At 34.2% G+C, this 911,243-nt stretch overlaps 54 protein-coding genes, 1 long non-coding RNA gene and 2 other non-coding genes across 117 annotated transcripts; 30 read left to right on the top strand and 27 right to left on the bottom strand.

The window, feature by feature from the left end:
- Positions 1-2,048: 2,048 nt before the first annotated feature.
- Positions 2,049-22,674, bottom strand: LOC128670923 (RYamide receptor-like). Its single transcript, XM_053746944.1, has 12 exons — positions 22,588-22,674; positions 22,104-22,306; positions 15,900-15,997; positions 13,088-13,290; positions 11,216-11,364; positions 9,224-9,345; positions 8,212-8,306; positions 7,879-8,004; positions 6,464-6,564; positions 4,931-5,021; positions 2,665-2,742; positions 2,049-2,502 (listed from the first exon to the last, which is right to left on the bottom strand). The coding sequence occupies exons 2-12, from the start codon at positions 22,112-22,114 to the stop codon at positions 2,137-2,139; spliced, it is 1,440 nt and encodes a 479-aa protein (XP_053602919.1). The 5' UTR covers positions 22,115-22,306; positions 22,588-22,674; the 3' UTR covers positions 2,049-2,136.
- Positions 22,675-25,561: 2,887 nt separating this feature from the next.
- On the top strand, positions 25,562-36,238 carry LOC128670468 (carboxypeptidase N subunit 2-like). The gene is made up of 8 exons (XM_053746122.1): positions 25,562-25,635; positions 27,808-27,963; positions 29,536-29,686; positions 31,961-32,104; positions 32,252-32,708; positions 32,950-33,209; positions 34,503-34,628; positions 35,578-36,238. Exons 1-8 carry the CDS (start codon positions 25,590-25,592, stop codon positions 35,828-35,830), a joined length of 1,593 nt encoding a protein of 530 aa, XP_053602097.1. The 5' UTR covers positions 25,562-25,589; the 3' UTR covers positions 35,831-36,238.
- Positions 36,239-37,465: 1,227 nt separating this feature from the next.
- On the top strand, positions 37,466-66,045 carry LOC128670467 (uncharacterized). Of its 4 annotated transcripts, XM_053746117.1 has the most exons (63): positions 37,466-37,506; positions 37,577-37,796; positions 39,231-39,335; positions 39,544-39,725; positions 40,139-40,450; positions 41,907-42,114; positions 42,555-42,725; positions 43,253-43,378; positions 43,493-43,783; positions 44,686-44,856; positions 45,140-45,265; positions 45,507-45,803; positions 46,207-46,374; positions 47,095-47,217; positions 47,329-47,631; positions 47,729-47,902; positions 48,028-48,162; positions 48,684-49,001; positions 49,118-49,288; positions 49,621-49,758; positions 49,846-50,169; positions 50,270-50,443; positions 50,529-50,666; positions 50,754-51,077; positions 51,178-51,351; positions 51,437-51,574; positions 51,662-51,985; positions 52,086-52,259; positions 52,345-52,482; positions 52,570-52,893; positions 52,994-53,167; positions 53,253-53,390; positions 53,478-53,801; positions 53,902-54,075; positions 54,161-54,298; positions 54,386-54,709; positions 54,810-54,983; positions 55,069-55,206; positions 55,294-55,617; positions 55,718-55,891; positions 55,977-56,114; positions 56,202-56,525; positions 56,626-56,799; positions 56,885-57,022; positions 57,110-57,433; positions 57,534-57,707; positions 57,793-57,930; positions 58,018-58,341; positions 58,442-58,615; positions 58,701-58,838; positions 58,926-59,249; positions 59,350-59,523; positions 59,609-59,746; positions 59,893-60,069; positions 60,368-60,487; positions 60,640-60,795; positions 61,251-61,397; positions 62,442-62,572; positions 62,704-63,234; positions 63,535-63,723; positions 64,385-64,653; positions 65,106-65,288; positions 65,377-66,045. In XM_053746117.1, the coding sequence occupies exons 2-63, from the start codon at positions 37,739-37,741 to the stop codon at positions 65,825-65,827; spliced, it is 12,927 nt and encodes a 4,308-aa protein (XP_053602092.1). In that variant the 5' UTR covers positions 37,466-37,506; positions 37,577-37,738; the 3' UTR covers positions 65,828-66,045. The 4 variants fall into 4 exon arrangements, with proteins under 4 accessions (XP_053602092.1, XP_053602096.1, XP_053602094.1 ...); XM_053746121.1 differs by lacking the exons at positions 50,529-50,666; positions 50,754-51,077; positions 51,178-51,351 and having other exon boundaries at positions 37,475-37,796; XM_053746119.1 differs by lacking the exons at positions 52,570-52,893; positions 52,994-53,167; positions 53,253-53,390 and having other exon boundaries at positions 37,475-37,796.
- A 16,654-nt stretch (positions 66,046-82,699) lies between these two features.
- On the top strand, positions 82,700-115,919 carry LOC128671073 (collagen alpha-2(IV) chain-like). Of its 3 annotated transcripts, XM_053747211.2 has the most exons (15): positions 82,700-82,870; positions 101,297-101,516; positions 102,302-102,518; positions 102,790-102,989; positions 103,373-103,522; positions 104,845-104,919; positions 105,407-105,469; positions 105,951-106,058; positions 106,938-107,123; positions 107,598-107,702; positions 107,922-108,254; positions 108,381-110,459; positions 110,757-110,918; positions 112,463-114,586; positions 115,028-115,919. In XM_053747211.2, exons 1-15 carry the CDS (start codon positions 82,841-82,843, stop codon positions 115,603-115,605), a joined length of 6,630 nt encoding a protein of 2,209 aa, XP_053603186.1. In that variant the 5' UTR covers positions 82,700-82,840; the 3' UTR covers positions 115,606-115,919. The 3 variants fall into 3 exon arrangements, with proteins under 3 accessions (XP_053603186.1, XP_053603187.1, XP_053603185.1); XM_053747212.2 differs by having other exon boundaries at positions 107,922-110,459; positions 112,463-114,316; XM_053747210.2 differs by having other exon boundaries at positions 107,922-110,459.
- Positions 115,920-120,401: 4,482 nt separating this feature from the next.
- On the top strand, positions 120,402-125,426 carry LOC128670586 (keratin-associated protein 19-2-like). The gene is made up of 3 exons (XM_053746368.2): positions 120,402-120,525; positions 123,815-123,961; positions 124,058-125,426. Exons 2-3 carry the CDS (start codon positions 123,817-123,819, stop codon positions 124,516-124,518), a joined length of 606 nt encoding a protein of 201 aa, XP_053602343.1. The 5' UTR covers positions 120,402-120,525; positions 123,815-123,816; the 3' UTR covers positions 124,519-125,426.
- Positions 124,633-138,081, bottom strand: Srrm1 (Serine-arginine repetitive matrix 1). 3 transcript variants are annotated; one of them, XM_053746362.1, is made up of 14 exons: positions 137,766-138,081; positions 136,435-136,524; positions 136,100-136,222; positions 134,946-135,116; positions 134,629-134,732; positions 134,185-134,288; positions 133,739-133,901; positions 133,368-133,453; positions 128,937-129,042; positions 128,545-128,682; positions 127,561-127,635; positions 126,915-127,028; positions 126,411-126,532; positions 124,633-126,161 (listed from the first exon to the last, which is right to left on the bottom strand). In XM_053746362.1, exons 1-14 carry the CDS (start codon positions 137,778-137,780, stop codon positions 124,789-124,791), a joined length of 2,784 nt encoding a protein of 927 aa, XP_053602337.1. In that variant the 5' UTR covers positions 137,781-138,081; the 3' UTR covers positions 124,633-124,788. The 3 variants fall into 3 exon arrangements, with proteins under 3 accessions (XP_053602337.1, XP_053602338.1, XP_053602339.1); XM_053746363.1 differs by lacking the exon at positions 127,561-127,635; XM_053746364.2 differs by lacking the exons at positions 136,100-136,222; positions 136,435-136,524; positions 137,766-138,081 and adding an exon at positions 135,792-135,879.
- Positions 129,059-132,829, top strand: LOC128670585 (uncharacterized). The gene is made up of 6 exons (XM_053746365.2): positions 129,059-129,334; positions 129,619-129,742; positions 129,818-129,889; positions 130,011-131,338; positions 131,438-131,616; positions 131,868-132,829. The coding sequence occupies exons 2-6, from the start codon at positions 129,628-129,630 to the stop codon at positions 132,121-132,123; spliced, it is 1,950 nt and encodes a 649-aa protein (XP_053602340.1). The 5' UTR covers positions 129,059-129,334; positions 129,619-129,627; the 3' UTR covers positions 132,124-132,829.
- Positions 138,082-139,334: 1,253 nt separating the features above from the next.
- On the top strand, positions 139,335-153,727 carry Pfas (Phosphoribosylformylglycinamidine synthase). 3 transcript variants are annotated; one of them, XM_053746343.1, is made up of 24 exons: positions 139,335-139,393; positions 140,693-141,105; positions 141,342-141,655; positions 141,849-141,985; positions 142,182-142,294; positions 142,521-142,774; positions 143,288-143,419; positions 143,648-143,776; positions 144,880-145,008; positions 145,267-145,341; positions 145,729-145,920; positions 146,354-146,527; positions 146,805-146,953; positions 147,463-147,666; positions 148,125-148,320; positions 148,483-148,612; positions 149,059-149,174; positions 149,531-149,799; positions 150,130-150,262; positions 150,544-150,645; positions 151,277-151,423; positions 151,649-151,865; positions 152,134-152,375; positions 152,875-153,727. In XM_053746343.1, exons 2-24 carry the CDS (start codon positions 140,828-140,830, stop codon positions 153,096-153,098), a joined length of 4,056 nt encoding a protein of 1,351 aa, XP_053602318.1. In that variant the 5' UTR covers positions 139,335-139,393; positions 140,693-140,827; the 3' UTR covers positions 153,099-153,727. The 3 variants fall into 3 exon arrangements, with proteins under 3 accessions (XP_053602318.1, XP_053602317.1, XP_053602316.1); XM_053746342.1 differs by having other exon boundaries at positions 139,379-139,514; XM_053746341.2 differs by lacking the exon at positions 139,335-139,393 and adding an exon at positions 139,414-140,479.
- Positions 153,728-154,790: 1,063 nt separating this feature from the next.
- Fadd (Fas-associated death domain) lies at positions 154,791-156,323 on the bottom strand. Its single transcript, XM_053746345.2, has 2 exons — positions 155,879-156,323; positions 154,791-155,363 (listed from the first exon to the last, which is right to left on the bottom strand). The coding sequence occupies exons 1-2, from the start codon at positions 156,171-156,173 to the stop codon at positions 155,008-155,010; spliced, it is 651 nt and encodes a 216-aa protein (XP_053602320.1). The 5' UTR covers positions 156,174-156,323; the 3' UTR covers positions 154,791-155,007.
- A 1,982-nt stretch (positions 156,324-158,305) lies between these two features.
- On the top strand, positions 158,306-160,261 carry LOC128671020 (uncharacterized). Its single transcript, XM_053747096.2, has 2 exons — positions 158,306-158,787; positions 158,873-160,261. Exons 1-2 carry the CDS (start codon positions 158,475-158,477, stop codon positions 159,226-159,228), a joined length of 669 nt encoding a protein of 222 aa, XP_053603071.1. The 5' UTR covers positions 158,306-158,474; the 3' UTR covers positions 159,229-160,261.
- Positions 160,262-161,105: 844 nt separating this feature from the next.
- On the top strand, positions 161,106-170,780 carry LOC128671018 (uncharacterized protein). Its single transcript, XM_053747092.2, has 18 exons — positions 161,106-161,423; positions 161,993-162,071; positions 162,158-162,293; positions 162,559-162,723; positions 162,955-163,183; positions 163,839-164,062; positions 164,589-164,764; positions 165,211-165,440; positions 165,717-165,893; positions 166,125-166,309; positions 166,825-167,026; positions 167,299-167,448; positions 167,676-167,788; positions 168,570-168,717; positions 169,274-169,481; positions 169,818-169,990; positions 170,200-170,280; positions 170,558-170,780. The coding sequence occupies exons 1-18, from the start codon at positions 161,205-161,207 to the stop codon at positions 170,666-170,668; spliced, it is 3,006 nt and encodes a 1,001-aa protein (XP_053603067.1). The 5' UTR covers positions 161,106-161,204; the 3' UTR covers positions 170,669-170,780.
- Positions 170,712-183,218, bottom strand: LOC128671017 (uncharacterized protein). Of its 2 annotated transcripts, XM_053747089.2 has the most exons (14): positions 182,693-183,218; positions 181,777-181,874; positions 181,260-181,348; positions 180,859-181,011; positions 178,787-178,929; positions 177,648-177,773; positions 177,203-177,294; positions 177,017-177,110; positions 176,451-176,607; positions 175,841-176,012; positions 175,248-175,470; positions 174,695-174,787; positions 174,424-174,571; positions 170,712-174,295 (listed from the first exon to the last, which is right to left on the bottom strand). In XM_053747089.2, exons 1-14 carry the CDS (start codon positions 182,891-182,893, stop codon positions 171,513-171,515), a joined length of 4,572 nt encoding a protein of 1,523 aa, XP_053603064.1. In that variant the 5' UTR covers positions 182,894-183,218; the 3' UTR covers positions 170,712-171,512. The 2 variants fall into 2 exon arrangements, with proteins under 2 accessions (XP_053603064.1, XP_053603065.1); XM_053747090.1 differs by lacking the exons at positions 180,859-181,011; positions 181,260-181,348; positions 181,777-181,874; positions 182,693-183,218 and adding an exon at positions 179,934-180,362.
- A 566-nt stretch (positions 183,219-183,784) lies between these two features.
- Positions 183,785-188,168, top strand: LOC128671021 (uncharacterized protein). Of its 2 annotated transcripts, none has more exons than XM_053747098.2 (3): positions 183,785-184,272; positions 185,107-185,193; positions 185,628-186,070. In XM_053747098.2, the coding sequence occupies exons 1-3, from the start codon at positions 184,113-184,115 to the stop codon at positions 185,750-185,752; spliced, it is 372 nt and encodes a 123-aa protein (XP_053603073.1). In that variant the 5' UTR covers positions 183,785-184,112; the 3' UTR covers positions 185,753-186,070. The 2 variants fall into 2 exon arrangements, with proteins under 2 accessions (XP_053603073.1, XP_053603072.1); XM_053747097.2 differs by lacking the exon at positions 185,628-186,070 and adding an exon at positions 187,431-188,168 and having other exon boundaries at positions 183,797-184,272.
- Positions 188,169-188,253: 85 nt separating this feature from the next.
- Positions 188,254-245,412, bottom strand: Syn (Synapsin). Its single transcript, XM_053746925.1, has 15 exons — positions 245,395-245,412; positions 244,438-244,447; positions 243,579-243,705; positions 241,811-241,926; positions 241,394-241,597; positions 241,102-241,262; positions 239,985-240,070; positions 239,562-239,688; positions 239,109-239,213; positions 194,340-194,432; positions 193,203-193,315; positions 192,440-192,536; positions 191,989-192,156; positions 191,647-191,878; positions 188,254-191,371 (listed from the first exon to the last, which is right to left on the bottom strand). The coding sequence occupies exons 1-15, from the start codon at positions 245,410-245,412 to the stop codon at positions 191,163-191,165; spliced, it is 1,866 nt and encodes a 621-aa protein (XP_053602900.1). The 3' UTR covers positions 188,254-191,162.
- On the top strand, positions 200,744-238,981 carry Timp (Tissue inhibitor of metalloproteases). 3 transcript variants are annotated; one of them, XM_053747095.2, is made up of 7 exons: positions 200,744-200,951; positions 234,921-235,047; positions 235,982-236,067; positions 236,333-236,441; positions 236,842-236,963; positions 238,071-238,189; positions 238,564-238,981. In XM_053747095.2, the coding sequence occupies exons 2-7, from the start codon at positions 234,921-234,923 to the stop codon at positions 238,625-238,627; spliced, it is 627 nt and encodes a 208-aa protein (XP_053603070.1). In that variant the 5' UTR covers positions 200,744-200,951; the 3' UTR covers positions 238,628-238,981. The 3 variants fall into 3 exon arrangements, with proteins under 3 accessions (XP_053603070.1, XP_053603069.1, XP_053603068.1); XM_053747094.1 differs by lacking the exon at positions 200,744-200,951 and adding an exon at positions 200,984-201,025; XM_053747093.2 differs by lacking the exon at positions 200,744-200,951 and adding an exon at positions 223,219-223,440.
- Positions 245,413-252,081: 6,669 nt separating the features above from the next.
- On the top strand, positions 252,082-274,064 carry LOC128670517 (uncharacterized protein). 4 transcript variants are annotated; one of them, XM_053746243.2, is made up of 12 exons: positions 252,091-252,248; positions 264,448-264,566; positions 265,396-265,504; positions 265,940-266,052; positions 266,625-266,737; positions 266,854-266,932; positions 267,920-268,050; positions 268,428-268,544; positions 269,637-269,776; positions 270,129-270,205; positions 270,914-271,010; positions 274,002-274,064. In XM_053746243.2, the coding sequence occupies exons 1-11, from the start codon at positions 252,195-252,197 to the stop codon at positions 270,999-271,001; spliced, it is 1,140 nt and encodes a 379-aa protein (XP_053602218.1). In that variant the 5' UTR covers positions 252,091-252,194; the 3' UTR covers positions 271,002-271,010; positions 274,002-274,064. The 4 variants fall into 4 exon arrangements, with proteins under 4 accessions (XP_053602217.1, XP_053602218.1, XP_053602216.1 ...); XM_053746241.2 differs by having other exon boundaries at positions 270,129-270,235; XM_053746242.1 differs by lacking the exon at positions 274,002-274,064 and having other exon boundaries at positions 252,082-252,248; positions 270,914-272,488.
- LOC128670516 (carboxypeptidase E-like) lies at positions 272,742-282,434 on the bottom strand. The gene is made up of 8 exons (XM_053746239.2): positions 282,034-282,434; positions 281,759-281,955; positions 281,453-281,608; positions 281,128-281,294; positions 280,384-280,535; positions 279,300-279,560; positions 275,922-276,064; positions 272,742-274,131 (listed from the first exon to the last, which is right to left on the bottom strand). The coding sequence occupies exons 1-8, from the start codon at positions 282,278-282,280 to the stop codon at positions 273,982-273,984; spliced, it is 1,473 nt and encodes a 490-aa protein (XP_053602214.1). The 5' UTR covers positions 282,281-282,434; the 3' UTR covers positions 272,742-273,981.
- Positions 282,435-284,819: 2,385 nt separating this feature from the next.
- On the bottom strand, positions 284,820-295,677 carry LOC128670906 (glutamate receptor ionotropic, delta-2). The gene is made up of 14 exons (XM_064436030.1): positions 294,910-295,677; positions 294,670-294,794; positions 294,025-294,118; positions 293,306-293,465; positions 292,694-292,924; positions 292,512-292,620; positions 292,046-292,230; positions 291,478-291,582; positions 290,981-291,057; positions 287,608-287,794; positions 286,942-287,050; positions 286,605-286,789; positions 285,734-285,838; positions 284,820-285,582 (listed from the first exon to the last, which is right to left on the bottom strand). Exons 1-14 carry the CDS (start codon positions 295,602-295,604, stop codon positions 285,481-285,483), a joined length of 2,469 nt encoding a protein of 822 aa, XP_064292100.1. The 5' UTR covers positions 295,605-295,677; the 3' UTR covers positions 284,820-285,480.
- LOC128670992 (uncharacterized) lies at positions 288,598-290,202 on the bottom strand. The gene is made up of 2 exons (XM_064436004.1): positions 289,098-290,202; positions 288,598-288,722 (listed from the first exon to the last, which is right to left on the bottom strand). The coding sequence occupies exons 1-2, from the start codon at positions 289,796-289,798 to the stop codon at positions 288,716-288,718; spliced, it is 708 nt and encodes a 235-aa protein (XP_064292074.1). The 5' UTR covers positions 289,799-290,202; the 3' UTR covers positions 288,598-288,715.
- A 2,583-nt stretch (positions 295,678-298,260) lies between the features above and the next one.
- LOC128670957 (protein THEM6-like) lies at positions 298,261-300,589 on the bottom strand. Its single transcript, XM_053746996.1, has 3 exons — positions 300,294-300,589; positions 298,822-299,036; positions 298,261-298,562 (listed from the first exon to the last, which is right to left on the bottom strand). The coding sequence occupies exons 1-3, from the start codon at positions 300,433-300,435 to the stop codon at positions 298,332-298,334; spliced, it is 588 nt and encodes a 195-aa protein (XP_053602971.1). The 5' UTR covers positions 300,436-300,589; the 3' UTR covers positions 298,261-298,331.
- A 936-nt stretch (positions 300,590-301,525) lies between these two features.
- Positions 301,526-302,766, bottom strand: LOC128670956 (protein THEM6-like). The gene is made up of 3 exons (XM_053746995.1): positions 302,567-302,766; positions 302,145-302,359; positions 301,526-301,784 (listed from the first exon to the last, which is right to left on the bottom strand). Exons 1-3 carry the CDS (start codon positions 302,706-302,708, stop codon positions 301,548-301,550), a joined length of 594 nt encoding a protein of 197 aa, XP_053602970.1. The 5' UTR covers positions 302,709-302,766; the 3' UTR covers positions 301,526-301,547.
- Positions 302,767-303,148: 382 nt separating this feature from the next.
- Positions 303,149-309,742, bottom strand: dmrt93B (doublesex-Mab related 93B). Its single transcript, XM_053746994.1, has 6 exons — positions 309,630-309,742; positions 308,850-309,023; positions 305,168-305,338; positions 304,611-304,705; positions 303,993-304,158; positions 303,149-303,660 (listed from the first exon to the last, which is right to left on the bottom strand). The coding sequence occupies exons 2-6, from the start codon at positions 309,006-309,008 to the stop codon at positions 303,379-303,381; spliced, it is 873 nt and encodes a 290-aa protein (XP_053602969.1). The 5' UTR covers positions 309,009-309,023; positions 309,630-309,742; the 3' UTR covers positions 303,149-303,378.
- Positions 309,743-310,916: 1,174 nt separating this feature from the next.
- On the bottom strand, positions 310,917-312,937 carry IntS12 (Integrator 12). Of its 2 annotated transcripts, XM_053746379.2 has the most exons (3): positions 312,272-312,847; positions 312,116-312,197; positions 310,917-311,613 (listed from the first exon to the last, which is right to left on the bottom strand). In XM_053746379.2, the coding sequence occupies exons 1-3, from the start codon at positions 312,695-312,697 to the stop codon at positions 311,516-311,518; spliced, it is 606 nt and encodes a 201-aa protein (XP_053602354.1). In that variant the 5' UTR covers positions 312,698-312,847; the 3' UTR covers positions 310,917-311,515. The 2 variants fall into 2 exon arrangements, with proteins under 2 accessions (XP_053602354.1, XP_053602353.1); XM_053746378.2 differs by lacking the exon at positions 312,116-312,197 and having other exon boundaries at positions 312,272-312,937.
- Positions 312,938-313,307: 370 nt separating this feature from the next.
- On the top strand, positions 313,308-316,269 carry LOC128670591 (uncharacterized). Its single transcript, XM_053746377.2, has 5 exons — positions 313,308-313,681; positions 313,771-313,992; positions 314,065-314,202; positions 314,676-314,895; positions 315,128-316,269. Exons 1-5 carry the CDS (start codon positions 313,448-313,450, stop codon positions 315,586-315,588), a joined length of 1,275 nt encoding a protein of 424 aa, XP_053602352.1. The 5' UTR covers positions 313,308-313,447; the 3' UTR covers positions 315,589-316,269.
- On the bottom strand, positions 316,260-322,220 carry LOC128670594 (uncharacterized protein). Its single transcript, XM_053746380.1, has 4 exons — positions 321,840-322,220; positions 321,043-321,138; positions 320,639-320,899; positions 316,260-320,223 (listed from the first exon to the last, which is right to left on the bottom strand). Exons 1-4 carry the CDS (start codon positions 321,975-321,977, stop codon positions 320,089-320,091), a joined length of 630 nt encoding a protein of 209 aa, XP_053602355.1. The 5' UTR covers positions 321,978-322,220; the 3' UTR covers positions 316,260-320,088.
- A 380-nt stretch (positions 322,221-322,600) lies between these two features.
- Positions 322,601-335,969, top strand: LOC128670532 (constitutive coactivator of PPAR-gamma-like protein 1 homolog). 9 transcript variants are annotated; one of them, XM_053746265.1, is made up of 21 exons: positions 322,601-322,728; positions 322,968-323,193; positions 323,848-324,026; positions 324,147-324,260; positions 324,337-324,483; positions 324,717-324,878; positions 325,104-325,121; positions 325,294-325,489; positions 325,666-325,775; positions 326,057-326,245; positions 326,773-327,055; positions 327,270-327,429; positions 327,919-328,044; positions 328,247-328,358; positions 328,786-329,010; positions 329,738-329,848; positions 330,293-330,391; positions 331,241-331,431; positions 332,262-332,347; positions 332,622-332,746; positions 332,896-335,969. In XM_053746265.1, the coding sequence occupies exons 2-21, from the start codon at positions 323,046-323,048 to the stop codon at positions 332,962-332,964; spliced, it is 2,850 nt and encodes a 949-aa protein (XP_053602240.1). In that variant the 5' UTR covers positions 322,601-322,728; positions 322,968-323,045; the 3' UTR covers positions 332,965-335,969. The 9 variants fall into 9 exon arrangements, with proteins under 9 accessions (XP_053602240.1, XP_053602239.1, XP_053602236.1 ...); XM_053746264.1 differs by having other exon boundaries at positions 330,290-330,391; positions 331,244-331,431; XM_053746261.1 differs by having other exon boundaries at positions 330,290-330,391.
- Positions 335,970-336,637: 668 nt separating this feature from the next.
- Positions 336,638-338,917, bottom strand: LOC128670533 (uncharacterized protein). Of its 4 annotated transcripts, none has more exons than XM_053746271.1 (3): positions 338,727-338,917; positions 338,145-338,297; positions 336,638-337,985 (listed from the first exon to the last, which is right to left on the bottom strand). In XM_053746271.1, the coding sequence occupies exon 3, from the start codon at positions 337,553-337,555 to the stop codon at positions 336,653-336,655; it is 903 nt and encodes a 300-aa protein (XP_053602246.1). In that variant the 5' UTR covers positions 337,556-337,985; positions 338,145-338,297; positions 338,727-338,917; the 3' UTR covers positions 336,638-336,652. The 4 variants fall into 4 exon arrangements, with proteins under 4 accessions (XP_053602246.1, XP_053602248.1, XP_053602247.1 ...); XM_053746273.1 differs by having other exon boundaries at positions 336,638-337,711; XM_053746272.1 differs by lacking the exon at positions 338,145-338,297.
- A 1,972-nt stretch (positions 338,918-340,889) lies between these two features.
- Positions 340,890-342,205, top strand: LOC128670989 (large ribosomal subunit protein eL37). Its single transcript, XM_053747046.1, has 3 exons — positions 340,890-340,968; positions 341,146-341,281; positions 342,030-342,205. Exons 1-3 carry the CDS (start codon positions 340,966-340,968, stop codon positions 342,167-342,169), a joined length of 279 nt encoding a protein of 92 aa, XP_053603021.1. The 5' UTR covers positions 340,890-340,965; the 3' UTR covers positions 342,170-342,205.
- Positions 342,206-344,375: 2,170 nt separating this feature from the next.
- On the top strand, positions 344,376-351,761 carry kermit. Its single transcript, XM_053746212.2, has 4 exons — positions 344,376-344,938; positions 348,984-349,214; positions 349,478-349,729; positions 349,873-351,761. Exons 1-4 carry the CDS (start codon positions 344,699-344,701, stop codon positions 350,110-350,112), a joined length of 963 nt encoding a protein of 320 aa, XP_053602187.1. The 5' UTR covers positions 344,376-344,698; the 3' UTR covers positions 350,113-351,761.
- A 150-nt stretch (positions 351,762-351,911) lies between these two features.
- SCOT (Succinyl-CoA:3-ketoacid CoA transferase) lies at positions 351,912-357,694 on the top strand. The gene is made up of 9 exons (XM_053746211.2): positions 351,912-353,005; positions 353,144-353,345; positions 353,644-353,762; positions 354,162-354,302; positions 354,675-355,095; positions 355,197-355,352; positions 355,427-355,548; positions 355,643-355,813; positions 356,549-357,694. The coding sequence occupies exons 1-9, from the start codon at positions 352,919-352,921 to the stop codon at positions 356,702-356,704; spliced, it is 1,575 nt and encodes a 524-aa protein (XP_053602186.1). The 5' UTR covers positions 351,912-352,918; the 3' UTR covers positions 356,705-357,694.
- A 363-nt stretch (positions 357,695-358,057) lies between these two features.
- Positions 358,058-362,862, top strand: LOC128670508 (large ribosomal subunit protein bL20m-like). Of its 5 annotated transcripts, none has more exons than XM_053746213.2 (7): positions 358,058-358,270; positions 359,185-359,311; positions 359,833-360,046; positions 360,187-360,320; positions 360,773-360,926; positions 361,410-361,689; positions 362,291-362,417. In XM_053746213.2, the coding sequence occupies exons 1-6, from the start codon at positions 358,180-358,182 to the stop codon at positions 361,572-361,574; spliced, it is 885 nt and encodes a 294-aa protein (XP_053602188.1). In that variant the 5' UTR covers positions 358,058-358,179; the 3' UTR covers positions 361,575-361,689; positions 362,291-362,417. The 5 variants fall into 5 exon arrangements, with proteins under 5 accessions (XP_053602188.1, XP_053602189.1, XP_053602192.1 ...); XM_053746214.1 differs by having other exon boundaries at positions 358,268-358,395; XM_053746217.2 differs by lacking the exons at positions 358,058-358,270; positions 359,185-359,311; positions 359,833-360,046; positions 360,187-360,320; positions 360,773-360,926 and having other exon boundaries at positions 361,569-361,689; positions 362,291-362,862.
- Positions 362,291-363,695, bottom strand: LOC128670510 (uncharacterized protein). The gene is made up of 2 exons (XM_053746219.2): positions 363,366-363,695; positions 362,291-362,999 (listed from the first exon to the last, which is right to left on the bottom strand). Exons 1-2 carry the CDS (start codon positions 363,462-363,464, stop codon positions 362,877-362,879), a joined length of 222 nt encoding a protein of 73 aa, XP_053602194.1. The 5' UTR covers positions 363,465-363,695; the 3' UTR covers positions 362,291-362,876.
- An 825-nt stretch (positions 363,696-364,520) lies between these two features.
- Positions 364,521-367,607, top strand: eIF2Bgamma (eukaryotic translation initiation factor 2B subunit gamma). Of its 3 annotated transcripts, none has more exons than XM_053746880.2 (5): positions 364,521-364,674; positions 365,117-365,297; positions 365,678-366,504; positions 366,770-366,999; positions 367,419-367,607. In XM_053746880.2, exons 2-5 carry the CDS (start codon positions 365,138-365,140, stop codon positions 367,579-367,581), a joined length of 1,380 nt encoding a protein of 459 aa, XP_053602855.1. In that variant the 5' UTR covers positions 364,521-364,674; positions 365,117-365,137; the 3' UTR covers positions 367,582-367,607. The 3 variants fall into 3 exon arrangements, with proteins under 3 accessions (XP_053602855.1, XP_053602854.1, XP_053602853.1); XM_053746879.1 differs by lacking the exon at positions 364,521-364,674 and adding an exon at positions 364,704-365,023; XM_053746878.1 differs by lacking the exon at positions 364,521-364,674 and adding an exon at positions 364,705-365,027.
- Positions 367,608-371,412: 3,805 nt separating this feature from the next.
- LOC128670723 (pancreatic triacylglycerol lipase-like) lies at positions 371,413-405,632 on the top strand. Of its 3 annotated transcripts, none has more exons than XM_053746660.2 (16): positions 371,413-371,795; positions 384,149-384,196; positions 398,183-398,340; positions 400,085-400,205; positions 400,577-400,724; positions 401,180-401,332; positions 401,669-401,758; positions 401,860-401,995; positions 402,788-403,000; positions 403,078-403,153; positions 403,380-403,516; positions 404,154-404,215; positions 404,299-404,375; positions 404,509-404,578; positions 404,888-405,012; positions 405,216-405,632. In XM_053746660.2, the coding sequence occupies exons 3-16, from the start codon at positions 398,193-398,195 to the stop codon at positions 405,319-405,321; spliced, it is 1,662 nt and encodes a 553-aa protein (XP_053602635.1). In that variant the 5' UTR covers positions 371,413-371,795; positions 384,149-384,196; positions 398,183-398,192; the 3' UTR covers positions 405,322-405,632. The 3 variants fall into 3 exon arrangements, with proteins under 3 accessions (XP_053602635.1, XP_053602633.1, XP_053602634.1); XM_053746658.2 differs by having other exon boundaries at positions 371,656-371,795; positions 402,770-403,000; XM_053746659.2 differs by lacking the exon at positions 384,149-384,196 and having other exon boundaries at positions 371,656-371,795; positions 402,770-403,000.
- LOC128670905 (uncharacterized) lies at positions 380,617-381,345 on the bottom strand. Its single transcript, XM_053746923.1, has one exon. It carries the CDS (start codon positions 381,343-381,345, stop codon positions 380,617-380,619), a length of 729 nt encoding a protein of 242 aa, XP_053602898.1.
- Positions 405,633-405,852: 220 nt separating the features above from the next.
- On the bottom strand, positions 405,853-415,904 carry LOC128670944 (protein lingerer-like). Of its 3 annotated transcripts, none has more exons than XM_053746974.1 (17): positions 415,739-415,904; positions 412,806-414,956; positions 412,500-412,577; positions 411,724-411,787; positions 411,522-411,548; positions 411,147-411,185; positions 410,483-410,796; positions 409,797-410,080; positions 409,220-409,326; positions 408,968-409,080; positions 408,560-408,662; positions 408,109-408,221; positions 407,590-407,790; positions 407,043-407,410; positions 406,867-406,963; positions 406,521-406,620; positions 405,853-406,050 (listed from the first exon to the last, which is right to left on the bottom strand). In XM_053746974.1, the coding sequence occupies exons 1-17, from the start codon at positions 415,802-415,804 to the stop codon at positions 405,926-405,928; spliced, it is 4,350 nt and encodes a 1,449-aa protein (XP_053602949.1). In that variant the 5' UTR covers positions 415,805-415,904; the 3' UTR covers positions 405,853-405,925. The 3 variants fall into 3 exon arrangements, with proteins under 3 accessions (XP_053602949.1, XP_053602950.1, XP_053602951.1); XM_053746975.1 differs by having other exon boundaries at positions 412,500-412,574; XM_053746976.1 differs by lacking the exon at positions 412,500-412,577.
- A 1,186-nt stretch (positions 415,905-417,090) lies between these two features.
- LOC128670737 (mucin-2-like) lies at positions 417,091-457,672 on the bottom strand. Of its 2 annotated transcripts, none has more exons than XM_053746682.2 (7): positions 457,372-457,672; positions 443,166-443,303; positions 421,695-421,761; positions 420,997-421,064; positions 420,495-420,671; positions 419,798-420,182; positions 417,091-419,099 (listed from the first exon to the last, which is right to left on the bottom strand). In XM_053746682.2, the coding sequence occupies exons 3-7, from the start codon at positions 421,759-421,761 to the stop codon at positions 417,613-417,615; spliced, it is 2,184 nt and encodes a 727-aa protein (XP_053602657.1). In that variant the 5' UTR covers positions 443,166-443,303; positions 457,372-457,672; the 3' UTR covers positions 417,091-417,612. The 2 variants fall into 2 exon arrangements, with proteins under 2 accessions (XP_053602657.1, XP_053602658.1); XM_053746683.1 differs by having other exon boundaries at positions 419,810-420,182.
- Positions 457,673-467,764: 10,092 nt separating this feature from the next.
- On the top strand, positions 467,765-554,098 carry LOC128670645 (uncharacterized). 2 transcript variants are annotated; one of them, XM_053746469.1, is made up of 15 exons: positions 467,765-467,936; positions 516,458-517,059; positions 528,588-528,768; positions 532,502-532,563; positions 532,654-532,821; positions 532,914-533,875; positions 534,149-534,317; positions 542,491-543,712; positions 543,794-543,927; positions 544,269-544,419; positions 545,287-545,416; positions 547,527-547,693; positions 548,738-548,857; positions 549,168-549,235; positions 549,340-554,098. In XM_053746469.1, exons 2-15 carry the CDS (start codon positions 516,770-516,772, stop codon positions 550,025-550,027), a joined length of 4,512 nt encoding a protein of 1,503 aa, XP_053602444.1. In that variant the 5' UTR covers positions 467,765-467,936; positions 516,458-516,769; the 3' UTR covers positions 550,028-554,098. The 2 variants fall into 2 exon arrangements, with proteins under 2 accessions (XP_053602444.1, XP_053602443.1); XM_053746468.1 differs by having other exon boundaries at positions 549,165-549,235.
- TRNAS-GCU (transfer RNA serine (anticodon GCU)) lies at positions 476,531-476,612 on the bottom strand. Its single transcript has one exon. It is a non-coding gene; the product is annotated as a tRNA-Ser (tRNA).
- TRNAS-GCU (transfer RNA serine (anticodon GCU)) lies at positions 477,957-478,038 on the bottom strand. The gene has a single exon. It is a non-coding gene; the product is annotated as a tRNA-Ser (tRNA).
- Positions 520,342-527,108, bottom strand: LOC128670647 (uncharacterized). Its single transcript, XM_053746472.1, has 4 exons — positions 526,844-527,108; positions 525,271-525,446; positions 522,339-522,505; positions 520,342-520,725 (listed from the first exon to the last, which is right to left on the bottom strand). The coding sequence occupies exons 1-4, from the start codon at positions 527,007-527,009 to the stop codon at positions 520,515-520,517; spliced, it is 720 nt and encodes a 239-aa protein (XP_053602447.1). The 5' UTR covers positions 527,010-527,108; the 3' UTR covers positions 520,342-520,514.
- A 684-nt stretch (positions 554,099-554,782) lies between the features above and the next one.
- LOC128670902 (multiple inositol polyphosphate phosphatase 1-like) lies at positions 554,783-557,131 on the top strand. Its single transcript, XM_053746920.1, has 5 exons — positions 554,783-554,917; positions 555,201-555,619; positions 555,916-556,014; positions 556,109-556,560; positions 556,951-557,131. The coding sequence occupies exons 1-5, from the start codon at positions 554,797-554,799 to the stop codon at positions 557,114-557,116; spliced, it is 1,257 nt and encodes a 418-aa protein (XP_053602895.1). The 5' UTR covers positions 554,783-554,796; the 3' UTR covers positions 557,117-557,131.
- LOC128670646 (multiple inositol polyphosphate phosphatase 1-like) lies at positions 557,104-560,826 on the bottom strand. Its single transcript, XM_053746471.1, has 5 exons — positions 559,973-560,826; positions 559,063-559,478; positions 558,901-558,984; positions 558,369-558,826; positions 557,104-558,119 (listed from the first exon to the last, which is right to left on the bottom strand). The coding sequence occupies exons 1-5, from the start codon at positions 560,136-560,138 to the stop codon at positions 557,957-557,959; spliced, it is 1,287 nt and encodes a 428-aa protein (XP_053602446.1). The 5' UTR covers positions 560,139-560,826; the 3' UTR covers positions 557,104-557,956.
- A 1,231-nt stretch (positions 560,827-562,057) lies between these two features.
- Positions 562,058-570,252, bottom strand: Rab3. Of its 2 annotated transcripts, none has more exons than XM_053746786.2 (6): positions 569,763-570,252; positions 567,982-568,085; positions 566,954-567,071; positions 566,305-566,423; positions 565,793-565,964; positions 562,058-565,491 (listed from the first exon to the last, which is right to left on the bottom strand). In XM_053746786.2, the coding sequence occupies exons 2-6, from the start codon at positions 568,083-568,085 to the stop codon at positions 565,345-565,347; spliced, it is 660 nt and encodes a 219-aa protein (XP_053602761.1). In that variant the 5' UTR covers positions 569,763-570,252; the 3' UTR covers positions 562,058-565,344. The 2 variants fall into 2 exon arrangements, with proteins under 2 accessions (XP_053602761.1, XP_053602760.1); XM_053746785.1 differs by lacking the exon at positions 569,763-570,252 and adding an exon at positions 568,178-568,331.
- Positions 570,253-574,321: 4,069 nt separating this feature from the next.
- On the top strand, positions 574,322-690,666 carry Stacl (Stac-like). 15 transcript variants are annotated; one of them, XM_053747196.2, is made up of 24 exons: positions 574,322-575,042; positions 601,903-602,863; positions 603,114-603,308; positions 618,137-618,245; positions 646,314-646,536; positions 648,992-649,156; positions 651,681-651,761; positions 652,793-652,978; positions 653,425-653,550; positions 653,925-654,002; positions 656,668-656,736; positions 672,500-672,657; positions 675,544-675,588; positions 676,735-676,844; positions 677,930-678,097; positions 679,018-679,206; positions 681,115-681,180; positions 682,015-682,143; positions 682,695-682,772; positions 683,498-683,640; positions 684,271-684,501; positions 684,771-684,824; positions 685,062-685,184; positions 685,451-690,666. In XM_053747196.2, the coding sequence occupies exons 2-23, from the start codon at positions 602,218-602,220 to the stop codon at positions 685,149-685,151; spliced, it is 3,339 nt and encodes a 1,112-aa protein (XP_053603171.1). In that variant the 5' UTR covers positions 574,322-575,042; positions 601,903-602,217; the 3' UTR covers positions 685,152-685,184; positions 685,451-690,666. The 15 variants fall into 15 exon arrangements, with proteins under 15 accessions (XP_053603171.1, XP_053603168.1, XP_053603170.1 ...); XM_053747193.2 differs by lacking the exon at positions 681,115-681,180 and adding an exon at positions 679,829-679,954; XM_053747195.2 differs by lacking the exons at positions 675,544-675,588; positions 681,115-681,180 and adding an exon at positions 679,829-679,954 and having other exon boundaries at positions 676,738-676,844.
- On the top strand, positions 582,651-583,193 carry LOC128670901 (uncharacterized). The gene has a single exon (XM_053746918.1). The coding sequence runs from the start codon at positions 582,651-582,653 to the stop codon at positions 583,191-583,193; it is 543 nt and encodes a 180-aa protein (XP_053602893.1).
- Positions 611,786-612,702, top strand: LOC135309743 (sodium channel protein Nach-like). Its single transcript, XM_064436046.1, has one exon. The coding sequence runs from the start codon at positions 611,813-611,815 to the stop codon at positions 612,698-612,700; it is 888 nt and encodes a 295-aa protein (XP_064292116.1). The 5' UTR covers positions 611,786-611,812; the 3' UTR covers positions 612,701-612,702.
- On the top strand, positions 659,707-663,556 carry LOC128671070 (uncharacterized). The gene is made up of 2 exons (XM_053747208.2): positions 659,707-659,871; positions 660,376-663,556. The coding sequence occupies exon 2, from the start codon at positions 660,442-660,444 to the stop codon at positions 661,258-661,260; it is 819 nt and encodes a 272-aa protein (XP_053603183.1). The 5' UTR covers positions 659,707-659,871; positions 660,376-660,441; the 3' UTR covers positions 661,261-663,556.
- A 1,412-nt stretch (positions 690,667-692,078) lies between the features above and the next one.
- Positions 692,079-718,073, top strand: LOC128670697 (transcription cofactor vestigial-like protein 4). Of its 2 annotated transcripts, XM_053746564.2 has the most exons (6): positions 692,079-692,477; positions 696,587-696,689; positions 710,901-711,042; positions 712,812-712,963; positions 715,366-715,488; positions 716,615-718,073. In XM_053746564.2, the coding sequence occupies exons 2-6, from the start codon at positions 696,593-696,595 to the stop codon at positions 717,067-717,069; spliced, it is 969 nt and encodes a 322-aa protein (XP_053602539.1). In that variant the 5' UTR covers positions 692,079-692,477; positions 696,587-696,592; the 3' UTR covers positions 717,070-718,073. The 2 variants fall into 2 exon arrangements, with proteins under 2 accessions (XP_053602539.1, XP_053602538.1); XM_053746563.2 differs by lacking the exons at positions 692,079-692,477; positions 696,587-696,689 and adding an exon at positions 709,118-709,931.
- A 5,824-nt stretch (positions 718,074-723,897) lies between these two features.
- CaMKII (Calcium/calmodulin-dependent protein kinase II) lies at positions 723,898-767,192 on the top strand. Of its 3 annotated transcripts, none has more exons than XM_053746202.1 (2): positions 723,898-724,016; positions 761,797-767,192. In XM_053746202.1, exon 2 carries the CDS (start codon positions 761,882-761,884, stop codon positions 763,412-763,414), a length of 1,533 nt encoding a protein of 510 aa, XP_053602177.1. In that variant the 5' UTR covers positions 723,898-724,016; positions 761,797-761,881; the 3' UTR covers positions 763,415-767,192. The 3 variants fall into 3 exon arrangements, with proteins under 3 accessions (XP_053602177.1, XP_053602176.1, XP_053602178.1); XM_053746201.1 differs by lacking the exon at positions 723,898-724,016 and adding an exon at positions 760,061-760,179; XM_053746203.2 differs by lacking the exon at positions 723,898-724,016 and adding an exon at positions 760,531-760,691.
- LOC128670501 (uncharacterized) lies at positions 757,344-768,560 on the bottom strand. The gene is made up of 3 exons (XM_053746204.2): positions 767,373-768,560; positions 757,868-758,043; positions 757,344-757,506 (listed from the first exon to the last, which is right to left on the bottom strand). The coding sequence occupies exon 1, from the start codon at positions 768,364-768,366 to the stop codon at positions 767,374-767,376; it is 993 nt and encodes a 330-aa protein (XP_053602179.1). The 5' UTR covers positions 768,367-768,560; the 3' UTR covers positions 757,344-757,506; positions 757,868-758,043; position 767,373.
- Positions 768,561-769,663: 1,103 nt separating this feature from the next.
- Positions 769,664-774,478, top strand: bora (aurora borealis). Its single transcript, XM_053746384.2, has 8 exons — positions 769,664-769,948; positions 770,025-770,189; positions 770,374-770,504; positions 770,927-771,012; positions 771,743-771,928; positions 772,358-772,606; positions 772,936-773,230; positions 773,426-774,478. Exons 1-8 carry the CDS (start codon positions 769,830-769,832, stop codon positions 774,256-774,258), a joined length of 2,064 nt encoding a protein of 687 aa, XP_053602359.1. The 5' UTR covers positions 769,664-769,829; the 3' UTR covers positions 774,259-774,478.
- A 1,077-nt stretch (positions 774,479-775,555) lies between these two features.
- LOC128670598 (pancreatic lipase-related protein 2-like) lies at positions 775,556-783,283 on the top strand. 3 transcript variants are annotated; one of them, XM_053746385.2, is made up of 11 exons: positions 775,562-775,926; positions 776,322-776,433; positions 777,275-777,422; positions 777,559-777,720; positions 778,804-778,899; positions 779,371-779,518; positions 779,995-780,212; positions 780,704-780,869; positions 781,448-781,586; positions 782,508-782,699; positions 782,899-783,283. In XM_053746385.2, exons 1-11 carry the CDS (start codon positions 775,824-775,826, stop codon positions 782,984-782,986), a joined length of 1,572 nt encoding a protein of 523 aa, XP_053602360.1. In that variant the 5' UTR covers positions 775,562-775,823; the 3' UTR covers positions 782,987-783,283. The 3 variants fall into 3 exon arrangements, with proteins under 3 accessions (XP_053602361.1, XP_053602360.1, XP_053602362.1); XM_053746386.2 differs by lacking the exon at positions 777,559-777,720 and having other exon boundaries at positions 775,556-775,926; XM_053746387.2 differs by lacking the exons at positions 775,562-775,926; positions 776,322-776,433 and adding an exon at positions 776,810-777,076.
- A 1,020-nt stretch (positions 783,284-784,303) lies between these two features.
- Positions 784,304-785,470, top strand: LOC128670973 (uncharacterized protein). The gene has a single exon (XM_053747027.2). It carries the CDS (start codon positions 784,441-784,443, stop codon positions 785,311-785,313), a length of 873 nt encoding a protein of 290 aa, XP_053603002.1. The 5' UTR covers positions 784,304-784,440; the 3' UTR covers positions 785,314-785,470.
- A 19,758-nt stretch (positions 785,471-805,228) lies between these two features.
- On the bottom strand, positions 805,229-815,030 carry LOC128670900 (uncharacterized). Its single transcript, XM_064436029.1, has 3 exons — positions 812,373-815,030; positions 808,724-808,918; positions 805,229-805,735 (listed from the first exon to the last, which is right to left on the bottom strand). The coding sequence occupies exons 1-3, from the start codon at positions 815,028-815,030 to the stop codon at positions 805,229-805,231; spliced, it is 3,360 nt and encodes a 1,119-aa protein (XP_064292099.1).
- Positions 815,031-837,665: 22,635 nt separating this feature from the next.
- LOC128670694 (uncharacterized) lies at positions 837,666-839,744 on the bottom strand. Its single transcript, XR_008404783.1, has 3 exons — positions 839,638-839,744; positions 838,855-839,549; positions 837,666-837,820 (listed from the first exon to the last, which is right to left on the bottom strand). It is a non-coding gene; the product is annotated as an uncharacterized LOC128670694 (long non-coding RNA).
- Positions 839,745-844,826: 5,082 nt separating this feature from the next.
- Positions 844,827-871,593, bottom strand: LOC128670998 (uncharacterized). The gene is made up of 9 exons (XM_053747060.1): positions 871,455-871,593; positions 861,883-862,137; positions 858,950-859,158; positions 856,388-856,523; positions 851,677-851,810; positions 848,325-848,678; positions 847,628-847,751; positions 845,492-845,552; positions 844,827-845,111 (listed from the first exon to the last, which is right to left on the bottom strand). The coding sequence occupies exons 2-9, from the start codon at positions 861,962-861,964 to the stop codon at positions 845,099-845,101; spliced, it is 1,113 nt and encodes a 370-aa protein (XP_053603035.1). The 5' UTR covers positions 861,965-862,137; positions 871,455-871,593; the 3' UTR covers positions 844,827-845,098.
- Between the last annotated feature and the right edge of the window lie 39,650 nt (positions 871,594-911,243).

Raw genomic sequence — 911,243 nt, 5'->3', positions numbered from 1 at the left:
TAAAAACTATGTTTTGGCAACACTGTTATAGCTAATCTAGTCGTGTTATCCGAAGGGCCGGTTTAATGGAGTTAGATAATATCCGGGAAGTATCGTCTGTATCAGACAACCTATAAAAAAACTATCTCCAAACTTTCGTTTGTTCATTCATGCTTATATCTTAGGTCCATAGAAAGAAAATTAAGTTTCCACATTGACAGGCTTGTCCAATATTTGGAGATTATTTTTTTTATTATAGTAAAAATGCTGAAATTATATGCTTGAAAATAGTAAATTTATACTAATAAGTATTTGTGCATGGGTATAATTATATGTGCATGTTTTTGAGGTTGCAGTTATAAGTCTTGGACACTGTGCTTGGCCACCTCTGTCCGTCCATCAGTTTGCGTTTTTTTTGTGTGTGTTATATATAGTCCTCGTCTACATCTGTTTAAAATCTATATATATAAAACTCTTGCGTTGACTGATTGACAGACAACGCACAGCCGAAATAACTACTGGGCGTAGAAAGCTGAAATTTGGTGTGTGTGTTCCTAGAACAGTGTAGGGGAGCACTAAGAAGGGATTTCCTGAAATTCCCATGGGAAACTTATAGAAACAAATAACTTAATACTGCTGAAGCTGAAGATATTTATTTTATGTTTAAAGCTCTTTTGCAAAATTGCGTTGCAGTCTTAAGTGTTTAAGCCACGTAAATTACTCAGCAGTTAGTTTATAGGTACAAAGGAAAATGAAACAAGGTACTTATATTTACAATTTTATTATATCTGGGCATCTCGGTACAAATAACATTTACTAGCGGCCCGTTCCGGTTGCGCTCGGATAAAACATAATAAATTACACACCTAAACCTTCCTCAGGAATCGTACTATCTAATGGTGAAATTACCATGAAAACACGTGCAGTAGTTTTCAAGTTTATCGCGGACCGACAAACAGACAAACGCGGCAGAGGACTTATAATATGCAAGGATGATTATAACAATCGAATGTCAATTTTCAAACTTAGAAAATGTACTAGTTGTAGATTAAAATGTTGACATTTTCACGTTATCGCGTCGAAATAGACCGAAATGGTTTTTGCACCAGCTGTGTTGGAATTATGTTGCAGTTGTTTTGTGAAAAAGCGCAATGGTCGTAGTTCTCACCGGGAAATGCTATTGTTGTCTACAGCTCAACAAAGCCACTGCGAGTGTAATTCATACAAGTTAACGATCTCTTCGTTGTTTTCAGTATTGGATTTAAAATGTTCGAGTCATTGTTTGCATGTACGACCTGTGTGGCCTTGTGGTCATCTTGCTGGAGGTTTTTTATAGGATTTTTAGGATCTTGAACTTACTTTGGAGCTAACTCGATCTGTGTGATTTGTCCCTATATATTTATTTATTTACCTAGGGGCCATATATGTATGTGCCATATGGATGCCTTTACCAAATGGTATTCAGTCCAAACATGCACGTCGCGCGTTGCAAATTTGGGTCTTTTGCCACAGTAACTTTCAATAGGAACACAACAATACAAGCATATTTTTTAAATAATAAATCACTCGTATTACTTTAATTATTAACAAGTCCTTCGCTTTAGAGTATAAAACAAAGTTCCTTCCAGTTTTCTTTCTGTCCCTATGTATATTTAGATCTGTAACTTACGCAACGGATTTATTCATTGTTGATACTTAAATTGATTCTTGAGCAAGGTTTAGATTTATTATGATTTTACCCGAGCAAAGCCGGAACGGGCCTCTAGTATTAGAGGCTCCGTTTCGGCTTTGCTCGTTTTAATAGTAAATATACATTTACTATATTAGGTATATAGTAAATGTATATTTACTATTAAACACACGTGTTTAATAGTAAATATACGTACGTGTAATTACACGTGTTTCACAGTAAGAGTTGGTCATTACCAATTTAGATATAAATTGGCAAGAACAAGCTCGATATAGGTAAACGTGTAGTTTATTATGTGATTTCCAATATATTGCTTTAGTCCGATGATTTCAGTACCTTCTGATGGAGAAGTATTCAATGAAATAAGTAAATAGAGGCATAAAATAATTTATTTATTCATAACGATGGATCTACAAGTTCATAACTTACTACAAGATCACAACATGTTGGAATTGTTAATTTACTATTTACACTTTGTCATCGTATGATATGTCTGTGAACTCCACTATATTACTGTTGGGGAATATGTACAGTTCACTAACCCTTTCGTCTCCAATCGGCATGTCATCTGATAGTTTTTTGGCGGATTTCCTTTTATTTTTGGTGTCATTATTCCTCTTAAAGCTATTCTCCCTCAGTTCCTCTGGCGTCACCAGATTGAGTCCATTGTCACTCTGGACGTTGCTCTGGTTCCTCAAACAATGACAAGAGTTTCTACCGGCAGGCTTCAAAGTATCTACCGGCGTGATATTTATTGATTTTCTTGCAGAATATATGCCTCTGTCATTTGTTGACCGAAACGATAATATCCTGGTTCTATAAGACTGTCCGTCCTGTAATAAATGTTTATCTGATAGAATCGGGAATCTTAAATTCAGAATCCATAAATTTAAACTTCTATCCGCCAATGCATATGTTTATAGTTTTAATATGACTAGACATGCATTATATTATAACCGATGGTCATTAAAACGTGCAAGCTTAGAAAAGCTTACCTCGTAGCTATCGTTAGCATATCTACTGGGCTTCTTTCCAAAAGTAAATCGCTGCTTGAACTCCTTCTTGAATTTTTCCTGTAACAATTAAATTCTTTGTTTTTATTCAAGTTTTTACAAATGTTATTTAAATAGAAGAAAATTATAAGTATGGTTTCAAAATAGAAGCTAAATTAAATTTCCTTCAGTGAGTATCAAGATCCGGATCTTAAATAGGAAACTTGTTTCCGGATCTCAAACCCCTGCTTTTTCTCGGAAAATATGACGTCTTGCCAGAAATGATTTCGGCAACGGTATTTATTTAAAAAGCTAGGTACCTAGTTATTATACAGAATAAGTTTTGTTTCCAGCTGCTAACATGACAGCGAATAAATCAATAATTTTATTTATTGAAATGCTGACTATTTCAATTGATTTCTCTGACACAAATTAACCGGAATCAACAAACCGATTATTTCCCTGAACGTTCGTGACTGAAATACTGAATGGAGGCAATCTGTTCAATATCGTGCGGGTGATTCGGTTAATGTATTATTGGCCTTTGTTTATGGCGTCAAGCAGTTCGTCACGCGGCGCGGGACGCAATGTAGGCTGCTGGAACACTATCCAGATTACGTTTAATTACGTTTATAAACTCTTTTTTGCACAAAGAAAACAAGTACAAAAAAAGCAGTAAAAAAGGAGACGCGCCCAGAGGCATAATTTCCTAATTATATTACGAGTTACTCGTTATTATTCTAAATCTAATTCAGGAGACGTTTTGCAAGCGTTTGTTTTTGTTGAGTGGAGCAACCAGCGCTGCTTGACACACTGCATCAGGCGAGATACTGGTTCTATCGAATACACAAATCGAAGGATTTCACCCCGAATGGTGTTACGAGGGTCTCATAATGTGGTCATATTTCATAGTAATAAGGGTCAGGAGATAGCAGCAATCAATTTAATGCCAAATTGCGTGTATTACTTAGGACCATTTATTGCCTAATTTAATTTAAATTGGGCTATAATAAAATTGCAAAATAAAGATTTAACAAAACACAAACTAAATCTAAAGACGGCAATGATTCCAAAAGATTGAAGATGAACGAATCGATTAAAGTAATAAGTTCTTTAGTAACATTTTTTTTCTTCTCTATTATATATCTTTATATTTTTCTTCAGTCATATTTTGATAAGCTCGCACAAATAGCCACGCGCTGTTGTGTATATTTACAGTAACCCTTTTGGGCGCCATTCACAACCCTCATAACTTTTCGCAGAGCAGCCGGCGACTTGCGTTTTTATTTCCATTAATTTTAAAATGTTACTGCTAAATAAATCATGGTTCTGTCTCTATAATGAAAATAAATATGTACTTTCCTAAGAAGTAACATATCGGTGAACAAATAATTATAAACAAAATTTTTGAAACACTGTTTTTGCAAATAAACAATATTTGTCTTTGATTAACGCCCCACACGATACTAAAACATATTTTTATTTATATTTTTATCGCCCTTATAAATATTTAGTTGATACAGCTTCAGAGGTCGGGATATTAAGTAAATTCAACAGCAAGAGGTATATTTTCCATGTTAGCCAGGATTAGCTAAAGGAATTACGAGTCGTTAGTAAATTTACTCTGGATTTTATATACCTTCGGAAGTTCGAACCGATAGTCGTGTCTGGGTTTCGATTTCAAGACAAATGCCAACTAAATGGAACTCATAAATCTGTGAGCTATCCAGCGCCATTCTAGAAAATCCACAAACCTAGACTAATGATGATTTATATAAAGCAGCGGCCATCTGTTCTAAGGTTCTCTCAGATAGTCATACATATACTCCACAAGTTCATATATCTACTCTACAATTGCTGCACCACATCCACTATATATGTCAACTTAAGTGGTATAGACTAAAAGTAGTGTTGAGCACTAGTGCGTTATTTTATTTCTTTAACTTAGAGGCTAAACCTATTTTATTAACACAAAAACATAGTTGCATACTTGTAGCATACTTTTTCGGGCGTGTACTTCCTCAGAACAGAATATGAATATACCACCCACTTCCATATTTACCACTCCATTTTCTCCCGTGAACGTCATACACAGCGACACACATCCATGGAAGCTGAGGCAACGATAAAATTTTAATCCGTCCTTTGTTATCACTCTGTTTCTACGTTTGTCAAGCGTCCGGTTGTCAAGATCAAAGCCAGTTTCCAAATTTTAAGACCCGTTATTAAACCGAGAAGATGAGAGAGATATAGTTGTTCTTGTACTCACATTGTATATAGCGTAGATGAAGGGATTGTAGCAGGAATTGCTCATCGCGAGCCAATCGAAGCAGAAAAACAACACGTTTATATAGCGATACCTGCAAAAAAACGTGGTACCTGCTAACAAAATTCGTAATCTTATATAAGGAGTATACTCGTATTTAACCACGTTCGATACATAAAGTAATGGTTCAAAATTTATCGAATTGTAGTGTTATTTGGATTACATCCACTTCGTGCATTCTTTTTCTTTTTAATTCTACAGAATTTGTACGTTTTCGAAATAATAATTTTCGAAATAATGTACCACTAAGTTATTCCTGATACAAGTGCATACAAGAAATACTCGAAATACACGCACAAGATTTGTGCGAAAATGAAAGTATCCATAAAATCTCCTCCACATTTTCATTGAGTTCACAAAGGCCGAAATATGGGATCACTTTACATATTTCCATTTCAATCTATTAAGATATACCCAAAATGTGGAAATTTTTCCGAACGATCGAGTTACGATCGAATAATTTATTATTTCACGAGTCGATTTTTTAATTTTATCATTTGGCAAATACAATATTTTTTTATTCATTGTCTTCATAACTTGATGAGGGTCTTTTCACCGAAACATAGGATCATTTTACACAAGTTTTTGTTTTTCTTGTCATTATTAATAGGATTTGTCACCTAACGAAAGTTACGATTGATTAATGTATTAATTCAATAATTTTTTTAATTACCTATTTGCCAAATGAGACATATTATCTTAATCCAGATCTTTCGTCGTTCTAGTTTTATTATTTAATAAAGTTGAAAAAACACAAATGACTCAGATCCAATTAACACAACACACAACATTGCGATGTAAGTATGCAAATAAAAAAGGTTCAAAACTTATATACTGATATTCGGAGCATTTTCTTAAATAAATAATCATGCATAACATTTCAAGTTAAAATTTAATTATTAATCGCATTTTATACCAAATTAAAATTTGGTAGACAATTGAACATTAAATTGTAGAAACGTTTTTCGTGATAGATTGAAGTGGAACTCGATTTTGTGGGCTCTGTTGAAAAATAAACAGATTTTTATTCATTGCAAACTCATTATTTATTAATTGTATTAATTAGATATTATATATATATTAGTTTGTAAAATTGTTTCATATTTTGTGGATTGTATTGAACATTTAATTTTATGAGTGCATTAAAACGATAGCAAACAATAAATTAATTACATACACAAAGTATTATTATATTAGGCGATAGTATGTTACATACACAAATATTTTCTGTGTTCTATTGCTGCAGAGGGAATAAGACCAAACTCAGTGAGCTTTAATAGTAAAACTCACTGACGCTTATAGCTAGTACTGTTTACATATTAGATATACTAATACAGAAATACTGACTTCTTTTAAATTATAGCCGTAAATTTCGGTAGATACTGATATATATTTCTAGTTTAAAACTTAATTAATTCCCTTACCTAATATATATATTTCGTTAACATTCCTATTGAAAATTAAAAATATACTCACTCATTTATGGAAGGAAAAAAGGATTGCAACAGCATGTAGCTCTGCAGAGGCAGCCAGCAAAGAGCGAAGAGAGCCACAACTAGCACCAACATTTTTATTACCTGCATAAAAACATCAAATAGTTCAACTAAAGAAAATATATTTTTGCACGATATAAATTATTGTCAATAATAATTGAGAGCACACAATAATTTATATTGTACAGTTGCCAACATGAAGAAAATGTTTCGAAAATATATTTTTTTTATATACTGTGAGATTTTTTTAAGTTTCACAGAGGAATATACTTCATATATTTTTTAAATAAGTACATTTATCGACTTTCCATACATCTATCCACTTGTTGACCAATCTAATGATCAATCTAATAAAGAAAGACAAAATTTTGTCCTTTTTTCATATAAATACATGTCTTCGGATACACCTACTCTATTTTTATTATTTTTTATTCTTTATACAACTAAACGAAACGCAAGAATCATGAAAATTTATTAAAACCTGTATATGTAGAGATAGGTAGTAGAAACGTCGTTATAAAGGGTGACTGTATTAATGATAGTACTGTTATAATTGGATGGGGTGGTCTCACAGTGAAAAATCCACAAAAAACATCATTCATTAGTGCAAGACGTAAAATGGGGCGAGTTCAGTAATTTATTTCATTTGCAATTTCTCCGATGAAGTTACAGCTTTCTGAACGTCGTTTTGTGGAGATAATTTAGGCACATCCATTAAAACTGTGGCGACTTTAAATAATGGACACATGTATGTACATTTTCTTTTGCTAAAAAAAAACACCAACCTCCTAAATCTAATAAACAAAATTACATTTCACAAAATATTCACAAGTGACATTTTAGCAGTAACTAAATTCACGAAATCTTATGTAAATATTTATATCTATATCTATATGTCTTATGTAATTGCAGAATTTTGACTGAGTAGGTGGTGTGGATATAGTTCCGGCCCAGAAACGCTGTATTCCCATTTCGTTAGAAAGCAAACACTGCAACGGAAAATTCCACAGTTTACCGCAAACTGACGTGTTTCCCGAGTGCTCTTCGCTTGAAATTTTAAACAGTTTTAAACTTAGTAAGTCTTTATAGTTTATCAGTAAATGTAAACAGATATTTTTTTTAAATATTAGGTCACATCAAAGTTAGATTGACAGTAAGATATGTACCTAATATCCTTTCGAGGTTAGACTGAATTGATTGGTTATATATTATTTTTATGTTTAATTCAAAGAGTAAAATGATAGTGACTTCTTACTTGCCTATACATGTAACTAAGAAATAAGTACTCACACCTTGACGTGTTCTAAGGGGAACCACACACCGCTAAACCTAAAAAGACTGTTCGAAATAAATACGTACCATTAAGGAAAAATAGGAAAGAAAATAATTAGCATTTACCTTTTTCTTATTTTTCATATGATTAGCATCCCTCGCTTCGAGCGCGTTGCCCGGCGCACGCGCACCCCACAGTTTCATAGCCATGTGCACATACGCAAATGTTATTACACACAACGGGATTACATACTGCAAAGACAACTTTGTTATTCATTCAATTTAGTAAAATTACTACTGAGAGGAGCAAATTCCATAGATAATTTTGTCTATCATAGAAACAAAATAAAATTATTAATTTAAATTATTGTTTCCTCGGCATTTAAAGTATTGTTCTAAGAAACTTTTATTTTTAAATAATAATTTGTAATCATAAGTTAATAAAATAAATAGACTTACTTGAAATATGTACAAAAGCAACCTGTATATAGCTAGAGAATGTGACCCGAATTCGCTAGGAGCGCAAAATGGCTTCTTATAATTCTGATTTGTAACTGAAACAATACAAGTTTGTTATAGAAATTATTTATTAAAATTGTATACTTTATAGTAAGAAAATTTAATATAATCCTATTTCACCATCCGTTTATAAGAAGAGCGAAACCCGGAGCTTCGTTTCTCAGTGAAACAGTGATTTGACCATACCAACACACTCATAGGAGCTTTAGGATAAATTATATCTCAGACAAACTTTTATATGAAATATCAAAAGCTGTACATAAACTTTTAGAAACATTTTGTCTTCAGGAGCAGTGTCAGAGGATAATTAATTCAATATGGCGGCCTTTGTGTAACTTTGTCTTAAGATTCCCTACATTAATCACCTAGGCGCCTAACAGCTACAGTTATCGACTGTGAGACCACAAATGACAGAGCATCTGTTCTGTTGACCCAAGCCGCCTACGCAATGTGTTGTGTAAACATCGACATCCATATCTATTACGTGTGTGTCAAAGGCATGATTATCCAGAAGATAAAAAAAAGACGCTTTGAGCATTAAAGTAATCGATGTGATTACACGCACGAGATCTGGGGAAAACTCGTTTTCACATAAATAATAATAGCTAAATCGATGTATCGCCTTGGGCATAAAATATATATCAGCAAAATTTTCAGATAGGGCTACATTTTGAAGATAGTTGTCAAAGTGTTATATTTACGGGAAAGTTTCGAGCTTTTAGCACTTCGCTAGTTTGATGTCGTACATAAGTAGGTTTTTATTATTATAACGCCTGCTTTCCAATTTCCCATGGAGGTAAGCAGAGACTAGTGATTTTTACTTGCCGAGTCCTGACGAATCTTTGCTGCTTAGGTATACACTTATCATTCTCGGCAAAGAAAGGATTTAATAGCCAGCGTATTATATTTTGTCATCGACGCGCAAAGAAGATAATATAAAATGGTGACCTACCAGCATCTATTTCATCTTCCATGATGACCTCCCATGACATGGCCATCGGGGCTGCCAAGGACAGAGCCAACAGCCAGATAAACACTATAACGATTTTAGCGACTCGTTTGGACGTGTGAGCGCTGAAACAAATGAATGTGTTCATTTCATTTTGCCACAGCCTATGTTCCACGCACAACGTTTGCAAATTCGATATATTGTCGTTAATGTAAATGTCTATAAGATAACAGTCATTTTATCAAAACAAAATATGGTAGGTTTAAGTTTAGTTTGGAAATTACAAATACATATGGCAAACTGACAAAACACCCAAATAGTATTTATGAATGTTTAAACAGGCGGAGCTTCCGAACTTTATCGTCTGAGGTTTACGAACTTTTTTACAACTTTTAAATAGTTCGGTAACGATGTTGGTGGATCTATTCCAATTTATATCGGAATGCATATAATGCATATTTTTTTGTCATAAAAGTTTCAAATAGTAATCGTGAAAACTCAAGATCAATGGTAACATTCAATTGTTTCTCCACTAAATCCATAATCATAATCCATAATCTCTTAAAAATAAATGTTTTGTGAAATCGCAAACAGAATGTTTGCAAAGAACCCTAAAAAATCCACAATGCAAATAACCAATTTTGCTTGGAAATTATATAACAAAGCGAATACAGTTTCTGTACGCCTACATACTACGACTTTTATTACCATTCGGGCCAAATAGTTGTCGGGGGTATTCGAGTTTTATCTGAAAAAAAATGGTAGTTATTGACGCTCGTATTGTTCATGGCTTATAGAGTGGAAAACTGTTTTATACTTATTTTATTTGAATCGGGGCTTTAAAGTGCACTGTATTGACGACAATCTATTGTACCTACTTCTTTGGAACTCTGTGCTAGTGACGGCTTTATGAATGAATTAATTTATATTCTGCGCTCGCAAGCTGGGACAGGTGTTACATAATATAGATTGCTAGCTTTTTCCAGCGTCTGCGCTTGCGTCAGTGTACCTAAATACCTCAAAGCAAAGTTATGAATATTAATCAAATGTAGGAACTGACTTTCTCATGTCCGTGGCATCATAGCACCCAAAGGGCTGTATCAATTTAAATAATGTTTTATTGACAATTTAAAATAAATATTTGGGTGACAAATGAAGCTTTACACAATTAATTAATAAAATTTAAGTTTCTAAATTAGCCTGAAATAGACAAGGACTATTTCAATTTCTTCGGGACAACAAATGTTTTAGAATAGCATTGAATTTCCGAGCTATTTTAAAGTTGCCAGTTCAAATAAGCTTAAAACTCCGGTAACAAGCCAATTATACCGTTCGGATGTAAATGGGTCTGATTTGTTTTCAAGTTTATCCGATAACATTTTACCAAAGGCGGTGGTTTTTGGTGGGTGACAGACGCAGATTATTCATAGAAATTCTGAAAACTGATATGGATACTTTTACCAGAAATCAAATTACGGTTTTTCAAGGCAGAATAGAAAAGACTTTTAGTTTAACTTTTTATGGTGTGGACAAATTTTACTATCTTATATTAAATTTTTCTGCTCTTTCTTATTATAATAGTTAAAGTAACTAGTTTCAAAAATAGGCATTTTACATTAAAAATAATAATATTTACTTGACCGTTACACTAGCAAAATCATTAACTATTGTGAAAAAGAAAGTGCAAAAAGGGAGAAAAATACAAATCTACATGAATTTGTATACCGAGTATAACTCATTCAAGACTCAAACACACAATTGTCAAAACACAACCGTACGACATAATTTTTTAGTGATTCACCTCTCTCCTCAATTATATTCCCTACATCATTTATATTTAGGCCGGAAACTTTCCAAACCGATCACGTACTATATGTTTTTATTAAACTCCTTTTCAATTTGCACGGTAAATTTTTACAAATAAACTCCGAAAGAAACTATAATAAACCCGATAGACACGAAAGCGATCTTATTATATAATATTTTCTATGGTACCTGAGGGGGGTAATGATCGCTCGATGTCGATCCACGGCGATGGCTGTGAGTGTGAACACACTGACATTCACACTTAGAGCCTGGACGAACGGACAGAAGGGACACATGAAATGTGGCAGCAGCCACCTCTGCAGCAGCGCTGCTTGGAACTGTACAGAAAAAGAAATAATTAAACCAATAACTAGATTAGAATCTTCTAATAGAACAAAATTGACAGTTTTGACACATTATTTCTCATTGCATCGCATTCACGCATGGAATTAGTACGTACTGTACGAAGTACTATAAAATCCATGCATTCACGTATTCCACGCGTGACAAAACATTATGTCTGTGCAGTAAATTGTTCCCTTGTCAATCCTAGATGCACTATTAAGTCATGCTTAACATACCTAATGCATTTTCATGGAATCCAAAAACGACGCGGAAATTTCGACTCTGGGTGACAAGCGAAAGTACCTAGGTGAAATAACATGCAAGATTAAAAAATAAAATAAATTAAAAAGTTTTTAAAAATTATCAAAAGTAAGCGGAGACAATCCACGTCTGCAAAGGCCAGGATTTTAACCTTTGTTATTTTTTATTTATTTGTAATTTCTTATTTTTGTTTAAGTCGCGGTAATTCCATTTCAATGTCTGAGAAATCATTCAAATATTTTTCGCGGAATCAATTTCAATACATTTTCAACTCGAATAAACTAAATTAAATTTACTTATAATAATCTGTCTCTTTATTTGCAAAGCATTAAAATATATTAAAGTATACATTTTATATTAGAACTCTTATGTGTTTGTAAATTATATTTCTCGTGCTCATAAAGTCTTCATTTCAGTGCAGCACAAACTTCCATGAAAGCTAGTTGGTTTAATAAAGCTGAATATGGAATACCTAAGTTGTATTTAACAAAAATACCGTCAATTATTTTTTAAACAATTTATAGTTTGTGAAAACATATCGTGGATGTTAAGAATTTATTTATATAAATTCGTACAAATCGATATTTGAAGGATTTTATTTATACTGGCTTAAATAAACTTTGCTAGGAAATGGGAAACATTCAGAAAAAACAATATTGATTTTGAAGGAAATAATTATAAAATTTTCGTCTACGTGCTTTTATATTATTTTCTATTCGTATCGATAGATTACACAATAACATATGTAGAATGAAATTAATTATTAATAAAAAAATCCTTCCTAACATAACTTATTATTATAAGTAACAGTCAAGTCATACAACAGATTCATTTAGTTAATTTACCTAAATTGGAGCCGCTTTATGGATGTACATGAGTTCCATTAGTTAAGTTATGCGAATACATGTTGGAGCTCTACATAAAAGTGTGTATTTAACTTATAAATGTATAGCTCTAATAGATATGCTTATTTTTGCATCCGAAGAAAAATATATAGTCGTCGCAAGTGCACAATTTTCGTAATGAATGCGTAACCAACAAAGTGAACCCAACCTTGGTTTACTATTTTAATTTTGAATATTCCTTGTCATTTTCTTAGTTATTTCGCATTACACATTTACGAAATGTTATCTGAAAATGTCCTGGTTTCCACATATTACTAATTCTTAATTCGATACTTGCCTCAATTGAAATCTTTGGGTCTTGTACTTGAAATAGAAATAACATATCTACAGCATAACGTATGAAACAAAAGAATGGAAAAATAAAAATAAAAGAAAGTTTTGTAGTACAATAAGTTCGACAAAAGAAACTCGACATTGTTACAATGACTTTTTTTCGCAGATCTACTGGAAGAATTACCATAGGAAAAAGTAGTAGGTACCTTTGTAATTAAATTTTATATTGACACTGTAAACTTGTGTACATAAATAAGCAAATTACAGGCCCACTTACTTGGAATGGTACAGCAAATAATCCTATAACTATGTCGGCTAAGGCTAGGTTAGCTATGTAGCAGTTGGTAACGCTCTGCATGCGCCGCGATGTCGCCACCACCCACATCACGAGGAAGTTGCCCACCACGGCCAGCACTGATATAGACCCGTATAGGAATGAGAGCAACACTATCATCCCAGTGGGCACGTCGTATAGTGTGTCTGGAACAAATTAATTAAAAAATATATTTATTTTTCTCTCTCGCAAAATCCTTATCGCGTACTTGTATTGTAATGTACATGCTCAATAAGATTTTGACGACTGAACTAAGCTTGTCACCTCATCAACCTCACATACTTAGTTCGAGTATAAATATAAATAACACACGAAGAAATGTATCAATTACAACCTCAATGAAAATATTTTGGGTAAGTATATTTATATTTAAAATAAATATAAATAAATACCTAAATGTTTATATTTGTACATAGTTAATTCAAACTACTATGTACAAATATAAAAACATTTAGGTATTTATTTATATTTAATTTAAATTGACCTTATGTTCTAACGAAATCATCGATATCCCACTATTGAGCATAAGCCTCTCTTCTTTTATGCCAACCATCTGACGTAACTTTTGTGTCCATATTTAACGGTTATTATTTGTGAGCTAATTAAGTCCGTCTTGGAAAGATATTGCCGATCATTGATTGAAAATACGAGTTCTCACTCGAGCGGTTGAAGTAATTGCACGTGTACCTAATCGTTTATTACTTTCTATAAGTGTGATAGGCAATGGCGCAAGTTGATAGTGCTTAGTAGGTACATTAATAATTACGGGGATAAAAGCTCAAGAGGTAGTGTTCTGTTTTCCACTTTCTAAGTACGCCACCTAAAAGCGTACTCTGAATTTTCATTTTATATTATTATATAATTAGGTTAACAGAATATTAACAATAATATTTTTTTATATAAAATCTGTAAATTAAAATGCTCGACCGCCACAAAGGGAAGATCTTCCCGCCAGGCTAGGTGTTGCGCCTGGGGAACCGCACGGCTCCGAAGGTGTCGTGTCGGAGGTTGTATTTATGCTTCCAATCGAAAACGCACTGTCTGCGCGGTCTAGGCTTGTTAGCTGTCCATAGTGAGTCGACCGTCGTGCCATCTGTCCGTAGTATCGTGGATCACTTGTGTGGCTTGTTATTCGTTGCGGTTGGTTGGCTTTTTACATCGGCCCCGTTGTGCATGTGGCGTATTAGATGTCGCCACAGATGGGATTCAAAGAAAATCAGCAATAAGTAGGAATTCAAACAGACAAAATACACATGCAATGGCCAAGTTACTTTAAAAGTACGAGTGATAGATTACTTGTACTTTTAAAGTAACTTCCAATAAATCTCTCTGATTTCTTTATGTGTTCCTTTAAAGTAGATTGTGAAACTGTCCCTCTAATAAAACTTCCTAAAAGTACTAATGATTCGACCCTTATCTAGAAGACCCAATTTGTTTGTTTTACTGAAATGTTAACCAATAAATCCCTTCTTACAAGAGTGACAAAAGTTTTTCCCGACTAGCTTTTCCTAATAATAAGTAGCTTGTAACGTAAGATAGAAGTGGATCTACTTCTATCGTTCTTGGCTCCCCGCCATCGAACACTTTGGGGTAGTAAAGATGCCAGTTTTAATCTAATCAAGATTTATACGAGTGAAGGGTTGCATATATATTGCTGATTTTCATAATTTTATGACTGGCAAGCTATAGAATTTAAAATTTCGATTTGATTAAACTTATGTTCTTTTTGCAAAATATCCTTAATTTGTTCACCGTGGATTAATTTAACCGAATGTTATGTAATTTAAATCGAAATGGCATCACCAAAATTACAGATTAACAATTTTACTGCATCATTTTATCATTTAAAATTTACCGATTACGAAACAACCTGTAGTTCATTAATCTACAAAACTTTTGTTTAAACTTACTACAGTTTTTAATAAAACATAATATTTAAAACAGTAATAATGTAGATAAATGTATTTTGAAAGATGTTGTAAAATTATAAGTGCTTAAGTTATTTGACCAACAGTGGCCCGTACCGGTTCCGGTCGGGTTAAACAATCAAAAGTAGTCTATGTTATTTCCGAACGTTTCGTCTCGTCTAGTTTCAACTTTGTGCCAAAAGTCATCAAAATCTGTCTAGTAGTTTTTAAATTTAATTATAACAAAAAAAAATACAAATGTTTTCTCTTTATAATATTAGTATGGATACCTAATGTCATTTATTGCATTGCAACATGTTAGAAGGTATTATGGACTCTTTTCTCCCGATAAAATAAATTCTAAAGCACATGTTTGAAATGGTTTCCAGGTATAGAGAAAAATACCGCTTAATTTTACAAGCAACGTATTTTCTATTTTCCGTATTCTGCATAGCATTTTGCATATTGTGGAATCTCGTGGGAGGATTTTGGTCTAGGATTTTGGTCTTAAGATATATATAAATATTGAAATAGCAATTACAGATGAAAAGGGGTAGAATGTGACATTATACTCGTATATTTATTATCCTATAAATTCAAGGTCTATGTCTGAATAGCGAATTATTTAATCCTTAAAACAAAATGGTCTCCGTTTTACTCCTATGTGTATAGGTAATCATTCATAAAATTTTGCTGTTGATGGGTTTCAAATATATGTATATATAATATTATGTAGACGCAATACTTGTAAACTGTTTGATGAATGTGAGAAAGCAGTGTGTCAATGGGTTATGATAGGAAAATACAACATGAAAATATGAAAGCTAACAATGTAAGCGCACACTTACCATACGAACCATAGTCTGTGCTATTTTGAGAAATATATTCTTCTATGGTCGTGTTCCGAGGCCAATCTGTGTCATCGTCTTGCGTTGAATTTGTTGTACTGTAATAAAAATCAATCAATGTAGATAAAGCTGACAGACAGAAATCGCACAGCCCTATTAGTTACTGGGCGTAGAAAGTCCAAAAACGCGGAAAATTATGTACGTTTGAAACTATCGTACCAAATTTTCCGTGCTTTTCGATACTAATGGGAAAATATTTTTTGCGTGCGAACCAAGTCTGAATCAAAAGCTAGTAATAGTATAAAGAAAATGATTCGAAGTTAGTTGACACCATTTATATAAACGCATGTGACATACGTACGTACCTAAAGATTAATAATTACGTACGTTCACTAGTGTGTATGCAACTACTAGCCACTAGACGTCAGAAAAATATAGAAATAAGTAATTTAACTGGTTGAAATTATAAATGCATTTATGAAACCCAACTGAGGATTATTAATGTTCAAATTACGCTTTTACGTCTACTCATATGTTCAAAGTACAAATATGCAATAATAATCAAATTGTGGGAAATTTTGCGCATAACTAAAAGCTTTGTCATAATAAACTATTTTATAGATACTGTGTAATACAATTGTCAAATTGCATAAAGGTGTTGATTGTAGAGAACATGGTCTGATCACTCGTACAGATTAATATCGTAAGTGATATGGGAAAATATCCACTCCATTTCGTAGCATTAACTAAAGTATCTTATTACATCTACAGCATATACGTAACATCTAACAGCAGTAATATCACATACATAAATAGAACTATTGACTAGAATTAAGCCTTGTGGAGAATACAGAAATAACTATATTAAGCAACCTATTACACCCTCGCCGGATATTTTACCGATCCTTTCAAAATTGGTAGGTGTTATCCATGTCGTAAACTCATAGTTCAAATTGACGTTAGTAACAGATATGACTCTATTCATAAAAACTAAATTAAAAATATGAAAAACCCTGACTCCGAAGATGCTTTTATCATTTCGTTTGCTAGAAAAGAGCTGAAAGTTTCCAAAAGAACGCACTTTCCAAAAGCAACTAAAAACATTATGGATTCAATTATTTTTCAAACAAAAAATATCTAGATCAAAATCGGTTCCGCCTTTTAACTACTACGACGCCACAATATATATTAAATCTGTGGACGACACGGGCAGACATACGTTGGGGTTTAAAAATAATATGCGCATTATCTAGCACCAAGCTTAAAAACTGACACAACACACCCAGTTTCCCGTTCTAGGAATTGAATCCAGGATCTCCAGATAGCAAATGAGCTTACAACCACAACGCCTTAGAGGTCGTCAAAATCATTCAACCACCACTTAACAAATTCCCAGTTAAAATCCATAGTATCAAAAGTATTGAGAAAAATCAATAAATGTTTTCTATATACATAAGTATAGCAAAAATTATATTTGAATTACAATTTATTTCAATATCTCTGGGATTATATATAACATGGATATTTTGTTTGATCCTTGTCATTAACTGAAAGCCCTCTATAAAACCGGAGACCAAAAGGTGAATGACGTGTGTAAAAAAGATTAATTTGTGACCCGTAAATGTTAATCAATACATATAATAAAATTGAAGAAAGGCCAAATTTGTACTTTGGATATATTTTTTTAATTCTTCATTAGTTACTGATATAGATGACGAAAATATAGTTTTGGAAATTTTTGTCTGTCTGTCTGAACGCGCATCATTCGAAATCTACTAGACCGATTGGTTTGAAATTTGGTATGTAGGTACCTTATATACCGGGTTAGACACATTTCATTTTAACATCTTAGATACATTTCATCCCGGTAAATGGTCAGGTTCCCGTAGGATAATTGAAAAACTAATTATGAATAAAAATGCCTCAGAATCCCGGGTTATATGTAGTATATATACATTTCATCCCGGAAAATGGTCCTGTAGGAAAATTAGATACATTTCATCCCGGTAAATGGTCAGGTTCCCGTAGGACAATTGAAAAACTAATTATGAATCAAAAATTCCTCGGAATCCCGGAAACATAATACAATAACATCTTATAGAAATTTCATCCCGGAAAATGAGGGGGATCCTGTAGGAAAATTAAAATAACAATCCACAGAGCCGATTTACTTTAAATTTTTGTAGAAAGGTGTAAAGATGACGACTTCGGTGGCGCAGTGGTATAGTTCTTGCCACTGTACCGAAAGGTCCCGGGTTCGATCCCCGGTCGGGTCATAATGGAAAATGATCTTTTTCTGATTGGTCCGGGTCTTGGATGTTTATTTATATATGTATTTGTTATAAAATATAGTATCGTTGAGTTAGTATCCCATAACACAAGTCTAGAACTTACTTTGGGGCACCGTTGAAGTTAGTGACTTTAAAATTTGCATTTTGGTTGTTTACAACAAAGTAATGAATACGTGCTTCAGATTTTTCTGAAAATTAACCCTCAACCCCTTATAAGGGGGGTGAAAGATTGTATGGGACTTAATACAATTTTCAAGATAAAAAGCTGAAAAGTGGCACACTTACTTTTTGTACTAAGTAACAGTAATAGTAAATACAAAAAATGTTTAATTTACGATTGTTAATAAAAAACCGGGACGTAAAACGTCATGGAAAATGGGACGGCACGCTTGCAGAAGCGGGAGCGGGAAATGGGATGGAGACACGTAGTGGGAAACGGGACGGGACATATTGCAAAAAACATGATGGCACAATATATAGGAAACGGTATACACGGATATTTACTTTTCATTACATAGCAGGAAACGGGATTGGATAAGTTTACGGGACGAGACACGCAGCGGGAAATAGAAAATTGAATTAAAGATGAGAAAAAATGCGAATTTAAATCATATATGTTTACCAATCTTACAGAGTACGCGATAAAAAAAAATACTGAGATTTTGCTATGAAATTCACGCGGGCGAAGCCGCGGGCATAAGCTAGTTGGAAATAAAAAGCAATTAGAGAAAAGTTCGTTCACTAATAATATACATCAAAGTTTTTATTACCTTTCAAGCTATTTGATCACGTTACTTATACACTAGAAGTTTCTTCGTGAATCACCTCGTCTATTGAGAATAATCGTATGAAATATATAATCGTGTGATCAAATGATTTTATATATTTCATACATCATCATCATATATTTCATATAGGTATTGATATAGCCAATTCTGATGAATTGGCAAAATTTTAAGTATATTAGTGACAAAAGTTGAATCAAGTACGTATGTCTAGTATTATTTGTATATAAACAGGAACCACTAAACTATATCTAGAATACATAAGTAACTTATCCTAACTATAAATGGAGCCAACATGTAAAGACAGTGTGCCTAGCTGAGAGAATCTCAGACCCGTTTTGTTCGTGTATAAAGGAATCCGTTTATACAGGATCGGGGATAAATTCAATGGCTGGCTTTGTAATTTAATCTACGAAACCTTCTAATCGGATCGTATTTTGAAAATGTGATGGAACTTAAAATTGGGAAAGTGGGAAGAAAGTAATTTGGATAAAATGAATCATGTATAGGTTCAAACCATGTATAGGTTACTCGTCTTTCGTGTGAAAAGTATTTCAGAAATAAATTTATAGAGCAGATAATGGAGTATTTTCTTATTTGCTTCATAAATATCTTCAAAGCTTGTTTTAGCAAACATCATCAGTAGACGGCTTGGACTTTGGTGTAAATACAGGGTTACTTTTTGAATGCCTATCAGACAAATTCTTTCATTGTGATTAGATTTGATTGAATATAGAAAAAAAAATTTGATCCGTAAATTTCTTTTTGAAAATTGTCGACTATCTGTTTAAGATTGATGTTTAAGAAATCTGATAAGATTTGATGTTTAAGAAATCACCTGTATAAAGCAGCGGCCATCCTGATAGATTACTCTGGAGTATGTATAACTAGATAAGACATAATATATTCTATTTTGCAACATGACCCGCACAAGCAAATAAGCAAAATATAAGCTTAGTTGTAAAGGATTTTTTTTATAATAGTTTTTTTGATACGTAGCTATACTTATACATATGAAATTAAATTAAAAGTGGAAAGAAGATTCGTATAAAATTGAAAAAGTAATTATGCCGTATTCTCGGGACAACGTTGAAGAGTTATACTTACTTATCGATAAGTTTGAAGATTATTGTTAATTAGTTATATCAACAGCTGGTGGAAAATATCCCATGGGCATATTCGGAACATTACATAATATAATTACAATACGCTTGTTGTAATTTGTTTCATGTATGTAATTGAAGATTTGTTTCAATTGTTCATCGTCAGTTCGTAATCATAAATTTCCAGAATGATAATATTACACTGTTCGTTACTGTACACCTTTATACAGTCTATGAAAATACTGAGCAATCTTTAAAACTTCGTAAAAGCTTCCTGGCTGAATACTTCTTCTTTGTTTTTCATTTACGACATTTTTACGATTTGATATCTTGAACACAAACGAGATAAAAAGCAGTCCCAAGCAAAGAATAAATATTTCATAAAAGCCGGCATTATAACGAAAAGTTGAATTGTCTTTTCTTTAGTACATTTTGATTAAATCTTGCTCTGGTAACTATTTTACGTCTACGTATTTTTGGTTATTGCTATGGTACAAAAGTTCACAAACTGTTGTAACGAAGGTTTATTTAGATGAGCATGATTCTGGCATCGATCTATGTTTTGATTCTATGAACTACGTGTCTGTATCTATTTGTTTTTTCTTGCAGCAATAAAAATGTTTCATCTGCCACTTTCCTAAGAAAAGGAATAAAATATATTAACGATGTAAACAATTTTTTTAACTATGGAATAGGTTGAAGGTATTTGTAGTTATATTGCAAAAAAAAATAAGTTTACATAATTTTTATACATATTTACCTAGTTACATATTCGTACAAAGTATATTTGAGTAAAATATGATACATACAATGGACGGACATACTAAAATACTGATGACGAAATGTAGTTAAATCTATGTAAATGTATTGTCAAACAATATATGAATATTGTGGAAAATTTCAATCTGATGATAAAAGATGTTTTATGTTCGGACTCGGATCCGATACAACTTATCATATTTCCAGTAATTAGGCAGACATATACAAGTTGCCTGTTGGTAACAAAAATTATGAACATCAGCATCTCAAATAATGAGAGAAATAGAAGAAAATATCAATAAATATTTTTGGGAAGTCCTTATATATAGTCCTATAGATAAGACTAAATTTTACTTGAACTTAGTTAAAAGGATAGTATATTTTAGGCCAAATTACACAATATGTTCAAACATCAGCTTATCTGTATTTCCGTTACTCAAGTGACATGTGATCACTCATGTTAAGTTGTAAGTACACATACTTTTATTATTTCACTATTGCTTTTTAAAACTGTCGACACAAGCGAAATAGTATTTACTGACTAATATTTTTTCGTATTACAATCTCAAATCACGGTTTTGTTCGATTTAAATGAACCTAGAAACCTAGAATGATAAAAAGGAGTAAAATAAATGGTAAAACGAAGATTAATCATTAAAATAGCTTTGCAAACCGCTAATTAATGGCGTGGCAATCAAGTATAAGATACCAAAATAGATACACCTGCTACTGTTAACAGAAGGTGAATGTATAACTACGTAGAGAGGTGTATTCATATTGCAGTAGATAAAAAGGAAACATAATAGATAACAATATTTATGCAAGCAGAGTTAACAGAACGGCACACGTATAACTGGCACTGTACAGATATCGATATTCCTTGGTCTACACATTTACATTTTCCAAAAGCAAAAGTTTTATGAATGTGAAGTACTTAAACACATGTATAAGTCCATCCCTACATTCATGTAAATGTGCATGTACATATGTAGGGATTTTACTGCTTCACTGAAAGGGCTCAGTAAAATTGTGGCTGTTGAGGAAATGCTATTACATATGCATGCTATACAAATAAACATACCGAATGTATGTTTGTTCGGCTGCACACGACAAATCTCCATCCAATAATCATTCTGGTATTCAGACACGTCGTTAAGTTTACTTTTTATATTAATTTTAGTGAACATTCGTTCAAACCTTCTTTGTTCCCGTGAAAACCTACATAACATATGCTGGTAATGCGTATATAAATTTTTGATTGCTTACCTAGTGTCCATTGTGTCCTCTGTTATAGCCGATAACAACGGATGTATTCTTTGTTCTTTGCTAGTGAGGCCTTAGCTCACTGTGCTAACACGGTCGGCACACAAGGGGCGAACCAAACGCCGTCTTACAGCTTGTTTGCAAAACGATTAGCATCCTTGTCCCCGCTCCCGAAGTTGACATTGCGCACTTGCTGATTTTTTAACCTTCACATAGAAATTACTTAAACAAACTCCGACTGATATTTTTATATATCACTTCACTTTGAATGGCATGTTTGTGCTCAAGAAACACTTTACAATAACGCGTGTTTATTCATTTTATCTCTCAGACAAATCACATTTTAATGTTGTTTGCATTATATATTAATGTTTTCACAACAGGTCTGTAGCAATTTGCATGAAACTTTACAATGCCTTACGACACCAGAAATAATATAGAATATCTATTATTAGTCATTTACACAACACACTTAAATTATATATACCTAATCCTATGTATGTTCTTCGATACGGATTTTCCGCGAGTGAAAGTTTCAGCGGGCGTAGGGCCGCTGAAACGGTGACTCTGCCCGCCCGTTGCACGGTGAATGGGCGCGAGAACCGACAATCACACCCACCCTTACCAACAGTCCTAGGTGAGCGACGAACACGGCAACGCAGTGCGACTGTATCATTTGAAGTTCCGCTGCTTTGTCGTGTATGTTGTAGGGATATAATTAATGGTGGTATGTGTTGTCGACGTAATCACTCATGCACGCACAGCGACGCGTTGTGTTGTGACGCGTTCAGTCGCTCACCTAGGATGATAACCGCGAATGCGATATTCTGTGTAAATTAGTTATATTTTTTAATGGTTGTTAGCGTCTTTGAATGAAGATGTATATAGAAATTTGATATATATTTAATACGGGTAGTAAATTTAGTTCGAAAACTTCAGTTTTATAGAATTTTAACACAGAATGATGCAAAATTTTTATTCATATTTCAGTATGTTATCTCACTATATATATAAGTATTTAATTATTTTATTTCTTGTATTAACATACAGTGGAAAATTTACTGGCGTGTAAAAAGCCACTTCGGGATAAATAAGACGTAAACTAAGCCAGTATCCTTACATATTATAAATTCTTTATTCTCATCCTTATCCTTATAAAACAAAGACCTCTCTGTTTGTTCGCGATAAACTCAAAAACTACTTTTTTTAATTTGAATGCGGTTTTCACCAATAGATAGTGTCATTTTTGAGGAAGGTTTAATAATATAATTAATATGTTTTTATAGGAGCGAAGCCGACGGGCCGTTATTGTTAATTATATTTTTCACAGCCCTCCGCTCCGGTCGACCGAGCGGCTCTCGGTCTTACGTTACTCACGCATATCTAATCACCATGAATCACCATGATCTGGTTTCTCTTCGCTATTAATGTTCCCACCAATTAGATATCTGTATAAGTATTTTTTCTCCAATTTTTATAAAAAAATATCGGATTTACTTGCAAAGAGTAATCTAATTTGTTTATTCGAACCCTTTCAGAATTATTTCGATTAGTCTCAGTCTTTTAAATAATTTCAACCAAAATTCTAATCAGGATCCGACATCGCCACGTTTTCGTAATATTAAATTAAGTTAATTAAATTAAGTCAAAACGATTTGAAGTTCATATCTGTCATGATATTAATTTTATTAAGATCGTAAATGGGATATTTATGAGTTCGTTATGACCCATTAGTAATAGCTACACTATATCTATTGAACTTTTCATCAAAATAAAGTTACTACATTTTATTTTAGTTGTTACGTATTTATAAATCTGTAAATGTGCTGAATACATCCCGTTAATCGACATTTGAATTATTTATTAGTCTTTATCCCGCGTGTTCCGATCGGATTGCGATCCTACTACTTATTGTTGTTCAATTATTTTGAAGTGGCGTCGACTCTACTGTTTTAAATCAATGTATATTCGTCTTCGTAATGTACTAATTTTGTACTAGTATAGTAAATGTCGTGTATATAGAAAAAATGTATTTGTATTCACTTTCCTCTTTACTGTGATTATAATGTAAATTAATATTGTAAATGGCTTGACAAATTAGCGTTAAATTATTATATTTTGGTTTGGAATTTTTGAACCAATTGATCTAGACATTAATTATGATCCAAATGGCCTTTAGCCCAAGATACTACCAGCCTAATTTTACTGTATTGAAGAGATAGCAAAGGACAGCGCCAAAAAAATATTTCTTTTTCTGCTGCGGTTGTGAATATTTATTATTTTGTTGTCTTATTCTCTCTGTATCTAGTGAGATTTGTGTTTTACGTTATCTACACGTAGTAAATAATGAATACTTCCTCTCCTTATTAGTAGAGGAATCTCTGGGTATGTGTCATTGGACATACCTAGATAATTTTTATCAGTCAGCTGACTACTCTGCAGTTTAAAATATTTATATTTACCTACCTACCTACTTACTATAAACAAAACATGGAATTGCAATATTTTTCATTTTTCTCCTAATAGAAATAACCTTTATCTTTTCGCTCAAGTTGTTCTGTCATAGCTGATTGGACCCTTGCATTTTCTTCCTTTAAAAACGCTTTTCATTTATATCTTTGTTTTACTCGCGAATGCGGATGCAATCAATTCAGTTAACTGGTTAATTTGTGTACCTTTCAATAAAGCTTTGATGGAGTTATACAAAATATATCCCTCGTTTACTTATGGTCGAACCAAATCGGTTTAAAGCAGTTCAGCAATGAATATTTTAGAAAAATGAATAATATAATAATAAAATAATAATAGGATATGACGTAAAAAACTGCAAGTTAAGAGTTTTTTCTGATTAACTGCTTTAATAACCAAAATATACATATTTAATGAAATGGTGTATATTTGGTGTAGTATTTACATTTTATCAATAAAAATAATGATACTTAGTCAATAAAATTAAAACTAACTAAATTAAACTTTACTAAAAACTTACAAATTAAAATTTACAAAAATGCCAGGCCCAGTAATTCTTTGCATTGAGGTAATGTGCCCAGAAGACTGGCACCATTGCCACATATGGCAATGCTGGTTCTCTGGGCGAGATATATACCACCTGTCTGTTGTATATCTGTTATACATAACGTAAATATAAATATCCGGTCAATCACGGAGGGTTCATAAGGTAGACGATACACTTTAGATAGATATCAAAATCTTGCACAGTGTTGTAACTTTATTTTCTTGTGCTAGAAGTTAAAAAAAGCTGGAATTTAAATTGAATGAAGTAGCATAAAAACCAACAACCTTATAGCCTTATAGTTGTAGCCTTCAACTTTACAACGTTTGTCTTGTTAGTGAAAAATGTATTTAATAGTGAATGTTACTGCTTGTTAACGCATAAAGCCATTCAAATAGACAGAATATGGTGACACAGAAAATCTAGTCAGTATTCTCTTCTCTTTAGTGTTTGTTTCACGAGTGCAAAGTTTTGTCATGTACCTTGTGCACATAATCCTCGTAGTGCTAATACAGCTGCAAGGTACATTTAAAATACATATTATACCAACAACCTATTTAATTCATAGTTTACTTGATCGTTTCTTTAAAGTCAGTATTTAAGTTACGACACTAAACGGTTGAGATCCGGAAACCGCTTTGGCGCTTTGTGAACGCACCTCGCATTTTTATAAATTTCTCTTATTTCTTAGCGAGAAATAAAACATATTTTATCAGATTATGCCAAACTAGATAAAAATTTTTAGTAGGAATATCGACCGTATTTTAATAGGTATAGAATACTATAATAATTTCTATTAAAATTCTGCAAGTGAGCAATTTTTGGACTTTCGTTCATTTATTCGCTATTTCATGAAGCTAACACGAGACAGTATCGACATATGAGCGTAAAGCGGAACAGACATGACATGGATTAATTACTGCATCGAGGATCAAAGTGCCACTTCCACAGCCGTGAGTCGTCACAATGACAAACCCTCAAAGCGTAGCACTCATTCAAAATAGACATTCAACTTGACCGACGACCCCGACGCGACGGAATGAATACCATTTCGAGTCGTCAGACCATCGCTCGATAGGTATACACACTTTTACTAAAAAGAGTTACCTATTTGACATTGACACTAGTGCCCCAGCCTTTTACACAAAAAAATTCAGGTATAAATTTAAAGATCAAAAATGCAGTTAGTATGTATACTTATTCTACCCATGTACGGAAACAAGTACTTATTCTAAATTTGCGTGATTGAGTAACCTTACACACAAATAATTCTTTATTTTAAACTTTCACATGTATAAAATTAATAGGACAGTGGAATTTTAAAAAAAGTGTTTCCATGTTTAGGCATGCGTTTTATTCAGCGATCAACTCATATAGAAACTCGGGAAACCAAATCACGGAATCCCTGGAAGACTGGACAGAAATATTTGTGAATTAATTTTAAGACCATTAATAATTGTTCACTTAGTTGACAAATAAATTAATATGAATAATATCTATTATTTATATTACTATAAATAGATCATACCTAATTTAAATTGCCTAATTAGAATTATTTACACTTACATTTGGTTAGAAGAACAATCCTTCCTTCACTGTTTACTAAATTGTTATCCCTTAGGGGTAAAATACCAAGTACTTATTCAATTTACTTATTTTCGGGCGTTTTTTTTCCTTAAATTACTTACATTTGTACGGACTACTTGGGTGACTTCTAGACTTCATCCCCAGAGACGCTATTTGAAGCGGATAACTGTGCAACTTTAACGAGCTAGCCGTTCCGCAGTGGACGCTTAGGTAAATTTATTAAATTGTTTTAGACCGACCAAAATAGATTCAATAACAAGTAGGGTATAAATAAAGAATTTTGTTAGTTGTAGAATATTTTAAAATAATATCATTAGGTACTCCAAATCCAGACAAAAAAGAAAATAAAATTAATTAGTACCTACAAGGTAAACCTTGAAAAAGCAAACTTCGCAAAGTTTTTATTCCATTTTTGGTACACCAGCTGATATATCAGCTGAAAAGAAAATTTCTCAAAAAACTGAAAGTTGTCTTATTTACAGGCGGACGCCCGTACAAGGTCACGTCACGCGCTTAATAACATGCAAACTACCAATTAAGTAGTAGATCATAATCTTCCGCGTTAATTTCATATTTGATTTGAGGTCAAATTTGATGCTAGCCTAGTCTATAAACTAAAATAGACTTTTGTGTTATTTACCAGTATATTTCATCGATATAAAAATATACGTATACATCAATAAAATATTCTTAGTATTCTTTTTTTACAATAGTACCTACATTAGCTCATTTATAAAGAATTCAGATTTTGATAAGGATTATTTCAATTTAAAATTTAAATTATATAATAATAATTCTCAACGCCGCATACTATTATGCATTAGAAATTCATTTGACATGCTAGAAAGCTTTTCAAGGTAGTTTATGGACCGGTGCGATGCACATTCCTATCTGAAATTAGGACAGTATTTATTCCTCGTTAGTTTAAACTATATTGTTGGTCCATTTATCGTGTCTTTTTCGAGAATTTTATTTGTTTATTAATATGCTAGTCAATAAAATGGTATGTCTCAAATTTCCGATCACGTCGGTATCAAATTCCCAACCTAATGCATAAATTTCGGAATCAGTTACTGATCTCTAACAACATAAACATTCGTTTGCCAGTACTGCAAGCAGCCGCATCACAATGCAGTATAGACGCTTGTGAGGTTTTCGAGATGCTGACTCGAGGTTCGAGTAAGGACCATAATCCTGGACCGTGTACTTCCAACGTCCACTGGCGCCAACTGGATCGCAGATTGCGCGCTATTGAACAGCCAAGTACGATACTTACATTTTTCTCCCAATTTCTAACTTTTTAAGTCACGAATACAGCGCCAAAACCTTGAGAGCAGCTTTGCTCAGAATATTTCTACAGGCATTTTTTGGGGTTCCATACCGAAAAAACGACGTAATCTTGTCATAAGGTCCCGGTCCCTTGAAAATAATTTTTAATTAAAATGATTATTTATATATTACATTAGAGAATAATATATATTCACTAAGTACATACTTAGTAAAGATATTTCATATTAAATATTACCGAATAACAAATATTTTTTTAAATAGTACTTTACCTGACTATGTACTATAAATCCATTTATAGTTTAAGTATTCTTTATTCTAAAAAAAACTTGTTCGCTGCTGATTCACTCCGACCAAGTTTTAAAATTGGAACTTTCATTTTTCGCTTCTAAAAAATATTGCTATTGAAAATAGAAACAAAGCGCTATTGTTTTTCTATGATTTGATGTACTTACATAATGTCATCTTAAATAATTTACTATTTTTGCAATTTTTAATAGTAATTTAACGCTTACGTATTCCTTTAATTTATGCTATATATTCAATATTCAATAATATTCATACGTAGGTACTAGGTACACAGCTGAAATGATCACCTCTTTTTTTGTAGAAGTCGGTTAAAAACACGCAACTATTAAAATATCGAAGTATTCAGTAAGAAGTACACGAAATATTTAACTAAAATAATATTTTCGAAAAGGTCAGTCATTAAATTTAATAGACGTATTATTATAATCTCAACATAATCTCGTCTTAATCGAGTTAACCTTTACATTTCTCTTTTCTTTGTTCGATAAAATTATATAGCAATGTTCACTTCAACTGTTCACCGCTGTTTTTGTTAAAGGGCAAGCGGGAAATTTATACCTCAATTTGTAGTGGGCAAATAAAATTCCGGAGTTTTTAAACGCAACGTCACGGATAGTTAATCTCTAAAAGCACTCTCTACATTCTGCATGAGAATGTAGAAAAATCCCGTCAACCGCATTGATATTTATATCAATGCTTCTTGTGACCTAAAAGAAAAAATCTAATCATCTTTTTTCTGCTATTTCCCACTTCACTTTTGCCAGATACCACGGAGACTACCATTACTGGCAGAAATTATGTATCTTTTCAAACTGGCTCCTTGCCTAAATATTAAAACATTCAAAAATATTTTTCCGTAATTTTAATAATAATATAAAATTGCTTAATTCATTGTCAAATTTTTGGGTAGGTACCTAAAATATGTAAAAAAGCGACTTAGCGTAGACTGTTTTCTGTGTTGACTTCTGACAGCATAATTATATATTTTGTGGTTAATGTTTTTACTGTTTACCCATGCCAGATTACAAATTTCTAGGATTTGTGTTCCAGCCAATTAAGTCGTCATTTCCCTATGATGTTTGAAAAAAGTAGCCTATGTAGTAAACCTAGATGGGGGTTTTTAACTATATGCGTACCTACCAAATTTTATCAAAATCGGTCCTGCGGTTTTGTCATGAAAGCCGAACAGATTACAGAAATATGAAATCTATGCCACTATGCGCCTTTATGTTTTTCTAGCATGGACGATAAGTTACAGCCAGTCAAGATGGCGACAGTGCATGAAAGGGATCTGCCAGTGCGACGCGGACCGTCGCTCGCTGAACTGCTGGCGCACTGACCTCTCCAATCTCCCCACTGACCTCGTGGTACCTGCGGACCTTGTCAATATGTTTGTATTCAACTGTTTCTTCTAAACCTGCACTAGGAAATATTAAAGAAAATCAAACAAATCTCAAAGAAAACATTGTACTTAACATTTCTTTTATCTATGTACTTAACAGTATTTTTACACCAATATTTTTTCACATAAAAAACGCAATATTTTTGAAAGTCGGTACCCAAAGAGAGATACATTATCTGAAAAGCTTCAAGTAGGTTAAGTTTAACTTAGGTTAAGTTTGAACAATAAAAAGTAACCTAAGTATGTCGATCTGTGAAGTAGGTACTATAGCGATTGGGATCGCTATTAATTAAAAGATATTATTATCAGATAACATTTAATACTTTTGTTACTTATAGGTATTCTTATTCAGCTTTGGGGCTTAGAAAGTGAGCCGTCACAAATAAACGTACATACAGACTTGATTAGGTATTTAGGTAGATAGATAGATAAAACAAGAACACAATACACAACACAAAAACACAAAATAAAACACAGTATTCACAAAGCACAATTGAAAAGCAAGTGTACTGTGTTGCAGCAATACAAAAAGGCCCATCTCAGTATATGTACTGAGATGGGTGGATGGATGGTGATATATGTATCACCAGACCTGAATCAGTGTGCGAAATGTGTGTGTATATATTAACAGTGAGGAAGGAGATATATAACTACTATTACTAATTCAACGAATCTCACGCACTGGTCATGTTCAGATTTTGGAAATCCAGACGTACGATTTTTATATATCTAAGTCCTGTGCATATTGTCACGAGTAGGTTTCACACTGCACACAGGACAAAACGAAGTAAACAAAGCTCAACACAAAGAAGTTGTTGGTCGGCACACAGCCTAATCGGCAATATTTCTTGAACGACAAAGCCGGCCTGAAGCTTTTTCACTTCGCTTCACGTATTTGACTTTTATCGATTGGTGTCGATTGGGTTGTACGTCCAATTGTCATTTAGACCCGAAATAATATTATTACCCGACTGCATAAGAAGGGCATTGTTTCTTTTTTCCGTAGACTTTCTACTCTTCTAAATAAATGATGTAATTTGATATTAATCCCGTTGATTTCAAAAATACACTTGTTCATATTATAATTAAATAAATTTATTTTATTTATATTATGGTAGGTATGTATGCAAATTTTTAATCAGGCAAGTTTTATACTTATCGACATATCTACTTATCATCTATTTAAATGTCTCCTCTGTGATGCAAAATATCTTTAATCTTATACTGGTAGGAAAATAGTACTAGAATTATTTTGTTGTGAATGTTTTATTTAAATAACAACCAAAAAATAGTGCTCTCATTACCTTGCCATTATACTGTTTTCATTAGTCTCTATGAAAGAGGAAATTTGCTTATCAGATATTTATTTAGTCGTGAAAATTTTTCCAGTTTATGCTGTACTTTTTCATCCGACCCTACTGGCTCAGCCCATATTATCCTTCTCTGTCAATATTTACAGCAAAATATTGAATAATTTATTATATCACTGCTCAACATTTGCGCTCTGCCCTATTCTTCAAAGAAAGATAAAACATGACACCTGTTTTATCTTGATATCCTTTGTAAGCCTACTCTCAGTATTTACGGTCTCTTACATATTTTTGTGAAGAAGTACGTAGAATTATTATTATTCCCTGGTACTATGTGACTTCTGAGTTAATGCTGTAGAATTTAAGCAGGTGCAATGAAAACCCTACTTATAGCCTACTTTCCATGACATATATATATATATATATATATATATATATATATATATATATATATATATATATATATATATATATATATATATATATGTGTGTGTGTGTGTGTGTGTGTGTGTGTGTACCGATCTGGATGGCAAGCATAATGTACATTTGAGCCAGGTATAGTTCGGGTGGCATTTTTGACTGATTGTTTTATTTTTACTTATTTTTTACCAATGTAGTATTTGATTTGATTTGTCAATTTTCTTATTAAATATTTTTAAGATACAATAAAAACTTATAGATGAATGAAATCATACGACTTTCAAAACAAGTCTTATTCCATGGTCAACTAATAATGGTCATGGTCCACGAAGACTTTGGAGAAGGCTTGTCTGTCTAATCAATCATGTTATAGGACTCCACGATAATAGCATTAGTATTTAGTTATTACTGAAGTCTATTCATAAATATTTCAGGAAAGATGGAAGCTTAAAATTTATAGACGTTTTAGGTTTGTTTAACAATACAAGTTTATCACTAGGATGTAACAATATAAATTACCTTTAATATCCAGAGATCTGGGCACCAACAAACTGCGAACACTGCACAAGACGACTTTCAGAGGGATGCGGTCTCTACTGGAGCTGGATATGTTCGATAATCGGGTGGAGTACCTGCCAGCTGGAATATTTGATTCGCTCGTGAATTTGAGGATTCTGTGAGTTTTATTTTATCGTCAACAGTGTGACCATTTTTTTTTTAGATTTATATCTTTTAGCGTAGGTATATAGGATTAAAAGTGATAAACTTTATTTAAGCATCAAGATAATTCTGCTTTTGTATACCTCGCAGTTTATTTTTTCAGACGGCTACAAAGGAATTACCTAGAGGAAATAGACAGCGAATCATTCCGACACACGAAAAGGCTTTTCCATGTGGATCTGTCAAACAATTACCTCTACACTCTCCCCGAAATGTTGTTTGCCAACAATTCGTTTTTAGAAACAATTGATATATCTAGCAACCAAATCGCGTATGTACCCGCAGACAGCTTTGTGGGTCTAACTTCGCTACTCGCATTAGATTTATCTAAAAATAAAATCCAACGCATCGAAAATGGAACGTTTTTAATGAAAACTCTACAAGTTTTGAAATTGTCCGATAATAGAATAAATAACATATCGGAAAATGCTTTACAAGGTTCGGTCTCTATAGATACTTTACTGTTAGATAAAAATAAACTGCAGTATCTCCCGAGTAGACTATTCCAAAATCTCGTGTGTTTGACTTTTTTGGACATGTCGGACAACAACTTAATAAGCGTAAGTAAAATTTTTATACCAAACTTTCGTTGTAGCTACAACATTATTACATTACAATGGATAAGGAAAATGCCAAAACTATTCCATTACAATAGTCGTTCCAGGCTTTGTGTATTAATATACCTATCCATGACATTTGAAAGATTTTAAATATCAAAGAGTTAGAATACAAATACCACAATATACATATCTTATCTTTCATATCCTGCTACAATATTAATATTTATTTTGTAATTTCCAGTTGGCGAATGTAAATCTGGACAATCTGAAACAATTGCGGTATATGGATTTGCGAGAGAATTCTTTAACCGAACTCCCGGACTACATTTTTTCAAATTGCACAAGATTGGAGAAACTGGACCTCTCGAGAAACCAACTGCGTTTCTTGAACTACACTGCGTTCCATGGATTAAACAATCTTACTTCATTGCTCTTGACGGAAAACAAAATTTATGAAGTCCACTTTAAGACTTTCGCTACTCTCAAAAACTTAACAACTTTGTAAGTATAACCGTAATAAATATTTAAATTGGGGCAGTTTCTGTTCTACGCGATCTACGGGTTAAATCAGATTTCATTTCATTGAATCAAAACACAACATAAACTTTTAAAATTGTTTGACCGCGCATTTGGAATTCGTAAGGTACACATTAAATCAAAATTAACTTCAAGCATACAAAACGCTAATTGTGATCAACTTAAACTTAAAAACTTTGTCTACATAATATGTATTTGTATTGACTCCATCTAATCCCACAGCATCCTCAAGCCAATTATTATTTTTTTTTGTCTGCAATTCCATGGTTCAAATAAGGTAATATTGAATGCTATTCAAAACATATTAGACTGTAATTCAATTCCGACCTTGCACAGACAGAGTACCGAACTGGAAGGATTCAATTCAGCTTTGCGTTAAATCTTGTCGAAAGAGTTGAACATAGAGAAAATATAATACCAACCCAAGCACAGAATAAATGTTAAATAATGAGATTGAGTATTATTATGACTATAAAAAGTAAAAACCTACAAACCACTAATAACTACTATACATGTAATAAAATAATTTATGTATATTATTAATATCAATATATTTATTGCGTCAATATATCTGCTACTGTTAAAGCCCGTATACAAATACTATTTATTTTCAGCGTTTGAACCCCTTTTAATTATTAGAAATAAAATAGAAGAAATTAATTTATATCTGAACAAAGAAATGCTGTCTTGTAGCATTGTAATGATCTCATTATATTTTTTTTTTATATTAGGACAAATCACACAGATTGAGCTAGCCCCAAAGTAACTCGAACTTACTTGTGTGATAACTGATGAATGAAAGGCAAATATTGGTACTTACTTCAATTTGTCCCTTTATATTGTGGACGACCTACTTTTTGCTTTCAAGCCAACGAGGAAAACTAGAATTAAATGAAATCTAAAAAAAGACAAAATCTTAATTTCATCACAGAGTTTCAAGAGTCCTGATTCTCAATATAAAAAATATCAGATTGCTAGCCTATAGGGGAAAAGTGATTAGGGTAGGAAATAGTGCCCGAAAGAGGGTCAGAGTAAATATATCCATTGTAAATGTCGGTTATGTGTTCCTTCTCACTATGCTTGGACCAACTTCCGTAATTTGACATTAAGGAATTTCTCGTTGCGAAGTGCAACATTACAAAGAATTGTAACTATCTATTGTAACTATCACTAAATGGAAATGAGAAAAGAGGCTTTACTGTCCATTTACTTTGTCCTAATATATTTTTATATATTTATATTGATTTACTTTCATAGGTACCTAGATAACAACATGTTTCCATCTTTACCATCACGTACCCTGGACTACATGCCAAAACTAGCCATTGTCAAGCTTTCCGGCAACCCTTGGCACTGCGACTGTCACGCACTCTATATTTCAGCGTAAGTTGATTTTGAATCTTAAAAGAAAAATGCCTCCATATTCCAGGTTATCTGTTCTATGTCCGGGTGTAGATTGGATTTCACTTATCGGGAAACTTATCTTTTTTATGGAAAATAAGGATGACAAACCTAAAATATCTATATGAATAAAATAAATTTTTCTGGTACATATTATTTATACTTATAACCATAAAATTTATAAAAACATAACACATAACAACATTTGTAGATTACCTAAGTTCTTTAGTAGCTTCTTTGACATTTGTCGTGGTGATAAGGGTTGTTTTATTTAATTAATGTTATGGAATTTGATACCTAATTCAAAAGATTGAATCACTTGATTGATTATCGCAATGGATATTTTAATTTACTTGCACCATGTTACGATAATATTTAGGTACATTATCATACAATATTTATAGACTTTTTTTAATTTGAATATAAAAATCAATTAAGTTGTACTTGGTCGTTTTCTCGACTAGACCTAGTAAATTAAATTTCCATTTATGTAATCCTTTTTTGTTTATGTTGAATTAAAAACGAGTAATGTTGTATAGTTAGAGCAAAGCGAACTGCAGTGTTAACAAAACTTGCACAAACAGTTTACACTCTCAATGAGAAACGACTAACTTTTGCTTTAAGATGTGTGTTTACATTTCGATGTAACGTACTCAATTATAAACTTTAACACTTCACAAAAAGTTTAAGCCGCAGGCAAAAAAATGTTTTCTGCTTAAGTGACATTTATATAAGTATTAATTTTTATTATTATTTATAAAGTAAACAAAATCTTTTATAATCCTACTAATTTAATACAAAAATCACGCTTAATTGTCGCTGTTTCAACCATATTCTCCTCCAAGATATAAAATTAAAAAAATTGTTTATTGCTAAATAAAATAAGCTTTTTTCTGTGGGTATAATCAATTGAAACTTAAACTTGTTACAGTTGGGTTGGCCTGAACGAGATGAAGATATGGGACTACTCACCTACGTGTGTTTCTCCATGGTTCCTGGAAGGCCATTTTCTGAAGAAGCTCAAATTCCCAGAGCTGTGTTCTGGCCAGTGGGCGAGCATGGTCAACCTTTCACCCAGACTCCCCATACAACAACTCCTAGCCCTCAATGTGACCGTTAACAGAAAGCCACAAGACAGTATGGAGCAGAATCATGACGTCACCACTGTTGATGCCTGGCATTAAATCATAATTTTGTTTATACTACCTATTACATGCTTATATACACAAATTAGTTTCCATTGATCATAAAACACCTTAGTTTACATAACTAGCAAACACTTAAACACGAATGTATTGAAGCTTCATAATTGAATAATTATTAAGCCTGTTTTCAGCAGAAATCCTGAAACCATACAATGGAACTTAATTAAATCAACCCATTAAACGTTAACGTATTACGTAAATATCGTATTGTAGTTATCAAAATTTTGTCTTTGACGCATGCTTTACTAAGTTTAGATTTACCTAATACTTGTTCTAAATAACCTTGCATTTAGTCAATGGTTGCACAAGCCTTTGGAGCGGTCTATATACAACAGTGAAAGATGGAGAGTAAAACATAGATATACCTACAGAAAATTACAATTAATTAGGTATTTGCCAGGTATATATTTGTATTTACCAAGTAGGTATCTAAAGCTAAAAGCGTACAAAAACAAGCCTGTTAATATCACGTGGACTTGAAGCCGTCAATATCTTTTGTGATACAATATAATTGGTAAGTTAATACTGATATTAGGTGATAAAACATTAATTCACTACGTCATCGCTAATATATGTATCATTCAAAGAGCTGCTATCTTTGCGGCAATTGTACAAAATCAATCACATCACATCCGATAGTAATATCTGATAGATAAGTTACTAATTTATATTATTTTATAGATAACATCATACACTTTATATAGATTTTCTATCCAAATTCTCAACTTTATCCTTCTGTGGGTAGACAATGACAAACTTAACCTAACCTAAAAGTTAATTATGCTACATTTACCCGTATATGCCAAAAATCAATTGTCTTTAGACCAATGCCAAAACTGGTATTCAAAAGAACAAAGAATAGGAAAAAAATTATTAGGTAAGTATGCGAGAAAAGGACCCCACTTGAATTGTGTATTTAAGTTACTGAGATAAAACCAATACTCCACCAATTACGCGTATAAATAAACTCACTACGCGAATTTGTCATGATAAATAAAATACTTATGCACGTGTATATAAGTACTGATTATGTTTTTACCAATTTCAATATCATAACCCATTCTTCGTATTACTAGCCTTGTACTCCTAAAAAATTTATATAAATTAGTGGCATAAATCTTTCTCCTCAACCATATAGGTATATGCATAAATAATATAATGCGTGATACAAGTACTTGTTATTTCCAGTGACAGATTCAGTCTATCATATATTTATACTTTGTGGAAAAAACAAAATCAAGAGTCGATATCTGGTATTTTAATTTTGACAATAGAGCAAACTCAATACTGCTCGCATCTCTTATAACTATGAACTTCTTGTCAGTATATAGGTAGAACTTTTATCAACTGATAATACATATCCGAAACTATTGAACGTAAAAAGCTGAAATTTGGGTGATGAAAGCTAAATTAAGTAAATAACTATATTTTAAACAAAATTAGTATTCAAATTACAGTTTAAGCTGATAGGGACTCAGTCCGATCTTTAAAAGACTGAAAGTGACACAAATCATTATAATTTTCATATCTATTAAAAATACCGTATTATCACGTTGTTTCCTCGCATAGATAACAATCGATAGATATTGTAATCACCATTAAAGGAATGATACATATAATATTTATAATCGGTGTACTTTGCTGGGCTCTTGGATGTATGTATGATATTGTTTTTAATGATATTAAACACCTCTTCAATAGTACAATTATATATTTTTTTTGTAGGTATCTAGTGATTTATTTTTGTGTGATTTAGATCTGACTCTTTTAAATAAATGAAAGTGAGAACGCAGAACCAAATAAGCGTTTTTCAGTGAGTGTGCATTATCAACTGCAGTAATGACAGGAGTCAAAATATATTTCATTAAAAAACCGTAACGAGAAAAAATGGGACGCGAGATTCTACTTTTTGGGATATTATGCTTTTCACTACGCGTCGTATACGGTAAGTGAAATGTTATTAATACTACAATACTAGAAACGAGAAATGTGCAAAGTTATTACAACTTTGCACTTTGTATATATGTTACCGGGATAAACTAGTTTTGCCTAGGCCAAACTAATTCTCCTTACATGCGATAGGATAAACTGGTTTAGCCTAGGCTATACTAGTTCGTCCTATCGCATATAGGAAAAAATAGTTTATCCTAGGCCAAACTAGTTTATCCTGATAGAAATAAACACACTCAGGTTAAACAGGAATGACCTAGTCTAAATTTATTTAGCCTAGTCCAACAAACTAAGTCTCCGAAATAGCATTATAAATATTTATTTTTAATATTAAAAATATATTGCATTAATTTTATTAAAAATACTTTATTAATTGTTAGAATCTGATTGTTTGTTTTACCGTTATCGTTTTAATGAAATTATTAATTTTAATTAAATAGTATTTTATTCAATTTACCTATTTATTTTGTCTTTCTAGATATTCTATAATGTTTAGACTAGGCCATGCCAGTTTATCCTGAGAGTGTGTATTTCTATTAGGATAACTTAGTTTGGCCTAGGCTAAACTGGTTTATCCTATCGGGCTTAGGACAAATTAGTTTAGCCTAGGCTAAACCAGTTAATCCTATCGCATGTAGGAAGAATTAGTTTAGCTTAGGTAAAACTAGTTTATCCTGGAATCGGGTTTGGCCGATAACATATATACTGCGTAACTACCTAGTCACGCAATAAATATATTTTGAGAATAAATGTAACAGAAAAGTGTTGTTTTAAGGGTCTTCTAAGCAAAAAATACTGCGGTACACGAATCAATGAAACACCTCAATATTGCATACATATTCTGGATGTGACTCAGACAATATGTATTTGTATTAGTTACAAAGCAAAAATTACAATGAAACTGTGTAATACCGTAGCCCTAAAAATATCATTTAGTATAATGTTTGCTATTGATGTTTGACCTCGGTATTACTCGAGGTGATTCCCCGTAATTTGAACAAATGAGTGTTTCGTAAAACAAGTTTAAATATAATGATAAAGTATGTAAGAGATAGAGAATAAGCCATATGTACTTAAGTCTGCAACTATAATAGTTGCAGTTGCATTTAAAACAGTGAAAAAAAATGCTGTTACTGAGTCCACGACGCTATCAACATGTCAAACAGGGAAAATGTCACAGAATAAGCATTTGCATTTTATTGCGGCAAGCTTTTATTTCTAACTTAATTCATATTATCAAAACATACTCAAAATTACATATCCATGTAGTTTAGTCATCCAGTGTACTTTAAAGTTATGTTCGTTTCGTAAGGAAAAGTGTACGTAGGTATATTCAATTCAGCACCTATTTGCCATAACGAATGCATTACATTGGATTTATTGAAATTATTTTATATTTTTTAACTATAAGTATTTTATTTTATTTCAGGATGTCAACTACAAGGTGTGGCCCCGGGCCTCGCGCGTGTGATTGTGAACATATGGGACTACGAGAGAGGAGACGTGTATGAAAATCAAGTAATCTCTATAACAGGTCATTAGATACAGATTCCTAACGATTTATCGTTAAATGAATTTTGCACAAATATAATAGTGAAATATTGTAACCAGGAATTTTCATTGCATGCCTACTTTGATAACAAAAGATTACTTTGTATTGTTATCATTTCTAGTGAAACTAAAGTTTTAAATGCTTCCGCCCGTCTCATTTAGTAATGTCTCTGTTTCCTTTGAAATTGCAGACGTCGTTAACATCGTGCAGTCAGGCGTCAACTCCGGGCCGTACATCAGTGGCCGACTTGAAGGAACAACATTCTACTTAACGACAACTGCCAGCTATGAATTATATGAGAATGTCGAAACTTTGGATACTTTCGCATTGACCGCCCAGTTCCGCTGTTTAGATGGAACTACTATAACCCAAGTATGAAAAACGATATACCGAATATGTAATAAATAATATATAATGAATGATGTCGAATATCTTGCGAAGTGGAGATAAAAGCAAAATGTGCAATATGGCAAAAGTTGTTATATGTCTGTGTCATCTTCGCGTCCGCTTCCGTGTACTCGGTTTCATTCTAGGCTGTGATGTCATGAAGGCCGGTGTCAGCATACTATATAAATTTGCTCAATATAACTTTTTGATGATTCGGCTGTGGTTATAACAACCGGCCGTCTCCATGATGTCAACCTTACGTAGTAATGCTATTGTTGCCTATCAGCTGCCAAGGCTCTGTATCCCTTAGTCGCCTCGTACTACATCCACGGGAGAACACGGAGTGGTGGATTCTAGAATTTAAAAAATAAATAAAACAAATATTTTATTTATCCCAGGTTTTCCAAGTAAACGTCCAAGATACAAATAACCATAGTCCAGAGTTTTTACCAACCGGTGAATATGATATTGCAATCGCAACACCACTACTACCTGGACACCAAATAACTGGATGTCAGCACAACATAGTTGTGAGGGACATAGATCTCACAACCTACAGAATAGACTTTGGATTGACTGGAAGCGATCTGTTTGAAATTGAATACGATGAAGCATCTTCAACTACTGCTAAGGAGTTTGTAGCTGTACTGAGGACAACCACATTCATAAGAACACTATCTGAAACTGTGGAACTGACTATTAGTGCTACGGTAAGTATTTCTCATCGAATTTAAGTTATTTTGTGATTGAATTATACAATATGTAAAGAGTCTGGTGTTAGCTGAGTTACCCTACTTAATTTGATGGTTCAGTGACCCAAAATGCATCATTACTAACTCAACTCAGCAAATTGACGTTTTCGGGTACAACTTGATGTAATTAAACTATACAAATAAATAATACTTACGGCCCTATGCCTCAAATTTCCCAGGGGTTTAGACTTTCGGACGCAGTATAAATAAAGTGATTTCCTAAAAATTCTATACCGTTAAACATTCCACAAGAAGCGTATGTGACAGGTTCCTTCCTGATAAATTTAATGCTTTTACCGTCACTCACAAGATTGATCGCCCATTATATTTAACTAGTCTACGAGCATCAATAGGTATTTGCCGGATAAACGATAATATTTATAAGTATATTAATTAACTATACACACTAACTTTTAACCAGTGGGCAGGTTGCCTTGCGATATTTACCTTCACCGGAAACAAGTGGTGGTCTATGAAAACCACTACACATGAGTTAGATTGAGTAAAATTTTACTTAATACACCTACGGTAACGAAACTATGTTGTAATGCACGCTATAATAATTGTTATTATAGCTACAAATAGTAAGTGTTAAAATAGTTTTATTGATACATACAAAATATTTGAGTTTCAATTCAAAAATTCAGTGTGTGTAAGAAACACAGAAAGACCCTAATAAAAAGTAATATTCCCGGAAATAAAAGCCATTATTTTTCCAACACAATACAAATATTTTGATGACCAGTGCATTATCAGAGGAATTTAAGTATCTTTTTTAATTTTAGGGTTGAAAACATGAAATATTTTATTAATGCCTGGTTCGATTTATTTTGCTATGAATGTCCCGAGAAGATAAAAAAAATTTACAATAATATCGAGCGAATATATAAACAAATTCAAATTAGATTTCGTGATAAGCACATCCATACTTCCAGGCTTACAAATGTTGTAAATGAGTAAAACGGAGCATTGGATTCATGTGTTTTTATGTAAAAATAATAGGGCATATTAAACAAAGCTCGCGCTACTGGTACAACTAAGGTACACAAACATTGCCAATAGAGGCAAAAAGCGTCAATTTTCTTTTTTCGACCGTTTACTGCCTCGAAAAATTTACAGCGCGTATCCTATAGATTTCAACGTTTTTTATCTTATGGAAAACTATTTTTCCCAATATTTCGGCACCCGAATATGCTACATTGTTGTATATTTTCACAAACGAATGCTTACATAATGAAAGGATTAATAAAGTACTCTAAAATAAACGTTTTAATCGACTTAGCAAAAGGCGGCAAAGCTTTTGTGTACCTAACATACAGTGCTGTACTCTGGCGGGATAAATGTGCAGTAATACTCCCTATTGAGTGACAAAAGCCACTGATTGTTAATACGAAGTAAAATTTATTTTTTTTAGGATGTAGACGAAACTGGAAATGACCCAAGAACAACCTACGCTACAGTCAGAATAACAGCTGACAGCGATGCCGAATTACCTGAAGAGCCTGTATTTTCCCAGCCTTTGTATACAGCCACTTATACTGAAAATGACAACATTGTCCTTGATGATATAATCGCTCTTCAACAGGGATACAATGAGCAAGTGGAATTTAGCTTAAATGAAGGTAAATGTGATATCTGCTGAGGTACCAAGACATGGGTTTAAAATAAAACCATCTCAACTAAATAATAGGAGAATATTATAAGGATCACAAAAGCAATTAATTATCAGTCAGTGGTGATTTTAGACCAAAATCCTTGTGAACAGTAATTTTAAAGTTTTATTCCACCCCTGACATAACTTAGTATTAGGTGCGATTTTAAATTTATCTGCGGTAGTATAATTTAACATGATGGAAGTAAGGCAACCCTAAGCAAAAGGAACCAAGAAATTTTGTACATAATCAGTGAAGTAATGAATCTTGAAATGCTTACTTTTCGTTTTTCCTTTTTCAGTTCTTATTAAAAATTACGAAGATTGATTTACATCTTTACGTACGGGGTAAATTGTTTACGTGTTTTGTTTTCTTGAATCAGCCGGTTAAAAATAAATGTTTATTTACAGAATACCGTTTATATTTCGGTATAATCAGAAATGGAAATGTCCTGAGCCTCAACGTGACAAACCCGCTATCAGAAGACATTTTGACAAGACATCAGATCTACCTTGTCATAAGAGCGGATCGTGAATTCACGAGTGGAGCAACTGCCACGATTGTGGTACAATTACCTGATGGTATACAAACTTAATAGTTCAGATAACACACGAAGTATATAGATAATATTATAATATTTAATTTTCTATAGCCCTGTTTCACCACTTTCTAATAAAATATCATTTTGTAATCGAACAGAAAATAAAACTAGGTGCTAGATAAATCTGGCTGATGTGATTGGCATGTTAGCCCTATTTAACACTTGTGAATCAAAATTTTTAACGCTATCTGTATGATATGTCATATTTATGCTATCTGATACACTATCAGTAAGCTGTGAACCAGGCCCTTACTCTTTAAATTATACAAGGCAATTAAAGCTAGTAGGGAAACTGTGATCTATTTAATGTTCCCTACTTTTTAAGTTACTACGTAAGTAAATAAATATATAGTGGATCTCAGTAAATTACAATATATATGATGTGGTACAAGTTCTATAGTTACATTACTGTCAGTTCAGTGATCTTAATGACATTCATTAGTGTATGTAGCATAAGTATGTGGAAATATCTAGGTAGAATAATTAATTATGACAATTTTGTTCCAGAAATCCATCTCCAATTTGAGCGATCTATTTACGAAGGCATTATTGAAGACAATACATTGGATTTGCCTAATATCATATTGTCCGAAGGATACAAAGACACATCAGTGTCTATAAGTGTTTCTAATGGTAAGAAATGGTTTATTAATATTAATTTTGAAAAATTTAATCGATTTTATAAAATTGAATAAGAGTAGTCAATTAAAAATTATACGTTTTTACTTTACTTTAATCAAATTCCAGAATATTTTTCGGCTGATATACAAGGAAATGAGATCACTCTGACTATGGAGCCGTTGTCTCAAGTAATTATTGATGAAAATACGTACCTTAACTTAGAACTGGTTGCAAGAACAGATCGTAGTGTAGCTACAGCCATGGTCACCCTGGAGATAATAAAAAATGATTCCACAACACCACTTTTTCAAAATCCAGTCTATATCGGATCTTATAACATAGACGACAATGTAATTTTGGATCCAATTGAAATAATACAGGGCTTCGATGACACTGTCGTCGTAGAACTCGATGGAGGTACTTTTTTTATTTGCGTTATTTACTTGTACAATCGTATTAATTGTATCGCAAGCCTTCTGGGAACTCTACCGGCACCGGTTGGCGATTTTGTGTCAACTTTTTATTTAAATTAATTTTATAATAATACTTTGATTTCTTTCATTTAGTTTTTTTTATATAAAATACCCCTAATCTTCATATTATACTGAACTAGAATATCAACGTGTTATTTATTGTTTTATTTTTTGGGTACTGTTATTACAATTATTATGTAAGAGCATGGTCTTCTGATTTAGGTGTAATAGAAGGTTATAAATAATAAGCTAAAATATACCACCTTGTTAAGAAAATAAATATTTTTCATTTTCATAAACTTACGCCAATAACACAAACGCTTTTCATCAGTTTTTCAGTAGACCTATATAAAATAGAGAACATAAATAAATTACCAAATATAAAACCTAGTAATTTGACAATGGACTTGTGCTTAAACTTGAAACTGAAAAACTATTTCGTATTGCTTGATTTGTTTGTTTTCCAACAAACAAATCATGCAGGATGTGAACCAAACTGAAAGCATTAAGTCAGCGAATTTTTGTTCAATATTCGTTTGCATACCGACATAAATTGATAAATGGTCTAAGCTCTGGCACATTGTAGCAATTTGGATCACACTCATATCCACCCGAGCTTGGCTGTGACAAGAAAAAATTGGATTCAATGCAGCCCGTATTGAACGACCTCACAAAATCGATTTGTCTCCGTATGAGCATGTGGCACTCTGCAATTTTTCGTTGTTGGATTAGATATTTTTTCACACCTTTCTTTTTTGTGAAAACAGTTGGAAATAATTCGATTTTTTGATATTTGGAAAACGTTAAAACACTTTAATAATTCTTTAATTATGTTTTAATTCACAGAACACTCTGGTCATTTTGAACTAATCAGAAACGGAGCTATTTCTAAACTGTCAGTGAGGGATACATTACCACTCGAAGTACTTGGAGAGCAAACTATAATTTTGACGATTCATGCTACGAAATTTAGAACCATTGGCGCTGCAGCTTCCATTTACATAACATTACCTGAAGGTAATTTCTCTTACTGTCAATCTTCTAGTACCTATAAAAAGTTTACTTCAAATAATATCATTTTATTTGTATGGAAGCAAATTTATCTTTTAATATAGGCACTATTCTTGTTTACCTAATTGTAAAAACTATATATATACCACTATAAATACCACTATAAATTTCTCTATATATATCACACTTGTGTTCTTGTTAAAAAAATATATAAAAGGATATTTTTTATGACTAGTACTAAAATACAGTGGCAACCATTTAAATATTAATCAAACTTTTTAATATGCAGAAATAAAGCTGGAATTCGAACGAGGGAGTTATGAAGGAACTATTGCGGACAATACATTGGAACTACCCAGTATTATATTAACACAAGGCTACGAAAATTATGAAGTTTTCGTCGATGTATTAAATGGTATAGTATTGTATTTTGTTCATACAGATAAATCTTTCAAACCTTTAAAACAATATTAGACAAATCTCCTGAAAAATAATTTTAATTATTGCTTATAGCAGAGATATTCCAAGATTATCATTAATATATTTAACATTTATACATAATTAACATTTTAAACGATAAAATTATTAATAGAAGGATATAACCGTTATTAATAGAAGGATTATAAAAACTTTTATAAAACAAATTCTCTTTTCAGAATTCTTCGCTGCTTCCATTCAAAACAACAACCTAATAACATTAACTATGATGGAACAACTAGCTGAAGATGTAATTAAAGCAAACTCATTCTTAAATCTAGTAGTGACTGCTACCACCTCGCGGAGTTCCGCTTCCACGATAGTCACATTGGAAATCATCAAAAACGATACTACCACGCCTCAATTTCACAGTGCCCTATATTCAGGGACATATTCTACAAGCGGCGAATTAATTCTAGATCAAATTCATATAGTTCAGGGTTATGATGAAAGTGTAGAAGTTACGCTTGACGGAGGTAAGGCTTTCAGTGTTAAAACATTTCATATAGTTTATTACATTACTTTATTATAACAGTATTGATTCAGTTTCAATAGAGCAAAGGCATTACTTTACGCTCTCTAGCTTATATATATATATATATATATATATATATATTACATTCCAACAATGGTGATACACTAATTCACGAGGAAGTTTTGGTAAAGCGTAAAAAAAAACTTAAGCAGAATCCATTCCTCGGTCTCCTTATAAGGAAAGGTACCTAAAAGGAGGAAAAATATTCGTACTTTTTTTTGTTTATTATTTGCAGCTACACCGAGCAGCTACACTATTGTGCCTCTATTTCCTATTTCGTTGCTCAGTGTGATTAATCTTCGCAATCCCATATTTGTGTACTATTTCTCAATAATTACTTCCAGAACACGTGAGCCTATTCCAGTTGATAAGAAACGAAGCATCATCAACAGTCACAGTGGATGCAATTCCCCCGGCCATATTCCGTGAGAGGAATATAGCGCTGACTGTGACGGCGACCAAGCCCCGAACCGTAGGCGCCACGGCAGTCATTAACATCGCCTTACCAACAGGTGCGGAATATTACTCATGCATTATTTTATTTTATTTTTTTATTTATTTATTCAACAAAACAGTACCTTAAAGATTTAAATAATCTGCCAAACTGTAAAACAGTTTGTCGGCAGATTCTCGTGGACACAGTAGGTATTAAATTGATACATGTATAACAGAAATACAGTTATATATCTATGGGAACCTAAACCGTTAACCTGCGAATAAATACGAGTAACCGCGATTATCAAGTGATCTTAATCTTTTTTTTTGCGACCATCAATCGGGATTTGATTATTACAGATTGAGTTATTTACATTTGAGCCATTTACGACTACGAGTAGAAATTGTCTCGTGTCAACTAGGTACTATCAAAGTCGTTAGATGTGGGTAAGATGGACAAAAAGGTAGCCATCTCATCTTCTACAACTACTTAGTAGGTACTAGTTGTAGAAGTAAGCTGGTAATACGAGTAACGTAGGAAAAATATTATATGAGTAAAAATACACCACGAATCGAAATATTTACTTCTTTTTAAACCCCATTGAGTAATTTCAATAACTTCATTTCAGCAATGCATTTCAGTTCAGGAAGAACAAACTGTATGATTTGTAGATTTCATCTTTGAGATTATATTATCTCTAGCAACTTAAATTCTTATTTTTAGTAATAAGATATCTCTGCGTTATCATATAACAAGAAGATTTTTTCTTAATGTTAATATAAAATTTAAATTTCAGATAGATTACTTGAATTCGAAGAAATAAACTACAAAGGATCATATCAAAATGGTAATCTAACCGTTGAATCTCTCGTCCTTATTACTGGTTATGATGGGACGGTGGATTTCAATATTGATGGAGGTAAGTAAAGATTGCATCATCTTTTAATTTTTATACCACAAGCGATGCGCCCACATTTTATTGTGAAAATCGTACATAACGTTTACTCTAATTCTTAAACCTTTATTTCAGAACACAAGCAGTACTTTGAAGTATCAAACAATTTATACCAAGTATCGATAGAAATGATCGAACCACTTCCTAACTCTGTGGTTTTGGAGAATAGTTTTCTGCAACTGGTTGTTATAGCATCAGGAATAAATGCTTTGCCTGCAACAGCTTCTCTCACGATAGAAATAATAAAGGACGACGTGTCTACCCCGCTTTTCGGCCAAAATATTTATTCCATAGCTTATGATAGCGAAAACATTGAATTGAATAATATTAATATAATACAAGGATTCGATAGCACTGTGTCTTTTCGACTTGATGGAGGTAAATCATGAGTCTAACACAACTCGACATAATTTATACGAAGATTTAAAATATAAAATAAAATAGCGAAGCTCATAAGTAAACCTTGTTATTTCAGATGACTCAAGATACTTCAGTCTCAGTGAAGTAAGTAACGGAGTGACCTTGTCACTACAAGAAGATATTCCGGAAGATGTCATATTCAATAAGAAAACTTTGATTTTCTCTGTACTCGCAGAAAAGCCACTTACTGTAGGATCACACACTACCATTGTGATTACATTCCCTCCCGGTGCGTACCTATTTTGATCAAGATTTTCTATCGAAACGTGGTATTCTATTTTATACCACGTTCAGGTGCATCTGATAGCTAGAATATATTCTAATAAGGAAAATAACATTAAATATTTTTTACAGAACTGACTAATATCGCTGTTATGAGATTTTCACAGAACACTTATATTGGCTCACTGGATGGAGGAGTATTGAATCTAAATCCAATAATCCTTGGCACAGGCTACAAACAAGACACAGAATTTTTATTGACTGGAGGTAAGATCATTGGTTCAAATAAACTGTAAAGTTCAAACAAAAATATTACCAGTATCTACTGGTGATAATCATAAGACTAGCCAAGTCTCGATGAAGCTAGAAGTAAAATTGTGATGGAATTAATTAATTCCACGTCAATTAATTCAAAAAAACTTATTTTAAATAACAAAACAATGTTTATGATAAAAATATTTATGTCTCCATACCAACTTCAAAACCAAGCTAACTTATAACGAAATTAATATAAAAAAATAAATCCAATAATTGCGAGCGATCAGCTGACCTCATTGAATATTGACCCTAAAGTATTTTTTCGTTACAACCAAAGTTGAGAGCTGGATTACCTGACATCCTTATAAAGCGAATACGCAGTCGACGATGGACCTCATCCTCGACTGCAATACATACATATTTTTGAGGAAAGTGGTTTAATTAAACAGGACATAAACAGAACCGGCGCCATGTCCCATTCTGAATAGATACTTCAAGTAACAGACACTTTTAACATTTTTTCTTTTCAGATTATTATTCCTATTTCACGTTATACGATACAAATGAAGTTGTGACCATAACTACATCGGATTTAACATTACCTCAAGAAGTTGTTGAAAACAATAAGTTTATTGTATTGGAAGTAGAGGCGCGGAGAGAAAGGGCTGAATCAGTGTTCACCTCAGTGGTCATAGAAATAATTCACGAAGTTGAAACTGTTGAAACTCCCATATTCAATGCAGCTTATTATAGAGGAAATTACAATTTAGAGGAAGGCCTTCAATTTACTGATCCTATACACCTTGTCCAAGGATACGATTATAGTGTCTCATTTGATTTACAAGGAGGTAAGATTGAATCTGGATTAATAACTTTATGTATAATATATTATGAATCAACATGAGTGAATCGTAACATGATGTGTTTAAATGTATTTATAAGAAAAAATGTTACTAACTTTCAGATTATTCGGAACATTTCTCAGTATCGGATGACAAAAACGTAATTACTTTATCTGCAAATGACGTTCCTGTAAATGTGTGGGAAAACAACCATCAACTAATCTTAACGATTGTAGCAAGCAAACCTGAAGTAATAAACGTCACATCTGCTTTAGTTATTGATATGTCAAAAGGTAAAACGATGATACAAGAATACCTATACTGATTTTGTAACAAAAAACAAAATTAATCCAATTCACAAAAACATATTATCTAGAAGTCTTATTATTCATTACATATTCGTGACAAGTATTTATACAGAAAATTTCTTAGATATAGGTACCTAAGTACCATTAACAACAGATTTAATACATTAAAATAATAGAATATGAAAAGATTAAAAATCGAGTGTCATATAATAATAATTAAATTTTAAATTAAAAAAAATGTTTAAAAAACAAAGTATACATAAGAAACTATATACATAAATACCTTATATTTTAATTTTTTTTCATTACATTTTCAGATATATATCATAATGTAACCGTGCTTGAATTCGAAAGAACAAGTTACATTGGCTCCATTGAAAATGACATTGTTACCATCCAGCCGATTACTCTGACTGAAGGATACACAGAAGATGTTGTCTTTACACTGATAGGAGGTTTGTTTACGGTTTAATTCAATATGGTAAATTTAGAAAGTATTTTAATAATTATTTTCAAATAATACCATATGGAATTAATTCCAGATCTTGAAAGCTTCTTTGCATACACGCGAGATGAGGCAACAATCATCTTAAGATTAGATGGCACTATTCCTGAAGAATCGATACCTACTAATAGAATCATCGTGCTCGGAATACAGGCTTCCACACCCACTGACTCGTTGCCTGCTGTCACGACAGTCATCCTTGAAGTCATTAAAGATGATACGTCTCCAGAGGTTGAAAATCTAGTATTTGCACAAACTTACTATGTAGGAACTTACAACGCAACTACCGGCGTCGCTCTAGAAAACCCTATTTCGCTATCAGAAGGATTCAACGACACCGTGCAGTTTAATCTGGATGGTGGTAAGTACGAAAAATAACATTTGTTTTATGATTGCAAACAATGATAGGATATGTACTTACTTCAAATGGGTTATCTAAAAACGTTATTTTCTTATTTCAGACAGTTCAACTTACTTTTCAATTGCTCAAGATGAAAACTCAGTTACTCTGACTGTTCGAGAGACGATTCCACCAGCGGTGATCGCTAACAATAATCAGTTGATATTCGTAATCAACGCTCAGTCCGCGAATGGGGCCACCGCGCAGGCCACTGTGGTTATATTGCTGCCCAACGGTAATTGAAATAATTAAACCAATCAATTTGCCTAACCTAAAGCCTGTCGAATCGCCTGTTCATTAAAAGTCTTATCACTTTTCAGAGGTTGATGAGGACATGCCCGTTCTTGGATTCGAAAGGACCAGTTACGTTGGGTCCATTGAAAATGACATTGTTACCATCCAGCCGATTACTCTGACTGAAGGATACACAGAAGATGTTGTCTTTACACTGATAGGAGGTTTGTTTACGGTTTAATTCAATATGGTAAATTTAGAAAGTATTTTAATAATTATTTTCAAATAATACCATATGGAATTGATTCCAGATCTTGAAAGCTTTTTTGCATACACGCGAGATGAGGCAACAATCATCTTAAGATTAGATGACACTATTCCTGAAGAATCGATACCTACTAATGGAATCATCGTGCTCGGAATACAGGCTTCCACACCCACTGACTCGTTGCCTGCTGTCACGACAGTCATCCTTGAAGTCATTAGAGACGATAAATCTACAGAGGTTGAAAATCTAGTATTTGCACAAACTTACTATGTAGGAACTTACAACGCAACTACCGGCGTCGCTCTAGAAAATCCTATTTCGCTATCAGAAGGATTCAACGACACCGTGCAGTTTAATCTGGATGGTGGTAAGTATGAAAAATAACATTTGTTTTATGATTGCAAACAATGATAGGATATGTACTTACTTCAAATGGGTTATCTAAAAACGTTATTTTCTTATTTCAGACAGTTCAACTTACTTTTCAATTGCTCAAGATGAAAACTCAGTTACTCTGACTGTTCGAGAGACGATTCCACCAGCGGTGATCGCTAACAATAATCAGTTGATATTCGTAATCAACGCTCAGTCCGCGAATGGGGCCTCCGCGCAGGCCACTGTGGTTATATTGCTGCCTAACGGTAATTGAAATAATTAAACCAATCAATTTGCCTAACCTAAAATCTGTCGAATCGCCTGTTCATTAAAAGTCTTATCACATTTCAGAGGTCGATGAGGACATGCCCGTTCTTGGATTCGAAAGGACCAGTTACGTTGGGTCCATTGAAAATGACATTGTTACCATCCAGCCGATTACTCTGACTGAAGGATACACAGAAGATGTTATCTTTACACTGATAGGAGGTTTGTTTACGGTTTAATTCAATATGGTAAATTTAGAAAGTATTTTAATAATTATTTTCAAATAATACCATATGGAATTGATTCCAGATCTTGAAAGCTTTTTTGCATACACGCGAGATGAGGCAACAATCATCTTAAGATTAGATGGCACTATTCCTGAAGAATCGATACCTACTAATGGAATCATCGTGCTCGGAGTACAGGCTTCCACGCCCACTGACTCGTTGCCTGCTGTCACGACAGTCGTCCTTGAAGTCATTAGAGACGATAAATCTACAGAGGTTGAAAATCTAGTATTTGCACAAACTTACTATGTAGGAACTTACAACGCAACTACCGGCGTCGCTCTAGAAAATCCTATTTCGCTATCAGAAGGATTCAACGACACCGTGCAGTTTAATCTGGATGGTGGTAAGTATGAAAAATAACATATGTTTTATGATTGCAAACAATGATAGGATATGTACTTACTTCAAATGGGTTATCTGAAAATGTTATTTTCTTATTTCAGACAGTTCAACTTACTTTTCAATTGCTCAAGACGAAAACTCAGTTACTCTGACTGTTCGAGAGACGATTCCACCAGCGGTGATCGCTAACAATAATCAGTTGATATTCGTAATCAACGCTCAGTCCGCGAATGGGGCCACCGCGCAGGCTACTGTGGTTATATTGCTGCCCAACGGTAATTGAAATAATTAAACCAATCAATTTTCCTAACCTAAAGCCTGTCGAATCGCCTGTTCATTAAAAGTCTTATCACTTTTCAGAGGTTGATGAGGACATGCCCGTTCTTGGATTCGAAAGGACCAGTTACGTTGGGTCCATTGAAAATGACATTGTTACCATCCAACCGATTACTCTGACTGAAGGATACACAGAAGATGTTGTCTTTACACTGATAGGAGGTTTGTTTACGGTTTAATTCAATATGGTAAATTTAGAAAGTATTTTAATAATTATTTTCAAATAATACCATATGGAATTGATTCCAGATCTTAAAAGCTTTTTTGCATACACGCGAGATGAGGCAACAATCATCTTAAGATTAGATGACACTATTCCTGAAGAATCGATACCTACTAATGGAATCATCGTGCTCGGAGTACAGGCTTCCACACCCACTGACTCGTTGCCTGCTGTCACGACAATCATCCTTGAAGTCATTAGAGACGATAAATCTACAGAGGTTGAAAATCTAGTATTTGCACAAACTTACTATGTAGGAACTTACAACGCAACTACCGGCGTCGCTCTAGAAAATCCTATTTCGCTATCAGAAGGTTTCAACGACACCGTGCAGTTTAATCTGGATGGTGGTAAGTATGAAAAATAACATTTGTTTTATGATTGCAAACAATGATAGGATATGTACTTACTTCAAATGGGTTATCTAAAAACGTTATTTTCTTATTTCAGACAGTTCAACTTACTTTTCAATTGCTCAAGATGAAAACTCAGTTACTCTGACTGTTCGAGAGACGATTCCACCAGCGGTGATCGCTAACAATAATCAGTTGATATTCGTAATCAACGCTCAGTCCGCGAATGGGGCCACCGCGCAGGCCACTGTGGTTATATTGCTGCCCAACGGTAATTGAAATAATTATACCAATCAATTTGCCTAACCTAAAGCCTGTCGAATCGCCTGTTCATTAAAAGTCTTATCACTTTTCAGAGGTTGATGAGGACATGCCCGTTCTTGGATTCGAAAGGACCAGTTACGTTGGGTCCATTGAAAATGACATTGTTACCATCCAGCCGATTACTCTGACTGAAGGATACACAGAAGATGTTATCTTTACACTGATAGGAGGTTTGTTTACGGTTTAATTCAATATGGTAAATTTAGAAAGTATTTTAATAATTATTTTCAAATAATACCATATGGAATTGATTCCAGATCTTGAAAGCTTTTTTGCATACACGCGAGATGAGGCAACAATCATCTTAAGATTAGATGACACTATTCCTGAAGAATCGATACCTACTAACGGAATCATCGTGCTCGGAATACAGGCTTCCACACCCACTGACTCGTTGCCTGCTGTCACGACAGTCATCCTTGAAGTCATTAGAGACGATAAATCTACAGAGGTTGAAAATCTAGTATTTGCACAAACTTACTATGTAGGAACTTACAACGCAACTACCGGCGTCGCTCTAGAAAATCCTATTTCGCTATCAGAAGGATTCAACGACACCGTGCAGTTTAATCTGGATGGTGGTAAGTATGAAAAATAACATTTGTTTTATGATTGCAAACAATGATAGGATATGTACTTACTTCAAATGGGTTATCTAAAAACGTTATTTTCTTATTTCAGACAGTTCAACTTACTTTTCAATTGCTCAAGATGAAAACTCAGTTACTCTGACTGTTCGAGAGACGATTCCACCAGCGGTGATCGCTAACAATAATCAGTTGATATTCGTAATCAACGCTCAGTCCGCGAATGGGGCCTCCGCGCAGGCCACTGTGGTTATATTGCTGCCTAACGGTAATTGAAATAATTAAACCAATCAATTTGCCTAACCTAAAATCTGTCGAATCGCCTGTTCATTAAAAGTCTTATCACATTTCAGAGGTCGATGAGGACATGCCCGTTCTTGGATTCGAAAGGACCAGTTACGTTGGGTCCATTGAAAATGACATTGTTACCATCCAGCCGATTACTCTGACCGAAGGATATACAGAAGATGTTGTCTTTACACTGATAGGAGGTTTGTTTACGGTTTAATTCAATATGGCAAAATTAGAAAGTATTTTAATAATTATTTTCAAATAATACCATATGGAATTGATTCCAGATCTTGAAAGCTTTTTTGCATACACGCGAGATGAGGCAACAATCATCTTAAGATTAGATGGCACTATTCCTGAAGAATCGATACCTACTAATGGAATCATCGTGCTCGGAGTACAGGCTTCCACGCCCACTGACTCGTTGCCTGCTGTCACGACAGTCGTCCTTGAAGTCATTAGAGACGATAAATCTACAGAGGTTGAAAATCTAGTATTTGCACAAACTTACTATGTAGGAACTTACAACGCAACTACCGGCGTCGCTCTAGAAAATCCTATTTCGCTATCAGAAGGATTCAACGACACCGTGCAGTTTAATCTGGATGGTGGTAAGTATGAAAAATAACATATGTTTTATGATTGCAAACAATGATAGGATATGTACTTACTTCAAATGGGTTATCTGAAAATGTTATTTTCTTATTTCAGACAGTTCAACTTACTTTTCAATTGCTCAAGACGAAAACTCTGTTACTCTGACTGTTCGAGAGACGATTCCACCAGCGGTGATCGCTAACAATAATCAGTTGATATTCGTAATCAACGCTCAGTCCGCGAATGGGGCCACCGCGCAGGCTACTGTGGTTATATTGCTGCCCAACGGTAATTGAAATAATTAAACCAATCAATTTTCCTAACCTAAAGCCTGTCGAATCGCCTGTTCATTAAAAGTCTTATCACTTTTCAGAGGTTGATGAGGACATGCCCGTTCTTGGATTCGAAAGGACCAGTTACGTTGGGTCCATTGAAAATGACATTGTTACCATCCAACCGATTACTCTGACTGAAGGATACACAGAAGATGTTGTCTTTACACTGATAGGAGGTTTGTTTACGGTTTAATTCAATATGGTAAATTTAGAAAGTATTTTAATAATTATTTTCAAATAATACCATATGGAATTGATTCCAGATCTTAAAAGCTTTTTTGCATACACGCGAGATGAGGCAACAATCATCTTAAGATTAGATGACACTATTCCTGAAGAATCGATACCTACTAATGGAATCATCGTGCTCGGAGTACAGGCTTCCACACCCACTGACTCGTTGCCTGCTGTCACGACAATCATCCTTGAAGTCATTAGAGACGATAAATCTACAGAGGTTGAAAATCTAGTATTTGCACAAACTTACTATGTAGGAACTTACAACGCAACTACCGGCGTCGCTCTAGAAAATCCTATTTCGCTATCAGAAGGTTTCAACGACACCGTGCAGTTTAATCTGGATGGTGGTAAGTATGAAAAATAACATTTGTTTTATGATTGCAAACAATGATAGGATATGTACTTACTTCAAATGGGTTATCTAAAAACGTTATTTTCTTATTTCAGACAGTTCAACTTACTTTTCAATTGCTCAAGATGAAAACTCAGTTACTCTGACTGTTCGAGAGACGATTCCACCAGCGGTGATCGCTAACAATAATCAGTTGATATTCGTAATCAACGCTCAGTCCGCGAATGGGGCCACCGCGCAGGCCACTGTGGTTATATTGCTGCCCAACGGTAATTGAAATAATTAAACCAATCAATTTTCCTAACCTAAAGCCTGTCGAATCGCCTGTTCATTAAAAGTCTTATCACTTTTCAGAGGTTGATGAGGACATGCCCGTTCTTGGATTCGAAAGGACCAGTTACGTTGGGTCCATTGAAAATGACATTGTTACCATCCAGCCGATTACTCTGACTGAAGGATACACAGAAGATGTTATCTTTACACTGATAGGAGGTTTGTTTACGGTTTAATTCAATATGGTAAATTTAGAAAGTATTTTAATAATTATTTTCAAATAATACCATATGGAATTGATTCCAGATCTTGAAAGCTTTTTTGCATACACGCGAGATGAGGCAACAATCATCTTAAGATTAGATGACACTATTCCTGAAGAATCGATACCTACTAACGGAATCATCGTGCTCGGAATACAGGCTTCCACACCCACTGACTCGTTGCCTGCTGTCACGACAGTCATCCTTGAAGTCATTAGAGACGATAAATCTACAGAGGTTGAAAATCTAGTATTTGCACAAACTTACTATGTAGGAACTTACAACGCAACTACCGGCGTCGCTCTAGAAAATCCTATTTCGCTATCAGAAGGATTCAACGACACCGTGCAGTTTAATCTGGATGGTGGTAAGTATGAAAAATAACATTTGTTTTATGATTGCAAACAATGATAGGATATGTACTTACTTCAAATGGGTTATCTAAAAACGTTATTTTCTTATTTCAGACAGTTCAACTTACTTTTCAATTGCTCAAGATGAAAACTCAGTTACTCTGACTGTTCGAGAGACGATTCCACCAGCGGTGATCGCTAACAATAATCAGTTGATATTCGTAATCAACGCTCAGTCCGCGAATGGGGCCTCCGCGCAGGCCACTGTGGTTATATTGCTGCCTAACGGTAATTGAAATAATTAAACCAATCAATTTGCCTAACCTAAAATCTGTCGAATCGCCTGTTCATTAAAAGTCTTATCACATTTCAGAGGTCGATGAGGACATGCCCGTTCTTGGATTCGAAAGGACCAGTTACGTTGGGTCCATTGAAAATGACATTGTTACCATCCAGCCGATTACTCTGACCGAAGGATATACAGAAGATGTTGTCTTTACACTGATAGGAGGTTTGTTTACGGTTTAATTCAATATGGCAAAATTAGAAAGTATTTTAATAATTATTTTCAAATAATACCATATGGAATTGATTCCAGATCTTGAAAGCTTTTTTGCATACACGCGAGATGAGGCAACAATCATCTTAAGATTAGATGGCACTATTCCTGAAGAATCGATACCTACTAATGGAATCATCGTGCTCGGAGTACAGGCTTCCACGCCCACTGACTCGTTGCCTGCTGTCACGACAGTCGTCCTTGAAGTCATTAGAGACGATAAATCTACAGAGGTTGAAAATCTAGTATTTGCACAAACTTACTATGTAGGAACTTACAACGCAACTACCGGCGTCGCTCTAGAAAATCCTATTTCGCTATCAGAAGGATTCAACGACACCGTGCAGTTTAATCTGGATGGTGGTAAGTATGAAAAATAACATATGTTTTATGATTGCAAACAATGATAGGATATGTACTTACTTCAAATGGGTTATCTGAAAATGTTATTTTCTTATTTCAGACAGTTCAACTTACTTTTCAATTGCTCAAGACGAAAACTCAGTTACTCTGACTGTTCGAGAGACGATTCCACCAGCGGTGATCGCTAACAATAATCAGTTGATATTCGTAATCAACGCTCAGTCCGCGAATGGGGCCACCGCGCAGGCTACTGTGGTTATATTGCTGCCCAACGGTAATTGAAATAATTAAACCAATCAATTTTCCTAACCTAAAGCCTGTCGAATCGCCTGTTCATTAAAAGTCTTATCACTTTTCAGAGGTTGATGAGGACATGCCCGTTCTTGGATTCGAAAGGACCAGTTACGTTGGGTCCATTGAAAATGACATTGTTACCATCCAACCGATTACTCTGACTGAAGGATACACAGAAGATGTTGTCTTTACACTGATAGGAGGTTTGTTTACGGTTTAATTCAATATGGTAAATTTAGAAAGTATTTTAATAATTATTTTCAAATAATACCATATGGAATTGATTCCAGATCTTAAAAGCTTTTTTGCATACACGCGAGATGAGGCAACAATCATCTTAAGATTAGATGACACTATTCCTGAAGAATCGATACCTACTAATGGAATCATCGTGCTCGGAGTACAGGCTTCCACACCCACTGACTCGTTGCCTGCTGTCACGACAATCATCCTTGAAGTCATTAGAGACGATAAATCTACAGAGGTTGAAAATCTAGTATTTGCACAAACTTACTATGTAGGAACTTACAACGCAACTACCGGCGTCGCTCTAGAAAATCCTATTTCGCTATCAGAAGGTTTCAACGACACCGTGCAGTTTAATCTGGATGGTGGTAAGTATGAAAAATAACATTTGTTTTATGATTGCAAACAATGATAGGATATGTACTTACTTCAAATGGGTTATCTAAAAACGTTATTTTCTTATTTCAGACAGTTCAACTTACTTTTCAATTGCTCAAGATGAAAACTCAGTTACTCTGACTGTTCGAGAGACGATTCCACCAGCGGTGATCGCTAACAATAATCAGTTGATATTCGTAATCAACGCTCAGTCCGCGAATGGGGCCACCGCGCAGGCCACTGTGGTTATATTGCTGCCCAACGGTAATTGAAATAATTATACCAATCAATTTGCCTAACCTAAAGCCTGTCGAATCGCCTGTTCATTAAAAGTCTTATCACTTTTCAGAGGTTGATGAGGACATGCCCGTTCTTGGATTCGAAAGGACCAGTTACGTTGGGTCCATTGAAAATGACATTGTTACCATCCAGCCGATTACTCTGACTGAAGGATACACAGAAGATGTTATCTTTACACTGATAGGAGGTTTGTTTACGGTTTAATTCAATATGGTAAATTTAGAAAGTATTTTAATAATTATTTTCAAATAATACCATATGGAATTGATTCCAGATCTTGAAAGCTTTTTTGCATACACGCGAGATGATGCAACAATCATCTTAAGATTAGATGACACTATTCCTGAAGAATCGATACCTACTAATGGAATCATCGTGCTCGGAATACAGGCTTCCACACCCACTGACTCGTTGCCTGCTGTCACGACAGTCATCCTTGAAGTCATTAGAGACGATAAATCTACAGAGGTTGAAAATCTAGTATTTGCACAAACTTACTATGTAGGAACTTACAACGCAACTACCGGCGTCGCTCTAGAAAATCCTATTTCGCTATCAGAAGGATTCAACGACACCGTGCAGTTTAATCTGGATGGTGGTAAGTATGAAAAATAACATTTGTTTTATGATTGCAAACAATGATAGGATATGTACTTACTTCAAATGGGTTATCTAAAAACGTTATTTTCTTATTTCAGACAGTTCAACTTACTTTTCAATTGCTCAAGATGAAAACTCAGTTACTCTGACTGTTCGAGAGACGATTCCACCAGCGGTGATCGCTAACAATAATCAGTTGATATTCGTAATCAACGCTCAGTCCGCGAATGGGGCCTCCGCGCAGGCCACTGTGGTTATATTGCTGCCTAACGGTAATTGAAATAATTAAACCAATCAATTTGCCTAACCTAAAATCTGTCGAATCGCCTGTTCATTAAAAGTCTTATCACATTTCAGAGGTCGATGAGGACATGCCCGTTCTTGGATTCGAAAGGACCAGTTACGTTGGGTCCATTGAAAATGACATTGTTACCATCCAGCCGATTACTCTGACTGAAGGATACACAGATGATGTTATCTTTACACTGATTGGAGGTATACCTTTGTTTAAAATAGAAAGATGTGTACCTGCAGTACAGGTAGACATTTGTATTTTTGTATGTTGTAGTTCTGTCGGTATTATCCCTGCTGGGCAGTGATGAAATAGTATACTATGATGTTCTCAATAAATTTTGTTTCAGATTTTGTTGTGTTCTTTGAACTTTCTCGCAACGGAGCAACAGTTAATGTGGAGTTGGAAAACTCAATTCCTTCAGATGTGTTACCAGAAAATGGAATCATAATCCTTGGAATACAAGCTTCTTTGGAGAATATAATACCTGCAGTTACAACCGTTATACTTGAAATTAAGCGCTCAGGTAGGCACCTATTATTACATTCGCCTTTACTTTAGTTCGGGTTGTAGGTAGAACTGTACATTTATCTTAGAAGAATTGATCTCTGTTTTTTGTATTCTGTAAACGAAATTATCTTATTTAGGGGATCAAAAAGTAAGCTAGCGTCGTAGTTTAATTTTTTATGTGACATATCCCTCGCATATAGACTGAAAGTTCAAGACATAAATAAATTAAATGTAATGCAAAACTTTGCAGCTCCTTGCTGCAGTACGTTTGAGAATGTCTAAATCCAAATATCCAAGTTAAGCTGCTTTTTTAGGCGGATCCACAGCGAGTTTTAGTAAAGTTCTGTACGAAGGTTCGCTACATGACCAAGCAGTACAACACGAAACTATCACTGTCGCAGGCACCGAAGAAACTACCGTCGACATCAGAGGCGGTAAGTTTACTGTATTTGCTTCTCAATGGACATCAATTGGTTACAATCGGGGGTGTACCATCAAGTACTTAATTAAAAAACCAGGGCGAAAATTATACGACACGAGTCTTGGTATATATATTGAATAGGTTTTCATTTCTTATTCATTGCAGTTTATGAAGAGCTGTTCAAGGCGAGTCTGTCCGAAGGGGTGGTGACCGTGGAACGAACAGGATCAGTGACCTTGCCCAGTGACGTCACCCACGTTGCAATAGAAATCCAAGTGGGAGATGCAGCAGCAGTATTGCTGCTTCAGGTTTTCCACACTGGTAAATATATATTTCGCAATATATATCAGCACTAGATGTTGCCCGGGGCTACACTCCCGTGAGAATTTTGAGATAAAATATAACCTGTAGCAATCTGGGATAATGTACCTTTCTTTGGTAAAATAATTTTTGAAATCGGTTCGGTTGTTTCGGAGATTTTCGCCTCAAACATACAAACTCGCAAACGCTACCTATTATAATCATAGCATAGATTTACACCATTTTTAATGTTCTTATCTCTGAAAGATCGATATAAAAGATATTTTTGTCTAGAGTTTTTACATTTAATATCCCGAGCCACTTGACTGTGGGACACTTTTAATTAATAATATTCTTACCATATTTTGAAATATAAGTATACTGCTTATAAACAGAGCTGAATTTTCTGTGAGTTCAATTTGGCTTTGAGAAACAACTTTCCAGCACATATAAATTGTAAAATAAAATATTTCCAGACACGCCGAGTCCACCGCCATCAGTGACATTCAGCTCACCAAGCTACGTGATAAGAGCAGATATTCTTCACACAGGAATCATAGGAATTGTTTCCGCCACTGCCGACAATGGAGAATCACTTGATTACACATTAGATGTGGAAAATGGTAAGTTTACTTATTAGTAAACTTATATATACATATATATAGGCATATATATTTCTGAATAAAAAATTGAATTAGAATGATGATTGATGTAAGAGTATCACATTTTTACTAATTTTTGAAAAGCCAATACTCATTGTATTCAAACCCACTGGTATGTTAGCCGACAATATTAAGCAAAAATACTATATTCCCATTATTTATTTTCATAAGACCAATGCACATTTGTCGATAGTGATCTTGTGAAACTTAGATAACGCGGTTTGAGTTTTAACTTTCAAATGAATGTTCAGATAAACATGGCTTAAATTATCTATTTTTATAATATAACTACCGTTATCTCGCGGCTTCGCTTTCGTAAATTTCTCACGGTAACAAATATTAACTTTGCATTAACGTTGAGGAAGCTGTGCTAACACCAGCCAGGAAAAAATAATACTGATAATGCACTGTCTGTAGTGTTGTCATGAATAATAATTAATTCACTTGCTCTTTTATTAAAAGTTGATAAGTTAATGTGTCTGTAAGATCCCAAGGGCAAGTAACGCCTGAACTTTCATAAAAGCAAACACGTGTTGTTAAATATACGAGTAAAGTTATCATAGCACTGCTAACATATTTACTTATCTTGTTTTTAATAGAGGTAAGTATTTCATGACAAATAGTAATATAAATTCGGTAAAAGAATTAAAATTAACCAAGTATATTAAATAAATGTTTAATTTGTCCAAAAAGTAGGTACCTAAATTTCAAGATATTACCTACTGTCACATTCACATACAATGCAAATTTGCTGTGTAGGTACTTTGTAGAAAGTGGGTATTTTATATATTTTTAATTGTAAAACGAACGCGATTCTTAACAATGGAGTATTTTCTATTCTACTCTGTTCCCTGCCATAGACTGTATCTCCTTATAGGTATGATACGACCTTTGCCTTCTCTTTCATTTCTCTAATCTATGAATATAGTCATATTATTGTTCTTAAATTTATTTATTTAGCTGCGCTATAATTTAATACTGTTGTATTTATAATTAATTAAACAGCACACCTGGCTGCTCGACTGGCGGTGAACAGCAACGGGGAACTCCTGGTATCCTCCCCCGTGGACGCTGGAGAGTACTTCTTCCAGGTGGTGGCCACTACACGTATCACACAGGCTGCCGGCGAGGCAACAGTACGTTATAACCCTTTATTATAAAACTACCTATCGTACCTATTCCCAAGAGTTTGTGGTGCCAAAATAAGTAGTTTTGAGACGTTAGTTTCGTCATACTTACCTTTGATTAATATTATTCTACTTTTTAGGTATATTTGTCTATAGACGTGACTGGCATCACTCTTCCTCCTTTAATAGTCTTGGACAGAGATGAAGAGGTGGCACATGAGAATTTAGTAGTTTTCAACGGCACTGACTACGCGGGATGTTCCTTCACCGTCACCAACCGATTCCCTATCAACCATGACTGGTTATATGTAGATGAAACTGGATTGCACGCTAGAGTAATAAACAGAGAAGACCCATCCATAGCTTTCATGGCGCTTTCACAAGTTCAAGTCGAGCTAGAAGTACACTGCAATACTTTAGCTCGTAATAAAAGATCAGTTCGTGAATCAAGGTTAGACTGGCTTGGACCTTATGATTATGGAACTAGCACTTGGATACTTGGAGAGTCTATTGCTCACGATCCATCTAGAAGCGTAGTAAATCTTATAGTGAATGACATCAATGACAACCCTCCGATATTTGTTGGTAAAGAAAATGAACCAATCGCTGTAGGTTATCCAATTCCTGAACTTGAAGATGTTGTTCTACCACGTGCATTGGTACAATTAGAGGTAAGTATTAGATTATCAAGGTGACCATTTATTATAAGATTCATAAATCTTATCATATCGTAAAAATAATAATTTAAAATTAAAACATTTTTTCTAAGGATGAGTTAAACTTTGTACATATACGAAGGTCTCTCTTTCTTGATAAACAAAACCTGTAACGTTTTGCTTGATAGCTTTTAATTCATAAACATTTGCTTTTACTATACGATAGAAAATGTACTGAGCAGATTTTTGGAACAAAAAGTTCTAAATAAGGAGGATTTTAACTTTTAAGGAATAAACATTTTTGTTTTCAAACAGGCGACAGATGCAGATGTAGGCGAGAACGCAGCCCTAGTGTACTGGAGCGCGGAGCCCGAGCTGGCGGTGTCCCCGAGCTCGGGGTCGGTGCACGTGCGCGAAGTCGTCGCGCTGCGGCACGACCAGCCGCTTGTCGTGCACGCCACCGACCGCCGCGGACAGGGGCTCAGTGGCGCTGTCAAGCTGCTGGTGAGCATTTTGTTAAAAACTAGCTGAAGCATTTCAATGTCTATTCCTTGTTGTATTTGATATTTTCTTGTGATTTTCTAAACTGTAGTGAAATTAGGCTACAATATATGGAAAATAATTGAAAAAACCACTTCCCTACTAATTATGGGAATTACATATGTAACATACTATTCCTATAAACGAATTAAATAATCTTACATCTTAGAGTGTTTTCAAGGGACAAGTCCAGAATATCTCATTAAAAATAAATGCACAATTTAAATTAACTGAGAAAAGAGATACAATGACCGAAGGTAATTCCGAGAATTTCGGGTATTTAGCTACCTACAGCTTGCCGCCACATCCTGCTGTGAGTCCTCTCGCATAAAATAGAGACGAAACGAAACAATGTATTTAGAGATGGAAAATATTTTACCCATACAGACATTATTCGAACATCCTTCTCTATGGAACTATGTATGGAACAAGTTTTCCATAGCATGCCATACAACATGCCAACGGGTTGTTTGTATACCCCAAGTGCTAATGCGCCATCTGCGTATGGCTTTGCGCAATATTCCCAACTTAAAAATATGTATTCCAGTAACATTTGATAGATTTTTACTTGAAACACAGCAAGAGTACATTATAATTTGAAATTGAACAATTTTATCTATTCCAGGTAAAACTATTGGATGTAACTGAAATAGCTGTGGTTACTGTGCGCAATGCATTCTTAGAAGATGAAACAAATATTATCGCAAATTTGAGCGAATCAATAGGACACGAAGTGAGGGTGTTAAGAGCTGTTGTCATATCTGATGACACTGAAGATATAAATGGCTTAAACACAAGACGTAAGAGACAAACAAATGGTGCAGGAGCAACATTACAACTATATGTTTATGGACTGATAGAACGGGAGCCTATCGCCGCAGATATACTTATAGAGTAAGTTTTATACTTAAATAGATATAAAAACTTTATGGTAAATATTATATCAGATATCGGCAATATTTTCTCAGTGTATTCTTAAACGATTGTGTGTTCTGTATATATTGGAAAACTTTATCATAGCAAAGCCTTAAAATAATGCATACAAGCTCATCCATGCAACTAAACTAAAAGGACGTCCGGGTGTAATACCCTCGTAAAACATTCCATCTGCATAAAGTTCGTTTGCAAATTACAACATGGTGTATTTCACAAGTTAGTGAATGACAAAACTCTTGGAATAGGCATTTGTTATATTTATGCTAAATAGACTGCAAAATTTAAATTTTATTAATTTTGAATACCCATTAAAATCTTTGAAAGCTTCCACTTGATACTGATAATGTTTTCTATTAAGATTCTAATCGTTATTATTTATTTCACTTTATAATAAACATTTTGCATTCCAGAAACATAAATAGCAACGCAACAGGAGTGGTTAGCATAGCGGACACTATATCACTAGAAGATCATCTAGAGGCTCGCCAGATACATTCGGGACGTGATATAGGCTTGTTAGTGGCTACAATAGTGCTCAGCGTCCTGCTCTTTATTCTGATTGTAGCTATTCTTGTATGGCTCTTCCTTAAATGGTAAGGCATCTATTATTTAAATTAAATTAATTTCTTATCACGGGGCTGTCACGGGACTGCAATAATTCATTCAAATTATTGTAAACAGGAGAAAAGCAAGAAAAAATGAAGAATTCAGTGACGAAAATAGTTTGGAATCACGGAATGAGTCAATCGTGCAACCTGAAAAGGACGATTTTCGGCCAAAGCCGAGAATAAATATAGATGATCTAAAACGAAGCGAGAGGAGACTGCAAGAAATGATCGAAGTTCCTTACAACGAACCAGTTATCCCGGCAACTTCCAAAAATGAATCACAAATTGAATCTATCAATGATATTAGTCAACCAGACCCTAATATCCTTATGCCTATAGTAATAAAAGATAAATTAAAAGATGCAGTTGAAGACCTATCAGATACTGATGAGTTCGGGGAAGTACGACTTCCGAGACGGAAATCAGTAGTCACTTTTAATGAAAATGTCGAAAAAATTATTCACGTGGATGACAACGTGGAAGGAAGCTCAATCTCCTCAGATGTTGAAATGTTTAGATTTTAATTGTATTATATTGTATAACCATTAATACTATATTGGACCAAAAGACCTCGTACATAATGTGTTTATTTTGTTTTATATTTAATGTTTATTTTTATTATTTAACTATCATTATAATAACCACAGACATAATAACACTGGTAATAATGTGAAGGTATAAACTTTTATTAGGTGAAAGTTTTACTTATAAGCCCTTAAATAATAAAACGAAATATCCTTTACACTTTTGTTCAATAAATTCTAACTAATATTATAAATGCGAAAGTAAGTTTGTTTGTTTGTTACCTCTTCACTTCCATTCTTCCACTTCGCATTATCGGCTCAACCAATCTTCTTGAAATTTTACGGGAACCTTTCATCCCGGAAAAATAATTGCTCTCGTGAAAAATACACGCGGGCGGAGCCGCGTACGAAAACTATAGTTGTTAGACTAAAATTCTAAATGTGATTTCAAGTGTCACGAAAATCCATGAGATTTTTATTTCATTAACATCTGTATCCAGTAAATTGTGTGACCCACACTCAACCATAATGTAACCACAGACCATAAATAGAAGTCAGAAAATTTTGCGCCTTTTTCACCTGAGCCCACCTCGTGTTACTTTTACTAAGGCATTGCCCTCTTTATGGATATCCCTAAGATTTTATCGGCCTTTGAATTAAATTTTGCTCTATTAACATTTTAAGTACTAGCGTGCAGTGAGTTACTAGTTCGCAGATTTTTTACCGAATCTTACTTGGGGCAAGTTTGAAACTTTTGATTATTGTTAAAATGATTAGTCATAAAAACTACGAAATCACATTTGAATTCGAAGGTAATTAAAGGTGATCTGTGGCTCTTGGTTCACACAGTTTGAAATAAACAATACACGAGGAGGAATACGTCATATCAAGGTAGACGCTAACAAACTAGTAAAGAATAATCGAAAATGTATGTACATTGATGATGAGGAGAAAATTAGATAAGAATGCACTCTTAAATAACACATAATCCACTGTAAGAAATTAATTACGAGCCCTGTCTATAATAGTGTAAGAGTAGCAAAAACATAAAAGATATTCAAACGACATTATGAATCAACATAATGGCCGACTCATGTCCATTTCAAATTAGATATTCGACGTCAATAAAGCGGTGTTGCTAAATTATTCAAAAATGTTTAAAGCTACATCTTCGCATTAGCTCTGCGCAACCTGTCACAACTACAGACCTCCGAACCTGTATTTACAGTTATATCTTCATTTTGGAGTCATTTTGATATTCAAAACGAAAAAATTTACAACTTTATGACTTTGGAGAAGAAGGAAATTTAAAAAATATATTAACGTTATAACATACCTCTTCCTTTAATTTTTTTGTTGTTTAATTAATCCCATGGTTTAATCTTAATTGGTGATCGACGGACCTAAATAATGCTACTCACACTGCAAATTTTTATTCCCAAGACGTATCCGTATTAGCTATAGTTAATTTTGTGTGCCTAAACATATTCTATCATAGATTTATTATATAGAAACATTTGTAAACTATACCTTTATATTTCTCCGTACAACCGCCAAAAATGAAATAAATATATATAAAATTGTAATCTATATTTAGGTACAAGAAATAATTAACTCTTGGAAGAACGAATATATAAGTATAACAACAACTATCAAGACATCATTAACTTTCTTATAAAAAAAATCATAAAACTACTTTGTTGATATATTTAAAATTAAACTTTGTATTTTTGACACTCACGGCATATTGCATTACTTGCAAAATTACCCGCTGCCCTTTAAGGCTGGGGGCGCACCGAGCTGGAGACTATTAACCAACTCAGCTAGTATATTTACAAAACCTTTTCAACTGAAGAAACACCTTTAAGACATTCTTTGACAGACCTATCCTAAAGGTCCCTTCCCTTTTATCGAATGCGCCAATCTACCGTCCAAACTCCCAATTCCTTTAGTAATAAACACTAAATACTTTATTTAATAATACTTGATTATATGCATATTTTTCGATGTTTGTGTATGTATAAGATTTCTCATTCAAATCATTGCAGAAGATTTGAAGTTAAGTTAAGGATATCTATGTACTTCTAGGAAATGTGTGCCTCAGCCCTTTGCCATGTTTACGATTCAACGCTCATTCACATCTTGAAATAGTGGCTTTGAAAGGCAGGCATCTCGTGGAGACAAATTCTCATAAGATGGTGAGACGACGACGTGCCACGCCTGCAAAAGGCCCAGCAGCGTCCTAACTGAGCGTGATACATCCTCTACTTATCGTCCAACATCGCTGACTTTATGTTGGTGAAAATTTTTTAATGAAAAACGCCAGAACTATTCTTGAAATGAGTCAGGAACTATAGAACTCATGTGGATGCATATAGAACTCCAATGAAACTTTGATATTCTGGAACTTGTTATGCCAAGTTCACCGACACGTTGACTTTCAACCGAAGCTTAGTTTCAATGTAAGTTTAAAACAACTAAGCAGTGCGGTCGTGGCTGATATGTAGAGGCGTTAAAACATTTTGGCTACATGTATACAGTACAGACAGTCTGAATACGTTTGATATTGTCGCATTGCGCTGCGTTGTGAAGCAGAGACGTATTTGTACATCAGCTAGGAAGTTAAACCTAAATGTGTTACTTCACTCGGCGGGCATTGTTTTCAGTCGCATGCAGGAAATGCTTGTACAATTTTAATCACATTAGGGGTAGTAAACTTAGATTATCCATGCAAACGGCTGAACAAAAAAATAAACATTGTGTCCGATTGTGGTGTCCGATTACTTAGCTAAATTGAAATCTCTAAGACTACCTGCTAATTTAGTTTTGAAGATGATTCAATGAAAAAATACTTATTTGCATGCTTAATGCATGTTAATTTCTAAGTGCTACAGACATCGAAACCAATCACGTAATTGTGTCAGAACGTTAAATTTAATACGTTTTATGTACTTACCAATGTTTATGAAATTTCATGTACAATAGTTAGAGAAGGACATAACTTACATCGCATGAAAAATTAACGGTGAGGAGAATCCGCGGTAAAAATTTGTATATGATAATAAATGTAGTAGGTACCTAATCAAAATTGTTAATGCACTCTGGGCCATCAGTTACCTACTCTACTCATAACAACCATCTGCGAACACATTTTCTCGTTCAACAGAATGTGATAATCAAATTGCCACGTCGCATCTTTCAAGGCTACCCAAAATTATAAATAAATATTACTTAATATAAGTTCCGTTTTGTCGTTGTTGAGGAAATCAGCAGTCGTTTTATATAAGACAGCTAATTGAGGATTCCCTTATTTATTTTAAAATTAGAAGATATGTGTAAACAATAACAGCCAAACTTGGTAGTGTTGCATTTAGTACTAGACTAGAGTGACATTTATCTGAATTTATGTAACAAATACTTGAACAAATAGGAAGAGGAATATATTTTGTATTCGGCGAAAAATTAGCACATTCTCACAATATACAGACAAAGGCAGTGACTTCTACCGCATTTAATTATGTATCTATTAGCTTTAAAAATATCTTCGCGTATAATCATTCTATTTTTATATCTATAGAATGTGTATGCCAATTAAACGATTTAGTTGTCAAACTTACAAACTTTCATATTTTATATAATTAAGTCTGGCCAAGTCTATGAAAACGTTATCATAACGATCTTAATTGTTTAATAACTCCTGTCGAGGATCCATTGCTCTTATCTGTAGAATAATGTGCGTGGAGATAGACTGTGTCCTTTATTAAGGTCGCGCATACGGCAACTATGATGATGATAAGGTGCCTAACTCCAACTGGGCCACACCAGAATGTTCTTGTGAAATGTATGTATGTGTATTCACATTACGTCGTGCCTACTTAAGCAAAATTTGGCAGTCAATAAAAAAAAATTGTTATTTCTTTTTATCTGTGCATTTGAAAATTAATATCTCGGCTTTCGCGAAAGCATTTTGCCGGATTTTTTTTTAAATGAAAAACTTAGTAGAAAACCTTAACAGTACTTATCTATTTTTTTGCGCCTTGGATATTTGCTTCCATGTGAATTAAAATACCCTACCAAATTTCATCCAAATCCGTCATCCTCATCCAAACTTTTGCATATCCTATCCTACCAGGATAGTTATAATGCACTAATGTCGTTTGATTATGTCTTGGTAAAATACATATACATTTTAACTACACGTGTTGACTTGATACAGAAATAGCTTGAGATTTCCAGTTTTTGCATGATTTAACATCGAATACATTACGAATACTACGCACGTTAAAATTAAGGTCGTTGACGCCCTTGATCAACTTCATCATTTTTTATATAAGAATCACCTACGGATACATTTTTTTATATTTTTTAATCTTTTACTATATTATGAGACGTACTGATATTAGTCTAGACCAAGAAAAACTCACTTGTCTTCACAATAGCAAAATTTTACCGTCCCCTGCTGGCTGGGTTGTCAGCCTGCGACTGCACGCGATAAAGATTTTCATGCTATTTAACTCAAGTCACGTATAAAATAGATGAGCTGATTCATGGAACGTTTGGTATAAAATTCACGTGGGCAAAATACTATAAAATCCGCATCTTCAAAAATAATATTGATAAGTAAATATATTTATATTTTGAACTATGTTAATATTCACTTGTTTAGTAAGTTTTTAATAGCAGATGCATATAGTATGAGCAAATTAAGTTTACCTCTTATGAATTAAATTGATGCCTGCGTAAATGGTTTGCATGTCATAATATAATTTACACGTCAACAAACAGATTGAAAATCCGTTAATACTTAAATTAAATAATACATTAAAGTTTGTATGGTTTATCTTTCAAGAAATTAAAACCACTTAACAAAATCTGTTAAATAGTTCATCTTTATAAAGTCATATTTGGCATCACAGAGCATTTAAAAGCTTGAAGTTAAACATAGAATTGTAACCGTTAAGTCATAAATTACTAATTTGAATAGCTTCTACAATAAACATGCCAACAAGGTAATTGGTTCTATCATTCAAACGATGTAAATACCAATTAAAATATAAATTATAAAGTAATCAATCATGTTAGTTCGATAATTGCTTTATTTTTGTTTCTTTCGTCAAAATAGCTGAATCTATCGTTTATGAATAAAATTATATGATACACTTAAATCGTATTTTTTACACGTGAAGTATGATTAATATAAAGTTTAGAAATATTTTTCTATTTCTATTTTGTGTAACAAATATTGAGGGAATGACGTCTCCTGTTAACGTGTCCAGAAAAAATTATAAATAAATTGAATGCCATGAAATGCACATCCTTTACTTCACTCTAGTTTCAGGATAGCTTGATCAACCTCAGTTATTTATATATTTTACAGTATTTTACAGCTAGTGTCTGAATGTTAGATACTGTCATTATATGCACATATGTATGCGTAGCACATTGAAAGTAAAACAAAAGTAAGTAAAATATGATTTAAAAATATCCTACGCCAAGAATAATACAAATTTTAAAAAAAATCAGAAGTGATGTTACACTGGTAACAAACAAACAAAAGTAATTTTGTATTCCTTATTTCAAAATATTTTTTACGGATTGACAAATGAGATTGCCACCGATTGTATTGACATGTAGAAGTGATTTATATTGCTGAAAAGGTGTATAACAGTTAATTTTGTATTACCTCTACACAATAGTCTTTTATTTATTACGACCATAGAAAAAAATTGAATTGCTAATAAGTTCATATTTTAGATAGGCTTTTCTTAGTGATTTCTTGCCTTATTTCTAAACGGGAATAAAATAACAGTAAGATAAATTAAGAAATGAAGATATATTTTAGACTGAAGTCTATAGGAATGATTCTCGTGTTACCAATCAACATTGTTTTTACTCGAATCATTGCATTTGTCGGGAAAGTACCCACTGGACCTCCAAAATTCGACCCAAATGCAAAAACTGCCCATTGGACCACATTTTCAGGGCCCATGCGACCTCCTTCAAAAATTTTATTGTAGGTGCCCACCGGACCTCTTTTTTTAATTTTGACCCACCACCGTGTGATACCCACTGGACCTTTAAGATTTGACCTCATTGCAACGGTACCCATTGGACCTTATTCGTATATCCCATTCGACCCTCCTATAAATAATATGGAAATTATTTCCATACTATTGGACTTTATTGTCAATTTTATTATTAAAAACAGTACAATCGTGCAGAAAATTGCAAATTAAAATGATATAAATATTTCGCGTGACGTAACGTAATAGAGCTATGAACTAAATAGTATGCAGGTTACTACGAGCATTCAAAAATATATGGTTAAAACTGGTTGTTATGTTTTTCTTAGAATTAGAAGTGTAAAGTGCAACATCTAGATTAACAAAGAATGGCAATATTACTGTCTCTTTCTTCCTATATAATTTCAATTTTCTGCATTATTGTACTATTATGGTACCATGACTATGATAGGAGGTCGAATGGATCCTTTTGTGTAGGTAATTATTTTTTTGAGGGTCAAGTGGGTACTTTGATTTTGAAGGGAGGACGAATGGGCCATATTTTTGAATGAGGCCATATTTTAGAGGTCCAATGGGTACTTTCCCCATTTGTCTTCATTAGCAATAAAGTGCTTCCATAATACTGGGTCAAAATGAGTCTCAATTGATTTGTCCTGACTATGTAAGTCTTATGACTATTTATTTATTCATTATACAAAAACGTCATAACTTATATTTATTTATGTAAAATTCAAATAATGTAATCAAAATCACAAAGTAAGAGATTGATATTTTATTTATTTTAATTATTTAAAAACTAAACCTGAACCAGCTATATCTGTCTGCATCCACCTAAATAGCATTCAAATAAATACTTGGGTACTAATAGACACTTCAATTAACTACATTTGAAAACTAGAACAATAACTTTGAACTTGACTTTTTGAGTCGTGTTGTCTTTATGTTTGTGTCATAAAGACACAAGCATAAAGACAACACGATTATATCAAAGCGTCTAGCATTTGACCATTGTCCTGACGACACACATCGTCTAATATGAATCAGATTCTAACATCAAGATAAGAAACAACGGGGCTTTGGCAGAACTGAATGTTCTGAGTCTTTGGGAAATACACACAATTTTATCATGTTTTATATTTTTTCTTCTATTTAGCATAACTCGATACTACACGGGTACGTAGTAGGTACTCCTTCTACACGAGTTTAGGCCTCCTTCTGTGATATTATTGACATCTCTCTCATCTGAGCGCTTTTCCGGTTCTTTAGTTTTCAGGATATATATATATATATATATATATATATATATATATATATATATAGGACTTTTGATGTTCTTGAGCAATCTCTATCCACTATACACCATTATTGTATATCAGTTTAATTGGTCTTGTGTTATAGAAGTAATGTCTTATGAAATAACTTTATTAAAAACTTGCCTTATTTAAATTTTGAACGAATTAATGTGTTTTAATTCCAACACCCACCACCAATGGACAAAATTGCGACGTTCGAGAAACTTTATGCTATCAAGTTTAAGGATCAATTAGTTAAATTAAAGGATGAAACAAAGATGGAGTTGGGCGATTAGTTGGTAACTTTTAAATGCTATCTTTTAACGGGACAAAGACACTCTACAGTTTTATTTTCCCCAAGATTGCAATCACACGCCCAGAACAGTCACGTAGTTGGGTAAGATAAGTACATATAGCTATTGCGGTTTTGGAATAATAAAAAAACACTTAAATCCTGGACCGCGAGAACGATCAAGTTTGTCATAAATATAGGAATCATAACGTTACATTTCCGTGATAAATTTAAAATGCTAAATAGGCATCGTAGGTGGAGTCACATATGTAGTTATTGACTGTCACATGGTTTGGGTCATTCACCGCTTCATCTGACCGCCCGAATACTTGTTAATGTATAAGTATAACTGAATCGACTCCTTGCTTTTAATCTTTTCTTTATAAGTAATTAAAATTGTTTGTGACGTTTTGTTAATGGTAAATGCTTTATGAATATCGTTATGAACTAAAATACCCATAAAATCAATCCGTAATCTCGTACCTAATCCGAACATCCCAAGTTACAATTGTTCGTTACATCTTGTTGAAAAATCGTATTTATATACGTAGACCGTAATGTCCAAAAGTTTTTTCCCTTAGGAAATTCATGCCGGCGGCGTAGAAACCGAACCAAATCTGGTAAATTTTGTTGGTGTACCTCAACTAATAAATCAAAACTTTTTATATGTTTTTAAAATTTATTAAATACGTGTGCATAAATGAAGGTTCCGCACAAAAATAAAAAACGAAACCCATGTAGCATCGCTCGTACGCTTGTCTGTTCGTCTGTCACAACACTTAGCTCAGAATCTACTGGACCACATCAGATGAAATTTGGTAAGATGACACCATTTTTTCAATTTCATTCATTACACAATCCTATTAAAAAAGAAACTCAAAAAGAAAGCAGATGTGCTGAATAAATAAATATTTTTTTTTAAATAAAGATAATTTAAGGGATAAATAAGGAAATTAAAAAGCATAAACTGCTTTTTAATTTCCTAATTTATCCCTTATTGTGTCCTATATCAAATGAAAGGGCTTGTTATGAGGTTCTCAAATATATTTGTTATTATTGTAAAATAAACAGTTAAGATGTGTTATTCATGAAAAAGGACTAAAATTAACCATTCCCTATTGATCTCCGAAACTACTGAGCCTAAAATTTTGAAATAAAAAATACTAAATATAGTACATTGGTTGTATATTATAGGAAAATATATAAATATTTTATAAATTGTAAATAATTGAATAAAACATTGAACTTTGGCATTGTTCGAACCCTCTTAACGCGAGTACAACTTACACTTGACCGGTTTTTTAGGATTAGGAACCATTCGTCTGAATAGGTAAGATTTACAAATATCCTTCTGAGCGAAATATGGAAATTTTGGAACTGTAATTAAATCGAATAAAGAGACCCGTCCGACTTCCTACAACCTGAAATAGGGAAACATTATTGCCTCTGAAAGCCGTTATATAAATCGAATCCCTGACCGTTACAAAATAATCATTCGAGGTCCATTCACCTGAACCGCAGACAGAATTATAGAAAAAATGTATATTATTAATATGTATAGCGATATTATGGTTCAACTGGATGATATTTATGGTACAATGAATCAGTTTATTATGAGCAGTAACGATTTAAGGATGAATTCCTTTATTACTCTCGTAACGTTGACTAAATTCGTTTTCGCATTTGCGTTTTATTTCTATTGGGCTTTGGTCGTTTCCAAACAACGATTTCCAAAGGAGATTTTCTTTTGATGAGATTAAGTACTCAGTTAAATGCGTGGGTTATTTTCTCAAACAGTAAATCTAGGGATCATTCGAGATGAATGGTATTGGAGAACTTATTTTGATACAGGTCTGACGTCGGGTATTGTCCATAAAAAGTAAAAAACGTAGTAGATGGCTCAATTCTCAAATATTGTAGTATATTCGTTTGTCATGCTTAGTCAATACGAGTAAAATCGTTACGAAGTTTTCTAAAAAAATATGTTTGGGTATTATATTTAATTGCTTAAAATTGTTGACTCCTTTACATAGTTTTGATAGAAAGAGATCTAATTATAGCAAACTTCTATATTTCCAAAATCACAATCTAGGTATATGTTTCCCGCGTTGTATGGCTTTGGAACACTATCACCAAGCAAACACAGTGCAAGCAAGGGAATGACAAAGAATTCTTTAATATTTCTGAAGCCTATAAAGACTTTATGAAAATTGCATTCTATAGCCCTTGTTACACGAATTGATATAATAGAAGACTTTTCCGCGTCATTTAGTTTACATGTGATTTAGATGCAAGGTCACAAATTGAATAAATGTACCTGGGTTAACCTGGTACCTGGTTACCTTAATTTTATTATACAGGAGTGCCAAATTGTCTAAATGAAATACCCAAAGCCGTGTTGGTTTTTGCGGTCTCATTTACTCACTCTAATGTGCACATTCCGGCTCTGCGTCCGCGTAGTACACAGTATCTACTGAACTTATGTTTACTTATTTCTTTTAAACTTCAGTGAAACTACCAAGTGCAAGTTGATACATGTATTTGATGATTTTTTATGACAATCTGGTCTAAGGCTTGAAATGATAATGACGATTTATATAAATCTTATATTGACTTGTAATAGTTTTCAAAGTAATCAAATTATTTATAAAATAATACATAAATCTATATACATTTTAGAATACAACTAATAATAATATTAGGAACTATGTCAATTACTTATTTAAACTAAAACAAATTTGACATACTCGTACGGCTTAAGGGGGAGCAAACTGGGCAGCGCGAGCGCTCGTGGTCCACGAACATGTCTTTGGCATCACCAGCCTCCTCATCTATCACGACTGCGAGCGGGGCAACGACCTCGGATGATGAAGTACTATCAATTAAAGTAACACAACACTATATAGTAGGTATCTTGTTACGAAAATGACTTTGTATGACATGTGTGATAATTAAATGTTTTAAGTTAAATACATAATAGCTAATGTAGATTAAAAAGTAATTGGGCCATATTAAAATAAACAAGCAAATTACCAAATGGTCATCGTGTACAAATTATATACCAGAGGAGACGTTATAGGAGCGTTACGGGCCACTGGTCTATGAAAAATCTTTATTTTTATATGAGAGATAACTCCATAAAATTCTGCATTTATGCAGTTGTCTTTGTTGGAAATCAACTTGATATCAGTGTATTAAATCCTCGTGTCATTGAATCAACAAACCCTTTTCATGACAATGCCCACAGTCGATTGTATTTCATTTGAATTTAATATTTGAATATAATATCGTGATATCATGACGTGTGATCTCCAAAAAAACGTTGAATAATTCTTATCTGTTCCATAAATAACCTGGACGAAAATAACTCACAGATAAAAAGAACACAACTTTTCCCCTAACGAGCAGAATCACTTCTCAATTTTCGTTTTTTTATAATCTTCCGAAGGGAATCAATTATATGCACCGTTGATAAATATTATCCTTTTGCACATTATGAGGGTTATACGTAATTAGATACCTAGCCAAGTATAAAAATACGTGGGAATATGCTTCCGCTTATGGATAAAAAAGTGTAATTTTATAATAGTGTACCAAATCCCAGCAGATCGACCAAGGTGACTACTCTTTTTAAAATCCATATTAATAGTACACCACACAAAAAATATTTATTTGAACATCGGTAAAATCATAATACAAAACTTGTAGGCAAAAAAATCAAAACAAATGCTCTGTGAAACACTCACTTGCACGTGAAAATATAAATGAGGAAAACGTAATCAAATTATTGAACTATATATTAATTTGTACAAAAGCTTGAACATAAGATAATAATATATTATTGATTCATTTTCATTATTAATGATTAAATTTGTCTTCATAATCGTCTGAATATATCATGGATATATTAAGTGAAAAATCTCTTACAGACGCTTCCTTTGTAATGCTTATCGGCGTTAATACATCAGAAAGGACCTTCAAAGAATTCATTTTATTTATAGCCGCCTCAAAATGTATCAATATTAATTCACTAAATTAGTAAAACACGAAATGCATATACGATGCAATAAATTTAAACACAAAAGTAACCCGTTACTAACCACAAGATACTGTCACAGGTGAGATTCGCTAATCTGGTTTATTAACTTAATAAACGGTCCCTTTAGCCGGTGAATGATAATAAATATGAGGAATATGTAACTAATATGTAGTATATTCAAAAGAGCTGATTGCGTCCTGGATAGTCTATGAGTTTGATATAACGGATTTTTAATCTCCCAGCAAGTCAATTTAATATTATGAATATTTAGAGGACTATGACTTGCGACGCACCTAAATCAGCAAAAAAAAATAATTATCTATATTGATACCTAGGCATTAAATTAGATCACAACCTCAATTATTTTCTACAACTCGAAACAGCTTGAAGGTTAGTTGACTATTCATAAATGGAAACTGAACATTTTCTAGTTAACGATCGGAAATGTATATACAATATCATAATTTTCGCACATAGTACATTATGTAAAACATTTGACTAGTCCAAGGGAGTTTATCCTGTGGGTGTTGCTTGTTGCATGTATACCTTTTTATAACATGAAACATAATAAGAGCATAAAAAGTCAAACAGCAAAACAAACTTTTAACTTGTTGCAATTTTTCAAGACGTTATAAAAAATTCCCTGCAATTTGGTATTTTAATTTTACCCTGGAATATTAGTCAAAAGGCCACGGTGGTGTACAAAGTCCACAGGTGGCCTGTTCGTGGGTATTGAAATTCGGTCTTGAGATTATTGAATAAAAATCTTGCTTTTCCGTATTCCATTTCGATGCAGCCGACTAGGTTCATAATGATGTAAGTAACTAGATTTCTACCACCAATATGATTGATTAAAAATATTTAATACCAATAAACACAAAAAGCTACATTGTACAATCAAGTATGTTGAACCAAATCTTAAACTCACAGACTGACTCAATAAGTCCATTTTGTCGCACCTTAGTGCCTCTATATTAATTAAACCGGCGGCAGGGATAATCACTGAAAGCATTTTGTGTAAAATTCAATGAAACAAACGCATTGCTTTGGCAATGTGTTTATTTCAGTACAGAAAAACTATCAAAATTTAAAAATACCTTGTTTTTAAATTAATTTAAATTATTAGTATTATACAATTTAAATTTTGCTAGTTTTTCTGTACGTTTGAACAAAACAGAAATATTAGTTTTCCAATTAACGAGGTATTTTTCAATAAAGTTTTTCCTGTTCACTGAAAAACAATTTTGTCCTTCCGTTTCCGTCATTTAATTTATTATTTGTCTTCCGAAGACCAATCTTTGTAACAGAAAAGAATACCGTTTTATTGGAAATTTGCGTAATAACACACTTAGCAACTTTGAGACGAATCTGAAACTTTTGGGGAAGCCTCGGGTGAAATAAATAAATCAAATTTTCTTATAAACAATTACTTAGCTAAGAAAATATTTTTTATACAGTCAAACCAATGATTTAAATTTTTGTACAAACAAACTTTACTTAGTTTATTCATTCTTATAGTTATAATAATAATATTATGTTAGTACATGGGGAATCAACTTAAAACGACACTATGAATTCTATATTCATTTTCCTCCGTTCATGGAAAACTCAGTTTCGGATACCTGACGCTTCTCTCCTCGAGATTGTAAACGTTAGTAGCTTTTTCGCAAAAACTGTGTTTCCAACGGTTTATACACATTCTTTTTTCCTTACCTCATTTGTGAATTATATGCTGACATACATACCCACCTACTCATGTAAAACCGTTGTCCAGACGTTGTTTGTTTTTAAATGTCGTAAAATAGCTCAAAGCTTGCCTCTTATCTTTACTTACTCGGTACTTACCACATCTGTGAATACCTAGATATCATCTTTGGCTAGTTTAATAACATTGTTAGGAGCACTTAATGTATTATTAACTCATTTTATCAACCTAAAGTAAAATTTTAAATAAAAACAGATAGAAGATAGACAAAATTATCGGGTTATTTTTCTACTAATATTATAAACACAAAGTATTGTCCGGATGTAGATCCCAAGAAAGTGGCACCCATTTCATAAAAAATATAACTAAAATTTAAAGAGTTCGTACCGTGTAACGTTCAATATAAATTTATTTTGGTTTGAAAACAAAGTCCTTAAATATTAAACGTGTTTGACGATTATATCTCCTCCGACATAAGCTACTTATTATGTGATTACTTGGACGACTGTACTTGAACTTGATTCGGACATTGCGATAGCGATAATGACGTGATGCACTTAAAGTACACGTCCTTTCAAAATTCACGGTGAAAGAAAGTCCATTTGGTCGTTTGTTTTTTGTTTTTATTGGCAATGTTCATTCTCGGCATGCTTGCATGTAAGGCCTAGTACACATGTGATGAAATTGGTCACTTATTCCATTTCAGATCCTAACCTGCTATTGTGAGATCCTCGCCTAATGTTTGCACCTTTTATCGGCTCTTTGGTGGTTTTTGGACCTACTGTTTTTTGACTGATATAATATGTATATCTTAAACATATTTCATAATAAAAATATAATTAAATAATTGCACATTTCAGATTAATTCATTGCAGTTTCCTCTCGAATGTACGTCAGGCTTTAGATGTTGGTTAACCAGTGGGGTATTTGAGTCAATGAACTCGATAATCAAGAGGAAAAAATCCTTCCGTTTATCGAACGCGGCGATTCCTGTCCCGCCTTCGAAGAATGGAAAGAAGCCCAAACTCACGGGTGTATCATTTTACCGCTATCTCGGCGTCTGTCCCCGAAATAAATATTGCGGTACATTGCGTTTTTTATCCCTGACAATACAAGGATGTCTCGGGATAATGCCTGTTGAGGATTTTCCACCTATAGGCATTCTTCATATCCTTATTTTTATCTGATCGGTGTTTCCCGTTTGCATTAAATTTATACGACAGTTTTTGAAAATATTTTAAAAAATAAATTGTTGTTAAAATGTTCCTTATGACAAAATGGATTTATACAGTAGTCGAGCTAAAAGCCACTGTTCATCACTGTCATAAGGACGTGCGCTTCGGAACTTACAACTCACTCGAGAGCAAAATAAAAATATAAAAAAGGAACTTACAACTCACTCGAGAGCAAAATAAAAATATAAAAAAGGTGTTACGGATTTCATGGAACATCAAGTCCATCAGACGTATCGCACGGAACACGAAAACCAATTTATGTTTGATGATGATGATATTTTAATTTCATTCCTTTCGGCGCTCAGAATATAAAAGGTGTAATAAAACCCCAGTAGTGCATAACAAGAAATGGTTTATGCTCAGGTAAATAAGCGCTTAAAACAAAATTAAAAATTTGTACTTAAAGTTATAAATCTGATGGCAATAACGGAAATAAAACTAGTATTGTTTTTTTATAAAATACAAGTCCAATCAAACACGTCATGTGGAATGGTTAAATATAAGTACAAGTTAGTGACACAAGCGTTGCCGCTAATTTATATTTATTAGCCTGTGGTGCCCGAACCTTGTTATTTCCGTTTAATCTAGGTTCAATAGAACTATTTATTATAAATGGGATGTTATCGACGAACTTGAGTTTCGGCGGGCGGCCCGCTCCACAGCCTCGCCAGTGTTTCTCAAAATACGCCGGCTAAAGTTGAATCTTGTTCACAAATTAGACTCTGATTTATAGTGCATTAAATGCATGAATATAGAGATTTAGAAATAAATCGGTCTCATAAAAAAAAACTAAAATAAGACTTTATAGGAGTATGTGAAGGAGCTAGGAGTGGTCGCAAGTATGACAGGAAATATAGACTTTTGTGGAAAAGAAAAGACAAATTGCGCCGATCCCAAATTATGGAAAATTATAACAAAAAAGTCTTAGTTTGTATTGTTATCATTTTCAAGAGTTTGATTTTGATTGTCTCTATGTAAACAAATATACACATTAGCGTATCATTATAATAAAAATCGTACTTTTGTATTCATTTGTCGAATTTGAAACTTCTCTAAGTAATTTCCTAACTTATTATTAAAATGGTATCGTATTTAATTTATGCAAAAATTGTCATCAAAGCTCTCAAATCAAAAGAGTTACGAAGTCGGCTCTTATAACTAATCTCGGAACATAGCTTTCTACAAATGGTAGGTATCTACATCGTATAATTTTCATTTGGAAAAGTAATGATTATCCGCAGTCATAATATTAGGAAGCCCTGGTTTCGATACGTCTTGTCTTACATTTACATAAGTAGATAGCATATTAATAGCTAGTAGACAGACTTGGAAATCTGTCTAGATTTCTAGGACTCTAAAACTTTATACTGCCTAAATACAAACTTATTCTTGAAAAAGTTTCTTGCTGCGTTATGTTTAATAGACATATCCATTATTTGGTTGAATCGGAATAATACATTTATTGGGGAAGATAGTGGGAAGGTTTTTGCCCAGCAATGTTTAGTTATTTTACAAAAACTACGGACGGTACCGAGAAACACAAATTTAGTACGGACCGCTATCATTTCCAGCGCTTTCATAGACTTCAGCTTCATTATTCATTGGCTCAAAATTTTAACCTGACTGAAAATACCCCTATTTTCAGCATCAAGGGAAATTAATCGTAATCTAGAAAATATTACATATAATTTTTTTTTATTATTCGGTGATTATAATGAATGGCAATTTTTGGTGATATTATTTATTTTGCGTTTGTTTGTATTTTAAAGATATACCAATTATCATTTCCTGTATAGCAATATTCAGGAAATTGGTATCTATGTCACACCTTTTTATTACTCTGTATGGCTATTGTTATGGAATGCGAGATTTGAAGACGTGACAGAAATATGGTGGACCGCAAAAAATACGTAAGCATTTCAAATACAATAACACCATAACGTTTACATCTTATGAATAATAATTATTAACGAATGTTAAAATAAAATCATGGTCATATTTTGTCGTCAAATTTACAATTTTGATAGGAAGATAATTTTAAAAAGTTCCGGGAATGCGCTAATGGGTAAGAAAAGATCATGAATTTATTGGAGGCGATAAGTGATTTAGGTTCTTTCACGGATCAATAATGTGGCGAATATGTAGAATTATTATTGGCATGTCGTGCACACATGTAAAGGACTGGCTTTTATCACTTGTCACACATGTCCGAAAACCACCCACACACGTTTGGCAAACGTTGCGGTATCGGACTAAACGTAAGAGGTAATATAAGAGGCGCATCTTTGAGTTTGCACATTTTAGTTTTAAAGTCGAACCGCGAAGAGCGGGTCACGTCGGCGAATTTAGCAACGTCCAGCGTTCGCTTGTGTCTGGGAGCGGAGCCCGAGCCAGGAGCCGCAGGGCCAGGGGGCCGACACCCGCGCCATGGGGCCGGGAATAACGTTTTACATTTTGGTAAGTCCTATATTTAGTTACTTGTTTCTGTTTTTATTTTGTTTTATATTAGCCTGATATTTAATGGATTATAATAATAAATTTGTTATTTTTACTTATTAGGTCCAATATATAGCAAAAATTTTAAATTGTTTAAACAAGTTTTATTGATTTTATGGACGTAATGGTATAACTTTATATATGAATTCATTTATGCGCTAACAAAATTTTTTTTGTTTGTAATTTACATTAATTAAGCGTTTTTAGCTTTGTCCCTCTTATGTAAAATATGGTTACAAATGAAGCTTACCATGATAATCTTATTTGTTCTGTTTTTAATTAATATATTACAAATATGCCTATTTATGATGTTTTTAATGCATGTAGTATATAAACAAGTAAAATTAAACCTCTTAATCTAAATATTTTCCATCAAATACATACAACTAAAATCATAAATATGTTGAAACTTAATTGGTCCACAAAAGCTCTCACATGACAAGCCCATCTCACTGTTTCGCAACGATGGATGACATCAAAAATGTCATCAAACGGCCTGTGAAATATCAAAACAAAGGCCTTCGGTAGCTGCTAATGAAATCTAAATATTGCGGAGACTGTACACAGTACCATTAGTACCTGCTATTTACTTATGTACGCCTAGATTTCAAATAAAAAACAAACTTGCATTCAATGCAAAATTTTAAGTAAACTTCAAAATATTGTTACAGATGCCTGAATTTATTTGCTTACAGGGATTCATGTTTTTAACTTAATATTTAAAATTACTGTAACACTCTTTGAAAAACTTAAGTTTTATACTTCTGATTCAGAGCACTCACACGAACACTATAATATTTCCAGTGAAAATTGCTAGCAAAAATATTAAAAAGTAAGAAGAGAAAAGTAGAGAGTAAGAAGAGAAAATCCATCTAAAAATATTCCAAAAAAAATTCATGCCTGCCTCATACAAAAAGGCGCTCATACGAAAGTAACTGCAAAACGTAACTTGTTATCTTAACTTGTTAATATAACTTTGTTACTGAAAGATATTTGTGTTTTTTTTTTAATTTCGCGCTTTAAACACATAACTTTTGATAAAAATATCATAACAAAATAACAATGGATCACATGCAGCGAATACTCGCACTCAATTATTTATTCTGTCCTACTGTAAGAAATTATATTTTTTTTAAGTCAAGGTCGTTGCAGAACAACCTATGCAAATACATAAAAATGCATTTCAAAATCCTTTTGTTGGTAGTTCTATAGGTAAAATGAATATTAACACACGTCTACAACACCCGGTGTCATTCAGTATGCTCGTGTATTATGTCTCTCCCATGATGTCATAAATCACTTTACCCGCTTAGCTTCTTCTTATGAAAAATGAAGTGGTGCTAAACCCTTGTAAAATAGTAAAAAAAACTTTCGCCTACACTAAAAAAGGAGGAAATGTTTAAAAAAATCTTTTTTTCGTCCACATTCTTTAAACGCAATGACAAAGAATAAGATTTAATTATAAAATATGCATAATAAATAATTTTGTTACCGACTTCCCAAATAGGAATCGTGTATTTAGTAGAGTTTACTTATCTCGATTCCAATACCATATCTACACTAAAATATAATAAATAGTAATACGTATCTAAACGACATAGCTTATTCACCTAAGTATGGTTAGGACACGATGCCCCGTATAATTTCACATGCCAAAAATTTTTAACCTGTTATATTTTAAAATAATATGTCTATTAGCAATCGAACTAAATTGCATACCACCAATTTTAGAATGATGGATGGGGCTTGTATCAATCCACTAACAATGGATCAACTATCCGGATGATTGTCACTCCAGTTTAGATTTTTTTGTAAACAAAAAGTGGTTTCATCATTAATCACAATTTTATGAAGGCTCTGAGTTGAATGTACTTAGTCCAGCTACCCGAAATAAAATGACGTCAATATGCACAAATCGGCATATCTCTACAATCAGCATAAGCTCGATGCCCATTTGAAGAAAATATCGCATATTGAAACAATTCTCTTTTTTGAAATCTCTTTTTACATTTTAATAATTTTCTTTTCTGAAAGTCAAGTTTTGCTGTCTAAAACTCTGAAATATTTATATAAAGGTCAGTTCGCATTTGGCTACAATAATTGCTACGTCAGCATCATTTATCTTAGTCGTAGGATATTATGCCAAAAGAAAATTGTTTTGCACAAAGAAAACAATATAGAATTGTATTAAATTAATATTCGCCTAGTATACTTCAATTCAATCTGATTCAAGTCTTAGCAGTTATAATAATTATTGTAGTAACGAAGCAGATTCTAGGCTGTAAAAGGTAAATTATTCAAATACAGAGAGACAAAATTTAATTAGGAAATAAAATACTCTTAATTAAAATTGTTTTCATTGATATACCTATTTATGATTTATTATAAATTATAAAAAATAGGTGTAGCTATATTGTAGTAGTTACAGATAATTGTAAAAATGTTATATTGGAATTTTCAATATACATAAAGTTATTAAATTAGGTATTTATTTCAGTTAGTTACTTTAAACTATTAATTTATATATTACATATAAATAAAATGCCAAAATAAAACGATAACCAGATAGGGATACTTCCTACAAGCACGTCACGTTCGTATTCCTTATTCGTATTAGTAATTTTATTAGTTACTAAAAAGTTAATCTCGTTTCACGAGAAATTATTACATGAAACGTGAACTCATTGACAAGTTCTTTCAAAGAAGTGTATGTCTGTGACCCGACGTGTATTAGCATAATCTGAACCGTAATATAGTACTAGCACAATCTCGCAAGATAAATATACAACAGATGTATGTTAGATACTAATACGTTATAAAATTTATTAAAATTGCAGGTGCGTCAAGATATTCCTAGATACCTAATAAACAAATTTAAGCAGGAAATATCGGAAACTAAAAGTAATAATCCAATCTGATCTTTATTAGGTTCTCTTCTCCTGAATCTCAGTCATCAGTCAGTAAAATTGTATTTACTGATTACAAAAAAATTGAAGGGCGGATTTTAAAGTTTAGCTTTTTTTATTACAACTACTATTACGATCTCATTCGAAGATCACCTCGTAAAGGGAAATATTCATGAATTTGTGCACTAATTCCGGGCACATTTTGGTCGCATTTCTGGTGTGGTCGACGACGTCCATGGCATTTATTTATTAATAACAAAAATAATAACGTCCAAAATACATCACTACAATTACTTCAAAGCACACAAACGAAACTTAAGAGCTTAAGAGCTTATAAAAACAAGCGTTGGTTTTGGGAGTTTTTAATGTTCTGTGCCGTCGCCACTTTATGTCAAGCAGTTAGATCGAATCATTATTTCAATTTGAAAGACAAAAGGGGAAAAAAACTGGGTTGTTTGAACGGATTATGGCAGACCCATTGACGGGATGTTACAGCTGATTGTTTGGTTTACATAACAAATGGTCCACTAGTGGGCCGCGCCGTGGATAATAGTGACCGTTAACAGATCAATGGGATACGTATGCTGTGACGATCAGGTTTTTCTTAAGATGCTTGTGTATATGTCTGTTGCTAGGCCATTTAGTCTCTTGTTAGTTTCCTACAGACAATAGGATAGTTGACAAGTAAAATTATATACATACTTTTTCTACATGTCAAAAATAATAATTATTTATTTTCAATAGTCTGCTCGCACAAAGGCTGAGGGCTGAAAAAACCGAGTAAACGCTCAGATGAGAGAGAATCATAATATTGTTCACATGGCACTTGTATTTCGTAAAAGGAGTTGACGTCACTTTTCCTTCGAAATTTGATGAGAACAAAAAATTAAAATCAAGGTTTGATTTTTACATATCTTTTGATGCGACATGGATCATCAATCCGTTTCAGGATCAGGTTGTACCATGAACCGCTGTTATTTTTCGGAATACATAAAACCGATAAGAGAGTAAGTTAACATGAAAATAAAAAAAAAATTAAAACATTCACTCTCAGAAAAGTTCTTTTTAGCACTTTATTTGAAGCTTAAGAATTATTGTAGGACAAAGTTTTACTGGAGACTTGCACGTGCCTGATAAGTTTTATTTATTTTACTAGCAACGGTGCGCGGAGGCATCTGCGTGTACCTCCGTCCGATGAGAATTAAGATTATACATTCACCAAGTTTATTTTACTTGTACATAATGCCATTTCATGGCATTATGTAGATTAATTTAATTTCTATGATTTTTTTGACGTACTATGTTGCGGATTTATTATTTTATCAGAAATGATTGGAAAATATAGTTTTCTTATTTTTATAATTATCTAACTCTATCATAGCCTATTGGGGGAAAAACATATACGTAGAAGATAACGGAGTAGCCTTCTCTAATTTACGTAAATAATTGACTTCGTGTTTCCTCTTTATTTATTCCTTTGTCGGATTTATGTTATTTTTACCCGTATTAATCCCTGTAAGGAAATAATACGGGTAAAACATAATAAATAATCAATACATATAATAAAATTGAAGAGAGGCCAAATTTGTACATCAGATATTTTTTAAAAATTCTTCATGGAATATACTTAGTTACTGATATAGATGACGAAAATATAGTTTTGGAAATTTTTGTCTGTCTGTCTATCTCTCTGTCTGAACGCGCATCACTCAAAATCTAATGGACCGATTTACTTGAAATTTGGTATGTACCTTACCGTACCGGTGTACCTTATATACCGGGTTAACATCTTAGATACATTACATCCCGGTAAATGGTCAGGTTCCCGTAGGATAATTAAAAAACTAATTATGAATTAAAAATGCCTCAGAATCCCGGGTTGACATCTTATAGACATTTCATCCCGGAAAATGAGGAGGGTCTTGTAGGGAAATTAAAATAACAATCCACGGAGCCGATTTACTTTAAAATTTTGTAGAAAGTGTAAACAGAATATAAACAATTTTTTTTAATCGATGAAAGTCATATAATTGGAAGATATCAATTTACAATTTAATTTTGTTATATTTTAGTTTTGAACAGATTGATGGCGCCACCAAGACTTTTAAAACGCGCTATGGTTTCGCTCAGACAAAATGATATATATACTGTACTTCCGAAATAAATCCCTAAATGGCGCCACTAAAACTTTTAAATCTCTAAATCACGCTGTGGTGTCTCTCTCACAAATCCATACTAATATTATAAAAAGGTAAGCGTTTGTGTGTTTGTATGTTTGAGGCGGGTAATCTCCCAAGCTACCAAACAAAATACAAAATATATTTATTATCCATAAAAACGATATTAGTACAAAATAATACAATTGTGCATACATATATGGACCAATGGTGGGCCTGTTGCTAAGCAATCTCTTCCAGCCAGCCTTTGGGTAGTGAGAGAGGATAACAGAAGATGGTGGGCGCAGTATGTATCAATACATCAGTATAACTCTTCCGTTACTGAGTGACTGACTGACTGACATACAACGTACATCCGAAACTGCTGGGCGGGAAGCTGAAATTTGGCAGGTAGGTGAGTGTAGGTGAGCACTAAGAGAGGATTATTGGAAATTCTACTCCAAAGGGAGTAAAAGAGGCGAAAAACTGTAAATATAAGTTCAACACCGTTGAAGTTAGTGACTTGAAAATTTGCATTTTGGTTGTTTACAACAAAGTAATGAATACGTGTTTCAGATTTTTCTGAAAATTAACCAACCCTCAACCTCTTCAAAAGGGGGGTGAAACATTTTATGGGACTTAATACAATTTTCAAGATAAAAAGCTGAAAATTGGCACACTTACTTTTTGTAGTAAATAACAGTAAATAGTAAATACAAAAAGTTTTATTTAAGTTTGTGGTTAATAAAAGACCGGGACGAAAACGTCATGGAAAATGAGACGGCACGCGTTGCAGAAAGCGGGAGTGGGAGTCAGAGCGGGAAATGGGAAGGAGACACGTAGTGGGAAACGAGACGGGACACAATGCAAAAATGTAGGAAACGGTACGGGATATCTACTTTACATTACATAGTAGGAATCGGGATTGGAAAAGTTTGCGGGACGAGACACGCAGCGGGAAACAGGAAATGGAACTAAGGTTGAGAAAAAATGCGAATTTGAATCATATATGTTTACCAGTCTTACAGAGTACGCGATAAAAAAATTACTGAGATATTGCTATGAAATTCGCGGGCGAAGCCGCGGGTAAAAGCTAGTTTTAAATAAATATTTTTTGTTTATAAATAGCGGCTTAAACAAAGCTTACAGGAAGCTTTAGCTTTTAAGTCTTGAGTCTTTGTGACTGATAGTATAATATGAAAAGGACTAATTGTATATCTACGAGTACATGTAAAAAAAGAACATTGCAGAAATAACGGTTTGCATTGTACAAAGTACAGTCTTCGTTACATAAAGTTAATGTAATACTGAAGAGTTTGCGATGAATTTGGTCAGCTTGATGTGCAGTTGACTGTACTTGACATTCTTATTGTTTATCTGGTAATATGCGATGGGCGGCGTACTTGCTTGTGTATGTAACATTGTGCTGTCAATCATGCCGTCACATTCGTAAGTAGACAAAATAATCCCCGTAGGCGACTTTGACGATATCCATCTCTGTGATTAGCTTATTACTCCGAAACCGATATAATTGTAACGGTGTATCAGTTTGTTTATCGTAAAAAATGCTTGGTCGAAATATATAAATATATAAGGACAAATCACACAAATTGAGTTAGCCTCAAAGTAAGCTCGAGAGAAATGATTCTTATTTGGGATACCTACTACCTACTTATAAAATAAAGCTGAACGCAAATTTATTTAATGAAATCAATAATATTAATGTCAGGAAAACCATTGTTTCATTTGGCCCTACTTACGGGTTTTGTAGAATGAATCCTAATCGTAACTAATATTATAAAAGCGAAAGTAAGTTACCTCTTCACGCTTTACCTGCTTATTCAATCCTCTTGAAATTTTGCATATATGTCAGTTTGAAGTATGGAGAAGGACATACAGTAATTTTTATCCCGAAAAAACACATGTTCCTGTATGAAACTCACTTGGGCGAACCCGGGGGCAAAAACTAGTATCCATGTAAATTAAAAAACAGACAGAAAAATCTTGTCGCCTATATAAACATGTTAATCAAAAAAATAGAGAAACATGCTAATTAATACATAGTTGATTTAATAAGCCTTGGTTGTGACTCATCACTGCTTTTAAACAAGACGATACAAACAAGTATACCGGTTGGTGTTAGATGGATGAGCTGAGAATTGTGCAATGGTACTTCGGCGAGGGTTCGGAATAGTGTAAAGGTTGAGGATGCAAGCAGCTCACCTCTGACAAACGTTGCGTTGCGACGCGATGACGTAAGCGCGACCTTTCAAATCGTTTGGGGATCTAAATCCTAAAGACTATCTGATTTATTGCCATGTTAAGTATCACTTTATTCGATCCTTTGATAAGACGTAGGTAATATTTCAGAATAAGAAAAATATCGAATTATTGTAGTACCGAATGTTTATTGTAGCTTTGGGATTATTTTCAAATAGTCATGACAATTTTAAATGATCGATGTACAAAATCGGTGAAATGCTTTTGATCAAAAGTTGTTCCCCATCTACATACACTATGTGTGTGTGGCTGCCGCTTATGTAGCAGTCGTTATGATAACAACAAAACTCTTATTGTGTTTGGTTGAACGGTAGCGATAAAAAAACAGAAACATTTCTGACGTTTTGAAATACTAATTAATCGAACCATAAATAAATATATCAATGAATTAAGTATGGATGTAAAACAAAGTAAATATGCTAATATCAGCAATGTCCTTTTTCTCCTGACAAAGTCACTATAAATAAAGATGCGAGAACGACGTCCCATCATATATTGACATTGTTTTTATAATGCATTATTCAACTTTGATATCACATGACCCAGAATAATTTGTAAATATTTTGTATTGAGGAAATTACAAAGAGTATTGACGGAATTTCTTAATAAAGATTTGACCCTTGGACAAGTTTTGATATATTGCACGGTCTACGGAACTTTCGGTATCTACTACGTGAGTCAATGATCCGATCCGTGACATACCTACATGGATATCGGCCATTTTATTTTCATACATATTTCAGAAATACTTTCAAGTTTTTGTTGCTCATTAGATAGATGGTCTCTAAGCGTTAGCGTTCTAAATATTTTAATGAACTTTATATGAGTGTGATAACTAACTATTACATCCGGAGCTCTTCTTGCTAGAATATTTCTGATAATACGTGATAGGTTATTCTTAATTAAACTCTTGTAACAAATTCTATTGAAATTTTTTCATGAGAGTGAAATGAAAATATATATAAAGAATCCACCAAATATAATAACAAACTTTTGCATTTATCACTTAGTAGGATAACAAAAGTAACAAAGTGAAGGAATTCAGGTACAATTTATGTTCTGGTTGTTAGGCAATTCGCTCTTATTCTCACGCGAATCTTAGATATGTAGGTACTCGTAGCACTGGCCGATCAATCCCTGCCCCATTCACCCACAAAGCCAATCATTTGTCTCGCCTCAATCTAGGACAATAAAACCTTCTACAGTGAAAAGGAAAGTAGCTACAAAGGCACGGAAAATCTAATTAAGATAACAACTCAACAAAAACAGCCTGTACTTCTTATCCTAAGAAGTGTAAAGTCGAGGACAGATCAACCTGATCAACCTGTGTTAGTGAGTTAAGTGATTGGTTAGTTTTATGTACCCATGCACTCCACACAACAATGTAAATCATTTTTGTAATAAAACAATCCAATTATTAATATAAATACTTAGTCGGCTAGGAAAACCGTTAAGTTTTAATGAGACGCTTTAACTACTGGAAACACTCCATATGTATTGAACATGTCCATAAGTCATACCTACAGTAGGTAGGGTAGGTTCTAAATACGAACTGCGCAATGAGTGTTAGAAATTATATTCAATAAAGTATAATTGACAAAAGATTTATTTTCTTTTCAACGCATAGTTAGTGCAATCTCATTGCCTTATGAAGCAAGAATGCATAATAATACTCTAATCGAACGTGTTGCACAGTACACTTGTCAACACACGTATTGTGTATATAAAATCCTCAAGCATATTTCGCGTAATGGCAACATTTGATTTCATGAACACACACGACGTGCATAATAATCTTATCATTTATTTTCCTTTTAATATACTTAACGTACATGCATGACATGAGTATCTACGAGGATTGCAGCAACCTTCAAAGCCATATTTTGTCATATAGGCACTTATGCTAACGTGTTACTTGTTCAAATCGATTATGTACTTTGTTTCGAATTGTTCGGAACAGGATCTACATTTAACATTTAGGACTAGCTTTATTAGGAGTTAATTTCGATGCAGTCTGACGCATCTATATTTACTGTATGTACCTACTTAAAATATTAGATCTTATATATTATTTTGTAAAGTAAATTTAGTTGTTACCAAATTAATAAAATGAATCTGGATACTCAATTATACACTTCTTTTTTCAATTGAGTAAATATATCCGTTTCCGGAAATTAACTTTTACAAAAGAATTGCATTGCTTCCTTTGTAGTAAGAATGCGTAACTTGCAGCGGTCAATGATATCAAAATTGGTCAATAGCAAAGGTTAGTAAAGCTCACTTTCACTGACTCTAAGCATAAGGTGTGCCTAGCCGGATACACGCGACCTTCGCCGGTTTGTCCAGCTACTTAACGACTAGATTCGATTCCAAATGGCGAAGTGTGTGACATAATGCGTCACCTGACCGCACCTTGACATACTGGCAAATGTATGACTATTCCTAAGTTCCTAAACATGATTTAATTAATTACAATTTTTTCAAATTCTTCCTTCTAACAACGCTAAATTTCTTTCGAATGCTAAGCGCGTAAGTAAATAAGTACGTTATAAGCAAGGCTAATTTCAAGTTCAATTATTATTTCCGCATATGAATGTCAATGTCGAAGACAATCACTAGATTAGATACATCCTGAATCACATCTCAAACTGTAAATAAACTAAATCAATCTATTTCTATTTTATCAATTATATTTTTAGTGTGTTATTGCTAACACTGGTGTCCGATTTTATTTTGGTCGCCTAAAAGCAACAGACTTGACTTTTGCAACTAACTAACTAAGTGGTATGCAAATGCAGACTGTACAGACTAGTGAACTAAACTCCTTTTTCCTCGTTTTTATAATTATATGAAATATAAATTGTTAAATCAGTGAGTAAAATATAGGAACATTTTTGGGTACTAAATATCGTACCTAGGACGACCGGCGCGGCGAACTGACCACTTCACCACGAGGATATCATCGTCACCTCATGCATTTATTTACATGCATAAATAGAAATGACGTTAATATAAATGTATGTAGATACTTGAAATCGCGCTTATAGTAATATTATGTGTAAATCAGACTCCAGAGCTCAAATACACATTAGTATCTTGTAATACATTGCCACTATTTACGAGTAGCAAATACTTGTTTACACAATACGGGAATGTTGATATATGTGGATATTTTGATAGATTACTGAGGTTTAACACTTTATCATTTTTGCCCTCTGAATATTATGTGACAGAAAATATTATTCAGAACAAATACATCATGACGAGAATGAAAATGATGTATAATAAGACATGAGTAAAATTAAAAGTCTAGAATTTATAGACATAAATTCTAGACTTTTAATTTTACTCATACTCGATCCAATCCAATCCAATATAAACATGAATATATATATAAACCAAGTTAAATATTAAGTAATAAAAAACTTCAACGCAAATGTCCGTGTCTACATAATTACGCTTTTTCATATCTTGTTCTCCCGTTTTCAAAACAAGAAACTGATAGTAGATAGTAGATAGGAAAATGGTAGTAGATACCAATTTTCAATGTCCCAACCCATTATCAAGAAGATGTAAGTTAGACTTAAACGTATTACATTTGTATGGTAGCTAACTATATAGAAGGAATTAACACAGCATCCTAACCAAGCAACAGCCGTCATCCTAACCAAGTCAAAACAGTTCAATGCACCTACAAATTAAGGTCAGTCCGAGGTGAAATGAAATGTGAAATTCCTCTTTATACTTAAAGGGAAAAATCCTTTCAACGTTTAATCTGGCATTGCGTCATATAGTGTTCCGCAGCGCAACTAGAACAACGTCAACAACGTACATATAAATACTTATTTATGAGAATTGGTTAACATGCAATTAAATCAATATTGTATTTCAATGAGCAAGGGCAAACTATTTAATGCCACAATATGATCCGCTTGGAAATAAAGTTACATTTATTAATATCTAAGGATAATTGAATACAGATGTTGCTTTATGGACTATTTTCCAACATTGGTCCGATCCACTGGACTGACACGTTTTATCATTTTATTGAATAAACTCGTTCTAGAGACCTGTTGAGTCATCTATGGAAGGATACATTACCTTCACCCTTGTTGTTTTGAGAGGGATATTTTTTGCGATCTTTATGCAGTTATGATCGACATTTTGCATTATTTGCAATTGCTTACAATCTCTATGTATACTTTATTATAGTATTAGATGTGTATAATTTTATTACTACCAGATAAGTTAGCTTTCCCTTCTGAATAAAAAGTGAAAAAACTTCGTCTATAAATACATTTGACCCGAATAGTACAGGAACTAACTTTCGACATTAAGTACCTACATGAATGATCAGAATCCTAAGAAAGACTGACTAATCGATTTATTCAGAGCAACACTTCAGAGTCGGATAGACTGCGCAGGTTTCTGTGCCATGCCATTGTTTGGCGAATATTCGGTGCTAAAACATGCGTGGACGGCTTTGAATGCTTACACGTTAGCTATGTCCCAGATCAAAAAACAATTTACTTTGATATTTGTCTCTGGTTGGACGTGACGTTGAAACATAAGCCGGTGAGAGGTTACGGTCATGGCCCGGCGGCTAAGCGTGAACGACGCGTGCTACGAATTTCAATAGAGCGCGAATTCAGTCCAGCGCAGTCGAACCAAGTGGATTCGATTCGGAAAAACTTGACCCAAATCCAAGTTGTAAGTTGTCGGTGGGTCTCATCTTTATAAATTTTCTTAAGAATACACAAAAGAAAAATTATTTTTCATAGATTGGAAAGTATCTAACAACAATTAAATTAACAAACAACAATAAAATTTTACCTTTTAAATATTTACCTTTTTAAAATTTTACCATTTTCGTTAAAAAAAACGGTACCTATCCAATTTTTCATTAGCGTGAAAGAGGCAATTTATTATACAAACATAACGTCGGGCTTCCATCAAAACGTAACTCGATAATATGTGACATTTTCACAAGGGCATAAATCAACCTCGATTGTCCAGGTTTATCGAGCAATACAGGAGCATAACGACCTTCGAGCTTTAAGCTACGCTTTATAGTGGCGAGTTGAGGGATTGTGTTGTGATTATGATTACCACAACATTACTTAATTATATAGATATAATGAACTTGTAAGTTCAAAAACTTATTAACGAGTTTCGATCTAAGTTGGACAAATAAATATATAAATAGTCTCGAGCACGTAATTCGCAATTCCATAATATATGTAGAGATAGACAAAGTATGTGGTTTAGTCATATATTAGCAAAGATAATTTCACCCTTGACAATTTTACAGTTCAAATCGCCACTAAGTACAGAGAAAACCACTGACTTATAGGTATATAATATAGCATACTCATAACATATAGATGATTACATCATCTTTAAAAATTTGAAGTTTATGATTGGAAGGAAGTAGAGGCCTTTGCCCAGCAATGGGACACAACTACCTAGAGGCTAGAAGAAGTATATATCCTCTCCCCCCTGGACCTCCGTTGTGTGCGGACGTGTTTTTTGATAACCCCTACTTGATCTAATTTTTGAATTTTTTAAATAAATAATTGAATTTTAAATAAAATAAGTGCCGCAAAATTAGTACGTAGTACCAGGAGATCAGAAGCATCCCGGAGGCCGGCGTAAGCGAAAGTAAGACAGAACTCCAGCTCAGCGTGTGCGAAAACAGGATAGCCTACGCGTGCCGTGCGTAAGTCGTAAAAGCTCCGCCCACTTATACTCGTAGTCCATTCAGTCCTGCGCCCGCGCTACTACTACTGCCGACCCCGCCGCCATTGATGCCAAATACAGTCAAACAAAAAGATTGCGCAGCGTACACTAGGTAACAAAAGTTTATTTTTACTTACTCTTCAACTATGACTACTCAGAGGTCTCCTATCATTTCTACAAATCGGCCTGGATTAATGAAGACCCCCGTATCCAGCTTCGGTTCAGACCCTCAGTTGTATGATTCAACAAAAAATATAGACAGTGGTTCTGACTTCATCACACGCAGAATGAAAAGAAAACATAGTAATGAGTCTCCTGACTTTGAGTCTATTATTTATCAAATGAAGGAAATGTTTGCGAGTTTTGAAAAAAAGCAAAACCTAAAACTAGACGCTATTTCACAACAAAATTTAGAAATTCAAAAGAGTATTACCTTCTTGTCGTCTAGATACGATGATTTACTAAATAAGGTACAAACTTTAGAAACCACAAATAGGAGCTACGAACAGAAGATTGAGTCACTTGAGAGCAAAATAGAGGTACTTGAACGAAACTCTCGTACTTCGTCTGTAGAAATAAGAAACGTTCCTAAGCAGAATGTGGAAAACAAATTGTTTTTAAGATCGCTAGTAAAACGGGCGTGTGAGACTGTTCAACAGCCCCTGTCAGATTCTGATATAAATGATGTTTATAGACTTAAAACAAAAAAGGAGACAGGAAACCATATTATTGTTAATTTTACTAGTACAATATGCAAGGACGGTTTTATTAACCAATGCAGAGCTTACAACAAGACACATAAAGAGAATAAACTGAATACTAGTCATATTGGCTTACCTGGGCCCTCTAAACCGATCTTCGTGGACGAGCTGCTGACCAGTCTAGGAAAAAGACTCGCTTACTTAGCCCGTCAATTGGTGAAGGAGAATAGTTACCATAGTACATGGACCTCATATGGTAAAGTCTACTTAAGGAAGACTCAAAACTCGCCAGTGTTACGCATTGATTGTGAAACAGACTTTGACAAACTTTCTTCAAAGTGACTAGATTTTGTGTTACTCTTGTTTTTTACTTACATTTGTTTATTAACTACCCATATTACCTGTGCATATAGCATGCGGGCCCTGTGTACTCATCACGAATCTAATGTATCTCTCGCGTTTGATATGTTAACATGTAACTACTACTTTCTGCATATAATTTTAGTTTCTAAAAAATACAGTAAAATACCCCTACTTACTCTCTCAACGCCGTTTGAACACATTCTACATCTAACTACTCTAACGAAAATTACCTCTCCGCCCTTATCTCAAATAACTCACACTTTCATTTTAAATAATCACAAACAAATAAAATTCAGAACCAATCGTACCTATAATGTTGTATTTGTAATATTAAATCGATCAACAGTATTCCCTAATAACCGACTTCGAAATAAAGAGACCATCCTCATGTCGTCACGGCCATTGATATATTTAACTCTTTTATACTTCTTGTTTATTAATGTGAAAGTTTTCTACTATTTATCAAAATCAGATCTCACTTCAACCAATAGCACATCTTATTCGATCGCTTCATTCAGGAATCTTGTAAATAAAATTCGATAACACCAATATAATAAACAATGACTTAGACGAGTTTTCAATAGCACAAGCATCTGTCTGTAATATAGACGAATGTTCGACTTTCATAAATAACTCTGATTCGTATCTCAAAATTATTCATCAAAACATTCGTAGTCTAAACAAGAATTTTCCCAGTTTTCTCACTTTATTTGAAAGAGCCAAAATTGACTGGGATTTGATTATCTTTACAGAATGTTGGTTGCCACATACACACTATATCAACACACTGGATGGCTATAATCATGCACGTACGGCAAAAAACCCAACTCAGAATGAAGGTGTTGTTGTTTACCATAAAACCAATATGAGAGTAAAAATCTTGGAGCCTAATTTAAGCAATGCTAATTGCCTAACAATTGAAATTGATTCTCATACTATTGTTGTTGCAATATATAGACCCCCTGGATATAAAGATGTTAATACATTTATTCACTCACTAAATGATTTATTATCTACTCTAAGACATCCCAACATTATTATTGTTGGCGATATAAATATTGACATAAAGCTTAATAACTCTGATGAATACTCTTCCTTTTACCTTGACACATTAGCATCACACAGTATTTTACCAGCACATACTTTCATTACTCATGATAAAACATCTATAGACCACATAATGTTAAAAACCAAGCACACTGCAAATTGTTATGTCTCTGAGACTTCTATAACCGATCATGATTCAGTAATGCTATCTCTCAAATTTCATCAACGTAAATCTTTTGATGAATTTTCTTATATAAAGAAAGTTGACTACGATGCACTAGACAATGACATGAGAAACCTAAATTTAACTCCAATTTTTCAAGCGACAGATGCAAATGCTGCTACTTCATGGTTAATTAAAGAGTTGAATATCAAGATTACGGCTAACACAAAAACTATAACTGTTCCTAATCGTAAAAGAATTAAAAAGCCTTGGATAACTATCGGCCTATTGCGATGTATGAGAAATAGAGACAGACTTCATCAAAAATTAAAGAAAACCCCGGACGATGATACTATTAGATTAACGTATAAAAGATATAGAAATTTCTGCGGTTGGCTATTGAGAAAACGAAAGAACGAATATGAAAAAGAACTAATAAAAAATGCTGCCAAAACTAACAATAAAAAACTGTGGGATACTATTAAACAATGTACAAACCTTAATAAAAGTAGTTCACATTCAGCCTCTGAGCTCATATCTAAAGCAGACCCTAGTAAATCTGTTAATGATATAAACCAGTACTTTGTCTCTATAGGTAAAACATTAGCAGAGAAGTCGATTCCAAGTACTCCTCTTGGGTCTTTACCCCACTATCCTTCTCATTCTTCTTCCTTTTTTCTAACGCCAACTGATGAGACTGAGGTTGGAAATGTGATTTTCAGTCTCAAAAAAGGCAAATCATTTGGACGTGATAACATCTCAGGTGATTTTCTTAAACGATATCATGACATTCTTGTGCCGCCACTAACTCACATCTTCAACCTCATGTTTTCCACTGGCACCTTTCCAAATGATTTTAAACTTGCCGAAGTGATCCCAATACACAAGAATGGTGATAGGGACTGTGTCAATAACTACAGGCCTATTTCTCTCCTTCCTATTTTGGCAAAAATAGCAGAAAAATTAATTAATAAACGTCTTGTTCACTATTTGGAAACCCAGAAACTTATATCTGATTCCCAATTTGGTTTCCGAGCCAAAATGTCTACAAATGATGCAGTACATAACCTGACTGATTTTATTGTTGTGAAACTTGACGAGAAAAAGAAAGTTTTGGTTATATTTCTGGACCTAGCTAAAGCTTTTGACACGGTCTCTACGCCACTTCTGCTGAATAAATTGGAGAGATTGGGAATTCGTGATATCCCTCTGAAACTATTTCAGGATTATCTTTGTGGTAGGCTGCAGAGAGTTAGAGTTGGAGAGTACAGAAGTGATGATTTACCAATTAATTATGGTGTACCACAGGGCAGTGTGCTTGGTCCCACTCTGTTTCAAACTTTTATTAATGATTTATGTAACTTGAATCTTCCAAATGGCAAAATTGTAACTTTCGCTGATGATACAGCTCTCGTTTTTCACGGAGATACTTGGGACCAGGTATATCAACATGCTCAAAAAGGTTTTAATAAAGTTTGTTCTTGGCTCTCTGCAAACGGCCTAACACTCAATGTTGACAAAACGAAATATATCCCATTCTCCATCAGAAACATCAATAATGCTATACATAATAACTACTCCATAGTAGCACATACATGCTTATCTGATCGGTCATGCTCATGTAGTAAAATTATGTTAACATACAACATTAAGTATCTCGGCGTTTTAATTGATAATACATTAAGCTTTAATTATCATTTAAATTTACTTACGACTAGAGTACGTAAGCTCATTTTTATTTTCAAAAACTTACGACACATTGCTGATGTAAACATTATAAAAATGGTATACTTTGCTCTATGTCAGTCAATTATAGGTTACTGCATCACAGTGTGGGGAGGTATACCAAAAACAAACCTACTCTTACTTGAAAGAGCTCAACGAGCGGTGTTAAAGGTCTGCTTCTTTCTACCGTATCGTTTTCCTACTGAAAATCTGTACAATCTGGCCGAAGTCCTGACTGTCAGACAACTCTTCGTCCTCAATGTAATCCTCAGACAACATTCCCGACTTAATTATAATCCCGCAGCTTTTGCACAGAGACGCCGTGGTCATCGTGTTGCTCCTGTTGGCCAATGGTCTACTGCATTTGCTCAAAGATTTTTCGGTTTTTTAGGCAAATATTTATATAATAAAATTAACACAACCTTAGCTATCTACCAACTTTCTAAAGTTAATTGCAAAAAAACTACTTCTTCTTGGCTGAAATCTTTAACTTATGACGAAACAGAAAATTTATTAGTAGTCCCGGCTTAAATATATAAATCCACTGTGTTTTGTTGTATGATGTTAATGGATTCGTGATGGGTATATGTTCTGTATTATCTTGTGTTAATTCCTTTTTTTTTTTTTTTTTTTAATTACTTGTAGTTCATGCTTCATTAGTAATTTTTAACATGTTTTTGTTAGTTTTTTCTCCTCAATAGGTATGTAACCTCAACTAGTATAAGTGTTTACCTGCATTGTATACACCTGGTTCAGTGTAGGAGAGGCTGGTAATCTGTCATACAGGTTTTCCTAGTACAGACACCAGTCTCTCACATAGATCATTATTTTGTAACTGCATGGTTCACCTTATTTCTCATTTATAAACTGTGTATTTCTATGTGAGAGAAGAAATAAAGATTTTTTATTATTATTATTATTATTATTATATACAGGGTACTGATATCTGACGCATAACCTTCCAAAAGCGCATAAGGTAGGTACATAGAGACTAACATCTTTTGTTCGACGAATTTTGTCTAAATGTAATAAATACAAAAAAAAATATATTTTTTTAGTTTTAATGCCGTTTCTATAAAACTTTAAGTCTATGTTCGATTCCGCTACATAACGCTACTGTAGGTACTGTCTCGTGTTGCTTGGCTATTACACAGAGTTAAGATGTGTAAAATCGCAAATTAAATTTTGTGATTTTACACATCCTAGTCTTCTCGCAAAGTAGTCTTTAGGAAGTTTTGCGTTTGATACCAGTAATCCTGTATACATTAGTTTTTTTACATTCTCAATATCTCTTGTCATCATTGCAGGCATCGCTTATGCTAGCACTAGCTAGCGAAGCGCCGCCTACGAAGCAAGAGTCAAATTCAACAGAAGCGATCAGCAAAGAGCCACAGAAGGAAGAGAGCCAACCCGCAGAAGCTTCGGCACGCTCCGGCCGCCAGTTCGGCTACGGAGACGGCAAGGACATCGTCATCGACATCCAGGATGATGAGAAGAACCAGTATTATGAGACCAACTATGATACGAGTAAGTATGGAATATATAAATGACAATATCAAAGATATCGTATTGTTTTTACAGCACATGAAATTCAATAGATTTTTAGTTTTCTTTTGACTATTCATGACTATTGACATTCACTTATTATACTACAAATTTCGGTAGATTGCTTGTTATGTTAGTCTTCACTATATACGGGAATACTCACTTGTTAATCGGCTACATCGACATTTCGTTACATTGCTTCTTTCTTTTTAGAAGCTTCTATTTTAGATTTAGTTTCGAACTTTATACAAAGTAAATAACATTTCCATTATTTCACCAAAATCAATCCAACTGCAATCCAACTGGAGTTAAAAAAATCTCTTTTTGAAGAGTAATGAATTAAATAATAACTTTTTCGGTGTGAATTTATTATGTGAGATTCCAAAAGTGAGTAATGTGATTTTTTTTTTGTTAATAAAAGGAAAGATCGTAAAATTTACTCCCATCTTTATAGAAGACGACCCGCATTAAGCTAAATAAGTTGCCGTAGTATGTATTTGCTTCCTTATGAGAAGGCCGACCTTACTATACGTCTCAAGCCAATTTGAAGGATTGAGGAAAAAATAACTTGTGTTTTCTCGTATATATGGGGATACCATAGAACGGCACGAACTAAAGAAGCCTGTATTTTGGTTAGTGAAAATACATTACACACGCCGTCAAAAATATATTAATATATAAATTACGTAACGAAATATTTTACTAGCTTCTTCTACGATATGGACGAGAATCAATTCGAAATGAATAATATATTTTTTTAATTTCAGACGCGTACGGTTTCGGTTACGACGTGGGTCCGAACGGCCAGTTCCATCACGAGACCCGCGGGCCGGATGGTGTGACCTACGGTTGCTACGGTTACGTAGACCCGGACGGTTACCTCCGTGCTACGCACTACGTAGCCGACAGCCACGGCTACCGGGTAGTCGAACCTGAGAAGCCTGTCGAAGTCTACCCTGATGAGAAATACGAGTATGATGAAACGTAAGAAAGTCAAAGTTACCTTAGTACATTTTATTACGTTAATTATTTAAATTAATTTATTGGAAATTACTTCAATCATTTCGTAATTAACTGCTTTTGACATATTTTTAATTACCAATTCTGAAACATCATAGAAATTGAAAACAACCGACAAGCTTTGTATAGTCTAGTATTTAAAAAGCACATGATCAAACATTTTCATTTTTGGCTGAACTGACAAAAGTAATAATCAAACTAGAGTGAAAAAATATCAAAACTATTAATATTACAGGACATCAAACCAGCCAACCGAAAAGGTTCCAGGACAGATCATCCCGTGGGAGAAGCTGTACTTCCCCAAAGGTTGTGGTCGCACTCCGGGCGGTATCCCGGCCAGGCCTCCTCCACGACCCCCGCGCCCCTCTCGCCCTCCGACGGACAGCACGGGACAGAACACCAACCCCAGTCCTGGAGTCGTATACCCAGGACAAGGTATTTTATTGTAATACTAAAGTACAAATATAAGCAGAAAATATTTAGGTACCAAAGCTTATCGATTAAGTAACGCATACATTCATAAAGGGATACAAATTGGTCAATATCAATATATGTATTTGTGTATTCCCTTATTTTGACATAAAAGACATTTAAAATAAATTAAAATAACAACACAGATGACGAACTTTGAGTGATATTTGAATTAAAAAATCTAATGACGACAAGAAAGAAGAAAACGGACTCTCGTGAAGAGATTCAACTGATTCAGCATACATGTGTACAGATTAAATTAATTTGATGTAAAACGACATGGTAGTAGAAATAAAGGGCTATTTTATTATTTGTGTATTCCCTAATCCATGTTCATTTATGTTCAGGTTCAGGTGGAACTGGTGGTGCGGGAGGACCAGGCGGCCCAGGCGGACCTAATGGTCCTAATGGACCCGGTGGACCGAACGGTCCTTATGGACCCGGCGGGCCGGGTGGTCCTAATGGGCCTAACGGCCCTAATGGACCCAATGGATCATGTAAGTAAATAGTAGAAGATGAGAATAGTTAATAGATAATACATGAGAATAGTTTAAATTTGTAATAATAAATCAATACATCTGTATTTCCGTTTGTCTGTTTGTACACGCTAATCTCCTACTTGACGGATTCGAATGAAACTTTATAAATGATTTTGAAAACTGGAACATAGGAACTATAGGAAATATAGAAATAACGCCCTAACAAAAGTTGTTCAGTCTGATCAGCATTTTCTGCTGAGGTATAAAAATCGAAGGTCTTGAACACCTGATGCACCTTTGATGGTCCAGCTAAACTATAGAAAATTAAAAAATATATATATTTTATTATGTTGTGTTCAAAAAAATTTTTGACAACGAACAATCCAAAATTATGTTTAGAAAGATCGAAGACAATTCGTTACCTAGGGGTAACACTCGATGAAAAGCTCAATTTTGCCGCTCATATTGACATCGCGTGCGAGAGAGTGCGGAAACTGATCCACACTATGAAACTGTTAAGAGATGCGGCAAATTTCCAGTTGTTAAAGAGCGTGTATTTGGCACTTTGTCAATCTATCTTAACATATTGCATAGTGGTATGGGGTAGTACATCAATGACATACCTCATCAAACTGAAGCGTGCACAAAGAGCTGTACTGAAGGTAATGTTGCGTAAGCCTTTCAGACCCTACTTCTGAGCTATATAAAGAGACACAAGTCCTGAGTGTACGCAAACTTTACATCCTAAAGGTAATATTGGATAAACATAAACAAGTACAAAAACTGCCGAACTACAATGACTTGCTCCGAAGGCGAATTTTTAGAGCAGAGTTACCGCTCGTTAATACCTTGTTTGCACACCGGTTTGAACCTTTTGTTTCAAATTTAATTTATAACAAAATGATACGTTTGTGTAACATAAAAAATGTGAGCCCTGAAAAATGTAAACACTTGGTTAGAGCACTACTAATGACCTGGGACTATGTTCAAACTGAGTTGTTGTTGACGACTTTGAAGTGACTTTATACTTTGTCCAACCCTATCTTCTCATTTAATTTTTACAGTACACAAATATGTATAGTTTAATAGATTATGTTATATATTAATATTATATTATATTATATTTAATAGAATAAACCTTATTGTCATTGGCTTTTAAAATCAACCCTGTTAACCTGTTTTTGGCTGGCACTGGACAGGCTTGCAGCCTAGTGTGGAGCCAACTGGTAAATTATTTTTGCATACGTGCAAGTTTATAAATAAATCATTTATTAATTCATTCATTCATCATTTATTCAGTCCAAAATATTGAATCTAAATTGGAATATTTACATTTACAGGGCAAGGCGGTTATTATCCCGGCACACCAGGCACTCCCGGATCTCCCGGTAGTCCCGGAACTCCAGGTAGCCCTGGTACGAAAAAAAAATTAAAAACAATTCATATATGCAGGCTGATTTCTTGATAGATTTAAATAGTCCAATATATTAGTATCAGTCAAAACAACATTTATTAGATTTAAGGCCTATTTCACCTCTTGCAGATAAAGTATCTGATAGACTATATGTAACATCTAACATACTATAGCGTTAAAAAATATGTTTCATACGCGTTAGACAGGGTTATCTGACCAATCACATCAGGCAAATTTATCTAGCGGTTAGTTCATCTGCCCGATTACAGTTCAGAAAGTGGTGAAACAGGCCTTTAATAACTGCAGTCATGATTTTATACTAACTTTTCACAAAGGTATTTTCTTGTTGTCACTATTAAACACAAAACGACACACAAAAAAGATTTGATCATGTCTTCAAACGGTTATTTACTTGTCTTGCGAATTCTAGTTTCAATTTAAAATATTTTCTTATTAGAAATAAATTTAATAAATTATTTTTTCGCTAGGTGGCCCAGGCGGTCCAGGTGGACCTGGCGGACCCGGAGGACCGAATGGGCCAAATGGACCTTGTAAGTATTAACTACATTGTAATAAGTAAGAAACGGACATAAGGCCCACATTCTAGCATATAAACTCCAAGATATGCCGCCTGCACTGATTTGGCTACGTCACGTTTGTAGGCCGGCATATTACGTAGGGAACAAATATCTGACTATGCCTAGATTGGGCCTATTTTAGGTACTATTTTTTTAACACACACCACATTTAAAAATCATTTTAGATGACTATGGTATGACTACATATAGCTAATACTAATAACTAGCGGTCCGTCCGGGCTTCGCTCAGGTAAAACAATAATAAATTATATACCTAAATCTTCTTCAGGAATCACACTATCAATTGGTGAAAACCGTATAATCGTAAAAATCTTTTCCGTATTTTTTGAATTTATGGCATTCATACAAATAGATGCGATAGGAGGATTTCTTTTTATAATATGTAAGAATATAATAATTTAAGAAAAAATCACGGTCATTTTATGCATTACAGATCCAGGCTACTATCCCGGTTCCCCCGGCTCCCCCGGAACCCCCGGCACCCCCGGCTCCCCCGGATCCCCCGGGTCCCCCGGCACTCCAGGATCCCCAGGCGGCCCAGGTAACTGTACATTTCAGCATATTTCATTATTTGATTTATTTACTGACTGGTTATTTGATTTGATTTGAGTTATTTATTGACTGGTGGCCTAATCCGGCTTTGCTCGGTGTATTTTGTGTATGTATAAATCTTCGGAAATAAATTATATATGTCAATAATAGTGAAAACTGCGTCTAATACCGTTGCAGGAATTAAAAAGGAAAGCTTAGAAACGGACAGACTCTGAGGACGACTTTGTTTTTATTCTATATAGTGAAACATACTAAAATATTTTTCTATCAGTTAACCAACTGAAAGATGCTACCAATGGAATGATTTGACGCAATGCTTTTCCAAGTACCTTCAACACTAACACACACGATTTCAACTCTAGGATTAGAACGTGAAAATTAATTTGCAAGATTTGATTAAAAACCGAATAAACAATACCAAACAAAACCTTTTATTGCACATAATAAAAACATACTATGCAATCTTCATGTTAGCTTCGTGACCAGCAGGCAATTTAGATGGCGAAATAAAAACTCAGGAATACTTTTGTTGTACTATATTGCGATACAAACTGAGACGAAGAGAGGGAATTACAGGCACAATTAGCTCATATATGAACTTAAGAATAGCTGGCGCCATCTAGGACTAAAATAATTAACCAATTGTAATAACATCCGTAGGTTTATCTAAAAGTATTAGGTACTATAGATAATCGATATTTATTTTCTCCTTATAGTCTGTGCAATCTAAAGTCACTAGGTGGCGCCAGTGTATTAACAGTGCAAAAAGTGGACTTATCGCTCTAAGCAATTTCTTCCAAGCAAACTTTGGAGAATTACAAGAAAAATAAGAGCTTGTTAACATAATTATTTCTTATTTGGTATATAGGTGGTCCAGGCGGTCCCGGGGGCCCTGGCACCGGTGGTCACTACCCCGGTGGGACAGGTACACCCGGTACTCCAGGAACTCCCGGATCACCCGGATCTCCAGGTAGTCCGGGCTCTCCCGGCAGTCCAGGCTCGGCCGGGACGCCAGGTCAACCAGGCCAACCAGGATACTATCCTGGTAGCCCAGGTAACGTATTATATTGAATCCGGATATCGATTCCTACTGTTATAATAATCAGACTGGATGCTAATGAGATATGGGAAAATGTCAATCATGTAAAATATAGTGCACAGATACTCGGGTAGAATGTGACCTGGAAAGAATAGCATAAAGTTTTTAGGGTTGTGTGTCTAAGATATTAAAAATTATATCATTAAAGGATCGTATATTTTTGTCCGTCTGTTGTCTGAAGAATACGAAGTTCAAATTTAAATCAAAATATAATTGAGATATAATCATTGAGGCTATAAATATCATTGAGGCTATGAGTATATGATACGAAATCCTTAAAAATAACGTTTATATTATTCACTAGCTGCGCTCCGAAATCGAATTCTTGGATAAATTTAGAGATAAAATTTGCCCATTGTTTGGTTTATTTTGACATAAGGTGAGGTTACAGAATTCCATCCACCCCAAATATTATTTATGTCATCGCAGGTGGCCCGGTCGGTCCGGTTAACTCTGGCAGCCATTATCCCGGACAACCTGGATCTCCTGGAACTCCCGGAACTCCCGGATCACCTGGATCCCCTGGAGGGCCAGGTCAGTACAGAACACAAATTCAAATATTTTATAGCAGTGCTTAGCTTGTTCGTGTGACAAACAAAGCTGCTCTATTTTATAGATCAATATGGATAAATATTTTCATAGAATGAAATTTTATTAAGATCCACACAATCACACTCTTAAAACATTTAAAATTGTTTCCATTTTCTTTTTCAGAAATTTTTCAGAATAAAAAAATATATTTTGTCTGTACAGGTGGCCCAGGTGGGCCAGGAGGCCCCGGCGGGCCGGGCGGTCCTCCAGGCTCATACTACCCCGGCCAACCAGGACAACAAGGCACTCTAGGCCAACCAGGACAGCACGGACAACCCGGCTACCCAGGACAACCCGGACAGCCAGGAGGCGCCGGACAACCAGGACAGCCCGGACAACCCGGCTACCCAGGACAACCCGGACAGCCAGGAGGCCCTGGACAACCAGGACAGCCCGGACAACCCGGCTACCCAGGACAACCCGGACAGCCAGGAGGCCCCGGAAAGCCAGGCCAGCCGGGACAACCAGGCTACCCAGGACAACCCGGACAATCAGGTCAGCCCGGACAACCCGGCTACCCAGGACAACCCGGACAACCAGGAAGCGCCGGACAACCAGGACAGCCCGGACAACCCGGCTATCCAGGACAACCCGGACAGCCAGGAGGCGCCGGACAACCAGGACAGCCCGGACAACCCGGCTACCCAGGACAACCCGGACAGCCAGGAGGCCCTGGACAACCAGGACAGCCCGGACAACCCGGCTACCCAGAACAACCCGGACAGCCAGGAGGCCCCGGAAAGCCAGGCCAGCCGGGACAACCAGGCTACCCAGGACAACCCGGACAATCAGGTCAGCCCGGACAACCCGGCTACCCAGGACAACCCGGACAGCCAGGAGGCGCCGGACAACCAGGACAGCCCGGACAACCCGGCTACCCAGGACAACCCGGACAGCCAGGAGGCCCTGGACAACCAGGACAGCCCGGACAGCCAGGAGGCCCCGGAAAGCCAGGCCAGCCGGGACAACCAGGCTACCCAGGACAACCCGGACAATCAGGTCAGCCCGGACAACCCGGCTACCCAGGACAACCCGGACAGCCAGGAGGCGCCGGACAACCAGGACAGCCCGGACAACCCGGCTACCCAGGACAACCCGGACAGCCAGGAGGCCCTGGACAACCAGGACAGCCCGGACAACCCGGCTACCCAGGACAACCCGGACAGCCAGGAGGCCCCGGAAAGCCAGGCCAGCCGGGACAACCAGGCTACCCAGGACAACCCGGACAATCAGGTCAGCCCGGACAACCCGGCTACCCAGGACAACCCGGACAGCCAGGAGGCGCCGGACAACCAGGACAGCCCGGACAAAACGGCTACCCAGGACAACCCGGACAGCCAGGAGGCCCTGGACAACCAGGACAGCCCGGACAACCCGGCTACCCAGGACAACCCGGACAGCCAGGAGGCCCCGGAAAGCCAGGCCAGCCGGGACAACCAGGCTACCCAGGACAACCCGGACAATCAGGTCAGCCCGGACAACCCGGTTACCCAGGCCAACCCGGACAGCCAGGAGGCGCCGGACAACCAGGACAGCCCGGACAACCCGGCTACCCAGGACAACCCGGACAGCCAGGAGGTCCTGGACAACCAGGACAGCCCGGACAACCCGGCTACCCAGGACAACCCGGACAGCCAGGAGGCCCCGGAAAGCCAGGCCAGCCGGGACAACCCGGCTACCCAGGACAACCCGGACAGCCAGGAGGCCCTGGACAACCAGGACAGCCCGGACAGCCAGGAGGCCCCGGAAAGCCAGGCCAGCCGGGACAACCAGGCTACCCAGGACAACCCGGACAATCAGGTCAGCCCGGACAACCCGGCTACCCAGGACAACCCGGACAGCCAGGAGGCGCCGGACAACCAGGACAGCCCGGACAACCAGGACAGCCCGGACAACCCGGCTACCCAGGACAACCCGGACAGCCAGGAGGCCTTGGACAACCAGGACAGCCCGGACAACCCGGCTACCCAGGACAACCCGGACAGCCAGGAGGCCCCGGAAATCCAGGCCAGCCGGGACAACCAAGCTACCCAGGACAACCAGGTTACCCAGGACAACCAGGCTACCCAGGACAACCCGGACAACCAGGACAGCCCGGACAACCCGGTTATCCAGGCCAACCCGGACAGCCAGGCGGACCCGGACAACAAGGCCAGCCTGGACAACCCGGCTACCCAGGACAACCCGGACAGCCTGGCGGGCCCGGACAACCAGGCCAGCCTGGACAACCAGGCTACCCAGGACAACCCGGACAGCCAGGAGGCTCCGGACAACCAGGACAGCCCGGACAGCCCGGACAACCCGGTTATCCAGGACAACCCGGACAGCCAGGACGCCCCGGAAAGCCAGGTCAGCCGGGACAACCAGGCTACCCAGGACAACCCGGACAACCAGGTCAGCCTGGACAACCCGGACAACCAGGTCAGCCTGGACAACCCGGTTATCCAGGACAACCAGGACAGCCAGGCGGACCCGGACAACATGGCCAGCCTGGACAACCCGGCTACCCAGGACAACCCGGACAGCCAGGCGGCCCCGGACAACCAGGACAACCCGGACAACCGGGACAACCGGGACAACCTGGTCACCCAGGACAGCCAGGACAACCCGGTTACCCAGGACAACCTGGACAACCAGGACAACCCGGTTATCCAGGACAGCCCGGACAACCAGGCTACCCAGGTCAATCTGGACAATCAGGTAAATGCAAAATTCCTATTAATATTATTTTACTCGTACTTTGATTGTCTTGAAATATTTCAACGAAAACCATATTTTTTTTACTTGGAGTAAACTTTCATTTATGTTCGATAATTTAAACCAAGTATCTGAACCACAGACCGAACCCAAGATAGATATCTACGACGACATAAGCAGTTTGTCAGAATCTCTATATTTTTTGAATTTACTTTTCAAAGTTTATAGCCTTCGTTTTTAAACTTTATACTCATCAAAATGAATATATTGTCATTTAACTTGGATAACCCGTTCACCCAGGACAACCCGGACAACCTGGTCACCCAGGACAGCCAGGACAACCCGGTTACCCAGGACAACCCGGTCAGCCTGGAAGCCCTGGTCAGCCAGGACAACCCGGTCAGCCAGGACAACCCGGTCAGCCTGGATACCCAAGTCAACCCGGAAAGCCAGGACAACCAGGTAAATAAATGTGTCTTTGTGTCTGTGTGTCTGTGTGTCTGTGTGTCTGTGTGTCTGTGTGTCTGTGTGTCTGTGTGTCTGTGTGTCTGTGTGTCTGTGTGTCTGTGTGTCTGTGTGTCTGTGTGTCTGTGTGTCTGTGTGTCTGTGTGTCTGTGTGTCTGTGTGTCTGTGTGTCTGTGTGTCTGTGTGTCTGTGTGTCTGTGTGTCTGTGTGTCTGTGTGTCTGTGTTTCTGTGTGTCTGTGTGTCTGTGTGTCTGTGTGTCTGTGTGTCTGTGTGTCTGTGTGTCTGTGTGTCTGTGTGTCTGTGTGTCTGTGTGTCTGTGTGTCTGTTAAAGACAAAGACAAAGATTATTTATTTGCAAAAACATGAGTTTACATTTTTTTACAATGTGAAAATCTTAATCCTACATGTTTACCGTCCACCGGTATGCAAATTTAAATGGAGAGCATGCTATCATCTCACAAAACAAAATCGAATAAATAAAAGTAACTAAATTAACTAAATTTTTATCTGCGTCTATCATTTTGAAAAATCGTTCAAATTATAATATCAATTCTAAAATTAGTAAGGACCTGAGGTGCTTTTTAAATTAATTTAAATTCAGATCTTTTTGTTGTTGTGGAATTTTAACAAATATTGCAACCTCAAGTATGTAAAGTGAAAGAAGTGTTAGAGTTTTATGTTGTTTAAAAAGCGGCTGACAACTATCAATACTTTGAAAACCAAACATTGCGCGAATACAACGTTTTTGCATTTTGAAGGAAATTCTACAGACAACTGTAGAATTTCCCCAGGAAATTATTCCGTATCTACGAACTGATTCAAATAAACCGTGATATGCAGTAAGAAGGACTTTCGTGTTTAATTCATTTCTGTTTATCTGTTTGTACTCGCTAATGAAACTTTTTTATTATATTGCTAGTAAGCCTGGGCAACATATAGGGTAGAAGTGATTTTGAAAACTGGAAAATCTGGTGGAGAACAATGATGGTATAAATATTGAAATGACGCCTCAACCAGGACAACCAGGAAAAAGTTATTCAGTCTGCTGAGCATTTTCTGTTGATATATAAAAATCGAAAATCTGGAACATCTGATGTAGACCCATGATGGTGCAGCTAAACTATAGGAAATATAGAAATGATACCTTAATAAAAGTTGTTCATTCTGATGAGCATTTTCTGTTGAGGTATAAAAATTGAAGAAGAAGATGTATAAAAAGAAGAAGGAAGAATTGATTATTTCAGTCTGATGAGTCTGTAAGATTAAATTTCTTTAATATGATTGACTTCCTACCAAAAATCGTTCAGCCTCGCGAACGAAGTCGCGGGCATCAGCTAGTATAGGAAATATAGAAGAATAAATATCCTAATATTGAACTTGGCTCTCATTTTACAATGATTGTTCATGAATGTTTTTGATAAGATTTTCATCTCAGCAGGCTGTGCCCGTTACACCTCCTCTAAATTATTGTGATCCAAAACCAGATAATACATCATTTATGCGAATATTCTATATATCATCATGTATTTCGTCTTTTTAGGTGGCCCTAGTCAACCCGCACACCCAGGACAACCCAGTCAACCCGGCTACCCTGGACAACCTGGACATCCAGGAGGTCCCGGACAACCAGGGCAAGCCGGTCAACCAGGTCAACCCGGTTACCCAGGACAACCCGGACAGCCAGGAGGTCCCGAACAGCCAGGACAACCAGGTGGCCCCGGACAACAAGGACAACCCGGACAACCTGGCTACCCAGGGCAACCTGGACAGCCAGGCGGACCCGGACAACCAGGACAGCCCGGACAACCCGGTTACCCAGGACAACCCGGACAGCCAGGAGGTCCCGGACATCCAGGACAGCCCGGACAACCCGGCTACCCAGGACAACCCGGACAGCCAGGCGGACCCGGACAACCAGGACAGCCCGGACAACCCGGTTACCCAGGACAACCCGGACAGCCAGGAGGTCCCGGACATCCAGGACAGCCCGGACAACCCGGCTACCCAGGACAACCCGCACACCCAGGACAACCCGCACACCCAGGACAACCCAGTCAACCCGGCTATCCTGGACAACCTGGACAGCCAGGAGGCCCCGGACAACCAGGGCAACCCGGTCAACCAGGACAGCCAGGTCAACCCGGACAGCCAGGACAACCCGGACAACCAGGTGGCCCCGTACAACAAGGACAACCCGGACAACCTGGCTACCCAGGACAACCCGGGCAGCCAGGAGGCCCCGGACAACCAGGACAGCCCGGACAACCAGGACAGCCCGGACAACCCGGCTACCCAGGACAACCCGGACAGCCAGGACAGCCCGGACAACCTGGTTACCCAGGCCAACCTGGACAACCAGGTGGCTCCGGACAACAAGGACAACCCGGACAACCTGGACAGCCAGGACAGCCAGGACAGCCCGGACAACCTGGTTATCCAGGCCAACCTGGACAACCAGGTGGATCCGGACAACCAGGACAGCCCGCACAACCCGGCTACCCAGGACAACCCGGACAGCCAGGTGGCTCCGGACAACAAGGACAACCCGGACAACCTGGACAGCCAGGACAGCCCGGACACCCTGGCTACCCAGGCCAACCTGGACAACCAGGTGGACCCGGACAACCAGGACAGCCTGGACAACCCGGCTACCCAGGACAACCCGGACAGCCAGGAGGTCACGGACAACCCGGACAGCCTGGACAACCCGGCTACCCAGGACAACCCGGACAACCAGGAGGACCCGGACAACCAGGACAGCCCGCACAACCCGGCTACCCAGGACAACCCGGACAACCAGGTGGCTCCGGACAACAAGGACAACCCGGACAGCCTGGACACCCTGGCTACCCAGGCCAACCTGGACAACCAGGTGGACCCGGACAACCAGGACAGCCCGGACAACCCGGCTACCCAGGACAACCCGGACAGCCAGGAGGTCCCGGACAACCCGGACAGCCCGGACAACCCGGCTACCCAGGACAACCCGGACAGCCAGGACAGCCAGGTCAACCCGGACAGCCAGGACAACCCGGACAACCAGGTGGCCCCGTACAACAAGGACAACCCGGTCAACCTGGCTACCCAGGACAACCCGGGCAGCCAGGAGGCCCCGGACAACCAGGACAGTCCGGACAACCAGGACAGCCCGGACAACCAGGACAGCCCGGACACCCTGGCTACCCAGGCCAACCTGGACAACCAGGTGGACCCGGACAACCAGGACAGCCCGGACAACCCGGCTACCCAGGACAACCCGGACAGCCAGGAGGTCCCGGACAACCCGGACAGCCCGGACAACCCGGCTACCCAGGACAACCCGGACAGCCAGGAGGCCCCGGAAAGCCAGGCCAGCAGGGACAACCCGGCTACCCAGGACAACCCGGACAACCAGGCGGACCCGGACAACCAGGACAGCCCGGACAACCCGGTTACCCAGGCCAACCTGGACAGCCAGGCGGTGCCGGACAACCAGGACAGCCCGGACAACCCGGTTACCCAGGCCAACCTGGACAGCCAGGCGGACCCGGACAACCAGGACAGCCCGGACAACCCGGTTACCCAGGACAACCCGGACAGCCAGGAGGTTCCGGACAACCAGGACAGCCCGGACAGCCAGGTGGCCCCGGACAACAAGGACAACCTGGCCAGCCCGGACAACCAGGTAATTTTTTTTATTTTTATTTTCCGACACATAAAGTCGCAATAAAATAATACCTCATTTTCCGGGTTGATCTTCTGCTTTTCGAGTGTGTTATTTCTAACACTAGTGTCAGATTTTATTCAAGTCGCCTAAAGATATATGACATGTAAGTAATCGCATACACCACTAATAAACTTAAACGTCAACAAGTGTGCAGATTTCTTCACGATGTTTTCCTTCACCGGAAACAAGTGGTGGTCAAAACAAAAGCTACTACTTACACATGAGTCAGATTGGTATACAAACTCATGTGGCAAGAGTAGGATTCCATCCTGAGACCTTTTTGATCACAAGCAGACGGTATTAGCCACTGGGCAACCACCGCTTCAAGTAGGTAATATCCACATCCGTGTAGGTAATATGCATTGAAATATCCCAACAAATAATTTCTGTCTTTTTCAGGCGGTGGTGACTCAGTCGGCGCTCCGTCAGGCACAGGAGTACAGCCACCAAATTACGTTCCTCCTTCTAGTCAAATGCCTCCCTTCCCCATCTACGTTATTCCCTACCCGTTACCTATCGTACCAAGTCCTGGCTCCTGCCCGTGTTATCTCGTGAACCCTGGTAAAAATGACACACAGTCGCAGGCTCAAGAAGTTCAAGGCCCTCCAAGTGCAGGACCAACGTATGCTCCATACGGCATTATCGGTTTTGTGCCAGTGGTTTTCGTTCCATATTGTCCAGGAAACGGATCGGGTATGAACACGGCTCAGCAAAATTTCCCAAGCGCCGTACCAGTGCCGTACAATTGTGCTCAGTGCCAAGCCAACAGCAGAGACGTCTACCGTTACATAAGCCGATGGAACGGAGCCCGAAGTACCAACTTCAACAATTTGAAAGAAATTCACTCGCTGGCTGAATTAGAAAATCTCCTACGTAACGAAATCCGGCCAATGAAGAAAAGCTTGCGCAGAATTGCAGTTCATCCCAGAGTTCTGGACGATAAATCGAACGAAAAAGAGACGACCAAGTCTAATTAAAAATAAGAAAAAAATAAAATCAGGTCAACAGATTAATTTTGGGATTGTCTGATAAATAATTTCTTGGACGGTCTCAAAATTTTCGACCGATTTATATTATACTTATTTATTGTTTTGGTTTAGCTAGTTGTATTTTAGTTTGTATGTAATGAGCAAATACACAGCTGTATGTAATATTTACAAATTAAGAGAAGGGGTTGAAAGAAATATTATGAATGCCAGATACCAATACAATAACTACATTATTTTTATTGAAGGAAACTTTGCAAAAAAGTATTGTGTTGCCATTGAAATAAAATAAATGAAAATAACAATGTGTTTTTGTTACATTTCCTCCTTGGAATTTTTTCTTGGTCAGATCATTTCAACCACAAAATCCGTGGTTGAAGTGATCAGGATCGACCATGGAATTAGTAGGTACAAAGCACCTACTAATAGGGAGTACTGTACGCACATTTATCCCGCCAGAGTACAGCACTGTATGTTAGGTACACAAAAGCTTTGCCGCCTTTTGCTAATGTCGATTAAAACGTTTATTTTAGAGTACTTTATTAATCCTTTCATTATGTAAGAATTTGTTTGTGAAAATATACAACACTGTAGCATATTCGGGTGCCGAAATATTGGGAAAAATCGTTTTCCATAAGAAAAAACTTCGAAAACTATGGGATAGGTCCGCATCAAGCTGTAAAATTTTCGAGCCAGTAAACGGTGGAAAAGAAGCTCGGAACACTTCACACGTGAAGACTTATTAAAATATGGACCTGTATGAAACAGGTAAGATCCACTAAATCCTTCCTTTTTCCTTTAAACTCGCACCCCGATTGCGTAGAAGGTAATTTTGGGAAGGAAAACTGGCGCTTTTTGCCTCCATTGGCAATGTTTGTGTACCTTAGTTGTACCAGTAGTGCCACCTGCGCTGAGCTTTGCGTAATATGCCCTATTCCATCATCGATTCATATTTAATATTTTTATAATAAGAAAAATAAACTCAACGTTAAAAACAAAAAACATTTGGAGTTATTATCATCCTTTGTAACACTATTATGGCGGTAATAAATAGAAAACAAAAAAAATGTTATAATAGATACCTATTTCAGAAATAGAGAACATACATGCAAACCATAAATATATACTAATTTATGATAAGTAGTTAGCCTCAGTTCCTACCATGTTTTTGTCACACGAAGAATGAGAATGCATGTGTGACGCCTCATGCATGCGACCGTGACTCAAATGCGTCGTCACGGGTCACTGCGGTCGGTCTCCGTACGCCGTAAACCTCTTACTTGGCTCCATTACTTTACACATAGGCTGGAAGTACACACTATACAGGTTGAGTGGTCTGACTATGTACTACACCCACCAACTAACTTTTGTAACGTCATTCAAATTTTATAGCATTTGTCCATTTTACCATTTTCTGTTTGGCCCAAAAGTTTGGCTGGGTATCCAGCCAGTGTGTAATGTCATAAGTCATTACTTCCATCTATTGTTAACTTTTAAGTTGCGCAATAAAGTTTAAATAAAATAATAATAGATAAGACACATTAATCAAATTATGAATTTAACGATACAATGTTCTGAATATGAAATAGTAGGTAAATATTATTTATTATATCTACTGTGCCTACTTAGGCATAATAAATAATATTATAAAAAAATACCCACTTGCAAAATATTTTTCCGTTTTCCCATAGCCCTCCAGAGATTCAAAGAATATAAAAAAGTAAGAAGTCTTATCAAAATCAAAATGTAAATTGGTAAACCGCCAGTTAGTACCTGTTTCAAAAAAGCATTGTTTCCCTTAGTTTACTCGTAAAATTCCTTGTAATGGTTATTGCTCTTGCTCAATTTCCTGTAACTGACATGTGAGTGAGGCGAGGAGAGGGCTAGGCAGAAGGTATCTCTGCCACTATCTTTCAACGCGGTAGGCGGTACAAATAACATTAAGATAAAATAAAGTGTGACCTGGAAAAAATATATCTAGTAGGTAGTAATGCGGGATTTTTATGCGATTTTCAATAGATACTATGATTCCTGGGGATGGTTTAGGTGTTTTTAGCCAGGCCCGCCGTTAATATATTATAATAACAATATGTTTTTGTAAATGGGTCATCATTTCCCAAACTCTTCGTCTACCTCTTTCGTTCTTTACTATCTCGTTTTTAGTTCCATTAAAATATTTTAACTTACCTATTTACATTTCCATTATTATCTCATTTGTTTGGGGTTATACTGCACTGTTAGACAGGAAGAAAGTAGATGAATTGCGTCAATGAAATGTATGCATGAATGAATATGTCCTAAACCCTACATGATTCGATACAATAGTATTGTAGTAACTAGGTATTCAGGGTCATATTAGACTGTTAATAAATATGGAAGCAGTGCCCGACAATTAATTACAATATGATTTATGTAAGACAATAAAAATAAAAAAGCAATAACTATTTTATTGACAATTATATTCAGTAGCAAACTGGTTTTCCTGATCATCATACAATGGCGCTGTTTGCATGATACAGAGTATCTTCAGAGCCCATATAAGCCATGACCATGATACATTAGACCATTTAACAGGCCATAGCCTTGCTCTAGCTGCTATTCTCTCAGTACGATGTGATACTTTGAACCAATTTTACGTTTTATTATTAGGTTTGTTTACTTACGGCTCCAGTCTACCGACACTCGTACCCCGATATTCGAAAATAAGTTCTATACATATTCGCAATCAGCTTGGAAAGACGATTCCAAATATGTGTACATAATAAACAATTTCGAATTCGTATAAAAATATTAGATGCGTATTTTCAACTATAGGGGCAGCTCCATGTACATTGTACTGTGATTGTAGCCTAGGGCGGTCATATCACCCAAGATCAGTCGCTGCGGATACTGAGTAAAATTAGAGAACCTACATAAGAGCCAGTGTTCCCAAATCTGAGGATGACAGGTGACCTTGCCTGCGACCTCGAGTCAGCCGAGCATGAGAGTAATTTCAACGTCATCGTAATCATTTCACCGATAATTTGTCAGCTCGCACGCTTCCGTCTTCAACACATTAAGTCTAACGTAAAAAATACAAATGGACAATTCAATGTCTTTTAGGTAAACAATGCTTTGGGGTTATGTGTAATTTTGAATTTGGCTAAAAGTCGCACGGAAAATGAATCCACTGCTCGCTCATTTCCGCAAATCTTATCTGGGTAGGTACACGTTAGTAATACGAAGGTAATTACTTAACAACAATATAGGTAACAATAGGTAACAAGCAATATTGGCACATTTGTGGATTTCCCTGAAAGATACCTAGTCATTTACTTTTATCATGTCTGTGACAATCCCTTTTCATATAAAAAATGCAAATATTGTTATCATCCAATCGAGCTTATAAATCTTCAAGTAAAATTAGTTTTCTTTATATTTTTAGATCGGTGTCAAGTCAACATCAACATGAACTCTTAGATTTGCATTTACCTAATGACGAAACTCGACTTTCGTTATGGAATGTTCATTGTCTTCATATTCGATTCTAGCAAATACGGGGCTCTGTGTGATGAACCATGGGTTTAACTTCCATTCGCTCGAGAGTGCACGAAATAAGTACGGTGATATATGGAGAACGACGTCACGTTTTCACGGGTAAACCGCTAGACCGATTTTAATGAAATTTTGAATAGATATAGTTAAATGGTGCACCTGTGTTCACCTAAGTGCACCTGTATTCGCGCGCACACTGTCGTCATTTCGTTTCGTGCACTTTTAATATATCCTGCGCAATTGACTTAATTCTATCGGAGGATTAAATAAATAAAATATATATTAAATATATTATGACAAATCACACAGATTGAGCTAGCCCCAAAGTAAGTTCGAGACTTGTGTTATGGGATACTAACTCAACGATACTAATATTTTATAACAAATACATATATAGATAAACATCCAAGACCCGGGCCAATCAGAAAAAGATCATTTTCCATCATGACCCGACCGGGGATCGAACCCGGGACCTCTCGGTTCAGCGGCAAGAACTTTACCACTGCGCCACCGAGGTCGATTGCTGACTTGTAGTGAATGTGGACGCACTTTCACTGCTAAAATTGAACGAGAACACCAACGTTCGTCTCAGTAGCCAGATACCAAGTCGCTGTGGCCGAAATCGGTCTGGATATATGAATTAAATGGATCGAGAACCAATTTGGTTATGTGTATTTACAACATGCATGTAATTTCTATAGCTAATTTTGCGATAACAAAAAAGGTTTTTCTTTCTTTCCTTAAAAACCCCGAGTTAAAACAAGGTCACTTTTTAATTTTTTTTTCCCGCAACGACCAAAAGTGAGGGGTAAAAAAGGTTTGTATGACAAACGTACCCTATAGGTACATTATGAAGTGGGCAGAGCTGCGAAAAACAGCTTAGATTCGAATAAAAATGAAGTTATCATCAACATCATCAGAAATGCTTCGGTTCAGCTAGGATATGTATCTTCAATATAATCAAGACCAATAAAGTCGTCATCCCATGATACTATTTTTCACACAAACATTTATTTCGAACATAAAATATAGTAAATTATGCAGTGTTCGTACATCAACATACTCAAAGTCAGTGTTTCTCGTAGGGAGGGGTCCATGAAAGGTAACTTGACTGACATGCAGTTGACGGTGTACCTATGTTTGTGAGACGAATGTGACTTAAGTCCTGCGTCATAGCGCCTCATCAGAAGGACGGGCTGCCTACAAACTGACTCATTACCTCCCCAGTGACCATTGTCAATTACAAGACAAAAACTCCCACGGTTTATAAGGTTTGAACGCACTCGTGCGCACGCAGAGCGCATCTCCGCTCAGCACATAAGTGCGCGTGCGTTACTGTCTGCCATTGTGTGCAACGTCGAGGATATTCAGTTCTTAGTAAGTAAATTTTGTTCATTTATTTTATTATTATTATATGACATATTCCATCCGAGTGCTTATATAGATACCAAAACCTTATGAAAAATCCTGCTCGTTGGTGAAAACCGCATGAAAATTAGTCCAGTAATAGGTACCTACTTATTTAATTATAAACAGCCATACATGGCAAACTTTATTTTTGAATCAGTGGTAGTAAAATTCAAATCAATAATATTTGTATATTACACCAAGCTACAATAAAACTGAAGGAATGAATAGGTATGTCCTAATGTCTGAACAAATCTACTTATAAATAATATACAGGGTTTCTGGCATCAAACGCAAAACCTCCTAAAGACTACTTGGGTACATCAAAACAAGCAACTTTTATTCTACGACTTTTCGTAATTCGTAGTTTTTTTTATTCATACAAAAAAACAATCTAATTTGCGATTCTACACATCTTAACTCTATGTAATAGCCAAGCAAGACGAGACAGTGCAGTAGCATTATGTAGCGCAATCGAACATAGAGTTATCGTTTTAAAGAAACGACATTAAAACAAAAAAAGGAAAAATTCTGTATTTATTACGTTTAGACAAAGTCGTAGAACAAAAGATATTAGTCTCTATGTACCTTATGCGTCTTTAGAAGGTTATGCGTTACTCTATATACCTAAGTACAATTTTTAGGGATTTTTTGTTTGTCTACGCGCATTACACAAAATTTACTGAATGGATGTGGATGAAAGAGCAGAGATGAAAAACAGCACCTAGGATTTTTATCCCGAAAAATAGGGAGTGAAAACTTGACTTACAAAACTAACTGTAAACTTTGCTAGGCCCGAACAACACGATAAAATAATGGCTGAAATTTAGTGTCGACTAAGAATAGTAGTTTATACACTAATATAGCTAGATAAAGCAAAACATTAAGTCGCTTTACTGTCGATGTGTACGAGTATACTCTGCGTTTCACTTCATTTGATATTATAAATAAGCATTCTATTTATATGGTATGTAGATTTTACCTCTATATAATATTCGTTGATGTACCTACGCGCTTATTTATCTTGGCCAATGAAATTGCTGGCCACTTATAAGCTGATTAATTCAATAAGATTTTGGTTTTTTGTTCTAAAACAAATGCTCTAGCGTATTTAAAATCAAATGATTTTACTTTGTGTTCTAGCGCTTAAAGTCAAATATTAGGCGGAGCATTATAAATCAGGTCAATCTCTACGAGCGTGAGAGAGAAGTAAAACTACTTATTGTATATATAGGTACGTTAGGGCGGGCCATAGATGTATTAAATAGTTCTACCTCTATGGGGCGGGCCAAGGCTAGTTCGAAAATAAACCTTTTCATTTCTTATTTCAGGTTCTCGGAAAGTAGTGTATGGTGTGTATATTTGATCCGAGTAACGGGTGAATGGGAATGCGAATTCCACTCACCTCAGTCGGGAAAAACTAGGGAAAAGCTGCAAGATGCTTGTGAATTTTAAAAATAGAACTGATTTGACCTAGAAAAAATTGGCATAGAGAAAAACATCAATTAAAAAGAATAAAATGTTCCAAAAAAATAATTACAAACAACCAGTGTCATAAAATTATGCGTGCATGTATTGCTGTGCGTTCGATATTTTAAATTTTAAAACGATTACATGTACCTAACCGTAAATAAACATCTCTATCTTTTTAATTTCGAATTTTATTACCCGATCAACAGTCAGCTGGCCTAAGACTGTGTGCTAGGCTGTATGAGTAGTCTGTCTGTGCTATATGGTCTGCGATTTGAATTCCATCTACCTATACAGGTACATAGGTATAGATCATAGATTTAGTAAGTACTTCGTAAGGAGTACCTACTAATTCCATGGTATAGATAGATAACTAATTGTCACTGATACGAAATGAAGATAAACAAAGTTTTATTGGTGTTCTTTTCTATAGTAATTATATCATGGAAGTGGACATGTAACTCTAGCTATCTAAATAAGTTACCTAGGTATCTAGTTTCAACATAATATTCAAAATTGCCAAATTCCGAGAACAGTTTTTGAGTTTCTTAAACAATTGCCTTTATATTGTTCAGTTAAATTAAAAATGATACATAAATTGAACGACGTGAAAATAACAAAACCATTGAAGATTGAAGATTAATTATGATGATTAATTAACGATACTGTGCTGTACTACACCGTAAAATAATATTTTGGGATAAACTCCTAATTTATTTAAATTACATTATGATTTATTAATTGTAATTTTGTACGTGATAGCTCGTTAACATAAGCCGAATTTCTTGCTCGTTTCATTACATGTATACGAAGAAATTCTCATAGACAAATATTTTGGAACCTGGATCTATACCACACATTTTACTCTCCTACATTATAATACTCAGTACAAAACCAGGGACACAGCCTGGAAGACGTAAATTTTTTTGTCTCATTACGTCCACTAATGACATACATAACTCTTTCCATTTTCACATAGGTATACTAAATCGACTAAATGATTTCCGCAAGGAAATGCCAGCCAATAACAATCATAATCGAAGTTCCACATTTATTATCCTAACCATCACTGATTTATTTCCTTTCACTTAGCTTATTTATTGTAGGAATTTGATTAATCTGAATTACTTTAGTTTATAGTAAAAATAATCTTAATCTGATACTGCACTGTACTTGAACTATGATAATGATTTGCTAAACACAACATTCACGGGTCTAACCTTAGCGTGTGAATGGTCTAACAAACCTTTTATTCATTTGAGGGTCAGGCAAGTCTGGGAAATGTGTTCCTCAAAGTTTGTAGTGCAATTTACCTTCTCGTAATTACTTGATTAATCATTAATGTGCAAATTTCAACAATTTGATTAGACCTCACAAGCACAGCGTGGTAATTAGATTTTGCTGCAAAACAAAACGTACGCTGCAAACAATGCCAGCTACACTTACAAACAGCCGCATCAAATTTATATAAATTTTAAGTTAAACTAGCTTTTAGAAACCTAAGACAAATCTAATAATTGACAAGCTATCAAGACAGAATGGAAAAATTGGAAAAATTTCGCTATACTTGATGATTTGAAATCATCAACGTTGCAATAAATTTCATTCATAAAAATTCCACATATTCTATTCAGATTCTCAACAAGTTGCTAGGACTAGGTAGTTTCCAAATATTTCCAATATACTAGTACCTACGTCGCTCGGTGGCCCGGTCGTTCTGACAGGACCACCAATATAGGTAGCGGACCGCCGAAATTAGATATTTGGCATGTTTTATTTTTGTTCACAGCAATGGCAATGAGAACGTTGACCGTATTGATAGCAGTCGCGGGGTGTACCTGGGCTGCTCCCAGTGAAGCGGTGGAACAAGAAAAGGCTTTGGTTCCAAAGGAAGATCAACAAAGGGAAGATTTGTTAACTGCCGCAAGTAGTTCATGTACGTATTTTTTTTTTCTTTTTGTAAGTGAAATCCGGCCATGTAACTACTATTTTAATACCAGTTCAGAGACAATAAATAGAAACTATATTTCAGATGGACGCAGTTATTCTGATTGGGGAGGCTACCCCAGCGCAAGCAGTTATAGTGGGTACGGCGTCACAGGCTACGGCACCATAGATGACAAATATAACAACTACAATTCTTATTATGGAGGCTATGGTGGATATGACAACACATACGGCTACAACGGTAACGCTGGTTTCGCCGGTAACGCCGGCTACGCAGGAAGCGCAGGCTACGGCGGCTATAATGACTACAACGGTTATAAACGATTTGGTGGCGGCTATGGACTAAGTAATGTAGCCGGCAACGGTGGGTATGGTGGCTACGGAGGAAATGGTGGACTTCTGTCTTATTACGGGTACAACAGCCCGTATAATCAAGGATCGTATCACCTCGGCTATGGATACTACAGTAAAAGACCCGGTAATATCTACAACAGCGGTGTTACTCCTAGTTTAGTGACAGGATATAGAGGCTATTCTAGAAGATAAGGAAAACTATAATTTACTTATTTTTAATTACTGTGTAAGATAACCAAAGTAATTTCCCAAAGTTAAATATATTAAAAACTGCACCGAATGCTTTAAATTAGCAAATAAAAGATGTTATATATTTTTAAAACTTTATTTCTAACAATATGACATACACGTTATCTTATTTCATACATCAATATTGTATTGAAAATATTTAAAAATTAAAACGTTAAGTTCTAGTACATAACTACACGACTCTGCAAAGTGGTGTCAAATAAAATCATAACGCTAATCCGAACCAGATGCACTAGTCTGTTTCTTCATGGATTTCAACGCTCTTTCGCGTAATTTTTTCTCCAAGTCCTCATTGTTTACCTTGCCCTCTTCCTCTTCTTCGGCTTCGTCACTGTCGGAGGAATCATCTTTCTTTTTCGAAGACTTCTTATGTTTTTTATGTTTCTTATGCTTTTTCGAATGCTTTTTGTGTTTCTTGTTCTTTTTAGATTTCTTAGGCTCGTCACTGTCCGACTCTGATTCAGATTCAGAAACCTTCTTCTTAGATTTCTTTTTAGTTACTTGATCACTATCAGATGAAGACTCTTCTTTTTCGCGTTTCTTTCCTCTCTTTTCACTTTCATCTCGCGTCTTTGTTTTGACTTCCTCGATATGTTTGGCTTTTGCCAATTTCTCTTCTCCCTTTTTTGCCTTCCCTGTCTCAGGTGAAATCAATTTTTCTTTAGATAGTTCTGCTTTCTTGCTACGTTTGATATCCATTTCAGAACTAGTATCTCGTTTACCAACTTTCTTTTTGGATTTTTCATCACTTTCCGAACTTTCGTCGTGTGAATCTTCAGACTCAACTTTTTTAGATTTTGACAGCTTTGTGTCAGATTTTTCCAATCTTGAACGTTCCATGCTTTCAGCGTCTTTTCGTTTTTTGGACTTTTTATCGTTATCCGATTCTTCTGGAATGTTCTTTTGTTTAGACTTGGAAGTTTTGTGTTTGACTTCTTCCTCTGAACTGGACTCAGAGCTTGATGAACGAGCTCTCTTCTTTCTAGATTTCTTGGCCAGCTTCTTCTTTGAAGTCTTTTTACTTTTCTTTTTTCTTTCTTCCTCAGTGTCGCTCGAGGAGGACTCCTCAGAATCACTTTCACTGGAAGAGCTTTCTTTTTTGAGCTTCTTACTTCTCTTTGAAGTAGCTTTCTCTTTACGCTTAAGTTTTGCTTTGCTCTTAGATTTAGCAACTTCTTCACTTTCGCTTTCGCTCTCAGAATCGGAGTGATGTTTACGTTTTCCTTTTTTAGGATCTTTTTCTTTAGGTTTATTTTCTTCAACATGACCTTTTCCAGAACCATCATCGCCCGATCTTTCCGACTTTTTGTTATTCTCAATCTCATGTTTTCTAAGGAATGGTGATGGTGTACGTGAAAGACTCTTTGAATACTCACGTAAAGTTGGGATTGTTATGAAATCGTCCTTTTCCTCTTCGTCAGATGAATGAGATGCCTTGGCTTTGCTTTCATTTTGTGATGCTGATTTGTCGCGCGCGGCAGAAGATTCCCTACTGGTACTGGAAATCACGCGATCTTTCGAAATTTCCCGTGATACGGAAACACGTTCAACGTCAACCGATTTTTTCTTAAGTTTTTCCAAGTTTTCTGTGGACAATTAATTATTTTCTCATAAGTTTTGATCACACCATTTTCGTCCTCAGGGAATCATATGAATTTAATTTAGTTTAATAGTTACGGTTGAAATTTAAACTTGTTTAGAAACTCGATCGAAATTCACAACTTACAACTTCGACTTACACAAATACATAGTGAATGACTCATGCAGAGTAACTTGTCAGTAGTTTATGCAGAATAATCGTTTTACATAATATTACGATAGAAATAAATACTAACCTTTCCTGGGTATGGAAACCGATTTCTCTAAACGTTCTTTGATGATGTCGCTAGATCTCTTCTCACGTGATTTTCTATCACGCGATCTTGTATCCTTTCCTCTGTCTTTGGATCTCCTATCCCTGTAGAACATAGCAACATAAATCACATTTTTATAAACTATTTTTATATATTAGCGAACTATAAAAAAATATCTTATCTGAATAATGATTGCATCATATTACACAGTAGATAAAGAATTTCTTGGAAACTATTTAGTTTTCCATTACATGATGTAGCCACATATGACTACAGAGCACATGGTGGCCACTGTTTTCGGTTTAGTGAACTGTAACTACATTGTGTAATATAAAACTAGAATACTTTCTAATGAAATATTTTTGCTCGAGCCACTTTCAAGTGATATTACATGATTAAGACCAGAAGAATATATGAAGGAAGCGACTTTCTGCAATTCGAGTAGACCCTGGTCGGCGAGCTTAATGAATACGAGCCTATAGTTACCTGGACCTGGAGCGGCGGTCGCGGGACAAGCGGCGCTCGCGCGACAGCCGGCCCGAGCGCCGGCGCGAGCGCGAGCGTCGCCGCGAGCGGGAGCGCCGCACGCGCTCGCGGGACCTGCAGCGAGACACCTGACTGTTACGTCCGGTCCAAACGAGGAATATCACGCTAGGCTCGACGCGGTACGACAAACAAACCACCTTTGCCCATTAGTGCACGAGTCAATGCTGATAGTTGAAAAGACGCATCTGATATTTTTTTAAGCAAAGACTGTCAAATGCATCTTCTCGACTATCCGGAACAGAATGCCACTTGTATTGTTCTGACTGAACCTTGTTACCTAATGCCTAAATTGGTGAATAACGACGATCGATTTTTAATTTATTTCTGTTTCAACAAAAATAGTCTAATATGAGATCGAACTGAACAAATTAGCAACTGGAAAGATGGATAATGATGAGCACAAACATTAGCAGACACTAGTCTGCTACTAAGAGCATATTATACAAATGAAGTGAAAGTTGAGAAAAAAGGCTTGTTTTATATAAAAACCGACTTTCGTGCGTTAAACATGACGCACGGGACCCACGAAAGGTTATCTTTATTGTGGACGACGAAGCCATGCAAGCGCATAAAAAAAAGAATTTACCTGTCCCTCGAACGTCGTCGAGAGCGAGACCGCGAACGTCTGCGTCTTTCGAGCGATCGGCGACGTTCGCGCGACCTTCAAATGGAAATCATAAATACAGGACGCGCAAAAATTATACCTACCCCGAACAAGAAAATAAAAACCAACAATAAATTACATTCAAATTTAATATGATAATCGATTGTTCGTTAAATGGTGTTTTATATTTTTTGGTCGATCTTAATAATTATATCTAAAAATGAAACAGAATTGTGTTGAATCCAGCATAAGTGAAACTCAAATATAATATAAATTAACCTAAATCAATGTACATATGTAATGTTAACAACTACTATAGAACCATCGATGACAGTACCCAATCTAATGAAATCCATTTTGACTGTAGCTAAATTTATGTAGTGTGACAAGAATCTTTTTAGCGCGCGGGAAATATCGAAACTACAGGTTATACTAATGTCTATTTAATCTAAACGCTTAAAGATCGTTGTTGATCTGTAAACTTCTGTTTACCTTCTGTCACCCATCTGTCAAAACGAAATTCACAACATCCCATTTTGATAATTTTAAATAAATAAAACCGGCCAAAATCAAGTCAGACTCGCTTACAAAGGGTTCCGTAGCAACAAAAATAATGTTTTGCATGCATTATACGCATGCCCATATAGTTTGTGGTAACTAAATATGCTAACTAAATTAATAGGTAGGCATAATCATAGGCCCTAATATAAAAGGTTGAAGTTCAAATTCAATATTTGAAACGCTTTGTAGATTCCTAAATCATATAAGTAAATATCGAAATTATCTCATATTTCGCTCTGTTCACTCTGCTCGATAGATTTTGTTGAAACTAATTTTCGTTTGACAGACGGTCAGACAGACGATCATAGGACGAAACAATAAGGGTTCCATTTTTGCCATTTGGCTATAGAAATGTTGTCAATCATGCTCAAGTCGTCAAGTCCAAAGTGCAGTACAAGTAGATACCTCTCGCGCCGCTCCCTCTCCCTTCTCCGTCGCTCTTTCTCCCTGTCTCGCTCCCTCTCGCGTTCGCGCTCCCTCTCTCGCTCGCGCTCGCGGCGGTCCACAGACCAGCGGCGGCTGCTGCGACGACGGGACTTGCTCCTATTAGTAAAAAAGAATATGTAATTCACTTATAACATTTATCTAAAAGTAATAGATTCGAACTTTTCATTTATATGCATCGACCTAATCAGATTATTTTTTCCAAATGTCTCCAACAGACATTTCTATTGGGTTTGTATGACAGTAAAAACAGGTGAAGTCACATTTCTTGGAGCCAAAAGCATGTGTGGAATACATATAGTATAGGTATATCTGTTTTACCTAAGCAAATAGCTATTAGTAAGAAATGCTACCTTTCCCTGCGAGAGCTGCGCCTAGGACTGACACTGGTGGACGAGTCGCGGTTGGAGCGGTATTGGCGCTTCTTGTGCGACGACGTCCTCTTCTTAGCGCTCCCGCCTGTAACAAAAAATAATGGTAATTTACAAATCGCTCATTTGGAGCGACAGTGACGTATCTGCAAAAAAATGCAAAACTGACCTAAGTATACCAAAATGATCCCCATAGTCATAGACGTAAGGAGTGAAAACGCCACATTTGTTAGTTTTAAAAAAAACCGGTAGAGAGCGAAAAGACGTTGTTGTAATATTTCATTTTGGCGCGCGAATACCGGGCGACAACGGCCGAACAGACAGTTGCGCGGGGGGCCCCGTTGAGTGTGCACGTGTCCGAGAGCTACATCGCCGCTAAGGTAAATATGACAAATTTTGTTATCCAATATTGGTGCTACAACGACGCAACTGTATTTTATGACATAATTAACTTGAAATGACAATAATTTGAAGTATACAATGACTTATTGTACAATTGTGTCGTTGTTCTACCAAACATTTGATATTTTTATTGACTTTAATGTAAATATGCCTAAGTTGTTCTGAAATGCTTCTATTAACAATAACAGTTATGACAAATTACAACAACATGATTTTAAATATAACACACTAAAATATTATGTTTTTTTGTTTTAAATTTTAGGCCATTAAAATGGGAAGCCGAGCACGAATGTTAGTCAAACTGTGTGAGCAAGAATGTTTAAAATCTGGTAGTATTGAGGACCAATCTGATGCTTCAAAACAAGCTATTTTCACTAGTGCAAATGGTAAATAAAACTCTATGCGCGTTTGTTTATGTTATAACAACGTTTTCCGAGTGCTAACCTTTCTTTGCTTTTCAGGAATATTGTCTGCAGAACAAAATGAACGTAGCAATATCATTACAAATATTGTTAACGATTGCTCCAGTCCATGTAAGTCAGTTTTTCTACAATACAATCATACAGTTATTTTTTGGATTCGATTCTCGTGATTGTGGCGTTGTAGTTGTGTTCGGATTAGTTGCTTAATTTAGATTATTGTGTATTGTTTTAGCAATGACAATGACCGAAAATGATATTTCGTCTGTAAATAACGCCGATCCGTCACCAATCCTTGCAACAAGTCAAAATCACAGTGAAGATGAAACTAAAGACTTTTCTCCAGATGATAGTGGTGACGAATATAAGCCAGAGAAATCGGTCCACCGTAGGCGTATTGATTCAACGTCATCTAGCTCATCGTCAAGCTCATCGTCAAGCTCTTCATCCTCTACTTCATCGTCTAGTTCGTCCAATACTACTAGTAGTTCATCATCAACACCGGCTGTTCAAGATTCTGTCGTAAATTCTGTATTAAATACCAGTCAAGATTTAGGGCTATCTCTCGATACTACTGTTGCCAAGAAAGGTAAAAAGAGAGTTCGTAATGAATCTGCTTGGATAAAAAATGTACGAAAGCGCCAACGAAACTCTGGAAAGGTATACATTTCTAGAACTGGAAAAACAGTTGCAGCAAAGTCAGTTAAACCACCATGCACTGAAAAATGTAGGCTCAAATGTCGTGATAAAATAACGGAAGAACAAAGACAAGAGATATTTGAATGTTATTGGGGTTTGGGATCGCTACAAAGACAGCGTGATTTTTTGAACTGCTGTTTAACAACATTGAAAGTTCCCTACCGCCGAGTAAAAGAAGGAGCTGCTAAAACTAGGAATCAAAATTGTGTTTTTCATTTCATGGTGAATGGCGAAAATAAGCGGACGTGCAAATTATTTTTCATGAATACTTTGGGTATATCAGAGAGAACATTAAGAACGGTAATAGAAGGTCGAAATGGTTCTAACACAGGTGTTATCCCGGAGGACAAGCGGGGCAAACATGCTCATCACAACCAAATTAACCCAGAAGTCTTAAAATCGGTTCGGGACCACATTAACTCCGTCCCTAGAATTGAGAGCCACTATACTCGGGCTAATACGACTCGTGAATTTATTGACGGTGGTCTGACCGTTAAAGAATTGTATCGAAATTACGTATCTAATAGAGGAACCCTGGCATCAGCAAGTTTTGACATGTACTACCGCATTTTCAACACTGAATTTAATTTGTCATTTTTTGTGCCAAAAAAAGATCAGTGTGATCTTTGTGAGTCGTACAAAAATGCTATTGGAGAAGACCAACTCAAATTAAAAGAACCTTATGAAGAGCATTTAAAGCAGAAAGAATTAAGTAGGAAAGAGAAGACTAAGGATATAGAGTTATTAAAAGAAGATAGTGAAACTGTCGTTGCAATTTACGATTTGCAAGCAGTTATGCCGGTACCTATTGGTAATAGTTCAGCGTTTTTTTACAAATCGAAGTTGAATTGCTTAAATTTTACGGTTAGTATTTTCTCTTATTAATATTTGGTCTGTACTTATGATAGACTTTAGATTTCTGCACAACTAAAAAAAGTTCTAATATTTCTATATTTTTAACAGGTTACAGATTTAAAAGATAACATTACTAACTGCTATTTCTGGCATGAGGGGCTTGGCAATAGAGGAGCTATAGAAATTGGTTCCTGCGTATTTAAATTTTTAAAAGACACCGCAGAACGTCATCCCAACAGCAATATAATATTTTACTCTGACAACTGCTGCGGTCAACAGAAGAACAGGTTTGTTTTTAACATTATATTTACAGAAAATAACTTAAGTTCATACTAGGTAATAAGTATGAACTTAAGTTATTTGTTTGTTACTTTCTACATGACAGATTCGGCAGAATCTGTCATGTAGAAAGTTAAACTGTACATGGGCTACTTTTTATCCCGGAAAAGTAATTGCCCCCGTGTGACGCGTGCTAAAATCCTTCCGTGAATAGTTTTTTTTCTTTTTAGTTAATTAAGTTATAATTTTATTTTTCCAGATTTCTGATTGGCCTGTACTACTATGCGGTTGAAATCCTCCCAGTAAAATCAATAACACACAAATTTTTGATACGTGGCCACACCCAAAATGAGGGTGACAATGCTCATTCGCTCATCGAAAAGTCCATCAAAAGAGCAAAAAAATCTGGCCCTATCTATGTTCCTTACCAGTACGTTCAACTTATACGCACTACCAAGAAAAGTGGAAATACTTTTGTAGTTAACGAGCTGAACTACGACGATTTCTATGATTAAAAAAAGCTGTTTGAGGATATTACACTAAATGTTAACAAAGATCTGCAAGGTAACCCAGTTAAACTATCTGAAATAAAAGCTATACGATTTGTTAAAAATAGTGAGACTTACGATCTAAAATATTCTTACGACAGTGAATGGGTAACTGTAAAATCAAAAATAACTATTAATACGCGCAAGACTCGATCAGATAATAATTTAAATGTTAATGAAATACGTTTGAGACCAGCTTATAATACTAAACTTACGATTGCTGATAGAAAGAAGGAGGATTTGCGTTGTTTGTTAGAAAAAAATATTATTCCCAGATGCTACTCTGGATTTTATGAAAGCTTGTTTTAAGTAACTTGGGTACAAATGTTTAATTTTATGTTTAATTTTCAATATTTTCTATATTATTATTGTAGGTAAGTCATTTGCATACTTAATAATGATTATAAGACTGAAATGTTTAAAAGTTGTAGTACAAACATTCCATTAATTCTAGTTTTTAAGACTAACATTTTGGATGTGCAGGGTGATTTTAGGAGTATTATAGAATGGATCTGTGATTTTTCTGTGCCATGCTAGATAGCAGTAATTAAGAAAGAGGAAGATTTTTTTATTTAATTTAATTTAGTTTAGTATTGAAAAGTTCCTATTAAAATTTAGTTAAGAAGCATTGTAACTTGATTGTATCAGCTTCTATTAAATTATAATAAGAGCCCTAATTATTATAATTTAATAGAAGCATTGAAATAAAACTATTTTTGTTGATTGATTAAATTTGGTTTCATTTTTTAAAAGACATTATAAATGTCATAACTACACGATTTTTTTTTTCCTAGGATAACAACGACGCAACTGTAAGTCTTACAACATGTTTTATTTTTTTTCGGTTTTATTTGGATTGGGTATTGAAAAATACATGCGCCTATTTTCAAGCCCAAGGTTTAAGCTACAAAAAGAATATATATAAATATTCATTAGCTGTAAGAATAGTTAAGCATCTTCATCAGTGTTCCAAAAAAATCTTAAATATGGCGTAGTGTAAAATTAACTGATTTGCACTTGTGTCACTGTCGCTCCAAATGAGCGAAATATACAACAATCCTGTGTGCGTTGCAGCTGTCCGAAGATCATGAAAGTGATACTCGTAGCTGAAAGACGGATTATAATGCTGTTGCAAAAATATACTCTAATCATAGTGGTAAATACACACAGGTTCCTAAATATAGATAAAATTTATAGTAAAAAATACTGACGTGATGAGGCAGATGAAGACCGTCTTTCACTGGATGACCGCCGTTTTTCTACAGGCTTGTCTTCTTTAGTCTTCTCATTGCTGGACCTATTAAAATTAAATAATATTCTTAAAAAACAAAACAAGATATCACACATTGTATAGTCAACTACACGTACATATCGGCACGCCTGGTTCCATACTGCTCACAGATTCCATTTACCAGATGCAAAATAAAACCAGACTTTTAGCCTCCTATTTTTCAGGCTTGAGAAGTACATTATTCATAGATAATTTTGAAATCATTTTATTTCGACTTTACAGTAAAATGATTGAAATTTATTTTGACAGATTCAAATTAAAACTTGGGGCATTAATAAATTTATATCTCACTTTTCAGGGGATACAGATCTGGACTTCGGCCTATCTTTTTCTTCTATGTCAGTGTTCTCCTCCGGTCCCTTTTCTTCCTCCTTATTAGACTCTGTTGTAGTGTTATGGTTCACCTCTTCTTTTACTTCGTCATCTAGCTTCTTTTCAGGAGACTTGCCATTTTCTGTCAAATAATATGATTTTGTTAACTAACTTGATATGATTCCCATTGTCCATAAGAAATTACTTTCAGGTAATTAATGACATCTATCTATAGCATCTATAAAACTCTAGTTTTATTTTTATTTTTTATCTTTATCTAGTTTTATTTTTCTAACTGTTGTAGCGTTCCTGTGTCCTCCAATATACAAGCTTATTTTTCAAGCGATTAAACTTTAGGATAAATTAATTTGTAAACTAGGGTTATTATAAGTAACGTAAAAAATACCAATTTGTACATATTTTACCTTTAGGTTCAGGTAACTTGATGTCATCAACGTGCGCCTTCGCGGGGCTGCTCTTGTCTCGGCTGCGACGCCGCGAGCGCCGCGGACTGCCGCCGTTGCGATGCCTGCAATATTATCCACACTAATTAGAGTACATTGCTTTTGAAATCCTTAGTTAAATTTGGGAATCTGAAACGCAAAACACACGAAACACGAAAAATTTTAATTTTTACAATGTCTATGCCTATACATAAGTCGCCTCCAGCTGTATGTTGATGTGTGCTTAGATCTTTAAAACTACACAGATTTTTATGTGCGTTTTTTAAATAGACAGTATGAATCCTGAGTATGGTTTAGGAGTATAATTTATTATAGTTTTATACTATATATAATTTAAAATTTTACGTGAAAAGGTGCCAGTGGTCTAATTTCTGAATGTTTATTTAACATCGAAGCTGTACTCACTTCCTGTCCCCGGAGCGGTCCCTGGAGCGGCGGCGCTCGCGCGAGCGTCTGCGCGAGCGCGAGCGCGACCGCCGGCGGTCTTTCTCCTTGTCCTTCTGCTCTTCCTGTGCACAAACAATATTATATGTTACGGTACATTCTACTTCCTGCATTAGCGCCTCATATGCAGAAATACTGAAATCTTCGTATCTATATAATATGCAATAAGCAGGATCTATGTAGTAGAATCAATAAATAACAATGCAAGTAATGAAATGCCAAAACTGATACAATACAGACTAACCGATTTTTAAAAACTTTCTTAATATAAATCTCACCATTCGCTTCTTAATCTCCTCTTTCTTCTGCTGCGTGAAGGACTCCGGGATCCCGTTCTCACTGGCCTGCGCGCTCAGCAGCAGCTCCCACAGCTCGCCCATGAACAGGCGTGCGTTCTTGCCGTTCAGAAATCCAGTCAAGTTGATCTGCATTTTCTTTGGGCATGGGAACTAGGAGTTGAGGACACGGGATCGGGAAAGAAAACATTCAAAAATTAGTAACCTCATAGTTAGGCTCAACTTTTTCACACCCTAACCAAATGTTTAATGTCCCTCTTTGCGTGGATAAATTTGTTTTACTTCAATTTACTGATTGAAAAGGTCGATATTGAAAAATAAAAATAAACATTTGAAAAAGCCGTTAAGAGAGCTAACGTATCTCAGTCGATTTTCTTATTCACATGTGTTGTATATAACAATGGGAAATGACAAAGCACCGATATGACTCTGGTAGGGAAGCTGAAACTATGTACACATGTAATGGTGTGATTAATTTTCATGTCTTCAGCTCGCCGCAGGCCGCGGCGGCCGCGTCGCGCAGCACGACGCGCCGATCGGAGCTCGAAGACAGTGTTGCTCCGCATTCTCAGCTTTCAGCTACCGCCAACTGCTGACTCCAGTAGTTCTTTCTTCTCTCTTCTAGTTCTTGCATCTGTAAGGGTTTTGCGGACACAACCATTATGCTGAACCCAAAGCCTAAAAGCACTTCCCTACCTCGAGTCAAATCGACTCTTAACGGCTTTCTAAGAAAATAATCTGTTCTTTGTTTTCAAATTAGGGAACTCCACAGCGCATATTCTCTTATATTGAGTTAGCATTGTAAGTATTTAATTTCCCCGTAAATACCGATTTAGTATGCTAAGGGCCTCCGAAAGAGTGAAGCGCGCGGGCGGCTGCGGTGTGCTGGCGGCGGCGGGCGGGGCGGGACGGCGCGCTAACCGGTGAAGAAGACCATAAAAATATCCATACGCAATCAATATACATATGACATTCACTTTCAATTGCAGTTTCTTTATGCAATTCGTAACAAGTTTATATAAAATACGAGTTATCGAAATTGTACTTTAGGAGCAGTAATTTTCAACACAGTAAAGAAACTGCAATGATTACATTGAGTATTAAATTTAAGATATAATACAAATAGTGATAGCCACCTTTTCTTCCAATTGGTTGTTGACATAGTCAATGACTACGTCATCTTCCATCTTTAGTATTTCTGTAATCTTCTGAGTGATCCAAGGCTTCAGCACATCCAACTTTACTTTGGACATGTCCACCTAGTACAAACAAGTATTTCTTAATTTAATACCCATATAAACTCATCCTTGACTTCTATTTACTAGTTTGAAAACTTCATTTCAATTTTTTATTGTTAAAAATGTGTTTAAAGATAGTTAAATTTGTTAGAGATAAGATGGATTTCTCAAAATGAAATGCTAATCTAATGGTTTAAAGACCATTGTTTTATTTATAATAAAAAAATATAAACCTGTTGAGTCAAACAATCTCCAAACTTCATTTGCTTCATCAGCTTTTTCTCCTTATCACTGAAGCGGGTATCCTGCTCAGTACTGGTTCCCTGTTCCGATAAATGCTAATAATAGTTAAGATTCTTATAATATACTTAATGCTGAGTCATGCAACTATACTTGTATCACCCTCCCCGTACACACTGTATGTGTATCCAGCATGTATTTACATAGCAAAATTGTATGAAAATTTAACACACATGTACACATGTAAAAATACAAGCATAACAGAGTATGCACTGGTTTTAAATGGTGAATTTGCTACAACCTACAACATAGCTATCAAGTTGTAACACAATGTAATTAAAACTATAGCGGACGACATAGGCATAAATGACCAGGGACATAGATTAAGTTCATAACTGTCATTCTAAAGGATTTTTTATATATATAATTTGGTTTTTCACAGAAGAACAAAAAACCATACTCAATGAAAGATCAAGTTTTTTTTACTTTCAACTATTGATATTCACTATTAATCAGAGGATCAATACTGATGTATGATAAATTTGGAAATGTTTGCACATATTTCATATTAAAATGAAGTAGGTACCTATTTTTTTTGTGGAGACACCTAATTGGAATTACTTGGAATAGTAAAAGTTATATAGGCTATTTGCTAAGTAACAACTAGCAGTATAAAGATTGTTGTAAAATATTTTTAGCAATTTGTTAACAACCAAATATTTTGTCTGACAGCTTGCAGTTTTACAGACTGGTTTGGTTTATGATGACTAAATAGTCACATAAAAAAATAATGCCAAAACTAAAACCTAAAGACTACAGATAAATAGACAACAGGATGCATCTGCTTTCAAAATGTACAGACTAAATTTTGTTCTACTTGTGGGGTTTCATTCATTGGAAGAATAGTGTCTCAATCCTTATTGTTCGCAAAAAATATTGACCATCTAGTTCTATGTAAGAAAAAGGTCTAGAGGGAGAATGCTATAATCTATTATTTAAACTATAAACCGTGTTGTTCTTCTTCACAATCAAAATGGAGCACTGGTATTTTTTGTGTGGAGATAACTAATTGGAGAGTAACATATAATATCCACAATTTATGCAGATAATGTATCATGTAATCTTTGGGATACTAATTGCGCAAGTCAATCATGGTATTTTATTAATGAAATACTTATTAAATACCCGAAATACATAACATACTTTGTGTAAAATGATATTACAATCACAAGCAAAATGGGATGTATTATAACCTTAGTTGGCAAAACTGAATTGAATTATATTGAGAACCAAATATTACTAAAAACATTTATACAAAACTTACCGTGTACATCATCATCTTGGATGTAAAAGGAAGAGAAAATCAATAAATGAAAGGATAAAATGGTGTGGGTGGCGTCAAAAGCTCGCCAAGCGTAAAACGCCGTTGATCAGGTGACTACACCAGATTAATAAATAAAGGCTATAAACCTTAAAATTCACTTTTTCCTATATCACGACTAGTAAAATATAACATATTAAGCTCAAAACACAAAAATTCAAGCATTTACAAATTATAACGCTAATCTTCGATGAACCTCCATATTGAAAATTTGGCGTGCGTGCGTGCTAGAGTCTAGAGTGCGTACGCGGGGGGTGCGGGGTGCGGGGTTTGTGTAGTGTTGCTATACGTTGCGTTTGCATCGCAACCGATGGTCGACTATCGGGTAACTATCGATAGTCTGGCAATTTTGGCTATTCAATTTACAGTAATAGATTTAGAAATAATCACACATTTACAAATGTTTTTATATGTGTAAATAATAAACATCACATGGAAGGAACGTGTGGGCGAGGCGCGCGTGCCAAAGTCAAGTTTAGGGAGACTTGACTCAGTTCACACCATGGAATAGAGCATATTACGCAAAACTCTATGCAGATGGCGCTACTGGTCAACTAGGATTAACAAACATTACCAATGGGTGCAAAAAGCGCCAATTTTTAATATTTTTGAAGATTTACGACTAAAATACCCTCTTCGCAATCGCGGTGCGAGTTTAAAAGAATAAAAAAGGATTTAGTGGATTATTGAATAGGCTTTCAGAACGCAGTGCACAAAACGAATTTGCTAAATGATTCAAGTCCATTGTAAAACACAATACCTTTATTAAAATAATAGAAGACTATTGATATCACATTGAACTATTTGTGGGATTGGGATATGTATATTATTTTTGACCACCACTTCTTCAACATAATCAATAGGGCATATTACGCAAAGCTCAGCGCAGATGGCGCTATTGATACAACTAAGGTACACAAACGTTGCCAATGGAGGCAAAAAGCGCCAATTTTCAATATTGTGGCAGATTTACCACCAAAAATACCTTCTACGCAATCGTGGTGCGAGTTTAAAGGAAAAAGGAAGGATTTATTGGATTATCCTGAAAATAATAACACTATGTTATGTTTTGCATTATTTGGTCAACCGTGGTCATAAATTGATATAAACTTCATTTTGACTGAAGATCTTAACTGAATGAATATTTCGGCACCAGAATATGCTACATTGTTGTATATTTTCACAAACGAATGCTTACATAATAAAGTACTCTAACATAAACGTTTTAATCGACTTAGCAAAAGGCGGCAAAGCTTTTGTATACCTAACATACAGTGCTGTACTCTGGTGGGATAAATGCGCAGTAATAATCACTATTATCAAGGTATGACCTTTTCACCTGTGTTTTTTTTTTTCGTGTACTTAGGTACTAGCGAAGAAGCCATGGAACCATAGAATTAGTAGGTACTCTGTAAAAGTACTTTTACTAAATCCATGACACGTTTGGTTTGACTGACAGTGACGTGAGTGACATTGACATTTCATTCTTATCTGATAGCCATAGGTAGGTAGGGTATTTATAGTACCCTACGGTACCGGTTTTCGGCGGGCGGTTCGTCTATCTTACGTAGGTAGGTATTGTAGGAAGTAGGTACTTACTTACCTATGTTTCTATATTTTTAATAATTATTTGAATTTACTACAGTATACTTATGTAACTACAGTAGATGTTGCAAGAGAAACGCGTATAATGTGAGTGATTTGTAGTACAATTATGTGCACTGTGAAAACAAATGGAGGTTATCTCTGCAAAGTTCTTTATTTACTTACAAAGCATATGCAATAGCACCCCATCTCATATTAACAAAACTTGTAAGTTTGACCGTGCTAGTCTGCTAGTATCTTGAAGCTGAGGGAGTTCTACAAATAATTTGTTAAAACTAAATTTATTTTAATTAAGAGATGAAATATATTTTTTAATAAAGAGTTGTGAACCAATTAGAATGTTACCCATGTTATTTGAGAAAACGAGCTAGATACAAAAAAAAAATAATTTTCAATATTTTATGTGGAACTTTTTTACAAGCAATTTCTTTCTAATAACATAAACATCCATTCTGCCCACTGCTTAGCATGGCCTCTCTTTCTGTACTTTTTGAATTGCGCCCACTTAATATTATTATTTAGTTTTGAAGATGCCAGTGCAAGTACCAAGCCGGTGATCTGGTTTTCATACTGGGACTATTATATCACACCCAGTTATGGGGTGCAGGTTAGCTAATAACCTACATGGTAAACCTACATTTACAGAACCTGGGTAAACCACCCGCTTATCTTTATTATATAGTTTTTATTTGTGACTATTTATTTTCTGATCAAATTGCTTTGAATATGAAAAATAGCAAATATTGTGAAGTTCTAATATAAATTTTTTTTAATACCTACCAAAATTTGCTATTTAAAGTCCATGTAAGATTCTTGTGATTGTGTACATGTCATGTGAGGTGTCATACATAAATAGGTCTAAATATAGTAAATAAAATAAAATTTCATGTTAATTTAGTAAATAAAATTACATGTTTTAATTTAAAACAACTTCATGGATTTTCATGAAATTTGGTACAGAGAGGATCATCTGGTATAACATATGTTTTATCCTGAAATTCCCACCTGGGGTAATGCTGTGAAGTTTAAATTCCAAATAAAATCAAAACCATGTGAGTTTATCAGAACCTTTTATTATGTGTAGAAACTGGATATTACTATATCCAGTTTCTACCCTATTCAATGTAACTATTTTTCATCACCTGATAACCTTGTGACTTTATTTACTGAATGTTAATAATGTTATAATTATAACTTATAATACTGTAAGATCGTATTGTAATTCATATTGTTGTTTTTATTGCATAAGTTGTTTGTCATTTCAGATACACTCAGTGATACGCAATTGATCTTTGACATTGATGTAAGATATGTGTTCATGTATTGAAATTGGTAAGATTCCTCAGTCTAGTGTGAGACATTGACCACATTGGTCATATTTCTAAGGTCTAGTTTCAAACATGTGCATCATAAGATTTTTCTCATCTGAGGCATTTAGTGCACATAGAACAAAAGAAATACTTCAAAAATTAAAAAATGTGGATTCCAATGTGTCACAATTGTCTACTGAACTTTGTTACCATGTGGAGTTAGCTGAGGGGTGTGACTATCTAAACATTAACCAGATTAAAATCTTAAAATGGCTGTTAAGTTCACCTTTGCAACCTCAAGCACTTAAAAATGAAACTATCTACAAGCAAGTAGCAGAAAACCAGATCATTATTGAAATTGGACCCAGGTACTTACATAAATTTAAATTATTTTTACAAAAATATGAAACATTAATATTAAGCTTAAAATTATGAATGGAATATTTTTTGTATATTGTAATTAAGTATGGGATAATGCATAGTATACAACATAAAAAAAAAATAAGGAAATGATTCTTCTATATTCATTTATGGTTATTTTAGAGTGCAATTTATACATAATACATACCTAGGTTCCTATAAAATTTTGCTTTCATACTTTCAGATTCAATTTCTCAACAGCAGAGTCTAGTAATTCTGTTCAGATCTGTGAAAGTGTTGGTCTGCGAGATGTTATACGCGTTGAGGTCTCCACTCGATACCTTATTTCCTTTGGGAAAACCAAAAATGTATCCACTGCCTTGTATGAAAACCTGGCGGCACCTTTGCATGATAGGATGACACAGTGTATTTATACAAAAGAAAACCTTCCACGCAAAAGTTTTAATGAAGGATTGCCAAAAGACTTGGAGCCATGGTTTGTGGTGCCATTGCAAAAAGAAGGCATGTCTGCCATGGAGAAGGTTAATCAGAAATTAGGTAATTAATCAAAATGTATATTTAAAGAATAATAAAATCCTATCCTATTTACAAGTTGCACTTTTGTCAGTATTGTTAGTGGATATATTGGATGTAACACATGCAACTAGTTTTGGCAATTTTAATGGAGTGGTTTAGTACCTTAGTAGATACCTATATCGGTGTATTTTATGTAATTACTGATTACTTGCAGGATTGGCATTTGATGCTTGGGACATGGAATTCTACATGGACCTATTTGTAAACAAATTGAAACGTGACCCAACAAGTGTCGAGTTATTTGACCTGGCACAGAGTAATAGTGAACACTCTAGACATTGGTTTTTCAAGGTAAATCATCAATATCTATAGCTGAATATCGTATATTTGAGTAAGACTAATAGCATATACTGCTGTTATTTAGATGGATAGTGATCACTACATAAATAATTTTTAGGAACATGTTATTTGAAAACTTTTTAGTTAATAGAGTTAATAGGTACTTAATTTTAATAATATGTAATTCAAGTGTAGTTTTTTGTTATAGGGTAAAATAGTATTAGATGGCAAGGAAATTAATGAATCTCTTATTGATATGGTGGCTTCTACTCAAAAAACTTCAAACAATAACAATGTTATTAAGTTTGGAGACAATAGCAGGTGAGTTCATGTGCAGTCTGGGGCAAAGAAAACTAACCGATACTCATCATGCATAGATGGGGCAGTTTTACTGGTTGTGGACTTTGCTTTTCATTTTGAATATACTTCTCTCTTTCTCTGAGCGTTTTCTCCTTTCATCCTCATCCTATGAGCGTCGAGCCCAGGAATCGCTTTAAATTCTGATATATACTTACGCATTTAAAAAACCTGTTTAAAAAAATTTCAGTGCTATCATAGGCTTCAAACACGCAAAACTGCGTCCGAAAAGTGTGCGCGAGCCATCACAAGTTGTCCTCGAAGATACTGAATCAGATATAATCTTCACTGCGGAGACGCACAACATGCCGACGGCCGTGGCGCCCTTCAGCGGCGCCACCACCGGCACCGGCGGCCGCATCCGCGACGTGCAGGGGGTGGGGCGGGGGGGACACACTGTGGCCGGCACCGCCGGGTACAGCGTTGGAAACCTGCATATTCCAGGTTATTTGTTTCTTAATTTGTATTTAAAAAAATATATAAATGCATTCACATAATGAAACACAACAATCAAATATTTTTATTGACCAAGCAAGCAAGCGAGCGAGGTCTAACATTGTACATACTTGGGGCAAAAATATATTTTTTGTTTGTATGTATGTATGGTATGTATGTTTGTTTGTACGCGATAACTCTCGAACCGTTGGTCCGATTTTAATGAAATTTTTAAGTTAAATATTTTGTAAAAATTTATTATATTCGCGAGGTCTAAGTTCGCGATGAACAACTAGTTTATAGTAATTTACACAATAAGATTTAATATTTTTTGTAAAATTAAAACGCTTTTTGACTGTGACGTAACTTGTGCCCCCTGTCATACAAGCCCCATACTTATATAGTTTTTGTTTTTGACACATGGAAAAAAGTAACGAAATGTAACTTATTCCCGTTTTCTGCATTTTGATGTGACAGAAGGAAAACAACATTCAAATTTGTAATATAGTTTGGATTTGACAGGTTATGACATGCCCTGGGAGGAAAAAGGCTGGGAATACCCCAACAACTTTGCAAGTCCTCTGCAAATCATCATCGACGCTAGTAACGGTGCTTCTGATTATGGAAACAAGTTCGGAGAACCAATAGTCTCAGGTATATTTATTAATTTATCAAGGAACTAGCGACCCGGCCGGCCTGGGAATTTATTCCCGAGGTTTATTGTCTTAATAATAAAAATCCGTTACGTGAATTAAAAGAAAAAAGTTTAGAAACAGCCACAGAGGGTGATTGTCTGTTTTGCGCATAATACCTATATTGTACAAAAAATGTATGCTAAGATTACTTTAATTGATTTAAGCAACATTGTTCTCGCGTTTACAGGTTTTGTTCAATCTTACGGACTGAAAAATGATGATAATGTGCGAGAAGAATTTATAAAACCAATCATGTTTACCGGCGGTATCGGATACATGCCTCATGACATGATCAAGAAAAACAAGCCAGATAAAGGTAAGTAAATGCATAGAGGTATATCCGAGAAGTAATTTTGAAATTGTTAATTTTAAAAGTAAATTCATAATACTTCTAGCATAATTAAACGTAAAGTTTATGGTTAATCAGCCGGTTCGACAGGCACGTGATTAAATATTTGTATCAAAAAGTAAACTAACATAAAAATAGCTATTGATAACAAATTGTGCTGTTCTCAAACTAAACATCAGTCAGTAGTGGAAATCGCCATAATTGATGCCATAATTGTTATTGACAAAATACAATAAATAAATAGTCTTTTAGGTAATTAGGAAAATATTTTCGGTGTTACATCATGAAATGTGCACTTTTAACAATTGATTGGGCTGGAAACTGAAATAAAATATAAAACTATTAAATTGAATATTTTCCAGTCTAATTGGACTTGATTGCAATATGTTATCTATTAGTAGACAATTTTTGTATTATATCTTCATCAAACTTTATATATATAGTGTATATTTTGTGGTCATTTGTTTCACATCAATTGTTTTACTATTAGAGAAAAAAAATACATAAGAAACAATAACATGGTAAGACTTTCAAGCATATCTTTATTATGCTAGAAGGGCTGCCAACATTGTTTATATTTTTTCTCAGCAGTAGTTGTTCCTAAATGCCAGTAGTTTGTAGCTTCACTCTTCCCGCACGGATTGCAAAAGTCAACCAAAGGAAAGAGCTCCAAACAAGAGTCTTTTCTCATAGGTGATGGGCTAACAACCTGTCCCTATTTAATCTCAATTTCATCAATAAACCCACTGTACCGCTAAAGTAAGCCTTAGAATTTCGCAACTTTTGGGTCTGTCTACACCGTAAAAGAAAAAAGGCGAGATCTGTAGAAGAAATATTTTAAACTAGCTACGCCTCGGAGCTTCTCTCTCGTGGAAATTTCGGAATAAAAAGTACCCTTTGTATTATTCCAGGTTATGTTCTAACAGTGTACCAAATTTCATAACTTTTAATTTCGTGAACAATCGTTCCAGTAGATGATGCATGAAGAGGTAACAAACAAACATTCGCATTTATAATATTAACTAGTTGGATTTGTTTTCTAAAGCTAATAATCGTTTATTATTTCGCAGGCATGCTTCTAGTAAAGATTGGTGGTCCGGTGTACCGCATTGGGGTGGGCGGCGGCGCGGCTTCCTCAGTGGCTGTTCAGGGCGGCGACAACAGAGACCATGCTTTGGACTTCGGTGCTGTTCAAAGAGGTCAGACTTGACTCAAAATCTGCGACTCGCAACGACATGATTGCAGGAATCAATCGCAAAAATTAGTTAAAACTGACAAAATTGATAATTTTTACAGGTAACATTTTCTTTTCTGATTGAAAAAAAAATCAACCAACAATTTTTTTAGAAAGGAAAATGTTAACTGTTAAAATTTTCGTTTAAAAATTTGGATTTATTTCAATAATTCAAAATATTTGGTATTTTTTCAAGCGGACATACTCATTAATAACTTTCCAGGTGACGCTGAAATGGGAAACCGTGTCAACCGCGTCGTGAGAGGATGTTTGGAGTCTGACATTAATCCTATTGAGTGTAAGTAATATAGATAGATTTTATATTATAAAACGGACGAAATCTCTGGGGAATCTACAATTTATAACTAAGAATGTCATGACGATTAAATAAACTTGTGGCAAATTATCCTACCGACCGATAGACAGGGATGCAGTTATACAAAAGTAAGAAACACAGGATACGAGCGGCTTTAATTTTCTATTAAATTCTTCAAATATCCCTTTCTGTTTGTCGGTCGAAACCGACCAAATCAGAGCATCTCATTAGTATTATCACTACTTGGTATGCAATATTAACATTGGAGTCCTTATGACTAATTAAAAAATATATATTTATCGTTTTGGCTTGTTTTAAAAATTCAAATAAATACTTATTTAATTTAATTATTATGTGCTTGTATTCCAGCTATACACGACCAAGGGGCAGGCGGTAACGGCAACGTGCTGAAGGAGCTGGTGGAGCCCGAGGGGGCCGTGGTGTTCAGCGAGGAGTTCCGCCTCGGGGACCCCACCATCACCACTCTGGAGCTGTGGGGCGCCGAGTATCAGGAGAACGATGCTCTGCTGTGCAGCAAGAAGAACAGACTCATTCTGGAAGGTAAGGACCTGGTGTTACCACTTTCTTATAAAATAATAATAATAATAAAAACTTTATTATCCATTCACAAAGTTGACAATATTTTCTTATACATTAACGTTAGTCTTCATTATTACTTTTGGTAGCATATTGTAATCTGACAAATAATAAATATGTTTAGTCCTAATCCTAACTATCCTAATAATATAAATGCGAAAGTATGTTTGTTTGTTACCTCTTCTCGCTATTATCTATTCAACCTATCTTCTTGAAATTCAGCATACATGTAGTTTGAAATATGTTACATATGAGCTACTTTATCGGCTGAAATAGGCACTAAAGCTTCTTTTCCACCAGAGATAACCTGATCTACTACGGATAGTTTTTAAATCAACTAACTACATTAATAGTAAAAATCTGAAAGTGAATCTTTTATTTTTCGAATGTATTTCAGAAATATGTCACCGCGAACGCTGCCCGGTGTCGTTTGTGGGGGAAGTAACAGGTGACGGTTACGTCAGCTTGGTAGAGGATTCCTTCAAAGACAAATACCTGAGCAGATCAGCCAGATTGAAGCCAGAAGTAAAGTCCAAAATGCCTTACGATCTGCACTTAGAAGCTGTATTAGGTATGTCATAGGATAATTTTAAACCCAAAATTCCTTTGGGACATAACTCCTGTAGTGCACGAGGCACTACTATAAGAATAAATAATAAAACACCCAGATATAAGTTATAACAAACAACATGGGAATTAAAGATGATGAATATTCGGCATTGAAATATGATATTTAAATATTTATGGAATCAAATTCCCAAAATACATAGGTATTTATATTTTATTATTATTTGATATACTATACTATATAATAAAGAGATCTTCATTAATTCAAAATGTGATTTCAGGAAACATGCCACGCAAGACGTTCGATTTGAAGCGCGACACGAGGACTAAGAAGCCACTAAAGTTGCCTCAAGATTTAACTGTAAAGAGTGCATTAGACAGAGTGTTGAGGCTTGTTAATGTTGCCAGTAAACGATACTTGACCAATAAGGTAATTAATTAATTTATAAATATTGTTTTATTTTTATTTGAAATGAAAGAGGGAAAATCAAAATGAAGATGAAATGAAAAAGAATATAACTATTCCATATCCTCCCAGGGATGTTATGAGATGACTATGTATGAAAAAAGTCCTAACAGTTGATTGGTAACAACAATTCCTTCAAAGAGGGTTGACGTCAGGTAGGTGGTCGATCGTAAAATCTTAATTTGAACTTCAATGCGTCACAGTCTTGAGGAAGACTTAGGTATTTAATTTATTAGCTCTTTCAGCGTTCGCGTGGGAATTTCGGGATAAAAAGTGACCCAAGTGTATAACATAACACGGTGTTATATTCTAACTATGTACCAAATTTCATAACAACCCATCTAGTAGATTTTGCGTGAAAGAGTGACAAACATACATCCTCACAAACTGTCGCATTTATTAGTAGGATTATTTTAGCCGAACAACCACAGAGTTATAGAAATGTAAACGAATATAGGTATATTGTGTTCCAGGTGGACCGCTGCGTGACAGGGCTGGTCGCGCAGCAGCAGTGCGTGGGCCCGCTGCAGGCGCCGCTGGCCGACTGCGCCGTGACGGCGCTGGCGCTGGCGGGCGCGGCGGGCGCGGCCACGGCGCTCGGCACGCAGAACATTAAAGGGCTACTCGACCCGGCCGCCGGCGCCAGGCTTTCTTTAGGAGAAGCGCTTACTAATTTGGTGAGTTTGTTTAGCTTCTGCCCACAGCTTCGTCTGTGAAGGAAAGACATCGTGAGGAAACCTACTCACTTGTGTGTGAAATAGAGAAGGCAATGGCAAACCACTCCATTAATAATGCCAAGCAAGTTGTTACGTGTGTTTTATTCCACGTAATGACCACGACCCTCAGTCATGAGGAATAAGACTGTGAAGAAGACAGCTTCGCCTTAACTTTCCACGAAATGTTCTAGTGCAATTTAAAATGATCAAGCCGTGGTGGTCCCGTAGTCAGGCCGTCCGTCTGTGATCGAAGAGTCTCCGGTTCGAATTCTACTCGTGTCACGTTAGTTTGAATACCGTCTGACTATAGTAGTTTTAAATGACCGTCACTTACTTCCGGTGAAGGAATACGTCGTGAGGAGGTTAACTACTACTTGCTACTAGGTTTAGAAGTAAGTAAGAATGTTATGACATTTCAGGTGTTCGCGGGTATATCAGAGCTGGAGGACGTGAAGTGCTCCGGCAACTGGATGTGGCCGGGCAAGACGGGGGCGGAGGGGGGCACACTGGTAGAGGCGTGTGAGGCGCTATGCGAGGCGCTGGGGGCGCTGGGGGTGGCCATCGACGGCGGGAAGGACTCCTTGTCTATGTGCGCTAACGTCGCTAGAGAGAGAGGTACCGTACTTTCCCGCCATTTTTTACGACCTGTGCGAACACTCTAATAAGATGTTATATGTCACATATCGCAGTGCGGATAGGGCCTCTCATTAATTAAAAGCATCCCTATCTAGCATTTTATTATAAAGATAATATTTTAATAAAATATTCCCCCTGCAGTTAAGTCCCCCGGCACCCTAGTAGTATCAACCTACGCGCCGTGTCCCGACATCACGGTCAAAATAGAGCCAGTGCTGCAGAAGGAGGGTTCTGCTTTAATACACGTGCCGGTCACCAACGGGAAATACAGGTAGTCTGTCTATAACAACAAACAAACAATAATATAATAAAGTCAATGCACTATTACACTATTAGAATACAGACCTACAAAGGCACTTTGCACGTCATATTTTACGTTAATTAATATTGCCTAAAGCTACATACTACTAGCCATTCAGAACGATCATGGAACGACCACTACTGAAAATAAATATAGAGTGCTTTACCATTATTCATCTCTTGTTTCTTTTTGTTCACACTGTACTTTTGTTGACTACAAACTATGTAAAACGAAATGGTAAAAAACAGAAGCGGGCTTTACTAGAACCGGGCGAAACAAGAAGAGGTCAAAAACAGAATTAGTCATATCCAGAAGACGAAGAACAAGAACTTGTCACAGACCGCCTAAACGCTTCTTCCTTCTTCCTTGCGTGTCGATGGCCATTAATTATTTATTATTATTTACATTTATTTCAGACTGGGTGGTTCGGCTCTGGCGCAGTGCTACAAGCAACTGGGAAACTGTCCGCCGGATCTAGACGACCCGTTAGTTCTCAAGGCGTTGTTCAAAACCACACAGAAGCTATTGAAAGGTATTGTCGTGTCGTTTATCTGCAATATCTTTAGACGTCTCTTGTAACAAAGATAATTTTCAATTCATATATTTCGGCGAGTATCATTTTGATGTGCCTTATGTATTATCTTGAAAGTAATTGACAAAATGAAATATTACTACTTTATTTATTTATTTATAGTTTTAGTGTAAAGTTAATAAACTCATAAATTTGTTACAGTGTATTGGCTCTCTCTTACCGTAGCAAGTTCCAAGTAACCTTATCAATTTTGAAGATTTGGCTGTGGTCTGCTCACATACATACTGCCTGAAAAATTACGGATTTCCGTATGCGAGCAAATTAGTCACTCATCGTTAAATATCTATTGATTACAGAAAAGAAACTCCTATCCGGCCATGACATAAGCGAGGGCGGTTTCATCACGACAGTACTGGAGCTTGGCATCGGCGGAGTCCGGGGTTTGGTTCTCGACTTGCAAGTGGAGAAGCATGTCTCCGTTATAGAGGCTCTGTTCAACGAAGAGCTCGGCGTTGTTGTGGAGGCGGCGCAGGGCGACCTGGACTACGTACTGCACGAGTATAAGAAGAATGGTGTGAATGCCAAGCTTATTGGCAGAGTGGGGAAGTTCGGAATGAATTCTGAAGTGAGTTTTTCACACTTTATTTAACGATCTTCTCCATCTCTTTTTGGACACCTGCACTAGAGGACTGCTCCAATTTGTTATGTGCTTTCAATTCTATCCCTGGATTTTTTTTGTATACACGAGGTGAAGGTGGTATTACATTTTTTACATAATATTTTTTTACATAAAATTACCCGATGACATAAATCCAGTTAAATATCTTATACAAACATTTCAATACATCAAATTTTGACCCGTGCACGCCAAACGCATATCCAGCAAGTATACAATCTAAATTATATTATATATACTGTTCACAGTTGATTATTTCATTTCATTCATTTGTTTCAGGTCGTGATTAATGTAAATGGTGCCAAAGTATTAGATACAAAACTGATAGACGTATATAGGATGTGGGAAGAAACAAGCTACCAGTTGGAATGTCTGCAAGCGAATTCAGAGTGCATAAATCAGGAATGGAAAGGTTTGTTCCATTAATTCAGATTCTTTATTGCAAGACAAAGTACATGTAGATTTGTCACATTTAGTAAATAATATCAGAATTACTTATGTTTTCCTGAAGAGCAATTTTGCTTGAACAGATAAAATATTTATTCCTCCTATTAAGCTATTAACGACTATTAGTCCTTGTTGGTATATTGAGTTTAAAAATTGGAGTTTAAACATTAATTTAGAATAATCATAAAAATAGTATTGTATTTTGCAGATTTCACTCATCATTCATGATCATTCAATTATTTACAGGTTTGGAGAAACGTAAAGGTGTCACATACAATGTCACATATGATCCATCAGCGGCGGTTGTCAAGACAAAACCAGTGAGGGTAGCCGTGCTGCGTGAAGAAGGCAAGTCTTAATATTATTGTATTACACGAAAACCTACTAAGGAACCATTTTATTTCATAAATATGGCCTTCCGAGTCTCGAACCCAGTAAGGGATAAAGACGTAATACTGTATAGATTTTGTTTTTTAAAATACAAATCAAGTAGTATGTATTGTTAATACTTATATCATTTATTCTTAATGTGTGTTTGTCTCCACCACCACCATACAATGTTATTATAAAATTTCCAGTTACGCCTATATTTGTATTGCAACATGCTTTTAATTCACACATCGATGTTCATTTCTATGTCTTCGTAAATTCTTTTTAGGGTTCCGTTAAAAAAGGAAAAATCAACCCTATTAAAATGCCACTGCTGTTTTTATATAAACAACAACATGTTTTTATATAAAACACCAACGGCATTCTAAATGTGTTGTCTGACTGGATTGACTGTCCAATAATTAGAGTGGGTCGAGATTCATGTGTTACGCACATGAATTCGATACAGTGACTCAATTCGTTTTAAAATACATGGACTGTTGCTTACTAACATAGGTTAAGAATTCTAACAATTTATGGATTTTATGATCTGACAAATAAAGGATTATTATTATATAACAGATAATCATAAAATTTATAAAATTTGCAGGAACCAATGGCGACCGCGAAATGATAGCGTCTCTTATTATGGCGAACTTCGATGTGTTTGACGTCACGATGAGCGATTTACAGGACAATAAGATTTCATTGGACGCCTTCCAAGGATTGGCCTTCCCCGGTGGCTTCAGTTATGCTGGTAAATATTGTTTTTTTTTTACACAAAAATATATTAAAATCGCACTAACTGCGCACAAGTATAAAATTACATATGTGAATTTCTTTCTCTGCCAATGAAATAACTAACCTGAATATCAAACAACTTTTACGCTACTATTCTATAAAATTATTCAAACTTTATATCTAGTTTCAAGTTAGAGCATGAGAAACATCTTATACCATCTCATTCGTATAAAATTTTTAGATACCATGGGTTCCGCCAAAGGCTGGGCAGCAGGCATTTTATTCTCGGAACGACTGAGCTCCCAGTTCGCGCACTTCAAGAACAGAAGCGACACCTTCTCGCTGGGCGTGTGCAACGGATGCCAGCTGATGGCTCTGCTGGGCTGGGTCGACCCGGAGACGACGCCCAATGCCGCCAATAAGACACAGATATTCTTGGATCACAATCTATCGGAAAGGTAGATTAGAATTCATTATTGCATATGTGAATTGCAAATAATGAGATGTTATGTAAATTTTGCGTAGATTGTATTAAAATTGCTTAATTTCTATCATAAAACTTACATTTGAAAGGATGAAACGAACCATTCAGTCGCATTTGTGAAGGAGCTTACTAGAACGTGTTGCGTTTTCTCTTGAAGCTAAAAATATGTGTTTTATTTGTTTTAGAAAACATCAGACACATTCCATTTCAAATATTAAAAATAAACTTTTATATTTTTTCAGATTTGAATGTCGTTGGAGTGCGGTGTCAATCGTAGAAAATAAGAAACAAGAAGATGTTTGGTTCCGGGGTATGGGGGGTAGTATTCTTGGTGTCTGGGTGGCTCATGGGGAAGGACGATTCAGTGTGGCCGAGCCACAGTTGTTGGACAAAATACAGAGGAATGGACAGATAGCCATGCAGTATGTGGATGATGACGGTAACCCTACTGAAGTGTACCCGATGAATCCAAATGGCAGCCCATGTGAGTATGAATTTTATTTTGTCTAGAATTTCCACAAGTCTAGTTCTAGTCCATCCTCCTTTGTTAAATCACATATTTCCATATGTATTTATCATGAAATTAGTAGGTACGGTACTCCGTACAACTGGAAAGCTCACCGTCAAAATTTATGGTCACAATACAAAAAAGGGAGTGAGTCTCAATAATTTTTCGTCTCCGCTGTCTATGATTATTCTAAAATAGTCTTTAGTACCATGCAATTTTACCAGTTATTCAAAATAGGTACTCACTAAATCAATGGTATTTATTATTATGGTGGAAATAAACTTTGTTTTCATTTCCTTTTCTCAAAATATGCCTCGATGTCAAATGACCTTTTTTTTAAAATCTACAACAAAACTAGGCTAAGGTATCATTAACATGAGCGCGTTTTCACGTCTAAAAAATATTCTTCCCCCTACACCCCACTACATGTTCACTCGATAGGAATTTACAGGTAATCTTTTATTGAATGTTGCAGTGGGCATCGCGGGCGTGCGGTCGGCGGACGGGCGCCACCTCGCCCTGATGCCGCACCCCGAGCGCTGCGTGCTGCGCTGGCAGTGCCCCGTCCCCTGCCCCGCCCCCGCCCCCGCCCCCGCCCCCGCCCCCGCCCCCACCACCGCCTCACCTCACCCCGCCGCGCCCTCGCCTTGGCTCAGACTCTTCCAAAACGCCTACACCTGGTCTTCCCGACGACACTGATTCCGTATTCATTCCGATTTCCTAAAGATTATATTCCAAAATGTCGTGTACTATAAGATTTAAGTACGTTGAAGTATATTTCAAGCATTTTATAACAGACATTTTTATTTTGATATTGTTAGATAAGGAGAAGTATTTTGTAAAGATCTTGCCAATAAAAAATGGTTTGATCATTGTAGGAGATTAATCCTATTTATAAAAAAAAACCTTAGCAGAGTATCAAAATATGTTTAGATAAATTTGTTGCGTTTTTTATAGCTAAGTTATGATATGTTATTATAGCAATATCGCTCGTGCCTTTTAAATCTAAGACTTGTAAAAATCTACTTTTGAAGATACTTTTCTCGAATATACATTATGGAAAAAAAAACGATTTATCAATCATGTGGTATAATTTTTTAAGTTTATATGTAGCTAGACATAGTCTTAAGCAACAAGTAAAAATATGCAAGATTATGATTACGACCGTTATGACATAATCAACTTTTCCTCAATATTTGTCTGTGAATGGTCTGTGATTATTTTTACTGTTTTTTGTATACCTACTTATTATCAACATTCCCAATATTGTACAGTTCCATATCATATACACATATAACTTGTTAAAATAAATTCAGTTTTTAAAATCATACGTTGTTGTTTCTGCATTTCTGACGATGATGTCCTCCATGTCAAATTTTTATACTTTGTAGACTAGTCACAATTTACATGTCAAGGTGGTCCTCGACTTTGGTAACTGGGTCCTATAGAAATCTTTTCAATTTTTTTTTGTTTCACTATTGATCAAAAGAAATTCATAAAAATGTAACGGTGGTGCTGTCTATCTTAGATATTTCTTCTACTCTGAGGTAGCGGAACAATAATTACTAATAATAAATTTTTACATGATAAAATATTAACCTTTATGTCAATATATATTCTGAATAAAAGTAATAGGGCTAAATATTACGCAAAGCTCCGCGCTGATGGCGCTATTGGTACAACTAAGGTGCACAAACATTGCCAATGGAGGCAAAAAGCGCCAATTTTCAATATTGTTGTAGATTTACGACCAAAAATACCTACGCAAACGTGGTGAAGGAAGGATTTAGTGGATTATCTTGAAAATAATAACACTATTTTAGGCTATGTTCTGCATTATTTGGTCAACTGTGGTCATAAACTGATATAAACTTGATTTTGACTGAAGATCTTACCTGTATGAAATCCACATTTTAATAAGTCTTCACATGTGAAGTGTTCCGAGCTTCTTTTCGATCGTTTACTAGCTCGAAAATTTTACAGCGTGACGCGTATCCCATAGTTTTCGAAGTTTTTTATCTTATGGAAAACGATTTTTTCCAATATTTCGGCACCCGAATATGCTACTTTGTTGTATATTTTCACAATTGTGAAAATATAAAAAATAAATGTTTTAATCGACATAGCAAAAGGCGGCAAAACTTTTGTGTACCTAACATAGTGCTGTACTCTAGTGGGATAAATGTGCAGTAATACTCCCTATTGACTTTTATGGATACATATTTTCATAAAAAAATATAATTTGAACCTACATCAACAATGGGTTACCCAGGAGGAAAGTTCTTACCCGGGTGTAAACTACAATGATTACCTACTATCGCCTCCGTTAGGAGTAATAGTGACTATCGCGCTACGCTCCCTTTGGGAGTATACTATGACAAAGAAAAGAAATTTCTGTTAGAAAGAAGAATAGTTGTTTATTTTTGTTTTCCGTAATGATCACAATACTCAACCAAATGGAATAGTTATTATTCTGTTCTTGAAAAGGAAAAAAGGAATACATTCAGATGTTAATTGGATATGGGGTGGTTTTACAAAGATAAAATACACTTATTTTATTTTTGTTATATGTATACATATTATAAAACTAGTATTATATTTTTGAATATCAAATGTTCATAACGAAAATATGATTGAGTGTTCTTGCCATATCTCTTCTACGTGCTTTTTCTAGAGATTCACAGAGGTCCAGGAACCATTTCTGTGTATCTGCTTTTTCCATATACATTTCTAAAATTTTTTCTGCTTTTGATTGAAGTGAAATAGAATCTTTGTCAATATTATCAATTTCACATTGCCGGATTTTTAGATTCCTAGCTAAGTCACGCCAGTATGTGCCAATCTGTTCAACTATGGTTTGATGAATCCTCTGAATTTTTCTATCACTCAAATTGTTATAAGGATTGCCATTTGCTAATGATTTAAATGGTACTTTCTGTGAGGTACTTGCTGTGTACTCAAGATCTAAAACAATCATTATATAGGTTAAAACAATATTAAATTAATGTGTTTTAAAAAAAGAAACATACAATTACAATATTGATAGATACATACTGCTATGTAAAGCTATGCATCCGATTAATATTATAAATATGAAAGTTCCGATTATGTATGTGTACTTGGACTGGAACAATTGTTATGAAATTTGGTACACAGGTGGAATATAACCTGCAATAACGCAGGGTACTTTTCATCCCAAAATTCCCACAGAGAGCAGAGCCCCGGGGTACAGTTAATAATTCATGTGCTAAGCTTCATTATGGACTGCTTAGTGTCCTCCGGCAAGGGTTGCCACGCTTCCAGATAAAGCCAAAATATATGGTGTCTGGCTTTTGTTGGGCTTTATTCACTTGAATCTTAGTTTCTTCAAGTCGAATTTTGCGATCACAAATGAGCGAGCACATGTGAACAAACATACAATCAGACAGACAGACAAAAACTCTTTACTTAGGTACTATAATGACTCATACTATGATCACCTTTTCTCGTATGACAAAATCTCTCATAAGCATTTATCTTGTTTAGAAGTTCTTGATCATTGACAAACTGAGCAATGTGTTTTAGGGAATAAACATTACTTTCAGATAGATGATCCCTAGTTTCTAAAACGTGTAAAAGTTGTCCAATCGTCTTGATTCGTTCCAATCTTCTTGGTGAATTAATTGTATTCTGGAAGTACTGCTTTAACTCATCTATTGTTTGGTTCATTCTATCGGTCGAACTCACACACAGCATTATTTTTTGTTTTATAAGAGAATATTCAGAAACGGTCATTTTATGAGCTTTAAAAGTAATTTATAAACTTAAATAAAAAACAAAACTGATCAAAAGAAAATACGTATGATTGAAACAAATAATATAAGTAGGTATGTAGATATAGGTAACCAGTGATATCAGGGGGTGACACTTCTTCGGCGCCTGTCATTCGACATAGAAACAGACGCCTTCTGTATTTCCTAACTTTATAACTTTTTATGCCATAGGCAAAATCATCGTTTGGCCAAACGATGGAGCCATAAAATTAAAAAGTGAAGTGAACTTTTTATGCATTGTCAGCTATTTACCAAAAAATATATTTGTTGGAATAAATAATATAGTACAAATTAATACGTAGAAAAAATCGCAAATTATAATAAATAGGGTCTTGTTTTTTTTTTATTAATAAAATTTGTATTCTTTCAAACGTCTGAGAAGTGGCAACATTACATGCAAATCCCCCTTTAAAAACTTGTCACACGAAAATATAATTTACCGCTGGCACTGCCGTAATTTTTTGATTGTTTCGTGTGCTGCTGGTACGTCTACCTATTTTAGATATTTTCATTTCAAAGTTCGAGTTGAGGAATCTGTTCCTCCGTTTTTGTGTTAATTATGTAGAATTCTGGAGTGTTTGTGCGATAAAGACGTTTTTTTGGTATTTTGCTGGGCTGTGCTGTTGTGTGAATTTTCGAATTTGCACTAACTATGCCTCATCGACGTACATTAGGGTGCAAAAATATTTTAATTTAAACATAAAAATTATAAAAAGAGAAAATACATGAAATATTAATTATATCAATTTTTTTTTATTTTAATAAGAGGGTCACTGAAGAAGGCTGATGATGACGAAAACGCTAAAAGAAGCATCGTGCTTGTAGTACATCGTCTGTACGTATACACACACGCACACATAGATAGAGTTATCTCTCGATAAATCACGCATCAAAACTGTTATGCTTAAATATCTCGCAAGATGTCTCTCTTTTCCCTCTTAAATTAATTTACTCTGAGTGATATTCTTATCGACAGGTACCACTACCCATACCCAACCTGTACTAGGTAGGTACAGAATAGAAACTCTCTGGTCAACTAGGTTATAGCTACGTGTCTACTTATTTTTCCGTAGTATCTACGCAACGCAGTGTTGCCATTCTACAAAAATAAATGCACTATTTTAAATAACGCATGGATTTAGTTTAGGTATTTAGATTTTTTTTTATTTTCGTGGCTCCATAGTTCGCCAAAAGATGATTTTGCCAACGTCAAGGTTGAAATTGACATGGAATATAATATGTTATAATGATATTATAAATACGGATCAGTGTGTAACCTAAAATATAAAAGTATATAAATATATTATACATACATACATACGGATAAAGTAAATAAAAATTATAAGTAGATATTATTATTTTGTATACATTTTGCCAATATAATTATAAATGGAGAGAAAACTAATGTTAATAGAAATTGCATATTAACAGGTCTTGGGACATAATATGTTAATAAAATATTTAGATTTAGGTACTGAATTGAAAACTGACAGTGACAGGCAGTCTATCTACCTCTACCTACCAGTGATGCCAGATGGGGGGGATTCCCCCAAATTTGGGGGTATTTTCAGCCTTTTGTGGGGACAAATCCTTTATGGGTTATGCGGGGGAATACAACGATTACGGTTTTTTGAAAAATATTAATAAAAAAGAAAATTATGACTTAACGATTATGATTTAATTATGAACGAAATTTAATTGCTAACGATCTGAAATCTGAACGCAGTATAGGGACACACATATACTAGTACAATACTGGCACGTTGTACAATCACAAGCAAAATAATTATCAAAATTCATTGCAAACTTGCAAACTTACACGTCGCTAATTACCGCGCCATAGAGTTTCATACAGGGTAAATTGATGTGGTTGACTCTATGATGTCAGCCGAGTAACGAAACGAGTAGTTATCGATGTGTCAGCCAATCCTCCAATTCGCCATTGCAGTTTTTCGTGTTTTAAATTATAAATGAAATCCTACTTCCTTCCGAATAAATATTTCAAACACGGGTTTTTTTCTTAAAATATTAAATTTTTTGGGGGATTCCGGGAAGGATTTGGGGAGAATTCATAATTATTATCTGGCAACACCGCTGCCTATCTACTTACCTTTTATCAAAGAGTAAATTAATACAACCTTTTATTTTTATTAGTTTGATTCCACTTTTAATCATAGATAGGTACCTATTTAATTTACTTTTCTATTAGGTAGGTAATTTATTTGTTTCCTATCTGTGATTTGTGTATTATTTTTATTTGATTATGCATGGCATCACATATTTAGATCTTAAAAAACAGATAGCATATAATGTTGCGACAAGTGATAGACACCGAGAAAAATTAGATAGTTTAAAGAGCTTTTTCAGAGAAGATATAAATTCACCAAGACAGTACGAAAAAATCGAAACTATCAGCGAGCTTCTACGGGTTCTAGAAACTAGGGATGTATTATCAGAAAATGATATTCAGCCCTTGAAAGAGATAGCGACTAAGATGCCTAATAGTGATGAATTATTAGGCACAATCGGACGCTACGAATGGACGCAGAAACAAAAAGAACTTCCAATTTATCAAGGTAAGAAATATCAATACAAAACTCTACATTATGATTTGGCCAATTGGGTACTTAGTGGTTTTAAATGATAAATTTTATTTTTCAGTTCCTGAAACCATTCTAGGCAAAGTAAGAATATCACCAAATGAGAAATTCTCAACAGAAAACTTCAATAATGGCATAAGTTTATTGAAAAAGCAAAGAATCTATGAAGCTGTTATAGAAAATATTGGTACATTCTGGTGTGCTTTAGGTAGAAATTTGAAAATCAGGGAATGTGTGATTGATGAGATAAATCAAAATTATGGTGACCGATATGCTAAAGCAACTAGGTTGATGGAGTTTTATGAACAACGAGCAGATCCAGAGAGTTGGTTTTTTGACCTTTGTCATGCTTTAGATGAGACTAAGATGGTATTGTTAAGGAAAAAAATTCAGCAAATTATGATGATGAACTTTTGAAAATAAAGTCCTCCTATTAAGCATATAGACACTATTTATATTTGAAAATGTGAGCTGTAAGCTATTCAAATAGATATCAGAATAATTCTCATCTAATTTAACCCTAACAATACAGTACATCTCCAGTTAAAACAGACTGATTACTGAACTGTCAAAACAAAAAAAAATGTATTAATTTATGAAGATAAGAAGGTATTTCACATTCTAGAACTAATTTGTAAATTTCGGACCATAATTAACATAAAGTTTGTATTTTATTATAAAAATACTTCAAATTAATTATTAGGTAAATGTTAGTATTGACACAATAATTAATTAGAAGTATTTTATAGTTATTATTTGAGAGATTTTTGTTTAGAATAACTAATAAATCTATAACTTTTATTATATTGTGATTCAGTTTATGATTTTAGTAACTATACTATATTATTTATTGAAGTAGAAATTAATCAGATATCAAGTACTTTTGTACAATAAGTTGGACTAGCTTGCTATTTTATTTAAGTATTTACTAATTTTTATAGTTTCATAACCCAAAATGTAAAACAGAACCCTAATTAGGCCACTCTGTTAACTCTGTCAAGATATTTTGTTGAAATTATATATATGTATACCATAATAACCAACCATAACTGTTCCAGTATCTGATCTGATGCAATCAGATACTGGAACAGTTATTATGGTTATTTAAATATCAATCTGATCTGGGGGCTTACCATTATCTCTTAATCTATCTAGTTCAGGACCTAAACTGATCTGCATTGCAAATTCGTACCATCAAGTTAATTTTTAATGCTAATGTGATTCATTTCAGGTTCATAAGTTGAACTGTGCTGCATTTGAATCATATTCCGTAAAAGTTGATGGATATTTCTTTTATCTATGGTTGATGGTAAGCCTGCTGTTTGTCATCTCAAACTTATTTGATGTATGTTGCAATATTTTGGTGTTTACTTGTAATTTCAGAGCAAGCCCTTTTGAGAAATATTAACATTAATAAATATTTATTGAGTACATTTGAGTTTAACATAAATGCTAAAGTATGTGTTTTTTTGTTACCTCTTCATGCATTATCTATTCAACCGATCTTCTTGAAATGCCTTCACATATATAGATTGAGGTATGGAGGACTCTCTTTTTGGGTGGGTTAAATTGTTAACATTGGTGTCGGCATGGTATGTCGGATTTTATTTAATTTGCCTAAAGGCATCTGAAATGTCTTTACGACTATATACCATATGTGAATATATATCAATCATACATCAATCAAACATGATTTTTTTCTATTTGTATTTGCAAACATTTAAACACTTGACATTTTTAAAAATAATTCCCAAGAAAATATTTTTTATTACTTACTATTAAATTTATTTCCCATTGATAGAAACTGAAGTTTGATGAAGAGCTGTTTGTATGTATGTAGTAAAATATTGTTCATTAGTGTATATTAATATTCACGTGCATTAAACTCATCGTTTATCTAGATCACAATAATAAAACAAATGGTTGGCCCGGACCGCATCATTTGAGGTGATGTAAGAAGTTGATTGGATAAATACATATGCGAAAGATTGTTTTTTTTTGCGATTGATACGCGAAGCTAAAGCAGGGTAGGGGCAAGACCAAGATGAGACCTGTAACTTCCGGCAGTGGGTATTATGTACTAGAAAATCCCCACATTATTGTTTATTACTTAACATTAAACTGGAGTCTGTTGCCGAGTTGTAAATAGATACTTGAAGATAAGCAGGGTACTTAGCCAAGTTTTTATTTATTCCAGTATAATACATACTTACTTAATGAATGTAATACTTAAGTAATTTTTAATTATGTTTACTTCGTAAGGTCTGATAACTTCATCAGATTGATGTATGCCTGACCTCTCCTATCAGTTGGTCCATTGCCTTTGAGTTTATAAGACGGGTATTAACATGAGAATTTAGTTGATCAATTAAAATTTTATTGACAAATTAAAAATGCATAAGTTCTTACACGGTATTGGCTCTAGGGGTATTTTTAGCTGTAACGGAAAATATTCTAAAGTAAAAAGCGGAGTTTTCAAAAAGGAAGCACGATGTGTTGCGACGCATATGACGTCAGAAAACTTGTTTCCCGATCGTACAGATTTCCCAAGTAGGCATATTGGACCTAGAGACCAAGATGTTGTGACTATGTTAGATTTGCTTGGGTATAAGGTCAGTATCTTTTCCTCTCATCGTAATGTTTAGAGATAACTAATGCTAATATAAAAAAATATTCTCAGGTTACATTCCGGTTACATTCTCGTCTGTGACGGGTATGCAAAAAAACCTTAATTTTTTGATGTTTCTGCTTTGATTTTGCCCCTCTGCCTACTTTGACATCAACCCTCTTTGGGAATGGTGCTGTGTCGAGTTTTCCGCGCATAGGAATGTCGCCCCGTTCGACATTTATGCGCAGGAGAGGACATGCTATTTATACTATTTAAAATAATGTTTTTTCCATAGGTAAGTAACAACTTTGAATTCGCATACCTAGGTAGGTATTTGATTCCGAAGGACCAAGTAGAAGTGCGCAATCGAACTGATAATGATAGGAACATCGATAAATCAGTACATACATCAGAATTCCTATCGATTTATACTAGATAGAAATGTATAGTAAAAATACATTTTTAACAAACATAATAGTGACAGGCACTGTCCAACATAAGTGATTAACATCCCCCTTCTCGTTTCAGCGTTTTTGTTTATAATAACCCATTTAAAAAACAATTCCATTATAGAGTCTCGATCAGCTGACCAATGATGCAGTTCCCAAGAAAATCCAGCTCCATGGTCTAATGAATATAAATGAACCAATAAGTAAGTCCATATAATTACTATTACAGGTGTTTATAAACTTTTCATGACTGTTATATTTGTACTCTAAACTGAATTTGTACTTTCAGGCGAATATGATCTTATTGAAAGAGTGCGAAAAATTGCGGAGAAAAATCAAATATGGCGGTCTTATATCGGTATGGGTTATCACAACTGCTGCGTCCCTCATACCATAATGAGGAACATGTTTGAAAATCCAGGATGGTAAGTGTATTTGTTTTTCGGATATACTAATATTTTTAAAATTTTGTTTTAATTTATATTGTCGTAGAATCATAAAAAATATATGATAAGATTGTTTACATATATAATCTCGTCGTCTATTTTTATACGGTTTCATTAATGGATAGTGTGATTCCTAAAAAAGGTTTTGGTGTAATTTATAATGATTAGATCATTGGACGGATAGCAGGCGAGACGAGCCGCTAATTACATAAAAATAATAAGTCGTTATTATAATTAATTCTAGGACAACGCAGTACACGCCGTACCAGCCAGAAGTATCCCAGGGCAGACTGGAGGGCCTGCTCAACTATCAGACTATGGTGAGCGATCTCACCGGGCTCGACGTGGCCAACGCCTCCTTGCTGGATGAAGGCACTGCTGCTGCCGAGGCTCTGTCCCTATGCCATAGGTATACCTTCATTGGTTCATAGATATTTGTGACGTCCCACTGGTAAAGGTATTTTGTATAGAATTTAATATAATTTATTCGCAAAATACACATATATAATATGTATAGTTTTAAGTGAATTGGTAGTCCCAGTGCTTCTATCCACCAGTGGTCGAAGCACTTTTATGTAGCTTCTGAAGCGTGATCTCAGTAGATCTTAATGTTTAGTTTAAAAATCGCTGTACTTTACAGGCACAACAAGAGAACAAAGTTCGTAATCTCAGAGAGACTGCACCCTCAGACGCTTGCCGTGGTTCAGACGCGACTGGACGCTCTTGGTTTAGAGTTGATAGTGTTGCCTGATGTGAGGCAAGCCGACTTTGCTCAGAGGGACATTTCCGCCGTCCTTCTGCAGTGCCCTGATACCAGGGGATTGGTGTATGATTACTCGTCTTTAGCCGAACAGGCGCAGGAGCATGGGGTAAGATATTATGTATGATAGTAGTGTGTTGTAACAAACATTTATTGTGATAATTTTCGATGTTTCGAATTTTCAAAAGCGAAACTAGGTTCTCTTCGAGCCTAAAAAGTGTTCCTGTCCACGTTCATGTGTTCATGTCCACGTTCATGTGTTCATGTCCACGTTCATGTGTTCCTGTCCACGTTCATGTGTTCATGTCCACGTTCATGTATTCATGTCCACGTTCATGTGTTCATGTCCACGTTCATGTGTTCATGTCCACGTTCATGTGTTCATGTCCACGTTCATGTGTTCATGTCCATTCATCAAAGAAGTTTTGATGAATCATGCAAGTTAACTTGTGGTAGTTTTTTAGTTATGCATATTTTTGTAATCTGTACTTCGTAAGTTATTTGAATAAAACAGATACGTTGAAAAACCGCTGTAAATTTAGAATGTATAAACACACTTTGCGTGCCAATGGTCTGACGACTAGGGATGCCAATGACGAAAAATGTAGGAAAGCGGATACTGGTCTCCGACGCTCAACTCAATTGTTTAGGAAGCAACCGGGAAAACGCTCAGATGTGAGAGAGATAGAGAGTTTGAGAATTGCTAATTGTTGGATTCGGGAAATATCGATGCGGGGACAGATGCTTAAAATGTTCCGTTTTAGACGTTAGTGGTAGTAGCGACGGATTTGCTCGCACTAGCGCTGCTGCGGCCGCCGGCAGAGTGCGGCGCGGCGCTGGCGGTGGGCACGTCGCAGCGCCTGGGCGTGCCGCTGGGCTACGGCGGCCCGCACGCCGGCTTCTTCGCCGCGCAGCACCCGCTCGTGCGGCTCATGCCCGGCCGGATGGTCGGCGTCACTAGGGACGCGACTGGACGAGACGCTTATAGGTGAGTTGCGCCCCGGGGCTTCGCTCCCTTCTGGATAAAAGTATGTGTTATTCCAGGTTATATTCGACCCGTCTACCAAATTTCATAACAATCAGTACAGTAGATTTTGTGTGAAAGAGTAAGAAAACACATACACAATGTGTATGTATGTTTCTTACTCTTTCGAATTTATAGTATTAGTAAGATAGGATTACTAATTGTTTTCTGAACTAGCTTCGCTCGCACATAATAAATTACATGTTTAATTACACTTTCCTCAGGAATCATACTATCTATTGGTGAATACCGCGTGAAAATCCGTGCAGTAGTTTTTGAGTTTAACGCGGTATAGCGTTTCATTTTATAATATGTAAAGATGAACTAGCGATCCGGCCCGGCTTCGCACGAAGTCTACAATCCTTCAGGAATAAATTATGTAAATAACGGTGAAAATTAAAGTGTACAAAATATTCTATTGCATACTTACAATAATACATTACATGAACATGTATATGTTGTGTGTATTGATATGAGTTTCCAATTGCAGACTAGCTCTGCAAACCCGCGAGCAGCACATCCGGCGCGACAAGGCGACGTCCAACATCTGCACTGCGCAGGCGCTGCTGGCCAACATGTCGGCCATGTACGGCGTGTACCACGGGCCGCAGGGGCTGCGCGACATCGCCGCCAGGGTGCACCACGCCGCGCTCGTGCTCGAACATGGTAACTGACATTGTGCTTGACAAGGTTACATCCGACATCTGTACTGTGCCTGCGCTGCTGGCCAATGTGTCGACTATGGCGTGTACCGGCACATATTTTTTGTCCCTTATCGTGTGCCCGGTTTTGTAACGCCCAGTCTACCGCTTTGTATGAAATGGGCTGCGAATTGCATAGAAATGTTCTATCTCATTTGGCTACGCTAAATCGTCGTCTTAGGTTTGTTATTTTTGCATGCAGGTGTGCAAGATATTGGCTTATGCGTTTCCGCCCTTAGGAGGGCGCTTGTTAATTGTCTGTTCGTTGATTGATTTTTAATGAAAAAAATACACAAAACAAACTCAACATTCTGAAGCTTATATCGGTTTAGCCACTACTCAAAGAGAGAAGAAAATAATAATAATATTTTTTATTAATAACTATTCTTCTATATTGCCATCGTCCACCAGGTATCAGACAACGAGGACATAAGCAATCAAACGACGTATTCTTCGACACCCTACACATCATGCCTCTAGCGGAGCACGATGTAAACGCAATAAAGTCGCGTGCGCAACAAAAGAAGATCAACCTGAGATACTTCGACGATGGTGCGGTGGGCGTGGCCTTGGACGAGACCACTACCATGCAAGATGTCGACGATCTGCTGTGGATCTTTGATTGCAAAGATGTCAAAGAGGTAATCAAATATGGTAAAAGTTAGGAACGGATTTTGTACACACCAGAATTATTAAATAACGCAGTAAATGTATTTTTTTCAACGACGATAAAAATAAAATAAATAGCTCTTGATATTAGTTCTTAATAATTGTGGTTTTGTCACGAAAATGAAAATACTGAAATATGATGTCTCTACGTGAATTTTTCTAGCGTTTTTTTAGATTATGTTTCCTATATTTATAATAATATACATTACTATCACAAAATTATATGCAAGAAAATTTGTGTGTTACAGGTTATGAACGACGAGGGTGTAAGAGCTCGCAGTATCCTGAAGGGATCCTTCAGAAGAACCTCCCCCTACCTCACCCACCCCGTGTTCAACATGCACCATTCTGAGACTAGAATAGTCAGGTACATGAAACGATTGGAGAATAAAGATATTTCGCTGGTACACTCCATGATTCCTTTGGTAAGTTATTCTACTGCTATATTTTTGTTAAGAAATGTGATAGCTACGAAAGCTATCTTCGCACATACAAACAAATGGATATAAATATACCCAATGTGCTATTCCAGTATATCATATATTATAGTATATTTGTAAACATAGCCGTTGGGTTTCCTAAAAATAAATAACTAAAATCCAAACTTTCGCGTTTATACATATTAGTAGATGTAATATATTGATTTTAAATTTCAGGGTTCTTGTACTATGAAACTGAACTCTACGACAGAGATGATGCCGTGCTCGTTCAAGCATTTCACTGAAATCCACCCGTTCGCACCTCTGGACCAGTGTCAAGGGTATCACACGCTGTTCGAGGAGTTGGCCAAGGATTTGTGCGCCATCACCGGCTACGATCGAGTGTCGTTCCAACCTAACAGGTAATTATACAATGCATAGTATTTGATACAAGTACGTAAATGTTGGCTAAATATACGAAGCGGTATTTTCGTATGATGCGTGAAATAAAACATTCGAACTATAACAGTACAATCCCTTGCCATGCTAACTAACCACATTATATCCTACACAATTGTCTCATCACTCAGATAACCATAATCATAGGACATAAAAAAGTAAATTCCATATCACACAGTCACTTCAAGTATAATCACAGAGAAGTGGACGAAATAACGCCACAATATTCTCTCACTAACCAGTGAGAGAATATTGTGGCGTTAAAGCTGAGTAACCACTCAGCTTTTTCACTTATAATAACAAAGGAACATAATCGCATCAAACGGCGCCAGCGCTAAGACTGAGTCATTAAAATGTTTAAATGTTAGTTATGAGAGAGATGATGCATATACGATATAGCATATATATACGATGTAACATATATAGATAGGATAAATATATAGGTACAGTCAGTGAACACTCCGTCATATATTTATAGTGGCGCTCAGGGCGAATACGCGGGGTTGCGCACGATCAAGCGCTACCACGAGTTCCGCGGGGACAGCGGGCGCAACATCTGCCTGATCCCGGTGAGCGCGCACGGCACCAACCCCGCGTCGGCGCACATGGCCGGCATGCGCGTGGCCGCTATACACGTCACCGCCGCCGGCGACATCGACATGGCGCATCTCAGGGACAAGGTTCTTATTAGCTTTGATTATTTCTTACTAGCTTTTGCCTGCGACTTAGCCCGCGTACATTTGTTTTTCCGGGATGACAAATATCTTGTGTATATGTAAATGTCAAGAAGATTGTGGTGTGATGACACAAGCCCTCAATAAATCTATGTAACCTTATTGTATTAGTTCATTGACTGTTATGAACTAGGTTAATAAATATAAATACATTGGTCAGGCGTTTTATCAGTCCAGCACAGCGGGTCCTAATGATCCTGGCGATATGCTATGTCCAGGTGGAGGAGCACAGCGCGAACATAGCGTGCCTGATGCTGACGTACCCGAGCACGTTCGGCGTGTTCGAGGAGCGCGCGGCGGACGTGTGCGCGCTCGTGCACGCGCACGGCGGGCAGGTCTACCTCGACGGCGCCAACATGAACGCGCAGGTAACTTAATCATAACACAATTTACCATTCTTCTTTGCTAATCGAAATGACAGTCTAAATTATAATTACTATTAGAAATGTATTGTATGGTTGGTATCAATAAAAGGTTAGTAGTAACAATATTTACAGATCGATCTCTAGATCGATTAATTTGTCGTTGTTTAAATTGTACTATGACGAGGATTTTAAAAATTAAAAAGTTTAAATGAACTTTAATTTAATTTTAGGTGGGTCTATGTCGCCCCGGAGACTACGGGAGCGATGTATCACATCTGAACCTACACAAGACATTCTGCATTCCTCACGGAGGCGGGGGACCCGGAATGGGACCGATTGGAGTGTAAGAATAGCCTTAAATTTTATATAAGAATATATGAATGAGGGGTAGATGGATAGAGTAGGACGCGTGTGAAGCGACACTCCCTACTTTATCCATCTACCCGTCATTTATATAAAATCCATTACCATCGATTCAGGTATATTTCATTCTTTGATTTTATTCAAAAATTCGTGAAACGTTTAAAGTCGAAAATTGAATCTATATTTAAATAAAAATAAATAAATAAATATATTAGGACAAATCACACAGATTGAGTTAGCCCCAAAGTAAGTTCTAGGCTTGTGTTATGGGATACTAACTCAACGATACTATATTTTATAATAAATACATATACAGATAAACATCCAAGATCCGGGCCAATTAATTGACCCGACCGGGGATCGAACTCGGGACCTCTCGGTTCAGAGGCAAGCATTTACCACTGCGCCACCGAGATTGTCGGCCACTTACATTTCCCGTTGATTACGCTATAACTTGAGATTTTTATCGATATTATTAATCTTTTTTCTCTTTTAATTTTTGTAATACAAGACAGTGTTCTTATAGAAAGAAAATTTTCAGAAAACTTATTGATTTTAAAAACTAAATCTAATCTAAATCATTGCTAAGTTAGGTATTTGTATAGTTGCAATATATATTTTTATATGTCCACGTATTTATTTTAATATTCAAGAATAATTATTATTTTTATTTTTAAATTAAATCGTTTAATTTAAAAATTTGATTAATATCAAGATTTTTTTACACAAATGGTGTTTATTTTCATTTAATTTTTTTATAGGAAAGCTCACTTGGCTCCATTCTTGCCGTCCCACCCCGTGGTGGACCCGCTGGCGGACCTGGGCGACGCGGCGCACAGCTTCGGCTCCGTCAGCGCCGCGCCTTATGGTTCCTCAGCCATTCTGCCTATTTCATGGGCATATATAAAGGTCAGTTATAATTCCATACTAATATTATAAATGTTAAAGTGTGTTTATTTATTCTTCTTTCCGCCAGAACGGAGCGAACGGATTAGATTGAGTGGATTTTTGGTGTGGAGATAAACTATCTTCAACTGGAGTGACATGGATACTATTTATATTATTACTATATTACCGCGGGCGACGGCTAGTAACTTAATAAAAATAATTTAGCACATCAACTCGTATATTATTGAAAGATTAGTGTAATGTTTTCACTAGTCTGTTTATGTAGAGTATAAAATTGATTTTTGACGAACTACGTGTTTGTAGCTACTCAACATTGATTGAAAAATAAGTGTTGCCAGAAGAGTACACGCTAAAATTCACATTCCATTTGGATACAATATAAATATTTTTTATTACCATAAGAGACATTCCTTGTTGATCCACATATAGGTTCTATAATACTATTTTTCTCTTCGATCCACTGGATTCTAATATACTTTAATCATTGGATAGTAGTGTTTCCATTCTAGTCGCTTTAATTTTTTTTTTTCAATCGATAATTGCTTGTACATTACAGATGATGGGACCGAAAGGGCTGAAGCGCGCGACGCAAGTCGCAATCCTGAATGCAAACTACATGTCTCGTCGGCTGGAGGGACACTACAAGACGCTGTACAAGGGCGAAAGAGGTTTGGTCGCACACGAGTTCATTATCGACGTCCGGGACTTGAAGAAAACTGCCAATATCGAGCCGGGAGATATCGCTAAGAGGCTCATGGACTTTGGTACGTATTTTTTTAATAACCATAAATATTTTATTAATTTTTTTCTCAAGTTGGGCTAAATTTGTAGAGAAGTATTTTGTTTCTGGCGACTTGCTTATAATCTGAGATATCCCCGTATTTCTCATGGCTGAGGGTCGTGGTCATTACGTGAAATGAAACACACACATCTTCCTAGGTACTGTTAACGGAGTGGTTTGTCATTGCCTTATCCAACAAGTTTCCGGACGTTCAATAAATCTTACTTTCGACCAATATCAACTTTAATTGTCAATCAAGTCAAGGCGTCCCGTACATCTTTTTGTATGTTTAGGGTTATCAGATTTCATGTATGTTTAGGTTTCCACGCGCCGACCATGTCGTGGCCGGTGGCGGGCACGCTGATGATCGAGCCCACGGAGTCTGAAGACTTGCAGGAGCTCGACAGATTCTGTGAAGCGCTGATCACCATCAGGAAAGAGATCAAAGACATTGAAGACGGAGTCTTGGATAAGCGATTAAATCCCCTCAAGGTGAATTTCTTTTGATATTAGTTTTAAATAATTATGGTGTGTGGTTCGGCCATAGAATAGGACGACTTCATATCCTCCTGTGGATGTTGCACGAGGCGACTATGGGAGCCTTGATAGCTGATAGGTAATATCATTCCTATGTAGGGTTGGCGTTAATAAAAGTATTTTAGCTAATTTATTGAATAATAATATATTTTATTATTTCGTAGATGGCGCCACATACACAAGAGGTGGTGATATCAGAAGACTGGAATCGTCCTTACTCTAGGGAACAAGCTGCATTCCCGGCTGTAAGTATTTGCTACTTCTTCGTCTTGCTTCATAGTCAGATATCCTCCTATCTTGCTTCCGACCACCATTAAAATAATAACAAAATATACATTTCAGTTGAGAAATTCCAGTTGATGATATAAATGCAAAAGTTTGTGACTTTTTGAAGATGTTTATTACTCAATCACATAACTTTGATAATCGATAACAAATGTTTGTTACTTAATGTTTGATAGGTGTTTGTTACGCAATCAGCGGATTAATACCTATAGACAAGATATAACTTTTTTTTTTCAGCCATTTGTAAAAGGTGAAACGAAAATCTGGCCTACAGTTGGACGTATCGACGATATGTATGGTGATAAGCACCTTGTATGTACTTGCCCACCTGTTATTGACGATTTTTAGTGTATTATATGATAAATAACATTTATTAATTTAAACACATAAACCAGCAGTTGCATAATGTATATATTTTTTAATATTGTCGTATAATAAATATTGTTCTCTAACAACACAACTCTTTTCATTTGCAAAGATAGAATTTCAATCCTATTGCGTTATAAACATCTATTATTTGCTTTAAATTATACTAATATTGACATAAACAAGTAGCCTATCTACCTTAAAGTACATTTTTCGTATTGCGAAGGATTTTTACAATAACAATAAATGGGATTCAAGGCAACTTGTATTTTTGATCCTCTCTCACATTGTTTGGAATACGAACAGCTTCTTTTTACATACCTACTACTCTTTTGTTTTTAAAATTACTGAAAAGTTTCCTACATTTTTAAAATCTTAAATTTAGCTAGGCTTTACGTATTCCAAGATTAAAGAGACTTTAGTGGATAACTATAAACACAAAAACAGTAGTAAATTGTACATAATATTTAAAATATATCTACGTAATATATATTGATAATCTATACAATAAGATAATAATATCAAAACAAATAGAACTGCAAAAAGAGTTTTAAAACCCGCATTAAGATGACGTACCGATACATAATATATAGAGCTACCTATATTTCTAACGCAAAAATGACAATGTAAAAGTAGTATTCAAAAAGGTTACAATACAACAGCAGGCAAAAATGCTGTTCGTGATTAGATATATTAGTGCTGTCGATTAATGAATACGACAAAACTTATATCAATATTGAGAGGCCCAGTTTTATATGGGTAAAGCAAGGTGTCGTAATACTGTAGCGCTAATTGTCTTGCGTGGTAATGCTAAAAGTACTTAAAATTACTTTTGGGGAGAGCTGACAGTATCTTTTGGGTACATACCCAGCCTGACTCCGAGCTCTTTTGGCATCCGCATCACTGGGCGAGTCGGAAACGGGTGATAGGACCCCGTAGACGGACTGCGTGGATAGGACAGGGATGACAACGTATTGTCGGTTTCTATAGTAAGTGAAGTGATAGCACTGCAAGTATCATCAGATTCCACTTTACTTTTATCATTTCTTTCTAAAATATCTTTAGGTAATGTGGGCGTTTCTCTAGGAAATATTTTAGGAGAAATTGGCGTAGATACTTGATCGAGTGACGTTATTTGACATAACGTATCACTTGAATTACTTTTAGCTTCCGTAGGTGAATCATCTTCTACGGATGGTTCATAAGTAAAACTAATAGATGAAGTTACTATATTAGCAAAATCACTAACTTGGCTGTTATCAGTCTTTGATAAATTTTCACATACTTTCGGCCCTTTGTCTACTGTTTTACTACAGATGTCACTAGCTTCAGATAATACAAAATCGTTATATTTACTTGATAAGGGATAATTATAATCATTAGAAGTGAAACGTTTTTCACATGTGGATGTATCCTTGCGTTCTGAGGACGGTAAAGTGATGGAAGTCCTGGACTCGCCGGAAAAAGAATGACGAGTCCATTCAGGTGTTGGTATTGCCTTTACATCATTATCGAAATCATCTTGAATCGATATGTTCGTTTTCTTTCTATATTCATAATCAAAAGTATCCCTTGAAATCGGTGAAAATTTTTTGGTGTCACATTTTGCAAGAAATCCTTTATTTTCCCATCCATACAAGTCAGTTTTGTTACCTAAACATTCATTGTTAGGTGTTGTAATCGATTTTATGTTCTCATCATTTCTAGATGAAATATTGCGAACTTCTAATGAAAAAGGATCATCGATTGATATCGGCCTTATTCTTATGAAATCATTCTTTTCAGCTGTCTCACTATTGACATTTCTTTTTCTACAACCTATTAAAGAATCTGATGTGGACTCCTTGAGTAAAGGCGAATCAACTAATTTACTTTCAATGGTATTTACTAAAATAACTTCTTTTTGTGAGGTTTCAACTTCTTTTTCCGATGTATGTTTAGTTTCTTTACTACTTGGTTCAGATATATTTTGTTTTGTTAAAATTCTACTCAGAATTTTAGAATTTTCTTGAATTATTTGTAGAGCCCTTTCACTGTTTTTTCGACCAGATTGAAGAATATAATCTTTTGGAGAAAATATTTCTTTTACTTTTACTTTATCAGGTGTTTTTAGTTTTAATCCGGGATCCGATATTTGAATTTCTTTCTGTTTTACGTTACTTAAGTTTTCTTCAATAATGTCATTTTCATTTTTTTTCGCTCTTGGACTTGGGGTAGAAGTTTTAAAACTATGAGTTTGAGGTAAAGATGATGCTCTTTCAGTTTCGTGTTTTAACAGTTTATCAGTACTGCTCATATGTAGTGTCAGTGAATCAGGTTTCTTTGGTATCCGTGAATGCCGTCTTACTGGTCGCCTATTCGGAATTTCAGAGTTATTTGGATCAGTTACTCTAGCACCGAAAAACTCTGGACTATGCTCGAAATATTTATCAATTTTTAGTTGAATTGGTGGTTCATCTTCACTTACAATAATACTCTCTGCGTCCGGACTTCTGGGCGGAGTTTCTATATCCGACACGTTTTTATCCGATAAATCTATATCAGGCACAAAATTGGGATACATTGTAAAGCTATCAATGATGTCTGGAGGTCTATTGGAAATTGAATCAGTAGGTTCGGAACTATGCAACAATGATTCGAATTTATAATTATAAGGAGACTTGATATTCATAGAATAATTACAAGGCGATATATCAACAGGGCTCAACTCTGTGAAATTTTTACCAAGTTTTGTTAAATTTGTAGGCCTAGTAAGTTCATTTTTAACAGTAGCTTCGTCAAACTTAATATTTAACCTTTGGCGTACTTCATTTTTATTTATTGAAAAAGGAGATACACTTTGAAAAGGACTTGTAGGTTTAAACATATTATTTTCTGACCTGCTGATGATGCTATCATTAAGTTTACCTTCAAATCCATCAATGTACGTGCGTAGAGGCTCTCCAGCAGCAGAGTCAAGATAATCTGTTATATTTTTCACAGATTTAGCTGTGGAAATATTTTTTTCTTTATCCGGTGAAACTTTGATGTCCTTTAAATCAGGAGAGCTACTAATTATTTTATCTTTGAAAATTGGAGAGAGGGTAGATTTATTTACCTTATTAGGAAAGTTAATGTTTTTTACCTTGTCATCGTCTGGTAAATCGGGCTCGGAGTCACTGGCATTTTCTTTGTTATCGCAGAGACTCGTATCAGTGCTAGACGCAGTATGTGAAGAATAAGACGAACTTTCACTTGAACTACGAGATCTTAGCGAAGCTATCATTTCATTGGCTTCTAATTCAGATACGATGACACCGTCTCCAGCTTCATCCAAATCGATAGAAGCTTTTCTTATTTTTTCTTTGACCTTTTCTTTTTTAATATCTTTCCATTTGACGGAGTTACGTCTGCTTAGAGATTTTTTACTTTTTTCTTCAATCCAACTAATTGTTTCATTTGGACGACTAGGTGAACTGGATTCAGTCTTAAGAGGCGATGAAGCCAATCTAGAAGGTGGCACAGCGCCCGGAGGCGGGCCGAGTCTTCTGCCACGAGAACTGACAATAGCGTTTTTTCCCAGTAAAAGATTATTGACTGTGAGAGAGGTTGGGGAAGTAGGAACTCCGACTGAAAAGCAGATTAAATTATAAATGAGATATTTCTCCGTTTGCCATTAATAAATATTAACGGCATTATAATTTATTTATGTTGTCAACATATTAATAAAACTAATAAAATTAAACTAGTAGTCTTACCTGCTGCATGTCGTGCGCAGGCCGCCGCTAGAATGACATGCGCTTGTCTCTGCCTCTCGCGCAGACGAGCGTACTGACGTTTCAGAGCTCCGATATCCAAAGACAACCGGTCTCCAGCACCAAGGCGGTCTTCACGTCGAGGCATAACCTATAATATTTAAATTATTGTGTAAGATTTAATGATGCTAAAATTTATGGATTGAACGTAAAGTGAAGTTACTATAGACTGTAATTTTTTTATGGAGTACTCTAAATTTTTAAAACAAGTTACCGTTGCTAGGGCCAGTTTATTTCCATCATCGCTTGAATCGCCTTCATCCTCCGAATAGAACAAACGAAGTCCACGTTTTGTCATTGATTGCATCTAAAAACGTAAATAATTTTACTAAACTTAGTAATTTTTACTCTTATTCTCTCTCTGTTTATTATAGTTGAATTGAAACTTTCACACTTGTTTCACACATTTGATCATTATGATCGTGTTTGATTGAAAGGTGTAAAAAACATATTTTCAAGAAACGTTGCTAACGAAGTGTTTCGTTTTTTTTTTCTTATAAAATATTAATTGCAACCTAATAGACAAACTGGATAAATCTAAAGTTTGTTTCGCAGATAGAAAATCCAACGTTTGTGAAACACAATTATTAACGTTATCTGTTCGATATGTTACATACAAGCAGACATAGATATGCATATAATATACTTTATCAGTGAGCAGTGAAAGAGGTCAAAGGTTTTTTCAAGGATCAAACATTTTCTCTAGAGGTGATTGACATAAAAGTATAGTAAAACATACAAGAAGAAGATTCTTTTGATATCCTAACCGCAGAATGTAGTGGTGGTTGACAGACGGGTGCGGCGTGCACCGCGGGGGGCGCGGGCGGGGCCACCCTGTATCTGTGCAGGCTGCGCAGGCGCGGCAGCTCGGGCGCGGACCCGAACGACACCACCCGCGCCACTAGCGCGTCCCCCGCCGCCCACACTTCCCCCGCGCCACCCCCCATGCAGCTGTAGAAATCGTCGGCCGATCTCGCCGATAGAATCCGTCTGGAAATTAGACGTGACAGTACCAACATTAAACTGAGTGAAAACCTACTTTGTATCTAGGATCGACAAGCTCGGTTCCAACACCCGGAAATTCCTACCAGGTGACGCTGTCTGACACATTCAGAATCGGTTTGGTATTGGGAGTTGCCAAGAAAACCTAATAGTAAGTGGGGTTTCTCGGCTAATAATCTACGTGATTATGGAGCTGTACAAACCATGGTCCATCTTTGATAATGTTCGAAATGAGAGGATCATTTCGAATCTCAATGAAAAAGAAGGAATTATACAATTTAGCATTGTTGTAGTTATATGCTGATTGAATAGAAAATCTATGTTTTGTTGCTAACAAATATTTCCAGAAACTACATACTCCTGCAACAAATCCCATATAGCTAGTGCTGTGAGCAGCAACACCTCGTTGCCGTCCAGCAACACTAGATCCCAAATCCGCAGCAAGCAGTCGCGAGGCAGCCACGTGGCGTACAGCGTCAGGAACCACTGCATTGTGAACACGTCTGGTAATGGAGGCTCCACGCCTCCACCTGTAAACAAGAGAAAAATTTCCGTATTTTTATACTACTTAATTTTATGCATGCGAATGTCTGTCAAGCTTTCACGGCTAAACCCCTGAGCCGATTTTATGTTTGGAATAAATATAGTTCGGGGTACACTTATGCTACCGCGCGAGGAGCTGCGGGCAACAGCTAGTGAAAGATAAAATCCATTGAGCAATACAGCACTTTAGAACACTTTATTCCTAAGGAGGGCATGCGGTCGGTTGTAAGATCACAGCCGAATCTTCAAAATTTTAAAGTTTTTTCTTACGCTGGTCTTCTTTGCTTCACAACCCTGAACGCGACCAGGAACACTTTAGTGTTCTAAAAACAGTGTCAATAGATTAGAAATCTCGTAATTGTGTTTCTCGTAAAGAACTATCCTTTTAACACGAACACAACATATTGCATATTACAATTGATTACCATCTGATATTCTCTGTAAGTGATCCATGTGGTTCGCCAGGCGGGGAATGCGTAGTCTTAAAAGGTCTCTGAACGCAGCCATGTCTGCTGACAAGCCTCGAAGATCGTCGGCAAAATAACCCTCAGGTAAGACAGCTTCCACTAGGTAAATCATCACCTACAATGTAATAATAATTATTAAATCATTTACATATTTCATCCAAGTGGTTACTTACTGAAACTTAGCTGTAGAGACGGTACACATTTATTAAATTAGTTAGTGTGATTTCTTAGTTGAAAACTAGCCAAATTTGTACATTGTGTTATCTACTGAACTTTAATATATTTATATAGAAAATCCCTTTTTGGTGCGATAACAAATAGAATTGTCGTATAAAATTTTCTTTTGTTTTTCGCGTGTTTTTGGGGAGAGTTGTTGTTGTTATGTGAAACATAGTTAAAAAATCAAAATTTGGCTGCTGTTAAAAGTCTCCTAATGTGATATAACATATTTCAAAACGGCCAATGGTAACTTAGGTAATGATATTACGTACTTTGAGCAAGTACAGTTATTAATAAAAAAATACCTTTAGAGAATCGGATTCAGATTTCTCCATTACTTCTAAAATAATAGCAGCTAGCATGTTAAACCCTTGGCAGTATCCAACGTCTTTATTCCACCTAGAAAGAAACATTTAAATTGCTTTGACTATAGTATCTATAACATATTTTAGTACAAATTTATGTATTTTTATTTCAAATCATGTATTTACCTCGCATAAGCCAACAAAACTCTACGTAGCATTGCTTGATTTTCCCTCCCTTCGGTTCCACAGAAAAGGGAACAACCAGTGCGGTGCAAGTCCTGCGAAAATCAAATTAGGTAATTACTTTTAAAATTTAACCTACCTAGTCTTGTAAACTATCTCAAAGTGATTGTACTCGTAGGTATGTAGTGTATGTGATTTATCTCTTTCCCGATTGGTAGGTATTTATTTAACCAATCGATACTATTTACAATTCATAATTATATACATCCTTATCTGTATCCATATTGAAGAGCACAGAGTGCCTGTAATTTGGGTTTATGTGAATGTCGAAGACAATGCAAAGTGGAGAAAATAATTAAACCCTTTGTACCGACGCCTAACGACTGAGTAAGAAATCGGAAAAATGCTCACATGAGAGAGACATGTTATATGAAAAATGAAATCGTACTTTAAGGATCTGTGCACCGAGTTCAGTGTCATCGGGCTGAGCGGTGCCTCGGAAGCAGGCGCGCTCAGCGGCCGGCCACTCCACGCCTCGCGCCGTCAGGTGTCGATCCGCCAATGTTAGCCATAGCTGTTGGTTGAGGGTAATGTATACGTATCTCATTGAACTACTTATTATTAAGCTTATTCCCAGGCTCAAGTGTAAAGAAAGCGGCGCAACATAGATAAGATCTACATTTGTTAATTCACGTCCTTGGAGTAAAGGGTGCGGTAAAGTTTGTTGTGCCACTTCTTCTTCAATTGCCCATTGGAAGTCGGCGGTAGACTAAGTTTTAAGTAAATTTTTGACGTCAATAAATGATGTAGGTACATATATCGTCCTAAGGTAAGCTAAATAATTTTGAATGTTAGAGATGCTTCATCGCAGGAAGGAAAAGGCAAGGAAAGACCTTTTAACATAAAATTATAGTTGCCGTCAACAAATTCACTAAATAAATATTAATAATATTGCAAAATCTGTGGTTTTTTAAATATCTAATTAATCTTAGTCTTGATTAGCTAAACTAATTTTAACAAAAGAATAATTAGTATTTTATTTTGCAAAGTTATTCTCGAGTTCTTGTTAAAATTGGTTAAACAAATTATTTATGAGTAGTATTCATTTTCAGACTTTCAGAATTGCGTCTTTGAAGAATCCAAACACGTCATACAAAACTTTGATTACTTCATCACTTTGGCGCGGAAAGGTTTTCGTTCTTTCTTTCATCTAACAAAATAAAAAGACATTTTTAGACCTTTGATGTTGTTCGAAGTGCGTAGAGGTAAATTTAACAACCTTTTGTAAATAAATGTACTTAGGTACTTTAATGGTGGAATATATTCTTTTCTGTGTATATCTATCGTAGATTTCAAATAATAAACAAGTGGAAAAAACATGTAGCTGTCCATCAATTAGCCTTGTTTAGTAGTTTTTCAGAGCATTTAGAAACAATAAAATGCAAAATGGTCCTAGTTTGATCTGATGCAAATTTTTCTTCTAAGAATTTTCTTTGCATATTTCATTTCCCTATCAAAAGCTTAAGCACAAGGTGCACGAATATAATCATTATATTATAGGATATACGTTATTGTGTAATTCAATACCTTTTTTCGGAAGTGTTGCGGCACGCCGGCGGGCAGGCGAGCCACCAGCCTCATGGCATGGAGCCACTCCGCGTAGCCGCCCTCGCCGGGGCCTTCGCCCCCGCCGCTCGGCCCCACTCCGAACCGTGCGCCACTTTCCCCAGCTACACAAATGTTATTAATTCAATGAAAATAGTTTTTATTAGCTACATGACTAATAAAATGAGAGAAAACATTAAAAACTCGAATGGCGTAGACGATGTGCTACGCAAAGCCTACGAGCATCAACGAACACGTGTCACATAAACAGAATGAGAGAAGTGTTTACGTTAAATAGTTAAGTAAAGACGAATCACGAAATCAATTTTGAAAGTAAATAATATTATGTGAGCGTGCGTAGGTTCGGTAGGAATCAATCACAGGAATCAACATATTGGTACCTGGTATTATACTAATACATATATCTGAATTGTCTATATCTAAATTTTGATGATTTTCAACAATGAAAAACATTTTACTTTTCTTAATTTCTGAATTTAAGGAAAGTGAAAAATAATAGAATTAATAAAATATCTATGGATAAATAAAACTTGCTATTTAAAATTTATAATAAAATTGTTCGACGCGGTCACATGGAAAAATAATTTTAAATATTTTCTGTTTTGGATCAGAAAAATTAAAAGGTTTCTAAATTTTAATTAAAAGGCATCGACTCGTCCTAAAATATGACTTTTAAATATGTTTGGAATTTCAACTTTATTGGCCTCATAAAATATAATTGTTTTAATGTTTTTTTTATGGAACCAAAAGTAAATTTCACCTAGGTAATTGTTTTAACTTATTTAAAAGATAAGTTAATGAATTAAGTATGCGTATTTCTATGCAGATAGGTAATCAATAAATAAATGGGCACAAACTAAGGAAATGAAGAAAAGCGATTAGCAAGCGATTATAAGAATTTACATAAATGTGAAGGCCAAATTACTGCATATAAATTCATTAATCGAGAAATTATTTAAATTAACTTCGAGGTTATTAATCAAACTGGGAATAAAAAGGTCAATGAATAGGATAACATAATTAACCTCGGCTTGGATTGACAGGAAATTGGAAATCTACGCTTGATGGACTTCGTATGGATACAAAGAATATAACTTATATAAAGTACCTGAGTTGGCCCGTGACGACGCAGCCAAGTTTCTGAGGGAGTTCAAGATTGCACTCATCGGTCCTGCACGCCGTATACATTGGACAAGAAAATCATACCTCTAAAACTGCACTATACACTAAGTTAACGACCTAATCTCACTCGATGCAGTGTCACTGCGGCTAACCACGGATAGAACATTTTTCGCTACAATTTCACCCTGATAACAACACGTGAAATGGACTGAACATACAAACGCATCAAGAAATCTGTTCGGAAATGTGAATAATTATTTGCCATATCTCAATAGCATTTGGGACTGCGTAGTCGACCAGCTGATGCGATGTTTACTGGGAAAGTCACGAAAGGAAACGGCGCGGTGGGGTTTTGCACCCCGTACTAAGCAACGGACTGAGATTCAGACAGTAGCGACATGTGGCGCCACAATAAGGGAACACTCTGCTTATCAGGATAAAATATCGTTGGACGGTTTCGTGGTACCTCTTCAGAAAGCATGCGCAGTAGGCTTGCAAGGATTGCTGTGTGCGTAGCGTATCGATTCGGCGCCTGTGTACGCCAGTGTTGGCAGATTTACAGGAATAGCACTTTTGACTGGTAGTCTTTGAAGTGTAACGCTATATTCAATCCCTTTGAACTACACTACGAATGAAATGTTAGATCATCAGTTTGATTGGAAAACACCAATATTAAAATAGATTCCGTCAACTGGTGTTTCTTATGATTTATGATCGATAGAGAACAACTACAATACAACAATAGCAATGAGTTTTAGTGGAATTCAATCTCGATTCGATGATGTTAGATTACAGAATTCAATTTCGATTGATATACCTATTGAAATGAATATACCTAAATTGAATACGAACCAGTACCATGACAGATTTTTAAATCTATTTTCGATCTCTGTCAATCATTGGTGACTTACTGATATGTCGCAAGAGCACGGTGAATGCGGCACATACTCTCTTCTGCTGTCTTCGAAGACGATCTCGAACGCGCACACACTTTGCCAGTCGTTCCCCCGTCACTTGCAATCTGTACTCCCATTCGTTTATATGTTGTCTGAGTTCATCTATTTCTGTAATCGTTCAACAAACACAATGTAGACGGAAATAAGATATTTTGCTATAATGTTATTTTGTATTAATAAGCCGCGAGGTCACTCCATCCATTCCTCTCCTCCATAAGGAAAGTCAAAACTCAAAAATTGTGGTTTTTCAAATTGAAAATGACATCGTTTTTATTCATGTACTAGTGCAAAATAACTACCAAATAACAAATATTAAAATAATATTCAGAACAAATACTGATAACGATGGTAGATACCTAAGGATTCTAAATAACTGCGTTCGATGGAGTCTGTCTGCTCTCCGCAATTCGAATATGTTGACGTTACAGAAGCTTCTGAAGTGGATCTGAAAATTGTGACATTTGATAATACAAATATTCATTTGAACTAAAATTTGAATTAGAAACTATGTAAAGGTTTTTCAGCGTATACCTACTTCAAAGAAACGAGTGCCAAAAATAGGGCCCCACAAACTTTTTTTTGTAAATAAAATGGATTACCTACACTCATCTACCCATACTTAGCAATCACTGTGGGTCCTATGGTAACATAGAAATGGGTACAAGAGACCCTGAACAACAGACAAATATTTGTGGACACAAGTACATATTTGCTCGCGCTGGGAATATAACCTGGGATCACCAGATAAGTGACGAACCGGGCGTGGTGACCACTATGCCACGGAGGTCATAATACTACAACCACACTACAACATTGTCGAAAAGTTCGCAAATTTACAACATTTGAATGTTATTTAAATTGCTTCTGTCATACCCTTGGCTGTAATCCACGGCGCTGCTGTTGCTCCACGCTCTTTGGTCTGCGTATAAGTCGTCAAGTAGAGCTTCTACCAGCTCCTTAACGTCCCTTTTCTATGGAAAATAGAACTTACTCGTAACTATTACATTTTCATGAAAGAAATAGAAAAATAGCCCTAAATATCTTTAGACTAGACTGATGAAATGTGAGTCAGGTTTCAGAAGGCCTGTCTTATATCAATCATACTTAACTATGATTAAATTACTTTATTGACGATGGTAAGGAATGAACCAAGAAATTCATTACTCTCTTGGACTATGTCAATTATATTCCTTAAGGCCATTTAGTTGTGTTGTGTAATAAAGTCATTGGAGAGATGGGTGACATAAATCAATCCATACATAGGTATAATAAAACTGAAAAATGTGCTATGTACATATGAATGTTTATTCGCGCTTCACGCAAAAACTACTGGATAGAATTGATTGCGGTTTTCACAATTTTATAGCGAATTTTCGAACTTAAAATCTGGTGTAAGTTTCTTCGCGATACGTTGCGTTGCTTAGAACCCGAGATATTGATAATAATTTACGAGGAGCACTTAATAAACGCGGGCGAAGCCGCGGGTAAAAGCTAGTCATAATAGGTTCTAGACTGGTGGAGTTATGGATGGAGGCAAGTAGTGACATAATACACCTTATCGGTGTTCCTAGTTACACAAGTAAGTATCATTAATAGGTAAATTTTCCCGACCAATTCCCAAATAACAACACCGTTTCTCTAAATAATTTTATATATTTTAAAAAATTGATTGCGTTTACCATGACAGTTTTATAAAGATAGCTTTGTGATTAAGATTTATGGAATAGAATTTCTTGCGGGTGTTAGATATTTCTATTCACAACTAGAAACGTTTGGAAAAATGACTTACCTGAGTACAGTTCTCAAGGCGTAAGGGCGGTGGTGGCGGAACTGGCGGGGGTTTCTTGATGTTTCCAATCTTTGGTACCTTAATTTTTTTCTGTTTTCTCGTCATTTCTCCCGGTTTAAGGTCCGGAGTCAGAGCTGTAAAGTCCAACTCCAATCGCACCACTTTCAAATTTATCGGCTGCTGTACACTTATCGTTTTCATGTTGTCGTAAATAAATAGTCGTGTTTTATCTTAATATCAAAATATCAATACAAAAAAATTTACATACTTAACCTTAATTTATTTTTTTAGCTTTGTTGATGCAAATTTGACAGAAGTTTTATTTTTGTTGAGTCAGCTGATCTTTTTCAGCAGGTAACACCCCAAGATGTTAAAAAAAGGTTTGAAACTTTTCCAATTAAGTTGTTGACAATTTTAAAATTCAACACAAAGCTTTAAAATTTTAAAATTGCCTAAGGATTACGAATGATTGAGTTGTACTGTGCGGTGTAGCCAGTAGGTGGCTCGCGATAGGCGCCCACTCATTTGTTGTCGGTGTGTCGTCCTGATACTGCTGATACTGATAACGACTAATATATTCACTTGAATGCATGCCCAATGAGTTAAGGATTGCCGAACACTTATGTCGTTAAATATACTTTTTTGTCTTAAACACTGTGCAGTGAAATAATTACAAGTTTTTGAGTTTGTCATTGGCTAGATTCCTAGCGTGTATCAATAGCTAAGTTACTACTCAGCTATTAAACTTGTATAGTGCTTAACAAAGGTAGCCTACATTTTATTTCTTCTTTTCCAAGCTAACTGAACGCTAGTTTGGAAAATGCATAGACATAATATTAAAAAAACTAGTAAGTCATACGGAAATTATTCACGTCAATTTTCGATTATTTTTAGTAACTAGTTTACAAAATTACTTAATTTGTGTGACAGTGAACGAGGCACCTTTAGAGAAGTATCGCCCATAGATAACGTGACAAGGTATACCTAGTGCTTGAACTTAATTATTTTTGATAGGTATGCAATGGGTAACAATATGCAACCAAAAATATGTGTCAGTTTAGCTTTATAGTAGTTAGCAAAAATATGGATAAAATGACAAAAGAGCCAATCAAACGTTTGTTATAATTATTGTTAATCTTCGATAACAACATTACTTAAGTACAATTTAAGTATGATTTAGTTCTTATAATATATCTGTGACAATAATACAGGGCGCGCGGGGCCCATTTTAAATCTATGCAATAGTGTGTATTTTCCATGAAATTACTATAAACGAATAGGTTTATCGATTGTTCATGATGTCACTGGGTTCCTAGGAGACATAAAAACAAACGTTGTCAAGGAGATTTTTTACGCAAATTGACATCGGATTAATCTGCTTTCGACATTTTTAATTTTTTTCCTTTGAATTATTTTAACAATGGGCGATGACAAACCAGCAGAAGGGGCGAGGCGGCCGGGGTTCTGCTCCAGTACCCCGGTCGACAAGGCCAGCTTGCGAGCCGAGATTAGGAAGCCTCCACCAAAGACATCGGATTTGTTCATCACCTGCAACTTGCCTAAGAGATTTGAACACCCTCGTAAGTGTAGATCTCGAAATTTCTCCTTATTAATAAACTGCCGTCATTTGAAATAACTGCACGTATGACATTTTTATTTGGTAAATAAGATGTATATAATATTATAATTCGGAATCAGCAAATAATGACGAGTCCAAATATATTTACACATTTCGAATAAAAAAAGGTAAGACATGTCTTTTTATCGAATGACCGCAGAATAATTCTTTCGGGGAATGTTGGGGCTGCCCTGGTGCTGTATTGCCTCAGGATTGCGCAAGCACATACCATAATATTTGGTTATAATATTGTTTCTTGCTGCGAAATTAAATTTAACTGTGATAAAAGAGGTATACATACCTAATTATAAGAGTAGATGATTTTGTAGTCTTTTTTAATTTGTTTCGTCAATTTAAATAAGTTTAATTTCAATGTTGCCAAAGGTTCGTTTTGCGAATAAATGATTTTCCCCAACTTGACATATTGATGAACACTATAGAATTACTCGCGACTTCAATGATTCAACAAATAAAAATGTCAACGAACTTAAGTTACTATACGGGCTTTGTAAGTATTCAACGTTGCCAATGAAAACACATTTAGATTTTATCGTTAGTGCGGTAAAGAATGCTGTAATAACTAGCATACTTTTTTTAAATATGAACCTCCGACTCGTTAACATCATAAGGCACGTGCAGTTGCAGCAGTCGGCTGTCTTCTAAGTATTTTTTTAGAATAACTATTGGATTAGTCAAAACTGCGGAACAGTGTTCTAAATGTTTTCTTAAAGAGAACTATATCTAAACTTTCGATGAATGTTTCTTTTATTAAATTTTTTGTTTTTTTTTTGTTCAGACTGGTTCAACGGCTACGGCTGCCAGGTGAGCAACCAGCATCCCTTCTACAGAACATCCGCCAGTGTCTACGGGTGGTACCCACCGGGTAAGCGTACATACCTGTTATAGATAAAATATTTGGAAATATAAGTAATTAGAAATAAAACTAAATATTTGATGCAATGCATACCTACTTCGTTTGTGTGAATTTTATTTTATAATAATGATATGGATTAAGGCTGGATTTCAGTGGTGCAGGACAGATTACTCTGAAATAAGTACCTGCTAACCAACTTAAAAAATATATATAATGAATGTAATAAATGATTATTTATCAATGTTTGTATTGAAGTTGTTGAAGGAACAACTAAAAAAATGTATAGATTAGATACCTATAGAGTAGTTTAGCTCACAGATCATTTCTTAAACTACAAGCTTTTAATTAAATTAAAAAATATATTTTTAATAAACATTACTTTTTTTCTAAATAACGTTTATTTTATTTATTTAAACAATGAAAATTGTGCGGGATCGTTTTAGGGCTGCACTCGGTGCCGACGACCTATTTTCCGAAGAGCCAGGCTTTCACCGAATCTCTGGCCCAGGCCGGCATGTACAGGAACTATTCACTCAACACTAATTTGGACCCTTTACCTTATAATTAAGAATTAACTTTCTTTGAATTACGTTAAAATGTTTATTTTGCACTTATTCTATTTCTTGTGATTAGCGTGATGCTTAAACCAAAGGTCTTTTTTCAATTTCTGTTTATTCTATGGTAAGAATGTTCCGTTTTATTTTTCTTAACAATTATTAATGAATATAACTTAGTTTTATCTCGTTAAAGTGTTGGTGTGTGTACTTACTAAGAAAAGGTTTAATTTTAATTCCAGAAAATAACACTTGCCTAATTTTTTATTGTTAAATGTGTTTTAAGAGTTAATTAATTCTTAAGATGAAATAAACGTTCCTTTTCAACCAGATTTTTGTTTATTTTTTCAAACCGGTTTATTCAGGTAGGTGTAAAGGTAACGATACAAATAGTAAACAAATTGTATAATTTTCATTATAAGAAAAAAGTAAAAAGATCTATAGTACTCCATCCAACTAAGCTGTTTTATAATATAAAATAATGAGTGCGACGAAAAAACGGTCACTGGTCAGGGCTCCGAGAACTTGTTTGTTTGTCATCGTATAGCCTTGTAGTTGCGCTACTATCTAGGTAATTACCATCATTGTAATGCTACATGCGCGGACGGCTGTGGCATCAACAACCAATTGCGGCGCAGTGTGGCTGCGTGACGCCTTCACAGAGCTAATGATATGCCGGCTCCACACTATCGCCGAACGCCGACGCGATGCATAAACGATCAGCAATATATGCTGAATCCGTCAAAGTTCGGCGAACTTTTATGCGATAGTGTCCACACTATCCTGCTCCAGCAGGATATACAAATTCAGGATGATTGTGAAATTTTGCATTGTTAAAGTCATGACATGTTCAGTAAATTTTGTCTCTCTTCGTATTAAAAAAACCTGAGGATAAAGATAGACAATATTGCGAAATCATCACTCTGACTCATCTTCCATTAAGTATTTTTCTAAAAATCTCTACATTCTATGAAACTGTATGGAAGCTGATTTCATGCCAATATGGCGTTCGCTAAAAGATATAATCCAAAAGATATTATCGTATATATCTAGATAAACAGAAGGTGGACATCGTCATCATCCTCGCACCATTATTTTCAGAGTAGTCAAAGTATTAGTAAATATGGTCTACTTTTAGGTACAGCAGCGAATCTTGAAATCCTTGACTGAAAATCACCCCCGTCCAGTACTAAAATTACTCACTTATAGTGTAAGACGAACTACACCTGATATTAAACATCAAAATTGGTACTTCAATAACAAACAAACATGCTTACACATCCAAACTTGCATTTGTATTATTAGGTAGGGAATAGTAAGCTCTGATAATCTCTGTCGCTCTATGCCTAAAGAAGCATCTGTATCCTAATCTCTATGACACGACAGTTTTTATTGTATCCCCGCCTTACTCCTGTGCTCAGGTGGTATATGAAAACATAACGCCTGCTCTTTGTGAGTAGAATATGTCCTGATATATATATAACTGTATGTATACTGTGTGTATATACATATATGTAACTGCGGCCCTGCGGCCCATGATTATTATGATATATATAACATAATATAATACTAAAATAGAAGTATTTTTTTATAAATATGAAAAGACATCTTTTGATATGAATAAATGTCAACTGGGAATACGCTCAGATGAGTGAGAGTAGGACTGGTGTCCTGATAAGTGTGTGCTTGCAGGTATCCACTCGGTGCCGTCGGTGTTCTTCCCCGCAGGTCAGAAATTCACCAACGCGCTGGCCAGCGCCGGCATGTACCGCAACTATAGCCTCAACACCGGCATGGACCCAGCTGGCTACTCCTGAACATCATTGTCAGCTCCTCATTTATTTATAGTCATTGCAGCTCGATAGGTTATAATATTTTATAGTATTTCATTATTTGATAGAAATTGCAAAATCATTTTGAATTCGCAAAAATATTGAAGTTTCAATATGTTGAAATCATTGAAACATGTATCCCAAAATCCCAATCCATGGATCCTGGAGAACAAACATTATAATGCACAGCACTTTTGTTAACCAATATTTATTACCATTGTAGATGCTCTGTATTAACTTTTTGATCTAATTCTTCAACATCGGCATAGACTCTGAATTGTACATTGCCAGAGAAAGTCGATCATATCTTAAGTTTATTATATTGTTAAGGTTATAGATAAAAGAAATATATTTAAAGGTCTATATTTAAGGCCTATATTTAATGCCTATTCATTAATATACATCTACTTAAGAATAGAAAAAAATTCGTTGTTTAAATTTTACCTAAAATTATTTTTAGTTTGTTTTTGTTATGGATAATAAAATTATTATTTTTAGAGGTATATTACAATTCCAATATTTTTAAATATATTATAGATATTTTGCTGCATGACTTCTGAAATTTTGGCAATTAAATAAAGTGTTAAAGAGATATTAAATTTTATTTGTCTGCTACCTCAACAAATTACCAACGTTTGATTCAATGGAGTTATTGAAATTAGGGTTCAAATAAAATAACAGAGTCAGTTACTGACTTACCAAAAGAGGTATTTATTATATAGATTAACATGCATTCAAATTCCATTAACATATTATCCATTGGAAGACATGGTCATTGGTCATCCCAATACATTTCTGTGTAGATAATCAAACATTATTAATTGGACATTTGACGGTTCTGATAAATTGACGTGTGAATTTTTAACCCCCGACTACAGAGGAGTAACTTTCAGGTGTCTGTGTATCTGTATATGTTTGTCCGTGGCATAGCAGCCAAACGGATGCGCCGATTTTCATCTATTTTTTTTTATTTGAAAGAGAATTTTATCGAGAGTGTTCTTAGCTTAGCTGGAAAATTTATGTTCAGCCATTTGGAAACCGAAAGCTCTTTTCTCACGTATGAAAGGATACCAGCAACTTAGGAGTCGGGGGTTTCTTACATTACTTCTTCTTTTAATTTAATGTTTATTGCATCGTTTAGACTCGATCACAAAATTAATTATATTTTATGATTTAAATTGGAATAATTGATTGACCATGTCTCTCTAATAAATGGTCAAATCTCGATAAAGACACTTGGAAATGAGAATGTTGAACAGAAGCGTAGTTTAACCAAAGTTTCTGTCACTTCACCATAATCAATTGGCCATATAATTTTTATGATTAATTGATTGTTATGGCAAATCGACAGAGACCCAAAATAGTTAATATAATATTACATGGGGTTTTTATCGTGATTTGACTTTTGGAAATATTATTCATCATTTCACATGAGTACATTGTATAACTTGTTTAGCAACAACAACAACAGCTTTATAATTAACTTTAGTGTTCATATTATCTTAATTAGTTAACGAACGCAGAATAAATCTTTAATATAAAACATAACCAACCAAAATATCTCTAACAGTATGATGTGAACTTACAATAACTTATTAATTTCTATATATAAAATGAAATTGTTAATTATTAAAAAAGATGAATTAATTGATATTTACCTAATTGCGCATATCATAGACTCGTATAGTTACACGTACATCGTTGCTGTAATGCTAAAGGTTTTTGTGTCAAAATCTAGCTACGGGTGCAATATAAGTATTTTATTCTAAGCATACCATATTTTGTATAGAGGTATGACCATTCCCAAGGCCCCAGTAGGTACCATATTTATATATATTCGATACTAAACTGATAGAAATTTGGAAACTATCTATCAGACCACGTAGGGTGATTGATAATAATACAGGTCCATTATTAATAGTGCTTTTGCTCATTGCAGCTGACACTTCAACAGTAGTCGGTGCAACTCCACTTAGCTATGTTCCACTAGTGTATTAACGTATTCTGTGCTTATATATTTACTGTATATATTGTATGTTTACTTATTTTCGTTGTAAAATCTACAGTCACAAGTGGGTTGGATACTAGGTAAAGGATTCTCTAAATATCTGTGTATTAAGAACTTCATTAAAATAAGATTCGACTAAAATGTATAAATTCGACGAATATAATAGATACACACAATTTTCTACTACACATTTAAAAGATTTCTACCCCAACTTGCGTTAGCTAAATAATTATACTATATTAAGCTTATTATAATATTCGCTAAACAGATATGAAAGCACAATGCACTTGACAAAATCTATAATATTGATTTATCTGATATGACGATGCGTCAGACTTAGCAGACTTGTATGTCTCAATTTCTCTAAAATCTTCTGTTATAATAAATATGCACAGAATGACAGTCAAGCGAGACAGTTATCGTAGGGAATATTAATAGTAGGGTATATTTTTATAATAACAATAAATTATGACTTGCAGCACTTTTATGGTTACCTAATTAAATACGAGTATAGTGCAAACAAACTGAATCGCATCGTATTTTATAATGAACTTAAAGGGAATATGAGAACATCCGTATGAGCACATACGCATAACAAGATCTTACTATACTATCAGATATAACTATTAATAATTTATGTATAAAATGTGGATCAATTCTTGCTTTTAACAATATTGTCTCAAATAGCATTGCTCACAGCGCACTTGCTAACAATTTTGATTTAAAATAATAAAATCGTGGTCATGAAAATAAATATTCGATTGATGATAGGAGATAACGAAGAAATATTTCGTTCAGATAATTTAATTCTATGAGTACATGTAGAAGCAACACGCTTTCTTATAAAACTTGAAAAAATTGTAACTATAAATCTTAAATGTTCATTCTACTTATTGCCACAACGAATTATTTGTCCTTAACCATATTAATACTAAAAAAACATGATTCACATCTGTAAATGTGGAAGTTAATATTAGTGACCTCATACAAGTGCAGCGAGTGTAGAAGGGAGTCGACAGTGAGAGAGAGAGGTAACTACATGAAGACGCGGCGCGAGCGCCGGTCGACGGGTTCCATCACAATGCAGCTCAGTTGATTCGTATATTTATAATAAACTTATTATAAAAAATCTAAGTTATTTTACATTAAAACTATGCTTAATTTTCTGTTTATTTCACGGTCACGTTTTTTTCGTACATTCCGTTCGAGGGATGGTCCCTTCAAAACTCTGTACGTATTATTTAGCAAATGAGTATTGTTTTTACAAAATGCTCCATTTGAGCTATACCTGATTGTCTATTTAAGCTAATCGTTTGTATATTACTTAATAGTATTATAAGGTATTATAACGTAAACAATATTTGATTTCATCAGTTATTGTTCGGGAAACTGACGCGCATCACATAGGTACCACGCATCACGTACCATGGATAGCTAGAATATGAGCCTGAAAATTTTTATATTGGTTTCAAGCTTCCACTGAAAAGTTTAAAAAGTCTTACAAAAATGTACAAACGATTCTAAAGCGACATGTATCTTAGCGTGGTGCTACGTTGTTGTCCGAACAATAACATCGATCTACGTTTACATGTCCCCAAAGATACCAGCGAAGGTCTTCCGGAGGTTCTTCATGGTGTCCTCAGCGTCCTCGGTGAGTGCGGCGCTGAGCGAGCCTTGGCGGGCGAAGCCTCCGCGGCCCGCGGCGGAGCCCGACGGGGCCGCGGCGCTCGGGGCTGCGCTGTTGGCCGTACTGGGCGCTGCCGACGCGGAGGACACGGTGGACGACTGCGATGCTGGATAAAGAGATAATTTTGGCATGAAGTCATTATGAAGCATACGAGAATCATAACGTAGAGTTTGATCATGAAACTTTCTGCTGTTTGGTAAAAACTGCATGAATATCTTTTCACTTGGAAATTTTTGAGTAGGCGTTTGTGAATTGTCGCATGATAAGACAGACACGGCAAAGGAATTATCATTTGCTGCTAACAGCGAAGGCTTGTGAGTTGTTGTGTGCTGGTATACAAGGCTGTAATTGTCCACTATGACTGATCTATGCGAGTATTACCTTGAGAGTCACGCCTGGTGAGCGGTGGCGGCGGCGGCTGCGACGGCTCAGCTGGGATGGGCGGCAGCGGCCGGTCGATGCTGGCAGCGGACGACAGTGGTGCGGGCGGTGGTACGCTCGGCGGACCAGACCCTGGCAGCGGCATCGACCTCTCTTCTGGCGACGCAGCTGCTGAGCTGCCAGATACAGAGGACCGCGACGTCGTCTTTGTGATGCCAGGTCTACATACGGCCTGGAAAAATGGAGCACTGTTTTTAAACTTTGAAATACAGACTGAATATTTATTTCTTTTAACTGATACTTTAGCCAATATAATAAAAATCATATTTTTATGGTACACACTTGCATGCGTTGCAGTACGAGCTCGGCAAGATGGCGGCGGTCCTCTTCCTGAGAGTCTCCCATGAACGAGGTGGCAGAGTCGTTCAGTTCGATGATGTGTTCGCGACCGTCCTTGCCCACGACCAACTCCAATGCGCACACCTCCAAGCCGCCGAAGATTTCGCTAACCTAAAATATTTAAAGTTTTTTTTACACTGCCTCTCTCACTTCTCCTCTCTGTGGTTAAGAAACTTACTTTTATTTTATTTTAGAGGTATAGATCTAGATGAAAATGACTGACGACGATACAAACGACAAATCCCTCCGATACAATTTGTTTCGACTTTTCTGTTTTGCCAACTCTTGCCAGTTAGATTTTTAGAGGGCTTTATGTAGAATGACAAAATATTCAGGAAAAGAAGGACGAAATATATACAGTATAATTAAAATACCTATTTAATAATTTAGGTACCTCGTCGATCCACATCTTGTATCTGTCGTTCATGCCGATAGCCTCCAACATGGCCGAGCCCTGATTGGTCTTCCAATTGCCCGATATGGATTTGCGCCTGCAATATTTTTAATTAGCACAGTCATATCATTTGCAATGGTAATGTCGGTCATCAACGCTCCGCCTGCAGACGCCCGTAGCATTTTGAATGTGATGGAAAGTAAATGGGCATTGATCGCTCCCCCAGGCGCTGTGTTCCAATTGTGAAATAACTTTCATCATTATTTTCTTGCTTACAGAAAAATGTTTTTAAGTAGATACAATTTCTGAGGGACATTTATATATTGAGTACTATGAGAGAACTTCCTTAGTAAAAATTGTACCTTTAGGTAAAAAGAGCCACAAATTTTCACATGAACGAATTGTTTCTTTTCTTACAATGCTGTATGGTTGATATAATTTGTTTTAATAGTATATACAATCGACTTAGTTTATTGCTCTATCGTAAATATTTTGACCTTAGATTTTGACACGATAATCTATTGTACTGTACCTACACTACAGTGCACATTCGCAATACGTCGGGAATAATTTTCGTCTATATCGCTTCCGCTGGTCCTGACAGAAAGAATCAAAGGTGTCGTAGTCGATGTTATTCGAAAAGAGTCACTTGCTATAGAGTTGTAAAACTAGACATTACATATTCATTTGAACTCATGTTTTTGCTAATAAATAATCTTTGTCTTTTTTGTCTGAACATGAATCAGTTAATGAAAAGTCTTACATAAAAGCTTTATAGTTAGTGCCTATCTTCTGTATGTGGATGTCGTATTTGGCGTCGATGTAGGGCTCCACGGTGCAGTAGGTGCCCAACATGGCCACCACTCCAGCGATGTCCTGAGGAAAATTACAATAATTTAAAAATAACTAGACAATAATTCGCTTGTATGGTCCTTTGTGCAATAACTTAGCATTAAAGACATCCTGGAATAACATGCTAATTGTTATAAAGAAAAGAATGAGACTTTTGTATTCAGCCAATGTAAAACAAGAATTTAACAATGGAATCATAGAATAGTATGGTCCTTATTAAGAAATATAAATAGAGTACAGTATGATATAAAATTGAAATGTTTGATGGAACGTTATAATAACGTGATGTAATAGTTAATATACCCTGCTTTTTGATTTCTCGATTCGATTTCAGGATGATGTGCCGGAATTCCAATCGCTATATTTCATACATATATTATCTTTCCATCCTATAAAAGTACTTAGTTGTCATTATAGGCAGTATTTATTGGTAATATACTCGTATCGCTGACAGGAAAATTAAAACTCCACCTTATATATGTACGTATATGTACAAAAAAATGAAAAATAACAATGGCCTTTATATGAAGCTATAAATCAGGCAGTTTGTGTATACATTTACTACACCTAATATTGTATAATTTTTATTTAACTGACTCCATTAATACAGACTAATAACCTAGATAAACATATAATATTTACGAATTGAGTTCCAAAATATGAGAAGGAAAATCATATGCAAAAAAGCATTATCATCTAAAATGGTTTTTATTTGTTTTCATTGTAACAAATTGAGATGTAAATTTTTGTGTGAAAGAGAGTCGTGGAAACCCAAAATAAAATCCAACCAAAATAAAATCATTACATTCAAATATTTTCATGAAATTTAATATTTCATTGTATTTAAATACGATGGCAAATTTTTGACGTATTATATTACAACTTTTGAAACATTGTTTTTACTTTTTATAATACTTATATGCAGTGTTGTTGTAAGAGGTTGTGTAGACTGTGTATGCATTTATAGTAATAATTATTAGGTACACAACACACAAAAAAAAAACCAAACCAAATAAAAATAAAAAAGATAAAGCAGCGTGTAACGAACCTGGAAGTCGGCCAGAGAGTCCACTTTCACTTTGGCCACTCCGCTGTGCGCGTGACCTATCTTGATTACCACTGGGAACTTCGGAGCTGTTACCTGCAACCATAGATAAATGAAATATTGATCCTGCAACGACACCACAAATTAATGTCATAAATCCTTTATTCTTACGTTTTAAATAGATAAATTGTTAAATTTTTTTTTGCCGAAATTGGTCGATGATGATTTTATAAATCATCATCAGGTATAGGTGAATTACAAAATTACTATCTAGTACATAGCAATATGACCGCGGACCTGTTCAGTTTATTTGAAATATTATAATGATCCTTTCAGGGATGGACAGGGATTTAAAATAGAATTTCATATAAGTAACTACTAACCAGGTACTGTATCTATTCTAAAAATAAGTAAACTATTTTTCCGAGTCTCACCACTCAGCTATTTCTACTTGGTAATAGATAAAGACGTGACACTATACTACATAATTGCCAGAGAATTACAAGAAAACGTGGTAAATCTTACATTCTGCCCATTCAGCATTCAACCAGTAAATGTGGTCTCATAGGAGAAAGAGGATATTTGAAGGAAGTGGGGTTCTTGAGATATCTATGTCATAACGATATTTAAGTTACTTGCTGCAAATTAAAATTCCGCGATTAGCCAAGCCTTCGCCAGAAAGAGATGACTACTTGTACTTACATATACCCTTTAAAAACTTAGTAATAATCGCAAACAAACCTATTGTTATCAGTGGTCGTTCGCTATTGTTCTTTCAAAATAAACATTATGAAATCCCGTGTTATGAATGACACATAATTGTGTGGCATTTGATTTACTATTTAATTCTCTGTCAGACAGAAGTAACTTTTGAAGCACGAATTTCAACGCACGACGCGCGATCCACATTTAAATTGCTTTTACAAGTAAAATCATTGTATGTATGGCGCTTTTCGTATACGCTAACGAAAATCAACATACCTAGTCAGTTTTATATATATATTTAATGGAGATTTAGATAAGTTTATAATAATAATTTAACGTTTTATTTCGTCGTTATATGCCGTTATGCTTCGTCGGGAGGAAGTTTACGCGGTGTAGTCATAGGTGAATGGGAAATTCCCATTACTAAATAATCCAAATATTTGTAAGGCTGACTAAACGGATTTATAGCTAAACGCATAACACTCTCCCACGTCTTTCATACAGCTATTATATCTCAAACAGTAGGAATTGGCACGCGTTTGGTAAACAATTCAATTGTACCAATCCTTAGAAATAAGGTTCACGTAATAAGACTTATTATTCTGGAAGCGGTGGTGGTGTAATCGTTGAAAAGTCCGCCTGTGGATCGAAAGATTTCCCAGGGAGAGAGAGAGAATTCAAAAATTCCACTCGTGCCACATGAGTTTGTATACCAATTTGACATATAGTAGTTTTCATCAACCAGCACTTGTTTCCGGTGAAGGAAAACATCGTGAGGAAACTGCATACTGCTTGTGTGTGAAATTGAGAAGGCAATGGCAAACCATTTCATTAATATTGCCAAGAAAGTTGTTGTGTGTGTTTAATCCCACGTTTATGACCACGATCCTCAACCATGAAGAATACGACTATGAAGAGAAGAGACAGTATTCTGAATTAGTGGTAGGTACTCATGTAACATGATGTGTGGTGTTCCATGGCTAAAGTTTTTGGCTAAAATCGATCATAAGGTAACTTTACCCGTGGAACATCACATATATATTAAAAAAAATTGTAGAACCTACTTTTCCATTTTTTGTGTTCAGTATAATAATCACTAGTCTTTATCATTTGTAATATTCAATAAATTTTAATTATTACATAATTAGTATCATATTTGTATAATTAGGTATATCATATTTATATTATATATCGTACTTGATGTTGCCCGGGGCTTCGCTCCCGTGAGAGTTTTGAGATAAAATAGCAATCTTATATAAAGTACTTTTCTAATGATGAAATAATTTTTTTAATCGGTTCGGTAGTTCTGGAGATTACCCGTCTCAAACAAACAATCTCACAAACTCTTACCTCTTTCTAATAATAGTATAGATTTAATAACTGAAATAAAATGTATTTTCACACTCAGGCTCAATAAAAACTGAGTTTGCACCGATCTCTGACGAAAACTATAGACTCTAGTCAGAATGTTCGAACGAAATCGTATTGTATTCAGTGTTCACAATAATTTAAAATATACTTAGGTACTTGACTAATAAACCGCAAGTAATAACAATGGGTGTATAAGTTGTTATGTAAATAGAATTCCTCATTGATCCAGTTTTAATCATTCTGTCAATCAATATGACGCCATACTATAATGCTTGCGAAGAAACTGTGGCGGAGGCGTCATCGTGGGCGGCGCGGGCGCATATCAAGTGTTCCACGCTACTCCAAGGAATCCGGGGACCGGTGACGCATCTCCAAGAATGAACATTCGTGTATATTGCTATTTATGGCATGTTTTGTGACAACTTTACTTCGTCATGCAGAGTGCCGTTGCGGTCGGCGTCATGTCCGGAGATGATGGTCTGTGGTTTAGTGAACAATTCTTCGTAACACTCAAATTATTCATCTGTTAGTATATTGCGTATGACCGCGTAAAATGTCATGATTTTTTACACTCATCTTGAAGTATATTTTAAACGTAATTGTGTTTTATTTCTCATATACTTTGTACGCGTACCTACAGAATATGCAAAACATAATATACTTTCTCCACGTCAAGCGGTTCAGACATTGTAACCTCCATAATCCCGCCGGCTGTAGATATGTTTGTTATTGACAGGATATGATTTTTGATGATTTAATTGTTCCAATTCTTTTGACTTGCCTTTGAACACAAATTTAAATTAATATGTAATATCCAGGTACTACGGAGTATCTACTAATTCCATGGTAAATACTGTCTAACAAACCTTCAGAAGTTGTTTTAATAGAAAATATTGGTTACCTGCATAGACAATCATTTATATCAACACCACTTGAACAAAAGCTATCTACTGATCAATCGGCTGATAGGCATACGGAAACCATTGAAGCATTCAATTCAAAAGTTGACAATAGCTCTTAATGATAATAAACAAGCGAGGAATAATATCGCACCGTCTCGATGGGATATTTATTGTCTTCAAAGGACATGGCAATTGCCGTATATCATCGCAATTGCCGACTTTGTAGTCCGATATTATCTCTACTGTGCCTAAGCGATTAAATAAATCACTGGCAACCAGCTCTATAGACTTAATTTAAATGTAATTCAATTAGTTTTACGGCGCCCAGTGATTATAAATATGAGATGTTATTATATTGGACTCGATGACAGATATAGTTAATTCATCTAAATGTGAGTGATTTGGTAAATATTTATATCTATTGACATTTTGCATAGTTATAAAATGGGAAGTGAAAAAGAATGAAATTTTTTTTGTTTGTTTTTTATTGTTGTTTATCAACAATAAACTTACTATGTGAGACCGAAATATACTGTGGGTGTATATAATTTTGATACTTACTTACTTGACTGTATCTAAATTAAAAATCAGTTTCCCGCAGTCAAGTGGAATGGAATTTTGGTATGTGGTAATAACATAGGATCATTTATCATTTACAGATAAAATGTGGATAATATAATAGTGAAGTTAGTGAGATTTGATCATTTCATTGCCAGAAACATTTTTGTTTATATTTATAGGTTGGATATGATGATTTGAAATTCAACAATAACATAAAATATAAATAAAAACAATATCCCAACGCGTCACAGAGAGGTAACGTGGCCAAAAACACTGGCAGCGTTTCCTTGATCAATCATCAATCAATCATAAATCTCATGAAAAATTCATGGTGTAGGTAAACCTTAGATTTCTAAAGCATCCCTATGTAATTGTATGTGAAAGAAAGCAAAGTGTTATTGAATTGAAATAAAGTTATAACTATTTACTTAGTAGATATAGATACTGTACAAACATGTTTATTTTCTCATGATTACCCAAGATACCTATAATGAAAAAGTAAGTAACTATACTATGATTATTTTTGTGTTTTATGTATATTGTCGGATCAAAACAAGATGTCGTCATTCTCGAGTTTACGCGCAAAAAATTAGCACTTCGATGCATTCTGCATTTTTTGCGAGATGATAATAGATATCTAATGAATCCGGCGCCTGCTTGTGTCGTGCGCGAGCGCGTGTGTACTCGTATTGTTGCCGGTGTCTGTATTTTTTACAAGCTTTTAGTCAACTTGCAATGTTTGTAACTATGTATGTTTGGGTGGAATCTTGTAACGCTTTTGAAGCAGATATCTTAAATCGGTTGAGCTAAAATTTTGTATACATGTTTAGTTTGGATGATAATACGTTATTATGATAGATGGTGCACTCAGAAACGGCTCCCGATGAGGGAATTCCTCAATTGTTTACTATTGCAATTTTTGTACTCAATAAAATCAACTTTTAATTAATATATTCATTTAATATTAAAAAGAGTCTTCTACTCAACAAATGTCTTGTTCCATTTGACGGTTTAATTACTAAAATAATAACTGTTTACATATTTTCGAAAAGCCATATTTGCTAAGAAAAATGTCCCACGGCATATTGTCATTTTAGAATAACAAAAAATTCTTAATGAAGAAGGAATATTGTATCAACGTATCTCGACCCATTTTGATAAGAACTACTTACCTATGCTATCGACAAACAGTGCGCAGCGGCTGGAGAGAATAAGGCTATAGCAATAATATTTGCACATGTTTTTATTAAAAATATCAGCCAATTAAGGTACACTTTCCTGTATTTTCCATTCTCATGATCAACTGAAATATTTTCTGCCACTTCATAACAGTTTTCTCAACCATGTAATATCAGCTGTTTGTTAAATCCAATAAATTCTTAAATTTTATTCATTCGATATTTTCTTCATCTCTTCATTCTTCTCGACTTATTTCTACGGTTGTTTTTTGATTTGGTATTCTTCTATTTATTTGCTTATATAAAAATGCAACCTTGACTTCGACAATTTACACACATTTTAATTTCTAAGATAAGGCTGGCGTTTTCATGTTTATTATTGCAAATTGTACACTTTGTCCATATTTTTTAAGTGTAGTAACAGACCTGAATTTTCTTCGAAATTGTTTTGATTAATCAGGGAGCAGTTGATAAATGGCCAACCTGTGAGTATAACGTTACGACTCACCAACGTAATGGTATCAAACCCCACGCAGATGACCTGGTTTGAACAATAAGTGATTTTCGTTTCTCGTCAACAATATGGGATAAATGTTATTGTAGTTGTAGAAGCCTATCAGGAAAATATGTAAAACATGGCGTGCTTTATACCTTATTATCTTTGGCTGTGGTTACTTCTATAACTTATTACATTGCTTTATGTCATTGTCAGAATTTTATTGGTTGTAACTGTTGGTTGCTCAAGTCTTATACCTATTAGGTACAGGTTTAGTATTTTCAGCTACTTTGTAAGGTGTTTAAATGATAGATACCGCTATAATATTAAGATTGTACCTATACAATTTATAACCTAACTAGCTGCGTTCCGGGCTTCGCTCCCGTGGGAATTTCAGGAAAAAAGTACCCTATGTGTTAATCCAGGTCATATTCTACGCGTGCATCAAATTTCATATCAATAGATTTTGCGTGAAAGAGTAACAAACATACATACGCATACATCCTCACAAACTTTGGTATTTATAATATTAGAAGGATTTGAATAATAATTATTTCATAATCAAATATTAATTAAGTACCTATGACCATTGAGCAAAATACTATTTGTAATGGGATAAGTTGTTTATATCTGTCTACATAAAAATCTTGCTGACATTTCATCTCAACCACAGGAAGTACACATGTTAAAACCTAGATAAGTGTAAGTGATCTTGAGCAACATCCTGTACCTACAGATAATGAAAAGTAAACATGTTTTAAATTGAAAGAAAAGTGTTATTTGCAGGTGAATAAATGTATCTGTAGAACGCGTTTCTTTCTAATAGAAAAAGTTCTCGAAATAATATCAAGAATTGCTTAGATACTTGAGGTAAGTATAAATAGGAAAGGTAATGGATGGAATTCGTGTGGTAATGAATTGGCAAATGGGCTATTTTTTATGAAATTCGCAATGGTTCCAGGTGGACAAACTCAAAGAATTCTTTTGATTTTTAAAATCTAAACGCTGCCTCCAATGTTTACATTCGCGCATACCTTTGATGATGTCACACGCGAAACCTAATTCTGAATCATGAGCTTCTACGGGCGATGCACCGATAAGAGCGGCATCTTGCATGTGTGATACAACACCGATGCAGCCACGTGTTGACTGGATTATTGATGCTCGCTGTGGGCGCATAATAACTGGTCCGAACGCAGCGCTACGTTCTCAGTTACCGATTGCGCCCGCGACGGTCAACGCGTGTCACGAACGTCTGTACCACGGACTGCGCGTGCGCATTTACGACTTTGAATTCGAAGTTCGAACCTCTACCTGAAACTGTAAACAGGCATGGACTAGTGTTAGTTGCTGTTACGTGTTTAGTGCTTTTGACGAACGTGAAAGCCGATATCCAGTGCAGGTGCATTTATTTATTTATATGTTTTATAACTTCAGATAACGGAACTAATGAAACTATGTAAACAAATAAATTACGTACGTATACAAAATAAATTCTAGAACATATTTTAAAAGCAACGTGTATATGCATAGGTAATACTCTGCAATATGCATAGGTATTATGTTACGCTCCTTAAAAACGAAGTTCATGTTTTTTTAAATCAATTAGTTTATGCGATATATTTACGTTACTTTAGTTAATCAGCTAAAAATAATCTCTTTTTCATTCTCTTTCTAATTCTCTCTATTAAAAGTTTCAAAACTTGGTCAAAGATGTAGCTAATAACATGCTTTCTTCATTATAAATTATTAGATTTGAATTTGACTAAAATTACAGTCGATATGAAGCACTTACAGTTGTGTTAGGAGCAGCTATTGCTTAAAGCAAACGTGACACATTTTGTAAACATCGTTAGAGTTTATTTAGCGTAGTCTCGACGATTACCATCTACCTACTATTGAGCTGTGGTGTAGTGACGTCCAGTCTACTTACATACAATAAAAATATTGACACAATCTCAGGTGATGTTAACAACTTGAGATTTAGGAGCAATAAAATTACTAAAATTAATTTAAATTTCAATTCGTTGATTGTTTGGCACTCCTATAATGGCCTGATAATTTTCAGACCCAAAACACTTTCACCAGTTTCATATTTTTTATCGTATTTTCACTGGACAGATAGAGTGCGAATTGGTTCCATTATGCAAGAAATGCAATATTTAAAAAATCGAAATCTAAAGGATGAATATAGGAAATTTGTGAGATAGAATAGCAATAAAATGCATTTAAATTCACAATTTTTTGCACTGCGTAGATTTACGATAGAACGTGATGTTATGCTGACCGCTAAATAAGATCAAAACATTACCGGACTCTAATGCTGACCTAGACATCGATGATGTAACGTATGACAACAACACTAATTCCGAATCACTGATTATAATTCCGACGTTTCTTTTTTAATTACCGCTGATTACTTGTTGACAGTTTTCCTTCACTAAAGTTGACACGTGCTGTCAGTTTCATGCAAATTTGATGCAAATGTAATTATTATTAATTCTCATTCGTATGTATATGCAAGTTCAGGTTCAAACAAGGTAGAAACCACTAGGTAATAAAAACGTGAAAATGACAATTTTTATATTAAAGTATCAGTAGTTATGTGAAACTAATAAATAGCAGTATTATTTTAAAACTATTATTATATCTACAATTAATTATTTAATTTTGTTTTTCAAAACAATAACGTGCCCTGCGGTTTTATTTCAGGTTCAGGTTTTGATTACAATTTGATTTAAACTTTGTGTTTGTGTACATTGGTACAATTGTAGGTGTATCTATTTATAGAGGTAGGTAATGTGTGTGGTGTGAAACAATTTATCGCCAGCATGAGAGGAAGTATATTGTTACTGCTTGTAGGACCCACTCTATTGATTAATCAAGTGATTTTATTGCATAATGGCCGCCTGGGCGATCTGCTTCACAGCGTCAATAGAACACTGTATCGCAAAATGCGGGGCGAGACAAATGTATAGATTTTGTATGCTGCCCTGCTCTCTATCTCTAAGTACAATCAATCTGTGTACGTAAATAAATTTATGAAGTCTGATTCTTAACCATATGCACAAAAACATCTTAAATAACAGTAGTTATAAAAGTTTGAAAAATCTAACATAAAACACTTTAATAAAATTCTGATTTATTTAGACATTAATAAGTACGGTGTACCTAGGTTATGTCAAGTAATTTGTAAATTTGAAAAATATACCTATTATTTTTATTTGTAGTAATACCCTTCTGCAACATTATCCAATTCTATTCATACATTGTATGCAACATGAAAACAGACATCGCAGGGTCAAGATCTATCAATCGTGACATCATGACATCAGATAACATCCGCAATTTTCTTTTATACTGCAGTTTATATTCCTTTTATCGCGTCAGTTCAGAAAATGCCATTACCCGGAACCTTTTAACCTTCCACGCTGTTGGTGCCGAGACAGGGAGAGGCTATGAGAACAACTAGCTTTTTACTAGTTATTACGTAGTTACCCTTGGCAGTCTCTCTGTTATCAAAATTGTACTTCTAACTCGAACCATTTCCTGGATTTGATGAAATTAGGATTCGCTGATAGATCATCCACCTACATCAGGCTATCTTTGAAACAATCAAAATGACAATGGTCCATCATGCTTGCACTCATTTGGGTCTCTGGTTCTATACAAACTGGAAACCCAGAAACTACAAAGGAAAAGCAATTAGTTAATTTTTTTAAAGCTTTACATTGGGAGTTGTGTCTACTATTTTGATTTATATGAAATCTATTAATAATTAGTATACCTATGTGAAGCGTATCCTAGGTTTCTTAACGTTTTTATCACAATCAATTATCCTCATTTAACCCATTTTATTGCATCTCCGAGGCATGCATTGCCACGTACTCATATTGTTTTTATTGGTTATGTAACGACATAACCAGGTTCAAGTTCACCTTGTTCTGCTTTTCAGTCTGACGCCATTCAGATCACCTGAAAGGAGACTAAAGACTCTGTTATTTATTTCCTACACAGGTATATTACTAATGTTTGCTGTTGTAATGAACATTCGTTATTATTTCACACAATATTTCATTAAATTCAATAGGTATTTTTTTTCTAAATCTCAAATTGAAGTGTCAAAGGTAAAAGTCGAGGTTCAATCTGTGATTGAATGTATGGGTCTCGCAAATTGCAATTTTCGCAACATAACTAACATTATTTGCGTGTGCGAAATAAGCAAACACAGAATGTATAACAACTTAGTTCATTCGTAATACACAAATGAAATTTTGCACAATTATGAATAATTTAGTGTTTGACTCCCGTATCCAATTTTTTAGTTCCATAATATTGTTTTCCTTTTACTTTGATCCGTTCAAAATCAACTTTGCGGATATTCCCGATATGGAGAAGGTCGACACCATGTTGTAATATACATAGATATTATTTACATCTCAGTCTAAGTTAAATAGTAAGTAAGTTTACGCAATTATATAATAAATTTCGGAAATATCAAAATAATCTTCAAAACAAACATTCAACTTTATCAGATCAAAATGATGAAATGAAACTAGTTACATTAAAAGATCCTTTCATGCGGGCACGTCAGCCGAGATACGAGTATTACCTACTGATGTAAGGATAATTGATATCTTCGGGGGGATCTATTAAGAGACGTGAAAGCAGATAGTGTCAATATAGATCGGTGCGCCTGCGCCTCACGTCCAGAACGCGCGTCTTCGTCGGTTGTGTCGTAAATTGTCAGTTTGCGTAGGAGCACAAAGTCGGCACTTCTAAAGACAATGAAGGCGAACTCTGACCACAGGATAATAGCTATCTAAAGAAAGTTGTGCGCTCAATTTACTTATTAATGTAATTTCCATCAGACCATAACTATGGCTAGAATGTTTGGCAAACAGGATTTACAGAAACAAAAACCGGTCAAGTGCGAGTCAGCCTGGCGCACCGAGGCTATTCCGATTTAAAATTTGGGATTTAAAATGTTCCCTAAATTTTGTATGAAATTAATTACAGATATATGCTTGTTATAGAATGTTTCTATTATGTGTCTTGTAAATTATCACTTTTCGATTTCTATTTATATATTTGTATTCCCTTTCGTCTAGGCAAATTCCATTATGATTACATCAATCTATCATTTTGATGCCCTTATGAAATTGGAAAATGAGAGACAACATATTCATGATCATATTAGCCTACAATACCTAGATACAAGTTTCATTTTTTTGACAATTGAAATAGACTATAGGCCCGATATAAGTTTCAACTTTTTACCTTTACACATTTCTGAGAAAACTATCTTTACCGATGGATAGATGAACAGCGAAGTGCTCTAACAAAAACTCCGCTTTTTATTGTGAACGGAACTTTAGAAATGCTCCATACCGGAGCTCTTTATTGAGTAATTGCACTATTTTCACCTTCAAAGTACACTAATACACGAAAAGTAACGCAATATACTTATTTGAGAAGAATGAAATAAAGCAACAAAAAATAATAAGCGAATATATATCAAATGTATCTTATCAATTTACGTACCTGTAAGTAATTCTATTTACAGCGGTTCTATTTATATCAATAAAAATACAACGATTAATCACCATTTCATACATGTGGCTGATAGTTGGCTTGTTGGCTTGTTTATCGACGCAAGTGTAAGTGATACTTTCAGAATGTTATTTCATATATGAATCTGAGTACACCCTAGGCAAGAATGTGCAATAATAATACATTTATTTTCTCATATCGCGTCACCTGAAGATGACATCACGTGCACATCGGCTGCGTTGATATAATTAGAAATCGATGACATTGCGTCGAAAAGCTAACGGCCATCCGTTTTGTCACCTGCACTTAGTAGATGTTCTCATTGTTGTCATTCCTGCAACGCGTAACACGAGACCAACGCTTGCAGCGTCATGCACTGGATCGCTCTCCAATCACATCGTTATTACATCATAAGTTATTAAACATGGTTTATGCGACATTTATTTTTCTCATATCTAAATTACGTATATGTAGATACTGATTCTAATTTAAATATTTAAGTCCACTGCGACATTTTGCGTTTCCGGCTACGATGTTTATTCATCTATGAACTCGGGCGATAGAGAGCGGCCGTTGCCGGCTCGAATTAAGATAACAGCTTTATAACCTTCTAATTCAATTCTCAGAATGTTCTCTTATCTTTCCCATAAAGCTTTACCAATTCTAATGTGGTTTTCACGTTGCAACATTGCATAGACAAGGATCTTCGGGTTCCCAGCGCTCATGAACTTGGCCCCCGAGCCCAGTGGGTCAACGAGTTGTATTGCGCTTGGAATTCCTGCGCCAAAGACGAGACACTGAGACAATTAATAATAGACCGCAATGTGCATACAAGACCGATGCGCTTGTAAGATCACCGTCTATTCTATTGTTTATATCGAAGATAATGTTGCATTCCATGAAATATTATATGGCACACAGCTGTGTAGTGTAGAATTACATCATTCTCAGGAATTTCATTTAACACTGTTTCTAAAAGTAGACTGCAATATCTAGTGAATTAAAAAAAATGCAACCAAAAAAGCCTTTTTATATACAAAAGCGGTACCTATGTGAGTAGTTTCTGAAATTCGTCAACAAAGTATGTAAATGTAGTAGTTTAAGATCCCAAGGATATATTAAAATAGAGTAACGTTTTCGTTTGCGAGAGGATGTATGGGCAATATGGGCATGCTCATAATTCATTGTCGTAGAGCCGCGGTGCTGATACCCGGTACCTCACGGTGGGGTCCGTGATTAACTTCTTCCGTGAGTCGGGTCAACTGGGGTCACAGTTTGACACCCTGGGACTTATGGCCTAGGAACCGCTTTCTAATAATACCCCACAGATATCCATTATATCTGACTTGATTCCCGCCTTGAGGCCGCGCAGATGCAGGAAACCGACGCTTATCGGATTTTGAGTTATGTCGTTCTGCGTACCAATTCGAATAGCACCGATTCGAATATCAGCTGTTCCATTTAGAGCACCGGTGAATATTTTTCAATTGTTATTAAAATCATTTCCTCAAATTGTCCTGTAATCTAACTGACCTTAAAAATAAAATAACCTTAAAATTTAAATTAAAGGAATGTCGCAATATCCCATTGAACAAATTTATATCTCGACAATACTGCAAATATATACTATTAACATTACCTAAATTATGTGATTACCAGCTTTTGCCCGTGGTAGATTATATTTGACCTCGGGTCATAAAATAACTTACATTATAAGTATCATCAAAGCGGTTTAGCTGCGAGGCGTGACAGACAGACGGAATGGAAGACAGACGTATATACTTTCACATGTATTTCATTATAAGATTCAATAGAAGTAAGGATTGAAAATATCTATTAATATATACTTAATGAAATAATGCGATTTGTTAGAACTTGGCAAGGAGCGGTGAGCTGGCGCCTAGTCGTCGGTAACGGTAATACGAGATGCCTTAAGTTTATTCAGCTATAGCTACCACCAACCAATAACTCCTTTATATCAAAAACTATGCACTCAGATGTCAGTTGTAATGAAAGCTGGAATGAATGTCACATTCGCAACAAAATGACCGTCTAGTCTCATATTGTAAATCTTCTGCGGGTTGTTAGATTTGTATTAAGAATTCAATAATATCACAAGAGTAAATATAAAACTGCTGTAGTTGAAAATAACGACCATATTAAACGTGGAAATACACACGTCGAGAAGTAACAGCACAATAACGGTGACAAGAATGCATCTAATAATAAACCGTCAACGTTGTCGTAATCAAATAAATTCAGGGCAATGAAACGCATGTCGGTCCAAAACAACTCAGTACCAACAAACGGGAGCTTTATGATGTCTTTACGCCGCAGTCTTCATTTAAATTCATACTAAATAATTACTATGTGCCTTTTTTTGAGGACACGAAAAGCGTACCAAATAATAATGAGAGATGGTGTGTTTAAAATATTATGGCGGGAGATTGCACCTCCTTATAGCGATGTCCACTAAAATCTACAGACAGATTATAAATACTGCTCATAATTGTGCATGTATTTGAAAATAAAATGTAAATCATGTCAACATGAGATCATTGCCTAAGAACTTGATACCTCTAACAACCTTTCCAGTTGATTAAATGATCACTAATCAACTGGATATGAAGTAAGTATCTTGACATTTTTCTTGGCTTAAACTAATATATTTAGCTGATGCCCGCGACTTCGTTCGCGTGGCCGAACAGTTTTTGGTAAGAAGTCAAAATTATTAGAGAAATGTAACTGTCTAGACAAAGCGTAACGATACCTATAAATAAGATGCTAATCAGACTGAAAAACGTTTGTTAAGGCGTCAATTCTATATTTCCTATAGTTTAGCTGGACCATCTCAGGTTTGCATCAATTGTTTCAGATTTTCGATTTTTATACCTTAAAACGACTTAACAAAAATTGTTCAGACTAATGAGCAAATGCTCATTAGTCTGAATAATTTTTGTTAAGTCGTCATTTCTATATTTCCTATAGTTTAGCTCCATCAAGGGTCTAGATCAGGTATTCCAGATCTTCGATTTTTATACCTCAACAGAAAATGTTCATCAGGCTGAACAACTTTTGTTAAGGCGTCATTTCTATATTTCCTATAGTTTAGCTGGACCACCATTGTACTCCATCTACATCAGGTGTTCCAGTTTTCAAAATCATTTATACCCTATATGTTGCCCAGGCTTAATAGTTATATAACAAAAAGTTTCATTCGAATTCGTCCAATAGACAGACAGACGGTTTTTTTTTCAAATCTATGACTCTGTCGCCTAATTTTGTTTTTATGTTATATTCAATGTACAGATTTTTTTATATTGTTTTATTATATTCATGTATTGGATTGATTATCTCAAAAGTCTATCCATACTTCACGATCAAATAAAGTGGTAGTAGAGCACACATGTATTAAATATATACATGCATGTATTAATTATATTCAGGCACACAGCACACATGTATTAATTATATTCAGGTATTCAAAATTACCTTTTCCGCCCAAGTACAATTTCTCAAGTTTTACTCATCTATCTCATTCGACCCATGTCATAATATATGGGTGGCGCTTGGAATAACACGCTTGAGCCAAATATTTTGCCCAAAGATAATTTTTCTGTGACGGTAAGAATATATAATATATCTACTTGTTAACAAAAAATTAGGTACTATATATATTACTTATTCTATTTTATACAGGTATCCTACCTACCTATCGTATCGATAAAAAGTTTTGATGTGTGTTCATACGTTCGTTCGTCACAGTTGTTATTCCCGAAATAAACGTGACCGGTAAAGATTTCGAGAAAGGCGCCACACTGCTGATAATGTGCCCGAAAGCGCATGCACACCGCAACGCATGCATCTGGCTCTCGGATTATATGACTGGACATTTCTCTCAATTATGATATTGTATTCACTTGGTAACTTATATTCAGTTTATTTTAACGATACACGATAACTGTGAAGATATTGTACAGTAGTTGACTATATACGAAGGGCGAGACGATCGTAAATTCATTGTCAATAGAAAATCTAGACTCAATTACGTTCAGTTGCTTCGTCGCGTCTGCATCGAGATCGACCAATGGCTGGATGTTTTCAATGGTTTATGCCATGTGCATACTGTACATCGTGTCAAGACATGACGTAATCGATTTTAGCGATAGAGTAATACAGATAACCTACAGTACCTAATAGATACTAACATAGATAATATATGTATATTAACTATCAAATTATCATATAAAAACAAAAAAAATATGTAGGTAATGTTACCTACATAAAGATTTATATGTACTATGTTCAAAACGACGAACATAAATATATTTTCGCCAACTTCCATAACGAATTAATTTCTAAATTGCTATCAATTGAGGACGGGCGAAAGTTAAAACAGAAGTCCTCGATTGGGCTTCTCCACTGGGCTTTTCAGTAAACATCCAATTATTTGAACAACAAAAACAAAATACTTGGAAATTGGAGCTATTAGCTTCGTGCAGTCTTCAATGAAATCATGTTAAAATGTAAACAACTGCTAAATCTGTTGAACAACATGGTCCAGGTTGACTACTCGGCCAAGGTTGAAAGTTTTAATTTACCTACTGTACAGTTTACATACTTACCTACACACATTCGAGTTAATATTTTACCTCGCGTTGCCGTCTCAGATTAATTCGTTTTGTTCATTAAATATATACTCTCAATGTCCTACCTTTTGTCACTTACTGAAATTGCATAACTATATCGATTATTTTGGTGTATTGTATGCCAAGGGGAAAAGTAATATATTGACGAAAGAGTTTGGATAGGTACTATTACATTCTAGTCAATTTAGTTTGAATTATAATGGCTATAATTATAATGTTACTTTAATATACCTATTATGTGAAATTGAGATATAGCTATTTCATGAAGCTGTTTTATGATGACATCAAATTGAAGCAATGAAAGAAAATATTTAAGTAAAAGGTATAATATTTTCTCTAAATCTAATACCTTAATATCTAATTAAATGACAGTAATTACTTTATGAAAGTATTTTCTTTAAAAATAAATAAATCGTACATTTTTAATGTCACACAATATAGAATTCACAACAATAGATAAGTAATACGGTTTTGCAGCTTTTCATAGATTTGCAGGTCCATAAATAAACTTATAATTTTAAAAGTTAATTCACCTGTAACACTGATTATACAAAAATAAAGAGAAAAAAATACAGTTTTGGCTGTTATCCAAAAACAGACAACTGCAATTCTTCAATTAAGCCAACTGTCAGATCAAGATTATGAGTTGCAACTCTTTTAAAGGCTTAATAACAATCACTTCAATTTAAAACAGTAATTGGGTAACTCAATACTCGGTAATATTAATTCCATATGTAAATCATGAAATATTCATCACTAGCTTTTGTCCGCGCATTCGTCTGGAATTAACTAAGTAAACTTGTTGCTAATTGGTGAAAGGAAAATCTATCATACATTTCAATCTTTATTATATTCCATTTATTTATTTATAGGTTTATATACACTCAATCTCTTAACCATCTTTGTTCTTAATTTCATTCAGAACCAGTTCGGTTGAAAAACTCTTAGATTTAAAAAAAACATACTTATAGTTATGTAAATGTAATTTGGATAATATGTTGATAATTTTATTATTTAAAAATATTGCATGCCAGAAAGGGCAATCTGTTGAAACCCTCACTTAAATTTACCATTATTGTATGTATGTACACTATTTATTATAATATAACTATATTGGACTATGTATTTTGCGGTGTAAACTTGCTTACAGTTCAATTTTATATAATAATGCCATTGAAAGGTATCGCGTTCTCACAACACAGCTTAGTCAGCATAGGATTTGCCATGTGAAAGTAGAGATAAATCTATAGTGTAATGAGAGATATGGTCCAGTAGTATATATGTTAAGTGCAAACAATACAAGTTCAATATTATACTTGTACAAATTACATTTGTGTATCGATTATACATTTGTGTTACCATCTAATCAAAGCATGCTGTTTTACGATGAATCGTAATCTTACCAATTACTTGATACCAATATGCTTCTGTTTTATATCGAGTTGTCCATTCAGGTCGGGTGTATATTATCATATTAATTATTTACTAAGTATTCCTTCTTGCTTTCTTCCAAAGGTATTTTTCTTGTAAGTGCATGCAAACATGTATATATAATATAGGAAGTTCTTCGTTCACAATGTTGTGAGAATAATTTATGATGAAAACAATATTTTGACATAAAGTACTGTGTACTTTACCTACTTCCACATCGACCTTGCAGCGCTCTAATCGCGATAAGAGAAGTATGCAGCGGCAGTGTGTCACCTCACGCTCGCACTCCTTGCTAGTGCATACGTGATACGAGATAAAGGCTCTTGTCATCATAATCGCTTTGTAATTTTAAGCTGATAACATTAATAATCGAGTAAAATACTTCACAATATTTCTATAGATAGTCTGAAAAAATGCACATATTGTTGAATTTCAATCGGTTTAATTATCTGCGAACTGATTTAAGTTTATATTTTTTCGATGTAGGTACCATTCATTTTTATAAAATGCTCTCCGGAACGATCGGTATGCCTAGTCCAGAAGAGTAGTACTAGTATCTCAATGACTCTATTGCTTGCCTATGGTCTGTAAAATTCATTAATATTGTTACGACGTGGCATCAAATGTAGGGTAATGTTTAGTCCAGCGATGCACTCAATGATGCTGTAAATTGAAGTGCATTATCAAACTATTAATCTCGATGCAACTAGGGTTGTCATCTGGAGATAACTTGATTGATGCGAAACACACTTCTAGGTATGGTAGGAATACCAGTACCCTATAAACAGTACCCTACCTGGGTACTGGATTTAGGCGCCACAATATTTGCACGTTATATTAGGCGTAATTTGTGACATAAGTATAGTAACTGCAATTTTTGTTCATATATCGAACAAAAGCGGTAGATGTATAATATGTTTATATATTTTTTTTGGAAGAAATTCTAAATTTATGCATAATTATTTAGATGCATAACTCAACCTTACATAAATCCTAGAGCATAACAAACAAATGACTTCATGTCCAGCTATAGCTACCAACGCATCAGCGGCGTCTGTCTATGATCTAGCTTCTCTAATGATTCGTATCATTAGCTCGGAATAATTGATAGTCTTCTGCTGCAACTATAAATTACGCGGAATATCACACGTTTAGCGACGTTTGCGCATATATTTAGACAAGTTGGCACACATTCCTCATGCTATCTGACATGTCCAGTCAAAGCGCCGTCAAAATAATGTATCTCGTCTCTGTTTACATCACATGTATTACGCACAAAAATGTTTGTGATATTATGAATTGTGACGTACTACATAAATTGAACAATATATTTGGCTAAAAATCCATATTACATATACTTAGGTATAACTTTGGCCTTAAGTTACCAGTTGTATTGTGAGCGCTAATAAAACTTTACAATGACCTATTGTACATATTTATTTAATTTATCTTTCCAAATATCCAAAGACAATAAAGTTAGATACGTTACGAAATTTATTATGTTTAGCCTGTAGAACATTTGAAAAATGCAAATATTCCATGACATGATGATGAAGGCATATAAAACTGGGTAGCTACACAGATATCGATAGGTAAAATCGCGATTTTTAAACCACATTGTAGCAAAAACAAGAAAAAATGACCATCAATTTATTGACGGAAAAAATGTGACACGGAAGAGAGCAAAATTGCTTCGATCTCAAGACTAGGATTATAGAAGCGTTTCCCATATAATTTGCCGAAAGGAATATTGTTTCTATTTTTCCTGTTCTACATTCAATATACCTGTATACTATAGTGATGGCTATCGAGGCATGCTATTTCATCCGAATAAATATTGTTACTCCTGACTCATAAAGCGAAAAGTTTAATAGTTCTGCGAATATTAACAATCACCATCCGTAAGTCGGCGTCGTCGTTGTCGTGAGCGCTCAATCATTTGCAAAAAGTTTAGTTATATGAGTCACCCACTGATAAATATACTCATTCAGTTTACAACTGGGTAGGTGACTAAATGTAGGTAACTATAATTATTTAAAATAGTGTATTATTTGAATAGGGCTAACCCATGCAGAATGATTACAGGCTAGCTTATAACCTCGGGCTCCAACCGCGAATTTCCCACGGGAAGTGTATTTTTTCTCGAAATGAAAAGTCTATGTTCTTCTACGTATTATTAACTATAATATATGAGAAATAGGTTAAGTAGAAAACGCGTGAAGAAAATAAATAAACATACAAACTGACTTTCACATTTATAATATTAGTTGGGAATAGGGATACATACATATTTTTTTTATTTTTTAACGTACGGCTAAAAAAACTATGTCCCGTCCCATCTAAGTTATGGAAATGTAACTTTAGATAACATTTTTTATTCCTCATCAGTATTTAAATTGTAAAAGTAACCTCAATGACCTAATATTTGAATTGGTGTTGACAATGCATAAATAGGTCGAGGACGAGTCTATTGTCGACCAGAACACAAAATAGAGATGATACAGAATTACATTTCTTTATGATAGTATGGAGAAGTAGGAAATGTGCAAAAATATTGCATCTTTTCTCCTCTATTATAAAACCTAAAAGTATAGTGCTTGTAAGTGGAAAAGTTTCATCAACTGCAGTGTACCTAAATAGTTTTTTAAAATTTAATGTTCATCATCAAGAATTTACCTTAGATTCACACATGTTTATTTTGTTAGTTGCCTGCAATAATGGTCTGTGCCTGCAATGTATATAATGTATTATATGCTATGAATTGCAACGAAAATACATCTAGAAGATTTTTATTTTGTAATGTTGTTATTTTGTGAAAATGTCCCGCCAATTTATTGTATACTGGAATAAGATTGCCGAAACATTTTATGATGCTAAGCAGTAGTAAAAATTTGGATGATGTAATGACACAAGTAGTTGGCTTAAGTTAGCTTAATGATAAATATATATTATATTTTCACTTAATAAATGAAATACATAGAAAGTTTTCACTGCGCAGGATAGAATCATTAAACTCTACCTCGCTGTTAATTGGAGACAACTCCATAGAGAGCCTCGATGGTTTCCTTTCTCATTAGTTATGAAAGGTCGTGCTACCTGTTACGTAGGAGAAAGTGTGGATATCTGAGGCTAAGTCTGAGTTGGCGACGCCGGTCTAGACTCTGTCATGTCACCCCAATATTTTAGAAGTAAAGTTATAACATATTTATATAAAAAAGTGCATTACAATTTATTGTACCTAAATAAATAAATACTAACATAACAAATATATTTTTAGTTAGTGCGAAATATGCCATTTTAATAAGTGAATGTAAGTATATTAGTAAAATTATATCTTATTTGTTTGTAAAGTGAGTAAAATGTTTACTGTATCATATCACGTTTTTAGTGGGCAGTCGCTGACAATACCTTCACAATTTAGCGTCAACAAAGTGGCATCTTGTTTAGTGAAGAATGCAGTGGAAATCGTGTGAAGTGTGTCGTTTCAAGCTCTGCGACATCTCCACGTGAAGGGCCACTAACTGCACCCGTGTCGAAAACAGCCGCGCGTCTGTTTAGCACGCAACTAAACAAACGCATGTTGAAATCCATCGTACACTAAACCGTCGCAAATTGGTGAAACTATGCGTACGCGAGACGCAAGTTGCTAACCGGAATATAACGAGGATACTGTATATATGCACCCGATAAATAAGAATAAAAAGGCCTGATTTACCACAATTTCTTATTACCAAAGTCGTTAAAAAGGCGTGAACTGCATTGTTGTCGTATTTGCGATGTTTTAAGATGTAATATAAAGCCGAACCATTGATGTTCGGTCTCACGAGGTGGCCTGGGAACAAAGGGTAATTCGTCTTGGAATAGCTTTTCAAGTACAGGTGAGGTCGCGTCACTTCAGAACAGACGCATTCACTTTTCTTCGCAAAAGTTACACATTAATACAATACGAAGGTCAAATGTTTTATTCATTTATCCACCTGGTCTTATGCCAACGTTCCGATATTGTTTTGAGCGTTCTTTCATAACACAAACTTCGTTTTAGAGACGCGAGTTCTCATAAACTCGCTGGTTTATGTCGACACATTTGGAAGTAATAGGTTTTAATTTTAGAAACTATTTAATAGGAATTTATTTGATTCACTTCGTTACCTCACTATCTCTTAAGTGGTGTTTAGAATTTAGCAAAACAAATATTTATTTTTTATAATATTAGCACCATTTACAGCATGTCAGACTAAATGTAGAAGACATGATGGATATGATTTTATAAAAATTCAAACAAATTTAATTGAAATATAAACGGGTATCAATGCACAAAACGTCAACGTAATTTGTGTGTGTGGTCACATAATGTATATTTCTGTCTTCAGCATGAGCCGTTGTAAAAGTGTCCATTTCAATTAATAAGATATTTGGTTGTGAAGGAAGCGCTACAGTTGCGAATCGTGCACCGTTGAGCATTTGTAGATATTAATTTACGATACGCTTGTCGATTTTTGTTAAATTGATGACCTATGTCACCGATAATTATATAAATACTTTATTTAGTAAATAAATAATATCTTAATTCTTGTTTATAGCTGAATCAGTGAAGGTATGCACATTTATAGTAATATACAAACTTTGAATTTATAAAATATGTATATTTATATTCACATTTATACAAAATCCAATTATTAAAATCATAATTATATTTATATAAAATAATATTTAGTCGCTAGCGCTTTCTTGTATATGTAACTGGTACGAGCTACGACTTCTTATTCTTTAATTTTAATCGTAGAAATTTGCTACGATTTTGTTCCTACGATAAAAATACTTGGTACGTAGTCGTTTATGGTAGTCGTAATACCAAGTTTAAAAAAGGTTTATATATTCACGCTAACAAATGTTATTCAAAGCAATTGTAACCATGAATATATGTATAAACTTTTTAAGCTTAAACAACGCTTTATTGCTTGATACGAACTGTTTTAAAACCTCATTTTGCAAGTAAAATATAATTAATCACAGTCTGCTCATTACATACTGCAAGTTTGTAAATTTTATAAATAATGCAATTACGTAAGTTCGACCCCGCTCTCGAGGTAGGGCCTCGTCACCTCTAATTGAATCCGAGCCAGCGTGATAATTTGTCGAAGTCTCTCGCCTGACACTTTTTGTGGCACTCGTTAACAACCTCTACCTCCGTGATCCCTCATTTACTGACATCATGGCACACGAGGGAATTGAACACTAATTGAGAGACGAACTAGGTTAATATTTTGCAAACTTAAAAGTGACAGCTCCATTACCAGTTTAATGTAACAGGTACATTTAGAGACATAAAGTAAGAACAGAGTTTATATTTAAATAATAGAATAGCAATTTTTTTTGAAATATTTTTATTTTATTTATTTTTATTTATTTATTAAGTTTGTCAACAATTGTTACAACCATACCTTTACACATTTCAACATTCACCAATCTAAAGCTAATTGCACAATCTCTTATAGACAAACATCACTTGCATTGAACTACATATATGTAACATATTAACTAAATTCTTTTCAATTTCTGACTCGATCGGCGAAACGACAGCAAAACAAACTTGTTTTTGTGCTTTGTTGAGAGCAATAAAGTTATTTCAAACAGATTCCTTAGAGGAGTCTAAAAGTTACTATGATATCAGTACACCAACAGACCGTACGACAGTCATTTGTTTGGGCTTGTAATCGATATGACGACACGTTATAGTTGGCCAAACAATCGTATGGCCAATAATGGTTTATTGGCCTGACAGCGGTGGTTTGTTAAATGCATGATTTACGATCGAAGACCAGCGACACGAAACTCCCCGCTTTACGAGCGTTTTGGTAACGCGAAACAATAACACATTCAACTATGCAATACAGCTTCGAGAAATTCGCAATAAAATTTATGAATACATAGTAACTTCTCTCGATAAACCATTGGATGTAGGTATTGTTCTTGTCTCCGAATAATTTAAGATAAGTTAAAGGCTATACGACTATTTTGAGTATCTTAAAATCCCAATTTACCCCACACAGAATTTAATTCAAGCTCATATCGAATCTTTTGCGAAAAGTGTGGCAAATATAAACTTCAGAGTCTGGGAATGGTTTGGTATTACCACAGATTTATATAATATTACCATTGAAACGGCGTATATGAATTCCTTTGCACAGAAAGGGAGAGCTAAATAAAGTCAGTAGAATGAACATTTTGTGAATACGTGATGAATAACACGACATTAGGTTTCTATAAAGAGACCGATTTCTCACGGACATGAATGGAAGGGCAGTCGCTAGGAATAAGCTCAGAAGCCATTTTATCTGAGTGATCGATTGCACTGCAACTCTGCAGATACAATCCCAGTGTGCATCATAATTACGACACGGTTATTGATGGTGTCCATACGGCAAATGGTTAGGAACAGCAGTTCAATTAAAATATGAATTTGTTCATTGTAGCAATGATTATAGTATATGTATTATATTTATTTGTATAAAAAGTGACTTCTTTGTATAGGTATGTGTACTGCAGACAGCGTTGTAGAAAATGTATTAATGTAGTAATTAATTGTCATAAGCAAGGCACAAAATAGAAAGTTTTTATTTTGCCAGCTCAATAAATTTTAAATATTATGTTAAAAAAACCGATGACTAACCATAATAAAGCCTATTTTACTCTGTGTAGTTCTGTGCTTTGCCATATCAATGACAAACGGCTTTATTGTATTTTAATTTTAAACTTTACTGTGACTTGTTCTCCATTATAAGTTGACGTGGCTCCATAGGGCTTGAGTTTCACACCTGTCACATGCACGATTATAATCGCAGACACATCGATCAGCTTTGATAGGATATCGATAAATCAGCATCAGAGTCGAACAAGTGGCCAGCCTCGATTATTCCGTGGCACCGGTGACTCAGCACCCGCCCTTATAATAACGCATTGATCTGCCTAAAGGCTTTACGCATAAATTTCATAATTGCAGACGAGTAGACAATGAAAAAACATGTGAGCCCAGAACACATGAATAATGCATGCAAAAAAAGTCGACGATACCCTGACAGATATTGGGATCTGAAGTTGCGATAGGCCACAATTTTATTTTTGTTCCAATGGATTGTTTCAGGTCAAGCTACTTGTTACGTCCATATGAGGAATGAAAAGTAAAGATATGGTATAAGATGTAAATAAGTTATTTTAATTCATGCTTTGTATGTACAGTGACAAATAAACTGAAGTTTAACGTCGTCGGGTTCTCGTTACAACAAGTTATTCATTGCGGTATAAATAAATAAAACGTTTTTTTCAGCGGCCTGTTTACTCATTTTAATTCTAAATATATGGTGTAGAATTTGTAATTCATAGTATCGTAGTAAATGAAACGAATACCGCGACCACTAAAAATATTTAGCAATGAATCATGTCGGTCATTCAGAAGTAGGGTGACGCAGTTTCTACGAGACTACAACTAAATAATTAAAGTTACGCAGAGTAGTAATGCCTAATAAATGTTACATTTAGCTGTAAAAATATTGACATTAAAAATAACCTGATCTGTTAACTACATAAATTATCAACGACGGCACGAACCTTTTTTATTTAATGTTGTTGTTAATATAATATGTAGTTGTGTTCAAAGCGCGAAAGTTTAAAAAAACACAACCTGATCTGGTCTTGATATAAGACTACATTTTCTCGATTTTATAACTTGAACATGCTAATCCAAGAAACCGAAATACGAGTGTTTAGATTTCTAATGGCCTGAAACATACAAGCAACGTGTTGCGTCTCAAAGTTATTGTGTATAAAATATTTCCCAGGATCTATGTACATAATAAAACTCATTTATGTTTTCATATTTCGTGATCGTGGCGGAATTTGATTTGTTCATTTCCTGCATAATGTTATAATATAAGGTAGTTTTAGCACGCTGAAGCGCCCGCGCCTCACTCAACGCCGGCGGTATGGAAATGAGAAAATTGAACACTGTTATTACCGCCTTTTAAATTTATTTAATATCTTTCCAAGAATACCAGGCGATGATTATTATTATTGAATGGGTATTTTCATTAAATAAAATTGCATAAAACTATAATACATTAGAAAATAGGAAAAATTTAATATATCATAATTTTATAGTTAAGTACGCTTATTGTATGAAATTTCATAAACCTGTAAGTTGGACTACGGGTCGATTGGGATATTTTATTATTTTTAAAATGCACCAAAGTAAAGTGGCAAAGTAAGCTTTACCACTGCTTCCAGAGCGATAATATTGGTTTGTTGAACTACTTATAGGTGAAGTAACAGTAATATATACCCGATTAGTAATTTATCAATATAAGTCGCTTCGAAAAATCATTCATTTCTCAATGGAATGAAATATTTCCTTCAGCCGCCTATTCATTTGGGCCACCACAGATATTCAAATCCAGAAATATGTAGTTTGGTCACGCGCTCACGCTTCAAGAGCACGGTAGCTGGAGAGGCGTAATATTTCACAAATGTTTCCTTGTACGATTTCATCAGACAGTACAAAGTAACATGCAACAATTTGGTCTTATTGAAAGAAATGAAAAATTCGGTAAACATAAACTAGAAATCTTTCAAGTTGTCGAAGAAACAAACTGTAATTTCATATTCTTATAAAATTCTTATAAAAAGTCAATAAAAAACATACAGATAACAAGGGCAGTCTTGCGACCACACAAAGCAGAGCGAGCGAAGCGAGCGGAGTTTCAACTATGCCAACAAAAGCTAAGATGGTTAGGTTAGGTTAGGATATGCACATAGGCCCCCCGACTGGTTCCCATCTTGTCGCGATGGTGGGGTTTAGTAACCGGGGGGGCTGGTCTGACACAACCAGCCACCCCGGTGAACCAAGAGGAACCCAAGGCCCAGAGACTTTGGTGGGTGCTCTGGGCCTGGTGAACGGTTCCCTCGGTAGTACTGCCATTGGCTGGTGACCCGCCACCAGCCTTTGGATGTGGAAACTAGAGGGGACCAGAGGTGGGGTCGCGGGGGTTTGTCCTCCGCGACCACAGCGCGGCCGTGGCGCTGAACACGGTGCGGTGGGGCCGAGGGGAGAGGAGGGGCGTTATATTTTTGTACTTAATTGTTTAGTGAGAAACATTATTAAATAATTATAAATATTAGAAGTAACAAATTATTTGGACTACTTACTTACTAATTTGGGAAGTAAATGAACGGCGGTAAAATGTTAGGGGAATCAAAAATACGCTGTACTAAATTAAGAATAATAAAAAAAGTATGAAAAAATTTTAAGCAAAAAGTTTGTGTACCTAAATTAGTAAATAATTACAATTAGTAATAATAATCTTTTGTTTCGAAGATTTTTTTTTGGCATAGCTGAGATAAAAACGTTTATTTGAAAGCAATTCCAATTAAGATTACAATCTACTCGTAGATTCGCGTAGGTAAGTGAGTGTGGTATGAAACTCATATCAAATGACCTAATTTCGCCCACGTCGGCATGTCAGGAGCACGGGAATATTTCAGGCTCAAGTGCGCCAATGATTAATGCCGCGAATGATTTCATTTCATGAAACGGTTCTATATAATCGTTTCTAAATACGTTCTTGCTTCGTGATTCACCGGTTTTTCCTAGTGCATTCTTTTTATCATATATGCAATTTCAGTTTTTGAGTTAAGAGCCTTGAAAAGAAAACAAACTATGTATGTCTTTTTATGTTCCTAATAAGATATGTTAATTCGCTAGTAGTTATATCAATATTATAAAAGCTTTATTATGTAGAATTTTTAAGTTATAAAGTTAAGCCGGTGCAGCGAATGCATCTCTATCCGCGAAAGTTAACCTTGAAACGCCGCGCGCCGAGGCGCGAGCGCATAAGATTAACGGTGCGGTGGCGACGGTCGGCTTTCGCCGACAAATAGCTATAATTACAATATGTACAGCTATGTCATCGGTGAAGCTATTGATACGTCAATAAATCGAAATATGTATAAAAAGAGCATCTTATACCGTCGTTAATTGCAGATATTGAAAATGGTAAATCATTTATTTTCATCTTAATCTTCGACTTAGCATATAGTTGCCTTTTAATATGTATGTTATGTATTTATTACCAAAAAAATATTCATGTATTATTGATTACTTAAAACTAAACATCCGTCCAAGAAAAAGTACCTACATACGAAACAACTTCTCTTAATTAAATTTGTATAAAAAAGTTATAATTAATTATTATTAAATTAAAAAGGGCCAATTTTAATTAAAACTGTTTAAATGTACAATTTCAATTAAAACTATGAACCATTTCCGATCCTAGCTTGGTGCTGCTGGGAGCTTCTCTTTTGGCGACACAGAAAATTTACCTTACTAGGTAAATTTTCTGTGCCGCGAGTCGTGACTCATAATATTGTCATAAATATTTTTAGAACACTATTTAATATTCCTATGTTCTTGAAAAATATCTAGTAGTTGGATCGATTATTAAGAGTTAAATAAATTAAGTTGTACATTGATAAAAACACTTATGTGAACTAATAAATGGTCGTCGTGCTACAAAGTTTCGTGACTATTCACTTAGTTATACGAGTATAGCGATATTGTAGTATAGTAAGCCTTATCAACATTATGGTCAAAACCGCATCACGTCGCGAGGCCACGTCACATATCGATTACAGATGCACACTAACCCAGTGGTACGTATTTAAGAGAAGTTCGTATTGAGTGTCGGAATTCCGATACCAGCGAAATTGGCGACACGATTTACTGCGTGTCGCTAACTTTAGATCTCGTCTCATAAATCGATGTAATGGTCTGATCCAAGAATCGATAGAGCCTTATCCATGTCAGGGAACCGCTATCGCTTCGCTTGGATAATGGTTGTGAAAGCTGGTAGGAATGGGTGACTGTCTGTAGTCGCGCTTGTAGGCTTTGAGTGAAAAAGTGACACTGATCGATGCCCAGCGCCGCCAGGTACAATGCCAAAATATTAGATGCGATGATTAGCCATAGATATTTGCATTTAAAACAGATGTTGATGCCAGAGACAGCTGTCGTATTCGAGATTTTGAGTGCTCAATTGCTTTCAATTCAAATATATAGGGACAAATACAACGTAAATGCTTCCGGCGCTAATAAATTATGTTCATAGTTTTAATTTCTCACAGGTCTTTAATAATAATGTCAATTTTTATAATTTATAAAAATAGGTAATTACAATTAATAATACCCACAGTAAAAAAGTGCGGATATTATTTGTAGGTGTACTGGTCTCCCTTATGCATGGATCAGAAAAAGAAGAAATTAGCCATAAAAGTTTTTAATTAAGGTCTTACGGCAAAAGAGGCAGAAATATTTGAGAAAAAGAGCCGACAACTTGTAAAGAATGCAACGCCTGCATCTCAGTTTTCTTTGAGGTCAGTTTGTTTCTTGTCCTTAATTAACAAACTCAATAATCTAACTACTTTCCACAAATTTGTCACATAGACGGTATTTATTTACAAAGTACAATGTTTTTGAAACGACATAAGATAGATGTAGAATAATGTTTGCATTTTCGTTGCTTATTTAAACATCGTAGTCATAAAGGGCTAGAGATGTATGAAAGTGCTTTTGTATGTGGGCGGGCAGGCTAGTTTGTAATCAGTTGTTATGTTGTTAACAACACTCGGGGTCATCAGTTCAATGGCGGTCCATAGAAAATAGACGAATAGCCCGTGCCATGCCTTGCTTGCGCGCATGACTCATGTTCAACTTATTAAAAATAGTAATATTTAGTCAACATATTATTAATTACAAATTCTTGGTAACTAATTCAATGCAAGGTAAATGTGGTTTATTATTTTGCAAGCTGGCAAATTATTGAATACGATATTTAAAATAAACATGAATGGGCTGTATAAATTGTGTTTCCATTATTGATTTATTATTAGTTTTAATAGGAGTGAGTTTTAATAAACACGTTCTATACAATACTTAAACTAAATAAACCTGATGTATTAGTTATTGTCCATTTTAGTTTAATAGTTATAACAAAGTTTAATTAAGCGAGAACTGTAGTTGCAACTGTTGTTTAACATTATTTTTACTGAAGTGGATTAAGTATGTGTTTTTTATGAGAATTGTTAAGTGAATTCTTTCGAAAGTGTCTGACGGCCCACTTTACGGATACCTATATGCGTGATCTGGCTGCAGTCCAAAACGCGTTGCAATATTTTTCTGACTCGTTGCAGTTACAGCATATCCCGAAGCAGGTAAACGCATCTCTATTTCTTTTTACCATATTTAGGCGTAGCTTGAATTTGATAGATTTTGCGCTGTTTATTATCTACTTAGTAAAAAGTTCACCAAGATTAGACGTTTTGCAAGCGCGCACATATGGGGTAAAAACATAAGACATTGGTAAATTCTAATACGTAATAACTTTCGCGTATACAGGCCACAGATGATGTTTGCTATGTAAATGAGCTGGGGTGGCGCCAAAGTGGCCTGAGTTGGACGGACCTCGCACGACTGCGGTAGGCAGTCAACACTTACGGCCTCTCCTACTGTATTGAATTTCCTACTATATGCAAACTGTGTTAGTTGTTACGCAACGTCGGTTTCCTATTTCAATATTCGCTACCCACCACGAAGTTTATGGTCTGGACAACTTTTCTATAGTTACCTATTTACGACAATGACTAGCTGGAGAGTTTTCGGCTTTTGTTGCATAGATGTATTGTATGTTAAAGAAATTGCGTATTGGAAAGGTAAATTTTATTTTTAACATATTGAGAATGTTACTAAATTATGTTAGCTTAAATATTCCGAAATATAATAGGTAGACATGAAACATCTATATTACATACAACAATTTTAAATATAGTCACTATTCTTCGTATTTGTCATTTAAAATACATAGTTCCTCAGAAATTATATTGGTCATTTATTTGGACAACCGAGATTGTCAAACACGCCTACTCTACACGCAAACAATCATAGTTAGCTACTTTGGCATTGGTCAAACCATAGATAAAAGAATAACATGGTCAAACATTGAATATTAAAGAGATGTAATTTGTATTACTTAGCTAGAGATGCAGTAACTTTAATGTTAAAATGAAAATAAGTTAATGTAATGAAAAGAGTTCATAAAAATAAAAAAAATTAACTTAGATAAAATACGTTACAGTTCTCACAAATTTGGCTTAAATAAACGCCGGCGTTTGCAGATATAACCCAGACTTCAAGATTCCTGGAGTTGAAGTGCTGTTTATAATTAATTAGCACCTCTCGTTACGTAACCCCCAGAATATACATAATGGATTACCGGAATATCTATGTAAAAATATCCATAACATGGTCATTCTATGTTAAAGTTTGTACGTAGGAGGACACTTGTCCAAATATATCAAAAAATCCAACCGAATGAAAATCTCAGGGCGTTGCTATATACATACATAATAATTAAAGAGGAGTTTTCGATTCCTAATAAGTCTGCAACTGGATTATCCCTTGATCTTGTTATGTAATTATCCCTTGCTAAAAGGTCGGTATTAATGGCGTACATAATATATTGCACCAGCTTAGTCATATCAAAAGACATTCAACTGACCTTTCCTAGAGTAGTTAGTATATGTATGTATATCTTACGGTACGGTGTATGTAATACGTAACCTTCATTATCATTAGTACCAACAACAGTTCCATGATGGAGCTACTTTATACTCATTTCGTTACAGTTATTCCAACGATTTAGTTGTATGTTACAAGATAAAGGGAATTAAGTAAGGGAATGAAGTAATTATCATCAGCCTAGTGAGTATAGAGAACTCTTGATCCTCTGACTACTCTAAACTTTTTAGTGATTGTTAAAACAGTGAATTTATTTATTCGTTTTTTAGATTTATTTTTAAAGACCAATAAGAACGCATTTACATGGTATAATTCTAAAAACTACAATAGGAAAATTATTCCACCAGCTTTGATAAATTTATCGTTCTAAAATCACTGCGCTGTTTTAAAATGAAACCTGTATCCGTTTACATAATTAGCACCGATTCACGTAAGATTTAACATTTGGTTAGCGCCTATACTAATTGAATGTTGTACTTCGTAACTTCGGAATAAAGGACTTTCATTGTGGGAACAAATAACTGAAGTTGTCTATCAGGTCGTTCCAGTTTTGAGACACGAGTGGGCTGCCTTACTCTTGACTTAAAATCTATAGGTTTGCTTATCGCATTATAAGGTAATCGACTCCCGCCTCCGTCCACAGTATAAGATAATTTTAACAATCGAGATAAGTTGTTAAATGGTTATTATACTTCATCATAATTTCTAAATATATAATATAATAATTTCTGAAAAATCGGAAATTTTTATAGGGTAATATGAAAATAATTGAAAAAATTAATATAATCAATTTCTGGAATTTTTAGTTCAAAGATGAAGAAGAAGATCTTTCTCGGATGTTTCATTTAACTTGTAAAAATATTTTTGTTTGCATTGATCTCATCAATAAATATTTTGGTGCTGTAAGCATTTATATTTCGGAATGCATTTTTGCATTTTGCCATTCAACACCTTTGTAAATAAATCTGTACTTTCGACTGCACCAAAACGATACTTATCTGTTGTTAAATCAATGCAGTAAAGTTTAAAATAAATCTGTTTATTTGTGAGTCTGACGGACGACTGTACAATATATGCGCCAGCGTCGCCTGTAGACACGTTGCATTCTCTCAACTCAACAGTATAATGAAAGCTCCAACTTCACGCTCTTTAACATATAATTACTTTTAAACACATATCAAGTTCTGTAGCAAAAACAAAACATTCAAAACTGGTAAATTTATTTATAATATGTTTTTGAAAAGATTAAGAATGTATTTTTTTACTTTAAAAGTAGTAGGTAACACTTATTTTTAGATAAATATAGTAAGTAATAAATATATCATCATGACGTCGACGAATATCCATAAGGATGTTTAAAATATCTGTAATTTCTCCATGTTAATCTAGCTAGATCGAGTATGTAGCCAGCTTTCACTATAATTATTTTTATCATCATACAAACTACATTAACTAGGTACATTATTATACTGGCCTCCTTATCGAAATTGGTTTGATTTATTCAAAGTACCTATACACTAATAATATGTTCTTTTTATTTTTATCGCCATCTTCAATCTTCTTCCAATTTAAACCGATAAATGTGATGTTTCAACACAATACTAGTGTTAGATTACCTAGATCGTATCGTTTGATAGATAGATCACACTGTTAAGATCGATTGGCATATTTAATTGAAATGTCACGAATGCAAAGTAAGAATTGGACAGAACCAACACGGTCTTAACTGTGACCTACATAGAGGACATTAAATTGCTACATTGTTACTGTTCATTGTGCCGCAAAACAAAATTTCGATTTTTGTGCGGTTTTTGAAGTTATTTTAATAATTTCTCCGGAGAGATTCAGTGATTTGGATTCGGTGACATTTATTTCATATTTCTTGTATGAACGAAGAACGGTGTGTGTGTGTTAATTGTAAAGTAAATAATGTATCCTTCTGTGCATTATATACTTTAGCGTTAGTGTCACTAGTGAGGCAAACCATTACGGATGGATTTATGTCTGGTGTCAGCTCACTTGACGCCGCCAGTTAGGAGATGATAGTCAGCACTTGGTAATGAGCCTCGACTGATGACATCCTTCGCATGTTGCGCAACTGGAGGGTACCTACCCATTGTTATTTATGTATGTTTACTTTACACTTGACCTATGTGTCCTGAACTGACTGAATCGTGACTTCGGAGTGAGAACATTAATATGGCGGCGCAGTAGACATAACACCATTTGGTTTTTTTTTAACAAATTACTCTCCGTCCATTAGGTACCTATAGGGATGAGTTGCGGTGATCGGAAATTCCTTAGAAATATCTAAGTAATTACTTTTTAATTCCGAAACTAATAATTAGGTAGAAATAAATTGAAATTATCCTGTTAATTGTATTAAGTATACGACTATGTAACCATATATATACCTACTATATCGCAGACTACATTTCGGGTAAACCTTTGCCACAGGTTGGTATTTTGCGGTGGATAACAAATTGCTCTCCTTACTTTATTAGTCTTATAGTTAACTTGCGGTTTTCCCGCGTTTGCTTATAACACCTTTTATTTAAATACCTACACCAAATAGAAAGGCTTTTTACAATTCGTTTTAAGCAAACAAAAACTCATGTAACGCACAGACATCAGCCTATAGTACGTATTCATACTTTGCCTTATGTACCTATTGAAAGTTGTGCGAAAGATGGACGTAGTCAGCAAAAAAAACATTCTCACACCGGAAAATAATGTAATTTGTTCCATTTTACATGGCCCGATGATATTACATTGATCCATACATATTGTCTGTGTCCGTCCATTAAATGTTCTTTTTGCTCAGGATTTCGGCTTTATACACCTTTTAATAAACTGACTACCTATGTAACTAATATAACATTAATCATTATGATTCAATTGGATAGCATCTTCTGGAATAGATTCATTCTTCAAAAAATGTCCATTTGTACAAATTCATGTTAGATAAAGTTCATCTAACCGGTTCCGCGCTGTCTCAAACTTACGTAAGGAGACGTGACTCTCGGGGTACTGTTAGTAGAGCGACCGCATAGGGACGTGTTCCAATTACTGGCAATGACATCGAGGCAGACACCCTAAAATTCTAGTGAAAAGCTTGCATAAGAAGAATGTTTAGCCAAACATCATAGTTGGACCTGACGATACAATAGTAAAAAAAGGACTCTTAAGTATCAATTCATTAAATTCCTAAAGTAAAGTAAAAGCTGCCACTGAAGCAATTAATTTCATATTTTCTGATTCAGAGTTTCACTATACTCAAACTGGACTTCAAATAATTAATTTATACCCTAAAGCAAATTGTAATTGCTAAGTTATTCGAGTTCGATTAAATAACTTAATTAGAATGTAGTCGCCGCTGGGCTCACTACGTCCTCTAGTAGATAACAAACACAATATTACTCTCCTGTCACACCGAACCCGACCCGAGGGATGAGCTCGGCCGGGTTTGGTTGTGAATATACTGCTGACCAAATACGGCAATAGACCAAATGCTTCTTATCATAGCAGTGTGAAGATAAATGTCTCCGTGATCATATAAAGTTGAGTTAGTATCCTATAATACGTGTATAAGGCTCGATAGTTTGATACCTCTGATATTTGTCCCTATATGTATATAATAATAAAATAAATATCCTGGCTTCCATGTTGGTCTGGGGGTAAACAAAATAATATAGAATAGTCCCGCTGCTTCTGATCCCGTGTAGATTGAAGAATTCAGTCAAGAAGGAAATTCGTAACTCCAAACCGTGATGGTTTGGAGTTGCGAATTTCCTGATTTGATGCTCCAAACCGTGATGATATATCTGAATCTCAGTTTATAAGCTCACTAAGTGACGATGATAACGGCTAATAGTTCTGTCTGCCTCATAAAGTACGATGTCGTGATATATTGATAGATCTATTGATTTTATAATGTTGATAATGAGGTTTTTTAAGATGTTAGTAATGAATTAATTATTTCGTAATATCACCAGGTTAAATGGAAATGAAAAACCATAGAGCAACATGGGTATTGCCGGTACGGAAGACCCGTGTTGCCCTATGTGATAAACAGAGGAACTTTTACTGGCTGTGATTATTTCCAAAATAACAGCAATAGCGCTTTGTATATCATTAATATCAGCAGTACTAAATAATATATCGACTTTTTAAGTACCGCGTTAAAAATAGTGTGACAGCAAATACAAGTTGGTATGTACTAGATTAGATCGTGCTGATACGGACTTTTTTAAAAGCTTTTTGTGGACACGCGTGCACTGACCTTGTCGCCGGATAATTGTTATGATTTATGACATCATAATAAAACGGAATAATAAAATAACCTGCCATTTATGATATCACCAAAGATAAATGATTAATCACATACGATTAATTAAGTATATTATTATTATGAATAGTGACCGACACGACATGTGCAGTGCAAGTGGGAGGAAATTGGTTTCATTGCAATTTATTTAATATCCCTGCTTACCTTGTATTGTTTTGAGGCACGACATGGTGTTTTAATCATGTGCAATATATAGTATCATAAAAGTGACTGCATAATGCAGATTTATATTTCGAGCTATAAATACTGTACGAAATATTAGTTGAGCAAAAACGGAGAATATTTTCAACATTGAACAACAAATATTCGTCGGTAATAGAGGCGAATTAGTGATGATTTTGAGTAGGTAGATGTACGGTTGACTGTACCGTCCATAGTACAAGTCTAAAAATTCAATATCAAGGGTAAATGCACAATGTCAACATGCACCTCAGTGTTCCCGGCGAACCCTGACGAACGACGCATTGTAAACCAGACTGCATTCTTTATAAGCCTATAAAGTTTCCGCGTTGTGATTTTTATCAAAAAACTAATAATAAGATCGCATTGTTTATCGCCCTTATTGTATCAGAGGGTTTAAAAAAAGAGCGCGCGCCGTGAAAATTACTACTCGATCCCATGTCGGGACGAGGTACGCTGCTACCGTCTTCACGTGAGTATTATATACCTTATTTTACTTAATTGCACATATAATAGAAACAACTCATTTCCATAATTAATTAAATTAGTTAGGTATATCTTCTCGTCGTTATTCATATTATTTTTTTATAATCATGATGCAGACCTCAGGTAATTAGTATAGAAAAATGTGAAAAGTTATTATGCTTTTTTTGTCTCGTGTCTTTATTACAGTCAATGGATAGTTCATTTGATATGGGATTATCTTTCAGCCTTGTAAACATTAGAATGTTACGTAAACTTGTATCTTTGACTATATATACTACGTTGGAGTATAACTATTGTACGAGAAAGCGCTTCTCTGATTATTATTAAAATATAGTATACTGTTATTAGCCTTAATAAATTACACTCTTAGAATCATTACAATAATTTAAATAGGTATTAGGTAGGTAATATATATCTACGCTTGTAGGCACTTTATGACCGTTTTATAAAGTTATAAAAACAAATTGGTGTTTACTACAGCTATTGCCAGTAAATTATAATCTTGATTTATACCGCATTTAACGATCAAATTACTTTGTGCGTAAAAGAAAATGTCCCTAAATATTATAATGGCTTGTCACTCATAAACAGAATATTACTGGTATACAAACGGCAACCTACCGCACGCCAAATTAAATACACGACGACCTTTTCTTACTTATGTAGTTACATGGGATCCAAAGTTGAGTATTACAGCGTAAAAATCACACAATAAATCTCATCATAGAAATAGCCAGAAAGGCTACTCACAAGATTTAACGTAATAAAAATTGTTTTAGCGTAATATACCAGTGTCAATTTAATTGCTATTGCTAGATTTAAAAACAATAATAAAACTAGATCGATCGCTCGCTGTGAATCTCTTTACATTCTTTTTTAAATCATGCTAACAAGTATGAGGATCTATGTGTTTATGTTTGTTATCTTTCACACAAAAACTACTGAACTGATTGTTATAAAAATTGGTACACGGGTAGAATATAACCTGAAATAATACATAGAGTACTTTTATCCCGAATTCCTAAGGGAGCGAAGCCCTGGGGTGCAGCTAGTTATAAATAAAAACTCATAAATAAATATTTTAACATTTCCACTAAAAGAACACAATATCCTAGTAAAGCAAAGTAGAATAAATTTACTATATACTGAAGTAATAGAGTACTATTAAATCTAAACAGCTTTATATTCAAAGCGCAATCATATAGGTAGTGTGTAATGATGCATTTCCTTAGTGCATTTCTCCTCCTACGCGCCTTCTAATAGACATATTGTTCTGAACCTTAAGAATGTTTATAGGCATAGGCACACACATGCCTATTTGCAAGTTGTTGTAAAAAATCGAAGATCTGGAACACCTGATGTAGATGACCCAAGATGGTCAAAAATAAAATGACTCCTAAACAAAAGTTGTTCAGCCTGATGAAGATTTCCTGTTGAAGTATGAAAAAATTATTGAAGCCGAGATTCTCACTGGGAGTAGTGCCAGTCAAACTGTACTTATCCCACGTATACCACTCATTTCTACTTACTCCAGGAAAGTAACTATTCAGGTCTTTTTTACCGGCGCCCGAAGACCCCTAAAATAGTATATGTATAAAGAATTTTTTAATCTCTCTAATAATTTTGACCCTCACCAAAAACAGTTCTGCCACGAGAACGAAGTCGCGGGCATCAGCGGACCTTTGATGAAAGGCAAAATCAGCTTTCAGTATGGGAAATAGTTTTAACGTTTCTCAGATGTTTCTCTATACTGAAATCTAACAGAATCGTTAATTCATGAGTGATCTTTACTAAAAAGACTTCTTATTTCCATAAACCCTCGTAAAATACGGGATTTTTTTTACGTTGTAATGCTTTTTCTAATAAAAACGTATGTTACAGTCAAGCATTCAAACGTAACGTTACCTACTGGTCGTCACAAAATGATCGTAAATCTCTACTTTGTTGTGAACGCAGCTCTACCATGCTCTATCTTCTATTCATCGTGATGCATGTGGCTCCAAGATGGTTATAATAGTGAATACGAATAGTTTACATAAGTTAATATCACTACCTATTATGACTAAAGTAATATCAAATATTATATATCTACCTCTATATACTTTATCAACAAAACAAATGTTTTGAAATTTAATGAATTGAACCTGAATTATTTTGACAAACATTTTTATTTCAATATTTACTTTATATGAGTACGTCACGGTGCTCACTGTTTATTATTATACATTTTAAATATATGTATATATTTCTTTTATTTTTAAATATATGTATATGTAGATATTTCTTTCAATATCGGAATACATAAAATTATTTCTCAAAGTTGCTTTACATTAGAGGCGTGAGATAATTCTAATAGATCGGCTTTCCGACAACACTTTTGTCCGCTGACAATACAAATAACAAAAATAGTTGACAACTCTGACGGACTGCACTTAACACGAGGATTAAAGTTATAAATACAAAGAGTCACAGGAAAACATGTTCATTCTCATAATGTTATTCTCAAGGGATAATCCTTGCTTGACATTCAACAAAATGTCGTGCCATATAAATAAAAGTCATACATTACATATTTCTATGTTTTTTTTCGATCGCCTATAGCCATTGTTGAATTAATTTAAAATAAGAAATATGTTCTGTACGTTCAATTTTTTAATATTTTTCGATAATTTTCTCCTTGTTAGTATTTGAACGTAAAATAGATGGAAATATGGGATATATTTTGTGTTTACAATATAATAATTCGATTTAATTTGCCACTATACATACAATTTAATGTATTACGGCTGCAACAATTGTGATCTTTTTATAGGATTTCTATAGACAAGGCAATGATTTCAAAGGTTATTCAGAGCTAAGTATCTAAACACCGCATAGCGTACTTATGAATAGAAGCTGTTTTATGCATCTCATAATATTTATGGCTCGTAGAAGAGCAACGAAAAGGTAATAAAATTTTATTAGCGATTGTTATTAGGAAGGCATAAGAAAGTTAAAAAAATCATAAGGTTATACCAAAATATAGGTCGCGTAAATGGGACGTTAATGTTATAGAAAAAATGTGTAAGTATAATTCCTTATTCAGCAGGCGTTTGAAACATTCTAACTGGCTTTCATATGATGATGTAAACGTAAAATCAATTAGATAATTTTAATTTGATTATCATATCTACATAGTGCGATTTTCTTGAGCTTCGATGAGATTAACTAACTGTATAGTAGATATTTCTTATTATGTTATGAACGTAATTAATACGTTTTTTAAGACAATACAAAATAATATGTAACTGATTAACTGTAATTTGCTATTTATAAAATATAATTCTCATTTATTCCCACGCCTTTGTGATGTTGTGTTAAGAAATCATCGGAATAGTTATAGACTATGTTTGCACCCTTCTGAGACGGCATTACTCAGTAAAAGTATTGTATGTATGGCATCTAATATTTATAACAAAATTCCACAACACATTAAATATCAGAATTTAAATTTATTTAAAAAACACCTCAGGTCCTTGCTGATTGATAAATGTTATTACAATTTGAACGATTTTTTAAATGATAAAAATTTTGTTAATTTAGTTACTTTTATTTATTCGATTTTGTTTTGTGGGATGATAGCAAGCTCTCCATTTAAATTTGCATACCCGTGGATGGTGAAACATGTAGGATTAAACTTTTCTTTTAACATTAAATTGTAAAAAAAAAGTTTTTGCAAATAAATAATCTTTATCTTTGTCTGAATTAAGTAAATACTTATAAGTTTCAAACCATGTAGCTTAAAAAGTTAAGTACGTTATAACTCGATGGTTACAGCTAAATATTTTTAATCTTTTACTGATTATACATAACACGGCTGCTATTGTCAACTCTTTCGAATAACAAAAAATAGAATTGTGATATAACAATTGACAGAACCCAATAAAATAGGAACATAAACACGGGTATGTTTCATGTGGAGCGGATGTTATAATTAATACAACGTTCGTGCTGTATGCACGGTTTTATTATAATCGTTAATTACAAGGTGTAAGTAATTACATGTAGTAAGGCGATATAAGCATTACGAAATGGAAATTAATAGACATTTTATTTTTCCACATAGTAAAAAAATACTTCATATTTCAAACAAGTTAAAACTCTCAAAAAGAAACGTATATAATATTAGTCTTTGGCAAAGCTTTCAAATCGATATCAAGTAATTGGTTCCTGTATGAAAAACAGGCGTTTTGTAATGAAATTACTCTAAATAGCTAATTAAACAAAATTAGGATTCATTAAATATCACTCTTCTTCCTCGTTTTGCTGCAAGAAGCAAGATATTGCAAATGGCAACAACTTATTCGGAAAGTCAGGTAATCCCGTACCTGACTTTCCGAATAAGTTGTTGGCAACACATTTTACTGTACATTTATGGATGGATCTTTTTGCTTATCTCCCCTATATAAGTATTTTTCTATCGAGGATAGATTACCTGATAATCTTATTCTTGTAATGTTCTTACATTCAGGATATCTTTTTCTGCTGTATTTTTTTTAATGTAGCAGTCTTGATAATCTTGTAGTTTTCTTGCAAATAAAACTGAACTCATCGAAAACAAAGTTATGATTTCTTAACGATCGCTATTTTGCTACGACGATAGGATTTTATGGCACTATTCGTATTGTTTATTATCGGCACAGATGTCAGAATGCTTTGAGATAGTTACGTAATACACCTATACTATATTGAAGCGATAAAATGCAAATGGTGAAATCTTCATCTATGAAAAATAGCGGAATATATGTGACAACTGAAAATTCTCTACTTGTTATGTTGTTGTTTAATTATAAACTTACATGTAAATCTATTGTCTGCATGTAAATGAATTTATAAAAGTGTATTATTTCTACTGAAAAAGTTTATTTCTACAGAAAAACGGAAACTGCTATTTACAAATTCCGGGATAGATCGAAATAATAAATCGTTCGATTTACCAGAGGACTCTATTGATTTTTTTAAGTTCCTTTCGATCATGGTACGGAATTCATCAAGCGTGAGTTTTCCTTTTGCTGCCAGTTGATAATAACCTCCGACAAATCTGACATGTTTAATGTATTGCAGATGATGGTAGACAGCATGGTGACGAGGTGGCTGGCGCTGGCGCTCCTGGCCTCCAGCTGGCGCCTGGCTGCCGCCTGCACGTGCCAGCCTGACCACCCACAGACACATTTCTGCACTAGTGATTTTGGTCAGTATCTTCTTCCTCTTTATAGTTTGCCCAAATTAATGCTAGAAACTGTTTATGCGCTAGCCATTTCCAATTTTCGACTTTCTATTGACACTTAGCTTTCAGAATATAATATACATTTTATTGTTGGTCGTTTGCCACAACTAAATCTTCTTATATCATCAGATAAGCTCAAAAAGTTATCTGGTTTTCATAGTAGAAATAGAAATTCTATGGAGATAATACTAAGAAGGATAATAAATAATATCGATAGATCCTTTTCTTGTTCACGTGTGGAAATCTTTATTACGATTATGACAATACGATGCACCATTTTGATACAATAACAGAACTACTAGCCTAATATCGTTTCTTTAATATATTTTTATGACTACTTTATATTCAGTTACATCGGGAAAAGTCTGAACTATCCTAGCTTAATCCAATTATCCAGGGGGAAGTTTATTGTTATTAATGCATATAGTGGGTCAGTAGCCCTAGAGTAAAACTATTACTGCTAATACTACTCACTAGTATGTAGCTATATTATGAGGAAGTAAGGCTTGTTATTATTTACAAAAATAATTACTCAGTTTAAGCAGAAATCACAATCATGCATGACTATGCAAGATAAATGAAGCATGAAATCTTCAATTAAACGTGGTGCTGTCTTGGAAACAAATGGCAGTTGGCGTCATCTTGATGGATTATGATAGTATAATGCAAAACTTATGCATCATAAATAACAGATTATATTTGCTTTAAATTAACTGTCATAGAAATCAATGGCTCTGGATCAATGGTACAATACTGGTGCAGGGGATCTCAATGAATATAAATTTATTTTAACTGTAGTCGTAGCTTTATTCTGGAAATTTAAAATACACCCTTTCCGTTCCTATGTCTAAGTTATGTGAGCTTATGAATTGATTACGTTTTCTTTCTTTTATTACAGTTATAGTCGGCAGAGTACAAAAAACATTTAGGGGAGGTTACGAATTCTTCGATGCATACAAAGTGAAAATAAGGAACTTTTTCAAAGTTAGTATTTGTTGGATTTTTAATAGATTAAACATAAGTTATTTCATGAATTAGGTACCCTACTTCATGTTTTCATAGATATCTATTTTTTTATAATGTACATAATATTTATTCTACAAAGAATATATCTATAATATAACACATGAACTAAACTTTACGTATTCTACATTGTGATTAGATTTAGATTTTATATTATTCATTATGAAAGTTAAAATTTTAGTAAAACGTATGTATATATAATATAATTGAAATCCGTCCATTTCAGGCCACGCCCAAGGCGAGACTAGCGCTGCGGTCGGGCCGTCTACTGACCGCGTCGCAGGAGTCCATGTGTGGACTTGAACTGCAACCCAGGGAGACCTACCTGATCACAGGTGAGACACACGACATGTCACTCCGTTGTATTAAGTCATTCCAATTTAAATACTAATAAAATAAGCACAGTTCAAAGCCTGTGCTAATTAAAAAAAATAAATACATAAAATAAAAATGTAGTGTAAAACAAAGTTACCTACGAACTTAAAAGCTAACAATAGGACGTGCAGTTAATGTCATGAAGTCAGACCTACGGACCAAGCAGAAAATGACAAAAAGTGTGGTGCTATAAAAATACATGTAATAGGACTCCGATATGAGATTTAAATGGATTGATGATGAATAAATTGTAACTACATAAAGTCAAGGACAGATGAGACAAATTATGTAACGGACCATGAGGAAAATAATACAACGGATGAAGGGACAGGTAATGAGATGGATGATGATGAATTTCAGGTAATATCAGGCAGCTGCAGGCTCACGTGGACCTGTGCGGGTACACGCGGCGCTGGCGGGACGTCACGCCGCGACAGAGGAAAGGATTCAGGATGCTCTACAAGAATGGATGCGCGTGCAAGGTACACTTTTTAATTTTTCTATCAATAGACTGAGAACCATTGACTGTGCAAAGTTGAAAAGAATAAGTAGAAAAGCGAGGTCCAAGCTCCGACACTTTATGGCTGACGCGCTCAGATGAGAGATAGAGAGGGAGATTGATAATAATTTTTGAGAAGTTTCTTGTTTTGATTAGGTGTTGTTACGAGTCAAAAATCTCTGACGACTTCCATGGCGTAGTGGTCACTACGCCCGTCCGCTCTCTGGAGGTTCTTGGTTCTAATCCATCATATTTGCACTCGTAATTTGAAGATATTTGTCTCTCTAGTTTCTCTGTTTGTTTCCACGAAACAAGCTTAAAGCTTAGTATAGGCCGTTGAGTGCTGTATATAGTGCATGGGTTTCTTATAAAACAACTCGTAGTTCTTCATATGATAATATGAAAGTATTAACGCAATTGTTATGATGAAAATTACAGCTATTTTAATTAGATGTACGTATGTTTAATTTACAATATGTATGGATTTCGGTTTCGTTCCGAGAAGCTTCATCTAAATGCCAAGCAAATTGGCGCAGCGATGTCGAGCAGATGGGAAATGTATTTTATTTTCGCTCATGAAGCGCATTGCAATTGCAACTATGTCTTACGTCATAAATCGTCAATCATACGAAATTAGTTATAATAAATAACTATTATACGGGTAGCCAATGTAAGGAACTTAAAATGGGTAATACTGAAACTATACTTACTGCGATACAGGAATATGTGGCAGGTGTAAAGGGTCGCAATGACATTCAAATGTAAAGGGCACATTCCATGTTATTATACGTAGCGGTTATCGCACAGAGATATCAAGTTACAGTTAGATAAGTGTCAAGAATTTTTTGCTTTTTAATTTTTTCGTGTTCAATACAAAAAAGTAAAATTTTATCAGCATCATTGTATCATGGGAGTCTTCTTCATTTAATCAAATGTTTTATTTTTTGAACAGGGTTTTAATTCTGAAATTTCATAAAATTTAACTTATTTAATTATGATAATTTAATTTTTTTATGATAAATCATCGTATTGGTGAGAACTGTAAAGATAGATTGAAGCTTATTAATGTATATACATAAATATTTTTCAGGTGCACATGAACCGTCGACGGACGAAGTCGCCCAACACATGTGTTGCCAACTACAACGACTGCTACGAGCGACATGGCATCTGTTTGCACGATCGCGCGCGCCGTTGCCGGTGGACCAGGTAAATACTGACTAAAACCACACTTCAATCGGACTGTCCATTCTGAACTACGATCGTAAAGAATAATACTAGTTTCGAACCCCACGCAAATCTATCAGCGATATGCATATTAGACGTTTTGTAATATAAGTAACGATATCGTATGCTTCTGTAAATAACAGTTTCAGCTAGTCCAATATAAGTAAGGTAAGGGGCAAAACAATAAATATGATATGATATTACGTAACAATAAAACTTAATATTGAATAGATGAGATCGTTTCGCCCACGCGCCACGCCATGATCACTGTCAAACGCAGAGCATAATCGTAAACAATGCTCTTTGATGTTCCCGGTTCTGTAGCTCTTTATCAAATTCAACGGTCTATGTTTCAGAACTCCGGCGCTGACGAGGTGTATGCAGGCGCACTACCACAATAGCACCATGAGACCAGTATGATCTAACCTAACTGTATTCATCGACCACACAAGCTATACAGTCAGAAATCGTTACTAATCTTCGAAGCGACTAGTTATACGAGCCAAAAACATTTTAACTTCTCATTTCTTTCTGACGTTCGAACGTACCTTGAAGTGATAATGTGATGTGAATGTGTGTGTGTAATGCGTATTCCAAATTCAAAACGTAACGAATTTTTCTTAAATTATTTCACCGCGTGTTTCTCTATTATTGTTGTATTTTTGTCTTATGACAAAAAGTTATTATTATTTTATTTATTTTTAAGTAAATTGTAAATTAACAACTCTAGTTATAGGAAAAACGTTACATAAGAAAAATAAATGATTAAATCCACCCAGAATTACTTTCATTCAATTCATATCCAATTTCAAACTCTTGCTAAAAAGTACAGGCCTTGTATATGAATAAAAGATAAAGAAATAGATAAAATAAGTTATGAAAATTAGTGCTATGTACTTACCATGTCTGTGTGATTGTGATAGTAGGTCTGCTCAATTAATGGGAAGTTTTCCCTTCCCAGGCGACGCTGTAGTTGCAACAGATGGCCGAAGACCCATGGTCTATCCTAAATAAAGCGTAAAATATCAATTTCGAACTAAACACACACACATATTATATATATATATATATATATAAGCACTAAATTCTAATACTTAGCACATAAGTATGTGCTTTAACAAAGGCATTTAGGAATACCTAAGTTGTGATTGTGATTACTTGATTGTCTTTTGAGTTCATAGATCAACTTGATATAGACACGACGAAACTATCAAGCATCATTAAAGATACTTATATCAACATCCAATGTGGTTAGTAGTCTTTGTCTTTACCTTTACAATTTTATGAATGAAGTCCAAATGGGCGTAGTGATTTCTTGGATTGATCCTACCAAACCTAATGATGATTAGTGCACCTGGAAATGGTAGATGGAGTTGAGGCTGTTGATGGAGGGTACGCCTCCGAACTTAAGGCCGAGCAGCAGCGCGCGGTGGTCGGTGCCCGCGTCGCGCACGTTCTGCCGGACCAGCACGAACTCCGGCCTGCGAGCACAGTCAAACCATACTTCACACTGTAGATTTTGCTGATTCTCTTTTATCTTAACGTGCTCCTATTTCCAGCATTTGTGACTCCTAGAAGCCTGGGTTCTGAGCTGAATCTTCAAATTAAAGAGGTATTAAGCATTACCTGCATGATTTTTTGTCACACATTCCACATACAATAATATCTCTCTGACAACAAAAAAAGATAATGTCAAAATTGTCATTTTTGTGAAAAACTTATATAAGTATGATTTTAGCTATAATCTTGCTGAAAATTATTGCGAGTAGATACTCACTTGAAACATCGAGTGACCTTGGTACCACTGCGGTACACCGCCATAGACACGTTGGCCCCGTCCGAGTTGGCCGTCACCGACAGTTCCTGATTTTAAATAAATTAACAGTTTTTCATTCGAACCGACAATACGACATCAGCTCACAAAGGTTTTAATTCCATGTTACATCAGCAATACGAGTAACTCGCAATTTACTCACAATACAATTTAAGGCGAATCTACGAGTAAGCTTTTATCCAATATTTGTAAATATTAAAATTTCAGCAAACATACATCTTAATGAAAATGATTTCAATTAACCACAACAACGAACACAACAAACGAGATTTAAATGTCGTATTTATTATGCTACGAGTACCTACCACGCCACTGTCTGATCCGAAAGCCATAATTCAGAATAGTGACTGATAGTTGAGTGACATAATATTATCACATTTCCAACGATTAAATTGAATTGTCGTCATTACCAGTTCGCCACTAAATGTGATCGTAAAGCCGTTCGTTAACGAGCAGCCGTATATTGTGATATTAAATATGCGCTGCGCCCACAAACACGATACATTTTCAGCTGCCGGCCCAGATAACGACCCCTAAAATACGCTTTTTTATTTTATTGGATTCCTTCAGGGATTAATACGAGAGCATTATAGCTATTTACCAGAAGTCACTCGGAATGTTCAGTCTAGATTTCGTGACCCCAATAAGGCAGCATTAGGAATGTCAAATATTTATAAAACGGAGGGAGCGAGCGAAGAGCGGAACAGGTGCATAAATATTAAATTAGTCTACACGACAGGTGGACACATAGTTCGTCTATTTACTACTATCTACATAATTGAACTGACTGTTCACACCGTTTGTTACATTGTAGTAGTGCGTTCAAATACTAGTTTATTATTTATTTCTGTTGATGAGATTCCTGATCGTGTTAGAATATTATCTAAACAAATAAGAACTTAATTGAATAAAATACACTTATATTTTGTGAACATGCAAAAAAGATAAATATAGAGCCATCGTTAGCCTTAAAGTTTCAGTATAATATGAGAATTTCACAAGAAAAATATATCTATAAAATAAGTTTGATCATTTTGAAAATGTTTCAAATATCACTCACCCTGAATTCAGCCTGTTCTACTCGGATGTCCCACTCTCCAGGCAGGCGGCGACCCCTGAAGTACTTGGACCAGTCGGTGTTCTGGTCGTCGACCACCAGCAGCGTTACGCAGCGGTCTCGGTTGTAGCCACGTCCCACAGAGGCCACTGATGTCACACTCCCTGTGCAAGCCAATATAATAATAATAACAATCATCATAATGAAATGGAAAATAAGGTGACGTCCTATTATTTTCCTTGTTCGGAAAATTTAAAATACTTAATCTATGTAGCCAAACGTTCGCTATACTAACCTAGGAGATTAGCGCCCTGATCTCTAGCAGCCCCAGTGAGAGATTGAACTCGCTGCAGCAGAGATTCCCTGGACTTGGCCGGTGAAGAGGGCGCGGACGTCCCGCGGGAGCCTCCTCGCAAGTTCAGCGAGAGATCTCCACCAGCTGTCGCGGCTGCGGCCGGCGCTGGTACGCCAGAGCCGCTGCCGATGCTGCCTCCAGTCGCTATTGAGTAAAAATTTTAAAGAAATTGCTTTTTCTGATTATCAATTTCTGATTACGTATAAATGTATAAAATCCTTTCAAATTTTGAGTAGTTTTAGTTGAAAAACACGTTTATTTGATTCAGTTGCATTAGGTGTTCAATAACAATATATTTAATATTAATAGAAATTATTTTATGTTCAACTTGGATGTCTAATTTGAAAACCAACTTACCCTGGGAGGCCGGCCTCTGATTCTGCGGCTTGGGCTGGCTGGTGGTAGCCGGGCGGCCGGTGTAGGGGTCCACCTCGCCCTCATCGCACTCAGACTGCAGGTCCCCAGAGCTGAATCTGCGCAACGCCTCGGCTGAGCTACTCCACCACGCCACGTCACGCCACGCCGCGCCACACAGGGACACGCACAGGGAGGACAAACCGACACACACGCATGTAGCCACTCATTCACACCTAACTCCTCAACCATTTCAGAGTTTAGTTATAGTGTAGATCCCTTCAGTTTTTAAAGCGAGAAGTTTATTAAGCCTTATCTGGATACAAATCAACCAGTCAGAAAAAAATTAGTTAGTATAATCAAAGTAGTTATAATAAGTGTCTAAAATCAAAAATCCAGCGAATGAGAAATAAATTACTATTAACTATCCTACTGTAACTCAATCCTTATGGATATCACATATGCAACCAATACGAGTATAGCAGTTCCATTCTTAAATGTATGTATTTATTATGCTACTGTGGAAATAAGCTCACCCGACACACAACGATTTGCTTAGAACTGTGGCTTAGAAGTTCCTTATTCTTTATGTTACAAAAACATAGATCCTATCTAAATACTTGTTAATTCTTACAAATGAACATCTGCCCTGAAGCTACATCGATCATGACATAGACATCGATATGAAAGCGCCATGCATTGACGATGAGTTTTCGTTGTAGGAGGCAATTCCAGCAATAACATCATAAATGATCACCACGGCGTGAACAAATTGATGAGTGGTCCTACACGGCATGTGAACAGGGCTGTGGACTGAGGGTATTCATGGAAAAGGAAAATATAGAGAATATAGAAAAGGCTTTTCAAAGATGTTTACCTAGTCAGTATTATCTCAGCGTAGTCTGAGCTCTGAATCGCGTCAGGCAAACTATACTGAGAGACCGACTCGAAATATACGTTATGGATTTCTTTTTTTGCAGTATTGACATAGCTATTTTTATGTACTCTCAATATTTTTTAGGAAAGGTCAAGTGCGGGCGGGGGGAAGCGGCGACGTGAAGCGGCTTTGGCCTTTTTACGGTGGTTTGAGTTTTCAGCATTTTACAAAAAGTATAATTAAAATCATACTGAAAAACATTTTAAGGACATTTTTTTAAATTACATAAAATATAATAAAACAGCACGGCACGAAATTGCCACGGCTCGACTTGCCGTGCTTGCATGCTTTATATGTAATTGAATAAAAATATAGTGACATAACTAAATAGGAGTGTTTAAAATAATTATAGTAAAGATAGAGATATGTATTTATCAAATAATCTCAGAAAACATAAAAATGGAAATTAAAATGAACTTTTAAGCACGGCATGCTGTTTGTATGCACACAGGATAAATAACAGTGATAGTAGTGCCATTGGAAAATTCCATTGACACTCGATACATTTTTAGACAAAGTATCTATTAGCTAGAAAATAAATCTAAGTACTACGTACAGAACACTGATACACTGTTTACATGAAGTCTATATATCTTTGAAGTAAATCAATTGAATTTTCCATTACTCCAGGTCATGCTTACAAGAGCTTCACTTCGTCATTATAAAAAATGTGTGACAATCAGGTTTATAAAGTATCAACTGTATGTGGAAAAGAAAATAACATCAGCTAACATGTCGTAACTCCGAACATTTATTTCATAAAATCAATATGGCGAGCGAATCTCAAAGCCTGACCTGGGTTTATAACACAGCATTTCTACGTAGTGGGCGTACCTTCGTTTCAGGTAATTGACATTGGTGGTGAAGGAGTTGCGGAAGCTTGAGAAAGACAGGGTTGATGTGGTCGCGGCCTGCGGGCCACAGATTCCCGGACACCCCGCGCGCTCTATTTTGCCGCCTCCTAAATTATATTTCTTGTTACTATTACAATAAAATTGCATTTCAAAAATCAACACGCCCGGCCCACTTTTTCAATCTTCACTAGAAAATCAATGAGGACTTTTCGGAAACTTTTTATCTTAGTGGATAAAAAAGGTTTTTTTTACCCTTTATGTCTATCTTTTATTTAATGCTACTAAATACCTGAAATTTCTAAAGACTAAACATAACTAAGCAAACCAAGCAAAAAAATATTTGCAAATATAAAATATTTCTTTCCAGTAAATTCCGTTTTAACACATGTAAAAAAGTTGAACAGCTTATTAACGCGTAGGCTTTAAGATTACTCTCTCAAGAAGATTTCAGAAATCTTGAAAGTTTTTGAGCACCTTTTGTTGGAAAGTCACGTCGCTTCTTTCATCAATTTATCCCTTTTGAAAAAAAAACATGATCAGCTTTTCTAGCATAAGCATTACTTTACTTATTTTTAGGCATAGGATCCTTCATATATTGACGTCTTCAAAAAATAAGAATATATATTACATATAATACATAGTTACATATATTATTTAATTATATACCTATAAATTAAAAAATAATAGTATAGATACATAAGTTCTAAGGATTAGTTGTAGTAAATGAAAAAGACAAAAAAAAAGATTTTCTGCCAATTTTCATTAAATTAGAAAGGTCATTTATTGTTTGTATATAATCGACTATTTGATAAGCTATGACAATGTAACTTGTGACCTACCTGAGGAATTCTACGTAAGTGTGTGGAGTCGGGTGAAGCAACAGCGGCAGCGGTAGTCCAGACGACGCTAGGGGATAGGAACTACCTGTGGGTAAAGTATTTACGTTATAACTAAATAATTTACAGAATTCGTCACTGACACAAAAAACTTGTGCCAAAATGTTTTTTTTCTTAATTCTTTTTTATATTTGCTTTGTAAACATATAGAATATAGCCGGTAAACTATATTAAATTGCAGCGTCGCAAATTGTCAAAAAAGTAAACTACAATGTTGCTTAAGCGTTCTCTCGTTCTCTCGTGTTTCGTCTCCAGTTTATAACAAACTTTTTGCGATCAACATTTTGAATAATATCATATGTAATACAAAATCTTATTTGAAATAAAATACTTAAGTTTTATGTTCTATCGGTTTATGTACATTTATAGGAATTGCGTGTTCAGTTCATATGCATACTGAGTTGTCCAAGTTTCTACCTCCGTCTGAGATCTTTTGTTTTTCTCTACTGTTTTACTATATTGCAAAATTATTGAAATCAGTAATGGAATACCTGTTATTGCATATACTTCTGGTAAAAATATATGGTTATAAAGAAAAAAAACACAGGGAACAAATATCTCTCCATGCCGCTTCCGTCTGATTCTGGCAGAAGGGTCAACCCTAGAAATACATATCAACAGTCTGACAATTACGTATAACAGAGCGATTTGCAGAAGACAAATATGAAAGCAGCTTCTTTGCTTTGACGCTTTATGGTATTAGAAGAATTCAGGTAGGTGTACGCTCAGATGAGGAAGAGAGGAATATCAGTTCATAAATACTAACCGAATTTCTGTCATTGTTTTCCAATAACGGTGATATAGTATTTTGGCCGCTATCCAAGGGCTTTCACGGGTCGTCCGCAAAGCGCCACCCCCAACCCCCGCCTTACGCAATCGTTCCGGGACTGTGGCCATTACAGGGCCATTGACATCCATTTTGGATAATTCTACTTTTCTCTAAACTTTAAATAGTTGTGTTTTGAGCCGCAGTTCTTTTGAATCTCTTATGGCTGTATAACTTTGACTTACTCTCTATTTATCGATTTATATTGCAATGTTATCTGTGATTTATATAAACCAGTGGAAGACAATTGATTCAGTTCTTTAGCTATAGCGAACACTCAAAATAAAATCAAAGTAGTTTTAATTTACTTATTTTTATCCATAAAGTTATACATTCCTCAGGGAGAACGTGGAAAATATAGTCATAAATATGTATGTATATCTACGAATGAAACCTCGGAGCCGCTGGGAATTGTCGTAGCAGGGAATGAAATTCCCGATGCTTTACCATCATCTGTGGTCCGATTTTCAGTTAATCGAAATTCATAAATTTCATGTATATAGGTTTACTTACTTAGGTAATACTTTACTAAGGTAATAGTTTTCAACTGCATTCACAGAAAATCATAATATACGACGATAAAAATCAATAAAACGCATCGAAAGATCGAAATTTTATGAATGTGCTTAAAACCTTTTAAGAATTTGAAGAAAAACGTGGGTATCGAGTCCCAGAGTAAATAATTGTTCAATTTAAATAGAGCAATTCTTCATTTCTAAATTGTATTCTATTATATCTGTATTAATCTCGCAGCATTAGAATTTCCTTGGAATTTCTTGTTAGTGGAGAAAAAAAAAGTTACTAACTATCATCAAGAAACGAAATGGAAAGCTGGGAGGATCACCCTTGAGACCAATATTCAACGGCGCAAAGCACGTACACAACATTACTTTAGTTGGATAAGTAAAAGTAGCCACGTTCCAACACTATAGTATAACTATAGGAGTATTTTGTTTAAAATACTTTATTTACATACTACTCTTAAGTACTTACTGAGTGCAATTTATATAGTTTGTGAATATAGACATATCACTTGTAGTTGCAATATGGATATTAAAAACATCTGTAATATATATTAGGGCCGCGATCAAATACACAGCCAATATAAGCCAAATATATTTCAGTGGACGACGTTAATATCTACTTAATTGTTAGGCTTGATGCATAATAAATCGAAATAACGAATCCTGAAAGGGTGAAATTCATTTGGATAAAGGGTACGGTAAAAGAAATTGCCGTAGCTATTAAGCCAAATGGTCTATTTCTGAAATTATTTCTGTACAATTTAAACAAGGGTATGAAGGTGACCTTTCAAAGGATTTAATGTTATTTTTTAAAAGTGGTGTAAAAAGTTATTAAACAATTTAAGTGTATTGACAATTTAATTGCCTACTGGCGGCAATTGTGTTAATCCGCCACTGGGTATACATGCAAAGTGATCATAATAATATTTATTTCTAAAATTATTAATTAATAATGATATTAATTAATGTCTTTATTTAATGAATATGTTTGGAAAATATCAATAATAATTGCCACATTCATGAGTAATGCAAAGGCTAGTCTTGGCACGGCGAACCAACAAATAAATGTAGACTTCCTAGTTATATTAGTAACCTGTTTGTTTCCAAAATGTACGGATTCTGGTCTCCAGTGAGAGATCTCGACAATGCCTGTTAACTAGTTGCTGGCCGGGAGCCAAACGTCCCCTGCCTCGTGTCTGTGACGTCTTGCCACAAATATTGATCTGGGAATTTCGTAATCAAACTGTATTTACCAGGTACTGTGAATATCTTCTAATGGTATACATATAATACTATTAATAAATATTAAATCAACAAATATTTTATACTTACTGAAATGTATAAACATTGCCTGTCCGTTACAGTATACGCCATTCTTTCCTACTAGAGGTTTTCTTTATTACAGATGCAACTAAATGGTCATATTGCGTGCGGAATCATAGTATTAATTATATTTACCAGCCAGACTTGAATCAGTGCCGTCTACGCTAAATACACGTCATTTTAATGGTACCTATCTATTTTTATCTTCCAAAACTTGATAAGTTGCTACAAGTGGCAACCTTCATTTTCACTTGTTTATATCATCATAATAAATAATAATGGTAAATAATTTATTTCAGACTAGCAGCCTGTCCTGGCTTCGCTCGGGTAAAACATAATTATACACCTAAACCTTCCTCGGGAATCACAAGTTTGTATGAAAATCGTGTCTGTTCTGCTTTCTCAGTGAAATTCACGCGATCGAAGCCGCGGGCAATAGCGAGTATCTGGTAATATTAACATCCAGTAAGTGATATGATAACCACAGCTGATGTACTTGGTGTCTTATTTCAAAATCAAAATCAAATCATTTATTCAGAAATTAGGCCTTCACAGGCACTTTTTCACGTCATATTCTAAATTAAATGATGTTTACCAAAGATACAAACTACGAGTACTAGCATTTCGGAACGACCACTGCTGAGAAGAAATGCCGAAAGAAACTCATTCAAACAGTGTTGGTCCCTATTATGCCAGAAGGGCTTACCATTTTTTAAATATGAATTTATGTATAATTTTTTATCAGTAATATAACAATGTAAGTACACAATAAGGTACATGGTCAAAAGGTATACTGAAACATATTATATAATTAAGCAAACAAAAAAAAACTTAATAAAAGATCGAGCTGACCAGTTCCCCCCGGCAGCACCCGTTCACGAGTTGACGCGTGAGTTAGCCATCGCGAAGCTCAACCACAATAGAGGGAACCTCCCGATCCGATCCACGTCAACTCCAACTCGAGTTAATTAATTGATACTGAAGTTCGCTTGACAGTAATTTGCAACTCGTACAGGTAAATTGGTGTGTTGTTGTTAATGTTGTCCTAATTAATACAGATTGAAGTGATTTCCTTGGACTATAACAGATGGTTTGTGCCTGGGAGAAAACGTTTAGTTTCAATTTATGCCCGATCTGCGGTAATTCGCCCGGTAAACCTCATCTATTCTTTGGTCTGTTTCTTTTTAATCCCAGTGTTACATTTTCTTAAACTCTGCAAATCTTGAAGATATCTGGGGGCATGGCAGTGCCCCCGCAAGTCGAGCAAAAAAAGAGGCACGGCCGTACCATCCTTTTCTCGAAGCAATTCAGGCCAATTTCGAACCTTAATAACTTCGTTGTGAATAAAATAGAAAGCCTACATTTTCAGTAACTAAGCAGGTATTGTATAAACACTGTAAATTTCGAGTTTAAGAATTTTAACTTGTTAAAGTTTTTTGATTTTGTAACTCACTCACTGACTAACCGATCATCAAAAGTCTAAGGAGATATAGAAGCTTCAAATTTAGAATACAGTGTTTAGTGTCTAAATCAATGTGCATAATCAATTAATGTCAATATGATAATAACTTGCGTAATAACTTAAGACAGGAGGTCCCTTAAGTAGGGACTAAATAAATTAATCGACTCGGTATTACATGGATCTCACAACTTTTTACGGTAAAAAAACTGAGCTGCGAGACTTGGGTTTTTACAGCATGTTTTTGATGGCATATTTTTATCTCAAATACACAAAACGTCTACCCAAGCACAGCTCTATCTATATTTTTAATAAATACATAAAACTCGTATATTAATTGAACTTCTGTCTGATTCAGAATTTAAATTTATTTAAAAAGCACTTCAGGTCCTTGCTGATTGATAAATGTTATTATAATGTGAACGATTTTTTAAATTATAGATTTAGATAAAAAAATATTTAATTTAGTTACCTTTTTCTGATTTATTTATTCGATTTTATTTTGTGAGATGACAGCATGCTCTCCATTTAAATTTGCATACCCGTGGACGGTGAAACATGTAGGATTTAGTTTTTCTTTTAACACCAAATTGTAAAATAAATGTAAACTCATGTTTTTGCAAATAACTAATCTTTGTCTTTGTCCTCTCAAGTTCTGCTTAATTTTATTTGTCTCTATCATTAAAATCTACCCAGCAGTTTAGCCGTGCTTTCGCGTTAATAATATTAAGATAACTTATTTAGATTTTCCTCCATACTTATAACGGTTACGTAAACATACGATTTTCTCTTTGCACTGTGGAGCCCGATTCTCGAGATCAAATCCTCCTGGGACGTTGATTATATTCCCAGTTTTTCTTTATTGAATAATTACGTATATATATATGCCTGATAAAAAAGCCCGCCCTACTAGGTCAATCTGTATGTGTTGTACCTACAAAACTGCGATGTTCATCTTTAGATCTAGCCATTTTGAATTTCTTGCCGCCAGATTGAAGCTTTATGAATGAAATTGATGTCATAAATCACAAATTTAGCCAATAAATAATCAAATTTACAAGTGTAATGTGTTTTATCAGAATTTTACTTACAGATGAGCGGGGTACTTCTGAACGTGGTTGGTTTCAGGCACGAAGCACAATCGCGCGATACCGATTGTAAAGGGACTAGTATGAGGGCTGCCTTCTGCGAAACTGGCGGATTCGGAGGGACGGCGCACGCCACTCGGATATTGATTTTGGGCGGCAACGTGCCGGCCACTGTGGCGCCCTCGACGGGCTTTTCGGCAATCACGGTTTGGAACTATTTGCCGATAGATGCCCGTGCATTTTTGAAAGTCACAGGCGCTATAAATATTTTCTTCAAAGTTTTTTTTCATTGTCAGAATATAGAATGTAAATTATAGAGAAATTATCTCTACTAGATGTTGATGTATGACAGTTTTTCCATTCTGTAAATATCTAAATTCCTACCAAGCCATCTTCACTAAAGTGAATTGACTAGAAGGGAGGAAATTAGTCAGTAATATATAAAGTTATCTGTAGTATTTTAGCTAATAAATACTCGTAAATACTTTAATAGTTATTTCAAGATTAGCTCATTTAATTAAATAACTCCATTATCTATACATATAAAACACTGTGTGGGTATGTGTAATTAAACCATTTGTAGCATGTTCATTCGCTGGAATTGACAACTTGGCAGTTCTAGTAAATCACGTGTCGCTAGCGAAAACTTTTAAAATTGCAGTATAAAAATAAGACAACTTATCGATAGCTGCTCGTACTGGAAATAATACTAAAGTGTAGGTATTTATAGCTAATAAACTTTTAATAATACCGAATTCTATTCTTCATAACGATTTGTTTGCCTAGCATTGCTAAGTACTTTATGCAAAGCCACATGCATTTCAAAAGTAGGTTTATGCCGCGTCCAGTTTTGTAGTTCTATGTGTCTTATTTTACAAAAAAAAAATAACTGCCTCGTATTCTAGTTTGACTTTGAGATTTACTTGAATACGTTGTATTAAATTTCGTTAAAATACATTTTTTTTTCATATTTTAAGTATTGATTACATTTTCAGTTTTGCTAACAGCATCAACAATTAATTGATTCTCAATATTTTGATCTTAGATTTTGAGCGATACGAAAATTGTGTTAATTTCTTAAATTTGGAAAAAAAAAATAATTGCACCTTTCGTTGTGTTTATAATAAGTAACAATTAAGATGTACGTATATTGGCCAACCACTGCAATATATTTGCATTTTTATTGTAATGTTTATTTCCATATTTCGTAAAGTTAAGATTCATTTTATAATTTCATACCGGAATCTACGTCAGTCTATTTTTTCAGGAAACATTTTTTAAGACTTATTTTTCATAAGTAATTATAGCATTAAGTAATTTATAGCATTTTTAAATTTATGTTAGGTTTTATATGCTCGCTCGAGAACTCTACAGTAATTAGTGGAACGCGTTGAAATCTTATGTACGCGTAGTAACCAAATTACAATAATGGCGTTAATTTTTACAAACCATACTTTATTACGGTTTGTAAAGTACAAAAACCATTTCGGGAACATTTCGTTAATTAACAACCACATTCTTCGAGTTATGTTACTTGCGGTTGAACCTTTTATGAGCTTAGAGGTGGTAAAACAAAAAGCTCTGGTTTATAGCTCCGAAGGCGGGCATTAAAAAGAAAAAGGTGTTGTCTGGAGGATAATCTGAAGGATGCGGTGGAATACCTGCGGGTTGTGTGTGTTTGTATGTATGTACAGGTGAGCGTGCGGGTGTGGGCGTGTGTCGTAATGCTGCCCGCCGACGCAGCGGTGCGTAGCGGTTGAAACGTCCACACTGGTTAGTGTATTATTAAATTTAAAAAAATAACGGCATTACGTATTCTGTTGATACATGGACTATTTTCTTGCATACACTTGTTTGTGAATGTTGACTACCATAGCCCATAATACGTATTAATAAAATTTATATTACGTCAATATCATATACTAAAATACACAGATTAATATATAAATCTGTGTGTATACATTTTCATAAGATGAAAATAAGAATATTATTGATTTTTTCTTTCTCACGGACACTCATTTTTAGCATATGGCATTTTATTCACATATACACTAAGCTTTGGGTTCTTCCAAGCAGAGATTCGAGAATTCAATTTTGTTCTCTCTTTTAAAAAGTTACAAGTTATTGTTTAAAACTCTCTTGATATTGATCGGATGACAATGGCGTGCAAATTAATTAATATTTGATTGTATAGAGTAAAATGTCACCGTTATTGCAGTAAGTATATGCATTCAAGGTGCTTAAAAATAATTACACTGGCTTATTCATAGACTTCATCATATCCGTAGATAGATTAATATTACCACTAAAGCCTCCAATGTGGCCACACCCTCTCACCGAAAGTAAGTTTGTTGTTCTCGCAACTGCAGGGCAGGCAGTGTCTCCGCGTCCCGCGCTCCGACCGGTCGCCATGCTGCGCTAGCTCGCGCCTAAACTAGTGTCAGATACTCCGTGACAGCTGTCAAGTGTAACAATACAATATGTGGTTCCCTTGCCTCTATCTCCTGGCCTGCCTGTGGGCTGCGCATGCGCAGGTACGCACGGATCTTACAGTTAATTCAACTTAGACTTGTGTGGATCACTACGCTGACCTCTGATTCCGATCGGTACTGCGCCAATGACGTGCATGGTTAATTTGTTCTCAAGTATTTCATTGTAGGTATCCTTGTAATGGATTATTAGCCAATCACCATAAAGTTTTATGAAGGACTTAAGGTTTTTACTATTGCGGTTCATTACTGAATAAATTTATTTAATTTCGAAGACTAAACCTATCTTTGGCAAAGTATGATTAAATTTATTTTCTTAACTGTAAAAGCGATTATACTAAATAACTGTGATAATGACTAGGTACAAATAAAAGAATAAGGGAAGGACGCAAGAGTCAGACTCAAGTCTATGAAATTACTTATAATATCAAGTCCAATTTATGGAGCATAAATTCGCATAACAGCGTCGTTAAAACCGGTATTTATTACGTCAGTTTCGGGGTTTTTTGATCTTGTAAAATATTCACATATGTTAAAGTAACCCATATTGCTAGAAACAAACAATGGAGCGATGTGAATGCGAAGTCAACTGTTTAACCATATCTGTGGGTTTCAATGCGAACCGCAATATATGGCATTGTTAGCTTTTCTTAGTATAATATGTTACCAATGCTATTAAAAGTGTTATTTATGAATACCATTATTGACTATTTTAATGATGTGGAATAAAATTAAAGTATATTTTATAATTAGCACCAATTATATTGCTTGTACATACTTGATTAAATATATGGAATCAAGTCATCGAGATATGAAATTAGAATGGAGAACTACGCTTCAATCCGAATATGTTGATGAATGAATAACTTACTGAGCACATTTTTCCAAAGAGTTAATTTCTTAATCTAAATATAATTTTTGTTTCACGCAAACTAAAGGTAAACATTTTGAATTGATCAGGTACGCCGCTGCAAGGCTGTTCAAATAGGAATAACATTTGGACGCCTCTACGTTGTCATTGTTTTATAGTTTCCTAATATGGTCGCACGGTCCTTTATAAGCCAACAACGTTTATGCGGAGAATTCTCGATGGTATTTATTTTATTGTTATTTTCAAGATCTGTAAAGTTCCCTGCATATTGTATAAGAAAATACTAGCAAAAAAGTTTTCTTTTGTATTATAAACTTTTAAAGTAATTGCGCAAACTTAATGTATCTTTAGGCTATAAGCCTTTAAGGCAAATGTCAAGCTGCATTGTCAGTCGGCTGGCGACCGACTTGGTAACAAGGCTGCCCTGCGCCTACACATCCCACACTTAATTTCAAATATTTGGTTATTAATATTATTTGTTAATGTACTATATAATGAAGTTGTCATTGAGACTTATATGAAATATCTGAGAAAATGAGATTCCTTCAAATTAGTGATACTTAATGATAATCGCTTACTAATAATATATACTGAAATATATGATCACTATGGTCAAATAGGATCCAGTTAATACTCTTACAGACCCAAATGAAAAGGAGTAAATAATCAATAAGTTTGATTACAAACACAAACTAATTATTTACCTCTTGGACCTACACTTTGTATAAAAAATGTTGTCCACTGATCACAAATCCTAAGCCAAAAACTGCAAAGTTACGAACAGATGAGGGAGACGAAGTATCATATTTTATTTGTTATTGTATCAATTTTACTTGTGTCGTGAAATAAAGAACAAGAACTTCAAGATAATCGATTATTGCCTTCCTCGTGAATAGCCATACGAGTAACTATAATGGCAGTTGTTGAATCTAAAACACATGTCTTTACATTCATTCATGGAATTGATCTTTGGGTGACTCAGTTCGCATTTGAATCATACTCGTACTGCAAATAGGACTACGGATACATAACAAAATTGTGAATCACAAAATTAATTGTTTTTCTATAACACAAAAATTTTATTTCCTCACTAATAATGCACAAATCATTTTTGCTCGTTGTCCGTCTGTCTGTCCGTCTGTTAAGCCCCTTTTTCTCATGAACGCGTAAAGGTATCAAGTTGAAATTTATACCAAATACCCAGGTCTACGATCTCTTTCAGCTGGGAAAAAATTAAACTTATACGTTAACGCGATCAAAAAATATGACCGTCGCATATTTTTCGATATTTTGCGATTTCACACCAAAACCTAATCAAAACCTACAGGGTATTTCCCGATGACCTAAAATCATGAAATTTGGGATAAAGTAATGGCATACTATGCTAATATAGGTAAAATCCAAAAATTGGTAATTTATACTTACATCACAGAAAAAAAGTTCTATTTGTAATTAGTTTCGTACAAAATGAGTGGCACGCTTTTCACCATTCCCACGACTAAGGAACTAATAGGTAACCATAGCATTCCCAAAGAGGATTGAGAGTTGAAAATTTAGTACGGAACCCTCGGTGCGTGAGTCTAACTCGCACTTGACCAGTTTTTTTAAATATAAGTTCATATCATTATCATTTTTCTCTATCCTTCATTCGGCAAAAACATAAATATATCTGAGTTGAATAAAAAAAATCTGATTTAGTAATAGAAATGAAGTCTATTGACGAGATAAAATCAAATACCGCAGAGACGCTCATTGTCCGCGAAGATATGTTTTTAAATTAACAAAAAACATCAAAGGTGTTTATATTCCAAGTCGTAATATGTAATATTATCGACGATGATATTAAAAATTGCGACTTATTATGATTCATAGTAATAATAATTATGACTCATACATTCATAACTAGTTTTATTTATTTTACAAATCTGATTAATTTGGTTTCGAAATTCAAGTGAAGAGAAACTGTGTTCATATCTTGGTAGCGCGCATTTAACGCAATAAATGTATGTAGGTGGGTGACTATATTCGAATATATGACATCACATTACGACAAAGCAATCGGCATAAAAAACCTCCTAATACAAAATACAACAACATAGCGTGTATCGCATTAATATGCAGAACTCAAGGCACCGACATTGAACTACGTGTATTGCCGACGAAATAAACTAAAACTGTATTTGTATTGGAAAATACTTCAAGTTTTATTACTATTTTAAATATGAAATAAATAAAATTAAACATTACTTTTGTAAAACTAATGTTCCACTTATTCATTACTTTCCGAAGTTAACGGTAAATAGTCTAGAAAGCAAAGAGATGGAATTTACTTAAAAGTGTAAGTAAAGTGGTCGAAATCGTATTATGAAAAAGATAATATAACTAGTCTAATAATAATGTCACGGCGGTTTGGAAAACGAGACAAGAACGAGACGAGTCACGTGAGAGTTCCAATCAATCTAATTCCTGAGTTGCAGGCAGGATGAACTAAAACCACCACGATAATAGGGGATCCCGTACATGTATTGTAGAACATGTAGGACATATGGCTCATATGTCGCCCGTAGATTTCTTGTGGCCGAAAAGTTGATAATACATTACCCAACATTACGTTGTGTTATGTCTGCTGCTATCGTGCTGTTGTAAAGACGAAATGATTCATAACGATCGAAACTTTTCATTCAAAGTTGTGATTCCTAAAGGCATGACATGATGTTCGCATGTGCACAGTGCGCACGCGCATGTGGCCTCCACGACGACACGGGCCGAGGTCGCATCTTCCTTTACCTTGTAATGTAATAGCAGTTTAATTTTATAATTTAATTATACATTTTAATTATTATGACATATGATCTAATGATGGTCTTACCATAATAAATTGTTCAAACAATTAATCTTGATTTAAAGTTTATTACGAAATCGGAAAACTCACGTCCTTATACATATTTATTTTTACTTACGAGTTTGTACGCAATTTAGTTAAGTATTTAGTTAATTAAATCTTTTTAGAAGTTTTTATAAATTCTGGCGAACTAATTTTAAGAAATATTAATTTCCACATATCTAAAAATTGAGCCTTTTGATCAGCAATTCCCATCCACCTCCAGCTTATGGAGTTTTAAACTTCGAAGGAAGCTTTCCTTAAATTTTTAATTTGGTATTATTCAAAGTTGTTTAAGTTTACTTACGTTACGAATATGAACCGCTATGACATATGGTTGGTTATGCCTATAGTGAAGCCTGAATTGAGATAGGAACATAAAGATTACTTATGTGTTAACTTGAAGGTGCGATAGTAAGGCATTCGCCACGCATGCGCTGTGCATGCAACGCTCTGATTGGCGCCCGCGGCCGATCACAGACGATAGCACCGAGGAAGTGTCCGAACATAATTTTCAGACGCATATCTATTTCATAAGTTAATGCGTAATGCCATCCTTTATATCTATCGACGATAAAAATAACGCACAATTTTGTAATTTTCATACAAACGTGAAGTGCTTGCAACTATTCGATGCACATGAATAAATTTCTACATTAGGAACAAAGGTGAATTCATACAAAGTAAAGTTGATAGACGATACAAAAAAAAAAGATTTAGAATAGGTAATTCCAAAAATGTCAGGTATTAGTTATTAAAAAGTTTTTTAAAACTAAATCAAGAATCTCTTATAGTCGAAAAACTTAAATATGGAAACTTCCTATTTGAGATGGTATGGGCAAGTCATGAGGCACAATGAAAATTACGCGATCCAGCAGGGAACTCTTTCTTGAAAACCGAAAGTCTTAGGCAGACTCATGTCACATGATTATGACCAAATATATTTCTTTTATCTATGATTATGACTATTTAACACGGAAAAAATATTCAGAAAGACAGGATCTTCACCAGGCAGCTCGGAATAGACACCCTCAACGCAAATGAACTAGAAGACCTGAACCCAAATAAACTGAGTGACAGGATGGATTAAGATGGGTGTATATATTCAGGTACTCGTATTAGATTGCATTAAGTCACATCCTTAGAATTTGTCCAGAAATTTGTACCATTGCTAATTTCATGTCAATGGATGTAGAAGTATGTAGAATGTAGGGTTTTTAGAGCTGAAATATTTGGCCTTCTGTAAGATATGAAATGAAATAAGACATTTGAACCAATATTTTTCGGTGTCCTGTCAAGATATGCTTGTCCGGCTTATCTTTTAAGTTCGTCAAGCACATAAAAGCCTGTTTTCGTAACTTCTGAGAATATTTATCAGTATTGATCAGGAAACATGGCAACTCTTGACGATGTGTAAACAATGGACATGTGTATTCACACATTTAGTCACGATCGGATCCTTGCGTCACGTCACATTCAATCGTTGTGGACGCCAACTTATCTGATTGCCGACCGTGTCTGTGACATATTCAATTCTTTTCACGCTGTCCGAAACCAAGTGTGGCGACGTGTAACAAGATCTACTCACTGCTGTTAGTAACAATAATATTTTCTGATCTTGATAAAAAAGGACTTTATTATTTTGAATACTATAGAAAATAATATAATTAGTGCTTAACTACGTATCATTGTAATTATTGTGTTGTCACATTTAAACAGACTATATGAAGTTGCCTAATCAGCGGCCTGTGCGTTAGATAGGACATCTATTCAATAAACTGGTTACACCACTTCTTTCCTATGTTCAAATATCCTGTGCAACAATTTACGACACTTTTGGCAATACATGGTGATTGCGGACATGCAATTTGTTGGTGAACAGTGTATGAGACAAAATGATAGACAAATGACTTGTCATTATTTACGCTTGTCGCAGCCGCTTCTGTCAGCCACGGTAATCAGCGCTGACCGTTTCCTTCTGACAGCCATCAACATATACATCCGTGGGAAGCTGTAAATTGATTGGAACAATATACTGCGAAATGTGTTAGTTACGTTTTGATTGGGCGCCAATTTTAGCGTCGATATCATCAACATACTTTGAAAAATACAAACCTAGTTTTACATACAAAAGAAATGGAAACTATTGAGGCTAATGGCTAGTATAAACATCTATTTTGTTATTATAACTCACTTGCTTAAACAAGATCGTAAGTTTTTCCAAAGCCTATTGTCATAAATGACAAGGTCTTTTAAACAACATTCATTCCCCGTTTTTGCACTTTGAGACAAAAATGAAAACATGATAACAGAGATAAGTAAGTTTTATGTTATATTGTCCAGAATATATCTGAGATCACAGAAGTAGTCAGTTTCAAATTAGTCTATTAGTAGATCATAAGGCACGTCTACAACGATGACGTCGAGGTATCGCAGCCAAACCGGTCGCGGTTACATGTATGGGAGTTGGTGCACTTGGCTTACATAACCCAGATATATACATATGGCAGGTTTGCATATATACATATCTATGTATATATGATTTAATACACGCAAACAATAGAAATTGAATAATTCTTGTTGTTCACATTATTGGGGTTTTAAGGACACGACAATAATAATCATCTCAATAATATTTACTATAAACAAGCTCTCGTTAAAATATATCTTATATTCAATTCCTCTTTAAAGCCATTTTACTATATTGTGTTACCAACAAAAGATATAACAAACACTATAAAAATGTACTTATAAAAGTTCACCGTCAGTTAAGAAAAAGTACAAATTTCTCAGAAGAGGATATCGATGCCAAGAGCCAAGACCCCTCATGTTTTATTTTAATATTCATGACCTTTCCCGCAGGCGTGCGAAGGGCCGTGCGGTCCTTTGACTTTCGCTTTGTTTCCTTTCCATGCCTTGTCGTAATGGTAAATCGTCACACATACATTAATTACAGAATAAAGACAAAATTTAGTTTAAATCTAAAGGCAATATTTAGGTTAAATGACACATCATTGTTTTTACGAGTATATTCGTAGGTAATCACGCAATTGCAATTTCAAATAAAATATATTTAATTTTAAGCGGATGTTGTGAAAAAAAATACTTATTGGCATATACCGTTGAAAACAAAGAGAAGGTTTAAGAACATAATACCATATCAAAAGATGTACTTACTGTAACATAGAACCCTGCCATCATGATGAGTGCCTTATTCTATTACATCTTCAATTATTGAAACGGTAAAAAATACTTATAATCCATCGCAAAGCCATTGAAATTATACAATCATTGCATGAAAAAATGGAAGTCATGCGATAACACCTAAACGAAAGCACCAATTGAGCAAACGGTTCAAGTAATACCGTTTTTTGTAACGACTTTTAAAAGCTTAATGTATTTTGCGTATCATCTTAACGACTCAAATAGTAAATTGACAGTTATGTTGATATAGCGAGTATTCTTTTTCGTATTATTGTGATTTCAATCCGAAATGTATCCGACTCGGACCGTTAACCAAACGGCAGTAGACGGCACGGAAACAAACAGACAAAACAACGACACAAATTATAGAGACTACACATAGATAACAAAATTTACAGGAAAAAGTGTGAACAGTGAAAAACCAAAAAATAAAGCGCTGAGGTACAAAATTGAAACTTTAAGAACATTATGAATTGTGAAACTTTTGCATGGCTGTAAGAAGACTTTCTGCGTACAAATTGCATTAATATAAGCATTGCTCACTTTACTTCTACCCGATCTCAATACTCATGTGAGTCGATCTTCTGTAAGAACATTTTCTTTGCATTCCTCGGCACCATGATCTATTGCGCAAAGCGTTATGTCATTCCATTACATTACCGAGTCTGCGCTAATAGGTCGGAGCAGTACGCGGAAGGTATCAGCACCTTTGAATGAAGGTTTTGCTGTGATAATGAATATTCAATTTCATCCCACAAAGAAGCCAGAAATACGTTGGATGTGTTGTAACATTGAAACGTTTTGATCCCATTACAAATTAAAGGTATTTATCTATTGCTCGATAACGTGCATTGATATTGGTCTATTGATTTCTCCAAAACCTTTTTGTGTTTTTGTGATTAAATACTTAGGTTATCTTTACTTGTTTCTTTCTGTAGGTAAAAATGGCATAAAATATTCGAGTGCCCTGATTTCTATTATGGTTAAGTGTAGTGACCTCGACTATTGTTCAGAAGCGGTAACAGGTTTCTGCGATACATTTAATAGCCAAAAGATTAATAATTGCGAAATAAGATTCTGCCAAATGATATCTCCGCTCTGGTACCGAAAATAATAAATAGATATCAAATTGGACTACAAACTGGTATCTAATCTACCGATTGTTTCAAAACCATAATATTGTTAGTCGCCAATGTTTCATTATGCTATGTGCCGGAGTATAAATGGAAATTTACTATACAATAATGATCGAATACGTTTACAAGGAAAAAGAAAACAATGAAAAGAATTAATAAATTTTTAAATAACTACCTATATATAAATTAAGTAGTTAGAATTAAGTCTTAGATTAAACGTTACTTTCTTTAAGTACTCTGTATAAAATGCAACACAACAACAATTCGTCATAATGTCTCTCATTTAACATCAGCTCATGTTTTCGTATTTTAAATAAAGAAAACATTATTGTTATTGTGGGTTATCCATTTGACGTCAATCAGAACAGTCAAGACTTCAAGCTTGATTTAAGCAGTGAATTGAAGCGCAATTCTGAGGCAAAGAATTGATGATGTCTGTCTGTCATTCTTCATCATGCTCGCTACACTACTTTTAGAATAATATCTGACAATAAAAAACCTAAAGGCACATAACGACTAAAAGTTATCACTTTTACGACTTCCTGTCGCTATCTAGTGAGAAGTAGGTAATTGTGGTGAATTTTATAGTAAATCATTGTGCAGGTTTCCTTAAGATGATTTCCTTCACCGGAAGCAAAAGGTTTATAAAACCTACATACATGAGTCACATTGGTATAAAGCCATGTGGCATGAATAGGACTTGAATCTGCAACTGAACCACCAAACATATTTCGTCTTTGGAGTTGTTTTTTAATTACGTTCGAGAGAAACGGAAATATACGAATTAACGGATTAAACGTTTTTATAAAATGGTATTTCGTTTTGCCTAACTGCATTAAATATTCCGTTAGCGGATATCCGTTACCACTTTAAATTAATCACTTTTTTAAAGTGATAAAACTTTTCGTTGATTTAATATGAATTGAACTTGAAATTTTCTAAATTCCTTTACTTTATATAAACATACATTCTAAATTAACTTCATATCATATTTTAGAGTAAATAATTCTCAGGTGTTTTAATTATTAAATTCGAAAACCAAATATAGGTCTTTGTTTTGACTAAGTTTGAATATGTATCGAATCGCTAGTTATAATCATTGTATCATCATCATTTCATTCATCATATCTTGTAGCTATCATTTTTAAATTTCAGACTTCAATTCCTGAATAATAGTGTTAAACAATTAAAAAGATAGATTAAAATTATATTCGGTACAATTGATCTTAAATATACATTACATCCTAGGTATATTTAGAAATATATACCATATATGTCTTTGACTTAAGTTAGAAAACGACATCTTTAATTTTAGTCGACATTGTAAATGGAATAAGCGTATACTGACATCACAATATCACCTGCTAATTTAAATATGTATGTTATTTCTGATTTTAGATAGTGGAACGAAATTGCATAGGTACCAAATATTATCTGTAAAAGCAAAACTCCAAAATGGTAGTCACAAAATTTAAACTGGCATGTCTACTTACCATGTTTGTCCAGGTTTTTGCAAAAATATGAACTTGTAGTTATAACTTTAATCTAAATGCTCCTTCGGATATCTAAAAGGATAGGTCGTGAGGTCCATAAACACGGGCCATCATAGTCCACTCTTATAAGTACCGCCCAGAGGTATGAGAGTATCCGTAATATCAAATAACTTTCTAAGATTTCATATGAAGAGTCTTTTGATTGTAGTGTTTTGCCAATATTTCATTCACTTTCTTAGGACTAGAGCTATTATTAAATATTTAATGTTGTTGTCCGTAACTTATTAGATAGACAATTCTATGTTTATTTCACAGGAGCTCATTATATTTAAATACCTACATTACATTTAAGTACATATTTACTGAATACGTCTGCTTACTCTCAAAACTCACCTAAGTAGCACATCGAGGACCATTCTCAATTGAGATCAGTAATGAAATAATTAGCAAATACATTATTTAAAATAAAAAAAATCACACATGATACTGAACAGAAAGTGACGAAACCTCCAAAGTTTAACAATTCCCCGGTACATTTACTAAAAATGTAAATTACTTACAAGTCAGTAACATGATTTCTTAGAGTAATATTAGGAAGCTATCAGGCCGGGTCGTGTGGACGAGTCGTGCGCGGCGGCGGCCCCAGGGCGCGACCCTGCGGTCCTCCTCAGCCTGGTCTCGAGCAGCCTCGTAATGCTTTGTATTTCCTGGAACCCCATTACTGTGCCAACGGACTTGCAATTGGCCATTCCCAATAAACAAATGACCATCGCTTTTACTCGGAAACAATAACGTGTCAAAGTAATCCAACCATTCATCTGTTGGAGTTGGAATACCATTTTATTAGAAACTGCATTCTAGATGCCTATTTATAAATCGGAAACTTGATACAAATTGTACCACCCACGCAAGACATTGGTTAGCTTTGAATTCAAGGCAAGCAATTCAATGGTTCCTCGTATATGATACCCGTACTTCACAAAGACGAATACTTATCTAACATTTATCAACCCTTATTTCTTCTTTTCTTTCCTGTCGTGAATATTATTGCTAACACTGGAATCAGATTTTATTCAAACCGCCTAAGTCATCTGCATGGAATTAATATAAGTATCTACTATGGCATTACGTACCGACATCTAGTAGCAAGTAGTCGCGTTCGCATACTCGCTAGTGAACTAAACTGTCAACCAGTGTGTACCAGGTTTCTTCACGATATTTTCCTTCACTGGATGCAAGTGGCGGTCTATGAAAACTATTATACATGAGTTATTCGTTTAGCTATGATAAAATCCATAAAATCGAAGCTAGGAATCCGCTAAATGTTGACATACTACCAGTTATAAACGTTACAAGAACACTGATTTGTAGAGTTTATTTATACATTGCAAAGTCCACGCTATGTTGTCACGGTTTGTTAGCGTCCACACTGTGCGTCCACATTAATAAAATATTGGAGGCCATCCCTGACATTAGTGAAAAAACTTCTAACTATAGCAGGAATATAGGTATACAATTAATCTAACTACCTTTATATTCATTCCATTCAGTTTTAGGTATTGTCATTGGATTTTTATTGCTCTACCTAACTTGATGTGATGTGTGAATGATAAACCTAGTTCAGTAGACCTACCATCAACTTTTTCAGAACGATTCCAATGCAACTCAGTTCAATTTGGGAACCTAAAATGAAACGCATTCATACTAAAAATTAAGTTGCTGGTACGAATTAGCGATGCAGTTCAGTTTAGGTCGCGAAATGGATCGCGTTAAGAGAGTGATGATGGTAAGCCCCCAGGTTTAATTTTTAAATGAAAGTAAGTAAATAATATTCTGGATACCATAAAAAAAGCAAAAAAAGAGAAAAACTGCTTTTGTTGTCAACTATTCTAGGCATTTTCCTTACAAGTACTTATCGTCGTTAGATAGATAGTTGAGATATTTTAAAGTTCATAAGAAATTACTCACGGAAAAACCAGTGAGTATACGGCTCAACTGGTCTTGCAATGTGAAAAATAAAAGGAATTTTGGAAGGGCTTGAAGTATGAAAGTTGATATCGAAGTGGGACCGAGCACACTTGTATGCAAATAGAAGTGACTGTAACGAGGACTTGGGAAGATGCGTGTGGTCGATAGCGTAAAGTGTTTTGAGCAGACAAAGCCGGCTGCCAGTGGCAATCGCGTGCGGCCGTAGAAGGAAAGTGGCGCCGCGCCGCCAGCGCGTTGGCGACGGACGTTGCAGGAAGTCCTCATTGCGGACAGCTACCGGCACGGTTGCATAAGTTTCAGCATAAACGAATGTCGTATTGTAATGTAAGATTGTTTACTTAATATCACAAATTAATGTCTAAGGGCTTTCAAATATGATAAAAAAAATAAAATTACAAATGCTAGAATAAAAATATATTCTTATGTAATGTTTTTATATCTGTGATTCTTACATAATATGTGGAGGACTTTTTAACATCGAGGTTTGCTTCTATACCAAGGTTAGGTAAAATACCTATACCATGGTATGTAAAATATTATAACATAAAATATGTAAAATATTATAAAATATAATATGTAAAATATTATAAAATATAATATGTAAAATATTATAAAATATAATATTTTACATACCATTTAATATACAAACATATGTCGACTTTGTCTACAGAATGTCGATAACATAGAATTCTTGCCGGTCGTGAACGCGACGTGCAAGACGGGAGTGATGTCCATCCGTGTCACCTTCAACCAGCCATTCAACGGCATCATTCACGCCAGGGAGTACAGGTAAACAGCTCTCCAAAAATAAAAAATTCTATCTATCTCTCCTGAAACTGTTAATAGTAATGTGGCAAAAGACCACAGCCCACAAAGTAAGCAATGCGTGTGCCTGGTGTTGCAAGCATCCACAGTCTGTTTGCCTGCTTAGCAGAAAAAATCCTTTGTCATGCTCTTAGCCCGTTCATGTATATGCCGGTTCTCACTGTGAGAACACCGCGAGGCTGCAGCAAGGCACTGCGTCGGTCGGTCAGGAGGAAACTCAACTGAAGCAACTGTACGTCTAGTTTTGCCTCATCTGAACATGTCTCAGCCTGAGTCCGGACTCTGTCAGGACTCGAATAAATATTCATGTACCTAACTAGAATGTCATAATAATTTAATTTGAAATAACGATATAACTGGCTGACACCAGTTACAGCAAACTACAGTTCTAGTAGTAAAATAGTTATCTTTAAGACTTGTGCTTTCTCGTTCACATACCATAAAACATGGAAACTTCGTTATGGAAAAGCTCGATTTTAGAGCACAACGCTCACAAAGCTTTGGTATCACTTTTTCTTTTGCTTTGTTTGTTTTCTTTGTGCTTTATTGCACGTAGAAAACCCATATAGTACAGAGTTTACAAATAAACATAACGTAGTAAAAGTACTCACACAACACTCGTACCTAGGATAAGAAAAGTAGCTATGACATTACGAGACAGGCACTTAAAATAATTCAATCGGGTTGGATTCAGATGTCTAATCAAGCTAAAGTTGAATCTTTGAAACGAAATTGGTCCAATGGTCATAGCTATGATTAGGTATGCATAAAACGAATTTTACACAATTTTCAGAAACCCATCATGCATGGCCCAGGGTAATGGCACGGAAGTTTTGACTTTCGACATCAACCTGGTGGCGACGCAGGGCTCCCCCGACTACTGCGGCGTCTTCTGGAACAATGTAGGTTTTATTATTCAATATATTATTAGATACTTACCAACTACATGTGACCCATTCTGCAAAACGCCGCCAATTTCTTTAAAAAATAACTGTACTTAGTACTTGTCTATCATCATACGTCAAGGTAGTACGAGCCTTCAAATTAGGCTCTTTATGAAGCGACACAATTTACAGCTTGGTTTCATCATCTACGAAATAGCCATTGTTCAAATGCAACGTACGCATAGCGATATTGCATTACAACACAGAATCGTACATACACTTCTTGGTAAACATTAAATTTCGGCAAGAATATTGTATCTGCGAGACAAAAAGAAACTGTATTTTTGAAGGCACTAATCGCAATCATGTTGAAAAATATGGTATCAGAAAAAATAAACTAGATGTGATATCTAAAGTACCAATCTAGAGTTACAATTTTGATTGTTGTTCCAGCGAACTGACGAACGGTCGCTACCACTGGCGGTGCGCGTGCACCGCACGCTGGAGCTGGCGGACGACAAGTTCTACGTGATCACGTGCGGCAAAGCGGGCTTCAGAAACTCCAGGTAACGATCTGCTCATACAAATCGGACGGAATATGACACTACTATACTAAAACTAGAAATGCCTATTGCTACCTATATTTTATTTCACAATGTTACTAAAAAGTATACTTACACCGTATGTCTATGTAACTATTTAAACTAAGTACTGGTCCTACGCAATGCGTTAATTGTTAATTTTGTTAGTTAATTGAAAATTCTAATTCGGATGTAAATTCAATTCGATTGAGTATGTGTACGTTTAGAAGCATCTCAGATGCGGCTTATTATTAGGTGAAAAATGTCAGTTCTTAAATTACTATTCCGATTTTTGTTGACCTGTGTACACGCCGCACTGCTGTGACGTCATTTACATACTGCATTCCTTTGTCACTGCATTTTTATGTTGATTCACTGAACTCTGTGGAACAACTTCTAACAAGTTCTGAAACACATAACTCACACAGCTTAAAACTATTTATTTCCGTTATTTTCTTGAAACCAGGATGTTTATATGACTTTACAAGGTACAAACCTAACGATATGGTGTGCGTATGTATTGCTGTACCTATCTAAAGTTGTTAAAATGTTTACAGAAATGAAACGTCGCTCGTGTCTCTACGAATGTTGAACCAGCAAGGCCAGAAAGTATTGAATGCTGCCTTCGGACTGCCATACACGCTTCGCGCTGAGCTTAGCAAATCAGATGGTGAAGCCGATAAAATTTACTTTAGTCCTATATATTTTGTGAAAGAATATTTATAATAAGTATTTATCTCAGGTATGTGTTATCAGTAATTAAACTAAACAATTATTTTTTTACAGGCACACACGGCATTCGATTGAAGAATTGTTTCGCTTTCAACATGAAGAATAATACAGTAGATCTTTTAGATAGTAGAGGGTATGAATTTTAAACATAATAAATTGATTAATATAGTTACTCGGTACAATACACTTACAAAATTGAGAAAATCAATAAGTACATATAAACGTATACACATAAACAGTCGAAAAAAAATCCTGTACATTGAATAAATTTACATAAAAATAAAATTAGGCGATAGTCACAGCAACAGAGTAAGAATTTGAAAAAATAAATCTGTCTGTTTATACAATCTAGCGAATCTTCGGAACTACTGTCCAGTAGTTTAGGTAGTCTAGTTAGGATTTGAATAAAACTTTTTTTTTGTTATATATATAAATAGGTATAAATTATTTTGAAAACTGGAACACCTGATGGAGAACAATGATGGTCGGTACAGCTAAACTAAAGGGTATATTGAAAGTTATTCAGCCTGATGAGCATTTTCTGTTGAGATATAAAAATCGAAGATCTGGAACAGCTGATGTAGACCTATGATGGTACAGCTAAACTATAGGGAATATAAAAATGACGACTTAACAAAAATTGTTCAGTCTGATGAGCATTTTCTGTTGAGATATAAAAATCGAAGATCTGGAACACCTATGATGGTACAGGATGTAGACCTATGATGGTACAGCTAAACGATAAGGAATATTGAAATGACGACTTAACAAAAATTGTTCGGCCACACGAATGAAGTCGCAGGCATCAGCTAGTACCTAATATCTAAGTGCGTAAATTTTCCGATAGTAAGCAAACCCCAATGACTCTGTGAAGAGTAATTCATTGCCGATCATTTATTATGTTACAATAAATCTGAAACCTGAATAAGATTAATTTTACTACTCACTTGTAATTATCAATGGAGATGTCACCCATAGTTCCGATATTTTAGAATAGAAGTCCATTCTAAAACAGGTGCGACTCGGCCCGCGCATGCCTGGCCAAACCAACACTCATAAGTAACTCGTATTTTAGTCTATTTCTCGCGTTAGTTTTAATCACAGTGTTTGTGTTCCTCAGATGTCCGCTGAAACACGAGACTGTGGTCACAAAGTCGGAGAGCGGCGCGGCCGAGCTGACGATATCGTCCATGTTCCGGTTCCCTGATTCTTCGCAAGTCAACTTTCAGTGCGATATTGGCGTCTGCAGAGGTATGTAATGACTGCATTTTACTTGCATGCCTTCTTGAAAATACCATTGAACCCGTCTGTGATGGCACTTTAAAATATTCATTAAAATAAGATTAAAGTCTGCTGAGGATTTTTGAATTTCCGAAACGTAACTTTTTCATGATTTTTTCTGTCTGTGTTCATACGGAATTCGTATGATGCGGTAATAGAATTTTAACAAGCGCACTAATATAACTAAGTCTTGTACTAAAACAAGAATGCAAGTAATTTATGCCGTAGAAGAAAGACGAATTATTATATATTTCGATAATTGATTTAATAATCCAACCTCAAATAAACTGGGAGAAGGGTTGGACGAAGAAGAATTGAGAACTAATTGAAAACTTATTAAAATCCAGGGAGCACATGTGGAGCCCTGGACTGCACATCGGCGGACCGCAGCGAGGTTACCGACGAGGAGGGCACGGTCACCGCCTCCACCGGAGTCTTCGTGCTAGACCCCAACGATAACGCTGGTAAATACCACATTGACAAGTTATTTTATCAAGCTATTTATGGCTAAATACCAATAGCTTAATAGCTAGTATACATTTTTGTAAATAGCTTGTAACAGTGATTACTTAAACAAAACATTTTATGAAGTAGACACTTTCTTGCACTCTGTAGCTACTCGTATTTGCAGAAACATATATGTTTTTTGTGTATCCAAAATAAAATAAAATGACATTGACTGTGCAAGGGTGCAACTCGAGGTCTCATAAAAATTTTGTAGATTTTTGCAACGCCGCCGTCCGTCACTGATGATGTTTCGATACATGATTTTAGCAGTCGCCATGATGTTTCTTATCATGCAGGAAAACAATACAATTGAAATGCACGACCTAACTTCAAACTTGATCGATTTGCCATGCATTTTCCTATTGCAGACGTGCATACTCGAATGAGACAAATAGACGCCTATAAATTTCAGATTTGCTATTAGTAAATAGATTTAAGATAAGTCATATAGATTTTTCATTAATATAAGTTTTCTTACGTATTAGACGAGAAATGTTAAGTAATTCTCATACAGTGCGTTTTTTTTTAATAATTGCTATACCTACACGTTCCATCAACACGTTTAATTTACATAAATACATTTCAATATTCGCACAATGTTATAGGTACTAGACTGAGATTATTTTTAAACATTTTACAGAAATGTTATGATATTTAATTACTTACCTACTTGATATTTGTATATTTATAAAATTAAGTTGGGATAATTAACGCGTCTAATTCTCTATATGCTGATAAAAGATTAGCATTCCATGTTTTCTTTTACTTACAAGATGGAAACTCATATGCAGTACTCACTACACTACAGTACTTACTACAGTAATATGGATTTAATAAGTACTTCCAGAGTACCTACTAATTCCATGGCAGTACTACAGTAAACCATAAATTGACGATACTGAGAAAAAAAATTATTTCAGCATAACCTCCTCATAAAAGAGGTTAAAGAAGGTGCTTAGAGAACATTTTAATCGTAATTTCTTCTTAAGGTACGACCTATTTAAGTAATTAGATCTAATTTGAGCTAATGATTCTGAAACCTATTGTAGTGGTAATGTGTGCGGAGACGGGCGTCCGCCCGCTGTGGCTGCTGTACCTGGCCATCGCGCTCGGGGTCATGTTCCTGGTGATGCTGCTCGTCAACTGCTTCCTCTGCACCGCCATGACCTGCTCCTGCGCTAGGACTGATGTGAGACTTTATATAGACTTAAGGGCCTGTTTCATCGCTTGCTGATAAAGTATCCGATTGCCTGTATGTAACATGTCGAAGAGATAGCGTTAAAAATTGTGTTTCAGTTAAGTTAGATAGGGCTGACCGGCAAATAGCTTGAGACAAATTTATCTAGTAGGCAGTTTATCAGTCCGTTAACAAGATATTTTTTTAGAAAAATGTGAAACAGGCCTTTGAATACGTAGACAAATTCAGGGTATTTCGTTCAGCGTAACACTGAGCCTTCTTCACCTATTGCTATAGAGTAGTTGTAATAGTTTTTATTGTAAATTTATTTTAAAAAAGTGTTGTATGTGCCTCTTCTATTCAGGTGATCGAGAAGGACCCGTCGGTGGTGGAGGACTACGACCCGTACCGGAGCTGGCACGGAAGCCAGTACGGCGGCAGGTATCCCTCCTCAACTATACACTCGGCGAGGTAACATTAACATTGCGCATCATTACCTACCATTGCCCACCGTCTCTGTATGTAACCAACCGTTAATAGGTGTGCATAACCTACGCTCAAAATGTAATCGTTATATTGGTTTCAGTACAATAAAGCACAACAATTTGCACTAAGTACAGCAGATACTAAGTCTTATATACTTGCTGATAAAGTATCAGTTAGTTGCAACATATCATAATTAAATAGCGCTAATTGGCAAATCACATGAGGCAGATTTATCTAGCAGTTATTTTATCTGATTGACTGCAATATCATGTTTTATCAAAAAGTAGTGAAATTGGCCCTAAATATTTTTATACTAAGAAATATGAAATTTTAAATTTGCGTTCTATCTTCTAGTTGCAGTGACGTGTGGACCAGATCAAAATAGTCGAATCAAAGTATACGCGACTGAATTTACTTTCGGTTGCAATTTAAAATTAATCAAATCAATAACACTACATAAAGCTTGGGAAATCTTGCAAATAATACATTGTATTTTATAAATTTTCCTAACTCAACCTGTTTTGAACATAAACATTATCACGATTCATCAAAATTCACAAGCTTCAATCACCACCACACTCATAACAAATGCCTTGCTTACAGGTTTATAATTATAACCATATTTTTACATAAGACTATTCCTAAATGTTTTTGTTTTGTCAGATCCGTATCGGACAACAGCGACCACTATGCGATAGTCCAGTCCAGGCCTGGAAGCAGACACTCTGGGATGCATCGAAACAGACACTAACCGACAGGTGTAGGTTTACCCTCTTATATTCATAAAAAGTTAAAGCATACTGATGTTAAAAAAATATTTATCATTGATACAGAAGGAGACAAAAGATACTTTAATTATCCTTTCACTTTCTATATGAATGAGAGGGTTAGTAACTATGAGCAGAGATGTATTTACACCTGGGCATAAACCGGGCAGGGACTTAACGGTGTCCGAATAGTGATTTTCATTTCTGTTTCTAGTTATACAGAAAATAATTGTAACCCATGTTAAAAATCTGACATGACACGATTTACAGATTTAAAATCTATATTCAACTAAACATATTTAGAAGTGTTGATATAATAGTATATACTTAAACACATATATTACAACAGATTCAAACAGAAAAGTATATCTGTTACAGTTTCATAAGTGTTAAGTGCAAAACAGGTTTAAAACAACCAATTGTTACAAAAATAGTTATGTAACAGATTTAAAGTGTCACATTAACGAATGTGTTACACTTATTAGGGTGTTTTTAAGTCCCTGAAACCATTTTTTTTTTCTTTGCCCGGCGTATAGCCATCTCTGAGTAAATCATTGAAGAATATAGGTCACACCTTAGCAAGATGAAAAAGTTTTGTACGTAATATAAACCTAGATGTTTTCTAAAGTATATGTGAATGTCAACACAAAAGTGAACAAATGGTGCTTTGTTATACCGAGCAAAATTAGATTTAATATTATGTTACCCAATACCGCAGCTGACTTCACGAGAATATGAATTTAACTTGTGCCATTTATGTAATCTCATGTACCTACCCTAGTGGTCTTTAAGCCTATTATATAAGATTTATACTATATTTGAAATGAAAACAAATACCTGATGCACGCAACGAAACCGTCCAATTTAGTGCTACTAACTAAGGTATCTTAAGTATTTTTTGGATATATTTTTACATAAACGTGTGAAAATGTAAGGACATTTAAGTAGTATAAGAATTATATTAATTGATGCAAGATATTCAAGTAGAGTTGATACGAAAAAAATATTTGTTATCTAAAATAAATCCAGTGGAATATGTCATGCGATTATTAAATTCTTGTAAAATTAAGAACTTTTGTGTCAAGTCAACATACCTATTGATAAAACGGCTATATACCACATCACAACTGTGTTAATATTAATTAATAGTAAAAACTAACTTATGTAATACATGAATAAACTTGAATGAGTGTACCTATGTAAAAGAAACATTTGAAACGAGTTGTTTTTACATTTGGATCACTTGATATGCGTGTGTGTGCAATTGTAATAAAGTGCTTGCCATGTAACTTTGCGTCTCTGATTTAATACTAAATGTAAATATTAGTATTATTATTATAGGCAGTAGAAAAAGTTATGTCGTTATTTTTAGAAATACATTTATTTTTGAGTATTTCAGAGGCGCAATCTTACTTCATTCTTTCGTTTGTACTGCGAGCTTTTGTGAGAAATATTAAATACTTTAACACAATTATAGTGTTTCTTTTAACTATACATTGAAAATTATGCGAACAACAAGTATATATGACACGTCTTCGGTGTCTTGGAAATGATGATGTATTTTTTTATAAATGTAATTTATCGTGATTATAGAATAATAATAACTTAGTATTATTATTTACAATATAGAGGACCTTATGGGACACCAGAAAACACTGTTCAGTTCAGTTTTACGAACTATGGAAACCCATGTATACAGACTTTGGAAAGATTAAAATTCTAGATGCACACAAACCACAATACTTTATTAGTGTTTAACACTCTTACACATTTACAATAGATAAGATTAATATTGGCATTACTTAAAATTTATAAAATTCTTTAAATGTGATAACAAAATAAAATGTTATTACATTTTAACAATTTAGAAATGCATCTGGTTTTGAAGTCGCGGGAGGAAATGCCATGAAGAGGAGTTTGTTTATTGAATGGTATTTTTGTTAGAAGATATTTTTAGTCAACGTATTATTAGTGCTATTTTAAAATTGGTCTGAAAACCACACTTAATCAAAAGTCGTAAAATTACCATTAATAATGTTTATTTTGAGATCATCTATTTTTGTCTATTAAAAATCTATTAAAACAATATTTTTGTAGTATCAAGAATTGTAAAATGTAATTTTAGATTGTTCTAGTTCATAGCTCGTTTTTTTCATTAGTAGAAGTAAAAGGAGGACCTTTTTTTGAACATGATTTAAGTTTAGATGTACATATTTTAAATTTACTACAAACAGCAATTCATCTTAAAGTTAAAAAATAGTATATTTAATTCTCATTGACTACACAAACACTACCTATAATATATACATACAGTGCAGCCTAGAAAAAAACAGGTAAAGTTGGACTAGAAACATTTAAAATATAAAGAACACAATAAAACTAGACAAGAATTATTTCTTTTTCTAAATCATTTAAATATGATACAAATAAGGTAACTATAGAATAATATTATTTACGTCTATGGCACTCGAAGAGCTGGGTTTACGAATGTACTTCACTAAAAAATTTACTAACTCTTGTTTACCATATGGAATGTAGTACAACTTGTGGACATAGCGCTACCACGAGTATCCAATATCTTGTAAATATTTACACATTTTGGTTTCTACGTTGTGATCACAAAACAAAAATTTGATCTCAAAACTACATGCATATTTTCAATCGACATAGATATATAAACGGTTATCGGTTAATTAAAGTTGTTTAAATAATTCTATGTTAATGCACATATTATAATATCTTCCACCCTTTACAACTAGACCTATTCTTCTTTCCAAGCAAACCGTGGTGTCACTACTTACAGCTATTCAACAAAATTATTAAAATATGCCAAAATTCTTGTCGATAAAATTCGATCATTTGAAAACATTAGCAAGTGACATTATGGAGAGTTAAAAATCAAGATTGGAATGTGATTGTGGATAATCGTCGTAGCAGAATGTGTTCGGGTGTCGAATGTAATATTCAGTGTACATTTTGTTTAGGTTCCTCATCCAGCATGGTGTTGACGACCTGGTCGAAGATGGAGCGCTTGTAGATGCGCGCCTGCCCGCCGCGGGCGCCGCGCGGGAACTGACCGAACTCGGTCGCGTCGTCGAACCAGTTCGATGTCGGCTAAATATTATTAAAAAAAAAAACATTAAATAAATAATAATACATAAACATATTTTTCGTTTTAATAGTAATAGTATAATTTATGAGCAGTTGGGCACATAACATAGGCTACAAAAAAGAAACTTGAGTACAGTATAAAAACTTAGTAAACATGCCACTGAGCCATATTATACATACTTTCCAGACATATTAAATATACTTAAATTGGTATTTAATTAAAGCTTTGATTGAAACAATTACTAGGAAGATTATTAGGAAGTCGAAAATGTTGGAGTGTTTAAAACACGATGACGACGAGATGGATGTTTGACTTAATTTGGCTGAAACAACCATAAAAGCAAAACTTCACCCGACCATCCATTTATTTCCTCTAACGATGTGCTTAAATCAAAAAAGATAATCACACTTCCTGCGTTATTATCGCACCGATACCGTATATGTATCGATAAAATACAATTGATAAACCCACCCTTCCACCCACGCTGCGACACCCCAGTGGGCGGACTTGCGTCAAACTGGATCGTATGAACTTTAGATGATGTGACGTCACACGACTCGTCTTTACGTGAGACCAACAAATAACTAGATTAAACACATGACCTGCTTGTCACAAACACGTTCCTATCCGCTCTGTATTCAAGTATTCACGAAATCGACAGTTTGCACATCATCTTGCATAATTGGAGGTGATCTACATTTTAAAATTGGTACAATTAAGTAATTCCAATCACATATTTAATTAACGCCACTATAAAAAAATATCGTTTACATAAATATTTAAAGTATATTATTTTGTAATAATCAGTAGTAATCTAGATTAAAAGTCGAAAAAAAAGCAATTGTTTATATTTTTTATTATTTTTAAAACATTAATTTATTTCTTTATAAATAAAATAATTTATAAATAATACGACAAGCAGACTTCGTAGCATCGAATGCAACTACCAAGAAATGATCGCAACATAATTTCATGTTATTATTAAAAGAAAAGATGTTGCATAGGCACACATAACCCTGTCATCATTACACAATAGCAGAAAACAAGGTACAATAGATGTAGGTACAAACAAAAATAGCTAATGTTTAGGCCGCAACGCTGTTGCTATATGAAAACTCGTTTGATTTTAGAATTTCGTTATAACAAATGGCTGAGAGCTCGAGATTTACATAAGTTTGACATATTTAGGGAGGTCACGTTAGCAATAAACCTGAACTGTCAAATTGGACAGAATATGTTAATTATGTTAAAATTCCTTTCCATAGGGTTGAAATTATAAAATCATCATGTAATTATAAAATTGCACCGATCTCAGCCAGTTTTTGAGAATTTGGATATTTTGGATGTATGCGAATAGTTTGCGATAGGCGAGTTGGTAACAATTAACTTTAATTAACAGGGTACATAATAAAGGGTATTTTTTACACCAAAACTCCGGGGTATTTCAAAAACATCAAACGTAATGGTGAGGTTACAGCTGTTGCAATGTCTCTGAAAACATATGACATGTTCTTCCGCCCTAGAATAGTGTGGATACTCCATGTCCTCCCGTGGATATCGTTCGAGACGACAAAGGGACACATAGACTTGGCAGCTGATAGGTATCCACCTCCATTCCGAAGGAGATGGAATTCAGGCAAGCGACCAGTTAGAAAACAGAGCCAAATCTTCAAAAGATTTAATTTTTACGCGGACTCCGAGCTTCTCCACAGCCCTGAAAGCAACCGGGAAACAAGCTGAGAGAGAGAGAGAGAGAGAGAGAGAGAGACGTGTGAGACAAGAGTGGACTAACCTCGAGCCGGAAGTTGAGCACGATGGCGGTGTTTTGGTAATGCGGGACGGTGACCGCGCGCGACACTGGGAAGTAGCCGGGGTGATGCGCCGTCACCTCGTAGTGCCCCGGAGTTAAAAGCCGGTAGTAATCCCCGAACACACCTGTACCACAGTTTAAAAATTGGCTACTTGACTTAAATAAAATACATATAGGATGTAAATAACCAGATATAATAATTAAATTGTCTATGTTTTATTCATTACGCGATTTACATTTTTTCTCATTAAAGTATATTAGGAATGCTTTTTGACTCCCAAAAATGTGAAATCATAGAAATTGACTCACTGTACTCTAAATAATAATGACATACATTTAACAAACCGGTATTTTAAAATCAAACGCTATGGTGGTGAGACGAAACATATAAACTTGCAAACGAGCCCATTATATGAATGAATGAATGAATGAATGAATGAATGAATGAAATATTTATTTGCACACAAACACGGTATATATACATGTATAGGACAAATATGTCTTTAAATCGGACAAGCGTGTTGCGCCAACAATTGGCATGCAAATGTTTAAAGTTATTTATTTAAAAATACATAAAAAGTTCTAGTTAATTAATAATCAAATGTTAGGTTAGGTATATTAAAAATTAAATAAAAAATAAAATAAAAATATGTCAAGGATTAAAAAATGAAGTCAACATAATAAAATAAATAAATTTGAGGGCGCTACCTTATGTCAAAATTTAAAACTAATAAACTCGTCAATGGTGTAAAAACAATGGGTGACCAGAAAAGTATGAAGTTGTTTTTTAAACTTCGTAAATGGCAGTGACTTTAAACTCTCTGGCAAATGGTTGTATATCTTTACCGCCATATTATAGCTATTTTTTCTAAAAGACGTGGTAGTGTGAGGTGGTACAACTAAACGATTTGGGTATCTTAATCCAGAAGGGTACGGCAACTTTGTAAATAATTCTAAATTCATCTTTACAAAAATACAAATGTCCAATATGTACATACAAACTAATGTCAAAATTTTTAATTTCTGAAATAATTGTCTACAGCTATCCAATGGTCTAGCGCCACATAAAGCTCTCACACATTTTTTCTGTATAAGAAAGACATCATTTAAATCCACTGAATTTCCCCAAACGACGAGTCCATACCGTAAAATGGAGCAAACATAGCCATGGTAGGCAAGGAGTGCTGTTTCTTGGCCACAAGTGTTCCTTAACCGATATAGAGCATAAACAAACCGGTTTATTTTTTGACACACGTTTTCAACGTGTTCTTTCCACGACAAATGTTTATCAACTGTGATTCCTAGAAACTTTGTCGAAACACACTCTGCAATTTGTTCTCCATTATACGTTATGGACAGGTCTTGAGGTCTACCATTTTTATTAATATATTGCAAATAGGTAGTTTTTGCCAAGTTAACATATAAATTATTGGACTCCAACCAGTTTACTGTCTTACATATAGTGTCATTAATTTCTTTTTCATAATTACAACCTGGTTTTTTGTTTATAACAATAGATAAGTCGTCAGCAAACAGTGTACAAGGGTATGATGTGATTTCTGGCAATTCATTTATGTAGAGAATGAACAGAAGAGGCCCCAGCACACTGCCTTGCGGCACACCGACTCTATTTGCTGTAGTTGAAGATCGGAATGAGGCAAACTCTAATTCCTCATTGAAGTTATTTATTTCAACACATTGGGTTCTTGCCTCTAAGTAATCAGCAATGAGATCATAAGCCCTACCGCGGATACCATATATTTCTAGTTTAGCCAACAGAGTTTTATGGCAAACGAAATCAAAAGCTCGGGTCATGTCAAATAAAACAGAGGTTACTGGGACTCTTCTATCCATATTTTGAGCAACTTCTTTAACAAATGAAAAACAAGCCGATGTCGTAGACCTTCCCCTCTGGAAACCATGTTGTTCAGGTCTTATAATTTGGAATCTATCAAAAAACGATATTAACCTTATATGTATAACCTTTTCCCAGATTTTTGATAAGATGGGTATTAACGTTATAGGTCGGTAATTATTCACATCATCCTCGTCACCTTTTTTGTACAAGGGCTTTACAATAGAATGCTTAAAACTAGGTGGGAATATGCCACTTTCTAGGGAGAGGTTTATTAAATGTGCTATTAGTGGGGAAAGCTCATAGGCACAGGCCTTTATAATTTTGGTACAGATTTCATCATAGCCCACAGAGGCCGTGTTATTTAAAGATTTAATTATTTTATATATTTCTTTGTCGTCAGTTGGTGTCAAATATATGGTAGAGTTATTCTTTTTTAATAATCGTAGGTCTGCTTTTATTTTTGCGTCATATTTGTCGTGAGTTATAATTAATTATTATATATTTCAAATATTCATAACTAACAATTGAGTTTACAATTCGGTATACATAATATTCTGATAAGACCATTCAAAATGTCAACAGAGAATACAACGAAACCTAATGAAACGCAATAAACGAGTCGCCCCGCAACGGCTGCAAGGAAATAGTTGAATCTATTAGCCTTAATCACGTCTATAACTTTCCTAATTTGACGACATCATAATTTCTATGTGAATATTAATTTTTGAAAATAATATTTATATATATTTTAATAAATTGGAATTTAAATGAGAATTGTAACCCTCAACCAGTGAACTATCGCTCGATTCCAGAATTTATTCATCTCATTATTTAAAAAGCTTAAGAAAAGTATGTTAACTTAACCATAAATTAAGCATATTTGACATTACAAAGTACGGCTTCAAAAGGACACGCACCTGGTAAAACCACATGGCGTAGGTACCTTTAGCATCGCTAGCGAGCGTGCCAATAACTGGACTCTATATGATAACATAACTTCATATTATGACTATGAAATAAGATCAAGAATACAAAATTACGTGAAATGCCAAAAAACACGCTCTCAACGTGTTGAATATTGATGATACAATAAAATGTCAATCTGTAGTAACGTGGCTTATGGGCTGTGGGTTATAACTATCTTCCAAACTAACTTCCAACGTGCTTCCAACTAATATGAAAAATGTTAAGGTGAGTTGGTTTAAGTTCAGCATTCTGTATTTACTCAAATATCTTCTTAAAATTTCGCAAGAAAGGCATAGTTAAAAGTGCTATACGAATGTAAAACAAATGCGGGCGAAGCCGCATGCTCAGTAATAGACAATACAATAAAATTTAATTAATTTATATTGCAGTTTTTCCCGAAAATCAAGGTAGACATAGAAAGTTTTTAGCATTGTGTCCGCCATTTGTACAAGCTGCTTTCAATAGGTATTTGTGGAAATCTTTGGAAGAAGACTTCTTGTGGCCGAAATGCTGATAAAATAAATAAAATGTCAAACCTGTGGTAACGTCGTGGCGTATGGGCCGCGGATTGTGCCCGGTGATGTTGACGACGGAGATGACCGCGTTTTGGATGAAGCCAGAGTCATCGCTAACCAGCCCCTTCACGCCCACGTGCGCTTTCCATATGTAAGCTAGCAGCGCCTCCCGATTCCGCTCCCACTCTTCAGCTAGCTTTTCTTCCGGCGTGTATTTCTCACAGCCCAGTTCCAGAGTGATTTCGAATGCGTTTGTTGCTAGGTAATTGAAATCTTGCATGCCTGAAAAAAATATTAACCGTGCCAATTTTCTCTACTGAAAAAAAAGTCCACATGATATCGCCTGTCAATTTGTGAAATTCTTAAAATCATGTATATTTAAAATCATTCCAAAGATACAATGATACCTGTAGATTTAAGGAAATTGTTATATATTGATCTGTTTCAGAATGCTTAACTAAATACAAACATTTACGAGTTACTATTTTTAAATGAAAATAGCATTTTCTGTCATTGTAATTATCATTACCATAAATAAATGGCTGACGTGCTATTGTTACTGAACGACTAAAAAAACACTTTAAAAAGTCATCGCTTAATAACAGAATGGACAAACGCTAAAATTAGCATTGCTAAGGCGACCAAGCCTCACGGCCGCTTGCGGATAAACCGTGCTTAAATGCCAGTGCACAATGGACGGCAAATAGCTCACTCCAGATACTTCCTGCTTCGTACACTTCCTCAAACAACATGCGTGTAATGTCACAAAGAATCAATAAATAATTAAGTACACTTGTTTACTAAAATTGCTTCTCCACAATTAAAGCAATAAAAATATGCAGGAAGTCGTTATTGTTTCGCCTTTATCGCGGGTGCCACGCAAATAGTATTTTCACAAACATGGAAATAATTGAACAAATTTGAAACAAGACTATACAAAAATTATTTCTTTTATATTTATACTCGAAATTTTAGAATGCAGAGAGGTACTTATGTCTCTGCATTCTACAATCTCTGATAAGTAAAGATTTGAGCAAGTAAAAATCCGTGAAACCAGGCATGACAAATCTATTTGAACAATCTAAAATTACGCAATGTATCATACCTCCTTTTAAACTATACCAAGCAGCACCGTTGGTAACGCCGCCTTGCTTGCCGAAGTTATACGACGAACCTTCTTGACTGTTGGTGTGACACCCTCTCCTGGTCGCTGATGCCATATCCGCGTGCGCATACGCATACGTCAAGGCCAGTTCCCTATTCAAAACAGTTATTTTTTAGTTTAAAAGTCTACAGATACCTCTGTAATATTACTGGATGTTCTAGTATTCCAAAGGAAGGAACAGGTCGCTTATTTTGTCGTTGTCCTTTTCCTTTTTATTCAATCAAACACAAAATTACTAATCTAGAAACTTTTTGAGTAAGGAATATATACCAACTGGTAATATCTGAAGAACTGGCACGTTTTCGTGTCTACCGAAAACACGCGAAGCTGATTGTTCACGTAAAATAAATTAACTTTATTCATATTATTATTGCACATAAGAAGTTCAAGTAAACAATAAAAACCTATTTATTACCAAAATAAGTACCTACTACAAATCCAAACTAATCATACCAAGATTATAAATAAAAAAATTTGTGAGGATGTACGTGTGCATGTTTGTTATCCTTTACGCAATTTGGTACACAAGTAGAATATAACTTGGAATAACACATAGGGATCAAACATACGCTACCGCAGGCGGAGCTATGGGCAACACCTAGTCAGTATATGAAAAATAGGAATATATTTAAAAAAACAGAAGACATATTACAATAAATGTTGAATTAAATGTATGAACGGCACCTGAAAGTGTCATCATCAGGGCTTGCAGAGTACTCAGACACGGGAGCTCCACTACGGCTTGCGTCGTAAGGGTAGTTGGCCACTAGGTCCCCTCCATGCATAGCTGCACTCAAAACGAATGGGACAGACATAATCCATCGCATAACAGCTCGGGTTTCAGGCTCCAACTATGGGACATGATAAAACTTCAGAAAAGTGGTGTTTGACAAAAAAAAAAGAAAAATTTTTCATTTTTGTTTGAGAAAAGTTTTGACTAAGCTATTTATTAATATTTTTTTCTTTTGTTTGCTTAGAATTGACAGACCTATATCAAGTTTATACTCACAGGTTCAGCAAGGCGAGCCAAATCTTTCAACAGATGATTATTATGATTGACACCCTGACGCTCGAACTCAAATGTTATAGCATCCAAATCCGGGAAATTTCTGTTTAAATCTACAGAGTGATTGTTATTACGGCCTATTAGAAAATCTTTACCACCCTAAAAATAAAAATAAAAAATTAATAAGGGCAGAATTTCATAACATATTGTATTACATACAAATCATGGTATTTATTTACTCCATACAACTAAAATTAACAATGTGTAATGTATAAAAAACATAAAGAATTGTAATAAAAATACACATACTGTATCTGTAGCTAGTTGCCAGCCGTCTGGGTTCATTGATGGTAGTAGATGAATACGAGTGCTGTGTATGAGTGCTATAATGCTGAGATCCCATTTCAAATATTGCTCACACAAGTAATCAGCTAATCCCAAGAGTAATTCTCGACCAAGCACTTCATTTCCATGGATATTTCCAATATATTTTACCTCTGGTTTATCTGTATTAAATAATAATTATTTTTTTATTTATTGAATGAATGTCGGTAGTTTAAGAATGTACCTACTACAATACTTACAGGCTTGATGAAATCCTGGATTGTCCGAAAATTCTATGACATAGAGGGGAACGTTGCGGACCGAAGGTTCAGAAAGAGAGTATACTCTAGTTATATTTGGACATTTCTCATGAATCTCTTCCAAAACTAAAATTAATTCTTCGTTGTTATGATGTTTCCATACAAATTCACTGGATACATAAAGAAATAAAGGCAAGCAGAATATTATGTGTAGATGCATATTGTTTAGATTCTTTTCAAAAATCATAAATTAACATTACTAATTTCAATCACTTGTTATGCTTTAACTAAATTGAACCTATAAAACCCACTCGATCGAACTATCGATCGATGTTTCCCGCGGCACGCACAACGCAAAAAGTACGTTCCTACACCACAAAAGCCACACACATATAAAAACAATCGATCGATTTTCAGAGTTGCCAGTTCTTTACTTTAAATTCCCCAACTAAATTGCAGATTGTCCTCAAAAACAATACATATTTTAGGAATGAACATAGTTCACACAATATATTTTTCCATACCTACTACTTAATGATATTTAATTTTAAAAAAACATCCCGTTCACAGATACAACTATAAACTTCAACTTTCATTTCGCTCATACTAGAGAAATGCATATTAGAAATACAAGAGAAAAAACGGGACAGAGCATTTATCTCTAATAACCTAGGTCTAGTTATCGTTTCGGATAGACTATACCCATGTGTATACACATAGGTGTAATCTTACATTGAAATACTCTGTGTACACATTAATTTTAATTTAATTTTAATAATATACATGTGTATACACATGTATGTGTATACACATAGGTGTAATCTTACATTTAAATACTCAGTATACACATTAATTTTAATTTAATTTTAATAATGTACATGTGTATACACATATATGTGTATAGGTACACATAGATGTAATCTTACATATAAACATCTGTGACCAACCTGCACTAGTTGGTTGGTCACAGATGTTTAAATGTAAGATTAGATTTAAGACAAGGTTAATTCGTGTGCATTCTTTTTGTAAACCTGACATGAATACTATTTATGTTTTATTTATTATTTAGAATTAAAAGGCTTAAAAATGTGTAGCGGGAGCTAGGTGATTATGCTCGACCGCCACAAAGGGAAGATCTTTCCGTCAGGCTAGGTGTTGCGTCTGGAGAACCGCACGGCTCCGACGGTGTCATGTCGAAGGTTGTATTTATGTTTCCAATCAAAAACGCACTGTCTGCGCGGTCTAGGCTTGTAAGCTTCTGGTAGTGAGTCGACCGATGGTAGTGCCATCTGTCGTGTGTGTAGTGCATGTGTCGTGGTAGATGTCGCCACAAATGCATTACATTGAATTGTGTTATTTACCTATTACCTTAATTTGTGCAACAGTCCGCTTCTTGGCAAGCCGGTCGAAACTTTGACGTGACATGCAATAAGGTGACATCTATGACATTGACAGTTAACTTTTTTAAAATCATAATCGACGCAACTACAATATCCAAGTACGTCATATTTTACCCGACTTTGCCAGGCAAGGGTGCCCGTAAAATATTATACTTAACCATTTGGACACCGCAATGCAAAATAGAACTTATCCATACAAAGTCACTTTCGAAATAAATAGGTTTTTGTTTCAAAGATGTGAAGAAAAAAATATAAAAGATATCCTAATCCTAACTTATACTTTTATAAAAGTAAGTTTGTTTGTAACCTCTTCGCTCTCTTCACGTTCTATCTACTCAATCAATCTTCTTGAAATTTGCATACATCATGTAACGGAGTATCTACTACTCCGTTGTACATACAGTTTGAAGTACGGAGAAGGACATAGAGCTATGCATGGGCTATGTTCATAGATATGAGAACATTATCTAATGTTCTTATATGTCTGTGGGTACCTTTCATCTCGGAAAAATAACTACTCCCATGGGAGCAAGCTAGTCGGACAAAAGCTAGTTGGTAATAAACAGCTGTACAGTTTTAAATAATGCAAAAAAAAACACAATAAAAACTTATCTTTTAATACGTAAACTACTTACGTATTAAAAATAAAAAAAAACTTAATAAATCCGTTGAAAAGCTACTATTTTGTCGATTAGTTGCAATTAGCACATAACTATTTGGACTTTCAAGTAGTTTTATAAATAGTATTACTGCACATTTATCCCGCCAGAATACAGCATTGTATGTTAGGTACACAAACGCTTTGCCGCCTTTTGTTAAGTCGATTAAAACGTTTATTTTAGAGTACTTTATTAATCCTTTCATTATGTAAGCATTCGTTTGTGAAAATATACAACAATGTAGCATATTCGGGTGCCCAAATATTGGGAAAAAATGTTTTCCATATGATAAAAAACTTCGAATACTATAGGATACGCTGTAAAATTTTCGAGCCAGTAAACGGTCGAAAAAAGCTCGGAACACTTCACAGGTGAAGACTTATTAAAATATAGACTTCATACACGTAAGATCTTCAGTCAAAATCAAGTTTATATCAGTTTATGACCATAGTTGATCAAGTAGGTACATAACCTAAAATAGTGTTATTATTTTCTGGATAATCCTAAATCCTTCCTTTTTCCTTTAAACTCGCACCACGATTGCGTAGAAGGTATTTTTGGTCGTAAATCTGCAATCAGTATTGAAAATTGACGCTTTTTGCCTCCATTGGCAATGTTTGTGTACCTTAGATGTACCAGTAGCGCCATCTGTGCTGAGCTTTGTGTAATATGCCTTATTGAAACCACGGAATAAAACAATATTTTAAAAAAATATTTTTAATCGGAAATAATCGAAATATCTATTGCGACATGATTATATTTAGGTAGGAACCCATAAAAAGTAATTCTATTTATGTTTAGTACCTACTCTGAAAGCAGAAGCTTAGTTCCTATTAGCGCAACGAAAACCTATTGGAAATATTCGACATTATTCTAATTACCCCATAAAGGTCTCCTTTTTAGGTCACCCTGAAAGCAAGTTGATATCTTCTTGGTAGGTTGGTATTTTGACTTAAATATTTTTAGGGAAGGTAAAGAACTGGATTCCGCGACCATCTGCACGTAGGTATACTTAACGTATGTGGGTTAGTTTCAGTTTGCATAACGGTGCCCATTTTTTAAGAATAAATTGATGTTAAAATAAATTTAATTATTATTTATAAAGAAGCTTACTTACATAGTTGTCAGTAACTCTCGCATGATCTTGAACTATCCAGTATTTGAAGTTTGTCTTCGTTCCCTTATCATGCAACTCTACATATGCAAGCAACAGGGGACCGATTTTTTTAATAATCAATGAATGCTAAACCATATTTAATAGTCACTAATAGTTTTATTTTATTTTATTCCCGTTACAAGATAGAACGACAAAAAATAAGAAGAAATAAATCAATTATTTGGAATAGCACGAAACAAAAGATAAAATTTATTTCGAGCGACAAACTATTCTAATAAAAATAATTCTTTATTAGTTTTTTATTCCATATTATCTCCATGAAGAAAAGCGCTACAGATATTAAGACGCCTAGGGCGTATATGAAGAAAACTCCCTGAAAATATAATTAAGTATTTAAAATACCTGCTAAAATATAATTAAGTATTTAAAATATTATGGATTGTGTATATGTATAATATTGTGATAAGCTGAATCATTATCTCACTTCCCAACAGACTGTTACTTCAGTCTTCAAGCTTACCTACCACTAGTTGTCGAAAATGAAGAGGCTCAACGGTATCCCCGTCCTTTCGTAGGCGAGAAAGCCTTACTTGGAGTTGTACTTCATAGTTCATATATTTCAATGCCACCTAAAATAATGAGAGAAATTAGCTCTATATAACTGCAGGACACGGTGGCGGAAGCGCGCGGCAAGGGGACCGACCATAGATAAAAGAAATATATGGGCGGACGATGATCGTTAGAATAGCATTTATTCTAGTATAAGCACGGTAAAGCTACGAACTTTTTATTTTCTTAACTATAAACACAAAAGATCAGCATTTTTTAAAAGTTATAACTTATCTGCACTTTCGGACCTCCTTCGTAGTTGTGCTACGAAATCTTTGTAGCATGCTACGAAATCGAATGTGTTTTCTGTGTGTATTCTTATGTACCTACCTTTACACATTTTATAAAACAAATTCCTCTGCCGTGTTTATCTGTCTATTCGCGAACTCTAAAACGACTGCACGGATTTTCATGCGTTTTCACCAATAGATAGTGTAATTACACTTCCTACACATTCTTTACACATTCCTGAGGAAGGTTTAGGTGTAGAATATATTATGTTTTTATACGAGCGAAGATGAAACGAACCGCTATTAATCATAAATATTTGACTAAATCCGTCGCTACACTACATTATCATGTATTCAGGACTACCTTCGATTAGTACATATATTTTAACAAGTTTTGCCCACGGCTCCCCTTGCGACAATAGGTAACCTCGATCCAATGCTCTGTTTTAAATTAAGTCAAACATACGCAGTCATTTCCTCAATAACGGAGTATATTATAGTACTAGGTATTTTATTTAACTCCGAACCGGATATTCAGCTATTAATTTAGGTATACCTGGTTTTCCCAAGCTAGTAATAAGCCTGATTCCTGAAGGCGGCCAATCAATTGATTTAGTTTCTCTGTATACGGAGAACTTTTTCTCAACATTATTACGCAATACGCATAATAGAAGTCTTCAGTCATAGTAGACAAATGAACCAATGCTTCCTTTGTTATATACTTCCTGATAGCATAATTTCCTGGAATATTTGTTGGCATTTGATACAATTAGTTGTGTAGTACGCCTAACCTTAATAATTATAAGTATGTAAGTATTACCACTGAATTATTAAAGCCAAGTAGACTTTGGCTCTTAGCTTCACTATTTCTTGATAAAGGATATTTTACTCACCTCCAGGTAGCTTTTCAAAAGGATACGCCATCTTTCTTGTAAAGCTTAATTCTTTCAGTTCTTCTGCGGATTTTACTCTGAATAAACTTACTAATTGTTTTACAAATGGCTAAAAATATTATAAATGGTTAGAATTTAATATATTTTATATATTGTACTTATATGCAGATGTATGTCCCCCGCCAAGTCGAGCAAAAAAAGCGGCACGGCCATACTATCCTTTTCTCTATTATGTTTACAGTAAGATAGCTTAACAACTTAAATACACTTTCTGTGCACAGAACAACAAGAAAGTATTATATATACTTACTTAGGTATCTACAAAGAGAACCTATATGATGTAATCTTTGGAACTACCCAACTTACTTACTGGTATCATCGACCCAAAGAGGTTTTAGACTCCGATACTTGAATTTTATAATTCCAACTCTTTCCAATTATCATACAAGGCTCGTCCTAGATAATGTTGGAATGACGAAGTGCTAAGAGACCGTTAAACAGGAACTACTTATTGTAATTAAACTAAAAATAGAGACATACTTCTTATTCCGATATTCCCATAGGAGCAAAAACACGGGGCGCTAGGTTCGGTCGCTAGTTTTCAGAGAAATATAAAAAATTCGTAAACCTGAAAGAAAAAATTAAAATAATTTAAATAATACTAACGTCAGTAGATGTGTTTAACGAATAGACCCAAGCATCCTCTGTAGCCCCCCACTCCATTCCTCGATCAACTAAATCCTGTACTGTGTCTATTGAAGGCTCGTAAGTAGGCACGGTGAACACGGACGCCAAGCCTCCTCCATAGGCATTGTCTATGACCAATCCTGATATCAGAAGCCAAGCTGTTATACTGCGGCCGGCTCAGTTTGAGACTTGAAAAAATTTTAAGATTTGATTAAAAAGGTTAGCTACATAAATAAATATATTTTTGCAATTCTCATGAGACATCTGTTAGTTATTCACTTAAAAATTTGTACTGGTCAAACATACTTGTGTAATAAGCATGCCAAACGTTATCAATAGCACTCCATCTATAGAACCTCTTTTTACAATAGTTATACATACAGATGCGAAAATGAATGTACAAAGTAACGCTATCCACATATATAAGGAGAAAGGCTTTAGAGGCACCTCCCAACTTGTTATAATTCTGAAAAAAAAAACGTAAATTGTCACTTAATTCGAAATATTTGCAAAGCAAAGATAATGGTTACAAAAGATGAAGGTATAAAGTAGACAAATAAACTTTCTGAATTGATAAATACCACTGAAATATAAATATATAATACCTGGGCGAAGGAGCGACACAGGTTACAGCAGATCTTATAGTAGTTGTAGTGAAATCTAAGTAAACGTATTCCTCGTACCAATAAAACAAAGAAGCTGCAAACAATAATAGACTGTAGTTGATAATATTATAATAGTCAATAATATATAATATTAAAATGGTAAATATCTTCGAACTTATTTTAGTTTTACTGTAACGCGTAATATTTCTGGATTTATTTTTCGTTTTATCTACCGCCAAATATTCTAGGAAGTACACAGGGCCAGATAAATCTGACCCCTACCTTACCACATATTATCTTCCTGTACTTTACACATATATATACAAATTATATTATACCTATACCGATGTCCGCACGATCTGCCACTAGATTCCCCAGAATCCCGACGCCTGTTCGGTTTGGATATATTTCACCCCATTGATGCTCATCTTCATTCCTTATTATTTCAACAGCACAATTCAGCCATCTTTAAAAATGTTATTCTACAATCTACAATCGTATATTTACTAAGCACCTATGCTAATATAAAGTTTAAAAAAATCAAATTTAGATAAACTGTGCTTATATTATAAACACAGTTTAGCTAAATTTGAGTATATATAATAATAAATCGTATGTATTTCAAAGAGTTTACACCCAATCATACGCTAAAACCTTCCTTGGGGTTCGTATATATTGCGTTATATATTACTAAAAACCACATGAAAATCCGTTCAGTATTTTTTTTGTTTATCGCGAACAAACAAACAGAATGACTTGGCAGGGGAGACTTTATGTAACGTGAAGATATCAATTATGTTAATAGTATAACTTACTTTACATTGATCAGACTTCAATTAAATTACGTAATTTTATTAATCATACCTGCAGAACTCATCTACGAGTCTGACTTCCGTCCCATCGCGGCCGATTGGCTCTATAGCCTCATCGATGTCCAATATAATGTAAGGTTCATAGCTGAACGCAGCTACCTTCACAGTCTTCCCATATAAATTAGACATATCATGAGGAAACAGATTAATATTATCCCGGAATTTCTGTGTGCAAGAGCGCCATTGGTCTATGTAGACTGGCTGACTGATCTCGTCATTAGCTCCAACATATTTATGGGTCACCAAATCAAACGTTTGACAATGTTTGTCCAAAACGTTATGTGAAGGTATAATCATCAAGAGATTTGCCACAAAGCTGGTTTGATTCAAGGATAAAATATTTAAGAGTTTATCAGCATGAGATTTATCTTCTTGGAAAGGTAAAATTACTATTTTCCTGTCACTTCTTCTTGTATTTCCCAAATGATTGACTTCTTCAAAATACTCTATGAATATTTCCGGTGATTTAAGCCGCACAATGTAATCTGAGCAGCCCTTTTCGGATGCTTCCAGAATTTGCTTCGTCAAATTTTCATTTTTATTTGAAACTGAAATGTAAGTGTAGCTAACTGGATACTGGCAATTGATAGATGATTCCGCTAATATGGTTAAGCAATATGACACGTTAAAATATTGATTCACAATCGTTTGCAACAAAATCTCTAGAGGCAAAACTGAGTGAAAATTAAGCATAGTGGTGAACTAACTTCTGTGAGTGGACTCCAGTGGAGTGCCATTTAATATTATTTTCTACTGACTGCGCTATTTATACGATTGGCTATATTATTTTTAAATATAGGTTTTAGTTTCTATTATATAATAAATTACTAAGTATTTACGTAGATCGAATAAAAAATGAAAAATATTTGCAATTATCATAAGTAGGTATAGGTAATATGTTAGGGATCAATGACGTTATTATATTTTCTAACTGGCAGTTTAGCATGCATTATCGATGCATGCATGTAGTACTTATCTAAAATAGTTTACTTCCACATATATTATCTGATAAAAAAATTGTGTAAAATTTGTGTTTAAGACATGATATATATAAAACTAAATGAACAAAACGTACTTAACGTTTTGTACATTTCGTTTTATATGTATTATATAAATTTTTTGGAAAATTTTCAATAATTGTATTGAAAATATTATCAATTTTTTATTTATTTATTTCAACTTTGTCATTTTTTATTAATGATATGAATTCGTCCTCTTATTTTTTTAATATCTATATGTATAAGACCTACATTTGTTAATTGACGTCTTTGGAGAAAAGGCCTCGGTGAAGTTTGTTGCACCGCTTCTTCTTCACCTGCGCTTTGGAAGTCGGCAGTAAACTTATAGTTTAAGTATTATTTTTTTTGACGTTAATAAGTGATGTATAAATTCCTATATTGAATAAAGAATTTCGAATTTGAATTTGTGTAAAAATTATATAACTTCCGATCGGTGCCCAATATGCAGTCATTGAGATATCATAAATCTACGGAACTTGTAACAAATAAGGATTTTCTGCTTAGCTGCAACAATGAAGCTCATTACGCAATCAAAGAGATAGGCATACAGTAATGTGGTAACTATTGTTTACGCAGGTCTTCAAAGAAATGTATCGTTGGTAATTGGACTTAATGGTAACTGCGACTTAACACTTAGAATATTTATCGAAGACATGAATGTAATAGTTGACTATTCTAATGGTAAGGGCCCTGAGTAATGGGTATACTGTAGTCTTGTGCTATAGGTGCTACCAGTTCTAAACAAAAAACAAAAAAATCAATGATATTGAAATAGCACACAACAAAAGAAAAAAATTAAATTATTTAATTAACACAATTATTTATTTCTGCGATTTTTTAAATTGATGTTTTATGTTTTCTGTTCCACACTATCTCCATGAAGAAAAGCGCTACGGAAATTAAAACGCCTAGGGCGTATATGAAGAAAACTCCCTGAAAAATAAATAATTAAGTATTTAAAGTTCTTGCTTGAAATCTTATGCATTGTATACGCTGAAGGTAAGGAAAATTACATTTTAATAAATTTATTTTATACCCAAATATATTTTATACTCATAGTCACTCACTATATAAATATAAAATCTTACTAGGTAGGTATTAAGTACCTAACTATAAAAAAGAATATGAAAATTTGATAAATGAACCCGTTTTCAAAATAATCTAACCCTGATCGAAATTCAAATTCCAACATTATTCCATGTGGAATACAACATGTGTAAAGGCATTATTTAGATGTATTAGATAGTTAAGTTTTTTTTTTGTATATTTTCATCTAAACGAAACTAATCTTTCACCACTTTATAAAGACAAAAGTTAAAAAAAGTCTTGGATATAAACATGTTACTTATTTACCACCACATGTCGAAAATTAAGTGGTTCAAAGGCCTCCACTTCCTTGCGCGCCCGAGAATATCTCACTTCAAGCTGAACCTCGAAATTCATGTGCTTCAGAACGACCTAAAACATAATATTTTTTTTTTATTTCTTGTAATGGCTAAACTTTATCCGTCACTCGTTGACTCATAAATGGCAAAATTTTCTATTAGCAATCAGAACTCACACTACTGGGCAAAAGCAAAAGCCATTCTGTCATGGTATCAATCCCTGGTCCTTTCCATCCATGCCATGACATGACCCTAGTCCTACTCCTACCTCACTTTCTGTACATGTATGTTGGCCTCAATTTTTTTGCAAAAATGAATAATATTGCTCATGCTCTCAACAGCCTTGCTTATTGAGCAAATTCATTTGTTATTTACTCTAATGGATTCTAATGTTGAACATGTTATTTAAAATATAATAAATAAAACCTTTATAAATTAATATAAAAAAATACTTAATGAAGTTTACAAAATATGAGTAAAAGTTTTAAAATATATTTATATCCTTAGCATGTTGCTTCACAGCTTAACATGCTTACCTGAGTTTCCCAGGCTAGTATTAGACCAGAAGCATGGAGGCGTCCCAGAAACTGACTTATTTTTTCAGTGTAAGGGGAACTTTTTCGTAACATAACCACACTTTGCTCGTAATAGAAATCTTCTTGCATAACGGTCAAATCGATCAGAGCCTCCTGAGTTATATAATCACCGATTGCAAAATTGCCTGAAATTGTAATAATAAATAAATAATCCTAATAATCATCTTATCAATGTGGGGTCTATACATCTTGTCAGTTTCTTCCGCTTTTCCCGGTCTATAATGCTTTTTCCATTCCATGTCATTTTCAAAATAAGTAAATGGTAACTTCTCTATATGGTATACTTATCATGAAATACCACTATGTTTTTGTACCTATAATAAGTGTAACATAATGTCACCATCATCAACCTTTAGTGACCAATTGCTGGATATATATATAGTAGCTTTAGAATGTAGGAGTTTACCTGCTGGGAGTTTTTCGATAGAGTAAGCCAACTTTCTTGTAAAACTTTTTTCCTTCAAATCTTCGGCTGTCATTACTCTGAAGAGACTTACTAATTGTTTGATTAATGGCTAAAATGAAAATTTCATTGTTCTAAAAGGTTTGTTCATTTACATACTTTACAACTGAAAGTTGATTACGTACATCATGTGAATTTGTTATAGAAAATATCCACGCATCGTGTGTAGCCCCCCACTGCATTCCTCTATCAACTAAATCTTGTACAGTGTCTATAGATGGCTCATATTTAGGCACTGTAAATACCGAAGCTAAACCTCCTCCGTAAGCATTGTCTAAAACTAAACCCGATATCAGAAGCCACGCAGTAACACTTCTGATGCGCCAGGTCGTGCCAACGGCGGACTCGGGCTGAGACTAAAAGACAATGTAAAACTTAAACGACGTTGATTTGATAGATATTGACAAAAAAACTAATCCAAAAAATACAAAGTAGACAGATATACATATAGATAGAAAAAAACGTGTCGCACTCCGGGAGTGCCGGCAGAAGTGAAAACTTGAATATTAACGTTGTGCACTTTTGACGTCTTACGAATTTTCGATCAGGGTCACGTGTCCTGATGCGAGTTAAACATTTTTTACCCATCACAAAATGTGCACAACGCCGCTAAAGAAGTTTTCACTTCCTAAAAACCACATAGACAATGAAAATAAATATGTGCTGCAGTAGAAATACAAAAGGTGGTAGTGGTATTATAAAAAGAAATATGTTACACGTATAGTGTACTTACTCACTTGAGTAATCAGCATACCAAATGTTGTTAGTCCAACCCTATCTGAAGAACACCTTTTAGCTATTGTAAGACATATACACGCAAAAATGAATGTAAATATTAATGCTATCCACATGTTCAAGTTAAATGGCATTAATGGCATCTCCCAGCTTGCTAACAATCTGAAAAGTCACAATAATATCGTACTATTGTGGAAGATTAAAAAATCCTAACTATCCTAAGTAATAAAAATAAATGCGAAAGTAAGTTTGTTTATTTGTTACTCTTCACGTTCTATCTACTTACTTAATCAATCTTCTTGAAATTTTATATTTACATATAATTTGAAGTATGAAGAAGGACATAGAGTACCTTTCATACCGGAAAAATATATCTTCGTGGCGAAGCTGCGGGCAAAAGCTTGTAAACTAATAACATAACACTTTTTATCTTGTCAGCTTTGTCGTGTAAATAATAATATAATCGACTCCTGATTTTTTTCATCATTTAATGAATAATCTAATTATTAGATAACAAATATACTAAAACGTACTATAGTCTCATTTTGTAAATTGTTACATTAACAGCGAAATAATATAAGCAAAATTGGAACAAAAATGATGAAATGAATTTCTTTATTGCATTGAACATGGTACGATCAGGTATATACATAATATTTGTAATATTATGGTATCACATGTTAGCGATCATCACCACGATAAGATTTGGTCTTTGTCTTACCTGGGCGAAGGGGCAACACAAGTTATGGCAGTTCTTACAGTTGGAATCGAAAAATCCAACTGTACGTATTCTTCATACCATGAATACAAAGCACCTGAAAATCAAATCAAAGAATCTACTTGCATGAGGATATAATTCGAAACCTTGTCTTCCATAAAGATAGCTTATTCCAAAATTTCTAAAAATGGCGTAGTGCAGATAAGCAAACGAGACTAAAAGAGCGATCAAAGAAACTCATGGTTCAAACACGGATCCTTTGACTGGATTCATGTTCTTTGTGAAGAATAACTTGACCTTGAACTTGAATAAATTGAAGACCTCGGTGGCGCAGTGGTAAGATTCTTGCCACTGAACCGAGAGGTCCCGGGTTCGATCCCCGGTCGGGTCATGATGGAAAATGATCTTTTTCTGATTGGCCCGGGTCTTGGATGTTTATCTATATATGTATTTATTATAAAATATAGTATCGTTGAGTTAGTATCCCATAACATAAGTCTCGAACTTACTTTGGGGCTAGCTCAATCTGTGTGATTTGTCCTAATATATATTTATCTTGTAGTTGATTCTCTATACTAATAAGTAAACCAACCTACCAAACTACTTTACCCACAATACATGTACTTAAAATCAATGATCTATACAAACTTATTCCGGCATCAGCGCGATCCTCCACAACATGGCCAAGAATACCCACACCAGTCCGGTTCTCGTATATTTCACCCCATTCGTGGTCGTCATCTCTTATTATTTTAACTGTGCAATTCACCCATCTACAAAAAAAAAAGATTCAAGTACCAAACCTCAACAACCGTAACAAAAGCTTGTATAATATCTATACATAATATCAATGATAGAAATCATTTACTACTTGCAAACTTAACTTACTTGCAAAATTCGTCCATAACTCTCATTTCTGTGCCGTCACGTCCTGTTATTTCATGTTCTATACTATCAATATCCAACAAAGTATATGGTTTGTATGTGAAACAAGCTATCTTGAACGTCTTCCCGTACAAATTAGACATGTCATGAGGGAAGAGATTCACATTGCCATGAAATTTATCAGTGCAAGAGTTCCATTGATCCAAGTTGACTAGCTGACTGCTTTCGTCGTCGGAACCAACATAATTGTGAGTCACAAGATCGTATGATTGACATTCATCGCCCGATATATTAGCTGACGGAACTATCATTAGGAGATGAGGAACAAAGCTTGTCTGTTTCAAGGATAAAATATCTAATAATTTATTAGTATCGTATTCATCATTTTCTGCAGGCAGAAAAACTATTTTTCTATTACTTCTTCTAGTATTTCCCAACTGATTGACTTCGTCAAAAGAAACCATGAACAAGTTCGGTTCTCTTACTCGCACTATATAATCTGAACATCCCTTCTCCGATACATCAAGCATTTGACCAGTTAAGTTGTCATTTGGAACTATGTAAGTAAAACTTACAGGGTACATACAGTTTATAGGTGTTTCCGCTACTACAGTCAAACAGTATGATATGCCTAAATATTGATTGATGATTGTTTGCAATAAAACCTCGATGGGCGAAACAAACGCGATATGAATCATTGTGATGAACTGAATGCCAGAAATCTAAATAGTGTTATCGTTATAAATACCGATAACACTGTTTAGGTTTCAGTTTTTTTATGTCATTCAAATAGAATTGATTGTGCATTTTGTAAAGTTAGTACGGCCGCAATTATCAAACATTTGTATTTACTTTATGAGCTTTTGTTTATAGGGATCCGTAACTTGATGAATCATTTATTCGAAGGAGAACATTAAGTTTACTCTAATACCTACCTGCCTGTACTGAAATGACTAACTATAATAAATTACATACATTACATATTAAAATAAATATACGCAATAATAATAATAATTTTGTCACAAAATATGCTTCTAGTCCATAAATATTATGAGAATATAGTGCACCACCTTATTTATTTTTTCAATTTTCGATAAATCGAATGTGTACCCTCGATATATATCTTTTCTATATTGCTCTAGTACATATTATCAATTACAACTCAAAGTAAAAATATTTTTTTATTTGACCAAAGTAATTTTCTGAGCATTTACTTAGGTACTTACATAATATAAATTTTCTCCAACGGTACGTTATAAATGAAATAAACACATTGAAAGAAATTGATATTTGCTACTTATCTTTCACTAGATACCTACATGCATTACGTACATGGACCTTATGTTTACCAAAGGAAACAAATATACGGAACTTGTTGGCAATAATCGTGGGCTCAATATTAATGGTCCTCATCATTACGCAGTCAAAGAGATATTCAGTCAAGCAATATGTAGTTTCAGTGTTTACATAGATTTTTCAAAGAAAATTTATGATTGGTAATTGCGATGTTGATGACTACGATTAATAATTCTAACCATTTTGCTGTTTGAACTCATGTGCAGGTTTCTATAGAACGTAAGTTATAAGTTTGTTTTATTAAAAGCCTAGTCACAAAGCCCGAGGTCAGTGTAAATAATAAACCTTTCAATGTAACTACCGAATCTTAAAGAAATAAAAATGGAACAGATTTATTTACATCTTGAACAGGTAAAATTTTTGAAATTCGCCTTTAATTATACGACTTGCCGCCTGCCAGGCATCAACCCTCCCTAGGAAGGCTCTGTCCCTTAGTCGACTCTGATGAAATCCGCGAGAGATATACGGACCGGTCATATTCTACGACAGAAGCACAAGCTGTAATTGCAAAATTGCAATCGCATTGCAAAAAAGCTGTTATAGCAACTATATAAAGTGGTTGTTTTCGTAAAAAAAAAAACATATATATTATTTCAGGGACTAATAACAAGAATACAGCCACTAAAGCTAAAGCTAATGGATATTATGTTATTGTTTCAAGACACGACACACGCGGCTAGCGCCACCCCGCCGACGACAGTCTACTCGTCTCTGCTACTTTGATACTTGATTTTAAATTGTACTACAAAAAAAAACACGAAAATAAAATCAACTCTCATTAAAATTATAAAACATTGTTCTATTCAGAATTAAGTAGGTACTTATTTAAATCTTTTTTTCAGTAATTACTACATATTTAGTGTAGGTAGATAAGTATTTTAAATAATTCGCTAATTTCTATGAATTGTTTATACTTATTTAAAAATGCTTATTTAAGATGTTCTTTTCAATACAGCTAAAAGTAATACTTATTACAGTGTTTATTATTTTTATTATTCGCGTTTTAAAGTGACAAACTTGATACATTTTCAAATCAAATTTGATGAACACAAAATGAAGTAACAATGGTTTGGTACCTACAGTGCAGTATATTTTCAAAATAACTACGTACAAATATCAAAACTTCTTAATCACCATGTGTCGTGTGTGGTCGGTAGACATCCTAAACAGAGCTAATAAGGGAAGCCCAAAAAACTCGAGCTACTTCACACACATTCCTACAGCTAATAGCGTAATGCAGTTGCCGCCGCCGCGCCACCAACGAATTGTTTCAAAAATAAATAATCAGTTAATCTAACTACCTATTTTCATGAAACGGTTGAAAATAAGGTAAGAGATTTCCTTTGTGATTTTTATGGTTATTTTATATCTATATTATACATATATAGATTATTAACCTAAGTTCGAAAGAATCAATTCCCATATCGCTACAGATACTTTTATATAGTATGCATGCATACTACTATAACCGAGAATTAAATGTTTATGTTTGTCTTGTAATCATTCCTGGCTATATATAATTTTAGATCATCACATGTCTATCAATAAAGGCCATAATCAATTGTCTATCGCACTTTCTGGTTTACTATAAATCCATAATCTTGTGTGCACAGCGCGCAGATTTCATAAACAGTAACTTTACACTGAGCGTCACATGATGGAGTACTGCACTAACTCATAAAATGAGTAGAGTACAGAAAAGGATAATAACCAAGTCATGATTTTTTGTACTCCTATTTAAACCACTCCAATTTAAACGGTCCTTATAAACAGCCCCCTCGAGGGAATAGAATTTATGTATTTGCAAAGAGGGCTTCTATTTCAAATTTCTTTATTTTGCTTATTTCGGAAGAGCCGATTTCTATTCTGTATCCACAATAGTTTAAAGGTAAGTCTCGCTCTCGTGTAATTCGATACTTTTGTCGCACTGCACTTTTTACCATCTGTTATACCTACCGGCATGTTGTTTATACGATAAAAAAAATTAAAAGACAGAACTGGCAACCGCAACCATTCTTTATTTGTAGAAAAATAAATACTTTTACGAATTAGAGCCCCAGTTAAAAAAATCAATCCTTCTTTCTAAGTTTAGCGCTAGATATCTCGATAGCTTGCAGCCAGTGGTTGATTTCTTCTGGACATTCAGGTTTCTGTTCAGCGCCAGGGATGCCCTTGAAGAGCGTAGCCGCGTCCACGTTGATGAGGTTCTGTCTGGAGAGCACCACGGCGCGGACGAAGCCGTCGTTCAGCGTGATGAACTTCTGCTCTATGAAGAGCGTTTTGTCCTCCCAATACACTAGCTGAAGATAAAATAAAATAACTTGTTTAAAATTACTATGTCGAAAGTTGTACCTAATTAACTAATTACTTATCTGATTTAATTACTATGCAACTATTATGCAGAAATATTTATTTTTGCCAGTAGGCTGAAATTGATATTTTTTCCACTTTTTGGACATAATTTGATTTGACATGATTGACACAATTTTTTGGTGTATCAATTTGTTTAGTTTTAAATACAAATCATAGGTAGTTCACAGAAATGTATTATATTCTCACCTTAGTCTCAACCTTGTAAGCAGTGAATATAGGTATAGTCCTCCTGTATCTGATGCTGGAGGCGCCCTGAAGTGCGTGTCCGTCAACCTGCTTGATGTTAGCGTAGATACCAGTGCGGTCGTAAAAGTGAAACCGCGCGAAATCCAGCTCGCGCACATAACGCGCATTGTTCATGTGACGCAGGAAAATGTCCACGTCTTGCGTTGTACAGAAGCCTAGAGACAGATACACAGACACATTAAACTTATAACTTATACAGAAGGAGAGGTTCTGAAGTCAGGGGAAAAACTCTTATTCATTATCTCATGAAATATTAAGATTTGCATACAATACAGAATTATGTCAACATTTTCAACAATTAAGGTAATTGTTGAAAATGTTGACATAATACTGATTAATACTGTGTACAAAAACATGAGACGACTAGGTTGTTCTATAAGTATATGACACCTAACTCAGTTGAAGAAAATAATAAGAATCATCTCATCTTTTAAGAACGACGTTCTTGTCTGTGGAGTATTTTCCACTCGTATTATATAAAATTTATTATTTATGTAGTGACGTAAAAGTTATTATACTTACCTACCTACTTACATTATCGACCACATTTGAAATGGGATTTAATAAGAGACCAGAGTGACATAAGACTGATGAGGAAATGCCGGTGCTGGTAATTACAGAACTTACCTAGGTATATTTTTTTTATTTTAGTCAAAAGTCACCTACAATTCTAAGCATAGAAATAATAAACCACTTACCGTCATCATATTGTAACGTTATTGGCCCTAAAAGCGAAAGTCTGTCTGTTTGTCACGCTTTGAGGCTGCTGGACCGGTTTTGATGAAATTAGGAATAGATATATATTTAATGACCCGAGGACATACATTGGCTACCATAAGCTAGGCAACGGGCAATAGCCATAATAATGAAACTATTTCTGGAGGTGCCATTAGAACTCAATAATCCCACCCTTGGACTCCACCGACTAGAACTTTGTTCCTAAATAAATTCCATTTCATTAGTTTCGTTCCATCAAAGTTTTTGTCAAAAAGTTATTTTAAAAAAATTGTTTTAACACGTTGATTACTAATGTGTTATCCTACAAAGGACTTTAGCTTTTTTCCTAACTTGTTATGCTGTGCCGTAGATAAGTATGTCTATGTTATACTTATAGGTAGGTATTTATGTTTTAATTTCGACTTGACTTTTTCATCAATCAACCATTTATTTGTCAATACAAGACTACTCATTCTACGGTTACAAAAAGTACCTAAATTTTATTTGTTTTATTTACCAACATAGTACCTATTATATTAGGAATTTATTATCTATACGTAAGGTTAGAAATATTAATCCAGGACTAAAATAACAGCATGGTGATATAAAAAAAGATTAAACACAACCGGGACTGTAACTAGGTACCTACTTACTTGTTTATTTTTATTTCATAGGTAGATCATACAAAAGCTTACCATAAATCGTTGTCGTGTCATTGATTCCACACTTCTTTTGGAACAGTCGGCCAATGCCGATGGTGAAGGCTATTCTAAGGAAGTAGTTTACATCCCACAAAATGTACAGGAGAGCCACAATGGTCGTAATTATGCAAAACATTTTGTAATTCTACTAAAATTAAGTATGTAGGCTCCGCGTGATAATAAAGTACTGTTATACGTAGCCGGCGAAGAACGCAGTTTGGACTATCTGACAAAAAATATTTTGCGCGTGGCAGAAAATCTAACTATCGACTAAGCTATGAAAATTTAATATTTACGTTGTAAGTGGTGCCCTCACTTTAATACCAATATAGGTTTGACAGACTGTATATGGCTGTCATAATGGCCGTGGAGTCAGTGAACCGGTTCTCCGACTTGAAGTTAGACGCGGACGATCGAAGTTCAAGTTTTTGCATAAATTGCTGATTGACCCGTCATCAATTACCAAGTAAAATTTAAACACAAAGCTATTGTAATTAAGTATCCATACAGAAGTAAACAGTTAACTTTATAAATGTCAACATTTAATTTAGCCTTAAATCAATATCATTATCTTCTTTGTGTTAGTTGTCTCATTTTACACTACCTATACTTACGTTTTTCTTTACGAGTCCTAACATGAAAACAAACTCCACAGTAATTGTTGAATTTTAAAGTAAACATTTATGAACCACAAAAGTGTTTTTAAAAGTCTATTTTTTTATATTCGTCTATTTTCTCTTCTTCATAGTCGTATTCCTCATGGCTAAAGGTGATGGTCATTACGTGGAATGAAACACACACAACAACTTTCTTGGCATTGTTAATGGAGTGGTTTGCCATTGCATCTCCATTTCACACACAGTAGTCAATAGTAATGAACCATGTAGTGTGCAGGTTTCCTCACGATGTTTTCCTTCAACGGAAGCAAGTGGTGGTGGATAAAAACTAGGTACTATACGTGAGTAAGATTGGTATACAAACTCGTATGACACCGGTAGAATTCGAACCTGGGATCTTTCGATCCACAGGTGTCTTAACCATTACACCACCACCGCTTCAAATCCGCTTCAAAATCATAAAAGTATGTAAAATAAATTTGTATGTGTCATTTACCTATATGGTAAGATTTTTTACGTACTTAATAAGACATGTAAGAAAGAATTTACAATGTTGTTATTCTTAGTTGACATGTATTATAAAAAAAAAATTAAAACACTATACTTGCCACTAATTATTTTATTTTCTACTTCATATTTTTTTAAATTTTAAACTAGAAATTTCATTACTTCGTATCCAATGGCTTATATATTCTGGACATGAGGGTGAATTTTCCGCCCCCTTTAGTTCATGCAATAAAGCCTCCGTAGAGTTTCTGTCTTTCCCAATAGGGTGTTGGCGGGACACAATCACATGTCTTAACTTTCCGTCAGATAGTGTGGCCACTTCGTGTTCCAGGAATAGTGATCGATCATCCCAGTATACCAGCTAAAAAAGACAGTGGTTAGTGAACTTACATTTTAACTTTGAAGGTTTTAAAGGTATATTAAAAATAGGGAATTTTTAAACGCAACGCAGTCGCCACATTTTGTTTGTATGACGAAGTAAAGGAAGTAAAAGTATAAATATTTACATTATTAGGAGATACAAAATTTTATGTTCTTATGTAATTCTTTTTTAACCATATTATTGTAGTAACTTTGCATCTCTTCAAAGTATTCTCAATATGTCTTTCAGTGTCATACTCAATTAAGTATGTTAATTTGGCTGGTGATTTAAAATAACTTCCGCATACTGTACAGTCAGAGATAGGTAAACAAAATGAAAGTCGTTGAATTTTTATCCTACCTTAGTGGTTATTTTATATATTTGAAATAATCCAACTGGCTCGCATGTGGTGCTAAGTGTGCATCCTTGCAAAGACGATATTTTGAGAATTTGGCTTCGCTCGTAGATACCGGTCCGGTCGTAAAAGTGAAAACGTGCTATGTCGATCTCGCGGAGTAGCCTGGCTAGCCGAAGACTTCTAAAGCTCTCGTCACAGTCTAGGTAGGTGCAAATACCTGAAATGGTAAAACAGTTTTAGATTCTACGTATAGTAATCATCATCCACCAATCCTTATCTCTGACGATCAGTTATAGATAAAGTGTGTTATACCTTCTACATTTTAGAAGGTATAACACACTTATGTAAAAACTTTCAATACTTGTGGGAGTATGCAACAGGGAAAGCGCTAGAATAATAATGTATTATGTTAAATATAACTCACCGTAAATAGTGGTAGGGTCATGTAGAGAATATGACTTTTCCAACATTCTTCCGCTTAAAATAGTAAATAAAGTGCGTAAGACATAATTTACGTCGTAAATTATGTACAATATTAAAATTACTACCAAAATATAATAATACATTTTAGTTGAAACGTGAATCAGTTGTAATGCACACTTTAAACAATGAGTAAACTGTTTCAAAGGCTCATTATAATATAATGGATATACTGGAGTAGGCATTATTTGGTTTCAAACATTAGGTAGGGACATATCAATCAATGTAAATTGTAAATTTTTGATCCACACCTACTAGAAAGACATGGAATAAAAACACGTAACTATTAATTTACTTTTTTAAACTAACTTATTATTTATTTGCTTCTCTTCTCCTCTCATCTGACCATCTGACCCCGGCATTTACCGGTTTCTTCCTAAACCGTAATATAAGCGTCGAAAATATTCCTTTGGACAAATACATACTTTATAAAAAGTTTCTAATATTTTAAAATCCTGAAACATCTTGATAACGTTCTATTTTCTAGGGTAGTGTAGTAAAAATAAGAAACATTACAAATACTTACGTACAATTCTATTTTATTAGATACTTATTTAAATCTTTACAATATATGTGAATGAATGTGAATTAAGAAACAAGAAGAAGCATAGGTATACAAGGAATAAAATATACCTACCTACTGCGTACTGCTTATGAATGTAAATGACAAAAAACGATATCTACTACTTGTTATTAGAAAATACTTATTGAGCCTTATTTTTCATAAATTCACTACATCAAGTGTGTAAATTTATCCTAATGATGAGAATTACACTGTCTACAATCAGGTGTGCAGGGATTACAAGGGGCCTGCTGAAATGGGAGCAGCAGGGGGGTTGAGAGGGCAGGTAAGGTGGGGAGGGGAACGAGCCATTCGGAGCCGCAAACTCGGCCCATGACGAGGGCTGGGAGGAGGGGCGCGCGTGGGCCCACCGGTCTGAACGCTGACCAACGGCTCTCGGTTTCTTCCGAACTGGAAACAGAGGCATCCAAACTCGCGGTTGTGGTTGATGACGGCGGTTTGTCTCGCTGATGATTCTGTTTCGCCAATAGAAGAACGCATTAGATTGGGTATGGACATTAAGAAAAAATGTCTTCCACGATGATTTATATTATATAATCAACAGAGAAGACAATTTTCCTTGACTGTATGTGTGACCTTGATATGAAATTAGAGTAAACAATATAGAAGAAACGATAGTGCAATTGACCTGCAACTCCCCACTGTGGAGCATCGAGCATGCAATGTGTTACTCTATTTTTTATTTATTTTATGTACACAATATAAGTACATGTACAACATGTAGTGTACTTTATGTTTGAGGAAGTATAGAGAAACAGAAAAGTCCGGATTGATTTTAAAAAATTACATGTGTAACGTTGAAATGTTCGACGGCGCGCAGCAAGTCGTGGTTGCAGCGGCGCAGCACCAACTCCAACACCGAGCGCTTCTTACCCGGGAACAGCTTCCTCAGCATCTCCAAGCCGGCGGTACTCACCCCCTCGCCCTCTGCCCCCTCTTCGCTGCATCCAGGCCTACAATCAAATCAAAAACCATACAAAAGCAAATTTAAATTTGAGAGTAGGATTTCATGTCACATGTGACAAAGTGACTTGGTTTTAGGTTTTTTCTTGGATGGAAAAGAGAGGAGAAAAACATAGTTAAACCAAATAAAACCAAATGAAATATATCGCAAAATCAAATTTATTTAAACCTATCAACTGAATCTATATATGGCAAAGTCGATCGGTTCGGTACTGCGTGATGTTAGGCTAAGGGCCTGTTTTACCACTCATTGATAAAATAATATATCTTAATCTGACAGATAAACTAACTACTAGAACTCTACATGAAAGTCCTACCCAACACTTGTGAAACACAAAACTTATCTATTCAATACGTTACATGCAGGCATATATGTGCTTTATGAAAAATACCCTTGAAGTCAAATTTTTAAGTTTAGTAACTATAAACATTATAAAGTTACCGCGAGGAGGTGGCCGCGCCGCTGCCTGCTGAATCAGGAGATGCACTGCAGCACTCTGGCATGGAGTCGCTTGTTTCACTGTCGATGTGTATAGTCTAGCAACAAGTAACGTTTTTATTTAAAGAATATGTATGTATCATAAACGCGGTCAAAAAATTTCATTCGATATGTATTTTTATTTTTTTATTTCACGCCAAACTATTAAACAGGTTGTTATTATAAATGTAAATAAGAAGGCTTTAAATAAAATTATTTTAAAAAATCCCTTCATCTTTATCCCAGGAATGCGCCTAGTAACTATATAACGAAATTTATTTGAACATAACTATAATTAAAATTATTGACGAAAGAAGACGATTAATGTAATGTGCAGTCAACAGCAAAGGCTTTATATTTTACCGCTAGACTGAAGAAGTACCGAGAGACCAAAGTGCCGACGGCAAAAATGGCGCAGAATAGGAAAGAATAGAAATTTCTATTATTCGGGCAGGCAGTTTGGAATCAAGTGTATAAAATATTGATACTTTAAAATTCAAACAAATTAAAATACAACTTACAGTCTGGTCGGCATTGGAGTCGGGTTCGAGTCCTGGACTGGGGCAGGGCCTGGTGACCCGCATGCCGAAGATACGGCCGGGGGGCAGAGCCTCCAGCGCTGTGCCCGTTTCCACCGACGCCAAGTGGAGCGCAATCTTGTCTTCGGCCGCTTGTTGCCGTTTCAACGCCACCTGATTATTATTATTATTTATATTAAACACACTAGCAGCTTATAAAGCTGATGCGTGTGCTTCGTGTTGTTTGGGGATTTTGTCCAATCTATTCTTGAAGCTGTTCACTGAAGGTGCAGAAACAATATTTTCACATTTCCTCGTCTTCTCGAAATCAGTGTTATTTTTATTGTAGTCACAATTTTTACAAGATATTTTAATATATAATGCCACGTGTTGCCTGATCCTGGCAGAAATGGCAAACTACAAGAAGTGCTGTCTTGATGTCGTCAAATATGATACGTGTGCCAAAGGTCTGACAACTAGGGTTATGGCCGGCGATGTTGCAAAGTAAAGACGTAGGAAAGCGGATCCTGGGCTTCGACGCTCAACGGCTGGGACGAAACTAGGAAAACGCTCAGATGAAAAAGGAAGAGATATAAGATATTTATATACTTTTTAATTTAATATAGTAACCATATATTTTTTGCATAGCTTCGTAGCACAGCTTCGTAGACAGCTACGGTGCCTCCACGCTACGAACGACGACGTTGCTTCGACCTCCGTATAGTCTACGAGTATACGAAAAGCTCCCCTCAAATTAATTCAAAGAAAGGAAATTGACGTGATTTGTACCCCATGGCACAAGTGACAGGAATCGTAATGTTGATAAATTAATTTAGCAGAAAATCAATGACAAACAGCGAGTGTTTGTGTTTGCGGTGGTGGCCCCTCGGGAGCGCCGCCGGCCGCGGCCTGTCCGAGATGGTCGCTTTATTGGAAACGCAAACAAAACTTGATCCCCACACCCTGTACCACAAGAGAATTTATATTAGTTACCGCGTTAATTTGCAAAGATCTTTCCCTGTGTTTTTCAACTGTTTATCCAAATAGCTTAGAGGTATACGGCACATGAAGTCCAAATGTACTTTATTTTTATGAATAAACAATATGTGTAATGTGATTTAATCTTCGATTTCTATAGGTACCCTTTATACTATGTGTTTCTATTTGATTAAAATTAAGTTATATTCTATTCTTAATGTATTTCTTTATGCGAAATATAAATATCGTCGAGTCTATTTATTTTTCTTTTTAAAAATTTCGTTTACATTTATATGATGCACATTCTGAAAGACAGCATAATACTTACTCGTAATGTTCTGCAAAGGGCAGCAAAAAAGGTGAGATGATAATGAAAAGGTTACTTGACTCCTAAATTTGTTCGTCTCACTATTATTTTCAAAATTTGTATAAAATCATAAATATGTTCATTTCAGTCATGATCCAGGACGAAAGTGGTGGGACATCGGCGATGCATTACTGAGTAAACCGATCGATGTTTCATCCGGCAGCAGCGTAAACACGTGCCACTTGTTCAAATAAACCCCGACGCCGCATTAGCCGATCTCGATTTCACTACATTAAAACACATTAACGCCACTGAATTGGTTGTTATTTTAGAATTAGACGGTATTGGGATTTTGGAATTGTCTTTAGTCATTTGCTTTTGGGTTTTTTTGGTTAATATGTGGATTATTAGAAAGTTAATGTAATTCACATTTATCGTTTTCAATACATATAATAAAACAGTAAAAAAAAGTGTTTCTGTTCTGTGAAGATATTTAAATAAATAAAAATTGAGATCGATAGAGAATCAGTAATAGAATAAGAATTTAAAAAAAGTCTATCTGTTTGTCTGTTTTTTTTTTGCACACGCTAATCTCTGGATCTGCTCGACGGATTGGAATGAAATTTTTTTGTTCTATATAGCTATAAAGTCTGGTCAACATATAGGGTATAATTTATTTTGGAAACTGGAACAGCTCTAGGAGAACCTAGACCAGCTAAACTGTAGCAAATATAGAAAAGTCACCTTAACAGAAATTGATCGCCCTGATGAGCATTTTCTGTAGACTTTTAAAAATCGAAGATATGGAACACCTGATGATGAACTCCAACAGACCCGCTACACTATAACAGATATGACAAAAGCGCCTTAACAAAAGTTGGTCAGCCTGATGAGCATTTTCTGTAGACTTTTAAAAATCGAAGATATGGAACACCTGATGATGAACTCCAACAGACCCGCTACACTATAACAGATATGACAAAAGCGCCTTAACAAAAGTTGATCAGCCTAATGAGCATTTTTAACATAGGTATTTATAAAAAGACTCATTTGTTCCACGTTTTTAACCATGATTCACAAACATCTTGAGACTCAAAAATCTATTTTATTCCCCATGTCTTCTTTGCCGCGAGCAACAGCTCTTCTATAATATATATGAAAATAAAATTTTCTGTTAAATGAAGTCATTTTCTGTAAAATTAAGTATTACTATTTTTGATACAAATATCTAAGATATATTTTCTTATTTGTCAACCCTATTCATGGCCGGAAGCTCCCAAAGTAACGAATACATTTTGGTTTAGATTTTAACTTGGCGTGATCATATTCATGTTCATTTTTTATTTATTTATTTATGTATTACGCTTTATCTTTATTAAGAATACTAAAATCATTAGCAAAGCATAATCTTTGGGTAATATTGTTTTTAAACTTTCGCTCTTCGACAGGAAGCTCGTTGTAACTTCAGAAACATTAAATAAAAAAGGTTCGTGCTAAGTCCGATAATAAGTATACTTACGTAACCTTTAAGTAATATAGACAGTGGATTTTATTTCTGATGTTAGTATAAGTATTTTGTATTTGTACTTCAACAAACTACACAGAAAAAACAATAATATAGGATAACGTGGATATCTGAAATGCAATTAACCAATCAACAAATTATCACTGGCGTAACACACCCTTGGGGCCCGAAACAAATTCCTGACAAGGAATAAATCTCATTGTGAACCTTTTTCTTCAGATATTCCACGCTCTGGGCTTTAAATTTGGGGTAGGTACACTCGCCCTGATAACTGTAAGTTTTAACTGAAATCTTTCTTCCAGTTCCAGTGCCAATGCAGTAAATCATTCCGTACAAAGTCGACAGACAAAGAAGAAACCGCTATTAGCTGGAGAGAGGACTTATTTCTACGAAACCCTAGTATAAATATGGCCCTTTCAATCAGTTGACTGGAAGCGTAAGTAGCTAGCACTTCTTATATTTTCTTTCACACCCAGACCAGGAGTATGTAATGACTATAAAAATTGAGAGGGCCGCTGGAGGCCACTGTCAATAATGTTGGCGAAGTCAGATGTGAGGTTCCTGTATTCATTCAAATATAAATCTATGCTACCGCGATCTGAAGTCGCGGCACCTGAATAACCGGTACCCGCATGCTTTCTTATCCTTATCCTAACTAAAAATGCCTATATTTATAGTAATAATAAGTAAGTTTGTTACCTCTTCACGCTCTATCTACGTTACTCAACCAATCTTCTTGAAATTTTGTATACATACTTATACTTAGTTTGAAGTACGGAGAAGGACATAGCCTAACTCTCATCCCGGAAAAATCACACGGGTGAAGCTGCGGGCAAATGCTAGTAACATTACAAAAGTAATTTCAGAACAGAAACCTGGGCTGCCATGATCCGCTGTCGCTCCTTGATGAGACCACACTTGGGGCACTGGCAGAGTCTGTAAGCACAGGCCTTCTTGTGCCCACGCAAACTGGAGATCAGGCCGTGGTTTCGACACCGCGCACATTTCGGAACGCGCGCACGCCCGCTGTTCATTTTGGTAACCTTTTTCTGAAGAAATGTAATTTTAAAATGTTTAATAATTTTTAGGATAACTTCTTGTAAGCTAAATTAGTAATTAATTAATAAACAAACATTGACCAGGTTGGTTGTGGACTAAAAGGCATCGTCTAAACAGCTAGATTTGGAATTCGGTCCCCGTGTCGATATTTCCCAAACCCTACAATTTAGGGATATTCAAGGCAAGAATAAATAGGCCAGGCATGTGTAAGTAGATATAGGTACCTACCTAGGACCTAGGTTTACTTATGACCATAGATATATACCTACTTATCTTAACTAAACTTTACTGAGTAGGTAATACTTAGGTACTTTAACCTTTTTGTATAGGTAGCTCAAATTCCGTGGGTCTCAAGAAATTCGCAAAACATTATAATATGAACGGAAATCTATTAGTTAAAACAACTGCTAAGTACCTATACCTACTTAGTCATACTTAAAAAATAATAGTAAAAGTATTATTTATAGATTAGATAATTGTATAGAACTAATATAATAAATACCTAGTTACTTGTAAATAGTTACTTGAATATCTATAATGTAGTATTTACACTGATGAAAACTTAGTAGGTACATCTATCGTTTGTAGGTACTTGCCTCTCTCTGCTGTACTTGTAATCACTATACAAGAAACCACATTTTTTTAACTTTTCGTTGGCAAAAGAACACTAAAAGATTCACTTTACTATCTGTGACGACGCCCATGGATCTCCGCCCTGAAACTAATATCATCATGAAAGCTCTTATCTGAAGCGTGAAATAGTAGGCGTAACAAAATCTCCCGCACATCTTAACTTCACATTGCCAAAATGAACTCTATGGTCACAACCCTAAGGGCCATATTCCAAATTCCAACAGCAGAAACGCCGCAGCATAACAGCTGTACCGAAACGCCCTGCTCTGTGGTTTCACCAATAGGAACCCCTCATTTCCCGGATTGGTTACATTAAAAGAAAAACAGCTGAAGCTTTTAGTACTGAAGTTAATCCATTTGTTATAACAATATATGTCGTTACTTACATTGTACCTAGGTAGAAAATATTCATATTGTTTACTAAATAATCTCTACATTGGGAAACTGCTAAACGATTTAGTAGGTATAATATAAATTAGTAAATATCTATATATGATATTTTTTCCGCTTTTAGTAATACGTGATAGACAATGTACCTACCTATGTAGCAGCTATACCTGATTGCCACCTTCACAGCAAGGCCACGTTTTGCGTAAACCAGCAAAAGAAAGGGTGTCTATGCCGCTTTCGCCTGGTCCTACCTATAGGGGCAAACTCAAGAAGTACTGGCTTGACGTCGTCACGGATGACCGAGCGGGAACGACCGATTCAGGGCCAACTAATCGTCCTTATATTTATAAGCAAAGGCTTCGTTTTTGCTTTTGGTACGGGTTTCTAAAAGTAGAAATACCTACACTAACTAGCAATAAGTAGGTATACGCTATATTTACAAGAGTGTGTATGTATTCAAGTAATAAAGTTCATGTGGCCCCTGCATATAAAGTAGCGGCCCGCCTCGGCTTCGCACGGGTATATATATATAAACCTTCCTCTTGAACTGACGAACGGATTTTAAAGCGGGGTTTTTTAATAGTTATCTATTAAAAAACCCCATACCCTACATAGGGACAGACAGACTAGACAATAGGAAATAACTTTGTCTTATACTATGTAACGATAATATTATCCCCAAAAACAATTTTACAATGAATATAGTTCATTATAATTTGACGATTTGTAAAATAAAAAAATGAGTAGGTACATCTACCCCCCGTGGATGTCGTACGTGGTGTCCTTAACAGTTGGTAGGATACGTAACAGCACTTCCAAAAATGGTTGTCGTTAAGCATATTCAATAAAAAATACTAGTGTCATGTTTTTTTTCACATTTATTATTAAGACGGAATCTAGAAAACATACAAGCTTAAATTTAAATACTAACCCTCTTGCAGCCCTCTTATAAAATTGTGCTTTCTTAAATCTTTATCATTTTATTTATAAATGTATAAGAAAAAAAAATACTAGTCTTGCCTAATGTCTCGTATAGGCACTATAACTTTTCTATGCCAGTTGAACTAATTGAAATTGTAATTTTAACAACGACACAATCAAGTCAATTTCTAAGAGTTTTGATTAAGTTATTTACCTTATAATAGTTATAGTGTTATCTATAAATATTATTACAAATTATTCAACTTTGTTCTATTTCTGTAATTGTTGAAGACTAAACAAATTTTGGCTAACTTCAACAACAAATCAAATCATATGTTATTTGGAGCCCTTTTTCTTTTCATGTTGTTTGGCAGCCTTTTTCTTCATAATTTGAAGACGCTTGTCAGCAGATATTATATTAATGCTGGGTGTTACAACTTTAGATGGAGACGATGATGCAGAACTACTTGATGATATCTTCACAGGAGTAGTGGAACCAGAGACCAGTGGTGGTGATTTTGAAGCTGAAGAAGATTTGCTAGAGAATCCACCAGAAAATCCATGCATTGTTATGCACGACTGACACTGCCACCCTGTGCCCATGTCGCTGTCGCTGATAACAGGCTTGTGGCAATCCTGAAACAATATGACATGTTAAAAAATGACAATGTTAAGAACAATCAAATATTCTTTATTTGTAAAATATATGTAACTAGATTTTGCCCGCGGCTTCGGCGGTTAATTTTCAGAAAAATCTGAAACATTTTCAATACATTAATTTGTTGTAAACAAACAAAAACCAAATTTTCGAGTCACTAACTTCAATGATGTAGAACTTTCATATAAAAGTATTTCACCACATTCATCCCCTTTGGGGTAGAATTTCCAAAAATCCTCTCTAGTGCTCACTTACACTCCCCAGGGAACCCACATGCCAAATTTCAGCTTTCTACACCCAGTTGTTTCGGCTGTGCATTGTCCACGAGTCAGTCAGTCACTCAGTAACGCAAGAGTTTTATATATATAGAATTAATATGTTAATATTTACAAAATTATGGAACTAGTACAATCTTTCAAATAACAATATGAGTTGAATTTTATATCAGACTTAGATTATCAAACAAAATAATCTACATACCATCAACAACAACAGCACAATAACAACAAAAAAGTGCATAGGTCTGTTTCTGTCCTACTCTGATTTCAACCACAGGAAAACTCTACAACAGATGAATAGAAGAGGATGTATTTAAATATTACTCATTTTAGAGGTGTGCAAAAAATAGACAAATACCTGATGATAAAGAGAATGACAAACATCACATTCCACAAGCCTGTTCCCAGCCTGCACAGCAATTTGCCGGCAGACAACACATGTCAAGTCTTCCTCCAGTAGATCGAAAGCCAATTCACCATCCATAACAGAGCTATCATCATTTTCTCTCTCAGGAATCTGTATTTGCTGAGGACTTTGCTGCGGTATCGGTATAGTTTTGCTACTGGAAGCTTTTTCGTTCTTATGTTTCGATCTCACAGATTCCGATTTCTCTTCATTCAAATATTTTTTGGGTAGTACATTACCCAGAGTTTTGGAACTGCCGTAGGTCTGTCGAATGTAATCATCAAGAGTCAACCGTAACTGTTCAGTAGAGTCAGGAGCACTCGAATGTAAATATTTCAGACACAGTTTTATTGCTGGATCAAAATCTATAGACGACATTGTACCTAATGTGTGAGCACAGTATATAAGTTTTCGCCTAGCTCACTTGGCCAAATGAAAAGATAGTTTTCCACGTAAACTTGGTAGATACCTAATAAATATAGTTGAAAATAGGAAGACAAATAAGCACACCAACCAGAAGAAAACTAAGTTAACTACTGTACATAGGTAAACAAAAAATCTTATATTAATTTACTCTTTGCAAAAAATTTCTTTGCGACGGAGTGGCATTTTTAGTGCATGTACCTACCTAGTTTAGTTGTTTAGTTAGTGTTGCTTGTCATTGTCACAAGTTTTTGACATTGACACTTAGGATTTCCACAGATTATCGTAATGCTATATTATATGCTGTGTTTGTTACTACTTACTGGTCATTTAACCAATCATTAACCAAAGATTTAGAAACATAGATTTTTATCTCTGTTTAGAAAAGGCCTCGCTCTGATATGATAGTAGTAGTCTAGTTAGATTGTTAGCTGACAATGTGACCGGCTCCGATTTAAGGGACTACAGAAAGGGATGCACGTATTTAAAAGAAAGAGATGTAGAACGACCTTCCTTTTCTATTATATACCTGAATTCCTTTCTGTAGTCGCTTGAATAAGAGCGTGTGTTGAATTGTCAATTTCAATGTCACGATGACATCATCAAGCCAGCTGGAGCTGATGAACTTTGAATTTTGTTGTTTGAGTTTGATAAAAAATCGAACTACATAAATAAATAAATTTAGTCCCAGATTTCGCAAATATTATGACTTTGCTTGTGTATTTACTATGGTCATTATATTTATTACTGTTTTGTAAATGCGAGATGCAGTTCGGACCAGATCCTTGGGATTATGAGGCACCAAAACAACTTGAGGAAGAAGCCGATATTCCACCCGATTTGAGAATAGTGCCAAAGAAACCAGAAAGTAACCCAGGAATCGATGAAATATTTATTAAGCGAATTCTAGGCATGGTTCTCCGAGGAGGACAACTTCAGGTGTTTAACTATTCAAATAAAACAATAAATTAATTATTTGTAATTGAGTGTTGTCATCATTAATTTACATACAAACTTTTGTATTTCAGAAACATGAAGATGGTAGTGTTGTAGTTGTATTGCAAATGCGCTTTGACTGTGAGAAATGGAATACATTAGATAAATATATGAAATCAAATACTGTCATTACTGAATCCATGCTTCGGAAAACCATGGGTTATATTGAAGATGCTATTTATAAACCAACTATTGTTGAAAAAATTGTGATGGCATGGACTGATTATGTACAATTATATTTGATTGAATATAAGGTAAGTTTTATTCTTTTGCAATTTGATGTTTATATTTTCAATACATAAAACAATCTTCAAACTTTATTACAGATGTACATAGTATGGACTCTTGGCTTGATTGGGATAATTCTAGCTTTTAATTGGCTCTGGAAGAGACTTTCTCACAGACATGTGATATTTTTTATATTTATTGCATTGTATGTTTACGAAGTTATCATATCCTATAAGGTTAGTATTCATGTTCATTTTCTTTTTGAATTGTCTTGTATTCTACAAGGTTTTTACAATATTACTGAGTAGTTGCAGAATACCTATTTTTCGTACAGTTTGAGTCAAAGCACTGGAACATTTTAATAAGTTCACATTATAAATGACAATTTTATGACCGAAAGGCCTAAAATTTATTATTGCAAAACTTTTGGTGAACTCTTTAGTCTTTAAAAGTGGTTATACACATGCCAGTAGCTTGCACACTTGCATGTGGTACCTATCTACATGGGAAAGGTATGCAATGGTAGAACCATTATTCTTTTCTTTTTGTTGATCTATGGATAGAACTTTCAACATGGATTTTGCTTCCAAATATATGTATATGCACTATGCCAGCTACATTGTATGCATGATTTTTGACGTAACAATTTCTGATTGATATTCATTGAGATTTCATGAATGTTTGTAATTAATTTTATTTTATGTTACAGGAAGCTGAACAGCAAGAACTTAATAGGTTTTTGTCAGCACTTAGCAGCTGTCAATGGCAGTTCTGGAAGTCCACTTGTGAAGTTCCACCACCAGATGTGATTTTATTTATGAAGCATATGAACCCTTTGAAGATTGCCATACGAATGTTCACTACTCTAATATCAGAACCTATGATTTCACTTAGTGCTGCTGTAAAGATTATGATAAGCAGTGTAACAGGTAAATATACATTTATTTTTCATCTGCATTTATTGATTTCATTTATCATTACAGTACATATACCATTACGGCATCTTGTCATATCTGTTCAAAATTTTAATCTAGGTATCCCAAGTTTAGAGTCAGAACACGAAAATGAAACTTAGAATACTACTACAAATAATATACTATACTAATAATAAAAGAGAGTGACCAATAGATTCATACTAATTATTGCATATTATTTTTTCAGATGGCCTGTGGTTCCCATTTGACAAAATTGTTTATGGATTTTTGACACTCTCCTTCAATGCTTTGCTAATTGTTCTTTTGGTTATAATAGTATTTAATTACTTACTTAACATTCCATTTAGTTTAAGTTTCTTAGGCTTAAGTGTAGGCGTAAAACAACGTAAAAGAACATTATTTTCTGAAGTAAATCCACATCAAAGTCCACCTGTTGAAAATACAGATCGAATAAGTGGTGCAACATTAAACAGACTACTGGATGTTTTTTCGCATGCCCTTACAAATTCGCGAGTTCCGCAAACCAACATAAATCCTGCGGCTATTGAAGCACCTAAGATCCATAGGTCAGCTAGTACCGGAAGACTCAGCAGTTCATCGTATGAAAAAAATGTATTGTCCTTCCAAGAACAGTCAATCAGACGAAGAATAAGAAGACCTAGAGATGGTAGTGGCGATGCTGGTTAAATATTGTTTTTTTTTCTCGGGATATGAAAGTTAGTGTTTAGTATTATTTTGGGTAGTATTTTTGATATGCAGTCATTTTAAACATCCTTTTCTTCGATTATATTTAGGGATTTTAACTTCTTTGAGCGATATAGACGGACGACATCAAAGTCACGTCAAAAAAACGCGACATAGGTGGTAAGAGGGTTAGGTAGCACAAAGATAGGCGTAAAAGAAGTGAGGCCTGTGCTCAGCGGTCAAAGGGCTGACATGCAGCACCCATTACAATGTGAAAGACACTAGAATACTGATCTTACCTATTGCGATTTATAGCAGTAATAAATACACATTATGGGTGTGGATAAAGAGTAACTACATTAACTATATGGTTGTGTGTGCGCAAAATATAACATTACAATTTAATTTAGTCTCGAATTTATAGGCGTTAAACGCTGACACTTGAATAGTAAATTAATCAAGGATATTTTTTTAACTTACCACTTATTGCTCTTTATTTTTCTAGTCATTGTTTTGTGTCATATAATTTTATAATCCTTAATAATAAAAAAAAAAGTTTTATACATGTTTATTGTACCTAGTAATAAAGGGGATGATATATTACTCGCAATGAATTAAAATTCCATAATGACCGTGCCTTTGATATTTGTAAATATAAATAATTGAAATAAAACTTCCGAATAATTGTCTTATTTTATTTTCGTGATGGCTTAGTTAGAAGTGTCACAATTTTAAAAATATGTATGAATTAGTAAGAAACAGGTATGCAATAATTATCGGGAAACATTCAGTTCAATATTAGCGTTATTAAAATGAATATTTTAAGTAGGTAAAAAAACAAGGTGTAAGTCGTATAGTATCAGAACTTACACACATACATTCTATAATGCTATGTCGGTTTTAGACCCAGAATGATATTCGGAAATTCAGAGAGATCGATGGGGTTCCGCAAAGTACATTCTGTATCTAAACCCTTTGCTCAACAAACATTTGCAACTTCGTAACCAACATTGTAACAAAAACATCTTTACCACTAAATCGCTTCTATAGACATAGACAGTATTTTAGTTAAACAGTGAATAAAACTTTGTACTCTTCTGATGATAAATTGAAAATAAAATTTATAGACACATACTATTTTGTACTACCTATACGATAAAGCAACTGCAACATAAAGAGTATATGCAAATGTGCGTTCACAATAAGGTAACAATGAGCCTAGCACGAGTTTTTGCGAAAACGTAATAGCATCGTCAAAAAAATCATCTGGAAAATGGCAAGTATTGTACGTAAATCAATACGTCGTAATCGTAAATCCGTACGTAAAGCAATCTATTGTACGTAACTTTTCCATATAAGTACATTTAAAGTTGTCAATACGATTACGTACTCGCAAACATTTGTGCTAGCCCCACAACACTCAGTTGTCACATGAGCCGGAACTTCAACGAGTAGTAAATTTAAATTCTATTTAATTTAACAGATCAAATTATTTTACGATGTTATTAACATAAGCTGTTATTGGTCTTTGATTCATCAATATGATATTATTTTACAAATAAATAACAAATATTCGGTTGGCGAATCCTTAATTAGTATTCTAAATATCTACTAAATAAATAATCATCTACCGAGAGAAACTAAAAGATGCAAAGTGCCTACTTCTGTTATTCCAGTTATGTACAGTCAACAGCACCTAAACCTATCCAAATTAATTGCAAATGCGCCATAGACAGACAGCCATGCAAGGTTACTCGACATGCGGTGGACTGTACAGCAACATGTAACTACTAGTCATTCAAGATATTGACATCATATATTAAACATTTTCTCTATTTCTTTATTACATAACACTACATCTTCCGATATTCTAACGATTAATTACACTGGCGATTTGAAAAGGTATTGGTGAAATTTTGGTGGTAGTGTCAGAATAAATTATACCAGATAGTTATAACATTTACGAATATCGCTGAACTTTTATTGTGGGACCTCTTCAATGTATCACGAGATTGTTTACATATTTACTTTTCGACCATTTCGATTTCGCCAATTATGCTTACAAATCGCCTATGTACCGATTCATTGAGATGAATTTTTATAAACTAACATTATTGCCATGTTATGGGCACCATTTTGAAGAATAAGATGAGAGATTAAGCTATTTATAGTGAGGATTGATGAGGCCACTATGCACAAAATGGCTTCAAAGACAAGTGAGAAAAATGTAAGTTTTATCAAGATTTGAATCGATCAAAGATAAAAGTGGAAAATCATTGACCCCTTTACTAATAAAACAATCTCAATTGACCTAGAATAGTAATTATTTGTTCTCTGTCTTTCAAAACAAGATATAACCATTCCAGGTCTAATTAGAGATTTTAACTAACACTTTATTGTACATACTACTGCTATAGCAGCCCTGTGCCCGCCAAAGTGTTCAAATGGGGATACACGTTTAGAGATCAACACCAGCCACAAAACATTAAAATCCTATAATGTAAATTACATTAACAAACATCAAACAACTTGGTCCAGCTATAACAATTCAGTTTTTAACAACTTTTGTCACAATTTACAGTTCATTACATTGGCACTAGCCAATTAGCAAATAAATATCACTGAAATAAAAATAATTACACAAGTTTTCTTCAACGAATAATAACGAATCATAACTTGGTCGGATTTAAAACACTGTCGCACTTGAAATAATAAATATACTTCACAACTTTACTTTTCTTATGCAATATATCTATACTTCGTTTCGGTATATTTATCACTCTATTTGATTATGATATGACATGTGTGTACTTCATTCTTATATAAAACGTCAGAAAGTTTATACGATTTTGAACACTCCTGAATAGGATTTTTACTTATACACTACTTATAAAGTGCAGAATAGGAATGTAAAATATATAGCAATTGGGTTTCATTGAAAATGTTTGATTATTTATGAATAATAAAATAACGTAAACATTAATGTAAATAAAAGACTGTCTAAACACAATGTTTTATGTAATCTTAAAATATAGAAGCAAATGTTTATTAAAGCAATAATAATATATTCTTACTGTGAGATAAAACGTGATAATTTACTGACTAGATAATTTTTTATAACATGGACAAATCTAATTGGATATGTAATGAATGATATCAATTATATAGTGTACATTATACACTAGCGACAGCTATCTTTTAAGAATAATGACTAGAATTTATTTAATGTGACTAAAGGTAACCAAATAAAATTTTAGTTTCATTTCAGTGGGTCTAGCAAATCGCCTTTATCGTATATTATTTGGAGTTATTTTAGCCATAACGCACCCGCTAAAATTTGTGCTAGCCCACAGAACTGCACTAGACTGCTGGCTGCCGTACCGAGCCATATTAGGATAGTGCCGAAAAGTATTCGAAATCTAGTTCCAATACATAAAAGTTAAAAACTTGTTATGAAATATTTGGAATTTTACGATTATCATCGTAACTTAACATGATGAGATCGTAAATATTTAGATCTATTTTTATATTTTATTAATGTTATGTACATACTTGAAACAATTCTAGATGACAATATTATTTCTGACATAACCCACATTATGTGATTGAGAAACCAAAATAAACCCTAATCTTGGTACTATAATAACTTTGGAATGCCAATACACCATGGTATGGATAACAAAAACATGTTTCCATAACTTTTGCCAATTACAGTAGAAATTACTACATTTGGCACAGATTGTTTTCCCACTATGTCAACATCTACATTGAAACTAGCTTTATGCTAAGCGCCCTAAATGATGCATTAATCTAACTTGGACTGTATAGGTACTACTTTTCTAGCAACAAACCATCAGCATTTGTATTATAATAATTATAATACAATTTGGGCTGTGGATGTATGAAATAAAAGCTTCATATTTCTAAGCTACATTGTTATATAGTTTAGCAAAATTTCGCTAGCTATGTTAGAGAAAGTGCACGCATAACGATTATTAAAACGTTACGCGCTATAGCGGCAACAGGTAATGAAATAGAAAAACGTATAATGGAAACAAATAATCGAGAACATGAGTTTTAGTAACCATTAGCATTAGGAGTGTAAAAATTGATATAATGTAACATGCTTTAATAAAACCTGAATATAAATATTTAATTAACAGTTAGTCCTACAGACTTCATTTCGTTGTATTTTCACTAACATTATACGGAATTCTTTCCAACTATAAATGTCGTATCAGTCATCATATTAACTAGTGTAAATAACTTAATTCCCTTAAATAGCAAAATATGCATTTTAGTGACTTCTCAAGCTCCATTACAATGGAAATTAATGTTTAAAAGGCATAATTACATTAGGTACTACATTATAATTATGTTAATGCATTATAATGTATTACTTACAACTAATGCTGTGCAATAATTCACCAAGGACTTGGGTTAATGACTAGAATCTGCATTACTGCAAAATCGGTGGGTATGCAATGCAATTTTTTCATCACATTACATTACAAGACATTTCTCTCGACCACTTGCAGAAGCTTCGCCACCCTCTTTCACTACCTTATCTTTCTTTTTCTTACCCTTTCCATCTACTTGTAGAGAAACATTCCTGTTCTTTTCCATATTCAACAGCTCCTGAAAATATATAAAGTACCTAATTATTGTTTATAATTTTGCAAAGAACTTGGAAGTAACAGATTGGCAGCCCAGCAGATAAATTGTTGAATATTTTATATTGATATATAGAATAGTTTGTGGTCATCCCAAAATCAATGAGTTAAGCAAGTGAGAACTCTGAAGTTTATATAGAAAAAACTGTTCATAAGATGTTTATTGACTATAAATAATATTGTATTTGAAAAAGACGCAATTTATAAAAAAGCAGCCTTGGTGCCACCTACAGATATACTTTTTAATGTCAAATTTAATACAGATGGTGCATGGAATAATTAAATCTAGTGTCGGCTACTGTACTTAATATTTATTATGGCCAGCACCGGCAGTGTAAGCACACCAAAGTAGCTGAGAAATTTATGAATAGAATACAGACCTGGAAAAGTTGTGTGACATTATGATTGGTTTTAGCAGATGTCTCCATGAAAGAGACACCCCAAGTTTGGGCTTGAGCTTGTCCTTCTGATGCTGATACTTCTCTGATTTCAGGGCTCTCATCACATTTGTTACCTGCCAACATCACAGGGATATTTGGCAAATCTGCCCCTTTTATTTCCTTTATCGTTTGCCATATTGGTTTCAACTCTTCAAGAGACTGTCGACTACTCACAGAATACACCAATATGAAAGCATGACCCTGTAAAAAAAATATATGAATAAAATTTAAAATATTTTTGCTATCATATTTATAATAACTAGCCAAATATTAGGAAACTTAATTTTTTCAAAATATATAATTTTTCAACAATGGATGGAACTAAAAAAAGAATTCAATAATACCTTGCTAATTGATAATCTTTGCATGGCTGGAAACTGGTGGGATCCTGTGGTGTCAGTTATTTGTAGGGTACATATTGTTTTATTGCTGCTGATAACCTGTAAATTGATAAATTCAAATAAATAGTTATTTATTGTTAGATATGAAAGCAACATGGCTATTAATACTTCTCTATCTGTCATAAATTAATTATTATGATATTGATATAGTGTCCTAAATTGGCATTTGGCCAAAATGGAATATTGTGTTCTTTTGGCATGTGTTCAAGGACGATATTGAAATTAAGAACAAGACAGACAAATTTAAGTTGAACTTATAGCTTGAGAAATAATAAATTATGAATTTTGGACACCAATATCACATTAACTTTACAGAATATGAATTTAATCAATATAATTAATAAAATCTTTTTTAACATGTTCTAACACTTCAAACCGATTTAATTTGAATACATAGAATAAAACTAGTATATCTCATCTCTCACTGTAAACACTGCCCTGGCTTCACAATTAGTCTGACACTGGCAATGTAGAAAAATCATTTACACTCATACACTATATAAACACTAAATTAAAATGGAATGTAAGAATATGAAAATCAGTCTTTGCTTTCAATTAATAGTCTTAGTCTTTCGGATAGTTGTAATCTAGGAGCTCTAAATTCACGTTATAATAAATTGCAATACCCCTCTTAAAACTTCAAATTAAAAATATTATACTCAGCTAGTACTGCATTGAATCAATATCACTAGATTTATCACTGTTATGATATAGAATAAATACATGTTGAAGAGACTTACCTGTCTGTAGGTGTCTTCAATCGTAGGTATATAGGACTCTCTAAATGTCCCTTTAACAAAACGAAGCACTAAAGAACTTTTGCCTACACCACCAGCTCCAAATACAACAACACGATAATCATTACTTTGCTCCGGCATTCCGTATCCTTTTATATCTTGGATTAGTGAATCAATTTGAATGTGATACTGTATTAGTACGAGATCTAGTGCATTTTGCTACAAATGCAATTAAGTGCAACTGTATTAAATATTTATTAACGTCCTAAACAATTTTACACAACATAATTGTTTTGTCTCTTCACTACGCCCAATTTATCCAACAAACAAATTAATTAAACATGAAACCTAGACTTGCTCGCTTACTCTGCTCGGTGGGAAGGCGAATGTCAAAATTTGACAAATCAAACTTTTTATGAATATCTTTAGATAGAGCTGTTCACAAACAAACAGTGCCTATTTTACACAGATATAAAAACACGGAAAAATAAACACAGTTAATTATTCCTATTATTATAATATATTATATATAAAAAAACATTACATTGAAGCTAATTTTTGCGATTTTCAAAAATCAGTTCAGAGTAACATGACGATATAGTTAAAGCATATAATAATCTGTGGGAATAGATGTATTCTCTGTCCGTGACATAGATATACAAATATTAAGTATATTGGTTTCTCCATGGATTTAGTAAGTACATTGTACGGAGTACCTACTAATTCCATGAGTTTCTGAAATGCAGGACGATAAACTGTTCTGGCAACACTGCAAAATCTGCTTTTTTTTTTCTTCTTGATTGACATGTCGTCTGAAATTTTATTACAAATGGCTTCCCTTTTCATCTTCTGGCTATCGTAATTTCATCGTTGGTATGGTTTTTTAGTTGAGGTTGGTCATTATCTTGCTTAGTTTATTATCATCGTAGATGTAATTTTTTTATTTAATGTCTACATTTTGTTTCCACCAATTAATAGTTTGATTATTTTATGCCGGTATATATACGGTTTTACTTTTATTTTTATATATATTTTCACGAATTTGAAAAACTTGTAATTAAATTTCTTAAAAGTAACAATATTTACTATCAACCTACTTGTAAATAATCGACCCACAACCACCATTTTCAGATTGCAGTGTTTCAAAACGAACGTGTTCGATTTATTAAGAGTTGGGTACAATTTTCATCGCCGATTTGTTGAAGAATCATGGGGATACAAGATCTACAAACATTTTTAGAAAATGAAGGAGTTGGTGTTGATCTCTTTCGAATCGCCAGAAATCAAGCAGGCGGTTTTCGACTGGTGCTTGATGCAGAAGGTTGTTTGGATCGGTTATATGGTGGATATTTTTCAGGTAAGTACAGATCAACACTACTACCTGCAAAGTTACATATTTCTTTTTATTCCGTTTTCTGTTTATATTGACCTTAGATAGTAGCATAGCAAACTAGAGTATTGGGGTGTTCTAAGTACTTACTGCCAAATATTATACTAACCAAGTATTGTCCACGGCAAAAAGCCTATGTTATTTCCAACTCATAAACTATCTCCATACCAAAAATCACCTAATCCAATGCTCCATTTTGATGTGAAAGAAAGACAAACAAACATACTTTCACAATTTTAATATTAGTATGGATTTTAACCTGTGACACTGTTGGTAATGTTAATTCTTTAGTTAAGATATTCCCTTTATACTTTCACATTTCACAAATGAGCTCTATAACAAAATTTCTTCACTCCAAAAATATCCATAACTAGGATGATCTTAGGATGATTTTTTTTAAAGTCTGAGTTACTTTTTAAGGGATCCTAATTTCAAAGAACAATATATATAACTACTCTACCATAGATAGATTTTCTGTTGATTTTTAATTTATTATCTTTTTGTGTTAAACTTAGAACGCAATCCAATATGGCTGATGCTAACTTATCAGTTGAAAGTCACAGACACTTATTTCATAGAAAAGGAAGGACATTCTGCTTATCATTAACTATGTTTTTGTAGACTGGGCTTGCGGAGGACAATGGGCACGCTGTGTCCAGTTTCTGACAACTCTAGCTCAAGCTCTGGCTGAACACCAAGTCGCTCTCTGTGTCTGCTTTAATGGTGCTCACCCGACCCCACCTGCTACTCCTCAGCACTGGATGCAAACCCAAGCTACATACAGACAAAGAGTCAATTCAGTAAGAAACTGTATAATAATTTTATTGGAATTTATTTTTTAATAATAATGACATTACACATGAACACATGACATGGTTGTATACATATTTCCATGTTGATTAAAGTGATATTTGATACAGGTGTTGCGCCATATTGTTACAAAGGGTACACCACCACCAAAAGTATGGTGGGTTCCTCCCACAGGATTACATTCCTGCCTTCGCACTGCTCTGAGATATCTCAATATACCTATTGTGAGTATTACACCTGTTATTTATAGAGTATTGTCTATTGCTGTATTGTGAATTTAAAACTTTAATTTGTTTATAGATGGTATCTACAGACGATCACTGTCAAGAAGTGGTCGGATTGTGCAGGGAGAAAACATATGCTGGGCTGGTGGGGTGCTCTGGTGAATATTTAGTATTTCAACCACCAAGATATTTCAGTTCTTCACAATTAAAATTAACCTATCGGGTAAGTGGAGACAACCAATGGTCAAATTCAGATGATGTATCTTTATTTTTTATATGCAGCAAATGAATTAAACAAATACGTATTTTTAACATAGTCTAATCAATTAACAAGACAAAAAAGGTATCTGTGCATTATTTTTACTTAGATTATTATACTGGACATAGGAGTACTACATCATTTGAAAGTTACAAGTGTTCAGTGTGCAGTTTGAAACCAATTTAATTTATTTTCAGTCTTCATTGGAAACAAAGGAATACATGGTTCATGAACTACCCCATGTGTTGGATGTACAACAAGACAGACTGTGTCTCATGGCAGCTCTGTTAGGAGGAACCATTCTCTCTGAACAAAGTCTCACAGATTTTTACAAGAGATTGGGAATCACACAAAAAAAGGTATCAATCTTTATAACTTTTAAGCTTAACTATTATTCATAAATTCTCTTATTCATAAGTTTTTGTTATACAAATTTATTAAAATAATTTGTAATTCTTTTAAATTACTTTAGGATTGAGCAAAAGAAATTTCTAGTTTCTTTTTATGGGAAAAAGTACTAGAAATTTCACTTTTCGTAAGAAACAAGACATTTTTTTTTCATTACTTTTATGTATAAATTTCAGGTCTGCACTGGTACCAGTGTAAGTGGAAATCTATAATATTTTGAAGGCTTGCTGCAAAAATCCAAAACAGTGGTGCTGTGGTACTTTAATGGTAACATTAAAGTTCTGGATTTTTACAGCATAAGTCTATTTTTTCTAGTATAATATAATTTAATATTACTAATATTATAGTGTGAAAATTTAATTGTAGCAACAAGTACCTCCAGAGACTTTAGTGAAGAGTATCTGTCAATTTGTCCGCGATCTGCCGTCCTCTGACATTGATGTAGCTTGCACTGAAATATTTGGTGACCTCAACGATCTCCGCGCTGCCAAACTCAAGCAAGCTGTTCAGTATTATCTCAATGGAACTAAAGATGGTTTCCTCAAATACAGGACTGCTTCCGGTAAGATTGCAAAACGTAAAATTATAAATATAGCAATAAAAAATACTAGCATAAGTAAACACTTTTTTTTTCACTTTATAATATTATAAAGTGAAAAAAAAAATGTTATTAGTAGGATATTATGGATTAGTATCAAAGTATGGATTGATTGATAATTGATTTTGTGTTATTTACAGGTCGTCGCCCAAAAAATAACAAAAAGAATCAGAAACCCGATTTTAGCCCTCAATCTACTTCAACAGATTTAGACACTTCCAAGTTGGCAACTGAGTCGTCGGAACACGAGGTTTCTTTTTTTCAGTGTCACATTAAAATCTATCGCTTTAGTCATCCACGCCTTTTGAATCATTGTTAGACTCATTGGCTCAGATAATTTGACTTACTTCACCCATCATGTTGCATGATCAAAATTTAACCAACTCAAGTGCAAAGTGATCCTTCATTTATTTATATTTTCCTATTTTATTTCTGTCCTCTTCAGTCATACCTATTTATGTTGTAATTAATTTATGTTTGTCCAATCCCTTCATCAACACTGGCACTTCAAAATTGCTCAATAAATTACAGCAAAAAGGCTTGGAAGACTACAAATTGGCTACAGCGAATGCCTCCATGAATGCTGACTTTAACATGGAAGAGCAAAGCTGTGAGTTGCAGCATGCAGTAGCCGCGCTGTCGTTGGAGAGTGGTGATGCAACAAGCAACATGCAGTCAAAATCAGCTAATAAAATAGACAAGCAGCCCGCGCCAAAAGAGGTGGGATTATTTCTGACTGATTGGGTTGTTTAAAATGGCAATGAAGGATATTTATACATTTTTAATTGTTGGTTTTTCAATTTGGGTGGTATATGTTTTAAGTATAAGATTTCGATTCGAATTTGATCTAGTTTCCTTTTTTGCAGCCACATGTAGCCAACTAATGATATTGTAACTTAATATAATAAACACGTGATTGATTGTCTGATCTGAATGACTGACTGATATTTCATCTATTAGGTATTCAATCATAGGTTCAAACTTGGAACTTTTTCTCTCTCATCTTACCGTCATATTCGATAACAGCAACGGAGTCTTGACGCGAAGCTCAGATTCAGCGTAAGATTTTCTGACATCAACTTCCCTTGGGATCAAAGCTACTTGTTTCCTATTAGCTGCTAAAACTATATGTGTCTTACTTGCTCCGTATAGAGTGTATATAGAGTGGTTCTATTCTCAGGATCTACACGCCACATAAACTTAGAATTTTATCTTTGATGAAAAGTAATGTAAGGAAATATTTTTAGGGCCGTCAAGCCGTCTCCAAGAACCTGTCTGGAGACGACAACTGCCCGGCGGCGCCCGCCGAAGTGCTGCGAACGTGTGCGGAGCGCCACGCGCGCGGCCTCATGCACCCCAGCATGCTGTCTATACTCACCCACCGCCAGATCACACTCCCGGTGCTCATGGAGGATGACAACCACCGTGAAATACCCTCTATACATCATTTCTTCAGACCCATCAGGCAGAATGTGTATGCTATCCTGTATAACATGCATCATCACCGCTTCATGGCGCAGAAGGCCAAGGGTAGGTGCTAGTAGCTCAAACTATATTCCAAACGAAATAAAATATACTGTTTTTTTGTGTTCCTAATTTTAATTCTCAAATGTTACTTAAATGGTCCAAACTATTATTAATTGTTAACTAAATCTAAATTGACGTTATTTTCTTACAAAATTATATTATATTTTTAGGTTTTATTGTTCAGAATCAAAGATAATAAAAAAAAATTGTTTTACAGAGGAAGGTACAGCAAGCACGTCGGGCTTTAACGAACGCGCGTGCACAGTGCAGATATCCGAATGGATCTACTCCCGAGTGAACCCAGGCAAGAGTCCGGAGATGGTTCCCGGAGTAGTGTTGGACTGGCCCGTGCCCACTGTACAGAGGCTCTGGTTCGGGTGAGCTTTGTAATATACTCTTTAACTAGACAAAATTTAAGAATATTTAGAAATTAGATCTTTACACGCACTTTTTCACGTCAAATTTTATATTGAATAGTAATTTCTCAAAAAGCTACAAATTTTAGCGTTATGAATTGCAGCAATTCGTAACGCTAGAAAGAAACCAGAATAGAATATAATAAATGCAAAAAGAGAAGACAAAAATTCAAGATTTTTTTAATATGATTTTGTCTTCTCTGGAATTTTTGTCTTTTCTTTTTGCAAGTAACAGATAAAGTTCATTCATTATATTTCATTGGAAAAATTGTGCTCTTAGACTTATAATGACATAGATTAAGGGCCACTAGGCAAATATGCAAATATATGCCGTAAAATTATAGTACGAAACTACGTAAAATTAAATATTGGGTTCATTTTATGCTAATGAATGAGAGAACTAAATGATATTCTTATTACTAGAATAATAATATTAAATATAAATTTCAGAACTGCCCAAGACGACAAATGCCGTCGTATGCGCGCCTTCCTCTCATGCATGCGGTCTGACACTCCACTGATGCTGAACACGTCGTATGTTCCTCAGCATCTTCTCATACTGGCTACAGTGCTGAGGTAAGAATAATCTCCTGCAAATGATGTATACAACTAAAAATCATGTCGAGAAGTTTTCACCCAATACTTTTGTAATCTTATTTTCGCAAGTAAATTTAAAATAATCACTTTGATAAGTCCAGACTACTAATTATATAATCCTTATGCAACTATAGATTTTCTTATAATCTCTTATTTGATGTCACTATGTGTTTTTTTATAGATTCATCATGACATCTCAACTGCAAATTCTGCGAAGGCAGGAATTGGATGCGTTTTTAGCAACAGCTTTCTCTACTGATCTCATGAACGCCCTTCACTTGCAAGAAATGACAGTAAGCTATCGTTAATTTCTTTTTGAAAATACTAAAGTAGCTGCAATTTTTAAAGGGTTTTTACAATTTTGCCCTCTTGTGGCTATCTCCCTCATCTTTAGCTCCATAAATAGAGTGAAAAAGTCACGTGTAAACATGGAGGTTTTGGCTTGGTTTAGTATCTCCAACTAGACACTAAACCAAGCCGAAACCTGTCATGGGCCACCACATAGTTTAAACATATAATTATGTAGGTATATCATTTTTAATAGCAACAATCAACAGATACCACAATGCACAATGATATAGTTTGCACAATGCACACTATATCGTAATCAAATTTTTAAGCCAATTCGTCAGTATTTTACATCATTTTTTTGTCCTACAGTCATATAATTTCAAACTTCACAGTATGCTGCTACGGAAAATAACAAATATACGATTGCAGGTGAACGGCATAAGTTCCCGCGGCGTGCAGCTGGGCGCGCTGGTGATGGCGGGCGCGGAGGCGGCGCTGGTCGCCAACGACGCGTGCGGCGCGCCCGTGCCCTGGCTCGTGGCGGCGCCCTGGCTCTACTTCGACGGCAAGCTGCTGCAGCGCAACCTGCATCGCGCCAACCACTGCAAGCATCTGGCGCAGCTCTGCGACAACCATCTCGACACTGTCGTCAAGGTCCGTGACGATCGACACTTTTCTTATATATTACCCCGACAGGTATTAAACGCGAAAATACCTTCTACATTCAGGGAAATAAAAAAGTATGTGCGCGTTTAATACCTGCCGGCTAATATATAATTATGCAACGCGAAAGTCTAGAAGTAGTTACGGCACTTTTCTTGCCCGCCGTCGTAGCGTGCGGTCCGAACCATCCGACCATCAGAGCGGCAGTGAAGTTATGTTTCTTAACGCGAGCAAGAACGAATTCCATATGTTCTTGCTCGCGTTATACAGAAAAGAAAAAATTGTCTGATAACTGACCCTGCGTGAAGAAGATGAAAAAGTAGGTAACGGGAAAACGATATGAGAGAGAAAACAAATCGTCGAGAGCAATGTAATGGTAGTCCAATGATTAAGACGTTCGCCTGTGATTCTAAAGGTCCCAAAGCCTGTGATTCTAAAGGTCCCAAGTAGAAATCTTACTCTTACCACGTAAATTTGTACCAATCTGACTTGTGTATAGTTATTATCATTAGAAAACATCGTGTAGAATCCTTACACTCTGCGATGACTTATCTATCAACTAGTACGTGAAATGGAGAAGGTAAACACTCCATTAATATTTTCAGGAAAGTCATTATATGTTTTATATTCCAATAACCTTTAGCCATAAGAATTACAACTAGAAATCATCAGATCATCTATTTTGTTATCGTTCTTTAAAAAAAAACTATTTATCCAGGTGGAACGCATGCGGAAGGCGATCTTGGAGGGTTTGGAAGTGGAGTTCGCGATGCCGCCACTGCCGCTGGTAGCCGGCGTCGTCGGCGGCGGATGGCCGCGTCCTCTTGAAGTGATTATCTAACTAATATTATTATCAATCTGTACAAAATCTGAAGCTGACTTTAATCCTAACATTACGTATATTTCTGCTCTTTCTAATAGCTATTTATTTATCGCCTTTTCTTACACTCTTAATATTATAGATAATCCATATAGTAAAAACATAACAAAGTAAGCTGTGTCTGTACATAGAAGATATTAAATAAAAAAACATTATGGGAGTCTTTGGGACTAACAGAAGCCAAAACATTTTTTTCTGTCTGTTTGCTCACGCATCACGCAAACACTATCGCATGGAATTTAATGTGGTTTTCACAGTTGATGGTCTAACTTACAATCTGGTATAGGTTTCATCGCGAGACGTTGATTAGAACCCGAGATCTAGACATTAGTAAGAACATGAAATGAACGTGGGAAAAGCTAGTATTAAATAATAGTGATAATTTTGTAGCAGCGCGGACGCGGTCGCGGCGCGCGGCTGGAGATAGCGGGGGTGGTGGTGGGGCAGTGGGGGGGCGGCAGCTACCCCGCTCGCGCCGCGCGCTACCCACAGGTTTGTATAATCATTCTGTTTATTCACGTATCTGCTTTCTAAATAAATAGTATAATAGTTATGTTTGTGCACACTCTGGCTTTCTGAATGGTTTGTTACTCAACCTACATTTTATCTCCACGGCGTACGTTGTATGTATTATCTGATTTGCCAGTCGTTCTATCCAGTTGAATTTTAGGTTCATTATCTATCATATCTCCAACGTCCCATACGTTGGTACACTATCGAACCACTGTGCTATTTGCAACCAGATGCTGACTTTTGCCTGCTCCATGGTTCTGTACAATTTTTAATTTATATTTCCTTCTTGAGTGTCCATTTTTCATCAATTTATAAATGTATTTCGTGTGACTTATATATCACGTTCACTGTTATTCAGGCTTGTTGGTGGAAATGAAATAAAATGTTAGGTTGCTAATCTATTACCTATAGGAAGACTTTATAGTTTTCCCTTGTTTGACTTTTACAATCTGCGCTGGAGAAAAAGACCTTATGTTTTTCCATCTTGGTGTGAAGGCAAAAGAAAAACAGAATAAGTCAGCTTATTCTGTTTTTCTTTTGCCTTCAGACCAACATGGAAAAACATAAGGCCTGTTTCACCACTTGCTAGCCTTTTATACGTAATATATCAAACATAATATAGGCTTAAAATTGTGTTTCACAAGTTTAGGATTACTATAGTATAAATAACTAAGCAGCTAAAATATTTTGTGTGAAATCACAAATTATTTCATCAGAAAGTGTTGAGATAGGCCCTAAAGTATATTTAAAACACTAATGGATGAAACGGGAGGACCGCTCACCCCTGGCGTCGCCATGAGGAAATAATAATAACATTGAAAACACCAGCAGGTGAGCTACGTGGGCTACACGCCGCCGCCGCGCAACTCGTACGGCGGTCGGGGGTGGCGCGGGGCGCGGGGCGGGCGCGCGCGCGGACGCGGTCGCGGCGGCGCGGGCGCGGGCGCGGGCTCGCGCGGGGGGCGCCGCGCGCGCCGCGACGACGAGCCCGCTAAGGCCACCACGCTCACCGTCAACGGGTCAGTCACGAGTACTTCCTACCTACTTCTTATTGTAACTATTTATTAGATGTTAGCTGTTTTTTCCGAGATGAAAGATACCCTATGTCCTTCTCCGTACTTCTAACTACATGTAAGAATAATTCAAATAAGATTGATTAAGTAGATATAAAGTTAAAAAGCAACAAATTCACTTTCGCATTTATAATTAGTAGGGACTAGCGGCCCTTCTCGGCTTTTCTCCGGCTCGGCTTAACATTAATCCGTTGCGTAGTTTTAAAGATCTAAGCATACATATTCTATGTGCATGTATACATATGTATACGCATACATAAGATGACAGACAGCGGGAAAGCTATGTAGTGACACACCCTCCTGATGTAATACCTACCTACATGAGCCACCGGTGGACCATGGCCCATACTCCTTATCCATCCGTAAGAAAGGCATATACCCCAGCAGTGGTGACGTTTATATGACTATTATATTAATGACTACATCTTGCCCGGGGCTTCTCACCCATGGTAATTTTGAAATAAAATATAGCCTATAGCAATCTTGGATAATGTACCTTTTTAACGGTGAAAGAATTTTTGAAATCGGTTCAATAGTTTCAGAGATTACTCTCTCAAACATACAAACTCACAAACGCTTACCTCTTTATAATAATAATAATAGTTTAGATGTATTGATTGGTGAGGGAGACTTACGTCGTGGTAATTGATAGTAGCAGAAGTCTCTTTTTAATACCTGTATTAGCAGACATCGCTTTTTCATGGGTACATGTTGTAAGTTTAAATAACTACTAAGATGGGAATATTCTAAATTAATATAAATATATTGTTTTTCAGAAAAACTGTGAGGCCAGAAGAAATGACGTCACAAGTTGATGAAGTGAACCCGCAGGAAGATAACATTGTTGAGAACGAAGGCGATGGTAAGTCCTAAGTAACTTACTAGCGAAACTGCTGTTCTGCAATAGGGTAGTTGCCTAACCAATGATCACATCGAACTACGATAATAAAATGTCACCTTAATGGATCTATTTTATTTCTACTAACATTTTATTAAATTTTTTTGTTCTCATTAAAGTAGGATTAGAACGCTTTTTGATTCCCAACATTCAATCACTTGTGCCCACAGTCAGTCATACACTAAACTTGATGGCAACTATCCTATTTTATGATTTCATAACAATCAATGACTTTCAGGTGCACAACAACAGAAATCGAAGACTGCAAAAAACTTAAAGAAGAATGTCGGGAAAGGCAAGAAAAAGGGGTCCAATCAGAAGACAAATGTTGGTCAAATGTTGGATACTTTCGATAATAATAAGGTGATAGCCGAATAAATCAGTCAGATTACCGTAAACAATAACAGGACTTACAAAAAGCTTTCCTCTGTTACTTTATTTACTTTTTAACAACTATATAATGTGAGCGTAGTGATATTTTACTTTTAAGTTAATCAAATCATGTATTTTAGGTGGCGGAGCAAAGCCACAAATCTGAGAAGGAGCACATTGGTCAAGGTGATGCACCAGTTTCTAACTAAATATATATCCATTTAAGGTAATATCCTATGTTTGTCTCTTGAAGTAGTTTCATATTTTTTATATATTAAAGTTGATTTCACGTAGTTTGAGGAAAGCTTACCATAATATCCATTCATTTTCTACACATTTGAGTTGCTAGTGAAGTAATAAAAGTGGTTATTTGACCATTCATTAACATTTGTGCTACCAGTCTTCACTAGCATTCATTTAAACTTAAAGAATGTAACATTTTAAACTTCTTGGGAATAAAATAACATCTCAATAGTAATTGTTTTAGCACGTATTTGGGTTGCATAGCACATTTGTGAACAGAAAAGGAACCAAATCGATGACACATTTTGTTATTGTCTGTGTGGTGAGTACCCAACAGACATAACGTATACGTGCCTGAGGATCTAAAAGACTTCCCAAATTTGAGACTGATTTTATATTACTTTAATTGACACGCGCAGTGTTCAATTAAATATAATATTAAAGACAAACGACAACTGAGGCAAAATTTTCGTCTCAATAATCCCTAATGAGACATTAAAACTCTTTGGAAATTTTGATATTTGCGTTTCAGTACTGAGAACCTCTAGCCATACTCAAACTAAGATCTGTATTTTCCAAGCAAATATCAAAGTCCATTAAGAAGTAGGTTCTGTTAATCGAGGTAGTACAATATCTCTTAGAAAGATAAGAACCCAACAGCACCCGTTAATTGACAAGTGATAATTAGAAAATATATATAATAAATTAATGTTGGTTGTTAAGTCGTTTAATTGAAAAGTGAGATGGCTTAGTAAATAATATGTTTTATTTGTAAGCATATGAGGTACTGAGTCAGCATTATTTATTTACATATAGTATATTTACAATTTACCAAATCATTATTTTTATTTTAAGTGGTTGGTTTGGTCTATGAAATCCCTTGCAGCCATGAAATGAAGTATTCTACAAAAATAAGATAAAAATGTTGCCAATTAAGTACATAAATGTATGACGTATTCGGCTGCCGATTACATAGATGAAACCAAATTTTTCAGACTTGTTTTGGGATTTCTGGGTACATTATTTAGGCGTTGATGTTGAGTGTAGTATTTATTGGATAAAACAGTTGTCACAAAATATTAATTTACCGTAAGTTTAAGGGGTTAAAAATTTCTTGCACTTTATATCGGTATGGAATGAGATTGAACCAAAGCGTGTCTTCTAGTCGATAAGAGAAAGGGACCTCGTCTTGATGAAGTTTTCTTTTATTTCGTGTTGTTATGCACATACCAATATTCATTAGGTATAGAATAGCATATTTATTCACTACCAGATAAAATAATTTTATGTGTATAGTTGTATGTCATATTTTAATTTGTAAAACTATTATATACTTTGTCCTCATAATTTCTAGTTCCAGTATAAATCGCATGAAAATGCGTTTAGTGGTTTTTAATTTCATTATACCTTATTTCGTGACAAATTGATGTTTTGTGGGAACTGTATGTTATCCTATAACTATGTTTGATGACTAATCTAAAAAGTCCCATATAATGGTGAGTGCAAAATTCTTTATCGTCAGCATAATTATAGGAGGAGTGGTTAAATTAGTGTAAAAGTGCATTTATTGAATGACTGTTGGTGCTTTGAAATCTGAATGGACTGCCTGAAACGAGTCTGAAACTCGTAGATTTAAGTCTAACGATAGACGTTTGATGAAACTGAGAGAACATTCGCAATTTGGTACTTCCATATCCTATAGGGTATTATTTCGATAGGAAAACTTAGATTATTAGTGATATATTTATATGCATTTTTGGAAAGGAAATTTTGCGAATGATCTTCAATGTATATGTATTTTTGTAAATTTGTTATATTGTTATACTTAAATTTAGCTGGAATGACTAACAAAAATAATGAGACCAAGTCTTGCTAAGAAACTCGATTGAGTGCAAAACTGTCACAATTATCAACATTACATTCCATTTCGAGAGCACGAACTTTTTTTATTGGACAGTACACGATAGTCGAGAATGGAACTAAATGAAGACTTTACAATTTTTGGAATGCTTACCTAAACCTGGCCAGAAGATAGACAAATATGTTGCTACTATAACATATAATTGATTTTAATAAATCAAACATCAGGAGTGCATTGCACAGATTTGCAGCAGCCACGGCGCTGTCCATTGACTAATTGTCAAATAATAAAGTATAAAGCATCTGACTTCGTACTGAGTACAAGTCGACCACTGGAGCAGTGGCAGAGAGTAGAGGCCTGCAGCGGCCCGTAACAGAGCGCCCGCTTGCACAAGGGCGCTCACATTGCTAAGTATTCGCTGGCTGTCGCTAGATGCGACATGCACATTATATTAAACATTTATATTACATTATTACAACCTATATATTATTGCTTGCTTATTCAAATGAACACGATGTGTAGATTAGAATTTTAACTTCAATGTATTTTGATTTCTTTAAGAATTATGTGTAACATCAGTAAAAGCATGTTAGAGAGTGGCAATGTTTTCTCAATATATTAAATGGTTTATAAAATAAAAGGCACTCCCCTTTCTCTGGGTTAATAATTTTAATGGGTAGTCTTTTATTTCACCATATTTGAACAGTTTAAATACTTGTCATGTTTTAATGTAACATTAGTTCAAAGGAGGTAGATTTTATGTTTTCTTTTAAATCCATTACTTCGCTATAGTTTTAGATTCAGCAGTATATCTTTACTACATTTTATAAACTTGTTTGCTGGCAATGGTCACTTTAATATTGTCAACATAATATAATCGAAATATATTAGAATACTTGTCATGTAATACATAACATTTTTCGTAATTGAAGTAGCAAACATGGAACTGTGGCTTTTTTGAAAACACTTATAACTTAAGTATGTAAACCTGCTATGTAAAATTTTAAAATGTTCATTACTATTTCAGTTTATGAACACAAAAAAAATTGGATGAATTTAAATTGTAAAGAGTTGTATTTGTCTTCAAATAAAACGTTCCATCATTGAAAAGATAGTTTTATTTCAATCATTTAGTTCTAACCTTTTGTGTATGTCAGTTACTGTGGTTCCTTCTAAATTTGCTATGTGATTAATTACTATTTGCGTTGCATCTTTAATATCATTATATTGATGAAGAAGCATCACCTGCATAGCTTTTTTATCTTTAAGTAAATTATCCAATTGTATTTCTGCCGTAATCAGTTTCTCCAATTCATCTCTATTAACTTTAGACATCTGAAAAGCCAAAATGAAGACCAATATTTAATTAAACTGTATTTTTTATTTATTATCAAACTGTATCATCAAACAACAAATAATTTTATCATAAGGCTCAAAGCTGTCAAAAATAAACATGGTTCATAAAATTAAAGGTGCTAGAAAAAACCTTATTACTTGTACTTTTTAAAGTAAAACTGAAGGTGCAGCTTCAGCTAAATAAATCCTATTTTTTTCTGAATAAAAAAGACCAGAAAACGAAACAAAAGTATTGGATGTACCCCGCGCGACAATACGCTTATATAATCAAGATGGTTGACGTCATCAACCTTTATAATTTGCAGGTTTAACTGACAGAATTTTACGACTGACTGCTGTCCGTCGTCAACTGTCTTTGGTACTGCTGCTGTTGTCCATCAGCGGCTAAACCGCTTAAAGGGAGATAAATAATATATCGAAAGTGTTATTACAATTTATTAGAACTCTGTAAGATCATAATCAGTTGGTTCTTCGACACCCATGGCACATGCCAGCATACTAGTCACATGTCTTCCCTCATCAGCCTTAAATACATAACCATTGGCTTTATCAACTAAATTCTTAACTTTAACTAAACTTCCTTCTTTCATTACATTGACAAGCTGGAAACTTACTAAGCTATAATCTTCAATAATAGAAACAAAGGCACCATTAAGCTTTTTATACTTATTTGTAAAAGTACCAGTGTCTAAACAATCTAGAAGATAAGTTAAATCTAAAACTTCAGTGTAGAAATCTATACCAAAATGTAATTTATTAACATGTTTTTTTAAAAGATCTACTTTGGTTAGCAAATTTATGTGTGGTAAACCTATTTTCAACATTGCACTCAAGGATAACATCAATGCAGCAATAAATTTTCCAGCATCCGAGCAATGGTGGGAATCAACTAAATGTACCACACACAGCTGCAGATTTTCTTCAGTAGTGAGCTTAGAAAAAATATTGCTCAAGCTTTGGTGATGGCAGTAAAGTTCCACTTGACCAGGCAAATCAAATATGAAGTTAGTGCAGTTTTCATTTTCTATCTGACCTAAGAGCCAGTCTATATTTTTTTCTAGATATTCCATAGAGTACAGCAGTGCTCCATTAGGTCCTAATTTTTTCTTTTCCATAACTTCTTCAAAATCAATCAATTTGCGTATGTCTATATCAGGTTCATATGACATGAGGTCATTAGCAGGATCTAAATTAACAATAATGACTTTTCTACCAAATTTTTGTAACAACTGTGCCATTTTTGAGCAGTATGTTGTTTTACCAGCACCAGGTGGACCTAGGACGAGTTGGCCATAGTATTTATGAACAGGTTTAAATCTTTTTGCTTCTTGTAGAGCCATCTTAGTTATTTTCTTCTTTTTTTATATCCAGTATAATGTCCTTGCAAGCCTTTACTGTCTCAATGTCATATGACTTGAGGTTAATGAATATGCACAAAGGCTTTGTAATATGAATTGCTTCAGCCAAATACCTTGCTGCAACTTGTTGTTCCTCTCCTGTAGCACCAAAAATAACTTTTGTTGTATAAATATCATTTGAACCCAAAGGACTATGGACTTCATCTTTTTGTATCATCAACATACTGCCAATTTTTTGAAATTGTGATATAATAAGCAATACTTTGTCAGAATATTCGGCAAAAACAATTTCAGTAGGAACGTCATCAATATCTGCCGCTACAGATTTAAATAATTGTTGCTCACTATCTGATTGATTAGGTTTTATTGTTAAGTTTTTCATAACATCTAGAAGTTCCATCTTCTTTTTTATCTAAAACAATAAATGTAAAAAATATTAAAGGAACATTTTAGCCTAGATGGAACTAGTAGACATATGATAAACAAATCCAAAGATTCACTAAAATATATAACCTTTTTTATATAATTAAAACAAATAAACCGTTTTGCTGATGTGTATATGCATTATTACCTGTGCACACTTTAGTTCCAAATAATGAGATTTAATGGCATATGAACTAATTTTGATTGAGTAGTTCAGTTGTGTACATTATTGGAGATCAGCTACCAAATTTATATAGTCACAAAAATCAGTCATCCCCATTCGTCACTCCCGGTTTTGTTCCTGCAGGGGAGGAATGATAATTTGTGTAAAAAAATCCCAGTCGTCACTGGTAGGGGACCTGTGACGAATGGGAATTTCACTTAGGAAACATCCCAGTCATCATCCCTATTAAAAATTAACATGAAAGCTATCTTTACTTGGTAATGTAATCACTATACACTTTCTTGATATGCAGCTTTTAATATTTCGTGCATAGGCCAATTTAATGCTTAGCTTTAATGTCGCCTTGCATATAAAAATCCCTGATTTTTTCTACAAAAATTCCCATTCGTCCCTGGCAAAACGGGACGGTAATGACCGACCAAAATTATAAAGAGATACTTTGCTATATAAATAACTTAGTCATCAAAATCGACCCCGCAGTTCAGCCGTGAAAGCTTGGCAGACTTTTTTGCCTGTAACATTAATATGGATTGGATATACATATACCTTTAAGATATCTGGGCTGATATATTAGTTCAATTATGTAAATACTAAAGTGGAAAACAAAAATATTGTTTTACTGAGATTTATTCACTTTGAGGAACTTCGTCATTAGATTTAACCATTTTTAATGACTTAATCAATCAATGACAAACAACGTCCGTACGACATCGACACATGACAAGACAACCAAATAAAAAATAAAGGCTGATGGCTGATCAAGGATTTAGTAAGTACCTATTCGTACTACTGGATAGATACCTACGAAATACCTGACAAACCATAAACTCAAATTGCAAGGTAGGTACTAAACACTATTGTAGAATAACATAATAGGAGACGAAAAATTCTTGAAAGAGACTCATTTTGTCTTGGTGTGTCCCTTTCTTGTAGTATGTAGCTACATGGTATTGTATGGAATCTAATGACGATTTTTTTTATATTGCCATAAAATAAAGAATTTTAAAAAAATGGACTGAAGTGACTCCCGGAAAATTAAATAATAGCTCTGTGATATATTGTTCACATTTTCTGTTTACCTGAGGATTACCTGTGAATTATCTATTCGGTACAAAAATCGAGCGAGCGGCGATTCGTACAATGGGAGGCTTTTGACTGACTTTGGACTGACTATTCTTTCATTCGTGAGTTGTGGCGAGTGCGTCGAACGAAATTTGATATTTACAACAGAACCAAATGCATCAGAAATTACGCGACTATATTGCAAGGCTAAAACACCAACTCACAAAAGTACACTTAATTGCCTTCGCACTGGCTCGTGGCTATTCCAGAAAATTTCTTTTACATAGTCATCCTCGTCTAAAAGGACGAACGAAGATTTCGAGGCTCTCTTTCAGCACGCGTTCATAGTCACAGTGAGCTTTCCAGTTGTACGGAGTACCTACTAATATTACGCAAAGCTCAGCGCAGATGGCGCTACTGGTACAACTAGGGTAAGACTAGGGACAAACATTTCCAAGAGGCAAAAAGCGCCAATTTTCGATATTTTTGTAGATTTCTGACTAAAATACCATCTTCGCAATCGTGGTGCGAGTTTAAAATAAAAATAACGAATTTGCGAAATGATTCAAGTCCATTGTAAAACACAGCACCTTTATTATAATTATTGAACACTTTTGAGATCACATTGCACTATTTGTGGAATTGGGATATGTATATTATTTTCGACTATCACTTCTTCAACATAATCAATTAACCACTTCCACCTAAAAATACATATACAAGACGACACGTCATATTTGTTTTTTAGCTTCTCGTTTAGCAGCTCTTTGTCGCCCTTAAGTACACTTTTAAGACTTCAGTTTTAGGCCATAAGAAAACTGAAGGGCGGTTAAAAAGTAACGACACTATTTTAAGTTATGTTCTGCATTATTTGGTCAACTGTGGTGATAAACTGATATAAATTATAAACTTGATATTGACTGAAGATCTTACCTGTATGAAGTCCATATTTTAATAAATCTTCAGGTGTGAAGTGTTCCGAGCTTTTTTCGACCGTTTACTGGCTCGAAACTTTTACAGCGTGAGGCGGTTTCCCATAGTTTTCGAAGTTTTTTATCTTTTGGAAAACGATTTTTTCCTATTTCGGCACCCGAATATTCGCTTTCGGTTTTGTTTACCTAACACAGTGCTGCACTCTGGCGGGATAAATGCGCAGTAATATTCCCTATTAAAACAAAATATTCGAGACACAGTCACTTAGATAATGCAGGAAATGTGTGAAAATGTAATGAACAAAAAAACGCGATGAAAAGGGTTCGCATCTGTGATGCTGCTAAAGTGTAAAGTGGTTACTGCCGACCCTAAATACTATATTTAACAAGGAATACTTGATGTATTTTATATTTCATGGTATCAAATTAGAAAACTAAAGTGTATACCTGTTATTCGGCCACCCTGTTTATTTATTCATTCACCTGTGCAGTCGCTATGGCCTTTCTACTCTAGCAGTACTTAATGTTCAGTTTATAAAACAATAATCTCACCTCTAATTTGTCATGTATCTGGAACGGCTTGATCCAGAGCGCCACTGATTCCAGTCACTGCTGGAGATCCAGTGTCGCTGGCTATAGTGAAACTGGTAAAAATATTCTTCTACGAAGCATGAAATATTTGCCACGCCTACTTAAAAAAATAATAAGACCTTCATTTTGGGTTTGGGCTATATTGACTTTGACATTGACTGTCACTCTTTCTTTCTTTTTCAGTTGTCAATTGTGACAAAATGGTACTTGCTTGCAGTATTTTTAAACTTAAATCTAATTTAATCTAAGAATAAATTCGTTATTTTTGCAATGTATTATTGCCAAATCTTTTAATTATGGTTTCTAGTATAGTGATGTAATTTATTTTTTATGTATCCAAGGAAAGTGGATTATAACCTATAAAAAAATGTTTATTTCAGACGAAGGGTACTTCAAGCTTCGGCAAGCGCCGTAACAAGACCCATACATTATGTAGAAGGTGTGGTAGATCGTCGTACCATATCCAGAAATCAAAATGCGCCCAATGTGGATATCCAGCAGCCAAATTGCGATCTTGTGAGTGATTTTAGTTACTACTTATATTCTTGCTTTGACAGTTAAAATCAGTACATACCTAATAAAGGAAACATTAGCATTGCAACGTGCTAATCTCATAATATTTGTCCGATTTGTCTGGTGTTCCCAGTTTAACCCTCAGACTATACCTGTATCTAGCAGTGGGTTTATGTAGACTGAAATTGATTATGATGAACCAACACAACATTTTAAAAAACAAACAAAATTGCTATGCTCAGTTTCATATTTTCTAAATTGTGATCTAATAGTAACATTGGGAGTTGGACATTATCCTTTTTTGTGTCTGAGAAAAATTGTTTTGCAGCATTATTCTTTTTGGTTGAAACATATATAGGTAGGAATTGGTTCAAAAAATGAACTGGGTATCCATGGCCTGGAACCTGCCCTTATTTTAACACTTGGGTGGCGAATAAATAATATGAATATTATTTATTCGCCACCCAAGTGTTACAATGATCTTAAAGTAACTGATAAAAAATCCTACTCTGATTGAGGAAATTTTCTTTATCTTGAATATTTCCTTGTTAATGTAGGTATAGCAAGTGAAGAATCAATAATGATAAGTTAAAACATTGTTATTATTTAAGATAATTTCTAACATGTTAAATAAATTTTATTACCATAGTTTTGGGATAAATGGTGAGTGAGGTTTAAACTTGAATTGAGGTTTATAAATTTTCTGAAATTTGAATTATTTTATATAATTTGTGAAATTCTCAAATTTCAGACCACTGGTCTGTAAAGGCTAAGCGCAGGAAGACCACAGGAACTGGCCGCATGCGTCACCTCAAGATCGTCAGGAGGCGTTTCCGCAATGGATTCAAGGAAGGAAAACCCACACCTAAGAAAGCTGTTGCCTCCTCTTAGATTTACTGCTAAAATATAAAAAGTAAAAATCTAAAATATTTTATTTTACATCCATGATTCCTGTTTTTGTTTTATGAGTCATAAAACTTCTACTACCTACCTACTATATTTATCACACAAGAGCCTACTGTGGCCGAACTGCTTAGTTTGTTTCCCCTCTTAGATATTTAAAAAAGGGGTAGACTTTTGAGATAGACAATGTCTTTTTATTGTAATATACACTTAAAAAATCTTTGTGCCTATTTATATTTCTACAATAAAGTGTCAATAACAAGTACCTAGTTCAATATTATACTTTTAGGTATATAAGAGTTCATGATTGTATTTTTCAAGGTAGTAGTGAATTTCTCGTCTTTCTAACTGATAATAAGACTTGTTGTAATTGGGTAAAAAAATATTGTTGTAACCTATAGTGCCAGAGGCTAGACTGGGCGGTGGCCCGGGGCCCGCAAGCTCTGGGGGCGACAACTTACAACCTATAAATTGTAGTGAAAATTTCTCCCACATCAATACATTAGTAAAACAGTAGAAAAAAATCAATACATAGAATATATTTACATAAGAACAAAATTAGGCGATAGAGACATTGTACGTACGTAAAGTAAAATTTGAAGAAATAAAATCTGTATGTCTGATGCACACTCCTAATCTCCGGAACTACTGGACGGATTCGAATGAAACTTTGTTATATAGATTTTTAAGCCTAGGCACAGATTACATAATACCCCAGTAGCCTGGGCAACATAGGGTAGAAATGACGCCTTGACAAAAGGTTGTTCAGCTTAATGAGCATTTCCTGTTGAAGTATAAAAATCGACGATTTGGAACACTGCAGGTCTACCATCAACTTTTACAGAACGATTCCAATGCAACTCAGTTCAATTTAGGCACCTAAAATGAATCGCATTCATACTAAAAATTAAGTCGATGGTACGAATTTGCTATGCAGTTCAGTTTAGGTCGTAAAGTGGATCGCGTTAAGAGATGATGGTAAACCCCCTGAAGAAGAGTCATTGACGCGTTAACAAACGTTTTTCAGTCTGATGAGCATCTTCTGTATAGGTATCGTTACGCTTTGTCTGTACACTTATTCCCCTAATAATTTACTAAAAATGGTTCGGCCACGCGAACGAAGTCGCGAGCATCAGCTAGTTCGGAATAAAAATTGGTAATCAAATTCCAGAAACGCGACTTCGATGATGCAAGTCTCTAACATACCTATTTGTTATGTTGTTAGTCGCCTAAAGGTATCTGACATAACGGGTAGACGCATACAAAAAAACACCATGAGTGAGTATATGAAATTACAGTGACTTAAATTACAAGCATTATGCTGGCCTAGTTCGCTCACGTTTTTTTTATATTACTAGGTAGGTAGTTAGTACTTAGACATTGTAATTTTTTGTTATGTTTATAATTTAGTGAATAAACAACGAAGTAGGTATTTTCTATTCTATTCTACTAGCAATTCTACCAATGACACGTGTCTCCCCTGGACCCCGTTGGTGGTTCGGTGGAACTTTGAAAAGTTAAACGGTACCATACCATCAAATGTAAAACAACACCTAAAACCCTCTTCCTGATGCTTATAAAAGTAGGTAGGTACCTACCTATAATACGCCATTTAAATTTTTTTAACAACCGTTTGAACCGACTATACTAACAGCTCTAGGTACCTACGATACATACCTAACCCAAGAAAGAAAAAGAGACAATCAAGAAAGAAAGAAGGAAAGAAAAAACAGATTGAGTCTTATTAATCCAAGAAATTATGTTGCCTGCTCCTCTTTTGATTAGGTATGGTTGTACTAGTTGTGTTTCAGGATTCTATTATCAACCTAACGGGGTAAAATATAGGTAGGTACCTATATGCAATATGACAAACTAGGTAGGTAGGTAATACTACCGGACTCAAATTCTATTCCTCATACAAACACATAAGAAACTGCTCAGCAGCAGCTCAGGTAATTGTAGGTAGGTAGGTACCTACTTCGCAAAGCAACGCATAGGTGTTAGTAAACTAATCAATTTAAAAATTGGAAAGGAGAAATAACTTCGACCAGTTCCAAAATTGTAATTTGTATTCTATAGGCTATAGGATCATCTACGCCACGCCACACCGACGCGCTGCTGGCTTGATTGCGTCACGTCACGAAGTCCGACCGCAGCAGAGGCGGCGGCGGCGGCGGCTTGCGATGCGGCCCTCCGCTCCGCACTCCATGCCGCTCTCGCATTCAAGCCGACATTTTCAGCCAGTCGTCATTCAGGTCGCCGCTAATGCGCTTCGTTCGACCTTCTACTCGGCCATACCACCGTGTTAACTTCCATTAAACAGTGCGCAATCTTATCCAACATCGCCATTGGGCGATAACTTATCAGTGCTATGACGCGACGGTACATTTTAAACTTTTCACAAGATAAGCGAATGTAGTGATTATATTTTACTGTGAACGGGTGTAAGTAGAATGTGCACGAACTGACGTTCTTGCCAAGGAAAACCGTGATACCGTTACAAAGTACTCGATTGCAATGTCGTTATTCAAGAAGAAGGCGCCTAAGTATGCGCCCCCGCCGCTGCCTCCTACTCCGGTCGAGGAGTCTCCTCCACAGCAAAATGGAGTGGACAATAACAATGGATCTCAGAAATCCCAGCTAGTGTTTCACTGCCAGCAGGCACACGGCAGTCCCCTGGGTCTCATCTCCGGATTTTCCAATGTAAAGGAGCTCTACCAAAAGATAGCAGAGTGTTATGACTTTCCCCCTGAGGATGTAAGTTATTTTATGTACCTAGATACCACGTGATCTTTAGAATAGTTCCCTTGGGATTCTCATGGATGATAGAGGTAAGTAAGTATCCTGTAATTTGCACATTTTAACGCGAAACTTCCCTGTGAATGCCTGTGTTCAAAGTTTCATTACCTACCTAGGTAACTACTTAGCTATTTTATGGTACTTATTCTTCCATGCCATACTTACTTTTATTCTACCAAAGTCGATGTACAAACTTAATAATTCCAACAATATGACAGAGTGACAGGAGTCACTCACGCCTTTGCCTACATCTAAGGCCTACACAGAAGAACTGTATTCTATAATCTTCGGCCACGCGAACGAAGTCGTGGGCATCAGCTAGTACCTAATAAAATAATAATATGCCGTGCAAGTTCAATGGAAGATCTCTAATTAGGACATGAACTAGCATGGCAGGACAGACTTTGAAATTGCCATTAAATTGCTTTGAAAATTAGATCAATAGGTAGGTAGGTACAAGGTGTTCAAAACTGTCTGTGACTGCCAAGATTTATTATAGTTCCTAAACGTCATTATCCCTTATACCTATTCAATAAAAAGTTAAAGTACCTATAGGTACTTTAAGCTAAAGTATATGTATGTACGGTTTGTGACTAGTATCGTTCTTTATAATATTTGAAATTGACAGAAAGAGACAAAACATACTCTAGCTTATAGTGTGTTTTAACATTATTCATAACAGGGTAGGTACCTACCTATATTCTTGATATTCCTACCCTAGGTAGCTAGTTACAATAACTAACTACCTACCTAGAATAGGAACATCGAGAATAGAGTATATCCTGTACTGTAATTCATGAACTTATTAAATAGGTAAGGTAGCCCTATTTAATAAGTTGGGCGCTTATTAGGTAGGTAGGTACTTCATTTGTATGTTTTACTGACTATTAAATAAGTATATTATAACAACAATTTGGCTATTAATTCATAAGTGGATAGATAAGTAGGTATCTACCTAATAATCTATCTATCAAGATACCATGAGTTATTTTTAAGTGATGATAACTTATTTAAATATTTGTTCTATCTATAATTTCCATCGTTTCAACATGTTTTTGGTCTTTGTTTACAATAGAGTAGTTTTTTTCGGGTTTGATTTTGGAAAAACAAATACCTACTATTATTTTTACCTGACAGTTGTATTTTTATATACCTAATAAGTATGTAAGTACCTTACCTTGCCAAGTTTGGCAGTAATTTTAAATACCTACTTACCTAACTGCTTTACAAATATTTCCAACATTCCGCTTGCCATTTTAAAATGTGAGTCACTAAGTGTGGAATTACGTGTATGTACCTAACCTACCTTGACTCATATTGAAAATCGATTGTACAAGATTTTAAAGAAACAATTGAATCGAAACGTGTAAAGGTTCGCATTGGGACTTTGGTGATGACTGGCGGGCGACCACGGGCAGCGAAGGAAAGGCGGTGAGATATGAATCTATTATTCTACGATTTTTTCGAACCGGGACAGAAAGAATTTGCCCCGGTTTATGTTGGTTGTTGGTACCTAGTAGGTACCTACTCAACACCCGAGCAATAAATAATATTTTGTAGTTTGTCACGCACGCACAGCAGTGCTTTAGCCAAGTTCCTTGTTGTTTTAGAAAAATACCTATTATATTGGTAGTTATAAACCAGATTTCAAAAATGACAAAACACATAGGTATATTTTTTTATTTTCATTTTTCAAATTTATATTTTGGTAAATCAATTTTTACATAAATAGATAGGTACTTACCTAGGCCTAGGTATATACAATTCCATGAGAATAGCTGCGATCTGCGATAACAAATACGACAAATAACGCACGACCTTGTAAAAAGGGTGTGAGTTGGTAGTTTGATAGGTCATTCCAGGTAAAGGTCACAGCTTGGGTAAACTGGCACGAACACAAACTTGATATTTCACGCTTGTGAAAACGCAAAAAGCGGCTTGGTTGTCAATCAGGGTCATGGACCGATAATATTAAATCTCACACTAGCATTTAATACCCAAGTCTGCCGAAACTGTTCGAAACAATGACGCGATCTATATCTTTTTGGGTTCTTGTTTGAGTCGGTACTCTACTTAGATAATTCGCAAACTAATTAATAGTTATTTCATACATTCAAAGACCATTTGCGGCTTTTGTAAAATGTTTATTTTTTACGCTAGCCCTGGGCTAGCGACGTCACAGCCCCGAATACAATGTCTTTATCGTCTCTCTTTCCCTTATCTTTGCGTGTCGTGAACACGATAGAGATTCCGTATGCTGTAAGTGTGAAATATGAGTCAACTCACTTGTTATTTATGCGTCAGGTTATTAGGGTTTGTAGTTTATTGCATATACTTATCACTTGCGCTGTGCCAAGAGCCTTCTAACCTTCTTTTTATGAAGTAATAATATAGTTACATATTATTATCAATAAAATTTAAACACTTGGGCCAAAGCTTACGTAAAATTTCATTTTATATACCTAATATATCTATCGTCTATTTATAATGTCACCGAGTGCGGAAGCACGGACGGCTGAGCTGCCAGGAAGTGAATTGACCCAGGGGCGCAGTCTCATATGACGCGGACGAACGTAGCAAGTGGCTGCAGACACGCTTCGCCGTCATGTGTGTGTACGATGACCCAGTACACGTGGGTCAAGGACCGAGCACGCATACCTATCTCAAGCAATTCCAAACAATTCCATCGAAGGAATATCTAGGTACACTACTTGCAATGCGACGAATTGCGAAGAGAGATCATCATGTGACATTTTTCGTAATAGATATAGGTACCTAACTACTTACATTATTATTATTTTTGCACAAAACACCTATGATTTGTATGAGGTGTAAAAATAATACGAAAAGGGTACATTTATGCTGTTTGCTATAAATATAGGTACTATAGGGGCCTATGTAGGTAATCAATACATAAATCAGTAAAATATTTAGCCTATCAAGGTAACTAGGTTCAATAGAGACGCATTAGGTAGGTATAACATGTAGTCATTTTTGAAACAATAATAAATATTATTATTTTTCCATTGAACTATATACATATAGTAATAGAAATAATAATATAATAAACATATAATAATAATTAGAATAAGCATTTATTGTTGTCAGAAAGACCTGGTTTTACACATGACAAAAAAATATGTTAGTGTAGTACCTAAACCGTTGAGGAGCTCCTACTAAACTATTCAAATTACATTACACACAATCACACCTATACACGCACGTGTTACAGTTTAGATTCCCAATACCTACCTATAGCATTTCCAATAAAAGTCTGTGACCGGGATTTTCTTTCTATAGACAATCAGAGTACCTATATGTATAGTACCATGTTACAGTTATTTATTTAAACATTGAATATTCAAAGAACAATTGAATCGATATTTAGTCCATGAATCGATGAAGGTTATATTGAAGCCTTTTGTTACCAGAATATTATATTTTTTTAAATATTATTAGTCCGATAGATGGAACACCACTGAATAGACGCTATACGTATATATAAAAAATCTATATCCCACAATAATTATCATCAATTATATAGTTAATACAAGTAAATTATATTTAACAGATAACGATTTAAAATATGTAAACCTTAATCATTCGTTCTCTTAGTTTTATCTAGTTAAAATGAGCTCGTTAAAGTAAATATATCTTTAATACAAAGGGGCGAAAAAAGTGATACTTTTATAAGTAATAGTAATCCTATATTGTTGGAAAAGGATGTGCCTACAGTTAGCAACAAGGCACATCAAAATCATCGAATAAAAACAGTTCATTTTGGCTACACTAATCACTGCAATAAAATTAATGGTTTAATTTATAGAGCCATTTGCCGCTGACTTTCTTGGCCCATGATTGGAAATATATTCGTAGATGTCACGTAAATTTTAGGTGAGGTTAATTAGATCAGAAATCCTTACCAATACCTAAGTCACCTACTTTACACATTATTCTGTAAGTCTTTAACCTACTAAATGGAAATGTACTTGTATGGTTTCAGATTTTATTCTGCACGCTGAACACCCACAAAGTAGATATGAAAAAACTTCTTGGTGGACAAATAGGATTAGAAGATTTTATATTCGCACATAGAAAAGGACGGCCGAAAGAAATAGAAATAGTTAAAACAGAAGATGCCTTGGGTTTGACGATTACGGATAACGGCGCCGGATATGCATTTATTAAAAGAATAAGGGAAGGTTCAATAGCATCGAGGATATCTCATATAGAGGTAAGATTGTCTTTTACAAAATTTCGTAAGACGTAGCTAAGCCTTATCAAATGAAATATAGCAAAATTGGTTTATCTCCAAAATATACTACACTTATGCATGAAAATATACTGTACATGTACACTACAGGCGGGCTTAACTGATACACAACTATTTGAACGCAATGAATGATAACATGCCAACAAAGGCTTGAATGATTTCAGTTATTCTTCTCGTTAGGGACTTAACAGGAAGCAGGTTGTTATGTAATTATCCTGTTGCAGATTGGTGATCATATTGAGAAGCTGGATGGAGAGAATATGGTCGGAAAAAGACACTATGAAGTTGCCAAGATGTTAAAAGAAATTCCACTAGGGACAACATTTATAATGCGGCTTGTAGAACCTTTAAAAAGTGGGTTTGGTAGCATCGGCCCTAAATCGGGTAGCGCAAGGTCGGGCAAAAAACAAAGCTATGGATCTGGGAAAGAGACTCTCAGATTTAAAGCAAACGGTCAGGCTACTATAGAAAATGACGTAAGTATTTTAAAATTATTCCAATATGTATGATAATTAATTAACTGATTTCTTTGCAAATACAAGCAATAATTATTGACTCATGGTGTTTTGTATGTTATATTTCTATAGTTTAAAAAAATACATTTTATCTAAATTTTCAGCACGATGAGAGATCTAAAGCAGGTATAGAAAAAATAAACCAACTATTGGAGAATTTCATGGGCATTAATGATACAGACTTGGCGACACAGATGTGGGACCTAGCTGATGGCAAGTCTAACTCCATGGAGCTCGCAGACGCCATAGATAATAGCGACCTTCAGGAATTCGGCTTTACCGACGAGTTCATTATTGAACTTTGGGGCGTTATCACTGACGCACGCTCTGGAAGACTCAGCTAGAATTCATATTTGTGGCAATCGACCTTGTAATATTGACAAAGGAATCATTCTTAGGTATTTTGTACAAATAGATGTGATAGAAAACTTATATAGGTACTGCACAAGAATAGTCTAATATTACAAAGAACTGTAGTATATATTTTAATAGGTATATAGTCATATTCCATAATATTTGGAATTACGGTACTAGATATTTTTATATGTATGTATATTGTTATTAATCGATTGTGTGAAATTAAAACATCGACGCGTTGTCCTTTCTTCGTGGTGCAAAAATAATTTGAGGTGTAATAATAGGTATAATATTTTATTTTATATTTTAAGTAAGTAATAGAGAAATGTGCATACTATTAACTATTTACAAAATAGTAACTCGACAGAGTTAATGCAACACTCAGTTCATTGTTTATACTGACCACACATTTTTTGTGTGAATAACATTGTAATTTTTTGACTTGGCAGAACTTTTCACTCCCAAGTAGGTTTATGGAGGACTGCCTAAGGATGAATATGGAGGATGGGCCATTATGATCCGCTAGGTCCATCTCACTTTTCTTGTTTCTAATTCGTAAACATTAACATCTATTCTATAAATCTGTAACACCAATGTGTCTTATAAAAATATTCTGATACATTAGGAGCTATTTTGTGAACAATAATATCTTGTTTTGCGCAACATAAGGCAAAATTCTGGTCATATGCTGCCACTATAATGGAAGTGGTTGGTAAAGGTATCTAACCTACACGGGGGATACGTTAACACGTAACTAGGTACCTCTCACTCGTACTTCTCTACTCCATATAAATAATCACTGCCGCGAGCTGCAGTTGTCAGTTTATACATGTATATATATTATAAAAAATGTAGGTACCTATAGGTAGGTCCCTACCTATTATCTTAAAAATATAAAAGAAAATATGAATAAGTATAGATGTAGACATCTACTTACATAAGTACATATGCCAAATTTAGTATAGAAATGCTAAATTGAGGCGAATCGAGTAAGTTCGCTTACTTAAACTTGTATGCCATTAATTTTTTCACCTTCATTTTCGCTCTACTTTACGCCCAAAAAGTGGAACCCATACGAGAATCATAATAGAACACGGATTTTAAACGAATATTTTTTTTGTTGCAATACCAAGCGGAGTGAATTGATACTCATTGGTTGATAAATATCAGTCTTGCCAACTAAGAGAACACAGCGCCCTCATTTAATTTTCTGGTCTTCTTGGACACACAATATTCACAACTGGACTAAACATACTTATGTTTAGTTGTTACGATACTTATCGTACCTATGTTTACATTATCAAATACGTACGTGTTCTATTCTAACCATGAGTTTTTAATTTTTTGTTATATAAGGACTTTTATTAAATAATAATGTTTAAAAACAAAGTTATGGGCATAATCTATAATAAATTCTGAGTGCAATCGGCAAACTGCATGTTGTATTAGAATGTCTAATGTAAATATGCAAATCTATATATTTTTTGTATAATGTTTAATTACTGCAGTCATTAGTGATATAGCAACACATAATACAAACAATAATATATTACCTTGTAAAAATACAAATTGTTTATTATGTTGACTAAGTTATTTAGAATTTAATTTAATTCCTAATTAAACAAATTTCAATGAACTGTTTTCTTTCTACTTATAATTATAGGTAGGTATATGGGGTAGGTACTTAAGTACCTAAGCGTTGTTATTTTTATTTTCTCATATTCTGAAAACAGTGTATGTTTTGATCCCACCGGTCAGTTTTAGAGAGCAAGTAATTTTTTTTTAATAGGTACATAGGTATTATTCGTTTATTACTGGGTTGATTATGAACATCCAGTGTTATTAAAAAAAACCACGTCGATTTTTGTATTTTCTTATAAGTAGGTAGGTACTAGGTACCAAGCAGACAAACAAGCATTAGTTGATCTGATAGGAAGGCATTGGCTGCCTATGTTTACAAGGCCAGGGGTGTCAATACGCGCGTTGAAGACTTTTGTGACTACGTGACCATTTTCTGCCACATTTCGACTAAACTGGATGAGAATGAGGAACCAATGCAAACGACCTAAGTACTAAAGTCTTCTTCAATGCACATAAGAGTGCGCTTGAGTTTTCTTTGGTACCTAACTACCTAGTAGGTACCTAATCAAAAAGTGTTCAGTTCGTTGTAATTACTGATGTTCTATTTAGCATTTGATGCATTGCATTTGCACACGATCGTTCACCTCTTGCTTCCCGGGACGTCACAGCCCCGAATTTACCTAATTAGAAACAAGGATTTGAGAGTCAAATTGAGACTATTCCGCTTTCTGGGTGTGAGTTGATCACGTCACATTAATCGATTATTCTAAATACACAATAATAATAACATTTATGTAATCTGCTATTGCTATTCAACCTAACTAGTACGTCTACATATAGTAAGCAACAACCTTGTTGACCTCGTGAATCGTAAGACAAACAACCGATTCTTTGTGTATATTCATCGTTATCATTTTATCGTGGTTGGTGATATAGAGTACACATCGTATTTGTTTCCTTCTCGTTATGAAATAGATAATTTTGAATTTAAAATCAAGTAATATTTTTCGGCTCTAAAGTCCTTTGTATCCTTGCCACATTTAACTACGGCCATTTGACGTTTACAATAATTTGGTTGGTTTTATTTGTTTGACATTTACGTAGGAGTAGAGTAGGTACCTACCTAGCTGTAAACAAATTAATAAAACAAAAACTCGCCTGTTATTCTATTTTGTGAATTTTAAATTTATTAGTAAATTGTAGGATTTTGAAATGGTTCTAATAAATTTAAGTCGTATATTTTTTATTAAGACTAATACTGTGTCGAGGTCAATTATTTATCACAGCTGTTTGGGCAAGGTAAGTGCCTTTTCTTTCTCATTGAGAATTTACTATGCTGGTACCTAATGTGTTGGTTTGGTACGCATTTTAAGCCACGGGTATTCATGTATTGTAATGTAATTTTTATTGTATTTAAATAATTGTATACTTATCCAGGTAATATCATGTGCAAGTTACAGTACTTCGAAGAAAAGTACTAAGAAAATATACGAAAGTGCTAAGGATGCTGTAAGCGATATCAAAGATGGGTCAAAGTTGTTGGTCGGCGGGTTCGGCCTGTGCGGAATACCTGAGAACCTGATACAAGCGTTAAATGAAGTTAAAGTTGCTGGTCTCACCATTGTGTCTAATAATGCAGGTGAATTCAACCTACTGTAAATAAACAACTATTTACCTTATATAATTTTGTTATATTAGAATTAAGATTGACTAGTTAGTTAAAATCATATCTTAATTTATTAATATTAGATTCCTACAGAATACAAGTTTGAAGCATATTCAAAGATTTTTCAATGGTTCAAACTTATTTTAAATTAAAACTATGTACACAATGAGAAAAGAACATAATTTTTTAGTGTGTTTATGTACTTTTTGTGTGCATTGAGGATTCAATATTGCATTAAAATGATTTCTCTTAAAGCTAGCACTCTTTTCAGGTGTGGAAAACTTTGGTTTGGGTATATTGCTCAAGAATCGGCAAATCAAACGGATGATATCCTCATATGTTGGAGAAAATGCTGAGTTTGAGAGGCAATTTCTTAGTGGTGAATTGGAGGTAAGATATTTCCAAACATTACGTTAACTTTATTTAGTCCATATAACACAAAGTTTTATAATAAAAAACTGGATCACCACAATTTGGGTTCCCGAAGGGGGCAGGGGGGACCACAAACAAGATGGCGGGATGATCTAGACAAGTTTCAGCACCATTATCAACAGCCTAAGACAGCAACATATGGAAGACAAAAGTAGTAGCAGTAGTAGGAGGCCTTTGCCTAGCACTGGGACACATAAAACAGGCTATTAAAAATGTATATTTAGTATATAAAAATGTTTTCATTCCAAGTGTACAATAACAAGAAACAAAACTGGTTTGTTAAGTGCAAACGTGTTATGCAAGTTTATTGAAATATTCAATATCTCATAGATTAACATTTTATGATAATACTTTTAGGTAGAATTGACACCACAAGGTACTCTGGCTGAGCGTATTCGAGCTGGTGGTGCTGGAATCCCGGCTTTCTTTACACCTACTGGATTCGGGACACTGATACATGAAGGAGGATCTCCCATTAAATACACAAAAGATGGAAAAGTATGCTTATTATTTAATTATAAAGTAAGATGAATGAATTCTAGTTCATTTTCAGTTGTTATAACAGTCCTGATTAGTAGGCTGTAAAGTTGTCATCAGTATCTAGATCTAGAGATAAGCCTTTTCATACAAATGAAATATTTATATGAGTGAGTGCTCTCCTGTTATACTAGTTATCATGTTATAATGGAATTTTGCATCTCACTATTTTTCAGCAATCCTCTTGATATCACTCTTTTTTTGTTAATATGTAACCTTGATAATGTATTGTATGATGTATTTGGTAATGATAATATATTGTTGGTTTTAGAATAATAATATTTAGTTATTTAGATTTGATATATTCATTGGTATTCATTTAAAATTATTCAGATTGATATACCAAGTTCCCCAAGACATCATCAGCAGTTCAATGGCAAAAATTACATCATGGAGGAGGCAATTACTGGAGATTATGCACTTGTTAAAGCATGGAAAGCTGACAGGCATGGTAACTTGATATTCAGGAAAAGTGCACGTAATTTCAATCCTGCCATGTGCAGAGCTGCCCGGACTACCATCGCCGAAGTAGAAGAAATTGTTGATGAAATTGAACCTGATTTCATACATGTACCATCTATATACGTGCACAGAGTTGTCAAAGGTGATAGATATGAAAAAAGAATAGAAAGAAGAACCATCACAAAGCCAATAGCGCAAAAAGAAAAAAAAGCATCGGATATTATGAGGGAAAGAATTATTAAGAGAGCTGCTTTAGAATTTCAAGACGGAATGTATGCAAATCTTGGAATAGGTTAGTATTTTTATATAAAACTATTGACTTATATATTACTAGCACATAAAAAACGAAAATGGAGACTTGTGTTTGAAATACTGAATAGAGGTGTGTTTTAGGTATGCCTATGTTGGCTAGCAACTATATACCAAGGAATGTAAAAATATTACTGCAATCAGAAAATGGTATTCTTGGTCTTGGTCCATTCCCAACAGAAGATGCTGTTGATGCAGATCTCATCAATGCTGGTAAAGAAACAGTGACAGTTCTTCCTGGTAAGTGATTCAATATGTACTAAAATACTTTGGATTGTTACTTCACTTATAAATGGTTTTATATTTATTTGCAGGGGCATCATATTTCTCATCTGATGATAGTTTCGCCATGATTCGCGGGGGACACATAGACCTAACAATTTTAGGGGCTATGCAAGTTTCACGTTATGGTGATCTAGCAAATTGGATGATACCTGTGAGTTACTTTTATACAAAATAATAGGTAATAAACCAATAAGGTACCATACATACAACATAATATTAATGTTGCACTCTTTATATATTTTTAGAAAAAAATGGTGAAAGGCATGGGAGGTGCCATGGATTTGGTGTCAGCTCCACGGACTAAGGTCGTGGTCACCATGGAACATGCGGCGAAAAATGGCGACCACAAAATCTTGCCAGAATGCACGTTGCCGCTTACGGGAAAGAACTGCGTGGACATGATAATAACTGAGAAGGTAATGCTGGCTTCATATTGTATTTTTATTATACAACAATCTCACCATACACGATAGTTAATGACACGTAATCTTGATGTCAAGTGACAAAATTGTAGTTTTTGTCTTATCATGTATACATAAACTCGATTTTTAAAGGTCGCCATTTGATAAAATGAGACATTACACTTCCAGTGTTATTTTGACTAGGTAGCTATAGACAGAATAACAGTGGAATCAATAGAAAAATGACCGATCTGCGAATATTGTTATAATATGAAACCGGTACAGTAGTAGTATTGTATAATATAATAAGTTATATCTATTTCTCACGCTTTCTAGTTTTTATTTCTGTATGATTTATTTGTGTGTTTTCGTAGCATCAACTAAACGTCTATCTATCTATCGAATTGGTTTCGCATACCTAGGGTTCGAAAATAAAGCTTTTTATTATTATATGTTACGATACGACTAAATCCCGAAATGTGGTTGCACCTAGGTCTAACCGAAACACACTACCTATCAAATAGCATAAAATGCCTTCGATATTCTTTCAAAATATGAGGAAAATTAGAATGAAATCTAAAAACATCACTATGTATTTAGGATGTTCTGAATAAACATAATTATTATTACCTATCTCCGGCCTTCTATCATCGCAACGCGATAACACGATTAAGATTGTATCTAAATGGCTTCATTTATTTTAGTATTGTAATAGGTGAGTGTAATTTAATTGCAAAAACTTTTTTACAGTGTGTGTTTGAAGTTGACAAAGAAAATGGTCTGACTTTGACTGAATTAGCGGAAGGCGTGACTGTCGAAGATGTGGTGGCCAGCACGGGATGTGAGTTCCATGTATCACCGACCATTAAGAAAATGGGAAATGTCACTGAACTTGATGCTGAATAAGGTCATCATAACATATTAAACACTGCTATCAAGGGAGATATTACAATGTCAGTGTGGTTTTCAAATTTATTTCTCCAAAATTTAAATAAATGTACGCTCAATTCGTAAGGCTCAATAAGACTTAAGAATAAATACAGGATGCTGACTGAATCCTTATATATCATAAAACAAAGCCCTCTGCCGCGTCTGTCTGTCTGTTCGCGATAAACTCAAAGCCTACCGTACGGATTTTCATGCGGTTTTCACCAACAGATAGTGTGGTTCCTGAGGAAGGAGGTTCCTTAGGTGTGTAATTTGTATAATTTGTTTGTAAGCGAAGCGTGACGGGGCGTTAGTTAAATATAAATCGATGAGTGATATCTTCATAAATGTAAGATTATAATCGATAGTAGGTACCTAAATATAGGTTTATTTTCAAGTGATTAGATTGATCATCAACATTGTGAACCACCAGCAGTTCCAAACACTGCGTTTAAAACTATATTTATAAGTGATGGTATATTTTAATTATTTTGTGTATATATCGATATATAAGCATAATTATAAAGATTGAGCTACCAACTAAGAAAGTTTTATTGTGTTAGCAATCAGATCTGGATTTTGCACCCGGTTATTTTCTAGTTTACTCCCTGAACGTTTTAATGTATAAGTAGTACACAATACTACATACAGATTTTTCCATAAGGGAGTACTTAAGAGTAATGAATAATCGAATTTGGTATTACTTTTTGGCATTTAAAGTGATTTTATATACAAATTACGAAATACATAATCACGGATATCTGTGATGTTATAGCTTTGTGATTGAACGATTTTGAATATTTATATATACCTACTTAAGTAATTATTAAACTCATGTTGATAATACTATGTTATTTATATGAAATATGTTACCTATTACGTAAGTGTTAATGTTCTATTGTGTTCTTTATAATCGTATCGAACTATATTTTTTATTTATATTTTGTTGTAATAAACTTCTTAAATGTTTATCGCATTTTTTATCAACCAATGCTTAGACCTTATCGACCACACGCAAAGTAGATGTTTTCAGTAGTAGGTATCACATGGGTGACGTGACAATATATAAATGTGTGGTGACGTGAGTCTGAAGTAAAATTACAGCATTCGAAATTCACTTCGGCTTCATGTCTCCCTTGATGGAATCCAAATTTCCTCAGCTAAGGTCATCTCACTTTATGAATGTGTTAATGCTCAATTACTAGAAACAAAAATGACTAAATTCATATTGTCGCGTCTCTCTGACCCACTGAACCTGTGTCCCACCTACCTACTATTTTAAAACTGTCTTATAGTGTAAGAACTTTTTTATTTGGGGACAGTTCAAAGAGAATGTAATCCCGCGGAGATGACCAGATTGACAGATAGAAAAGTTTTTGATTAACGCGTAAATTTGCTTATTTATTATATAAAAGCATTTCTTTTGGAAAAAGATATTTTAAAGTGCTTATACAATGAAGAATCATCCTTTTATTGTGTGGTCCATGTGTTTTTTATGGTTTATGGCAATTTTCTCTATAACTTGGTCATTGGTGTTGTTTTGTGGTAAATATGAAAATTATGGATTATTAAGATTCTGCTGAAGAATCATCCTTTTATTGTGTGGTCCATGTGTTTTTTGTGGTTTATGGCAATTTTCTCTATAACTTGGTCATTGGTGTTATTTTGTGGTAAATATGAAAATTATGGATTATTGAGATTCTGCTCATAGGCGATGGGCTAGCAACCTGTCAGTAAATAATCTCAATTCCATCAGCATATACACAGGAAGTGGGTTCTTTACTGTATATATGCTAAGTTTCCACACAAGTTTTTGATTATTTACAGTTTATTTTTTTATGTGCATACATGCAGTACCGCACCATACTGTTTTTCATATCAGACCACCCATTTAGTATATATTGGCACTCTGCTTAGGGATAAAACAATATATCTTCTTAGTGTTTATTTGCTCGGTCCATGCCCAATTTATGTATGTAAATTACTTAACATAGTAAGTGTTATAGATGTCATACTGTACTTATGCCGAGAGACTGAATAACAAATTTTGCCGTAAGTGTATCCACTGTAATCATGTTTTGTAATGTAAAAAAAATGCTTGACTTACTGCAAATTTTTAATTGTTAATTTTGGATCTAAAATACATACAAACAAATGGGTAAGTTACGAATGTAGATCTCGTTATCGTGATCATGGCTGTATATATAACTCGGTTTTGGCAAAAATCCGACTTACTGCAATTATCCTATTGACGGCAGAAACATCAACATCATCACATCATATCAGTTTCGCAATTTTGGCTTCGTCTACCTCGTATGGGATGATTACACATGATATTGTACTTATATGAAAATTATGTTGATATGGTCTATAACATTTTTAAGACTATAGACTTAAAAATGGTATAGATATAGACAAAATCTGACATAGTTAATTAAAAGATGTGTCTAATGTTAAAGGTTTGGGCGATATGCTGATTTTAACAGGATTAGATTTGGTCAACTCCTTTGTATTGCTATCTGGAATGATAATGGTACCAATGAATATACAATTACTTTACTATATTGCACATGGAAAGAGAGTAAGGTATAGCTATCGGTACTAATGTTTTAAATGCGAAAGTCTGTCATACTTTCACAACTAAAATGCTGGACCGATAAAAGATGGAATTTTAAATAGATATTAAAAATAAGATATTAGATCTTATTTTGATGAAATTCATACTATTATGATATATTACAAACACACTAAACGCTTACCGCGTTTAGTGAGTTTGTGGATTTGTGAGTTTGTATGTTTGAGGCGAGTAATCTCCGAAACTACCGAACCGATTTCAAAAATTCTTTCACCATTAGAAATGTACATTCTGTATCACACTGGTGTGACTGTAAGGAAAAAAAATCTTCCGTGTCACACTTCTGTGACAGCGAGTCGGCGGCCACATAATCCAAAATTGCTATAGGCTATATTTTATTTTAAAATTCCCACGGGAGCAAAGCCCCGAGCAACTGAGAATGAAATAACATCTGAGGTCAAACCTAGGCAAAGACGGGCGGAGTTTTCCCACTAACGTGAAAACTTAGGCGAATAAATGTTTCCTGTTTCAGTCGTGACTCTAATGTGATGTGCTGTCCATTGTGGTTATGTGTTATATGGATAATATTGATAGATGTTGCTGCAGTTATTTTGTGCATCAAACGACTTGTTTGGTGCCGTATAAATACGCAAAGTTTTATACAAGATAGCATGAAGTATTACAGATCATTCCCAAAATATAAAAGGTTTATGGATAATATTCAATGGACATTAAAATGTTGTGGGGTGAGCTGTTATTATAAATAAAATTTATTTAATTATTTGGTAGGAAAAAGATTCTTAAATGTCATCTATTACAAGGAAATCTAGAATTGGGTGTTGTCCTACTGAGGTAAAAAGTTATTTTAAAAATATCTTATTTCCAGCTTGGGTCTTTTAGAGATTGGTTTTCTTATGACTGGTACGATAAAATACGTGATTATGAGTGGGATCCAAGTTCGAGTAGTCATAGACAAACTAAAGAGACATCGTTATTGGCAACGGATAGTGTTCCTTTAAGGTAGGTATCATACAATAGCGCCGTAAATGTGTTCAGCGCCATGTCCATTCAGACAAGCAAGACAGAGATGAAAATATATTTCTGTAAATGAACGGGGAACCCAAAGACTTAGAATACCGATTTCTGCATTCTGTATTCTTTGTTCTGTGCTGTGCTGGAGTACTTACTCTTTATTATTTGGTGGTCTGAACTTAGATCTCTGTATCCCCGAGTACCTAGTTACTCAAATGACTATTCGTTTTTGCGAATGAGTTATTTTTATAGCTATACTTAGCAGTCGGAAACTTGGTCGGTGTTGTGAGGTTTCCCTGCAATAATATAAGTATGCCCTCCCTTTGTGTCCAATCTCTACATTTGGGTTTTCACTCACAAGAAATTGGTTTTGGTAGATATCATTAGCATCAATACTCGATGTCGAATTTCAGTGTTTTAAATTTGTTATTCATTTACAGTTGCTGTAAAAGTGGTTCCTGCATATCGAACTATTTAATGGAATTGGGAACAAACTCCATAAATATTCGCGGCTGCGGCGATAATTTACACAGAGTCGTTTCGATTCTTTTGATGACTCATATTATTTTATTCGTTTTGGTCATAATAGATGAGGTAAGATTGAAGTCCCATTAAGTCGGTGATTTGATGAAGTAGGTAGTATTAGTAGTAAGTAGTAGGTATTATTTCAATTTTGCCTTAACTAGGTAGGTACTTACACTAATCTGTACTACCGTTCATGACTGTGGCGAATCGTCATGTTTTCCCGCATGGATTTTTATGCCACGGTAATGGTGTGAATTCGCAATGAATTAGGGTAAGTTTATGTAGACTGGTGTCGAGGTATAGTGCAAAAATATCTAAATACTTACCTACTTAGTACTAAGTGGAGGAGAAATTTATACCTAAATAAGAAATAAATAAGTTAATGTTGCCTCAATAACTTAATTAATCGCTGATGTAGGTACTTATTAATATCTAGTACCTAAGTACCATACCAAAATACCTAGGTATTACTAAGTTCTCATCTCTAGGAAATGGATCTCAGAAAAACGGTTTCTTTAAAGGTTACCTAGTTTTATTTTTATCTCTTTACAGATATTGATATTAAGATTTATTATGCAACAAGATAGACCATGTACTAACCCAAATATCAAACGTAAATTTTCAACGGACGTTAGACAAATAATGACTGCAAAGAATAATTTTGAGGCTTCTAGTCGATCAACTCAAATAAATCCGGACGATAGTGATGAAGACTAATTGAAAAAGGGTACTTTAAAAAAGTACCTACTTCCTAACATCTTCCTAAGTACATATCTATAGGTACTTTCTAACTTACGAAGTTTATACACTACACGACCTACTCTAAATTTAGGTAAGTATACCTCTAGGTGCTTATTTTTAGATTTAGAAATGTTTCTTTAAAGAAATCTCTTCACGACTCATCTCTATCTCATTGGTGCCAAGAAGGCCGGCAGCTTTTTCCCTCAGAGGAGTCTCGCTATCTATTTTTCGCTCGCTATATAGTTTTAGTTCTATTTAGGTATAACATAATATTGACAATATTGTGAAGTGCGAAATATGTTGTTCCTAATTTTATCGCAGTTTACAATAAATTTATATTTTTGACGAGGATTTGGCATTTGTTTGTAACAACTTTGCGCTACCTACTAAATATCGCAGTTGACATTGACACTGACATTTCATTTGTTACTTTGATTTGACACTTTCATTGAACACTTTGTTGTAGGTACCTACTTGCTTTGCTTGCCTAGGTTGGTTTGGTAGCAAAAAAAAACAGGAAAGGAATTCAATAAATACAAAATAAAATTTACAAATAATACAGCTGTCGAATCCCAAATGTAATCTATTTGTCAGTTTAATAATAACCTCGAACTATTTTAACAGCTGTTCGTATTGGAAGTTCAGTTATTCTGTACATGCGAAATACCTAACCTATTTTATTTTTTTTTCAGAAATTCACGTATATAATGGTTTTTTTGTCAATTACGAACATGGTACGCTGTCGAGGTCCTGATGAGTTTTGGAGAAAAAGAAAAATCTTCAGATTAGCTGCACATTACATCGGCCGTCGGAGAAACTGTTACTCAGTTGCTGTTCGCAATGTTCACAGAGCTTTGGCATATGCTACTAAAGCCAGGAAACTAAAGAAAGAAGACATGAAAGAACTTTGGGACACTCGTATCACTGCTGCTTGTGAACAACATAATTTAACATACTATACTCTTAAGGAAGGCCTGGATCGTGCGGGTATTATGTTGGATAGAAAGTCTTTATCAGATTTGGCATCATGGGAGCCACAGACATTTAAATGTTTAGCTGCTGTAGCCAAACAGAAAATAGAATTAGACGGTTTTATTGATGGTACTGACATGAAGCGTCCTACAGGTGTTAATTTAAACCTCAAAGATGTGATGCTGGATGTGTGGTTAAAACAAGACAAGAAATAAAAATCCATTATATATATAATGTAGTTGTATTTCTCACATAGTTTAGTTATATTAAAATAATGCTTGTCTAAGAGTAATATTTTGTTTTTGATTAATTACCTAATCCCTTTTTCATTTCTTTGGTTAATTCATTCTGTTTCTCTAACATGTATAAGTTTTCAATTTTTCTTCTTTGTTGTCTTTCTATATCTTTTAGAACACCTTCATGCATCTTCTCCCTGTAAACATAAAAAAAATAGTAAAATTTAAATTAAAAAGGTTACTTGCTGTTTTAAAAAAGGTCCTATAACCATATCTTACATTACATTGAAGGGTCCAGAAAAATGATGATTCCAGTATGTATGTTTGTAATAAGATTAGTAATAGTAATATTAGTAATGTTTCTAATAGTAGAAGTAATAGAGATATCTGTAGTTTTCTAAGTAACATAATACTTAGAAAACTCTAGTGAATTTTAAACATTTTATTTGAGATAATAATATGCAAGTTATGTAATTTAATTTTCTATTAAGAAATTAATATTCCTTTGGAAATGTAAAAGCTACAAGGTGTTCCTTATAACAACTAAAGTATTTTTAACATGCCTGTCGGTTTGCTGCTTTACATGCACATATGCAACTATTCCTAATGTCACTGCACAAGATAAACCTAAAACGAGTTTGGAAGTAGGTGACGACATTTCGTATTGTTTTCATCTATTCATAGCACTACATATTTTAATTCGTGTTTTAGTTTAAAGTACAATTATGTTGTATTTATAGTCAGGCCAATAATGATGTTATTCTGTCAGTGATTTGATTAAATAAATACTGATTCTCGACTCGAATTTCCCTACAACGCAAACAAATCGCTGAACTAAATTGCTTAGCTGTCAGCATCTGTCCGACCGTCCGTCCCCCTGCGAGGTAACTCTCCGTGCTCTGAGCCTCATCGTCAATGTTGCCATCTCCAACCCATTTGGAATGTTTTACACATGGAATAGGACATATTTCGCGAAGCTCAGCGTAGATAAAATAAATAAATACATTAGGACAAATCACACAGATTGAGCTAGCCCCAAAGTAAGTTCGATGGCGCTACTGGTACAACTAAGGTACACGAACATTGCCAATGGAGCCAAAAGCGCCAATTTTTAATATTGTTGCAGATTTCCGACCAAAAATACCTTCTACGCAATCGTGGTGCGAGTTTAAAGGACAGAAGAAGGATTTAGTGGATTATCCTGAAACTTATTTATATACAATATTTCGGCACCCGAATATACTACATTGTTGTATATTTTCAGAAACGTATGGTTACATAACGAAAGGATTAATAAGGTACCCTAAAATAAACATTTTAATCGACATTGCAAAAGGCGGCAAAGCTGGAATATGACTCACGCTGTAAAATTTTCGAGTCTGTAAACTGTAGAAAAGAAGCTTGGAACACTTCACACAGGTAAGACTGATCTTCAGTCAAAATCAATTTATATCAGGTTATGAGCACAGTAAACCAAATAATGCAGAACCCTAAAATAGTGTTATTATTTTTAAATGTATTTTTGGTTTTGTATAAATCAGCAATAATTTTGCCTTCACTGGCAATGTTTGTGTACCTTAGTTGCACCAGTAGCGCCATCTGCGCTGAGCTATGCGTAATATGCCTTTTTGTGGATCATAAACTTTTAATTTTTTTTATGGTATGGCTTTACTCAGGGAGTATTTAGCCAAAAACCTTAGAGAACAGAAATGCCAAAAACACAAACTTTTTGTCCTTAAACATCTCTTTGATATTGACAAGTGATGTGCTGATAGTGATGTGCCGTTCCGTGCCTGTGAAAAGTTCACTTTCCCAAAATGAACGTGCCAGGAATCATTTCTTGGAAATGTTAGGGAAAATTGTGAAATGTATGTATTTTTTATTTTGTCACATTTACGACGCGTGAATTAACTATACATGCCTTGGATTGCTGATAAATTAACACACGTCTTGGTTGGATGGCCAATTGACGATACGTGTCTTGGTTGCCACACAACAAGGGGCGGGAATAAATTAGGATCATTATCTAAATTCACGGGAAATTTCCTAATTTACCGCGTTTAGGTACCGCGCGTGGAATGGGAATCCGGAACGGCACATCCCTACACTACGGTGCTGACTGAACTGATCTTGTCGACGAGATATTTATATTTTATTAAATTTGATAAAATATATAATAAATTGGTATTATAAAAAAAGTCTCGTTATTAATCTCATGTAGGTACGTTCAGTTTTTATTACAGTGTTGTATATTTTTGTGTGGATTATAGCTTTATTCTCGAGTTTATTATAACCTCTTTTTAATTGCAGATTTCTATTACTTTGGAAAGAATGCATAAAATATTAGAATTTCAGTCAGTAGTCCTGGCTGCTGGTCGAGGCTCTCGGCTACCCGATGTTGGTGGGACGGTGTCTAAATGTCTCTTGCCTGTGGGACCATATCCAGTTCTGTGGTATACATTGAATATGTTAGAAAGATTTGGATTTCAAGGTTTGTCTATTGTATGTTTTTTACATATTGCTAGTATGAATTATTGCACAATAAGGGAAAAATATGTTCATATAAGTGCATATATTGTGGATTTGATTATTATAGTATGTTATCAATTAATATTGTATAAGGTACTAGTTTTTATCTGCGACTAAGCCTGTGTGCATTCCCCATGGGAGCAGTACTTTTTCATGGATGAAAGGTATCCTATCATAGACTACCAAGAAGATTGGTTGAATTGTAACAAACAAATAAACATAGGTACATACTTTTACATTTAAAATATTAGTTAGTGATTGTTAACAATGTTTTTATTTTAAATGTATGAATACTGTAATAATCTATTTGGTGATTCAATAAACTAATTGATTTATTTTCAGAAACAATGGTGGTAATACTTAGTGAAGATCTATCAAATATTATAAATGCCCTTGAAAAGTGTCCTTTGAAAATCAAATATGAATTGATTGTAATTCCATCAGACGAAGATTGGGGCACAGCAGACTCCCTTAGACACATCAGTAGCAGAGTGAATACAGATATTTTAGTTGTGTCTGGTGATTTGATTACCAATACAAATCTCAATGATTTACTAAACCTGCATCGTAAGCATGACTCTGCTCTTACCACCTTGTTCTTTAATAATGGTTTGGAACCATGGATTGAGCTCCCTGGTCCCAAAAACAAAAATAAACCCGATCGAGATCTTGTGTGCATAGACAAAGAAACTCAAAGACTTGTGTTCTTAGCCAGTGCTAGTGATTTTGAAGAAAATGTCACAATTCCAAGAATCATTATAAAAAAATACAATGACACAACTTTATACAGCAGGTTGCTTGATGCTCATGTTTATGTAGTTAAGAAGTGGGTTATAAACTATTTAGTGGAGAGCAACAAATTCACTTCTGTTAAAGGGGAATTGATACCACATATAATAAAGAAACAGCTTTCAAAGCCTAAGACTACTGCTGAAAAAAAGGGTATGTCGGAAAAGAATATTGAAGTATCAAAAGATGTTCTTGATTATGCACAAGAGACTGGCTTTGAGAGTAAAATTAGAGAAATGTCGTCATACAATGATCACAAACTGGGCTCAAAGAGTGTGTACTTTGATGATGTACTTAGATGTTATGCACATATTGCACCAAAAAATACATTTGGTATGAGAATAAATACTCTGTCAGCATTTTATCTTTGTAACAGCATGGTGAGTAATGTGATTATTAAGCGTTTTTTTTATTAATAGAAATTGTTAACAATTAAATAAGTTCTTACATTTTGTTTAATAAAAAAAAATCTGAAAACAGCTTCCCACCAGCTACCATTAACACCTTGATTTGCACACATAGCAAATTGTTTTCAAAAGTTTTATTCATTTATAATAAAGTTATTTATTACAAAAACGTGACTAATATCATTCACACTACACACTACCATTATAACTATTGATATGTATAATTATGTGTTTACAGATATTATCAAAATGGGAAGAACTAATGGGCTCTACCCTTGAAGAAAGATTTCATCCTAACAGTGAAGTAAAAACGAAACAAATAGATGAAAGCTGTACTGTGGGAGAGAAAAGTTTTATAAGTGAAAAGACGTCTATAAAGAGTACATTTATTGGGCCCAACTGCACTATAGAAAATAAAGTTAGGCTGACAAATTGTATATTGATGAACAATGTTACAATCAAAGAAGGGTAAGTTACATTTTTTCATTATAATGGCTAACAAAATTTATTGAAAATTTCTGAAATGTGTAATGAGAGTGTTATTTTTATATCAAGATAGCACCTAGAAGATTACAAAAATACTTTTATTTTTGTAATCTTCTAGGTGCTATCTTGGGGTCAAGTCTTGGGGTTAAGATGGGGTCCTAAAAAATTTTTAACTAAAAACTACTATTGTTTGTTCTTTGTTAGACACAAATACAGATAAAATCATACAAAATAAGGTTTATTCAAAGTGAACTTCATGCCAAAATAGTGCTGGACCCAGTCTATTTGAACCTTGGGTTTGATATACCTACGCCCCTATATATTACTGAGCTAAATTTTATTGAATGACAACCTAACAACCCTTGTGCTGCCCATGTATTTATACTTCTTTGTTTGAATAGCTGTGTTCTTCAAGACTGCGTGATTTACACCGGGGCTACGGTGGACTCCGGGTGCTCCCTGCAGCACTGCCTGGTTGGGCCTCACCACCTGGTGCCAGCCTCTACTGCCAGCAATCATCAGCTGCATGCTGAAACCACCGACAATATGATTACTCTTGGATAGTAATGATTATAATTTATTTATTTAAAGCTGTTTTTTTATATTTAAAAAAATCTGATTAGATATTTCGAAAATAGAAAGGAATGCAAGTTCATCGCTCTTATTTTTAAGTCTAATAGTGATGGCTATTTGAAACCAAAAAGTGTCTTAGGAGAGGTAGATTGCCCGTTTATAGCAGAGAGATGGGCATTATTGCAATAAATTATTATTCGAATAATATTTTATACGTGGAAATAAATTGGCGACGATTAAAAAATCATGACATCGTGACGTCATCATTTTCATACATCTGGCAGGACACATTTTTAGGGTTTTGTCCCTCGAAAAACGCCGCCCTTATACTTAGGATCACTTTTTTATTTGTGTGGTCAATTGACCTCCCCCGCCTTATTCGGTTCGGTGGTCAAACGATCTTCGCGCCTTGGTTATGGTAAACCACACGAGGCGGCCAATTTATTCGCGAATAAATTAGTTATGAATAATTTATTCGTATCTGCATGTCATCACGAAAAATCATTTGTTATTCTTGCCCATCTCTGTTTTATAGTACAATGTTATGTAGGTATAGCCTCACCAACCATAAATGCTAATACTGTTTGAAGTTTCCTATTTAAAGTGTTATTGTGCTGATTTTATTATCTCAACTTAGATAAACTGTCAACTTTTTGACTTTAAGACTATTTTTGCAATAATTGCAAAACAAAAACGATGTGAGACTGTTCACATACCTACTAACTCTAGACATAGGAGTTTCCACTTCCTACAGGTTCTAATTACCTAGGAATTTGAATACTCGTATACATTAACATTAGGTACCTATGTTACCTGCAAAGACATGTGCTGTTTCTACATCTCGTCTCATTACAAAAAATCAATTAACTACTACAGAATTATCAGATTGTGACAACACATTAGTCTGTACCTATGTACGTGTGAGGAATAATTAGTCATGCACTGTCATACATGGTGTAATTGGGTATTAATGAGAGAACATTCTCCAGACATTTCACAAGTGTCGTCGGCGACGGCCACTTTCGTCGGATTAGAATGTACATAGCACTTTTAACACGAAGGATTGACAAATTGTGTTGGAAAACGTATAATTCGTCTTGTATCACGATGGCAGTTTAAAGACTGTTGTTACACCAGGGTCGATTGACTAGGAAACCTATTGGAAGACGGTTTATTGCAAGGACATGATTTTGTTAGATATTGAATGTAATAAGATCTGACGCTCGCGCCCCGGAGCTCCACTCCCGTGGGAATTTTGGGAGAAAAAGTACCCTATCTGTTTTTCCAGGTTATATACCAAATATAATTTAAATCCGTCCACAGTAGATTTTGTGTGAAAGAGTAATAAACATATACACACATACATCTTCACAAACTTTCATATTTACCTATAATATTAGTAGGATATAGGATAATACAAAATCAACCGATATACAGTATTAGACAATACTGTATATACTTATGCATACATTGTAGGAACATTAGTACTAGCTTGAAAGTAGTTTCCAAGAGGCATTGAATGTTGTTTAATTGAGGGAAGCTCTCGGTTTATCAAGGACTCATGCTATGTTTATTTACTTACATTATAACAAGTGGTCTCAAGATAGAAACCAGCCATAGAATAGTAGATGAACAAAAAGACTGTATTAGTTAAGTATATTATTCGGAGAGCAAAACCTGTTGTTTTTGCGTATTAGGTACGTACATAACATTACCTATATGATATACAAAAAGTATTTCTCAAATACACAAGCAAATGCTAGAACCTGTGTTTATAGTGCTCGTTTTATTTCTTCGATGCTTCGAGAAACCTCATACCTACTTAATGCAAACAATATTACATTATGCGCAGCATTCGTTAGGGCATAAAATGGATCATACAAGTGGAGCAAGTATCTATCATGTCGTAATGCCGCACTCACCGAGCTGTGATATAATGTTGTTGCGGTGCATCTGATGGAGTTGCACACGTAGGAAGACGCTCATTTTACTGAGTCCAGTGACCTAAAAGTTAATATATAAGATGTGGGCAAGCAACAACACACAATAGGTATGCAAGAATTTTTGCTGTGCCAAAGGTAGGCTATCAGTGAAGAATTTCTCTAACTTTTCGATATCCATACTAATATTGTAAATATATATATTTATTATGATACTCTGTTGATCCTTCTTTCAAGGTAATATTTAGTGTGAAGATAGGTATGTAGTTGGAGAGTGACATGCTATTTATTGCCGCGAGAACTATTTTTAATCTTCAGAACTATTCAACTGATTTTACAAATTATTTCACCAGCATTATTTGCAGAGTGAAATAGGATACTTTTTATTCGGCCCTTCCCATGGCAGCGAAGTCCCAGAATGCAGCTATCAATCACCATAGTATGTCCAATCAGAGGATTATATATATCTTTACTTCTTTACCACTTTTGTACTCCGTGTTCCATATTAAACGAAAATCTGTCTTTCTGATTTTCTGTCTGTTTGTCTGTCACGCCTTCATAACTAAACCGCTGGGCTGATTTTGGTTAAATGTAAAAAAGATATAGTTAAAGATCCGGTCAAACATAGGGCGGAACAGGGGGAAATAGTTCTATACTTATGCATTAATAGAGACTTCGTAATTCAGTTAGGTACAAAATTATGAAAGGTGTCTGTGAGTTTCACAGTCTGAAGAGTCCACATTTTGGGTCGTAGTGTCGTCATTAAACATAAACAGCATCATTATACTATTGCAAGAGCAATCAGAAACTATTGTTTTGAACATAGGTAGGATGGTCTAAAAAGAACATTTTCGTAACCAAATTTTGCAATGTAGATACTGCAATGGTTCGACCGCCTTTGTCATTGCAATGAACACAATATTGGTGATTGCATGTAGATTCATAAGTAATAACATACCTATATACACCTCCATCATGTATTTAGATAGTTTTATGTATATTGCTCTCTCTCACTGGTATATTATTTAGGCATTATGTTTTGCTATACCTACCAGTATTTGCATCAGGGCCCATACTGAAAGGTATTTTCTATTAATACCATAAAAATACTATGATACGAGTATTATTATAATTTATTATTTAATATTAATACGGTACTTAGATCTTAGTGCACTTTCCTAATGGAATATTAGAGAAATATTTGGTGGTTTTGTTTCATATTGGAGAGAAAAAGGTCAAATAAGTCGTTATTTAACTATGCTTAAAATAATTAGTAAGTATGATAAACATTTTTCATAGTTATCGAAAAAATGTAAAGCAGAAATTCTAAGTCTAAATATTTCTAAATAGAATTTAAGAAAAGTATTTTGGCATGGCAAGGGCCAGCAGAGCGTAAAGCTTACTTCTAAACATGATGGTCAAAATATAACCTTGGCATAGAAATGCAGCGGAATGACAGAGGGTAGAGAACTCAAATGGTGCAATGTGATTTGAACTGGTATTGACTAAACTGGAAATAGGTTACAAATATTTACGCATTGTTTAAAAATATCATATATACGTATTATCTACTTCGGAAGAGCATATATATTTTTAATTTTTTAGTTATGGTTTATGAGTTGAATCACCAGGCGATTCCTTCAAGTACAACAATTAAGTGCAGAGTACATACTTCAACAAGATTGATAAATTGTGACTGAGGTTTTTTGAACTGGTAAACCTACTATCAATAAACGTCCTTTCTCTTGCATCGTCTTAGTTTCATGTTGCTTTAATAGCTTTATTTTTAGTACGTCAGCAATCTCTAAAATGATTGTCAATTGTCAAGACATGGGTGTTGCCGGTGTCAATGGTCTGAGAAAATACTTAAGGAGCGTTTGATGATGCTAGGGCTTGTAATGAAAGCGGGTGGTCGTGTGCGTCTGCGGCTGGTCTAGGCAGCGCCCGCGATGCGCCGCTGTCAGTCCGCGCACCACTTTCACGACCTGCGCACGCGCATGTTCGACTACCTCGAGTCTTACAACAGTCGAAAACGTTCCGAAATTACGTGAGTCCATTTAAAGCCATTCCCATTCAAGGTATACCCGCAGCATTGTCTCCTGCCGATGTAATACATGAATATTGAACTATAAATGACTATTAAATCAGAGGACACGGTTAAGTAGAACTCGTCGTATTAATTTACGTGTGTGAACCCTGGAAGTGTTCGGGCTTTGAAGGAAGCTAAGAACAGAGTGAACATAAGAAATTGAAAAATTGAATCTGGTAAGTTCCTACAAATTTAAATAATGTTACAATGACTATAACTATAACAGTACTATAAAATGATATCCCGATGTATTATTCTTTTAATTAGCATTTGATGATTTATAATTTTCAACGATAAACGACGAATAACTACATAGTTTTAAGTAGCGTCTTACACAAGATCTGTGCAGCCTACCGTAGCCCGTAGCACTGCTACCATAATGTACTACCACAAACTATGCGGTAATTTTCAGCAAAATATGTTTATTCTTTTGTACTTGTTCAAATTCGATGATATAACTGAAGGTATTGAGTCCAATGTTAAAACTGTGCACAGACAAAGTTATGTCAATAGTGGCGGTAGAGGAAACGCTTCCGATTTATAGCGGCACGCAAAAACACTGCGCGTACGCATCGCTGTGATTTTCAAGCGTTCAGTCGGCGGCCAGACACGTAACCGCTGAAAACTGGTCATTACGTTAACTGCATTCCGATTGGAGTCATACAAACATCACTCCATTAGTCCAATTTGATCGAATATGCATACGTTCGTAATGAATATGTACCATACAGACATGAAATATTTCTTTAGCAATTGAACCTATTTCATTCGTTGCGATGTAAAAATTCGTTAAAATGGTGAGTTCACTATTTTAAAACTCAAAATGAAATTAATGTATATAAGCAAGCTAAAGAGGCCACAAGAATCTGAAGAATGATCTTAAAGATTTTATGTAAATATAAATGCTTGAGAATAATAATAAACTTTAATTTATTTTCTAAAAAGCCGATCGTGCCTTACCATTTCATATATCGTATACTTATATATAAATATAAATACTTTAAAATATTGCTTGTTTCCTCCATTAGTCAATATTTTAAAGTGTTTTCTCTTTTCGTAGGTTTTTACCTGCTAGTGATTGCGACTTCGTATCCTTTGGGATTACCTCTATTGTTTTGGGTGAAATGTTTTGTACATGTCCTATAAAACAAAACACTCCACATATTACGGCCACGTGGTGTGAGACTGATGGGTTTTACCTGTAGTCCAACTATGGACGTAATAGATTAATGCGTATGTGATTTAATTTACATATATGCGTATGTGATTTAGGTATGGTACAATATTTTTTCATCATTATGTATTTTCGTGTCCGTTTTATGTAGCAAGGTTAGTTTTCGTTAGTTAGTTTACTTATTAATCCCACCTGTGCGTAATAAATGGCTTTATTCGCAAGTATTTGTTTCTTGGGAAATGCAGTATTTTGACGAAATTGTCTCTATAAATTACACCAAAAACACATAATAGTTCGATATTTTGGGACAAATACAATTTATAAGTCCGACGAATAGAGGAGTGTTCATGATCCAATCAATCAATGTTTTGGTCCTTACGCGGGAGTTGCACAACACTTGTCCACTAGGCAGCCGGAGCACGCGCGTTGAGTAAGGCGCTGCGCTCTGCGGACCGCTTGCAAAACGCATCGCTTTCTAATCACCAGAACCTTCCGAAACTCATTTCAATGCATTTCCTTGTAAAAGTCCCTGATCTCATCTGTTATCTTCGTGTTTAAGAGTCGATACAGCAATCTGGCGAAATTTTTGTCGTGTCCTAAAAAGTCACTCGCTAACGCGTGCCCTTTTGTATCCAGTCTTTTGTACCTACTGAATCTGACTCATGTATTTTATAGATCACTGATCAGCTGCTTCCGATGAAGAAAAATGTGCAACCACATTATGACAATGATACCCAGTATGAGGTAAATGAAAACAAAAAGGAAAAGGATAACACATTAGAGCATGCTCTAAAATATAAGCATTAGTCAGGTGAAATGAAGAAATATTGTGTAGACATACCTAAATTACATTCACATGTTCGTAATCATTACAAAAAAAAATACAGAAAACATTTGCCTCAATTCGTCATAAATAAAGTAAGACCAAAAAATGACCAAGAAGAGGGGAAGTTATGCAAAGAAGGTATTATCTTTTATTTCATTTACTTTCTTCGTAGAATGTGATTTCTTGGACTTTCTCGTACTCTCCCAATTTGCCCTAGGAAGCTGTAATTGTATCGTTTAACGACCTACATTATTGTAAGACTGCTTTACGATATATGAAATGGACATTTAAAATGATTTATGTAAAATCTGAAAGCGCGAAAGTGTAAGCTTCTTCGTAAGGGGAAAATTCAGTGTCTATTTATTTTTTAGAATTACTTACTATTACGGCGCAGCGATCCAATTGTGGATCTTGGCCTCCACTCCACACTACATGACGTTATTTGTTATGGTCTTGTACCAAATGTCGTCAGCCATTGTCAATATGGCTCCATAGATCATTGAGAAACTAATTTTTCCAGCAGTAATTAGGAGCGTCCGATTGGACGACGGCTATTCGGAATAGCCACGCAGGCTCTCTACACGGGACGATCCTCACCCAAATGGGCGAGGATCGTCCCGTATAGAGAGCCAATATAAATTAAACCTTAACAAATAGTGCAGTTGATTATATCGAACTGATAAGTGTATCTATAAATATTAGTAAGATTCCCTATAGGTACTCTTATGCTACTATCCTAACGAAAAAATGTTTCATTGTATTAAATTAGTGATCAATTATGAATTATTATCTTGTCACATAATTACAAACTTTCTAAGTAAAAATAAACAGCACTTGTCAATTGCGACTGGAATATTTCCTATTAATAATAACGTGGTTCACACGCGCTAACAGCGGTGTTACGCAAATTGAATCGACTGAGAGACGTTTGTAATACTTCCATTTTTCTCAGCGGACGACCGCCATAGAATTACAGGAAGAACGACCTGCTATTAAATGTTTTCATGTAATAAATGTGGGAGATGTTGTGAAAAGGCAGTAAAGTTAGAAAGTTCATCTGTAATTATCATCAAGAAATTTTAATGTATAAAATGTCTAATTTTTAATGTATAATTGGAAGAACCTATTCTACTAATTAATGAAACGGATAGAGTAATAGGAGGAAATAACGTGTATGTACTTTTATAATACCTAAGCGATATAAAATTACACATTCTTTTGATTTAGCATGGTTTTGAATAGGTAAATTAATTAATTACTTTTCAACAAAATATTTTTACCCAAATCAACTTGGAGCAAAAATTTTTTTTTTGTGTTTATGTATGTTTGTAATGCGATAACTTTGGGACCGTTTCTCCGATTTTGATGAAATTTAAGAGGTATGTAGGATCTGTGAATAGAATTTTTAAGTTCGTGAGGCAACAAAACTGGTTAAGAAGTTTTTGAAATATTCACAATTTTGTAAAAACTCATCAAACATTTATTGTGTTCGCGAGGTCTGAGTTCGCGGCGAACAACTAGTATTTTTATTTCGAAATAAAAGATGACCCAAGGTATCGATATTTAGTGTGGTGGATATATGCATCAAAATCAGACCAGCGGTTCGAAAGTTATCGCATTACAAACACATACATACAAAAAATGTACTCGTATTTTTGCCCCAAGTTGATTTGTAGACCTCGCTCGCTTCGTTCGCTTGGTTAATAAATACATTTTTCATGGATAAACTATAAATTTACCCACAAAATATGGTACAAAAAGCAGCATTCGGCTTGTGCCATGACGCTGATTGCCACCAATGCATTGCCTAAATTGGAATTCTCAATATTGTACCAAGCGTTGTTGTTGTAATAACTAAATTTAATTGAGTATGACTAAGACCTTATCCAATTATATTATAAAAGTAAAATTCTTGTATCCCACTCACTTAAAATTCTTGTATCGCATGTATACTACTCACTTTAGCTATTATTTTGACCTTGTAAGATATCACTTTTACTTTCTTCTTAATTTTGTCTAAAGATATAGGCCTTCTTGGCCTTTTCATATTCTAGCTTTTAACAGGTTTTTAATAAAACTGTCGTGTTGTGTTACAAAGTGCATTACCACGTTCCGATAAGTTTTAATATAACGTTCTTAGTCTTCTTCTGTTTTTGTTTAGCTTATTCTTTCTTTTCGTCTTTAATTCCCATAGATTTAGAAAGATGATCCGTGCGTGTTAAATCCATGTCAAAAGCCTCCAAACAGTCTTGCATTATAAATACTTCTATGTTTGTCAAATTAAAGTGCAGTAACGTCATTTCAGCCTAGACAAGTTTATCATTTGATACACAGTACAAGCTATGTAGTCAGTAAGTAAACGCATTGCACAAGAATTAGCCTCACTGCTAAATATTACAGCATCGGCGATCGTTGCCAACGATACGTTAGCTCGTATCTTCTGACTGAAAGCAAAGATTCTATCTAAAGGTATTGCGTGACGGCACAAAATGTATTGGAGTAACCATCACCGATCTATTACATACTCGTATATCCGATTACTTCCACTTATAAATGAAGATTCCTAAGTACGAATCCTAACTTGGTTTAAAGATTAGAATAGAGTTAGTGATCGAATTTCGATTCGTTCACAAAGTTATTTATTCTGCTTAAATGGGTATGTACAATCAGAAATACAAAAGAACATCTGCTACATTTTACATTTCTGTGCAATTTTAACCAAATATAGTGGACAATGAGCAATTTGTTATTCCAGTCAAGGGTTCCTGTGACTCAGGAATCTATCTAGTGTCAGACCGTATAAAGTAACACACCATAGAAAGATGAAGTTCAAGTTCCTGTGTAATTTCCAAACAATGAATTAACATTATCAGATATGCTTTATATCTATCCATAAGGTTCATTTTAACTCTAATTTACAAAGTCCATCGAGGCAAAAAATTAAATTTCTGCTCCAATTTTAGTTCAATCTTATTGAAATTAACTTTCATTTAGAGAAAGGAAGAATGTGTGTATCTTCTCGAATCTAACTATCTTTCAATTCATAAAAGTAATTGTTGAAGTAGGGTATAATCTAATCTTTTGCAAATAACAAAAAAGGGATTTTAATTTAAAATAAACGTATCTATGTATTGTCGTATTAAGCAAAATACCATTGTTAAGGTATAATCTGCCTACAGTCAATTCACAATGATAGCGTATTGAAGACGTGGCAAAAGGCACTACTACTTACGAGAACAATATCACATTACTTTTTATTTCTTTTACTATCGCTCATTGAATGTGATGCAGGTACTACAGTTTGTTTTGTTTATAAATAACGTCGACCAATTTGGACGTAATAGGAAGTGTTATTATTACACGCATAATATATATTTTGCTTATTGGGAGAGGATGATGGAGAAGTAACTTTAAACAAACAAGGAGATAAGCAGGAATGAAAAAGGAATGTGCTTCCGTGCATATCAATAGTTTACACAATCATTGTTATTAACACAGTTCAATCTTGCAACTTTAGCAAAAAAAAAAAAATGAAAAATGTTTATTTCTTTAACAAAATTGGTACATCAATTACATGTTATTGTGACCTCCTATTAAGTGAAAAACACCTGTATCAGGAGGTCACGCTCTTCCATAGCCAGTAATAGTAAAGTACCTATTAACGAAATAAATGTTTTGACAAAAATAAGTTAAAGAAAGTCGAACATGCAAAGAAGAAGGAGAGGAAGTAAGATTAACAAAAACGTATTACACAACACGTTCAAATAATTTTTCGATCTCCTCGTAGTCCTTTTCCTTCAACCAAGCAGTTATCAGTTTCTTACAAGTAAATTTAGGTAACAAATAAAAGTATATTTCTTTATTGACTAAATTATATATACGTTTTGATTCATTGTTATACTGTCTACTTGCAAACACTGTCCTGACGCCCGTACCAGTAGTCACTATGGCCACTTTTCTTCGTTTTAATAGATATGATGGATTGGGAGTCAGTGTTTTGTGAAGTTTTAGAATTGAATGAAGGATGTAAAGTTTACGCACAGTCAGTAGGTTACAATCCAAGTATAGTTTTGTGGTAGGATGCATTTTAGGTTTAAAGTAAGCCACCTTTAACAGGGCCCTTTGGGCTATTTCAACGTCTAAGAATTTTGTTTTAGTGGCACCTCCCCAAACGGTAATACAGTATGTAAGTACCGATTGAGCAAGAGCTATGTAAATCGTATTGAGAAGACTTTTGGATGCAACATGGCGAAGCTTAACAAATATCCAAATTAGTCTACGTAGTCTACCTGCGGTTGTTTCTATATGTGAATGCCAAGTCAGATGTTGATCCAACATCACACCGAGATATTTGATAGAAGATGTTTTTTCTATTTTAGGACACGTACAAGAGAAAATGTTGGAATCAGTGCAGTTAGGGTGATGAATGCTTATACTAAAGTCTTGCGGGGGTTGAGTAGATTTGTTAATAGTGTAACACATGTACTTAGTTTTAAGAGAATTTAGAGTTAATAAGTTTTGTTTCAGCCATGTGTCAACATTTGTCAGACCTTTATGAGTATCGACAGATACCGATTGCCATGTTTTGCCAGAAAAGATGATTGCGGTGTCATCGGCGTATGAAATAATGTTGGCATTTGTCAATTGAAGGTTGAGTAAGTCGTTGATATAGATTAGGAAAAGCGTGGGTCCAAGTACACTCCCCTGTGGAACTCCAAAGTCAATACTGGAGGATTCACTAATGTGCAACCCAACTTTAACACATTGGCTTCGTTTAGTTAGATAATCTGTAAATAGTTTTAGAGGGATTCCTCTAATGCCAATTTGTTCCAGTTTTTGTAAAAGTATGGGGACAGAGACAGTATCAAATGCGTTTTTCAAGTCTAAAAATGCCGTAAGGCATTTGTTGCCTTTATCTAATTGTTCTACTAAAGTCGTTGACAAGGTTAAAATGGCATCTTCGGTCGATTTATTTTGTCTAAATCCAAATTGCCGTTCAGATATAATATTGTATTTATTAAGATAGCTAACAAGTCGCTTATTCATAATTTTTTCAATGATTTTAGAAAATACGCTTAAAACTGAAATTGGCCTATAGTTACTAATACTGTCTCTGTCGCCACTCTTGAACACTGGAGTTACGATAGCTTTTTTGAGAGAATCAGGAAAAACTCCAACCGCAAAGCACTGATTAATAATGTGTGTCAAGACTGGTACTATCTCATTTTTTGCTAGTTTCAAAAAGTGAGTAGGTATGGAGTCCCACCCAGGAGCACTCGAGGATTTTAGACTCATGAGAATACTTTCAACCTCCTCTGTATCTGTATCCATCAACACAAACGAGTTAGGTTGACTAAAGTGTGTTAAAACCGATCCTCTGTCTACTGTGCTATTGGACGTTTGAGATATTCTAGAAGCCAATTCTTTTCCAATATTAGCGAAATGTTTATTAATATAGTCGACTGATTCCTTAGGTCCTTGTTTTATGCTGAGTAAATGTGTGTTGTCTGATTTGTTTTGTTTATGATTAGTAATCTCAGCTATATTTTTCCATAGGTTTTTAGGATTTTTAGCGGATGAATGTAATAAGTTTCTCTCGTATGTCCTTTTAAGTTTTTTTATTAGTTGGTTGCAAAAATTTCTGTAGCGTCTGAAGATGATTGCTAGTGTTACGTCATTGGGATTTTTTCGAACTTTTAGTTGCATTTTGTTCCTATTTCTTATGCAGCGAAGCACACCTGGTGTTATCCAGGGCTTAAGAATACGTTTACTTTTAGGGATATGGGATGTTTTTGTATTTTCTAATAATGAGTCAGAGATTGATTTAATAAGTTGATTCAATAGCAAATTAGGATTAGTACAAAGTAAGAGTTTGGAAAGGTCTTTCTTTTTTAGGCTTTGTAGGGCTTCATTATAGTCAATAACCTTTCTAACTGTAGGAGCTACCGTATTCGTTTTTATATGTGACAAAGCCAAAGCGATCATTACATGATCAGTTATAGAGGTGTTTAGGACCGCAATTTGCGCTGTTGTACTACTATTGTTATTTAATTTAATCATGAAGTGATCGAGACAACCTTCAAGTCTAGTAGGCAAATTGTGACCCATAGTTATACCAAAAGAAGCAAGCATATTTAGGTAATTATGTCTATTATTTCGCTTGTAAGCAGTTTCATTTACCTGTTCTATTAGATCTATGTTTATATCACCAGTTACAACAATAGTTTTGTTACTTTTTATAGTTTCCAAATGCGAGCTAAGTGAATCAATAAATGGTGTAGCGTTGATAACTGACGGAGATCTATAAACTCCAAGGACAATATGATTTTGATAGTCGATTTGCAAACAAGATGCGTCCTGTAAGTTCACTTCTCTGACTTTCATTTTTAGTGAGTCTTTTGTATATGCAACTACACCGTCGTTTTGATTAATGTAAGCAGTAGTATGTTCTCCAGAATAATTATTTACCTTTGGAATCGGTACTTCACGTTGTAATCTGCACTCTGTGAGAATAATGACGTCTGGTGTAAATTTAAGAGGAGTTAGATTAGTGATAAAGTCATCGAGATTACTATAAACACTACGGATATTTTGAGAGATAATAGTGAAATCATTACGTTTAATTTGAAAGTGATTGTGAAATTCTTCGACGTTACAATTTATAGCAGGTGGAAATTCAAGACTGTCCAAATCTGAAATAGTATTAAGCCGATTATCCATAACAAAAAGTATATGAAATAAGCCCATACTTAACCAAGATCAGTTTTATTTTCAAGCGACTGTTCTCAGAAAAAAATATCAATTTCAAAGCAAATTCAAAAAATTGTAATTGAGACGTATTTTTAGTGGTGGCAAGTGCTACATAGTATTTACCAGAGTTGCAAGTGTGTATGTTGTATGTGTGGGTGTGCATGTTACTTTTAAAAACAGAATCAAAAGTGTATTTAAATATTATAAAAATAGAACAAAATAAGCATAGAATAAAAATAAGTACTAGTCACGTGGCATTCATAAGATCCTGACATTGAGCTTCCGACTTTATGATGATGATAGGAGAGTTTTCAGTTCTTCTGACGTAGACTTTACCATACGCTGTCCAACAAAATTTATAGTTTTTACTCTTCACTAGGTCCCGCGCCAAAAAGTGTAATCGCGATCCTTTACTCGTCAGATTTTCGGAAATAAAGATAGGGACTTCCTCATCTTTTCGGAAACCCAAATGCTTAGCGGTGAGTTTCGTTTTATTTCTTATATTAAAGTTTTTCGCCATCCTCATAATGTCGGTCTTCACAAAAGTTGACGTTGTTTCGATCACAATTGGTAAGTTCTTGGGAGCATCTTTCTTACCACGTACTCTGTAAATATCACTTATGTCTTTTTTTGAAACTTCACATCCAATAGTTTTTGATAAGTTGATAACCATTTCTACCAAGTCCTCCTTCGATTCATTTTCTTTTCGAGGAACATTTTTCAATTCCAAGTTCTGTTTACGATTTGACATTTGAAGGTCCTCAATTTTGTTTTCAAGTATAGCAATATATTCCCTATCCTCTCTACCCTGAAGTTTTAGTGATTCAATTTCTTTTCTTAACTGTTCATTTTGCTCCGCTAATAGGGAAACTGAGTCCAAAATGCCGCGGTTAGTACCCTGAACATCCTTAATACTCACTAACATTTCGTTCATCTTCTTATCGGAAGCAGCAAAAAGTGCTGTCATTGACTTCATGATGTCATCCTTACAGGAGGTAAATTCAGGTACAGTTATATAGTCATCCGTTCTAGCCCTCTTTTTACGACTAACAACAAAATTCGGCGGTGTAACATGTAAGTCGGGTTCAGAAGACGTAAACAAGCAGTAGCAGTAACATAAACAAGCTGCATGTCATGTAGTTCCATGATATGACGTAACTCTTGCTCTTAAATATGACATGAGCACACAACAAGCACTTCCATGTTTAACATGATGATGATGAAGCATAAAAGGTGTCTTTGACCTCTTTGTCCCGCAAGGCCTCACTGTGGCCTAATGACCAGCACTCACGTCCTCAATTGGTGACATAACTTTCATAACGGAGAGGTTCTAGTTGGACGCTTCCAAACTATTGTGTCTCAAGCATAATATCTTCCACAATGCGTTGGGTTGCACAGCGGTTTCCGTATTGATGCAACGCAATTTTCTATTGATAATTCTATTGTGTCTGTGGGCATACACGGCGTCCTAAGCTCGCTGCCCGTTCAAAAAATAAATAAAATAAATAAAAATTCTGAATAGTAATATTCTAATTTTTTTGTTATATTTGGCAATGCTCAGTACGTGATTTCGTTTCGTATGTTTGGACTCTATGCTAATTCTCATTATTCATTTGTTGTTTACCATTAATAACGACCTAGTAAATGAATATATATAGTGAACGAATTTCGTATTCTTTGGACTACGAAATTCAATATTTCGTCATTTGAACAAGGTCGCTAGTAAAGTATAACACAAAAAAAAATTGTAATTTAACTATAGTACTTAAAGCGATCTTGACAGAAATCACTAAAAGTAATAAATTTTCTAATAACTTTCATTAAACAAGTGGAAAAAGAAATTCAATACGGTTAACATCGGAGCCGGCGCCGGAGTCTGTCTCAGGAGAAAACAAATACTTTCGCTACCCGCTGAGCCTGACCTAGAGTGTAAGACGTCTAAGCCAACATTCATATTTTACTAATCATGTCTTATTTAAATCACTCCTATATATACAGTGTTCTTTAAACCGTAGCAGATTTGTATGACGAAATAAAGCCCGAAATGAAAAAGGACGATGCCAGAGTTTGTATGGAGTTTGGCCCCACCCTCCAATAGCTATGTGTGATCCATCATTGGATAGGTATTTTGGGCTGAATGAACTATGACGCCAAGTTCTAATAATATCACTCTTATCACACATTTTTTTTAGTTATTGTAAGTATCATATATACTAGGATAATGTAGGTACTGAGCTTATTGTGAAAATGTTGTCGGTGTTAATTTTCTATATTCTGACCCAGTATATAAAAATACCTTATACTACCTTAATATGAATTGGAAAGAAACGAAGGCGCTAAAACTGAAACAAGTTTAAAAAATAATTATGATTGGACTATAAAAAGTCAAGTTTGTAGCGCCCGCCAAGGTTAAAGGAGAAAAGATACTCGTATATATTTACTTGTAAGGATATGAAATTATATAAATAATATGTTTTTTATCGTATCCCAAACTGTGTTTATTTTTTAATCTTTAATCTGTGGGTATGATATAGACAAGGTTATCAATCTATGTAGGCTGCTAGCCAACACTTGTATGTTTACACATGTTTACTTACTGAGAATTGACGTAATAACCCCGCCAAGATATAAAAAAGCCGTGTTCTTGCTAATGCTATACTGCAAATAAGTTTATTTAAATGTTGACATACTATTCTGATGATATTTTTTAATGCTACACAACTGATATTGAAAGCATACATTTTGTGCCTTTTTAGGTTAATGAAAATGACAATCAGGACTCACTGGGCACGTGGACATGACCAACTCATAGTTCAAAGACGCAATCAAAATAGACACTGTTTTGATTTTTTTTATCTATCAATGTTTGTTTTTTTTTCCTTCGAATATTAGAATAAGTATAAATCGAATTTGTTCTCGAACTACGTTCGATGAATTTGGGCGAACTATCGTGTCTATAGTTGTTGATCAATAAATTGAATATTCACGTCTGCTATAAAACTAATCAAGTTTGAGAATTAATTTGGAACTTTATCTCGGCCGTTGTGGGAACTATTAGTAGACATCATTCAAACACCACGTTTCTAATTTAAACTAATTTCAATGGTTGTAAACGTAATAGGATTTTAACCTCTATCTTTCATGCCTTATCCAATAGCAATAAAATGGCATTGTTTGCATGACTATTGAATGTGATATCTGATGTTATTTGAGTTAAAGCAATAGTAACTTTAATGATTTATATAAGAAATAAGTATATTGAGTTGGTGACTAGGTATTTATAGATTTGGTTGGTATTAATTACTTGTGATATATTTAATCATATCGTATAGGTTGTGGAGGAGACTAGTTCCAATATCCATGTACAACTTACAAATAATATTATTTCAACAAGTTGGTTTGAGTCTCAAGAATGTTTGTTCTTATTTGGCAACTGGTTGTGAATCTCAGTTGCAAATGTGGCCTGTGTAACAATTACTTAAAACGGTTCTTTCGTTTGGTACTTTAAAAAAGTATTTTTTTATCTGTATTTATATTTGCACCGGTTTACTCCTAGTTACGTAAGAAGTCCACGTAAGATATATACGATTACTCCCACTTTCACCGATATTGTTTGATGGGATCGACTTTTGATAACAAACCAGTCTTAAGTAGCGCCTTAACTTAATATACTTATATAAATCGAGATAGATTTCGTTAACACTTTTTAGATTGTGGAAACTGAAACGTTAGAGACTTCACTTTATTTTCGGAAAATAATATATTTAATTTGGTTTCAGATTTAACAAACACAAGTTATTGGAAAGCAGGAAATTTCGTTTATAAAGGTAAGATTAAATCTAGTAGTTATATTGCATTAATCTAATTAAATAGGTAAATAAAGTTTTCGAGATAAATAATGTGAAATAAAATATTTACACAAGATGTAATATTTCACTACACTACACTACTACAAATGTCAAAATACATAGGCGCTAGAGTTTCTAATAAATCAACAGCATGATACCCATCATTCTTTCTTGTATCAGTGAATTAATATCAAAATACTAGTACACCGTGGGAAGCTTATCTTCATATAACGTTTTCGTGCACGAATCTGCGGCTATCTATCACACGTATCTTTTTCGTGCTCGAATATCCAGTGACAAAAAGCAGGCGTGCGAGCTCACGCTGGCCATCCGTCCCGACGCTATTGGATTAAATAAAATTATCTAATCCATTTTAGAAAGTGTAATAGAAACGTAAGTACTTATTACATAAACACTGCAGGTGACAACTGATAAATATTATCATCGATTAATTTTATTTTGTGCGATAAAGAGGACATCCGATATCATAATAGCAAGATATCGGATATACGTACTTAAATAGAAGTCAGTAAGAAAAACAGTACCATTCATCAAGAAAAATATAATATAAGGTGCCGAAGTATAATGTGCATTGCACGCCAATTTTTTACAAGTAACTTAGATGTAATTTAAGAAACATTAGGTTGTTAGCTGGATATTTTTGAATGAATATTTAACTTAAGTACACACTTGTGAATGCAGTTGCTCATTGCAGACATAGCACTGAGCCAGGAGCTTTCTCCTCTCATGCATGACCCCATTAATATACACGTCTCTCAGACATACACGTTTTTGTCCCTTGAGCCTCGTCTACATCCAACCCAAATTTCTCCATAACAACTATAAAGCGCGTGAAACCTTAACTTTCTATTTTATTTATTACCCTTCCGATTTTATAGATCATCAAGTGACAAACGATATGAAAGCGACAAACGTCGTATTTCTAATATTTTAAATTGTAAATGTTCATGACAATAAAATCTATATTAGTTTTAGCGTCACGAGAAGTAGCGTGTTGTCCATTACATATTAGAGACAGTAATTTCGTGTAAAAATACTTATTCCAAACACATTGTGAGCATACCATTATTGAACACCTAACGCCGGTTCCACACTATCGGCGAACTCAGATATTTCGACGCGAATACACGAACATTGCGTAGTTTGTATTTACTGCAAGGAAAAACAAGCTATGTACGTAGAAACCGCAAAATTTGACGAAATATTTGCAGTGTGGCTGTGGAGCCTACATAATGCTTAAAAATCTTGACTGTGTGCCGTTAATTAAAAAAAAAAAGATTTTTTAATCTTAAACGTATGTAGAAATATTTTAATATTTTTTAAACCCATTGGAATTTATGTTTCTGAACTGAAAGTCAACTTGGTATGCAATAATAACCAAATTTTATGATAATTATGTAAGCATTTTACTAAATATACTACGACCTAAACGTTATAAAACTTAATAAGTAAATAAGAAAAATCTTACCTGACTTTTCACAAAATACAACGTTTTGTTTTTATTAAAACCAACTAGAACTTTGGCAATACCCTGTAAACCAAACAATGTTTCAATATAAGGAAGTGTAACAAAGGTATACTTATTTTTAAGTGAGTTACGAAACGCGCGTAACAATTTTACAACTTCATCTGGCACGTATAGTATAATAAATTAACCACTTATCTCATAGCCTCGTGTCTCGTGTAGCTAAATTGAATATTATCTAATCTTCTCACGAATTGCAGTTAATTACAGCGGCCGGTTAACAAACTGCTGCTTAGCTTAATTCGTTATGATGCAGAATTGACGAGTCGTGCAGAGAAAGCAGGTATAGATCAGGACTCGTGAATCTGATTCAGACAAGAATTATTAAGATAGTTTTAAAATAACCTTCAAAATATAATTACTTCATTCTAACTGAATTTAATATTTTGAACACAAGCAATATAAATTTATGCTGCTACATTAAACAGACAAAAATATCATGAAAAAGAAAATCTTTAAGAATTCAAAATTCTGTACACCATAAAATTAATTGGCAGAAAATAAATAACGATCCACATGAATTTCTCTAGTGACTGTAAATTAAGAGTCTTTATAATGCAACAGCCATTTTGTTCAACCTCGGTAACCATAAGGGAATCGACCATTGCAGTGTCGCTCGTTCAGATTATTAATTAGTAGAATATTTTACTATGTTCACGTTTTATTGTAGAACGGATCTAAACACTTACATAGAATAGAAAAACGATATTTAATTACCAATAATAATTGATTACTTAAGTGCTAATATGTCAAATCAAATCATCTTTATTGTGGATCACAGGTAAAAATATATAAGTAAAAATATGATAATTAATTATATCAATTGTTTAATTAACCCTCGAAAACGCATCGTGGATCACATATCATGAACTGTGTGTTTTATTGTGGAATTCATCCGTAACTAGTGTAATATTTCCCACGTGTTTCCAATAATAAACTTGTCACATTTGATATTTCTTTCAACGTTTTAGTAGGTACAACTACTTCGCTTACAAGAAACATAATTATATTTCCCGGGGAAGCAATATTTTCGGTAAATACTCGTATACTGTTTTCGTAACGATCACTTTTCATTATTGATTGTTGCGAGATACAGCGTTTTTGTGTACAATTATTATTTTAAAAGTAAATAGGGAAATTCGCCAGATAACTCAAGATAGATTTACCATGGACAAGGAAAATTGCCCGTACTACACTTAGGTGAACCAGATACCTATTTGGTTGGTTTGACTTTGGTCGTGGTACACCTGTACCACGACCAAAGTCAACCACGACCGACGCGACGTCATTATAGAAACAGAGTCATGCATCAGCAATTTGCAACTGCACGCATTTGCATGTTTGTATAATATCCTGTTGACTTTATAGCGGGAGGAGAGGAAGCAGCAGATTACACGGAAAACTCACAGGAATAGAATGTCTACTGTGGTAAATTCACACATAAATACTAACTTTTAAAGTTTGTAGAAAGAAACTTCATATTTACATGATTATACTAGTTACAGAAATAATTTTATTTATATTTTGAATTATAAAAATTGACATTTTTTTTAATAAAAGGAATGTGATTTATTAAATAAAAACAAAATTTTGTGAAATACCCAATATCTATATAATTAATATTTAAGGGTTAATCAACAGTTATCAACTTTTGGTAAAAGTTTTTGCCTGTTAGTGTCACGAAAAAGTATCATATCACTTTCTGCTTTCACAAACAGGTAGTAAAATGTTTTTAGTAAATACACTACATTCATTACAATCTTGAAACTACTGTATGACTGTCATTAACATGACTGTTTCCATATTAATAGTCATTAATAAGGAGACACTCACATTTTACTTTATCGCGGTTAATCATTTGACTCTCATTTTTCTTATTTTATAGTTTCTATATTCTGTGTGTGCATTCATTAAATATTAAGATTAAATAAAATTACTGAATAACTCTCGAGTCTTATTAAACAAAGCTAAAATGCTCTTTTTCTTTATAATTTAAGATAAAACAAATAGTAAATTGAAATCGTATAGGTACGTTTATTCTTTTACTAATAAGGTGGAGAAGCCCACAAAAAGAAGAAAATTATAATTACACACAGTAGATACCGGCGTAACCGCCACCATTTCAGTTTGCTGCCGTCTTATACCATGGATACAGATGTGTATCCACATAGATACTTAGTTCATAAAAAGAGATGAATCATTAAATGTACCGGTTGCAAGAGGCACACAAAAGTGACAGTGACCGCATTGACAAGTGCAGGAGAAAGCTGCAGTCGGTGCAAGCGGCCGATGCAGCTGCACCATTGCTCACATGCGATGCTCTATTCGAAACACTATATTAAAATTTTTCACATAACATTTTGATTATAGTTTTTTTTTTCACATTTCAAATATTTGATGTATAAAAAATCTACTTAAATTTCAGTCTCGGTTTAAGTTAAATATGTATAGCTAAAAATTAGCTATACATGTTTATTTTCGAATTACATCAACTCACACTTTGTACGATGTTACAAACACCTTGTTTCATCATTCTTTGCAGAGAACCAACCTTGAACAACTTACCGTCCTACATGTATGATATTTTTTTAAATCTAGTACAAAAACTAAACACTTAACTAAATAGCATAACTTCCGTAATCAAAAAGAATATTTTTACTCAACTACAAGAATGTTAAAAAGATCCAATCTACCTATTGCACTTGTGAAAGAGGTTTTGATAGCGGATAAGTAGTTCAAATAGAAAGATAAGGTCATGCTACAGACACACACACACGTGCATATAGATAACAATAATTGAAAAATGTGTAAATTGTACAAGCTGAAAATATTAACAAACTTAATAGATTAATGAACGGGTGGATTCATAATAACGAAAATCGGTACCTTGGATTTTATGCTTTTTGTTATAGCTACTTGGGTCACCATGTCACTGTATATTTAAAAATGTAATTAGTTAATATTATGTGAACCTATTAAGACGGAATATTAATAAGATTATAAATAGATTTACATTCTCTTAAAATCGAATTTAAGTAGGTAACTTATTATGCTTCAAAATATTTAACATGTATCCGATTATAAATTAAATGTCTTCCGCAATTATAAATATAATTATAAGTCATAATTTCCATCCATAACCTAGATTTTATGTGAAAAATAGTATTTAAATATTATATAATAATGGTGAGCATGATTTATATTTATTTTGTACTACAATTAAGGACAAAAGGATTATCTTTTTTATACTTTTTACCTTCTATTTATGTGTCATGTTGGTTCCACGTACTTTCTTCACAAAATCATGAAAAGGAAGCACATTTTCGTAACCAGTAGAATTAAAAACGTCTAGAACAATTCGTCAGGTCGCGTAACTAAAGAGTACGGAACGACTGTAATGCTTCCATTTGCTAACTCTAATGATACCTAATATTCAAAACTTATTAGTAATTAGTAAGATTAGTATAAAATATATAATTTTTAATTAGCCAAGTTTAGGTATACCATTGTCTCCAAATACATTTTTGATTATTTAATTTCTTTACACCAGTTACCTAGAATATAATACTTTAAAAATATTTATTACGACATTATATGATTATTAATAGTGTAAAATAATATATGAAATCTAAATACATATTGCAATCTACAACTCGTAGCAGTCTACGGAGCACTCATGACGCGTTGAAGTCTTTTGTAGGCGCGCAGATAATCAAAGTTTAAATGAGGTTGTATTTGGTCCTATAACTGAACTACCATCGGAATTCTACCATCTCTATCTACAGCGATGTGAGAGTTTTATTGGCTAGAGTTTTTGTTTTTAAAAACATTATATCCAAACACTTTTTTTCACAATTGTGATTTTATCAGATTATGCTAAAATATCAGAAATCATACCCAAATAATCCAACATCAATGTTATAGTCCACAAATAAAATTATCGTGTATTACATGAAAAAATGTATGTGACAGAATCAACACAACAAAATCGCATTATCATGCTGGCCGGTAGGAAAACAAAAGAAATAAACTGATTGTTAGAATTTGCATTCAGCCAGCGGCATTTCCTCGACGTAAACAACAGAGCGGCGCACGCGCATGTTTCCACGCATCTATCGCTCTAATACACGAGTACGTCATTCATGCGGAGTAACTGTTACCTGGTACCTCACCATTTCTTATATCTAGAACATTCTTGGAGCATTGAGGCATTTATTTTTCACACATAGTGTTAATGTTAATTATGTTTTAGACTGCTTTTCATAATGCAAATAATTAATTTCAACAAAAATTATGAGAAAATACATGTATTTATCTGAAATACGTCAAGAAGAAAAAAGAAATAAACTAAAAAAAAACACTGTAGAGGCCGCGTCTAATTCCAGCTGCGCCATCTGTAAATTTTGACAAATCTTGAACTAGGTATGTGTTATTTCAGGTTTATTTGTTTTGTAAATTTCATCGGAATACGTCTAGTAAATTTTGCGTGACTGAGTAACATAAAATATAGAGTCTAATCAAGCAACAATAGTGCTTATAATGTGAAACAGGCGTGATAATATGTATTCGCAAGTCTCCGCTTCTTTACATTTCAGTCAATGACTATCAATCAAACCAACGGATTTATTAACGTTTGACCTTTAGCATTTTGTCTGACTTTTGTGATTAAAATTAAATGCACCTTGCATTCAATATTTTGTTCAAGGGCTTAACTGAGCATGCCATAATTATTATAATATGTACTCTTTAAGTTTATATACAGTACAGCCTCTAAGTAACTATTTGTATGCAAAACAGTATATCGTACTACTTCCCTCGATAGGTGGTCCAATTACCACATTAATGGAAGTCTTTGATAAAACTTAGTTTAATATGTAGTTATTTTAGTAATGTTAATCTTAGTTGGTTAGGATTGTGGAGTTATTATCTGGAGCGTGAAAACGAATTTTCAATGTATGTTAATTTTAAGGGCCTTTTTAAGAATAAAAGTATTTGACCCAATTAAGTTTAAATATTTATTCAGACAGCATTATTTTTAAATTATAATTTGTTCGAATGACCTGAATAAAGATTAGCAGCCATCTGCATGATAAAAATATCAAATATTTTAATCGAATTTTTTCGTTCAATAAGTCAAGGGTGTGGCAATCGATATAAAACATAAACAACGCAACGTTCATACAAATAACGACTATCCATCGTTTGTGATGCAACAAAAAGTTTGTGATTCCTCTGCGTTACAGTAACCCAGAAACCTTTCGAGGTCGAGTTTATTTTTGGCTTACGTACTGTAAAATAAAATAATATGTTTATGGACACGCAATGCGTCAAGTAGCGCGGGTTGCTCCGCCCTCTACAAAACACAAACGAATAAGTGTAATGACACCTCTTCATAAATATTCCATTGCCTTGTTATTTTATGTGGCATGTGGTTTGGACCTTAGAATAGGAGCACATCATATCCTCCCGTAGATGACTCATCAGGCAGCTGATAGGCAATTATTGCATTCCCAAGGAGGATTGACGTAAGGTAAACGGCACACAGCCTTCAAAATTTTAAGTTTATTTTTTATGCCGACTCTGGGTTTTGCGGCATCGATGTGGGGGAAAGATTACTGTATATTTGAGTTCAAACACTAAGCGTTACGTGTCCGCACTGTGTCCATAAAAGAGGCCTAACACTTACAAAGAGATGCAATTCGATATGCAGATGGCCGCGCAATGCTGAACTTGCGGCCCAGTTTCCCACTGACGTAACTGCACTTTGTATAAAGCAGTCCAATGGATTTTTGTGAAGGTAACTATTTAAAATGGAGGTTATTAAATAAAGTATATTGATTAAAATTGTGTGGATTTTATTGATGGACATCAAGATGGCGAAACATTATATTTATTAATGTTATAAACATTATATTTAAGTAAAGTAATGATGAATCGAATAACAATTATTCAGTCATTATATACTAAAATGGCGTAAGATGTCAAAACCTATGAGTCAAATCAGCTTAAATCCTGCTAAATACAAGTGCATTCAAAATTTACATTGCATACGGCTTGCGCAGTGCCCAGCCGCCGATGTGGGTCAAACAACATTCTGTCTAGAGAAGGTCGATTTTTTGTCGTTAGCTGATTATCTGCGGCAAGTCATTACATAATTTCAATAATTTGGACACCGGTATTTAACAAGTAATGATGGATCAATCTGTTTATCTATCTATTAGTATATAAAATTTAGCTCTTCGAAAGCTGTCATACAGTTACTGAGGAAATGAACAATCTCCAATATACAATATTTTAATGGGCACCGCCGCTGTCTTTACATTTTTTAATTAGTTTCCGTTTACGCATAGGCTACAGATGTTTCCGTTTTTAAGTTAATAAATTGAAAGGTAAATAAGGGCTCGACGAAAATTTACACAGGTTTATTTATTGTATTTTATTGCCTGTTTATTTATTGATGACTTGGCAACTGCTTTCATTCTGACATTAAAACTATAAAACACGCGATTAATGTACCAAGACAAATGCTACCATTTAATTGAGTCCCTTATTTTAATATTCTAATTTAGTTAGTTATCTGAACATGACTCTATTTACATAAGCTAAAAAAGGTATCAAAGCAGTTAACATTTTAATACTGAAACCTACATTTACAAAACTAGAAATAAGAACAGTCTTGCGTAAATATATAGTTATACAAGTAATAATAAATCCATGCGGTAATAAATAAAAGTTTAAAACTTTATTTTATGTCTTTGTTTCGGAATTTCACATCAAATCGCTTGGAATCGATTACGTAAAGGTCGCTACAGTTGCAAAACAGTACTAGACTTCTAGCGTCGCGATACTGGTACATGTGGACTGCTTCAACTAGCCTCGCCACATCGCACTGAGCATTATAACATGACTAATTACAAAGTACTTGATCGGTTGTCTCTGCTAAATTTATTGCGGTACGCTGTCGTCATAAGGAAAACATATTCTGACAATTTGATCAAAATTTAGTAATTGATCTTTATTTTTTTGCTGATTTAGATTATGTACTTATTATTATTTATTATTATATACAATTAATTTTAGATATATATACACTCTTTCTTAATATGACGGTTACGGTATGGTAGCAAACTTATATGTATATTTAAAGAAATTAATCACGATGTAACTACTGTTAGTTTTTATGCACTTACGTGAGCTAAAACACCGGGGTAAATAACGGGAGGCTTGATGCATGTTGTAAGTAACTATGATTTGAGGCCTGACATTAGAGTTATGTCAGTCAGCGGGTTAAGGCACAGTGCGTTCGTTGCATCATCAGCTAACTTCCGCACTCGCCATCACTAGGAAACTGGCTTTTTGTACAGCACCGCCTTATTTTTTTTGTCTCAAAACCAATTGAAGAGTTCTTCATAATCTTCCGGATACCGTTATCTTACATCAGATCTAACTAATTTAAATTATAGGTGAAAGTAGTCCTTCCACAAAATTACATTATCTTAAGTTATAATTATGAATAACTGTTATCAATCTTCTAACGTAATCGGTAATATATAATTCGCGAATTTTAAGTCATTACGTTCGTTGACTTTTGACCACACATGTTTAAGTAGTAGTTATTGTAGACAGGCTCAACACATTTAGCATAATTATGTGTGAAAGAAGAATTATTTAAAATGTAATGTGTAAAACTTTCTCTATTGACACAACAATGTTTCTAAAGATTTAGGTATTTTTCTAAACATGGAAATCATTTTTCTTAGTAAATATTCAGCATTAACTTTATTTTTACACGTTTGCTCAAAAAGGAGTAAGTTTTATATAAGCTTCATTATTTCTACCTCAATTTCACCATTTGTGTATTTAAGAAAGCCACAGACCGTTTCAAAGTATTTTTTATCATTCGGTGTTGTAAATTTACGCGAAATTCTACAGCGAGGGTGAAATTTAATATGTATAACATAGGACCTATGCGACGTCTGCGACGCGTATTCAGATCGTCAGGATTGCATGCAACTATTTGCAACTGAATTAGGCGCGGTTTTCGTAACAGACCTCTACATTTACTAACTCGGCCGACACCTTGACCGGCACCAAAGAAGATTTACATTCGATATTGACGTATATATTGTTATTGAGATTGCAATGGCTTGGTTGAGATAGGTTTGTTTGGTAACTAAACAGATTCAGTAGGATCTCCACTTTAAAAAATATTGTTGTAAATTTTGTGGATCTCCACTATCATCTAGTTATTTTAATTATATACTTGTACTATGTACTTTTTGTTGTTAAATAAACGCTAAATTAAAATTAAAATTATTTTAATCTTCTGCTTTATGTCATGACGTTGTAGCAGGTCAGGTCGTGTGGGACCAAAAAGTGACGTGGTTAGCATATACTTATACTTCGACAGGTGTTTAAGCGTTGTCCTGTTTGTTTCCAAGCTATAAAGCAACGGAGCACAGGTTACCCTTTCAAATATGTTTTTCTTTCAACGCACGGTCTTCAGCGCTCCTAGATTTTTCTGCTATTTCACATACAGCACTCAGCACATCTATTACACAAAGACAATCATCGTCCGAAAACACACACATGAGTTGACTATTTAAGAAAGGATATTACTGTGAAACAATGGCAAGTAAACCACCTTGTCACAGATGTATATTGACACTCATTGGACAATTATACGCGGGCGCAGGTTTAAAAAAAACAAATTGTTGAAACGTAATGAATTTTAATTAAATTACCTATATCAATAAATTGAAATTCAATATTTGGGTAAACGTATCGATCTTTTATAATAAGTACTACTTTGAGTGTATTTTATAGTATCACAGTATAATAAAAAATATTAGCGACCGGTCTATATTTCAACACGGCCATGAAATCACCCATTAATTTATCGATAGGTAAAGTTCAAGATTGGATGATTAATATATTTATTTCAGTTATGAAAATATCAAAGGTGCGTAATATCGTAACTAAATGTTACTACTTATTGTTTAGTATTTTAAGTAGTTTGTACAATTATGAGTGTACTTCTTATCTTTAGTATATATAAATATTTTATAGCCAAATGATAATGTTTACTTCTGTAATCTAGTCTGTAATTAATTAGGAATATTAAAATATCTACTGTAGGAAACTATACATATAACGAATACGTAAATTATCGCCGTCGACGCAACGCAATTCGTGAGAATTTTTCTAAAAAGTGTGTGAATTGGCATGTGAAAATGTGTTTTTATCTGTGTATGTGTTTCATAGAATATTTAAAAAGAAACCACTAATTCTCACATTCGTTAAATGTTTCATCACCAGGTATACGTTTTCTTTATAGATTCTTGGTATATTATAGTTGTTCCTACAGACGCCTATGCGTCTGATATACATCTGAATTTCACATCATGGTTAAATGATGTCAGATATTCTTAAGAGAATATTTAGAAATCGATACAGCACGAGTTTTTGCAAGAATAATTTAAAGACTGAATAAATGGATAATGAGCAGCGTGTCTAACATTATATAAAAGGACCTATTAATTTTCCATACCGACTTTGACCTTGTCGCTTATTAGTGCTAGTCCCCCACATTTCTGGTGTCGCTCAGGCTGATCTGCGACAACGCTTTAATGTTCAAAGAAAGAAAGAAAGAAAACATTTATTTGCCAAAAACATGAGTACAAATGGTCAAAATGAATTAGACCTACACGTTTTACCGAATGCAAATATAATATAATTAAATAAAGAGGAGCATGCTATCCACTACAAATCCAAAACAAACTATAATGAACTATAATGTACTATACTAGCCCTAAATTCTATCCGAGTCTATCATTAAAGAAATCATTTAAAGTATAATAACATTTATCAGTTAATAAAGACTTGAGGTGCTTTTTAAATAGATTTAAATAGATTTAAATATTCAAATATATTAAAGACAAAGTAAATATTACCACGTTAATGATTAAATAGAGTATATCAGTGAGGACCTGTAAAAAGCCGAGTGTTTTTTTTAAATTAATTTGTACTTATTATGTATATGGTCTTACAAATAAAATAAAAATAAATAAATACAATATTTATTGCATAATTAACGTGAGCTATAACCCAGCTTCCGCGTTCCCGTCGTCGTCGCAAGGAAACGCCGCGAGCGAAGGAAGTCGGTCGCACGTCGTGCTCCGTAATACATCAAATAGCTATCTCAATATCGATTACAACACCTAAATGGCATATTGTAGCGTAATCTTGATATGCAGTTGAGTTATAGCCAAATAAGGTTTAGATCGAATAATATTATTTACCGGAACGCTATTCCATGCTCTATTCGTAAGGGAGGTATTCCACTTCTCAAACTTCTTGATCGTAAAATACTAATTTTATTTGACAATAGTAATTCGATTGAGGAAATTTTAAGAGTTATGCATGGATGATACTCAACCATTTAATGAATTACAGTAATAAACGAGTAGATGAAGACGCTTATTGTATTGTCATAATGTAGTACATGAGACTTAAGACCGTCATGGGACTCACCTTCCAATAAATATTATTTGAACATATCGTTTGTAATATTCGTTAGAAATTCGAAATTATTATCTAGTATTCAGACAATTAGTAAGTTGAACAAACAACAACAACAACAACAACTAGTCTTACTAGTAGTTTATTTGCATGAATTGTCATGTCACGATAAAACTGATTTAGATTTTCAACAACTTAAATTGGACAATAAATCGAATGTTAGTTAGCCTGTAAACAAATCATTATTATTGTCAATTTTCCAGTCTAGATGTGCAGACAATAAATTAGACACTTATTTCTGGTACAGTGATTGATAGTACAAACATATTACAGGTTTCCGCACGATAGTTTGGGTTCATGTACATAAGTCAAACAGTGTTGTTTGAAAATCGCCTTCAATTTTCAAGGTTTAATAACCCTTTTCCGATATTAGTAGATACTACGCTTGCTCGTAGGTAATTACCATTTTGTTAAGGTTAGTAGGTGCTGCATGCGGGTGTCGGGTTCCTACCAACTGTTACGTTACAACACAGTTACGTTCTCTTAGATAAGACTATTTAGCTAATAAAATTATTTGATAAAATCTCTAATAACACCTTTATTCAAATAAGGTGCATAAAGCTGCATTAAAACATTTCATTATGTAACAGTTTTATAAGTCTTATGAAAACTATAAAACTATATATTTAAATTATTTACGGTTTATTTATAGTAAATTTTATTTTGATCAAACAAAAATTTATGATACACGACTTACGTGTATCATAAATTTTTGTATGTTTATTATGGCAGTACAATTTGTTTTAAGCTTCATTCGAATTTGCTAATGCTTTACTCCATCGAAATATTTATGATTCTCCTAATATACATAAATGAAATATTTCATAAGCGAAGTAACGAGTTATTAAGCCTGTGCCCTACGCCACCGCCATGAGCAAAAATTTTCCTGTCTTCTACTAAAATAATGCTGGGACGAACAGGCAACATTTATTCGTTATTGATAATTCCTCTTGTCCATGGAGGACAAGTTAGGTATTTGTGTTATAGAGGCGACTCAGACAATTTTTTTGTTCTCTCAATGACAACAAATTATAATATTATTATGATGACCCTGTCCCAGAAGAAATGTAGCAAAGTAAAACATGTTCTCGTTACAAGTATAAGGGATATAGGACTCTAAACGGACTAAATTCAGTTGGCCCTATGGGCAAAATAATAGTAAAATTATCAGGCCTATTAGTGAGGTCAGATATGATCGTCTAGTCATGACAACATAACCGTTTATCTCACGCCATGACATGCCAGCAGGATATACAACCGCGCACGCACGTTTTGTGGTCGTGCTTCTTGGTTGGCGATAAATACCATTGGGTTCAATAATATTTGAATTAGTAATTTCAAGAATGGAATGAGCGATCCATTTGACATTGGATTTTCTGATTATTGTAGTTTCTTTAAAGATAAAAAAGGAAATACTTTTGGTCGATTTACAAAAAAAGAAAATGTACCTATACATCATTATTGTTACACGACACGATGACGATACGATCTACTCATAGCATGTAATACATATATACCTAAGGTACTCAACTATTGTTTTGTTCATACAATTTTGTAAAGGTTACGATTAAAATGTAGGAAACTGGTAACTACTGAAGTTGCAAGACTTGATGAGATCCTAGAGTCTTACAATACTAATTCAAATCTCCAAAATAAGAACTCTAGGTCGAAGACTCGTACGTCATCAAAGATCGTACAAAAAGATAGTTTGGCGCATTCTGATTAAGTAGAATAATATAAGAAGACTACCTAACTACGGTCTAACTAGGAGGTGTCTTCCAGATGTTCGGAACATGAAACTTCAACATAATTTAATGTAACAACTGTAATTTTTCTAGGTGAACAGCGATGATCAGACTGCACCTCACTGATCGGCATCTGCGCGTGATGCTGTGGTGCATACTGCTCGGGCTGCAACCTGCGTTCGCCGGCATACTGGACCCGTTCAACTGGGCGCGCTCCGACCGCATTGAGGTCAACATACCGTGGCTGCCATGTATGTTATTGCTTCATTGTCTTATTTACAAAAAAATCCCTAGAAATTGTGTGAAATATATTCATAAAAAAATTAATGGTAAGCCGTTCTAGCATGATAAGGACCAACACTTTTCAAACGAGTTTAATTTAGCTAAGCGGTTATTGCCAGTAGCTTTTTGGTAAATATTTTAAATTTAACGTCAAAATTGATTGTGAAGGTCTAATCCATAGATAAAAGAAATATATTTGTCTAATCACTACAATAGTATAAAACAAGGTCGCTGTCCGCTGCCTGTTTGTCCCTATATATGCTTAGATTAAAACTACGTAACGGATTTTGATGCGGGTTTTTTATTAGATAGCCTGATCACAAGGTTTTACGGAAGGTTTAGATTTATAATTTATTATGTTTTTACCCGAGCGAAGCTGGGACGGGCCGCTATTGTCTGAATAATTGCTTTGAATTTGATTATACGATTAAAAAATAAGTCCTTACATTAGTATACCAACGATAAGATAACGTGATAATTGTATGCTCACTGCAATCTGTACTTGTCCTATTTACGCTATACTTATTACTCGCGATCAAACTATACCAACAAAAATCTAAATTTTCCATAGTAGGTGCTCATTTAGAAGGTTAACATAATGGTCTGCGTTATCATTGATATCACATTAACGACATTGAGAACCTAAGATGACCTTACATGACTACAATATATACTGAAAATCTACGTTTGTTCTGCAAATAGAGAGATATTTTTACTTCAATGGCCTTCATTGTAATTAAAAGATTAAAGAGTATGTTTATGTTAAACTCTAAAGTACCGAATGCCCACTTGAGTACATAGTATATGCAAATATTCGTTAACCAACTGACGTCCTACATTTGTTGCTCAAGTGTTCATCATTGTCTAGTGTAGGTACGCGTGTCCAATTCTATACACCTTTTTATGAAGTGGCTACTTATAAACTTTGGGCCCGACAATTAGTGTCGGTCTGGTATTAAGTGCTGTCACTATACAAAATTCATGCTTAATGAAAAAGAAAGTGTGTACTCGTATATCCTGAACAGCTTTCTATTACTGTCATTTCATCTGTAAATAGTAACTTTCTTCGTTATTAGTTAACATTATAAATGCTAGGAGACGTACGTTGCTAAGCCTTTCTATTTGCTCCAAAATAATTATGTAATTACTAATTAATATTCTGTATACATTGTCTAGTCTATGCCTGTTAAATCTTAAAAAGAAACAATTTTAAATGGTAGAGACGCACGGTGAAAACGTACTTCACAACGGCAATTTTTCATTCCAAGAGTGTAAGTCATTTTTTTTTGGAATTTTTCATTCCAAGAGTCTGAGTCTAAGTCAAGATCCAAGAGTCTAATCAAGCATAAGTATCATATTAAAATTTATGATGGCCAGTGGTGTCACTGGCCGTTGTATCACAATGGTAGTGGCTTACTACGCCATATCGACTGGTATATAGAATGCGAAAAGACAATAGGTGTGTCCATATTTTGGATGAAGTTAAAAGTACCATATAGCAGGCTATCGTACTGTAGAATGTATATGCAACAGCTTTTTTTTGGCCGGGACTTAAGTCTGGTCCAGACTTTTATGTCTAAGGTGAAGTTCATCGCAACCTTTTCTTCAAAGTCGTGCACAAACTTCGTTCTTAATGCGATTGAATTCGATTTTATTTTGAAATAGCGAACTTCAGCTGTGTCCGTATTGTTTCATATGATTTATCGATTTCAGTTGAGAATGAAACGCGATGTTACGATGAGCTCGGCTGCCTGAACATCACGCGGAGCTGGTACCACCTCATACACCGGCCGTTCAACGTATTTCCTCTGCCCAGAGTCGTCATCAACACGAGGTATACCTATACCTTTTTTATTATTATTACCTAAAAAGCGTGTCGGTCGGCTCGGTTCGACACGGCTTATGAGTCCTCATACGATGCAACTGATAAAGCGTTATGTAGATAACTAGCAGTGTGCAATATATTCGATCTAATACATTTATTGAAATATATTATTGTTTTGTAATTAATTTAATTATATTTGAGTTAGATTTATGTTACACAATCTGGTGTGATAAATAATCGAGTAGCTAAGGTAAACATAAAATAAAAGTAATAGTGATTATTACTTATTATATTTTTATTATTACTTGATTGCATGAAATACATTTGTATGTATGTGTAAAACAGTGCAAAATTATCGACGCTCGTCACATAATTTTCAGGTTTATACTGTACACGAAGAAAAACCCTACGGACGGACAAATTTTAAATGTCAACGTGAACAAAACAATCGTGAAGTCTAACTTCGACCCCCAGCGACTGACCAAGATGATTATCCACGGGTTCATCGACACCCCTCTTTCTAATTGGGTGGGTAACTTTTCTTACTTGCTGGAAACATTCAACCGGTTCATTGTAAAGTAATTGAGTTCACAAGGCTTATTGGGAAAGTAGTAAGAAACTTGTCTCCTTTATACGGTTTTTCGTTTTATATTAGCTTTAGAATGTTCCAGACGTATTTAGTACGCATGTATACTAAATACACGATGGTATTATATTGATCTACAAAAAATCTGGAAAATTTGGTAGTTGAAAAAATCGCTCTAGTTTAAAGGGAAACATAATAGAATGGAGAGATTTATTTTGTTAGCTGAATTTTTCATATTAATTTTGATTTTTTCATTTGAGCTTGACTAGTAAAGTTTACTAAAGTGCTAGGTACGCGCTAGCTCCAAAAATGCCCTTTCACGTTTTATTTGAAGTTTGCTAAGGTAAAATGCGGGATTAATACGAAACATATTATTTTCAAATACAATGTTTTTCAGGTGAGCGAGATGAAAGACGAGTTGGTAAAAGCCGGCGACTTTAACGTGGTGGTGGTGGACTGGGCTGGAGGCAGCCTGCCGCTGTACACGCAAGCCACCGCCAACACGAGGCTGGTGGGGCTGGAGGTCGCGCACTTCATCAACACCTTACAGGTACCACACTAAATTAAAATTTGACACTAGTGCTAGCTAATAACAAATTTAATAAGAAAGAGAAAAGGTACACTTTAATACAGAGAAGTTATATCTTTATAAAGGCCATTTCCGGAGATAAATGGCCAGATATAGGCTGAGATGGAAATAGGACAGCGTTTATGTATGTATACAATGTACAACAAATTTTTATAATTAAGCCATTTACTACACAACGTAGTTACCTAAGTTTTAGGTTATTAAAGTATTTAGACTTACAGTAAATAAAAAAAACATAGTGTCTTTTAAGTTTTGAGAAATAAATTCAAACCACAAAATGATATTATTTATTTGTAGAAAGAACATGGAATGAATCCACTCGATGTGCACATTATAGGCCACTCTTTGGGGGCCCACACAGCCGGCTACGCTGGAGAGAGAATTCAAGTAAGTGGCCAATGGACTAACAACCATTATTCACATTTGATTATGTTCAAATGCGCTATTGACTCTTCATAATGTCTTTGATTTAGCTTCTAATTTCGTAGGGCTTAGGAAGGATTACGGGTCTTGACCCAGCGGAACCGTACTTCCAAGGTATGCCCACGAATGTGAGGCTGGACCCTACAGATGCCCAACTAGTAGACGTCATACACACTGATGGAAAAAGCATATTCCTTTTAGGTAATGACCTAAGCGTAAATATTCATCTTTGTTACATGCACATACGCTTGTTATAATCATTTGAGCAGCACATTTGTCATATTCATGTTATTAAATAAAATTATTGACTACCACTTGTGATTGTAAAATATAGACCGTCACACTCGGCTAATTTGATATATGACATCGGTAAAGTAATCAAATGAATATTTAGAGCGCGTATACAACGGGTCAACAAATCTATTTATCAATTTACATTTTGTTTCTAAATAATATAACTCGTTTCACAATTATAATTGTGGAACGAGTTGTGTTATTTATCAGAATTTTATAAATTATTATATGTTGTCAATGAAAAATGAATTTTAACAGGAAACAGTCGTAATCTTAAAGATTCTGTAAATAATGTCGTGTATAGAATTCTATCACCCGTATATTTTATCGATCTCTCACATGAGTTGTCCTGATGTAAACTCAGTTAACATTTATTTACTTCACTTAAAATAAGGACCGTAACCATTATGTCTACCTGCAATATTGTATACTGCTCAACATGGGTTTACCCATGGTTTACCGATTTCATATATCATTAAGGTCTGAGTGACAAATCTGAAGCTTAGTTGCTTTCGTTCATTAATTTACTAACACATAACTAATTATATATGTATTTTATGTAAATAGTACGTGCTTTTCGCTTCAAATCAATATCATTCATTAATGTATATAGTTTATGAATATTTATTTGTCGCATATTCGAACTAATTGACCGACGTGTTTATTTCACACGTGCGACAGATTTTGTGTTTATGGCAGGATACGGGATGTCCCAGCCCGTGGGTCACCTGGATTTTTACCCCAACAATGGGAAGGAACAGCCCGGATGTGACCTCACCGAGGGACCCCTGGTTCCCCTCACACTGGTCAAGCAAGGCTTAGAAGAGGCTTCAAGGGTATTAGTAGCTTGCAATCATGTTAGAGCTATAAAACTTTTTACAGAATCAATAAACGGAAAATGCCCATATATAGGTAAGAATTATCAATAATATGTATTTGAATATTGAATCGAAGAATTATTGACAATTAATTGCTTATTATTCCTTCAGGACATCAATGTCCGTCGTATCAGCATTTTTTAGCTGGAAAGTGTTTTCATTGCGGCCACGGATGTGCAATCATGGGGTATGTATACTTTGAACTCTATATAGATGCCTACTTAAAATAAAATTCCGTCAGTTTCCCGCACAATTCAAATATATGTATATGACCACCATAATTAGATAGATCATTAGATGTTACAGCTTCAAACATATTAACGTTTACTACTTGTGGCTGAGATGATAATGAAACGACGTAAACTATTTCATAGTACCCTAGTGAAATAATGCAGTTAGAGGATAAATTTCAGATTCCACGCAGACAGCTCGCCCGGTCTTATTACTCACAAGAACAATCAGACAGAAAACGAGGTGTACCCGTCTGAGGAGCAGGAGACCATCGGAGCCAAGTACTACCTCAGCACGGGGAAGGAGCTGCCGTTTTGCCGTTAGTATTTGATGTTTATGTTCTTATAACTCACAAGAACAACTAAAATGGATGAAGAATGGTATACCCATCAGGAAAGTTTGTACTTTTTAATTTCCTCTAAATGTAGTATTGTAGTTAAGCATGGTGCCTAGATTGTTAACCAAAAAAAATCGTGCAGAAATATCTGGGGAACATTTTTGGTACAATCATATCGTCTTATTGTGCCTAAATTCTCCCATCATGTCTTTAATCTATTTTTACGATTGAAGAAATAACTTTGTACGATCCAAGTTTATTTCTCATACGCACGCACACTCAAACACGACAGCAAACTACAATGACAGGTTGATGGATATTTTTTACTTGTTTTATTTTTTTCTTCTGTTATTTCAAATTGGGTTTATTTCGATCCGATGAATATGTAAAAATCGTAATGTAAATTGTAAAACGTTTTTGACGCTGCGATACAAGCATCGCTTAGTGCAGAGTCCACAGTCCAATTAACTTAAATTGCAAATCTACCTAAAATTATTCTGTCAAACTGTTGTACTTTTTTTTGGTGAATTATTATTATAAGTTAGTTCCTTCAGGTTCGATTCGAAATAAAGTTTGTACATAAGTACAAATTACAATAATGTAATTATTTGTATTACAGAACGACATTACAAGGTGTCTATTCAGTTGGCTAATCCAAAAGGAGCAGAATCGTGGGTCCAGGTAAAAATCTTTACATAACGACTTTTGGTTTTTTCTACAACTCATTTGTCTTTATTGTTTATTTTGTAATATGTTTTTTTTAGGGATTCCTGAAAGTAACTTTATTATCGGATCGTGGTGTAATAAGAGGAATGGATCTCACACCAAGTAATTACGTGAAGTGAGTATTTAAATAAATCCATACGGTCAGGGTATTTAATTATTCTATAATGTAAAAAATTGAAGATTGTGAATCTATAATTAAGATGATATACTATTTATATAGATAATACAAATTTCAATTTGACTTCCAGATTAGAACACGGCACATCATACACCATTGTGGTAACTCATCCAATGGATTTAGGGGGTAAAGTTAGGAAGGTAATAAATTTTATTTTTCTTAACTTTATTATTTTAATTTTGAGCGATTGTGTGTCCCACTTGTCTTATCTCTTTTTACTGCCAAATGTGAGGTTCTTAAAGACCATTCATTCTTCATATTTAACTTGGACGAGACAAATCCTTACCCTTGATTCTTATAAGCACAGATTCCCAAAACGACCCTTGATTATCAAAAGCAGCAGTACACGTATTCATCGTCAAATATAATGAAAATCTAATAAGAATTTCTCTCGACTACGTGAAGTCGAAATATTTTAGTAGGTACTTTACCATTATATAATGTTTTAGGTGGAGTTATCGTGGGAGTACGACATGAATGTACTGGAGCCGCGATCTCTGTGCATCCTATGGTGTAACGACCGACTTTATGTCAAGTCGGTCATTGTGGACCAGATGGAGCTGCCCAGTAGAGGGTAAATATATGATTATTTTTTGGGTTTTCGGAGCAGATTTATCTATTTCTTTATCTTTTCTAACTTCACTTTGTGGAGTTTTCAACTAAAACCATTTCTATTAGTTAAAAAATAATTAAACATAATTTATTATTTTCCATTCACATGATAATGGTGCACTTTATGTTGTAAAAGATGAGTTCATTTTCTATTTCATATTTCAGGAAACGAAATGTCGACTTCAGCAGCAAACTATGTACCCCGAAGCGTGAATTTGCAGAGATACCAAACAGAGGTTCCGCCAGTTTCTACGACAACTGCGGAAGGTAGCCGTGCCATACAATAACTGTAGGCAAATATGTTTCTCTATCTATGAGTGAATATCTCATAGACCCCCAAAAAGCTTTAAGGCCTGACTACGGACACTCAGTGACGCACGTCTGGTCGAGTTTTTGTAGTTGTGTTTGTTCGTTTGACTGCCCCAGTGATGATGTTACAGGGTCAAGAAAGGTGACTTTACCTAAATTATAAATTGTTGAGTATATTGAACTTGTAATTAGCTGTTAATGTTATTGTTATGTTAATTTTTTTATGAAACAAAGTAGTTGTAAGAAAATAAAATAAAATACTCATTAAAAACATTATTTTCTTTTTCGTTTTGGTTACTTTCTATATTATAAAATTTCAAAAGCGTCTGAAAGACTGACACGGGGAAGGAAGGCTATCGGTGAACCGTGCAGCTAATAAAAAGCTCAAAAAAGAGGACGTGAATAAGCGAATTTTTAATACAATATTAGAGAGTAGAGACCATAAAATTCCCAAACTTGTAAATAAAACTAGGTTCTTGTAAATAAAACTAGGTTTTATAACAATAAAAAATATTTTAATAAAATATAACATAATTAATATAACAACATTATCTAGGGTACATTGATTAATCTTCGGCGAATGGTGGCGTCTCGTTGACATCTCCTTTTTCTCCTTGGCCTACGGCCGGTATGCGAAAATCAATTGGAGTCATATCCGAGTCGGTCATTGGTATGTCATCTTCCTTCATACCTGTCAAGCAAAAACAGAATTATTAACAAATGTAAAAGTTTAGATGCCAGGATACATACACTGATATTAAAGTGTCGGGTATGGTTAAAATATAAAAAGGATAGAATAGTAAATATTTATCCCAAAATTCCCAAGAGAGCGAAGCCCGGAGGCGCAGCTTTTATATTTGTTGAAAATAGTAGTCTACGTATGTATTGAAAGTACAGTTAAACACAAATCAAGCTATACAAACTCATTACAAACTCATCGCTTTGCATAGAGTTTTATACAGGGTAACTTTATGTGCGGTTGGTTGTACTAATGCGCCTAACATTAGGTAATGCAGTTGAATATGTAAATTTTAGTATGCACATGATCACATAAGGGTGGACATAAATTGACGTCATGAAACTAAGCTTAGAGATACGGTATACAATATAAACTTAATTTATCGCTAAAGTAGATTTGATTTAAATATGAATTCTTATTACTTTGTCTCTCCGACTGTTTACGTGGATTTTCTTTTGGCGGTTTGGGCTTCACATTGCAAGGTATGCACGGCTTCCGTACAATTTTCTCTTCAAGTTTCACCTATAATATATACATAGAAAACATTATTTTGTAACGCATAAGTAAAAACCTTAATCACGATACTGATCTCCACTTTGCTATGACTTATATTCAGCTTTCATAACACTCAAATTGAAATAAATAACAACTTTAATATTTACTATTATACCTATGGACACAAAGAGGAAGATCAAGGATGGGATGGTAATATAATTTAAAGGTATATTCAGGTACTAATACAGAGAAAAAGTATGAACGTATACTCACGCCCGCTGGGTTGATCGTCATGCTAGGAGGGACTCTGCTTATCGTAGTAGATATTTTGGTATGGGAACCCCCGCAATATCGGTTGCAAATGTGTCCTCTGTTGAACAGATGATGAAGAATTTTTATAATCGGATGAAATATGTCTATACATTTATTTGTTAAAATAGCAAAAGTACCTCGGATCTATAGGATGTGTAACAGGCAAACCAGGATAACATACTCCTTCCTTAAGCTTAGCTTCTTCAACCTTAGGAGATTCAGCTCCCAGAGTGGGCGGCCTCACTCCTGGCATGGCCGGCAGTAACGGGATCGTGTCGGGTTGCGTCAAATGCATATACGCGGGAGTACTGCAAGATAAACAGTTCGCGTCTCTGTGCAACTTTCTCGCAACCGCAGCTGCCTGTGGCTCGCCAACAATATCCAGCATGTCCTTTAGTTTCTTTCTTAACTTTTCAATATTCATTTGGATATCATCCCGCAAAAACGTTACTTGAGTCCAGTCTGCTTTTTCACTAAGTTCTCTCAAAAGATCGTCAATCGCTTTCTGAAAATACAGTAAGTTTTATAACAAATTATTGCCACTAAAAGCACTCGAAACTTCGATTTTAGATTCGATGTTAATGTAGTGAGTGGAAAGAACAAAAATAGGCAAAGCAATTAGGAAGCTAAGCAAATAGATATTTTGTGAACAATTCTAGATGAAATTCAGACTATTAAACTAACCTGCCAGATATTTTCTTGGTTGTTAAATTTATCGTAAGCAGCGAGTATTCTCTGTTCCAAATCACCCCTGACAGCGTCAAACTGCTCCAAAGATACAAGGCCGTTCAGGACTCCGAGCCCCACTTTGTCCCGCAAGGCATCTGCTACTTCATCACGATCGGATTTTGTTCCTCGGAGAAATTCTATTTCCTTCCTTAAGTCCTGTGGCAACAAAGGCGTATACTCGTGCCAGTAGTGCTTGTACACTTGCATGCCAGCTATCGATACGTACGTGCCGGAGCTGGCACGCAAGATTAGAGGTACTGATAGAAAGTAGTGAACTGAAATAAAACGGGCAACTGCATGCATGCATATAGACGAGGCATGCAGTTTCCCGTTTCACTTGCATATGTAATTGGTTATTTCCGCCATAAGATTAATATTTATTGCTTTATAAATCATAGGTTTAGTACAGATATTGAAGAATTAAATCAATTAATTTTCGTTATCTTAAATCAAGAAAAAGTTTTAATATTTTACTTCTAGATCAATTTTTAAGGCCGCTTGTATTTCTTGCAATTCGTTTTGCCTTGTATTTGTCGTTTCAAAGTCCAGTTGCAAATTGGTGAAATGGCCATTTAATTCTGCCACAGCTGAAATGAAGAACTTATTAATGTATCAATCTAATTTGTAAGGTAGATCACTCAGCTTTATGAGTTTTGAAATATAACTATTATTACTTATTGCACAAACTTTCTCTCAGCTGAGATTTTTACGGTTTCTTCCTCGGCCTTTGAGCATTGGAGTCCAGTTCCTACATTTTTTTTCACTTCGCAAGGTCATCGGCATCCTTAATTGTCAGACTATAATTGCACTTAACTAAGTATGTTTTAGGTAAACTACCAGATCAACATCTAAATTACACGACACTTATTTATTAACACTTGATACATCACTATAATAAGTCTGTTATATAATATAAAATCGTTACCTGCAGTGTCACCTCCAGTGTTGGCTAACGCTTCCGCCATATTTTCTAGCCCTGTTTCAAGTTCGTGTTGCATTTGAGTTAATTGCTCTTGATAATTCGTCATCTGCAAATACGTCAATTTAAACTTACTTCATTTCGTACTTTAAACATATGTCACTATAGTCACTATGTCATGCAGATACATAATCATCGCATTTATTTTTAATTTAAGCTATTAGCATCGTTTCAATATCTGGATGACAAACAGCACAAAACTCGACTTCGTTTTTAAAAAATGTAAACTGTATATATTTTAATTTTCAATTAATAATTACATGTTTTATGCAGGATTAGCTTGGAAATCTAAATCAACCAGTATGAAAAGATTCTGCATACTCTTGGTAGGTGTAATATTTTTAGTTAACGTACCTGTGATGAGAGCCCTGCGTCTAAAATATTAATTTGTTCTGTGTACGTTGCTACTAAGCTCTCAAGATCTTCCATTCGATTACCAAGCTCCATTGCGGCATTTAATTTGGTTTCTGCTCAAAAATACGACAACGCAATGTTTTACACATAATTAAATTTTGGTCAGTACTCAATACAACTTAGTGAATGATAACTTTTAATATAGTTAATTCGGTAAATATAATGGTTAATACAATTAAAGTACCCACTCACCTAATCTGTTAGCAGTTTTAAGTGCTGTATCGGCATTTTGTTTATTCTTAGTAATTACAACATTTAATGAATTTAACACATTGTCGTATACTTCTTGCAATGCGGTGCTAAAACAAAGTTCGCAAAATTTGAGTCAGTCTTTTGCGTCATTTACCTAATAAGATCCATATGCGTATAATATATTCAACCCTAAACCTCTGGAAGTTCATAATGACTGTCACTGTTCTACCTGAATTATACATGACGTTACATTATTGCTGCCTTAGATGCCGAATGTAGGTAAATATTGCATTTAACTTATCGAGTCGCTTCTTATTTTTTCGATCACTAGAGCAACAAGTACAATGGACACAATGGACATTAAATTGTGAGTATTATTATCGAGTCGCTTCTTATTTTTTCGATCACTAGAGCAACAAGTACAATGGACACAATGGACATTAAATTGTGAGTATTAGTATAAAAACTAATGAGTTAACATAACTGTGATCAGAAATATTCATTGTATTTATGCTCAGTGGAGTTAATATCACCGAAATAATTATGGTGAATATTGGAAATAAACATCGATAAGTACTCTAATTCAAGAACGGTAATCCAATTTGGGTTATCTTTTTCTTCTTCAGCTTCCATTGCAGTAGCCCTTATTTCCCCGGCTTCTGTAGGCGCTAAAGAAATAGTATCCATTGCGAATGTTGCATCCATTGTAGAAGCTGCTGGTTTTGTCGCCCCAGTTTTGGATTTCGTAGCCTTCGGGGAAGGTTGTTTAAAGGCAGCCGTTTTTGATATTGCGGCTGGTACTTGAGAAGATGGTCCAAGAGGATCTTGGCCCCTGTATAACACCTCCGTCGTTGGTTCCATCTGCAAATATAAATTAGTTGTATATTTGATTTGTTAATAATAAGACATTTCAATAATAACAGACTCATTTAAAAGCCTTTGAACTAAGAAAAAACTTGTTTTGCGTGGCCAATACTTATGTTATCTATACTATCCACGTTAACACGATACTCGTAAATGCGAAACTCTGTCACACTTGCACCACTACTATTTGGCCAATTTTGATAAAATTAGAAATAGATCAGATCCGAGGTCGAACATTGGCTACCGCTGGCGGAGCGGCAGGTTACAGCTAGTATTTAACAATAAAAAATAGAAAATAAGAAATACAAATTCTTGCCCGAGGTACAAAGCGGACCAATGGTGACAACGTAATTGTATCGAAAATAATTTTTTAAATAATTTGTTAAAAATTTAATTTACCCCTTGTGTAATATCACTCAGGTCTACGTCTGGGTAATTACTGGCAAGTTCAGTTACTATCCCTGTCATACGCTGTAGAGCCTTTTCCGCTGCTTCCAAGCGTGCTGAAAGCTGCAAAGCTGCCATAGCATCTGTTAAAGATGCACCTTTACGGAGCTCCTGCATAAGCTGTAAGTTTTCAGGAAAATCAGCAGCCCCTATTGGATCAAATTTCTCTTGCAATTTCTTAACCACTGATGCAAGTTTGGAAAATTCTTCTTGTGTTACTATCGATAAGCGAGGAGTAGCTCCGCGGACTTCACCTTGTAGTCGACCTAGGATTGAAACAGTACTTTAGTAAGAAATATTTCACGTCGTAAATCTGTTGATACCACATTAAGTACAAAAAACAAGTTCGTAAGTTAAAAAAGGAAAATAAAATGTTTTAGTGACATCCCTATTTCTTCGATTTTCTTCTATTAATAGCTACGTTATCGTACGATACAATAGTACGACTTAGTTTAGAAGAAAATTACCAAGGGGCGTGAAAGCTTTTACCAAATTTTGCGTTGAATGTATTGCGGTTAGCGTGAGAATGGAAAAGAATATTATGCCCATGCTTTCATATATTAAACCAATAACAAACTTGATTTAAGATCTACAACAGTTAAGCCTAGGAACTTACCTGTACGAGCTCTAGCTTCTTCACTCGGGACTCTTTCAACTGTAAGAATTAAAATATTATTTTTATTTCGAGAGAGATCTTATCACCACTACTCTCTCATGTAACTTGGAATTTATTCAAATTGCCTACAGGGGTACTTTTATGTAATTGGGCAAAAAACGAACGAACGGGTTATACGATGGAAAGTGATCACTGTTGTTTAAGAAGTAAAGTACGGGAAACTTAGCAAGAAGTTGATTAAACCTATATTATAAACCTATGTAACCAATAAAATTACAGTTTTCTCTAAATTTTCGAGCAGAGGCTCGAACTCATAATAATTCACCAGAGTGTCAAATCAAGATAACCATTAAATAAAACAAAGATTGAACTTACTAACAAGTAGTTTTTCATACTGGACTTCTGTAAAGATAAAGGTGAATAAAAAACTATGAAGTTATAAATTAAATATCATAGTATGAATAAAGAAGTATATGTTATAATAAGAATCAATTTTTAAAACATCATACGATATCTAAACTAGGTTTTTTCATTCGTCTGGCGTAAAAATTATCAAATGTGCCTTTTAATGACGCACCTACAGAATCCATGGAAGCCATTGGAGTTGGAGATTTGTCCTGTTCTTCTTGAGAATCGGCTCTCTGTAAAATATTAAAAAGTTGCTTACGACAATATGATGGAAGTGATAATGTAGTCCCTGCATCGAAACGAGCAGATTTTACCGAACGAATGTTACATAGCAGCGAATGTTGCATTGCCTATTCATCATTCTCGTTTAACCCACAAAATAAAGAGCGCCTTAAAAGTATACTATTCACCCACAAATTTAAGTAAAACTGCTCTAATTTACAATTCCGTTACGACTAACCCTATTTATATAACAACACACTCGACCACAGTATATTTTTTGTTTTTCTAAATATAGATGAAAAATTGATCGAGGCTAATCACCAATTTTACCACACATTCTTGATCTATAAGTAATTACTATGATTTTATCCCACTCGTGGGTGGGTTCTCGCATCTCCCACCCGATACTCGATAATCAAACTTAATACGCTCTTTCCGAGTATGAGAAATTAAAAGGTATAATAATAATGCTTCAATAGCCTTTAAGGATGGCCGGACAGACTGAAAACCGAAATTGATGGTTCCTTTTTTATGATTTCGAGATCCATAAAAAAACATGTTAACTCTGCTTGACATAAGAAAGAGAAATTGATACATACCCCTGTTAAATAATAAATAAAAATAATCAAAAATTAAAATAGAATACAAATTATTTGTGAAGATCGTAGAACAGGACCTGCTGCAGTTGTATAATAAAAAAATCCGTAGATGTGGATTTGGCACCTGACGAATAATTCGGAGTTCTTGTTCCCGTTCCATTTCGAATATCGAATGCCCGCGTCGGAGTCGGGGCGATTTCTGCTATTAATTAAAATGGAAGATGAAAATAAATTTGAGGAAAATTTATCCAATAATATAATGTTCGTCTCAATACTCTTTGCTCCCAGTCCTCTTAAAACAACCATTATATACCATGAATTTGTCATATATTTTAAATAATGTACTGTGACCTAAGAGCATTGAAAGACAAGTGAAAATAAGTACGGAGTTTAGCTACAAAAGCTTAACGTCATAAAGTTGATGATTTACCTTGCCAGACTTGGATTTTTTATCCGATGCAGTGGTTTTTGCAGATGCACTTTTCTTGTCTGAAGATGAAGTGGTTTTTTTGTCGGAAGATGAAGTGGTTTTTTTGTCAGAAGATGAAGTGGTTTTCCTTCCTGAAGTAGATTTTTCTGAAGAAGACTCTGAGGATGTTTTATCGGAAGAAGATTCGGATGTTGTTTCATCTGAAGTCGATGTTTTATCTGATTTAGAAGACTTTGTTGTGCTTTTTTCCGTAGATGATTTTTCTGTGGAACTTTTAATTGTCGACGACTTATCAGTAGAAGTTTTGTCCGTAGACGATTTTTCAGTTGAACTTTTAACTGTTGACGACTTATCTGTGGAGCTTTTATCCGTAGATTTTTCTGGAGAACTTTTATCCCCTGACGATTTATCAGTAGAGCTTTTGTCCGTAGGTAATGATTTGTCAGTAGAAGATTTATCAGTGGAAGATTTCTGAGTACTACTTTTATCTGTAGACTTCTCAGTAGACGACTTTTGAGTAGACGGCGTGCAACTTTTATCTGAAGTAGTTGTTCTTTCAGTGGTACTTATTTCAGTTGTGGTTTTGTCGGAAGAAGTTATTTTGTCCGTAGAAGTAGTAGTTTTATCAGTAAGTGATGATTCAGTTAGAGTTTTATCGGTTGATAACTTATCTGTTGTAGATTTAGATTTTTCGCTCGTAGATATTTGGGTAGTCGTTTTATCTGAGGATGACTTTTCTGTTGAAGACTTATCTGTAGAAGACTTATCTGTAGAAGACTTATCTGTAGAAGACTTTTCTGTAGAAGACTTTTCTGTAGAAGACTTTTCTGTAGAAGACTTTTCTGTTGAAGATTTTTCCGTGGAAGACTTTTCTGTGGAAGACTTTTCTGTAGAAGATTTTTCCGTTGAAGTCTTATCCGTAGTAGTTTTTTCTGTTGAAGACTTGTCCGAACTAGTCTTTCCGGTGGAAGACTTGTCCAACGACGATTTTTCTGTAGATGACTTTTGCGAATACGACTTTCCGGTGGAAGATTTTTCTATAGAGACGTCTTCAGAAGATGATCTTCCAAGAGATTTCATAGATACCTCTGACTGGCCATCAGTAGAATCTCCTGATGAGCTATGTTTTTGCTTTCTAGCGTCGCTTGTTGTTGAAGTTTTGCCTGTACCTTTTTCTTCAGTTCCTCCTTTGCCTTGTCGAGATGCACTTCTACTACGACTTCTTTCCACATTACCCCCGACATGGCTTGTTTTACTTTTTCTATCAGCACTACCTCCATCAGTACCACCGCCACCGATACCACCACCTCCACCACCTCCACCACCGCCACCACCAGCACTATCAGCCCCACGATCGACACTGCGGCCACCAATACCGGCACCTCCAACACCACCACCACCTCCACCACTGCCGCCACTACGATCTCCACCACTGCCACCACCACCACCACCGGCGCCACCACCGCCGCCACCATCTCTACCACCGCCACCTCCGCTACCACTTCCACCACCACCACTAGCACCACCACCGCCTACGCCACTGCGGCCACCAATACCAGCAATGCCGACACTACTACCGCCGCCTCCACCATGGCCACCACCACCGCCACCATGGCCACCACCAGTACCACCGCCAGGGCCACCACCAGTACCACCGCCAGTGCCACCACCGCCGCCACCATGCCCACCACCACCTCCACCATGGCTACTACCACCAACGCCACCATGACCACCGCCGCCACCATGACCACCGCCACCTCCACCATGGCTACTACCACCAACGCCACCATGACCACCGCCGCCACCATGACCACCGCCGCCACCATGACCACCAGCGCCACCATGACCACCACGGCCACCACCACCGCCTCCGCCACCACCAAGTCGGCTTCCACTGGTACCGGGTCCACCACCACCGATCATACCGCTGACACCTCCTGGGCCAGTTTTGTGTAAACTCTGGGAAGCTTTCGATCGCTTCTTTTTAACATTAGCGTGTATTTTGACTTCAGAAACGACAATACTAGATTCAGATGAATAGAAGTCCGCATTGGCAAACAATTCTATTTTCACTCTTCGGTCCAGCATTCTGAGTTGTCTTGCTAAGAGATACAATATAGCTTGAATTAGTTTATGATGCACGACATTTTTCTGAAATAAAAATAATATATGGTTTGAAACATTTATTGAACAAGAACCTGCGCCGTGCTGGCCGTTCGTTATTTTATAACAGCCCTAAAAGCTTTAAATTTTCATTTTAGTGTCCAGCCGAAGCTTTGGTTTCAGTTACGGTTTTAGCTGAAACTTACAAAGAACAAATTCAGTTTCGATTAATTGTAATAATGAAGAGATACCCGATATATGATGAAGATAAGAAATCGGGCCTTCCGATACCTAAAAAGATGTACATTAGTGGGGTGCCAGGAGAGGGTCAGAACCGATTGTTTTCGTTTACATCTGCAGTACGAAATTGCTTTTGGATTTTGTGATTCAAGACCAGCGGTTCTCACTGCATGCAGTCAACCTCAGGTTTGTTGTATATTGTTTGATGCTTATGATTCGGAATTTCTATTATAGACAGTTGGGAATGTTCCTGTACTCTTTTCCTGTAGTCCCGCTTCGTATAGGTACTAAATATATCAAAATCCGTTCAGTGGTTGAAAAAAACATCCAAGTTTATAATTTACTAGCTGCGCCCCGGAACATCGCTCCTATGGGAATTTCGGGACAAAAAGTTCCATATGTGTTATTCCAGGTTGTTTTCTACTCGTGTACCAAATTTCATAACAATCAGCAAAACCAGCGCGTGAAGAGGTAACAAACAAACTTACCTACTTTCGCATTTATAATATTAGATGATATTGGGATTACTTGAGATAGTAGGATATTCATTCCATAGGCGACTCTTAGACAACTGAAATCGTTTTACTTACTTCTGGATCTCCAAATGCCGAATCTATCATTTCCCCGATCGTCATAAGTTCTGGTGTGGATGTCATAATTAATCTTAGGAAAATATTTATATAAATATTACTCGCAAAATACAATATAGTATAACAATCGCGTTGGTCTCAAAGAGAATGTGGTTAGTTTATGAATGACATTAGTGTCATTATTATATTTATTGTCACGTCATATTGTAAAGAATCAAAATAGGTGCTATTCTAATGAATATTTTACACTCTGATCCTCATATATCTGTATCCATCCGTAACCATACTTCCATACTAAATTATATAATGAATAATCTCAATAACTACTGGAACGATTTTGATGAAATTTGGCACAGACGGGCGAAACCTTTAGGAGTAACAGAGGCTACTTTTTATTATGGTTTTACCCAAGCGAAGCCGGGACCGACCTCTATTTACTAATATAGATAAATATCTGAAATAAAAACATTTTATTTTACTTATTTTTATTAGTCCATAGATGGATTACTCCCTGTATTTTCCTAGCTTCTTTCCGACTTTTTGGGAAGAAACTGGGTCGCTACCGCGGAGCTGTGTCGATCGAAGCATTAGCGTTTACTCGCGAATTGGTACGCGTATAATATTAATATTTTTTTTCTTTTACATAAGAATTTTGGGAAATTCTTTCACTAGTGTAGGGGAGCATTGTGAAAGAATTTCCCTCAAGGAACCTACATTTTCAGCTTTCTTCTTTTAATCTTAGTCATATTATTAATGCTGTGGATCGTGGACATCACGTGGAGTGTAACACACACAAGGACTTCCTAAATATGTAATGTGTTGATAAATAGAGTGTTTTGTTATTTCACACACTGACTGATAAATCATGAACTAGAGTACAGGTTTCCTTACACTGTTTTTCTTCACCGGAAGCAAATAGGGTATATTTTTATACATGAAACGGCATAAAGATCAATTTTTCCGAGCCTGCATGTGAAGGGAACTACATACAAAGGTGTGTTAACTTTTAAGTATCTTGGATGGACAGTCACAGATATTAAGCAAGCGGGAAGAGGCGATAAACACCTTACGATGTGTTTTTAAAGGGGATATTTATCGATGGAGCTCCACGATTTATAAGGTTCTGATGTCCACGCTTCTAAGTAAAAGAACAAAGCTGTTAAATTATGAACAGCCAAAAGGGCTACGATAGATACTGCTGTAACGACACTGTGGAGGCGCTCTTGGTGCTTTTTCATTTCGGATGCCAAGATTTACTTTGGGATCCCTGAGCCAGAGGAGTAAGTATATTTTTTATAAAGTAAGTACATCACTGAAACTAGTATCATAGGAGGAAAATGATTGTCAATATATATGTAGCAACGTAATATATATTTTATGGTATTTACAAGTAATGTTTTTTTCTATAAATATTACTAAACTTAAAACAAAACTTTGAAAGAACTCACATTCACGTAGTAAAAATATTTACAGTTGGTAATTTATTTGCTACGCTATATAAATACACTAATATATTACACGCAATATAAGAATAGTTTCTATATATGTTTTACAATTCAAATATTGCGTGGAAAATTGTTAAAAATTCACTACCTATCTAAATTATGAGACTATCTATTTACGTGTAAACGTAATAGAGGAGTTCCAAAACTGCTTATTTTTTTTTATAATTTTTGTTTAGTTGTAACACTGAAAATAATAATTACCCATATAAGGAGCCATATTATTGAAAATAATAAGATGTCGTGAATTGAAATTTGAAATAGAGATGGGAAAAGATGGTAACTGGGCTATTGGTACTGTGTCTTGTTTTCCGAGTAGCTAAACAAACAGCAGTAGTAGAACTCCTCTAGTCAATGTAAACCGAGCTATTATTAGACACGAGTCCGACAGTCAGTGGCGCGCGAGGAGGCACAGGCGGGCGCCTCGAGGGGCGGCGGGTGAGGCAGCGACGCAGCGGGGATCGCTGCATCTACTTCCGCACTTTGACTAGAGGTTGTCTGCACTGCAGACTCCGTCGGCTTTGATTGCTGTAAATCACCAACTTTGGGCACTTCACCATAAAAAGTCTTATCTTCAAATAAATCATTAACTGACTGTCTTTCTTCTTTATTCAATTTATTTCGATCTGGTACCAGTATTGCAAGGGGTGGCACCGGTGGGACATAAGCATGGGGCTCGTAATTATCATCGACATAATCGTTCGGATTCCAGGCTGCAGTCGTTGTCGTTGTAAAACTCGTTATCGTGGTGATTGCGACAGACGTCGATCGTGCAGTCGTCGTTGCTCGAGATGTTACCGGCGGAGTTGTGATTGTTGATTTTTTTTCAGTTTTATATTCAGTTGCTGTTGTTGTTGCTGCGTCGGGCATAGTGAACACATTTTTATTATTTCTATATGATCTATTCTTTCGTTTCTTTTGTAATTTTGGCACATCTAAAAAGAATGGATCAAATAGTAAATCTGATTCTTTATAATCATCGTAGTTTATTTTCACAATGGGCTTCACAGCGCTCACAACATTACCCACTGTATAATTAAGTCTTTTTCCATTACTATCACTAACAGATGCACTGGCGGTAACAATAACTCGTGGTGGACTTTTTGGTTTATTTAGAGGTTTCTCGGTAATAATTGGAGGTGCAACTGATCGCGGTGACAAAGAAGATTCATTTTCATTACCCGAATCTTCACTTCGTTTTCGATCATAATAAAATGAATTAAAAGGCAATGGCCGTTGCTGTGGTAATGAAGACGGATGTTGGTGCTTTATTGAAGTCTCATGTCTTTCCGAAGGTTGAAAGGTTGGTCCCGGACGTAACAGTTGATCTCTTGGATCCAAAGTAGTTGGGCGAAAAGGAGCTGGTTGTGGTCGCTGGACGAATGGAACGGGTCGTGGACCTACTGGACGCGGTGCAGTTCTTGACGACTCATATTGAAAGTGGTCAAACTGCTGTGGTGGCGCATGCGTAATATAAACTCCGTCGGCTGGTCGAAAACTTTGCCGTTGAAATGATATTGCCTCTGATCCTGGGCCTCGATGACGATAAATAAATTCTTGTGGAGAAAGTAGAGATGGATCTAATGTTGGTAATGCAGTTACTGATGGTGGTATTGAGGAATACGCGGGCGGTGACAACGAAGACAGAGTAGGCGTAGATGAGAGTAAATTAGTAATTGGAGATGGTCGTAGTGACGATGGCCTTGATGCCACTGTAGTTGTTGAGGGTTTAGGCGTTGTGCTAGTTGTTGTAGGTCTGGTTGTTATTTTTGCCGTCGTAGTAGGGGACGGAGTGGTTGTTGATGTTGAAGAATGTGAGTAATCTTCGTATTCGGAAATTTCTTCATCTTCTTGATAGTCTGAAATAAAAAATGTAATATTCATGAATTAAAATGAAATATTTTAACAATTTTCAAACAGGTTCTTTATCTAGGTGTTTTTGTTTTCAAATTTTTTGAATTCAAATTACGTCACATATATGCAAGAACCAGATGTGCGATTTGCCTATTATTTATAATTCTTATTTTGTGATCATAATTAATTACAAGTCATCCTAGTATTCTTTATTTAAAATTTTCCGTAAGGAACTGCATACTCCTGGATTTTTTTTATAGTTCGTAGCTAATTGATAACACCTCGTAAACAGTTATAGTAGTAGTATAAATCTATTTTTATCAGCACTCGATCACAATCGTTATATGTTTTTACATACATTTTGACCATTTACATTATGTTATGTATATTGTTATTTTTCTGGCAAAAAATTATGCATAAAAAATATGGTAAGCCCTTCTACCTTTAATAAATGAGTTTTATTCGGCATTTCTTCTTAGCAGTGGTCGTCCTAAAATGCTAGTAGTTTGTAACTTTGATCATTTGATTTAGAATATGGCTTGAAAAAATTACTGTCAAGGTCCATTTTTTGAATAAATGCTTTGACTTTGATAACATTTTAGTTGTAGCAAACAATACATGAAGAAATTAAGGATATAGTATTTTTTATGCTAAAATGTTATCAAATTACAAAAAGATAGAACAAATAAAAGTTTGTACAGACCATAGAAATTACCTTCCGTAAGTTCTTCTTGTTCGTGAATTTGTATGGGTTGATGAGTTGGTACATTTTGTTGACGGTGAGGTTCATCTCTTTTGAAATCTTGCTCTTTTGGATCTTCTGTAGAATCCGGGATTTCTGAGGAGTGACTGTGGGCTTTATTAGAGTCTATTGTTGTAGTAGGAGATTCCTCTATAGCGGGGTCAGGTTCTGGTTCTATGTTAGGCTTAGTTTTTTGTTGAGATTGATCTGTTGATTGCGCTTGAGCTTTCTGATCTGTTTGTATTATAGGTGGTGCAGTGCTTCCATATAATTCTAAATTTAAACTGTAAAATTTTTCAGACTTTGTACAATCTACTTCGTCTACTCTCTCACATACTCTTGTCTCCTGAAAATAAAAAATGTTTATTGAAGGTAAGTATATAATTGAATTTTTGTAAATTTTCGTGATTCATGATTACATGTGGTGTTTTAATACCTTTTGGAGCACATGGAGGGAAGTCTAAGCTTATGATGTTCCACTGGCTAATTTTTATTATAGATGCGCTTATTTTATCGTAAGCGCTACCTTCTCCTTAAGATAAATTTTCTTTAAGAAAGTCACATGTTTCAGTAATTGCAACGAATATAATATAATAGATATTAATCATAATTTACAAGTTCTAAAAAATATTTCAATTGGCGTGTGATTGTGGTTTACCTGGTCGAAGACTGTGCCATTGAGACAAAGGAACTTGATATCCATGGGCTCGTCTTGCTGGCCCACTGTGCACACGTGGAACATTTGGCAGGAGGTCTCGAGGTCGGCGTAGTAGCCGCCGATTACTTTGCCCGCGCATGTGAAATTCGTCTCGGGGAGGTTATCGAAGTCCAAGTACTGGAAATTGAAAAAAAATTGCAGATGAACAGTGGTATAGTTTTATCCACAACTAAACACTTAACAACAACTTATTACATAGACTCTGTTCCCAGTGCGATAAATATTCTATGGTATATTAAAATTATTATTTCGAATTATCGAAATTTCTCCGGTAAACAAAATAACAGTAAGTAGTTAACTCATTATATCTAGGTCTACTTGTTGGATTACGTTAATTAAGTAGTAAAAGAAAAACTATTTATATTGAATCTAATAAACTATGCGATTGACTCCATTAATCTCATTGTGTCACAGGTGGATGACGTAAAGCATTAATACGTACCCCAGGCTTAATGGACCCAGATATCGCAAACTCGTTTTGGAATATAAATATTAGCAACCACAGCCAGACTGAAATGAGAAAACATAATATAAATAGTTATATCATTCCTAATATTGGAATACCACAAACCTTACATTGTAACCTATGTACCGCAATGAAAGAAATATATTGAACAACTAAAATAACACAACGCAAAGATGCGCTCGTATTTTTTTTCTTCACAAATAAAAAATATGTATTATATAAAATTATGTATTCGTAAATAAATATGCCTTAATCTTAATTATTTGATGTATATTGCTAGCATTTAACTCAAATATTACTTTTAGTAGGTACGTAGATACAATCTGTCTATAACGAGTAGAAATTTAACTACGTTAAACACAAAGTGTAGAGTTTGACGTTAAATTTAACTTGTGCAAACAAATTTAACGCAAAGTACGCTATTGACACGACGCCCTCATTTATTTTCTACTCTTTATAGATAGACTGTATAAACTATTTGAGATGTGTAAGAGCCATGTCCCATTGCTCAGACGCGCTCCGTAGTCTTGACGTCCGTCGACAGACAACGTAGAACAATGCAAAAATTGTATGAAGTTTGGACGTCTAAGCACGTTATTGTCAAAGCATCAACGCAGTACTGCGTCGTAAAAACGGAATGCGAGTGACCAATGGGGCATGGCTCAAGTTTTCACCTTGCAGGGCGGAGGCGGAGCGCACGACGAGCGCGCCGCCTGTTGATATCCGAGCCTGCCGCCTCATCTGAAACGAAAAGGTTTATGTCGATTATTTTGAAAAATCTTTCAAGCTATATAGTTATATGGGCTGGGGATAACAGTAACTACGCGCTGGTATACCTATATTTAAAATTGTGTTTATAATATTTAAACATTGTAAATGTCAGCAAAGTTTTATTTTAATGATACCGCACATAATGCAACAGTGGCAGCAATAATGTTACTATATTCAATTGGAAATACCTAATCCCATGAAAAAATAGCGTGTTAATATGTAGGTTATGTAGGTAGTCATAGTTTTTCATAAAAATAATACTTTCAATGTATCACATACATGGCAAATTGACATAGGTAATCTGACAACATTACACGATGATTCAAACAATACGTGTAAGTAGATCAGTTCTTAAAAAAATGAAGATTCGTGGAACAATAGGGGTCGCGATATTCACACGCGCGTCAAGCCTCGACAGCTGTTGCGAAATTACAATTAAACATCTACAATGAATTGTTCCGATATGCCTCATACACGCCTCGTCCGAAATTTCATAAGACAATTAAAAATTTCGAAGTTCGACACTCTACTTCTTTATTATTAGGAAGTACATAAAATATATTTCACTATACGTTGTATGTAAAAATATTTTATTCAGTAACAATTATGAATACTGCCCAATATTTATACACGAGTTGTTTACCATTGCACTTACCAGAGTTGATCTAAATTTAATTAAATTTTGTCATGCCATCATAAGATAAATCTTTCAAAGAATTTCTAATTCGTAATAAAATTACATGTGTTTCTCTTTTATAAATTTAATTATTATTCAATATGAAGCTGATGAATTTGTATAAGGATTGGTACGTATATATAATAAGAAAACAATTTTCAATATATGTAGCTATGACTAGGAAAAACGTGAATTGTGCGTTAGACTATTTTGGTGATGATTAACACAATTAGCTATGTATTATAATTTAAGGACAAAATTTGTATTGAACAACATAAAGTTTCTTTAGTATATAAACGAATTATACCAATACAAATTGGTATACAGGAAGTTACAAGTGCCACTTTCCAATGTAATCAATACAACGTATTCAGAATTTGATTAATGTGTTTATATTAATTGAGTTATATTATTTCTTTTGTGCATTCATCTGTATCAACACTTGACGAGATTGATTACGTGAAATGCTAACAACATTAACCGCACTGTTTGAAAGATGAAATAATTACTCACCTTTACTTGAAAGAGCATGTAACTGACAGTTCATTAGTTAAACTAAATGCGATTGGCCTCTCTAATCATATTAATTGTTTTAATGCATAACTATAGCATCTATCAGAGAAAGTATCTCAGTTTTATTGATGCCTTTTTATGCCAAACCATTAAGGAGGCCATTAGTAATGTGATGTAACTTCTATTTAAGTGTAACACGATACGTACTCATCTCAATAGATGAGTACATACAATTATAGATAGATATAGCGTTACAATCTTTGAAGACTATCGTTACATCGCTAGCATTGTTTTTATTTTAGTTTAAAGCCATAAAAGACGTGTTTCCGTATTCTCATTATATATAACTGCGGAAATGAGGGAATTAAATGTTAGGATAATTATATTACAAACAAATGTGGCTCTTTTTCGATAATTTATTATTATTTTATATATAAATCAAACAAATCTTCTTTTAATACAACTCTATCTCAATATCTAACAAAGCGCCATTTCAATAAGTCTTATCATCAATCTGTATCATAAAAATACTGTTATTACTGACCAATTTTATTGATCACAACAACACATAATAGTGAACGTTATCCGATATCGTGAAAGCTGTTGCAATGAGTGGTTGTGTCAGATAGTCCTAGGGCGTGGTTTCCTCGACGTAAGACCGACGGTCAGTGGACCGACGCGAATCTGGAGCAAAACAAGCGAGACAACCGGCAATGCGCACACGCAATACAAAATGCCTATGATACACGAAACATATACATGGTGAGAATGAGGTTGACAAGTATCAGATATATTGAACTTGTCTTCTTTTACACCCAGATCTTCAGCTACTATCAGAAAAAAACCTATAAATAATGTCAATGTTCACGACGATTTGTTCTTCTTCACAATGGAGCCGCAGTCTTGGAAATGTTGACTCTTCAATTACTGTTCTGTAGCGGCTTCTGCGACTTATCCATGGTCCGTGGTGTTTTACAGCTGCGCTTGCCTATGACTTATGTAGCCTGCTCATTGACAGACTCTAAGCGATCTGATCTGAATATTTAGTAATAGCAGATATCACCTGCCTTAGTTATATTCAAGTGAGGAAAACACACTCTATCTTTCACATCTAAGCGTTTTCCCGATTTCTTCCTCAGCCGTTGAGCATCGGAGGCCCGCTATCTAAGTGAGGAAAACATCATGGACCTTTTCATAGTTCTTTGCGCTATTTGAATCTTATTTATCGTACATATCATAAACAAAAACCATTTAAAATATAACTACGTATATACTATATTTTCCTTTAAGAAAATGTGAGAACAAATTGCAGACGCAATCATCCGAGTTGTTGAAATATACAAGATCGCTAATTACTTTTCTGTTTAATAACAAAACCTAACATGTTTTCATTGTTAGCAGTTTCTCTTTCTTTATCGAAAGCAGCTGTAATTACAGGCTGGTTACACGATGTTACCGGTAATATATCTTCATTATGCGTATTGTAGTTCATTACTTCAATGTAATTACTACTTCAAATAAATACCGGCTGGATTCGCGAGTTATGAAATTATGACAAAATTTAAAGTACGTATCTAGAGGTATTATTACTAAGTAATTCGAAATTGATCGACAAAAAGAAAATATCTTTCTGTAAAAAACGTATTAACATGGCACAGTATAATAATTGTCTGTTCTCCAAATAGTCCAATTTCCGAAAACAAAATTTTATGTGGAGCTTGTATGACAGCAAATAAATAGTATTGTCAAAAAGCATTTCTATTATACGTTAATGAGACCGAAAGAATAGTAAATCTCGTAATTAATAAAATTGACAAACTAAAGTGATATTTAATTGTCGTGTCTGATTATTTAAATAGACTCCATACATCTTAATTTTTACATTTATTCCGAATGTATAAGTTCATCCTACTGTCATATGACTTATATTATTATTAAGATATTTGAGTGCATAGTATAAGAAAAATATATACAATGTCAATCGGATATCATCAAATAGTTTTTATCGATGGTTATAAGTTATAAATGAATTAACTAGGCAAGAGATATGGTATAAATATTAATGCATAATTAATAAGAATTTATAAGAGCGAGGACAACACCATACCGTGAGATTCACTGATATTTGTTGGTTACGTAATATTTATTGACATATACACCTTTAAATAGCCATTATACAACTCTTATAAATAACCTACCTACACGTGTATTTGATGTTGTGATAAACGTAGCGATAAGCATAATCTTTATTCGCATTGATGTATAACAGTAATAGTTCATGTATATTAAGCCGTGCTTCATTCAAAATGTTCGTCTTATTGTAAAGTACCATCGCTATGTCATATTTACTGCAATCTTGGAAACCTCTTTTCAAGCAAATTAGCTTTACTTGTAGTTAAATAAAGATTTATTTACAAGTGAAGTAATAAATTTTATGTAACTTGTTAGGTTTATTTGTTGTATTATGTTATGATTCATATGCTGTATCGATTGTGATTCTTATTCTACTATATCGTAAATATGTTATTTGAATTTTGATTATCCATATTTCCATACTGATGTTATAAATGCTGGGCCAATTTTGATGATATTTGGTATAAATAAACTTCAAACATTGTGGCTGGAGCTGCGTGTAAGAGCTAGTATTTAATGTATGTTTAAGCTGAATTAACAATGAAGAAGACCTATGAAGTAACAAAAAAACATATTTAAGTACGTCATTTAAAAATGTTGACTCGCGTAACATAAATACAATTTATCACAAATTTCTTTCAGTCTATTCAAATCGAATTGTCTTGAGTGAAACATTTAATAAAGTGAAGTTTTTCATTAAACTACATGTAGAACAATGGTTGTAAAGACATTTCAATACTCTTGGAGTAACGGGCCGCGCACACGCAGGCAGTCCGTTATGTCATCAAGTGTGCCAGCGAGACGTCCGCGATCGTCCACGACTGCCGACGACCAGTTAAGCCTAGACTAGACATATTTTAATGATGGGATGGGAAAAATTTAATAATTAATGTGAACTCATTGCAAAATTTAGTGTAATGTGAATGATACATTTAAAAAAAATGTGAATTCACTATCAGACAAGTAATACAGTCACAGCCTTCGAATTGCAGTAATATTCTACACGTTGTAAAATTGTAAAATATTATTCCTATAAGTATTGTATATAACTTATTTTCTAAAACAATGTCAGGTGCGTCTATTCGACTATCGAGGGAATATATGTACTCATTTTAAAACTAGCATAATATATGTACTCATTTTATTGTAAAATAATTTACTTTCAGCTTAAATAATTTGACATCTTCACATATTTGTCTAAATACTGCTTAAATATCTATTTATTGAAATTACAATTTTAATTAAATTATTGAACGTACAAAAAGATCGGTCGAAATCAGTTTTTTTTTAAATTTCGAATGAGATATCCAGTATAATAAGATCTATGGACGCATGTGCCAAATACGGTCAACATGACACGAATGGAAGCGTCGCACTTTGAACAGTTTTGAATTGATGATGATGAGTTGACTGATTGATATTTAATTTAATTTTTAGTTAGTTTAATTTTCAAGCCAACAATTTACCAACAGGTTCTTATTGATTGAATGAAATGATATTTAGAAATATAGCTTTGATCTTGAATTGGGGTGTTGATTCTGATGAAATTGGTCATACAAAAGCTGTCCTAGTTGCGTATTAAGCGTTTTCTTTAGAAAAACATAAATTGGCCACGTTAATGATAGAGAAAGAAAGATACAGTTGTTAATTTCCTTCTAAAAATAAACAGACAAGTAGGTATGTTATTAAGGTTTTGAATGCTAAAATGGCAACAAACATTGCTTTATAGGTTGAAGTTGATTTAAAGTAGTTGCTAAATACCGTTCCGCTCCATTTCTAAAATATTACGCTAAATTTTTTTAAATTAATAATGTTACCGACAAAGATATTCTAGATTAACTTAGAATGGAAAATGTTTAGTACAAGTTTGGGATCGCGTACGATGTGATCATGATAACAATAATGTAACTGTTATGACTAACTGATAATATAACACGACAGATAAACAAGTAAACAGAACAGATAAAGAGTCAAAATAAAATAAACTGCAGCAATAATAGAAATTGAAACCTACATCGACATGGTGATTGCTCATTATGTGTATTGCATAAATTATATAACTCTGTGAGACGTATTCACCTCGGAATAAAAGGTCAGGCATTGGTCATCGGAGTACTTTGTGTCGTGGTCTGCAGCGGGTTCGAGTGACAGACGGACAGACAATATCGGTGCGAGACACGAAATCAGCCCAATTTCAGAACCAGATCCCTTCCCTATGATAATCAATATTGTAATGTTATGATACAAATCTGATTATATTCCTATTATCAAAATCGTGATGGGGAAATTGGAATGTGTTATAAAATTATTGTTTGCTATCGATATATATTGATAACTGTTCTGAATGTATAGCTCCAACAGTTAAGTAACATAATGTCAATTATCTTTAGAGGTCCTATATCTATGTTGCTATTGGAGTCTCGTAATGTTGCGACACAGTTAATAAATAAGGAACATGCTAGGTCTAGATAGCATATGCGATTCACGTAACAAAAACATGAACAATGGCTCCTACTCACTAAACAATTAAGTTAATAATTGTGACCTATGTCGACACACGTGGCGAATATTATCTTGGCCATATTAGGATCATTTAACTACTGGTTGTGGATTTAATCCCAGTCTGATTCACGACTCGATTATGCTTATCACTAACGCGTCTTTTCGCCCACACAGTACAATTGTTACCTTTATGGATGCAGTTCTTAAAATCACGTCTCGCGATTTCGCAACTGTTTAGACTTGAGACTGAAATCTTAGTAATTATATCAGTGCACTTGCAAAGGAACGTACCTGCTACGTTGGGTTTACTTGATATATTTTGTAATTCTCCGTGGTGGAACTTTGTGGGTCAGATGTGGACTAGGCAGCAATGTGATTCTCTGTATCCTAATATAGCAGCAGATAATACTATAATCATGCTTCTTGTTACAATATGAATTGAGCATGTGTCATTTCGGATGCGGTCCCAAACTAGATTGATATGATTCACATTTGGCTTCTAGATATTTACTATTTCCATCATTGTATTAAGCATGTACTTTGTTTATATGATCATTTCAAAAATTTAAAGCTGTTCCGAAATTGTTGTTTGGTTTAGTTACAAAAGACTGAGTTTCATAGAGGTCAGGTAAAATCCTTACATATTATAAAATTAGGTCCTCTGCCAGTTCGCGATTAACTCAAAAACTATTGTCCGGACATGCTGTTTTCACCAATAGACAATTTCATTCCTAAGGAAGGTTTGCGTGTATAATTTATTATGTTTTTACCCGAGCGAAGCCGGGACAGCCCACCAGTATTATATAAATACTGGAAATTGATATATTGCATTTATTGTTTTCTATATTCGAACACTACGTACACAGAAAACTAGGACTGCAATCAATCTATCAAGTAAGGACTCACTTATTTTGCTTATTGAAATTTACAGATCAATCAGTCAATCAGTTTCCAATTTTATCACATGATAAGTAAGCAGAGCAGAGGCCATTAACCACATGGTCTGCTAATAGTATGTATCCTGACTGATGAGTCGGCTGTGGCATGCAGGACGAAGGTTGGAAGACGGAATGACGCGTGCACAACCAGATTGTCGTAGTAATGGGGCGTGGGCAAGCGTTGTTGTTGAGGAATCATTGTTAAGCAAGTTATAAGATGCAGCGATATCTCTGAATCGTAGGATCCAAAGCTTGCATTTATAATATTAGTTGGGAAGTTGGGATTGGTATAGGATATGAAATCTACATAGAAAATATCCCTTCAAATTATGGTAAAGTAAGGACAATTAAGAGACTCTCCAAAGAACCGAATTCAATGAAGGTTTATTCCGCTATATGTTATAGGATATGAAATCTACATAGAAAATGTCCCTTCAAATTATGGTAATGTAAGGACAATTAAGAGACTCTCCAAAGAACCGAATTCATTGAAGGTTTATTCCGCTATGTTATAGAATATGAAATCTACATAGAAAATGTCCCTTCAAATTATGGTAATGTAAGGACAATCAAGAGACTCTCCAAAGAACCGAATTCAATGAAGGTTTATTCCGCTATGTTATAGAATATGAAATCTACATAGAAAATGTCCCTTCAAATTATGGTAATGTAAGGACAATTAAGAGACTCTCCAAAGAACCGAATTAAATGAAGGTTTATTCCGCTATATTAACGTTTTACGAATTTTCGATCAGGTCATGTATCCTCACGCGAGTTTATTATTTTTGACTCGTCACAAAAAGTGCACAACGGCACTAAATATTTTTTCATAGTTTTCACACGCTCGTCTCGTGAGTTTGGACCTCGCGTCAGATTTCGCTCATCTCTCGGACGTGGCATCCGGCGACGCCCGCCTCTGTCGCATTCCGAGACTCTTCCGTCGCCGCTCATAGAACTTTTTGTTTGTACCACCTATTACAATGACGAACGTTTTCTTAAGTGGATAATGACTACTTGAGTTATAAAAATGTTCTTCAGTAATCTTAGATGAGGCAATATGACATGATATACTAGTTATGTTCAAATATATGAAAAATTTTAAGAAAAATAAACATTTCCAAAAATGTTCTTAATTATATATCGTACTTATATGTGTACAATTCATGTGAGACATATATTATGTATGTCTTATATTATTGTAAATGGGACAATGCGATGTTGTATGGAAATATAAGTTGTTTATATGTTTACTTTCTTTCAAATTTTCCTATAGTTTGGATGCAAAATTTATTGGATGGATTTAACAAAGGTTAAATTTGGTGAACGGGTAGAAAATAACCTGGAACATTTTATCCCAAAATTTCCACCGGAGTCGAAAAGTTAGCTAACAAGGTTTACTCTTTAGACTTCAGGTGTCACGATTCAGTCAACGGCCCATAGACCTACCCAATACCAAACCAAATCGTTGGATAGATTTATATGCAAGGTAACTTGTACGTGATATGTGGTTGATTGTAGTCAAAGAACGTGTTTTACCTACTTGATATTTACTAACGGTCTTTTCAGGCAATCTGTATGTCTGTTTATGTTGTTGCAAAAAAATGCGTTACGAGAGTGGCATACATAAATGTTACAATTGGCAAAGGATCTTAATTTTCAATGGCTCATTTATTAGGAAAACATTGCAATGAATTTTGTATACATTGCTTAAAGTCAACATGCCTACTAGCTACGTGTTTAGCCCCGCGTTTGGCATTTACATTCTGGTAGCAGTTTCGACAGAAAAGTTCCCATGCGTTTGCCGACGTTATATAATATTGAGCAGAAGACCGCGTTACTGCCACGACATTTAACCTCAACTGGCGTCCTCACTAAGCGGCGGAATGCTGAGCGACGCTATGCGAAAGAAAGCGACATCACAGGCCACACGATTTACGCAATTTCAATCTATGTCTGGTATTGTGGTATCGCGCCGCGTCTTTCTACGTTGTCGTATTTGGCGATCAGCTACAACGCCAGGTTAAAGGGATACTTAATAGCAAAAGTGATGTCTCCGCTCCATGGGAACTACTACCAAAATAATAAATTTATCTTGTATATATATAAATCTTAATATATTTTCAGGTCTTTATTTAACCTAGTTCACCCATATTCTATTTATTTAAATTAACTATTAGTTATTACTATTTTAATAACATTCAATATTTTGTCCTACAAACCACGATAATATATTAAAACAAGAGTTACATTTGCGTAAGTATCTAATTGTGATTGAAGAAATAAAATATGATGATCAATAAAAATTGACAAATTTAACTTCTATAGTTTTAGTATATTCTTTTATGAGGCAAGTACTTTATTATACAATACAATTGAAAACTTCTGAGTATTGAATTATTTATTAAAATATGATATTACAAGAGAGATACAGTACTTATGTCACAGGCAGCTACTTATATTGCTGGATTTTAAAATGATAATAATTTCTAACGATTACATTATTGTAGAGAAATGCGAATAATGTATTACTGTTACTTTATATTGTGGCAATAGCTCAACGTCCTTATTATGGTGGTATTTTATCAAAACAAAATTAGTAGATATCACATAAACAACTTTGTTTCGAAATCGACCGCATTTGTTCCGGCTATTAATTTATTGTGAATTTATGAAATTAATAATTTTAATTTTAGTCAGAAATTAATTATGCAATTTATAAATATGTTAGGTACTTTTGATTAAGTCAAAATATTCTTGTTAAAATTTGCAGTTCCTATTATGGAAGACAATATTTCTAAACATATTATTTAGGAAAACTGGAGTAATCGTAATAGTTGTGACTGGTCGACTTTCAAACACCAACATTAGAATAATTGACCAACTATCAGAATACCAGTTCACCATCATTTTATTTTAATTCGCCATGACGCGTTATGAAGTCAGATCATAGAAATTGTTTCAGGTTGCAACATTGCCAACAGATGCAGCAGAAATAATCTTATGTAACACACGATTGTTTTCTATGTCACATTATATACTGACGCAAAAGCTATAACTTTGGCTATACGTCGTAATTAACATTAATTTTGTCTAACTGCATCATGATATCCACTATCCAGTCTCGTGCGTATATTCTCATGACCTTTTGTTTCGTGGCCGCATGGACGCTAATCTTTTTATTTACTTGCACAGTTCCGTAATGTATTTCCACGTGAACATTTTAATTGAGTAATAGATTACTACGTAATACGTAATTACCACAATTTGTACGTATAATGTGATTGAGAATTCACCGATACGCCGAACTACATAAGCACGATATATTACGTGTTGAGGGAAACAGTTAAAATTGGACAAATTTGCATTTTCATACGATAAAAAATTGAGAATTATTTTCGTATATTCATTCGTGTGAAAGTAGTGAAACTAGTGAATCTCTGAAGCTATATGTAGGCATAACAAGTGTATAAAGAACACCTTATAAAGAAATGTTGAATCCTGATAATTATCAATCCAAGGCCCAATTTGGATTGAAAGTAAAATTTTAACGCTCGAAGGCCTTGGATTAGACGGAGTTGGAACTTGGAACGGAAATGGCTTAATTACTCGGATGCTTGATAATGTTGGTACAACCAGTGATTTCTACAAAAAAGAAGAGTTAGTTCCAATCAATTAGTAGAAAAAATAAAATAAAAGGAGACGGCGGCAATAAATCTGCTGAATAGAAATATGATTACACGAACTAAATTTTTACAACAGGTTTGTTTTATGAAGTTCATATCTTAAAAATTATAAGGAAGTGAGATTTTAGGTAAAATTATTATTTATAAGTAATTATTTTAGTAAACAAATATACAAGCTATTATAGATAAAAGGTAAATTACTGTAGTTTGGATTAGTGGGGAACCTCACGAATGCATGCTTTGTATGAACAGCGATCGCTGTCTTCCGGGATCTAGAAGATAAACGATTCTGATGCACGTCGAGTGATATGTGGCTTGCCACAACATATTCGAATATAATAAATGCATACTCCAATATATAGATCTTTGCATACACTGTATATAAGACAGTTAATGAAGAAAGTTTATTACGCATTCCCATATATTGATACAACAAGTACAAGCTATCAGATAATAGGCAAGTTAACATTTTGTCAAAAGAAAATTTTCTTTATAAAATAATAAAAAAATTCTCAATGATACACTAAGTACCAATATAAATAAAGTGTCAATTCAGTTCAATCAGTTAAAAATATTATATTAAAAATGGCTGTTTCTAATGTGATTCAATGTCTAAAAAGAACAGAATACAAGTATTAAGTATAAATCAAACCCTGCTTTGCAAACTAACAGTTAAGTGTCGTAACAAGTAAATATGTTGATAATATAATAGCTAAGAACATACATCCGATATGTTGGGCGTACCTTCCTCGCCGCTGACTGACTGACAGCTCCCGCACTAGTTATTAACAATGGAGAAAGCAAACCTCACTCAAAACTATGTTGTTGATCTGCTTTTCATCAACGATGACATAAGGTAACTCAACAAACATATTCTCTTACATAATATAATGCATATTTATCTTAAACGTGGATGTAAAAATATTGTAGAAGAAACAAGGTTTTGGTTCATCGAAAAATATTTTCATTTGTTGTTAACGACATAATAAAAATATTAACGGAACAAAAATATGAATTTTCTCATATTAATAATGTATTTAATCATCTTAAAAATACGCCTTCTCGAAACGAAGATGACTCTGAGAATTCTTATGCTTGTGATTATAATGAATGCATTCCAATGAGTCATACATTTGATGCAAAATTAGCGATAAGTGGGTGGTGTGTACGTGCGTGCATCGAATCATTGTTACTGCTAACCAAGGGCGTTAATAAATGTTTTCCATGGTATATTCTAATCTTCAAGGTAAGTTTTCCTAATAACCATACGGAGATTGGAGATTACTCCGAGACGTTCCTACCAATCATTTTAACTTGTATTTTGCAAAGACGTAGAAATCTTTTCACATTATAGATAAAGCGTTGCATTAACATTAATGTGAAGATTTTCGAATACATAAATAGTTTTATTACTAATTTGAAATTGAGAGCCTTTTCATTGTACCATACCATAAAATTATTATGAACATCTTAAAAATAATTCTTAGATACAAATATATATTTTTTAAATATTATAATTATGTGTGCTTTGCTTTTGAGTGCTAGACATAAACAAAATAGATACTTCCTTTTACTGTTATAATGCATTAGGTATTATTTTGCACACTTTAATGGAATTGAAAACAGACCACTATAACTATATTTTTTCTAGCACACGATAATATTATTACATATGTACATTATTCTTATTAAATGTAATTATACATTTTTAATAAAATAATTGCCGAGATTTAGCCAATGTCACTCAAACAAAACATAACGTTCTCACAGGACAGGTTGTGGCAATTTGCTATTAATACAGCGATGACTTTTTTAATTCGTTCGATTAAACCAGGCAATTAAACGGATGATTTGAGTGAATTTACTGTAATGAATAACAAGTATGTGACCTCCACCCAAAGTCGTAGAGGGTTTTCAGGGGTGGCATGTATATGTAATAAGATAATATTATGGACGGTCTTTTTTATGTTGTTAATGAAAATACACGGATGACTATACATTTATTCTATTAGTAACTTTTTCTCGGGCCGATTCGCACTCGTCTTGAAAAAGGTTTACTGTTAAAAGAGACGACGTTTTTCGATTTGCAAACGCAGCAACATCATCTTACATACTTTCGTTACATTAATGGTCATGATCTTTCCTCAAAGTGATAATGGTGCCTAAGTACAAATATTATACAGTAGTCTTGTGTACTGTGTCGATCCGCCCTAGAATAGGACCACTCCATATTCTCCCGTGGATGACGTACGAGGCGACTAAGGGACCCACAGCCTAGGCATCAGCTGCCTAGGCTACAACCGCATTTCCAATGAGATTTGAGAGTGTGCTGTGTATATTAATTTACTTTATTTAATTTATTATATTTTATTTTTAAGGTGTTGATAAATTGTGGCAACCCTAACACAATGCGCGATACAACGCCACGCGAAGCGTCGCGGGACATAGCGGTGTGTTGCGCAAGCGCAACAAACTGCGGCCGCTGGCACTGCTTGCTCGTTTACATGAAACGTGTCAATTACGTAAAACTGTATCAAAAACTGTGTACACCTATATCAAAATTGATATTTAATTTGTTGATTTCGTTGTTTCTAGAAAAAGTGATACAATTGCAGGGTACTAATTAGGATATATAAATTATATTTGTATGAACTTGTGACGATCTAGACTTAAAAATCAGTTCTAGCAACTTTACTTAGGTACTTTATAACATAAATGGACATAAAATTATGTCTCATAAATAGATTGGCCAATTATTTTGGTATAAATGCACTTATTCGAAATATTTAATGGACCGAAGAATCTATTACAGATACATGAGCACAAATTCCATGAACCATAAAGGTGACCAATTCCGCAACATTTAATTGGTGCCATACTCAAGCTAATAACCAATTTCCTTCATATCCATGGACTATGTAATATTATTACGTTACAAAGATTATTAAAAAATTGTAGGATCCAATTTGACATGCTTTTATTATTGATTATACAAGTAAAATATTTACTTAACGTATTTATTCTAAACTTATTTGATAAATTAATTGCATTTATTTAAGTCCTAAATTTTATTCATTATCAATGTCATAAGTAGGCCATATTCATTGATAACTTTCAATAATAGGTTTATATGTAACAGGTGTAATTGTTACAACATTCAAACTATGTGGTCAATTTATTGTAGTGTTATAAAATTGTATTTGTATCGTGTTAGCGGATTCTTATTACCTCACGTACGTTGTGGGAATAATAGTATAAGATCACATTTCACGGTTTCCAAGTTCATGAACATTGAACAGTGTCTGTTAAAATTATTGTGTTTTGAGAATATCAAATTCATGTCGGCATATCTTCGTCAATAAAATCATCAAAACGAATTGATTTGAAAGTTGAATTTATTATTTATATATTTATTATATATATGAATTTTTATTGCTAGAAATATTAGAATAAATGGCGAATCAAACATTTCTTCCCTGTTTGTGTTTTGATGGCGATAAACTTAACTATAGTTTAAGTAAATGTTGGGCATCAAGGATATTTGACCATCTGAAGTGCTAAGTAAAATGTCAACTCTAATAACTTATCCAATGAAAAACATACTTTTTTATTTTATTTTCAGAAATAATTTGGATTTATATCAAAATACATTTTGTATTGTTAATTGCTTACCTATTTGGTAGACAGAAAGAAAGAAAATATTTATTTGCCAAAAACATGAGTACAAATATACAAATTGATGTCAAAATGAATTAAACCTACATGTTTTACCGAATGTAGGTATGCAAATATAAATAAATAAAGAGGAGCATGCTATCCACTACAAATCCAAAACAAAAAAAAAAGAATTATAATGTATACTAGCACTAAATTCTATCCGAGTCTATCATTAAATAAATCATTTAAAGTATAATAACATTTATCAGTTAATAAAGACTTGAGGTGCTTTTTAAATAGATTTAAATTTAAGCTTTTATATTGATTTGGCATTTTGTTGTAAATTTTCGGTGCCATACATACTATGCTATTACCATTATAATTCTTCGGAATATAAGAATGAAATATAAATTATGCAGTGAGATCTTGGACTAACATTTGAAGGGGCCTGTCGAAAACTCGATACGCGTATTGACACTGGCCCTGATATTTGAACCGTCTAAGGCTTGGTTACTGGACTAATTTGTTAAACCGATATATGATATTTAACACTTAACACTTATTTATGAAACGTAGAATTAAATAAACACTTTGTATATAAAGTTTGTTGTTATAATTTGTACATACTTTTGGTTCACAAAATTATATTTTAATTCAAGCATAGAATGCATTTTTGCCAAATAAAGCTTTTCTCTATTTCTTTCTTTAAGCGACCGGCTTTGATATTTGCCCTTTGAACAGGGAAAGTATTCCAGACTGGTATGTTTGAGAAAGTTGACGATACTTTATTATTTCATTGATTACATTATACCATTAAAAGTTATTTTAAGTAACTTAAATAGTAATTTATTAAAAAGCAAGAAATACCTCATAATATGTTTTCAATTCGAGATGGATATTAATGATTAGAAATAAATTACATTGTTAAAATAATTTATGTTATCGTCATTGCTTGAGAGTTTATTAAGTGAAAATTGCAACTAAATGGAAATAACGCTTGCCCAATATAAATGTCAAACAAATGTTAAAATAGTCTCATATCACACGGTCTTGTAGTAAAATATATAAAATACAGAAATACACTACTATAGTATTTATTACAGTAGCAGATTAAAGGCATACTTAACTTACTTTGTTCAAAATGTTAACATTGTATTTAAAACGTACGATGTACGTTTTAAACACACAAAATATAGTTGATATTTGTTGGAACACGACATAGTATTACGTATGTTTATACCTTACGGGATTGACAAAGTTGTGAGCTGCAAAATCTGAAGCTACTAAAATGTATCATAATTGAACAGTAAACCAATAGCACATATTATATAACACTTCCAGTGCCAATAGACTTTATACACGTAGATAAAATAAAATTGATTTAGACTCCCATCGCTGTTTTGCTTAGCTCAGCCACAAGGCTGGTACTGACATTCACTTTACGAATGATGCTAAAGAAAAAATTACATGACAACAAGCTTGGCTCTGAGACCCAAATAGTTACTATTATTTCTACACTTTAACTTTCATCAGATAAAAAAAAAGCAAGGAGTTGAAAAAATTAAAAAAAAAAAAAAATACGTTTCCTAAGTCAGTTACATTTCTATTCTCTCTATAAACATGGTGTCGTCGATTGTTGTAATAATTTCTCGTAGCGATCTCGGTTAATGGCGCCGTTTCGCCCTTGACATTTGTGAACACTCCGGTCGTTTGGGATCGCACAGCTTTAGGACCTCAAAACTTAATACATTTTAATAACTAAGTTAAGAAATTGACAAATTGCATTTATATGGTTACAATAAAGCAAACATTTCAAACAGTCATAATCATAAATATGGGAGACTATTGTTACTTAAGTACTATTTTTCCTTTTTCTTCTAGTATCTCTCTGTTACTGGAGGTTGGAGCTTCGCAAACTCTTCTCTGTTCATCGTCAAACAAAATTATTTTTATTCCTATTCACTCTCTTACCGTTTTAGCATTATTATGTAGGTATGTTTGTAACGCGATAACTTTCGAACCGTAGGTCCGATATTGATGAAATTTAAAAGGTATGTAGAATCTGCCAATAGAATTTTTAAGTTCATGGGGCAATAAAATCGGTTATGCCGTTTTTGAAATATTCACAATTTTGTAAAAATGTATAGTGTTCGCGAGGTCTAAGTTCGCGGCGAACAACTAGTTACTTGTAATCACATTTAAATGTCAGTATCCTGAGCATGGCGCTATTAACTTGTACAAGATCATAATATTTATTCAATTTCTAAAGATGAGCTTCAATATATAATATAATTATATTCCAGGTAATAAATACAGTAAATAAGAAAATGTTTATACATGACTTTATTATCTATATTAATTAATCTTAACGATATTTATCATAGGTTTTACCTGCAGTTTTGCTATCAGGTAAGTTAACAATATAATCAAAGATGTTTTGCTGCAAAATAATGCTTGCAGGATGTTTTGCATTAAAGCAATGAATAATAACAGAGAGCGGAAGTCAGGCAAAAAATTAGGCTCGTTTGCCTACTTTGCAACATTTTTTTTCTAAATAGGTATATAGAACAAACAACTTTTCCACAAGTAGAGTGAGGACAATGGTACAACGGTAGCGGTACAAGGCATCAAGGGCATGTACGAGCTCTGGCGCGGCGCCCACTACTCTACCTGTCAGTCACACCTCACACCTGTTTATAGGGAAAAACAAAAGTTTGTTAACAAATTGCGTACTTAATTTTCTTTACATTGATATTTGGTGAAAAGATTATAATTTATTGGCATTAAGAGAAAGGAAAAAATACTTAGATTGTGAATATTTAAAAACTGTGCAACTTCTTCATAGTCGTATTCCTCATGGCTGAGGATCGTGCTCATTACGTGCAATGAAACACACACAACAACTTTCTTGGCATTATTAATGGAGTGGTTTGCCATTGCCTTCTCCATTTTACACACAAGTAAATAATAAACTAATAATCAATCAGTGTGCAGGTTTTCCTTCACCGGAAGCAAGTGGTGGTCGATGAAAATGAGTCAGATTTGTATACAAACTCATGTGGCACGAGTAGGATTCGAGCCTGGGACCTTTCGATCCACAGGCGGGCGTCTTAACCATCACACCACCACCGCTTCTCAACACCTATTCTATTAATTTACAGAAATGAATCCGCAACATGCGTCGTCAATAAAAAGACCGTCCCGGCCACGTGGTCCAGCTTCCTGTGTCCAACAGATCGAACGACATGAACTATTTTTTCCTGTCGGGTCGATTAATCGGACTGCAAAAACTTATATTTGTCACATGCTTTATCAATATTGAACATTTGAAATAAACGCAACATAGGACTTAATAAAAATGTCCACACTGTAAGGCTATGGAAATTCTCTGACCCAATTGAATTTTATCGAAATTATTTAATTTTAGCTAGTTTGTAAATAATGAGAGAAAAATTAAACCACTGATATTCTCATATAGGAACCAATTGTTGTGGTCGTTTAGTGAAAACATTTTAGTTTCATTTAAATGCTCATATTAATTTAAATATTTGAATTAGGAGAGTACCATGCATGAAATTATACACAAAGTATTGCATAAATATTATCATAATTATTCATACCAACACACTTGTGCAGTAAGAATCGTAGGCAACATAAACTTAATTTAAAATTCTAGTAAAGTAAACTCTGTAATTAGATAAGAAATACATTAAATCTATGGAGCGATTAATTCTGTAATCCACTTTAGAATTACAAAATGGACAATGTTTGTTACTACCCCACCTCTACATGTTTCACGTTTCTGTGTATCAGTGTGCCTGTAATTAGTTTGTAGCTTTTTGAGCAATTACTATAATATAAAATTCGACGTGAAAATGTGCCAGTAATTTTTAAGGGTAAGCACCGTGAAATTTGACGTTGACTTTAACTAGCGCGCCGCTGACGTTTAGACAAAATGGCGTACTTTATGTATTTTTGCGGAAATTTAAGTTAACGTCAACAGTGCAACCCACCTTTCTTTGAAATGCGCCGTTATGTTATATGTCTAGAAATGGCGTACGCCTTACGTTGACGTTACTGTAACCGTAATTGTAAGACCTCTGCAACACTGTTATTTTATTTCGTAGATCTAACATCTTAGATAGAGGTCAAACGCACTCAAAGTTATAATTAAAAAAAAAACTTTGAAAAATATTTCCGTATTTCAGATCTACTATCAGAAAGCTGTCAGTTAAATTTATATTTCATGAAATGAGTCACTTTCGAATCCCAGAGAAAGCTATTCGGGCTAAAGTAAGTAGGTAAGTAAACCTTGCAAAGTGATCGATGTACATATTGGGGATACTCTTGATATTATGTGTGTACATCTCAATTTAGCCTCTATTACCACTACATACAGCGTACATCGCGCTCTTGACGATTTGATAAAAACATGATGAACATTTTAGAGTGACTAGTGCAAAAAGAAGTAATTTGACAGCTAGTCTAGTTTCCTGTGTAATAAAATCAATGCAGAGTTTATACTTATTGTATTGTAAACCAGTTTTGTCAGCATGTAGGTATGTCATGTATATCAACAAAAATAAACAGTATTTATTATTGAGTTTGATTAATGAAAAAAAAACTTGATTATAATATGTCATAGAGAACTGGTTTGAATAATATTTGAAATTACACACTACTGTTTAGGTTCCATTGTAAAGCGAACATAAAATTATTTAAAAGCAAACATGTACATGATTGCCTTTTATACCCGAGCAATTCATTACTTCAAAATTCACGTCCAGTAAAATTACTCCAATACATTTTGAGCACAATAGAAGAACAGTATATTTACCAAGATTCTTGCTCAATGCGAATCGGGGTAGTTACACAAGTAAGGCCAATCGTTGATCAAAAATCATTAAGTTGTCCTCTATGCTGCATTATATGTACCTAGCAGGTCTTAACCATTGAAATTTAAAGGTATAGAAATGGCATCTGCAGTTTACAAACTTATTTAGCAAGGTGAGGGCGTCGCTGATGATAAAATTAATTTTGAATTTCATAAGGACATTAATAGTCAAGAATGCTGTAGGGTCAATTTGCCTGTCATTCTTCTTCATGTTGAATTTAAACACGAATGACAGGCAACAGGCAAGGTGTGCAATGAGATATCGTAATAATTGATAAGTAAAAATTAGAGTAGTTTAATTACGAAATAGAATTAACAATGAAAACACAAAATTACATTAATTTAAACTAAAATGTATTTAACTTAATACTTATAAATTCAAAATATCTAAAGAAGTCCCTCTAGGCAAGGTTCCCATCACACAGGCAGCATTCCCGCGCTGAATTGCAGTAGGAATTCGATGTGCGAGAAAGTTACCCAAGCGTGGGTCACCTGTTGCCTCCCTTAGCCTTTTGATAAGCTACAAATGAATATATTATAAAGTAGGATCGTGCAATCCAACGTGCGCAACAATCTCTATGCCCCTTCTATCTAACTCTAAATAAATCCGATTTCGGTTACCGTAACTATAGTTTTGAATATCTTCGGGTGTCATTAGCGACCGCCACAATGCGCGTGATTGATGATTGATGAAGATCGATCATATTGCAATCACAAATTTCTTGCAATATGCTAGAATTAACATTTGGTGTCTTCTTCATATAATTCTATAAGTTCAAGCATAATTGCAAAACTTATGTTGCAATGACAAATTAAATTACCGACGCAGTTCAAGTTTAAATAGTAATACTTTAATTAACATTTAATCATTTCTCTGTCAATTTATTTATTAATAGTAGCCATTCCTTTGTCACATGTCAGCAGTAGGACACTGCTATGTCCTACTACTGGAAAAAAGTAGAAAAAAATCTGATTCCTACGTTGAAGGACCTACGTTGAAGGAAAAAGAAAATTGCATTTAAATAAACGTTTGGGAAAATAAATTACTGGAACAATTTATATATACAACAATTTGTATATTATATTTATATATAAATATGACAGAGAGCAGTGGGTTAATATGGGCAAAAAACTTGAGTACTTATCTTCTTTGATTTATAATTATGTCTTCAAGCGTAATTAAAACCTAACTGTCAATTAGTCAATATATAATTATTTTATTATCATACGTCATTGGTCGCCAATGTTATATTTAGAATGGTGGCGCCAGCGCAGCACTACCGCATATCAATTAATATAATGTACATATATATATTTAGTGGTATTCATATGTTGTCAATTTGTATTCTTTTATATGGTATCAATAAATTGAATAAGGATGAAATATGAAAACGTACTAATAATTCTTCGCCAAAAGCAAAGCCAATATATATATATATTGATTGATATTACTGTGCTGACGAATGACGACTGAGCAATAGCTGAAGAGTTGACGACATTTATTTCGCTACTGGATTTTCCATTGTGTAAGTATGGTATGCGTCATAAAGTAACGAATCTAAAAGCCTTCAAATCGTAAGAGAATACCCGATAACTGGTAACCGTTGAATAAATTCATGACTTTCCGCAGGTTTGTAATCGCAAACGGTCGACAACTACGAACTCTCACCAGATGTAATATCAATTTGTCCACTGGCCTTGACACAGAAGTATTAGAGTTTCTCTCGCCAAATGAGGGCACAGCTTTTTGTTCATAACAATCATAACCAAAGAAGACACGCTCGGGAAAACCTAGTTGTGATGGATGTCTTCGCAACATTCTTGTTACACATTTAGTTCATACTAGATCTACTTTATTTGTGGTTTATGTCTTATATTTTGGATACGAACGTATGATAACTAATATTATTTTGTCGATTAGTATTAGTAGTATTTAAAATATTTTAAAAGTTTTTAAATAATTTTTCAATAAATTTGTCACAAAACAATATATTTGATTGCAGCATATCCTCACAGGAAATCATAAATATAATTCCGCCATTTTTTTTGCTACGCCTACGCCTACAACCAAACCCATATGGTTCAACAACTAAATATTATTATTATTCATCAAATATTCAGGAAGGGAACGCTTTTGCTTAGCAGTGGGACGCTACTATTATTCTATGATTGTACAAAAATATTTATAGATGCCACTGCCACTTGGCAAACCTGCGCAGAAAACGCAAAGAACGCTATCACAGTTAACGTTAATGTCAAAGTTGACGGGTGCAACGCACCCTTAAAGTGGCAGTAGCATCTATATATATTTTTACCCACTTTAAAAGAAAAGAAAAGAAAAGGTATAGAATGGAAATTAAAAAGGGCAGTGCACTAACCTTAACCGGTGTTGTAAAAGAGTGGTGCCGGCGTGAAGGCTAGTCGGTGGCAGCGAGGTAGACCAGCATCATGGTCGACGGACGCCGCGGCGCCTCATGCCAGACCCGCTAACTACAGTGCACCCCTCGATACATGACCTGAAGAAAAACAAATAAATTTCGGATAAGTAATTGCAAGTAATACTAGCTTTATTTTTGCGACAGGTACAGGGACCAAACTAATTTTGGAATCTTTACATTTTTAGTCCCAGGTAAAAAAAAAATCATTATAATTATACAGGTATATATGGATTATTATTAGAGTATGGATGTTTATTGATCGCTATCATAACTTTAATTAAGTGGTAAGTACTTGGCGATGTGTTGACTAGTACATTATTTCTTCTATTTACATTACGATATTTGCCAACCACACCAATGCGAAAATAGTATTATCCAATGGCCAATCATAAAAAAATGATCATTATAACTACTTGTTGATGAAGTCGTACATAATAAGTTTTCGTTTCTGGGTTGTTTTTGTCATTATCGTAGCAAGTGAAGGTGAACGGGGATAGGCTCGTCAACGTAATGTAAAAACAGTTTTCCGGACTTTCAGCCATTAGAACTCATTGATATCTTTCATAGTAGACTGGACACCGATCATAAATTATTATATCTGTGAGTATGGTCTGCACAATTCTAAAACCAAGTTGGAAAAGATACACAATTAATTTGTTCTCGTTGTCTGTCTGTCTCTATGTATGATAGTAGTACGTATCTATGTACGATGTGGATAGATCTTTAAAACTACACACGACTTTTTGATGAGTTTTTTTTTTATTATTATTTATATTTATTAATAGATTTAATAGAATGTTTAGGTGCATAATTTACTATGGTTTTATCCGAGCGAAGCCGGGACGATAGTTGATAAATAATAAAGAAAGGCTGGACCCATTTGATTATTATATTTGACCGGTCGGATGTTTATTCAATTATGTAAGTTTAAAAATAGTTTGAAGCTCAATGAAGTATGAAAAAAAAAACAACGGAAATAATGAGAACTTCGTTTTATTCATTGGTTAGTTTTTCTTAAACATAAATATTAAACGTTTAACGATTTTTTATAAAGTTTTAATTCTTGAGTGTAATGCCTAACCTAACAGTTTACTTCAACCAAATAAAAATGACTACGTTAATTAAGCAACTATGTGTTGGCTCACAGTGACACCGTTACCATATTTTGCGCGGACAAGGTTAAATTAGTTAGATAAATATACTTACTAATCTTGTACTTTCTAATACCTATAGTAAGCGATGATGAACAGTAAATTGGTGGTGATGAACATAAATACAGCATATTCTTTCGTGGAGGCATTGCAAAAAAGAGGCAGCTGTGGTTAAAAATTACTTTCCGGGCTTTGGGGCGACAAAGCCAAGAATGTAGTTGCACAGAAGAGAGATACCTAATTCTTATTTTAATTATATACATAGTTAATAAAATTATAATATGACATAGTTTTATATAACTACAGCAAAAATAAGAAGTTATTATAAGGATTGCATTATTATATATGTCAAACTTAATTATTATAATTTCGTCCAATAAAACCAATTTATAGAAACAAGATTAGCAAATTCCAATGATAAATATATGATAGGTAGTTTTTGGACAATATATAGAGGTGACCCACTGAACCTATTATTAAAAATTGCATTCATGATAAAATGCATTTTGTAAATGTGAATTGTCTGGTCTAGACAAACTCGGAGGAAAGATGTCAAGACAACAATAGCTAGCTTGTCGACGGAACTTCTGACATATTCAAAGTTATATAATTCTCATTTGACAAGATCCAAGATTAAAAAATCTCATTTCGTAGATCTTACATAAACCAGTAAGATGGTGGTTTAATATAATTTAGGAAAATTCTTGAAATGAAATCTCCTCTTAGGTCCATTTATCAAATTGGACTGTTCCGTTAGCCGCACAGAGTATGTAATACTTCCAGTAGTTCACGGGATTTTCTGTCCTAATACTCCAGGGGATGCTACTAAACTTGGAATTTCATCAGGATTCCTTGATGAATATGAAGCTGTATGACAACAACATTATGTATAGTTGGGCTTTTAATATCCAGGCCGCACAATTAATAAAACATTCTGCGGCCTGGATATGAAAAGTCCATGGAATTCAATCAGGTATTAAAAATCTTTGTCTCGATAAATAGCAAAAAAATCAAATTGGATAATAAACAATTCTAAATTCTTTAGGCGCGGTATTTGCATCATAGGTCAAATAGCTCATTCACTTTACGTCAGCGACAGAAATGTGAAATGTCAATCTTTCTGTGGAATTAAATTTATTACTTTAATATTACGAATGCTATGAATATTGTACCACGTTTACTTAATTTTATCAAATTTGTTGGAAAAGAATGACATGCTCTATACTTACACGAAGAAGAGTAAGTATAGTAAGAAGTAAACCATAAGAAGTTAACAAATACTCGGTATTTGTTAAAAAATCTAATATTTAGTCGAATTGTTTTTTGTATGAAAGTTAAACGATAAGGGGAAAGATGCAAAAAACTACGTCCAAGAGAATGTATTTGATATTTTATATATTTCTTCACGAAAATTGTCACCTGATTATTAAAATTTGATATGTACTTTTGGAAAATTTGAATTTGTCCCAAAAGAGGTGCGTCATGGTGATTGTGAATATAGTTGATGAGAACTGGTTGCATGCCAGCAGACCGGTTGCTGCGCCTGCGTGGAGGCATAGGCGATGATATTAAGATCTCCATTATCTACCCGCTTATTATCCAGTAGATAAAATATCTCAATGGCAGAGGAGAGATACATAGGTTAACGAGTTACGATCGCAGAAGAAACAACTTTTCAATAAAACAATCTAAAATCGTAAGCAGAAAGGTCAAGAAAAGATCAAACTTGTTTGTATGTATAATTTTTTATTCTGTTACCAATACACGATTTATATTGATTACCTGAAACAGTACAAATAATATGAATCGTCTATTTTAGTTGATATTTATTTATAGGATAGTAACTATTAATCTGTAAGTTTATATAAATCGTACGAGGTGCTTTCCCAATGCTCAAAACAATAGTAGTATACATCCTGTTTAACATTATGAAAACAAGGAACCCGGGAAAATTATTAAATACCACTTGCTGCTTACCATATATATTTATGATTTATTGCACCTAATCTTAGCACCTAATGTTAACTGCGTATGACTACGTTCAGTACTCTCCGTGAGAGCGATCAAAGGTTTGAAATAACAAGGCCGAAAGCAACAATGCATTACACTGCGGAACTGACGGCGTTTTTATTACTATCATTGTTCCCATATGGCAGCTAGCTAATTAAATAGGTCCGTTACTCCGCGGACGAAAGCGTGTCTAGTTTTTTCTGGGTGACCAGGCTATTATGCGCTCTGGTGCAAAAACTGTAGTCTCAAGGCATACGGCGGCGGCGGGGTCGTGCGACTCACGCCCGCCCCGACCTCGCCTGCCAAAATAATAACCAATCAGACAATGCGATAATTGTTCACCCAACGTGACGCAGCGATCGCAGAATACCTCAGCAGTCGCCAGAAATTAATCTTGTCTCGCTCAACACGCGCTGTCTACAAAAGAGCCTTTTTATCATTTTGGTAGTTGAAGGGCAGCTCTCAAGTTCAACTTCTGCTATAAATTGCATTGTATTTAAAATATGGACCCCTTTACCTCCCAAGCCTACTTCATGTCGTCATCTCCTCAAAACAATGCTAGCCTAATCAAACCTAGCTAGTACGATAATTTTTGGCTCTCTTCGACTGTGCGAGTTATTTCACTAACCTTTCTTAATTCTGCTATTGTTCTAACTAAAGCGCTGAACAATACATCCAATACTTTAGGTTTATTATTTTACTCATAAAGGTAAGTCAGCAATTTGTATCTGCATCATAGACCATACCCATTAGACCCATTAGGCACAGAATACAAAATTGGTTTCTAAAGAGGCTCGTATAATTTTCGCAAAGTAAATCACGAAACTTTGATGCTTAAACATTAGTGGAGCGAATCGCAATTTGTAATACTAACACATTGTAGTTATTGTTTTAGTACTTCAAAACCTTGGGAAAACAAGATTAAGGCTGCTATTAGCTGAATTCGAGGTGTCCATTAGATGTACGTGGTTCCGCATTTTGAAATTGAATAATAACGATCTTCGTAACTCCAGAAGTAATATGGTAAAGTACTATTTATTTTAGATAGACATAATTATATTTAGTAGGCCAAATCAATGTTCAAAGAATAACGTTAATGAAAACATAACAATGTGATTTATAATAATAGTATTACATATTTACATAATAGGTACGTTATACATATAATATAGATAACACTTTTATCAAAATATTCAATTTCATAAATGTTTATTGGTTATTTTTCCTTATGATTTTGGTGTTGCTTAAAAGTTAGTGACCCGTCTTCCCAGGGAAACAAAATAGACATATGTAATGTAAGCGCATGTAAAATTGTGGTAGGTAAAACAACAGAGACAGAATATAAATAAGTAGAAGCTATGGTTCAATTACATAAAATAATATATTACGTCAGAGTCGCCGCCATAGAGATTAATTCGCAGTACATTATAGAAATAAATAATTGCGCTTTGCGCATTCCCACGGTTTTGTCGTGTCTAGATGTATCTAGAATTAAACAATTTGTTGTTCATATTTAAATTTTATTTTAACGAATGCTCACGTATTGTTTAAATGTAAGAATTTCACCGTCCCTTCTTAAATCTATGCCTTCGTCCACTTTACTAACTAAAACGAACCTAACCAGTTTTAAGTGAGGGTTTTTCTATCGTTTTTGACTAATAGTTATGAATTATTGGACCCTTTGTTTAGTTCCGATGGAATATAGACCTAAATAGTTGTACACATTGCACAAATAGGATTATGAACTTCTGCAATAAAGAGTTCTATGCAAAGAGAAGGATATAATTAGTTCAAGTAGTAAGTAATTACGCGTAATAGATTTGATGTGATATAAAATAGTTTTATTTAAATAATTTTGACGATATAAGTATGTTCCTCAAATACAATAGCTAGCAATACAATTACTAATAATGAACACAAAATATAAATATCGTTGAATTGATTTCAAAACAAAAGTTATTTAAAACATTACGTTTAAGATTAGCCTGTATTGGAAGAATTTTACATTAACAAAGAAGAGATAGCATAACCGCACAAAAACGCATTCTATTTGAAAGTTTTTGACAGTAACGTAATGCAAACGATTTTTTCTCGACAAGAGGAAAAAAGCTGCCATAACTAAAATGTGCCACATTGCGCGTTGATGTCTTTCATATTGTTTTACAGTCAATAAATTCGTTACAGCCAACATTACATGAACTTATCCAAATTCACAGAAACCATTATTACCGACGCAGAAGTTGATGATTTGCATTAATTAGATTGTACCAAGTGTGACTATTTGAAAAAATGTAATTATGTGATTTGCATCACTTATGTGGGGCTTCATTTATTTTGGGACTTTACATAGCCGTATCCTTTCTCATGAATGTGGCATAAAAAGAAATGTTGGAGTAAAATGGAGGTACCAAGTTAAATAGCAGTTTGCAATCTGAGACATGGCGTTGTGAAAAGCTTGCACAATGTGCAAACATGATCAGCAAAACACAGGTTTGCCGGTAACCGCCGCCACGCTACAAAATTACACACAAAACTTGCGTTTACACACGCTCTATTCCAAATATAAATAAATATAACAAGATTTGAAAATAACTTCCTACAGTTCAAATATAAACCTGGCAGATTTTTGTTGATTTGTGAAAAAAATAAATAAATAATGAGATATCGAAGAAACTGTAGCGAATAATCACTCGAAGCTGCAAAAAATATGAAAATTAAAATGAGTGTACGTGCATGTGTTTGTATATAATCTCTTTATTTAAAGTGCTATATAATTTGAAATAAATTTGCGATTAGTCACACTACTGTTTATATCAGATCATAATACATTTGAAAATGTAATGCCAAGGATATCTTCAGGGCCTACACCTCGGGCTGTACCTATAATTTGCATGGATTCGTCGCGCTTCCACAGTCTAATGCTCCAAATACATAATGCAAATTGAGATCACTGTTGATTATATCATCAAACTGGGTCTGTGATTGTTGAAAGATGTTTGAATAAAAATATTTTGTTATTGTTTAAATTATGATTAAAATTGCAATAAAAGAAAGGTATCCCTTAGAGTCATTTTTGAATAAATCGACCTAAAGTAACATATGTAATTATAAAATATATTATCTAGGCATCATTCATAATTTACTTCAAAGTTTAGCCAATAAAGTAATTTCCTTTGAAATTTCGTCAAAATGAAATCGATTGTATCAATAAATATTACACTACAACATTAGTAATTTTGCTGACTTTGTAATTCAAATTGTAGGTTAATTATTCTGGATTGGCTCAATTTGTGAAATTCTGATTTTTGTAAGGTAACACAAATAAAGAGATGATTATTAAGAAAATCTTGATGAAGCCAGATGTTATTAGGTTCCCCTCTACTGTCCCAGTTGTTACAATTTCACTAGTCACGAATTCAAGCTTCTGTCTGTCGGTTTTTACTTTTTGTGTCACCCAGCGGAAGCACGCTATCACGATATAGCTATTAGCTACGACAGCTATTATTACATCAAGTTGAATGGTTGAATAATAATCCCGATACGCCTACCTATCTGCGGCTATCACGGATACGAACGGGGTATTGTACTCTAATTAATTCAAAATTATCACGCCTTTGAATAGCTAATTTTGTTTGAGTATTAGTTACACTTTGGCAACAATTGTCTTTACTTGTACTTTTTGGACAAAATAATTATTGTATTAAGAGGTTGTAATACTCAACTTATATCAAGTGAAGTTACTAGAGTTTAAGGGTATTGAAAGAGAAATGTATAAATTACATTAAATTTTAAATTAGACTTGACTCAGAATAGCAATTGGGCAATATTGTAATTAATTAAATTGAAGTAGTTCTTATCGACTGACAAGTATTTGCATAGTGCATTTCGAATAAATAAAAAAACAGATTAGCCATTTATATTATAGAGAGTATTTAATTTTAAAGAGTACTATATCTATTCCCATAACGTTTATGAATTGATTTAACAACCCGGAAGGCAAAATGGAGAATTCTGAAGTAAAGTTGACGTTAGAGACAATAGAGCAGAAGCGAATCGCGAACGCCGCCGCGCCGTGTTAAAGCATGGAATGCGGCGCCGTTTTGAAAGTGGCACGTGCAAGGTCAAAGGTGCAACCAGACTGAGTTGTGTCAAGCCAGATTAGAACGGGCAAATACGTCTGCCCCTTAATCATTTTAATTTTGTAATAAACAATTGTCCCAACATTCGAGATAAACTAGCAAACATTACCGTGATAATATCGGCCGTCACAATTGTGTTGTTATTTTAAATTACAATTCTAATAACAATTGTATTTGACTGTTACATTTGAAGAAGGCCATCCAGTCAATAGTAATTGATTATGCAGGTGACAAACGTCGATTGATTGCAATGGTTGACGTAGAAAGTTAAGGCGAGATCGTGAGTGCAATGATGGCGATAACTTATCACGTGGACACTAGTACAATTAGCTGCGCCTACGCAATGCGCGAGCACATATCGTTACGATTGCTGGCACTCGACCCTTTCAATACGTTCGCGGTTTCTTCACATGAACAGGTGTTTGCAATAGCTGTCACGGTGCTGTTAATACGGGAAGATGACACCGATGTTTTAGAATTTTCCTCCACTCTTACATTATTATATTAATGTTTTGCCGTTTTGAAGAAAAAAATAAACATTAGTTATTAATTTGATTCTTGTTGATCACTGATATCGTGTGACGATGTCCATATCATCCAATTATAGTATTAATTTAGTGTTTCCAGCTTTTTTTTAAGGTAGTCTTTGGAATCGTTCATATTTTAAGTGACTTCTTAGTAGTCAACAGCGATCAATATTATCAACATCAGCAATTATAGTGTTTTGAAAATGGTCACAAATAACTACAAATATTTTTTCCATAGAGATATGAAGTGACAAGAAATAACCAGTTCAAGAATGTTCTAGTGTAAAACTAGTTTGAACGACTAGCAAAAAGTTGTTGTACTTTATGAGATCCGGAAGCTGACGTAAAGTAAATGCCCACACTCTCAGTTTCTATCCACTTCTATAAAAATACAGATTTGTATAATATTTCACTTATCCATGTACAGTTTGATAAAACAAAGTATGCAAACATTATATAAGTTACGTAAAATAAGTATTCACTGACATAACTTATGATAATAGAATTGCCGAATTAATGGAATTCCAAAAATGTGTCGCGTTTATGCGGCTGAAGCGACCAGTTTACTTTCACTATTATTTATAGAGTTAAAATTATACAATCGATATTGATTCTTGCTAATTTTCAGTATCGAATGTCGACGATAACCATAGTGGAACCACTGTACAAATAAAATAGAGAGTAAGTATGTGTAGTACGTTTGCTAATAATGTGGAATTTGGTAGATTGAACTTATTTGCTAGCACATTGGCGTTCAATTACAATGAATGCGCATGAGCAAAAGGTATGCAGCGTCACTTGTGAAGTATTCATACATGGGCGGGTCGATGACCGCGCATCTGCTGTCGCGTGAGCCAGCATGATTACTTATCGTTAGTTATTAATAGCAGAGTAATATTGCAAGTACAGCCAACATGTTAAGTTACTCTACAAGGATTTTAATAGTAGTAGTGGCGAATTTGTAGTTTCGGAGTTAATGTGTAGTTCTCTGTAGGGTCTTGTCGTGCGCAGACTTGATGAACGGTAGTCGTAGTTTTCCGCAGAGACGCATAAATATCTATTTTATCTCTACGAACGGTATATTCCTCATCTTCTTAGAAGAGATAAACATATTTATCTTCAGGTACTACTATATTTTTATAGTTTTGAATGTTTTCTATTTAAAGTACACTTTATTCTTTGTAATTTGTTAACTAATCTTTGTTGGTGATAACATTAGCATAATAGCCAGATTCATCAATAAATACCTATTATATAGCTTTTATATTATTTTATTAAATAAAACACTTATGTGAATAACGCAACGGGTCAAAAACATTGGAATATCGGACATGTAAAAAACATTTCGGAAAATTTAAATTTGTGAGAATTTAACTCTGATTTTTGAATAAAGGGTTTCTTGATAAAGCGATTGAGATGCTATTGTTGCCTATCAGCCTAGGCTGTGTGTTTCTTCTTTTAGTCACCTCGTACGACATCCATGGAAGGATATGGAGTAGTCCTATTCTAGGGCGGAAACACAAGTTACATGAATTTATACTTATTTATTTAAAAATCAACTTATGCTTACTTAAAACGTTTTTAATGTTCGACCGAGTCAGGAATTCAATTGGTAAAATATTTAGGGATTTTTTATTGCAACCTGTTTTAAATGATAAAAAAAGTCCTGAGCAAGTTGAAATGCAATATGGAATATAAACCTTGTTGCCCCGGAACCTGTTTGAATAAAACAGGCTATTTTACATATGATCATTTTCAAACATTACTTCATAACCTGGCTTTGTTGTTACTCACTGTTATTGAGGGTCGTTAGTCATTACATGGAATAAATCGTGCACAGAGACTTTCTTGGTAGTTTTAATGATGTGGTTTGCCAATGTCATTCTATTTCATACACTATGCTATCAATGATTGTATGCGATGAAGCAATAATGTCATTTTGGGTACCTTACTGCAGGGCAAAGAATTGTAATTACGGGGCATTATATAAACTAAAATAATTTAACCTATTTTAAGCCATTTATTAACTTGTAGATGCGCCATGAGAAATCCGTACAATTTCAATCAATTAAATTGAAAAGGACTTTATTTATCCTGTTTGAGATTACTATGAAGGAATGCAATAAGGCATTCTTGGGTTATTGAATGGATACGATGTACGGTATAATACTTATTTTCATATAAGTATGAAAAACTGTGTATAGGTTTTTTGCTAAGGTTCAAATTTTTTTTTATCTACAAAAAGCGAAGATAGCTGATTGCTTTATTAGTTGGTTTTATTGTTTTGATTTTATTGATGTCATGATCATCATATCGTAAAAGATGTTTGTGTTTAGTCTGGATGGTTGCATATTTCTTAACCGAAACTGTCTTTTTGTGACCATAGATGGGTTTACGCACAGTATTTGTTCAGCGTTTTTCCAAAACATCGGGCGCAAACACATGTCGGGTTTGCGCTCATCTTTTGAGAAGAAACTGGGCAAATAATAGCATAGCATAAATCCATCTATGTTGTGCCCAATTGTGACATCGGAACATGAACCACGATAGGTTTCTGATGGATGAGTACTAAATCGCCAGTATTCGTAACTTAGCATGCTAAAACAGAATTAACGGTTGTGGTCACCTAGGTCCGTGTTTAGGCGTAGGTAGTGATCTTCGAAAATAAATTGCAGAAGATGGGATTGCTTTTTACAGTTTATAGTCATAATGACGCTGAATTTGTATAACGTTTTGTGAAATGTTGCAATTTATCTGAAACGTATTTTTTTAAATTGATTTAACCAATTGATTAAAACTTAAGAGCGCTAGGTATAATATTCAATTCACGCTTAATTCCTTTGTCGGTAAAGAAATAGTAATCTAATCACTTGTTCTTTGAAATTATCTTGCTTAACATTATTTCTTCTATAGCATATTTATATGTTCAACTGCCTGGCAAAGACCAATGGTAAGGCCATTGGTCTTCCATAGCCATGATCTTGGGCCGTTTGTTGCTAATCACGCTGAGTCTTCAATAAATAATATTTACAAAGTAAAACTAGCTTTTTAAATATAATAATTATCAAAAAATTATCTTTGAAAAAATGTGCAGCTGTAGAGTAAATGGGTCGCGCACAAAGCAGTAGCACGTTTCGTACCACCACGTAATGTGGTTGCCACAGCGGCGGCGCTTGCGTCACGATAATGCACGGCGTGGGCGCATCGCGGGGTGTCTTCCGCGACCCGCCGACCTTCACGACTAGACGGATATTTTGCGGCTTCAAATACTCTGATAGCGTTACGTTTTGAGCGAGTGTCTGATAATTTTGAATGTCGTAGTGATCTAATATGTGGCGGGTGCGCCCTAGGACCACTCCATATCCTGTGCGTCTAAAGTCGTGAGGGTGACTCAAAAATAATAAACTTTGACAGCTGATAGGTACCTCTCAACGCTGTGATAGAATACCTGTCAAGTCGTTATACAAAAAACGAAGGCCGGTATGAGTCAAGATATCATCAAAGCATCAAACGTTGGAGGCCGTCGCAAGCGCAGTAGGCATCGTCGGACGCATGCTAAACAACTGGTAGTGTTGTAACACCCCATTATCCAATTGTCGACAACAAACATATTGCACTACTGGAAATATTTGTATTGTTTATGAATTATTAAAATGTCTCAAGTGTACGAGGACAATGAGCTAGTGACATAAATGCATGGAAAATGTTGCGCCGCGCCATCTTTTCTTTCGTACCTTTATGTGGATAATGAAAACTAGGTCTAATATGTTTTATAGTATTTTTAACGCCAGTAGATTACGATGAAATAACACTATTTATATTCAAACCACAGACTTATATTCAAACGCTTTTCACGAAAAATTATACTTCGTCAAGTAATTTGTGGCTCCAATAAATTTTAAACAAAAATTTAACTTAACATTTTCCTAATAAACTTTAGTGAAATCATATTTAGGAGAGTATTGTTCTGTTTTGAGCAACAAATCTGAATGGCAGATCAAGGTTGCTTCTGAAATATTTCAGGTTGAAAGTGTGACTTTCTGCAGCAGGGGTCGTGGAAAGCAGCAGGCGGAGCGAGCGAGAGCTTTAACAGTTGCGCCAGCAAACGGACTAAAGGTCGACCACCAATTGATTTATTAATCTAAATTTATAACCAAATTATGCAGCATTTATGTAGGTACATCAAAATTACTTCCATTTAATTTTTTATAGAATCATAGAATTTCAAATTAATTATGAATTCAAAAGGCGGTGTTGAACTTATATATTTTTTATTTTTCCTGCTAGTCAAACATTTCACAAGTCAAGTGTTAGTGGATTTTGAAATGATACACATACTTAAGGCGTGTTTCGTATAGCTGGCTGAGCAATATATCACAATCTAATGGTTAATATGAGAACTGAAATGAATATTAGCGTTCAGACAGAAATAAAGTACCTAAGTGTCGAGTTTATGTACTCGAATGGCTGTGTGGTTATAAGATCGAATGTTTAGTAATGCGCGTGACTTGAATTTAGAATGTCAGATTTGTACTTGCGGTGTGGGAGCATCTTCGGTGCATGAGTAACCTGTGAAACTTTTAATGTGAGTTTAATACGAATGTATACGTACTGTATTCACATACAAAAAAGTCTTCTCTTCATCTTCTTTTCGGACCGAAATGGCCGTTTTAAATAGTTTGATTTAGATCAATAAGTAACCGAAACAACTTTGTCATTGGCCTCATTAAGGTCCTCGATCGTAAACGACGGGGCAGTTTCGATATGATAAGTAATTAAAGAGAAATAGATAGAAAATAGTCCTACATGCGATATCATATTTCTCCAATTCTGTTGTTGCAATGTCACTTATAAGTCATAAAGAATTGAAATTCGATGTTGTGTACCGAACTTCCTGCTAATGTTTTAAATGCGAAAGTGGATGTGAGTGAAGATATGTGTGAAGATGTTTGCAACTCAATCATAACTTACAACATAGACTATAGGTTACAATTTATCCCAAAATGTCTGCGGGAGCGAAATTCCGTGATGCTATTGTTCTTATTTATTATATATGTTCTTATTTATTATTATATTTAACATTTATTTATTGCTTAATATTTATTTATATAATTCTATTTCGTTATCAATTTTATATAGTGGCAATAAAGCTACATATAGGTACTATGACTCAGCAGTGTATTTCATGAAATATTTATTACTTAATTAACATCGAAATACCTACAGTAAATGGTTGTAAGTTGTAACTATTAACCACAAAGAGAGGACGCTAAAGGTTACATTGGCTATCGGATATTGCTGTTCCATATGTATGAAGGAAAACGAATCTAAATAAAAAACGTCGGTGTTTTGCTTCTACAAGTTATATAGTACCTTGCATCGCAAATTAGATAGGGGAAAGTAAAATAAACTCTATTGGACATTCGTGAGCAAAATACTTTACTGAATAGACTTTCCAAGTTATATGATCTAATCCCTGGAGGGTGATGGCAACATTCAAATATAGGTCCAAATATGTAGAGTCAAAATTTTATTTTATAATATATAATGCCTATGTTATCACGCCTTTATCTAGGTATACGGGTTATATTGGAACTGTAGTACTTAATAGTATTGACTGGTTAGGACCCAATGGTTTATCGTGTAGATTAATATTCCAATAGACTGATCCTCAAAAACTGAGGCTATTTTGATAAATTTAAGTTTTATGAAAGATGTTAATACTTAAACGGTGACGCAACAAGAATTTGATGGAAGAATAAAACTTTAGCTGGTATTCACTAGAAGCAAGTAGTAGCGAGAAAAAAATATTGTTTTTGTTAGCACACGCATCCGTGAAATATCCTTAGAATATTATACTGTGTATGCGTTTACATTATTCGCTGTATGTTGAAAAATCGAATCTTAGATAGGTACTTGAAAGTGGAATAATATGATTATAAATCGATATCAGTATCGATGTAGTTGCAATGGGACACGTGTTTACAATGACTAAACCCGTTCTTATGATCTGGTTAAGTCTGGCCCAATCGCTCGCTCACCGACTGGCCCGCTGACCACTCGCCGCCCACCGGTAGGCTAAATGCTATAACGATATCACTTTCGTCACCTCATTAACAAATCTTGCTTCTGACGTAGATTAGTACTGCATAATTTACCCAATTTTTGACAATGGTAATGAACTGGACAATTAATTAATAAGTAGCCATGCAATACTTAATAATAGATTAATTTTATTATACGATATGATTATGCAGGTTGATATTATAATGCAGATAAGTAAGAATTAAAGAGATTCAATAAAATGGATATAACTTACGCAGTAAAGTGATAACATCCAATATACCCGGCAGTTTTTATAACTACAGAATATTCAAATACTCATGAACGTCAAGGAACTCAAGGAAATCGTACAAATCACGTTTAAAAAGTCACTAGTTATCCGATGATATCCATGACGGTGTGTCTGATCAAAATATGTGTATTAAACTTTCAGATAGTAGAAACGACACTGGTTTCGGAACCGAGTAGGTATAGTCGAGAGAGCGATACGTATCGTCGCGCGTCGAGAGTTGGCAAAACTGACGTACGCAGCGCGCAGGCGCCGCCAAGGTATTGTTAAAAGTTACTTTTACTTACGCGACTTGCGGCGTGCTTGGAGCTCTAGGCAGTTCGGTTGAGAGACCTTGCGGTCGCCGCCTCGCAAGTCCATACTGCATACCGGCGAAAGAGAAAAACAGAGGTCTCACACTTCCCATTAAAAAAATATTTTTGCAGTGCACCTAAGACTACCTAGAATATTTTGTGCAAGATTAAGGCAAATTATTGCTATGCAAAGTATTGGACACGGTTCATTGAAATTTTAGGTGAGTATTGCCTTATTTCCTTGCGTAGCAAAGGCAAGGAACGGAAAATAGTAAATACTAGGTCATCGTATGCAGTTATACCATCGTAATTGTGGAATTTCTAATGAATGTGTGTCTGCTATTATAGAAACTTGTTAGAATAAATACAAATATGAAGTGTAGTAGCAAAGTAGGTATATTTACAAAGTTTCATTTATACTGCTTAATAAGTGAAATGCGAAAAGGTGAACTAGAGTTTCTATAGGTTTGCTTGTAATATAAAAGTAAAGAATATAAGCAAAATAAATACTATCTTTCAAAATATTTGCCAAATAACTCATTCAGTAAATACAAAATCGCGCAGGTGGACAGGAACAAAAATAAATGTTTTTTCTTCTGAAATGGTAACAAAAAAAACAGTCTAAACCTTGTCAAATTTTCTAAACACAATTAACTACCGGGAAATCGCAATGATTTCTTATTGAGACGAAGGAGGTGCAGTTTAAAAATTGGTGATATAGACGTCAACAAATGTTACGTGCTGTTGGCAAGGTTAATCTGCTACCAGCTGTGCTGACTCCAAGACGTATGGAATGCGTGTTGCAACCTGTGCTCAAGGGTTTGCATCAATAGTATTGTCTATCAAGTGATGGAGTGGTAAGTCTGGCACGATCGTGCTCATTTCGACCTCGCATGTAACCCAATGATCTGATTCAGTACGCTTCGATTAAGAAACTATTGAATATATAGACCGACAATTTCACCCACCAATCATATTGATAACTCTTTAAGGTCGGAGCTGGCGGTATGGACATGAATAGTACTGAATTCCGTGAAGTGAAACAATCACCTGTATCTATTAATTTGGGTTCAATCATAAAGGTCACATTCTTCGATTTAGTCACAGGTTCGTGATTTCAATCACGTCGTCAGATTTTCGGATTCATATTGCCGCTAGGACTCTAGAACATAAATATAAATCGATTTTTAGAATTTATTTGAATTTGTAACTGAAGAAAGCAGGATAGGTGGTTAAGACCTATGAACAGAAAACTCGAATCTTATACTCGTGCCACATGATCCCGTTAAGGAAAAACCTACACTTTAGTTAGTGAATAATCATCTTAATAATTTTTATTTAAAAAGTTGTTAAACAAGTCAGTCCCCAGGTGTTCAGTATGTATCGTCACTGGACACACACATCCTTGGTGGCAGACGATTGAAACCTGTTGCTAATGAAGAAACGTATCCTTGAATAAAATTTATTTCGCCAGTCTGATAGTTGAAGTTTGTAGTTTTTAATGTTTACTACTTATATTATTAGGCTTTTTTAAATTTGACTTTCAGTTTCTTAAGTTTTGATTTATAGAGCATTAAATAAGAAATGAATATTATTTCCTGTTTAAAGTTGAATATACTCGAAATACGAACACCAATAAGTATATTCAGGTTTTCAGGTTTCAGAACAGGTTTCCCGTCGGCTTTCGCCTATGTGACTTTTATTGACTTTTTTTATTACCGTAAACCTTGATTGCGATTAACTAATATTTGTTTTTCATTTTTACCTCGGCAAATCATATCAACCTGCATTTAAACATTACTATTTAACTATATATTTTAACTTTAGACCTTTGATTATATAGTTTCAGATCTGGTTTATTTGTTATTGTGAGCCAAAAGCAATTGGCCCTCTAAAGAACAGTATATCTGGTCTTGCAAAGTGTCTGTAGTCCCTACAGACACTTTGCAACAGAAAAAGTACCCAAGGTTTATTCCTTGAGCCATTAATCATAATTTCCTATTATTTAAAGAAATGTAATATAATAAATCAAATCATTTCTACATATTTAATGTAACTATGCTACCGATAGTAGTAGAGTACTACGAATTGAATATTTGTGTAGTTAGCATAGTAAACGTTGTCATTAATCAAGTGTCCAAGTTAAATGGATACTTAAAGACAAATAGTCAAGGTATTGTTTGTGTTGAAATAACGTTAGTAATTACATTTTCTGATTAAGTAATTACCGCTTGTTTTAATAGGGATAAGTAAAAATCGTGCAAACGCCTCATAGCCATTGTCATATCATATTCGGTGCAATTATGCGAGTCAAATCATAATAGATTGGATGTTTAACGGCCGGTATCGTGACATATCGTTGTTCATGACATTTTGTTAAGATCACTGGGTTCATTACATGTGAACAAATGTATATGTTTCAATATGTACCTATATCTATTATTGGTATTAGACGATTTAATTTAGATAATTGTATTTGGAATTTGTTTTTGGAAGAGCTTTTATGACAGATGACAAGTACGCCGTACGGTTATATAGTTAGTAATAGTGTGAGAGGCATCTTTGGAACTTATTTCATATTATTTTATATATATTTTTATAAAAAAAATAAAAAGATACTAAGATAAAAAAGAATATTCTAATAGACTCTCGCACTTATTTAGAGTTTAATGAAAATTTAATTGTCTACATAATAAGTAGGATGTAATGTCTCGTTAAGTAAACAAGTTTCAATTACGTCTAACTTCATAAGTTCACATTAAGTATTGCCTTCAAAGTAATGGAACTCCAATCTGCGTATAATTGTTCTGTTCGACACAACTTGCTTTTTGAATTGCAGGAAATATTAGTTCCATTGACTTTACTATCCCAGCCACGTCTGTTCAGAATGTCGAGTCTAAATATAATATAATATTAATGTCTAATTTGTCTATCGATTGTTAAGCTTTTAGCGTGATTGCTAATGTGATCTTTGAAACATCTTAATCTCTTGCGACATCCGCTAAATAAAATAACTAGCTACATATAATAGCTTTTCACAAGGTCTTGTGTAAAATAGTAGAACTTTCAAGATACCTCATGTTTACATATTATGTTCTATGTCAGTCCATTCAAAGAAAAATTCAATATAAATAAAACATCAATGTGGTTAGTCAATTAGTACAAATGTGTATGTAATTTTTCAAATTATTTATGGCAATAACTCAAATTTTCATATCAGTTTAAAATAAATATGATTTGGACAATTAATAAAGTATGTAAAAAAATATATAATTTATTATTTTAAAATGAAGAATTGTTATTTATTCCATGAACTTGTGAAATCACAACCTTAAACTATGATCCTAACCTAATTGGTTATTCCAGTAGCCATAAACTAGCTACCTATTAATTATGAGCGGTGTTTCTAACCTAAGATCATATTTCTAATGAAATACATTGGAGATTATTCTTACAAAATGTTGCACGACCTCGTGGTTGTAGAGGTATATCAAGCACATGATGAAGCTATAAACAGTTGACTTTTATGAATAATAAATTAGAAACCAGCCAATAATTAATAATTATAAGATAGTAACATAACTAAATTTGAACTGAAATGATCCTTGGGACTGCAATTTATTTTAAAAAAGTAACATCTACTTAATGAAACTAATTATCTAGCTTATTTATATTACTTAGATATAATATGTATAATAAAGATTCTGGTTGCAAAAATCTGCCGAATTAAGAAACATTTAAAAATATGTACAAATATATAACTGTGCGATGGCTTCGCTTCCGTAAGAATTTTTGTCTGAAAAGTCCCTATGTGCCACCCAGGTTACATTTTACCTATGTACCTTTCACCGAAAGAACAATATCAGAGTACTTATTTACTGATATGGACGACTTAGGGACAAACATTTTAAATAATTCTTCTGCGAGGACTACTTACTAGATTTTTTCATTTAAATTGGGTTAAATCACATTGGGTGATAATGATCACTACATAGTGTAGCAAAAGCCCTCCGTGTCTGTCGTGTCTTTTTTCTTTTAAACCACGCAATGGATTTTGACACAGTTTTCACTGTGATTTTTTTTCGATAATTTATTCCTGACGGTTTAGATCTCGTGCGAATTTGAGCCGGGTTGCTATATGTGCAATTAATCAATCAATTAATTAAAAAAATTAAAACACTTGTATCACAGATATAAGAATTTATGTTCTTATATCTGTGGTATCAATCTATTATTACTTACACTTTTTATAAAGTTGTATCCAAATGTAAAGTTATATTTATTGATGTGTGATGTTGGCATTTGCAGAGAGCCAAAGTTCGGTATGTCATGAAGGTGAAGGCCAGATTTAGATATTGTTATTGTGAGAAATGTAATGCCGGCTATACATTATGGCGAAACAGTTCGGCGAACTTTGGCGGATTCAATATACAGTGCTGAACTCCGACAGATGCCGACAAGTGAATGAACATAGCGTAGTTTGTAAGAGAGCTTTTATTTACCGCAATGGAAAATTTGCATTGTATGCCGAATAAGCCAAATTTTGGCGAACTGTTTGACGATAGTATATTACTGGCAAAAAGGCATTTTAAGAAACAACGCCATCTAGTAAACTTTTGAGGCATTTTCTCAAAAGGCTTTCACTTTGCTATCTTCATAATAAGTGGTCTTCTGTATAAACAACAGATGTCGCGTTCCGTTTTCTTTTGTGTGCACGATACTTTCATTGGGGCTAGCACGAATATTTGTGTGAACGTAGAGCCAGGCCCCATTGCTACGTTGACGCACAAGGAAATGGTACCTAATATGTTATGAAATGGTAAATATACACTATCGGCAATGTTTATAGCGATTCGACGTTTGTTATTTTGATATAGCATAGAGATCATACGTAAAGAAAACCCAGCAATCATCACAACCTTGGCAGATATGAATATCTGCAATATAAGAATTATATGACCTAAGACAATTGATAAAATGCGTTTACTTGACTGCCTACGGATTAGTCATTATGTGTGTGTTTCATTACACTTAATGATCGTGGTCTTTAAGTGATGAAGTAATATTCTTAGGCTAAGAATATTATTCTTCAGCATGTAATTAAATTTTTAATCAAAATTATGTCCAATTTGCATCTCTACGAAAAAATTCTTTTTATTAAGTATTCAATAAATAAATAAACAGTATCTAATATCAAGTCAAATTATAGTAGGTAATAGGTATTATTGCGCAGATTTATCTTTGCTCTGCCAATAACCGAGGCGCTCAAAGCAATTTGCAATAAAATAGTCTTCATTCTATCATAAAATTCCTTAAATACTAGAAGATATCGGAAAGAAATAAGAAATAAAAAATACAAATCCACTTCATTATGCATGAGAATACAAAACTATACCACAAATGTAGAAAAACTTCGGAACATTTTCAATATGTAACACCAGTCGCGAAGTTGGTTCTCACTCGATGAAGCGAATAACGTCAAGATCGATCATGTATTGTCGACCTTGATGGAATGTAATCCGGAAAAGTTTTGCCGAAAATAATAGAGAATACTTTATGGGCGGGTTTTTTTGACTTGGTAATAATCGCTTTTGGGTCCGTTTTTTTGTTTGATGAAATAACATACCAGTTTTATTTTACTTTTTTCACATTATTGATTAAAACATAAAATTATTTTCTTCAACGTCTTTATCAGATCAAATGTTATGTTTGATCAAATGTCAATAACTATGAATATGAGGAACGCGAAAATTTTCTGTCTTTGATTACAGATAGGTAAAATTTTGAGATAACTGTCCAAAATATTAGGTAATTTTAGTATATAGTACTAGGTATACTATTTATTTACCAGTTCTACTAGTTACTTTGATTCTTTACCAGTTATTAGTCATACTCACTTACGGAAACATAGCTATTAAGAGACGTCGCTTTTGCTATTATTCATGCAACCAGACAGCCAACTCCGCAACTTGCAACCTGGAGTACTTAATACTTAAAAGTTAAGCAGCGTTGAGTAGGGTCTTCACTTGAACGACTATTTATTTGCGATTATGTTAAGCTTCCCCTGTTTCAGAGGGCACGCTAAGCCTTCGGCCTCGTTTTCGGTAGACACTGTCGTAAATCTAAGTCGGAGCGTTGGACAGTCCAAATACTATAGCTAGGGAAGTGTCACTTCGAAGTTTAGGTACGATGACCGATGGACCCCATGAGAGGTTTTCATAAAATTTAGGTAGCTAGATTTGGCAAACCAATAAAGTTTAGTTTTGACAACTCAATCCGAACCGATATACGAATAGAAATAGAACACAGACCGTGATTCCGAGATGGTGAATATTTTTAAACTTTGAATATAGAGATTTATTTAGGAAATACAAGTTAGGGTTAGTTGCACCTTGAACTTTGAAGTTAAATTTAACGTGCGCAGAAAAACGCAAAGTATGCCATTTTGTCTAAATGTCATCGGCGTCATGCCGGTTAAAATCAACGTCAAAAATGATGGAATAACTCACCCTTAATGTATACTAATTTTGTATTTCTACCTTTATTTTAAAAACAGCTGACTTAAGTTACACTTTGGTTTACGTCTCGAGATAAAAACTTATATTTCTGTCTGCTAGAATGCTCTACGATAACGATAGAGAGATGGCAACAAAAAAATATATGGAAACAATGAATGCAAACGACTTTCCGGCCTCGACAATTCGTTTTTGCCAGTTCTATTTTACTCCAACATTTGTCAACCATAATTCTACAAATGACACCAAAGAATCAATTCATAGCTATCAAAGCGTACGTATTTCGATGAAGTTTCTGTTATTTATTATTTTCTGTATTTTTGTTCACATATATGCACTGTATTCAGTATATTTCAAAAGACTATAGAGAATAATGTTTGTTACATTATTTACATTTCTTAAAGTATTGTAACATATAATTACACTAACAAAAATGACAATTAATTAAAGAATTACGACTCGAGTAAGATTTTGATTGATGGAGTTCTGAAGTAGGAAACATTATTTCTGCGTCTACCTTTTTTGACGTGGATTCGGAAGCGTCCTATTTTTCCGTTAGATTGGTGGTTTTACGATCTACACCGAAATCAGCTATCACATTCTATTTTATTTCAGACCATCAAATAAGAAGCAAAGGTGGTGAGTAACAGTGAAAATGGAACGAATTGCCGCACTATGTCTTAAGTGTCCGTCTAACGCTTCTATTGTACGTAGCATGCAAGTGGAGCACCGCTTCACTTTACGGAAGTGAGACACATCTTTACGGTTTTCTTATAAACAATTATTTTGTATGGTTTTTAGTGCCTCGAACTTTCTGATCTTGATAAATTAATAAATACTTCTTTACATTAATCTTAAAGTTGATTAAAAAAGATAAATTATATTAGGTCTGATAGATTTGGTTCCAATATCATCATCATTATTATACGTTAGTATAAACGTTATTAAAAATCAAATATATCGAAATCTATTATTTATTATCTACTATATCGGCCGTCCCAACTCGCTTACACTTCAACTATCCTCAGAAATCTATTTTATAAAAACCGGATCAAAATCCATTGCGTACTTTTAAAGATAGCTAAGCATACGGAACAGAAAAACAGTGACTTTGTTTTAAAATATGTAGTGATAGTGATATGCGGGCCTTTTAAAAACTCAAATCATTCATCGAAAACAATTTTAATAAAATAAAACAAAATGCTGTTTTGAATTTAGTTCGATGTTTGGAATATGATAACGAGTTTAAAATTTATCTCGTTTATCCGCTTTACATCGCATTCAATATCTTTGTTCAATATAGTGGTGACATTTTCACAGTACCCGAATACCCTTCGGTTTTCAGTGTTGATTCGTCGGATTTCGTGAAGGTTTTCATAAAATAAGAAAACAGGAATAGGAAAAATAGGAAAGTACTTTCCTATTTTTTCTGTCTTCCCATGAGTTTTGGTCGAAAATATACAGATAAATTATGGCGAATTGTTAACCCATAATCCCGGTCTGTTACTTAAGTATCTGTGATTATCCCAAGCCTCTTTGTGCTTCACAAAGAAAGCATATACCTGACTCTGTATCATTATATCGTAGTCGTGTGTTTGCTTAATAAATAAATAATCTAAATGAGATACCTATACCCATTGTGAGATTAATATAAATAACATCTGTTAATAGATATCTGAATGATATTACTTTGTAACTTTGGTAAATATTATTTAATTTAGAATATGATTTAAAAAAGTGCCTGATTTCTGAATAAATGATTTGATTTTGGTTTATCTCTCTTTATATACATTACAATAACTCTTAACTTAGGATCTTAGAAAGTAGAAATTCTTAATCCCTGTTTATAAACATGTGAAATATTTATTTTTCTATTTGAATATTTTATTAAGTGCCTTATGTATGACTTTAAACATACCTATGTGTTTCATACGTAAGTATATTTTATCGGTTTTTTTTTGTTTCTTCTGGGAGATTTTAGCTAGATATTTGCTACTGGGAACACTAAATAAAGCTAGACGTGACAATATTTTAAATTTATTTGGGAGCATATTTTACTCATAAATACTTAGTTCAAAATTGTATCTTGTATTCATTCTATATATTCCTTTTTAGCAACCATGTCAAAGTGGGTAACGGGTTAAACCAGGGATCTCAATATCACGGAGTTGAAAAGGCAGTTATTATGCCAACTGCCTCTTATTGCGACGATAGGGTAAGGTCCTTTGTAAGAAATTTTATCAATAGCAGTTACTTTTTAAGCAAATAGGAAACTATCAGCGACTTTTATGGATCCGTTTAGTTCGATAGTTTGTGCACAATAAGAGTACGTATTGTAAAACATTTTCTTAGTAAGTACTACTTTTTGTCTAGTCTATATTCAAATAAAATCTTATAATGTAACTCATGTCGTTTTTAACTGTTTTGTCAGTACCGTTATGTTCTTGGTATAGAAGAAAAATATTTATTTGTAATTTTTAAAAAATATATATTTTTGGACATATATAGTTGTGATTCAAACTTTGCGCAAACAAAGCGCACTCTTATTAAATATCTTTCAAATAAATCATCGAATATGAAATATATTCTAACAATATTTTGTTAGAATGCATAGAAAATTCAATATCATTTTGTGGCTTGGTTTATTGTAAATAACTTTTTATCTTAAATCTTGAATAGTCTTATCGGGCCAAATATTTACTTTATTATATTAGTAATGTTTTGAAAGGGTACATAGATCTATCCTGTTATGTTTTGTGTACATAGAAGTTTGTAGTAATAAGAGAAAATATAATATTATTAAAGCAATTTCAATAAAAAATGTCAAAGACATTTCTATAGGATTATTGAATATTCTTCCATTTTAGTTAGTCCAGTATTGTTCGGTAGGAGTATATTAGTTTACGTGTAGAGTTAGCGGTAAAGTTTACTTCTTTTCTTACTAAATAGGTGGATTTTTTGTATTTTACCTTCGACTATAACGGAAACTCTTACACCACCCCACAGATCTATGCATATATGCAAATGATAGAATGATTTTTGGGTGAAATATTTACTTTTCTGAAGCTATTGATTGCTTAAATACGTTTGGAGTCGGAAAGTACCTCTTAATTTAAAGGATATCAGTCCTAATTTAAATGAAAATAAGGATAATATTATATTAGAATCTTGACGAGTATTATATTTTCGAAGGGCGTAATCTCCATTTCAAATTTCATTAAAATGCAGACACACGGAATTAATTTGGCATTTCGGTAACAAGCTCGGACTTTCGAATTTCTGTAAAGAAAATTGCTTAATTACTCAAACAAATTTTGTTTACGCCGCCTGCCGTGGTTTGTCCGACTTATGAGTCATGGTCGTAGACGTCGGAGCAAGATGAGTGTCGGGGGTGAGCCGGGCGGCAGAGTGGCGGTAGCCGTGTGACGTCAGCGCTCTCCGGGCGCGCACTAACAACGCATGCGCCCTCCGATATCGCCCCGGTCGCCTCTGGCCGACCCGCCCCCGCGCCCCGCACCCACCCGCGCCCGCCACTTCTTGGGCGGCGCGCGACACCTCCACACGCTCGCCCGCCCGCCCCAACTTTCGCCTACCCGCGTCGATGCTAAAATATAAACTTTCCCAGTGCACAATAGTGCGTGCAGAACGAACTCGGACTGAAAACATTTCTAAGTGAAGATTTCGAAATTTTTTGGTTAAAAAAAGTTCGGATGTAAAAGTTCAGGTAAGGAATAAATGTTGTCGTAGAGTTTGAAGTTCGTTTACTCTAAAACGTAGAAACGCCAGCTTCTTATTTTATTTGGTAAAATTGAGAGTTCGAAAGATGCATTGTTTTTCACACCGAATATAAAAAAATGAGCAGCACAAAACCATCAAAAGTTGTTGTGTATGTTATTCATCGAGAAATGGGATAGAAAAACAAATTTCATGACTGACATTGAATGCGATGTCAAGTGCATAGAGTGCGGTGGTTGCGTAACTAGCTGCGCCGAGATCAAATTCGCAATCCACGGATTACTGCCTAGAAAAACCACCGACACGACTCGGATAAGGACGTCTCTATGGCACTGTAAATAGACACCGAATATTTTACTTTCTTCTGGCACAAAGTGAAAATATTCATCCAGAAATATGACGTCGCATATAAGATAGGATAGGAAGGAAGAATGTATGTTTTTATTTACGCAGTTAAAAGCTACATCAACCGTCAGTCCTCCATTTTGAACCGGCTTTAAAAAAGGAGAGAGTTCTCTACATGTAAACCACGATTGTATTTCTGTTATGTTCTGTTCTGTGATCTAGAAATCAGTTAATTAAAATGATACGAACCTTTTCAGAGTATTATACCTTTATAATTAATTAATATATTTCCTGGAAGCTATTTTGTTCCAGTGCGCTTATTTTCTGCGCAACGCAAAGGTTTCAGATAATAGAGTATTGTATTAACGTATTTTTTTCTGAATTATTGAGAGAAAGAGTATCGGTTAATATTGGATTAAATTGTGTGTTCATTTTAACATGATCATAGTAAAATGAAATTCTGTTTCCATTAAATTAATTTTTATTTTCCATGTAAGTTTATGTTTAAATATTGCCGAATATTCTGATATTATAAGTTATTCATATAAAATAATAAACCAAACTAACGGCTTGCCCCGCTTCAATCGGGTAAAGCTATAATAAAAAATTAGCCTATGTTACTCCAGAAGGTTTCGTCTATCTCTGTGCCAGATTGCATCAAAATCGGCCCAGTAGGTTAGGTTAACAAAAAAAAAACAAAAAAACCAATCTTATTTCTTTTTAAATATTAGTATGGTTGTTTAAATACCTACTGGTACTAGTAGTAGCCTTGCATCGTTACGTAATTGAGATATCGCTACGATGTAGTTAAAGTCTGTTTTTGTTCTAAAGATAACGGTTTTAATCGAAGCCTCTAATTTTATTGAAGTGTTTTGTGACGATTTTTAGAATCATGAGACGTGATATTTACTCAACATATTGAATAAGCCCTATGAATCTCCGTTAAAAATAAAATAATTACAAATTACGTTGATATCAGCAACTGACGCAGTAAAATGGCATCGGGCATAAAGGCATTTAGTCAATCATAACAATTTCGTTACTCTGTTTCCATATGGTAGATTTTTCAGAAAATTCTATTTGAAGAAAGCCTTTGTTTGGACAATGGGACAATAATAAAGGCTAACGAAAGAAAGTCCAATATTAAGTATCATCCTATAGTTGGGGAGTCTACCTAACTAACCTGAACTAATGCTTTATTACGTGGTGTGGAGTTTTGTCTTTTACAAACGAAAGTTTAACTTTAGATTCAAAGCTACTAATCTGTCCAAAAGAGCTGGAAAAAAGTATGGTTGGCCAATCGTGATAAAACACTGTGCACACAGAATTGTTCAAGGGTTGGATTTCGAAAAAGCCGCATTCTGAATTAAGCCCGTTTTACCCGTTTTAGATAGTGACTTTCTTTATTCTGGCGATATGCGGTGTGCTCTTTAGTCGAGAGGCGAGAATCCGACTTACCTATCTAAAATCTGGATTTATTTCACCAATGACTCTTTAAACTTTGCAAATGGATAATGGAAGTTGCGAGCTAGATTTAAATATAATTTTAACAATGGCGAGAAATTAACTTCAGGTTTTTCTTTTTTCCTACAAATCCGAGTTTTTAGTAGAAGTAGAGTAGGAGTATTGTTACAGATCGTTACTATTTTGAAGTCTGATGTATCGTTAATCGATTTTAATACAGACACGTTTAAAATTTCGATATATTGGCACTTCACTTTTATATAATCAATACAGATTTATAGTTCAAACGTTAGGATGTTTATAGTTTGATCCAGCCTAGACTCTTAGAGGAAACTGACACGGATATAAGAAGGCTGGAATTTATATGCCAAAATAATTCATTATTTTTCTTTAACCTAGAACAAATAGGTTATAATATCACACATTGCTGTTATGTCATGTGGTTTACTTATGGATATCTAGAAATATATAAAACCCACGGACGAGATATAATAAAACATTACTATTGAAAAACAATTGAGATACTAGGTATTCCTTAACGTTACCAGAATGAATTCCTGAATAAATATACAAACTCTCTTGTCACTTCTTTTGCGAATTTCCTCTATATTTTCATTAAATTCTCATAAACAGCAGTTTAATTTTTAATAACTTGCGAAGAGGAAACAATGGATGAAATATAAACGTGCAGGCTGCGGGGTCGCAGCGGGCGTCGCGTGGGGTCGCCAGAGCTAATTGCCCCACAGGGTAACGGCTTGCGGTAATAATCCTGGTTAACTTATCTACTGCCGACTATTGCTTGTAACCCTAATTGAACTACGACTTGTGATTGTGATTGGCCCCGAGAAAATTTGGACGATTGCTGAAACGAGCAAATAGATTGGATTGTTGTTTGAATTTTGATTGAGATTGAGAAGACCTTTGTTTAAATACTATTTTCATTGTTTTTTTTTTAACTTTTCGAATAGGTAGTTTCCTCTATTTTATTTTAACAATAGTACACTTTATAATTACCACAATTTTATTGATATTTAAACATTTTAGGCAGAGTTGCAGAAGTATCACTTTAATATAGATATATTACATGAACTTGTATTTTTTAACACTAATTATATGCATCAATAAAGTGTTGATCAGACACTTAACTTTTTCATCTAGAAATTACTATTATCTGAAAACTTTTAAATGAAATCGCATTGGTGAAACATCTTTGGACTGACGTTTTGGAATCGTTTCAAGTATATCCATTTGCTGATTGTGCTCTATTTATTTAAAAGTTAAATTTTACAAAACATGAATAAAATCAAGCGAAAAAGAGTAATATCGTTTAGTATTCATTTTATGATTCAACACTTACACAAGGAAACCTTTAAATTCTGCAGCAGTAACGATATCATTTTCATTTTTGAAATATGTTTAACACGGCCCATTTCTACGACATGAAATAAACGAGCGGTCGTTTGCAGTAAGTTGAATGTCGTTACAAGCCTATGCCGTTGAAATATTCTAGTTTTCAGTCAAAACCATTATTACTTTGGTGAGACAGTAACACTGATTTACTTTTTTTTCCCTAGAGAATATATTTATCTATGTCGTAACCGACTTGTGTTCATGGTAAAGAAGAAAATTCAGAAGATTCAGGATCAATCTTAGACAGATTCCTTGTTAATTCGAAAGAATTAAGGTCAGAGATATTTTTTGTTAATTAATAAAATTTATGTCATTTATATTGGATACAGTAAATAAATGTTTAATTTCCGAACAAATAGTTATTTTCCCATATTTGTAATGAAAAATAGAGACAAAAAAGTAGTAATTTTGTACTACTAATACTGGCTGGCCTCGATTGGTTTTCGAATTTGGCAAACGTCATGAATTTTCTTTACTAGAATTTGTCGTAGCCAAATAGAAAGATTATGAGTTTGACCAGTGTATATCTTTACTTCACTTACATCTATGGTATGTCCATATTCTTTTATAACTATTCAAAAACGTCTAAACAGTTACTTTTCTTCGTTTATCATGTTATTATTCTTGTGATACTATTAACAATACTTTGTAGTATGTTTCTACTCTGTAAACCATAATGTCGTACAAATTTTGTAGCTTGGACGCTCAGAATTTCAAACAAGCTAGTCAAAGTTGTAAGCTGGGCTCTAAATTTGTGTCCAGTTGCTTTACTTGCTTACCTACAAACTGCCGCGCCGAAATCGCTTTAATTTGATAGACTGCTTAAAGAAATAAACAAGACGTATCTGCAGTCTAAGTTTGTATACCAATACTTCCAAAACCAAACCAAACTAACCCACGCAAAGTTTTAATGTTTTTTAAATCGAAAAGAACACAATTGTGTAATTAACCAAAAATGACATTGTGTGTCTTGGATTCCACGTTATTTTGATTTTATTCAGCAATGAAGAGTATTACAAAAGGAAAAAGAAATTAAAGGCTGGTACATATTATATACGGAGATAGCAGTCATGGAGAAGGCCATAGCTAACTGCTTCATTGATGTTGTCAAGTAATCGTTATGTGTTTCATTCCACATAACGATAACGACCTTCAGCCACGAGGAATACGACGTAAGGTAGTGATACAGCATTTGCTTGAATGTATGTAGTAAAAACGTAGACTGAGCTGTGGGTGTCTTAACTTTCAACTGAACAAATGGCGTCGTTATGCTGAATGTTCTGTGGTTGAGCTTCCTTTAGTTGTGCTTTAACTGGAATGTGCTTTAAATTTACAGTACATCATGACTTGATGTAATATACATTTTCTACTGCTCCATACAAATTATTAGTAGTAGTACAAAAAAATAGTATTCTGTAATTCTATCTCGTCAGGAAAGCAAGCTTCCCTAATATTTTTTGCAGCAGTTAAAATATTTGTGTTCACACACGTGAAAACGTAGGGTTTACGTTCATTTTGTAGCGTCTTGCATTACCACGCGTTGACTGCTAATAATTCGGCGGGAAATGTGGAAGGAAAATGTTATTTTTATGACATTCTTATTTAAAAAGAAGCCCCTTTCGTGACGTTATTAAATAATTCCGTGCAAATGCAGACAAGCCAAGTAATACTGTTTCTTGGTACCCAACATCATTTTCACAAGTCTCGAGCTTTATCATTGAGTTTTATCATATATATTTAATTATTTAAATTATTACGACTAAATTTGTAATCATAAGGATGCCGTATCTGGGCCACCTTAAGGTGAGTGGTCACGTAGGGCATGGCGTCTTTAAGAAAACCAGGCACGTGCATTTTGTTGCCCTTCATTCATCAAAAGATTGTATTCTAATATATTTTTATTTTTATAAAATAAAAATATATTAGAATACAATCATTTATTTATTATTTTTTATATTATTTTATTCATCGGCAGCCATTACTAAGGTCGATCGGTTATTCGACTTTTCTGACGTTTGGCTTGATCAAAGACTATCAGACCACACAAAACTGATATGTTTTATTAAGTTGGTAAAACTGATTTACAATTTGTCGATACTGTTTACAAGTTCAAGTTTAAAACCGAGTGAACGCATGCAATAAGTTACAAAATAAAAAATTTGCTACTTAAATAACCACAAAAGGCAGTAATTTTTCTGTATATCAAATTTTCTAATATAGAGCAACCTTATTTCTAAAATATTTTGTGGTAAATAAAAATCCTCTTAAAAAGTACGGTGCAAGGTCCTAATGAAGTAGTTACAATACAGTGAGATAAACACAAAATTATGTTTCGGGAAGAAGCAAATAAGCCAACAAAAGGACGGACAAACAAAGGGACCCGAAGAAAGGCACAAGACCTTTGCGAGATTAATGACCTGGGACCCCGCGCTGGGACCATTTTGCAGATGGCATTTCAGCCAGTGTCATTGAGTTTTTAATAAAGTCACCTTCCAGTTATGAAAAAATGTGTTCTAATTTTTTATTAAAATTTTACAAGCAGGCAACGTTTCTTTTTTGTTTACTTTTGTATTATTTACATTGGATTCATAAATAACATGTCGAGCTCGAACTCATATTCGATCACAAATCCGTGAAAATTAAAAATATACCTACTTTTCCTTTTTTGAACGTGACAAAAAAGTTGTGGTTTTCTCTAAAAAGTTATTAAACTTATTTCAGAGAATAGAACGTTGCTTTATCTTGTATGCGCCCATATAGAAGAATTTATTATACATTTCAAATAAGGTCAAGACAAAGCAATCACGCCACTAAGGTAATTTTGTCTTCTCGTAAGTGTGCCACATAAAATGAACAGTCAAATTAATACAATTTAAATTGTATTTTCTGCAGTTATGGCTCTATTAACAAAGGGTCGGATCATAACATAACATTTTGAGTAAAGCAGTTTAGAGCTTTTATTACATGTTTAAAATCAAATGCGAAATATGGTTGCTTTGTTTCAAAACTTTGATGTAATAATGAAGATCTTCTAAAGCATTCAAAATGTCTTGATACTTGATTACATTTAATAAAAAAATATCGATCATTTAGTAATAAAGTATTGATCCTAAACTACGTCGGATCCAACCAAAACATTAAAAAAAATATATTTATGAGCATACAATTTACTACAAACTATTCCAAATGGGATAAAGTTCTATATAACTGCCTTGGGTATAAGATATAATTTAGTCAATTCGGTGGATGGCCGGGTTCAAACTTTTGAGACCACAGCTTTGCACGCTGTAATTTATTCTAAAGTTTAAAGTGTGCATTATACTTTCTCAACCGTCGTCACGTTTCTCGGCGAATAAAACTGTACAGATTCTAAAAATATCCAATATATATTATTTAAAATTGATTTTATCATATAAATTTAGTAGTGAAACAAATTAAATTCCCTATTGTGCGGAAAGAGTATAGGTATAAGAATTATAATAATGGGATTGGTACTACCAGGTATGGTACTGCCTATACCATTCCAGGTACGGTGACTCTGACACGAAACATAGCCACAATATGCAGTAATCATTTCGTGAATATATTTTTGAAACCTAAGAAATGTGTTTATAAGTCTGAGGACTTGTTTATGTTGTTGATGTGGTCGTCAATGTTAGATCATTTACTGCAAATATTTCAATATAAACATGTGAAATATACAACTATGTACTGTTGAAGCAAATATGATTCTTTTTCCCAATCAGATCCAGCGATACAATCCCCATACTTTACATATAAATGAACCAAGTACAAATACTGGGTCAAGCCTTCTCTGCTCTAGTTACGAAAACAAATTGGAAGCAAAAAGCGAAATGTAATCCCCACTTCGATTGCTATCTTTCGACGTCACGTCTCCCTCGTAATTATACGACACTGAAATCGGAAGTATGTGCATCTACAACTCTGCCAATTAAGTTAATGACACAGTTCGCTTAAATAATGTCATTACGTGTTTTATTTAATATAAAAATAAACTTGAAATTTAATTATACTTATCAAAAATTGATAAAAAATATTCCAGTGTGTTAAAAATCGTTGAAATTTCGTTGAAAATAAAAAAAGTTTATATTGTATATAATAATCATATATATATTGTGTATATAATAATCATATTTCATATATATGTATCATATTATATGAAATATGATTATTTAAATGTGTGTGAATCAATTTCCAACTTGTATTCTATAGAATAGAAACGATATCAGTTCAGCAAAGAAACTACAAATACGGTTGTATTTGTATATTCTATTATAATTTTTGATCAATTGAATAGCTGTCACAATAAAATCAATTCCAATTTATAACCTGAAATATTCAAACTGTTCCGTTTTGAACATAAAAGGCTGTCGAATAAAAAAATTAAAAAAATAATACTCAATCCATTCGTAAACCGTTCCGCTTATTCTCAGCGAATAATTTTCACGCGGGCGAACATGAAAGTTATCCTTTGATCTTAAGTCGGAAGGATTTTACAGTATTCTGTTGCGAAACATGAGTAAAAATAAATTCTACATGACTATTTTGAAAAGATCAGATGAATTGACATCTTCAAAGAATTGTGCTAAATCCATACATTTAGTCTCTGATTAGAATGGATAATCCGAAGATTCTATTTGGAATCGAAATATTTTCCGGATAGAAATGTGTATTTCCGGTTAGCCGCTTTAAATATGAATCACAACAAAATGCCACATATGCATTTCTCAAAAGATATAACTTCCTGAACAAACCAGAGTTCAATCAATAATAAAGCGTTCTCATGTAAAACTGACACGAGTATGCATAAAGTCGATGGCGCGCATTCACTCCGCTCCATAATCCGCACTTGATTGGACAATTTCGAATGCATCGAACCGACTTTTCAGTTCACTTCTGCAAAATTTCTGGAATTTACGTCAAAGATTTCGAAGCACATTGTGATTGGGATACCTGTGCACCAGGTTTCAAGAATTTTATTCACATAATTTTCACCTTTGAAAGTTTTTACAATCAAATCTTACAATGGAAAGAGGGATTGTAAAGATATTATGGCCGTTTTAAAATTGATTTTAAATGAATTTTAGAGTTATTGTTGGTATTTTTATCTTGTGGATTTTTAATAAAAATCTTGGTCCAGCATCTCTGGTCAAGGTACAGGAACAAACTTATCAGGTGTTGCTACTTTAAAATAAAATGAATTCTCGAATTTATTTTTGAAAAATTATAATTTTGAGCCGTATGGAAACGCGCCTCACATAAATTCAAGTTTGTTTAACATTTTGAAGATTTTTGTTCTCAATATAGCGTCTGTTCATACAATAAAATAAAAAAAATGATAATCGACGAGGATGGGATTCGAACCCACGCGTGCAGAGCACATTGGATTAGCAGTCCAACGCCTTAACCTCTCGGCCACCTCGTCCTGGCACACCGCACCTTAATAAGTTAAACCTTCACGAGATGTTTGCACAAATGTTCAGCTGGAATAATATAAACTCGCATGTATGAATCGAAAAGTGTTTTGGATATGTTACAGCCGACACAAGTAAACAAACAGATGCACACGTAAAGTACATACGTTTTGCTCTAGTTGTTAAAAATGTGTACATATTTACAAATGTATTGAAAAATCTTATTTGCCAGGTCAGATGCTTTGTCAGAAATTGCGTTGCATTTTTTTAACTTGCTGTTGCTGTATACATTGGGTGACATTCCTGTACTCATAAAAGTTTACGATATTGTGCATTGTTCTAGTTTGTGTAGAAAACTAGTGTACTCTAGTAATCTCCAGATTGGTAGAGTAGTGTTGTCCACTTGAAAATTATATAACTAACTGGTTTTAATAATAATGTTTATTTACTCAGACAACTTTGAACACAAGATATTTCGGATAACTCAGTTTAACTCATCTATTAGGGGGACGTAAAATTGTGATTCGAATTAATGAATACTAATTATGAGAATATATAAACTGTATTTATGCTTATGTTTCATAAGAGCTAATGGTTGTGTATCCATCAGAAGAATGAGTTCTACATTGAGTTTTATTCCAAATACAAAACCGAAGCACAAGTTTACATGTATTGAAGTTCTTCGAATACTTCGAATACAACTCCACAGAGTATCAAGTGTTGCAGTCTATCAGAACTTACTTGTAAACTACGAACTGAGAGAGATCATTTTATCCGTATAAACAAATAAAAAAATATGTTTCAACATAACACTGACATTTCTTGAATTAGTCTTTTACATTACTCTTTTTACTCAATAAATACCTAATACCCTTAGAGGTTTGTATACTCTATTTTCTGAGTTGTCAAAAACTTGATTATTTGTTTGCAGGAATAATCGGTCCACCCTTGATGATGCAAAAATCTCCGCTTTACGGTGTCAAAAGCTTTCCACTGAGAGCTTAATTTTTAGACGCCTTTAAATTAGTGTTTGGGAGTACATTCTAATTCTATTAAATGTCGTATGTAGATACTAAAAATTTATTTTGGAAATAATCAACCTTTGTAAGATTCGATACGATGTTTTTATTTATTAACTTTATCTTTTCATATCACCTTTGGTTCAAACCGTAGCAAAACTAATATTATTCAATACAGAGAATTTTGAGAATAATTGCGGAAAATAAAATAAAATAAACTGACAGTGCTGTGGTAGCCATTAATTTTCTAGATATCAATCAGATGTATAAAGCATTAGTATGTAATCAAAATTTACATAGTTTAATTTTTTTTAAAAGCTAATGCAAAATGATAATCGACGAGGATGGGATTCGAACCCACGCGTGCAGAGCACATTGGATTAGCAGTCCAACGCCTTAACCTCTCGGCCACCTCGTCCTATGACGGCGGAAGCCAATTAGCGTATTAGTAATTAATCTAGTATTTGTACAGCTGAAAATTTAATAGTACAAATGTACCATCTGAAGTCATAGGACTGTTACAGTACTGGTACCTGAATCAGACCAACTATGTAAAATGGGGATCGGAGGTATCTGAATCGTATTATCTCCCATGCGGCGTGCGTCAGGGCGGCCTGACCTCGCCCGACCTGTTCAACACCTATATCAACGACTTGCTCGTGGAGCTGAGCGGCACCCCCGTCGGGCTCAGATTGGATGACAGGTATGTCAACAATCTTAGCTATGCTGACGATATGGTGCTGATCAGCCCTACGATCAGGGGTTTGCGGATACTTTTATCCAAATGTGAAAAGTACGCTATAGATCATAACTTGATTTATAACGCGAAAAAGACAGAAATGGTGGTGTTCAGGTCGGGCAAGGGTCCGGACAATATACCTAAGGTTTGTCTAAACGCTCAGCCTATCAAGATAGTTGATAAATTCAGGTATCTTGGCCATATAGTGACGTCGAACTTACGGGATGACAGTGATATCGAGCGGCAACGCAGGGCCTTATGCATAGTTGGAAATATGATAGCAAGAAAATTTCTCAAAGCCGCACCTGACGTGAAGATTACATTATTTCGGTCTTTTTGTCAGACTTTTTACACCTGTCAACTCTGGACAGACTATTCTTTAAAATCTATGAATGGCGTTAGAGTCGTCTACAACAATATTTTTAGACACCTGATGGGCCTAAAGCGCTTTTGTAGTGCTTCGGAAATGTATACCCAATTTCGGGTCGACTCATTTAGCGCTATTCATAGAAAAAGAATAGCTTCTTTTATGTCGAGAGTCTATAGGTGTAAAAACGAAATTATCCGCAGCCTGTCTACACGACTGCTGACGAGCACAACTTATAAGTGTTGGGTTAAATTGACGCATGGTAATGGGTAGTTTCCTATTACCATTAATAAGTAAATAAGTTTTTAGTGAACAACATTTGATGTTTTTATGTATTTTTACTTTATTTTATATTTATTTATTTTGTGATATGGATTTTGTGTCTGCAATAAAGAATTATTATTATTTGTATCTCCTTTTGGGATTCACGGCACATAGTCCGGTCCTTTGAGAGGCTTGCGTGGGGATATGGATCCAACACGTAGAGGCCCTTTGGAGAATTTTGATGTTGTGTAGGTCTCCCGCCAAAACCCGCTCCCGGATATACCAATGAAATGATATGCCCATGAAAAGGTCTCGGCGGGAGTGTGAACTATTGCAGAATAATGGATAGAAGTACTGGTCTATAGAATTAAATTTGGATGAACTGAGAATGGGCTATTGCAAAGAGTTCGGTCACCTGCCATAATCATGATAACTGACTATTCAGTGGCAGGTGGTGACTCGCCGCTCACTGGATGGGCCCCTCAAATCAGTCGCCGCGATTGGCGACAAAGGGGCAACATTGGCGTGGGCGGCTAAGGGTGTAGAGAGGTGAGTCTGCGGGGCGCGAAATCATGTCATGATCCAGTCAGACGCCCCCGGCATTATGACATTTTACACTTCCACCCTTCGAGCATATAGCTCTCGCGACTCCACTCTGGCCGGCCGATGAAGGCAAGCCAGAGGTAGGGGTCCTGTTACCTCTCGGTTTCCACTCCGACCTTGGGGAAGGAAGGCGGAGGTGAGGAACAGGGGCCTCCCCTGGGAGCACTCAGGTCCGTGGGGTCGCTACTCCCCAACTGCTCGCCACAAGCTGCCCTGCGGGCTTATTATTATTATCTCTCAAAAGTTTCACGGGCCGTAGCCCGGTCCTTTGAGGCTTGCATGGGGACATGGGTCCAACATGTAGAGGCCTTGTGAGATGTTTGATCTAAAATGGTGTGGGGCACGATCCAAAGCATGCTCGCCAAGCACACCACGGAGATGTACTTGCGAACAATTTTTAGAATGTGCAGGACTATTGGAATATAATGTATACTACAACGTATAGGGCTATTGGGTTGAATAGGCTTGTGTATGTGTATTCAGGTCTATGAGACAAAACTATGTCGCCTGCCTGACCAATGTATAAACACGGATAAAATAGGCAGGCGGTGACTCGCCAGCTCTGTCAATGGGCCCCCGAAAAAAGCTGCACGATGCAAAATTGCAGCAAAGAGCAACACTAGTAGAGCGGCTGAGTTATTATTATTATTAATGTAGTCATGATAATTTCTACAAGTATTCATGTCACTTGCTAACAATTTTAAAACTTTGCATTTTTGTTATTGTTAAAAATTGCCGGACAAATTTAAAGAAATTTTGTCTTGAATTCAGTCAATGCTTTTTAAACATTTTATCAGGCGTCGATTAAATAAAATATGTTTTAATTCGTCTAGTAATAGTTTATTCTAAGACTTTAAAAAAGATACATTTATATATTTAGTGTCTGATAAAATTTTAAGTAAAAAGCATTCATCTCAAATTAAATTACCTATATTAATTTATATAAATTAGTGGAACTCAACACAACACTCAACACCATCGAAATCTTAATAATCATTTTGTTATCGTTCTTGTTAAAATATTTTCCGTCCTGACTGAGTGCCTTTTATATATCACGGTGACATGACAGGACAGGTCATCGCATAACAAATGCCACCGTAAACAGCCAAACATTGACAGAACGGAGATGAAAACGGAACCCTTGGCAGATTCGCGACAAATCCCATCTCATATTCCTACACATTCGTACATATATGTAACACAAAGTGTGTGTATATACCAATATCTATCTTTCTTTTCTCAGTAGTAACAGGTCCAAAATGTTTGTAAAACTTTGAGAAATATAATATAGGTAATAATTTGACATGAAAAGGTAACTTTAAAGGTCTAATAGGTCAATACTTGCTGTATCCCGTGGTGTTAACCGCGTAATTATTATTTTTTAAATATACGTTTTTATGCACTGTAGCGCCCATCTACTTTATAAAGCGGTATCGACTATCAGACTTTTTTTGCCAAAGACTACATTCGAATTTCGTACTTTTGGAATTTAATCTCTCTAATAATTTCAATTCCAAATTTCATAAAAATTGACCCAGTCGTTTGAGCGTGCAGAAGTAACAAACATACTTACAACCTTTATAATATTACTGGAATTTGACTTGGTCATACGTGTGTATCATAAAGTTTAAGTATTATTTTATTGTTTAAGTTTTATTGCATTAATTTGATACAGTGCCATTGCTCAGTAAATATTTCAGCCCAAATCGTCCCGCTCAAGGCAAAATGTTTAATAACAAATTTCACAAATTCTGCTTGTTTTGTGGCCGCACTTTGCGATCAGACTTAGGTACGTTAAGTGCGTGTCAGCGAGGATTAAGACGAGCAATAAATTGTCCCGTTTGCCCAATTTATTTTCCTGGTAATCTCCGGGAATTGCAGTAAGTGGGCACCACACGGGAAAACTTCCACTTGTGGTAATTTTTCCGTGAAATTCTCAACGAAATATCTATATTAAAATAAACATACATTATAATACTAGAGTTCAAATGTCATAATAATACTAGAGTGCAAGGACATTACGCAAGAATTGATATTTATACGTGACGCTAATTAGAGCGCCATTATAAAGTTATTAAAAGTACGCGTGTGTAACGACGTTTGTCAAAAATGAAACACGAAAAATTACAGAAAATTCGAAAAAATCATCGCTATTTGCTAGTTAGTTATGTTGAAAAATAACTAACTAGCAAATAGCGATAGATTTTGAAAAATCTGTCATAATGTAAAGAAAATCTTGACACCTAACTAAATACTAAATTATTTTATTGTATTTCATCAAAATATTTTAAAAAATGTCGATACTTCAATACGAATTAAAAGGTTTTATTGTTTGAGATCTGTGAACAAAGAAAGTTCCAATTTAAAAAAAAAGATTTTTTTCTTACTCTGAACCTTGTTAACGTTGCCTACCGCTGAGATTTATGTGGCTCTTTATCAGGAGTACGCACACTGGTTATACCGTCTGTAAGTAAATTATGTAGGTCTCTGGTACATTTTATCTATTCATGACGTAGGTAAAGTAATACCCTTGTAGATGAATGAAAATTATATCATTGCGATTGCCTGTATGCCTGCCTGCTGCCTGAATAGAGAGATTTATGATACCAAAGGACGCGTTTAATTAAGTTATGTAAGTTAAGTACTTCTAGGTAGAATATAACAGATCTCAGGATTGAATAGTTCAAAGCGTAGCATAGGCACAACAGTAACGATATATCTATCAATGTACAAATACTATGAGATCTCTTAAACAATTCTAATGATAAAAATACCCGTCTAAGTACATATATTTTGAAAAACGTCTCTATTTTGAGAAAAATCTACATAGTATTCTTAATTTCTTTCAAAAACTTTTTGGGAATAAACTAATAAAGTAATTATAGGATGTAAATCCTTCATTGGATATATTTCTAAAATGTACACAATATAATAATTTGTTAAACGGTAGACCGTATTATGGCAAATGTAGGTTTTGACTACTACACATGCACGAAATACTAGGAAAACTTTCACGTTCTGATAATGGACGCAACATGATACTTTCGAAGACACATTATTTTACTTCCAGTAATATCCACTCTCGGTGGCATTATATTCCCAAGCGAAATACGTATTTGTTTTGGTTTCAACAGATTTCAATACCCACGATTTGATTTTTGTCAGGTTTGCGGCTGCTTCCGTCGAAATCTTTTAAATGTTATTTGAATTTCTTACACTAGATATTGTCTTAAGATTATTTAGACCGGATTATGTTGTAGCATTAGAGGATTCACAACCAATATAATATATATTTGGCTAATTCTATCATATTCATATTTTTTTATTGAATCCTACCAATGTACAATGTAGCAAACCATGCCATGTTAAGATGGTAGAGAAAGTAAAGATTTTTTATTTTATTTTATTTTTATAAGATCATGCATTAGAAGCAACTAATCATCTCATAGTTTTCTGTTTATTTCATAAGAAATCCTCTAATGATAGACATAGTTGAGTTTATCAGTGAAATCTTCAATAAACTTCAGCGAGACTGTAATAAATAAAAACCTATCAGTTGAAAGTAGAGACAACGATAATTCTCTGTCGATTGTCGAAACAAATATGTTTCTTAGACGAAGACAAAGATTTATTTACGTACAAAACTGACTTCCGATAAAGAGCCGCTGATTTGTACAAATGTGGAGATTTCAGTCCCGTTTTGTAGACTGGTAATCAATTTTGTGATAAAATACTGTTAACGAAATTCAGGCGATTTACGTCGAATAACAGCTTGGCGCCAAGATGGCTGAATTGTGTATCGGTAATGGATATCAATCAATGGAAAAGTATGGCGCGGGGTGTCATTTGTTTTTTTGTGTTATTTTAGTAATATGCGGGAAGTATTTTACATGGGCTTTGAATAATCCTAAAACGGTAGTGTTATATCATAGACTTGCTATATTGCATAATACTACATTAAAATATCTGTAGTGCGTGCACATATTTTAAATAAAAAGCTGATTATAAAATACAAAAATGATACAATGATACAATTATAATAAGTATTTATTATAGTAAATCTATGTATATAGATGCAAGTATATTTTTTAATATTTTTATTATTTTATTCAATCTTACACGATTAAGCGAAGATGAAAGGGTCAAAGTTATAAGGCCCGTGAATTGATCTTGTTGACCCTAAGTCCGAAGTGTCTGATAAGGAGCAAGTTAAGTCATTAATCTAATAAGTTATTTATTGTTAGTGGAGTTTATCTGTCTCTTGTTTATACATTATTTTGTTGTGCTTACATAGAATTACGAAATGCAATTTATTATGGAAAATCCAACCTAAAGAAGATGCTTGAGATAGAAACTTTTCATAATATCTCATTATTTTTTAAGGTATATTGAAATATGAATACAATTTCAATTAATATAAAGGGACAAAAGATACTGATACAGAAACTGTATACAAAAAACATCTATGTGTAAGAAGTAAATAATATCGGTAATTTTAAGGAGGCTCTGGATTCACATAAATCAAAGTGTTTCCGTGTTTAGATAAAATCGATATGCCAAGTCGAAAGGAATCGAATGAGAAAGGACGGGGATTCTGTGAATGCGAGTTATACTGAAATAAATACGCTTTATATTTTTTAAGAAAGAATTTTACCACGTCGTAACATAAAAAAATACAAACATTATTTAATGAGTATATTAAGTATTCATTAAATACGTTACAAGCAGCTCAGAATCAATTACAATGTTAAAAACATCTTAATAAGCCAATTATAGTAGCTCACATAAATTAGTAGAAAATGAAATAATTTTTCAATCATTGTTGTTTTCGTTTTGATTACTACAATAACTCTGTTTTATTGGCTGCGAATTGCTTGCTTTTCAACATTTAATGAGAAGTAACAACGGTAAATTTCTAAGTGGATTGAATGTTTCCAAGCATTTCAAGCTATTTTGTACTGTTGCAGTAAAACTGCCTAGCTTAAAATGGTTGAAAATATTGAGCCCAACATGTTGGGCTATTTTTTTTATTTTAGTTGTAACATAATTGCATACCCAGTATCAATTTTATTTCAGACACTGATTAGTAGATACCTATATGAAACTATACAAGCGTTTACCTGTGATCGTTCTCACTTAAAACCTCGTTTTCTTCTACTCCCTTAGGAATTTCACCAAAATTTCTCTACCTAACAAGGTACCTGTACACAAAACTTGAGCAGTTATATGCCTGCATTATTTACCTATTAATCAGCATCCAATAAGGGTAAAAGCACCACCATATCATAGCTACTGCACATAAAAAGTAAATAATATCGAATCTGGGGCTTTGACAAGGAGTTCTTGGAGAGTTAGCTGTGCAAACACGAAATTAATTGTGAAAGCCAGTGGAAGCTATCTGAATCTATATTACGGTTTGGCTCCAGATCCAGAGATTCCTTGTAAATCAACAGTGCCGAAATTAATTACTACATTTATTTTAACATGCACCATAAATATAAAAAATTGTGTATATCAAATATTCATGATTCCAAGCAATTGATTGCTTCAATATTAACTAATATTATCACTTTTTTTTCTGTTTGTGATAGAGTTCCGGATAACATCTTAGTTTTAAATATTTTAATAATTTTAGAATATATTGCTTTAAATGTCATCCACGTGTATTTACTATACCCCTAGTGTATTTATTTTCTCAAAAAGCTCGACCAGCACACTATAGACACAGACACAATCAGTCGTGTTTGCTGCGGCGAGTAGGACAAACAAGGAAGTAATTCCAACGAGCTGAGTTTCGCGCGAGTTTTTGCAACCATGTATTAAAATAGCAAGTAAAATTAACAAAAACAGAGTTATATATGAATTTATAGTTTTCACTAAATGCATGTATTTAATATATTTTTTGTTCACTCTCTATTATATGCCCGCTATTCCAGTTGATTCTTGAGCCTTAAAGCGTTGGAATTTTTCAGAAACATTTTGCAAAAATTATGTATTACTTAGCGGTTTTTACACGGGTAACTTCAGGTGTCTCTGGAGAGATTTCATCCGAGTAACGTCATAAATAAATAAGCAACTCCGAATTTTCACTTGCGTAAACAAGATCGAGGTTTAGTATGGTAATACAAATTTGCCTACTTTGGCTTATATCCAAGTCTGTTTATAACAATGTATTTATTCATGAATCAATAAAATCCATCTGTTATACGATATCGTTGTTAAATCATATCATTCGTTCATTGTTAATATGAAAATACATATGAATTTCTGAGTAAATGAGCGCGTTCATTTGGCAACTTGTGAAGACACACTTAATGGAATTAATTGTATCACAAAATAATGAATGAACATAATGAACGACGTAAACAATGTTTTCAGACACTCATAAATTCCGATTTATAGGTCAATTACGTGGAAGTAAACGTATATATAATTTAATAATTAATTTATACTAGAAATATATTGAACCCATATTGAGCCATGGGCTCATGAAACTCGGTTCTTTGAAGCGTTATCGATCAACATGATATTTTATACTTAGTATATGATTTTGAATTTCAATATCTAATAACTTCAGATATATGCAATATACCCAAACTTGTATTAAATAGATTTTTTTATAGATTTTATAATTCTTTTCATTGTATAATTTTCTGTTGCTTTATTATTAAGTTTGATATTTTAGTGTAATAAAAATGGTTTATGCCTTGCAATAAATAAAATAAAGTTATGTTATTATTTCTATAAGTATCTTATTTGATCTCGTTGTCATAATTGTGCCGAGCGCCACACTTGACATAATGAGGATCGATCGTTGCGTTGAAACCAACACAACGATGCGAATGTGTAATACAATACAAACGTATTTATACAAACTTGTACGCAGGCCCGACTGAAGGCAAACTAAACGCAAAGCAAAATAAAGCAGCTAATGAAAGTAAATAAATCTCACAATACGACACTAATAAGCATTATATAGTAGATTTTATGACCGACCCAATAGACCCAATTTCATGACTTGTATGATTTCTTTATTGTACTGACGAAGGAATTAAATGAATACAAAAAGATTCAATAGACTTTTGTTTGGATTTGTAACTAATTAAATATATCTTCTGGTACGATAAAAAATGTTTGACAAGTATTCGTACCTTGTGCTACAAAAGTGCTACATACCATCTACGACTATGACTCTATTTAGGAATAGTGATACTAGATAGCGATGTTTTGGTTGTAGAACTCTTTTACTATTATTGATTGTTTCTTGTGAAATTATTTTTAGTCATACGATTATTGTATACTTTTGGCAAATATATTATTAATACACTAAATATAATACTATTTTATACTTTGAAAAATAAATAGGTAATATGGTTCAATTTTAGGATGTTAATTAGTTGAACCTCATGTACAATTTTTTATAGTCAGCTCATTGTTTCTGACAATAATAGAATTATCATTTCGAAGTCCAAAAATCTCGAAAAATGCAACAAATTTACTAATAAGCATGCGAAAATGAAATGTCTTTAATATTCTAATATCGCAGACAACTTTAACAGTTATCTTATCAGAAATGTTAAGAAAACAGATATGTTATTTTAGGGAACTATGTCAACTCGCTTTACTGGGGACCGATAAACTTTGAAGAGTGCCCCGAAGGAATACCTATCCCTCAAAATATTTACGAAGACACGAGACTGAACCCTGTTTGCCGATCTTCTTGAGGTGATAAAGCGTTTTTCATACTCGATTTTTCAATATATTCTAAAATGTTTTCTGCAATATTTTTTTCTTAAATTGTGTTTTACTATTCAATTGCGGCAATATGATTTTTTTATGCTAACACGGGGAAAATGTTATTTGGGAAAAAATACGCCTCCATGTGTAAAGAGTTTTATCTCATTACGTGAAGTATCCAAAAATATATATTTTTTTAGTTTCTACTTTAATTTATGTCATAACTTATGAACGTTGTTTGCAAACACAAAATTATTTCTTTACAATAAACATTTGTATTGCACTGGTCAACTTTGACGTTAACTTTAAACTGCACAATAAAAAACGCAATGTACGTCAATTTGTCTAATTTTTTTTTAAATTCAACGTCAAAGTTAGAATAACAACTGGAAACAATGATTTGTTTATAACAAACTACTTATTTAAGAGAGGAGGTCGGTATTTCCATAAGGTGAAACCATGGGCCAAGTAATGGCTTTGTTGTTTGATATTGTATCTCCCGAGATGAAGGCAAAATGACGTGGATTTGGAATAGATAGACGCTACGCAGACCATAGTGATTTATTTGATAGACCCTTTCATATTCGGACCAAATATTTTCTGCTCCCCTCCTGGTTTTAACACCGTAGTTTTAGCAATTTATAAATATTTGAAATATCTATTGAAATATATTTTTAACAGGTTAATTTAACAGGTCTTTTATTGTGAGAGCCATTGTTAACTGGTTTCAAAAAATGTGGTCTCAATTCGTCGTGTACTTTTGTTATCATATTATGTATTGATATAGATTGATTGATTGATATAGATCGCAAGGTACACACATTGGAAAAAAATACTGTGATAATCACAATATTTTCAAAGCTGGGATAAAAATAAAATCATACATTTTTAGACTTGTCCAAAGACTTCATGCTAAATGATACGCTAACCTAGCTTTAGTTTTTTATGATTGTTGAGTTTAATTTATAATTTTATTGTTTTGAAATAGACTTTCCATCCAATTTAAATTTAAATTTAAATATTCGTATTCAGCAGCATTGTTACAGTCTATGAATTATCACAATGGTCTTTATATTTAAAAATCTATTTTATCTAGAGCATACATATTTTTTTTACATTTTTTGAACTTGTCGTCTATCCTATTTATATTATTTACATATAAAAACAACCACTAGCTGGCACTATGTGATAGCTTACCGTAATAAAACATATTTTATGCTGGCCTTTACAGCGGCAGTCCACCCAAGGATCAGTTCTTGATAACCGCTCTTCAAATGAAACGGCGTCGAAATAAGAATAATCCGGAGGGTCATAAACCTACACGAATTTTCGAGAAAACCATTCGAAAATTATAGTGCGTACAGAGACGGGTATATGTGGATTAGAAAAGGACATTTTTTTTAATTTCTTACATCTTTTCGCTTGTAAATATATCCCCAGTGGAATTTATTTGAAATGATAATATAATTAACAGGTAATAAAATGAAACTGGAATCTGATTTGTGGTGTGACCAATAACACACACACACACAATGCCAGTGTTAACAATGTGTTGTGAAAATTAATGCTATCTCTCTGTAGCTTATCTATTTTTAAATGTACAAAGAAAGACTTATGACGACCGTAAAATAAGTTATTTTCTATCACGATAAAATCTGGACGTGATATGCTTTACTTATAGTGAATTTAAAAAAATATAGTCAAGAAAGTAAACACACATAAATAATTTGGAAACATGATGAATCTTCTCTTCGAATAACATAATTAATTTGTGAAGTTTTTGATTCATCAGAATATTTTAGCATAGTTGATATAATGTAAATATTAGTATGCGCAATTGTTATAATATCTTTATAGTCTAGGTTTGCTCTTGTCTGATTTTAATTTTTTATTATAGTTAACACCAACTGCTGCACGAATCAATTTTTTAAAAGATGCCTCATTCGTAAGTCCTCATTGAAGTCCAAATTAGCCTATCAATTCTTGCGCGGCCCGATCTGACGCGATCCTATTGTTGTTCAATTGTTTTTATTATCTCCAGAATCGAAGGGTTAATGATGATCTGTCGTGTTATTTCTTTGTTACACTTGGTCCGATTGGCTAGTTTTACAACTTTAAATGATTTCTTAATCAATTGAAAAGTGTTGTTTGTGTGAAAACAATGAAAATTATTCATTTTTCACAAAAAGATGAAGTACATTTTTGGCTCGTTCATTTGAAAATAAATTACCTAGTAAAATTGGCGCCGGTCCATTTCCACCGAATCGAGTTTCACGCACCATCATCCCAAGAACCGAACAAAAAATTAAAACGATGATTAATGATTCGATTAAAGTTAATGGAAAACTGTCTTTTCAAAGTCATGGCTCACTCAAAGATGAGGTATTATAATCAAAATGTGACTACGCTAAGATATTTTTTAATAAGGAAGTTAAGTGCATAATTACTTTACGATCTCTTGCTGTTGTACAACTATTACACGCAATGATATTAATTAATTTAAATATTAATTGTGTAAACAATTAAAAATATTTTTACTTTATTAAAATAATAACAAAAATAATATAAATCGGAAGTGATATAGGTAGATACTTAATCTGAATCGAATTTCAATTATTTGGAATAATAATTACACTAATTGAAACGCAGCGGCGCGTTTTATTGTTCGCGGTGAATAAATAAATGATTCGTTTTCAGCGAGTGGACTGGCCAAGTAATAAGTTCCGAGAAATTACACAAAGGGAGGACAAAACACTTCGTTTTATGAGTTCTTTACAAATTTTTAATGTCATATTCTTTATAGGATTCTTAATTTATCAAGTTATGAGGTAGAGTATACAAAAAAGTTGTTAGCTCACTTCATAAATTACAAAGTCAATAAATTTGGTGTGTTGAACAGCGACGTGAAGTAACACATGGACTTTTAAATCTTGTCCACGAAAACATTAATCTATTATAATTAAGTATCGCTCATGAGATATCATATATAAGTAATTTCCCGATGTGGTTCTCAGCTATTAGAACATCGTGGCTTGGGTCTCGTATCTTAGTTATAATTATCCAATCCTGTTTTCGAATTATCATTCGTTTATTTATTGGAATCTTATACAAAATTCTACAATAGTTTTAAGTAAGCAAACAACAAATGCAATGCCCCCAGTTAGCTCAAAATTTTGGGTTTATTTTAGGAAGAGCTCAGAAACACCAGTAATAACGTAAATTATTTGGAAGAATAATTAGTGTACTAAGATGTGAATAAGAAGTGTACTAAACACCATGTTTACTGTGTGTAATCAGAGATATTAATCACCGCTTGCTGATGAAGTATAGTATTTTATAATATATTTATTTATTTATTATATATATATATATATATATATATATATATATATATATATTATAACATACTATACTTTATCAGTACCATACAATACTTCAGTAACATACTATACTATATTACATATTGAGAGCGTTAGAAATTTACGCTATTAAGCTATATATTATAGCTAGGTATCTTTAAGAGATTTTCTATGATATTCTTTTTCCATACTCACAAAGAAATTAAATTTTATTTGTCATCAAATTTGACCAGCACCCTTTTTTTTTAAACCGGCAGATCGCGGATATATAGAAATATCCGACAAGCTTTGTATTATAAATGCGTATCTGATACGCTTTCAGGGCCAAAACTGAAAACTGGACTGGACTGGAAATTATATCCGACAGTTGAAAATGCGAACAAATAAAGGTTGCTTAAGATAAATGATTCCCTGACGGGCTTAAATTTTTTCAATTTCGTGACAGCTGTGCATAAGTCAAAATTGGCAATTTTTTGTTGACAGTGTCAAAGTTATGTTTATGCTATAAACATTTTAGCAGCTATAACGTACAGCGCTTCACGGGTAATAAAACAAATTGCTCTTGTTAGGGCTTGAGGTATAATATACATTTCTTAGATTTACTCATAAAATTTGCAATAAAAATATAATGTTATGTTTATATTTTACAAGCTTTTATTCAGTTGTAACTATGTGATGTGTTAATCACATAATTAATTTATTGATTGTGCTTTATTGTATTGTCATTTATCACCAGCGATTTGTTTTCTGTATTGTAAGTTATTTAGGGTCAAAATCAGCTATTTTGTTTATTTTCCGAATTTTTATTGGATATGAAGTTGAATCACATAAACAAAGAAAAATCAACAAAGGTATTTTCTCTACTCGAAAATACATAATTTCAGACGTTATTGAAGCGTGAAATTATATCCAAAACTTTGCCTTTAAAATCTCGGTCATTGTATTATCACAAATAAATTTGAAAATGTTTTAATCCCCGCCACTTATCACGTTAGGGCATTACTCTGAAATATGAGAGTGTTCAGAGTGGCGGGCATTCAGCGAGGCGCCGGCGGTTGATGGCCGAATTAACCCCACCCGGTCGGGTTACCAAAGGGGAGAAATAATACCTCTCCAATGTTCCCCAGACACGCAATTAAAATATTTTTGCTGCCATTGATAATTCGGAAATTGAAATTATACCTAATAGATTACAACAGTTGTGTCAAAAATATCAAGCTTGTCATAATAATTAAACATATTTCACCATGAAAATTAGCTTCTTTATATACATTATATACACGTATATATACGTGTCTTTACCATATAGCAACTGCGTTCAGTTGCTATACGGTAAAGACACTTAGAGCAAACATAAAAAAATTAAGACAAAAGTGGGAGCCATTTTCTTCCCAAATAAATGTCAACAACATATTTCACACGAACAAGTTAAAAACTTGTGAACATTATTATCGAATGGATCTAAGGGTGCGTTGCATCGGTCAACTTTTACATTAACTTTGATCTGTGCAGAAAAACGCAAAGTATGCCATTTTATCTACACGACGGCGGCGTAAAGTTAAAGTTGACTGATTAGTTTTTCAAATATAAACTCAGCTTAAGTTTATAGGTATTTGAAAATAGACGTTAAACCAAATATTTTATTTTCGCAATGGTCAATCGGATTTTATTATCACACAGACATGTCATAAAGCGTATACGTATATGTGCTATATTTGTAGCCTGTCATTTTATGAAGTCGTTATATTTCTATTGTCACTTTTATCGTAACTTTCCGACGATCCTGAAAGTAAAAGCGATCATAAATCAGGCACCGAGTTTGGATAGGATAAAATCAATAGGAAAGTGAGCCTATGGAGGGACAAAAACTGATTATCGTGGAAGAAAATAAAGGCTTTTATATTGAACCTTTATCTCCCCGCTTCTGATAAAGACAGGCCCTGTTAATGACTTTTGTAGTCAACCATCCTCGGAAATTGGTTTTCAGGTCTATATTAATACTACTGATTAATTGAACTTGCATAGAAAAGTATTTGTCATGTATTGTATCATAATTTTAAAACAAATACACATTGGCAAACTATCTTAGATATGAAAAACTATAATCGAAGTCGCAGTTCATTTCAGGCGCTATACAGAAACTGATGCTCACAGAAAACGGCTGATATATTTTGGCAACTCCTTAAAATATTCAAAGTCAGAAAAACATACTTTTCTTTCCCAGTGCATTAGCATATTTTTGTCTGGTTGCGATCCGTTCACGTTCACATGATGTTAGCCCTGTCCGAACGGTGTCGAGTATGTGGAAATTTGGCTCCGATGTTAGGAGTGCCAACCCGAGTGCAAATTATGGAAATACAAAGTCATTGAAATATTAAAGGCGATGGACGTATAATGTAATAAAAATATTTGTCAACTTTTCCGTTCCTTCTGTCAAATATTCGCGGTAACGTTCTTCTTTTTCGTTTCGAATCGCTTTTTCATTTGTCTTATTAAGTTCCTCCAACATATAGGCAATCGGACAGTTTGAACATAAGTTTGCATAAGTAGGTATTTCAAGAATGTATTTTCACATTCAAAATGTTCCTTAATTGTATGTTCATTCGTCAATTTAAATGCGTTAAATACAACGACTATCAAACAGATTTTCATAATACCTAATTTCATCAATAAAAAAGTTACTAATGAAGATTTAGATAGACATATTTCTTAAAAAGTAACAGGTAATTCCACAAAATTATCGCGACGAAATGTAGGGTGAAAATACCTAAAGTTTTCCCGAGTAAGCAGAACCAATACAATACGGCCGCGTCCCAGTCCCAGGAATTTATTAATAAAGGGTATCTAACAATATGCCAATGAATCATTTAGTGGCGCGGATTATTAGTTCGAATTGTCGTGATTATCAACCATTCACGTACGGTAAATACTTAGTAATATAACTGGTACGATTTAAACTTGTTGGAGTCACAGATTTATATATTATTTAGGCCACTTATAAAATAAGAATTTTTGAACAATAGTGCAGTGTAGTGTTACTTAAATTTACTTTATTACATACTAGCATAAATATTCCCACGGGAACAGTTATTGTTCTGGGATGAAAAGTACCATATGTACTTTTCTATTCTTCAAACTACATCTATGCAAAATTTCGAGAAGATTGGTTGAGTAGTTAGAGTTTGAAGAGGTAATAAACAAATTTATCTTCGCATTTATATTAGGATGAAAGACCCAAAAAACAGAAGGTTCAAAATTGGATATGTTCTAACTTTATATCTATGTCGAAAGGCTTCAGCGAAGTTGTTTGATTAATGAAGATAAGTTCGAGTGGCGCCGATGCTTCAGTGGTGAGAAGAGCAGTGCCGCTTTTGTTCTAAAATTACCCAGGGCGAATTTCGTGTGGGGCGCCCTATATGTAACTGTAGGACGGTCGTCTATTGTGTGTCCTAAAAAGCTCATTCATAAAACGGAGCAATAAACCCAGGCGTTATTGCTCCGTTGCATGGACGTAGTGCGTTGAAGTTGATCCGTCGACAGACGTCAAAACAACGGAGGACGACGGAACAATCGCACCCGAATCCTCGGTTACGCTTGCGTCGCTCCTTTAACTATCTGAAATTTTAAGGGCAGCAAGGCCCTGTATTGTGCAACTTAATAAACGCGTATTTGTAAACCTGCGATACCCTTATGCATTCAAGGCCCTGAGATGTCGCCCAACCACGCCCTGCTCTAACGGTACTGGGGAAGAGTTTCAGGTCGCAAACATTCTTGGGACCGAGGCCAACAAATGCTTGTCCTCATTAAAGTTGCTAAGCCATATCTCAGTCGGGGAAGGTACTAAGACTTTATATAAAAAAAAATCTTTGTAAATTGTTTCAATACTTTTTCATCAATTCATTTCAGTCAGTGTATTTACAGAAGTGTATTTTGTTCATATTCAGTTCAGAAGTAGGTAATATGAATGAAACCAATGACTTGAATGAGAAATATTCACAACATGTAACTTGTATAAGAAATATTGACAACAACAAAAATAGAAATATCGAGAGAATTCCGCTGATTATCCGGAACCGTTTCAGCGTATCCCAAGGTTTATACTCTTTCTGGTAAAGTTTTTGGTGTTGTTTTATTCTTATATTCAACAGAATAGCGTGTTTCTATACTCCTTATCATAGTGGTCCATTATTGTATGTACTTAAAAAGCTGGTTTTCATTTACAAATGCGTGTCTATTTATTTATGTAGTTAGAGGTTTAAGATTGCAAGGATAGCCGGTGGTCCCACTGGGTAAGCCACAACCCAAAATAGCTTACCAACGTTTGTCAATAAATTGTATTGTAAATTAAAAAAAAAAAAAAACAATCCCAATAGTAGTTACGAAATAGTCAAAACAAACGAACAATTAATAGAAAATATAAATTGAATGAACTGCCAACTGCAACTGAATTCGTTAGTCCTAAAAATGCATAAAAATGTATGGCAAATCTATACATATTACAAAACGGTAAGTGGGCTATGTCTGTACATTAGGAGACATTAAAGAAAAATAATGTGGTCTTGATGGACTAATAGAAGCTACAACATTTTTTTTAGAATTCTTGTCTGTCTGTATATTTGTTTGTGCAACACGCTAAAACTACTAGATGGAATTTGGTGTGATTACAGTTGTATAGCGGAAGGTCTAATTTAAAATCTATTATAGGTTTCATCGCGATATGTTGCTTAGAACCTGAGATATCAACAACAATAAGTTATGAGCGGACGCACAAAAAAAAAACGCGGGCGAAGCCGCGGGCTAAAGCTAGTTTTAAGTACAACTACTTAAAATCAAAGTAATCAGCGTAAATAATTCACAATAAATTTTTTACCAAGCGAATCAAACGATTTACTGCTTAGGTTTTATAGGACTATAAAAAGACAGTGATGGTTTCACCACAAAATGGAACATTCTTATTTAAACCCGGTGTACGGGTGGGGACGAGAGAAAGAATAACATTAACTGTAGTTACTTGTAAAATTACCGAAAACTGAAATATGGCCTACTTATTCAGTCTAAAATTAATTGAGCATATACTTAGTTGGAGGACGTCGGTTGGGAGCCATTTCCAGCCGACATTAAAATGGAAATTTATAGTAGAATGGTGGTTCTGAATGCCATTGTTAGTTACAATAATAGATTTATTTTCTTAGTATATAGTTTTTATATGTATATATACAATAGTATTATTTTGTAAATATTTTTTATAACTATCAGTTGAAGTTTATTTTATAAAGTACTTATTAGGTTTTAAAAGTGAAATGGTAGTATGAAAATATATTTATGGAAATAAAAGAACGTATGAAAAAAAAGTTCAATAAAATTGAAAAAAATCAACATAAATCACAATGGTACGTAGTCTTCGTCAGACATAACGTTATTTTTCCTTATCCCGTTTTTACCTCAAAATATCGAAATCAAATTGGCAAATTACGTTTTCGCAAGCTGTTCGCTGCGGGTGCAATATCGATATCAATAAACATACACAAACAACCTGAAACATAACGAAACGCCTTATGCATACCAAATGTTTTTCCGTCGCGGATAAATTCAATATTAGGCAAAACCCAATTGTGTAACCGTTCATAGATCAAAGAGAAAGTAAAATAAGCAATGGTAGTAGGCTCGCAGCGCATGAATTAACCAAATATTAGTACTACTATGTATTTGGCTAAAATATGAAATACTTAATAAAATATTAAAAATAAAAACAAAATTGTTCTTCATTTAATGTTTGACAAAGAAAGAAGTTTTGTTTTTCTTTTGTTTTACTGTTGCTAAATAGATTCATTCTAGTTCCTTGATAATTCTTTGTTTTCTTTCTTAGCTATCTCGCTTGAATGAAGACGTGTATTTTATTTTGTTACTTATTTTCTAAGAACTTTGTTTCCGTGAAAATAATATGTTTGTATTTTTAATAAACATTCATGAACAACAGCCCCTGAACGGATGAAATAGGTATGCATAAATAAAAAAAATATACGAATCTCACAAAATTTAAATAGGTTCTTCATGGAATTTATGAAAGGAAACAATTATATTTCTATTCTACTATATATTGTGTTATCTAAACCTTTAAATTTTTCAACTCCATTTTCCTCGCCATTGTTGTAAAATCCTAACATTTTTCAAACGCTTTGTTCTGTCTAACAGAATCCCATATACTTTAACTCCGTTAATTACAGTTTAGCGGAAAAAGAAACATATTTAATATAATCTAATAATGTATTAAGCAATACAACAATGCAATTAAGACATTTTAAAATTCTCATCCGAGCAATACGAACTATGTCAGAATTTAGATAAGCTCGTCTAAATTCATCGTTTGGAAGTAATTTGTCCAATGTTGTTTTCTAAAACACGATTAACTGAAGATTGTGTTGTTTATCAAAATAAATTTCACCATCGAGAAGAACATCGATTATTTAATTGATTGATGATCTGTATTACTTCTCATTATTTATGTGGATAGATGACAATTTAAAATTTACTTTGATCATGAAATGCTTCTAGACTTCTATATCGATTGTCCGCGTAGGTAGTAACACCAATTCCAATCCAAAAACACGCCGTCGAGTAGCAAGTAAATAAACTTTTATGACTACATTACAAATTTAAAATTAAATTATACACGTACATAATATCAATTTAATATTCAAGGATGACGCTGGAGGAATCCCGTAATTATTTGTAAAATTAACGTACGACGGAGCCAGGAAAGATTTACTGCGTATTTCCTCGCAAAGTTGGGAATAAATAGAGTCATTGTTAGCTGCTCTGGTGATCTTTTCATGCTGTATTATTTATTTAAGTATTTATTCAATGTGAACTTTCTAACACCGGTGTCAGATTTTATTCAACTTTTACGAACACCATCTTCTGGTAGTATACGAATAGGTACATAGGTCTACAATATAGGTTTCCTCATAATATTTTCCTTCACGGGAAGCATTTGGTGGTCTATGAAAACTACTATACATGAGTCAGGTTAGTTTATATACATATGACACTATATGGCAGTAGAATTTGATCATGTGTGTGTTATTGCTAACACTGGTGTCAGATTCTATTCAAATCGCCTAAAGGCATTTGACATGATTTTTACGACTACCTACTGCCATCTCGTGGCAAGTAGTCGCATACGATCTCACGATGTGTTCCTTCACCGGAAGCAAGTAGTGGTCTATGAAAAGTAATATACATGAGTCAAATTGGTATACAAACTCATGTGGCAGGTGTAGGATTCACATCTGAGACCTTTAGGTTCACAGGCGGACGGTATTGACTACCTACTTGACCACCATCGCTTAAATGTAATACATGCCGCTTAAAAGTAATTCATGCTGAAAGAAAAATGTGTACATATATTGCATTGGTACTTAACAAGGTCTTTGAATTGAAAATAGCATTATCTGTTCTTTCATTTCATTGCACCCACAAATGGGCTTTCCATTAAAACTATTCTTTCATTCATTTTCATTCTTGCTTTTACTTAAATCTACTTGGAATGGTTAAGCATCCTTTTTTAATCATTATAACGTTTCATGAAAATGTATAAACAAAAGAAATATTGCATCTCTCTCATCCCTCTATCATCCTCACATTCGTGGTCGTGAAGCCGCGAAGCCTGGGGTTGGAGTAAAAAATAAACCTTACAATTTTAAAGATTCGGCTGGGTTTTATGACTGGCCGCATGCCTTTCATTTGCCAAGGCTTATTTTATTATAAGGCTTATTTTAGTATAAAAGGCGGCGCTCGGTTTAATTCAAATCAGTCCGCCTTGACATGACGTGCTAGAATGTAAACGCTCTAATTTATGATTAGTACCTAGTTAAATACTGTTGCCAAATTAAATGTTCTGGAAACTACTCGGACATTCGAAGTTTCATCCGATAAGTCAAGATTAAGGGTCCGGGCGTCCAACTAGGCAGCTTGCCAACTTTCTATGTAAATACTGTATTGTGGCCATCATGGAGTTATATGAATTTATCGGAGGCGAAGATGACACAAATGTTTCATATTTGTTTAGGAAACTGTGCCATTTCACAGTTCTGACTATACTTCTATTTGCAATTTACGGTGATTTTACTAGAAAGGGATTATTTGCTTTGTACGACTATATTATATTATAATATAATATTATAGTATGTAAGTACATCTCAGAAAACTCGCTTTCAAAATAGTGATAAATAAATATATATGAATGAATATCGAGTGGCGTCCCATTATTGTGCTATCCAGAGAAAATATTATGTAAACAGGAAAACTAATATATTATATTTTTTGAAGATAATAAACAAACAAGAACTCTTTGTTTTCATTATACTAGGAAATAGTAACAACCCACAGAATAGATAAGAGTAGGTGGATGATAAGAAACATAAACATGTCGTTATATTTCTAATGTAGTTAAAAAATTAAAATTTCCGTCACTTTCAATCTCGATTCATAAATTTAAATCAGTATTTTAAGTAGACCGGTGATTTACAAACACATCTGTGCCATTTGTGATATTGAACATAAATCGGAAATTTGTGTTTTAAAATAAAATCCCGCAAAATTGTATCACTTTACATTTTACAGTGCCAATTCAGAAGTCAGTTGGCGACACAGTCTGTACAAAGAAAACAATGGCAGTGGTTTCATAGGCGACGTGACTTCCAAGACTTCTTCACTTTGCCGGCTAGAATCTTACTTGTGCTAGATTATTTACGGAATTTCATTTTACATGACATGTTGTTGTTCCGTTGAGATGAAAATACAGTTATTATTTTTATTTGTTTAATTGAGGTTATCAGATATAATAATATTTCAGTATTTCGCACGCACAAGAAGATTTGTCTTTTTATATTAAATTTTGCTGGGCATGGGTCTTCGCTTACGTGGAGATTTCGGGATAAAAGTATCCTTTGTGTTAATCCAGGTTATATCATACTACCTATGTTTACCAAATTTTATAACAATCCGTTCAGTAGATTTTGCGTGAAAGAGTAACAAACATACACCCTTTCACATCATTTTTAACGTCAATTTCAGTCGTTTTTTAGTCCATAATGAACATCGATTCATAAGCATTTTTATAGATGGTTAAGTTTTTTGGAAAGCACCACAAAATGCCTTTAGTCCATATGGTCTTATAGTCAAATTATATTTGACCCACTGGTAAGGCTGCTTCTCCATAATTTACGTGCGGAGCACGTATGGCAAAAATGCCTTTTATTGCCTAAGCAATATATCTATTGAATTATGACCCCGATCTGTCCTACTCTGCTCATATTTGGACGTCGATGTTTTCTTTCCATATTGTGGTAGATACTTAATAGCATTTCCTATAAAAGTCAACGTACGGCAGTTGCGGAAAATCATATAATGTAAAAAAAATACTCATACTTAACTTACTCGTGTATTTATACTCATTGAAATATATATAGATAGATGAAAAAAATAAAAAATATTTCTTTTATCTTAAAAATATTTCATGTGCACAAGCACATGAAATATTAAAAATATTTCATTAAAAATATTTCATGTGCACAAGCACATGAAATATTTTGTTTTTGTTTGTAAATATAATCTTTTCTGCAAAATTAAATTTTACCAATATTGTTTTGCAATATGATAAATGTAATATTTTTAAAATAATAACATTTAATTGTGTACGACGGTAGAAATTCGTTTGATCTGCACGGCGTATGATACATAGTCATCATTACCGATGTAAAGTGCTCTTTCATGTTGTGGGATGATAAAATATTTCAGTGGCAAAATTATGTTAAAATTCACATTTATTTATCAGTATGTATAATTATTTTTTATCAGTATGTATAGGATTTTTGTTGATGTGGCCTACTAAATAGATGTTAATTTTTATAGTGAATACTGTTCATAAACGCAGAAGCAACATATTATATTATTATTTTGAAATTGCGACTAGCACTCAACCATCAGAAGAATTGAAGAGTTCACTTTTTAAATAAAAGTATAACTTCTACGTAAACATCTATTGAATTGACAAGAAAGCGTATAGTAATATCATGAAAAATTGATCTAATTATGTCGTCCGTATATACTACGAGCATTTCTTATTTGATAAACCTCAATATAAACTAAGAAACCAACGTTGCATCTAAAATACAGTACTATAATTAATGTTTGTTGTAGTTAACACGATCGACAAGAGAAATGCCTATCAATATTGATTGCAGCAAACTCACCGCTAGGTAGCGATTGCCGCTACGTAGCGACGACATAATCAAGTATTTGAGCTCGAAACAAGGTGTGAATGCGGTAATTGACATTTATAGTTCTTATCTGGTAAAACAGTCATTTTTCATCGAATACCGTTCTGTTTTTGAGGTATGTTGATCTCCTTAATGCATTGATTTACATCGACGATTATAAATATAAGTTTCTTAATTATTAAGATTATTAAACTTACTCTATTATTATCATCATCATTGCAGCCTTTTCCTCATAGGCCTTCTCTAACTACCTCCATGACTCCTTGTCTCTAGAGACAGGATGATCATAACATCCAAGACCCGCTACCGAATACCGTCCACCACCCATCTCTCTACAGGATGACCTCTTCCTGTTCCTATAATTATATATAAAAATCTATTTTAGGAAACACAAATTACTTTACTTCAAGGAAAAACTACACCTACTCTTTTTTTTTTACATTATGCCTTATGTCATCTCATATCTTTGCGACACGTACTTGTGTACTTGTACTGTACATGTTACTATCCTATTTCAAAATTAATTCTATGGTATGGATATTCTAATTCAATGGTTATTCTGTCAACACATTGTGGTTCAACCATTAGCATAGAAATCTATTTGCATCAGGGTGGATGGCAGAGTAACCAGATTTGGTATCCCTTTCATCTTACTAGCTATAAACATATTTTAAGTATAATGCCGAGATTTATTCAATTCGTTGAAATTTATCACTGGAAATTTGTAGTAGAAAAACTTATATATATATATATATATATATGTCTCTCGCATTATTTGCAGCAATAATTACTCGACCTGACAGACTAGTTAGAAATAGTGATGTGCTTGGGCGTCCTTCATAAATTCTCATTACCGCAGGACGTTCCTCACTCCCTCTAAATGGGCTTATTTTTAAAAAGTAAGTAATGTTCCTTGGAATTCTATACCATTAGTTGGAAGTAGCCACTTTTCAATGACAACATTTTAAACTTTTTGCTCAGTATAAGTATAACATTCAAAACAAATGTCCGGGACAAATTAAGTGAATTTTTCAACGCTCAACTGTAGCTTCGCTCAGGATTGATTTGTACTCGATAAAAAACCTTTGTCCCCAGATTTACAATCGATCGCGTACGCCAGTACGCTATCGGTACGATTTCGTGACCTGATTAGCATATGATAGATATACGTCAATAAGCCAGAAGCAGTCGTCCGTACAGAATAAAGCGTCGGTTTAGTTCACAAAGGCTCTGAGCCACTTGGCCCGAGCCTCCCTTGAATATTCACGACTTGCACGAGACGTATAACTGCCTACTCGAGCCCACCCATTACCATCTTTCTGTCTCAAAGAATGATAGCTCATTCTTAGTTTCACATGGTGATACATTCTTCAAGCGGTTATTTAGTAATTTAAAATCGTATTTTTTTTAACTGTCCTGGACCCCGATAATTTGATTTCCAATATTATCTTCTATTAAATTTGCAATAATCTATTTCTATTAAATAGAAAATCAATGGCAATAGCCATTGATTTTCTACACCAATTCTCGATATTTTTTTTGTAGGTAGTTTAATGAGCAATTAGTACATATTATCTTGACGCGTTCGAAGCTAGACGAGTTCGAAATGCATAATTGATGTAGTAACTTATTTACCTATTTCAGAATGGAATTTATTTTGTATAAAATATTGTTAAATGTGAACGAAACCTTAATTAACTGCTGGTTTTTCAATATTTAACTACTGGATAATTGGTGAGCCATAAATAAATTTAATTAGCAAAGTTATGAATGTACCAAAACGAAGCAAATTCACGACAAACCGCAACCACAAATCTGCGGCTGAGCAGCGGTCGGCTGTCATTTGCTTGTAAATGGGAATTACGGGAAATTAGCCTTTAATAGCCAAAATAAAATACAAAATACCTTTGAAATTAAATACTAAGTAACTGGTTTTATTTTTTAAGAAATTTAAAGTACTGTTTCTCTATTATTATCGGACTATGATAAGTCAAGTGACTTACACACGATCAACAGTATACATAAGTATACACTTATATTTGCTTTAAAATTATCAATGCAATTCGCTAAAATACTAGTAATAAAATTTCTATACAATTAATTCCCACTATCTTCTTGGGTTTTGGATGTTTGGATATATTTATGTATATTTAATTATTTTTAATTATTTACCACTCTTACAACTATTTGTATATGTTATAAAATATAGTATCGTTGAGTTAGTATCCCATAACACAAGTCTAGAACTTACTTTGGGGCTAGCTCAACCTGTGTAATTTGTCCTAATATTGTCCTAATACTATATATTTCATTACAGCCGTATAAGTATGTCGTTCATACAATAGTCTACGAACCCTGTGGATTTATCCCACAGTCGGCCAAACGACTGGTGTTTTGTGGCGTTGTTGCCTGGATGTTACAGAAGTTGCACCCTCCTTACTAATGTAAACAGGCAAACAATCAAATATTAAAATATAATTAATGAATTATATTATTAATGATATTATTTTAATAAGATTAACCAATTGAAATTTGAACGAGAATATGTTAACTGGTCAATGTGGAGATCCATGTTTAAATTAGCTGTCGTCAATACATACAGTTGTTAGTTTGGGTTTTTCTTACAATCTATAGCTAATAATTATCTGGAAGTTTAAATTATTATGTGATTAAAGTAGAAGAATCATTCCGGAGTCAGTGAAACTCGCATTATATGATTACTAGCTGTTGCCCACAGCTCCGTCCGTTGAAGCCTATTTATCCTCGGGTTATTAACTGTATGTATATACTCCGAATTTCGACAAACAGAAATATTAGTAGAAAGACTTTCGTATTTACAATATTATGGATAAGTATGAGCTATAATTCTGTATTTTCTATATTTAGTTCTGTAGCCGAGTTGAGACGAAGCAATTTTCGCTAAGAGGCCATTCCGCAACGAAAGTCTGCTTAGCGTCTCTCTTTGTTCATCTTCTTATTTACACTCCCACAAGGCCGCAATATTGGAGGATCAATAGCTTCCGATATCGTTATTTTATGGGTAGGCCATTTTTCAAAACGTTTCATCAACAAGAGATAAAAATGGACTATGTACGAGTAGCTAGGTATGCAATTTGCAAAAGTATTACGAATACGGGAACCAGTAAATGGATTGGTTTCAAATGCGCGAGTGCATTTTTATGTTTCGATTTTTTATAGGTATATTTTATATCCTTGTATAATATAAATCAAAGTCCTCTACCGCGTCTGACTATCTGTTCGCGTGAAACTCAAAAACTACAAGACGGACTTAGTGTAAACTTATACATTATAATGTTTTTTAATTATTAGTTTAATTCAATATTTATTTTGTTGAAAATGGTGTGTGCACATTTCTTGGTTTTCCGACTAGCCAAGAAATCTTTGAAATATCTATTATAACATGTTATGTTGTAAATCTGTTTTGTGTGCAATAAAATAAAAAAAGGCATTTTTAAAAGTATATACAATTATCTATATAGGTAAACGAGTTTTTTAAAACTAAAATCCAAGTAGTTTTGACTCACACTAACTAGCATAACATTTGTCAAGCCTAACTAAGCCTGAAAATGTCTGATTTGAAATATAGCCATTATAAACAAGGCACGTATTTTCTGTAGTAATAAAGTCGTTGTAGGACGCTCCTTGCAAACGCTTTTTGTTATTAAACCTACTTCTAATGTAAAAAGCTGAAATTGTAGAATCGAACTGAAATCTAATGTACACTTAACATCATTATTTCCATGAAAACTTTACGAATAAAATATTAGAGTTATATCTTAGAATTATGATAATAGTTTTCTCAAACTACCTTAACTAACATCGTGAATATGAAATTAAATCGTATACAAATGGAATATCAAATTAAACTACCATGAATTAATGATGAATGATTAAATAGAGGTAAGATATAAATAATACCGTCTTCAAGCGCGGCGGATTAAAGTATTCTAAAAATAATAAGTAAAAATCAAAGATGCTTGTGTATAATGATCAGTAGATAATCAGTATTCAGCGAGCTGAATAATCCCTTCCGATTAGCATAATCACTACGTCTGGGCCACTCCGCCGCAAGAGACGGTCTTTTGTCTTCATTTCAAGAAACACTGTCTTAATACAGTCTGCTGAAAATAACTTGTTCTATGTCTTATGTATTATGTTTAGAGTAAATTTAAAAAAGTGATCGTGTAAGATCACGCGCAATGTTAGGGCTCCAAAGGTACGTATCCTACACTAATAGAGACAATATTATATATAATAAACAAGACAATTATAAATATCAACATATTAAAAGAAATTTGTTCGTAAACTTTAAATAATAGATTTTTTTAAGATTATCGTTTATTGTTAACGTGTAAAGCCTACATAACACTAAAAGTTTTCCTATAAAATTAATAATATTTCCTATTATCTCGTTTCTGAAATGCGTCCTCTTTTGAAGTAGACGAAACGATTAGTAGTGAAGAAGAGTGCTGGCCTGATTAGTCAATAATATGCGTGAAAAACAAAGTGCTGAAGACCATGAGAAATGGAAAAGAACAAATAAGAAAGGGACTCTTAAAGTGTATGAATGTTAAGTTGTCGAGAAGCTCAAATAAGAGAGAAAGGAACGAATATATCGTAGAAAAACATAAAGAGTCCTAATTGGAGGGGTAGGCGAGTGTGCGGTGACAAATAGCACGGAGATGAGGTCAAATTGATGCGAGGTTACGTAGGAGGGTCACACTCGCACGTCATTGTTTTGCCGAGCATTTAATTAATAGCATGGTAATTAATACTACTTAGTACTGGTATTTATCATCACTGATAATAGAAGATATAATTAATTATACAAAGGGACTGAATTTGTTTATCACAAAAAAAAAGAAAATTTTGTGAACATCATATTCATATGAAATGGGGATCCACTGAACTTCGTTGAATTTTTATTTTTATTTAAGTGGGCTTTAATGATGTTTATCTATATAAACTCGTACAGAACTAAAAAGAATGGATTGTTTAACTAGATATGAAGTCGCTAGATCTGCTACGAAATCTAACCTATATTTTGATCTAAAGTTTTGAGGGACAGAATAAAAGAATGTAATAAAATAACGTTACCGTTTACGTTCCGCTTACGTTTCGTTATTTTTTTTAACAGCAGTTTCTTTTAGAGTAAAATAATATGTAAATATAATGGTAAATATGAAATACGATATACCGATACGATTCTTCAAATCTGTTTGAAGTAATAAAATTAAAAAGCCTGGCTGGATATGAAGGTTTTGAAAAAGAAAAAAGTAATTTAACAACGTACATTTGATTTGTACCGTGGGAAATTCTACCACTGTTCTGTAATAATTTTTCCCATTGAAAGTCGTTTTTATAATGCGGTTCATTGTTATGATTAGATTAAGCCGAAAAGTTACTTTTTTCAAAATCATACTTACTTATTGTCAAGTATATGTACATACTTGACAATAAGTAAGTATATCTAAGTAGCTGTTAACAAATAATAAATTAAAATGACTACAATATACATATTATTTCGTGCAAAGTGGTGACGAAAAAGTATTGTAACTAGGCTTTGGGCTCGACGCTCAAAATGATTCGAGAAAACGCTCCATGAGCAAGAGCGATTTCTAATAATTTATGGCTATTTAAAACATCGAAATAAAACCCGGCACAATAAATGTTACATGCAGAAGAAGCTAAGTTTTTCCCGAAATTTCATTTGGATTCGGTACTCTGAAATAACGACATTTATACTGAAAAAAGAAATACCAAACAGAGGAGAATAACTAATTTGATAGACTTTTTATTGTGTTTTTTTCTGGATTGCGTTTCGCTTTGTTTCATTATAAAAAACATAAGTATGTGAAATGGAAAATAATTAGAAATTTTGAGGTGAAAAGAACTCAAGTCAATTATTAGGTTATAACGTCATCATAATGTATTAATTAGTACGTTATAATGTCATCATAATGATTTGAAAATCTACGGGATTGATTAAACATCATATTTTATTTTAATTTAATTGTCAATTATAATGAGGACTCTATAATGAGGTGTTTATTTGCTTCAAATAAAAATTCCACTGCAGGAACAATATAACAAATTATTATTTAACTTTACCAAATAGTTTTGCAAAATGTAGCGTAGAATTGCAATATTACCTTGACTAGCGCTTCGAACAAAACTAAAGAAACTTTTGAGTTATAACTGTGAAATATTTAAACTTTGATTCCCGATAGAATCTTCTCTAGCGAAGTAGTTTATAACAATGTCGTCTATAAATTTATATCAAAATACTCTACTTACAAAGCAAAACGCAAAAAACTAAGTTCGTGTCATGTTTATTGAAATGTTGTCAACAACTTATGTATTTTGAAAGAATATGGAAAGTGGATTAAGTTTTGTTTGAAGCACACTATGTCGGAGCTAAGATATTAAATTAATTTTTTGATTTATGTCCATTCTGAAATCAATATAATGCTTACCACTAAAAGTATTTAATTCCTTTTTTACATAAATATATACTTAATTTGAGTCCTATAAAAAATACTAAAATTAATTTAAATAATTGACGCTACTAAAATTAAGAAACAAATATATCTATGACTATCTAAAAACAAGTTACCTACAAAATACTGAATTATAAATCTGTCAAAGTTATTTTGTAATATTTCATACGGCAATTATTATATAAAACTCACAACATATTACAATATGTTAAACGTTCTAATAATGAAAAATACTTATTTCTAATTATCGAAATGTGTCTATATGATTGTAATTGTTAACCGTCACTTTTGAATGCTAGAGGAAAGAGATGTATAAAGAGTAAATGTAATGTAAATGTATATGTAGCTAACTAAAAATAATACCAATTGACACACGTTTTTTCGTGTAAAAGTGCTAAATACAAAGACAACTCAGCCAAAGTGTTTGAAAGATTTTATCTAAGCTCTCTCGAAACATACCACCGTATAAACTCCCTAACTTCACGCATCTTAGTGAACAAAGTCATTTCCAAGTATGTCAGGGAACATTATTGTAACGGTGACACATAAACTTTTACGTTACTTTTATTCCCTCTCTATCGAAGGTACTCTTTGTATTGAGATAATATGGATGTAGTTGGATTGAGCTAATCAAAAGACTCATTGAAATCTCTTTGAAGTTTCAAGATATCTGAAGTATTATGTCGCGGCTCATACGTTTGACTTTTATTTCTTTTAGTTTCATTTACATCAATATTGTTTTAAATTTTCCCTCAAAATATGTAATTTTTAAAGTATCATTTCATTAATTTAAAGTTTCTTGAAAGGCCTTTGGAAAACAAAAGGCCTTGTCCAGCAGTGGGACACAATACAGGCTATAAAAATAGTTTGTTGAAAGGGAAAATTGGTTGACAAGTACCATAACATTTCCTCAGCAAACATTAATAATTTCAATATTTTTATTTAAATCATACGTTTTTGTTTTAAAAAAATCCACGCGTTTCTTTGAACTCACTCCAAAAATGGTTGATTTTTTCTGCATTAATGACCTCTTGGTTAACAAAAATGTAAACTTGTTAAACGCAAAAATATTCTGTAAATGTTGAGTGGAATTTACAGCGGAAGTAGTTCAGTCAGTTGCTTGCACCATTAGCAGAAAGTCGTAATGGTGCAACGTCTGTAAGGAGATAGGACATGCAGTTGCCAGTTTAAAAGCTTGTACTGATATTGGCAACAGACTTGCTACATAACGTTTTAAGTTTCTATAAAATATTTTATTGTCGCGAAATCGAATTGAGCATCGTTAATGTAATAAACTTTATTAACTTCTCAATTTTAAATTTAAGTATAAATAAAAATCTCTGCTCAATTTTTATTATTTCTATGTTGTACGTAGTATTACAAAGTTCAATTGAAAGGCTATTAGAAGCTTTGTCGTCATTAATATTCATGGTAGTAACTAGATAGACAGACTCACTAACCGATTCCCACTTCATCGGAATACAACGCAATTCTCTACCTATCCGATCCAACTCGATACAATTGCTTGCTCGTACCACTGTTCTCTGTTCACGAACAATGTATCAGATATGAAATCTGGAAACTTGTTATATTGGCGATATTAAATATATAGATAGTTTGAGTGCCTCTGAGAAAAAAGTGGTACTGTAAGAAACTATTTTAACATGTGGGTACCGACCAAAAAGTAGGTTTGTTGCTACGAATGTTGATTTTATTGTTTATTAAAATAAATCTATGAAATAAGTCCTAAATTATTAATATATATATATAAATACCTATACTTCATGTTGAGTGAATTAACATATACATAGACATTATCTATTTATAATATTGTATAAATTAACGTTACCCAATCTGATCAGGTTCTACAGCCCTATGTTGGTAGGCCTCTTCCACGAGTTTCTATGAACTCACTGCAAAAATGTTATATTTTTCTCAGCATTACCTCTTGATTGACTGTAAAAAAATAAATAAATAACAACCATTGACCCCAATAGCTTTTAGGATTACCCGGCAAAATGATGTAGGAGATAAGATAAAGTTTTTGATGTAAGGCGTCTAGGAAAAAATCAACAATGGATGTTTGCGCGAGGCGTTGACAACGGGGACTATGCGATAGATAAGATTGATTAGATTCAACGCTAAGAAACGCTTTTATATTTACCTTCAACATAACTAAAGTACAGATACTACTGTCTATAACCTAATGGTCATCATGTCGGACTGTCGCACCGAAGGCCCCAAGTTCGATGCATAGTCAGGTCAAGATGGAAAATGATCTTATCTGTATGTAACAATAGTATCATAAAGTTACCTAGTATTCTACAATATCAATTAATATCAAAATAGAATTACTTTTATGCTAACTCAATCTGTATACTTTGTAGGTATATAATATGTACCCACAAAATGTACAGATTGATACAAACCTTCTCCATCCCTGAATCATTAAAATACTTGGATCATTGGTATAAATGTACACCATCTCGGGCTTCAGCAAGGATAAATTTGAAAATGGAACGTATTCGGGTACAAAGACAAAAATAATTTATTTTTACAAAGCAGTGGGCATTGTAAAAATAAATACAAAAGGAACTTTAATCCTACATGTTTTCCGTTGTCATGTTTATATGTCATAAATAAATGTCATATATGTTTATATATAAATATAATTCTGTCAGTAGTATTTATAAGTAAATGACATATAAAATAATGCCACCTACCGTATTTATTTCACTAATGGCGTCTCTCAATATTTTCATCTATAAATATACTTGAGCTATGTTTTAATTTAAATGTTTAATTTTATTAGTGATTGTAGTTTTCTTTTTTATTTATAGTTTCCTAGACAAAGTTATATCTGTTTATCATTTTAACTTTCGCGGGGACTGTGTGATCGATAAGATTTATCGAGCTGTACAGAAACACCACTCGCCGTCAGTGATAGATTGCTAATGATTGGTTATTTGTCGTATATATTTTGTTATTTAATTCTATTAGTAGATGATATATTATTTAAAAAGTAAAAAAAAATGCGGCACATCAAAACAAATAAAAAAAAACGATTTTACTACAAAAACTTTGTTATTTAAAAATAGCAGAGGATTATATATATAAATATATATATCATACTTGTATACGGAGGCTATGAATTTCGATTCACATAGGCAGAAAGCAGAGGTTTCTCTGCTTTCTGCCTATGTGAATCGAATCGGTAAAATGTCGACCGTTTCCAATCAATTGGGGATCATCCGACCGCGACTCTTGCTTGCTGCTTGCCTCTCACATGTGGCGCGGTTAAGGGTTTTTGATATATTGCCTACCTCAACATGGGTTACAGAATTATCTACCTTTTAAATTATATTATCTGTATTCGTCCAAATACAATCTATTAAGGATAGTTCGTTACAGCCTCTTTATTCAATAAATGTTTAATAGCCCAAAGAGAGGAGTGATTATTTTAGGTACCTACCTAATTCTATTTTTTTATATAAATTTTCCCACTGGCATGAATTTAGTGGTTGGTTTTCTGTAGAACCTTGTAAATAAAAGAATCACCTTCAGACGAAGTAAAGATCATATTTCTTTTACCATAAATCACTGATTCTGTTGGACGGTTATCTTCCCTGTTGTCTGACGTTGATCTTCACTACAGTATAACCACTTAATCTATCAATTGAATTAGAAGTTTGGGCAGACAAGACAACTTTTGGAGTATCTGCCGTACACAAAGTTTCACTCGTGAAACCATTCGAATTCCCTCTATTATATAAATTGGTGCAAGTAACAGTTAGCTAAATTTGATCGATGTGGTTATTGATACGAATACGAGATACCATAGTTTGAATAAATTTGTTGAATGTCCTTCAAAACAATTGAAAGCTCGAGATGCAGAAAGTTATTAATACATTTCAGCATTAAATAACATTAATTTGTAATAATGGAAAAGTGGTTGTTGTTGGAAAATAATTATAAAGGAAAGCGAACAATGGGCTCGGCCGATTAAAAAATACCGAGAAAACGCCCAGACGAAAGTGTAATAATTCGGAAAATAAAATATTTGCACTTTTTTGTTTAAAGTAATCATCACCCTCATTTGTGTCATAAACCCATATACTTATAAATATTGTAGAAACTCCTTTTATGTCAGATAATACGCGACAATCACACAGAAAGATTCTTAAATCTCGAACAGATTTAAGAATATATTTCTTTGTGAGAGCAGATTGAAACTGGAAATAGGTACCTTGAAAGGCTTCAGACGACGTTCCATCATAAAATTCAATATGATGAAAAACAATTTCTTTTGCCAATCCCTGCATATAGGAAGATTCGGGGGTGTTATTTAAACGATCGCGTTATTTCCTGCTGTTAGTTCGATGGTAGAATATCTGGAATAGATTATCCTGCTATATATAAAGACCGCAGAGCGGCTTTCGATGAAAAATTTATACACATCTTGTATCCTTGATCTTGTATCCTTTTCAATTTACGTAGATCTAACCAGGATTAATATTTAATTTAACTGACCTTTTTGACTAGATTTAATTACATTTATTCAATTTACTTAGAATCAATGTCCCGAGTCCATTGAAGATAGATAAGATACTTAATCCTTAAGTTTAAAGTTAAGGTCAATGTAGACTAGTGCAACTCACCCTTAACTTGGGAAATCGTGTTAAGTCATGATAAATACAAAACATTTTTTTTTCATTGTGAAGTGTAAATTACGCATGCCTCCTGAATTTTGAACATGGCAACAAAATGCCAGCCTTTGTGATATGTAAAAGTTCTTATCTAAAGAGGAGCAAATTTTTATGACATTCCAGGAAAATATACAACCATTTAATGAAACAAGTAGATTTAGATTTTCAACAACGTACTTAAATTATTTTCTGTTGTCTACATGACACGTGTTGTTCAAGGTTAAAAGGAATTTAATTATATTAAAGTCCAAAACAGAATACAGAAATAAAAAATAATCATTTTATTCGTTCAAACAACGTTTGTTCTTGTTTACTGTGTAGATGTTTTGTTTTCTATCATTTCGGGAATATGTATATTAAGGTAAATTTTTTTAAATAGTGACGTAGGTTGACTTTTTTTCAGGCGAAGATATAGCGCTTTTCCTTTCTGCTTCCTCACCTGTTGAGCGTCGGTGTCCAGCAGGTGGAAACGACATGACTAGACATCGATTCCCTGGAGTTTATCTGTTGTTTCGAATAGATGATTGCCGCGAATGTTCGAGTCTCTAACGCTGTTCAATTTTAACGTTCGACCAGGTCTTCGCCTATGAGTACGGGCCAGATCAATAACGCACCATGAAACCACCAGTAGTACAATGTTTACTTTGTAGTCTGTAGTCTGTAGTATTCACTGTTTGTTCTCACTTCTCTGTAGTTCGATTCATTAGTTCTATCGTCGAACTTTTGAGAAAGTTTGTTCTCATTTTTTCTCTACTCGTAAGAATAAACGATGATCGCCACATTTTATTTCAGATCTGAAAGCGTCTGCTTCCACATACTATCGCGTCGCAAGGCCTCCTTCTGTCTGTACCCGTTAGTCAGCAATTATGTTAACGACAAACTATTAAGGCTCTTTAATGGATGATTTAAGCAGCAAAGTTCATTAGTATGAAGAAGCTTAAATTCAAATTCAAATCATTTATTCAGAAATTAGACCTTCACAGGAACTTATATTTATAGTTATTTCTCACAAGCTAAAACGCTAAAGCTTAAGATAAACCGGCCACTAGAAGTAGCGACAGCGCTACGAGTGATCGAAATAATTTCCTTATAGGTTGAATTAACACGTCGAGTTCAGAACATTCAATTTGCAAAAGTTATCTTGACAAGCGTATGATATAGCACGTAAATACCCATGTACCGAAATAGATTGATCGTGCATGGCTGAACTCGCAATCCGTCGACAATGTCAGGACCCTGAGCATGTTGGAAATAAAAAGAATTTCGTGGGGAGTCACTCCGTTTCACGTCAATAGCGGTAGTTTTAGACGATATGTCGCGACATTCAATTTTATCAAGCATAATTCAAATAGGACTCCAGACAAGGTATATAAGTATAAATAGTAATACATATCCAACACTAACGACCTAAAACCTTTTAATTGGATACATTTTGCAACTTTTCCACCTGAATTTATTATCCAAAAACACAAATTAACGCATAAAATCTTATGATGTTGAACGATTATGTGAATGTAGTAACGTACGTTTTAACACGGATCGGTGATTTTTTTCATTTCTTCAGAATTTCCGATGCGATTCTTACACTAATTATAACATTCTTCTAAGAGGTATGGAATAAATTTGGTTACTTATACTACTTTTGTTAAATATCTGTACTATAGCTAATTCACATCAGGCATTCATTGTGTTTGTTTCCGAAGTGAATATAGCTTTACACCCAAAGCATAAAGTTGCCATCAAGCAACCGACTTTCATTCATTCTTCCATTTCAACCGACGATGAAAATGGCGGGATAGATGAACTAGTAAAGTCCTGTATAACGACAGCGATTTATTCGATGTACACTGTTTTTGCAGAAAGTGCCTTCGGGACAAAAGGGATTTTGTACAACACGTTTCATTATGGCGTTCGGTTCTTATTGATTGCTTCCTTGTTTTATTGCCGTAGTTTGAGGCGAACTAAACTTGATCAACTTTTTGTGTTGTTACTTTAATGAAATGCTTGTAAAGAACAGTATTGTTTATTCTTAAAATACCTCTACAATCACGGTTATGCATTAGTATCTTTTTATTTGGTTACTAGCTGCGCCCCGGGGCTCCGCTCCTGTGTGATTTTCGTGTGTGTTATTCCTGGTTATATTCTACCCGTGTACCAAATGTCATAAAACAATCCGTCCAGTAGATTTCACGTGAAATTAGTAGGATTTATCTCAAATGTCTATATTTAATAATCAGAAAATAAAATTGACCTATTTAATACAATGCAAATGTTATCTTTGATATTCCCGACATATTTTGAGGTGTTAATTAAATTTTAATCACATTGATATGGATTTCGTCGCCACACTTTCCAAGCACATAAAATTATATACATTAGTCCACTAAACGATTGAGTGTATTTGATTAGTTTCGAAACTTTATTTCTATTATGTTTCATCTCAAGGTTTCGTACAAATAATATCTACATTTAAGTACTATATAATTTTTCACAATCCTCTAACCTATGTGTAACAGTTTTTATAAAATATGGTTTTAATTTATTGAAATAAATCTAAAAATATTATCATTAAACGGTATATAAAAAACACAAAGTCATGGTTATAAATTCTAATTTGGTGATTTTAAGTTAAATAAACAAAGAAGAAGCACGATTTTCGCTATAACTCTCAGTTATCCTAACAAAAGTTTCTACCTACATTTTTCTATTCCCAAATGGGACCAAGATTGGGAATTGCATCGTGTAAAAACACACTCAATTTTCTTCGGAAACTAAAGAGCACCTCGGGGATTTCTATTAGGTTGTTGAACAAAACATTGAGGAGATGGAAGTAAAGCTTAATAACGCTAAATAAAAGTATGCTGGGTATACATTTACCAACCACAATAATTGCTAAAAAAGATCTAGCATTTCTACTGCTGAATCTTTTGTGTAAGAACAGGACAGATACTCTTTCAAAATAATTTACACAAAAGTAAATTATTTTTTTACTTAATAACATGCTGTATAAGTATCTCAAAACAAAACTAGTTAACATTTATCTTAGCGACTTACCGGTTCCTTCCAACGCAATAAAACGTCGGAGATCATGTCCGCTTTCTTACTTATTCTTATTCATTTTAATAAAAAATCGATAAACGTATGTTTTGAAATGACTTATATAAAAATTGAATAAAAAAATAAAAAAAAGTATCTAAAGAATGTCACACAACACAAAAAAACTTGTACATGAACAATTAATTGATTTTTAAAATATAAATTAATCATATTCAGCTGACGTCAAGCGACAGCACTTGGGTGAAAAACTGAAACTTAATTATGTTGAGCGTAGTTTATGTAGAAAAAAATAAAAAAGAGATATTGGGAATTTGGGCCAACACGCAACCGTTTGGCTCACAATCTAGGTTACGTAATCTGCTTTTACGACGTAGAGCAAAATATCAGGGAATTCCGGTGCTATTAGGGGCACTTGTCAACTGTGGCTGTCTACGCTTAATTCCATTTAATGTAAGCGTCCCTACTACGCACGCCTAATTACTGTGAGTGGTGGAACATCCTAAACATACCTCGTTCGCACGAGCGAATAATAGCTCTCGACGTTAGCGCGTTTTTATTTATTTAAAAGTCAATCGACTTATATACTTATTACTACTATATTTACATATATGTAACTTGACTTTTTACTTTGTAAATAATACTTTTTAACGCGCGGTGAAAAAGCGTTCGTGCCAACTAGGTCTCCACTCATCCAGACATTTTGTATGTAGTAAGTATTTTGTAATACCTGTCACAAATATAAATGTTAATTCATTGTGGAAGTAAGTTTTTATTTAGTTACGTCAATAGTTTGTCCAGGCATATTAAACCAAGCTAACACAGCTTAAAAGTAAACTTGAGTCATACATTATAATGTTTTCACAGTCATGGTATCAAATTCCTTAGACGGTAATTTGGAGGTATCGCGCCACGCGTTCATCCTTAATAATTAATGAAGCGCATTAACTAAACTCGCATTTTCGTGAAAATAAATATGTTACCTCGTGGTGTGCACGACAAGTGCGATTAAAACTTGACTCAAAATTTCGCCTGTTTTAGGGTGTGGACGATTTCACATAAAAATATAAATAAGTATATTGATGTTAGTTAGCTCTAGAAAACTTTGTAACTGTAGGTATAAATTAACCAAACATTTTATGTTATTTTAATATTACCAGTAGATAAACTAGATAAAAAACTTAAAGCCATGTTTTTCTTGTTGCAGATTTATCCAGTCCGAAGAAACCTAAAGTTAAATAGTCACAACATTAGCAACCGAGTTAAAATCATAACTATATTTCAACCGTCCATAAATAAATGTTGTAGTGTCCATAACCGTGGTAGATATTATTTGTGAATTTATATATAAACAGTGCTGATGTTCTGGTGACAATTAAGTTAATGTTTACAAGAGTAGTTATTCCGTACAAGGTGGGGCGTTGAGCGTGGATGGTGTTGGTGGTGCGCTGGCGATGTCGGCGCGGTGCGGGGGGAGGGCGGGGCGCGGGCGACGGTGAGGACGGTGTGGGGGGGCGTGATGCGCGGGCGAGCGTGGTTGCTATGCGTGGCGTGGTGCGCGTGCGTGGCGTGGTGGACCGCCGTGGTGAGGGCCACGGCCGCGGGGCAGGAGCTGCGTGTGCTGCAAGCAGACGCCCGTGCGGTTTTCTACGTGGGCATCGCAGCGCCGTCATCAGCCGCCGCCGTTGTGCACGCCTTCAACCGCTCGCTGGCGGAAATCTCGCATACGTATCTTGCTGGCGACAACCCGCTCTATCTGCGCAATATCACGCTTCAACCTCTTTACATCGAGCTGCCCGAAGATGAAAGGTTTGTAATTTCAATAATATTACACACTTATTTAATATTTATTACTAAATGGGCATTTGAAATATTTCTTTCAAGCTATTATTCAACACACAATTAGTCGATTTTTATGGAATACATGATGATGACTGCCATTTCTGTGTCGTGTCATGCGTCTCGCGCCGCACCCAAGAGATAAGTCCACGTATTCCTTTTGGACCGACCTGAGTCACATAACATTGAAGTCTCATTTCATGCGTAACAAAAGTCACGTCACGTAGGTATCCTCTGTCGCAGATTTCACCCTACACTTGTCCGGAAATATCACATATAATAATATTTGATTCTTTACATTGTAGGTATGTATCTTGATAAGAATATGAACAGTTTATTCTGAGACTATTTTGCCTCTGTCTCACTCCAAATAAACACATATAACAAAAATAAAAATAGGTAACCGAATTTACAATAAAATTAACTGAACTCAATCCTTCTTTGAGTGTGTAATTATATCAAATCAAATGATACATAAAAAAACTTATTCGAATGAAGCATCAAAGTGTCGATGGCGTTAAAGAATACGACTCCATAAAATGGAACACTAATCAAACTTGATGAAAGTAAGAAATATGTCGATCCTTTCTAGCAACAATACAGTTTTCGATTCCTAACAAGACCAATACATGTCGCTCAGAGTGAAACACTACGAACTGAGATGAAGTTGGTTTCAATCAGTAAAATAGAAACTGTACAGAGGTGATAGCTTACAAATTTGCAATTCTCAGAAATATCCATGGACATTCTGTTCCTTCATTTTTTATAATAGATTCATTTTATAAATATTAAGTAGGCAAACAAGCATGAGGCCCACTGGATTAATCGAGAAATTAGGCCTGTGCAACGGAAACTGTACGTTGGCTCAGTGTGGACGTACCAGGTATACCTAATCGAGAGATTAGAATAGATTAAGATAGAGATTTATAAGTCGAAAATTTTAAGAATCTTTTTAGAAAACAAGTCTTGGTTGCTAACCGTCTTTCAAACTATGTTGAAGTGGACTTCAACAAGTGGAGTGGAACTATGACTAACTAGTATGATGTCATAATATGAATGTTTATATGTTACTTATATACTAATTACTCGGTTCTTAAATTGGGGCAATAGATCGATAACCCCATCCTCTTACTATTTTACTCTTACTTTCAGATATTTCAACGTCCTGCATGTGTACGACCATTAAATATTTTTTTTATTTATGAGATAGATTTCTATAAATTTTTAATTTGGGAATCGTCTTCAAAATCGTAGTTCAAAATTGAGGAATTTTAGATAATATTTCCCATGTTGCTTTAATATTAATTTATAACAAGAATGAAAACATAGAATGTTGTTATTAACTACACATTATACAGGCAGTACATTAAGCTAATTTTTTTAAAGCGTTTATTATTAAGTGACATAGGCAACTGTGCAGTGTGAAAATAATTGATCTGTCGTGATTGATGGAAATAATATATACCGACAAACACCTCTGTCGAATTGTTCAGACAAAATAATAGCAGTGGTACTGAACGTACCACTTCTGATTGTTTTAGAACTTCTAGACTAACCTTCGCAATGAACAATTGCTATGGATTCATCATTCATTTCAGTCAACGAAATTATAGAATAAATTATAGATTATTTGACAGAATTAGCACGCGATACTAGTATGTTGGAGAGGACAGTAGAAAAGAAAATGAATTGCACTGTAAACTTAATTTACTGATCCACACAGATCATAAAAAGGCTATAAAATCTAACATTTATGTAAAAAAAACCTAGTCTATTGTACCTAAAGAGATCCGATAAAATGGTCTAGAATAAAATCAATGTAGAAATCTTATTCGGATCCTTTGAACATATTACGCTATTATTTTTATTGCTACTGTAAAGTACAATAATTCTCTCAATCTCACATATTGGAGGAGACACTACGGAAGAAAAGGGAGTTAAAAATATTTTCCGAGGACGTTATTATTGTTATGTCTGTCTTAATATTGTTGCTCTCATCACGAGGTGCCACACATAGTGTGTAAATTTCTGTGTGTTGTGTATAGTTAAAATACTAGCGCCCCGTCCCGGCTTCGCTCGGGTAACACAGGAACCACACTATCTATTGGTTAAAACCGCATGAAAATTCGTGCAGTAGTTTTTGAGATTATCGCGAACAGACAGACACAAACGTGGCAGAGGACTTTCTTTTATAATATGTATCTATTATAATATCCTTAATATTGCCAGTTAATTCTGTTGAGACGAATTTAAATATTCATAAATATTTAATGGTCGGACTTTTATTGACCTTATTGTTTATTAGACTTTTATGAAGCTGTTATGTGCTACCAAAATTTTGAAAACACATATTCTGTGAAAACTGTTACTTTTAAGTATATAAAATATAAGAACTTGGTCGTTACATTTGAAATTACATTTTTTTGATTGGAAGCAATCAGGAAAATCTAATAAGTGGCCCATTGTAAAATTTTCTCTTTTTGTGTTTGTATTTTCCGTCCTTATTCCTTTTTGAATATAATACTTTATTAATCTATTTCAGTAGCTGTCTTCGTTTGTATAACGCCATGATTCAATTGTATTATAATCTGAAACATATTTATCACAAAATACAATTTATCATCCTACGTAATCTGGAACTGACAAGCATGTCTGGGGGTGGTTGCTTTCTGACAATTAGCCAAAAGCGTCTCTTTGGCTCCAAAGCTGAAATACGGTCACATATGTTAATGCTATCTACTTAGCTCCCTGCAGTATCATATATTATTCATACAGCTCTGTATGGCGTAACTTTACTGTAACTTACTTGCACTGTTTTATATACTATCTTGCTTGTGGAACGAGTACTTACATTTAATCGGTTTAGCCTAAACGTGGAAACTTTAATGAAAAACATTAGTAATTATTACGTACCTACTAGCTTTGGCCCGCAGCTCCGTCTGCGTTCACCCACTAAAGGATAGAATTTCCAAAAATCCAATCTCAGCGGACTCTCGGTACTATCAACTTCCCAGCCAAATTTCATCTTAACTGACCTAGCAGTTTTTTCGAGATTTCTTAATGAGTGAATATATTTAACTGTTATAGATATATAAAGATGAATCTGGGCTCAGTGTTACATTTCATTAGTGTGTTAATTTAAAAAAAGACAAAAACGAAATGAAAATTTTAGAAATAAAATACTGTTTACTGTCGAAAGAACGGGATTTCGTATTTATTATATTCGGGCAAGATTTAAAATACCTTTAAATATAAGTTTTTGAAAGCATTTTATTACTTCATTGCTTTGGTAATATAAATTTTGTATGACAAAATAACAGAATATATCCTATAAATCCATTTCGAACTCGAAATAAATTAGGGTAGATTTATAAGTTCAATACAAACGTCTTTGGATATTGTGTAATGGCGGACAAGTTTTATATTTATTGCTCTTGTTTATCTGCAACTTTGACGCCGAATATTTTCAGGTATTCGGTATTGGTATCAAAATTCACGCCGCACTGTTTGCCGAACTTTTTGTATGTGACTTGGTAGAGGCAGTCCATGGCAGCCTTCTCTGCTGCACGTTGAGATGAAGCGCTGGTGAAGATGCCGCCAATAGCTGGAAAATCCAGCTCCTTTGCGAGTTTCATTCTGTAATTTTAATAGTTTAACGGTGGGTTGACCGTTATCTTTGACATTAACTTTAACGTACACATAAATACGCAATGCACACCATTTTGACTAAAGGTCAGTGGCGCGCCGCTCCTAAGGATGAGTTGCACCGCCATTTTTGTCAAGGACGACAGTGTCATTTTGTCAAATTTGACTCATTAAATCGTTACATAGTAAATAGTAGAATTTAACGTAATAAATACTATAATAAATACAATAACATGTCATGTAATGAATTCAGAAATGAAATTCCTGTTGGCCATTCCCAGAACAAACAAACGGAATCCCCACAGCACACACAATTTAAACATCTTAAGCTCGAGCTTGACCGATGCAAATACGACCTCGTAGGTATTTGTAGTGAAATTGGCTTTGTACCGTTATGGTAATACAATATTCGTCGTGTAAGCATTATAAAAATCTGTGCTACTGTATTTTATTTGCAAATTGCAAACATATTTCCAAACTACACTAATCCTAAATAAAACAACAACTAGATAAATTTCAATGAGGTCAAAATGCCCGTGAGGTATCATGCCAAGAACGATGGCTGCATTCCCGCGTTGGATAGCGAGGCCAAACCTTTGAGCGAAAATGCAGGCAGCCCTCTTGTCCCATCACATGATCTTGAAGAGACGCATATTATTATAATACGTCAAACGTCTGATGCAACCTTTGATGTATTCAGTTATATATAACTACATATATTTTGCAATAGCAATATTTTGATATACATGTGGTTTTCTAGTACATGTTGAAATTTGCCCAGTAGATTTCTACAGAGTCATACGTTTCCAAGCTTACTTAATAATATTAGTATAGAATAGTATAGTTTGGGTTTGGGCATATGGTTGAAGTAACTACAGGACAGCTAATAAAAGAAGCATTTTCAAAAGCAGGCACGTTAGGCAGGTGGTCTGTCATGGAATTAAAACCAAATTTTCATTTCAACTTTTTTGCATCACAGCTGCAAACGAAACTAGATAAACGCGAAGATGACAAAAACGAATTTTTTGTTTTAAATTAAGCGGACCAAACCTTAGCGGATAACTTTTTCTACTTAAATCTCTAATTTATATAACAAAGCAAACATAAATGCCAATTTCGGAATTAGATCAAGCATTTCGCAGTAATTAACTAAAAACGTACAGAAGCTCCCCGGGGAATTTAAATTAGTTTCTTCGCAGCGACTTTACGTACACTCGTAGGAAATCATTTGAACATCCTGTTGGAACTTCATTTAGGAACACGAACAACTGTCATAATTTAATAATATTTTATTGTCCATATTTACGTAACAATTTTACTAATTGAAAACCATTGGACAGAAATTTTAAAATTGTGCATGTTTATTTGTCTAAGATATATATTTTTATTCCCCTTTTAACATACCCCGTGCATTTAAAGCTTTTAACATATCATAAACTTTGGCACTTAAATTTTCAATGGGAATGAATTTTGAAATTTCTTCAAAATTATTTGTAAGCTATAAATTCAAAAAAGTATGTAAATATGCAAGGCTGAGACAGGTCGTTAGTTTAGAAAGGAAAGTTTCAAATAAATAAGGAAAGTGGTTACATAAATTACATTACCTTGCCTTAAGCAGTTCTACCGCTATCCCTAGCCCCCTGTACTCCGGCGTGACAGAGAGACCAGCTCCCATAAGGTATTTCTCCACGCCATATGTGTCATAGATCACTGTCACTTTCATGGCCTCCACAAACATCCGCAGTGACATCAAACCAGCCTTTGTTTTTGGCTGAAACAGTACATTCGTCACATAAGAAACTTTTTAAAACCCCAACTACAGAAGAATAGTTATAAGTTTCACGTGTCTCTGTATCTATATCTCTGCCCGTTGCATCGGAGCAGTCAAACGGGTGAACCGATTTTGTTCTAGTTATTGTATTAGAATTACTTAGCTATGTTTGGAAAATGTGTATTCAGCCGTTTGAAAACCCTCAGCTTTTTTCTAGTCGATGGATGCCAGCAACTTCAGAGTCGGGTTTCTTAAATTTTTAATTAATTTCTATCAATAGTATGTCTAAATAGCTTCTTCATTTAATTGTATGATATTATATTATACAACGAAAGCATTAAAACTGATTTTGTTCGTGTATTTAAGCATTTTAATTATCCGTTTCATTCTGAGAAACAATTTTTAACCTTATAATTAAAGTAGCCCTATATAATTTTACAAAAGAACCGAAAGTGATTTCTTAAAACTATGTGCTTTAAAAGCATTAAATAATTTAAATATTTTAAACATTTCCTTCAGAACTTTAATATTAGAGCGTGAAATTTGTTTGGCTGCAAAATAAGTTGGTTAGAAAGCATTTTCAACTTGCAATGTTGCGCTGCCTTTAAACTCGGCACAAACTTTCTAAAGAAGTTGCATAATGCACAATCGCATTGTCCTATTCCTGTTGGTTCGCATTGTAAGAAAAACAACATTATTTTGGCTTTCCATTAATATCTATTATAGAAATGTTTTATATGGTTTAATGCAAAGTAAATAATAGTTTTGGTTTAAAATACTTTTTTAAATTTGTTGTGGTATTTTTCTAAATAGGAGTAATTTTAAGACAACAACATTAAATGAGAAAAATATTGTAAATAATATGTGGCCGGCTGGCACTTAGGTCTTTATTGCCGTTGTTGGAATACTAAACAACGGCAATAATGGCGTAAGTGCCGGGAGCCATAAGGTACCTTTTGATTTTAACGGCCACTATCTGTCTCTTCAAACTATCTTTTGACTATGTACTTTATTGTGTACTTACATTGGTATGTTACTGATAAAAAAATTTACATAAATTTATATTTTAAATATGGTAAGCCCTTCTGGCATAATAAAATAAGGGACCAAGACTGTTTGACTGAATTTCTTTCGGTATTTGCAGTGGTCGTTCCGAAATGCTAGTAGGTTGTAACTTGTTTGGTTAATTTAGAATATGACGTAATTATTAATTTAGAATGTGACGTCTAATTTCTGAATAAATGATTTTGATTTTGACTTCATCTCTGCATGTTCACGGTTGGGTTCTGAAGATGCGAAGACCGGGGCCAGCCAGAAAAAAAATTTGAAGATTCGGCTGTGATTTTACAACCGACCGCCTGCCTGATGTCAACCTTCTTTCAATTATGCTATTATTGTCTATATAAGCTGCCTAGGCTGTATATTCCTTAGTCGCCTCGTATGACATCCACAGGAGGATATGGAAATGGTTCTATTCTAAGGCGGAACCACACGCCACTATTTGTGTGTGACTGATATGTAAATTGTTGACATTTTTGAACCAAAATGGAATTTGCAAGAAAAGCTATTTAATTTTACTTGCTCAAAATTAGCTTTATTTTTGGATTTATTTGGATTAGGCACAAAGATATGCTAGAAAAAAATAATGGAGGGTGAAGGGTCGACCTCGAATGGATAAAGACGGGGGAATAAATGAGAATAGATTCTGGGCCAGGGAATAATAGCGGAGCAACGAAATGGAACCTAAAATAAAAAACATTGTACGTAGACGTACTTGAAACAAAACATATTCGTAAAGGAGATTTTTACATTTCAACGTGTATTTTTCATGTTATTTCAATTGAGTTTTCTGGAATTAACAAATGTAAAATACAGAGCAGCAGTTTTATCTAAGAGACATTTGCATTTTTTGATCTGCGTGTACACTATACCTTATCGTTGCTTACCATCTAGCTAGATTTAGGTCAAACGCACTATTTTAAAAGCTTCTTTAATAATAAACACGCACGTAAATTTTTAATTTTATAGTGGGATTCCCTCTAATAAATTAAAATTTTGCGCATTCATTCACTGTTTTTGGTTTTTTACTCTGAATTGATCCGTATTATTGTCGAACTACATTTTTATTTATCATCTATCTTTCAACTATATTTTGCATTAGTTCAGTTCATTAATTAAACAATTCATAGAAAAAAAATGCGAATTATTTATAACTTTCATACCTTAATTGTATACTTTTTGTTAAATCTACGTAGATCGAAAACATGTAATGAATTCTAATATCTAATACAAGACTTGACAGCTAAATAGTAAATATATAGATATACTTTGCCGCCACGCTTAGTAAAGTGACAAACATCGTTAGGCAAGAACTTTAATTGTACTCTGAACTGTCTAACAAGCAATTCAATAGTTTCCAAACAGTTACATACTGTCCAAAGCGCAATTTTGCTGAGAAATTACAAAATTGTAACAATAATTAATTTGGGTTACTATAGCTACCTACAACGAGAGATAAAAGCGTATATTTCAGCGTAGTGTAGTAAATATCATATTGCGCATTTTGATTATTAGTGTAGTTGGATAACGAATTAATGATTAAATCTATTTGTAACAATATGTCAAAAAGTGGTCTGAAGCAAAATACGTTATTCCAGTGTAATCGAAACTCTGTAGTGTTCGTCTACCGTATAGTGCAAATAATACAATTAGTGAGGGAGTGCTGCTTACAAAGTACGAGTACAGGTTAGACAATCATTCTCAACCGGGTTGTGCTCAACGAAGCGTCCATTTTCCTGGGGCAAGCACATATTGACGCCGACGAGTGTGCGCCCTGAGCCGTCGCCCTCAGCCAGGAAGCACGCCAAACTCATTTTCTGCCTAATGATCGATGTCAGGAGCACTCTGTACTCTTGTATTGCCTCTAGGCTCTTCGCTGTACCTGTCAATGAGATTAATTGACTACAGTGCATTAGCAACTTTGATAGAATAAATTCATCTCGTCCTAAACCAATTTGAATAAAAATTATGCCGTTAAAAATTCTTCATCCTCCGTCTTAGTCTTGATCCGTTTATTTGCGCACTCCGCCGAGTTTGTGAGTCTAATTTCTTGGAACGATTCTTCCGTTCCCTTTTTTATTTCAGTAAAGAATGATTTTTCCAATATCACCCATAATGAATAGGATTTCGTAGGTTTTCATGTTTTTTGTAAGTACTTCTATAAAATTGTATTGAATTTTTTTTATTAGGTATACAAATAAGTTAACAATTTAATATGACATTTTCTTTTAGATGTCCTCTTTATTTGGGTACAATGAAGTTATAATTTCGGATCCCGGGGAGAAAAGGGTGAAAAACCATAATATATTTCAGGTACCCACCGCCGCCACCGTCCCTATTCATAAATAAAAAAACACCAACAACGATGCTTTGTAAAATGTGTGACCTAATACGAAATACGGAATCTTAGCAATCCCATTTAATGTCATATTAAATAAAGTAACAAAATACAATTGTCAGGTGTCTTTTATTTATTTTACCATTAATGTCGAACCAAAAAATACAAATATATTTTTTACAGTTCGCCAAACGGGTTTACGCCCGAATGTTGTTTGATGGGCATAAATCATCTCTAACGTCGATATAACTTACCTGTATTTTGAAGTAGAACCTACATGAAATATTACATATATGTTGGTATAATATATGCATGGTTCTGCTATATGGATATATCGTGCTTCTCGGCAATTGGGCGGCTCGTACCCAGAATACGGCTAATGACTTGAACATTTTGTTGCGTAAGAAGGCTTTTGCCAACGTAAGTTGGGATTTAGCTAATTGCAAAAAATTCTCACGCGCAGATTAGGCTTTCCTTGATTAATGTTTGTTAAGTACATACTTCGATATACGTATATTTCATTAACAATGTATAGAAAATATTCATTTACGTTGGTTTTCTAATTAATTCCGTTATCGCTTGAAGAAAATTTCGTGATGTTTAAATAAGCTACGTTATTAGCTGCGTAATTACACTTTGAAGATAATTTGATACAATTTTGGATACTGTTACAATTATATCATCATTATTTATTTTTATTTCGAAATTTATAGGGGCCGTGGGTGTTCATAGGGTGGATCTTAAGTTAAACATATATAATTAGAAATATGTTTAAAAAAACCTCTAGTTAGAATACTTTATATACATATTTGTGTATATGTGAAAAGTAATCTGTAGATTGATTCAGGTTTTGGAAGCTTCAATAAATTTCGGTTTACAAAATATTGGGTATACAAAAAAGTATATATATGTATAAAAAAAAAATAACAAGAAATCCGTACCTGCAGCAATCCACCACACGTCTTCTCGAATGTAATTTCCAAGCATAAACTCCACGGCAGTACTCCACATAGAATCCGGAATATCGGATATTTCAAACCGAAGGGTCGCATCATCGACTATCCTCTCGAATCGACTCCACACTTTCGGGTATTCTCGGCTAGACATCTGTAAGTAGAAGATTTTAGAACGAGAGCTTTAAATTTCAAACGACTTGTGAGACGTTGAGCGAGCGAATGGGGGCTGGAATCCGTTATTGCGGTTCGTCGGCTGACGATTCTATGTACATTTTGTATTTGTTATTGAAGCATTATACAGTACGTTATTTTAGTCAGTGCTATACTTTTAGTTAAAAATAATTATTTCAATACGTATTTTAAAATTATCTATTGGGAGTTTACTTTTACTTCATTGTTGTTTCAATTTATCATCAACCTATTGTGTAGATTTTCTTGAGAAGCCATTGATGATGTATTAAAACATTATTAATTCTTATTATTCATCCTTTATCTCATTTCTCTTGGACACACTATATTATTATATACTATATTGTTATAACGTGTCTGTGGACCCTCAGTCGAAAATATCTACATATGCTAATTCTATTTTCAATAATAGATTCATTGGAACATGCTATGTCATCGACTATGCAAATAGGTCAAAGTAGCTCATTGTGAAGCGTGTAAATGATACATACAGATCGGATTTCGGTGGTAATTACGTCAAGGAACAACTGTTTGTTAATCGTCAACGAGTACTGGCCTCAAATAACTTTGTATTACTTTAAAGAACAATTTGTTGATTTCTATGAACTAGGTCATCATGCCGGTCAGCGACATCGAAGGACCTAGGTTCGAAACTCGGTCAGGTCAAGATGGATTTAATTTTCTGTACTAATATGTTGCGACGTTATAATTATGTTGTGAAATTTTGAATATATGAATCTTCATGAAAAGTTTTCTTTGTGACTTTATGCAGAGTTAAGGCAATAAAATTATTACGTTACGTATACCTAATAGCAGATTTCCATCGCGTTGATTCCAAGTATAGCATTATGTTGTACCTACATAATGACTCCTAATGTACGAATTGCCTGGATACTGAATACATTGTTAGTTATGTACAGTCAATACCATGTCAAGCTATGCAATTCTACTTCATTCTAATTCGTCGCTTTTAGCCCAAATTGTCTATTCAGGGTTACTTTATATGAAATTGATTATACCACGGCCGCTGAATGGGGCTTTGACAAAGGAACATGTTCCTGCAAAATATGATGAAGGCATTAGCTAACTAACTCGCTTGTATAATGTGCCATAATATACGCATGGAAAATCAAATATTGTTCACTGTAATCGACAAAGTACTTTAAGTGCAAAAGAAAATAAAGCTGTCGTTTCCTAAAATTAATTTCCCCTTAGTACAGATGCTCCGCACGTCTTTTTACTATTAGATAGATCAGACTCTTCTTATATTTTCTGACAAGTATTAATATTTTCTTGTTATTAATACTGTTCGGACTGATAGAATTTTAGTTCAGTCTACTTTTTCTCTCAATGGAAATTAATGATTTTCAATTTTGATAGTTGTAAGATTACCTAAGTTTGTTTTATTTCAAATGGAATATCTCATTTGAACACCTTCATATATTCATCATTCAGAAGATAGTCGATTGCTCGCTCTCACGCATACTGTCGATCAATTGCATGTTTCTTTACATTTTCTAAAACCAAATGTCTTCAACAGATTCAGCGCGCGGTTGCTGGAGCATAGCTGCTCCATTCTCGGCGGGCGGCGGGTCGCTGCTCTGTTCGTATGCGGCGGGGGGCCCGCGGCAGCTGCCGTCGTGTCCGCCGCAAGCCGCGCCGGCGTGCCCGTGCTCCGGGCCTCACCTTCCCATCTGCATCTCTCTTACACCATCGCCAATGTGAGTGTGAACTATCGCAAGGCAACATCCTCGGCAAGTTGGGTTGGGCGTGGTTCATATGCAGCAGAAAAAAAAAAGATTTGATATAGGTTTCTGTGATAACCAACAGAAATCAAAATCAGCTCATAAAAAAATTGCAGTGTATACAACAACTTGTACATTCGAGTATGTGGCAAACTACTTTCTCTGTCTATTAGATTCCCGAAAATCCGATTGCTTTGAATATGCAAAAAGCCGGCTACGATTCCATTCACGGTGGCCTATTAATCGTAGCTGTTATGATAAAGTCGAGGATCGCCGGCCCCTATGAAATAGCGGCTGTACGTGACAGCTGCAAGGAACTCGGCACGCTCATGTAATTTATGTGATACGCGGATTAGGTTGGTTACCTTGTTACCGACACAACCACTGAGCAACTTAAAAGTAAGAAACTCTAGAAGTTGTTTGATACAAGAAACGACGAATGTTGAAGAAAATACGTAGATAAAATATAAATATTTAGATGCAGAATTGTGCTTAAATATTATATACAGGACCGGCAATGTGTGTCTATTTTTTATTGCTTTTTAATATTTTAAAAGCATATACAATATTTCTTATTACCTATATTATCTTCAAATTAATCTAATTTATAAATACTTCCTACCTATATAATTTTATAGAAAATTGAAGGAAGTTTGACTTCAAAACCCCTTAAAAGCTCCATAAAAATTTAAAAAAGTATACATTTTAGCTTATAGTAAAACAGTTGCTCACAAATTTTAAAATTCTGAGATCAAGGAAACTTTCCAAGAGTATGTTAACGTCGTTGTGACTTCTTTAATTGTTCGTGAGCTTTAATAAAGTAATGAAAGGTTTAATTTATTCTTCAGCTGGAACTGTTCTGTAACAATAAGGTTTACGAAGTGAGGAAGATTTTATTGATTGAAATCAGTATGGCCTACATTTCACACTCGAGTAAGCAGTGAGTTCAAGGTGTAAACTAGAACAATCGTCCGGAAAATCAGGACGTGGCTATTCTGTCTATGTGCTATTAAAAACTATGTATGGCACATCATTTCTATAAGCCTTTATTTAACTTGCAATGTAACTATGTATTTATGTAGCTATGTCCCTATGTCTCAGGTGGAATCAGCCAACTCAAGTTTGAAGCAGATATCTTGAACCAATTGAGCTATAATTTTGTATACACTTTTAGTTTCGATGACAAAGCATTATTAAGATAAGCATGATCTGACGGTGTACCCAGGAACGACTCCACACGTGGGAACTCCTCAACGATTTACTGCCCGGATATGCTTTTTTTGTAACACATTGAATGCAATAACATATCTCGAATAAGTTCCACTCCAAGGCTCGAATATAGTCGTAGTAACGACAAAAGATGTGGTCGATGTATAGCCATTCGCATCGCCTAATATATACGAGTATTTACATATCACTATATAGTACAAGAACTATAAAACAAAGTCGCATGTCTGACATTTTCTAAGTTTTCTTTTTTAAACCACGCAACGGATTTTATGTCAAAACTATGGTGATTGTTTAGACATATAAATCAGTCTATTAGTCCGTACGAACCCGGGCCGTTAGTTTACTATAACTTTAAAATTAATAGCAGAGCTCCCTAGCAACGTTTTCATATGAAATTTAGGTAGATACGGAGAGCTCGGTCGCGGCATGTGTAATAACATCGGTGACACGTGCTCGCAATATATTACATTTATGACGCATTACAAATCATAATCAACCGCGAAATGATTTACGTAAATTGGAATTAAACTAATAATTTATATCTAAAAATTAAAGGTATTATCTTATTATTAAGGGTGGGTCAACTTTGACGTGCGCAGGAAAACGCAAAATACGCCATTTTGTCTTTGCGGCGCGCCGGTTAAAGTCAACGTCAAATTTGACGGTGCAACTCACCTGTTATCTCAATTCCAGTCAGTCACATTTGTTATTTAAGCGTATTGTTGTAAGCAATTGGATTAACGACGGTGAAAATATAACTGTACCTACTCGTACGAGAAGACTTTCACGCAAAAATAAGAAATATCTGAATTTGTTACGAGCGAGACGAATCAGATTTTATGATGTGCATAATATTCTTGAAACACGGGTCATTTCTCGTTCAGACGGGGACTTTTTAGGATATATTCCGCGTATTTCTTTATCTGACAATTGAGCCCTGGGTTGGTGTCGTGGAAAATGATGGTCATTTATTACCCACTTTAACAACGATTACGCAACGACGTGGACTAATAATGCTCTTAAAAAGCATGACATGATTGGAACGCAATAAATTTTGCTAAGTTTTGATATCGTAAAAATCAGTCTTATCGTTATTATTATTATATTATACTTTACTGCTTGTTATACTACAGATTGATAACTGTTGATTCTATTTATCTTGCGTTATTTTCCTAATTTTAACATTTATATTATATTGTATTAGAGGCCCAGCATACAAATGGTTATCTACGTATTTAGACAATCAATTCAATCAACAATTTGAACAAAAATAATGAGATTCAAGCCTTTAGATCATTGCCTAAAGAAAATAAATTGGGGTACCACAGGGTAGTGTATTAGTGTAGTGGACTATTTCTGCGATATATAAACGACCTACCTCAAGTAACGAAATTCCCGTGTACATTATTTGCTTATGACATATCTGTAATCTTGACATTCCCAAAAAAATATGACGAAAATCAAATGATGAATGAAATATACAATACAATTGACTCAATAATTAAATGGCTATATAATAATAATTTCACGGTAAACCTCACAAAAGCTAATATTATTAAATTTTTTAATAACACGACATCTCAAAGTGCTTTGAACATAAGTTATAATAATCAGAATATTCCAGTAACAGAATAAACAAAATTTTTAGGTTTACTCATTGACCATAATTGTAACTGAAAAAGTCACGTAAAATTAGTAAGTGACAAAGTAAATCGATTTGCGTATGTTTTATATAGGCTACGTAGAACATCGGCCCAGAACACACTATTGATGGCATATCATGGGTATGTAGCATCCACGTTAAAATATGGGCTAATACTATGGAGCAATTCTACGCACGCGCAACAAGCATTTGTTTCTCAAAAAAGATGTATTAGCGCTATATGCGGCAAAGCGCCATGGGAATCGTGTAGCTCGTGTACCTCTATTTAAAAACTGAATTTGTTGACCTTTAAATTTACGAGATGGCCGTTTTTGTAAAAATGCATCCTCAGCTATTTATAAGAGTCAAGGCCATTTATGTTAGAGGAACTCGTAATCAGGATCGAATTGTTTTACCTCGAATTTCAAATACTAGTTTGTATCACAATGGCAGCTATGCTAAGTGCGGGAAGATCTTTAATTCCTTTGATCAAATTAACAAGAACTGAACGTGGCTATGTAACCAATATTTATTTAAAGAGTTTTTTGATCGACCCAAACATAATTGACGTTTGTTGAAATTTGTCATTTTTTATGATAAATAATGACGTAATTAATTATTGCACAACAATCATTCCTATTTTATGTTAATATGTTTTTGCATGGCCGGATTAGGCTGGTGTGACGGAAAATATAATGTAATAACAACTGATGTAACCACATTTATGCAAATAAAGTATTGAGTATTGAGTATATAATTCGTACATTGGACTTATTTGTATTAAGTATATCTAGATTGAATATAAAAGAAAAAAGTAATATCTTCTTTTGTCCTCAGGATATGCTTCCTTTGGAAATACGGCTCGAAATAACAGCAAGAGAAACACTTCATGCGCTCAGGTATATATGTAAATAAATGTTTCCGTGTAAAGTATAATGCAAATACATCATATTTGCAAATTAATACAGTAATGATTATTTTAATTGCAGGGCTACACTTTTACATACACATTGGCATTCTTTTACTTTGCTTGCCGTGGAAGATATTTACTCAACATTCTCCCTGAGAAAAGATCTTTCTTCGATACTAACAACTCAACCGCTTAATCCTAAATGGCTATCACTTCCAACAAAATACTCCCGTCACGCCCTATTCAGGTATTTTCTAAGGATAAATCATTCAAAAAATAAAATAAATTTTTTATGGAAATAGTGACTATATTTTAACAATAACTAATTAACTTCTGCAGGCGTCTCGCTGAAATCTCCAGATTAACTCGAGGCGTTGTAGTCTTGATATGTGATTTAGACTACGCTAAGCTTGTAATGGATGAAGCCAAACGTCTAAATATGCTTGATGGTCACTTCTTTTGGCTTTGGGTGGACGCCTCCAGGGAGTTTGATGTCTTCCATAATATCGGCAATGGAACACATTTTACAGACGAAAATGACCAACATCTTGGAAGATTTTGGGATAAAGATCAAATGTTAGAAAACGAACGTTTCGATCGCCGCCGAAGAGATGATGCAGACAATAATACCACAAAAAGTTTGAATAAAAAGAACAAGTCGTCGGAAAAAATTAAACAAAATGAAAGAAGGTTGAACTTTAGTCCAAAAAATTCAAATTTTAATCATCGTAGTAATATGAATAAGTCAGAAGCGCACAGAGTTAATAAATTATTAAATGTAAATTTTAGAAAATCGTTCGACAGTAGTCGTAATTTTAGTCCAGAAAATATTAGGAATTATGATGTAAATATGAAAGGCGTTGAAACTTCTAAAACCGAAAGGAATTCAATTGAGAATGGAAAAATGTCCTTCTTTATTAGTAATAATATTAGAAATAATAGTTTTAGTCAAATGAAAAACGAATCTTTTAATAAATATGTAAATAGCATAAATTTAAATAGAGTGAACAGTTCCGAAGACTCTATAGATGTAGTAAATATACATAATAATGAAATAAATAGGACATTGAAAGATAATTTATTAATTTCAAGTGATATTAGTGATTTCTTAATGAATCCCACGGTGCAAACGTCTGTAACGCATAATTTAAGACAAAAAGTTGAAAAGAGAGGTGATCAAACTGTAAAAAAGGAAAAAAGAAAAGTAAACGAAAATGAAAATATTAAAGACAATTTCACAGAAATTTTCAATAACTTTCCTATTGGCTTGTTAGCTCTACATCCACAACCAATGAAAGTTGGTGAGTTTCTTTCTTTATGAGTAGTATTGAACAGAAAATAGGAAAATTAATGACTGCAGTGCTAACTGTTGCTAGTTGTGAAAATTATGAAATGTCAAGTCACGCTAGTGACAACGTGATTAGTCTATAATCACCAGGCAGATTCAGTGAAATGAAAGAAAACAAAAGCTGTTGCATAAAACTAATTTCCAGTTTAATTTTCAAGAGTGCGCATGATATGGTAGTTCTTTTTAATAATGATTGATAATGTCTACAGAATACGGCTATTTTCAGATCGCACTTTCGTTCGGGCAGCTGTAAGAATGACAATTGGGGCTTTGAGACGTGTGCTGCGCGCTTGCGACGCATGGTCTGCGCAAGCGCAGTTTTTTAGCGATGCAGTCGCATCTTGCTGGGATGAACCGAGTGATGCTGCCACTGATTTCTCCACGGAGTTTGTACGGTGAGCATATTGTTATATTGTTTAAATAAATACCACATATGCTAAGAAAGGATATTTACAAATTTTACATCAAAACCACATGGAAAAGCGTTCGAACAGGACATTTACGATGACTACATCAAAATATAAATAAACCTCTTAAAATTTATATATTTAATCGATCGTCGACATCGTTACTTAATGATAAGAATAGTGATAACCAATTTTATAAAAAATATATAACTGACGTCCTATATGTAATTTTTAAATATGCTACATATTTAAAAACTACAAAAAGATTTTACATCAAAATTGTTTCTATTTTGATGATCAACTTTCAATTTGATAGATACTACATTATTAGTCAAAAATATTTTTCAGTTTGTGATTTATAAGTATATAAATACTCATACACATATAAACTCTGAAAATATAACACTCAAGTCGTGTAAAAAAAAGTAACTAGCACAGTATTTTTTTTTCCTATTTTTTATATTGTAACTTTTTGTGAGGTTACATCTATTAAAACTCATTTTAAGTAACATTAAAGTAATAGAAAAAGTTTCTCGATAACAGAGCCCTGGAAATAATGACCAAAAATTACACAGCACAATCTTTAGACGAATTTCAAACTTTTTACAATGTCAGACAGTAAATGACCTCTGCGAAAATAAAAAGCTTTGAAAGAAAAAAGACGTTCGGAGTTATCGTAGTATATGCATGGTGAAACACTTTGGTTTTATTGAAATTTTATTGCTCTGTGCATACTTATAATTCCTAGGTAATAGACGTTATTAAATTGTTCCACATACAAAAATATAATAATAAAATATAATGTATTTTTTATTTAAATTAATTTAGTATTTATTATTTAGTTTTAATTTTAACTTATAGTAGTTTAAGTTGCAAATACTTTTATTCTTTTAGTATATATCGTTGTTTCTAATTTAAGTGTTGACCAAATAATGCAGAACATAATAAAATTAAAATAAAATTTAAAAATCCCCGCCTCCTGACCACAAGGTCACAAACTGGCCTGTGGAAGTTGTTTACATCCTCTCATCTGATCGAAAAGAACTGATAGTTTAACAAATAGCTGAACACACATTTTTACAAACGTAACTAAAAGCACTCTCAATTAAATTCTCCTTCAAACTCTAGAACAAAATCGGATTAGCCGTTTGGCTGCTACGATGCCACGAAAAGACATTAAACATAAAACTTATATCCTTCTGTCGTCAGGAGTTAAATGGAACAACACAAAATATTTTATTTGAATATATATTGGGTAGAATTGGCACGCAATAAAAGATTTATGACAATTGCTTCTCGACATTAAAATAGTTTTTATGAAAGGAATGATAGACATTAAAGCAATTTACATTTTCCGCAACCGCATTGAAACAAGAGACGATAATAGAATAGTAACAAGCATGGAGAATCATCGTAAAAGCAAATTGACTAGCGGTCCGAGAACGGCTCGAGATTACTTTTATGTCCTTCTATCTAAAAGGCGAAGCTTGGTGGGTTTATATCTGCCCGCATTACGGTACATAAAACCTTATCTCCAGTCTTCGCTGGTCACCCGAACTGCTTGCCCTAGATTCTACGTAATAACCAAATTCAGTGCTAGGCCCATTACCCGATTAATTGACATTTTGATCTACGTCTTTCTTTCATGTCGACTGAGTTATTATTAACGTTATTAGTATTTGATTTCAACTCAAAGTGCCGTCTATTGGTACTATACGTAAACTCTAATAAACTTACAGTCTACCTGTGTACAAGTTTGGTATAGGAACAACACCTGTAACACGAGTGAGATTCGAAGCGGGGTCTATTCAGTCCACAGACAAGAAATAATTACAAAATGGACCACCAACGCATCAGTTTGGTTTTATGTAATCAATGTGTGTGTTTTTTTTTTTAATTTATTTAATTGCCTTATAGTAAATAATTATTTTATAGTATACTTATAAGTAGACGTATCAGTTGGATTCGCACGAAATAGTAGTCATGTAGATAACTTATAATATAACATTCTATAATGGCAGCATTCTGTACCATCGACGATTCTTAATATAATTTCTGGAATTAAGTTTTGATTTCACGTTTGTTAGAACAAACTTGCTGATGCCTAGTTGATAGACAATGTAGTTATAGCAACTTAACAATAAATCATACCTTCGATAGGTATGATTTATTGTTAAGTTGCATCTGACCATAATAGGTTAAATTCTGTACTGCTATAGAAATTTTATTCCGTCACTTAGTTAGACATAATAGTAAAAAGATGTTGCCAATTTAGTTGTATGAAATGGGGGCAAGAATTAATTCCAAGGAGCGTAATGGCAAGGTTTTAGTTTATTTATTGCCGTAGAGATCTGTCGCGTCGCGTCGCGGTCGACTGACGTTGACGAGGGTACACGACATAGCCTAATGTCGTGGAGGAAACACTTCCTCTAAAGAAGATATCGCACCGATGAAAACAATCATCACAATAGATCTTATACATATTTTAATTAATGATACTACAAAACATACACACATACATACAAAACTTAAATTAGGTCTCGTTCATGAAACGCAACGATTTTCTTGGCAATATTAGTCTCTACTAATATTGCTCTAAGGACTCTTCCTTAACTAATACCTTCTGGATTTTACATATTAGATGACAAATCATCACCATTTTTTCCTTCATAGGAATCAAATAGTGGACGATGAAAACTATACTATAATGGTTTCAGATTATGGTAGGCCAACTCATGTAGCATGAGGAGTAGGGCAAATCTTATGAACCGAAAGGTCCCAAGTGCGAAAACCGACCTTTCGGTCTACTGTTAATTATTGGATCACCATCTCGCTTCAATTTAAATAATAATTTGATTATTATCACTTTAATTATTGATTTTTAATTTGATCAACTGTCTGCTGGATTTGAAGCAATATTCCAGATACTAAAAATTAAACTAAGAAGAAGTTAATTTACTTGAAAATTAACGTTATCCCAAAAAAAAAACACTTCACATAGTAATTCCATAGTGTCAATAGCAGCAACCGTTTAGAAATTGGAAAAGTGAAAAATCGATGCAGCTGGTAGCATGAAAATGCAATAAGTGCAGTGAGTTACAACTATTCCCCATATGGCCGCGAGCAACAGTCCTGCGAGCTCTAAATTCTCAGTATATTTTGCGGAGCCACAATACTCGCATACTGTGTATTTGGCGGTAACAAACTTAGAATTTTCACTGAATCGCTGGAATGATAGCGGACTGATTGTATTTCTCTTCATAATCAGACTTTGTAATAGAATAAGCGAGATATATCTTGGAAAGGTTTAGATATCGAAATTTGATTGAAATGTTTCACAGAATTTAGAGGAATATTGTTTTAATATGTAGCGATCTACATATTTTCCCTGTAGATTCTGGTGCTAATTTAGTATAATAAATTGGCCATTTGCAATGTCAGTTAAAACAGACTTACAAAAGCTATTTGAAATTATACATTGTCAAATAATACGAAATAGTTAGGGACTATACTTATTGGCTTTTTCACTCCTCTTTACTTAGTCACAAATATACCTAAACGAAATACATCTATTAAACAATAGCAAAAACACTAGCTGCATTTTCCGCTACCTCGGTAATCGGTAAAGGAAAAGGTAGGAAAAATTTCCCCTGAGCATACTAATACCTGTCTTTACTTAGGTGTATAGCTGACTAGTAATTTTGCTATAGGTATAGTTATAAATAGTTGTTACAACTGACTAAAATCCTATCGAAAATGTTTGTTGCATGTTGTTAAATATTTATAGCCATTAAGCTGTATCATGTCAACAATCTACAAAATTTTGTGTCGTAAAGTGGTCATAAAATGGTAAATCGAATTGCTCGCTCGAGATCGAACACAAACTGCAAACTTGAGCACATGCTGGATATAAATGTAAAAATTATTGCCAAGAATGTAACTGCGTCAACTGTACTTATCAGGCTCTTACTGAAGATTAGGGACATGTTTCGTAGAATCGTCGGAATAAAATATGCAAAAGGGTCGCTCGCAGCCAAAGAACTTAACCATTTCGTTACCCATTCGTATAAATGTACATCGCCGTCGCTTGAATAAAATGTACAGATAATAAAGTAATTTATCGCCCATATATAATAGGAAATTGAGCGTATCCGGCCATGAACGCAACGATCGGAAATCAACGCCAATTACATTTCGTAAATATAGCAGTTTATATTTCAATGAAAAGCTACACAGATAATATGTACATTGCTTGGATATTACTTATTACACATTTTACACTTATTTATTTTCTTAACTGCACCAAAAAATCTGCGATCTCAACATATATAATGCGAAAAATCATCATGATTTGGATTCAGTCAGTGAATAATGATACCCAAAACAAAAGCCAAAACAAATTATTAGGTCACATTGTAACAAACCACTTTATGTACGAATCTCCGGGGTGCGACGAATACCGCAAATAAAATTTTAGCTCACTAGGCCTAATGGGTTTTTGATTAGTTTAGGCAGATGTTCTCTTTGAAGAGGACACTTCGGTAATTTTATAACTTTTTGACAACGGTAGTCATGTGGGTGTCCGAATTCGCCATAGGCGAATGTTATTATACGTACGAAATTATAATTGTTACCATCAGTTAGAAAAGGATTTCTTACATTTTGTATTACACAAGTTAAAAATTCATTAAACTAAACTTTAAAAAAGATGAATAAATTTATGAAAAATAGAACATAATTTTCTAAAACGTTTTTGCTTCGGTTTAAAAACTTCGAAATAGAATGTTTCAGTATACTTTACCGAGGGTTTATCTAAAATGTTAGGCTACTCCGGGCAGCTCATGCGAAGAATCAAGTGCTTGCACTTGACCCCTCTAATAGTGGTATCGGAGCGGAAGGCACACGTCCACCAAGCGTTATTCAATAAAATACGTGATCCGAATAAGAAGCCACGTCCAACTTAGTTCAAGTATTGCCAAGATAAAACTACAGAAATGCCAAGGAAATCCTTGATTAATGAAACTTTTGAATTTATTCGACTTGGAGCTAGTTTTGGAATTTTGATTTTCTTCGCTTACTGTACACTTTTTATATATGGTCAATAATATTAGTGAATACATTCTTCTTTTTCTTCGCTTTCATTAAATAAACTAACACAAAGAAGCGTTAAATAGAAAAAAAAAATAGATTGGAAGACCTACGCATAAAAAATAATAGATGATGGTTTATAGGCAACAACGGCGTGTGGCAGGTGCCCTGTCGTTAAATGACAGCTGAAACTTAAACTATGTAGTCCGGGCCGTAAATATACAACTGGAAATATGCGACGATGATGAGCGAGAAAGAGCTATGTGAACTTCATCAGAGTGAAAACTCGAGTCGTGATATGCCTGTAAGCTGTTATTAACTATGAATTAACAATTATCTAGGTAGTTACCGTTATTTACTTTGCTACTTATACGTTATAACCTGGTTGAAACTATAAAAGCTTTTAATTAGTTCCCAAGTTATCGCTTAAATATAGCAACTCTATAAGCAAATTTGATACATAAGTATTACTTTAAAAGTAAAAAGTAAAGTGTAAATGTAAAGTGACGCAATACGTATGATAGCAACTCTGAATTTAAAAAAATATCTAATATTGTATCTTCCTTATTTAACTGTCTATTAAAATATTTTCACCACATTTCAATATGTAGGATAGTGTCGTATTTTATTTACGTTCTAAAATCACTATCTTGACAAGTTATTAAAACAAGCTTGGTAATGGCCCTTGAAGTTTATCTAATTGCTTGTGCGAGGAAACGTTACGTTGTTACTTGATATTAATTACAGATTAAACTGATAACCAGATCCGGGTTGCTGCGGTTAATTTATTAGCAGCGATAAAACGCTAATTGAAAGTGCGGAAAGTATTTTATTTGGTTTAAGGACTGAATTTTACATCCCCCTTTTTTATCTACGAGTAAGTAAATTCTCGGTTCCTTCCTAAGACATGAAGCGGCGGAGCTCAGTATCCATTTTCCAAAGTTTTCTAATCCAATTCGCACGATTTGGCTAACTTTATTTGTCAGACCATCGGCAAGCTTATCATCCGCAATGAAGGACTGAATACATAATAAAAAGACTATATTGAGAAAAATTACTAGACGTGAACATTTGTTTAAGACCATCATCGAAATCACGACAAAAAAGAACAAGTCAAAGATTTTGAATTATTAGTATCTCTTGAAAATGAAGTCCTATTTTGGTTTGATTTTACAACAATGTTCAACATTTAGGAAAACGAAACGCAAATATGTTGCGTAATGGTAACTTAACACCGCTGTCCATGAGCAGACTGGTATTTTTGTATAAGTTTTAAAAACATGGAGATTATTTACATATAGAAATGACTAATATTCCGGGTTAAATCCAACTTGATAACATTATAACAAATTGGCGGGAACTACACGGAAGCGAATTCTGGCAAACGGCCAAGTTCTGCACGCTGACTTAGCGGAATGATGGCCTATTGACATGACTTGACGAAGATAGTTCCCATTTTTAGTTCATTCAGAAATTAGGGCGGCTAAATAGGTCAGCCTGGTGTATACAGTTTTACGCACTCTCGGTTAATGCGACCGCAAAATAATGAGATAGCAGAGAGAATTCGTCGAAGATTAATCGCGGGATTGTTTAATGTGAAAGTGTCTGAAAGTAACATAGGTATCTATTATGTTAGATTATGGAGATCGAGTACGTCATGCACACTCAAATGGTCAAACCGGTAGCGGTGTCGTGGATCGGGTCGGGAGGTTCCCTCTATTGTGGTTGAGCTTCGCGATGGCTGACTCACGCGTCAACTCGTGAACGGGTGCTGCCGGGGGGAACTGGTCAGCTCGATCTTTTATTAAAAGTTTTTTTTTGTTTGGTTAATTATACCTATATATATATTGAGATGTTGGCTTTTGAAATCCTTTTGTCCTAAGTTATTATTGACGTTCAATACAAGCGATTGCGTGTATTGAATAAATGATTTGATTTTGTGATCAACAGTGCTTCATTTGCTCGATCGCTTTTCAACGCGCGTTATATAAGTATTAGTATCGCGTTATATAAGTATTAGTATACGTTCATATAAACATTCAATACACGCAATCGCTTGTATTGAACGTCAATAATAACTTAGGACAAAAGGATTTCAAAAGCCAACGTCTCAATAGCTTTCATATAGCTCATGCCAATAAGGTCTTATAAACTGCGTTCCGTAGCATAGGGCTTAAGGTCAGCGTTACTTTCTTCTTAGTCCTTAGTGTGTATGTTAAAAAATGAGCTAAAAATTATTATCCAAAATGTATATAGGAAATCATGTTGCTATTCCCTTGATATAAAATGCCCATTCCGTGATGTGATCGTTTTATATTTTGACCATTAAGCTCGGCAGTCGCAATCATCTCTCTTTACAACGTAGGCTTGTCTTTGTTTTTGTCCAGTCTAGTTTCGTATCATTATTATTTATATATAGTTTTTACTATGACAGCGAATATAAATGAGTAATTGACAGATAGGAAAAATATTAAATAACCGATTATTTCATATTCGTAATATCTTATTTATCCGTAGAACTAGCGACTTTTATTTGGTATTGATTCTTACAATTCTAATTAATCTATTTCTATTGGCATATAAGTAAGTACATTTTCAATACTTTCACACATTACTTAACTGCACTTTATTCAATTTAGTCTCTTCCTTTCAACAAAACTAATAGATGTGGCCTCTCTTACTTTGCAATTTAAGTCACGGCCTCTGCATAAAAGTTTATTCTTATCAAGGTATTATTTATCTTTTTAACATGTCCTATTACAGGGGTCTATTACTCTCCCCATGTTGTAACAGTTAAAAAAAAAGTCGAAAGTAAGAAGTATAGTAATTAAAAAAAATAATACCGGTAAAATGACCGTAAAATGAAGGTAAAAGTTAAAACGAAGTACTTAGGGTGAGTTGCACCGTCAAATTTGACGTTGACTTTAACCGGGGCGCCGCTGACATTTAGACAAAACGGCGTACTTTGCTTACGTTAAAGTTAACGTCAAAGTTGACGGTGTTACCCACCCTTACACCGTAAGTTTTGTTTGTTTGTTACTGAAACAATAAATATTTTCTCACTTTGTTGCAGAGAGACACGTTTAGCTGCGGCGGCGGCTTTAGCTGGAAACACCGATAAATCTGAGCGTGCACTCACAGCTTCTTTTGGTCTTCTCAACTTAGTTACCAATGAAGATGGTGGAAATATGTGGAGACAAGTGGGGCGTGTCCAAGGGCGCGATGTCAGACTTCACACTATAGTGTGGCCTGGGGGTCGTCTAGTTGCTCACGGCCAATCAGATGGAGCGCGCACAATTTTTCGAATAGTAACAGCTTTAGCGCCCCCTTTCGTCATGGAAGGAGAACTAGATGAAGATGGCCAGTGTCTCAGGGGACTTTTGTGCCATCGTCCACAAACTTCCGACCGAGATAATCTTACTCTTGCATTTAATGAGCTAGAACGAGATTCCGATCAAGAAGAGGCCGATTTCTTTTTTCCTACACCTAAACCCATGTTCTCTCGCATGGCTACTCACTGCTGTTACGGGTTAGCTATGGATTTATTGGAAAACATTGCCCAGGAATTGGAATTTGATTTTCATTTGTATATAGTAGAAGATGGCTTATATGGATCAAGAAAGTTAGTAAAACCATTTCATAAACTGAGTGAGTATAGAAGTACTGTTAATCAGTATCTTAATCAACAAAGTTATCGAGCGCAGTATCGAAGCGTCAAAGGTTTAGATAATGAGTTTCCGTATGATGATGAATTTGATGATGAACCTGAGAAATGGACTGGAATTATCGGAGATTTAGTTTCTGGAGCTGCACATATGTCATTTGCGGCATTAAGTGTATCATCGGCCCGAGCTGAAGTAATTGATTACAGCCAGCCCTACTTTTTTAGTGGAGTTTCAATATTAGCAGCACCAAACCAAAGACCGGATATACCTTTATTAGCATTTTTGTTACCATTTTCACCTGAATTATGGATAGCAATATTTACGTCACTCAATGTAACCGCTATCGCAGTGGCTATTTATGAGTGGTTATCTCCTTTTGGATTAAATCCTTGGGGACGTCAACGATCAAAGAATTTTAGTATTTCCAGTGCCCTTTGGGTTATGTGGGGTCTCCTTTGTGGACATTTAGTTGCTTTTAAGGCTCCAAAAAGCTGGCCTAACAAATTCCTCATTAACGTTTGGGGTGGATTTTCTGTGATATTTGTCGCCAGTTACACTGCCAATATAGCCGCCTTAATAGCTGGATTGTTTTTTCATAATGCTGTTGACGATTATCAAGGACGAAGCAACGTAAGTGTAATTTTAGTACAATTAAATATTTACAATTAAGTTTACATATATTTTTGAGAAATTAACAAAAAGTATTTTTAGTGGCTTTCATTGCGAGTGGGGACAGCGCGGTCGTCGGTATCCGAATATTACGTCCAAAGAAACAACCCACAGCTGGCGCAGCAAATGCGCCGTTATGCTCTACAAGATATAGAAGAAGGGATCCAGAGACTCAGGTAAATTTATATATTCAGGCCCTATATTAAGATGATTTAAACATAATGTATAAAAACATTATATTAGTAGCACTTTTACGCTCCTACAAAATAAAAAATATTCGTTCCTCAAAAAATGTTAAGACTTTTTATTGTGGTGTGCCGGCAGCGTGCGAGTGTATACCTATGTCGCTCGGAGTTTAAGGGGACTGTTTGCTCCGGTTTAACAGTTGAGCTTTACGAGGGGTTCATATCATACGTTTACATTGTACCTAATATTTTTGACCCTTTTTCGTAACAACATTTTGATGTTATAATTTTGTCGGAAATAGAAGTCTGACTCAAAATCTTATTTATTTTAGGAATGGAACTCTGGACCTCTTGATAGCAGATACTCCCGTTTTAGACTACTATAGGGCCACTGACCATGGGTGCAAGCTACAAAGGGTTGGAGATCATGCCCTTGCTGAAGATACATATGCTATTGGTATGGCCAAAGGATTTCCTCTGAAGGTAAAGAAAATATTCTATCTCTATCAAAACGAATTCTTATTCATTCGTTTATTTCAGCTTTAAATGCTAATCATGTATAATTCGAAACTATCATTTTAATTTAGAAATTGGAAAATCTTTAAGTAAGGAAAAATTAAACGAAAATAATACTTACTGTATATTCTGGTTCATGAGGACTTCTCTCACTGGCTGACTTTGTATAACTTTAGTTTCCATTTTTTGCTATTACTTCGAACATTTGATTATGTCGTGCTCGAATGATTTGTGTATTTACGTACATTCCTATCAATGTCACATCACAGGTGACATCTAAAACCGGATTGCTAACAACATCGGTAACAATGTGACGCGTATTTCCATTCCATGAGTACGACATAAGGGGAATAAGTGGCGGGGGAGTGGGAGGTGATTCCGGATCTTTGCAAGGCGAGATTGATGGATGACTCACGAGCCTTCTAATGTTGTGATCGATAGCAGGGTGTCATGTAGCCCAGACTCTGCCGATTATATGTCATTTTATCTTGACGTCCTTCAATATACCTCAGAGGCTTGCGAGGACAAGTGACATAGATTTTCGGATCGGAGATTTTGCCTCCAAATATACATCGCACTTTTGCCATTTTTTGACGCTCTGTTGAATACTGATGGTCGCAGATGTGACTTGTGACGCCATTGTTTTCCCGTTATTCAGATGGGTGACATTTACAAATGCGTCCACTTATCGTTGTATGTCTAGCAAAAAGTTGGTACCCGTTCATTTTTCAAAACAATTTTTTGTTCATTTTAACAGCCAACGGTAAACGTTGTGTTAAAATAAATAATATATGCGAAATATAAATTAATATAAACTTGTTTTATTTTTTACAGGACAGTATTTCAGCGGTTATAGCAAAATATTCGTCGAATGGGTACATGGATATTCTTACTGAAAAGTGGTACGGAGGATTATCATGTTTTAAACTGAGTCCGGACTATGGAATCCAACCAAAACCATTAGGTAAAATTTTGTCCTGTTTATTTGTTGTTGGTGTATTTGCCACAGATATACAACGTAAGTTTTGTCTCGTTTGGTGATGACAAGTTAACTCTTTTGAATTAGGTAACTTTATTGAATTACGAGAAGCAATTGTAAAGTATATCAACTGTTTTGAACCGTGGAAGTTTTACTTTTATTGAAAATTAATATACATACTGCACTCCAATATAAATTAAACTTGTATTGGTGATCTGTAAATTTAAGTATGTTTATATATGAACTCACAATTTTGGAAATCTAAGTTTACTCCATTAATAGTTTGTATTTCAAACACTTTCTAGCATTGCAAGTGAGCAATTATTACTTTAACGTGTATACGTTAGCGTCATGTTGTACATAGTCAGCTGGCTCGTCTCGACGGAAATTTCATTAGAATTTATCGCCACCCTACGTTAATCCAACCCCGAGACGTGGTGAGGTGGGGGGTGTTACAACCAGTCCACCTAAAAGATTAAACACAGGATTTATCGTTAGAAAAAATGAGCTGGAATATATACTGTTAGGTATATCTTATTTCGGATAACTTTGAGGAAACACATTGTCAAAATAAAATGGCTCGAGGGAGTTACAACTTCCTGTTCTAGTTAACGGTAACGTTCGTGGTATTCCAAGGGGCGGAGTTTATACCGAATAGCCTCTTGTATCATGTATTTCATAAAAATATATATCAATACTGATTTAATGCTAAAAGTATCGTGGAAGATATTTTGTGATAAATGTCGTTAAATGTAGAAACGACAATTAATTTTAAAATCAGATAAATGGAAAATAATTTTATATTCGGACGCTATTAAACGAAATAAACCTATTAAAATTAATTTTACTAAAATAGAAATAAGAAACGAGAGAGAGAGAGATGCGTGAACAAATAAGGAGAGGCTTTTGAACAAATAGTGAGATACCAATAATAGCTAGAAAAAAATGTCAACTAAAATAAATATCCGCTATCCGATGCAAAATAAGTTTATTTTGCTAATATCTTGTACGATAGATGATCAGGTCAATAATCATTTTCGTAAATCAAATTATTGAGAAATACAATGAACACTTTCCTAATTAGGAGTGTGTTTTGTAACAGACAATTACCTATATCAAAGGCATTGTGTGAACGTAGTATGGAGTTTAGGGCTAATCTCCGAAACAGTCGTAAAAGTTTTCGGCACGGAATATATGTTTGAGGGCATGAGAATCGTTATCCTGATTCTTTTTCTTTTCTTACGCTTGCAATCGATAGAGTGTGAGTGCAAGCTTACCCAGCTCTGACTCAGCTTAAATAGTAAAACGTCTAAAAATAATATCACAATACGCAAATATTATTTGAAAAATCTCAAAATATTTAAAATATTATATTAATTAGGTATGTACACATTTCATTGGAAAATAGGCCTTCAATATGTGAGAAACTAATTATGACCATAATAAAAATAAGTAACTTGACCATTAGTATGGATGCTTATGTAGTAGTTTGAATTTTTCCCGCTGTTAATTCTGTCTTTCATTAAGTACAGCTAGGTATGATCAATCAATTTAATAGGCTTGAACAAATTGCAACTCTGATGGATTGCCTAATCGATTCCGTTCGCGAGCACCTGTATGAGCGGAAAGCATTAGTACAAAGTTATAGGAAGAACTTTTCTATACGTGTTTTAGAAATAACTGTCTGTTAACTGATTTAATTTGTTTGATGACTGATTTCTAAACTATTATTTAGATATTGTTTTAATTTTATTAATTAATTCTGAATTATGAAATACTACAAATTAAGTGTAACCACAATTAAAAAAGAAAATGTATAATGTAGCCAAATCGAAAGATAAATTAATTTATTACCAAATATTATATTAATGAAGCAGTTAAATTATCTAAGGAGGTATACTTTATGTTTTCCTATCCTATTGCATATTTATTCCATTGAAGCCCTTTCTGAAGATTAAACATTTATTTAATGTAAGATTAAATATAAAGACAGGAAAAGTACGATAAAGTGTAGCTCCCCGCATTTTCAGGATGTTGTATGCTGTAAATCAAAACTTCGTTAATATTGTCCTTTAATTTGAATTCTGACTTTAAGGTGTGGCGGCGGTGGCGGGCGTATTCATTCTACTTGGCGTGGGAATGATTGTCGGCTGCCTCATATTGATCCTTGAGCATCTGTTTTATAAATATACTTTGCCTGTGCTGCGACACCAGCCCAAAGGGACAATATGGAGAAGCAGGAACATCATGTTCTTTAGTCAGGTTTGTAAAAATAATTTCAAACTCAAAAGATTCAATGTTTATTTCTACTAATTTTGAGTAATTTATGGTGTCAACTGGGATTAATTCATGATATGGGTCGTACCTAAGTAAGCAAGATCTTAATCTTGCTTACTTGAGAAGTCACGTTAAGCTTTTGGTCCCTACTGCTATCACGTTGTCAGCTGTTTAGCTAAAATGCTATTAGCATATATGTGAAAGTGCCATAGGAAGTTGAATCAGCTATCCAATAGACTGGAAAAACGAGCCATACTTTTTTAAAGATAGTTGCCGTGTTCTGAATCATCACTATAACTATGCTGAGTTTATTTTTAATTTATATGATGTATTTCAGAAAATGAATTATACTTTCCAAACTTTTTGTAACTATTAGAAGTCTATACCTATTTGCACGTGCAAATAGGTAGTATCAATACATATACGTATATGTATCGATTTAACTTAGAACAAAGTTTTGTAAAACCATATAGTTGGGTTGACATGAGAATTTGTTTGTATATATCCTTTATTAACACGATTAATTTGTTAAGGTTTTGCAATAGTTTTTTTTTGGCATGTATTTCAATAAATTAAGAGTCCTACAATGAATTGGCCAAAATACGTTATCTATCCCGACACGTGTCCATTCCATAGCAGTGAAGCATATAATCAGTAACAAGGGATAAATGAAGATTTTGGTATTAACGTATCCAAGTCAAAAGCCGCAAGTTAGCCCTGGGGCGGCCGCGGTCGCACTTTGAAGGCATTTGTTTGCCTTACTCAAGCGTGAATCCAAGATGGGTTCACGGATTATGTCGGCTTTCAGCAGTGGACGACTGCCACTTATCTTTGTGCTGCAGATGTAAACTTTTTCAATTGTGTTTTATATCGTTCCTAGTCTAGGTAGTTATAATATTTAGGTATATAATAAAATATCAACTTCACAAGGGAGATGTGCCACTAAGCTAATTCTGTTGTTCTGCATAGAGAACTATTCACAAATAATAAATAATTAACAAATAGGTATATTAAAATGTATTGTTTCAGAAATTGTACAGATTCATAAATTGCGTCGAGCTAGTGTCTCCACATCATGCTGCCAGAGAATTGGTCAACACTATAAGGCAGGGACATTTTACTTCTTTGTTCCAGAAAAGTGTTAAAAGGGTAAAACTATTATTTTTTTGTAATATTAGACTAACTGTAATATTAGACAGTAACTTTTATAGTCATCATTACAAAATATAAAATCACTTAGTTACTCTGTCGCTCAGGGCATAAGTATGTTTTTTCTTCAAACTACTCAGAAATTGCGCTAAAAGTTGTGATTAATATCGTTCAATAAAAAAATGTATAAATACGTCAGTCTAAAGCCATGGTGGGTTAGTCGAACATAAGCTGTTGTAAGGTTGAATTTGAATAATTGATTGAAGATGCAATATCAGATTACGACAGGAGAGTACCCTTGTTTCAGAAGGAACATGAACAGCGCAGACGCCGTAAAAGCAGAACACAACTATACGAGATGATACAGGCTATACGAAGGTAGGTAGTAGGTAATTCTGGAAAGCATTATTAAATTGTCTTTTGTTAATGTGTAATTAGATTTCTCGTGAAGACTAGGATTAAAATTTGTTTTTTTTTTTCAGAGTACAACAACGTGACCATTCTTTGGGTTCAATTAAAGAGCAAGAAACAGTAGAAACGACTGAAGTCTCAGAAGGCTTGACAGAATCAAAATTTTTATCTCCTTCTCCCGACATTCCATCTCGGTCACCGAGACCTCAAGGTCGTTCCCCCCGGCTACTCCGGTCTCCCAGAGGACGACGGAAACGATGCAGTCTCGCAGGTCTTAACGTTAGAAGATTTAGTACAGATTCTGTACTAGACTCTGAATCAGTGTCCGTTTCGAATATATATGAAAGAACCAGTATGAATATAGGAAGAAGATTAAGCCGCGATGTTAGCTGTCTAACAAATTCTCCCCCAGATATTAATACCCGTCTCAAAACTCCATCTCCAATGATTAGAAGAGCTGAAGGTTCATCTACTAGATCATATCAAGATGTATCCGACAGATCAGATAATTATCTAAGTACAGACGCACCCATTTCTAGAGCGAGTGTTGAAATTCTGGTATCAGAAGAGCATGAGGTTCCTCCAGCTCCCCCATATCCAAGAATACCACCAATGGGCGCCAGATCAGAATTATCCCAGTTATCAGAAGAGGAGTTAGTTCGTTTATGGCGAAGTTCTGAAAGGGAAGTGCGAGAAGCTCTTCTAGCAGCATTACAAGAAAAACGTGCAAACTTGGATCCAAAACAGGATCCTGGATGAAAGGAATTTTCAGCGCGGGTGGAAAGAAATTGGTTTGTAGAATCATTTAGAAGTTGTCGTTGCTGCTCGTCGCAAGTGCGAGAGGAGACAACACGAGCAGGCGCGAGATGGCTGATATAGTGCCTTTTTATAATGTTTGACGCGGACACGTCTCTCAGGCGTTAGTTAGACATCGGTGTTCATTTCAGTGTCTTGGTATTATCGTATTTGAAAGCTGCCTTAATTAAAATTTAATTCACAGTTTTCAATCCGCGTCGAGCAATATAAATATTGGTACTGGATAGATTGCGATGGAGATTGTTTCGTCCAGAATTTCAAATAATTTAATAGAAATTTGAGGAATTGTAGAATTGAGTATGTTTATATGTTAATGTAAATTGTATGTAAAATATGACAAATAGCTGTGACCAGGAGATAAAGTGCTTTATCCTATAGTCTATGTAGAGGGAGGAAATATATTTATTTCCATTCGAATTGAACATAAGTTTCTATAGTATAAAAGTTTGAATGCAAATTCAAACGTAAAACTTACTCGATTTTTAGTATTAGATACTAAGTTTAACCTCGAATAAAAATTGTTAAGTTTTATATATCCAACATTCCACTTCAATTAGATTTTGCGATAAAATACAACAGTACAATTTATTGAATAATAAAAATAAATAATTTTCAATTCAAATCTAGAATATGAGTAGATTTGCTTTCGTACTCAAAAAGTAAAAATGCTTATATATTGTACAAATGACTAAGGGTGAGTTGCACCATCAAATTTGACCTTGGTTTTAACCGGCGCCCCGCTGACGTTTAGACAAAATGGCGCACGTTAATGTTAACGTCAAATTTGACGGTGCAACCCACCCTTAATACATTGTCTTTAATCTCCTATTAGGTATTTTTCATTTCTCTTGATAAAGTAGTATATACCAACCAACTTCACAAACTTTCTCATTTTTTTTTAAATCCATTAATATTTGTTTTCCAATAATTATAATTTCAAATAATTGAACTTAGTAATAAGAATAGGTATTAGTGTATTTAATTAATGATTTTCCTAACATACTGTGTATATTTTTCGTTGTTTTGCTATTATTGGATAAGATGTTTGAAGATTTCAAATTCATCTTATCCGAAAACCTTTGCATAAACTAAAGGTGTATTAGTTCCTACATTATTATGTATCACCATTTTGTTTTTTTTATAAATATATATATACGATGCGATGTGTGGTAGAAGACACTTGAATTAGTAGTGGCACGAGATTTTTCAACGCTTATCGCTTGTGTAAGTGGAACTCATTACTAGATTTTTAACCAAAACTTACAACTTATATATAAACATCACAACTTATATATAACAAAACTTAATATACAACTTTAAAAGTTCTGTGAATAGAATACAAATACTACTTAATACGCTTATTTATCAAAATAAATATTAGAAAAAGGTAAATCGTATCTTCAAATTACACGTGAAGTAATTTATTTAGATTTCTTATTCTGAAAAAGCATTGCTGTGAAGAACCTGATCGCATAAGCACAATATCTGTGGAGGATATAAATAATACTTTTTTGTTCTGATTATTTTTAACTAGCTGATAAAAATAACTTTTTCGCAAAACAGAAATGACTAACAACTTAGGAAGACTATAAAATTATATATTTTCATTTGCCGCGTTTTACGTTTTTTTTTTAATTTACGAATTTTCAAAATTTCTTTCCTAACACTTACATGAATGCTCCAAAAAATGTTACAGCTACATTTCAAGTTTACACGTTAAGTTGTTTTGAAACAAAATACTTAATTTTAGGACAACAAAAGCGATTCAGCATAAAACCAAATCTAATTATATCAATTACATTTTCAAATAACAATATTTTACTTGGATATAAGTATTCATAGTTACTGTTTAAGATGTAGTTAGTACGATAAAATAAATAAACTGCCATATGCGTCTATAAAGTAGGCAAATAGAGTAACACTCTTCCTAGACTTGCACCTTCTAGATATAGTCTAGATATTTTCTCTCTTATCAACTTATGCTTTATACCTAATATTATTACCTAGTCTTCTTCAGAACTCTAATAATGGTAACACAATTCCTATAAGCAATATTTTTTCAATAGGTTTTTATAGAAATAGGTTTTAAGAACCTACGCTTAAAGAAAGGCTAATCTTAAATTAAAACTACCATAGCTTTACGTAGATTTCCAAGTTGTTAATATGATTTGATATCTTATATTAGACTCTTTCATCAAGAAATCTTTCTTCTTATTCCAATTGCACAGATTCTATAAAATTATGATAAAACCTATGAGCAATAAACTTTAAAACTCAAATCGAACTTAATAGTTCGATGGTGTATTGATTAATTGATTTCATCGGTCTTCGCATTTGGTAATTATAAGGCCTAGCACAGATAGCAACTTACCAGTTCAAAAATTTAAAAAATATTAGCGTCATGTAGTGATCTCTCTCTAAAGAGCCTATGGTAAAAACTCAAATACAGTTTTGTCAGTTCTGATCCTAACTTGATAACTACTTCTTCATCATTCTACTTGAAATTTAGTAGCAATTAATTTAATGTTAAATGTTCAAATTTCACGCAATAATTAAAAATAACAGCTGTTATGAATAGCGGCAAATTATCATTTTTCGTCCTTAGAAAATAATTTGGTTTGACCTGTTTTTTGTCAGCTTACCTTTTATAAAAATGAGTCAAATGAAAATTAGAACCTTAATTTTATTATTAAATTAATATTATTAAAATGAATGAAAATATAAATTGAATGTTTATGATTAAATTCATATCTGCGTTACTTAGTATAATAAATTATCTGCGTTACTTAGTGTAATCTTTCAAATATTGTCGTTTCCAATTTTGGACCAAACATTTCTTTGTTATAGAAATGACATACAATTCTATTGGATGTGAGTCATCTAGTGATATTTAAAGTCTTATGCATTTCTCTCTCTAATGTATCTACAAATATACTAATAGGTAGATGATTTAAAGTTACGATATAAGAGATTTCGACATATTTTATGCAATTAGAATAGGTAAATATATATAATTGGAGAAAAATCACGAAATACTAATTTTAAGTTGTTGGAATAATGCAAACTGTCGTGTTTCTTTTTCGCATCGAGAATATGTGATGGCTTTATTGATAGGTATTCAGAATTATTAGGTCACTCTTTTGCATACGAAATTATATACGAAATACATATGTGTATTGTAAGAAATATATTATATCGATAGAATTTGCCCACTACAAATAGCTACGTAAAAAAATATAATATGTGTAACACCTAACTTCATACTTTAAAAGCAAGGTATGAATTGAATTGAATATGTATATAATTATTAAGTATGCAAGTAATTTTAAAACTATGTAAATGTTAAAATAATAAATAAATTTAATATGAAAACAGAGAATAAACTTAGGAAAATTAGCTAGCTTAATATAAACAGATAGCTGTTATATGTACTATTTTAATTTTAGAACGAAACGCCAATTTTATTAGAGCTAATAATAATAAAACTGATCTGTATATTATTGTACATAATACAAGATTTTATTGGAAGTAAATAAAAATGAATATTCAAAATTCGGAATATCATTAATTTGGCAGTATTATCTAATTAAATGGTCAAATTAAATGTTAATTTTTTTCTTATATGATCTTTAAATGATATCTGAAATGGTACCTAAATTGATCTCTGAATTTTAATCTTATCTCATCTTAATATGAATGCGAAATTAAGCTTGTTACCTTTTAACAGCATTTATACCTGTTTAATTATAATCATAAATACCTTAGTCGTGAAGTATTAAGATAATACTTGCTTGTGCTACTTTTGATGTGATAAGTTGCTACTTTCCCATGGAAACTACTAGAAATAAATTAATACACTCGACAAGCGATCAATCGATTACTATGAAGTCACTTGTTTGTTGGAACCGATCGATTTGTACCTACTGTCAAATTAATGAAATCTATTAAGGTCATAGTTGAAAAATAAAAATATTTGTGCCAAATTTGTGTTTTATTTCTACGTTCCTGTTTAGACACATAATATGTTATACAACATAGGAAATAATCTTACATACGTCAACAATAAAACTAATTGATGTGGCATGACTAAATACGTTACTGTAATACATAGCAGGTACGATCTACAACAAAAGAGAGTAACTTAGTTATATGCCTTTAATCAAATGCAAAAGTAATATGATTTTATTCCTGCGCACAGAGAAGTCAATAAAGTGATATACACCGGACATTCTTCTCATAAACCAGCAGTCTTATTCAAAATCATTTTCAAAGTCTAAATTTCACCAATAAGTCCGCCATAAAGTTAATCGTGTTTCGTAACACTTGACTCTGTCTACCCTGTAAGTGATAAAAACGTGAAATCTGAACACAGTGTTCATGTGCCAATTTTAATAACGCCATTAACGAATAGCAGAAATCAATGCTGACATCAAATTTAAATATCAATTTTATAAGTATACAAACGTCACCAAATAATAATAATCACAAACTTAGCAAAATTATCTTATATCCGCCATATTAATGCTAAATTTTAATACATAAAGTTTAATGAGTCGTCTTCTGACGGTACAATCACGATTGAATTTACTTGTGGAAAAGTATATAATATATATAATGACATTTTTCATTTCCACAATATATATTTTTTCACACTAGTAATTATGTCGCGATCAAAAGTGGTAGCGGTTTTGCTAGTATCATTTTTAAATGACATGTATTGCTCGTCTTGTTACTGGAACAACTACGACCCCTATAGGTTATTTTCGACAAAAACACCTTACATCAACGTGAGAGGCGATATAAGAGACTCCGTTAATTCAGCAGAACTACAAGGTATTTCATTTTATTTTATGTGAAGTTACAGACAAGTGTGTAGTGTATTTTTATTTGTTGATAATATACTCGTATTTGTAGGTACAAATACGAGTATATTAACAATATGAGTATACGGTAGAATATCTGTAGGACTAGGTAGTCCTACAGATATTCTACCGTCGTCATACAAAAATACGACGGAATCTAATTTTCGATAATGAATTGTATTAATTTGGAATTGATCAAAAATAATTATTTTAAATTTAAAATAAAATATAAATTTACCATTCTATTTTACCAGATTGCAAAGCGTTAAGTATTTGGGGAATATTCAGACACGGAAAAAGAAGTCCAGGAATAAAATTTTCTGATAATATAAAACATATAATTGCCATCAGAGGAGAAATCATTGCAAGACACGAGGACGGTGAAAGTTTACTTTGTGCACAGGATTTAGAAAATTTAAAAAATTGGAAAGTAAATAAAGAGTTATTCAAAAATCTACACGATACAATAGAGGAAGGCTTATCAGAAATAGCTGGAGTTGGTCGCAGACTTAGAGAGGCTTTCAAAAATCTACTCACAGATCTCAAGCCACATGAATACACATTTAGATCAAACAGATTTAAATATATAGGCAAATGCATTGACGGTTTCTTAAGGGGCTTAAAACAACCCGATTTAAAAGTTGAATACGCAAGATTTGGGGATGTTATGGCTGTAAGTTGATACATGTATATATAGAAATTCAAATAAATACAAAATAAATATTTTTAAAAATGCAAAAAATGCATGTATATACATATTTGTAAGTTTTAAATATTTATTTATATTGCTGGGCAAAGGTCATATATGACCTAGGTATACCTATACTGGATTATACAACCTTAAATAAGACTTTTGCAGTCAGTACCTAAATGTCATTTATCACCTAATATTTTTATTTTTTTTAATACCTATAACGAATACTGGTTACGCCTAATTGTCATTAATTTATTACTTTATTACAATTACAGCCATTTGATGACTGCCCCACGTATAAAAACATGGTGAAACGTAATGATACAACGTTTGCCCAAGCTAGAAACTATTTAACTTCACCGGAATATTTGAGGGTAAAGTATAATATGCTATTTTATAGAAATTTATTTTAGTTGATAATTTTGAATTACTTTTGTTTTCTTAATACTCAATATTTTTTATTTTCAGTCAAAAGCCAGAATTCAGAACCGTACAGGTTTAATATTGACAAATGAGCAATTAACATCCTTGTATGATCTATGTCGTTACGCGTGGTCTGCATTGGAGAATATACCTAGTCCATGGTGCGCCCTGTTTGATGAAGAAGATTTAAAAATTCAAGAGTACTACGAAGACTTAAGATTGTATTACAGAAACGGCTATGGGAATCCATGGAATGTAGAATTTGGGCAGATTCCTCTTGCAGATCTTTTAAGAAAATTCAAATTGCAAAAACAAAAACCACATATAAAAATTACAGCTTATTTCACTCATGCTACCATGCTGTCTATGACATATAGCGCTCTCGGTCTATTCAAGGATGATAATCCACTAACTGCAGATTATAGAGACGATAACAGAAAATGGAGGACGAGCCAACATGCTCCTTTTGCAGGCAATCTAATAGCTGTACTAAATAAGTAAGTTAATTTTAATAGTTTTTAAAAGTAATACATTTTCAACGTGGGCCAAAATATATTGTCTGCGCAGTAAATGGTTGCGAGGAGTCCCTACATAACTCCGAACAAACAAACATCGGGACAGGAGAAACAGAGAGTATATAACCATGGAAATAGTAGGTACTACGTAATACTTATTCAATCCATGTACATATTATAGCTTCACTGGTAAACTCATGGGATCATTTATAAAAACACATTATTTAAACACATTGTTTAAAGTATAGGTAAGTCAATCATCATTCAAAGTAAAAACTTTGTTTTTTTTACAGTTTACAGGTTTTGGTCTAAAATGCATACTTCATTTGAGGTTCATAATAGCTTAATAAAAAGCTTTATCTATTTTTACAGGTGTCAAAGATTTGGAAATGATAAATTTATGGTAGCTTTTTACATGAACGAGAAACCTTTTGAAGGTATTTGTAAGCATGGTGTTTGCACATGGGAAGAATTCGAGGAAATGTTACGGCCAACACAAAGCAAAACATTTTTAAACGTCTGTAATAAAAAAATATAAGATTTTTTATTTTTATTAAGTATTTACTTTGAGATAACCTATTTAGGTTGTATATTATACTCAATGGTTAAGTATCGATGGTCCTTCTACCCATATAAAATACTGCCGTCCTTATCATAAGTGCAATAAGTAAGTTCTAGAGTAGAATTAGCACTTATAATGAACACATGGCAGATGCCGTTACGCGACTGCAATAAAATTTGACACTAGTGTTATCAATAACACTGGAGCAATGCCATAGTTATGAAATATAATATTATTATAGATACAATTACTAAATTACAATTATGTATCAATTACTTTTAAAATAAATGTATAGTAGTAAATATTAAATATATATTTAAAACTTTTACGTTACTGCGTGACTGACTGACACACAAAGCACAGCCTAAAATTCTGGGCGTAGAAAGCTGAAATTTGGTGTGTAGGTTCCTAGGACAGTGTAGGGGAGCACTAAGAAGGGATTTTCTGAAATTTCCACGGAAAACGGATTTTTACTCACATACGAAGTTGTGGGCAAAAGCTAGTAGACCATAAAACTTAAGTAACTATTATTTTTAAAATAGAACTTTTAAGGCAAGATGTTAATAAAATAATATTGCTAGCAAATTACATTTTATCAATATTAGACAAGTTTAAAGTAATTATATAGGTGACCTTTAAAACTGATATACAAATATAATCCTGTATGTGATAATTTCTGAGTCACCTTGTTTACTATATAATATGTTTTGGAACCATTTAGAACTTAAAAAAAAACATTTTAGTATAATAACAACATTAAGATATGAACAAAAAGAAATATATTGACTGCAGTGCAGATACCTATTAGTACTACCATCACACTTTGAAATTGTTACAGTAAGTAGAAGTATTGGAAAAGGATTTCATTTTATCTTCGAACTCTTGCCAAGAACAAATCCCGTCCGCGCAGATTGACCTCAGTGGTTCTTCATTTATATAAAACACTATATTATGGTCTTCTTCACCATCGATTATGCACCTGAAACAATTTTATATTAGTGACTTATTTGACATAGGTAAACTGATCTGCATTTTTGGGCTCTTCGTTATGGCATAATATTGCCAACACGTGTCGTTAAGCAGATAAACAAAAATATATAATTTGCATTCATTATTACTATTGTGTGTACATCAACTTATCTATAGACGAAAACACATAATTATAATATTAATATCACTTAAATTTAACTAAGTATATCAAACAATTTATAAGTACAACTTTTAGTACCTGTTAAGAACGGCAAATAAATTTGCAGAAAACGCTGATATTTTGCTACTCCTCCATTGTCTTTCAGGATTATTGTGTGCGCCCGTGAGATGTTCTTTATCTTTGAAAAGGCCGAGAGCGGTGTAAGCCATCGATAACGCCGAAGATTGCGTGAAATAAGCCACAAGTTCCTTCCCTTTTCCCATTTTAGCTCGTTCAAAATTACCGAACAAGTCAGCTAAGGGAATTCGACCGAGAATTTCATTTGTTGGCGTACCGTAACTGTCTTTGTAATAATTATATAAATCCTCTATGTACTCGAGAACTTGCAAGTCTTTCGTGGTGAATAAGGCACACCAGGGACTCAGCTTCTTATCAACTCCTGATGAACTATACCGGCATAGGTTGTACAGAGACAATATATCCTCGTCGGTCAAATCATAGCTGATTCCAGTTCGCCTTTGCATCCTGTCTTTCAACTGTAGGAATTAAAACAATTATTACACACCCAATTGTTTACTTAAGCAGAAAATTAAGTGGAAAATAAACTTACGATAAGGTAATCTGAGCTGCTATGATATTTTAATGATTCAATCACCTCATTTGAATCACCTTTTTTATTACATAATCGGATATTCTGTTAAAAAAAATACGGGATTAAATTGATTATATTTTTGAAAATTTGGTAAATAATGTAATTTTTTTGTGGACTTACTAAAAATGAATTTGCCGAATTATTGTACTGAATACCAGATTTAATCCCTTCCACAAATCCTTTCGCACTATCTTCAGTTAATGCGCCATCACCATCAAATACATTTATTACATACTGTGCATCTTTTGGATTTTCTAGGAGTTTAGGATATGCTTGTTTTAGTCTTTTGCCAATGCCTAACATTTCTTGATAACCTTCATTAGTTAGGCCATTTGATTTATTAAAAAAAGTATCTTCAATCGACCAGTATCTCAAATTTTCTACATCTTGTGCACAGAGAGAACAATTGCCATGTTTGTAACTCGCCTCCAAATAATTGCGAATTGCTGTAACTTTCTTCATGTTTTTTACTTTTTCAAAGTCAGGATAACTTTTACCATTACGGAACAAACCCCAAATGCTCACTGCCTCACAAGCTATAATAAAAGTAAGTTTTATTACATAATTGCACAATCGCAGATTTTTCCTTGTGGGAAATTAATACTTGTAAACACAAGACCTGACATTTCATTATTGTTGACTAAAGGATACTGTACTCTGAGCTCCAACGATCTGTAGAACTGTCATAGAAAAGTTACGCGTTTTGAGTCATACGTCGACTTAAAGTAAATCTATGCTTGATATAAGAAAATATACTAAGTACATAGCTGCAGAAATGTCAGTATAAAAATATTTGTATCTGTATTCAATTTTATTATACCATACGTTTTCATTATCAACAAGTCAAGTTACCCTATATATTATGGAGTTATAATACCGAATGAGAAGATATTCAATATAAATTCATGTGTAGTCTTATATTGTTTTAGTCATAGGTATATATGCTCTTGACTGACATTATAATAATTGTATATCGTTATAAATCCCATGTTTTGGATTTCTAAACTTGTAGGTATATAATAAGACTTACATTTAATTTTAATTCTGGAATCTCTAATATCACCCCTTACTACATTATATGGAGTGGCAGTTGCAAAATAATTATAAGGACATCCGCTATTCCAAAAACACACACTTGCCTTACACCACTCAAATACATAGCAAAATGTTATAACTGATAATATAAGATATCGCATTGTGAATGCAACAATGTTTCACGTGCAAACTCTAAATGACAACTAAATAAGAGATCTGAATATCTCAATAAAAAGGATGAAACCAGTCTTTGTTAAAAAGTCCAATGTGAGTTTTAATTAATGAATAATGACGCCCCATAAAATGTTAGGGCGCACTGCATACAGCATTTGTTAAAATGGATTATGTCAGAACTGGGAAAAGAGAGCACAGAAATCTGTATTGTACACCAAGGATCCTCAAAGTATTTTAGAAAATGTGAAAAATGCAATTTATGACATAGAAGATAAGAAATAAGAAAATTATTTAAGTATATATAGGCACTATAGATAATAATTATAGTTATACTAAAATCTTTGCGTTTGCAATGTTTGTTTCCGTTATTCTAATCTTTTGAGATGACATAGGTACAATTAAGTTTTTCCCATTGTCACTTTAGAATTAAAATTAAATAAAAAATATATCCCAATTATATGTTAAAACTGTTTGCGGTCAGCTTAATAAAAGTAAACAAAATAAAAATTAATGTATGTTTTTTTGTTATTTTGTTTATTTTTGTTACTTTTCGTTATTTGATACTTTCCTGTTTAAGTACTTGTATTTTTTTATATTTATTATGTCTTTGATAAGTACATTTTGCAGTCAGAATTAGGTTGTTATTTAAATTATGGCCTATTTACGATGTGAATTGTGTTTTTATACCTTAGTCGCCCCATAGTAAATATATTTTAAGTTATTATAAATTATCTTTCAGTTATTCCTGAAGTTTGTCTGGTGGATAAAGATTTTAGCATAATATCGGCTCTTTGTACCATCATTCATTCAAACTTTATTAACATTATTCACCAATAAATAAAGTTAGAATGAATAAATAAATCCACTGAAAGATATAAAGTGATCCCTGTTAATTTATTGTTATTTAGTGCAAAATCACACGATGCTACTCGTAAATGCCGTGCTATATATTGACCTAATTGCTTCAAATACAGGAAATCTAACCCGTTATATCCCGAATACAAAAACTGTTACAGCGAAGCCGACATCGGCACTTGATATACACGTTTGAGCGACATATCACTGATTAACCAAAGCTCCCTCGTCACGTCGCTTGACAAAAAACAAGGGTTGGTAATTCACCACGTCGGATTTTTAATTTTTTCCGACAATGTCACATTTATTGTATCAGTGACACGCTGGATGTATCTCTTACATCGGCCTCTATAAATTAACGCAATAAGTTAGTAAAAAGCAATTTCTCATATAATATAAGTTATTATCTACTAAATTCTTTGGTCTTCAGCGTTATTTGAAGTACGTACATAAATCATAGATATCAGAGATACAAATCAACCAACTACTCGATTTTCCTTCGTGTTTTTCGTTAACAGAAATGCCAAAACCAACGAATATGTATAATTTAAAAAATATGCAACTACTGCCATCTAGTAGAGACGAGAAAAAATTTGTGCGGAATAACGAGTCAAAAGGTTTTTTTACTCACTACTAGATGGCTGAATTCAAACAGTTTCGATGTTTCTATATCCATGCACTGCACATCCCAGTTTTTAATTTGGGTATTATCTATTTGAGTTTATCAATGGCGCTAAAATAATCTAACTGAGAATTTTACTGAGTTATCTGTTGTTGTCCCTTTAGTTCAGATACGATTCAGATTCTTACGCCGCCACGCCTCGGCTCCACAATATCGTCAAATATTCTGCCAAACTTGGGGTTTCGACGTACATTTCGGAGCTTGTATGTGAGCAGTTTTTACAGCAAAGAAAAATAAGCAATATACGTTGTAACCATAAAGGCAGGCGCCGGCATTAAAAAGAGATTCATTTAATTGTGAAGTTTAGAAAGTAAGGTAGCCACGGAGGTAGGTAGGTAGGTACGGAGTATTCAAAGAAAAAAACAAACGAACATCTAATATGTTATAATATATATTCGTGAATCTTTTACATGGGTGTATCATTAAATAATTCCTTTATTAACACACAACAAATATTATAGCATACATTTCCATAAAAGACAGCTAATATAAATTCCGATATTTTGCGATGAAGCAGATGATATTGATAATGGATAAAGTACAATATCACGTTCATATTTTCAGAGAACATAAATTGCGAATGTGTCGTAAGTTTATATTTTGCTAAACAACGTTTCTACCTAAAGCCCGTCACTACGATATGCCTCTTTCGTGCTCTGCTACAAACGCACACACACTGCTAAATACAATACGTCTACAGTTACAACTTCTCTTCACATTTTTTATTATTAGCGTCAGCTCCAAGTAAGTCTCGGCTATATTCTTGTCTTCTGCTGCTTCATTTTAAACATATCTGTATAAAATGTATGTGCCCGCAGTAGTATAATCATGAAAATCGTCTTAAAACTCACTTTTTCGGGTTATTTACTATGGATCGACAAGATTATCTTGCATGAGATCAAATGGTAAAAGATGAAAAAAATATTCTTAGCATTCATCATGAGACCTCTCCATAATTTAATAAGTACAGTCACGTAGAAGTCTCCTACAGTTAGTTGATGGCGACTGTATTCTTATGGTGTGATCGAAAATTAAAAACATTTCTTTCGTATTTTGACTATACGCGTGATCCGTATGGTCGGTCCTACTTCTATAAATCAAATTTTATTGGATTAAACTTTTATGGCTATTTCAAATCTGAATTTCGATGGAGCACGAAGTGTATCTATAACTAATATAAAATGTTCAAATGAGCTCTTATTATTTATTATACTAGCCGAGTCTACTTGGATTCATATCAACCATTTTCTATTATGGGTCCACGTTTTTAATTGATAACGTCAAATTGACAATTCTAAATTCAATTAAAAAATAGCTGCACTCTGAGATTATTATATAAGCAAATGAGCAAAGTTGTACTTTTGCAAGTTATTTATAACCATAAGAAAACTTTAATATTTTCCGCTTACCGTATAATTATATATTTGGTATACGTTGGTAAATTACTCAGTATTTTCCTTAACAAACAATATAATAATTTTGGCGTCATAAGTAATTTTCATAATATGTTTTTCAATTAGGTACGTTTTTATATTATTACACTTGCTGAAGCGATCAATAATCAAATCGTCATAAACGTAATAGGTACGTATATATGTTTACAATTCATCGAACTGTTGTAAAATATCTTAATTAATTTACCTAATAATTATTTTCTAAAAAAATAATGTGCTCATGTTTCAACAGAATGATATATAAATTGTATTGTCTATGTCATCTACAGATAATAATAAACCTAGTGACACCCCATAGCCGGAGACACGTTAAGAATAATTTATTGATTTGATTATACACATACATGCGCTGCGCTGAGATGATGCAATGTGAATTAACACTTTTATTATCATATCAGGAATTACTTTTGAGATCGTTTTTACAACGAAACGTGTTTCTTTTTTAGAAATATAATAAATCAAATTATTTTCTTGTATTATTATTGGTCGAAAACCAGGTTAATGTTAACAAAAAGAGATCGCAAAAGTAGTGAAGAATAAATTCAAGCGAAGAATTAAATATAACCGAAGATCTTTAATTACTATCAATTACTTCATTCCCTTATATATGGACATAAAAGTAAACCCCAAAATGATAATAAAATTATAGTTGATTTGACCACGAAGGCCTAAACAAATATGGACAGTGGTCTTAGTCAAGAAAAACTTACCCTAACGATGTGATTAAATAAACACCTATAGTTAGACATTAACATAGCATAGTAGGTAACAAGATACAAACAGATTTATATGTAGGTAGATATAATACTATACAATTGTTTATTTATACACTCGTAAACGTATTTACAAACAACGGCTGAACTCGCTAGAGCCGGTCGTAGAACATCAAACTTTGCAGGCCAAGTTCCAAAGCATTATTCAGTTACATGCAATTACAATACACTGAAGGTAACATTAATTTAACTTCAAAGATTATAAGATTACGCCAACATATAACAATACAAGAAACATTTATATTTGTAACTACCTTACATATGAAGCAACGAATTCTAACAGCAATAGACATAACACTAATTATACCTAAACAATATCTAAGTTAAAAATCATTAACAATCTGTATGTTAGATTGGCAAGTTCTTCAAGTGGCAGATTTTATGGCATAGTAGAAATTATAAAATATTGCTTCCCAGATACATTTAGAGATATTTGGTACAAAATCTAATATCGTTTTGCGTGACGATGTTACAGCTAAATGTTTTGATTTATATAAAATTAGTACCTATCATAGGTTTTGATATAATTAGTTTCTATAATTGGCAATACTTGCAATGTGGTATAATCTCTTTTTATATCAAGTTCCTTATGACCTTGCCAATCAACATTTTGCGCATTCCGAAGCGGTGTAGATTTTTTTAGCAAATAAATAATCATTACTCGAATGTGCACAATTTTTATTAGACATATTAATTCCATTGTTGTTATCAAAATTTTAAAGGATTCTATTGAATGCATTTTTAGCTATTGTTAAAAATGTCGTTGTAATCATATAAATCTAAATGCAAAAATAAATTTAAAATTTGCACGTAAATTAAAAGCTAATAAATAAATCTAAAATATATTTATGTTAGTTATCACGTAGATAAAATTTAACAACTATTAGAAGTATCAGATCCCTACTCCAGCTCGCAATATACATGGATACAGCTACTTAACATCTATAGAATTAATAATACTAATACATATTTCCACTTTATTGTTACCCATGTTCAACAATAATATTTTAAATTATTTTTCTTAAAGTTTGAAATCGTAATTATCATGATTTAAATAAAAAATAAAAAACGGAGTTAAATAAAAATAAAAATTCTCATGTAAATAAAGTACTTACTACCTAAAAAAATATGAATTTCCCGTTTACAAGGTTTAGTAGATACTTTAATTGAAACCAATCAAGGTAGTATCATACTGATACCATATAAATATAAAATTGATATATTTTTAAAAATTATTATACTGGGGTTTTTTAATTTTCATAAGACTGCAATAGGATTCAAAAATAACTGTATTATACTATAATTAACTCAGATCATGGGTGAACTAAAGAATGTCTAGTTTAAAGGAACTGTGAATAAACAATCACAGAAACTGTAATGATTTGTAGGAAATTGTGAACGATTTGTTGTCAAAGAAAAGTGTGTTCTATTAACAGTTACAATTAGGAGTAGTATTGCCTTGCGGCTGTTCCGTGAGACGTTGACCACGGGCCCCTCCAGCTAGCATAGCAGGCTCCGAGTCCAAGCTTTCTGACATCTTGTCACAGATGATGTCTACCAATCGCTCGAACACGGCCTGAAAATAAGTAACTGACGTATAAATTATACCGTTGGAGCAGATGGATTATGGAGTGGCGAACACGAATCTAGGGCACTATCCAGGTAGTCTGATTATATCGCCAATGACGCAGGAAGGTGCTGGACGCAAGCTGTCTTTGATTGTCAAAAGAAGTATTTGGGAGAGGTTAGATTTAATGTAGCCGACATGAATATGGACATATAATATGATAGATTTGAAGCTAGAAAGTCATACATCAATATAACAGAGATAAACTTAATACGTGAAGGTGGGTCTTAATCACTGTATAACACTGTACCTTGACATTGATGTTCTCTTTAGCACTAGTCTCGTAAAACTCCACTCCGAGTTGTTCAGCCAGCTGTCTCCCGCGTTCTGAGCTCACTACACGCTCCTCCTCCATGTCACACTTATTCCCTACTAGGATTACTTGTGCATTGTCCCATGAATATGTTTTAATTTGCGTCACCCTGTAATATAACATAATGTTGAATTACTAGATGTTGTAAATAGTTAAGAGATTTATTCTTTCTTTGAAACGCAATAGAAGAAAATCTAAAAAAGCCAAAGACAGGTATTGTCATACTATATTGCTTGGCCTACAAAACAATGAGAAATACTTTTACACAAAACTAAAAATAAACATTTGATGATATTTTATTTCGGAACATTAATTAGGAATTAATTAAAATGTTTTAGAAAAGTGACTGATCTGTTAACGTCAGACAAGGAGACATGGAGAAAACTGCGACGTGCAAAACCGACCATACATACAGTGGTATAGTTACATTAGTAAATAAAGTAACTCACCAATCTTGAACGCTGTTGAAACTCTCCTCATTAGTTATATCGTACATGAGGATAAAACCCATGGCACCGCGGTAGTAGGCTGTAGTGATGGTACGGTAACGCTCCTGTCCTGCTGTATCCTGTATCGAGAAACAATGCATAAACAAATGTTATCTGGCAGCCGGCTGTCGGTTAGTAGGCGAAAAGTTAATACAAAGTTTCTAAAATACCTTAATCATTTTATAGCTGTCTGACAAAAATGTCATTTTTAGTAGCATTCCTAATTTAAAATTAATAAGCTATATATAATAGTAGTATTTATTGGGAAGGTACCTTCCCAATAAATACTATATTAGGTAGTTTCAAAGCTTGTATATAGCTTGATGTGAATAATATATATGTATTTTACTTTAGATGTATGTATGTACCACAAGAAATGAATGCGAAAAGTGGGAACACCTTTCTAACCTGTCAATTGATCAACCTGATAAAACGAGCTACTGAATATCAGCGATGCCCACCTCGGGCCAGATTAGTAAGCCAACTACTTATGAGTATTTGTCGTCAAGGACATCCATCAAACAAATCCACAGAGATGAGTCACTAAATATTTGGCGAAGGCTCTATCTAAATATCTATTAATATTATCAATTTAAGTATTGTAACTTACCCATATCTGTAGTTTGACGCGCTTATCGTGACGAAAGACAGTTTTCACCTTGAAGTCGATGCCGACGGTGGAGACGAAGGCCGACGTGAAGGAGTCGTCCGCGTAACGGAACAAAAAACTGGAACAATTTAGATAAAAAATTGTATAGCTTTTACACAATTTTACCAAGTTTGAATGCGTTAAATTAACAAAAATATTTTCCCTTGACTACAAATATAATCAACTAAACTATTTACACATAAAGTTATATAATTTTGTCTATTATATAACGAGTTACGCCTAACCATATTTTACTAGCTATATGGCATACATTTCATGCCACCATTGGACAAAAGCGTCTCCTAGTTCAATAAAGAAAAATATTTAAACGAAAATTTTATTAGATTTCATCATAATTTCAGTATGTTTATGTAGACCACAATAAACAGATCCTAAAAATATATCAAAATACACGCATGCCAATACGTGTGTCCGTACAATCGAAAGGAAACTAAGAGCAAGGAATTATTCCCGGTAATGAAGTGTCAGTTCTAATAGAGAACGTGCAATAGAACGCCGTCGGTCGGGGGGCTGTTTACTGTTTCCACCTAATTTTGCTCAAAAGTACCTGCAAACTATTATATCTGCTAGTTATATAAACCACTTAGTATTAAATTAATTATTAAGTAGTATTGAATTAAAATTTAAATAACTATTAATTTAATTGATGTTACAACTTTCAATTAACCAAATGATAGATTTTTAGTAAAAATAACTTTGCTAATTAATGAATGTCAATAAAATTTCAATCATACATTTTAATTGGATCAACTATAAGATCTTATCTCTGTAAATTATTTTGATTAGAATGAAAAATTCTGAAAATCTCAATTTCCAAATCGAAAATTATAACATATCTATAAACACATACTAAGGATGAGGTTTGAGATATAAGAACATTAATTGTTCTTATAACTGTTCCATAAGGATCCATAAGGATTATTACATGATTATTACTGGATCCTTATGGAATGCATAATAAAACTCACCTTGTTTTTCCTACAGAACTATTTCCAATAATAAGCAGCTTGAACATGTAATCGAAGTTTTGGTCTGCCGCGTCCTTCTGCCATTTCATATCTGGTCCACCCATCTGAAAAATAAACATTTGTTTTTCAAGTAATTAATTCTCATTCCTAATTTAAAACACGATTATGGAAAATTGCTCATGATTGGTCCTATCACCTCTTCTTCCGTAACATCATTGTTTTTAGTTTCATCAGTTTCTTTTGCATCCATTTCTATTTTATTCAAAATTAATACTTGTACATCGCGACTATACTGTCTTCAACATTCAGTTTCGTTTAACTAAGCATATGGCTATACAATTCACGAACCGTTTAGTTCAGTGTTATCGATTTAGTGAAAACCAACTTTATTGCCATGTGTTACATACAAACTACCAGTTAGCTTAGCTTTCATGCATTAGAATGGAACGCATTATCTAAATTAATGATAAAGAACTAAAACAATACTTATAACCATCGTAATAAGGTATATTACTGTGAAATGGCAAGACAAATGTGTTTTGTCAGAACGATGTTGATAATAACATCAGCGTCATATCCCACGCGATAGTCGTGTTCGTGTCTGTATGCTAAATTAGGATTATACCTAAAGTGAACTTAATCTATGTTATGTTACACATACATTATAATGAGAACTGTATTAATGAATAAAAATAAGATAAGATACAAAAATAATAACCTACAAGAAATGAGCTAAGTACCTATTCAAAATAAATATGATTATAATTTGAACAAGATTTTGTATTTTTTTGGATAAACTGGAAACATGAAAAGCGTGACGAGACAATTACTAGTAAGACAACTAAAAGATTGGAATAGGTACTTGTAAGTAATAAAGTAAAAAATTTTTTAGACTAGTTGCAACTTTTATATTAAAATAGAAATGTTTTTCTTTTTTTAGTGTTTATAAATGCCCAGGATATTTGCGAGTATGCCTATTGATATTTGATCTATACATTTAATTCATATTTTTCTGACTAAAGTAATCAAATTTTCTCTTTTGATACAGCCTCAAATACTAAAATATATAGTCTTGTTTTTCTGCTTTTATTTATTCCCTCAGTGTTCTCCGCTCCATTTTCGAAGATTGAGATGTATTTCGTTTCACATTATGAACGTCACTGCGACTTTCTTTGTATTGATGCTCGCATCAGTTGACTCCCTGCTGTGAAACTAATATGGAATGCGTGGGAAGGGTTTATCGTATTATCTCATTATAACAAAGTTTCTTTTTTCTTTTTTTGTGTTTATCAACAGATAAAACATAATCGTTATAATTATCAGAAGAAACATGTCGTAATAATTAAGAGAATGGTTGGAGCTTTCATGTTTAAGCTTAAAGACCCTATGTGTAAGCGTTAGTCTTAATCATAACTTTTGACCTTGATTATAAAGAATGATGTCTAGTAACTTACAACAATTCATACTTTAGCTGAGGAGCACTGTCCATTCCAATGATACAATCATTAGGGACCTTTATATTTATTATTTGCTACTTCAGGATAGAATACCTTTGATAAGTTTATTTCAAACCTTTTAGTACATAATAACATTGTATAAATGAAACTGTTTGCAATTTTGCATTGAATATTGAATGTTGATCTACAACTTCTATCATAATTTATCTACAACTTATACACAAATCAAAGTGAACTCGAAAAACAAGTCTTTCTGTATAAATACTAATAATGGCAAAAAAAAAGGAATATCAAACTATTAATGTAAAAAGTCATGTTACAAACCTTTGCCAGTTTTCTTGTAGTAAATAAATCGAGACAGTCGATTAATTGCGATTTGTTTCAATCGCTGAAAAAATTTTCAGTAATATCGCAACCCACACTGTCGAGTAGTGCCTTCCCTCTCACATTCACACCACAAAACGGGACAGTGTTAGTTTTACGCGTTTATCGATTTCTGTTAGATGTTTTGCAAAATTTATAACACCAACGTTTTTTACCCCTATAAAAAAATTTCAATAGAAACAAAACTGAGTATACACTTCCACAACCTTGTACCGTTAAGCGCACCTAATCGATAACTTATTGTATTTCGTAACTCACGTACTCACTTTACACTATCCGATTTCACTAAATAGTCTAGATATCTACCATCAATATGTGCGTTATCCAGGACCGTATTCCAAATCTAAAAATAAATCCAAAGCAGTGTTTCACGCTCCCAGCTGTTACCTTCAGCAATCTCCCTCTCATATTAAAATGGGGATGGGAAGGAAAATCAAGATGGCGGACAGGTGCGCGCGCAAGGCCCTGCGCAAGTTGTCAAACCTACAAAGGGACAAATCCTATATGGTTATCAAAGAATTTTGAATTAAAAGCATTATTTTTTCATTTTTTATTATAGGTAATGTCTATTTCTCTTTAATAATAAAGACAACGATGCCCGTTTCATCTGTACAAAATAGAAAATATTAGCTTTTGATTCCCATTCAGTTATTTTCATTAAATAATCTAAGAGATGCACAACCAGTCGTCAGATTTATCACTAGATTATTGCAATATGAATAATATATTGCTATAGATACATCATTTACATAAGTCGTCACGTTGAGTTTATTTTTGGAAACCAGCATCTTCAGAGATACCAGGCAGTATTTATTTTCACTTATTTTTGAATAAATTCTCAATAGATCTTATGATTGACATGTTTTATTTTACACCCTTTCTGAGAATACAACCCAATGAACTATGTATCCAATTATTCTCATTTTATTGCTTACAAAACTATAGTTACTAACTTTATTATAGAGAAGAATATAATAGAGACAAAAATATATACACACTTTTTTTCATATTTTCTAGAAAACCCGTGATTTAAAACTAGACCCTTATTTAGAAAATCATTCATAAATCAACATAAGTAGTGTTTTCGATAAGTATTATATTTTTATTTTCGGCATTATAGTGACGTGAAAATGTAGGGAAAAGGGAAGCAGCCGGGCTCAGAGCAGCCTTTGATAAGGAGCCTTGACCTCGTGTTGACCTAATTACAGAATGCAGCCTCCTATCACTTGTACAATTAACATAGATTCTTATATAATATACAAAATTTCAAAATTGAGAAGGACACACCTACTACTACTGGTACTATTTTTTGTGTGAAGATGTGGGTACAAGTTGTACTCTCATCCATGTTGATTCAGAATAAGCTCTTTGTATCGTATCGTAATTTAATTCACTGCCGAACATTTGTTAAACAATTTTAAAAGACAAACGTAAAACGAAGGTTTAAAATTTAATTAAGTAGATATAAAAAAGTTTTCAAGCTGGATTGCCACATACCTATATGTCGATTTTTTTTATAAGAAGAATATAATTTCCGTAATAAATTATGTTTTAAAAAGTACACAGGACAAGTCTCGTGGTCTCCTGAACTTGTGAAAAGATTCAGAAAGTTCTAAAATTCAAGCCATCTGTCTTACCTATGACAAACTAACGACGGATAAAACCATGTGTAGTTAGGCCAAAATGGAAAAATATTGCTTCCTCTTCATAGCTAATATCTACAACCTCTAATAGATGGCGTTTCATAGAAAGAGTCGTTCCACAATAGTTCGAAATTTTCAGTGAATTCAATAGAGTCGAATTTCAATGTTTATTTTTTATGCTGACCCCGGGCTTCTGACATCACAGCCCGAATGCATCATGTGAAAATGAGAAATACGAGATGGAGAATAATATAAATAATAAGTAAATATTTTATTTAACATTATACCATAATTATAGTTCACAACAAATACTGATGTCAAATACGATAGATACCGATTAACTTTTATTTTATACTATATAATGAATTACAAACATGTGGCGCGCTAATTCAGCAGAAAAGCGTCCCCGTAATTTTCGAAAAATAAATCATGGATTACCTATATATATTTTGGTCAAAAATTTGGCGGTAAGTCCACTACTTGTACATAATTTTGCTTATTTTACAATTTCGTAGAAGACATTTCTTTAGCATCTTTGGATTTTACCCTACAAAAAAAATTATAATTAACTTGATTTCTGTTTAAGATACGACTAGAATTAGTACAATACGCTCATTATTTAAAGCGGACATGTATCTCGAAACAGCTGATTATAGTTCTGATTCGTCGAATCCCAGAATTGATTACTCGGGTGCCTGCCAGCCATTTTATTACGACCGTGACAATTTTCTATAGCGGTGGAAGTGTAGTGATCTGTGATCGAAAGACTTCGGATTCGGATCCTACTCGTGCTGCATGAGTTTGTATAGGATTTGACACTGACATGCGTTAACGTACGTCAAAACTACATACAATTTCTACATTTTCTGTGTTGATCCTTCGAAGCATGTCAACAGTGCTGAGGACGTTGCAGCGCAACTAATCATCGGGAACACGCTCTATAGAAGACAGTATTCTTAAAAGCCATGGCAGCATGCCTTTAGGCGACGATAATAAGAAAGATTTTGCAATCATCGCAAATATATTAATGTACATAGACTATTAAACATCACGTGTCTACTAATTAAATTATTAAATGGGCAATATAAATCTTGCTACAATGCGGACTACGTAAGTTCAGACTGGTCATATCTATAACTGAAATAGGTACTAGCCTATTTAAACAATAACAAAACTTTTGCGATTTTTATTTGTGTAGCGTAGTCTTAAATCTTAAGTTTAGCAAATTTTGTAAAGTAAGGAAATAATAGCAATTATTATGAAAATATTTCGAACTTATCTAACGAAACTGATAAGAAAAAAATACTACCTGATGTTTTTCTTTATAAATGTGATGGAAAACAATTAAGAAGACAGCTTAAATAGGATAAAATCTTGTTCTACCTTTACTCAATATTTATTTTAAGCTCCAAAACGAATCACCCAATATTATATTTTACAGGCAATGTAAATGCAATTTGTTATTCTTCTGGAAGATTTGCTACCCTTATGTTCGACGTCGAACTAACGTTAAACACAACATCCGTAATTACCTTAAATGCCTATAATCATTTGTTATATGGCATCCTTAATAGAAACCCTCGTACAATAATGAGAACATAATAGGATTTGACTATGTACCTATGTATGTACTAACCTTTAGTTACAATACGATTTATTTCAACATTCAACGTCGCGTCGTCGCCAAAAAGATTACGCATATTTTCATAATCTCTGATTTATACTTTCCAATAGACGTAACTACCATCATATAACTACCTTATATTAGTCATAACTACTATATCGATCATATCCATACAAATAAGTAAAAATGAAGTGTCTGTCGGCCCCTTATTTTTTGCTTTTGTTTAGAAATATCTAGGGTAAATATAGCTATTTTTACACTCGAGAATTTGAGACAGTTATTTAGCTTGCTCTGATTATTTGGTACTGTAGTTCTATTTAATATTATTCAATTCAGCATAAGAAACATTTATATAGTTAAGTTTTGTCATGATGTCCTTATCATAAATTAGATCATCATCGTAAATTATCACAAAATGTAAACTAACGAGATGATAAAACTATTAAGAAATACAGTTTAGAGGCGACCTTTGAATGTCGTCAAATTATTTCTTTGCCAAAGCCAGTCGGTATGCCGCGTCGGACTACGCGCCGCGGAAATGTCGCGCATCCAGGAATAGATGGAGCGTCGACAGGCGCGTTGTGACGTCACGCAGCGTCATGTGCTCATGAAGCTCAAGTGTCCACTCCGCAATTACCCATATTATTATTATTGGCAGTTTGCGTTTACGAGTATCGTTTATAATTTTCCGCTTTTTCTCTGAATGAATGCTAATATCGGCCTTCTTCAATAACATTATAATGTTTCCTATACCTGGTCGTATTCCACACAGTACGACTTTCTTGAATACTAATCCTATTAGCCTGCTATAAAACATATAAGTCATACCGACGTAGACAATTTATCTAAAAATGGAGGGTTTAATTGTTCTTATCTCGATTATCTACTCCAACTTAAAACTCCAGCACAATATCTGCTGTTTAACTCGTTCACTCTTGACAAAATGGTCGTGATTATGAGTCGAACTTTTTGGACTTGGCTGCTGCTCTTGCGATAGTAATCGATTTATTGCGATTCGGATACCTACATAAACTTTATCCAGATTTTTTACTAAATCTACTTAAAAATAGGCGTTTAGTTTTACTATTTAGCTCAACAACAACAACAACAAGACAAGTTAGCTTTAAATGATAAAAAAAATATAATTTATCGTCAATTGATATACTTACTATAATTGTAATAAATTGGCGACAGAACAAAAACACAGCGGCCTTTGGAAAATGCACCACAAGTTTGCATGTCGGTCGAGTTGAGTGCATGGCAGGGCAGCATCGGCAGAATGGCTGGCATGGCGCTCAGTCCTTCGCAAGCCAGCGAGCGCGCCGCCCGCCCGCCGCGCTGCCCTACCCGCGCCCAAACGCGCGACTTAAACCCAATGGACTACGATCGACTAAACGACAAAAAAAAATACAGTTACCCACAAAACAAACCCCACAATCATCGAACGAAGCGTGTTACCTCTAAATAATAAATTCACTCACTTTCAACAACTTTTCCGACTTTCAGTAACGAGTGATAGACACGTCGCCCCATTTTTTGTGAAACCTATCCTAATCACATTTTGTAGACACATCATGAATCCTAAAGAGCTATATCGAAATCTATTTATACACAAAAAACGACTGAAAGTTTCTGATTGCAACCTTTGAAACGTTTACACAGCTGTTTATAAGAACTATTTACACTGTTTTGAAAAATTATTTTACCCTCTAATAACACCCGTTTACGCTTAAGAACTTTGACCAAATAACATTGGAATATATCAAAACTTAGTGTAAAGTCATAGTGTAATATTATAAACTAGTAAAAATATAAAATAATATTTAGTGAGTGTTAGCTCAACAGTTTGAAAGACAAGTGTTTACGTAGACTTTCAGTTGTAACATTGTGAGTGTTAGTGAATTTTGTGACCATACTTATTTCAAACAACCCTTATTGATACTGGATTAGTTGGTAAGTTTATGTTATTAATTTTATTTTTTTATATATTTTTATTTCGGCGAATTTAAATTATTATTTCTATTGAATATCATTTCTTACACATTTATTATACGAGCACCCAATATGAGCAATAACTTATGCAATATAGTCTTAAAATAATGTTGTTTTGAATATAACTAAAATACCAACGAGTGCCAGTGCTCTACTTTTTTTTAGAACATAATGAGGACGCTCTTATATTCTTTGCAATGCTTTATTTATTTAAACTACCAAATAAAAAAGGAAAACAATATTGTTTCAACAAAACAACAACAACAATTTATTATCTTTAATTACGATACAAATTTGTACGCGGTGTTGGCCAAATTCTAATGTTACAATGTAGTTTGAAATGTCGAAATGCAATAAACAGTTCATAATTTATCAATTTTCAGGGAGGATGATATTTGTTCTAGTCTTTATGTTTCAGTTTCATAATTATATATTAATTGTATATATGTATCGTAGTGCACGTATTCTGTGCCAAGTCCAATGACATCTTGGGATATTTATAAAACAATATTATTATGCCAAACCTTTTCTTGATGCTTCTATATGAATTTGGTATTCCTCGGAATAAATTTCCTAGTTTGTTACAATTATCTCCAAACTTATTGTTTTTGCTAAGAATATTTCTTTTTTTTCTCTCTCCAAAAAAAATGTTTTAGACAGTTTTATTTCTTCTATAGCTTCTTTATTCTATAGCTTTTCAATTTATACTATCTATTTGTGAGCATGTTTACAGATAAAAAATATATTTGTATATATCGGAAATTGACATAAAATCACAATTGCAAGCAATCTGTTATTATCGCTCGCAATCTCTTAGTAAATTCGACAAATTATGTTCTCAAAGACGGCGCAGTTTATAAATGTGGCACTCAATTTCCCTCCTGAATACACGCTGAAAAAGTGGTATTCCCTGAAAAGGTTGAAAGCCATTATGTTGCCATGGATTTTATAAAATCCGTTTCGCCAAACACAATTATTCCCACACAGCACCAAAATAGGTATTTTGTATACAGAATATGAGGACAACAAAATAAAATATCCAACACGTATGGGAATAATTTTGAATTCTCAATAATTAGTTGAAATTGCAATGTATATTAATACTAAATGCTAGATTTAATTTAGTTGAGACTTAAATCCGTGTTTTTTTTTAAATAAGTTTTTTAAGTAAGCTTAATACTATTAACGATTTCTTAGGAAGATATTAAATTAAGCCTATAATGTAAGCTTAGCGTGGCATGAAAGAGAACTCTGTTGAAATGCTCTGAAAGAAATCTCAACAGGCTAATTAACGGGAAACATCCTTCATTATTCAGTACTGTACTCATTCAATGTTTTATTATCTCAAGTGTTTAAAAAAAACTTATATAGGTACTATTTCAAAATAAATGTTAAATTAAAGAACATATTCAGCCCACAATATACCTAATATGATTATAAAGGTTAACTTATTAAACTTTAACCAAGTGCGAGTCTAATTCGCATACTGGGGTTCAGTACTATACAAAAACGGCATGAATAACGTTTGTTGAATGGGACTGCCTTACATATTTATTGTAGTTGTTTTTCAGTATTTTTTGATATAGCGGCAGCACAAATACATTATCTGTGAAAATTTCAACTGTCTAATTATCACGCTTCATGAGATACAGCTTGGTGACAGATGGTCAGATAGATAGACAGGTGGACGGACAGCGGAGTATTAGTAATAGGGTCCCATTTTAATCTTCGGATAGGGAACCCTGAAAATAGATAAGTCAACTGTACATATTTTCGACCTCATCAAGAGATTATTTTCAACCTTGAAGAGATCGAAATAGTTGAAAGTCTCCGGCTATATTTGCTTTTGAAATATACAATTTTTTACATTAGTATCACCTGTCCCGTCCTGTCTGTTATCAAATCTTGCAAGTTAAATTTCAACTACTTCCGCGTATCCCAAATAATGAAATATCTCACATCATCATCGGTTTGGTTTCAATATCAGTGCATTATTATATCATGCTTATTAAAGCGTGACCTGATGGGGCACTTACAATCATCTTCGCACGAGGGAACTATATGTAAAATATCTTAATCTTCATATTGAGGATTCTTAAATCATAAAATTAGCACAGAACACCAATCTGAAAAAACTATATATTTTTATAAATTTTAGTAAAATAAAATACTATAAAATGGTATACTAAAATTACGAAGCAAAATAATACAAAAGTCACCATCAATATATATGCTATAAGTTTTGTATAAACTTATGAAAACATATCTGATAGTTACACTTTGTTTCCCTTCTTTTTTCATTATGGGAACAAAAAAAAAGACTACGTTTAATTAAATTTTTTAATCAAAGAGCTACTTTCATATCTGTTTATGAAATAGGTATTTAAAATTAACTTCGTTGCATTTACCAGCATAGATTGCTCCGAGCACTTTGAGCTCGTCTCTGCATATGATTTAGTTAAAGTGAACATTAAAATTTCCGGCATATTGTACTTTGAGGTATTTAATTTTCATTAAGAAGATACCTACTTAGTATGCATTGACCAACTTTCTGACGTCGCCCTCTGTATTTTATACGTCAAGTGGGAGCAAAGTTACCAACTTTCCACACAAGTAAGGTACCTAAGCAAATCCCGCCTAATCTTGTTAAAATTCAGTCGAATTTCACTAATTACACAAGAAGTTTAAATTTCGAACGATTGTTCTATTTCAAAGCATGAAAGCTTTGATTCTCACTTTCTGTGACTGTTTTAGCTTAAAATAACTTCAATATAATTTTATTAGTCTGCCATTTTACTTGAAAGGTAGAAAAAGAATAAAATCATAATTCGCATTGAACATTTGGAACTACTGTAAATATACTTAAATCCGTTTGCAATATCGATTTAATAGAACTAGGTGTTTATGTCTTATAATAATTAGATTTCACTTCTCACAATACAAAGTTAATTTGAATCAACGCAGATAAAGTTGATCAGTAAACGACAGTTATCTCCAATGTAATTTGTGCTTTTATTGCCCCCCATTAAACATTTTGTTGCCTTTAATTGAAATGGAATCTCTAAATTCGTTTATGATTTTTTTTTATTGTAGTTAGATGACCTATACCTATCTTCAAGCTTTCTATGGAAAATCTAATCTCGTATAGGTAGCATTGTTGTCGTGATTTCCTTTACGTTTTCATTCTTTTATATTTTTACACTAAGAAGATTTTTTCAAACATGATTTCAAATTTGATATTTCAAAAAATGTCCATATAATTATTATTATGCAATACCATCCCACCACAGAAAGCGATATAGCTAAGTAGGGAACGTTTTACTTATTGTATGGTAATTATTTAAAAATGTACATCGATCATATATAACATTTTATTGTCTATTACACTCGCATTAACACATTCTTGTGAACCAAATTACGACGTGCTGGCCGAAAAATTGGAAAATCGTGGTCTCACAGTTCCAAGGCTAAAAACTAAACGGAGACAAAAGATAAAAGCGCTTTAAATTTCTCGGTGTAATTAACAAATTCCGGTGTCAGCGCTGTCAGTCCGGAAGCCTAACAATACACTTGCTGCTTAAAAAATTATAAAGTCGAGTAGAAAATCGCTGAGGATGAGGTTATCGCAAATCGAGGAGTTTTTGGGCTGAGACAACGATTTGATTTGAAACCGAGATGAAAATTATAGAAGGAGATTAAAGGTGAATGTAGTAAATACTTATTTGTAAAGATAAAGATATCTATACAAATAGGTGAAAAACTTCTTGAAGTTTTATTATCTTGATACTAAGAATGTCTAAATCTTTGTGGTGAAGAATCTACTTTCTCTAGTCAGCATTACATTGCACTAGAAGTTCGATCATATCGTGATCGAAACTTTCTGTTACATTGAGATTTTAAGATTGATATAAGACAAGCTTATTGATCATAATAGACAAGGGATTCAAATATGAACGTAAGTATAAAAAGCACTTACTTTTGGTGACGAAAAACATTACATGACTTATGTCCATAGTCCATTGTGTGAAAATGACATGTCACAAGAGCCAATATCTCAAAGATTGTAACGAGATTGGATGAATAAGGAGTGAGTCCCATCATCGGACCCAATGTGGATTGATAGGTTTAACGACTGCAAATACAGCCGGGAGCAATGGCTTAACGACCTAATCTAATAGGTAACATTTTTTTATACTTAAACGTAAAAAATAATAATGGTGTTAAAAAATCTTTGCTTCCATGCTAGGAAAGCGAAAGATGATGATGAAAAGCTTTATACAGAATTTAAATGCCAATCAAGGCAAATAACTATAAACTGGGCATTCATCTCATAGTCAATGGGCTAGCAACCGTTCTTTCAGAATCTTAGTTATACCAATAAGCCCGCTATCCAGATAAACGTAGTTTTTAAGCTTCGCGGCTCGCGGCACAGTCTACTAAGGATGCGTGCGACGTGGAGAGGGAAATTTAAGAAAAGTGGATTCTGGCGACAAAGCTTAACGAAAACTGATCTTTTCTCAGGAAAACGCTTAGAATAGAGAGAGAGATATTGTATGTTTAAAATTGTGAAGATGCGGCAGTACGTCAAGCGAACAGCTGAGCGTTGAGTCCCGGACACAGGTGGGACGCTCTGTGTAATTATAGCTCTGACTGTAGCACGTTCATTGTCACCGCGCGAGCCAAGGTCTACGAGCAAATTGTTGGCCCATCGGCGGCCTAACGCTAAATTATCGTTACATAATTATAGCGTTTGATTGTTTTCACACGGTTGGTTTTCAATTAACACCTAGTAAACCAGTAAACAATACTACCCGGCTCCGCTTCTGTAAATTTCATCTCTAATTTGCTCTAGATACGGAGCTGTGTAGTAGTGTTTTGTATCTGATTAGTCATAGCTCCGGACGAAAACGTATTAGCTAAATAAATATATTATTTTACGTTTTTTATCATCACTTATTTAGTGCCCCCTATTGCTGAAGTACTGACTTTCCTTATGCACTTATTACATAAGCAGGCTACAACTACAACACTTATATAATTTTAATTGATGTACATGACAAGAAAACACAATATAAATTCATTTCAAACATCAAATAAACATATGTATCTCAGCAATAATACAATCAAAACAAACAAACTACAGCCAGCAGTGGCTCTTCATCAATTATTTCACCTCGGGACATTTCAATTAGAGAAGCTCTCATAGATTTAATTAACTCATAGTTTGAATCAACCCGTCGATATTCTCCAAAGGCATGTGACTATTCCTTTAATATTATACGAGTAATAGAATTAGAATTAGTACTAAACATTCCAACAAAATTTTGATATATATATATTACTTAATTACGCCTGTTGTCTGTCATTGACGTAGGTATGTAACTTTCGACTACGTAACTTGCTTCCATACACATGTAAAAGGTTTTCAGTAATGCTATAGTTTTGACTATAGTACATAGCTTAAATGATTATAATGTAAAATCATAGACGGTAAAATTAATTTAGAGTTCACAGATTTAAAGCATACAATTTTTACTAATTTACTGGCAATAAATTATCGTGCTTCCTCTTGTAGCTTTTTGTAGTAGTTTTTATAACAATAAATGAAGATGATATGCTGTAAATCATGTCCTCAGATTTAGATTCGAAACTGAACGGCAATGTTTTTTACAATTTATGTCGTTGTCATAAATAACTAACCCAAATGATTAAATATTGAGGCACCTATCTGAAAATATTACAAACTCTACGATTTACATCAATCTATATCCACGCGTAGAAAATTCCTTAATAATATTGTTTTTAATATGGCATTGTGTATATATTTGATCTTTTTCATATTCCATTGATATGACGTCGGTATAGTATGTTAATTCCATGACATCATGAATGAGGTCCACCTTTGACATAACGCAAAGTACGCCATTTTGTCTTAAAGTTTAAACGTCTAGTTTTTTTTTAACTTTGACTTTAGACTTAACGTCAGAATAGACGGTGCAACCCATCTTAAGTCATAAATTAAGTTTAAAATAAAATATCAAATTTTAGCGACTTGGCCAAATAGTGTAAATAAAACAAAAAACTTTAATGAAACCTAAATTACCTACAAATAAAACCACAGGAGGCAGTTAACAGGTGTATTATGAAGTAATTATGACGTAACTGTTCGCCCAAGTGATTATGCAGGCCTATACCTATTACCTAAACAAATATAAACATTTAAAACCGGTGCAGACTGAATGCGATATGCGTAGCGACGCAAGTTTATTGTAACGAATTGCACATATGCACGCTTCAGCTAGCCACAATTCCATATAATAAATGCAATAACGCACGTCTATACTGGCCTTTATTATATGTGTATAATATAGAAAATTAATATTTTGTTTCGTGTGAGTAATAAAATAAATGTTGAATTTTTCATTGAATTCTTTTTTTTTCGAAATATATTGTTTTTGCTAAATCCGTTTTTTTTTACTTACAATGCATTCATTAATAGTAGGTACATTATACTGAAGTAATGTCAGAATCATTACATACAGTTTCCTAAAATTAAAGAGCATATACTCTTATGATGATCATTTGCAATTTTATTGTCTCGTAACATATGTGGTTTTTCAATGCAATATTTTATTTATATATCTATACACAAAATGAAAACACGACTGGAATAAAACATCCGCAAATAATTTTAACCAATAAGGAAAAGAACACATACCAACAATTAATTAGTATACACAAATAATTTAATTACATTAAATCAATTTACTTCATTAAAACAAATACTTCGTTAGGTAAAAAAATATTCAATTTCTCGAACTTTCTAAACAAAGCAAAATATGAGGTGGAATTTTGTTCATTTTTCATTGCATTTTGTATTTTGTTCATTTCCATTATGGAAACGGAGTTGTGAAATTGGCGGTGCTTTTGTCAAAATATCAATTTTACCTGAGTGCTATGCTATTGCTTTGGTCGAAACTTTGAACAAACGAAGTTTAGTTTATAAATCATAGAATGGAAAAAGGTAGCGTACCTACATTAGTCTATTTGAATAATTTAATCTTCTTCTGCTTCTATTCCAGTTGTTATAACTATTTATACAATGTTATTTACATATATCGGTACCTATTTTATCATCTTATAATGATATCTTTTGTCCGAATTGTTGTGCAATACATCTATCAGAAACAGTTTAACATCGAATTAGATTTGATATTAATAGGTGAAATATCCACCAATATTCGTGTTTGTAATAGTTTGTAAGCCTTTGAATAACATAAACGTAAAATTGTCAAAAGAAAATAAAGTTTAGCGTAGAAATTAAATGGCAACACTGGTTATCAACTGCTCACAAAATTGGAATTGAATTTAGAATTGCAATAATAAAAAATATATTTTTCAAAAAATCGTCTTCTCTTTAATAATATAATATCAATAATATAAGTTACGCTGATGATATGGTGCTGCTGATTGCGTCGTCGTCGTTGTGGTCTTCGAAAGCTAGTGGCAATTTATGAAGCATATGCTGAAAGTCATGGACTAAAGTATAATGCCGCTTAATGTGAAGTCATGGTCTTTGAGACCAGAGGGAAAAACATAGATCAGTACCCGGAAATCCAAATTAATGGGATTAAAATACAAAGGGTTTACAAATTTAAATATCTAGGTCATATATTGACCTCTGGTCTCAGGGATGACGACGACATTGAGAGGGAGCGGAGGGTGCTGGCAATGAGGGCAAATATGGTGGCTCGCAGGTTTGCTAGATGTTCTTCAAAAGTTAAAATTACTCTTTTTGGAGCTTATTGTACATCATTTTATACCTGCAGCCTGTGGGCCCAGTATAGCAAAAAATCATACAGCGCCCTCCGAGTCCAGTACAATAATGCTTTCAGGATGCTGATAGGGCTACCAAGACGCTGTAGTGCATCAGGGATGTTCGCACAGAACCGCGTTGACTGTTTTTATGCTACAATGAGTAAAAGATGCGCATCCCTGGTGCGACGAGTGCGTGCGATCGCCAACAGCATCGTGAGCATGATTGCAAGCAGGCTGGACTGTGCATATGTCGGTCACTGCTGCTCAATCTCACATGGGATTAAGCGACAGTGATTGACACTTACACTGTTTTTATTATATTATTTATTTATTATTACTAACCCTAGGCTAAGATCATTGTTACTAACAAAATGGATGAAAATCTGAAATAAATAAATTTATTATTATATTATTATTATTATTTAATAGAGAAACTGTACTTACAATAAAATAAATACTTACCGGAAAGGATAAGTCGACAGTAAATATGTGTTTAAGTATAAACCGAATTTATAGGTATAATAAGTCGGTAATACTTAAAATAAAATGACAATTTGGACATGTTTTAGTACTTTTCATTATGCCTAAGTATTCATATATATCCATTTAGTTCTAAACTTGGCACCGTACTGCACTCAAGCATTAAAAAGGTAACTCGTCCCTTACTTCATTATTGCACGATTTTGAGTGTTGGAAGTTGTTTTTTTTTGGCACCACCCATTCTCTCAAACTTTTTATTATATGTTGTTATTAGTATAACTCGAAATATTGCTAAAGTTATGATTCCTGTGTTACCGTTTACGCACGCATAAAGTTATTCCAACTATATTTGGAACTAATCTTATATCATGATTAAGATATGCCTCTGTGAGCAACTTTTGGGATTTCTCGGTCAGATCCAATTTGTGGGATATGGTAAGTAATAGAACTAATCCATGATACTGATAACAAATATGATTTTATTTCTCCGTTTATAGATTATTGGCGTGAGACGTTTCGTCGCTTAACATTTTCGTCTCAATGGAGTTATGCAAAAATAATGAGACGTTACATAACAGATATTATGTTTATTTCAAAGTAAGCAGTTTCGTCCCATGTGATGAAAATCCCGATGGCGAAACACCTACTTACTTGATTTTTATTAGTACTTATATTACTAGAAGTTAGTTTCTAAAAACTTGAAACCATGCGAAGTGGAGCAGATAATATAAGAAAAAAACCTGGAAAAGGCTCAGATAAGAGAGAAATTATCTGACAAACTTAATCAGGTCTATTTTGATATTTTTATTTCAATAGATTATAATATAGATAAGTAAAAGCAATATTTTATAAACTCATTAATAAAATTAGATAACCAAATTTCATCATAGTAGCAATAGTAGTAGTAGCATAGTAGTTTCAATGCCACCGATTTCACGATGTCATAGAATAATAAATTATCAACTCGATAAAACCGCATTATTACACATACAACTTAAATTCATCAAAAAATATTTTGTTCAGTGAAAAATCTATACGTAGTTACATTGTAAATATTTACACTCAAACGTCTCCACTCGGTCTGCAGTTAAAGCGGGAGAGAGCTAAATGCACATCCTCCACTGTTTGTTTGTCAGCTGCCAGTTTAGTGCCGACGTAAAACTTTTTATTGCCCATATTATGTCAAACATCCCCTGAAGCTAATGAGACTGTAAAGTCAATCGTTTATGTATGGCTACTTTATCATTGTTTTCAGTACTGGAATTTAAATTTCATTTAACTTCAATATTAAATATGTGAATAAAGAATACATTCTACATATTTATAATAAAGTCTGCTTCTGTCTCGTGTCTATCCGCTTTGATATGCTTATATGCATTTCTGACAATTTTTTTTATATTTTTCTTAATACTTACCAAATACTTACCTAATAAACAAACAGTTAAGTAGGTCCCAGGGGCAAATGTGATATTTATCTAATTTACTGGGTCAATTTGAATTGATTTTAAGCTAATACTAATATTATCCTAATTTTATTATCCCTGTTGAATTATATTATATATATAAATATATAATATAATATATATAATATACGAGTACATAGTGCAAAATCGTATAAAACAAAACTTCAAAGAAGTACATAATTTTATTTATCAAACTAGGTCAGGCAGGAGTTTTTTTAATAAACCGCTAAATAATAAAAATATTAATTTTAGTTCAACCGCATTAGCTTGAGTCAGCTTTAACCCGGTGTCCTAAATGCCTAGTCAAGATATTGCGACGAGGAATCACGCCTCGTCAACTCGACTAGCGTCAACTTTCAAATTTATGTATTTATGTACATAGCGTATGGATTCGCCCGTGCCGTAAACACACGTACAGTCAAGCTCACCTAGGACGCCAGCGAAGCCAAGAACCATTTGCTTGACAGATTAATTAAAATGGCTACCGAAGGAAGATGCAGCAAGTGCTCCTAATTTAATTTAAAATGGACCGGTTCGGCTGTGGGTTAAGGATTTAGTTCCAATTACTACTACTAATACTACTCTAGGGATAGTGTAGGCGGCAATTCGTTTCTGTCACAAGCTTTGTATAATACTGATAAAACATGTATTGATTGTAGACTGTACAATACATGATGATAGGTGTAGCTATTAAAAAAAATATGGAATTGTATACACATTTTCAAGTCACACTAACTTAGAGGTCCAATTTTCTAAATCCAGCGATTCCATTCCTCAAAAGTAAAAAACGGAACTTATGTAGAATTACTTTGATTTCAATCTGTCTGTCAAGGATGTGTACTCGAGTCTACGGTCCGGAGTGTTTCTTTAGCTGCGAAAAAATCTAACTTGTATAAGTATATAAGTCAACGTGATTAGGACTTTCCGTTGACATAAAATTAAGAAATTTTGTAGTCAGCAGCCTTAACTTTAAATACATATTAAGGAATAAATTGAAAATCCGCAAGTAGGTTATTTGTTGACAAAATAACCAAATTTTATAAAAACTATAATTTAGCTAGAGGAACTCCACATTTGCATTTTTCCAATTATCCAATATCCAAAATATTCCAATATCTTTAAAAATAATTTTGATCTTTAATTCAACAGAAATATTCATTTTTGATATTTTTGAAAAAGAAATTAAATGTCAATTCAACTATTGTGTATAATTTATCCTAGTGTTGGTTCGTCAAAGGCTCATTAGGTTTTTTTATTTCAACAATGCCTCCAATTTCAACGCTTTTCTCTGTTTCGTCTCAAAATCTGGTCTTTGATTAAACAAATTGGATCGAACAATATCAATATGCTAACAATTCAATTAGCCAAAGCCCTTTTGAAGTTGTTGTTCCATGATTGCCCTTCAAGGAAAATTTAATTTTATTTTCAATTTTTGTATGTACATATCCTCATATACTGTGTCCTGTGGAAATAGGGTATAAAGTACCTAATTTGCTCACTCTTCCTCATCTAAACTACCCGGTTTCATTCACCGCCATAAATTGCCGAAGCCCAGGGTCCCCTTTCCTACTTTTATCCATTTTTTTTCTTGTCCAGTTTTGTCAAAATCAGTACCTACATAATCAAGCGGAATTAAATAACAAATATTTTTACTCTCATCTTCATGACCAAAATTTCCTGTTTAGTTGATCAAAAAATATTTTGATTATATTGGAATGTAAGATGTGATCTAACTAAAATCAGTATTTTACGGTTTTCATTACTCGCTCACGCAACACTTACTCATATTAGACGGAATATAATAAATACACTGATATATACACAATTGTATTTTTTTATGTTATAAATAAAAATTCAGTATCTTGCATCCAGATGTCTCTAGGCCAGGCGGTCGTAGAAACTCGCCGTAAAATATGACAAATAAATTCGGCCAAAATAACGAGATCTCCGTCAACACAAGCTTAAAAGATTTCGTTTCCACGACTTACAACATGGCAATTTATTTTCCATTTCGAGGATTTCAGATATTTCTGATGGCGTTCGTAAAGTATTGGTTTTATGCGAAGTTAGGTACCATTGTAATTTACGCGACCTATTAAAATAAAGTAATGGTGTACCTATAACAAAGAAGAATTAATATTTTGGTAAAGGTGATAATTTTAAAGGTTTTTTTTTATTATCGTTGGTTCTTCATTTCACACACTAAATATCATCAATAAATGTGCAGGTTTTCTTACGATGTTTTCCTTTACCGGAAGGAAGTCTAGTTGGGAATTTTAAAAACGATTGTATTATGAGCAAAAAACCTGTGACACGAGTATGATTCAAACCTGGGACCGTTCGGTTCACAGGCAGGAGTTTCAACCACCACGGTTTAATTTTTTTTGGGTGTTACTTTATACCATAAAATAGGTGTCGTTCACGCTTCGGGTGATATGCGGCTGATAACTTATTAATGAAGTGAATGCGCGTATTTAATAATTAATTCGGAGGTCGTTTCACGGCGGACGTAGCACCGTAAGCGGGATAACTAGCACGTCACTTGTTACAAAATACACCAGTAAATAAATTATACTAGCTTCTTATTTCCGGAGGGTTTCCTTCCATATACATGACTTCGAGATCAAACTATGAAGATCCTGTCATTCTACGACTTTGACATTAATGACAAATGTATACGATAGGAAGTTTGGCATAAAAATTATTCCATATTATATATTAGTTAAGTACTTTATAAAAATCACGAGATTTCAAAAATAATGTTTTGCAAGAAATGGAAATTAAAAGATTATTAAAAAATATTACTTAAAAATAATACCTTTTCTTTAAGCAATATTATTCTGCTGCACCAATCGATCGTGAAGGAGGTAGTCATCGTATTCGTCCGCAATATTGCATCAAAAGCCGACTGTGCTTTGAAGCTGCATCAAAGTATCGAGAATCAAAACCAAATACATCCCTCGATAATTAATGCCAAGAGTTATTTTCATGTGTGGTCAATACCACCTCTACATAACTAAAATCATTGCAAATTCGACCGTATTACATTATTTTTTTATTTAAAATACATACCTAATATTTTTCCGTAAACGTATGAACCATAAACATAGAAAAATATGGTTTTTTAATGGACTATAATAGTTTTTACACACTAACCAAATTCAATTCAAAGATGATTTCTACGTATAATAGTATTATTTACTGTCCCCAGTTCCCACAACGAACTCTATAAATTTGTGTTAAAGTTACGTATTTCGGGCAAATTTTGTTTGTTCTAAAAACTTTGCCCATGTTACACACATTAATGTTGGAACTCAGTATGTTGTTTTGTGTCATGTTATTTCATTAACGTTATTTAACAAAACGTAAAATATTTTTCATATTTATTTTTCATATTAATAACTTACGTAATAACTTAAGACAGAAGGTTCCTTAAGTAGTCGTGATAAATTAATCGACTTAGATCCATATAATAGGATATAATAGGATCTCACAACTTTTTACGGCAGAAAAACTGAGCTGCGAGACTTGATGTTTTTTACAGCATGTTTTTGATGGCATTTAACTTACTTAAAGTAAAAAGTTAGAGGTAGTTTAATAAAGCTTAAATATAAGTATAGTGTATTGAACAAAATGCAAATATAATTTACCGAACTATTATAATATTCAAGATAGAATTGCGTTAAAAGGGATGTTGAAATTATCATTCATCATATTATTTTTATTTAAATCAAGTAGATTTAAACTAAATTATAGATGGAACTAGTGAGACTAGACTTAAACTAGAATAATAGATGGTGATAATCTGATAAACCTTGATAAAGCCCAAGACAATCAACTGATGCCGGCTGCGGCTAGGTCTAGCTGCACTACGAAGTTTAACGGTAACATATACACTGAGGAGTACATAGAAGGATATAGACTAATAAGCTATTGTTCATCTCAGAAAAAAGTAAATATGTACTAGTAGAATATAAAAATATTAAAAAGAGCATCAAACTGTAATTCATGACTGCATTATTAACGTAATAGTTTCTCTAAGCCCGGGCAAATGAACACGAAACAAGAACATCCCACAGCTGAAACTTCCCGGGCTGTTATAAACCCTTTATTACTTAGCAAAGTACCAATAACATGACCTTATGAGGGCGGGAGTTGTACTGATTCCATTTATATTACCACTTACGTGTGTTCGTGGGCCGTTAAACCATGTCGTCTAATTTGGACTACTGTACAGTCTATAACATACATTGCAAAGATGATGCCAAAAGTATAGTAAAATTTTAATGAAACTAAAACTAATACATTACATATCTTGAATACATCCGCCGCATATAAGTACTTCTGTGAATATCTCAGTTATTTTTAGTTTTTTTCTCGTCTCATGTTATGATATATGATATGATATATTGGTATCTAACGCATAACCTTCCAAAGGCTTTTGTCTAAATGTAATAAATAAAAAAAACACATTTTTTTATGTCGTTCCTATAAAACGTTACCTCATGTTCGATTCCGCTACATAACGCTACTGTACTGTCTTATGGTTGCTTGGCTGTTACATAGAGTTAAGATGTGTAGAATCGCAAATTAGATTGTATTTTTTTTAAAATTCTTTCATTACATAGTTTATCCAAGATTGCTATAGGCTATATTTTATCTCAAAATTCTCACGGTAACAAGGCCCCCGACAACATCCAGTGTTGTGATAATATTAAATAAGTAGTTTCAAATCAATCTTTAGTATTATTTGAGATAATTTTCTTTCGACATTTAGTAATATTAAAAAGGATCTGACACATAAAGAAAGTAATCTGCCATCTAACATAGGACGGACAGAATGTCTCACAAACGTAGATGAGCTCGCCGCGGGACTTCGGATGTCGGCTGACATATTTTGATTGCCCATCCATTCTTCGATCAGACTTTTTGTGTATACTGAAATGTCATTTACTTGATGTATAACATTCTAAGTGCAATTTAACACGCGCAGTAAAAGGTTAATATATTCTAACTACAAAGAAACATATTTAGTTTTTTGTGCATTTCCATGAGTCTACGAGACCCGGAACTCGTATTAGCTAGCTACGAGTTATTTTTGTTGATTGCAAATATCAAAATAAGAAAATGCATTTTAAATAGCCATATATGTAGGTCTTTGCTAGCGTTTTGTTCTATTTACAATTAATTTTAGAAATAATGGTGAGACAACGATTTATTTTTACACGTTTTTTTATTTATATATTCTAATTTGCAGTGAAAAGTAATATCAAACAACGCATATAAATGTGAAAGACAGCACTGGATGTTTTTACAAACTATAATTATTTTCCGCAACTCCGCCGTTTGTTGTTTGCTATCCAATTTGTTGCATTCCCACATTTCATTAAAATCGGTTTAACGATGAAAGCGTGACAAACAGACTTTTAATATTAGTTTGGATATTGGAGTCTGGATTTGTACGAAAGTATGGATATATCACAAGCCAATAGCTCGTCCGATCGCCGCTGGCAACCGCAGATAATGACATGCCAAAATATCTGCTACTGTGGATACGTCGCGAAGCCATGACGTAGTGCTGTTCAGCGGCCAATACCGGCAAATGTCGGTCAAGTCGGCCGCTAATCGTTTTGCACCATGGAATTAGTAGGTACTACGAAGTACTTATTAAATCAATATTTTGCACTAGATACTTCGTAGATTTTTAATTGTTTTTCATATAATTATATAAGCTATAAGTATTTTTTTTCCAAGAAAGAGAAGTCTAAAAGATTTAATTTTTCAAAAATATTTTATGTATAAAATTTTCTACCTGTTTTTGTTTTTTTTTATGTACTAATTTTAATTACTTACTGTTCTAATTCGACTTCATATAATTCTTATCTAATAGGTAGTTTTTCAAAGCGACTTAGCCAAGATAATCAACGCCGAAGTGCGGCACGTTTCCGGCTATATTCTGACCGCTATATAAATTTTCATTAGTTGACCTGCAGGGAATTCCTACATTTGTAATAAACACACGCGATGTGGACATATTTTCCGCTCTTAGAAATCGCAACCCTTGGGCTTCTAAATTAAGGTTACTATTTGTTTTATTTGCGTAGTGTTTAAATATTGTGTGACGTTTCAAGCTTGTGCGTCGGCCTTTATGGTCGATTTTCAGTTGTGAATATTTCTGTAATGTATTATTTTATACAATACCATGACGTAAATGAAATAAATGGCTCTCTCTATCTAACTAAAAACATACAGGTGACTATTATAATTATATGAATATCTACAGTATCGAATAATACTAGTTCAGATAATATAACGTATTCTGGCATTAGTGCGGTAACGATCTAAGCATTAAAGGTCTTTGCAGACTGAAACATGCATTAAGGATGAATTATGATATTTTATCTGCTGAACTGCTGCTGCTGAATATTATCTGTTTATTATACTTAGATACAATTTATTACTCCGTAGAGCCCGGCCCCATTTTTCGTAGCGCTCCGTATTTTTTTAAATCCTCCGTTGCGTTGCTGTCCGGTGACGGATCAACAATGCAATAATTGTATGGAGTTTTCTACATAAGTCGTTGCACGTCATTGTCAAAAGCTGTTAAATACAGTGGATATGCAACGCAACGGAGCAATCGGGCCGGGGCCTTACGTATAAGATTTAATAAGCGGATACGATGAAAATTTGTACACTAAGTAGTAAAATTAATCTGAACTAGTAGAGGTATTATTACAGTACTTTTATCTCAAAGCTGAGGTGGGTGTCTGCTTAATTTCGCTTATAATATTAGTCAAGGGAACTAATTCGTTATATTTTTAATTTAACTTTTGTTGCAGACCATTAGCAGTTTGTTGTTTGATTGTTAACGACTGTAGTTTACAAAAAAGCATCCAAGTGCGGCCCATAAAGGGTTCCGTAGCAGCAAGTAACATAACATAAACGTCCTTGTTGATCGATTTTTGTATATTAATATTTGCGGTGATTGAATGAAAGGTAAATTGCGGTTTACGATTTATGATAAAAAACTGCTTACTAGATCTCGTTCAAATCAATTTTCATGATATGATAACAAAACTCGACTACTTTGGTTAGAAAATAGTCTTCAATTTGATTTAAAATAACGTGAATCGTCATTAACAATATATAGTTAATGAAAATACACGTCACTCACTCTTCCGTCGAAAATCACACGTAATTACATGATTTTAGCAATATATAGCTTTTATTTGTAACCGTGAGTACTGATTAGTATACCTAACTGCCATTAAAAAGAAAAAACTATAATATACATTTTTACATTCAACTCATTCGCTAATGAAAAAAAAGTAAATTCAATTAAATCTATGACCTTCGATTCTTCAGAAACCGCTCTCGAACTTAAACTTAATTATGAACGAGCACGCTCTGCCCTTTGTAAACGAAACGATTTATATGAAGAAATAAAAATTTGGCATTATCATAAAGGAATTTGGGGAAGTTTTGGAATCTTTGATTTGGACCGAGTATAAGTCTGCATCTTAATTTACATTGATATGATTTTGCATTTAAATACGCAAACGAAGATGGATCATAAGTAGAGTCAACTATACGTCAAGTTTCCCTTATGGACCTTTATGCTGTGGTAATAGATTGGAATTTTCAATGATTTTGGTTAGCTTGAAGAGCTGTTGTCCGTACATATTTTCGTTATATTGTTGAGAACGTTTACCTAAAACTAATTCACTTTTCATAAAATACAGGATTTTGAGTTACAAAACATAATTATCCGACCCCAATCTTGACGTAATTCAATAACGTAATAACAACATTACATAATAGGTACCATAATAAACGTGGACATTTTGAAAGCATACCTTTTAAAAGATCACAAACACAAAAATTTCGGGCTAAATCCAAATCTGCTCATTTTTGAGCGGTGAATTATATTAGACTCACAATTCTGTTTTGCTTTACATGGAAACCTTTTAGGGTGTATCAGACCCGTACAAATAATTATGAAATTAAACGTTGGGAATAAGCAGTTGTACCTATTATTTTACAATGAATGTTACTGTTTCAATTGTGCCTGTATGCTTTTTTAATTTATCGAATTGCTAAAACCAATTTTGTATATATTTATAAATATACAATTGTTTGTAGGTACATACTATTTCAATCAAATCGACAATGAAAACAAAATTTTGTGCTTTTAAAAAAATAAACAATAAACACTTAAATAATTTCCGTAAAACAAACTCTTTTGACCTAATTACATATAATCGTGTCATTACATAAGCGTAAAGTTTATACATTTTGTTACTCAATAATTCGAATAAATTCATCTAATAAAGTGGTTTTGATTGATATTGGTAGGTATAATTTTATTTAATTACTCTAGGTAATTTATAAGTTCCACGAATGCATAGTGTCAATGTAAAAATTGCAGTTTGTAGCACTTGATATAATGTTTGATTGCAGTAAAACTAAATTTAAAAAACATGTCATCTTAACTTCAGTGCGACTCATTTGACTCACAAGGAAACTTTTAAGTCTATTATTATTTTGAGGATACATTATAACCCAAAATTTGTCATAGGTCCCACTAAAAATATTATCGGCACAAGCAAAGGCATGGGTGATAACTAGTCCCACATAACACGATCCGTTCTCAATAAAAATTCCTGTAACCTACTCGTAGATGCATCACGTGACGGCATGCACTCCATTTATTTGGTACAATTACTATAGTATATCTTCATAGTGCGTGGCGTGACTTTTGCACATTCACCCAGTATCCTAATTCGATAAAAGTTTCGAGTGTTTTTATAGGCATAGACAAAATATGCTGTAGTTTGTTATGTCATCACCGCATTTAAAAAATCAATAAGTATTAATTGAAATGATAACCTAAAGTGTAAATTATGATTCGATTCCTAATAGTCTTATCCCTCAAGACGAAAGATCTTGGTTGTGAAATATAACACACCCAATGACTTTCGAATAGTAAATGCTAACAACATTTATTTACTCATTTTGCAAATGTGAAACTCGTCTAAAAGTGAGTGATATTTACAAAGGCTATAAAGTGCCAACCTACCATTATAAAAATGTAGGGGTTCGTTGGCTTTTATATATACTAAAGCTAACCAACATTGTGCCTCACGTGTGAGTGGAGAACGATTATGGTCAAAATAAAAATTCGGATTAAATTAAGGTTCGTTTTCGTCTCCACTTCACACTGTCGTCAGCATCCCAAGTTCTCCGACCATTGGCACTCATATCATCATTATGTTAAACTATAACCAAGTAGGTTAATTAAATAAAAATTTTACAATATCGGCTCATATCGGATGCGGTGCGCCAGGGAAATGCACCCAGTAATACCCTGTTTCCCCTAGACTCCCCTGCTAATAACACTCGCTATCTACTTATTACCACGTCCGATGCGATGTTTGGTTGTCTAGGTTAATTTTATGCGAAAAATGTACATTCGAATGTCCGAATTTTTTTATAGTAAAATAAATTATTATTTAGATTAAAAATGCCTTGTCACTTTAGCATTGTTATTTTACGCAAAAATAGGAATAATTATAACTACTAAGACCTTAAATACGATACCACTTTCATTCTCTGATCCACATCAAAGAGGATTAAAATTATCCCTTGATCCACCAATGGATTGATAAACTTTCGATCCTAGTCGATGAATCATAGTAGATTCAGGACGTTCAATACAATATATATAATTTTATTCCCATTTAAAAACATAAAATATTTGGCGGATTAGGGGAGATAAGAATGAAATAATCTATAAATATTATAATTATTTCATTCTTATCTCCCCTATTACATGTACCTACATGTTATTGTCATTAAATTCCAGCAAATGTTTTTGTTTATTCTTATTAAACTTTATTTACCAATTTAGTACAACGTGTGGACAAAAGCATTCTCGTTTTGGCGTAGGAGAAGTATATAGTTTTCTACTTGGTTGGAGTAAGTCAAAACTTTAATATTTTCGCCATCTCTTGTCAACTGAAAAAGTTAAATTACTTTTACTTAATTTTCAAGAATGAAGATTGTTTTGTTAACGACTTGCTCTTAGTCTTCGAGGTAATTTAATATTATGAATTTATTTTGAATAATTTTACGCCTATAAACACTAAGAAGAAAGCCTATTTGTAATAGAAAACCTACAAAGATGAAAATCACATCAATGTACCCTCGATATATTTCTGAAATTAAACCTACACCTCGATTTTTCTCTCTTAGACTCCTTATAACGTCGGAGTTCATTTTCTTACTTTCTTTTTCTCCACTTTACGTTCTTCAGCATACATATGCTGAATAATATGAACCCAATAATTCTTGAATATTACCAGGACGGGTATAGCTAGAAGGCATTTTGTAATTTTCCGTTTTACGCAACTTTCTTTCTTATCTTGTTTGTTATTGCTGACACTGATGTCAGATTTTATTCAAGTCGCCTTACGGCATCTGACATGACTTTTACGACTACCTGGCAACGTCTAGTGGCAGTAGTTTATGTAACTGAAATTTAACTAATAAATCTGGATTTAATCTGTTGACGAAGAAAAGAGAAGGTATATTTTAAAGTAAAAATAAAAAAATAATTATATCAAAAATAAGTTTAAGTTGTATAGACAGTGAAACTAATATGTGATCTCCACATTTTCGTCCCAAATATAAAATTAAGGGACACACTGAAGTTGGAGTGAAAAGGTGTCTTCGTTTAGTAAAGTAGGTGTCTTCGTTTAGTAAAGTATTAACTAGGTCACAACACCTTGGCCGCTTTGTTGCCACAATTTACTTCCCAAAAAGTTTGCCGCTGTCTAAATAAATAGGCCTTTTGTTGACCATTTTCTTAGTCTTGCGCTTACTTTTTCAAGATTAGTGTCTGCTTTAAGTTTTTCCATAGTTAATTAAGATTTACTATGACGATTCTAATATTCTCTTTTTTTTATTCTGTCATTTACTGAACAAAAAGTTACTAAATAGCGGTTTGCGGTGTTGCAAAAGTTGCATTTTAATTATTCTGTCAGTTATTTTAAACTCTTAATTACTACGAGTGTTTAATTGAAAAGTTAAGTCACGATTTTTTTAAGGGAGACCACAAAATGAAGCTTTACAAGTTTTAAATAGGCGCAATAAAAAGTACATACTTCAGTTGAAACTTACTTATTTTTAAGTGCGCCCGCCTTACAAACGTTATGACCATTTCTGTTTTTCTCGACTATGTTACTAAATGTACTAAATTGTATTTTTCATACAATTCATAACAATTTATGTATTGTATGTGTATATTTATATTTATTACAGTATCAAAAATAGCAAAGTAGAAGCTTTTGCTGGCGCGTTCTTAAAAATTTTCACTATAATGAGTGTGAGTCCGTCATTGTGTGGCACACTCGACCTCTATTCGCTTCCGAACAGTCACAAATTAAAAATAATATAGAAAATAATTCTTGTGAGTTCTCACAGCCTTTACGAGCTAACAATTTTCTTCACGTTTTCACTGACGTTCATTTCTATTTTCTCATTACTTATGAAATCATGTATGCATAATCGTATCTCGATAGGTATTTAAGAGCAATTCAAAAGCTTAAGAGACATTATTATTATTATTTCATATATATATATATATATATATATATATATATATATATATATATATATATATATATATATATATCATGACGTTATTATTATTTCCTAAGTATAAAACAGACTCGCTTCCCGCTATCTGTCTATCCTTATACATGCTTAGCTCTTCAAAACCACACAACGGATTTAGATGTAGGTTATTTTAATAGATAATGCGATTCCTGATGAAGGTTTAGGTGTATAATTTATTATGGTTTTACACGAGTGAAGCCGAAACGCTATCTTGTAATATAAACTTTTAATAACATTAAAATAAATAAATATTGTCATTCTACTGCACAGTAATGAGGGTTAATGTACATATAACGTTACAATATGTACAAAAATATTTTTACGCTCTACCAATAAAATTACTTTCGTCCTCCGTGACATAAAGTACTATTGTATATTTATGTACTCTCGATATTTTACACATCTACTGTTGCATGTTGCATTGAATATTGTATTTTTATTATGTTACATACATATACTTATCTCAAGACTTCTGCAGAAAATGCACTATCCAATTTTAACGCAATGTAATATTATGTTATAACCGCTTTATATTTTTGGTACTAGGAAAGTCGGCGTAAAACATCGAAGTGTTTGCAGTGCAATGTGCAGGAATAAAACTATCGTCCAGCATCGTTGTATAACAATACTGTCTAGCTGCCTAAAAGTCAATTAACATTTTAGGACACAGACATATTCTCACAGAGTTCGAAGTGGATTCATTGAGAGATGTCCGCGCTATCTGAATATCCTTCCAATTCGATTGTTTCCACTTCCAATGTACGTGACAATAGCTGTTACAGTGAATGTAACAACAAATTTCCCAATCCGGTTATCGCAATCCGATCAACAGAATGTTTTCCATTTCCATCCTCTTTGCCCTTATCACAAGTCATTTACCAAATTAACTTTGCTGTATAAAATAAAATTGAAGCGATGTTTTATTTGAAAATTAAATACTTAATTGCGTTCAGATTGTAACGCAGCTACGCTTTGTTTGGGATCTCTTTCGACATATTTCGCCTGCGCTGGCACATTTTGATCGTCATAAATTTTAAAATTCTAAATCCGCTCGAGCACTTTGACGTGTAAACATTACGATCGAGCTAGCGAGACAAAAGGGTGGCCGTGATAAATTTATAAATATTAAATAAAACAATAAGAACAGACCCAATAAGGGTAAGTGCTCCATTTATTGTGTGTATCACCTAATCTCTATTTTAGATTTTTAATTTATATTTAATTGTTCTAGGTCTTACCTTAAGTTTTATAATAAACTTACTTTACTACCTACTGCCTAGTGCCTATTTACTATCCAACCCACGATAAAACCCCGACAAGATCACACAAAAGTCCAGCGAATGAAATTAAAACATAAAAATGGTTGACATGATCTTTTCTGAAGTTTTGGAAACTACGATCTACGCCGATGTTTAAACCGTTTAAACTTGTAGGAACAACTAAATTTAAACAAAGTAAATTATAATAATATATCACTTTTAGCTCTCAAGAATAGTTTTAGGCACTTAGCCAACAGTTTTACTAATACATTGAACTTCAATAGGAACATTTAAAACAAATTTTGAGGCCTTCCACATAAAAGATATTTTTTGTGAGAATAATTTACTTCATGTTTTGAAATTCAACTTGAATAAGCAATACATGTAACTATTTTATATTTAACTTGCTGCAAACCGGGGATTTGCTCCCTTAGAAATGTTACTACTACCTATGCTACTAACTATTCTATTCAATATTAAATCTATCTTTGTGTCACATTTCATCAACATCCATTGGGTTGACCCAATACATTTTGCGTGATAGAATAATAAATCACGTCCAAACTTCCGCATTGACTATTCAATATTCTATATTTAATATAGAATGTTTTGTTATAAGAGATCGTAGGTATGTTACTTAATATAGAAAAATAAATATTTTAAAAATCACCCTGAAATTTTAGCTAAAAAATTTACAGTAACTTTAAATACGGGACCTTAGGTTCGCATCTTGCGCATCGCTATTTTCCCTATCTTATTAATTTTTGATGACATTTAAAAATGCTATACAAAATGTGGGTTATCTCAAGTTTAAACTAGCTAGACAAGGAGGTCAAGCAGGCTACAATAGCAGGGGAGCTTGACTCAAAGAGCCACTTTATATTTTCACAACGTGGCGATACTCCGCTATTTCGTTTATATTTACAGTTGTAAAGTTGACAGCCAGTACACAAAAACTAACTATTAATCGAAACGTCAACTTCTTTCGGAATGGAATATTAATTACAAAAGATATAAAAATTACCCACAAAATACCTCTGAGATCTGTGAGTACTTGGCCAACCTACTTAAATGAATTTAACATAATTTGTAGAAAATACTATATTATTCTGCCCTTTACAAAATGTAATTTATTATTTTATAAAATGTTAAATAATTATAATCAATACATATAATAAAATTGAAGAAAGGCCAAATTTGTACATTGGATATATTTTTTTAATTCTTCATGGAATATACTTAGTTACTGATATAGATGACGAAAATATAGTTTTGGAAATTTTTGTCTGTCTGTCTGTCTGTCTATCTGAACGCTCATCACTATCATCATCGAAATCTACTGGACCGATTTGCTTGAAATTTGGTATGTAGGTACCTTATATACCGTATCAACATCTTAGATACATTTTATCCTGGTAAATGGTCAGGTTCCCGTAGGATAATTGAAAAACTAATTATGAATAAAAAATGCCTCAGAATCCCGGGTTAACATCTTATAGACATTTCATCCCGGAAAATGAGGAGGGTCCTGTAGGAAAATTAGATACATTTCATCCCGGTAAATGGTCAGATTCCCATAGGTTAATTGAAAAACTAATTATGAATCAAAAATTCCTCGGAATCCCGAGTTAACATCTTATAGATATTTCATCCCAGAAAATGAGGGGGGTCCTGTAGAACTGAATAATGAATAAACAAAATTTTTTAATCGATGAAAGTCTGATATAGATATAATTAGAAGGTATCAATTTTCAATTTAATTTTGTTATATTTTAGTTTTGAACATAAAGATGGCGCCACCAAGATTTTTAAAACGAGCTATGGTTTCGCTCAGACAAAATGATGTATATATAAAATATACTTCCGAAATAAATCACTAGATGGCGCCACTAAAACTTTTAAATCTCTAAATCACGCTATGGTTTCTCTCTCATAAATCCATACTAATATTATAAAGAGGTAAGCGTTTGTGAGTTTGTATGTTTGGGGCGGGTAATCTCCGAAGGTACCAAACCGATTTCAAAAATTATTTCACCATTAGAAAACTACATTATCCGAAATTGCTATAATATATTTTTGTTTTGAAATAAATTAGTATTCAGCCAGATCAATCAACATTTATAAAGTAATCCGAAAAAAAAGCGCTAACGAATATCTTTACGTTCGTGCGCCGGCCCTACCATTGATTATACATGCACACAATGTACTACAAAAATATAGGTTTTTAGTAGATCCATAAAAAAGTCCGCGACACAGTACTATCCATCTTTTATAATTAAGTATCTATAAGGCATTTTATATGTAAAAAAATATTGTAAATTAAAAGGTGCATTTTTACAATTATTATTACACAAGCATATCCTTAATCCTTATGATTAAGAGTATTGAGTAAGTATTAAGATTATTTCATCATCAAGAGAATTTCACTAAGATAAATTTTGTCCTTTACAGCACATAAATTGGATTAATAGATTCTGAAATATCGTGAAATTAAAAAATACGCACGCCGAATTATTTGAAGTAGGTAGATACTTTTATATTGTTGAATACGGCACGCGGCGACGGCGGCTCGCGGTGTAACGCAGAGCGCGGTCATAGCCCGCACGTAATCGTAAGATTTTACTTGACATTTATGTGCACAAGGTAATTTTATTTATTTTCGTTGTATTCATACAAAAATTGTTATCAGTTGTCAGAACGACTTTCTCTGACTACTTTATTTAATTCTTTATTAAAACTAAATTTACATTACTTATCAATAGGCCCACCATTGGCACCATATGTATGCACAATTGTATTATTTTGTACTAATATTGTTTTTATGGGCAATAAATATATTTTGTATTGTAATAAAGGCTGGCTGGAAGATGTGGATGGTGCCAATGGTACCAATGATATTGCTTATCAATAGGCCCACCATTGGCACCATCCACATCTTCCAGCCAGCCTTTGGGTAGTTAAAGAGGATAACAGAAGAGGGTGGGCGCAGTATGTATCAATATATTATATAAGTATATAAAACTCTTCCGTTACTGAGTGACTGAGTGACTGACTGATTCACTGACAGACAACGTACACCCGAAACTGCTGGGCGAGAAGCTGAAATTTGGTGTGTAGATGAGTGTAGGTGAGCGTGCAAGGGGTGAAAAACTGTAAATATAAACGTTCTACATCGTTGAAATTAGCGACTTGAAAATTTGGATTTTGATTGTTTACAACAAATAAATGAATACGTGTTTTAGATTTTTCTGAAAATTAACCCTCAACCCCTTCAAAAAGGGGGTGAAAAATTGTATTGGGACAATTTCCAAGATAAAAAGCTGAAAATTGGCACACTTAAATTTTGTAGTAAATCACAGCAATAGTAAATACAAAAATGTTTATTTTACGTTTGTGGTTAATAAAAAAACCGGACGTAAAACGTCATGGAAAATGGGACGGCACGCGTTGCAGAAAGCGGGATTGGGAGTCGGAGTGGAAAATGGGAAGGAGACACGTAGTGGGAAACGGGACGGGACACATTGCGAAAAATATGATGGTACAATATATAGGGAACGCTACGGGATATCTACATTATACATAGCAGGAAGCGGGATTGGACGAGTTTGCGAGACGAGACAAGCAGTGGGAAACAGGAAATTGAACTAAAGATGAGAAAAAATGCGAATTTGAATCATATGTGGTTACCAGTCTTACAGAGTACGCGATAAAAAATTTACTGAGATTTTGCTATGAAATTCACGCGGGCGAAGCCGCGGGCAAAATCTTGTATTAAATAAAAAGTTAGTTGTAATGCCTAACTAGTAAAACACTAGAGATAATTGAATATACTTTTGAAATTATTATACAAATTATTATTTATTTAACAACCCTGTAGTAGTATAGTGTAATGACACCCTAAGCTTATTTACTGAGTCAATATTATGTACCAGTGGGTACACACTGCGTGCGGCGGACGTCGGCACGATTGTTGTTGTTGTTTTGTTGTTGTTTCGAACAAAGTGTTCGTACCAACAAGCCTTTTACTTGTTACTTTCAGAAACTTTGATTCTTTTTTTTTTACAAAGAAAATTGGCGACACAATTTTTTGTTTTATTTATTTACCATTGTTTTTCCATATAGGTTCAAGATGCGTTATGAAGAACTGTGACCAGTGTTACGAGAATAGTTTCCCTCCCTACCTACTTTTTATAGCTCAAAATCCCTTCCTTATACATTCCTAATTTATTTTTCAACTAAGTACGAAATCGACGTCACTTCTCAAAACATTCCACTCTGTCGTAAGTTTCCAACTTATGACTTGATTCATTTTAAGTTTTTCCAATACGCATGTCATTCATGAGATCGCAAAACAAAAGTATTATCAGTAACATCAAGTGACGCGCGTAATCCTCTTCGGAGGGCGCGAGGGGCCGGCGCGATGCGGTCTCGCCAGGGATGTACGTAATATATCCAGCGGATGAAGTAGTTTCCCTGACTTACAACTCGCAGACGCTGCCACGGCTTCGGCAGCGGCCCACCCTCGACGTCCTCGTCGGCCCGTTGCCGTCTGCGACACACAGCGCGCTGCCCCCAACCCCGACCCCCGCCCAGCCCCGCGCCGCTTCCGTTCCCAAAACGGCGCCCCCGGAGCCCGCGGAGCGCGCGCCGGCCTCGCCGACGCCGTCCATCGAGAGGCCGGCTAAGCTGCGCGAGCGCACTAAGGCGAAGCTCTTGAAAAAGCTTGGCCGCAATGAACCCAACGATTTTGGCAAAATTGTTAGAACCCCTGCCCCCGATGAATTCGAACTACCCGCCCCCTTACCCACGCCAGCTTTCTCCAGAAAAAATATATTTGATAGAGATTTCGATGCACTGTTCGAAGTAGCAACATCACCACAATTCACGGCGAAAATTCGCGTAACTACGCCCGAGCCTGATCACCTTTCTGATGTGTCTGCGCCACACTTTTCGCCTTCTTCTTCCTCCCTCAGCCTGCTCCCTCCTCGGCCAAATTCCGAGCCTGCACCCAGCATCTCTCCCTCGACCTCTCTCCGAGCCTCCACAAACTCAACGCCTACCGGACACCGCTCGTCAATAGAAGGTTTATGACGAAGTGTGGATTTGGGAGTGCTTTTTCACCGACTAACAGATTGCGTTCATTGCGCATGGTAATAAAATAATCCACAGTGCTTCACTTTCACTACCACTTCCACTGATTGGATTTTTCTAATCCGTTTTGTTTTGAAATGAAAGTTTTCATTAATAAAATATAGTTTTGTACAGTTTTGTGAGTAATAAACATGACACAATTTTATAGCGTTTGTGAGTGTATCTAAATAATTTTATTGCAGGTCCGAATTCAAAGTCGAAGAAAGTAAGTTTCTTCAGAAAGCTGAGTCGGTCACGGGACAAGGAGGCGTCCCCCCCACGGGGGCGCGTCATGCAGCAGCCCTCCCTGGAGATGGCTTTGAGAGAACTCACGCACCCAACTCACAATGAGCAGCTTAAAAATCAACAGCAAGTCACATTCAAATTGGTCAAAACCGGTAAGTCTGCCCCAAATGTATTTATATGTTTTGTTTTGTACCTACAACAAATAGTAACATTTTCAATTTCTAAATTGTTTTTCTTGAATCTTGAGACTATTTTTATTTCACTGAAAAAAGCTTATGTAGACACGACACAAAACGAGCCAACGTAATTTCGTCTTTATTATTTCGCTGTCCTTCTTTATTAATTAACCTTATTAAATTCCATTGAAACTTCATACCTTGTATTCTACAAACTATGGTCTAAATGCCAAACATTCATTATAGTCATAACAGACAATTAGAAATGCCTCGAAGACAGTAATTATATACCACGAGATACGTAGGAGAAAATGATGACTGAGATCCGTATTTGTTGTATGATTATAATATTATTGAGTTGTTGTGTTAAAGATTCGACTATCATTTTTCACAACCGGCCGCTTGCCATCCACGGGAGTATATATATAATTTCATTATAACGCGGGAGTCACACGCCTTAATATCTTATATACAACAATTATTACTTTTAAAAATATCATGCTGTGAATAAAAATCATTGAAAGTGCAAATCCGGTCCTTGGTACTTAAAAATAATGTGACTTCTGAAAGTTTTAATATGTATTCTACGTCAGCCCATCAACTGCATAGGTACTTGTAGGAATAAATTTACAGCCTTATAAGGTCTTTATTGAGTTGTTTACTCGGAAATAACAGCAAAATGCTGCAAAATCTACGCGAAGGCTCGTTTGAAATCTTCCAGTTTGCTGACGTGGCTCGTCACTCAATATCAAAAATATACAAAGGGCCCTCCATATGAAAATGGATCCAGCTGTAGTTTGCTTTTATAGGATTTATTTTTGCTGTCCGTCGCGCTCAACAATCGGTAACAGAAAATTAATAACATGTCGAAAAGTTACATTATGCTTTAGCAATGACATGACAGGTTTTTTACAAATATATTTTTTTCTAAACATCATGTATTTCCTTTTCATGCGCATTGATTATATAAATCTTTTTTAAATAACATTATTAAAGACTAACGCACATCGACTGCGTAATGCGTGTGCGTTTTTTTTTGTATGCGATGTGGCATACATAAACCCTACGGTTTTTTCTGAAATGGTCTTCAAGTATTGCCGTATGCATTGGCTTCAAACATAGTGTGAATTATAAAAATGAATCATCATTTAAGCTAAACTCCGACTGATATTATAAATGGGAAAGTGAGTTCGTTTATTATTATTTATTTTATAACGAGAAAAGAACAACTCCCGAGAGATATTTACACGGTCGTAGATGAAACGGACAAGAGTAATAAATGCGAAGTGGAAATCACTTCTTTAGGTCCTAAAATACTACGAATGGTTGCACATGTTGAGTAAATAATTAGATTTCCCTATAGGTACGATCGGAACGTACTTTCAAGGCTCAGACAATCCATTTATATAGACCATGAGGAAGCAATAAAGGAAAGCCTTGCTAGCGAATGCAGCATTGTAATTTATTTCATAATCATTTATGACGAGATGCAGGATTATTCATTTACCAGAAACTAAAAACCATTTCAGATAAATCTACTAGATTTTTGTTATTATTTTGATATCATTTGGTATATAAAGTTACAGATGCAGAATCACGTCTTTATCCCTTGCAGGCTAGACAGGGCCAAGTCGAGAAACTTTAGACTATGTTTAGTTGGATACCTGGTTTATTGGTATGGTTATAAAAAATATTGGAAAATACATAATATATATTTTTTATAGCCATGGTTGGTAACTATAAATGATTCTGATTACAATATCACCGCAGGACATCAGTTTATTACATATTATAAAACAAAGTTATTTGCTACGTCTGCGGCTATTAATCTGTCTGTCTATTTGCCATAAACTCAAAAACTGTGGCACGTATTTTCATGCGGTTTTCACCAACAGATAGAAATTATTCCTGGTTTAGGTGATTTATTATGTTTTTACCCAAACGAAGCCGAGACAGGCCGCTAGTAAAAACATAAAATAAAATGGTTTGAACTACCGGGCCTAGGTTAACGGTGGAATCTCATTTGGACAATGCAATTTAGAGACCGCCGCGCTGACCACGTTTGGATTTTGTACCTGCAAAGAGCACCACTTTGTTCCATATATATAACAGCTTTTAGTTGCTCCCGATGGATTCAAATAGAATTTCCCTTTTCAAAAAAAGATAATCAGTACTTTTTGATTTTTAACTTGACATGTTCCCAGTCTTGAATTAAGTTGTCTTAATACAAGGTAAACATAAGTCTAATCATGATGCTCATCTACTTCCAAAATAAATTTGGTAATAATTTCTAACCATGGAATTAGGTAGGTACTTAATTATTTTACACATTAATAATAAAAATGTATATATTAATATTTAATGAGTAGGTACTCCGGTACGGAGTACTCATTCCATGTTTCTAACATATTCAAAACTTTTTTAACTCGACACTTATTCAAATGTTGACTTTGAGAAGTCTTGGTTGTCGCCAAATTTCATCGTTATTAAATTCTCCCTTTATTCATTCCATAATGCGCAGAAGCCATCACCATAAAAAATTTAATAAATTAATTTCAAATGTTTTTGTGTTACCTCTAGTCAAAATAATCACAGTCAATCATGCTTATGAAAAAATAATAAAACCATTATTTTTACAGCCAAAGTAAAGTCCTTTCGTACTCAAATTGAATAGAGGCTGTGTTTGCACGTCTTATTAACAATCAGACTCCCCCAGATTTTGCATTTTATGAGGAACATCTACCACTTCTATCTACCTACCTAACACAGTACTTCCATGCGCTGGTCACAAATCACTCCAAGGATTTTATATCTATGACACGTCGCTAATAATATTAAAGAAATAGGTATAGTTTCCTGTTAATAATTGTTGCAAGATTATAAAATATGAAATTGATTGCTTTTATTATGATTTTGAACCAATAGAAAATGTATTTGGACTAATTCTAACCCTATTCAACATGTACAAGTCAAACGTATGTATATTTAAACGCAATCCTCAAACGCTAGCATACATAATTTATCCTCAAACCACATTAGTCAAACATTGGCCGTACCCATGTCTACGTAATATGACGGTCATGTAAAGAATTAGCTAAAATTATTTTGCAATTTACACCAACACGCGCGAATTACAAATTTGAAGAATTACACCCGCCCATGTAAGGGATGTGAAAATCCGTTCAGTAGGAAATAAATGCATAGCAATCAGATAATACTGTTTAAACAACAAGTATGTATTACTTATTTACCAACATTCCAACATGATAGGCAGGAAACAGCATTTAAAAAAATCAAGTGTTTCTATAGATTTTGATTTGTCGGTATAAAATAGAAAAGTATACCCTAAATCGCCAGAGTCATGCGGTAGATATAGAAGACATTGTACAGATTTATAGAGATATATAAAGTATAACTTTCAGTAACTGATGACATATTGTATGATAAATCAATACTTTTTTTATCTTAAATTCTAGTTGACACTCGTCGCATGCCTGTATGAAAACGATAAACTCAAAAACTGCTAGATGGATTTTTGTACGGTTCATATCTATATATAAATGTAATTTCGTTTACCCGATCGAAGCCGAGACGGTATTTGATTCTCATGAAAAACAAACAAGAAAAATAAAATTGATGTGGTGATAGGAAAAAAGCTTCCTTGAATAAGGACAAAGTTTTTAAAACATTTACATTCTGAGAGTGGACTATTTCTTGATCTTATTTCTAATGAATATTGAATACTCTAGTCAGTTTTGCGAAGTGCATCAAAGGTCGTACTTAATATTTTATTAATGGAAATGGCATGCAAATTTGTGACAAGGGCCAACGTTTTCCTTGTGCAGGCAATCTGTTAATAATTCAGAATTCTCTCGGCCACACCAACACTAATATTAAAGCTGTCAGTTTAGCAGCTGTTTAAATTATGAATTGTGGAGCAATTTGAGTTTGTGTGTTTATGAATTAAATATTGATGGGAAATTTTGGACTTTCCTTTATATAGTTACTGGTCGATATAGTTTCGATACTACCGAAATAACACAATTTAAGGCGTAGTAGTTATAGTTCTATTCCATGGATCATGAATCTAAATAATGCCTGGTACTATTTAAATATAATCTTTAGTTTCTTTTTTGTTTAGAAATTTGCAGGAAAGTTTGAAAAAGTTAGTCATAATATTATACTTGATCATATCCAACTTGTATCTACCAAAGAATAAATAGTTAATGCAGCAGCTATGAGTTTAAGTAGGTAAGCATTTGAATAATGTTCAGTAAGCCTACAGAATGTATATGTATACATGTGTACCTACAGTCGGTTGCAAAATTCCAGTAATACTTTTGAATTTTTATCCGACGAAGAAGGTTCAAAAGTATGACTGGACTTGTTCAGGCGAAAGTACATCGAATAGTAATTAATATATTTTCCGACAAAAAACAGCATCCTCCCTTTATTTTTTAGATTTGCCAAAATCTAATTTTAACTTTCACATTATTTTGGAATGTTTTCTAAATCCCTAGCGTGTGATGATGAAAAAGTGGGCTCTCAGACGACACGCACATCTTTATATATCACTAGGGGTCCGTCTCGTCTGTGCTCGGGTACAAAAATATTAAATTATATATGTAATTCTTCCCAAGGAATCACACTATCTATTAATGAAAACCACGTGAAAATCCATTCAGTAGTTTTTGATTTCGAACAGACAAACGTGATAGAGGACGGTTTAATATTTGTAAGGATTAGGATACACAGTGTCAATCACATTTTTTTAGATTAAAACGTAAAGTTTATTACATAATTAGACCGTTCACGTCAAATATTATATTTCTCAATAGCTACAAACTACTAAGTATATAAAACTTGATCGTGGTCGGTTTTTGAAACAACAGGTTTGGGTGTATTAGCATGTGTAGTGAGGTAGCCACAATCCCCTGATTCGTAAGCCGCAACTAACAGCACGTTCGGCTTTCCCAGGCACTGCGGTTGCCATGTATCAGACACACAATAGGCAAGATTGGATCCTACAGTCTAATTTAAACTGGTTACTGGTTAATAATAGAGAAAATTAATTACCAGTTGTACGTTTCGAAGCTTGTAACTTCTAATTAGGAAGGTTTTCACTGCTAATTAGTGAGTGTAGATACCAAATATTGTTACAAAATTTACCAAATTATATATAATGTAATATATTTTTAGAAATGTAATATTACCCGTCACTGAATCAACATCTAGCTGTTGCCTGTGACTTCGTCCGCGGCGAAAAATATTATTCTCTTCTTACTACTTCCTACACACAACAAAGTCACATTTATTCCATGTTTTGTTTTGACTTGAAAGAAGTAATTTCAATGTTAGTATTTTGACTATTGTCAAAAACAATAACAGTAGGTATATTGTTATATACCTACTGTTATTGTTTTGCAGGAACCACAGAGGAACAAAAATTAAGCAATTAATTATTTCAAAGTCATGTGGTGCACTGGGATTAAGTATCATTCAGGTGGAGAACACAGGTGAAGCATGCACTCTTGTTATTATATGTATAGCAATATATTATTATATTTAGCAAGTCCGGTGCAACAACTGTCACCGTTGACAATGCAAACATGGTTGTCATAAAACATAAAAGACGTAATCTGTATTAATTAAATCTGCTTTACAAAAGTTTTCCAATAGCCCTCGGTTTAGATCCCAACGCGTTATATAGACCGTTGGGAGATATTCACTCTCCCCGCACCTCGCAGAACCCCTCGATTTCCCTCCACACTATCACTAAAGCCCGACGCGAATGCAATTAACATTGCGTAGTTTACATGAATGCTTTTACTTACCGTAATGTGAAACCAGCAATGCACGCCGAATCAGTCAAAGTTCGGCGAACTTTTCCGCGATAATGTGTGCGGCAATAGAAATTCTACTGTAGGAATCAAGTATAGGTCTGTCGGCTGTGCCTATACTACGCCCTAAAGGCGTACAGCCTGCTAAACCAGTGAAATTTCCATATTTCCTTCGGTCTGAACGGTTATTGTAGCGCACTGTAATAATGGCATTGACATATTTCAATACAACCACAATAACCTTAATGTTATTCCTTATAACATGCACCATGGAATATTGAGTTATGATTGTAAATTATTACTTTTTAAACGTTACACTATTTTCAATGCAGTAATATATGGTAAATTGAAAGTAGTTGTTAGATTATGATAAATAACAATAAATAAATGTAGTCTTAATGTAAAAAAAAATGCATCTCGAAAACTATGTAGGTATGTTAAACTATATATGTAAAACTATGTGTGTATGCAAGTGAATGCTTGGGAAAACAACGTTCCTTCACCGCCTCATCCTCTCCCTCTCCGTGACAGAAGATCTAAAGTTGATCTCAAGCCTAGCTTAAGTTAACGAAATATCCTGCATCTTAGCTCAGGGTGCTCCCGTAAGAACCGATTTTGTCCCGATATTGATTTTTAGTGACGGGTAAATACAAACAAGTGATTCCATTTTATCACCAAAATTAAGAGTAAATTCCAATAAATAAATTATTCAATTAAGTCTGTGTGTTACAATTAGATACACAATAAGGACAATAACCTTAAAATTGGAACAGTTCAGAATATCGATTATTTGAAAATAGCCGTAACGAAGCCGTAGCTCCTTAAATAGTTTATACAGTGGAGACCAGCAAGCCGCGGAAATAAATCTTTAATCGATTCAGCACAGTTTAACTGAGAGACCTTTCAATCAATAAAAAAGTAATTACTCTTTGTTTTGGGCACATTTAGTAGAAAAGTGGGAAAACTTCTCTAGATACAGTAATTGAATTTATTATAAGTACATAAGTTTAATAACATATTGCATAAGTTTACATGACGATATATTCTCAATATCATTATTGTTAACAATTTGTGAATAATGATCAACAAACTTAACTCATTTTTCCGAGTAGAAAATACCGATAATGAAAAATCCCTGATGAACTGTTACGATATGTATTTATTTAGTTGATGTTCACTCATTCTTGAGCTGACTGATCAGTAGTTTCAAGTTAGTTGACTCCACATTGCTGAAATTGTTCATTGGTTTTGAATGATAAAGGAATCCATTCAAATAGATTTCTCTATGTTCCAAATCCAATGAACCAATCCGACAGCATTGAAGTCATGACTATATACTACGAATACAATATAAGTATGTATGTCATGCAATATCAGATAGAAAATACAATGAAAGAACCATTGCGTTCATGGCTAAACATTAGATTGACAAGCATAACGTCAGACTTTCGAAGCGTGGAAGACTTGATGTTGATGATAAAACATTAAATGCCACTGTAGCCAAATCTATGTAATAACACGCTCGACGTAGTTTGACGACTTGGCATTGAGCTCTGGGGCTATTTGTACGTCTATAGTGTTTCAGGGATGCTCAAAAAAGTTAATATTTATCGCAAGCCTTGGTACATATGTTATCTGCACACACCTCACTCTCACCTATTTCAGCCTATAAAGAGTAGTCCTTTCATTATTATATTCCGATTTGAAGAAGTAGTGTACAAGATATTGTGGCAAAAGACTCTGTCACAGAGTTAGCAATGTTTGTGTGGCATCCTTCGTGTTGCAGGTGTTCATAGGCTGCGGTACTTAACCACTTTCTAACAAGACGACTGCCCTGATGCTTGGCATATTTTTACGTTACGTATACGTCGTTTGTCTGCTTGGCAGTATAAAAAATACAGTCACATATTAAAAAGAAGATCGAAGATATAACTACATATCAGAAATGTTAATAATAAAAGACTTATTTTCTGGAAATACAATCAATATAGATGTTCCCCCAAATACGTGCGTGTAGCCATATCAAACCTTTTAATCTTCCTTTGTGACATGATCCCATTATATGATTCCAGTTAATAACATTACTCCATAAAACGTTCAAATTACTCTTTTTGTTATTAGCCGAAGACTATATAAACAACCGCTGCGCTATTTTTACATCCAGTTCTTATTTAACATCGCTCAAAAATGTCTAAATTATTAAAACATTTCTCCATTTTCTTCAAAAGAATTAGCTACGTGTCTCAAAATCTTACAGTACACGGCCCAAGATATATTTTCCGCCGAGATATTCCCATAATGTATAGAATAATATATTTGATCATATACATTCAGGTATGGATCGCTGCAGTTGCAACTATCCGCAAATATTATAATCGTTACCATGAAAACACCATTCGTTTTACTACTCGAACAGATTATCTGGAGTGGAATACGACGTTCGCTTCGATCACTGTTTGCGAAATTTCGAACATGGAGAAAATTTGGGCCAGCAGTCAGAAAATAGATATAAATAAAGGAAAATTGGATCGTTTGGTTGGAGAATTGGCTTTCTTTAGCGGAACATGCTTCAGTTGCTTGTCGACTTGCATCGAAGATCCTAAATTATGTGAATTTAATTTCACACAAGTCGTTACCTTCATGCGAACAGTTTGCAAAAATTTGTTCCTGTCGTGCAAATGGAACGACAAAGTTATACAGTGCTGTAAAAATTTCAAACCGATACAAACCGAATATGGCACATGTTTTTCGATGAATAACAAACATAGCCCAGGTTTACAAACATTCTACGTGTCCTCGGAAAACCAGCTCGAAACGGGGACACTGGAAATTATTCTCGCACAAGATTATGAGGTATTTTTGCATTCTCCCGAGGACGTGCCGTTCTGGAACATGGAATATGATCGTAGAATAACAACGGTTTATGGATCTCAAGCAACGATATTATTTTCTATAATGGACGTAATAAACGATCCGGAATTAAAACTAACATCTCCAGAAGTGCGTCGCTGCAGATTCCCCGATGAACTGCCGGAGAAATTTATTGCATACGAGCACTATAGCTACTCTGGATGTGTCATTCAGTGTCGCATCGACAAACAACTAGAATTATGTAACTGCACTCATCATTTATCACCTGACATATATAAAAATAAATTTTGTGACCTAGAAGGATTAAAATGTTTGACAACAAATTTCAATCAATTGGGTAAGATGAAAGTGCCAAGTACAGATGAATCAGCGCTGGAATGCGATTGCTTACCATCCTGTACGGAACCAGATTACAATATTGTGTCTAAAAACTTAGTGGAGCCTCAGAAAGACTTGAAAGCTGGGACTACGACCATCACCCTCAGCAACCGGCCGTACCAGCGGGTGACGCGCCAAGTGGCGCGAACGTCTTTAGATCTAGTTGTTGCTATGGGAAATTGCTTTGGACTTTGCTTTGGTGGATCCCTTCTTTCTATTGTTGAAATTTTGTACTATTTATGCTTCAAGCGCTGGAATAATCCTACGGAGAAATATTAATTTCCTCAACATGAATTCCAAGCAGTACCTAACAAGCTATATAATGATTTATATTTACATAAAGCCAAATGGCCAGATTTGTTAAACAAACTTTGAAATTACAGTTGTCAGATTGCATTAGATACTTCGGGATTTCATCACTGCTCTCACAAACGCGTCTCTCAGTCACAAAAGCACATTTTGTACAAAATAAATAAATTACAAAAAGATATTTCACTAATAAAAAATAGAAAATAAGAAAAGTCAAGTTAGTTTTGGTCTTATATGTATAACTGAAAATCTACTTAGGTTTTTTTTTTCTACCTGAACGAAATAAATAAACATTATATAACAAGTAACTTCAGTCAAATCTATAATTTAAAGATACCTACTCTCTTTAGTCTACATGTAATGAACATTATATGTGCGTGATAATTTATTTAGATAATAATATAATTAATAAAAACGAATTCGGAGTTGTTTGCACAGAATTGAATTATTTTTTGATACAAGCTTCAGTCAGAGAGATTTTGTTACATTCAATTATTCAATGCGTGACAAAAAAATAATATCCATGCAATAGCTAAACCCAGAGGCTCATTGAGCCGATCGACTGTCATCGTAATCGTAATAATGTATTGTTATGAAAACTGAAGTAGAGTAGCTAGTAAGCTAAGTTAACAAAAAGCTTGTAAATACTAACACCATTTTTTTGTTAGCATAACATAAAGAGTTTATAAAAAAATGTTTTTAGAATCACTATTTGCCCTCGAGCTGCTTGCACTCTATATATTTTGTGATGACGTAGACAAAGTCGGCAACAAGTACTAAGTGGCAACTTCCACATCTGTTCTTAATAGCATCTGCAGTAGCATCTGAAATAGTTTGCAGGTTATGTTTTTCATTTTCTTATCCAGTTCGGACTTCTGAATACGATTTGATCAAGTAGAACAGTAAAGTAATTTCATTTCACACAATAAAAATTATAATTTTTTACACAAGCATTTTGCTTTGTATTGTTACTAATGCATTTGTATTGTTAAATAAACTTTGTGTGTAATTTTAAATAAATAATGAAGTGTAAAGCTTGCTATTTATTTATTTGCTTTTACTACTTAAACACCATCTACTATACCCGCTAGTTACACGCTGCGTTAAAAACCAATATAATCCTAACAAAATAAATGCGAAAATTTTGTTTGTTTTTTACCTCTTCACACTTTATCTACTCAAGCCATCTTCCTGAAATTTTGCATAAATGTAGCTGAGAGTACAGAGAAGGACATAGGTTCCATTCATCCCATAAAAAATAACTGTTACCGGAACACGAGCGAAGCCGCGGGTAAAAGCTAGTTAAAAATAAAAATCACAAACATACCTATCTTAGGCAATTTACAAACAATATACCGCGCCCGTATTGGTTTCCCATTCAAATTTAAAATTGAAATGAACGATCTCAATTTACATCATATTACTGAAACTGCAGAAGGCTTAATATAATGCTAATTCGATTACCAACGATTTATGTTATTTGCATGTATTATCATAAAAGATTTGTTCATGTTCATCTTTATAATTTATGAATTTGATTTTAGTCGGTTGCAATTTATTATCAATGAAATTTCACCACCATCCTGGTTGGCGTTCAACAACAGTGCGTTTTCGAGCCACTTTTTATCGTATATACTTTTTTGTCCTATTGTTCTCTGGCCTAGGTAACGATTTTGGTATACAATAATTTGGCATTATAGGTCCAAGGCATAATTTATTTTTGGCATACGGGTAAATGTGGCATAATTAACTTTTAGGTTGGATTAGTTATGGTTCAAATTGTTATGCGCAAACCATTATGCGTAAGAACGTTATGCTTAAAAATCATTATGCCATAGTACAGTATGCTGTGATTACATTAGGGCTTAAATTTTTATACTTATAGATAGAGACCCTCCTTTTTCACGTACCTTCTTCCTGTGATGTACTAAATTATGAAATAAACTTTCCTCAGTGGCGTTCCGTAATAGTTTCTACATTGGGGTTTTTAGAAACCAGTCTTATCGCTTTCTCAAAAACCCGTGTCGGGTTGCCGATATTTAAGAGCTGTATTTGCTTATCATCAGGCAACCCGTGTGCTCGTTTAGCCATTGCCTCTACTATAAAAAAGTAAAATCATTAAATAAAAAGCTATAAAAAATTCTTTTGAATTATTTTTAATTAATGTACATTCAGTTTAAAATGCATATAATTGTGATGTATAAATATAAATAGTAAAATAAATTATATAAGAAAAAGTAAACAAATAAATAGTTTCACTTATTGATACGACTAACTACCTACGATGAACTTATTGTTGGACTTTTAGGACCATTTCTTCCTATGACGATGTGATTTCAAAATAATTGTTCAGAATACTACTTTTTTTTCTATGAGTTGCGCTCTGAGGCTTCAAGTGATTTAGTAAAAATGATGAATAAAATATGAAGTACATTTCTAAAATAAAATTCAACTTTATCAAAATTAAGAGCCTGTAAATATTATTAATCTGATAAATATTATTATTCTTAACATTTTTATTTGATTCAAAAAGTAAATGTAGGTACTAAAATAAAGGAATAGTTAAGAATGATTTTTTTATTATTAAAAAAAATATTCCGGAAGCTAATACTGGGAAACAGGCATAATAACATGTATGTATGTGATACTGGCTGATTTACAATTGAATCTCGACCATTCGATTTTTTCTTTAAGTAAAATGAGCCCCTTAGTTACCTTACTTGAAAGAAAATAAATAGCTTCAGAAATCTCAGTAGATATAGGTTACAAACGAGGGGATCAAATACATCCGTGCCTCCCTTCCTCGGCTCTAACGACGCCAGTCACGGCATTCATCTAGATCATTTGCCGGAGCCAAGCCAAGATGTTATGATATTTTAACGAAAATTATAGATAAAATTGAAAAAGATTAAAAATATATATAGATAACGATTTAAGTGAGTAAAAGCTTGGATTACTCGCCCTACATAGAATTTGAAATTCTCAATGCAGCCTTGCCATTCTATCAAAGTAAAGTTCAAAACATTGAGCATGAGAATTGATGTGTCTATATTGGAAAACTGGAGAGCGACATAAGCTACTTTTTGCTAGTACTATATAAAGTGTTAGTTTTCCTAAGTAAAAGACCGTGTTTCAAATTAAACATAAACAAACACCCGTCACTTCTCATCTGAGCAGTGAACCGGCTCGCTAGATCGCCGGGAGTGATGTGATTGACCTCAGGATCCAAGATTCACTCTCGTATTATTCATGACCACATGTTACGTACTTAACTACTTTAATGGAAATTCATTTCTCTTATTTTCAGTATCTGAAAATTTAAAAAAAAATTACAATTTGAATATTTTTTTAATGATTTTAGCCAATTGGGGTTTTTCCAACCATAGCCTAAGTGATCGCAGCGACATCCACTCTATGGCTCTATGCGCCATAGGTGCCTAAAATTTACACAATTACATACAGTAGTTGAGTTTTATTATTCAGTTCTATTAGTAGAACTAAACGGGGAAAAATATAAACTATTTGACTCTATCTTTGGCCGCCATTTTGAGATAATAGTGCTCTCACACGGAAGTAGACGCAGACGGAGGACAAAACGTAAACGAAAGCAGACCCTAAGCGCGTTCACAATATAATTTACATTATTTTTTTAAGAAGTAAAAATATTTACTCCTCCAATATAAAGGGCTGAGATTGTGTACCTACAAACACGAAAAAACATCAGTATTATACAATGATTTATGTTCTGTTTACTCTGTATACATACAGAGAGTCCACAAAGGTATTATTCATATTATTCTGTGGCACAAGCAGCGATTTGAAGTACTAAAATGATCGATCAATTTTTGCATTCACAGGTAAAATAATTAGTTATTTAATAAGACAAAATTATAATTGTATTATACAATTTTCCTAAAATTTAGAGAGCTCTAGGCTCCGGCGTTTTGCAGCCAAAAATAAAATAGTTTTTCTAAAATAAAGTGACGCATTACATCAAAGCTGAAAAAACCGATACAAAAGAATACAAAGACAGTTTATCTCAACATTATTAACTATTCATCAGAATTCCCGAGCCGCATCCACAGTTTTGATGAAACAAATTCAACTTTTCTTGCCGCTTAAAAGTTTTGTTTAAGAAAATTTTATTGGAATTTCTTTATTTTTTTTTTAATTGGGGTTAACAATGTAAAATAATTACCAATCAGTCAGTGCTTGTATTTGTATCATAATAATTAAGTTAAATCATAGTATTACCATGTCCAGGACTTTCTAAAAACAATAAAAAACTTACATTTCTTTTAAATATGGTTATTTATTTGGCCTAAAAGACGGTATATTTTTATTCATCATGATAGACAATATCTCGTTATAAGAACGCAAAGATCATGTTCCAATTGATCTTAGTCATGAGACAGACAGGATATGTGATATGAGCGATAGCCAAATTGTGGGCTTTTCACTGTTTCATTTCTTCTCCAAAACCTTTTATCCCAATGGGATTAATATAGACACTTATTGTGTCCATTGCAGTTTCCATAGGCCAGTGTGAATAAATAAAATGTATAAATTCATTCACATAATGAGACATAATAATCAAATGTCAGTTTAATTAATCTATTTTATTTATAGCAACATTTAGTATTTTTTGTTCTCTTAAAACTAAAATTAAAACGTCACTATAATTTAAGCCTCGTGTATTTTTTGTTTTTGACATATAGAAAAATCTAATCTAATTTGACAATGATCACTTCAACACTAACAAATATTTATAATTCATACAGTTCGCACAAACGAAGGCCTAGTGAAGAATAAATAAAACAAGATGCTTGAAAGCGAATTAGGAATCGTTCTGCGATCACAGGTAATAAAAGAGCAAAAAATTTAAAGGTAGACTATCAGTCCGCTTTGATACGTTTAATATCTTAAACTCAAAACATTGAAAATGAATACATAATATTTATTTAACTCATGATTCATACTGCCTCAGTAGCGAAGGGTTGTAGAACAAAACACAGAACGCAAGCCGCACAGCGAACCTGTCCCCAAAGTGCGTGTAGCAGAGAATACATTGCTTACATAATTTATTAGGCAGACGTGGAACAAAAGAAGCGAAAAATTCGTATCATTTCATATTCAATTTTCTGATTATTCAGCGTTATTGTATAATATTTTCGCCACATGCGAGCACAGTAGCCAGTTAAAAATCGTTGAAGTTGTTGCCGTGACCGAAATCAGTCGGACACATCAACAACATGATATTTCAATTATTTCATATAAGTGCGCCCAAAATTGAGGTAATTTTTAATTACGTTATATACAGGAAATTACTAATCCAATCCAAAAATGAAAATCAAATTTATGTCGTGCCTTAAAATGTCCAAGAATTAAAAACATAATTTTTTTCAGTGTCAGACTTCACCACACAACTGTCTCAAGTGTACGAGCGACATTCGGCGGAACTCCAAATCCTCGTCGCCAACTTCCGAAAACGGAACAGCGAACTTAGAAAAGAGAGGTAAGTTATTAAAATGTTATATATCACACTCTTTATATCTTAAAGGAAATGCAAGACAATTAGGTTATTGAGTACCAATTCTAGCACTTACCGATTTTAAAATATTTCATTTTGAATACAAAGACTTTTAAAAATTATCATTATTTTTAAATATTCAGTATGCGACGTAAACATTTCCTTTAAGCTTTTTTTATACATTTTGCAGCGTTGGAATTCCATATCTTTTAAAATTTGTTAGCCTATTTTGTTCCTCAGAAATATAGCTAACAAAAAATAAACTCAATCCGTTTTATTGATACCCTCTTTGATTGTCTCTTTAATAATATCAAAAAGTCTAGGGCTCGTTAATTTTCGAAATTTCGGCTCCAGTCCCGCATAATAGTAAGGCTCGACGCTCTTGGCCTAGTTTTCCGGACAATGAACATGTAATGTTTCCAACTAGTAAAGTCCTCTGTTAGTTCTCGTCATATCATCATTAGAACATAAAACCAGGGCCCAGTACGTCTTGTATTATATTTCACAAAACTTCAAGAGTAGCCAAAATAATAATATGATAAGAAGTAAGCTTGAAAGGAATCATACAAAAGAAATGTTATATTGAATTAACAAAAGTTTTAGAAAAAAAGGATTAAACATACTCATAAGGATGATACTCATGATAAGGAATGCCTTATCATCGGTAAACTTGTCCAAATAAAATATCTAACAAAAAAACAGATAGATAGAATATCTACTCTCATAGAAATATTAGCATGATATAATAGAAAGGATTCTAACGATACGAAATTTATAAAAATATGATTCAATAAAGCTGCTGCTATTACTTAGAATATTCTGCTTCAGTACTATTAATAAGCTTATTCCGTATACCTAATATAGTGCATCAATACCAGATCGTACAAAGAGGCACAAAATACTAAAGTAACGATTATATGAGACGCTTCTTCAAATATAGTATTAAATAAAAAAACGGTGTTTCATGTTTTTCAAACTTGTATTTTTTCAAAGGCTTTTTTACATGTTAAAAATAAAAGCGATCAAACCGAATGAAAATGTTAAAAATGAATAATGGATTTTCGTAATGGATGTGCAATTAAACTCGAAATCGTTAAAAATAAAACTACGCATGTATTTGTTTTTTTTTTTCATATTAAAGATTAACATTAGTTTTATACCTACATTTTTTATACTTTTTAGTAGCTTTATAATCATAAAGGGTTCCGTACCTCAATTCGTTGTCCGTCTGTTTGTCCGTCTGTCAAGATCCTTTTTCTCAGGAACGCGAATAGGTATCAAGTTAAAATTTACACCAAATACCCAGGTCTACGATCTCCTTCATCTGGGAAAAAATTATACTTATACGTAAACGCGATCAAAAAATATGACCGTTTATGTCGCATATTTTGCGATTTCACAAGGGGGCAATCAAATCCTACTTCCCGTAAACCAGGAATCATGAAAACTTGGGGCATACCGCACTGATATAAGAAATATCTAAAAATTGGTAATTTATATTTACATCACATCATCACAGAAAAAAGTTATATTTGTAATATATTCAATACAAAATGAGTACATTTTACGATTTCACAAAGGAATCAAAACCTACAGGGTACTTCCCGATGACCTAGAATCATGAAATTAAAGTAAGAGTATATTATGCTGATATATGAAAATCCAAAAATTGGTAATTTACACTTACATCACAGAAAAAATGTCATATTTGTAATTAGTTTCGTACAAAATGAATGCATACGCCCGCTTTTCACCTGTTTGTGTATGTTTTTAGTTGATAAATCAGTCCGTATCCGACTACTTACGTCTCATCCGATTTCTTCACTTATCTTAAATTATTTATTTATTATCAAATTAAAGCACGTATATAGAAACAAGACCTCAAGAACTTTTTGATGTCAAGTTTTTAAATAAAAGTATATAACAATTACCTGCGGGGCTGATACTAATATTATTTCAAAACGACTATACTTCTGAGAATAAATGCCAAAATAAACGCAATTTTACGTGTAGATTTATACATTCTGTAGTAAATATGACTGTGAATAATATTTTTACATTTTTAATCTAATGAAAAAATAACAACTGTAATAGAAACGTCGTTGTCGGAAAAAGAAAATTACAATAATCATTTTCACGTCCGGGATCTCGAGTTAGATAAATCGGTGCAAAATTATACAGATCTCTGGACCCAAAACTTCGTGAAACTTGGTTGATGGTCCGTCCATCCTAAAAAAATATCTCCTTGAACTTAAATTTGGTGGAGAGATTTATTTGACTTTTAGGCGAATAAAGGCCTAGGCACGTATCTGAATTCTATAGAAGTACTATTCTTATAGATACTGGCACATTTAATTTTTGTTCACGTTATAAAACGTATAAGCTTTCATATTATATAAGGTAATAAGGAGACATAACTAGACCCACCGCTCTTATGATTATATATTATCTGCTACAATCTATATTATATTACATATTGTATTTTTTTATTATATTGTAATTTTTTTCTATAGAAAAAAATATATAATATAGAAAAGTTCGATTAACTTTAAAGTGAAAGTTTAAAACATATTTTCAGTAGGAATGCGCTCACACACTTTACTGAGACCAATACCATAGGTGACCAAACAGTGAATTTGTACGAATATTGGTAATAAAATTTTACGTCCGTGCTCGTACATGCCCCTGTTGTGCGATCCAAACGAGTCTCCAGAATCGCCCCTCGCCTCCTCTGGTCAGCTACTGGTTGCATCTTTTATTCATCTTCGAAAGCCCCCGATGTAGTAAAGACGAGGTAATGTAACATTGACGGGGGTAAGATCTCTCGAGGGAACAGTTCGATTCAAGTATATCCTGCCAGAATATTATACATGAGAAATGAAGTTGTTTTAGTAGTTTTTTAGGCTTACAGAAATTGTAAGTACGCCCCCAGGGACACAGATCTTACATCCAGAAAAGATAAAACAAGGCGCAGGTTAAGTTTAAATTCTCAAACCTAAAACTTAAATTATCTCTTCTCAACTCAACTCTTCAGTTGAGTACACTCAACTCAAATTGTTGCCATACATTCGACCTTGTTTTGTCATGATTAATCAATTATTGCAATTTGATTCAACTTATCAAATTGCAACAATTAGTGCAATTCACCCTAAAGGTGGGTTGTACCGTCAACTTCGACGTTAAATATAACGTGCGTAGAAAATGCCATTTTGTCGAAACATCAGCAGCCTGCCGATTAAATTCAACATCAAATTTGACAGTGCAACTCAGAGTGAGTAAAAGTTGAGCCATCTACGATCCATTTCAAAATTTCCGATCATGATGACGGCGACTGTGTGATTTCGGTTGACGATTAGATATTTAAGACGTTTGTAAAAATAGAAACGGTTTGATGAAATCGAAATTGAATTCGCTCCGAAATCTTTATCGAAGGACACAAATAAACCTATCAACTTTACAAGTTTACACCAATCGATTTGTAGTAAAAAGAATTCTACTATCATTCTATTTGGAAAACATGAGTTAGGATTGGAATGAAATTGACTCCTTTGTTGATACAATAGGATAATGCTATAGTTTCTTTTGTTACCAACGTGATCGAAATTTTGAAGAAATTTTGTCATTATTTGATCTAAAGTCATTGAGACGTAAATACTGATTGGCGTTATAAAAGTTAAAAGACCTCGGTTTCAGCACACATGTAGGCACACAATTAAATACAGATTATAACATATTTTGCCTACCTATATCTGTTATTGTCCAGATAGTTTGGGACCAACAAAGTTTGAAGCGAAAACTTTAAAATCAATTGTCATGGAACTATATAAGCGCTTGTCGAATTTGAAATTGCCGGTAATATCCGCAAATTAATCAGGAAATTGCTTCTAACTAATCTAATCACCTCCTAATTAAACTAACTTCAAATACTGCAATTTTCCAAAAATATAGTCCTTTGATGGAAGAAGTTATGTATAGTTGTAATACAGGTTATTTTCACTTTTAGCAAAGAACGAACTGTCGTAGTAAAGTAAGCATATCTGATATAGTCCATTTTGAGGTTAACCTGCGCTCCATTGCGTTTAGAATTGGCGTAGGTACCTACTTTATGTTTTTCTGCGCAGATTAAAGTTAACGTCAAAGTTGACTGGTGCAATGCATCCTTAAAATGTTAATATAAACGTGATAAACCGTTTAATCATTGATACCTACCGATGTTGATGTCAGATATGAAACAGTGTGTACCATACTTGTGTTATATTCGATTTCTGATAACCAGATAAATCCACACATACCTACCTACTGTCTACACTTTCTACAGATCACGTTTCACACAACTAGAAAATGGCGTATATCCCTCGCTTTTTCGAAGAGTAGCGGTAAAGATTTAATTACATTTAGAGATATTTGAAATTGAATTCGGGATTAAAACCTATCAGTGAAGCAAGCGCAGTTGGATCTATCGGCAGCCGTCACCGTTATATACTGTCGCCTCAATTATAAAGATGCGAATCTTTTGAATTATACGTATATAGTTAACTTATATAAAAAGTAAAAGGCTTAAAATGTTTTGCAACTATAGCAATGAAGTTATAATTTATGGACTTTGTTATTTATTTAAATCTATTATTAAGAAAGTAAATAATAAGTAATCTAACAAAATAAAATCAATATGATGTGTATTTTTATTCTAAAATTGCGCAATGATAAAATAATAGTCCTCTTTTGTGCCTGAGAGATAAACGAACAAGTTGTACAAAATATGAATAAAATAATCCTCTCACTGGTGTAAATTCCAAAGCGCGACATGTCGAGCGGTGACCTGTAAAGGCAAAGGACAAAGGTACGCTGTAGTTTGAAGCGAACTATGTCACTTTCCTGAATATATTGAACACGACTCTATTAGATTTCTGGTCATTGACACGTTTGGCATAAAAGCACGACACGCCAGGTGCCAAAAAAGTAACAAGAATTCGAAATTACAGTGTAAAAAAATAATTACAAACTTCTGAAAGAATTATTTCAAATATTTTTTTAATTACCTATACATTTTGAAGGTATCATCTATTTCCCAATGTTACACATGTAAATAAAATACATTATGTATAAAATGTTGTAATTGTAATATATGTTTATATTTATTAATTACTTATATAATTTATTTGCCATTTTCAACATTTGTATAGACTGTGGTATAAACATAAACCATATTAATCATTTATGATTTATAATAACCGTATTCTGAAAGCCGGCGGGTGGCGTGCCGCTAGCACCTGAATAGCGTGTCCGGTTCAATTCACTTGGTACTTATGTCTTTCAACAATCGGAGTCACATTCGAAGTGTTTCAGTAACGGACATCAATTATACCTACGTATTCTTCTTCTTCTAAGCTTGTCGACTCGGCGAATGAAATTAATGAAGACAAATAAAACGCCACCGATAAAAACTATATAAATAATATATTTTATGAATGAATCACAGTTTTTATACCTATCCTAGCTTTTGCCTACAACTTTACCATAAAATCCATTATAGTTTCCTAAAATGTTATTAATAATTGCTTTTTTATCATATATTCAACCTCCACAAAATATAATAGTTGTCACAAAATATAATAGTTGTGTTTTTTCAATACCCATCCAAACAATGAATTCATTGTATAAGTGATTTAATATTTTCTGATAACATGACTATTTATTGATTGAGTGTCCCTTCAATCATATATAATATTGGTACTTCCCGGAAGAAATAATTCAATTCCACTATTCTAACACAGAAGTTGGCACTTTGTGCAAACAGTACGTTTATTTGTTCGAGACAGCCTGCTGGGATACGTGCCTGAAACGATCCCTAACGTGCATTATAGATGAGGTCAAGTCCTAAATTAGCTAGAGGCGTACTGCGGCCTCCTCTTATAGAACGACGTCTAACTCCACCTACCTCTGTTTAACATGACAACGCGGATAACGACTCAACTGAGACCGACTCTTCAAATCGAATCACTGAATGGGAGGGACGACTGTCTGTCTATTGAATTAGGTGACACAGATTCCCGGAATATCGAATTACCTTCAATTGTGATTTCATAATCCAATTGTCTCCACTAATTTTAAGAAAATAATTTATGTATATATGAACTTTTTTTGTAGTAAAATGCTTTCTGCTTGGTGTTTTTATGATTGACTTGTTATTCTAGGCTTGACGCACCCTTCGCGTCGAGCCAAGGCAGTTTGTCTTGATCTCAGCCGTAATGGTCCTTCACAATATCTTTACCTTTATTTTGTTGTAAAAACTTTTTTCAGTACAAATTCTTTCGACAAAATAACAGATGAGATGACTTGAGAAGAATACAAATAATTTCATTTGCAAAAAGTTTTTAAAAAGAGTCATTTTTGTTTTGTTTTTATCTTTTGTCTTTATTATGTTATACCTACTTACAATACAAAGAAAATAAACTTGTTGTTTATTTGTTGTACTCATTTAACACTGGATGCAACTCATGTCTTAATAAATGCCATTGTTTATATTGATCACCTTATATTTAAAAATTAATAATAATGCCATTGATCTAATATTTAACTATTGCACGCTAAATTCAATTTCACATTCAGACAGAAATATAGCGCTAATTTAAAAATCAGGAGAAACACATGACATTTTATTATTGAAAAAATATATATACATATATATATATTTAATTATGATTATCCATCGTTATACATTCACGCTATTAGTTGCTAGACACCTCACTAGCTGAAATGTGTCGCAAAAATTACAACGAAAATGATAAATGTTTAGCGATTCGTTTGAGACGAGGGTAAGCTACTAATTTATTTACGTGGATTAAAGACGTGCCTGTTCTTATTTATCTCGCAGTTATAAGGTAACCTTTGGTGTGAGATGACGTGGATGTTTATTATAACCCTCTCGTTTCATCGTCTTAGTAGATCTATTAATTGATTTGATTTCAAAAGAAGCTCAGTGGTTAAATATTATATACATAGGAAGGTATCATATGTTCCTATTGATATCTTAAAAATACAACTGCCAAAAATTGTAAAATAATTAAGCGCCTAATTAGAATATTAATAAATTAAAACAACTTCCGTTCATAAAGGACGGAGTATGTAAAGGCAAAGAGTATCCAAACTTTTTATTTAAAATGGTATGATTAAAACCTCAAAGTTGAATAAGGTGTAAATAAAATCGCTTCAAAATTATACGAGTATGTATACAGTGTACGAATTTTTATCCTTACATCCTTCCTTATCCTTACATATTATAAAACAAAGTCCTCAGCCGCGTCTGTATGTCTTGTTCGCGATAAATTCAAAAACGACTGCACGGATTTTCATACGGTTTTCACCAATTGATAGTGCGAACCCGTAGGAAAGTTTCGGTGTATAAGTTATTATGTTTTACCCGAGCGAAGCCGGGACGGGCTGCTAGTATTAAAATAAATAAATAGTCACTAAGTATGTGAATATTAGTATTCAACGTTCTTCCGCACACTGTAGCCGAATTCCAGTTTACCACAAGACGTTGCACGCGCTTAATATAAATCAACCTTGTCTAAGGAACACTTGATCGTGATCTTGCTGGTCTGTTGGCACGGGAAACGAGATAGTTAATCTAGATACGATACAAAATGGCTGTGAATCAGCTGAATATACCGCCAATTGTGCGCGATAATTCGCTAATTTAATGTCAACAAATTTCTACATCCCCAACTAATGTAAAACACATAACCACAGTACACTTAAGTGTCTGCCGAAATTTGACAAACAAATTATTTTTCAGTTTATTAGAACAAGTTAAGCCTGGTTAATCAAATTATATTATTAGTCATGGTAAGCTAATCTGTTTTCTTTGAAACTTTTGTACATTCTTTTGAAAATAACTCCTACATACCATTGTTACACCGTTTTATAATCGATATCTTTTCTGTAGGTACCTAAAGGCATTGTGATTTTTCCTAAGGCCCTTTGCATTTTGTACTCTCCCTCTTTGTCATCCTCACGTGTTTTCAGTTGCATTCGCGGCCGTGTAGCTCGAAGTCTGATCGTATGACGGGCCGCATGCTTGACTGTAAAGGCTTTGCACGTCGTCAATAGTATATAAAGTGGTCCTTTCTAATGCGAAAACCACACACCTCAAATCCTTTCGCCCTTGACGTCTTGTATGTCACGTACAAATATAATACCATTAATATGATCATGAGTCTAGATTTACTACTACATGTTCAATTTCATACTTCTTTAAACAATACACTGACTTGGTTAGAATTTCATCTCAAAGCGCGAAACTAGGATCTTAAAATTGAATCCCTAGCTCTTATCACTTCCAGCTCATGTTGGCGATAGAGTGACACACTTATTACGTGCCATTGGAGTGTACTAGACGAGGACCAAGCAGCTGGCAGATAGCCAGACAGGAAACATGTGAAGAACTACCACTCTATGCATTGATATTGGATGTGACACAGAGACGCGCTTTGATTCTCTCTGACAAATGTATGGACGGATGTGGCCGCCAGCGCATACTTCCGAGTCATTTTTGACATTTGAGTAATGAATGATAGGTGTTACTTATAATTTTGAGTAGTGTGATGTCTGCCAAAGTGACGTACCACGTATCACGAAATACCAGTACGATTTTTACAAAATTATAAATTTCATTGTAGATATTATTTGTGTTTGTTTATTTGTATTTATTATTCATTATTATAAGCGGTTTGACCAAATGCAATGTTGATAAATGTTGTTATTAATTTACCTCTACATGCAATGTATAATACTAGACATTATTATGTCTATAATAATATATAGGAGTTGTTTTTATCGCGAGTAAATTGATAATTCCGACAAATATACATAACTTTTTTACTTACAACATATAAAGTGGCTATAATTAATTATAGATATTTTTAGACGATGAAAATAAAATATTGTGTAGGTAGAACGGTGAAAAGCTGGTAAGTCTAGACTTAACGCCTACACTATCTGCACTCTAGGTATAATGTTAAAATATCTTCTTGAAGTCGCCACGATTTTTTTACGAAACATAGATTCGAATAGAGTGCAAGGATTATGCGTTTTATATCTGCACTCTAACTTAAACATCATTTTCAAGAAAAATATTTTAAAATTTTCTTGAAATACATAAGACTTTTTAACAAAATATTTATCTTTAAATATAGCGCAAGGATTATTTTGTTATTGTAGTGGAACTCTACAAATGGACCCGTTTGTATTAGACGTGTCTCTGTTAGTAAAAGGTTTATTTTCATACACCATTTTTGTACAATAAGTATTTTAGCTTACATAAAATATTTAAAATCCTGTATATTCCAACAAAAGGAGGTTTATAACTGCCACATTTTTCTTCTTTGACTGTGAGTAGGTATTATATTTTTAGTTCTATTATTTTTTTCTTCACTTAGCCAAGTCACAGAATAATAAAGTTTCCGCTAATTGCAGAAAAATATTAAATAACTCCATTCCAGAAAAGCTAGATAACACTAATAATATTAGTACCTACACAATTTTGCTCAATCGGGTTAAAACACATTAATTGTTGATTAGAATGATCTATTGTAACAGACAAAATAGAGTGACGTGACCTAAGCTATCCTGCCCACGTCCAATCAACGAGTCGTAACAACCGAGTCAGGGCTCATTATATCAGACACTAGAGATAATAAGTGAAATCGGACAATGTACTAATGAATCTTCGTCCGACCCCGGAATAATTAACACATCTCTTCCCACAAATTTTGTTTACATTAATGTCGGAAAATTTAGAGAAAATTTTGCTTCGAGTCGGATTTCGTTTTAATTTAGGATGCTCTGTTACATGACTGTTTTGGGAATTTTATCATAGCCATTATATTATACCCACGTAATTGTGGTGTGATGGTGGGTTTTAACACTTGCAAATACAACCGTAACCAACGACTGCGTTCCGACCATTAATAAAGTTGCTTGTCATTATTGTATTTTAGCTAAAAATTGAACGCCGCCATGCACGCTATTTGCTGCGTAAATAACAGCAATAACTACCGTTTAATTTACTATTACAATTTGAAGACCTATCGATCCTTGGACTTCGTACATTATGACAGCATAATTACCAGCACTGGGAAACGACACCTGTTTAATTCCACAAATTACTCTGACGCAGTACTCAGTGAATCGACTGGACCGTTTGACAGAACCCTCTTCCATTCTGCTCTGAGGATTATTGAGTAGGCTGAACATCATTAGGCAGCTTAATTTAAGTGGATACTCAATTTCGTCAAGCGATTTGACCTATATTTGCACTAAATAGAAGTTTTTGTTTGTTTGATTGATATCTGAAACATATACTTTTATTCTGATATTAATTTGGAAATACCCCTGAGAATAAAGTTATGAAATTATGTTTATGTAACAAACATAATATTGCTCATAAACTCGACGACTTCAAATTTTTTTGTGAAACTCAGAAAAGTTTTGTACCTACATATTTTTCAAGTAAAGTTTAACAGGACATTGCGGAATATGTATTGGAAGGTCAAAATATATTTTAATTTTACCAGATTTTGAAGTTTTTGAATTTCTTACTTCATAACTTACTGTGCTTTATTAGTAAGTATATATGACTGGCACTTGAAAAATAAATAAAATGAGAGTAAGACAAATATAAATCAGTTTGTTTTGACAAAGGCTTAATATGTCCGATATTCATAGTCAACTTAAAAGTATTTAAAACGCAAACGTATATTATTTATGTGTACTATAGATATTTGAACTAAGACTCTAAACTCTCTGTGCAAATGTTGCAAAAAATAAAGCAAAATAATAGGATTTTTCTGAACGTGGTGTGGTGATACGCCCTACCGATCGACCATGCCGAGCCTTGACAGCTTTTCAGCTTAGCCTATCATCTGTGTAGGCATATCATTTATCACTTAGTACGATATCCTGGGGAGCATATGAAGTTGTCCTATTCTAGAACCACACTCTATACTTATTCCTTTACATGAATAAACTAGTAAAATGTAGGTTGAATGATTTCCCCAAAACCTGCACTAACATATTCACATTCAGCTGGCACAAGCAGTGGGTACGGTCAACGGCATAACACCCTACCCAATTTCATTATAAATTCGCCATTATTACTGCCGCATAGCAACCACGCCGAATGACTGATATGTAGTCGACAGAAGTACATACCCAGTAGAATAATAAAGTGGGCTTTATCGCATGATAAAATAGAGCGGCTAACCATAGGGGCGTAGCTACTGCCGCATGACGTATCTGTTAAATGGGATCCCCGTACTACATAGGCCACAAACTAGACTTATGAATTTGGTACACTTAGGGGGCGGGCATAATTGTCTTCCTTTCATCGTCATCAGATAATAGCCGGTTGGCGCTAGAGCTACATGCGATGATTTAGCCACCGCGCTCGATAGAATGCCTATAGTTACGCCACTGCTTTGACCAAACCCTTTTATCCAAGCATCGTTTTCCAAAGGTATTTAATAATTATTGAACTCTTGATTTGTGCTTCCTCAAACCTCAGAATATAAACAGCTTTGAAAGGCATCCATTTTAATTGAACAGCCAGGCTCTTAAATCTTGTCTAGAAATTGAAGATTAAGCAATAATTTACTTCCCGATGTTAAAAGGATTTGAGAAAATGTTGATCGTGATTTATTTCTACACAATCTTGTTGAATGAGAGCAAACTAATTTACAATTTTGTATTTTTATTTCAGGGCGATAGTTATTACTTTTATTTCCCTGTTATGTTGAAATCTGAAGCTGATCCAAAAAAGAAGGGGGGTGAATTTACTGGATCTTTTATTTTTATGTTAGTAGTATTATAAAATTTAATTTCAGTAAGAACACACATAAAGTCGTAAAAATGAACCGCGCTATTTGTTACACGTATTTTTTACCAAGTCATTGTCATTAATTGAAACAAGAAAACACTTTACTTTGTTGAAACACTTTACTTGATTAAAATTATAATTACTTTCGTTATAACGATCAATACTAAGGAATTTAATTGTATTCTATCAAATGTAAATGAAAATGAATTAGGTAATTAAAAATGTTAAAAAAATATTGCTAATGTCTCATAATATAAGTTTGTTTAATATTAACTGTGATATTGATAATCTCTAGTTTTCAATTTCATTATTGGTCATATTAATGTTTATTAGAACTATAACATCCAACTTTGTTAACATGTCTTGTTTGTTTAAGGTAGTTAAAAGACAAATATATTGAGCTAAAATACTAGCATTAGCAACTGAACATTGGCAAACTAGCCAAACCCTAGGCGTCTTTCTTTGAAGGTATGTGTTTTTTCGTACTATAAGGAGTTTACAGATGAACAAATTAAATGGAATATTACTTAGCATTTTTTTTTAATCTTGCAATATTTAGATCCGCGAATTTTTACGTCACAGTCTTCATCTATCACATACCCGTTTTTAAATATCAATAAGCAAATCAGTCTCATGATGCGTAAAGTTTACGTATCCAAATAATAAGGACTATAATACACTCAGTAATCATTTTAATTAATAATTATATTATTTATTAATAAAAATATTATTTATTATTATTTATTGCTTTTTAAGAGGCGGAGGCTTTCTTATTTTAAATTAATTTCTATTAAAGGGTTTTGTGTCAGTTTTACACTCAATATTATATCTGTACTCTGTACGAAAAGTCTTGCAGAAAGTCTTGCAGTCATCCGTACGTAGGTGCTAAAGACAATAAACTGTAATAAAATAGCATAAGGTAGTTCAACGACCGCTGTCTTATTTATTACGGTAGTATTGATTAGTTCAGCGTGGATTCACCGGATAGGTATCGAAGCGAACAGTGAGAGCACACACACGGCCTTAATGATAACATCTATTATTTTTACACTTAATAGTTTTCAATAATTACGATTGTTTTTAAAGATGATTTTGTAGGTTTCAGCTTCAAGTTTGAGCATGTGATTAAAATGATAAGTTTACAATTACTGAAAACAAAACAACGTTCGTTGAAACAGTATAAAATTATGAATATTTTAGTGTACCTAAGTATAAGAGCAAATAAGTTTTTTAAGGAGTGACTTCAGACTCCGTTGAGGAGTTCCCCTGAGGAGGTCCTATTTAAGAATTGTTTGTACCTATTTAATAAAAGCTTGTAACATGTATGAATATGAAAAAAATGCCAGCCAACGAATAACTTATGTAAGTCTCTACTTTTTGCTTAAAAATATTATATAGAAAATTGAGCGCTGATGGGTCTCAAGGATCCATTGTCCCAAATGAATTTATTGCTGATCTTAAACGGGTTCGTGTAATTACTGAAGCCTCTTCGGATGAAATTCTCAACATCATCGACGTGCCTTGGGCGCTAAATTGAGAGGCTTACAACAAGGTATCGTCATACATTCAAATGCCTATAGTACAACCATTTAACATTAGCTGTGATTTTACCAACGAAAAGCTCATTTCCTTTTGCTAATAAGGACCAAATTACACCATCAAAAATATATTTTAATAACGGCACGATTAAATAAATTTCAAATTTAATTTTTCACCAATAAGAAAATTAATTTATCAGCCAATAATAAAACTGAATGGTACAGTTTATGTTTAGGACGGTTTAAGTCATATGTCATTTCGTATTTATATAATATTCAGTTGAAATAATGATAACAATTATTGTAGTTATATCATACTTATGTAAAAAATAATCTCATGATTAACTCTAATTTCTACCAGTAAATATCCAAATTGAACCTAACACAACACATACACTTGCATACACTTATTTAAATAGGAGACAAGTTTAAGCTTTTTATCAACATGTTATGATTTATATAAACCAAACAGCTTTACAAACTCATATACTCGTATCTTTTATGACTGCTATGTAGGTAGGTATTTTTTATATTGTTATACGTATATTAAACTATGTGGGCAAGCTATGGGAGTTACACCTACGAGTAGGTAGGTTTACGTCTAATCTAATTTATGTAATGTGGAAAATTTTCTCCACATTGAACTTAGAGAAAGTTTGTATTCGTTCGATACTATTAGATATGAATTAAAAATGACATTATTATCGTCGAATAAACAGGACACATAAATTGGTAGTGTATATATAATGATAAAATATTAAATCTGATGAGACGAAATCTGACGACGACTTCGTTTTTATTTTTATATACATAAAAGCAAAAGTGATATTTATGTTGATCTGTTTCGTACTTATTCTAGAAAAACATGACAAGCCGTAATCTGATATTTTCTAAATATATTCAAGATAAACGGGGTAAAGCTTCTAACATGTCGAAAATTTTCTGATATTTGTTCTTTAAACAGGGCATGACAAGGGATGACATTTTGGAAACAAAACACGTTTAATATACAATAATGGAGAACTAATTCATTCACAAACAGAAGTATGGTTTAGAGCTCTTCAGCTTCTAAATAAATCGTATTAAACCAGAAGTTCAAATACGAATAGATTTAAATTCATGAATTATTTATTTCGGCTGTAAAGTACTAGAACTCGAGTACATAGCCATTGAAAATCTGTGTTTTTCTGTATAAATTGGCAGCGGTTTTGGATGTATTTCGACTGTTATCTAAATTCGTACCATCGGACCCATAAAGCTTCGAGCTAAATGTGGACCCTTGAGTTTAATCCCCTTTATATATTTTATTTATTAAAATCCCGAGGTCACCGTAGGTCTCTAGTTGGTTCGCAGATGGAAAAAAGGAATTACAGCTTTAATGCAAGCTTGTAGCTACAACACGGTTTTGTCCGCGAATTTGTCCGTGTAGAAGTGGACCGTGTTTATTTCTACGAAGTCTTAAAATAAGTTTTTCTCCATATTACCCTCTCTTCATTTCAAATTAGTTCACTAATTTATCACTTTAAAGAATTATTTTTCTACACAAGTCAATATATTTAAGAACGAGGTTCTTTTCGATAGAGTATTTTCCATTCACCTCTATTTCCTGCCATACATTTTACCCCCCTATACTTACGACACGACTTTTACCATGTCTTTTATTTCATAAATGAATGCCCTTATTAGCTTTACTTTCCCTCTTCTTTCTTCAATTTTTCCTTCGATCATATGTCGTTATGACATGGATTCTACACAAGTATTCATCACAAATTATACACATTCTCGCATCTTACTATTTATTAATGGGAAAATAAAAGTTCCTCGTTTTGCAACTGGATTTCAAAACGACCGACCCAACTAGTCAAATAACAGACCCAAGTAGTTTGGTAGTGTGAATTTAATTTAAGTTACTACAGTTTTCTCTACCTATGTATATATACATTTATTGTATCATACGACGAACAATCCATCCGTGCATGGCATTAACTTATTTTATTTCACTCGATGCAAAGTGGTGTGAACTGTTAGCTAAAGTGTCGCATGGATGATTCTATCAGGACGTCGCGCCATCAAGGATTGTTAGCCGACTTGCCTCGGGCGCCAGCCTCGGCTCACGGAAATAGGACGGACGACGCAATCTCGCGCTTTTAAGGAATGTCAACGTTTTTCCGTTTAAATAACTAGACTGTTAAGGGCTTTTGAATATTCTGAGAGAACTTACCGAAATACTATAATAGTATTTCTTGCCCCCATAAACTCATAAAAATATTATCAGTTTGTACAACAACGCGTAGCGCGTAATTTGAAATCCAATTTTTGTTCGATTTCGCATTAGTTTGTCAATCAAACCTTTGTGTTAATTTTGTAAAGTTAATGGCTCAACTTCCTTGGTTGCTATGAAATTTCCATATAAAGGTACAATTCTCTTGCTTGTTTTCAATATTAAAGTTATGTTAATTTACCTTTCCGTATATTAAATACTTCTTGTAGTTATTTTCAATTTAGTTTATATCTTATTTTAGTGAGTTAATGGCTATTTAAATTCTTTGTTGTTATGTTTAATTAACGTGTGGTTTGAAAGCCCACTTCTAGAAATTATATGAAAGAAAGAAAAAAAGAAAGAAAACATTTATTTGCCAATAACATGAGTACAAACAGACAATTTGATGTCAAAATTAATTAGACCTACACGTTTTACCGAATATAGGTATGCAAATATAAATAAATAAAGAGGAGCATGCTATCCACTACAAATCCAAAACAAAAAAAGAATTATAATGTATACTAGCCCTAAATTCTATCAGAGTCTATCATTAAAGAAATCATTTAAAGTATAATAACATTTATCAGTTAATAATGACTTGAGGTGCTTTTTAAATAGATTTAAATTTAAGCTTTTATATTGATTTAGAATTTTGTTGTAAATTTTCGGTGCCATACATACTATGCTATTACCGAGTAAAGCAGTTTTTGATGGGTGCATGCATAATCGATAGATATCTCGATGATTCCTCAATACAACATCAGCTAGACGAGGGAATAAATGAGCATTGGTTTTCACAAATGTTGCTACCTCAAGTATGTCAAGTGACGGAAGTGTAAGAATTTTGTGTTCTTTAAAAAACGGCTGACAACTATCAATGCAGCGTTTTTGCATTTTAAATGCTATATCCTTACCGTCGAATTCCCCCAAAAAATTATTCCATATCTAAGTATTGATTCCACTAAACCATGATAAGCTGTAAGAAGCGAGAAGAAGCTGTCTATGATTGAGGAATCGTGACAAAAGACTGTTATGATCTTTTCTGTCTCTTATCGATTCGAGGATTGGAGTTTGTTAATTTGAATAGTTACAAGGACAAAATCATTTATGGCATTAGCTAACGATATTATTATGATATAATATGAATAGCTTAAGTTTTTAAATCAAAAGTATGGTATCAGTCTATTAAATTATGTGATCATTACCAATTGTGGCTAAATATGCAGACTGCTCTCATAGAATCAAATGAGCTTTTCTTATTTTGCTAATATATTTTTATTCCGACTTAATTTAGCCTAATCAGAAATTATGAGATGTGACACATGCCTTCGTAATTTATCGTCTTAAAATAATAAACAAACCGTTTCTTTTGTTGGCTTGTTACTTCATTAAGAATAATAGGCGCAATTACGAAGTTATATTATGTGCTACGTGATGACCCGCAATGCAGTGTTGTGTTAATGCTCCGACATTTGTGTTTTATAAGAAAAATAAACGTACAAAATGTCGGAAAGAATATATTTATAAGGTCATAAATTAAACACATTCTAAAGTGTCACTTCAAAATTGTACATAAAACAAGAAGTATACATTAAAATAGCTTATTCAAACAAGCTTATCTTCAAGCTTCAAGCTATTTTTTTTTTATATTTACGAAGTTTATCAAATGATCATAGTTATATATATATATAGATAGATAGATAGATGTACAATATGACGAAATTGATATCATACGTAGGTAAGCCTAGTTAATTGGATGAGCCTTGCATAAATGATGGTTACCGCCGCCGTGTCGAAAACTTAACTCTCAAGCATCTTGGTTAAAGCATAGTGTAATAAGGGTTTAATGTAGAATATTGCTATTATTTTTATAACACCTGTCAAACTCGATTTGAAATACTTTTAACTAATTATAGACAATTAAGAACTATATTTAAATATTAAGATAAAAAAAAAATATTTTTTTTTATCTAAAGATTCGAGCTGGGATTTTTAGGCCTCAAGTCCCGAATTTTTTCACTTCGTTAATTAAATTTAGTTTTAAAAGCATGTATGACATAATATACTAATATAAAATTAAAAACTAAGTCATTTAAATTAGCCTACACAAATGTTACAAAACTTAATTATAATTTTTCAATTCACATAGCATACAACAGCTACATCAAAGCGAAGATGTCATCCACCTGAAATCAGTATAACCTTCAAAGTTATCTTAAAATTATAATGAAGCCATTTTGTCGTCGCGTGTCATCTTTGTAGAGATGTATTTACGAGGAATATTACCGTTTGTGACAACTTAATAATATTAATATGAGAATAAAGGCAATAGTTTCATAATTTACCAGATTTTAATTAAATATGTACACATTTATAAATATCAACTTACGCGCAGGTATATTATTAAATTTAATTATTCTGCGATTCACTTTTCGAACAAAATTAATTTGATTTCAACACCATAGCTTTATATAAATTTTAAATTTCACTTTGAACAACTTTGACGTAGACCATCGCGCAACTTCGGATCACAATTCTAAAGTTCCCACGAATATTATTTGCTGCCATTGTTCTGTGCTTTTGGAAAAAATATCACATTGGCTTTTGTAGATTAAAATGGAAACACTATGTATGTATCTTTGAGAAAGTTATAAACTTATCTCTAAAATTCGAGAGAAATATTAATATGAATATCAGTTTTATTCTACACGTAATACAACGTAAAAATAGACACCAATGAGTATATAAAAAAACACAAATAGACCTTAGGTTTATTTATTAACTTACCATATGATGAATTGTAATATTTTCCTACTAACACCAACCCATATATAAGTACCCTCCATAAAAAAACTAGTCGACTCGCGCAAAAAAACTTTGTCCAGTGTGAATACTCTACGAAGTTTGACGCTCGCCTGAATTTTAAAGGTAGTTTAATTGTAATGCTAAAGTTGAGTTGTTGTGTGATACATGAAGAATATTTTGGTATAATTTTACCCGAGCGAAGCTGAAGCGAACTACTTGTATAATATATAGAAATATAAAGGTTGTAACTACTTCCTGAAGTTTATTTATACCCTCAAAAATATTTTTTTAAACTAGACGCCGACCTGTTTGATGTGACCCACCCTTGTGTGACGGTCCGGTATGTCTCACGAGTCTGTCATCTCGATCAATGAGCTCATCAACGGAACAACCCTTCGATTCTTTGTTCTAATGGCACTCAGTTATTAATTTTTTAACAAATTCTTCGGTCTTAAAAATATATAAATATTGATAATTATTGAATCTTCCGATAGTGATGGTTGAGAAGAAAATTTTCACCCAATCAAAGTCTTGCTAGGTTATAATAAAGTACAACTTACTTCATATAAATGTGTAGACGTATTCTATTTAGTCTAATGTTATATTCTAGTTTCTCGAACAGAGTAGGTGTCTATCAAGTAATCCTATTACAATCGCGTCGATGCGTTGGCACATATATAGTTAATTCCCACATCGTTACCTAACACTAACATAATCAACCAACGAGGCAGTTCATCTCATATTGATTGGAAAATTAATTACATAATCAGGGATTTAACACAATACCCAATGTATGTAATTACAAATTATTTCAACTCTTTAACAATTATCAAAACTGAAAGAAAATGAGATCTGTGAACGTAAATCTCATTTTCTGCTAGTTATGCAGAAAGTAATCCTCATCATCAATAGCCATTTAAACGTCCCACTGCTGGGGTACAGGCTTTCCTCATGGATAGATAACTAGAATGGGCCATGACCCAATACGTGGGCCTATTGTGCAAATACAACCGGGACCAACGGCATATCGTGCCTTCCGAAGCACAGTAAAGTACATAATACTTACCACTAATATGTAATTAAAAATGCAACCACGAACAACAAACAAACAAACAACAAACAAATACATCAAAAGAGTCATTTTAACATAAACAAAGTAACTATACATTGTACTTTACAAATTAATAACAAAATAATTCGTTATTGAAATACCTAACAAAGCATCTATCATCATCAGAAGAAATTGTTATTATATTTTATTAACTCAAATATCGAACCTACTTCAGGGAATTCTTAAATGTCGTCATTTACACAAGCTAACCCAATTTGCCGCGTTATAGCAGCTCTCGCTTCACCTGGAGGAACCATCAATCAAGCACAAAAATTGGTCGTTGGAATAAAATTGATGAGTTCGTTACATTTTGCGCCAATTTTGATCACTAAAAGACTTGTTTTGCTTACACAACCCAGATTTGAATTATTTTCTATTAACACATTGATGACAACTACATTAATGGTTTTTTTATCATATTATCTCCATTGTAGGTACTTATTTTTCCTCTAAACCTTAAAAACGTAGCGCGTGTGCTTTTCCGTGTTCGCAGGTGTGATTAGAATTTTAGATGTTATTTATTAGTATACCAATGTAGATCACACAACGCGTGACATAAATGTGAGATTCTACAGTAAACCGTTGATTTCATTTGAAGCCGATCAGTGAAACGATATGTATTTCAACTCTGTATGACAAGCGGAAGTACTCGTAGGCGAAGTTTAACAAGTTTTAGATTTGCAAGATTTGATTACTTCAAACATCGGGGAAGGTGAAAATAAATAAAAGCTTATAATAATTAAATTTTCCTGTGATCAATCACTTCATGAGTGGAAAATAATAAGTAACAAGTAAGAATAAAGTGTTAGAGACTGGTGTAACTTTGGAATAATTTCGCACTCGAGAGCCACCCCTAACTGCATACTTAGAGCACCTTCTGCGGTTGTTCTCCATTAAGACTATGAACTGTACTCTCAACAATCTCAGCTATTTATAGTTTTAAAGTTGTTTTTTTAATCAGTAGATAATAAGAGTTTTATTTCTCACTAGTATATGTACTTATATGTGTGTGTTGTGTATGATATGTATATCTAAAATAAATTTAATTTTTGACACAAGCTTTCATTGGTTTCAGAGAACTTTTTGTGTTCAATTCGTGACAAAAAAAAACATGTCAGTGCAGTAAATCGTTGAGGAGTTCCCTCATCGGGAACCATTCTTGGGTGCATCAAATCATGTTTATAACAATGCACTGTCATACAAACGAAATGTATTTCACCTCAATTGGTTAAAGATTTCAAGTGTGTGGAATCTGTAACTCAATTTTGAGTTACAAGATTCTACCCGAACATACATACTTACATACATTGCAAGTTAAATTAAAACTTGTAGAAACTGACAGAATTTCGAGTAACTTTATGATAATTTCTCACTTCTGATGCGACCTCAACTACATACTTGCTTGAAGCACCCTCTCAGCCTGTCGGGGGGTCGGGGCCGTTAGATTGCAAATCGACTCTCAAATTATGTTCTCAGACAATTTATAAAGAGATTTGTTACTTGTATAGGTATCTAGTAAATTAACTAACATATAGACTGTTCACTTTATTGGTATGATACCATAAATACTGGAAATTGTGGTGGAATTGAACTGGTGATGGAGGGAAATTAAATGTATACCTATTGGATAAATATAAGGAACTATATTGCACTTCACTTAATAATACTTGTTAATCGTAATTTGGGTAAACATTTAAAAGGTTTAAAATTTTCTTTAAAATTTTAAACCTTTTTTTTACATCCAGTAATAGTAAAATTGCTTGAACTTAAATTACAATGATCTCAAAAAAATGGCGCCATACCTTGTGCATAATATCTTTGACGTCTGCCATCTTTTTTTCTGTTTGTGACCTGCCAGTATTGCTGCAATGTTCCATTTTTGACATAGACTCACTCCAGAACTTTACTCAATACTCAATACTTTATTTGCATAAATGTGGTTACATCAGTTATATTACTTATTTTTATTTCTTGTCCATCACACAAGCCTAATCCGACCATGCAAAAACATATTAACAAAAATAGGAATGATTGTTGTACAATAATTAATTACGTTATTATTTGTCATAAAAAATGTCAAATTTCAACAAATGTCAATTATGTTTGGGTCGATCAAAAAACTCTTTAACTGAGTAAAAACATTGGTTACATAGCCACGTTCACAGTTCTTTTAAGAACTTCTTACGAGCTTTGCTTTGCATTCTTGCATTTCATTATTTGGACTAAGACATATGTAATACTTATAGTACGTACAATTTTCTGGTTATTTTCTCGTTGGGGATACCAGCGTATGTATCAGATGGGTAATCGGCCTTACCATTCTGGAATCATTTTACCAAATTCAGGGGAACACGTATCTAAATCTTACAGCGAATAAATTTATCCAGCATCTATTTACTTGCAATTATTATAATCTTTATATACATACACAGCACGAAATTTCAAGATAGTTCCATCCTAAATACACAATAGTGGCAAGAACAAGGGCTGAATCCATTTTATTAGGTGTTGGGTCAACAACAGACCAACGTGATCTATGTGGGTGTTTACAATTCATTGAAACCAAGTAAATTGTGGGTATCTGGAATTTACTAACGTCATGAAAAAACTAGTTTTTTTTTGTTTCTAGGGTTTTTACTTCAGACCACAACTTGCACTTTCACTGTGAAGGGCTAATTTGTGAATTTGATACTACACATGTAACCAAATGACATTTCAGAAATGATCCATTACATCATGCTACTTAGTCAAAGTGCAGATGGTCCAATCGTTGCTAGGTACCCGCGATTGAAAGGTCCTATTCTATATAATACTACTGCGGTATTCGTAAAAGTCAGATTTAGGCGACTTGAATAAAATCTGTCAGTAGCATTAGCCATATCATGATTAATTTTCAAAATTAGTAACAATAATATAGTCCTACAATAATAATATAATAGTAAATCACAATCTGTATGTATCAACGACAACATCACGACCATACATTTAGACACGACATTACTTAGGGTGAATTGCACTGTCAAATTTGACGTTAATTTTAAACGGCGCGCCGCTAACGTTTAGAAAAAATTGCGTATTTTACGTTTTTTTGTGCATGTTAAAGTTAACGAGAAAATTAACGGTGCAACTCACCCTTAGATGTCTACAAAAAGTTAAAGGACAAAACCTATACGATAAGGCACTTTCAATGTCTAAAGTTACTGAAGACAAACTTTTGGAATGTCTGTAAAGTGGGGAGTTAGCGGTCTTTATATCTAATGACAATAAAGTTTGTTTTTGCCTTGAAACAAGTTTCAACCCCTTTATGTTTACCTCTTAACCTATTTAAAACTTTCATTCCTAAAGCATTGTAGCTACTTCTGTTATTGTTTTAAATGCACATTTTGAAGAACAAATTATTTCAATTACTTTCAGATGCAGATGTTTTCCTCATTTTATTTATAACTCTAGGTCCGTCACAGCTTCGCCAGGGTATAACCTTAAAATAGCCTATATTACTACTGAAGGTTTACTCTGTCTCTGTGTCAAATTTCATCAAAATATGCCCTCTGCTCCTCTTTATAATATTTTGTAGTTAGTATGTATGGAAGTATGGATAATTCAAAACTTTGGTTTCCTTCGCGGTGTTATCACAAACATTTTTATTTCCGTCCCCATACCCTTTTTGCACCCTTTACCGATTGGCTCTAAACCTCATTACCGACCCGTCTACATCTAATATGTAGGTGAGTTCCTGTCCGTGCTTGATTGATGGCTTTTAGTTAAGTTTCTGCCCTTATAGCCTGTAATTAGACTGGCTATATATGGGTAGTTATACCCCAAGTATTATTTATTTATTTTATTTAAAAACTTTATTGCACAAAATTACAAAAAAAAATCATGGACTTAACACCATGTGGCATATGCATGTAGTATGTATAGTATGTATTACTATACATACTACATGCACAAAGGCACACACTTCATCATTATGGTAGACTAGCTGCAACCCCGGGGCTTCGCTCTCGTGGAAATTCAGTATTAAGTGCTTTTCAAGGTTATGTATAGAATCCCAACGACCTCCGTCAAGTAGGTTATGTGGGAAAGAATATAACATACAATCATCCACCCTCAGGTACATTCACATTTATAATATTAGTAGATTATGATAGAAAGTAGGAACACTCAGATTGTATTGTTATTTTGCATTACGTTAAGATCAATCAAAGTATTTTTTTCTATCAATCCTATTCATTTCGTTATAAGAAAAAATGCTACATGTCAGCAAGAAATTCATTCCGCGCGATAAGAATTTAGACCAATTTGGATGAGACCAAAAGTCAGTCGGTAAAAAGTAACCTTCGTCCAAATGACGGACACTTGTGAAGACAAACGACCATTTAAATGGCCAAAGAAAGAGGCCCTGAGTGGAGATATGGCCTTTCCAGATAAAGAATTGAATTCGTAGGTCCTAGCAGTTACTTTAAATGGGTAAACATTAATATTAGAGTCTATTGTAGTCTGTAGTCTGTAGGTTCGTAGTCTATCGAAAGACGTAAAAGCTTGAGGTTAATATATAAGTTTATGCGTTGAACGTGATGTAGACGTTTAAAAGCATATACATTTTCTCATTTATTTTTTCTGTTAGTAAACAACTAATATATATATATATATATATATATATATATATATATATATATATATATATATATATATAATTCCACTAGCATTATCACATTATCATGAGTTCTCTAAGAGCCAATAAATCATATTCATTCAAGTATCTGTTCATAAATGGGTCTTTAAATTGAGTCGAGTCGATCAACTTGCGACCACTCGGGCACGTCCGTCTTGGAATAAAAGCTCTTGAAATTTCATTATTATCATTTAATTACGCTATTGACCATGCCTGCTGGCAGTTATAACCTAGCTTTTGCCTTCCGCATCAACATGTATCATTATTTTTTTATATATAAGATAATATAAAATAACTACAATACAATATAATACTCTTTATTGCACCAAAAGAAGAACAATACAAAAATAAAATAAAAAGGCACAAAGGCGGACTTATCGCTAAAGCGATCTCTTCCAGTCAACCTTGGGGTGGGAGGAAACGATAATGGAGAGAGGCGTTGGCGCAGTAAATAAAATAAACTAACACATAATATACACACATATAAATATATATACAAATTTGCAAAAAAAATACCTAAACATACAAATAAATAAGAAAAAGTAGGTACAAGTTAGAAGATAGTGAAAAGATAATGTGACTTGACAAGTAGTTTAAATTTGGACAGAGTTCGTGCATTACGGATATCAAGGGGTAGAGCATTCCAAATTCGAACAGCTTGAACAGAGAAAGATTTAGAGAAAAAATTAGAATTGTGGATAGGAAATCTAAGTCTCAGTGAAACCGTGCTACGCAGACTACGAGAAGAGCTACTATCATCACTTAGAAATTTAAAGCGGTCCTTGAGATATAAAGGGAAATAAGGATTAAACAACACTGAAAAAAGCATAGATACAATATGCATGTTACGTCGAAGTCGAATGGGGAGCCAGTCAAGTTGGGAGCGGAAGTTAGAGATATGATCGAATTTACGGAGTCCAATAATGAATCTGATGGCAATATTTTGAAGGCGATCAAGTTTGTTCAGCTGTTCTTCAGTGAGGTCAAGTAAACAAGTGTCAGCATAATCGAGAAGAGGAAGAAGAAGGGCTTGTGCGAGCGCAGTTTTAGTGTTAATAGACAAAAAGTTACGAAGTCTTCTCAGTGAACTAAGGGAAACAAAAAGTTTTCTACTAATTTATTTGATGTGACCAAGACAAAGTTTTATCAAATACCAAACCCAAATTCTTCACGGAATCGCAGAAGGAAATAACTTCATCATTAAAAATCAGGGGAGGCAGCGAAATCCAATCGATATGAGAAGTAAAGTAAGGACTACCAATAATTATAGATTTAGTTTTAGACGGATTTACTGGAATACCAAAAGAATTGCTCCAAACAGATATACGCTTTAAATCATCATTTACAATAGCAATTGCAGAAGAACTACTTTTGAAAATTATAAAATGTACACGGGCGGTTAGTATATAGCCTGTAAGAGTGAAGTAAGTGAGTAAATGTGTTAGTACGTATTAGTACGTCCGGCCGTATTTCTCGCGGGAGCTAAACTCCAGGTTGGGTCTCCAACAGCCTTTTCAATAATATACTCGTAGCATTGAATATGATGATAGGATTTAATTTGTACTAACATTTTCAATTTAATCTCATCGGTAACAAACGTACAAGAAATAAATATTCTATAGTGAACACATTGAAATTTTAAGCGGCTTTTCCGAACATATGTCGACTCTCAATGTGTCGATCTTTGATGCCGAAAACAGCCGAATTTTTATTACTTTAAAAAAATCAACTAAATTTTAATTGGAAAATATTATACCGAAACGGCAGCTATTTCTTTTTTGGCAAACGAATATGCAATAGAAAATACCCCATGACTTTGAGGTCAACTTGAACTCTGTGGTGTTGTTGGCTCAAGTGTCATAATATGTTACTTGAACCCACAATACAATCTGAATCCAATTTATACGACCATATAAGTAAAAAATCTCGCTTTATCGTTCAGCGCCCTAAATTCTATCAAGATACACTATATGTATCGTATGTGACCCGATTTCGCAATCTCGTATCACCCCTCTTACCGTGAAGCATGTCATATAATCTGTGTGTATCAAAATCTAAAACCACTATATTTTTGGCCATTGTGTTTTTATTAATCTAGACTGATATTTCGCTGGACGTGTTATAGATGGTGAAGTCAACATTTTTATTGTGATAAGGATATGTTTTGTCATGACGCACGTTTGATAATAAATAATTCCCTTGAGATAAGGTCTAACCCACGCGAATATTATTGCTAACTTATACAACCACCAATATTGGTTGATAAATCAGGTGATGACTTTCGGTATCTACCTAAATAGTTCTTAGTTCAAATTTTTTAAGGTTTTTTATACGATGACCCCGGGCTTCGCGGCTTCACAACCCCGAACGCAACTGGGCACGGGCAGAGATGAGAGTAGGAGAGATGATCATGAAATTCCCTATTTGTTATAAATAAAAAAACCACACGTTTTATCTTCAAAGCGACTTTTAAATCTTTTGCAAACCTCAATGGAGCTCAGAGAGCTTTCCACTAAAATAAACATATAATATCACTATGTTACTATATGTGAGTCGGTGGCATTATTAAAGTGGAAGCTTTTAAGTTTATTGATATTTTATTTTATGGGTGGGGTCTGTATCGCTTAATTTATTTAGGTACGTACTACAAAATATAATGGATTGGATAAATTGAGTACGGTTAATTGAAAATTATAGGCGTTATTATATTATCGTGTAAAATACAACAAAGGTGTTTACAACTATATGTATGAACGAAATTTTTCTAAGGTCAAGTCAGTACAAAATACTAAATATGTTCATGATTTTTCTTTATTTTGAACTGTGAATTACCATAAATTGATCTACGAGTAGATCACAACATAATTTGAAACTTGACGCGTAATTTCAAATAGGTAAATTAAACTTTTGTTTCAAACAAATCACATCAAACTTTTAAATAGGTATGTTCGTAAAATTTTCAATGAAATATTCAAACATGGATTATGTATATTTGAATAATCAGGGTTTATTTTCAATGAGTCCATTAACGGTTGAGTTGGTCAGTGCGTGAATGTTTAATTTTATTTAAACAAAACCAAATATCAACGTTTGTTGTCCGCAAAACATACAATTTTAATTATAAGTATAACTGGACCACCAATTATTCGTTATTTAATAGCGGAACAAAATTTGTAAGGTATTTCGCCGTAACCTGTGAAATAATCCAAGGCAAAAAATGTGATAAATAATTTTTAGGACAAGGATTTGCAAATCATAGTGATGCTTTCAAAAGAGTACAAATTAATGTCCTAAAAAGCCAGAAAAGCTGATAATACATAATTACAGGTTGTCTGTTTATTCAACTTTGTCCTAAATAGATAATATCTAAAACCTAGATTCATGCACTAAATATTGATTTTCCAATTTTTAATAACACTGCTATTACCTAGCGTATTGTATTTTCTTTAGAGGTGTCTATAGGCGAGCATTTTTCACTGTGAACGATTAGATGATTCAAATGTGTAGTTTTACTTTTTGTTTTACACTATATTTCACAGCTATATTACGAGAAGCCCATGCATTTTTTTATATATTTAGGTCCATGTAGTAAATTTATTGTAGTGTTCATTATATCGGAGGAGTGTGTGTGAGTTAAAAGAACCCACCACAACTATAAACAAAACCATATCAATTAAAAATCTAAATATCTCCCTTAAACTGGAGCTGATACTGGCTAAACAATAACACAACTTTGTCACATTTATCACTATATTCTTTTGAACTATTTCTTTTTTATTCCAGAGCAACATGTCCTTCGTCGCTGTTCCACACTTGGGAGACCTTCCTTCAAGAGGTGGAGGCAGATGTGTTGGGGTACAGCAACGCAGCTACATCCCTGGACAGGCTGGTAGCGACACCGCTGGTCGACAGGACCTTCCATATGAAGGTGCAGGCTAGGAAACTCTTCGCGCATCGAGAAGGCTGCGAGGTTGTACTGGGAAAGGCGGATGATCAATTGATTAAGGTGGGTATTTTATTGAATTATGTTTAACTACTTATTACTTGTAAATATTCAGATAGTCATATCGGCACTGCAGCCTATAAACGCCTGCAACAAACGCGCGTTAACGACTTTCTAGTCTAGGGTCATTACACTACCTCACCTCTCCCTCATCCTTTATTAGTTCTCTCTAAAGTTGAAAAAGTTTGGTGATTTGCATCAACCGAACTGCCTACCTCAAAACTCTTTTTCGCATATGTAGGTTGGTAGTCTACCAATGGCATTACCGTTCAATTAACAAAAGCTCGTATAAATAGATATCAAATTAAAAATATCAATAAAATACTGTGACCTTTTAAAGTACCTACTCAATTATTTATTACTTAGCAACTTCTTTCTATTTGTTAACATAAAATACAATATGTCTCTTAAAGAATAAATAAAATATTTTGCGTTAAGTGCGTAAAAGGCAGCTATTTTTGTATTATGACAATAAATCACATTTGTTCGAAAAATCGAATAAAAGTCCGCGCCATTAACCCTTAGCGTTTTATATTTTCTCCGCCTTCGTAAAGTTTCTTTTACGTATGATCTTAACGTAAATCTCAATAGCAACACTGCCTTTGAAGTTAAAAATACAATATAAATCAACCATTGATGAAAAAAAGGTAACGATAAAATATAAACCCTAAATACTAACCTCAACTCAGAAAAGTGCCCAATGTTGAGAAAAATATCTACATGTCAAACTCAAATCGAGTAAAAATATAATATAAGTTGTAATAGCTATGCGACAATGTTGTTATGTTTTAAGAGATAGACAGTTTTGTGCGTTTTTTATATGTTTTAAAAAACAGGGTAGGTAATCAGCCTTTTCACGTACAATCAATAAATTCATCGTGAATCAGATAGTCATAAAGAAAATGTGGCGAAGTTTCGCTTTCTTTCAATCGTAGAGGAAATCGAATTTGAAATAAATCACTAGTAAAATACCTTAATGTTCAGATGGCTAACAAAGCTAGTGCTGCTAATCCTAGTTTTTCCGAAAAGACAAAAGACAATTTTCAAAAAGTTTATTTTGTTTGTCTGATGCAGTCGCCTTTGAACCGAAAGGTCTATAAGTGGGTCCTGGGTTCGAATGTTACTCGTTCCTTATGAGTTTGTATACTAATCTGACTCATTTAAGTAGTTTTTACATCGACCACCACTTGCTTTCGGAAAACATCGTGAGGAAACCTATAGTCTGACTGATTATCTACTCGTAGTGTGAAATGGAGAAGGTAATGGCAAACCACTCCATTAATATGATCATGACCCTCAGCCATAAGGAATACGAATATGAAAAAGAAGTAAGATCTCGTTCACATATATTATGCTTAAATCATAAATCTGTCTAAGCATCTTCAGCGGTTCTATCTTCATAAGTATGCCGAACACTTAACAGCATGTCAGGTTATCCTACCTTGTACCTTATGCTTTGATAATAAAAGCAACATTGCAATGAATTTGGATTAACCAAACGTACATTTTTTTGTGTCTAAAAAGATAACGAACAAAATCATGAAAGTGAGTAATATAGGTAGTGGAATGAAATGGATAAATAGAATTCACGAGCATTAAGCTGACCATACCAGAAGGATTCATAACATTTTTATGGGATTGGAACGATAAACTTAACCTGTAATTAAAAGGACTAGAGTAGTACTAAAATTTATATAACGTTGGAACCCTACTCTGCGCAAATGGCATTTGTAAGGTGTTATTTTTAACCTAAGTTCTCGTACAGGGACTTCAAATTTTAGTCTGAGATTTATGTCTGAGATGAATCAAATTGGGATTACGGATCCCTTCACTGTGAAAATTCATTAATAAAGTTTTAGCAAAAAACTTATGTGATAATTATATCTAGTACATCTTTTATTTTAGCCAGGATCATGTATAAAATGTGACATACCTACTTACCTTAACTTTATTGCTATGCCCTAGATTTAAACAAACTTATTCAGAGATCTTTCTTTAGAAACTTCTAAGAAATCTGACTTCAAAGTTCTATATTCCACATTCGGATCCCAGTAGACTATTTTTGTTTTCCGACTTTGTATTCGAATGCCATGCTATTCGATGATACATGGTTTCTAGCTTGAATAGAGTCTTGTTATTTTAAATAAAAGAAGTTGATATTTGGTTTAAAATATTTAGGCCTGCTGCAATTTCAGAACTAGAATGCTTGTATACGTAATTATACCCATTAATCAGAAGTTAATAGACGTTTTGTTAATTTTGATTCATATAGGTATTTATGGCAATATACCTAGCTAGAGGATACCATAGAGGAAAATTACAAATATACATCTATAACAATCAGAAAAAAAAGTGAAAAGACGTTATAGCATGCCAAATAGAATTATGAATTTTAATCAAATGAAATATACTTACCACCCTTCACAAGAAAATCTAAATAAAATAACAATAATTCCAGACTCGTCAAGACTACCGCACGGCGTTCCTTAACTACTGCAGCAACCCGAGTCCGGCTGCCCTGGCCACCTACTACGACTCCCACAACACCTACGTACAGCAACTCACCGCTACCAACGCTATGCTGGACCAGTATCACAAGCACACGCTGCCTACCATTCTACAGGTACATAATATAAATTTCTAAGTAAAATATTTATGTCTTGATTAAGATACAATGAACTTGACAAAACGAACCCAGTTATCATGAGTTCTAACAAGGCCATATGTTTAAATTCTAATTCTAACTGCAGGGTCCTTTAATGTCCTATTTCACTCAAAGTAAGCGGTTTATGTTAAACAAACAGACAGTGAATTGAATTAGTGCTATATGTGCGTACGTTCACCTTTAAATCAATCACAGTAATTTTTAGCTTCATTGTTTAACTCAGTTACTGCTTTATTTATCAATAAAAAATCAGTTTTTTGCAAGTCTAATATAGGTACCGAACAAAAAGTTTTCAGAAAAGTTTCTACATGTGATCAGTTACGATTCGAACAAACCCAAACTTGAAACACGAAACTTGACTATTTACGACTTAGGGGAAACCTTCTAACACTTCGCAACGCAACTACTTGATGAGTATCTATAACGTAATTGTCTGTAAGTAGTACGTGAGTTGCTTTAAAGACTATATAGTGCATGAAAGAGACTTTATTCCAACGTAATTCGACGTCACTAGGTATACTATCATAATTTATTCATTACATATCACAATTGTTATATGGTACTGAGATGCATCTCAGTACCGAATAACAATTGTGTATGCATTGTTTCTCGATTCTTCGCGATCGAGTACAGATTTCGAACCCAAGTAATATATAAATCTGTGTGATCGCGGTATTATCGATATTCCCGAATAAGTTCGACATTGGAATGAAAAGTGTCTATCGCTTATCAAAAATTCGAATGCGAATCCTTGCTGCAATTCTCGCAATTCTCACGCTTGTTCGTCTATACTTTGCTTTACAAAAAAATTATTTTGACCATAGCACTAGCAGCGCTAGTAGCGTCATTTAAGTATGAATAAGTACATCGTAATGTTGCTGTTTTTTCATGAATTATAGTAAAAATAGGCATTTTAACCGATATACCTATCAAAATCTTTGCGATTTCACAGGCTTATTTAACATATCCTATTGTGCAAATATTCCTAATTTCATTTCGCACGAGTAACTCTTCCAACTATGACTTACTCGAACCCGGGGCGAACAAACACAGGTAAATATACGAACCTATTTTATTTACCTATTTTCCTAAATAAAATTAACGTTCAAATGTAATATTCTTTGACTTTTGCTCGCTTTACATCAACTCATTGATGTAGCTATTTCCGTAACACAAAATTCAAGCAAAAGCAAATTGTGAGAGAAATATAAATTAATTTATTTCAGAAATAAGTTTGTTAATAAATTCACAGACTGTAAATGAGAGAACTTATTCCTGATCCAGTAAATAATGTCTAACTAGATGTTCCGAACTAGCTTTATATGCTAAAACATTCATCTAACTTTGCTTGGAAACTAAATCTGAAATGAAATCTACACGAACAAAACTGGAGTGCCTTAAAAACTTAGATGTAAAAGTAAAACTAGGACTAGAGAGATTTGGACAACACATTCATAAAGTCTTTAAGTAAGATTCTTTAAAAGCTAAAGCTATTCTGAAAGTTGTATTAAGTAGGTATTTTAGTAAGTAATAGGCGTTGTGTTTAAGGCGTTGTGTTTAGGGTATCGCCCTATTAATGAACTATTAAAACTGTGTGTATTCATGACTTACTGAATCTATTTATTTATTTATTCTAAGATTAATAAAGCATTAAAATAATCTCTTATTTTTTATAAACGATAACAATATATTTCTTGACACCACCTTAGTCGTTCCCGACCAATACTCACAATCACATCGAACATGCTTCTCACACTTTTGAAATCACATTCCGTTCTCAATTTTCCCGGAAAATAATACATAGGAAATGTTCAGAGCGAAATTGAATGAGTCCCAAAAGAATTCCACTTGACACATCGCGTAATCTCCGACCTCAACAGATAAATCACTATAGTGTTACCGCCAAAATAAGTGGCATCCATTTTCGTGTACATTTTGAAATCCGAACTAACAAGATTCAGCATCCATCATGTGTAACTGTTTACTTTATAAATAGCTGTCTAATTTATGTTTGCAGAGGATTTCTTCATTCTATTAAAATATTTTAAGATGCTTCCAGTTAAAAGAGGTAAAAAAATAAGCGTTAAACAAATAAATAGAAAACATTTGTCTTTTGTTAGCATTTCGAGTATTTTAGGTAAGCCGCACCAACACCCAACGTAGAAAAACACTGATACAATAAAAGAATTAATCCAACCTATTTGTGAGTTTGTGTATTTAAGATTCCAATTCCAACGTAGGTAGATTTAAGTAGAAAAATAGTTAAATCTCGGTCTACAGGTAGATTTAAGAGAAGAAATAGATAGTGATCTGTAAATGAAAACATGAATCTAGAGTGAGTGGATGTTAGGAAAGGTTGAAACAGGTCACTACGTCATTTCGTATAGCTCGACTTGTATAATCTAGAGTTAAAAAAAATGTGGCAAAAACAAAACCTTCAATCCATTATCAAAACCTTTTTCGAACGTTTTTTTTTTTTCAGGAACTAGAAGAAATTTTGACCGACGTGACGACGGCGGTGAGCGACGCTATCTGCCAGGGGGGTGAGATTATCACCGATAAGGTACGGCCTATCACATTATATGATAACGTCTACAAACCAGTTTAGTAGGTAGTCAAAGACCCCACTAGAGCAGAGATCATATGTATAAACAATGAATGAATGAATTTAATTAAAGGTTAAATAATTAAAATTTTGTTTAAAGTTGATTTCATTCTAATATAATAAAAAAAATTTAGTACAGCTGTTTTAAATAGATGGTTTTCCATAATACCTTTAAGATCACAGCGGCAATAGATTTCCAAGATAACAATGTTAATTCCATTTCTTTCCTGAAAATAAAAGCCGTATTTAGGTTTGTTTACTTGAGTTGTGTCGCATACGAGTCGTATCTCTCGGGAACCATAAATATCTTAGAGTAAAATTATATAACTTTTTTAAAGAACTCGTCTATTTGTGAGGTCATTTGCATAGAAGTATAACGTCCGTAATATATTTCTGCCAATTTACATGTTAATAACGTGCCCCAACCAGAAAAAGCTTTTAAAAATATGTAGGATTTTAAAAGTTTTTTTTTCAGTTAATTTCCTTTGTTGCGATGGCAATAATAATAGGGACATGGCAAAAAATTCTTTCATGTGACTCAATGCCTCCGGCAATCAAATCGTTCAAAAGACACACTTACCAAAGCGAAATCGTAATCAAATCTGGAAAAAATGTTATCATATGTAATTAAATTTTTATTACACTTGTTTTGATCGAATCATATGGCGTGTGGTTTCACTCTATTGGTTAGAATAGTACCACTCCTTATCATCCCGTGGACGTCGTACGAGGCGACTGAGGGATACAAGGCAGCTGATAAGCAAAATAGTATTCCCAAGGAGGGTTGCGTCATATGCGTCTTGGTCACATGAATCGATAAATTTTCATTAATTCAAATACCAAGGTACTGGAAGTATTTTATAATGTATGATCGAGGTATGATCCTAGAGTCAATAACAAGTATATAAAACTTAGATATTAAACTTATTATACCAATCCATTTCTTGATAATTGTTTATATTATAATTTACACGTTGCCAATTCAACAGTCGAATAACCAACTACGCCGCTACGAGTCGCTCTGCGCGCAAGCACGGGCGGTCTCAAGCACAGCGGATCTGGCGCACTTGGCGAGAACGCTACTGACCAACCAGCCGGCGATGAAGCCGCCCCGGAGGCTGTTCCTGCCACCCTACCCGCCTGAACCGGACGACCCGCCTCTTGATGTGCCTGCGGTAATTTTTATTCCATTTGTACACTAGCAAGACCAGCATCAACTTGACACAATCTCTGACTCTGCTGACCAACCAGCCTGCGATGAAACCTCCCTGGAGGTTATTTTTACCACTCTACCCGCCAAAACCGGATGACCTTCTCTGACCGCCCCCTGATATGCCCGTAGTAATTTATTTTTCATTTCTAAACTAGCAAGTCCAGTTTTAAATCATATATTGCAATTCATGTTGTAGTTGTTCAACTTAACTCAAACACACTCCAGTAAAACGTGTTTCTATCTATGATATGACCTTCAGCCATAATGAAGTAAAAGTAAGAATAAAGGGATATAGGTACTATACAATTCTTTGCAAATTTTTTGTAGGAATGTTGCTTAATTTTATGTTGCAGCGAAAGCAGCATTGATTTTAAATTTAGATATATTAATCATGCGTCATTGTTACAGGAAAGCATGCCTCCGGTTCTTCGCGGGGAGATCCTGTTAGATCGGATGGGTCCTCAGGCCCGCCTGAGCTACGAACAGCTTCGAAAAGACGCGCAGGATCTAGAGTTACAGATCAAGCAATTACAGGTACCTACCTGTGTATCAACTTTTTATATAGGCTGCTGAACAAGCAAGCAGTCTTGAGGTACACCTGTATAAGTGATCACTGCAGCATATGACCTGTACACTTTCTTATTTTATTACTAGTACTGGGAAAAAAGATACAAAATAATAATCGTGCCCTTCTGGCAGGATGAGAACCATCCCACGGGCAATTCGTCTTGTTAATCTGAAATTCCAGGAACAGTTGTAGCTTTGATAAATATTATTTAATTTAATTCGACGTGAAGAAGGGTCTGTGAAGGTCTTATTTCTGAATAAATGTTTCGACTTTTTATGATTAGTTCCGTATTTATATTATTAAGTAATATGAGTAAGGATTTAAACTCGTTTTTTTACAGGATAGTCTCGATTCCCTTGTTCGACTTCAAAATCGTGGATTGGAAGGAAACCTCTACAATAAAGTCAATGAGGTCCAGGTAAGTTTTGACTCACTTACGATGTGACAAAAATATGTACATTTTTCGTACATTTTGTTCAGGAAGTTGGTAGCGTAAATACATTACCAAACTAATAAAGTTTCAGCAATCTGGGTCTCCTCCCTCATCAACGACAAATTTATTTCTCTAAGGTGAACAAACTACACGAAGCCATCGGGTACGATCCGTATGGCCCAATATCTGCTCCTGACAGCTCATTTAATCCCAAGAATACACACAATGTTGAGGCCAAAGGACCGTGATTAAGTAATTAATAATGGCATAAGTAATAATGCCGGTTAAAATTAATGTACCTTAGAGCTATAGGTAACTACTAATATTCTATCACATTCAGATGCATTGAGTGTTTTTCTGTTTATTTTTACTAATGCTCTTAATCCGATAGTATGTTATTATTGGGGCAATAAATATTTCTGAATGTGTCGTAAATTTCTAAACTAAGAGATTTAGTACTCACTGCAGAGTTAAAAAAATTGTCAATAACAATTTTGTTATCAATTAATAATTGTTATCAACAAAAAATAATTAATTCAATCTGAAATAAAAGTTTGAATTGATTGCGCTGTGACAGTTGCGTAGCGAAACACCTCACCCACAGATTATATAAGATACTATAGCAGCACTCAACCTTATTTATTCACTGAATCAAATGACACGATGCTTTCCAGGCCAAAGAATATGCGACAAGGAAAGTACATACGGTACAGGTGAATAGGATACATCGCGTGAAGGAATATAATTACGAGTCACGCGACAAAAAACACAGTTTGTTTGAGCTATTTTTTTACACACAATTCCCAGATATGACTATAATATTTATTTTTGATATAAAACTTGACACTCTTTTGAAAAAAAATATTTTATTTGTTATATTGTGAAAAATACAAGTAACAATAGCACTAAATTGACCTTTTGATTCATACACTCATTACAAAACCCTAACGGATGAGTTTTCAACATAAATATTATAGGTAGTAACTTTGTGATATTTATCTCACAGATAGGTAGAAAACAACTCTCCATATAAATAGGAGAAGCTTATGAATTGCTTATATAAACCAATCAGTATATTACAATGCTGGGCATCAAAATAATGGATGCGACTACCGAGGTTCGAAACGTTCAATCGACGTGTGGGAAATCACGTTGATTCAAATTTTAAGTTGTGAAACCCAAGCAATGCTTACCGGCACAGTATCATTAAAATTTTACGCCTGGTTTGCTTTCAGGTTTATTCAAATAAAAAATAAACTCTTTCAATCGGAATCATTGACTGCTTCCAATATTTTTTATTTATTCACTTTTAAAAGTTCCGTATCTCAAGAGGTAAAATGGAACCTTAGTATTAGATTAATCTAAGTAATACATTTTTATATACCTACAGAACTAATACAAAATATGTAAGTATGTTGAGAATATTGACCATTGCAATATATAATACTTATGATAGGTGTTACCCGCAGCTCCGCCCACGGTATCCTAGATGTGGCCTTAGATGGCCAAGCGGTTTAGAAAGAAATGCTTTCTCTTTATCTTAATTCGACCAAATCACCATTCACGTTATCCACTCGTTCAAGCTCTTGACACCCTCGATAAACTAAATTTATATTGTATATAGAAGTTTTTATGACGAAAACAGAGAGATTAGGTTATGTCTCCTGAAATCCCCAGGGGCAGAGACCCGGGCAAATGCTAGTTCGTTTGATATTTATTAAATTTACGATCAGTATTCTGTAAGTACCTATCTGTTATGCTTTTAGTGTGAGATGTTGTAAGATTTTAATTTCGAAATTAGTTAAATTGTAGATAAAGTAAAACAAAAATAACAATGCTTATGTATAAAATTTAAACTAATGTTGTAAAATACCAACGAATAAAATAATGTGTTACTTAGTAGACTGTGAGAACGTCAATGTGATAATTATAGTGCAATAGTAATTTAATGTTTTGTTTAAGTACTCCATGTTTCTCGTAGATGCGTCATACATTGCTGATTTTTCCTCGCGGTAAATAAAAGCTCCCATATAAATTTCACAATGTTCGTTCATTTGTACATCGTAGAACTCAGTCAAATGCTATGATATTGCATAGTTTGTATCAAAAGTATTTAAGTACTGCAAGACAAACCAGCAGTGTACGTATACCGAGTTTGCCAGAATTCGGCAAACTGTATCGCAATAATGTATCTAATAGCTTTTATTGTATGCATTTTGTGACATCAAGCGACATCTGTGTAAAGCCCGCTAAAACACAGTTCGTTACAGCGCTTGAATGTTCAGTGCAGAGCCACCTATCTGCGAAGAGTTTATATCCATTTTCCCCAAAATAACATTGCGTAGGTATTATTTTTGCACTCACGGCAGTTTTCTAGAGAATTTCTTTTCGAATTCTCATATCATCTAAATCAAATATTATAAATAAATATAACAATAAATATTTCTGACATCATAAAGTTTGTAATAGTGTCATGCAACAATGTCAATAAAAAGATAGTAAAGTAATTCATAACGAAGTTTATGGCGGAAATATAATAGAAGATTGTTGTATAACATAATATTAATACAAGATACCTATTATATTTTTATGTTGTCATAAAAACTGTAATTTGTGTGATATTTTTAGTTACATAAGTGTTTTTGTGCAGGAGGACATATCTATCAAGAAGTACGACTACAGAGCCACTCAGTTACATCTTGCAGCAGTTCGAGCACAAGTAAGTTTAGTTCTTAACTTTTATTTGATTTAGAATGAAATATCTCTACAAAGTTCGTTATTGAATTGACTAGAGAATCTGTGTTACACACTCTCATTTTTTCGCTTGCATTCGGAGCTGTGACGTTGCGAAGCCTAGGGACAGCGTAAAAGTAAACATTAAAATCTTGAACATTTTGCAACCGGCCGCCCGCCTTAATTCAGCTACGTATTTAGATACTGAAATCTTAGTATTTAGTTTCTAAGGAAGTGCAATTCTAGCAACTATAATAGAGTATTCTCAAGTAGTTACTTATGAGCCTTGATTATTATGAGTTGGTTAATTAATGTCACTGTGAGATAATGATAATTAGGTTTTCCTACGATTTCTAAAATACAACATAATATTTATCTGGTTGATTGATCTGACGTTAATCTTTAATTTTCTTTATTTCAAAATCTACCTTTCTAACTAATAACTAAGTTATACCTACATAAATTAAAAGAAATAACGTTGCAGGCACTTAAAACAGATATACATACCAAAACAAACATAGGTATGACATTCGTGTGAAAAGAACTGTTGTTAGTTGACACCTTGAACTTATATAGAAACGAGGAGCTCTTCTTTAGAGTGTATGTAAACAACACCTGTCATTATCTACACCAAGACTGTGCCCTATTGGCCAAGGGTCGGCTCCAGGGTTCTAGTTGCTCTATACATTCTGCACATGCGGGTTAGACGCTAGCGCAAATCAATATTTTAAATATTCCCTCCGTTCCGTTTTCTAATACTTACAGGACCGTGAAGGTAAGTTTAGAAGGGTAATTTTTTATAAATACTTTCAATTGTTCTGTTGAAGTAGGTATACCCAATACTGTTGAATTATTTCATGATTGCTTTAGAGTGCATACTTATTTCACATTCTACATTCTTTCAACTCCCTTTGGTTATAAATTACCTAAGAACAAAAATTAATTTATCCTTCTTTTTCTTTAAATTTGACTAGAATGAACCACCTATATTTATTTTGAAATTCATCGCATTCAATAATTCAAGTTTGTGTTGCACTGTTAATAAATTGTGTTTTGATGTGAGCAGTGTCGCATTGCGCACAGCATCCGACTCAGTCCGAGAGCCGATCTCGTGGACCGACATAACCTCGTATTTGTGTCGCCTAGATCTCTCAGCCTTTGAAAAATTGCTGAAATAATCTATTCGCATATTTCCGTCCGATTATTCAATTAAACCGTGGAAATAAATACTCTAATCACGGATAACAAACGAAAAATTAAGTACCGAGCCAAGATGGGCTGGATATCGATGAAAAATCACATGGTAAGTACCCGTAATCTACCTATTTCATTCAAGATATCTTAGTAGGTAATAAAATATATAATCTTGATTAGCTACTTAACATGGATCACGAAGAGTGATACTTTATCTAGGTTCTTAAGTTGGTACTATAAAATTGGTATATTTAATTTAATTATAGGTATAAAGGTAACGTAATACTCTACTTTTCGACAGAATTGATATTCTTGGGTTTGGATCGTAGTTCTAGGAGCTATCCCAGCCTACCTACCAAAAATATTGTATTCAATCTAACTTCTAAGCAAAAGCCTTCCCCAACTTGTCTATCCTTGGTCCCTAAATTAATAGTCGTCTTTAAGAAATTATTTACCATATATACATTTCATTGTAAATATCAGTTGCAAATATTTCAATCTATCTAGATCTAGGGTCTATCATTATTAACATCTCATCTAACGCATGCGGCGACGACGCGTCCAGCTTAGTCCCACTTCAGTGTAATAAAATTTCAATTACACAAAAATTCTAGTTGTCGCAATAAATGCATGTATTGTAACAACTAAACTTATTGTCATAAGCAGCATTGTCGTTTTAACTTCCGTCGATAGAACTCAGAAATTGTATGGAAATCGGGTTTGACACATGGACGGACAGTCAGACACACAAGTGATCCTATTTTTTGTATGGGACCCTAAAAACGGCGGTGGCGGTAGTGAGCAGGGAGCTCATTCATAATATGTACTATGAAGGTAATTACTTTACGAGTTCAACCACAAAATTTGATCAAAAATTTGATCCTTACGTATTTGCCGGTTTTTCAAAGATGTGGCCGTACCAGCTCAGGCAGAAGTCCTGGAGTGTGTCTACTATGTCACGGTTATGAAATTAAAAGAGTTAGGGATTAAAACTTCAAACAATACCTAACACTAGCAGACTCAGTCTACTCGTGCCACATGAGTTTGTATACCAATCTGACTCATGTATGTATAGTTAGTTTTCATCGACTGCCACTTGCTTCCGGTGACGAAAACATCGTGAGGAAACCTGCGCATTGGTGGACAGTTTAGTTCACTAGTACCTATGTATGCCGTATGCGACTAGTACTAGACTTTGCTAGTTGGCGGTAGGTAGTTGTGAAAGTTATGTCAGAAGCCTTTAGGCGACTTGAATAAAAATGTTAGTTGATAGTGTTAGCAATAACCACATCATTATCACACTTAAAATGAGTGCTGAGCTCTCAGTGAGACGTAGGTTATATTATATGCGTTTCGTTTACATACATATTCGATTTATTCTGGTTCAAACTCTATTTCTACCGGGCTTAAATTAATTAACCATCAGTCAGTATTTTTCATCCGCCTTAACGCCTTTAGATCCCACTTTAGTGGGTTCGGTACTTGGTACATAAGCACAGCATGTCCGTCTCCTCCATTTCTACTACCTTTTTAGCACACATTACATTGAATATTCATATATCTGTGTTTTAGAGCCAGACTCTGCCTAACGCACTCCATTGATTCTTTTCCTATTTATAGGTATAGCCTAAGAAGTTCTTAGGTTAAATGTTATATTTTTATAATATATTTTTATTCAAATTTAATGTGAACGGAACGTTCCCGGAATTAGGTTTCCCGCGCACTCATCACAGCGGCCGGCCGCGCAGCTGCGCCCGCTGCCAGCTGCAGTACTGCCACTTGCGGATAAAATTAGAACTACTTTGCGTCATGAAAATTGCTTGGTGAACTGTGCGTGTCGTGTTTATATTCGTTTTATTTATTTATCGCACTTCATGTGGCGAAAAGTGAAATTTTTAGTTATAAATTAAACTTTAAACTTGTGAAGGTAAGATATATTATTTCTAATATTTATATTATATAATGCTAATGATATTTTTCCAATCAGTGGTGACGAGACATATTTCTAATGAAAACATAGCTCAGTATCACATAGTTGTAGTAAATATATGACCAAAATATATATAAGTGACAACAAATTACTATTTAACCTTTTAGACCTTGGAGTATTGTTACATTTCAAGGGATAACTCGTATAACCTCAAAATGTTTTATCTCTAAAATATTGTGTGACAGTAATTATGTTTCACTATTTACAATACAATAAATAATACGTTGTGCTTCCATGAATGATTGATAAGAAATTATTCCCCAACTTATGTCATTTTGCAAGAATAAATCCATATCTATTTTCGCATTTTGGGCGGGAAATGTTTGATGTTTACATTTCCTGTAGGAGAAGGTAGCACCTATTGTAGTCAGGGAACAGAACAGTCTGTCTGAATACTTAGAAAAAGTACTTTACTTCAATAACACATATTTTTATTTTCAGGTGCTATACAAATCTATACAATTTATTTTCATAAATCAATTGAAGTGCAAAACTAAAAATTAAATAATGAAGACATCAGATAAATCCTTGAAAAAAAATGGTTATCCTTCAGATGATGATAATATTCGATACAAAATAAACCTTGATTATTTTAATAATGGCAATAAGTCCCCTACAAAGATTGTGAAAAAAGTTGACAAGTCAAAAGTTGAAGATGATGAAGTGCGGTACAAATTCCCGACAGTGTCAACAAAACCTAAAGTAGAACAAAAATTAAAGCCTAAGCCCAAGATAAAGGTAAACTTCTGGAGCAGTAAAACAACAGGTAGTCGTTTACATAACACAGAATCAACAAAAACAAAACGACGTCATACTGTTGCCGCTTCAGCCGAAGACACAACTGCAATGAAACCAAAATCATCAGGAGTGAAAGTCCGTAAACGTGTATCCTTCTTACCTTCTCCATTGTTTTCTGACAATCATGTACCTATGGTCACTGTCCCAGATGACTTAACCATTCAATTAAATGAGGAAGAAGCAAATGATTTGGGTGAGGATTTAAATTTGGCTTTTGTTAATAGTGGAAGCAGTAATGGGGATTCCGGTAATACATCAAAACGCAGACCAAAGAATTCATCACTCCCCTCAAGCCCAAAAAATAATAAACGTAAGAGAAGTTTTGATGATGTGCTTCCAAAAGCCATTTCTCCTAATCCAGGACATGAGAATGAGTTGGAGTTTTTTTCCAAGTATATTGTTCAAAAATTAAGACGAATGGAAACCAATCAACGTATTTATTCAGAAAACTTGATCAACACTGTTCTTATGTTGGGGCAACTTGGGCAATTGAATGTAAAGTCCAAAATTACTGAGGCATCACAGTAAGAAATTGCTAGTACAATGTTGAAAATGGTATAAGTAAATGACCTATGTACAGTTATTTTTATATGTAAATAATAACTTATCTTAGTTATTTAAGCTAATTTACATAAAAAGTACCTACTACTAATAGACATGTGAAAACTCACTCAATTTAACTAAGATAAGTTTGTGTCAATAATATTTTGTTTTGTTACCATTTGTTGCTGTTAATTACTGCAAAATTTATATAGCTCAGCGAGTGTCAAATAGTTTGTTTGTAATTAAGTAATTGGCTGTTGTATCAAGTTAACTGCTTTGAGTAGTCTCATTTTTACAGTTTAGTACAGATTTTAAATAAAGATCTGTTAAAATAATAACTTGTCATTAGTCTATGTGTAAAGTGGTAGTAATAGACCATACATTGCTTTTTGATGTATAATTATATACAGTCAGGTCTTCAAGACTTAAAATGCACTGTTTTATCTACTTTGTATTGATCTTGTGTTGGCATATGAAATTTAGAGGTCAAACACATTTTGGTATTTTCATTGTGAACCCTGAATTTTTACTGTTAGGTTACTGATTTTGTAAAATGACTAAATTATAGAGTATTGTTATATCCAGATTAGTTGCCCCCAGAAATTTTTAGAAAGATAGTTGCTCCCAAATGCTGTTCTTGGTATATCCCCTTGTATAGAAGCAATTGAGAATGTTTGAATTTTCTTTATTGTTAATTATTACAATGTTGCAGGGAGCATTGTTTCTGGCAAGAATATATTTAGGTAGGACCAAATAGAGTGTTGATTTGCCATTGAAACGCAAAGAAGAATAGCATAATTAAATTTTTGTATATCTGTACTTCTGTAATTTTTTGTGGTATTTTATCTACAATTTGGTTGAATGAATTTAGCTTTATTAGAAAAAATCTGTAGATTTGATACTAATCATGTGAGAAGAGAAAAATTAATAAAACAGATATTATGTTATTAAATTCTCTCGTAGAATCAGACCTGTGACGCTAAATGAATAAGTTAACCAAGGTTGGGATTGTTTGTTTAATTATGTAGTCATCTAAATATCATGAAATACATTTTTAGACTGTCAAATTTACTATTCAAGTGTAGGTGTATTTGAAATTAATAATAGCAATGTGAATGCATATCAATGTGGATAATAAAATCGTGTTCAATTATGTTATACTATTAAATAAAATAAGCATAATAAATACATTAGGAAAATATAATACTTAAACCGATTGTTAAAGGTATTTTCAAAATTATAAGATTGTTGCTAAAAATTAAGTAATTTTATTAAATTTAAAAAAGAATCAGATATCATTGTTAATCCAGTATTGAATAAAATAAAATGTTTTCGTTTTCAGTACAGTCATTGATCATTAATTTATTTGTGAATAAAAGTAAAGTCAAAGGTAACATAATGAAAGCATTATTTGCTATTCATTTTACTATATCCGCACAAAATAATAATGTGTACCAATCACTCAAATAGACTTATTAATGAATTATATATATTTTTATACTAATTTTGAACGAATTGGTGTTTGAGTACACATTTTTCAACTATATTAAAATTGTAATTATCACCATAACAATACCAGTCAATTTATTACATTTCATTTTGTAAGTTAATAATACATTTTTGATTTGTTTAAATAAAAATAATGTACTTATTCAAAGGACAACAGCTTTCTAAGCAAATCAATCTAACGTATTAATTTCGTGTTACATTTTGAGGTTTTAAGTATTTTCATTAAATTATAATATCATGGTAAACTTGACAGTTATTTCTTATCATGGTCGGCGGCAGCGATGCCGTGGGCGTTGCAGTCGCCTTGGATAGTGGCCCATTGATTGTTTAGGGCATATTGAGAATAATCGAAAGCAAACATCACTGGAAATAGCCCTGTAATATCGTTTAACCCTTAAATTAAGGAAAATTTTACACATTTTCTGATGTTCTGATACGTATTTTCCCCTAACTTTTTTGATTCATAATGTTCCTACTTTATGCAATGAAGTCTGTCCGATATTAGTTATTATCAGCGGTGCACAAGTGTTTACTATGTACTCGTATGTAATAGATAGGAAATAAGTATAAGCAATTTATTGTTGTTGATAGAGGTTTGCCTATATTTACATATTTTTCATTGTTATAAGATGGTTATAAGCTCAAAATGGTGGTTTTTCCGAATATACTTGTAGGTTTTTGGACTGGTAATAACTTGGAAAATATTTATTTATATATGTGAGATTGTACCGGATGGTTTTGTCCACCTTATTAATAAATTACCGTGAACTTAGTTTTGGCTTTCTCTTTTGATCCCAAACACTGCGGACACGTCAGCAAGACAGACATCCTTTCGTATTTCAGAAGTCACCCGTGCCCAGTGTTAGTATGGTTCCTTTACACTATCGACGAACTTAGATGCCGACGCAAATGAACGTACATTGCGTAGTATGTGAGCTTTGCCACAAGGCAAAGTCTATATATGTCCAAACCGACGAAGTTTGGCAAACTGTTTACCGATAGTAGTCACTTGACATGATGGCAAACGGTCACAATCATAGATTTAGAAAGGGGGCGCGCGGGTCAGAATAGCTGTACCGACTTAGAAATAGCCAAAAGTTAGAGACCTTCATTTCTGGATAGGTTTTTATGCAATTTCCGGACAGCTGGGAATTTTGACTTTGTGTGTTCCGCATTTCAAGGGTTCACAGAGCATAAAAATTCCCACTCGCATTTAGTTGCCTTTTATATGGCGTTTAGGTACAATTGGCAAACACAATACCTAATGTCAGCATAATAATACAATAGAAAAAACAAGAATATGTCTATATTAATAAAGTAGGTGAAGGAAGCACTGTGTGTATATCTTAACGGCTTCAGCCTTTGGATTACTGCCAGCGACGTCTACATTCTAAAAAGGCGCGTGACATTGGACAAAAATTCCCAAGACTAACATTTCCCATACTAAAAGTTAAAAAGAAGCCTTTTCGCGATTTTGCAGCCATTTTATGAATTACCTACCTAGTTATTATAAGTCTATGGCTTTTTAGTTCTCAAAGTTAAGGGACCATGTTACGGTCAAAGAGTACCTACCTATGCCACGCTTTTATGTCAGTATGCAGAGATTCGCACTTTTTAACAAACCCTAAATCGCTGGACGTAAATGTTCAAGCCGTCCAAGCAAATGGTAGGTAGGTACGTACTGGTACCTAATTATTGTATTACGGTAGGTAGTCAATTGTCTGGGAGATCATTTCACACAGAAATCGAAGCCTCCTCCAATCATTAATAGCTTTTATTTATATATAGGTACCTACGTAGCCTCGGCGTGTGGTCTCGCCCTAGAAATCGGACCACTCAGACAAGCGTAAAATCACAGCCGAATCTTCAACATTTTAAGATTTTTTTAATGGTTTCTCTTTTTGTAATCTACTAGACCCTACGTTCATTCAATTCATATACCTACCATACCTGGTCCCTACCTTACCTTCTGTACCATCAAGAGCAAATGCTCTCATTGGTGTCACTACGTGGAATGTAACACACGTCAGCTTTCTTAATAGGTAATATAAATGTATACAGAAAGTAAGTAGGTATATCTTGTTAATAAATCTATGTAGTGTGCTTGTGCCTATGTATCTCTTGCGTGTTGTTTGCCAACGGTTGCTGGGCGACGCTGGAGAGCGCCGCCACGCGACATCCGGCGCCTCGGCCCAGTCACCTCGCGCCCGCCCGCACTAACGGACCGATCATGTGATCTATTTCATAAAACGTGATTTTCTTTACCCACTTCGGTCTCGACTACATTTTTTAAAATCTTCTTTACAACGACTTTTAGTCTTCCCACGTTTTGTAGTAACGCGACGGTTGCAGTATTTATTTTCGATTGTCCAAGATAATGGATTTGGTTCATCGCTTGCACTACCTCGTACTCTCTCAGAAGTCTGATCTGATGACCATGGAAAGGGAGCAGAGGATGCGCGTACGGCGACAGTCCAGCCTTCCAGAGTATAGTAAAGCCAATAAAACGAGACAACGCCTTGAGCACGTTTATTTTAATGACGTAAGTCGATTGTTACTCAAACTTTTGCAATTATAAAAAAAATCATGATGGCTCTCACGTTTTACGTTTCACGTGGTTAATCCTTTCCCGCTTTTAAATTGCGTGTACCTATATCCTGCCGATATTATTTGAGGTACGAAAGTCTAGCTCGTAAAGTTAGATTGAAGAAAGATTTTTTTACACCGAATAAGGTACCTACCTAATAATACTAATAATACATAAGTATGATGAGAAAAAAATCATAACTCATCACTTTCACTAAACAACAATACTAACTAGTTAGGTACTTTTTTGGATTTTTAAGTAGGTGTCTTGAGACATCCTATATACCTAATACCTACCTACAATTTTTCTATAGTTTTACTAATTATTTCTGCCTTTTTGGGGTTCCGTATTTTATTAATATACTTATAAATATTTAGCATCAATATGTTTATGATTTCTTTGAATGAAAGTTTTAATATTTTTATTTAAATTTGTGAAATTTAATAAAGATTAAAAAGTATTTAATTAAAAGTATTTAAATTATATGTTACAGGTTAGCAAAGTTTTCAATCGTATTGATACCAACCTCATGTGGATGAATGGATCCAAGTGGAAAGACACTGTAGTTTCTGTTCTATTCGTTGCTTTTATCGTCTTGTATTACAGAATAAAAGATTATGTCCACGATACTAGTCTAGACTACGGTAAATCCATTGTAAGTTAACTAAGTAAATAAGAGTTCAATGCCCGTCTACATGAGAAAAGAATTTCAAATCATACTGTCTTTTAGATGGGGATTCATAAATGTTATCTAAGTAGGTAATTAAATATCTAAGTCAAAGCTATATCTTCAAAGCTGTTATGTACTTATGTAAACCATATACATATACATAATACATATCTACCTAGTTTCTTTTAAGTAGTTAGTCCTCTTTATTACACTGACCTTTTGCTTTACGCTAGGTGGTACTTTTAGCATAAGTTTCTTTGAAATGACACTAGAAAAAGGTATACTTTATTTATTAATAAAAACTCATAAATTCTCATCCTTGCGTGATTGATTGAAAAGCGTTCAACTTTTAGGAATACTATTACTTATGTTAAAACACGGGTTCAGCGGAATGAAATTCTTTTCATTCAGAAATTAGACCTTCACACATAATAAATCCATCCAAACTTTCACATTTATAATATTAGTGGGGTAGTGTTGGGAAACACGTTGGAAAACTCGAGAAAATATTTTTTGAATTCAGTTTGTACAACAATGGTTACTCATGTTAGTTTTATTCAAGTTATATAAAAATACGTATAGGTACCTATTCAGAGAGTAGAATATAGTGTACAAAAGATAGGTACTTTCGTTAAACAATTTAAATGATAACTAAGCCAGCGGCTTAGACTGTGGTCATCAATTGTGTTAGTGATAAGCTTTATTGGTACTTTTATTTGGACTTGACACGAATATTGAGCTCTATCTTGATGAAGTTTGTAAGTAGAAAGTTCTATTTGTACCTACCTACCACGTACCTACCTAACCTATCTTCATAAATATAGCCAGTGTGAAACTGAAAAAGGTGGTCAAGCATGAAGTAATTATTTTATAAACATATATAAAAATAAATGTTACTTGTATACTTAACTTACCTATTATAATTTCATTTTGTTATATACTTAATAATATAACATTTTGTTACAACTTATGTTATTATTATAACGACATTATGAACATTATATTTGAACTAAAATATAAATATTGTTGTAGTTTTGGGTTGGTCTTTACAACAGAGATATATTTATATACCTTTGTAGGCACCCTATGTGGTCGACATTCCACCACATCGTACGAGTACCTACCTCTCGATTTGGATCCTATTAAGAATTGGAATTCTCTCCCCCGCGTCGATATTTCCCATATCCTACATTTTAGGGATCTTCAAGGCAAGAGTGAATAGGATTTTTTTAATTGCGTGTAATGTAACACCCCTAGACCTCATCTTTGCTTCCCATCAGGCTAGATTGAAACCAAAAGCAACTCAAATTCTTAATACTTATATTCAATAATATATAAATATATTAAATTATCACTAGATTTATCTATTATTCCTAGAGGTAAACCCAGTCTCCAAAAAAAAATTTTGTGGTTCCTTACTTAAGTAACAATAATTGGTAAACATTTTTATGTAAATATTCATTGAGAAATGAAATAAACATTTCCCTTTTATTTCATGTTTCTTAACCTTGAAGGTACTTAGGTATATTTTCAATGATAATTATTGATTCAATTTATCTTTTGAAAAGTTTGTGAAATCAGACGTAAAGTAAGTACTTAGGTAGGTAAGCATACTTCATCTAGAATTAGTTAGTACTTCTTCATACAAAATTGTAGTTAAGTAGGTAAAAAAAAATCGTCAGATTCGGTGTGTAGGTACCTATACCTACTTACTGATGGATTTTTGTTCACAATAGTTGAAGTCTTAAGATAACCTCTAACTATACCAAAACTAGTTCGGTGTCTTATCTTTCATTTAACTAGTCCACTACATTAACATATTTATCACAGTGATAATCTTCCTTATTTCTACCGTAACTACGACACTGTTTACCACGTACCATATCGTTTCATGTCCAATGTAGTAATCCACTGGAATCTTTCAATTCAAAAACTTTTTTCTAGTCAAGTACTTAAAAAAATCATTATTCAACAATTGTAAATGTAATCGTTGAACATATTTCTCCAAGTTTCATAGACGGAAACTTGCTACATTGGTAGCTTATACTATTAATTTTTGGACGAGTTTACATTGTAAACAAAAAACTATTTATAAGGAGACTTCTACAGAATTGCCAATATTTTGTGATGGTAACTCTGTAGATAAATTAGATTTAAACTAGATAATCAGACAACAGGAAGCTCATATGAACTGAGAATAGTACACCAAAACCTAGAAGGCCTTCCCGGCAAGGAATTAATTGTTGAATTGTTTTTAGAAAAACTTAATGTTGACATTTTATGTTTAACTGAGCATTGGATCTTAGAGAGTGATGTGATGATCAGTTTAAACAACTATAATATTGTAAGCTGCTTTAAGAGAAAGTCTACAACTAGAGGCGGTTTAGTTATTTATGTAAAAAATGGTCTACGCAGTAAAGAGCGAACATATATAGTGAGACTTTCGCTTGAGCGCTGTACTGAAGTATCCTGTGCTGAGCTTGAGGACCATATTATTATTTGTGTGTACAGCCCACCCATTAGTAAACTTAAAGATTTTTTAAAAATAATGGAAGATGTTCTCATACTAGCTTCACAAAGTAAAAAAAAGTTAATTGTTTGCGGTGATTTTAACATTGACATTCAAATTGACTCCACAGAAAGTATCAAATTTCAAAATCTTTTCAAAAGTTTTGGTTTAGTAAATGCTTTTTCAGAACCAACCCGTATTACCGCCACTTCTGCCAAATGCATTGATAACTTTTTTAGCAATCAAATATTATTAAGTAAATCAGTTTTTTCTAAATTACCATCTGACGTCACAATGTCGAAATCTTATTCAATATCAATCTTATCGTCCATTTAAAGTTAAACTACGTCTTAGGAAAGGGCGTGACGTCACGCCTTTGCAACAAATTAATAGCCAAGCTAAGAAAACAATTAAATTTACATGTTGCAATAAGAATGGTCGACTTGACGAAGAATATGAAGCAAAGTAAATTATATACGACAATATATTTGCAAAATTTCGGTGATTTGATCATCTATTTCATCTCCGCTTCCGGTTAACGGTAAGACGTACAATTTTGAAGTATAGCCTGTGATTTTATCACCGGCCTCCAGCCTGACGTTAACCTTCTTTGGGAATGCTATGCCGTTCGATGCTTAACGGTTGAAGAGGGAACCGAGGAAACTAATATGATAGATTAAACATGGCCATTCAACGTGGCAATGCTGTCAGCCTTCTGCGCACGGTAACGAATTGCAGGGAGTGGCATTTTTTATATTATACTTATTAATACAATTTTTAATGATTTGTTTTTATTAGTTTTAATTTAATTTAATTGTTGTTTATTACCTAAAAATTCATAGTTATATTTTGTTACCTTAAAAACCCAACACAAATATTTTTCTAAAACTTAGTCCTTCGAACCGGATGTAAACAAACTACCAATAAAATTATTTAAAATGCTATTAATAAAGAAAAACTGTTCAAATAAGGAATTGGAAACTTACCAAAATTCCTAGCGAGGAAATAATTCATCATTTTAAGACCCATAATCTTTTCCACGGCCATCAATATGGCTTCACTGCCGTAAAAAGTACAACTGACGCGGGAGTGGCTCTTGTCAGTCATATTTACAACGCGTGGGAGGACTCACAGGATGCCATTGGACTATTTTGTGATCTTTCTAAAGCATTTGATTGTGTAGATCATGAAACACTTTTGCGAAAGCTTAGTCAGTATGGTTTTGATTCTAAATCAATTGAGCTAATAGCTTCTTACTTAAAAGATAGGTTACAAACTGTTGATATTAATAACGTTAAATCAAATGGTTGTAATGTAAAAATTGGCGTACCACAAGGCTCAATTCTAGGACCCTTTCTCTTCTTAGTTTACGTCAATGATCTGCCATACATGGTAGAAAAGCGGGCTGACATCTTGCTGTTAGCTGATGACACGTAATTAATATTTAAAGTAGACCGCCATAGCGAAGATGTTCATGATGTAAATCGTATTTTGTCTACCATTTCGAATTGGTTTTCTGCTAATAACTTATTGCTGAATGCAAATAAAACCCAATGCATTAAATTTACACTTCCCAATGTTAGGCAGGCTCACGTCGACGTGACTCTGAATGGAGAAAGCTTAGATTTTGTACTAAACACCAAATTCTTAGGAATTACCCTTGATTCCAAATTGCAATGGGACGCTCATATTAATGGCCTATCTAAAAAGCTTAGTTCCGCGGCATTCGCAGTTTGGAGAATCAGACAACTGACGGACGTGGCGACTGCTAGATTAGTTTACTTTATTTTCATAGCTTAATGTCCTATGGGATACTACTTTGGGGGAGTGCTAGCACCATTAACACTATTCATTTTACAAAAAAGAGCAATCCGTGCTATATATGGTTTGAGGAGAAGAGATTCCCTTAAAGATTTTTTTAAAGATATTCAATACATATTTGACAACATTATACATGTCCGGAAAAATTTAAACTTATTTTAAAAAGTTGGTGATTACACTGTTAGAGCCTTACGTAATAAAGATAAATTGTCTGTCCCCGGGCATCGGTTGGCCAAAGTTAGAACGTCTTTTGTTGGGAACTGTATCCGTTTATGACATTATTACGTACGTTTTGTATATATATATATATATATAAGGCTGCGGTGAAGTTTGTTGCGCCGCTTCTTCTTCACCTGCGCTTTGGAAGCCGGCAGTAGACTTAGTTTAAGTAATTTTTTTGACATCAATAAGTGATGTATATCATCCTAAATTGAATAAAGAATTTTTCCAACAAAATTTACACAAACTCTATTTATCATTAGGTAAACAACAGTAAATTTGCTCTCTCAATAAGATTTAACTTTGATAAATAAGCCAAAATATTCCACCCCGCACCACCCACCTTCTCGGTTCTGCTGCCGATTATGCGAAAAAATAAAAGTCCAAAGATTATGAGTTGTCGAAAGCTTGTAGAATGAAAGGTATGGAAATGAGTTGATTTGCATCAAACAGTTTCCTGAGATTCTATTAAAGTATGGAACAGGTACAGCATTTTTTCAGGTTACTAAAATCTACCTAAGTGCATTGTGAAATGGAGAAGGCAATGACATAAAACACCATTAATATTTCCAAGAAAGTCGTTGTGTGTTTCATTCGACCCTCAGATATCAACAACTAATATGAGTCAACGAAAGCTAAAACCCAAATAAAACTCTATTATACTTGTTTTCGATGTTATTTTATACCAATATCGCTTCAAAAACAATGTAATAACACATTACAAATCTAATTTATGATTTATGAAAATAGTTTATTTATAATGTGCATAGATTTTGAGTTTTAGTATAAACGGGATAGGTATACTTAATCCCTTAATCCCTATATATAAACGGGATAGGTATACTTAATCTTAATCCTCCCAATATCTTATTCCAACTTGATAACGAATAAATGTGTACAAGACGATTTTCAAAACTGTACTGGTTGACTGCAGTATAATTATGCTACGAAACTGTTAATCAATTCAGAAGTATTCGTGATAGTTCATCAAAATAGGCCAACACCATAATCAAGACGTATGTACATATGTAACAACTTCCAATGTTATAATTTTACGTCCCAAATGAAAATTATAAGCGTTATCTGTCATCGTTAACTTTATTGGACCTCCCTTCCAGCTAATGGAGCCTCCAGGGATGTTAACTTTTTTCAGCTCGTTGTTTGTAATCTGCTGTTAAAGGACGCACTCCCGTAATACGTTATGACATCCATTATGTAGAAATTGTTATAGAACATAAGCTGTTATAACGTAGTTAACACGTAGTTATCATAAATTTACAATGACTGTGTAACAGTGCGGTTTGTTTAGCAAGTAACAAGTAATTGTTCATATTTATCGCCTCAAATTCAAAACTGAAGAATACAGAGATTCAAATATATTATATCCAATGGCTAGCTAGGGGATGAATCCGCCAACATTTAATAAATTTATATTAATAAATCTGTTGTGTTTTACAAAATATCACTACGTTCGGTACACTCGAAGCGACAGGCTCTTAAATTTTGACACTTTATTGGGAAATTCAACGCGCTCCTTGATAAATATAACCTGAAGCACCAGTTGATTAATTTTCACAGTGATTTTATTTATCTCAGGGAAATCTAAGACTTTTGTCAATCTTAAGATAGATTGGGTTTCCTTTCTAAGACCTACAGAAAACGCAAATATTGAAGGACGTACCTAAATCTTTTTTTTTTTTAATTCACACTTAAACAGATGTTTTGCAATTTTTGGAAGAAACACTTTTTCGGAGTCGAGTATATAAGTTATTAGCATCACTTTCCGCTCTTTGGCGGGTATCCAGATCTGTTAGTACTTCACAACACCCAACGATACCTGGGGCGACCGACAGGTCGTCTCCCTCATTGCGTAGATCCAGTTCTAAATTCTTCTCAATTTTGTATACAGAGAGAGCTGTTCGCAGCCAAAGCAGACAGTGGATCAGCAGCTGTAGATCGAAAGCTATCGTCTTCATCAGCTGGCAGTATGAAGAATAAGTGGCTCAAAGCCTTCCGAAGCCTGAAGCCTCCCAGCGCACCTCCACCTCACGCAGCTCCACCAGACAAGTAGGTTTTATAAATATTTTTACATTACATAATTTTAAAAATACGTACAGTATCAAAATGTATATTGTTTAATGCAGCCGTAAACATTTTCTAGGTACATTTCGTCCCTTGCCTGACGCGTAAACGAAACGCTGTAATGTAATCCTTCTAATATAACATATTAACCTAGTTACTAATCCTATTCTTCCTACTAATATTAAAAATGCGAAAGTTTGTGAGGAAGTATGTTTGTTACTCTTTCACGCAAAATTTATTTATTTATTTATAATAACCTGGAATAACAGATAGGGTCCTTCTTATCCCGAAATGTCCATGTGAGCGAAGCCCCGGGGCGCAGTTAGTGTAGCATTTTTCTTGTCACACAGTACCATGGGGTACAAAGGTGGACGATAGAATAAGTACTAACTTCCCAATGTACTAATAAAAAAGTTTGTAATGCTACCACATGACTCTACAGCTAACTTTACCTAAGTAAAAAATCCATACTTTTACGCGTCATGCAACGGACGCCTTTATAGATAACAAGTAAACAAAAATAATAAGAGTGGATTGCACCAGTCAACTTACCTAACCTAACCGATAAACGCAAGGTACGCTATTTTATCAAAACGTCGACGGCGGCGCGCTGGTCAGTCAAATTCAGTGTCAAAGTTGACTGGTGCAATTCACCCTAAGTGTAGGTACACATCATTTCGACGCGGGCACTTACATAATATCAAATAACTTCTACTCCAATCAAAATCGATAAGGACTAAATAACAGGGCTAGACGCAATATTAACAGTTCATCGTTATCTATTCAGCCATAACAATGTTTATACAAAGATTTTACAGGCTTCTACGTAAAATATTTATCAGTAATTAAATGATGATTTATCACTCAAAAATTTAAACTATTATGGAATTTTAATTTTACATGATCATCAAGTGAATTGACGTTAATTCGTTAAAACTTTACTATGCTGATATACTTAGATCAATTTACCTATTTATTCAAATGTTTAATTAATTTTTCTCTTTGATCATATTATTTTGATTGGTAGGAGAATAACCACGAGTCTTATTTACAGATTTCACCATTCTTTGTGTAATATAAGTAAATATGAATATTAGAAAAGGGGTAGGTACGAAACTCCTCATTTTTAAATTAGCTTCGTATTTCACAGTCAAAGGATTGTAAAATAAACAAGCGAAGATAGAATTGAAATTCAATATTCATCTTTACCCCGGGGTTAAAGCGCGTACTTACACAGGCTTCTTGAAAAATAGATCCGTGATGATTTATAAATAAAACAAGCAAAGTATGCGCTGCACTAAATTTCGAACTTTGAGCTGCCATCTGGCCCGAACAGCAGCTTAATAAAGTTTCAGCTCGTAACACACTTTTCCACGATACGTTTATAGGCTAACCTAAATATTAAATATTACCGGTAACCTTTTAAAAATCAAAAAGTATACTTTTCCCGCTCTAGGTTTTAACATTTACAAATTTTTATCCAAAAATTTGTAAATGTTTTTTAATTTAATTAAGTTCCATGCGAAGAATTTTCGCATGCTATAGGTTCAAAACGTACTTTTTTCATTTCTAATTATTTCGTGGAAGTTATATCAAATTTGTTTGCATTTTTTTAACATTAAGATATAGATTTCAATAAGACTCAGGGTCTCTCAAAAATGCTTAACAAATTCTTCAGATTTATCAAAAAAAAAATTGTTGAAAGGTAATTCTTAGTTTGTTAATCTGCCAACATGTGAAGCCGATGTTAGGTGCAATTTCGTTCACCATATTTCACTTAAACTGCTGTGTCACCCATAATTGAACACAGTCGTAATTTCCTAGCTTCGAAAGGTTCATAGATTTTACCAGGAAATATACATCTGTAGAGCCTGATTATTGTGAATCTTGTAATAACAATAATCAAAATCTTGTAATTTATTTGAGTCATGGAAACGCTATGATACATTATAGTAAGTGCATTAGGTATACCACTCGTGAAGTCTACAAATGAGATTACTGAGGGAATAACCAATCGCTTAGCTCTATTTGTAAGGCTTCCTTGCAAGTCCTTTGCAAACGCTCTTTTACATAATCGGTACTTACTATTTACTAACAGATTGAATCTATTGTTACCAATAAACTAAAAAATAACAGTTAACAAACAGATTGTAGAAATCATAACTCTTTTGATATTCCTATTGAAATGAATAAATGCCCAAACCGTTAAAACATTAGTAATACTTCCGAATCAGTCCAAGTGTACACATATTAACGAAATAATAATGTTGAATTTAGCAAAATTGTATCTGTAAATTGCAACAAAGGCTGTGAAGAAAGTTTAAAGTGGACACACAAATGTCGGGAAATTCCAAGTGCTCTCAGTAAATAATGAACTACGAGTTAACGAGATGCATACAGAAGTCGAAGACAGCATTATTTACTTTAATAACTTATTGCAGCGCTTTTTCAATAGCCCTTACAATCTAAGCGCATATAATAACTATATATCTACTTACTATGTAAATATAATCTACATATTAATGTAAAGTAAATTATTTGTATAATAGTTTTATCATTAATTTTAAGGTTATTGGTCATTGGTCATATTGGTATACGTTAGTGTTTTTTCATAACTTATAGCGTATTAGCTTTTCATAATCACTTTGTGAATAATATTTATCGATCGAAAGCATTACCATTTGGTGTACGTAATTCAATATAGTTATTTCATTATTTAGGTAATTTTGGATTATCTACACCAATTGTGATGTTACCAATTTTAATTGAAAAAGATAATGTCACATAATTGCACATGAGTTATTTTTCTAATCACTTCCATAAATATGTCATGTTCATCATAATTGTTTCTTTCTTCTTGCATCATAAAAGAAAAAATCAAATGTACCACGCGGTGTCAACGGTAATGGCGATGAGGTAATATTGCCCTGTAGGTGTGTGACTTTGATGACCACTGCGTCTCTCTGTCCTCAAGACTTGTATTTCCGCTCTTCCTTTCACACGTAGCATCCCATATTTAGCATGTTTAGACATAGTTTTCCACACATACCCCATAGTAAATGACATATGTTGTGTTAATTAAATTATATTTTTTATTTGCTAAACGTTTGTTCTCACAGTGTGAGCAAAGTACTCTTAAACTCAATAGACTCCAGTTATGAAAATGAAATTTCGAATGAGATAGGTAGGTACATTCTGGATAAAAATAGTGTTTTGTCCACATTGTTGAACAATGTTTCTAATAAATAGGTATGCTTTTTAATAGTACTGCTAGTTATATAATAAGTATATTTATTATTTTACCATATGGTTCATTATATAAAACGGGTCAGTGAAACTGGTCATTGTGTTCAAAGATTGCTAAAGCAATGTGGCCGAGTGTAAAATAGAAGAATATAAACACCGTTTCTGGGTAGTCTAGTTACAAATCTTTATATAGGTGGGCACGATGTTGTCACATAGCAAGACATCATCAACAGACTGTTCTATTCGTACTCTCGGAATGAACTGAATAGTAACGACCAATTTTGCTCTCTTGTTCTATAATATTGAGTACATATGCTATCAACCATCAAATAAAAAGTATTTATAGTATCTAGTTCAAGTATTATTAAAAGATCATCAGTCATATTTCATCATTAAACATTCAGCTGACACTATGATTTCCATGTGAGATTGTGAAGTAAAGTAATTTGGGACTATTGGTAGAGTGAGGTTATTAAGTATAGATACCTCGTTGGTATGATTACCATTCACCTCGCAGACAACTCCACGTGCTGTCTCCCCTTGACCTTCAACGTCACCAATCGATATATGACGTATTACTGCTTGATTGTCAGTCCCTACAGAGTACAGTACACTACACAGTGATAAATGACCCGCTACATTACATTATACTTGGGATTCACTGATTACTCACGCGTATGCTAAAGGTTGCGTAAATATTGGCTTTTGATCGTTCAAAACTGATTGTTTACACCGATTAAATGATCAAACTAATCCTCTTATAATGGGAGTGAAAACTTTAAAGTGATCGTGAGATGACGAAGTTTTGTTTTTTAGAAGGAATGGAGCAGCTCGCGAGGCTCGCGCTGACTCGGATGTCCATAATTTCCAAGAATACACTTATAAGAAAATTACCCCTTGCGATGTCTGCTCACAAGTGCTTAGAGGTAAGTCCACATTGGCCACACATGTTTAATGATCATATATTTTAACAATTTTTGTATAACTCAGAATCAACCACTACAAAATCCTTTTTGCTTTCACGGGTTTATATGAATATCCTCGCTTTAGGTGGTTATACTACTCTAAACATTATCACACATAATGTGTATCTGGCATTACATCATTTCTTCTAATGGATGGTGGTAAATCATAATACTTCGATATATATCTATTTGCTAACACTAGTGAAATACCTGTCACTGTGATCCACTCATTCAGTGAAGAATACTTTTTTTCAACATAAGAAAATTTGAAAACTCGATGGGTAATGACAAATTTGTAATAATACCTAAACTTCTAAAGCCATGCTCTCGCATGACACGATTCGTGCTTCGTACCTGGCACATTGTCATGGAAATTGAAATAATGGTAACGTGTATCCCTCAGTTACTCAATATACCTTTAGTATATTTTTCGTACCTTGTACGAATAACTCCATTTTTAAAGTTCATTCGCTGTGATTTTGACACAGTCATTAATGTACATTAATCAAATCGTATATTAAAGGCCAGTGAACCTAGATTCCGATAAATCTATCGTGATTCAAGCTTTTAGAGCTGTGGTTTAGGGTCAGTCAATAACGAAGGTGAATTCCCCTATTATACCTGTCTGAGTCATGATTTTGAGTTACGTACATAGTAAAATAGTTTGTTGATCAAGCCATGATTAATTTGAGGGTGGAAACACTTGTAGATTTCAAGAAAATTATGCTTAATCATGCCTCATGAATACCTACATTAAATATAAATGTAACCCGGAAGAATACTAGAGAAGAACTAAAGAGTAGAGAGCATTGTTATTGATATATCACACCTATGTATGTACCTACTATGTACCTTCAGGTAGAATCTTTTAACTCAATTTTGAAACAATACCTAAATGTTTATGGTTTACAAAACCATTATGATATGAATATACCCATGCACCGTAAGGTGCAAAAAGATATCTCTTGAGATAATAAAAGCTTGTGTGCTTCAAAAATGACGTTTTTGTAAATAGGTACTTCTTTTATTGTTAATATGTTTTACAGGGCATACCAGACAAGGGTTGAGATGTCGTCTTTGCAAGATGAACGTACACACAGACTGCATGCCTCAAGTGGGCAAATGTCAGACCAAGTCTCGACTCTTGCGCAGGCAGAAGAGTACGTCAGAGATAGAAGCCCATAGGGTTCAGGAGACAGCATTCGACGAAGAAAGTAAGAATTTATTTGTAGAAATTTTATTGATGATTAGAATTAATGAAGTAAAAATCATAATTATTACGATGTAAAGCATATGGATAAAATAAATACAATCGAGTAGTAAAGTTGAATTACAACTGGAGAAAATTTATATACTCATCTACGATTGTACATTTACTTCCACCTATATTATACTATGAATTCTACTTATGTATGCAATTAGAAAGTTATTTTATTTATTAAAGAAAAATAGATAGGCTTTATTCAGAATTATGAAGTAAAAATACTATTTAAAAGCTTCATTGTGTTTGTAGGTAAGAAATAAATATATTATTTTATCAATATCTGTGTATAGATTAATGCCTTCATATTGGATGGTAAGTTAGTCTACGCTGATATTTTGATAGTTATAATCAATAGATTTAACGGAGTAACTATTATTTATTTGAATAATATAATATGCATCTATGCTTAGGCTATACATATTACTTACAACGATTTAGCTTTGACACGCAAAGGTATACTGACAAAAACACGGCTCTATCATCAAGCTTGTAGGTACATAGTACTCATGAACACGCAACATATCGATAATGAACATAGTCGGAAGTTAACTTGACGTTGTCCAGGAGCGATCCAAGATGGCTGGCTGCCAGGTCAAAGACTCACCCGCATCTCCTTCAAGGGATCGGTCGAGTTCGATGACGATTTCGATAGCTACAACGACGAGGGTACAGTATCAGTCAGTCAGGAGTGACCCCTACACAATCCGAAGCCGAGCATTCGATAACATTAACTTCTTAATCTACCCCAGTCTTAATACAATTAGCAGAAATAGTTTACTAACAACAGCCAGCCAAACTCCGCACATAATAGTAAATAATACATGTGACGCCATGGTGAGGCGTTTGAATCTAACTGCGTTTGATGCTTAGAGGAGGAAGTGGATCAGACCTACCAAGTTCTGAAGCGGGCCAACGAAATAGCGAAGCCGGGTGGCGGGGAATCCCGCGGGGGCCCGGTAGTGCGCGTGTCGGCGCCGGAAGAGACCCCCCCCGCGCGCTCGCCGGCGCGGCCGTCCGGCGGGCTGGCCGTCGTGCCCCAACCTATCTCCTCCTCCTCAGGTGTGGCGCCGCACCCGGGCTCGCTCGCTTCTCCGCTCCAGCCGCGCCGTAGGCCGGTGCTGCCGTCCTTCGAGGCTGCTCTTTCATACGATTATTCTACTCAGCACGATGACGCTTATCGTTGAAGTGCACTACATCTCGCGCTTCAAAGCATCTGCTAGTTCCATTCAACATTTACTGAGCTAATTCAGTTTGTGAAAGTAGTAAAGGAGCTCGGGTTTTTATGTTATTTCCCTTGAAATAATAACCACATTAGTGGGTTTCAATATCAATGAAATAAAAAAGTCGAGCTCCAGATCTGGTTTCTTATTTTTATTACTTAGGTATAGTTATTTAGGTAGACAAGTAATTTTATATTTTTAGATCTGTATGAATCGGGCTAGAATATAACTAAAAAGTAGAACGAGGTGCTTCTATGCACTTCATTCGATAACACATCATCGAGCGGAGGAAGTATCGCGCGAAAGAAAGCACCCACGAACTGACTGCAGCCATTCGGCAGCTTCACTCAGTTCACTCGTTTTCAGTAGTGTGAAGTTGTTTGCACGCATTGGTATAGTCGCGGGCGCAGGGCGGGGGCGGGGTGCGGTCGGAACTGAGCGTCGTCGTCGGTTGTTGGTAGGCGGGGTGCCGCGGGCCGACGGTGGAGTGCGGCGGCGTCTGTTCGCCGGCGTCAAGAGTTTATCCATGTGGGGCTCGCGCTCTCGCCACGGGTCGCCGCAGCACCGGTCCATTTCTCTGCCAGAAAGTACGCGCCCACGGCTGTCGTAGCGCAAAGCCCTTTCGGCCTCATGCAGCTGTCAATCATAAGCTTTGTTTGTCCCGTCTTATTGGGTTTCGGTGCCTCATTTTCGTTGTGTGATCAATATATTTTTTATTTCTTTCTTTTAGTTTCGCGACTGCAATGTTAGTTTAGACTAGGACTAAAATTAGACGAAGCTCGGCAAACACACCCTAGTTGCTTAAACCTGTCCTTCCGCAGGGTCCGTCACCTCATTGATAAGGGAAATCATTCGATGTCATTTCAATCTATATCCCAACCCATTACTTTTTGTTTGTTTTTATTTTTTATGTTTATTTTATTTTTTATTTATTTGGTTTTGTTTGACGCGAATCTTTGCAGAATCGGAGCAGACAACGACGCGACCTTTTGGACAGCCCCTATGTTTTGTTAACGAGAACGGTGACCCTCCGCCGTCGATTCTAAAGTCCACGGCCAGTGTGCGCAAGAAAAAATGATTAGTGACTATGTATCTCACGAAACGAGCTCATTGATCAAAAAGCCTCGAAACGAGACACTGACTCAGCCGGCGTTCGGCCTTTCTCAAGCCGCCTCTGATGTCTTTATTATAATCACCCCGAAGCGCCCCGCGTACTGTGATATGTATATTGTTACTGTTACAATAAAAGTCAGATCTAAGCTTTCTTTTCTAATTTTATCCTCAATTTGCACTTGTTCACTTTTTATTCAATTCGGAATCATCTTTTCCACGATCGGGCGTTTGGATGTAAGTGGTGCATGGCTTAGCGCTACGCGCTAAATGCATGAGAGTTTTTTGGGTCAATAACATTCTAAAAATACTTTGATAAAGTTTTCTCTAGCACCTATTAACAGAGATTTATGCTTCTCAATTCACCAGCTCACAACTCCATCGAATTCCCTAATCACGCCGAGCGAAGTATCAATTTGCAACATCAACACGAATACCTGATTGTTCAAATTAACACAGCTATTTCGACCACAAAATTGAAAAATTGGTGTGTTTGGTTTCGTTTTGCTTCTTTTGGATACTCTTTCATTAGTTTGTCTAAACTTCCAGATCTCCTTACAGATTGGACGACAACCATAGTATCTGCTATTAGCATAAAATTAATTATAGACTCGTGCCTGTTTACTTGTCCACACAGGGTCAATGAAGAACTCCAAGAGTGCCCAAATGTTGAGGCAGGCAGACCGCACCAGTCCCTCACCTGGTACCAAAGATATCGTATCTATACGAATCCCCGTAGACTTTCTATGTTGATTGAAAAAATCATTGCATATAAAAAACTATTTTGCTATCCAATCTCATCCATGATGCTACATTTCTGTCATTAAATTCATGATACACACAACGCTGCTGATGACGGGCTAAATTTAATTAATAAAATTAGTGCTGTTAATTAGTTACTAAAATTGCATAACATCATTCAATAACAATCTTCATAATTTGTAGTTTTTATTACATGCATATTTGCATCATAGGTTTTGTCTCGAGTCTGTCAAATTCTTAGGTAATCTTCTTTTATATAGCTTTATTTTTATGAATTTTACTAATTTGCATTGCTTACGCACTTTTGTATGATCTATTGTAATTTTTGTGTTTCAATATGTTTGTTTGCCTGTATGTAGTGCTGTATATTACACTTATTACTGATTTACTTAAGAACTTTACTACAAAGTAACTAGATTTAGACAACAAATAAATATTTAAGAAATAATACATAAGTGCGTTAAAATTGTTGTAAAAAAATTATAAGTACATTGTGGAAAAGTTCTCTTATCTCAATTTAACCACTAACCTTTTGACAAAATATTTAGCAATAGAGCAGAATCTATCAAAGCAGTAAAACAAAAAATAATAATAGCGGGGACTTGTCAGTATCATACAATAAATGAAGTACACTTCAATTCACACCATTTAAAGCATACAAATAAGACCATATCAAGTCCCCTTTGTGTTTTAAATCATGTAGTGAACTCATAGACCATCATACGCCAGGGTTGTGAGGTTCGTTTTAGTAAGTGATGCTCTGTGACTGTTGTAGCGCCGCACTCGCCGAGACGTCAAAAATTGAACCTTAGGATGAAGAGCCTCTCTTTGGACTCGCCGGAGTGCGGGGAGCTGCGCCGCAGGCCAGGCCGGGACCAACCTTCGCAGGGCAGCAGAGTACTCTGTACGAATCGACAGTAATATTTTTGCCTGGATCCAAATAGCCTCTTGCTTCCTGCCATGCCTATAAAGGCATTTTTATAATGAAATATTTTATTTAATACTTTGGTTCTTTGGATCCCGGCTCTTTGTCAAGTCATTGTCAGCACAAGTGATGTGACATCCAGGTTCCCCTTGGCTTAGCTTGTGTGTTATAGAATAAAACCCAGGTTACTCATGTTTTATATTGTTTAGAGACTCCTTATGTGGTGCGCTTTCGTCGTCGTTACTGGTGAACATACACGGTGTTGTGTTCATTGCGCTTTCAACTTGTGCCGTTTTTATCAATCTATGCGGACGAGAAACAGACACTTTGCGACGTTACAAATCTATAAGTACTTACAGCAAAGTTAAGTACCTATTGAACAATTTGAAACTATGAACTCACAATCATTGGCATATTCAATTTCGATCTCATTACTCCATACATCTGAGAATGCCAAAATTATAGAATTCGTAAAATTTCTGTTTATCAATCTTTACTTGCATGCAATTTATGTTTTCTTGTTTTTCTAGGTAAATGCAGAATGCTTAGCATGAGACATGGCTTTCATAGAGTAAATAATCACACGATTTGCAAATACACAATTTCATGTACGTCAGAATAGAATTTTCAATGTTATACTAATGCTCTTTTTGATGCTTGTAATGATATTTAATGATTGATAACTTGGAATGCATTATAAAGTATGAAATGTTCTCAATAAAAAAATGTTGCACGGCTTGCATCTATTTATATATATCTCTCTTTCTATTATATATCGCACGCACTAGCGTTTAATACACTTTACAAAATTGATAATTTTAAATTCATTGTTTTGCAAATTAGATCACTCTCTGTCCACTAATTCACAAAATATCCATAACTTAGAAAGTTCCTTTCAAAAAAATATTGGCTTAATAGATCGCACAATATATTTTTATCACCTAGGTACGTAAATATTTTATATTATATGTTTATTAGTTTGAATACATTTAGCATTTAATGTTTTACAAATACAAATAGTAGTTAAGCCAATAATTCCTGCACGATATATTGTGCGTGACTCCCTTATATTTGCCCTTAATTAAAGCCTATTTTCATTACGATGCTAAAAATTACGAAATTATTTCGTGGCATTAAGTAATTTCTTCAAAACTTTCATGTGTAAACGTCAAATTTTCCCGTGAAGGTAATGCATGCATTGTACAACTTAAAGTTCACACGCGAAAGTTTTGATAAACCAAACTATTTTGATGTCAGCAGTACCTATAGTATTGTAAATTAGACTTTATTGTTTAAATAATATAGGTTACTTTATCTTGAGCTAAATGTGCAGCGCCGTCGTCGCCGGTACACAGCAAAAGGCTATTGAGTGCTCGTGGAGGTCGCATGAGCAGCGTCGAACTGCCCGATGAGCCTGATAAGAGCTTGTCTTCGAATAGCGCAAGCCCGTGTCCATCACCCGTCAAGCAGGCTTTAGTGAGTATTTATTTAGAATTTCCTTCTGCTTCTTCTAAGCATGTTGACTCGATTAAATTTTTGAGGACTTTTAACTGTCCCGTCAAACATGATTTAATTTTTTTCTAGTAATTTAAATAATGAGATGAGCTGCAAAGAGATGAATTAGGTAATTCAGCCAAACAGGCATGGCCTCGATAGCTCAGTGGTTAGGCAGGATCGTGAGTGCTGAATTCTTTTCGTGTTTTTACTTTTTAGTTTAAAATACATAAGTAGGTACGTGCCAGAGTACGTGGCATTCATACAAATTGCATGGTCTCTGAATGGATTATGGAGTCATCGCCGGTGCACAGCAGAATAAGTGTGATACTGCCTGATGAGCCTGAGTAAATTGATAACAATCTGATGTATCTCTATCTTGCGATGATTCGATATGGACTTTATTATTGTTCAACACTGAGAAATATTTTTAATAGTTACTTTATTTCTACTAAGTAGTATTCACAGTTTCTTATTTGTTTGGATCATTTATTTTTTCTGATCTCTTTGTAAATAAACTTTGTATCCATTGTTATTTTGTATAAATCATGGCACAGCTAGCTCAATTTTAGATAAGCACCTACCTAATTCAATTTTCAAATTGATTCCCAGAAGCACCAGCGTCTTTTGCCGACAAACTTGTACGTGATCCTTTACAACTTCAAGTCGCGTCATGCTGATGAACTGGACCTCAAGGCTGGGTACAAGGTCACGGTCATTGACACCTCCGACCCTGACTGGTGGAAGGGCAAATGTTTGGGGAAAATCGGATATTTCCCGTCGAAATACTGCACCAAGTTGCAAGCGGGGGAACGACCGCTGCAAGTCACCCATAATTTGCAGGTAAATGTTTCATTCTCTTGTTGTTTTTCATTATATTTATTTGTTTTAACTCCACTGTACTTACGATTATTGACAAAATCCATCTGTCCTTAGTTCCGGAAAATTTTACATGCACTTACTAAATGTTTTAGTAGGTGCATGTAACCTACCTAATTATTAGAAGATAATTAATCAGTTATTAATTTAAAAAAATTAATGTAAAAAAAAGATTTGTACTTATTGAACGGAATTAATTTGTTAAGTACCTACCTGCCTTTTTCATATTCCAGGTCTCTGACGGTGATAACGGCCTGATGTTGTTGCGTGATCAAATAGTCATCCAGGTACAGTAATACGTTTGAAATAAAAAGATTCTAACTTAATAAATAGATAAAATTAATGCAATTTCCTTGATTAATTCCTGCCCTAAGTTTGCCTTCAATAAATAATCTAAATGTTTTGGTAATTCATGCGATGACAGCAAATTAATAAATAATTATTATAAAAAACAAATTCCTACTAAGATTAAACATGAGTTCATAGGATTATTCAAATTATGTTATGATTTTATTCATTTGCAGGTTGGTGATGAGGTCGATGGGATGGTGATGATTCGCTCTGGTGACAACCGCCAGGGCGTGTGTCCCGTGAAGTTCCTGCAGGAGGTGTGACGATTCAAACTGCCTATCTTCGATATCATGAAGGTATTCTGCATTTCGAAGGTTTCATCAATAGGTACCATGTCAATAGTTAGGGTAAGTTGTGGTTGTGGGTTATGATGTGGAGGAACAATAATCAAAAAAATCTAATGTTGCGTGTGCATCTTATCGTAACTTCCCTAACTTTCATGGATTGCCAAAATTATATCCAAGTACTTATATACAAAGAATTTAATAATAATTCAAGACGATATGTCGAGACATATAGATCTGTGCAGAATATTAGTTAAAATGGACTTACTGTTTTACAGAAACGCGGGTCTCTATTTGAAGAAAGAAATAGGCTTCAAGAACCTAAATACACTAGGAGTGCTCCCGTCACACCTTGTGACAGCGAAACATCAACATGGTCGGACAAGACTTGGGGCAATGTCAAACATTACGATTCAGGGTCAGAAAAAGCTAGTTATGAAGAGTCTGCAGATGGGGTGTGGTGGTGGCGAAGACCTTTAGATGTCCGAAGAACTCAATGCCGTCGATGTGGCGCCTCGTCATCCACTAGACCGTTAAGGATGATGCCATGCGCTGGAATCGCCCAAGACGACGTCGAGCCAAGTGGATCAAGACCTTTGATGTCGCGCGATCGCCCACTACTTTTCGTAAGGCAAATTTTCTTGTAGTTTTATTAACACTCTAGTCGACATTGAAGTCACGATATAAGTGTTCCAGCAACAATATTTGTGATTATAATTCATGAACGTAGAGATCCTTAGTCACTCCGTGTAGTGTGAATCCGCTTCTATCTATAAAGTTATTGTCGCCGATGATGCTGGATCCAAAAGTCATCATTAATGTAATACCATTTTACAAATGGTGTAGTTAAGGTGAAAAGGCATAGTCTTTTCATTCAATGCGTGTACAATTTATGCTCTCGATACATAAAATCATTATTTATTCCCATTGTCAGTGACTTTAGTCTATATTTGTCAGTTATTTTAAATAAATTCAGACTAAGTATTTTTTTGATTCTGGGCTTGGTCAGCTTGGTAAAGCTGACATGACACAGTAACAAGTAAAATAAATTATATTAATATTAATTTTGTGTATTTTTCCAATACCACCAAATTATATGTTTGAGGAATGTTAACTAAATATGAAACACAAAATTAGTTTAACGAGTACCAATTTTTTTCAGTAAAAAAAACATTTAAATTTTGGGGACATGAAGCCAACTCGGGTTTCTCTTCTAAGGCTGTGTCCCCAGTAGGCAAACTGTTAGTGGCCGACAGCGTACATCGGCAAACAGCGTACAGTGAGCGCGAATATGCAAACTGTGGACACTCCATTTCAATTATATGGAAGTGAGTACTAAATCGATACACCGCCGCAAACTCAGTCGGCCGCTAACAGTTTGCCTACTGGGAACACAGCCTAAGTTTTCTTCGTCGCCGTCTCATATTGAAATTACCAATATACTTAGATACCTACAGTTTGTAAGGAGGTTCTTGAAATCGTATAGAGCGCATAAACTGTATAATTCGAGTAATACCTACAAATAGTCGAAATTTAAAATTATGGTAATTTTAGAAACCAAATAACCTGGTATAATTATCATTCCAGTAGCTTACAATTAATTCATCATCACTATAATTATTATTGATGTGCCCTAATTAAAATTCTTTGTATGGATTCGCGTGCATCCTCTAGTCTAGTGTATTTAGGGTTAGCCATATAGAAGTGACCCTTAGATCACGCACGGAACAATTTTGTGTACAGATTGTTTTATATAGTATGTTTAACACATGGCCTACAAACATCGCGATTCCTTATGTTTAGTATACCTTATATTTATTGAATATTATACACGGTAAATAAAATGTTATGTGTAATTAGGCCCTTATCTAAGAATGATGAATGAAACGTTTTAACATATCATTTTCTCATATTTGTTAATTTAATGGTGATATAACGAATTATTAAGCATTATTTATTATGCAAATTTTGGAAAATTTAATGGCCCTCGCTATGTTGCTGCCTAAAATTGAATTTAATAATTTTGTAAATCCTATATATATATGAATATATAATATATTATATAGAAACTTTGAAATATGCATTTTATAAGTAAATAAAATAAGTATAGTTATTATCCGTATAATTCCTTAAAATGGTTAAAATGTGGCATTATGCTATTATAAAGATTTTTATGTTATTTATGTATAAAAAATTATTTTTCGAATGAAAATGTGTAAAATATGTTTTTAGTTAGGACAACACACATTTCGTTATTTTAATTTGTTAAATAAAAAATATTAGGTGCCTAAAGTGAAAATGTATTATATCAACATATTCTACTAAATGGGTAGGTCTAGTCTTTATTCACACAACATATGTACCTAGGTATATCAAAATATCTAAAAAATAAAAAAAGAGTTTTGTTGCATCTTACATTATACTCATTCATTTAATATTGTAATTACAAAAGATGAAATTTAAATAAAGTTCATTCGTTTATAATCTCAGAAAATATCTTCCTAGATCTTTTAAAAAAGATGTGTTAATATACCGTGCCATTTTTAATAGTTTAGCTATTATCCACAAAAATAGCAAGATTTTTTATATTCTAATATTTACTAACTTATATCAAGTATTATTATTATTGCTTTTCGGGCCAGCTGACAAACATGCACATATTTATTTTAGAGATGAACTTGTGATCTCTAAATATGCCATTTAATAAATAGTTAAGAGTGACCAAGCTACCTTATTCGGTGATATCATAATTCGCCTATTGTTCTATATGTACCTAAACATAATTCTCTTAAAACAAACGAAATGAATTTCAGGTGGGTATTGTACTAACGATCTTATTTTACTAAACACAAACATTAATGTTAAATAAATATATTAATTACCTATTTAATAATAAAAATGCTATTATAATGTAATGTGTGAAACTTAAATTTTAAGCAGAATTTTTGTTATTATCGTTTACTATTTATTTATTCATACTTACAGGAAAATATTAATTTTGATACATCAAAATTGTCCTTCTATAATACGACGTCTTCATAATCTATTTATATACGAGATTTACCGTGCATTGCATAAGTAATTTATTGGATTCACTGAGTTTGAAAATAATGTCAGCGCCCATACTCTTTTGCGTTAATTACGCATTTATGTTAATTTACAGTCAATTAATATTATTTTTATATAGCTAATAACTCGTATGTTGATTGATATAGCATCTGTAGCAACATTTTATAAAAAAACGATTACCTATATTGATATCCACTACTTTCCCTTTTATGGGATACATATATTTTTTGTTCATATAATGAACCGTCCCCTTGGAGTTTTAAGTACTTTAACTGAAACCTTATATGAAATAATATTTATGCATACATAGCTGATTATGAAATTATAAGAACCACACTGCGTATGTAAGGCTATATTTACACGTTGTAGGATACAAGTTATTTATAGCTTGATTAAGTAATAATAAGTATATTTTGTGTGTTAAAATACGTATACATAATGCGATCGGTGAAATAGTAGGTTAGATTATTTTTAATTTTATTTCATTAACGATGAAAGCAATTTTGAAAAATAGATACCTAAGTATACGTAATGGAAAGTTATTAAAATACTTTACTTTCGGTCGCGTCAAATATAAGTTTAATTTATTCGCAATGGGCATGGAACATGGTTGTTACTAACACAAGCTAAAAATAAAACTAAAATAATTTTAAAAAATCATTCCGAAAACAAAACTATGTCACATAAAAATAAACATATTCTATTTTAATTTTTAAATTTATTGATTGCTCAGGCTAGAACAGTCATGAATGCACCTTAAGTGTGTCCTTACCTATCATACATATATATATATCATGGAATTAGTAGGTACCGGAGTACCAACTAATACCATGGTACTTACCTATGAAACCTACGATGGTAAGAAGAATGAAACAACGAAAGATAGGCTGATAAAATGTAGAAAAACAGGATTTATATCAAAATGTACATCTTACAATTTGTGCTTTCATTTAATCTTTTGTCAAATTCACTAAGTATAATATTTTTAAAACCAACAACAACCTTAGTTTCTATGAAAATTATGAGCAGAATTCATGTTAAATTTACCCACACGTAAAATAGGTGGAAAATAATTATTTAGCTTCAATGAAACATTTTAGTATTTTAGTCTGAAACATTATAGAAATACTAATAATACCTAACCCCCGAGGATTTAGATAATACACGTTAGGTACATAAAGTTTATTAACCTAATTAATAGTACCTAATTTCTGATGAAAAAATCTTAAATATAGGTAGGTAATTTGCTTACAAATATTACCTGTAATATTTTTTAGATACACCATAGTAACTACTTACCACCGAAAAGAACCAAATTAACCTAAAAGTTATTGTGATAGAGGATTGTAGGAATACTTGCTAAATTCCCAAGTGAGATAATTATAAACATATATCTGTCTATCTAAATGGATATTTTAGTAACTACGTAATTATAAAATATACAAAGTGATGAAAATATTGTTAAAGTCACGTTAAAATTTAATAGCTGTTTGATTTTTTTTCAACATGGCATTGGTAATTGGTACACTCATTATGCACTTAGGTGAACCTACATAAACATCAATAAAAATCAACATACGTAACTTATTTTTTAAAATGTTCAATCATTCAAGCTTTTATTCACTTTTACATAGTATGAGTACATAGATATCCGTTATACAACTGAGAAAAAGGTAGTTTTTACGTTTGGTGCGAACATAGCCCACCTACAGTTTTATTATATACGTATAGATAAATGTAAACATAAAAAATATATTATGCAAATAGCTTTTAATTGGTATACAGGGGCATACAATGCTCACTGAACTTGACAAGAAGATGCATAATAAATGCTTTCTACTGAAGTTTATTACTTTTAACGTTATTTATATTTAAACAATGTTCTGTGAATATCTTTAAATTTTTATAATATATGATCTAAGCCTAGGATGTTTCTAATTATTTACTGACCTAATCACGAAGAATCTTAACTTCTGAGTACAACATAACGACTTTTATTTTTTATACCAGTGTGTGTCTATATTTTTAAATGAACTAAATACTTATATCAAATAAATTTTTCTATGATTATTCCCTTCTAAGAAACCTTAGATTCTTTCAGGGTGGTTCGCAGAGCGTTTTGACCGCTGCGGACAACCACCCTTCAGCGAAATGCACAGTGTTCCAATTATCTGTGCCTGGAAAAATCACATAAAGTATTTGTTAACCATGGACACGAATTAACAATTATAGATTTTAGTAATTACACCACGCCTAGGTTTAGTACTATGTGATGTATGTACCAAATGCAATTTAGGGATTTCGTAAATGAATGATTGTTCAGTAAAAAGTATATGTCACTTGATTTTTAATGATACGTACCTATTTGTTATTTGATTTCAATGTTTAATAATGTTGTGTTAGAAATTAAATAAAGATTGTGTCAAGAAAAGCTGTTTTGATTTTTATAATGCTCAATGCTCAAATTTCTGTAATTGTCTGACTGGAATAGGACTATAATCAACTAAGTAATTATACTTAAATGCTTTCGCATTTATAATTGCTTAGTTGGGATTATGATAAGTTTGTGTGTTGGGTACCTACCTATTCTCATACATATGGTAAAAAGTACGGAGAAAGACATAGGCTACATTTTATTCCGAGAAAAACGTGGGCAAAGGGCGGGCAAAATCTAGTATTACCTATATGAATAAGACCCTAGTAGATAGCAGATTTTTAACGGGAGTCAGTCCCGCTGACACGACTTTGTATATACAAAGTCAGCGGTCAGCGGATGAAAGATGAGGGAATTAGTCTCTGCATCATTTCTACTTATAGCAATCGTTATTATAAAACTACCTAAGTAAGTACCTACCTAACTAAATTACAATAAGTTCTAAGAATAAGGTTTCAAAATTCCGCTTTGCCCGAAAACAACATCTGACAACGCTGGTCAGAATTTATGTGGAAGCACCTAATACTTAAATAATACTTATTACCGAAAAACTATAGTCTTTGTTTGGAATGAACTACAAAATAATGATCGGAAAAAAATGCACTTTACATACATTTTGTTAGTCATTGCATCTTCTCATAGATGGCGTTACATGTTTTAAGTTGTGAATTTACTCTCCATTGGCGGCTTGCTGTAAGTAGGTATTTTGTACTGCTAGGTAAGTTGTTGAAACACTAGGTAGGTATTTAAATTATTTAAGTAATGCTGTCTAGATGGCTGATGAATATTAGATCAAAAATTGGTAAACAAGATAGGGTAAAATAGAAGTTAGGTAAGAAGATAGGTACTCGACCAGGGCCAAAAGATCTGTATTAATTTTGAGGTTGGTATACCTACCTATTTATAATAAAATGCAAATTTAAGAATATTTTAACGTAATATCGAACCGAAACAGTAGATACGCTACGGTCCATGCGCAGGCATAGCTGGTAGGTATGTAAGGCAGGCGAGCGCCAAGTGCGACCCTAGCTAGCCTCTCCGCGGTGTGTCGATAACCCTGCAGACGGCCTACCGACCATCACGCCTGCGCCGCGCCAGTGACGTCTCAGAGGCAGCCCTAAACTGGCCGCATTCCAACAGATTCGCAAACACGCCTTACTTGTTCATACTTATTTAGAACTAAATCTCTAAATAAACTTCCATAATTTTGAACAACAGTTTTATTGTAGGTACATCATTTGATATTAGATACATATTTTACCAATGAATTAAAATCGGTTCTATGAAACACAGAATATATGGCTATCCATCGCACTCCAATGTGCTGCCTCCACGCCAACATTCCATTACATAGATGGCAGCACTGAAAATATTTGACATTCCGCGGATTCCAATCGCAGTGGGCTCGGCTCAAATGTCAAACGCGACTATTTCGTCAACAGAGTCGTGGCGCGTTAGTTGGATTTTATGAACTAACAAAAAATATAGTGTTTTAATGGACAATGGATAGTAAACGGTAAAAATTAGAACATATTTTGCGTCTTATAATCAAGCGGCAAACGTGTTTTTCCTGCGATTGCACTCCGAGCTGTTGCGATTCTCGTATATACCTATATTGATTTTCGTACTTCACCGGCTTGTAAGAATGTTATGAAGTTTCAGTTGCATAAACAATTAAATACGCGAATAACTAATATATTTCTTCGGTAATTGACGAACTTGCTCGTACTTTAAATAAAATATTGGTGATAAAAACAAACGGCTTGTTGTGAAACATCGTGGGAATAACAAACGCACCAAACGTAAGTAAATCCTGGTTTATCTGTCAATGTTTATATTAGGTATTTTGAAGATGCTAAGTTCTGTTTTATATTGATGCAAGTCTTATAAAATATATATTTTGTGGTATTTTTCATTGGCTGTTCATATTGGTACGTAAACTTATTAAGAACTAAGTACTTAGTTCCGCTCCATCGTTGTAAAAGCGCGATTGAATACAATTATTTAACTTCCAAAATAAATAAAAAAATGAAAATAAATCACTTATGTATGCAGGAAGGTCGACTGTATCTAATAGTAGATATAGTACTTTCCTTACAATCTTCAGTAAATACATCTGCTGAAGATTACTTATAAGTAAAGATTTCATAAGGTAATTACCGAATTATATTGTTTCCTAACCACGAATGCTTAGGCACATAGGTACCTATTATAAGTTTCACACTAGGTATCAACTTCATTTCAGCTTTATCGTTATAAATCTCTAAACATCTTTCCATGAGTCGTATTTTTTCACACAAGCACATACCAAACATAACTATGTAATAAGTAGGTAGGTACATGTTACCTACCGGTTATTTGCGCTGCAGCAAAAAAAATTCGCCGCTACACGGCTTTATGCTGCGATGGTGGGTACAGAGGCGTGTATGGTATCTTTCGAACATAATAGCGTGGAATGCGACTGAATAACTGATACGCGGTAAGCGGCGAATACTATTCTCATATAGCGCAAGTAGTACGTACCTACTACAAAATAAAGAGAGGATGAAATTAAACGCCAGCTGCACGAAAGACGTAACTCGAGCTCGTGACTTTAAATCGCAAAAAATACTGAGGTTCAAGCGGATTCACGTTTAAGCATACATTTATTTCGATATTTCTAAAGACACAATTTTATTTTTTATAGAACAGTCTCAATTTGTCGTAACTCGTAACTTACATATAAAACCCTTTCAAATAATTATCTATCTTATCTGGTTTCGCTTGTTGCGACAAAATGCTAATTGAAATTGATCATGCTTAATTAATATCCCTGATCCCTCAGGAAATCAGATTCCAAAATATGACTATGAATATTTGGGGTTAATTTCATGACGCTACAGTCACAATTCAATGTAGGTACAATATCCGCTAGGTAGGTAGGTACGATGAAATCAGAGTTTTGCTAATAAAATGCGAATTACAGAAAATGTACTCGATCAATTCTTGAGTTGCAAGTTTTAAATTACATAAAATGTATGTACCCACCTAGCTCCATTCCATCACTTATTTATTTATTTCCCGTTCCTTCATACGTGAGTTTCCTTCTATGTTCTCATTATTTTGCTCGTACGGAGCAATGATAACAGCGCGATAAGCCTCGCCCGATTACCCAATGTGACCCGAATGGTTCAATCCAAATACTTCAGAAAATTTACAATACTTTACCCTATATTGTTCCCAGACGACCCTTTACATTTTCAAATGCATCAGGAATTTTAAATCTAAACAGGAACGATCTACTAAACCTTATAAGAGAACTCATTTCTGTTAAATATTTCAAGAAAACGCTTATTTCATATATTTTTTATTAACGAATTAAAACGCGATATTTTTGACCCAAACTGAGTGGATAATAAAGTTATGCAAGAACTTCAACTTCGTTGATTCAGTTCTTCAGATGATTTAGAAACCAAAATATTCTGGTAGCAACTACGAGAAACATCTGCCGACCCCTTGTCTTGTAGTCCCCTTGGGCCACGTGCGCAGGCGCACAGCAGGGGTAGCGAGCATCGTAAAAGAATACACCGCACCCCAAATGCGGGCATTCCAGCAAAATTTCCAATTCTAACCTTATTTAAATGAAATAAGGTCTAAATTTAAAATGCACACGTGTTAACTAAAATAGATTATTATTTTTAACACGCGGAATGTCAAGGTTCGACCATGTGGCTTTCGTTGAGGACTAGCAGAGCAGGTGATAGCAATTTGGTTACTTTCTTATTCTAAAACAATGTTTTAAAATTTAGCAGACTAGCAGAGCAGGTGATAGCAATTTGGATACTTTCTTATTCTAAAACAATGTAACTGAAAATAAAACATTATATATTTCATAACTTTGTTAATCATCCGATTACTGACAAATTCTTTAAAAATAGTAGTCATCACAACATTATTCACATTAATATAGTATTATGCATTAATATAGATAACACAAAAAACATATTTTTTATTTGAATAAGATTGAGTGCTATAGCTCTTTTGCTCATTATTTGATAAATATGTCATTTTAAAATTACATTCCAACGAAGGAATGTGTTATATTGTTTGTAGACGATTGTTGACTTTATTATTACATATTGAATTATCTACGTTACTCTTCAAATATTGGTTTCTTACTTTGTTGTTTATAAGTCGCATTCCATGATTATAACATTCCATCGAGTAACTTCGTGACCATCAAAATATGAGTCGAATGATCTATTCAGTGAGTAGAGACCTGCTCCGAGACCAATGTAACGTCTACGTAGAGCTCGTGACTCCGCCTCCGGCCAGAAAATTCTATTGTGGTTAACGTACCAAATTCCTCATCATTAACGTGGCCAGTCATCGCATCACACTCGTCCCTACGTGTTATTTACTCATACATCCCTTCTTACTCAACTATTCAAAGTCGCGTGAGAACAACAAAATCTTGTGTCCACATTTGAAAGTAATGACTTTACAGTCTTCACATACCAGGAATTTCACGTCTATTATAATCATTAGAATATTTAGATCCATCAACGGGATTTGTTTATGAAATTTGTCAGCTACGTGTGGAATGTACGTAATCGCATTCTATATTTTAGTATCATTAGTTAATGCGTGAGTTTTATCTGTTCGAATTCCGTCACAAGGCTGATCGGCACATATTTCGTTAATTAAGCAGCAGTAACATTCCTAAATACTTATGTAGTTGTTTGTTTATATTCGCGTGACCATCACACAAATATTTCGCCTGGTACCTATGCCGATTCGACTACGCGAAGCTTGTTTATTATTGTCACAATAATTATTTGGTTTTTCATTATATTCATGTAGTAGTTACAATTCTAAACTTCTAAAAATTTTTTTGAAATCCCACGATGTATTAAAATATTTTGTTCTGGTGGGCTGAAAACATACTGATTCAATAGTTGGGTGTGTTAATAAATGTTGCAGACAAAAGATATGGCCAATACATTCTTCGCTTTAAGTGTGATATTGATAATAACAGTCCCATTTGCGACAAAATAAACCCTGTAGCAACGATGAGCAGTAGTGTCATCATAATGAAATGAAAATGCGACGATTTCGCATATTGACCGAGTGGGCAACGTGATGTAGTTGACCATTGGCTGAGTTCCCGCGGGCGCGGTATGCGGCCGAATACCACGTTTCACAACTCTTTGTTTGATCATTTGACTCCTGCGTTATTTACGCGGAGTTCTGCGCCTGGCCGCACGTCTGTCCTCCGTCTAGCCGTTTACGCGAGATGAGGAATTTCCGCCGAATAGGTATTCGCACGGCTGAATGCCATTAAACTCGTTCCAAGTACTGCGCCAAATATTTTTACATGCCCGCAGACGTGGATTCCTCAAATCGACATGCGGAATTTTAAACATTCACTATTTATACCAGTAAAATCTATTGTTTATGTAAAAATAGTTTCCGCCGTTGTTGAAACTTTTATTTTCACATGTCAAAAACACAAACTAAAACCAGTATCTAAGAATAGTCATAAGAATACCATGTAAGTATATTTATGTATCTAGGCATTAACTTTGATGGTAATAAATATTACATCTAAGTAGAATCTGTAGATTGATGTGGTTCTTTATAAACATTAACTACATGAGTACATGAAGTACTAACATTCGATCGATGGTATCTGTTATAAAATCAGATGATGTTATAACTACAGCAGATGTTTTGAAGATACATGTCGTAATTGCACGGGGTTACATACTCCTCCTTACTCCTCTCAATTTATTTGTGCGTTCTTCGGGACTCAATTTGTTTAATTTGAAAACTAGTCCTTCACAGAAAAGTTTCTTCAATTTTTTTTCTTATCAAAGGAACTTCAAACTGCTTGTGTTTGGTAAACGTTCAGTTTTAATCTTTTTGACAGGTAACCATGGAGAAGGTGGAATCAGCGTTGGATGTTCTATCACGAGCTGCAACAATGGTGCAGCCCTGCCCCGCGTACCCTGCCAGTGATTCAGATGGCTTTGGTGAGTACATATATAAGTATACATATAGTTTTAAGTAACACTATATTTTTATGTAATACCTGCTGCGCTATTTTTATGTAATATATCCTGCTTGCGTAATAGTTGCGCCCCGGGGCTTCGTTCCCGTGGGAATTTCGGCATAAATAAAGCACCCTATGTGTTATTCCAGGTTATTTTCTATCCGTGTACTAAATTTCATAACAATCGGTCCAGTAGATAATGCGTGAAGAGGTTACAAACAAACTTACTTTCTCATTTATAATATTAGTTGGGATTTATGCTGAAGATATTTTTTCAAAGTTTTTTTCCTATACCATGAATATACCACAAGTCGTGCAATATTAAATTGATTTAGAAAATATAATACGACAAGTTTCTGGGAATCATTATGGCAACAAGATTAGTCTAACAAACTGCATATTCGCGTTTTGAAGTATATTTTTTCGGGACTAGAAAAAACTATTAATGTTACAGATTTTAATAAAAGATATAATTAAATAGTACCATCAATCACAACTTGTGCTGGTTGTTAGCATCGTCGCAAATCATTCCCGTCACTGGCCATTTCCAACCGGTTATATTTTTGTCGCCTCAGTAGAAATTTATGATGGCATTTTTGACTTATTTGTTGAACATGAAATTCTCAAAATGTCCCCTAGTCAAAAATATGTCCTTCTCAAAAGTAAATATATCTGGTTAAAGATCGCTTTTTCAAAATATCGCAAGGGACTTACAATAAAATTTTATAAATTTAATCATCATTATAATTCACGACTACATAAATTATTTTTCTTAATAATCCATACTTCCATGCTAAATAAGAAAGTATGTGTGTCTGTTACGCTTTCGTAGCTAAAACCGAAAGGAAATTTGATATGCATACAGTTAAAGAGATACTTTGTCGAATTTCTATTAACGTTTTGCGAATTAGTCCACAATATGACCTACAATTTCTACTCGAGTAACAAGAATAAGGCCCTCTGGATCATACATCATATTACAGTCTAAAGAAACGTTGTTGTTGCTGAAAGATAAATAAAATAAAAATAAGTATTTGAAATAAAGACCAACAAGAGGTAAGTGAAAACAAACCTAATATCGTTTAAAGTAAAATCTCTGTAAAATCATATTGTAACTCTCAAATCTTTTCAAATACAAAATATTTTAATAATGGTGTTTGATATTGAATAGATAAAATTAAACAAACAATAGAATAATTCTGAAGATGATTCATTATCTATGCAGTTTATAGTGTGTGTGGTATGATTGATCAGATTGTCTCAATACGACAAATCAATCATTTATTTATTATCGTTAACTTTCCTACAAATATATACGTTAACGGTTCTTTGGATCCTATAAAAAACATGTCATTTAACGTATATCCTCAATCCTCATTTACATTTAATAACAAGCAGTAAAATTTTACCACAAAGCAGATTAATGCCAACGTTCGTACGTACATCCATAACATATACATAGTAATAGTATGTAAAAACATACAACACGGAGCTCTGTCTAGATAACTTGATTGGAATTCACTGATTACTGTACCCCACCCACGTGCTTTATGAGGAAATAAGAATATATAAAATAACATAACAATGACTCGATGGTGTTTGTGGCATATTTTACATTTCAGTTACTTATCGTATTCGTATACAAACCTACTCCAAGCCATGTACTGATTAATATGCATTCCGAACACAGACCATTGGGCCTATTCCGAATCTAAATGTTAAGGAAATTTCATTCTTTATTAACATTTCGGTAAAAATTACACTCTATTTATAAGCATTATCTTACGCGTTATCTTATGATACCGATCTAGGTTGAGCTTAAGGAATGTCTTATACATACTAAAGCAGTTACAAAGTTGCAACTTCAAAAGTCATACTGATCATTGGACACATCCCAATGATTAAAATTACATTGGACCAGATAACATTGGTCACATGGTCTGCATACAAATATGTTACCATTGTGAAACAGATTGAGTTTAAACTTTTTAGACACTTTTCCTTGACTCAAAATTTTTGTCAATTCCTAAGTCGATGCCATATGATTTACTTAGAGGTTGGTACCCAGACAAGTAGATAAACAAAAAGTTCAGCCAAGCGGGCAGTCCTTTCTAAAAGCCATAAAGGTACCATTGTTATGTCGGACTGGTTTTGCGATAAAGCCTCATTGACGATTGAGCGTGGTTCCTCGCGAACTGAACGTCACGCCGATTGTTTTAGGATTTTTTCCTTCCTAAGCGCAGCCAACCGACACATCCGGGTTGTCTGAGGGCAAGTCGTTCTCTAGGAAATGTTATAATCCGAGATTAACTTCGGAAGCAATTTCATGTCATTAAGACCTTTCTCCCAAGAACTCATAACAATGGAATTTACACGTTGAATTGCGATGGGAAAGCATAGCTTTCCGAGCATCGCCGAGAATAGTCGGTAGCGACGTGAAACGCGTCCCGAGCAAATTTCGCTGACCCACAATGCAATGGTCTATCCGGCTTACATACATCCCACAAGAGTGATATCTGCATACCGATTTATTGCCACATCTCCCGATATTATTTCTTCAAATGTATGTAAAGTATATAATTGCTAATGAGTCACTTGTAAACGTCACGTCAAATACGTTATTTATAAATATAAATAAATCACATAATATAATAATTTTTATAAATATAAATAACGTATTTGACGTGACGTTTCTATACCTACATTTTAATTGAACTTTGTTAGTTGTAAAGTTTACAAGTGACTCATTAGTAATTATATACTTTTCTTTATTTTTCTTGTTTTGTTTTTAATAAACCATAGCTTAGGTACATTTTATACTCAGTATCAGCATACTATAATATAACAATGCCATTCAAACACATCCACAGCATAGCATTGTTTAGAGTTGGCGCGTGTAATCCAAGACCGAGACCAAATCAATCAATAGCGTGTTCTAAAATTTCAAGTCTGCTAATGGGGGTTGATTAATTAAACCACTGGTATGCATCTAATCAAAATACGTTCACGCAATTTGTTGAGTGGTGTTCTTGTGGAGTGTTTACAAACAATGGCCGGATCGCGGATAATTATGCAACTGGATGACAGCGGTGGCACGAGCCATCGGCGCGGGCGCTCACTTTCGTTGTGGTGCGTGCGCTCAGCCGCATGCGAGCTGAGCCAGCCAGAGAAAGCGTTCAGGAATTTGGCCGACCACTGCTCTCTACAGCCATATCATTTACCGAGATTTTATTTGGCGCAAATCTAAACTAACTTTACGAGCCGATGGCATGATTTTCTTAAATTCCAACAAGTTATTTATACAATATAAAGTAATAAATAATACTGTAAATAGCTTATCATTCATGTCTATAATATAGTTAAAATTTTTTCATTCTTCCCAAAACATAGAGAAGTAGCGATCTCTAGATTCCCTAAATCAGATGGTCGCATTTCAATACCTACATTTATAATCATTATTTATTTATTTATTCATCAACAGCCTGCGGAACGAAACTTAAAAATGTGCTCCGTTGACGGACACGTCAAGGAGGACATCACAGTCCACTTCTGGAAAGGGTCTTTCCTGAGATACGTATTCGCACCTTGAGTTATGGGTTTTTTATTTATATAAACTACACACTTCGCTTTTAAAAACGGAATCTCCACTCAAGAACACGTCTATATTTATAGTATGTACTGTAAAATCTACTAATTTCAGTAATTATAACATTTGCACAAGTAAACTGATATCGGTTATTTCTATCCGCTCTAACAAATTATTGCATTCGTACCACTATAGCTGTCGTGATAACCAAGTTATCATATCAATCATGACCAAACTTTGTGTACCGTGTTACAGCTCTCTAGAAATGCAATGCTTCAAATTCTAAACCATGTCTCGAATCGAAATAGTTTTTATCGTGTAAAATATTAGGGTGATTATAGCGTGCACGATCGGATCCGGAACGCAGAGGCGGCGTGTTACGGTTTCGAAAAGAATGCAGAATGTAGGTTGTGTTGCGGACTACAGTTACGACTACTCTTAGGTATGCAATCGTTGATTACTATTGTTTTCAGAACATTATTTTCAACACTGAAAATCCGAATTTTGTCCTGTTCTTTTGTATAGTCCACAGCGTTAAGGTTGACAAACTATAAGATAAACAATTGCAATGAAAATTATGTAAGTAAAAGTATTTTTGACTTTAACTTAAAATTAACATTACATATTTTCCCAAGCATACAGATTTTAAATTTGGGATGAAAATTAAATAAGTTCAATGTTAATTAAAGTACAAAATGATTTAAAACATCGCTATTAAACAGGTCATTGGAATTGCTTGAAATCGTTGTTAGCATTCCGGCACAATTACAATGGAATGTGCTGAACCGAACTTTGTTTCCGTTTTTTTTTTATATTGGCACATAACGACACTCGTATCCTTATGATATGATGCAAAAAAATATTGAAAGTGCATAATTTGGATGTGATTAAAAAAAATATTGAAAGTGCATAATTTGGATGTGATTGAAAAACTTGAATGTTACTTAGTTGATGTCGCGTGCCAGCGATGACACCTTCGACGTCGCACGCGCAGTGTGCTTAGGCATCCAATTTCAATGAAGTCATCATGCAGAGTAGAATTTCTAATTGTGATGGATTCCATTTCGTTGGCAACGAAGCGAGAGTCAGATATTTGGCCCGCCTCGTGCATTGTTTCTAGATCCGCGAGAGCAAATATCTAGCACAGGATAACATCTGATTTGATCTATTACTTTTCAGAACTGTATCACAATGTAGATTACACGAATTTGCGTAGATATTTTATAAAATATTATGTCTAACATAATATTAATACTGTCATAGTAATGCTAACAATACGTATAATAACAAATATTATTAGTTCTTTTTACTCCAGCCTTCTGTGGCCAAAATTATAATACATACTTTCTCAGATTACATCTTCAATGAAGCATCATAATGTTTTCTTTACATTATCTATGTTTTATTTACCGAATTTAGAACATAGTAAATTTAATTTAATTCTATTCATTCTAATTCACGTACATTATTTTACAATTCTAAGACAAAAATCAATATAAGCTGGAAACTATTAGAGCCATCAGGAAAGAGCAACGTAAATAGATAAATAAGCTTCATAAGTCTTATTTCAATAAGGCTCATCACAGGATACGGTCAGTAAGAAGGCAGAAAATATACGCAGCTCGTTTTCTGGTCGGGTGTTCACATTCCATACAACGTAGCCGCTGCGCCTGCGCACATCAAAGATAGGCATCTCGGCTCGGGAACGCACTTTGTACGGCAATAAATATACGACGTCATAAACTGATTGTATTAGCTAGAAGCTATGCTGATAGTCACCATTATTAGGAAATTCTTATTCCAAGTAACCGCTTGATTCAGCGAAACCCAGTAAGAGATACTTGCCTATCAGCTTTTTCTTCAATAATGGACTCTTATCGGTAAATGCATTTTCTATTTAATGTTGTGGTTTGTGGTTGTGTAAATAAATTAGCATAGGGTAAACCAAGTTTCGCTCTTGTGTTGTGTGATACTATAGTCCAATATATTGAAGGTATTACCAGCTTATACTGAGAATTTGAAAGTATAGTTTAATCTTGACCAATGTATCGTAGAAATCACTAGACGACAATCGGTTTTAAATGTGAACTTTATCTTTTTATTAAAAATAGATAAGTAGGTAAGTAATAATACCATTACACAGTATAACAAAGTCGCATCCCGCCGTCTGTCTGTCCCTATGTATACTCAGATCTTTAATACTACGCAACGTATTTTGTAGCATTTTTATGCATAATTTTACACCCGTGAGAAGCCTGGGCGGTGAAGTAATATGAAGTCCCTAGTAACGTATAAAACGCATCTCAAGGCATCGGCTAACAATTTGTTCCGCGATTCCTACGATATGACCAACGCAGTATCAACACTTATTAATAAGTAAGGAATGTTAATAGCCGTTGAAGGCATTTGATTTTTACTTGACCTCAGTCTTGTCATCGGGTTGAACATTAATATTTACGCCATTAAGAATATACTATATGTGTTATGCGACTTGATAATACAAATTTGTAGTTGGAATCCAGGTAACGCCGCGAGCGTGCTGTGATGCAATGGTTGAAGAAATACGCGTCATGAAACCAAATTATCCAAGGTACCACAGGGAAATAACATTTTAGAAAGTTTTGGTTTTTATTAATAACAAAATTCTTGTCTAACGCGTGGCTCACGTCACATTAGCTTGAGCGAAATGAGTTTCGTCTTCGAACTTTATTCGATGATTCTTAAAAAGAAAACGAGTATGTACTCAAGCTACCCTACCTAACCTAGAGTTGAGTTAAAAATTTTAGATAGTAACAATTATTTTGACTTCTATTTTAAAATTTCACACTCCTCATCGTCTAACTACTAAAATACTCCAAAACCACGTTTAATGTAAAACAAAACATGATGAAGAACATCATGGTCGATACTTATAAACTTATTGTGAATATGATTTTCAATTGACTCAAATCTGTATGCGTCGTTTGTCTTCAGCATATTGGTCTATCATGATTCGACTGCCTCATAAGGGTTCTCCTTACTAGAGCCGCGATTCAACGAAGCATGTCAGGGCTACCTCGTACAAACACGCTATACGCGGAGCTATGCTGCTTATGTAACAATAAATATTGCTGCATACTTCACACTCAATGGGCTGTTAGAGGACGATAGATCTTTAAATTTTATTTGCTGGAAGGCCATAAAATTCATTGTAAGCTATTGACATACAAGGGAACATAGAATCTATAAAACACTAGTAGCAGAACTTGCTCATAACACTGTTTGTATTTAATATTATTCCTTAGGAAATGTCTGCTATAAGTACTTCTTCCAGAAATAAATATAAGACAAAGATATATATGCGACATTCGCAAATCAAGGCAGGTATCGGAATACTTTTTTTACATGAAATTGAGCAGGGTTTACGTTACTTGACCGTACTGTATAATGATCCGCTGTCTGCCGATAGAAGCCGATAAATGGAATAGAATCAAAAAAGAAATGTTAATGCACTTTTGAATTCTATTATTTTGAATAAGTAGAAGGTCACGGAAATCACTTGCATGAAACTGCGTGCAGTGGAATGCATCCGTCACGCTCCAAGGTAACAAAGCTTGAGGGTGAATTCCTGTGGTGGATTTGTAGACGCGGCGCGGCGGCACCGCTGATTGACACAAAATCGCCAATCTGTTAATGTTAGTTCCACATATTACCTAACTAGCTCTATCAAAGGTTGGCTGGAAAAAATTGCATTAGCGATAAGTCCGCCTTTGCACTCATTATGTTTGAATATTTTGTTGTAACTTATATCTCCTGTGTGAATGGTGCAATAAAGAGTTTATCTATCTATCATTATTTTTATCAAAATGTGCCAATTATAACATTTGTATTGTTATGTGTAAAAATATTTATAATTAAGAAATTAAGATGAAAATATTGCATAGAAGTGTGTCACTGCGTGAGTGCTACGAGTAGATCTTAATCAGCTGACTCATGGTAGTTTAATACCACGATACTGACTTTATTCTCTAGCTGCACATAAATCATCGACTCATTGGCAGTGAAGATTGATCATGACTTTGTCAAATTAACCTGGTTTAGTGGTAATGTATGAATTGAAGGACAGAATAACTGTGATAGTAGCTTATCTTTTAAATTGAAATATCACATGTCGTCATAATAAGTCCTAGTCATTTCATGCAAAAGAAGTGATGATATGATCACTTTATTATTATTATGCCGGATCCACACTGTGGTCGAACAGTTTGCCAATCTTTGGCGGATTTGGTAAACATTGCTGGTTTTTCATTGCGGTAGATATACTTATGCTAAACAATGTGCGCGCAAGTATCTGGGTTCGGTGACAATGTGGAGCTGGCGTTACATATAGAAATAATCAACCCATCAACCCTCAGAACAATTAGAACATCCAACCAAAAGCCATGTGCGCGTATGACAGCACCAATTGTTTTCGTCTCAACTCCATCTACCCGTCAATACGTGTACTTTCAAAGGTCAGTTTAAATTTCCCCAGCCCTTTCCCTTTGTACAGATGGCGCCGCATTCGACTGTGTTAACTTGAATCGCCATGTCTAGATGCCGCCACTAGTATTTTGGTCCGAAGGACCAAATTTTATTTTGAAATGCATTCTGGGGTACATAAAAATAATATTTTTACACAGTGAGGAAATACATACTACTGTCCCTTGTATTAATTAATTTGTAATTAACCGGGGCAAATTCTAGCAATCGTCACCAGTCACACGAAGCATACTTTAATTAGAGTTTACTTAAATCAATATTTCCACCGTCACCCTCCCAAATACAGAACGTTAATCAACAACTCATGGATGATTACTGTGCCCTTTGCGACAAACAATATCTGTGTAAATAATATCGTTTGGTGTTGAACAAAACTGACGCTCTGGATTTAGAGAGTGGTTTTCTACGGGGTCATAGTATAAAATGTTTTATGAAACTCTTGCTGCGCCTCGGGGCTTTGCTCCCGTGGGAATATTGGGATAAAAAGTACCCTATGTGTTATTCCAGGTTACATTCTACCCGTGTACTCAATTTCATAACAATCTGCCCAGTAGATTTTGCGTGAAAGAGTAACAAACATGCACATGAACCTCACAAACCTTTGCATTTATAATATTAGTAGGATTAATTAAAAAATATCTATAACAACTCTACTAAATTTACAATTAAGAAAAGTAGAGTCGCAGGTGTTTTTACACCCATTTTATCACCCCTCAATTTCATAACAGATTTTCAATGTACTATATAATGAGAGAGGATTTATCTCCACAACTCGTTAACAAAGTTTTATGCTCTGTGCTGACATTTCACAGTATCTAACATTATTTTTTTTACATTTCATTTTGTGGCAGCGTCATATCTGAGTCTTATAATATTGAATTCTAAAACCCACGATTTCTCATTACTTCTGTTTTATGACAAGTTTCTGTCGCAAAAATACTCGCGACAATTTCGACATTAACTATTAGTCCAAAACTTGGTCAATGTGGGCCTAACGTGCCGATGTAGCTGATGCAACAACGCGGAATGCGGAATGTTTGTATGACGCTTCCCGTACTTTCGCTGCAAACATCCGCACTGCACCCGCGGTTGCTACGTATGTTATGTAAATTATCGAGGAAACTACAGCCGTGTTGAGACTCCAATCGTTTATAAACTCTGGGTTGAGGATCGCCTGACCTGCCAGATTTGTAAATTGGAATACTTATTAGCCAAAAAAAAAACCAAAGAATATAATGTAACTTTTATCGCTGTTGTTCTCCGTAGAATAGAATGTAAATAGGAATCTGTAAATGATAGTTTTATGGTTACCTAAGTTTAGGTAAAGTAAAAAAAAGCTCTATTCTGTAGGCATACTGAAGCCGGCATACAGGCACGTTATAATAACTGCAGGTAAGGTCTTGTTATGAATAACAATAATGAATTATGTAAACTTGGCTACCGAATGTTTCGTGTCGGTAAATGTGGGCTGCGCCTGCGTCGATGCCTCCAGTCATCATCTGGGCCGGCTACTGCGCCACGCAACTCATCAATTACATGCCACACAATTATCTAACTAAGAATATTTAAATTTATCGCCCGAAGTAATACGGAATGAATTTGAATAACTCGTCCGGCGAGGAGCACGCACGCATGCCTATTTAAATGACTGCCTTGAAACGAATTGACAGGGCGTTTCTGGAATCAATGGTATGTTTTTAATTATAAAATTAATGCGAGTCACCTCAGGAAGTAACTGAATGAAGCGACAAAGCTATTTTCTATTGAAATTCACATTCACATTTTCCCACGAAAAGACATCACCTTAACAAAAGTTTGGATTTGACAAAAAAATTGTTTTAACTTGTAAAAGCCATCATCATCGTAGAGACCACCTGCTCATCAACGCAGACAGTGTTGTTTTCTTCAGCAGCCGATCCTTTTGCTTAATATGCCATATTATTACATGTCCCCGAAAAAATCATTGTTTTAACATAATGTGGGTCAAATGAAATTGGGAATACACCTTTAGTTTGGATGACAACGCACGCTGTGATATGATGTGCATGACCAGATGGTACACCCGCGATCGCCACCCGACCTCAATGGTTTACTGCCCGGAAATATTTTTTGGTCATGTGTTGAACGCAACAAATCTCTCTGACGACAAGAAAAGTTTGGGTCCAATATTAAATTTTGTTAAAATATTGTTATCCTTACATCACCCTGTCGCATAAAATGGATAAAATCAAAAACTAAAACCTAAAGGATTTTTGTACGGTTTTCACACATAGATTACTATCCTGAGGAAGATTTAGGTGTATAATTTATTAAGGTTTTACTCGAGCGAAGCTGGAATGGACCGATAGTTGTGAATATAATTATTGCTGTATCCGTTACATGCAGGACCATAATCGGAAGTAAGGGACGGACGGAAGCCGCTTTTCTGATGAGAAAATAAGGCACGAAGGTAGTTTGAGATTAACTTGCAAGTTGCGTGCATTTAAATCGTTCCCGGGCTAAATGCTCCATGCAGGCTTGCAGGCGGATACGAAGCCCCAGGGCACCGATAAATTCCCAGCTAACTGAATTACACACATCCTGCATCTTATATACGCTGCATCTTCTTTTTTCGAGTATCTAGGCTATCTATATTCAATTTTGAGACTAGTATGTATAGTTGTGTATTATTAGTCTTTTCAATCGATTCAAAATGTAGAAAATTTTAATGACTAATTATATTCACTATCAACACATATCGGATTAGATTGTAACGTGGTTGTCACACACCCCACATTCAAATATAATTAATCAATTAGGAAGCTTATAAAGATTTATCTAATCATCATCTAAGAAATGTAGATGATTTAGGTTCAGTTTTTTTTTTGAATGCTGGAAGCAATTTAGTATAGTTACACCAGGCAAATAAAAGCAAGTCGCTGTCGTGTCTTATCAAGAAGTGAAGGATTTGGCGAGAGAACACCGACAAGAGCCTAGCTCTTAAATTACTTCATGAGTTAAGCCCAATAGTCAATAACCCCTTTCGTACACAAGAGAGCCCAGAGCTGGACCCGTGGCGCTTCGCTTCAGTGGAGCGACAGAAGAAAAAGTAAAATAAAAAGAATAAGTAGAGGAGTATAAGGTAACAGACGCCTGTTTAATTATATTCTGTTGAGTGATTTAGAAAATACTGCTTTTGTCTGGTTTAAAACCTCCAACACTGCTTTATATGAAGTTATACAAATAATGTGTGTACTGTTCAGTTCTGAAATATCTTCTCACAGAAAGGTCATTTTGTATTTTAAAATGAAATAAGCTGGGAGGAATAGGCCAGATTAATCTTGGGACGTGAGACACTGCGCAATCATGGACCGTAATGACGAGATCAGTGCTTCTATTAATTTCTCGTTTCTATTCGGCGAAACCTCCAGACTTAATTAAACCAAGGCGGCGCCAAAGTCTACCTGTCGGTGAGCCTTTGCCTCGCTCTATTAGACAATAAAAAAGCTAATGCTTATACGGCCCGCAGTGCGGCGACTTCTCACAGTCCATCCCTCCCGCGCCTCACTGCACTAAAATAAAACAACCTTTCAAGGATACAACCACCGTAATTTAAAATACGAATCATAAAGGATCACAAACAAATCTAGACTCTACGCATCCTGCTCAAAATCTATTTTTGCGCATAACTATTGATCAATGCAGGACAACCCAATAAGATCTTTGTTGATATGAATATAGAGTTGGATATTGTACTAGTGGAATCGAAATTGGAGGTTGTAGATGTAAAGGAAGGCAGGAGGGTGCGGGGTTCATTAATCCCCGCGCCCTGCGCTCACGCACTTTCATGAATGGACCGAACAGGTTGATGTATTCTGGATACAGGATGATGAATTTGCGACAATGCATTCCATATGAATTCGTAGATAGATGGATATTTTTCAGTTTTATTATCTATTTACATGATCACCAGACTCAAAAAATACAAAAAATCTTTCTGAATAAGATTCTAGTTTTACTTCACAGATTTCCTATAAACTTCTTTCTATTTAGCATAATAAGATTCACACCCAGTGTAACACGTTGTGCTTACTGACGCATGCATTTATGCATCAAATTCAGGCTACCTTCGTTTTAAAATCAGGTCAGAGATCAAAACAATGTTCTCCGTGAGTGTCCGTGACTACATTTTCGCTCGCTGACACCAAAGATGATGTCATCTCTTTGTTTTGAGGTGATACCGATAAAGGTTGGCACTTTTCTTTGTCATTTGCACATCTTTATTTATATGCGTCGAAAGAAATTGTCACCAGTTCCGCATACCCTTTTTGCTTTTTCAGTGAGTGACATGATACAAATTAACATAATTGTGATTTTAAAAGTCGCTCATGAAATTTCTGTGAAGTGATTGTGCTTTATTATTGTTAATTGAGAAGTCTATATCATATATTTCAAAGCTAAATTTTATTTTAGTGTACTACTAATTCAGTAACATAAATAAGTTGGTATCTAAACTGTCATAAGTAATGTATAGTTTTACTTAATCATATACAACTGCCAGCTTGAATAATTTTTGGAAGACTGTAATTTTTTTCAAGGGTTTCATATTGGAATTTAGGTTTTTTAAAGTCATAGTGTGCAAATTCGACGCACGCTGTAGACGCAAGGCTCGGAGGAAGCGCCTCAACGTCCGGCCGCGTGGATGTAGCATGCTGTTCTTTTTCCTTTTCGGTTTGTTTTTTGTTCATCTCATTTATTTATTCCAATGTAATCTCTTCCAGTTCATTTTTTATTCAGTCGGCCTTCAGTGTTACCTGTGCCGGGACGCCAATAGTTCGTTCGAAGGACTTTTGAACTGGTTGCTAAAAGCACAGTTATGATTTCATTCATCGAATAGGATTATGTGAATATACAAGTGTTGTTGCTGCGATTTTTTTTTTTAAATGTGAATAGATTATTAGTGGCCAGTGTTAGTTGCAGTGTTGTGCTTGTGCGCAGGGATGATGGAACTTCCTCATTATCTGTTTCTTTTGACGCGGACTTCATTGAGTCTGCAACTCCATTCGATGGAACCTCCTCAGTCTCCCAAATTTAATGTGCCTTTATGGCAACCATGGGTCGCGTCTCCAGACAAAGGTAGGTACTGCGAATATCCAATTTTTATTTAATTTAGTATTTATAAAATCTTCTAAATACAATACTTCGAAAGCTAAATCTTCAGGTATATTTTTGTTATTGACAGTAAGTGATTTATTTTAAAATAATTAAATTGTTATACCTATTTGAATTAGACATAAGTATCTAATCTACATTATAGATATCTCATCTCGCAGAGTACATAGCTTTCTAATTACGATAATCCTATTACACAGAAAATTGCGTTTCGTAAACGCTGATTATAATTAGAGTCCTTCGATTTCCAATTAATTTAAAGCGAGATACTACATTGTGTACCTGGCCCTTTGGGAGCTCTGGCAAAGGGCGGAGTACCAAGTTATTAACTGCTTTGTGGTAGACAGTCTTGTTAATTAACAAACGGCGTTTCGACTGCGGCTGCGTATTTAAATAATGTTCAGCAACTAGCATTCTAAATTAGCAATATTACCGTCACAGTTCAATCATCTTTATTCTATAGGTAACTAGCTGTTTCCCGCGCCAAAATTAATAGGGTGCGTTTATCATACAAACTTTCAAACCCATATCTGGTCTCTGGGGTTAGAAATTTGAAAAAAAAAAGTACATATCTTGTGATCTAATTTCATAAAAATCGGTGCATCGATGCCCAATCGGACAGTCACTTAGTTTTTAAACACTATGGATATTGATAATAATGATAATATTTTTATCTTTCAATGATAATATTTTAGGAATTTTGTTCTTATTATTATAGCAAAGGTTGCAATGAAATTTCTATGTTGTAGTATATTTGATAGGTATATTTGGAGCATTGATATTACAAGCCCTATGTTTAGCAGCGGCGAGGACAAGCTTGTAATTGACATGGTTCTATTCGAACAGACTTTAAAACTTTTGATTTAGGACCCCGATTGCATTATCCTCTGAGGTCTAAATAACCAGTTACAATGTTTCTTTCTTCACTTTTAGAGACGCCAAGTACAGCATCAAGCGGCGAGTCGGAAGGTGATCGCACGCTTTCTCCCGAAGCACCCAACGCACAGCCCAAGGAGCTGACTGGGAAGTGGCGCAGGGAGCGTAGGTCCACAAGGCTACCTGACTACAGGCCTAGGTTAGATCTGGTTTGGTATAATATAGTATTTACGCCATCTTATCTTTTGGAGGTTTAGTCCAAAAACAAATGTCACATATGCTTTAATCATATTGAGAGGTAGTCCAAACATCGTATCCTCATTGAGACAATAACGATGTATATTACAGTGTTCTATGTGTATAGCTATAGTCTATACATGACATAGGCCTTTACGTCCATACATTTGATACTTTCGCGTCACGTCCCATCGCGCCGAACTGTGTCATAATGCGATTTTACTCATTATTAGACAGATCGGATTTTATTCATAAAAATGTTTATGCATACTATAAGCTAAAATATGTTTTGTTACTATCGCACTTTACAATATTTGACGTTGATAGAAAGAGACAAAACATATTAAAATATGTTTTGATCTCAAAAGGGGACCCTAAAATTTCCTCCACAACAGTATACAGGTCTCCAATTAAAATTGGGTTAAAAAAGCTTAAAGTATGCTTTAACTTTTTATGAATACTTCATAGGGTTAATACCTGTTGTCTAGTCATATTGAGATGTAGTCCTAAAGCTCCTAACCCAATTTTAATTGGAGACGTGTAGACTGTTGTGGAGGAAACTTTAGGGTCCCCTTTTGAGATCAAAACTGGTTATGTATTACCGCTGCCTATTGCACGAATTTCCTGTTATTATACTACATATAGGTGTGGTAGAAGAACGCAGAAAATCTTTAGTAAAATTCACAAATTTTCATGTTATTTCTGCACTTTTTATTATTCGTGCAATAAAGAGTATGTATGAATTTATGATTATGTTTTCCTTAAGGTAGTCATCAGCACATTACACTGCCTACTAAAAATCATCGCGTCACTATTATCACTACATTAATATTCGCGCAGTATAACTTGAAATGCCGTAGATTATACTCATAATATGGAAATCCATTCAATTGCTTACATTTAAAAAGGATTTAAGTTTATCTGCGACGATTCTGTATTTCTTTGTCACGAAGACTATCTCATGTGAATCCATAACCTGTCTTTTTCAATAGACTAGCTGATGAGACTGTTAGATTGTGTTTGAAATGGTTCCGGGTTACCTTACCCAAAACCTTGTTCACATATTGAAAGTCACAATGTTCAATAATACATAATCATCAAAATTCTATCAATAAAGAGCCATGCTTCGTTGCGCTCCGTCACGTTGACGTCCATCAGCGACGGACCAACGCCAAAAATTTGCATGAAGTTTCGACGTACGTCAATACTCGTCAAAAACTGTAGAAAACAACGGAGCTATAATGTGCTGCGTCATCGCAACGGAGCACGACTCAGCATTGGATGCTTGGCTGTAAATAATTTTGATGACATTTTCAAGCACTTTATTATACAAAATATTTACCAATCATTCATACAATATTGGCGATTTATGTATACATACGTATATGTGTATTATATTATAAAATACTTAGGGAAAAAATATCTGTCTATGCCGCTCCCGCCTGACCCTGGCTGAAGGGGCAACCCAAGAATCGCCTGATGTCGTCAAGAATAATATTGCGTGTCAATGTTCTGACAACTAGGGATGCCGACGACCGGGTGAAATGGAGACGAAAGGGTAGGAAGGCGGATCCTGAGCTTCAACGCTCAACGGCTGAACGGCTAAGGCTAAGAAACCGATAAAACGCCCAGATGAGATAGAGAGACGAAAATTATACGAATAACATCTCAACCTTCTAACCATCAAGATTTTCCCATAATTCAATTTGAAAATTAATTTAATTTTTTCAGAGAAAATGGCAAGATGGCGCTACGGTCGCAGTCTTTCAACGAGAGGCGTTGCGCGCCGTCCGTAGCGCGTGCGCAACCGCACAGCGACGGGGAGTTATCGGACGAGGTGGACGACAGACCTGCGGATTTGGCTCTCAATAGAAATGGGAAAGGTAATTTTTAACTGATATCATAAATGCGAAAGTTGATTTTATGCGGGTATAAACTACTGGCAAACATTTCTACTTTCATTGCTGGTTTTTCATTGCGGTAAATAAAAGCTTTCATACAAACTACACAATGTAACGTACGTTGTATAGTTTGTCAGAATCTGTCGTGACCGATAGTGTGTAGTCAGCATTACGCTATTCACCTCGAGCTTCATATCCTACTTTTGTACTGCTACATATGGCAGATTGTTATACAAATTCAATTACAACTAAAATGGGCAACCACAGTGGGCAACCCACCGGGTGCAGCTATTTTTAGAACAAAACGTGTGAGAGTAGGTACTCCTATCAAATTGAATTTTCACACGGCCCCGGCGTGACGGAAATTAAACGACGAGCCGTTACATTTGCTACCTCGTCTGTATTCACAAGGATTATTAATTAATACAAAAACTTATCTTGATTTACTTTACAAGCTCTCTGATAATTGTAATAATTATGCTTTCGGATTACGCGCATGTTATATTTTTTAGTACGTGTGGTTACGTCTTAGAATAAATAGGTCACTAGATATCCACTATTTATTATAGCACGAGGCTGAAAGGTTAGCATTCAAGGATTCAAGAATAATGGACGTCGAGTAGGCGGCAGCTTATGAAATCACAGCCGAATTTTCAAAATTTTAAGGTTAATTTTACCCTTAACATGCGGAAATGATAGCGAGTGTATTTTAGACGATCCATAATAATGTCGTCTTTTTACTAATATGAAGAACAAAGGATACATATTATCTTTCACTAATACATTTATATAAGTACCTAGTTGGAAAAACTCAAGCACAATTTAGTAAACCTAATAAAGGAAATTGAAACCCTTTATACTGTCGCTGAAATGCGTCTCGTCAACGTCATTACACAGAGTACAATTTAATTAATTAAAGCTAATCTTTATGACTCACGTTTCCTCCTCTCTTTGCAAGCCTTCATTCTTTGCATTACTTCATTTCATTAGAAGAAAATTGGGATTAACAATTTAATAGATTTTTTACCTTCTTGTAAATATTTAATATTCATTGCAGCAACATCATATAGAAACATAGTTTCGGCAAATTCAAATACATTGTTTTGTCAATAAAAATAAATCATGTTTTTGCCGATAGATATTATTTTGAGTCGAATGAAAGTGAAATGAAAACAACAGGCGTAACAGCTATTCGATACGTACATATACGAAATAACGTACATTCTGTACATAACCTGGCCTGAAATGCCACATCAATCCAACCCAATGAGGGCTGACCGAAACACAAACACTAACCGTAGCCACAATTATTTGCACAAGCAAAAATTTATAACTAAATTTTAAGCAAATTTAGAGCCCACTGGCAATTTGTACGATCAAGTATAGTTTTATATTTTAAGCTGAAAGGAAGTAAAATATCTGATTGTATGAATAGAATATTTAATTGAACGCCGCGAGGCGTTGTTACGTCTATCGCAAATCCATTTCAATCAGTTTAGAATTTTGTTGATTATGAATATTTTCGCGCCTTTGAAGCGAAACTTTTAAATGGTGTAACAATATCTTGGAAAATAAAATTGCTGTGCTTTATCCTTTAAAATATTAGCGAACGTCGAAACGTTTAACGAACGAGTTTAACGTTATAATTGGATTTTCCTGACCAAGAGTTTTGAGTAGAAGTTAAATGGTCCCTTTTTGCTAAGTTAAGAGGAAGCGAGCTAGGATAGTGCGTTGCAGCTCTCAACTTCGGCAGTGAACTTGTAATTGAGTTATCTAATAGGGCCACAAACGTAGCTAAAAGTTTTGAATAGTTCGCCCCAGTTACGCTTGTCATATCGTCTATCGTACCCACATAAATTTTAACGTTTTCCACCCGAGTCATGCTTTCTCAACTACTTCGTTGATTAAAATGTTTATAGCCGCCTTGCACCGATATTTTGTATCTTCGTCATTTAAAATTTTATGTTTTGAACTGAAAAATAGAATGTGTTGAAACATTTGTAAGAAACTAAGATTTAGTTTCTTTATTCTGTTTCCTTTCCATCGTCATCAGCATACGAGTAGATCATTTTAAAGTGACGACTGTTGGGACATTGGGCTTCCCTGTGGGTGAGCCGTGCATGACCATTGGGTCATGCATGCCCAAACGATTGCAAATTCAGTCGAGAAACGACTAATTTACTTGATCAGAATCACCGCGGCTTTGGAGCCTTAGATTATGATGAAATACAGTCCACGTACGATAATTGGCTTAACGTGCCTTCTGAAGCACAGACTCAAGTAGATATATATACATCCCATGACTGACCATTGCGAAGGTTACATAACCGCCGCATATCGATATTATCCGATGATTGTACTAATGTCAATTCGTATGCCACCAGGCGCGCCCCCAGAGTACTCGACTAAGCACGAAGCCCCCATCGACATGCGGCTGCGGTCGCGGCCGGCGCCTCCGCCCTACTCCAGACCTTCTGTCATCACCAAGAGCAATGACACTCCACCAGGTAACAAATACGTACAATTTACGCTTCTCATTGTAAACGCTCAATTTATTTACGCTTGTAAAGTTTGACATTATGGTTGGATGGAAGCTGCCTAAATTTAGATTTTAAGCTCTAGATAAAGTATAATCTCCGTCTATAAATTCTCATGCAAAATTAAAATTCTCTTGAGCAAAAAATCTTCGTCTAAGACTTCTAAGTGGTCAGTAACTTAATTGGCCAATACAAATAGGATGTAGGCACATTTATGAATGTTAGCTCGTTTATTTATAATATTATTGTTAATTTCCTCGAAAATAGATTCTTTCCTAAAAATAGAGGTAGGTATATACCTTGATCGTAAATAGACATTTCACATTTAAAATAATAATCCTATAAACGTCTAGCTGAAATCAAAATGCTTCAATATATAATTATTAACATATATTAATACTAGAGACCCTAGATGGAGATATTTTAATATTAGAGATACAAAACCATTATTGCTAGTATTATAATCTTTCTTTTCGAGTCTATTATTGCTAACACCGGTGTCAAATTTTATATAAGTCGCCTAAAGGCATAATAATTTATACCTACCAGACACACGGCCATTTTGGTAACATTGGATTTTAATCTACAATTTTCACGGAAGCTATCTACTTCTGACAGATTTTACTATCGTTTTAGTATTGACAAAGGAAATGGCAAGGACATCAGCATCAGAGTTTAAATATTGTAACATAATTTAAACGTTTCGTCTGTCATATATTGTATTTATTTTGAATATATTTCTTACCTATCCTCTTACCCACTAAAAATAATCTAAACATGTAAGAATACGTCTATATAGTTCAGGATGCATAGTCATAATACCATTCGGGTTACGAGCGCCTTTATCTGAGATAATCCACGGGAATCGATCGCGCGGTGGCGGGCCGAGCTCTACTTAACCTTTGACATTCTGCGGTCCATTGCTGATTGCGTGATAGGTAACCTCCAACAGATAGAAAGAAATCGAATTATCCTTCAGACGACACTTGGCTAACTAACTTCGCCTAGAGTATAAATCATTCATGATAAACTCCTAAAATTACTATTTAAATGCCACACGCAGCACCAAAATTACAAATACATTCTTTTTTCACAGGTTCGATGTCAATGTGTGACCCGGTCATAGACGAACACTTCCGACGATCCCTCGGCGATGACTACATGAACTTGTTCAAGAAAAATAACACAGAAAACGCTCAGCCCGGACCCAAACCGAATACTAAAGACCGAGCGAGTAGCCCTATACAATTTAAAAATGAGGAACCGCCAAAGCCCGCCAAAATAATAGCAATGGAAGTCGACGACGCCAGCCTCTCGGTAGACGATCACTTCGCGAAGGCCCTCGGCGACACCTGGCGACAAATACAGACTTCCAGATTAAAAGACAGCGAAAAATCACAGACGTCTGCGAAAGGCGTCGTTGATGATCACTTCAGTAAAGCACTCGGCGACACTTGGAAGAAAATCCAATCATCCAAACTCAATATAGACGGCACGGAGAAATCCAAGGAACAAACGAAAATTATCTCAAGGAGCGGAGTCGTAATATAATAACGGTAGTTAAGCCTCTGGGTGGTTCGCTTTACGGCCTTGTACAATTTACGAGGCATTTTCATGATGCTAACTGAGTATCAATAAATTCCCACTTGTTTTACATAAAGGAAGCTATTAGATATTTTATTGTCAGCACGAATTAAATGGCAATTTTATTATGCTTACTATCAATTTGGAGAACCATGACACTGTTACCTTTTGGATGTTTCGAAGATTTTATTTGAATATTTTATGTATGAATAGTCAATTAGTAGTGGTCACCATTAACGAAATAAGTTATTACCTCAATGTAAGCGCTTTTGCACAATTCACTTAGGTTAGTTCTAGCATTGTAAATAGTAGTCATTGTCTGTAGAAGGAGAATGGAAGATAATTTTAGACACTATTATAACTAGTTATTCTCATGTTCCTTGTGTATACTTTATGTGGAGAAGTTTGAGTGGAGACGCGTGGAAGTTTTGACTTCGAATACAACAATGAAACCCAACGAATAAATTTTATGTGTTGTATTATCAGTTATCTATAAAAGAATTATATTTATTTTTACTTTATGGAAAAAAAAACTTTCGAAACAAATTGTGACAAGTTACCTACAAATCAAATCCGGAAGATATGAAACAGAATATTGTAATAGCTAACCTATGTATATATTTAACTTAATTAATTGTACATAATCAAGTTAAACAGATACACAAGCTTATTATCTACAGACATTCTTTATATATTTATCTCCGAGTAACCTAAATCAAGTAGGATTAAATACGATGACATTTTATGCCCTTGTCATTTAATTGTAAGCCCTTTAATTGTGTCTCAATTTGTGTCACGTTAAGTGGCGTTTATTAGAAACAAAACAATAGCCTTTTATTAACGTAAGTACAACTAATTGTCTTATGATTGTTCATTTACTGGAAATGTCGTGCGTATCACACAAGTATTTATTCCTAGGTATCCGAGAAATTGATCATTTATTTATGACAAATAAATCTATTTTGTATTTTCGTAAACAGTTTGCTTTTACTATATCGTAACAGTCCCTCCACAATGTGTATTTTGAAAGCTGAAGTTGCTTTTACTATATCGTAACAGTCCCTCCACAATGTGTATTTTGAAAGCTGAAGTCAATATTGATTACTAACTTGCATAAAAAGTGAAGATAGATTGTGTGTTAAGCAAACAAGAATTGCTAGATACTGAACTTTTCTAGTTAAATATTATACTACTCACATAAAGTTTAATATTACTCTATAAATATATAGATAATATATGAGGGAAGACAGCAGGCTGTCAACGTCATGTAAATGATATTAGTATATATTGTGGTTTCTAAGTGTATGTACATAATGATTTCCTATTTATGCACTCAAATGTTAAAGATAAGATGTCGCTGAAAATAAAAAAAAAACACACCATAAATATGTTTTATTGATACAAACTTCCTGGGTTAATTATTTTAAAGCAAGAATTCGAGGAGCTGTAATAGACAATTTATTTAACATATTGATAGACATTAAGGAAACAGTATTTTCTAACATTACTTACATACAATTTTTCTACTTATATTTGACATATTTACGAGTAATAAAATAATTATAATAAGCTATCGAACACAAACAGTGAGCTAGAGAAAATAAGAAATAGGAAAATAAAAATAAAGCATTATTAGCCGGAGGTGGGTAAAATTCCATTACATTACTTAAATTCCCAATACACCAGGTATAGAAATGGTTTCCTCCCATATCCAGTTGCACTCACTGCGAAACCATTTCTGTTCCTAGCTAATTAATAATTATTCTAAATATAACAACACAATAATAATTCAAACAAATTAATAATTATTCTAAATATAGTCCTACATACATACAGACAGCAACAACCCGTGTACTCTTTGGAAATATTCATGGGATTATCACACAAAAAATAGAAAATATATGTAAGTATATAAGCACCATAACGATGATAATCCAAATTCGAGCACTGAATTCGAATGGTGCTAGAGAAGGTATCACTCTATCCACACACTCGAAGTCAGTTGTCAAATTATGGATCATACGCCATCCAATGTCTTCACCGTAGTCGACAGTGCGGGAGATGATTTCTTCACGAGATTGAATTGTGTAGGTACCTTTAATCAATGATGTAAATATATACCTTGCCTTACTAGCTTTATATAATCTGTGAACTTGCTGATCCTAGAAAAAATACGAAAAAACGTGGCATAAGTTTAGCGTAAAAACAGATCACGTTTTTATCCCGTACGGGGAGACAGAGCCAGAAGTCGCGAGACTCGTTTAGCTTAACTTAGTTTATCGTTTTTAAGGCCATGTTTAGCTAGGAAGCGGGCTACTTAATTGGTGGAATTAAGATCCTGAAATAGTGACAGGTTGCTAGCCTATGAGAAAAAATCTCTATTTTTACAATTTGCGCGGGAAGATAAACCCGTGGCACATTCTATGTTTTTCCTTTGCTTCCAGACAGAACGTAACACGTCACATAACTATTTATGAATAACAACAAATGTAAATAAAGCTACATCATGCTTATTAATGCTGACGCTTAAAATACAGCGGATTAAAACAAACAGTATAAATAAATTCATGATTTAAAAAAAATCATTAGAACATGAACCCAGAACAATAATAAATTCCACAATAAATGCGTATAACATAAATTTTAGTTTCCCTACTGAAGCTAAACTCTAATTTGCATACTGGACGGTAACGAAGAAATGAAATTACTATGTAGATGTACACGGCATTTAGATTGATAAATAGGCTAGACTATAAACGAGCCGTGTTCTGCGCTATTTCTATCCATTGTCTATTTTTAAACTTTGAAAGTGTGTCAACAATTGATCAACATATCAATAGCTATAATATATCAGCTTTCAATTATTTCCTTTTCAACCTTGACTTTAGTAAAATCATCGTTTCGAATGATGGAGCCGTAACATAAAAAAAGAAGAAGATATTCAATCACAAATAAATGTTGGATTCCAGCCTATAGCCTGTGTAACAAAAGGTACTTACTTACCTAATCCTATTACCAAAAAAGTACATAAACCATTTCAAAAAAGTATTTCCTACTTTATAATAAAATCATCAAAGACCGTTTTGCGGTTGAGGATAAAATCCTTTTGCATTAGTATCGTTACAGATATTAGTTGGGTCTCGGAATCATCCACCGTGATTTTGTGTTCATAAAAAGACGTTTTTATTCAAGTTGAGTTAGGGAGCGCGACATAAAAGGACTGTAACTATGATTGGCGACGTCAATGCCGGTTAGGAAACTTTTTATATTCCAATTGCCGCTTCCTCCGTCAAAGGCTTGACAATTTTCGTTCTGCTTTTGACCTGCTATTTACGCCTGTAGGTACATCAATATTGCAAGTATTCAAGCCCGGTCTAATTTAATCCCACAAAATCAACATTAATGGGTTGTTTTTTGTGTAGTAGATACCTAGATGACTTATTCTGATTTCCTTTTTTGTCGTACTTAGCTAAGTAGAATTTTCACAAAGCTAAGCCCATATGACACAAGTTATACAAATAATAATAATAAAAGTAGTTATGCCTGTATTCTTAGGAATGAATTTTTCCTTCTGTACCTATAGAAATAAACTATTTTAGAAGATAAAAGTCCTACTTTTATGATGTGTACAAAGAAAATGGAGCGAATAAAGTATGTAATAATATGTACAACATAATAAAGTCATGGTCACGGCCATTAATTCGACACTTCGGTATCTACCACAATAATAGGTAAAAGATCCGAAACAGACAATATTGTCGATCCAATAGGCACGTGGTGGATACCGGCCGGTATCTGATTGCTATTGACATTTGACGAGCCTCCCAGCCACGCTGAACACTTCCATTATTTACGTCTAACCTACCTGGTACAAATTCACAAAATTACAGAACTGATACCAACTCAACAAATAGTATCTTTTGTCAACGCAGTGAAAAACTTAATCGATATTGTCGGTAGGCAACTGGCCACTGCGATAACTCTGTGTTACTGGCCTCATATATTGGCGAACAAAAGTCAAAAGCCGAACCAAGTAGTTTAAATCTAGAACCAGGTTTAACTACTGTTGTTAGTTATTTTTTATTTATCTACGTACCTACAGATCTGGGTAATGTATTCCTAATATTATTATTTAAATAAGAAAGAGGAATAGCGATCTCGCACTGATAAGAACAACAAAGAATATTCAATTGCACTGGCCTGAAGACATTGTCAAATTCGCAAAAAAATGTTGGACGCGAACCACTTTCAATCACTTTTTGTAAAAATTGCAGCAACATAATGTCAAGCAACAGACTGCAATAAAAAAATAAATAAAACTGACAATGAGCTAACTTACCTGTGTTCAGTACTCAGTACTCCCTAAGGAACGAATCCTTGAGAAAAATGAGTTATCCCTACGTAAACTCAATGATTTGTGTACCTGTCCAGTATATCGATCCGTCCCATTCCACCCCCGCCCTCACGGCGCTCGGCATTACTAACTAAATACGAAAATAATTGCTCCATGTAACCTAATTCGGTTATGAGACAGTTTACATATAGGCTTCAGCGTAATAATGATAGATAAGACCGCATTATTGATAGCGTCCGAAGTTCCAATTACTAAAAGCATAAACATATAGATGGAGCTATGTTTTTCAAATACCACAAGATGACCTTTTTGATCAAGATGTTTTTCTTTATCTTTAGACACTAGTTCTAAAAAATTCTGAATCATGGATCTTAAATCCATCGATGGATCTTAAAGATGGATTTTAGTGGACGGATTTCACCTAACAGCTAATTTTTGTATCAAGGGATCTTGATACAAAAATTAGCTGTTAGGTGAAATCCACCAGGATCATTTAGATTCATAATACATAAGCTTTGGCATCGCTGTGTATTTTAGATGTCTAATGATTATTAGAACTCATTATAATAACCGTTTTCGAATAAACAAGCCAGGCTATTGAAATATTTGTCATGAAAGTAAGTAGGTACTATTCTAAAACAAGTAGTGAAATAGAAGTCCGTAAACGATCGGTAACTAAAAGAGTTTGAATTAACTTTTGAGTAAAATATCCTTTACCTAAAATGCTTTCAAAAGGTTTCATGAATATAATTAATATATATGTACCATATCAAAGTCACTTAATCTGTTCATCCCGCTCGTGAATTTTTAACGCAGGCTTGGGCAGGGCTAATGTACATAAGAACAAATTGATTATTTATGAACGTTAGAAAGTAACAGTGTGTTTCACATCTAATCTTACTAGAGAATAATCACTGTCTAATATTTGTTATGATTTATTAGACTAAATTTTATGAATGATTTATTTATATAAATATTATGTATATTTATCTCATTATCAAACAACGCGAATGAGATTTTTTAACATTTTCTATAATACAGTGATTCGAATACATAAGTATATCCTGTTCGTAACAAAAATAAAGAAGAATCAGCAAGTGCCTACATAAGAAATGACTGAAAGAAAACCTAGAAACTAGGAGGATTTAATTAAACGATGAACACTGAATACCTAGGAAACGATACATGATTTGTCATCAAGAAGCCACAACACGTTTTATTCCATTCTGCATATATTCTGCTACGGATAAATACAATTTACATAAATTGAACCCAAATTTTAGTTATCACAGTTCTAGATGATACTCATGTTTACCTAAACGTGATACGAATCCAGACTAGAAAACGACTGGTTGGTATGCGTGCTTATGTTCCTTTTTGCGTATTCAAAGGAGTGCTCACAGGATTATTTGACTCAAATATTCGACATTTATTGGGGGTATTTTTAATAAAACTCCATAGTTGATTGAGTAGACAAGCGTTAAGAGGTAACCAATAAACAAACACACTTACTATCACATTTATAGTATTAGTTGGGATTACCTATGATCAGTAATTCATAACGATTTGAATTTGATAATTTCATAATATGTCAAACGACGAGTGAGATTTTTAAAAGGAATAATTGGATAAAATGTTAACAATATAATCTCACAACTTTATATTCATTGCTTGGCTCAAACATAAAACCAATATTATGTTAATTTGAACTCTCGGCCTGATCGGAGATCGAGTCCTTCTACCAAGGAATTTAAATTTGTTAGCAAACTTTGTATATTTAAGCTTAGAGGTAAGCCGTCAGCAAGAAGTAAGTTCAGTGTTTGCATTCAATTTTTTCAGGTATAAGTAATGATAACGATGGCAGAATGGCAGGAAACCGCATTGGATCGAGAGTTTTGAAAGCAGAAAAGGGAGGCCTTAGGACACAAAACAGATACAGAACACATACAGCCTTAGAACAAAAAACATAAGCTAGAAACGAAGAACCCAAGAAGAGCTTATATACAATTTAAGGAATTGGAGAACCACATTCGTCCAAGGAGGTAAAAAGGTGGCTGAAGATAATATCGAGTACTAATGGAAAATACTCCTTTAACAAATACAAGTTTCTTGAAACATAATTATTCGTTATGTAGAAAAATATGATGCTGAGAAGGGCCACGTTATTAAAAAGTATTTTGTTACTTAAGTATTTAGTCCATCATTGCTTCAAAAGAAACAAAACCAAAACACTTCTATAAAGATAACTTTGAAAAAAATGGAAATAGATTACTCATTTTGAAATAACACTGTATCGAAATTAATGCACGAATATTCATGAATATCGTGTGTAGTTTACCATGGAAATTGATTGTTTCGACATCTCGTGTGAATTTCATATTTGTCTGCATGGCCTTGATGCCGTGTCAAAGATAAACAGCGGCGGCAGTGAGCCGGCAATCAACAATGACATTACGGCTCGCTGTGTGAACAAGTCGGCATAACTACAACGAAGAAAATTTTCTAATTGTGACTCTGTAATATCAGCGATCCTGCTCCTTCAGTTTTAAAATTTAACTTGGTAAGTAGGTACACAGTTTTCTCCGTGCTTTTATTTACTAACGTAAATAGATAAAACCCTGTTTTATTATTTTAGTGGCGTATTTTGTGTACTAGTAGATAAGAGCTTACAAAACAATTCGCGGCCTACAAATAGGTTATTTATGGAGATTTAGTCTAAGCTGTAAGTAATACTCGCGTGTTTACGTAGAGACTTCGAAGGGACGAATACATTATCCTTTTTTTGCGTATCCAAATATAAAAGAAATTTATCTTAGGATGAGTTACACCGTCAATTTTGACGTTAACTTTAACGTACGCAGAAAAACGTAAAGTAAGCCATTTTGTCTATATGTCAGCGGCGCGCCTGTTGAAATCAGCGTCAAATTTGACGGTGCAACTCACCCTTAAACTTGCGTTAGAAAAATATCATTTGTCCCTTGAATTGACAATAACTAGAAAAAATATTGATACAACTTATTTTATACACCAGTCGGTTATAACTATAATGAATATTCAAATTAGCGACAGATTAAAACAAAGTAATAGCACAAAATCACTCGCGGATTCGAATAACTGATGAGTTCAACAGTACGTCAAAGTCTTTAGAGAACTGATGCTGCTGGTCCAGGGATAATTATTTAAAGCCTGAGGGGTTCCGCGCCAGGAAACCTGGACAATTAGCCAGTGCATCCTGTCTCCAGCTGCTCGGCTTCGGACAACGCTGTAAGGGGATACTTCCTTTAACAAAGGTCCCAGTTGTAGGGACGTTCTAGTCCGCCACTACGGTGAATAGAATGCTGTCTACAATGGCCGCGGATTTATGTCGAGTTAAAACATATGGGTAATTTGTTTTATTTGAGATATTTCAGAAAGTAGTACCTAGTGTTATAATATTCAAATAGTATTTATTGACTCAATCAAATATACCTATTCCATTAGATAAAGATAATGCATGCAATTCTTTCTTACTATGCACAATTACTATGAGTTAGGTTAGGTATACGAGTATCCCCCACGGTATGTTTCTCGACGATCCCCTGTCCTCTGCGGCCGAAGGGTGGCTGCTTCTGTATCGGGTGCAATGTGTGGGTGTCACCTGCCTATCACCTCTTGCGCCCGTACAGGGGCAGACTTGGGTGCCCTATGGCACCCAAGATTTTGTGTGTGTCCTGTGTGTGTTGTGACCGTCGATGATGCGCGGCTCCCCCCGTCAGTTTTCTGACTGGTGCGCGGAGCGGCTTGATGGTCCGCGCCACGCTCGCGTGGCGTAAGGGGCGGGTGGTTAGCACTTGTGCTTGCTGCTCGCCCAGGTCGGGGCCGAAAGGCCGGCCGGGGGGGCATCGCGGTGAAATGCCTAGCGACCCCGTGACGTCCCCCATAACGGCAGCGTGGAAACGCCCCAGGGGTTTAGTGGGTAGGCTGGGCCAACTAGCGGCCCAGGAGTCACACACTCAGTGCGTAACAAGCATTCCCCTGGGTAAACAAAAAAAAAGGTATACGAGTATCCCATAGCATAGATGCTATGACTGAAACCTGCACTTCAAACATTATTTTATTTTTAATCATCTGTACAATGAATATATAAATAAGCTTTATTTGAAGGGAATAAGTGCCGAGCAGACATCTGACTTCGCTTTACGTTTTTTGTTCCTTAGTTCGGTACAAGTTTTTAAAGATGGTTCCAAACATAGTATTCAATGGTCTGATTTATTTTTAAGAATATTTTTATAGTATTATTACAAGTTGCGGTGATTGTGGAACGCCGCTTTGGCGCCAGCTTTGTCATCCGACGCTACAGATCTCGTCTCGGGCTGAATCCACCGTTATGAATAGAAATTCTAAAGTGTCACTTTCTATTCACCGCCATTTAATTTATAAAGAAATTCACCATTATGACAAGTGAGTTTCGTGAGATATTTATTGTAAGAAATTTTATCCAATAAATAATAATAGTCAAACTTAATTTTGTCATTTATGACATTACTACTTACGAGATTAGTCACGTCTTTTTTTCTGGGTAGATTAAGCAAAAAATTGCGAGGAGACCATGTGTTACATACAATTATCAATTAATGTTTGGTATTACAAGTAATCGTTTTTTTATCAAATTAATTTAATAGAACGAATTATGATATTACTTTGTGTAGGTAATTATTATGACAATCAATTCCCTATGTAGCCGTTTGTCGAATTTGACAATAAAAAATAATTTCGTTACCAGTCACGCGATAGAAATATTAATTTTTGTTTGTAAGGAGGTAAGTAACTGGTATCAGCATAACATCTATTCACGCATTTGTTATGGAATATACATTTTAATTAATTCTTTGACAAATAATAGTAAAATGTATATTATCAACTTACGTAGATGAAACAGCAGCATAGTATGCAATAAGTAAAAATATAGTATTAGAACACAAATGATATTTCTGACGAGGACTAATTGGACATTTAAAATTCATGTCGCCAAGCCATTATAAAGGCTATGGATTTTTAAAAACAGCGAAGAAAGCGTTGAAAATTAAATTAACCAACAATAAAAACGCCGAGTCGGTACTTACGTATATTAATAAATTGACCCAAATAGTAACAGGAGTAGAACAAATAGGCCATTCTTTTAAGGCAAATCTTTTGTCGCCTATGAATAGTGACATGCTCTAAACCGTGATGACAGAGGAATAACTAAATAACATGATGCGTGCGGTACCTATCGAAATATGTCCTTAAATAAATATTAATTATTTTTATTATTTTTACCTTAAATATGACTCGAAGTTGTTAATGAATCCACGTATTCTAATAAGTCTTATTTAATATGGATCTCAAAAAGAAAGGTAGTACTTAACGTCTACTTGACTTATCAAAATTTTCTGCAGCGTACACACAAACAAAGAGTTTCTCCCAATGGAAACAGTTTCAGATCGATGGCAATCATTTGGCCGCCTACGCATTTCGCCGAACAATTAAAGAGTTTAAAATTCGTTCTATTTTAGGTTCATCATCCTACGCTATTTCTAATGTAATTTTCGTGAATTGTTACTTTACTTACTTACAGAATATGATTGTTAAATGGGATTTAAAATATAAATTACGACAACAAATCAATTTATGGGAACTACACTCTAGCCGACACACTAGTCTCGACTCTAGACAAGCTAATATTCCTTACATATCATATTAGTCGTTTCGTATATTATCTTACGATAGTTTACCATAAACTCAATGTCCTTCTATATTTTGACCTGTTATATAATCAGTATATATAGTGTCAGTAATCAAATATATGTATATTTGAGAAACATTTGTTTTAAGACAATGTTTTCGTATCTAATTTGAGAAGAGTAAATTTGATCTTTCTGTTTATAATCTGATTATCGTTTGTTTCTAACAACATGTTTGTAATATACCTACTTTTTTTGTACATAAATAAATACGTATTTTGATGTTTACTTATAAGAGCTAACTAACGCGCGTAATTAATAAGTTTTTCGCGAACTATCTTTTGATAAACCCAAACGTAAGGGTATTCACTAATTCACTATATATAATCAGGTTTTCTAAAATGAATTATTACTTAAATGAGTTTTTAGTCTTTGATAAAATCTGTCACCTGAGACCATCATATATTGTTTGTTGAAGCTTAAAGCTCCATTATCAAAGCTCCACAAAATGTCGATGGATAAATAGACGTGAAGTAAGGACAAAGAGCGGGAACAATGAAGCCCTCCGTAAATATCCTTTATTATATGGCGCACTTCCGGGACTGAGTTGTACAAAGGCAGCTTAGGTGCTCGCAATGATGTCGCCTCCTCCGCAGACTGCCTACTCCAGTGACTTTCAGTAAAACTAAGAAGCTATTCACATCTGCGTGTTTTAGCTATCTTTATTGTATAAGTTTTAGAACGATAAAATAAAAAAGACACTACTCTTGAGAAAGAGTAATTTCTTTTTTCTATTAAATAAATTACTAAAATTATTTGTATGACCTAAAGATTGATTGTTTCATTAAATACTTAATAAAGCTATCTTCCAAGATAGACAATTCAATGGACTGAATACTCGGAACTGTCGACCAGCGTCCAGGTTTCCTTTCTTGGAAATAGGTTGTCGTCTATGTACTAGTAATGACTATAGACTATTCTATGCAAGACGGGAACGGCTTCCTGGTCTTGCAAGCAATTTTAATAAAATAGCTTCGAAAACGGCGTAAAAAATATTTAAATTAGTAGCCAGTACCTAGCTTTTTTATTAGGTACGTACTATGTAGATTACTACTAATAACACATGAAAATACTTTCAAATCTTTTCATGTAGTCAAAACAATTTTTTATGTCTTTATTTGAAACTTTTAAATTGTAGGTACTTAATCTGATTTTTTTTTCTAACTTACAATTTTTTATGTTACCTATCATAGTAATAAGTACAAGTTTTATTTTCTTATTCCATCCATACTTTATATGAGATTCACATAATATGAAATTCACAAAATATAAGATTCTGTCATACATATAAACTATAACGATCACTATCACATGTTATATACATTACTGGCTGTGAAGGACTAATTTCTGAATAAATGATTTGATTTTGATTTTGTCATATATTGACAGACGAAAAAATCTACGAGCTAATTATAATACATGAAAAGTTAAATTCATCAACATAGAAATCGATGAATATTGGAATAAAAACACATATACCTATATAGGTACTACAGCTGAATTTGTTGTCGGTTCGATGAGAAGGGACTTCCACGGACGCACGTCCGATAATTCGTTTAGACTATGAAGTGAACTACGAAATCAGAAAGAGAAAATATTTGCTCACGTATCATTTTATGTCCGGAAAGACTGGGTCCGTTTCATCAGAAATTGCAGAGGCATTCCATTAGAATTGCCGATTCTATACGATGCCGTATTTTCCACCTGGCGCTTTCATATTTTACGTAATTTGAATTGTAAATTTAATTCGATACTGTAACGACTACAATCGTCACAGCAAACGTTAACGATGTAGTTGACGGCGAGAATTCCTAGGTAACTATATCCGTTTTATTCTCTGTCAAATAGTATTTATAGACATGGATAGGATGATCTTTTGTTGTTGAATTTACTATAATAGTTATACTCATTGTGTGTATAACGGTATAAATACTTAGCTTAGATTAAATCCAGCATAAAGTTCATACTCAACGTTATGCTGGATCTAATCTAATCTAATAATCTAACAAATGCTCCAATATCTCATACCTATAACTAACTCAAAGGACAAATCGCTTGGCGCAAACATAATAATTATCTATAGTGCTTTAGGTACTTACATAAATAAGCATTTATTGGTCCAATGAAGCGAGGTCGACCCAATAAGAATAATAAAGACAACACTGCAGCGAGCCAAGTTGCAAAATATAATTCAGTTCTGTGCATTTCGGAGCCACAGATTGGCTTAACTTGGCAAAAACCTTTACAGTTTATACTATAGAGTGCATTGGTTGAAATGGCGTCGCATTTTGGGCAAACAATGATAGTTCATAGATATTAATATTTACTATATTAGAAGTAACATGCAATATCTAGATACTGCATGTTATATTTTTTAGTTAATAGTGAATGTCGTGAAATCTTGAAAATATACTTTTGACTTTAAAATTCTTACGTCGCCTTTTTCTTTTTTCTGTGATATAAATACAATATACCTATTCAACTTTCCTATATTTATATCCGGTTTGGGGAACGTCCTCGGAAGTTTTTGTGCTAATCCCCAACCGATAAGAGCTATTTGACGAAGGCAGCCGTTGTTTGCCGAGCATAGATTTAGGTGACCAATGTGCACGATATCTGTTGACACGGGGTGGACGAAGGGTGGAGCCTCACTGTTCCAATGTTTATCTGCGGAAGCGGTAATAAACCACCAGTAAGGTTGGTTCTTATGAAGCGATATTGAACAGAAAAATTTAAATTTATTGAACACTGATCATTTTGTTGATGTCCAGATCTGAAAAGGTAGTATAAAATTTTTATTCATAATATTATCGATCATTAATAACTCATAAATTATATAGACAGTCTTGTAAATATAAAAAATTCAAGCGATTTCTATGATTATTAAACTGAAAACTTTTAAATATTCATAGTCATTTACCCAAAATGATTCATTGATGTATTCATTTTGACGACCTCGGTGGCGCAGTGGTAAAGTTCTTGTCACTAAACCGAGAGGTCCAGGGTTCGATCCCCAGTCGGGTCATGACGGAAAATGACCTTTTTCTGATTGACTCGGATCTTGGATGTTATTCTATATATGTACTTGTTATAAATACAGTATCGTTGAGTCAGTATCCCATAACACAAGTCTCGAACTTACTTTGGGGCTAGCTCAATCTGTGTGATTTGTCCTAATATATTTTATTCGAAATACTACTAGATATGTTTTCAAATACTTATTACGCAGTAGCAAACGACGGAATAACTCAGTCAGTCATCGGCCAAACTCGATGTATTCATGAACATCAAGTAAACAAGTACTCAATGTGTAAAACTTTGTCTCCATTGTCAACGGCTAGATATGATAGGTAAAGATGTTGATAGAGTACACGTGTAAAGAAAAAAATGAATACATTATAGTTGTTTTTTTCGTTGTTTGGTTGTTATTGCTTTCAGGCATCTAGACTTTGTTTTTGTATAAATGTTGTTTGAAAGTCAAATAGGAGATCACCATTCGCGTTCATAGACAATAAAAAATACGAATAGATTAGGTATAGTTTGTAGATGAGAGAGTAGAGAATTATAGACAGGTATTCATAACGTTGTCTATTTGTAACTAACAACCTGATTGAATCTGGTTAGTCAAAAATCGTGTTGTAGTAAAACTCATAGACTATTTTATGAAGTAAAATGTTCAAAGCAAAGAAATATAACATTCAAAGAACTTCATTGTTAAAATCTTATTTCTACATGTAATTAATTTCTTAATTATGTTTCTCAAAAATTACTTATTTGCACGAAGGTTGATGAGAAATGAACGACTTAATGAGCAAATTTCGCATTAAGCCCTTGTGTTGTTTTTGTTAGTAAATTTACTTATATAAGTAATTTTAAAAGTGTTTATAGGTAGCATTCCTCTTTATTAGAATGTATGATTACGTTATCTGTGAATGCAAATATTTCCCATTTTATTGTGATATTCGTCATATTACGTTTATATCTGTACCTACATAAAATGCAAATGTTACAATACAAAATATCTTTATGTTCCACTAGATATGAACAGAATTTACGAATACATATCGAAAATTTTATGAGAGAAATGAAATGGAATATAAAGGCTATTTTCGTCGAGATTTGGGACAAACGAGCGGCACGTAAGCCCGAATAATGGCACAATGTAAACAAAATAAACATAAGAGTTGTATAATAGCCGGTACCTACGTGTAAAGTACGACCACCCCTTATCGACTTACACATCCGACTGGTCACCACACCACATGACCCAGTAAATTTCCCACTAGTACATATAAAGAAAACGATCCAAAGAATCCTAGCTCACATATTTCACACGATGTAATTTAAATACTGACATAGCTAAACGAATTCCGTGTTCAATTCTACGGAAGCAAACAGATTTGTAGTGCAAATAAATGCGAAGATGCGTTATTTTTAATGGAAATATTATTTAACTGCTTTTTGGCTTTAGCGAAGAAGTCCGTGTTGAAATGTTTCCGGTGTTTGTTATATTTAAATATATAGTTTGTGTTATCGGAAGTCGGAACCGTTTTCGAAACTCTCATTAATTACCTACACGCATATGCTTGACCACCGTAGGAACTTCTGGGCTGGTGAGGGAATAAATAATATGTACAACATAACACTACAGTTTTACGTACCCAGATCCACAATAATGTAAAGTTTTGCTTAAGTAGAAGAAGAAGTAAGAAGACAAAATACTGTTCTAAGACCCAGAATGTATATTTTTCAACCTCAGTTTTCATGTTAGTTAGACCTAAAAATCGCTGGAATAATGAAAAATAAGGTGGAGAAAGAAAATAGTCAAACAACTCAACATGCCTTACCACTGACATTCAAAGAGACTAAAAATGCTCCATTTCAATCTATATGGTTAGGTAAACGTGCAAATAGCATTCCCACGAGCTCATTGTACGAACGTTCAGTTGCTTTTAGAGCGCTCTTTTTGAATTCCAGAACTTGAGTCATATTAAAGCGAGATTTTCTCCATTGCTTTTCACGAGTTATTTTCCGTTTTTAGTCGACCTGAAGCCAAGATAGGAAATCAAGTTGGCACCTCACAGCCTCAGGGCTGTATTTTGTCCGGTCCATTGCACAGGAAGGTCCAAAACCAGTGGAAACGTTATTTATTTAGGATCGTTTCCGACAATCGGCTAAACAGGTCGACTGAAATTTTCAGCTCTAGAGCACAAAAACCCACCAAACCAAAACCAAATAAGAATATTGTCTTGTCACGAAGGTTAGACTTATAGACAGAGCAACAAAGTCACTATTTGACAAGTCCGGTATTTAAAAAAGCTAACACAGTAATGCAAAAGCAGCGAAAAGAATAAATCTCGTATTTAGAGGTAGTAGAAACTATTGCAAGTAACCGTAGTAGACGTGCTAGGAACCTATAACCAGAAAGCATAAGAGAGTAATGAGTAAAGAAAAGTATAGAGAAAGTATGTGAGATCATGACAATTGAAAAACATTTATGATATGGTAATATGTTTAAGTAGACGTTATAACAAACCTAGCTACAAAATAGGATATACCAAAAAGTCATATCTCTCTCTATTTACACATAATCCAGATAACTATCGATGCTTTTATGGTGGATGGATCAAGTAAATGTACACTTACGATATAGTGGCATAACAAAAACAATACCTACTATACTAGTATGTAGAATTTACACGTTTTAGATTAGAACAAAGAACAGGTCGTTTTTCTTTACGATGTGATGATTATTTTTAAATCAAAAAGATTTTAAACGATTCTTCTTCTTCTTCTTGACCTTATCCCACTCATGTGGGGTCGGCACAGTATGTAAGTTTCTTCCATTTTGTTTTGTCATTTGCCACAGAGATTTTAAACTATTAAACTATAATATTTATTGACCAATGTCAAGATCACACCACTTTCAGAATTTATGTTATGAACATGGAATTAGACGGAGTACCTACTAATTCCATGGTTATTACTACAGAACCCAAATATATTTAAAAATGTTTCTATTCACTAGGCTTTTAATTTAGGTGGTAACTTGAAAATCTTTAATAATTTAATATTTGTTATTTTTATTTGAAAGAGAAGTACTTAATAAATTTGAGGAAATAAATTGAATCGTCGCCATCCTTTCAATCCTGAAAGGAATTGCGTACCTAAGTATATTTTTTAACGTGGAAAAGTTATTCAAATCTCGACTGGGGCAATACTTCTTACCTGGATTTTATATGCTCACGATTAACGTATACTTTTTTCGTTCGTTCGTTTTTGATCCTATTACCTTTACTTATATTTACTTTAATTTTTTTTTAATCTATTTAAAGATATACTTAATTCATAATAATATTATCATTAATGACGTCATCAAAATTACATGTTTGCTCATATTATAATAATTTAAGCAAAACATTGTAAAAATAGAAAACAGTCAATAGGTAATTATAACAACTGTAATATTTACAGTGAATCTTGTGTGTATTGCTCCATTAGTTGGCTTGTTAAAAGTAATAAAATGAGAGCTGTCTAGGATATAATAACGTAGGACGAGAAGGTTGCGACAGACTATCTACGGCCCGACCGCAATTCCCACAAGGCGGCTAAGTTTCAGATTCTCTCAGGGCGACCATAAAAATGTACAAAATGAACATGAAACTACTGGAATGTTCCTCGCGCCATGTGGTTCTTAGGATTACTTAGATAGTAGCAAAAACTATAAAAAACTTAGCTCTCCCTTTCTGAGTGTTTCCTATATTTCTTTCATCGCCATAAAGCACCAGAACCAGATTCCGATTGACTAATATATTCTCATTTAGTTCGTACGGTCTTCAGCATTCTTAGTTGTCAGTCATCTTGAGTCCCTCTGCTATAACTAGGTAGAAACAGCATGGCCAAGACGTTATTTTTTTGGTTTACGCAAAATAGGCCATACAAGCGAAGACGGCTCGTATAGAGTTTGTCTGCTATATCACACACCTGAAGGATGGTTACTACATTCTTGCACTACGAAAGGAAATACCGCACCTTCAATCTAACTCTTGACATCTTTTCAGCGATCCATCAATAAATTACATTATGCATTTATTTTTTTGCATCGGCGACGATCCGACGTTGGATTTTATGAATGAGCGTGGAAAATATCCTATTCATCCAATAAGTGTATTTCCCTAGACACCTAATGAACAAATATCGATGTGATGTTGGGACTTATTGCAAATTAATGTCAAGAATCTTCTTTTAAAATATGTTTGTGGTAGTTCTCCGAAAACCAAATCTTTTCTTCTTCTTTCTTTTGCATATTACATAAGGAACCATAAATATCGATTGTAATATCACCAAATAACCAGCAATCAATGATTCTGTATCTGTATAATATAACAAATAAATACCTACCTACGCAATATCATTCAGTTTTAAATTCAATGCTTAGATATTTATTTTAAGTACAGATGTATATAGTTAAGTTGACTAAGTAGATTGACTAACAGGTACCTGTCTAAACTGCATTTTATCTGTGTACGAGTATATGTGATAAAATCGGGAGTGCCGAGTGAACCCGACGATACGGCTGAAGTTTGATTAGAAGGCCACTTCCATATTATACTGTTCATTGCGCATATTAAACCTTGACCCGTTTAGTATCTATCTAAGTAGAATGAATAGAAATAGAACATGATAAAATACTAAATTTGATCGAGGTGTAGTAACAGGCAGGATATAAGGGGACAATCGCAAAACGTAAGATTCGAATTTGTTGTTAGTTTTATTTCTCTGAGAGAAAGTAACATCGGTAATTATTATAATGTACAGATCCACATTAATTAAAAATAACACAAGTTATTTTGGTGTGAAAGGTGACAGATTCAGAAAAAAAATCCGAAAGTTCTTTTGACCAAGAAAAGGCAAGATTTATAATTGTTGTTAGTAGTTTTATTTCTCTAACTTAGTAAAATATAAAACCATAAATTATATACATCCATAATTATTATACATTAGTTTTTAAAAATCACACATATTTTTGTATGAAAGATGGCAGATTAAAAAAAATAGAATGAATAAAATACAGCTTCTCAGTTCAAACCCAAAACCTCTTAAAAAATTGAAACGTTTTACCGTCGCCGCCGGTGACGTCAGACAAATCTAATTCTTGCTGAAAGTGCTCGAGTTATGTAAAGGGCGTATGAAAGTTTGCCTTTGAGTCGCCACAAACGTACCTACGCCGCGCCGCTCGGGTTTACTGCTTCCAAACAAAGTTGTTCTAACACATTAGGTAAGTGAAGATACAAACGGCGCAACACCCAGACTTGTAATCTTTTGGATGGTGGTCAGGCAGAACAGTTTCGTAAATTCACTTTGAATTGTTAGTAGAAAATGTGTTATGTTATTGCAATAGCAAACATAAATTTGTTTATTGAAGGATTCCGTTCTAAGAGGATGTACTATGAAAATTTCTAATTTCTCTTCGAAATTCTACTATGAAATTCATTCAAACATTGAATTTCCATAGCGATTTGTTACGTGCTACAGTTCAAGAACTTTTGACTTGTTTCAATACAAAAGTAATATTGATATTTACTTTCTGACTTTGCAACGGGATAAGCATTTAATAAAAAGTCACTGGCTTTCGCGGTCTTTGGAAATTTGACGAGAGAGTTTGGAGTGCTTGCCAACTCAGCGCGACGATAGTCTACAGTCTTCCATGACAAACAAACCGATAAACTAAAAATGAAATACAATATATTTTGGCTTTCATTTGATATCGTTCAATCACATCGTTCGCACAATATTGCTTTATTTGAATTTTGTAAAATGGAACGAATGAAACGAAAAACTATTAAATTTTCGAATCGAAGCTCCTTAATACATTTACGTTATTTGATTTTGTTTTGCATTCGGACAATGATCTGGGTGGTTTTTTGGCTATTTACATAGTGATTATTTTATAAGCTTTGTAATTGTACTTGCTCGTTGAAATGTTTTTTTTTACTTCTTATTTTTAAGGCAAACACTCAACAGACAGACTGAACAATCTGTATTTCTGAAATAATGTTACGTACAAGAGACTTTTACGTTCATTGACATGCGTCCCTCGCTGACTTTATGTTAAAATTTATACTTTAATTAGAATCTGTTTTGACCTATCTATCTCATGCTCTAAGTAGAAAGACAAAATTGCATAGCGCGTGTTTTTCTATTTATAAGTATTATTAAACGGAAGCCTTGTTATGCTAACATCAAAGAAACCTAAAAATCTTCTCCGAATCGTTTAGCGAACACGTGTAGGAGTGATGATCGATCGACGCAAGTCACACTTGACCTATTTTTTAAAAGTTGATACTTTATTCATCGATTCCCACAGGATGGATAGTTGCTTTGCCTGTCCAACAGTATTTAGTGGTCTATGATAGCCATAAAAAATTGATTAATTTTTGGCGACCACATTTCACTTGGTCATAATTCGTCGTGTCGTCATTGTCAACAGGGCCACTGATATTTTTTTAACACAAGCTATGCAGTTTTTTCTACAATTGTCTATGAAATTTTAGAAGAAAATATTTACCTATCTAGATATTATTTACTTATCTCCACTCTTATAGCCATATATAGGAATCCCCATAACGACAAGTAATTTGCCTACATAATAGCAAACTAACAAACTTGATTACACGGAGCGGCCATATTTATATGCGTAGTATTAACAAGCTGCTGGTTTCACAATCGCGCAATCAGCATTCAGAACATGGTTATATAACTTTTATAACAAAGTAGTAAATACACATAAACTTTTATTTTTTAACTCCAAATAAAATTGCGTGGGTTTATTCAAAAGATACCAACAAGCCACGGAGTGATGTTCTCATAAAAAAATCATGTTATATAAAATATTATTTTATATCATCCAAATGTCACAAACATAAAACAATTCAATATAAAACGTAACGATACTATTTCAGTGCTGAAAAAATAGAAGTGAGCTTAAATTTTATGTTTCATCTGTGGTGGCTTGGCTTTACCTACTTATTTATAATTTAGTATTTCGCTTTACTGGCCTTTCAAGTTGTAGAAAATTAATTTTCATGTAGCGTGAAAGACGCAATGTCTCATTTAGTAGTCTTATAGAATGAAATAAGATGGATCGGCTAGGAAAAATTAAGATAAATGGTACGTAGTAAATTGAGAAATAGTGGGAAAAGTTACGTGGTCTGGCTCAGGTAGACCGACATTTCTAGAACGCTGTAAAATACAGGTAGGTACCTATTACGGCGCGCCGCCGCCGCCGCGCCCCTGTATAGATAGCGATACATAAGAATGAGAAATCGAGTCCTTGTATATAATTGAAAATGGCTTAAAAAATACTACAATAAAAAAGATATTAATGATTAGATTTTGTTTTTGTAATACATGTTGTTTCCTGAATAAATTGTATAAATACTGCCTTCCGATCTGTGGTTTCATTCTTGTTGTACTGGTTTGTGCTTCGTTTGTACTTCGAGCTTAATGTCAGCTGCTAAGTTTTATCAATCGTTGTTTCTCTAATTCTACAATACCTTACAGGTACTTCGGTCATGATATTTTATTTGTATCTATATCCTATGAGTATCGATCGCCATACCAAACATGTTCCCTCGCTACGCTGTCTTCTCATAAAATATTTCCTCTACGCCTAATCATTTCCAAGTCAATAAAGTAACAAGCTGGTTATATACGCTATAATATTTGCCGACTTTATATTTTCCCAAGGTGACATAAGTAGGTAAGTCGTCTAAGAAGCATAAATCAAACAGGAAAATGGGGCGTGAGCGTCTGAAGTCCCGGATGGAAATACGTAAATATTTAATGTTGTTTAACTTTCACACTTCGACCGCGCATACCTGGCCACCTTCTTGGATCTTTACTTGCAGTATCACGCGATAAAATTATTTGATTATTTCCAAATACGTTTAGAATAAATAGTTTAAAATTGATTAGGGTGGCTTGTTGTCAAGTATGATATGCGTGCCAAGGTCCGACAATCGATTTTGATGAAATTATGAATAGGCAGCAGCTCTGACCGCGGTAGCTTATGTTTCATCGCGTGTCATTAACTATTTAATGACACATGGTGAAACAAGCTACCGCGGGCGGAGCTGCGGGCAACGGTAGTGACAGTATAAAGAATGGTATTGTTTGTTCGTCAGATACTTACCTACTAAGTATAAGCATGACACATTTATACCCCCTATAAAAATGATAAGGATTCGAAACATTCAAATTGCGAGTGACTTTAATGACGGTCTCCATTTGTAATATTTTTATAATTGTGAGATAAAATATCTAAAAGCTCTCATTTAATGACTTGAATCAGAAACATTGATATGGGTAGGTATGTTTGCTGAGAGCATCAGACATTCTGAGAATGTCAAGAATGTTGATTGCAACTTTGAATGTATATACTACGCAAAAATCTTATTAGCGTACACAAATTATCATAACAAATCAATCTTTCATCAACGATCAAACGAAACAAAATTAGAATTAAAATGAATTATATAAATTAGTATATGTAAGAGCTGACTGATATAATATTTCTATCACTTGTAAATTTAGCAATCCTGTCAATGACAGATTTGAGGAAGGAAAACTTGGGGCAATTGCAAAGGGTTCACATTGGATTGGGAAAGGGTACCAAGATACGCTTCTATTTGGGAAACTAATAATAGACACCAATCTACAGTCCAAATTTCATAAGGGAGTCTGATTTCGGCCGTCTCCAATGTGAATTGTACCTAAATTTATTGTCTGCCCAAAGCACATTTCCAAATCCCGCATCTTATTTACAGACATGCATAAAATTTCGACCGTTTTCTATATACATCTTGACATTTAGATATTAAACAAATTGTAACAATAACAGTGTTTCTAGTATCGAGATAATCTTGATTCACTTCCATTATCTATTACTTTAACTAAAAGAGTAAATTAGAATGACAGGCATTTCCAATTCAATCAGACTATAAATAAAAGATAGTTATAGACCTGGGATTCGGCTTATATCTTATCAGTATACTAAAACAGTAAATGAATTAGGAGAATAATATTGTTATGCGCGCGGTAGCCCAGTTTGGGTAACCCGTTTATAAAGCCAAATGTTATTATCCCACGCTGATGGCGGATCTGCTCCTCGTGTCAGGCGTGACCTCGAAAACAGTAGTATATTTAATAATGTGACACATAACATACATTATTTTAATAATGTGTCTGTATGGACAATTATAAGAGTCTCTTATAGAAAATTAGATTAAATTAAATCATTAAATCGATTTTAACAAGTTCGTTAAATTCTAATTTATTGTGACTGTCGGACGTCCCGAATTTCATTATAGTAGTTGTTTCCGATATGTAATCTGATTTTAGAGAATCCAAAATGTTATATGATTAAATACGAAATTATATGCCGAACGAATCGTAAAAATGTATTTACCATAAAATCACAAGCTCCATGAACAATGAACATATTTAACTTTTTACGCGTTCGATATGCCAATGTCAGGGCAATGTATTTTTAACACCCGTTTGATGTTTTTTTGAAGATTACCTATATAATGAGGTCCTAGAATATTACCAACAACAAAATATAGAATTTTTGCCCCAAAGTAGTGTTATTATACATATTAAAGAATGATCTAATAAAGATACCGGAGTATCTTGATTAGATAAGCAGATCCCTCATCTAACAAAGCCCCGTAAAAAAATTAAATAATGTACCTATGAGTTCTAGCTGGCGTTCTAAAAAAGTTGCGGCGTATTTCAATTGTTATTTTATGGATGGTTTTATGTATACCATTCGTAAAAAGCCAAAGTAAACCTAACAAAGTTATCTGTTTGTGATTATGTGAAACGAAGGATCAGCGGAATTGAAGCGCTGGTAGTCAAATGGTCCGACTGTCCGCCTGTGATCGAAAGGTTCCAGGTTTCAGTCCTACACATGTTCCCAATTAGACTCATGTATAACAGTTTTCATAGACCACCACTTGCTTTCGATGAAGGAAAACATCATGACTAAAACTATCCCGGTTGACAGTTTATAAGTTCACTAATGTGCATGTGATTATTTGCCACTAAACGCGGTAAGGAGTCGTAAAAATCATGTCATCAATCTTGAATAAAATCTGACACCAGTGTTTGAAATTAACATCCTTGAAAAGAAAGAGACGAAAAATCAGAAAGCTGCAAGGTGCACCCGAGTTGTCTTAAAGCGAAAAGTTTTATAGAACTCGTCCCGAGACGCGACGTTACCAATTTTCAACTTTTAAATAAGTATGTTGTTTACTTGTTTGTCTTACATGTGTGGCAATGTTGACACAAAAAATATATGTTTTGGGGCAAAAGCAAACACTTTCAGAAAACCTCCAAGTACAATAACTTTTACTAGGAGACTTTTGAAAAAATACTTCTCTTTTGATTTCTCAATTGTAGAGTTTTTAGGAAAAACATATTTACGAAGAAAACGAAAGTGTCATCATCTGCTGCATCATCATCATCCCCTGTCCCACTTTATGTGGAGTCAAGCAAGTCAAGTCTCCTCCACTCCTCTCTGATATTAATCTATTAGTAACTTTCATTGATTTCATAGGCATATCCTGCCTGCCTATAACGCATCTAACTCTTCTTCGGCCTTTCCTTACTTACTTTTCCATTCAATTTAAAATCAAGTACCCTTCGTACAAAGTTGTCCTCTCTTCTCATGATGTGCCCATACAAAATAGTGTTATGCAAAATAAAGGATTATCAAACGAACACTCCGCTGGTCACAAGTTTGCTAGTTAAAGTTTAATAATTGGAGTTGTTCATTTCGGTTTGACCACAATGGTTAAATTTATATCAGCAGATAACCATTTTGATGTAGTGTCCGAATTAGCAAATGAAATAGTTTTGATAACAAATCACACAGAACTTTTGATATAATGAGCCAAGGATATATTGGAGCTATGATTTCATTTTAGTTTAAAAAAAATATTTTATGAATGTATGTGATTGTTATCGCTATTATCGATATTTTTTTTCCTGCAGACAATAATTTGTTTACTTTTCATTGATTAGTTATGAGACAATTTTAAACTCTAATCATTCTGATATCATTATGATATGTTATATTGGATTGGAACAGAAAATAAAAACTATTGTTGTTTATCATATTATTGAATCCCGACAATGAAATGCCAATAGCAAGACTGTGGATTAAAGTTAGACATCCTTGGAGTGTCCTTGGCTACTGGGTGGCGAGCGCTTGCACTACCCTCACCCCTTCTCGCATTTTCTACAATTCGTTTAATAACATATTAAACTAAAGAATTAATTTTATATAATCATGTATGACCTTTAGTATAGATAAAGCCTGTTTTAGACATACTTACTTTTGAATTTTTAAAACTTAAAATTCATACAGCTACTTACAAATTCAAAAATATAAGCTATGATTTTAGACTAATTCTTGAAAATCTCTCTTAATTTCTTCATATTTAAATAAAATCTATACTTCCATCCTAATACTATAACTGCGAAACACTGTGGCTTTCACGACTAAACCGCTGCTGGACCGATTTTGGTTAAATTTGGAATAGATAGTACCCGAGACTAGACATAGGCTACTTGGAGTTGCAAGCAACAGCACTGGCTGTTGCTTGCAACTCCGTCCATATCCTCCGTCCATATAAGTTACATTAAGCGCAAGCAGGATATATACTGATATATCCTGCTTGCGCTTAATGTAACTTACTTAATATAATAATGTAACTTACTTCATGTGAGCAGCACAAGCGAAATGTGTTGTAAATCGTACGTGACTTCATAAACGGAAATGTCGCCGTGTCGATGTTAGACATGGTAGTACGAACGATGACATATTCGTAGTACTTTGTCTACGAGAACTCGTAGACTTGTAGAGTGGACGCGCGGCGTAGCGTTGTACAGTTTTACAACAGTCATTTTTACCGTCAAATAAGTATGTTTTATTTGTATTTAACTTTGTTGCCTTCATTATGAGAACATACTGCAATAAACTGATTGAAAAGTAAGTCGTTTGGTACGCTACATTTCATAAAATTCGAACACCGTGTTCTGTTTTCATCAAACGTTTTTATTTATTTTGTTTACCTTCATCCACAAAAGGATATATACCCGGCAAATTGGAGATAATCAGATGAAATGGCATTTGCCCCTCGACTATTTTCCTTTTTCTTGCATTGAGGGTATTTTCATTCAAGTGGGGATTGTATTTTTATTTCATCCGCTCATGAATACAATGCCACTATACCTACTGCTTGTATTTATTTTTTTTGGTAAAGGAGAACGAAGTTCTAACTAAGTTTAAAATATCATCATTATCTTTATAGATAAGTACTACCTTCACAAGTCGGTACACTTACCAGTGCCGATTTTCTCGTTTCGGTACGGAACGCTAAACCTAAACGTTGCTTCTCATTTACATAACAATTTATTTTTAATTATACCGTTCGAATTAGAAGCCTCCGAGCCCCTTCATTATCTAGAGTAGCTAGATATGAATACTGTGTTATGTTATAGAAGCACAAAAGCTGCCGTACCTAGATTCGTTAGAACTTAGGTACGCCTTCCGGCGTCGCCCACTAAAAGGCAGCGAGTCAACATACAGGGACGGCGGAGATCACACAACTCGTCTTGAAACATGCGAGGTAACTGAGTTCTTAAATAAAACTCGTCTCTAATCTGTCGAGAAGGCGGAACGTCGCTCCGCTAAGTATAACAAAGCCTTTCACTCATTCAAGAATAATAGCGGTTTATGAACTCAGCAAAGTCACTCTTAGTCTAAATAAATTTGGAAGCAAAGTTAAGTATGCATACTTAGGGTAGTCGTCACATTAATCTGTGGAACAACGTCTCATTCGAAGATTTCACGAGCGATGGACAGTAACAATGGATCCCCAGTCCACCCCTAAAGCGCGGGTTCTATTCTCGGCGGGTCTGTCATTGACCCAGTTTAGTACAGACAGGGGCCGGGCTGCAGCGAGCTCCTATTCTCGCAAATTAATACTAATAAAGGTAAATGGCTTAATGCAAACATGGTACCAGCCGGCGCGACGCCGCCGCATTCTTCGATCCTGCACTACCAAAAAGAAATTGAAAAGACAGAAATGCAGCCTGCTACTTTGATTTCACTACTACCTACAACAAGTGTTTCATTAAAATAATGATTTCCAAAATGTATGAAACATTAAACAAAACACTGATAGCAGTTATGCAATAGGATGACGAGTTATATGTATTCTGTCTAGAAAATCAATGAAACACTGAAATTTTAGGCGTATCGTCATCATTTGCCCACTGCTGGGATCCTTACATATTGATGTCGACAAATGTGGAAGCCACGTAATAATTCTATTCACTTGTTATTTTATGGTGAAGTTTGCACTGCTTGCATTTTACTACAGTTACTGTTTGTTATCGAACAGCGAGAAGTTTTCTCTTATATCTACTTTTAATTGCTACAAATATTTTCCTTTTAGCGATTGCAGATAGCGCACGGACAGAGAAACATTATTGATTTTATCTTCAAGTGACCATAAACGTTCTTTAAAAATATTGTTCAAGTAAGAATCTACGTTGTATATCTACTTAAATAAATAAATATATTATGACAAATCACACAGATTGAGCTTCAAGCTTTTAGAAAGCTAATTTTATAAACGTTGGATGGATAGGCGCCGCACTGATTTGCATGGGTTGTCGCTTCCATTTATTGAAATGAACATATAAATCTTCTGCCACCAAATATGATTATCTAAAATATACAATACCTTATATGAATTCAATATAGAAATGAAGCCATTATGCTCACCTTTCACAATACATCATTATGAAAATTCATCAGGCTAGAAAAGATGAGGTCCTAATCCATATTTAGTTTGCCTAAAACTCAGTGATATCATCCAGTCTTTGTAATTTTTCGTGTTGTAGTTATTACTTACAATATAATGGAAATTATAAATATGGCCCCGGGACATATAATCATGTCGATGCGTCCAGTCTAGCCAAGCCAGCCCCGCCTCTACTTTGTCACATGACATAAATTACATGTCGCCATAAACTTATCCTTCTATTTTTGTAGTAATAAAAATAGACTATGTCAAACCTTAATTTTCAGCAAAACTACTAAGTTTAGTTGAGCTGTCACGAAGGGTGTAAGTGCCGCATAACTTAATTAAAACAGTTACGTTCCATCAGCGTATCGGCCTTTCCGTGAACACTTCCTGATAACATATTTCACTTAATTATTACTATTAAACAGATTATGATTTACTTTGTAACGTGTTTAATATGTAAAATCAGAATCAAAATGGAGTGCTTAAGAATTACCTTGAAATCAGATGTAAGATAGCAATCATTTAATCAGATTCAAAACAGACGACTTAGCTTTTCCATCTGTTCCCAAACAAAACAGAAAATTTCACTTTATCGTTACAAAAGTTATTCTATCATTACACAAAAATCAATATGTTTCAAAACCGTTGCGTAACAACCATAAAGAAAATATACATGCTTCAACACGATGACATTAATTTATTTTTATATTCAATACGTTGTAATTAAATTTAGTGCAAACATAACAAAAGTCTATCGTCAAAATCGAACACGTAATACGGAATATAATTATTAGGAATGTAATTATATGAAAATTAATTCCACACAAGGCCAATCCCGTAATAAGTAAGGTATCGCAGTTAATTTATGTTCCGTTTTAAATTCCTTTTTATTTTTTGTTGCTTCCTAATGTGGGACGTTTATTTTTTCTTTTAATTTTTAAAATACTTGTAAGGCGCCAACGCCAGGCCAGCCTTTTGGCGCAGAATCAAAAACGGTTTAGGCGTTATACAAATCACGTTCATAAAGAGCACATATTACTTACTTTTTATATCTAACATTTATTTGTATTTCATAAATTAGCCTTTAACGATTTACTAGAGAACTTTCAAGTACTTAAGTACAATGTTGTCTAAATAAAGTTTTTTATATGTTGGTATCAAAATAAGAAAAATTTTTCCATATAAATTTTTCCGTCTGCCATCGAAATTCGGCATAGTTAGGTATGGCCGGGATTGTATGCGTGTGAAGTCTTGGAATCTAATTTATCTTGAACGTGGCCCAAACACAACCGTAGTGCGACAATCTAGGTATAAGAGGTCTTACTTACCAACGTGGTTAGATTGTATATTTCTCGGAAAATTATGCCTTATCATATTATTTATTACATTACCTTATAAGTATATTGTTAATTATAAAAACCAACAAAAAATCAATAAATAACATGAAGCTAATATGTTCTAAATGCGGACTAAAATCGAAATTATTATAGACATAGGCTTGGTACATACGTATTTATCTTTTTATATACCGCCGTCGTCGTCATCGAAAAAATGTAAAAAGGTTTAATAAAAATACGTCACCCGGATGTCATAGAAAATTAAACTCAAAGATCTTCGGTCTTATCATATCCGGATCGTTCAGTTTTAATTAAGTTATTGAACAATTTAATAAACGACGAGGCATTGTAAGCATCATGCAGATGATTATTGAAAGGAAACAAGATATCGTAAATTTTAGATGTCACACTTTAGTAAGAAAGGATTTACCGATATATTCTATTCTGGGTATATTTTTAACACCTGGAAATGTAATTGAAATTCAACAATAATTAATATACGAATCAGAACACTATATTTACATAAATACTTTATAGGTACAAGGTATTATCACTGGGGTTGAAAATACTTTCAGCGACATTTAAGTAATAATTACCACCAACCTGTTTCATGTTTTAATTATCCAAGCCTACCTTTGTACATAACTTAATATTATCTTCAACTATAAATACCTACTGATATTGAAATAATCTAAGTACCCAACTATTAAATTCTCCCAAATCGTGGGACAGGGGAAAAACATTAATGTAATGGCAATGACATTTTTTAACCAATGTCGAAGCCAACATTATGATGAGACATTGTCACATCAAATGTACCTTTTTCGTACGCTTTTTCGGAGCAATGGATTTATTGGAGTAGGGTCTAGTTCCTCTTCATATCATTGCACGGGTAGTAGAGCCGCCTATAAAATGATTGCTATTACGTGCATACCTTTCCTATTTTCGACAGTTCCCTCAGAAAAAGTATAAACATCTTGACTTCGGGATTGGGTGCGTTCGACAATTCTAAACCCTTTTACTCGACTACCAACGAAATCCAGTAGGTACTTCAGGGCACCTAAAAGGTTGACAGTTATAACTCCGTTCATTACATATATTTTTTGCTGTTATTTAAGTTAATTACTGAAATACCAACGAGCTCCTTAAGATACATTCAACTTGTTAAAACATTATGACATAAATAAACCAAGTTTATTCCAGACAACCAGTAGCAACAATGCCTGCTAATTACATCTCACTAAGCACTACAATAAACGTTGCCCACAGACCGCTATAAAATTACTCATAGTGTTAACCTTAATCACTGTTATTATGTCTTGTTTAAAGAAAACCATTTCAAATTAATATTAACAGAATTCAATTTAAAATTAATCTTAACAAAATTTATCAGTACCATTATATAGGTTAATTTATATAACAAGTACATAAATATACCTATATAATGGTACTATTTCATCTACTGGACCCTCTTTGCTTAACTCGATGTTCTGACAGTCGATGGACATCATGTGATTTCCAAGGGTATTTATTCGAAGTATAGCAGTAGAAAAGTGGCAATCTTTAGTCATCTAACGTTAAGTAGCCGTCAATAAACGCAAAAGGAAATTTCACAAAGAAACTGCTGGGGACCACTTATGAAACATCCAGTACTTAAATTATACGAGCGTAGCGTGAATACTAGTGAGGATTGTAATAGCAAGTCTGATCACGCCGACACGGTTTGATCGCAAGAGCGGAGTGTTTCTTGTTATTAAATAACTTTTATCGACCAAGCGCCCCGCGGAGCCACTACGTACTGTAGCCCCCGGCAGAGGAACTTATTATAAGATAAGGTCCAGCCATCAACAAAGTAGATAGACAAGTATTTATCGCCCAATCTTTGCAATCTTTGTTTACTGATGGAATTTTCTGTTGAAGCTAATGATTATGGTACCAGCGGATTTTTCATAAATTACCCTTTTTTGAATAAAATGGAACCTGTAAGTGTATTCATGCATTTTGTAAACTGACAACATTTAAACCTTTCCTTCCGTCTGATGCCGGCTATCGGATAACAATAGTTTATGTATTATGTCCGGTCGTCGATGGATTAAGACAAGTTAATAGAAGGAATAAGATTTAGATCTAATATAATATAATATAGGAATAATATATAGATGGTCGAAGATTGGGATGACCCAAAAGGAAAACTGAAAAGAAGACGAAGATTGAATTGACCTATGGATCATCATAGCGTTGTCATACAGCGTTGTTGGCTAATTGCAGCATATTCGCTTTAATAATAATAATATAATCATGTCAATTCACATCATTACATATTCATAATTGCTTTCACAGAAAAATCTAACGTTTAGTAAATGAAGATACATGAACTTGTTTCCAAGAAAACCTTTCCATGTTCGTATAACCGCTTTGCATTTAACGTTACCTATACCTTTTCTGTACAGGCTGAAATATTCAGTTTCTAGGTATTGCTATCCCTGTAGGACAAGCGCCACGAATACACCTTAGTGTATCATCAACATTAAGAATTTAAATTAGCTTTTAGCAGAGCGATATTCCAGTGAAATGGGTTACCTATTATTTAATTTAAATTGCACGCTAATGTATCGGGAAAAAAATGACAATGAACAAATTGAATAGCTTTGAAAATGCAAATGCGAAAGCTTTTGAGCGTAAATGTTTTCTGTGAACCTTTGTCGCTATTTCGCATTTATTTGATCTCGATCAAATAAAATATGGCATGGCATAGCACGTTTTATTCCACAATTATTTTTAAACGAAGAAAACAGTGAAATTTAAAATTACCCAAAGTTAACTACTGCCTAACTAGAACTTAATCCAAAAGTCCCTCATTGAATCCTGCCAATCCTCCAATTATCCAGCAGGAAAAGAATTATATTAAAAATTTAATTTTTAACAAAGTATTAACTTTGAGCAAGCATTTAATAAATTAGCGAGGATAAATTTTATGAGAGCCGTTCACAAGATGGACGTTAGTATATTTTAGTGGCCATCAATATGCGGCGGGCGACACAAGGACGGGGTGGTGATAACTGGCGTCACGCCGTCTGCTCTCGTACTTGCAATTCGGAGTGCTATGAACTTTAAATGTTTTCATCTGCTAGGATTACTTTACCTAGATACCTTTTTGAAAGATTTGGATTTAGGTTATAAATAAAATTAAAAAATAAAATTATAAATAAAAAACCGGTAAAAATGTAACTGAGGGATGAAAAAATAATATGCGTGTCCATGTCCATGTTGGTTTGTGGTAACTAAATATATGCTACGGAACCCTTGGTGGGCAAGTCTGACTTGCTCTTGGCAGGTTTTATTATTTGTATTTATGTATTGAAATTATAGTAGGTACAACATGGCTACGTAAGATGAAAATGTAACCTAGAATGATTGATTTTATAATAAAAATACAGATGTATGTTAATATAAGCAAAACGGGTAGGCATAACACTAGAGGTAAACCTCTACGTCGAGAGATAAGGCACGCACGGCCGCCACTGCGAATTTAATCACGACCCTCCCTATTTACTTTGAAAGAAAAAGAAAGCGCGTCCCGAGGAAAATACAGAAGCTTTACAAGGTCACAAATGTAATAGACAGGTCGTCGCCGTCAACTATTTGCCTTCTGATTCTGAAATAACATTCAATGTTACAAGATAGAGGACAAAAGCGAATATTGTATTTCTTTTTTGGTTAAGCTCCACAGCTGTCAGTGTTTTATGTAGTAACTTTTTTAATTCCATATAGTATACTTGGAAAGCAAAAATAGCTATTTTTGTAATAAGAGTAAAATTTCAAGTATAGAAACTTGTGAAAGTTTCTTTGATGTTATCTAATTTACCTGGATAGTTCCTTTTATCTAATACTATACTGGAACACTATATATAATATACAATATGTATAATGAATTGATATCAAATATGATATCAACTTTTGAATATAAACTTTTTTGCATTAGTACTAGTAATAACTAGTACTAATGCAAAAAAGTTTAAGTCATATGCTTAAACCTTTCATTACACAATTTTCAAATTAAAAATTTGCAATGAACTGAAAGTAACGTAGCAAAAATATTCATGATTTAAAAATAACTCGTTCATTATAAAAATATTTAAACTTATTACACTCAATCACACAACCATAATTGTAATCACTATTTTTATCTAATTGTATACCGATTTTCGCGTATTTTGAAAAGGTTCAAAATCCGCTACAGAGAGAGCAGCAGATCGAAACAGCAGATGAATTATTCAAGCACAAATCTGTTGGAATGGCTAAAGCCCGACTCGCCTGAAACATTACATACGCTACTCCCACATTTTTTCTTTGTCTTTCATTCTGTGTATATGTATGATTTGTTAAAGGATCTTCTAACATTTTCAAAAGTAAATAAAAATTGAAAAAAAAAATTCTTTTACATTAAAAAACAGAAATAGCATACCTAAACTCAATAATAAATCTTAGGTTAAAGAGTAACAGTCAAGTCGTCAAGGTATACTATAAGAAGTTATTGAATGCATCGCAGTTAACTAGGGCTAAGGAGATTGTGTGTAACTTGAGAGGACGTGTCCGATGTCATGCAGCCACTACAATTTATAAATTCAATATTTCCATTAATATAGATATCAGCAGTATTGAGTAGAATATCGGGTATACTACGAGTACATGCAGTAGAAATAAATCATGTATTTTATTCACATATAATATCGATTACTTGTGAGATTATTGATACAAAATTGCATCATGGACTGTTCTAGCGATAGTTGATGAAGATACAGATCATACAAAACCAAGATATTTAAGTAGGATTGATGTGCAAGGTAAAGCAGAGAGAAAGATAATAATTATAATTCAAAATTTACACGAGAACTTAAACTTAGTTATCTCAAGTTGCACCAAGGTCCAGGTTCTAAACTTTATCCACTAAATGCTCATGCTACTCCTAGCAGGCTGCTCAAGGATCAACTACGACGTTACTCGTCGATCACAGATTAACATATATCAGTGACTTGTTCTTTCTGCTTTTAGAGACGTTGGAGATATGGTTGTCTCATATGAAATTAAAAAATAGATATTGTATTAATGTTCGCGATATGAGGACTAATTAAATAAAGAACTCCATCAAAATAGCAGAATATATACAAATTGATATGTAGTTTTCAAATCCTCTCAGACATGACTTTGCAATATAATTCAAAATCAAAATCAAAATCAAAATCAAATCATTTATTCAGAAATTAGGCCTTCACAGGCACTTTTTCACGTCATAATCTAAATTAAATGATGTTTACCAAAGCTACAAACTACTAGCATTTCGGAACGACCACTGCTGAGAAGAAATGCCGAAAGAAACTCATTCAAACAGTGTTGGTCCCTATTATGCCAGAAGGGCTTACCATTTTTTATATATAAATTTATGTATAATTTTTTATCAGTAATATAACATTAAGTACATAATAAAGTACATGGTCAAAAGGTATACTGAAACATATTATGATTGTGATCAAGTGCTGATGAAAGGAAAATATATATATACTTATATATATATATGTATAATTAACCAAACAAAAAAAAAAACTTTTAATAAAAGATCGAGCTGACCAGTTCCCCCGGCAGCACCCGTTCACGAGTTGACGCGTGAGTCAGCCATCGCGAAGCTCAACCACAATAGAGGGAACCTCCCGACCCGATCCACGATGCCGCTACCGGTTTGACCATTTGAATGTGCATGACATACTCGATCTCCATAATCTAACATAATAGATACCTATGTTACTTTCAGACACTTGGAGATCACAAATCACGTATATGTTTTACAATAAATGTCAAAATATATGTAATAAACATGTCAAGAAAATATATAAATAATAATAAAAAAAAAAATTAAAATCAAGTGTGAGAGGTGGAAGTTTTAGGAAGGGTCCAAGGTTTTTTATCATTTAAATAGTCGCTAATCGTGTAATAAGCATTAGCCATTAAAGCATTTTTAATATATGATTTAAATTTTGGCATTGGCAAGTTAATAGCCTCTACAGGGAGTTTATTGAACAATTTAACACTTTGACCCACGAAAGACCGCCTAACCTTTTTAAGTCGGAATCTGTTCATACAAAGTTTATGCCTATTACGAGTGACTACACTGTTAACATCGCTCAATGTTTTATACAGGTGTAAGTTAGATTTAACAAAAATAAGTACGTCGAAGATGTACTGAGATGCAACAGTCATAATATTTATCGATTTGAATAATTCTCGCAAGGAATCCCGTGGCTTAAGCCCATAAATAAAACGAATTGCTCGTTTCTGTAAAACAAAAATTTTTCCTATGTCAGCTGCATTACCCCATAACAATAATCCGTAGGACATTATGCTATGAAAGTAGCTGTAATACACGAGCCTAGCTGTTTCGATGTTTGTACACTGTCTGATCCTTCTCACTGCAAAAGCTGCCGAACTAAGTTTTTTGGCCGTGATTTCAATATGTTTATCCCACTTAAACTTACTATCCACAGTAATGCCCAAGAACTTGGCACTGTGTACCCATTCTAATACTTTACCATTAACTACTAAAGGAATATCAAGTTGGGGTGCGTTTGAAAGAGAGAACTTAATACACTTGGTCTTGTCTGTGTTTAAAGCCAGGTTATTAGTTGTAAACCATTCAAGCACAAGTGACATAATGTTGCTTACATTGTTATAATTTCTACTTTTTCTATCAACTTTAAACAGTAGTGACGTGTCGTCAGCAAATAAAATTACATCACACAATTGTTGGGCAAGACAAGGAAGATCATTTATATAAACTAGAAATAGAAAAGGACCAATAATGGAGCCTTGAGGCACGCCCATGTGCACAGGAGCGCTGTTAGAGGCTGCTCTATTAATTTCTACTTTCTGAGTTCTATTGTCTAAGTAAGAAGATAGTACATCAAGGGCCGCTCCAGTGACACCATAGACCACCATAGCTTATTTTTCAGTATGTTGTGGTCGACACAGTCAAAAGCTTTTGAAAGGTCACAAAATACATCTATAACATCCTGTCCGGCTTCCCAAGCATCATTGATAATTCCAACTAGAGTGGCTGCTGCATCAGTAGTGGAACGACCTTTAGTGAAACCGAATTGACTATTGTGTAATATTTTGTTTATGTTAAAATAAGAAACTAATTGAGTTAAAATTAGCTTTTCAAAAATTTTACTTAATGCAGGTAGAATAGAAATGGGTCTGTAATTAGTGGGATCGTTTTTAGCGCCCTGTTTGAAAAGAGGTATAATTTTGCTGATTTTCATGAGGTCAGGGAAAACTCCATCTGAGATGCAATTATTGAATATAATAGTTAAGTGGGGAGCAATCAGATCAATAATAGTGCTAAGCACTGAGACAGATATACCCCACAGATCCTCTGTATTTTTCATGTTGAGTGCTTTGTAAGCAGATAATAATTCTTCAGGAGAAATATGTCTAAATCGGAAGGTAGATTTAGGATCTGAGGCATTTCTTTTTAATAAATCATCTGCAGCACTGGGACAAGACGAAAGGGAGCCCGTAATATTTTTAGAAATATTGGCAAAGAAGTTATTGAATTCGTTGGCCACTTCGTCATTTGAATTAATGGTTTTATCACCAATTTTTAAAGAAATATTGTTGTCGCGTGGGTTAAACTTGCCGGTTTCTTTATTGATGATTGACCAAGCTGTTTTGATTTTGTCATTAGATTTTTTTATTTTATAAGTTAAATATAAAGATTTTGCTGTTGAACATACCTTTTTAAAAGTTTTAGAGTAACGTTTAACATATGATATAAATTCCGCATTAAAATTATACTGTTTTTGACCATAAAGTTCATACAACTTGTTTCTGCTAATATAAATACCATTTGTAGCCCAATCGCAAAATTTAAGTTTAACTTTATTATTAAAGGTCTTAAGAGGAAAAGTTTTTTTGAATTCTGTTTCCACTGTATTAAAAATCTTATTATAATGTTCATTAGGATTTTTAGTTAAATCTAATTCAGGCAATTTCTTATTTATGGTTTCGCGAAAACGCATTTTGCGGTGCTTAGTTAACGGCCTACGGATTACAGGAGCGGAGATAAGGTTAGACTCTTCGTTACGAATAAGTGACACTTGTTGGCCCAGGTGGTCAGACCCCAGACAGGCGAACAGCTTTCCTTCAGAAACAGTACAATCACAGAAAATATTATCTATACATTTGGCTGAGGTCGAGGTTATCCTAGTGGGTTCAAAGAATGTGTGCTTTAAATTAAATGAATCGAGCAAATTTTTAAAGCCATTGCTTTCAGAACATGAAATCAAAATGTCTATATTAAAATCACCACATAAAACTATGTGCTTATTGCTGGAGGTAACTCGCCTGAGGGCTTCCTCTAAAACATCTAAAAGAGTTTCATAACAGGCTGTAGGAGGTCTGTAAGCACAAATAATAATGTATTTATCCAACTCTACACAGGAAAGTTCTATTTTGCATTCAACTGACAACCGTACTATGTCTTTCCTTTCTTTATGCTTATAATTTCTATTAATTAAAATTAAGGACCCTCCGTGTTCAGAACTTTGTCTTAGGAATGTACTTCCTACTATATATTTATTTGGAAAAGCTAATTTAATTTCATTTTAAAAAAAATGTTCTGTAACACAAAAAATATCACCCTCTCTATGTTCCAAGAATAAACAAATTTCATTATATTTGCTGGTGAAACCCTGTATATTTTGATGAACAAGGTTTATAAAAGAAGGTTTCACCTCTGTCTTATTACCTAGTTTAAAACTAAATTATTAGTACTAGTACTAATATCTGGTGACTTCGTTATATTTGATATAACGGGTCTATAAATATTGTATGCTAAAAGTTTAGCAATAGTCGACTTATGTCTATGGGGCAGGTACACAGTACCATTGTTGTAAAAGCAGTTATTAATATATTTATTTAAATCTAAAATATAAATCTTTTTTAAATCCCAAGTGAGGTTATATAAACATGTATTCAATGTATGGATATACTTGTTGTTAGAATAATTTTTAATATATGGGAAGAGAACTAAAATTATTTGGCCAACACCCGATTTTTCAATTTCTGCCAGAACATTTTTACAGTTTAATAAATCTCCACGAGAGACATTTTTACTATTGCCTATGGCTACTATAAGAGTAGTGTTGTGATCAAATTTCTCATTCTTTATCTTGGACATTATTTGTGAAATGTGTAATCCTGGCATACAAATATTGCATGTGTTCTGTGTAGTATAATTCGAAAGCAAGGGACCCAGGTTAGCACCCAATTCATCAGAGTAGATTACAGTTCTTTGGGTCTCACAGTCAGTAGAGCCTGACCTAACCAAAGTACTAGTGGTGCTGTTGATTGTCGAAGAATTCAGTTGTGAAGTCCCCGGAGATACCTGTAAAGGGGGCAAAGTCTCCAGGGGCAACACAACCTTTGTCAAGGCTGTAGCCGCTGCACAAGCAGCATTGTCAGGGGAGAATGCCTCCATGTTTTGGATTTCCTCGCCTGAACTACAACTACACATTTTTTTTTCCTCATTTAGCTTTTTAAGTGCTTGAGTAAATTCACCTACCACTTTTTTTGATAATTCATATTTACTTGATATGGACTGCAACTCCGACTGCAGAGAACATATCTTATTTTGTAATTCTTTAATAAATTTATTATTACTTTTAATGGTGTCTTCACAGGACAGTAACTGGACTTTTATATCTAACTTTTGTTGTCTAATCGGAATTTCCTTTACAGAATTCTTTTGTTTTTTAACAATATTTTCAGATTTTTTGATGAATTTACTAAGTTTAACATATTTCTTAATTTTATTGGAGCTAGATAAAGAATTCCGTTTGGTATTTGAAATGGGTGTGGCAGTGAGATCTATGGTGGGAACCAAACTGTTATTAACAGACAAATTTGCATCCTGACACTGTACAAACTGAGCATGATCAGGCACCAACTCATTGTATAGGGCCGAAGTGTTTACAAAGGCAGCCAGTTGTTTCTCAGCCTGGAGCGACTTGATATCCTCCTTTGCTTCAGCCAGCTGTCTTTCTAGGAATGAAGCTCGCTCAAGGGAGGCCTCAAATGTATCTCGACATTGTTCCATGGAAGAAGAATTCCATAAATAATCCCGGAACAGACTATAATAGTTAATTAGTCACTGGCATCATAATGTAAAACTTATAGCCAATTATTTCAAAACGAATACAGATACAATAAGAAGCTAGATAGCGATTTATTGTAGACTATATTACAGACACCGTACCTACGTATGAAGAAAGAATCAGAAAATCTCAACCGTAAGAAGAAAACCGAAAGCGTTATAGCACAAGTCTTACGTTACAATTTATATGAAAAAAAAATTGTCAAAGTTGCTTGAAAGAGTGAAAGTAAGTTTGGTTTATATGTTATGTAGCATACATAGGTAGCTACAAAATATCATACTGTATTCAATATGTTTCATATCAAGCTTCCTATTCTGTCCTACCGAAACGTGCGGAAGCCACGTGATTACGATGAGGGCCGGGGACAGATATAATTATGTCGACGTCATTTGTAGGGCTCTCGTCGGTTTCCATTCCATTTCACCCATACAGGCAAGTAATTAACGCAACTGAATCAATAAATACAACTCATATTTGAGGTATTCAATAAATTAGTTATCCCTAGTTGGAAATTGTAATTGAAAATGTTACTTCGAAAATCATGTTGGGGTTCGGTCATCCTTCCTAATTACTGATATGGGCTGTCTAAGTGTGTATAAGTTTATTAAACTCATTTTAACACCCGACGATGACAGAAGAGTGCTATAAGTTTAACGTAGAGTGTATATTTGTCCGTGGCATCGTAGCAGCCAGGGTATCCAATTTATTTTATAGCCAAAAGCCATCGTAGGAAATTTATTTTTATTTCAATTTGAGGTAATCGGGTGGAAGGCTGTACAATGAGTTCTCAAATAGCTAAAACAGATATCACGAATTTGTTCCACCGATGTAGCGCCAGGAATCCTATCTAGTCTGTCAGACTCGGATACGGGTTGACGTACGGTTGCTGTGCACGGCCGACCAATATAAATGCTAATTCTATATGGAATAGCCCCGACGAGCTACTACTATGTCGCTATATCATTGTGTAAATTATGTTTTTATTTTACTAGTAGTTTTTTGGTTGCATTTACTTTTTCAAAATTCTAAATCATCTAAGAGAAACACGATACTTACAATTTGTATAATACTAATCTTTAATTTTACGCTTTTTTGCAAATTTAAAACTTCATCTGTGTTTTTCGTTCCAAGTTTCAAAATATGATGTCAAATGTTTAAAGATATTTCCCACAATTCTGTAACGTCCTCTTTGTATTTACTTGTCGTTCAATTTATTTCATCAAAATCCAAGATTTTGGAAGAAACAAGTTGTTTCAAACATGGCGCCAATACTGAGCTCAACGCACCGCATTGACTAGCGTCCACTGAGTTTACACTCATGCAAGAGGGGAACGCGGCAATCGATCAAAATATCTAGGTACTTTTCGTATATTTCAATTTAAATTAATAAAAGCAGAACTATTTTGTACGCACTAATCACTGATTGTTTAAATAAAACTAGCACACCTACTCGTAGTTAGCACTGTTACCTGAAGTTTATTATGAAATATTCATTTTTTTTTATTTAAATAAAGATCGAAGATAGTTTTGGCATTGAGTCTTGACAACGAAATTAATGAAATCTTATATAAACATGAACAACGTATATTATGAAATACAGACAATTACCTCAAGATCTAATATAGAACATAAGTTTTAAAAATTTCGCATTTATTCATTACTGCAAATACAATGTCATACTTATAATATTATGCAAAAGTAATCAAAAGTTCGATCCTTTTTCTCGGCTCGTTCTAGATTGCCTCGTGTTGGGTAACATTCGCAATAGCCAAAACCTTTTGATGCTATGGGGTCATTGACATGGCAGGGGTTCATAACGGAGAGAGCTTTGTCCGCCAAAGATCCGCTGAAACTTTTCTGTCACAACAAAGCTTAACTTACTCATTGTACATCCACTTATGGTTTGAAAAATTTTGAACAATTTTAATAATTGGATTCAAATGTTTTATTTGAATTAGATAGTATGTAAGTGCAAGTAATAACTTCATTACGAATTTTGAAGAAGCCAGATTTGGAAGAGAGAATTCAGACAACAGTTTACTTTGTTGAATAGAATGTTAAACAGTTAGTTGATGGGTATCCAGAATAATATCATGGCAAATATATACATTGCAGTAGAAAAATATTGGAAGAGCAGCAAGTATATAAAACCAATGGAATATACATAAAAGAGCTGGAAGACAAACGGGGTTGATTGTTTCAAAATTTTGTTACTTACCGAATCAGCTTCATACGCTCTAGTGTCGCAGATTTGGCTCCCGCCAAATTGAAACGATCACCGAATACACAGTAGGCACGCATTTCAGAGAAAAAGGGTAGTCCACGATCGATATGCCCGTTTATTACAAGTCGAGCGGGCGATACACAAGACGCACCGTGCATCAGACGCTCCTGCTGCACATATTAATCTCAAGTTATAATTTTACACGCACGTCCACTCATGAGAAAAGGAACTTGAGACGACCGCAACGTTCGAAACCTTAATACTTCCCTTCGCTGCCAATATAAGGTGACAGAATCAACGACCGAGCTGATTAAATACCTTCGGTCACACAATTCGCAGACTGAAAGCGAACTAACATTTTAGGACAAATCTATTTTTATTCCATAAAACTTTTAAAGGTTATTGCAACTACTACCACGAAAACTTCTGAAAATAGTACCACGAAAACTTTGTGACGCGTCATGCGTATACCAAAATAATATGAACAATATGGGGACAGAACCGTAGCTGTGTAATAATAAGAGTACTCGCGTGGGGATGGTACGGAGGGTGCATTGTGCACCGGCGAATTTCGGAAGGGCCCGAAACGAAAGCCCTTGTTGGTTCCCCCTGCACTTGCGCAAGATGCGAACCAGTTTTGATTTTTGTGAAACAACCGTGGAGTTTGCCGTTTAAGAGGGGTCCTTTATGACGATCCACGCCGTTACTTAGTAGACCAGTTAGCATTGCGCCTATGGGCTGGATGACAACAAAAGCCAAATTAATAATTAACATTCAAAATGATATTATTTTTAGTCACCGGTTGCGTGGGATTCAACATGTATTTAGTAACTCAAAGAACATAGTCTCACCTAGGAAGGAACAATAGTCAAGCCGAAATAATCTACAAAACTTCAAAAGAATTTAAAAAAAGAAAGTAGAAATTTTATTTAAATAGGGTGGACCGCTATGGTTCATAACAAGAATTGGTACAAACAAAAGCGTTTGCGTTGACGCAACGCTCTAATATTTTTTGTATGTGATAGGTACCTAACATTACCAACACACACAAACGCAGATCTACTAAATCATTTTAATTATTTTTTATTGTCTTCTGATCCAATCATTTCATCATTTGAATTTGCAGGAAATGTCTAGAAAATGGAAAAAACTAGTACCTGAAGTTAAAGAAACGTTGAAACCAGACATTATACTAATATTCTATTATAAGTGCGATAGTTTGTGTGCAGATTGTTATGAAATTTGGTATACGGGTAGAATATAACCCGGAATAACACATATGGTACTTCCCGAAATTCCCACGAGATCGTAGCCCCAGGGCTCAGATAGTACTAAATATATATATTTTTTAAATATAGGTATATAAAAATATATAAATTCATTATTAAGATCTAATTCGATTATGCTAGTGAAATAAATGATTTAAGTATAATAAGTACAGTATATATTCTGAATGCAAACAGGAATGCTGCTGATTCTGTCGCGAATATTACATTTTGCAAAATGTAATATTCGCGACAGAATCAGCTTTTGAACCTTTATTATTTAGAAACCATTACTTTTAAGTATACTTTTGGTGCAAAGTAGTAACAAACGCACATACAATCTACATCCTGAGCACTGAAAAAAGGCCAAAGCTCATAAAAAATCTGATAATAATACAAAATTACTCAATATATGTAATGAACCGAAATCTACGGATTTGCATTTGAGAAAAAAAAATCTAAATTATAGAAACAAAACAGTATAATGTAACACAAATATTAAACAACCGAGAGGGATACATTAATACCAAGATAACATCAATATCTATGACAATTTGTTTAATTTAGCTAATAACAAAAAAGTTCAATAACATGAATTGAGATGTAGAAAAAAGTCATAAACAAAGTGCACGGTTAACAGTTAACACTAGATGGCATACCGAGCGGCAGTAGAGGATTCTCTCTGGTTTGACGCTGCGCTAGCGTATCGATTTTACTAACATTGTGTAATGTTTACAGCAGCAAAAAATAGAATGAAAAGAATAAAATATAAATTAGGGAATGGTTTTAAATATATGATGAAACCAGTATTATTCTGTAGAAAATAATTGTAGTTTCTATGCTATATTTCACAAACTCCGAACCTACTTTAAGAGATTTCAAAAATATCCTCAGCGCATGGATATGGCAACTCATTGTGTCTATGAATTTGACCCCGAAGCTCGTGTCCCGAGCAGAAGGAGAGTGCGGTGTAGGGCCAGGCCCTTCCTTTTTATCAAATTTCAATCTCATTGAATATTGTGTAAAATGGGCACATAATAGGTAAATACCTAAATTTTAATATTGTTTCGATGTTAATTTGTATATTAAGTCAATTTCATCGATGAAAAATACATCGCGAGCAATTCATATATACTACTGCTAAGAATACCGTCGAATGTCGCGCAGTGATCATTTCATTGCTGTATAATTTAATATCAGTGTTATTTTTAAATAGAATTTTGTGTCTCCTCATGAGCAGGACTGCAAAGTGCGGTATATGTTTAGTCATTTGTTCGAGATAAGTGCATTATAATGTCCAGGGGATTTTGGTGAATGTGTCGAGACAATGGTGTATCGATTATTTTGCGCTAACGAAATGTCATCCCGTTACTGTAGTGTTAATATTAGAAGTCTATGTTTGTGACCACGATTACTATTGTCTAGGTATCTCTGGCGTTTTATATTGAGCCTGAAGAACTTCAATTTAGAGTGTGTGACCAAAATAGTGTCGATGATTCTGTTTCCGATAAATTTCGGCCGCTACTTGACTATATCTATTTTTTGAACATTTCGTAAGTGGTATTAGATTGGAAATAATTATTTAAATAAATATTTTTATACACATTTAGTTGTGCCTTAAAATTAAAAAATCTGAAAGGAAAAAATGGAACATTATAAAAAGAAACAATAATGTAAAACATATTGTACTCCTGATTTTTATGTCAATTCTTAAATATTTCCTATGCAATATGTAAAAAAATAACGTGCGTGATTTTTATTGATTACAAGTGTCGAAACTTAAATTAATAAAATTAACAGTTCTCTTGGCAATGGGCTAAATATTTTGTGCTTGGAAAATGTATTTAAATGGCATATAATAAGCGTACAAAATATAAGTGTGTAACTTCATACACAATTTTTATTAATATTCTAAAGTAAAATATGCTCTAAGCGCAATATTTTTACGGAAAAAAGTAAAATGAAAATTATAAAGATCCATACGTAGATAATATAGGCATACAAAAACTTCTAACTCCTCTTTTTGTTAATAGACACAACAATCAGTAGTTTTTAAGAAAATCTCTGTACGTACTTGCATGTTCGTAATAAATGCATTAGTACTTTGCATTTTCTTCGCTTAATTACCAATTGAGATTTTTTAAAAATATATACAGTTTTAGCTATATAGTTTATTATGGTATTACCCAAGCGAAACCGGCGGCGGGCCGCTGGTAGTTATATATAATATGATGACCACATTCATGAGGAATAATAGGTATAAGTAAATTGTTCGGCGTTCTGAAATTCATTCTTGAATCACTGTTCGCAATCACAACTACTTTAACATACTAAAAATAATTATATATATATAATCATGTTTATTTCAAATAATTAAAATTGACAACACTTATTTTATTACTTGATACTAATTATTATTAAAATCAAATTGACGCTTGTTTAATTTTTGGAAAATAAAATGTTCATACGTTATGATCATAAAAAATAATAAGAGGAAAGATTGAAAATGGCGTTAAGTCCACCATTATTTTGTATTTTTCAGTAAAGTTTTAAATAATCTATCGTATCTAAATCACATCATACATTATTATATTAGGTATCCTTTCTGTTTATTTTACAAATACGTACATATTCATGAATTATTTTGCTTTGTTTCAGATAGTGACATCGTCTATCAAATCGTGCTCAAATTTACAAAGTAAGTTGCCTATTTGGATCTGATAAATTTTTCGTTGCAGTAAACATGGCCAACCCAAACCGTGAAAGTGTTAGCACTCGTTTTTCTGACAATTATGACTTGAAAGAAGAATTAGGAAAAGGAGCGTTTTCCATAGTAAGGCGAGCTGTTCAAAAATCGACTGGATATGAATTTGCTGCCAAAATAATAAACACTAAAAAACTCTCAGCTAGAGATTTTCAAAAATTGGAAAGAGAGGCTAGGATTTGTCGAAAGCTTCAGCACCCTAATATTGTAAGACTGCATGATTCCATTCAAGAGGAACATTTTCATTACCTTGTTTTTGATTTGGTGACTGGTGGTGAATTATTTGAAGATATTGTGGCACGGGAATTTTACTCCGAAGCCGATGCGTCGCATTGTATACAACAAATTTTAGAATCCGTACATCACTGCCATCACAATGGAGTTGTACATAGAGATTTAAAGCCTGAAAATCTTTTACTGGCAAGTAAGGCTAAGGGCGCTGCAGTGAAACTAGCAGATTTTGGACTAGCCATCGAAGTTCAAGGTGACCAGCAAGCATGGTTTGGATTTGCCGGTACTCCGGGATACTTATCACCTGAAGTTCTTAAAAAGGAACCTTATGGTAAACCAGTTGATATATGGGCATGCGGCGTAATATTGTACATTCTACTTGTGGGTTACCCACCATTTTGGGATGAAGATCAGCACAGGCTATATGGGCAAATTAAAGCTGGCGCCTATGATTATCCATCACCTGAATGGGATACTGTTACGCCTGAAGCAAAAAGTTTGATAAACCAGATGCTAACTGTTAATCCAAGCAAGAGAATAACTGCGTCTGAAGCTTTAAAGCACCCATGGATTTGCCATCGCGAACGCGTTGCTTCTGTTATGCATAGACAGGAAACTGTGGACTGCTTGAAGAAATTCAATGCTCGTCGTAAACTGAAAGGTGCCATTTTGACGACAATGCTCGCGACCCGAAATTTTTCAGGTAAATCTATGGTTAACAAGAAAGGGGATGGATCGCAAGTGAAAGAATCTACTGATAGCAGTACTACTCTGGAAGACGATGACTTGGATAAAGACAAGAAAGGTGTGGATAGAGCGTGCACTGTTATCTCAAAAGAACATGATGAAGATGGATTATCTAAAGCCGATTCATTTCAGAAAGCTCGTGGCGATAGCACTGCTTCTTTACGTCGTGCTGAGGTAATCAAAATTACGGAAGTGCTGATTGATGCTATCAACAACGGAGATTACGAAACCTACTCCAAGCTTTGTGATCCTAATCTTACTGCATTCGATCCTGATGCATTAGGCAATCTTATAGAAGGAGTAGAATTCCATAAATTCTTCATTGATAACACTCCTTCCCATGTTAAAACAAACACAACCATTTTAAACCCTAGAGTACATCTTCTCGGAGATGATGTAGCTGTTATAGCGTATGTCTGCGTGACTCAAAGTGTGGATGCCGAAGGAAGACGAGCCACCCACCAGTCACAAGAAACACGCATTTGGCAAAAGCGCCACAACAAGTGGACGGCAGTACATTTCCATCGCTCCTAACTAGTCGTGTCTTTGAATGAGTCCCTAGCGCCAATGAATAATGGTCTTGCAAACAAAATTGTAACGGGGATGCCACTGCCGCAACCGTAACCCTTCAATGAATCGATTAAATTGCGGCGAGAAATTCTATGGCAGTGGCAAGAAATTTAAAAATCATAATATCCAGTTCTGCTATGAAAACTACACGAATTTTATTAGAAAACTTCTTTATAATCCCAAGGAATTAAGTTACTTACTATTAGGTAAATGTTATTATGTACACCAGTATAATATTACTTCTATCTACAGTCAATGTCTTAATAAAATCCTGGTCTATAATCAAAAAAGATGTGGCTAAAATGTGATACCGTTTCAATATCCAAGCTTTGTGCTAGTTTTATTAGTAGGATATACAAAATTTGATCTCGGCCACGATCGAAAATGTCAACGAATATCAATGCAAGTTGTTGTTATCAACACATCCAAAGAAATCTCAATATTATAGATTAACATCAGATCTGATACTATGAATCTTGAATCTACATAAATAAGAATAAAAACTGCAAAAAATTTTCGAGGTTTAGAATTATTAGCACATTTCTCAGTAAGTCTCTCTACATTTTTAACTATGAATGTTTTGTCGTGCTTAAAAATGGTGTTCTATTTGTTATCAAATACCTAGATAGTAAGATTTAAGTAACTAATGAACTATGCAGTTATTGGCACTATGCATGCATGTAACAGTGAGACGTCTAATAGTTTATTATAAATTTTTATCTACTTTTAAACTTTACATACCTATGATACCTATTTGGGTTACTTTTTCAACTTAGTAACTTGTAGTTAACAGGTTCATCGTATTTTTTTATATTTTAAGTGGATTATATCAATTTCGTCAATTTTAGATTTTAAAGTTGTTGTTACTCAGCTTGCAATTTTTATACATTCTAACCAAGAGATAAATTTCTAATGAATTGAGCGGACAATTCAATAAATAACCAGCATTCTACGATATAAAAAAAGAAGTTTTCGGTATGGCACTGTTCATTATTATTCGTGCTTTATTGAGTTGCAATGTTGTGTTTGTACCTGAATGTTACGATCGGACGTTTTGATCGATAGTATAAAATATTTTAAGTGTTTACTGTGCAAGAGAATGGTTTGCATGGAAGTATTATAATATTCACTAAAAAGGAGCTTGGATTGTCAGTGATATTAATGTGTAATGGTGTTTTTTGCACAGTTCCACTTATGAAATGTGATTTAACTATTGGATCCTTAACTGTAAGTTTGCCGTAAATTCAGTATTTCTTAGATATATAAATAATTAGATATAAACAACATTTAACCATGTTTTTACGACTTTGTAATGTATTTTAGTATAGTTAGCGAACTTACTTTACGTAACATCAAGATCTTGGAATTATATAATAAAAGCATCGCATAATAAGTGTCATTAAGTCATTCAAAGTGTAATCAAATCAATGTTTGTGATATAAGTATTCATGATATCTTCAGTACATAGTTAGTTCAGTACATAGTGCCATTATCATTGAATTTAGTGCCAATAACTGTAATGAAAAAAAAACTAAAAATGTATTCTAGTCTTTATTGTTACGCATATTTAGTATTTAATCAACGTTTTAAATTAATTTTGAACATATTATACATACTTACATAGAACTTACATTGTGTAAATAGGTATTTGATTTGCACATTGCATGTTTAAAAGTGTCGTCTTCGGATTAGCTATACATATATATGTTTTTATTGTTTTATTTAGAAAACGATTTTAAAAGAATTTGTTAACTAGTTCACTTCAAATTTATTTATACTTATTACTTTACGAACTTTTGTTATTGGCTCTCCAATGTTAGAACTCTATATCTGGAAAGTACATATATATATATATATATATATATATATATATATATATTACTTACTTGATATGTATTGAATGATATGAATTATGTATCTGTACGAATAATAAGTAGTCCAGTCCAGCCATAGGAGTAAAGATTAGAGTGGATAATCACAAAATTTATACAGATGGAAAACATAACGTTGACTAGGGCTCAAAATTTACAATTTTAAAAGCCATACTTATTAACTTACTACGCCACACGTGTCGATCCATATATCGAGTTAAATTAATCTCAAATGAATTTTACTTTTGTTAATACCATAACTATTGTGGTAACGTGACATTAGAAATCAGTCATAATTATTCGTACTCTAGATAGTAGATAATGAATCTACTAATTAATGTGTGCTAATTTAATTCCACTATGTATGGCTATCTGTATGAATTTCGCAGTTAACCAAATAAAGTACTTATTTTTCTCAAAGTAAAAATGCTTGTGTACAATTGAAGCACAGCGCATTAGTTCCTATAGACAGCAGTATTGCCGCCACTGTGTAGGTCTAGCAATTGTTGGGAACCTATTCATACTCTGATTAGCTGTGTCCTCTACTTTGTGAGCCTAACTGAATGGTGAAATTGTTGCAAGTTATTTCGATTATTACGTATCAGTTCTAATATTTTTAAATCTAGTATAATTCGAATTTTGAAAATTTTACCTATGAGAATATATCCCTATAAAATTTAATATTACATTCTTGTTGAAAATATCTGCTTAGTAAATTGAAATATGCATGGAACTTCTCATGTTTTATGAAGTTCGAGTTTATCCAACATTAGAATACAAGATGCACAAATCAATGTATCATGTAACTTCCAGTTTCTAACAGAGTTCTCAATCATGGAAATATAAACCACTGAGTACTGTCTTCCTCAACAGTGTTCCAAATAAACAACAATAGTCAAGATAATCAGCTTCAATATATTTCAATATTCTCTTTGAAAATATAATATGGCTCTCCACAAATTGTTATATAGTGCACATTTACCTGTTTGCATGTATTTATCTCACCGGCTTACCATTTAGGAGAGCTTTTTTACAGTATTCCAACTCTTTCTATTGGCTGCTTTTTATCAATACACTATAAAATGAATTTGTTACTTTAAATAAATATTGTACTTACAATTTATACACTGGGACCATTTGGAAATACATATGGGACTATCAAAATCATTGGTATGTCTATTATAAAACATGAGTTTTATAAGCAAAAATTTACTCAATGCTCAAAGAACCTGTATGTTTCAAATGGTTTCAATGAGTCTACATTAAAATATTAAATGGGTGCAGTGCAATGTGGTAACAGTCTTTAATATATTAGAAATAAAATATATGTTAATTTTTTTTTGTTACTCTGTTTATAAATAATTGCATATTTTTCATGTAGTATTAGCTAATTCTAAATATTATAAAATTTTGACCATTCAGCTAGCATTGTCTTTGTTTAAAATACTTTTGCATAATATATATGTAATTAATGAGTGTCCTGTATGGCAAGGGTATTATTTTTAAGCCTATATTATCAGCATTGTATTGAAGTCATTATTAAGCTATTGGTATGGGAAGAATGTGTTTATAGTCAAAATTAAATCAATATTGCACCCTTGCTTGAGTATGTAGTTGAAGATACTTTGTGTTTTCTAGTTAGAGTACAAGTATTTTTCCTTAATATTCCATGTGCACCAAAATTTTTCATTTAGAATTTGCTATTTCTTACATTGAGTGCTAAGTTTTTGTAGAATAATTTCCAATTGTGAAAGTGTAGGTGTATGAAAGAGTTGTCAATAATATATTTGTATTCAACATAATTTCTTGAACCTCTGCATTGCCGATTATCATGTAACATTCTCTAAAATAAAGTTCTTTTGATCTATAAATTCTGTTTTATTTCAAATTATATTCTTATTTTATATCACATACATGATTCCAACAAAGTAAAATTATTAACAATTTTTTTATCTACTATTACATTTCCTGTCTAAATAATTAACTACTCTATGTACTAAATAAAGCAAAATAGAAAACTACAAATCTACTATTAATAATTTAACTCATACCTTATAAGTTATTCAAAATCTTTATTTTCTTATGAACTCCTTTGCATCCATCCTGGGAGACATTAAAATTCTTTGCAATATTGTTAAAGTGAACATCATCTAAGCCTTCACCCAATTCATCCTCAATGCATTTTTTCAAATGTCGTTCAGATAACTCTTCAAACTTCACAAACTGTTTAAATGCATTGATGTCATTGAAAATTCTCTCAACTTCTTTATAAAATGTATTGTCACATTTTCTCATTAAGTCCTTGTCTGAATTATCACAATTGAAGACTAGAATCATCACAATATATTTATTCATATCATAATTTTTTCGAATAACATCTATTATATGTATTTTTATCTGTTTAAGGTCTGATGGTACTAAATCATCCACTACAAATACAGCCGTATTACATATGGTCAAACCAAGCATCAGTTCTGTTGAGAATGTAGTCACAAAACTTGGCATGGTATAATGATATATATTGGTATAGTTCCACTTATCTTCAAGCATTATAGACAGGGTATAAGTTTTACCTACACCAGTGCCTCCATAAAAAAATATAAGTTTTGTTCTTGATTCATACTTTAAAGCACTAACTATTTCAGTCACAGCGGTATATTGTCCATAAACCTTTTGGTGCAGTTTTTCATTGAGGTAGTCTGGATCCAATTCACTACTACAATTCACATTTATTATTTGATAGACAACCATGGATAAACATGTTACCAGTAATATGGAAACTGCTATATGGGTCGTATTAAAAGTTTGTTTTCTGTCATTTTTCTTTATTATATGATAAACTTTAACACCTGTTGCTGATGCTTGAGTAGGAATAGTTAGTGTAGGAAGTGTGCAATTATTTGTTGGAGCAGGTTCAAATATAGGCTCTTCTTTAACAGGCACAGGAGTAAATTCTTCATGAGGCTCATTAAATGAAACATCCATATAAGTGATTGAATTACTACTTAGGTCAACATCCATTGGCTCAAAACTTGTGTTATCCATAATATCTAAATCAGTTTCAGCTGTGTAAAATTAGATAGTCACGTATATGGCTTTTAAGTTTTAAATATTTTATTAAGTACTAAATACATATCAGAACAGTATATATGTATTATAGAAAAATTAAACAAAATACAAGTTATTAATGTTATGTGTTAAGTTTGAATTAAAATCGAATTGAATGAAACTGACAGTTATAAACTGTCAAGTCAACGTCAATGTCAATCAATTCTCAACAAACGACAGCGAGGCTTGAAACATTTGTAAGACGGCTTGAAAGTCTCTAAAACTCTCGGGATAAGGCTCGCGCAAAGAGACGTGCGTGGGAAATGGCATTTTGCCTTGTATCGAAAAAATATTGATATTTTTTTATTTCTCTTTGTAACATGACAGCTAGAGGAACATTCCTTAAAGCAATTATTTTGGGGAACATTCAATCATTAGATATCTGTGTTTCACATTTGTAGTGATGTGACCGTTAACAGTAGTAACTTTCAAACATCATTATTTAACGTTACTAGTGTGAATATGGTAACGTTAACAATACTACCTGGGTTGCATGGTGCAGCCTCCAAGGTGCAATACAGCCACATTCTAATTCTAATCTGCCATATATTTAGAAATCTGAGTGATGGAGTACCCATAAATTGATATCGACTGTAACATAATCGAACGAAAATTCATGACTTGAATACGTTTATTGTGACTTACATACAGTTTTATCCATAGCCGCCGAAAGAATATGTGGTATTCACTATTAAATGTCAGAATAAACGATTGAAAAAATTAAAGCATATTGGCTTGTTTTCATTTTAGATAATTTTAATTAAACTTTTGATGGATAGACGTTTAATAAGTATTTTTTAATTTTTGTTTACCTACATAGATTACCTACATGATATCCTACATAGATGTTCTACCAGGTTGCTATTTTTTCAAAGCAAATCTGTTCAAATTTAAAATAAATCTTAGTTTAGAATTCTCGTGACTTGATTAATAAATAAGTCGATAAATCATAACTTTGCACAATTTTCACTAGTTAGGGAACGGTTGTTACTAACAAATTAAGGAGAAATCTAAAATTAATTTTATAATTTGATTTGATAAAAGTTACGTTCTGATGTATAAATGTGCAGGATGGTACTACACATACATTTGTCATGACCATTTGATACATTTATGAAAGTGGATACACAAAACCATTTCAACAAGAAAAAACATATCGAGTTTCTATATTGATAAATCGATTGAATATTGGCATGTCACATTACTATCTCGATTGTAAAAATAAAACAAACAGTTTGTCATAAAAAAAGGTCGTTGACTCTTTACTGTGTGCGTGCTGCGTTCTCGTTGTTAATGTTAAATAATTTGTATTTAGTACCTATTTGTTGCTGCATGATGCTGTTTGTTTGATTGATGCCATGAACTGCGTTTAATTATTTGAAACTTATTTTAAATTCGAAATGAGTGACGAAAATGATAGCCCAAAATCCTATCATAAATCGACTCCCCCGACGCACAAGAAAGTGCGCAACCCGTTTGATAGCGCTTTGATTGAAAGATTGCACAAACCAATATGCAGGTGAGTTCAATCGAGAGAAACATAAAATACTTTTACTAATTACTCCAAAGTGTGATCGTCTCATATTTAATTTTAGCCCGGGCATGTGCAAAATATACAAGAAGAAAAGTAATGGATCTTTCCGTTGGGATATAGATCAAGCCTGTACGCTGGTTCCTGCGGACATTGTCGCCTGCAATAGCCAATTTGAACCTTCCCCAGATCCAGCTTTAGAGAAAATCGCCGAAGATGCGACCGAAAGGTTAGTTATTATATTATAAATTAAAGTCCTCTGCCGCGTAAAAAAAAACTACGGATTCTCATGCGGTTTCTACCAATAGATAGTGTGATTCCAGAGGAAGGTTAAGGTGTATATTTTTTTATGTTTTTACCCAAGCAAATCCGGGACGGGTCATTAGTTGACTTAAATACATTTTTTTTCATAGATTCTTCTCTCAAGAAATGGTAATGCCTAGTCCTATGGAGTCTTCCAAGAAAATAAAACCATTACTTCAAATATCTGACTCAAGTATACACATAACAAGCTTTAAAGATAGTAATGTAGTAATGAAAGATGGTAAGTGAATAAAATGAATTAATAATAATTTTGTTTCCATATCTACATTACAAAATGGTCTATTACTACCTAAATTGCTTAATAGCAACAGTGTGTAATATAGGAGGGATTTTGTAATGATGACCAGATTTAACTTGGATAAAGCTCGAACTAGTAGTACCCTTGTGAAGTCGTTTCGTAAATATATGTGTGGACAAAGCTGTAGATGTTTTCGTGGTAGCTATGTTCATAAGCTGCAGCAGTTTTGCACAATGTTTTATATTGTATACATTATTATACTTATCATCTGATCTGATTAATCAACAACCAATTCACATTAATATGTATTTTGTATGAAAATAAATTATACAACAATTTTGTAATAATAGATAAATACTGGTATTAATGTTATTTTGGAACAAATTTCATGCTACTCAATTTAGTTTCAGCTCAAACTGTACTGACATTGCCACCAGAACTGCCACCTGAAATAGAGAAAATTCTACAGCCATTCTGCACATATACACAGGTACACACAGTGTTTAGATGTAGCTAATCTAATATTTATCATCTGCCTTTCGAACCAGTGAATATGTGGCAGCCAAACAATTGTTTATCTATTATGTCTCATTCTGTGCTATCAACCAATTTTAAGGAAATAGGGCACAGTGATAAACTAGACAATCAGGAGTAATATAGGTCGACCTTGTCGTAAAAATACTAAATATAATAATTAATCTGATTGATTGAATAACTAGAAAAAATACATGTACCTAAGCAATAAATAGTTATGCTAATGTTAAATGGATCTATAATTATGCCTCAAAAGAATGGCCCCCTGGTTTACAAATCATGCCTATAAATGTCTTTTATGATCACTTATATACAAATTTTCACTGCATCTACTCAATCTGTATGTCTCTTGTTGACATAGGTCAATATAACATCATGTCTAATCTATATCTCTCTGTACAAATATAACTAGCTGCGCACTGAGGCTTCGCTTCCATGGGAATTTCGAGATAAAAAGTGCCCTATGTGTTATTCCAGGTTATTTTCTACCCGTGTAACAAATTCCATAACAATCGATAATATGTGAAGAGGTAACAAACAAATAAGCAAATATACTTTCGTATTTATAACATTAGTTGGGATGGGCAAACTCAGGTTGATACTGTTATAAGAAATCTGAAGATTCTCATGGCAGCAAACCCATGTGGCAAAACTAGCTGTTTTATAGGGTCTTCAATAAATTCCAGGATCAAAATATCTCTGGTGACTATGAAATAACAGCAAATGGTTCTTTATGTCGGAAGCTGTTTTTTGAAGAGCATAGTGATGTGGATCATTATGACTCGGAGCAGACTGATGACGAGATACCCGTAGAACAAAGACCACCGTCAAGCTATGAGGCGCATACACCTGTTATATTCAGTCCTGATCTCGTATGTGGTTTATCAATTGTTTTTATGTAAAATGTTTGCTATTTGGCTTTAGCGGTTAAGAAACATGTCTAATTTTAGGAGAGGTGATCACAAAAGTTTGCATTTTGAAAACTAAATAAAATAGAATGTCACGATGAGGCATACATAGTTGGCTTAAACACTAAGTATATTACTTTACTAAGTATATTATTTATGAGCCGAATAAAAAAAATAAGAATAATAATAAAAATATATTTTTTATGATAGTTGGATTAAATCTTGGCAAACTTTAATGGGCGAAGATATTTGTTAAATTACTATATCCTATTTTGTTATTCTGTGTTTAATTACTTTGATTTCCTCTCCTAAACCGACCCAGCTGAATACTATCTACGCTTACGTCATCATTGAAAGTATGTCAGGAACAGATATCTTGTTTGATTTTTTCAGAGCAGAGATCTAGTGGCGAAAGGTATGAAGCGTACATTTGGCACGCCATTAAAAAAGGGTAAATTCGCAAACATTAAGCCGGGTTATAGGAATAAAATACTGGATGTGGTAGACTTTGGCGAGGCGTGTTTGAGCCCTATTGAGTTCCACACTCCGAAGAAGAGGATAGATCAACAGTCGGCCACGTCGTCTTCCCTCGCCTCTACATCCATCTCGCCGGTTACCAAGGCTGCGTCTAGTGATGAGGAGGTTTGTTTAACGTATTTGTTGATTTTTTAGGGTTTCATAGTGCACTTGCAAAAAAATTTCGGTATTCAGCCTAAACGGCAGCTTTTATTATATTCAATTGAAAACCATGAATATTGAAGCCTGAATCATGTGAGTATGAGTGAAAAAGCATTACAGAGAGACTTGAGAGTGATTTAGGCAACTTGCTACGGGCGACAGGCAACAGCTAGTAGATGATAATATTACAACTTTCAATTAACATCGTTCAAAATAATGACCGAGTATTTGACTTTTTTAATAACGGGGTAAATAAATACCTTGTACTGATACATGGAATTTTACGTTTTCAGAAAAATAATTTCACATCGCCCGAATCAGAAGCAATGGCCACATGTCTAGACTGCATTGAATCCAGTTCAGACAGTGAAAAAAAGGGTCCATGTTTTTGTAAGACCCCTAACAACAAATCAGTGAAGCGCAGCACGTCGCTCAAAGAGTCTCCGCCACGGAGTCGAAAAGGCTCGCAGTCATTTTCTGAGAAACGCAGTCTGAGCATGTCCAGTTTGCATCGGAGTCGGTCAGTGCAGAAGCTTGACTTCAGTATGGACATTAGCATTGATGGGTCATTCCATGATCGATCGCAAGGTATGTGCATTTTACAATTCATTTTCTGTCTTAAACTTAGCTAGAATTCGATGGAAATAGCCTTAAGTCGATTTATTAATACACATGCTGAACAATAATTTTACCTTTACGTATCTTTGAATGATTTAAGACGTATCAAAGAGATATTTTGATATTGTTTTATTGAATAACTGAAAATTTGCTAAATGTTTTCAGCTGATTCTGAATCGAGCCCACCACAAGACAGTCAGGCCAGTTGGTGCATAGTGGAAGAGCCAAGCATACATCAATTAGTTAAATTAGATTCCCTTAAGAATCACTCAGATGTTCAGTCGTCCACCAAAATTCATAGCATCAATTTGCTGGACGACACTCCTATCAAAGGAAAGAACAAGAGTAACGTGCTAAGCCACGAAATTAGCAAAATACGTGCGCCGCTCATACTGAGTCCGGCTAACATGTCTTTAGATAATAGTTTAGATAATTCTGATAATGCACTGTGTCTGGAGGACAAGAAGATAGACTTCAATAAAGTTGATCTCAAATTTTTGACTGAAAATCCATCTCAAATTGATTGTACTAGAAACGCCAAATTAGGAGGCGATAACTCAGTTAGTTTTAAGAGAGTAGACAGCGGCTTTAACGAGAACACGTTCTATGCGAACGCATCCAGTTATTACGAAAGTGCCATAAAGCCATCTGAATTGACAGTAACTAATATGTCTAAAATAAATAATAGCAAAAATGCCTTGAAAGAGATATCCAACATTCCATGGGCCCGAATTGACAGTGGTTTCAAAGACGAAAATTCTTCAGATAGCGTGCAGTTCTATACTAATAATGAGTTTATAAAAAAAGGAAATTGCTTCAGATTCTCAGAGGCAAAAATTGAGGATAAGGAAAATGTTGCGACTGAAGATTTTGGGTTCTTTGTGCCAAATAAAAATGACGCCATGTCTATGTCTGATATATTTACCGAAGACATGACCTTCAACTGTAACTTTTCTTCAACACCTTCAAAAAACAAGTCGCGGAGAGTCCATTCTTAGCAGAAATCAATATTTTTGAACTTGTTATGAAATTTTACATAATGATTTTGATAGCTTTTTTGACACTGCTCCATTATTGTGGATGTTTTTATCTAATTATGTGATTTTGTTAAAGAAGGTAATATTTTTGCATGAATTAATTATTTGTGATTGTTATTAATTATGTGTTTACTTGAGTCAAGTAGTATGTAATAAAATTTCGAGACTGAAATTGTGTAAACTTGTTTTGTGATTGAACCCTGCTATGATACAGCAACATTTTCCTAACATAATTTGAAATGATTAATTTTATTACAATTTGTCTTATTACCTGTGATAGTTATTGTCGACTTATTTCAATTTCTAACCGGTATATATTATAATATTAATGTTACCTGCAAATCTACTTAATATTTGAGTTTTCGAAAGAAAATCTAGTAAATTAATATATAAACTAAAGTTATTTTATGGCCATCAAAAACGGCCTTACAGATAAGCTCAATTGGTGATAATTCAGTCTAGCTAATAATAATTGACTGCGCACAATAATTAACACGACAGAACAACAGACACATGTCTGTCTGTTTGTCTTATGACCTCTTAGATGTAGCAAATTAATATGTTCTATGATAATAATTGTGTTCGTTCCAGTGATTGATATTTTTCTATTATTAGTTGTTGCTATTTTAATTTCCATTCTGAAAGGACCAAAGACTAATATTTTATTATAATATTTCGCTCATTATCGAACTATTTATGTTGTGCATAATTAGTTGATAATATCAGACAGAAGTCCGCAGTTGTTTACTGTTTTTATATCTTCTTTTTCTGAAATATATTTAGGGTGGTGATTAATGTTGGAAACGTTGTAGTGTAGGTACAAGAGTTCAGTGAATTAGATCAAAGCAAAGCTTCACCAGTCAATGTCGTTTTGTAGTGCGTTGTTAATTTCTGTAACGATGTAGTTCACCTAACTTATATGATACTTGCTAAAATCCGTTTTAGGAGAGTTCATTCACGTCTTCACACACTGACGAAGACGAACTGAAGGGACATTTAATTAAAAGAAATCTTTATTATTCGAAATTATTTATTTTGATAATTCTTGCAGAATTATCAAAATTATACTTAGAAAGATACGGGAACAATTCATATTAAATCAAACGATATAAAATCGTTATTTTGTAATACATGTCATCAATGCTTGCCCTTTAAAATAATGGCACGTGCATAGATACATAAATATACTACTACAATCGTCCAGACTGTTCGTGCGTCAATCGTTTTTAACAAATAACTAGTGTGATAACGCCTATAACCTTTCTTATCAGTGTATCCTGGAACGTCTACTATCCACCAACCGCCCGATGAAGACCTGTTAAGTAATTAACTACTACCAGAGTATGAGCGGTGCATTCATCAGCAATATATAAAGAACGACCGGCGTATAAATACTCCATTTCGTATTATACTGTCAACTGAGCAAATTGCTTTCCGCGGCTGATCGTGTTTCGCTGAAATTGATAAAATACGCAGAATCGCATGTGTCGCCTTGTTTTTTTGTAATAAGGTTTGTTAATATATTTATGATGAATAAAACGAGTGCAACTTTGATGCTGCAAACGATTATGGTGTTGATGGAGAAACAAAATGCATCGGATGTAACGAATTTTCCTGGTAGCTATGGCGGTAAGTCATTTTCCGCTTTATTTGGTAGTCTATTGTAGATGTATTTTGCTGTACTTGTTACTAAATTGGAATATCTTAACTAATAATTTTAAATATATATAGGTTTCAAATAGGACTTGTTACCACCACGTGTTCTTGAGAAAAAGACTTGAAGATATACTGAAAACTTAGTGCGCTTTAAAAAATTGCACTACCTATTATTATTTCAAATCAATATAGTATTATAGTAGTTGACTCATAAATTACATTTTGCTCCAAATTAAATCGCTTGCCAAACAGCTAATTGTATAGCGGACCTAAAGTAGGCGTTACATCGAAGTTGTCACTGCACTTGTACAGTCACAAAATGTCCTTTAATATAAGGTCGTGTTATCAGAATGGTCTAATTTTTGTAGAAGACATCGAGCGCTGCTATGGCATATACGGATGTTTCTCGAAAGCCTACCCCTGGACCGAGAACCGGCCCGACAACTACTTCCCAGTGCCACCTGAAGCTATGGGTGTACGGTGAGTTAAAAATAACTTGATTCATAAAAACTATTTATAGAATTTAATTACTTGTTGATCGTCGAATGTGTGTAGGTATAAAAATGACTTTGATGATGATGATGGTGATTTTAAACTACATAGCATACATACATCAGTAGATACCTATTAACACGTAGAAAGTCGAAACTCATATTTACCAATAACTTTCTCATATTTATAGTAGAAGGTAGGTGATAAATTTTATAAGTAACAGTTTGTATGCAGTTTGTCTATTGAATTTATTCAATTCTACCTTCCTATTACAAATGCGAAAGTATATTACGTTTCTTACGAGATTCAACCTACCCACATTTGAAGTACAATCATTTGAAATCACCCTATTTAGCTGCAAAATTCCTTGCACCAAATGTAACCCGATAGACACTGATAAGGTTGTTTATTACGCGAACTGCTTCCATACGCAGTTTTCTCTATTAGGACATTAAAGATTTGCTTCCACTGAACTCTCGCAGCGTCTCGCGATAAGGCCGGGGGCTCGTCCGTGACATCAATCAATCGGAGACAAAACAATGTTTACGTCCCATGATTGCATAGTGACGTGCCTATCGCTATGATAAACATGCTTTTTGTTGCAACGAGCGCATTATCACATGGACATTGGGTACGACGACCTTTGTATTCGAGAATTCAGTTTATCTTAAACAAGTAAATGAGATATTTTGATTGGAACAAACACAGATTTAAAATACCTAATTATTTTTTATCCTTATACGTTGTCTAATGTCCATTATGTACGAATTCATGTATGTGTGAAAAATTATATCTTTTTTTATCATTTATTCATTTCATATTTTTTTAGGTATCCCACGTTTTCAAGACGAAATCGAAAAATACCAGTGTTACTAGAAGCAGACAATGTAGATAAAATTCAAAATGCTAACATTGATCCTAGAGGGCCCTTTTACGTGATTTCACATGGGTTCATCGACGGTGGGCATAAAAAATGGGTGAGATACATTTAGTTAGTTATGTAGGTACTTATATCCTGTATTTTTGGTAACGTTTATTCATGAGAAAAGACAAAGGGATCTAAAGCCCTTATCAAATACATATTCGAGTACTAAATATGTATCAAATTTTCAGATCGAAAACATGGTAAACGCTCTTTTGAACTTGGAAGGCAATAATGCAGCGACTGTATTCATAGTGGATTGGCGAGGTGGTGCTCAGCCGCCTTATGGTCAAGCGGTAGCTAATATAAGACTCGTAGGCGTTATGACAGCGCATCTAATTCATCACATCTATGTTAGTGGTAATCACCTAAATACAATAATTTAGACCTATTACAATTATTCTTAATTGCCAGAAGAGGGACAAATAATAAAAACACAAAGACACAAGGCCGGCTAAATGTGTTCTTTAGCCGCAATTTTCTGGGTTCGCAATTTTTCCGCAATATTGTTTGATCGGCGCATTTGCACTAGTTCGTAGATAACGTAGACGTGAAATAATAGTTATATCATCTACACGTTGAAATATCTGTATGAAGGCACATAACTTAGCGATAAAGTATCAGTATCTACTTTCTCACAAATTTTGCTGAATCGTCACATTATTAAGAAGGAGTTCTCGATTGTTTGTGCCTTAAATAATCTTAGGTTCATCAGTATACAAGTCATCCTTATCCTTACATACTATTTTATAAGAAAATCCTCTGCCACGTCTTGTTCGCGATAAACTAAAACACTACTGCACGGATTTTCATGCGGTGTCACTAATAGATAGTATGCATGATTTCTGAGGAAGGTTTAGATGTATAAATTATTATGTTTTAGCCGAGCGAATTGGGGACGGGCCGCTAGTTTTAATTATTTTCTAACCTGAGTCACGCTGTTTTCTTGCAAATGTCCAATCTGCAATTTATTGGTACGTGGTAATATATAATAGTGATAATAGGAGGAGCTTGACTGAAAATGCGTAGTATGCGGTAGCTCATACGTATATATTTGTTTGGATTGGTCGTCTTTTGCGGCATTAATCAGGAGCCCCTTAGATCTTCGAAGGACATGCAAGTTGTTATTAGCAATTAAAGAAATCTTTGAGAGGAAGAAATGTATCATCTAGATTATGTACAGATCATCTAGAAATTACCTCTACGACGAAACAGATTTAAACATAAAAACGTTTTATTCTTTCTTTCTTTCGAACACGTCAAACAAATCGGACATTAATAGTTGTTATTTTTTATAAATCAAACATCGGTCTATTTTTGCAGGAGTTTTTAGATTACAGTTATAGGTATAATAAAATTATTTATTTTATGATTTTATATATTTAAATATTGTATGTTATTTAATCCATCTACATATAGCTTAAATTTCGTTACAGGAAGTCCTCGGATTGTCCAATTTAGATAATTTCCATTTTATCGGCCATTCGCTCGGGGCGCATTTGGGTGGCTATTGCGGACATGCCCTGCAAAAGGTTCGTATTATGAAATAGTAATGCAAAATATGTTTAAGCTACATTCATACTTTTGAAAACAATAATGATATCCATAGTTCCTAATTGTTATGAAATAGAAATATAGATGTTGTTCGCAGTTTTGGAAAGTGTATTATTTTTATGTAATTATTTATTACTAATCTTCAAGTTTTTTATATTACTTAGCAAGCAAATAGGCATGTGGCCCAATTGATGGGAAGTGGTCGCCGCAACACTAGTAGTGTCACTGTGTCCTGAATGAATTTCAGTTTCTGAAATATTAACATACGTTTATCTAAACGTCCGGTCTGTCTGTGAATCCAAATTCATAAACAAATTACCAGAGATAACACCGTCAACGACGTATTTATCCAGACACAATTATTCCGTTATTTTCGCATTTTATAAATGTATCCGACACCTAATTATGACCTACTAAATATGTGTATATATCTGTCTTTAAACTTACAGAAATACAATTTAAAGTTGGGCAGGATTACTGGCTTAGACCCTGCGGCGCCATATTTCAGTAAAACAGTAACTTTAGTGCGTCTAGATCGCTCTGATGCAAAATATGTAGATGTCATACACAGCAACGCAGTACCTCTTTATTTCTCCGGTGAGTAAAGTCAGCTATATCAATAAGTCCAGGTCATATGTCAGTGAGACAAACATAATTAAGAAAATGTCTAAAAAACAATAACATTTGGTTGTTTTGGTTTCGACTTTAATTATCAGAAATCATGTAGGTATATTTTTATTCCACCGATAACGGTTACCGGAGAATGAGCCAGACTACATTATTACCGTGTGTGATTCTACCCTAGAATGGGAATATTCCATATCCTTCCGTGGCTGTCGTACGAGGCGGCTAAGGGACGCGTGGTCTAGACGGCTGCTAGGCAACAAAATCTTTCCTAAGGAGGGTTGATGTCAAACAGGCGGCTGGTAGTAAAATCACAGCCAAATCTTCAAATTTCAATATCTTTTACTTTTATGCTGACTTCGGGCTTCGTGGCTTCACAACCCCGAACGAAACCGGAAAGTGTTTTATATTTATTTATTTGCTGTTTTCAACATCTTATTTCTTACCAGGTTTTGGTATAACTGAACCAATCGGGCACGTGGACTTCTACCCCAACGGTGGGTCAACACAGCCGGGCTGCAAATCAGCTTCCCAACAACGCCCTAGTGGGGACATATACCAACAAGTGCTACGAGTTAGCTGTAACCATGAAAGAAGCTATGAATACTTCACTGAGAGCATCGCGCCATCTTGCCCCTTCTTGGCAGTGCAATGTGATTCTTATGATGTGAGTAATAAAAGATATCTTACATTGTTTGATCGGATGGACTCTATAGTACTTGAGAGTCGTACGCACCTACAAATAATAGTATATATGTTTAGTTAAAAATACGTGATTGGCTAGCTTTGATTTCGTCTCCATCATGTTTGACATTTTAGGTAATTAAACACACACAATAACTTTCTTGGCACTATTCTTCATTTCACACACAAGTTAATAATCAATCAATGTGCAGGTAGGGCAAGCTGGTAGAGATCTTTGAAAACTTCTATACATGAGTAATATTGGTATACAAACTCATGTGGCACGAGTAGGGTTCGAACCTGGGACCTTTCAATCCACAGGCGGGCGTTCTAACCATTATACCATCACCGCTTCAAATTATATATATCTGACTAAAATAAATTTTAAAGTGTTTATATGGGCGTGTTGTGGAAAATAAATTATTTTTAATTTCACTGGCCATAAAATCTCATCAAGTAATTGTTAAATTCCAGACGTTCCTAGCGGGCAACTGCACAACATGCGACCACAAGCACTTGTGCGTGCCGATGGGGTACCACTCGCACGACATCTACAAGCGGCTGCACGCGGCGGAGCTCGTGGACACCAACTCCAATGTGGCGCTCTACTTGATGACCGGAGGGGCCAAGCCCTATTGCAGTCAGTGTCTTAACGTTACAAATATTCTCACGTTCTTACATATTATAAATGCATCCCCTACCACGTCTGTCTGCTCGCGATAAACCCAAAAACTACCGCACGGATATTGTGATTCCTGACGAAGGTGGTTAATTTATTATGGTATTACGCTAGTGAAGTCGGAACATCAAGAACAACAGAAAGAAAACTAAAGACAACGGGCTAGCGTACGAGACTAGAGACACAGCCTTGGTAGCTGATAGGCAATATAGCATTCCTAAGGAAGGTTGATGTCAGGCAGGCGGCCGGTTGTAAAATCACAGCCGAATATTGAATATGTTTTGAATGATTTCATGTCAATGCAAATAATTCTCACCACAAGATGAAAAAATATATAGTTAATGAAAAGTAAAACGTTAAACGGATAATTATTTTTCGATGTGGAGACAGTACTAAAAGGTGAATAAACTAATGAAATTTAAGATATGAATAGCCTTTCTATTCAGAACTTAAAATGTTAACTATCTTATAATATTAGGAGGAGGAGGAAAAGCTAGGTTAGTATATAAATTCACAATTCAATTTCGTTTTTATTACAGGAGCACATTACGAAGTGAAGATGAAAGTGTCCAACTCGTCAGAAAGCCACACCCACGGGCCTGAAACAGGAAAACTATCAATTACACTAGTAGACAGGAACAACAACAAAAGCGATACAAGATTTCTGGATGACGAACAGTGAGTATCAGACTTACTACAAAACGTCTAATAATTTTACAGGCTGTACTTTTCAAGTTCGGCTTGATATTAAAAAGAGAACTTTTCAAAAAATCGAGGTCATAATTGTAATAATCCATTTGGATGGCCAGAAAATATAGATACGCCAGATCGATTTGATGACTCGTAAGAAATAATACAGGGTCTATATCATAAGATTATATTATTGGCATGGTCTATATTTTTCTTTGTCAAATGCAATACGAAGTACGCCACAAAAGCTACGTCCGGTCTCATCTCGTGGCGCGAATAACACTTGCAATACAGTTTCACAAAACAGTAATCCCTAATTTCGTGGTATCGTAAACCTAATCCTAACTAATATTACAAATGCGAAAGTTTTTCAATCTTTTTGGAGTATGGAGAAGGTCCAAGTGCAAAAAATGCAAAGAGTCGCGCGCAAAAAGTTGAATAAATAAAGGTTTGAAAAAGACGTATGTATGTACAGTACAACGCATAAATAGGAAGAATTGCGTCGCATTTAAATTTTACATCGAAAAACATGTTGCGTTTTGTAATACGACCTCTAATAAAGACGTAAGAGAATGTCATGAACCTTGAATAAGTGATATGATAGCCTGTGAGATTTTTATATCTCATAATCCATTGTTATTTTATCAAAATAGAATCATAAATCCTTATCGTATTGGTTTTGTAATATTTTTTTAGAAGTTTACGTCATATATAGGTCACATAAAATAACTCGCAGATCAGATAAAAAATTATGTAACTTTAAACTGATTGACCGTAATAATTGTATTCAAATTACGTATGTTTCTTAAAACTATGATCCTGCCTGTTCACGGAGTTTGAGTCAAACTTTCGCATTAATAAGAAAATATGAGAAACTACATTCATATCATCTTTATTTTCTTTCTTCAGAAAATACTACAAACCCGGCGACATTGAAACAAGAATGGTGGCGGTAAAGGACACCGGTCACCCACCTCTGTCCGTCATAGTTGAATGGAAATACGAAACCAATTTGTTTAATCCGATGACATGGCGGATATTGAAATCACCCAGCATATTCATCGATTACATGAAAATATCCTCCATTGAATATAACACTGAGTAAGTATCGCTAATCAACAGTCAAATGATAAAATTAATAGTTAGACTACTTGCGTACGCGGTAGATTGTCCGCGTCTAAGTCATAAATATTACGTGCAAAGAATCTTTATTCGTCTGTTCTTATCACACAAAAGGTTTGTGAATGAGACCTTAGATGGACAGAGAAAATTGTAATCTTAAAAAATGCTTTTGTTGCAGCATCACGGTGTGTCCTAAAATGAATAAGCCAGTCGTCGCGAATCTTCCCACCATGATGAAAACAAAATACTGTAAATTTAACAAGTAACAGCAATTTTGTAATACTGTTCAGTTAAGCAAGAGTGCTTAACATAAGGAAGGAATAATAGTATTGTATAATATATTGTTAAACAATGCACTTAATAATAATGCCTACAAAAAGTATTCTTAATGGTATTTATTAATTTCACTTAAGTTTAGTTATTTTATTATTGATTTAATTTAATTATATATTATAAAGGTTATAATTGTAATATTTTGTAAATATATTTGTATACCTAATAATTAATTTATTTTTAAAAATGTAAGATTATGATGATAGTTAATATACAATTTATACTTCTTTTCTCCGTCTTTCATTTTAATGAACGATGTGATAAAAAGTTGGAAACTTTTTAACCCCTGCTAAAAAAAAGCTCCACACTATAGATTTAGAAAGGGTGCGGCACCCATGTAAAGTAATAGCTGATTCATGGAATTAGTACTAATTAAATCCATGACCTGCGCCTCCAGTTTTATCGATGAACGATAAACCTGAAGGCATGGAATTAGTAGGTAATCCGTAGTACTAAATCCATGCCTGAAGGAACCATTAGTCTTTTGCCATGGATACATAGCAAATCCACACAGATATAAGAACATTACTTCAATGTAATGAGAATGATCATTCTTATTGTACCTCCTCCTTCGTGTAGCTACTAATACCATTATTAGTATGTAGGTACACGAAGTACTTCTAAAATCTATGGAATGACCATCGAAAACGGATAATATCTAGTGTACGCATCGTTTATATTTGCTGATTATTTGAATGCAGCGATTGTATACTGGTACAGTACTAGTGATGGGAGTCTGCATGAAGCTCAGTTGTATGAAGTACTTATTAAATCCATGGCTCAGACTTAATCTAATTATTTTAATGTCTGTGCCAAAAAGCTAGTAATAGTTATACTTCTACTCGTGTAAGGAGACGTTGGGCTACATGAAATATACATATACCTAGTATGGATCAAAAAGTTCTTGGGAGTACTGGCTCCAGTATTACATTACCTAGTATAGGCAAAGTTATGCGAAATCTGTGTCTAAATAGATCATTGATAAATAGATTCAAATACAAGTTTACCACAAAATACATTGAGGTATTCTAACACAGTAAATTACTATAGTAAATGAGCAGAAACATTGTATTTATTATTTTTAAGGTATACCTATTGAATGTATATCTATATAATGTACTTATTAATTAAATATAATCCTTCTTCTTCTTCTATAAGTGCCTCTCCAACTAGTATAATCCTTCAGTCATGATGGATTACGTACATCATTATTTTTGACAACTTTGACAGTGACGGTACTGACGGATCGGTGACATTTTAGATGGGTGTTGTTGGCTGTGTTGTTATATGTGAATTCATAATTCAGTTTATACGTAACACTTAATATCTGTTATATCATTCCCTTTTGTCCATTGCTGATTGCTACATTACTTCGTTACCAATAATAATGGGTGATACAAGAAAGAAGAAGAAATTCTACTTCAGAAAACGTAAAAACAAGTATTTCTTGGAACCCGGCTTCAGGGGCTTCTTTTGCACGTGTAACTTCAGAGAAAAGGACTGTGTAAAAGAGGTTTATAATTTGCTAAATGAGTACACTGCGAAGCTGTATCCTGACCTCAATGCTGTGGACCCTGTAGAAAGGCCTGCGTCCGTGGCTCCCGACGACCGGTCTGAAAGTGAATCCGAAGACGAGACTGATATTGGAGACCTATTAAAACGTGAGGTGGACTCTCTGAAGAGGAATTCACAAAAATCTCTCAAACACAAACGATTCCAAGTAGTCGAGACTGGTGCATCAAATTGCATTTTCATAAAAACTAACTTGCCAAGTCCAGAAGAGCTAATAGAAGCTATAGTCAAGGATCTCCATGTTACTAAGCTACAGAAAACAAGACATGTGATGCGTTTACTCCCTATTATGGCTACATGTAAAGCAAACTTGCCAGACATAATGGAGTGTGCTGGGAGATTGTTTGATAAATATTTTTTAAAAGAGCCATCCACTTTTGCTGTCATATTCAACAAACGTTTCAACAGCAGTGTATCCAGAGATCTTATTATCAAAGAACTTGCAGAAATGGTGGTAATGAAGAATGGGGACAACAAGGCGGATTTGAAAAATCCCACTCTATGTATAATAGTTGAAATTATTAAGGGGATTTGCTTACTTAGTATTGTGGGTAATTATTACACATATAAAAAGTATAATTTACATGAGCTAAGTAAACAGGAGACCAATAATGATGTGGAGGAGTCACAAGCTAAGAAGTTTAAGAGTGATGTGCATGAGGCTGACATGGAGACTGTGACCCAGTAAAAACTACTACTATATTTACCTGGTGTAAACTGTAGTTTTACTGCTAAGTTTCAAAGTGATGTGGAGCCCCAAAACCCTTTCTATACCAAAATTGTCTATGTCTAAAAAAATTCAATTATAATTGTAATATGAAATAAAATATAAAAATTGGTATCTATTTGTTTGGTTTGACTCAAAGTTTTTAGCTATTGTATATTTTCTCATACAGTCATGACTAAACATTGTGCATTTCATCATCAACTCATAATATTTGTGAAAAGCGCATTTGTTTAATTTGTGCTTTTTTCTGTATCTTTAAAATAACAATATTGGTGATATCATAGTATTGTAACAAATTTTCAACACTCCTTTAAGATTTTATTACAAAGCTATATCTTTCTCAATACCTACATTTACATCAAAACAGATGCTCTATTCAATATGGATGTTATGCAACTTCCAGTTGACAGTGGACTCAATACTTGTTTTCTTTTGTTATGCAACTATTATGAACACTTATGTAAGTTGTTTGTTGTACGGTCAAGCTAGCGGTTAAACAAAGTTATTAGATTATATTTAGGTATGTATGTAGGTAATGAACATTATCTAACATAATATTTATTGTTGAAACATATTTGCATTCCTAACCAAATAGTATATTATATCATGAAGCCAAATAAAATGTTGTACTCATCCAGAAATTCCATCACCATTGAATAATTTTACTAGGAAATACTTCTAAATACTTACAGGTTTACTTATAATACTATGTATATTATAGGGCATTCCTGAAAATTAATGGCGGCAATATAAATTAAACCAGTAGCGCCACCTATAGATTATTTTGGGAATATTTTGACATGTTATTACTTTGTTTCTGTCAGTCGCCGTTTCATAATAGGTACCTACGGTTTATTACTAGATGGCGTTATAAGTTCCATCGTATGCCGGCCCTACACTCGCCAACAGTTTGCCAAACATTGGCGGATGCGGTATACATTGCTGATTTTTCACTGCGATAAATAAAAGCACTCATACATAATCTATAATCTTAAGATTCTTAAGATATATATATATATATATATATATATCTTAAGATTATATATATAATCTAATTAAGTACATCGTAATAATTCACATGTAATGAAGTTGTCTACAATAATATTGCCCTTGCCTTATCGAGTTTCCAGCATTTCACTCGAGAAGTGCAATTAAACGGCATGGCAGTGAAAATACACGGGACAAGGCAAAAGTGCCCAGACAAAGGCGGCTAATCAACAAAGAGCCTTTGGTGCCCAGTCGTTGGGCAAATATCGAGTACATACATTTTCACCCTTGTGCAATAGACATCAATGTGTGTGTCTACATTGCACAAGAGCGAAAACGAAAAAAGAGATTAAAGATAATATCTCTCATTTGAGCGTATACCCGCGTATATCTCATCGTTTAATGGAGATTTTCAAACGTAAAATCAAACACAAACAAAAATGTTTTTTTTTCATATTTAATAACCCTTTATTATTAAGCGTCTTTATTTCTATTTTTATGGCCTTTCAGATACTCGGTCGATGGTACGGTCTAGTCCTTTACTGGGATAAGTCCAAACCACCATGACCATTGTGCATTATTTCCTAAACTGTACCTAATCATGTGAAAATTCTCAACTGGCCTGTAAACTGCAGATCTTGTTATTTGAATACGAAACATCATACTTACCTATTTTTTAAAATTACATGATAAGTTTAACAATTTAAAATAAAACACTTTTGTGTGTAAATAAAATAATTTAAAATACTTTTGTCTACAGAATTTTTAATGATTCAGCCCATCATAAAGAAGCCTGTGAACAGTTGGTCCAATTGACTAATCCGTCAAGCTGGTGGCGTGGCGCCCTAGAAATAATAAAAAATGTGTTATTTATATATATTACATACAAACAAGCCTCAAACAAATACATTACGTCAAACATGAGAGTAAATTCACACCATAAATGCGAAGAAAGTTTATATACTTCATTAAGGATTTCTTGGAGTGCTTGCTTGTTGGAGCAGCCAATTAAAAGTTCCCAAGGGCAGTTGGAACTACGCCAGTACGCATTTCTAAATATACGGGAAATTAGCTGGCGTGGAACTACGTTTTGTTTGTCAGGTGTCTGCTTACTGCGAAGCATTAGCCTTTTCTATCTCAAAAGTGGATACGCTGGAGAAAGACTGAGTTGTTTTTGGTCAAGATTTCTATTTTTATTTACGAAACCTTAACTCAAAGCTTTTGCACACGTAATTCCGCAAAAAAATAAGTTCACAATCCATTTGATCTATGATTCCATGTTCGATCAATCTATGGGTTGAATTGAACTTTTTCGATTGTGATTAACTGAGTTACCTCAGTTTATGTTATCCCAGAAAACAGAATCTTAAAAATATTGGGAAAATCTGTTGAAATGAATTCCGATTCTGAACACCTCCCAGATCTAGGATGCAGAACGTTGATCCAGCACAGTTGTCCGTTTACATTACCGTGCACATTTTATCACAGCTGATAAAGAACGCAGAAATCAATGTTTCATTTAAATTACTTCTTCTCGCGATCTTGACTGGTTGGGCCCTAGATTTAGAATGGCTTTAAGTTGGGCTTTGAAAGACCGCATATAGTATGCGAAAGACTCATACTATCCAAAAACATTTGTATGGAACACTTCTGGATTCGCTAATTCAAGTCGCACTTTTGCCAGATAATTCGTGATAAAAGTGAGATATCTATGAAGCCCATACTTTTTATTGCGCTAATCTACATTTTCTTATAGCTAGCTATCATGAAAATAGGTATTGTAAACAGCTAGGGTAAAATAAACAATCTTTTTTCGATACAGTCGGCCGCAGAGCAGCGGTCAAAAGGTTAATAGAATATAAGCGGTGGGCCACAGGCTGGCCGTTCTTACAAAGCTCCCGTGTTGTTTGATTTATATCTTCATTGTAGCCCATTATCGAACTTTATTTCCAGTATTGCCTTTGTCCTGCCTCTTTTTTATCGTTACCTTATATTTTACTATCGTAGCAGTTGCTACGAATTCGTTGTACAGTGTTCAAAGCTACCCTTCGCCCACGGCAAGAAAGAGAACACACGTAGAAATATGAATTTGCCGCAGCGCGATTATAATTTAGAACGGAACGTCGAAATTGTTTTTATATTTCAAATACCTACGTAGTTACTTCGATGGAAGTATTATGAATACTTTAAATGGTTTTTTAACTAATCCTGTGTAATTATTCCTTTTTTCTCGTTTTGCATGGAAACAACAACTATATATTTAATTAAGCCAAGTAACTGCTGCGTTGTTGGAGTCTAATTCAAGTCATGCAGCGGTGGACATCAGCTAATGACATCCCCTGACGGTCGTTAAGGCCGGTTTCACGTCTTATTTTTTCCCTCGAGTGATTTGCTCAGCGAATTTGCCTTTTCGACGGCCCTTAGTTTTTACTGTGAAAATGAAAAAATCTCAATTGATCTGTGAAATGAAGATTTTAATATTTTAATACCATATCATATATATCATATTTATGTAGTTTAAAAGCATATGATCCATGTAGAACGCGGGAAAACTTGGAAGCACTTATCTAAATCTATACATAAGTGAGCTATGTTTGTACGTAGGAGATATACAAGAAAAATAATTATGCGGGATCTATATAGCCAATAGTCTAACTTAAAATCTGGTATAGGTTTGATCGCGATGCGTTGCTTAGAACCCGAGATATTGACAATAACAAGTTATGAGCAGACGCTCGAAATAAAAGCAGGCGAAGCTACGGGCAAAAGATAGTATTTATATAAGAGCTTTTCTAGACATAAAGGTCAGGTTTTTCACAGCCGATGAATTGTGGTGAAAAACAAAAAAAAAACATATTTTATTTTTGTTATTCGCGTGAATTTCAATTCTTAAAAGGAATCGAAGAACTTTTATCGTGAATACTAATACTTGCCCTGGAGCCATGTCTGACAAAAATAAACATTATGAAGTATGAGCACAGCTAGTCAGAAATAGTATGCTAAACACCTAAATGCATAGTAAATAAAACTAGGTTAAATAGGACATGTCAATAAAAGACATTATAAAATCCAAACATACATTTTATTTTTATTTATTTACATTTTGCCTATTGAATTTGGTTGGTTAGAAATATAGTATTTCCGTACTGTTACAAATGCAAGGAAATATCTGTCAAAGTACGTATCTAGGAGAAACTCGAAACCGTAGCTGCATGCAGTTTATGAGATGAAGTGTCTAAGAACTAGATTTGGGTCATTGCAAACTGCCACAAGTAGGAACATCTCAGCTGTTTATGTTTGTACTTTAACTACGTACTGTAACTATGATTTGGAATTCAAAGTCTCTATCTCAACCTTGCATCTTCCCGGTGTCATTCTGGGCTGTGATGCCGCGAGGCCCGGTGTCAGCGTAAAAAAAATAACCTAAAATGTTGAACTGCCTGACAAAAATACAAGAAATCAAATGGTAAAAAGGTAGCGCAGTGGCGAATTACCATAATTGCCGCCAATAGGCAATTCAAATTTTGCCGCCCCTTTTTATCGTGGTGCTGTTATTTCGGCAAGTCACTTTTTTCCTGTACTGCAATCGAAACATACTTTCGAAAATATATAGCTAGTATAAAAACTATCAAATTCTTCAATTGGACAGGTTAGGTATGTGTGTAAAGGTGAGACCTAATAAAATTTTAATTTTGCCGCCGCCTAAAATCTGGCGCCCTAAGCTCCAGCCTACTCAGCCTACATGTATATATGCCACTGAAGTAGCGGTTACCAATGGTTTACAATCAGGCCATAGTTTATACTATACTGTCAGATTAATATACTCGTATTTAAATGTCACAAACATAAGATAAATTATTTAGGATTATTGTTTTCTTACATATTCACCAACAAAGTACATATAGGTATTGGAGTATAATTTCAGACATTTTGTGAACTTTAGGTTACAATCCCGTATGTAAATAAACTATTCCCTAAATTATACCACATAATTTTGAAATATATTCTCATCAGCTATCCGATAAATCTCACGAAGAAAGCTGACGACAGTCTGACAAATTGTAAATTTCAATTACATTACAATTTACGATAAATAAACAATTCCCTTATGATCATCATCAGTCGACATCAAGAATTTGATGTAGACTTTACAATAACAAGATAACTAATAGCTGTTCAAATTTATCATATTTAATTTGAAAGCGACGTTAAATTGGCGCGTCGAAAATCTGCAACTAGCATCTGCGCGCAGAGTGTTCCGTATTATGTGGAAGTGAACGGACTAAGGTTATGATTCCATAGATTCGTGCGCTATACTAGGCGATGTATCTTTACAGCCAATTCAGTAATTCGTTAGGCACCGTCAACTCATACAATATTTATTATCATCGAGATCTAAATAGGTAGGCACCTATTTATCTATCGGTGATAATAAATATTAAACGAGAATATAAAATATTTTATGATCGTCGTAAATTTACTATTTTACATAACACAAATTACATAACACATTACATAAACATAAACACATAAGCATGTTAAATCATAGCAAATACCCTACCATAGTCAAGTTCTTCATAGTCGTATTCCTCACGGCTGAGGGTCGTGGTAATTACGTGGAATGAAACACACACAACAACTTTCTTGGCATTATTAATGGAATGGTTTGCCATTGCCTTCTTCATTTCACACACAACTTAATAATAATCAACCAGTGTGCAGGTTTCCTCACGATGTTTTCCATCACCGGAAGCAAGTGTTGGTCAATGAAAACTACTGACGCAGATTGGTATACAAACTCATGTGGCATGAGAAGGATTCGAACCTGGGACCTTTCGATCCACAGACGGGCGTCTTAACCATTACTCCACCATTGCTTCATAGTCAAGTCCTAGTGCTTAAAAAAGCTTGTAATTTAGTACAATGAAGTGTTGGCACATGGACCTAAATTTCAAATATTGTACTTACTAAGACGTAATGTCAAGTTGTTCTCGTTGAAATGGGAACATCCAGGAAGAGCAGATTAAGTATAATGTCGAATACATTATACTTACTCTGCACAGTCTGGATGCACAGAAGTGGATGGAGACCGTAAGCCGTGCTTTGTTACAAATCCGGGGTCGGGATGGATTTGCCCATGTCCGTTTTGCGCTTGTTATTCCGCTGCGCCAAGAACGGCCATGCTTAAGGCTATCATTCCGGCCGAAACTTCAAACGAGCTTGAATTCTAAGCCGCTTACAAATTCACGTTATACGAAAAAAACTAAATCAATCGGGTTTGATAGACATCTCCTTTTTGTCATGTTATTAATATGTTATGATATGCCTATCCTTCGAGAAACAATTGGATTTCATACCTGGGTAAGAAAAAATAACATTCGAATCAATTTAATCAAATTAAGTTAATAATATATTCATATGTGATATTGTAAATTATGAATTTTTAGATGACGTTGTATCAATAAAAAAATATTCACGCGTGATTTTGTTCACGACATTCGCGAATACAATAAGTAAACAAATTGTTTTATCTATATAAAAAGATCTATTAAAAATTATATTTTAAATGGTTACAGAAATAAGCTCGGAACAAATGGTGCTCCCCTTTACAGCATTTGAGGGCAAAATATTAACAGAATAAAAAAATATATATTAAACTAACTTTTGTTCAGAGATCAGTTCCTGATTTTTTTCAAGAAAGATAAATATCTTGTTACAGTTTTGGTAACTAGTTTAAGAAAAAGTCAAAGGATGATTTTATTCGTCAACTTCTTCCAATCTTTATTCCAGGCAAAGAAATAACATGTTTGTTTTACCAACAGCTTACAGTACAACTGCGAGAAGCTATAACCCACATATGTGTTTTCCACGCTCAGTAAAACACAGTATATAATGTATTTCGACTGTATCACAGTAGGTCTAACGCGGCATAGCCGTAGTTATGCACAGCCAATTTGCTGCATTCGATATTGTGACAAAACGTTAACATGACACAACACTACGTAGTTTTTCCGGTGAATATAATTTACAGAAATAGTTTTCGTCCGGGATTTCGAGCAATGGTTGGTCTGGTATAATATCTTGTTATACCGATAAGTTTGAAATTGTTTTGCAAATATTTTTTTAGAAACTTAAATCATCGTCAGGTTTTATGTCCTTATATTTACTCAAAAAATATGGAGTATTTTAACTAATGTAGAGCTTACAAGTTTCAACATATACTAATTAGATAGTGGATAATATCCATGTGATTTCTAGTGATTTATATCTGGAGTTGAAAGGACTGCCTTGATATTTTAAATTTATTTTCATCTATCAGTACGAAATTTTAAACATATGTTGTTTAGTGGCAAACACTGGTGTCAGAGTAGTGACTGGTGATCAAAATCTGTGTGTCATTGTATGCCCAGCCCTTCAGCGCTCATTATGTTGATCTCTCTCATCTCCGCATGTTGCGTTCGGGGCTGTGACGCCGCGAAGCCAGAGTTCAGCGTAATAAATAACCATATAAATTTGATGATTCAGTTATGATTTTACAACCAACCCCGCCTGCCTGACGTCAACTTTCCTAACTAAGCTATCGCATTGAAGCGTTGTACGACATCCATGTGAGGTTGTCACCACAGTTGACAACACCACAGTTGTTCTATTCTAGGGCGGAATCACACGCCACAAACTCATTTCAATAATTCCGGACAAGGTGAGCGACATGCGGTGTTACTGGATAGGGTACATCGTAACACGCGACAATTACGCGCGACCAATTTGTCGCGTCAGCCGCGACGCGACTTCGAGCGTCGACATGACACCACCGCTAGCATGAATATTGAAATCGCTGCAATTTAAAAAAGTTATTCTTTATCTGTAAATCATAGGCTTCGTTTCAAAATGTTTCGTTGTAATAAAACCTCTAGTTATTTAATAGGTAAATAACTAGAGGGATATAATATACCTGGTGACTTCTTACAATCGCATTCGATAACCTTCCTCGGTATAAACATGAAAGTTTGCAAGCCCACTGGGAACGTCGACCCAGTTATAAAGTAAATAAATACCAAACAGCAAAGCTCAAAATGCAGCTGTAAGTAAACCAAAGAACTTACTACCACTGCTTTGTTTATATTCTGTATTTTATTTAACGTTCGGTCATATTTTTTATATTTATAGCGAGTTGTTTGATAGTTCGTTTAAGAATGGAAAAAAAAATTATATACAGCGTGTTACAAAATACCTATATACATACTAGTGGTAAGATTTGTATAGAACTAAATTTCCTTAAATACATTTTTATTCCACCACTTGGAATGTTTATTTTGTAAGATCCTGTATATCTAACACGACATTGAGAGTTTTGACAAAGTTATAGTGATGTAAATATCGTAATAGTGGACGATTTCTTTGAGATTCTATTAGCGTATCCGTGGGAAAACATGCGTGATAATATGTAACACGTGTGCAGCAAAATACTCCTTCTTGCAGTGCAACTATTAAAGTATCCAATAAATGTAGCAGCAAATGAAATTTCTGCCGCAATAAATCAACTATTTGTAACACATTTGATATTTAAGTAATATTACATAGTATGTGAGCTACATAAAGCCGGATCCAAGGAGTCGTCAGTTCGCAAAGCGGATCACAGGCAGCGTCTAAAAGCACTAGTTTATATCTCGCATAAAGTAACGTGAAATATGCAAGGTCGTAGGTAACTCTATTCTGTATAAACTGCGTCAAGTTTTCACTGGCATTTTCTTGGAATATTTCAGTGAGAGCTCCGCGTGTACAATAAGAATGAGCTACTAACCGTATAAGAATAATCTCGACATCAAAGCCGCCTTGTCTTGACTGTATTTAATGTAAGCACTTAAATCTATTTTTACTCCAACTATGTAACAATGTCCACGATTGGACCTGGAAACATACTACTGGATCTGAAATTTGTCACTAAAATGTTAATTACTATATATGCAATCAAGTCTGTATTATTATTTTCAAAATTAGACTGTATTAGTTGTCGTCAGTAATTTAGTTATTCATTACTCATAATCATAAGTTTACTACCGAAGCGCGAGTGGAGGAACCAACGGGGCGAGCAGAAAACTACACCGCAACATTTTCTATGTAATAAACTTACCCAAGTATATTAATCCTAATTATCTATATATGTTTATATACAACTAAGTACCGTGTGGTGAGCGCGACATGAAGGTCCTGCCCCTCATCAATATCCGTTCCGCCTGGGGTACTTAGGTATATTTTGACGAAGCCTTTGTCAAGATGCCTTAGCAATACGCACAAGTCAATCGCAGAAGTATTAGGTTTTTTAGTATGAGAAAATTGATTTAGGTCAATGTTACGAAACTATCTACTTTAACTTCTTACGGAACAAAGGTGTGACTAATTTACATGTTTTGTACTTTTTTGTTTGAACTATTCAAATAGTGATTATGCAAGATTGGTTGTTTATATACAGGAATGGATGGAGAATTATGACAAGTTTTGAGAATTTTTTATTTTGTGTAGATAACAAAAATACATTTAGTTCCTCCTATTGTGTGTGTAGATATCACATTATATAGATATATATAATATAATAATATATTACGTCTAGTCCACCGTGTGCGTAAGATAAAGCGTTTGTGGGAACTTGAAGATGCGTTTTAGGGCCCATAAACAAGGCTGTAACACTTGCGAAACGACATTACAGTATTTTGTGGCTGAGTTGTATGTTTGGACATATATTTATTTATATATTTCGTGTTGAAATGGTATTGTCGTAACTACCAAGTTATTTTTATGTTTAACACTTGCTCTCGCACTTAGCAGGTTATATATACCTATAAAAGCAACCACAAGGTACCTAAAACTGTAGACAAATATCTGTAAGAACGAGTAGGACCAATTATTTGCCCTGGGAATCGAGGCCAGCGGCCGCATCAATTTCAGTTACCACCACAACATCTAAATTAAATTACAATTAATTTAGGAAACTAAATACATTGCAATCGAATATGACACATATTATAATCTAATCATTAATGTGGCAAATACATAAAGGAAATTATCACTCTCATAGCATAAAAATAATATCAAATGTAATTTAGAATGTAGCTAACATTACCTAACAGGGTTAGGCTGTTAGATACTTGAAGAAGAATGCTCAAAAAACCCAGCGCTAACAGAAAAAGAACAAACATTACATAATATACCTATCAATTATCAATCTTAAATATCAATTTTAAAAATATGTTAGCATATCCTACACTGGCTTTTGCTCGCGGCTTCACCTGCGTTAATTTCATGCGGCCGCTAATAACTTATTATTGTCAATATCTAGGGTTATAAGCAACGTATCGCGAAAAAACTTATACCCGATTTTAAGTTAGACTATTCCCTATACAGCTGTGAAAACCGAATTAAATTCCGTCCAATATTTTTGTGTGATACGCGAACAAATTTACAGACATATTTTTGAAAAGATGCTTATATAATATGAAATTATGGCACATGTTTTTTTCTGTCCGCTGTGTTCCTACTCGGTTTTTTCCATACTTTCGTGAGCATTATATTTTCTTTCTTTCTATAAGATAATCTGACACTATTCTTCCTAACGCAAAATACAATAGCTAAATAATATTTTTCGCACAGATATTATTTTGAATCCAAATATTTATTTATCGGCTCGTCAAAGAAAATATTAATAAAGTATGCCTGAGCCTTTACGCTACGTCCACATCGATGGCCAAGTTTCAGATGTCCGGGTAAAGTGTCGCGCCGACAGGCGTAATATATGACGGATTGGGTACTGTCAGTAGAGTGGCGGAGGAATTTGATAGGCACAGATTGCCCAGGGGCACTGTATACAAGGGGCGTTGCAGCAGTAACCAGCGACTCTTTATTATTCTATTGCGCACTATAGAACTTCATTCCATGTATTTGTGGAATGATTTTCACTAGGACATGTAAGGACATGTCCTTCCATGGCTATCGTACGAGCTCCCGTGAATTTAGTACGAGTTAACTAAGGGACACATGGCCTTGACAGCTGATAAGCAACAATAGCATTCCCAAAAAAGGTTGACCCTCGGCAGGTCGTCGGATCATCTAGCCGAATCGTCAAAATTGGTGGTTGTAGTTGTTGTAGGTTTATTTTTTACGTTTACTTTGGCTTTGCGGCGCCACAGCCCTGAAGACTGTTTGAGAATGAGATAGAAGGAGCACTGTAGAGATTTCGCTCAGGAGGCTTTTGGTGCTAAATCCGGCACTGGGCCCGTCGAACCACTACTAAATCATGAAGCGGTTTATTTTTAGTTCGCATATCGTTTCATTCTATTCCAGAATTCATAGCCTGACAACACATAAATATTTCTGGATAGAAAAATAAGCGACCGTTTCGACTACTATGTATATCTGGGGGTACGGCAGCAATACTTTCTTACCAAAGATTATATAAAATTTAGTTGGAAATAAAGTTTGAATAAATAATTAAAGAAAACTTCCTAAATTTTATGTAATTATTTACAAAATGTACCCAGCAGTAGACAGATAAATTTACAGCGATTAATACAGAGTCTTCATGCATATTGTGTTTAGAGCCAAGAGCGAGTGGCTTCGAATTACACACTACCCGCAAATTGATAAATGCTTTTGATCAAATTAAACTATTTAGGCTCTGGACACCTGAGATGGTTGGCACAAACTCGATCGTTGTCAAGGCAAGACAAATTTGGGTTAGAGCAATGATTGGACCATATTAATCTTGGTTTCTTGTTTTATATTGTATCCATACTAATATTATAAATGAAAGTCTGTCTGTTCCGCTTTCACGGCTAAATCTCTGGACCGATTTTTATGAAATTTTGTATGTATGTAGTAAGAGACCCCTCGTTCAAACATAAACTTTTTTCAAAAATCAACCCCTAAAAGAATATAATGGGGTGGGTAAAAGTGGTTATCATGTAGAAGAGACGAACTAATTGGCTATCACACAATGATATTGGTCCTATAAATTACTCGCAGTTATCTGGTGTGGGTAAACACATTAATCACAATATAATTAGGCTGTCAGAAGTATTCTATGTTGACGAATTAGATAGCTAGCTAGTAGATTTATAAAAGTTTATCGTGGAAAATTTTCACCTTCAAAAATTTGGTACTTAACTTACTTACCAACACATTGCGGAAGAAGATGCATCTGTGAATTGCCTATTTACTTATCGTATGTGACGAGTTTGTCATTTATACAATTTAAATTTACGCTCAAACATTTTTGATGAACATTTTGTGAGCCATGAATCAAAGCTTTTGCGTAGCAGTGGGACTCAAACTAAAAACCAAGTTGGTACACACATATAATAAAACATGTTAACCTAAGTGTGTATACTGATATAATATCATTAAATTTCCGATAAAGTTTTTTTTATCATTTAAACCATATTAAAAATCTGCTTCACCTAAGTGTAATTTTTTCTTTGTTGTTCTCATTTAATTGTATTTGCATATACAAGTTTAGATATTAAATATATGTTATTTTTTAATTAAGCTGCCTATAAACTTATATATATATATAATAGAAGATTGGTATGCAAAATTGAGTACGGTCGGTACTCAGACAAATTTCAGTTCAGTCAACAGCGAGATTTCTTAGAATTTACCTTATCTCATGCTAAAATGCGAGCTCGTTAGAACTCAATAGCAATTTATTGCGGGTTCCTTCCTGGTTACTTTATGTTGAATGCCTTCGAAATACGTAGCGAAGTTCGGCAGGATTTTCTAATTAAACCTTATATTGCGCGTTACTTCGCGGCATGATACCGGCTCTCACATAACAATTTGGAATGCGATTACATGGCCATAGACTTTAATATGAATTACATCAATGTACCTACCTATGTTCGGAGAACTTAACTTTTGTAACTTTTGTAGCTTGCTACATAATAAGATAACTTGTTGGAATCAATATGCTCATAAATATAGCAGAGAACACACACGCTAATAAACGTGAGTTCTGTTTGTCGTATGAAGCTCTGCTTAGTTACCTTATATGCACACACTTTTTATTTTTAAAATATTTAAATATTGTGTTTTTTTAACACCTCCACTATATTTTTTTAAGTATTGAATGGTTGGTACTGATAGCCAAAATATCTTAATATGTAATATGATCTATTCGGATTTCTTCTTCCGTCTAGGAATATTTTTCGTGAAATTAACGTATAGGTTAGTAAACGAAAGGAAGTTAAAGCCGCTTAAAAGTTTAACGAGTCGTCGTTTCAATGGGACCTTGTTTATGAACGACATGAGACCACAGCGATTACAACTCGGTAACAACTCGGTTCGTGATCGGAATGAGTCCTGATTGGAGTGATTTCATTCGAATAATCGGTTACTTAATCGCTTTCCTTTAAAAAGCGATTTCAATTTCAATATTGAGTTTAGCTGCGCGTGACAGATATACAGGTTAGGTAATTTAAAATATAAAACACCGATTTATTCGAAGAAAAATTTCCTATCGTTTTTTTTTTTCTTTTGAGTAAGATGGATTATTTTTTCTGTTTTATAAACTCAGATTATCATTATGTCAGACAAATCCAGGCTTCTATATTACAAATGAACATTGAAATAAATGTGTAATAAATGTCTTTTCGATGTTAACGTACCTTTTAATAGGGTAGTAGGTTACCGAACCATGATAAAAAGGATAGCTCGGAAGCGCTACTTAAAGGAGCCTCCAGACGCGCAGACTTTTCCCGAGATAAGAATGTTACGACGTAAAATTTTATGCTTCTATTTATTCTAAATATGTACCCTTGTTGTAGTATGGTAATCTCACGGGAAACGATAAATAAAGGGTGGTAGCCGTCAGAAGTTGCAGCATCACTCCCTTTGTTTCTAACTTTTACGCCCTGTATAATTGGGTGTTATCGCAACTACACTAACCGAAGTTTATGTTACAGTCGGGAAGTTGAAACATTAACGAGTGTTACAGATAATTTGCTAAAACTAACGTACTACTAAAGTGACAAAAAAAACTAAAGTGATTAAAATAATAGATTGTCAGTCGATACGGGAACTCTCATTTGTTATTAAATCGGTCAAACCGATGTTTTGGAATCCATAAGAGAGCTGTTTATGGCGGATGAATTTACTAGCGTTGAATAAATAAATTTATTTTTGGCACAATACAATTTAGTAGCCGATGAAAATAAAATTTAGTAGGGAAGTAGATCGCGACTAGGAGACGCCGCTAAGAAACGATTTTTGTAAATTCCAGTCCTAAAGGGGTGAAATAGGGGTTGCAAGCTTTATTAGAGATATTATTAGTTTGATATGATATTAAGTATGTAGTAGACGCGTATGCGTAAATTTCGTACAGTATTTATAGCTGATAAACTTAGACCGTGGTCAAAACATTTTAAATCGATGTTAGCTCGTTACAATTTATATTAGAAAGAGGTCTCGCATGCCAATAAAATTATCGCCAATCGTACAAAAGAAATACACTGTGTATCATTAAATTTATTTTTGTTGCAGTAAATATATATAAAATATTGATTGAGTATTTTTCTTTATGTAAACTCGGGAACACTTTGATTTCATTTCATTTACCAAATATTCAACTTTTAATAAAGCTTTTACAGAGTGTTATTTTATTTGGAATTCGTAACATTTCTATGTCTCTCATCAGCCAAGCCTAAAAATAAACCCCTACATTTTCAAGATACCTTCTTTGGGAATGTTGTTGTTGTTTGTCTGCTAATCATTTTTTATCTCTTAGTCGCTTCGTACGAAATCAAATAGGACCACCACCGCACATCGATATTGGGTATTCTAGAGCGGTTACCATACGCCCAATAATTTAAATTTTATTCGTAACATTTAACTGCGCGATATTTTTGCCTCTGAAACCAAATCCGTATTGGAGTGGCTCTAAAGTCAATAACTTGACAATTTACGAAACGACTAGACAATTATTTAGAGCGAATTGTTCGTGAAATCGCGCAAATGAATTTTAACTCCCGTAAATTTCAGCGGAATTAGTCAAATAATCCTTTAGAACTGAAAATACTCCTTAAATATTTTTGAGCTACAGATACAGATAGAAGTTGAAGTTATATTTTGTATAAGCATAATTTAAGTTTCACTTATTTATTTAAAAGTACGTGTAAAATCCTTAGTTCTGTTAAGCACTTAATTATGTCCTGTGGTTTGCTAAAATAATTACGTACTCTTACTACATACATACAAAATTTCATAAAAATCGGTCCAGAGATTTAGCCGTGAAAGCGGAACAGACAGACTTTCATTTATAATATTAGTATGGATACCATATAAAACAAGAAACCAAGATTAAATTGGTCCAATCATTGCTTATATTTTGTATAAGCATAATTTAAGTTTCACTTATTTATTTAAAAGTACGTGTAAAATCCTTAGTTCTGTTAAGCACTTAATTATGTCCTGTGGTTTGCTAAAATAATTACGTACATATAATTCCAAATTAGTACTATTTCGTATTTTTTTATAGGAGAAGTTGTAAGTTAATTTGTAGAAAGCAGTTGAGCAGTGACGTTTATACAAGACGCCCGCCATAATGATTACAAGGTTGTAATCATTATGGCGGGCCAGAATCTTCCTTTTTTCATTGTAACCTTAGATATTTGAACCGATAATGTATACATGTATGTATGTAGCCTCCTTGTCTAAAGATAGTGATAGAGCATGCACGACTCGAGACTCGAGTACCTAGACGAACGTTTTTGGAACGCTCACATAACTCGTACTCAACTTTATTTCATTTATTTTGTTGTGAAATTTACGTCCTGCCTTAATTTTCGCCAATGCTATTATCTCATCGATCAATTACAATTTGTCTTTAACAATCCGCTTCTGAAATTTACGTATTTTACTAATACGTATTACGTATTTTACGTTATTTACTCGTAAATTTTTGCGTAGGTAGCGTTTATTTTACTTATATCCAAGCCACCCCAGGGTATGCCTCGTGACATAACACAAACGTTGAATGCTTTATCACGTAAAGTTACCCGCTTACTTTCACATATCTATGCAGGCCTAAAGTTTTTGCCCATTTTAAAATAACCGTTAATTTTGGAATGCGAGCGGTACGCAAGCGCTTTAACTTTTTTACTAACTTTTATTCTACATGAATTTACACAAAAGCCAGACACAGCGATAATGTCTTCCATTTGTTAAAAGACGAGAATTACCGCCGTCGCTGACGACAGAAAAGAATAAAAGGCTTGTCTTTGTTGGTAGCAAGAGGAATACATTTTTGACCCGCTGAAGCGGTGGACTGTACCTACATTTCTATCGTAAAATAATCACGCCATTGTTAGCTCTTGTTACCAGATATTTCTCGGGAATTAATGTCGAGTTGTCTAACATTTTAGCCATTAGTGAAGAACTGTTTGCGAGTTATTTGTTGGATCAAAAGCTAAATAATTTAAGAGAGGAATGAGAGCTGAAAATCATGTTAAATATGAAGAGCACTAGGGTAGGAGTAAAGAAATTTGGGTGAGTACTTTGGGTTTTTATTGAAAGCTTAGTGAGCTGGGAAACCTCAATCCCTTTATCGGGTTCTCGTATAAAGGTGTCCGAATGAAAACACCCCGCGGCCCCGGATATTGAGCCTAAGCCTCTCCCACAGCCTTCAATACACCCTTCCAGCTATCACATAATTAATACAGAATATCCAGTTTCCGCATAAATCTACCTTTTGTTATTAAAATCGCTTTGTCTGACTAGTGAGGATTTTTAGTAAATTTATGAAAATAGTATGCCAGTAAACGAGTGGTCAGCGGTTTGAAAGATTGTGTTTGCCAAGTTTAATAATTTTTTATTAATAAGTAATATTTCTGAGATTAAAAGGTTCAGGTTCACTGTTAAAATATGCTTACTAGCAAGTCGACATAGCTTACAAAAAATAAACTTTATTCACAGATATTTTAACTGAATATTGAAAACTGCATCGTTATCTGAAGCGTGGTTTAGAAGGATTCGAAAGCCTCACAGAAACCTCAAGAGGTTAGAGTTCAAGAGCGAATTTCAACTTTCTAGTGACGATATTGCGTTTGAAAACAAAAAACTCAACAGGAAAAATGTAAACGAATTTCAACCAATATATTAATATATTACGAATAGACAAATTCTTTTCATTAAAAAGGTATATCATTTACGCAGAATGAAATCTTCATCACTTTAGATCGAATTATATCCGTAAGTTCCGTAGCTGTGGAGGAAATATAATTTTGTCCACGCAATATTGTAAAGCAGTTTATTATAGTGATTTAAGGGCTTCGAGATCAAAGATAAAGTTAATCGGGTTTGTGACAAGATTTGAATATAGCCCTGGGTTTGCTACAATTTGCTTTGGGCTATTATTATGTCAAACAAAATAAGCTCTATTTATTTTATTACCTTTCAATAAATCATAAAAAAATAAGGATTTTCTTATTTAAACATATTTTTTTTTCTAATGCCCCTTTAACGTTTCTATCATATTGGTAGAGTGAAGGTACGCCATGTTATTGTATAACATTTAAAAATGCAATAATCTTTTTAATTCATTTTCCTCTTACATAAAAAGATTGATCCTGACGTCAAATTACTTTATTTTCAAAGAAACCAATGGGGTTTTATTCATTGTTGTCAAACAGCAAAATTAAAATATTCGACATCATCAGCAGCCATAACATAACGTGTACAAAGTTCGGTTTACTGACCATGTGTCTGTCCATGGGTCTGCCTCTAATTCTAATATATTTTGTGTCAGTTGTGATATAAAATTACTTAAGTCGATATTTTATAAATAAATAAGCGCGTTGAAATCAAGAACAAATGTTCTAAAAGGTTATAGTGGTGAATGTTGCCGAGAGAAATATTCACTAAGAAACTTAGTTTCAGTGGAAAATGCGCTTGAGATATGATTTTTTCGCCTGCAGATATCTTTCAGGGTTTTTCATTAAGTTTTCAAGAGGGCGAGGCTCTTTCGCGAGTCTTCCTTTATTGCTGGTATTTTAAAATATACGTTATACTCTTTGTATGTAAGACTCTTTATGAGTTCTAGGTATAATTAAAAATTTGTTAGCACCAATTAATTCCAAAAGATTAGTTTGATAAGCTAGATTAAGTAAAACTTAATAGTTACTTAATTGACAGGACCAGGGATAAAATTATGTTGACGGGCAGAGACAATGTTGTAGAAAATTATTGTGATTAACGTGTTTTAATTTCACACTATAAATTTGACTGTGTATAACGACTAAATGCTATCTATGTTTTTTCAGGTAATACCTGACTAAGAATAGGCACAGGCATGCGTCAATGCGCGTTTCCGACCGACCGTGGTCTTACTAAAATAGATTATTTTTTGAATATGTAAATTGTTTCAACATATTCAATCATTTATTGAATTTGTTTAAAGAAGAAGAAATTAGTTTTTCGATAAAACAAAAAATGTTTTGATACCGTCGTGCTTATTTGTCTAAGTACGTTTTGTCTGTGTCCAGCGCAGAGTAAAGGCAACATGAACGAAAAAGGAGATCCATTTCGTTCCGCCGCCGGTTGAAGAGTAAATTTAATTAAGGCGAAAGGGCTCTTGAGTTTTTTCAATCTGTAAGGCAGGCCAATTAAAAAGTTGCTGAGACTTGGACCGGATAGCGACAACCGGTTGAGTGTACTCAAACTTATTCAGTGCAACTCGGAAGCAACATTAGCGGTGCTTTACTACAACAAGTACTAACTAAATAATGAAAGTAACTCGACTCTTTGAAATACTGTATTTAAATTGTAAATGTTCAATTTAAAAATACTGGTTTCATTGGGGTTAATTAGTGACAATGTTGAAGTTGATAGCAGAGAGAGACTTGCAAAATCTAATCGGCGACGCGTAAAATTAATAGCGATCCCGCTTCGCTTCTTTCACTTTGTCCTGATTAGCAGAGTACTGCGCACTCAGACTGCTATTACATTTTCATATTAACTTGCATAAAAGATTATCAAGTAGACATTTATTCCGAAATTATAATGTGTGTCGAAACAAAACGTAAACATTTTACAGAATAATACGAAAAAGCTTTTCTAGTGATATATTTTATACAAATATCGTTTGTTATTTATTATATATGGAGTGAAATACCATCAACTTAAACTGTACCTTTCTACGTGTACTACAGACGAAAGTCAAAGAATAACCCAAACTCGAAGATCCAGGTCTCTAAGATAATGTAATTACTAAGTTACATGGTTTTTAGGTTATCAGTGACCACACCGCACACATGCCCATGAAATTATGACAGTATCATCGCACTTTATGGATACTCAAAGCATACTTAGTAACTTTATGGCAATCTTCGGGATAATTTCGTTAGTTTAGGCGTCTGAAGGTTTGCTACAGTGTAAACTTGGTACTATATCTTCATGATGATTTTTTTTTACAATATTACCTTCTAAGATTTCGTACTCTCAATGAAATTTATCGAGATTAGTTCTTTATTAAGTTCTACATTTCTTTATAATAAGTTCTACATTTAGTATTATTTATAATAAGTTCTACATTTTCTTTACTTTGTAATTAAAACATTCTTAATTCCTTCTTCCAACTGCAAGGTTGTGATTTATATGAGTCGTGTCTTTTTCATAGTCGTTATTCCTCATGGCTAAGGTTCATTACGTGGAATGAAACACACAGAACAACATTCTTGGTTTTTTTTAGTTTCACGTAACCCGTATCTTTTCTTCTTTTGAAAATAAGTTTTCATCTACTTCGGCTTGTCCTACAAAGATTCGTACGAGGTTATCATGCTCAACCGCCACAAAGGGAAGATCTTCCCGCCAGGCTAGTTGTTGCGCCTGGGGAACCGCACGGCTCCTACATGTGGCATGGTAGATGTCGCCATATTATTCCCCCCCAAGACCGGAGGTCTGATGAAGTCTTGATGTGCAGTCTGTGCTTCTCGTGTGCCATGTTACTCGATATCCCAGTGAGTCGGGATGCGTAGGTTAAGCTCGTAGTCTGCGGTGAGTCGAGACTGTTGTGAGCGCCACGAAGGCTGCCACGCCGATGAGTGCGCGCGTCCAGACGTGGGCTGCAGGGTGCGTCGGCATCGGTGAAGTCGAACAGAGCTTCGGGTGCCAGAACCAGGAAGCGCGTTACGTCGGCTGCGATGGTCCTGTAAATGCCCTTGAAGATGAGTGATGGCTTGCTGCTGAGAGTGACTGCTTGCTGCTGACTCGAGACCAATGAGGGTGCGAGGAGTGATGCTGAAGATTGGAGAGTATGACGGAAAAGGCTGCTTCCAATCACGTCGGGGTCACCCACTGTAGCGGGAGCCAGGTGACAGCTCGACCGCCACAAAGGGAAGAACTTCCCGCCAGGCTAGGTGTTGCGCCTGGGAAACCGCACGGCTCCTGCATGTGGCGTGGTAGATGTCGCCACAGATTATTAAAATGATCTTGCTTGACCTACCGATGGAAGAATTTTTAGCGATTTACTACTTGATGACAACAATGAACTTATTTCAACTTATTTTACAGGTGCAGATCACAACTTCTTACGGGGTAGACAAAACCAAGAGTTATGAATCTCGAATGCCAGGTATAGCTGTGTAGTTATCTGGCTATTATTGGTGGAAATTAGATTAAGTAGTGACCTTTTTTCTCAGTAGTTCCTTTACAAGTTTCTTTTAACATTGAGTTTTATCTTAATAAATCATTCAAAACGAGTAAAGGAACCAATGAGACCATAAATTCTTCTCATAGGCCATAGAATTCTTGAAATCTTTGATTGACTATTAAAATCAGCGCAAAGACGTGTTTGGCATATTCTATGTTTGTCCTTTTAGCACAGAATACTATAATAAATAAACTCATTTACTTCGTTTATAAAGTGTCGTACTTCGCAGAAAGAAATTTATAAATAAAAACCGATATTTCTTCAATATTTATTTATGAAAGCCACCTCACACAGCAAAATGAAGAATGAATTTTATTTTAAAATTTTAATAAATGTATTAATCCTCTGAAGTTGAAAACACACAAGTGTGATTGGGATTTCCAGCTATTTAACTATGCTTAACTCGAATGCATGACTAACTTTCTGAAAGCCATAATTGGCAATGTGTTAATAAATAATTGGAGCGATTGAGGTTCCCGGAAAATCTCGAATAACGGGAATAAACCGTGAAAAGATAAAAGTACTGAATTCTTATACTATATTCAATTTATAGTTATTCATTTGCATCCAAGTTGAATAATCAACTTGGATGCAAATGAACATAATCTTACTGAAGTCTTTATTAAGCTACAAATACGAAAGAACTGTGTGACGAGGCTCGAAGCGACTATGCCAAACAATTTAGTGACGTGAAGTCGCCGTACCTTATTATTCTTAAAATAGTTCAAACATACTTTATATTGTGTCTCTTAATATCAATGCCACATATTATAAAGTGTGATGGTGTCAAAACATATTTTAATACTTATAATATGCTTTAACTTTATGAATAGGGTAATCTTCGCATAGCATTCCGCTGCTCACTGAGGACGCCGTGCCGGAAAGATTTGAGGGCACGTTTTATTGTGGACTACGTTTACGTATACAAATGTATTAAATTTTAGACTTAGTCACGTTGGAATAAGAACCGATGTGTATACATTATAGTACATGTGACTGAACGCGAAAGTCTTCGCAATTCCAAACAAATAAAATTATGTCGCAGAAAAAGGCTTACTGTCCCAACATTTTGACATTTCGTTTGTTGTAAGAGGTCTAAGAGGTAAAGTACATTAAGAACTACACAGGAGGAAAGTTAAGTATAAGTTTTGTATGTCATGTGTATGCTTCTTTTCCAAAATTTCCTAAATGATATATTTTTTATTTGTATTATTTGGTAAATGTAATAGTAATATGTATTTTTAATTAATATCTTTTTTGCAATTCACATTTCGTTACATTATATGCAAACGTATAAGAATAAATAACTTTAATCTATGTAAAAAGTGATGAATCCTTTAAAAGCAAAAGCATCAAAGAGTATTCGAAAAGTATTAATGTTAGAGCTAATAGAGAGAAGGTTAATATTATATGTAGGCTATATATATGTATATTATATGAAGGCTAATATTATATGTAGTTAATTGCAGGAGTGAGTCAACAAGGAAATCAATATTTCACCCATTTATTTCGACGGTTGAAGGGTGAATTTATTTCATTGCTCGCTGTCTGGAGCCCTTAATCGAGGCACCCCTAATTTATGTGTACCACCTCCGTAGACTACAGTTTTATTCTTAAAATCGTATATATTATTTCGAAGGACCTTTTCTCACACAATTTTTTGTATCTAAAAATTAATTACTCGAACCTTGGTAGTTAATGAGAATTCGTTTCGGAGGTTTTAACATATAGCGGAAAAAAAATTAGCGCGACAATAATTTCTTCTAGTTTCAAATCCTACGAGAGCAACAGACTAAAACAGTTTTTAAAATCCATATCTAATATTATTAATGCGAGCCGTGAGAAAGTGAGATAGACAAACATATGTGTCTGTCTATCTCACTCTCTCACGGCTACTCATATTATATTTAATTCTTCATTTGTTTTAACACTTTTCACACTAGGTGACGGTAAAAGGTAAACGATTTGAAAATTCATTTTAAATAATTAGAATAATCGAAAATTCTAAAACGAGCAAAATTCCAATCGGGTTATCCCATTAGCATAATAATAATTCTGTATTAGTATGTAGGAGCGTATCCTTATAACGATCGGAAAGCGACACCGTTTGTTACCATCTGTCGTGTGAGGTCAACCAACTGCAAAATTTAGAAAATATAAAAGAAAGAAATTTTTTCTTTCTTTTATTCTATGATTCCATTCGTGAACTAAATTTGTTAGAAAATAATAATAATAATAAGGCAAATTTTGGTGAGTAATTTTAAGGTAGATGTCCGCACTCACTCCATAAACCAGAAATCTAGCCCACTAACATCACATACACACACATAGGCCAAATCACGTAGATCCCTTCTCGGCAATAGTCTGGCAGCTGTGGAGGACTGTCCGTTGGTGTTCTCCGATGGTACACCAAGAGATAGATCTCTACAGGTGCAGCTATCTCATTTTAGAATAAAAAGGTACAAAAAGGGCTCTTTAATGTTGGCTTCGGCACGATGAATGCCTCAAAGAACCGGGTCCGAGGAAAGAGAATGGGCCCGAGGCTGAAAATGCGTACCAACATAATAATAATAATAAATTTTTATTCACAATTTTGTCCATTTTTGTTAGTAGTACATTAGCTTTAACCTATTGTTAGTAACATATTTTAAAACAAATACAATACAAAATAATATTTAATCACTGATGTACCATCCCATGTGAGATAGCACAACAGTGGTTAACATATATGCAGTCTAGTCTGCTGGCCACCATTCTCAGGATGCTGTTGGGGCTGCCCCGCACCCTCCGCACCAGGGACGCGCACCTTTTACGCATAGAAGCATAAAAGCAATCAATCCGGGCATCTGCGAACATCCCTGATGCACTACAGAACCTATCATCACCCTGAAAGCATTGTTAAAGTGGATTAGTAGAGCGTTGTACGATTTTTTGGAACTGTAACCGTAACGAAAACTGTAACGTAAAAAAAAATATATATGTATAAGTTTTATTCTTGTGTATTATTATTATCATATAGCATGCGGGGTCCGAAGAATGACTGCGTTATCTTTAGAATATGTCACCTGTTGCAAAGTGCCTGTAATCCTCTAGGCCCGGATATGCGGATTCTAAGAATGCCAGTGTAAGTAAGGATGAACATTTTAAACTTCGTTCATTATATTACGGACCAATGCTATAAAAATATTACTATAAAATAAAAAAAGTGACAAATGGGCACTCTATTTTGCAATTCAACGGAATTGTTCGTAATTAAGGGCTATTAGGCTGCAACTCAGGGTCAAAGCCCAAAGTATTATTTGCGTAGACTTAAAAAGTATTTACCAAACTCACCGAACGTTCTGGGTCTTACAGTGAATCAATATATATTTCATTGTGATTTTAAGGTAAAATATGACAATTAAATTTTAGTTATAACATCTCCAAATAATTTTCTTTTGTTACGTACACGTGTAGTATGTTTCTGTGTTTGTATGTTATATTACGGTTTTTGGATTTATTCCTACACATGTGCTACGCTACTTGGATGTTGCTACTTTTACGATTCCAAAAAAACGGAAAGTACCTTAGAGTAGTAGTAGTATTTTGATGGAGTTTGATGTTTTCACAGCTGGTACGATATAATTCTCAACTTGACTCAACTTTATTATAAACGGTCTTGAGAAAAAGGTCTTGACAGACATCTTACATTTTTAAGTACGCAAACCTTAAAAGTGAAGGAAGCTTTAAAAACAACATAACATGAAAAGCATTTTGGTTTAGTTTTATAAAAGTAATTTAGGCGGCAACGCGTGACTTGGAATTTTTATTGCGTAAGAATTCCAGCCGGGCATAAAATTAAGACGTATTATCACTTTGCTACGGCACAAGAGCTGGCTACAAAATTTTTAATGAAGCCAGAAACACGTGTTTGAGATGCCTTTCGCTATAATTACATTTTTTCATTTTCTCCCTATGTTTAACAGGATCTTTTGCGTGTTATTGTATTTTCAGTCAATGCTCATAGAACACTCACATTTATGGCATGTATTTAAATAACGTACGTATTTAAACAAGATATTTAAGTTCAAATATACCTAACAAAATTTAAGCAGGTTTTATGGTGATATATTCTAAAAATTCGGACATTCCTAACTCAATCATGCAAAATGGCTTAATTAGTTTGGATATAAATTGGAATGAACATGAATTAAATAATATAATTAAAACATATAGTTGATGTCTCTATTCCAATCAAGGCTCGACTACATTTGTATAGAATGTATTCGTTTACGAAGGTTGTCTTGACACAATTATTGTAACGACGAGGGAACACGCTCGTTAAAGTTTTACGAGGGTCCGTCATCGGCTCGTCTTTGTTACAAGTTCCACTTTATAAGGATATATGTTTTAATCAATGTAGGGACGCCGTATGTTAGCTCCTTTGAACAGTACTCAATATGTTACAATTATAGACCTTAGTTTATATATATTTAGTAGTATATATTTTTATGCGAATTGCTATTACAATTTTATGAATTAAAGTGCCGTTGACGACCTGACGTTGTATTATTTTTAGTAACATTACCACAAGACTTATCTCCAAAGACAGACTTTACAATTACATACATTTAATTTACATAATAAAAAAGGATGTTTGATCCAGCGGCGGCAACGGCGAACAAACAGGAAAAATTCAAAAGTATTTATAATTAAAATAAATCAAATTATTAAAATTAATCATAAATCAAATTTATTCAACAATAGTGACTCCTGAAGTTTTTACATTATATTATGATGCGGTACGCATAGGCTTGCTACGATGTAGATTGGCTACGCCGTATTAGAGCTACGACTGAGAGCGTGTTCCCATTGGCCAGTTGCGCTGCGACGTCCTCCGTCATGTAAACATCTGTCGACGGATCAACGCAGAATAACGTAAAAATTTTATGTAGAATCGTCACCGAATCATTTAATACGATTATCTTATTTTTCAGATATAAAATGGATATTCCATGAATCTCTAAAATTCTTTTATTTTAGATACTTGTAGGACCATTATTATATAATTGTATATTCTGTTTGAGTGCAATTCATTAAACGGATTGTAAAATGTTTTTTTTTTTTGCAATACAGCCGAAAAAGTGTTCTTTTGTTCAAATACCTGCATAAATATTAAAACAGAGTTATTTTCACTTTGTTAAAATAATGTTCATTATTTATTCATTAATCATATTGTACGGTTTTATATGACTGTGATTTATCCGTCATTTATTTATTCGATTAATTTAAATATTATTACAATTTGAAAACTAAAATAATAATAATACTTGATTAAACATATATAAAATGCGATTAAACATTAATAAATAGAATAAAAAAAGAGAAAGGAAAACTAATCTAGGTGGGTATCATATGTATTTCTCTGTATGTAATCCATTATTCTTATCAAGTCTGTTCTTCGCTACAAAAGGAAAACAAATGAAATATTCAGGACGCACATAGAGATTGATGGAGCGAAATACAAAATTAGAAACATAATAACTGAGGTAGAAACTTGGCAAGTCGCGGTTGACTTCTTACCCTCATTGAGGCAATCTTGTGGGAAATCAAGGCTACCACGACTGAGCAATCTGTTATTTCACTGGCAACACCAGGCTACCCAGATCTCCCCGCTTGTTGTCGCCGCAGGCAAATCTCTGTGCCGAGAGCTCATTCGCTTTGGACGAATATTGACGCTATTATTCGTTATCCGCCTGCGTTTGAATCATAGACTAGAGTAAAAAAAAACTTGAGGGTGTTTGAAATGAATTGAGGTTTCTTTTTTATAAGTACATATACTATATATATATACTCACTAGGTGAGCCGAAATGTCAAATACTAGTATTACTAATTGAAAATAAAAACGTTATGTTAAAAGCATATTCAATAAAATGTTAATAATTTAAAAAAATACACAAACGTTGAAATGACTTATTAGAAAAAATTAAAAACAAATATCATTTTCCATTTGGAAAAATACTTTTTATTTTCGTTGAAAACTAAACTGGCAGTTACCTTAATTAAATTAATATATTAACAACTACGCATTTACAACTAAATTCGAATTCCATAATAATATAAGAGTACTAGCTGTTACCCGCGACTTCGTCCGCGTCATTTTTTACTAAGGACGTGTATATTGTAGGAATATATGTTTATAGACGCGATATTTTATTACAATACGTTTCTATAGACTACGTTTTTTGTTTTACCGTCTTTTGACAATATGTACAGGTTTTGGGGGCTAGATACACGGGAACACGCCACATACAATTGCCCATGGGAAAAGCAGTTTTTCTCTAAGTGTACACCTGCTACCTTCAGTGTCTGCCCTTGACTTTTATTTATAGTCATTGCAAAGGCGGGTTTTAAAGGGAACTGCACTCTTTTAAACTGGAACGGCAAGTCTGTTGGAATAATGGGAATACGTGGAATCAGAACATTTTCTCCTTTTGCCGTTCCGGTCATAATTGTTCCTTTAACGATGTTTTTCCCCAAGTGCGTAATTTGCAATCGAGTGCCGTTGCATAGCCGAGGTGCATCAAGATTACGCATTAATAGAACGGGGACACCAACTTTCAACCTCAGGTTATGGGAAGGCACGCCTGATAATTCTAGAGAATTAAGAAACTCGACAGGGTATGATGTTACGTGTTCTGTATCCATTACATTATCTACAGAGAGATATTCCACGACGTCACCTTCCACTTCTGACATAATATTTTCATTAATCTGTCCAGCAATTTCGTTCGTTGGTGCTAAAATTGCCCTTTCACACAACCATTCTTGGTCTCCCATATTAGTCCGCAGATCAGGATATACGTTGGTTTTTAGATCGTCAGTGCTGCCAACAATATTACAGAATTCGTGATTTAGTGTGATCATACCGTTAATGTCTGTGGCCATACGATCTTCACCAATTTTCAGGAGAGTGGCCGCATACAGCCCCGATTGTGAATCGTTGTGCAGTTGTACTCTCATATTTGTAGTCAGACTAAATTTTTGCACATGCACCCATAGCGTAGAGGCCTTCAAACATGCGTTTATTTCATCTGCCGGTGTACCTCTAGTTATCACGGGTAGAATCTGTCTGAAATCACCAGCCAAAAGAACAATCATCCCTCCCATAATACTTCTGTTGCTTTTTATGTCTTGCATTGTCCGGTTTAATGCTTCGACTGCTCTCTTGTGAGACATAGTACATTCATCCCAAACCAACAACTTACATTGCTGCAACATTCTTCCGCGCTCACTATTTTTACTTATATTGCAAACTGGCATTTCTTCATGAGCTAAGTTTAAAGGAAGCTTGAGTACTGAATGTGCTGTCCGGCCACCACTGAGCAGTGTGGCGGCAATGCCAGAGGACGCTACTGCAATAGCAACTCCCTTATCTTTTCGGATTTGAGCAAGAAGGAGATTTAAAAGAAATGTTTTGCCAGTGCCTCCAGGAGCATCAAGAAAAAACAAACCACCTACGCCGTTTTCGATTTTTTGCACCACACTATTAAAGACATTTCTTTGTTCTGGGTTCAAACGTGGAACAGACTCCGTTATTTGCTGTTGTAAAAAAGCATGGTCATAATTTAGTTCGCGTAACACATCACTACAAACTTGCCCTGTCCTACGTGGTCTACTCATCCCAAAATCTGATAAATCTTTACCAGTAATAGTTATCACTTGGTCTTCAATCTTTGTTAGGGCTTCGTCATAAATAGAATCAATGTATGTGACATTAGGATTATTTTCTTGCAATCTATATAATATATCGTCTGACATATCATTTCTGTACTTGTCCCACAATTGCTGAGGATTCGACAGTCCACATGTCGCTATTAAAATAGCAAAAAGCTCTCTCACCTTGGCTGCTGATCTACATTGTACGGCCTCTTCCAGTGTTTCATCCCAATGATTGTCATTCTCCAATAAACCTTTAGCCTCACATGCTTCTCTAAATGTTGACATTTCCTGATCATTGTGTTTTTTGAGATATTTGAAACACGTAGGCCCTCGCACATGATATAGCAGCATTCTCAAACAATAGCATTCCATGTTGCTCACATGGATCGTGTAAACTCTACCTAGAGCATCACCAGATTTAACACCGGGCCAATTCTGAACAGGAGTTCCTTGAACTCTGCGTTTCCATTCTTTTCTTGTTGCATTCCAGGTGTAATATCTTGGCACATCAACATACAGAAGAGTTTTTGCAAAGTCATCCCTTGCGCATAGTTCAAAAAAAGCGGTGAGCGTGGTTTTAGGTGGAGTTGACACTCGGTCATGGAAATTATTTTCCGTAAAATAAACTCGTTCACCGTTTTCTAAGTGCACACCAAGGTGCGTAACAGTAGGATGCCTTTCATGTAGTGGAAATCCCAACAGCCGCCACACGGCCTCATTGCTGCTGATATAACGACCGGACTGATACGTTTGTACTTCATCTACGGGATTTGCGTGCTCTGTGCTTCTAAAATTGAAAATAGCTTGATCGCTGCCTTTATTTATGTATTTACAGATATATTTAATCGCACGCACTGAACTGCAAACCTCTACATTGATGTGGGCATTAAACATTTTTGACAAAATAGGCGAATAGGGAACCACCCAACTATTATCAACAGTAGCATAACTACCATTTCGAAGTTTTACAGTTGCCGTTCGACCTCCGTCTGCTGGCGCTCGTCTACGATACATGGGGTATCCGTTTTCATTGTGAACTGTCTCTGAGTGTAATTTGCATGGAAATTTTTTAGTACATCTACCGTCTTTCATGCAAGGGCACTGTGGATTCTCAGGACCGCATGGACCGTGAATCATATTTTTGACAATAATATCATGAAGAACCTTGTCATTGTCTGGATCCGGTATTTCGGCGCTGATAATGTCGTCAAATTGGTTGGGTCTCAACTTGTCTTTCAACCAAAGCAATATGTGGACATGGGGTAATCCACGCTTTTGCCATTCTATGGAATACATATAACACAACACTTATCAATGATATTAAATCATGCTTTGAGACTTCAAAATTTCTAATGTATGCGGATGATCTGAAGGTTTATAAGGCTATCAAATCAGTACACGATTGTATATCTCTTCAACGCGACTTAGACAGACTCTCTGATTATTGTACAGTTAATAAGCTTCATCTTAGCCTACCCAAATGTCACTTCATCCGATTTACTAAAAACATAAAACAGTTCAATTATAACTATACTCTATGCAACTCCCCCTTAACTAAAGTAACATCAGTATCTGATCTTGGTATCCTTCTTGACGAAAAACTTACCTTAGACACCCATGTTCTGAATATTACTAACAAGGCATTCAAAATGTTTGGATTTGTCCTTAGATCTTCAACAGAATTTAAAAAATATTCGACATATTTATACTTATATAAAACCCTAGTGAGACCCCAACTTGAGTACGCTGTCCCGGTATGGAATCCTCTGTATAACAAATATATTCTTGCCGTTGAGAAAGTCCAGCGTAAATTTTTGCGAACCATGCATTATAAATGTCACCGCCGTTACCTCTCATATCAGCACCTTCTTGACAGGTATAATTTGCTTAATCTGGACTCGAGACGTAAATTCCTGGAAGCTGTTTTTCTTTATAAAATAATGCACAACCAAATTGACTCCATTGATCTTGTTGATAAGCTTTATTACATTGTTCCCAGATCAAGCGTCAGGCGTAACGTGCGCTCTCGGCCACTATTTGCGATAAACACTTGCCGTACTAATTCGGGTTTACGTTCTCCTATACGTCGTATGGTTGAGTACCATAACAAACTGTTTCACAGTATTGATATTTTTGTCTGTCCATTACGAGAATATAAACGACTCCTCCATCAGTTACTCTCCACACATGACTTGCACTCCAATTGACATGTAATTATATGTATGTACTTACCTATCCTATATATACTTATCTGTTTTATTATTATACCTGTATTAATAGACCTATCTGTATAATTTCATACTTTCTTTTGTTTTTATTTTTATCAATTTATATATTACGCACTGTATTAAGAGGATCTGTATTAATGAAAACCTTTAGTTTTCTTCCCCTAGCAGCAACTTTTTAAACAAAATGTATATTAACAAACCGTGAATAACGTGGTTGGTTACAAAATTATGTAAACTAAATAGAATAAGTCTCATTTTGTATTATTTCATTTTGTAACTGTTTGTTGTTCCGTAATAAATAAATAAATAAATAAATAAATAAATAAACACTTCTCCATATATTTTTCCCTTGGTAATAACTGACATTAGTTTTTTAACTTTCAAACGAAAAACTCTTGCAACTATATCATGTCTATCAATTGCACTCTGTCCCGGCATTAATTCGTTGACTATTTCCGGCCAAGCCGGGTTACTTGTGAATGTAACGAATAAATCAGGGCGACCATGTGTGCGCACATAAGCAAATGCATCCTGGGTGTATTCGTGTAAATATCTTGGACTATTCACAAATGAGGAGGGTAGAATGGTCATCCTACCTAAATTGTTGGGATTCACATTCGCGTCATTTGCTACAGCATCTTGAAGATGGATGTAATTTTCTGCCCTTAATTTACTCTGATTTAGTGATATATATCGCAATCGTTCGCTTTCAACCTTCACGTACATATCAACATAAAACTGATTGGCTAGTTGTCTGCATCGTGGTATTATATTAAAATCGTCTTCCCGTATCATCATGTTGTAGGCATAAAAATCCATACATGAAACTTTTTTGTGGGGCAAGGAGAGGCCTGATATAGGATTTACTTGTTGTATTTGAATCATAATTTCTTTGTGTATTTTTCGTTAATGATAAACTTATGTACGTGGTTCATTGTTATGGACTTATGGTAAAAATTACTGTTAAATATTTTTCCTACGCAAATTGTGCCACCCCCGTTAATAGGTGTTGATTTTCATAAAAACGCTTAGATATGTATCTCATAATTTTTATTGCAGAGCATTATTTTAGTGTCACGCAAAATATTTAAATAGAATTAAATTTCCCATACAAACTTAGCCACCCCCTTTAACTCCCAATGGGGGTGAATTTCGAAAAACCCTGAAATACGTGTTTCATCATTTGTACTAAAAAGCATTAATTCAAAGTTTCATGCAAAAATGTGCAATAAAAATATTTTTCTCATACAAACTTTGCCACCCCTTTTAACCCTTTTAGGGGTTGAATTTCCAAAAAATAATATACCTATGTCCTTCTCATGAATGCAAACTATCTACATACCAAATTTCAGCAAAATCGGTTGGATGGTTTAGGCGTGAAAAGGTAACAGACAGACAGACAGACAGAAAGACAGAGTTACTTTCGCATTTATAATATTAGTGTGGATGAATATACTCGTGCATTTATCAGACCCAGGTCTTCGACGATTTTCGGTGGAGGAATCAACCGGGAAAATGCCCATACGAGAGAGATATATATATATACACACACTCTCTCTCGAGGGTACGGTACGTTTCATATGGAAAAACATTTAAAGAAAATTCGTCGCTCGCGTACGTGCCGCAATCACCACTGACAATGTATTGTTATAATATGAATATTTTATTTGAACGGCCAATTGGCTGCGGCGCAAACATTTGATATTCACTGTGAATACGAAAGGTTTGCTTATTAATTGGATTGTCGTGGCACGTAGATACCAACGACAGAAATCGGTCGATGTGAATTGCACTTAATTTGTAGCCCGCACCCAATAAAATGTACAGGCCTTTAGACCCGACCACGTTGGAAACGAGATTTGAATAGTAAACAAAATATTAAGCTACAGATTTAAACCAGTTAGTTAAATGCAAATGTTTCACAGTTTAATTTAGCTATAGCTAGTTACGTTCACAAAACGTGTGCAATTTTTTTATTGCAGTTATAGTATTAATATTTCTCAAACTACATAAAGTTTATTAATTAGATTTTGTATATTAAAATACAATAGTAAAAAATCAAGTCAACAATGGAGAATGGCTTCCCTATTGCATCGATTGGTGGCAAATTAACAACTATCGCTGAGATCATCAGTATACCTGCTAAATGCTACAAATAATTTCCAACATTATATCCAACACCAAAAAAATATAGGATCTTTGAACCGAACACAAAAGGAATACGAAAGTAAATCATGAATAAGTTTGCGGTCGTCAATTACCAGACAATATATTTCAATTTCCGCGATTGTGGCAACACCAGCCGAGGTACAAAGGTCCACAATAAGTCATTAAAATTCGGACGTCAATCTGCGCACAATACGCAAGGAACTCCAAGAACTCATAAAAGTTTTTAATGAGGGCCTCCGGCGTCTAAATCCTTCAATTTATAATCTCACTTCACTTTAATATCAAGATCTAAATTAACTTTAACTATAGCGATAGTATGTATACAACTTTATTTAACGTTGGCGAGAGCGCCCGAATCACGCTTCCAGGGACCAATTTTATTACCCGCTGCCTAATTATAATACGGGATTCTTGTTTCCAATTTGAAATTAATTTAATTTTATATTGAATTAAACGTCAAACCTATTGCAAATAAGGACACGCTTGGAGAAAGTTGGCGTTCCATCAATTACTATTGGATTTGTTAAAACAATTTTTAATTCCAAAATACGGAACTCGAAATAGAAATGTAGTCAAATAAAATAAGTCAAGCATTTAAATTCATAGCGTTGTTCTTCCATATCATGAAAACTGCAACTGTTATTCTAAGAAATCCCTCGTCTGCAAAACGTTCAAGGATGCATTGTCGTTGCATTTGCAATATCGCATGCAGCGAGGCATTCTGCTCCCGTGACTCGCCTGTGTTTCTACGCAATAGCCCAAAAAGGACAGTAATATTTTCTTTATTTACTCTATAAAGTAAGTAAGTAATATACTCAAATATAATTATTATAAAGAGGTAAGCATTTGTGAGTTTGTAACTTTGTAAGTTTGTATGTTTGGGGCGGGTAATCTCCGAAACTACTGAACCGATTTCAAAAAATCTTTTACCATTAGAAAGGTACATTATCCAAGATTGCTATAGGCTGTATTTTATCTCAAAATTCTCACGGGAGCGAAGCCCCGGGCAATATCTTATAAGTGTATAAGAGTTATAAGTGGTTTAGGTATATATAATTTTTAAAGATTTTTGCTTGTAAGTTTGTCTCGCATAAACTCTTGGCCTAAACGCATAAAAAGTATGACGCAATCACGAAATGCACACACAGTACAGTCGACGGCTTTTTAAGCTACCCGTGTATAATTCTATACAAGGCGAATTTGCAATGGATTCGATTTTGGACAGGTTGATGTGCTACTGTATATAACATAAACAAATTAACATACTTATAATAATAACTGCCCGGTTTCGCGCGGTCTAATTTTGTATGCATCTACATGCGTTAAAATTGTCTAAACAAAAGTGAAAACGGCTTCATGATCCGTTGCGTCACAGCTTAGTACGAACAAAATTACAGAAACATACAGACACGGCAGGCGACTTTCTTTGTTGTACTCATACTATGTAGTCCTGCTAACTTTACGTACAAACTAGGTATACAAGCCGGAAACTATACAAGACACAAAAAAATAATTTTTATACTACGTCTATACACGACGAAACACTTTGCTGGACGAAACTAGATGATGAAATTTGCTGGATGAACTTGAGGTGCAAATAAGCTCCTGATATCATCTACCCATCCATTGGCTTATACGAATAAAAACTACTAAAATAAATAATAAATGCAATCACGCACTCACTTGATTAAATAGGAAGTGAATAAATAGTACAGTAAATACTGCCTCCACGGACCAAACAAATACCAAATATCAATTCAATAAAATGTACAAATAAAACGGGAATAAATATTTTATTGTATTATATAAAGTTATTTTCTGATGCCTAATGGTGTAAATGTAATTTTATTTTTCTCGTATTCCTTATGAAACTTGGGTACTTTGATTTCTTATTTCTATAAAGATCCTACGCATGCAGCTTCCAACTCTGAAAGCTGTTATCGGAAGATGAGATTTAATCCGAAATTCGTAAGCGATGGAAAAGTTTATGGAGCTTACGAGTGGCGCCATGAAAGGTCCAATATCGACGAAGGGTTGGATAACGATGGTTCAAAGTTTTAATTAAACAGCAACATCTGTGGGGCTCGTTACTGACATGACAATTATTACGATCACACACAAAAACGTATTGGAGCTACGTAACCTGTCCTAGCTGTACTGGGGCTGTACACAACGCGGTGAGACCCAATAAATACGTATGTTTTGCGGCAATGCACGCCACGCTGAAATACAATACATACGTTTGATTTCGTCGCGCTACCCCGTCGCGCTACCCCGTCGCTTTTGTAGCTCAGTTAGGATGCCGGGAAAGCTGCGACCTCCATTTGTTACATGCGCAACGTTGATATTATATCACTTTTATGTAGTTTGTTTTGTTTTGCTCAGACGCACCTTATAGTATTAAAATAAATATTCTACTTTCAAATGTTAATCTAAAAACAAATAACAATTGTGCTAGTTTAAAATATATGGAATAGGTATGATATGAATATATAAATTTTCTCTATATCTTATTGACTAAGCAATTGTGGTCACACAATTTTATTTGTATAAATAGATTTAGTAATTTTTGTATTAGTTTTCTAACTGAAAAATTATTCGGCATACTATTTTTGACGGATAGCCATTACCTACAACGTACAAACAAAGATATTTACTGGAAGTACTTATAAGTTCATACTTTGAATTATAGACCAACCGAAGATGATTAGAAAGTTGTATATATGTAGATTTCTTTTCATATGACAGATTTTCCACTAGAGTCCCCTGTGGTTCCAATTTGATCTTGATATAGCCTGATGTTATCAGCTTTGTATCACCTCTCGTGTAGATCATTAATTACTGTGTTCGCGGAGGTGTGAATGGAGCAAAGTTTCGCATCTCGACTGGCTGTGTCTATGAACTGAACTGTTTCATCTGACTTGTGATTGAAACTTCTAGCATAAGAACATAGTGGTCGAGTAATTAGGTGAGTCTATGTTTAATATTTTTCTCATTGAGAGAGCGTCTATTCTGGAATACTTCCTCCACTGGCTTGCTTGTAGGGAATAAATGTTTGTCTTTGTAGAGGCGCTTCATGGCCTTAGTAGAGGGGCAAATCCAAGAAATGATGGCTTATCAATGTCGTGTCGGAATATGCATGCCTTTGGTCTGATAACTAAAGACGCCGTAAATTGTGTGAAATGGACGAGAAAAGTAAAATAAAGGACTTTGGGCTCCGACGCTTTATGTTGATAGAAGATACAGGGAAAACGCTCAGATAATAGAAAGAAATCATTTCGTAGAAGCCTGAAATAATTTTTTTGACCATTTTTCACCACCATTCAGAGATCATATTTAAATGGAATACCTCAGGTATTCCACAAATGGCAAAAAATATTGAATAGTAAATAATATATCTTTCTTTTCTATAGACTGAGACCACGGTCTAAGGTCTAATTTCGACTGAATGACAAGCTTTGGGCCTGGCTTTTAAAACTGTATCTTCTGTTTCCAAATTAGACTTACCAATAGTAAGAAACTTGAGCTGTGTGGACTTGGTTCTGCTTATAAATGCTGCATGTTGATTTCCAAGGTATTCAGTTATGTTCTTGTATTATTAGTTGGATAAGTTTGAAATTTATAAATTCACTTAAATGCAGTGGTGAATTTACGCAGCAGCTTAAGTAAAGTATCAAGTTTTATTATATTTTATTAATTTAGTTAAGATTAATAAAATATAATAAAACTTGAATTAAAAATAAATTAGAAAGATACATACGTAAAGATTAAAGTGTATTACTTTCATAAAACAAATTTATCAAAACAATACATGCAAATTACTAGTGTGTAGAGAAAATTAATATTATAAAAACGATAAATATCAAAAAATTTACCCAGTTTTGAGTAAAAATTTGCATTATGTGACATCGTTTTATTAGCTTTTGAATCTCGAGTCGAGCGCCGCCGAGTTCGGAGGAAGTCGTAAATATCTCGCGCGTCCCCGATTCCTCCCGAACTTGCTCGCTCTATGACACTGCGTCCCATCCACCCACCATTTTATTGTTACTCCATATAATACGCACAAATAATATTGTTGTTCACCAAAATATCTCGCTTTTCTCAAATTGGTATTTATTTAATACGGGGAACAAAAAGAAACATAAATATTTTTTCAATGAAGGTCTTAAATTGAAATTATTTCCTACGAGGGGAAGGAAGTGAGAATGAAGTCACTTCGAGAGGGCGACAGAATAACGACTCGCGGCTCGCGACCTGCCCTACCTACTTGAGGAGATTATTTAAACTTATTTGTCTCCGAATGAACATTCTAAAGGGACATTAGGGAGAATTTGGACTGTTTTCCTTAAATGAATATAAAATATTATACCCCTTATTGCGTTTGAGAAGTCTTCGGACATGAAAAAACATTTTCCTGTTGTGAGTAACCTATTAAAAAGTAATCATTTACAATGAATTTTAGATTAATAAACGTGAAAGTGATTAATTACGTTATTATATCTTGATTAAATTCATTTGGGACTAGATTAACATTTATCGGAAATAAGGGTTTTTTAACATGACGAAACTTTTTTTGAAATAAACGTTTGTCATTTGATACGATAAAAATCCAGCCATATGGAGTTCTCAGTGGTATATTATATTTTATTCCGCAGCGTCCATCAGTCAGGGACGACCTCGAACCTCACTAGTTGGTCTAAGTAACGACTGAACCTAATGTGAGCACATTCCTACCGTATTTTTCAAGTTGAGCCGAGGGAAATAAGACGTTTTCACGTTGGCTTTATGCGGTTCAAATGGTACTTTCATTAGGCATTAACTTTAGAAGGAAACACCTTTATCTGATAATATTTAACAGGTTTTTTATAGTAAGATGATGTTCTGTGCTATATTTAATTTATGTCAAATTATTTAATTTAATTACAAATTAACTACAAATCAACTTGTGGCAAAAATATTTTTTTGTATGTCTGTATGTTTGTTTGTAACGAGATAACTTTCAAACCGTTGTTCTGATTTTGATGAAATTTAAAAGGTATGTAGAATCTGTCAATTTTAATTTTTAAACTTTTAAATCAAAATCGGTTCAGTCTTTCTTGATATAATTCACAATTTTGTAAAAAAAACATAGTGTTCGCGAGGTCTAAGTTCGCGGCGAACAACTAGTTAAAAAAATTATATGTATATTTTATTTACTTACGATTTTACTTAAAACCATTGTTGTCATTTCTCGAGAAAAGAGCAAAATGACCGACACATTGACCGACACATACAACCTTAAACGAAGTTAGCCTTAGAAATTTGCATTCAACGAAACATAATAGAAATTGCAAAAGCTAGTAGGAAAAATGTTGCCACAATATAGTAATTGAGGTGCATTTATCCGGCAATTGGCCTCGTCCCCTGCGTTTCCGTTCGTTAGCCCGCTCGGAAATGTTCCGGAAAATTGTTGCGATTCGCCCAGAGTCGCCCTCTATGTAAAACGAGAGCCAAGGCGCCCGTCGCCATTCAATAACGAGAGAGTAGAAAAAGTAGCTTATGAAATGTATTAAGTAAACAGCATTCTTTTCGCAGCAGGTTTAATTTACGACATATAGCAGATAGCAGGTATTCAACTGTCTATAGTAAAAAGTCTCCTCCTATACAAGCTGATCGCACTTAGTCCAGAAAGTTGACAGTATACGTTATTGTTTCACTTAAACTATTTTAATAAAATATCCCGTATACTATGGAAAAATGTTAAGTACGTTTATTTATTGCTAGCATAAATCAGTATAAAGTACCTGTTTCTACCCATGCCACAACTTGAAAATGTTTGATACTAATAAATAACTCATACAGATATAATTGTCTTGAGTTTATTATTATTCAGGTAATTTATTACTCAGTATAGGCCTTCCACAAGCGTGGATATCTTCGCCACTCTCTGGATTGTGTGCAATAAACTTGAATATAAATGGGACTAAAGAAGTAATAACCTATATTGCGTCAGGCATCACTTCTGTTTCATATTTAGTGTATATATGCCACCCCCATGTATATATGGCTCAACTACTATCCATTGTAGTTTCGAAAACAATTCCTTTGACTATTTACCAAATCACGAATTTGCGTAAACATTAGCTTTATGACTTTGTAAATGTGACATTGTCTAGCGTTTCAGAGTAGAATTATTTAAATTTATGAAATATAACATAGTATCAGAATGGTTACTAATAATATGACTATTACATTTTGCCGAACTACATAATTTGAATTGACACTGTTGAAGATTATCAGTCGACTGCTCAATGCCGTTAGTAATTTTTAATTTTCAATGTCATAAATATTTTCGCAAGGTTTACTTTAATAAATGATTAAAAGTGACAATGGTTTGTCTATTCATATAGAACAAATTATGAGATAAATAGTTAATTGTGAAATTGAACAAATTGTTATAACCGAAATAGACTCCTCTCTCGATTGTAAGTTTAATTAACAAGGTTACTCAACTCCTGGACCATTCGGCCTCCTATCCGGCTATTTATCTGCCAGCATTGTTAGTTGGCGTAGATTTGCAGCCGTTCCCACCTTCCTATTTTTGCTGAAAATGTTTGATATAACTTGAGATTCATTAGGCGAGTTCGTGCTCCGTAAAATGTCGTTTGTTGAATAGTTTTATTTCACTTTTTTTTAAATTTTAATTAACAAATAATTCCTTTTTTACGTGAGAAATAATAATTTGGTTTAGACGTCGGCGCTGCGCTAGTTAAGATCAACCTTAAATTTGACGGTGTACTTACCCCCATAAAAAGATTAGATGACTTTTGTTTAATTTTTGTGTAGAGGAATAATTTTTATATATTTTTCTTTTATCCATGGGAATAATAAGTGTGATCCCTGTCTAGTATGACTAGACAAGCAAAATGGGTAGGGAAAAAATGCCTGGATATGCAGTCTCCGCCTTGCCCTGACAGAAGGGGCTGTCATGGATGTATGATACTCATGTAATGGTCGGACAACAGGAACTCCGAAAAAGAAGTAGGAAAGCGGACCCTGGATTTTGACTCTTAACAGCTAAGGAAAAACCGGGAATGCGCTCAAATGAGAGAGAGACTAGTGACACTAACTTACGAGATGTGTTCTTGATAACGGCTTTTGATAATTTCTATAATCGATTTATCTTATGTTGAATTTAACTATTACTCGAATACTAACATAATTTTACCTAGTACAGTGCAGGATAACTTCACGTGGGGTTGACATCCAGTTATCTTGCATAGATTTCTATACGGCAGTAATAGAATGCTGCATTTGCACGTCAATTTTATCTAAAATCTTCATTCAAATCTCTAAAGAAAAGGCTGTGGAGATTCTTGCGAAGCTTTTTGTTAACCTACAAAAAGGGTCATATTTGATATAGGTACTTATATAAGTAAAGTACATCATGTACTTATTGCATACATTGTAGAAAAACGTTTATATGTAACAAATTTAAAAGTACTCGTATATATGAAAACCAGAAGTTTCTAAGACATGGTATTCATACAACCGGGTGCAGAGTCGGTAAGTGAGGTCGACACAAGGCAAAGTGTCGTCGTTTAGATAACCCGTGGCGCTCTCAACGGCGGTGTTCACACGCTTTCAAAACGTAATTTGAAAATGTGGTTAGAAATGGGTTAGAACGATCCTCTTTGAGGGCGCTGTTTTGTTTAAATTGCCCTGGAGTGTGACTGATTTTGTAATATACGCGTTTGTGTGCTACTGTCTTTAATGTTATTTCGTTTGGATAAGCTACTGTGTTATTAAACAATAGCTGTACCGCAGATTATACAATACTTCGATACAATACAAAGGATCGTAAAGCGATTGTGCTGATGATTTGGTAAGTTATTATTCGTAGATGTAATATTCACATTTCTAAACAAACCAAAGTATATATAATATAACATTTATATGTTAGCGGTCGGCTAAACCTCAAAGGGCAGTTCGACCTAGGTGTAGCCGGCTAGACCTAGGTGCAACTGGTTTTAGTTGGTTAGTATAGTGTAGCCTACTTATCTTTTAGGCTAGACCTAGGTGCAACTGGTTTTAGTTGGTTAGTATAATGTAGCCTACTTATCTTTTAGGCTAGACCTAGGTGCAACTGGTTTTAGTTGGTTAGTATAGTGTAGCCTATTTATCTTTTAGGCTAGACCTAGGTGCAACTGGTTTTAGTTGGTTAGTATAGTGTAGCCTACTTATCTTTTAGGCTAGACCTAGGTGCAACTGGTTTTAGTTGGTTACTATAGTGTAGCCTACTTATATTTTAGGCTAGACCTAGGTGCAACTGGTTTTAGTTGGTTAGTATAGTGTAGCCTACTTATCTTTTAGGCTAGACCTAGGTGCAGCCGGTTGCAGGTCGCTACGCCTAGGTGTAGCCTGCTTATGTTCGGGTAGACCTAGTTTTAGCCGTTATCATTCCAGTTTATCCGTTATTTTCTAGGTTTAACTAACTGAGACTGGCTACAAAGTATCAAAGTAAGTAGTGATAAGGCATCTTGGTATAAATTGGCCGTGAACCCTCTGCTGGTATCAAATATTTAGCCCGAGTAGATGAAAGGCAAAAGCATCTATATCATAATAGAGAGTGTAAATAAAGTACGGTTATTTACAATTGTGACGCACACCAATACAATTGAATGGCAGACATTGGTTACAGATGTTCGCTTATCTAATGGTGCTTCACGTTGATATGGATATTACATTACTGGCGCCATCCGGACAGCGTTTGAATATCGTCGTTTGAGTCCAATATCAGGGTTGAAGATGATCTGCGCAAGGTATGCGAATGTTTTATACTTGCCGCATATCATATGAAATGGTAGTCCTATATTATAAATTCGATAGTTTGTGTACATTTGTTACTCTTTCACGCGAAATTTACTGGACGGATTGTTATGAAATCTGGGACAGGAGTAGAATATAATCTGGAATAACATGTAGGGTAATATTTTAAAGTATTCCGAAATTCCCACGGGAGCGAAGTCCCGGGGCACTGCTAGTAGTTTATAAGGTATTACACCCTAACGGAAAGTAGAAGTGATCGTGATGGTCGACTTAAAAATATAAAGAAAAACATATCGTGACACTTATATTTATCGTCATAATCCGGGATACTTTTTCGTTTTTTTTTCTTCGACCCTACCCTTCTATGAGGAATCAATTTTTTTTCACTTTTCATGAAAGTTGATATAATAATGAAGGATGAGTCTTGTCTGTTATCACATATAAGTCAATCAAGATCTGTTATGCTTTCACGGCTATACCTGAGCCAATTTTGATGAAATTTGAAGTAATTAATGCACTACAGGTAGGGGGCAACAACTATTTCGTTAACAATAAAATTTCAAAAAAGTACCCTTCCGCATAAAATATTCTCGCCAATATACTGGTAGACTAGATCTAGCATTAAATCCGTTTAACTAATTTGGTAAATAGAGTTGGAATAAATAAAAATCGTTCACGTACGCAAAACGCGTGACATCCCTGATTGAAGTTTCCATGCTGGCTCGAGCAAAACGTAGTGAAAAGTGTACCGTCTCCCTTGGAATGGAAGTGGCAATACACACCGAGATAAGAACGTTGTCGACAATCGCGCGCCCCGAACTCATTGTAGGCGATATTTGCGGTTGGGAGAATTCATATCGAAGTTAATGCTGGGTAATTCTTGTGTATGTTGATACTCAAGTATGCGCATTATTTTCTGCCTATTATTGAAATTCGTAAGTTTAATGTTTAAGGATACGCTAGGTTATAGTAGTAGGAGAGAATAGGATTAGGAAGTTATGAGTCAGTGGTTGGTTAAATAGGCTAGTAATATCTACATTGTATAGTACTTAGTATAATACTTTTTTAGAAATTGTTATTTAACTTGTAATATATGTATATACCTATGATAGTAACCTTGTTGGGGCGGAATTTTGTAACTCAATTTTATAGCATATATCTTCAAATTCTGCTATGTAGTCGTATGTCATATTGTTATTTAATACTCGCAAATCTCTGTTTTGGTAGAGGAGCGAAATAAAAACATAGATTGTGTCCATTGTTTCTCCTCCCAGATTCTAAAATACAATCAAGAGAAAGGTCTATAAATGGGAAATTCTTTTCATAAGCGATGGGCAAATAGCCTGTCACTATTTAATACCAATTCCACCAATAAGTTACCATATAGCTACGCAATTCTTTCCTCTGTCTCCCTCGTAAAAGATAAATACGTGATACTGTGTCGGTAATATTCACACAATGAACATATTTCAAACTTGCAAACTTATAGTTTAGACATCGTCTTTACGTAAACAGACTCATACATCAAATGTAATACGTACGTACTCACTGTAAATGTACCTATCTCCCGTAAGTTAGGTAGCATTCGCTAGGTAAGAGCATTACTAGAACATTTGTCAGGATCGGTCCGATCTCGCTACCATAGAATTGGGAAAATATGGACGGGGCGGGTTCACACATTCGCTACCGGAGGTTTATGGGTTATTCTGCTGTTTAACATCGTCTTTCGCTTTCCAGTAACCTGTAGCACTGCATTTTTGAAAAGTGTGTAACAGGAAGCCGGCAGCCGAGGAAACGGACCACTGATGTACAGTAACATTTGTTTCAGTCTTTGGGTTTGATTTTAAAGCGCGCGCTTACGTAGCTCTAAATGCTCTAATTGCCTTTTTAATAGTAGGTCATAAATTATAGAGACAATCAGGTTTCAATATATATATATTACGTAATACTAAAAATTTATTATTTTTTGTAGCTATAATTATTACCTATTTGTAATTTATATAAAGGCCGGGGAATAACCAAACTTTCAGGGTCTCCCTCTGTTGCTTATGATTGGATATAGTAATACTTACTGACAGCTTCAACGACTTTCCGTTATAGTCCTACTCCCCCTTCTGAAACCCTTATCAACGGGGGTCGATGACACTTCCCCGTTAAAGCAGTCTATACAATATGGTTTTATACCTCGGAAACCAATCAGTGACTATGAAGTGATTATAATTTGAAATATGAACTTACAATGAATTTATAAGAATAAACTTCATGTCTAGTCCATGTTTTTCTAAAGTCTATACTATCGATAGCACTTTCATGTAACTTGTAAACTATTTTCAACTCGAGCAAGAATGGCCGGTTCAACTTACTAACATTTTCTGTTAAAATATTTTCTAAGACTGGTAACAATGACAAGTGTTTGAAAGCCTGTGACACTTCCTGTGGAAAGCCTTTGTATAGGACGCTTCAATCACTTTCAGAGCACGAAAGTAATCAAACTTTTTAACGAGTTGCATAATTATTAAATCTTTTCATAAACGTTCCATTCAGACTTTATCGTAGCAGTTATAAATCAATTGAAGTGATTTAGTTGGTAAATTTTCATCATTGTTCGATATTTGTGCAAAGTTGGGAAAATATGTTATCTATACATATATAATAATATATAATATATAATAAAACAGTAAATAATTAATATAATAGTTAGGCTCATATTTATTTAAAAATTATAAGTACGACTGGCCTCCTCTTCTCAGTTTAGTTTCATTTAACGTATTTTCATTTTCATGGGTACATAACGAATTCAAAAATATGATTCTATTAAATTGTTTGTTTGCTAATGTTACACTGTAATATTTTTACTACGATTTATTTTATTTCTTTTTACTTTTCCATTGGCCAGTATAAAACAGTAATAATCTGGAAACGTATGAAACATTTTTGAGAGAATTCTGTGTGAGAAAAGCGCCGCTTATGAGGCATTTTCCAAATGAATAATATTCCCGAGGCAGCTTATCTCGGTAACTAAGAATATTTTGCTTGAAGACGGGGGATGTCTTAGTTCATCTGAGTAGTTCAACTGCTACAGTACCTGTCTGGTAACTTGACCTACGTAGTAGTTGAATAACTTTGACGTTTAAAGTTGTAACTTTGAGAATTTGATATTGTGAAGTGTTGCTATTTGGAATATTATCTGGGTTTAGCTTTTGGAGAAACGTTAAATTATATCAAAATAAGCACATTCTGATTAAAAAGTATTGTTTTCCTAGTATCAAATAGGTACTACTTATTATTTTAGGGAATAATATACGTAATATATATGTAATTAAGGACGTGAGAAAACTTAAACAACAGTGTTAATTTTAAATAAGCAGAGATGTTCATACTATATGTACTTATGAGTATACAAAGTAAAAAAAATATAAGGAGGCGAAAACTTTTCATCTCCACGTCAGTCTTGGAGAAGATTAGCGAATCATTAATTATAAAGTTTAAGCCAACATTAATTTAGTCAAGTTTTTCTTTTTGGGGAACGAACATTTCTTGCCTTTATTTATCTAATGAATTATACACTTTTTAAACCACATAAACATGTAACATTTTAGAACTGTGCTATTTAGTAATATGTTTGATAGTAAAAACTAACAACTAAATAGCTCAGTTCTGAAATGTTTAAACCATGTGTTTAAGAAGTTAAACATATGGTTTTATTTAAAACATTTCATATGAAAAAAGAATAAATTAATTAAGACAACGATTTAAAAGTATTTACAACACACAAATACATGTTATTAAAAGTTGTTGTAATCGGAGATTATTTTTCATCACATCTATAAAAGAGAAATTGAAGCTTTTCATTGGTGCTATTATATAACAATCAAGTTTGTAAATGTTGGTAAAAATATTTACATAAAAAATAATCCCCGTAAAAAATAAAATGGGCCTTCCAAATAAAATTAACAAGAACCAGCTCGTTAAAATACATATGAACATGGAAGACAAAATGGAGTGTAAAATGAAGTACATTTTTACCGCAACGTCATAATGACCGCGTCCTTTTATTCGCAAAACAAACTAAACCTGACGCGTCGCATGTACCACTTTTTTTTACTCATTCTGTGAAAGTGAATGTATTACTGTGTTTTTTATTATTTTTTAAAGACTATAAATATGTCGCTGTAAAGTTTGAATTCTTGCTTTTGAATAAATACGTCTATGAAGAGATCTATAGTTACACAACTCAACGAAACTTGTGGCTAAGGAAAGATCTTTCATCATTCATCATTTTAGGACTGGACGACTTAAAATGTTAATTAAAGCAGAATATTAAAAAAATAATTGTTTTTTTTTAAAGCTGATGTGATAAAAATAAATAAGGTTTTTTTTAATTGCCTGCTGCAATATAATTTTTCTTTAATCAAATATACCTAAAAATTTTATTGTGAAATAATGCCAAATGCGTAGAATCAATCTAGTTAATTATTTTGTCTTTGTTTAATAAAGCTTGTGATTGAGGTAATTATTTTCAATTTTGAATTGATTCCGTGAAAGAATCGTATCTGAAATTAACGGTAAGCCGGCTTTATGTCCATAAATAGATAATTGAAATTTTAATTAAAAGCTGAGCGAATAACAAAACACTCAGCGCAAACGGGACCTTCAGTTAATTGTCTATAAAAGGGTAATCGATATGAGAATGCCAAAAGCTTCATTATGATAATAGACTGTCATTAGCATTCATAAGTTCTTTTATAGTTTGTCGTTCGTCTTCGGCTGCGATTTGTGTTTGTCATTGGTGTTTGTTTATTCCATAGCATTTTTATTGCTTGGTTCCATGTCGGGTCCATGTCATATATAATTGATTATAAGAGCATTTAAAAATACTTACAATTGTAAAAATTATTTAGAAAAATATATCTTAGAAGAAAATCAACCGTAATTCAGTGCACCCAGAGCCGGCAGCAATATATGTAAGTTACCCGCCGAGTTCCGTCCCGAGTGTCTGAGGTAACAAGTGCGTGACAAGAGCGCTTCGCAACTTGGGACTAACTTCACCATACTCGCGTCCCGAGTGCATGTTGTTTTACTGGAGAAGTGAGCAATAGGCATACTGTGCGGATGGAGGCTCTGCTGAGGAAACGTCGCTTCGCTCGTAAATGTTTCAATCATACCGTATCTCGATTTAGCTACTATTTATTACGATACTATCTGCATCAGCAACAACAACTCGCTCGTATATACTGTTTAAAGAATTATTGATTTTATTACCTCATTTGCACATAGTTTTATTAGTCAATCTATAAATAAATCAATATTATCCAGTAAGTTATAAATAACTTGTTACACATCGGTAAAAGTTTTTTACATAATTATCATTTATACTACGTTGTCCGAAATTCTTTGATTTTTTTTCTTGTATCTCACAAGAAAAAAATCTTATCTTTTGCATCAGTGGAATTTAATAAGATGAGAGAGTTAAAAAGAAAAAGGCTTGAAAAGAAAAGGCCTGCGACACGCCCTTTAAACCCCTGGTATTGCAGGCGTCCATAGGTTGCGGTGACCATTTCCCATGAGGTAGGCCGTATGCCAGTTTGTTTGCTTAGTAATATTAAAAAACCTGAGCTACTTTTATTATGTTACCTTTGGGATGTTGATGATGTTATTGCACCACCCCTGAATATATATTATAGAGTTGTTGTCAAGTGTCAAGGGTTGTCAGTTATCTATGTATTCCATAGCGTGTAATGGAAAATGGAAAATACTGGAAATGTAATAAAGCGTGATCTATCTGACAGTGCTGTTGATAGATTGGGAAGAATTAGATGATCGGGTTAATTATTCTAAATATTGTAAAATTTATAGAGACGCACAAATGTTAAAGACAATCAATTAGTTGAAAAAATATTTAATAACATGTGTTGAAGTATTTAATAACAAAACACACTATTGCTCAATGCCGATAAAGTAATTCTCGTAATATCAATACAATTATGTCAAAATTGTTTTATTTTTCACTTTCATATTATATAGTAATTATCATATAACTTGTATACATAGTATAAATTTTGTATTTATTTATTATAGTATAAAATTTGTATTTACTTATTTAACAAAATTTATACTATCTAGGTGTTTGTATGTTTGTTTTATTACTTTCATGTACCCAGTTTAATATCGTAGTGCAACATAGTGCAATTTATCTTCTTCTCAAAGCAAAGCAGAGCTACATTGTAAGCATTCATCACACGGAGGGACGGCTCACCTCCGTGGCAAACGTTTGTGGGTTATTCCCTATGAGGCCACACGGGGTCAAATCCGAAAAAAAATACTATTCTCTCTCTCTCTTTCTCATCTCCACATGTTCCAGGTTGCATTTGGGGTTGTGTGTCTGCGAATTCCAGGGTCCGTGTTAAAAATATACCATAAATTTTTTAGGAGTTGGCTGTTTACCACCTGCCAACTGCCAGGCTATCTTAGTCGCCTCGAACGACATCCACGGGAGGACATGGAGTGGTCTATTCTAGGGTGGAATGACACGCCAATTAAAAATATATTTTATTATCAAAGGTCATAAACTGAAAAAAAAACTCCCATGAGGCCACTCCATCGTGAGACATTTTTATTACATACTATTTACATTTATTTCGGTTTAAAAAGGTTTGTTTTTAAAACATTATTTGCGATCGTACTCCAATGTATCTCCATACTTGTAGGCTTCTTACTTATCGAATGTGTTATTAGAAACACTGGTGTCAGATTTAATGTCGTTAAAGGCACCTGACATGACTTATGACTTAACTATCGCCATATAGTGAAAGTGGTATACTTTACTGTACTGTGTGCCGTAGTAATAATGGCAATTCGCGTGGTTAGCCCCGTATAAAATTTGTGAATTACCCACGTATGTCTGTATGTCTATTTGTTTGTGTACGGCACACAGCACGTAGTTTGGAAGTCGCTAGATAACAGCTGTGAGGCGGGCTACTTGCGAATTCGAGGGCACCTTCGTGGCCATCTACTTTGTATTACAAGCTATGCATATCTACGAGATTACCATGTTTAAGGCCCTGACCACTTGTTAATGTGGAACATGTATAAAATTGGATGATAGTGATAGCCATGACTAATTATTTTCATTATCATTTCATTTATTATCACTGACTTTCAATACAGACTTTTAACTTTTTATTTCGCGCGCGCCCCGATCGTATTGCGCTCCTATTGATGTTCAATTGTTTTTATTATCTCCAGGATAGAAGGGTTTGCTACTTACAGTGTCTTAACTAGTCTTAAACTATTCTTCAAAACAAATTTGATATTATTTTTTTATTTAACCTGATTACACTCCTAGACACACTCCTAGACAAACGTGTTGCCCTTACTGTTCCACCTTAATATACCACAATAGAATAATTTTACATTATTTCACATTAAAGAACTATAACATATCTACTACAAAATCCTCTATTTACGAGTATCATCATTACCTCTACCTAGTATAAAAAAATGTCGCTCCCAGCTTTCTGTCTGTCTCTTTGTATGCTTAGATCTGATCTTGGAACTGCGAGTATATAGTAACAGAATTTGATGCGATGTTGATGTTTTTAAATATATAGCGTGATTTAAGAGGAAGGTTTATATATGCATAAATAGCTTTGTCCGCGGCTTCGCCCGCGTTAATTTCCCATGGGAACATTTTTTTTGAGATGATGAAGGTACTCTATGTCTTTTTCCATACTTCAAACTACTTACGTATGCAAAATTAAAAAAAATATATATTTGAGTATATAGAATGTGAAGAGGTAACAAACAAAAACAAACTTACATTCGCATTTATAATATTAGTTATGATTAAAATATTGCACTTAGCGAAGTTGTGGCGGGCCGCTAGTCAATTAATAAGTAATGCAAAAAAAATTACATAATAAATTAGTAATGTGTGTATGCACAGGCATCGATATTATTTCTCACTCTCATCTTTGCATCTTGGTTGCATTCCTAGCTCCGAGGCTAAAAATCCCGTGATCCACGTGGACTAATCTTTCAATTTTAACGTTTGAGCTGTTATTTTATGTCCAGAAGCATATCGATTTCACGGGTTTTAAAATCGTAACAACGATTTACTGTGGCGTCTTCTTAATCCGATTCCCGGCACCGATAGCGTGAAGCACGTACCGTAAAGTGTAGTTCGGGAGTCCAGCATCAGATAACAGCTGGCACTATTTGAGAACTACCCACCAGGAGCTTGTTATCTCTGGAACTTGTAGCGCTTGGAAAATAACTGGATTCAGCCTGTTTATTTTACGCTAACTGCGCCTCATGACTCCGTTTCAGGATAGGCTATAGCCTCCTTCATAAATGTAGCTATCATACATAGTAGATCTTTTTTAGTTCCAGACTTGCGTTATAAATATGAATTTGGTTTTTTAAATATTTTGTATGGTTTAATAACAGTCGGTACAGAGCTTCCTTAATTACTCATCTGATATAGTATCTGGAAAATATCGTTATAAAAATAAAACTTTCAAAAATATTTTATGGTGTATTTTTACAAGGTGTATTTATATATAAATAGTGTTTGCAAATAATTGTAACCTATTTCTGTTAGTACTGTATAAGCCTTTTATTTATTATAGATTGTGTGCTTCGTTAAGGGATTTTCAAGGGATTATAATTAAATTTTGATAAAATATACTTACTATAAATGGATATCCTCAACTAAAAGTAACAGTTTACGTATTCTACCCCGAGATTGCCTATCAGACTGCAAATTACGCAATAACACATAAACACACAAAATACAATAACGACATGACACTATGTTTGGGCAAATGTCCTCAAATTAATCAGACAATATTGAAGCTGACCTACACAAACTTCAATTACGTTAACGGGGTCGTATATATATAATATAATTAATAGATAAATACGGCTAACAGAGCACAGTTAGCCAGTTCCGAATAGTTTTCATTTCGGAATGGCGGTAAGTCTCGGGAGATGTCCTTTGTGAAGTGGAAGGGACCCTCGTTAGAGACACTACTAAAATTGTAACAAAAAAGAACTACGGTCCCTGACAGAATAAAGAAATAAATTCACTTGATACCTTTGGCTCGCCAGAGCCGGGAATTCTAGGAGATACACGGATTGAAGGACATTTGGGTACGTATCGTAAATATGAAGTTAGCTTTATTTTCACTAACCATTTGCGTAGCTAAACCTCTACATGAGTGCTGTGCTTTGCTCAAACATGAATTTGCTTCTAATAATATCTTGGTAATTGTACCTGATCATGAGAGAGGTTTGCATAATAACTATATTTTATTTAGTTTGTATTTTTACTTTGCCAAATAAAATTTTAAAATCTACGGATTAATAAGCGAAGCGGCACCCATCTTCAGAATAGATTTCTGAAAGATCGAAAGTAAATAAATATGTGATAAATGATTTGTGAGGTGTTCGTTTTTATCGATTTACTCTACTGCTTTTACAGTATGGCAACAGAAAATTTCAAATTACTTAAAAATCCTTATTGGAAATTTTATTGGCTCAACTTTGACGAGTGAAGTGCTTCTAAACGAAAAAAGTAGAGTGAAATGGTACTTTTTAAAATGTCCACCTGGCAGGCGGAGCAATGAAGCTCGCTCATTAAAAGTTTCCAAGTATAACCTATTACAAAAACTTTGTAACGAAAGAACCTACCCGAGTCATATTTGTGACAAGATTTTTGCTAAAAAGCGGTGAATCTTTGAATCATTTTCATTATAATTAAAGTTATAACCTGCTTACCTACTTAGCTCTTTAATAATCTTTCTTAGTCATATACTGACTTATCTTCGAATACTTAGGAGATTATGTTAACCATCAGAGAAAAATTGCTTAATACATTTGGTCTTTAACCAGAACGTTATTGATACATAGTAGCAATAAACCGAATAAAATTTTATGAACTTTGATGTGCTTATAACAAATGACGCGACATTGTGTAAATTTTATTTATTATATATTTTTCAAAGGGAGGAGAAAGGAGATTGTCATGGGTAACTTTGTTATGAAACCTTAGTCAACCCATCTGTATTGTCAACTTATTGCAGTATGGTTTATCTATACGCAGATTCATTTGAGTAGGCTTAAGTAAGTATTTGTTATTTTCGAAATAGTGAATACAATGTATGCCAATAGTCTAGCAATATAAGGATGTCGACGAGACACCGCTAAACCGAGTCGACACGCTAAGAAGAAGAAGTGGAGAAGAAAAAGTAGGTGGTTTTAAACTTTGCACCGGTACTTTACCGGCGGTAAACGTTCATATGAGAGAGATAGTGATCCAAAAGTTGATCGTTAGATCATGCTATTATCATAAAATTCTGTCTTAGTACGACATATATTTAAAGTAAATAAATAAACCATAAAAATATTAATCTCCGATTAAATCAATCGAGTCCTTACCCAATAAAAATTTCTCGCAGGAACCCTTGCGATAGAATAATCATTAACTTTATTAAGGCGGAATACATTGGCGTTACTTGATGAATATTGAACGATTCGCTGAAAGCATCCCGCTTAGTTGTAAGCGTTTATAAGCTTCGGCACAAGTATCTATTATTTCCAAGGCTATTATGTTCAGGGATCTTAAGGTAAATACAGACAAGCGGAATTTAGGTTAAGCATGAAAAAATATTCTTACAGTAAAAAACATACTAAATTTGTACTTATCTATTCATTATTCTTACTTTTTAATGATATGTGAATATACTTATGTAAAAATATATCGACACTGTGAATCTCCATGTAAAAGTAGTATTAGATTTTATAAGTATAGTTCCGTTTTCTTCTTTTTCTTGGCCACTTCGCATAGATAAAAATTTCATATGACGCATTATACGTTAGCTTAAAATAAAAAAATGATGTTAGGACGAGATTTTCCAAGAACGTAAATCGTATCAATAACGTTAATTTTGCTCGCAAAAACTTGTGCTAACCCCACGGAGCCTGTGACAATTGCATCAACTATATTGGCATTGGAACATCCACTCTGGTACCCCCCTTACTTATAGGTTTGAGGATCAGCGAGTGCGTTGAATAGCTCGATGAGACACGAATAATTTATTTGCTTCGTAATTACCTGCGTCACTGGGCTTTCTCGACCCAATGTGCTGGAGGAAATACAGAGAATTATGCAAATCCATATGATATAAATGAGAAAGCGTGAAAATTTATTTGTCTTTCTTTAATGTAAAAATGGAGCGACGTAGTTTTTTGGAGGGTCGAAGGGTAGATTACTTTTTGGCTTTAGTCAGTCATGTGTAAAATCAACCCTCGTTGTACCAAACTGAAGTTAGGCAAAGAACTACATGTGTATAGTACGAGATTATAATGCAGCGTATATAATTTTTAATTACGTTGCTAATGCTAATGTTATAAATGCGAAAGTAAGTTTGTTTTTTACCTCTTCATACTCTATCCACTCAACCAATCTTCTTGAAATGTTGCACACTGAATTATAGAAAAAGACATAGGTTTCTTTCATTCTAGAATAATATCTGTTCCCGTGGGAAAGTTACGCGGGCGTAGCCACGGAGAAAAGCTAGTTTTCAATAAACAGATGATGAATGAATCATATGTCGATTTATTCTGTCTGTGAGTTTTCCAAATTTTAATTTGTGAAATATCTATGTGAATCTTGAACCCATTACCTACTAATTCCATGCTTGAATCCTAAATGTAAATTAATAAAAATGGTTGATACTGTTCAATGTGTGTCGTTTTATTTTGACATTAATATATTAGAAAATAACTCGAGGTAGAAGTAAAAGACGTTAAGGAAATCAAGGTGCGAGAGTAAGATAACGCCCCGCTATAATCCGACCAAATCCAAGACATTCACCTTTACACTTCGAAAATGAAAAGAAATAAGTACTTACATTATTTTTGTGAAGTAAACATGATAGGGAGTGTCTGGATCACTGGTGATTATGCTATTACAAAAGTGAGCTTTTTGCAACCGTCGTTTTCAGGCTTAAGGGTGCTGGACATCCGCTCTCTCAGGGTACCATTTTCATAGCACTTTTATTTGAACATTTACAAATAACCAGCTTGCGCCAATAAATACAAACAGATTCTTGAATGTACGCCGTAGATTTAGCACTCATTTCCCAAGTGCGGTCTTTTGAAGAGGTTGAAAGTGGGTTAAAAATAACCGGAGCAGTCAATTCACTGCGCCGCTATTATGAAGAAAATTCCTTACAATCGAAACATACAATTAGCATTTCTCTGCGGAGTCATGAGGCCCGGAGGACACTTCATATCCATGGTAAAGTATTTATATAACCTACAGCTTTACTTCCAGTTACCTTGGTATTACTTTGACTTTGTCACATATAACACAATGCTATAGCTCTGACACAATTTCTGCCAATGTGGTTTCTTCTCAGATCATGGCACAAGGATGTAGGAAAAAATATAAAAACCAGGTTTCAAATGTTTTTCTGGAGAATGATAATAAATATTATAAATCGATTTAGTGGTTGAGGCGCGATTAGTAACTTCATACTTCCATCCAAACTTTCGCATTTAGACATAACAACAAAGGTTGATTGTATTGTATACAGCACCTGCTCTGAAATAATCAAATTCTATGTTTTAACTTAGGTATAAGTTAGAGTATGTAATTGAAATCGAACAAAATCGGTAAATAAAATATATACCAAAATTCACTGGCTTGATGTAAAGGCTAAACCAGAACTGTATGAGCCGCGTATTATAATTAACTTCCTCTCCTCAATTCATGTTCATTCAAGGTAATCAAATCCAATTGCATTCAGTATGTATTCGTTTTCAGGCTTTCATATTAACAAAATTGATTAAAGTGGTTTGAAAATTTCAATTTGTACAATGTTGACATCACCTTTTCAAATTGATTTGGGTATATTCAACATGAAATATTAAAATGAATTGTATTTCTGACTACTTCATCCGCAAGATAATTTGGAGAGATTAATTTGGAGAACCACTTGGCGGAAAACACACGCAGGTATTAAAAACATTGATTGTTTATGAAATTCAAGAATTTTAATACCTACTTAGGAAGTTGACAATAAGAACTAGTTTTATTTACTGCACATTAAAACTGATGAAAAAATGAATTCACTCGCCCATCAGAATGGTTTACTCGCCGGGGAAAATCGTTTGTGCAGTGCAGGCTCTCTCTCTTTCATCTGAGCGTTTTCCCGGTTTCTTCCTCAGTCGTTACCTGCCGAAGCCCAGGGTACACTTTTCTTTTTCGTCTCCACTTCGCATGATCTCCACTTTTGCCCGTGCTCTATGTACTTTTAAATCGTGATTTATTAAAAATAATGACAATACCGATAATTGAGGCTTAATTGGATGAAACTTAACCGAATTAAGGTGAAATTTGATTGCATTATTTGCAATGAAGCAAATAAATTTAGCGGGAGCAGTGAGAACATAATATTTCAATTTGCGTTCCCCGCACGAGTCGCAGTCACCGGTTATAAAGTAAAGTAGCTAAATATACATACCCTCTTACCGAATATCAGATCTCATTTCAGACAGGGTTTTCTCACACATCGTCCTTCAAATACTTATAAAATTGGAAGGAAGTCGAACAGAGCATACCTACTACGTCTGTTATATTTAGTGATAATGCAAGTACTTTCTTGCTCTTTTGAAAATTAACTGAATAAATGAATAAATTTACATGAAAATTAAATTAGGCAATGGAGCCAGAGTAACATATTAAGAATTAGAATAATAAAATTCTGTCTGTATGTCTGCCTGTTTGTAAACGCTAATCTTCGGAACTACCGGACAGATTTGAATGAAACTTTTTTATTATATAACTATTAAGCCTGGGCAACATATAGGGTATAAATGATTTTAAAAACTGGAACACCTGATGGAGAACAATGATGGTGTTATACTATAGGAAATATATAAATTACGCCTTAACAAAAGTTGTTCAATCTGATGAGCATTTTCTGTTGAGATATAAAAATCTAAGATCTGGAACACTCGAAGAAGAGTCTTAATAGTTCAGCAAAACTATAGGAAATATAGTTTTTCAGTCAGATAAGCATCTTTTGTATGTATAGGTATCGTTACAGTTGTCTGTACAATTAAATTTCTCTAATAATTTTACTCCTTACTAAAAATTTTCAGCCACGCGAACAAAGTCGCGGGCATCAGCTAGTAGTAAATAAGAGCGTAAGTAGAGCGTACCAACACGTATAGAGGGATCAAATCAATACTTCATAACAGTACATGCCCCTGAGAATAAATATAATTTAGTAGGGAGCTCAACAAAATTAATGGGTTCTTATACTAATCCCGTTATTTATTATGGTTTTAAACAAATAAAGATAAATATTCTGCACGGCATCTACATAATTTTGCGACAAAAACACCTGTCTCTCTCAATGGGACATAATACCCGGGTATAAACCACAAACAAGAGTCGTACCTGTGTCTCGAGACCGCCCTCTGTTGGCGTGCATTAGCATATTACACGGTTTAGAATCTGTCAGTCCCTCACTTGGTTACCTTCGACGCTTGAGACAAAGGACTACACATTAAATACATTAATTTAAATTAATTATTAAGAAACATGTGATCATATACTTTATGGTTTTATTGTTTTTATGGTTTGATTTTTAGCTTAGTCCCTTCTCTTAAACTAGCTGATACCCAACGCTCTGCCCGCGGGCACAATTCATGCGAAAGTGTGTTTATTTTCACACAATACTGTTAATTTTATTTATTTTATAAATATTTTGGTAATAGGTAATAAATTTTGAATTACTGGATTGTATTAAACAAAGAGGTAATTAATTGTTATTTTCTTTTATGGATGACGTTTCATCAGCTTCGGATTTAATTAATTAATTAATCATTTAAAACAAATAAAAATATTGAACCTGTAGTATTTTATTTAAATATTTTTTTGTAAAACAGTGTTTGTATTTTTTTTTGTATCAAATTTCAATGAAATCAGCCCAACCTATATTTTTAATGTAATACCATTTTATCAAATATATATAATATTTTTTAACTAGCTAACTAGATATTAAAATATTGCAGTGCAATAAAACAAACCTCTGTTGTATTAGTTATAACGTTTAACATTTTCTTGTTTCTTGTCTTCTTGTCTTTTACATTTACAAAAATGTATTAAATAACAATGAGATAAAAAGTAAATATTGTAAGTAAACACTACCTTTGCAAAGTCAACTTAACAGGTCAAAGTGTTCTTAATCAACTTGTTGTACCTAACAAGTTGTATCAGATCAAACTCTCGATAGGTAAAACTTCGGTTTCCAATACAAAACCTCTGCACAGTGTTCATGCAACTTGTCGTTCTTGCACAAACAAAGCATAAGTATTTAAGACCGTAATTCAACAACAAATGAAGCCCCGTCTATCTTTGTAGTAAACAGCTTAAGTTTGTTGACAAAAGAATACTTAAACACCACTTCAGGGGGTGTAGTCTTGCTACCGATGTCCTTGTCCCACACCGTGACAGGAGTGCATCTATTGTATGTACCGGATTTGGGACTAGCTGTGACCTGGGCGAAATTTCCACAGCATGCCCCCTTTTAAGGCTTCCATGTGTTATTATTTATTTTTACTTATTTACAAGAATAAAAACAACATCTAAACTCTAACAAAACACTATTAACATGAGATTTTTATGAGATTTTTATGATATTTAACATGAGAGAGTATCCATCTTGTGGTTTATTAATTTTAATGTGCAATATTGCGACAAATAAAAAGCTCACGGGCAGAAGCTAAACAGGAGAACTAGACGACACATTCACTTCCGTTTGTTTCAGCCTGTCCATATTCTAGCAAATCTGAGTTTAAACAGGTAATACGTACTGCAGACCAAAGGCACCCATTTGCATCCAAAGCCCTGTGCTGTCGCAGAACCACGTCCTACCCTAACGCTACCGTCTATCGTGTCTCTGGGGCGATGCACTTCCCGTGCACCTGTTTGTCCTTATTTAATTAACGACTCTGTTGAATTCCAATGTAATTTCTATTGTGCAGTGAGATTAAAGTCTGAGAATGTTCGCTTTTTGTACAATGTTTGCGTTCTCTTGGCGCGGCTTAGGGCGCCATGCCAGGCCTCGTTGTTTGGCCAGATTATATTCATATCTTTTATGCTGCGTGGGTTGTGCAATATATTACTTGTTATTTTCTCTGCAAAATGAATAGATATTTAACTTGTTTTATTTATCGAATACATACTACTAGCAGCTTTTAAAAATAAATACATTATATTACCAAGTTGCACTCCCATTATTGTCCGTATTGTAGATTATCCCATTATTGTAGAGTTGATGATTTGTAAATATTTGAATATTTTAGATTAAATGTCCATAGCATGTAATCCGCTAACACAGATATTCATAGAATTTTAGAATTTAATTTATTACTGTACTATTGCATACGACGTGAATGATTGATTCTTAGAATTTTATGCGTCGAATTATGAAATGCAAGGACATATTACGAATTAGAACTAACCGCAAAATTCGGAATAATTCCTAACATAATCTAACTTATTCCAAAACTTTTATTGTTAATAGTTCCAAATAGCATTACAACTAAACAAAATGGTACAAAATGAGATCCTGGCGCGAGGAAACTTAGTAATCTCTTCTTCTGTAGCTATCATCGATAATAATAAGACATCGCCAACCTAAAGAGGTCCCTAGCAACGCCTTATTGTTACATTTCGAAACTACAAACGATATTGATTGAGAATCTCGCGGAGCTAACCTCACTGGTTGTTCAATAATGGCTTTGTTTCTAAGCACTTGAGCTTGCTCTTATGTCTGTAATAATATTATTAAGGATATTTTGTGATTTTTGCTCAAATGACTTAGTTATTTAATGTTTACCACAATCCCTTTGCGTAATGTAAGTGAACTATTTATACCTTTTTGAAATGAAATGTGCACGATGTGCGCATGTCACAAGTATAAGGAACAATAGAATTATATATTCCTAAGTCACACCTTTCTTCCACTTTTTATACCAGCCAATATTCTTAGTATTGTTTTTTTCATAGAACTAATTAAAACAGCATAACTAAGCTGGGATTTTGTTTTCTTTTTCGTTTGAATATTTGCTACTTCATTGTTACTAATCAAAATAATTTTCGAGTCTCATCAAAAGTATTATTTTAACATCATAAATAAGTTATATTTTTTACCAAAAAAAAAGCTTTTTGCCGACATAGATATCATGTTGCTTGAAGAAAAAATTAAGCTATGAAGTAATTAAAGTGTATTCAAAACTTCTTGTAAGTTTTTTGTAAATCGACCAACAGTGAAGTTGGTCAATTTAACTTACAAGATTTGGTCCAACACTATAACACAGAGACTAACACACAAACTGTGTGGGCAAGTAAAATAAAATGCGTTTAATAACAACGCTATATAAAACTTGCGATATGTATACTATTATATACAATAGTATTAGTAACAGTTGCGGTAAGTTGTATGGCTAACAAACTTTGTTAGTTTTCCCATCCTTATGAAGTTAAATTAGTGCGGAAAACCAAACTGCGCTGTTTGAACCCGTTGCTCGAAGCGCCGTAGTTACATTTAGCCAAGCGAAACTTACTTGACGATTTCAAACCCTTTCTTTCACTTAAGTGGATTTTGCTTAGACAATGCTTAGCATTAAGTTCAACTTATTGTATTGATTGCGTATACTGATATATTCAAAAATTGGTCACGCGAACAAAGGGCAATACTTCCAGCGTTTGGGCGCATAGGGCAGCAGTTCCTATTCAATTTAGTTTATGTCAACACAACATGTAGATACACAAACTTGTGGAAATAAATGAAATAAAAATACAATCTTATAAAACAGGATACCATTTATTTCACGTTTCATATGTAGAAGTAACAATTACATACATAAAGTTCGTCAAGCAAAACTTTACTATTTGTAATCTTAGAAGTCCTATTAAACACTATTTATTTACAAGTATAAAATTCACTACGATCAACCCACATTGTGATAAAATCCTTTACCGGCATAGTTCTTAAAATTTCCACTAAAACTTTTTGTAGGTATATCTAACACTGAATTTTAATACAGATAATGTCATATGTTTTCTTATTCTTCTGATCATCGGCTTGACCTGGAAGATACGAGCATAATCATGTAGATAAACGTTTATTGATACCGACTAGTAAGTTACGAGTACTTACTAGTAATAGTTATCATACTATGATGAAGCAGGTCTCTATTTCATTTATAGTAATCTATATTTGGTTGTACAAGTACAATCATGCGAACGAAGTATTTGTGAAGTCATTAAAATAATAACACAAACTCATTAAAAAGTCAATATGTTTCTCTTTTCATTGTGCTGTAATCGACAGTCGCAGTTTTAAGCGAAATAAAATTCGTTCAGCATGGAGTAATAATAATGAAGAATTTTGGAAAATCCGGAATGCAATTTAACTTTATTAATATTTCGTAAACGTAACAGGAAATTTTTAAAATAATGTCTCTCACCGATGGGTGTAGAATATACAAGAGAGGAGAAGTGGGGTGAAGCGAGCGGCGCTCCTGGGACCTGTAACCAAACAGCAGGCGAAGGATAATTTAATTGAAACTAACAAATCTACAAATTAGTCATTTATTAAATAATACTATGATAAATGTGAAATATACTGATCGTCAATAGAATAGAGAATGGAACTGAATACTTATATTTTTAATGTAGTATGAAATTAGACATAAAATAATAATAATATAAAATATTGAATCTAAAAATCGGTTAACAAATGATGAATCTATAAGAAATTCTTTATTTGCTTTTTCTTTGTAAAACAGACTTTTAAAGGGAAATTGAAACATATAATATTGTATATAGTGTATTGTATAGTCAGTAATCTTATAAAAAAATTATTTAAAAAAAGTAAAAGCATACAGTTTTTTCAACAATGATGATTTAATCATATTCATTTATTGTACGTAGTTTGTAAATGGACATTCGGTCTTAAAACCATTTACAAATTTACTGTCTAAGACGTGATGAGTTGCTGAATTAGTGATGATGAGTGACTAATAAAAAATATATTATGTCCTTATCATATATTCAACTGATTTCTAGTTATTATTAAAATACAGTCTCCTATCTATACTTGTATGTCAGTGCATTAGAAAGGTTGGCTGCAACAGATGAATCGTTTTGACAATGTCCGTTGAACTAGACAACGATCGACCACGCTTTATTAGAGGGGTCACTCGCTTTGTTGCTATAAACATTTCCCAGAAAAATTCCTTTGCAATTTTGTTTCGTTTGCTGAGATCTTTTTAAATATTTTAATACACAATTTCCACTTACTCTAAAATTTAGAGCCATATTAACAGAAGTTATATACGTTGATCATTAGAACGTTATATACATTGTGGAATTTGTTATCTAAATGATAGTACATACAAGTACTTTAGAACACTATAAAAGCTTTATTTCTGAATCCTGTGATCCGATTCATACCAAATTTCTATTTAACCAAAAATGAGAAGTGAATAATTTTTGACGTGTACTGGAATAGGCAAATAAAGATAAAAATTTGTCTGTCTGGATATTTCTTAGTAAATATCACTTACAAAACAAATATCGCAATACTAGATGAAACATTTGTGGTTCGTCGTAAAAAGTCCTTAACTTTTTACGATAAAAGTTCAAAGAAAAATATGAAATATAAACGTAATCAGAATATAAATAAGACGAAAAGAAACAAATTCGTTATGAATGTGACCCGTGTTGAGTTTTCCAGTACACTTGTTTGGTTAATTGGTGAAACTTTGCTGATTTATGACAACGACATAGATGTCGGAGCTGAAATTTGTTTGGAGTGTACTGTACATTGCCCGGCAAATAATTAAAGCAATAATAACCGAGCCAACACAATTCACATGCATATAAATTTATGTGAAAGTCAAGGGCTGATATAGCAGTAGAAATTTTCGAATATGCATGTTCGTTCTGAAAGTTCAATTCTTCTACTTAGATCCTCATAGATTGGAGCCTAATCTATTAGGATCTCAGTGGAAGAATTGAACTTCGTTTATGAGGAAGATTAATTTTAAGCATTACTGAAAGGAGAAGATATTTATCAGAGATGAAAAAAAAAGTACTTTTTTTTCGTGGTCTTCAGGTCTTTCTAAAGAAGCTAGGAAAGTCAACTTGACCCTAGAAGGTTAAGGACCAAGGGAACTATAAGTGCTATTTTTTGAATCTATGAGTACCACCATCACTGTGATAGATTCGATAGTGATAATCAACCACCAAAACCTATTTCGTATCTTAGAAGATCAGGCAAGAAACTCAGTCAGTTACTATTTTTAAATAACTTCGCTTATAATTAACATATTATTGCAAATTAAAACATAACTGTAATTTTAGAATTTAGGTACTTTAAGATTAGGTCAGCGTAACATTAACGCTATATGTCAACGTTGACTGCTAACGTAACCGTGACCGTCCTGCTCCTTAGCGCCTAAATTAATGAGTGAATGAGACACATCACATCAATCTGAAAACATTAATATCAAAGACGTTTTTGAATTAACAAAACAAGAATATTTTCATGTAATATAGGAGAAGTAAGATTTTCAAGTTTTATTTTCATGGAGACTTACCTGAATTTGAGTCTCTGCTGCCCATGACGGGCGCGATCTGCGGCCGCTCCTCGTCCAGGAGCAGCACTCCACTTGCGGACCACACGGACAGCACGTGGGCCACGCAAGTCACGTTCAGACGACCCTGTGGAACGGTTTACTATTGGATCACGTTGTTTTTCTATTTTTGTCGGTATTCGTGGCCAGTATTAGAATTTTAAGCGGAAATTTTGACGATAGCACATTTTAATATGTCTTGATGTAGGTAGCTAGGTTGTATAGCACGCCCATATCGAAATAAAGAAATCGCTTTACTTCGAATATTCATTTTTGAAGATTACCTATAGATATCATATTTGCGAATGCCCATATTTGCAAGCTCACTGTAATAATGTATTAAATATATGTTTTCTTTTTTAGTCACAAAATGATTCATGGGTTTTGCATGTAATGAATATTTTGCGCATGTACCTTTTAAGCAAAGAACTCTCAATTATAATTTCGAAAAGTTCGTACAGATTCGCGTCGTGGGATTGCATACAAATGAATTTTTGGACAAATAAATTAAAGTTTAACTGAAGTTGAGAAACTAAATGCAAACTCGGTAGCGGACAACAAAACCGATTCGTTTTTGCTTTGTAGTTCACAACTGTCGGTTTCATTGTTTTTGGAGTCTAGTTTATCATAGAGAGCATTAGTGGAACAAAAACCTACTTACTTTGCGGAAGTGCACCGACTGTACTCTTATAACAAGCTGGCTGAACGAGGATGATTTATTAGATTTCTCTTCTTCTGTACTAATGTTCAATTTATTTGCTATTTGTTCGGATGTAGGCGCAAGGCGGCCTTCCTCCTTGTTTTTCCGACTGCTGTAGCCATCCGAGAGGCCCCCCACGCCGGCGATATTGCTTGGTATGTCTATTACGTTATCGGTGACCGGCTCTTCGAAGCCCGAAATTGTGTCCCAGGGACTGAATATAATTCTATTTGCATCTTCGAGAGACGTGTCAGTTATCACAGGTTTACTTCGCGCCAACGACGGGTCGTGCGGCGGAATGTCGAGCCCTTTCACCTGTCAAATGTAATATTGTTGAAATTATAATAATATATCAAGGACGTACCCATCCTACCTACCTGAGGAAAAATAGACCCCTGTCAATAACACTATATTGAACTATTGAATGATTTAGATATGTTTTGAATTCCACCACAGCTCCGGCTTGTTGGCTGCGGGCATTTTTCATATATAGCGTCTTGTTAATCACTTGGTCCATAACATATGAAAAACATATTAAAAACTTTTTAATTCTTAAGTAATTTAGTCTTGAATTGGTATAAAAATATGAAGTTATTAATAAATCAAGCGCTTATTTGAAGTTATGAGAAGAACATAAAATAATTAAAACAAATCGTACGTTGACCGAGTTCATAATGGTCGACTAGACCGCAATAGTATTTACTAAACCGAAAACATGTTTCGAATATAACAGTATATCTAAATGAAGTACAACGTGATTAATTAAAGGTTAGTTTGGTTGGAGTTTTCATGACCAATAACGATATGTTTCAAAGCGATGTTAATTATAATGTTGATTGCTTGCGATTGCGATACTTGAGCTAATTAATTTGCATGTGCAACTCGATATCAGCACAAACCGATGAGTCAATTCTGCTCAGATGCGCATAAAAATGTAAATCAAATCACAAAACAATCGTCAGATTTTGAGTAATTTTATGTTAACCGGACAATTCTCAACGAACCACAATTAGCTTGCATTGTGGGTCTGATGGAGATAAACACAGAAACGGGCAGGCAAATATTTGTGATCACAGGTACAAGTATTTTCCCGTGCCGGGAATCGAATCCAGGACCTCCCGCTATCTGGAGCGGATGTGGTGAGCACTAAGCCATGGAGATTGTCAATTAATTTGGGCATCTAATTAACATAAACTATGCAAATGCTGAGACAAGCATGACGACAGGCTTTTTAAAATTCAAAGAGCATCTGATTCGTATACCCTTACTTCATCCCCGTTTAAAAACAAGGAGAGTACGGAACAAAACATAAGTTGAGATTATGTAATTTATTCGGCTAAAAACTGTTTTATAAAGGCAATAGTTTAATATAATATTGATCAAACATTCTATATATATTATAATTACTTATGAGTTAACGTAGTAAGTTCTCTCTCTCATCTGAGCTTTTTCCCAATTTGTGGTTTAGCGTCTAGCGCGCGGTGCCCAGGGTCCGCTGCCTCGTAGTAAATTCATTTATCACTATTTTATTGAATACGTCTTATATCGTGCCTAGCTTTGAAATCTATTCCTTATATTTTATAGGAATAACTTTTGTTTTTTTGTTTGTTCTTTGTTTTTTGCTTTTATATAGTCAAAATTTCTATTTTATATAGCTATTGTTTCATGTCAGTAAAATATTATGAATGTTTCGTGATTTTCTTGCATTTCCTTAATCTCAGAACACAGACTCAGAATTACATCGTATCATTATTTCTATACTAAGTGTTATAAATTCACCATTGTTAACACCGGAAGACGCGACCCGATAGTTTTCAAACTGCCATTTAAATTCAATCCTCAACTCAGGCATATTGTATGAGCCTAATATTATCATATTTGTAATTGTTACGGGCTTACGGGTTGACATCAGGAAAACAAAGCGACTCGAAGCGACGCGACGCGAAAATGTCAGATATATGCATTTATACAATTATATAGTATTGCAACACAGGACACAGCCTATGGTCGGACACCTAAAGATCCGAAAGACCATGCAAAGCGGAGGAGAAAAAGTAGGAAAGCGAACCTTGGCTCCAATGCTCAATGGCAGCAGAAATAATCCGGAAAGTGCTATTTTAAGAGAGAAAGAGACAGGGCACAGGCCAGTTACATAACCAGTTAGGTATAATTACCTGTTTGATTAATTAACGCTGTCTTGTAAGACGGCATGTAATTATTGGTAGATAAGTAGGTACTCAGATATATAAACCCTGGTCTCGTAGTCTTGGGATTCATTATAAGATATTTTCACCAAATTGATTCATATGGGCAAATCCCTTGTTATTCTAGTTATTTTATAAATATTCTAATAATCTCGTTGTTATTTAACATGGTGAAGTAAGTATTATTATATAATATTAAGGATCATATAGGTCATGTGATCCTATGATCGAAACAAAGTAGGCAGTATCAGCAGTTCCATGATGAAACTGTTGAGGGTTAATTTGAAAATCATTATTTCTATTTTAAAAATAATAGAACTGACATAGATTTTTTCAGTGTCACTTTTGCCACCAACTGGAACTGGTGGAACTACTGATCATAGTTTTAATCACATATTTCCTTTAAAAAATAAAATAGCCAATGATCTAATTTTATATTTTGTTAATTTAAGATACTTTAAAAAATATATATTTATAGAAATTATTCGAACTCATGATATAATTGGTCCATACAATGCATTTATGTAATACCTACGTCCTGCGTGTCATCGTTAAGCCGATTTAAATATTGCAGCATTAAATTGCAGCATTTTATGAAAATGAATTCGTTAATTTACATACATATACTGCATTTTACCAAAATTACAATTATTAATTTACAAATTCTTTAAATTAGGTATAACACCGACTACAAATTAATGCTTATCATAAAGCTATCATAAAACAGAATTAATATCACAATGTTATATCAATTATGTTTTACGATAGCTTTTTATACTGCCAAGCAGATAAACTAGCATGCCGCCCGATAGAAAGTGGTCACCACAGCCTATCAACGCCTACATCACATGCGCGTTGCCTACTTGGTGGCCTAGGATCTTTGGTCAAAGTACCCTGTGATTACACTGCCTAGGTGTATGTGTAAAGAGTATTTCATATAGGAGTATTACACATACATGTCAAGCAGTAGGAATTGGGCTTAGGATATCATAACTTACCTTCACACTGGGCCTTCACACCAGTGTCAAGGTGAGGAAATAAATTTCTCGGCTTTTACACTGGTGTAAAAGTTTCACTGTTAATTTAGCTACCTTCATTGTAAGCATTACCTCTTGTCCATTGAGTAGCCAGGTGAGGTTGGCGGGTGGGTCAGCGGGGGGCGAGGTACAGTTGGCTCGGAGCATGTCTCCCACGGAGTACCAACTCTTCTGGGCGCGCACAAGGGGCTCGGCATCGGGCAGTTCTACAAAAAATACGTCTCTATACATTTCATGATGAAAAGTATTCTTAATTGGCCATTCTCCAACTAGTCAAATTAGGTATTTTTTTCTAATGTCAAAAACAAAATTTTATATGAAGCTTCAACTGCCATACAGTAATGTGTTGTGACGTCACAGATTTTGCCAATCTACATTCGTAATAGTAATTTTATTGTGGATTAATAATAAGTATGCTTATCCATATAATGTTCAGAATATTGCCGATATTGAGCTCCAAATGTCATCTGTCATATATTATTTACTATCAAATGGTAATAGATAATTCTGCCACTAAATCTATTACGCAATAGGAATTTAGTCGTAATAGGTACCACAAAGCGAAATCAAATAAACTGTGAGGATATTATAGTAACTATTTGTCGCATAATGGTTGCGCCATTTACAAAGTTATGACGCAAATTATATTAAGCCGTCCATACTGAGCCTGATAAACTTAATTACACCTTGTATTTGATTAACACAGCCAGGAAATTAAATTTGCATCCGTAAGTTCGCCACATTGACAGTTTATGTTATTGATTTGCTGTTTAGCACCAAACTTTGTCTTACCCAGCGTCCCAGATGGGCTATAAATGCGACAAGGCTGCGCGACGCAACGTGGCACGATGCAAGTATGTGCGGCGCGACCATGGCGCGACCTAATGTATAGTCTCTTAGGGTTGTAGGTACAGCGTTCAGCCGCTCACTGAGAACGCCGAGTTAGTTCGGCAACTATCGATAGTGGGTACCTACCTTCGGGTAATGTGAACAATCCCGCAGCGCCCCGTGCAATAGTAAATCGTAAATCACAACTATTGTTGAGCAATAAATGCGAGAATCGAACACAAGGGATGTTTGATTAAGGTTTATCTCGGTTAATTTACGGTTATTGTATTGCCGCTACCTACTTCTGGAATAGCTGTCTCGAGAAAATACAGTAGTCTATGTATTTAATCTGTGTACATAATCAGATTCAGTGAAAGGCGACTTACATTACTAAAATTGATTGTGTTCTATCTAACTAAATACTTTTGTTTCTCCAATATTCACACTTTTCTTAAATTTTAAAACTAACTTTTATCGGAGCTACGAATCTCGAATTGAACTTATTTTTAAGTACGTTTAATTTTTAGATCGTCAAATAATTCAATTAACAATATTATTTTCAGAAGAATTTACTTCAAAAGTAGGTGGAGAATCTTAAGGACAAAAATAAATGCCCACTTCTTAAATAGAATAAACACCGAAATTAAATCAGCGGCTGCCAAATTAAACGAGGTGCTGAGAAACTCCCTGCGTTCCCATTAAGTAGAATTGGCAAAAAGCGACAGAACAAGAATGTAAACACTTAAAACTTTGCTCGCCGTTGAGTTCTACCGCTGCGTCGTAATAGAGGGCGCTGCTGGCAAACAAAAGCGGAGATTTAGTTCGTCCGCCATTTTGTCTGTTCGGCGTTTTACCATGCTGTGACGGGCAGTTTGGCGCTAGTCCTCAGGCGATATATTTAAAGTATGTCATTTATTACAAGAATAAACAAGAAAAATGTACATTAAACTCGCATGTTCTACATTGTTACTTGATCTTTATATTTTTATAATTAGTAGGACTGCTTATAATAATTCTATACTGGAGGTAAATAACGTTAAATGTTTAAACTCTGACCCTAGAACCAAACTTGCCATATAGCACAGTTCGCTATAAAAATAAAGCGTTGGCGGCTGACGTTCGTTATTATTGTCATTGGCAATCAGAATACAAAATGTTGTTTCACAATAATACAATTATATTTTCTCTCGACCGCTTGCTCTGTGGCCCCGGTCGGGGCAAATGGAACAGGCGCGTATGAAAGATGAATATGCAACGGTGGCGCGTCAACCGTCGCGCTCCGAAACGCAGCCAGACTCGACTGATGTAATTTATTGCCCCTGTTTTCCCTCCTTATTTCGTTGCGCTTTCAAATAACTTGCAAGCTGTTTCAGTTAATTATTTATGTCTTTTGATTGAGTATTAAAGTACGGTAGAAATTTAATATTTACATAAATAATTACATAATTTTTATGTATAATTTTATAAAATTTGAATAAAGCATTTGTATTCTTATCGTCTGTATCTAATCAAACTAAGACGACAAAATACTGTACAGGCAGTAGTTAATTTTATGTAACGTCAATTTAAAACATACCCAGAACCGCATATAAATATATATGAACGCAAGTATTTGCTCGCGATGAGAATGAAACTTCTGACCTCAAAATAGCCACGGATAAAAAAACATTAAAAACATTAAACATGGCGGGCTTCCTGCGTGGAAACACAAATTGTCAGGACATACCGGCATTCCAGTCAATTGACTGCCATGGTAATATAGTACCCGACGCCATTTGCAGCACTAATATTGTCTCATCTTGAGATATATACATATACAACCATGTAGTTACTGACCACAATATATGTTGTGAGACGGGTCAGTTCCAAACTGCAATATGATCTTGGTTTTACATGGCTTATATTGAAGTTTCTCTCACGCAGAGAAAATAATTCTGACTAGGGATATGTTTGGAATCTAAATAAGTATAAAACACATTTTTATTAACACATATACAGGCCTAACCAATGTAACTTAATTGGTGTGTTGTTGTACCTAAATGCATTGTTAATTTTTTATGTTAACAATTTATTTACAAAAGTATCGGTAGTTTAGAAAAACGCTTGAAAACTGATAGATTTTATAAATTTTGACTACAGTTCAGAATTCAATTCAGAATAAAATTTGAGATGGCAATTTTCGGATGACAGTGTTCAAGTGGTCGATCGTAGCGTAGCTGTCGCTACGACGTAGCCTGTAACTTCGTAACGATAGTCTACGAATGCGTGTAGCATTTAGCTATATATGCAATTATGCAATGCACTCATTTCGATTTCTAGGACAGGCTAATTTATTTAGCTTCTAACCCTAGTAAAAACAAAATCTGTTTTATTGATAAGTAAATTTCCAATTTTATTTCAACTACGGTGTATGTAAAATAAAATGGGGAATTCAGAATTTTATATTAAACAAGGCCGACCCAGCTTCGCTCGGCTAAAACTATAATAAATTATACCCTTAAACCTTCCTCAGGAATCACACTATCTATTGCTGAAAACCGTACAAAATTCCGTCCAGTGGTTTATCGCGTTCATACAGACAGACAGGTACAGGCGACAGAGGGGCTTATTTTTATAAAATTAGTATGTAAGCATATAGCAATAAAATGATGTTTACCAGTAGTGGTGGAACATAAATAGTTTCACAATATCAAAAGAGAAAATTGATCACAGAGAATGACAATTATGAGGATTCCTCTCCGATCAACCAGCCACTTGATCGAGATTGCCCCAAATGGAACTCGATAAGGGAATTCGCTCTTTTGTCCGTCTGTAGTTAGATATTGGCTTCATACTATCCTGAATGAACTCAGGAGTGACAATGTATGTTATGTTCTGCTAGATCAATACTTGAATATGTCCTATAAATTGCACATGTTCCGTTCAGACATTAAAACGTGATTCAGTGACAAATAACCGTAGTCCTATTTGAATAAGAGGTGTCGTAAACTTCGGGTCTACTTTACGTCATTTTGACAATATTTTACAAATAACGGTTGTTTTTTTTCTTTTTGTTGATCAAAAAACCCTGTCATATGAATTACACTCAACTGTGTTATTTTTTATTTCAAATCTCTCACATTTTCAGTTGCTTTTTCGTTAACCCTCCTTGCCTGCCTGACGTTAACCCTCCTTGGGTTATTATTGTCGTCTATCAGTTGTATTTTAGAGAATCACTTCATTTCTTTTTATTTAAAATGTTTTAAATGACTTCTGCATTTGAAATGCAATATTTTGTTGCAGACTACTAAAAATGTATACAAATTTGATATTATTTTTATATTTCATATTTATCCCCAAATGACGAAAACCATCTAAACCTATATTGAGTTACTATGCAAGGTTAAGGTAGTTATGTTACCGCGAAACTGGATAGAGAAGGGCTTGATGGAGATTTAGAGTCTATGGCTAGAAGGCCTACCAGGAAACATACACACGTAATACGTTACTAACCTTATTCTTCTTCATAGTCGTATTCCTCATGGCTGAGGGTCGTGGTTATTACGTGGAATGAAACACACACAACAACTTTCTTGGCATTATTAATGAGTAATTATTAAGGAGTAGTTTGACATTGCCTTCTCCATGTCACACACAAGTTAATAAGAATCAACCAGTGTGCAGGTTTCCTCACGATGTTTTCTTTCACCGGAAGCAAGTGGTGGTCGATGAAAACTAACTATACATGAGTCAGATTGATATAAACTCATGTGGCACGAGCAGGATTCGAACCTGGGACCTTTCGATCCACAGCCGGGCCGTCTTAACCATTACACCACCACCGCTTCGTTACTAATTCCCGCACTTTCTAACTGCACGTTATTCTTAATTAGTTAATTAAAGTTATTCCCACACCGAGTGCGATGCGTACAAAAAAAACGTTACGTGTTTTATGGTAGCTAACAGTTACACATACCAACAACCCTCATATAAGCGCTCTTGTAGACTGTGTGGAAGAACGGAGCGTCCGCGGACACCTCACACCGGTACCGCCCGCTCAAGCCGCGCGTCGCGCCGCGCAGTACCACTTGCTGGGCACCAGACCTCGACACCTGGGTAAAAATAGTTATGAAAAGAATAGCTTATTTTCGCAAAATATCTACAAATGTATGTATAAAACAAGAAATAAAAATGAAGATAAAAGAAGTCTTCTTCTTCGTGTGAAGGTGAATGTGCAATCTGTATTAGGTCTTTTGTGGTGTCTCGGATATAGTTAATGGGATTTAAAGTGATAATGGTTGGCAAGTGTACTTTCTTCTTGTGCTTATTCAGACACTATAATTCTAGGAAGAAAATTTGTGTAATTGGCGTTTATCGTTTTATGTTTATTAAATGTGGTTATTTATCTCTTTTTTTATTACTACGTAAAAAGGTACCTTTCCTTTCAATTCATACGCAAGTATATAAAATCATTTAAATAAATATCAAATTCCTTTTGAACATTAAATAGCTATAAAATAAAATTTCAGTTATAGCCGGAATTCGTTTACAAAAGAGCTTTGTTAAACATTGTACATGTTTTACGAGACAATGCCTATTCCATTTCCTCTATATTTCCAGTTTCAATTCCACAATGTTTATCGCAAGAATTAAATGGTGCTTTTCCGAGCGGTGGACATTCTATCGCAATAAGGAAGCCATTACAGGATCAAGTAGCGGTAGGATTGTGGATTTAAATAAAAATGACTTGGCTGCCGACACGGGTTACACAGTACCTACAGAGTATTAATGGCCTCAGTAGTGGTGTAATAGTTAATGCGCCTTACACTCCAGACATCCTACGTTTGTTTTAGAATCGAACAAATTAATGGAAACTATATATTTTTTCATTATTTTGGTTATGTAAGAATCTGGTGCTACGCTTCTATCAAAAAGTAAGTTTATGGCTTTTTTTCTACAAAAATTAAACAAGTCTATTGGACCAAATTACATTAATTTCCATGTAAATTTGTCAAACTCGTCTCGGCGCACTTACGATCATCAATATTGTTTACACCGCGCCCTGAGAAATGTTCGAAAATATTCTCCCCCACCGATATATCATTGATTACAGGTGGTAGTCGGAGGAATGTGTTCATGTGTAATTTATACGTGAGCCAAGAGTAATCCCATTACAAGCAACTGTGTGCACTTCACCGTACGCGGCTGTACCGATTCAAATTGAACTAAAAGCCTCGATCCATCTTACGGATAGTTCGTCCAGTTTCAGAAACTTTCGAAGTAAATCATGCTAGATTCGAGATATTTGACCCGTCTTCAAGGCCTCCGCGTAGTAACTACTTACTTATTGTTATTTCAGAGTTATACTGCGCTTCGCCCACATAAAGTTGAAGGTTTCTCGAATTACGGGAGATTATGAAGTGGTCTAGAACAAACAAAGGACTACCTACTCCTAAGTGTACACGAGAATGTTGACTACTCATTATTCCGCGAAAGAGTTTTTAATGTATTATTTTGGCACAATAAAGCGGTGGCGCGGTGCCAGGGACTGAAGGTTTAACGTGCCACCGCTCCACTAGATTCTTAAGTGATTTTTTCGCATCGCACTTTGCGAAGGCAGTTTAACGAACTAGCAAGATGTCGCAGAACCATTGACCCATATATAATCACAGTTATGACGTTGTTTATCGTCGCACCGTAAGTAAGCCATTTGCTTAAGAAATATTGTTTCCTATTATTCTGCATTCTCGCGCCGAAGAGAGATGGCGGAACTTTATCTTACTGACGTTTTAGTGTCGTTTTCATTCTTCTCCTTCGTAACCGTTAAAGCAAAACTCCATGATTTTCCATGTGTTTTCCATGTCCATATTTTCTTAATAAATCTTGTAACTTATTATCGAGATGATGTGCAATTCTAACAGGTCATTATGATTTATTTTTAACTATGAAATTGTGTTGTATAATTATCTATTTTGTCCGTAATGTCCGTTTTTTGTTTTGATATAAAGTCAAGAACGTTACAAACCCTAACGCTGCCGTATGGATTTATTATATAGGTAATGAGTACATACGATATCAATATTATTTTATGAAGTATTGGCCATACAATATATCAATTGAATGAAACGATTGACTGACCACAAATTGACTGTAAAAATATTTTCTGTAGATTTGGTTATCGAATTACCGTTAAGCTGTTTATTGACTCGGGTTTGAAATAATCAGGCTAAAGTATCATCAAGACTATAATGAGCACTGTAGAACATATTTACACCAACTACTTACTTGATGTATTTAATATATACAGTGTAGATGTTTCAATTTCTAAGATTCCGACATACATCTCGGAGTTTAATGAAAAATTCGACAATGACCACCTCTGTATTGAGCTAGACAAAATGTATTTTCTTTCTTTTTTTCTTCGGAAAATTGGGACTTTGCATAAGTTGAAACAGAAACAGATTAAGTAAATTTATGTCGTAGAAAACACCAAATGAGGCAAAAACATAATAACTAACAAACAATAAGTTATACTCACATCAACGCTGATGCCAGTCTGCGAGAAGACCCTGGTGTTAGGTAGTTCTTTGGGTACGAAGCGGAAGAACTCTTGCGCACCATGGTACCACTTGACGGTGTATAACGCTTCGCCGGAATCCAGCGCCCAGCGACAGCCGAGCGTGGCGCTGGCGCCGACACCGACCGCCTCCGGCACGCTCAGGTGGATGTCGCGGAGCCCGAGCACACCTGATGAACAAGGCAAAAATCTAACAACTAATTTCATCTATCTCTATCATCTATCGATTATATCGTACGTTTACTCCTTATTACTCCACACATTGCCACATTATTGCTGTTGATAGACAGATGCAGATATTTACTATATGATAATTATAATGACTAATGACTATGTCTTGCGTACACTGGGGAAAAACAATAAGTACCTATAAATTGTTCCTGACGGTTAGATGTGAATTTATTTATGTATAAGTTACGGATAATTATGAGGTAAATAAATTGATTAACTTCATCATGAAACCATGAAAACATAAACAAAAATAAAGTAAACACTTATGTCTCCTAACTGTTATCTATTACCTAACAGTGAAAACTTGTTTCTTACAAAAACTTTGTATAATACTAGCGGCCCGTCCCGGCTTCGTTCAGGTAAAACATAACAAATTATACACGTAAACCTACCTCAGGAATCACACTATCTAATGGTGAAAACCGGATGAAAATCCGTCCTGTAGTTTTTTAGTTTACCGCGAAATGACAGACAGACGCGGCAGAGGACTTTGTTTTATAATATGTATGTAAGGATAAGATTCACTATAGTTAGTAAACCACATTTACGTAACTATAAGCGTACGTAATTTTATTGTAACTATAAGCGTCCAAAAGTGCTGGTTAGGATATAAATTTAAATAAGCCTAAGATCGCTGAAGATGAGGAGGAGAAAAGGTAAGAAAGCAGGCCGTGGGCTCTACGGTTTTATAAAGCAATTGCTCAGGTGAGAAGGAGGGATAAAAATCACAAATCGATAACGAATCTTAGCCTCTAGCTATAGTTATAGGTGGTCGGAAAAGGCAAATCAATTGAACGGCACGTGATCGAACTGAAGATCTAGTCAATACACATTCACGACATGAACTCATTACATTGTAACCAAATTCAATTTACGATCTACATCCAGTCGCATCATAATATTTCATCTCCCGAGTGATGTATGAGATGCCAGATCTCTTTAAATAAGAAATGTGTGTGAAGTATTTTTTGTTTTCTGTTGTGGGAATAGCTTCACAATGTTGATGTTATGGTGTTAAGTATCCTTAATAGGTAATATGACGTGGTTTAACTTTTTGATTAAGTAGTATTACTAATGATTTAGATTGTCAAACCCCGGAAAAGTCGTTTGAAAAGTTTATTTATTTCCTTTTGTCAGTTTATTGGATTTACATTTTTCAGCAGAATAGGAAGTAATCACACCAAGTAATAGGGTTCCCTTCAGTAGTATTTATTTTAAAATATAACTACGGCCGATCCAGACTTTCAATTAAAATCATATTAAATTATATATACACCTATTAACAACACTTTAAATATAAACCTGATAAAAACCGCATTAAAATCTGTGCAGTAGTTTTTGAGTTTATCACGAACAGACAGACAGATGTAGCAAAGGACTTTGTTTTATAATATGTTAAGATTTTGTTTTTACATTTTATTAAAGCAATAAGCGTCATTTTACTTTACTATTTACCAAAATATTATTGCATTGCAACGTCAAATACCTAGGTACCTAAGAAAATTGCTGTCGGTAAAGACATAAAATTATTAAATATATCAAAGTTTGACCCTTCACAAGCCTTTGCGCAATAAATTTATTCCAAAAAATAGGTTTATGGGGACAGTTTCCCATCTCATCAACGAAACCGCTGTCGTAGTCTCTTTGCTTAATTTGCAAATATATTTCTCTTAGTTGGCCATAAATGTCAAGACTGTAAATAATTCACTAAAAAGTTTGGCAAAGTTAGACGATAGTGACGCGCAACAACCTGGCCGTCGATGCGTCTGTTTGGAACCATGTATAATAAATGAGCGGTCTTGCGTGCTCCGAACCAATAATTTTAGCGATCACCGTGCCGAAAGAGATTGGCACTTTACAGAATTTTTCGAGAACCGCGCTCTCTTCTGGGAATTCCGATAATCAGCTTTACTTAAGGGATTGGATTCGAAAACTCGATTGTATCCTGAGCGATTTTAATAATTCATCACTTCTGTACAGTTATTTCCCCTTACAAGACGAAAGGCCCGATTGAAAAGACTTACTCTCTGATGAAAATAATAATGATATGGAACAGGGAAAATGCCGATGGTTATGCGTTCGACTCGTAGTAGGTTTAGAAAATCAATCGCTCACGATATGATTGACATTTTGGCTTCATCGCCATTGTTGGCAGCTATTGAGATGTTTTGCAGATGTCGTTTCGGACGGATGAAACGAGGGCGTGCTCAATATGGTGCAAAATCTTTCATTATTTATTTTTCCATGGTTTTCGATTTTCGACATTGTAACACAATCATTAATTGAAAGTCACAATAATTAATTGAAATGGGGCTTTAAATTACATTTAACTACTATGTTAATTCACATGCACTTTTGAAAGCGATAAGTTTGAATCGTTTGTATATAGAAAAAATTGTAAAATATAATATCCATACTAATATTATTAAGAGAGAAGATTTTTATGTTGGTTTCTTTGAATCTTTATTTTAGTTTTACCCGAGCGAAGCCGGGGCGGGCTGCCAGTTATCCATGAAATTATTAGAGTTTAAAAGTTTTTTTTTAATGACTACGGCAAATTAAATCCGATTGTTCAAGCTACAAGTAAATCGTACGAACGCAAACATTAAACAGGTTTTGAATAAGAACAGAATGAACAGGTAGAATATTTAAACAATACTTACTTCCTCCAAGCCACAGTAATATGGCGGCAAATCGTGAAGCCATGCTGTACGTGCGCGTCGCAAGATGGCGCTCGCACGTCATGTCACCGGCGCTCCGCTACGGGTCGCGCGTGGCATCCACATATCCTCCTTCATTTTTAAACCAATTTTCCGAATATTGGATTCCTCCTTGTCATAATCCTTTTGGAATCTACCAAGCGTGCCTCTCCCGATTCGACATCTTCTTACGCGACTTCAAGTGACCATGGAACTTATCTGCAACAACAACGATCCCATTACAACTTGTTCAAATTGCCGGATTAAAACTTTTCTATCCCTATTATCAACAGTTGCTGGTGAAAGTTTATTTCGATTAGGAGCTTAGACTAGAAACCGTCTTTACAAATTAAACAGTATGAATTGCCAACAACTTCTGCTGCAGTTCAACCTCAGAATATCTATCAGTTAGCTGCCCGTGTCCGGGTTTGGAAAGGAAGAAGGTGCAACAGTAAATTGTTTGTACTAGAGTCGAATCGTATCTACTTTCAAGAGTAATAAAACACAGCGAGAGGGAACGAGGAACGATTCTTTCATTAAACACACCTAAGATGTTGGTGATTTATCGCCTCGCGAGACACTCCATTCACGGTGTGCGTTTTGTTGTCTAGAGATCGATTGGAATCGAATAAAATACATTCTCCAATTGAATAGAGCGCCCGGCGCAATGTTTCAGCAAAAGCGACGCTTTTTCAGGCAGTGAGAGGACTAATGGTTTCATGCGTTGGCCTCCGACTTTCAATAAATGGCCGACCCGCAGCGCTCGCCCAGACCCATCCAGCCAAAACGTGGCTAATCTACTTTCTTCACCATTTTTACGACTATTTCACTGTTTTTAAATGCTGTTGTAAAGTTTTTACTCTCGCGATTCTTTCCCGGAGGACGTTAAATTCATTGGAGCGAAACTTAACGGGATTGCTTATTTTACGCGTGATTTATAAAACGGATATTTGCATTTGAATATGAATTTTCACATTATTTACCCAATAAAATGTGAAAATTCATATTCAACAAAGCAGACATTGCGTTGTAACACGCTGATATTTGCGGTAAAAGCAACATGTTAGTGTGGAGTTTGAATTAAATAGAGGGAAGTTATGTAAACGGGTATTTGTGTCGCGTACCTAGATTTGTACTCATAGATTAGTGTGGAGATGCAAGCAAACGTAGCGGGCGGCGGAGCGGCGCGCGGCGCGGAGTGCGGCGAGTGGAAGCCGGCGTTGTTTGGCAAGCTATCTAACTAATTGCTACGTTACCGAAACTCCACTGCGCTCCGCTGTTTATGAGATCCAGGTTTCCAACGCTTAGTGCTGAGTACGCTAATGTTTGTAGTGTAAGCTCGTACATACAACTTTTACTTTGTGGTTTCAATGTAATTGCTTTCAAGAAGTTTTGTGTTGCAGAATTGCTTTAAGCATATGATATTCTAGAGATATTCATACAAAATCAAGTTACATCATGATGACAGTAAACTTGTATACTAACTACTTCTTTTTCAGATTTAAGTAATAGTTAAAAACATAACTGTCTGCTCGAAGCAGATCATTAATCTTTCAGCGACATTCAACAAGAAGTACTTTCCAAACATAATTTTATATTTCAATAACAAAATAATATTTTAGGTAGACCTTGCGTCATTGTTATTTTATAATATACATATACCTACGCGCGTATTGTTTGTTCGGCACGATCGCATCCTACATCAGCGAAGTAGCGCTATAATGTTTTCAATTTATCGTGGGTTAGGCGCAACTCCGAAGCCTTGAACGTTCATATTCACTTTTTATTGTACTGCACAGAGTGTAAATAGCCTATGGTGGAGTAACTGCATCAAAAGCAATATACTGGACTCAATATATGCATTGCTTCGTATTTCTCTCCTACAGGTGTCAATACTGACGTAGGTATGCTTTTGTTTTTACAAAGTTCACTTTACGCATGGTTCAGGCCAATTTCGAACCCCAATAAATTAGTTGTGGATAAAACAGGAAGCCTGTGTTTTCACTAACTAAGCAGGTAATGTATAAACACTGTAAATTTCAAATTTCATTCAATTTGAACCAGTAGTTTAAGAATTTTATCTAGTCCAAGACACTTCTAGCAGACATAGAAGCTTCAAATTTAGAATACAATTAGTGTTTAGTGTCTAAATCAAGGGAAAACCTAAATATTTTGGAATTTCGGTCCTGTTTTCTAGATACACCAACTGCATTAATAAGGGCCAAGTCGATCTATTTATTTGAAACCTAAAAGATTTTTAATATTCATGTGATAATAACTTTCGTAATAACTTAAGACAGAAGGTCCCTTAAGTAAATAAAATCTCACAAGTTTTTACGGTAGAAAAATTGAGCTGCGAGACTTGGGTTTTTTCACAGCATGTTTTTGATGGCATGTATTTTTTCCAATAATGCTTTCATCAAAGGAAGAACAGTGAATCTGGATGAAAATAAATTTTAATTCTCAACTATGCTGATATTATGTTTTTAGTTATAAATATGTATTTCTCTATCTTTAAATCCAAACTATATTTTTGACATGGGAAGTAAGAAGTAAGTAAGATTCTTATTTAGTCGGAATTAGCTTTTTTCTCTGGTAAAAGTATATACTTTTCGTCGTTAAAAATATACATATATATTATGGGGGTAGACAGAAACGACAGATCCATAGAGGTTTAGAAAAACTAATATTTATCCTTACAGATATCCGTAAGGAATGTATTTTAGGGCGGCAATTATAGTCACCCCGGACCACTGCTGGACACTGTGGAGGAGAATCTAAGTGATTTGGGAGCCGTCATCTCGTGAACCTCAGTGCAGAACTCTGGCGCTCTCTCGTTTCGAAAGCTAATTTCCACTTTGGAGAGACTGATCCAGCAAAGTAAGTAAACTCGAGAATATAGCGGAATGAGTTTACTCAAATAGTAATAGAATCGAAAGTTTTCTGCAGTAAGGTTCATCAGTAAGGAAGCGCTATTTATTTATATTTAATCAAAGAGTCTTACAGTCTAATTACATAGATATATTTAAAAGTGATAATATTACAGATGCTGATAGGTACCAAGACTTATCTGAGAAAATAGCAATGATGGAATAGAAAAATGATTTGTGCCGCTACAGAATGTATATTCAAAAGATATATTCTTAATGGAATTGCGCTTATGTTCTGTTTGAGAAGATCGTTTATATTTGGTTATTGGCGTGGAGTTTAGTGTCAGTGTCAGTTTGGAGCAATAGCTCGACGTGGCGACCCCACGGCCCGCGGCGATGTGTCAACGCCGACACCTCGTTGCTCTGGGCTGAGATCAAATTTCGGGGAACCATTCTAGTTTTGCGCTTCACAAGCTTATACTGAATTTTTTATGTGATACTTTTTTTGTTATTAAATTAAAGATCGTGGGAATGTAATTGAAATAATTGCCCTTTTTTCTTGTAACGTTAGATGTTATATACGAACTAGGTATATTTTTATCAAATCTACTTACTTAAATAGAGTAAAAAAAAGCTTGGCTGTGTTGATAGTTAAATCTGACGTTAAGTAGGTTCAGATTATAAGGTCTAGTTTTCTGAGTCTTAACGTGTTTCGTAGTAAAACAAATTTAAATGGTATTTTACGGATTTATTAACCTCCTACGGCTACTTAAGTTGTAGGAGGTTAATAAATCCGTAAACACATTACATTATTTTTTATTCTTACAGTACATTTCATTATTCTTGATTCTTGAGATTCCGTAATTTAATATCGCGTAAATATAAAAAGCACACTACTTGAATAGTAAAGATTGACTACAAAGGTATTTATTTGTAAAAACATGAGTGTGCATGCAACTGTGACAAATGGATTTTAACTATGAAATTTTCAATAAATCTTTTCCTAATGTACGGTAAACAATATCTCAAGTGAAGTTCGATTTTTCAGCACTTGATTTAGAGATTGCGCGACAGCACGGCTGCTCTCACCACATTCGCCGGTGCTTCGTCGTCGCCCACTTTCCATTTACACTTCATCGAACTGATGACAGCCTTGAAAATCGGCAATCGCTATTTTTAAATAACAAAATTGAAAAGGCTTCGACCAGTTTAGACTTATAAGAATTATTTTGATTTGAATATCTATAATTTAAGTGTTGCGCTCATAAAATCAATGTAACTCTTACAAACGCCCACGTATGCGGAGTACTAATATAAATAGGTCACAAGAAACCAACTTATCTTGAGGCTGATAAACGCTAAAATTAGACGGTTAGACGTTAAAATTAGATGGCAAAATTTCCTTTAATATTCAAGAAAATTATTGGGTGTACATTCCAAAACGTGACCAAGACCCTAAGTCATGAGTAACTAAATACAAAAAAAAAATTGCAAATCTCTGTCACAACAAACTGAATGTTACATTTTTGTTAGGAAAATATTTTATATTTTTATGGCTTTACGGAATAAGTAAAATGAGATTTTTCTGAGTGAAAGTCCATCTTAACCTCTTTTGGTTATTAAGTTATATAAGTTCTCTAGTACAAATATAAAACTGAATAATCCAATCGCCTCTAAGGGCACTATCCCAAGATTTGTCACGAGGCCACTCGCCTCCACTCCACGGTAGCGATTCATTCCGTCTATTAGTTTGATCTTATCGATCTACCTTACACGTTAACTAGGCTCTAACCAGTGATATTTTCGGTATATCGGTGAGAAACTGAAACTTACCAAGGGTATGAAGTAAATTAATCTCTACCTCTCATTAATAGTTCTTATTACGTGTAAATGAACTGCTAAACAACTACTAGACGTTGGCTAAAATATACATATAAGTAACCTGTTATCCGCATCACACACGTCGGTACACGTCAGGACTAACTTATTTTATTACATCTTCACGCGACGCCGGAGAATCCTAAGTTTCTTTACAGTTTTTTGAACAACATTCAGATGTAGATCCTACACGTGCCACAGAAGTTTGTATACCAATTGGACTCGTGTATACTATTTTCAATATGCAATTGCTATCGGTGAGGAAACCTGCATACTGGTGGACTGTTAGGTTCACTAGTGTGTAGACCACTGCTATGAGATGTCAGATGCCTAGAGGCCATTTGAAACTGACATAATGTATGATGAATTGAAGAATTTTAAAAACTGAAACCAGTGTTATATGTAATACTCTCGATAAAAAAGATGGTGTAGATATGTAGGTTTAATACATCAGTACTCAAATATAAGTACCTATACCAGCAGCCCGTCCCGGCTTCGCTCTGGTAAAAGCATAATAAATTTTACACCTCAGGAATCACACAGGTCCTAAAAAAGTACCATACGTTAGTCAGATTGGTATACAAACTAGTGTAGCACGAGTGGAATTCAATTTCAACTTTTTTATTTAAGAATTTTATTTAAAAATAAATAACGTGGATAAACCTACTCTAGTTATAAGAAGGGCTTAAGCTGGGCAAAAATATTTGTGCCAAATTTACGCCCGGGTCCAAACCCATCTCTGTTCTTATATTATGAAGTCTGCGTCTTATGATATAGCGCTCTTATTCTTATTGTTCAATGCCAAGTAGCTCTTCTTGAGTTCATTGCCCTATAAATACAAGTGTTCCTTGTTTGTCCCTTCCATAAGAAATATGTTTTATATTGACGTTGATGCGGACAGCGAAACAAATAGTGAAAATGGGCGTATGAAACATGTTGATTTTGAAAATTTTGAAACCAATCATAGAGCCTACATTAATTTATTTTTGTCCAATAAGAATTAGTCATTGTTATACAGAGATCTTACTGATATAGATACAGTATCATAACTTTATCTCTTATGGGGAGTTGCGAAACGAAAACCTGCATACTGCATGGCGGCCAATTGGTAAATTGAGATAAAATATGATTCGGCTAAGGTAGCTATCGCCTAGAATCGGTGAATATCCAGTATATAGGTCTTTCCCTTGACTGACTTTTATAATCTATGTCACTCTTCGACTATCTCCATAGTAAAAATCGTATTAACCCAATGCTTGTGATAACAACATACAAAGACTCTTTCAGAATTAAAATATTAGCATGTATTTCAACCTTCCGAAGGTACAAGTGAACTGTCTTATATAGCTTCTCTTTGTTCTAAAACTGGATCTAAATATATAAGCTAACTCGTCTTCATTTATTTAAGTAGTTTATACTAATTTTAAAACCTGACTAATTTCAAGCCTGTCGTCGTAACTTAAGAATGAATTGTAAAGCGCGTGCCAAACAAGGGCTGAACGCTGAGGAAAAGATAAAGAACAACTTTGTTACAGATTAGTAATCTCCATTCTCTTTTATCTTATGTCGGGCTAGCCTATTATTTTTTCTTAACCGTGACGTTATGCCCTAATTAGGGCGGTTTTGCGACCCACAATTTGAAGGAATCTTGCTCTTTTTATAAGTTAGTCTGCTTTTGCTACTGGCCACTTTATTAATCTGAAGTAAAAAATATATTTTCACTATTTATTTACGTTAACACACAAAAGATTAATTAGGAATGTATGTAATATATGGATTTTTATCATTAGTATGGGAAATTGATAAGAAAATTTACTTCGTATAAATAGTTTTTCAGATAATGAAGATTACAAACAAAATTGTAAATAAAAAAAATAAATTCACGGGATAAATATAAGTATTATGCGAAAAAGCAAGCAAACAAGCATCAACAAAGCAATAACAAAGTCTAATGAATGCTAGAATACAATAATAAAACCCTGAAAATCTGTAGACATAATGTAATTTGCTGTTTCGGTAAATCGCAAATTTACGGATTAAATATCTGGTATGTTAGACCCTTTTTGTTTAACAAATAAATAGTCAGAATCTACATATGCTTTAATTATTAACAGAAATACATATGCTTTATTTATTAACAGAAAGTGAAAGCGCTTTGAATATTACCTATTCAAATAAAAATAAATATATTTTGAATTCAACTTAGAGCTCTTTTAAAACCAATAAATTACTTCCAAATAATATAAACGCAAGAGCAATTCTAAGCTGTGCGGTGACTTTAATTTGTAATTGATAGCTTGTTAAAGTCGCAAAAAGTCGGACGTAGCGTAGCGGTCGGTTGAAGTTGGACTGATTTATAGCAGTTTCGCTTGGAGCTCGGCGAAGCAAGGCTCCAGCAAGGTAGCCATTATTGGGAATAAAAAACTCGCAGCTACCTCGTTTTCCTGAGCGGGGACATCTTGCAACGTAGCCGAATTTAGGTAAAATAGTTTGTGCGTCTTACAGTATTATTCCCATGAAAGGTTGATGTCAGACAGAACTTACGCTGAAGTCGAGCATCACAGCTCCGAATTCACCAGAAATACGTGAAGTTGAAACATAAGAGTTTGTTCGTCTTGCGCAAAATATTATACAATTTAAAAAAGTGAATTAAAGTTAAAGTTTTCGTAATTGAATAGTTGTTCAGTACGTAATAACGCATGCTTTACATTATGTATATGTTATATTTATAATTAAATTATGTGTAATGAACGAACTAAAATTATTATCAGTACTACAGAACACTCACTACAGAATTTCACTAGAAAAGTTATAAATTCCACTTGCTTAAAACAAAATTATAAACTGAAAATATGTAACATAATTTAATTAACGTTTAAAACGTGCTTAAAATGTCTTAATTATGTTCCTCACGATATGGAAGTGTATTATTATTTGTAACAAAATTTCACGAAGCGCGTATCGGGAACAATGGCGGATGATAAACCGGACCGAATGAAACAACATTAAATATGAAAAAGCAGAGATAATGAAGCCCGACTGTTTGTCACTCAATGGCAGATATGATCAACATCCTTTTACTCTCATGTAATTTATCGATAATTTGATGAATATATTCATGGATTTAATTTAATAACTTTCTTATTAGCTATACGTAGGCACTCATACATATCACATTTCAAACTGTCAAGAAATTTGTTTATATATATTATATAACATTTTCGTTAGTAACAATTCACTGGTGATAATAAATTATAAATGCATCATTGTAAAAACCCGTACCTAACTATAAACTATGGTAAATATAAACTAAATATTACTTTCTCCAATTTCCTCTTTGGTTTCATCCATAGCTCTTGTTATAAAATGTAACCTAACACAGTATTCTATTCATTATGTATCATGTATCTAGCTTTTATTATACGTGCCTGTATTTTTTGTCCGGAAAAACATGAAAGTCCCTTGAGGTTCAACAAAATCATTTCGGCTAAAACTACCGGTCGATAAAGTAAATAAAAATGGACTGAAAGCTAGTTACACTCACATTCCGTCATCTTTATAACTTATTTGTTTGTTATTTCCATTTGAACTCTGAACCTTTGGGAAATAAGGTTTCTTGATATTATAAACATCAAAAAGTTAAACTACTTATTTAGATAATACTAGCGGCCCGACCCGGCTTCGCTCGAGGAAAAACAAAATAAAAATGAAAATACGTGAAGTAGTTTTTTAGTCTATCGCGAACAGGCAAACAAACAGATAAACGTGGCGAGAGAACTTTCAATTAATTGAAAACGGAATTTAACGTAATTCAGTTGATTTTAACGTAATAACAGTCACCTAATTTCTATTTTTAACCTCGAAGGAGGGTAGTTATAAGTTTAACTATGTATCTGATTATCTGTCCGTGGCATTGTAGCAGCCAAACGGCGGAAGCGATTTTGATCTTTTTTTTACTTCAAAGAGAGTTTCATCGAGAGTGTTCTTAGCTATGTTAGCAAAATCAATATTCAGCCGTTTTATTCGAGTTGGGGTATACTTAAATATATAATTTAATGTTTATTATTCAATGACAGCAGATCAAATGAGAAATTGCTGTAATCGCATCTAACTTTTCTAATATATATTTGTTGAACGAAAGATAATAAAGAAATCCTAGAAACATGTGTTAGGTTTCGTACCTCTATCAATGTACGAGTACAATAAACTCCTAACAAATCGATTTTAAGATTATAACATCTTATATACTTTTCCTGTTGTATTTTTAAAGTTACATACATACTATTTACTTATATAGGTAGGTCCTTTCTTTCTCTCATCTGAGCGAGTTCCTTCGTTCCTTTGAGGTTTCCTCCTCAGCCGTTGAGCTTGGAAGCTCAAGGTCCGCTTAACATTGATCGTCGGCATCAAATCCATCTGAACTTTTCATTAGGAATTAAAAACTGACATGTACCTGTATTTTTATTAACATACATCAATTTCCAAATAAAATGTGGTCATTGTTCCTATGTTCTAACATTCGTACGTAACATTTTTGTTAAATTTATTAAGTTTAATTAAATCACTACATAGTATAAAACAAAATCATAGTAAGCAACCTACACATACAGTACTTTTTGAAATCCCGCAAAAACAGAACCCCTCAACGCAATTAAAATTTCAACTAGATTTAAAGTACAATCAAAATATATGAAATCAAACTAAGAAACTGATGAAGTCGATCGTGATGCTCCACATTAATTTAAAAAATTACAATTTTCCGAATTCTCCATAATGCCTAAAACTTACCGCAGACAATCCAATAAAACTTCACGCACTAGAACGTTTAAAAGACGCACACTTATCACGTGTTCAACAGACGCCACAGTTTTCATAGAGCAACGGACACTACACTTGGGGTTACCGCGGCGCGTGTCGCCGGCTCCGCTTCCAGAGGTCGACTGCCGCGCGTGCACCGCTGAAGCTGCAGCCAGATCCCTGCCCAATGCAGGAACAACTTTAATTGCTTATGCGTTTATTGTTTCGCGCTCTGATTTCATATTTTGAAAAAAAAGATAAAATAAATATAACGCGTAATATTGGACGATATCCAGAAGCATGTCAGACTTAACTGAATGTGGACGACTTAACTCATGGAGGAAGATGGAAGAGGCCTATGTCCGAAGATAGATGAAGAACGCTCTAAAAAGGGTTGGAACGCTGCATGCATATTCCGATATAAAGGAAAGGTTAACTATACAAGTCGATCAGAATATGCTGCATCATACTATTTTGATACCGCCGCCGTATCACCATGTTCTAAGGAATAAATGTATGCAGCGTGCACGAAATGTTCAATGTTTGACAACATAATTTCCATTATTTATAATGTCTGCAAATATTATAAGTACCTAGTTACAGACTTAATTTGATGATTTACATTAATTTTACTTACTTTCGTGTAACAATTCAAAAGTTGTTCTTGAAATAAATGTTGTGTAAAACAAAGTTTAGGACGTGCATTTTCTCATCGAGTTTGGATATAAATAGAGTAAGTATCCTAATAAATATTTATCAATAAATGACTCATAAAATGAAATTTTTGCTCTTTCATATAAAATTACGGATCAGAGTTGATCAAACTTAGCACAAACACAAAAATGTATGTGCTTTTGTCACTATAATTTCTTGTTAGAGTATAACGGATATCTTGTTACCTTGCCCTGAGTGCTAACTTTCTAAAAGCCACCCGGATAACAGTAATAAATTATCAATGAAAGTTATATATTCATAAATCGCAACATTATGTTTACATAGCAAATGGAATTACCATCAGTATACATCATATTGACCGTGAGCCCGAGACAAATGAAATTCCATTAAGATATAAAAGGAAATCCCAAAAGCCGACGGTGGCTTTATGAAAGAATTTAATAATAAAGAACAGAATATTATTCAATTTTTCTTGAAAACAAAAATGGAGGAGGAAGAAATTCTGTTCCTACCGGACCCCACCTGGGTTAGTCGAATTTATTAGCATTCAAATGATTTATAACTAGCAAGCGGCAGCTGAATATTTTCTGATTCGTCTTAAATTAAATTCTTTCTTTCCTTTGACTGGATTTCATTAAGGGTAACGAAATGCCGCGGAGATGAAAAAGATAATCTGCAATGTGGCGGGACGCGGACCTTAGGAGTCGGGGCTGGCGCGTCCCGGTCCGACACTTTCCCAACTCACAATGTAGGCATTTAAAGTTTGGGCCAACACCAAACTAGGGCATCTAATAAAACCCGTGGGTTTTCGTACAAATACAAACATTTGTTGCTTAGAATAAAATGTAGAAGATGAGCCGATCATTATTAATCATTGCGTATTAATTGACTTCCAGTTGACACAAATATATAGCTTTTTGTTTCTTATAGAACTTTTAATTTCTAGCTTTGGTGCCATCTTTTATTCAAGTTGCCTAAATGCATCTGACATGACTTACTTTTTTTATGAGTGAGTATTAGTGGAAATCACAATAAAACCGCAAAGTCAAAGTAAGACTACGAGCTCGAATAATAAATAAAGTACTTAAGGATATACTAATACATAGAATGCAAAGTGTAAAGTTTTCGTGGCTTTCACAGCCTTTTTAACGAGCGCGACGCACAGAACAAAGCGCGGCTATGTCTAGCGCGCGACTCTGCCCAAAAGCCTCGTCATTAAATTCAGAGCTTTTGCATCTCCGACTTCGTTAGCTATGGGAGGCACCGCGATAATAATGGACCGATGCAACTTTAGGCCCACACGGCAATTTACAAAATATACAGAAAATTGTTTTATTGTTATTAACAAATTGTTTAAAAAACAAGACAAGTACTAAATACTAACAACTAACATACAACTAACAAACTAACAAATACCTGCTGTCGAGCGAATGATTGAAGTAAAATCTCAACGTTTCGGCTTGTAACGCAGTCATATATAAATTAATTTATTATAATTACATTAATTATTATAAATATAAATTATTTTTGTAATAATGCATGTGTGTGTAATTCAAATAATACTTAACACAAGATCATAAAACATTTGTGTTCGAATAAATGTTTAGTAGGTCTACATTTTTGTAGTTAAAACATGTTTGCCTGATAATATAATTTAATGTTGAAGCTAGAACTTTAGCGCGGCTAGAATTTAGGCGCCTCAGAAATCGCGTCTATTAGTATAAAAAAAGTATAAACCTAATTAAACCACCAAATCAAGAATTCAAATCATAACATGGGGTAATTTCGGAACGATCACAATGTAGAGGTACATAATTAAAATTTAAGTTATCACAATAGCATAGCATCTCTTGAGCATACTAAGGACATGTGTCAGCAATGGACTATTTCACAATATAATTAAAAATTATATTATAATTTGAAAAGCCAGCATAATGACTTTCGCAGTTAATCATGCACACATGAAATTGTTTCAAAGAATCTTGATGATGACATACAAAGTGAAGGGTGACGAGCCTTGCTGAGTCGTCCGTATAAGGGCTAATTACTCTTTGCTTGTGGCCCTTGCTCTCTCCTAACGACCTCGCCACAACGATCTGTTTTGGTCTTGCTATCTGTACATATATTACGTGTTGTACATTATGTGTCATTAGGGACTACTTATTTTTATCCGTCTTTCTCATTATGAATCTTTTGTTGAACACATGACGTCTGAAAAAGCCAATTACCAAAAGTAGGTTTTAGGTTTCGCATCTTATTTGTAAAAAATAAATGTATCATTATTTAGCTTTTTGTGGATAACAACAACGTGGATAATAACAAGACTTAACCTTTGAAGTGTATATGGTGAACAAGATATTTCTTTAATCTATGTGAACAACCCATGAACCACAATCATAATTTTATTTTTAATATTTTTTTTTATATTTATGGTAAACGTTGTGTAAACCTATCATTGGTGTTTAAATTAGAACTTAATTTTATGTGCTTTGTGTCGAATATTGTATGTAAATACTGTTGGTGTACCTTAATAAATAAATAAAACCACATTGAGAAAGGCCGACTTCTTTGCTCATTCGATAAAATTGACTGTAAACAAACGGATTTTTTTCATTTATATTTTCTTTCAAAACCATCACCGTGTCAGTAATTCGTAAAAAACTTTTTTGTAAATATGAATACGGCAAGAATTCTTTTGTTTCTGAATTGCGTTTGAATAAATATTATTGAATTTCTGTATACAATAATCCTTTGACCCTACAATTAATACCGATGTGCTGAATAATTTATGGTACCCATTCCTCGGTTAAAATACTTATTATTTTTACTATATACCTTTTTATTGTGAAGTTTATGTGTATATAATAAAAAAAATATGTATATAATATTATGTATATAATAAAAAAAATTATAAACAAATGTGAAAAAATTTACAACTAGTTAAGAGTTGGAATCATTTCTACCGTCGTTCCCCAGGTATATTTATGTACCTATCATTCTTATATTCATATATTTTTGAAACTGAACTGTGGTGTGAAAATCTGGTAACTTATCATAAATTTGAAAAATAAAGTTTTTAATGAGGATCGAATTCAATAAAGCGAAACAATAGCGTGTGTGACCGCATATTGTGAATCTTTTGTTTTGCGGCTGACGCCGTCATTATAAATTTTTCACCGCAGCGGTCTAATGAGTAAAACGTATATTCATGCAAAGATGAATTTATCCGGCCATTGTGCAAAACTTAATGACATTCAAAAACGGAATAATGAAAGCAATATCACAGTTGTTAATAAATTTTAATTAATGCATGCCGCCCGTGCCGCCTCACTGAAGCTAGTATAGGTAGGTTTTTGATTTAATATAGCTGGTGCACGTCGCGGCACGGCGCAAACTGCTGCTTACCACTTTATTTGTTCAAAAGATAAACAACTTTGAAATTAATTGTATACAACAACTTTCTCTCACATTCGTGTGTACCCGACGCTACGACGCCTCGGTGACCGAAATTCCCGTTCGTGTAAAAATGAACCTTTGAATGTTAAAGATTCCATTGTGATTTTACAATATGAGCAGTGGTCCTATTTCAGGGTGCATAAGACAACGTATAATAAAAAATCAAAAATTAAACACGACTTAATTGTACATATACTTTGGAATACATTCTTCTTTATACAATAGTATTCATTTATTTGTTACAATTTAACAATCATTTATTTTCATACCTGTAATATTTTAATTAAACTATTTATTATTATTCATTCTAATGTTTAATTTCATTTATAACTTCGATTTTTTTTTTGTATATATTTTTTAAATGTGTAGTACCAGGGTTCCATAATGTGTTTATAATTTGTGTGACCTGTATTCAAAAGATCTAACTAGATCTAACTGATTTATTATCCAATTTTGAATTTATAAAAAAATATCAAATTATTTTTTGTGAGTAGTCAGATCAAAAGATCTAACTAGTAGTTTTTGAAACTGATTTTTTATCAAATTTTACATAAAAAATAACGACTTTTATTATGAAATAAATTTATTATCTAGTGTTCTTTAACTTTCGCGCTTTGAACATATAAATAACAACATAGGTATAATTATATATTAATATTACTTAGCACGAACTTTTTTATTTGATATTGTTGACGTAAAGGCCGATGAACTATTATCGCCGTGGTTGCAGCTAAACTGGAGTAATGTGGTGTAAAGTAAAATTTCATATCTGTAAATAATCTGGAGGATTTTGCCAATTTTGACAACGCAAACAATTTACACGAGAAAAAGCGAACAATATAAAACGATTACATTAAACTTATAGTAATACATTATTCTGACTCGAACTACTGTAGAAATAAATGCCAGGAAGAGAAACACCAGCACAGCTTATTCTTAAGCCGCAAACCACACAGAGAAGAGATTATCTACAATTCTAGAGAAACAATATTTTAATTCTCAACTTGTGGTTGCACTTAGCGCCCGGCACTTATTGAACTGAATAAAATTATGGCGATAACTTTGCTAAAATTTGGCTAATAAAAACAAGTTACATAATCTCTTCGCTCTTAAGGGTCTATTTCATCAGTTTCTGATAAAATAATATATTGTAATCTGAGAGATAAACTAAATCTTACTAACCCTAACCACTAATCGTGAACGCTGTCTGTTCGATTTGATACATATCTACCTGATACTTTATCAGACCCTTAATATGATCAATAGTTGAATTAAAAAAAATGAGTGACCGTAAAATTGATAAAGGCTACTGTGAATCCGTCGAATTACTCAGAAAATTCAATAGTAAGATATAGATGCGTCCAATGTTGGCTGACCCATCAACATGCAGCATGTTTCACTTGTTTTGGATGGATTTATATGTCTGGAGGGAAGTGTGGGAGGTCAGCGTATTGTGGGCGGTCGGCGGGTGAATTTGGGAGGTCAGCGAAGCAGCGCTTGTAGGAGGCATCGCGTGGCAGCGGAAATAATGACTGCCGCTCTGTAATTGGAAAAGGCTGGTGCACATTGCCTTCAGCGCTTCAGCGGACATTCCGGATAATTTAAACAAAGAAATGTTCTCGAGAATGTTGAATAAAATGATAGTTTGCTTATGCACAATAAACATTACTTTATTTCTAGTTTCACTGGAATCAGTCGTGATAAATGAGTGTAAGGTACAAAAGTTTGGTAAGTTTTTTTTTCACCTAGCACTACTGAACTAAGTAAACTTAATGAAATTGAATCGTATCAGATTTGTGCAGATTTGTTTATCAAATTTTCTTGTACCAAGTCGCATCATACTCGAATTACCCAAACATATTCATATCGTGGCTAAAACCCGAAATAATAGGCCTCAAAATCCAGTAATGTGTTTTGCTCTACTCATGCTATGAGGAACTTACCGGTGCGAGATGATGTAGTTGTATTTGTTTTTCAAGATTTACCACCTATTTATCATAATTTTTGCATGTTTATCTATATGTCTAGAAGTTGAATACGACTTTAACGCTATTTGTCCCTACATAATTACTTATATTAACTTTTTGCAAAACATTAAATGAATATAAGTATATTACATTATATTAATATTCCCTGTAGGATTGTTTCTGGAAAGTACCCAAATTCCCAGCTGCAACGTCACGTTGGATGCACAATTACAATTCTTTGCAACAGAAACGCGCAATTGCGTCACCATTTTCTAATAAAATGCTGCGCTAAAATTGCTTTCTTTAAATTGATTTGACTAAAAGCAATGTAAACGAAATGCAATAAAGAATTTTACAATAAAAATCAACGTGTCGAAACATGGAGTAAAGTTTAGTTTCCAAAGTGGAGAAGGGGCACGAGGGCGGTCGACGTATGCAGGAAATAATGATGTCCGGGCCGCCTCCGCGCCGAAACATAGCTGTGGATCTCACTGACCAACTGTTATTTCGTAGACAAGCTACGCGGTAGCTTACTACGTCGCTGTAGGCCGTAGCAATGTGCTACGAAAATTCAGCTGCTTTTTAAATAATTTTGCAACTGACCGCTACATATTTCACACATGAATATGGGTATAAGGAACTTATAACCATATTCATGTGTCCAATAAAATATTGTTTTAATTTTTTACCTGAAAGAAATTAAAAATAACTTCAATATATTACACTATTTGTATTACGAGATATAAATGAATAGTGACAAAGTATCAGCAGGAAGCGGCTGTACTAATGTAAAATCAGTATTTATATATGACGTACAATACACATAATTTAATTGAATTTAAATTTTAATATCCAACTTTATTTTTCATTTTATCATACTTCGCTCATATCGAAGTGAATGTTAAGATTTCCTATGAGTTGTCTGTTCTCTAAATGATCTGTGACACCAAATGACTACCCTAGATATGATTGCGCATAACGGAAATTTAGTGCTAAACAATTTTGAAATTCATTTTAGACCCCTCTCATAATACTTTTTATTTTCCTTTAATAAAAGAAATTCAACATACCTACATTTCACAACCTATAAATTACATACTAATGAGGGTGTGATCCTCCTGGAGGTCAGTTCATATTTTTTCAAATATTAAGAACGTTTTATTTTTATGTTTTCTTTATTTATTATGGTGATAACAAACTTGGTCAGGTTATTCTTCGAGGAAAATTGTACTTTGTTACTTCAATGCAATTTGTCAGTTGGAAAATAAACTGATTTTGTTGCAAACTGAAATTGAGAAAACGCTCGTACACCCCGCAACAGAAGTTTGGACCCGCTCGAACGTTGTGGAATACTTTTTTAAGCGAAACTCGGATGAAACTCCGGGAGATAAGTAATATAAGTTACTTATAACTTGAATTTTTACAATAGTTTCAAAATCCAAAGAGTTTGAAACGTTCAACTAGAAGAAATTCCAGTGAGTTCTATTAAAAATAAGAAGCAATGGCGAACATAATTATCCTTAGATTTAGATAAAGAAGTCACCACGTCTGTATGAACGGGATACACACGAAAATTAGCAGCCTATTTTTGTACGATTTTCATCAATAGATAGTGTGATGCCTGAGCAAGGTTTAGGTGTATAATTTATTATGGTTTTACCCGTAAGAAACTGGGATGAGCCGCTAGATTGAAATAAATAATGATCAAAATCAATAAACATGTTTTCCAGTTCGAATACTTATTTCTAATTATAAATACTATTTTATAGATTTTATTTACAACTCATAAATCTATTTGTTTCTACTTCTTCCAATATATAAAATCAATTTTATAGTCTCGTAAAATATAAGGTTCTTTTATATAACAAATTTTATAAACATTCTTTTTAAAATATTTAATTCGATACATCGCATAACAGATTTTTATTCACTTTTTGAATACCTGAATGGCACTAACTGTGATCGAAGTACTCATAAACTGGGATACGGCTCCAGCTCCATAAAATTGATCGCAATCAAAACATAGTCTCAGAACACTTTTTAGATTCCATAAAATACTTTTGCTGTAACATTAGAAAGTTGCGGATGTTTGATCCTCACTCTCGTAAACTTAACGTGTCTTATATAACTGCGGCGTTTTTAGCATTACCTTAACGGTGCAATATTCATCTTTCAGCTCGTTCGAGCGTTAATATTTAAATTTTTAAAAGAGACCACTTTTAAAAAGTTACCGTCCTGACAAATACACTATAATAGAAATGAAAACCAAAACAATGACTCAAAAAGGAAATTATACTTTATGACATAAAGTATAATTTTGAGACCTTATGGTAGTTCCAATGAATCCCAAGAAAATAAATATTTAAAAAACACTACAATATTTAAAGCAATTACGGCGTTAAAAGACGTGACTCGTGATAGAAGCCGTATTCGGAGGATAAAGGATGGGAGAAGAACAGCTACAGACATATAACAAGATAGACGAAAAGACTGCTGAAATTGTGAAAAGATAAAGCTTGTGTATCAAGTTTTATATACTAAATTAGATAGGTATTATCTATTGTGATGGGCTGGGAGCGAGTGTCAAAGCGAGTGTCAAAGGTTCTACTATGCTAATATTGGAACCAGTTCAAACGATATTTTAGGTAAGTCCTGATAAACTGATAGTTTACCTGATTAAGTATCTTTGTGTCCAACATTTTACACGCAAATCAGGTAAACCCTATTCTGCCTAGTGCCTATAGCAATGTGTGTCTATGGGAACACCTGATCCTTAAGGCTCCGTAAACTTTCTGCAAACGAATTAGATGAAGGCGCCTAGAACGGGATTAACCGTTAAATGGTTTATTGCCAAGCTCTCATCCTACCTGAGGCGTTTGTTCTGGAAAATTGCTGCTTCTATTACCACTTTTTCTAGACACGTATGCACCTGCGATTTAGAGGGCACTTTGCTGCATAGCCCTAGAAAATTATTACGAAAATTTTTATCATTATCATCATCATCAGCTATTTTAATGTCCCCACTGATGGAGCACACGCCTTCCTTATGGATGAATTAGAATATCATATTATTTTCCTGCTTTCTTACGTAATCGTCCTACGTGTAATAATTGGGATATTTTATCTTCTATATCAAGGTATTGATACCTTTCTCCTGAGTATCATGACTGATAATTTTCTGGCCTTCTTTTCGAGCTATATATAGAGCGTTGAAGCACAGAACGTGCTTCACTAATTATGCTTCTCCAAAGTGTACGGTTTGCGGCATCCTTAATGAACGGCCATGGGTTATACACATTTCCTCATGACGACTCAAGGGATTCGAGTCTATTGCTATGGTTTTAATAGTTACAGCGTCAATGTCCATATTTAATTTAGTCCTGGTGTGTTCCCAAATCAAATGGCCATAGTTTGTATCACATGGGGCATGTTATACAGGTAGAAGGCAATCAACAATTATTCAGCAATATAAACGTCATGTCAGTGTGGAATTAACTCCGCTAGCTCGTAAACATGTCGTGACATTGATTTATCACATTAATTCCGCGATTCCAACCATAATCATTTAGAAACAAGTGTTTATATAAATCACTTGGGTATATAATTTTAATGGTTGAGATGTTTACTCACAGTGGATCCGGTGGGAGCAATGAACTACTCAAATTGGCTGGTTTATATTTACATTTTCAATGTTTCATGAAACTGTTATTTATTTATAAAATATGTGGTTTCCGGAAACAAATTTTCCCACGATTATTATTCAATTTAGTGATTTCCAATATCTATAGTATTTTAAAATATTCCTTTTGACAAAACCCGATCTTAAAATTGTCGGAATCAATTATTTTAATTTGGTAGCTAAAATGCTAGAATATTAAGTTGTTTCTCCTTTGATTAACTGTCATCAGATTGAATTCAAAAATTATGTAAATTTCAGTTTACATTCATAATAAAATAACAAAAATAAATTGGACGAACGAGAAAAACCTTTTGTATATTGATACAAGAACAGAGCCCATGGTTTCAACTGGAGAACTACATGGGAAAAAAATTAAAACAATAAGGCCCGAATGGAGACAAAAATTCTCCTACCTCAATGGTTGGCGCTCAACCAGATTTCGTTTTTCACGGAACTTGCTCTTGACTATGTAAAAAAATTCCCTCAGCGGCGTTCTCGCATAGTTTTAACATTTTGGCCTTTAAGAAAAGATCGCTTTCTTGAAGCAGCAACTATTATCGGTGGTGGCGACTGAGACTGCAGTATTTGCTTATCTTCATGCACTCATAACTACGATACCTCAGACAGATAATAGCATATACAGCGTAAAATTTATAAAACCCTCTGTTTGCGTAGGGGGTTAAAAAAGCAATGGTCGTCAAGGCAGCAAGTCCCGAGAACGCCTCCCAAATTAATTGCACTTCATGTATTAGGGCACTGTCACGTGACGCCGCCGGAAACATTAGTCAAGGGATGTTTTCTCTCCTCCGAAATTATGTAATACGTTGAGGAAATTCTAATTAAAATGTTTGTTGTATGTAATACTGATTTCATTGCGAAGATACAATAACACCTTGTAATGTCTTTTGATGGTGAACGATTTATGTGTTTCGGTATCTTACTTTTTATAATAGTTTAAAGAAAAGTAAACAAATTATTTAGTAAAAATTGTAATCAAAGTCAAATATTAGAACTTTACTTTTTTTTAAATCATTTTATCAACTGACTACAAAACTAAAAAAAAATCTCTTAAAATCACAACATTTTAGAAAACAATGTTGATTGCATTAACCCTTTAGTAAGAAATACCATACATCAATGTCGGTCCCGTATCGGAGTGGAATGATAGCAAAAGAACCAGGACGCTTAGGAATTTTTAAAGATTTGGGATGGAAGGAGATACTCCGCTTGTATTTAACGTTATTTTTTATTTTTCCCAGTATTGTTGTAATATATTAAATAGTTTGAAGCAAATAATAATTAAACCCTTAAATGTGCATTTAAATACTCTCAAGATAATCTTAATTCTTAAAGGACAAAACAATCAGTAAAACAGAAAAGATAAAAGCATTGTCGCCTCGGAACGTTCACGTTTTTGCCAAGGGTCCCTCGTAAAACTTTATTAGGCGCATTAAGGTCGTGGTTGAATCCTGTTTATGTAATCGCCTCCGGGGACCTTTACCAGGAAAAATATTAAGTGAAAAAAGAACACAACGTCACCCTAAGTAAGATTATATTTATTATAGGCTCGTAGCACGGCTGCGTAGCGCTATGGGTCGTAGCATGTCTACACAAATGCTACGGATCGTAACAGGCTACGCAGTCGCTACGGATCGTAGCCACTTCGAATGTCAGTCGCCAAAAAATTTATCACGTCACGCGGGAAGAAAATGTCAAAGCTCGAAGCGACTTGGTCATATAGTTTTTCTGCGGAAACACGTAATGGCCTTTTTAAGTATTTTCTTATATACTTATTTGTAAATCAAACATCGTCAAATCGTAATTGTAAAAATAATATCATTACTTTATAAGTAATGATGTTATTTTTACTATAAACAAACATACATCTACAAACATAATAACATACATCATAAATACATACAAAATAACATACATCTTCCACAAAATCATAATTTTCTAAACAAATATATCAAACGTTTATAATTTTATAAGTCAAGTTTCTTCATCTATTGGTGAAAGCCATACAAAAATTCGTCCGGTACCCTGTTGAGTTTGTCGCGTTCATACCGATATATGCGACAGAACAGGACTTATTTTTATATGTAAGGATGAATTGCATTTGACGAAATAAACTTCATATAATAAAAATGCCAATTGTCGGTATTTACTCGCTGCGGCCTCCTTAAAGCATCTAAATAATGTTAGTCTAAATATTATTAAATCCCCACCGAGTGCTCGACTCCGCGGCACGTATAATTTCCTTAATATTGCCTGCGAAATCTTATTCAAATAATCAGAAGTTCGCGACTCCAATCCGACTAGATGCAAATTGCATGCAGACTGTTTAATTAGCTGCCTAGATACTGCACAAGCGCAGCTGATGAGTCAAAACGTAACTGGATTATGTTAACTTTGACGAATTGATTATAGAACAGGCGCGGAGCCACCGTTGTGGGCACGATGGGCACACTCCCACTACGACCTCACAACAACCCCACAACCGTTTGTACATCTTATAAAAAAATTAACACCGAATGAAATTTTTAAATCATAGCTTTTGTCGCTTAAAAGTCAGATCCGAATACTGTTATCCGAATAAGTATATCATTTCTGTTACCTTGAGGCAACATCATGGAATTAGTAGGTACTCCGTAGTACCTACTAATTCCATGGGCAAAATATCTAGTAGGTGTCTATGAAATTTTCAGCGACAAATATACATAAGTATGGATTTGAGCAATTATCTGTGGCCGTTACCTGAACCTTTTAAATGGCTGCATCCGCCCTTATAAATTGCGTTAACTAGTTTATTGAACGTACTCGAACACTACTGTTACCGTTTCTTGGTATCGTTAATAGGATTTATGTACTTGTTGTCAATCTCGCGCAGGTTTGTAGACTGTTGTACTAGTATTGTGTTCAATACCTTTGTTCTAAACTAATGACTATAGGCACAAGAAATTGGAAATACTGTTGATTAGTGTTTATATTGTCTTCTAAATACGTAACTGCGTGTCAAATAGTCTAGTAGCGTGTTCTCGTCTTACTCAGTTGCGCTGCGATTTCCTCCGTCATGGATCAACGAAGAAGAACGTAGAAATTGTGTGAAGTTTCGACGTACGTCTAACCCTATATGAAACAATGAAGCACAACGGAGCTACAACGTACTGCCACATTGCAACGGAGCACGACTGAGCAAAGAGAACGTCCTCTTATACCTATCTCTGTCTATAACTCTCCGAGCCTAAAATATCATGTCAATTTTTATTTAAAGACCTGACGTCAGCCCTCTTTGGGAATGAGCTATCAAAACTTTTCCCCTCAGTGTATGGTGCATGTGGAAATAACATTTGAGTCTGTAAATACAATTTGTTATGACTTTAATATTAAAATTATCATGAACAGCAAACAGCAACACGAAACCGCATGCAGTTATCGACATTTAATACGGTTACTTCATGTGCCAGTTACGATAAAACCATACAGTGGCATCACGCGACGCAGATATACCCATCAGCAATAAATCGTATTGCATACTTTTTATTTCTGCATGAAAATCGCTAGTTGGCAAAGCAAACTCTTTAGAAAGAATATGATCTACTTACGCGTAAAATGATTTAAATGCGTTTAATTCTGATTATGTAAAAACTTTGAATCGCAGAAATTCCTGAAACTGGTTGTAAATTTAAAAGTCCTAGTTTCTGCTTGAACATTACATTTTAAAATGCTCTTGACAGGCACCTAATTTATTGCCGTTCTATTTATGATCCGATCCTAAGATTACTTATGTCTACATGAGTTAATAATCAGGAGACGCAGAAACGGCCTCAGGCTAAAAAACGGTAAAATATGCCGCTCGAACACTACTTTAGCTTAACTTGCAACTTTCACAACGATTTTTATGCTTATATAATCTGTTGATTTTGGGCTGAACACGTGTATAAGCAGCTTAAGGCACAGAATGACACTGACAAGTTATTTGTCAGTAGATGCCGCATCGCCTTACGAGCGACGTCGGCTTACACGGATTTGAGGCATCAACCGTCTCCGCCCTCATCCCTCGTGACTGATTGTCTTGTCCCGACCACGTTTCTTTATTGTCTCATAATTAAGAAAGAAACATATATTTTCCCTGTTATTATTTTTTATTTATTGTCTGCCATCAATCATATTCTGCATTTTTTTTAAATTTTGGATTTTCTTATTTACTACCGTATTTCTTCATTGATATTTGAATTTCATGAAAAGGTCTCTTCATAGTCGTATTCCTCATTGCTGAGTGTCGTAGTCATTACGTAGAATGAAACACATATAACAGCATTCTTGGCATTATTAATGGAGTGGTTTGCCGTTGCCTGCTCCATTTCACACACAAGTTGATAATCTACCAGAGTGAAAAGGTGCCAACAGTGTATACTTCATAATAACTACTATGTGTCAGATGTCAATTTAACAGTAATATACACACGAGTAACGTGTCAGAACTAGGAAAACACATTTTATGGATAAACATACTAAATCCATGCTTCCAGTACATTATCAAATGATATGACACCAGCTACATTATTACTCGCAATAATGTTTTCTTTCTTTACCGTTTAATTTGTTTTTTTGTTACCATACTTCCATTTGCAACAAATAGAAATCTGTCATTATAATGTGTATAGATAGGTGGGTGATATATATATAAACTTTCATACATGTTACAGACGTATTACGAGCAAAATCAAGTTTATTATAAAAAGTATTGCAGTTTCCTGTAACTGCTGTAAAAGAACATCCAAAAAACTTGTTCCATCGATACAATTCCTGTAGTAAGTTTTAGTCACATTTATGCTTCTTCGGAGACTCAGAAAAGTTGTGAGGATGTGACTGTTGGAGTTTGATCAGTAGCAAAGTTTTAATTGCTACTGACGGCATTTCCAGTGGGAAGGAGCCGAAGTAGTGACTTCGTTTTCAAAGTGTTTTATTTCTGCACCGGTAATAAATTGACGTAAAACTAAAACTAGCTAGTTGTTGGCAAAACCCGCGTTTTATTACATAATTGCATCGGCAGTAATTAGTGTGAAGAGAAAACTTCCCGCAGTAGCTCAACTTTTGTACAAGTATTTGCGTTGTACATTAGCGCTTCGCATTTTAATGCAATGAAGGTTCTTGATGTTTATTTAATTTATTTATGAGGTGAATATATTTTTTTTTCATTTTCATTTGATTAATGGAAAATTTGGAATCCTAAATAAATGATGAATCAGATAACAACATTTCATCTGATTTATAATTTATTTTGGTTTTATATTATTTAGCAATTTAGGGATCTTGTGAATAAATATTGTAAGTAAGCGTAAAGTAATTTTTAAATCAGATGTATGTATAAACCTGTCAAGGCTTCTATGTTATTTTAAGGTTTTTTCAATGGAAATAAATAAATAAATTTAACACGGTATATCGAATCATTCGACACTAATTTTCTGCATCTTTCACTTTTTCTTCTTTAAAAATAAATTAATAATAATAAATTTTCTTTTAATTTTTTATTGATGTTTTATAAGTAGCACACCTACATAAGGTCGTCGGCCGACCATTGTCCTGCCAACGGCGTGTGATCGCCACTGGACCGTGGTCGGGCAGCCAACCAGGAAATCCTTACAAATCATTGCCACTTACATGGCAAGTAGAAATTTCTACAATACAAATTACCAACTCGCCTAGTGATAGGATCGGATAAAATAAATTTAAAACATTTTTTAATCATTTCTCAATATAATGTAACCTCCTCATATCTCGTGTGTATTCGATACACATTATAGATGGCTGTTTTTTGCAACTCCAATGTATATTTTTTGAGATTAGTAAAAACAAAAATAAAACAATTTTATAATGTAATGTGATATTTTACTTTAAAATACAAATAAGTTTATTCCCCACAAAATCTATAACATTAGTACGTTATGTAAAATAGAAATCCTTAAAAAAATATATCATTCCATCATCGTCTTCAAGACTCCATTAATATGCGCCTTTGGGAATGCCATTGATTTGTATGTATTCCATTTGCGGAATCGAATTAGGTTAATAAGACGAATTTCAGCCCGTAAAATGTACATTTGCGTCTTCCAGATACGTTCCGTTTCATGTATGTGTGAATTTACAATATTAGGAATATCAATAAACGCTGCCGAAATGGAATGGTGTTTCGTTTGAGATAAGTCGGCTTTGGTTCAAATGTGGGTGGAACAAAGTTTTAACTCATACTAGTCTTCAGAGTTGAACCTCTATACGTACCATATTATATAATGTTTATCTCTTAACGGTGAGTTAATGGAATATCATTAGTAACACAATTCACCTACTTGTTGTTTGATATTTTATTTCAATTTTCGCATATATGACAAAATCAAAATCAAATCATTTATTCAGAAATTAGGCCTTCACAGGCACTTTTTCACGTCATATTCTAAATTAAATGATGTTTACCAAAGCTACAAACTACTAGCATTTCGGAACGACCACTGCTGAGAAGAAATGCCGAAAGAAACTCATTCAAACAGTGTTGGTCCCTATTATGCCAGAAGAGCTTACCATTTTTTAAATATAAATTTATGTATAATTTTTATCAGTAATATAATATATAAGTACACAATAAAGTACATGGTCAAAAGGTATACTGAAACATATTATGATTGTTATCAAGTGCTGATGAAAGGAATATATATATATATATATATATATATATATATATATATATATATATATATATATATATATATATAGCCATCGCGAAGCTCAACCACAATAGAGGGAACCTCCCGACCCGATCCACGACGCCGCTACCGGTTTGACCATTTGAGTGTGCATGACATACTCGATTTCCATAATCTAACATAATAGATACTTATGTTACTTTCAGACACTTGAAGATCACAAATCAGGTATATGTTTTACAAGTAAATGTCAAAATATATGTAATAAACACGTCAAGAAAATATATAAATAATAATAAAAAAGTAAAATCAAGTGTGAGAGGTAGAAGTTTTAGGAAGGGTCCAAGGTTTTTATCATTTAAATAGTCGCTAATTGTGTAATAAGCATTAGCCATTAAAGCATTTTTAATATATGATTTAAATTTTGGCATTGGCAAGTTAATAGCCTCTACAGGGAGTTTATTGAACAATTTTACACTTTGATCCATGAAAGACCGCCTAACCTTTATAAGTCGGAATCTGTTCATACAAAGTTTATGCCTATTACGAGTAATTACACTGTTAACATCGCTCAATATTTTATACAGGTGTAAATTACTTAGATTTAACAAAAATAAGTACGTCGAAGATGTACTGAGATGCAACAGTCATAATATTTATCGATTTGAATAATTCTCGCAAGAAATCCCGTGGCTTAAGCCCATAAATAAAACGAATTGCTCGTTTCTGTAAAACAAAAATTTTTCCTATATCAGCTGAGAAGACGTAAGACATTATGCTATGAAAGTAGCTGTAATACACGAGCCTAGCTGTTTCGATGTTTGTACACTGTCTGATCCTTCTCATTGCAAAAGCTGCCGAACTAAGTTGTTTGTGTTTAGTTAGTGACATGTGTTTTATTTAAGACGTTTTTAGGGCAGTTGAAGTGATGGTGGTCTAGTCGTTCTAAAGGTCCCAGTTTCGATTCACATTCATTCAGTCTAATACCAGTGTTAGCAATAATAATAGTTTTTATGGCTCCTAAAGGAAGCCTCAGAACGCGAGATTAAGGTATAACATGCTGTTTAAGGTATAATATTATTGTATAACATGCTGATTAGATATACTTATTTATATCTAATCAGCATGTTATACAATAATATCATTATACTGAATGCAGTAGTTGCATTTTTGTCTATTACTGTATTAATTAATTATGTCAAGTGCCACTTTTGTACAATTGATTTATTAGTTTAGCCTACAATGTGCGTACTGTAGCATATTGTATGTGTATATTACATAGTAGGTCGTACATTCGATTTGTATTCAGAGTTCGTTAACTCCGCTCGCTATGATTGCCCGAGGCGAAGACGTTTCTCCACAACTCATGTATTGCTCTAGTTGTAATTCATTTAATACGCCTAAATATATTAAATTAAACTAAGCTTGGCTATATTATAGGTTTGATGAAATAATGACATTTATCATAGCTTTTCTAAATGAGTTAAGATGAAAATTAGCTAATAAAATTAGCTACTTCACATTTCTATTTGAATTTTGCTGTTACAATATATTAAAAAATTGTTCTTGCTTTTGTTTAAGCAGAAAAACATCTTTTAAAATCATCCGATATCACGATAATGACGCAATAAAATATACTAGAACCAAATGAAAAAAACGTGATTGCAATCTGAAAATATCGCAGTAAATCATATGTTTATTTGTAGGTGAAAGACGGTACCTGGCGCCCGGGCTATTGAATAGACTCGACAATTCCGCGTCACAAAGACCTTAATTTATTCTTGAACCAGATTTATTCTTCACATGCGTTCGGACCTGGTGACAGAGGACCCTTAAGGTTAATATAGGTCTTGTCATCGGAAATTGGAGCGGCCAAAACCGTGCGATTTGTCAGCTGTCACCCGGAATTGAATGCTAAAGGTGTGGTTGTGGAAGTGAACCTTTTATACTCCGCGCCTGTATGGAGTCCGACAATTTTTCAGACTGAGCCAATTAAATTACAGGTTTTCATTTTCGACATAAACAAACTCGCTCTCGGTTGTTTTGGAGGGAGAGCAATACTCAAGCTCAAAGCTAGGCAGGGGCTCGCAAAATTATAATTTATATGTTTACGGAGGTGTGTCATGAAGTCTAGTATTTTGCTTCCCAAACACCATAAGTTTTTAATTCACGAGGAAAATGTTACTGATTTTGTGCAACCGAATCATTACATTAGCATTAAAACACGCAACATTGTCCCAAAATTACATTACAATATTTAATAGGTCGTTTATTATAAAATATTAATTGTCTACTGGTGGCCTACCATCGATATGCATTGCCAATCGATGACAAGTTTTCAACGGCTATAGTGTGTATCGTCACTAGCGTTTAAAACACATTAAAGCGCAGAAAGGAAATTGCACAAGACTAGATAAATTTAATGAGTACTAACACTTTTAATTTTACAAAAGACTTAGACAATATCAAAGATAGCGACGTGACACTTTGTCTTAAACGGGTCCTTTGATGCTGGGACTTCCTCAACAATTTTCATTTCCTCTGAAAATCCCTCGTGAAGTATGCCAATTTCAATTCTAAATCTGTCTCAGAGTCGGTTTCAACTGAACTTTGCATCACACCACTTATTCGTGTTTCCAGTTTAATCTTTTGAACGATCAGTCTTATGCTGATTAAATATTTGAATTTGTTTTTTCCGATGACAATGTTTACTCCCTACGGCCTTCGGAAAACACTTCAGGCCGAGTTCACTAGCAAAATAACAACGTCCATTTGTAACAAAAAGTCCATTCATCAAACGAGATAACAATGTCACGGCGTTATCAAAACATGGCCCGCAAAACGATCGCATGTTTTGCCGGGAATTCAACTCTAGCAAAAAGTTTACACAATGGTAAGTTCACTCAGGATAAATTGTTTCATTTATAAATGCCTGTACTTGTGGAGGAGAGGAAATAATGAATTGTAAATATCATTTAGAGCCCTAGATATTCTCGCGCCGTGAACACCTACTAACAGTATGTGTGTGTTTCGCGTGATATAATCAAACGCCGGCTATTACTATCGACTAAAAGTAAGCCAAAGAGTTTTAACGTACATTGCTGGTTTTTAATTGCATTAAAAATGATAAATAATTCGCGTCGATACCCGAGTTCAACAATAGTGCATAGGCGGAATAAAATAAATCATAAAATAGACTAAAAGGTTTTGAGTGAAGAAAAAGAAATAGATGCGAATGAAAAGTGCGGAAACATTAAATTCGCGTAAATTCTTGTCGTGGACCGGCGTGCGAATCTATCTGTGGCAAAACATGTAAAACACATATATTGAATGGCTTATTTAGAGGAGATAGAAAGTTGTCGTCTTTAAGACATTATTTCAGCCACTAAGTACACAGTTAAACTGTGCCTTCTGGGCCTCTCCTGGTTGCCCTTATGCTTGTAAGCTAAGCCGCACATAATATGACAACTTTTTAGTGTATAAACATTAATACTTTTTTACTCTTTTATAAATTTAAGTATTTACAGTGACACAGGCGCGGGCCGTTCCATTCTGTTTATTTATTTTTTAATAGCACTGGCAGTTTTTAACATATGTTATCAAAGAAAGTTTCAGTATGACAAATAAAAAAATGACTATGGTTACGAGGCATTTGTAGTTTGTAGTATGATTTACGAGCAATAACAGGCCGTTACAAATAGTGCTCCAGCACTCAATTTTTAAAGGGCAATCGGTATGAAACTCACAATTTCAGATACAGTCCACCAATAATAAACGACATTGGTTATTTCGCACAATAGACATTAAACTGAGTTGCGTAATAGTCGGAAACTTCGTGTAACTATAACGCGATGTAACATTCAATGGAATTTCAATTGCATATGACTGTATTGTGGTAATTTATGGGAAAGTTAAATTACTCACACGACCACTATCCCCGCTGTCGAGACTGCATTTGTCGCTGAATTAGGTACTTATCAAGGCATTGTGGTTTCCAAATTCGATGCGATAGGTTTTCATCTCTTTATTGTTATGTAAAGTAAATAATCTTCAATATAAATAAATTATATACTAAAATATTTATAAATATATTATTATAGTAAAATATTTATAAAATATATTTAGAAATAATTTCGATTCATTAATTTTATTATTTATTCTAAAATGAATTTAAAGAATTTTAAAGGTTTACCGAACTCCATTCGTAACTAAATAAACTGTACCGTCAGTTCATGAACCGGAAAACGATTTCAGTTATTAAACTGCTGCAAAGTTATTTCGAAGTAATTATACTTCGATATAACTTCTTATCCTATACGCGTGCATGATCAATAAAATTATCTCAAGCAATAAATTCAGTAAAAAAAAACAAAAGCAAAGAAGCAAAAGCGAGAAGCGGGAAGCGGTAACGAGTGCAACACAAAACAATATCCTACAGTAATTTGCTCAGTTCCTCCTTGGAGCACTCCCGACGCCTCCGCTTTGCACTCTCCGACGCCGGTTTGTCATTTTCATTCACTTCTATTCCTTTGCGGTAATAAATTCCGACTAATTTAATTTTATTTTTCTTCCTCATACAATTTATTCCCGTTGGGTTCAAACAGCTCGAAAGTTGATGGAAATTTCTACGAGAGACATATTACAAAGCTTTTTATGTTATTTGCGATTCTATGCATAAATATGAAGTTTGACTGACTGCAATAACTTTTACAGTCTCAATACTAGCATCAATTATATTTTATTTAATTTGTTTGTCGTATTTCTGCACGCGCTACTTCATCAAAGTAAACAATAAAAATATCCCGACCCTGATATTATGCTTATGGCAAGGCTAAGAAAATAGGTAATTGCAAACTACTTACTTATCGAGTGTATTATTTATCACACTGGAGTTATATTATTCAAATCGTCTTGGCATGTGAGATGACTTTTACGAATATCGCCATCTGGTGAATTTACAGTCTACCATTGTTTCCTTACGGTGTTTCCCTTAAAGTAAGCGGTGGTCTATGAAAACCATGACTCAGATTTGTATTCAAACTTACGTAGCATAAGATTATATTTTTTATTACAAACAACGAATACTACCTTCATCTACTATATTTATGAGTCGAATTAGTTCTGAGATAGCCGTTGACAAGTTCTTGACTCGGTTATTATAACTTCTGCACGTGTCATCGTTATCCAAACTGATCCACATTTATTAAAACTTTTTGGACAGCTTCGACATCTAAAATATTATATACTTATCAAGTTATTCAGTTACCTGTTACGAAGTTTATCGAACGTGCATGACAACTTCAATATGTTCAAACACAGACTACGAGTATTAGTTTCAAACACAAGTTCGACACAGAGTTGTTTTTATTCTCGAGTCCCCGACGTATTACGAGGGTGTCACGAGTTTGATGTGTATGTGTTGGGCATCGTTGCTCCCAAACGGATGAACCGCTTTCGATCCAGAAATTTTAACTCGAGAGTGTAGTCATGATTAAATGTCGGGGATGTTTTACAGTTTTGATCTACAGTTATCTAAAATGCGATACCACAATGTATACAAACATTACATTATATATAACACGCAGGGTCCTCGGAGCCTAGCATGGAAACCAGTTCTCCACAATTATTATTTGTTTCCTAACTACTAGGACTGTTATAGGTACTACAAATTACTATATATTTCTTCTGTATTTTATTTATTGTGGAGAAAAAGAGACAAATTTAAAATAAAATATACATCATATACATCACATATAATTTATTTATTGCAAGGTTCAATAAGCTATATATCATTTATTTATTGCATGATTCAATCAGCTATATAGCTTATTGAACCTAGCAATAAATAAATTAATGCATTCCTATATGACGGTAATAACGAGATTACGTTAGTATTGATTGCTGTATAGCTCAATTATTTGACAACTTTGGCAATGTTCTCATGATATGTTTCTGTATTTACACTATGTTGTGAAGTTGGCTCCGAGCCGCAGCAATTAGCCAAAATTATGTTCAAAAACTAGTTGGTAGCAATTAGCAGATGTAGTCACGGGTCTGCCAGTTAGCACCAAACGATCTGTATCGGCATGATTTGTTAAATCAAACTTTTAGTCTGGTGATTTTGCACTACTGTGTAAATTTAGGCACAATAAAATAGGTACACGCAGAGACGTTTGATATTTATAACCCTAAAATGATATTTGAAATAATTGTAATATTTTTCCTGTTTCCTTATTTGTTTATCATTTGTATGAGTTTTGGGGCAATATACGTACCTATACTGAAAATGACACACTGATTATAAATATACTGGTAGGTATTGCCTAAATATATAACTATTACAAGTCTCTGGAGGAGCCTGGTAGCGCAGTGGTTTGCTCAGCCTGCGTGAATAGCAGTTGAGACACACAAGCTCCTCCGTGCCTACTAACAGTTGATAAAGCCCATCTTCACATTCATTGCCCACTCTTCTTATTTTATTTATTTATTTCTCTCTTTTATTTCACTCTTTTTATTTTATTTATTTATTATATATTTTATACATTAGCAGCTTGAAGCTGATGCGTGTATATCACTGCACTTGTGTCTTTAAATGTCCATCAAGTCTATTTTTAAAAGTGTTTATATTAGGAGCACTTATCACAGTTTCTGGCAGAGAATTCCATAAACGCACAACACGGTTTGGCAGAAAGTGTCTTTTAGGATTACTAGCACACGGGAGCTTGCTTAGTTTCACAGAATGTCCTCTCAGTTGTTTGTTTAAGTTCACAGTGAACATGTCACTAATGTTACTTACACTGTAGTGGTTATTCAGAATTTTAAATGATTCCATGAGGTCACCTCTCGCCCTTCTCTGTTCCAGTGTCGTCAAATTAAGTTCTACGAGGCGTTCATCATATGTTTTATTTTTCAAGGATATAACCATTATATACATCATATAAGGAATGCCAGTGCAACAGCAGCATTACAATGGCTGATGATAATGTTACAATTGGGCACTAATCCTTCTCAAATCAATTGAAGTCAATTAATCATTGGTTACCAAAATTCATATTAAACAATGATATGACTTCAATTTCACACATACACACACTTGAATCATAATGAGATTCAAGGCCAAAACGAAGATGAGAATTCAGGGGAGTTTGAAAACATAAAGTAAACAGGGCAGTAAATATCCGTTGTGTAGCGCGCCATTAGTGCGTGTAAATAAATGAAGCGCGGACGGGTATGCGACGCTGCGACGACGGGATTGGAACCACGCTTTAGTTAAAAAAAGTGGTTATATATAGATATTTATAATAGCTAATATAATATGTTAAAAAATATATATAATCGAGAGTGTCGTCGAAACAAAAAAAAGGTTAATAGTATCCCGCAAACATCTAGTAGCGTGTAAACTTGAGTAAGTGAAAATTAAACGCTATTAAACGCTGGTCCTAAGGCTGACAAAAAGGTAATATTGCCAGTCAGGTATATATTTTTGTATTATTGTATATATGCTTGAATACCTAAGCAATCCTTACGAAACATTGCACTCCAGTAAAAGCGTCGTCCTTCTAACACATCACAAAAATGATTACTCCAACTCATTGACTTTCCTGTGTAATTTCTGAGCGTTGGGGTGAAATAAATCGTTTTGAAGCGTTTATAACATTAAAGGAATTAATCACGGGTAGATAGGGTCCCGAGGAAGCATAACGCGAGGCCACGGTGCCAAGCCTCCGGAGACACATCCTGTAGCTCAGACTCGGCTATAAAATTTTATGATCACCCTATGTGCTATAATGGTTCTTGTTGATGTCACTTCGGTCTATCGTAGTTTGTAAGTTAAGTATTAACAAATCAAAGGCGGATAAGATGTTTTAGAATATTTGGCTACTTATTAGTGCTTATAATATTTTTGTCTCATTTGCCTCAAAAAATAACACCAAACACCATTAAAACGGATAGCAGAACAAACAATAACTTAATCGTACCTAAACACATAACAAGCCTGTAAACCGAAAGGTCCCATATTTGAATTCTACTTATGCCACATGAGTATGTATACCAATCTGAAACATATACAGTAGTTTAAATCGATCACCACTTACTTCCGGATAATTTATCATCTAGTGTGCGAAATGGTAAACCATTCTATTAAAATTGCTATGAAAGTTGTTGTGTGTGTTTCATTCCATTTAAGACTACGACCCTCAGTCATGAGGAATACAACTGACTGAAAGGAGGAAGTATATACATAATGTGGATAAGAAAAAAAATTACATAGTTATTGACAGTCTACATTAAATCTAAGAAAAATATCAAGATTTGAATGCCGAATATCTTTTTCGCGCTTAAAAGTGAACTTATTCATGAATCCATTTAAATTGGACACTTCCGGGATCTTGAGGGCAATAATTCACTAGTGCGTAGCAGCTCGATTACTTAATAGGATTGCAAACGAATTTTAATCGAGCGGATTTAGCTAAGGGGTTACTTGAAATAACTCTGCAAATAATAAACCAATTCATTTCAACTATTTATTACATTGTATACTATCGAAAGCATACTAATCCTGATAATAATTTGTATAATAATTGAACCTGAATAATATTTTTTAGTATTAAAAAAAGTTAAAGCAAGCATCTGAACATGACCTCGTACAACTCTTTATGCGATAAAAAATCATAGAGCTCAGATTTTTTAAAGTGAAACAAGCTTACTAAATTAATATTTTCATGTGTGCAACAGGGCAGATTTAAAAAATAAAAATGAGATCAAAATTCTGCAATCGAGCGGGATATTTTTTCGTCTCATTATTATTTTCAAAATTAGTTAAAACACATGACATGTACAACAATTCCATTTAAACAGGGCAGATGTTTCAATCCAAATAAGTACTTGGATTTCTTGTTGTTTGTTTGTATATTTTCATTAATTGATTTATTTTATTCATATATAAAAATACTACCACTTACGACTTTCTGCTATAAAGCGTCGGAGCCCAGGGCGTGCGTTCCTACTGTATCTTCTCCGCTACGCTGGGCTATCATCGTCCTTAATTGTAAAAACATTATGTAAGAAAATATAATCATTATTCAGTTAGAAGCTAATACACTATTATCCACCGATTCAAATATCATATTGTTATAACGCTTACATACGCCATATATTCATCGAGGTATAAAAATAATCATCAAATTTCCTCGAAAAAGTGTCCCATCTTCGCATATTCACTCACGATCAAGGCTACGAAACCCGTGGTAGTTTAAAAATAAACCTAGACTTAGCTGTGATGGCAAACCAGCCAGACGTCAACCCTCTTCAACTTAAGAATGCTGTTGTATTTAATCAGCTGTCAAGTCGTACGACTTTTGTGTCGGGCTATGTTCTATTCTAGGGTGTAATCAAATGCACGTATGTAATCTCCATGTAAAATGACACACTACTTAATTTTAAAAATAAAGTAAACGTTCTACTCTCTCGACATTGTTCCTTGTTTATGAAGGTCATAGTAACTGGTATAAAATTTTCGGCGCCGAGATTTTATGCCAATTTTTATGGCATTGTCTTCGTAAATGTTGTCCGAATTTTATTAGCCCTAAAAAGGAAAGCCTTATTATGATTGCATTTTATTTGTGGACTACAAGTTTATAAAACACGTAAATAAATTAAAGAGCTGTGTATGTTATGTCTTACTCCAACCGGACGACTAAAAAACAAAACGGACGACAAATATTCATCTTTATCTACAGGTAAGTAATAAGAAAGTCAGTATATATGTCCCTTTCCATTTTTCCAAATGTATAGAAATTTATTTTTATAGTATTTGGGTATATAATTTATAAAAATGCTTTGCCGAGAGATTCGTTGAATTTATTTACTGTTTCTTAGATCTTTATGTAACTGTATTAAACTCGTGACCTCGTGGATGTCGTACGAGGCGACTACTACAAGAACAATCCACCATATGCTATAACTCCTAGGAGGATTGACTTCAGGCAAGTGGCGGGTTGTATAATCATGGCGGAGTCTACTAAATTTTAAGGTGAGGTGTTTTTTACGCTGACCCCGGGGCTTTGAAGCGTTATAGCCCCGAATGCAACCTGGATCATGCGCATATGTGAGACAGAATACTATTTAACATTTAGTCGATTTTCAACGACAATGAGCTTTATAAAATTGTTTTTTTATAAAAGCTTTCTCGTCAAATTCAAATTATTCAAAAATAAAATTCTCGCAATATCGAAAGCATCCAATATTTGTATGACTGCGATACTAATAAAATTTTAGTTCTTACGCATTTGTGAGAGACCCTTGTTATTCTAATGTTATGGAGTGAAGTCTGAGGTATATCCAATAATTTGTCTAAAACAATGAAACTCTTTGAAACTAAAAAAAAGAAATCCTGTATAAACAATAAGCTTTATAAGCTACTGTGATAACATCAGTAATTTCAATATTACATACCCTTTTAATCAAAGTAAATAAAATTGTGTTTACTTACATATCATAGCGAAGCTTAAAGATACTCAAATTAATTTTCTTCGTATCGTGTCCTTCCCTATGATGGCCTCATTTTATCCTCCCGTGGATATAATCGATGAATATAAAACCTTAGCAGCTAAAGGCAGCAAAGTATGTTGTATGGCAGCAAAGGATGGCAGGCGGTCAATATAAAAAAAACTATTTTTTCTTAGGTCTATTTTTAGGTCCAGGTTAGAGCCCAATTTTCAAAAGAAAACATATCTTCATCAATAATAAGTACAACATATTAGGTATAGTAGGCTCTGCTCAAATTTAAAAATACGAATACACTGTATAGAAAACTACATAGTCATAAATAGAAACCATAAATATGTATAGCAGACATACAAAACTTGACCGTTTTATACTCTCGATTTTGTAGTTGAGCCTGAAATTAATTGAGCTCCTTAGCATTCACGTCAAGGAAAAATGTTTTTTCTTGGTTCATCCCAAAAATATTTATAAGAAACAAAAATACATTTTGTATTGTTAGCGGCTTTGTAATTATACTGTAATAATAAAACTTATCAGATAACTTATACATTGAATATTTATAGAGACGACCGGTTGTTTACAGCAACTCCAATGGTTGAATTTATGAGATTCAATGAAAACAAAAGGATATTTAACTTAATTTCTGATATACATTCTCAATTTTTAATATTTTTTTATGTTTTTGACATTTCTATAAATTTATTTGGAATGTATGAAATATGAATGAATGAATGAAAAGATAATTGCTAACATGGTACAAAGATATAACAATAAAGATAAAGAATAGGAATTATATTAATACTTAATTTACTATAATTAGCGTTTTAATTGTGATTGAGAGTTTTAGTTCAAAATAAACCATTTTAATAAACCTGTTTTACATAAAATCTGAAAAAAAAAACGTATAAAACATATCCGATTTCTTAGAATGCACTTAAGTATATGCAATGCAAAAAAAATGCAATCATTGTTTGAAAGCACGACATATCATTGTCAAACTCTTGATGATCTCCTAAATCAAGAGTTTGGCCACGCGGCCTTTCGAGTAATAAAAGCATTCTGTCATTTGCTTCTGCGTTAGCCAACTGAATAAAACAGGGATTACGCCGCCGACCGCCGATCACGACCGAATCCGACTGGATCTAATCTTAGTAATTACCACTTTGATCAGTTCTCCTTTTTCAACACAATTTTTTAATTGTATATTTTCAGCATCAAAAAGTCCTACTTTATTTTTCTTATCCTTATAGCTGAGGGACGTGGAATGAGATACACAAAGCAATTTTTTTAACATCAATATTGATGGAGTGGTTTGCCAGTGCCTTCTCCATTGCACATCTAGCTGATAACTCATCTAGATGATAGCTTTCCTCAAGGTATTTTCCTTCACTAGAATTACAATAGATCCCATAGATGTACATATTTTATCAGTATAAAATATATACATCTATGGGATCTAATTGAGTGGGATTGAGTTGAGAAGCCCTTCTCAATTCAATTTCTTATTTTTTCTTTATATTTTTAATAGTCGACATGTTCGCGTAACTTCAATATTTGTTAAATTATTTCGAAGTGCACCCGTGAGATAGTGGAGCTTTTAAACACATTAATAGCCACGAATTTCATAACGAACCGCAAGTAGGAGTCTGGCGGCGGTGATGAATGACTCCGCACTAATGTTGGATTATTCCACTCTTACAAATGAATTACTGCCTTAAACCATTAATCCCAAAGCCTTTATTCCGTTGCACCAAATCCAACTTCGAGGTCACTTAAAACCGTACAAAATAAAAATGTAATTCAAAATGTTTGTTGGAAGCGGTTAAAATTTCCCAAGTGTCTCGTCAGGGGTTGTTTGTGTTATCATCATTAATAAAATAGGTTGTATATTTCTATTAAATATAGATACGCTCTTCAATGAATATTTAGGTAATTAAATATACATCTTAATAATCAATAACAGTTTTACAATAAATTACAAAATTGAGTAAAGTAAATTAAATGTTAACTGTTGTTTATCTATGCTATGGAGATAAACCAAATATATATTTTCGACATAAAACTATTTTTATTAGCGTATAATTCACTAGTATAACCCACAAATATATATGAAATTTAGTTTACAGATGGTTAGGATATATACTAGCACATATGATACATTTTATCCCGAATTTCCTACAGGATCAAAGCCGGGGGGGCACGCTAGTGTAACATATTTCCAAGTAGTGACCCAGTAACTTGCTACGGTTGAGATGTTGTTCTGTACGTGTGGTTGGCAGCGCGCCACTGCTTGGTACGGTACGATATATATCGCTCCGTGACGTCGCATCGACTTGTATGCACCACTTGACCCGAGGAGAAATGGATGAAAATAGAGAAAATTTACTTACACCGCTGGCTCAGTGACCTCAAAGTGAATCTTGGCCTCTGAGATGCGAAAGTACCAGAGTCTTCTCTTCTGCGCTATGGTCCGCCTATTGATAGCTCCTAATTCATACAGATCATTCTGCACATTGCAGCTCCAGAGAAGTATATGATGCTTCTTATATATTAAATTATTTACTGTATTTGTTTGTATAAATAATATTTTCTTGCCTTATTGCAAAACACTCGAATGTCTTCCTTCTATACCAATTACCAATAACCAGACCTCGTAAATAGGAATTGAGCCGTGATGTGTCACGCGGGCCTTGTCTTTGTCAACTCGGTTTGGCTTTATCCCAAACGACTGCAGCGTTGATTTTATTTACGTCTTTAAAATGACAATAGCAAATTTAAAATGTTGTACACGGTTAGACGTGACGCCCCTCCATTAATTTTAACGTCAAATTTTAAATTCACATCCAGAAGAACATAACTTACTAGATAGAAGAAGAATACTTACTTACAGTTCTGAAAAAAATATGTTATGATTTTACCAGCAAATAAAAAATATTTAGTCCATTAGAAAATAAATTATATTATCTACCTACGATGGAAAAGTACGTAAGTATATTTTCTTTGTGGCGCAATTTGAATAGGCAATAGAAAACGGGACAACAATGAAATATTTTAATAATGGTTACTGGAAGACAAATTATATCGGCTACTTCCCGTGGGAGTTTTCTCCTTAATTGATGTCTAGATGACAGATTAAGAGCGGGATAGAAGTGACATAATTGACAGCTCAATCTGAGCTGCGGTTGTGATGATGGATCTCTCTTCCGCCCGATCACCCTTGGCTTAAACAGATGTGTACAATGTACATACGTAATCCGCTTTTATCCATATTTATTTTTTACGAATAGTTACGCACGCTTGTTCTATTTTCGTCCATTGATCTTCAAGTGAAGAAAACAACATTTTATTGTATATCGCGTGGATAAACATCCATTCGATATACCATTTTATATAAAAGTTCTTAGAATTTGCATTCCAAGAAAACTCTTGGAACGAAAATACTAAGAACTTTTCGATTGAATTGAACTGAAATGATTTTTGCAAATAAGAACGTAAATACTTATCAATAACGTCAACACTTATCTATTGACAAACAAAAATTTTACGCGTCATCTTTAATATTACTTAAATTTCCAATATAAAATTAGGTACATATATAAAATAAAATTCTAAATTGCAGATACATTGATAACACAATGTAAAATATGTAAGAACAATTTAGATATTTACTGCTTATTTATCAAAGTAGAAGAACAGATATTTATTATAATAAAGCTATTCCGCTCACTCAAGCGCAACTCCGTAACGTTTGTCGTTACATTTTACGAGGAATCTATAAGTTGTCATATCTACTGCATACACGGGTACATTAATGAAATTACACATTAGCATACAGTATAGCATAAGTAATGAATGGACTTATCTCAATGACCATAAACGGAATACACTAGAGTCCAATCAACTTTAGCATACCGAGTTTTAATATAGCCTATACATAATTATATATACTTAGTATATAACAACATTAAGATATGATTTATCAAAGAAACCCTAAAGTTATTTGCAATCTCTACATACTGTAATAACTATGCCATAAAATCCCAATATTGTACTGAAGTTCCTCGGCTGCTACGAGGACGTACTACAGTATTATTGTAGGATTTTGCTATTACCTGTTACTGTAATACTGTCTACTATTATCATGTTGTAGTAATATTAGAAAAATGGCTTTTATTTATATATTAATTATACTTAACATTAAAATATTATTGAAAAAGAAAATTTACATCACACAACAAAAATATACTTAATTTTTGTTTATTATTTTTCAAGAAAATCAGTAAGTTATTTATTAGTATTAAAATAGGTGTCTAATAATTGCAGTGAGAAAGCTAACTTCCACTTCTAGTTGAGAAACCAAAACGACTAGTTCGGCCGCAGTACCACCTCGCTGTTTCGTTCAAAAGTAAACATTTCCATGATGGAACTCCTAGGATAGGACAGCAAAATGATGTAGATAAAGTAAGGCTAGCAATAACATACATTACACGGGAATTACATTAAAATTTCTAAGATAGAACGTGACTTCGTCATCACTCCCGACTATTGGATTTTAATTCGAATCACTTCGCCCAGTTTCCATTTGTAGCGTTGGAAGATTTTAAATGTAAGTGATGTGAATGAACAGCTCTGGTGAATTCATTTTATGCGCGCGAAATGAATTTTAATCGTTTTATATAATTTAGTTACATAGCAAAGAATGCTAGCTGCTTTAAATTTAAATGTGGAAATATTTGGAAGAGACCTATGACCATGGACTTTTTATATATAAATAAATATACAACACTAAGCTTGTGTCACAAGTCTGATGGACACACACAGAAACAGGCACTTCATTTTGTTCGTATGGCAAAATAATATACCCATTTACTACTAAATTGTCTATTAATCATAAGCCTATATGAAAGTAGCTCATTGGCTGATGTTGTAATATACACAATCATGCCCGCCCATGTTGGTAGACATATAAAAACTTGCGTTTGTATTACTACTACCTATATTATTTCAATTAAATAGTCAAAATGCAAAATCACTCCTATGACTACGAATACATAAAATTTATAAATTTAAACAAAATTGGCGGTTTCCTTGAAAGGGTACTAAAATTTAACTCAGGCCATTTTGCACCGACTCAGTACAGCCAAACGGCTTAACTGCACTTGCAAGTACGGATGTAAAAATGTAAAACTCCTCATCACTCGCCGCCGATTTGAGGCTGCCTAGTCTCAATACAATAAAGGATTCAAATTTAAAAAAAAAACGGCCAGGCGAATGTTGCTAGTTGGACTCGCATACCAAGGGTTCCGTCCAAATATCACGTTTGTTGTGTGAGAATATTTATTCTGTTTGGGTACGAAACTCTAAAAATACTGTTAGTTCGCACTATTTAAATTTTGTGAAAGTCAGCTTGGCTTTCAAAGTCTATGAAATATACGATTTTTTCATACTAAAAAACCGGGCGTAAAAGTTGCTTTTTTGTTACTTACATGCTACTAAAAATGTGTGATTCCGTGATCAGCTGTTGATTTAATGGAACATTAAATTGTTTAATTACAAAATTGTTAAATTAATTCTAAATAACTTAAACTGAGTTACTAATAACTCAGGACATATTTAAATTTAACTTATTATTTAACTTTTGCTTGATGTAGCTGAATTATGTAGTTCGTCACAAACGTTAGTGATTTTCAGGACTACAACTTTTTCTATAAACATATTTTGTAAACAAATGCATTATTTGTTGTTTGTAAAATAACAACAAATAAATTCTGGCAAGACTGAATTTTAATTGCATTTTGCGGGTTTCATGTTATTGCAGGGAGTAAAAATCATAGTAAAGTCATATATTCACAAAAAAATAAAAAATATTTTGTCACTTTACAATATTTGATATTGACAGAATGAAACAAAATATATTTTAACTTAAATAGATTTAGATTTTCACTTTCTTTGTGACTAAAGGCTGTCTCTGGGACGCTCACAAGATGTATTCTAGAATGTCGATGAGAATAATGTCTTGTCCGACGTATAAACAAAAATCTGTAACACCTGCAAGCCATTGTCCAGGCGACGGCAGCGGCCCGGTGCTGTGTACGTGACGGTGAATAACCGGCGCCGTAATATTGGCAACGCTGATTTATATCTATCTAGATATATCGTATACCTGTGACTGAGCAAGCCTAACATTTCCATTGAGTTTGTGCCGGCCAGGACCCACTGGCTACGCTTTACTTTCAATGCGATTGCGATATCACAAAATAAATAGTGCTGAAATGAACTTAAATACCAAGTGGAGTAATTAATTTACAAAAATTAACAAGAAGCCAAGGTAATTATGATATTTTTCATCGTAGACACCAAAAGTTAATATGCACTCGGTTCTATTGGTTTAGTGAACATGCGGTATCTAGCATAATATAAATCAATGTTAGCAACTCCTGACTCCGTTCTCACGCTTCTCTCCACGGAATTTTATGTGCATTATTATAATATAACGCTTTACTTACACACCGCTCTGCTCCCGAACTGAGCCGGATTCGCTCGAAATGCTTTCACAGCTGCTAAGTAAAAGCCATTTAGGTTTAACTAAATCATCGATGGTGAAATTTGGATGCATTTAAGAATATGTGCGTTATGTGTGCCAATGCACATATTGACGTGTCGTCATATGATACAAATAAATGGATTATGAATGTATTCATACTACTAAGTTGAAATAGTCGAATTGTGGTGTGATGTCACGTACGTCACATTATTGTGGAGATAACATTATTATTTTGATTATTTAGATATTTCTATCACGTAGTATCATACTATCACGTAGTATTAAGTATATATAAGTATATGTGATAATGAATAAAGGCAGATAGAATCGGAATCTTATCCGAGAGGTTGTCCTCAAGCCTTGTGTTTTCTTACCATCGCTACCACCCCTACACGCCACACCACATGGCGACCCTGCCATTCGGACGGATGGCGTAGCTGTTGGTTAGTATCGTCGAGACGTCGGTGTGATTTTGACTCCACTAAGCGCAGAAAAGTTTTGCTGAAGTACACCATGGGCACAAGTACGTCCAAGGAAGAGGTAGGCATAGCCCAAGTCGCATCAGGTGGGTCTAACGATGCATCGGTGATACAAGAACATATTTCGGCGGTAAGCGCGGCCGTCCTGTTCATAGCGACCTGTTTCGCTATTGGTATATTGGGTGGAATCATATACTTGTACAGAAGATGTCATCTTGAATGGATCAGACGAGAAGTGCAACGAGTGGTGCAGACAGCCTGATGAGCAAGCAGTAAGTGGCAATAATAATTAAGGAAGTGATATTTTTTGTGTGCGGTCTTGTGTTAACTATATAAAATAGAGACATTAGTGTAAACATTGTTGTGTTATAAATGTAAATAGAGTTAACGTCAATTTATGTTCAACTTAAGGTTATTAGGGAATCTATTGTTAAGTTAGGACCTAGTAGACGAACGGGGAGTAACTTCGACTCAAAGCTTAGTCAAGCAAAGGCCCTTTACGACAAGTTTAAAAATTTAGTATCGGGCGTATCAAAATTTTCAGACGAATTGACACTGTTGATTAGTAGAATAGAAGACTTGTACGTAAAAACAATTAAGTTTGAACGCGAAACTGAAGTACCAGCAAAGATGGAGTCGCGAAATTTGGAAAAGTTTTCGTTAAAAACGGCAGTTTATTTGCTTCCGAAAATGAACGGTGATGAAACTGTTACCCAAGATTTAATAGAAGCCATAAGTTTGTATAGTTCTATGTTAGAGGGGCTCGATAATGATCTCTTAATAAAGTTCGTGCTCACCACGCGTCTAACACAGGGGGCTAGGATGCGGTTAGCTTCACAATACGCGACAGTGGATAGTCTTTTGGCTGATATGAAGAAGCATCTTCTAACGGCAAAATCAGATGTTGCGATACAAGCTAAATTAGCTCGTACTAGGCAAGATAGTAAGTCTATTGCAGATTTCGGAGCAGAGATAGAGAGATTGATGGTGGATTTGACTATTTCTCAAGCAGGGGATAGTCAAGAAGCCTACAGAGTCTTGCGGCCCTTGAATGAAAAATACGCGGTTAAAAAATTCTCAGACGGACTTCGCAACCAACGTTTGGGTACCATTATTACGGCAAGGAACTTGACGTTGTTAAAAGACGCAATAAGGGTAGCCGAAGACGAAAATGGTACATCATCGGGACAGGTCATGACTTTTCAACGTCAGTATAGGCCACATAATTTTTCAAGTAGTAATAGGGGTCGTGGCAATACATATACGCGTAATAATCATGCACAACAGAAAACAGCTGTCGAACGTACATTCCAAAGGAGCAAGAATGCTAACGTAGGTTTTAGCAACGGTGCGCAAGGTCGTGACGTGAGGAATGCTACATATCGCGGTCGACGTGGTCAGCAGAATCGTAGAAACGTAGCGTGTTTTGATCATACGTCAGACGGCCATGACTCTGGCACAATGTCGAAGCCAAAGTATTGCGAGTCTAGCAGAAGTCAGTTTTTTCGAGACTAAGCATATTTTAGCTTGTAATAGTATTAACTGGGTTAACTTTGTAGTCGGTAGTATAAATTCGGAATGGTTAGTAGACACGGGGGCATCGTTGTCAGCCATAAAAAATGGTTTCTTAAAATCAAGTGCTATGTGTTATAAGTTAGTTAAGGACGAGTTAATAATTAATGGTGTAGGTGGTAATTTACGGTCTATGGGTTATGTTAATTTAAAATTAGTATGCGGAAAATATTCATTCTTGCATAAATTTTATGTTTTCGATGATTTACCCTGTAAGTCAGTTGGTATAATAGGTCAAGATTTTTTACAAACATATAGCGGTATTATAGATTTTTCAGAAAACAAGTTAACGCTTAGGGAGCGTGAAGGGAGCGTGATTTCAATACCCCTTAAGTATTATAGTTATTCATTGAATATACCTCCGCGTTGTGAAGTAGTAAAATATTTTCCGGTAAATAGAGCGGACGATTGTGTGGTCGTGAGAAAAGAGTTGCAGAAGGGTGTATTTTTGGCTAATGTAATAGCTAGACCTAGGAATGGGATAATACCCATTAGGATATTGAATACGACTTCCTCACAAGTTGTTTGCAGTATGACAGACGTGGAAGTATATCCGTTAAGAGATTACGATTATTGTTGTTTCGCGGAACCGGAAATGAGCGTGAAACGTGTTAAGGAAATATTTTCTTTGCTTAAACTTGAGTATTTGAATGAGGAAGAGCGATTGAGCATTGAACAGATATGTGCCAAGTATCCAGATATATTTCATGTACCGGGAGATAGGTTGACGGTCACAAACGTGTATGAACAGTCAATAAGGTTGAAAGAAAATGCCGCTCCAGTCTATAGGAAGCAATATAGAATACCATATGTGCAGAAAAAAGAGGTGGATAGGCAGGTGCAGGAGATGCTGGAAAATGGTATAGTTGAAGAAACAGTTAGTGAGTGGTCTAGTCCGGTGTTGATCGTTCCAAAGAAGGCGGATCGTAGCGGTGAAAAGAGGTGGCGTGTAGTTATAGACTATAGGCAGTTAAATGACAAGATACAAGATGATAAGTTTCCTTTGCCCAATATAACTGAAATTTTAGATTCTTTATCAGGAGCAGTGTACTTTAGTCATTGTGATTTATCTCAATCTTATTTTCAATGCAATCTTACAAAAGACAGTAGGAAGTATACAGCGTTTACTACAGACAAGGGACAGTATCAAATGTGTAGGTTACCGATGGGATTGAAGATTAGTCCGAGTTCTTTCAGTAGAATGATGACTGTAGCTATGTCTGGGTTGAATTACGATAAATGTCTGGTTTATCTTGACGATCTGATTATTTTTGGACGGAGTTTAGAGCAGCATAACAGGAACCTCATGACAGTTTTTTCGCGATTGAGAAAAATGAACCTTAAGTTAAATCCTTCAAAATGCGAGTTCTTGAAAAAGCAGATACTTTATTTGGGGCATATTATTTCATCAGAAGGTATTTCACCAGATCCAGAAAAGGTTTTAGCGATAAAAGATTACCCGCGTCCCACAACTAGTGATGAGGTGAAGCGTTTTGTGGCATTTGCAAATTATTATAGAAAATTCATACCAAACTTTGCTAGGATAGTTCTTCCAATGAATAAGCTGTGTGGAAGATATGCGACGTTTGACTGGACCGATGAATGCGAGAAGTCATTTTTATTACTAAAAAACTCATTAATGAATCCTCCAGTTTTGGATTATCCAGATTTTTCTGATAACAACACTTTTATATTACAGACCGATAGTTCAGGATTTGCTGTAGGTAGTGTCTTGTGCAATGGGAACGGAAAGCCTGTTGCTTATGCTAGTAGAGCTTTGAATAAAAGTGAATTAAATTATCCTATAATAGAGAAAGAGTTGTTGGCTATTGTTTGGTCAGTTAAATATTTTAGGCCATATTTATATGGGAGAAAATTTGTCGTAAAAACAGATCATCGACCTCTTTTGTATTTATTTAACATGACGGATCCATCGAGTAGGTTGACTAAGTTTCGGTTGTGCTTGGAAGAGTACGATTTTACTGTGGAATATGTGAAAGGGAAGGAAAATGTGCTAGCGGATGCATTGTCTAGAATTATAATTTCAAGTGAAGATTTAAAGACCATGCGTGAGAAAACCATATCTGTGATGACGCGAGCACAATGTAAACAGTTAGAAGGTTCAAGTAATTGTGAGGAAGACTCTGCGGTTAGTAGGACTGATCACCCTAGTATCGTAGAAGTTCTTAAGAAACAAGGAGATGACGTTGAAATTCTGCAAATAAGTGTAGATAAGTGGGAAAAGTTATTAGAGAGCTCTCGTAAGAAAATAGTTTCAAAGGCGCGCAATTTAATGTATATGCCGGAAAACTCGAGTATTTATTTAAACTATGAATCTTTATCGGCATCATCGCGAGACGAGTTGTCGAAAGATATAGTTACATTTTGTTTAGAAAACGGCATACAAGAAGTGGTGATATTAAAAAATTGTTGCAACAATCGTATTATAAAGGAAATGGCGAAATATTTAAAGGAAAACGGTAAAACTTTAAGTAAGAATTTTAAATTTTGTGTAGTATCGGGTGTGCGGAGAATAGACGACGATGATGAGAAGAAGATTGTTATGAATGATTTTCATGTTCTGCCTACGAGTGGACATACAGGAATACGTAGAATGGTGAATAATATAAAAAAGTATTTTTATTGGCCATCAATAGAACGTGATGTCATTAATTATGTTCGTAAGTGTAAAAAATGCCAAAAGCAAAAGTATCATAGGAATGTTAGGGAACCGATGACCATAACAACCACCGCAACTTCGTCTTTTGAAAAAATCTACCTAGATTTAGTAGGACCTCTTGATAGGGATGACTATGGGAACGTATACATATTGACTCTACAGTGTGAGCTTACAAAGTTTGTAGAGGCTTATCCTTTAAAAAATAAATCTGCAAAGGAGGTTGCAAGGGCGTTGGCAGAAAATTTTATTTTGAGATATGGGGTACCAAAAATCATTGCTACAGATAGGGGTTCCGAATTTATTTCGAAAGTTATGGTAGAGCTATGTAACATTTTAGGGATTAGTAAAACGGTATCAACTGCGTATCATCATGAGAGCATAGGATCGTTAGAGAATGTTCATAAAACTTTAGGTGCATATTTGCGAATACAGACGAATAATAATACATCAGCATGGAGTTCTTGGATTCCGTATTGGTGTTTTTCATATAATACAACTGTAAATACTGTAACCAAATATACGCCTTACGTTTATACCTTACCTTACGGTTATACGAATTAGTTTTTGGGAAAATATGCAAGTTACCAAGTAATTTACAAGGTGAGACTGTTGAACCATTGTATAATTTTGATGATTATCCTTTAGAATTTAAGTATCGGTTGCAAAGAGCGCAAGCCGAGGCAAAACAAAATGTAATAACTAGTAAAATAAGGAGAAAAAAATGTTATGATGTAAATATAAATCCATTAAATTATAAGGAAGGTGATTTAATTTTAGTAAGAAAGGAGATTGGTAGTAAGCTTGATTGTATTTATGATGGACCATTTGTAGTCGTAAAAGATGAATCGCCAAATGTTGTTATTCAATGTAAAGGAAAATTAGATGTTATTCATAAAAATAGGACTAAGTTGTATTGTAATGAAAAAAAATATTAAGATTTAAATTTATATTTTTTTTTTCATTAGGAAGGGTGATGTGGTGTGATGTCACGTACGTCACATTATTGTGGAGATAACATTATTATTTTGATTATTTAGATATTTCTATCACGTAGTATCATACTATCACGTAGTATTAAGTATATATAAGTATATGTGATAATGAATAAAGGCAGATAGAATCGGAATCTTATCCGAGAGGTTGTCCTCAAGCCTTGTGTTTTTTACCATCGCTACCACCCTTACACGCCACACCACAGAATATATAATAATCTTCAGCGGGGTCTTTGTGCTTTGTATAGGTACCTATGTTTCATATATCAATGGCTTAATACGAGTATTAAACGCGCGTACCTTTTTTGTGGTGTGATAATTTGTAAGACAAACGGAAGTAGGTGAAATTTAACTTGTAAAAATACACATTAAACACATTATGTCATAACACCAAATTTCGTCGAATAATCAATAATACGTAAACAACCCAAATACTTATGTCGTGGTCGACAGATACAAACAAACGAACACTGCAAAAACACACCTCCGTAGCGTTGAAAATAAATAAAATAAAATATGGCCAAAGTAA

This window comes from Plodia interpunctella, chromosome 6 (assembly GCF_027563975.2).
Source record: "Plodia interpunctella isolate USDA-ARS_2022_Savannah chromosome 6, ilPloInte3.2, whole genome shotgun sequence".
NCBI lineage: Eukaryota > Metazoa > Arthropoda > Insecta > Lepidoptera > Pyralidae > Plodia > Plodia interpunctella.
The sequence above is the reverse complement of the archived record's forward strand: the minus strand, read 5'-3'. Positions and strand labels throughout refer to the sequence as shown.

Bases quoted from the DNA above. Each gene is read 5' to 3' on its own strand.
- LOC128670923 (XM_053746944.1), bottom strand. The intron at 11,365-13,087 runs GTAAGTGGGCCT...TTTTCTGTACAG, and splicing joins TATTTGCTGTACCATTCCAA to TTCCAAGCAGCGCTGCTGCA. The intron at 2,743-4,930 runs GTGAGTACAAGA...TAATTGTTACAG, and splicing joins TCATCTACGCTATATACAAT to GAAAAATTCAAGAAGGAGTT.
- LOC128670468 (XM_053746122.1), top strand. From the start codon at position 25,590: ATGTACCTTGTGCACATAATCCTCGTAGTGCTAATACAGCTGCAAG. The intron at 25,636-27,807 runs GTACATTTAAAA...TTCGTTTGCCAG, and splicing joins AGTGCTAATACAGCTGCAAG to TACTGCAAGCAGCCGCATCA. The intron at 32,105-32,251 runs GTGAGTTTTATT...TTATTTTTTCAG, and splicing joins CTCGTGAATTTGAGGATTCT to ACGGCTACAAAGGAATTACC.
- LOC128670467 (XM_053746117.1), top strand. From the start codon at position 37,739: ATGGGACGCGAGATTCTACTTTTTGGGATATTATGCTTTTCACTACGC. The intron at 37,797-39,230 runs GTAAGTGAAATG...ATTTTATTTCAG, and splicing joins TTCACTACGCGTCGTATACG to GATGTCAACTACAAGGTGTG. The intron at 51,352-51,436 runs GTAATTGAAATA...ATCACATTTCAG, and splicing joins GGTTATATTGCTGCCTAACG to AGGTCGATGAGGACATGCCC.
- LOC128671073 (XM_053747210.2), top strand. From the start codon at position 82,841: ATGGGGCCGGGAATAACGTTTTACATTTTG. The intron at 105,470-105,950 runs GTAAGTATTAAC...TATGCATTACAG, and splicing joins GAATGGGCCAAATGGACCTT to ATCCAGGCTACTATCCCGGT. The intron at 110,919-112,462 runs GTAAATAAATGT...TCGTCTTTTTAG, and splicing joins CGGAAAGCCAGGACAACCAG to GTGGCCCTAGTCAACCCGCA.
- LOC128670586 (XM_053746368.2), top strand. From the start codon at position 123,817: ATGGCAATGAGAACGTTGACCGTATTGATAGCAGTCGCGGGGTGTACC. The intron at 123,962-124,057 runs GTACGTATTTTT...ACTATATTTCAG, and splicing joins AACTGCCGCAAGTAGTTCAT to ATGGACGCAGTTATTCTGAT.
- LOC128670585 (XM_053746365.2), top strand. From the start codon at position 129,628: ATGGGAAGCCGAGCACGAATGTTAGTCAAACTGTGTGAGCAAGAATGT. The intron at 129,743-129,817 runs GTAAATAAAACT...TTTGCTTTTCAG, and splicing joins TATTTTCACTAGTGCAAATG to GAATATTGTCTGCAGAACAA. The intron at 131,617-131,867 runs GTTTGTTTTTAA...TTATTTTTCCAG, and splicing joins TGCGGTCAACAGAAGAACAG to ATTTCTGATTGGCCTGTACT.
- Srrm1 (XM_053746362.1), bottom strand. The intron at 127,636-128,544 runs GTATCTACTTGT...TTCCATTTGAAG, and splicing joins GAGAGGGAGCGGCGCGAGAG to GTCGCGCGAACGTCGCCGAT. The intron at 126,162-126,410 runs GTTAGTATTTAT...AATTGTCCACAG, and splicing joins GGTTTCCATACCCAGGAAAG to AAAACTTGGAAAAACTTAAG.
- Pfas (XM_053746343.1), top strand. From the start codon at position 140,828: ATGTGCATCATAAGATTTTTCTCATCTGAGGCATTTAGTGCACATAGA. The intron at 145,921-146,353 runs GTAAGGACCTGG...AATGTATTTCAG, and splicing joins GAACAGACTCATTCTGGAAG to AAATATGTCACCGCGAACGC. The intron at 146,954-147,462 runs GTAATTAATTAA...ATTGTGTTCCAG, and splicing joins AACGATACTTGACCAATAAG to GTGGACCGCTGCGTGACAGG.
- Fadd (XM_053746345.2), bottom strand. From the start codon at position 156,173: ATGACCGTTTCTGAATATTCTCTTATAAAACAAAAAATAATGCTGTGT. The intron at 155,364-155,878 runs GTGATCATAGTA...TGATTGTTTTAG, and splicing joins ATTTTGTCATACGAGAAAAG to ATCTTGAGTACACAGCAAGT.
- LOC128671020 (XM_053747096.2), top strand. From the start codon at position 158,475: ATGCATGGCATCACATATTTAGATCTTAAAAAACAGATAGCATATAAT. The intron at 158,788-158,872 runs GTAAGAAATATC...TTTATTTTTCAG, and splicing joins AGAACTTCCAATTTATCAAG to TTCCTGAAACCATTCTAGGC.
- LOC128671018 (XM_053747092.2), top strand. From the start codon at position 161,205: ATGCATAAGTTCTTACACGGTATTGGCTCTAGGGGTATTTTTAGCTGT. The intron at 169,482-169,817 runs GTACGTATTTTT...ATGTATGTTTAG, and splicing joins TAAGAGGCTCATGGACTTTG to GTTTCCACGCGCCGACCATG. The intron at 169,991-170,199 runs GTGAATTTCTTT...ATTATTTCGTAG, and splicing joins AGCGATTAAATCCCCTCAAG to ATGGCGCCACATACACAAGA.
- LOC128671017 (XM_053747089.2), bottom strand. From the start codon at position 182,893: ATGAAAACGATAAGTGTACAGCAGCCGATAAATTTGAAAGTGGTGCGA. The intron at 178,930-180,858 runs GTAAGTCACCAA...ACATTTGTGTAG, and splicing joins CGTGCTCTTGCGACATATCA to CTGGGGAAAGTGGCGCACGG. The intron at 176,013-176,450 runs GTAATCAATTGT...TCTTGTTTACAG, and splicing joins CTTACAGAGAATATCAGATG to GTGGAGGCGTGGAGCCTCCA.
- LOC128671021 (XM_053747097.2), top strand. From the start codon at position 184,113: ATGGGCGATGACAAACCAGCAGAAGGGGCGAGGCGGCCGGGGTTCTGC. The intron at 184,273-185,106 runs GTAAGTGTAGAT...TTTTTTGTTCAG, and splicing joins TAAGAGATTTGAACACCCTC to ACTGGTTCAACGGCTACGGC. The intron at 185,194-187,430 runs GTAAGCGTACAT...GTGTGCTTGCAG, and splicing joins CTACGGGTGGTACCCACCGG to GTATCCACTCGGTGCCGTCG.
- Timp (XM_053747093.2), top strand. From the start codon at position 223,363: ATGCGTGATCTGGCTGCAGTCCAAAACGCGTTGCAATATTTTTCTGAC. The intron at 223,441-234,920 runs GTAAACGCATCT...AATGTATTGCAG, and splicing joins TACAGCATATCCCGAAGCAG to ATGATGGTAGACAGCATGGT. The intron at 238,190-238,563 runs GTAAATACTGAC...TCTATGTTTCAG, and splicing joins CGCCGTTGCCGGTGGACCAG to AACTCCGGCGCTGACGAGGT.
- Syn (XM_053746925.1), bottom strand. The intron at 241,598-241,810 runs GTAAGTTGGTTT...TTTACTCAATAG, and splicing joins TCAGAGGCCGGCCTCCCAGG to CGACTGGAGGCAGCATCGGC. The intron at 192,537-193,202 runs GTAAGACTTTTC...AAAATATTGCAG, and splicing joins ACTAACTATAAAGCTTTTAT to GCGCAAATCCATATCGGGCA.
- LOC128670517 (XM_053746241.2), top strand. From the start codon at position 252,195: ATGTGGTTCCCTTGCCTCTATCTCCTGGCCTGCCTGTGGGCTGCGCAT. The intron at 266,738-266,853 runs GTGAAGCCGATA...ATTTTTTTACAG, and splicing joins TGAGCTTAGCAAATCAGATG to GCACACACGGCATTCGATTG. The intron at 269,777-270,128 runs GTGAGACTTTAT...TCTTCTATTCAG, and splicing joins GCTCCTGCGCTAGGACTGAT to GTGATCGAGAAGGACCCGTC.
- LOC128670516 (XM_053746239.2), bottom strand. From the start codon at position 282,280: ATGATTTTTGAAAAGAATCTAAACAATATGCATCTACACATAATATTC. The intron at 281,956-282,033 runs GTAAGTATTGTA...TATTTAATACAG, and splicing joins TCCAGGATTTCATCAAGCCT to ATAAACCAGAGGTAAAATAT. The intron at 281,609-281,758 runs GTATGTGTATTT...TTTTATTTTTAG, and splicing joins GGCAACTAGCTACAGATACA to GGTGGTAAAGATTTTCTAAT.
- LOC128670992 (XM_064436004.1), bottom strand. From the start codon at position 289,798: ATGCTTAATTTTCACTCAGTTTTGCCTCTAGAGATTTTGTTGCAAACG.
- LOC128670906 (XM_064436030.1), bottom strand. From the start codon at position 295,604: ATGATTCATATCGCGTTTGTTTCGCCCATCGAGGTTTTATTGCAAACA. The intron at 294,795-294,909 runs GTAAGTTAAGTT...TTTTTTTTGTAG, and splicing joins GTTATGGACGAATTTTGCAA to ATGGGTGAATTGCACAGTTA. The intron at 291,058-291,477 runs GTAAATAAGTAA...TTTATTTTTCAG, and splicing joins TTAATTTTCGACATGTGGTG to GGAGTTTTCTTCATATACGC.
- LOC128670957 (XM_053746996.1), bottom strand. From the start codon at position 300,435: ATGTTTTGCATAATTACGACCATTGTGGCTCTCCTGTACATTTTGTGG. The intron at 299,037-300,293 runs GTAAGCTTTTGT...ATCTGTCTCTAG, and splicing joins TGACACGACAACGATTTATG to GCTTCTGTACAACGCAAGAC. The intron at 298,563-298,821 runs GTGAGAATATAA...TTTTATCTTCAG, and splicing joins CTTACAAGGTTGAGACTAAG to CTAGTGTATTGGGAGGACAA.
- LOC128670956 (XM_053746995.1), bottom strand. From the start codon at position 302,708: ATGTATTATTATATTTTGGTAGTAATTTTAATATTGTACATAATTTAC. The intron at 302,360-302,566 runs GTGAGTTATATT...TTACCATTTCAG, and splicing joins TGACCCTACCACTATTTACG to GTATTTGCACCTACCTAGAC. The intron at 301,785-302,144 runs GTAGGATAAAAA...TGTCTTTTTTAG, and splicing joins TATATAAAATAACCACTAAG to CTGGTATACTGGGATGATCG.
- dmrt93B (XM_053746994.1), bottom strand. From the start codon at position 309,008: ATGAACAGCGGGCGTGCGCGCGTTCCGAAATGTGCGCGGTGTCGAAAC. The intron at 305,339-308,849 runs GTTTCTGTTCTG...AATAATAATCAG, and splicing joins AGCGGATCATGGCAGCCCAG to GTGGCGTTGAAACGGCAACA. The intron at 304,706-305,167 runs GTAAGTTGTATT...ACTTGTTGCTAG, and splicing joins ACTCCAATGCCGACCAGACT to ACTATACACATCGACAGTGA.
- IntS12 (XM_053746378.2), bottom strand. From the start codon at position 312,697: ATGTCGTCTATAGATTTTGATCCAGCAATAAAACTGTGTCTGAAATAT. The intron at 311,614-312,271 runs GTATTTGTCTAT...ATATTGTTTCAG, and splicing joins GTCATTCTCTTTATCATCAG to GATTGCCACAAGCCTGTTAT.
- LOC128670591 (XM_053746377.2), top strand. From the start codon at position 313,448: ATGACTTTGCTTGTGTATTTACTATGGTCATTATATTTATTACTGTTT. The intron at 313,682-313,770 runs GTGTTTAACTAT...TTTGTATTTCAG, and splicing joins TCCGAGGAGGACAACTTCAG to AAACATGAAGATGGTAGTGT. The intron at 314,896-315,127 runs GTAAATATACAT...TTATTTTTTCAG, and splicing joins TATGATAAGCAGTGTAACAG to ATGGCCTGTGGTTCCCATTT.
- LOC128670594 (XM_053746380.1), bottom strand. From the start codon at position 321,977: ATGCCGGAGCAAAGTAATGATTATCGTGTTGTTGTATTTGGAGCTGGT. The intron at 321,139-321,839 runs GTAAGTCTCTTC...ATCAATTTACAG, and splicing joins TTGAAGACACCTACAGACAG to GTTATCAGCAGCAATAAAAC. The intron at 320,224-320,638 runs GTCTGTATTCTA...ATATATTTTCAG, and splicing joins ATGTCACACAACTTTTCCAG to GAGCTGTTGAATATGGAAAA.
- LOC128670532 (XM_053746261.1), top strand. From the start codon at position 323,046: ATGGGGATACAAGATCTACAAACATTTTTAGAAAATGAAGGAGTTGGT. The intron at 327,430-327,918 runs GTGAGCTTTGTA...TATAAATTTCAG, and splicing joins GTACAGAGGCTCTGGTTCGG to AACTGCCCAAGACGACAAAT. The intron at 331,432-332,261 runs GTCAGTCACGAG...ATTGTTTTTCAG, and splicing joins ACCACGCTCACCGTCAACGG to AAAAACTGTGAGGCCAGAAG.
- LOC128670533 (XM_053746271.1), bottom strand. From the start codon at position 337,555: ATGGCTCTACAAGAAGCAAAAAGATTTAAACCTGTTCATAAATACTAT.
- LOC128670989 (XM_053747046.1), top strand. The intron at 341,282-342,029 runs GTGAGTGATTTT...CTCAAATTTCAG, and splicing joins AGCAGCCAAATTGCGATCTT to ACCACTGGTCTGTAAAGGCT.
- kermit (XM_053746212.2), top strand. From the start codon at position 344,699: ATGTCGTTATTCAAGAAGAAGGCGCCTAAGTATGCGCCCCCGCCGCTG. The intron at 349,215-349,477 runs GTAAGATTGTCT...ATCCTGTTGCAG, and splicing joins CGAGGATATCTCATATAGAG to ATTGGTGATCATATTGAGAA. The intron at 349,730-349,872 runs GTAAGTATTTTA...CTAAATTTTCAG, and splicing joins AGGCTACTATAGAAAATGAC to CACGATGAGAGATCTAAAGC.
- SCOT (XM_053746211.2), top strand. From the start codon at position 352,919: ATGGTTCTAATAAATTTAAGTCGTATATTTTTTATTAAGACTAATACT. The intron at 353,346-353,643 runs GTGAATTCAACC...CACTCTTTTCAG, and splicing joins CATTGTGTCTAATAATGCAG to GTGTGGAAAACTTTGGTTTG. The intron at 355,353-355,426 runs GTAAGTGATTCA...ATTTATTTGCAG, and splicing joins AACAGTGACAGTTCTTCCTG to GGGCATCATATTTCTCATCT.
- LOC128670508 (XM_053746213.2), top strand. From the start codon at position 358,180: ATGAAGAATCATCCTTTTATTGTGTGGTCCATGTGTTTTTTATGGTTT. The intron at 358,271-359,184 runs GTAAATATGAAA...CTAATGTTAAAG, and splicing joins GTCATTGGTGTTGTTTTGTG to GTTTGGGCGATATGCTGATT. The intron at 360,927-361,409 runs GTAAGATTGAAG...ATCTCTTTACAG, and splicing joins TTTTGGTCATAATAGATGAG to ATATTGATATTAAGATTTAT.
- LOC128670510 (XM_053746219.2), bottom strand. From the start codon at position 363,464: ATGTCGTCACCTACTTCCAAACTCGTTTTAGGTTTATCTTGTGCAGTG. The intron at 363,000-363,365 runs GTTAAAAATACT...GTTTACAGGGAG, and splicing joins AGCAGCAAACCGACAGGCAT to AAGATGCATGAAGGTGTTCT.
- eIF2Bgamma (XM_053746880.2), top strand. From the start codon at position 365,138: ATGCATAAAATATTAGAATTTCAGTCAGTAGTCCTGGCTGCTGGTCGA. The intron at 365,298-365,677 runs GTTTGTCTATTG...ATTTATTTTCAG, and splicing joins AGAAAGATTTGGATTTCAAG to AAACAATGGTGGTAATACTT. The intron at 366,505-366,769 runs GTGAGTAATGTG...ATGTGTTTACAG, and splicing joins TTTATCTTTGTAACAGCATG to ATATTATCAAAATGGGAAGA.
- LOC128670905 (XM_053746923.1), bottom strand. From the start codon at position 381,345: ATGAAGTCAATGACAGCACTTTTTGCTGCTTCCGATAAGAAGATGAAC.
- LOC128670723 (XM_053746659.2), top strand. From the start codon at position 398,193: ATGATCAGACTGCACCTCACTGATCGGCATCTGCGCGTGATGCTGTGG. The intron at 398,341-400,084 runs GTATGTTATTGC...TATCGATTTCAG, and splicing joins CAACATACCGTGGCTGCCAT to TTGAGAATGAAACGCGATGT. The intron at 400,206-400,576 runs GTATACCTATAC...CATAATTTTCAG, and splicing joins AGAGTCGTCATCAACACGAG to GTTTATACTGTACACGAAGA.
- LOC128670944 (XM_053746974.1), bottom strand. From the start codon at position 415,804: ATGACATCCACACCAGAACTTATGACGATCGGGGAAATGATAGATTCG. The intron at 411,186-411,521 runs GTAAGTTCAATC...TAATTCTTACAG, and splicing joins GTATGAAAAACTACTTGTTA to TTGAAAGAGTCCCGAGTGAA. The intron at 407,411-407,589 runs GTTAGTTTAATA...CTGTATTTTCAG, and splicing joins ACCAAGAAAATATCTGGCAG to AAAGCGATTGACGATCTTTT.
- LOC128670737 (XM_053746682.2), bottom strand. From the start codon at position 421,761: ATGAGGCGGCAGGCTCGGATATCAACAGGCGGCGCGCTCGTCGTGCGC. The intron at 421,065-421,694 runs GTGAAAACTTGA...TTCTCATTTCAG, and splicing joins CTCCGCCTCCGCCCTGCAAG to TCTGGCTGTGGTTGCTAATA. The intron at 420,183-420,494 runs GTAAACCACAAT...TTTTATTTTCAG, and splicing joins ATGGCACAGTCTTCGACCAG to GAGACAAGAGTATGTGAGAG.
- LOC128670645 (XM_053746468.1), top strand. From the start codon at position 516,770: ATGCGCGGGCGAGCGTGGTTGCTATGCGTGGCGTGGTGCGCGTGCGTG. The intron at 533,876-534,148 runs GTGAGTTTCTTT...GGCTATTTTCAG, and splicing joins TCCACAACCAATGAAAGTTG to ATCGCACTTTCGTTCGGGCA. The intron at 548,858-549,164 runs GTAAAACTATTA...CCCTTGTTTCAG, and splicing joins TCCAGAAAAGTGTTAAAAGG to AAGGAACATGAACAGCGCAG.
- LOC128670647 (XM_053746472.1), bottom strand. From the start codon at position 527,009: ATGTCTAGCCGAGAATACCCGAAAGTGTGGAGTCGATTCGAGAGGATA. The intron at 525,447-526,843 runs GTACGGATTTCT...TCTCATTGACAG, and splicing joins CGTGTGGTGGATTGCTGCAG to GTACAGCGAAGAGCCTAGAG. The intron at 522,506-525,270 runs GTTGAGAATGAT...GTACTGTTTCAG, and splicing joins GCTTCGTTGAGCACAACCCG to CCAAAAACAAAGGCTGGTTT.
- LOC128670902 (XM_053746920.1), top strand. From the start codon at position 554,797: ATGTATTGCTCGTCTTGTTACTGGAACAACTACGACCCCTATAGGTTA. The intron at 554,918-555,200 runs GTATTTCATTTT...CTATTTTACCAG, and splicing joins TAATTCAGCAGAACTACAAG to ATTGCAAAGCGTTAAGTATT. The intron at 556,561-556,950 runs GTAAGTTAATTT...CTATTTTTACAG, and splicing joins CTAATAGCTGTACTAAATAA to GTGTCAAAGATTTGGAAATG.
- LOC128670646 (XM_053746471.1), bottom strand. From the start codon at position 560,138: ATGCGATATCTTATATTATCAGTTATAACATTTTGCTATGTATTTGAG. The intron at 558,985-559,062 runs GTAAGTCCACAA...TTTTTTTAACAG, and splicing joins ATTCGGCAAATTCATTTTTA to AATATCCGATTATGTAATAA. The intron at 558,120-558,368 runs GTACTAAAAGTT...AAATTGTTTCAG, and splicing joins TTATTTGCCGTTCTTAACAG to GTGCATAATCGATGGTGAAG.
- Rab3 (XM_053746785.1), bottom strand. From the start codon at position 568,231: ATGGATGCAAAAGAAACTGATGAAACTAAAAACAATGATGTTACGGAA. The intron at 565,965-566,304 runs GTGAGTTACTTT...GTTATATTACAG, and splicing joins TTCAACAGCGTTCAAGATTG to GGTGACGCAAATTAAAACAT. The intron at 565,492-565,792 runs GTACAGTGTTAT...ACTTATTTTCAG, and splicing joins AAGAGAACATCAATGTCAAG to GCCGTGTTCGAGCGATTGGT.
- LOC128670901 (XM_053746918.1), top strand. From the start codon at position 582,651: ATGGTCTTTGAGACCAGAGGGAAAAACATAGATCAGTACCCGGAAATC.
- Stacl (XM_053747193.2), top strand. From the start codon at position 602,218: ATGTACGTAATATATCCAGCGGATGAAGTAGTTTCCCTGACTTACAAC. The intron at 672,658-675,543 runs GTAGGTTTTATA...GCATCATAAAAG, and splicing joins CACGCAGCTCCACCAGACAA to AAAAAATCAAATGTACCACG. The intron at 683,641-684,270 runs GTGAGTATTTAT...ATTGATTCCCAG, and splicing joins CACCCGTCAAGCAGGCTTTA to AAGCACCAGCGTCTTTTGCC.
- LOC135309743 (XM_064436046.1), top strand. From the start codon at position 611,813: ATGCGAACAGTTTGCAAAAATTTGTTCCTGTCGTGCAAATGGAACGAC.
- LOC128671070 (XM_053747208.2), top strand. From the start codon at position 660,442: ATGAAGACATCAGATAAATCCTTGAAAAAAAATGGTTATCCTTCAGAT.
- LOC128670697 (XM_053746563.2), top strand. From the start codon at position 709,796: ATGATGGAACTTCCTCATTATCTGTTTCTTTTGACGCGGACTTCATTG. The intron at 709,932-710,900 runs GTAGGTACTGCG...CTTCACTTTTAG, and splicing joins GGTCGCGTCTCCAGACAAAG to AGACGCCAAGTACAGCATCA. The intron at 715,489-716,614 runs GTAACAAATACG...CTTTTTTCACAG, and splicing joins GAGCAATGACACTCCACCAG to GTTCGATGTCAATGTGTGAC.
- CaMKII (XM_053746202.1), top strand. From the start codon at position 761,882: ATGGCCAACCCAAACCGTGAAAGTGTTAGCACTCGTTTTTCTGACAAT.
- LOC128670501 (XM_053746204.2), bottom strand. From the start codon at position 768,366: ATGGATAACACAAGTTTTGAGCCAATGGATGTTGACCTAAGTAGTAAT.
- bora (XM_053746384.2), top strand. From the start codon at position 769,830: ATGAGTGACGAAAATGATAGCCCAAAATCCTATCATAAATCGACTCCC. The intron at 770,190-770,373 runs GTTAGTTATTAT...TTTTTTTCATAG, and splicing joins GCCGAAGATGCGACCGAAAG to ATTCTTCTCTCAAGAAATGG. The intron at 773,231-773,425 runs GTATGTGCATTT...AAATGTTTTCAG, and splicing joins ATTCCATGATCGATCGCAAG to CTGATTCTGAATCGAGCCCA.
- LOC128670598 (XM_053746385.2), top strand. From the start codon at position 775,824: ATGATGAATAAAACGAGTGCAACTTTGATGCTGCAAACGATTATGGTG. The intron at 778,900-779,370 runs GTTCGTATTATG...TTAAACTTACAG, and splicing joins GCGGACATGCCCTGCAAAAG to AAATACAATTTAAAGTTGGG. The intron at 779,519-779,994 runs GTGAGTAAAGTC...ATTTCTTACCAG, and splicing joins AGTACCTCTTTATTTCTCCG to GTTTTGGTATAACTGAACCA.
- LOC128670973 (XM_053747027.2), top strand. From the start codon at position 784,441: ATGGGTGATACAAGAAAGAAGAAGAAATTCTACTTCAGAAAACGTAAA.
- LOC128670900 (XM_064436029.1), bottom strand. From the start codon at position 815,030: ATGTATTCCATAGAATGGCAAAAGCGTGGATTACCCCATGTCCACATA. The intron at 808,919-812,372 runs GTAGCAGGTGTA...CAATGCTTTCAG, and splicing joins GTCAAGGGCAGACACTGAAG to GGTGATGATAGGTTCTGTAG. The intron at 805,736-808,723 runs GTACATCAGTGA...CGCAACACCTAG, and splicing joins GTGCTATCTCACATGGGATG to CCTGGCGGGAAGTTCTTCCC.
- LOC128670998 (XM_053747060.1), bottom strand. From the start codon at position 861,964: ATGACGTGCGAGCGCCATCTTGCGACGCGCACGTACAGCATGGCTTCA. The intron at 851,811-856,387 runs GTATGTGTAACT...TATTTTTTGTAG, and splicing joins CGCTTATATGAGGGTTGTTG to AACTGCCCGATGCCGAGCCC. The intron at 848,679-851,676 runs GTAATGCTTACA...TACATTTGACAG, and splicing joins GGCTACTCAATGGACAAGAG to GTGAAAGGGCTCGACATTCC.